The following is a 1,153,433-nucleotide window of genomic DNA, read 5'->3' as shown; positions in this document are numbered from 1 at the left end:
AAGTAACTGGGGAAAGATACCGGGGGGGCACCCGAGATTAAAAACTGTAAGGAATACTGGGGGGGCACTTGAGAGAAAACTGTAAATTCGCCTTGTTCCTGCACTTTAAAGAGTGGTCAGAAGGAACTTGAACCCAGAGCCCACAGAGGGGGGACTTTAGGCTACAATGACGTTTAAAGACGTCAGAAAGGGCTTAGTTTAAAACCCATGACGGGGTAATATTTAGAAGGCAAGTATACGTTGACCAGCTGGTGTCCGTCTAGTCTGTCAAGCGTCTGCCCTATATGTTCCGTGTATGCTGAATGTGGAATTATTGTGATATTAAATGATGGTAATGCATTTTTGTTTTACGCGATTCTGTAAATGAGAGGGAATCGCCACTGAATTGATGTGTTTTGAGTAAAACTGTTGGTATAAAAGTTTGCGGAAAATTGGATTGGAGCTTGGGTATGTGGTGCATGCTCATAATGGTGTAAAGTTGAAAACTGCATGAACATTGTTGGTGACAAAATTAAGAATGGAGGAGGTTACCCCACTTGCACACTTGTGCAAACAATTGCCAAACATGCTGCAAAGCTGAAGAAATATAGCCAGGAATGGGTTAAGGGCACCGCAAATAAAATGCTTATGCCGTGGCCCCAGAATGGGTCATTGTCTAAGGCTGTCTTACAACACATGACCACATTCCTACATGCCACATATAGCGGGAAGAAGCTTGAGAACGCCTTGCCGTTCTCGAGCTTTGGAAAAGGTTTGTACAGTAAAGGAAAAAGAACCTCCCGCAGACTGGATACTAAATCTATCTACGGAGGGGGGTGAGACACCTACCGTGCCACCTGCCCCGTCAGAACCAGTTGTTGAGGGAAGTAAGTCGGAGGGCCTTTACCCACTAAGAGAACTTAAAGCAGCCACAGATTGTAGCAACCCTGCATATGAGTCACCTGGTGTAGCAGTGATGAGACGATAGAGAAGGAACAGGAAATTGACTCGGCCTCCACAATCCCATGGGACAAAGAGAGGCAAGGCAAGGAAAGGAAGGACCAGGCACAAACGAATGCATCTCTCAAAAAAGAGAGAGAGGGAAAGAAGCGGAAAGGAACCGATGAGGTAACATTTGCAAAGGACGAATGGATGGGAGGGCAGATACTCTTGAAATTAGATGGAAAAGGAAGTGATGGTGCAAGGCCGAGTGAATGGTCAGACGAGGCGTAAAGAAAGGAAAGAGAGAAGGAAGTTGACATAAGGAACGAGAAGGCAAGAAAGAAGGATAGGTTGAGGCGAGAACAACTATATCGCGAAGAGCAAGGTATACCGCTCAGTCGCACGCAATATGCAGCCTTTGAAAAGTACAGGCAGAACATGCTAAAGTTGGAGGAGGAAAGGAGAGTGCACGAAAGGAAAGTGAAGAAGAAAGAAGATGAGGAAAATAGAAGGGCAAAGGAATGTAGAAATGAATGGATGAGGGAAGTAGATAAGGCTAGAGAAGAAGCGAAGAAGCAAAGAGAAATGGATGAGGAAGCAGAGCGTAAACGCAGGCAAAGGGCGCGAGATTTGGAATATTTGCAGCGGGAAGTGAAAAAACCCAATCCTGTTGTAGACTGGGAAGACATAGAAGAGTTCTTACCTGCAAACGCTACGGTACCAGGTACAAGCGGGTCAGCTATTGATGATGACTTCGACACCAGAAGCATCGGGGAAGCGATTGATAAAATATATGATGAGATGGGATTGGAATGAATTTCCCAAGAGGGAAGGGAAGATGAGCGCTTAGAGAGCTATATGACACTGAGGATGTCTCCCGGAGTAGTGGGAGTAGGGGACATTCCCTAGATAGACTAGAAGATAGGCAGAACGAAGATGATGCAAGAAGTTGTGCAAACTGGGAATACTCACAGTCAGATTCCGATGGAGAAGCGGAGGACGTGGAGTATGATGAAGGGAACCGAGGCGAAAAGTGGCTCCCAGGGAACCGAGAGGTGCGATGGTCTGATACTAGGGGGTCCAGAAATAGAACACCGGAGTCCGCTGGACAGTCCAGCCGATATGAAGAAACACACCGCGGTCAGAGGGGGGCGTCAGCACCTGCCTATACTGATAGATTAAGGGCATTGCCGGGTAGACGGCAAGGCGGGAACGCCACCCCGGTGAGAGACCGAGGATGTATAGAGAAGGAAAAGGAGGAGTGTGCGTTTCAATTCCCACTATTAGAAAAGGGGGGAGCAAGACCACAATATATTCCATGGCCACACATGGATCGAGAGAATCTCAAAAATAAGCTTCCAATGTTGACATCGGGAGCCGGGAAGTGGATACATGAGCTAGAAAAGATGACAGTGGTGTCACCCTAGCCATAGGGGACATCAAGGGCCTCCTAATTGCTATACTCAGAGAAAGAGCAGATGATGTGTGGAAAAGGGCAGGCTACCCTAGGGTAACCATAACTAACACCTCTCATGACGGAGCGCCATTTAATAACTGCAGAGCAGCAGTGTGGAAAGCGCTGCGTACGCTATATCCAGACACATCCGATATGGGAGCTATAATGACTCAAAAAATGAAGGAGTCAGAGGATCCGTTGCTTTATATCCAGAATTTTCAAGACGCGTGGGTGCTCCAAACGCATGAGTCTTGGACAAAATCTATCCCTGTATTCTATCATATACTGTGCCAAGGGTTACCAGAACCGGTGCAAAAACAACTCAAAGAATTGGTAGGAATAGAAGCTAAACCGTGGGCCGAAATCCAGTTGACAATTGGCCATTATTGTAGGCTGTTGCAAGAAAAGAATCGAAAGAAAGAGGCAACGATAAGGGAGAAGAGGCGAAGCTAGTGCAAAGGAAGCTCTCAAAATATGCTCTCGAGGGAGCCATGCTAACAAGCCCAGCCGATTCGAGTGCGCAATGTGCCACTAACCCGCCACAATCAGGGTAACGCGGGATATTATCCGAGAGGAAGGGGATTTGGAGGAAGAGGATGGCAGAGTAATCAGGGAGGCTTTAGAGGTAACCAAGGAGATTTTCAAAATGTTCATGGAGGTATCCAGAGCGCACCAATGGGCAGTCCAGCTGTGCCAGATGGACAGATGGCCCAACCACCGCCAGAGTGTTGGCTGTGTGGAGTGACAGGGCATGTGGCATGCACGTGCATAAGCCAAGGCATGTGGTAGAACAATCAAGGGATGGGGGCAGGCACAGTGGATCAACCTGCTACCCCACAACAGGGCAATGCACAAAACTATACCGTGCAGCAGCAGGCAGCTGGCTTGCAGCAAGGTGCACAGCAAGTGGTCCAACCACTGAACATGGGGAATGTACTGCAGGGACAACCCCAGCAGGCACTGCCACAAGTGGTTCAGGGCACTAATTCAGGTGGAGGAAAGCCACAGGTATACAATGGACCGAACCTATATATGAAATACGACGGCTCACAGGAAACTCTGATATGTTCTATCCTATCTGTGACACCAGACCCTAAAAGGGAACCTAGGGTAAATGTCACCATAGGGGGGAAAGAATATTCCTTCTTAATTGACATGGGTGCAACGCGCTCGTGCATATGAGAAGGCAAGTTCTCCTTGTCCGGCGAGGCAATAGACACCCAGAGTTTTACTGGAGCTCATAGCAGAATTCCCTTTACTGATGCACTCCCAGTCTCAGTGGGAGAGTGCGACATGAATGTACCTTTATTCTATTCGCGTCAGTCCCCGGTGAATATCATGGGTCGGGATTTGATGACGAAGTTGAATATGACCATCTCGTTCCCTTAGGATGGCATACTGTGCTCCACCCCAGGAATGCATTATTCAAACGTATGCTAAATGATCAGAGCATACTCTGGATGTGCAGCCATGAGGGCTGTACCACTGGAGCCAGAAGTTTTTGCATACGGTGTACGAGTGCTTATGGCGGGATTGCCAGGCCTCGCAGACAAACCTATGAGAACCCCTGATGAATTTCTATTCAGGCCAAGAATACCCATGCACGAAGAGGAGGGACACGTGTTTCCCTTAGTGATACCCTCTGCCGCGGTGCGAGGAAAGGTAGTATTATTTGAACGATATGACGACGAGGGCAGACCATGGTGTGCGATTGTCGCCATAGAAGAAGGGTATCGAGTGACTGACGTCACCAATGACGATCTGTTCGAGGAACACCCTGACCTAGAAGAGACACGGGTGGAAGTGAGTCTCATATTTTGGGTCAACATGATCAAGAGGGAGGTACCACAGAGAATGATGTTAGCATTGGTACACCCCGAATACTTTGATGATGACATGGGCCTAGTTCTTGCCAATGTATGGACTACAGGGCCCTATGATGTAGGTCTCCTGAAGGGGGCCGGCAAAGTAAAAATTAAATTGAAACCAGGAGCCATTCTTCCACGAGCACGACAGTATCCCATGTCCAGAGAGGCAGATGAAGGGATCGCAAAGACAATCTCTGCCATGATGGAGCAGGGCATCCTAGTGACGTCAGAATCACCTTGCAACACAGTGATTTATCCTGTCAAGAAATCAAAGGGAGGGTCCTGGCCTTTAATGCAGGATTAACGAGCCCTAAATGACATAGTCGAAGCCGAGTTCCCTTTAGTCCCGAATCCATCCACAATTCTGGGCAACATACCCACTGAGGCGAAGTACTTCACGGTGATCGATTTGAAAAATGCATTCTTCTCAATTCCATTGCACCGTGACTCACAAGACCTGACATCATTTACTTTCAGACAAATGCGCCTAAAAAGTACTAGGGTGCAACAGGGGTATTGCGAGTCTCCATCTATTTTAAACAGAGTCCTGCAAATGGACTTAAGCAATATTGCGGTGGACAGGGTTGTTTTGCAGGATGTAGATGACATTCTAATCTGCAGCATCACTGAAGAGCAATGCCGACATGACTCAGTCCAGCTATTAACTATACTGGCTGAGAAGGGATGCAAGGTGGACAAGGACAAGTTGCAGTACTGCCAACGGGAGGTGTTGTACATAGGGCAACTGATCTCACATGAGGGGAAAAAGGTAACCCCAGAGAGGGCCGAGGCTATCATGAACACAGCCAAGCCGCGCACAACAAAACAAATGCAAAGCTTCTTAGGCCTGTGCAACTATGTCAGAGCATGGGTCTTTGACTACAGCTCATACACCAAGCCCTTGTTACAGGCCCTTAAAAAGGCCCAGGTGACGAGGGAAGAAATTGAATGGAATGAAGAGATGGAGAAGGGGTTTACCGAACTCAAGGGGGCAATTTGTAAGGCCCCAGTTCTCGGGAATCCTAATTATGCTGAGGAATTCTATTTGTTTTCTCATACTGATGGCAATTTTATGATGGCAGTGCTCATGTAGAGAACCTCATTGGGATATAAACCCCTAGCATATTACAGCGGCAGTTTGGACCCGGTCATGAAGGGCCACTTCCCATGTGTACAAAACCTAGCTGCCGCCGCGTTCGCCATTGAGAAGGCGTCATCCATCGTGATGGGGTGCTCCATGACATATTAGATTGAGCACTCATTATTCACCATAATAGAGAAGCCAAAGGGCACGCTGACTTCTCAGAGAGCATCAGCCTACAAGGTGATTATCTCAAATCCATCAATCAAGATAGTGTGATGCAAAACTGTGAATCCTGCTATGTTTATTGCTGAGCCAGTCACAGAGGGAGAACCTGTGCATGACTGTGCGACCTATGAGGAATTCTATGATGAAATCCCAATGGTAAAGGAAAATGCCCTGGCGAATGGAGAGGTCGTCTTTATTGACGGGTCATCGAGAATTGACCAGGAGGACGGACAAAGGTATACAGGCGTGGCCGTAATCAAACACATGGGAAATGGAGAGTTTAAAGTACTTGTCAGTGCGCGAATACCATCTCATTATTCGCCACAGGCTGCAGAACTAGTGGCATTGATACTCGCCATTGAGAATCACGCAGACCAGGAAGTAACAGTGCACAGTGACTCCGCCTATGTGACGTCAACAGTGCACCCAGGATTAGCACCCTGGAAAAGGAGGGGCTACCTCCGAGCAGACGGCACACCAGTGCAACACGCAGCCTTATTGGACAGGCTGATAAAAGCACTACAGCTCCCAGTGGGCATAGCGGTCGTGAAATGCACCGCTCATACCAAAGGGACAGATTTCGTGTCACGTGGAAATCATGAAGAGGGCACGGAAGCCAAGCGCATGGCATCCCAAACTGAAACAATCATGGACGTGGATGCAACATATACCCATGAGAGGATGATGATAGCACGAGCCACACCAGAAGCCTATAGTAATATGGGGCAGTCACAGTTAATAGAGATCCAGGGGGAGGCACCTCAAGAGGAGAAGAATCTATGGAAGCGTCAAGGGTGTTCTTTAAACCCCTCAGACGGATTGTGGAGGCAAGACAGCACTGGTAAGCCAGTAATGCCTGTCGCCCTCCTAAAAATAGCTCTAGAACAGCTCCACTACCCTTTACACCTGTCAAGAGAAAATCTTGCTGCAACGCTCACCGAAGACTGGTTTACACTGAGTTTAGCTGAGCATGTTGCATTCTTTATGGTAAATTGCATTGTCTGCCAACAATTCACCTCTGGGCACACATTAAAAGTAATGAAAGGAGTCATCCCAGACCAAATGGACTTTTCCAGCACCTGCATATCAATTATGTCGATATGATTCAGGTATGCATTGGGTACAGGTATTTACTTGTGGTGGGTGTTCCTTCTCCAGATGGGTAGAAGCAGGTCCCTGTACACACCCTGATGCTGCCTGTGCTGCCAAATTCCTGGTGAGGGAGGTCTTCCCTAGATGGGGGGTGTGTGAGGTTATGAGATCAGACAATGGGCCTCATTTCATGAATGCAGTGTTCGAACAGATTAGCTTGTTGCTGGGTATAAAGCATAACTTTTCATCGGCATATCATCCAGAGGGAAATGGGATATGTGAACTCAATGGCTTGCTTAAGGAAAGGATAGCCAAGTTGAAACTCACATTAAGAAAGGGATGGATGCACTGCCTACCACTGGCATTGTATGCGCTTCAGAACCAACCAGGCTCCGACCATCATCTTACGCTGCACGAAATAGTCACTGGGAGAAGGATGAGGACCCCTCTTACCCCCCAAGACAGAGCTAGATGTGATGCCCAGTCAACTAGGGAGGTCCTGGGAGAAGAGATGAAGGCGTACCTTGACTGTCTCATAGCCAGCACCTCTATCATTTCAGGCCAGCTGCAGCGACGGTGGATAGGGGACAGCACAGCACGAACCACAACAGACAGTGCTGATGAAGGCACAGCTCTCAGCCTTGACGCACCCCTAGTCTTCCCGGGGGACAGAGTTCTTGTGAAGAACTTTACGAGAAAGAAATGGGACGAACCAAGATTTAACGGCCCCTTCATCATAGAGGACTCCACCCCGTCTGCTGTCAAGCTCGTGGGCTGAAGAGCCTGGATTTTCATGAACGACATCAAGCCCTTCATAGGAGAGAGCACTCCTACTACATCTACTGCCAAGGAACCCGCATACAACGAAGAAGAACCTCAGCACGTCCAGACGAGATCTATGGCGAGGAAGAAGGACGCATGAGCAGACAAGTTACAAGAACTAAAAAAATATATAAAAGTGAGACTTTCAAAACAAGACAGTTCTTCAAACCAAGTGAAAGGGGACAAAAGGACAATTAAATGAACATTCAATGTAGCCAACAAAGAACTTTTGTGAAAATCTTGTCCACACTGAACCTTTTCTATAGGCATAAAAAAGACAATAAGAAGCAAGCAAACACCCTGTGCAGCCAAAGGTGCAGGGTAAATGAAGAAAATCACATATTCATATCAGCAAAAGCGTTAATCTCAAGAACATTTAAAAGCCACACAAAGCATTGAAAAACCTATGACTCTGATAAGCAATAAAACAAGACATTCCTGAAGTCCAAACTCGTTCTCCTGAAGCGTCCAGTACCAAGACTTTTTCACAGACACATGGTTCATCCCAGCAGAAGCCTCACGTGGGATGTGCTAACCTACTTCCAACTGGTGGTACTGTCATACCCGTCACTCATAGGGAGAGAAACAAGTGTCACTGAATACATTCAAGACCCAGAAAACGAGTAGGTAATCAGGCAGCTATTGACTGTTATCGCAGAGGTCTTTGCTGAGTTGCACGAGCACAGTGACTTAAAGACCAATACTCCCGCCTCAAGCAGTCATTGACGAAGTGACCTACACGTTATTCTTTCGAATCATTGAGGAGTGCCCAGAAATTGTCGGGAGGACCACAGATACACTGACGTTCATTAGAGATCCCTGAAACAATCATTTTCTAAACCAGATATGGAGTAAACTAAATAATGTGGTAGCAGACCACGCAGCAGGAAGGTGCAAGACCTGTTCAAAACTACAGAAAGACTTCTGATCGGGACCCAACAAAACAAAGCAAATGTCCCTGTCCCCTGCAGACACGCAGCTCGCCCACAAGTCCTAATTAGACTTGTTGCAGACTATCCAGAAATGGTGGGAAGACCTGCTGACGTTGCAAAGTTTCTCAGAGATCCAGTCAATTTCCTACACATGAAAACCCTTCTCCATGGCATCATGCTCCAAGTGGAGCTGTCCAACTTCCAGCGAGAATTCCTAAGGAGATTAATGTGAAACTATCCGGTGAGGGACAGATCGAGGAAGTAAAAACAGATCGCACTGCATGGAAGACCTGTGACCTAAGAGCCAAAGAGATAGAGCAAATGTCATTAACACCCGAAGACAGTCGATACGCATTTCACGTTTTCTTTCATCTCATTGAAAACTTTCCAGAACTAGTGGGCAGACCCCACAACATTGATGTGCCCACGTTTCTCAGCAACCCAGCAAAGAATGCCCAATTGAATAGGCTCCTGAGAGCTATTGCATCACAGCTGAGAAGCAACTATGGACATCCGCTGCTAAGAAGAGCCTTAGAAGGGAGAGATCCGAGAAAAAACTTTTTCATCATCCTCCCACTAGGGACAGAGCAAGGAAATAAAGACACAGTTCTTCATGCTTTTAACGTAGGACAGATCGAGGAAAGCAGAAACAAGGATACCAACATCGTGCTTTTATTTTTCCTGTTTTTTTTCCTATTTTTCATCATCATCCCACAGTGGAGTAAATGGGGGGGAGAGAGACTGTTCAGCAACTCGACCTCGAAGAACCAAGCGAAAGGAGCAGAGCCACGAACTTCACTGCCGTGTTTACCTTTTTCAAACTTTTTCTTCTTTTTTCCTACCTTCTCATATGTTCACTTTTATTTTTATTTTTGTTTTTATTTTTTCAACGGTTTATCTATGCGTGATGTGCAGCAAAGCCATCCTTTCATGGTGGCGCAGTGAGCAGATCCCTGCATGTCCTCAGGGCCGAAGCGAATTGGAAGAGTGCCCTGGGACTACGTTTATCACGGAAATACAAAATGAATGTGATGTGCTGAAAACGATAGTCTAACCTTTTCCATAGTCTAGCAGAGGAACTGTATTACATTAAGCAGAGGCTATCATCATTATCACTTGTAAGAGAGGGAGGACGCTGAACTGCACTTGTCACTCTAGTGTGTACTGCAATTTTGAGCGACGAGATTAGAACAAGAAGAAAAAATAGACTATTGACTTTGGACATATGTGAAATGGGGGCACAAAACAGTAATTTAGTCGTGCCGCCAGCAGAAGGGCGCCCCCGGTTTCCTGGAAGGAGATGCTGCAAACTGTCTTTTAAAGCCGTGATATGTATATGCATAGTGATTATTGAAGTATGTTTGCATCTAACTATCAGAACTGCATATATTATTGGTGCACAAAGCATCCCAATGTCTGTGCATCCACCAGGTAATGAACGTCTTGGGCCCACAAAAGCACGCAGACCTTATAGTGTTATCCCTGTTCCAAGAAAAACTGATGATAAGACAAACGGTTTACAGTTGAATGTAATTAGTAGTAATACATATACCCTTGAAGTAATGCATGGTGAGAAAGGCTGGAGACAGGGTCAGCACGGAATGAATGATAACATAGCACTGTCCACGGCACGCACCCATACACTGAGTGCACACGAACAAGGGCAAGTGTCAATGGCTACGCAACCTCAGGCCAAAGCAGCTGAAAGAGAAAAGTCACCCGTGGAACAGTCAGCTCCAGAAAACAGGGAACCAAGGGAGAAACCGAACAGAGAGGGCACGGCAAAATCCCTCAATAAAATGGAGGAAGCTACGAAAGAACTCACTGAGAAAACACATGTGGTAGTCGAGTATGTGTTTCCACTCATACTAAGAGCAAATAAACTACATGAAGAGCTGAGCAAGACAACCACAACTGTGATAACGAGTATGCCAGCTCCGACGCCAGAAGTAACTGCCAAGCCTACGACACAGCCACGGGTCGGAAGGCTGGTAAGCCACATGTGGTTGGAGGAGGTCTACAAAAGAATGCCGGAGGGAAGGAAAAGAAGCGCAAGACCTCCCCCCAATACTGCAGGACAGGAAACGATACCTGCCCCTCCAAGGATGCTACCTGAGAAACTGCCTGAACGAAAAAGCAGTACAGACGCATTCAGAGACATAGTGATGGCTAACTACAGAAAAACATTAAGAATCAAGAGAAGCCCATATGAAACGGACAATGAACTAAACGACTACTTGGACAGCACAGCCCATCTTGCAAACAACATATGGTATCAGCACATGAAGGAAGTTGGACGATGAACTAAACGACTACTTGGACAGCACAGCCCATCTTACAAACAACATATGGTATCAGCACATGAAGGAAGTTGGACGAAGACAATCAGAAGGAGAATGTTTCGTCTGTGCACTCCTGCCATACAGCATGGGAAAGTCTGAGATCTTCGTGGCTGTAGAAGTAGATGTCCCCACAGCACACTGTATGTCACACGTAGCAATGTGCAACACCAGAGGACAATTTATGGGAAGAGACGCCTCGCTAATATGGGCCAACGAAAAGGACTACCCTGATGAAGACGGATATGTCCATGACATCAAAAAAACAAGAAACATGGTGCACACCAAGAAACATATAATTACATATGAAAACCCTGACGTCAAAGGATCAGGAATAAGGTGGGAAATAAACTCAAGACTGAACGTCTAGGGGAAAACGGCAGAAGAAGCCCAAATATGGAAGAACCAAGGGCAAATGCAGATCTGGGGATCAGTAGTTTGCCCAGACGGTTGGGAACAAGGAGTCATAATCTGCCGAGCTTGGATGGTCCTTGGAGCCTGCCAAAAAGCAATAGAAAACTCACAAAGATTATGTAAACCACTATGGCCGAAATTGGTAAAGCTGTTGACATGGGTCGAAGACAGAGGAGGAACCTTGCAGATAGTACCACTGGAAACCCCGAAACTGTGCTTCAGAAGTAATGGCACAAGGAAAATGGGGGAGAACCAAAACTGTGGACGAATATATGAAGCCCCAGGAATGGCACAAGAAACCGCAGTCCGAATGGACCATTATTGGGCATGTGGATCAAAGCCCTACATAAGACTACCGAGAAACTGGGGAGGCATATGCACACTGGTGAATGTACACGTTCCAGCACTGGTGATTCCAAAAAATGAACTGAATTTGGACAGTTTCCCGAAAGCAGATGCTCACCTGAGGAAAAGGAGGTCTGTGGAACTAATGTCAAGGATGAACAGGGAGAATTACTTTGCCGCCAAATCAGAGGACATATTTTATGCTATTCCCTATGAACACAGGCTGTTTAGCCTAACTTCATCCGTATTTACAACAATACTTTTACCACACATCTAGGTTGGTGCAAATGCCAAGTGGTTGCAGATAACGAGATGGGAGTAACTGCAGACCATCAATTCCACCATAAAAGGGTTCAACGCAATCAAGGAAGAACTAAGAGCAGTCAGACTGATGACCCTCCAGAACAGATATGTGCTTGACATGATCACCGCAATGGAGGGAGTTGTTTGCGCAAAAATTGGAGAATCATGTTGCACGTTCATACCATCCCACGACAAAGAAAATGGAACCCTCACAGAGGCCATAGGCATGTTGACGACCCTGAAAAACTAGATGACCGATGAAACAGATGAAGTAGATGATGACAGCTGGTTCAGAAACCTATTCTCATGGGTCCCGCAATGGATGGCTGATATTTTCAAGTTTCTGGGAGCCCTGCTAGCAATGGTGCTGCTAGGATTCTGTGTTATCAAGATAATTATCACACAGTGCCAGAAAACTGCAAAGAAGGACATTGGGTTGAAAATCATGATCGATGTCGAGCCAGGTTGGAAGCCCACAGACCTGACAGATGAGGAGATAAAGGACTTTGTGAAGGCCAGTGAATTTGCACCAGAGGGAACAAAATTCACTTATCCCAAGAAACGAAGAAGGTATGAAGACAAATGGATTTACTGCAGTCCAAATGGACAATGCCAATTGATGACCTGGAACAAAGATGAGCATGTGAGAACAGCTGGGAGCCTGAAAGGGGTGATAAAGATATGGACACCAAAAGTGCATACATTCACGCCATCTTGTGTAAACCCTGAAGACAACGAGCAGGACACTGAAGAATCAAAGAAACTCAATATAAAAGAGGAAGCAGAAGTGGTTGATGAACCGACCAGAGGGGGGAGTGTAGAGGAGGTCCCAGACATGGCCTGCACCCCTGCCCCTCATTTCGAGGGTATCAGGTAATATTTTCGCCAGCAGAAATATCGCCGAACATATGGTCGTCGGGAACGGCCATAGCGATATTTTTGGTGGCGAAAATATTAGGTGCGGGGGTTGCGGGGGTGTCCCCCGCACATAAAAAAATGATGCGGGGGTTGCAGGGGTGTCCCCCGCAGGGTCCATGTGTTATTTTCACCGTAAAAATATGACACTAGGCACCTGGGTGTCTATTCTGCATGCTGCTAATTGAAATAGAGATTTATGTTTAGGGGTGTAACTTGCCCAATCACAAGGGACCATGTAATCTAGGGTCCTATGGACACTGTAACCAATGAGACGTCATACTTGTAGTGACGTCAATCACGTGTGGTGTAGAGGGAAGGTCGTAGACGCCCACCCGATAAGAGTTATCCAATCCACTTGCGTTATTTCCATATACAGATATACCACCTATACTTAAGTTACCTTTCCCAACCAATTATATTGCATGATGTTTTTGTAGAATTAGACATCAATGATGACGGATTTTGCCCACAAAAGAGGCTGTTGGACTAATGTTCGAGGAAGGTGAGGCAGGTGTTCGCGATGCTGCTGATTTCCATTCACTGATGTATGTATCATTAAAAGGACTTCCCTTTGCCAATTTATTGAGTCCTGATTATTGAACCTTGCCGGAGTATGTGAATCCTACACTCTGTCCTCGCATGGTGCAGCTATCTTGTATTACAAGTTTTCGAGGGTGAGTGCTGACCAATGGGTCCGTCAGTAATTACCTCTCCTCGTCAACAAACCCTTCTGAGACCACAACATGAGTAGCTTATTGGTTGTCCCTCGAACCCATTCTGAATGATATTTGCTTATTTTTTTGCCATGTATCTCAGTAATGTCCTACACAAATGTAAAAGAAGTGTATCCCCCATGATGACAGATCAGTTTTGATCGTCGATACTTACCCGATTTTTTATTCGATTCTTTATTTTATCAAATATACCCGCCGATCAATTGGCGCAGGTACCATCAATCACTGTTTGTAATCCCACTCGGGATATATTTTAACTGCTCACTTTTCTTTTTGTGAAAATCTATGCAACAATATTTATTTCCCCTTCATTTAAACTTTCTATCAATTTTTATTATATCGTTCTTGTAGTATTAGTATATTGAGAGTCTCTTCTTTATTTATATATTATTTGCCTTTGATTTTTTGCTTCCTGATTGACGTCAATCTCTTGGTCAAGATGTTCACCAATCTCTTGAATTTTTGACTATCGTTTTATATTTTTCAGTCTAAACACAACAAAAGATCAACTTTAACAATTTTACAACCTCACACATGCACTTTTAAAATGTTTAATGCGTTCACCATCCTTTACTTTCTTAGTAAATGTATCTCTTCTCCGTTTCACTCCATTCTGAAGTTTGATACGGAAACTTCTGCAGGCCTTGCCTCAGGAATCTTTAATAACTTAGGGGCTGATTCATGGAATTCTTTGCACGGTTCAAAGTGACTTTGCACTACTGAAAAGTGACTTTGCACTGCTGATACAAACCCTGATTCGTGTAACTGTGCTAAGTGTACATCTGCAGTGCAAAGTCAGTGCAAAGTCATTTTTGCATAACAAAATGAACTTTACACAGTTCCATCAATCAGGGTATGTGTCGGCAGTGCAAATTCACTTTTCAGCAGTGCAAAGCCACTTTAAACTGTGCAAAAAATTCCATGAATCAAGTACTTAGTGCACACCCTTCTGCCCCCCTCCCCCATCCCCTGGGATCTTAAATCGAGGTATCTTTTTCTATTTATAATCTTCCCAAATAATCCTGTTACCTTTTCACACATATTTATTTATAACACAATCCCTCCCCCTTTTTTTGCCACCATATTGTTCTATTTACCTCCATCACTCAGTTAGAGTCCTCCGGCATCGACTCTCCCCTCAACCAACCAATATGCCTTCCATCGACAGGGGCTCTGTGGGGACTGGACAGGAATTTCATTAAAGAGGGATCTGCAAACCAAATCTTTTTCACATGTGACTCTGCGCGCTGATCTCCACAGGAAACTCTGCGATCTTCTGGCCAATGGCAGGAGTAGCCGAGTGTCCAGGTGCCTGGATCTGGACTAGGTCGACTAGACCGTAACCATTTGCACTGCTACAAAATTGTGCTGTAGCACCTTGAAGCATCTTTTGTGCTAGATGGAATTACAATAATGGTCACAAACCAAATAGCCAGACAAACTCAATGAATATATCAATGTTCTACTTTATTGTCAGTTTAATAAAGTAGGGCTAACTCACAGACATCGGACTGATGCATGCACACTCGCAACTAAACTTGATTGCATGGAGGTCTTTTACCCCAATATACGTCAACTGTGATGTCATTCTATGCGGCAAAATACAAAACCTATGAAGGGTAGAGATTGGTGAAGGGTAAATATCTACTTATAGAACATATAATGATTAGTGTATCATTGGCGACCCTTTGTCGGTAGGGCATGCCTTGAACTACCTCTAAATACATAGAGTATTGATTATAGCAGATGAAACAACATTGGCTCTTGCAACATTGTGTGCAACATTGTGTGTTAGGTTGTCCTCCAACGCCACTGATTGGTTGGTATACTATCCCAACTTTAGACTTTTGGCTCTTTAGCAGCATGTACGTGAAACAAAACCTAGGTGTTTGAATCCCGTCAGACTACTCCCCATTTTCCCAATTAGTCCATCAACTCTCATCGGTAGGCCACAAGCCAAAGTCTTCCATTTGTAGTTGACCTTGTAGCTGCTAACTGAACATTCAAGGGAGTGTGAGCACACTATTATCTTAGCTTCAAGCTTTAATGAATGGTCTATGTTTTTGACTTCTGACTCACATGTGAAGAGAACACAAATGTATCCGTTTCAGCCTTCCTTTTACTGCTATTTGATTTAATTATGCAGGGTTTTGTTGCTCCTCTTGGCCTCTAGAGACTTGCTCACTCTATCTTATATGAACTTTGTATGCTTTTAATTGACCAACAGTTTGGCTCTCACAGATGTTTTTGTCTTCCCTCATCTATGAAGAATGTCCCACATTCAGAGCTTATCCATGTACTCCCGTTGTGCTTTAGAAAATAACATTTTCGCTCTGGGCCAACCTTGACTCATTGTCAGCTCTGCTCATGGAGATATTTCTCTGCTTCTCCTGATTTTTACAGCCTCGGCATTTCTCTGAGATAGCTTGGTTAAGTTCAACGTAAGCCAGCATCAATTTTCCTAATATGGCCATATTTGCCACGTTATATATTACTTCATAGCAAACTTCCATACGTTGTCTTTCTACCTTGCATTACTGTGTATTTACAGTTATTGGTCAGTAAGTTACTTGATCTTTTTTAGATCCATGTTAACTTTAGCTGCAGGCTCATGTTACTCTTGGTGCTTTTAGTTACATCATTACTTAGTATTTTCATATCTTTTCAACATAGGTTCAAATATCTTATTTATGACATCACATTGTCCTTTTTAGATTTCACTTTAACGTCCGTCCATGATATTCAATGATGCATTATGACATCTCTGCAGGCAAATCCTTCCAAGTAGCATTCTTCCATGCAACAACTTTCCACGCTTTCAGTGCAAGGGAACATTCTGTATGGATGTCTGAGTGCATAATGTCTCTCATACACTCGATGCAGTATAGGAACGATGCAGGGGGTCCAATCTATAGTTTTTATCCAACTGTTCCAATACGATGGCAGTGAAGGGGCAGGAACTGACAGGCTAGCGTCTACCTGCTCCTCTACAGACCTATTGGGGAAGGAAACCCTGAGACCTCAACTAGAGAATAGCCTGGATGTCCAAGAAGGTTGAAAGATTGGTTCTCTTGGGGAAGGGAACCCCAAGATTTTGTGAACTGAGTTGAATTCATGGAGAAGAAAACCTTGACACTTTTTGAAGTGTGTTGACCTCTTGGGAAAGCAAGTCCCAAGATCCTTTGAACTGTGTTGCCATCTTGGGAAAGGGAGCCCCAAGATCTTTTTGAACTGTGTTAAACTCTTGAGAAAGGGAGCCCCAAGATATTTTGAACTGTGTTCAACTCTTGCGGAAGGGAACCCAGAGGCCTTTTGGAACTGTTCTAAACTTGGGGAAGGGGAAGCTGAGTATAAGCCAGGAGCTGGAAGAAGCTCTGAACTTTCTTTTGAACACTATTTATTTTGTTGCTGACCTTCCTACATATTGTATATATTTAGTTGTGAGGGCAGGTATAGATTTTTGGACACAGTGTTTTGAGTTGTACTTGATGACACAGACTATCTGACATTTTCTTTTGGTAGGGAAATCCTACCTTAGCGTAGGCAGGTTAGGCCTTACTCCATCCTGACATTTAAGAAAAATAAACCAATTTTTAGAAAGTTGAATCTGTTGTCTGTGTCTTACTTCATGATGCCTTCATACTATGGGACTTCTTAGGGTGATTATGGCAGTACACTCAGACACTAGAGTTAGAGTCAGATTGCCACACAAATGGGAATTAACTGACCCATTGCATACATACGTTGGGCTGAAACAGGGAAGCATACTTGCCCCTATTCAACTTATATCTGTCAGATTTGTCACGAGAGCTAGCCACAAGCAACGCTTCTCCCCCTAGACTAGGCTTGACGGGCATGCAGTGGCTCGGGTATGCTGATGATCTGGTCTTAATGGCTTACACCCCTCTTGGCTTTACAACAGCAACATAACACCATGCATGCTTATTCAACCAAAAACGGCCTAACCATTAACTCCAATAAAACAAAGATCATAGTATTCCAAGAGGGACGAAGTAAGACTAACAAAATGTTCAGTTGGAATCTTGGCACCAAAGAATTAAACACTGTAACACAATATGACTATTTAGGAATGACTATCGACAATAAACTTCCCTGGAAGACATAGTTAGACAAATCAAAATTAAAGTATGACAGCAGCTTGGTGGAATCCTGACCTTCTCTAGGGGACACTGTGACTACTCGCTGAAGTATGTAATTGATGTTTACACAGCTAAATTCCCCTCAGCTATCCCATATGGAGCTGAAATATGGGGATGTAAGCACATTACTGATATGGAGAGACTAGAAGAGCAACGTCTAAAAACTATAACAGGAAGTCCTCCCAATCTCTCTGCTGAATACCTTCTCACTGAATTTGGCATCAATGGCATCACCAGCTTGTACACCAAATAATATTAACTTATAGCTCTACTAAAAGCATCTTTTTATATACGTTGTTACACTATTGTACTGCCGAAAACGTCACATTTTGTTTGACTTCTTTATCTATCTAATGATATTTTATTATTATAAATGATCAGATTTTAATTCATGTTAGAAAATGCAACAGAATTTATAATACAAAATACATAACGGCTGGTTTATGATAAATAAACAAATACATATATAAAGGCTTCTTAGAGGGAGCCATTTATCGTCTAAAGTGCATACATTCCATTACTGCTGCTGGAGTAATCATGAAGACACAATAACATGCAATTCAAAAATACAGGTTGCAATGCTCTCCAAAAGGGAATACGATCTAGTGCAGACCACAGGGTCAATTCTTCCTGCTTGCCTATTCAACAAATATCCATCAGAAAATGAAGAAAAAAAAACCATGACAGTCTGTGTAGTAATGTTGCTACAAAACCGCACTATTCAGCTGCAATGCAAAATAGCGATGTGTCTGAAATGCACAAGTGCAACTTCACATGAAAGGTGCTGCACTAGGTCCAATGCTACCTTAAATAAACAATTATATTTAGAAATATAAATGTCATCAACAATGTACGCATTTGCAAAAGAAGGTCCACACAGGTGCACTGTACCTAACACATACTTTTACAAAATCAAATCTGTAGAAAAAAGCAAATATACTCAGTAAAAAATAAAATTAAATAGAATAATCATTTCGCTATGCATGGTTCATTTTATCCGTAGATCTGTTAGAAAACCACGCCTATCCATAAACATTGATCTCTCTAAACACAGATCATTATTAAATCTGTGGCCCTACTTTGAAAGCACACCTGCCCTGAAACAGTCATACGGCTATACTGGGAATATTATTTCCGCGGTGTATCTACTGATGAACTACTGCCCGTGAAAAGATATGCCAAAATCAACATAATTGCAAAGCCAGCCCGTCTGGCTTCATAAATATAGATCTTCTTTGCCATGTGGTGGAGTGCAGGGTTTGGAGAAAGAGCAACAACAATGGCAATGTAATGAAACACAAAAGTGAAAAAAACAACAATCTGCGAAGCAACTGGGTCGCAAAAGCCTGCCTCTAAAAGCATTATTTACCAATCTCTCTCCACTTACACAGCTCCGCTCATTCTTACAAAATGACCATTGCTACAAACAGAGCTTTCACAAGGATACACTGGGCCCTTCTCTAATATGTACCTTCAAGAGCTCTGGCAGAGAGCTAAAGCTCTCACGAGCCAGACACAAACCTTGATGTTTTTCTGTATCAGCCATGACAAACTCACCAAGTCATGTGTTAGTTGCTTTGGTTTCTGGGACTCCTAGTTTGTCTGTGCCAATTATAAATACAGAACAACAAGCCCCACAATACAAGGCAAAAAACAGAAATGTGTTTTCGATCACACTCGACTATAGGAATATTTGTGATGTTGTCTCATCTAGCTCGTCCTGCCCAAGAGCACTAATTAGAGGCTGTGTAATGGCATGCGATCTCTTTATTAAAGATATTAACATGAAAAACAAAGATGCAACAGCTCTTTATTGTTTATTTGATGTAAAATGCAGGATAGAAAAAGATAATTATTATAGACCCCGATTGATTCCGGAATGCAGGCAGCTAAGGCAGCAGCTGAGTCCTGAGGCTCCTGGCTCCCTCCCTTGATTGATTATATGATATCATGAACTCTAAAAAGAAAATTGATACTGCAGAGAATCCTATGCCCAAGAAGCCCAAATCAACTACAGAGATGGATGAGGTTCCTAGTATCCAGGATCTATATTATTTACTGCTGAAAATGGCGCAGGACTTAGGCAAAGTAGCCCAAGATGTGGTAGATGTCAAATCTGTGATGGAGGATATGTCACTGAAAGTTTCACAGCTGGATGGCCGGGTGTCTACTTTGGAGAGTGGTTCAGCATCACTATCAAAAGAGATAGCAGGTAGTTTCCGAGCCTGCAACAGCTTGAAAGATGATGTGCAGAGAGGGAGAGAAAAAAATCTGGAGTTGGACTTGAGAAGCCGGAACAAGAAACTGAGATTAGTGGGGATAAAAGAAGGAAACACTGAAGATATACTTAAATTGGTCTTGGATGTTTTGAAAACTGCCTTCAGGATGGAACAGACTGGATTTGGGGACATTGATAATGCTTACAGAGTTGGCAGCAAGAATGGTTCAAAGACCAGACAGATTTTGGTCTAATTTTTGTATACAAGAGTCAAAGAAGAGATTTTGAAGAGTGCGAGGAAGCTGGGTAATGTTTATTACAAGGGAAAGCAGATCTTCGTATATCTTGACTGCCCCAGGGAGTCTCTGGCCATCAGGAAGTCATTTAAGGAAGTGAAGGACTTGGCAAGACAAATGCGAGTAAAAGCATTCTTGAACAGAAATAATGTGCTGACCTTGGGACTTCCTGGAGGAGACAAAGCCACTGTGGACCCTAAAGAAGCATTGCTCTGGTTGGAGAAACTCTGTAATAAGAGCAATTGAAATGACTGGAAGCTAGTGTACCCCACGAGTATTGTTTGCATACTTTTGACTTTTGTAAAAATGTACTTTTTCATTCCTTTGCCACGGCTATATGGGAATTAAAATGGCGTTACTGTGTGTTTTTGGTTTTTGGTTAAGCGTTTTTTTTTTAAATGATCACTATCCGGGCTCGCGCTATGTTTGTGGAGATTGCAACGAGCCCGAGTTGAGGGAAGGACCTTGCGTTCATGATCTGCTAGCTCGAGGTACAAGTACAACGGGATGTTGGCTCCGACGTCACACAGAAGCTTGCGCTGTGTTTATGGAGAGTGCTGTGCTTCGGTGTTAAGGAAGGGGCCTTGCGTGACCAAGATCAACTGACTAAGGGTGTGCGTGCGAGGGGATGATGCATCCGGCATCACGTTGGAGCTCGAGCTGTGTGTATGGAGATTGCTCAGCTTCCGTAATGGACTGTCTATAATGAATGTATCGGCTTCCGTGTTGAGGAAGGGACCTTCCGCGACCAAGATCAGCTGACTCGTGGTCCTTGTACGGAGGGATGATGCATCTAACATTGCTTTAAAGGTGGTGCTTCGGGCCTGTCTCCAGAGAAGATTGTTTAATAATGGTGCTCGCTTGGCGTACGGAAGTATCGGCCGTCGTTTGTACTTTATGCTTATTTTTCATCTGAGCGGGGATCCTGGGCCAGCTATGTTGTCAGTTCATCCGTCGCCCTCCCTCGGGTGTCATCGTGTGAGGGGCTCACTTAACACTTAACGGGTACTAAGGAATGAGACCATGCATGGAGTTGGTTTTGGCGAGGGCTCAATTGGTGAGTGAGTCACCTTTGCATCTCTTAGACATTGCCTGTTGAAGTTCTCAGTGACTTGGGTAGCGCTTGCTGTCATCTTGGAAAGGCCTACGATCTGCAATGGGTTTCTTGAGTACCAACACGTTTGCAATGGAGGACTGTGCAACATCAGTATTTTATTTGTACCCGGGTCTACAGTGAAGCCTCAAGTTGTCTATTTTCGGCGAGATCATGGTGGAATAAGGTCATGACAATGGGGAGGGGACTGATGGTCAATTAATGGCACGATGGAGTGGGATTGGAATTTTTTTTTTGGTGCATCTTTTTACATGATGACTAGGATCTTTGCTGTGCATATTTGGGGAAACAGGTGATGCTCTTAGCGGAAAAGCAAATTCCAGATATTTCAAAAATCGCTACTCATTTGGCGGCCGGGCATGGTTGGTGGGTCATGTACTGTAATTGGTGGTTGGTGGCTTTCTTTAATCAGAGAGGGGGTAGTGCCAACGATATGTGTGATGGAGGGTTGTGGGATGGTGTGGCTGACAATTGACATGCAAGTGATTAATTGTATGGAGTATGGGTTAAGGATCTCCTCTACAGCTTTATAATTATTTTTGGCCCCGATCTATAGTGAGTGGGGCCCGGACAATAGTCCTTATTTGGATTTTAAACTTTATATATTGGCTTTGTGTTTTCTTCTAGCCTTGGGAGTCGCAAAGGGGTTAAAGTTGCGAGGTAGATTTGATTCTTTTTGATTTTTTGACGAATAAAGGAGAATGAAGGAGAAGGGAAGTGAAAAATGAGAGAGAAAAAAAGAAAATAGAAAAATGCTGAAGAGGTATGCAGTAATGAGATCTGACGTGGGGAGTGTAATTAGTTCAATTGGAAGTGTTTTACATTGAGTGTTTCAATTTTTATATATGGTTATGTTTGAGGTGTTTTATAGAGTTCTTTTAATTTGGGGAGGGATGGCCAGGCCACGAGGAGTTCCCATATGTACTGGTTGTATAGGTACTTGGGCTTGTGGCTCGCTGACTGTTTCTTTTTCAGAGGGGGTGGGATAGGGTGTTTTTCTGGGGTGCATTTTCAGGATTCATGGAATTTGGATAGTAAGATTCAAGTAGTGGCTTGGGGGAAACGTAAATTTGGGAAGATGAACACTGGTTTACGAGTAGTGACTTGGAATGTTAATGGAATGAACAATGTGAGCAAGAGGAGAAAGGTTTTGGATTTTTTGAGGGATTTGCAGTGTGATGTATGCTTTTTGCAAGAAACACACTTGAAGAAAGGTGACTTGAATTTGTTAAAGAAAGGTTGGGTGGAGACTGTCTATGGTGCTTCTTTTGACTCAAAGTCCAGGGGGGTGGCGATCCTTGTTAAGAAGAAGGCTCCTATTAAGGTTTTGAAAGATGTTTGTGATAAAGAAGGAAGATTGGTAGCGTTGTTGGTCGACATTCAGGGTCAGATTATCTCTTTGTGCAACATTTACGCCCCGTCTGTGGATGGTGGGTCCTTTTTTTGGAAGGTGGTGCAAACTCTACAGGATCTGGGATCTAAGGATATTCTTTTGGGTGGTGATTTTAACATTGTGTTGGATGCTACAATGGCTAGGAGTGGGAATTCGCATACGAAGCATAATGACAGACAGCTTTTGTCCTTGGTCGAATTGATTAGTGAGCACAACCTGAAAGATTGTTGGAGGTTGGAGCATCCCTCAAGTAGGGAATATAGTTTTTTTTTGGGTCCGCTTTCAGTCTTCTCTAGAATTGACATGTTTTTATTGGCTGGAAGGATGACAGAGTCTTTTAAAACGAGTGAGATAGGTGATATGCTTTTAACAGAACATGCGCATGTACTGATGCATGTGAGCTTGAGATATCCACTTCTAAATCACTCCTTATGGAGGTTGAACTACTCATTGCTGCAGAAAGAGGAGGATGTGGATGAATTAAGACAAGTGATTGATTACTTTGTATCAGATAATCATACAGGGGTTTTGAGCCCTAGTATTGTTCAGGAAGCATTTAAATGTACGTTGCGAGGTCATCTAATTGGTTTGTCAAGTGGGTTGAAAAAAAAGAGTGACAGTAGAAGGATTGAATTAGGGGAACGGATTAGTGTGCTTTCTAAGAGAGTTATGGTCGACCCAACGGGTTTTGATCAGATAGTTGAGCTGTAAAAGTCGACAAAAGAGATGAAAGTGCTGATAGATGAATGTGTAGATAGGAAGAACTTCTACCAAAAATGTGCGTACTATGAAAAAGGGGAAAAGTGCGACAGGTGGTTAGCTTATAGATTGAGGAAAAGGGAGGCTGGGCGTTGTATATCATCGATTAGGGAACAAGATGGCGAAATCACCTATGATCCAGAGAAGATAAACATGGTCTTTAGGGGCTTTTATGAGAATTTGTACAAGGATCAAATGGATATGGCGGACAACGGGGAAGGGTTTCTGGCTAGGGTGGATCTACCTAGATTAGCGGAGTGTGATTCGAAGTTACTGGATGAAAATATTACGGTGGACAAAATTAAGAGAGCAATTGGTGTGCTGAATACGGGGAAAGCCCCTGGGCCTGATGGAGTCCCGGTTGAATTCTATAAAGTGTTACCGGATTCTGCGTTGTCCTTGTTGAGGGATATGTATACTGGAGCTTTGTTGAGCGGGTCTTTGCCAGAGTCCACTAGACATGCAATGATTTCGGTTTTCCCGAAAAAGGGGAGAGATGACACTTTGCCAGCGAACTACAGACCTATCAGTCTAATAAATACAGATAATAAAATTCTGGCTAAGATATTGGCGCTGAGGATGGAGAATCTGCTTCTGTTGTTAATTCATAGGGATCAATCGGGCTTTGTGAAGGGGAGGAAGACATCAAGCAATATCAGAAGGTTGTTTAGCAGTATTTCCAAAGCTGGTGATCAATCTGGTGACAGTGCTGTCCTGTCGCTAGACGCAGAGAAAGCTTTCGACAGGGTCAACTGGAGTTTCCTTTTCTCGGTGCTGGCAAGAATGGGTTTTGGGGAAAAATTTGTGTCATGGATTAGACTGCTTTATACCGATCCCACAGCGGAAGTTAATACTAATGGGGTAAGGTCGGCGAAGTTTGGTTTACATAGAGGAACCAGGCAGGGATGCCCATTGTCACCTGGCTGGCTCTTTTGATCAGGAAAGAAAGTAGGATGGTTGGACTTTCGAGCTGGGGGTTGCAGCAGAAAATGTGATTATTTGCGGACGATATTCTTCTAGTACTTAGGGACTTGGATAGTTCTATCCCTGCCCTTATGGAAATAATGGCGGAATTTAGGGAATGTTCAGGGTATAAGATCAACTAGACTAAATCGGAGTTCATGCCTTTGACTCACATTCATGATAGACAGTCCATTACTGATTTAGGATTTAGGTGGTGTAGTGATAGATTGTCATATTTGGGCATTTGGCTAGTCCCCGATGTTAAGGATTTGGTATCGGAGAATATGAAAAGGTTATGTAGCACTCTGAGGGAAGATTTGGAGAGATGGAGTTTGTTGGGTTGTCTCTCTGGGGCAAGGTGAATGCCTTGAAGATGGTGGCTGCCCCTAAGGTTATCTATGTTCAGGGTATGCTTCCTTTGACTGTGCCGTCGTCAACGTGGAAGTCCATGGACAGAATGATTCAGGAGTTTTTGTGGGACAAAAAACCACCAAAGCTGAAGTTGTGGAAGCTGCAGTTACCGCTGTCTGAGGGAGGTTTGGGGGTTCCTAATTTTAAGGCCTACCATTTGGCCTTTCTGTCTAATTTTCTGGTTCCGTTTATTACTGGTGTTCAGGATGAATGGGTAGTGGCTGAGACTAGTTTTAATGGCCCACTGACTCCAAGGGCGTTATTGACTTCTACATCGAGGAAAAGTTTGTGGCAGGGATCTTTTTATTGAATGCTTGAGGGAGACGTGGAGAGGCCTGTGTGAATATTTAGGGGTTGATCCTCTTAGGGAACCTGGAGCCTTGATATGGATGAATCTGTCAATTAAAATAAAAGGTAATGTTATTTTCTGGGCGGATTGGTTTCTGGGAGGTGTGCATTTTATTTCAGACCTATTTAAGAGTGAAGTCTGGATGACAGTGAGTGAAGTGCAAGACTGTTATAAAATTGAAAACTTTAAGGTTTCGGGTTATAGGAAACTTAAAAAGGTGGTTGGACATTTTTCGACTGGTTGAATAGGATTGATCAAGATCTTTTTGCGAGGGATGTGGTCGGAAGGGGGGTTGGATTGGTCAGCAGAGTTTACATGGCAATTGTGTCACTTTACACAGGTAATGAGGTACTGAGGGCAAACTGGAGTAGACAAATTGGTTTGGATATCTCAGCTGATTTGTGGCATCGAATGTGTATGAATGTTAAGCTTTGTACTTTGAGTCTTGCGGAGAGATCGAGACAAATTAAAATTCTTAAAAGGATTTATTGGTCACCGGAGAGGATGTGTGGTAGAGGGATGTTGGGAAGTTCAGATTGTTGGAGATGTGTGCAGGAAGTAGGTACGTTGGAAGATTTGTTGTGGGATTGTAGGTCTGTGAGGCTGTTTTGGAATGAGGTGGGTCAAGTGTGTGATAGGGTGATTGAAGGATTGCCAAATTTGGATTTCAGTATGGTGATTTTGGGAAGTGATGAAAATCTGGATGATTTAACACAATCTCAGAAGAAGTGGTTGTTCAGGGGGACGATGATGGGTAAGAAGTTGATCTTGCGAAACTGGAAGACTACATTGACATTGAATATTGAGTCATGGTTGAGTGAAATGAAGGACTTGGCAGAACTGGAAAGTGTACTATACCGGAGGGAGGGAAAGAGGGGTTTGTTTGACAGAATACGGGGTAAATTCCTTTCACTTTTTGGTTGATGGGACTTGTTTAGGTGTGGGTATGGGGTGTACATAGTTTCATGATGGTTGATTTCTGGTTATTATTATGTCTTATGGTTTGTGCAATACGGTTTATTGTGTATTAATATGTTAACTGAGAATAAAGATTTTAATAAAAATAATAATAATTAGTATAGACCCATTGCTGGGCATCTAATGTGATTGGAGCCCAGATGGCCTAATAAAAGTCAGGGGGTGTCATGATGTAATTGTGCCTTGAAATCATTTAACAGTCCCTCTGCGTGAACATCGAATTGAAATAGCCTTCTAAAGGATTTTCTTGTGAGAGTGCTACAGTCCGTGGTAAATTATTGAGGCCAGACTACACACACAGCACTGTGTGGGGTGAAGCCAGCCTCAAAATCTTTGCGCAGCTGGAGGACTGTTTTAAAAAGTGGGTCACGAGTGGGTCCACGAGTGACCAGCCAAGACTTAATGCCCCTCTGACTACCTGCAAGCCCACTAGCAATTGTGTCTTCGCTTTATGCATTCTGGCCTTGATAACCCTCACACAAAAGTTGTCTCTCTGCTTCCACCTGTCCTGAAAAATTAAGGAAAAAAAGAGAAGCATAGGGGGGCAGTGTTGATAAGTTACGTGCTTCTGGGAATCAAACTGGGTACCTTCTTGGGGTCATATGAGGTGGCCACAGGTTCTAGAATAGCTTGCAAGCCTGGATTAGTATCACACTAGGAGCTGGATGTGTTGCCAGAAGGTGGCACATAGTTGCAGTACATTTATGAACCATTTTGCTGTCAACATCCCCTCTCCCTCTAAGATCAGGAGGCTGAATTGCCTTCTACTTTGGAGAGTTAGATAAAACTTCAACCCCCATACAGAAGATATTTAGTTTCACAAAGAGATGCTAATTATCAGGAGGTGCAGTGCTTAATTTGTAAAAAAATGAAGTGCCACTGCCAAAATATTTTCTAGCGCTCCCCTGACACTGCGGGTGGGTACCACTGATGCAACCACCCATAGCTGCTCCCCACAGTGTCGGCATATGTGGGGGTTACACTACAGCTTGCACCTGCTCATTGTGGCTGATGGATGCACTGACTATCTCCACTTCATAATTAATGTGAGTCTGAGACAATAAGTGCTGGGGCTCAAAAACGAGTGCCAGGGATGAGCCCTGGCAGACACCGCCACAAATTAAGCACTGACTGGAAGAGTGAGCCCTCTAAAAAGCTGAGCAGTCCATTCAAGTCTTGGCTTCACCATGGGGGTGTATATTGACATGGGCAAGGCGTGCTTACGTCCTCTGCCATTATACACTCCTTGCTGCTGCCTTTTAATGATAAGTTAAACGTAAACACACTCTTACAGGTGAACAATTTGAGAGGTTCTTGATGTAGCACCCCAGGCAGAGTGCTGCCTTTTCCCTTCGCATTCCTCAAAAGTGGAGGAGAGGTCTTAAGCTCTCCCACGCTTAAGGCAGGCTCCACCAATGTAAAAGTGTAATTTCAACCATGGCATTGTTGGAAACGTGATTCCTTGCCTTCTCTAAAAATACATTCTTCAAGTGTTGTGTATTTACAACCGTGTCACCTCTGTGCATCAGCGAACGTGTTTTAGAGCGTTTTAAATTTTGTTCAATCCGTTTAAAACGCCCTGGATCTGTTTCTGTAAACGCTGTCATGTTTTGCCACTGATGACCTCAAAATGAGAGGATGAAAAAGAGATTACGGTCTCTCCTTGTCATCAAAACAAAAATCCCAAGGCATCATAAAAGCACTGGCAGCGTCACGGCGAGCTGGGGCAAGTCTGGGCATGAGGACTCAGAGGCTGATCTCTGTCTCGGACTTTCGGGCACAAAGGCCTCCTGCGGAATCATAGTGGCTTACCTGGAACTAAATGTAATGTTTAAATACGGCTGTTAACATACCACTGTACATTACTTTGCACCTATGCTCAGCCTCAAGTAGTTTTGCCAGGGTCACTCAAAGCGGTTCACTGGGAGAGTAAGAATGTGTATTCCATTCCTGGGTTCAACAGCGCCACAAAATGGCGGTTCTGTCCTTTTAATCATGGAGTGCAATACTGTTCTCAGGCAGGGACTGGTGAAACCAGAGGGATGTTCATAGAACCCCTGTTGTAGCTACCTGGGACAATGCCTTCTATGGGGATTAGATGCACTCAAAAGCGTCAGGTACAGGAAACAGTCGACTTTGTAGGTTTCTCTAAGGGCAGGGTTGCCAGCTATAATGATAGAGAGATCTGGTCCTCCTGGATATCTTCCCTGGTAACAAGGACCCTTTAGGCTGCGACTTGGTTCAGGATCAGGCACCCAAGCACTCACAGAGAGGCAGTGGTCGAAGTGAGTGGGAGCAGTGTTCGGTTACTTTTATTTTTTACCGTTAACAGCTCCACTACTTTTTGCAACCATTTTCACCATTCTGGAACTGTTCTTTGTGAAGTTTAAGCATACTTCTCCACTTTACCACCGGATATCAGTTACAGCGAAACTGAAATCTATTTCAACTGAATGGACTGTCAACCAGCATGACTGCAACCCTTGAAAAATGTGTTGTGCGTTCCTCCTTTCCTTCCTTCTGTGTCCCCCGCCAGAGTCACAGTTCCACTACTTTTTTGGTACGCTTCTATCACTGCAGAAGGGAGATACACACACAGCTGGGATTGTCGAATTTCTGGAGCTCAGGCGCTCCAGCTCTGCCTTTCTTCTTCGTGGTGACACTTCCTGATATCACCACATGATTGATAGCATGTGTGTGAGTTGGTGCACGTCTACCGTTCTATTCATGGAGCCGCGCATACATGTAGAGTGCCACCTCGCGCTCTCACCTCCCTTCTCTTTTCTCAACAAATAACAAATACATGTTACCTCTCCCCTCAACAATCTGCTGGTAGATCAGTCAAATATATAGTCTTTCACCTTTGCTGGTGCCTTCACCATTCTCTGAGGCCTGCAAGGTGCGTTGACGTCTCTTCCTGGAGTCGCTCAGTCCTCTACTCCCTGTGGTGCGGCTTGGGATCATGATCATCATTGCACCCCCCTCCTTGGTTGTCTGCAGGATTCTCCTCCCTTGCAGTTCCTAACGGCAGCATCACACTTTTATGGTCTTTTGATCGGTGTGTCAGCTGTCTAAAATGGGAGACATTCCTGGTGACCGACACTGAACCTCTTTGCGCCGTGACCTTGCAACATTTCCTGGGTCAAAGAGTCATGCAGATTTACTCTGTGTTCGGCTATGCTTCACGAGGACTACTTCTACCTCCAAGTATGGGCACCGTGGCTCCTCTCCTTCTGATCTCCACTTTGTTCATCTTTCCCCTCTTGGCCAGGTATGCTTAGTTGTCCAGATTTGCTGTTTGCCATTGCGGGACGTTTGAATCAGTGTACAATGAGATCTGCCCTTCAAAACCATCCCTGGATAAACTCCTGTTGAGGCATGAGGCGACGACTGATACTCCCTCAGGAATTGGTAAATAGCTCTTTCAGTGTCTGTTTGCTTGTCTCAGGTGATTTGCAGAGTCTTGTTGGCCTGAGACCAGCAGGGAGCAATTCTTCTGTGTTGGACATCGAGCCTCTCCAGGAACACCTTCATATCTGACCCTTGAAACGGGGGCCCGTTGTCCAACTTTAAAACAGCTGGTAGGCCGTGCATCACAGAAATCTTCTCCAGCTTTGGGATGACTGCTGACGTAGCCGTTGACTCGACAATTTCCACCTCTGGGTAGTGAGATATTTGTCTACGACAGCAAGGCTCTATCTTCCATCCAGGAGAAATCCGACTTCCGCACTCACCCTCTCCCATGGGCGTTCACCCCAGTGCATGGACATTATTGTGGTTGGTGGTCCAGCCATCCCAGGCGAATGGCATCAAACCATGGGAACCAAGCCTTCTCCCTCAGGCAAAATTATCTCTTCTGCACTCCAAGTTGTCTGACGTGCACCAGCCATACCACCTGTCAGCTCTGCCGGGATCGCCAACCTCAAGCCATGGAACAGCAGCCCATCTGGGGAAATCGACAGTTCCTCCCGCCACCAAAATAGACTCAGTATCCTACGATGGGCTGATTCCATCCTGTGATGTTGGGCATCCAAAATGTTCTTCAATCGCCCATGAGAGGCACCTTGATTGTGTCAAAACATTTGTCCTGCAGGGAGGCAGTGTGCACTTCGTATCGCGTAAGGGCAATAGGCATGTGATCCGACATGACCATGAGCACCTGTTCCTCCAGGTGATTGCCAGGTTGGATTCTCGCAAGGTGGTGGTCCTCACGTGGTGAGATCGAAAGTCAGCTGGATTACCTGTTCCTGACCGATGCTCGATCACAAATTCATATTCTTGCAGTTGGAGGGTCGATTTTTCGATCCGAGATGGTGGGCAGGGGGAAGAGCCTGAGCAAAGCGGAATTAGTGGCTTGTGGTCTGATAGCACCTTGAATGACCGCCCATACAGGTAAAGATGGAAATGGCAACATCCCCAGAGCACGGCAATCACTTCTTTTTTAAAATTGAGAGTATCAGGATTCGGGTTGAGTCAGTGCCCTGCTGGCGTTTGCTGTAGGCAGAGCTTCCCCTTTCGGTGTCCGTTGAGTCAGCACAGCACTAAGTCTGTGGGGGATCAAATCCACTACCAGCTCAGTAGGCAGGGCAGGTTCAAATTAGGACATCGTGGCATTATCTGCCAATGTGTCTCGTTCACCACTTCATGCTCAGGACGTCGAACGTTTTGTCAAACGTCGCAGCGGCTCAGATATAGATGCCAAATGGGGAATGAATTGCCCGCAATAGTTGACCTGAACTAGGAAGCTCCACATCGCCGATTGGTCTGTGGGGGCTGTCGCTGCCTTACTATCCTTAACTTTCTGGGGATCGGCTGAGATGTCATCTTTGTGGAATACAAACCCAAAAAATGTTAGCTGGTCCTTAAGGAATTCACATTTCTTCCTATTCTGAGTGTGGCTGTTTTCTCTGCAGGACTGCCCGGAGCCGTGACACATGTTCGTTAAAAGTGGGCACGTAGATCATGATGTCATTGCTTACATTGACCACTCCCGGAATATCAGCAATCACTCCTCTGATGGTGCTTTGGAAGACCTCTGCGGCTAGCAAAATGCTGAATATGAGTTGCTTGTATCTGTGCAGGTCTGCATGGGACAAGAAGGTGGTAATGTAGCGTGACTTCCCGTGGAGCGGAAGCTGATGGTATCCCACTCGCAGGTCAAGCTTAGAAGTATTGATCGCCTTGAATGTCAGCCAGCAGATCATCAATAGAGAGGGTTTCGTGTCTTTACCTCTCCACAGCTTTATTTGGAGGTGCATGTCTATGCAGATCCAGAGTTCATGTGGGCTTTTAGGCTTCTGAGCCACACAATGGGAGACACCCACGGTGTGGGCCCAACTGCCTTCTGAATGATACCGGCCTCTTCCAGGTTGAGCAGTTCTTGTTCCACCATCGGCCTCAAGTGGGACGGAACCCATCAGTGTTTGAATGGCCACTGGTTGGACTGTAGGATCAATGTGGAGGCATATCTCATGCCATTGAAGGCAGCCTATCCCTTCGAATATGTAGGCGAAGCCCGCCAGTAGGCCCCCGTGCACTGCAAATTGGAATTTGATGAGATCGGGTTCTTCGGTGGTGTTGCAGGTCAACAGAGTGACAGTGTCCTTGTCGGTGACATAGGCCTTCCCATGAGTAGTAGCATTTGCATGCTGGAATCCATCTTAGCGACTCCTTGTAATGGTATCGGTGTGTCACTTCCATACTCGAAGATTCGTACTCTGGTAGGTCCAAAGGATGGGTGATGTTTCATGCCTCCGAACTGGCCTATGCTCATGACATTGACCGAGGCACCTGGCTCCATGATAGCTACGCTTCGATCAGAATCCTGCAGCGTGGCTATTGTCACTTCGATTGTTCGCATCTCAACGCTGAAATGATGAAGACATTGCAATCGTCATCTGAGTCTTCTGGCTCGGGGTTGACTTCCATGTCTACTTGCGCACATGAACCAGGTGTTGCATCTGATTTCTGGACGACGTAGGGTACATGCCTGCTTTGCATAGTTTGGCAAAATGACCAATGCGCCCACACCTGCATCACTCCGCACCCCAGGCAGGGCACCCACTGCGATGCAGCTGTATGCCTCTGCAATAGTCCCAGGACCACAAGGTGGAAAGGGCAGGCTGTTGCTCTCTCTCCCTTAACCTCGAGTCTGCAGTCGGCTGACCGGGACTGATCCTCCCAGGGAAGCGTTGCATGACAGGCTGTACCTCCTGGAAGTCAAGGGTCTGCAATGCTGCTTCCATCTTCCCAGCTCTTACTTCTCTCACTTTTTATGGGGGGGCCAAGCTCCAGGATTCACTGTAGTGGAATTTCCGGGTTCCTTCAGGATCCAGCAGCAAAGTTTGTCCACGTGTCAGCCTTGAAGTATCTGTGCCCTCACCTCATAGGTCTTATCTGCCAGAGCACAAGTGAATGTCATCTGCTGTACTTGCTCATGGAATGCATAAATTTGCTCCAGCGTTGCTTATCACACTTGTCGTAGCTGGAATCGCTAAAAATTGTCTTTCACGTGTGGGTTGAAATAATCAGCCAGGGATTTCTTAGCCCTGTCGTAAGAATTGTCATTCGTGGGAAGAGCTTTGGAAATTGTATGCATGCCTGGGCCTGCGTAAAAGAGTAGTGCGGATTTTCTTCGTCTGTCATCATCTAAATCGTCCCTTGTGTCAAAATAAAGCTCTCATCTTTCAGTCCAGGTGGCCCATTTGGCTCCAAGAGTGGACAGTGTTCCATGAGCATTCAACTCATTAATGGGGATAGAGTGCTATGCCACATGTGGCCTTGGTGCAGCCACACAAGGGATGGGCTCATCATCTTATTCAGCCATCCGCGTCGCCAGTTGTGGGGTTCACTATGGGCAGGGTTTCCAGCTGTGGTGGTAGTGAGCTGTCATCCCCATGGATATCTTCCCTGGTGCCAAGGGCCCTTTACGCAGGGCCTTGGCTCAGGATCAGGTACCCGAGCACTCACAGAACGAAGATGCACACAGCCCCGCCCCGCCTTTATTCTTCGTGGTTACGCTTCCCGGCGTCACCACATGATTGACTACGCGTGTGCGGGTTGCTGCGCGGCTCCTGTTCTATTCACAGAGCCGTGCATGCATCTAGAGCACTAGCTCGCATTCATACAGACTTCTGTCCTAAAGTCAAAGTTCGGAGAGAGGGGGCTGGGGCAGATGGTGTTGTGATTTATTTGCAAAGCAGCTGTAATTGCTTTTCTCCGTCACATTGAGAGGTCTCCGCGTTATTCGTAGATACAAACCGTGATGCCTATTATAAATCTGCTCAGTCAGGTTTGCTCTTTTTTGGCATTACTACTTCACTGCACTTGTTGATATAAAGTGATATAGCGGAAGCCTTCAGCATGTTTCTTTTTTTTTCGGTGCACGATAGTTGCACTAACAAAAACACCCCAAACTATAATATGTACCTAAGCTTTCATTTTCACAAGTATATGATCTAATTCTCGAGGTGACAGTTCATTTCTAGTTCCCGAGCCTCACTGTCTTCTACGCTTAGCGTCATGAAGCGTGGTGCTGAAGTGCTGCTTGTCACTAGAGAGAGCTGGTTTTCTCCAAGGTAAAGAATATCGATTCATGGAATTAATGTGCGCCGAAAATTCCCGCACAGAGGTGCCAAAACGTGCAAATCGCAGTGCAAGTGCGAAAATCGCAGTGCAAGTGCGAAAATCGCAGGGAAACCAGCGCACATCGATTCATGGAAGTCCGTGCGCGAGAAAAACATTGGATGTGCGCTGAAAATGTGCGCCGCGCATGCCGGCGCACAGGTCATCCAACAGCGTGCGCCACGGCCACTGCGAAATCGCACATAGCGCGGCGCACATCACAAAAGTAGGCGGAACACAGGGCGTAACACTCGGAATGGGGAACAACGCGTGAAAATATGGGCGTCACGGGGGAAGTAAAGGGGACAAGTGCGCGGAACGCCCACACGCTCGCCTACAACCCGTATTCATGGAATCGAATAGGGCAAACCAGCGCACGGTCAAAGACGCGCACAGGGCCAAACAAGTACGCCACAAGAAAGCAGGCGGTAGCGTCCCTGCGCCTGAAAAAAATGTGCGCCAAAATGTGCGATAACAAAAAGCACCCATATACAGCCATGATGAATGGTCCATACAGTGGCCCTCTAGGACAAATGAGGTGCAAAGGGGTACCGACAAACACGGACACCCGCTGTGTGAAAAATACCGTGTGCGTGTGTACCTGGGTGCACGCGAAGTCCCACACGCGATTGGCCTGGGTACGTGTACTTCGGGGTGCGCGGGAAGTTCCACACGCGATTGGCCTGGGTACGTGTACTTCGGGGTGCGCGGGAAGTCCCACACGCGATTAGCCTGGGTACGTGTGTTTCGGGGTGCGCGGGAAGTTCCACACGCGATTAGCCTGGGTACGTGTACTCCGGGGTGCGCGGGAAGTTCCACACGCGATTGGTCTGCGTACGTGTACTTCGGGGTGCGCGGGAAGTCCCACACGCGATTAGCCTGGGTACGTATACTACGGGGTGCGCGGGAAGTTCCACGCACGATTAGCCTGGGTACGTGTGTTTCGGGGTGCGCGAGTTCCACACGCGATTGGCCTGGGTACGTGTACTTCGGGGTGCGTGGGAAGTTCCACACGCGATTGGCCTGGGTACGTGTATTCCGAGGTGCACGGGAAGATTCACACGCGATTTCAGCAGGGTACGTGTATTTAGGTGGTGCCGGGGAATGCTACACATGACTTGGCCGTGTGGGTCCTCCCAGGTGTTCCCTCTACACCCTCCACGGCCCCTGCAGGCAGCCCACACCACAGGGGACTACCCTGCACCCCTGCTCATGTCCCACAGGCAACCCATCCACCATGGCCATGCCCCCCAGCCAACCCATATGTCACCTTGGACTACTGATCACCAACACATGTCTCCCTGCACCCCCACCCCCCAGCCACCAGGGGCACCCTCCACCAGGCCCCCACTCATGTCCCCCTGCACCCCCACCCCCCAGCAGTGCAGGGGCAGCCTCCAGCAGGCCCCCACTCATGTCCCCCTGCACCCCCACCCCCCAGCAGTGCAGGGGCAGCCTCCTCCAGGCCCCCACTCATGTCTACCACCACCCCCACCCCCCAGCAGTGGAGGGGCAGCCTCCACCAGGCCCCCGCTCATGTCCCCCTTCACCCCCACCCCCCAGCCACCAGGGGCAGCCTCCACCAGGCCCCCACTCATGTCCCCCTTGCACCCCCACCCCCCAGCCACCAGGGGCAGCCTCCACCAGGCCCCCACCCAGGTCTCCCACCACCCCCACCCTCCAGCCACCAGGGGCAGCCTCCACCAGGCCCCCACCCATGTCCAACTCATGTCTCCCACCACCCCCACCCCCCAGCCACCAGGGGCAGCCTCCACCAGGCCCCCACTCATGTCTCACATCACCCCCACCCCCCAGCCACCAGGGGCAGCCTCCACCAGGCCCCCAACTCATGTCCCCTATCACCCCCACCCCCCAGCAGTGCAGGGGCAGCCTCCACCAGGCCCCCACTTATGTCTCCCATCACCCCCACCCCCCAGCCACCAGGGGCAGCCTCCACTAGGCCCCCACTCATGTCTACCACCACCCCCACCCCCAGCAGTGCAGGGGCAGCCTCCACCAGGCCCCCACTCATGTCCCCCTGCACCCCCACCCCCCAGCCACCAGGGGCAGCCTCCACCAGGCCCCCACTCATGTCCCCCTGCACCCCCACCCCCCAGCAGTGCAGGGGCAGCCTCCACCAGGCCCCCACTCATGTCTACCACCACCCCCACCCCCAGCAGTGCAGGGGCAGCCTCCACCAGGCCCCCACTCATGTCCCCCTGCACCCCCACCCCCCAGCCACCAGGGGCAGCCTCCACCAGGCCCCCACTCATGTCCCCCTGCACCCCCACCCCCAGCAGTGCAGGGGCAGCCTCCACCAGGCCCCCACTCATGTCCCCCTGCACCCCCACCCACCAGCAGTGCAGGGGCAGCCTCCACCAGGCCCCACCCATGTCCAACTCATGTCTCCCATCACCCCCACCCCTCAGCCACCAGGGGCAGCCTCCACCAGGCCCCATATCATGTCCCCTATTACCCACACCCCCCAGCAGTGCAGGGGGAGCCTCCACCAGGCCTCCACTCATGTCCCCCTGCGCCCCCACCCCCCAGCCACCAGGGGCAGCCTCCACCAGGCCCCCACCCATGTCTCCCACCACCCCCACCCCCCAGCCACCAGGGGCAGCCTCCACCAGGCCCCCACCCATGTCCAACTCATGTCTCCCACCCCTCCCACCCCCCAGCCACCAGGGGCAGCCTCCACCAGGCCCCCACTCATGTCTCCCATCACCCCCACCCCCCAGCCACCAGGGGCAGCCTCCACCAGGCCCCCACTCATGTCCCCTATCACCCCACCCCCCAGCAGTGCAGGGGCAGCCTCCACCAGGCCCCCACTTATGTCTCCCATCACCCCCGACCCCCAGCCACCAGGGGCAGCCTCCACCAGGCCCCCACTTATGTCCCCTATCACCCCCATCCCCCAGCAGTGCAGGGGCAGCCTCCACCAGGCCCCCACTCATGTCTACCACCACCCCCACCCCCCAGCAGTGCAGGGGCAGCCTCCACCAGGCCCCCACTCATGTCCCCCTGCACCCCCACCCCCCAGCCACCAGGGGCAGCCTCCACCAGGCCCCCACTCATGTCCCCCTGCACCCCCACCCCCAGCAGTGCAGGGGCAGCCTCCACCAGGCCCCCACTCATGTCCCCCTGCACCCCCACCCACCAGCAGTGCAGGGGCAGCCTCCACCAGGCCCCACCCATGTCCAACTCATGTCTCCCATCACCCCCACCCCTCAGCCACCAGGGGCAGCATCCACCAGGCCCCATATCATGTCCCCTATTACCCCCACCCCCCAGCAGTGCAGGGGGAGCCTCCACCAGGCCTCCACTCATGTCCCCCTGCGCCCCCACCCCCCAGCCACCAGGGGCAGCCTCCACCAGGCCCCCACCCATGTCTCCCACCACCCCCACCCCCCAGCCACCAGGGGCAGCCTCCACCAGGCCCCCACCCATGTCCAACTCATGTCTCCCACCACCCCCACCCCCCAGCCACCAGGGGCAGCCTCCACCAGGCCCCCACTCATGTCTCCCATCACCCCCACCCCCCAGCCACCAGGGGCAGCCTCCACCAGGCCCCCACTCATGTCCCCTATCACCCCCATCCCCCAGCAGTGCAGGGGCAGCCTCCACCAGGCCCCCACTCATGTCTACCACCACCCCCACCCCCCAGCAGTGCAGGGGCAGCCTCCACCAGGCCCCCACTCATGTCCCCCTGCACCCCCACCCCCCAGCCACAAGGGGCAGCCTCCACCAGGCCCCCACTCATGTCCCCCTGCACCCCCACCCCCAGCAGTGCAGGGGCAGCCTCCACCAGGCCCCCACTCATGTCCCCCTGCACCCCCACCCACCAGCAGTGCAGGGGCAGCCTTCACCAGGCCCCCACCCATGTCCAACTCATGTCTCCCATCACCCCCACCCCCCAGCCACCAGGGGCAGCCTCCACCAGGCCCCATATCATGTCCCCTATTACCCCCACCCCCCAGCAGTGCAGGGGCAGCCTCCACCAGGCCTCCACTCATGTCCCCCTGCACCCCCACCCCCCAGCCACCAGGGGCAGCCTCCACCAGGCCCCCACCCATGTCTCCCACCACCCCCACCCCCCAGCCACCAGGGGCAGCCTCCACCAGGCCCCCACCCATGTCCAACTCATGTCTCCCACCACCCCCACCCCCCAGCCACCAGGGGCAGCCTCCACCAGGCCCCCACTCATGTCTCCCATCACCCTCACCCCCAGCCACCAGGGGCAGCCTCCACCAGGCCCCCACTCATGTCCCCTATCACCCCCACCCCCCAGCAGTGCAGGGGCAGCCTCCACCAGGCCCCCACTCATGTCTCCCATAACCCCCACCCCCCAGCCACCAGGGGCAGCCTCCACCAGGCCCCCACTCATGTCCCCTATCACCCCCATCCCCCAGCAGTGCAGGGGCAGCCTCCACCAGGCCCCCACTCATGTCTACCACCACCCCCACCCCCCAGCAGTGCAGGGGCAGCCTCCACCAGGCCCCCACTCATGTCCCCCTGCACCCCCACCCCCCAGCCACCAGGGGCAGCCTCCACCAGGCCCCCACCCATGTCTACCATCCCCCCCACCCCCCAGCCACCAGGGGCAGCCTCCACCAGGCCCCTCCCATGTCCAACTCATGTCTCCCACCACCCCCACCCCCCAGCCACCAGGGGCAGCCTCCACCAGGCCCCCACTCATGTCTCCCATCACCCCCACCCCCCAGCCACCAGGGGCAGCCTCCACCAGGCCCCACTCATGTCCCCTATCACCCCCACCCCCCAGCAGTGCAGGGGCAGCCTCCACCAGGCCCCCACCCATGTCTACCACCACCCCCACCCCCCAGCAGTGCAGGGGCAGCCTCCACCAGGCCCCCACTCATGTCCCCCTGCACCCCCACCCCGCAGCCACCAGGGGCACCCTCCACCAGGCCCCCACTCATGTCCCCCTGCACCCCTACCCCCAGCAGTGCCGGGGCAGCCTCCACCAGGCCCCCACTCATGTCCCCCTGCACCCCCACCCACCAGCAGTGCAGAGGCAGCCTCCACCAGGCCCCCACCCATGTCCAACTCATGTCTCCCATCACCCCCACCCCCCAGCCACCAGGGGCAGCCTCCACCAGGCCCCATATCATGTCCCCTATTACCCCCACCCCCCAGCAGTGCAGGGGCAGCCTCCACCAGGCCTCCACTCATGTCCCCCTGCACCCCCACCCCCAGCCACCAGGGGCAGCCTCCACCAGGCCCCCACCCATGTCTCCCACCACCCCCACCCCCCAGCCACCAGGGGCAGCCTCCACCAGGCCCCCACCCATGTCCAACTCATGTCTCCCACCACCCCCACCCCCCAGCCACCAGGGGCAGCCTCCACCAGGCCCCCACTCATGTCTCCCATCACCCCCACCCCCCAGCCACCAGGGGCAGCCTCCACCAGGCCCCCACTCATGTCCCCTATCACCCCCACCCCCCAGCAGTGCAGGGGCAGCCTCCACCAGGCCCCCACTCATGTCTCCCATAACCCCCACAACCCAGCCACCAGGGGCAGCCTCCACCAGGCCCCCACTCATGTCCCCTATCACCCCCATCCCCCAGCAGTGCAGGGGCAGCCTCCACCAGGCCCCCACTCATGTCTACCACCACCCCCACCCCCCAGCAGTGCATTGGCAGCCTCCACCAGGCCCCCACTCATGTCCCCCTGCAGCCCCACCCCCAGCCACCAGGGGCAGCCTCCACCAGGCCCCCACCCATGTCTACCACCACCCCCACCCCCCAGCCACCAGGGGCAGCCTCCACCAGGCCCCTCGCATGTCCAACTCATGTCTCCCACCACTCCCACCCCCAGCCACCAGGGGCAGCCTCCACCAGGCCCCCACTCATGTCTCCCATCACCCCCACCCCCCAGCCACCAGGGGCAGCCTCCACCAGGCCCCACTTATGTCTCCCATCACCCCCACCCCCCAGCCACCAGGGGCAGCCTCCACCAGGCCCACTCATGTCCCCTATCACCCCCACCCCCCAGCAGTGCAGGGGCAGCCTCCACCAGGCCCCCACTCATGTCTACCACCACCCCCACGCCCCAGCAGTGCAGGGGCAGCCTCCACCAGGCCCCCACTCATGTCCCCCTGCACCCCCACCCCCCAGCCACCAGGGGCAGCCTCCACCAGGCCCCCACCCATGTCTCCCACCACCCCCACCCCCCAGCCACCAGGGGCAGCCTCCACCAGGCCCCCACCCATGTCCAACTCATGTCTCCCACCGCCCACACCCCCCAGCCACCAGGGGCAGCCTCCACCAGGCCCCCACTCATGTCTCCCATCACCCCCACCCCCCAGCCACCAGGGGCAGCCTCCACCAGGCCCCCACTCATGTCCCCTATCACCCCCACCCCCAGCAGTGCAGGGGCAGCCTCCACCAGGCCCCCACTCATGTCTCCCATCACCCCCACCCCCCAGCCACCAGGGGCAGCCTCCACCAGGCCCCCACTCATGTCCCCTATCACCCCCACCCCCCAGCAGTGCAGGGGCAGCCTCCACCATGCCCCCACTCATGTCCCCCTGCACCCCCACCCCCCAGCCACCAGGGGCAGCCTCCACCAGGCCCCCACCCATGTCTACCACCACCCCCACCCCCCAGCAGTGCAGGGGCAGCCTCCACCAGGCCCCCACTCATGTCCCCTATTACCCCCACCCCCCAGCAGTGCAGGGGCAGCCTCCACCAGGCCCCCACTCATGTCCCCCTGCACCCCCACCCCCCAGCCACCAGGGGCAGCCTCCACCAGGCCCCCACCCATGTCTCCCACCACCCCCACCCCCCAGCCACCAGGGGCAGCCTCCACCAGGCCCCCACTCATGTCTCCCATCACCCCCACCCCCCAGCCACCAGGGGCAGCCTCCACCAGGCCCCCACTCATGTCCCCTATCACCCCCACCCCCCAGCAGTGCAGGGGCAGCCTCCACCAGGCCCCCACTCATGTCTACCACCCCCCCACCCCCCAGCAGTGCAGGGGCAGCCTCCACCAGGCCCCCACTCATGTCCCCCTGCACCCCCACCCCCCAGCCACCAAGGGCAGCCTCCACCAGGCCCCCACCCATGTCTACCACCACCCCCACCCCCCAGCCACCAGGGGCAGCCTCCACCAGGCCCCCACCCATGTCCCCCTGCACCCCCAACCCCCAGCTACCAGGGGTAGCCTCCACCAGGCCCCCACTCATGTCCCCCTGCACCCCCACCCGCCAGCAGTGCAGGGGCAGCCTCCACCAGGCCCCCACTCATGTCCCCCTGCACCACCACCCCCCAGCAGTGCAGGGGCAGCCTCCACCAGGCCCCCACCCATGTTTCCCAGCCAACATGTCACCACAATGTAGATCCCTGGCCCTTATGGTCAGCCTCCAAATGGCAAACACCCACCCGAGTATTGCATGCACCCACTTAGAAATGGCAAAAACATGATAGAAGCCCAATTGCAAGTTTGGAAATGAACACATGTCCCTCACATACACCCAATGGGTGTCAGTGAATGTCAAAACCCATATCATGATATGCATGAAACCAATGAGATGATACTACACATTGAACTTTGAAGAAAAAATATGTATTAAAAACAACATAAATTGAATCAAAAATAAACAAACAATAATAGAAATTAAAAAAAAAAAGAAACAGCAGGTCCGTGAAATAATGCTAAACCACAAATCATAATGCAAAGGAAAGGTGTCCAAAGTCACAGTCCACAAAAGTAAATCCAATGGAAAATTAAAATCGAAAACCATTGCTCCATGGCGAAATCATAATAAAAATTGAAAATCCAAAAGTCAACAATGTACAGATAAACAATCCAGGGTCCATGATCCCAACCGAATAAATGAAACCTATCTAATAACACTACCTAAAAAAAATTACTATATACAAAAATGTGGCCCATTGTCCAAAAGGTCCCAAAAAAATGCGAAACCAAAGGAAACCTAACACTAACTATATAACTATTTACAATGGCAGCGGGCTAGTTCGAAGGCTCACTTCGGGATGTTCCGGGCCAGGGCATCATCAAACTCCTGCTCAATGTCCCGGAGGCGCTCCTCCTCCATGGCCCCGAGGGTCCGCAGGGCCATCCACATGTTCCCCCCAAACTCCCTGCGGATTGCCTCGAGGCACTCGGCACGCCTCATGGCCCTCTGCATGGAGTTCTCCGCCCTGACCGTCGTGAGCCGTGCCTCTTCCGCCCGCTGCCGCTCCGCATCTATGGCGTGGCCCAACCGCTGCCACACGGAAGACACTTCCCGTCCTGGGTCCTCCTGCCCTCCGCCGATGCCTGCCCCTCCGATGTAGAAGGCCCGGAGCCATCATGGCTCCCACCACGTTGCTGCTGCTGCGCCTCTGCCCGTGCACTGCCTCCTGCTGCCTGCACATCCTCCGCTGGCTGGGGTGCAGTCGTTGATGTGGCCACCCCTGCTGGACGTCCTACTCCCGACTGTGGCAGGGATGCCTCCTCCACCAGCCTGGCCGCACCGTCAGAGGCAGCACCACAGGGCACCCAGGTGACTGATGGGTGGGAAGATGGCACAGAGGACGACTGGCGCATAGGGGGTTCAGTTGAGGAGGGGGTCGTAGCAAGCCCCATCAAACGGAGGAATCCGGCCTGGGTGACCTGTCCCAGTAGGCCGATGCGGTCAACGAGCCATTCGAGATGACGTGCAGTCTCCTCATGAAAAGACTGCAGGTCACCTCGCATGGCCCGTTGACGCAACGCCACACCAGTCAGGACAGGCTCAACCCGGACCCGGATAGCCACGTCCGCAGGCAGAGGAAGGCCAGTTGTCGTGAGCTCATCCCCTGCCTGAAAACGGGTCTGGACGTAGGCATCCCTGCTGGTGCAAGATGATGCAGTGACAGGATCAGGGACAGGATTGCACACAGGCACCTCCACGGCGACCTGTGCTGCCTCCTGTCCCTGGTCCTGCACTGCACCACTAGCACCAGTGGAATCCCCACCTCCAGACCCCGTCTCTGTTGCTTGCACGGCCTCCTCCTCCACCAAACCCCCCACCAACCTGGATGACTCCGTGCCATCTTCCCCCGTTGGGCCCTGTGGGGTCCCAGCTGCCCCTTCTGCTGCCGAGGAGTCCAACTCCGACCTCCGCCTCTTGGACCTCCCCCCGGCAGCTGCGGCCTAGGACGCGGCACCGGACTCCTCACTCCCCGACGAGATCACAACCTGGGAGGGGAGCCGGGCCTTGCGTCTCCGGCTGGCGGTGCGATCCCCGCCGCTGTGCTCCACAGCACCTTCTCCGCCCTCTTCATCAGTTGACGCTGCAGACAGGGAGAAATAAAACACAGGCATCGGGCACTGTACAATGGACACATACACACATGACAGTTGCACATAAGTGGCATTGGCAAACCTCAGACATGGCATCACAATGGGCAACACACATGTCATTTCAACTTGTACACATGAGCAATACCACAGCCACATTGCAACTGCCAGCACCATCCATACACATACAAAAGCATGAGCAGGCAAAGGTGAGCCAGACATCACATGCAACACAGGGAGTGCACTACACATGCACGCACACCACCACACTTGCATGCATGTGTACACCTCAGCCAACTGTCGCAGTGTTCCGATGGGCATCCATGTCACATCTGCCAATCAGGCTTCCACATCCCGCTGTCACATGCATCCATGTTGCATCACTGTTGCACCCTTGTCAAATACACACACATGCACATGTACACAGTGCTGATACATGCAGCTGAGAACAACATACATGCGTGACATCACGAACATGCCCACTTACATACACATTCATCCAAACATGTGTGCCCACGCAACTGCATTTGGCATGCAAGCCGACACACACAAGCACCATCCATGTCTCACACATGACAGCCCTCGCATGTGTTAGCCTCACGGTCCTGTACACCTCCACCCATACTCGGCCCCATACAAACAGATGTGCAACCGGCACACTACTGGCACATCACCACACGCACAGGTTATAATTATGATGCATGTACACTTACCGCTCGACTCCAGGCGGGTCTGCCTCTCAAGGACCTGGATGTGGATTGCTGGGGATATGCGTTCCAGGACCCTCATCTGATCTTCCGACAAGTGGCCCCGGCGCCCCTTAGCATCCGCTGCCTTCAAGAGGCGCCGGGCCTTGCTCAGGGTCCTGGACCTGAAGTCCTCCCAGCGCTTCTTGACATGTTGGAAGTCGCGGACTGCCACCCCCTCCGCGTTGATGGCAGTCACGATGTCGGTCCAGATCCGAGTCCGTCCTTCCTTGTGGGCGCGCACCCTTCCGTAGAGGGCATCATAATGCCCCAGGACTTGCTCCACCAGGACACCAACTTCCCTGGCACTGAAGCTGGTGCCCCTCTGCCTCTCTGGCCGGGGGTTGTCAGTGGTGCCAGATGTTGCAGTGCCCGACATGACAACCCCAGAGGCAGGAGTGGGTGGGCAACTGGGTCCTGGGGCTGGGCTGTGGAGCGATGGAATCGCAGTCGGGAGTCTTCGGTTCCAGCAGGGGTGGTCACAGCAACAACACCCCTGGCTGATGTGCAGGCAGCAAATGGCAGGGCACGTGGGCAGCAGGCAGTCAGGCAGCAGCAGATGGCAGGTGGGAGCGTGCTCGGGGCTCGGGGGGCAGTAATTCGGCCATGTGGGCAGGAGCGTGGTCTTCCGTGTGCTTACGCGTGGCCAGCTTGATACGGAGTGATTTGGCACGTGAAAATCCTGCATGTCTGCGTGTAAATCGAGGAAAGGCCCTTAGCGCGTATGCACGTCAGCACGCATATGCGATTTCATTGGACCAAAGGCCCTTAGCACTGTTCAAATGCAACATGGGTTGCCCTATGCGGTATGGCCACATGAAAGCATGCCAGTCTCTGTTCCTGGACATGGGTGGGGGTGAGGGATGGGTGCTGATGCCATGTACATGTATGCTGTCCATGTCTGTGTGTCTGACCTGCGTGTCTGTGACTTGTGAATGGCAGGGATGCATGACACATGTCTGTCGCAATGTTCAGGTTTACTGATGCAGCCTAGTCATCCTTGTATCCACTGTGTCTGTGGTGTACGAGGCCAGATGGATGAAACTAGGGTGAAGTGTGTGCATGTGATAGGCGTGGCCCATGATGCATGTGAGTTCCAAAACAACAGTGTATGTTTCAAGAATCACTTGGACATGTATGCTAATGTCCATAGCATGCGCCATGCCTGTTACCGCATGTGTTTTACCTGCACTGAGCCATGTGTTGTGGAAGGACATGATGGAAGTGATCTTTGACAGTGCCACTCATCTGCTATTGCTTCCTGTCTAGGGGACCATTGTACAGTACCCTGATGCTTGTGTTCTATGTCTCCCTCTACACAGCGCCACGTGAAGAAGAGGGCGGAGACGGCTCTGTGGAGCAAAGCGGCGGGGATGCCCCCACGGCTGCAGTGGAAGGGGTGGGTGAGCCCCACAGGGGCTTGCTACGGCGGAAGACGGGGTGGAGCCATCCAGGTTGGTGGTTTCCACAGAGGAGGCCGCTACTGAGGCGCACATGGGGCCTGGTGGGGGCATCCCTGCTGGTGCAAGTGTTGCAGTCCCGGGGCAGGGGCAGGAGGCAGCACAGGTCGCCGTGGAGGGGCCTGTGCATGTCACTGTCCCTGACACTGTGACTGCACCACCATGCACCAGCAGGGATGCCCCATCCCAGGCCCGTCCGCAGGTAGGGGGGATGTCCATGTCATCTGACTCCCCTCCACCTGCGGACGAGGGGACCACTGGCCGTATGGAGAAGGTCCTGATTGGTGTCGCGTTGCGCACAGGTGCAATTCGTGATGAGGTGCGTGCTTCCCGGGAGGAGCATGCATGTCATCACGGAGAGCACCGTGCCGACGTGGCCCAGTTGGGATCGGCCATGGTCAGGGGTTTCCTACATGTGTCGGCCAATCTGGCGACCCTCTCCTCCTCTGTGGAGACTATGCACCAGTCGTTCTCCATGCCGTCTTCCGGCCCAGATGCCACCAGGGCCCCCTGTGGACCTGCCCCGACCAATGCAGCCGGCTTGGTGGGGATCCCATCTCTGCCACAGTCGGGAGTCGGAGGTCCAGCAGGGGTGGACACACCAGCAACTGGACCCCAGCAGATGGAGGATGTGAGGGCATCATCGGGCAGGGCACGTGCACGACTGCGTCGGTGGATTCCATCAGCCTGGATGCCGTCGTGCTGGCACAGGCAGTTGCGTCGGAGGCAGCGGCAGGCTCGACGTGGGAGGCATCATGGCTCGGGGCCATCAACATCAGGGGTGCAGGCATCGGCCGGAGGGCAGGAGAACCCTGGAATGGGAGTGGCTTCTGTGTGGGAGCGGTTGGGCCAGCAGATAGGTGCGGAGCGGCAGCGGGCAGAGGAGGAAGGGCTCACAATGGTCAGGGCGGAGAACTCCATGCGGAGGGCACTGAGGCGGGCTGAGTGCCTCGAGGGTCTTCGCAGGGAGTTGGAGCTGGACACTGCTTTATCCCTGCGAGACCTCGGGGCCAGGGAACCTGCCCGCCTCCAAGCCATTGAACAGGAGTTCGATGATGCCCTGGCCCATGACAACATCCAGTGAGCCGTTGGACTAGCCCGCTGCCCATGTAAATAGTTATGTAGTTAGTGTTAGGTTTCCTTTGTTTTTGCATTTTCTTTGGACCTTTTGGACAATGGGCCACATTTTTGTATATAGTTATTTTTTATTAGGTAGTGTTGTTAGATAGGTTTCATTTCTTTTGTTGGGATCATGGGCCCTGGCTTGTTCACCTGTACATAGTTCAATGTTGGATTTTCTATTCTTTTTACAATGTACCCATGGAGCAATGGCTTTCAATTATAATTTCCCATTGGATTTTATTTTGTGGACTGTGACTTTGGACACCATTCCTTTGGATTCTGATTTTTGGTTTTGCATTTTTTCACGGACGTGCTTCTTTTTACTTTTTTTACATTCCCATTTCTGTTAGTTTATTTTTGATTCAATTCATGTTTCCTTTAATACATATTTTTTGATCAAACTTCAATGTGTAGTATCATCTCATTGGTTTCATGCATATCATGATATGGGTTTTGAGATTCACTGACACCCATTGGGTGTATGTGAGGGACATGTGTTCGTTTCCAAACTTGCAATTGCTGTTCTATCATGTTATTGCCATTTCTGAGTGGGTGGATGCAATACTCGGGTGGGTGTTTTGCATTTGGAGGCTGACCATAGGGACCAGGGATCTAGATTGTGATGACATGTTGGCTGGGGAACATGAGTTGGACATGAGTGGGGGCCTGCTGGCAGGTGCCCCACAGTGCTGGGGGGTGGGGGTGCAGGGGAATATGAATTGGACATGAGTGGGGGCCTGCTGGCAGGTGCCCCACAGTTCTAGGGGGTGGGGGTGCAGGGGAACATGAGTTGGACATGAGTGGGGGCCTGCTGGCAGGTGCCCCACAGTGCTGGGGGGTGGGGGTGCAGGGGAACATGAGTTGGACATGAGTGGGGGCCTGGTGGAGGCTGCCCCTGCACTGCTGGGGGGTGGGGGTAATAGCGGACATGAGTGGGGGCCTGGTGGAGGCTGCTCCTGCACTATTGGGATGTGGGGGTAATAGGGGACATGAGTGGGGGCCTGGTGGAGGCTGCCCCTGCACTGCTGGGGGGTGGGGGTGGTGGGCGACATGAGTGGGGGCCTGGTGGAGGCTGCCCCTGGTGGCTGGGGGGTGGGGGTGATGGGAGACATGGGTGGGGGCCTGGTGGAGGCTGCCCCTGCACTGCTGGGGGGTGGGGGTAATAGGGGACATGAGTGGGGGCCTGGTGGAGGCTGCCCCTGCACTGCTGGGGGGTGGGGGTAATAGGGGACATGAGTGGGGGCCTGGTGGAGGCTGCCCCTGCACTGCTGGGGGGTGGGGTGGTGGGAGACATGAGTGGGGGCCTGGTGGAGGCTGCCCCTGCACTGCTGGGGGGTGGGGGTAATAAGAGACATGAGTGGGGGCCTGGTGGAGGCTGCCCCTGCACTGCTGGGGGGTGGGGGTGGTGGGAGACATGAGTGGGGGCCTGGTGGAGGCTGCCCCTGGTGGCTGGGGGGTGGGGGTGATGGGAGACATGGGTGGGGGCCTGGTGGAGGCTGCCCCTGCACTGCTGGGGGGTGGGGGTGGTGGGAGACATGGGTGGGGGCCTGGTGGAGGCTGCCCCTGCACTGCTGGGGGGTGGGGGTGGTGGGAGACATGAGTGGGGGCCTGGTGGAGGCTGCCCCTGCACTGCTGGGGGGTGGGGGTGGTGGGCGACATGAGTGGGGGCCTGGTGGAGGCTGCCCCAGGTGGCTGGGGGGTGGGGGTGATGGGAGACATGGGTGGGGGCCTGGTGGAGGCTGCCCCTGCACTGCTGGGGGGTGGGGGTGGTGGGAGACATGGGTGGGGCCTAGTGGAGGCTGCCCCTGCACTGCTGGGGGGTGGGGGTGGTGGGAGACATGAGTGGGGGCCTGGTGGAGGCTGCCCCTGCACTGCTGGGGGGTGGGGGTGGTGGGCGACATGAGTGGGGGCCTGGTGGAGGCTGCCCCTGGTGGCTGGGGGGTGGGGGTGATGGGAGACATGGGTGGGGGCCTGGTGGAGGCTGCCCCTGCACTGCTGGGGGGTGGGGTAATAGGGGACATGAGTGGAGGCCTGGTGGAGGCTGCCCCTGCACTGCTGGGGGTGGTGGGAGACATGAGTGGGGCCTGGTGGAGGCTGCCCCTGCACTGCTGGGGAGTGGGGGTAATAGGAGACATGAGTGGGGGCCTGGTGGAGGCTGCCCCTGGTGGCTGGGGGGTGCGGGTGGTGGGAGACATGAGTGGGGGCCTGGTGGAGGCTGCCCCTGGTGGCTGGGGGGTGGGGGTGATGGGAGACATGGGTGGGGGCCTGGTGGAGGCTGCCCCTGCACTGCTGGGGGGCGGGGGTGGTGGGAGACATGAGTGGGGGCCTGGTGGAGGCTGCCCCTGCACTGCTGGGGGGTGGGGGTGGTGGGAGACATGAGTGGGGGCCTGGTGGAGGCTGCCCCTGCACTGCTGGGGGGTGGGGGTGGTGGGCGACATGAGTGGGGGCCTGGTGGAGGCTGCCCCTGGTGGCTGGGGGGTGGGGGTGATGGGAGACATGGGTGGGGGCCTGGTGGAGGCTGCCCCTGCACTGCTGGGGGGTGGGGGTAATAGGGGACAGGAGTGGGGGCTTGGTGGAGGCTGCCCCTGCACTGCTGGGGGGTGGGAGTAATAGGGGACATGAGTGGGGGCCTGGTGGGGGCTGCCCCTGCACTGCTGGGGGGTGGCGGTAATAGGTGACATGAGTGGGGGCCTGGTGGGGCCTTCCCCTGCACTGCTGGGGTTGGGGGTGGTGGGAGACATGAGTGGGGGCCTGGTGGAGGCTGCCCCTGCACTGCTGGGGGGTGGGGGTGATGGGAGACATGGGTGGGGGCCTGGTGGAGGCTGCCCCTGCACTGCTGGGGGGTGGGGGTGATGGGAGACATGAGTGGGGGCCTGGTGGAGGCTGCCACTGCACTGCTGGGGGGTGGGGGTGGTGGGCGACATGAGTGGGGGCCTGGTGGAGGCTGCCCCTGGTGGCTGGGGGGTGGGGGTGATGGGAGACATGGGTGGGGGCCTGGTGGAGGCTGCCCCTGCACTGCTGGGTGGTGGGAGTAATAGGGGACATGAGTGGGGGCCTGGTGGAGGCTGCCCCTGCACTGCTGGGGGGTGGGGGTGGTGGGAGACATGAGTGGGGGCCTGGTGGAGGCTGCCCCTGGTGGCTGGGGGGTGGGGGTGCTGGGAGACAGGAGTGGGAGCCTGGTGGAGGGTGCCCCTGACTGCTGGGGGGTAGGGGGTGCAGGGAGAAAGGAGTGGGGGCCTGATGGAGGGTGCCCCTGACTGCTGGGGGGTGGGGGTGCAGGGAGACAGGAGTGGGGGCCTGGTGGAGGGTGCCCCTGACTGCTGGGGGGTGGGGGTGCTGGGAGACATGCATTGTTGATCAGTAGTGCAAGGTGACATGTGGGTTGGCTGGGGGGCATGCTCATGGTGGATGGGCTGCCTGCGGGACATGAGCAGGGGTGCAGGGTAGTCCCCCGTGGTGTGGGCTGCCTGCAGGGGCCGTGGAGGTTGTAGAGCGAACACCTGGGAGGACCCACACAGCCAATTCACGTGTAGTACTCCCCAGAACCCCTGAAATACACGTACCCTGCTGAAATCGCATGTGGAACTTCCCGCGCACCCCTGAAATACACGTACCCTGCTGAAATCGCGTTTGGAACTTCCCGCGCACCCTGAAATACACGTACCCTGCTCGCACGGGGCCAATCGCGTGTGGAACTTCCCGCGCACCCCTGAAATACACATACCCTGCTGAAATCGCGTGTGGAACTTCCCGCGCACCCCTGAAATACATATACCCTGCTAAAATCGCGTGTGGAACTTCCTGTGCACCCCTGAAATACACGTACCCTGCTGAAATCGCGTGTGGAACTTCCCGCGCACCCCTGAAATACACGTACCCTGCTCGCACGGGGCCAATCGCGTGTGGAACTTCCCGCGCACCCCTGAAATACACGTACCCTCCTGAAATCGCATGTGGAACTTCCCGCGCACCCCTGGAATACACGTACCCTGCTCGCACGGGGCCAATCGCGTGGGGAACTTCCCGCGCACCCCTGGAATACACGTACCCTGCTCGCACGGGGTCAATCACGTGTGGAACTTCCCGTGCACCCCTGAAATACACGTACCCTGCTGAAATTGCATGTGGGACTTCCCGCGCATCCCTGTAATACACGTACCCTGCTGGAATCGCGTGTGATACTTCCCGCGCACCCCTGAAATACACGTACCGTGCTGATTTTGCATGTGATACTTCCCGCGCACCCCTGATGAACACGTACACAGGACATTCGCGTGTGGAACTTCCCGCGCACCCCTGAAATACACGTACCCTCCTGAAATTGCATGTGGAACTTCCCGCGCACCCCTGGAATACACGTACCCTGCTCGCACGGGGCCAATCGCGTGGGGAACTTCCCGCGCACCCCTGGAATACACGTACCCTGCTCGCACGGGGTCAATCGCGTGTGGAAATTCCTGAAGACATAAAATGCAAAGAAACCCCAGTTGTTTAAAAGGTGTTTGTTGTGATTGCAGGGCTTGTAATTAAGATTAGATAAAGAGAAGCTTAAAAGCAGCTCCTGGGTATCCAGCATGAATGAGTGACCAGGAGTTACCACTGGGGAACGAGGAGCTAGTACATAGCATTCCACAAATGTAACTTTCACATATCAATTTGTCTGTTATTTATGCTTAATTGGTGTATGGATGTGTTCCAATGTTTATTTTTAGATCGCCCCAAATGTTCACAGTTAAATTAACATAGGTGTGTTGGTTCCGGCATCAGTTGGCATAGGATCCAAAAGTAGATCCTAGTAGCTGTTGCTGTAAAGCTAACCAGGCTCTTCTAGGCTAAGGTCCCAGCGCGCCTAAAATTCGAACCCTGGGAGTGGTGTATCTGAGTTTCTTACAAAGGCACCTAAACATCACAGGTGATTAGTACAACTGATTGAGCTAATGATTGTTGTATACACTCAATAATCACATTCACTGCAAGCACCCACACTGAAAGGTGGCTTCTGTTTGAAGTCCATTGGAAGTCACCTTCTGGTGTGTGTTTTTGTGTCTTCTTTTAAAAACTGGAAAACATTAATTGGCTGAATTTCTGTGCTCAATACCCTTCTTTAAAGGTGCCCCTACCGTAAACATAAAACACCACCGCATCCGGTAGGATAGGACAGTAATATGCATGCTCTGATGTCGTACGAGTCACCCAACAGAAGCGCTTTCAATGAAGTGGGGCTCTTTCTGAATTCGGTGGAGCAGTAAAAAAAGAGGCTGTTATTCTGTTACTTCGGATTTCTATGGCGGTGAAATTACAGCAGCAGAATTTCCCCAAATCACCATGGAGTCCAGTGGACTCAAGAAATGGGACTACAACCGCCCTACCACCAATTGTTATTGTGTGGTAAACCCATGAGACTAATTGGTGGTAACACTAACCAATTTTGGTAGTAAATCGACAGATTTACTACTGAATTACAGCCAAGCTCGGAATGGTGGGCAGTACCTTTGATGTGCATCAGCACGCCATGCCCTGAGGGCAATGGCGTGCAGCCCCGGCTCGGAGGAAGTAGGATGCACTTCTGACACCAGTTGCACATCCATGGTGCATCTAGGTCCCCTTCACTGGAGTAAGAGAAAATAATCTCTGTGAGCTGCTGTGGACACTTGCCGGTGGTGTGCCTCACACACCACAGTTGGTCTCTCCCTGCTTGATGTCCTATTAATTTGCTGAAATCACAAAAAAAAGTCTTTGTCATTAATTACAAAACTAAGATATGGAATTCCTGAGGTGAATGCTAAAGCTGTCCTGTTTTTCCAAGAGTTACATTCTATATGTGCCCGATGAAGTGATGTGAAGATTAGGAGAGCTTCCAAATTAAGGTACTAGCTGTTGTCTTTTTGGGATATTACAGCGTAGTAGTTACGGTTAAGTTGGCTTTCTCGAAAGAAGAGCAGCTTTTGAGTGCTTATAACTTTGGTGTGGATCAACAAATTGGCAGAAAACATTGTAAAACAATATAGACCTGACGTTGAATTTAATTGCAAAGTTTGGTGCAGTTTCGTCAATGGGGAAGCAAAGTTGTAAGTGTGGATCAAATTTTTGTAAAACCCTGCTAGACTTGAATGAGAAAAATAATTTCCTGGTGGCTACAGCTCGAATCAGTGGGCAGATTTGCACTACACCTGCACAGGGAGCAGTGGCCTGCCCCCGAAAGCATGCTTTAGCAAATTTGGTGTTCATCGGTACAGCGTCTTTTTTCTTAAATGCCCAAAAAGAAGATACAAAAATTAGTGATATCTCGGTTCAGTCTGCCAACTCACTTCCTGCTTCTGTGTCCGTGGATACCTCTAGACCACATAGAGCCACATAACTCCTGCGGACATTGTACAAGGGTATTGATTGGTCAACTGAGAAATGTGACGTGCGTCAAAATCTTTAAAACAGACGCCATGATGTATTCACAAAATGCACCCATAGTCTACGAACATCGCAGTGAGAAAATATTCAAAAACACAACATCACACTTCGATACCAAAGGAAACAACCTCTGGGGAGGTGATGGATTGTGAGGAAGGGGTGGAATATATCCAGAAAAGGCCAAACATCTGGTAGTTTTTCTTATTTGATTCCACGAACACCAAATAGTTCACTATTATTTGTATTGGGATTTATAGCTCATTCATAGGATTTAAGTCCTTTTCCTTTCAGAGTAGGTTTCACAAACATTTCCCAGTACTGGGCACAACAAGGGCAAAGGAAATGGTCAGTTGACTCCTGCATCTTCCTTTCATAGTAGCAAACTACTTATAAACGTACTACGTGCATCTCATTCTCGTGTAGCACTACGAAAGTAGGCCTATCCAAAATATCTGGAGAGCCAAAGGTTGCAGACCCCTGCCATAGAGATTACCGTTCTCTGCCTTCTGTCATTTATTATTCTGTATATTTAATTTTTCTAAGAATGTCTCTCTATTGAGGATTGGGCATACACAGACATTCTTACAAACAAATCAGCTTAACATCTCACCTCCTTCTCTTCTAAACTGCTCACTTTAATGGCCCCTTTATCCTCGTTTTGGAAATGGAAAACAGCAGGGCCAAAGTAATTCGATCCACACATCCGAATGCTGAATGGGGATGAATGGCTCATGTTTGCAATTACTTTAATGTGAGGGTGAGTGCTGTGAAAAATCCAAGGAGCGCTAGGCGCAGTGTGAACTATGATTCCAGCAGGCAACCATTTTATCAAAGAGCCATTTGTCAAATGTAAACATCTGTGGTCATTTTTATGTTCCCATGCGCGCAGCTAACAGCAAAAGCCACTGGACAGAATTGGGCCAGGAACGAAACAACTTGGGCACGAAGAGTTGACTCGATTTCTGGGAGGAGTCTGGGGTTATTCCGTTGAGTAGTTGTTAAAATATTTGATGGAGAAGGGGATGCTCCCTACTCCCAAAATTATAGCTATATATGTGTCCCACAATGCATCAGCGAGGTTTTTCAGAAATGTAAAATCCACCATTTTATTTTGCTTGATGCAAGCGATTACCAGGGTTAAAACGGACATCATCGGGGTTAGCCGAAAATGAAAAGTGGATAAAATGGCATTTGGAGGAGGAAAAGGGATGAAAAGGCATCAGACTAGAGGTGGGGAGGGGAAAAGAGGACACCATGAGAAATTGGAGAGTTCGAAGGGGGGAGGAGGGCTGGGGACAAAGATCAGAGCTCGAACGCTTTCGCATAACCGGGTTTATACTGTGGATAACTGGGGTTGTAGTAGAAAATGGGATCAGGAATGAAAGTGCATCACACGAAAATAATCCTGGTTATTTGCAATCGTTTTATGGATAACCAGGGTTATTTGTAGTACATTTTAAAAAGAGAGAGAGTTAAAAAATTTGATTATTTCAAAAAAAGAGGAATTTTACAGATCCAGTTAGGTGGGGGTTAATGGTTGTGGCCAAAGCAAATGGGTACTGGGTTACTTTAAGGAAACAAATAGTGCAACATGGAAAGTGTACACAGTCGAAGGCTGTGGCCACTGGCCATGACCAATGGCCATGTCTAGTGAGCTCAAAATAAACCTGGTGTTCCTAGTGTTTGGCCACAGCCAAAGGCCATGGCCAGTGTGCCTGTTAGGAAACATATTGGAGCAATATGTAGAGTGAAGTTCCGGGGATTAAAAGGAAAGTGAAGATGGACTTGAGTTTGTCAGATCGTGTGGAAGTGAGGAGCATGCTGGAGCCCGGGAGTTTGGTGTGGAAGAAAGGCTGTGCAGAGGACGCCAACGACAAGCTGCAAGAGTCCATCGTGGATCTGTTTATGTTCACGTTTATGTTTAATAATTTCTACCGCGCTCCAGGTACTCAAAGCCTTAAGGGCGTAAAACATAGAACAAAACAAGACAAGACACATAGAAGAGAGGAGTCCGAGATCATGCTGCAGAGTGATGAGGCTTTGAGCGAACTAGCAGAATAGAAGTGCCTTCAGTTTCTTTTTAAACATGTCTGTGGACTCGATCCTGAGATCAGGGGGGAGGACATTCCAAGCTAATGGAGCAGCTATGTTAAAAGCTCCATTTATTGCAGACTTTAATAGTTTTGCAGTGGGTGGTTTTTAAGAGGTTGATATTATCAGGGGTCAAGTCCTAAAACTTAAAGTGGGGGGACTCATCAACAAACGCAATGGGATGTGAAGTCGCCAGAAATGTGCATATCAAGGCGAAATATGCTCATTTCATTAAATTGGCTTTGCATAAACACCCAAATTGAACCGGACGAATGGCGTTTGCCTTCCATAAAATCAACACAAACACAAAACCAAGACAGGATATTTTCGTCTAATAGTGTTTTTGAAAACGTTAAAAGGTGTGCATGTTTTAAACTCCAAGAACCAATACAAATGTTTTCCCTAGGACTTGCAGTACCGAAATGGGATATTTCACCTTTAGTTGTTTGTTATTTTTCATCAGGTTATATAGTGCAGCCTGAAGTGTCCGGCCTACAAATCTGCCGACTGCAGTTTAATCCCTGAGGTCGGCTTTAATTCATAAATTCAAAGAGGACATCCAATGTTTCTCTTTTAGCAAGGGGGACTGAGTCCCCCCTCTGAATAAAGTGGGTGGACTCCGTCCCCCTGCGTGTACCCTCGACTTGAGCCCTGGATATTATTGGATCATAGAGATCTGGAGCTATGTTTTTTTGTAATGGCTTCTACTAGATAAGTTGCCCGTAATACAAGTATGTGTGATGAGTAACATCCGGAAATGTACTCTTGCTTGAACGGGAAGCCAAGGCAGGCTCGTTCTTGCTTCAGACACATGATCCTTATGTCTCAAGCCTTTCACAGCTCTCACTGTGCCATTCTGAATGACCTGGAGGCAGTGAAAATCTGCTTGCGTAATGCTGGCTAGGAGGCTGCAGCAGTAGTCAATTTTGGATCCAATGATGGCTCTGGCTAAGGTTTCTGTATTTTTTTCTGATATCAATGGGCGAAGATGTCGTAGTAACTTGATATATTAAGATGAGGTAGAAACTATGCTGTTCACTTGAGCTTTCATATTCAAATTCTAGTCCAAAAGGATACCTAGGGCCTCATTACACGGTAGGCGGTAAGGGTTTACCGGTACCGGTATTTTACCAGTACTGGTAAACCCTTATCGCCTTACTACTAGGTCCCTTTGTGGGTTGGTACATTAACGCCTGCTTTTAGCAGTACCGCAATTTGCGGTACCGTAATTAGCGCCTTCCCCATTTCCATTATGCCCTATGGGGCAAAAATGGGAATGGGGAAGGGCAATGGAGGAAGGAGGAATTACCGCCTTCTCAACCTTGGAATAGGGCGGTAATTCCCCTTTCCTCCAAGGCGGTACCGGTAAATTACCGGCATGAACCATGGCGCTAATAGGGCCATGGTTTACCGCCTACCGTGTAATGAGGCCCCTAGTGTCTTAACTTTATTCTTCACCTAATTTTGCAAGTTTAATGTCAATGCCAACGATCATGAGCTCTGTTTTCTCTCTGTTCAGCGCCAGGCTATTCAGGACCATCCAAGTATTGATCACATGATAAGCTTCATTGATGTTTTTTTCATCAATACTATGTGACCCTGAGATAGGGATGACACATTGGGCCTCATTACGGCATGGCACTCCATGGCTCACCTTATTACGAGGTCCCCTAGTGGGTCCCCGCACAGAACATCTGGTCAGACCAGGCGTGCTTTGCGGGTCCCGCAAGGGGACCAAGGAGCTAATAATGGGTCCGTTATTAACGGGCTCGTTATTAGCTCCATCCCCATTCCCATTGAGCCCTATGGGGGCTCAAATGGGAATGGGGATTGGTTTTGTGAATGAGGAATTACGAGTCCTCCAAGGTTGGAATGACCCAGTAATTCCTCATTCACAGAACCCGGTACTGGAACCCGGTATGGAGGCAGCCATATCGGGCATGGCTATCTCCATACTCGTAATGAGGCCGATTGTGTGTCATCTGCGTAGTGGCAAATGGGATCCCCTCTTGTTCTATGGAAAAATGACACCATGAAGATGTTAGCAACTCCCACCTGTCTACCGCTCAGAAATGAGGTGATCCATTGAGTGGCCTGATCTGAGAAGTGGGCAATATCCCTTAACCTGGTGGTCAGGATGGAATGATCCACCAGACCAAAGGCTGCAGAGAGGTCCAGAATCATAAGCAGGGATGTTTGACCGTCATCCAAGGATTGAAGCAGCTGGGATTTTAGTGCCAAAAGAGCTGTCTCTGTCCCATGATTCTGCTGAAATCCAGATTGGTACGTATGCAGAATCTGTGAGCTATTTAAGTGGTGTGATATCTGATTATAAGCCACACTATCCAATCATTTTACAAAGAAATGGGGTATTGGTGATGGGTCTGAAGTTAGTGTGGGTCAAAGGGCAGAGATTAGTTTTTTTTTTTTAATTGGTTTCATTGATTTTAAACAAGGATATTGTGGTTTTCAACACAAACATAATAAAGTGGCATGGCAATTGCAAGGTGAGAAGAAAAAAAAGGGAAAAGGGAGGGAAGGAAAAGGAGAAGGGAAGGGAGAAAAGAAAAGAAGAAAGGAGAAAAGGGAGAAAGAAGAAAAGAAGTTGCGTTACAATTGCTCGTGGTACAAAGTATCACCGATTTATCCCTCGCCCGCCTCCCCCCACCTTACAACCCTCATGGTTACGGAAAACAGCAAAGATTATCATAATCCGGCAAAGGAGTTCTTAGACGGAATCAGATGCTAAGACATCGGCACTTCTTGTGACATTCAGAATCAGACTTGACATTACGGGCGAGTCAATATAATGGCGTTCAGTCATGTTGTGTTGCACACTTGATATTTTACGTAATGTACTTGGCTTGAAACTCAGACCATTCATTATCAATGGAAGTGTGGTCCCCTTGGATGGCTGCTGTCAGTTTGTCCATGTTGAAAATATTGCGGGAGACATTGATCCACTCGGCTTTCGTTGGTAGACTTGTTCTTTTCCACACAGTTGTGAGACAGGCCCTCGCTGCCAACAAGAGCCCATGCGTCATTTTGGGTGCCTTAATTATTTGTTCTTCCGTCTCCACTAGGCTAAATAGGATCATGAATGGTTGCTTCTCCCTCTCTTCCCCTTCAAGCTCTTTAATCCAATTGGGGACTTCATCCCAATATGCTTGGACCGCCCTACACCCCCACCACATGTGCCAGTAGTCTGCTTTCTGGCCACAGCCCCGCCACCAGAATGGGCTTACATCCTGATACATTCTAGCTAGTCTAAGTGGGTCGTATTGCCATCTATATAATAGCTTGATCCCATGTAATTTATACCGACATGAGATAGAGGTTTTCGAGGTCCTTCTACATATCTTGAGCCATGTCTTTGGGGAGAGGTGTCTGCCGAGATCTGTTTCCCACTTGTGCTTTAATGTGGCTAAGGGGGTTGTGTTAACTTCAACTAATGCTGTGTGCATTGCGCTTATAAGGCCCTTGGAACCTAAGCGGGTGTCCAGAATTGTCTCAAACGGAGTAAGATCTCTCTGTAGAGCTTCCCTCCAGACCTCTCGAGTCATGACACCTTTCAGCTTTAGATATTGAAACACTGAGAGTGGACCTAGGCCTAGGGCTTCCTCCAGCTCCTGGATGGTGATGAATGTGTTATTCCTCCATAATTGCCCGCCCTTTCAAGCCCTGCGTCATACCAAGAATCAAAACTGCCTGGATCTGGGATATCGTCCCGAACACCCGGTGCCCATAAGTGTGATAGGGGGGAGGGCCATGTTGTGATCCCTTTCATTCCTTTGTTTGGTTTCCATATAGCCCATATGGTCCCGAGAATGGGATGATTTCTGATGCTGTTGCGTAATAGGGGTCCTGGTACCCATAACCATTCTCCCAAAATGAATGGTCGGAGGTGGTTGTTGTCTAGACCTATCCATTGGTGCTCTTTTTGCTGCCTGACGTGTGGGATCAGCACTCGTAGTTGGGCTGCCCTATAGTAAAGTTCTATGTCTGGGAGGCCTACCCCACCATTGTCTTTCCGAAGGTGGAGCAGAGCAGCGGGGACTCTGTGTTTTTTGTTTTGCCATGGAAAGGTGTGCAGGACTTTTTTAGTGGTTGCAAAGACTTCTTTGGGTAGTTGGATATGGAGCATCTGGAATAGATAGAGTAACTTTGGCAAGATGACCATTTTAATTGTGTTCAAGCGGCCCATCCATGAGATGGTGAGCCTTGTCCACCTCTCAATATCTTTTTGAATTGTGTGTAATATCGGGGGAAAGTTGGCTTCAAATAGGTCACCCAAATCTCGGGTCACATTGATGCCCAAGTAACGCAGCATGGTGAGACTGACCTTCATCCCCAGAGATGCAAATCGCTCCACCTCTGAGTCCCTAACCTTGTCGAGCGGGAGGAGGACCGATTTCCCTGTGTTCATTTTCAGACCCGCCAGTTGGCCATATTCCTCGATTATCTCCATAGCTGCCGATATCAAATTTAGGGGGTTGGTTGTGTGCAGGAGGCGATTCGTTTTTTTTAACAATGGAGTGGTCCAGCTATTTTTAGGTCTTTTGGGACACAGTTCTGAGCAAAAGAGGTAGTAACAAATTTTGTAAGAGCTGAAATAAGTATGGGTGAGCACTCCTTGATGATCATGGCAGAGCAGGGATCCCCCTTATAACTAGTAGTTTTAAGCTGCGCAATGATCTTGGATAATTCTGTTTCAGAAACGGGTGGAAAGTTAAAAGTCTGATGTCCTTATCCTTTGCTGGGATAGCATAGATATTTGCTTCAAGATCTTTTTTATTAAAGGATATTTTTTCCCTTCAATATTCTCTTTGATCTTTTCCAGTTTTGCTAAACATAGCTGTCTGAATATTTGTACACCATATCTCATTTTTTAATATAGGGTCTTTATTGGGGCTCTTTGGCTTTTCCTGTTCCTTTAGTATTTTAAAAAGCTCCTTGTTGTCTGATGTTGCATTCATAATTCCATGATTCAGTGACTCCTTTTTTGCTGAGAGGAACGCCATTTTATAAGTTGTCGCTGACGGGAGCAGGCCCAACTGCGAAGCCGAATGGAAGAGCTGGTGGCACGATTGCAACAAGGTAGACCGTCAGGTCCTAGAGCAAAGCTAAGACCATGAGGAGCCGGGGAATTGTGGAGGTGCACCAGGACCGTGGAAGCAGACAAAAAGAGGAGAGGAAGCCAGCGACAAGGAACCCCATCCCAGGAAGGACCGGTGACTTGCCGCATCCCACGATAAGGTAAAGGTACGCACGGGAGACCCCGTAGGGATACGTGGGCGGCAGAGAGGGGGACACAACATAATGTTCTTCACCCCAGTAGCTATAAGGCTATTGGGGAACAGAATTATATAGAGTGCATCAGGGATGATCTCCCTCGTCCCAGTAGTAATGAAAAAACTACTGGACAGCAGAAGACCCCTGACCACCAGAGATGGGTCAGGGACCCTAACAATTGTGAACTGAGAATTCGAGGAGAGCTTCCTAGGCACAGTGGCAACAATAAGTGCATTGACCAGCAGAGACGGGTCGGGCACCCTAACAATAGTGAACCAAGTATCAGAGGAGAACTTGCTTATTGCAGTGGTAGCAATAAGCCCACTGACCACCAGAGAAGGGTCTGGGGCCACAACAAAAGTCAATTCGAGGAGCACTTCCTCATCAGAGTAGCAAACATAAGTCCCGTGATCACCAGAGAAGGGTTTGGGACTTTGCTAATACCGAGAGAGAGTGGCAAAATATACAAGTGGAAAGACATGAAAAAGAGCTTTCAAACACCAGGATAAGGGAGTCATTCTCCTGGAGAAGAGACTAAAGCCCTTGGAATATACTCAGGAGATGCCAGGGGAAGGGAGTCATTCCCCCCGGCATTACTTTGAACTGGACAGACCAATACCAGCAGAAGGGATTCATTTTCCTGGTCCAGAACATTGAGTTGTGCAAAGATTGTGTGGAACTACAAGCCAGAGGAAGGGAGTAATTCCCACAGAGGCCCTTTGTGCAAGAAAACATTTCTTTCAGCATGACACGAATATCAGGAGAACAGAGTCATTCTCCTGAAGAAGGAATTTTCTGCTGGAGTATTCTTTAGTTGTAGTGTAAGGGATAAAAGTAGGTTGTGACACAGGATGGTGGAGTTTGATTTTGACAGACATTCTGACAGATCATGTATTATTAGGTTGAGGCAGGGAAACCTCCATTCCACCTTTGTGTCATTTTCCTTCTTCTACAGCCTTAAAGTACACATTCCAACATACACTCAAGCAAAATAATACATAATTCCAGGATAAAAACACAGCCAACATTATGACCACACATAACACACACACTCACCTCATTATCAAGACCACACACTACATACATACTCAATTATCATAACCACACATATCTTACACACTGACCCACAATACAGACACACTGACCCCATAATATCCACAGTGACCCCATTATCATGAGACACACCCCATAACCACACACAGCATATGCACTTACCCCTGCAGCATGCACATCACAACATACACTTAAGGAAGGAAATACATACTAACCCCCACTGTGCACACATTACACACATACACTCAACCTCCAAAGAGTACACATCCAACATACACTCAAGCAAGAAAAGACATAATTCCAGGAACATTACCATAACCACACTCAGCATATGCACTTATCCCACTGCGTACACATCCCAGCATACACTTAAGCAAGGAAATACATTATTTAGGCAAGGCTCTGGCCGCCCTCCATGGGCCCTCTACCTTCGCCTTCCTGTGAAGCAAAAAACATTGGTGTCATCTTCGACTCCACTTTCTCCTTCTCTCCTCACATCTCAGACATTGCCTAGAAGGCCCACGTCAAGCTGCACCTCCTCAGAGGTATTCTACATTTTCTCCCCTTGCCCCTGAAGCTCTCTGTCTCCAGACTCTTGGTTCTCTCCCGGCCGGACTACTGCAACAGCCTCTTTCTCAATCTGCCTAACTGTACTCTTTGTCTCCTGCAACTAATCCAGAATGGGACTGCAAGATTTATCCTTGGCCTCAAGCCCAGGGACTGCATCTCTCCAGCCCTGAAATCTCTCCACTAGTTCCCGGTGTCTGCAACGATCAAGTTAAAGACCCTCTGCATCGTCCACAAGGCTTTCTGGGGCCAGTGTCCTCACGATATGCAACTCTCTCTGCCTAAATACCTTCCTTCTAGAGCCGTTCGCTCAGCTACCTCAAACTCTCTGAGGGTAAGATGCTTCTCCAAGCAGAGAGTGGGGGTACATCTCTATCCTCTGCAGGTGTGTAAGAGGATTCAATTCAACACTACAGCTAAGTCAATGCCTAGTCTGGGATACTGAATGGAAACCCTTATTGATATATCTTTATGTCCAGTTCATGAGTTCTGGATGACTACCCCTATATAACACCCCTCTCTTAGAATCCCCTGACCCCACTGAGCCAAGAAGTAGTTCTGTTTTGCAAGTTAAAAGGTTTATTTGAGAATTTAAACAATATATATATATCACACTTTATAATAAATTAATATCTGATAGTACACTTAGACATATGATGTTGATCAACAATGGGTAATCTGGCACTAGCACACTTCTTTATAATCAATGATGAGTGGGTATAGGATGGATAGGATAGCAACAATACTTCTATGGTTTCAAATAGATGCAATGTGGAATGAAAATGCAGTACAGAAAATAACTTGATAGGATTTCAGCAAAAGACAATGTAATCACTTTCTTGGACAATTCACCCCCCCTTTATGCAATGTAAGGAGATGAAGAGGAGAGCACACAGTTCTTAGGAATGCAATCAAATAGAATTCAGTTCAATTCCCCCCAAGCAGCTTATACAACAGATAGGAGTTTTGAAACACAGTCAAAATGCTTTGAATATGGTGACAATGACGTGAGAAATATGCTGAAAATGCTTTTAATTCCCTTCAGGAGGTTCAGGGTGAGTGGTATCTAGTTAATATTAGTTCAGGCTCACTCTAGCAATGATTCAGGGATGGTTCTTAGGAGGCAAACGAAATTTTAGCAGTTCAGGCAAAAGCTGCTGATTTTTACAGGTGGCTGAAATCAGGCCAAATCGCAAATCGCAGTGAAATTCACGAGTTTGTGAATCGTGATTACGGAGGTACTATAAGGAGTATGAAGTCGGTTCTTGGCTTGTTAGAGAGCTTAGAGTCTAAGCTTTCAGCGGGAAGTTAAACCAAGTTCGTAGCCCAAACGGTTCCAGAGATACGGACGATTAAATAAAGGTAGTTTTTCGGATTTTAAGTAAACTCAAAATGACAGGTGACAGCTTTGCAGCTGCAGAATTGAGAAATGACAGTGGTGCAGCTTTACAAAATGACAAGTGACAACTTCTAGGAGGCAGTTTTGGTTCGATTAAAATAGTTTGGATTAGATTATTTTAACTAAGAGATTGGTTCTGCACAGTTCTGCTAGGTACTCACAATATATTTTTGAAATAGACCTCGCCACGGATCTGGTCAGGTTTTGGACTGGACTCCAGTTCTGGTCTCGGCACTTCACAGTGATCTGGGTCAGCTCTCTGGTTCTGCTCACAGCGGTCTGGGTCACTCTGGATCTCTGGTCTGGTCTGTCCGGATACAGCGGTCTCTGCACGGCTCCTGAATCTCTGCACTGGTCCTGGCAAAAGTTCTTGGCAAGGGATTCAAGCAGCTCGCCCAGCTGAGAGTAGCTTGCAATGATTTGAGGCCTGTGGCAGAGAACTCAGCTTGTGGTTTTAGGCCTCTGATTTAGGTTCTAAAGTATAAGTTCTAGGTTCTGGAATATGGAGCTGGAGTCAGTCTGGAACTGGTATCTTCTGGATGTTGTGTGGTCCGGCAAAGCTTCCCGCAAGAAAATGGAAAATGAAGTCCCCTCTAGATTTCAGTGGTCCCTTTTTATGTGGTTTGAAAGTGGGTGGAGAGGCTAGCTTTCTAGGCCCAACCCCTTCAGAGTTCTGATAGGTTGGAGAATTCTTTGCGTTCTCACTGGAGAGCAGGATTGTGTGTCAGAATGATGTCATTTAATGGCTTGCAGAAAGGACACTCCCCTGTCAAATTACACACAAATCTATATTTGACCTAAAGACATATTTCATAGATACACAGTGGTTTGAAATTACATGCACCCATCACGTATCACATGAGGTATACTCTGTTCAAACTCTGATGTTTCTAAGAGCTTGCATCCAGAAATGGCAATATTTTGCGCTTTTTAGTGGGTTATGCAACATTGGTTTTTCATTAAAATTGATACACATATACACCCTCCCTTTACACATATCTCAGTAACTTTCCATTTGTCTAGCTTAAATACAGTGTCTGTGGTGTCAATAAATAGCGGGGTTTTGCCCCAGAACATCACACAAATTGGAGTTTGGGCTTGAATTGTAGGCAAAGTTTCCATTTTAAGGTTCCCCACATTTCACATTTCTGTCATCCGGTTACCAAGAGTTATCAGTGTTTCTGTAAAATATATATTTTGCTTTCAATTCAGTTCTCAGAGTGTTGGAGTCCGCCTCCAAGACTTGGGTGGGTCAGTGATCACATGTCTCTTCTGCTGGGAGCTCTTTGTGTACAGTCAACAGTCAACATCAGCATATTCTATTCAAGTGCAAGAGCCTATTGTGTGGTCTCTGGGAGGCTGCCAGCCAGTCTGCCTCCTATCAATCAAGAGGTCATGTGGGATTCTAACTCCTGGTGTGAATCTCTGGAGGTGAGAGGTTTCCCAGCCTTTTGGCCTGTTAATTAAAACAGATTGTCTTCTGGGAACAGCATGTGGTTAAGATTTTAATTAACTCCCAGCCTTTGATGTAAAGGCCTCTCCTGCAACTCCTGACATGCAGTTTCCCTGTCAGAGTTTAGACCGCTAGCGCAGCCTTGAGGTATTTATCGGTACTGCGTCCATTTTTGAATGCATTCCAAACAAGAGATTTTACATGGAAGTATATTATCCAGGTTCAGCACATGGCACTGGTGTGGTTATGCAGTAAAATAATGTTGTGCCCTTTGAAGGAATGAATTCCCAATAGTTGTGGGTTGCTTTTGGCAATCAGCATTGCCATTCCCAATGGTTTCAGGCTATTGTGTGGGTAGCCCAATGGTGGTTTTAGGCAGCGCCCTCCTGTGCTCACAACATAGGCAAAAATGGGTGGCAGCCTATTCTTCATGCATTTCCCTGTGCATTTTCTGGGAAGTTCTGGCCATCATGATGTTTTCCATGCCAGTACTGCACAGGTTTCCTATTCTGGCGTACATGTGGGCTTTTTCTAAGCCCACAGCACCAAATGTTGCAGCATGATAGCTCAAACGTGGGTCAGGACACCCAACAGGTGCCTCCCTCTGGAGCTGCCTCCTTGCCCCTCTCAAATTTGAACCAAACCACCTGAAGTTCTGAAAGAACGGCTCAAGACCTTCCTTTTCTGCTCTGCCTTCTCTCTTTCACTTCCTTGCTAACTTACCTGTCTGCTGTGCCGACTGGTTTCTTGGTACCCTCAGTCTCTCACTGGGTACCAGGCTCCCACATGACCAGTTTTCCCTTCACTGCCTCCTGGCCTACCACACACTTCGGGGCTGTAACTGTAACCCCTCCAGCCGGCCTGCCTCCTTGCACTTACTCAGAGCCACTTCCCCCTCACCATTCCATTGCACTTCCTCCTCTGCCTTCCCCTTGCAATTATCGTTGTCGCCCTTGCATGATCCGAATGTCACAAGGCCTAGTAGGATCATTTGTCTTGTCTTCCCTCTGTCTTCCCTCCATTGTGGTGCCTAGAAAGGCTTGTGTACATGCACATTATAAATATCTTATCATGTCTTATCAAGGAAAAACATAACCTTCATTAACAAAACACTATATAATATAGAAAAAAGAAAGCAGCACACTACTGTGAAACATAATGTAGGCCTTCAAGAATATTGCCTAAAAAAGACTATTCCTGAACAATACTGTCAATTTGACTCTTAGTGTTCTGGTGAAAAATAGATTGCAGGCCATGTTCAATTGACAATGTATTTATACATCTATTTACAGTTGTTTGAGCCAGACTAGATTGTTTCGATGATTTGCACTTCCCTGTATTCACACTTTGCGTGCTGCCAATCATGAGGACATAATTTTTGTTTCTGGAAATAATCCTGCTAGGCGAAGTAGATCAGTTTTAATGTTAAAACAAATTTCTCTTCCTCTTTTGTAGCCAAGATCGTTCCCACCGGTGTGGATTAAAATTAAATTTGGTGGCTTGACAACACTGACACAATAAACAAAAAATGTCTCAAGAATGTCTTGCCATTTGACACCTTGATAAGCAAGCCATTTCACCTTGATTTTACCATATGGTGAAACATTTAGTAGTCAGCGTAGGTAATGCTTCAGCTAATACACTGACGAGTCTCCAAAAATCAACAATTATTTTCCCTACATTTGAAAAAAGGTTTCAATAATTACATGCACGTCAAGCATGCTAAAAACAAAGTACAATAATGTGCATTACATACAAAACAACAAACGTGCTCTCATGCATAAGTACAATAGGCATAATATTATACACCGACATTGTGGGCATATATACTGTAATAACATTGCACCTATATTTGTATTTATGCAACTGGAATAATGCTGCAACACAACAAACATGCATGCAAGCATAATGCCAAATACACTTACATTGCAGATGTATAATAAAATGTTCTTATAAAAAGTCTGCACTTAATATTAAAAATACACATAATAGATACACAACACTTTTGCTTATACTCTTACATGCAGGTCCATTTTTAAAACAATACAACCCAAAAAACACTCCCTTGGTTTATAAATGGTTTATAAATGGCACGTGCAAATAATTACCAACTGCGCATACGTAATGTACATCACCAATCAACATAGAGAATCACTCTGCTGAACTTACATTACAACAAACAAATGTGCCGTTTGTGCTTTAGCCCATGCCCAAATCCACAACTTATTCATACACGGCTATTAACAATATAAAACACTTCAATTGAAGACAATGGCCCTCATTACGACCCTGGCGGATTTTTTCCGCCATCGGCGGACTTTTCCGCCATGGCGCAAAGTCCCTTTACGCCATGGCGGATGGCGGACTTACCGCCCCATTCCGAGGTCGGCGGGGCGGTAAGTCCAAATTGACCCATTTACCCTTCCCCATTCCCATTTCGGCCCCATAGGGCTCAATGGGAGTGGGGAAGGTGTTAATTACGCCACCGTACACTACGGTGGCGTAATGAACACCGAGGTCCCATAGCGCCATGGATTTTTACGCCCGCAAAAAGCGGGCGGAAAAATGACCATGGCGCTATGGGAACTCGTAGTTGGCGGTAAGGGGTCGGCGCAGCTAACGCTGGCGCAAACCCCTTAGCGCCAGGGTCGTAATGAGGGCCAATGACCAGCGAGGATGCAAAGTAAGTACTTTTTACAAATGTATATATACATTTTTAATAATAATGTTAAACTTGTAATTTTTAAATGTTATACAATTTCATTGCAGCAAATTGGAAAATGTCAACAACAACCATTATTTTTTTAGAAAATTGACTTTTAACAATGAATGCAACTATTGTTTAAATGTGCACATTGTAAATAATAATACCTACCCTTTTAGTTTCTAATTTTATAATTAAGGCTTCCAGTTTTCTGTTTTTTACTGATTTGTACACATAAATACAGACGGAAATCAATCTGCTTTCTGTCTGTATTTATTTATAAAAATTGAAAAAAACTAAAAAACAGGTCTTTCTTTCTGGTTCTCTATGATGTCACTCCTGCAACACAGCCCAATCACATTGCAGATGCCAGTATGGAGAAAGTACAAGTTGTATAAACATAGCATTAAAGTTCTTCAGATTGCTGACAGCATATATCTTAAGGCAGCAGCAGTCACAGGAGCAACCATTTGTTGTTATGGAAAAAATTGAGCTAGCATTTCTTTCCTGTATGGATGCATGTGTGCTTAATAAATGCATTTTCGAATTAGAATAAATGCAGAAAAATACTGGTTGCAAATCATCTTTTTATATGACAAAAAATAAATGTGGAGAAATACAGAAAAAAAGGCCCAAAAAGAAATATGGATAAATATAGACAGAAATGGAAGAAAAATAAATACCTTAAAACCGGAAGCCTTATTTACAATGCAAGATAACAATAACTATAATATAAACTGGAAATACAAACTTAAAACAGTAGCATACTATTAATTTTTCATTTAGTCAATACGCTTGATATGCTGCATACCCTCAACTTCTGTTTACACAAAATTCAACTGTTTGTAATGCTAGACGAAAATTAATATGAATATACCTACTAGGGTACTGTTAAGAGCATGACATACAAAATGCCAATACTAATATCACTATATACAAAATCTCAATACGAATGTAGGCACTAGCGTACTATAAATAGTACTAGATAGTCTTAAAATTATATGTGAAACAGTAACAGTAAGAATAAATAACAAAACAAGTGTAGCCACTTGAGTGCTGTTAATGGCACTATATACAAAATTTAAATACAAACAGAAACACTAGCGTATTATTAATAGCCCTGTATAAAATATATTTATACGAATGTATGCACTAGCGTACTATAAATAGTACTAGAAAGAATATGAATACAAATGTAAGCAGTAGCATGTAATGTCCTTACAATTAGAATGTACAGGTGTGTACAGAACACAGCTGAATGAGTCAATAGGCTGCATATGCTGCCTTGCTTAAAAGAATGTGTATGCAAAATGTAGTTATGCTTGTAATGCTACGTAAAAATGTATACAGATGTAGCCCCTACCGTACTGTTAATAGCACTATATGGAAAATCTTCATAGGACTGCAGACAGTAGTGTACTAAATATAGCACTATATAGAAAATGTTAATACAAATATAGCAGTGCCATCAAATGTCCTTACAACTATAACTCACTGGTGTACTCAGTTATGGTTGTCATGCTAAATAAAAAATAACACCAATGTACTCACTAGCGTACTGTTAATAGCGCTATATACAAAATATGCAAACAAATGTATGCACTAGCATGTAATACATATCACTATATTTAAAAGTTCAACATGCTTATAGGCAATAGCGTACTATAAATAGTACTAAATAGAAAATGTGAAGATAACTGTAAGCATGAGCAGCTAATTTCCTTACTATTATAATGTACAGGTGTGTACAGTAAACAGTTGCACAAGTCAATACACTTCATATGCTGCATAGCTTCAACAAATGTATATGCAACATTCAGATATAAAATGTTAATACAAATGTAAGCAGTACCATCAATTTACAATTATAACATGCATGTGTACTCAGCTATATTTGTCATACTAAATAAAAAAAATAATACCAGTGTACCCACTAGTGCACTGTTAATAGCTCTATACAGAAAATGCTACTGCAAATGTAGGCACTATTGTATATTCAATATCACCATGTACAAAAGGTCGATACACATATAAGCAGCAGCGTACTGGAAATAGTACTAAATAGAATATGAAAAGAAGGATTTAAGCAGTCGCATCTAATTTCCTTACTGTAACGTAGAGGTGTGTAGTGTGGGATGTTTTTACCCATGCATCCGAGCCCTACCTCAAAAACTGTGCAGTACTGGCATTGAAAACATCATGATGGCCAGAGCTTCCCAGAAAATGCCCAGGGAAGTGCATGAAGAATAGGCCGCCACCCATTTTGCCGATGTTATGGGCACAGAAGGGCACTGCCTAAAAACACCATTGGACTACCCACACAGTAGCCTGAAACCATTGGGAATGGCAATGCTGATTGCCAAAAGCAACCTAGAATTGTGGGGAATTCATTTTCTTAAATCCCAAAAATGGGTGCATTACCAGTACTCACCACTATCAGAAAGCCGGCGGTTTAAAACAACACCAGATTTTTTTTTTTTTGTGTAAAACTGAATAAATGAACCCAAAGCAGGCCAAATAAAGACTTACTGAGAGGTGGATCCAATGTAAAGTTATATTCTGAAGTGACTTGAAGGTTTATAACAAGACTGGCTGAGCTGTGGATTTCAGCAGTTTAAGTAAATTTGGACTGAAAGACACTAAAAATCTAAATGTTTAAAAGAAATGAGTGACCTACTTTTGAGTGTCACATAGGTTGCAACTGTTGAAATGTCATAGTTTTGAACTTAGAATCAGCATTCTAGCTGCATATGTAAACATTGTCTTGACTTAAACTGGGGAACAAAAAGTGACATTTTATCTGAAACCTGGCTTAAGGAACTGAATTCTGCCCACCAGCTACCCCCGACAGAAGTTGAGACTTGCACAACTGCTGTGTTCCCAGGCCTAGCTGCCTTTTGCTGTTCCCACCAAAAGGGATATGACACTTCTCTGATTGAATTACCAAGGGACTGCTAGAGACTAAACATAGGACCCAGGCAGAGGGTTTATTGAAGTGGCCATAAATGGCTTCCTCTTGAACAATGGGCCTTCCAGGGCCCAGGCAAATGTTTTATTATGGGGGCCGTAAAAGTGGCTTCCTCCTGGAAGGAAAGGGGAGGAGCACTGCCTGTGAGAGCAAGCTGGCTTGGCAGAACTGGAAAAACCAGAAATTCAACCTTGTGCTGGGGGAAAACCACACCCCTTTGGAGCCAGAATATGGTTTTAGAAAAAAATGAATACCTCATAGTACGGACTTGTCATAATTATTTAAATGATACCATAATTCTTGTGATTTTTCTGCCCACATTTTAAGAGGTTTTTAGAACCGGTGGCATGATCTGGGGGCAAACTAGCAGTTAAGAGGGTATTACTTAAAATGTATGCATGTTAAAAATCTGACACTTCATCACTTAATGTCCATACTCCTTGCGCACATGTGTGTAAATTTGGGTTAATGTCCGATATTGCGAAACCAGTTAAAAAGTGAAATATGTTGCCATTTCTCAATGCAAGCTCCCAGGAAGAGCAGATTTGGACAGGGTATACCTCCTGTGATATGTGATGGGTGCATGTAATTTTAAACAAATGTGTACCTGTGCAAATATGTCTTTTTGAGCAAATATAGATTGTGTGTAATTTGACAGGGGTGGGTTCTCTGTACCATAAACAGACCTCATCATGATGACACTTCATTTCATTCCCCCAATCAAGGGGAAGAGGAGGAAGTGGCCAATGACAAGTGGAGAGGGGTAGGGCCTAGGAAGCTAGCCTTTCCACCCACTTTCAAAACACATAAAAGCAGACAGTCAGGACAGATAGGGACATTCTATTCCATCTGCTGCGGGACGCTCTGCCGGGAAAATCCATACTTTACCTCCATCAACCTCCAGAGAGCCAAAATAGAGACTTCAATCTATCCACCTTCAGAGACCAAGACTTTACTTCAGAATTTGTAGCAGAGAGGTCAACTACAAGCTAAATCCCTCTTTAGCAGGCCTCAAATCATTGCCATTATCACAGCCAGGCGAGCTGTTTGAATTCTTTGCAAGAACTCTTGCCATTTGCCAGAGAGCAGTGTTGTATCCAGAGAGAGACCAGCTGAACCGGAGACCGCTGTATCCGGACCCACAGACCTGATCAGAACCAGAGACCCAGACCAGACCAGCAGAGTAGAGCTGACCCCGACGCTGTGCGCAGAGACCGTCCGTGGCGAGTGAAGAAAACCTGACCAGATCCGTGGCGAGGCCCATCTATTTCAAAAATATATTGTGAGTACCTAGCAGAACTGTGCAGAACCAATCTCTTAGTTAAAATAATATAATTCAATCTATTTTAATCTAAGTAGAGCTGCCTCCTAACTGTCACCTGTCATTTTGTAAAGCTGTCACCTGTCATTTCTAGCTGCTAGCTGTCACTTGTCACTTTGAACTTTAAAATTTCAAATCCGAAAAACAACCTTCACAAAATCGTTCATAACTCCTCTGAAAGCTTAGAATCTTGGCTTGTCAACGAACCTAGAACCGCATTCCTATTCCATACACTTTTGCCGCAATCGCGAAAAACGCACTCGCGAAGTTTACCGCGATTTGCAAATTTCTCCACGTGTGAAAACAGCAGTTTCCTTGCTTTCCTTGCTAAAAATTCGTTTGCCTCTTAAGAACCATCCCTGAATCATTGCTAGAGTGAGCCTGGACTAATATCAACTAGATACCACTCACCCTGAACCTCTAGAGGGAATTAAAAGCATTTTAGCATATTTTTCACTTCATTGCCAGCACATATAAAAGCATTTTAGCATATTTTTCACTTCATTGCCAGCACATATAAAAGCATTTTGGGCCTGTGTTTCAAACTTCTGTAGTCTAAGCTTGCTGGGGTGAACTGAATTACATTTGATTGCATTTCTGAGAACTGTGTGCTTTCCTTCCATTTCCTTGCATTGCATAAAGGGGGGAGGGGATTGCCAGAGAAAAGTGATTACATTGTTTTGTTGAAATCATATTGAGTATTTTCTGTATTGCATTTTCATTCAACATTGCATCCATCTGAACTTATATAAAGCATTCTCTACCACCTTATTCTTCTGTTCCTATTCACGAGTGTGCTAGTGCCAGACTATCCATTATTGATTACTGCTCAGATAAAGTGTGACATTCAATTATTAATTTATTATAAAGTGTCATATATATATATATTGTTTAAATTCTCAAATAAACCTTTTAACTTGCAAAACAGAACTACTTCTTGGCTCAGTGGGGTCAGGGGGATTCCAAGAGAGGGGTGTTATATAGGGGTAGTCATCCAGAACGCATGAACTGGACATAAAGATATATCAATAAGGGTTTCCATTCAGTATCCCAGACTAGGCATTGACTTAGCTGTAGTGTTGAATTGAATCCTCTTACGAATTGGGGGCTCGAGCGGGACGTTTGGGTTAGATCTACCATTTGTGCAGATTAATACAGCGTGCCAGCTGACCAGATATACATATCCGGTCGGATCACCACGCTGTGTTACGCTGTAAAGCACTCCTCAAAGGAACGCTCTAAGGAAAAGGTCTGTTTTGCAAAAATAAAATACAAACTTCTGTAAGTCAGGAAGGAACTCAAATCTCTAGAATGACGACCTTAGTAGACATGAAAATAGCCAGAGAGCACTTCTTACATAAGTTATTTGTGAGAGGTGAGTGGACTCATCAGGACCAGATGGTCTGGTTGCAAGCAATCGCACCCCAGATCACGGAAACAGGGTCAGATATATGGAGAGACCAGGGTCCCTTACATGTGGCCCTGAGTGAACTATATATGTCCTCTAAGGCCAAGGATGAGCACAACAAGATTGCCAGGGTAGCGGCATATTTATATTTACATATGGGAGCCATGCAGGACAAATGTGCTGAAGGCCAAGATCTGGCGAGTAGGCAACTGCTGGCATTACAGAAGGCCCAATCTGATCTGGACTCTTCTGAGCAGAGGCTGCAGAGGAGCCAGGAGTCAGAAAATGATAGTAGGCAGTATATCATTAAAATAAAAGAGGACATGGATATACTGCAACAGGAAAAGGCTGACCAGGATACTAGACTTCTGGCCCTGCAGAAGGAGCACCAAGACAGTTTGGACTCCTTACTGCAGAGCCAGAAAAAGCTGGAGCAACAATTAGACTTTAACAGGGCATGCACGGAGCAGGTAGCCACCCTGCAAAGTCATCTAGATAGAGTGAAGGCAGAGAGCAACAAGCTGATTTTGAAAGACCTGGATACCCAGGCAGAGTTTGATGAAGAACGCCAGAAAGCTGGTGCCTTTCAAAGGCAGAGGGACGACCTGGCAGCACAAATGCCGGCTCTTAGCCAGGAAAGAGACGCCTTAGGCCAGGAAGTCTGCCATTTAAAAAGAAAAACAGAAGAAAATCACTTGGCCCTCCAGGGGCTGGGTGACCTCCAAAAAGAACGCCAGAACTTGTTAGAACACACCAGGAGGGTGGAGGATGCTCTGGCAAGAAAGGAGCAGGCCAATAGGGACACAGCTCAGGAGGTAACCCTCCTGCAGCAAAGACTGGCCCAGTGCTCCAGGACCAATCAGGAGGCACAGAGAGAGAATGAGGCTCTCTGCCAGCACAATGATAGACTCCAACAACAGGTAGCGATGCAGGAGAGACTGATAGAGTCTAGTAAGGCCTTAAATGAGGAACTGAAGGTGCAGGCTCTTGCATTGCAACAGGGAGCAGGGGCGGATAGAGATGAGGTTCGCTGGGAAAGAGAAACTCCTGAGCATAACCCCAGGAGCCCTAGTACCAGAGGCCTTTATCTCTCTCAGTCCCGGGACTCTGCCACCCCCATGTCCCCTGGCGCACATGAGCACAGGGCCACAGGGATGGCAGATTACTATCCAGCCAGAAGCATGGGGCTCATAGGCCAGTACCACCCAGGAATGGAGGGGCGGGCATCCGGGTATGGGCACCCAAGCACAGTGCAATTTGATGGGGAACCCCAGGAGAGTAGGCCCATTAAGGGCATCCTGAAAACCTCTGCCCAGTTAGGTCAGTGGGGGGGGTACCCATCAAATCCTGGCAGCAAGGAGGGATCTGAAGACTCCTCTGAGCGGTACAGGACACAGGAGACCAGGTCCCCACATTCTGCCAGCCATTCCCAGGCTCGCAGAATCCGGGAAAACCTGGAAGAACAGACGGGAACCTCTGGGAGCAGTGCCTCTGAGTCAGAAGATGAAAGGGCCAATAAGACAAAAAGGGCCTTGCTTAAGGACCCCTTAAAGCAGATTAAGGCAATCAGGAGCGTCATCACGCCTTATCATAAGAACGCCAAGTATTCTGTTTGGGAGCACTTAGAGTTGTTTGAGCAATTGATGGGGACTTTCCATTTGAAGGACAGCCAAAGCTGTATTCAATATGTAAAGTGGACCTTCTCCCCGGAATACTCCAGTTTCTTTGCGGGGCTGGAGGACCAAAATCATTTAAGATGGTCCACCTATAAGGCGGCCATCTTGAAACATTTTTCTACTCATAGAAATCCTCAAGAGGCTCGCAAGGCAGCCTACAATTTACAATGTGGGGAGGATCAGGCCCCACAAGAATTTGTGCAGGAGTTAAAGCGTGCTTTTGCACAGACCACAAGAAGGGTGCGCACGGATAGCAGAGAATTTATTAATACGTTTTTCCATGCCTTGCCCAAATACATAATGACCCAGCTCGTGAGGGATTTTCACGAGAAAAGATCTTTAGACTGAGTCATTGAACAGGCGACCCGGATCTATGAGGTGCAGAAGCCAATAGAAAATAAAAATAATGCGCCCAAAAACCCCAAAGCCAACAACACCCCTGCTGCTGCCAAGGTGGCAGAGGTAAAGGTCACCCCCGTTTTGGATTTGGAGATGGGGGGGCCTAAAAACCTACCTGCACCTAATAATGCTAGGCCCAGAAGATCCTCGGGCCAGTCACAGACAGGGAGCCAAGGAGGCAGCCCCACAAATGGGGTCCCTCGCTCTCCTGATTATGTAAGTCCCCGTTACAAGGGAAATCGACCCATCCTGGGTTATGTGTGGACTCCTCCAGCCCAAGGGGGGAGATCCAGCCAAGAACCTAACCCAGAGAACTTCCCTCCCAACTTCTCACAGGAGGGCAGAAACTCACCAAACCCTGGGCAGAACTTCTTCCCCAGGTATCAACCCAACTTCCAGCCCCAAAATCCTCCACCCTTCTTTCCCCAATTCCCTGAGCCCAGACAACCGAATCCGGGAGAGGGGAGGCCAAGGGTGGAGGGGTATCCAAATCTTCCCAACCAGGGGTACTACCAAAGAAGGGATAGCTACCCTTCCCGGGATCAGCCCAGGGGAGAAAACAGGGCCCCGTATCAGCCTGAGCGGGTTTCCCAGTTAGAGCGCCAGGTTCAAAACATGGCGCGGGATCTGGGTCACATACTGAGGGCTCAGCAGAACCCTCAGATTGGCATGCCAGCGCAGAACGCACCCAACTCTGGACCTGGTGCTCCAGAACAATGACGGGGGCAGCACCCCGATAACTCACCGGTTCCCAGGGAGGAGGCACAAGGGGAAGGGGGGGTGTAAAGCCTTGGAGGAAGCTTCCTTCCTCACTTGTAAACAGCCCCTGGAAACCCAGGAACCGGAAACAAAATCTCTTGCCCCTGAAAGTCTGCCTCCTAAGGAGCAGAGGGGGGGTAGGAGAAACAAAAGACCCAAACAGACTCAGTTTGAGGAGGAGGTACAGATCTTCCAATTTGAGGGAGAGGGATCCTCAGAGGATCCTGGGAAAAGGATCTTCTCCTTCAGAGAGGGGGGAACTCCTCCCAAAGAAAAATGGGTCCCTAGGGATGCAAATCCAGACTGGGGAGATGTGGAGACTGAGCTACCGCCGCCCACCATCTCATCCCAGAACCAACCGCAAGACAATCCCCTGGTTCAAACCCATCCTGATGACTACCTCCAAAAAGGGCGGGGCGGCCCAGAACCGGAACCAGGGGAACCCACAATGGCTCTGATCTCCAGTTGCCAACTTTTTCTTTCAGATTCCCAAGACTCTCCACAGAATTCTGCCCAAATCTCTTCTCTAGCAATGTCCAAAACCAGAAAGTTAGCCCACCAGTTGTCCAAAAATGTGCATTATCTGTGCCCCCTTGAGGAGAAGGAGGGAAGATGTTATGCCCCGGTACAAGTACAGGGGCAGGGTACGATTTCGGTGCTGGTGGACACGGGATCTCAAGCTACCCTTCTGTCCAGAAGGGCCTTTGATGAACTGAATGCAGGAAGGGGAGAGAATTACCAAATTCCTCTCACCTCTCTTCCTGGACAACTGCAGAACTTTGACAGGAAGGAAATTCCCGTTGAGGGGACTGCAGACTTGGACATTAAGATCGGGCGACACAAGGTGAAACACCCGGTCATAGTAATGACTCCAGAGGGCACCCCTTGTGTACTGGGGAATGACCTCCTGAGGAGGTTGTCACCCTTAATAGATTGCGTAAACAAGGTCCTCTGGACCCAGACTAGCCGACCAATAAAATTAAAACAGAGTGTCAACCATGTTAGTTTAAACGGCACCTGCCACATGGTTGAACAAAAATCTGACCAAGTAGAATTTCACTTCCAGAATAGCCAAATTCCAGACGTGACAGTAATAGCAGTAGGACAACAGACTGGTGATGGAGGGTCCTCTCTATTTCTGAAAATCAACCTTCCTTCCAGTCTAAAGTGGTACTCCACGCTGGAAGGAAACACTCTGAGATTCTATACTAATCCACAATCAGAAACTCCCACTCCTATAGTCCAGAAAGATGTGAAATCAGCTCAGAGCCTGGCTGATATTCAGCAAATTGGAGAGCAGTTGTTCATCCCTGTCCAATTAAATGATGGGAAGGACTCTGTTCTCGCTCGAGTGTGTGTGAACAACAGTAAGAGCTTCATCAGCGAAGCCATGTTCCGCCAACTCCCAAAAGATCCAGCCATTTCCACATTCAAACTGATAGACAAATGGGAAATTGACCTGGAAGCACCTAATTCCAAACAGCTCCTGCCAAGCAGGTGTATGCTCAAAATCTCCATTGGCAACAAGAGCATAGTCCATAATTGTTGGGTCGTGCGAGACGTCACTGCCGCCTTTTACTTAGGCAGTGACATTCTCAATCGCTTTGCCATTAGTTTGGACCTAATAAACTTCAAAGCTTGGTCCCGATTAGGGGATAATCCCATGGGCTTTGATGATCCGGAAAAAGCATTTAGGTCAGCTCAATTGCTACCTTATGCTGTTGAAATTCAGATTAAAGAGGAAGTCACCATCCCAGAAAGGACCCGACAATTCTCCCTGGAAGTGAAAGTTAAAAGAGGACAATATTTGCAAAACCCTGATGCTTACATACATCTAAACGCTTCTCTCCAACAGCAAGTGTTGGGGGTAAACCCAACTCCAGTAGTCAACATAGAACATGACACCATTCTAATAGAGGTGGATAACAGCGACTTGAAGAGTATTACTCTAGCCGCAGGCACCATTATTGGAATGGCGGTTGATGACCGACATTTTTCCATTGATTTAGGTAATGAACTGTTAGGGCCAATCCCCAAGGACTGCTTTGACAGTGACAGTGATGACAATACGACACCAGACAGGATTTTTACCCGGCATGGGGGGAACTTCCTGGTGTACACTTCTTGCCCTTATGGTAAGGAAGATGTGACTTGTGACTTCAGGAGGGATGAGGTGATTTTCCAGGTCCATGAGGGCTGCCGTTCCCACCTGAAGCCTCCAGTCCAAATCAGCACTCTGACCAGGGACTTCTCCACCCAACTGGAGGAGGCCGCTGAAATAGCCAAACCAGAAGTCTTTCCAGGCTTCAGGCAGATGGTGGAAGAGAGAGCCAACCTAGCTGATGCCTGTGTGACTCTGGAACAAAAGCAAAAGTTGAAACAAGTTTTCTTGGATTTCCAAGATCTCTTTGCGGTAGACTCATATGACTGTGGTCGCACTGATATCCACACAACAATAATCCCCACGGACCCTGGCATGACTCCTGTGTTTGTGAAGCAATATCGCTTGCCTCTCGCATCAATGGAGTCCCTTACTGAAATAATTAAGAACCTTGAGTCCCGGGGAATAATCCGTCCAGTCCACAGCACCTTCAATAATCCGGTGCTGGGAATATTGAAGCCAAACGGCCAGTGGAGACTCTGCGCCGACCTCAGGGAGCTCAACAAACGGGTCCATACTTCCCGATGGCCTCTGTCCTACATTGACCAAGGGCTGGCCCAGATCCAGGGGTCACAGGTATTCACTGCAATAGACCTGACCAATGGATACTGGACCGTGCCGGTCAGTAGGGAGGACCAATACAAGCTGGCTTTTACCTTTGGGGGCCAGCAGTATACATGGACCCTGACTCCCTTCAGATACCTTAACTCCGGTAATGAGTTCAATATTTTCCTACATAAGGCCATGCCCGACCTGGGTGCGAGGGGTAAACTGGCTTATGTAGATGATGTCCTCATCAAAAGTTCATCTGTGGAGGAACACATAGCGGAGATCCGTTGTGTTCTGACGCAGTTGAGGGCCGCCGGAGCAAAACTTTCCTTTCAGAAAGCACAGTGGTGTAGAACCCGTGTTAATTTCTTGGGGCATGAGATTACTCCTCAGGGTCTCTGTCCCCAGGAAAAGAAAGTGGAAGCACTTCAGAAACTGAAAGACCCCACAACTCTGCGGGAACTAAGGAGCCTCCTTGGACTGACTAATTACAGCAGAAAGTTCATTGAGGGCTACGCAGAGATCACCAGACCCCTGATTCATCTCCTGAAGGGAGGAATGGGGTCCAGAACAAGCCGAGGCAGTAAAACAACTCAAAAGAAGCCTCTCAAAAGCGCCTTGCCTAGCTTACCCTGTCAGAAACAAGGAGTTCTTCCTGGAGACGGGGTTCTCTAATACGTGCTTGACGGCAGTATTATACCAAAAGCATGACAAGGTCAATAAAGTAATCTCCTATGCGAGCAAAACTTTATCCTCTGTGGAGGAAAAATTCAACGATTGTGAGAAGGCACTCCTGGCAACGGTGTGGGCATTGAAGAATTACCGCCCGTTTATCCAGGGGGAACACATCATAGTGGAGACTCCACACCAGCCTCTGCAATATCTCCAAAGTGACAGAATCCGGGCCGGAAATGTGAGTAATTCCCGAATTACTTCCTGGATTCTATCAATGCAAGGCTTTCCTGTGGAGGTCAGATATGGCCAAAACAAGAAGAGTCCCCTCGCGCAAGGTCTGGCTGACTTGCATGATTGTGCCAGAGAAAACTGTCTCGAGGACGAAAGTCTAAAGATAAAGGACAACATGGAGGCATACCTTAATTCCCCACACAAAGTCTTTGAAGAGGACAAGTGTGAGGGAATGCCCACTGTCTATGTGGATGGATGCTCTTACCATGTTGACAACAACGGGGAAAAAGAACTGGTGGCCGGCGTAGGGAATGCATGGGTAAAGGAGTTCCCAGAACCCTCCGCTGGGTACAAAATTGGTCCCCGAAGTAGTCAGGTGGCAGAATTGATGGCTGTGCATCAGGCCATCCTCACTGCTGTCCAGCATCAACTCCACGAACTGGTCATAATCACAGATTCGGATTATGTACGGAACGGGTTCGTGGAGCACCTGGTTAATTGGAAAACCAGAGGCATGTTATGTGCTAATAACAAACCCTTGAAACATGGGTAGTTGATCCAAAACATTGACGATCTGGTCACCTCGAATGAGATGACCATCCATTGGAAAAAGATCAAGGGTCATTCCAAAGTAGAGGGACCAGACAAAACGGGAAATGACTTAGCTGATCAGCTGGCCAAAACCGGGGCCATCCAAGGGGATCTAATCGAAATAGAGTCCCTGTTGGGGGAAATCCAGGTCACTGCTATCACTAGGTCCCAGACAAATGCTCACAATGATCTGTCAACTGCCCAATGGAGCAAGGAGACCCCTGATGCTGATTTGATTACCGCTCAGAAGGGGGATCCAATAATTGGTAAATTTTACCAGCACCTTGAGGACCCTGAGAACTTTCCCCTGACGGATACCGATTACACTGGGAAAGAGGACCTAAGGGTGTTGATGAAATGTCCAAAAATGTTCCGGATCCAAGACGGTTTGTTGGTAAGGAAATCCAAAGCTGGCCACGATCAGTGGGTGGTTCCTACCTCATTCCGAAGCCTGATGTTAAATCACGCCCATGATGCGGCCACCGCCGGTCATAGGGGGTTTCACACAACATTGGAAATCTTAAGAGAGGTTGCATACTGGCCACACATGGGGCAGGACCTCGACCAATACTTGAAGGGGTGTCTTGTGTGTGCACAATTTCAGCTATCATCCCTCACGCACCGTGCGCCTCTCCAAAAGAGGGGGATGACACTGCCATGGTCAGATTTGCAAATTGACTTTGTAGGCCCTGTGATTCGCTCTGCTAGGGGGAATAAGTACATGTTGACTGTGACATGCTTGTTTACCAAGTGGGTGGAATGTCTCCCAGCCCCAAACTGCAAGGCAGAAACGGCAGTTGCCTTGATGATTAACCACATCTTTTCCCGTTTCGGTCTACCTCAAAGGATTGAGTCAGACAGGGGTAGCCACTTCACCAGTGAAGTAATGACAAAGATGTGGGAGATACTGGGGGTCAAAAGGAAGTTGCATATTGCTTACCGGCCAGCTTCTTCTGGGGCAGTAGAGAGATATAACCGAACCATTGTGAGCATATTAAAGAAGTTTGTGGCAGATTCTGGGCCAAGTTGGGATATCCGATTACCTCTGGTCCTAATGGCCATCAGATCTACCCCTTCATCTGCAACCAAAATGTCACCATTTGAGTTGATGACTGGACGCAAGATGGTGCTTCCTCAGCATTTGCTCTACAGGACCCAAGAGCAGACACTGATAAATGCCTCCACAACTCATGAGTATGTGGAGAATTTAAGGAAACACCTTCAACATGCTTTTGCTTATGCTCAGCGGAATCTAGAAAGATCAGCTGATAGCATGATGACCCACTATGACCTGAAGACTTCCAGGAAGGAATATCAGGTGGGGGACCGGGTCTATCTATACAATTTCCAAAGGAACCAGGCCAAACAGCGAAAATTTTTGCCTACATGGAAGGGACCCTTTAAGATTATAGACAAAATCTCCCCTGTGGCCTACAAGATCCGCATCCCCAAAGGCGGTTTGGCAGAGGGGGAAGACAAGTGGGTCCACATAAACCAGTTGAAGTGTTGCCATCCCAGTCACACTCTGCAACAACTGGAGGAATCCTCTGGAATCCTAGAGGGTACTGTCTCAGATTAATTCAGTTCTAACTTAAAATATCCTACATATCGCCTATCAAATTCTGTGTTTCTCAAGTTTATGTGTTCCTGTCTCTTAATTTAAAAAAATGTGCATGTGCATATCTGTTGAGTTCTAAAATTCACATGCCACCCCACTATATCAATGGTGGGGGAAAAATGTCTATGAATAGGTATTGCCGCTCTTCCTTTGTCGTCCTAGGAGAAAGAAAACCTCGAGACTGGCCAAGGAGGACGATCCGGAGACCGGGAGCAGAGACGCGGGGGGCCCAGGGTACCGCCCAATATTCCCATCAGGACCGACGAGGAGAACCGATCGATCCGACCGGATGGAGGAAAAGATGCTGAACTGTGCCATCTATTGGAAGAAGATGAGGAAACATCCCAGGTCTTACGAGTTCCATCAGTGAAACAGAATGGCCATCGCAAGAGGGGGGCTTGTGGGATGTTTTTACCCATGCATCCGAGCCCTACCTCAAAAACTGTGCAGTACTGGCATTGAAAACATCATGATGGCCAGAGCTTCCCAGAAAATGCCCAGGGAAGTGCATGAAGAATAGGCCGCCACCCATTTTGCCGATGTTATGGGCACAGAAGGGCACTGCCTAAAAACACCATTGGACTACCCACACAGTAGCCTGAAACCATTGGGAATGGCAATGCTGATTGCCAAAAGCAACCTAGAATTGTGGGGAATTCATTTTCTTAAATCCCAAAAAGGGGTGCAGTACCAGTACTCACCACTATCAGAAAGCCGGCGGTTTAAAACAACACCAGATTTTTTTTTTTTTTGTGTAAAACTGAATAAATGAACCCAAAGCAGGCCAAATAAAGACTTATTGAGAGGTGGATCCAATGTAAAGTTATATTCTGAAGTGACTTGAAGGTTTATAACAAGACTGGCTGAGCTGTGGATTTCAGCAGTTTAAGTAGATTTGGACTGAAAGACACTAAAAATCTAAATGTTTAAAAGAAATGAGTGACCTACTTTTGAGTGTCACATAGGTTGCAACTGTTGAAATGTCACAGTTTTGAACTTAGAATCAGCATTCTAGCTGCATATGGAAACATTGTCTTGACTTAAACTGGGGAACAAAAAGTGACATTTTATCTGAAACCTGGCTTAAGGAACTGAATTCTGCCCACCAGCTACCCCCGACAGGAGTTGAGACTTGCACAACTGCTGTGTTCCCAGGCCTAGCTGCCTTTTGCTGTTCCCACCAAAAGGGATATGACACTTCTCTGATTGAATTACCAAGGGACTGCTAGAGACTAAACATAGGACCCAGGCAGAGGGTTTATTGAAGTGGCCATAAATGGCTTCCTCTTGAACAATGGGCCTTCCAGGGCCCAGGCAAATGTTTTATTATGGGGGCCATAAAAGTGGCTTCCTCCTGGAAGGAAAGGGAAGGAGCACTGCCTGTGAGAGCAAGCTGGCTTGGCAGAACTGGAAAAACCAGAAATTCAACCTTGTGCTGGGGGGAAACCACACCCCTTTGGAGCCAGAATATGGTTTTAGAAAAAGATGAATAACTCATAGTACGGACTTGTCATAATTATTTAAATGATACCATAATTCTTGTGATTTTTCTGCCCACATTTTAAGAGGTTTTTAGAACCGGTGGCATGATCTGGGGGCAAACTAGCAGTTAAGAGGGTATTACTTAAAATGTATGCATGTTAAAAATCTGACACTTCATCACTTAATGTCCATACTCCTTGCGCACATGTGTGTAAATTTGGGTTAATGTCCGATATTGCGAAACCAGTTAAAAAGTGAAATATGTTGCCATTTCTCAATGCAAGCTCCCAGGAAGAGCAGATTTGGACAGGGTATACCTCCTGTGATATGTGATGGGTGCATGTAATTTTAAACAAATGTGTACCTGTGCAAATATGTCTTTTTGAGCAAATATAGATTGTGTGTAATTTGACAGGGGTGGGTTCTCTGTACCATAAACAGACCTCATCATGATGACACTTCATTTCATTCCCCCAATCAAGGGGAAGAGGAGGAAGTGGCCAATGACAAGTGGAGAGGGGTAGGGCCTAGGAAGCTAGCCTTTCCACCCACTTTCAAAACACATAAAAGCAGACAGTCAGGACAGATAGGGACATTCTATTCCATCTGCTGCGGGACACTCTGCCGGGAAAATCCATACTTTACCTCCATCAACCTCCAGAGAGCCAAAATAGAGACTTCAATCTATCCACCTTCAGAGACCAAGACTTTACTTCAGAATTTGTAGCAGAGAGGTCAACTACAAGCTAAATCCCTCTTTAGCAGGCCTCAAATCATTGCCATTATCACAGCCAGGCGAGCTGTTTGAATTCTTTGCAAGAACTCTTGCCATTTGCCAGAGAGCAGTGTTGTATCCAGAGAGAGACCAGCTGAACCGGAGACCGCTGTATCCGGACCCACAGACCTGATCAGAACCAGAGACCCAGACCAGACCAGCAGAGTAGAGCTGACCCCGACGCTATGCGCAGAGACCGTCCGTGGCAAATGAAGAAAACCTGACCAGATCCGTGGCGAGGCCCATTTATTTCAAAAATATATTGTGAGTACCTAGCAGAACTGTGCAGAACCAATCTCTTAGTTAAAATAATATAATTCAATCTATTTTAATCTAAGTAGAACTGCCTCCTAACTGTCACCTGTCATTTTGTAAAGCTGTCACCTGTCATTTCTAGCTGCTAGCTGTCACTTGTCACTTTGAACTTTAAAATTTCAAATCCGAAAAACAACCTTCACAAAATCGTCCATAACTCCGTAACCGTTTTTGCTAGGAACTTGGTTTAACTTTCCTCTGAAAGCTTAGAATCTTGGCTTTTCAACGAACCCAGAACCGCATTCCTATTCCATACACTTCTGCCGCAATCGCGAAAAACGCACTCGCGAAGTTTACCGCGATTTGCAAATTTCTCCACGTGTGAAAACAGCAGTTTCCTTGCTTTCCTTGCTAAAAATTCGTTTGCCTCTTAAGAACCATCCCTGAATCATTGCTAAAGTGAGCCTGGACTAATATTAACTAGATACCACTCACCCTGAACCTCTAGAGGGAATTAAAAGCATTTTAGCATATTTTTCACTTCATTGCCAGCACATATAAAAGCATTTTAGCATATTTTTCACTTCATTGCCAGCACATATAAAAGCATTTTGGGCCTGTGTTTCAAACTTCTGTAGTCTAAGCTTGCTGGGGTGAACTGAATTACATTTGATTGCATTTCTGAGAACTGTGTGCTTTCCTTCCATTTCCTTGCATTGCATAAAGGGGGGAGGGGATTGCCAGAGAAAAGTGATTACATTGTTTTGTTGAAATCATATTGAGTATTTTCTGTATTGCATTTTCATTCAACATTGCATCCATCTGAACTTATATAAAGCATTCTCTACCACCTTATTCTTCTGTTCCTATTCACAAGTGTGCTAGTGCCAGACTATCCATTATTGATTACTGCTCAGATTAAGTGTGATATTCAATTATTAAATTATTATAAAGTGTCATATATATATATATATTGTTTAAATTCTCAAATAAACCTTTTAACTTGCAAAACAGAACTGCTGCTTGGCTCAGTGGGGTCAGGGGGATTCCAAGAGAGGGGTGTTATATAGGGGTAGTCATCCAGAACGCATGAACTTGACATAAAGATATATCAATAAGGGTTTCCATTCAGTATCCCAGACTAGGCATTGACTTAGCTGTAGTGTTGAATTGAATCCTCTTACAGTAGAGTAAACTGTTGGACAAGTCAATATGCTTCATATGCACTGCATTGCTTCGCCATCTGTGTGACACATTCAGATATGTTTGGAATGCTAGATACAAATTAATATGCATCAAGCCACTAGCAAACTGTTATTAGCACAATATACAAAATATTAATATGACTGTTGGCACTAGTGTACCATACATACCACTATATATAAAATGTAAATACAAATGTAAGCACTAGCATTAAAAGCATTTACAATTATAACACACAAGTGTATATAGTAAACAGCATAACATTTTATTTTTTTTTAACAAAAAGTCTTCTTTTGAATAGGTGAAACATCAACATTAAGGGAAGATGTGAAGATGACAAAAAAAACACAAACATAATAAAAAATCTTGTAATTATAATGTATCATAAAAACACAAAAACATTCACCAAATGTATGTTTTTCATAAAAAACTAAAACACAATTGTATGTTAAACCTTTGAATGTAATAAAACATTAAAAATACAGTCTATTAAACAATTTATAATTTGTTATTTAATTGCAGAAGGAGAACACAAGCATGAAAAGAAAGCAGTAAAAGAAAAATAAGTCGTTGAAAATATATTTTTAAAAGAACAATTTACAAGAGGAACAACAACATTTAATTGCACCAGTTCAAATCTTACCATCTCTATCCACAAGACTTTCATAAAATGTAAAAGAAACCACAGAAAATAGTAATACACTTTTAAATACTCCCAATGTTAAAATGTGGCTACCTGTGCCAGATCTTGTGAACTTACCATGCGAAACACCTAAAGTTAACAAATTATAATAGATACAAATCACTCAAAATAAATTCAAATGTATTTCTACAGTATAAACTTCGACTATAGAAATACAATACAACCTTCAGTGCCTATTTCTAGTTCTAACACCACTTAAATAATTGAAAGTGATGTTAAAGTACCAAAACGAAATACCTTACCTAATAATAAACATACTACAATTCCAACAGTTGAAAGTGCACAAATGCCAAAAAAAAACACACATGCATTCACAAGAACATGGCCAAATGGGCTCAGGGAAACATACATTTATGAGTACACAGGTAAGCCCAACGATAGATTACTGTTGTTTTTCAGTTGCAGACTGGAGTAAGGTATTTGATTTTCCCATTGTAGAAGATGTCTTAATTGACCACCTCCCCTTGGCATTGAAATCTCATTGATATACACAAAAATGTAACAGTGCTAATCTGCATCTTCCGCGGGCCATAATGTATTCAACAAAAAGAACTTTGAGATGTTTTGCAGTAGACAAGGTAGTGATACAACAGCATACAATCACAAACATGTTATCTGTAATTAACTCTGTATTGAAGGAGTTATTGGAACCATCACTTGAAATCCTGAAGTTTAGAGACTTGTGCTCCAACATATCAGTTGAATTTCAGAGTTCTCTTGTTGAATCAGGGAAGCCTGCACAAATTAGTTGTTTTAACAAAGGATGCAGGTTGTCTAAATGGAGCCTAATCCTACAATTGAAAAATCCTTCCACTACAAAAAGTGAGATCTGTGCTGCCAGAGCCAACTATAAGAAATTGATTGTTTCACGAAAGAGATCTAGATAGGTCTTCATGGGAAAACATTGTAAAGGCAGCAAATGAAAACAATAGTAGACAATTCTGGGAACTGGTGTACTTGGCGCCTAAATACTAAAGGGAATGTGGGGGACTGGAAACAAATGTCCCAGATAGCAAGCGGGTACTTCATTTTGCCACCTTGAACAAAATAAACCTAATTAAGAGGATCAAAGAGATGTCGTCTCAATGAGGAGAGCCACTTTTAAGGTAGCTCTGAACAGGGTGTCCTGGAAGGGCATTCTGTGGTGTTTTCCCAACTGGAGATCAAAGAGGATATAATGTGTCAGAAATTCAATCATTGCCCTGGCTTGATGGCATTCCAACAGATATGTTTCTGGAGGGGATTGAGTTGTGGGCACCTATTCTCACACTCAGTTTTAATGCAATTTGTAGAATGAAAACTATTCCTAAAACATGGAAGTGGGACATCATTCAAAACAACCTATTTATAAGGGCCAAGGGACACCCCTTGGTCCTTTCCTATAAATGGGAGTCATATAGGCCAATTTCCCTACTGGATTCACCTTTTAAAATCTTTAGCAGAGCACTCCTAGGCAAAATCATACAGTGTGCTGATACTAACTGCATACTGTCTGACATCCAATTGGGGTTCCGCTCGGGGCTGGGTACAAGTGAACAAGCTCTGAACCTGTAGGAAATAGTGGCTAATTCATTGTACTTAAAGCAGGAACCATTTTCTTTGGCCTTTATGGACCTGAGCACAGCCTTTTGTCAGGTCAATGGACACAAACTATGTGCGGGTCCCTACGTTGTCCTGCAGAAATTGTAAGCCTGTTGACCAACTTACTTGAGGATACGAAAACCTTTGTAAGGAGTGGGATAGAAGGACACTGTACTTAGTATTTCCAAGTTAAGGCAGGTGTACATCAAAGGTGTGTATTGCCTCGCTAACTGTTTTCCCTCTACATTAATGGACTGTTTGAAACTTTGGTGTGGGTTGGCTTGGATGTTCCAAAATGGAATATGTTTGTTCAAGTTTTAGCTTATGCTGATGATACGGTGTTAATTGCCTGCAAGCCATGGGTGTTACAGCACTAATCACAGCGTATACTGAGTTTATGAACAAGACAGATCTCAAAGTCATCGCTAGTAATCTGCAGTTATGGTATGAATCTGAATAAAGCACCCTAAGATGCTACAAATGTACAGCAATAATGTTTTAATTCAGAGAGTTAGGAGTATGATCATTTGGGGATATGCTTCTCCCATACTTTGTCATCGAAACTGCATATTGCCAAACAAACCACTAGATTTAAGCAAGCCTTAGATGGGGTAAAAATAATTATGAATATTTCAAAATCAAAACACGTACTTAATTAAAAAGTGTTTTCTAGTAAAGCAGGAGCAGCAGAGGCGTCGCTAGGGGGGGGCTAAGAGGGCTATAGCCCCTGATCTTTTGGTTGTAGCCCCGGATAGAATCTCAGGAGCTACAACCAAAAGGCTAGCTGGACCCCAGTCCCGACAGTTCCGACATCAGCGTAGCCCCGGGTCTTTTCCAGACCTAGCAACACCCCTGAGGAGCAGTGACAAAATATGAGGCCTTTCTATGGGGCTACGGGAATGTGAACGATTTGCAAGTGATTGAAAACAACTTTTTAAAAACGATTCTTGGTCTGCCACAGTTGTCTCCAAACTATGGTAACCACCTGGAGTTGGGAACATAAGTTCATGTCAAACTCTGAATGTATCAGTTCTAATGATGTTGAGCTTGGAAATCAAAGCAATCAACTAATGAAATTACTTTCAGAAGTTCATAAGTCAGCAGGATATCCAGTGCCCCAAATCCCAGAACCATATTATGCCATGCGCTTAGTGGGATGCAGCATTTTTCAGACCGTGGCGGAGATGGGGAACAGACACTCCCTCCTCTGGTCAGCAGGCACAGCAGGGCAACAGCCAGCCCAACAGCCAGCTCAGCAGCGCTCCGCTGCGCTTAGTATGACGCTGCATTTTTCAGACCCTGCATCGGTGTCGACGGGCATTAGACACACCCCCTGCCCCCAAGTCAGCAGGCACTGAAGGGCAACGGCCAGCCTACCAGCTAGATCCAGCAGCGCTTTCTAATATCTATGCCAGCCATAGAAAATGCCTAAATGCCTAGCCCTCTCTGCCAGCTATAAACACTCTTCTGCAGCTTTGAGTATTGATTCTTATTTGGCACTCTAGCACTTCTGGTAGTAAGGCCACACTCCTATCTTAAAGCTAAACCACTCTAAAGACCTTTCGTAATGTATTGTGGCATTTCCATCACTGTTGTTATTGCAGTCTATATGAGGATGCTCAGTCAAGGAAATCTTAAAGAATGAGTCTATTCCAAAATTGCCTAATCTATTTCCACATGGCCATTAACTGCATATAATGTTTGATATTTTGCAATAGCTACCATTACGTAAAGGAAGTACATTCCTTTTGGATGCGTGCTTGTGCTAATGTCTCCCTCTTTCCAGTGCTTTTCCAACTGTACAGAGCCATGTTAGCTTTATGACATGCTGATTTAAGTTTTGCTGATGGTCTATGCATTGCATTATGAAACAGGTGCCTTATGCTTGGTTTTCGCAATGTCTTTAACCATTTAGTTATGGTAAACACCCGGTATACTGTTTTATAGACTTCTTGTCTGAATTGTTGGATTGTTTCCTGATTCTGACCCCATATCTTCGTTAAACATAGTGATGGCCCTGCCACACACCACGTGGGATAGCCTGCAGAGAGAACTGGGAGGTATGTCATGTCCGCTGAGGGCCTGTCAGATGCCTGAAGGGGGCAATTGCAAAGATGTAGGCAACATAAACACAGATCATGACTTACTGAATGGAGAAGCGAGAGGGGCCGGAGCTTGGGCCCTATGCCCCAATTGGCAGACTCAACTACACAATTGCATCGAAACATACTACCAAATTGATGACATAGGCCACTAATGCATTTTTGCAACATAATCTAGACACACGTACACACACTCACACAAACTCTCTGTCCCTCTCTCTTTGCATGGCCATGTAGCCCCACGCTGAGGTATGAAACAATCTGCCAAATATGCATCCAACTAGAACCACATCCTTAAATCACCAAACAACCCCCCACCTTGCATATTGCAACCCATAACGCTATTGTGCTTTCAGGCACCAGTAATATTTAGGCATTGAGACCCGTGCAATGTCCTCTAAATGCTGCCCCCACTATGGTGATGATTGCTATTCAGAAAGACATGTGATAGCCCACTGTACATTTTGCTAGCTTTACTGGGTTTTGGACTTGATTTCCTCCCAGCCAGGCTTAATCCCAGGCCTGGCTGAGAACGAGGCTCTGTGCTCATTGTCCTCTGCCTAAATAGTCCTTATGACACCTAAAGCAGGGATACCAGAGTTTCCACTTAATCTGCCAGAGAGAGTACCGTTTCTCTGTTAGTCATGTGAATAGTTTAGTAGTGGCTTTTTGCCTGTGCAAAAAGGTGTCCATATGGTGAAATCCATTTGACCTTCCTGGTCCCTTCTTGAAACCCCTCCCCATTCATCAAAAATTATGTTGCAGTTGTTAACCTTGAAGGCCTGATGGGTCACAAGACTAGCGTGTTTTCCACTTTGTGTGAGAGAAAGGAAGTGACCATCTTTGGCCACTGGATGTCTGTATCCCAGGGCTGGGGGATGTCGACTGCCTGAAACCATTTCTGACTGGCATATGCAGATGCCCTTTCGTGATGGTGTGCAATACCATCTTTGTGTGAGAGACCTTCCTTTGTGTATGGGTGTGCTTCGCGGGATGGCTGGCTGACCTCTCTTCTGTTTGAATGAAGATTGGTGTGCGATTGGCTGCTGTGTTCACTCGCTAATGCCTGTGTGTGGTGGGGGGTGTAAAGCGCACACCATTGCCCACTCACCCTGTCTACAGCTGGATCTCTGAACCTGCACTCTTGCACTCTGGAAGAACTGCTGCTTGAGGAAGGACTGAAGCTCTGCACCAGCATTCTTTTATGCTCAGAAGAATCCAGCAGCAAAGCTCTGCCACTCCAGGATGACCAGAGAGAACCCACGGCAGTGCTCGTTTCCCCTGATCTGGTGGACACTACAGGATCAGAGCTGCAGCTTGAAGGCCTTGTATCCCTGAAGCTCCTGACTGTGCCTGCAACACCGGAACAAAGGGCAGGCACCCTTTCCCTGCCAGGACTCTGAATACTCTTTGTGCTGAACTGACTAGAGAATCTTCATCCCCAGATCTGTGGCAAGTGCTCTGGTTCTGTTTCCCTCACCTGGAAAGCGCCACATGTCTTTGCTGCCTTGGTTTCTGCAACTGCACTGCGAAACCCGCCTACCAGGTCCTTCTTTCTTGGCTGGCTCCTGTCTGGTGTACCTGCGTCAAGTATTCTTTGATATTCGTTCTTCCTTGTGGCCTCACCAAGCCTGTGCCCATTCTCAGATGCCACAGCCTTGTAGAGGAGCAGCCAAGTGCCCCTACAGGAAATCCCGCCCCCTTCACACCTATATGCTGGAAGTCAAAAATCATGCCATGCTTGACACCATCGATTGTGACTATTCCGCTGAGAATCTTCGAGAAAAGGTATCCACTAAGAAAACCCTATCTGATGTATACCCAAAGAGATGACAATCTCATGGAGGTGGTCCCCAAAGGAATATGAAAAATGAAAGAAAGAGAATTTGTTGACGTCACAAGAGACGAGCATGGTGCACTGAGAAGACTGGCTGAAGAAGAGAATGTATGGACCTTATAGAATCTTATGACAAAGTAAAGAGTTGAGCAAACTTTCATATACGAAATGAAGATTGCACGTGTGAAGAGCACTGCAGAAAATGCAAACTGTTCAATAACTGTACAGGTGCAGTAATGCAAGTAGATTAAGTGATCATAGAAGCTAGCTATACGTAGTGAATAGACTGCAGGCGGCACCACCATTAAAAAGAAGCTGGACATCGGTGTCACAACTTTAGTAAGCGCAAACCCATGGAGAAGGGCTGAAGGCTGTGTCGCAGCAAAGAAGAAGCTGGAATCATGGAAGACTCAAGAAGGGCTGTCTGGCCTAGTGTCAAGGCTGGAGCTGCCAAGAACCGGTTATGTATCCTTGAAGAACAGTGAACGTGAGACACTGAATCATCCCTTGTTAAGGTGCAATGAAGAAACACCATGACTGCCAGGTTTTATTCATTTAAGACAATTAAATGCTTTAAAATGGGCTGAATTGCTGTCTCCTTTCACGTGCACTATGGATGGAAATAGAAGTTGGGCATGTGGCTCCAGAACTAAGAAAGCGCATGCTCACACTCCCATATATTCTCAGAAGCAAGGATACTTTGCAAGACCAAGTTCAAAGACAATCTTCATGGCAGAAGGCATGGGTGATGAGAGATGATGGGCTAATTGGGTGGAGAGGTAACGTCATGCCCAACTCCTGGGGTAAATCGTACGTGCTGCTAGTGAGCTGAATGTTCCAGAAGGGCACGGGCGTGCCAGCCAATAGTAGAGGGCCATATAATGAAGGGCCTTATAGTTTGAGAGCCAATGATGTACCGTGTATCTAATAACTGTTGAAGATGACTTGCACTAGGGGTGGGCAGAAGCTGTCCACCTGACTATAGAGACCCAATCTCAACCCGACCCCTTTATTGAAAGTATACTTAGATGATTCTTTTTAGCGTATTTCAAAAGTGTCTATAATATTAATAGAGGCCAATGGTTATTTCCAATCAGGGTTCACCAGTCACTGACTCAGAGTAGCCAGTGCACATCTCTTCACTTCCCCAGTAGCCTGCCTGAGCCAGGCACCTCCACAACATATCGATCAGATGGCTTCTCCGCTCTTCAAGGCCCACTTCCTCCCACACAGCACTGCATGTCAACATTGTAGTTCGGGCACAACACTCCTCCTCTACTCCGCTCTCCCCCACCACCACATCCACACAGATCCTGTAGTCACCTACGAGGTCACTACTTCAACCTGTTCTTTCCAAAAGCTGGTTACCACAGAATGTTTGAATTATAGGTGACCTTCCCCTGCTTATCTAAAACACCAACGACATTGTGGCCCTCATTCTGAGTATGGCGGTCCAAAATAAGGGTGCTGTATCAACTGACAGGCACCCTTTCCAGACTGCCATACAACAATGATGCCGGTAAGGGCCACAGATCTCCCAGCAGGCCTGACCTGTCGGGTTTTCAGGCCCCTCCGAGAAGATTGTCACAGAAGCACCGGCACCGTTAACAACGTTGCCAGTGCTTCCGTGTCCCCATTCCCATGGAGTCCTATGGGACTCAATGGAAATAGGGAGTTAACCTTACCCAGGGCTGTAAGTGGGGTAAGAAATCGAGGGGGGGCCTCATTTGGGGCGTGGCTTGTGGGATGGGCGTGGCCTAGAAAGTACGTAAATCGTAAGGTATGCACACAAATATATATACATGTTATATATTTGTATGCATACCTTACTATGGTTTGTGTACTATGCAAGCCATCTTTTCTAAAATGTAACATATTTCTATGTTTAGAAAAGATGGCTTGCAAAGTACACAAACCATAGTAAGGTACGCACACAGATATATAACATGTATATATATTTGTGTGCATATATTACGGTTTGCCTAGTTTTTAGGCCATCTCTTTAAACATTTCGGGTTTATAAAAGATGGCTTTCAAAGTACACAATTCAAGCCATCTTTTATAAAGTTTTGACTACGGACAAAATTGTCCGTCGGCAAAGCTTTATAAAAGATGGCTTGAATTGTGTACTTTTCAAGCCGTCTTTTATAAACCTCGAAAAATGTAGAGGAATCCCCAGGTTTGCAGAGGGTTAAAGACACCTTGGCAACCTGGGAAACAAAGGGACAGTAACTGCCTCTGGTGACCTCTCGCGCGAGGGGTCACCAGAGGCAGTTACTATGACTGACGGAAGTGGCAGCCAGCCTCAGCGTCGCTGTGGCTGGCTGGCACTTCTGTCAGCTCGCCTGACTTCATGGCAGGCGCATCTCCCGTCGCGGCTGCGGCCGCGACGGGATAATGCATCCCACCAATCTTAAGGTGGGACTGGGGGGGGCCCGGTAGGGCCCCGGCTCAACCCCACCTTTTGGAGACTGCCAGGGCCTGGCCCCGGCAGGCCCCGGCCCACTTAAAGCACTGCCCTTACCGCTGCCCTTGTGTTATCCCGGTAGCACCAGGATATCAGACGGCGGTACCGCTGTTACCGGGTTGCCGGAAACCCGCCACCTACCGGCAGGTTTTCCAGCAATCCTGCAATGAGAGCTTGTGTCTCAAACCCGAGATTTTGTGTGTGACAATATGAACTGTGGTCGAAGATGACAACGATATTGCGTGTCATGATGTTAGAGGGTCATATGTGCTGCAATAGCCCTCCCTCACCCCACTTTCCTGACTATACTTTACAGGTTCAGGATGTTCAGTGCTAAGGGAGAGAGCAGAAGGGAATGCACTCTCCTGTGCATTGCTTCACACACCTACACTGACGACTTTGCTGACACCCAGTCTTCATGGAAAGCCTGACCGCCTATAAGCCAAAGATATACTCACCTTACACCCTTCAATGTGGGATCTAGAAATAAACTGCTCCCCTTTTGGGGAGGGCCAGTCAACTTTGCGATTATAAACCTCATCCCTATCACAGTCATCAGTGGCAAGTAACCATGGAAGTGGTGAACTCTGAGAATTACAAATAAGACTAATCAAAACATAAAAGACAGAAGTAAAGAAACAAACATGCTCACTTTTCTGTATAGTTCATTCTCTAAAGACACAAACAGCTGTGAGCAGCTATACTCCTAAACTTTACAATTCCTTTTGCAGTAGCCGTCACATCTTACACATAACCAAACAGACACATACGCCTGTGCCAAACCAGCCCTATGAGTCACAAGAGCTGTTCACATACACTCCAGTGATGCAATCAGCCCCTGGGTAGTATGACTTCAACACCCCATACAGATCTTTACTTGCGTCAGTTCTGTTACACGCACTTCCCTGGGCAGTTAGGGCCGAGTAACACCCACACACAGACTTATCAGGGACACTCAAATAAGGCACCCAGCTGTCTGTACAATTACACCTTTCCATCACTTGCTCCTATCTCTAGAACGAGCTCTTCCAGCATTCCAGCATGATTACATTAGCCAACCTCTAATTAGCTCCTACTCTCTGCAAGGGCCAACCTGAATGTCACAAATGCAGAGCACTGGTGAGCAGCCGCATTTATGGAGCACGTGTCTGGCATTACCAGGCCCATGCACAACCCGTTAGACTCCAGCAGTATGAGCCCCCCCACACTCCCCGCAGTCCCTGTCAAGCAGTGTGCGCTTCTCCAGAAATACAAAAAAAGGTAACAGGCGCCCCTCTCTCAAAAGAACACGGCATGATAACCTGTTCAGTGGTTATTAACCACTTTGAGAGTTCGCAGCCATCTACTTTTTGCTCACTGTACCTTTCACAGATGGGAAATATCCATTTGCATAGCAGTCTTTGTCCCGCTCACATGGGCAGTCCAGCACTGAAATGCTATGGCAATTCCTCTCTGAACAAGAGTACCAACAGCAACCCCATACACGTGTTTCAGCCTTGTTGGGCCTCATCAGTGAGGTGAAGCTGTGTCTCTCTGAGCACAGTGAGCAGGGAGTCCACGTCTGGTTACCCCCAGGTAACTTAGGGTGACCAACCCCAAGTTCCTTCCAAAAATACAAAAAAGGTAGCAGGCGCCCCTCTCTCGAAAGAACACGGCATGATAACCTGTTCAAGCCATCTGCTTCTCCAGAAATACACTGTCCGTAGAATAGGACTCTTGCAGCGTGAGCTCCCTCCAGCCTCACATTGGTCCGTCAGTGCAATCGGACTCCCCAGGAAGTGCATTGGTAAATTACTCTACTGGGAGGGTGTTCATACTGATGGGGTCCCGAGTCACTGGCCGGGCACTGCTGAAGGAAAGGTGGCCGCATGCTTTTATGTTGGTAGAGAGAAGAGGTGAGGCACAGGTGTCACTTCAAAGAACTGAGTAAAATGAACGTGACTTGCCAAAATGCAGGTGAATTGAGAACAGTGAGGAGTCTACTCACTATTAATTTACAGTAAACTTACAAGGAAAAGGTATGAGGGTACATTTAGTTTGGGTTAATTGTTTGATTTATTGAAATCAGAAACATTGCTATACGCGGATAGATTTCAATATACAGCATTGCTTTGGAAATTGTCATTTATTCGACCCCACTGCAGGATGCACATTATTTAGCTCTAATGGTACAATTCAAAGCACGCATTGCCAAGAAGATACCAGTAGAATGGTACCGACTTGCATTCATCTGCAGAGTCAACCTTTTCCTCCCTGCATCCAGTTTCAGAATTTAAGTTCTGGTTATATACCAGCTGGGCTGTGGCACTGCTCTACTTGCTGTAGTCCAAGATGCCACCTCGACCCTTCAAAAGCCATCCAGCATGCTGCTTCGTGCCTCTTCACATAACTAAGGGTATTACCCCACATCACTCCCATCTTAAAGTACCAGTTGAGTTGCGCACATTCGATGCAACAAAACCCTTGAAATTTTGTGGATGTGGGAAGTTATGACATGCTTAACTTGGCGACCCTCCTGCTGATATCCCCCATAATGCTATATCCCCTCACAGGGCAGGCCAAAGGCCCTGGCTATTGGGCCTGAAAGACATGTATACTGGCCATGGCAGAAGGATGTGGCCACCTAATGGGTCCAAAAGAAGCATACTGGGGGAAACATGTACAGTGGACACAGCCAAAGTCCATGGCTAGTGGCCCTGTAGTGTTTTAAAATATACAGTGGGCACGGTCGAAGGCCGTACTCACTGGCCAGATCCAAAGGCCCTGACTAGTGGGCCAGAAAGACATGTATAGTGGTCATGGCAGAAGGCCGTAGCCACCTAATGTAATGGGACCAAAAGAAACATATTGGGGGAATATGTACAGTGGACATGGCCGAAGGCTGTGGCCATAGTGACCCGGTAGTGTTTTAAACTATACCGTGGGCACGGCCGAATATCCTGGCTAGTGGTTCCAAAAGACATGTACAGTGGCCACCTAGTGGGTCGAAAAGAAACATATTGGGGGGAACATGTACATTTGGCACGGCCAAAGGACGGTCACTGGCCATGGCCAAAGGTCATGGTTAATGGCACAGTGTTTTAAAATATACATTGGGCACGGCCGAAGGCCATCGGCCCTGGCTAGTGGGCCCAAAACACATGTATAGTGGCCATCGACAAAGACTGTGGCGACCTAGTGGGTTCAAAAGAAACATGTTGGGGAACATGTACAGTGGACACCGGTAAAGGCCATGGCTAGTGGCCCGGTAGTGTTTTAAAATATAAAGTGGGCACAGCTGAAGGATAAACTATGGTATAACAAAACCCTTGAAATTCACTGAAAAAACCTTAGTTAAGCTGCAGATTAAGTTGCGCAGATTTTACGCAACAAACCCTTTAAATTCTGCAGATGTGGGAAGTCATGACCAGATTAACTTGGGGCGTCCCCATTTCAAAGCCTGTGAGGGGACATAGCATTATGGGGAATATCATCAGGAGCGCGCCAAGTTAAGCTGGTCGAAGCGGTGCAACTTAACTGCATCTTAAGTAAGGTGTTTTTCAGTGAATATATATATATATATATATATATATATATATATATATATATATATATATATATATATATATATATATATATATATATATATATATATATATATATATATAAAATTAAACACACCATATGCAAAACAAAAGTTATAAACAGGATACACTACAAAAACCCTCCGCTGTGGAAAAAAAAACACACTGTTCATAAAAGGATATGTTATTGTGTGATTAAAGGGGGGATTAAAAGTGGTCTAACCACTCTCTACGTCCCAAATATGGACAATGGAGGCATTTACGAGTCACCAATACCTTCCTGCTGTTCTTGGCGATTCAACAGTGTGGGATCAGTCTTCTTGGAGCTGTGCCTGTAGCTTAAATTAGGTTTGGATGCAGTGATTCATGGTGAGCCAGACAGTTCTAGTTCTTTGGCTGCAGAAAGCTTCTGGTTTGAGCCAAGGCAACAACGCACTCTGCTGGCATGCTCCAGAGCCAAACTAGTTCAAGAACGCAGCAACAGAGGTCCGAAAAGTTGGAAGAAAGTGGCAAAGGCAGCAGCACAGGTTCTGTTTGTTTGAATGCAAACGGTCGAAATACAGGAGACCAGCTGCTTGGCTTCTTCATTTGCTGTCAGTACCACTCCAGGGCCTCAGCAACAAGAGTGTTCCTTGTTCTGATTCTACCAAAGCTGGGGGAGGCTGGCAAGCACCTGCATGGGTGTGGTCTAGCAGACAGAGGTGTGTCTTGCTTTAGCAGCAGATCACCCTCATTGTGCCCTGTGGACAGCTAGGGAGCAGAAATTGCCTCTGCCATTGACACCCGCCTCCACCTCACATCTGGATGACTTTGGAAAGGGCTGCTCACCAGCAGTGTCCAACGAATTCTTCTTGAAGGATTGAAAGGTTGACAGGTTGAAGTCCAAAGATGAATAAGAGAAGGAGTGGGAGGCTCTCCCTTTTATAGGCAAAAGCCCACAGGTGATTGGACCACAGCAAGCCTGCTTTATCGGGTCCAATCCCTGTGCTTAAGACAAATGGTCTTTGCCTTCAGACCTCAAACCCAACATGCTTTTTGCTAAAGGAAGTGGAGAGGACAGGAAGGAAAGAGAGGCATAGAGAGAGACAATATGGTAGAATCATCCTCCAACTATGCTGTGCTCCCTCTGTCTACATTACCCCGACCCCTTCTCAGACCCATAGCATCAAAGGGCCTTTGTCATGCTACACCCTGTTGTGAGGCTAGTCTTTTTGAGACGGTTGTGCCATTTGATTCTTGTTTCCCAGGATAGGTCTTGCTGAGGGGCTGACTTGCTGCAGAAAGGTGTTATCCAGCCTCACAAAAGATCATAGGGACTAATTCCAAGTTTGGTGGTAATTCGATGAATTACCACCAAACTCGTTTACCATTATCTTCACTTGGTCCCGTGAGTTTACCACAGGATTACAAGTGGTGGTAGGGCGGTGTTATTCGCCATTTTTGGAGCCAGAGGACTCCATGGGGCTTTTGGCAGAATTACTGCAAATTGTAATTCCACTGCAGTAGTTCTGCCGATTTCTGGCCTTAAAGTGGCAGATTTATCTCCAGCAAGATGCTGACGGAAAATCCTACACTTCAAGGTCAAACTTGTAGCTCAGTGATGCATAGACACAGTAGTCATTCTGCCAAAAAAGTAACTGAATTTTCACCAACTTTTTCTTGCACTTCCGAACTTGTAATGTGGCTAAAAAAAAGGCAGACCCCAGGCCTGCTGGGTGCAGCAGAGACAGCAAGTTTGGGGGGAATACTTGTAGCCTGTCCACAGCTGGCCTGTGCTCACAGTGTTGACACATGTATGATACCAATAAAATGTGTCTTCTTATAGTTATGTGAAGTACTATACACCATACCCTAAACTCAAGTATGGCTTTATGTTTAAAGATTAAATATCCACCGGAAAAGTAATTCCTTGTGACTGTGCTTTTGGAACAGAGTTGCAGAATTTGAATGCAGCCTGTGCGCTGGTGTGACATTCCTTTCACAGCAGCTGTCAGTAGGGCATGTATTGTTGGGTGGGACTCCCAGATCCGCCAGAGCGATGCTGGCGGTAAGCGGACTCAGAGGGCCCAACACCCTCCCCAGAACAAACAGAGGACTCAGACAACGGCAAATACAAACTGCGGTTTATTGCAAATAAAACCATAGAGGTCAATACAAGAACATCAGAAGATTCTAATACGTCTCGAAATTACAATGTGTGCTCCCTAGTTTTGTTGTGATATTACATCACCTCCTGGGCCCTTCCTCCAAAAACCTATCAGTGTGAGGGATTGGGTATTGAGCATTCTATAACCTATACGGTCTCCTATAGATGTCATTCTACTGGCTCTTGCATGTCAGTTAGCTGGCCTGTCCCATCCCAAAATAACTATCTATTACATTGTTTCAGAGTAGTGGGCTTACCAATGGTTCTTGCCCCTTGCCCCTTTCCATCCACCCCTGGAATACTTAACTGTGATTGGTTAGAGCTGATTCCCCCAGATCTGGGACTCGATCGAGTTCTCAGCTCGCTGTGCACCTCTTCAAGATTATGTGAATGATTATGTGTCTGTATTGTAACTTGTGTACACCAACTTTGCCTATGAGAATAGTCTCCTTACATTGCAACACTTGTTGCAATCTGCATCTGTCTTGCTGGGATTGGCTCCCTTTTCTCATTGTGGATAACTGTCCATTGTCCCGTCAGGCTGTATCAAGTGTTTAGAGACCACGAAAACGAGCTCTGTAGCTCACAATTATGAGCATTTATCCTGTTTATCAGCAGCTGGTCCCTTTGTTGTCTGGGGATTGGAATGTGTCTTCATATCTCTAACCTTGGCTGTGAGATTATCTCAGCCGACTTGCTCTCTGTGCAGCCTGAGTCAACTCGGTTCATCTCATATTCAGTGGCTTGAGGCCTGCTGTAATTTTCCAAAACCTAATAATGCGGTTTCTACATTGTCCATGTTATGCTACGTTCCCTATGGGTTAGCTATTTGTGGTTCAATCAGGTTGCATATGCACTCCTGTATGTCCACATGACTATTGGCTTTAGGCATTAGTAAGTTTGCTCAGGATCTCTTGTGCTTTGCGGTTCTGCGTTACTGCATTTGGCTAATGCCAAAAATAGTAAAAGCAATGACAGTGGGCCTCATTACGACCCAGTTGGTAGGGGGTTAACGGCATGGTTAGACCTACCAGTGCCGTTAACACCCTACCGCCTCATTACGAGGACTGTTCGCGGGTCCCGCTAAGGACGCCTGGTAACACCAGGCGTCCTTAGCGGGTCCTGCGAGCAGACCAGGCTGCTAACAACGGGCCTGTCATTAACGGGCCCGTTGTTAGCATCCTCCCCATTCCCATTGAGCCCTCTGGGGGCTCAAATGGGAATGGGGATGTACCGGGTCCGGGTTCCTTGAATGCGGAAATACCGGGCCCTCCAAGGTCGAATGGGCCGGTATTTCCCCATTCAAGGAACCAGGACCCAGTACACGGTATGGGGGTAGCCATGCTGCTAAAGGTGGAATGGCTATCTCCATACTTGTAATGAGGCCCAATATGTATATGTATCTATCCTCTAGCTATGGAGCTGAATTCGCATGCTCTTCATGTATTCGAGTGTGTGTTTGTGTTGTCCAGTGCGGACTGCACATGTGCTTTATGTCTAACGCTGCTATGTCGTGGTGTCACTAATGATGTCAGCATCTTTGCTTCTTGGTGTTTAGTCGAGGCTGTCCATATAGGCGTCTCTGTCTATGATCACGAGGCTCTTCTCCCACACGTAGAAAGATTTCCATTGTATTCGGTCTGTATGGCTGATACCTTTCAGTGTATTTGTCAATCATGGGTGCACTTGGTATCTGTCCAAAATAAGATGTGTGGCTGCGGGCATTTCTGGCCTTTCGCCTCGCCATGATTTTAGGAGGGCAGAAGGCTGCTCTCGGGACCCCAGGACCCACTCTTGGGTATGATCTGTGAACCTTATCTGTGACTGATGCAGCAGGCACATGTGTCACTGTGATTATTGGAGCATGGAGTTTATGAAAGAAGGATCTGGTTAGGAGATCAACCTTTCTGAGGTGGAATTTCCTGCATCGTGTTATCATTTAATAAAAATCAAAAGGCCATGGCTTCTACACACTTGCCAGATGGAAATTCCTTGCAAGACCCTTGTCCCACACACTTGAAACCCATATGTTCATCTGGCCCCATAAGCCCCCTCCAACAATTTTAAAGTAGCTGCCCCATTATTTACATGCAGGGCTGTTACAGGGTTTGATGTGGCCCCCTTACTAGTTTTTGCCTCAATTGGGTTTGTAATTATGACTGCAAATAAAAAAAAACCAAGCCATATCCAAACCAATGATCAACAGACAGGCTATTAATTGCAAAGACATGTCAGTCAGATAGCCCCCTCAAACAAAAATAACCAGTCCCTTTGAGGAATTGAAATGAACTCTGTGAGACTCATTACAAGTCTGGCGGTAACCCGCTGGTGCTCCTGGCGGGTTGCCGCCAGACTAGTAACACTGTTTCCGCCGCCTCATTTCCCAGTGCCACCAGGACATTACACGTTCCGGCGGCCCAGGATATCAGGTGGTGGAAAGCGTAAGTCACCATTCCCATGGAGTCCCATGGGACTCCATGGGAATGGGGACACGGAAGCCCCGGCACAGTTGTTAATGGAGACGCTGCTTTTGTGAAAACGGTGCCGCTGCTTCCGTGAAAACTCTCTGGTCAGGTGACGTTACGCCCAACAGGTCAGACCTGCTGGGTGCAACGTCCCCCGCCTGCAGAGCTGTAATGTGGCAGACCAGAAAGGGTACTGGTAAGGTGCAACCAGCACCCTTATTACCGGACCATCACACTTGTAATGAGGCCATGTGTCTCCATTAAAGCGCAGAAGAAGCTGAAAGCACACATGCCACCAACTGGTCCAGTAAAAAGGCCTATCTTCAAAAGTTAATATAGTAATATTGGTGGATTCAAACATAAAGAAATATGTATTAATTTAGAAGGTGGAATGCCAAATACAAGGAAGGACACATGCTGTGAAAAAACATTGAAAAGTTGACAAACTTAATATAACAATGCGCACTTCCAGATTTCAATAGAGACGAGGAACTTATCCTTCTCTTTAAAAAATGTAGACCATTCCTGTTCAAGGTTGCTCCAATGTTATAGGACAGCAGGCAGTTGATGGCACTTGCAGCTTCACATCATTGAACTGTGCCACTACCTCTCCAGTCTTATGTTCATGGGTTGAGAATGCCACTGCAGGAGAGCCTGGTCAAAGGTTGGTAGGCCATGAAAGAAATCAATAAATAAATAAGAGGCAGAACTGAGAAATTACAAGCAGCTCCAGCCACCGTTTAATATTTACACACATGCTGGACTTCAGTGAAGGACTTGCAGGGTGCTTATAAATCGAGTGGCTGAAGGCAGACCTGCTAAGACTTTTTTATTACACCAGTAGCAGGTTTATTACTCCAATTAAGTCATTGGGCCTCATTACAAGGTTGGAGGTAGTCTTGCCAGTAAAACCGGCAAGGCTACCTCCAAACCGGCAAGAAAGTCCGGCACCCGCCAATGGGCAATTACTGGGGTATTCCGGTCCTGCCGGGGGCCAGAGCCTGTAGAGCCCCATTCCCATTTGAGCCCCATAGGGCTCAATGGGAATCGGGATGCCTGTAGCACTGGCATGGTTCATTACCGTGCCGGTGCTACAGGCTTGCTGTGCTCGCGGGTGCTTTTCATTCTGCCAGGTCAGACCTGGCGGAATGAAGTTCACCCGCGAGCACAACTTTGAGTTTGCCGGTCTGGATACAACGGTACCGGTAAGCTTACCGGTACCGTTGTATCCGGACTGGCAACCTTATAATGAGGCCCATTAACTCTCACAAGACTGCTTTGAAAAGACACTGGCAAGCACTTTCGGTGCAAAGTTTAATGGTAAGGCTTGATTAAGGTGAGCTCAAACAGTTCCCATGAGGAGGTGTTGTGGGTGGGGAGGGGCAGGAAGTGGGTTGGAATGGCCATAAGGATTAGCATGGCCATGGACAGTTAATGGGTGGGAGCATAACCAAACAACACCTACAGGCTGTGTGTCCTTCATATGCTATTTCATGTATTCTAATCCAATAGGTTCGACCTATAGGTGTAGGAAGCGACATCTAATGACCCAAACTAAAAATGAATGCTCACTTCTCTCCACCTGGGAGTCACTTTTCATAGAGTGTGGCCAAAGGCAACGCGCTCCACCGCCCTCCTCCCACCCACACCCCCTTGTATAAGGTAAGTGTGTGGTACTTAGTATGCACTCCTGCTTCTTTGGCTCTACCAATATTTTCATATGTCTCTCCTGGTGGATTAAGATGTGGTGTGTGGTGAAAACCCTTAATCAGCGTTGATCTAATTTTTAAATCTCCTACCTTTGCTGCAGCCCACAACCCAGATAATGGGCCTCATATGACCCTGCCGGTCCAGAAACAAAGGGTGCCGGTAAGCTTTCCGGCACCGTTGTTTCCAGACCGGCATATTACAGGTCTGCTTGCTGGAGCCGCCGTGCCTGACAGGTCTGACCCTGTCAGGCACAGCGGCCACGGTACGGTAGGCGGTGCGTCCGTGTCCCCACACCCATAGAATCCCATGGGACGCTATGGGAATGGGGATTTACATTTTACCGGCGCATGACTTTCCGGGCCGCCTGAATGGTAATCTCCAGGTGACACCGGGAAGTCAGGGGCCGGTAAATATATACAGGTCCGGCGGCAACCCGCTGGTAGCACCGGCACGGTTACCGCCAGACCCGTAATGAGGCCCAGTGTCTCTGGAAGTCTTGATGGTCTTTATGCTATGTGTACATAGGGCCAGAGATCTTGCTGCGTTCCATGTTGCTTGTGAGCTGTCCAGTCAGTCCCAACGCTCTACAGTAACTTTTCATGCAGGCACCGTTCACCCAGTATTCACAGTAGGCAAAGCAAAACTACAATTCAGAGTGAACTAGAATGTCAAGCCTGGCCAAGCGTAGACGTCAAAGTGGGTGGGCAATATAAAGCGAGTGGAGGGTGGGCGGTCGGTGGGGTGTGGGAGACACCATGGTCTTCTTACTTTTTGTCACACGGAGTGCCGTTTTTAATTTCGGCTAGTACAGCTTTTGGAGATGGCAAATGAGGAGGGACACAGTGCTTTCAAGTGTTTTTTGGTTATTTACCTGCTCATTGATTGCCCATGGCCTGCTAATCCCTTTGGCCCTTCCCACCCACTTCCTGCCTGTCCCTCCCCACCCCAGACACACCCTCCTGGGATCCCTCTGGACTAATTTTATCAAGCCTTAGACACCGAACTTTGCACTCAGAGTGCCCGCCAGTGTTTTTTTCAGAGCAGTCCTTGCAGAGTTTATGGTTTAATCAGAGCTGTCAACACAGGTCCTATTAAAAACTAGGATTTACAAAGCTAGTAGTTTCTGCTTTTGTGCGACAACTGATCTGCTCCAGAACCTGCTCTCTTTCCCTTGGGGAAACCCCAGAGGTTCGCACGCTGCAGATATGAGATTCTTTCTAGGCGGTTGTTCCAGGGTTTGGGGGCTCTGACAGTATTGGCGCAACTTGTGACTTGCGGCTCTTCACACAGTTAGGCTTTGAGATTGCATGTGCGAGTGAACCGACCACAATCCCCCCATCGAGGTAACACTTTAATCTGCCTATCATTTTCTGGAGACATGTGATGCGGATTTAAATGGTTTAACCGGCTGCTTATGTTCCCCAAAGATGCCTGCGTTGGCTCTACCATCTGCATACATACGCCCGTATGATGTATTTGGCAGATCCCAGGGGGTGCCCCATCTCTTCTTCGTGTTGGCAGTGCAAGTGGAGCGAGCCACGTCCTCTAACCCTGCATCCAATGTGCAGGAAAAGTGCCACACCTTCCTTACTGCAACCTTTACATTCAAAATCAATGTTTAGAGGTGTGGTGATTCAAATTTATGTTTTGCGTGTCTAGAAGTGCACATCATGTAACGTCCACAAAAATACGTCCCAAGGTTACTCTTACGTGGTTGATAGAAGGTGTTGCTTGTGTTATTCACTATCCCTGACAAGCTGCTCTTACACCACGCTGACTCGACCGCTTGCAGCTCCCCTTTATTGGCGTGCACAGGAGTGTTCCGTTTGCGTGGTGACAGTCATGACAGACGATGTGGGAGACTGTGGGCCCGATTCATGGAAAGGGGCATATCAATCCTGCAGGTCCTCCTGCGCCGAGAACGACTCTACTCGAGCCTGCGCGCAGAGGTTTTACTGTGCGCTACGCGTATTCATGGAATTCTTCACACAAAGTAACCGTATACACAAGTCGCAGTCGGAACGCCCACAATATGCCCCCACACAAACCGTTCAAAGACCTTTGTGCCTACCTTTGCCCGACCATCCAGAAACCCTGAGAACAGCGTGCAATCAGCCATTAATTTGCGTGCACCCGAGTTACGATCAGCTCCACTCAACTTGCGTGAACCCAAGTTATGAGGTGTGGATTTTAACTTACAGAGGGCACGCAAGTTGAGTGATGATGATCATAAGTTGAGTGACGCTCATCATAAATTGAGTGATGCTGATTGGAACTTGAGTGGAGCTGATCGTAAAACGTACAGAAGGTATGCAAGTTACGAATGCTCATAACTTGCGTGCACCACTGCATTTGTACGTACCATCACTCGTATGATCAGCGTTTTGTGTGCTCTTTTCCTACGGGCCTTTGGACTTTATGCCTGCTATCATGGGGCGTATGGGTCCTGAGGTTTGCGTGTGATTTTTCACAATGCTGCATTCCAAGTTCAAATCCATCAATACGGTTGCATTTGTGTTGGTATGGGTGTGCGATTGCTTGGCCATGGACCGTCCCTCAACATGCCCACATTTTCTCATGTTCTTCCTCATTCTGCATGTTCCTCCCCTATTTGGGTCGCTGCTTGGAGTCTTGCGCAAGGCGCTCATCCACTTTCAGAGATGTGCCGGGCCTGTGCGGAATCCACAGAAGTTCTGGAAAAGTCCTGCGCAATGGGTTGCATTTCTCACTGAATGGGGATATGTGTGCAGATTGGCATGCAACATGTGCTTCAATGAACAGACTGCTTTCAGAAGATTTACCAGCACTGAATCACAGCAAAAACTCCTCCCCGGCAAGGACCACCCTGTAACTGCCCCTGTGACAGAAAAGAAAATTATTAGCAACAAAACCACACAACCTATGAACTGAAACATTGTTAGCACACAATAATCAACATTTTATTGGAGTCAGCAAACAACATGGGAGGTCACAGCCTCCTATAGCGTAATGGCCTACAACACAGTATTTGAATGTCCCTGGGTGACCCTTGTCACTTCCGGTTGTCACACAGTGGATGTCCGCCTCTGGTTACCAAGTAAGTAGCTCCCACACCCTTGCCTGGAGTGAATAAGCCCAGGCCCACTGCATTCGGTTGACAGGGAATCTCAATTGTACATAAGGGGGTCAGTGCCTGTCGAACCCCAAAGCTGGCTTGTGAATGGCCATCATGTACCGCTCGCGGGCAGAACCTCAGAGAAAACACCTCCCCGCCTAGGACTGCCCCATAACTCTGCCATGCTTTGTGGGTGGCCCCCCAGTGCCCCCACCTACTTCAGGCCTTAACCTCATGCACCTTGGGAAGGATGGATAGGTAAGGGGTATGCGTTTGTCTTGGAAGCAAGACAAAGCAGCGCAACAAAGGCTTGAATCCCGATCCCACACTTAGAAATCCCTCTCTGGTGTTAAGCACATTTTAAAAGAACAATCATAATTATAATTGTACTCAAAATGTCTTTTTACGCACAACCTGCCCTTTTTAGAGCTGTAAACACATCTAACAAGAAAACTTTGTGCCGTATCTTACAACAAATTCCTGCCCAGAGAACAAAGAGCCCTCCTCTGGTATCCGACTTCCAGGTCAGTCTCTCCCATAACCTTTGTATGGATCACTTTGGTTTCTGTTCTTGTGAGAATGGGCCACCTCTGGTGTCCGACTGACAGGTCAGTCAATCGCATAATCTTTGTATGGATCACTTCGGTTTTTGTTCTTGTGAGAACAGTTCCCCTCTGGTATCCGACTGCCAGGTAAGTCACTCCCATAACAATTCCCCCACCAATTTCAGGCCAATCTAATCACTATTGCTCCTTAGGCACATCCTGCCTGTTTTAGCTCTGCCACACAATTTCAGTTGTTTGGGAGCGTTCGCTCAAGATCTTGATCCCTTCTGCACTTTCTTTAATTACTGTCCTCTGGCCCGGTCGGTGGGGATGTTACCCACCGGGGTGTACTATCCCTACCCTTGGATCAGCCATCCTTACTGTGGGGTAAAAAGGCAGCCCCAGAGCGACAGAGATGGAGGGGCCATGCTAGGCCCTATTGTGAGAGTTAAGCTGGCTAATGTGGCATTCCATTGAAATATAAAAGCCAGTACAAACAGCGATTTTGACATAAGGCCTAGTGAAATGGAATGAAATTATGTAAAACTGCAGCAGTGCATGTGGAAATAAAAAAAACACATTTGAAACACTGCATTTGGAAGATAAAAAGTAGGAATGATGCCTGATATTTAAGAAATAAAGTCAAGTGACAGATTGTGTTCATCAGGAATAAAGAGACTTAATTTCCGCCATGTAAAATGACAGCCTGTAAAGAGAAAGGCCTATTTCGTTTTTGTAAAAGTGAACACTGGTTTCTTACGATTAACTGTGGCCTATCTGTGTGCATTAGATCAATAGTGAAGCTAGCTCTGTTCTAATATAGTAGAAAAGAAAGATTGTGTCTATGAACAGCAGGCCTAGATATAATGCTAAAATGTTACATGTAAGCACATCTTGTCGATTTAAAGCTGTATTTTCTGAAGCATGGATGTAGCTAGTGTTATCCCCGTTGAATTGAAAGGTCTGTGCCTTTGAAAATTGGACCTAAAGACCTTTGGCTTAGGACCTCCAGGAAACGCAGGCCTGGTTCAGTTAAAAATACAAAGAATGATGAGAGAGAGATCTGAACTGTGGCGACATGGATAACATGATCAACAGCAATGACCCTTAAGATCAAACCTCCTCATACAATTGTGCATTAGCTCTGAGCAAAGACCTTTGAAGCTCAGGAGAGGCGGGCAGAATCACATGGGCTGAAAAGCCAGATGTCCCAGTCATGTGGTTTGGAGAAAATGAAACTGCTTGGGTTTGATACGAATGTGAAACTCAAGGACCCATGTGATGCCTTCCCATTGATTAACATTGGGCCACCTTTTCTTTAATTAGAAGAGAATCGTATGTCCCAGTGAGCTCACCCTGGACTAATTTTAAAGAGGTTAAAAAGCCAGTTGTGACCATGTAAAAACAATTTTTTTTATGATCGATACAATTGAGGTTATGATAATAATTAGGATTCTGGTATTTTTATAAATCTGAGGAACTGGAAAATTGGTGGTGATAGACTGAGAACTTAATTTTGGAAGTGGAAAACATCAGATTTGTGACTATTTCTGCTCAGAAGCAAACCGTGAAAAACAGTGGCTCGGCCCAGAAAGGGTGTGCTGTAATCAAATTAGTATTTTCTAATCGCCATAAAATGTAGAATTTGAAAATATATATATTCCTGTAGTTATCTGGAAAATGTGCATAACTGCCATGTTAATAGATTTTCAGAACCCAGAAAAGGTAAATCCCACCTGTCATTTTGAAATGATGTATTTTTCCTCCTCCCACAGCCTACATCATACACATCTCCAAACTCCTGGTCCTATCAGCAGCCAGTGGGAGTCTTGGTGGGAGGTGAAGGGAGAGTGCTAGCCATTCCTTACCGTGGGAATTATGATAATGTATGGGTTTCATCAGTCATATAAGAGGTCATTTTTGCATCAGAACAGGGTTTTTTCCACTTTATTCCTCGAGGTAGTCTACTGCTAGACTCTGACGAGGAACAACTAGCAGAGAGGCCTCAATCCTTGCACTGAAGACACTGACAGGGAAAGCTAGAAGCTATCTGGGACCCCATCAAAGGAGCCAGAGGAAGTCTGGGTTCAGGAGAGATCCTTGACTGAAGCCCTTGACCAGATCTGTGCATTCCTCAGAGGAGCCCTGCTGTTTCCCTGACTGTGTCATAATGAAGGCCTCCCATGTAAGTAGATTAATCTAAATGCCATCAAAACTGTGGGGCGGGAAACGCCAGCCTTAATCTCCATCTCGCATAGCCGGTAGGGGCGTGGTACTGGGAAGACCGAGGGCATATTTTATTAAATCCCACTCAAATAATTCCACTATAAAAAATCACTATATCCATTTCAATTGAATTGTGTTGGGAACAGCCTGCCTTAATCCTTTCCGTTAAATTATTGTGGGGAGGGGGAAGCTGTGTAGATCCTTAGCGCATTGAATTGAAGTTAAATCAATTAATTCCCATATATAAAATAACGGGATGAGTGTTGTTAGAGTTTGGAACTAACAAAGTTCATGCCCAATGCGTTACAGCCGGTGTAGACGAAAGTACTTGGGTGACTCTAACTTTTTGAAGCCCCTGTCTTCTGAACTGAAGGGGGTGCCCATAATCACAAAATAAGTAACCCTAAAATGCTACTATTCAAGTGAACGTAGAGGGGTAAAACAAAATTTCCCATGTATTCCCTTGCATCCCAAACCAGAATCCCAAAGCACTGCATGTCCTTTCAATGTGTGTTGAAAAACGATTTTGCCATTGAGTTTCTCTTCCCAACTTTGCCTTTCAAATAAAAGCCTAAAAAATGATTTCCCCATTTGAGTTCCTTTTCCAAACATTGGGCCTCATTACGAGGCTGGCGGTAGTTGTGCCTGTAATACAGGCACGGCTGCCGTCGGTATTAATTTTTTTCTGCCACCCAGAAATGGGCAATTACCGGGTCATTACGGCCTTGCCGGACCCCGTATTTGCCCATTACTGTGCGCCAGAAAAAATTCTACCCCAATACCATTTGAGCCCATAGGGCTCAATGGGAATGGGGAGGTTGGACACACCGGCACCATTTATAACGGTGCCGGTGCATCCGACATGCTGTGCTCGCGGGTGCCTTTCATTCCGCTAGGTCAGACCTGGCGGAATGAAAGGCACCCGTGAGCACAACTCAGAGTTTGCCGGTCCGGAAACAACAGTACCGGCATACTTACCGGTACCATTGTATCCGGACTGGAATGCTCGTAATGAGGCTCATTGCCTTTCTAAAAATAAAGCCAAAACGAATTTCCCATTGAGTTTCTTTCTCAACCATTGCTTTTCTTTAAATAAAGCAAAAACGATATGTCCATTGTCTTGTGAGTGTTTGCTATTGGTTAATTTGCAATTAAATCTGATGTAAATTGCGACTGCTTATTTCAAAATTCTACCTGTGTTATTTTAATAACGGAAAGTAATTTGGAGTTGCGATATGGTGTAGTGCCACAGTATTGGTGGTTGAGGTTTTGGTTGCTCTTCCATTTGTCAAACCTTAAAGAAATATATATATTCTTACTATACATTAGCCTGGTTCCTAGCCCATTGGTGGTACAGAAGGTGTTTGTTGGGGTGGTGCGAGACGGCTTGGAGGCCTCACTAAAGTTCAATCTGTATAAGCGCTTTGGGTGCATGTCACCTTGCTGGGGGGGAGGAACTCCCTGAGTTGAGAGTACCCGCCTGATTAATCGCAACATTACTACTCTTCGGCAGCAATGGTGCCATTGTATGGCCGGAGTATGCAGCCAGGCAACACCGATGCTCCTCTGTCCCATGTCACAACACATGTTTGAAGTAATAATGGTCACCCACCTGCCATAAAAACAATCACTCCATCTAATAGTCAACTAACGGGGTGACCCTTTGCCATTCCCATCCAACAGCCGCCGGGTACACCTGTCTTTTCCGGTCTTATCCACTTCCCAGTGGACCTTTACCATTCCCGGGAAGTAACTGCCAAGCCTTTCATGGAACATACCCCTGGTCTACTTTATAGTCTCTGAGGAGTCTAGCTGCCCCCTTTTTTTGACAATGCCCATCCATTAACCTGTACTCACTTCTGGTTTGGCCCTTAATCATTCCTTTAGCCATTCCTGGCAATTCTGGGTGGCCTTTCCCCATAACCCTACCCTGTATGGATGGCTGCCCAAGGCCCCTCCGCAGTTGAGGACTCCGTCCAGCTGCCTCTATTGTTGGACTACCCATCTGACAACCCGTCCCCTCTCGCCCTACGGTGTTGTTCATGCAGCTACGCTGGTGCCTGGACTTAACTCCTGGCGCGAGCGCACGCTCCCAGTGGTCCCAGAACATCTGGTCCACGTCACCAGTTGAACCCATTCTCTCTTGAACTGTTCCTTGTCTTGTCTTTTGAGCCTACTGATAACCCTCTGGAACTTCTCTTTCCAATCTGTGTGTCTTAACTGAAAAGACGACAAGTCTCTGCAGCCCTGGACCTTTAAGCGTCCCCCTAAGCCCTGTGCGGTTCTGGGTGGCCCTGGGGGAACGCCCCCTTCCGCTTCCCTCGGGAGGCGCAAGGCGATGGATACCCCGGGGGTGGGGAGGGCAGAGGGGCGGGCCGCTATAATGGTCATCCACTTGCACAGCACCAACTTGAAGCCACACAGAAAACTATTCCACTCAATCACAACAAACGTAACCTTCGGCACTATACCACAGACAACCAATCCCATACAGAGGCACACTCCAAAACGGTGCCATACCGTACCAATGACGTCTAGAAGCAAACCCAATACACAGTGTCAGCTGTTTCCGAACTGAAACTGCCAACAGCACAGCAAAAGCTCTCTTGCGCTCTGTCCCACTAATTAACCCTCCCTATCCCCGCTTCCTTTTCAGATCCGCCAGAGTGCCTGGAGACCATAAAAATGGCAGCGGCACGCAGTACACATGTCAATAACATACATGTAGGTATTAAATAGGCATTTGCCAGTCAGACAATGCTATTAAACGCCCTGGTTCTCGGAGCAATTTGCAGCTGTTGCCATTATTGGCCCGTTAGTACCATTATATCAGTGCCTAGCAAATGCCTGTTCCATATCTACCTAAAAGCCCAAATTGTTGGCATTGCCAATGCTTTTTTTTCCCTCCTGGGAATGCGAACCTTGGGCTTGCTGGGTCAGTCCTGTGTCACATCTGAGCTGTCACACTGCGATGCATTCCTTTTGTTCATTTGAATAGACTGTTTGGGGCATAGCCCCGATCCCATAAACCCTGATATGCAGTGAATTGCTGCAGGCTCTGCTACCTGTACAGATAATGGGGGTCGGAGGGGCGTTTAGGGGCACTCCTGACTGGGCATGTGCCTTAAGAGAAGCGAATGGCGGGTAATTGGAAAAAGGAGGGTGCATAAAGCAGTGTGCTGTAGGGGGCAGAGACGACTACTAATGGTCTGCCTCCATAGTACCCCTGGCGTAGCGGGGGGGGGCCATCACCATGTGGAGCGGCAGGGGAACACTCTGGTGGTGATAGTGCGTGGTACAAATATCCTTTATTAACATGTGACCTGCGGAGGGCCCCAGACACTCTAGAAAGAAATGATTCATTTCAAATGCAATTCAAAAACCCCATGTATGGGGTTTGAATTGGAGGGGTAAAGGGGTGAGAGTAAGTATGGAGTCGGTGGGCGGTGAGGCAAAGCGTAACATACTATAAACGTCTCCCTCTGACACATGGACGCATGGTGCCCCGTATTCAGTGAAGTGGTCAGAACGGTTCCAGGAGGGGGTCTTAAACTAGAGAGGGCTTTGCCCCCTTCTCAAAGCACCCGCACCTGTGAGGCGCTGAGGGGTTGAAATACGATGAGTACTGTGGAGGGAGTCCGGAGACTCCGCTTCAGTGTGTGGCTGCGTGTTTGGTAGTTACTGAGTGGGCACTGAGTGACATGGCGATGGTTGCTGTATTGTTAACCTAGTGTACCGGTAAGCCCTGCTAACTGCTGAGCGTTAATCAGGTCTATTCAAAAAAGCACGCCCTAAGAACTTAAGGGGTTCAATCTGAAGCAACACAATCGTATTTGTGAAATGGGAATTCCCCACTTTCAGTAGCCGAACAAAGACTCGCTTATAATTCACTGATCGGACTCCCAGTCCCTGCCAACATTGCAACTGTTCCTGGCAGCGAGGGGCCGCGGGGGGTGCTTTGGAGAGACAGAGGGGGGAGCGAGGGGGTGTAAGAGAGGCATTGAGAAAGCGCGGACGGTAAACACTGCTGGGTCACTGCTCCTGCTTACACAGCTAATCCTGTCCCTCTATAAAGAGGGCAGCGCCTGGGCTCGGACACCACATTCGCAGGAGGGGAGCGATTGTGATCAGACACCCGGAGGAGAGACACAAGGATGGCCGCCACCTTTCTCGCTGCACTGGCGCTCGCCTCTCTGGGTAAGAACCTGCGACGAGCGCGCCTTTACCACAAGCGCCGAGAGGCCATGAGCGTGCCGTAAACCGCGCTATATAAGATCCAGTAACAGAACAGAACCTGCGCCTTTGGTTAGGAACTGGGATCCCAAAACTAGAGCTATATGTCCATAGATGTTGCTAACTCTTTTAGCCGGTTTGTTCTGATTTTTGTTGGTAAACAATGGTACTTTTGTACTTTACTTCCATTGGCCCAATTGAAGCGATCCAAAACTGCAGCGCCCAGATCGCATTTTATGTAAGCGCTTCAAATCTTAATATCATCGGGAAACCATCTTTACGACCCAGTTCTTTGGTTTTGCAAGTTATTGTAATCTGGTTGCTTTGTTACAAAATTGACGTAAACTAAGACTACAGCGCCCAGCATGCGCTAGTTTATCAGATGAAAGCCTGGGAAGGGGGTCATGGTGTATCTGGAGAGGTGTGGTCAATCTTGCGGAGAAAGACTACAGCTGCTGGCTGGACATGGCGTGTCGACGGTGTACTGTTCGTCCCCACGTATTGTTTAAAGTCGTAATCGCGTGTGCAGTACACCTGCAGAGCGAAATCTCCATTCCACCCTATAGTCCGTACGTCCTGGGCTCGGTTCAGCTTGGCCAACTCCGTCCTCCAATCCTTCCAAGTTCAGCCAAGACGAGTACCAGTGAGTTGCGCAAAAGTAACACTGATCAGTTACATTGCTACAAACCGGTAGGGTCTTTGCTGCACGTGCTAAAACCATATGAACATTGTCAAGGCCAATAGGCGTGGCCTTTGCATAGTGAAAAGGAGGGCTCCCCAACCCGGGGCATATTCCCCACTCACACACAGAGGGTGGGGGGCGCAGGAGGCAGCATGAGTTGCAATTGCCGGCTGTAACGCTGAGACGTAAGTGTAGCCATCCACTCCCTGTCCGACCTTATTTGTGACAAGGGCACAGGTGGGGGCGCCTTTGGCGTTAGAAATAATCCCCAGATTAGCCCGCCCCCCATTCACTCACTTTGCTTCCCGTACCCCTATTTATCAGGGAGACAGACCGTGGGCATGATTCGCAAAGTGTTTTTCAATGGGATTTTCTTAGAAAAACGCCTTTGGGAATCAGGCCCCACCGGACTCCAGTCAGTCTGCACGGGTTTGAATGGCTGGTGTGCCCACCCCGAATGTGATGGGCTGGGGATCAGCTGCCTCTGTGCTCTTCTGAGTCACAAAAGTACATCGGCAGCAGTTGGCAACTTTTGTTTAAAATCCTCTTTACAGGTGTGCAATATGCAAAGAAACTGCGGCTCATTTCACTGATACGGAGAATTATGTTTGTAGTATCAGTATCATTTCTGAAAAAAATATATTTGTAGGTGTATATCTATTTATTTTTTCTGAGGCGACGAAGAATTTGGCCAGGGTTGGGGCGGATGGCAAGCGTTCCTCTGTCCTCCGTGCCCTGATCTGGGTCTCATTCAGAGGCGCCACACCATTCAGCTGACCAGGCTTCAGCCCCCCACCTTCACCGCGCGAGTGATTGGAAGGGTGGGGGGGGGAGCTCATTCTCACAGCCTTAAGTGGATGCTTGCAGACTTAAAGGAGAGAGTTAACTGCTTGTAACATTGAAGTTGTACTAGAATAGTCTCATTAGAATCCGTAAAGCAGTTAGATCCCCCATTCAAATAAGTTTCCCCGGCCCCTTCCCCCACTGTCTCTGAAGTTAGTACCTCTCCTAACATTTGAAGGGTTAGGCCACCCCTCCCCCCGAAATGTAGGTTTCGTTGTGCCCCTGGTCTCATATGGCCCAGGTGCTAAGCGTACATAATGACAGAGACACTTGGAACCGGATACACCAGGCCTTCATCCCTTCCGGTGCTATGACCCAACCACGCAGAGCTCTGCCGGTGCACCTCAATCGTGGCACTGCTGGAACTTGACTTTTCTGGTAGGGAGATGGAGAGATGGCTCTGCCAATGACCCACACTCCGTCAGCACACGCCGTGGCTGTTCCAGCACTGAGACCGGACCCACTTGCTTCTCCGCCAGAAGAGAGTGAGTCTCAAAAGCATCCCTGCGCTACCTACCAAGATGTCAACACTGGATCCAGACAGACCTCTTTGAATGGGCCACCCAGACGTTTGGACAGCTCTGCCAGTGCACATCAACCGTGCTATGGAGCAGCTTTCATTATTCCAGTTCTGGGGCCCAAACAACTCTGCCAATTGACTTCATTCTTGGTAGAGAGGGCCAAAGACAAAAGTATCTAATTTTGCACACATTTAAGAAGGGACTTTTCAATAAAATTCCATGTTCATGACAGATCTGCCAAGTTAGAGGACATTTCAGTTCAGTGTCTGGCTCGCATGAGTTGTTCTCTCTTTGTCCATTGACTGCCCAGGGCCATGCTAATCTCTATGGCCATTTCCATCCACCCCCCCGCCCCAAAACACCTCCTCCAGGGAACTCTGTCAGCTCCCTTTAATCAAGCCTTACAATGAACTTGAAATGTTCCTGCCCATGTTTTTTCAAAGCAGTCTTCTGAGAGTTAATGACTTAATTGGAGTTGCAAACCTGCTGCTGGTGTCATAAAATGTCTAAACTAGGTCTGCCTTCAGCCACTCGATTTGCAAGCACTCTGCATGTCCTTTACCGAAGTCCTGTCAAACAAACCATTGGTAAAGCGAACAGTGTTGGCTTGTGTGTAAGTATTAGGCATTTGCCAGGCACTGCTTTTGCACTGCCCAGGTACTCGCACCATTTTGCACCTGCTACCACTTATAACACCCCGCACCTTAAATCGCCCCAGGCTGCAATGAGGGCACACAAGGCATATCCCTTAAAGTTCCCTAACTCCCTTTCTCTCTGCTCATACGTGATTAATAAACACGTGGCATTAACGGTCCATGGTGCAGCATTTGTGTTCTAGCATAGGTGCAGCTACGAGGGCGATATACCTCCTGTATTATCAGTGGATTTACCGCACATTAATTCCACCAGCGGTAAAGCAGTCAAAAATACCCATGGACTCCTATGGACCACAAAAATGGGGAATTACCACCACTTGTAATCCTGTGGTAACTCCATGGACCAAGTGGCAGTAACAGTAATTGTGTTTGCCGGTATTTCGGTGGTTTTACTTCGGAATGCAGCCAAACTCGTGATGAGGCCCATTATATGTTACCAATGTGTACTGTGAGTATCTTTTTAGTCTTGTTTCCATTTTGACGCATCTGGCTAGCGCTCTTTAGATTAAGTCTTGCAGGTTTTTTTTATATGAAATACAGCACATGTAGGCAAACACAGACAAACCATGAGCTGCTACCCTGCTATACATTGTTGCACTTAGGTGTGTAATGGTGTTGAGATTTTTTGTTGCCCAGGGATGCTGGGGTCACCAAATGTATTTCCCCTCAGGGTGCTTTCTCAGCAAAGGCTGGGCTTGGATGCTTGCTGGGAAGGGTGGGCACTCAGTTTTGGGATTCACGAGTGTGGGGCCCACCAGCCAGGAATCATTGAGCCCCATCCAGGGAACAGCGTTTGGGATCCTAGTACATCATTCACTGTGTGTACTCAAGGCATGTTTGCGATTACTGATGCAAACTCTCTCCCTGTTTCTCTGTCCGTCCCATTCCTTCCTCCTCCACTCCCTTCCACCTTCTCCTATCCTTCCCCCTCCCACCTTTCTCTTGCCCTTGCTTAATGTTCTCCTGCCTCTTTTCTCTCCTTATTTGGGCCTTCACATCCCCTTCATCCATTTCCCCCAATCTATTCTTCTTCCCTAATTTCTCAATATTATTTGCTCAATTCGTCTCTACCGACCACCCTACTCTACCTCAAAACGTCCACGCCCCCCCACTTCCTTAATTCGATCCTACCTCTATTCCCCACTCCTTACTTGCCCTCCCTCATCTTTGCTGTGCGATTTCACCTGCCCCTTCCTCCCTCCACAGCATGCTGCCTGGCCGACCCGCTGCCGAAGAACGACATCAGGTGGTGCACGGTTTCACCGGCAGAAACGAAGAAATGCAGAGCCTTCAAGGACGCCGCCAGCTACTGTAACCTCAACTGTGTGCAGAAATCCAACACCCACGACTGCATCGCATCCATTGCGGTAGGTGCTACGCATTCACTTTGACCGAGGGCATGGTGCTCGGATCAGAAACACTTCCAGAGTAATATATTCAGATGCCTGGGCAGTCCGCGAGAAAGCTGCCTTCAAAAGATTTCTTTAGCAGTGGCCACGCGACCAGTTGATGATGGGGGCTTACCGGAACATACTAGGCACAATGACATGGGAGATACTTGGATGGGATTCTTGCAGGGAAATGTCAGTGGCCCTCATTACGACCCTGGCGGATTTTTTCCGCCATCGGCGGACTTTTCCGCCATGGCGCAAAGTCCCTTTACGCCATGGCGGATGGCGGACTTACCGCCCCATTCCGAGGTCGGCGGGGCGGTAAGTCCCCATTGACCCATTTACCCTTCCCCATTCCCATTTCGGCCCCATAGGGCTCAATGGGAGTGGGGAAGGTGTTAATTACGCCACCGTACACTACGGTGGCGTAATTAACACCGAGGTCCCATAGCGCCATGGATTTTTACGCCCGCAAAAAGCGGGCGGAAAAATGACCATGGCGCTATGGGAACTCGTAGTTGGCGGTAAGGGGTCGGCGCAGCTAACGCTGGCGCAAACCCCTTAGCGCCAGGGTCCTAATGAGGGCCAGTGTATTTCATTGATGGTGGGCAGGGTGGCATCAGGAGAGGGGCAGTATTGTTTGGTAAAATGGCATTTGTACACTTGGTGCAGTACACTTAACAATATGGAATGCATTTTCTGCTGCAGTATTTAGAACAATTCCATGTTTTGACTAAACACGCCATTATTTTGGTGAGAACAAAATACGAGATTGGAGCAGGAAAAAATATTCTAAAATTGTGCCTGCAGCACATTTATCGATTACCATCATCGTCATTGAAGTTTATTTCGGATAAAATCATATCCATAACACACGGGTACAAATTTCATCAGAGTGTGCAAAAAAGAAAATAGTTAAAAATACATCATCAGCCACGATTACAGTTGCGTGATATGGTTGTTATTAACCCATTTCACGAGCTGCAGAACATTACCGCCGTCTAGCCCGTGGAATGGGTTAATACCGCCATTAGCACCGCGGGTTACCAAAGCTGTAATCCAGGGTGCTAAAAAAAAGTGTTTCAGTCACTGAACGCGACGCGCACCACGGTTCAATGAATTAAAATACTTAGCCAAGATATGATATGATATGGCATTTGTAACGCGCCTATACACAAGTGTTTCAATCGCTGCCACGGCGCCATACGGAGCCCCTCTTCCATTACCAGGGCGTTGGAAAAACGAAAAGCAGTGAAGCTACTGCGCTGGTGGCTACCACCGCCACAATCAGGCACGTGGTGTTGGAGAGGTGGGTTGGGATTTGTTTTTTAAATAAGGAAAAGGGTGGGTGGCTACAAGATGGCGGGGTGGTGGAGGCAGCCTGTGGGTTCCGTGGAACACGAGCTGAGATCCGAGGTTTCAGCCCGCGATCCGCAGAACCTGATTGGCTGCGCCCCCTGCCCCGGGTGCTAATTATCCAAAGAACATTTGTATCAGTCCTGGATTATTGGGGGTCATTACGAGTATGGCGGTAGCCATGGAGCAATTAGCTCCATGGCTGCCTCCCATACCGTGACCGTGTCCAGTGTTGTGCAATGGGGACTTACCGGTGTAGTCCGACCCTGGCGGGACCAGTAAGTCACCATTGCACAAACCATTCCCCATTCCCATTTGAGCCCCCATAGGGCTCTATGGGGAGGGCGCAAAAAACAGGCTCGCGAATGGCAAGCCCGTTATTTGTGCCCTGGTCCCTTAGCGGGACCCGTAAGGGACGTGTGGTCCGACCACATGTCCCTTGCGGTTCCCGTTAAGGGACCTCGGAATCGGGCGGTAGGGGATTACCGGCACCGGTCTCCTTACTGGTGCCGGTATCCCCTACCGCCCGACTCGTAATGACCCCCATTGATTATGAAAAGAGAGCAGTGTACCATGAAGGCCATTATCGCTTTCCATGTTTTTCTTTAGATTTGCTTCAGACTTACCACATATTTACTTCTGGTCGAACAATCAGACATGTAAGACTGTACGGGAAGGGCTCCACCCCACAGCTGCTGCAAAAGTGTTAGATGAGACGTAAAAGAGAAATTAAATATTTCAAATGAACCTCGATGCCTCGAGTTGGCCAAATCCTCTTAAATCTCTTAATGCACAGGTCCAATATTCGTGATTAACTCAGAAAAGTTGTTGATGGCTCTGGTGGGCATAGAGTTTGCTAGTCCTAAATGCCTTTGGGGAACTTCTGTGGCAGTCATTCAGGGTTATAACCTGACAGCAAGTATCTTGTTCCCCAATGTGCTTGTATTGTGAGAAAATTAATACAATACGTGTGTAAGAAAGTTTATTCCTATGAGAAAATGATACACAATGATACATAATAGTAATACTTGTCCCTTTTTAAACATCTAGTGGTATGCTAAAGTGGTTCCATGTGTTAAAATTGCGGCAAAAATTGCAGTTTAAACACAAAATTGCAGTAAAAAGGCTGTGGTTTTGCCGCCTCAATCCATGGAATCTTTAACCCCCGCTCTCCTTAAATGGTATAATAGGGTACACCTTTACCGGGTCAAATCACTGCATTTTTCTCACGATTTTTTGTGCAGATGACTTTTTTGCCGCAATTTTATTACTGCATACCACTAAAGTGTAGTTCTTCAATGTACCTGAATGAGCTGTAACCGCACCAACAGAGGGATCATTTGTGTTTTCAGTTTTGATCATAAATGGAGATGAGTGTCAGTTTCTTTGAAGGTCAAGTGTAGTTGGCCACACCATCTCATGTAACCTAACATCAGGCGCCAATGAGATGCTGGTTTGCTCACTGCGATGCAGGCCCAGCCGATAATGTGTGAACTCAAAAGACATTAAATGAGGTCATGGCTCTATGTACAACACACAAAGCATTCAACTGGCTCCGCAAAGGAGTTGTCCTACGTACCCTAGAGGTGTGAGATGTGCAAGGGAGTCTGAGATGCCTTAGAGCTGACCTATTTTGAATGTGTTTAAATGTCTGTAAGGTTTACTCTCATAGCATGAAATAGGCTGCATTGCACTAGTTTGACTAGGGCTTTACAAAGACAGTCCCCAAAGATACCCTATAAATGAAAAGCAAATAACGAAGAATGCCCTTTTTAGTCTAAGTTGGACCATGCACTTGCGCGATCTGAATGACACCTGGCCTAGTAGGATCCTTGTCTGTCTCCCCTTGTTCCCCCCTCCCTGCCTCGTCGCGCCTTGAAACACTTGTGTATAGGTGCGTTACAAATGCCATATCATATCATATCATATCATGAGAACAAGCACATCTAGACATATAGCATCAATTGGCAAGGCCCAGGACAAAACCATTAAGCATCATTACAGATACCATTGGGCAAGCTAGAGGGCATTGGTTCAGTTTTGTTAGGGCTAAATATTAGAGTTAGTTTTAGCCAATTAGAGCATGTGGAGGCAGTGGATATACATTCCTACAAAGGCTTGACTATGTTACTGTCGCCACCTAGGTCGAAGAGAGATTTGTATGTCATTGACATAAGCGTAGAGTAACAACCAGAAGAAGTGCAAGAGCTGCGGAAAAAAAAGTTCAAAGAAGACGAATCCACCAATTGTTTGAGATAAAGTGGAGGATTTACCTCCAGCAACAAGCTGGAGGTAAATCTGTCACTTTCTAAAAAAAAATGAATGTACCACACAGTAAATACCCCGGTGGTAAATCCACCAACACATTCTAATTTGGTGGTGTGGGGAAGACATTGGGCCAAAAAGTGGCAGTAACGGAATTATGGCCACTTTTTTTTACTGCACCTCCAAACTTGCAATGAGGCCCAAGGACTTGTAGGAATAAACAAAGAACCTTATCATTTGAACAAGAACCAATGAAGGTGCTAGATACCTTGGGTTGATATCCCCTGCTCATTGTTTATTTTAGGACAATGCCTACTGTTGCTAGTTTTTCAAACCTATAGACAATTATCCAGTCCCTTCCTATCAAAAATCTACATATATATATATATATATATATATATATATATATATATATATATATATATCAGTCTTTTGAAATATCGTAAGTTAGTGCCACATGTGTCATTGCCTGGCCTCACCACACTCTCTTAATCAAGTACTTTCTAAAGACTGCAAGATAGAATATCACAAAACAAAAACCTTTTATTTGTCTTCATTTAAATTTAAATTGATATCAGAGCTATACTGCTTGAACACCTTTACTTGCATTTACTTCCTATTGTCCTCTTGAATTATGTTGTCTCTCATTGTACATTTCTATTGTTAACTAAATTTACAAACTTTAATAAATTATAGGAAACAAATATGAAAATAATTTCAGAGAATACTGCATCCATTCAGAATCTTGAAGTAAATCTCACATTGAAGTGGTCCTTTTCAGTGGCGGCTGGTACATTTTTAATTGGAGGTAGTAAATATTTCTCACAAATATGCCAGAGTAACCAAGCATAGAGAGGGAGCACGAACCAACCAAGGAAGGTTCAGTGGAGGACGGAAGGGCGGTTTCCCCATAGGACATTTTTTGAACAATGAGTTAAAAAAATGCTCTAATATATAGCAAACTTTCTGTGAAAAATTGCTCCAAAAGTCCAACAGTTTTCGATCCGTTTTGTAGGAAAAATCATGAAAAAATCAAATAGATGCAAGTGACCAAAATGCATCGTAGCATTTCCCAATGCATTTTCATGTGGCCTTTTCCCACAATATGTACTAGTATAAAAATATAAAAAAACACATGTAAATTGAGGGTTGTAACACTACAAAAAAAACCCTACAAAACATGCCAAAAGTATTCCCAGCACTCAAGACCAAAACACCTTCTTACAAAATGCTTCGTTTTTATTCTTTATAAAAACGAACAACCAACTGTGCAAATGTGCAAAAAAGGGTAGGTATAAGTCAAAAACCTCCCCATGGCAAGCAGGTTAAACAGCACTCACCCTCCAGGGTGGAAAAGTCGCCACGCGTTCCGCCTGGATCTACCAAGCTTCCTCAGGCTGATCAAACTCCACATCCGTGTAAACACATCCCATTTAAAACTTAAGGAAAGCAACTCGAGCGGGCAGCTCCTCCCCCCTCTCTCATCATCTCCGATCATGTGATCGCTTAATGCCGCATTGAAAAGTGTATAAAGCGGGCCGCCATGATGGAATGACTACATAGTCATTGTGTTCACTATGAACACAGTGCACTGGCCATAAACTAAATGCCATTTTGAAATGCGAGTAAATTGGCAAAGAGCTCCTCGCTCCACGTTGCATCTCCTTATTTAAAAAACATAAATTTCTTATACATATACTTGTGTTTAGTTGCGCTAGTGCGCCTTTCTATAACATGGGTAAACCTTATCTACATTGACAAGAGTTCACCCACTACGTCCCTGGGTTTGTAGTGTGTTTTTCTAAAAGCCAAGTACGGCACAGCACCAAATTCATTAAACACCAAAGCACTCCTTTGTGGATATAGGACTTAGTGCCCTTTAGTGGATGAAAGCTGTATTTGTGTTGATTTTATCTTATATATAAAGCTTTCACATGCTTTGGAATAATTTCCACTGTGATTGCATATGTCTATAAAATGCATATCCATTTGGATGCTCAATCTTATTTACATAAAACCATGTCTTTACCACTGCAGTTATATTTACTGGACGTGACTCGTGAATGCTAAAAGGAACAATATTCAATTGATGATCTTATACAGCAAGCCACAGTATATATATAGAAACTATTCAAAGTGCAAGTGCTTAAAGTCTTCAATTTTCAACATCATATTGGGCAATAAATTGCTAATATAGTCAACCCTAAATTGTGATGTAATGCTCCTCACCTGTAGCTTAATGCTACACATTAGAATACATAAATCCCTTTTACCAGCAGGGAGTATGCCAAGGTTACAACCCGGGGTTCTATATTTGCATGCACTTCCAACGATAATCATCCAATCTACTGGAGAAATACAAACATCTCTGAATCAATATTGAGTCCATTAGGTCTTAACGTATCAAATTTGCAAATTAGAGATGCCTCTAATTGTCTGAGTTTCAGTTCTCGATTTCCCAATCTCTTGTGTTGTGGTACATGGGCAAGACCAACAAATGACATTTCCTCCACATTACCACCATGTTTCTCCATAAAGTGTCCTGTCAAAGGGTTGGTTGTGTCCCCATTCTTAATGGCTCTGTAGTGTTGGAGAATCCTGAGCTTGAGCATACCTATGGTCGATCCAATATAGTGCAGACCACAGGTGCAAGTAATAGCATATACTATGAATTTAGTCAAGCATGTTATTCTATGTTTGTATCTCCATGATAAACCATTAGAACTGACAAATGGAGTTTTTGATACAAAACTACACATTTTGAAATTCGCACATTTACGAAAACCTCCCTGATCTTGTTTCAAAAAGTGGCCTGACTTGGTGACTTCTGTGACCACCATACTAGGAGACAGTATGTTTTTGAGAGTGGGCGCTTTACGGTATGTTTCATTGGGAGCCACATCTAGTACCTTCTTGAGACCGGGATCTGTCAGGAGCACATTCCAGTGTTTTTTCATAATTAATTTGACATTAGTGGCTTAGTGATTAAACCCTGTTATAAATCTTATCTTCTCTGATTTCTTTCTAGTTTGAATTCCAAATAGATCCGTTCTTTTCGGAATTTCTGCTTTTTTAAAACAATTTGTAATTATGTGTTTATTGTAGCCTCGCTTGACAAACCTTCTACCAATCTGCTTGGCTTCTGTCTGGTAATCTGATTCTTTACTACATGCTCTCTTTTCTCTCAGGAACTCCCCATAGGGAATGGAATTAATTAGTGGAGTAGGGTGGTGACTCTTATAAAGAATAAAAATGAAGCATTTTGTAAGAAGGTGTTTTGGTCTTGAGTGCTGGGAATACTTTTGGCATGTTTTGTAGGTTTTTTTTTGTAGTGTTACAACCCTCAATTTACATGTGTTTTTTTATACGTTAAGGAGCTTAGTCAAAGCTTCTTTTCCCTAGCACCAGCTACGAGTTAGGCAGTGCACTAAATTTGGCTAATTTGGCTAATTTGTTTTTACATAGTATAAAAATATGTTCACACTGGCTGTGATCATACATTTCCATGCTGGGGACCCGGGCCCCAATATATGCTAGTATTCCCTTAAAAGAACATACTCATGCTTGCGCTGTGCATACCAATTTCGGTTGGGTGATATTGTATGTAAATATGTGCTCTGTAAAGCTCTTTGGATAAAGTCGTTATGTAAATAACACATCATTATCATTATAATATTATAAGCAGAACATGTCCAAGCTGGCCCTGCAAATATATGCCAGTTTCTCCATGTAATAGCATACTCCTGTTGGCTTTGTTTTAAAAAATGCCACGCCACAATAGGAAAGCATGTCCAAACTGTCTGCACCAATGTAGGCCAGTCTAGACATGTAATAAAACGTATAATGATTCTTTTACCCTTGATGGCAAGTAACAATTATATGCCACTGTAAGAAATTATAGCTAGACTGGCTGTACCAAAATATGCCTGTCTAGCCATGTAAAAACACTTATCATTGTTGTTTTATCATAGATACCCAGTAAAAAATGGTAGGACACAATAATAAATTATAGCTAGAATGGCTGCACTAAAATATACCAGTGTAGTCATGTAAAAACACTTATCATGCTTGCTTTACCATATATGCCCAGTAAAAAAAGCAATGCCACACTAAGAAATTATAGCTAGACTGGCTGCACCAAAAATATGCCAGTCTAGTCAGTTAATTACACTTATCAAGTTTACTTTGTCATAGATACCCAATTAAAAATGTCATGTCATAGTAATCCTACACCCCACAGCCACAATCAGTGCCCCAGACCTGGCACAAACACAAGTGCAGTGCAAAGAGGAGGCCCCTGGAAAAAATTGGAAGACAAGACCTGGGGCACACTGGGACAATACAATTGTCTCAAAACACAAATAAAATAGCTTAGTTTGTGAGATAAGTTTTACTAGTTTAGGAACACAGGTGCTAAAATAGAAAAAAATTTGATACAATGATTGATATAATTACAACTCAGTTCATCTTAGTCAATGGCAATGATTTGATATACAGGTAAGTTGAGAACAACACAATTCAATTAATGTGTCAGGGCCACTTCAGTGATGCCCAGACATGTGATAATTCATTACAAACAACCGCACACACATTCAACTAACATTTACCCGTGCATTCCCACATGGCATTTACTGGATCATTCACACATACACCATGCGCTCACTTGTTCACCCAGTCAACAATTACACTTAATTACACTTATCATGCTTGCTTTGTCATAGATGCCAAGTTAAAAAATGCTATGTTGTTGTATTCCCCCGCACCCCAGCCAGAATCAGTGCCCCAGACCTAGCACAAACACAAGTGCACACACATTCAAAGAGCAGTTACCCCCTCAATCACATAGCTTCACTGGCTCATTCAGACATGCACCCATACACAATATGCTCACTCGTTCACATGTGCACTCAGCCATCCATACATCATACACTCACAAATTCCCACATACATACATCCACACATAAGACTGTTATGGTTTTTTGAGAAGCCAAACTCAACACAGGTAGTTCCTTCCCTCCCTACTCAAGTGGTTATTGAACAAACTCTTTAATAGATTCTTTTTTTTACCCCTATCATTATTTATTTATTGTAAATGTGATTTAGTTTAAACAATAAACTTTCCACATCTTTATATAAAACCTGCATGCAAACCAGTTTTTAAACACAACTCAATTTCTTGCAGAGCTCTAGAGTAAGAGAGAAACCAATAACAAAGTAAACATACTATACAACAATTTGTTAAAACAAATAAATATCAGACTGCGAACAAATATGATCAATTCGTAGCTCGTTCTAATTCTTTCTTGCTACGAGTTACCCATATGTCAGACACATATTATGCCCCTTGGATCCCTCTCCCCTGAGCGAACAATGAGCCAAGAACCAGGCTGGTTTATGGGAAATATATTGCAATTTTTTTTTAATTAAAAGTAATAGAAATTAGAACAAAAATGTCAAACACCACTTTAACCGTGGTAAAACACAATCGACTTATCTCGGCATAAATAAATCAGAAAAGGGAAATTAAAAAGAACACAGTCACAATTCTTCACTTTCTGCAAATTTCAATTCACGAAATAATTACACTGATAAATCACCAAGGCACTTATAGTGTAATGTGCAATTAATTTCAATTTTCCTGATGACTTAAAAGGCTCGCAGTAGGATTTCAAGATTGGTAATTATGATTTTGCCCACACTTTTGATATAAAATAACCAAAGAGTGATTTATCGGTTTGTTTTTCAGACCCCGCTGCCTTTCGTCTATGTTGGGAAGTCAGACAGAAAAATTGGAATGCTTTGGGGAATTTTGGATTTCAGACCCCCTTTACTGAAAAGCCTGTGTCGGGGTCAGCTGGACAACAAGGGTTACCCACTTAATTTATAGGCTATAGTTTTCAGCGCACACTGGGAAGAGAGCTTTGTTATTTTCGTTTTTTTTACAAAAATTCACCCGTAGTGTTCTGCCAAATGGGGAATTAATAAAATTAATATTTTTGGTTAAATAGGCTAAGGATCTACATGGTTTTGCCCCCACACCCACGGTAAAGGGAAAGGATTCAAGACAAGCTGACTCCCCCACCTTTTGGTTTCCCACAGCTCAGTTCTACTTATATAGCAAACCTCTGTTTAAGGTTCAGGAAAGCCAGCTGCATCTCAGGACACTCTGGAAAGATAGGGCAGGGGTCTGGTCACTCCACTCTCAAAGATGGCCTCCCGCTCTCCGCCATAGGACCCAGTCAGCTTGAGGCCTTCCTAGAGCTAGACCGCTCCACCCAGATACACTTTCAGCAATATCCTCTGGTGTCTCCTTACAGCTGTCAGGTGGTAAGTCTCAGCAGCCTTCCTGATGGCGTGTCTCTTCTCTCTGTCCTGTCCCTTGGTATCTCCTTTTTTCTGTGTGTCCCCTATCCTAGTGCAGTCTCACATATGTATCAGTGATGACACTACCAATCTTACAATCTTGGGGAAGAACCCTGCAATAATCCCTGCCAGTAGTATTAGACAGTTACCCTTCTCTCTCCTCCAAAACCCAGCGTCCAAGTCAGGATTGGTTTAGGAGTCTGGAGCAACATGTGGCAATTCCCATTTGTCATCGCCCTTCGTTCTCCTTTCAACTTCTGGCAAAACCTAGTTATGTATCACTACTTTTTAACTTTACTAGAAACTGTCATACTAAACATATTTTCTGATTCAGCAAATAATAGAGAATTAGATAAGCCGACCACCAAATCGGTACAATGTAGCACGGCTATGTGGCACCTTTGTGCTGTTTCCATAAAAAGCACAACAGTTATGAATATATAAGTTATTAAGCATATCCCTAATTTCATTTACCACCCACTCACCAATTCTCACATTTGGAACATGTTTAGATCAACCAGTAACCTACTGTAACTGGCCCTTACATTTCCCAGAGTCACAGGTAGATGGAATTTATATCCCCAAAATTGCTTGGAAATTACATAAAAAATGCTACATAGATGAAATCCACCCACCTTATGATGGCTGAGAAAAAGGCCTAAATGATAAGTCCTTTAAAATGTATTGTGAATCTTCATGTGGGACAAATGGCCCTGACTCCTGCCTTTCCGGCCATTTGTTTTCAATGGTTCAGCCTGTGCCCAGAGATTTTTTAATCAGTCTCCTTTGTTCTGGAAGCATGCTCTTTGAAGTGGGTGCCCCATTCTCACACAAATTAGTCATTCTCCAGCCAAGTGTAATGCTTTCAGAGCCAGCAGGTCTGGAGAACACTGAATTTTGACACCTTTAGCAGGACATTTTATTGTGGTTGGTCATTAGATGGGAGATGAGAGATGTCCTTGTGAAGTCTTGCCCACAGCCAGCAAAAGGGTCTGCCTTGAGCTGACATTTTCCATGAAGTGAAGACAAAGTAGCTCTTCAAATGTCACTGGAGTTTTGTAGGTGAAACATAATATACATTGCTTTTGGTCAACCCATACATCATGTTTTGTTTTCCTTACATTTTTCTGTGAGCAGTGATATTTTTCCACATTTACGTTTTAAAACCTTTTTTATTTGCATACATCTGTGCAGGCCGATTTTGTTTTCAAAGTTTAAAAATCCGGTTTTCCATGTGACAGGGATCTTTGATTCCTCCTTCTTTTGTAAATTAAAATGCTGCTTGTCCATTGGTAATGACAGGTATGCCCCTTTCTACATGGTTCTTTACTTTTACTTGAAAAACAACAACAAAGGTCAGGCCGTTTTTGTCTCAGTGTTTAAAATCCTGCCATTCATGTGAAGGAGACTTCTGTTTGGGGCCTTTAAATGCACCCCAAAAGACACATTAAAGATCCCATTGCATTCAGCATCAGTACGGACTCGGCTCCCACGAAAACCTTCTGGCTCCCGCACAGCAAAAAAACAGGAACCAGGAAGCAAATAGAGCTTCCTTGTTCTGCACATGCACAAAGGAGCTGGAGCGCTCGAAACCTGGTGCCCCAGTCCATCTGAATGTGCAGGGAGGCACACCCCCTAAGTCTAAGGGCTCTGCAGGACTGATGAAGAAAAACGCCCCAAGCCTTGCATGGCCCATTGATCACGTACCCTGGGGAACCAAAACTGTCCAAGTCAAACCATGTTTCCCCTTGAGAGTTAAAACCTGTGAAGGAGTTCTCCTTCACCTGCACCAAGCAGCTGAGGGAGCTCTCAGTTTTCACTGCCCTGGCACGGCTCATCCAGAAAAGGGGCAGCCCCGTGCTTTATCAAAATCAAATAATTGGTCATCATACGTTTTACCAGCAGAACTTTCCTGGAATTTTTTGGACTTCAATTCAGATCTGAGAGGGATGGGAAAAGAACAAACGTTCTTGCACATGGAGAATGATAGCAATTAAAATTAACTTTTTAGGCTCTCGCTGAGAGCCATAAAAAATCCATCAGAAAATATTTTTTGGGGCATCCGCATTTCTGGATTGAACCATATAAACAGATGCATCAATGAGGCGTATCAGAGATTCCCCTAATACCTCACAATAACATTTATTTTCTCAGTTAGGGTCAGACCTTGCCTGGATACATCACCGCCGATGGGGAATGTGCATTTCGGAGCAATCTTGTATGCCTCTTCAACTGCATAATTTCTTTGTCTCACTCCTAATGTCGGGACTAATCTCCTGATGGCTCTAGATTCTACTAAGTAAGAATAGGTTTTGATATAGGGATACATAGACATCTAGTCTCATCCATTTCCTCCCCCTGAATGCTGTGTTCAGTTATCTAGATTTCACTCCAGGGTTGAGGCTTTTATACTTCCCAGCATGGAAGAATGGGATTCCAAGAATTAGGGACAATGTTTTGAAAAGGGTATCTATTAGATTTTGAGGATTGCAAGCATGCATTTGGAATTTCCAAATAAGAGAGATTCCATGATTGTCACCTGTGAGATTGGATATTCGATCTTAAGTAGGCGGAAGCAGGGAAAAAACGAACTGATATCACTTGTGTATTTCAAAGACCATATTCTGGAGAATGTCTACCTTTTACAACACTTTTGATATTAGAGGCGATTTCTCTAAAGTAAACCCTCATCTTCATGGGACAGTACACGGGCATGGGCTGCAAAGTCTTCCCCCTGTACACAAATTAAAGAAAATGCAAATATACATTGTTTTGGGTTGTATTTCACACTAGTAAGTTTATACAAGATGTATCCATCCGGAATACCACTGCGCAGGAAATTTTTTTTATGCGAGAGTCCGGACATCATATATGGTGGGAGTGCAGCAGGATTCACCCCCTTTGGGAAGAGGTTCTGTCGAGCAGTAAGGTAGGGACTAAAGCCGACCTCCCCTTCGCTCCCTTTATTGTTTTGTTGGAAGATGTTGACCCAGATGAAATAAGCCGCCTGAATGGCTCCACTCCACACCAGTTACACTCTCACGCATGTTCACTCCTCTCCCTTCTCTTATCTTTCCATGTCCCTGACTCCCCTTTCCCTCTTCCCACTCTCTTCTTCGTCTTCGTCCTGTTACTTTCCTGACTTTTCGCCTCACCTTGCACACCTTCTGGTCTTACTCCTAAGACTCTCTTTCAGGCTCTCTTCACTTCCTTCTGTCTCTATCTTACTCTTTCTCTCTCTCTCTCTCTCTCTCTCTCTCTCCCTCTCTCTCTCTCTCTCTCACTCTTTCTCTCTCTCTCTCTCTCTCTCTCTCCTCTCCCACCTCTTTCCTCTTTTGTCCCTCAAGGTCTTTCACACTCTTCCTCCACCTACCTCACAGCCCCTTTCTCCTTCTCCTAATACGCTCCCCTACTCTCAACCTTTCCCATCTCCATACTATTCATTTCACCATACCACTCACTCTTTAAATCACTCTCCCTTCCCTTCTACTCTCCTACGCTCACACTCCCTTCAGTCTCCATAGTCTCCCATTAGCCCTCAGCCACACACTTACACTCCCCTCCCGACAATACCATTCACTCCTACAACCACACCCACAGTCTTTCCACAGGGTAGCACTCTCACACAAAACACCTCACCTGCAGTCCTATCCAGCTGCTCCCGACTCCTCATTGCTCTCCACCTTCCATCCTCTTCATCATTTCTCTGTCCACCTGCATGCCTCCCATCCTCACCCAAGGACCACACACTATCTGTGGCTCCCACAGGCCTTTTTTAACCATGCCCTCCTGGTCTTTCTATTGTCCTCCCTCGCCCCCTGACAAGGGAGTATCTTATGTTGATACATACATACTCACACATAACTTGATGAAATGAGTGCTTTTATTAAGCTCACACCAGTAACAACCTCCAGCTGGAGGAATCAATCTCACCTGACACCAGACAGAATATGGAACCTACATAAGCTGAGACTCCACATTCTACATGGATGATCAGAGAGCACTGTGACAACACTGTGACACATGGAATGCACTCTATAACTATAGACACATTAAAGATGCTAACTTCAGATGGCTCAGACTAAGCCTCTATAACAGTGTTCCACCTGTGTCTAGGGCTCAAACCGGGGCTATCTGTTACCCTCGGGTTGGTCACTGAACTGGGAAGGCACACAAATCCCTCTTACCTCCACCCCTCCTTCCTCTGTGCAAATTCAACAGTTTCTGTGACGGCCTCCCACTGGATATTGGGTTGACATTCCACTGTTTCCAAGTTGTGGGGACTGATGCCTCTTTCCCTTGACAGGAGCCGGGTTGCTGCATTCTGCTAGGGCGATGGTGGTTTGTTTCAGCGGTCTGTCGGGCTTGTGTGGCCTGGCAATGCATTCTGGTCTCGCTAGTTCTGAAAATAAGGCCATCTGGGCCAGAATGGCGGATGCATGGCATTGGGTGATCAGGAAATGTGCGGGTGAACATAGTCCAGGCACATTCGAGGAAGGAGGAAGAAGAAAACTTTATTTCAGTTTATGCCATTTACAAAAAGAAATGCATTTTATACAGTTAACAGAGTTCAAACCATATTAAAAACACAGTTTCTAAAAATATAAAATTGTGGACGGTTATATCCATCTACAATGAAAGAATATAATAAGAGTCCTTTCCAAATGCTTAAAAGTGGCGACACTGTACTGAATTCATTGCCTCCAAAACAGTTCTAGCATTATTACCAACAAAATATCTTTTAAGCCATTGGCATCTTAAATCCACTAATTTTGAACAGATAAGCAAAAAGTGTTGTAACTCCTCAATTGCACTGCTGCCGCAGGTGCAGAGCTTAGATCTAAACTGCCACGACATACGGCCCCTGAGTGGTGAAACATTATTCTCCCCATTTCATAAATACGTCTATGAATGGGAGACAGAATGTTGCTCAGCATGCCGAAATTCTGATGAGAGGACCTTGCCATTGTCAAATAGCCCAATGAGCAGAGATTTAGCATTCTATTTATTGCAAGATTGAATTCTAACGTCCTTGCTTTCTTTTTCAAATCACACAAGGGCACCCAACCCTCGTTTAAATGTTTAAAATCGATGTCCCACTTTTTACATAATACACAACACTTCTTGCACCAGGGGTATTCACCATAGCTGACAGCTTTTGTCAATTCGCCCAGGACATTGCTAATATTCTGATTTTTGGACAAGCCTAAGTGTATTTTATGTAAGTAGTCAAGGAAACCAAATTCGGCATGCACGCCCAATATTCACCAACTTCAAAGGCAAGAGCCAAGCCTGGGGTGCTTTGTGCCACACCAAGTAACTTCCTCAGGTAAATGTGCAAGATACGATCCAGGGCAATACACGATGAGCTGCCCCAGATTTCGTTGCAATATAAAAAACAGATGGAACCACCTTTGCTTCCTTCCATCACCTGGATACATTTGTCTAAACGGAGGCGACCATATTTATAACAAAATCTCAGAAGACCCCCCAGACCAGTACATAGCCGAGGAAGGGGAGGTCAGCGACTAGAGCATCCCAGCTTCTTCAGCCCACCTTTGGAGCAGAACAGCCTCTGGCATTTGCCTTGGGAGGCCTCTTACCCCGGGTTGGGAGGGTCCCTGTTCCCCTCTTTCCCTCAAGATCCTGACACTGTCACAGCATTTTAATTGGAAAAGTTTTAGCATGAGCCTGCATTGGTTCTATTGCAAACGTGAATAGTTTCTCGAAAAGCATTGCTCTTTCTTTTTACTTTCGCTTTGGTGAGTTGAAATGGAGTGTCTTGTTCAATTAAATCTTGCTCGTAAATTCCATTGCTGTTCCTTGAAAAGAGAGAAACTCTTTTTGCTGTGTCTTGTCTGCTTATGAAGTCAAAATGCTTGTGATTCCTCTTGTGCCATTATGTCTTGAACGCATTTCGCACTTTCTGATTGTCTGACAGATGGTCAATGAGAACTTCCATGTGCAAATATCTTTTGCTTTCCAACATATTGGAAAATCCACACGAGCCCTGGGAGTCCTGAGTCCTCTGCGGGAACGGAAAGCCACCTGCCCTTAAATGTTGCCTCCAGCTCTAATGTCACATCTTATCTTTTGCAGAATGACGAAGCCGATGCTATCTCCCTGGATGGCGGCCATGTCTATGATGCTGGACTGAAAAACCTGAAGCCTGTAATGGTTGAAAGTTATGGCACTGATGAAGGTACCATTTTTTAATAAGCATTTCTTTAACAAATTAACAACAGCTATGTTATAAGGTTATTTCTATATACCGAAAAGTTCCCTGACCTGACTCGAGTAAGGTTGACCGCCAAATTACTTGATAACGCTCAAATGAATGAGATTATTTCTAATGTCCTTTTTCATAAAATGAGTAGAATATGATATTTATAAGACATAGACCCTCATGCTGCCCCCTTTTTTCACCCCTTCTCCCAGATCTGAGTGTGATGCTTCCCTAATGGTGCCGATATGTTGAACATGTGTCATGTGTCATCATCATGGTTCGAATAACCTGTTCTGTGGGTTGTAACCAACTCGGTCAGGTCTGCAACCACATTTTAGCTGTAACCTTCGCAAGGGAGAAATGTACATTTGCATATCATTCTGACCCTACCCACAAGGGCAGTCCAGCAGCAAAATGCTAGACAAAGCCCATCTGAACCCGAACAAGAGTGCCACCACTAATCCACGGCTTGAGGCTCGTTGGGCCTCATTAGTGCATTAAAGCTTAGCCTCCGTAAGGCACACTAAGCAAGCAGTCCACGTCTGGAATTGAACTTGGTAACTCTGGGTAATACCCCAAGATTCACAAAAGTTACAAATGTGTGGAAGCCCCTCTACCGAGAACGAACATGGTTCAAATAACTTGTTCTATCGGATGTATCCCACGCAGGAGGGTCTAGAACTACGTTTTTGCACACTGTACGCGTCACAAAGGTGAAATATTCATTTTATGTCACCCTGGCCCCACCCACTTGGTCAGGCCTGCAACTAAATGCTAGGTAATTCTCCTCTAATCAAGAGTACCCTCAGAAACCCCATTCATGTGTTTCCGCCTTGTTGGACCGTATCAGGGAGGTGAAGCTCAGTCAACCCTTAGGCTCAGTAAGCAAAGGGGTCCACACCTGGATTACCCCTGGTATTTTAGGGGAAAAACTTCAAGGTTTACAAAATATACAAAAGTGTATTAGTCCCTCTACCAAGAATGGCACTTTCTGCAGCCTCAACAATTTTGGAATACAACATAGCCACACAAACGCAACAACTAAAAGAGTTCTTACATGATTTTACATTTGAAGTACAAAGACAAAAACATAAATGTGCAATGGATATATATAATTTTGTGTGAATGGTTTAAGATTAATTTACACAATAGTCCACTGCTTAGCCTGCTATGTTTTTATATAATTATTTGGTTGAACATGTATGTTTAGCCCAAAGAGATTAAAGATTCACTATAAACACATCAAAGTTTCTGTTATGTGTAAAACGAATTCTGTAAACCTCACAGTTCCATTGAGGCAATGCATAAGGTTTTAAAAGGTCTCCTTTTAGAAGATCTCTCCCTAAAGGTATCTGGCGAGTAGCCATTCCTATGCGTATTCAGACTGCTCTTTCCTAGGAAATATGTGCTTCCGGGCCTTGTTTCGCGATGCAGTGACGGATGCATAATGGACAGGAAATGGTTATTGAGCATATGCCCAGCTTCGATGCTCAAGCTGACGAGATCATCAATTGCTCTGGTGGAGAACGGTAGTGAGCTCCAGAGATTGGTGCCTTGGTCGGAGCATTATCTGCTTTGTGTCCTACCATGATCTAATTTTGAGATCTGAAGTAGTCTGACTTCTGTGGTTCTCAGAATACAGAAGGAAGTTTCTTGAACACATGTTGAGATTAAGTACAGTGGACCAATATTATGGATGTATAAATAGGCAATGTCTAATGCCTTCAATTTGATGTATTTGGCGGCTACCATGAGGCAAGTGGGGAAGAACCACCCTGGTGAAATGTATTTATGATTAGGCATTTCACTGAGTAAGTGGACATCTGAATTTCCACCCGGCTCAATAGGTCTCTGAGGCAGTCAAGAAAGCTTGAATCAATGTTTTTTACATAGCTGACTCGAGACAATGCCCTTAATGTCGTATGGAAAAGCTGGCATGGAAATACAGAGATACATTGCAGTTGGATGGAAGATGTAGGTTTGGGTGACCGTATGGACATCTTGTGCCTGTGGGCGATTACTTTCTTTCTTTTTTAATTTATTCGTGATATCTTAGAGTGCCATCAACAGATTGTCATCCGTTTAGAAGAAATGCTAACAAAGACGAAGCACAAATCTTTAAAACTTTGGGTTTGAGGCAAGCAGGGAACCGGGGTGTCGGGGACCAGAGGCATGGTAGATCCCAGCAGATGATTACCTCTGGATTTTGCAGGGGATTATCTTGAGCCACTTGTTTTTACTTGCAGTCATAAAACGTTTAGGATTAGTTAAGCTTGTGTCCACTTTTTTCATTAATATATTTATTTTGTTCTTTTTTCCATATTCCATAAATGCCATACTGCTCCATACAGACAACAACTATTAATGCTAAAAGATCTCTGGTGAATTATTCATCAGATTTTGTCAAAATAATGTCACCTAATGTCACAATGGTTCTCCTCTTTGCATGTTCAATCCTGCCTCGCCCAGCCATGACAATGTACACACGGGTTTATCTTTCCAATCTATTCAAATATTTAGTCAGGGGTACCAGGTTTCGTTATGGGATGGGTATATAGGTTGATCTAAATAGGGTGATTTTCCTTACTCTCCTTCTCTGATAACAGTGATTTTAAAAATGTTGTTTACACTCAAACATCATATTGTTTGCACATATGTTCCATCCCATGGCTGTTCCAACCTCAGCAATAGGTATTATCATTCATTCATGTATAGAAATTCCATATGTAAGGGCTCTGTGTATCATTGAGCCCTAAAATAATATGTGCCTGTTTGGAGTTCTTTGCGTCTGGAGTATATTGGAGATATATGTGAATAGATTAATCTAAAATAATTCTGATGCACGGAGATCTGATGCTGTACGCCCCAGAGTTCCATTTTCCAACATCTGAATCTTTTTGTTTGAGCCCAGGAGAAAATGTATTGATTCTTTTTGGTGTGTAATCAATCCATGATAATAGGATCGCTTTGCCCCGGTTGCAATTGCTTTCTTTTCATTAAAAAGATGAATTTCCCATTACAGTAAATGCCTGGAAATGACCTTCAGAAATATCCTTAGATCTACCCCATTTCTCACAATCGAGCACAGAGTTAAGACTAATAATCGATCAATGGAGTTTTCTAAACATTTAACTAATGAGCTTGTTCATTACTGCACTATCCAGAAAGGCTAAATCCCCTCTTGGCTCCAAAAAGGTGGCAATAGTTGGGCTCCCATATTGTCAGTCTACACAGATAACAAGGATTATCAGATTGGAGAGAATATCATTATTCCACAATGGTGTATAAGCCCAACGTTTGGAATATCTAGGCATGTAACTTGCTCTAGAAATAGACAAAACTAATATTGTAATGCTTTAAGTCAAATTTCAGAAAGTTTATTTTCCCCTACGCCATGTTAACAAGAATTATCTTGCGTCCTATAGAATTCTGCCCCAGTTTCATTACTGTATTCAGCCCTGTGAGAATGTGAGGCCCAGCACCTTGTTCTGTAACTCCCTCATGCATCCAAAGGCTTCCTTTAGATAAAACCCAATCCTTTGGAGGATAAAACCTCCCAATCCTGCCGCAGCATGCTTCTGCTTACTCTGGAGCCCTTCGTTCAGACAGGAGGCAGCACAGGAGTAAGTGTTATTAATGGAATGTGGCTCTGGCTGTGGACATGGAATGACTGTTTCTGCCTATGGGAGTGCAACTCAAATGTTTCCTGCATTTCATTACACGGATTACTAAAGAATATATACATACACACACTGGTGTTTCTCATTAAAGAGTCTATCAGAAGACACATGTACAAGGCACATGCAAATATAAACCAATTTCATGACTCCAGCCTTCCCGAGTACCCACACTGACTCTTCGATATCCATGTTGGTTGTAAGGACTTTTCCGCTGCTCGCTTCCTCATTCGTCCTGTTTTTTTTCTCCTTCCAGAGAAGGACACCTGCTATTATGCTGTTGCTGTGGTGCAGAAAGGGTCTGGTTTCCAATTCTCGGGTCTGAAGGGCAAGACGTCGTGCCATACCGGACTGGACAAGACCGCAGGCTGGAACATGCCCATTGGGGCTTTTTTGAAAATGGACCTCATCAAGTGGGAGGGAAGCGACGACAAGCCCTTGCAGAAAGGTAAATCTTGGCAAATGGTGACCCCTCTCTAGATATCCTTTCATTCTTCATCATTGCAAGCCCCTCCAGTCCGAATGATGCAGAGACCCCCAAATATTATTATCCAGAGAACCCCCTACACAGCCCTCGCACTGCATGTTAACCCTTTCATAACGCACCCAATGCTGTCCCAGAACGTACACATCTACTCAGCTCTGCAGACGCGCCAGATTACTAGTAAGCAGCACCCATTCTGACTGTATCTGAAAGCCTAGTGGCTTTTTTGTCCAAATTAAGTAGGTAAAATAGTTGATTATCGGTAACATCCGCCTGATCCTGTATCACCCTCTGTCGTCCACTCTCTTTACCTCCTTAGTTTCAACTCTCTCTCCCTCAGCTGCTTTTTGTGTAAGCGTCTTGGCCAATCAGCTCCCCTGCATGCCCCCACTTTCTCCACTCAGCCTGCCACCCTTTCAAAGTTCCCTCTCATGCTCCTGCACTGCTCTAGTTATCTGTGACAGCCTTGTTATGGCGCCGGGTGATTTTTCATTTAAATATGTGGGTACGTATTGCACCCCAGCCGTGCCCTTCAGCACACCATGTTATTCGTCTCCTCCGATTCTTAAACACATAGCTTTGCCAATGCAGCTCACTCCCCAGCTGCAACACCCGCTGTTATTTTAGGATTGTGAGCTGTGCACGGGTACCCAACCACTCTTGGATGCTGTTCTGAAATACCTGCTGCTGCTCCCCAACCAAGAACCTCACCCAAGATGAGCAAAAAACTGGTGTCCTGACTGGCACAATGCAACTGGACCTTCCCTGGCGACCCCTAAATGACATCCATGGCACACAGCCCTGTCCATTACATCAGAGTCCGGTTGGCAATGCCGTCTGTTACTCCTGGACTGTTTTATTTGGGCAGTGGAGAACACGCCTAACCATCGGCTCCCTCTGCAATTTAGGCAATAGCATACTTACAGAAGGTGCTGCTTGTTGACATGGCCCGAGTTGCAAGTCTGCCACAATTCTTTTCCCCATTCCAGAGATGCAGTGTCCATTACACCATTACCACAGATTGTCAGCTGTGGTCGTCATATGGTAATGAGTACATTCATGCTTATGGCCATAAGAATTTGGGCCTTCTTGGAACCACCGCCAGACCACAAGTACCAAAACCATCTCCAATGTGGTTTCACTCGTGCTGTGGTGGGCATGAGGCCAAGGGGGGGGACCAACTCTGGGCAGTTAGGGTAACACAGCAGGTACAAAGCAACCATGTCCATAGCACACATAGGGGGCTTATTTTGAGCCCTTCGTAGTGAGAATCAACAGCGTACAAGCCTGCGTAAGGGTTTATGCGGTTGATTCCTGTCAATGCTCATTTTTGTCAATTTGTATGGCGGAGAGGAGGGGCAGAAAGTGACTTACGTTTCCACCTCCTCCATTCCTGTCCGCCATTTAACCACTCCGGCATTTGCACTGGAATGGATTTTCATGCCGACGCAAATGCTGGGGATCCCTATGGAGTCTGCCAGCTTTTTGCACCAGCAAAAAAGCTGACAGACTCCACGCGGACCAATTGTAAACGCTGCCTGCCATGCTTAAGGAGTGCAAAAGGAGAGGGAAAAGGGTGGAAAACTGCTTGTAGGCCACCTTCTGCACTCCCCTTTTGTACTGCGCCCTGAAAATGATGAACATTTGGCAGCATGCACCCGCTTACGTGGAAGTCTACACACAACGGGACCCCACCGCCAAATTACAGAGACTCGAATATGAGATCCATAGACTCTTCTGTAGGGAAGACGCCTTCACTGAGAGAAGGCTGCATAGGAGCCATATTGGGAGAGGATTGGAGGCCAGTCTTGACCCTTTACCCACCCTTCTCTTTCCGTTAGGTGTATATTGGTGGTGGATGCAGTTTGTGGGCGCTAAAAGATGGATACGTGTGTATGGATGTGCATGCGGTAGGCTGGGCGCAGAAGGTGTTTCTGTTAAGAATTACATATAGTCTGACACTATCAAATCTGTTCTTGCCTTCCTGATCCAGCGGTGTCCGAGTTCTTCTCTGCAAGCTGTGTGCCTGGCGCCCAGGAGCCCAACCTCTGCAGCTTGTGTGCAGGAAAAGGTGACAGCAAGTGCACACTCTCTCACAGGGAGCCCTACTCTGGCTATGACGGAGCTTTCAAGTGAGTGTTGCTCTCTACTTTGGACTTATTGTCTTGTGCCGTTCCCAGAGAGCCTGGACTTGCTTATCGGGTCACAACTGAGGAACACATTACCAATCCCCCCCCCCATGCTCCCCCTTGCTCACCTCTACAGACCAACAGCTGCATGCCTGCGTCTGGGGTTAACTGTCACCAAGATCAGCATTTGGGCAGCAAACGTACCTAGGCCTGCTAGACATGTACACAGGTGGCATTCTGCGTAATTAAAGACTTTGTAGCTACGGGAAGCCTTTAAAACTTGGTTCTATTGGGGCAATTTGTGTAATTGGTATTACCCAAAAAGATCGAGGGCAAAAAGACCGAATTCGGGATGCTCGATTTGACTGCATATATCTATGTGGAGGGGGTGGTGAGGGGGAGGGGGGTAAAGTAAAAAAAATGAGGAGGGGAGCTGCGAGAGGTCTCCCCCCAGACACACACACACACACACACAGATATATATATATATATATATATATATATATATATATATATATATATCTGCAGTCAAATGGGGAGAAAGAAAAAAAAGAGGTCTTTTGGGATTCGTTTTTTTTTCTCCAGACAAATCACCCAAATTCGTGTAATTCATACAGAACTTAATGTTTAAATCACATGATAAACATTTTTAAAAACTTGGAGTATGAGTGAACATTGCCAACGCTTTTTAAAATGCATAAACCATATTTTGGGAGTTTTTTCCTGAACCAACCGAAGAGAAAATATATATTGGTGTTTGGAAAAAATGCATTTGTTAAAAAACAAAAAAAGCTAGGAAAGTTATTTTTATTGGTATATATATATATATATATATATATATATATATATATATATATGTACATATATATATATATTTTATATACTCGCTGGAGAACGAAAAGGCTTGCATGTCGCCGTACCTCTAGGGAACTGTTTTGCTGGAAAGGCTTCCCATTCAGATTGCGCACAGGCACAGTTATTCCATGGAAGTTTGCGGTTAATGAAGTTTGGCCATCTTCATGATTTTGTTTTCCAACTTTGGAAGTTGGCGATGAAGTTTCCCTGAGCCATCTATCGCACCAGGTGGCCAGGAAAGTCCAGGCAAAGCACAGGATTCGTGTGTTTTTGCCGGTTTGCATGAGCTCTAAGATTATTGTGACGGGTTGAGTCAGGGTGCAAGTTCTTTCTGCGAGAACGATGGCGGGAAACAACCTGTTTTTGGAACAATGTGTTTGGAATGTACTGCAACATGACTCCCAAAAATGGAATGCTGTGACATTTGCAATGAGCAGATTTTTGAAGGTCTCTCAAACATTTTGAGAGACCTTCGTTCTACTTTATCTCGACTGTACTGCATCATTTGTGGATTATCTGCAACCCTTTGACCCAGAAAGGTCTATTAACTGGCATCTTCCATTGCTGGAAATTGTATGGTACCACATACAGAAATATTGGATAATCGTTGTTCAGGCCAAGGAACATAGTGTCGCGTTAACAGACTGCAGGTTGATGGAGCAAAAGGCCCTTCGTTATTTGGCCTTTTTACTCTGTTAACCAGGTCTCTTCCACCTCGATTATCCAGCACACTTGCTTATGCGGCTTCACTGGTTTGCTAACTATACCAGATAATTGTGCTTTTACTGTTGTATGGACAGGAGTATTGGCTCAATTGCAAGCAAGGTCCATGACTCCTAAGCAGCAGGTCCTTGTGTGTGCAATTCCAATCACACACAAGGAGGCATTGGGTGAGGCGCAGAAGGCTAGACAGGGGAATGGGTTGGAAAGAAGGCCTCCGACTTCAGAAGCAATGAAAAACATCAATGCACAATTGTGAGGAAGATTTGCAAAAGTCCACCTTATGAAGGACTTTAAAAGACTCACACTTGGGACACATGGCTCCAACTCTTCGTATAGGCCTGAACCACACAAGATTTGTTGGTAGCAATGGCTGAGCAGCCAGGCTTATCGGAGGAGGGGGGAAGGGCTGCAGGAGGTATACAGCACTTAGAGTATACGCATTGGCACAAAGAAACACTGGCACACTAAAATTAAATAAAAAGAATGGTTTATTTTGATAAACACTAAGGTGAATAATTCTTCATAAAGCTAAGTACTATAAAACATAGTAAGTCATTTCATTACAGTATAGGATAATCTTCTTTCCATTGCATTAGCCTGGGACTTCTTGCTCTACCCACACCATTGCCACCCTGCGTATAGCCAAAAGCATTAATAATCCAACTACATTCCGCAATCGTCCCGCAATCTGCTTTGCATATCCCACTCTCGGGTCAAGCCCCACTTCCTCCCATGTCATAATACTCACTGTGTCAAAAAACCCTTCCCAAAACCTAGATATTGAAGGGCAACCCCATGCTATATGTACAAAATATTCTGGTGTTTTGGCGCAACGAGCGCACTCATCTGGGGTATCTTGAAACAATGTATGTAATTTCGCAGGGGTATAATAAAACTGATGAAGATATTAAAAGTTAATTATCTTAAACCTACTATTAAGGGGAATCTTCCTAGTCTGAGCGCAACAATATTTCCACATTTCTTCAATCAGTGTCACCCAGCGAGGCCTCCCAAAGTCGTTGAGATGATTCAGCCAACCCTATTGTATTCTCTTGTGCTTTACCATAGAGGTGGGACCCAATTTTACTGGTATTTTAAGAGAATACAAAACCTCGCCTCGCCCCTTCTTCTCAACGCAAACCCACGATCACATGATAATTCCACCATATTCGTCACTTTGCATGACCTTCCACGGGCTGTCAATATTATCGCCTTTAACAGAGATGGTGCTGCAAGTGCCTTTTGCATTTCCACATGCCTCCTTTCTGCTCCTCCCTCATACCAGTATGCTAGAAATCCTGCCTGCGCAGCCTCGTAATACCCTTCGTAGTCTGGTAACGCTAAATCCCTTTTATCCAATGCTGCCACTAGTTTCTTCCACGATATACCTGATTGTTTGCACGCCCGGACGAACCAGGATATCTCTGACTGCACTTCACGAAAATATGCCTTCAATGTCGCTATTGATGCGTTTAAAAAATACATAAAGAAACCGAGGAAGTAGTACCGTCTTTACCAACGATATCTTTCCGTAGAGATTAAGTGGGAGGCTCATCCACCTTTTCAACACCCCTCAGGTATGTTCCAGTACCAACGCATAATTTAGCTGATTTAAAGACCTCAGGAGAACGTGCAATATCTATCCCTAAATATCTTGTGTAACTCATATGCCATTGAGACTCCAGTTCATCAGTAAACTGCCCTGTACTTTCAGTGAGTGAGAAGAGCACCAACTTCATTACTTTCATTTTCAATCCAGAGTACTCCCCGAATTCCAGTACATCCTTCACAATTGGTTTTAAATTAACTTGCGGATTGCGAACATACAGCAACATATCGTCCGTATACAGGGATACCACCGCCTTATACTTTTACAATTGTATCCCCCTGTATCTGTGTCTGTTCCTAATCATCTCTGCCAACAGCTCTATTGCAAACAGCATGGGTGACAATGGGCACCCGTGCTGTGTGCTTCTATCAAGTGGAATGACTGATGTAAGCTGGCATTTACCCTAATCCGTGCATTGGGAGAGGTAACAGCAATGAGACGAGGGATAAAAACTGCTCTCTTAACCCCATTATCCGCAGCACTCAGAACAGATAAGGCCATTCTACAAAATCAAATGCTTTCTCAGCATCTAGCAGTGCTGCCACTATCGAATATTCTGGACTAACCACCACCATTAAACCAAATATTCGCCTTAGGCATTAGGAAGTGGACCATCCAATGATAAATCTGGACTGGTAATATTGCACAAATCTATGTATCAGGGGAGCCAATCGAGTTGCTAACAATTTACTCAGGATTTTGTTATCTAGATTAATTAGTGAATAGGCCGGTATGAGGAACACTCTTCAGCACTCTTACCCAGTTTCAACAGTAACGTGACCACTTCCTCCCTCATAGAATCCGGTAATCGCCCATCTCACAACGCCTGTTGATTCACTTCCAAGAGATGCATCGCTAGTTTCCCGGCAAAACACTTATAAAACTTGGCCTTCAGGCCATCTGGAACAGGGGCTTTCCCAGTCGATAATGATTGGATCGCCCGAAGGATATCTTGCTCTGTAATGGGCTGACATAGCCATTCCCTCTCCTCATCACTACACCACTATTACTCTGCCCGATCAAGAAAATTACCTATCTCTGATTGCGAAACCTGAGCTTGTGTGGAGTAAAGGTGCATATGGAACGCACATAATTCCCAAAGGATGTCCCCATCTGAAAATGTCAATTCTCCCTGCTCGTCCTTAAACAATAGGATATACTTCCTGGGCATTCCTGCTTTAGCAGGTCATGCCAACAGCCTTCCGGGGCATTGACCTTCCCCATAATGCCGAACGGCAGCCTTTCCTCGCAGGAACTTCACCTCCCTTTCACCTCAGCCCTGAATTTGTCCAACTCATCCCTGATCTCCTTCTGTACATTTGGCTCAGATATACCATCCCCAGCCACTTGTAAGACTCAAATATGTTCTTCACTAACTGATAATCGCCTCCTGATCTGCTTCAGTATTCCCGATTCCTTCAAGATACATTCTTCCTAATCACACATTTGAATGTTTCCCATACCGTTGAATACAAAGCTACAGAACCCATGTTTTCCCCAAAGAATGCGTCAATCCCCTGTGCTATCTCTGTACGGAACACCTCATCACTCAGACTTTCACTCTTAAACATCCATGCTGGCCGTTCACCCTGGCATCTCGGTATCTCTAATTCCAGCACTACTGGCATGTGATCAGATAATGTGTGTGCTAAAATAGGGACCATGGTAACCTAACCCGCCGCCCTATCCAAAATAATTAATCCAGTTGCAACGCCGATCAGTGGACCATGGAGGCGAACGTATAGGGCCTTTCCCCTTTGTGTCTTGTCCTCCAAATATCAATCAACCTCAATGACCAGTAAAAATCCTGCAGTGCGTGGGTCGCCCTTGTCTGCAACCTATGGACCCCTCCTGTTCTCTCCAGATCTGGGTCTAACACTGCATTCAAGTCCCCAGCCCAAATAATCATCCAGTGAGGTTGTTGGTCAAGGTGTTGAGCTATACACTCCAGTGTCTCCATCGTTTCTTCAATAGGGTCATAGTAGTTCACCAGCGTAACTGCCTGACCATACAGAGCACCCTAGAGCTTTATTTGCAAGTTCAGTATGGCCTCTCTTCAACTGGAAAACAAACGTTATAATTAAGCATCAGCACCTCCAGTGATGGCAATACCGGGCATTAGGTGCTTGGAAGCGCAAATGAATGGCACTGAGCGAAGGGAGTGCCATTGAGGAAGGACTGTGGCACCTCATGCCGGACACTGCCTCCACTGCTGGGCATGCTAAGGCTTTTAGCACCCGGCCTGGTGTTATCAGAAATGCTGAAAGGGGAGTTTTGTTGTTTGTAAATCCAGTAGACCAAATGAAGAAGGATATAACTGTATAGATGCAGTATAGTCAGAAGACAATCTAAAGAAGGATATCAAACCTTAAAATGTAGCAACATAAAATAACGTGTGTCCTAATTAACACATCTGATTTTCTTGTCACCGGATGGTCGTGGATCACCCTTTATTTGTTCACTTGGCCCGACATCTAATGGGAACTTGGGTCTGCTAGATGTGAGGCAAAAATTCTGCAGTGTTGTTACGGACCCAATAGTGTACTCGCTTGCCCTTCGGGAGGCCACAATGTATACGGCTTCGAGTCAGCCTCTTAAGTGATTTGCCTTTAAAAGCTCGTCCAAGCAGCGAAAAACAGCATCCCATCGGTTGCGTTCCCCAAGTGAAAAAATAAGTCGGGCCAAGTGAAAAAATAAAGGGAGATCCACGAACATCCGGTGACAAGAAAATCAGAACTCTGAATCTGTCACGGCTATTTTGGAGCCGGATTTCTTGATCTCACATCCATCCAGGATATTGCGCTAAACTTGTCGGGGTATTTGAAAGAGGTTTCCTATCTGATTTAAAGGAATTGTCTGTCCTGAAGAAGGCCGTTGAAAAAACTATGGTTGTAGAGATACTAGAGATAGTGCCTCAATCTCCAGAAGGGCCGAAACATGTCGACACTTGACAAGCGACTTACCAACCTTTTGAAATCTTGTATCTAAATACTGCTTCATTGATATAAGTCAGTTTCCATTAATTCAACCAACCCCTATAGTTGACTCTGTTTTTATGATTAGATTAAGTCGATCATGCAGCATTGATTTGTGACATATATCTGTATGTTCTGCTTTCTCTCTCTTTTTTAACTTTTCTAAATTTGTCTTAATAATAAATTGATATGGACGCATTTATGACTGATGATTTTTAGTGTTCACTCTTGAGGGTGTGTAAGCGATATGGTTCCATGTATTGTCCCAATAGCATGCAGCATTTGTTGATAACTGTTGCAAAAAAATGAATTTTTGAAAATTGTGAATGTGGTACCAATCTGGAAGGCATTAATCACAAAATAAGTAGATAACATATACCACCAAGCCTAGCTTGTTTGGACTATGAGTGGGGTAGTCAATAGTCTCATTTTTGTATAACGCACTATTGAGTACCCTCCAGAATGGCTCCAGACCCTATCCTTTAATCAAAGATCCAGTCTGCACGATGTCCCAACTCACCAATGGGATGGATCTGCACCATTGAAATTGCTAGTGGCTGTCCAAGCAGCAGACATCAACAGGGAGAAATGGGGTTTGGTAGCAGAAATTGTCAAAACCAGTTTCAACCATTTCCATTCACATAAAGCACCTTTTGAGAGTCCCAAGTAAGACTTGTTTGGTGTTTTATGGCCAAATGGGGAGTCCTGAGTAAGACTTGTTTGGTGTTTTATGGCCAAATGGGGCATGAAGATGGCCAAAAAGCAATATGACCAAAGACCAGGACTTAAAACGTTGGTAGCCATTTTGAGTGTATGGTATCCAAAATTGCATTATCATGCAGCAAGAAAATGTGTAAAACACTATTCACTGCCACCAGCCTGTCCCAGGCACATCACAAAACCATACAAAATGATGCCAGACAAAAAAGGCACACGTGCCCCATGAAACACTCCAATTAAGGCAGTGTGTGTGACTAAATGTAAACACAGGAGAACATGAATGGAGAGAAAAAGCCTCCCTGTATTGACAGCACTAAGGACGGACGAATGCCAGCAAAACAAGTGAGTTGAACAAAGGAGTGAAACTAAAGAGGCTTCGCTCACCTAAAAACCCATCAGGAATCCAAAACATAGCTATATAGCTGGGGGTTCTATGTAAATCAATCGAGGAAAAGTTGCAGTTGTTGGAGGGGGCGACAATACTATTATTAAAACATTCCAAAAGAGTGAGAGGAGATTGTTCTCTTTAAAACAAAGAAAGACAATGGAGAAATATTAGAAGATTGGGACAGAAGACTCGGATCAATTATTAGCACCCAGGGCAGAGGGAGCATCTAATCATGTTGCTTTTGATCACAGGCTCAATCCCTTAATTTCCCCATCCCTCCCACCCCCACTTAACTGAGGGGGCACCACCGCTGCTGCTGTCGCTCCGTCATTCCTTCTGGCCACCATGGAAATGTAAGAGGCACTCCGCTTGGATCCTTGTCTTCCAGCTCTGTGGAGGCCCTTTTGAAACAGTCTTTTGAATGAATGAACAGGACAACCTTGGGTGCTAATAGTAATAATGACCTGTCCCACAGACTGGAATGGGTGGTCACGTCCTGGGCCCGAGTTATTTATTAATTTATTTAGTATGGCCCGCATTAAAGGCCCCAGCGTAGAGTTTATTCATATATTATTCTCCTCTGTCAATGTATTGTCTGCAATGAAACTGCCAACTTCCCAATGTTCTAAATACGTTTTATAGCCCCCTTCAGAAGGGTTTGCTGGGCATTATGGCACTGAAGACGTTGGTAAAAGCCTTGCAGGACCATTTAAAGGGAGAATCGGCCCATAACTCAAAGTTTGGGCTGTTACAACCTGCATCATTCCTATAAGGAAAGGAAAAAAAAGTAAAATGGGCATAAAGAGTGGATGCAAGTGATGCCTTTATAGACTTATATGACAGACGGATTAGTGTTCTCTACTTCCCGTGGTAATACCTACTCTGTTTTTTATATTAACATTCACATGGCCAGGCAGAACCTTTTAAATTGTAAGTCTGCCTGGGCTGTCATGAGGATTTAGCCGGGGATATGTAGTAAGGGGCTGTTGACAGTACAAACATCCACATGGGCAGTCAGAGGGGATTTTCTGTGAGTATATTCTGCACTGCCCACAGTCCTAGACTGTGACATTCTGAATAGTCTGCAGTCTCTAGCAGTTCTTAGAGCCTAAGCCTGTCCCATGAGAATGCTAAATGAACATTCCAAGGATTATATTTGAGCAACAGCTCTTCAACATGAGTCCCTGGGCTGTTGCCACCCTGAAAAAGTACTTTGAACTAGATATCATTGCTATGTTTATGGCAAACCCACAGAGTAATCGCCTCTATTTTTAAAGTTGTCCATTTCACAAGTAAAAAAAAAAAATACAAACAAGCATTGGCAATGTCAACAGTTTCCGCTTTTGTGTAGATATGAGAAAGGTATTAGCCACGCATTTCCGTAATGGTACTATCTGGACATTAATGGTAGCAGCTTGAAAACTGTGCAGTACCTGCGTATATGATAGCAGTGGCTTGCAAATGCTGATCTAATACCTACACACAACCCTAAACTGTTGACTTTGCTAATGCTTGTTTTAGTAGGATTTTAGTGAAGGACATTCTTACTGCTTATAAATTAAGTGGCTAAAGGCAGATCTGGTTAAGACATTTTACTATCGCAATAGCACATTTACAGCACCAATTAAACCATTAGCCCTCAGAAGACCGCTTTGAAAAAAAACCTGATTGGCACTTCCAGGGACAGGAATTGAGTGGGAGTGGTCATATGGATTAGCATGGCAACGGGCTGTCAATGGGTGGGTAAATGACCAAACAACATATATGAGCATTGTGTCCCTCCTCATATGCCATCCCTCCCTAGCTGTACTCCATTTCATTAGTTTCATCCTATAGGTGGCGAGCACCACCTAATAGCCAAAAATCAAAATGGCTACTGTAGAAAAAGGAAGAAGAACTACCAGTTTCTCTTCTCCATTTCACTGGTGGCCATGCTCCAGACTAGGGAGAAAGGACAAAGTAGAGTGGCAGCCTGAGGCCTGTAAGTCCTATTGGGGTCTGTGCTGCAGGGGGCGGGGGCTGTTGTGTGGTAGGAAGTCAGGCAGGAAGAGAGTAGGAGCGTGGAGAGGTTGGTGTTGTGAGCAGCAAGCTAGACCACATGGACATCCGGGTGCGAGGTGAGCTCAGATTGCTCAGACCGTTGTCTGAGATCAGTAGGTTTGCTCATGCACCCATCCCGGATCCTAATTTTAACAAAGGTATAGGGCCCATCATCCAGGACAAAGACTGAAAGACGTTGCGTCGGGGTGGGAGGTCGAAGATCCTTGGAAGTCCCTTTGACTACCCGTATGGCTTTGCTAAAATAATGCTATGGCTTCCAGGCGAAATCAATGTAATATATGCTTTCTATGGCATAGAGATTGGGTTGCCTATTCCTAACTGTACGGCTATTTTACAGGTGCCTGACAGACGGAAAAGGCGTGGTCGCTTTTGTAAAGCATTTAACTGTACCAGGTGAGTGTCAGAGGTTCACTGCACCCTAAGAAATCACAAATCGGGTTTTTTGAAGTTTGTGTGTTTTTGTACTAGAGTGTAGTCCATCATCAGATTTCAAAGCACACCCCCGTGCCTCTTGTCAAGCTGTTGCCCAAGGTTCCTTTTCCCTTCATCAGCTTCATAGCTTCTGTGTACTTCTTCTGCCATTAAAGTACCTGGTGTTCTCTCTCAGGCTGGGCATGTGAGTCTCCATTCCCTGCAGCCCATCTCCCAGAGACTCTACAAAACTCTATGCAACTGGGGAAGCTGGAGAGGGGGTGTGGGGGGGTTATTATTCATGTTAGGGTATTTATTGAGCACAGACCTAGCCTTGAGAAGCAACAGAACACTTTATAAGATGCAGGGGGGAAGGCAAGGGGAAGATGGCAAAGAGAAGGGAGCAGACAAAACCTATGCAGCGCATGGCCAGAGAGGGAGAGGATCTCCCTGGGTGGGGAATGGATGCCTCCTTAATGTACTCTAGTTTCTACAACAGAAGGTGCATAGCCCACAGTGTGAAACTACACCGCAGAAATGTGAGCGTCCACTCAGACGCCCACATTTCCAAGGATGATGCCACAGTCAATACAGTCACTAAATCCATCTCCCACCGCATGAGGCTTCTGAGGGGGAGCCTGCATTTTATTTTGATTCCTCAATGGGTGAGCTAGTTCTTGCAGTTATTACATCCCGGCTCAGCTGCTCTAACGGAATCTAAGTTGGACTCCCTACCTAAACATCGCACAAGCTGGGGAAGACCCAGCAAAAGGCCATCCATACTATCTTAGACATGAAAAGAACCATCTAAATATCCTGGCCCTTCAAATGACACTATTGGCTATCAATGAAATAATACATGATTTTGACCTCCCCAGCCTGATCCACAAAGGTGTCCATGGCCAGGCGCCTCACTACCCAAACAGCGTGTTTACACTCTACCATACGGCCTGGCACTTAAGATCGGCTTCCGACAACTTACCGGATGTAAATGTGGTCACCAATTCCACCACCTTCCGTCCTGCATGTATCAGACCGCTCTTTCAGTAGAAAGGGGCTAAGGGGAGGTTACAGTGGCAATGTTATTCTTGTGTTGTGTTGTGATGAGCTGATGGTTCTCTTTGCAACATCCGGTTTCCTAAGCTGGGCATGGAAGAGGCGGTGACGTTGCAATGTTTGATTATTGAGTTGGGTCACATGCTCAAGGTGGGATTATGTTGCCTCGGAGGTGATTTTGTTTACTTTTTGCATTTTTACTGAATTTAGCTGCTGATGTTTGTCTGCGATCAGAGCCCATACTAAGGATTTTAGAAGAGTGCATATTTACTATTGGAAGAAGATTATAACTTTTCATTCCGGTTTTCAGGAAGGAAGGGACTCTATACCTTATGTTTTCCATTATTCCTAATGCTTTACTAAAAACAGCAGAGAAGGTAAAAAAGGTCACAGTGCCTGAACATTCTATGCCAGGAAAATGGTTCTAGTGCTTGGGTCCAGTCAGGATCACAGAGGAGGCAGCTGTGCGTGCATGGAATGGAATCTAGTTCACTGAGGGTGCCGTCCCTGGTGTCTACGCCCTCTTTCTCCACTCTGCACTCCTCTCCCTCTGACCAGCTGCTTACACTCTGTTGTGGTTGCCCAGTGATGGATGCACACAGAGCCTTGGCTTATTCTTGAATCTTGGATTCTTTAAATCTCACCTTGCAAAGATAGTTACCGCTTGCTCTTACTAGCTGTCACTTCTAAAATGGATCCACGTTTTCAAGCTTCTCTCTTACTTTCGTACTGTCACCCGGGTTTTGGTAATATTCAGGTTGCATGGCGGTAGTGCTGAACTACACGGTTTCCCTCATCCCCCCTAGCTCCACTGAACTGTTTCCTTCACCCAGCTGCACAGAGAAATAGTTTGAAGACGTCTGCTCCTAATACCCTAATCTTCGCTCTCTGACTTGCATTGGTGGTCTCTGTACGGTTTATACTGAGGAAATGGTGTTTCGTTAGTTTCGCCAGGCAATAATGCATATTATGAAGGGTGAGATGTCATCAGCCATTGATTGTCGACAGGTTTCCCAAGCCTCATCCGGGAAAAAACGTCTTCTTTCGAAAGGCACAACATCTCCATCCAACCCAAAAAGAGTCAAGCCCAACAGGCTTTGGCTTTTGTACCCCAGTCCACCCATTTCATGGAAGTCTACTTTTCTCCAGCTTGTGGAACAGTTCCTGTTCCTCACCCAGGCCTTTCAAATACGAGTTGAACAGGCGTCAGGCATGTGATATTGTGTGGCATGTTTCAGTAGAGCAAAAAAGTTCCTGCAGTGTAGTACCACCTCCTTTAATGTCCACACAATACTTTCGCGCTGACCATTCATGGGCAGGTGGTGGTACGGTGCTACGTGATGATATTTTAGAACACTGTATTAGTGGTATTACTTCGCTGTGGGTGCGCGGAGATCCCTTTTTGGGGACTGTATACTTGAGGCCTTTGAGGCTAGGGCCTCAAGCATATCAGTTGGAGTGTATGTCACCCTTGCTCTGGCTGGGTTCAATGCATGGCAATTACCTAGACAATTGCCCAACTTAAAACCAAAAGAAACACAAATGGCATCAAAAGCCAATGTTAGCAAGATTTGAATAGTAAGAGCAGAATGCATATAGCCAGTTTGGATTCTCTCAGTAGAGTCACTGCACATTTTGACAGTGGGTGCTATCCAAGTGTGGCCCATTTCTGACTGCTAAGCACCTGCTAATAAGAGCATACCTACACTAGAGTTACCAGATGGGTCGCGTCACCTGAGACACCATTTTCTGGTGCTGGGCTTTGATTTAACTTTGTTTTTCTTTCGTCCATTTTGTTCAATTATAGTGATCCTAAACTGCAGCTGGCACGGTGCAATTGATAGAGAATAAAAGGCCATGGTTGGACCATAGTATCCCCAGTGACATGGAGTCATCTGACAACCTTACACCAAATCCCCCCCATGCCACCTCAGGAAACCATTCTGATGAACCTGATGGCAAACACAGCCTTCTGAGTGTGAGGAGCTGCACCTGACAGACTCTGATATAACATTTGCATAATTTCTGCGAAGGAGAATGATATGATAAGGCATTTATAACACACCTATACACAAGTGTTACAAGGCGCGACGCAGCTAGGGAGGGGAACAGAGGGAAGACAGACACCGATCCTACTAGACCAAGTGTCATTCAGATCGCGCAAGTGCAAGGGAAAGGGGAAGGGGAAAGTGCAGGGGGGGCGGGGAAGGGGACAGTGCAATACATGGGATAGTAGAATAAATAACAAAATAAAGTACAGCCAGCAGCTGGCAAGGGAGAGGGGTAAGTGCAGGCATCAGGTGCCATACTGGTACCGGTGCCATACTGTGCACAATCCCGGCCACTCTGACTATGAGAAAGTGTGATGACACGTCAGTCTGTGCAACGCTCCCAGGCCAAGTAATGGCAACTGCAGGAGGCACCACAGAAATCCAAGCAGAGAACAACTCTTGCCCCCGCGACTTCCCGTTGAGGATGATATGGATGCTGAGGATAGGAGAGGCTGCGGAGCATCAGGGAGATGCTTAGAAGTTCAGGTCCCCTAAGATGGGAATACAACTGCTTAATTAGCACGAACTATGCATGTGCAAAACCCAGTGTCTTAAATAATGAAGGAGCAGTGGTAGGACATGTGATTTCACAGAGTTGGAACGCGAAGGAAAAGGACTAAATAATATAGCTGGCTTTAGTCCTGAAGATGATGGATTGATGCATATGCGTGGTTCTTTCCATGAAGAGCAAGAGGAGGGTGACTGTCAAAATGTTAGATTGAACTTGATGTATGAGACTGCAAGATGAATTCATGTTTGTGTTAATAAGGAGGGAGTTGTGAATTTTGCTGCAACTGCAGGTGTCTAAAATGGTGACCCTTAAATGGGATGGCCGGGATGTTTCCTGTTCAGGCAGCAGATGGAGGATAGGAGGAATACATTTAGGGCAAATGGTGTCGGAGCTTTGATTGGAAAGTCCTCCTTAGCACTATAAGAAACTGTAATGTGTTCCCCCCACTTATTTTTAATACTCAGCAAGGTGTCAACTTGTAAAACTCATTCGTTTCTGTGTCTGTGTGTGACAATGCAGAGGCGGAAACCAAGAGTGAACGGTTCCATGTGTTAATATCCCCGCAAAAATATCGCCATACAAAAATATCACCATATTTTTGCGACGATATTAAGGCATGGAACCTGCGGGGGACGCCCCCGCTCACAAAAACCTCAAAAATGATCCCCCCCTCCCCAAAATATTGCCTATGGCCGTTCCGAACAACCATACATACAGTGATATTTTTGGTTGGGATAATATTACCTGATACTGAGTGAACCAAACTCAATGTCCATATTTTTCATAGAGCATTTGATATAGGGTGTGAGATTGCTTCAAATTACATCCAAATCTGGCAGATTAGGGAATTGGGACACTTGGAGATAAAGTGGGTTAAAAAAAAAACACACAATGGGCTCTTGTGCAAAAGCAACAGTAGAACCTAACTCTGCTAGTCCACCAGGCAATCTTGTGGGCACAAGAGCACACGCCCCATGACCAGAATCTGTGGGGGTGATCAGTGGCCGGCTCAGGTGTGGACAGACAGAATCCTATATTTGTTATTACGTTTGTCTTTGTTGAGTGTGTACCTGAACGTATAGCATCTCCATTCACAAATAGTTCAGGAAACCACTGCCACAACCTTCACCTGTGTCTCTAACTCTAGATTGCTTCTTTTAACACAGTTAGTCAGAGCGACAAATACGAGCTGCTCTGTCCGGACGACACAAGGAAGCCGTTGTCAGAGTACAAGGACTGCAACCTGGGTAGAGTTCCTGCTCACGCGGTGGTGACGCGAAGCTCCGGCGAGAAGTCCAGTGCAATCAGGGAATGCCTCACAAAAGCACAGGTACCCTTCCTCCTCAGCCCAAAGCGCCTTTCATTTCTAGGGGGGCCCATTCAGTCTCTCCTGTGCACATATTTCTCCTTTCAGAAGAAGAGAGAACCATGCTTTAGCAAATAGTTTGGTGAGAAAAAACGAGTACCCACTTGCTGGAGAGTGTCTGCATGTTGTATCTGACATGCCAGACATTTGATTTATTTATTTTTAAAGCATTCACACAGCCCGCTGGGATCGAGTCACTGTTACAGGAATTGTTTGTTTTTTAGTTGCGTAATTGTTTTTTTTGTGTGTCTTAGTTGCGTATTTATAACACGCTTAAAAACCCAGTGGTTTTTAAGCGTGGATCCGGGGGGATCGAACCTGTGTTGCTTCGCATCATCTTGCTTCCAAGGTGAGCACATTGCCGCTGAGCTATCCTCCCGGGACAAGATGGGGAAGCATGATTAAGGCTAGTAACGGAATGTTACAGCCTGGTGGACGTTGCCTGCTGTGTTCAGACTCTGCTACAATTCTATTTAACCCTTCAGAGCCTCTTTCTTGTGCCAAAAAGAGTGTCAGCCTTTAGCTGGATTAGCAGTACCTTGGGGGGGGGATTTTCATTGTCAAGGTATGACTCGCAGTTGAAACTAATGTCGCCCTCATGTCCTTACACAGATCGACCGCTTTTCAGACTTGTACCACCTAGTCTAGTGCACTGTAATGGAGTTGGGCTCGTACCAGTACTTCCGTATCACATGCCTCCCAGCAAAGCTCTGAGAGGGGAACGGGGCTGTCCCTCAGGCAGCTTTGTGCACGGTGATGTGTGGTGAGGAAGTTGCCCTACGCCAATAGCAGAATGGACTACAAGTCAGAATGAAGGTACCCTGGCAGAGCACCATAGGGGCAGTCTCTTAAACTGTAGGGGGGCCTCCGTGTCAGGTGAGGGGACACTGCACGCCAGGTAGATCACTTGTATCTCAACATCAGAGTCCAGTGATCATGAGTGCGCGTGGGGACTGCTTATGGCTCACGTGAAGGCTGTGGCGATCACTCTAATGCATGTATCTCTTTGGATGGTTTTCTGCTCTCCCATTTCATTCTAAACTCTAAGATGTCTTTTTTTGTCGCAGGCCGATTTCGGCAAGAAAGGGTCATCACCGTTCCACCTGTTCAGCTCCCCTGATGGAATCAAGGACCTGGTATTTAAGGATTCTGCAACACGGGTGATTCCTCTCCCAGAAAGTATGGACGCCACTCTCTTTCTCGGCACAGCATATTCTGATGCTATTCAGTACGTGCGCAAAGGTACGCAAGCCCTAATGTAACCCAAGTGGCGACACAAACTGTGTATTTCTGCGTAATTAGGATTGTTGTGTTCACAATTATTTTGTGATTCTTGTAATAACCAGTTGCACAGGAGTATCTTGAGACAGCAGGAAAGAGTGCCTACCTGGCACCTAGACAGTTCTCAACTAGGTCAGGTGAAGTCATGCGACTGTGTAGACATACATTTACTCATACACTGCACAAGTCTCTCTATACTAGACGGAATGTGCAGGGGAAGCTTCTAAAACCATGGTTTTGTGGGACTGCCCATAAAGCTACTTCAAGTAGCCGACACAGCTAGGGCGGCCGCGTAGCTATATCTACAGGTCTCCAGTATAGGGAGTGGCAAGGGTCAGTCTCTCATAGACATATGTGTAGGAAGGGGGTGGAGACTGGCACTGGGCATCCCGGAGTCACTCCTATTAGCAGTATGCACCAGGAACCAGTAGCGGCAAAACAGTTTGCAGTTTATGCTTTCAATTCCTTCAATGGATGCCACACCCGGCAGACTGCACAGTTAGTCTCACCAAAACAGGTAGCCAACCGCTCCAAAAAATCAGAGGTTACAAAGTAAAACCATCTTCTTTAACTGAAAACGACCACTTGATTTCGTAATTTATGTATGTTTGCTTTTAGTCGCATCATGCACAACAATGAGAAGCACAACTGGATCAAACAATCTCTAAGAACAGACAGAGAAGAAGGACAACACTCCTAACGTGGCGTTATGTAGCCGTTATCCCCCAGTGTTGCCCGTGGAACGGGTACATAAGGCCATTAGCACCCCGGGTTACCAAAGCGGCAACCTGCAGTGCTAAAAATAAATAAGGATTTTCCTTCCTACAACGGGACACTGCACGCGTCCCATTGTAGGAAGGAAAATCCTTTACTAAAATGGCCAGCATGGAAAGGGAAGAGGGGCTCCGTACGGAGCCCCTCTTCCCTTTCCATGTTGGCCATGGAAAGCTGAGAGGAAGGTGCGGCTAGAAATAAGGTGTGGTAAATAAAGGAAAGAAAATCAGGGATGGAGGGTGAGGGGAAGATGGCAGGGGGATCCAGCCGTCAGGTGACTTGGAACCCGGGCTCACACCAGCGGTTCAAACCTGCGTTCCTAGCCACCTGATTTGCTGCCTCCCCAGCCCAGGGTGCTAATGGAGAGAGAGAAATGGAGAAGGTTGCTGCTGGAAAGTGAGGGAGAAGGAGAAAGAAGTTTGGGACTGGAAAGTAGTGGAGAAAGAGGACTCAGTGAGATCATCTGTCATTGGAAATATGGATGGAAATCGCTGAAAAGAGTCAGCTCCTAGGTCATCATCCAACTTTGCATAACTCATTTCACAACCAAAAATCCATAGATGATGCATCTATTCTGCCAATGTTGGAGTCCAGGTCAATGGAGACACAGTACTGTGAACCCTCCTCCGAGGCGTACCTTTGGCCCCATAGCCTCGGGTGTCTCAAAGGTGGTGTCGCCAGATTTTCTGCACCGGCTCCAAGTTATTTGGGTGGCATGTGTACACTCTTGGCAGTCTGTATCTGAATGCTTGTTTTTTAAGCCCGCTATGTTCCAGGATATGACACTAGTGGAGAAAAGGCTGCTCAGGGCTCCACGCCATTCCGAAGCCAAGGAGTGCCTTGTCTGAATCGGTTCAGTGAGGGGGTTCAGCGGGCTTACAATGATAGCAGAATAAGGGTAGCCGGGGGCTCGTCTAAACAGATGGGCATTTGATCAGATCAGGGCTGTCACTTAAACGTGTTGCTGATCCTTTACCAGCGTATCATTGTGTTGGCATTCACTGGCAAAGCTGTATTTTAAACCTCTTTGGAAGCAGGGGCCCAAATTCGATGGATAGTAAACCATCTGCAATAAAGCGGTGCACTAAAACTATTTGAATGACCCTGTCTGTTTCATCAGGTAGATGTGTGACCTCAGCTGTGATATATATATATATATTTTTTTTTATATCGCGCTCGTACACGAGTGTTTCAGAGCGCGATCACTGCTGGGTACAGTCAGGCAACCAGTGGATGCATCTGTTGGATAAAGAGCTGCACGGCAACATTGGGACACAGTTTATGTTCACAGTCTTTCCAGAGCTGCTAGGGCATGTATTCCTACTAGCATTCTCCCATGTGGCTAATCTACCAGTCACTTGAGGTCCAACCCCTTGGGAGTTGCTTGCAGCTGTCTTGGTCTCTGGTGGTTTATGAAGAAATGGTTCCTCGGACACTATAGAGATGGGATCAGGGGGTCACTCAAAATACTATGCTGCACAGATCAGCGATCATTATATTTAAACCTGCTTTTTGGACTCAGAGTAGTAATACTTTGGACTTAAGGGTATTTAAATTTACCTCACCTTTTCGCCCGCCCCAAAGGACGCATTACGAGATAATTGACTCTCATCGTCTGAACAACAGAGCCAGGTCTATGAAACCTCTGGGAAGAACCACAGCTCTCTAGTGGCAAAGAGTAAGGGGCGGACCACCCATGCACTCACTAGGGTCTCTTTCTAGCGAGGAAACGTTGAAGGACATGTCATGCCTTGGAACTCTTCCCGGCACGATCCGGCTGTCTCGGTCTTCTGCAGACAAGTGAGCACGCATCTCCTTCAGTGCGATGTCCCTCTGTACGCTAAAGAAGGGCTCTCTAGTAGCGATGGGGGCCTCTGGCCCCAAATACTGATCCCCACCATAGCAGCACTAGGCTGGGCACATTTCATGGCGGGAAAAGAGATCTTATGACCACCATTCGGATGTGGTTTACACACACCCTCGTAAGGAGCTAAGCGGCCTACTGTGCTGCCCGTGGGAGCAGATGTAGAAGTCTTGGAGCTGCAACAGGGCTTACATGAAGCCTAATTACATCATCTGGGCCAATGGGGTTACCTGGTGGAAAATGTGAGCGTTGCCTAGAACACCAAGCGTGGATACCATAGCCATCATTCCAGGCTTATTCAGGCATCGTGAGGGTGGCTGCAGTACTACCTGCACCCCTAAATATCCTGCCAAAGCCTCTGATTCCTTTAAAAGAATATTGGCTTTCTTATCCTGGGTCACAAGTAAAGAGCGTCACGCTGGTGACCTTTAACCCTCTTTAACACTCTTAACGCGTTAGCTAGATATATATATGGGCCCACCAGCGTAGGTGGGGTGGACGGTTGGGTGGGACAGCATATGCTGGCTGCCCCCAAGCTCGCTGGGCCTTCCCCGCTGCGGTGGCTGATTTGGCGACCAATCCCTTTTGGTCCCCCATTGGCAAGCACAGGAATTTGAGATGATCTCATACTTCCAAGCACAAGATACCGGGCTCTGGTTAAAGCTGTCTTATGAAGCAGGACCCATGAACAATATTGGCATCCTGTAGACCATCTACTCTACCTTCATGGGTCTTATTTTCTTTGGCGGACAAAATGCAGATCACCGATGAGTCATTCTGATAAGTGTGCGCTGCACATAATGCCTCCTTCATAACTGATGCAATAAACGACAGTGTTCTCTCAATGTATATAGTAATGGTCATACATACGGTAATAGCCTGCATTGTTTGCTTTATATATAATAATAAAGATAATGTATATAGTGCACACCACATTCTAAACTGTCCTTTAGCTCGTTCATTGTCATGGAAACCCCACTTGTGAGCCATGGTTCTTTTATAAGAGCAACATGAGAGAAATGATTTACGTGAAGGCGTGCCTACACCACACGCAAGACAATATGGCAGAACACCGAATTTCTGTTCAGAACTCTCTTTCTCTTCCTCTCTGCCTCTCTCTCTCTCTATCTCTGTCTCGCCCTCTCTCTCCCTCACTACCTCTCTCTCTCTATCTCTCTCTCTCTGTCTCTCTCTCCTCTGTCTCTGTCTCTCTCCGCCTCTCTCTCTCCCTATCTCTGTCTCACCCCCTCTCTCTCCCTCACTACCTCTGTCTCTCTCTGCCTCTGTCTCTGTCTCTCTCTGTCTGTCTCTTTCTGCCTCGCTCTCTCTGTCTTTCTGTCTCTCTGCCTCTCTCTCTGTCTCTCTCTGCCTCTGTCTCTGCCTATCTGCCTCTCTCTGTCTTTCTGTCTCTCTGCCTCTCTCTGTCTGTCTCTCTCTGCCTCGCTCTCTCTCTCTCTCTGCCCCTCTCTCTGCCCCTCTCTCTGCCTCTCTATCTCCGCCTCTCTCTCTCCCTATCTCTGTCTCACCCTCTCGCTCCCTCACTACCTCTCTCTGTCTTTCTGTCTCTCTGCCTCTCTCTCTGTCTCTCTCTACCTCTGTCTCTGCCTATCTGCCTCTCTCTGTCAATCTGTCTCTGCCTCGCTCTCTCTGTCTCTCTCTCTGCCTCGCTCTCTCTCTCCCCCATCTCTGCTCCTCTCTGCCCCTCTCTCTCTGCCACTCTCTCTCTGTCGACGTGTATGTGTCATACCATGCATCCATTAACCCTCCACAATGAGCAGGTGCGAGCTGTGGTGTATCCCCAGATAAGTCGACAGTGTGGGGAGCAGCTCTGAGTGGTGGCAGCAGTGGTGGGGAAAGGCCCACCTGCAGTGTCACAGGAGTGCTAGAACATATTGGGGCCTTGGAACGTATTTTTGTTTGGTTTGCAAATGAAGCACTGCGCATGAATATGGCTGGGCCTCTTTATGATGAAAACGACGCAACTCTAAATGCAGGAGGGCGGGGTCTCTTGTCAGTAATGTGTATGGGTTTTTCACAGTATCTGCAAGTCCCCCCAGCGATGAGAAGAAACGGCTGCGCTGGTGCGTGATAGGCAAAGCCGAGAAAGAAAAGTGCGACACCTGGAGCGCCGTCAGTGGGAACGCCATCGCCTGTGCAGAGGGAGCGGGCACCGAGGAGTGCATTGTTAAGATACAGGTAAACGTTGTCATGTTAAAGCTTCATGAGCACAGCTACATGTGTGGCTAGTAGCACGATTTGTAGAGCTGCATGGTTGGCATATGGGTCTTCCAACATCAGGGACTGGTGGGCTTAAGAAGTAACACAGCACTTTATTTACAAAACAGGATGACCTAAGAGACTGGTCAAGACTGGGCGCGGACGCAAACGCCAGCCCCAGATTGCTCAGGGCAAAGACAGCAATGTCGAGGTGACCCACCCTCCCCCATATAAAAGGAACAACACGAGGGATGCCATGTCTCGCGCTGACAAAACAAAGCAACTGGCGTACTTTCCAAAGCGCGTTGGGCCTACTTTCTAAATCGAGGATGCTAACATCAATGAAAGCAGTGATGAAAGTAGACAGTATAAACTGCCCTTACTACAATCAGTGCTTTTTGACAAGCGGAGTAAATTGTCCATAAAGTTGACTTGCAGTGCTGTACCTTTTTAAAGGAACTGTCCACTCGTTATTTAAATAATTCTAGAGTAGGGTAATATACACACTATCTGTCCTGTAGATGGCAGTGGCGCTTGTCAGCGCCCTGCAGCAAAGTCGCTCCCTCCACCCACTATGTACTTAGTGGGTGGGGTGCGAGAAATATGCCGTAGAGAGGGAGGAAAAAAGAGGAGGGAGGCGAGGAGAGCTATAAAGATGGACAGAGATACATGAGTGGTGCACAGAACTAAAGACAGAGAAGCAGTGTTGCCAGGTCGGAAGGAAAAAATAAGCTGAATGCCCTTCAAAAACAAGCCCAAAACAAGCTGACTCCCATCCAAATAAGCGGAAAAAACAAGCGTGCACCTAAAAAGTTGTGGAAAGGTCTCAAAAGTAAGAAACATAACACAACAAGAAAAACATACATAGACAGAACACTGACATAGTGTGTTAGAACAACAATATTTTATTGCATGGTGACTAGAAGTCCCAGATTGCAAAATAATACGGCCCTGAAATATTTGTATTTATTGTTTTATATAGCGCCTTAATCCAAGGCGCTATATAATATTGTAACATGGCCAATTGGAAGCTGAAAAGAAACATGGCCTTCCTGAATACATCTTTCTGAGAAAATGTTGTATATAGATTCGAATAATCCTCTAACCCAGTCTTGCAAAAAAAAGTTTTTAAAAAATAAATAAATAAAGGATGTTAGTGGATAATGCGTCAGCACTGGGGATATCACCAGGATAATATTGCTATAGAGTGACGCTTGCTAAACTAAACCAATCCCCTTCTTTACATCTTTACATGTCAGTGTGTCTGCCTGCATGACAAAACTTTTAAAGTGCGTTTTTTTTGCATATGTTTAGGCATTTGGCATTGATGGGCCACCTGGTGGGCAAGTAACGATCCCATCAGTGCCAAACACTTAAGCATATTCAAAATACAGTTTGCACCCGAGAGCAAGACAAAGCAGCAATTGCCGTCAAATGCTGCCAGCAGCCCAGTGCAGGACGCTCTGTGCGACGTGTAATGGGCTTAACAGCAATATAAACAAGCCCAATTACACGCGCACAGACGGTCCAACAAGCGGACGAAAACCGCGAAAAGCGACCTCCAAATATTATAAGCGACATTGGGCAAAAACAAGCCCAAAGTCGCTTATAATAAGCAGACCTGGCAACACTGCAGAGAAGGAGAAAGAGGAAGGCGTTTGGGACCGGAAATTGAGGGAGAAAGAGGACTGACCTAAAGGATTAGAAGTGATGAGGAAAGAAAAATGGAGTTCAAGAAAGGGGCGGAAAAGAAGGGAAGGGTGAATGTCAAGAAGTGAGATGGAAGGCAATGAAATACCTTTGGAATCCTTTTTCTAAAAGTTAGGCAGTTTAGCACTCCCATGTAACCATGGCTTTGAACAGTTTGCATTTCATTGAGTTAGATCGGGTGAAGTGCTCGACCCTCTGGCAGTGTGCCAGACATTGTGTTTGAGCTGAAGGACAACTGAAAGTCTTGTATGGAAGGGGTGAGACGTTCAGAGGCGCTCCCAAACCGTATCAGTTTCAACCCTAAGTACACATTGATGTTCCTTTTAGAGTTGGTCTAAGGACTCTAAGCAAACTAAAAACATTGGGTCTGATTAACAAAGCCTTTTTCAATGGGCTTGCACCATAATAAAACGATTTTGCAAATCAGACCCATTAACGTTCTTCAGTGGAAACTGTTTGAATGTAAGGCACTGATAGTGCTTCCATGTTGGGAAATGTGATTATTATAAATAGAGAACACTCCGATTATGGACATCTACATGCCTTTGGTAAAGAGTGGAGCATTGGGATGAATAAAAAGTATAACACGAAGACTATTAACCCATATTGTACTCATTTTATGAATCTATAGGGACACTGATAATAAAATGTAGGCATTGGGCCTCATTACGACCCTGGCGTTGGACCATGGTGCTATTAGCACCATGGTCCATGCCGGATTCCGCCATGGTGGATGGCGGAATTACCGCCCCATTACAAGGTTGGTGGGGCGGTAATTCCCCATTTACCATGGCCCCTTCCCCATTCCCATTTTTGGCCCATAGGGAAAAATGGGAATGGGGAAGGCGCTAAATACGGCACCGTAAATTACGGTGCCGTAATTGGCACCAAGGTCCCTTAGCGGGTTGGACTTTAATGCCTGCAAAAAGCAGGCGTTAAAGTGTGAATCTGGCGTTAAGGGTTTAATGGCGCCACAGCCTTTTATGGCGCCGTTAACCCCTTAACGCCAGGGTTGTAATGAGGCCCATTGACTTTGTGTAAGGCATAGGAATAGGGAAATACATACAGTGTGTGCCATGGTCCCAGAAAGCCTTCTGCATCATCCACAAAGCTTTCTGATGCCGTAGCCCACACTACATCCAACTCTCTCTTCCAAAATACCGTCCTTCTCGAGCCCTTCGCTCATCTACCTCCAACTTGCTGAGGGTCAGACACTTCTCTAGATGGAGACTGGGGGTAGATCTCTCTCCTCTGCAGGTGCCTCCCGCTGGAATGGTCTCCCTGCCCCTCTCAGACTTGAGCTGGACCACTTGAAGTTCTGGAAGCTGGTCAAGACCTCTCTTTTCTCCTCTGCTTTCTCTCACTCTCCCCTGCTGACCTACCTATCTGCTGCGCCGACTGGTTGCTGGCTACCCCAAAGTCAAAATTGGTACCAGGCTCCTCCATGATCAGTCTCCCCTGCACCACCTCCGGGCCTACCGCGCACTTAGGGGCTGTAACTGTAACCTCTACAACCCCTTGCCTCCTTTCTCTTACCCAGATCCACGCTGCGCTGGCTGCACTCACTCAGAGCATTGCTGCCCTGAGTGCATTTCCCCTTTCCCTCTCCCTGGCACTTAACCCTCTCCCTTCCCCCTGCACTTGTTGCACTGTCGCATTTGCACGATCTGAATGACACAAGACCTAGTAAGATCGTTTGTCTTGTCCTCGCTCTGTCTCCTGCCCCCTTGTCTTGTCACGCCTAGAAACACTTGTGTACAGCCGCGTTATAAATTACATATATCATATCATGTGTAGACCTTTTTAGAAATGAACATTAAAAGATTCTGAGGTGCTCAAACATTAGGAGGCAAGTCATGTACAAAGAAGAGCTGCAGGTATATTTATATGTTTCACCGAATCTATTCGCATGCGGAAAGATATTTCTCTGCATACAGACACACATCATGGAAATCCATCAAGCACAGGTCAGAGCGCCAGAGCAAAGCAGACCATGTTTATTGACCCCCGACGCTTGAGGCATGAGCAAGAGAATTTTGTAGGTGGGATTTAACCCTGGAACTACCGTGATACATTTCAACTAAAAACTAATTCCCGGAAATAAGGAAAGGGAGATTCGCATTAAATTCAATAAGGCCCGGATTTGAAAAATGCGCCAATGAAACGCCGAAACACGTGTCATCCATATGGGCAGAACATATATCAAATAAATTAAGAAAATATACTTGAAGAAACTTGACTACGTACTTTTATTCATTTACATCAGAAATTTGGCGCAAAGAGGTGTAGGCACAAACAAACTACTGCATGTTTATTGAAAGGCTCTTCTTCACTGCTCTTACTAAAAGCACCACCAGAAAAATCATGGCTAGCTCCCCCGCCTTACCTAGAAGCTGTTTCTATGTGAACGCATTGATGACTAGTCCTGGCTGTCGGGGATGCGCCTATCAGGATGTTATAGTATGCTTTTCTGAGCCGCTTCTTTTTTCTTGGCACTGTTGCTTTCCGACTGTACCTTTCTTCAGCCTGCTAATATGATATTCATGTGATATCATGATATTGAAGACATGCCATTTTGAAACTTTGGGTAGCTCACTTTAGGAGGATCCCCCTTTTGCCTGGCTCGTTGTTTCATTAATTTTAGTATCCTATTTGGGGCTGATAAATCCTGAGGTGATCCTGAAGGAAAGGTGAAGCCTACCTGTCCCCCTCCAGATGCTTTGGCCCACAACGCCCATGATCCCTCAGCATTGACTAATGAGAACTGTAGGCCAACACATCCGGGGAGTGGCAGGTTGGCTACTCACGCGAACACTGTTTTGTCTGTCTTGCGCACTCTGTGAGGCAAGTGCAATGAAAAGCAATAGAATGAAAGCTTTGCAACTGAACATCTCCTGCCCATTACAGAGAAGCGAGGCGGACGCCATGGCCCTGGATGGCGGATACATGTACACCGCTGGGCAGTGTGGCTTGGTGCCGGCCTTGACCGAATACTATGACACAGGTAAGCTCTACTTCATGTCTGTAATATGCTTGTTAGTGATCCCAATGGGCAATAGGGTTCTTTTCCCCTTTATGTAATCTAGTGGTGATTTAATAAGAAGGGTAGCTGCAGGAAGGATTCTGTGGGCCAGAACAGAAAGTATTGAAAGAAAAAAGTCACATAGGAGAAATGTACCGATGCAGCACTCTTTCCTTTCTGTGTGCTTTTCTGCGTGCCTGTGTGTATGAGCACGTGGGTGTGCCTACATTATGTGTATGATGCAAATAGTGCTTCGTTTGTAACCTGTGTTGCTGGGCTAAGCAGTGAACAACGATACATATATTTTCTCAAAAGAAAAATAAATATGTCTAAAGGCGAGACTAATCAGATTTCACTCCTGAGTCATGAAAACGTGTGGCTTCAGGATGCAATAATCAAACTCCCCGTTTTGTGCTGCCACCACCAGTCCCTGCACACAGGGACCCTGAATCACAATCGCGACCTGCCTTCAGAAGGAGAGGGCGAGGGCATGTAATTGCAGGTGCCTCGCATTCCTAAACACTCGCACATGTATTTGCATGTATTTATTCACAAGGAAACTTGTGTAGCCAAGTAGCCCATTGCAACGTGCATAATGATGGCACTCAATATGCTTTAAAGCCTTCACAAAGTCAGACAGTGGCTCATAAATTAAATCTACCAGTGGTGGGGCGTGTGTAGGCCACAGAGAATGGACAGGGTCGCACTGCAGCATACTACTGGCTCGGGCCCCAATGACAAAGTGGGCCACAGTCGCACATGGCAAAAAATATTCCTTGTGTGAGAAACTGCTTGAGTAGCACCAATGGGGGAGTGTTTTTGGTGAAGCGTGTGGGGATGAGTAAGGAGAGGGGTGCTAAGGAGTGCCCAGTGGCGGTTAAGGATCTTGGGTAGTTGGATAGGACAGAGGCGCAAGGTCCAACACCTTGTTAGGAGGGGTCCCGTGGGAAGCCTGGGGCAGTAATTCAGGACAGAGGCGCAAGGTCCAACACCTTGTTAGGAGGGGTCCCGTGGGAAGCCTGGGGCAGTAATTCAGGGCAGAGGCGCAAGGTCCAACACCTTGTTAGGAGGGGTCCCGTGGGAAGCCTGGGGCAGTCATTCAGGACAGAGGCGCAAGGTCCGACACCTTGTTAGGAGGGGTCCCGTGGGAAGCCTGGGGCAGTCATTCAGGACAGAGGCGCAAGGTCCGACACCTTGTTAGGAGGGGTCCCGTGGGAAGCCTGGGGCAGTAATTCAGGACAGAGGCGCAAGGTCCGACACCTTGTTAGGAGGGGTCCCGTGGGAAGCCTGGGGCAGTCATTCAGGACAGAGGCGCAAGGTCCGACACCTTTTTAGGAGGGGTCCCGTGGGAAGCCTGGGGCAGTCATTCAGGACAGAAGCGCAAGGTCCGACACCTTGTTAGGAGGGGTCCCGTGGGAAGCCTGGGGCAGTCATTCAGGACAGAGGCGCAAGGTCCGACACCTTGTTAGGAGGGGTCCCGTGGGAAGCCTGGGGCAGTCATTCAGGGCAGAGGCGCAAGGTCCAACACCTTGTTAGGAGGGGTCCCGTGGGAAGCCTGGGCAGTAATTCAGGGCAGAGGCGCAAGGTCCAACACCTTGTTAGGAGGGGTCCCGTGGGAAGCCTGGGGCAGTCATTCAGGACAGAGGCGCAAGGTCCAACACCTCGTTAGGAGGGGTCCCGTGGGAAGCCTGGGGCAGTAATTCAAGACAGACGCGCAAGGTCCAACACCTCGTTAGGAGGGGTCCCGTGGGAAGCCTGGGGCAGTCATTCAAGACAGACGCGCAAGGTCCAACACCTCGTTAGGAGGGGTCCCTTGGGAAGCCTGGGGCAGTCATTCAGGACAGAGGCGCAAGGTCCAACACCTCGTTAGGAGGGGTCCCGTGGGAAGCCTGGGGCAGTCATTCAGGACAGACGCGCAAGGTCCAACACCTCGTTAGGAGGGGTCCCGTGGGAAGCCTGGGGCAGTCATTCAGGACAGACGCGCAAGGTCCAACACCTCGTTAGGAGGGGTCCCGTGGGAAGCCTGGGGCAGTCAATTCAGGACAGAGGGGCAAGGTCCAACACCTCGTTAGGAGGGGTCCCGTGGGAAGCCTGGGGCAGTCATTCAGGACAGAGGGGCAAGGTCCAACACCTCGTTAGGAGGGGTCCCGTGGGAAGCCTGGGGCAGTCATTCAGGGCAGAGGCGCAAGGTCCAACACCTCGTTAGGAGGGGTCCCGTGGGAAGCCTGGGGCAGTAATTCAGGGCAGAGGTGCAAGGTCCAACACCTTGTTAGGAGGGGGGCCTGGGGTAGTCGTTCATCCTGGGAGGACCGGGTTTCCTATTAGAGTTGTGCTTGCGTGAAAGGTGAGACTGGGAGCCTTTTACAGATGCTCAGGAGGTGAAGCCTGGCAGCTACAGCGGTGGAGTTGACGAAATGTCGAATTTTCCGGTCGCTGTCAAAGGAACCTCCAGATTTGAAAACATTAGGCATCAGGGCTTAGGAAAGAAGGTCAAGGGGGTGGGGATATAGGAGCAGAGATAAATAAAATCTGAGTTAACAGGGTGTGGGGGGGGGGGGGGTGTGTGCTCATCCCGCCATCCGTGTAGCTTTGGTGTGCATTTAAGGCTAAGGCCTTATAGAGCACATTCACCTGAAGTGCTGGTGGTACATTTTATCCCCTATTTTGGAGATTGAAATCCTGAACAAAGAATGTAAATAATCACGCTGTGTCTATTGTGATTATTAGGAAAATAGCTTATAAGGCTGAAGAAGGGGACGAAGGGCACGGGAAAGGGAAGGGGCGTGGCTGGACAGGCTGAATATGTCAGATAGGGGCGATTAGCTAATGGAGTCCTGTGCACCTGTGAATGTTACTCAGATAATACATTGCGTTCACTCTACATAAACATGTTATGATGGGTTAGTGCACCTGCTGCAGGCACTACCTGTGAGGGTTGGCAGCAGAAGGGTGGCAGAGGTTAAGCCCCGGCTGGGTTTCTGTACTTACTAGCCCACCCTTTCCTTCTAGCCCTTCCCAGGCAGTCTTCGCGCTAGCTGTTTAGCATGATCAGTGTTAGGCTTTGTAGGGCCTGCACCTACCGCATTAGAGTGCACTGGGGCCCATGTCAGTAAGTAAAGGTGTACAGTGAAAACTCACACCCAGATACGTGTATTACACGTAAACTTTAATGAGTTCTCCTTTCTTTGCTGGCTAAACAATGACTCTCACTACAAATGCTTTAGACACCGTCCACCTCTCTCCTTGGTGTATGTTCTGGGCGGACTAGACTTCGGGCAGCGGTCATTGCATGTTTTCCGTTCACACCATGGGATGCATGTATCCGGTCGAAGGATGCTTTAAATCTCTGTGAGAGATCCGACTGTTAGTCAAGGAAGGCAACCAGTTGCAAACAGCCTGTGTGGAAGGCATCAAAGACCCACTGGTATAGATTGGTCAAAGAGGGGGTGGCGGGGCACTTATCTGCCTCCAGATTTCTGTCGATGATCAATAGCTGACTGGTCTGGAGGACCCAACAAAGGAAATTTGGCTTCATTTGTCTCCATGCCTCACCCTCTATTCCCTCCTCCTCTCTACTCTCCTTGGCTAAGCTGTGGGACTGGCTGGATTCCTAATTTTACCTTTTTAAAGTCATTGGTCCATTTGTTAGTCAACTACCCACCCCCCACCAAGTGTCATAGTTCCTCCAGAGGCTCTGCCAGGGCTTTGCCCTTGATAGTTCCTCTCCCGGGAGACTCGCTTTGGTAGCACAGACTAAATCACTGGACGGCAGGAAGGGTTCAGCTGAGTTGAATCATCCTCAGCAGGACCTGGCACCTCTTCTGCCTCCGTCCCCGCTGCCAGCCAGGGAACCTCCCCGCGTCCTAGAGCTCCTGGCAGGAAGGGCTTCAGTGCAAGAGTTGGGATGCACGCCGAGATTCCGCACTCCTTGCCCGTGTGGAGACGAGTAAGCAGGCAAGGGAGGGCAGAGGAAGAGGCAAATGATCTGGAGTGATTCATGACATTAGAAAGACCTTCATGCCATATCATGCTCGCGAAGCCTGACGGACATCTTACTTTCCCGGTCTGGGTGTGTGCAAGGTTGCGATGGACTCCACCTCCACTGCTAGGGGCTTGCCTGCGCATTTGTTCATAAGTGTCTTCTCCTCACAGCTTTCATTGCTCCCCTCTTCTCCTCTTGGGACATCCTCGTTTATAGGCGTTGCAGGGAGAGTAGTGCCAGGTATCCCAACTTCTAAGTGATAATGACCCCTACGGAGGTCCACAAGCACATGGAGGTACTAGCAATACAGGCTTTGGAGTTTTGTGGTGAAGTAAAAACGTGACTTAAATAGTGAGCAAAGTAAACAGACATACAGAGTTGGTAAATCAAATGTGTTTTTATTTTGTAAAATTGAAATAATGTCTTCATGAGTTAAGCATTTAAATTCCCAAATTTGTAATAATGGTGCGGGTTTAACATGAGCATGTTTTAGGTGTCATCTAAAATTAAAAGATTTCTCTGTAAGAAAGTGAAAATATTTCCCCATGTTTTAGCTTTCTCTTTGTTGTGTTAAATAGGATGCATTGTAGTTTTCCCTGTTTGCTTTTGAAGACAAAATGTTCAGAATGCAGTCAATACCAGTAGTTATTGACTGTTGTCGGAACATTCTGATTGGCTCAGTCAGAGGGCAGGTCAATAATGACCTCCATATGCTAATAGAAAGTGTAACTAGCCTAAAACGGTCATCAACAGACCCTGAATCTAGCAACGACACTGCTTTAAAATTTGAGAATACAATGACATTTTGAGTGATTCAGGGTTCAGATAAATTGATTGGCCGATTCCTAGACAGGTTCAGTGGCTCCTTGGACAAAACATGGTGACTTTGTTTCTGATTTATACCAAGTTGAACTCTTAAGGAATTGTCTGACCAACTTGGCATTTTTTTTCTTTTCTTCTTTGTTGTTCCGATACCCTCTCCCTTTGCAGCTGACTTGAGTCCATGCAGAACCAAGGGATCAACTGGAACAGGTAAGTTATGATGTGGCTGAGTACAGCACTCTGGCATCTGGGCTGGAATATGGGCCAACTACCCGATATATGTATGTAAACACACATATATGCTCTAACGACCCTGTAGTTCTGGTTAAATTGCTCATCCCATAGGAAGAGCAGTTTTTGGGTGGCTTATATCTTTGGGGCCGTTTGACGAATCCTAATGAACCTTTGCAAAAGAAGTATACAGCCAGGTCTAAATAATTTTACAAAGTTTTGTGCAATTTCATTAAGGGGGAAAGAGGGAGTCCCAAAACGTTTCAAATCCTGATAGATCTGAATGGAAATACATTTTGCTTGTGGCATCAGCCCAAACCTCTGGACAGATTTGCACCAAACTTGCGCGAGGAGCGGCAGTCTAGTCCCTAAAGAGTGCTTTTGCAGATTTGGTGTTAATCTGTCTAGTAGATATTTTTAAAAGATGTCCACGCGTACCTCTGGAAAAAATCAGAGAGCTGCGTAATGTTCGCAGACACCGTACGCAGGTGCTGATTGGTCAATTGAGAAATGTGAGGCACATCAAAACCTTTGAAATGGATACCATTTAACTGAGCACATAGTCCGCAAACATTGCGGTTAAAGCATATTCAGAAAAGCAACATTACACCTGTTAAACACATTAAACAATCTCTGTGAAGTTGAGAGGTGATGTGGATATGTCCAGAAAAAGCCAGAAATCAAGTGTTTTTTCTTCTCAGATGCTCTAAGACATTGCTGAGATGTTTGTGAACTTGACAAATGTTCGAGGACATCCACGCATACAGGGTCGGTGAAGAGCAGTTTTAGACAGCTTATAACATTGGCACCGTTCAACTAAACTGCATAAAATGTTGTAATAGAAATATAGACCCAACTCTGAATGCTGTTGCAAAGTTTGGTGCTGTTTCATTAATAGGGGGCAAAATTAGATGGGGGATCCTAATTTGGCTTATAAATTTGGTGCTGTTTGAGGAATATGCACAAACGGTTGTAAAAATATTAGAGTCCCAACTTTGAATGCTTGCGCAATGTATGAAAGGTTTTATTCAAAAGGGGACAAAGGGGTTCCACAATTGTCAAAATCGGGAAAGGCTTGAATCTGCTTGCAGCTGAAGCCTGAAGTGCTGGACGGGTTTGCAGCAAACGTGCATTAGTAGCATCAGCAAGGACTTTACCGCATCATTGGAAAAAATAAAACACAGGAAAAAGTTGCTAAAGTGTCAAAATGTAGGTACATGAAACAGTTCTATAACTTTGGTGCCTGGGCAGTAGGCTCCAGGAAGGACAAATGTCTACTCAGATTTGCTGTGGACACTGGCCATGGCCGCAAGCCATGAACACTGGAAATTGGTCCCATTATGGGGGTATAAAGGACACTGACCAGCATGCAGGCTAGGTGCAGTGGATGAGGGTGGTTTAGTGGGGCCTGCTGGTCCATGGTCGAGCCTCATGCCGAGGCAAATAAATCATGACTTGCATCCCCAGCATGCGCTGCTGAAAACGACACACATCAGTATGCACTGCAAAAAATATGTTTGTTAAAGGAGGTTAATAGCACTTTCATATATGTTAATAGAGAAATTATTAATAACTTATATACAGTGCTGTAAGAATATGACACATTTTCACTTATAAAAACCATGCACTGCTAAGACTAACACCCAGGACATCAAAGTGTTTCTAGCAACATATGAAGGGCGATTGGGAGGCCTCTCTTAACTACTCCATGTATCACAAAATGTACTTACTAAAACAGAAATGTTCTACTGAAGTGTTGTTGTTAATTCAGCAATCTAATAATACACACACATAGGCAATGGTTGCAGCATGCACCATATAAGTATTTGTTATCTGGTATGTTTGGCTAGTAGAATCATAAAACCAAGCCTAGCAGAATCTTGACTAATGGCAAACTTGGACTCAACAGATAACAATACAATCATTTCTACACATGTGTTAGAACAAAATATATACATGGAGAGCATCGATGCATAGCAATCTGAGGCACATACAGGGAAACTCTAGTGAGGAGGAGACAAATACCATGACCAGAAAATTACACTAAAATTAGAGTTCATCATCATGTACAAAACATGTATTGTCTGTCTGGGGCCTGCTTATTGCTCCATGTATGTGCACCATGAGCTCAGGCCAAACCCTAAGGAGAGTACCTTAAGAATAGCACAAGGGGAGAGTCTACATATACAGCACCTTTAGAGTATGTACATCGGGCCTCATTACGACCCAGGCGTTAAGGGTTAACGCCGTCGTTAACCCTTAACGCCTGATTCCAATTTTAACAGCTGCTTTTAGCAGCCGTTAAAACCCATGGCGCTAATCCACCTTGGTGCTAATTGCGGCACCGTAATTTACGGTGCCGTAATTAGCCCCTTCCCCACTCCCATTATGCCCTATGGGGCAAAAATGGGAATGGGGAAGGGTAAATGGGAAATGGGGATTTACCGCCCCACTCACCTTGGAATGGGGCGGTAAATCCGCCATCCACCATGGTGTAAACGTAGTTTACACCATGGTGGTAAAGTTGGCGTACTTACCGCCTGGGTCGTAATGACCCCCATCATGTTTTCAATGCAGTATGACCAGATCAAGTCCTCTGCTTAAAATTCTTATTGTCACTGAACAAAAACAACCGCCCTGGATATGTGATGTCATTGATGATGTCAATGATGATGCCATTTGCAATGTCATCTTGGCTGTTAGTCGAAGCAGTGCAGTGTATGGCAGTGGCACAAGTTATGGTTGCATAGCTTACCATAACTGGCAAATTTCTTTGGTTTTTCAGTTTTACCTTTGCAACCACAATGTCTCTTTAACAAAGTTTTTTCAGTGACAAAAAAAAGAATATATATGGGTGAGTGTGTGTGTATATATATATACACACACACAAACACTCGCACACATGCATGGTGTTTTTGAAGGCCAGAAATTGGGGCTTTTTTGACTGAACTGAGGAAACAATCAGACCATTATGAGAATATTCAGAGCTGTTTAGCTAAAGTAATATATAGAATAATAGACTCACATCAAGCACATAATGAGGACATAATTAAACGTGAAGTTGCCTTCTAAAGCAGAGAACTAGCCTTAACATTGGCTTTTGTGGCTGTATTCTACTGTACCTAATTAAACAAGGGTTCAAAGCAATTCTTCATCATGGGCTACTTGAGTTCCTACTGAAAATAAATAGGTGCCAACCAGCGGAAGTTGTCCTCTTCTGAAAGACAAAATCTCATGTGGTCAGCCTCAAATACCTTGAGACGCAAGACTGCGTGCACGCCTTAAACCTAGTTCTTTTTATAGTCTTCAGTGTAATAAATAGACTTTTAAAAACACGTTGCATTAAAAAAAATATACTGTAGCAACTTCCCTTTAGATTTTAAGCCACCTTCAAAAGTAAGTGGAAGAGATTTACCTGTAGGACCATTTCGGTTCAGAATTTGTATTCATTATTGTAATTGAATGGAAGCATGCTAAGAACGGTTATGGAAGCATGCTAGGAACGGTTATGGATGCATGCTAGGAACGGTTATTGCATGTCAGGTCGCATTTATCAGATAATGTTATAATTCTGGCTGCCAGCCGGATTCCTGAATTAGACTGTTTACGTGGAATTTTAAGGTTTAATCACCTTGTTATCGATTAGTCAAATGAAAATCAATGCAGAAATATGTACAATATTAAGAAATGTGCACAGTGTGTAGCAGTTCTTTAAGAAACGTTATGCATAATGTTTCATTTCAAAGGAACTTACTTCCAAGCAGCCATAAAATAGCAGGATATTTGTTTTAGATTAGCCTAAATACTGGACATACATTTGATGTATGCCCCTTACAACACTACACACGACATTAAGCAATGCTGAAATGCTAGATCAACTTTGGGAGACAGCAATAGCGATATGAACACCAGGAAATGGCATCCTTGCCTCAGTGCATCCCCTGAGCAGCCACACCACTCCTGGGCTGGTGTAGATCCCTTGCCTGGAACTAAGGAAACATCCCAGCATGCATCTGTGGCCCGCGGGATTTAGAAGGCCGCTTTCCTTCCAGTGCATAGAAAAGCACTCATCTACCCTTTCCCTACTATGTCTCCAACAGAGGCATAGACAGGGTACGGCCTGAGGGGGAAAGGCCCACCCAAAGTCTATAAATGCCCACACAGCAGTGCTGTGCGGCATGATGTCACTGCGGTGGGCCCAGCTATATTAGCTTTAGGCCCCACTTGTTAAACAATCCTGGCTACGCCTCTGGTCCCAAACCAAAGCCGGTCCTGCTATATACACATCCTCCAATGAATAATACAATACAATAGTTTGTTAACTTTCCCACCGAATAACCAGACCAGGGCATCTGCGGAGGTTCTCTTTAAGCACAACATAAATAACATATAAAAACGTACATTAGAGACTTATTCTTGACACATAGACCAAAGTGGTCTACAACTTTTGCTTGCTCTATTGGGTCTCTGTGGCCATCCCAAGCTTTTCTACTTAATTCATAGAGGGTCAATTAGCAAAATAACATGCCAACTCGTTGGAAAATAGATAAGCAAATACACATTGCGCATGGAGCGATTCACATGCCGCATTCGCGCATGTGCAAGTTCCCTTTTGTCTGCGCGACTTAGGTTGGGTTTGCACTGTCCCTAGTGCATGACATGTGACAAGGGTTGTGAAAGAGTGTTTCATGTGCATTTTTTAATTAGTCCTGGATTCCCAGAGGTATGCACTCCTGAAACTGCTCACCTGTCACAGGCTTTACATACCAGTGGGCTACCCAGACATGCACACGCCAGGCTCCAGTGACCACCCAGGTTAGGTGGCAGTACATTCGAGACCATTGTCATGCACCGTTCAGACATGTTTATTTACAGTGTATATTTTTCGGTACAGTTTTACCTTTAAACTCAAATGCAAAACCGGCATTTTAGGTGATGGGACATACAGTACAGGACCTCCTTGATGGGACATACAGTGCAGGGTGTCCTCCTTGATGGGGCATACAGTACAGGGTCTCCTCCTTGCACTCCCAAGAGTCACGTGTGTGATGGGCTGGCTGGGAAACAAGACGCAGGGTTCTTTCTGAATAAGCAGCCCTGAGAGTCACGTGATACTCTCTCTTTGCGTTGCATCATGCTGGCGGCCCTCGAGAGAGAATCAGGCTATTTCTATTTCCGTCTTTGCCTCCCAGAGGTTGCTTCTGCTCCTCCTCTCTCTTCATGTTGACATGGGGCTATTCCTTTCCGCCGCTAAGAAGAGCACATTTTAACCTGAACCTGAAGAATCATGAACGTGATCATCGTCATCACTGCTCATATATCCCCCCCCCCCCGCCTCCTTTCCCGAGTCTCGCGAATGAAGACAAGTGGGTAAAAACATCCACATCGAAAAGTTCACACAGAATAACTAGGGTCCTGATGCATGGATTTTTTTGTGCGGTGAAAAGTGACTTTGCACTGCCAACAAACACCATGATTCACAGAGCGGTGCAAAGTGTATTTTTGCAGTGCAAAGTCACTTTGCACTTCAATTGTACTTTGCACTGGGCCTAATTTACGGTGCAAAGAGTACTTTTGCAGTGCAAAGTGATGTTGCACTGCAAAAATAGACTTGCACCGCTCTGTGAATCAGGGTGTTTGTTCGCAGTGCAAAGTCACTTTGCACCTGCTAAGAATTCCACAAATCAGGCCCTACGTTTTCAGCGAGAGCAGTGCCTGTAATCCCATAGTAAAATAATGAGTTGTTCCAGGTCAAGTTCCATGGTGTATTTTCTGGCTCCCAGGATTGGCCGGATGACATTGTTAGAGATGCACCTAAGCTGCAGTTAAGGAAAGAGGTTCACACTGTTACACTGTGATGGCACTATCTTACATCTATCACATTATCAGACTGAGCCCACATGAGAACTTACATCTGATCAGTGTCAATAATGCCAGCGCGAGGGTTGGGGCTGATCGTGCACTTGTGAGTCTCTCGTGTGGGTCTCTCATGGAAGACCACCCCGAATATGATGTTCATGGCACCCCCCTTATCATGGAATTGAGACATCTCTGAGTGTTTAGTGGTCATGAAGGTCAGTGAGATCCAGGGAAAGGCATCTATCCATTCATTATGTGCATGGTGTATGGACTGTCCAATGGGCCTTTTGCCACCTGATCCAGACAGGAGTTTATTATGGATGGCCCAAGTGAGTCGCGGTCCCCTTTCTGTTTGCATAGGGCCACTTACTCATGTCTCTCTCGGAAGAAACTTTACCTTTTATGAATGCCATCAATATCTCCTTTTACCAGATTTGCTGCCACAGGATGTACTAACACAACCCTTTCCATTATTAAAGGCACATACTACGCAGTGGCTGTTGTGAAGAAAAGCAACCAAGACATTACCTGGGACAATCTGAAAGGCAAGAAATCTTGCCACACCGCCGTTGGCAGGACCGCTGGCTGGAACATCCCAATGGGCCAGCTTATGAAGGAAGAAAAAATCAAGGACTGCAAATTTGGTGAGTATTCTGTTCTGTTGTGAACCCATGTTCAGCCGTGTTACGTCTAACCAAGGGCACGCATGGAAAGGTTATGTTGTTATGCCACGTTAATGTGTGGAGCACATGTTTACCTTCAGGCCTCCCGGTGTTTTCTGCAAGAGAGGAAGGGAGCTCAGAGGAAGAGCAGGCACATTTTAATTGGCTGTGAACAATCAGGTGATCTGTATACAATGGGCCGAAAGTTGCTGACACATTTAAAGACATGAGGTCCAGCACTGAGGGGAAAGGGGAGTCACTCCAGTTTATATGTGAAGTAATGAGGACAATATAATTAAGGGAAATATAATGTATATTTATTATAATGTAATAACGTTACATGTAACAGTTTAGTAAGAAAGTTATAACTATATAGGGGACATGAACTACGAAGGACTCTTCTCTTCCGCTCCCTCTTCAAACTGTCACTCCTCCGCATTCCAGCATGGAATCCCTTCTCATCCCTCTAGTTCCTCGTGCAGTAATGAAAACACTACACATCCCCTTTCCTTATGGAATAAATACAAATTAGCTATATGACATAGTCTGACACATGTCTCGGTTGCCTGCAGAGTCTTCCAGTTTTAGACTTCCTCCTGGTTTCTTCTGGATGGTAATCTGAAGGAATTGCCAAGGAAGATACTCTGCACAAATCCCTACTCCTCTCTCTGCACCTCTCAACCACATCACACTGATCGTTTTCCAAACACTCATCTTTCAGAAACATAACCCTCTCGTTATTCCATACTCTACCATCTTGTGTTTTTACTGCATGTGAATATACTTCTAGCACTCTAACTGGTTTAGACCACTGACATCCATCATGTTTCAGAGTCATAGGAAGTTTTAGTCTCACCCAACAACCCACATGAGGTTCAAGACTTCTCCTGAAAGACTTTCTATCATGCAGCCTCTTGTTATTAATTTGTCTCTGTTCAATACTTTCTTCCACTCTATCCAAACTAACCACGCTCCCTGCTACAGCACTCATCCATCCTGGGAAAAGTTTTGTATGAGCTTTTCTGGCCTTACTGAGCTCAAAAGGAGAAACACCTGTGGTGCTGTGAAGTGTGAATCTGTGGGCTAAAAGGGTTTCTTTGACTACTCTTTTTCCACTCTTCTCCATTTGCCCATGCTAGCTTGATGGCATCCTTGATCACCCTATTAAATCGTTCCACAATATCATTTGTTTGTGGGTGATATATCGCACAAAACATGTCATTAATGGCCCTTTCACTCAAATACTTTTCCATCTCTTTGGATCTAAACTGTGAACCATTATCTGTTAGAATTTCTTGGGGATACCCCTCTCTCTCGCATAGTTCTTCCAAAAACTCAATAACCTTATGCGTAGTAACGTGTGGCAGAAACTTAATCTCAACCCATCTGGTTAACATGTCAATGACCACTAAACCATACGTTGAACATCCACCACTGCTTATCGGGCCAATCACATCCATAGCAATCGTACACCACGGACTAACTGGAATCTCTCTCATCACCATCGGGTAACTAGACCCCAAACAAGTGTTATCACTTTTGGAGCAAAGGATACACTTCTTGATCTGGTCTTCAATCTGGCGATCGACTCCAGGCCACCAATAGTTTTTTCTAATTCTTCTCTTGGTCTTTACAATACCCTGGTGGCCTTCGTGACCCATCTGCATTTTTTTCTCTCTGAGTTTGGTCGGAGGTATCATCTTATCACCTTTCATGAGGTATCAGCTTTGCAGATATAAATCATCTCGTACATCCCAGAATGCTTTGACTTCAGTATGAAACACCTCGTTCTTCCTCAACCTTCCTTCTTTAACAACTTTTACTACTTCTTGTAATGTTTCATCTTTCTCCATTTCATCATTCCACTCCTGTTCAGATATTGCTTGGCTTGATATTACACAAACAGTTTCAAGATCTTCTGAATCACTATCTATCTCATCAACACTTGTGAGACGTGAAAGGCAGTCTGCTGTGGTATTCTTTGAACCCGGAATATGGACAACTTTGAAATTGAATTCTTGTAGTCTGGACACCCATCTCCTGATTCTACAAGATACTTTGTCAAGACCTTTGGTGCTAAAAATCTCCACTAATGGTTTATGGTCTGTGTATATACTGAACTTTACTCCCCACACAAAACTTTTAAATTTTTCAGTGGCCCATTTAATCGCTAGAGCTTCTTTCTCGATCGTGGCATAGTTCTTTTCTGCTCCTTTTAAGAGCCTGGATGCGAAGGCAATAACCATTTCTTGTCCGTTATGATATTGTGATAGAGTTGCACCGAGTCCCACTTCACTCGCATCTGTTGTAATCACAGTTCTTCTACCTCTTATGAAGCTTTGAAGTGCCGGGGCTCTAGCTAACGCTTCCTTAATGAAGTGGAATTATTTTTCACACTTTTTGTTCCACACAAATTTCTTGTTCATCTTCAATAATTTTCTCAGTTCCACTGTATGGTCAGAAAAGTTTTCCATAAATTTCGCATAATATTCTGCCATCCCAAGAAATGGTCTGAGTTGTTCTTTATTATTCGGTACCATCATAGATGTGATGGAATTAGTTAAATCTTTCTTTGGTTTGATGCTTTCTCCAGATATTACGTGTCCTAAGTATTTAATCTCCTTTCTGTCTATTTTTGATTTTTCTTTGCTCAAAACCATTCCCGCCTGGTGTAACCTCCGTAGTACTTCATTTAGTCTCTCATCTTGTTCACTCTAATCATTTGCATAAACTATCACCCTGAAAGAATACAACTCCTTCCATACCTCCTAGGATATTCTGCATAATCCTCTGAAAAGCTGATGCCGCCGAAATTAGGCCAAAAGGCATCCTTCGGAATTGGTAGAGACCTTCATGTGTGATGAAGGCCGTCAGTTGTTTGGAGTCATCATGTAATTTGATCTGGTGATAGGCGGCCGTGAGATCCAGTGTAGTGAAAATGTTCGCAGGTCCTAGTGTGGATATCAGTTCTTGTATGTTAGGCAACGGGTGCCTATCTGGAATTAAACACTTGTTCAATTCTCTCATGTCGACACACAATCATACTTTTCCTGTTGATTTTCTTACTATAACCATAGGGGAAACCCATTCTGCAGCTTCAACCTTCTCAATAATGCCTTGTCTTTCCAGCTTGAATAAATCTTCTTTGACTTCAGCTCTGAGAGCCAACGGTACATTCCTGAGATTTTGAGCTATTGGCCTAGAGCCCGGCTTGAGTAATATGCAATGTGAAAATCCTTTTAAGCACCCTATCACATCGCTTTTGAAAACTTCATCCTTGACTTTCTGGATGTTCTCAAAATTGGCCCCGCCAATTTGATAAACTGTATCATTGGTATTTGGGTCCAAATGAACTTTTAACAGTTTTTGGTGAGTCCAACTAAGTAACGCTGTCTCCCCTTACTTAGAAACGTAAATGCGGCCACATTCCTGCCTGTCTTTAAATTCTAATTTGGCCATGAACCATCCTATTAGATCAATCCTGGCTCCACCATAAGATTTGGGCTTTACATCTACTTCATGTAGGTATTCTGGTCCACATGACCTCCACATCTCCTCTGGAATAAGCGTATACTTGGCCCCTGAGTCCATCATCATACTTATAGAAAAACCATCCACAGCAATCAATGCTCTGGGACTTTCAATGTAAATGTCACCACCAGAGACCATGAACACACACTCCTCTTCACCATCATCATCACCAATCCAGTTCGAGGTATGATCTTCGTTTTGGTTACTCATACAGCATTTGGCCATATGTCTTTTACCGCCACACCTTCTGCAAATAATTTTAAGAGCTGGACATTCTTTGCTATTTGCCCAATGACTTGGGCTATCACATCTGTAGCATGCTCTCTGTCTAATCCTCCCCCAGCCCCTCTGGGGAAATTGTCCCTTGTTCTGGCGTTCTCCTCCTGGTGTGGACATTCTGGTTGTTCCACATTTATATGAGTTCCTAAGTTCAGGTCTCTTCGCCACAATCTGGTTCCTGTACATATCTGAATTACCAGAACTCTTGTGTTGTATAGTACTGGCATTTGAAGATATACCATTCCTATGAAGCATTGACTTCTTTTTTCTGCTACCTCTAATTACTCCTATTTCTTCATCACGATCAGATTGTACTAAACTGACAGATGGTTTGACAGAAATATCTCTTATTCTGCTCTCCAAAGTCATCACACATGTTTCCATGTGCTCGACTTCTTTGGCTAATCGTAGAACTACATCAAGTGAAGGATCGTCTTCGTACCATAGTATTTCTCTGACTTTGCTGCTTCTACACTCAAGCATGAATTGGTCCCTAATCCGTTCATCCAATTGTTGATCAAATTTACAATTGCGTGCCAATTTCCTCAAAGCTGTAACATACTGTTCTACAGTTTCATCCCGTTCTTGGACACGCTTGCCAAATTTATATCTTTCAAGTATTGTGCTAATTTTTTTATCATAATGTTTGTTAAGTTTCATTATAGCCACATCGTATTCGTTCATGTCCCCTATTTCATCATCAGGTAGATCGGGCAGGTCTTCATACTTCTCTTGTCCAACGGGACCCAAGCAGTGTAGCAGCAAAGATTTCTTCCTTTCAATGCTGTATGTTGCTCCACACACCACGTGGGCATAATGTTCAAATACTTTGAGCAAGCGCTTCCACGGGAGAGTTGGCTCTCCCGGTTCTGACAGAAACATGTGAGGAAGTTGAACTCCTTGCATTGCCATGTCAAAACTTGAATATTGTTATGTGACCAATGGAATTACTATAATTAGGCACTTTGTAAACCCGAGTAGATCCCTCCGGATCGGAGAAAAAAAATAAAGACATTTCCTATAGGTGCATCCTCATGGTAAACTTCACTAGATGGGAATAAACCAAAACCATTCAAATGAAAAACCATATGTGTATGTGGTATGTGCTAACTCTTTGACTCTTCAGCCACAGCCTTACTTCATTGCATTGTGGGGATGCTGCAAATTCTCCATTAGATTTGCATGACCATTTTCCCCTTGGTAAAATAAATGTCACGAAAGCAGACAACTGTCAACTCAAAATTCTGTTTAGAATTTGTATGATGAGCTCGTTGGCGTTAGAGGAATCCGCCCTCAGATTGATTATTGTGAACTGCTCGTCCAATGATACGTAGAAACAAGCAGTCTGAGGGGCGGCGTTAAAGCTGCGTTGGCTATTTCTAAAGCAGAGCAGAAATGTGTCACGAACGTACGTAACAATTTGATGTTGTTTCAAAGTTGGGATCCAATGGAAACGTACGGTGTGCTCGTTCGTGGGGATCCAATGGAAACGCACGGTATGCTCATTCCTCCAGGCAGGTTCACTCCCCTTTCTAATTCGTAGAATATCTGCTGGGAGTCGGCCACGCCTTACTCCGGTTGTGTGAGGGCACTCCCTCTATCCTTGACAGCCAATCAGGAACAGTCCACTAAAAGTGATGGCAGAGGGGCGGCCCAGACATGACCCTGGGAATGTGGGGTGGAGACTACCATAAACACAATACGAAAACTTGTGAGGGAGCTGGCAAACGGCTCTGTGATCGTTATCTGGAAACGCGGCGTCTCCATAAGCGTTATCTGGAGGTGCGGGGCGGAGGCTACAATAAACACAACACAGAACTTGCAAGGAAGGTGGCAAGTCACTGCAAGCGCTGACAACAGCCCCTACCTCGTTCGTGGCCGGAGATCTCTCTCAACGGCCACCATGGATTCTTCAGACCTCGTCGCCACTGAAGTAATGAGGGCAATATAATGAAGGGAAATATAATGTATATTTATTATAATGTAATATTGTTACATGTAACAGTTTAGTAAGAAAGTTATAACTATACAGGGGACATGAACTACAAAGGACTCTTCTCTTCCAATCCCTCTTCAAACTGTCACTCCTCCGCATTCCAGCATGGAATCCCTTCTCGTCCCTCTAGTTCCTCGTGCAGTTCTCACGTGCTGGATTGTTATCTCGTGAAGTGTAAGTTGTAATGAAAACACTACAATATGGTGCAGACCCCTACCATTAGTGGGCTTGGGCGGAATCTCTAGCCCAAATCACGGATAAATGAGGACTCCTGCTGCCAGTCAACAAATTATCATTGGAGCCAAGACCAATATGAAGAAGTGCAGTCCGCCGACGACCTGAGGATGGCCGCTGCAGGCAAGCAGAATTGCCTACAGCTAAGTCCATGTGAAGCCTTGCTATAGTCTACCGATCTCGAGAAGGCCCTCATCAGTGCTTCAACACCTGGACTGGTTGGAACAACCTGTCCTAATCCTTGCTCGAACATCCGTACTTGCTGAGCCTTCGGAAATGTCCATGGGCCACCCAGTGGACAGACCAGCTCTCTCCGGATCTACCTCGCTGCACCGGCCGCCATTCCAAGTCAGCCTTGGAACTCTGCAAATCTCCAACTTGACAGAAAACCTTTGGCGCCATTCAGGACCTGTTCTTTTTCCTCAATGTGAGGCTCTCCTGTTGTTGACTGTTCAGCGGAACCACCACTGCAACCTGTATTCTTTGCACCAGGAGATTCCCTTAGGTCACCTGCTCTGTGGAGGCCTGAATCCTGTCTCGCCAATGGTGTCCAGCTGTCCAGTCTCCGGTACTGTCTTATCAGATTCTTCAACCACCTACTAGCTGGACTCAATTCTGGCACCAAAAGTAAGGGGACCCAGCAGATTCAGGAATCTGTGAAGTGGTTGCTAAAGAAATCAGAGTAAGGGGGGTGAGTTTGCATGTCTTGTCATACCCCAATCCCACTTACGGTTTTATGAGCGTAAGGTCCTAACCCTACCTCTCCCATTCCAAGCTACGATTGATGGTGGTCTGGTCAAGAACCCCCCATGGGCTTTCCCTAGAGTGATGGGGTTGGGAGAGGAACCTGTATGAACTTTACTTATCTTGTTGTTCTGTTTCTGTAACACTTAACTGCAACAGTTGGCTTTGCCAGCTCTTGTTCGCGAATCACATAGTGAACCCTCCTGACTCTCTGCAAAGTGAATCTTGTGGAACTGGTGACTTCTGGGCACTAAGCCCCCTCTCCTAGCAGGACAGGAATGATCAAGAACTAGGGCTCTGAAATAAGGTTTAATTGTGGGTATTCTATTTCCTAACAATTTACTTAACTGTCTTCAGCTGGTTCTAAATTGCTGTTTGTTCTTTTCTTCAATTGCTTTATCCTACACAGTTGCCTAAAATATCGATTTCCCTGCAGCTTACAATTATTTATCTGTTTCAAAGGTAAATTGTTGGTGTTCTGGAAGCAGAACCTCGATACAGCGAATGTAAATATAGGTATTCAAAGGCCTAATAAGCAATTGTATATTTTTGTACATTTTGTGCCTTATTCTTGAATTATTGGAGTGTTGTGTGTGTCATTGTAGCCCTAGCCCACTCTCACACTCTGTTGCGTCTAAGCTGTACTGCCCTACTACCCTACCTTGATTGAGTTTGTCTAGCCATCAGTGTCTTCCCCCTGTTCACCGTAATAGGGGGGCCTCTCAGAATCGACCCTCAAGGTTTATTTTGAAGTTCCATCTTAACAGTGGCGTTCCCATATTTATTATAAGGTTTTCTTCTGTTGCCATCTTATTTTTATTTAGTCTTGATTGATTTCACCATGATTCCATTAGGGGAACACGTGCTCTTATATAATAAATGTCTCCTAGTTCCCCCTGTGGGCAGTTTACTTTTGTATGATCTTTGTACAGTCAAATTACTCTTGTGGAACAAGAATTAGGGCTTCGGCGACTCAACCTTTCATGCCTCCTTTCTACAGATGAATTCTTCAGTGAGAGCTGTGCCCCTGGATCTGACCCCAAATCCAACCTTTGTAAACTGTGTGCTGGGAGCCCTGGACTCAAAGGAGAAGAAAACAAGTGCCAGGCCAATAACAAAGAACAGCACTATGGATACTCTGGGAGTTTCAGGTATTATAAACATACATGACAACATGATAACCAAATGTAAACCTCTCAAAATGAGATAGCTCAGAATTAGAATACAACTGGCCAACATAGCAGAAATTCAACATTGTGCTCTTTAGTTCCTTAAAAGCAATTACTTTTAACAGGTCACTGTTAGCGTTACAGTAGGAGGGAGGAAAATGCGGAAGAGAACTACCTCCATTTTGAATCATTTTATGTTGGGCTTTTCAGGTATTGAATTGTTCCTGTAGGGGTCAGGGAAAGAGAATGGTGGTCATGTGGCGATTCTCTCCACCACCTCATTCGTAAGGGCTTTACACACTTGCCTCAGGGAAGGCACTTTGGTAATCTATTATGAGTAGTATTCCCCAAGCCTCGTTCTCATTGTCATAAATCTTTTTAGGGCTTCAAGTTGAATATTAAAATCCCTGCACAATAGACCACATGTTTCCCTACAAGCCATACAGCTATCTGACATTGTCGCGAAGGAATGTCTCAAAAGAGACAACTAACTCCTGGCCGAGCCATAAATAGATATTGAATATAAGTCATGTAGAAGTGGATGGCTGGCAGAAGGCAGGAAAAGTCTTTGTCTTGGAGAGTAATTTTGAAACTCTGAATTTCCAAATACTCTATGGCTATTTCCTGGATTTCATCACATATGACCACTGAGACCAAACTTGCCTGTCCCCTCTTTGCGAAAGTCACATATGTGGTTTTTCAATGCCGGTCAACAGAACAGGTTTCTTGAAAACAAATGAAATTGGCTGAATGGAGTCATGTCATTGATGATCTGATATTCTATTAGGAAGGCCTGCTAAATTCCATAACAAAATAGATACCATATAACTACCATGTATCCCAGGATTCCTCTGTGGCTCTGAAAGGGGAACTTCCTTGGGTAGAGATTCAATCTTGACGAAATCCCCAATAGGGCACAAGGAACCAGGAATCATAGTTTGCTGTGTCATTGTCTGAATACATTTTCACCCTAATTCATGGAATTATTTACGTGTAAAACGCAGATTTGAGTGCCATTCTGCCCAAAAATCCCCATACCTCAAAGAGGGATTTTCGGGCAGAATGGCGCACAAATCTGTATTTTACGCGCAGATAATTCCATGAATCAGGCTGAAGGTGTTGCCTGCTGCAGTTGCAATTTGTCCCCCTTCCCAATATGATGCAGATTCAGGCGACGGATATCGATGAATCAAAATATCAGTTCCTGGGGTGAGGGTCAAGTTCTACATTCAATGGCAGCGCCGCCTGCAGCAAGGTTGCTAAAGACAGAGTTATAGACAGAGCTCTAAGAGTTGTATCTAAGGATTAGGTAAGGGTTCATATAACATCACTATCAAATACTATCATAGTACAAGTATTTCAAAAGGGTGTGTTTATTGTATAAGGTCATATTTTATACTACTCATTTGTACATAATAATTTTGTTGTTGTAAAAGCTGAACATCAAACAATAAAAAAATGTGCTTTTCCCCCTGGAAATTGATCCTGGAAACTGCATGGCAAGTTACTAAAGGAAACTAGCTGCTCCTGCGAATATCGGCGAGTTCATTAGGAGTTCAGCTTGTTTGGCCACTGTTTTCAATTCCCGCCAAGCGATGATCCACGTTGGGTAGAAAATAAATCAGTTTGTGAATGCTCTAAACATGTAAAGTACCACAGAATCCTAACCAGGTCAACATAAAGATAGAACAACACCATTGTTACATTTCAGGCAAGACCCAGTGTGTGGGATGCTTACAAGGTGGTCACTTATTGGGGGTTCAGCATCTCATAATTAAGCGTTGATGCTTCAAATTGAATGGACTGGGTAAGAAGAGGGCCACATATGCAGATTGCAAAATTACCTATGGTTGCCACCGTTGCCGGCTTTACTTTGTCCTCTTTTCTCCTTTGATGCCAGGTTGTGAGTAGAAAGCAAGGACTGGCCTAGCTAGCAGTTGTGTGTATAAAGCAAGTATTTGCAGGACTGACCGGGTTTGCAAGACTGGCCTTTGTGGGCTTTTTAGATTTGCAACATTCAAGAACCACCCACGCCCGCCAGGAAAGGCAATATTCAGGGAAATCCCTGACCTCTTGCTTGTTCCCCACAGGTGCCTGGTGGCGGGAGGAGACGTTGCTTTTGTCAAGCACACCACTGTCCTGGAGAACTGCGATGGTGAGTGATGTGTCTGATCCAAGCTGATAGGAATTCACTCTACTCTTCCTCTCCCTGCCTTTCCTGTTTCTCCCATCACTCGCTGGTTCAATTCCTGTTTCCGAGTCTGCTTCTTCACAGATATTCGACCCTCTATCTCATTTTGCACTATTCATGTAACGCCAGTCTTCCATACACAGGATATGGGTGGCCTTCACAGGTTGTAATCCCCAGCACAATCAGATGTATTCATTTAAAAAACGGAATTGTCAACTCTATACACGAAACTCCCACAAACAGAATAAGCGGTACACGTGCTGACCACCACAGTTATTGGGCCTCATTACAAGTAGGGCGGTAAGGGTTAACGGTCACCAGTAACGAGACCGGTGCCGTTAAACCCTTACCGCCCTACTACGAGTTCCCTTTGCAGGTCCTTCCTTAACGCCTGCTTTTAACAGGCGTTAAGGACGGGACCCGCAAAGGGACTTTAGAGCTAATAACGGTACCGCATTTTACGGTACCGTTATTAGCGCCTTCCCCATTCCCATTGAGCCCTACGGGGGCTCAAATGGGAATGGGGAAGGGCCCTGGTGAATGGGGAATTACCGGTCCCGCCAACCTTGGAATGGACCGGTAATTGCTCCATTCACCAGGGCGGAATTGGAACGAGTTTGGAGGCAGCCATGCTGCAAATAGCGGCGTGGTTACCTCCAAACTCGGAATGAGGCCCATTGACTCCAGGGAGAATTCTTTCAACAGTTGAATTTTAGTAGGTCTCAAAATGGAAGTTTTGTTCTCACTGCAACAAAAAAGACGCAGGTTAACGAATGTCAATGTCTAAACAGAGCTGTGGTTTCGAAATTCAAACTCTTAGCTTTACTCATAGCATAACCCACCAAAATACAGGTTTAGATACCTTTACAGGACTAACTGTAAATATTATGCAGAGATGGAGCAATGCAGCTTTCAAAGGCCTATAGACATCTTTATCAGATGGTGTAGAGTGAAAGGACTGGAAAGGAAGCAGCCAATAGTCCGTTCTGATCATGGTCGGACTGGGCCATAAAATTGTCTCAGGCACCAATGAAAAAGTGGCCCACCGTTGCAGATGGCAATTCATTCCTTTTTGACACTGTTTGAATAGCACCCAAGGGGGAGTTGTTTGATACAATGTGATGCACATTGTGCATTTTAAAGAATATTTGTTCAGCAACACTGGTCAAAACTATTAGTCGCATAGTGTAGTAACTCGCCAACTAAAGTGGCCCACAGTGGCCAAAAAAAGTGGCCCACACCAGCATTTTCCAATTTTGGTTCGGCCCTGGGCCTATTGCCCTATTGGCCAGTGTGAGTCTGGCTCTGATTAGAATGAACGGACTAGTGGCTGTTTAATCATTTCACTCTGCACCATCGGATGAAGAAGTCTATGGGACCTCATAAGCTACTGCGTTCTTCCATCTCTGCATACTATTTCCACTTAGTAAAATGAAAGGTATACACATTGAGTTTTGTGTGATTTTGAAACTGGACTAACGCAGTGCCAAACCTTTTCTTTGTTTCATAACATATCCAATGCCCACTGGGTATAACGGTGTATTACAAACGTTGCCCACTGGCAAACTCACTGGACTCTCAATTGGGCTAAAAACTACCCTTGAAATGTGCACCTTTCTGCTTAAATCCCTCTTTCAACTGGCTTAAAAATGCGCCGTTTTATAAAACACCTAATTGTTGCAGCACATTTCAAGAAGTTCTCACCAGGAGTTGACATTTTTTGCAGTCATGGGATCCGTTTTTCTGAACCTGGCGTGGTCTACTTGCCCCCCACTCGGGGGGGGGGGCAAGTGATACCTTTAAATTGACTGATGATCAAACCAGGGCCCCTTCAATGGTCCATTGTTCTTTGTGCACGATAGTAGCTAACTAAGACTTTTCTCAATGTTTGCCTGAGTTTCTGCACACGGTACTCCATTTTCCTTCATGTGGCCATCTGAGATTCTGCACATTATTATAACCACAGCACACTACTTGCACAGAAACAAAATGATATTCTGGAAATCTGGATGTTGGCTCTTTGTAACCTTAAGAAAATTGAATTCCATCTCTGTTTGGGGGATGGCAATGAACTAGGTTCATACTGCGACGGTACTACCTACAGTAATGCACACCAGGCTCGGCATCCACACTTTGGTTGCCTGTGTTCTTCACTTACGGGCCCAACATTATCTTTTATGCTGGGCTGGGTTACAATTTTTACCTCAATCTATTTGTTTGGGGTATACATTTCAGGACTTTGCGAGGTATTTCATCTCATAATCATGTAGTATTTACTGCTTGCCTTATTCCCCCGAATACCACATAAAGTAAACCCCCCTTAAAGTCGAAGTCTGCAGGTCATAGAAACAGGCGTTATTTTAAGACGGCCTAAACATAATCTCCTACAAAGATAGGCATCGTTGTGACCCCCATGGAGAGCCAACGTCTTGATATCTGACAATTCTATAATCTGAATGAGCAGCCGGAGGATCTCTTGCAGCGATGTCTAGCTGTCTGCCTCCCCTCTCTGTGTCTATGCAAGATATTGCATGCAGCGTTCTCACGCACCCAAAGACGCAGCACACTATTATCCCCATTTTAGGGGAGCCACTAAACCCTCACATCCAAAGCATTTTGATAGTTTACTGATTCGAGTAGGAAAATGGCGCGCAAAGTGGTTAATGGGCCTCTTTCCACCCTGACCAATGAACAAGCAGTAGTTCCTGCTGCCATGTACGCGCAAGCTGATCGGCATTACAATCCATCCCTATGGATTCCACCTGTCTTCTTCAGATGTCAGAAAGCAAAGGGATTCAAGGCTCTCCACGCACATCAACATGACCTACAAGCATTGAACCTGGAGGTTTTCCTGCACAAAGCAAAGTCACACACACAATATATTTCTGCTCTGCACCCTGCTCCATCTAAGAAATATTATCCAAAATGTCCGGGATAATGAAAAGCGGGCAAAAACCTTGACTCCATCTTTGTTTTTTTAACCAACTGTACCATTTAATGCCTGCTTGAAAATGAAGCCTGCGCAATGATCTTCACAGCATTTTACACTCGTTAGCACACATCTCTTAGGTTTAGCCAATGTATACATCTTGCTCATTTATGAAAAAATAATGCACATACACTCAGACAACCACTCTTTTGGGAGGAGGCATATTCTCCCCATTGGTTACTTGGTTATAAATTGAATTGTGTCCAACTCCTAAATCTGTCTCTTGACAATGAAATGAGTCACTACTGATTTCAGATTTGAGTAGGCCAATTTGAAAGATGACGTAATTGAGCTCTAATGGTGGTTTTTAAATGTTGATGTCATTTTCTCTCCAGGTGCCAACCCTGCTGATTGGGCGAAGAATCTGAAATGCAATGACTATGAGTTGCTGTGTCCTAATGGCAAACGAGCTGCACTCTCAGAGTATAAAACGTGTCACCTGGCTCAGGTTCCTGCTCATGGTGTCGTAACACGCCCCGACATGAAACCTTTCGCCGTGCAGATGCTGTCAAATCAGCAGGTATGTAAGAGGCTGATCCCACTCAGACACTATAGAAATTCACAGAAAATGAGCTAAAGGACATAACCATCCCAATAAGTGTCCAGGGTACACATGATAAATGCGGGATGCATGTAGTTTACAGTTTCCAACTCCAGCGTACCATGATTTTGGATACAAAATAGTTGGGCGTTAGCTTGTGCAGATTTCCCCAACATGTGCACCTAATACAAGTGCCTTTTCAGTGCAGTGACTGCATTTCTGCTCTGTTAAACCTCCACCCCGCCCTCTCAACTAACCCGCCGTACCCTGATAGCAAGTTTCCGGAAACTTAATAGGAAGTCCCTCCTCAGGCAGTTTACTGCTGGGTTGTTCATGTTGGGAGCAGGGAATGACTTCCCACTGGAGCAGGAATATCAGACACAACCTCAGAAGACAAGCTCTGGCACGGCAATATATTGCAGCGTGAACAGCGAGAAGGGGTCTCCCATCGTGAAGAAAGTGTGTTAAATAAGGGGTGGTCCCTCATGTGAAGCAGAGTGATGAAGTCCATCGGAAGGACCCAACAACATCACAGGAGAGGAGGGAGACCCGTGTGGCACTGTGGTATGGGGTCTCGCTCTTTGTGAAGGAGGATCCACCTCACAAAACAAATTGGGAAGGTGTGGCATTTTGTCACGCAAGATGAGCCCTGCACGCCACGCAACATAGTGCTTTCTGTATTCTGACGTACATCCAAGTCACAGATAACATTCTGGAAAAGCCATGCTTGCAAATTGGGAGTGATTTTGTTTCTTACTGCACTTGTTTCATTGCATTTATTTTGTAGGAATTTGGTTTGATATTTTGGCATGGAACATTTTGCCTGCAATATTTCCTCACAAATCGCTAAAAGAGACATGCCCCCAAACAGTCTTTTGGGATTACATGAAAAGGGTTTTGGACTTTTTGAATCGGACTGATCTCGTCAAAATTCCCTCCTCTCTTGAAATCGTGCTGGCATTGCCTTGCTGGCGGGTTTCCTTAGTGAATGCAGATCTAACTACCTTCTCAGATCAGCTGCCGGCTAATGACATCCAAAGTCGGTGTTGAGCAACTTCTTTTAAGCAAAAAACTGTGTGAATACCGTGCCTTGTGAAATGACGCAAGGCTAGCGCTCTTGTCAGTTTCACTCAGTGGCTCGTCCATAGGAGTGGGAGAATCATTTCAACAGGGGAACCTGGGAAATGGTCCCAGTCTCCAGTGTGTTGACTCATGGGAGAAACTGAGCTCTGGATTGAATATAATGCCTGGGTTTTTGACATCTGTGTTAGTGCAGGGGCTGCTCAAGATGAGATAGGCCATACAAAGCGGGCAGGACTCCTAGATGGGCCTTCCAGAACAACAAACACGTTTTTGATACCTTTGAGGCAGGGGAAGTTCTCACTCATCCAGCATCAGGTGTAAACCAGGCAGCTGGCGATGCTGGCTTGTCCCGCCTTCTTCATTTGTAGACTGAGACAGATTGCATGTCATTTGCATATGACTGAAGTTCCAAATTATTGTGTGTTTAGGTGTGTCAATTGTTGCATGCATTTGTTGAAGAAGAGGGGCAACATAAATGGCCCCTGGGGTGCACTATGAGGGATGAATCTTTTGGAAGACCAGGTTACTCACACGCTGAGCCTTTCCCTGTGATTGTGGAGGAATGTTTTGAGCCATTTAAAATGTGGTCCTCAAATTTGCGTGCATCATTTTAGTCTTTGTTAGGTACGTTTTCCTACAGCCTTCTGCTGAGGGATTTAAAACCATATAATTTAATAAGGAGACACGATTTCCAACTAAAAGACAGACACAACTCCCTAAATTGGATGCTATGGCATAGCAATCCGGCTTAACACCACGGATGTGAAACTCAGGCCCACAGGATATCATGTCACATGAATTTTGGGTATCACTACATATTATCCCCACCAAAAATATCGCTGTATATATGGTCATCTGGAACGGCCATAGGAGATATTTTTGGGGGGATAATCTTTGGGGTTTTTGGAAGCAGGGGTTGCGGGGCCTGCGCCTTTAAAAATAATGCGGGGGTTGCAGGGGTGTCCCCCGCAGGTTCCATGCCTTAATATTGCCACAAAAATATGGCAATATTTGCATATGGTAATATTTTTGCAGGATATTAACACATGGAACCGAATTTTGATACCAGTGGTATCACAGGAAGGGACATCACTGATTCACATAAAATAACATCAGCTTTTTGCAAAAGTAATACAATTAAAAGGTTATTAGGGCACACGCAAGTTCTTTAATTAGTGCCATTATTAATATAGGGTTGATGTTTTGTGGTGCCAGAGGTGCAGCAATTATTTGCAAGGGCACACATGTCAGACAGCTCATAGGTCAAGTGCACCGTTATCTTAAGCCACTTTAGGCTGATATGGACAGTTCCTGCCATTCAATACCAGGCCAAGCATCATAAGCCAGGTGCAGTAACTGAGTGCAAAATACAGCCTCACGAATAGTTCAGTAGCACATGCCCAGGTGCTGCCATCCGAGGTCACATGCAGCATCAAATAGCAAAGTACTGCCGTCTTCTGACAGGTAAAGCTTTATAAGACAGGTGATACTATTACATGCAAGGTACAGTGTTACAGACTGAGGTAGTGCCATCAGATGGTATGCAGAGCCTCCTAAAGCTCAAATCATGACATCATAAGCCTGTTCAAACCTCACATGCCAGATGTCATCACAACCGAGATACAGCATCACCTATTCCGGTCCTTGCATGCAAGCGAGATGCAGCATCATCTATTCAGGTCCTCGCATGCAAGCGAGATACAGCATCACCTATTCAGGTCCTCGCATGCAAGCGAGATACAGCATCACCTATTCAGGTCCTCGCATGCAAGTGAGATGCAGCATCACCTAGTCAGGTCCTTGCATGCAAGCGAGATGCAGCATCTGCTATTCAGGTCCTCGCATCACCTATTCAGGTCCTCGCATGCAAGGGAGATACAGCATCACCTATTCAGGTCCTCGCATGCAAGTGAGATGCAGCATCACCTAGTCAGGTCCTTGCATGCAAGCGAGATGCAGCATCTGCTATTCAGGTCCTCGCATCACCTATTCAGGTCCTTGCATGCAAGCGAGATGCAGCATCACCTAGTCAGGTCCTTGCATTCACACGAGATGCAGCATCACCTTTTCAGGTCCTCGCATACAAGCGAGATACAGCATCACCTATTCAGGTCCTTGCATGCAAGCGAGATGCAGCATCACCTAGTCAGGTCCTTGCATGCAAGCGAGATGCAGCATCACCTAGTCAGGTCCTTGCATGCAAGCGAGATGCAGCATCTGCTATTCAGGTCCTCGCATCACCTATTCAGGTCCTTGCATACAAGCGAGATGCAGCATCACCTATTCAGGTCCTCGCATGCAAGCGAGATACAGCATCACCTATTCAGGTCCTCGCATGCAAGTGAGATGCAGCATCACCTAGTCAGGTCCTTGCATGCAAGCGAGATGCAGCATCTGCTATTCAGGTCCTCGCATCACCTATTCAGGTCCTTGCATGCAAGCGAGATGCAGCATCACCTAGTCAGGTCCTTGCATTCACACGAGATGCAGCATCACCTTTTCAGGTCCTTGCATGCAAGCGAGATACAGCATCACCTATTCAGGTCCTTGCATGCAAGCGAGATGCAGCATCACCTAGTCAGGTCCTTGCATGCAAGCGAGATGCAGCATCTGCTATTCAGGTCCTCGCATCACCTATTCAGGTCCTTGCATGCAAGCGAGATGCAGCATCACCTATTCAGGTCCTCGCATGCAAGCGAGATACAGCATCACCTATTCAGGTCCTCGCATGCAAGTGAGATGCAGCATCACCTAGTCAGGTCCTTGCATGCAAGCGAGATGCAGCATCTGCTATTCAGGTCCTCGCATCACCTATTCAGGTCCTTGCATGCAAGCGAGATGCAGCATCACCTAGTCAGGTCCTTGCATTCACACGAGATGCAGCATCACCTTTTCAGGTCCTCGCATACAAGCGAGATACAGCATCACCTATTCAGGTCCTTGCATGCAAGCGAGATGCAGCATCACCTAGTCAGGTCCTTGCATGCAAGCGAGATGCAGCATCTGCTATTCCGGGCCCCTGCATCACCTATTCAGGTCCTTGCATGCAAGTGATATGCAGCATCACCTATTCAGGTCCTTGCATGCAAGTGATATGCAGCATCACCTATTCAGGTCCTTGCATGCAAGTGATATGCAGCATCACCTATTCAGGTCCTCGCATGCAAGTGAGATGTAGCATCACCTAATCAGGTCCTCGCATGCACACGAGATGCAGCATCACCTAATCAGGTCTTAGCATGCAAGCGAGATACAGCATCACCTAGGCAGGTCCTTGCATGCAAGCGAGATGCAGCATCACCTATTCAGGTCCTCGCATGCACACGAGATGCAGCGTCACCTAATCAGGTCTTAGCATGCAAGCGAGATACAGCATCACCTAGGCAGGTCCTTGCATGCAAGCGAGATGCAGCATCTGCTATTCCGGGCCCCTGCATCACCTATTCAGGTCCTTGCATGCAAGTGATATGCAGCATCACCTATTCCGGTCCTCGCATGCACGTGAGATGCAGCGTCACCTATTCAGGTCCTCGCATGCACGCGAGATGCAGCATCACCTATTCAGGTCCTTGCATGCAAAGTGCAATTTCAAATGACCAACTACTGCCCAGGACGTTTACATGACAATCTGTTTGAACAAAAAATACTCAGTCATAATCCATTCCTGCCATGTAAATGAATGCAACAGGTGTTGAAATGCCAGGGAAAATACTGATGTCGCTCAATTGTGACACGTTGGGCTGAGAGCCGGGACATTGCCAGAATTAGAGGTATGCATATAGTTTACTTACACACAGACACTTTTAAGACACGCTCCTAACCTCGGATGTTAAACGTCCCTCTGCTCCACACTTTGCAAAGGGTCCTTTGGCGGGCAAGGGTGCCACTGTCAGCGCCGGTTGGCAGAGCTCTAGGTGCACATTGTAAATGCTGTTTTCAAATAACCGATGGACAGGAGCGAAGCGCAAGGTTTTTTTTACAGCCCTGTGTTCATTCTCTGGCCTGCCTCAATTGAGTCTGACTGGATTGAGTTCAGTTTATAAAGTTGCACCTGCATTCAATCACTTCCCAGATATCATGTTTGCACAACACCTATTTTTCAAATAGAACCCTAGTTGGAGCAGTGGTGCAGGTTTACAGCAGGTGTGCACTGCCGTCATAGACCGGTCCCCGTTCACTCTCCCAGACGGAGGAGATGGGTGCAGAGTTCTCCCTGCTACATCCTCTGCTGTTGCTCCTGCGGCCGCCCTGCAGGAGCAAGAGGGTGCCCTGTGACAGGAGATTTCAAGCATGAGTTACACGCAGAGCTTGCCTTGTATGTAAATCATGCACTGATCAGGACTAGTTTACATGCAAATATAGGCACATGGCCACACATCCGTAGTAACCTGTGTACTCTGACAATATAAGTGTGTTACTAAAGATGCAAGCATCCCGAGACCAAAGTACGTGAATATGTGTTATGTTACTGTTTATTTCTTTCAGCTATATGGAAGAGAACGCATGAATGGCAATATTGTTATTTGCGCTCAGTGTGCTGCTTTATTTCTGCATTTACAGAAGTAATTTCTACATTAGCTCTGAGGCTGCTGCTGTTCATTTATCTAAAGAAAATGAACAGCGTGTAGTTCTTTAAGAGCTAGTTCCTTTCTATGTTTGGCACTGCTACTGCAGGGCTGCACCAGGGATAGCAGAGAGAGGCTCCAGGGGTCTCAGCTGCTGCTTCTGGCGACCCCCAAATGACATGCATGACAATACACTACTCTGATACTCTGAAAAATGTACGATTTATTATAAAATTGAACATATAGTAACTATAGGGTTACGTGCATGTATAAAACAATGATGAGCCATAGAAAACTCTAGCGACTCCTACGTGAAACTTATGGCCCCTACCGAATGGTTAGCACAATACATATAAGGCTATGGGCGGGGCAGAAAAAGGGAGCCCTAGAGATGAGTAGAACACATTTACATAGTCATGTTCAGGGCCCAAAATGCAAGCACATGAATAGTCACCACAATTCCCCACACCTCTAATACATAGAAGAATTAATGTCACACATGTACAGTATAGACTACTTAGAGCACCAATGGGGAGATCAAGGAATTAACATTTTTCCAAATCTACCCAGCGGGCCAGAAAAGGTTACTAGACCCACAAGGTCTCCTGGATATTAGATACAAAGTAAATCAGCTGTTAGCCAAAGCAACCTCATACATTTCAGTAGGCAAGAGGGTAATGCAGTGAATGTATAGTAACTCAGATCTGCCCAGCGGGCCAGAAAAGGTTACTAGACCCACAAGGTCTCCTGGATATTAGATACAAAGTAAATCAGCTGTTAGCCAAAGCAACCTCATACATTTCAGTAGGCAAGAGGGTAATGCAGTGAATGTATAGTAACTCAGGTCTGCCCAGCGGGCCAGAAAAGGTTACTAGACCCACAAGGTCTCCTGGATATTAGATACAAAGTAAATCAGCTGTTAGCCAAAGCAACCTCATACATTTCAGTAGGCAAGAGGGTAATGCAGTGAATGTATAGTAACTCAGGTCTGCCCAGCGGGCCAGAAAAGGTTACTAGACCCACAAGGTCTCCTGGATATTAGATACAAAGTAAATCAGCTGTTAGCCAAAGCAACCTCATACATTTCAGTAGGCAAGAGGGTAATGCAGTGAATGTATAGTAACTCAGGTATGCCCAGCGGGCCAGAAAAGGTTACTAGACCCACAAGGTCTCCTGGATATTAGATACAAAGTAAATCAGCTGTTAGCCAAAGCAACCTCATACATTTCAGTAGGCAAGAGGGTAATGCAGTGAATGTATAGTAACTCAGATCTGCCCAGCGGGCCAGAAATGGTTACTAGACCCACAAGGTCTCCTGGATATTAGATACAAAGTAAATCAGCTGTTAGCCAAAGCAACCTCATACATTTCAGTAGGCAAGAGGGTAATGCAGTGAATGTATAGTAACTCAGGTCTGCCCAGCGGGCCAGAAAAGGTTACTAGACCCAGACGGTCTCCTGGATATTAGATACAAAGTAAATCAGCTGTTAGCCAAAGCAACCTCATACATTTCAGTAGGCAAGAGGGTAATGCAGTGAATGTATAGTAACTCAGGTCTGCCCAGCGGGCCAGAAAAGGTTACTAGACCCACAAGGTCTCCTGGATATTAGATACAAAGTAAATCGGCTGTTAGCCAAAGCAACCTCATACATTTCAGTAGGCAAGAGGGTAATGCAGTGAATGTATAGTAACTCAGATCTGCCCAGCGGGCCAGAAAAGGTTACTAGACCCACAAGGTCTCCTGGATATTAGATACAAAGTAAATCAGCTGTTAGCCAAAGCAACCTCATACATTTCAGTAGGCAAGAGGGTAATGCAGTGAATGTATAGTAACTCAGGTCTGCCCAGCGGGCCAGAAAAGGTTACTAGACCCACACGGTCTCCTGGATATTAGATACAAAGTAAATCAGCTGTTAGCCAAAGCAACCTCATACATTTCAGTAGGCAAGAGGGTAATGCAGTGAATGTATAGTAACTCAGATCTGCCCAGCGGGCCAGAAAAGGTTACTAGACCCACAAGGTCTCCTGGATATTAGATACAAAGTAAATCAGCTGTTAGCCAAAGCAACCTCATACATTTCAGTAGGCAAGAGGGTAATGCATTGAATGTATAGTAACTCAGGTCTGCCCAGCGGGCCAGAAAAGGTTACTAGACCCACAAGGTCTCCTGGATATTAGATACAAAGTAAATCAGCTGTTAGCCAAAGCAACCTCATACATTTCAGTAGGCAAGTGGGTAATGCAGTGAATGTATAGTAACTCAGATCTGCCCAGCGGGCCAGAAAAGGTTACTAGACCCACAAGGTCTCCTGGATATTAGATACAAAGTAAATCAGCTGTTAGCCAAAGCAACCTCATACATTTCAGTAGGCAAGAGGGTAATGCAGTGAATGTATAGTAACTCAGATCTGCCCAGCGGGCCAGAAAAGGTTACTAGACCCACAAGGTCTCCTGGATATTAGATACAACGTAAATCAGCTGTTAGCCAAAGCAACCTCATACATTTCAGTAGGCAAGAGGGTAATGCAGTGAATGTATAGTAACTCAGATCTGCCCAGCGGGCCAGAAAAGGTTACTAGACCCACAAGGTCTCCTGGATATTAGATACAAAGTAAATCAGCTGTTAGCCAAAGCAACCTCATACATTTCAGTAGGCAAGAGGGTAATGCAGTGAATGTATAGTAACTCAGATCTGCCCAGCGGGCCAGAAAAGGCTACTAGACCCACAAGGTCTCCTGGATATTAGATACAAAGTAAATCAGCTGTTAGCCAAAGCAACCTCATACATTTCAGTAGGCAAGAGGGTAATGCAGTGAATGTATAGTAACTCAGATCTGCCCAGCGGGCCAGAAAAGGTTACTAGACCCACAAGGTCTCCTGGATATTAGATACAACGTAAATCAGCTGTTAGCCAAAGCAACCTCATACATTTCAGTAGGCAAGAGGGTAATGCAGTGAATGTATAGTAACTCAGATCTGCCCAGCGGGCCAGAAAAGGTTACTAGACCCACAAGGTCTCCTGGATATTAGATACAAAGTAAATCAGCTGTTAGCCAAAGCAACCTCATACATTTCAGTAGGCAAGAGGGTAATGCAGTGAATGTATAGTAACTCAGTGGTATAGGCTACAATTCTAGTTCTTTGTAGAAATACCTAGTCAATATTCAGGCATTTACCTCAAAATGTGACTTACTTGAAATGTTCCAAGTTGGTAACATTTCCCAATACCAAATAAAAAGACAATGGCCCTCATTACGGGTCCGGCAGTAACCGTGCCGGTAAAACCGGCAGGTTGCTGCCAGACCCCTAATGATTTACTGTCGCTGACTTGCCGGAAACAGCGGGGCATTAAAACCCAAGCTGTCCCTTAAATCAGGCGCCAGTAATTGTAAATCCCCATTCCCATTTGAGTCCCATATGGAAATGGCGACCACGGAAGCACCGGCACTGTTAATAGCGGTGCCGGTGCTTTCGTGAAAGTCTGCGGGTGGGTGCCCTTCCACTCGGCAAATCAGACCTGCCGGGCAGGAGGGCACCCGCCCACCAGACTTGTACTTTGCCGATCCAGAAACAACGGTGCTGGTAAGTTTACCGGCACCGTTGTTTTTCCGGACCGACAAAGTCATAATGAGGCCCAATATCAAAGGTTCCAGCTGTGCTTATGGGCAAGGGCAGATATGTCTCTGTCCCTCTCCACAGATGCAGAAAAGGCAGTAACAATCCCAGGAGATGCCAGAGGAGATACTCTGAAGTGTTCTATGGTCAAAGCACAGAAGCCAGAGAAAGGAAGTAAAGGAGGATTCTGGCCAATGTAAGTCAATGTCAAACCATGTTCGAAAGGGACCTCTAGAACATCACAACTACCAGACCCATGTGATTCCTGATGGAATATATGATAACTACTCCACCAGCCCAGGACCAAGTGTCAATTAAGAAGTCCGGCCCCTTTTTAGCAGAACCTGGCTCAGGAATGAAGAGACAGTCTGGTAAGAAGAAAGGCTTCTTCCACAGGCTGCGTTACAGGATCTGGTACCCAGAGACGTAGACACCAGACCAATGAAAAGGCAGATGACCCAAAGGAAGAATAATCAGCCTTCCCTGAAGGGTGACCCACTAGCCAGGAGTAAAAGCAAAAACGCAAAAGGAACCAGAAAGACCCAACCAAGCAAGCATGGACGGCTTGTTGAGAACAACGGAACAGTCAGCCAGCAGAGAAGGGCCCCACAACAATGTAGATGGCCCAAGACAGTCTGGATGAAGAGCCCTACCCTTCAGGAGGATTGAGGCTTCTTACCTCGAGGCACTACAAACAAAACGATAAACCAGGAAGACAAAAAAAAGAATGGTCCATAAACAGTCACGGAACAGGACATTCAGCCTATCCAGCCAGGAGGATGACCAGACCCAGCCCAGGAAGGATGTCCAGCAGCCCACAGAATAAGTCAGAACTAAGGTTAATAAACTCAGGGCCTAGCCAGTAGCATAACATGGCGCTAGTGCAGTTTCAATGCAGAATCCTCCACCACTGCAAGTAAACCAGCAGAATTCCACCACACCCAAGGTCTTCCCTACATAAACACATCCACTAAGGGATTGGCCTAAGCTAGCCCTCCCGTCAAACAAAAGGCAGACACCCACATATTCTGGCAGCCAGCCAATCAGGCTGTTCCTAAAAACCGCCAAGCACTAAGGCCCAGCATATTTGGCTGTGTAAGGCAAGGAGCAAGTCTAAACCAATCTAACACCTACAAAGGGTGCTGAGTTGTGCTCAGAGTGAGCCAGGGTTCGCAAAACCGCAATATTAGGTGTACCTCATGAATCCCCCAAAGAAAGGGATGGACCAAAACAAAATGACCAAGAGTAAGTCTTAAAGAATGCATTATTACCACAAAGGCAGAATGTGTTACTAATGCTGTAAAACAGGCTACATCCCTGGTAAAGTCAAAACTAAATCACAGCTGCCACCAGCCCACTACTTAGAACCATTGCAGGGACAAAATGGAGGCTTAAAAAGCTCCCTTACCTTAGGAACCATAAGGGCTACCACAGAGCCATACACTAACCATTGCAGGGTGACATAATCACGCTAGGGACAAAATGGAGGCTTAAAAAGCTCCCTTACCTTAGGAGCCATAAGGACTACCACGGGGCCATATACTAACAATTGCAGGGTGATATAATCATGCTAGGGACAAAATTGAGGCTTAAAAAGCTCCCTTACCTTAGGAGCCATAAGGACTACCACGGGCCATATACTAACCATTGCATGCTGATATATAATCACGCTAGGGACAAAATGGAGGCTTAAAAAGCTCCCTTACCTTAGGAACCATAAGGGCTACCACGGGGCCATACACTAACCATTGCAGGGTGATATAATCACGCTAGGGACAAAATTGAGGCTTAAAAAGCTCCCTTACCTTAGGAGCCATAACGACTACCACGGGCCATATACTAACCATTGCATGGTGATATATAGAATCACGCTAGGGACAAAATGGAGGCTTAAAAAGCTCCCTTACCTTAGGAGCCATAAGGGCTACCACAGGGCCATATACTAACCATTGCAGGGTGATATAATCACGCTAGGGACAAAATTGAGGCTTAAAAAGCTCCCTTACCTTAGGAGCCATAAGGGCTACCACAGGGCCATATACTCAAAAATAGTTTGCGGCAGGGAGGCTTCATTAGAGGTCCCGCTCCCCACAAAATGAAGGTCAGCGATCTCGAAAAGCCATGGGGAAAAACAAAAAGTCTAGGGGTACCATAAGAGGTTATAAGAGAACCCCCGACAATGGAATTGTGCCCTTACGGTCACTTTCCTGATATTTTTGAGTATTTTATCCAGATGTCACCGGGGAATTAGCACCTCAGGAATGGCTTTCATTTTCTATCTGAGCCACACTCATAGTTGGCATACATATAACACAATGGATAGAACAGTGCCATGGTAATGGCCTGGGGATGGAGCCTAGAGCGATCTGACAACTCTGTATAGGAATAGCTCGAACCTGAGAACTGGACACATCCATGTGTTCAAAGCCACTTCTGTACCAGATTGTCATCAGCAAAATGAAAACACTTCTTTTTTGTATTGTGATTGGTTATATGAATACAACCCTAACACATCTTATACACTGGGCATCTCAATCAACACACAATTTTAAAGTTAAAACAATAAATCAATACAAGTAGTCTAAAATCCTATCAAACTGCAATGTCATTTCAAGTTTGCCAATGCAAAGTGCAAATTTCAATTTTCAAAATGCAAATCAGAGTGTTTAAAACTCATTATCAATTAATCTGTGCATTCAAGAAAGCAATGCTATTTCCCTCCATCAACTTGCTCAACAAGTTATCGCCAGATTGTCCAAATTAGCAGGTACTACACAATATAGTGTCAAATGTTTTACATTTTCTAAAGAATCACTCTTTTTCACACTCTACAACATCCTGCTGCTCTCTCAAGACCTGTTCTAAGGCCACTGCACTCCAGTGTGGGCAACTGGTTCTATTTGAATACCTATTTGAATACCATATACATTCACCGTGCTCGGTGTAAGGAAATAAATGAATGTATCTAGATAGATTAGATAGATTCTTTCTGTTCCTGGGAAGGCCAGCATATTCCTTATGGCTGGAATGCAGACCGAGTTGATCAATCGTTTCCCTCCAGTACAGTTAATTTACTGACAGCCGTGAGCTGGGTTTGTGGGACATTCTTTCAGTGCAAATAGTGCTTTGGCAGGGCATCCAGTACATTCCAGTACCTGATTGGTGCAGCTAACAAGTATTCTGCAAGTCACTTTTTGAACTTTTTGTAAAGTGCCTATTGTTTTTGCTTACAGAGTTTGTTTGGACGTGAAGGGGCAGAAAAAGCCATGTTTGAGATGTATGTATCTGAAGGTGGCAAAGACCTTGTGTTCAAGGACTCAACTCAGTGCCTCCTGGAAGTGCCCAGTGGAAAATCTATGGAGGACGTCCTAGGCAAGGAATACAGTAGCGCTGTGGCTGCATTAAAGAAGTGCTCCTCCAAATCAGGTAAATGCCACCGCAGCACCTGTCCTCGGTGCTTCATCACAACAGGAATCTCACCCACTGCTTTAGTATTTTGCAAAACAACCCTAGCGTTTCACCCCATAACGATTCAGCGGGTGATTTTCCCACTATTTGATACATACCGGGAGTTTTTAATTGAAGGGCTAACTGGTTCTGGGAGGCAGACTTTAAGCTGTCTTATAATGTGGGAGGTCATTTGGTGTGATAGCCCTAGTGTTTCCTGTTCAGTCACTGGTGAATAAGGCACAGCCTCTTAACCCCTTAAGTGGCAAGGGTGAGGTATCTCGTCCTTGGGATTACCTCCCTGTTGCCAAGGGCGAGATACCTCGTCCTTGGCACTTAAGGGGTTAATGAAACAGAAATCATTAGAAGGCATTGAATGGCGAAATACCAAAATCACCAAAAAAGGCCTTGGCACTGGGGAGGTGGGAGGGGACCCTAACCATTGACAGGTGCTCCAAGCCGGGATGGCCTGACACAAGTGAAGCAGACCAACAATGGTCATTGCAGCTCAGTTGTGATCCTGATGGTATTGGCTATGTGTCCATTTAGAGGCTAAGCGATAGGAATTTCCATCGACAAGGGCTAAGGCAGCACTGTATGCTACAGCTGGAAGTGGCAGGATCCACCACTTTAGCTAGAGATGGTGAAGAAAAGCTTTAGATAACGGCACCGAATTGTAGCATAAACCTCAGCTTGGGTTTGACCAGTACTTCACAGTTTCTTAAAGAACTGGTTGGGGAATATGAGTCATTGACTGCGGGCAGCTGAAGATGAGGGTAATGTGGCAGGTCAAACTCAGGAGTAGGAGTGCTACTTTTGGGGGCCTGAGGCACAGTTTGTCCTGTTATCACCAGTGATGAGGTAGAACTCTCAGAATCCAGTTTTTTCCTTTGTTCCCGGATCCATCCTGTAACTTTATGCGCAGCAGGGTGGTATCCATAATCCAGTGTTGCTCAATGTTGTAGCTTTCAATTATCTGGGAAGGGATCCATGTGCACAGGTGTAGCTATTATGCTGAGGTGGTGGTACTCCGCAAAGGATGATGGGGGTCTTGGACCCGTCCTTGTAGTGTTAACCTATGAAGCAATGTAGCTGCTTGTGGGTGGCCCACTCATAAAAAGGTTAAATGGAAGGACATCAATTTTGTTTTCAAGATATGCCATAAAGTCATTACACATCTTTTGGGATTTGACTGGACGAAAGTCAGGCCAGGAAAGACTTGCCAGCCTCTAGTAAATCCTGAGAAGCTATTTGGAGAATCTCGTACCTCGCCTGACCTTTTGTCTTCTGGACAGTCTGTTTGTATTGTGGAAAGTCAGAATCAGGAGATGCACAAAATGGCATCTTGGTCAAAAGGATTTCTTTGTTTTGAAGCTCATAAAACCTAATCTTCCTCTAAATATCTTGTCTCTAATCCAAAAAAAAAGAAGTCTAAAGAAGTGCATGTCAGGATGTCTAAAAAAAATAACCCCAGCCTGCCATCCAGAAAACTATTCTGGTCTGACATTTGTCCCTAACCTATCTCTTAATGAAAGTACAACAAGGGCTGTCGCCCAAACAAAGCAATGGTGGCTGGTTCCTGACCCCACCAAAATGTCTCTTTCTCAAACGACCATGGCCTCCTTGCCCCATTGCACAGTTCTAGTTAGGATTCTAAGTTCCTCTTCTAGATTCCCCTCTTCTTTGGGGTTGAGTCTCAGTCTCTGGTTTATCTCTTGCGTGCTTTGCGTGCCACTGGTAAGAAGGAATGGGTGCACAGAGATGAGTTTGATTCTTTTCTAGCGACGACTCATGCCTTCATCCTTCCGACATTGCAAAATAAAAAAAACATTGTGGATAATAATATAATATTAAGAATAAAAAAAACTTGGTTAGCAAGCACCCTGAAATTGGATTCCAGTAATAGTTGTGCTGTATAAAACACCAGAATTATTTATAGAGTATATTGGGGGTACAATATTAAAAGCATGGCACAGCCTGAAAAATAATTAAAACAATTAAATAATTGTGTATATCATTGTAAATAAATATATAAATAATTACAGAACATAATTAAAGATATACAAGATTTATGAAGCAGCAGAGAGAGTCGGTATATGGGCAATGTTTCAGTAAGGATACTGCTTGGGTTGAACTTAAAACCAGACAACTTTGCTGGCAGGGGCAAGTCCCTGAAGCCACGAATGTATCATAGAAGTGGCATAATTGAGCCTCAGTGCAAGGGATGGCCAAATGCTGCTACAGGGGTGAATGGCCCCAGTACAGAGTTAAACCTAGGTACTCTACCTTGGAGCACTGGAGGAGCAAGTGCTAAAACACGCATGGTCAGAAACTGACTCGTGTTTGGAGTCAACGATATGGAAAGAGATATTGAGCTGAGAAAAGAGAGGAGCTAACCTCGGTGTATCTGAAGTAAACGCACATGTAGCAGTCACTATGCAAGCAGAAGTACTTTTAAAATCCCTAATGAGCTATACTTAATCTGCTATATGTGCCCAGTAGAGTCATTGGTAGAAGCCTATAAGACGCTATAAGAAGCCACTCACACCCGCCTGAAGCCTTCTGCTGTTATTCTGACTGCTAAATGATTTATGCACAAATACCAATGCGTACAGTGCATCAACATCTGTTAATGCACTTCAATGTGCATGGATTCTGAAAGTGCCCCGAGGAACCTTCCGGAAGTATAGCACTGGGAATCACGTGCTATGCAAATGCTTCTTTAGGAGACAGTCCTTTGTACCCAGAACAGTGCACACTATTGGTTCTCCGATTTTAGTCATACTGAATTGGGGTTTAAAAACAATGATAACAAAAATGCAATCGTTAATGAATCCACACAAGACACACAAAACGGGGTTTGTGTTGTTTAGTATTGGTTGCAGGAAATGGGGAATACAAGGGACCAACTATTAGAGGAAAAATGTTTACAAAATTGCAAATATCAGCACACCAAACAGTAGTAAAACCAGTACCCATTAGAACTACTTGCATCGTTTCAGCAGAGCGTGTCGTGAGCCGATTTGTTGACAGAGAAATGTATGGGTTTATGTACCTCATAGCAAATGCGATGCCTTTCGAGGATGGTCTCATGAACAGGAACAATGTTGTTCGGGGCGGTGGGCAATTTTTATAGTGTGGGCATCCTCTGACCAAGGGAATCCTGGAAGGGAAGCAATATGGGATTCACACGCTATGTTTTTCTCAGGCAGAAAAGACTAACACTGAAATGAATTTCTTTCTGTCCTCTAGATCTCCATGCGGCCTGCACTTTTCACAGTTGTTCATAACCTACAAAAGGAGCAGATCGGAGCCTTACGCTAAGTGATCTGCTGTCCACCCGCCCGCCCGCCTGGGATCTTCAGCCACATGTGGATCTGGCCAGCAGCCCAGTCTGTCTCTTCTCCAACAGATCGCCCGCCTGCCTGGGATCTTCAGCCACATGTGGATCTGGCCAGCAGCCCAGTCTGTCTCTTCTCCAACAGATCGCCCGCCCGCCTGGGATCTTCAGCCACATGTGGACCTGGCCAGCAGCCCAGTCTGTCTCTTCTCCAACAGATCGCCCGCCCGCCTGGGATCTTCAGCCACATGTGGACCTGGCCAGCGGCCCAGTCTGTCTCTTCTCCAACAGATCGCCCGCCCGCCTGGGATCTTCAGCCACATGTGGACCTGGCCAGCAGCCCAGTCTGTCTCTTCTCCAACAGATCGTGATCTCCAAGACATGCCTAGGATCACCTCCATCTCACTTTCCTTGGTTGTGCTGTTTTCACATCCATTAATAAATGATCACAATCAAACTCGCAGAGGTGCTGTACGTTTTCCCTCGTTTATTGTCTTATTTGGGGAAGGAACAGGGTTTTCTAAAGTAAATATTCCAACTACACAAATGCCGTATAAATCAACATTGGAAAAATTATCCATACTCCAAATATGTTTAGATCCTTAGCGTACACACCATAACTACTGTACAAGCTGCATATGCCATTTTATTTTATGTCCATATGTTCCCTCGTGTTCACTGGTTCCCACTTCTCATTCCTCCCTGTGCTCCTTGTTGCTCTCAGGTCCCCAATCGTCCATGCGTTCTCCCCATGTTCTCAGGTCCCCAATCGTCCATGCGTTCTCCCCATGTTCTCAGGTCCCCAGTCGTCCATGCGTTTGCCCCATGTTTTCAGGTTCCCAATCGTCCATGCGTTCTCCCCATGTTCTGAGGTCCCCAATCGTCCATGCGTTCCCCCCATGTTTTCAGGTCGCCAATCGTCCATGCGTTTTCCCCATGTTCTCAGGTCCCCAATCGTCCATGCGTTCTCCCCATGTTCTCAGGTCCCCAGTCGTCCATGCGTTTGCCCCATGTTTTCAGGTCCCCAATCGTCCATGCGTTCTCCCCATGTTCTCAGGTCCACAATAGTCCATGTGTTCTCCCCATGTTCTGAGGTCCCCAATCGTCCATGCGTTCCCCCTATGTTTTCAGGTCCCCAATCGTCCATGCATTCTCCCTATGTTTTCAGGTCCCCAATCGTTCAGTTGCACGGACACACATACAGGCCTTAAATCGAGGGTACATGCTGGTCCCCCCAGCTAAAATGAGAAACGTTGAAAGTCTTCCTTGAATTTATGAATTAAAACCGACCTCAGGGATCGAACTGCAGTCGTCAGGTTCGCAGGCCTGATACTTTACCACTCCACTACCTGATGAAAAATGCAAACAACTAAAGATGAAATGTTCTATTTCGGTGCTGCATGTTCCAGGGAACACATATGTATTGGTTCTTGGAGTTTAAAACATGCACGCCTTGTAACGTTTTCAAAAACAGTGTTAGAAGAAAGTATCCTCTCTTGTCTTTGTGTGTGTTGATTTTATGAAAGGCAAATGCCATTCCTCTTGTGCAATGTAGGTTGTAATGTAAAGCCAATTTAAAGAAATGTGCATATTTCACCTTGATATGGTAATTTCTGGCAACGTCACATCCCATTGTGTTTGATAAGGAGTCCCCCCACTTTAATTTTTAGGACATGGCCCCTGCCACATACTATTTTTTAAAAAGGAGTCATTTCTGGTAGTATACACACAGCTCGTCTACGGTATTACATCACACACTCTCTGTTAAAATGGGACCACAATTCCCTCTATAACTTGTGAACCCATGGGTGCACCTTCACCGAAATTGGCGAGCTACTGAACCTAAACGGATCCAATTAATCATGCCATATTTGGTGCGACTCAATGGCACTTTTCATTTTCTTGCAATGCCGATCCTCCATAGGAAAATGTAATTGACTGCTTCCATTTTCGGGAACACACATACACTTTACTATGAAGTTGTTTAAGATTAAAAAGGTTTGAAAATCAGCCAAACTCTAGCTATCAAACTGTAAAAACATGAATGTATCCACATTTGTGTCGTAGGCACAGTGTGTGTCATGTTTAATACTGTGAGCAAGCAGATGCAAGTGAACAAGCAAAACATGAATGTTACAGGCACGAGCATCTGAATAAGCCGAGCACTGGTAACGTGCAATATTATGAACAATCGGAAGCATACAGATATGTAGAAATCTCACAATGTGTCTCATATATGAACAAAGCAAATATGCTTAAAAATAGGGCATTATCTGCAAGAAATGAACATAGCTCCTATTTCAGAACAGAGGAGCTCCCGTGGTATATTTCTAATGTTTCAAACTACGACAAGCAAATGAATAAGCAGAACAATTGTAATGTAGCAAACCCGCAGAAGCATATTCATAGGAACACTTGTAATGTGTACTATTGCGATACAGCATAAGCATACGAATAAGTAAAACACTCGTAATAAACACCTGTACTATCATACACAAACACACAAAGGTAACCAAAAAACTTCAGTGACCTTATACTAGCATTTCTTGTCCTCATCACAGTCTTTCGTTATCCTCCCCCTGGATCCCTCCCCCAATGTACAGTCCCTATTAACCCTTACCTGTGCATCCTCCATCCTTGGCACTGTCCCTCATTACCCCGCCATACCTCATCATTATCACAATCCCTCATTAACCCCTGCAGACCCTATTCTTGCCACAGTCCCTCCTTACCACTTCATACCGCCCCCTAGTCGCAGCCTGTTATTACCACAGCATCCCTTCACAGTCCCATATTACCCCGGCACTCTCCATCCTCATCGCAATCCCTCATAACACCTGCATACCCCATCCTTGTCGCAGTTCCTCATTACCTCAGCATCCCTTATCACAGTCCCTCCTTATCCCTGCAACACTCCTCGTTGCATTCCATCAATACCCTTGTAATCCCCACCCTCTTCACAAACCCTCCTTACCAGTTCATCCCTCATGCTTGTCACAGCCCCTTATTACCATAGCATCCTTTATAAGAGTCGTTAATTACACACCCAACATCTATCCTCCTCACAGTCCATCATTACCCCTGAAACCCTTATAGTCATCTCTGTCCCTAGTTACCCCCAAAACCCTCATCCTTAACATAGTGGATCATTAGTCCTGTATCCCACATCTTCGTCCTAGTCACTCTTTACACCTACATCGCTCATCCTTGTCAGAACCTCATTACTCCTGCAATCCATATCCTTGTCATAGTCTCTCATAAGTAATGCATCCTGTCACATTCCCTCATTATCCTGACCCTAGCATCTCGCACTCTTGTCACAGACCCTCATCCTGGCATCCCCAACCACCTCATCACAGTCACTGATTACCTCTCCATCTTCATCCTCATCACAGTATATCATTACCACTTCATCCCTAATTCCTGTCACATTCCCTCATTACCCTCCAAACCTCACCCTCATTACCCTTACCACAGGATTCCTGATCCTGGTCATAGTCCCTCATTGCCCACATTGTCTTCATATATGCAGATGTGAAGTTGGAGCCTCTAACATAAATTACTTCTTTAGGGAATTCCACACAAGAGAACACGTCCAACAACACCTTCACCACCAGAGGGGGTTTGATGATTCTCAAGGGTACTGCATTAGGGTACTAGGTGGTTTAATCTACCACAGCTAAGATATACCAGTTCCCTGAGGTCTCCTTGAAGCAAGATACGCCACCAGTACTCCGCTTGCAATGTTGGAGTTTGAATTATTAATCTTCCCATCCATCTAGTTCTTTGTAACCTCAGAACTTGCCATATCAGAGACATATGATACAGTGTTTCTCTGTTTCTTTTACACAGTCTGCATTCATAATTCCTCAGAGATTTGTCTTTTCTTGCTTCTGTGACTTCTCTAGTTCGCATCAAGTTCATACGGAATCAGATAAATTGACTTCTGAGAACTTTGCAGGGGAACCTTTCCCGATATCTTGGTACTTTTCCCCTAGGTCTACATTCCCGACCCTGGTAACCATATAGTTTCAGTGATCTCGCCTTTTATTTGTATTTGTATTTTTATTGTGCTTTATATAGCGCCTTTGTCCAAAGCGCTGTACATAAGACGATCAACAGTACATAAAACCAGCAATGCAAATCAGTGTTCAGGAACTGCCGGTATCGGTCAGAGGTAAGAGGTAATGGAGTGAAGAGACAGAGGGTTCCAGTGAAGAGGGGAAAGGAGCTGAAAAGAATGAAAGCGGGATTGAGCACATGGGGAGCAGGGAACATTAAGTCTAAAAAGACCAGCAGAGAGGAGGGAGTGAGATGGAGAATAAAATGAAAGGAGAGATGCAAGGTACTCAGGGGAAAGTCTGTAAAGAGATTTAAAAACTAGACAAAAAAAGTTATATTTAAACAGAGAGTAGAAAGACAGCCAGCTGTGTGAGGCAAGAGAAGAAGAGAGTGAGTCCCGATAAGAGAGCAGAGTGAGCGAATAGAAGAATGATAGATTGATTTAAGAGGAATAAGACGTGAGCAGGGAAGACCAAAGAACAGGACAGAACAATAACATAGTTGGGAGAAGATTAACGAAGAGACAAGAAGTTTTGTGGCGTGAAAAGTAAGGAAAAAGCAGGCTTTCCGAATAGTGTAAAGATGAAATCGACAGGCGCGCAAAGTAAGAGAGATAAGATGGGCAACAGAAAGATTAGAATTGAAATAAAGACCAAGATTGCAGGCAGTGGGAGAAGTAGAGAGACCCGAGGGAAAAAAGAAATAGAAGAGGGAGGAGACTGTGACAAAAGAGTGTTGGCGGGAAAGAATAAGACTTTAGTCTTTCTGGCATTTAAAGTGAGGAAATGAGAGGTCATCCAGGAGTTAATAGCAGAGAGGCAGGATGACTATCAGGCGTGAAAGATGAGGAAGAAACAAAGAGCTGAGTATCATCAGCATAGAAGTGGTGTGATACTCCAAAAGATGAAATAATGTGGGTGAGAAAAGAAGTATATAAGGAAAATAGAAAAGGACCAAGGACTGACCCTTGAGGAACACCATGATCGAGAGAAAAATATGGAGAGGTGTTGCCACCCCAGGAGACAGCAAAAGTATGGTTGGACTGATAAGATGAAAACAACGATAGAACAGACCCATGAAAACCAAAGGAGGAGAGAGATTCCAGAAGCAAAGAGTGATCCACCGTGTCAAAAGCACCAGACAAGTCAAGAAGAATGAGAACAGAAGAGTGTTTAGAATAACGAGCTGTGGGAAGAGAGTTACGCACTCAAGTCAGCCAGACTGAGTAGGGGGAAGGAGGGATAGACCAGACACAAATTTTGAAATTTGTGAATAAACGAGAAGCTCAAGAAGCTTAGATAGAAAAGGGAAGAGGGATATAGGATGAAAGGTTGAAACAATAAGAGGATTAGCTGTAGGTTTCTTTAGGATAGGAATGATAATTGCATGTTTGAAAGCAGAAGGAAAAGTAGAAGTGGTGAGACGGATGTTAAAAAAAAGAGGCAAGAAAGGGTACCAAAAGTGGCTAGATTTTTGGAATAAGTAAAGAAGGAACAGGGTCAGCTGGGGCAGCAGTGGGGTGAACTTTCACCCAGTGAAAAGCCACCTCAGAATCCAATACAGGAGCAAAGTTAGGCACGGTATTGGAAGGGTAGGAAATGGTAAAGTGGAAGAGTTATAAAAGGGCGATGATAGAATATCCTGACGTAAGGAGTGAACTTTAGAAGAGAAGAAATTAGCAAGATCAGATGCTGATAGGGATGAATTAATGGAAGGATCAGCTATAGGAGGAGAAAGAAGCCAAATTAAAGTTTGAAAAAGACATTGAGGATGAGAAGAGTGACTATGGAGAAGATCAGAGAAGTAAGTGTGTTTAGCAGACTTAATACAGTATCATAGAGGGCGTGATAAGAAAAATAGGTAGTGTGATTAGCGGGAGAACAGAGTTTGTGCCAGCGCCTTTCGAGGCAGCGAAGAGGACGGCACATAGCAGAGAGATGAGAAGAGAGCCAAGGTTGGGCAGGTTTGCGAGTGGGCTGAAAAGAAGAAAGAGGGGTAGAGTTGATCAAGACTAGAAGCAAGCGATGAGGAGAGAGTGGACGTTGCTTCGACTGCCGGAAGAGTAGAAAAGTGTGTAAGAGGTGGAATAGAATTTGCGCATCTATCATAGAAAAGTGAGGAATTGAAGTTGCGTAGATCACGCCTAAAGAAAGTATTAGTTGAGGAGGGACAGGAGGTACTAGAAGGAGTAGGTGGGAGCAAAGAAGCGGAAAATAGAGAATTATCAGATCAGTAGACAGGAAGAGCAGATATGATGGAAACAGTAAATGACGAAGTAAAAATCAAGTTGAGAGTAGAACCAGAAGTATGAGTGGGAGGAGTAGGAAGTGGAGAAAGTAAATGAGAATCAAGTATTGATAGAAAAGGAAGACAAGAGGTGTAGGACTAGTTAAAATGTGACCAAGAAGGTGGTCAATGTCCTCTCGGAATGACCCAAGTGGGCCAGGTGGGCGATAAATAATAAGAACATTTCTTTGACCGATTTGGCCGGCCAGTGTCAAGACTCTTGGTTTTGCTACGTTAATTATTAGACCATTTACTGTGACATAAGCCTTCGGCGCGTTCAGCTGTCTTTGGAACCCCACCTGAGTTTGATCGAGGAGAATCAAGTCGTCCGCATAAAGAGTAGGCGATTAACTGGCTCTGCCACAATTCAAGGTGGGAAACATCTGGCCTTCTTAAACGCGCTGTCAATAATCAATATCAGAGATAAAAGATTAAACATAGCCAGGGCTAAAGTACAAACCTGTTTTAGGCCTTTAGAAGTCTTTATAGGGTCTGATAGATTCCCTCTTTTGTCCAATCTGACCTGCAGAGCAGTGTTCGAGTATAGTGAGGTCAATGCTTCTCTAATATCCTGCAGGCAGTTCCAAAGCTTTAACTTCTCCCGTAGCCTTTGTCTCTCAACAGTGTCAAACACCTGGGCAAGATCAATTGAGGCGAGGTAGATTTTGCCTGTGTTTTTTTGCTTCGCTCTGGATTTCAACAAATTGATTAGGAAAAGGTTTAGGGATGTCCCAATGCCCTTAACGAAGCCTGCCTGCCATGGAACATGTTGGTCTGCCTTCCGACTCCAATCTGTAAGGGCCTTCAATATAAGTGCTCCAAATATCTTTCCAATTACATCCAATTGGGTGATAGGCCTATAGTTGCTTGGATTAGACCCTTCGCCCTTCTTGAATATCTGAACAACTATGGAGGTGGTCCAGGAGGCCGGGATCTTCTTAGTTCTTTTAATCTTGGTGGACCAGTCACACATCCAATTAGACCATTTTTCGGGGTATTTCTTTAATATGCGATTTATAATGCCATCAGGGCCAGCCGCCTTTGAATGACTAGCGGTTTTGATGAGTTTGATGATATCCTCTTTTTGGTTGGCAATAACCAAGCTCCCTTGGACATTCCTTCCTCCTTGAAACTATGTTTACCATCTTTTCAGCGTCCTGTTGATACATAGCACACTTATGGTTTTTGATCCAGTTTTTAAAGGATTGTTTTAGATGGTTTACGCAGGCGGTGTCTTCTGGATCTTCATTTTGACAATCTCAAATGCGCCTTTTAACCTCTTTTTTTCCGGGCTAGCACCCCGTCAAAGGCGTGCTGCTTAATAAACGACGGGCGACTGCCCTTCCTCCTGACTTCTCTGAAGACCATAACATTTTCTTGACATAACAGATTTCCACTTTGACAGCCTTCATTCTGTCTAATTTCCTGCCGCTCCTTCTGGATTTTAAGTCTATTTCTTCCAGGTTCGACTAAAAGGCTGTCGTCCATGCTCGGCAGGATTGACCCCAGCCATCCCTTTATTTTCACACTCAGAATTCCATAATCACTCGAATTCGTCATCCGCACATTCAGGTTACTCAAATTCGCATATAGAATTTCAGAGGCAAATATGTAGTCAAGTACCTTTTTTTTCGTTGCCTCTCATCCAGGTGGCATTGAAATGATATGATATGATAGTTTATTCATATAGCACCTATACACAGCAGGGATGTCCCTTTCAATGTGACCGTTCACTATGTAAACATTTCTTTCATCCAATTCCATCCTCCAAACAAGGCCTCTGGTTTCTTGGGGGGATGTAAAAGCAGAGTGTTCCATTATTAAGCTAGCTCCTTCGTTGAAACAGTGGATGTTGAGGTCTCCACATATTAAAATATCCAGGTCGCTCCAACTTCCCATTACTTCCTCAATCAAGTTGTGAACAGTTATTTCTAATCCCTCCCCTGCAACTGAGACAATGTTCCAGTATACATTTGATATAAGAAGTCTCCTACTGCATTTCATTTCACACGGCTCTGTGGATATTAGCATCACCTGAATTAGCGGTGAAGCCCATTTTACGAAGATTACATTAAAATTGCTGTTATTTTTCAGGGTCAGTAAAAGGCGGGCAGCTGGACGACCACTCGCCCCCTTAGTCGATGGCTTAATGAATACTGAATAACCATCCAATAACGGCAGTTCCCATAGCAACGTCTCTCGCAGACACACTATATCGTACTCTTCAAAGTTTAAATCTCCTTTTCCAAATAGGTGAGAGAAAACTCTCATATATTCCAAGAGGCTAGCACCATGTCCCTAGAATACTCTTCTGAATATTTGTCTGCTAACACATTTATTTTTGGACGCTATGCTGAGGAATCTTCCACTGCCGGTGGCTCTGCCAGCTATTCCCAGGTCACTTCTTTACTTGCCATCCTTCTTTCTTCCTTACCCTGGAATCTGTGATTGGATTGCATTGTGCTATCAACTGTGATCCGATAATTCAGAGGTTTTTTTTGGGACTTGAGAGACTGCTGATCATAGCTCCTCTGATCTTTGCTATGATACCTTGTCAAGGGCTGTGGCCTTATTTGATCTACCTTGCTCACTGATTTATTCTTGCACGATGTCCATATGACTCTCCTTTGAACTGATTGGACTACTAACTTGCACATTGTATCGGAACTCAGTGAGACCACGGGCCTCCCGGCAGGACAGTTCCTGTTGCACAGGGTGGTCATACAGGCCTTGTGCAGGAGATGGCCGGTCGCTGCTGACCTTACTGAGGAGAATGAATGCATCGAAATGATACTGAACTCCGCTGAGGGGGGCCATGAAACCTCACAAATCTACGAGGCCCTGTTGTGGGGTACGACCAGGGGAGATCTCAAATGCAGGAGTAAGTGGGAAACTGAACTGGGCCTTGTTTTTGAAGATAACGATTGGGGTGATATAACCCACTACCATAAGAAGGTTTCCAGGAACGCCCGCTTGCATCTTATTCAACTGTACATCACCAATAGAGCGTACCTCACACCTGAAGCCATATCAAGATTCACAGGTGCTGGAACCCAATCATGCCCCAAATGCAGTGAACCCAGGGCGGGAATGACTCACATGTTCTGGGGCTGTCCAGTAATCAGGGAGTTCTGGTCACAAGTTAAGGACAGAGTGGCTGGCGCAGACATCGTAGTAGAGGTGGACGAGCCTACGGCCTGCATCCTGGGCAGATATAGGCGAAACAGGAAGAACAAACCCCTATCCAAGCTCACTGACCTCATATACATTACAGCCAAAAGACGCATTGCCATGGGGTGGAAAAGCCCCAGAGGTCCACACATGCCCCTATGGTGGGGAGACCTTACGAAGTGGATCATAGCTGAAACCGGCGCATGGGAAACGGCTATCCATGTGCAAAGACTAGATTCCAGCGAGGAACTACACCGTTGGGTGGCCCTGACGGTGCCCTTGCTCCACCCTGAGGCGGATGATACGGAGCGGAGTGGAGAGAGTTGCCCGGATACGGGCACAGACTAGGGAGGAACAGTGAACTGACCGTGTTCTTGGGGGGGGGGGTTGGGGCGGGGTTTTGGGTTGTTTTCTTGATATGCTTGATCAATCACCAATAATGTTTGTTTTACTCTTTGTTTATCGCATGTTATTAAAACAATAAACACATTTATAAAAAAAAACTTGCACATTGTAATTAGAGAGTGAGAATCCCATCTGCAAAAGTCACCCACCCTCTTGCAACAATAGGCTTTTCTTCCAGAGGGTATGCACCTAGATTACAGTTTTGTCCATTCTATCCTCTTCTGGGAATTCAGTCAAGTGATTGTATGCCCCTAAAGCCATGTAGACAATTTACTAAACAGAGGTTCGCCCTATTCATTATCAGTTCATCATTTATCCTTAAAATTCTTTGCTAAAGTAGCCGATGGACGATGGCGTCTTTTTCGTCCCCTCTCCTTTTCCTGATTCTTTGGGCCGTGAGGCCCCTATTTTCCAGTGATCCTGTGAAGGGCTTTTTACTTTTGCTCTTTTTTGCTCTAATGTCTAAAACGGTTGAGTTACACTTTATTTTCCTAGTTGGTTTCAAGGGATAGAATTTAGTTGGTTGATCTAACTCCTCTTCCATAGCTGAGGACAACTGCCTTTTGCTTCTTATGGATGTTTCTGTTGGACTTTCGACCATGACAATTTTTCTTTTGGATTTTCTATTTTTTAAATCTGATTCCAGGTTGTGTGTATGTTCACCTTCAGAATTCTCAATTTCTTCCAACATGCTATAATCATTCTGTCCATGAGTCGGGCCAGATGTTTCAGGACTTTCCCAGTCTTTGTTCAACCTACTTTCCTTGTCCTCCGTAATGGTGTAGGTTGAGAGATTTGTGAGGTTCTCTAGCTCATACTTCATGTCCGCGATTCCTCCATGTGGGCGGGACAAAGACTGATATGCAAATGGATATTTCCCATCTGTGAAAGGTACAGTGAGCAAAAAGCAGATGGCTGCGAACTCTCAAAGTGGCGAATAACCACTGAATAGGTTATCATGCTGTGTTCTTTGGAGAGAGGGGCGCCTACTACCTTTTTTGTAAGATTCTTAATGAGGAACGGGCAGAAAAACAAACATACTGCCGCCAACTGCTGCTAACTGCGGTCCACCTTACAAGCCACTCCGCCAAGGATTTTCTCATGCACCCAGACTTCTTCTGGCTCCTCTGATGGTGTCCCAGCTAGCTGCAAAGATTTAGGCCCCTCTGCTAGTTGTTTCTCGCAAGAGTCCAGCAGTAGACTGCCTCCAGGAATAAAGTGGCAAAGCCCTGTTCTGATGCAAAATTGACCTCTTATAAGGCTGATGACACTCCTACATTATCATAATTCCCAAGGCAAGGACTGGCTAGCACTCTCTCTTCACCTCCCACCAAGACGCCTACTGGCTGCTGATAGGATCAGGAATTTGGAGGTGTGTATGATGTAGGCTTAGGGAGGGGTGAAAAAGCATCATTTCGAAATGACAGGTGGGTTTTTACCTTTTTGGGTTCTAAAAGTCTAACAACTTGGCAGCTATGCTAATTTTTCAGATAACTACATTAATCTATTTTGGATTCTAAATTTAATGGCGAGTTGGACAATATTAATTTCATTTTGGCACGCTATTCCTGAGCGGAGCTATCGTTTATCGTGCTTTGTGGCTGAGCCGTAATAGTTACAACTCTGACATTACATACTTCCAAAATTAATTTCACCGTCTATCACTCTATCAATTTCTCCAGTTCCTCAGATGTATGAAAATGCCAATCATAATTTTGATCATAACTTAAATTGCATACAACACACAAATGTTTTTAAATGGTCCTGACAGCTCTTTCTGCCCTTTACTATGAATCTGGGCTGGGCTCACTGGGATGCACGATTTTCTTTTTATTATGGAAAAGGGAGTCCAATTTTAAACAATGGCACTGCATAATAGGTGCTCCTAGTTTCACTCTTATGGGCCCCACCAATTCTTCACTTAAGTTGCATTTATCTTTAAACATGTGACCAGGCCATCTGCTCAGGCCCATGTTTATTCTACCATTTTCCTCCTTGGCATCAAAGGTCTTTGGAGCTAATGCACAATTTATGGGAGGTTTGACCCTAAGGGTCATTTCTGTTGGTCATGATATCTGTAAATCCCAGCAATTCAGATCTCTCTTGCACCATTTCTTATATTTTTAACTGAACCAGGCATGCTTTTTCCTGGTGGGCCCAGCCCCAAAGGTCGGGGTCACAGTTCCAAATACCCAGCAGTTCAATGGAGAAAAAAAACAGCGGCCAGTTACACGCACAATTCTAAAAGAATAACCTTTTACATTGACATGATGTGTTTACCGTATTGCATTTTGGATTACACTTAGGCCTGTTGTTCATAAAAACAATCTTTCTTTTCTACTATATTAGGAGAGAGGCAAATTCCCTCTTGTTTCCATGCACACAGATAGGCCACAGTTAAGATAGAGACCCAGTGTTCAGTCATACGAAAACAAAATAGGCCTTTCTCTTTACATGCTGTCATTTTGTATGATGGAAATTAAGTCTCTTTATTCCTGATAAATGCAATCTGTCACTTGACTTATTTCTTAAATGTCAGGCATCATTCCTCCTTTTTATCTTCCAAATGTGCAGTGTTTCCAATGTGTTTTTTTTCCACGTGCACTGCTGCAGTTTTACATCATTTATTTCCATTTCACTAGGCATTATGTCGAAATCACTGTTTTGTACTGGCTTTTATATTTCAGTGGAACTCCGCATTAGCCAGCTTCACTCTCACAATAGGGCCTAGCATGGCCTCTCTATCTCTGTCACTCTTGGGATGCCTTTTTACCCCACACAGGGTGAGCCTTTATCCTTATCCTCCTTTGATTTTTTTTTTCCAGAAGCCCTCTCCTCTTGCTTGGATCTGCTCGCTTTAGACTGCTTTTGGAATGGAGTACTCATAAACCTGTCAGCAACCTTTGCAAGATCCCAAGGGTCTGTGATAGTCTTGTCCACTAGATGACGGTGTCACTCTGCCTCACAATTGCTTGCATGCATCTAAATTGTAAATCCCTTCAAATGTGTTGTCTTTGATACCAGAGACTCACCCACTTCAAGGGCTGATATGCAAATACCTCGAAGGTTGGATTCCTGCATTTTGTGAGCTCTCTGCAGCTCCTGAGGTTTTTTTCTGGGGTTTTGCAGAACTTCCTGAGGATGGCAGCCTTCATTTTGGCATAAATAGGTTTCCACAGGAGCCAACTGAATGATTACATCAGTTACAGTCATCAGTAGACAGCTCATAAGCATTCATACCCACAATTCCTCTTCCACCTGCTGAAGCTGGAAGGCTATATCCAGTGCTTAGAAAGAGTTGAAGGTGTCCTTGCTCACCTCATATGGTTTGAATAAGTCCTTTGGGATGTGGCGTCTAGGCTTTCATTGGATGCCACCATTGAAAACAGTTCCCTGTTCTTTTTACAGTACAATTGTCAGAGTCCAATTGGTAAGGTTTGTGTGGAGAGGTTAGAAAATCTAACCCAGATGGAAATTGAGCAGAAAGAAAGGAACAAAACGGGGCAAATAGCTCTATTAAGCTATGTGCAGGCTACTCTTGCAGTTATGTAACCATTCCACGATAGTCCCCAGAAAAGACTTGTAGGAAAACAAAGATAAGGGACTTACCTGCTTGGGGATTGCACTGGACTATGAATTACCAAGATGTGCACTAGAGAATTGCTTGGCAATTTTCTTCAGTGGATATTTTCCACATTCCATTACCGGATGCTTCAAGATTCTTTTGGCAGTTACTTCTGGGCTTGTTTGGCAGGCCAGACTGCTCCTCATCCCGTCTTCTGGATCAGAGACTTGTTCTTCTTTCCTCGCTTGCTTTACCCTTAATTTCTCTGCTTGGCTTTCCCTGATTCAGCGTTCTCTTTCCATTCAGCTTGCCTCATGTCCCCTTTTGGTCCTGCCTTCCAAAGTATTCTGTGTTCCCTGGTTTCCTCTCTGTGATGGCACTCCTTCTTGCATTCTCCCCCCAACTGTCCCTTACCATGCTCTCATGGCGCTATTCCACTGTCGTGCATGACAAGCACATCTACTAGACTAGAACACCTTTGCTTTCAGTGTGTCGGCTTTCTGCATATGAGATCTATGTTCACTCAGTGTTGGATCACCTTAATGTCACAGTTTGCGTCTTTCGGGAGTGCTTGCATGCCACCTTCCAATCCAGGCCATTCAAGAGATTCAGAACAAACCTAAGACAGTGTGAAAGGAACAACGTATCCAGTTAGACAGGTTTAACAAGGTACAAACGATTGTTCCTCCTAGCAGCTAGAGGGCATCCAGTGAAGGAAACTAGTGACGCTTGGGCATCTGGGAGCAATATGACTAAACTTCTACACATAGCTCCCCAGACTGTATGTTTAGCCAACCCAGAGATGTTTTCGAGGGATCCAAATACCATTGAAATCTTTCTAGCCCACTGTCAATCACATTTTGTGGCCAGGCCGTAACAGTTTAGTTCCTGGGAGTCAACAGCTTGTTGATCTTACCCTTTCCATGTAACAGTAGGTTCGTTTATGCCAGCCCTTTAATTTTAGAAACAAGCCCATGGTTATATGATTATGATATGTTTTTGGCAAAGTTGAAACCTTTGTTTGAACAAATACTATTGACACAAAAATTATATATGGAATTACTTACATTAAGAAAGGGCTTCAAGTATTTGGTTGCCTATGTTACTAAAGGTTTCAGGCGGCAATACAGTGGACCAACACCTCAGCTTCTACAGCCTTTTACACAGGGTTAAACGGAACAATCTACTGTCTTTAGTGGTTAATCAACCCATCACTGTGGCTGAATTAATTAGGCACACGTTAAAAATCAATAAACAGGCTCATTCCAGGGGTAATAGGGAAAATAAGAAGCATAAGAAGGCTCATGTATGAGTAAAGGTAGATGGGAACCCCTCAATCTCGGGAGGTGAGGGGGCGAACCCATGCAGACTGGGAACCTTAGGAGAGCTTAATGGGGTGTGTGACTTTATTGTAGGAAGCCAGGTCATTATGAAAGGAACTGTCCCTATGTGGCAGGAAGTGCCACAGCCCAACCACGAAGAACTGGCAAAGGTCGAGGATAAAAGCATTTCATCCCATTCCCAACAAACAATATTTGTGTTTCTGATCTTCCTGTCACTCATGGAAGGAATTCAAGCAGTCGTTGCCCCCTTCGATTTAGAAGCTCCTGTATATTTAATTGACAAAGATTTTATAGTCGCAAATTGTGACATTAAGCACCCATTCCAAGGGCTGGAACGTGTGGTGATGGCCCAGCGGGCCCAGCGGGCCAAGCTAAAGGTCAGAGCGAAGCAGGGTCTTTTAACGAGGACCCTGGGCCACTACCCCCTGTTCAGCCATTGGAATGTGTGTGTAACGCCATTAGCACCCATCCCATGGGCTGGGTGGGGCTAATTGAAAGTATTTTCATTACGTGAATGGGTCCCCTCGCGGAGTCCCATTCACATAATGGAAAGACTGTTCAAAGATGGCTGCCAGGGAAAGGAAAGGAGGGACTCTGTATGGAGCCCCTCTTCCCTATCCATGGCAGCCACATGCATGAGAAAAGGAAGAAGGAAGCAGCGGCAGCTGCGAGTGCCGCGACCACCACAATGAGGTAAGTGGGTAAGCAGGATGATTTTAAAAGGGGTCATATGTGGGGGGAAGATGGTGGGCGGGAGAGGGGGCCATTAGGTGGCTTGGAATGTGGGCTAACATTGGGAGATTCAGCCAACATTTCAAGCTTCCTGATTCGCTGGCTCCCCTCTGCATGTTAACATTGCAAATGACCTGACCTGAACACATAAGAGTGGCAGAAGGGATACCCTTGAAATCAGGGGTTGTATGCCTGGAGACTAAACCATTTATTATGGTGACAAACCAAATCATCAGGAAGAGATTTCTTTTGATGTCATACATTCCCCAGACTTCCTGGTCATACTAGAGACAGCATGATTTATGGAAACATAATCCCCACATTGATTCAGTAAATGTGACTGTAACCTTTTCATCAAAATGGCCACGGGGCCATTGAAGTCCTCAGCTAGGCAATATCTTTGAACAAACTATGATAGAGGATATAAAGAAAGGAAAAGAAGAAGATGGCAAGATGAATTCCACAATGTATTTTCAGAGAATGAAGCAAAAGAGATATCGCTAGACAGAGAGTATGATTGCCCAATTGAGCTAGTACTTATATTTGTTTTTTATTTTATTTGCATTTATATAGCGCTTTACCCCAAAGCGCTGCACAAAGAATTATGGTTTGAAATAAGTGTTAATGACAACACTTAAAGAAATAATGACAAAAGAAGGTGGCACTTGAAGCGAGAGCAAAACAGTGAGTAGGACGAGAGATCGGAGATAAAGTGGGAGAGTTCCAGTGGAGAGGCGCAAGTAAGGAGAAAAAGCGAGAAGAGGCACAGGAAGGACGAGGGGCAGTAAGGAAGCATAAGGATTCAGAGCAAAGGCAGCAGGAAGAAGAACAGAAAGATATGAGTGAGGAAAGATATGGAAGAGAAAGATTATGAAGCAATTTGAAGACAATACAAGGAAATTGAAGAGCAAGCGAGAGTGAAATGGAAGCCAGTGAAGTGATGCTAGAGTGCTAGAGCAAGGGAAATAGATTCCTGAGATGGGAGGGAGAAAAGAAGGTTGATGTAGTAGTTCTAGATCGAGAGGAGCAAGATGAGAAGCCCGAAGGCCAAGCGCAGGACATGTTGTGACACCCACTCTTGGGGGCTCAGCTGACCGCCTGGATCTCACCTTATGGGTTGCCGCACCTCAGCCTGTTTCTGCACCCCGGGTCTCCACCGTCCATCACCATATTGGTGGCTGTACCCTCTGTGGCGTTTGTTTTGATTCTGCACAAGGGGGTTGCAGAGTTCCCTGCAGGCAGCTGTGGTTTCAGGTCCATGCATGTGCGGAGGGCCGTGTTCTGCTTTCCACACATGCGCAGTGTGCTGGTTCCTTCAGCAAACGAGGCTTGCTGTCCAGGTCTCGATTTCAGTTGTGGCATCTACATTAACTTCCTGTGCCAATGGTTCTCCATGTCTTAACATGGTTTAGTTCTGAACCATGTCTCGCTACAGCTTGTTGCTACTCCTCTCCTGCCTGCTCTGCCTTGCCTTCCTGGTGGGTCTCCTTCTGACTTCTGGTGGGCCCACCTCCTCTTGCCTTTACCTTGCTCCTGGCTGCCTTATTTCCACCTTGCCTGGGCTCTCTCTTCACTCTACCCTTCTTTAGCCCCTGGTTAGCCTTGACCACCCCATCAGGATTATTATTTACCCCTGCCGTACCTTGGTCTGCAACTGCCTGTATCCTTCCTGCACTTTGGCCATGTAGCTGCCCATCTCTTGGATACCAGCTCGGAACATCAGATACCCATCCATTATCCAGGCAGTGTTTGGAGTATCTTTAGCAGGTTATCTTCCTCGACCATCCAGGACATTAACATTCTGTTGACACTCCTGCTAGCGCTTGCACTATTTATGCACCACAATAATCTGGGGAGTGCCATCCTGTGGCATGGGAGCCTGGTACAGGAGTTCCTAGTCTCATCCTGGGGACTTTTGGGTTGGTTCTCTGTGTCACACTTTCAGCCAACTAATTAGAACCATTGATCTGGCTACTTGATCCCTGTCATTGGAACAAACAGGTATGCAATGCTCACGCAATGGCTTTCTTAACAGATTAAGACGCCTACCACCCAGTATCGAGATGGATCCCACCGAAGGCATAAGGGATGAACTGCAAGATTCATGACTGGGAATGTCCGCTCTATGACAAGAAAACATTGCCTTGCATCAATTGGTGGCTACCCAAGGTGAGGTGGTCGCACCTCAAGCCGAGGCCGCAAATCACCCACCACCTCGATAACATTTGATGGAGATCCCAGATGTCTGGCAGAGTTCTGCAACCACTGCAAGGTACACATCCTGTTTCGTCCTTCTTATTTCACTCAGGATAAGGTTATGATAGGTTATCTGCTTGGGAACCTCACCGGAAGAGTTCTAACTTGGGCAACACCTGATATTGAATGACTTTTCCTTCTTTGAAAGGACCTTCCTGGACGTTTTTCAGTCCCCTAATCTGGCAGCATCGGCCCAGAACCAACTACAGGAGATCAGACAAAGAAGCTGCAATATGATCACCTATTTGAGTCCATTCAAACAATTGGCCATGGATTCACAATGGCCTGAAGAAACCCAAAAAAACCTATTCTGGCAAGGTCTGAGGGAGAAGCATAAGGACAAATTGTTGCACATACCCAGTCTTGGCACCTTAGCAGCATTGATTGAGCAAGTATTGAAGATCGACCAACGCCTTATGGAAAAAAGAGATGAAAAACGAAGAGCCAAACATACGTATCCCTGAACAGTGATCGACCCAGTGAACCCTAACAATCTATCGGAGGCCCCTTCTGAACCATGCAGCTTGGAGCCATCTGGGTCCCGCTCTCAGAAGCTGAGAAGAAATGTTGGCGAGCCAACCATCTGTGTCTCTGTTGTGGAGCTGCTATGCACTACTTGGGATTATGTCCTCTCCGTCCTCTGAGGTGGATGGAAAACTAGAAGGCTCGTTGTTAAGGAAGAAGACAACGACGAGTCCACCATTTCAACCAGTCCTTCTTACTCAAGAACCAATGTTACCTGCTAGTCTTTCGGTTCTAAAAGTCTGAATCGGGTGGAGTCAGAAGTATGAAGACACAATCACCTTATTGGACTGTGAGGCATCAGGTAATTACATTGATGCCAAGTTCGTTGCTCAGACTCAGATTCCTGTGTAACCGAAAGGAAACAGCCACTATGGTGGAAGCCATCAATGGGACTCCGTTATCTTTAGGACCCATAAAAGAACATACAGGAAGCCTTCCGTTTAATGGCCACTCTGAAGAGATCTCATTCAATGTCTTCAAAACACCATTGTACCCAGTGGGACTTGAGATTACTCTGGCTGTTATACCACAATCCTTTTATCAATTGGGAGACACAAAACTTGATCTTTTCTTCCAGCTGTTGTACCCAGGTTTGTTGTTCAATGCCTACTCCAAATATCATTACCATGTCTCTGGATACCGCTAGGGTGGATAATATGCTTCATCTCATTTCTCTGGAGACTGTACCAAAGGAATAGGAGGAATTTTACAAAGTGTTTTCCGAATCTGAATCGATCCCCTTGCCGCCACACAGAGACTTTGATTGTTCCACCGAGTTATTGCCTGACAAAGTAATCCCTCATGGTAAGATCTATTCATTGTCATAACCGGAAAAAGAAGTATTGCAGATATACATAGAGGAATGTGTCGCAAAGGGGTACATCGTTCCTTCTAAGTCTCCTGCTGACTTTCCTTTGTTTTTCGTGCGTAAAAAGGGAGGAACACTTTGTCCTTGAATTGACTATTGTCTCCTAAATGATATCAACCGCAAGGATAGCTACCCTCTACCTTTGATACGTAACATAATTGAATCCCTCCATACTGCGAAACATTTCATCAAACAGGATCTCCGGGGGGCTTACCATCTTGTCCATATACAAGCCGTCGATGAATGGAAGATGGCCTTTAAGACACTTATTGGGCACTTTGAATATCGAGTGATGCCATTTGGCCTTTGTAATGCCCCAACCGCCTTTCAGCATTTCATGGATTCCATTTTTACAGATTTGTCCGGACTTACCATGTGGATGTACCTGGATGATATCCTTATGTTCTCCCCGACTAGGGAGGACCCCGTCTGAAATGTTCGAGAAGTGTTATCACAATTGGCCAGCAATCATTTGTATGCCAAAGCCAAGAAGTTTCGATTTTATGAGGACTCCATTGAACCTTTGGGAAATGTTCTCAGCAGCACCAACGTACGCATGGATCCAGACAAAGTTAATGCCAGTTTGCAATGGTGTCCTCCTCAGAATCTAAATTCCTTGCAACAGTTTGGGGATTCACTAATTTCTACCGACGGCTTATCCCAGGTTTCTCCCGGCTCGCCAATGTCTTGACTCACTTGACCAGCACAAAAGTACCATTCGTCTTGAACATTGAGGCCATCAGAGCATTTGAGGAACTAAAAGAAGCCTTCATATCAGCACCTATTCTATGACACCCCATTCAAGAACAGCCTTTCATTGTTGTGGCTGACGCCTCCAATTTCGCTGTTGGGGCGGTCTTGCTACAGTCTGATCCGGTCACCAAGATAGAACATCCCATCGCCTATCTGTCACGGAAATTGTCCCAGAGTGAACGCAATTACACAGTCATAGAAAAAGAACTGTCAGCGATCAAAATGGCATTCGAGGAATGGAGCCATCATCTTCTAGGAGGGTGGTTCCCAGTGGAGGTCTACACTGATGATAGAAATCTTCAATTTCTATGTTAATTGCAATATCGGAATACCAGACAAGCACGCTGGACCTTTTTTTCTCACATTATGATGTCGTCATTTCACACATACCTGTTGCCCAGAACAAGAAGGCTGATGCATTGTCACAGTCATTCAGGGTCGAGGGGACCCCAGTCATTTCCGATGTTCCTGTGATTGCTGAAACATTTCTATCAGGATTCCGCCCACATCTGGGTACCCTTCTAAAGGACATCTTGTCCAATCCTGTTAGACCAAGTGTGCTACGCAGAATGAGCATCAGTGAAATGGAAGGACTTCTGTTTTACCAAGACTGGTTGTACGTACCCACGTCAGTATTTCAAGAGGCGATTCTGTAAGGCTTTCATGACTCCAAGATTGGAGGACACCGGGACAAAAAAGCCACCCTGGAACTGATTGCCCATCAATTCTGATGGCCAGGATGGGCTCGCCAAGTACAAAACTAAGTAGTGTTGTGTCCTATTTGTGCCCAAACTAAGACCCCACACAGGAGCCCTCTGGGTTTACTACAACCCGCAGAAAGACCACCATTTCATTGGCACACAATCACCACTTATTTCATTGTGGAGCTACCGCAATCTGAAGGCCACACCTGTATAATGGCGGTGATCAACTGCTTCTCCAAGATGGCACATTTCTTTCCCTTTCCCAGGATACCTAAGGCAGTTCAGATGGCACGTAGCTTCCTCCCTGACATTTATCACCTACAGAGACTACCTGAGGAGATACTGTCTGTTAGGAAAGATTTCGTAATTGTGGGTAATTTTCCTTCCATGTGGCAACCCCTAAACTTGTTGCTGTTGTTTTCACCATGATCTAGACTTTGCCAGAGAAGTGCAGCCTTCTGCGGCACTCCTCTGGGCTTTCGCTCCATTCTTACGGGGAAACTGACATGCCCTTAAGACAGTCAGTACCGGGAAATGCTGTTTTCCGTAGTTTCTTTATCATGTTGCGGCTTTCGTGCAACATGACACAAGAGGGCACTGTAAGCTAAGTTACTGCTCTCTTGGGTCTCTAGCCTTCTACAGGCCCTAGATACTCTTTTTGGATTGTAACTGATCGGTGCAAGTGAATCACGGACGGGAATGGTGGCAGCGATCGTTTCTTGTGTTTTGAGCTCCTTTTGGCGTTTTAAGCGCGTTTCTCACGCTTAGCCCAAAATGGTGGCCTGGCTCCCAAAATGGCCAGACCACGAGGCTCCTTTGTCCTGTCCGCTGACCGTCTTGCTCCCTTCACCTTCCCCAGGTCGAGCCGACCCGGGGCCTTCCTTATTTGGGCATGTACTTTCCCGCGAAACACGGATGCTTTCGCTGGCTTCTACAGGCCTTGTGTGTGCCTCCAGGATGTGGGCTGGGATGTCTGGTCCCAATACACATCCTGGGTGCCAGAGAGTCTAGGGTGGTGTGAATGCCTGGGACCAACGTGGTCCGTGATAGGTCCACGTATGGTGTGAGTGTTGATGAGCGGATCTCCCATTGGGTCCCCTCCGTTTTGGCGCGAAGGGCACCGTGGATAAGAGGGGGCTGGAAACGCCACTACCATGTCGATCTCCTGAGTTCTCACGAACGAAGGAATACAGGAGCCAAGTATCCTGCAACCACGAGGCTGAACCGAGGAATCGCTGGTGACCCGCTGAAGGACTGCTCCTCTGCACTGCTGTCGCCTTGTGAAACCCTTTTTACCTCTGATCGAACCAGAAGGCCTGTACTGGTACTTCGACCCTTGGAATAGCGGGGACAGCTATTCTCGGCATCTTCACCATCTCCTGCACGTAAGCCTTCGGAAGTGTCTCTGGGCCATCCAGCAGACTGACCAGCCTACACAGGAGTCTTGCTCTGTAACCGCCGCCAGGTTGTGTTGTATTTCTAGCCCTTGTCACTCTCACACGATTCGTACACTTGGCGTTCCCAGGTCTGAAGTGAGTAGTGTACATTTGGCTGAGATACACACAGCCTCTCCGTTGCCCTGCTGTGGTAACAAACTGTGCGGGTTCACTTCGTTTGGGACATCTTTAACTCAACTCTGCTGCTGCAGAATCTACACGACGACGAGACGTCCCATGCTCTCCTGAACCTGCCAGCGACTGAAACTGACGCGGAGAAGCCTGGGTCTGCTTGCATCGGGGACCGGTGAGTAGCATAGCTAGGAACTGGTCGCCCTCCTGCAGGAGCCCATAGTTTTTCCCCGCTGCGTCAAAACAGCACGCCTTTCTGTACTCGCGCTCTGCTTCTGCCCACAGTGGAGGCTGCGCTTGAGTCGCGGAACTCTGTTCTTCTTCATTTTGTGCACTAAAATGAACTGCCTGATTCCCTCGAAGAGACTCCCCTTTTTTGCCCGTTGGCACCAGCGTGTGCAGGTACTTTTGAGCACAAGGCTCCACTCTTCGTAGGGCTTGGACTTCCTTTTAGTTAGCTGCCTCTGAAGGCGGACTGGGTCGAAGCATTATTTCGCACTGCCTGTTTTCCTTCCCTTTTAGGTGGACTACACATTTCGTGCATCTAACGCTTTAGACTTGTTTGTATTTGTATATATATTGTATTGGTATGGTATGTGTTGGTTTACTAGAGTTGTATTGTGATTTCTCGCTACGGTCATTGTTTTAAAGGCCTTGGAATAAATGTGTATATATTTTTAATATAACACCTGTTTGGAGTAGTTTGTAAGTGTCCTTGCTTTGTGTGCTCATTGCGGGCTTTCAGTCACCCTCACCCCTCTTGAGACCTAGTCTTGACCACCGCGATCGCTACCCTGATTGGTCTGGCTTGTCCAGAGGTTACCCTGTTCCAAGTAATTAGGTTGGCCTTCTGAACTTCTGCGCCACCAGGACAGAGTTCAGAAATCCGTCTTAACAAATTGGTGTACAGCGGTGGGATACGACTGAAGGTATCCAGTGTTGTGCACGAACTAAGGCATTTCAAGTTATTCCTACCAGGACACGTAGTGAATTGTTATAGTATAACTTTAAAAAGGCCATAGTCCGATCTAACAGTATGGAAACAAATACCTTGTTAAGTTTAAATGCTTCCAAATCAGAAACATTGAAAAAGATGTGTGCGGAGAGAGGTGTTTCCTCTCAAGGCACGAAATTGGATATGATCCAAAGAATCGTGGCGTGGCAAGAAGCGCAGCTTGACGCTATAACTTCTGAGGACAGTGCGGAAGGAGGTGGGGCATAGCCAAACTAAAAATCGAACAAGCAGAAAAACAGAAAGACAGGGATCACCAGTTGGAACTGGCCAAGCTTCAGGTTGCAAATGGGTCCAAGGGTCCTGGACATGGGTCTGGGGCCTCCTCTCATCCACGGTTTCCGAAAGATCTGCTCAGTGTGTATGAGGAAAAGAATGACATTATGGACTGGCTGAATGTGTTTGAGTATGCATGCGAAATTCAACAAGTTGACAATGCTGATAAGATTGCCTGGTTACTCAGCAGACTGCCCCATTCTGGCTGTAGTGCCATTATGGAAATGTCGAAGGCAGAGCGAGCTGATTTCACAATGTTAAAGCAAACTCTCATTTTAAAGTTTGGAAAGACTCCGGCCCAATATTTAAAACGATTCAGAGAGTATAAGAAAAAAGAAGGTGGTAATTGGGTATCTTATGTAACTGAATCCTTAAAAAACTTAACTGGCTGGGTCGAAGGTTATAAGGTTTCTACCTTTGAAGGCATGATAAATCTTGTCATGCTGGAACACATTTTTGCATCTTCTTCCCCGGAGCTTAAGCAGCATTTGGCCGATTCGAAGGCGATAGATCCTAAGAAGCTGGCCATTGCAGCAGACTTATAGGTGTCACATCGAGTGTCCCATAAGGACAAAACTCATCCTGGTAAGCAGGAGGAAGGGAAAAAGTCCAAAGATAAGGAGGGTGGAGAATCCGATAAATCTTCTTCTCAAAAGGGCCACAAAAAGAAAAATAAGGGTAAGACACAAGAGAACTCACAGGGTAGTGGAGGTCAGCCTCCGAAACAGAACTCTGGTTACAATAAGCCTACCTATGTAAACAGACCCAATGGATCTTGTTTTGCTTGTGGAGCAACTGACCACGTGAAGGGGGATCCCCGGTGTAAGGTTAGACCTTTGGGGGTCCACTCCGCTAATCTGGCCTTCTCCTCCTACGAGGAAGAAGAGATTACAGGAGCATCCTTCTCCTCAGACTCATTTCCCAGCGGGATAGAAGCTGAGGTAGTTTTAGTTTCCCTGGGTTCCTGGGAGCCTAAAGTCGCAGAGGCTTATGCTAGGATTCCAGATAATACCAAGCACTACTTTAAAGACAGTGTGCTGATCAATGGAGTGGATACTCCAGCTCTTAGAGATAGTGTGTGCAGTCGAACTGTAGTGGAATCTACCTTGGTAGACTCAGAGGAAGCTGCCAGAGCTACTCTGATGCCCACTAAATTGGCTGACGGCCCACTCCGTATGTTCCCAGTAATACCTGTAAATCTTACTTTAAATGGTACAGCAGTCAGGATTCCAGTGAGCATTCAGAGAAACGTCCCAGGAAAGGTCTTGTTAGGTAAAGATCTCAGAGCTTTAGGGCTCGTAGGAGACACTGCCGAAAGACCCTACACACGGTCTCAAGCACGGGCAGCATTGGCCAAGACCAATACGCCGCCCCAGCCGAAGGGGAAACCCCAGGCGAAAGGAGTAAGCAAGTCAAGTCGAGGGAAGGAGAATATTCCCCCGAGCTCGCCAACCACTGCGGTGGAGGAAGTTGGTCAATCGCCCGTGCCTGACGAGGAGGTGGCGATGCCTGAAGTATTTGACCCCAACGACCATCCTGAACTAAAAGACTTGTTAGTAGAAGGTGGTCCTGATAGGGACGAATTCAGTAAAGGCCAACGTGAGTGCCCATCTCTGGAGGGCCTAAGGAGGCAGGCCTGCTCCCAGCTTGAGGGTGAACCTCCTGGGACGTATCAGATTTATTGGGAAGGTGGACTCCTGTATAGTGAGCCCACAGAGTCTACAGAAGGAGACCATAGGAGGTTGGTGGTTCCCTTTGCTGTAAGACCCTTCCTCCTGCAGTTGGCGCATGAAGTGCCCCTTGCTGGTCACCTTGGTATTAAGAGGACCAAGCAAAGGTTATCCATGCACTTCTACTGGCCCAAGATGGGGGTGCAAGTAGAAAGTCACTGCAGGAGTTTTGCCTCCTGCCAGTTATCTGGTAAGGTTGGCTCGACAATCCAAGTTCCATTGGTACCACTCGCAGTTGTGGGAATACCATTCGAAAGGGTAGGGATCGACATCGTTGGTCCCCTTGACCCGCAAACATCCTCAGGCAATAGGTTTATCCTGGTGCTGGTCGACCATGCAACCAGATATCCTGAGGCCATCCCATTGAAAACTGTAACTGCCAAGTCAGTTGCAAAAGCGTTACTTGGCATATTTACTAGGGTTGGCTTCCCTAAAGAAGTTGTGTCGGATCGTGGCAGCAACTTCATGTCGAAGTATATGCAGGCTATGTGGAAAGAATGTGGGGTCACCTACAAGTTCTCTTCTGCATACCACCCCCAGACCAATGGTCTGGTGGAACGTTTCAACAGAACGTTAAAGAGCATGATTGGGGCTCTGGAGGAACCTCAGAGAAGAAAATGGGATCTTCTTTTACCATGCTTACTGTTTGCCTACCGAGAGGTACCACAGGAGGGTGTTGGCTTCAGCCCCTTCGAACTTCTGTTCGGTCATCCTGTACGGGGACCCTTAGCCATAGTCAAAGAGGGATGGGAGATGCCCACTCCCCCTGTTACTACCAACGTAGTTGATTATGGGCTGGGGCTCAGAAAACGGATGGTACTTCTGATGGGCTTGGCTAGTGATAAATTGAAGGCAGGACAAGCGCTGGTGAAACATTGGTATGACCAGAAAGCTTCCCTCATCAACTTTACACCTGGTCAGCAAGTCCTGATCATGAATCCTATAAGGCCTCGAGCTTTACAGGACAAATGGTCAGGCCCTTACACAGTGGTGGAGCCCCTGGGTGAGGTTAACTATTTAGTGGATCTTGGAAGGCCTGGACAGGCTCCAAAAGTGTTTCACGTAAATGGGCTGAAAGCTTTCGTCCCAAGTGTTGAAATCGCAGCACTGCTACTGGCTTCAGAGGTTGAGGAAGAGGAGTCTGAACCTCTCCCCGACCTGTTCCAAAGCGGTCCTTCAGATAGCTCCTTTGAGGGTGTCCGAGTGGCCCCTCACCTGACTTCTGATCAGCAGGCTGAGGTGAAAAGTTTGCTTAGGCAGTTTTCCCCCCTGTTTTCACAGTCGCCTGGTTTGACACCTTGGTGCAAACATAACATAGACACAGGAGACAGTGTACCTACCAAAAGTAGGGGATACAGGATGTCAGACAAAGTACGGTCTTATATTAAGACCGAGGTCAACAAGATGTTAGACCTTGGGGTGATTGAACCCTCTAGTAGTCCTTGGTCCAGCCCTATGGTTTTGGTTCCAAAGGCAGGCACTTCTGAATTGAGGTTCTGCGTGGATTACAGGGCTCTGAATGCTGTCACCAAGACAGATGCACACCCCTTGCCTCGAACAGATGAGCCGGTGGATACTTTGGGTGCCTCCAAGTACCTCAGCACGTTTGACCTCACTGCTGGCTATTGGCAAATAGCTTTAGCAGACCATGCCAAGGAGAAGACAGCGTTTTCTACTCCAGACGGCCTTTACCAATTCAGGGTAATGCCGTTTGGGTTGAAAAATGCACCTGCCACTTTCCAGAGGCTTGTGCATCATGTGTTGAATGGGTTGGACGAATTCTGTCTTGCATATCTGGACGATATAACAGTTTTTAGTGCCACCTGGGAAGAACATGTGAAACACCTCGGGATTGTGCTCCAGGCTCTTCAGAAAGCACACTTGACCATAAAGGCTAGTAAATGCCAGATTGGACAAGGCTCAGTGGTTTACCTTGGACATGAAGTAGGTGGAGGGAGGATACAGCCTCTACCCAGTAAAGTACAAGCAGTACAAGACTGGCCTACCCCCACTACACAGACCCAAGTGAGAACCTTCTTAGGACTCACGGGGTATTACCGCAACTTCGTGGCAGACTATGGCACCATAGCTGCCCCTCTGACTGCCCTCACCAATCCGAAGAAACCCAAGAAGGTAACTTGGACCGACGAGTGTGAGAAGGCCTTGAATGGCTTAAAAGATTCCTTGTGCCAGGCCCCTGTCCTCAGGGCCCCTGATTATCAAAGACATTTTATCGTGCAGACGGACGCCTCTGACACTGGGATAGGAGCTGTACTATCGCAGGTAGATGAGAAGGGTAAGGAACACCCTATTGGTTTTATTAGTCGCCAGCTTAAGGACAGAGAGCTCAGATGGTCCACAGTGGAGAAAGAATGTTTCTCTGTTGTGTGGGCACTACGGAAGCTGAGGCCCTACCTCTATGGGACCCACTTCACTGTGCAAACTGACCATAAGCCCTTAAAGTGGCTAATGAACATGAAGGGGGAGAATCCAAAGTTGCTTAGGTGGTCCATAAGTCTTCAAGGCTTCGACTTCACTATTGAGCATAGGCCAGGTGTCCAACATAGCAATGCTGGTGGGTTGTCCAGAATGTTTAACCGACCTGAACAAGAGACTCATCCAGGGGTGGATTAGTTCCCCCTGTCCATAGTCTGGGAAGGGCGAGTGTTAGGAAAGATTTCGTAATTGTGGGTAATTTTCCTTCCATGTGGCAACCCCTAAACTTTTTGCTGTTGTTTTCACCATGATCTAGACTTTGCCAGAGAAGTGCAGCCTTCTGCGGCACTCCTCTGGGCTTTCGCTCCATTCTTATGGGGAAACTGACATGCCCTTAAGACAGTCAGTACTGGGAAACGCTGTTTCCGTAGTTTCTTTATCATGTTGCGGCTTTCGTGCAACATGACACAAGAGGGCACTGTAAGCTAAGTTACTGCTCTCTTGGGTCTCTAGCCTTCTACAGGCCCTAGATACTCTTTTTGGATTGTAACTGATCGGTGCAAGTGAATCACGGACGGGAATGGTGGCAGCGATCATTTCTTGTGTTTTGAGCTCCTTTTGGCGTTTTAAGAGCGTTTCTCGTGCTTAGCCCAAAATGGTAGCCTGGCTCCCAAAATGGCCAGACCACGAGGCTCCTTTGTCCTGTCCGCTGAACGTCTTGCTCCCTTCACCTTCCCCAGGTCGAGCCGACCCGGGGCCTTCCTTATTTGGGCATGTACTTTCCCGCGAAACACGGATGCTTTCGCGGGCTTCTACAGGCCTCGTGTGTGCCTCCAGGATGTGGGCTGGGATGTCTGGTCCCAATACACATCCTGGGTGCCAGAGAGTCTAGGGTGGTGTGAATGCCTGGGACCACCGTGGTCCGTGAGTGGTCCACGTATGGTGTGAGTGTTGATGAGCGGATCTCCCATTGGGTCCCCTCCGTTTTGGCGCGAAGGGAACCGTGGATAAGAGGGGGCTAGAAACGCCACTACCATGTCGATCTCCTGAGTTCTCACGAACGAAGGAATACAGGAGCCAAGCATCCTGCAACCACGAGGCTGAACCGAGAAATCGCTGGTGACCCGCTGAAGGACTTCTCCTCTGCACTGCTGTCGCCTTGTGAAACCCTTTTTACCTCTGATCGAACCAGAAGGCCTGTACTGGTACTTCGACCCTTGGAATAGCGGGGACAGCTATTCTCGGCATCTTCACCATCTCCTGCACGTAAGCCTTCGGAAGTGTCTCTGGGCCATCCAGCAGACTGACCAGCCTACACAGGAGTCTTGCTCTGTAACCGCCGCCAGGTTGTGTTGTATTTCTAGCCCTTGTCACTCTCACATGATTCGTACACTTGGCGTTCCCAGGTCTGAAGTGAGTAGTGTACATTTGGCTGAGATACACACAGCCGCTCCATTGCCCTGCTGTGGTAACAAACTGTGCGGGTTCACTTCGTTTGGGACATCTTTAACTCAACTCTGCTGCTGCAGAATCTACACAACGACGAGACGTCCCCTGCTCTCCTGAACCTGCCAGCGACTGAAACTGACGAGGAGAAGCCTGGGTCTGCTTGCATCGGGGACCGGTGAGTAGCATAGCTAGGAACTGGTTGCCCTTCTGCAGGAGCCCATAGCTTTACCCTGCTGTGTCAAAACAGCACGCCTTTCCGTACTCGCGCTCTGCTTCTGCCCACAGTGGAGGCTACGCTTGAGTTGCGGAACTCTGTTCTTCTTCATTTTGTGCACTAAACTGAACTGCCTGATTCCCTCGAGGAGACTCCCCTTTTTTGCCCGTTGGCACCAGCGTGTGCAGGTACTTTTGAGCACAAGGTTCCACTCTTCGTAGGGCTTGGACTTCCTTTTAGTTAGGTGCCTCTGAAGGCGGACTGGGTTTAAGCATTATTTCGCACTGCCTGTTTCCTTCCCTTTTAGGTGGACTACACATTTCGTGCATCTAACGCTTTAGACTTGTTTGTATTTGTATATATATTGTATTGGTATGGTATGTGTTGGTTTACTAGAGTTGCATTGTGATTTCTCGCTACGGTCATTGTTTTAAAGGCCTTGGAATAAATGTGTATATATTTTTAATATAACACCTGTTTGGAGTAGTTTGTAAGTGTCCTTGCTTTGTGTGCTCATGGCGGTCTTTCCGTCACCCTCACCCCTCTTGAGACCTAGTCTTGACCGCCGTGATCGCTACCTTGATTGGTCTGGCTTGTCCAGAGGTTACCCTGTTCCAAGTAATTAGGTTGGCCTTCTGAACTTCTGCGCCACCAGGACAGAGTTCAGAAATCCGTCTTAACACTGTCTGATGGAGGTTCTCAATTCATCTACATCTTCTGGTTACAAGTGTGTAAACACCTGCGAGTGCAACGTGCCTTGAGTTCCGGATACCACCCTCAGAGCAATGGTCAGACGGAAACAACTAACCAGACACTTGGACAGTACCTGCATTGTTTCACCAGTGCCTCTCAGGGCAACTGGTATTCCTTTCTGGATATGGCAGAAGTGGCATACAACACTTTGCACTCTGCCATTGATTGTAGCCCATACTATTGTACTTACAGGTTACACCCAAGGTTATTCCTTTTGATCCCATCGTGTGTCAAGGAGTTCCCCCCTTCTCACCTGAGTTCGATCTTTGCTGGATTTCTTGATCGATTCCTTCTTGCGTACTGATCGGGTCTTGAATAAGGCTGCACGAATCTCTTCCGACTCCAGCGTGCGTTCAAGTACCGGGATGCAGGGATCCAGGAATCCAGGAAATAACAGGGCGCGCAACTAGCACACAAGTCCAGGAATCAAGAAAGGAAGGAAAGGGACTAGAATTGGGTTAGAGTGGAAGAAGCAAGGGAAACAATACTGCGAGCTACGGAGCACACGTCTGGTCGCTACTTCGCAATAGCATTGAGACGCGGGGGCGTGGCATATTTATGGAACGTACTACGTCCGCCGTGAAGGCTGGTGCGAGGTGTGTCACGTGATATGGCCATTTTGGGAGAAACAAGGACTGCAAGTCCCGCCGTGACAAGGACCAGGAAGTCCAGAAGGGGCGCGTTCTGTGGGTCATGACATCGTGCTTAGTCTGGTTCCTTTTGCTGAGGACATGGTCTCTAGGATACAGACTCAACATCAACTGGCTACGAAGATTCTGGATGAGGCTAAGAAGCGCATGAAGGACCAGGCTGACAGAGATCGCAATCCCGGAACCCCCTTGCCAAAGCAGGGGGACCGGTGTTGTGTGATATGCTCAGATCAGTGCAAGGTTTTTTTTTTAAAGTCTTCTTTTTTCGAGGTGGATCACGTGCTCTCCCTGGCATATGGCCGTGCCACCCAGGGAGGGGGTGCCCTACAGGTTGAAGACCTCTGTCATAGAATGAGCTAGGTCACCATTGAGGACGACAGATCAGATGAAAAGCTAATGGATCAAGTTTGAGAAACTGAGTAAATTGATATTCAAACATAGAGAAAAAAAGGAAGATTGGCAGAGAGACAGTGTAGGAAGAGTGATCGAGAATTCTGACACCTTCCCCATGGCCAGAGAGGCGGGGATATGCAAGAAGGCGGATGAAGAGGACGTCAATGAAGCAGGAATAACAGAATTGGCAGGAGACAGCCTTGTTTCAGTGATACAGAATAAAATGTAAGTTTAGATGGAAAAAAAGTATTGAGAATAGAGTGGGCTTTATTACAGTTGGAACGTGCATCGCAAATGGCAAGGTTGACGGGTGGAGAACGTTCAGTAAGAGGGAGGTATTTAAGATTAGGTAGACTAAGATTGGAGAGATGAGGTATCAGATTATACGAAATATTTTGAGAAGGAATAGGGTTGAACATAACAGCCAGGAGAAGAAATAGAGGAACGATGCAAGAGGCAGACAAAATAAGCTGAACCAAGGAATGAAAAAAGGCAGTGATTACCTAATGATAAAGTGTGTTAAGGTGCAGTGTTGGCCAAGATCTAGGGGGGATGTTATAGGCCAGGGCATAGCGGAGGCAGCACGATAAAGTAGATAAGAGAGGCATAGCAATGGAGGAAAGAGTGGCTAGTGCTGACAGAGAGAGGCAAAGGGTGCTGCTTCCATCTGCGGACAGCTGCAGACAGCAAAGGACTTGGCCAGAGTTCGCCGAGGCCTTGCCTCAGACTAGATGTTACATAGTCCCGACCCCAGGTGTAGGGTAGAGGGCGTGGCAAGAGCCACCAATGCAGGAAGGTAGCAGCAGATAAAAAAAGTGCTGAGCAGCATCAGATTCAGTAGAGTATTCAAGCTGAGCAGCACACAGCAAGAAGTAGGAACTGGCAGAATGACACAGGGTGATGCAGGGCAGGCGGAAGCACACACACCTTCCAGCAGACCACTCCCAGATGGATCTACAACTGGCTGCAGCAAGGTCGTTTGCCAGACTTCGCTGAGGCTTCATCTCAAGCTAGATGTTAAATAGTGCCAGCCCCCAGGTGGAGGGTGGAGAGGCATGGCCAATGAAAGCACTGAGCAGCACCGGAGAGCGCAGAGCGTCCAAGCTGAGCAGCACACAGCAACAGGTAGGACCTGGCAGGATGACACAGGGTGATGCAGTGCAAGGCAGCAACCCACACATGTTCCAGCAGACAGATGGATCAGCATCTGGTTGCAGACAGCAAGGGACTTGGCCAGACTTCTTCGGACTTCTTGACTGTAAGATTCCGCATGGCTGGATTTATGCTTAAATGGTTAGGGAAGATATGGACTTGAGGAAACACCTACATGAAAACTTAAGCAAGGGCGTCATGAGAAACATCACATCATCAGCAGGGATTAACATTTATTTTACGGAAGGCAAACGTTCCTTTGAGGCTGTGTGAGGATCACTGCAAATTGAACATTATTACTGTGTGAAACCAGTGTCCACTGCCGTTAATCTCATTGTTAATGGATCAGTTACTAGCAGGGGGCATATAACTTGGCTCCAATAACGGATGGTAATGAATGAAAGAGGATCTTTAATAACGTTTACGCTCATTTTGAGTATATGGTTATGCCATTCAATCCATGGAATGCTCTGGCAGAATTTCAACACCTTATCAATTATGTCTTTAAGGAATTATTGGATACCTCTATTATTGCATATCTGAATGGCATCCTGATCTTTTGCGAATCCTTAGGAGTTCACAGGGGAGAGGTGAGATAGTTCTAAAAGAGGTACAGCAAACGTGTTATTTAAAAATTTAATAAATAGCAATTTGAGGTCGGTCCATTTTTAAGTTTTAGGATCTCAGCTAAAGGGATGTTAATGGAATAGGAAAAGTTAGATTTGGTTCTCAAAAGGCAAGTGCTCAGATCTATGAAAGAAGTACAGAGGATTTTGGGATTTGCTTATTTTTATAGGAAGTTTATTCATAACGTTCCAGCCATCATAGAATATATTACCCTGTTGACTAAAAAGACCTCAAGGTTCATATGGGGACCTGACCAAGAGCATGTACTCATGTGGTTAAAGACCATCACCTTAGCACTCATCGGTCGGCATAAATACTTACTCTTCTTCATCGTAGAGACTTATGCCTCTGTCTTAGCCATCAGTGCCATACTCTCTCAAAGGCACAAGGGTTTCCATAAAATTCATCCCATTTCATTATTTTCCAGAACCCTTTGCAACCTAGAGCAGCACTGCACAAAATATAAGTGTAGGTTATTGGCCATAAGTGAGGCACTGGTGAAGTTATATGGACGGGCATATTGACCAAGTTCAGATATGGATGGATCACAATAACCTAGGGTTCCTTAGGAATATGCAATGATCTAACAGCAGACATGCTTGAGGGATGCTGTTCTTTTCCACATTTTAGTTCACCATATCGTACTGCTGAGGAAAAAGAATTAAGAAGGCTTTTGTTCCCCAAGTTTGCAACACAGTTTTGGGGGGCATTTAAAGTACCATTAGAGCTACCAGTAACCAGGCATACACATCCAGTGTTCCATGTCTCATTTTTATAACTTGTGCAGACGCCTTTGCACCTGGGAAGTCATCTGCCTCCTTTCATCAATGGAATGTATCCAGAATATGAGGTACATAATGTGCTAGACTTGTGATTATTTAGAGGTCAGCTGTAACTTAATGTTAGTAACAAAGAGCATTATCTTTGTAATGCTGTGTAATACCGTTCTGTGCAAATCCTCTTAACAGTATATTAGTATATTGATTTTTAGTGGCAATCACGGTAGTGTCATTAACATAGTAATTGCTGAGAGGAATAGGGAGGGCACGCCACCACCCTGATAATTATTCCTTAAATTGCTTGTGCATAGTTTGTTAGTCCCAACAACCGAGTATGATGGGTTGTATGTTGGAATCGGATACGTATTGGAATTAATTGGTGATAATATTGTGATTTTGGAGTTACTGTCACTTTTGAGCATGATTGTTGGAGTATCAGTTAGGAACTTCTCTTAGTCACCAGATTAGTACTGTCATGTGCTAAAGTGAATAAAGTGAAAAAACGGATTGATTCAGCTCACCTAGAATGACTGTGTTCTCACACGTAAAGACCAATAGTAGAAACAATATATAATTCAAATGCTATTTCCTTAATTAACAGACCGGGATATTCTATTGGAATTATTATCCTTTGTATATTTGTATAACGTATGCTGCATGCTGACAGCACTTACCCAGTGGTTTCCAAGTAAGGCCAATCTCAGTTCAATATTAGTTCAGACAAAGAAGTATTGTCTTCCTTACTAGAAAAAAGGGAATGAATGGAGGTCAATACTATGACCTGGTTCTGTCAATTGATTTAGCTAACAGAATTTGCAGGTCTCAAAAAATAAGTGTGGTCTCTTACCTTCTCAGCCTCTTCCCTGTAACTTATGTAAAAACAAGTCAGATTTCAAGACCCTGCAGTACAAACAATATTTACTTGGGACATAACACCAAGGGCAGGAGTGAAGGCAGAAGGGAGCTCAAACGAGGACCTAGAACAAACAGAAAGGCTAACGAGATCAGGCACCAGGAAACAAGTGGGGAAATAACTACAGAGAATCGGGTTACTTGTCGGGTAGACGACTTTTCAGATTAGAAACAACAGTGCTGAATAGAGGATTGTCTTTTTCCCCGACTGCAGGTACTGACTTCATCAATTTTTAGATTGACGTTTTCAAATTTGTTAGGAAACTCAAACTGAGAAAATTCTTTGCCACTCAAGTCAAAACATTTGTGCCACGCATTGCTGAACGACCAATAAGTGAATAATCCATTACAGATATCGAGAATACTCACCTTCTGATGTCTCTCAATCAGCAGAAAAGCATCGATCAACATGATATTTGTACAAATGTAGGGCTACATTCTAGAAATTTTCAAATTCAAGAATCGAAATCCAAGTCCAACTTCACTCCACAGCTGGCTTCTGAAAATGTTATTGACACATTTCACAAGGCAGCCACTAAAGAAATGCATTGCCATCTAGATGTCAAATCAGAAAATAGAGGCTACAAGATGCATAACCTTAACATCAATGAATGCTGACTCTGGCTAGTGATAAGAGCATAGTTATCAAAGAGGCTGACAAGGAAGGGAATGTTGTCCATTTTGAACACAGCGGATTATATTAAAATGATTCTCACTCACTTAGAAACACCAGGTTGTTGTAATAAATGTGCAATGAACCCAACCAAGACAATTGTTCATGATTTGCATACTATGATAACGGAATGGCATTCACATGGCCTTTTCACAGATGAGGAGAACACTTTTTTGAGTATTAAGGAACCAACCATGCTGGCCATATATTTCTTGCCGAAAATACACAAATGTTTTGTCAGTTTACCAGAAGTATGACCTATTTTGAGCGGCCTTTCTCAGTATATGTTATTGTTAATGTTAAAGGTATTTGAACCGCGCACTGTCACCACCGCAGTGGTCCTTAGGCGCTCTGGCGGATGGGAAGAGTGTAGGAAGGTTAGTTGGATTTAGTGGGAGAAAGGGAAGAGAGCGGTGATGTGCTGTTGGCAGCTTCAGTTCGTTTTCACTGGTCACTGAGCTTCGGTATGCTTTTCGGTTGGGAGCCCACCGTGTGCTGTTGTGTGAGGCTATGTGTAGTATATTTTGTTGTTGCAGTGTGGTGAAGCGTGTGCGGTTTGTTGTGCATTAGAGGTATGGTTGTGTTTAGTTAGCCTTTGAGATATGTATGCAGAGGGGTGAGATCGTTTAGTGGGTTGGTTAGTGGCATCGCTATTTAGAAGTGACGCATGCTAATCTTCACAATTCTGTCTAGATGTGACACAATGCTAGTCTTCACAATTCTGTCTAGATTTGATGCAAGCTAGTATTACAGTTGTCTAGATATGTTACAATGCTAATCTTCACGATTCTGTCTAGATGTGAAGCAATGCTAATCTTCACAATTCTGTCTAGATGTGACGAAATGCTAGTATTCACAAATCTGTTAAGATGTGACGCAAGCTAGTTTTACAATTCTGTCTAGATGTGACATAGGCTAATCTTCACAATTTCTGTCTAGATATGACGCAAGTTAGTATTACAGATCTGTCTAGATATGACACAATGCTAATCTTCACAATTCTGTCTAGATGTGACACGAGATAATCATAATCCTGTCTAGGTGTGGTGCAAGCTGACATTCACAATCTGTTTAGATGTGACGCAAGCTAGTATTACAATTCTGTCTAGATGTGACAGAGACTAATCTTCACAATCCTGTCTACATATGATGCAAGCTAATCTTCACAATTCTGTCTAGATATGACACAAGCTAGTATTACAGTTCTGTCTAGATTTGACGCAATGCTAATCTTCACAATTCTGTCTAGATGCGACACAACCTACTATTACAGTTGTCTAGATATGGCACAATACTAATCTTCACAATTCTGTCTAGATGTGAAGCAATGCTTATCTTCACAATTCTAGATGTGACGCAATGCTAGTCTTCACAAATCTGATAAGATGTGGCGCATGCTAGCATTACGATTCTGTCTAGATATGACATAGGCTAATCTTCACAATTATGTCTAGATATGATGCAAGCTAATCTTCATAATTCTGTCTAGATATGACTAGAGTTAGTATTACAGATCTGTCTAGATATGACGCAATGCTAATCTTCACAATTCTGTCGAGATGTGACACAAACTAATCTTTATAATCCTGCCTTGGTGTGGTGCAAGCTGACATTCACAATTCTGTCTATATGTGATGCAAGCTGACATTCACAATTCTGTCTAGATGTGATGCTAGTTAATCTTCACAATTCTGTTTAGATGTAACGCAAGCTAGTATTACAATTCTGTCTAGATGTGACAGAGACTAATCTTCACAATCCTGTCTACATATGATTCAAGCTAATCTTCACAATTCTGTCTAGCTATGACACAGGCTAGTATTACAGTTCTGTCTAGATTTTACGCAATGCTAATCTTCACATTTCTGTCTAGATGTGACGCAAGCTAATCTTTACAATCCTGTCTAGGTGTGGTGCAAGCTGACATTCAGAATTCTGTCTAGATGTGATGCAAGCTGACATTCACAATTCTGTCCAGATGTGACGCAAGCTGACATTCACAGTTCTGTCAAGATGTGATGCAAACTAATCTTCACAATTCTGTCTAGATATGACACAAGCTAATCTTTGCAATCCTGTTTAGGTGTGGTGCAATCTGACATTCACAATTCTGTCTAGATGTGATGCAAGCTGACATTCACAATTCTGTCTAGATGTGATGCTAGCTAATCTTCACAATTCTGTTTAGATGTAACACAAGCTAGTATTACAATTCTGTCTAGATGTGACAGAGACTAATCTTCACAATCCTGTCTACATATGATGCAAGCTAATCTTCACAATTCTGTCTAGCTATGACACAGGCTAGTATTACAGTTCTGTCTAGATTTTACGCAATGCTAATCTTCACAATTCTGTCTAGATGCGACGCAAGCTAATCTTTAGAATCCTGTCTAGGTGTGGTGCAAGCTGACATTCACAATTCTGTCCAGATGTGACACAAGCTGACATTCACAATTCTGTCAAGATGTGATGCAAACTAATCTTCACAATTCTGTCTAGATATGACACAAGCTAATCTTTGCAATCCTGTTTAGGTGTGGTGCAATCGGACATTCACAATTCTGTCTAGATGTGACACAAGTTGACATTCACAATTCTGTCTAGATATGACGCAAGCTAGCATTACAGTTCTGTCTAGATACGACATAATGCTAATCTTCACAATTCTGTTGAGATGTGATGCAAGCTAATCTTCACAATTCTGTCTAGATATGACGCAAGCTAATCTTCACAATTCTGTCTTGATATGACGCAGTCTAGTATTACAGTTCTGTCTAGATTTTACGCAATGCTAATCTTCACAATTCTGTCTAGATGCGAAGCAAGCTAATCTTTACAATCCTGTCTAGGTGTGGTGCAAGCTGACATTCAGAATTCTGTCTAGATGTGACGCAAGCTGATATTCACAATTTTGTCTAGATATGATGCAAGCTAATCTTTACAATCCTGTGTAGTGCGGTGCAAGCTGACATTCACAATTCTGTCTAGATGTGACGCAAGCTGATATTCACAATTTTGTCTAGATATGGCGCAAGCTAGTATTACAGTTCTGTCTAGATATGACGTAATGCTAATCTTCACAATTCTGTCTAAGTTTGATGCTGGTTTATATATGCCATTTTTTCTGGACTAGCTAGCACAGAGTATAGTCTACTTAGTTGTGAGATATTGTTCAATAATAGTTGTCTTGATGTGAGAAATGGCTGGGCAACACAGTTCACAACACAGTGAGTCTATGTGGGGCAACAGTTGCATAATGGAAGTGGGTACATGCATGTTATCTTCTATTTGGTGGTAATACAATAGAGGTGGGCCAGTTTTGTGGTTGCAGAGATAGCTGTGCCCCTATTATGTTAAGTTATGTTATGTTGATTTGTACCGCACACTGAAACCACCCAAGGGCAGTCTCCAGGTGCTCACGTGGCTCTACAAAAAAGAAGACATGGTTGCTTAGTGAGGGAAGAATAATAGGATAGGTCCAGAACCAGGAGAAACTGGCATCTGTGTGTGCTGGCTTGCAGATGGTAGGTTGCGTGCACTGGCTTGTTGTATCCATATGGGTAAGGTCTAATGCCGTCACATTTTCTGTGTGGCTGTTTGTCATTGTTGGGTGTGTATGTGTGTTTTATGGGTAGACTGGCAGGTGTTTAAGGTTGTGTGTACTGCCTTGTTGTGTCCGTATGGGTATGGTCCAGTGTTCAGGTTAGTTTGTTGTGTGTGTGTTGCTTGTGTTGGGTTTGTGTTAGGGTATATGTTTGCTAGACCAGTGGGCATGTATAGTGTTTGGGTGGTGTGTTTGAGGAGGTAGAAGTGGGTGGTTAGTGTTTTGGCTATTCACTAAGTTCTTCTATGTGGCGCATGGCTAAACTTCACCCGGACAGAGTGTGGACTCCTAAATTGGAGGCCCAACAGTAAGTGCAAAACACGTAGATTTGAGGTATCTAGATAGAGGGAGAACACCCAAGTATAGGACACAACAGTAAATAACACCACTGAATGGTTGGTACACAGCAGTGATAGGGGTACTCTTTACTATCTGACACATTTTGGTATGCTCTGCTGTCTAGGTAATAAGAGATGCATGGCTTTTTGGAGTACAGTGATTGCTGTACTCCTCACCCAGACCACAATTATCTTGTCAGTCGCTGCTGGTTGACGGCTGGCTACTGGCTTCTGAGGCAAACAGGGACAAACACAGTTCGGAGCTGCTTCTTTGGGAGCTGTCCTTTGCCTTGGGGCCATTAGCCAAAGGGGCTGCATATGCAGTGGGCTGCTCTAGTGGGTGTGGTTAAGACCTTACCTCCTGGAGGGAAACAGCCAATCACGGGTATGGGGGGTGAGAGGGGGCAGGGGAGAGGTCACATTTGCAGTAGAAAAATGGAAAAAAGACAGTGAAATAACAGGCAACAGACAAAACTATAAGGGAACATGTTTTGACAATGCCATCCTACATTAGAGACAGCACGCAGGTCCTACAGTTTTTGAAAGATCAAGACTGGTGAGAGGGTTACCTGTTAGCTACATTGGATGTCACTGCACTTTATACATCAATTGATCACAAGCTAGCCATGAGAGCGATTCAGTGCACCTATCGAGATTTTTCAGCATCTTACCTACAGCATGTGCAAATGATTAAAGAATTTTTAAAATGTACCTTAAAAAACAATGCTTTCCTATTTGATGGTACATATTATCTACAGACAAAGGGTATTGCAAATACGCCCTTTCTTTGGCTACATTGCTCATGGTGCACTACGAGGTCACATATGTTTTGAAGAATAATAAGTTTGTTAATATTATTGTTATATGGAAGAGATGATAGTGTGATCATATGTAGTGGGTCAAATGACAGTTTCAATAACTTTACACATTATTTGAACAACAATGATTTTGGACTTACCGTAACAGGGCACTATGATGCTAACAGCATAGATGTTTTGGATTTACATATATACATTGCTAAAGGGAAAGTGGAGACATTGACATATCGGAAAATCACAGAGGTGAATTCAACACTATACACTAACAGTTGTCACAGCAGATCTACTGTTAAACACATCCCTGCAGGTGAATACTACCGAGCACGCAGGAATTGTAGTGAGGACATTTATTTTTAACAAGAAAGTAAACTCCTGACAGAGAGATTCCATAAGAGAGGGTATCCGCAAAAAGTGGTAGAATGTCGCAGGACAACATAAAAACCTTATACAGAGCCAGTATGATATCTTCTACACCTAAGGTTATGTTTGATAAAACAAATCATGTTGATATCATTACCCAAAATTCTAGAGACTCACATACCCGATATAAGATAATGCTAAAACATTGGCATCTTTTGCGTATGGATAAAGACCTAATGCCATTCATTGAAAACAAGCCCAAGTTTGCATTCACAAGGGCACCAACCCTGAAGAACAAACTTTGTCCCTCCTTTCTTTATACCAGTTTCAAGGACACTGGTGCTGATTGGTTGAAAGCACCAAAGGTTTTTCACAAATGTGGAACATGTAGCATGTGCAGATATGCACATAAGGATTGTGACAGATTTTATTACAAAGAGGGTTCAGAGATCAACATTAAGGATTTTATCAACTGTAGAACAACAAGCTATTTTTGTATTTATTTAAAATAAACTTAAAATGATATAGTTTATTTCTATACTTTTCATTTACATACACTTACATTTACATACACTTTCATATCCTCACCTTAAAAAAGACATGAAAAAATAAATCGAGAAAAAGTAAATTTCACAACTCATAAAAACTGTCCTTTTGGCTCTTGTTCTATTATACTGTTCCAAGATCGAATAATTGTGTACATTAATGTTTTCTTATTGCCCATCAGAATTTTGGCCCATTGATCTTTTGGTTCCAGCTGTGTCTCCAATTTAAGAAACCGGTCCTTAAAGAGCTCTCGCTTTGCTGTCAACAAATTATTATGTGAAAAAGAGATTCTGTGTTTTCTGTTAGTTTGCAAAACTGGCAAAGTATATAAGCACTCAGAATTTGTGTTGTTTTTGCTAGAAGTTCTCTTGTTGGTAATAAATTGAGATGAAATCGCAAGAATGTATCTCGTATCTCCTTGTCTGGAAAAAGCGTAAAATATGCCGGAAGATGGTTAATCGGCCTTATCTCACATTCGCACTTGAGATCCATTTGGTATTGTGCCTTTAGATGTAGCGTGGATATCCAATCGTTTAACATTATCAGTTTTTTTGCATGCTGTGGACATGAGGTCAGCATTTCAACCGAAATGTCTGACCTTGCAGATGTTCGCCCATCGCACTTTTCCATTTGTTCAGTGTCAGATTGCTGGCAGCATTGTCTTTGTGGTGCAGTATATCAATAGCAGGAATACATTAATCTATCACGATTACCTATATAGGTCCAGTTGTTTCCAAATCACAATCGATTGCAGCAAATGTGTAGCAATTTTGTAGCGTAAACGTGGCATAGGGAACGAAGGAGGCAGCGACAGAACTTTCCACCAGAAAATAGCTTCTAGCTGTTGCCATATTACAGGGTCAAGATTGATCATTGTCTAGCTTCCACATGCTATAGTTGCTACCTCCTTTTGCCTATAAAAGGCTACAACTGGTTTCAATGAAAATTTCCCATATTTTCGATGAATGAAAGCTTCCTGTCTGGCTAGGACAAGTGCTTTTGATTTAAGCTGATGAGCCCATTCTGCTTCTGCTTTAGTTTGATTGATCCATACACCTAGATAGACACCTTGATATTTAATTGTTTTCACTTGGGACAATTTTTTGTTTTCGACAGTGTGGTGGTTTGTTTCTTATGCATCTTGGTTAGTGGCAAGATTTTCCTTTTTTGAATGTTGATCTTTGATCATTCCTTTTCATGTAGCTTTCCAGCTGAGTAAGAAAAATCTGGAGGCCCTGTGAGGTTTTATCAAAAATAACAATGTCGTCCGCATACATCATTTGAGGCAGTTGGACAGCATTTGTTTTTAGGTGGATTACGTGTTGCAACGTTCAAACGAAAAGGTTGAAAAGAATAGCTGCAAGAGGGCATCCCTGTTTGAGCATGTTCCAGATTTCGATCGGAGCCGTCACTATACCATCAGTGTCATGTGAATTTGGATGGTGGTGTTGCTATATAGTTGTTTAATTGTCTCTGCAATTTCACGAGCACAATTCCAGTGGTTGAGTTTATCCCACAAAGCCTGCCTGTTAACTGAGTCGAATGCAAACTGCAGATCAACAAAGGCCGCATATATCTGGATTTTTGATCTTATGCCTTCTTGTTTTAGTAGATTTAATAAAAACAGGTTAATGTTGGTACTGACTTCTTTGGTAAAGCCTGTTTGTCGAACTGCCAATCGGTTGTTGGTTGCCACCCAATTTGTTAGTTTTTGTAGGAGGAATGTGGCAAATATTTTTCCCAGTGGGTCAAGCAGTGCGATAGGGCGATAGTTGCCTGAATTCTTTCTATCACCTTGCTTAAAAATAAAGATTAGTATCGCTGCTTGCCACGTGCGTGGTATCAAGTTTGTGTCTGCAATCAGGTCAAATATTTGCACACATAATTCTGTCCACTTTTGGGTATTCTGCTTGATCACTGCGTTCGAGAGCCCATCATGTCCAGGTCCACGGGACATATTCAATTTATTAATTACGATTAGGATAACATCATGGGTATGATCTAATGTCCATTTTGTTGTTTGAGTTTGTATTGGATCGTCACTTTGACTGGCTTTTTCTTTATACATTTCTGTAAAGCGGCTGATCCACACTGTTTCTGACACATCTGGAATCAATCTTGTACCGTTGTTAAGTTGCTGATTAAGGATGCTCCAAAGGTTTCTAGAATTTTGATTCTTTAGCACTTCTGGCATCTTTTCAGTGTCATGTTCTAGTGCGAGAGATCTATTCGATTTTGTCCAATTGACATATCGTTGTTTTTCCAGCTTGATGAGCTTATGTTTATGCTCGTCTGAGCCCTTAAAAATGGCACTTACCTTCTTTCGTAGTCCCCTTTTCTTTTCTTTGATTTGCGGGTTGTAACAATGGATATGTTGGGGTCTCTCTTTCAGCTCCTTCTTTGCTGTTTGTTGGAATGGGCATAGATGCCATTTGTAATTAATTTTGGTTGATCCGTGATGTGTTGTCCTTTGAAATGTATCTGACAGTTTTGTTACTTGACGTTGGGTTAGACATAGTCCACTGAGTCTTCCATTGAGTTCGGCAGATGGTAGTCTGACTTCTGTTCTCGTCGAAATCTCCGTTGACCAGTGAATTGATCATATCCGATGGTCACTGTTATCTGAACAGGTATTGTCCTTTTTTTTTAAGATTCTCTTTAATACCTTGGGAGACATAGATATAGTCAATAGTCGCTGTGGACTTTCCATGCGACCAGGTAGGATGAATTAAACCCTTTTAGTTTCTTGGACGAATCGTGAAGAACAGATTTCTATCATGTATTTCCTTGGACCAACGACATGCTCTTGATGTGAGGTTAGCTGTTTCATGTCTGTCTCCGAGCTGGTTGAAGAGGTGCAAATTCAGGTCTCCAAATATGATGAAATCAATCTGTGGCAATCTCACAATTGTTTTATCGACGGCCGTAAAAACAATGTCCAAAAAAACATAATCGTTTATGGCCACCGGATTCCAATACAAGTTCAAAATTGCTAGCGTTTCCTTCAACCTGTAACAATACTTGTCATTTTGTTTTCGAGGGATAGGTTGTCATGGCCACAGGCCCCAGAACAAAAAAAACACACCATCTAGTGATGGGGGCAATGGGTCACTTGACTCACTTATGTCCCTTTGGGACCCATAAACACAGGGGCCTTGACTGGATTCAGTCCTGGCACCTTTGGCACCAGGCTCATATAGAGATGTGAGCAGGAACACTTTATTTCAGTGCAAGAGTGCTTTTACTTGTGTTTCCCCTGACCCCACCAGAACGCTTCACAGGTGATCGGAATAAGTACACCATCTTTATGAATCAATGTCGCCTACATTTCCTGTGCAGACCTGGGGCATTCCCCAACAATCAAGCGAGAGTGGCATTTGTACTCTCATATTTGGGAGGTAGTGCAGTGGACTGGTCAATACCCTTGGTAAACCAGGATGATCCTTTGCTTTGAGACTTCAGAGGTTTCCAGAGTGAAATGCAGAAACTATTTGCACGGCATACTCAAGGGCGGGCTCTGGACAATGAACTGTTATCACTACGGCAGGGTAATCAAGACCTAATAACATATATTGCTTCCTTCAATCGTCTAATAGCACAAACTAACTGGCCAGAGGAGAAAAGAACTACGCTCTTTTACCAAGGCTTCCGAGGGGAACTTAAGGACGTATTAGCCCAAGTAGTAAATCCCCCCAAAAGATGTGCTGAATACATCGACCTGACAGTGCAGCTCAATCATAGATTGCAGGATCGGAAGATGGATTGGGCCAAGGCCGATGGGCAGTCGGTCTACGTGCGACCCTGTGAGAATCAAACCAGATCACACGATCAGTCCAAACCAATACAAATCGGAGGCTTGTGGAGCCCAATCACCAAGGCAGAAAGGGAGAAATGGAGACAGCAGCAGATTTGTTTGTACTGTAGTAAGGAAGGTCACTACCTCCAAGAATGCCCGGTGAAACCACCCAGGAAAGCAGTTGGAGCAACTGACAAGGGTGAAGAAGAAGAACAGGACTCAGGAAACTCCAATGCTTGGCAAGCGTAGGGGTCCACATGTCGAGCGGTGAAAAGGAACCTACACAGAACTCACATCTAGTCATCCCTCTGCTCCTGGTAAACCACAAGCAACCGTCGAAAATACATCCCTTGGAGGCATACATTGACAGTGGGGCTGTGGGAAATTACATGGACCAAGATCTGGCTACCCGTATAGGTCTTCCTCTCCGACAGAAGCAGGTTTTGGAAAACATCACAGCTGTTGATGGATATCAGCTATCATCCGGCCCAGTGACGCATCACACTGAGAAGGTCACGCTTCTGTGTCAGGACAGTCACCAAGAGGACATCATCTTTGATCTCATTAGCGCTCCTCAGCTCCAGATGATATTTGGAATGCCCTGGCTGCAGATCCACAATCCCAGGATTGACTGGCGTAAAGAAGTTCTGACCTTTCGCCAAGACTGTGCTGACACCTGTTGTAGCAAGGGATTCTCATTAAAAGGTCCTACCAACCCAGGGAGTCAAAGAAAGAAACCATACTGGGCCTCACCAGTTCACTACCACCTGAATACCTGGATTACCAAGATGTCTTTCAAAAAGAGCAAGCAAACACCCTACCTCCGCACAGACCGTATGACTGCCAAATTGATCTGGTACCTCGAGCCCAAGTTCCCTGCAGCCGGATTTACTCCCTAACAGAACAGGAAAACCAGCATCTAAAAACCTACCTCGATCAGTATCTGGCAAATGGCTTCATTTGTCCGTCCAAGTCCCCTGCATCTTCGGCACTCCTTTTTTGTGCCTCAAAAGGAGGTGGCCCTGAGAACTTGCATTTACTACAGAGCACTTAACCAGATCACGGTAAAAAAACGGTACCCATTACCGGTTATCCCCAAACCCTTGGATCAAGTCAAAAACGCTCAGATATATACAAAACTAGACTTACAAGAGGCCTACCATCTAGTAATAGGCAAAAAAGGAGACAAGTGGAAGACGGCCTTTCGCACGAAATATGGCCTTTATGAATATTAGGTTATGCCCTTTGGACTATGTAATGCCCCGGCGGAGTTCCAATATTTCATGAATGACGTGCTCCGCAAACTGTTGGACGTCTGCGCTCTTGTCTATATTGATGACATTCTTATCTATTCGACCACCAAGGAGGACCACGTCCGGGCAGTTTTGGAGAAACTGCAGCAACACCGGCTATATGCCAAATTGGAGAAATGCTTCTTTCATGTGAGAGGTAGAATTCCTCGGCTTTATTCTCACACCACAGGGCGTACGCATGGACATGGGCAAGGTAGGCGCTATCCGTAACTGGCCCTCACCGACATCCATAAAGGGAGTACAGAGTGTACTCAGGTTTGCCAACTTTTATCGCCAGTTCATTCCCGGGTTCTCCCAGATCGTCCACCCAATCACCTCTTTACTATGGAAAAAGTCTTAGTTACTTACCGGTAACTGTATTTCTCCAGCATTGGTATCTTTCATAGATTCACATGCTTGAATATTCCCCGTCGTCAGACTGGGAATCCTCGGTGATAAAAATAATATATATATTTTTTAATATATGCACATTGCTCCATAAAAATGCATGCACATAGCCCATTATGGCCTATGAGCCATTCTATTGTGTAGTCCCTCCCCCATTACTTTGGTCCTTTATGGCGCCATCCAATGAGGAGGCAGGGCTTAAGCTCCGCCCCCGGCAGCCATCTTCAGATTTTGAACCGTAGAGACTACAGTATGATGGATGCTGGGCATAGGAGCAGCCTCTCAGGGGAGGCGGGTGGACGCATGTGAATCTATGAGAGACTTCACCGGCATTGGATCTTTTATAGACTCAGATGCTTGAAAAGAATACCAAGCAGTTAAAAACATGCCATCATCATACGCATATATGCAAATACAGAAAACACATTTCTGACTAAACCTTTACCATGCATCAACACAATGGTTACATACTCCGGGAAAGGTGGGAAAAAGAGGCTGGTCCTACCTTATGCAGTCACTTTGTTGGTATCTTCAGCCAGGCAGTAGTGTTTCGCAAACGTGTGCAGAGTGCTCCACGTGGCAGCTCTACATATGTCCTTCAAGGCAACCCTTGTGTGGAATGCTGTTGACGCCACTCTCCCTCTGGTAGAGTGCGCTGATGGCGTCTAGTTAGAGGGTCGCCTTTCATCCGATGGCAGTGGGTGATGCAGGACGAAACCCAGCGTGCCAGACCTTGTTTAGAGATATACAGGCCCTTGGTACATCCAGAGAAAGCAATGAACAGTCGGTTTGATGAGCGGAACTCATTGGTTCTCTGCAAGTAAAACTTCAACACTCTTGCAACGTCCAGAGAATGTAATGTTCTTTCTGCTTCAGAGGCGTGATTCTGGAAAAAAGTTGGCAAGACAATGCGCTCAGTGAGTGTCATTTCCGACAGCACTTTAGGAAGGAACTTAGGATGTGGTCTTAAGATGATGCGGTCCTTCTGGAACAAAGTATGCAGAAAATCAGACGACAAAGCTTGCAACTCACTGATCCTTCTGGCTGATGTTATGGCTATCAAAAAGGCCGTTTTCCAAGACAAGAAAATCACGTTGCATATATGTATTGGTTTGAAGGGAGGTTCCATGAGGGCTGTCAAGACGGTGTTCAGACTCCAGTTCGGGACTGGCGTGGGGGTAGGAGGATAAGTACGCATCCGCCCTTTCAGAAAGACTTTAACCGCTCGCATAGAGAGCAAGGATTGCATCTCCGGAGTTGTTGTGTACGCTGCTATGGCTGACAGATGGACTTTGATGGAGGACAATGAAAGCCCTGTCTTAGCTATGCACAATAAGTAGGGTAGAACTTGGTCAACCGAAACATTGAGAGGATCGAAGGCAGTTCTCTTGCACCACTTGGAAAATCGAGTCCACTTCCTGGTGTAGGTGACTCATGTCGATTGGGCTCTCACAGCCCTGATGATATCCCAACATTCTGATGGGAGCTTAAGATTCATCAGTTTACGTTGCTCAGGAACCATGCCTTCAGAGATACGCTCCTCGGGTCATGGTGGAGGACCTTGTGGTTCTGTTGCGTCAACAGATATTGATGTGCCTTGAGGCGAATCGAGGGCCGTCGGGATAGATGCTTCAGAGTCGAGTACCAGACTTGCCGCGCTCAATCCGGCGCTATTAGGATCATTGAACAATTCTGTTCCTTCAGTCCGCAGAGTACCCTCGCAATGATGGAAATGGGGGGAAAAGCATAGAGAAACTTTCCAGTCCAAGCCACTGAGAAAGCGTCTCCCATTGATTGATACTCCGGGTACCTCGAGGCGAACCTTCGGCACTTCTTGTTGTACTTGGTGGCAAAAAGGTTGATCTGCGGATGGTCCCATAAGGCAAAAATCTGTTGGGTTTCCTTTTCGTCCAGCTCCAACTCGTGGGACAACGTGTATTCTCTGCTTAGTTTGTCCACTAGGACATTGTCCACTCCTGGAAGATTCTCTGCCTTGATCTGCACTCCGTGGTGCAAGTGTCAAGATTAGTCAGGCGAGTACAAAGGCAGCGAATATGGCAAGGGAAATGTGCACCCAGGAACTACGACTCAGGTATGCTAGAACCCAGGAGTGCAAATAGAGTGTGACATCAAAACCAATATATGAAAAGGGATGTGGGGTAAGCACCTGACCGCGAGGAAAGTCGGCAAGCGCCTTACCCCCAATTGCTGTTACAGGTACTGACAGCGCTAAACCCACGTGGAGGGCAAGCAATGACAGGATCTGTGTACTAACACTCGATGGTATTACATAAGGGAACTTAAGAACTGTACTCACGAGGACGAGATAAACCTCTTGAATGTCAGCTAGCCCACGAATCCTGTTGAAGAAACTGGGACCCCGAAAGGCTAGAACAGCAATGGAAGGAAAACTAAATACCTAAGTGGGAATAGTGTTTACAAAAATAGTGAGGAAAACATAAGCATTCACACAGGAGCTAGCTACTACCGCACAACACACCTAATAATCAAAGGGAAAATAAATGCAGAAGTGCAGTGGAAAACATGGAATGGATCCTCTAGAAAGTAAGGATCAGGAGCAGGGAAAAACGAAATAACCTATGCAAACTTCTCCCTACCCCTCCAAGGAAAAGACAGGAAACTAAACTAAGAGGAAGGCTAAGGCAAATGGTTAACAGCAGCAAAGGACAGAGTCAAAGAAATATAGAACACAGACAAACTGGGCTGCATCTAAAAGGGGAAAGCACTGAGAACTGCTGCCTGCAAACAGAGGAAGACAAAAAGGGAAATCAAGGGAGCAGAAATCAATTAGCGTATGAATCCGAAATTCAGGGCGGAGGAAACAAGAAAACAGGAACAAGGAAGTAGGTACAAAGGCAAGGAACCAGGAACCAGGGACTAGTCAAAAACAGGAACACTGCAAACGATGACCAGCGCTGGACTGAAGTAAGACTGAGGCTTTTAAAGCTGCTTAACGAGCACACGCCTCGGGTGTGCTGATTGCTGCACCTGCCGCCATAGCTGTTACCTATCCTCCACACAACCTTGTGTTGCAAGGGTGGAGGTGGAGCAGTGGGCCAGGCATTCTGGGAAGCATAGTCATTTGGTTAAAGAAGCATGCTGGCTGCCAAAAACCTGGAATGGATCCGGAAGGGAAGTAGCTGATAAAATAGGGATTTAGCGCTCCCAAATCATCACAGCACTGTAGCATAAAGTTCGGAGGAAAAGTCCAGTAGGGAATAAACCCCAAATCATGCCCCCAAATGGTGGGAACGGGAGCGAAGGGAGCGAGTCGTGACAGTATACCCCCTCCTACGGCCGGCTTCGGGTGCCCGCCACCCGCACGAGACATCTTCTTTCCATGATGGGAGTGCTTTTTCTTTGGAGGTGGCACTGATGGAAATGGTGGCCTGTGGGCAAAGGCAGATGGACTTCCATGATAGGAGTGCTTTGTCTTTGGAGGTGGTACTGATGGAAATGGTGGCTTCTGGTGAGGAAGAGACTCATGGTTCGAAGAAAGGCCTGAAGGACTTACAGGACCAGAAGCAGAGTTGGAAGGTCCAGGAAGCTCAGTCACTGGGAGTGGACCCTTATAAGTCTTTGATGAGGGAGGCAGGCTGGTGCAACATGCCTTAGGCAAGGGTAGAAGCTCTGTTAGCCTTTCTGCCGAGAGTGGACATGCGGGAGGTGAGGAAAATGCTGGCTTCAGGAAAGGTTTATGCTCAGCCATTAGAGAAGGTGGTGGCTGAGGTAGAGGTTCAGATTTTCTTCTGTCATCCATCTGGGAAAAGGCTTGTGGTTGAAAGTGACTAAGGTTTGACTGCACATGTTCTACGCCTTGGAGACCTGAAAGTCCAATGGGTTGTACAAGGCTAGTACTCCTGGTGACAGTCGTGTAGCCACTTTGTTTCACATGGGATACAACAGCAGGGATGTTTGGCATACTGATAGGAGTGATAGACGCAGTACTTGGTATTTCAGGCAGATTCGCAGAAGGAGCAATAACAGACACATCTTGAACTGCAGCAGTCATTCCCTTCCTTTGGCTACTAGCACCCGACTGGTGCTTCTTGGCGGAATTCTGTTGCACAAGTCCTGTAGGTAATACGCCGGTCTGCACCACCCCTTGTGCACACCCAAGTGAGTGGTTCTGACTCACCACTTGGTCCAGCTTGATGACTCTGAAGCGGGAGCTGGCAAAAGTCTCAAACTCTGATGCTGCATCTTTAGGAGGCTCTGATGCTAAAGTGAAGCAGTTGGGAGAATCGTCTTGTGGAAAATGCAGGCATTCTGGTTCTCCTCCTGAAGCAAAAGAAAGGCAGGCTAGACGTTCATCGACTGTAAATGGTTGGGATTCAGGAGGAATCGCTGGAGCAGAAGAAAATACAGCAGAATCTGATGGTGTAGACAGGTATACCTCTGATATTGGCAGCGAGGCTATGCAGGATACAGGCGTCTCATGAACTGAAGGCAAATACTCAGTATACTCCGGGACTGAAGACATGCTCTTTTGATGGACTACCGGAGGCTCTAAAGCTGAAGGATGATCTGCAGGATGAGTCACTGTAGCTGAAGACAGACAGGTCAGGGGAAACCTTGAGGCTGAAGGCATGCAAGCTGGAGCAATCTCGGTTGCTGGATACAAACTTGTCCAGGTCTTTGGGACTGGCTCTTGAGTAAATGGCAGACATGGCAGCGGTTCATTGGTTGAAGACAGGTGTGCCAAAGCTGACTGCAGGGCTGTGGATTGAATCATAGAAGAGTCAATGGTTGTAGGAGGACAGACAGAAGTCTCAGAAGTTGACAGACCCATCGGTGGCTCAGGAATGAAGGGCACCTTTAGGGCAGTAGACTCCTTGGCACCAGTAACCAAAGACTGAGCTGTACCCTTGCAGTCCCTTTCTTTAGTGGGTGACACAGAGTCTTTTTCTTTGTAGAAGTCAAAATCAATCAGTGGAATCACCATAGTAAAGTCTCTGTTAATCAGGATTTCGTCTATTGTCCATTCCTCTGTTTTAGCTTCTGAAAGAGGCAGATTATCAATCAACAGTTCAGGAACCGCCTGACGGTTCTTTGGTTCAGTATACTGTGGAATGAGTCCATCAGAACATGAAATCTGTACTGTCTCTGACTGTTCGTATTGATCAGAAGTGGCAGAAGGAAGAGTGAACCCAGAGGTAACATTGTTTTCCACATCAGCTTTAACATCTACTTCAGTCTCAGCAGCTGTATCAAGAGCAGGGCCTAAGCCTACGGTAGTGTCTGAATCTGTGTATGCCACCATTGTGGATTGTGTTTGGAAATCAGAAGCTTGTATGTGTGCTAGCTCAGAATTATGACAAACTGCTACACAGGGTATTTTTGGTAAAGGAGTGGCTTGTAACTCTTCAGCTAACTGCAATCCCTGATAAACAGCAGAACGATTGTTAGAACCTGTGCCTAGATTAAGCGCTGTGCTAGACGAAAGACCTTCACTCCCAATAGATCTAACATATCGACAAATATCATGGTTTACCAAAGTCTCTGCACTCAGGGGCTGAACAGTGTTCACTTCCTCCATATCAACAGATAAAGTCTGAGGTGTATTCAGTAAAGAGTGTAAGGTTTTATTTTCCTCTTGTGCAGAAATGAGTTCTTGTCTTAACTCCTCAAGTTTAGCTCTTAGCATGCCCTGCATTAACTGTACATCACTATCAGTAGGCACAGGGGGAAGCATAGTGGCATCAGGGCTGGATCCTGCACTAGCAATCTGGATGTGCATTGATTGTACATTGTCCTCTACTGCTTGCAGGTTCTGTGATTTATAGTTTATCTTTCCAACTTGGTCTGTGTTTCCCTTAAACAAACTATTGACATTAGACCTCTTGGCATTAGGGACTACAGTATGTACCTGTGCAACGGAGTATGCGTTAGACTGAGGGTAGAAAACAGAAGTTATGCAAGAAACCCCTCCATTCTTTATGTTGGTATCATGAAACTGTTCTATCTGAGGTGAAGCACAACTGGAATCATGGGGTTCAACAACAGAGGTACTCTCGTATAATAAGTCTAACAGTGTGTTGTTTTCTGCGGCTAAGGCTTGTGCTGACATATAATCGGGATCAAAACCAAAGATAGAACCAGGATCAGGCCATGTAGGATGTGCCATCCTATGGGAAAAATACTTTGCACGTAAATGCCCATTCGTGACAAGGAGTTCATTGGAGTCAGGACTAGTGATTTCATTGTCACAGGTAAATGTAGGGGAAGCTTTCTGTACAAACTTGTTAGAGGCCTTGCTGCCTTTCTTTCTTAAACTTGCCATATTCAATGGGAATTTTTGGCTGGTCATACTGTCAAGATTAGTCAGGCGAGTACAAAGGCAGCGAATATGGCAAGGGAAATGTGCACCCAGGAACTACGACTCAGGTATGCTAGAACCCAGGAGTGCAAATAGAGTGTGACATCAAAACCAATATATGAAAAGGGATGTGGGGTAAGCACCTGACCGCGAGGAAAGTCGGCAAGCGCCTTACCCCCAATTGCTGTTACAGGTACTGACAGCGCTAAACCCACGTGGAGGGCAAGCAATGACAGGATCTGTGTACTAACACTCTTGATGGTATTACATAAGGGAACTTAAGAACTGTACTCACGAGGACGAGATAAACCTCTTGAATGTCAGCTAGCCCACGAATCCTGTTGAAGAAACTGGGACCCCGAAAGGCTAGAACAGCAATGGAAGGAAAACTAAATACCTAAGTGGGAATAGTGTTTACAAAAATAGTGAGGAAAACATAAGCATTCACACAGGAGCTAGCTACTACCGCACACCACACCTAATAATCAAAGGGAAAATAAATGCAGAAGTGCAGTGGAAAACATGGAATGGATCCTCTAGAAAGTAAGGATCAGGAGCAGGGAAAAACGAAATAACCTATGCAAACTTCTCCCTACCCCTCCAAGGAAAAGACAGGAAACTAAACTAAGAGGAAGGCTAAGGCAAATGGTTAACAGCAGCAAAGGACAGAGTCAAAGAAATATAGAACACAGACAAACTGGGCTGCATCTAAAAGGGGAAAGCACTGAGAACTGCTGCCTGCAAACAGAGGAAGACAAAAAGGGAAATCAAGGGAGCAGAAATCAATTAGCGTATGAATCCAAATTCAGGGCGGAGGAAACAAGAAAACAGGAACAAGGAAGTAGGTACAAAGGCAAGGAACCAGGAACCAGGGACTAGTCAAAAACAGGAACACTGCAAACGATGACCAGCGCTGGACTGAAGTAAGACTGAGGCTTTTAAAGCTGCTTAACGAGCACACGCCTCGGGTGTGCTGATTGCTGCACCTGCCGCCATAGCTGTTACCTATCCTCCACACAACCTTGTGTTGCAAGGGTGGAGGTGGAGCAGTGGGCCAGGCATTCTGGGAAGCATAGTCATTTGGTTAAAGAAGCATGCTGGCTGCCAAAAACCTGGAATGGATCCAGAAGGGAAGTGGCTGATAAAATAGGGATTTAGCGCTCCCAAATCATCACAGCACTGTAGCATAAAGTTCGGAGGAAAAGTCCAGTAGGGAATAAACCCCAAATCATGCCCCCAAATGGTGGGAACGGGAGCGAAGGGAGCGAGTCGTGACAGCAAGGCCCATGCCCATAGCTGTTGGGCTTCTTGTGACAGGATCTCTGACCTCGTGCCTCCTTGCTTGTTTGTGTAGTGCATGGAGGTTGCGTTGTCTGTCTGGACTGTAAGTACCTGTCCCATTACCACAGGCAGGAAAACTTTCAGCGGCCACCTTATGGCCCTGAGCTCTAACACATTGATGTGGACTTGGGACTCTTGTGCCGACCAATACCCATGGTTTGGAGGTCCACAAAGTGAGCACCTCAGCCTGATAATGACGTGTCCGTTTTCAGCAGAAGGGTCGATGTCAGTGATTGAAACAGCATCCCTTGTAGAAGATTCTGCTGAACATTCCACCATCGAAGAGCCTTGTGTAACGTCGATGGAATCTGGGCAACGTCGTCCCAACATCCGAGAGCTTGTTTCCATTGGTGGTCCAGGGCCTCCTGAACCGGTCTCATGCAAAGCCTGCAATTTGGTATGAGGAATATGCACGAGGACATCATGCCCAGAATCGATTTCTAAGAGCGTACAGATGTTGTCTCTCTCTCCAGGAAGCACAAAGGTGAGCGTAGAATCACTGCTACCCTCTCTGCCGATGGTCTCACCCTGGGAATGCTGGTATCGAACTCAGCGCCCAGGAAGAGAACTGTCTTGCTGGGAACAGGGCAGGACTTTGCATTGTTTATGGAGAAACCTAACTCTTTTAGGAGGTTGATAGTCCTTAAAACTGCTGAGCGAGCACTTGCGGCGGAACATGCTTTTATCAACCAGTCGTCCAAGTATGGGAAGACTTCCGTTCCTGTCCTCCTGAGTTTTGCAGCTACTGGTGGCAAGCATTTTGTGAAAACTCTCGGTGCCGATTTCAGCCCGAACGGGAGCACTCGAAACTGAAAATGAAGCTCTCCCACCGTGAACCTGAGGAACTGCCTGTGAGCTGGATGGATGGGTATATGGAAGTATGCGTCCTCCAAGTCTAAAGTGGCCAAGAAGTCATGCTTGTTTAACTAAGGAAGCACTTCTTGCAATGCTACCATCTTGAATGTTATGCGTTTGATATATTTGTTGAGTGCCCTCAGATCCAAGATGGGTCTCTATTGACTGTTTTTCTTTTTGATGAGGAAGAAGGCGGAGTAGAAACCCTTTCCCCTCTGGGGGTACAGCACCAGCTCTACCTCTGCTCTCTGGAGCAGTTTTTGAACTTCGGACATGACCTGCCTTAACATATGCACCCTGCACGAAGTTGGAGGCAGGGAAGGAGGTTGGTCTAGAAATTCTAAGGTGTGACCCTCTCGGACAACCTGCAACACCCATTTGTCCGATGTTATTGACTGGCTCACCCTTCCCCGCACCGGGGTGTGACGCTGAGGGGAAAAAATCAGATAGTCAGTTTTGTTTGCTTTGCGACTTCCCCTGGGCGGAGCCATGCCTGACTCTATGGGAGTATCTGTTGGAGGATTGATATTTGTTCTCTTGGTACATGCTACCTTGCGCCTTCTGACCATAAGAGGAGCGGCTGTACCCTCTGTACTTAGAAGATGAGCCTCTAAAGGTGCGAAAAGGCAGACAGTCCTTATCCGTGTCAGATTTGATTCCCTTCAGGTGGTCGTTGACTTTCTTTCTGAAGAGCTGTTGCCCATCAAAGGGCATGTCCAATATCTGCGCTTGGACTTCAGGCCTGAAATTGGTAGCCTTCATCCAGGCCTTTCTCCTGAGTACTGTGCCATGTCTTAAGCCTGATTCGGCCACATCAACCGCTGCTTCGATCATATCATCTGAGGTTGCTTCACCATCAGCGATTATCAATCTAGCCTCTTCCTGGAGCTCTGGTGGTAACTTCTTAGCCAATTTGGACATACAGAGCCAAAGCATGTGGTCAAATCTTGCAGTCATGGCCATCGCATTGCCCGTTCTGATGGTACCTTCCCGCCCATGGCTTCTAGCTTACGTCCGTCCTTGTCCGGTGGCGCTGACAGCCTCTTCCTAGTTGCAACTGTGATGACCGAGTCCGGTTTTGTATGACCTCTCAGACAAAGCGGTGCAGACTCGGGTGCTTTATATTTCTTCTCTGGTCTGGACACCAGAGCCGGAGTAGATAAGGGCGTAGACAAGATCTTGGATCCGGACTCCCAGATGGTGTCGAGGAGAGGGATGGTGGTCACCGTCCTCCTGCGTTTGTCCTTGAGCTCATAAAGCACCAATTTCTTATCCTCTGATGTAACCTGAATCTTGAACAATTCTGCAGCCTTGCCTATTATCGTGTGGAAAGACACGAGATCATCCGGAAGTGAAGCATCGCCTGGGGAATCTTTCTTCCTGGGCTTCTCGACAATGTATTCATCCCACTCACTGGCTGTGTCAGGCTCCTGTGTAATCTTGCCTTCTTCTGGATCAGAGAATTCTCTAAAAGGATCCTCCTGCCAATCCGAGACTGAAGCGGAGGACGGCACCATAGTTGGATCCCTATCCGGAGATCGAGGTCTATGCGATGATGGTGGTGATGGGACCCTTGTCGGTGAAGCACTGTGCGTCCTGCTCCTAGATCTTCGAGCAGGCTCAGGTGATCGTCCACTCTTTTGAGGTCTACTCCTGTGAGGTGAACTTCTTGATGTACCTGGAATTGGAGACGTGTCTCTCTGATGTGTTTCCAGTTCTATCGAATCAGCCGGTCTGCTCTGCTCCCTTTGACGCCTGTAGAACTCATTCATGATCCTCTGTAAGGACAACATCAGTATTGGGTCATGAGGATAGTCGGCCTCTTCCGTAGAAGGCTGCTAAGGGGGACTGTGTTGCTTAGGAGAAGGACAAGGTTGTTCTTCCACCACTTCTGCATCTGAAAATTCCTCCTGGAGAATTATGCCAGGAAGCTCTGCCATGTCCCCCAAAGGAGAAACTTGTGCTACCATTGGTTCAGCAGCTTCTGCAGCCTCAAGGAAACTGTCCTCAATGACAGGTGTCACCCTGGCGTGAGCAGGAGGCGTCACAGGCTCCAATTCTTCCATAGATGCAGGAACTTTCGGTGTCGTAGACGATGTTGTGGTGGACGGTACCTTCGTCGACGAGCGTCCCGCCGACGCTAGTTTCATCAACTAATGTGTTTTGGATGGTCGCTGCCCCGTCGACGAGTGCTCCGTGGACGAGCGTTTCGTGGACGGGTGCCTCGTGGACGAATGGTGCGTTTCCTTCATCGACGACTATTTTGTTGATGATAAATCCAATGACGAGGACTTTGCTGTAGATGATGTCTTATGTGTAGTCGTCATCAAAGAGGGTTTTGCCGATGGTCTGGCCGACAATGGGCCTTCATCCTTTGCATCGATCGTGGATGGTTTCCCAGTTGACGAAGGCCCCCGCCCCCTGGTTTTTTACAAACTCCTCCTTACCTTTGGAGGTAGATGTTGCTGCCAAATGTGATTTCTTCTGGCTTGTGGAGTCCGGTGGAGGTTGAAAAGGTATTATCTCCAGCTTCCTCTTACTTTTGGCAATGGGAGAGGAACTCCTTTCAACTGAAGAGGCCCTTCTCTTCGAAGTTTGCCTCTCAAATGGAAGGCTTGAATGGACAGGAGCTGTTCTGACAGACTCTCCATCCGAAGATTGATCCTTGGCTTCCAGATGTAAAAGAAGTCTTCTGTGCCTGTCCTGAAGCGTCTTGTAGGAAAAGGAGTTGCAAATATCACATTTCTGAATGTCATGCAGATACAAGCAGTTAATGCAGTGTTCATGTGGGTCCTTCATGTAAACTAATTTCTTCTTGCACCTCGTGCATTCCCTGAACAGGTAAGGCTTCTTGACAGCCTGAGATGCAGCCATTCCAAAGAGAAGGTTTACACAACAATTTTGGGTAAAAAACAAAAGCTATTTGTCCCAAAAATTATCTGAGAACAAAGCCCCTTAGCAGGGGAACAAAGTAGAATATATTTGAAAAATATATTCCACACAAAAAGTAGCAAAAGAATTGAGGAGCTCAGAGAGCTTGAGGATTCCCTATGTCTGTTAGTCCACAAGGTCGGATCAGCCTCTTTTTCCCACCTTTCCCGGAGTATGTAACCATTGTGTTGATGCATGGTAAAGGTTTAGTCAGAAATGTGTTTTCTGTATTTGCATATATGCGTATGATGGTGGCATGTTTTTAACTGCTTGGTATTCTTTTCAAGCATCTGAATCTATGAAAGATCCAATGCTGGTGAAGTCTCTCATAGATTCACATGCGTCCACCCGCCTCCCCTGAGAGGCTGCTCCTACGCCCAGCATCCATCATACTGTAGTCTCTACGGTTCAAAATCTGAAGATGGCTGCCGAGGGCAGAGCTTAAGCCCTGCCTCCTCATTGGTTGGGGCCATAAAGGACCAACGTGAGGTGGAGGGACTACACAATAGAATGGCTCATAGGCCATAATGGGCTATGTGCATGCATTTCTATGGAGCAATGTGTATATATTAAAAACATTTTAATTATTATTTTTATCACCGAGGATTCCCAGTCTGACGACAGGGAATATTCAAGCATCTGAATCTATGAAAGATCAAATGCCGGAGAATAAACAATTTAATTGGTCCGTAGAGGCAGAGAAAGCCTTCCAGGAGCTAAAACAAACATTTACCACAGCACCAATTCTATGGCATCCTCGACCAGAACTACCATACTTGGTCGAAACTGATTCTTCCAACGTAGCAATGGGAGCAGTCCTGTCAAAACGAGACCCCGAAACAGGTCAGTTGCATCCCGTGGCATTCTGGTGTCGCAAGTTTTCAGCCCCTGAATTGAATTATGCAATCACTGATAAAGAACTGCTAGCAATTAGGCAGCGTTCCAAGCCTGGACACATTATTTTCTTGGAGCTAGACTTACCGTCGCCGTCGTCACAGATCATCGTAATCTACAATATCTGAAGACCGCTAAAGTGCAATCATCACGCCAACTCTGCTGGGCTCTCTTCTTTGCGGAATGCGACTTCGTCATCACCTATAGTATGCAATGGAAAAGTGGACGCCCTGCCTCACATGAGAGAGAGAGAAGAGGCTTTCACTATACCAGACCCCGTGGCCATCATCCCTGAAGGACGAATCCAAGGCATGATTGCTGCAACCACCACTCTAGACAACTTAAAATCTGACCTGCAACACTTGATGAGTCCACCAGCGCAACATGAATGGCTAGGGAAGGGAGACCAGTATACAATGGTGGACAACCTACACACTACCAAGGATGATTGTACATCCCGGATAAGAAATTACAGAATCAAATCATTGCAAACTATCACAATTCATTAGTAGAAGGGCATCCGGTAATATCCAAAACCCAAACTAAAATGAAGAAAAATGACTGGTGGCCAACTTGGCGAAAGGACATTGTCCAGTTCATCGCAACCTGTGGTACCTATGCATGACACTAGTCCCAAAAACAAAGTCCTTCAGGTCTGCTACGTCCTTTCGAAGTACCCCCAGCATCTTGGCATACGCTATCAATGGATTTCATTACAGACCTTCCCTCCTGTAACGGATACAATACCATTTTAGTCGTCGTAGATCTGTTTTCCAAATGGCCCACTTTATTCCGCTGAAAGGTCTCCCAACTGCTTCTACTTAGGCTACCGTGTTTTTGGAACAGATTGTCCGGCTACACGGGTTCCCATCAATATTGATATCAGACCGAGGAACTCAAGTTTGTCTCTGCATTTTCGAAAAAAGGTGTTGTAAAATTGCCAAAATCGACCTCAGGTTATCTACAAGCCATCCCCCCCAAACCGACGTCCAGACCAAACAGACTAACCAGACCCTTGAGCAATACATAAGGTGTATGCTGCAACAAACCAAGGATACGTGGAAGGACATACTTTGGTTAGCAGAATACGCATATAACAACTCCATTTGCACCAGTACGGGACAAAGCCCATTCTACATAGTGTACGGTCGACATCCACCGACATCCATTTTCGACCCACTCTAATCATTAGAAATGCCCGCTGTAACAACCTTACACAAAACCATCACCCAGGTTTTTAAGGAAGCAGCAGAGCATCTTGCCAGAGCCAAAGAGAAACAGAAGCAGTTTGCAGATCGACACGGAAGGGAAGCTCCCAACTACCAAGTCGGAGTCAAGGTTTGGTTAGCATTCAAAAACATCCCCCTGAAAGGACCACGGGCGTTCTGTCCCAGATATCTGGGACCCTAAACTATCAAGGCTGTGATCAACCCTGCGGCCATGAATTTAGAATAACCGGCCCACATGAGGATCCACCCGGTGTTTCATGTCTCCCTCCTAAAACCATTGAGACCAGTTACGTGGATCGATACTCCACCGGATCCCGAAATAGTTGAAGGAGAACCAGAATACAAAGTTTAAAGGATCCTAGACTCTAAGATGGTCCGGTCCAAGTTATACTACCTTATAGACTGGAAAGGTTATGGACCCCAAGATAGGACCTGGGAATCCAGTGAGCATGTCCACGCTCCATGATTAATCAGGCAATTCCACCGCAATAACCCCACTAAACCAGGGCCAGGGAGGAACCACCCAAGAGAGGGGCTTTGAGGGGGAGTGCTATCATGGCCACAGGCCCCAGAACACAAAAAACAGACCATCTAGTGATGGAGCAATGGGTCACGTGACTCACTTATGTCCCTTTGGGACCTATAAACACAGGGGCCCTGGCAGGACTTAGTCCTGGCGCCTTTGGAGCCAGGCTCATATAGAGATGTGTGCAGGAATACCTTATTTCAGTGTAGGAGTGCTTTTACTTTATTTCAGTGCAGGAGTGCTTTATTTTACAAGAACGTTCCAGGAGGTGAAAGCCTTTATTCCAGAGAACATCCTCATGTGCCGACTCATTGGGTGTGACTCCTTAGGCCTGGTCTTCATGTGCTGACTCATCAGGTGTGGCAGGCAGGCTGAACCTGGTGGGCGTGGCTTCAGAAGCTCAGCTATATAAGCTGCTCCATCCTTAAGGCTGGTGCTTCGCTTTACTGTGCATTCATGTGCAACGTGACGCTCACCGCAGCTTGGACCAGTTTACTTACCTTTGAAACCAGGCGTTCTCCTGCATACTCACCTCCAGGAAACCGGTGCTTCATCGCTTCATCTGCAGACTCATTTCCTGAAATCCAGTGATCTTGATTCCGACGTTGCAGCAACACACTCCGCATCCATGAACTTGGCCCTGTGAAGAAGAAGAAAGATAAGGTTAGAACATCCGTCCTAGGGCCGCGCCGCATTTGAACCCCGCTCGCCCCCTAGATAACAGTTTACCAGCTACTGTACCGCTGCAGCTTTTTCCTCATTCTCTCCGGCTGTCGCCTCGAGCTCTGCAGCTTCTGCCGGGCCTGCAAGGGAAAAAAGCAAAAGAGCAAACATCAAAACTTTACAATACAACAAAAACAGATGAGGAAAGACAAAGGCAAACAGGAACACTTACCTGAAGTATAGTGACTTAGTCGCAGCAGGACTGGACTACTACGTGCAAGGGACCAGTTAAGGAACTTGGTCCAGATCATACAAGTACCCTTGCCAGAAGCAGCAGGGCGGAGTGCTCGCCAAAACTAATCAACAGGGGAGCTTTCCAGGGACAGCGCATCCCACGGGTACCACGGTTTGGGAGAAGGGGTCTGGAAGGGGATCAGGCGCACAAGCTTACATACTCACTCCCCCTATTCTCCACGCAGGAGCAGTCCCGAGCAACATCATCTATTACCACCAGTCACCACATAAGCGCAGAGGGCGAAGTCAGACCTGAGCGACCTCACCCCCGGGAGGGCTGCAACCGTGCCCCAACACCTCCACAGAGACCAGGTGAACGTAACATAGGTGGTTAGTATGGGAGAACAGTGATTTGAGCCCACGGATTTAAGTTAGTGGATTCAATACCTTGTATATTTGAGTCCACCCTCACCAATGTTAATAGACCAGCCGATGGTCACCCTTTATTGCGCTGTATTGCTGGATTAATGAAGGTCAAAACCCTTCACAGACTGGCTGGTTCACCAACCATGTCTCTTGGAGACAGACTATCTGAAACTTATTGAAGTCAAATTTGTTCTGATGAAATAAATGAGTATGACCTCTCGAATTCCATGAATATAGGGCAGTTGATCCACTTCCTCGCTTATTTAATTGCTAATAATTAGAAGCATATGTTTTGGACGTTGGTTCTTTCATATAGTCCATATGTCTCCATACCATATGTTTGGTATAGTTTGTTCTTGGAATACTGCCAGCTCTGTCATCTCTGTACTGTTTAGAGGCTAAGATTCTCTCTGCAGTTGAACACATACTTGCTGGTCTATAATTGTCAGCCCTTGTTGTTACTTGCCTTTGTCTACTTTCGTGTTCCAACTTCACATTTTCATAGTACCAGTTGTCATCAGCCTTTGGTTCAATGTATTTATTACAATGAAAACTTAGGTGGTATAGTAGATTTTCATAATGCAGGATATCATCCATTACATTTTTTGAATAGAGGTTGATCCAAACGATATCCAAAGGCAAGTCTTCCAAAACCTGTATTAGTTTCAAATCTATGGAGTGTATAGTTTGTAACTATGGAATTGCATGGAAGAACCACAATATGTTGGTTCTGTTTAGTAAAAATTCTTCATTGTAATTCACAATTTTTTCTAATTGTATTCTGTTTATAGTTTGCTTACTTCTTGGATCAATGAAAGTGGGCAGTTTCAGCTGTGTTTTATTTATTGGAGGTTGCCGGAATCTTTCGTGGCTTTGACTTCTTGGACTGAGAACATTTCTATTTTCTAATGGAGTAAGACAAGTTCTATTCTCCATAGATTATCTTTCAGTGTCAGATGTTAGGTCGATTATCTCCGACTGGTCGTTGTGTGAAAGATCTAGATTATCATCTGTTATATATTCACAAGAATGATTGCTGCCTGAAGTACCTAGGTTATCGTCTGTTATATATTCGCCGGACAAATTCACATAAGCAGGGTCTTGCGATCCACCTTCCTCATATTGGTCAATTATAATGAAGGATATGCTGTTTTCATTTGCGTCACTTTCGTTTACCGATTGAGGATCCACATCTGAGTATGTTGAAAAATTAAGGAGCAATTCTTGCTGCGCTTGTAGTTCATGGTGCATTGGCCCTACTGTTTGGGCCGTGATTCTGTTTGCTGATGTCACTGCTGATAGCAAGAATGGTTTATTTTTTGGAACATCAGAGATTGATTTTTTAGTTTGTTGCTCCTTTACATCAGGTTGTGGCAAGGTCAAATTTCGTAAAAAAAGCTCTTGAGCCTTTCTTTTTTTATTTTTTTTATTTCACTTTTAGATCTTGTTTGCATTTCATCTTACTTTGCGTGGTTCTAGGCATAAAGATGTCAAAGGTCTCTTTCTGATTCTGATCTATCTCCATGGTTTGTGCATTCACAGTAAATATTTCCTTTTCTACAGTTGTTAGGTCCAGATTGATACAGACATCCTGATCTGCTAATCCTTCTGTGTTGTGATCATTCTTTGGTTGTGTTTTTTCTGGTATATTACTGTTTAATTTATTGGTTGTTCTCATTAACGGTGGTTGAATAGAAGAGATAATTTTGTCAGATATTATATTCTTAGGGTGATTGTTTATATTAATGAATGACAGATCTTTCGTTGGGTTAGTAGTTTTCAACATTGACCATAGTACACTGTTCAGCTCAGCTTTTTCCACCCAGTCATTTCTGGCAATTTCAAACAGTCGATTCTGCCACATTACACTTGCTTCAGCTTCTGCATTGATACGCTCTTGTATTCTAATCAAGAAAGCTTCTGCATACATTTGTTTGGAGTGGATGAGTGCTAGCAGTGTAGCTTGGTCTTCCATAGTCTCAATGTTGGCTTGATGTAACTGTTCTGTAGGCCAATCATTGTTGTTGGGAATCCGTTCTCTCTGACATCCGCTTGCTGGGTTACATTGAAATATTTCGGTGAGATTCTCTTGATTTCTTATGTAGGTGTTTGGGTGGCACTTAGCTCCAAGCTATTGAACAAGAAATAGCTAAAATGTTCCAGGAAAGGGACAAAAGGGATAAATAGTTTAATCAATGTCAAATGCAGATCAGTGAGATGCAGAATGTAATAAATAAGATGGGTGATAAGAATACCTATTTGGGTCAGGAGGCAGACCGACTCCATTAAAAGTCCAAAGATTTGGAACAGCAAATATGTGATTTTAAATCTCAGGAAAAACAACAAGGCACTACATTCAATAGAATGGAGGTTAGCCCCCTTTCTACAAGAGGGAATAATGTCCCAATGGCTATACAGGTTGCTGAGCCTGGTTGTAACGCAATTGGAGGGCTTGACTCACCCACTAGTTGTTGCCACCAATCCCATACATCAAAAAAAAGAATGAACAACAGAATAATGCAACTCCAAATATAGCACCAAGTAGCCCTATCAAAATAACGAAATCAATCAAGGCCCTAATTAAGCCATTCAAAAGGGGGCTGATTGCTGTATAGAGGATCACCTGGAAGCAGTGCATGATATATTTAAAGCTCTAAAGATACACAAGGAACAGTATAGACAGTACTTTCATTTAACTCTTGATGCTGCCACAGCGAGCTTCATCAGGGGATTGAATGAACAGGAAAATATGTCATGGGCAGAATTTGAAAAGGAGGTTAGACATCATTTTTCACCATATCAGTCACTGCAGGATGCAAAGAAAGCCGCATATACAATGACAGCCAGGTCATATGTGTCACCTCGCCAATTTCTCCAATAGTTAAAAAGAGCTTTCTCTTGCTTTGATGTATGCTTTAGTCCTAATTCAGTTGAATTTAAGACTGCCTACTTTTATGGCCTACAAAAAGATATTATATCACAATTGATTCGCAAATTTAATCGTGAGAAGTCACTGGAGTGGATTGTAGATCAAGGGACCAAACTATATGAGGTGCTGTATTGCCAGAGTGAAGAAGGAGATAGAAATAAAGAAACAAAGTCAAGATCTAAAGAGTCCTCATCAATGGTAATGCAGATAAGATCTGCTAAAATGTCACTTGAATCAGCCCAAACTCCAGGCAGAAATAATATGACATTCGATCAGAGGGGTGCACCACAGAGGCCACCATCCCAGGTGCTGAAGTTTCAGTCACAGGATCCAAGCAATAGAGAGAGTTACATTAGCCCTAGGTACATGGGAGACAGACCCTGGGTGGGATACCGGCCCTATATGTCAGGCATGAATAACAATCAGAGACAAAATCAAGACGAAAGAAACAATAGTCCCTACCAGACATTGGGGGCACAGAGCAGATTTGACCCCAACACTATGGTGTATGGCAACCAGGACAGACCACGATCTGTGGATCAGTCCGTTGAAAATGGAAATCAGCATAGGGGACAGTTCCCACAAAATGAAAGACAAAATATGAACTATGCCCCGCGTCACTATAATCAATCACCACCACCAATGGATCACAACCAAAGAATGATCCTACCATGTTCACCACCCTCGCTCCATGAATCAAAAGTTCAGAAACAATTCAAACAGAAATCAATCTCCTGAGAGATACCAGAACAGATTTAACCAGGGTGAAAGTAACCAGTACCGGTCTAGGCCACAAAAAGAACATTCTAGACAAATGGACAGATTTCAATGTCTTGAGGCCCAAGTAAAAATGTTATCTGTACAGATAGGGAAACTCTGTGCAGTTCAAAAACAGTCATCAAATGAGGGGGCAAACCTGAAGCCACCAGAAGCGATCTGGTGGCTTCTGAGAACAAGTGACTAAATGCTAATGGCACCTGCAATGATAGAAATACAGAATCCCATAAACCAGTTTTGTGTGACAGTCCTGAATTTCTTACTGATTTAAACATGAAGATGCCTGCAAATGAGAATGAGGCAGGGATTACAACCACGCATAAAAAGGAAGTTTGATTTAATCTAGCGTTGAATCAGACTATTGAAGTATGTGCAGATGAAAAAGAGAAAGGAGAAAATGAGGAAAGGGACCGATTCAAAAAAGACATCACATGCCCTGAAAAAACAACTGATGAAGAAGTAGGTGTGACTGTTAAAACATATTCCCTAGATACTCAAAACGCCTATAAAATGCAAACAGGAAAATGGGGTAATAAAAAGGAGGGTACAGTCCAGTCACCTGAAGAGTTCTTTGAGCCACCTATCTTTCAAGAGACTAAAAATGATGATGCCGTGCCAGATGCAAATAGGTGCTCAGTGTCAGAAAATGACAAGGTACCATGTGATGTTTATGAGAATGTTCAGTTGAAGAACTGCAGTGTGAACGCTGATGGTCCCCGAACGGAAGGGCAAACAGTGGCTACACTCCAGATGATTTCTGAACGTCACAAGACAGACCAAGATTCCCGAAATAAGATGGGCAAAAAGGAGGGAAAGATATCCTTTCATTTACCCCTGTGCTTGGCAAAAAGTGAGAAGGGCCTGAGAAAAGTGAGTCCTGAAATCAGCAGAAATTCACACTTTCTGTGTGCATTGGAAGAAATTAAGGACAGGTATTATGCTCCCATTACTGTGGAAGAAAAGTGCAATACGTTTGCAAGGATTGACACGGGTGCACAGGCAACGATCATGCCCAAAGAGTTGGCAAGAAAGTATCAATGAAGGGAGATTCCCACAAAATCAGATCAGAGTGAAACAAAATGAAGGCCCAGTACATAATTTCAACGGTGAGGAGGTACCTATCGAAGGTGTCACTGAGGTTGACATAAAGATAGGAAAACACAGAATGAGACAGGAAGTATTGATCAAATCAATCAGTGAAATTCAATTCCTGATGGGAACAGATTGCTTGAAAAGTTTGTCGCCCCTCAATGACATTATGCATAGAATGTGTATGGTGTTGGATTTCCTTAATCAAAAAGTGTGGTCCCGGCTAGGAGGACCTGCACTTGAATTTGAAGAAAAGAGACAGGCTTATCATTGTGCACAATTGGTGCCATATGCAATTGAGTTACACGTGAAAAAGGAGGTTACCATTCCTGCATTCACCAGACAGGTCAATATAATATTAAAGCACAGAAATGCACAGCAAATGAAGGATTCTGATGCATTTGTGTGCTTAAATGAATCCATGAAGCAGCAAGGGATGGAATGTGAATATACCCCATTGGTGGAGTTTGGGCATGGGCCCATCAAAATCATGGTGGATAACAAAGGGCGCCAAGACATTTATTTGGAGGAAAATTCTGTGTTAGGAATGGCAATACAAAAATCACATTAAGCCACCCATTTCAACAATACAGTGATTGCGAACATCCCTGCAAGGTATGTAGATGCACAGGGCGTGTCGCCAGAGTCAATGGACTCTCAACCTAAAGGGATATTCAAAGTTCAGTCTGTGTATCCTTATGACTCCAGTGAGACAGTGTGTGGTCACCAGGAGAATTGCTTATTATTTGATTTAAATGAAGGTGAAACAGAAAATCAGCCTATTGAAGTGGAGGCTGATATTCCAAAATATTTAAAAGTGGCAACTCTGCAAAGAGACACAGCCACACAGTTAGAAGAAAGCACAGAGGTTCCTCCATTGGAGGATTTTCTAGAATTTTCAAAAATGGTAGAGGAGCAGATTCTGTCAGCAGATGCATGTGACAGTGAAGAGGACAGGAGTGAATTGAGAAAAATATTTATGAAATTTAACGAGGTTTTTGCCAAGGATGCATATGATTGTGGCCTAACTAATTTGCATGTTGCCACATTATGTTATGTTACGTTATGTTATTTTGCATTTATATAGCGCCTTATACACCATTGGTATTGTCTGAAGGCGCTGGTAGGTTGAACGCCTTTGGGAACTGAAGTTCAGGTCAGTAGAGAGAGTAGAGAGAGTCAAGGTGCCTGTGAGCACCGGGTATGTGTGCAGCTGGTGCGGTATTCATGTAATAGCTGCTTTTTAGCGGTAGGTGTGGTGGTTGAGAGATCAATAGTATGTGTTTGTTCTGACAGCATTTATCCAGACCGAATGTGGCTGCGTCAGGCCTGAGGAGAACGCCTGGCTGGGGGGTGTGTAACGAGCAGTGTTTACTTAGAATGATGTGGAGTGAGCGGCGCATGTTGGTATGAGAACAGTTATACCGAATGGTGTCATAGTATCTCTGTGTTCTAGTTGAGTGGTGGTGTAGAGAAGAGAGTAAGCATGGTGGTGAGATATGATGGGTAATATGCTCTTTCAAACGTTTCCTGCATTCCAAACCATACTATGTACGTCACGCATCATGGATTCATCTGTTTTGCTCACTCACCCGCTCTACGCACTCGCCCGTTTTATGTCCTCACATGCACTATGCATTCATAGTATGATGGGTTATATGCTCTTTCAAACGTTCCCTTCATTCCAAACCATACTATGTACGTCACGACTCATGCATTCATCTGTTTTGCTCTCTCACCCGCTCTACGCACTTGTCCGTTTTATGTCCTCACACGCACACATTACCAGAAGAATGTGGTAGAAATCCGGTATTTGTGTGCCAATATCGGTTGCCACTGGCATGCCTGGAGTCACTGGCAGGGATAATTAAGAATTTAAAATCCAGAGGAATTATCAGACCCATTCATAGTACCTCAAACACACCAATTTTAGGCGTATTAAAGCCAAATGGTCAATGGCGTCTGTGTGCAGACTTGAGGGAATTAAAAGGGTACCAGTGTCCAGATGGCCACTCCCATTTATTGATCAGGGCCTTGTCCAGGTTCATGGATCAAAAGTGTTTACCACATTAGACCTTACCTTTGGGTACTGGTGTGTACCATTGGCTAAAGACATTCAAAACGTATTCGCATTCTCATTTGATAAAACGCAATACACTTGGTCCAGAACACCATTTGGGTATGTGAATAGTGGGAGCGAATTTGGCATATTTTTGAGGAAAGCCCTCCCAGATGCACTGGAAAGGGGAACCATAGTCTATGTGGATTATGTTCTGATTAAAAATGAAACCCTGAAAAGTAATTTTGAAGAAATTAGACATGTGCTTGGTCAATTACAGAAAGCGGGTGCTAAAGTATCCCTGCAAAAGGCCCAATGGTGCAAAAAGAAAGTAAACTTCTTAGGCTATGAAGTGACTGAACATGGGTTAAGTCCACAAAAGATAAAGGTGGAAGTTTATTGAGAATAATCACTCAACCTTTGACTGTCATGATGCCTACCCCCGGGCATCCGGACCAGGCCCATCAGTCCCAGGAGCAGGCATCCAGATGCTTAGAAAAAGCCCAGAAGCCCCGGCTAGGGGCTCTCTGGGTTCAGTCCTGGCGCCGTAGGCACCAGGCTCATAGAAGAGGTCAGTTCTGGCACCTTAGGCGCCAGGCTCATATGCTTACACTTACCTCATGCAGACCATGCTGCTAAGAATCCAAGCCAATGTGAAGGCTGAAGAGAACTACTTTAGTTCAGGGACTATTTTCTTACTCGGGTGTGGTCTTGGGGGAACTTCTTACCTGGGACTACTTTGAAGGCTATTTAAACCACGCCCGATGAGTAGCACACGCTTCGCGTTATTCTGCATCCAGCAGCGTAACGTTCACCGTGCCTGCAAGTCAGCATCCAGCCTTCTGCCATGGCCGCCTCGAGTTCTGAGCCCCTAGAAAAAAGGGGAGGAAGGAGGAAAGATTAGAACAAGAACATTACTTCTATTCCTCACCTGATTCCAGATCCATTGCGCCTTCAAACAAGGAAAGAGACATTAATTCGATACGCGTCGCATCCCCGCTGTAGCGCCACGCTATTCTCACCAGCCTTTGGAGCACCTCCACGATCCGCTGCAGTCTCCATCACATCTTCGCTGAACTCCGGCACCTAAGGGGAACAAAAGGACAGCAAGGTGAGCCGAGAGAATAAACAAAGACAATGGCCCTCATTACGACCCTGGCGGAGAACCATGGTGCAATTTGCACCATGGTCCATGGCGCAAAGCTGCCAACTCCGCCATGGGGGTTGGCGGACTTACCGCCCCATTCCGACCTTGGCGGGGCGGTAAGTCCCCAATCCCCATTTACCCTTCCCCATTCCCATTTTTGCCCCATAGGGTATAATGGGAGTGGGGAAGGCGTTAATTACGCCACCGTAAATTACAGTGGCGTAATTAACAACAAGTCCCGTAGCGCCATGGATTTTTCCGGCTGCAAAAAGCAGCCGTAAAAATCGCCATGGCGCTACGGGAACTCGTAGTCTGGCGGAAAGGTACGCCATGCATTACGCCGGCGTAAACCCCTTTCCGCCAGGGTCGTAATGAGGGCCAATCTGTTTTACCACCATAGACTTACCTGATTTTACCGCCGGAGACATTATTCATCAAGACGTCATAATTTCTCACGCCGCACCTGTAAAAGGAGGGAAAGCAACAGATTAAACACAGATATCATTTACCGGACAGTGTTGGGAAATACAGACTCTCACGAGGCAATCTTCTCTTGGGTCAAGCTGCAAGACAAAAGGAATCGGACAAGAGTGAATATCAGACATTTTGAACTCTTACGAACTATATACTTACGGTTCCTCGCCAGGGACCTCAGAGTCAATATTGGTCTGGAACTCTCCCAACTCCTTCGGACCAGTGAAGTAACTGGTTATCTACGTGCCCCTGCATTCCACGCAGGATGGAGAGCTCATCTTTTATAAACATAAGGTGAGACTATGAAAGAAGATATCGGAGGTGATTAGTGGGAAGAACAGTGGGGTGTTATCACTCAAATCCACGGGCGGCTAATTCCCTTTCTCCACTTTCAGGAAAATACTTCTACGGATCAAGCAGACGAAATTAGGCGGGTCAGTCCAATCTGTCATCTCTGCACTACGCGTCACGTTGGTGGAGACCGCAGCTGTCCAGTTCCGATCAACGCCCTTGTGGGAGCCAGGTGAGCGAAACATTGACTAAATTATTGAAGCAGAATGTACCCTGGAAATGGGAAAAAGAGAAGTCTGAAGCAGCAGAGAAATCGAAAGAATGTCTCATGAAGGCGCCATGCTTGGCCTATCCCATAAAGAATCAAAACTTCTTTGTAGAAATAGGATTCACTGAACAGTGTATGTCAGCTGCGCTATCTCAAAAGCATGATTCAAATCATAAAACTATCGCCTATGCGAGCAAGGCGTTATCTCAGGTTGAAACTAAATTCAGTGAATGTGAGAAGGCTCTCTTGACTACTGTCTGGGCGTTGCAGCACTTCCGTCCCATTATTCATGGAGAAAAACTAATCATTGAAACGAACCATCAGCCTTTGCAATTTTTACAAAGTAAAAGGATTACATCAGGTAATTTGGCACAATCAAGAATCACTTCATGGACCTTAGAATTACAGGGATTCCTTGTAGAAGTAAGATATGAACAAAACAAAAAGAACCCAATTGCTGAAGGGATAGCAGATCTGCATGACTGTGCAGCTGAATGTGTTTCAGATAAAATAGAAGTAGAGCCAGCTTGAATTAATTTGAACAATCACCACACAAAGCTTTTAATGAAAATGTGTGCAAAGATTTGCCAACCGTGTATGTAGATGGATGTGCATATCACATTGGAAATGATAGTGAGAAACAGCTGATGGCAGGGATAGGGAATGTCTGGATAAGCTGTGAAGGCATTCCTAGTATAAGGATGAGAATTGGAGCCAGGAGTAGACAAACAGCAGAGTTAGCTGCCATTTATAAGGCAGTTGCTACTGCAGTTGAAAACACATTCAAAGAAATTGTCCTAGTAACGGATTCTGATTCTGCCCGAAACAGCTTTGTAGAGTGTTTACTGGTTGTAAGGCAAGGGATATGCTCACATATAATAAAAAGCCCCTCAAACATGGAAAAATTATCCAAGCTATAGATAAATTAGTGTCAGAAAGTGGTTTAATAATACATTGGAGGAAAATTTGTGGACATTTAAAGACACCAAGAGAGGATAAGGAGGGAAATGATAAAGCAGATCAATTAGCCAAAATTGGGGCTGTCATGGGGGAATTATTGTCTATTGAACACTTCATTGGTGAAATACAGGTGGTTGCAGTTACACACTCCAAATCTCCAAAAGAAGCTGAACAACCTGTAGTACAATGGAGTTATGATACTCCAGATCACGATCTGATTAAGGCACAAAAAGAGGACATAGTATTGGGTGTTTGTTAAAGAACAAGAGAAGAATTAAACTACAGGATGGTTTGATGATTAGGGAGTCTGTGCCAGGTCAGACACAGTGGGTGGTGCCTCTTTCATTCAGAGGGCTAATGTTATACCACGCTCATGACGCAATAACTTCAGGACACAGGAGTTCACAAAAAACTTTAGAGATATTGAAGGACTATGCTTACTGGCCACATATGTCCCAGGATGTGGAATTATACACCAGGGGGTGTCTGGTATGTGCACAATTTAAATCGGCTTCACCAATTCATAGAGCTCCATTGATGAAAAGAGGTTTAACGCTTCCATGGTCAGATTTGCACATTGACTGTGTTAGGCCTGTGAAAAGATCAGCCAGGGGAAATAAGTATTTATTAACGTTGGTATGTCTAATGTCGTAGAGGGTGGAGTCCATTCCTGCACCATACTGTAGTGCACACACAGCAGCCACCTTGTTGGTAAATCATATATTTTCAAGGTTCGGGTTACCCCAAAGGACAGAATCAGACAGAGGAAGTAATTTCACAAGTGCCTTGATGAGCAAGGTGTGGCAGATATTGGGGGTAAAAAGGAAATTGCATAGCTCATATAGACCGGCTTCTTCTGGGAATGTAGAGAGAAGTAACAGGTCCATCATAGAGATACTAAAGAAATGTGTTGCAGAGGCAGGTCCAGTTGGGATCTATGGTTACCTTTAGTAGTAATGGCCATTAGATCAACTCCTGCTAAAACAACAGGTATCAGTCCTCATGAGGTATTGACAGGAATATCACTGGGTGATGATACTCTAATGATAACAAACCAGGCTTCTCCATACTATCTTGTTTTACAATCTCTCCTCTTATCATCATATAATCATTACTAACGATTTGTTAAAACATGTCTCATTGTGGCATGCTAAAACCAAGCAAAATAACAAAGGGAAAAAAAAATATATCTCATAACAATGCCAAAAGCCCCAAACAATGCAAGCATTACACTCTATCAGTGGCAAGCTAAAATTTCAAATGCTTAGCTGCAAATGTGTCAGAATTCAGAATGGCATATTCAAGTTTATAATGCAATCTCTAATGTCAAATCATAGCAAAAGTCAAGTCAAAAGTGTAAAGCCAAAAGTGTGTTTACAAGAGATTATTCAAAACGAAAATGCAATGCATAGAATCAATGCATGTATACTGTGGACATCAGGTGTATTCAATTCCAGTGTGTCAAGCACAAAATGACAATATCACTTTCACAGGTGACAAGGTGTAAAAAGCATTCATTTCATGTCAGTGCATACATATAAGTGTATTGGTCCTGCAAGCCAATTCAGTTACATTTTCAGTCCAAGTTATTTCCAGTTTCTCCTCATGTCAGTATGTGACCAAATCAGTTGTAGCCAAACAGAACGGTATGTGTGTCCTCACATCTGTGCAAAATTCCAAGTCAGTACAAATCCAGTTTTAATGCAAATCTTTCAGCCAAGGAATGCCACAACATTTACTGTACAGGACACATGAGCAAACACTTGTGAGTGCATCCACATTTCACGAATATGTGGAAGAATTGAGGAAGCACTTGCAACATGCATTTGCACAGTGAAATCTGGAAAGAGCTGCTGAAAGTTCAAAGATCTATTATGTTAAAAAGACATCTGTGAAAGAATATAGGTGATCGAGTATATAAATTAAATTTTGTAAACAATAGACATAAAAATTAAAAATATCTTGCGACATGGCAAGGGCCGTTTGAGATTGTAGATAAGATATCCCCTGTGGTATATAAAACAATGAGGAAGGAGGGTAAGATGGTGACAGAGCAGTTTTTTCATGTCAACCAAATTATGCCCTGCACCCAACACATGAGATCAAGAGACTTGAGCAGGTGGAGACCAGCTAAGTGTACTGATTGCAATGAAAATAAAGATGACAGTAGGGAATAGTGATAAAACACAGTAAGTTTATTTGTTGGCGGGTGCATTGAAGAGTGGCTGTTTCATAATGCATGTAATCTAATGACATAAGGACAGGTACAAGGTGGTATGTCTTTCACTCCATGAATAATCAGAAATATGGTCTGGTGAGTAAGCAAAAGCAAACAAAAATGCCACATCTAGTGCCATATTTATTTATGAAATAAAGGGTGCTGAATCATACCGAGCTATTTTAATATGGTGTGGTAAGATTCTTCTGCATGGGATAGACAAAGAGACATGGTAAAAAGGATGGAGAAACAGAAGGGTATATTTGTTTGGGAATTACTGTGATGCAAAGTGTAAAATATTATTTGTTTCTCTATAATGTCTGTTTAATTGCAGATGTCCAAAAATGGCAAGTCCTGGAATCTATGATGTTTTGGGCTGCGTTGTTTTTTTAAGCCTTGCAGTAAAAGAGGGATAGACATTTGTTTTATGCTATATACTTAACCTGTCTCTTTTCTGTTTACTTTAGAAATCATTAATCAATTATACTGGCAGGGCCGGTTCCTGGAGTCCACAGGATTGGAGTCCACAGGATTGGAGTCCACGGGAGGAAACCCAGGGAAGGCCCCAAACCGAAGAATGGGGTTGAAGACAAAGGTTACGGAAAGAAGGATGGAGATGATGAAACCTGAGAACTGGATACTTGAAGTGCTACTCATAATGGGCGTGTGAGAAATTAAAGTCACAGGAGCACAAGTCATCATTGAGCCTGGACCAGCATCTGGAATCACAGTGGAAGAGGTGCCTGGATTTATCCTAGGAAACAGAAGGCTAGTATATCAAAATATGTACATTAATTCAAACCCTGACAATATGGTTGATAAGTTCCTGAATAAATCAACGATCGTGTCCGACCAGATAAAAGAATGGTTGGAGCTGCGAAAGGAGGATGCCCGGCAATCAGTCAGAGATATTGCCGTACAGTTGGAGAAAACATTTGTGAATTATTCAGCTATAAAAAAAGGAGGGGAAACGGGTGGCAGTATTGCTTGTGGCTACTGTGGTAATGACTATTATTGGGGCTGTAGTGGGCACCACTATGTCTACAACCAATGCAATTTTAGAGGGGACGCTGAGTGCTAAAGCACAACAGTAGACACATGATTTGGACATAATCCAAAGGACCTTAGATGGTATCAGAAGCGGACTGGATGAACAAGTGAAATTTATAAATGAGACTGCTGTCCTATTAAATGAGCAGGTTTAAATTGTGCACCACAACACAAATGTTGTGGTTAAACATGACCGGATGTTAAGTGATATTATAATCATAGTTAATTCTCTTGATAGGTTATTGGAAAAGTATATGGGAGAGGTTCAAACTGCAATTTTGCAACTGATTTTGGGACATATACCATTGTATTTTGTGTCATATGAAATCATTAACCAAATGATGGCAAGAATAACACAAAGGGAGGTGGAAATGGTACAAATGAAAATCGCGTTTGAGTGCAATAACATTATATGTGAATTTGGAGAGAATGGAAATTGGATTTTTGTTATGCTTTCCATATATTGCTCCTTAACTCATATACCATACTAAAATAGTACACAATGTGGGATTTTGGCAAAATGGGAAGTATGTAAAGATCAAAACTCCAGAGGTGGTGGCATTTCAGTGTTGGGAACCTGGTGTTTACTTGATTCCGAATTTGGATACATGTATGAGGTTTAAAGAGCAACATTATTTCTGTCCAGGTAAACCATTTGCTCCCGACACAGCAGATGCTATTTGCAGGTTAAAACCTGATCCAGGGGTGTCGGGAGGATGTGAAGTGGTCATTAGTAATTCAAGGAGTGAGGACCTATCACATTCTAGGCTAATTAAAAACAGGTGGTTGGTAAGTACGTCTTTGAAAAATTACACTATCACACATCTGAATCATAGAAACGTTTGCTGTCAAGCAGTTGAAATATAATGTGTTTTACATATATGTTCTGAAGGACACTGTTGTATAAATAGGGGGATTAACTTTATTTCATGTTGCTAAAGACATATGGGAAGGCCAAGTGGAAAATATTGGGCCTCATTATGACCCTGGCGCTGACAGAACGGGACCGGTCCCCTTCATTCCGTCAGGGCCGATTACGAGGTTCCCTTTGCGGGACCCGGATCAGATCTGGTAAAACCAGATGTCTTTTCCGGGTCCCGCGAGAGGAAGAGGGAGGTAACAACGGGACACTTGTAATGTGCCCGTTGTTACCTCCATCCCCATTCCCATTGAGCCCTATCGGGGCTCAAGTGGGAATGGGGAATGGTTCCTGCAAGGAGGAATTACCGGGTCCTCCTAAGTCGGAATGACCTGGTTATTCCTCAGCTAGGAGCTCCATGGCTGCCTCCAAACTTGTAATGAGGCCCATTGAGTTTTTTTCTGAGGGACTCCTTCCCGATTGACGCGGATGTTGAAGTTTTGTTGAGCCACAAAGAAAGGCACACCATTAGGATGAATTTAAAGAAAAATAACATTACTGTGAATAGCCTGGGCATGATGGAAATAGACACATCCAATTGGGGAACCTGGGTAGAGAGGTGTATGGTATGTTTGGCGATCTTAGTAATGTTGATGGGGGGATTGTTGATTGCCCTGACTGTTAATATGAGGATATTGGTCATGCTATTAGCGTCAATGGGGAAGGAGAGATATCCTGTGACACAAGCATTTTAGACATTGATGTGCAGTTCCTCCAACTATGACTTTGTGGGCCAGTCATCATTGTCTGAAAAGGAGGGACTTATCTGTTTAAATAAATACTATCCTGGTCCTACCATCAGCTCTCCTGCACCTGTGCTCTTCTTTTGTGGATTTCTTGCCTTTGTTTGTTTAGTGTATGCCAGCGCCCTTAAGCCCTAGGGTCAATGGTTCTGGGCTATACAAATTGTAAATAAACAAATAAATTAAATAAAATAAATATATGTAGGGATATATGGCATGGATTCATGTAAATGCAGATGACAATGTTTTCAATAGTAGTGCTTTAAAAGCAGCCACTGCAAAATGTGCGCAGATGACAATGTTTTCTATAGTAGCCAGTAAAATGGGTGCTCACTTTAAGAAACACCCAACAAAATATGCAGTCATTTTAAAATGCAAATGGGTGCAAGTGGGAGCAGGTTAGCGATACAGGCCAGCAGGTTGTTGGAATTGGTCTAAATGCAGAAAAGACATGGGGAATTATATGAAGCAGGTAAAATGCCACATTGGGTCATTAGAACAGTGGGACAGTGAATTAGGCCTTCCATGACAAAACAGAATGCAGAAAAAGACAGAGGGCCTCATTACGACCCTGGCGGAATGGGTTAACGGGCTCCGCAAAAGGAGGCGGACTCGTTAAACCAGTTCCGCCACATTATGAGGTCCCCTCACTGGACCCGGTAAGGTCGCCTGGTCAAACCAGGCGTTGTTACCGGGTCCCGCGAGGAGAAGAGGGAGCAAACAACGGGCCACTTGTAATCGGCCCGTTGTTTGCTCCCTCTCCCATTCCCATTCAGCCCTATCGGGGCTGAAATGGGAATGGGTTAGGTCCGGGCCAGGGTTCCTGGAGGGAGGAATTACCGGGCTCTCCAAACTCAGAATGGCCCAGTAATTTCCCATTCTGGGAACCCAGAACCGGACACGATTTCGGCAGCAGCCATGCCACCAATAGCGGCATGGCTACTGCTGAGGTCGTAATGAGGCCCAGAGATTCAATGTGCAGTATACATGTGAAGAACTGCATTGGGAAAATAACATATATAACAAATTAAGTTTCCTATTAACAAAAACCCCAGTAACTAATTAATTTTCCTGGTTAACATTGCAATGCAGTTCAGTAAACACAGACGGAAATTCTGGTTTAGCATTTCTCCATGGAAGAAAAATGGGCACCAGAAAAAAATTAAGGAATTAATAGCTATCTTTTTGTGCATTCTGAAAACCTCTTTTGTTCACAAAGGAAAGAAATAGTTACATAAAGGCTCTTGTGATGTGATTGGACAGTGGAGTCAGGAGCATAGGAGGTGTCAAACATGTCAGGGAAAAGGCAGTGCTATTCTTGATTGACGAGGTGAGTGATTAAATAGAGAATGGAACTGAAAGGCTGGGCTTTTGCCTGCTTCTCTTCGCTGCGGATGGTTGCTGGGTACCTGGGCTGCAGTCTGCAAAAAAGGGAGTGCGGAGAGAGGTGACGCCCTGGCATTGAAGTCTGCCGGGATCCCAAGGCTGACTCAGAGGCAGTGTGGGGTTTGCGGTACTCCAATGCAGATAATCCACGGCAGAAAGAGATTGTCCAGACGAAGCGCAGAAGCCTCATAAATAATTGTAAGCAAAGTTTAACATGAGGAGAGGGTGGTTTGATTGTGATTCATTATCAGTCAGCACAGGGGGTCTATTTTTAAAACAAAGTGCTTGATGTTTCTTTTCGCATGCACTAAATGACAAAGGGAGTGAATGCCATATTCCATGTGTTGCAATGTCTGTTTTTATTTTCTCTCTTAGGTGAATGCAGCAGTATTGATGTGGGTTAGACTTGGAGAATACATTGTTGTTAATTGAATTATGTTTTAATTGAAGATCACAAGGTGTTTAACAGATTTTATAAAAGATATTACGATTGCTTTGGTGTAAGGATTTTTTTTATACATAGGCAAGCTAGAGAGTTTGGGTGTTGGTATGAATGCGCTCCACTCTGTATGCTAAAGGGGGAGCAGAGCCCTTCAAGGGTGTAGGTCATTGACGTATATATGTCATTGGCAATTCATATGACATTTTTACAAATGGTGCTCTTTTCTGAATGTACTAAGCCTGGGTACTTGCTTATAGTCAACCCGAATTGTGTCATATTTATAAAGGGGGAAGGTTTGTCTTATCATAGGGCAGTGTTATAGAAGGTACTCTCACCACTAAATTACCACCAAAATGAGGTAAGGCCAATTTACTGCCAAAGTACCATGATACTAAAATACCGCCAAGTTAGGTAATAGCCCTAAAGACAAAGGGCCTCATGACGAGGGCGGTAACGCCGGCGCTAATAGCCCTACCGCCAAACCTGTGATCTCACGGGTTTGGCAGAATGGTTATTGCCCATTCCCCATTGGGCCCATTTGGGAATTCCTCAATCCCCATTGGGCCCAAAGGGGATAATTCACGCTATTACCGCCAGTGGATTTCACACTGGTGGTAAACGCTCTGAAAATCGGCAAATTTGCCGCAGATTTCCCCCCAGCTCAGAGCTGGGGGGAAATCCGCTAAGGTCATGATCTGGCAGAACCTTAAATGCGGCAGTAATAGCGCTACTGCCGCATTTAAGGATTACCGCCAGACTCGTGATGAGGCCCAAAATCTCTTACAGTTACATTGAAATTTTTCTGTGAGATTCTCTTGACTTCTTATGTAGGTGTTTTGGTAGCACTTAGCATTTTCCCTCTTCCTAGATTCTGGTAGCACTGGCTTCTCATCTTGGGTAGGTACGCTAGGATACTGAGATTTCCATATATGCCGTGGAGGACTAGTCATAGTCGGTATAGAAGTAGGACGTTTGATTCTGGATTCTATGTTGCCTATTTCTCGAAAGACCGCCTTCCTTTTATCATGATTGGTCATGGGCAGTTTGATTTCTGTAATGTCGAGTGATAGGCGTGCTGCTCTTGTAGATGGTGTATTATAGATTAGTGACGCTGCATCTTCAGACTTTGTCGTAATTTCATGAATTTTTTTCCCCATCGTTGTTTAGATAGAATGGCTTTCTTTTTTTGTAGCTTGTCCCACTTAATGGGTGGGAGTGAATAGCTCTGGTCAAGATCTTGTTCGACCGAAAGAGTTAATGAAGGCATCACTGGTCTAGTCATCTGCGTGGTTATATTAATTCCAGCAGTTTGTCGAAGTTTCACTGATTGATCGAATGATTTGTCCATAGTTTTATTGTTAATAGAAACTCCTTTTGGAGGCGATGAATCTGATCTCTCAATTTCCTGACCATGGTGTATTGTATTAGGTGTTCCTAAACGTCCAATTTCCAATTCGTGGTTATGTTTTGTCTCATCAAAATCCTTCTGTATACAAGTTCAGACCTTATCATGACCCTCTTTCTGTAGCCAGTGTATGTCAGCGTTGGTCTTATTTTGTACATCCAGCAATGTTCCAGTAGGGGCAGCATCGATCGGGGAGGGCCATGTTCAGACACACAATGAATGGCTACACAAGGCAGTTGAAATCCCGCTCTAGTAATTGTCAATGTACTCACCGGTTGAAACAGTTGTGTTCGGTGGACATACCGGGAGATATCCCACAGCGGCTCCTGTCTTGGTGTCAAGCCCGTCGCCCGCAGAGCCCAAAGACCACAAGACTCTGCACTCGACTCCGCGCAGTTCTATTACAAAGATACAATCACACTGAGCCACTGTCCGTAAGGTGTTATTTTAGTGCTTGTTTGCACAAAGTAAGTTTCCTTAAAACCAGCCGACACGTGTTTCGAGCGCTGCTCTTCTTCAAATGCTAATTAGGTGTCATGTGGGTACATTATCCTGTTTCCTGTCTTTTTATGTTGCTCCTTTGGGGACTTAATAGATCTACTGGATGCACTTTTTCTGCTGCGATATCACTTCCTCTTTGAGTGCAATGAATCACCACACTTCTCTGACGTCAAACAGGCAAAACAAGCTATTTATATAGGGAGCAATATTAGACTGTTGAGAATATGCATCCGAGAGCACCTTGCGAGCTTGCACAGCCAGGACCCAAGATTATCACTGGCTTATCATTAACAAAACTGTAATGCCATCAAATGCACAATAGGAACAACCTAAAATTCATAGGATTGATGAAAGCCATATGTGGCAAGCAAGGAGGTGAAGTCACATTAAAACTACGACACATGGGTCCTCATTACAAGTGAGGCAGAATGGGTTAACAGGCTCCGCTAATGGCGGCGGGCCCGTTAACACCATTCCGCCTCATTACGAGGTCCCCTCGCGGGACCCGGTAAGGACGCCTGGTAGAACCAGGCATCGTTACCGGGTTCCGCGAGGGGAAGAGGTAGCCAACAATGGGCCGGTCGTAATCGGCCCGTTGTTAGCTCCCTCTCCCATCTCATCTGAGCCCTATGGGGGCTCAGATGGGAATGGGGAAGGTCCGGGCCTGGGTTCCCAGAGGGAGGAATTACCGGGCCCTCTGAACTCGGAATGGCCCGGTAATTCCCCATTCTGGGAACACGGTAAAGGAGCCCGGTTTGGTGGCAGCCATGGAGCTAATAGCTCCATGGCTACCGCCAAACTCATAATGAGGCGGGCCTCATTACGAGTACTGAGGTAGCCATACCCTTAAAAAGGGCATGGCTGCCTCCATACCGGGTCCCAGTACCGTGTTCCTTCAATGAGGAATAACTTGGTCATTCCGACTTTGGAGGACCCGGTAATTCCTAATTGAAGGAACCCATCCCCATTCCCATTTGAGCCTGTTATTAGCTCCCCGGTCCCCTCGCGGGACACGCAAAGGACGTCTGGTCTGACCAGGCGTCCTTACCGGGTCCCACAAGGGGACCTCGTAATAGGGCACCCTGTAATGAAGGGTGCCGGTCCCGTACCGGCACCCTTCATTATGGGAGCGCCTATGTTGTAATGAGGCCCTTAGTCTGTTCTACATTGCGCTAGTTTACATTTATTTTCAAGTGTGGGCCTGCACCATTACATGGCAATGTTGAGAAATGAAAACAGAAAACAGCTTTGTACAGTTAGACAGTTAGAATTCACTAATTGTTATGATCAACAATATCAATGTTGAAGTAATTTGTGATTGCACTCAGGCTTGCCAATCTCCATACATGAAAGCACAACATAGTTCTCTCTCTATATATATTATATTTTCAATGAAATTTGTCATAAGATTCAAACAGGCTGTGAGTAGCACTCCCTGCCGATTTATGAGGAGCCCAGTTTTTGTTTTTAATTAGAGTTGAAATAGAGAAGGCACCTCTAATACCCTTTGTTCAAATGAACACCAGCATAAATTTGGAAGGAACATACATCCTGACCTATCCGAATAATCTCCTTAACCAAGTATGCATTATACATATGCAAACCTGCGACATCATGTTGACAACAGAGTTTGCGACAGTGACGTCATCACGCACTTTGCGTTAGACGTCACATGCAGTAAAAGTTCATTTAGACTAAGGAATATGCCAAACACGTGTTGTTTGCGCGGGGGTCGCCACAGTGATTCCTCCCAGGAAACCTACACATAACAAGGTAAGTGTGGAGTTCTGTGTTTTAGCAAAATGACTCTGACATCAAAGTGTGGATGAGTAACTTCTTTAATCAGTTTCCAAGCATAACATCCAGTTTCTAGAGTCATTATTCATCAGATGGTAAAGTCCAGATCTCATAGATAGCACCGGCATCCTTTCTCTCAGGCTACATCTCTCAACTCCCTCAAGAGAACACCAGTCACACATAAACATTCTAACCAGTAACATTCCATTGTCAATCATGACACTCACTCCAGATTCCATTAGGATGCAGGATAAGACCAGATCCTTACATAACTCCCCTCCTTAGAGATATCAAAAAGACAACCAGTTAACTCAAGCATAACAGCTATATACAGCACACACAAACACACAAACACCCACAAGTTCGATGCACCTGCATCATCTCTCCAAACTAAGAACATTCTGCTAACCACTTCCTATATTCCATGAACATCCACACCGCCGTGTAACACAATTACAACCAATGTCCCTTCCTCTTTCTACTAAGTGAAGAAGAGGCATCCAACTACTGAAAACCATTTCTACACTTTACAAACATAGAGGCACCCATACCTCTCATCCAAATCTTAACTCCAATGTCCCCCAATAGAACACGCACACACTACTCCCTCACACCCTTCAATCGCAAACCGGTATGTGCCTCAAAACATACCACCTCCAACTAGGCTGAGTATCCCTGATACTCGGGTATCTACTTCACTACTCAGTGACTCCATTACCCCCAATTGTGCCCATGTTGAAAGTATTCCTCAGTACATCAAACTCCTTTTTGGGAGAACCCCACTTCATACAGCCGGGCAACACACAAACATCAATTACTCTGCTAAAATCCCCTCCTCATGTCCACATCTTTAAACTAAAAGTACCTTCGGGGACACAGCCCCTCTTCTGGCTCAATGATACAGTGCTCTGCATCTTTGCGATATTGCTTTCATAACAATGCAACAGCAGCACACCATAATCCGATCCCTAATTGAGAGCACGGACTTGAGAGCGCAGACTCTTCCAACTTCTCCTTTTTGCACTCTTCTGCACAAGGAAACCTCCTACACAGCGCAGGCCGCTCCCTGCACTTCTCGCTGGCACACATTTTGCAAGTGTGTCACTCCGCCTGAAAACAGCCGGTTCCAGATCCTGATATGTGCAGTCTTTTCTCCTCAGCAAAGCCAGAATTAAGAGCCCCTCCCAGCGCTGTAATGGGCTCTAACTCCCTTATGGTGTTGCTGCATATTGGCTCCGAGCCCCTTCATAAGCACATGTGTGACTCTGAATACCTCCAACTGTGCCATGGGCTCCAAGCCCCCAAGTGTATTCACGGGCTACAAGTCCCTTAGGTGCAGGTACGGGCTCCAAGCCCTCTCAAACGCTTGAATGGCCCCCAGGACCCGCCTCTGCTCCAGGCGCTTTGTACCTTAGCCCAAACTCCTTCAAACAACTTCCCTGTCACTTCTTGGCGCAGGTTAGGTTCACAACCTCTTCTGATGCTGCTGCCTTGGGCTCCAAGCCCGCAGCTGCGCAGCATGGCTTCCTAATAATCCAGGCGTAACATAGACCCCCAGGCCTCTTCAAATCACTACTGTCTTGGGCACCAAGCCCTCCATATCGCAGCTTGGGTTACCAACCCCTTAAAACAGTCTTTGTGCCCTCAGCTCTGCCAAAGTCTCTTGACTTTCTCTGTTCTTGACCTGTCTAACTACTGACAGACCAGTTTACCCCTGGCTTTGGCGCATCTCCTTATTTTCTGCGCCTCTGCCCTTTGCCCTGGGCCCTTCTGCGCCTATAGCATTAAGCGCTCTTCCTACCTGAGAGAAAGGGTCTTCCATGGATTGGGGGGCGGTGATTGTCTCTTCTTCTGTGCTGTCCCCCCAGCACAGCCAGCATCCTCGTCGCCAATGTGGAGTTCTGTGTTTTAGCAAAATGACTCTGACATCAAAGCGTGGATGAGTAACTTCTTTAATCAGTTTCCAAGCATAACATCCAGTTTCTAGAGTCATTATTCATCAGATGGTAAAGTCCAGATCTCATAGACAAGCACCGGCATCCTCTCTCTCAGACTACATCTCTCAACTCCCTCAAGAGAACACCAGTCACACATAAACATTCTAACCAGTAACATTCCATTGTCAATCATGACACTCACTCCAGATTCCATTGGGATGCAGGATAAAACCAGATCCTTTCAGTAAGCACATGGTTTATTGTGCTGGAGTTTAGTGACTTTGGGGTAACTTTAAACATTTTTAGAAATACTTTTTCTGATCAATAATTATGCAAACTTTTTAGGGGAAGACATTGAGAATTAGGTTGCGATTTAACCTATATTTTCTAGATTCTTACAGGAGCAATATATTCTTAGCTATATGAAAACAATTTATCGAAGTCAATGTGCCTAATAAGTTGCAGGGAAGAATCTAACAAGGAAAGAGACCACACTTATTTTTTGGGACCTGCAAATTCTGTTAGCTAAATCAATTGACAGAACCAGGTCATATTATTGGCCTCCATACAATCCCTTTTTTCTAGCGAGGAAGACAATACTTCTGTGTCTGAGCTAATATTGAACTGAAATTGGCCTTAATTGGAAACCACAGGGTAAGAGCTGGCAGCATGCAGCATACTTAATACAAATATACAAAGGATAATAAATCCAATAGAATATCCCGGCCTGTTAATTAAGGAAATAACTTTTGAATTATATATATTTTCTATAATTGGTCTTTAGGTTTGAGAACACAGTAATTCTAGGTGAGCTGAATCAATCCGTTTTTTCACTTTATTCTCTTTACCACATGATAATACTAATATGGTGACTAGGGGAAGTTCCTAACTGATACACAAACAATCATGCTCAAAAGTGACACTAACTCCAAATTCACAATATTATCACCAATTAATTCCAATACTTATCCGATTCCAACATACAGCCCACCATACTTGGGTGTTAGGACTATAACTATGCGCAAGCAATTTAAGGAATAATTATTAGGATGGTGGGGTGCCTCACCTATTCGTCTCAGCAATTACTATGTTAATGATACTATTGTGATTGTCACTAAAAATCAATATACTAATATACTGTTAAGAGGATTTTCACAGAACGGTATCACACAGCATTACAAAGATAATGCTCTTTGTTTAGGTTTTTCCGAATGTCCTTATTTGTTTTCCTTTCCATATTCTCCCTGAATCATGACTATGGTATGTATACATGATTTGTATTAATTGTGACACATGTGAACTTCAACATGTTTTGATGTATTTTATATTTTCATGGGATGTATACAGCATTGACAAAGACAAAGGGCCTCATTACGAGTATGAAGGCAGCCATGCCCTTAATAAGGGCATAGCTGCCTCCATTCCATGTTCCAGCACCGGGTTCCTTCAATGAGGAATAACCGACATTCCAACATGGCTCCCAGATTAGTCATGTGGTAAAAACATAGCCAAAAGACAAGACTACTTAGGGACTGCACTGGAGTGCAAATAACCGTACAAGCATCAGAGAATTGCTTGCCAACTGTATTCAGTTACATTTTTCAATGGTTTCATGCCGGCCCTTTGAAGTTTCCGTCAAACGTCAATGCTGGAAATATTTAGTGATCCAGACAACCCATCTGTACCTGTTCTAGATAGGAGCCTTATTTCTACTTTCCTCGCTTTCTATCCCCTTTATATCTCCACTTGGCATGCCAAGTTTCTCCACTCCTACATCCCATCTGCTCTCCTCGTTTCCTTTCTTGGTCCCTACATCCTCACTGTTCTGCGCTCATTCATTTTCCCTTTGTAATGGCGCTCCTTTCTGTGTTTGTCTCCAGATGGCCCCTGCGGCTCTTCCAATGCTCTCCTGAGTCTGACACACTACAGTGCCTGTCAAGTGTGTCTCCTAACCCACTGCGGTTTCCCGTTTCAGTGTGTCTGCTCACCTGGAGTTGGGTCACCTTAATCTTACTGTGTGCTTATTTCTGGATATCTTTTGTTTTTCCTCTGCCATTCCATTGGCCTACGGGCACGGGGAAGGGCAGGTGGGTGTCAGCAGGGCGCCATGTCCATATTCTCTGAACAGGTTGAGCCCACTAATGCAGTTATTGTACTGTTGTTTTTTTCTGATTGATGCTGACATTTAATTTGAGTCCCTTTGGGCTCTGTAGCGATTCTGCATAGATCATGATCCTCACCGTCACTTGTTTTGCCTCTACTTTCTCCTGGGCAGCAGAGCTCCAGGGTATCACACTCATCTGGGAGTTCTAGGATGCAGTGGGAAGTAGGGGTCAGCATTTGAAACCATGCAAACTACATCCCATTGGTGACAGCAATCATTATAGACAAGTTTCCTCAACCCGAGGGAGTTAGGCATCCTAGCTTACTGATTCCCACCCATATCTCACAGAAAAAGATTACAGTGGCTCAAAATCACCCTGGAATGGGTGCATATTTGTTTCCCCAAATCTGAAATGTGTAATCATATTTATAACGAGAAATGTGCCTGAATGCTAGTGTAGTAGAAGTGATGGTGACCTCACAGGAAGTGATCACATACTCTTTAACCTCATTGTCATCACCAAACATGAAGTGCGGCTCTGATGACATAGGATGAAGAGAGTTGACTGATGTAAGAGTCTATATTAAGAGTACTTTAATACATTTAAAAATAGTTACTAAAGCAGACAAAAGGGTACTTTACTTTTTAATTACACAGATCGAACAAAACACTGTGAGTTTCAAAAGATGGTTTAAAGGTGTTTATTAGTACTTTGCAGGCCCTAGGGCTGTACCTCTCTCTTTCATCTTGGGATTCTTGTTAAGCCCTGCCGTCCGTAACCCCAGGTTAGTTCTACCGAATGGCAATCCTTACTGTCCAGTGGTTGCTGATGATTTAATTTTATTGGAGGGGCGTAAATAATTTCCACATACATGGTAGAGCGACCGAGTGTAACAGGGGAGACCAAACCAACCAATGGATGTTTGAGGGTGTTTTCCCCCAGAAAATGTGTTTTAAATATTGTCTTGAAATGAAACATTATACAGCACACTTTCTTTGAAAAACTGGGTGAAATGCCAGACAGTGTGCAATTGGTTTTATAGGTTAACTCCAATTAAAAAAAGCAACAGATACAAGTCACCAACAGTGCACAGGAGAATTTCCCAATGCATTTTCCTAACGCCTTGGCCCACAATATATGCCAGTATGAGCATATTTTCACACTGCCTTTGTCATACATTTCTATGCTGGCTGCAACAATAAATAACGGAATTCCTATAAAAGAAGTTACTCATGTTTGCTTTGTACATAATGCCAGTAATTATAATGTAAGTCATGCCACAGTAAGAAATGACTAGACTGGCTGCCCCAAAATGCCAGTCTAGCCAAATAATAATGCTTAACATCCTTCCTCTATCACAAATATCCTATAAACAATGTTTTTCCACAGTTTGAAATGACTAGATTGGCTGCCCCAAAATGCCATTCTAGCCAAGTAATAACATATCAACCTGCGCTTTATAAAAGAAAGGATGATTGATTTTTACTGGGCCTCTATTTTAGATGGGCAGTGAAAAATGTGTTGTTGCCACACTCCGGACACCAACCCCAATCAGGTTCAGCACAAAAACACACGCACGCACACATTCACACAACACATACACACACAGCATTCACTCATAAAATCTTACCTGCACTCCTCTTAAAAATAAAAATCATACCTGCTCCAGATTAAGCTGTGCCGCAACTGCCTCTCCCGACACCTGCTTGCACATGAGCAGGAACCAGGAAGCAGATTGCTTCCTGGTTACTGCTTATGCACAAGGAGGAGCCAGAGTGGTGATGATGTGGCACCTCGTTCCAGCCTGCTCTCTTTTTGTATGTGCAGGGAGGCACAGGAGTGCCCCCTCACACATACAAACGTACAATACCCCAGCCGGCATTTGAAATTGGCCATGCAAGGCTGGGGAAGAAAAACGCCCCAGCCTTCTATGGCCCATTGGACATGTGCGGCTGGGGAACCAATTGACATGGGGAAACTGTTTCCTCTTAACAGTTCAAGCCAGTCCAGGAGCGCTCCCTCAACTGCAATAATCGCTCCTGGGCTGGCGCTGGCTCATAAATGTCGGGCAAGAGTTGTGGACCCATTATGGACGTGCTGCCATGGGGTCCTTTCTATCTCGTTCTCCACACTCTCAGGGTCCTCTCCTTCTCCCTCCCCACCCTGGGGCTCCTTCCCTCTTTTTCCACTCTGGGGCTCTGCTCTTTCTCTTACCCCACTCTGGGCTTCTCGTAGATCTACCCTCTCTGGGGTTGGTCTCAGTCCCTCTCCTTGGTTATTTGCCCAAACCAAGGCTTATCTTTGTCTTTCTCCCGACTCTGGGGTTTCCTTGAAATCTCCTTGCGTCTGGGTTTAGTTCTGACTCGCCCCAATCTGGGCGTCACATATCTTTCCCTGCTCCGGGGGTTATTCCTAGGGCCTTTCCGCTCATCTCCTGTTCCTGAGAAGCCACTGTGTGCCTGTATATGACAAGCAATTCTCCTTGGGATGTTTACATAGGGCGACTGCCTCTCATCTTGCAGTGGAGCTGCTTACGCGACTCGTCATCTGGACTCGGCAGTGATGGGCATTTCCTCCTGGTTCCTGCTGGCTCAGTGCTGCAGCTTGTGGGTGATTCTCCTCCAGGCTTTGTCTTTGCCTGCTAAGGTACTCCGTTCTCTCTCGGACTTGCACATCCTGCAGCTCTGGTATGTCACCTGTTGGACCACGTTGCACTCTCCTAGTGCGGACCCCCGGGCGCGACACCATGTCTGGTGCTCTGTCTCTTCGAGCGTCTCTCGCCTCAGTGTGCGCCGCAGTGTAAAATTCTGTGGGCTGCATGGATACTCCTTCTTGATTGATTGGTCGCCTAACGTGATTTCGGGAGGCTGTTTTTTCTGTTGTTCTGTGGTTTTCCCCAAAGAGAATAAAAAGAAGATTTGGTCACAAGACGGGCCAGCCATTGATAATGGGTTCTTACACATATTAGTTCCTTCATACCCCAAAAAGGTGTTAGTCTCCGAGGGGAAGGGATGGTAACTTAAGTCTCTGTCTGGGTTTTCCCTGTCCCCTAAGGGGGAGTCACCACCTGCCTCTTGACGGTGTTAGGTGTAGCATGCTCACCTCCCTAGTCCCAAAGGGTTAGCTCCCCTAGAGAGATAACACACTCTGTGGATTCGTCCCAGTAGCCTTAGATGTCCATGCACTGGAAAGTGTCTGCCAAAAACCATCCTCTGTAAGGTATAGTCATCCTATGTAAGATACAACCTCAGAGACCCAGCTACTACTATCAAACGTGAAGTCAGACTTCCTTTGCCCTTTTTCCGTCCATCTTATGCCATTATATTCTTCCCATGTCTTGTATAATCATAATTTCTAAACAATAGCCTTGCATATCCCTGTCATGTATTGCCACCATCTAGGGGGTTTGAACTGTGATTTTGTGAAGCCTGGAACCTGAAAGTGTCAGTTACATATCCATGCCACTGAGATGGAGATGGCCGTGCATGCCTCCCGGAACTCCTTGAGTGGACTGCCTTAGATTCTCCACTGGATCCATGCAATAGACAGATCCTGGACCAACCACCGCCCAACATGAGATGGCCCGGATAGAGGATGCAGCGATAAATGATGTCCCTGCCAGCCCTGATACCAGAATGTGGCAATTGCAAAGACATCACAACACACAAGTCTGGACTGGACTGTCTGAATGCAGAAGCAAGAGTGACCCCACTGTCCAACTGGTAGGCCCACCAACACATCCTTTCGTCCACTGTGTCCCCAACTACCTGTATTAAAACATATTATGATTGAATAGTCCTCTGCCAATATAATGAAATGTGATCCGGACATGGTCCTCGTAACATATGCAAAAAACAAGGGGGTTCCTGCAAGTCCCTCTACCGGACATTAGTCCTGGTTATGAGAGCCTTACCCAGAGTCTTTAGCTCACTATCTTTCACAGAGGAGAAATATCCAACACAGATCAGTCTTTGTCCTGCCCTGGGTCAGTCCAGCACCGAAATGCTAGGCAATTCTCCTCTGAACAAGAGTACAAACAGCATCCCCAGACACGTGTTTCGGTCTGGTTGGACCTCATCAGTAGGGTGGAGCTGTGCCTCTCTAAGAATAGTGATTAAGGGGTCCACTAATGGATTCCCCTTGTAACTTAGGGTGAGACCCAAAGTTACTTAAAAATGAAAAAAACAAGGGCGGTCCTGGGAGTCCCTCTGCCGGACATTAGTCCCTGTTACGAGAGCCTTACCCAGAGTCTTTAGCTCACTATCTTTCACAGAGGAGAACAATCCAAAACATATAAAAAACAAGGGGGGTCTTGGGAGTCCTAATCTCTGGCAGAGGGACACCCAGGACCCCCCTCGTTTTTGCACCACGTAACATATGGCCATAAGCATGTTCATTGGGCAACTGAAACTGCACACACAGCTACTTGTCAAGGCTATGTAGCCCCACATCTGTGTACAACACAATGTGCCCAGTCAGACATTCATCTGTGACAGCTTGCACAGAGCACCACATGCAACCCTGTACATTGTAACCCACAGACCTATTGTGTTCTCAGGAGCTGGTAAGGGATAGACCTCAATACCCATGCAATGTGAAATAAAAACTTCTTCTGTTATGATGTTTTATCCCAAAATATTCCTGTGATAGACTACCTGATATTGATAGATTCAGATCTAGTTCTTTTCATGTAGAGGCCAGGTCTATAGTTGGAATCACTGGAAGCATTGCCCTTTCTGACATGGGCATTCTATCAGTTAGTGTCAGCAAATCGGACACCCAAATAATCAAGATTCTGGGCCCTCATCCATTCGACTTACCTTCATGTGAAATTCATACTTTTGACTTGTTTCCAAGGTAGAACCATTACATGTGATTTTTGTAGGTTAAATGCCATATCATGATCATTCATTAATTTAGAATGGCCATCGATCGATACCTGAAGTGCAAGAGGAGTCCAAGCAGTTAAAACTGTGTCATTCACATAGATTCAAATAGCAATAGGTGCACATTGAATCAAAGGCACATTAAGAGCCTTTGTTGCCAACCATAAAACCAAACCATTAACATGTAAGTTGAATAACAGGGGACAATAATGCAGCCCTGTTTCACCCCATCACAGAAGTAAATGGGGACATGGGTTATACATTATGGGCCATAAGTAAAAAAGCCATAGTGTTGGCATGGAGCCGCCAGACAATAGCATTAACCTAACTAGGATCATGGCCAGTGGCCAACAACAGGAACCATAGCCTCGGAGGGCTCACTCTGCCAAAGGCCATGAAAAATCCATACAGGCCAGACAGAGCAAACCCCCTTAGTCTCACATTGCTTCCCAATTAGTTAGGACATATTAAGGAATTGCTGAGTGCTCCCATGCTCTTTGTTGGAAAGTCAACTGTCTCTGCACCTCCGTCTGTACGCATGCATGACCTAAATGTACTAGGAGCAGTTAGTTCATCTGTCTCCCCCCCACCTTTTTCCATCTCCCACTCCCGAGCTTGGTTTCAACTGTACCACTTCATGCACTTGCACTAGGAGAAATGTCATCAGGCCTAGTATGCTAGTTTCTCTGTTTAGATCATTCGGAATCTTCAAGGCCTAAGAATGATTACTGTATTCTCTTGTTACCTTCCCGCCTTGAAGCGCTTTGAAGCACTTCACCTGTGTATAAGCTCTATATAAATAAACAATGAATAAATAAACTTAGCCCCCTCTACGCTTTCCTGGCTTTTCTGGATTTTGGACTTTGGATTTTCTCCCAGCCAGGCCTAATACAAGGCCTGAATGAGATGGTATGTCTGTTTGTATGTGATTTGACTTAAGCGTCCTTATGACTTCCAAAGCAGGGATATACCAAAAGTGTTCCCAAGTGTCCCACAGAAGGTACCCCTTCTCTTGTAGTGATTGACTGGTGGTAGATGATTCTCCAGTGTAGCATGGTTCCAGTGAGTGGAAGCCATTTTACCTCGATGGGTCCCTTTAGACACTGCCTCCATTTCACCAAAATGGAAAATGTCTTTGTTTGCCTCAAAGATGTCACGGGTCACATGACTATTCCTTGTACCTTTTTATGTATGGAAGAGAAGGTAGCCATTTTTTCCCCCTGGATGCCTCTATGTCAGGACAGTGGGGTTTAGTCAGCCTGAAAAAACAGTTCTTGCTGGCGTATGCAGATGTCTGTCTGGGATTAAGTGGTTTCATTCCTTTGTATGAGAGACCCTTCCGGAATGCATTGATGTGTTAGGAGTGATGGTCTGCCCTTGGATAACTACCCATCTGTTAGAATGATTCCAGCTAAACTGAGAAAAGTATTAGTAGGAAGGGAACGTTGTTCACCTGCCACAAAGGCTGAGCTACTAGAGGCAATTTCTCAGTTCCAAGACCAGTTCCATACAGAGGAGGAACCCTTTGAATCTAAATCTTACTTCTTTTGCTAATCCCTTGAATCAGGAAATGACAAGAGCAACCTGAATAAGACAGGTCATGGGTTTGATGAAATGACTACTGCTCTGCAGGACGACAGGGAAGAGCAGTGGTTTCTTAACGTCTAATCAGCCCCACACTACTACTAAATGAACAGTGATCTCAGTCGTAAAGATGAAACAAGCACAGCATGAATGGTGTACCTATTTCACGTTTGCTATATATATGTATCTTTAAGTGTTTTGTTACAATTCGTATCACAGCGAAACAGGATGTCTACAAAAATATATTGTTTACGCTAGTAATATGAACATTGACTGATATGTTTTGATGAACTTTATTTATTATTATCTTTGAATTTTATGGCTGTTGCCGTAGGCAGTGCTTCTGGGATTTTCACTAGTTTGTAGTGGGTTTTCTTTCTTGGTATCAAGACTCGATTCAACCACCGCCCGTCTTGTCTGTACATTGGACGTTCCTCGTTATCTCTACCATAGCTCTCAACTTTTTGCTGAATCACCTGCCAAGTCCGTGATATGCCATTCACTTCTATGGGCTCTCAACCGCCAAAAAGAAAATTGGGTTTTTTCACCCGCCTTGGTGACACAAAAGGTTGCGAGCTATGCCTCCACAAAAACGAAGCCTGCATTCACCGTCCGTGCCTCTCACCCTCTCGGGCACCGATCACCGCAATGGGGCCCCTCTGCCCCAGCCAAAATCATACAGTCCCTGTATCTAGCCCGGTCATGGCAAGAAGACTGCATGAAGATTCCTTGCCAGAAACCAACTCTTCATATTGTCACAACTTGTCACTGCTACAATGCAAATAAGTTGCGCCTGTTGTGCCTCTCGCTAACCCCCAGATCTGGCTACCCAACATTATGGCAGCACCTTGACATGTGAGGACTGCATCATATATGGTGACTATTGCCATGCAATAGCGATATTAGCTGTCATTGGATGGAATGTCTGGGCACGTGAGGCCGCACTTGGAATCTGATGCATGCAAGCACCTGGAATTGTCAGGCTTTACCTTCATATTACGAGTATGCCTAGCATCCTAGCATGAGAGGCTATGCTTTGGGCACATGTTGAGGCTATGCTTTTGGCACATGTTGTCAGCACCTAGGGATGTAGAGCTGTACTTGACACATGATGATTAGATCTGGCATGTGACATTATATTTGTCATAAGTTGGCATATAATGCCATTTGTAGGTAGTGTCCCTGGGCTATGTGTGTTCAATGGCCCAGCAACGCATCACACCATTTACAATTTGGTTGGTAGCTAAAATAGCCTTTGCCTGCTTTAGTATCTTTGTTGTTTTATTAATCTTAAGCTTATTTAAGTCCAGGTTTCCATCTGGAGCATCACTTCCTGTGATGTCACAAGATGCAAGAGGTATGTGATGTGTGTGATATGACTCCTGGAGATGGCATCAGGGTCAAATGTCATATGATGTCACCTCCTGCGCCATCATCAAAGTTTGTGATGCCAGTTACGCTACCCTGTCATTTTGTTGAATTGCTGTCGGGTTGCAGACTTCCATCAAACAGTTACCAAGAAGGAAGAGGATGTACCAGTTGGTTCTGGAAGTTTCCCTGATCCCAGGTGTTTTGTGATCTCCATGTCACAGAAATAACAGAAGAAATAACCTTGTTGATAGGGCAGCAACTTCAGTTGACCTGCAGCCCCCCCTGAAGCCCTCACCTTCATCTCCAGCCGGTACGTGCAAGAGTAAAAGGCATTCCGGTTAATCATCCTGTTGGTAGAGGGGCTGGGGTGGACGCTATCAGCTAGGAATGATTGTGAAAGCTCGGTGTGCAAACATTGCTTGGTCACTGCTTATATTTACACAGCTAATCCTGCCCCTCCATTCGAAGGTCGGCGGGCGGCCTGGATGACACACTCTGACAGGGGGACGGTGTGATAGCTCGCCTCAGGAAAGCAGGAACATGGCGCTCAGCGTGCACCTTTTGCTCTTCTTTTGGATACTTGGTAAGTGATCGTAGCAACTGGGGGTGCTGAAAGCCAAGTCCATAGGCAGAGATGCGGCTGGCAAAGCAAGGAGGTGGGAGGGCTCGGAGTGTGGTCCAGGGTTGGAGCTATGTAAGAATGGTTCGGAGGGAGCAGGATTTGGGGGCATTTCCAAATCTCTCTGGGTCCTCGCACAGGAAGAGCAGGTAAAGGACAAGATTTAGGATAGTGCATGGAAATGCATGGCCCTCACCAGTGGTGAAGCTTATGTAAGGAGTGGAGCAAAGTTAAGGTGCATTGTTTGAGCTGTATCACTTTCAGGACCAGTAGTGAAACAGGTAAGGGTGCCACATAGCAGGTTTCACATGAATTACCATATCGGCTTAGGCTGCAGTCTAGACTTCACTGACTGGGCCTTGTTAGGTCAAGAGAGGTACATTGGTAGCACCACAATGGATACCAGGTCTTAAATTGCAGTTGATGCTGTTTGTCAAGTATTGGGTGCACAGACAATCTAGAGGTCTTTTGGGGTGCCAGGGCTGAAAAATGTGACTTGGCACATGTTCCTTTTTGAACTCATTTTATACAAAAACGTCTTTGCTGGGTCTAAACTGGATATTACAGCAGTTAGCAGAGAGAAAGAAAGGGCATGTCAGAACAGAGAGTCAATTCATCGGGCCTCATCACATGTTTTACCTGAGCCCTTAAATGCGGCAGTAACGGTATTACCGTGACATATAAGGGCTGGCCAAATCACGAGTTGGGCAGGAAATTTACCTCCAGCATTTTGCTGGAGGTAAAAATTGTATTTTTGGGGCCATTTTTTTGGCCGATTTTGGTCCTATTACTGCTGGCGCAATTACCGCCGGCAGTGATCGTTCTCTCCAACCCCATTGGGCCCATATGATCCAGCGCAAATTGTGCCGGAACAAGTTGCGGGAGCGCTATTAGTGTTGGGCAGTATCCCAGCGGTATTACCACCAGGATAACATCCAACTCATGATGAGGCCCATCATGCTTAAAGAGGCTAAACCGAGCGACCTTTGCCCTTTTCCCATCAGTTCTCTTTAAGGTTGATAACTTGCTGGTTGAGATGTGGTGTGGAGTGGAGTGGTGCGGACTGGCATCTTGGGAACATTTTTGGTTTTGGTGCATTTTGGTGGTGGAGAGGTGCAGTACCACTGACAACATACAGAGGACCTCATAAGAAATCTGAGAGGACCTCTGTATGTTCTTGTTTCTGAATTGGGGCTGCACTTTGAAAAGGGTAGAAATGTCTTTTGTTCTACTGCTTTGTGCAATTGCATAAAACATGGGAAAAGGGTATCAGAGTGTGTTCACCTTTGACTACGAAGGAATGTCAGATTTCTTTTGAGGATATCTGCACCAGGCCTAAAATTAGCCCCATTGAGAGCAAAGCAACAATATAGGACAACTGCGACGAGGAAGCATTTATAGACAACCGACAGATGCACTCCCCACTTGAGCTGTTGCTCCTTCCCCCTTGTGATGTCCCTCCTCCCCCTTGTGCTGCCACCCTCTTTGCACTGTCCCTGTGTGCCGTTGCTCCTTTCACCGTGTGCTGCTGCTCCTTCCCCCATTGTGCTGTCCCTCCTCCCCATTGCGCTGTCGCACCTCCCTCTTGCGCTGTTGCTCTGTTCCCATTGCACTGTCACTCCTTCCTCCTTGTGCTGTAGCTCCTTCCCCCTTGCAATGTCACTCCTGCCTTCATTGTGCTGTCGCTCCTTCCCCCTTGCTCTGTCGCTCCTTCTACCTTTGCTCCGTCACTCCTTCCCCCTTGCTCTGTCGCTCCGCCCCTTGCTCTGTTGCTGCCTTCCCCCTTTTTGTGCTGTTACCACCCCCCCATTTGCACTGCCACCCCTTCCTTCAAATTTTGTACAATGCTCCTGTGTACTGTTGCTGGCCTAAGCTTTCATTCATTGCATTTTCTTATTCTCTCTTGTGTTGCCATTTATTTCTTTTTCCTACCCCCCACAGTGCTTCCCTCACTCTCCGGCACTGCCTTTCACTCCCGCCTATGCTGCCATTTCTGCTTCCCTGTGCGAACATTCCTCAATCCTTTCTTCCATGCTAAATATAAAATGCAATAACCCTACCAACACCAAAACTATAGGATATGTTATAGAATCCTTTAGACAGGTTAGTGTACTGGTTTGCAACCCAGGCAAACTCACAGACTTGTTCAGTGATCCAGCCCCCTTCAGGCTACCCCTGTTTCACCATCTGACCTGATTCCCAAAGTACAGCCTCCAGTTCTTTCCCTGTGCCACCATTCTCCACTCCAGCATCTTCCGTCATTTCCCGCTTCACCCTCTCTCACAGTATCATCACTGTCTGGTCCCCTCCTGCGCCAACATCCAATGAACCGAATACCCACGCACTACCAAGCCCCATCCCAGCTCTACGATCTGGATTCTCGCCCTTCCCCCATCCGGCACGAGTGCATCTCCACCCGCTCTCACAGTGCCATCACGGTTTGCCCCACCTCCCCCACACCACTGTGCCAGTGAAGTGGATGTGTGAAGTAGACATTTTGTATTGAATAGGTCTAAGTAGGAATTCTGGCACTTGACAAAGGTAATTCATCACCTTTTTGTGCAGCTTCCATTTATGTTATGCCTTAAGATGTGCCCTTAAGAAGTCTGTCCTTAACATTGTTTATACGTAGAATAGAAGGTGTTCAGCTGCATTATCCAGTGATAAATCATCCACGTGCATAGTGCTTGGCCTCTCTCTCTTTAAAGGCATAGATTATGCTGATTCTGTGGATGTGCTCAAAACTTCCCTGGAGCCATGGAAGTAAACCTTGAAGAGCTTGTCTGATTACTGATAACTTGAGAAAGTAGACACGATTGTGCACCTCCATGAGGACCTGAGAGCCCAAGTTGAGAGGTCTAATTTGAGCAGCTCATCCTTCGTTGATGGATCCATCGCTCAATTCTCCTAATGGGAAGAGTTCTAAGAGGCAAGAACCCTTCAACAACTTGCATAGGATGTCACTCCACCGCCCCTTAAGTTCACAGTGCCTGGCTCAGCTCTGCCTCTGACCTACCTATCAATTACTTGGCTCCCCTAACTCTGAGGGTCACCTGCAGACTTGTTTCTTCACTATAAAAAAAGAAGATTCAAGTTTCACATAGTGCAAGCAGCGTTGCACAGCGTCGTTATTGTAAAGTTCCCTGCCAGGGTAGTCGGAAGGGATCGAGTTCAGGCTAGGCCATGCATGGCGTCCTTCTAATGCGCTGTACAGGAGGCAAAGAAGACACGACACACCATGTGCATGGCGCGTCCAAAACTGCCGGCCTTCCGGCAGGGCAGGTACTTTATTTGTGCTACACGTCACCGCACATGCGGGTGATGAGGCGGATATAACATTCCTCCTTTATCCTAATTAATGAAAAACCTTAATATAAACATTTATGAAGCTTATGCACTGTTCCCTGTGTTGTGATGTCTAGTCCGGCACAAGTACTTGCTCCCCCTTCACGTGGAAACTCAAATAGTCTTGTGGGTTCTCACCACTCATATCTGAATTTCTGTGGAGCTCTCGGGGCTTTCCACAAGTTGTACCTACTGGGCTCCTCCCAAGGCTTTGTCTCTGATTCTACACCCCCTTCCAGCTCACCTTCAATTTGGGGATGCCCCTGCTCGCCTTCCGTCGGCTCACCTGTGTCACAGTCCTGTATCGCGTCCTCTTCAGTCCATTGCCTTGGGACATGCTGCTGTTGTCCACCATCCTCTCGCTGCTGTCCATCCCAGTCTGTCCACATCTCCTCTGGAACCCTTTTGAACCAAGAGGCATTTCTGGTGATGGTCTCATGTCCTCGGCTGGCTGTTTCTTCAGCCTGGATTACCCTCCATGGTGTGTGGTCGTAGCGTGTTTCTAGCTTTGACTTCATTCGGGTTTTGAAACAACAGTCCCTGGTCACCCACCTTGTGTTTGGATTCTCTATCATTTCTCATGATGCTCATGTTCCTGTTTGCTGCTGCCCTCTGTCACACCCCTGGAGTATCACACAACTCATTCCTAACTGCGGAAGCCAGATACAGTGACCCCTTCCACCTTAGTTGGCACAGGTTACTGAACGGAAATTAAGGGGAGTGGAAACCGGTTCTTTATAGTTACTCTATTGAGTGCCCTATAATCAATGCAAGTCCTTAACGTGCCCTCCTTCTTTGGCACGAAAAAGAAAGGAGAAGAAACAGGTGACTTAGATGGTCTAATAAACCCACAGGCTAACATCACGTCTAAGTATGTCTGCAAATGCTGTGTCTCTTTCTCAGATAATGCGTACACCCGACTGCAAGGTAACTTCGCCTGAGGCTCTAACTCAATCACACAATCGAATGGCCTATGGGCTGGTAACTGAGTTGCCCCCCCCCCCTTGTCCAACATTTCTGCAAATTCCTGCTACTGCCCCAATCTGTGCCTGCTGATTAACCCCTTCAACCAAATAGGCTGTTGGACCCCCTATACCCGTCAAATGTAATGCACACTGTTCATCTTCAAAAGTCAATGTTCTTCCTTGCCAATCTATGCGAGGATTATGTGCCACAACCCAAGGCATCCCCTCGGATCACCCCAAATTGTGGGGCTGCAATCAAATCAAATGTGATGACCTCCTCGTGCCCATCCCCACACCACATTTGCACTTCTTGAGTGGTAATTGGACTTGATGTTAAACATGACCCATCTACTGCCTGCACCAATTTACTCTCCTCCTTGTTTCTCGTGGGAATTCATAACTTAGTAGCCAGGGCAATGTCCATGAAGTTTCCCGTAGCTCCAGAATCCACCATTGCTGATACCATCTCTTTAGTATTTGCAAAAATCAAAGACACCACTAGATGGATGTGTGGGGTTTTAGTCTGCACTGTTAGCCACCAATGAAGAGAACTCTGTCTCTTGCTGGATCAGTGTTAGGGAGAATTCTCATTTTATGGCTAATTTCCCTTACCTATAGAGTCCCCCAGCAGCTTTGCTGGATTTGAAGGGTTTGTTTCTTTTTACCTGCTAAGAGTGAGACTCTTTTTCCCACTCTTAGGCATTTTTGCTATGTGTGTTCTAGGCTATTTTTGTGTTTAATGCCTATGGGATCTTTTTTCTCACCCATAGGAACCATCTTTATGCACATGTGTCACACAGCACCCTCCGTGCAGTGGCACAGGGGTATCGTAGCGACCCCCAAACATAGACTCCATACCCTGGGACTGACTACTGTCTCCCAGGGCATGTAAAGTCCCCATTGACTTTACTAGTAGATTTTTATGAACTTAACCAGTACACCCCATCTTAAGATGGAAGTACTGGAAGGGGTTAATAGTTTTTCCCCTATGTTCATTTTCTAGAGGGTACCTTAAGGTCCCCCTCTACAAAGTTTCTGGCTGGTGGTAGTGGTTACTACCTTTTATATTCGACCGCAAATATTTCTCTATGGGATTTTCCCATTGTTCGAGGCTACCACTTTTACTGACAGCCCCTAACATACCGCGGGTTTATTTTATTATTAAATTTACTCTGGTAGGTTTTATTTGCCAGAACTTTGATAAAACTTCTTTCTCGAGTCTTACTCCATTTTCCTAACCCAGGTCGGGGATCCTTTGTTCGTCCTTTTGGCGGGCTTCTGCCAAGAAGTCCTCCTTTTGGCGCCACTGAGTCTGGGGTGGGTCCGTTGTTTGGGAGGGGGAGTAGAACCCCGGACAGAGTTGCCACAGCAACTCAGGTCGCATTCTAACCTGATAGGCTGGAGGGTCTCCCACCAAGAAGACCACTCCACTGTGTGAGTGAAAGCTAGGCTGTATGAATGGGTCTCTTTCTGCATAAAAGCAGGGTCCTGAGGACTGGAAGGACAAGACATCACCACTGGAACTACGGAACCGAAGGGAAGAGAAGCCAGAGACATCTTCAGCATCTACACCAATGGTGAAGCCCTGCCGGATCAGCTCAACACTTTTCTTCCACACAACGAGAGGAGATCTTCAGCGGAGGAGCCTCCTTCCCTTGAACTGGGGTCAACCAGTTCACCTATCACACCCTCGGACCTGCCTTGGCTGACTCGACAGTGCCCCGCACTTCAAGACCGGATAGCCAGGCAGCTATCGACCCGGATCGCGATTAAAAGGAGCGTACCTTTTAAACTTTGTTTGGCAGCACCGTGGCTGGTTTCATCCCTGGGTAGTGCAGCGACTCGATCCTTCCTCCACGACGAGAGCCTCTCTTCCTCTGTTGGACCCCTCGACCTGCAGGAACTACCAGGAACAACCGCCACCGCAGGAGCCACTTCTCCACGTTTAAGGTACATTTTTTCGCCAGGCCGCCCTTTCTCTTTGGTAGCCCTAAAGGTGTTTTAAATCCTTTAACTACATGTGGGGTCGGCCGCCCTCTCTCTTAACATTGTCTTTCATCTTGCATCTACCTCTTCAAAAGTTTTCTACTAAAGACTTGACTGCAGCTACAAGAACATTTTTGCTCCTAAGCTCTTGGTCCTGTACCACTGACTCTGGCTCAGGCCTATTGACTCTGGCTGATTTCTTAGATCTACTCTCACTAGATTAGTTTTCAATGAGAAATGTGTTGATGCACTTAAATCTTCTAAACCCATCTTCCTTCCTACTGTTTTAACTTGTGGAGTGCCATTTTGCTCAGTTTTCATTCACTTGTCTTTTGGTTAAAGTGTTACTGTGCATTACTTGTTCACAAAACTTCAGGGAAGTGTTGCTAGTGGGTGTCTGAAGATATTTCGGTTTAACTTGTACTTTCCCTCCCTTTCGTTGAATTGGTAGAGTGTCATTTGTAGTAGGTTTTCACTTTGCCGTTTTGCTCAGTTTTCACTATACCGCAAACTTGTCTACAATTGAATAGGGAGTTGTATATGCTTTTCTTTTGACTAAACTTAACTTACTTTATTAACTGTGATCTATGTGTTGACATAGAAGTGTATAAAATAAATATATATTCTCTTTTTAATACAAAACTTTGGTCAGTGTTTCCTTGCTCCATGGTACTGTACTACCTATTGTGTCAACCCTGAATACTGCTTATCTCCCTCTTGAGATAAGTCTGACTGCTCAGCCACAGCTACCAACTAAATCTTTGTGGTACTGACTGATACCAAAGGGGATTTATTGCTCTCACCTGTAGTCCTAATCTGGGGTAGTGCTCCCTAAGGGAACTGCCCTGGATTCTGCCTAACACTGGTGTACAGCGGTGAGGATAAAAAATAATGGATTGACATTTTAGTGTGTTAGTGCCTTGGTGCAACTAACCACAAGGTTAACAATCACAAAAAGTTATTTTAACAAAAGTCAAAATTATGGAAAGTTATAGCCAGGAGACCCTCTTTACTAATACTGCTGATTATTTAAGGGATCTGTGTAGACAGAAAGGTCTTTCTGTCAAAGGCAAGAAACAAGAAATGATTGATAGACAGTTAGAGAAACAAAGTCTGGATAGTGGTGCTGTAGTGCCCACTACTCCAGCAAATGTGGCAAACAGTAATGAGGATAATTTTGAAGATGTTATTGTTGAGACAGATAAGGAAGAGGAGGATAACTATGTCACCCCCTCTTGTCCTCTGCCTGCTCAAGGGCCTCAACCTGTAGCTACTGGACCCCTACCAGGTCCAACATTAAGTCCTGAATGTATCTCCCTAGAAAAAATGAGACTTAAACTTGAATTCAAAAGAATTAGTGCCCAAACTGAACAGAGACACCAAAAACTAAGGCTCAAAGAAATGGAGCTCAACCATGAGCTTGAGATGAAGAAATTGTCTTTGGAAAATGCTTCTCTCCCCAAATCCTCTAGATCTTCCAGTCCAAAAAGACCCTGGATGCCTAAATAGATTGTGGGTATGTATGAACCTAAGTTGGATGTATTAGATTGGCTTGCTATGTTTGTATATAATCATGGGCTCCAGCATATCACAGGTGATCAGTTGATCCCCTGGTTATTCTCTAGGCTCCCCCCTGTTGCATCTGATGTGATAATGGAGTTGGGGAGGAGGAGAGAAAGGATTATGAATGTGTAAAGCTAGCTTTAATAGCTAGATTTGGGAAGACTCCTTCCCAGTACCTTAAGAGGTTTAGGACCCTCAAAAAGTATGATTGCACCCCTTGGGCTACTTGGGTGAATGAGTGTTTGAAGGATTTAGAGGGATGGATTAAGGGTTATAGAGTTAACACTTATGAAGGAATGAGAAATCTTGTTATGATGGAGTCTGTCTATGATGCCTGCTCTCCTGAGCTCAGACAGCACTTAGCTGATTCAAAAGAGTTAGATTCTAAGAAACTGGCTAAGGCTGCTGACTTGTGGGTTGCCAACAGGGCTACTCACAAGGATTCAGGGGTAACTCAGAAACAGGATGAGCGAAAGCAGCCAAAGAAAGACAACAAAGAGAATTCAAATAATTCCAATTCCAAAGGGGCCCACAAACAAAATTCTAAGGGTAAGCCATCAGGGAACCTGAATCAGGCTAGTGTACCTTCTGGTCCCAGACCAGAAGGAGGTCAGAGCAAGCCACCCTTCATAAAGACATTTGGAAAATGTTATGTTTGTGGCTCAACTGACCATGTGAAAGGGGATCCCAGATGTAAGGGTAAACCTTCAGGGGTCCACACTGTTTCCTTAGCCTTCGCTCCAGTGGAGGAAGTACATATGGCCAGTGGAAACTTTCAACTTCTAGCTGATGATCCCATTGGAGTCTCAGCTAGTGTATCTTTAGTATCTATTGGGTTGTGGGAACAACAGAATTTAGATGTGTATAATTCTATCCCTCCTAATACTAAATATTATTATAAAGACAGTGTCCTATTCAATGGTCAGGAGACTCCTGCCATTAGAGACACTGGGGCCAGCATAAATGTGTTGGACAAATCTTTTTTCAAGGTGGAGGATGTTGCTAAGGCACCCAAACGCCTCGCCAAGTTAGCTTGAGGGCCTGTGCAGATGCTTCCCCAATTACCAGCTCTCATCCAGTGCAATGAAATGACTGTCAGGATACGTGTGAGTGTACAATCTGAAGTACCAGGAAGGGTGCTGTTGGGCAATGATCTGAAAGACCTGGGAGTAGCGTCAAGTACTCCCAGAACTCCTAGTAAGAGATTACAGGAGCTTACCAGACCTGCAAGGGAGAGGACCTTGAGGGGCTCTCCTGAGGAGATGATAGAAAAAGAAATCACTCCTACTCCACTGGAGTTACTTACTGCTATCTCTAAACAACCAGAAGCAAAGGGGAGACCCAAGACTTCCAAAAAGAAACCAGCAGAAAGCACCCCAGTGCTGCCAACCAGGAAATATCCTAGGTTAGCAAAAATCACACCTGTGATTTCTCCTCCAGCTGAGGCTGAGAGTGAGGTACAACCCTGTGTGGTTGAACTAGAGCCTGAGGACTCAGATCTAGTAGGAGGCCAGGAAGTCATTGGAGATCTTGACCCTGTGGACCGTACTGAGCTGCAGTCGTTACTGGCAGAAGGTGGACCCAAAAGGGCATACTTCAGTAAAGGACAAAGAGAATGTCCAACTCTGGAAGGTCTTCACCACCAGGCAGCTTCTCAGCTTGAAGGGCAAGAGCCTGGGAAGTATAGGTTACACTGGGAAGATGGCCTCTTCTATAGTGAACCAACAGAGTCAACTCCTGGGGACTACAAAGACTTGTAGTGCCCCAAGCAAACAGACTCCAATTCTTACAACTAGCCCATGAGATACCTTTGGCTGGTCACTTGAGCTTCAAGAAGACCAAGGAAAGGCTCTCTCTCTACTTTTATTGGCCTAAAATGGGGCTGAGGTAGATAAGTATTGCAAGAGTTGCCACACTTGCCAAACCTCTGGTAAAAGTGGCTCAAAGAACGTGGCACCTCTAGTGCCTCTCCCTGTGGTGGGAGTACCAATTGAGAGGGTAACAATCGACATTGGTGGTCCCCTTGATCCGCCAACTTCTTCAGGCAACAGGTTTATACTTGTTGTAGTAGACCATGCTACTAGGTTCCCTGAAGCAATTCCTATGAGGACTGTTACAGCTCTGGCTGTAGCTAAGGCCCTCCTTGGTATTTTTACCAGGGTTGGGTTTCCTAAGGAGGTAATATCCGACAGGGGGTCACATTTTATGTCCCACTACATGAATGCCATATGGATAAACTGCGGTGTTACCTACAAGTTCTCAACAGCATACCACCCTCAGACAAATGGGTTGGTAGAAAGGTTTAATAGAACCATGAAGAGCATGATAGGAGCTTTAGAAGACCCCCTTAAGAAAAAGTGGGATTGTCTACTGCCATGCCTTCTCTTTGCATATAGAGAAGTCCCTCAGGAGGGAGTGGGTTACAGTCCCTTTGAACTTCTCTGTGGCCATCCGATTAGAAGTCCATTGGCCCTGATCAAGGAGGGGTTGGAGAGTGCTCCTTCCCCCACACGAGTCAGAGTCACTGACTATGTGATAGGACTCCGGAGGAGAATGTCACACATGATGGCTGAAGCAAGTGATAACTTGAAAGCAGGTCAGGCTCTGGTCAAGCATTGGCATGACCAGAAGGCCAACATGGTTGGGTTCGCTCAAGACCAGCTAGTTCTTGTTATGGTACCAACAAGGCAGAGGGCCTTGTAGGACTAATGGATGGGACTCTTCAAGGTTGTGGTAAAACTTGGAGACGTGAACTATCTGATGGACTTAGGCAATCCTAAGGAGGCTCCTAGAGTCTTTCACATCAACCGTCTAAAAGTTTCTGTCTCGAGACCAGAACTGGGAGCTTTGCTTCTAGCTTCAGCTCAGGAGGAGGAGGAGAGTGAACCTCTGCCTGACCTCCTCAGAGGCAAACCTTTAGATGAGAAAATAGAAGGTGCCAATCTCTCTTCTAATCTGACACCTGAGCAACAGGAGGAGTGCAAACTTTTGTTAAATCAATTTGCCCCTCTGTTCTCACTGACACCAGGTTTGACCCCTTGGGGTCAACATGATATCCAAACTGGTGACTATCTAACTGTAAAAAGCAGGGGATACAGGATGTCAGAAAATGTAAGAACCCACAACAAAGGAGAGGTCAACAAGATGCTTGATCTCGGGGTAATAGAGCCCTCTACTAGTCCATGGTCTAGCCCAGTTGTGTTAGTACCAAAGGCAGGATCCAAGGAGTTGAGATTCTGTGTGGACTATAGAGCTCTAAATGCAATCACTAAGACTGATGCCCATCCTTTGCCAAGGACAGATGAGCTGGTGGATAGACTTGGTTCAGCCAAGTTCCTCAGCACATTTGATCTCATGTCAGGCTATTGGCAAATAGCCCTGACTGACCATGCCAAGGAGAAAACTGCATTCTCCACCCCAGTTGGCTTATACCAGTTTAAGGTTATGCCTTTTGGATTAAAGAATGCACCTGCTACATTCCAAAGGATGGTTAATCAGGTTCTGAATCGGATGGAGGACTTCTGCATGGCATACTTGGATGACATTGCAGGGTTCAGCCCTACTTGGAAAGAACATGTTGACCACCCAGGATATGTTTTGTAGGCTCTGCAACAGGCCCATCTGACCATAAAGGCAAGCAAATGTCAAATAGGTCAGAGTAAAGTGGTCTACCTTGGGCATGAGGTAGGAGGTGGTGAAATAAGGCCTTTGCCCAGCAAGATTGAAGCTGTGCAAAATTGGACAACCCCTTCTACTCAAACTCAGGTGAGAGCCTTCCTAGGCCTCACTGGGTATTACAGGAATTTCATTGAGAACTATGGATCCATAGCTTCTCCACTAAATGTAATCTCTTCTCCTAAGTTTCCTAAAAAGGTCAAATGGAATGAGGAGTGCAATCAGGCCTTTGAAAGCCTAAAGAAAGCCCTTTGTCAAGCTCCAGTTCTCAGAGCTCCTGACTACCACCAACCCTTCATTGTACAGACAGATGCTTCCAATATAGGTATAGGTGCAGTACTCAGTCAACTGGATGAGAAAGGTAGGAAACACCCCATTTGCTTCATCAGTAGGAAACTGAAGGAACCTGAAACAAGGTGGCCAACTATTGAGAGAGAATGTTTTGCCATTGTGTGGGCTTTGAAGAAGTTTACACCATACATCCATGGATCTACTTTCACCATTAAAACAGACCACCAACCCTTGTGATGGTTGATGCAAATGAAAGGGGAAAACCCAAAACTGCTAAGATGGTCAATCTGCCTCCAAGGGTTTGATTTTACCATTGAGCACAGGTCAGGATGTCACCACCAAAATGATGATGGTCTCTCTAGGATGTTTTTAACCGACTAGTGGTATGAGACTCACCCAGGAGTGGATTAGATACCCCTGTCCCTTAGTCTGGGGGGGGGGGGGGGGGGGCGAGTGTTGGGAGAATTCTCATTTTATGGCTAATTTCCCTTACCTATAGAGTTCCCAAGCAGCTTTGTTGGATTTGAAGGGTTTGTTTCTTTTTACCTGCTAAGAGTGAGACTCTTTTTCCCACTCTTAGGCATGTTTGCTATGCGTGTTCTAGGCTATTTTTGTGCTTAATGCCTATGGGATCTTTTCTCTCACCCATAGGAACCATCTTTATGCACATGTGTCACACAGCACCCTCCGTGCAGTGGCACAGGTGTGTTGTAGCGACCCCCAAAGATAGACTCCATACCCTGGGACTGACTACTGTCTCCCAGGTCATGTAAAGTCCCCATTGACTTTACTAGTCGATTTTTATGAACTTAACCAGTACACCCCATCTTAATATGGAAGTACTGGAAGGGGTTAATAGTTTTTCCCCTATGTTCATTTTCGAGCGGGTACCTTAAAGTCCCCCTCTACAAAGTTTCTGGCTGGTGGCAATGGTTATTACCTTTTATATTCGACCGCAAATATTTCCCTATGGGATTTTCCCATTGTTCGAGGCTACCTCTTTTACTGACAGCCTCTAACATACCGCCGGTTTATTTTATTATTAACTTTACTCTGGTAGGTTTTATTTGCCAGAACTTCGATAAAACTTCTTTCTCGATTCTTACTCCATTTTCCTAACCCAGGTTGGGGATCCTTTGTTCGTCCTTTTGACGGGCTTCTGCCAAGAAGCCCCCCTTTCGGCGCCACTGAGTCTGGGGTGGGTCTGTTTGGGAAGAGGAGTCGAACCCCCGGACAGAGTTGCCACAGCAACTCAGGTCACACTCTAACCTGATAGGCTGGAGGGTTTCCCGCCAAGAAGACCGCTCCACTGTGTGAGTGACAGCTAGGCTGTATGAATGGGTCACTTTCTGCATAAAAGCAGGGTCCTGAGGACTCGAAGGGCAAGATGTCGCCACTGGAACTACGGAACTGAAGGGAAGAGAAGCCACAGACATCTTCAGCATCTACACCACCGGTGAAGCCCTGCCGGTTCGTCTCACCACTTTTCTTCCACACGACGAGAGGAGATCTTCAGCGGAGGAGCCTCCTTCCCTTGAACTGTTCGGGTCAACCAGTTCACCTATCGCACCCTCCGACCTGCCTAGGCCGAGTCGACAGTGCCCCGCCCTTGAAAACCGGATAGCCAGGCAGCTATCGACCAGGGCACGATTAAAAGGAGCATACCTTTTAAACTTCGTTTGGCAGCAACGCGGCTGGTTTCATCCCTGGGTAGTGCAGCGACTTGAACCTTCCTCCACAACGAGAGCCTCTCTTCCTCTGTTGGACCCCTTGACCTGCAGGAACTACCAGGAACAACCGCCACCGCAGAAGCCACTTCTCCACATTTAAGGTACATTGTTCCGCCAGTCCGCCCTTTCTCCGTGGTAGCCCTAAAGATGTTTTCAATCCTTTAGCTACTTGTGGGGTCGGCCGCCCTCTCTCTTAACATTGTCTTTCACCTTGCATCTACCTCTTCAACATTTTTCTACTAAAGACTTGACTGCAGCTACAAGAACATTTTTGCTCCTAAACTCTTGGTCCTGTACCACTGACTCTGGCTCAGGCCTATTGACTCTGGCTGATTTCTTAGATCTACTCTCACTAGATTAGTTTTCAATGAGAAATGGGTTGATGCACTTAAATCTTCTAAACCCCTCTTCCTTCCTACTGTATTAACTTGTGGAGTGCCATTTTGCTCAGTTTTCATTCACTTGTCTTTTGGTTAAAGTGTTACTGTGCATTACTTGTTCACAAAACTTCAGGGAAGTGTTGCTAGGGGGTGTCTGAAGATATTTTGGTTTAACTTGTACTTTCCCTCCCTTTCGTTGAGTTGGTAGAGTGCCATGTGTAGTAGGTTTTCACTGTGCCGTTTTGCTCAGTTTTCACTACACCGCAAACTTGTCTACAATTGAATAGGGAGTTGTATATGCTTTTCTTTTGACTAAACTTAACTTACTTTATTAACTGATCTATGTGTTGACTTAGAAGTGTATAAAATAAATATATATTCTCTTTTTAATACAAAACTTTGGTCAGTGTTTCCTTGCTCCATGGTACTGTACTACCTATTGTGTCAACCCTGAATACTGCTCATCTCCCTCTTGAGATAAGTCTGACTGCTCAGCCACAGCTACCAACTAAATCTTTGTGGTACGGACTGATACCAAAGGGGATTTATTGCTCTCACCTGTAGCCCTAATCTGGGGTAGCGCTCCCTAAGGGAACTGCCCTGGATTCTGCCTAACACTCAGTATAGTTGTTACCCCACTTAGCGAGCCCCTTCTTTACCCCGCCTCCACCTTTCTATTTCCCCCACTACGAGCAGGAGTATTGGGACAGTTCCGGATGAAATGCCCTGATTGTCCACAATACCAGCATACATTATTGGCCTTCCTTTTCTCCTTTTCCTTCACAGTCAAACGCGCTAACACACTTCCAATTTGCATGGACTCCCCCTGTTCCCCACCTGCCTGTCCTCCACCTTCCCTACTCCTAGGGCATTGCATCTGTTCGCCTCTTCTCACCCTTACGCTCCCCCAACCTATGATCCAACCTCAGAGCTAGATCAATTAAAGCACTACATGATTCGGTTTGAGGCTCCACATGAGCTATGCATCCTTAAATTCATCCTTTAATCATTGATAAAACACAGTTTGCTTGGGTTCCGGCCACGCCGTTTCTACTACCAAACGGTTAAACTGCACCACATACGTTACTAAATCCTTAGTACTTTGTCTCAATGATAGTAATTCCTTATCCTGAGCCAAGGACACATTTCTTTCGTTCAAACAATCATGCAAACTCTACTGAAAACCCTGCCCATTCGTATAGGATTGGCTCATCCTTCTGTACAAGTGGAATGGCCCACACTGCCACATCACTAGTCAAATAAGAAATAACAAAGGCCGTCTGTGCGTGTGTGGACTCAAATGTGGTGGGTTTACATAAGAAATGTAGCTTGCATTGTGTTAGAAAAGTGGAAAACTCTCTAGGGTCCCCTGCAAATCTTTCAGGAGCTGCCAGTGGAACCCCCAGCTGCTGCTGCACCACCAATGTATTTGACTGACTAGACGGTCCCACCGCTTCCCCTGTAAAGGTGTTCCTTGAGCAATTAATCCACTAACTTGCATTTTCAATGTATTTGTCTCCTGCTGAGACTGAATCAATTCTGCCTGTATATCCCGTAATGCCTTTAGCACCTCTATCAATGGCGGAGGGGACTCCATCTGGCTTGGGTGGCCTAATTAACCCAATATGGGGGTTGGTGATTATGCCACACCCCTGGATTATCACACAACTCCTTCCTAACCACAGAAGCCAGATATAGTGACCCCTTCCACCTTGGTTGGCACAGGTTTCTGATTTAGAGTATCTACAGGCACCACGAGGCAGCCAATGGGGGAAAGAGGGTCAGGGAGAGGCTGTGGATAGCTAAGGGGTGTTTAGGGTAACCGGGAAAGGGTTTTGGGATTTCACCACATGCAACAAACATGGAACCAAACTTGCCTGTCAACCTTGAGTTCTAAAAGTTAAGTGCCCTTCTTAATTATAGCACTGACCCCTTTGCTTTTGCATGTCTAATCATGCCATAAGAGAGTTACAAACACAAGCACATGATTATGTGACAAACATACATCAATGAACAGACATGCAGGCGCTATGCTTCTTAATTAGCACCGCCTACCCCGTGTGCCTCTCCTCCTTAATGAGGCACTTGAACATTTGATTTACACATAACAATTGACTTAACAGTAATGACTTGATATGAGACATATTAGACACATGAGCAGCAACAACAACATAACCTCACACCATGAACTTGCTCCACGCTCACACTCTGAGAGCGTGATTTAGTCCCAAAGAAAAAATGGTGGTCTGCCCAACGTTAGCTCATATGGCATGAGGCAGAACACCCCATGCTGTTTAAACGCATGCGAGTCCCCACTGTAGTAGAATACTCGTAAGTGAGTCTTCAAGCGATGCGAACAGCATCATACAAAACTAAGATACACGCTTGTGTGACATGCGTTTCCCTAAGCACTTACCTGAGGCCTGTGGGGGCACGCCGGATACTCCCCAGGCAGTGATTATCCAGTGTTGTACGCTCTCCTGCCGTGCTCCTAGTCCTTCTCCGAGGTGAACAGAAAGCTGCTAAAGGAAGCAGCATTTCACTTCCGGCCCAAGTTCATGTAAAGGGAATCCTCCACGTGCATATCTGCATACCAGCTTCCTCCGGCCCATGCCTGCCACGCCAACAATCACCAACAGGCAGCACGAGCCGAGGAAGTCCTTAAATAGCAGTTGGCTGCACCTGCCTCATTCCAGCCAACTGTTATGCAAAGGATCATGGGGATTGTAGTTTCCAGCCCCTTTTTGCACCAAACACTCCTTTAACACAGTTTTTCAGGCAGAGTGATGCAGCTCTTGGATGACGGGATAGGAAATCCACGGGGTTGTCTGTCCCTGCTTGGTACGCTGGTTCAAATTCATATTGTTGGAGGTGCAGTAGCCACTTCCCAATTCTGGCTGGAGGGTATGCTGATGAAGATTGGAATCAGAGGCTTGTGGTCAGTGTAAGCTTTGAATTTTCGACCCTAGAGATAGATATGAAAATGTCTACAGCCCCACAAAACCGCTATGGCCTCCTTCTCTATATGTGAGTACCGTTGCGCGGTTGGCATACAAGCTCGGGAGGCATAGGCGATGGGTCTGGTCTCTCCTGTTCGTGATTGTTGGATTAGGATTGCCCTGAGTCCCACGGAACTCGCATCTACATACAGTTCTTCTGTCAGGGCCGGGTCATAGTATGCCATGGTTGTGTCTGCTTATTCCTTGAAGACGCAACTTACAAGACTTACTTCAGCTTTATTGCTACTAAATGTAGCCGAGTTCTCATGTACCTTACTATATCCACGGCGCAACGCCTCACTAGCCACATACAAATTGAGTTGGATGAGGCGGAAGCAAAATTCCGCAGCAGCACGGCCATTTCTAATGCACAAGAAAAGCTCAAGGAGGTTCAAAAATCATTTGAGGAGTTTAAAAATATTACCCTGACCAAAAAAACAAAAAACTGGCCAAAGATATACAGGAGTTTAAGTTGGAGATTATTTATCCATATTTGGCAGCTGACTTTCTCCAGATTCGAAGTAGTAAGAACTTAACAGGAGGCCAGTCAAGGAGACAGGTACCTAGAGTAAGTTTCTCGAGTTCAGGTAGTAATTCGTCCCAGGGCTCCAATCAGGGATATAATCCGGGGCCTTACATGCAGGCAATACCGCAGTACTCTTCCGGTGCTCAACTATCAGGCTATAGACCTTTTTTAGGCAGAGGCCCTATGCAAGGCCAGTTTTGGGGCCCCCAATATCCGCCCCCGATGTGGTTCCCCCCGGCACGCAGATCGCGGAAACGCAGGAGGAGGTAACACAGACGGATCTACATCTTACCTTGCCTATATTCAATCTGTCAGGGAAAATTCTCACTCAGGCACAGAAAAACGTCTTAACTAAGGGGCTTTCATTTGTCCCAACGATCAGCACTGACTGGTTTGTAGTTGAAACTGACATTAGAAAATTCCTGAGGAAAGTCAGATTGAAATCCTTTTTCAAAAATGTCGAACCGTTGGAAAGATGCTCCGATACAGGACTTAAAGGCCCTTCTTCCTTCACACCTACCGATAAACAGGTGACAAAAGAAATTCTTACCTTTGAGAAATGTGTTCTTAAGGGGATTCGGGACTTGGAGCACAACAAACAGCAACTCAGATATAATCTGACTAACTCGGAAAGACAAGCCATTAAAATCCTGTCTGAGGACTCCGAATTGGTCATTAAACCCGCCGATAAGGGGGGTGGTATAGTGATCTTTAACCAACAACAATACCATATGATGGTTTCTAATTTATTAGAAGATACGGTCAGCTATAAGAAAATCAAAAAGGACCCCTGCACGGATCTCAGTCAGGCCATACAGTCAACTACAATGCTGGCTCTGGAACGGCGATGGATATCCAAAGATGAGTTTGACTTTCTGAACCTTTCGGAAGGGCGCACCCCTACATTCTATGCTATTCCAAAAATACATAAGAATGCCGACAATCCTCCGGGGCGCCCCATTGTTGCTGGCTGCGGCTCGGTCCTTGAACCTATATGTAAATACATTGATAAATTTCTGCAGCCCCTTAGCCAGGAAACTAACACTTATTTACGTGACAGTTCTTCAGTGATTAAATTGGTGGAAGGAAGACCATTTAACACTGAGGAGGAGATCCTTGTCACTTTGGACATATGTGCACTTTACACAAGTATTCCTCAACAGGAGGCGGTTGAATGTGTACGTGAAATTCTCACCATTGAAGGATCAACTCGGAATACCCCTGCAGAATTTATCTTGGAGCTGCTTACGATGGCCCTTGAAAAGAACTATTTCCAATATAAAGACCAGTTCTTTCTACAGACCCATGGGACGGCTATGGGTGCGGCTTTTGCCCCCAGCCTAGCCATATTATATATGGCAATGTGGGAAAATCATTTTGTCCTCTCTGAAACAAATCCGTTTGTGGGCCACATTAAACTATGGCGGCGCTACATTGACAATATTCTTCTGATTTGGCACGGTTCGGCCTCGGTTCTCCAGGAATTTTTCAATCAGTTCCAGTATAAAAGAGATCCAGTTTTTGGACCTCAGAATATACGTGAGGAATGACAACTTAGAGTGCTCATTATTCAGAAAACCTACGGATAGAAACACATTGCTTCATTTCTCGAGTTTCCATCCGAGGGGAGTAAAAGAGAATCTTCCGTATGGTCAATTTCTGCGATTGCGGAGAATTTGTACATCTATTGCTGAATCTGCCACCCACGCAGATAACCTCAAAACGCGCCTGGTGGCAAGGGGTTACCCAAGTAAATTGGTCTCTAAGGCGGCCAAAAGAGCGAGATTCACCCGTAGGGAATGTCTCCTCACCCCAAAAGTACATACCACTGAAGAAAAACTTGTCTGTGTGCTGCCTTATTCTACGCATATGTATGCAGTCAAGAAATTGATCAAGAAATGTTGGCCTTTGGTCAAATTGGAACTGAGTGACGAACCAATGCCTTTATTTGCCATGACCAGACAGAAAAATCTGAGGGACCTGTTCGTGCATGCAAAATCACAGGTTTCCCAAAACAGAACCACGGGTTGGGATCTCCGCCCGTTGGTGGGACACTTCCCTTGCGGAGGCTGTTCAGTCTGCAAATATACCAAAAAAAATAAAGAGTTTCAGGTGAGAGACAGAAAATGGGATATCCGTGCCATGACTAACTGTAAAACCCCCAATGCTATATATTGTATCCAGTGTCCATGTGACCTTAAGTATGTAGGCCAGACTTCGAGACCCACCCACACACGTATAGTAGAACATAGATCTCGCATCAGGTGTAAGAACATTAATGCACCACTAGTATCTCACTATATGGAATATGGTCACTCTCACGAAGACCTATATTGTTGGATTTTGGAAGCTCTCCCTAGACAAAATATCTCACCACGCAGCCTGAATTTGGCTGAGGCTAGGTGGATACATCGGTTAGATACAATTGAACGGGGTTTAAATGAGAGCAATCCTCTACGATGGTGACTGTTGCTATTCTGGTCATGTTTTTTTGGGCCCCCGTCCTTGATCTAGGGAAGTTCCACCTTTGCACATAATGTTTGGGCCATTTGGCGCAACTTTTTGCTGTTTTTCATCTCCATTTATGTTGATTTTTTATTATTTTTTACCTTTTAGTTTTAGGTCCTTATTTGGTTTCTCTGGCCTTTTTCTCACCCACTCAGTGGTATGAGACTTCGGGCTATATTTATAGCCTGATTTATACCTCCATATAATTATATAAACCTTGCGGCGCGTTGTTGGGTATAACTAGCTCCTCTGTGTGGGGCTTAGTAAAAGTTCTGCGGTACTTCCGCAACTTCAGCACATCAGCCTTATCCCTGGCCACTGGTTTCAGCTTCCAGTCCCATTTCTTTGCCCATGAATGGGCTCTGTATATAGATACCAGTTCTTGAGGCAACTGGGTGTCTGTTCTTTGTTTCCATGGACCTCCTGTTGGCGCGCGCACACCGCATTTCCTGTTTCGGGTAGTGCGGACGACGAAACACTGTGGAAGCGGGCTGTTAGGTGGAAGGCTCTCCTCAGGTTACGTTCGGCGCCACACACGCGGAGTTGAGAAGTGTAACGCAGGTAGGTGCCGCATCCAAAGGCTGTGAGGCATTACTTATGTATGCCTGACATATGGGGCATGTTGCTAAGGGTGTGTACCACGCGCTCCGTGTGGACACCCATGCATACGGCTCTACACGTATTTCTAAGCTGTGAAATGTCCATTAATTTTGAGTGATTAGGACGCGTAGATCCTTCATTTATGATTGTATGGTCTAGCCAACCTGGCTTTCTTTGTTTCCCTTTCCTCAGTCTGGGAATGGCTACGGGAGGACGCCCGACTGCATGGTTGCCCTGTACCTCTGTATTTGGTGACATGGACGTTTGATCTATGCGACAGTCATTAGAGGCATACTTATTGAGGTCATACCCAGCCTTTCCATCAAGGTGAGCAAGTGTGTGGCTCCCTATAGATTTTAAGGGGGAGATTTGTAGTCCATTGTGGGTTGCTATCCCCTCTTTTGATTAGGGTGTCATTGTTTATGGTTCCTTTGTCTCTATTTTTGCAGACATGGAGGTTCTTTCCTCTTTGCGCCGCTTTTGTGGCAGCAAATATCCTTCTGGAGGATCGTTACTTTTCTTAAAGTAAGTTGAGGGCCCATTTAGCCCTTTATATACACTGTCTTGGGGTACTGCAGATTTTCCAGCCTTGGGTTCGGTCTTTTGGGGCTCTTGGCACCCCGGTTCTTGGGCACAGCATCACCACACACAACCTTGTTGGGGGTTTTATATTAATGGCTGTTTTAATTTCCCTCTTGCCCTTCATCGTCCTCAGGTGGAGGTTGCTCTCTATGTTGATATCACCACACTGGTTAGGTGTGGGGTTCCTTCTATACACAGTAGTTTGGTGTTGTGTTGGTGGAGGTTTTTCTTTTAAGCCTCACGTCTCGACATATTATTTCCCCAGCAGCCGCTCTTTTTGGCGCTGGCACTGCAATATGTTTTTATTTGACAGTAATGTTAACTATTTATCACATCTACAGAGCTCCATTTCCCTTGGGGTCCTGACGAAGGCAGTATAACTGATGTCCTGCCGAAACGTCCCTTGCATCACTCTGTACCAACGAGTTATGCTACGTGGTCCAACATCGCCACCATGGACGTAGACCTGGGATGTGTATTTTCAGTCATGTACAATTCATCTTGTCATGCATAATCAATTTTAGAATATGTATTAGGTGACACTATGTTTTGGATGATTTCTGTGACTCATTAGCCAGATAGGGCCAGGAAGATAGTGTTTTGTGCCCGCCTCCCTCCAAATTATAGAACTGTCTATGTGTCACCTTTCGTTTTATGATTGAATCACTGAAATGCTATTATATGTATACATACATCTTCCATATCGATATATGTATTTATGTGTTTTTTTTACTTTGTTAATGTAGGACCAATGGCCTACGCAATAAATTATAACTATTTTGTATAAAATGACAAACATTGTGTATTATATGTTACATTCTGTTTGGTGATTCAAACAGCATATGGAATGTGACCTGGTATGAGCTAAAACTGGGCCATTAAATTAGTTGCTGAATGGTTCATTTGGGGGACCCCCCTACGTGTGTTTATCTCGTTACTCATTTGTCCCCTGTATGCCTTTGAGTATTCTTCCCTTGTGTGGCAAGATTCAGACAGTTTGTTGCTGTTTGTAGGGTTTCTAAGTTGTTGGCTTTTGTTTTCTTTCCCCTTTTCTGAGGTTTCACATTTGGTGTAATTGGTTGGTGTGTGTCCACTGGTAGTCATCATTCTGATTCCAGGGTGAGGCTGTGTTTGAGGTGTCCGGTGTGAGCTTTGTGCCCCTTTCTTCACGGCCCGAGGCCCTTTCTCTGTGGTGCCTTACAGTGTATTCATTAGTTTCTCCTGCTTTGCATTATTCGCTAATTTACACTGGGACCAGATGGCGGATATTGCTATGTTAAGTTTTACGGAGGACCAGATTACTGACATACTTAAGGGTCCTTCCTTTTTTGATCTCGGCAGTCCTAATGCCAATGTCCCTCAGATTTCATTCAGTGAGGACTTGCTTAAGCTGAAGAAAAAGTCTTTTCGCACTGAATTAGACGGGCATTTCCTCCGGGAATATTTGAAGGCTAACATCATCCCGGCTGGTTTAGTAGTTAGGAATGAACCATGCTTATTCCTTGAAGACACAACTTACAAGACTAACTTCAGCTTTATTGCTACTAAATGTAGCCGAGATCTCATGTACCTTACTATATCCATGGCGCAACGCCTCACTAGCCACATACAAATTGAGTTGGATGAGGCAGAAGCAAAATTCCGCAGCAGCACGGCCATTTCTAATGCACAAGAAAAGCTCAAGGAGGTTCAAAAATCATTTGAGGAGTTTAAAAATATTACCCTGACCAAAAAAACTAAAAAACTGGCCAAAGATATACAGGAGTTTAAGTTGGAGATTATTTATCCATATTTGGCAGCCGACTTTCTCCAGATTCGAAGTAGTAAGAACTTAACAGGAGGCCAGTCAAGGAGACAGGGACCTAGAGTAAGTTTCTCGAGTTCAGGTAGTAATTCGTCCCAGGGCTCCAATCAGGGATATAATCCGGGGCCTTACATGCAGGCAATACCGCAGTACCCTTCCGGTGCTCAACCATCAAGCTATAGACCTTTTTTAGGCAGACGCCCTATGCAAGGCCAGTTTTGGAGCCCCCAATATCCGCCCCCGATGTGGTTCCCCCCGGCACGCAGATCGCGGCAACGCAGGAGGAGGTAACACAGACGGATCTACAGCTTACCTTGCCTATATTCAATTTGTCAGGGAAATTTCTCACTCAGGCACAGAAAAACGTCTTAACTAAGAGGCTTTCATTTGTCCCAACAACCAGCAATGACTGATTTGTAGTTGAAACTGAAATTAGAAAATTCCTGAGGAAAGTCAGATTGAAATCCTTTTTCAAAAATGTGGAACCGTTGGAAAGATGCTCCGATACAGGACTTAAAGGCCCTTCTTCCTTCACACCTACCGATAATCAGGTGACAAAAGAAATTCTTACCTTTGAGAAATGTGTTCTTAAGGGGATTCGGGACTTGGAGCACAACAAACAGCAACTCAGATATAATCTGACTAACTTGGAAAGACAAGCCATTAAAATCCTGTCTGAGGACTCCGAATTGGTCATTAAACCCGCTGATAAGGGGGGTGGTATAGTGATCTTTAACCAACAACAATACCATATGATGGTTTCTAATTTATTAGAAGATACGGTCAGCTATAAGAAAATCAAAAAGGACCCCCGCACGGATCTCAGTCAGGCCATACAGTCAACTACAATGCTGGCTTTGGAACGGGGATGGATAGCCAAAGATGAGTTTGACTTTCTGAATCTTTCGGAAGGGCGCACCCCTACATTCTATGCTATTCCAAAAATACATAAGAATGCCAACAATCCTCCAGGCCGCCCCATTGTTGCTGGCTGCGGCTCGGTCCTTGAGCCTATATGTAAATACATTGATACATTTCTGCAGCCCCTTAGCCAGGAAACTAACACTTATTTACGTGACAGTTCTTCAGTGATTAAATTGGTGGAAGGAAGACCATTTAACACTGAGGAGGAGATCCTTGTCACTTTGGACATATGTGCACTTTACACGAGTATTCCTCAACAGGAGGCGGTTCAATGTGTACGTGAAATTCTCACCATTGAAGGATCAACTCGGAATACCCCTGCAGAATTTATCTTGCAGCTGCTTACGATGGCCCTTGAAAAGAACTATTTCCAATATAAAGACCAGTTCTTTCTACAGACCCATGGGACGGCTATGGGTGCGGCTTTTGCCCCCAGCCTAGCCATATTATATATGGCAATGTGGGAACATCATTTTGTCCTCTCTGAAACTAATCCGTTTGTGGGCCACATTAAACTATGGCGGCGCTACATTGACAATATTCTTCTGATTTGGCACGGTTCGGCCTCGGTTCTCCAGGAATTTTTCCTGTGGATCAATAGGCAACACACAGAGATCAAATTTACAATCAGTTCCAGTATAAAAGAGATCCAGTTTTTGGACCTCAGAATATACGTGAGGAATGACAAATTAGAGTGCTCATTATTCAGAAAACCTACGGATAGAAACACATTGCTTCATTTCTCGAGTTTCCATCCGAGGGGAGTAAAAGAGAATCTTCCGTATGGTCAATTTCTGCGATTGCGCAGAAATTGTACATCTATTGCTGAATATACCACCCACGCAGATAACCTCAAAACGCGCCTGGTGGCAAGGGGTTACCCAAGTAAATTGGTCTCTAAGGCGGCCAAAAGAGAGAGATTCACCCGTAGGGAATGTCTCCTCACCCCAAAAGTACATACCACTGAAGAAAAACTTGTCTGTGTGCTGCCTTATTCTACGCATACGTATGCAGTCAAGAAATTGATCAAGAAATGTTGGCCTTTGGTCAAATTGGAACTGAGTGACGAACCAATGCCTTTATTTGCCATGACCAGACAGAAAAATCTGAGGGACCTGTTCGTGCATGCGAAATCACAGGTTTCCCGAAACAGAACCACGGGTTGGGATCTCCGCTCGTTGGTGGGACACCTCCCTTGCGGAGGCTGTTCAGTCTGCAAATATACCAAAAAAATTAAAGAGTTTCAGGTGAGAGACAGAAAATGGGATATCCGTGCCATGACTAACTGTAAAACCCCCAATGCTATATATTGTATCCAGTGTCCATGTGGCCTTAAGTATGTTGGCCAGACTTCGAGACCCACCCACACACGTATAGTAGAACATAGATCTCGCATCAGGTGTAAGAACATTAATGCACCACTAGTATCTCAGTATATGGAATATGGTCACTCTCCCGAAGACCTATTTTGGTGGATTTTGGAAGCTCTCCCTAGACAAAATATCTCGCCACGCAGCCTGAATTTGGCTGAGGCTAGGTGGATACATCGGTTAGATACAATTGAACGGGGTTTAAATGAGAGCAATCCTCTATGATGGTGACTGTTGCTATTCTGGTCATGTTTTTTTGGGCCCCCGTCCTTGATCTAGGGAAGTTCCGCCTTTGCACATAATGTTTGGGCCATTTGGCGCAACATTTTGCTGTTTTTCATCTCCATTTATGTTGATTTTTTATTATTTTTTACCTTTTAGTTTTAGGTCCTTATTTGGTTTCTCTAGCCTTTTTCTCACCCACTCAGTGGTATGAGACTTCGGGCTATATTTATAGCCTGATTTATACCTCCATATAATTATATAAACCTTGCGGCGCGTTGTTGGGTATAACTAGCTCCTCTGTGTGGGGCTTAGTAAAAGTTCTGCGGTACTTCCGCAACTTCAGCACATCAGCCTTATCCCTGGCCGCTGGTTTCAGCTTCCAGTCCCATTTCTTTGCCCATGAATGGGCTCTGTATATAGATACCAGTTCTTGAGGCAACTGGGTGTCCTTTCTTTGTTTCCATGGACCTCCTGTCGGCGCGCGCACACCGCATTTCCTGTTTCGGGTGATGCGGACGACAAAACACTGTGGAAGCGGGCTGTTAGGTGGAAGGCTCTCCTCAGGTTACGTTCGGCGCCACACACGCGGAGTTGAGGAGTGTAACGCAGGTAGGTGCCGCATCCAAAGGCCGTGAGGCATTACTTATGTATGCCTGACATATGGGGCATGTTGCTAAGGGTGTGTACCACGCGCTCCGTGTGGACACCCATGCATACGGCTCTACACGTATTTCTAAGCCGTGAAATGTCCATTAATTTTGAGTGATTAGGACGCGTAGATCCTTCATTTATGATTGTATGGTCTAGCCAACCTTGCTTTCTTTGTTTCCCTTTCCTCAGTCTGGGAATGGCTACGGGAGGACGGTTGCCCTGTACCTCTGTATTTGGTGACATGGACGTTTGATCTATGCGACAGTCATTAGAGGCATACTTATTGAGGTCATACCCAGCCTTTCCATCAAGGTGAGCAAGGGTGTGGCTCCCTATAGGTTTTAAGGGGGAGATTTGTAGTCCATTGTGGGTTGCTATCCCCTCTTTTGATTAGGGTGTCCTTGTTTATGGTTCTTTTGTCTACATTTTTGCAGACTTGGAGGTTCTTTCCTCTTTGCGCCGCTTTTGTGGCAGCAAATATCCTTCTGGAGGATCGTTTCTTTTCATAAAGTAAGTTGAGGGCCCATTTAGCCCTTTATATACACTGTCTTGGGGTACTGCAGATTTTCCAGCCTTGGGTTCGGTCTTTTGGGGCTCTTAGCACCCCGGTTCTTGGGCACAGCATCACCACACACAACCTTGTTGGGGGTTTTATATTAATGGCTGTTTTAATTTCCCTCTTGCCCTTCATCGTCCTCAGGTGGAGGTTGCTCTCTATGTTGATATCACCACACTGGTTAGGTGTGGGGTTCCTTCTATACACATTAGTTTGGTGTTGTGTTGGTGGAGGTTTTTCTTTTAAGCCTCACGTCTCGACATATTATTTCCCCAGCAGCCGCTCTTTTTGGCGCTGGCACTGCAATATGTTTTTATTTGACAGTAATGTTAACTATTTATCACATCTACAGAGCTCCATTTCCCTTGGGGTCCTGACGAAGGCAGTATAACTGATGTCCTGCCGAAACGTCCCTTGCATCACTCTGTACCAACGAGTTATGCTACGTGGTCCAACATCGCCACCCTGGACGTAGACCTGGGATGTGTATTTTCAGTCATGTACAATTCATCTTGTCATGCATAATCAATTTTAGAATATGTATTAGGTGACACTATGTTTTGGAGGATTTCTGTGACTCATTAGCCAGATAGGGCCAGGAAGATAGTGTTTTGTGCCCGCCTCCCTCCAAATTATAGAACTGTCTCTGTGTCACCTTTCGTTTTATGATTGAATCACTGAAATGCTATTAGATGTATACATACATCTTCGATATCGATATATGTATTTATGTGGTTTTTTTACTTTGTTAATGTAGGACCAATGGCCTACGCAATAAATTATAACTATTTTGTATAAAATGACAAACACTGTGTATTATGTTACCTTCTGTGTGGTGATTCAAGCAGCATATGGAATGGGACCTGGTATGAGCTAAAACTGGGCCATTAAATTAGTTGCTGAATGGTTCATTTGGGGGACCCCCCTACGTGTGTTTATCTCGTTACTCATTTGTCCCCTGTATGCCTTTGAGTATTCTTCCCTTGTGTGGCAAGATTCAGACAGTTTGTTGCTGTTTGTAGGGTTTCTAAGTTGTTGGCTTTTGTTTTCTTTCCCCTTTTCTGAGGTTTCACATTTGGTGTAATTGGTTGGTGTGTGTCCACTGGTAGTCATCATTCTGATTCCAGGGTGAGGCTGTGTTTGAGGTGTCCGGTGTGAGCTTTGTGCCCCTTTCTTCACGGCCCGAGGCCCTTTCTCTGTGGTGCCTTACAGTGTATTCATTAGTTTCTCCTGCTTTGCATTATTCGCTAATTTACACTGGGACCAGATGGCGGATATTGCTACGTTAAGTTTTACGGAGGACCAGATTACTGACATACTTAAGGGTCCTTCCTTTTTTGATCTCGGCAGTCCTAATGCCAATGTCCCTCAGATTTCATTGAGTGAGGACTTGCTTAAGCTGAAGAAAAAGTCTTTTCGCACTGAATTAGACAGGCATTTCCTCCGGGAATATTTGAAGGCTAACATCATCCCGGCTGGTTTAGTAGTTAGGAATGAACCATGCTTATTCCTTGAAGACACAACTTACAAGACTAACTTCAGCTTTATTGCTACTAAATGTAGCCGAGATCTCATGTACCTTACTATATCCATGGCGCAACGCCTCACTAGCCACATACAAATTGAGTTGGATGAGGCGGAAGCAAAATTCCGCAGCAGCACGGCCATTTCTAATGCACAAGAAAAGCTCAAGGAGGTTCAAAAATCATTTGAGGAGTTTAAAAATATTACCCTGACCAAAAAAACTAAAAAACTGGCCAAAGATATACAGGAGTTTAAGTTGGAGATTATTTATCCATATTTGGCAGCCAACTTTCTCCAGATTCGAAGTAGTAAGAACTTAACAGGAGGCCAGTCAAGGAGACAGGGACCTAGAGTAAGTTTCTCGAGTTCAGGTAGTAATTCGTCCCAGGGCTCCAATCAGGGATATAATCCGGGGCCTTACATGCAGGCAATACCGCAGTACCCTTCCGGTGCTCAACCATCAGGCTATAGACCTTTTTTAGGCAGAGGCCCTATGCAAGGCCAGTTTTGGGGCCCCCAATATCCGCCCCCGATGTGGTTCCCCCCGGCACGCAGATCGCGGCAACGCAGGAGGAGGTAACACAGACGGATCTACAGCTTACCTAGCCTATATTCAATCTGTCAGGGAAAATTCTCACTCAGGCACAGAAAAACGTCTTAACTAAGGGGCTTTCATTTGTCCCAACAACCAGCACTGACTGGTTTGTAGTTGAAACTGAAATTAGTAAATTCCTGAGGAAAGTCAGATTGAAATCCTTTTTCAAAAATGTGGAACCGTTGGAAAGATGCTCCGATACAGGACTTAAAGGCCCTTCTTCCTTCACACCTACCGATAATCAGGTGACAAAAGAAATTCTTACCTTTGAGAAATGTGTTCTTAAGGGGATTCGGGACTTGGAGCTCAACAAACAGCAACTCAGATATAATCTGACTAACTTGGAAAGACAAGCCATTAAAATCCTGTCTGAGGACTCTGAATTGGTCATTAAACCCGCCGATAAGGAGGGTGGTATAGTGATCTTTAACCAACAACAATACCATATGATGGTTTCTAATTTATTAGAAGATACGGTCAGCTATAAGAAAATCAAAAAGGACCCCCGCACGGATCTCAGTCAGGCCATACAGTCAACTACAATGCTGGCTCTGGAACGGGGATGGATAGCCAAAGATGAGTTTGACTTTCTGAATCTTTCGGAAGGGCGCACCCCTACATTCTATGCTATTCCAAAAATACATAAGAATGCCGACAATCCTCCGGGGCGCCCCATTGTTGCTGGCTGCGGCTCGGTCCTTGAGCCTATATGTAAATACATTGATAAATTTCTGCAGCCCCTTAGCCAGGAAACTAACACTTATTTATATGACAGTTCTTCAGTGATTAAATTGGTGGAAGGAAGACCATTTAACACTGAGGAGGAGATCCTTGTCACTTTGGACATATGTGCACTTTACACGAGTATTCCTCAGGAGGCGGTTCAATGTGTACGTGAAATTCTCACCATTAAAGGATCAACTCAGAATACCCCTGCAGAATTTATCTTGCAGATGCTTACGATGGCCCTTGAAAAGAACTATTTCCAATATAAAGACCAGTTCTTTCTACAGACCCATGGGACGGCTATGGGTGCGGCTTTTGCCCCCAGCCTAGCCATATTATATATGGCAATGTGGGAACATTATTTTGTCCTCTCTGAAACGAATCCGTTTGTGGGCCACATTAAACTATGGCGGCGCTACATTGACAATATTCTTCTGATTTTGCACGGTTCGGCCTCGGTTCTCCAGGAATTTTTCCTGTGGATCAATAGGCAACACACAGAGATCAAATTTACAATCAGTTCCAGTATAAAAGAGATCCAGTTTTTGGACCTCAGAATATCCGTGAGGAATGACAACTTAGAGTGCTCATTATTGAGAAAACCTACGGATAGAAACACATTGCTTCATTTCTCGAGTTTCCATCCGAGGGGAGTAAAAGAGAATCTTCCGTATGGTCAATTTCTGCGATTGCGCAGAAATTGTACATCTATTGCTGAATATACCACCCACGCAGATAACCCTCAAAACCCGCCTGGTGGCAAGGGGTTACCCAAGTAAATTGGTTTCTAAGGCGGCCAAAAGAGCGAGATTCACCCGTAGGGAATGTCTCCTCACCCCAAAAGTACATACCACTGAAGAAAAACGTGTCTGTGTGCTGCCTTATTCTACGCATACGTATGCAGTCAAGAAATTGATCAAGAAATGTTGGCCTTTGGTCAAATTGGAACTGAGTGACGAACCAATGCCTTTATTTGCCATGACCAGACAGAAAAATCTGAGGGACCTGTTCGTGCATGCGAAATCACAGGTTTCCCGAAACAGAACCACGGGTTGGGATCTCCGCCCGTTGGTGGGACACTTCCCTTGCGGAGGCTGTTCAGTCTGCAAATATACTAAAAAAATTAAAGAGTTTCAGGTGAGAGACAGAAAATGGGATATCCGTGCCATGACTAACTGTAAAACCCCCAATGCTATATATTGTATCTAGTGTCCATGTGGCCTTAAGTATGTTGGCCAGACTTCGAGACCCACCCACACATGTATAGTAGAACATAGATCTCGCATCAGGTGTAAGAACATTAATGCACCACTTTTATCTCACTATATGGAATATGGTCAGTCTCCCAAAGACCTATATTGGTGGATTTTGGAAGCTCTCCCTAGACAAAATATCTCGCCACGCAGCCTGAATTTGGCTGAGGCTAGGTGGATACATCGGTTAGATACAATTGAACGGGGTTTAAATGAGAGCAATCCTCTACGATGGTGACTGTTGCTATTCTGGTCATGTTTTTTTGGGCCCCCGTCCTTGATCTAGGGAAGTTCCGCCTTTGCACATAATGTTTGGGCCATTTGGCGCAACTTTTTGCTGTTTTTCATCTCCATTTATGTTGATTTTTTATTATTTTTTACCTTTTAGTTTTAGGTCCTTATTTGGTTTCTCTGGCCTTTTTCTCACCCATTCAGTGGTATGAGACTTCGGGCTATATTTATAGCCTGATTTATACCTCCATATAATTATATAAACCTTGCGGCGCGTTGTTGGGTATAACTAGCTCCTCTGTGTGGGGCTTAGTAAAAGTTCTGCGGTACTTCCGCAACTTCAGCACATCAGCCTTATCCCTGGCCGCTGGTTTCAGCTTCCAGTCCCATTTCTTTGCCCATGAATGGGCTCTGTATATAGATACCAGTTCTTGAGGCAACTGGGTGTCCTTTCTTTGTTTCCATGGACCTCCTGTCGGCACGCGCACACCGCATTTCCTGTTTTGGGTAATGCGGACGACGAAACACTGTGGAAGCGGGCTGTTAGGTGGAAGGCTCTCCTCAGGTTACGTTCGGCGCCACACACGCGGAGTTGAGGAGTGTAACGCAGGTAGGTGCCGCATCCAAAGGCCGTGAGGCATTACTTATGTATGCCTGACATATGGGGCATGTTGCTAAGGGTGTGTACCACGCGCTCCGTGTGGACACCCATGCATACGGCTCTACACGTATTTCTAAGCCGTGAAATGTCCATTAATTTTGAGTGATTAGGACGCGTAGATCCTTCATTTATGATTGTATGGTCTAGCCAACCTTGCTTTCTTTGTTTCCCTTTCCTCAGTCTGGGAATGGCTACGGGAGGACGCCCGACTGCATGGTTGCCCTGTACCTCTGTATTTGGTGACATGGACGTTTGATCTATGCGACAGTCATTAGAGGCATACTTATTGAGGTCATACCCAGCCTTTCCATCAAGGTGAGCAAGGGTGTGGCTCCCTATAGGTTTTAAGAGGGAGATTTGTAGTCCATTGTGGGTTGCTATCCCCTCTTTTGATTAGGGTGTCATTGTTTATGGTTCTTTTGTCTCTATTTTTGCAGACTTGGAGGTTCTTTCCTCTTTGCGCCGCTTTTGTGGCAGCAAATATCCTTCTGGAGGATCGTTTCTTTTCTTAAAGTAAGTTGAGGGCCCATTTAGCCCTTTATATACACTGTCTTGGGGTACTGCAGATTTTCCAGCCTTGGGTTCGGTCTTTTGGGGCTCTTGGCACCCCGGTTCTTGGGCACAGCATCACCACACACAACCTTGTTGGGGGTTTTATATTAATGGCTGTTTTAATTTCCCTCTTGCCCTTCATCGTCCTCAGGTGGAGGTTGCTCTCTATGTTGATATCACCACACTGGTTAGGTGTGGGGTTCCTTCTATACACAGTAGTTTGGTGTTGTGTTGGTGGAGGTTTTTCCTTTAAGCCTCACGTCTCGACATATTATTTCCCCAGCAGCCGCTCTTTTTGGCGCTGGCACTGCAATATGTTTTTATTTGACAGTAATGTTAACTATTTATCACATCTACAGAGCTCCATTTCCCTTGGGGTCCTGACGAAGGAAGTATAACTGATGTCCTGCCGAAACGTCCCTTGCATCACTCTGTACCAACGAGTTATGCTACGTGGTCCAACATCGCCACCATGGACGTAGACCTGGGATGTGTATTTTCAGTCATGTACAATTAATCCTGTCATGCATAATCAATTTTAGAATATGTATTAGGTGACACTATGTTTTGGAGGATTTCTGTGACTCATTAGCCAGATAGGGCCAGGAAGATAGTGTTTTGTGCCCGCCTCCCTCCAAATTATAGAACTGTCTCTGTGTCACCTTTCGTTTTATGATTGAATCACTGAAATGCTATTAGATGTATACATACATCTTCCATATCGATATATGTATTTATGTGTTTTTTTTACTTTGTTAATGTAGGACCAATGGCCTACGCAATAAATGATAACTATTTTGTATAAAATGACAAACACTGTGTATTATATGTTACATTCTGTGTGGTGATTCAAACAGCATATGGAATGGGACCTGGTATGAGCTAAAACTGGGCCATTAAATTAGTTGCTGAATGGTTCATTTGGGGGACCCCCCTACGTGTGTTTATCTCGTTACTCATTTGTCCCCTGTATGCCTTTGAGTATTCTTCCCTTGTGTGGCAAGATTCAGACAGTTTGTTGCTGTTTGTAGGGTTTCTAAGTTGTTGGCTTTTGTTTTCTTTCCCCTTTTCTGAGGTTTCACATTTGGTGTAATTGGTTGGTGTGTGTCCACTGGTAGTCATCATTCTGATTCCAGGGTGAGGCTGTGTTTGAGGTGTCCGGTGTGAGCTTTGTGCCCCTTTCTTCACGGCCCGAGGCCCTTTCTCTGTGGTGCCTTACAGTGTATTCATTAGTTTCTCTTACTTTGCATTATTCGCTAATTTACACTGGGACCAGATGGCGGATATTGCTACGTTAAGTTTTACGGAGGACCAGATTACTGACATACTTAAGGGTCCTTCCTTTTTTGATCTCGGCAGTCCTAATGCCAATGTCCCTCAGATTTCATTGGGAGAGGACTTGCTTAAGCTGAAGAAAAAGTCTTTTCGCACTGAATTAGACGGGCATTTCCTCCGGGAATATTTGAAGGCTAACATCATCCCGGCTGGTTTAGCAGTTAGGAATGAACCATGCTTATTCCTTGAAGACACAACTTACAAGACTAACTTCAGCTTTATTGCTACTAAATGTAGCCGAGATCTCATATACCTTACTATATCCATGGCGCAACGCCTCACTAGCCACATACAAATTGAGTTGGATGAGGCGGAAGCAAAATTCCGCAGCAGCACTGCCATTTCTAATGCACAAGAAAAGCTCAAGGAGGTTCAAAAATCATTTGAGGAGTTTAAAAATATTACCCTGACCAAAAAAACTAAAAAACTGGCCAAAGATATACAGGAGTTTAAGTTGGAGATTATTTATCCATATTTGGCAGCCGACTTTCTCCAGATTCGAAGTAGTAAGAACTTAACAGGAGGCCAGTCAAGGAGACAGGGACCTAGAGTAAGTTTCTCGAGTTCAGGTAGTAATTCGTCCCAGGGCTCCAATCAGGGATATAATCCGGGGCCTTACATGCAGGCAATACCGCAGTACCCTTCCGGTGCTCAACCATCAGGCTATAGACCTTTTTTAGGCAGAGGCCCTATGCAAGGCCAGTTTTGGGGCCCCCAATATCCGCCCCCGATGTGGTTCCCCCCGGCACGCAGATCGCGGCAACGCAGGAGGAGGTAACACAGACGGATCTACAGCTTACCTAGCCTATATTCAATCTGTCAGGGAAAATTCTCACTCAGGCACAGAAAAACGTCTTAACTAAGGGGCTTTCATTTGTCCCAACAACCAGCACTGACTGGTTTGTAGTTGAAACTGAAATTAGTAAATTCCTGAGGAAAGTCAGATTGAAATCCTTTTTCAAAAATGTGGAACCGTTGGAAAGATGCTCCGATACAGGACTTAAAGGCCCTTCTTCCTTCACACCTACCGATAATCAGGTGACAAAAGAAATTCTTACCTTTGAGAAATATGTTCTTAAGGGGATTCGGGACTTGGAGCACAACAAACAGCAACTCAGATATAATCTGACTAACTTGGAAAGACAAGCCATTAAAATCCTGTCTGAGGACTCCGAATTGGTCATTAAACCCGCCGATAAGGGGGGTGGTATAGTGATCTTTAACCAACAACAATACCATATGATGGTTTCTAATTTATTAGAAGATACGGTCAGCTATAAGAAAATCAAAAAGGACCCCCGCACGGATCTCAGTCAGGCCATACAGTCAACTACAATGCTGGCTCTGGAACGGGGATGGATATCCAAAGATGAGTTTGACTTTCTGAATCTTTCGGAAGGGCGCACCCCTACATTCTATGCTATTCCAAAAATACATAAGAATGCCGACAATCCTCCGGGGCACCCCATTGTTGCTGGCTGCGGCTCGGTCCTTGAGCCTATATGTAAATACATTGATACATTTCTGCAGCCCCTTAGCCAGGAAACTAACACTTATTTACGTGACAGTTCTTCAGTGATTAAATTGGTGGAAGGAAGACCATTTAACACTGAGTAGGAGATCCTTGTCACTTTGGACATATGTGCACTTTACACAAGTATTCCTCAACAGGAGGCGGTTCAATGTGTACGTGAAATTCTCACCATTGAAGGATCAACTCGGAATACCCCTGCAGAATTTATCTTGCAGCTGCTTACGATAGCCCTTGAAAAGAACTATTTCCAATATAAAGACCAGTTCTTTCTACAGACCCATGGGACGGCTATGGGTGCGGCTTTTGCCCCCAGCCTAGCCATATTATATATGGCAATGTGGGAACATCATTTTGTCCTCTCTGAAACGAATCCGTTTGTGGGCCACATTAAACTATGGCGGCGCTACATTGACAACATTCTTCTGATTTGGCACGGTTCGGCCTTGGTTCTCCAGGAATTTTTCCTGTGGATCAATAGGCAACACACAGAGATCAAATTTACAATCAGTTCCAGTATAAAAGAGATCCAGTTTTTGGACCTCAGAATATATGTGAGGAATGACAACTTAGAGTGCTCATTATTCAGAAAACCTACGGATAGAAACACATTGCTTCATTTCTCGAGTTTCCATCCGAGGGGAGTAAAAGAGAAGCTTCCATATGGTCAATTTCTGCGATTGCGCAGAAATTGTACATCTATTGCTGATTATACCACCCACGCAGATAACCTCAAAACCCGCCTGGTGGCAAGGGGTTACCCAAGTAAATTGGTCTCTAAGGCGGCCAAAAGAGCGAGATTCACCCGTAGGGAATGTCTCCTCACCCCAAAAGTACATACCACTGAAGAAAAACTTGTCTGTGTGCTGACTTATTCTACGCATACGTATGCAGTCAAGAAATTGATCAAGAAATGTTGGCCTTTGGTCAAATTGGAACTGAGTGACGAACCAATGCCTTTATTTGCCATGACCAGACAGAAAAATCTGAGGGACCTGTTTGTGCATGCGAAATCACAGGTTTCCCGAAACAGAACCATGGGTTGGGATCTCCGCCCGTTGGTGGGACACTTCCCTTGCGGAGGCTGTTCAGTCTGCAAATATACCAAAAAAATTAAAGAGTTTCAGGTGAGAGACAGAAAATGGGATATCCGTGCCATGACTAACTGTAAAACCCCCAATGCTATATATTGTATCCAGTGTCCATGTGGCCTTAAGTATGTTGGCCAGACTTTGAGACCCACCCACACACGTATAGTAGAACATAGATCTCGCATCAGGTGTAAGAACATTAATGCACCACTAGTATCTCACTATATGGAATATGGTCACTCTCCCGAAGACCTATATTTGTGGATTTTGGAAGCTCTCCCTAGACAAAATATCTCACCACGCAGCCTGAATTTGGCTGAGGCTACGTGGATACATCGGTTAGATACAATTGAACGGTGTTTAAATGAGAGCAATCCTCTACAATGGTGACTGTTGCTATTCTGGTCATGTTTTTTTGGGCCCCCGTCCTTGATCTAGGGAAGTTCCGCCTTTGCACATAATGTTTGGGCCATTTGGCGCAACATTTTGCTGTTTTTCATCTCCATTTATGTTGATTTTTTATTATTTTTTACCTTTTAGTTTTAGGTCCTTATTTGGTTTCTCTGGCCTTTTTCTCACCCACTCAGTGGTATGAAACTTCGGGCTATATTTATAGCCTGATTTATGCCTCCATATAATTATATAAACCTCGCGGCGCGTTGTTGGGTATAACTAGCTCCTCTGTGTGGGGCTTAGTAAAAGTTCTGCGGGACTTCCGCAACTTCAGCACATCAGCCTTATCCCTGGCCACTGGTTTCAGCTTCCAGTCCCATTTCTTTGCCCATGAATGGGCTCTGTATATAGATACCAGTTCTTGAGGCAACTGGGTGTCCTTTCTTTGTTTCCATGGACCTCCTGTCGGCGCGCGCACACCGCATTTCCTGTTTCGGGTAGTGCGGACGACGAAACACTGTGGAAGCGGGCTGTTAGGTGGAAGGCTCTCCTCAGGTTACGTTCGGAGCCACACACGCGGAGTTGAGGAGTGTAACGCAGGTAGGTGCCGCATCCAAAGGCCGTGAGGCATTACTTATGTATGCCTGACATATGGGGCATGTTGCTAAGGGTGTGTACCACACGCTCCGTGTGGACACCCATGCATACGGCTCTACACGTATTTCTAAGCCGTGAAATGTCCATTAATTTTGAGTGATTAGGACGCGTAGATCCTTCATTTATGATTGTATGGTCTAGCCAACCTGGCTTTCTTTGTTTCCCTTTCCTCAGTCTGGGAATGGCTACGGGAGGACGCCCGACTGCATGGTTGCCCTGTACCTCTGTATTTGGTGACATGGACGTTTGATCTATGCGACTGTCATTAAAGGCATACTTATTGTGGTCATACCCATCCTTTACATCAAGGTGAGCAAGGGTGTGGCTCCCTATAGGTTTTAAGGGGGAGATTTGTAGTCCATTGTGGGTTGCTATCCCCTCTTTTGATTAGGGTGTCATTGTTTATGGTTCTTTTGTCTCTATTTTTGCAGACATGGAGGTTCTTTCCTCTTTGCGCCGCTTTTGTGGCAGCAAATATCCTTCTGGAGGATCGTTTCTTTTCTTAAAGTAAGTTGAGGGCCCATTTAGCCCTTTATATACACTGTCTTGGGGTACTGCAGATTTTCCAGCCTTGGGTTCGGTCTTTTGGGGCTCTTGGCACCCCGGTTCTTGGGCACAGCATCACCACACACAACCTTGTTTGGGGTTTTATATTAATGGCTGTTTTAATTTCGCTCTTGCCCTTCATCGTCCTCAGGTGGAGGTTGCTCTCTATGTTGATATCACCACACTGGTTAGGTGTGGGGTTCCTTCTATACACAGTAGTTTGGTGTTGTGTTGGTGGAGGTTTTTCCTTTAAGCCTCACGTCTCGACATATTATTTCCCCAGCAGCTGCTCTTTTTGGCGCTGGCCCTGCAATATGTTTTTATTTGACAGTAATGTTAACTTTTTATCACATCTACAGAGCTCCATTTCCCTTGGGGTCCTGACGAAGGCAGTATAACTGTATAACTGATGTCCTGCCGAAACGTCTCTTGCATCACTCTGTACCAACGAGTTATGCTACGTGGTACAACATCGCCACCATGGACGTAGACCTGGGATGTGTATTTTCAGTCATGTACAATTCATCTTGTCATGCATAATCAATTTTAGAATATGTATTAGGTGACACTATGTTTTGGAGGATTTCTGTTACTCATTAGCCAGATAGGGCCAGGAAGATAGTGTTTTGTGCCCGCCTCCCTCCAAATTATAGAACTGTCTCTGTGTCACCTTTCGTTTTATGATTAAATCACTGAAATGCTATTAGATGTATACATACATCTTCCATATCGATATATGTATTTATGTGGTTTTTTTACTTTGTTAATGTAGGACCCATGGCCTACGCAATAAATTATAACTATTTTGTATAAAATGACAAACACTGTGTATTATATGTTACATTCTGTGTGGTGATTCAAACAGCATATGGAATGGGACCTGGTATGAGCTAAAACTGGGCCATTAAATTAGTTGCTGAATGGTTCATTTGGGGGACCCCCCTACGTGTGTTTATATGGTTGTGTCTGATGACAATGATGTTTTGATCCGTTCGAAGGCCTCCTCATACTTGGGGCTCCAGTCCCATTTGACACTCGATCTGGTGAGTTCTCTGAGTGGTTCTTACATGGTTGCGAGGTTGGGGATGAATCTACCGCAGTATGTGGCCATGCCCAGGAAGCTGCGTACATCTGTGGGTGTGGTTGGTGGAGAGGCTTCTTTTATGTCTGCTACTTTCTGAGGGTCAGCAGATACTCCATCTCACATACCCAAAATGCCTGGGTGCTTGGCGAGTAGGTCGGGGATGTCTGGTGAATCAGTGACATAGCAGATAAAGCTCATGAGTTGTAGTTCCTCAACTGACTCCCAACTGAGTAGGCATTCAATGCCTGCGTTGACTACATAGATTTCGATTTGATGGTCCTTTTGCCTCTACTCAGTACGGTCCTCAATCGCCCCACCACCGGAAGTGGCGTCTTGCTGCCATAAGCAAATAGTAGGGTATCTGTGTGTTTGAGCTCTGGCTGGGGCCATAAACTTCGGAATATGTTTGTCGGCATGACGTTCACCGATGCCCATGTGTCAATTGTCATCATGGTCTCCTGGCCTTGAATGTTCACGCAAGTCTTCTCTTCTTCTTCTTCTTCTTCGGAGTGATACCTCCTTTTTCCAATGCTGAGACCAGGTGGATTTTGCCTCTTCTCATTCGCCACGCTTCCACCACCATTGCTGCTTCCTCACGTTCATCTGTCGATGAGTTCTCTCTTGTTACCACCAAACGGGTGTCTGCTTGCTTTTTCTTCCTGGGGAGGGGTTTTGGCAGTTGTGGTTGAGTGCGTTGGAGCTGGCCTGAGGATCTGCAGACACATGCGTAGTGGTCTGCTACACAAGTGGTCCCTTGTACTGGGCAATTTCTTTTTCCTTGTCAGGCTCCTCCACACCATCTGCACTTGGTCAGCCCTGGGATTCTTGGCTGCCAATGTGGGGAGTTGTGCGCTTTGCTGGTTTCGTCCCTTGGGGATTGGCGGTTCGTGATTTGTGCTATAGTAGCCGTCGTTGTAATTTTTGTAGGGTGTTGCCATTTGTGCCGCTCTTGCGTGTAACAGCTCTCTTTGGTGACTGTTTTCCAGTATCTTCGCTAAGTTCATTCCTTTCTCACTCACTACTATTCTATTCAGCTTTTCCAAACACATGACGTTGATTATTTGGTGCCTTTTATCCTTTTCAATGTCATTAAATTTGCAGCATATTGCTAGTCGTCTGAGCCTTGTGTAATATGCATTGAGCGTTTCTTCTTCTGTTTGCACTGTGGTGTATCAGTTGAAAGTTTTGTAATCAGGATTTAATTGTGGCATGAAGTGTGCCATCAGGTCGTCCTTTGCCAATTGATATGCGTCTGCGCTATCGCCCACGGCCAAAGAATTAAAAATGTGCAGCATGTCGTCATCAACATTGAGCAGAAGGTGCGATCTCAATTTTCTTGGCGTTGTCAAATCCTTGCAGTCCATCGCCATCTCACATTTTTTCTGATCCAGGTGGTCCAGCGGGGCTCCACTAATGATCTGTGTATAGGTCAAAAGGTCTGAGCGCTGCTCTTGCTCCCGCTTGGTGTCGTGGTGATGGCGCTGGCAGTGTTAGTGATGCTGAGAAACAAGGCAAAGGGTCACACGGATAAATACAGAAATTATTCAATTAATGATTAATTCTGGTAGGTGTAGAGGGGAAGAGAGGCTCAGTCAGGTACACAATGACATCATATTTTATTATATATAAAAAAATCACAATAGAATAAACAATTCATTCACACGATAACATCATAAAATGTTAAAATGTATATAAATGTATATAAACATAGAAAAATTCTAAAAGCAAACTCTCAGGCACTGCTGGATGTAATTCATATCCATCTATATATCTAAAGCAGTGTACAATAGTCAATATAAAGGTGCTATGAAAAAGTGCTTAGTGCCGCCAAGGTACTGCCAATCTTGCTGGTGTGCTGGGACTTGGTATGGAAAGTTGGAAAGTCCAGTAGCCATTCATTGTATTTCCATAATGGTGTTTAAATGTATATCTTGGAATATTAAGGGTGCCAACAACCCTATTAAAAGACATAACATTATCTCTCACCTTAAGAAGTATAACCCAGCGGTAGCGTGCATTCAGGAAACCCACCTTTCTATAGTTTAATCCATGAAACTTAAAGCTTTGTGAGTCCAAGATGTTATAGCTAATCCGGCCATAGGGAACACATTGAGTAGCTATATTAATTAATAAAAATGTGCACCACAAAATTGTATGTCAATCCGCTGATAATAAAGGGAGATGGGTGTGGGTTAAATTACAGATTGGACACAATGTTGTTGCTATTTTCAATATTTATGGTCCAACTAAACCTGAACATGTGTTCTGGGAAAGTGTTAAACTAATTATCCTTCAATCCAACCTCACTAATCGTATCCTTTGAGGTGATTGTAATGATATCATTGATCCATTTTTGGATAGGTGGTCCAAATGTATTTTCAAAAGCTCTGCGTCCCATAAGGCTTTTTCCCAGTGCATTTCTGAAGTAGGCCTAGTTGATACGTGGAGGCTGTCTCATCCCCTGGATTTAGAATGTACTTTTCATTCCTTCCCACATGATTCATTATCACGATTGGATTATATCTTTGCTGTGAAATCCTTGTCGCCTACCATTGTGGACTCTTCAATTGCCAATATAGTTATTTCAGATCATGCCCCTGTTCTTACTGTTTTTGAGTTTAATAATATACCAATTCACTTGGTTCGCTGGAGATTTTATAACTTTTTTACTTCAAGACACTTTGTTTCTTCAGTCCTTCTCTGACTTCCAGCAACAATTTGTTTCCAACAACCTTGAATGTAACACCTCCACAGTTAATAACTGGGACGCTTTTAAGGCAGCTCTGACAGGACATGTCATTTAATGTATGTGCAGGTGTAAAAAGGAGTATAAAATTTTTTTAGATGCACTCTTTCTCCAACTCACTAATGCTGAGAAGCTTTACTATCAAAGCACTTCTGAGTCTCGATATCGCAATGTTCTCAACTTGCACTTTCAAGTTAAGAAAAAGTTAACTTAGTTGGCGTCTGGTACCATTCTAAATTACAAATCTAAAATCTATCGAACCTCTAGCAAGGCGCTGGAATCCTGTCTTAAGGCCAAAAAGGACAAAACCTTTATTTCCGATTTCAAAGATAACTTAGGTACCATTGTCACTAACCCTACCCAAATATTGGATGTTTTTAAAACAATCTACTCCAACTTATATACTCCTGATAATGTTGTTTCTTCAGATAATCTGAATTCCTTCTTTAATAATATCAGTAGAAAATCTTACCCCACAGTAGATTTCAGTAGTCTGGATGGTAAAATTACTATTCAGGAAATCAATCGTGCTATTGGGGACCTCAGTAAAGGAAAAGCCCCCGGCCCGGACAGCTTATCTATTGAATTCTTTAACCACTTCTCCAACTCACTCCCCCCTAAACTTAAGGCACTTTTTGCCTCCTTTTCAGATAAAGGGTTTTCATCTGGTTCATTTGCTGAGGCGTTATTAATTCTCTTTCCAAATGGTCAAAAGTATGCTCTTCTCACAAAGAATTATATATCAATTTCCCTCATTAATGTGGATTGTAAAACCTTCGCCAAAGTATTGGCTAATAGAATTGAATCTTCCTTATCCAGGCTAATGAAGCCTGATCAAGTTCTATATGTTAAAGATAGGAACATGGCCTCCAACACAAGATCCTTATTGGATGTTTTTCATTTAATTGCTAAAGATAAAAAAGGATAGACATGGTTTTGCCACATTAGCGTTGGATGCCGAAAAGGCCTTCTACCATGTCAACTGGTACTATCTTTTTCAGGCCTTGCATTGGCATAGATGTGGGGAGGGTTTTACTTCCTTGGTCAAACTTTTCTATTCTGATCCCAAGTCCTCCATTTTCATTAATGGTCAATCCTCAGATATTTTCCCCCTTAAAAGAGGGACTAGACATGGTTGGCCTCTATCCCCTGTTTTATACATACTGTCCCTTGAATCTCTATTAGAATGTATTACGAATTATATTCTCATCCCGGGCATTCGGTGTGGGGATCACAAAATCAATATGGCTGCATATGCAGATGATACCCTAATCTTTTGTAGAAATCCTAAAAAGCATCTCCCTAATCTTTTATCAGTGTTAGATGCCTTCTTCCTCGTCTTGGGGTACAAACTTAATAAGGCCAAATCGGAGATTCTACCTCTTAACTCTTTCTGCTTTGAACATGATATTGATTAATTTGGATTTAAGTGGTGTGATAGCTCTTTTAAATACTTGGGCCTACAGTTTACCTCTTCTGTAGATACCACTGTCAAACTTAATACGAAAGCCCCCCTTGAAAGACTTTCTGAGCTGTCCTTGGTTTGGACCCCTGTGTATCTATCCTGGTGGGGCTGACTAGAGACTATTAAGATGATTATCTCTCCCATTGTATTGTATTACTTACAACTACTGCCAATCCCTCTTCCTGCCACCTTTTTTACCTCCATCGGTTGTATTGTCATCAATTTTCTCTCGGGTAAAGGTAAAAATAACAGGATTGGAATTGCTAATGTGGGATGTTTTTATCCACGCATCCGAGCCCTACCTCAAAAACTGTGCAGTACTGACATGGAAAACATCATGATGGCCAGAGCTTCCCAGAAAATGCACAGGGAAATGCATGAAGAATAGGCTGCCACTCATTTTTGCCGATGTTATGGGCACAGAAGGGCACTGCCTAAAACCACCATTGGACTACCCACACAGTAGTCTGAAACCATTGGGAATGGCAATGCTGATTGCCAAAAGCAACCTAGAATTGTGGGGAATTCATTTTTTTAAATCCCAAAAATGGGTGCATTACCAGTACTCACCACTATCAGAAAGCCGGCGTTTTAAAACAGCACCAGAATTTTTTTTCTTTTTGTGTAAAACAGAATAAATGAACCCAAAGCATGCCAAAGAAAGACTTACTGAGAGGTGGATCCAATGTAAAGTTATATTCTGAAGTGACTTGAAGGTTTATAACAAGACTGGCTGAGCTGTGGATTTCAGCAGTTTAAGTAAATTTGGACTGAAAGACACTAAAAATCGAAAATGTTTAAATTAACTGAGTGACCTACTTTTGAGTGGCACATAGTTGTCACTGTTGAAATGCCATAGTTTTGAACTTAGAATCAGCATTCTAGCTGCATATGTAAACATTGTCTTGACTTAAACTGGGTAACTAAAAGTGACATTAGCTGAAGCCTGGCTTAAGGAACTGAATTCTGCCCACCAGCTACCCCCGACAGGAGATGAGACTTGCACAACAGCTGTGTTCCCAGGCCTAGCTGCCCTTTTGCTGCTCCCACCAAAAGGGATATGACACTTCCCTGATTGAATTACCTGGGCTCTGCAGGAAATTGAACAAAGCCCTGTCCTGACTCAGGCAAATGTTTTATTATGGGGGCCGTAAAAAGTGGCTTCCTCCTGGAAGGAAAGGGGAGGAGCACTGCCTGTGAGAGCAAGCTGGCTTGGCAGAACTGGAAAAACCAGAAATTCAACCTTGTGCTGGGGGGAAACCACACCCCTGTAGCCAGAATATGGTTTTAGAAAAAGATGAATAACTCATAGTACGGACTTGCCATAATTATTTAAATGATACCATAATTCTTGTGATTTTTCTGCCCACATTTTAAGAGGTTTTTAGAACCAGTGGCATGATCTGGGGGCAAACTAGCAGTTAAGAGGGTATTACTTAAAATGTATGCATGTTAAAAGTCTGATACTTCATCAATTAATGCCTGCATGCCTTGCACACATTTGGGTAAATTTGAGTAAGAATCTGATATTGGTAACCTGACCAAAAAGTGAAATATGTTGCCATTTCTCAATGCAAGCTCTCAGGAAGAGCAGATTCGGACAGGGTATACCTCCTGTGATATGTGATGGGTGCATGTAATTTTAAACAAATGTGTACCTGTGCAAATATGTCTTTTGGGTCAAAATATAGATTGTGTGTAATTTGACAGGGGTGGGTTCTCTGGATCATAAACAGACCTCATCATGATGACACTTCATTTCATTCCCCCAATCAAGGGGAAGAGGAGGAAGTGGCCAATGACAAGTGGAGAGGGGTAGGGCCTAGGAAGCTAGCCTCTCCACCCATTTTCAAAACACATAAAAGCAGACAGTCAGGACAGATAGGGACATTCAATTCCATTTGCTGCAACACGCTCTGCCGGACCATACCACATCCAGAGATCCAGACTTCAAATCCATCAATCTCCAGAATCCAGAGAGGCTAGACCAGCAGAGCAGAGCTGACCCAGACCGCTGCTAGCAGAACCAGAGAGCTGACCCAGATCATTGTGAAGTGCAGAGACCAGACCAGAGTCCAGTCTAAAACCTGACCAGATCCGTGGCGAGGCCCATTTATCTCAAAAATATATTGTGAGTACCTAGCAGACTGTGCAGAACCAATCTCTTAGTTAAAATAATATAATTCAATCTATTTTAATCTAAGTAGAACTGCCTCCTAACTGTCACCTGTCATTTGTAAAGCTGTCACCTGTCATTTTCTAGTTGCAAGCTGCACTTGTCACTTTGAATTTTAACATTCCAAATCCGAAAAACTACCTTTATTTAATCGCTCATATCTCCGTGACCGTTTGTCCTAGAGACTTGCAGTAACTTTCCTCTGAAAGCTTAGAATCTTAGCTTTTCAACGGACCTAGAACCGCATTCCTATTCCATACACGTTTGCTGCAATCGCGAAAAACGCACTCGCGAATTTGCCGTGATTTGCAAATTTCTCCACGTGTGAAAACAGCAGTTTCCTTGCTAAAATTTCGTTTGCCTCTTAAGAACCATCCCTGAATCATTGCTAGAGTGAGCCTGGATTAATATTAACTAGATACCACTCACCCTGAACCTCTAGAGGGAATTAAAAGCATTTTAGCATATTTTTCACTTCATTGCCAGCACATATAAAAGCATTTTGGGCCTGTGTTTCCAACTTCTATAGTCTAAGCTTGCTGGGGTGAACTGAATTACATTTGATTGCATTTCTGAGAACTGTGTGCTTTCCTTCCTTTTCCTTGCATTGCATAAAGGGGGGAGGGGATTGCCAGAGTAAAGTGATTACATTGTTTTGTTGAAATCATATTGAGTATTTTCTGTACGGCATTTCATTCATTCAACCTTGCATTTCCTTGAACCCTATAAAGCATTCTCTACCACATTATTCTTCTGTCCCTATTTACCAGTGTTGCTATCTTATCCATCCTATAACCACTCATCATTGATTATAAAGAAGTGTGCTAGTGCCGGACTATCCATTATTGATTACTGCTCAGATTAAGTGTGATATTCAATTATTAATTTATTATAAAGTGTGATATATATATATATTGTTTAAATTATCAAATAAACCTGTAAACTTGCAAAACAGAACTACTTCTTGGCTCAGTGGGGTCAGGGGGATTTCAAGAGAGGGGTGTTATATAGGGGTAGTCATCCAGAACGCATGAACTGGATATAAAGATATATCAATAAGGGTTTCCATTCAGTATCCCAGACTAGGCTTTGACTTAGCTGTAGTGTTGAATTGAATCCTCTTACAAATTGGGGGCTCGGGCCGGACGTTTGGGTTAGATCTATCACTTGTGCAGATTAATACAGTGTGCCAGCTGACCAGATACACATATCCGGTCGGATCACCACGCTGTGTTACGCTGTAAAGCACTCCTCAAAGGAACGCTCTAAGGAAAAGGTCTGTTTTGCAAAAATAAAATACAAACTTCTGTAAGTCAGGAAGGAACTCAAATTCCAGAATGACGACCTTAGTAGACATAAAAATAGCCAGAGAACACTTCTTACATAAGTTATTTGTGAGAGGTGAGTGGACTCACCAGGACCGCATGGTCTGGTTGCAGGCCATCACGCAACAGGTCACGGAAACAGGGTCAGATATATGGAGAGATCAGGGTCCCTTACATGTGGCCCTGAGTGAACTATACATGGCTCCTAAAGCTAAGGATGAACAAGACAAGATGGTTAGGATAGCGGCATACCTGTACCTATATATGGGAGACATGCAGGATAAATGTACTGAAAGCCAAGATCTGGCGAATAAGCGACAGATGGCGTTAGAGAAGGTCCAATCTGACCTGGTCTTTTCTGAGCAGAGGCTGCAGGGGAGCCAGGAGTCAGAAAATGAGAGTAGACAGCACATCATTAAAATAAAGAGGGATATGGACATCCTGCAACAGGAAAAGGCTGACCAGGATACCAGATTTCTGGCCTTGCAGAAGGAGTACCAAGAAGGTTTGGACTCCCTACTGCAGAGCCAGAAAAAGCTGGAGCAACAGTTAGACTTCAATAGGGTATGTGCTGAGCAGGTAGTCACCCTGCAAAGCCACCTAGATAGGGAGAAGGCAGAGAGCAATAAACTGATTCTGAAAGACCTGGATACCCAGGCAGAGTTTGATCAGGAGCGCCAGAAAGCTGGTGCCTTCCAAAGGCAAAGGGATGACCTGGCGGCACAGATGCAGGCTCTTAGTCAGGAAAGGGATACCTTAGGCCAGGAAGTCTGCCACTTAAAAAGGAAAATGGAAGAAAATCACCTGGCCCTCCAGGGCCTGGGTGACCTCCAAAAAGAACACCATAACTTGTTAGAGCACACCAGGAAGGTGGAGGATGCTCTGGCAAGAAAGGAGCAGGCCAATAGGGACACAGCTCAGGAAGTAACCCTCCTGCAGCAAAGACTGGCCCAGTGCTCCAGGACCAATCAGGAAACGCAGAGAGAGAATGAGGCTCTCTGCCAGCACAATGATAGGCTCCAACAACAGGTAGCGATGCAGGAGAGACTGATAGAGTCTATTAAGGCCTTAACTGAGGAACTGAAGGCGCAGGCTCTTGCATTGCAACAGGGAGCAGGGGCGGATAGAGATGAGGTTCGCTGGGAAAGAGAAACTCCTGAGCATAACCCCAGGAGCCCTAGTACCAGAGGCCTTTATTTCTCTCAGTCCCTGGACTCTGCCACCCCCATGTCCCCCGGCGCACATGAGCACAGGGCCACAGGGATGGCAGATTACTATCCAGCCAGAAGCATGGGGCTCATAGGGCAGTACCACCCAGGAATGGAGGGGCGGGCATCCGGGTATGGGCACCCAAGCACAGTGCAATTTGATGGGGAACCCCAGGAGAGTAGGCCCATTAAGGGCATCCTGAAAACCTCTGCCCAGTTAGGTCAGTGGGGGGGGTACCCATCAAATCCTGGCAGCAAGGAGGGATCTGAAGACTCCTCTGAGCGGTACAGGACACAGGAGACCAGGTCCCCACATTCTGCCAGTCATTCCCAGGCTCGCAGAATCCAGGAAAACCTGGAAGAACAGACGGGAACCTCTGGGAGCAGTGCCTCTGAGTCAGAAGATGAATGGACCAGGGTTACCCGAACCAAAAAGGCCAATAAGGCAAAAAAGGGCCTTGCTTAAGGACCCATTGAAACATATTAAGGCAATCAGGAGTGTCATCACGCCTTATCATAAGAACGCCAAGTACTCTGTTTGGGAACACTTGGAGCTCTATGAGCAAATGATGGAGACTTTCCATTTGAAGGACAGACAAAGCTGTATTCAATATGTAAAGTGGACCTTCTCCCCGGAATACTCCAGTTTCTTTGCGGGGCTGGAGGACCAAAATCATTTAAGATGGTCCGCCTATAAGGCGGCCATCTTGAAACATTTTTCTACTCATAGAAATCCCCAAGAGGCTCGCAAGGCAGCCTACAATTTACAATGTGGGGAGGATCAGGCCCCACAAGAATGTGTGCAGGAGTTAAAGCGTGCTTTTGCACAGACCACAAGAAGGGTGCGCACGGATAGCAGAGAATTTATTAATACGTTTTTCCATGCCTTGCCCAAATACATAATGACCCAGCTTGTGAGGGATTTTCACGAGAAAAGATCTTTAGACTGGGTCATTGAACAGGCGACCCGGATCTATGAGGTGCAGAAGCCAATAGAAAATAAAAATAATGCGCCCAAAAACCCCAAAGCCAACAACACCCCTGCTGCTGCCAAGGTGGCAGAGGTAAAGGTCACCCCCGTTTTAGAGTTGGAGATGGGGGGGGCCTAAAAACCTACCTGCACCTAATAATGCTAGGCCCAGAAGGTCCTCGGGCCAGTCACAAACAGGGAGTCAAGGAGGTAGTCCCACAAATGGGGTCCCTCGCTCTCCTGACTATGTAAGTCCCCGTTACAAGGGAAGTCGACCCATCCTGGGTTATGTGTGGACTCCTCCAGCCCAAGGGGGGGGATCCAGCCAAGCACCTAACCCAGGGAACTTCCCTCCTAACTTCCCACCGGAGGGCAGAAACTCACCAAATCCTGGGCAGACCTTTTTCCCCAGGTATCCACCCAATTTCCAGCCCCAAAATCATCCATCCTTCTTTCCCCAATTCCCTGAGCCCAGACAACCTAATCCGGGAGAGGGGAGGCGAAGGGTGGAGGGGTATCCAAATCTTCCCAACCAGGGCTACTACCAAAGAAGGGATAGCTACCCTTCCCGGGATCAGCCCAGGGGAGAAAACAGGGCCCCGTATCAGCCCGAGCGGGTTTCCCAGTTAGAGCGCCAGGTTCAAAACATGGCGCGGGATCTGGGTCACATACTGAGGGCTCAGCAGAACCCTCAGATCGGCATGCCGGCGCAGAACGCACCCAACTCTGGACCTGGTGCTCCAGAACAATGACGGGGGCAGCACCCCGATAACTCACCGGTTCCCAGGGAGGAGGCACAAAGGGAAGGGGGGTGTAAAGCCTTGGAGGAAGCTTCCTTCCTCACTTGTAAACAGCCCCTGGAAACCCAGGACCCGGAAACAAAATCTCTTGCCCCGGAAAGTCTGCCTCCTAAGGAGCAGAGGGGGGGTAGGAGAAACAAAAGACCCAAACAGACTCAGTTTGAGGAGGAGGTACAGATCTTCCAATTTGAGGGAGAGGGATCCTCAGAGGATCCTGGGAAAAGGATCTTCTCCTTCAGAGAGGGGGGAACTCCTCCCAAAGAAAAATGGGTCCCTAGGGATGCAAATCCAGACTGGGGAGATGTGGAGACTGAGCTACCGCCGCCCACCATCTCATCCCAGAACCAACAGCAAGAAAATCCCCTGGTTCAAACCCATCCTGGTGACTGCCTCCAAAAAGGGGGGGCGGCCCGGAACCGGAGCCAGGGGAACCCACAATGGCTCTGATCTCCAGTTGCCAATTTTTTCTTTCAGATTCCCAAGGCTCTCCACAGAACTCTGCCCAAATCTCTTCGCTAGCGATGTCCAAAACCAGAAAGTTAGCCCACCAGTTGTCCAAAAATGTGCATTATCTGTGCCCCCTTGAGGAGAAAGAGGGAAGATACTATGCCCCGGTACAAGTACAGGGACAGGGTACAATTTTGGCACTGGTGGACACTGGATCTCAAGCTACCCTTCTGTCCAGAAGGGCCTTTGACGAACTGAATGCAGGAAGGGGAGAGAATTACCAAATTCCTCTCACCCCTCTTCCTGGACAACTGCAGAACTTTGACGGGAAGGAAATTCCCGTTGAGGGGACTGCAGATTTGGACATTAAGATCGGGCGACACAAGTTGAAACACCCGGTCATAGTTGTAACTCCAGAGGGCACCCCTTGTTTACTGGGGAATGACCTCCTGAGGAGGTTGTCACCCCTAATAGATTGCGTAAACAAGGTCCTCTGGACCCAGACTAGCCGACCAATAAAATTAAAACAGAGTGTCAACCATGTTAGTTTAAACGGCACCTGCCACATGGTTGAACAAAAATCTGACCAAGTAGAATTTCACTTCCAGAACAACCAAATTCCAGACGTGACAGTAATAGCAGTAGGACAACAGACTGGTGATGGGGGGTCCTCTCTATTTCTGAAAATCAACCTTCCTTCCAGCCTAAGGTGGTATTCCACACTGGAAGGAAACACCCTGAAATTCTTTACTAATCCACAATCAGAAACTCCCACTCCTATAGTCCAGAAAGATGTGAAATCAGCTCAGAGCCAGGCTGATATTCAGCAAATTGGAGAGCAGTTGTTCATCCCTGTCCAGTTAAATGATGGGAAGGACTCTGTTCTCGCTCGAGTGTGTGTGAACAACGGTAAGAGCTTCATCAGCGAAGCCATGTTCCGCCAACTCCCAAAAGATCCAGCCATTCCCACCTTCAAACTGATAGACAAATGGGGAATGGACCTGGAAGCACCTAATTCCAAACATCTCCTGCCAAGCAGGTGTATGCTCAAAATCTCCATTGGCAACAAAAGCATAGTCCATAATTGTTGGGTCGTGCGAGACGTCACTGCCGCTTTTTACTTAGGCAGTGACATTCTCAATCGATTTGCCATTAGTTTGGACCTAATGAACTTCAAAGCTTGGTCCCGATTAGCGGATAATCCCATGGGCTTTGATGATCCAGAAAAAGCATTTAGGTCAGCTCAATTGCTACCTTATGCAGTTGAAATTCAGATTAAAGAGGAAGTCACCATCCCAGAAAGGACCCGACAATTCTCCCTGGAAGTGAAAGTTAAAAGAGGACAACATTTGCAAAACCCTGATGCTTACATACATCTAAACGCTTCTCTCCAACAGCAAGGGTTGGGGGTAAACCCAACTCCATTAGTCAACATAGAACATGACACCATTCCAATAGAGGTGTATAACAGCGACTTAAAGAGTATTACTCTAGCTGCAGGCACCATTATTGGAATGGCGGTTGATGACCGACATTTTTCCATAGATTTAGGTAATGAACTGTTAGGGCCAATCCCCAAGGACTGCGTTGACAGTGACAGTGAGGACAATACAACACCAGACAGGATTTTTACCCGGCATTGGGGGAACTTCCTGGTGTACACTTCTTGCCCTTATGGTAAGGAAGATGTGACTTGTGACTTCAGGAGGGATGAGGTGATTTTCCAAGTCCATGAGGGTTGCTGAGATAGCCAAACCAGAAGTCTTTCCAGGCTTCAGGCAGATGGTGGAAGAGAGAGTCAACCTAGCTGATGCCTGTGTGGCTCTGGAACAAAAGATTTCCAAGATCTCTTTGCGGTAGACTCATATGACTGTGTTCGCACCGACATCCACACAACAACAATCCCCACGGACCCTGGCATGACTCCTGTGTTTGTGAAGCAATATCGCTTGCCTCTCGCATCAATGGAGTCCCTTACTGAAATAATTAAGAACCTTGAGTCCCGGGGAATAATCCGTCCAGTTCACAGCACCTTCAATAATCCGGTGCTGGGAATATTGAAGCCAAACGGCCAGTGGAGACTCTGCGCCGACCTCAGGGAGCTCAACAAACGGGTCCATACTTCCTGATGGCCTCTGCCCTACATTGACCAAGGGCTGGCCCAGATCCAGGGGTCACAGGTATTCACTGCAATAGACCTGACCAATGGATACTGGACTGTGCCTGTCAGTAGGGAGGACCAATACAAGCTGGCTTTTACCTTTGGGGGCCAGCAATACAGATGGACCCGGACTCCCTTCGGATACCTCAACTCCGGCAATGAATTCAACATTTTCCTACATAAGGCCATGCCCGACCTGGGTGCGAGGGGTAACCTGGCTTATGTAGATGATGTACTCATCAAAAGTTCATCTGTGGAGGAACACATAGCGGAGATCCGTTATGTTCTGACGCAGTTGAGGGCCGCCGGAGCAAAACTTTCCTTTCAGAAAGCACAGTGGTGTAGAACCCGTGTTAATTTCTTGGGGCATGAGATTACTCCTCAGGGTCTCTGTCCCCAGGAAAAGAAAGTGGAAGCACTTCAGAAACTGAAAGACCCCACAACTCTGCGGGAACTAAGGAGCCTCCTTGGACTGACTAATTACAGCAGAAAGTTCATTGAGGGCTACGCAGAGATCACCAGACCCCTGATTCATCTCGAGAAGGGGGGGGGGTCTAGTGGGAATGGGGTCCAGAACAAGCCGAGGCAGTAAAACAACTCAAGAGAAGCCTCTCACAAGCGCCTTGCCTAGCTTACCCTGTCAGAAACAAGGAGTTCTTCCTGGAGACGGGGTTCTCTAATACGTGCTTGACAGCAGTATTATACCAAAAGCATGACAAGGTCAATAAAGTAATCTTCTATGCGAGCAAAACTTTATCCTCTGTGGAGGAAAAATTCAACGATTGTGAGAAGGCACTCCTGGCAACGGTGTGGGCATTGAAGAATTACCGCCCGTTTATCCAGGGGGAACACAACATAGTGGAGACTCCACACCAGCCTCTGCAATATCTCCAAAGTGACAGAATCCGGGCCGGAAATGTGAGTAATTCCCGAATTACTTCCTGGATTCTGTCAATGCAAGGCTTTCCTGTGGAGGTCAGATATGGCCAAAACAAGAAGAGTCCCCTCGCGCAAGGTCTGGCTGACTTGCATGATTGTGCCAGAGAAAACTGTCTCGAGGACGAAAGTCTAAAAATAAAGGACAACATGGAGGCATACCTTAATTCCTCCCACAAAGTCTTTGAAGAAGACAAGTGTGAGGGAATGCCCACTGTATATGTGGATGGATGCTCTTACCATGTTGACAACAACGGGGAGAAAGAACTGGTGGCCGGCGTAGGGAATGCATGGGTGAAGGAGTTTCCAGAACCCTCCGCTGGATACAAAATTGGTCCCCGAAGTAGTCAGGTGGCAGAATTAATGGCTGTGCATCAGGCCATCCTCACTGCTGTCCAGCATCAACTCCACGAACTGGTCATAATCACAGATTCGGATTATATACTGAACGGGTTTGTGGAGCACCTGGTTAATTGGAAAATCAGAGGCATGTTATGTGCTAACAACAAACCCTTGAAACATGGGAAGTTGATCCAAAACATTGATGATCTGGTCACCTCGAATGAGATGACCATCTATTGGAAAAAGATCAAGGGTCATTCCAAAGTAGAGGGACCAGACAAAACTGGAAATGACTTAGCTGATCAGCTGGCCAAAACCGGGGCCATCCAAGGGGATCTAATTGAGATTGAGTCCCTGTTGGGGGAAATCCAGGTCACTGCTATCACTAGGTCCCAGACAAATGCTCACGATGATCTTTCAATTGCACAATGGAGTAAGGAGACCCCTGATGCTGATTTGATTACAGCTCAGAAGGGGGATCCAATTATTGGTAAGTTTTACCAACACCTTGAGGACCCTGAGAACTTTCCCCTGACGGATACCGATTATATTGGGAAAGAGGACCTAAGAGTGTTGATGAAATGTCCAAAAATGTTCCGAATCCAAGACGGTTTGCTGGTAAGGAAATCCAAAGCTGGCCACGATCAGTGGGTGGTTCCTACCTCATTCCGAAGCCTGATGTTAAGTCACGCCCATGATGTGGCCACCGCCGGTCATAGGGGGTTTCACACAACATTGGAAATCTTAAGAGAGGTTGCATACTGGCCACACATGGGGCAGGACCTTGACCAATACTTGAAGGGGTGTCTTGTGTGTGCGCAATTTCAGCCGACGTCCCTCACGCACCGTGCGCCTCTCCAAAAGAGGGGGATCACACTGCCATGGTCAGATTTACAAATCGACTTCGTAGGCCCCGTGATTCGCTCTGCTAGGGGGAATACGTACATGTTGACTGTGACATGCTTGTTTACCAAGTGGGTGGAATGTCTCCCAGCCCCAAACTGCAAGGCAGAAACGGCAGCTGCCTTGATGATTAACCACATCTTTTCCCGTTTTGGTCTACCTCAAAGGATTGAGTCAGACAGAGGTAGCCACTTCACCAGTGAAGTGATGACAAAGATGTGGGAGATACTGGGGGTCAAAAGGAAGTTGCATATTGCTTACCGGCCAGCTTCTTCTGGGGCAGTAGAGAGATATAACCAAACCATTGTGAGCATACTAAAAAAGTTTGTGGCAGATTCTGGGCCAAGTTGGGATATCCGATTACCTCTGGTCCTAATGGCCATCAGATCTACCCCTTCATCTGCAACCAAAATGTCACCATTTGAGTTGATGACTGGGCGCAAGATGGTGCTTCCTCAGCATTTGCTCTACAGGACCCAAGAGCAGACACTGATAAATGCCTCCACAACTCATGAGTATGTGGAGAATTTAAGGAAACACCTTCAACATGCTTTTGCTTATGCTCAGCGGAATCTAAAAAGATCAGCTGATAGCATGAAGACCCACTATGACCTGAAAACTTCCAGGAAGGAATATCAGGTGGGGGACCGGGTCTATCTATACAATTTCCAAAGGAACCAGGCCAAACAGCGAAAATTTTTGCCTACATGGAAGGGACCCTTTGAGGTTATAGACAAAATCTCCCCTGTGGCCTACAAGATCCGCATCCCCAAAGGCGGTTTGGCAGAAGGGGAAGACAAGTGGGTCCACATTAACCAGTTGAAGTGTTGCCATCCCAGGCACACTCTGCAACAACTGGAGGAATCCTCTGGAATCCTAGAGGGTACTGTCTCAGATTAATTCAGTTCTAACTTAAAATATCCTACATATCGCCTATCAAATTCTGAGTTTCTCAATGTGGGTGTTTTCGTTTTTGAATGCAAAAAGAAATGTGCAGGTTCATATGTTTTGACTATAAATTTATATGCCACCCCACTATATCAATGGTGGGGAGAAATGTCCATGAATAGGTATTACCGCTCTTCCTTTGTCATCCTAGGAGAAAGAAAACCTGGAGACGGGCCAAGGAGGACGATCCGGAGACCGGGAGCAGAGACGCAAGGGGCCCAGAGTACCGCCCAATATTCCCATCAGGACCGGCGAGGAGAACCGATCAATCAGTACCGGATGGAGGAAAAGATGCTGAACTGTGCCATCTATTGGAAGAAGATGAGGAAACATCCCAGGTCTTGCGAGTTCCATCAGTGAAACAGAATGGCCATCGCAAGAGGGGGGCTTGTGGGATGTTTTTATCCACGCATCCGAGCCCTACCTCAAAAACTGTGCAGTACTGACATGGAAAACATCATGATGGCCAGAGCTTCCCAGAAAATGCACAGGGAAATGCATGAAGAATAGGCTGCCACTCATTTTTGCCGATGTTATGGGCACAGAAGGGCACTGCCTAAAACCACCATTGGACTACCCACACAGTAGTCTGAAACCATTGGGAATGGCAATGCTGATTGCCAAAAGCAACCTAGAATTGTGGGGAATTCATTTTTTTAAATCCCAAAAATGGGTGCATTACAGTACTCACCACTATCAGAAAGCCGGCGTTTTAAAACAGCACCAGATTTTTTTCTTTTTGTGTAAAACAGAATAAATGAACCCAAAGCATGCCAAAGAAAGACTTACTGAGAGGTGGATCCAATGTAAAGTTATATTCTGAAGTGACTTGAAGGTTTATAACAAGACTGGCTGAGCTGTGGATTTCAGCAGTTTAAGTAAATTTGGACTGAAAGACACTAAAAATCGAAAATGTTTAAATTAACTGAGTGACCTACTTTTGAGTGGCACATAGTTGTCACTGTTGAAATGCCATAGTTTTGAACTTAGAATCAGCATTCTAGCTGCATATGTAAACATTGTCTTGACTTAAACTGGGTAACTAAAAGTGACATTAGCTGAAGCCTGGCTTAAGGAACTGAATACTGCCCACCAGCTACCCCCGACAGGAGATGAGACTTGCACAACAGCTGTGTTCCCAGGCCTAGCTGCCCTTTTGCTGCTCCCACCAAAAGGGATATGACACTTCCCTGATTGAATTACCTGGGCTCTGCAGGAAATTGAACAAAGCCCTGTCCTGACTCAGGCAAATGTTTTATTATGGGGGCCGTAAAAAGTGGCTTCCTCCTGGAAGGAAAGGGGAGGAGCACTGCCTGTGAGAGCAAGCTGGCTTGGCAGAACTGGAAAAACCAGAAATTCAACCTTGTGCTGGGGGGAAACCACACCCCTGTAGCCAGAATATGGTTTTAGAAAAAGATGAATAACTCATAGTACGGACTTGTCATAATTATTTAAATGATACCATAATTCTTGTGATTTTTCTGCCCACATTTTAAGAGGTTTTTAGAACCAGTGGCATGATCTGGGGGCAAACTAGCAGTTAAGAGGGTATTACTTAAAATGTATGCATGTTAAAAGTCTGATACTTCATCAATTAATGCCTGCATGCCTTGCACACATTTGGGTAAAGTTGAGTAAGAATCTGATATTGGTAACCTGACCAAAAAGTGAAATATGTTGCCATTTCTCAATGCAAGCTCTCAGGAAGAGCAGATTTCGATAGGGTATACCTCCTGTGATATGTGATGGGTGCATGTAATTTTAAACAAATGTGTACCTGTGCAAATATGTCTTTTGGGTCAAAATATAGATTGTGTGTAATTTGACAGGGGTGGGTTCTCTGGATCATAAACAGACCTCATCATGATGACACTTCATTTCATTCCCCCAATCAAGGGGAAGAGGAGGATGTGGCCAATGACAAGTGGAGAGGGGTAGGGCATAGGAAGCTAGCCTCTCCACCCATTTTCAAAACACATAAAAGCAGACAGTCAGGACAGATAGGGACATTCAATTCCATTTGCTGCAACGGGCTCTGCCGGACCATACCACATCCAGAGATCCAGACTTCAAATCCATCAATCTCCAGAATCCAGAGAGGCTAGACCAGCAGAGCAGAGCTGACCCAGACCGCTGCTAGCAGAACCAGAGAGCTGACCCAGATCATTGTGAAGTGCAGAGACCAGACCAGAGTCCAGTCTAAAACCTGACCAGATCCGTGGCGAGGCCCATTTATCGCAAAAATATATTGTGAGTACCTAGCAGACTGTGCAGAACCAATCTCTTAGTTAAAATAATATAATTCAATCTATTTTAATCTAAGTAGAACTGCCTCCTAACTGTCACCTGTCATTTGTAAAGCTGTCACCTGTCATTTTCTAGTTGCAAGCTGCACTTGTCACTTTGAATTTTAACATTCCAAATCCGAAAAACTACCTTTATTTAATCGCTCATATCTCCGTGACCGTTTGTCCTAGAGACTTGCAGTAACTTTCCTCTGAAAGCTTAGAATCTTAGCTTTTCAACGAACCTAGAACCGCATTCCTATTCCATACACTTTTGCCGCAATCGTGAAAAACGCACTCACAAATTTGCCGCGATTTGCAAATTTCTCCACGTGTGAAAACAGCAGTTTCCTTGCTAAAATTTCGTTTGCCTCTTAAGAACCATCCCTGAATCATTGCTAGAGTGAGCCTGGACTAATATTAACTAGATACCACTCACCCTGAAGCTCTAGAGCGAATTAAAAGCATTTTAGCATATTTTTCACTTCATTGCCAGCACATATAAAAGCATTTTGGGCCTGTGTTTCCAACTTCTATAGTCTAAGCTTGCTGGGGTGAACTGAATTACATTTGATTGCATTTCTGAGAACTGTGTGCTTTCCTTCCATTTCCTTGCATTGCATAAAGGGGGGAGGGGATTGCCAGAGAAAAGTGATTACATTGTTTTGTTGAAATCATATTGAGTATTTTCTGTACTGCATTTCATTCATTCAACCTTGCATTTCCTTGAACGCTATAAAGCATTCTCTACCACATTATTCTTCTGTCCCTATTTACCAGTGTTGCTATCTTATCCATCCTATAACCACTCATCATTGATTATAAAGAAATGTGCTAGTGCCGGACTATCCATTATTGATTACTGCTCAGATTAAGTGTGATATTCAATTATTAATTTATTATAAAGTGTGATATATATATATATATTGTTTAAATTATCAAATAAACCTGTAAACTTGCAAAACAGAACTACTTCTTGGCTCAGTGGGGTCAGGGGGATTCCAAGAGAGGGGTGTTATATAGGGGTAGTCATCCAGAACGCATGAATTGGACATAAAGATATATCAATAAGGGTTTCCATTCAGTATCCCAGACTAGGCTTGACTTAGCTGTAGTGTTGAATTGAATCCTCTTACACTAAGCTTAAGGCCCCATATGAGAATGGAGGTGTCCGCTTCTCTGACTTTAGGTGTCATCACAATGCTTTTCTACTCAAACAATCTCGTACATGGTATGCTCCGTCTGATGGCTACGATTTTCCTACTTGGTTTTCCCTAAAAAAACAATTGGCCTGCCTTGTTAGTCTGTATGTTCTTGTATATGTAGGAATAAACAAAGTGATTAGGGCCTGCCAGTCTACGCTCCCTCAGATAAAGTCATTCAATTCAAGGTTTAACTTGGTTAAGTAATTAGTCCATTACAATGTAAGTAGAGATGTAAATACAAGTATTTATTCACAAAAGTGGACACTGCACGCTAACACGTGTTTCAGCACTCTCCGGGCCGTCCTCAGGGCGTATTATCATTGAGATGGTAAGTAACTGTTAAGAAACATTTATGATCCATGCCCATTTACATTTAAACAATGGGTAGCCACATTGTTGTGTTTTGCAAAGTAATACAAAGATCAAGTAAATCCGTCAAAATTTGAATATAAACATAAGCAAGGTAAAATATAAAATGCAAAGGAGGAGTGGAGAAAGAAGCAAACAAGGGAGAAGGGTCGGGGGAGAGAGGAGAGAAAATAATATTTTCAAATTAGATGTGAGTTAGTGTTATACAATCGCTAGTTACTAAATTCCAAATTACTGATTGTTAAAACAGTCTGTAAAGCTAATTATTAACAAAGCCAGGTTGTTACACCTAATAAACAGAGTGGACAGTCCAATCATATAGCGTACCTGATAATTGTAAATTGAGAGAGTAATAGCATCAGTCAATCTCCAATGAGTATATTTTCTGGTACCTGTAAAAATATATGAGTGCATGTTGTAGCCTTATGGGTACTCTAAGTTCTGAGATATAATTGCAACTGCGAAATTCTCAAGTGACAGTCTATGCAATACAATGGTGTTTGCTCGCTTACCTAAGGTTAGGTTACTTGATTGTAACTCGGTGAGAAGTAGTTTGCTGGATAGTCCTAGCGTCTTGAATGTGCGAGCAAAATCTGTTTTAACAGAAGAGATACATGGAGGAATGTTGTGAGATGTGCTGGGTAGCACTTAATAATATTAGGAAAGTAACTGTTCACAGGAGCGCTCGTAGCGCTTACCTTTAAACGCCTGAATGCGTGTGCAGCACGGCGATTTCTGCCGGCTGCCTGCAACTCCCTGGAAGGAATGTGGGTGCGACTGGGCTACCCTATAGCTGCTCAGCCAGGCTGTTTAGTAGTTCCGGTCATGTGACCGTCCAGTTGCTGTTGCCTAGCAACTTAGTAGGTGTCAGAGGAGTGCTCGGGTTTGCAAGTACATGTTAGCGAAATCTCTTTGAACGTGATTAATGCAGGTGCTCCTTTACTTGTGAAAGCTGAGAAACAGGAGTACATTTTGAACAAGGTTGAACAGAACTAATTAAATTCTTACACTTGCACCGCTTCGTTAGCGTAATATGGGATTAAAGAATACGTTCCTATTTGAATAGTAAAGAACCCCGACAACCTAGTGTTTGGGGGCCCATTGAATAAGGTTAGCTAGTACAACATTGTACTGAAAGTGATTTTCAAAAGCGAGGGACCGGATCTTAGTGGTTGGTGTTAAAGGCACACCAAATATGTATGGCCTGATAATATTGATTATATTGTGATCAGATTATTCCATGTTTAAAGCAATATTGGTCAGATGACGAGGTTTGCGCATTAGTAGCGTTTATAGGTGAAAACTAGTGAAGTAGAGTTAATGTTACATGTGAATTGTTTAACAAAAAGAATATATGAAAATTCAAATTCAAATTAGATGGATATATGCAAATTAATATGCAGACTGAGACCCATAGATTAGTTTTAAGACATACTGAGTGGGTTCTAAATGGTGATATTATTGTTGTCTGGTCATATTATTCAAAATTATGCGAACTATCTGCATTGGTGTAGAAACAGGGTGAGTTGCGGAAACCAGTGTTATTATTGAGAGAGTGTACGGTCAGGTGGCCAAAGTTTGCACGTTGGTTGGCTATGAAAGTGATAATAATGAGATATAGCTAATATTTCATGTGCAAATAAAGCTGGATGATACAAGTTGTTACCAAGGTAATTGCTCAAGTATCATAAGATTTAGTGTTTGATAGGGTATAGTGAATCTAATTTCTATGCTGGTAGCATGTGTAAAGTATATGTTGGAGAAGGATTTTAACATTTACCCCCTAATCTACTGGGTTGACATGAGAAGATACGGTTAATGAAAATAATGACCCGATTGGTAATGTATCATGATTGCAGTCCAAAGGGATTGTCCACCCATCTGTAGTGTAACACCTGCCTCACAGAGTAACCTTAAATTTTAACATTGTGTCAAGATTAGACATATTATATCAAAGAAAAACATTCAATTACATTGACTCATGCATTAAGGATTTAGTTCCAAAAATACCAGCTTTCTTGAAAAACACAACCCATGTCTTACAGATTCTGAACAATACCGTATGGAAATCTCATTACCATTTGGTCACCCTTGATGTTACTGCCCTGTACACCTCAATTGACCACACATTAGCTATTAAAACATTGGACTACTCCTTCAGACTACACTCAGCATCACATGCAACACATGTACAAATGCTCAAGAACCTTGTTGATTTTACTCTAAACCACAATCAGTTTATCTTTAATGATGAGTACTACACTCAAACCAAGGGGATTGCCATGGGAGCTAAGTATGCTCCCGCCTTGGCAAACCTCTTCATGGCTTTCTTTGAGGACTCACATGTGTTTCACAACAATCCATACATCGAGTTTATTCCAGTCTGGAGAAGATATATTGATGATGTTTTCTCAATATGGGCAGGCACAACTGATCAGTTCAAGGACTTTATGCAGTTCCTTAACCACAACCAATTTGGGGAGTTTTTAGATCTTAGAATTTATGTAGTCAACTAAACTTTGCAAACTTGTACCTTTCGAAAAACAACTGCAGTCAACTCCATTTTGCATGCAAAAAGCAGCCACAGAAGAAATGTGATTAACAATATCCCTCGAGGGGAATTCATTAGAGCTAGGAGAAATTGCAGTGAAGACATGACTTTTCTTTCAGAATGTAAGTCTATAGGAACCAGATTCCAAGAAAGAGGATAAACGAAAACCAATATCAATCATGCACTGAGGAACGTGAAAACAATCACACGATCTTCTCTACTTACCTGGTCCAAAAACAAACAACTTGCTGAATTTCCACAACATGTGAACTTCATAACGCAGTACCATCAAGCAACTGAGGGTTAGAATCAGAGAACACCTAGCAAATCTCAACAGTCAAGACATCAAATTACCATTTGCAGTACACTGGCAAAAAGAACACCAGATGGCGCACAGAAAGGAAATCAGATTTGTAGGTCTGCAACACATCAAACCACATGCTAGAGGAGGTGATCGACAACTATATCTACGACAAGCGGAAGCCCGGATGATATGCAAACTAAGATGTGTTCAACTTGGACTCAATCAAGAGCATGAACTGAATGTTTTTCTTTGATATAATATGTCTAATCTTGACACAATGTTCAAATTTAAGGTTACTCTGTGAGACAGGTGTTACACTACAGAGGGGTGGACAATCCCTTTGGACTGCAATCATGATACATTACCAATCGGGTCATTATTTTCATTAACCGTATCTTCTCATGTCAACCCAGTAGATTAGGGGGTAAATGTTAAAATCCTTCTCCAACATATACTTTACACATGCTACCAGCATAGAAATTAGATTCACTATACCCTATCAAACACTAAACCTTATGCTACTTGAGCAATTACCTTGGTAACAACTTGTATCATCCAGCTTTATTTGCACATGAAATATTAGCTATATCTCATTATTATCACTTTCATAGCCAACCAACGTGCAAACTTTGGCCACCTGACCGTACACTCTCTCAATAATAACACTGGTTTCCGCAACTCACCCTGTTTCTACTCCAATGCAGATAGTTAGCATAATTTTGAATAATATGACCAGACAACAATAATATCACCATTTAGAACCCACTCAGTATGTCTTAAAACTAATCTATGGGTCTCAGTCTGCATATTAATTTGCATATATCAATCTAATTTTAATTTTAATTTTCATATATTCTTTTTGTTAAACAATTCACATGTAACATTAACTCTACTTCACTAGTTTTCACCTATAAACGCTACTAATGCGCAAACCTGGTCATCTGACCAATATTGCTTTAAACATGGAATAATCTGATCACAATATAATCAATATTATCAGGCCATACATATTCGGTGTGCCTTTAACACCAACCACTAAGATCCGGTCCCTCGCTTTTGAAAATCACTTTCAGTACAATGTTGTACTAGCTAACCTTATTCAATGGCCCCCCAAACATAGGTTGTCAGGGTTCTTTACTATTCAAATGGGAATGTATTCTTTAATCCCATATTACGCTAACGAAGCACTGCAAGTGTAAGAATGTAATTAGTTCTGTTCAACCTTGTTCAAAATGTACTTCTGTTTCTCAGCTTTCACAAGTAAAGGAGCACCTGCATTAATCACGTTCAAAGCGATTTCGCTAACATGTACTTGCAAACCCGAGCACTCCTCTGACACCTACTAAGTTGCTAGGCAACAGCAACTGGACGGTCACATGACCGGAACTACTAAACAGCCTGGCTGAGCAGCTATAGGCTAGCCCAGCCGCACCCACATTCCTTCCAGGGAGTTGCAGGCAGCCGGCAGAAATCGCCGTGCTGCACACGCATTCAGGCGTTTAAAGGTAAGCGCTACGAGCGCTCCTGTGAACAGTTATTTTCCTAATATTATTAAGTGCTACCCGGCACATCTCACAACATTCCTCCATGTATCTCTTCTGTTAAAACAGATTTTGCTTGCACATTCAAGACGCTAGGACTATCCAGCAAACTACTTCTCACCGAGTTACAATCAAGTAACCTAACCTTAGGTAAGCGAGCAAACACCATTGTATTGCATAGACTGTCACTTGAGAATTTCGCAGTTGCAATTATATCTCAGAACATAGAGTACCCATAAGGCTACAACATGCACTCATATATTTTTACAGGTACCAGAAAATATACTCATTGGAGTTTGACTGATGCTACTACTCTCTCAATTTACAATTATCAGGTACGCTATATGATTGGACTGTCCACTCTGTCTATTAGATGTAACAACCTGGTTTTGTTAATAATTAGCTTTACAGACTGTTTTAACAATCAGTAATTTGGAATTTAGTAACTAGCGATTGTATAACACCAACTCACATCTATTTTGAAAATATTATTTTCTCTCCTCTCTCCCCCGACCCTTCTCCCTTGTTTGCTTCTTTCTCCACTCCTCCTTTGCATTGCATATTTTACCTGGCTTATGTTTATATTCAAATTTTGACTGATTTATTTGATCTTTGTATTACTTTGCAAAACACAACAATGTGACTACCCATTGTTTAAATGTAAATGGGCATGGATCATAAATGTTTCTTAACAGTTACTTACCATCTCAATGATAATACGCCCTGAGGACGGCCCGGAGAGGGCTGAAACACGTGTTGGCGTGCAGTGTCCACTGTTGTGAATAAATACTTGTATTTACATCTCTACTTACATTGTAATGGACTAATTACTTGACCAAGTTAAACCTTGAATTGAATGACTTTATCTGAGGGAGCGTAGACTGGCAGGCCCTACTCACTTTGTTTATTCCTTTATATAGAAGGGGCACCGAGAATTTACCCTTCTACGCCTTGCCACTGCTGCAAACCTCTCTACACCATAGTACCAATATCTAACCAGTACGAGGGTGTGCGCACCCACCCACGTTGGGGATAATTTCTCGGTGTCTTTACTATTCTTGTATATGCATTTGGTCCTTTATTGTCTATATTTTCAAGTACCAATATGGCCTCCATTCTTGCACTTCAAGCTCTCTTATTCCCGGCCACTATTTCCCCCTCCCAAAGGTTCTTGCCGTACTTGTGGTATAACAAATCGATCACTTACAATGATAGAATTTTATTTTAAAAAGTATGGATAATTAAACGGGATTAGGTTTGTTCATCAAATATTCAGGATTTTAAGTGTATTCCCTTTTCTAATGTCAAACAGATATTGGGCCTCATTACAAGTGAGGCGGTAAGGGGTTAACCCCATACTGCCTCATTACGAGGTCCCCTCGCGGGACCCGCTCTGGACGTCTGGTCAGACCAGACGTCCTTTGCGGGTCCCACGAGTGGACCAGCATGCTAAAAATGGGCCCGTCATTAACGGTCCCGTTGTTAGCATCCTCCCCATTCCCATTGAGGCCTATGCAGGCTCAAATGGGAATGGGGATGGTCTGGGTTCCCTGAATGGGGAAATACCGGGCCCTCCAAAGTCAGAATGGCCCGGTATTTCCCCATTCAGGTATCACAGACCCAGACCCGAGTTTGGAGGCAGCCATGCCCTTATGAGGCCCATTGTCTCTTCCCCTATCGGAGTACAGTTATTTTTAACAATTTGGTTAATGCATGTCTTCACAAAATGGATCAGTTCATGGAAAATGAGTTGGTTTCTGATCCGGCCAGACTATTTATGTTAATCATACCAACCGATGTCAACCTGCCCTTATGTATAAAATGCTGTTGTTAGGAACCTGACTGTTAAATGGGCTATTCAGTTCCAATGAGAGAATGACTGTAACATGGTGTTTGATGACAAAACATGGTCTCTGATATGGGCTAAGGTGAAACGTATAGCCACCTCCGCTTACATTAGACAAAACGTTTTCTTTTTCTTACACAGAGCATTTATCCTTCAGTTGAAGTTATATAAAACTGGCCATGGTTCTGATGGAAATTGTTGGTCCTGCAGTAACACTTTGGGGTCTTTCAAGCACATGTTTCTTTTCGAATGTCCATTTATTCGAAAATTCTGGCATGTTATATGATCCTTCTTGAAACTATTTTTAAAGTCAACCCTACACTTCTTTTGCCAGCATTTCGTTAAGCAGCATTGCCTTACACATGAATTTGAATAATGATACATGTATACTGTACGATTTATGCATTGCCATGCCGATTAAGATATTTACTGCTAACTGGAAACAATATCCTAACCTTTCTGTTGCAGGTTGGTGGAACAATGTGTGTCAGGTACAAAATCTTGAACAATGTATGGCTGTGCGCCTTAATATGATTTCCGAATTTGATGCTAAATGAGCACCTGTCAATCATTATCTGGCATTTCACAATATGTCTGCTGATGGCTCATGAATCCGCATTATCGTTTAGGTATTCCAATCTGTGTCAGGCAATTATACCTTATCAGGTGGTTTGCAGCCCCGTCCCTCCTTTTCTCTTTTCTCTTATTGTATTGTGTTAGTCTTTTGTCGTCTGTCTTCTCTTGTTTGTCCATTGTAAACTTCCTTGCAATGTGTAGTTCTGAGACACTGGCTGCAATCAAATGCTAAATTTCTGATTATCTCATTATTCATGCCAGACATCTCAGCATCATACGCACCGACCTCGTTAATGCTCGTTTCATTTCCTGATGCTGATCCATTTCCCTTTGTGATACCTTTTTACCCTATCTTTTATTGTTACTTCTGTTTGATTGCATTGGATATATCCTACATTGATGAACGAGTGTAACTTCAACTATCTGTATGCTCAAATTTTAATTAAAAAAATTCTTTAAAAAAAAAGATTAAAAAACATGTTTTTGGATCAAAAAGGAAACACGTTATGCATCTCTTTCATTCTAGAAATCTGTCTGGCAGCACCTAAGTCCCAGAACTCTTTTGGATGGTGTTCAAAATCTGAAGCAGAATTTAAAAAATGCAAAGATTTGAGTCAAGCAATGAAAGCTTTCAAGACGTCACTCTCCTGTGTGAAAAAGAGCAACACCAAGGAATGCCTGCACGCTATTGCGGTATGTACAAAATGAAATGGCAAATATAAGTCTCAATCTCAAGAGTGTCACCCAGGTGATGGCCATAATGTGGCTCTCAGTAGAGTGGACTTCCTCTCTAAATGCGAGATCACCCAGGTGATGGCCATACTGTGGCTCTCAGTAGAGTGGAGTTTGTTCCTAATTGCGAGATCACCCAGGTGATGGGCCATACTGTGGCTCTCAGTAGAGTGGACTTCCTCTCTAAATGCAAGATCACCCAGGTGATGGCCATACTGTGGCTCTCAGTAGAGTGGACTTCCTCTCTAAATGCGAGATCACCCAGGAGATGGGCCATACTGTGGGTCTCAGTAGAGTGGACTTCCTCTCTAAATGCGAGATCACCCAGGTGATGGGCCATACTGTGGCTCTCAGTAGAGTGGACTTCCCCTCTAAATGCAAGATCACCCAGGTGATGGCCATACTGTGGCTCTCAGTAGAGTGTAGTTTGTTCCTAATTGCGAGATCACCCAGGTGATCGGCCATACTGTGGCTCTCAGTAGAGTGGACTTCCTCTCTAAATGTGAGATCACCCAGGTGATGGCCATAATGTGGCTCTCAGTAGAGTGGACATCCTCTATAAATACGAGATCACCCAGGTGATGGCCTCAGCGGAGTAGACTTCCTCTCTAAATGCGGGATCACCCAGGTGATGGCCATACTGTGGCTCTAAGTAGAGTGGACTTCCTCTCTAAATACGAGATCACCCAGGTGATGGCCATACTGTGGCTCTCAGTAGAGTGTAGTTTGTCCTAATTGCGAGATCACCCAGGTGATGGGCCATACTGTGGCTCTCAGTAGAGGGGACTTCCTCTCTAAATGCGAGATCACCCAGGTGATGGCCATACTGTGGCTCTCAGTAGAGTGTAGTTTGTTCCTAATTGCGAGATCACCCAGGTGATGGGCCATACTGTGGCTCTCAGTAGAGTGGACTTCCTCTCTAAATGTGAGATCACCCAGGTGATGGCCATACTGTGGCTCTCAGTAGAGTGGACTTCCTCTCTAAATGCGAGATCACCCAGGTGATGGCCATAATGTGGCTCTCAGTAGAGTTGACTTCCTCTCTAAATGCGAGATCACCCAGGTGATGGCCATACTGTGGCTCTCAGTAGAGTGTAGTTTGTTCCTAATTGCGAGATAACCCAGGTGATGGGCCATACTGTGGCTCTCAGTAGAGTGGACTTCCTCTCTAAATGTGAGATCACCCAGGTGATGGCCATACTGTGGCTCTCAGTAGAGTGGACTTCCTCTCTAAATGCGAGATCACCCAGGTGATGGCCATAATGTGGCTCTCAGTAGAGTTGACTTCCTCTCTAAATGCGAGATCACCCAGGTGATGGGCCATACTGTGGCTCTCAGTAGACTGATTTAGATATTGGAGCCTCTTGGTTCGTTCTGGATTGCACAGCCTTCAAAACACCCACCTGTGCCTGTTTCTTCCCACAACATCACTTATAGTGAACCTGTGCACTCAATTATCAGCATCTTTTGTATATCAAACTCAATCTTTCGTTCCTCAGTTAATATGTCTCTTTGTGTATGCTGCATGTTGTGATCGAGAAACGTAAAGAATGAGAAGGAACAAAATGGCACTAAATGAGATACGTGCCAGATGTATTGGGCCATCGGCCTTTCATTTGCAAGCGCCTGTGCGTGGGCCTGCAAACCCTAGAGCAACTCATTTGCAGATGAGTATGTGCAGTTGGGCACTTTCCAGTGCTATGGTTAGCTGTATATATGTGTGTTCATGATAGCATTGCACATTAGACGTGTATGGCGGTCGCTCTAGCCCATGAAGTTTACTAATCAGATTGGGAGGAATTTCCGTGAAAAGGCAGAATATAAGTAAGGCCATAACTGAAGTCACTCTGAACATAGTGTATGTAACAAGTTTGTATACACATAGCTTTGGAAATGTTTTAGCTCAAGCTAGAATAACCCAGTGAAGAACATTGCGTAAGTGACACCTGAGGAATGTAAATTCCTAGCATAGGAAATGGCGTGGTCAGGAAATCAGTCTCTACCAGTAACGTCTGGTCCAGTGTGTAATGTTCTTGTGTACCTTAGCAAAGACTTAGAAACCCAGTGCGAATGGGTTGTTGGCCCCTAACATGTCAGTTATATTTTCAGCAGCTAACATCTACTTTTATGATTGAATGCCCACCATGGATGTGTGACATTGCAGTATGTTTACTATCCTTATTTAGCTCGTGTGTGTTAGCCGTGATGAGTGCCTCGGGCCGCCTCGCATACCACACACACGCGCACACGAGGGAGACTCAGATACGCGTCTGCAGGTTGCAAGGTCCCGGCTGCAACTGCCGTTCGGGACGCGTTTATTTATAAAGCGCATGCGTGAGCCCAAATGCGGTTTATGCATGTGTACACGCTAGTTACTCCATAACATCCCTCCTTTTCTTTAAACAGAAAAACAAACAACAATATGTAACATAACTGTGACTCAACGTGAGTCGCATAACCTGGGTTGCTGATGACTCAGTCTCCTGAGTCCATGATATAGTCTTTGAATCGCGCAGGGGGTTGTCGACCATGTCTGGTCGGGTACCGACTGCTACTCCCAAAGATCTGCAGCAGTGCTTCCTCATTGAGTCCAGGTTTTTCTGTTCTCTCCACCTCTGGTGGACATTCCCTTGCTCCTGGCTCAGATGCCTCTTCGGGCGACCCCTCTGCCAGACTCGGGTCCACTTTCTTGAAGAACGACTTGTTCCTGGTTACAGTTCCTCTCCCGTTGGCAGCGGTTACCATCGAACCTCTCACATGTGTCACTCTCCAGGGATGCGGCTCGTTTGTTTCCCCTCCAGATGGCAGTTCTTGACCAGCACGGTATCGCCCACTGTCACCTCCTTCTCCTGTAGATGTCTTCTCTCGCTCTCTTTCTCGTTCCTGACCATTCTTTCCTGTCTGACCCGGGCATCATCGATCACTCCTGGCGCTCTCCCTTCAAGCTCGGGGAGGAGCCCTCTTGGGCATCGTCTGAACAGGGCCTCCACTGGGGAAACCCCAGTGGATTGATGAGGGGTTGTTCTGTACTCCCGCAAGAACTCGAACAAGTTTCTCCTTAGCTCCCCCCTCCATTCGCAGAGATCCGGAATGTCTTGTTTAAAGTCCTCATGAATCTCTTCGCTTCTCCATTCGCCCTGGGCCAAAGTGGTGTCACCTTCCTGTGTTGTATCCCCCTCTCCTCCATATACTTTGCAAACTGACTCCCCATGAACGGTGGCCCATTATCCGAGCATAGGACAGTCGGAAACCCATGGGTCGCGGTCAGTTTCTCTAGTGCTATGATTGTGTGGTCACACGGGGTGGATTCTACCAGTTCTACTTCGGGGTACCTTGACCACTGATCAATGACTGCTAAGAAGTACATTCCTCTGCCTGTCGAGCCAAAATCCGCATGTACTGTTCCCCACGGTTGTTCGCTCCTCTCCATGGATTTTATGAGGGGTGCCCTTTCGGCTGGACTTGCGGCCTGACACGGCAGGCATCTCCACACATGTTCATACACTCTCTCTTCCAGGTCGGGAGACCACACTTTCGGCCTCAGCCTCGCTTTAGTTTTGGTGGACCCCTGGTGGCCTGTATGCGCCAGTTCGAGCACCTTTGGCACGAGTGCACATGGGATCACTATCTGTCGGCCCCGTAGGAGCAGGACTTCCTCTGAAATTGATAGTTCATGCCTCACCTTCCACAGCGCTTGCAAATCCTGTTGCGCTCTCATTTCTCACCTTGCGTTGTTGCCCAGTATCTCCTTCCACTCTCCACTTCTGATGGCGGACCGAATGACCTTGAATATTTCGTCTTCGTCGGACATTCTGACATCTTCTCTCGACAGTGCAACTGGCATGGCTACTTCCACGACTTTGTGTACTATTTCTTGACAAGCCACGATCTTCCCTTGACCTTGCTCCCATCTGCTGTTCGGATGGCGGGACAGGTAGTCAGCGGGGTTGTTTGTCCCAAGCCTGTACTGAAGTTTCACCCCGTATTCTATGAGTGAGAGCATCCAGCATTCAATGCGTGGGGGAGGTTTTGAGGAGGCTCCGGCCATAATGGGGATCAGGGGCTTGTGATCGGTGACCACTGCCACTGGCTTCCAAAGGATGTAATGGCGGAAGTGCCGGCAACCCCATAAAATTGCAGGCACCTCTCTTTCTATTTGGGAGTATCTTTTCTCTGTCTGTGACAGCGCCTTGTTTGCGTATGCGATAGGTCGCATACTTCCTTGTGTCCCTGCCTGCAGCAGTACCTGCCGAAGGCCTACGGGGCTGGCATCCACCGCAATCTCCGACTCAATTGCCAGATCGAAGTAGGCCATGGTGTCCTGACAGTGCCAATTTGATGTCCTGGAAAGCTTTTTGTTCCTTCTTGTCCCATGTCCAGGGCACTTCATTCTTCATCAAGGCTCGGAGAGGTTCGGAGAGCGATGCAAGTCCCTTGATGAATCGGCCGCAGTAATTCACCATGCCAAGGAAGCTGCAGACTTCTGCTGGCGACTCTGGTGCTGCAGCCTCGCGAATGTCGCGAACTTTTTCCGGGTCGGGCGAGATCCCTCCTGCGTGAAAGATGAACCCAAAAACTCTATGCAGTCTTTGAAGAATTTGCATTTACTCTGGTGCAGTGTCAAACCTAATTTGCTCAATCTCTGCAGAGTCAGTTCCAGCCTCTTCATGTGTTCCATTTCCGATGACGCAAATACTAGAATATCATCGCTCATGTTGAGGACCCCATGTTAACCAGCCAGTGCTCCCCTGATCGTGTTTTGAAACACTTCGGCGGCTGACGATATGTCAAAGCTCAGTCTCTTAAATTAATATAACCCCTAGTGGGTCGTGAAAGTAGTAATGTACCGTGATTCTGGGTGAAGTTCAAGCTGGTGGTACCTGGAACATAGGTCCAATTTAGAAAAGAGTTTGGCACCTTGTAGCTCACTGCCAACATCGTCCAGCATTGGGGTAATGTGACGTTCCCTTTTTATAGCCGCATTGGGCAACCACATGTCCACGCAGATGCGGACAGCACCTGGTTGTTTGGGTTTAGGTGCTACTAGGATTGGCGATACCCACGGCGTGGCCCTTCTACTTTCTCAATAACGTCCATCTCAATCAGAGTTTGTAGCTCTTTCTCCACTTGCGTTCTTAAATGCAAAGGTATCCTCCTATGCTTGAGTGCGGTGGGCCTTACAGTCTCGTCAATGTGCAGGCGAATCGGTTCCGCTTTTAGCTTGCCCATCCCTTGAAAAATGCTTTCAAACCTGCTCAAGAGTTGTTCAATGTCTGACTGGTACACTGCTAACGTGAAATGAACAATGTTCAGGGCCTCAGATGCAGCGCAGCTCAGGAGAGAATGTGGGCTTACATATGTCAGGCTTTGATCGCATTGGGGCCATGGGTAACTGGTGCAACAAAGACCCTTGGATAGGCAACGGCGTGTCGCCTCCAAATGTGTGAATTGTGGCTTTCGACTTTTCCAGCTCCGGTGGGCCAGGGAGGATCTTGTAATGTTCTGTGGCCAGAACGCACACTGATGCACCTGTGTCTATGAGGACTGGTGTGGGGGTGCCCTTAATGTCTACTACGCAGGTGGGTTGCCTTCTTTTCCTGGCTCCCGTAGCTATATTGGATATGAAGAATGTTTCTTCATTCTCGTCTTCCTCTTCAGCCAGGTTGAGTCTCTGTGTGTCTTGTTCCAGCGTGGCCACGCTCCGTGGCCTCCTGAAATTTCCACTGCTCATCCTCGCAGGGCCCCTGTGGGTCATCACTGGTGCTGCAGCTCTGCACATTCTGGCGTAGTGGCCTGGTGTGTTGCACCTGCCACATACTCTTGACTTCGCGGGGCAGTCCTCTGCGTGCGGTAGATCGTACCCGCAGTATTGACACACTGCCGGGGTGCCCTGGGCGGGGGATGTATCTTGACGCTTTTGGCTCCACAGAGACTTCAATGGGGTGGACTTTCCTAGGGCAAAAGCCTCTTCACCTTTGCTTGGTCATACGGCCGCGTCCATCTTTGCCCCTCTGCTTTCTATTAGTTCATATACCCTGCCAGTGTCCAGGATTTGAGCCAACGTCATTCCAGGCTCCCGCAGGATCTGCCTTTGCAACTGACTTGAATTGCACCCTTGTATTAGCTGGTTTCTTAGCATCCCTACTTCATTGTCCCATCTGCACGTGCTTGAAAGTTGACGCAGTCTCGCACAGAATTGGTCTACGGATTTGTTGTCATGTTGCTTTTCACTACACATCACAAACCGGTCAAAGTCCACATTTGAAAGCGGTATGAAATGATTCTTAAGAGCAGTCTTGATGGCGGCATATGTTACCACCTGAATGTTCAATGACTCATAGATGCGGATTTCCTCGGTCCCCGCTGAGTACAGCAGCGTCGCAACCTTTGCATCGTCGTCGTCTTCCCCAGTCGCTCTGAAGAACATGTCCAGCTTCTTGATCCACATGAGCCACTTGGGCCCTAACTTGGAGGGAGGACCTGATGTGTCGAATTCCGGCATCAGTGACAGAGTGCCATGCTGTAAATGTGACACTTGCGCTGGTGCCGCTGCTTCACCTTCTTGGTCACTCATTCTCATGGGTCGCACAGGCACCTCATCCACTTGTGTGAGGCCGCAAACCTTTCTCCCCCAGACAGCACTTCACTGCTGGAATAAATTGTGGGCAGAAGTTAGCTTCCTGTCCAGCAACTGGTGACCACTGACCTTCTTTGCAGCATGCAGTCGCTTTGTCCCAGCGACACCTCCTAGACTGGACCTTCAGACTGGGTGAATCTTTTTTTTCTTTCGTGGCTCCCCTTGCAGGAGAACCACAAGAGTTCCAAAAATTGTAGAATATTGAATCACGTGGGTAGCGCACGAGCACCCTTGCGGGCCGCTACTACCACACGAGCGAATTCAAAATGGCCGACCATAGTAGCGTTGGATTCAAGCTGCGTAGTAAGATGGACTGCCACGACTTGCAGATCATACATTTGTCGCACACACACTCTCACTACGTGCCGATATCTTCGTTGCCAATGTTAGCCGTGATGAGCGCCTCGTGCCACCTCGCATACCGCACACATGCGCACACAATGTGGGAGACTCAGATACGCGTCAGCAGGTTGCAAGGTCCCGGCGGCAACTGCCGTTCGGGACGCGTTTATTCATAAAGCTCATGCATGAGCCAAAACGAGGCTCATGCATTACTCCGTAACAGTGTGCAGCATCCCTCCGTGGAATTACGTTTGAAGCATGCTTCCTTTTGCACCTGATATTAAGGACATCACAAGAAAACTTTTCCAGCTCCACATGTTGAAACACATCAGACCCTTACTAAACATGATATGATAGGTTATTTATAACGCGCTTAATACCCAGAGGTTTCTAAGCACAGACCCGCGGATTGAACCTGTGAGTGCTCCATGTCGTCTTGCTTCAAGGCAAGCACGTTACCACTGAGCTATCCTCCCGAGACATCTCACAAAAGTGGAGATTACAAGGGCTGTTGGTCTCTCCCACATCATCTATTGTGACAGCTTGCACATAGGCCTCCCCAGAAGCTTACAGCAGCAGCTGCATGTAATCCAAAATGAGGCTACTAGCCTGAATGTGGTCTTAAAAGTAAGAGACCCTATTAATCCATCCTTACTATCCCTTCACTGGCTTCCGGTTGAGGGTGATCCATTTTCAAATCTCTTCGTCTTATCCACCAAGCCTACTGGGGGATCGACCGAGTCAACATCTGTCATAAAATTGCCATGAGCTTTAAGGTCTACAAACTCCTTTTTCCCTACCTCACCCCACTATATGCTTTATTTGTTTTCTAAACAAGAGGTGATTGTCTAATGAACTCAATTTGAGTGGAATGTTATTTTAAAGAGAAGTCACATTGAGTTCATTAGACAATCACCTCTTGTTTAGAAAACAAATAAAGCCACTTTCGTTGAGATCCTGATCTGAGGTGTTAATGGCCTATGTTCTGAGACTCAGAAGCCTTAAACTATCTGTATTGCTGGTCCTCCTGTGTTGACGTCCGCACTACAGGCACTTACCGGTTATCTACCACCTCTGCGACCACTGGTTTCTCTCCTGCACCCGCTGTTATGAAGAATGAGGTTTCATGTGTCATTCTCTCTCACTCACTTGTATTGCACTAGCAACATTAAACAAACAAATACAAAAATATGAATGGAATGCAGGCATGCCCATTTAAAAACTGTCATGATGCTATGATCACAACATATGCCAGCATTCTAATCAAAAAACTCTAACATGGTTTCATGATACTGACTCAAAAATATATGCCAAATGCCCCAATGCAAATCCCTTTCATGATCCCGTGCTCGCAATATCTGCAAGCCTTCCCGTTATAAAACCCTTTCATGTTGTGGTGCTCATAATATATGCTGGCACTCACAATGTAAAACCCTCTCAAGATGCTACACCCACACATTATGCCAGCGTGACAAAGTCCCCTGACTGGCTCTGAGAACGACTTGGGGAGTGTCTCAGGTGGCTGTTTGTCAACTCTAATCTGTAGATGAAGGACCAAGGGCTGTAACATGGAAAATCCCCTGGTCATTCTTATTGAGTCTGCAAGTATTAGCATGCGCCAGTCATCTTACTTTCCACACCCCTCCCCCCCAGAAGGACAGACCTTAGTTAACAATATTCAACAAAACTGCTGTCTTTTTCAAAGAAGCCAAAGTCAAGGGCCGCAGACACTGTCAACAAATTGGCTATTGCTTTTCACGTTTCAGATTTTCATCCTGTATACCACCCCTCTGGAGCACCCTCACCCTCCCAATATTGCTGGAGTGTCAAATGCGGGTTTGGGAAAAAAATGTATGTCCCTCAGTGTTAGGTAAGATTTTCATGTCAGTGATACATCTTCCTGACCTGTGTCAACCCCAGGACTTTTTGCTGGACTTTGTGATTCTTTTTACCTTACCCATAGGTGAGTGGGAACAATTTTCCACTCTCACCTAGTCTTTACTCTTATAGCTCACCATCCTTTCACAGAAGAGAAATGTCCACTACATATCTGAATTTGTCCTGCCCAAGGGCACTCCAGCACCGAAATGCCAGACATTTCTCTTCTGAACAAGAGTACCAACAGCAACCCCAGCAAGGGTAAACACTTAAATGACCAAAGAATGCAACATTGTACAACTTTAGGATCGAGATTTAATCACACCTTAACATGGAAGAATCATAGTGATAAAGTGTTAAAATGGCTCAGAGGCTAGTAATGTAATCTCCAATTTTTCCAAATCGCATATCACCAACCTGTAGGCAGATGTTAAATCTCAATTCAACAAATGCTGTGCAGTTCAGGCCATCTCAGGTGGGAGCTCCCTCTGCAGCGTTGATGCCGCCGGATGGAGGCCACAATGTGCACATGTGCAGCGTCCTGGTTCCCTCCATGCACACTGCACCACTCCCAGCTCATTGCCCCAGGCAACAGGGAATGAGAGGCAGAGACTCATTCCACGCCGGTGAGGATAAATGCACCAGCGTTGCTAGACACAGTGCATCGCAATCCTCTTCTGTAATGTGAGGAGGCGCTCAATTTCTGGCAGTTCTGTTTTTTTCCTGTCTGCCCGTTTTTTGCCTGCCACTTCTTGCTCTCTCCTAATGGCCTGTCTTGCCGGCTACCTTTTGTCCTTCCCAGCTAGCCTACGTGGCTATTCACTTCTTTCGTCCACCTGCCTTCCTTCCTGGGCCTGCTACTTCTAGCTTCTCCTGACTATTTGCCCTTCTACCTGGCACCTTCTTACTCTCTCTCTGTCTGTAGAACCTGTCACCCCAACAACAATGTTTGCACTGTCCTTGAGCCATGATTAATGGGTGATCAAAATAACTGCTGGACCCATATGCATGCAACTTACCTTAGTGCTTTTCGTAACAGTGGTTGTGGGCTACCGGGACTCTTTCCCTCCCCAGAGAAAGGTTAGACCACACGTTTGTCAAGTGTTGGCAATAAAAGGCCGTAGGATTTTATTGTTACAGAAATGGTTATGGAAACAATAACAATAATCGCATATCCTAATAATGTCATACTTTTGGGCACCGGGTCCTGAGGTTACCCCCTTTGGCCCGTGCCGCCTTCTTGTCCCACAACTTGTTGTGGTCACCGTCCAGTGTCCTGTATTTCTCTTCCTTGTTCTTCTCCCTTCTTTTCTAGGGTGGGAGAGTTTTGTGGTAAAGAAGAAAGAGTGGAGGACGCTGAGTGAACAGCGAACCTCCTGACTTTTTGGGTCCCCGTTCAGGGTCCACAAACAGATTGTATTTTTCTGTGAGCTGTGCAGCTCTTATATAAGACCCAGGGGTGGCCCTGGGGGATTGATGAGTAGCTGTGGGGGCTGGCCCAGCCCCCAGGCCAGTTGTAGCCGACTGTCTTGCTCCCCGAGGGGGGGGGGGCAGGCCTTTGTACTCTTTTCTGCCTCCTGTTGGTTTCCTCTGGGTGATTGGCACCCTATTGCTTGTGGAAAGGTGAGGTGTTGTACACACCTCACCCTTCCTGCGCTTTGTAGTGCGGAGAGACTGCGTGTCTCTGTTGTTGTGGGGGAGAGGGGAGCAGGCTTGGGGGGAAGGCAGCTGCCCCTCTCCCATGCTTGCCGGATGGTACCAGCAGTTACCCTGCCTCACTTTGGGCGGCCCTGCAGCATTGCCCAGAACGTAATTGGTGCTGGCAGAGTCCTTTTCATTACAGACCTGGTATTGCATTTCTGTGTCTGTTTAATGAGACACTTTCAGGTTGCCCTGTTATCATTTAGTACATGCATATATATATATATCGATAAGGGGGACACAGGACACTGTGTAGCTTAAACTTCCACTTTATTTCTAACTGCCTCTTCCTCCCTGATGCTCCTCCTCTTCCTCCTTTTACAGCCTGGCTCTTAACTCTTAAGGGCACAGTCACATTCCTTCTCTCATAACATCTCCCCCTCACAAATCTCCTTATGTCCATGTCATATTTCTTCGATGAGCCGGCAGGGTCTCTTGACAACCTGTTGGGGGCGACTATCTGGGTCAGTGCTTATCTCCTTTCTGTTGGCTCACGGTGATAGCACACGCCATCTCACTCTTCCATGTCCTACAACCTCTGTTCTTGGACTGGGTCGTTGTCCATAATCGGGTCTCCGTCGGGTATAAGATGTTTCAAGAACAATGCGTTCCTGGTGACTGCCCTCTGTGTGTTGGTGGCTTTAACCACAGTCCTTTTCACATCCGTCACCCTGAGGGAATGCTTTCCTATCTTGCGTCTGTCTTCCTTTGCATTCAATGTTTTATAAGCACCTTATCGCCTTCCTCAAATCCTTTGAGCCTCGTCTTCCGAGCCCAGTCAGTCCTTGCTTTGGTTACTTATTTTGCTCTCGCATCTCTCCCCCGCAACTCCGCTTCTAGGTGTCTCTGTCTTCTAAATGACACCTAGGTGTCTCTACTCCCTGAGGGAGTCGTATTCTGACATGGTATGCTCTCATCAGGTCACCGCACCGGGCGGCACTCCTGTCACTGAATGCGGTGTGTTCCTATAGTGGCGTAGGCATGCCCTCAACTGTGGCCTTCTGAATGGTCCCTTTTATGGACGACATGAATCACACTGCCATGCCATTGGCCTGGGGCCATAGTTGAGCTATCCTATGGTGTGTGAACCCTATGTGCTTTGCAAATCTGTGAAAGTCCTGATCGCTACACAGCATCCCATTGACCGTCTTGACTGTGGTGGGGATGTGCCACACGCTAAAGACCTTGTCTATGACCTCTACAACCTGGGTGAATGCTGTGGACGATGTGCGCATGACAACCGGGAATCCCAAGAATAAGTCCACTATTACCCCGCCTCCAGTGGTCCATAGAAGTCCATCACAACCACTTGCCATACCTTTTCAGGGATCCGCGTTGGCTGCATGGGCAGTGGTGGCTTGCTTCACGCTGCCCACTGGCATGGAAAACAGCTCTTGACCACCTCTTCCACCATGGTGTCCATTAGCGGGAACCATACTGCCTGACGAAGCAGTTTCTTGGTTGCTTCCCCCCCCCTTGGTGTCCTTCGTGTGTGAGCATCACCAGCCCTCTCCGCAAAGATGATGGGAAGACAATGCAGCAGCCCCTTAGCAGTATTCCTTGTTCAGACAAAGCGAGTTCTACGCTTACTTTTGCCAGTCGTTCTAGCTCCTGTCGGTTTGCTCCATCGTGCCAGTGCAGTAGCCTCTTATAATCCCTCCACTTGTTGGAGGCTGCCAGCTCGTTGGTGCCGTTGATGGATGGGTCAGTGTGCGTTGCTCGTGCTAGGTCCTCAATGGTGAGGACAGGGGGCATGGCCTGTTCAGTGATGTAGCACAGGTATTCTGCATCTCCTTCCCTTGGTGGCTGTGCTTTTTTGGTTGGGTGACGTGAGATGTATTCAGCGGGGTTGCCATCTCACTCAGGCCTGTTATCGCATTGTCAAACTCAGTGCTTTAAGTGGGGTAAGAAACTGAGGGGGGGCCCTCATTTGGGGGCGTGGCCTAAGACGTGATGGGCATGGCTAATTGGTGGGCGGGGCCTAAATGCGACATGGTAAAACTGGTCGGGCCTACATTACTAAGTACATATTGTGTAGCAGACTGCTTTCTACATGGCTTAAAGTATAACAAATCAAAGCTCAAGGGGATTATTGTATGCTACCCATGCCTGCCAATTATGCTGTGCCCATGCATTTTTAGTAGAACAAAAATTGGCAATAAGGGCACATTGCTAGTGAGTCACATTGCAAAAGAAAACATTGCAAAAGAAAAAGAAAAAAAAAGTTTATTTGCCAGTTGACATTTTAAAATGCTCATTTGCAACAGTTAAATACACCGCAAATCACTTGTGACAATTAGAATTTTCAGGAATATTGAAAAGTTAGGCAGTGACAAAGGCAGTATTCTAATGCCATAGTGGGATGTTATTGCCCAGGGTCAATGCCTTATCTGGTGTATTGGCCCACACTCAAGTAACAAGGGTAGGATTTGTCAACACCCGATTGAAGCCCCTCTCCCATTTTGTTATGAAATTAGAATACAGTAAAGTCCCAACCATGAGTCAAAAACGAAAGGTGCTTTGTACATTGGAATGGATTGTACATTGGAATGGATATTGTGAAAGTGGAATGTCGGCTCATGGACATACAGTAATTAGCACCAGGAATAAAGATCAGGGTGTTAAGGGCCAGCATTGCGTGGAACAAATCCGGTATCAAATCCGGTATGGCATGCCAAATGCAGTAATTAGCACCAGGAATAAAAATCAGGGGAACATAAATGAAAGAAAATGATCATCAAGGGTCAGGAGAATGCTTCATATTTGTGCTAGGCAAAGGAAAACTACCCAACATAATGCCCATGTTGCTTCACACAACCAAGATAGTCCAGAGGACCAAAGACAACTGAATATCAGGGCGCACCAGGCTGGTTCACAGAGCCACCATGAGGATAATGCTGACTTTGGTGCAACAAATGGTGCAATGGGAAAATAAATGGAAGAAAATGCATGCGATCCCATACTTGCCAACCCTACAGATTTAGGCAGTAGGCTACTGCCTTTTAAGCAGTCCTGCCACCTACAGATTTCAGTGACAGATCCTACTGCTTTTTACAGTGGCGGCATGTAATTTTTGTGATTCTAAGGCAGGCTTCAGGACAAAGCATGCAACACATTAGTCTGTCTATACAGTGGACTGGTAGGTGATTACTTTAATTGGACTCAGACCAATCCACTGAACTGACCGCTACTTGACACCTTCCAGCACTCTTGCCGAGACAACTCTTAGGTGAACCACCAGTGAAATCAAGTGGCAGAGTGTAACACCATCACACAGCATCTGCTGACAATTTGGTGTTAAGTTACCATTCACAATTATTCAATTTTTACATTTCAACATCTTTCCATGTTGTGCTGTTTGCATGTTTTGTATTTCCCCGTGATGTCATTGTTATGGGAATTATTATTTTTTAAACTTGAAAAATCCTACACATCTTTTTGGTCACAGAATGTTGGCAAGTATGCGATCCTCCTCGCATGCGAGGGAACAAACAGCAGAATGTTTGGAACAAGGAAAATAAATGAACGAAAATGCGTGCGAGCCTCGCACGCATTTTCTTTCATTTATTTTCTCCGTTCCAAACTTTCTGCTGTTTGTTCCCTAAACAGCAGAATGTTTGGAACAAGGAAAATAAATGAAAGAAAATGCGTGCGAGGCTCGCACGCATTTTCTTTCATTTATTTTCCTTCCCCGGACTCTAACTTCCTCTGGTAACCATCCCGTGGGGTTCCTAGAGGAAGTTAGTTTCCAAGGTGCTCTTCTGGCAGCACTGCAGCAGGCAGCTGTGACTGGCAGAAGTGTCAGCCAGTCACAGCGTCGGTCAAGCTGTGACTGGCTGGCAAGTCTGTCAGTCACAGGCTTGCCTGACTCTGCCATGCCTGACCTGTTGATGGGCGGCCGGCGACTCATCTCCTGTCGCGTCTGTGGCGGGAGATGCACCCGCCGTGGCTTGTTGGGATCGGGGGGCCCCGGCAGGGCCCCGGCTCAGTCTCACTTTTTGGAGACTGCCGGGGCCCAGCCCCGGCAGGCCCCGGCCCACTTTAAGCACTGGTCAAACTCTTGGAGGCAGATGCCCCATCTCTTGATCCTCGGTGGCATCTTTGTCCTTGGGTTCCCGAATAATGACAGGAAGGCTTGGTGGTCCTTCACGAGGGTGAACCTCTTCCTTATTACCAAGTGGTGGAAGTATTTGCAAGCCCACACTGCAGCCAAGCTCTCCTTCTATGCTTGAGAATACACGCTCTCTGTCTGGGAAGGGAATCTGCTTGCATATGCCACAACAAAGCTCGCAGGTGCCTGTGGCCTCTCCCATTGTGCTAAAAGGGACCCTAGCCCATCCAGGCTGGCTTAAACTACAATTTTGGTGTGTCACGTTGGATTGAAATAGGTGAGGTGCGTTGCGTCCGCAAGTTTTGCCTTAATGGTGTTGAAAGCTCTCTGGCAGTCTTGTGAGCTGAATGTTCCTCAGCAGTCTTCTCAGTGGCTCAGTGGTGATGGCATATCTCGGTAGGTATCGATCACAGTATCTGGCCATCCCTAAGAACGACTTGACCTGCCCAAACGTGGGTGGTCTCCTGAAGCTCACTGATGATGCACACTTTCTCCGGGTTGGGCTGCATTCCTTTACTAGAGAATATGTGTCCGTAAAACCGCAGCTTGTCTTTACTGATGTTGCATTTCTCATAGTTTAGGGGGAGTCCTGCTTCTTTTAAGATGTTGCATACATCTATGGGAGCTTGGACATGTTCCTCCTGGGATGTGCCATATACGAGCATGTCACCGGAGTAGTTGAATGCCGACTTTACTGGGAGAAGCAGGTGTCTAATAGTCTCCTGAAAAATCTCAGCGGCAGAGGAGATTACAAAAGGTTTGTGTTTTTTTCAAAATAAGCCAGCATGTCTCTCAAGTGACGCACCGGGCTACCTAGCGGACAAACTAAAAAAACACATCTCAGAAAGACCTACAAGATCCGCCTACAGTCACTGCCTTGTTATGCCAAGTTTCAAGCGCTCAAAAGCAGGGGTGTGCAGCTTCCCAGTCCAGGCACCCTCTCTATGGAACAAGCTACCCCCACACTTGAGAGGCGAACCTTCCTACGATGTCTTCAGAAAGCATATCAAAACCTTGCTCTTCAACTAACATCACTTCCCCCTGCCTTACCATAACTGATCTATGAATGTCTCTCTGTAACTAGCGCCTAGATGCCCATGGGCTTTGCACGCTGCTATAAGTGCACAAATAAATAAATAGGTGGCGAATGCAGTGATTCCTCTGGATTCAGGGTGTAGTTCCAATTGGTAGTACCCCTGATTGAGGTCCAACTTGGAAAAATGTCATTGTACAGTTTAGTTGTACAATCATGTCTTCCCTCTTTGGGCCTGGGTGTCTCTCTCTCTATTGTGGTATTGGCCACCCTCATGTCGATGCACAGTCGAACTTTGTTTCCTTCTTTGGGTACTATCACCAAAGGTGAAATGCTTGGCGTAGAACGAGTTGCACTCTCTATAATGTCGTTCGACAGTAGCTATTGCAGTTCTCAAGACACTGCTTGCTGCAGGTGGAAGCCTACTCTTCTTCGGTGTTCTGGGGCCAGCTTTATGTTCTTGCTGATGTATTGCCGAATTACTTTGCCTTTTAACTTCCCCAAACCCTTCAGGGGCGCTGTTGCGCACATGGTGAGATGGCCTCTCCCGTGTGAGCTCCTGCGACAGTCCGTGCTGTAAAGACAATTAAACCGCCAAACTGGCTCGGTTCTAACTGATTGATGGTGGGAATATTACCGAAGACTTGTTGAGCATTCTGAGGAATTTTGAGCGAAACCACCCCAAAATGCATGAGTAACGTTGTGTTGAAATTTTTCTGCCCACAACTCCCTGCTACGAGTGCAATTCCAGACAAGGGACTGCAGTTGCCCATATACGCTGGTGAACAGGGTAAGCGGCGATGAGGCGACGTGGAGCACAGACCTCGGGCCCCTGAGCTATGCTCCGCGGGATGGTCGCGGGCGCTCCGGTTCCCCGTTGAGCACCTGCTGAACTGTTCCCGGCACAAAGACGCCTGCTCTCTGCAACAACGGTAAAATAGTTGGGCGGGCGGCCAACGGGGTCATACGGACACTTGAGCGGCATACACCGCTGACAATAAAGGAACAACACCCGCTCCCCCTTCCAACACCCCATGGAAACGCTCGGCGATCGCACGCCCTGATAGCCCATTAGAGATCGGAAGAGGAGCAGCAGGGACATCCGCCCGATCCGGGCTTGCAACTAAAACGCACCGCAAATGCTACGCCGGTCACAGAGGAGCACATCTTCCCAAGTGGTCACAGACCCCAAATTCTACTGCACAGTGGGCACTCCCAGATGTCATCATAACCAGAGACCCATACCACACAGTTGGGGTCCTGGAGTGGGTGACACCCCTACTTTGCAGGACATCACCCTATCTGTTCCTGACCATAACGTCACACGTCTACACAGTTTCGGGGAACAAAAGCACAACTGAGATCTGCGTACTCCCGCTGGCTCACACTTACCCAAACGATGGCATTTCTAAACCGGTAAGCAGATGCTGCTACCGGGACTACCACATGGCGGAGACCACCAGCCTTAGGTCCCCAAGGACCTCCCAATTAATCACCGTCATCTCCCTTGCCCACATGCTGGTAATGAAAGAGAGTGGCCCTCCAGACATGTAACATCAATTAAGAAGTTCATAACCGACATCCCTGCCGCAATAGGGAAGGATCCCCTTCCAACGCTCCTCTTTTAGTTGCACTCTCAGGAGAGGTCAAGCTCGAAGATACATACGGGTCTCCCAGCGAACATTCATATATAACAAGGACACAAGCAATGCCTCTCGCATTTGTAGAGCCACCGGAGACCATCAGTTCCTCAACAACAGGCTGCTTTGGTACAGATCACGCGATATGCAACTGAAGAGGTGCTGCAGCCCCACTCTCAAGGTATACTAAATAAGGCGAGTGGGCAGACGTGGCTCGCAGAAGGAAATCAACATTAACGCCCCAAACTACCCACCAGAGAGTGAGAGCAAGGCGATACCCTGATAGGAACCAGTGTCGCTCACTGCACTACGATCTGGAATGGCAAGCCCGACACTCAGCTAACGATGGTGGTAGATGATTCCCACAGGCCCAGGCCCGAAGAAGGGTAAACGGCTATAGATAAATTCACGACAACGATGCAAAAAACGACTGAAACCACCACGTCCTCGGAACCAACATCACAGGCAGACCCTGTGATAAAGGCAGCAACTATGGATCCACAAGCAGTATTCTTGGCCATGCAACAGGGTTTCTCTGCCCTCAATGATAAACTGGATGGGATAACAGCTAATGTGGCAACCATCAAGAATCAATTAGACAAAACCACTGGCCGCATCACGGAAACAGAAACCCGGATCAGCGCTACAGAAGATGCCCTAGGATTGCTACAGAATACAGTGATGACAATGGCAAAGGAACTGGGCTCGGTCAAACTAAAATGTGAGGATTTGGAGGTTAGGTCCCGACACAATAATATATGCATAGTTGGAGTCCCGGAAGTGGCCCTGAAAGGACCCATGGAAATAGCTGTGGAAAAACTACTGGGAGACCTCTTAGGGGATCCTGGGTGGTCGCCTATGTTCATTGTAGAACGAGTTCACAGAACATATGCACCAAGGCCTAAAACGGGGACTTACCCCTGGCCTATCATAGCATGTATAATGAACTATAGGGACAGGCACCTGGTTCTGAAAGCAGCAAGAGATAAGCAAGAATTGAGATGGGAAGCTAATATTATCTGCATGTTCCCAGACTACACACTGGCTGTCCAGCAAGAAAGACGTTCGTTTACAGGAGTCAAGAAATTGCTCCGGGAACGACACATCCCTTATGCTATGCTATACACGGCCAGATTGCGACTCCAATATCAAAACAAGACATATTTTTTTACATTTCCTGAAGAAGCGACGAGTTTTGTGGAGGCCAACATTCCTCTACCTTCCATTTCTAATAGTGAATAAAAGGACATCTGAATTGTGGTGCAGTGGGACACTTTGTTATATACTTCAGAAACATTAAATGGGGGCAGCCACCCCTATGTGGGCGCACTACTAATTAGCTCCTTATACGGAATGATATCACTGTAAATACTGTGTGTGTACTCCCAATATTCCATTATGGGTTCAAGTAACAAATAAAGATAGAACCGACCAACCAAAAACCAAATGTACAAGCCTGGATTATCGCGGCTGCCCTCCCCCTGCCCCCCTCCAGTTGCAGGTGCACATTAAGTTATGGAAAGGGAAAGGGACGATTGGGACAACATTGTTGAAGTTTGGGGAACTATGAGGGTAGGGGTGGTTGTTTGGGGGGGCAGACTGGGGATGGGTGGGGGGAGATTGGTGTTTAAGTTCAAAACGCACGGTTACAGATAAAGGTACATGATATGTTTACAGTTAGGTGCAGAAAAATTGCACATTTCCTGAAGTGGCCACATGATAATGGCTAAGATGGGAAGTGAGACTATTACATTACTGAGCTGGAATGTACGGGGGCTTCGGTGCCCGATAAAGAGGAGGAAGATCATAACCTACATTAACAGGCTGACCCCTAAAATAGCCTTCCTTCCTTCAAAAAACTCACCTATTACACCATCAGGCAAAGAAACTCGCCCCTACTTGGGGTCCACATCAATACTACACGTCATATTCAAGTCGTGCCAGGGGCGTGGCAACCCTGATACACAAATCAGTACACTTTACATGACCCTGAGGGTCGATATATCCTCGTACATGGCACCCTTGAAGAAAGGGAAGTTTTGTTATTAAACATATATGGACCCAACATAGACAACCCAGGCTTCTATTACACACTATTTGAGAAACTGGCTGGTTACCCCACGGCCCACATGATATGCAGTGGCGATATTAACACTATCCTGGATACGCATCTTGACCGCACATCGGATCAGCCGAGGCCTCTGACCAGCACAGCCCGCATGATACTGACTCATCTGTCCGATCTTGACCTTCGTAACGCATGGCGTTCCTTGAATGGCACTAAGCGTGCATACACATTCTACTCCTCAGTGCACGATATGCACTCTAGAATAGATATATGGCTACTGTCTCATGTAGAATTAGGCTGGGTCACCAATACGCACATACACCACAGGACGTATTCCGATCATTCCACCATTCAAATATCATTACCGATCCCCAAGATGCAGATACATAGGCCCCTGTGGAGATTCAAACCTGTTGCACTGAAAGATCAGGTCTATAGAACGGCACTAGCACAACATACTGAGGAATATTTTGACATTAATGAAGGCTCGGTCTCGAGCCAGGCGATGTTATAGCAAGCCTTTAAAGTGTGTATTAGAGGCACCACGATGTCGACTGAATATGGAGTGCTGAAAGATATTCGTAGGGAATTGGAGCAGCGGCGTGAAAGAAACATTGCCGACAAACAGGACCAGTATGCCCAATCACCCTCCCCACAACTAGGATTAGATATCAAGACTCAGGTGGAGAGGCGGACGATAGTGAGATTGGCTATTTTGACAGGCCCGCTGCGTCATGGCGATATGGGGAACGAGAGCACCTGGGTAGGTTATTGGCAAGGATGGTCAGAGGCAAACGAGGGGCCACGAGCATCCCATGTATAACACGTTCCGATAGCACTGTGACCACTGAACAGAAGGAAATCAAGAAGGTGTTCTATGACTTTTATGGGCAGTTGTATTCCCCGCAAAGTACCGCCACGGATTCCGAGATTGATCAATACATAGCCCGAATACCAACAATGCTTTCATCGCCCACTGCCAGAGAAGCGATGGAAGCCCCGATCACAACAGCTGAGATATCTGAAGCTATTAAGGCACTACCCAACGGGAAAGCTCCTGGGGCCGATGGCCTTGGTGCTGAATTGTATAAAGAATTTGTCGAGCTCCTCATTCCTAAACTCCACACGGTATGGACGGAAGCCCAAGATACAAGGGAATTGCCAGAGACTACCAGGGAAGCTATTATCACTCCACTACTCAAACCTGGGAAACCACCAGAAGATTGCGGTTCATATAGACCGCTGTCTTTGATAAATACAGACACCAACATCTTTGCTAAGCTCCTGGCCGCATGGTTAACGCCGTTAATGCCTTTTATGGTCCATAAAGATCAGGCAGGCTTGGTGATGGGCAGGTCCGCGGCGACTAATATAAGACGCTGTTACAAAATATTAGCAGCAATACCAGAAGAAGTACAGGGGGTAGTGGTATCCCTAGACATGCAAAAGGCCTTTGATACGGTCTATTGGCCTTTTCTGTTCCGGGTCTTACATAACTATGGATTTGGGCCCAACTTTATTAAGTGGGTAAATGTGTTATATACATGTCCCTATGCTAGGATATGCATCAATGGTACACTATCGGAGGCACCAGAATTATTGGGAGGCACACGTCAGGGCTGCCCGTTATCCCCCTTATTATTCGCACTAGCACTAGAACCATTGGCAGACCTAATTAGGACAAAATATGTTAAATTTGGACTACTATTAGAGGGGAAGCTAGAGATTATTACGTTGTATGCCGCCGATGTGTTGTTATACCTGAAAAATCCAGACCACACTCTGGGTAGGGTTTTGGCAGCAGTTAAAGCATTCAGAGAATATTCAGGACTGAAGCTTAATACCGCAAAATCCGAAGTTTTTCCTCTCACAGCCTCCACGGTTCAACCATTGAACCTACACAGGCTTCTCTGGAGTCCTGTTCATATCAAGTACCTGGGAGTAGCTGTGGCTAGAACAGCACAGCTCTCCCGTGCATTGAACTATGAAATGTTGGTTGATATCCTTTGTGTCAAAATGGAAAGATGGAGAACACTACCACTGTCACTGTTGGGCAGGATTGCCCCTATAAAAATGATTATCCTCCCCAAACTTTTCTATTTGTTCAGCACCGTACCGGTATGGCCGGTCAGGGCACTGTTCCCGAAAATAAAAGGGGCATGTACTGCACTGATTTGGGATGGACACTCTAGATTGAAATGGAGGGTACTAACAGATCAATATGCACAGGGCAGCCTGACAGCGCCAGACTTCGAGATCTATTACCTGGCAGCACAAGCACACTATGCAGCACAATGGGCAGCAGACTATGTTGAAACCACTACTTCGACAGATATATCCCCAACAACGAAGTCAACCGCACTCCTGCATGCATTGGCGACTTCCAGCCCCAAGCGCTACAACACTACTGACCCGTCACTGGTCACATACACGGCCTGGGTCAAAATAGCCGACATAGAACAAATGGAAACACTGTACTATCCGAGGATGCCAATTTGGGGAGCCCACTATATTCCCCCCACTCTTGACCCAGAGATAGCAACACACTGGGGAACCAGGGGTATCATGTAACTTGGACACTTATTTCAGGATAAGAAATGAGTAACATGGGAAAAACTCAGGGATACTATTGGAGACATGCCCAGACAAAAGCTACATTACATGCGGATGAGATCTGCCATTGCAAAGGTTTGGAATGTCTTCCCATTAGAACCGCCGATAAACCTAGGACTGGGATACATGTTTACTGCTGGGTCGGGTAGAATATCTGCCTCTACACTATACAAGACCATAATCTCCACCCGACCACAGTTCTCTCATGATGCCAAAGTTAATTGGGAAACAGACCTTGGACATCCGATCACTGACAAACAATGGACGCAGGTGTGCGACCTGACGAAACAGATCTCATGTAACACTAGATACAGACTGATACACTATAAAATCATCCATAGGATACACTACACCCCAGCCAAATTAAGACGCATCTACCCCACAGCAGATGACACGTGCCCTCGATATGGTTGCAGAGAAGCTGATACTCTCCATATGTTCTGGTCATGCACAATGTTAAGAGAGTATTGGGCTGATGTGTGTAAAGTAATGGATGACATGGTGGAACAGCCTATAGATTGGTCACTGATGGTATGTTTACTGGGGGCCACAGAAAAGATGAATCCCACTTGGCGGAAACTATTGAACGTGGGCCTGCTGTTGGCCAAAAGGGAGATATTATTGAAGTGGAAAAGCAAATGCTCACCCACTAAGAAGGACTGGGACACGGATATGATTTGGACAAATGATAACGAGGAATTATACATAGAACTGTTGCATGTAACCTCGAGACCCAAGAACATTTGGGGTAGATATAAGCAATACCTCACAGACAATGTTGAGGAGGAAGAAATGTAATAATATAATGCCACCATACTATGGGTTTGTGACCAGAATCCGTTATGTAAGATGTTCAACCTGACAATGTTTGAAATACTACTGTACCTATGTGATTTAAAAAAAAAAAGGTTTTCAAAATGTTTTAAAAAAATTCCCCAAACACTTGAACAGCTCAGGAAATGTGGTTTGATCGTCTCTTTTCCACCAGAGCTCCCTTCATGTGGCAGATGCTCCGGAATGTTCCACGTTCCTCACTACACTGGACTACATCATTGTCTTGGAAGAGGATGTCCATTAGGTCGAGTTCTTTTGCTGTGCGGTAACTAAGCAGACATTTACCACTGACCGGGCTCTTGAGTACGTGGATGATAGTGTCAGTCATCTTCCCCTTGAATGAGAGCGTCCTTCTGAATTGTCCCAAAGAGGGCAGTGGCGTCCTGCCTCCCCATTGAAAGATCCTTGCTCCCGACAGTGCCAGATCTCCTTTGTTCCCTGTCCGTAAAAACTCTGTAGAAACTCCTGTTCTCCCATGATGTTGACAGTAGCCCCAGTGTCTATTAAGAAGTGGTGGGTGACTTCTTCCATTTGGACCATTACTTTAGGGGCTTTGCTACCATCCTGTTCCCCGTACACCAAGTTCACAAACTCGTCTGTGTATATGGGATCTTGTCCATACAGGAATTCGTCACAATTTGCATATGGGTCACCTGGGTATTCATAGCGTACCATGTATTTATCTATTTGTGGTGGTTGGTTGTCGCATGGGAGCTCTCTCTAGTCCAGACCTTGTTCTATTGCCCTGACTATCCTCCTTGGTTGTTGTGGGTATAACTGTGGCTGTCTCCACTGTGGTAGTTACAGGCTTGGTCTGAATGGCTGTCGCCAGTTATTGGGCGTCATTTGTGACTGTTGCCATGGTGGGAATGGCCATCCTTCCTGGAAAACTGTCTGAAAATTTCCTTTTCTGACGTATCTTGAACGTTGTTGGCTCAGGGCCGGGCGCACTCCCGAGTGCGGCTAAATTTGGCCACATCGGTAGCAGAGCCTTTGCAGGCAGGAACTTTTCCATGTCTGCGGGTATCTTTCCCTTGGTGGTCCTCTCGGTTGGGTCTGGTAGTTGAGGGTCCCCCGTCACGTGTCTCTAATTCCAGTAAGTGCCGCTACCGAGTCGTCTTTCTCATTCTTTTTCTTGGGTGTTTTCATGGCAGAGGCCTGGATCTCAACACTCTCATGCACTCTCGCCATCTAACTAACCTCATCAATCGTCAGAGGTTTCTCCCGAAGTTACTTTCGCAGTATGGATGACATGCATACTTCAATGACACAGAGTCAGATCGCTTCATCATCTTAGAATGCTGAGAACTGGTAGTGAAATAGTTTCTGGCGAAGTCGGGTGATAAACTCCTCTACAGTCTCGTGGGAGGCTTTATGGCATTGGTTAAACACATACCTTTCACAGGCTTTGTTTGGCTGTATGACTAGTTTCTTATTTAGGGCAGCTACAAGTTCATCATAGGTGGTTCTGTCTTCTGCTTGTTTTGATAATGCCTTTTATTTCTGCCCGGCTAGGTTCGTGAAGTTGTCCTTGATGACCGGTGACTTCTCTTCTCCTGCAGCTTTGATGAAACCGTCAACATTTTCCGACCGACTCAGTCCATCTTGGACCTCTGTCCAGCTGTGGTTGAAGGTTGAATGGGCAGGGTTTTCATAGGAATGCTACGTTGCCAGTGCCTTGCTGCGCTCCTCCTTGTTCTCCTGCTTGGTCCACCATGTCGGCTGTTCTGCTGGTGCTCCCCTCCTGGTTGCGGGATCCGGGCTGTGGCACTTCGTTCGTCACTACCTTCCCTTTCCTCTGTAATGGTGAACAGTGTTGCTGTCTCCTGGCTTCTGCTGGGGTTCGAGCCTAGGTTGCCGGTAGGGACCCCCTGCTGTTGCCACTGTGGGATACTAGCAGCAACACATGGCCTTCGGCATGCGGGTATCGATGTAGCTGCTTGGTGTGGGCTCTCTTCTGTGTGCTCTTTATTAGTGCTTAAACATTGCCTATTCTTGATGTTCCTTTGTATGTGTCCCAAAATGTAATTATTTATTTTGGTCCTTCTTCAGTTTCGCCACCTCACGAGACGGCCCTCTGTCTCATCTCCCGTTTCCACTCAACCTTAGCGTGGTGAGGCAAGCGGGCACCCAGGTTAGCTTTCTAGGTGGCTGCGGCAAGACGGTTTCGTGCTGTGTTGCTGCAGGTTGGTGGGTGGGATCTCCGCTACTGGGATGTGGTCTGTTCACTGCTGGAGTGTTGGACGCATCTCCGGACACAAAAGATGCTGGTATCCAGCTCGCGGCAAAGCCGTGGGAGGACAGCCGCTGATACGGCACGCTGCTGTGAAATTTTGAGACGAGAGCGGACTGACTCACAAAGGAGGCTGGTTTGCGGCTAGCGGATCTCGGCATAGCCCGCAGAAAGGATGGCTGCTGGTATGGCACACCAGAATGGAGAGCGAGTGCACACTCGTTTCTGCTTTCCTGTACTCCACGCTATTCCTTTTATCATCATTGCCAGTTGTTATCATTTAGTGAATATATATATATATATATATATATATATATATATATCGGTAAGGAGGACACACAACACTGTGTATCTTAAACTTCCAATTTATTTCCAACTGACTCTTTGTCCCTGATGCTCCTCCTCTTCCTTCTCTTACAGCCTGCCTCTTAACTCTTAAGGGCACAGTCACATCCCTCATAACATACCCGCTTACCAAACTAGATCCTCACCTGGGAGTCATCTTGGAAGACATCAGATGCACCTGGACCCGGTACTCGGGTAAACAGGTGCAGCAGGAAGCACAGCAAGAAGCGCAGCTTCACAAATTGTTTCTCCTGATACCACAGCAGAGATAACGGCCATGTAAGACCTATGGGACAAGTTAAAAATGGCACACTTAAGAGCCGAGAACATCGAGCTGAAAGATATGTTGTCAGCAATCACGTCCGCTGCATTAGCTGAGAGCTTGCTGCGTCATTCAGTATCCATCAGGTATGACGGGACCCAAGAAAACTTACAGAATTCTTTAACCACTGTTAAATTCTTGTTCCGACCCACTAATATTCGAAGTGACAAGGCTAAGATTGGACCATTTGACTGGCAACAATTGGCTTGGGCTATTCCTCACATGCTCACAGCCCACTTTTGGACAATTTCAATGAGTAAGGTAAAGCCGTTTTTGATGTATTTAAATCCCCATGCCAGGCGGTGGCAACGCAGATACAGTTGTTTGATATATGACAGGGGAGCCAGCATGTGATCGCCTATATAAGTCGTATCAGTCAGCTGTCCACAGAATCCTTAAGGCCTAGGGATTAGGGACCTTATTCCTTAAGTGATTTTGAAACAAATATAAAGTTGAATTTGCCCATATTCCAGAGGCCACCTCCGTGTGGGCGCTATTAGACCAGGTGATTTGGATCGAACATCGTCTGTCCATGTTTGAGAGAAAAGCTGAACGAAGAAGGAAGGACCCACCAAGAATCCGTCCTTCGCCTGCTATACCCTCAAGAGAAACCCTCCCTTCGATGTGAGATCTGCTCTCAAACCCATGCAGATTGGAGCTGCCTGGGGCCCCCTATTTGAAGCAGAGAAATGGAGACAGAGGGCCTCATTACAACCCTGGCGTTAAGGGGTTAACGGTGCCGTAAAAGGCTGCAGCGCCGTTAAACCCTTAACGCCAGATTCACACTTTAACGCCTGCTTTTTGCAGGCGTTAAAGTCCAACCCGCTAAGGGACCTTGGTGCTAATTACGGCACTGTAATTTACGGTGCCGTAATTAGCGCCTTCCCCATTCCCATTGAGCCCTATGGGCCAAAAATGGGAATGGGGAAGGGGCCATGGTGAATGGGGATTTACCGCCCCGCCAACCTTGGAATGGGGCGGTAAATCCGCCATCCACCATGGCGGAATCCGGCATGGACCATGGTGCAAATAGCACCATGGTCCAACGCCAGGGTTGTAATGAGGCCCAGAGGGTCATTTACCTCCGTCTATACTCCATAACCTCTGACCATTTCCAAAGCATCTGTCCATTTAATCCCTTCAGGTTATCTGGAAACTAAATGGACTGTTGTCAGACAGGAAGGGGACAACAGGCCCTCTCTCTTCAAACAAACACCTTTCCATGAACTTGTTTCCCCTATACCGCCTGCTCTTCTGTTTTCTCTGTAATCTAAGCGCGGTGGGAGGCTTGTCAGGATACTGTGACCACTATGGCTCTCTTGATAACGAGGTCCCTTGGAATTATGGCGACTAGTCTTTTGCTCGCAAGATTTGGGGGCCAGTTGTGCATAAAAAACAGGAGTCCTTTGTACATGCCATCAATGGCACTCCCCTTGCGTCTGGTCCCATATGGTATCAGACCATTCCCTTACACGACACAAGGAAACCCTTGTGTTTGATGTCATCTTGACTCCTGTATACCCCGTGGAATTTAAGACTACCTTGACTAGAAAAACACAATCCAGCTATCAACAGGATCATGCGAGTGGTGATCTTTTGCTCTGATTTGTGTACCTCTTCGTGCTATGTACTCAAAGCCGGTGCCAGGATCAAAGTTTCTTCTCCTGATCCTCAGAGTGCTTTGCTCCAGTACATCCATGCATACATCAGCCTCCCCTGTGAGTACCAGGATTGCCAAGATCTAAGGCCAACACATATTATCACACCACCCTTTCTTCCTTTTGATTGTGCACTCCATTTGGCCACAAAGCAATCGTTTCCTACCTGTCGAGTGTACTCACAGTAAAGGAATGGGCAGAACTGTAAAAAATACTCAGCAGACTGTCTGGAACGAGGTTATATCACCCCCTCGATCTCACTGGCTGGGGCACTTCTGTTTTTGTGCCCAAAAAGAAGGGCACCGTCGGCTATACATTCACTATTGCCAATTGAACAACATGAGCATCAAAGATCGCTAATATCTGTTGCCCCTAATCTGCATTATATGGAAATCCCTGCACTCCACTAATACCCTTGACTTGCACTGTGCATGCCACCTTATACACAGTGTTCCAGCAGTTCATGGATTCAATCTTTTTTTAACTGCTGGAGCTGACCATCTGGGTTGACTTGGACGATATTTTGGTTTTGCCGTCTACACCGGAGGGTGATGTGCACCATGTCTGAGAGGTCTTCAAATGTCTACAAGCCAATAACCTATATGTGAAATTGGACATCCCATGTCCCTTAGGTAAAATTTCTAAGGTATGTGGTAATTCCCAACGGTCTCTGCATGAATCCAAATAAACTACAAGCCATCCATGACTGGCCGTCCCTCTGAGACTTGAAGCCAGTCCAGCTATTTCTGGAGTTAGCTAACTATTATCAATATTTTATCTCAGGTTACGACTGTCGTTCTCAAGACCTCTTACAACTTTTACGGGTCCCCCACAAATTCCAGTGGGATAGTTGAGCAGAAACTGCCTTCCAATCAGGTTACGACTGTCGTTCTCAAGACCTCTTACAACTTTTACGGGTCCCCCACAAATTCCAGTGGGATAGTTGAGCAGAAACTGCCTTCCAATCCCTTAAACAGGCCTTCATGACTGCATCAATGCTTCAGCACTGTCACAACACATTGCCCTCCAATGTAGAAGCAGATGCGTCTGACTGTGACACAGGGGCAGTTTGCGTACAATATCTTCAATCCACTGAGCAGGAACACCCTGTTGCATACTATTCACGAAAGCCAGCCTCCTGAGAACAAAACTATTCAATCATTGAGAAAGAGCTCTTGGCTACCAAGGCAGCCTTCGAGGCATGGCTACAACACCTGCAGAGTGGTCTGCACAAGGTAGAGGTGCACACAGATTTCCCATACCTATGCTCGTTTCCATGCAGAAATAGTCAAGATTAATGGGACTTTTTCTTTAAGGAGTATGACTTCTTTATCACTTTCATACCTTGTTCACAAACAATAAAGCAAACGCCCTGTCTTGTTCACTGCATCACACTGCAGGCAAGAATGATCAAGGCTTCTTACTAAACTCAGCACAGCATTTCGTGTCTGCCCTAGTCTTGTTCCTGGACCAAGTACGACAACTGACAGCATCAGACATATCCCTGTCATGTCTACTGACAACCACCGATTGTGTTCTGGATGATAGCCTACTATTTCACAATGACAAACTCTATGTACCCCCCCCTTGCATCTACACGCCTCTTTCTTGCACTGCTCATGATGCCACATATGTCAACACAATTAACAGGTACACACAGACACTATGTTTCTGACCAGCACAACAAAAAGAAGGTAAAGGAAATCGAAAAAAGTACCCCAACTGGATAAGGTCAGATCACATTTTGTTTCGAGGCTCAACACAAAAAAAACTCAACTGTAAACTTTAATTTGAAGGGCAATTTTCCCAGGGCAATCGCCACAACGAGAGACATCATGAGCAGTTCATGGTGATGGCTCAATTACTGTTAGTGATCGCAGTTGGGCAGTTATTGTTGCTTCAGAAACCATAGCTGGAGAAATGTGGATGTTTTGTTGTCTTGCACTGCAGTCACAATGTTACTTTAAAAGAGACGTGGTAACGAAATCCTACCACTTTCCCTTTTTTTCATTCCTTTAATGTCCCAGCACAACCGCCAGCTAGAGATAGGGTGAAGTGTGGCTTATCATGTTGGATTTCACCTTCTCTGCAAGTGACGTCTAACCAAGATCAGTTATCTACTGATAATATTCATTAAGATTTTAGGGAAAGGCAAATTAAGCGCTTTTTTGTTCAAAGTTTGTGATAATTGTGTTGGTGCTTATAGGGGTTCACTAACTCTGAACTCACTTAAGAATGCATCTTGAAATCTATTAGATCAGTTGGGGGAAGGGTAAAGATAGTGGCTTTTTCTTAATGGGTGTAGGTTTTAAGGCATGTGTTGGGGAATGTGTTTCACCTGAAAATTGTAATTTAAATGAGTTAAGGAATATCATCTTTTCTTTCTAATTCCTCTTTTGTTAATAATCAATGTAATTGTTTAAGATTACTGTTTGATTTACATGTGCACATTATTAATGGGTGTTTGTCATCTGATAAGCCAGCTAAAGGGTCCTTTGTATGCACCCAAATCATCCAAAATATGTTCTCATGAATAAACAATCCGATTGGTGGAGAGTAATAGATTTACTAGAAGTAGAATGCATAGAAAGGGTTCACCATCTAGTTATTCTGGCCTTGATGCTGAATTGGTTCTGCTCCCTGAAATGAATGCCTTTGCATTTATCTGTGACGTCCAATAACGGGTGTCAAATTCATTGGGAGGGACTTAATCCATGTTACCTAAAGGCACACGTTGTGAAGGAACGGATTCAAGACTTAATGTCTTGTCTTATAAAAGATAATAACAAGTTTGTCTTTATACAGTAAGAAATTTAACTTAGTTAAACTGGAGCGGGTTTAACATGCACATGAATTAGGGGTAATGTAAAAGTAAACAATTTCTCTAAAAGAAAGTGAACGCATTTTGAATGAAATGTTTCATCTTTCTCGTTAGTGGGCTAAATAGGATGTTGCAGTGGAAACATGGTTCTCTTACAGATGAATTGCATGTTTGTTTCCCTGTCTTACTTGGAAGTCAGAATGTTCAGAAAGCAGTCAATATGAATAGTTATTTACTGCACTCTGGCCATTCTGGTTGTCTGAGATGAGGTCAATAACGAATGTCATGTGATAATAAAAGATAAGCTAACTTTAACTAAGGTTCTGAATGCTATAAAGAATACACATATGTGGTATGAGCATGGTTGCCATCAAGCAATGAAAGTTGTTTGCTGTCCTAAAATATGGAAATGCAAATTCTATTGAAAAAGATTGTCTCAAACTAAATATTAATTGAACTTAACAAGAAAAAGGTCTTAGAAGAAATCAGCAGAGGATAGGATTTGAGCCCTGAATGTTATGAAAGATTGGAGGGCGTTTAGGAAAAGGGTGACTAATGGTATGACTGATAACAGCCTGAAGGATGTACATATTGGAAATATACCCAGTGAATAATGGCTATACAATATACAATCCATTACAATGATTCTATACAGCACAGTAGTGAGGTTGATTTGAGGGTAGTTGGATATCCTTCTTTGTCCACTCTGCAGATGCAATCAATCTGAGCGAAGTACAAATGCAATAATATTGTTGCACAATTTAAATGCCTCTGGACTGGATAGTGTACTTTGGGATTGTTATAAGATGAATGCTGGTGTATGGGAAGCTCTACTCTGTTTAGGTATAAAATATGTGTTGATTACCTGCATTCTCTGATGCATATTGGCCACTAGAGTGATGGTTCTGATTTTCAAGAAGATACCCTATATGCTACTGTCCTACATAACCAAGCAATTTTTCACTTGGGGATCGTGGGTAATATTTATAATCACCTGATTCAGTGGTTGGAGTCAAATAACTCACTACCAGACTCCCAACTAGGTTTTACATCTACTCTAGGATCTACAGAGCACTGTTTGAACCTGTTAATTATTGTGGATCGTTACTATGAGATCAAGAGGGGTCACCTCTGCTTCTTCTTCAATGACTTGTCCATGGCATTTGACAGGATAAAAGGCTTCCTCTGGACTACACCAAGGGACTGCAGGATTGAGGAAAGTCTGTTAAGTATCTTGATCCTTCTATATTCGAATACTATGGCTTTTGGCCATTATGGAAGAGAAGGGGGTTGTACTTATTATTTTAATTTAATGCATTGTGTCTCTCAGTGATGTGTTATGCTCCCTTATTATTTAACTGGACTGGAGGATTATTTGACTAGGGTTCCCTATAGTGTCAGGGGGAGAAATGAAACTACTGGTTACACATCAGCAAATGAATATTATGAATTTATGTCGGTGAATGATCAATGTCATGATGGGAAAAAGAAGAAACCTAATTATTACCTAAAGGGAGAGAAAAAAGGGTATTGCATATGTTTTGTCTAACTGGGTATTAAATGCCCGGAGTCTAATAGATTAAAAGCCCATGTTGATAAGGTTATGGCACGAATGACTCAACTGAATAAAAGTATATCAATTGCGGACAATTGTGGGGAGAGTGCACCCCAACCCATTCTTAAAATGTGTGAATAAAAAAACAGTGGCCTAGTCAGATATGTGGTAGATATTTGGCAAATAGGTAATTGTGATGAAATATCAAGGGAATAACTTAGGGCCTGATTCACAGAAGCATTTTATAATGGCGCAATCCCATAGAAAAACGTTCTGTGACTCAGCCCCATAGTTTTTGAGATCTGTTTTAGGTGTCTTGAGATTAACCGTATCTGGAAATAGATGTGAAACCCTTGTATTTAAGAATTCATTTAGCACCAATTCTCTCATAAAGAGTAATTTCTGGAAATGAAGAAGCGTTTTTAGCAAGAGTTATAATTAAAGATATTTTAAAGTTAGCTGGCCATCATATGTGAAAACATGGTTATATGAAGTTAGGGCCTCATGTATGTTTGACGATTATTTGAATATGCAGAGAAAGGCTAAATTAGTGGTTTCAGGGATTGCATTAGTAAGGTAGAAATACACTGTTATTGACTGATGAGCAAAGGAAAATCAACTTTGCCAGCCTATTCACCCTCCATGTATATAAATGAGAGGGAAGAACATCTCATTTGGGTACATGATAGTCCCACACGTAAATGTATAACCAGGTATAGACTCCATTAATTACCATTAGCAGCTAATGGGGTGAGCTGGGGAAGTTGTAACGGCCCCAAACGCCAAATGTTTTTTGATAATCTTTTAAGAGAATTTAACATACATTTTCTTTTTTTCTGTCCATTTTATAACATCCTGCGACAGAGGTTTTTAATTCCTTAGTTAAAAGAGTTGGGTTTTAATCAGTTTAAGGTCAACTTTATGTATATCATAATGGCCAATGATGTTAGTTGCTTGAGGTCTTGAAAAATGTCTGTCAGTAGCTATGAAGATTAGAAGCAAAACGTTTGTAGTATTTTAATTTTGTATTGTTTTATTCTGTGATGTTATTATTTCTGTTTTTTTATGCATGTGATTATTGTCTGTATCTACGTTGTAAAGTTTTTAAGGAAATGATCTGCAATAAATGTATTTATTACTGACTGAATGTTTTACACTGAATTTATTTTAGAGGGAAACATTATGTGTGTGTTTGTGAATATATATATATATATATATATATAAATATATATATATATATATATATATATATATATATATATATAGATATAGTGGTAGCGGCTCTGTAGTTATGGTTAAGTTGCTCAACCCATAGGAATAGCACTTTCTGGGCAGTTTATAACTTTACCCACTCCTGGACGAATCCGCTCCAAACTTTGCAAAAAAAAATCATGTGGCCCACTCAGATTGATTCTGCAAAATTTTATGAGGTTTCTTCTGAGGGATTTGGGGGCGGAGTTATAGGGGGTCCCAAAATGTGTGGTTTTTCTCATAGACGCAATGGAAAAAAATGTGCTCTAGCAGTTTTTTTTTTAAATGACTAAAAGTAGGTCCAAACAAATTAGTGATATCTGGGTCCGGTCCGCGGGCTCATTTGCCTTTTTGGTCCACGGACACCCCTCCTGGGCCAATCAGAGAGCGGCATGATATCCATGGATATCGTAGGCGCCCACTGAATTGTCAATAAAAAATGTAAAGTGCTTCATATTTTTTTTAAACGCCCGCTATATTGGGTCCTCTGACAGCCGCCGTTGTTGGTGAACATCGCAGTAAAAAACATACTTGCGGTAAAAACATATTAAAGAACACAACATGGCACTTGTCGAACTAATGAAACTATCTCTGGGGAGGTGAGGGGTGATGACTATTGGATGAGATACGGCCATTCAAAGCCAAAAAATGGACGTTTTTCATCTCTGAAGTCCACGAACAGTACAGATGTTCGAGGACAGCCCAGTGATGTTCGTGAACATCTCAGATGTTCACTGGCATCCATACATAGTTCTGCATTACAGGGTTGGTGAAAACTGTTTTCGGATGGCTTATAACTTTGCCATCACTCAATGAAACTGCACGCAACTTTGCAGTATCATGTTGGACCTGACCCTGAATGGTTCTGCAACGTTTGGTGCCGTTTTGCCAAGAGGGAGCAAAATTAGAGCGGTGGTCCAAAATATTTGAAAGGCTAATACATTTGGTGCCATTTGACAAATCTGCACAAAACTTTGCAAAAAGATTTTAGACCCAGATGTTAATGTTTTTGCAACGTGTGATTTTGTCAAGAGGGAGCAAAATTAGAGGGGTGGTCCAAAATATTTGAAAGGCTAATACATTTGGTGCCATTTGACGAATCTGCACAAAACTTTGCAAAAAGATTTTAGACCCAGATGTTAATGTTTTTGCAAAGTGTGATTTTGTCAAGAGGGGGGAAAATTAGAGGGCGGTCTCAACATTTTTAGATGGTTTATAACTTTGTTGCCGTTTGACAAATGTGCACAAAAGATTTGAGAAAGATTATAGACTCAACCTTGAATGTTTGTGCAAAGCCTGAATGGATTTAGTGAAGTGGGGGTTAAGTTATATTACTATTTTATGTACGTACATTTTGACACTTTTCAAAAAATAAAACATGGACAGATTTGCAGCAAAGGAGCATTGGCAAGGACTTGAAAGCATGGTTTTGCAAATGTGTCCATGTTTTATTTTTTGAAAAGTGTCACATTGTAGAAACAAAAAATAGTAATATACCTCTGGCGATTGAGGTATACTGTGGCCATGGGCAGTGGCCAGATTGTCAGTCATGGCCAAAGGCAAAGATTTGAACAATCTGGCTACTGGCCATGACCACGAGGAACTAGCACTGGGGTTAAAGTGGGCATGGCCACCATGGACCGGTTATGTGGTAACGTTTTTCGAAATCAGGATAGGTTTGAAAGTTGCCTGTGGCTACAGCTCAAAATGCTGGACAGGATTGCATCAACAGATCACTGTGACTACTGCTCCATACAGCAAGCCCCAACGGTCTCCGAGACAATGCTAATCAGCAGATAATTACCAAGAACGCCGAACCAGAAGTCCTCATGGTCACCAGGCCAACCCCTCCAAATCACCAACCACCTTTATTGGCAACCATACCGGGACAAGATATTGGGATTGCATCCCGGACTCATTTCCACAACCTTGCATCAATGACTGGCCCACAATCCAATGCCTTGAGAAAGACCCTAGAAGGTCGAAACATGTGTCAGCTGACTTCTAACAATAAAAATAGCACCAAAAATGGTTTTCAAGACTGCTTTATTATGACACCAGTTACTTATTGAATAACCCAGCCCCCAACAGGGCTCGCTCTCCTATTCGAAACCTAACACTTGAAGTTGGAAGGTCACCTTCGCAAAAGGACCCCATCACCAGCAGCAGGGCGATCCCATTAAAGTACTAGAGCAAGCACAGTGATCTACTCATTCTACCGCCCTGCAATTACTTCATTATTTATTTATTTATATAATATACTTACAGTCTAAACGGTTTTGTATATATACATTATTACATTTCAACACATCTTTTAAATTCAATGTACACATCTCAATATTAACTTTCATCACATCTCACATGTAAAATCTGGATATACACAATACAACTTCAAACGAACTATCAAAATGACTGTCAAAATGTGGCATCACTCATCATGATTAAAACATTACTGGATATTCTATTAGCTCTAATAATTCAAAGGTGCCTCTTGACGATTCATCTAAAATCTTAATACTTTGCATGTAAACTTTCACCATAAAATATATATAATTGGTGTCATTACCTTCCATAGGTTTATGCCACCTACTAGAATTATCATCACAGTCGTTCTTATTGGTGTACGATTTAACCTATTTAGTGCTCATATTATTCAAACTTTTGTAGTCTATCAGAATGTGCTCTAGAGATTTGATAATGTTGCATAGGCGCTCTGCTCTATTTATGTTTAGACGTGCTCCAATAGTTTCAAGCACTGGCCAACTATTACATTTTATCAGTAAATATTGGCTTATTATCAGGCTACTGGGATAAGCCATCACTTATTTCGGCATAGAGTCACACTGCATCATATATGCAATATATTGCCCACTATTCACATTTGTCGCTAGGTTAACTAGATTGGACTCATAGCTACAGTTCACCAGTTTCTGTTTTAACCATCTTTTACACGACCAGAGTTTGATCATGCCACTGTCTCGCCTATAACTGGTAAGCCAGGTCATATGGCTCTTCCTAATTTTGGCCATACTGCCCATGTATTCATATGCTTCAATCAATGCAAAGGCTTTCAGATAGCTCACAATAAGAGTGCCATTCTGGATATGAACACAGCCATTGTTCCCTTAATGTTAAACTCCAACCGCAGGAATTCTACTGGCAAACTCTTCGGCATTCTGAATAATATTTTAAGAATCTTTGCTTCAAAACAGCTTAGCTAATTTGCTAAGTTGTGCCCCCGCACTTCGACACCATACATTAGGTCAGGAATGATCTTAGGAGAATACAACAGCAAAATAGTTTGGATGGAGATCCCTCCTTGACGAACAATAAAGGAACTTAATGCATATACTATTCTCATGCATTTGCTTTTAGTCTCATTCCAGTGCTACTTCCAAGTTAGATTTTCATCTACAGTTTCCAAATACTTCTACACATACCTTGGGCCGTCTTTAGTGGATTTTCCCATAAAAATCATGATTTTCGATTTACTAATATTCACTTTAAGGCCATTGGGCCTCATTCCGAGGCTGGCGGTAAGGGTTAACGGTCACCGTTAATGGCAACGGTGACCGTTAACACTTACCACCATATTCCGAGTTCCCTTTTGCGGGTTGGCATTTAACGCCTGCTTTTAGCAGGCGTTAAAAATCCAACCCGCAAAGGGACCTTGGAGTAAATTACGGCACCGTAATTTACGGTGCCGTAATTTACTCCTTCCCCATTCCCATTGAGCCCTATGGGGGCAGGAATGGGGATGGGGAACCGGTATGGTGAATGGGGAATTACCGGTCCCTCCAACCTTGGAATGGACCGGTAATTACTCCATTCACCATGCCGGATTTCCATGGAGTAAATAGCTGCATGGTTGCTTACCATGGTGCTATTTACTCCATGGATAGCGCCAGCCTCGGAATGAGGCCCATTGTCTTTAGCATATGTGTGCAGATTTTCTAATAGATTTTGAAGACCCTTTTGGGTTTGATCTAACAGCATTAAATCATCGGAATAGCCTAACCAGTTTATTTTCTGATAGCCAATCTTGATTGGGTAGGACCCTAAAATTAAAAATGCTGCTGGCGCATTGGCTAAGCAGAGATTAAACAGGGTTGCTGCTAGTATGCAGCCCTGTTTAACCCTCTGCCAGTGGGGAAGGACTCTGATAGTTTACCTTCTGCATCAGGACGTACTCTTATACTAGTGTCCCGATAGAGTAACATGATAATATTCAATAAACCTCTGGGGATATTCCAAGCTATCAGCTTTGACCATAACCTATTGCGCATTACTTTGTCAAAAGCAGCTCTAAAATCTATATAGGCTCCATATACCGTAGACTTTTTAAACACATTGACATATTCAACTAATATCAGCAGATTAAGGGTGGTATTGGAATTTAGTCTAAAGCCAATCTGGTAGGGTGCTAAAATGTTATTGTCATTAGTCCATTGAGTGAGTTCAATTAATATGACTTTTGCAAACATTTTCACTGGAATATCCAACATTGTCAGCATCCTATAATGTGCAGGATTCACCCAGCATCCTTTCTTATAGACTGGCAAGATATGGCTCTCTCGCCATGAGGTGGCGAGGGTACCACTTATACCAATCTCTATGAAGAGTAGGTGCAGAGCTTGTGCCCAGAGTAGTGGAGATGTTTTCATCAAGCTATTGCATGTTCCATCTGAACCTGCTGCTCATGATGAATTCAATTTACTAATGATCCCTTTCAAGTCTTCTACTGAGGACTTGCAATTCCATACTCCAAATGGTATTACTATGACCGTATCCGGTGGTATCTGGCTATTGAAGGTGGTAGCAACATGTTCAGACCATATATTCTCAGCCACACTTTGTATGGGTAGCACCCGTTTTGCAGCCCCTTTAATTACTGCCCAGACCCCAATGGTATTCCCATTAGGAGTATGATTTGCCAGCTGATGCCAGATGTCCCTTTCACAAGTTATTCGATGTGTTTAAAGCCATCTCCGATAGGGGATTTTTGCCTTTTTAATACATGCGCTCACACATGCTTTTTTAACAGACGAGTTCCACCGTTCATGAGGACTTTTAAGGACTCGCAGTACTTTCGTAACTTCTTTAATCTCACTTGTTAGTTCTAGAAAGTTAGCTAGGATGGTGGGAGACCCCGTCGCCTCACCATTTGTATATTGGGCAATACATTTCGATAGTAGGGTTGCTACTACTATATTTGCTTTCTCAAAATTCTTAGGGTTCCACAGGATACGGTTATTACTGTTATTAATACAGATGTAACCATTCTCATCATGGTTCTCATTTCTCACATCTGGTCCATCTATTTTCATTACTACACAAAGTGGCATATGGTCACTTTCACCCCGTATTACTATAGTCATATCCACCATCAACAGCATTGCCGCAGGATTTGCAAATACATAGTCTAGCGCGGAGGCACTTTTACCACTTATTCATGTATATGCTTTAGGAGAGTCACCTCTACAGTAACCATTAAGTCTAGTTAGCGGGGAGGAGTATAGCAATGTTGCCCAGGCAAGGCATTGGCGATTAACACAGGCGACTTAACAGAGGTCGAAACATGTGAGCCCTGCAATTCTTCCTCAGCGTTATTTATTTTGGCGTTAAAGTCAGCCATAATCATGAGGGGTAAATTAGGATCTCATGCTTCTAATAATTTATTTACTGTTTTCACATTCCGGGTGGTAGCCCCACCACCCGGGGGTCATAGATATTTATGATATTCATCTCCCTCCTATTATGAGAGGCTTTAGCTGCCAACACCATTGTAGAGGAGCCATGTATCTCTTTCAATAACCATGGGTGACGAGCAGTGATCAATAATCCACCCTTAGGTCTACCAATTGGGCTTTTAGTAGCTATTTGATGGATGGTGCTACGACCATCGAATTTGTGAGCCCCCAGCAACCATGTTTCTTGCGAGGCCACTGCCCAGAATAGATGCAAGTAGGTTAATAAACCTTCCTCTGCAGTTAAATGCGTAAATCCCCTCGTGTTCCATGAACATAAAAGGTTCTGGTCATTGAGATATTGTGGGACTTAAAAAAACAGAGGGCAGCCACTGGCAGTAGCCCTCTCCACAGACCTCATTCTCACTTCTGTTATTTATACTATTTTTCTCATGTTGGTCATTAGTATTTGCTTCCACCCCTCCTATTTGTTGTGGGCACGTGTTAACTTTCACCACCAAAGCAGGAGCAGAGCAAATACTAGGGCTCAGGGCGTTAGGGTATCTCATTTTCTGGGAATACATTGTTACAATGCTGCAGCTATATCCCAATTTATTTAATTTCAGTTCATATGCCACGTAAAATCAAGTGTGGTCTCTGAGGCAAACCAGATATTCGACACAGAGACAGGCGAGTCTTCTAGCTGATCGACAATTTTAATATCATCACAACTTACTACAGTGTGAAAGAGACCTAGGATATAAGAGTGTTTCAGTGGAGGCTCATAGTCTGTAGCTGATAGTGGTCGTATTTGCAGAGCTTTAATTTCCAAAGCACCCGACTCATTGCTCCTGTTTTCTACAGTACCACTTGTACCATCTGTAGTTTTTGCAATGGACGACTGCACTTGTTTGGGCAACACTGTTTGGGAAGCAGTGGTTACCAGACTACGTCATAATCCTTTACTCTGATTTGCTTATTGGGGCATGCAGCATGGCTGAAGCCCTAGGTTTAAATGGGAAAAAACAATTCTGCTTGTGGCTGCAGCCCGAAGTGCTGGACGGATTTGCAGCAAACTCATGTAAGGAGCATTGGCAGGGACACAAAAGCATGGTTTAGTAAATTTGTCCATTTTTTATTTTTTGAAAAGTGTCCTAATGTAGGTACAAAAAATAGTACTATTACTTAGGTGACTGATCTGTGGCCATGTGCAGTGTCCATATTGTCTGAGTCATTGCCAAGGGAGCATCAGCAAGGACCTCTAAGAATGGTTTTGCAAATCTGTCCTGTGTCTTATTTTTTCTAAAGTGTCAAAATGTAACTACAAAAATGTGTGATATAACTTTGGTGCCTGGGCAATGGGCCTGGCCCTGAGCAAGGACAAATGTGTGCTCTGATTTGCTTATTGGGGCATGCAGCATGGCCGAAGCCCTAGGTTTGAATGGGAAATAAATATTCTGCTTGCGGCTACAGCCTGAAGTGCTGTATTGGATTACAACAAACCTGTGCAAGGAACATCAGCAAGGACCTGAAAGCATGCTTTTGCAAATCTGTGTTGTGTTTTATTTTTACAAAGCGTCCAATTGTAAGTACAAAACATAGTTATATACTTTGGTGCATGGACAGTGGGCCTACCCTTGAGCAAGGATGAATGCCTACTCTCGTTTACTGCAGCCCAGAGTACCGTACGGGATTACAGAAAACATGCGCGAGGAGCCTCAGCAAGGACCTGAAAGAATGCTTTTGCAGATCTGTCCTGTGTTTTACTTTTTTGAAAGTGTCAAAAGTAAGTACAAACAATTGTGATATAACTTATCTGCCTAAGAGTAGGACTGGCCCTCGGCAAGGACAAACGTCTACTCTGATTTGCCTTTTGGGGAATGCAGCATGGTGGAAGACCATGCCCCATTGATTGTGGAGACCCGCGATCCAAGCAATGACCACTGGCCGTTTGTCACATTATGAGGGTATAGTGGACACTAAACTAGGATGCAGGGTAGGTGCAGTGGATAACGGGGGTGGTTTGGTGGGGCAGGGGTCATGGTCGACCCTCATGCTCTAGGCAATTCAACCATGACTTGCATTCCCAGCATGCGCTGCTAATTACGACACACATTAGTATGCGTTGCAAAAAATATGTTTGTTAAAGGAGGTTTACAGTTCTCTCATAAAAGTTAAAAGAGGAATTATTAATAGCTTACATACAGTGAACACCATGAAACATTTTCACTCATAAAAGCCTATGAATTTTAAACGGGATGTAATGGTTAAGTTGCATTCATAAAAACCTATGAAACTTAGTGAAAAAATCTTGTTAAAGCAATGTTTTTTTTTTAACTTCTTTTTATTGGTTTTACAACAAAGGAAAAGAAGAACCGAAAAAAGAAAGGCAAGAAAGAAAAAGAACCATTACCCAACTCCTCCCACCCAGCCCCCTCCCTCCCTCGAAGGCAGCAGCAGTATGTCCGTGATCCATCACCTCCTCACCGGTTCACAACAGTTGTCAAGTTTATGGTGGAGGGACCGCTCTCTCGGCCGCCCCCTTCTCTTCCCTGGGGGTGTCCTCTCCTTTGTCCATGAGTATATGTGCTGGCACTTCCAAGTGAAATCTGCGTTGTCCATTGACCGCACCGGTCACGGCCAGGCCTTCTCTCCTTTCCGGTTGTCTGCCCTTCTCTGGTCCATACATATATTGCCCCCAGGCGCAAGCGGGTCAACTCCTTCTTCTCCTGGGTCGTCTCGATCACTCGTGCTGTCTTCATCTCTGTTTCGGAACAGGTCTTGCACCAGGGTGTTCCACGCCAGTAGTCTGGCCCCGCTGTTGCCTTCTCCCTTCTGCGTGGCTCTCGTCCAGACTGCTGTTTCTGCTATCACCCATTTTTGCAGGTCGGCCCACCAGCCCTCCTTCGAGGGGCCTTCGCTCTTGTTCCATGCCATCGCTATGCGGCGCTTCGCTAATATTGTCATCAAGTCTTTCATTTTTGCCACGTGCGACATCTGCCGGTCTCCCCTCGGGAACAGGTCCAGAATATAAGACGCCGGCGACCCAGCTGGCATGTGAATTTCTGCCGTCATCGCCCTTTCCTTTACCATGTTCCAGAAGTCTATTATCTTCGGGCACGACCAGAACATGTGCAGCATGTCGGCTTGTTCTTCTTTGCAGCGCGGGCAGCACCGGGTCTGCCCATCTCCCATCCTCGACATTCTCTTGGGGGTTAGATATGCTCTATGTACTATATAAATTTGCAGCTGCCTGAACCTGGCGTTCCTGGAGACTTTTTTCGTGTACAGGAGGATCCTGTTCCATTCTCCATCTGTAAAGGGTTGTCGAAGTTCCTCCTCCCATTTCGCTCGCGCTTTCAGTATCTTTTTATTGGTGGTCCCCAGTAGTTGCTCGTAGAGTCTGGACACGGTGTGTCCCCTTCAGAAACATCGTACCATGCATCCAACGCTCCTTCGGTGTCCTCTGTCTCTGGCATGGTGTCCCACCTTTTCTTTATTGCTTGCACTAGGCTATTGTATAGGATGAATTGGCCTTTGTGTACATCCTGTTCGTCCACCAGGGTCTGGAATTCGACCCATTGTCCTTCATGCCACAAGTCCCCTATTTGGGCTATTCCTTTGTCCTCCCACTGTGTCCTGTTCATGGTCAGGCTCGCCACTCGGGCATCTACCAATCCCGCCAGGGGGATCTGTCTTGAGCAGGGGTCTTGCGTGCCTTGTGTCTTCCAGGCTCTTTTCCACAATGTTCGGCCTAACTGGGCCATGTTGGGAAGGTCTTTGGCTTGGGCGGCTTTTAGCCATAGGAGTTCTCTCAGGTAATATTGCCGGAGTGTTGGCTGGAAAAGTATTGCATCTATGGAGATCTCTTCCCCCAGCCATCATACCACAAATTGGAGCTGTGCTGCTAAGTGATAGTACTCGAAGTCCGGGACCTTGATGCCCCCAACTCGTAGCCCCTTTGCAATGTGTGTAGTGCCACCCTGATTCTCCCTCCTCCCCACAAGAAGGTTCTCGCCATGGTGTGCAGGTGTTTGAAGAAGGCCCCTGGTATATTGTAAGGGATGTTTGTGAAATAATATAGAAGTCGAGGCAGGACCGTCATCTTTAATAAGGCTGCTCAGCCTATCATACCCAACGGTAGAGTCTGCCAGAATTTCATGGCGTTCCCGATTTTGTCTAGGGCTGCTTGCGTGTTGCCTATACATGTTTCTATGGTGTTGTGATAAATATCCACTCCCAGGTATTTGAAGGTGGTCGGGGTCCATTTGATGCTCAGGCGTGGCAGTTGGTCTGCCGGCATTGTGCGCAGGCCGGCCAGGGGGAACAATAGGGATTTTTCTCTGTTAATCACAATTCCTGACAACCTACCGAATGCGCTCAGCGCTTCTAGGAGGTCCTGTAGGTGGGTGCGTGGGTCTTGTACGTAAAGCAATATATCGTCCGCGTATATCGATATCTGGTGTGTTTCCCCGTCTATCTCTATGCCCGTGTCTTTGTAGTCCATTCTTAGGAAGGCCCCGAACGGCTCCAGAGCCAAAATATATAGCATTGGGGACAGGGGGCACCCCTGCTTCGTACCTCTCTCTATGCCCCATTCCCTGGATAAATGTCTACCTGTCTTGACCCTTGCTCTCGGGTCTTTGTAAAGTATCTTTATCCAGCATAGAAACCCCTGTCCTAGCCCAAAATGGGCGAGCGCCCCCAGGAGCCAATCCCAACCCACCGAATCGAACGCTTTAATTGCATCTAGCGAAACTACAGCGCACTCCCCCTTCTCCTGGTTCGTCCTATCGATGACATAGTGGAGTCTTCGAAGGTTCCATGATGTGTTACGTTCCAGTACATACCCTGTCTGGTCCGTATGGATCAGGGTGGGTATCACCCTCTTAAGGCGGTTAGCTAACGCCGCTGTCAAGATCTTGGAGTCCTGATTTATCAGGGAGATCGGTCTATAAAACCCACATTCGAGAGGTGGTTTACCTGGTTTAAGGATCGGGACTATTATGGATTCCGACATACTGTCCGGGAGCCTTCCCGTCTCATATGCCTCTTCCAATGTTTCCAGCAGCCTCGGAGCCAGGACTTCCCTGTACTGTTTATAAAATTCCCCCGGCAACCCGTCGGGCCCTGGAGACTTCCCAGTCGGCAGTTGGGTGATCACCTCCGCCAATTCCTCCGCAGTGAGGGGAGCGTCCAGCATTCGGGTATGCTCCTCCGTTAGTTGTGGGAGCCTAATTTCCGCAAGGGCCTCCTCCAGGTCCCCCTCCTCCGCTTCCTGGACTCTGGAGTATAAGTCCTCGTAAAATTGCGAGAACACCTCATTTATACCCTCCTGGGTCCTTATCACCTCTCCTTCCCTGTTCCGAATCGCGTTGATCGGTTCCCGCTTGGTCTCCTGTTTGGTTAGCCAGGCCAGGAGTCTACTAGACTTATCCCCCTCGGCGTGCAGCTTCTGTATGTATTTCCCGTAGTCAAAACGCCCTAGTCTATCCCAGGTCGCTGCACATTGTTGTCGCAGAGTGGTAAGGTTGCTCTGTTCTGCTCCTCTCTCCCCCGCCTGCCCCTCAGCCTTTTCGATTTTCCTTTCTAGTTCGTCCAATTGTGCTAGGGTTTCCCGCCTGAGTCCTCCCATCTTTCCCATTGCCTCCCCCCTGACCACCACCTTGAAGGCCTCCCAGACCATCCCCGTGCTGTCCACACTACCCATGTTATGCTCGAAGTAATCATCTATTGTGTTTTGGATGTGTTCCTGGAAGTCCCCGTCAAGTAGTGCTTCCGCCCTTAGCCTCCATGTGGGTATGGGGGCTCCCCTGTGTGTATGTCCCCATGTGACTCTCAAGGGGGCGTGGTCAGATAGGGTCCGTGCGTGTATATGTGCCTCAGTGAAGTCTCCCGGTGTTTCTTTGCCCGTGAGAAGGTAATCTATCCGTGTGAATGTCTTGTGTGGGGTGCTGTAATGTGTATATCCCCTTTCTTCCCCATGTACCTTTCTCCAGATGTCCTCGAGCTCGAGCTGGTCCAGCAACTGCCGTAGCGCCCTTGCTGGTGGCGCTGCTCTTTTATGCTTGTCGTCCAACCTGTCCAGCCGAGGGTCCAATGTGCAGTTGTGGTCTCCGGCCCAGATTATCGTAGCGTTCCTGTACGGGGCCAGCCGGGGTGGGAGCGACCTAAACAAGGCCGTCGCGTCATGGTTGGGGGCGTAGGTATTCACCAGACACACCTCCCGGTTCTCCAACATCCCATGGACAATCAGGACCCGACCCTCGGCGTCCTTTTCTTGATTGATGAGCTGGAATGGGATGCCGGGGGCAATCCAGGTCATCACCCCTCTTGTGTAATTGGAGTATGTTGAGCTACACATCTGACCTCCCCATTTTTTTGTTACCTTGGCTTGCTTTTCTGCCGTTAGGTGTGTCTCTTGCAACATTGCAATGTGGGCTCTCGCTTTGTTCAACCAGGTATAAATCCTCAGCCTCTTGACATATGCGTTCAGCCCTCTTACGTTCCACGTGACGATCCTTAAGTCATCTCGATCTTTGTGGGGTTTAGCGCTAGCGGCCTGCTCTTTCCCATGGGCCCGCTTGCTGTCATATTCTCCTGGTATGTCGCTGTCGGGGATTTATGTCCCGTCCTCAGTTTGTCGGAATTTAGAAGATTAGTTTGTCCTCCTTCCCAAGTTGCTCCTGCTGCCATTGGTTTCGTTTCGCTGTCGACAGTCTTTCTCCGTGCTCTCCGCCAGTCCCCTGCATTTGGGAACTGTCCCATATAATTATCTATCGTGCCATCTCCCTGTTTACGCCGACTGTTGTGTCCGTTTCCTCCTGTGCCTTCTTCCTGCAAGCTTAACCTTAACCTTCGAACTTCAACTGTTAACCACAACAACAACAAACGCCCAGCCTCCCTCCTCCCGCTCGGGCCCCGCTGCACTCCAGGTACTTCCTTCCTCTCCTCCGGTGTACTTGTCGCGGCGTAGTGTCTCAAAACTGACACTGCAAACATTGTTTCTACTGGGGTTTCTACTGTGGATCTTGGCGGTTCCACTTCCCAAAGTCTGTGCTCCCATTGCGAGTCTCTAGTTTAGGCCTTTGAACTTTTCGGCTATTGATTTTCCTGCTCTGACACGTTCCAGCAGGGTGTCTCTGTTATCTTCTTGCTGTGGTTTCGGGCATGCGTGTCATGCTTAGTCTCACTCTCTACCACGCCGGGGGGTGTTCCTGTTCCGCTCATTCCCCTCCCCCAGCTGCGGGATCCCCCGTTGGTCCATCCATTCTTGGGCATCCGTCGTTGTTTCGAAGATCTGTGTCTTCCCGTCTTGCAGGACTTTAAGTTTGGCTGGGTACAGCAGCATAAATTTCACAACTGCGGCCCGGAGGCGCTCTTTGGTCTGCCAGAACTGGGCTCTCTGTCTTTGCACCAGTGCCGTGTAGTCTGGGTATATTGTTATCCTGGCCCCATTTCGCGTTATGTGTCCACCTTCTCTTGAAAACTTCAGGATTTTTTCCCTGTCTTTAAAGTTCATGATCTTTGCGATCATTGGTCTCGGTGGCGCCCCTGGGCGGGGCTTCTTAGTTAGCGCTCGGTGTGCTCTCTCTACTGTGAAGCCCTGAGTCAGGGTCCCTGCTCCGACCTCTTGGATCAGGAGGTTCTCTACATAGTTCGTGGGGTCTCTGCCTTCCTCTCCTTCCGGCAGCCCCACTATGCGTACATTGTTGCGCCGAGCCCTACCCTCCGCGTCCTTGGCTCTGCGTTCTAGTGTACTGATTCTCTCCAGTGCCTCTGACATTTGCGATCGAGAGGTGGTCATGTCCACTGTATTGCTCTGTACTTGTTGTTCCACCGTTGTTATCCTCTCTGCTAAGTTCCTCATGTCCTGTCTGAGGAGCCCTACGCCCACGATCACTGCGTCCAGCTTGCCTTCAATCGACGTCTTCAGTGCTTCTATGGCTTCTAGTATACTGCCTTCCACCTGTCTGATCCCTCCCTGCATGGCGTATGGCTCTGGCGCATCTTTCTCGTCTGCTCCGGGCTGCTGATCGTCACCTTTGCGGGCGAATGACTCCATGACTGTCTGCCTCCCCCTACCACCTTTTTGCTTGTCTGGCATGTCGGTGCCGGCTGCTCCGTGCCTGCGTGTGGATCTTGCTCGTTCTGGGTCTACTTCGAGAGACTGTGGGTTTGTTCGCAGGTTCTCCCTTATTATTTTTTTTTTTGTGCTCCCTCTCTCGGTTTCCTGCTATGGGCGGTCTCTCCCTGTCCTCTCCCAGCGTTGTTCAATCTCCGTGGTCCTGCGGTACTGCTATCATACGGACCGTGGGTGCGTTGCTGTCTGTCTCACCGTGGGGTAGTATTCCCTCTGGCTATTGCTCCTGCCTTGATGTTGTAGGAGGAGGCTAGATGCGAGGTTCGTGGCGCCTGTAGGAGGCCTTTTACCACCGTCCTGATTGCAGCTTCAGTGAATGATATTCCCCCATTGATTGGGCTGGGGTCAGTCTCCGTGTATGCCTCCACTGGCCCCCTCTCCAGCCACTTTGTTGATGGCCGCCACCCGTTCCGATATTTTCAAGGAGGGGATTGGCCGCCGTCGGGGTAATGTCACCCTCTGCAGTGCAGTCCGTGGGTTCCCGCTTCCCTTGCTTGCCGGTCGGCTCAGGCCGTCCGGGCGCAGCCCTGGTATGGTTGTGTTTCACCTCCCGAGCTCGGTGGACCTCCGCCTTGCCTCCGGGTCTGGAGCCCAATGCATCTCGGTCTCGGGGTCCCCCGCTGCTCCGCCACGTCCTCGTGACGCTCTGGTCGTTGGCCTCTACTCCGGTGCAGCTGCTCTCGATCGCGCTGGTGGGAGGGCGGCTCCCGGGCTCCGGACCGATCCGCGCTGTCGCTCGCCCTGGCTCAGCGCCCTGGCTCAGCGCGGCAGCGCGGAATACTGTCATGGGCTTCTCTTCTCTTCCGCTGAAGCCGGCACCCCACACCTCCGCCTCCAGGGTGGTTTCCTAGCTCTGCCTGGGCTTGATGCTGGACGTCAGTCCTCCCGAGCTCTGTCTTCCGCCGTCAGCACTTCTTCGCATCACAGGGTGTGGGCGGCGGTCTCAGTGAGGCGCGCCCGCCATTTTGTTGACAGCGCCGCGAGTCTCGGGCTCTTCACTTTCTCCGTTTTCGCCCTTCCGGCCTCCGATTTTTCCCGGGTCTTCCCCTGTACGTGCTCTGGGCTCTCCGGTGCCTCTTCCCAGTGTTTATTCGGCCTGTCGACGATTATTTCAGCCTTATGTCAGGATCAGTTGTCGGATCGAGTGGGAGCTCCTCTGAATCAGCTCACGCTTGCATGGCCACCAAGCCACGCCCCCCTTGTTAAAGCAATGTTATCGTTACGACTAAAACCGAAAACTTCCAGAAATTCACCTGTTATGGTAAGTTAAGCAACCATAACTCATACCATCACTGTGCCCTACTAAGACTAACACCCAGGACATCAAAGATGACATCACAAATGTCATTGATGACATCACTGATGACATCACATATGAAATTAATTTAGAAGAAAAGGCCCTACAAGGGGTTGTGTTTATAATGTTGGTAACAAGATGTCAGGGGTGATCGGGCGACCAATTATGAACCACATAATGTGTTAAAGAATGTACTCATCTACCAAAACATTATATTTGAGTGTTGTTGTCAGTAAAGTAACCCAATCATACATACACATAGGCAATGTCTGCAGCATGCACCATAAAAGTACAATATTTTTAATCTGGTAATTTTGGATAGTAAAATAATGAATGCTACCTTATCAGAGTTTTGAATAATGTTAAACATGGAATAAATAGCTAATAATTCAAGACTTACTACATACTTGTATTAGTACAAACAATGCATATGAAGACCCACAATGCATACAAATAAGTGGCACATACAGGGAAACTAAAGTAAGGAAGAAAGAAACAGCATCACCAGAAAATGTCAATAACATTAAAGTTCATCATCATGTATATGAATGAATTGTGTGTTAAAGGCCTGCTCATTGCCCCATATTTGTGCACCATGCGCTGAGACCAAACCTAAAGGAAAGTAGTTTAAGAACATACAAGATGGTTAACGTCTAGATATATAACACATTTTCAATTTTCATATTCTGACTGTCAGTGAACAAAACAACCTGGCCTAGATATGTCAGTGAAGAAAAACAGGTGGCCTGGATATGTGATGTCATCAATTACATTTGTGACATCATCTTTGATGTCCTGGGTGTTAGGCTTAGCACAGTGCATGGTGTTGGCCCATATCGTAACTGGCGAATTTCTGGGGGTTTTCGGTTTTAACCATAACGTCCCTTTAACAAAGGTTGTTCACTGAAAATATATATATTTTACAGGTAGTGGTCCTGTAGTTATGGTTAAGTTGCTCAACTCATAGAAAGAGCTCTTTCTGGGTGGCTTATAACTTTGCCTCCCCAGCCCCCCAGACGAATACTCACCAAACTTTGCAAAGAAATCAAAGTATATGGGCGCCTTGTAATGATTCTCCAAAGTTTGGTGCTGTTTTGTCCGGGGGGGGGGGGCAAAGTTATAGGGGAGGTCCCAAAATGTGTGGAAATCCTCATGGGCACTGTTGAAAACAATTTTTGCTCACGCCTACAGCCCAAACCGCTGGACGGATTTGCACCAAAGTGGGTGCAGGTCCTGCTGAGAACACGTACACCGCGGTAGTCCATGGACATTGCAGCGAACGAACATATTTGGGTTTATTTGATGGCTGAAAGAGGGCCTAGAAAGGGTGGAGGAGTGGAATAAATAACATATGGAGCTTTTGTTATAGATGATAAAAGAGTGTGCAAGTGCTGCTGAGTCTGCAGCCAATTTGGGTGTCTGCGGACATCATTTCAATTGCAGGGGGTTCACGGCGAGTTTGGTTATTTCAAGGTGTATTGTATGTACTTGTTATATGGTTTAATTATATTGTGTTGGATGTGGCAGTGGCCAATAATCTAGCCACTGGGAACACACACTATAGTAATATGTGTATAGTAATTATAGGTACTGTAGGGGGAGTATAGAGTATTTGTAATATGGTGGAATGATATAATTGAAGTATACATGGTATTTATGATTTAGTACAACTGAGGATAGTTGATGTGTGCTCCACCTTTCACACAGTCAACCATTGTATCTCATTAAACGGTTATATGATACCTTTAGCATCATGGACCGGGCACTGGACTGGCTGGCCTGTTTTCCTCACTAACCGCCCTTCCCAGCTGCAACGGGGTTGTTTGTGTTCCACCACCTCAATGTCTACCTGCAGAGTACCCTAGGGTTCTATCCTATGATTGCGGCTCTTCAATATGTATTTTGTCCCTCTGGCTCATCTGATGTTCTTTTTCTTTTCTGATTTCCAGTGTTGTGTTAATGACACAAAGCTTTCCTTAAACGTCCCTCAACTAATGTATTCTCCTTGTTTTTTATCCCAAATTGTTTGACTGCCATCGAGGCATTGTGTGAGGCTAACAGTCTCTTTCTGAATGCCAGTAAGACAGAGATCTTTCGTATTGTGACCCCACTGCACTGTTTTTCTCTTACCCTCTGGTCGCCCTCTTTCGACCTTTTACTCTCACCATCTTGAGAGGCTAAAAAACATGGGATCATCGTTACGTTCTCTCTTTCCTTTAGTCCTTACATTTTGGAACTTGTAAAGGAATCCCATTTTCAGCTCAACCTCCTTATAGGCATTCAACCGTTCCTCCCTTTCCCTCATAAACTCAATGTCTCTAGAGCCATGGTGCTATGTAGGCTGGACTACTGCAACAGCCTCTTCCGTAACCTCCCCCTTTGTTGTCTTTGCACCCTTCGGCTAATGTAAAATAGGGCTGCATAACATATCATTGGCCTGAAGCTCAAGGAATGGCATTGCTGCAAGCCTAAAATGTGTACATTTGCTCCTGGTCGTTTTAGGGATGAAATTCAAGATCTTCTGTATCATTGACAAGGATTTCTGGGGCCTGGAACTACAATATCGCCAATTTTGTCTCCCTACAAACTGCCCTGCTAGAGCCCTCTGGTCCTGTAACTCCATTCCCTGCTTGTCGAATGCTTTTTGAAAAAGAGAGCTGAAGGCATGTGTCTCTCTTTGGCCGGTGCGTCTGTTTGGAACAGCCTTCCTGCTTCTCTTATACTTCCGCTGGACTTCCTTAAGTTTAGGAAACTTTTAAAAAACAGTGCTTTCCTTTGCCTGTTTTACTTAATCGTTTCCCTGGTAACTTACACCACTGCCACTAAGACTGGTGGCCTGGTCACTCATGAACCTCACAGGTTCCAGGCCCTTTATCAAGTTGACACTAGTACACCCCCCGCCATCCTGGCGACTGTATACTCTACCCTTAGGACTCCTGTACACCAGCAGTTAGGCAGTGGCCTCCCACGTTGGCATCATTTGGCACTTTCCTTCTGGGCTCCTATCAGCACTTGGCAATCTCTACTCCTTTTTTCCATTCACGCACTTCTCTTAGTGCACAATAGGTAGGTGCATTTATAGCAGCAGTATGTACATTTCTTTGGGATAAGCAAGGAAAATGCAGCTGCCAAAGATTTCTAGAACATTCTTAAGTGTCAGTTGGAGTGTGGAAGTTTAATGTGTTGATAGGGTTATATGTAGAATTTTCTGATTGGTGGGTAACTATGTGTTAGGATTCCAATGGCGTTGACCCCGTGGTGTAGCCGTTGAATTCCTCAAGGCAATATTCCTCTTGGGTAAAGGTAAAAACCAAAAACATGCCAAGAAGGAGATTGTCCAGTAGATGGAGATCAGTCATCATCCTGGCGCTGCTCCGGATGGGTTTCCAAAGTACTCTGAACAGGATGTACCTGTAACACGAAGTTCATAGATCACCGAATGGTCACAACAGAACTTTCCATACATTCAGTAGACACTAGTGATAACACTAACCTGTAATACAAGTAGCGCTGTATGTCCAGGGACATGGGAAGAAGTCGGAAATAGGTTTTACCTAGAGTAATGACAAGAAGCAAGAAATGTAAGAAACAGAGTGATAAGGAGACAAATAATCAGGGTGATAACAATCAGGGCTTAGCACTGTGGATGGACATGCAGGATCTCACTATGATCGAGAGATGGTAGAAGCTAAAACCAGAGGGCATGAGGACGCCTAGGCCATAAGATGGCTAGTCACAAGTCCACAATTGCCACCAATCCCGACGGCATGCTGACGCCTAGTGGTGAGGTGGCAAGTCTCTAGTCCACAAATGCCACCGGCCCTGATGGCACGAGGATGCCTAGTTGAAGGAAGTCTTATTCCCTGACCAGAGGTGTGATGGATGTCTCTTGTATCCTTAGCGAGAAGAGTGAGTATTCCCCATACCGGATTTGAAAGAGGAGCGGAACGTTATCCTCAATAGATGGTGGAAAGAGAAAATAGCACTGATCTCTGGAACGGTACGAGAAGATTGTTCAGCACACGTACCACTCAATGCTCCATGACCATGTGTACTCCTGAGGAACTTGTTCCAGTGAAGGGTGAGCAGAGCTAGTCAGAACGTCGTAACTGGAAATTAATAATGTGTGGAACGTTCACCAAAGCTAAGGGAAATCCGAACGCAATCCGAGGAACAATCTGGTTTCAGTAACAGGCGGGCAAGTTCAAAAAATCAGATAAGGAAAGTCCAAGCCGGTCGAGTAACACAGCCAAGGTCAAGGTATTGGGCAGACAGTAAACAGGCACAAAGGGAACAGGCAAAGGCACTCTGTAAGGCAAAACGTGGATCCAAAAACCAAAGAGACAAAAGAACAGCAGGCGACAGGATAATCCAGCTCAATTAGAAGCGCTGAGCTGCTTCCCGTACCGGCTTAAGAGCCTAAAGTCACGTGATCGTGAGATACGTTGCATGTGACCATTACGGCGAGGAAGCGACCCAGTTTCCAGGCCAACTGCACGTGCTCTGTGAAACGGGTCCGGGCCGTTAGAAACACCCGATATGCCATAGGAACAGAGCGAATTGAGGGAGAGTTACCCTGCATTGTCTTAGCAGGTAAAGATCTTTTGAAATGCGGAGATCGCAAACTATGAGCCCGAAGCACATTGCTACCTTGTTTCCTAGCACTGTGTGACTGTTTAAAAGCAGAAAATGAGGGATTATTACAAACAAAACAGTAAAAATGGTAGAAGGGTTGTCTTGTGCTATGGTGTGCACATGCAAATCTGGGTTTTTCAATGAGTCATGGCCTGTAAATGGGAATGCGTAGCGAGACCTCTGATAGTTATAACAGTCCATGGATTATAGTCCTTATTGTATGCTAGAGAAAAGTATTTGGGACAGAACATTGTTTATGCTTTTTTTCTGTAGTATAAAATTATCCATTATTCCCATTAGCATAGTAGAAAATACTAATGGAAGTGTTGGAGAATCTTATTGAGTGGTTAACTGTGAAAGGTGGTTCCTAAAGGAACCTTTTTGTTTGGTGTTCTTTTAAAATTGTTATCTATTTTAATTTTTATGCTGGAGGAGCCAGGAAGTAAGATGGGGAGGGAAATGAGGGAATGGGTATCAACCACAGATATGGAGGGGCAGATGGACAGGGGAAGATGTTGCGTGCGCATTAAATCTAAGGTAGCGGGCAGTGTTTCTCATGCTGCGTGTTTGCAGCCTCAAAAGCACTTTGAAACTGCTCCCCTCTACAGGGTAGTGTGTTGCACTATATACAGAGTACCGTTGTCTTGGAAAGATATGGATCAATAGCCTCTTTTAAGACTTGCAAGGTAGCTGCTGGAATTTTGTGCCCCACAGGAGTAGCCTGTGTGGTGGCAGTATTGGTTGAGGAAGATGAGGTAGTCGAAGACAGCCTTGTACTTCCTGAGAAAGGAACAGCCTTTCTCAGAGCATCCCGGTGTTTGGATTTGGTGTGGTGGCACATGCAAGTGGTTCCGTAGGAGTATTGCCGAGGTTGTCCACGACTGGGTACAATGTTGCACTCAGTGCATTTGACCTTCGTGGCCGCACCCGCAATGGTGGTAACGAACCTCCACACCCATGATTGTCTCTGGGTGATGGAGGTAGCCATTGCTTCTATGTCATCTTCCTGGTCCTCTTGATTCTTCTCTGCTTGATTGTGCTTTGTTTGTTGTCTAAACCCTCCTGCTGGTCATGGTGGTGGTGGCTCCTTGGGAGGAGGAACGGCCAAGGCTGATGCCATTTTTTAAGTTAAATAGCAGTTGTGGTAATATTCTTCCAAGTATGTATTCTCTCCTGGATTGCAGATGGAAAATCAATAAGAATAGATCTAGAAGCTGTGCTAGGGTACATTTTCAGTTGGAAACTTCCTAGATCAGCTGAAAATGTAGTATTGAAGTGTTTGTGAAGTGCTGACCCGTTCGTGTACACGTCATCACACCGCACACGTGGTCACGTGACACCGTCTGGAATGTCTGTGATGACGTCAGATGTTTGCGAACGTCGGCGAACAGAAAACGGTGGAAAAAGTAGCAAAAATTCATAAAAGTGTTAAAAGTGTTGCTAGAAGGTGGGGAATGGCACAGTTTTAAGGTGAGACTTTCTAGATCGGCCGAAAATGCTGCTTATTGGGGGTAAGTTTCATATTAGGAAGTTGTTGCAAATTAGGGTGCACTGGTTAAAAACCCATGAAATTCAGTGAAAAAACCTTGTTAAAGGGATGTTATGGTTAGAAGTAATACCGAAATAACCCAGAAATTCGCCAGTTATGGTAAGCTAAGCAACCATAACTCACGCCACCACCGTAGTTTATGGTCTACCCATCGAATTTTTAGCATCGAAGGACATGTCCATAAAATTTTTGCAATGAAAAAATTAGCATCAAATGCATTTTTTTATTTTTAACGGAGGTCCAGCCTCAACCTCCTTGTTTGTTTCCCATTAAAACCCACCCTTACCCTTTACCCCTCAAAAACATGCATTTGATGCATATTTTTCCGTTGCAAACCCCTCGATGCAAATGCATTCGATGGATAGACTTTCGATGGATATACTAGATACCCACCACCGTGCACTGCTAAGACTAACACGCAAGACATCAAAGATTACATCACAAATGCCTTTGATGACATCACTGATGACATCATATATGAAATTCTTTTTTATAAACCGTCTCTACAAGGGGTTGTGTTTATAATATTGGTAATATGATGTCAGGGATGATCAAGAGAGCTATCATAAACTACTTAAGGTTTTAAAAAATGTATTTATATAATCAAAACATATTTCCCACTTAACTTTTTATAGCTAGTAACCTTAACTTTTTAAATAAACATTTTTTTCTCAGAGTTCTATTTTTTAGGTTAAGCATAACTACATATTAGTGTGTTTTGCTAGATGGTATTGCATAGCATATTGATTGTGATAAAGGATGGGGATTGTGTGAATAGATATACATTGTGTGGATGATTGCTGATTGCGGTGAAGAACGCCCATTGTGGTGAAGGGCATTGCAGTGGTGGATGTTTGGTAACTGTGAAAGAGGGTGCAGATTTTGTGAAAGGGTGAGAAGTGGGAGGAGTTGGGATGGGCGATAGGGTGCATATAGTGGAGTAGACTGATGATGGGTATATATGGATTGTGGTGCCTATGGTGGCATGCACTGAGTTTGATATGTGAGGCTGGGTCTAATTAACAATCTTTGCCAATCATTTTTTTAACCAGTTTTCAGTTTCATGTTTTTGAAATAAAATTAGAGGTATGAAGCTACAACCATTTGTTTGCTAAGGAATAACTACAAACATCGATTATTAGATGAGTTTGAAGTTGTGTGCTCGTTTGTTCATATAGCTTATTACACTTTACAAAATGAGATAGAACGTTATGATCTTTTTGACAACCAACAAGTAGAAATGCCAAAACCATTGGCTTTGTCAATGCTTGTTCGATATGTTTATATTTGTGTATTGGTATGTTCAAGAATCACAGTACACTTTGTAAAAGAATTAACGATGCAACAACCATTTGTCAATGAACATCTACAAAGGCCAAAACTATTGGCTCGGCCAATGCTTTTTTGATACTTTTTGCAGTCATATGTTTGCATATCCTAATATGCTTTATGAAACGAAGTAGGAAGGTATGATCAAGTTGGGAAGTAAAGATCCTTTCTTTCTTACTGAAAAACTAAAAATGCCACACCTACTGGCTTTACCAATGTTTATTTTATGCGCATTCAGCTGGATGTTTGTTTAGAATGTGATACTTTTAGAAATGTCAATGAACAACTACAAATGGCACACTTATTGGATTTGGCAGTGCTGGTTAGATGAGTGTTTCGTTTTATGTTTGTAGTTCATGTGACACTTAACATGAAAAGATACATTGACAATTTGCTTTTCAATGAAGAACTGCCAACGCAAAAATGATTGCCTTTGCCAATGCTTGTTGGATGAGTATTCGGCCATACATATGTATATTGTATTATACTTTGAGAAACTAGATACAAAACAATGATCATCTATTTCTCAACGGCCTTCTACAAGGGCCTAAACTATTGCCTTTTCCAGTGCTTGCGAGATGAGATTTCAGTCGCTTGTTCGAATATCATAATACATTTTACAAAATGAGATAATTCATTTATCATATGTTTTGTACATTTTTACATAAGTCTGTGTGTGTCTATATTATTGTATCTATTTGATTGTGGGTTTATATCTGTTTGTATATAATATAACGCTTGAAGGCACAAGATGCAAAGTTATGACCATTTGATTGTTAATGGACTATAAATGGCACAACTATTGGCCTTGACATTACTTGTTAAATGGGTTTTCTGTTGTATGTAACATTTTCACATTACATTTTACAAAGCTTCAACCATTTCTTTGTTGGTGAGGTACAAACCCCTAATCTATCGGCTTTGCCAATGCCTGTTCTTTGTATTGAGTCATTGGTCATAGTAGTTGTATTTTGAACAGTAATCGTATACTTTAAGAAAAGAGATTAGAAGCCACGACTATTTGTCAATGAACAACTACAAAGGACAATTCACGATTTACAAGTTTGGCTGAATCGATATTCCAATTTTTTTAAGCATATTCAACTACAGGGTAAAGTGTACATGTTCACCTAAGAATCGGAATTCAAAGCTGCCAATTTAGAGAATCAGGATCAGAAAATGTATTGTCTCTATGGAGATCTCCATTTTAACATAGTGAAGAAATCTATTTTTTCCAGGTTCTTGTAACTTTTAAATCACTGCATGACTGGTGCAAAATGTAGCATGCATAACCAGGTCAGTCAGGACATGTTGCAATCCTAGATTTGGGAGGCTCCTCAAATTCAAAAGGTATAGGATAATGCATTTTGAAATGTTCCTATGTAACTTGTGATACTTCCTTAACTATACTGTCGCACCTCTGCTGTTTAAGTAAAGTGACAAATAAGTTGAAACAGGTCAACCCAACAACACCATTCAAATTCAGTAACAAAAAAATATTAAAATGATGTTAAGTGTCCGGTGTAACAGAGCAAAACCCCAGAAATTTGGCAGTTGAGGCAAGCAGTACCACCTTAACTCCTAGGCAGTTTGTTCAGCTCATAAGCACACAAATGTTAACGTACGCCATCATCAATTACATCATTTGAAATTGGAAGAAAGTGGTGGCATCACATGTGACATTTCTTGTGAATCACATATGACATCATCAGTGACATCACTGAAAACTCCCTGACAAAGTGCAACATTCTTTTGGTGTATTTATCTATATATTTGGTGAATGGTAACCAAGATGTATGTAATGTATACTAAGTTGAATACGCAAAGGTTATTTTCCAATAGCAAAAAAAAAGATCAAATACCTTTTGAAATGTAATTCAAGCTCTAGATAATCTACAATTCTTTACACCGGAGGAAAATAATGACTTAAAACAGTAGAGTGTATATTCTTCCTATGTAGTTACATCCTTTTGTAACACCACATATGTAATCCTGTCTACACCAGATTACGTTTTACAGGTTGTCACAATGTTACATAAGCATTACCTTTTGAATTTATTAGGGCATACCTCTGCCTTGGTTGAACTTGTACTTGATTTTCTGAGTAAGAAATACAAACAGAATAGCAAACCATAGTCTTCATATGTATTTTACTACTTGTGACAGTGTCGAAGAAGGAACTGGCACAAAGGTGACATGGTGGTTGACAAAGACTTTTATTTTTATCAAAAAAAACCCTCACTTTCCCTATCTTCTAAGAGGGATGTCCCTGCCCCAAACTTCTATTAAAGATGGGCTGTCAGAATGTCAGTCGAAATCAAACTCCACCGTCCAATGTCATAACCTACTTAGAAGGAACTGACACAAAGGTGGCATGGTGGTTGACAAAGACTTTTATTTTTATCAAAAGAAACCCTCACTATCCTTATCTTCTAAGAGGGATGTCCCTGCCCCAAACTTCTACTAAAGATGGGCTGTCAGAATGTCAGTCGAAATCAAACTCCACCGTCCAGTGTCATAACCTACTTCTATCCCTTACACAACAACTAAAGACGAAGGGGGCAATTCATAGAATTCAGCGCAGAAGTAGCACACGTGGCCAGCGTAGAGATGGAGCGTGCGCCAGCATGCGCCAGCCATGTACGCCAATCGTTTGCGCCAAACAGCATTCTGGCGCACCAAGTATTCATGGATTTCCCAAGCCATTTGCAGCCGTGGTGCAGCGAACATCTAGCAGCGCCAGTTACGCCCCCAAGAACGCCCCTTGCGCAAGAAAATACCACAGAAAACCCCAATACGGCGCACCGATCCGCGCTAACCCTGGACCAGTTTATAGGCCCCCTACACGGTAATCACGTGAAAAACTATGCGTAACCCGCTCGCGGCAGCCAAAAAACGTGAAAATCTCCCTGTGCACCCCATTCAATACGCGTACCCTGCTCGTGGCAGTCAAAACATGTGAAAATCTCCCCGTGCACCCCCTTCAATACACGTACCCCGCTAGCGGAAGCCAAAACACATGAAAATCTCCCCACGCACCCCCTTCAATACGCGTACCCCGCTCACGGCAGCCAAAAGGTGTGAAAATCAACTCATGCACCCCCTTGAATACGCGTGCCCCACCTGCGTCAGGCAAATTGCGTGGAAAAACTCCCCCCCCGTGGTGTGTGTTGCCTGCAGGTCATGTTCAGGGGTGATGGGCTGCCTGCAGGGCATGGTCAGGGGTGTAGGGTGGTCCCCTGTGGTGTGGGCTGCCTGCGGGCCATGGTCTGGGTGGATGGGCTGCCTGCGGGGCATGGTCATGGGTTGTAGGGGTGTCCCCTGTGGTGTGGCCTCTTACTACATTTACAGGAGGGTGCTCTGGGGACTCCTTTTCCAATTGACCTCCGGTTTGTGCTTGAAGAACTTTACATTTTTTATTCTTGATCTCCTTCAAGCAGAGATATGTGTGGTCAAATCCTTTAGCTATTGCCATAGCTTGTGATGGCAAAGGATTTCCTAACATCCACAAACGATCTTGAATCAGGGGGTCCTTGTTCTGGATGATGATTTGATTCCTGATCAGCTCTTCTAATTTGATGTCTGCCCCCAAATCGACATGTGTGAGCAAGTTTCTTGATGGCTGCCACATACTCCTCCACTGATTCAGCATCCATCTGAGACTAGTATAGATATTATATCTATTGATGGCGACATTGATCACTGGGGCATAATACTTATCTAACTGTCTCAAGGCCCATTCATGTACGACCAAGTCACAATTTTTGTCACCAGACAATTCCGGCAACTCCCTGTATTTGTGTTGACCCTCAGGTCCCAAAACATGCAACAATAACAATTTCCTTTTCTGCGGAATCAAACCCACTTGTTCAACAGTCTTAATGTCGTTTTCACAGTATTCTTTCTACTCTTGCCACAATATGGCGGGGCAAAAAGCTCTCTGGTGGATGTACAGTAATGCCTTGCATGTTGAATTATGCTATCAACTTTTTTTTGTTTTTGTTAGCAATGCACGTTCAAGAGCATGCCAATATTACCATGATCAAGGCTGGGTTCCAGTCAGGCCACATTTGTTATACCCTTTTCCTTTTAAAATTCTTTAAATGTTAAATGTTAAAGATATTTGTACCGCGCACCGTCACCAACGAATTGGTCCCCAGGCGCTCTGGCGGATCTGTAAACGATAAGGTGGGATGGGTTAGTAAGGTGAAGAGGGAGTAGGATAGTGAGAGGAGTGGTGTTCTGTGGGCAGCTTCAGCTCGGTATACACCAGATACTGAGCTTTGGTGCAGGTATTGGATCGGTGTCAGTCCGTGTGTGCTGTTGCGCCGGCTTATGTGTTGTTGCAGTGTTGTGAAGTGCGTGCGGCTTGTGGCTTGTGATGCGAGAGATGGTTGTGTGAGTTTTTGAGTGAGATAAGTATGCAGAGTTTGAGGTTATATTGGTTTTAAAAAAAATGTTTTACACACTGAGAATAAAATGAGGCTTCAGAGCAATGTGGATCACCGGATGGGCCTTGACTAGCCCTTATGTCCATCAAAATGGCAGCACTTTGAGTCAAGCTATGGGGTGCTTTACTCTAGCATCATTATCAGCTGTTGATGCTGCAGTTCATGCATGCATTTGGGAAAACTTTGCCTCCAAAGATAAGGTGAACGCTTAATGCTGCAAAAAGTCTCAACTTGGCCCACCTGTATTTCCGATGCTCATCAGGAGGGAGTAGCTGCCAGACCGACCTCATTTCCTCTGAACGCCGTCTGACTCTACAGCTCACTGCAGGGTTTCACGCCAGTCATCAAGTGTCATTGGCAGCCTCATCGCCAAATGTAGTGTCCAAGTGAAAGAAACTGGAACTTCAAAGTAAGCAGTAACAATTACTTTATTCTTCTTAACCAAATGACCCTGTGCTCCCTGCAACACCGGACATCCACTTTCAACCGTCTCACACTACGCACACTCATTCCACACCATGACCCATACATTCCACAACACACACACTCACTATTCCAGTCACCACTCACACTGGAGGGAGCACACGTAAGAAAACTACACTAGGCAATTGTCATGACCACTGTGAGGGGGCACAAGTTGTGCCACAAGCAGGCTCCACCAGAACCCTGAGGGCCTTAAAACCACTGCAAAAGGGCTCCTGGAGCCAGTCCTGGTGCCTTTTGCACCAGGCTCATATGTAGGAAGGAAGGGCTCTTCAAACTAGGTCCCATTTATGTACATGAGCCTTTAAATCCAACATGGAAGCACCCACACAGTCTAATTCTAAGAAACAAGCCAGGCAGACTAGTGTTTTGGGTGTGGCCGGCCTGGAACTACTTTCCCTGGTACTACTTTACCTGGGCTATATAAACCACACTCTGACTCCAGAACACACTTTGTGTGTTCTTTTGTGTGTTCTGCAACCAGCAGTGTGACGCTCACCGTGCCCAGCTCCTGGTCTTCAGCATCTTCCTGTAATCCTGCAAAAACAAAAACAAGATTATTCTGTCTGAGAAAACACCATCCAGCACCCAGCATCTCAACTGGGCTGCAATCTGCGAAAACCGAGAGAAGAAGAAACATCACTCACCTGTCAGTACTAGCTTAAGGACTTCCGGCGAACCGCTACCACAGCTGCTGTCCGAACATTGTGACCTGCAATAACAAGAAAGGGAAAAACAATATTAGAATGCGCCATTCCAAAACATCGAATTCCATCAGTCTTACCTGAATTCCATTGCGCCACTCCACGCTTTCATCCAGAGCACCACAGCATCATCTGCAAAGGAAAAGAGATATATTCAGGTTCACTTTCAATATTAAACAACCGCACAGCACTGTACTTACCTTAACGGATTCCGGGGGCCTGTTTTTCATCGCGCTCTCATCCACTTGCAGGACCAGAGCGGCGTGTGAGGAGAAGAAGAAGAAAACACAGGTTAGCTTTACAGGACAATAAAGGCGCTGCGCTTTGCGCTTTCTCTTACCTGGAAACGTGCCTCTCCATCCGGCACGCCAGCATCAAGACCTTCGCACCTGAAAAGAAGGAGATAAAGACATTGACGAATTCCCACCATAAACAGAACAAAGACTTATAATTAACAAACCTACCTGCTTACCAGCAGATTCGGGGTCACAGCAGGCCTAGGCCCAAGGAAGGTGTACTGCACCAGTGAAGCAACTCGGGCACCTCGCCAACAAACGTCAAGCACCCCCTGCACAAGAAACGCAGGAGGGTTAGCCCACCATACAAATAACTAAGATTCATTATTCAGCACTGGGCAACTACGCATCCAGGGTTCCAGATCTCAGAGCATTCCGGACGGCCCCGGGGATATCAGGTGAGCTAACAGCAATCACCTTTGAACAGGAGAGTAAAAGAAAACCAAGACATGTGTTTCTGCTTTATTGGGTGTCATCAGTGAGGCACAGCAGTCTCTTTGGGCACAGAGAGAAAGTGGTCCACATTTGGACTATTGGTACACACTTATGGTGCAGCCACATGTGGTATGCAAAATAACAAGAAGGAGTATACAACATCAACAATCCAGAATGAACAAACTGTAAATATGCTGTGGCCACCATATACAAATATATTTAACTTACTCTAAAAGACTTCATAGCAATAGTTGTAACATGAACACGCAACAGAATTAAGACAATTATTGCCAATTCTCCTAAAGGCAGGATCACATCGTGTTAAACTGATCAGTTTTCTCCCCAAGCTGAGAGGGCTGTAGAAAAGGCAGTCCTGAAAACAAGGTAATTGGGGGCCTCACTTAGAGAGTTAGGCAGTACGCTGGGTGATTTAGTGGCCCCTTGTAAGTTTCTGTCAGTGTTTTATTAGCCAAATAATACCAATGTCTTAATACATAAATCAATAGTTACTACTTTAATATTTGCTGCTAGTCAGAGATGGCATTTACCTGGTTGTATTCTAGATTTGTTTAAGATTATTATAGTTTTTGGTAATCCAGGATTTCTTTCTCTTCCAGCAAGGTGAGGCAGATGCCATTTGTGTGGACGGTGGGGATGTTTATGAGGCTGGGTTAACTCCCTACAAACTGAAGCCCATCTTGGCAGAAGACTATGGAAGTGGGAAAGGTTTGTCTACAGTCAATATTACCTTTGTGTTCCTCTCAGACTTTTTTATGTTAATTATATATATGAAACAAATGTATGGGCAAATGTAGGAACCTGCACCCGCCTGTGGTATTTTTTATGCTGCTGAGAAATTGAATCCCCAAAACCCTTGGGATAACCTACCATTTAGTCAGTATTTACGCTACAGACCAATTGTTCCAGCCATTAAGAATATGAGAAACAAGCACAACAACTAACATCTAGAATCAGCTCACATGGGTATCCACAGAAATTGCTCAAGCAGGCCTAGAAAAGAGCCAAAAACATACCTCACAAAGTCATGCTACAATAACACCTGAAAAACAGTGACCAACAGGGTACGATCACAGTGGTACTGAGTTACTCACTCTTGCTAAACAAAATAAAAAGAGAAGTAAAAAAATGATGACCAATTCTGAATTTCGGCTTCATTCAGGTCAGTGAGCCAAGATTCGCCATACAAAGGAGGAAATGTCTGAGAGACGTCTTGGTTCATTCTTACCAATGCAAATACTCAGAAACGCATGATCAATCCACACGATGTTCTCTTACAAGGGCCACGCAACATCGTCCCTGTGGCTTGTGTTCTGTCTGTGAACAAACACATCAATGTCTCACAATTGACATAGGTTGGAACACACCATGGACACAAAACACATCACAAAATGTAACTCTAACAATGTTATTGATCTAATTACATGTCCATGTGGCCTGCGTCACATAGGCATGACCAACAGACCAGTGAAGAAGCGCATTATTTACGGACCAAAAGCGATCATGCACCTTTGGTTGAACATTTTTTGAATGAAAAACATACTGAGTCAAATTTCAAATGGACCATACTGGAACAAATAAAACCACCTCATAGAGAAGGAGATGTTAATGCAATATTCTTAAAAAGAGAACAAAGTTGCATATTTAGATTATGAACTGATACAAATGGCCTCAATGAGGCCATTGCATGGCAACTTGTGTCTACAGTATGACTAATTCCCCTTTGGCTGCATCACCCATTGGGCATTTTTGCTGCACACTGATTGATTAAATCTCCTGTTTTTAAAGGACAGTACAGCCTTTCCCATTGGTCTTTTACATGTAAGAAAAGACCAATAATTAAATCTGGTGAACAAACTGGAGAGACTGACAAAACAAATGAGCACTGACCATGGAAATCAGTAACAATACTTTTCTATCCATGAAGCTACACATATGTAGCTTTGCCAAATGCTGCACAACACAGTATCTGTAAATGCTTCTCTATATTGGCACCATTCAAACAAAATGAAATTAATGGTGTTTTCATGTTTATGTAAAATCATGGGAGAGTTCTTTCATATTTTGCTAATGAAACGTATTATTTCAGTTTTTTCACGTAACCATCTTCCAAGTAATCACATGGGAAGAATCAGAAAGGTTGGATACAGGCAAAGCATGGTGATGAGATACACAATGTTGTGTCCCATACAAAGATGGCAACCGTAATTGCGTGGTCAGAAATCAATGACAAACTTATTCAATGGGATATAAACTGCTCACAATAGCACTCACTGTAAGAGGCATTAGTGATAGAAGTGATTAGCAGAATCTTTTATCCCAGGTAAGAAGACATCAAGTGAACCCCTATGTCTTCGTTTTTTGTGTCTTTTACGAGACTAGCCACTTTAGACCCAAGTCTGTCCCACTGTCCCCCCTTAACTTTTTGTCTTTCCCATTCAGTGGGCGATTAATGGCGCATGTACATTGACCTGACCCGATAGTGGTGGATGAGTACCTTACACCTATGACTCGCTCACTTTATTGATTTATTTATTATCTAGTCAAAAACATGTTTGTAAAAATGATTGTTAAAAAGAGGAACTTTTTTCTCTTTGCTGTCTCTGCTGTAGACATAAAGATAACACTTTGAGTGTGATTCCTGAAAAATAAGCAGGTGATACCAGACCCCTATTGAAATCCTCTTGCTCCCCCAATTTTGGAAGTAGCAAGTCCTGAAGTAGGCAGCTCAATAAATTAAGACCACTGAAACCGGTTGACTACTAGTGGGATATCATTAATGGAATTGATATAACCTAAGAGAATTTGCCTTTTTTGTTAACATTACAACAATATTATTTTTAAAAAAGATTGTTTACCTTTTTTCATTGTTGAAGGATAGAGAAGAAGTAAAAATAAAAGGATTTAATTTCTTTCTTGGTCCATGTTAATTTTTCGAATTTTTTCTTGGGTAATGATTAAACAGGATGAGCCTCATTACAACCCAGGCGTTAAGGAGTTAACGGCGCCGTAAAAGGTGTCGGCGCCGTTAAACCATTAACGCCTGATTACGCGGTCCCTTTTGCGGGTTGCACTTTAACGCCTGCTTTTAGCAGTGCATTTACGGTGCCGTAATTAGCGCCTTCCCCATTCCCATTGAGCCCTATGGGCCAAAAATGGGAATGGGGAAGGGGCCATGGTGAATGGGGAATTACCACCCCGCCAACCTTGGAATGGGGCGGTAATTTCGCCATTCACCATGGCGGACCCCGGCATGGACCATGGTGCTAATAGCACTATGGTTTAGCGCCGGGGTCGTAATGAGGCCCGATGTGTGGATTCGTACACATGGTGATTAGAAAAGTAGGTTTAGCTCTCTTCTATCAACTTTCCTAGATAGGTGGCATAACACCACGTGCTAGGGAAAGAATAGTGTTTCCTATAGGGCAAGAGACCATGGGCCTCATTACGACCCAGGCGCTAATAGGTTAACGGCGCCGTAAAAGGCTGCGGCACCGTTAACCTATTAGTGCCTAATTACGAGGTCCCTTTGCGGGACCCGACCTTACCGGGTGGTTTTACCAGCCTTTAAAGTAGGGACCCGCAAAGGGACCTTGGTGCTAAGTACGGTGCCGCAATTTGCTGCACCGTACTTAGCGCCTTCCCCATTCCCATTGAGCCCTACGGGGCAAAAATGGGAATGGGGAAGGGCCATGGCGGCATGGGGAATTACTGCCCCGCCAACCTTGGAATGGGGTGGAAATTCCCCATTCCGCCATGGCGGACACCGGCATGGACCATGGTGCACCATGGTCCTCCGCCTGGGTCGTAATGAGGCCCCATGACATTTTAGCACCAGACAATCAGAATGATTCTTTCTACTATGTGTTAAAATTCTAATTATGAGTTTTTGAAAGCATCAGCGTACCTGATTGGCCTAATATTGTTGCGTGAGATAGGGAATCAGACATCTTTCTTTAAGTTTCAGGATATGACTTCTGAACCTTTGCTTATGGATTGTTATGTTGTTCACAGTCCCTGATACTATGGCAATGCGCGAGCTGCACCTCTTAACTTAAGCTGCCATGGTCTTTGACTAATGTATAAGTTGTATTTACATGTTAGTGGGGCTGGGTGACTTTAAGAGAATTTGCTCTGGCAATGTTGCAATTCCAGGACTGTATACAAAGGGACATATTCCCCAAAATATAAGAAAATTAAAAGAAGTGTAGAAGATGCTCATCTCCTTTTTAGCACAAGTGATATGTGCTAGAACATTTCATTACTTAAGCACATATTAAGACTCTGACACCACAAATTAAACCTTTAACGTGGCACTTAATGAAGAAAGTTCAAGAAACGTTTGGTCCCAAAAATATCAAAATACTCCTTATTTCCTCCCAAAATTCGGATTGAGTTTTAATGTCTCGCAGATCCTCCACATCATTCTTGCATAGAGGTAAACAGTTTGTAAACTATCACTGGATGACAGTTTCTATTTATCGTTTATAGCACAAACCCAGCTCGAGAACAGTGGAGAGCTATCGTGAACACATCTACATCTAACCTTCACAAATCTGAATCCTACCATGTAGCCACGACTGAGTATTTGTTTGATTTATTCAAGCAGCATTTTAACATCCTCTTGACGCATTTGTTTTGATTCCATCAGAAATCAATATTTCCAGGAGGTATATTAGTTTTCTATCCATCATTTGGTAATGTTCTCGGAAATGTCTTTTGTTTTACTCTGATTTACTTTATAGTCGCACAAAACCACAAACACTAATTTCATAAGTTGATGTGAATTAGGGTAATTGTCTGTTCGTAACTTTGCTGACCTCTTATGATGTACAAAATGTCCATACAGAATCTTTGTGCCAATGATCCATTAAATCAAAGAAGATAGAGCTTGAGATGTTCTGCCTGACCAATTAACCACACTACATATCTAGCAACTTCCCAGCAAAGAATTAAAGTAAGACTCCAGGACAACCTAGAGGTACCTTTTGTACTTGATTTCTGTTCTTTTTACTGAGTTCAGTAAATAGTCCTACCAGCGGTACTGGCCTGTGCATGAAATAACACACAGTGCAAAATCAGGTTCTCTATTCTATCCCAGCAGGGACTATCACTGCCCTCAGTCAACAATTACTGTAGCAGAGCCCTTCCCTAGAATCTTATGTGGAGATTTTATATGGCAGAGGGAGACCTATGAAGTAACACATATGCAGGTTTCGGTCTGTTTACCGCTAACAATGCATCCATAGGAAGCTATAACTGCAGCCCTTCTTCTGTACAGACCACTATACGTCCTAATAACCACTCCAGCAAAAAGTCAGGAAAAACTTAAACAAGACACCATTTTGAACTCCCCTAGAGTGTCTCTTGACAGATGCCTACCTTTGATTTTCTGTATAGCTAACACAGCTAGTGGGAAAAACTGTTCTAATCTTATTTCTAAATCAAATCATCTTGCATCATTAATGACAACCTAAGGTTGATCATTTCAGAGCAGTCATATGACACCACTTTTACACTATGAACCGTTGAAATTATGATAGAAGCTAAATGCAAAAAGCTTGCTGCATCTTAAATCCTTTTTAGTTCTCCCCCTACCACTTAGTACCTCTCTCTACTTTTCCTATTGCAGACACCATCATTGTCAACAAGAATCTTAGTAATCAACCACCCCTTCACCGGACAAGGTGTTGCACAAAAAATAACCTCTCTCATTCAAGACCCACTCTGAGACACCCTACCTTAACACAATCCCTGATTTCCACACATCAGCAATGTCTGGTCCCCCTTCCCTCATTCTCATGGAAAATTTGTCGCTCAATATAGAGATGAAGAGGTGACTATACCAAGGCCCACTCACTATTGTTCCACACTAGGACTTTAGAAATCCAACGCATGCTTGCCACCCACATTAGATAACAGTGCTCTCCCCTAAACCTGACACAAAGCTTAACAGCCATACTCAGACACCTTTCTCTAAATTCTCTGCAAACAACATGACTGTAGGATTACGCCATGCAATGGAAATTGCCACAAATATAATTAATCTTATGGAAGAACACAAGACAGGCCTCCTAGGTATCACAGACACCTGGTTAATTTCAAACTGTTCTATGCTTAACATCACCAATCCAAAAGATTCAAAATTCACTTTCTAAATCAACTTAACCAACTAGGTGGAGTTGCTGCATGGATCTACCCTAAGGAACATCCAAAGCCGTGTCTGCAAACCAGTGTTTAAAGCTCTTTTGAGGACTTGTCTATTAAATATTTTGTAAATGCTAACATTATGGTTACAGTGGTGGTATCTTACAGATCACTTGCACATGATGTGAGGGTTTGTCCTGCTGGGTCATAAATCTAAACAGGATCTGTCCAACTATGGCTGAATGACATGCAGGTTGGTGGATTCCCAGCACACCACATTTGCCAAATCACTTGGGTGCATCATTGAAAGCAATCTCTCTTTCTGGCAATGGATCCATGTTTCGCTCTGCGGGGTCTTTCCCCTACAGCAAATACCTTTCAAAAAGGTTCCCTCAATGCCAACCCTATATCCCACCCAGATAAGCTTCTGCAAAAGGGAGTTTCTTCTTCACACCCTTTCTCATGCTACCACAAAAGATGGGTTCCCCCTTGAACCACGTGACCTCTGCACCCCCCCAACTCATGTATCCACTCACTTACCTGTGGACGTGGCACCAGCTTGCTTCTAGTCTGCTCCTCTCCATTTCCGCGTTGTCTGCGCATCTCCCTGCCACAGTGTTCTTTATCACTTTGATCTTGTGTAGTGCAATATGCTCTACAAAAGACCACCCTGATAATCGATCAGGCAATGATCCAGGTGTTGGAGAGGGAAGAGTGCAGTGAGAACTTAAGCTGCACAAACTGACAACATACATTTTCTACAATATGTACAGATAATTAGATATCAATATACTATTTTTCATAAGTTTTATATACAGTATGTGCAGGCAGGAGAAAAGACAAGGGGATCTGTGGTGGATAAGGTTAGGGTACCCTTGCAGGGAGAGGAGATGAATTTTAAGGAGGGATTTGAAGGCAGGCAAAGGAGAGACATTTTTTTTTTTAACTTTTATTTATTTAGCTTGGTAGCACAACATAGGGGAGCAACGTACAAGGTAAGTACAGTGCAATAACAGTTTAGGTGATACAGGCATACAGCGACTGCTTACAATTTGGTTGTTAACTTGAAACACATATACAGAGTGAGTGCGAGGCTGGAGAGACTGCAACTCAGGAGGGGTAACCGGGGCGAGAGAGGGTAATAGCTGGAAATGATGCATCCGATGCTGCACTCAAATCGGAAATGTAGGATGGAAATTTGAGCCAAACATCTCTGGGTCTTGAGTGAGTGGGTTGCAATAGGGACCAGGTTTCCTCAGTGTCTGAGGCCCAAGTGACTGCCTTGAGCCACTGTGCATGAATGGGGGGTGTGGGTTGAAGCCAGCAGAGTAGAACAGATCGCACTGCGAGTAGCATGCAAAGGCCAGCCAGTTTTTTGGAGTCCCGGCGAAGTTCGGGGAAATCGTGGAAGAGACATCTCATTGGTTAAGGGCTGATGGGGTGCTCAAGGATCGACGACATGGTTGAGCACACCATACTCCAAAATTGGGTAAGGCGGGGTCAGGACCAGATCATGTGAATGTAGTCAGCGGTATCATGACCACACCTGGGGCATCTTGGGGAGTGGTCATTAAGCATGCGATGTAGTCTGCTCGGGGTATAATGGAACCTATGAAGTACCTTAAGCTGAATTAGTTTGAAGCAGGAGTTGAAGGATACCCCGTGTATGCGTGCACACATGTGAGCCCAGCGTTCGTCGGTCACCTCTACCCGAGGTCATCCCCCCATGCACACCTCAGTTTAGTGAATACTGGAGTGGATCTGGTTTGAACCATGTTGTAAGGTCTAGATACTTTAGCCCTAGTGGGCGTAGGAGAAGTCAGTTCTTCAATAGCAGGGTCGTCTAGTGGTATCGCTGGGAACTTATTTTTATTTAAGGGTTTTCCGGATGGACGAGTACTGGAGCCATATAGGCGGTCTCCGTCTCAGGGATAATGGGAGGTCTGGCCATTCGATGAAGTTGCCCTGTACGAAGATGTCACGGATCAACTCATATCCCGCCTTGGCCCAACGGCGCACCATGGGCAGCGGTACCCATGGGACCCCTGGGTGAAAGTTCCAGAGCGGGAGGTTACCATGAAATGGGTGGTCATTGCCAAGCAGTTTCCACGTTTTTGTTAATGCCAGGGATGTGCAGGCCACCGGGTAAAGTGAGTCTGGACCCGATGGGATGGGTTGAACTGCTAGAGAGCGGATGCTCCGGTCGCTGACTGTTAGTTTTTCGAGTCTGACATGTGGAGGGGGGTCTATTGTGTTGAACCAGTGTGACATTAATTGGATTTTAGCAACCAGCCAGTTTTTGAAGAAATCAGGGGCTCCAAAGCCACCACCATCCATCAGCAGTTCCAAGTTTAAGACGGACCGCACCCGAGTGCCACAAAAAGGAGTTAATCGTGCGAGTCAGTGTTCGAAAGAAGCCCTCGCCTGGCCATAAGGGGATGTTAGTGAACCTGTAAAGAACTTGGGGCAGTACTATGATCTTCAGTATCCCTATTCTGCCTGCAAGGGAGATCGGTAGCTTACTCCAACCTAGAGTCCTGGCTGCAAGGTTCACGAGATAATTTTCCTCGAAGGTCGAATCGAACTGTCGAGTTATTTCTATCCCGAGATAGGTGAATCTTGAATCTTGACTGAGCCCACGTGAACCCCAGGGTATCAGGAGGGGGAAGAGTGCAATCTGTGAGCGGGAAGAGGGTTGATTTCGCACAGTTCACTTTAAGGCCTGAAATGTAACTGAAACGGATAACGTCCTTTAATATCGGGGGAAAATTGATGGGGGGAGACCGAATGAAGAGAAGCGCGTCGTCGGCGTACAGGGACACTATATCAGCCTGGCCCGCAGTTTGCAACCCTCTATGTGCGTGGAATTGGCGTAGCATATCAGCAAATGGTTCTATTGCTATGGCGAAGACCAGGGGAGAGAATGGGCAACCCTGCCTCGTCCCCCTAGCGATCTTGAAGAGGGGGGAGCATCGGTCCTCAGTGCGGACCCTGGCCACCGGATCAGAGTAAAGTAGTCTGACCCAGGAGAGAAAGGAGGGGCCAAATTTGCATTTTTTAAGGACCCGGCAGAGGTACCTCCACGAGACAGAATCAAATGCTTTTTGCATGTCAAGAGTGGCGGCTACCGCATGCAAATTTGGATTTATTCTGCTAATTATATTAAAGAGGCGTCTCAGGTTCAAGGAGGTGGAGCGTCCTGAGATGAGGCCTGCTTGTTTACAGTGGATAACGTGTGGCATGCAGGGGGCAAGACGTAGCTCTAACAATTTGGCGTATATTTTGGCATTGCAATTTATGAGCGAGAGTGGGCGGTGCGAGCCGCATTGTGTGTGGGGTGTTTGCCAGGTTTAAGTAAGACGGGTATCGTGGCTTCTCGGAGTGATGGGGGAAATGTGCCTGTCTCCACTGATTCCTCCCAAAGGGCTATTAGGGGGGGAAGTAGGAGTGATTTGTAGCATTTATAAAATTCGATTGGGATGCCATCAGAGCCAGGGGCCTTCCCCGAGGAAAGGGAGTCCACAGCGTCTGAGAACTCCTCAGGGGAAAGTGGAGAGTTGAGGAATCCGATGGCCTCAGGAGAGAGAACCGAGAGGGGGAGGGCGTCGAGGTAAGAGTCGATCTCCACCGTCGAGGCATTATCTGCATTGGCATACAGGGCTTCATAAAAGGTAAAAAATTCCGAGTTGATGTCCTGCGATGAGACCGCTAGAGAGCTATCTGGTCTCTCAACCCCAGGAATATGCGGGGCACCGAGCTCGCGGCAGATAAGCCTAGCCAGGAAACGGCCAGGGTATTCACCCTCTCCATATTTCCTTGCCAGGCCGGGGTTGTCACGGTCTGCCAGGGACCGGAATGTGTCGAGTTCCGCTCCTATAGATGCCAGGGCCTCAGGGGTTTGGAGTAGTGAACATTGGGCTTCCAGAATCGATAGTTTGGATTCACTTTCAGCAATATCCCTCCGGATTGTTCTAAGGATACCACTTTCCTTAGACAGCACTATGCCCGTAATGTAAGCCTTAAAAGATTCCCATAGAGTAGCCTGTGAAGATACCGAATCTGTGTTTATTTCAAAGAACTCCTCGATGACTATCTCTAGCCCAGAGCTAAATAAAGGGTCAAGGAGAGAGTGAGGATTCATCCTCCAATGTCTAGTACGGTCGCAATCCGGGCCCCAGCACATGGTGATGGTCACTGGTGAATGGTCAGATAGGGTTCTAGGAAGAATCATTAGTTGCGTCACATTCTTTATCAGTATATCAGAGATTACCCATCTATCAATTCGGGAATAGGAGTCATGCACCGAGGAGTAGAAGGAGTAGGAGCGGGAGTCGGGATAGAGGACTCTCCATGCATCGACCATTGCGAGGCAGGGGAGAGATGACAGTGTAGTATAGGCTGCATTGGTGAGTTGACGGGGCCTGGACCCGGATCTGTCGAGGGTCACATCAAAAATCGTATTGAAGTCAGCCCCCCAGAGAATTGGAACTAGGGGGAAGCCATCAAGAAGGGACGTGAGATGTGTATAAAATTCAGGGTCGTCGATGTTAGGACCATAAATATTCAGTAGGACCACCTCCCTGTTCTGAAGCGTGGCATGGAGTAGCACATATCTGCCCTGGAGCTCTATCTGTGAGGATATAAGAGCAAACTTAAGATTCTTGTGAATAAGGGTCATGACCCCGCGACTTTGGGTAGAGACGTTAGTAAAGTATCTTTGGGGGCCCCACATTTTGGCAAATTTCACACATTGTTCAGCGCAGGCATGTGTCTCTTGCAGAAAAAGGATTTTGGCCCCATGTCGTTCGGCCTGTAGCTGGAGTTGTCTCACTGTCTTATAATTGCCCAAGCCCCGCACATTCCAACTCATGAAAGTCAGATTATCTTCGGTTACCAGTGTAGAAATGTTCGTATCATATCAATGTTGATGTCTGATGGATCACTTTAGCAGCCCTGCAGCCCCATCCATTCAATGTTACCTCGTGCTCAGCCCTCGCTGCCATCACCAAGCTTTTTATAACATAACACCCAACATATCCCACCCCCACCCATAACCCTCCCCCAAACAGAGGAATGAGAACCCCCGAAACCCATTAACCAAATCCAAACCAGTGGCATCAACGCCGGGGGGCCTGTGGGCCGGCCTGGTGGCGATGCTCCGGGGTGTAGGCAAATCAGGATAAACATGGTGCCTGACAATAACATTGTACGTAACTTGAAGAGGGTTTTGCACGCATGAGTGTGGCACAGTCGTGTAATGGTGAACCAATCTGATCTTGATGGAGAGTAGTAGGCTCATATATTTCAGGCGTAGAGAGGTAGCTGGTGCTGGCGACCTCTCGACAGGGTAGCGTGACAGGCGTAGAAAGATGGTTTAGGGGAGGCTTAGCCAGGGAAGTGTTTGTCAATGAATCTGGAGGCCTCCTCTGGAATTGTAAAAAAATACACCTGTTAGCGTGTTCAATGCTTAGTTTAGCAGGATACAGCATGGAGTATTTAACTCTGTGGTCTCTTAGCCTCTTCTTTACCGCCAGGAAGGTCTTATGATCCTGCTGGACAGCTACTGGGAAGTCAGGGTATAGGTGTATTCTTGCTCCTCCCAACAGAAGTTCACCCTTAATTCTTGCGGCCCTGAGGAGGGCATCGCGGTCTCGGAAGTTCAGAACCCTAGCTATGATGGGGCGTGGAGGCGTGCCCGGTTTGGGTTTAGCTGTTAAGGCTCGGTGTGCTCTCTCTGTCGCAAACTGTGGGGAGAGCTTCGGAGAATCAAGGAGTGACAGTAGTGTATGTTCGACATAGTCCTTCATCGGCTCATTGACACCATCCTCGGGAACACCGATAATGCGGAGGTTATTTCGCCTCAATCGGGACTCAAGGTCCTCATTCTTCTTCTCAACCTCGAGGACTCGGTTGGAAAGCGCAGAGACCTCCGCACGCAGGGAGCCCAGGTTATCCTCCTCGGTGGAACTCACTCTTGTCTCGATCTCTGACACCCGACCGTCAGTTCTCTCGATGTGGGCCTTGATGGAGGGTATGGTGCCATTCATGTCGTCAAGTTTGGAATGGAGTGTGGTGAAGCCCTCACAGATGAATTCCATCATGTTCTGAGAGTCTGGAGGGAAAGATGATGATGAGTTAGTTGGGGCCTGCTCCGGCACTTCCTCAGTCTATCTCGACGGAGTCTTTGCGAACATGTTAATGGAGCACTGCTTTTTCCCGGCTCCTTTGGTCATTGTGTCGATAACAAGACTTGAGAGGAACGAAGAAGGATTTATGGCACCCCAGGCAGTGTGGGAAGAGGTCCGGCAGGGTACAGCGCATTGGAAGTCAGTGCTGCGTACACTAGTAGGAGGAGATCGCACGGGGTAATGGTAGGATATTATATCCGCCTCTCCGTTGGATCGGGCGCCCCCCCGAGTATTGCAGGAGGTTGAACTGGCGTGCCTCGGCAGATCACACTATTTGCGTGGTGTGCCCCAGAAGGGGGGGCCCAGAGGGTCAAGCAGGCGGCAGAGGGACCCAACGCCCGCCCTTACGTCTTCACGGTAGATGTGGTTGACACCGTAGACAGTGAGATCCCAGCCCACAACGGGGGAGCAGTGAGTGGAGCCTCAAGCCCCCATGTGCGTGAGTGATCTGGTGCAAACGTTGTTGGTTGCTGAGGATTCGGTCACAGTGCCCCAGTTCCTAAACTCAGGAGGCTGACAGATCAAGGATCAGTAGTCCAGTTGTTTGGGGGGGTTGCTGAGGAACGCCACCTCCCCTGTCTCGTTGGATTGTGCGCGGCCTGCTTCTGGATAACCAATATAATAATAATAATTTGGCATTTATATAGCGCTACGAACCCTTAGGTATCTGAGCGCTGCTTATTATTACCCACTGTGTGTGGTGCTCATTTATCGACCACGGAAGGATGAAAGGCTGAGTTTGGCCCTGCCGGGATTCGAACCTGCATTAGCAGGCTCTGCACGGATGTCAAAGCGAACGCTCTAATCGCTGTGCCACTTGACCGGCAATATGAATATTGGGAGGTCAGGATGCATGCCCCGTTGTCAACAGACTCCACACCGCTGTCTCAGGGATAATTGGTGTGACCCGCGGAAGACACCAAACAGTGTGTGGGGCACACAGCCAGAATGGGCAGGGGGCCACGCCAAATTAACCAGGAACTTGTGTCTCCCCAGGCACGGCACAGGGATCCAGTGTGGTTAAAGCCACATGTAGAGGTTCACAGGGAGAGTGGGAGGGACTGGCTGCATCCACGCCACGGGGGCACCATGAGGGAAGGAGGATCTGAGCCAGGACAGGGTCCGGGCCGCAGCACGCCCTCAGGCGCAGGCCATAAAGTCCCAGGGCATCCGCTTGCAAGGGCGTCTGGTCAGTGCCCCCCCAGGGCAGTGCAGTCTCATATTATATCTTAGCCATGTGGGTTCGTTATCAAGGGACTGATGGTAGTCACTCTGTAGATCACACTATATTTTATGTAAATTTCGTGGGTATCAATGGGGGTGCTTGAGGTATTTATCCCCCACGTACCTTATGGCCGCCGAGGTCCATGTATTTTACCTCTCGTTGTTGGGGATGCGTGGCACCTGGAATCCATTGGTGCGCTGTGGCTCAACCCCGGGTGTTGAAGTCTCGTTGAGGAGAGGGGGAGAGGCCCGCCGCCGAGCCACCCTCGTGCTCCACAGCAGACACTGCGGGGGGAACAGATCACAGCCGAGGCAGGAGACAGCCTGCCTCCCAGAGCGGGCGTCGGCACAGGCCGCTGGGATCCCAGTCCGCCTCGGGTCACGCATGCTCTGTCGGCGGCTTCAAATCTCACCGGTGGCATGGGGCACCAGCGCTCGCGTTAACTCCCTCGAGTCTCTGCTGCAAGGCAGCACGGTGGGAACGACCTTCCCCCGGCGGGTTCCCACAAGGCTGGTGGGGTGTCCCGAGGATATGAGGCAGGTCGGCTTGCTTCCCCTCCAGCGCCGGATTTGGCGCGCAACTTCGCAGCCGTTGGCGAATGGCCGCGGTCGTAAGAGTACTTGATCCCCGGGTTCCCGACACCGTTTCTGGTCAGGATTTGGACCGGGTGGTCCCCAAGCCAGCTGCTTTCGAATCGTAGCAGTTAGGTTCACTCTGGAAAACGAAGAGGCACAGGATCAAAGAGAAAGTAATCTTCCAGCCGCGGAGCTCACAGATCAGGCGGCCATCTTGGTCGGCGCACAACAGCATCCCCCCAAAGAGAGACATTTTTAAGTCTGGGGTGAGGAGTTTTCAGTGAAGAGGGGCAAGGACAGGGAAGGTGCAGACGCAGGAGGCTGCACAACTGGGCCTGGAAGAAAGAGCTTAAGTGAAGGGTACTAGATGGGGATTGATGGGGGATGGAGTAAGCCAAAGGGAGAGGCCCAGGCTATGGATAGACTTAAAGATGAGTAGAAGGAATTTAAGTCCCCTTCCCAGCACTTGTCTGCACTTACTTTTCACTTGCCACCAGTTGGCCCTTATTATTATTCATCTTGTTATTCTGCTTCCCCTGTCCTGCATGTTCCCCTCTCCCTTTCCCTTGCACTTTTCCCTTCCCCTCTACCCTTGCACTTGCGCGATCTGAATGACACTTGGCCTAGTAGGATCGTTGTCTGTCTTCCCTTGTTCCCTCCCCCTGCCCCGTCGCGCCTTGAAACACTCACTTGTGTATAGGCACGTTACAAATAACATATCATATCATATCACTAATGCTTGGAGAACTAGTCTGAGTGTAGCCAGTGAGAAGTGTGAGAAGAGTGGAGGAGGATGTAGAGAATGCATAAAGTTGAGAACTTTGTTAAAGGGGGTAAAGGGGTAAAGAGGGGATGGGTAAGAGCAGGCTATGGTAGTTGTCAATTTGACTAAATACAAGAGTGGAGATGAGAGTGTTAGCTTAGTGGTGGGTAAAGTGGTGCAGGTATTCCTGATGTTTAGTAGGTGAGTTGCAGTGAAAGGTGATACATTAATGCAGTTTGAGTTTTCTGTCCCCAAGGGTGTGGGTCTTAGGGCATGGTCCAAGAGGGAAATGATTTTGGGAACTGACAGATAGATGACTCATGATAGACAGGCAGGTTGATGACTTTGATCATGGAGCAGTTGAGCAAAAGAAAGCAAAATGTCATTCTGTAGTGGATGCCCCAGAGACAGTTCAAGAGTAGAGAGGAGAGGTCAAGGATACAGGTACGAATTTAGATGAAGATCTATGTATTTTCAGTGAATAGGTGGTAAGAGAACCCAACGTAAGCGGTTTGCTTTCTAAGGGAGGAGCAAGGAGGTCTCTGACTTCAAGATAGCTGTTGATACTGATAAAGACAATCCATTCAAGGACCTTTAATTGATATGATATGACATTTATAACACACCTATACACAAGTGTTTCAATGCGCGAGGAAGAAGGGTGCAACGTCTTTTTATCGTGGGATGATGTCATGATCTCTGCTTCCAAAAGGTCAGGGTTTTCCCAACTCCCTTGGAAGCAGATCCATAACTCAGGTTCCGAGTGCCAACCAGTCCCAATTGGGACCTTTTGGACCCAGTCCTGGCGCCAGTGGCACCAGGCTCATAAATATGCCCAGTCCCAGCGCTGGAAGCGCCGGGCTCATAATGCTTGGGTGGACTTACCTGCAGCAGACCATGCTGCTTACTTGCCTGCCAGTTGAGCCTCTGATCCTCTTCTGTTTGGAACCACTTTTCCTGTTGGGTGGGGCAGGAGCCACTCCCTAGATTCAGAACACTGGAACTCTTCTGGAAAGCAGGAACTCTTTTCTTACCTAGGCGTGGCTGTGGAAGGAGACACCTAAGCACTACAGCAGGCTATTTAAACCACACCCGATGGATGAATCTTGCTTTGCGTTATTCTGCATCCTCAGCAGCAGAACGCTCATCGTGTCTTCTGCATCTGATCCTGGGCCTAAGGAAAAAGGCTTACCATTCTGAATCCAGTCTTCAGCAACACCTATAAAGACAAGAAAGAACAGGTTAGCATTACGGTCTTCAGTGACAGCTCTTCACTTACCTGGTCCATCGGCTGTCACCAACGCCTCGCGCTGCATTCCGGCATCTGAAAGACAAAGGCTTACCTACTCTTCGTGCGCTCCGGAAGTCTTCACACTGCATTCCGGCCTCTGAAAGACAAAAGCTTACCAACTCTTCGCACGCTCCGGAGGCCTTCGGCGCTGCATCCCGCATCTGAAAGACAAAACAAGGTGCGTTTAAAGACATTGGGGAACTTTAATACTCACGTGCCATTACTCCTTTCCACATCTAACCCAGTGGGTATTCCGGCACCCTGCAGCCGCCCCGAACTTGTACCTGCAAAATAAAAAGACAGTTAGAGCGCATCGTGAAGCAGGCAACAAGCGCTTACTTATGTGCTTCCAGGCGCTTCTATTCTTCACACGGGCTCCATCTTCAACTCACTTCAGCCCGCCATCCGCCATCGCCGGAACCCTGCAAAACAAGAGACATCATTACTAAAGACTTTAAAGACATTAGAATTACTCGAAACTTACCGTTCGTGCAGTAAACGACGGACAGCAGTCCTCTGAAGTCAAGAGGCCTGCTCCCCTTATCCAGTGAAGAAACTGGTTACAGCACCCTGCCTCGAGGCAGATGGAGAGCACAGCGTTCACTTACCTAAGACATCTTACCCTTCGAGCCAGACATACAGTGCACTGAGGTCCAGCCCAAAGAGCCAGCCGTGTGTTACACATCACCTTTGAAGATACGGTATACGCCCAGTCAAGACCGGCGCCTCTACGGGAATCAGGTGAGCGTTACAGAACGCAAAGCCTACCACAAAACTCCCGTCCAGGCGCTATGGAAACCTCGGATACCGACCAGCTAGCCCAGTTACTTGGGGAACTAAGGGCAGAAGTGCATGCAGCCCGTCAGGAAACGAACGCTCTAAGAAGGGAACTGATTATTTCCAAGGAGCGAACAGATGATCTCGCTAGACAATTGCTACAGTCACAAGCCGGACAGACCCCGTTACCCGCATCTGGGGGAAATCTTCCTTCTACATCCTCTATGAATCCAGTGCAGATCAACCTACCTGGGAATGTACCTCTGGCTCCGCCCGAACGATTTTCTGGTGACCCAAAGAGGTTTGCAGTATTTATCAATCAGCGCCGGTTGCATTTCTTATGCCGGCCAGCAGCCTTTCCAACTGATCAAGCTAAAGTAGCTTTCGTGCTTTCGTACCTTAGTGGCAATGCGGCAGACTGGTCAATCCCTCTAGTAAATCAAGATGATCCGGTCCTCCATGATTTTCAAGCTTTTCAGCTCAGTATGGAAAAACTGTTCGCAAGACATTCACAGGGGCAGGCCTTGGACAATGAGCTTCTTTCGTTGCGACAAGGTAATCAAGACCTTTTGGCTTATATTGCGTCTTTCAACAGACTGATAGTGGAAACCCACTGGCCTGAGGACAAAAGGATTACGCTGTTTTATAGAGGTCTACGCGGAGAGCTCAAAGATGTGTTAGCCCAAGTAGTGAATCCCCCACAAGATTGTTCGGACTATATAGACTTAGTCGTTCAAATAGATCACAGACTGCAGAACAGGAAGGCCGATCGTCCCAAGTTTGATGCTCGAGTATTTTCCAAACCGCCAACTCCTTCCAAAGGAGTAGACTCCGGGGAACCCATGCAAATAGGGGGTCTGAAAGGTCCTCTAACACAAAAGGAGCGGGAAAGGAGAAAACAGTTGCAATTATGCCTCTATTGCGGAAACTCAGGGCACTTTCTTCGAGACTGTCCGGTGAAACCTGCCAAGAAGGCAGTAGGAGCTGCAGTTACCAAAGTTACAAACTCTGAGCAGGGAAACAACCTCGCCCGACAAGAATAGAGGTCCTCTTGCCGAGCGTGAAAACCAGTTCCGTGACCTCGCATTTCGTGATACCTATGGTCCTCATTAGCCCTGACAATCCGGATCGATTTAATGCAATTGAAGCTTACGTCGACAGCGGTGCCATCGGCAATTATGTGGATCATGAAATGGTTTTGAGGATGAATCTAACTCTTTGTCCCAAGGCTGTAAAGGACGTCATTACTACGGTGGATGGTACAGAGATAGCCTCCGGGCCAGTAACGCATACCACTCAAGAAGTGACGCTAGTAAGTCAAGATGGACACCATGAGAAGATCGTGTTCGATGTGATCAAGGCCCCTCAGTTTCAGATTATTCTAGGAATACCTTGGTTAGAGAAACACAATCCTCTGATCGATTGGCGAGCAAGAACGGTCCAGTTTCCAGAATGTGTCTCTACTTGTCACCCTCCACCTGGTGTTGCACTGGCAGCAATTTCTTCAGAGACTCCCCAGTTACCTCCCGAATACCTAGAATACCAAGATGTTTTCTGGAAGGATCAGGCTAACTCTCTACCTCCTCATAGGTCTTATGACTGCCAGATCGACCTGATACCTGGATCTACTCCTCCTTGTAGTAGAATTTATGCCCTCACCGAGCCTGAGAACCTTCACCTTCGACAATACCTGGATCAATACCTGGCAAATGGGTTTATTCGTCCTTCCAAGTCCCCTGCTTCTTCAGCTTTGTTCTTCGTTCCAAAAAAGGAAGGAGACCTTAGAACTTGTATAGATTATCGCTCCCTGAACCAGATCACCGTTAAGAATAGATATCCGTTACCTTTGATCCCTGAACTCCTGGACCAAGTCAGAAAAGCATGCATATATACAAAGCTGGATCTTAGAGGAGCTTACCACTTGGTACGAGTAAAAGAGGGCGATGAATGGAAGACGGCCTTCCGCACCAAGTATGGGCTATTTGAATATCAGGTCATGCCCTTTGGACTTTGTAATGCCCCGGCCGCCTTTCAATATTTTATGAACGATGTCCTCAGAGAGCTCATAGATGTGTGTGTTGTTGTTTACATTGACGACATCCTCGTTTATTCTTCATCGGAATCTGAACATCGGAATCACGTGAAAATGGTCCTCGAAAGATTGCGTCAACACAAACTTTTCGCTAAGTTGGAAAAATGTGTTTTCAACGTGACTGAAGTTGAATTCTTGGGATTCATATTATCACCTGGCGGAGTGCGTATGGATTCAAAGAAGGTCGATGCAGTTCTCAAATGGCCATCACCATCCTCCGTAAAAGGTGTGCAAAGCATGTTAGGCTTCGCTAACTTTTACCGCAGGTTTATCCCCGAATTCTCTTGAATAGTCCAGCCCATCACTGCCTTGTTAAATAAAAACAAACGTTTTGAATGGTCTACTGAGGCGGAACAAGCTTTCCAGGATTTGAAGACTAAATTTATCTCTGCACCAATCTTAAAACACCCTCGCCCCGAACTCCCCTACATCGTGGAAACTGATGCTTCAAGCCTTGCCATGGGGGCAGTTCTATCACAAAAGGACCGGGTAACCAATCAGTTGCATCCCGTGGCATTTTGGTCCCGCAAATTCTCGCCTCCTGAAATCAATTACACGATTACTGACAAGGAACTTCTGGCTATTAAGTCTGCCTTTAAGGCTTGGCGGCATTATCTGCTGGGGGCCCGACACACCGTTACTGTGATTACGGATCACCGAAACCTGCAATATTTGAAAACCGCAAAAGCCCAATCCTCTAGACAACTCCGTTGGGCATTATTCTTTGCCGAGTTTGACTTCATAATTACCTATCGACCTGGTACAAAAAACGGTAAAGCTGATGCCCTTTCTCGGATGGGAGTGGAAGAACACTTGATCAACCCTAAACCTGTACCAATCATTCCCGAACAAAGAATTCTGGGTGTAATCGCCACAGAATCCATAGAGGAAGTTAAGGATAAAGCCAGGCAACTTGTAACTCCAGCATACATACAGAATTGGCATCTGCAGGGAAAGGACTTTGCAGTAAAGGACAACTTATTGTATTTCCAAGAACGATTATACCTACCCAGCACAGATTTACAGAAAAAAGTAATCTCTTGTTATCACGATTCTTTAATGGAAGGACATCCCGGTATGGCCAAGACCTCAGAAAAGATCAAGCGCTACTTCTGGTGGCCGTCTTGGAAAAAAGATATCAGAGACTTTATAATGTCCTGTGGAGTATGCGCCCAAAACAAGAGTCAAAAGGAAAGACCAGCAGGCCTCTTACACCCTATTGACATCCCACCTCGCCCTTGGCATACGCTTTCTATGGACTTCATCACCGATCTACCTCCATGCTCCCAATACAATACGATTCTAGTAATCGTGGACTTATTCTCCAAGATGGCGCATTTCATTCCGCTCAAAGGCTTGCCAACAGCAGCAACTCTGGCCCGAGAATTTCTCGAAAACATCGTCCGACTGCACGGTTTTCCTTCGGTTCTAATTTCGGATCGAGGTAGTCAATTTATTTCTCATTTTTGGCGAAGTTGCTGTCGGTCGGCTCAAATTGATGTGAGACTATCGACCAGTCACCACCCTCAGACCGACGGACAAACCGAGAGGACCAATCAAACTCTGGAGCATTATTTACGCTGCATGCTGCAACAAACTGAAAAAACTTGGAAAGACATCCTTTGGATAGCCGAATATGCCTACAATAACTCTGTCCATTCGGGAACTGGGAAAACCCCGTTTTTTCTTTTGTACGGCAGTCACCCTCAAACCTCGGAGTTGGATCCCCTCCAAGATCTTGAAACACCAGCAGTAGACTACCTGCATTCTACAATCACCCAAGCCTTTAAGGAAGCTGTTTCTCACCTTCAAAGGGCTAAAGAACAATACAAGAAAGGAGCAGATCAACATCGGAAGGAAGCCCCTCAATATCAAGTAGGGGATCAAGTCTGGTTATCCACCAAATATCTACCTCTAAAAGGGCCACGCACATTCAACCCAAGATACCTTGGTCCCTATTCCATCACTACCATAGTAAACCCAGTAGCGGTCAAGTTGGACTTGCCCCCGCACATGAAGATACATCCGGTCTTCCACGTCTCCCTATTAAAACCCGTGCAACCTCAAACCCGACTAACCAAATCTCCAAAACCTATCCTAGTTGATGGAGAACTCGAGTTTGAAGTCAAAAGCATTCTGGACTCCAAGATCTCCAAATCTAAACTATTCTACCTAATTGACTGGAAAGGCTACGGCCCCCAAGAGAGATCCTGGGAACCTGCTGAATATGTCCACGCTCCTCGCCTAATCAAAAGATTTCACCGAACATTTCCTGACAAGCCAAAACCCCCGGAGAAGCCCGGTTTGGGAGGGGCCTTGAGGGGGGGTACTGTCATGATCTCTGCTTCCAAAAGGTCAGGGTTTTCCCAACTCCCTTGGAAGCAGATCCATAACTCAGGTTCCGAGTGCCAACCAGTCCCAATTGGGACCTTTTGGACCCAGTCCTGGCGCAAGTGGCACCAGGCTCATAAATATGCCCAGTCCCAGCGCTGGAAGCGCCGGGCTCATAATGCTTGGGTGGACTTACCTGCAGCAGACCATGCTGCTTACTTGCCTGCCAGTTGAGCCTCTGATCCTCTTCTGTTTGGAACTACTTTTCCTGTTGGGTGGGGCAGGAGCCACTCCCTAGATTCAGAACACTGGAACTCTTCTGGAAAGCAGGAACTCTTTTCTTACCTAGGCGTGGCTGTGGAAGGAGACACTTAAGCACTACAGGAGGCTATTTAAACCACACCCGATGGATGAATCTTGCTTTGCGTTATTCTGCATCCTCAGCAGCAGAACGCTCATCGTGTCTTCTGCATCTGATCCTGGGCCTAAGGAAAAAGGCTTACCATTCTGAATCCAGTCTTCAGCAACACCTATAAAGACAAGAAAGAACAGGTTAGCATTACGGTCTTCAGTGACAGCTCTTCACTTACCTGGTCCATCGGCTGTCACCAACGCCTCGCGCTGCATTCCGGCATCTGAAAGACAATGGCTTACCTACTCTTCGTGCGCTCCGGAAGTCTTCACACTGCATTCCGCCTCTGAAAGACAAAAGCTTACCAACTCTTCGCACGCTCCGGAGGCCTTCGGCGCTGCATCCCGCATCTGAAAGACAAAACAAGGTGCGTTTAAAGACATTGGGGAACTTTAATACTCACGTGCCATTACTCCTTTCCACATCTAACCCAGTGGGTATTCCGGCACCCTGCAGCCGCCACGAACTTGTACCTGCAAAATAAAAAGACAGTTAGAGCGCATCGTGAAGCAGGCAACAAGCGCTTACTTACGTGCTTCCAGGCGCTTCTATTCTTCACACGGGCTCCATCTTCAACTCACTTCAGCCCGCCATCCGCCATCGCCGGAACCCTGCAAAACAAGAGACATCATTACTAAAGACTTTAAAGACATTAGAATTACTCGAAACTTACCGTTCGTGCAGTAAACGACGGACAGCAGTCCTCTGAAGTCAAGAGGCCTGCTCCCCTTATCCAGTGAAGAAACTGGTTACAGCACCCTGCCTCGAGGCAGATGGAGAGCACGGCGTTCACTTACCTAAGACATCTTACCCTTCGAGCCAGACATACAGTGCACTGAGGTCCAGCCCAAAGAGCCAGCCGTGTGTTACACATCACCTTTGAAGATACGGTATACGCCCAGTCAAGACCGGCGCCTCTACGGGAATCAGGTGAGCGTTACAGATGAAAGGACGCTGGGTTTTTCTCCGTTATTATTTCAACGTGAAAACTCATTGAATTTTATAGGGGGGTTAAAAAATATATAGATGGGGTGTGGGTGTTTGGCAATAAGTAAATAATTAAAGGGGATGGGGGTCGGGAGGGACCCTCCAAAAATAAATAAAAACAAAAAAACAATGAGTTTTCTCGTTGAAATGTCCACAGAGAAAAACCCATTGTTTTTTCATCCTGCGATGAAATGACATGGACCCGAAAGAAAAGAGATAGGACAATATTTGGCTGGGCTGTTAAGATCAGCAGTGGCCTTTTTGCAGATGTTTAGTACTGTGAATATTTTGAAGAAGGCTGGGAAGATCCCTGATTCAAGTGGATTTTAAAGAAGAAAAGATAAGAGCATGTGAAGGGTGCCAGGGTTTTGTTTGAGTAGTGGAGGGGTCCACAGTGTCCCAGTATGGTCTGGTTTTCAGAAGAATGGACACTAGTTTACCAGGTAAGGTATTGGAGAAGGAACCAAGAGAGGAGGGATTATATGTCAGTAGGAGAGCAGAGATTGTGGTATGAGGTCAGAGAGAGATGAAGGTGGCTACTGTAGCCAGAATCCTAGCGAACTTGGTTGAGAACCTGAGGACAAATCTGTAAGAAGACAGAGGAAAGGAAATAGAGTGAGGACTAGAAGTGTGGCCTGCTTGACGTTAAGGGTAGTGGAGAGGTTGCAAGTTTGGGTTAAGGGTGAGGAGATACGGTTGGTGAAGTATGAAGTATCTGCGCAAAGTTCTTACAAAGAAGTAAAAAGAGCAGAAAGGGTGACGCTCTAGGAGGTCAGAAGTGAAGGAGAGCAACCTTTGTACAAATGTCATAGATGAAGTTGCACTGTTGTATTGAGATGGTGAATGGCCATGGTGAACTAAGGCTAGGAGTCAGAGCTTACAGGATATAGCTGCAAGTCAGGTTTTGGTGAGTAAAGAGAGAGATGATGACTAAGTTGAAATTATGGAAGACTTGCATGATAGAGGAGGTCCAGGGAGTAGAGAGACCTAGAAGAGTGGACCTTATCTTGGATACCCCAGGTTTGCACTTCTGTTTAGATAAAAGGGACCTGGGAATAAGAGGGAGCGCATGGTGACAAGGACAGCAAAGTATGAAAGTGAGTGGTCAGATCAAGAGGGATCAATAAAGAGGATGGATAGGGTCAAGGAAGATGATAGGAAGGTGAGATTGCAGAAGTTGACATGGACATGGAGTGGATGGCCATAAAAGGCAGTAACATAGTGGTCAGAAAATAGAGATTCCAAATCAAGTTGGTGGAAATCGTTCAAAAAGTTGAAATATCGAAGGAGATAAACAAGGGTTTTAGCCAGAAGGGAGTAGAAAAGCAGGCCCATATCAGGAAAGATGCTGTTGTTCAGTGGCCAAAGAGGCCTGAAGTCAAGAAGGATAGCGAATTAAGCATAGGAATAGTATTGAACTCAAAGATGAGGGGTTGAGGGTATGAAAGAGAGAGGAAGATGAGGAGTTGGCTTTCTTGAGACTCTGGCTGCAAATGATCAAAAACCGAAGATGCAAAAATCTTGCTTGTGGATGTAGAATCTAATAGTGATATGGGTCTATAATTCTTGGGCGAGTCTCTGTCCCCCTTGTTCTTATAAATAAGAACCATAAAGCTGCAATACCATGAATCAGGGAGTCTGTTTTATGCCTCACTCTGTTGGAAGAGCGGGTGCAACAATATAGACCATAGGGAAAGATTTCCCTTAGGTATATAATTAGAAAATTCATCCGGGCCACTAGCTCTAGAATGCTTTCATAGCCTAATACGTCTTCCGATCTCTTCCATAGAAACACAACCATCCAAATCTGAAAGGTCGTCTAATTTAAAAATAAGTTTAGTTGCTGGTGAAAGACCACATTTCTCCTTAAAAAAATCCATCCACACATCCACTGAGATTGGAGTTGTCTGAGCCTTTATCTGATACAGTTTGTTAAAATTAACATATTCCCAGAATGTTCTGGAGTTGTTAGAATCCAGAATGGACATATTTTGACCATCTGCAATATACATCTGAGCTTATACGCTTTCATCCAATTCTTGAACTTTTGCCTCAGCCACCTAATTGCTTCATTTCCTTGTGCCATATTTATTTTCTTATGTCACTTCTAAAAACAAAATAATATTTGCAGCATTACCTCTTCATCAAAGGAATGCATTTTTTTAATAAACCATTTGAGAGTCAACACCACTCTATCACTAGAGGGAAACAGCAAATTGAATCAGGATAGCTTCATATCTCTCTGGACTACAGCCTTTCTCAGAGCCAAACCTTTCTAGTACATCTATTCTTACATTCACAATCTCGCTAGAGACTGTCAATCTCCTAAGCCTATTTCCCTGTTGTCTTATTTCCAATTTTACCAAACTCGGCTCATCCCTGGGGATCGACAGCCCAGTTGTCAAACTTAACTTCAAACAGGCATGGTCACTCATTTTGGGTATCTAACACCTCTATTCACTCGACCAGGTGAAGATGTAATGTATATGTTATCTGTGTGCACCCTTTCTCCAGGTTGGGCAAGCCAGAATATCCTCCTTTGCCTGCCCATTTAACTTTTGGAAGCCCCAGCATTCCATCTGTCTACCCCATCTGAGACCCCTCACCTCAATATCTCTTCCCTTATCTTTTTTGGTTCCAAGATACCCTGGGATATTCGCATTTATACAATTACAATTCAAATCGCTTGCTATCACTATTTGATCTCAGGAGGTTTGGTCGTACCATCTAGGTCAAGGTCAAAAGATTGTATTCAGTTTAAACATTAAAATTACACATAATACAAATATTGCTTACAATAAATATAACAATGTGACCTGCCAGTTAATACAAATACTTCATACTTGTATATTAAAATACTAAAAATTTTTGAATTTGAACCAGGTACCATAACAGTTCTCCTACTGTCAAAATGTTCACTTATTCCGTCCCCAAGATTATTTCAAAAATAATAAAATATCAAATATAAAAATTCTCATTTTCTGAGCACATAATTAAAAACATGGCCTCTGCACAAGTCCTAATGTTATTCTTTATGAAGCGTGACCTTAACCGTCTTATTCTTGACCCCATATTAAATTTGAATTCCATTAGAAAATGTGTAAGGTTTCCAGTCGTCCCCAGCCTGCACATGCATCTTATGTCCCAATCTAACCATGGTGTTCTGGCTAGCACTGGACGGACATATAGTCTGAACATTAGGATAATTCTTCTGCACTTGTGAGAGTTAACCTTTATAACTGAATTTTGGGGTCATCACTGCAAAGCATTCCAGATACATTTTCAAACAGGGTAATTTTGAGATATGCTTCTGGGTGTTAATTCATTCATCCTGATCTAGACATTCCCTGATTAGCTTTCTCCGTTGCTCTTTGGTCATTGTGCACCAATGTTCTGGGTCACCTAGCATTTCAGCTAGGGCATTGCCGATATTAGGGTTCACCGATGAGTCAAACAACACCTTCATAAAATGTTTAACAAATCTAAAACCAGCTTGTCATCCTATACTAAAATCCCCAGCTCAAACCGTAATGCGTCCCCTGTTGTTGCTGGGGATAATCCTGCTAACTTCCTCAAGGACATATTTTGCCATAGATTCAAGATTACTGCATGAGGAGAATCCCTACAGCTCACTGACATATAAGGTGGCCAAACTTATCTTCATGTCCAGGGAGTAGTTCAAGGCATTTGCCAAGCCTTTTCCCTCCATGCAGAATATAAAACCTTTGAAGGCCCCTTAAGCTTACTTCCATGTGCTTGACCAAAGATTGTATGTGGGTGGCCCATGGCCCATTTTTCGAAAAGAGAACTCCAGGGTATCTATCAGTGTCAACCAATTATATTTTTCCAAAAACAATATTTGTCTTGGATAAATTCAATAAAAGATGGTGTTTTTGGAAAAAATAATTTGCGTACTGAAGACTCTGCTGCAATCCCCTTCCAGTAAGATCAATCAACGCTGCATTATCGGCGTATAGAAGGGCACTGAATTGGACCCCATTCAGGTTTCCTGGCAGCACCTTAAAATTGGAGTTATGTGGATAAATATCACTTAAAAACAGAGAAAATAAAAGAGGGGCCAATGGACATCACTGTCTGACACCCCTATTTGTGCTAATATATCCAGCGTGTTTATTCAGCTACACACAACGGATCAAAATTGAAGTATTACTATAAACCATCTGTATTATCTGCACAGTTCCGCCGGGACACCTATCTTAATCAGCTACCCCCATAGTACATTTCTATCAATAATAGTTTGTAATACAAAACAGGGGTCTAAGGCCGCAAAGCCTTTCCTGAACCCAGCTTGAATTTCTGGTAACTTATTATTTATCTGTTGCCCAGGTAATAAGCAGAGCAGCCAGACATCCTGTACATATTTTACTTGAGCTATCTAACATTGAATTTGGGCAATAACAGTACTATATATTTTCTACCTGATGTATCTATTTCTGGATTACTGCCATGTGCAAGCCAGCTATCAGGGGTGATATATCCGATATCCCCACCCATATTTTCTCCAAATCCATCTGAAACTAATCTATGGAAGCGTTTAACGTTCTTTTCTTCAACCACCCTATGGAGGTGATCCCACTTTTTTAGAATAAAATTAAGTTTCTTATCTTTTAGGAGCTTCTTGTATTCACATTTTTTCTCATGTATGCTTGGGGCCTTATTGGTGCCATCTCTAACCTCCCTGTTTATATTGCACTTTGCAAATCTGTGCTCTGCATCAAACCATCACGCATCCCCCTCACCCCTTTTACCCTTAGGATCTAACTTTCCCAAGGGTACCCTCAGTTTTTGATCTAAAAAATAACCCAGTAGCTGTTCAAAATCTCAGATAATCCTTGTATGGCCAGTCTCATTGTGTGGTCTAGTGCTTATACGCTGTAGCTAAATATCCTGCATAAGGGTATCCAACTCATCCCGCTCAATTTTCCTAGTCTGTTCAAGCGTAGTAAGCCCTTTTGTTGCCAGGCGATTACTCCTTCCTTCTTCCTTTCTTTTATTTGCCATTCCACTGTCAGTGGGTTGTTATCACTTTCTGATCCCTCTACAATCTCAAATGTATTTACTTTATTAAAACAGAGGCAGTCCACAATGGCATAATCTATGACAATTTTCTTCATACCTAGTTTAAATGTAGCTTTTGATGGCATGTCCCTCTTATAGCGGCCATTCAATTCAATAACTGATGGGAGAGTATAAGGTTTGCTAAGGCCCTACCTCTCGCATCATGGACTGAGTTAGAGAGCTTCCTACAAGGTATTCCTCAGGTATCTTGTAAAGGCTCCTGCTCAATGCTGTGCTTCTGATCATACCCAATTTTAGCATTAAAATCACCAATTAATAAAAGACTGGCCCCCGGAAGCGCATCAGCACCTTCCAACAAAAGACATCCTTTCCCAGTTATTCTAACATCCAACAGTTTTGGTGGGATGTAAACATTTATAGCCGTGAGGAACTGTTTCTCCCTCTGTTCCGACCTGTAGATGGCAATTTTCAAAGTGAAGTCACTAGCCCGAACACCTTCCACTTTCAGTCCCTTCAGTGCTTTATGTACTAGTGTGGCTATCCCCCTTTTCCATCTGTTTTATAGTGATTTGATTGCATTTACTAGATAAACATCTAATACAGGAAACAGTTCCCTGAGGATACAATCATTCTCAAGCCACGTTTCCTGCAGGCAGATAATGCCAAATGAGCAGACCCATTGAATCCATCCCATATCCCATGCTTTGTTTTTAGCACAGATATATGTCAACTGATTATCTTCAGGGACCCCGTCTTGCAGATGAACACAGATCTAATTTGATCCCCCTGTACTGAGGTGCTTCTAGTGCCCTTGCGTCCGTTCCATCATTATACCTCCCTCCCTGGCACTCCATATAATTACCCCCATCAGGAAATGACCGGGTGAGCATGATCGATAGACCTTCTCTGCTGCCTGTCGCGAAATAGGTGTTTTCTCACTTTCACCCCAGAAGATACTCTAATTCTATCATTGAGCAGTCCAGCAATTATGGTCTGGGTATCAGAGCTACTTGGCACATAGAACCGTCTGTACTGGATACAGACCTAAGGAGGGAGTGTACCAGGAATCATGTAAGTGACATATCTTCAAGTGGCAGTCCTCATGTACCATAATCCCTCTCAGTGGCAATGCATCTTTACATTTTAAGATACATTGCCTGATAAAAGGGTTCCCAAGACTACATTGCACAGTTTTCCCCCCACAAAACATGCAATCAGAAGTTATCTTCACACTCGAGAATATTTTGCAGGAAATATCATTGACACCAAGGATGGAAGACAGTTCTTTCACAAAAGTTCTTTTGTAAGAATTTTTATTTCCATGCATTCTTCTTTTAAATGTACATATTAGATTTGTCTTCCTCCATACTGCGAGCAGATCATAATGTTCCTCCCCCATGTCCATGAAATGTCCTTCTCCCATAGAAGGAGACTCTGTGTGATACTTTATGCCAGTTTTTCATCTCCCCGTAGCATTAGGGAGAGAATTGTCCCTTTCCAGATGCTCATTATTGAAGGCATCTCCAGCATTTTAACCATGTTCTCTCCTGTCGGGATGACCTTAGGCATTCCGTTCTGGCAGATTTCCAAGCTTCTGGGTCCCCCAGCGGGCTGTTGTTTGATGGGGCTTGGTGGCGTTCCGAGGCCTCTAATAATGAGTTCTTCAGAATGTTCTCTGTTTGGGAGCACGCGTCCAACAGTAATGGTTTTATTTTCACAATATATCTATCGAAGGATTCCTGCTGTGACAGTAACAAAGTAGTTGACAGTTTCTCAATAATGTCAACACATTTGTTTTCAATTGTGGTCTCATTAGACCGGTGCTCCTGCAGGATCTGGATATCTTCCTTTAATACCCTAAACATGTCATCCACTCTTGTTGCCCATGCCAGAAAAGATCCCGGTATATACCCTTCTATATATTTGTTAAGATTAGACAAAGGAACAGAGGTGTCCAGGATATTAGACGATTGAGTTAGAAACAGATCTTCACTGGCATTGTGAATCCATTGGATTTTAGGGAGACACAGTGTACCAGGATCAACGTGGTCATCCTCCAAGTCACTTTCACCAAGCACTACCTCAGCAACTTCGATTGAGAGACTCCGTTCCCTTGATGCGGCTTTAACTGCCATATCACATTGTATCGAATCAGCCATCATATCCACAATTACATGTACAAATAGAGGTATAGGTATAAAAGAAGAGATCATGATGGGAGTTGCACTGGTGGAAACATTACATTCTCCCTTGGAAAGACTAAACGGGGGGCCCATTTCTGTTTCTAGTCTTGTACCAGCTACCCCAACTGTAGTCAGCTACCCTTCCCTACTTAGATTTTGTTTCGTACAATTTTCTGCATATAACCGGTCAATAGACCGATCAAGCGCTTCCAGAATGGAGCGGTCTGAAGATGCCTTCTACTGTATAAATTGCCTGTCTTGCTGTTTCTGTCGCTTTACCGACTTGAGCGACAGGGCATTGAGATCAGCTATCTGCATGCTTCATAGTTTCTATAGAGGTGTCGTCTACAGTTCCTGAGTTTGGAAAGCAACTGCCAGTAGCGCTAGTAATGCCTGGACCATTTTCTATAAGCAGGACAGCCTCCTCTGTAAAGCCAGACTTCGGTGAAGGAACCACTTCACCCTCATCTCTCTGGCATATCGGGCTTACAAAGTGCATTTAACAAAACAGAAAGCTCTGTATGCAGCTCAGAACTTTTCCCATTTGGAGCAGGTATAGTGGCTTTTCTTAACTCTATAATGGGCGTGACCATATTGCCCAATATCTCCCTAGTATCTTACCCCTCATTTCGGGCCTGCGTCGCTGCCAGTGCTTACTGGCTTCTCAAAGCCCACTTAATTGTTATACTGCCTTGTACCACGCATATTCTGTAGCTGGGGAGGGTGTTAGGGAGTTTGGGAGGGGGGGCGATTTCCTCCTTGTCATTGTTGTTGCAACTTTCTTGGGCTTATTGGTCCGCACCATTGTGAAAGTGCACCACAATTTACAGTTTACTTTTTCTATTTCATCTATCTGGGGTTTTGACTTGCCTGTGAAGAGCTTTCCACTGGGACTATCGGGGCACTGTCAGGGCACATGGTTCATGGGGGAGGGATATTAGCCGGCCAAACCAGTTCAAACCAGGCTTTCGTGCCCTCTTTCCTTTACCCCTGTCCTGACCCTCTTCCCCAGTGATCTTATATTTTGTCACCAGCAGAGTCTATTACTGGGGATTCCTATCCAGCTATACAAACTACATCAACTATAGCAACTATACCAACTTCTTTCCAGCAGTGATCCGGTGCCCAATATTTATCCTCAGTGCTGTCCCACCACTGCCGAAAAAGGGAGGGGACTTGCTTCTCTAACTCTCCCTACTGCCCACCGTGCGTAAACTCGGGGTGCTGAGTGCACTGGCCGCATACACAAGGCGTACTAGGTTTAGGGAGGGGTGGATCCATGTCAGCTCTCCCCAGCAAGGGACAGCGACAGTAGTTGCCACACATCTCACTCTGCTTACTGCCCGTACAATGACAATGGCCATATTCACCACCAGAATCCGCTTTCAGGACGGAAAAGCAGGCCGCTGCGCTACAAATTTCCTCGGCTTTCTGGCTTGTGACCAACTCACGACAAGCTGCTCCGTCCGTCCGCACTCCTCGGCACTCCAGTAAACTCCCTTTTTGGATTAGAGAAAGGTACCTAGAATGAAGAATGGGAACAGAGACACAACGTCAAGCCGCACTGCGCTCTTACCACCGCTTCCGACATACCATCTAAGCAATAGGACTTCTAATGCTGAGAGTAGTGACCCCTCGCCGACCCTCACTGTACCCCAATAAATATTTAACATTTAACATTTAATAAACATTCAATAAACAGTTGAACATTTTTAAAGATGGCCCAAGTGCCCCATTATCATGTTCTTTTGAAAATCTATCATGCTGCATCTGGAAAGCATTAGATTTGATTACTCTAGTTGATGGGACAATGTTCCTGTATCCATGAATCTAATTCCGAGATAATCATATGTTTTAACTTGCTCTATGGCAACACCATCAATCTGCAAAGAAAGCTTGGCCTGATTTCTTCAATAAGTGTAAAAGCCATTGATTTAATTTGTGGACGATTTATTAGTAAGGCCTGGTTATTAGAAAACTTGACAAAAAGAGCAAGCTGATTTTTTTAGGCCAACTGGAGTCACAGATACAAGCACTTGATAATTCACAAATAGAAGAAATTGATATACATCAGTGCCTAGTGTTGGAGCATCAGTAGGAATAGATAGAATCTTGTCAACCACTCAATTAATGAAGAGACAGAAGAAGCCCTGGTGAACAGCATTCTGCACTTCAAACAGAGTTGTCACCTCACAGGCCAAGCTCCATCTTACAACTGCTTCATTGTCAGTATAAAGTGCCAATAATTCATTGTGTATTGGAAATGGAATTCCCAATTTCTTTACAGTTTCCCACAGCTTCACTCATGGCACTCCATAAAAGGCGGTTTGTAGGTGAATAAATAAGGTATACGAATTAATTCTTCGTAAAATTTACATATTTCTCGATTAATAAAAAATAACCTAAAACTTTTTTGAAAAACTTCATATCTGTTAAAGTCATAAACGTACACTTAAAATGTTGCAGCAATTAAAAGCAATACTTAAAAACAATACCTAAACAAACACATTACATTTGGCATTACAGTCATACAGTAATTCACACTATTAAGCAGCACACTTACCTTATACCATATCACCTTTCCGGACCTTTCAGTTGAATCTGTCCTTTGTAATTGATCGCCAACTGTTGATATGAAGTGCCATGCTTCCTCCCACTGGTGCGCCTTTGGGGCAGTCATTGCTGGGATTTGTTCTGCCTACCTCTCTGTGAGATAGCTGAGCCATATTTTCGTTGTGGTTGGCGGTAGTCCCTGCTGCGTTGGGAAGACCGGTAGTTCCTTCTATATCCCTGGGAGTTGTAGCCAGAACTCGTGTAGCCGTTGGAGTCTGCCTTCATGGCCTTAAGAGTCTCATTGATTTTGTCTCCAAAAACGTCTTCTCCGCCGAATGACATGTCCAAGACGTTATGTTGCACCTCTTGCCTAAAGTCGGTGCAGCGCAGCCACCCTTGCCTTCTCAGGACAACCCCATTACCAATCTGCTTGAACCCTGGCTCTACGAGGTCCAATGCTAAATTTATACTATGGTTTGAGGTTCCTCGCCCTCACGTACAATTGTCACGGGCTCCTTTCGCTGCTGTTCGGATAAATGCTCTAAGATGGGAGCCAGCCAGTGCCACATTTCGTGCCCAGAACGGGCCACTAACGCTAGGGGGTTGGCTGCTTTAACTGTTGTTGCCCCGATGGTTAGTACTTTCTTGCCGAAAGCATCGATCTTTCTGCCTTTGTTTTCCGGTGGTGTACTGCATTTGTGCTGTGAACACACCTTGCGACTTGCCGCAGCTGATACTACCGACTCCGGAGAGGGTTGAGAGGTTAGACATTTTGGGGTCGTGTTCGGTGCCTTAAATTTCATGTCTAGTCTTCCTTTTACTGCAGGTTCAGTGAAAGGGTTTGTCAGGGTTTGCAAACCCTCTTGCCACATGGGATCTAGCATGGGTATTGAAAACACAGCTTTTTAGCGCTTACCCATATGAGCAAAAAGAAAAAAGTCTTTCTTTTCGTCAGCTGGGGTCAGCCCAAATTATTGGCACGCCTTCGAGAACATGACGTGGAAAGCACCAATGTCTGGTGGAGAAGCATGTGCTGGACCACCTTGTGTTTCCTGGTCTGCGTCATCTGTATCTCAAGTATAATCTGGTGAGGGGAGGTGGAAGTGGTGGAACAGCTTGTGTCCCCTGGTTCAGTGTCCTGGTCTGTATCCACTGGTTCTCCTTCCTCTTGTTTGCCTATTAGCGGGCTACCTCTTTGTGGAGGAGGAGGCCTGGGTGGAGATTGAGATATGTGCGCTGAACGTGAGCGTTTGGCGTGGTCTTGGGATGAGTTCCTCAATTCTCTTCCTTGTACTGTCTGTTCTTGTTGACTTGGTGCTAGCTGGTCTCCCCTGTATTGAGGGATCTCTTGAGGCTGAGGTGGTGGAAGCCTAGCATCGAGTTGCTCCAATAGACTTTGCAGAGTTGAAAGTACCTGCAGGAATAGCAGAGACTGTGGGTTTGTAAGAGGGTATGTTTACATCATTCCTCCTGTTACCGAGGGTGTTGAGGGAAAACCGAGGGGTACGCTTGTAGCCTTACTGGTGTTCTTTCCCTTCTTGATTGGGGCAGAGAGGAAGATATGTCCTGTGTATGAGATTGGATCACTGTGCATTCTTCAGAATCTAAATCTGTGACTCCTGGGCACTCCTGCCTAAGAGGTTCAAAGTGAGACGTTATCTCATGTTGTAGGATTTCATCAGGCATGATTTCAGTGTATGATGTGGGTGACATACCTATAGGGAGTTGCCTAGGCTCTGCTGGTTCCTCCGTTGGAGTTCTTAGTATCCCTTTGGTACAGGACAGTACACTTTCCTCCTGCAGCTATAGGATAGGTTGTTCAGGATGTTCCATGGTTAGGACCATGGTGGAACTCGTTGTCAGGTATGTGTGTGTACTGCTGTTTCGCTCCCTGGAGATTTTTCGTTTTTTCTTCGTCAACGAGTGGACCGTCGACAAACGATGTTCTGGTTTTGTCATCGAAGGATGTACCCTCAACGACTCTTGTTCGGAAGAGGATTCGTGCCCCTCTCTGGAAGTACAAGACTCTGACGACGAGTGGTGCTTCTTCTTCATCGACGGAGGTGGAGTCTTTGTGGATGATTTGGCCTTATGCTTGTCTTTTGTCGGTGAGGATGCTCTTGACGAATGGAAGGTCGACTTCATTGACAGGCAAGAGCCCTTGTTCATATGGTTTGAAGTACCATTTTGGTCGTCGTCACTGTCGTCGAGGGGTTTTTCGATGACAGTTTACTCACCGACTGTGAGCCTTCATGACCAACCGGTTTCTTTTTAGACAGAGACCGGGGTTGTGTGGTAGCCTTGTCGTGGCTCGTAGACGATTACGTCTCACCTGTTTTCAGTTTTTTCGTGAGTCTTTCTTGCAGCCTGGATCTGTGGCTTGATGGTGATTGCTGTTCAGAGGGAGTGGTAGCTCTACCACTCCTTGACGAGCCCGCCTCCGACGCCAGGTATGTCCCCTCGTTTAGCCAGAAAATCAGTCGCCGCTTTCTGTCTTTGAGGGTTTTCTGAGAGAAACCCCGACAGATTTTGCATTCTTCTGAGGAATGGTTAGGGTATAGGCAGTATATACAGTCTATATGCCTGTCACCTTCATAAATGTTTTTTAGGCCGCACGTCCCACAGGCCCTGAATAAGGATTTCTTGGAACCAACTTTGTCTATGTTCCTTGCTGACGCCACCGAAGGGTCGTCGGTTGCTACGGAGTGTAACGCTCACCTGATTCTCGCAGAGGCGCCGGTCTTGACTGGGCAACTACCGTATCTTCAAAGGTGCTCTTTGGGCTGGACCTCTGTGCACTGTATGCCTGACTTCAAGAGTGAGATGTCTGCAGATAGAAAATATGGGATTAATGAACTGGGGTTATTGGGGTGTCCCTATCTCTTCCCTTTTTGCTCTCCTGTATACCCCCAAAGGTTAACGCTCTCACCTTAGGTAAGTGAATGCCGAGCTCTCCATCTGCCTCGGGGCAGGGTGCTGTAACCAGTTTCTTCACTGGGTAGGTAGCGCAGGCCTCTTGACTTCAGAGGACTGCTGTCCGTCGTTTACTGCACGAACGGTAAGTTTCGAGTAATTCTATTGTCTTTAAAGTCTTTAGTAATGATGTCTCTTGTTTTGCAGGGTTCCGGCGATGGCGGATGACGGGCTGAAGTGAGTTGAAGATGGAGTCCGTGTGATGAATAGAAGCGCCTGGAAGCACGTAAGTAAGCGTTTGTTGCCTGCTTCACGATGCGCTCTAAATGTCTTTTTATTTTGCAGGTACGAGTTCGGAGCGGCTGCAGGGTGCCGGAATACCCACTGGGTTAGATGTGGAAAGGAGTAATGGCACGTGAGTATTAAAGTTCCCCAATGTCTTTAAACGCACCTTGTTTTGTCTTTCAGATGCGGGATGCAGCGCCGAAGGCCTCCGGAGCGTGCAAAGAGTTGGTAAGCTTTTGTCTTTCAGATGCCGGAATGCAGTGTGAAGACCTCCGGAGTGCACGAAGAGTAGGTAAGCCTTTGTCTTTCAGATGCCGGAATGCTAACCTGTTCTTTCTTGTCTTTATAGGTGTTGCTGAAGACTGGATTCAGGATGGTAAGCCTTTTTTCCTTAGGCCCAGGATCCGATGCAGAAGACACGATGATCGTTCTGCTGCAGAGGATGCAGAATAACGCAAAGCAAGATTCATCCACCGGGTGTGGTTTAAATAGCCTCCTGTAGTGCTTAGGTGTCTCCTTCCACGGCCACGCCTAGGTAAGAAAAGAGTTCCTGCTTTCCAGAAGAGTTCCAGTGTTCTGAATCTAGGGAGTGGCTCCTGCCCCACCCAACAGGAAAAGTAGTTCCAAACAGAAGAGGATCAGAGGCTCAACTGGCAGGCAAGTAAGCAGCATGGTCTGCTGCAGGTAAGTCCACCCAAGCATTATGAGCCCAGCGCTTCCAGCGCTGGGACTGGGCATATTTATGAGCCTGGTGCCACTGGCGCCAGGACTGGGTCCAAAAGGTCCCAATTGGGACTGGTTGGCACTCAGAACCTGGGTTATGGATCTGCTTCCAAGGGAGTTGGGAAAACCCTGACCTTTTGGAAGCAGAGATCATGACACGGAGTGACTATGTTGTTGAAAAATATATGTTTTGAGTATAAAGAAGATTTCTCAGTGACAAGAAAAACTTGAGGAATCCCACCAGCTAAGACGACGGTTGAAATCTTAGGGGAAGCTGCTGGGGCACAGCTACATATTCAACGTCCTATTGGTAGGGACCAAAAGCACCCACAACGATGTTGATGGGACACTCACAGTGTCAAACGTTTTTCCATATGAAAAGTATTAAATTAAAGTAACCAGGGATTCCCAGCCTTATGACTGGCAATATTCACAGCATGTGAATCTATGAAAGATCCCATCCTGGAGAATTGGCCAAGCCCGCCTTGGGCTTAAAAACTGCCGGGGGACCCTGCACGGATGATCCCCCAGCGATTCAAGGGTGCACCTGTATCTTTCCCGTACCCAGCACTCATCACAGAGAATTGAACAGGCATAAAATATGCAGGAGGACGCTGCACGGGTGAAGGCCGCGGCGGGCCAAGGGTGCAGTGTTGGCACCTGGATGGTTTCTTTCCGACACCCAGCACTCATCACAGAGAATTGGCCATGCCTCCCAGGGGTTTAAAACAGCAGGAGGACGCCGTACAGGTGAAGCCTGTGACAGGTCAAGGGCGCAGTGTTTGGCACCTGTATTGGTTCTTTCACCCACCCAGCACTCATCACAGAGAAGTGGCCATGCCCCCCTTGGGCTTAAAAACTGCAGGAGGACCCTGCAGAGGTGAAGCCCTTGGTGGGTCAAGGGCACAGGTGTTTGGCGCTGCAGGTGTTAGGCGTCGGAGGACTGGAGTTAAGCAGCTTTGGAAAGAATCCTTTGCAAAGTAAGCAGTTTTGTCTACTACCATACTGCTTCTGTGCCTTCATGAGTAGTCAAATAACTTTTTTTCAGCATACAGCATCAAAGTAAATCCTGACAAAACATTTTCTAAAATGTACAATACATAATTTTCACCATTGGAAGGTTGAATTTAAGGAAAAACAACGGACACCCTACCCCACCTAGGATACCAAAACCAACATTAATGCTCAATATGCCTTTTCCCCAGGGGTATGAGGTTCGCTCCGCTTAAGATAGTATTGTTTTGAACAGTTCCAGGGGCCCACAAGTCCCAGGCAGGTGTGCATACTGGTTAGGATTCTGCTGTTATGTACCTGACCTTGGTGCCCGGATCTTCCCAGGACCTCTCTAGCCAAATGGTCATCCCTGAGAACAAGTCTGACAGAGCCAACAGAGTTATTGCCCTTATTACATGTTCTAGAGCACCCTACTATGTCCTCCCTCTTTATAAAGGCACAATTCCTGATGGTATGGAGCCAATGGAGGCTCTTGTTTGCTGGGGGCTTTAGAACCCTGTGGTGGAAAACTGAGGTATTTCTTTGATCCCTGCGCGTATAGCTCTTGGGCATACACACCCTTGGGTGGCTGTTATATGTGTTATACAGTCTGGATCCTCATTCCCTGGAACAATTCTGGATCCTCTTTCCCTGGAACAATTAGTTCTCAATACATTTGGGGGACAAGTCAATGGCAAGATGGACTTTGTGCCCGGGTGGAGGGTTCTCTAGCAACAGTTAGATGTAGTGAATGGTCAGCCCAGGGGTGCCTTGTCAATATGGGGGCATCCGTATTGCCTGAGGCAGATTTCAAAGGGTGAACCTTCGGTTGAGGTCCCTCATCAACAGAAGAAGAAGTGCCAGCTTTCTCCCCCATCTGGCCTCCACCTCCGTTCCTCTCCCCTCCCCTCTGCTGGGCCTTGATTAGGTCCAGTAACAGTTTTTTTTATTACTCCCAGTTTGGTAAACACTTGCAGACAAGAAGGACAGCCCTCCAAGTAATTCAGCCTTTTTGGGTATTGGAGCGGGGGCGGGGGGCTGGCTGTTATGAGTGATGTGCTTGGGGGCCCTGAGGGGGCTTAAGCGAAGGAAAGAACAGGCCCCAAGCAGTGATGATGGCATGCTCTCACTCCAGGTGCTCCCACTGGGGCTAGGTGAAGATTTGTTCAGGATTACTCCATCAAACCCTATGTTGGATTCCATGATCGTTATGTCCGATGCCAATACAGGTGGAGCAGAGAGAAAATAGGCTGGCAGAGAATGGACAGGGATGGGGTCTGCTGAGAACAAAGATGCAGGCACCGAAGATGAACTCGCAAAGGGAGAACTGGAAGTGGGACAGGCAACTGTAGAGGAAGTCAGATTGGGAGCAGATGGTTCACAGACCCCCTTGATTTCACTACCGTAATCGGTAGTCATGGGCAAAATGTCCAGGTTCCCTAAAACATCTTGGGCTCCTCTGATCATGCTAAGGAGATCTCCCTCCTTCCTCCAGATGTCTCCTGATAAGTCCCCCTTATCTGGGATGCCAGACAGCGTGGCCACATGGTGAACTCTTTGTGGGATTGATTTCCCACTCAACGTTACTGGGGTAAGCCCCAAAAATTGGCAAGTCACACTTGTTGGGGGTTGGCCACCCTGAGAAAACAAAGGGGGTACTTGATTTCTCACTGCGCCCCCCCCAGGTGCGGGGCACTAACAACGTTAGAAGGTTGGGCCCTGCCCGGACCGGGAGTAATGTCACTAGCATGGCCACTGCAGGGATGCCTTAGGCGCTCTCTCCCCGTTTTCCGCGCAGCCAGAATTTTGCGTTCTGCTCTAGGTCCGGGCCAGGGAATGTCTGCAGGCTGTAAAGCTGAGTGGATTTGCCTAGAAACAGTGAAGGAAAAGGGGACAATGGCAGTAGCTCTACCAATTCCATATTCAGGTTAGCGTGCAGCTAATGTCAGCAGAGACACCAAGGGCCCACCAGAGTTTTTTGTTCTTGCTCTCGCTCCCTTTGCAGTAGCACAATGGGCGGTAGAGGAACCCCCCCCTTTTCCTCTTAGTGTGGGTCTTTCGTGCTCCTTCGTACTCTCACCTTGATGTGAAGATCTTTACTGGAGCAGAGATGGGTGGAGAGGGGTGAACCCGCCAGACACCTTGCTAATCCGCTAACACCCCCGCAGGACGCCAACACCCAGCGCCCTTGTCCCGCAGGCTTCACCTTGGCGGGCCAGCACTGCAGCAGAAGAAGGAAGAGGGGGCGTGGCCAAAATCTGCACCCGTATGGAGGCGCTCTTGGGCCAAAGCAATGAAGTAGGAGCAGGACGCCAACACCCCGTGCCCTTGTCCCATAATAAAGGCTCTGGCCTATGCTGAGAGTGATGGATAGATCAAGTGTTCGCTGTGGATTACTGAGTGCAAAGGCTGAGACATACGGCCGCTTGGGGGAAGGGTTCCCCCCATTTTGAAAACGATTTGAGGGCTGCACAAGTCTGGTACGGTATGGCTCCCTGGGGTCCCCTATTTTTATGAGACAACTCCGAAGCTGCATCACTTTTTGTGATGACTTCATGTATTGATACAGCGTTTTGTGATAGAAAATTGTCTTACCGGGGGAGCACAGCCGGGCTAAAAATCTCTTCTATTTGGGAACACTATTGTGAAGTACAGGGAACAAGGGGTGGCTCGAACTCTGCATGCCCCTGCGTCAGTCAGATGTTCCTTGTCCCCAAGGCCAGAAGATTTATCTAACTAATAAGCTCAGGAGCTGGTATTTGATATTTTTGAGCATGGCTCAGTGCTAGTTTTGATGCTCTACACAATGGGCATCATTATAAGCTTGCCGGACCGATAGCAACGGTACCAGTAAGCTTGCCGGTACCGTTGTTACCGGACAAGCAAACTACGAGGTCTGCTCGCAGGTGCCTTCCCGCCCACCCGGTCTGACCTGGTGGGCGTACCGGCAACCGCGTGCAGACCATGTCGGATGCACCAGCACCATTCACGAATGGTGCTCGTGCATCCGACCTCCCCATTCCCATTGAGGCCTATGCGCTCAGTGGGAATGGGGAGCTTTTTTATCCGGCGCCCGGGAATGGGCAGTTACCGGGTCCGGCGGGGTGGAATACTCCAGTAATTGCCCATTCCCGGGTGCCAGAAATTGCCCATTTCACTGGCACGGCTATCGCCGAAGTCATAATGAGGCCCAATGTCTAAAAGAAAGGTTATCTCCTCAGTGCCTCCCAAAGACACAGGAAACAAATTGTATAAAATGTAAGCAGCCGATTCAGGAGGTGAATACTCTAATCTCGGAAATAAAGGATTTATTACATGACATGGAGTCCCCCTTGGGAAATATAAAGACGGCAGCAAAACCAAGCATAATTGCTAAGGGAGCTGGCTCTAATTGTGTAATCAGTGATATAGATAGGCCTAATTCCGCACTGAGCGGTAATCCTGCCGGTACTACCGGCGGGTTGCCGCTGGACTAGGAATAATTCACTGGTGCCTGACTTCCCGGTAACACCAGGGGATTACAACACCGGGGGCCAGGAAGTCAGGCGCCGACAAATTGTAAATCCCCATTCCCAAAGAGTCCTATGGGAATGGGAGACCACGGAAGCACCGGCACCGTTCCTAACGGTGCCGGTACGTCCGTGACAGTCTGCCCACTGTGGCTGCTGTGCCCGCCAGGGTCAGATCTGTCAGGCACAGCGGCTCTGGGAGGCAGACACGTAGTTTGCCGGTCCGTAAACAACGGTGCTAGTAAGCTTACCGGCACCGTTGTTTCCAGACCGGCAAGCTTATAATGAGGCACAATGAGTTTATATTGGCCCTCCCCAACTCCCAAATACCCACAAAAAATAAAGTGAAATCTTCCTCCATTCGAGGTCCCCCGAAAGCCACCCCTATCCCCTTTGAAGTAGTCAAAAGGCCTGGACAAGAGAGTGGGAAAAACTATGTTCTACCTGCCAATGAGGGCAGGGGGCTGATATATTAGAGGTTTATGAGCCTGTGGATTGTAGTGTAGTAGTCTCCCGCAGGAGTAACTACACTTATTGTAAGTGACCATGCGGGACAACAGGAGTATAGGGAACATGGGACCATTTTGGATGAGGTAATCACGATTGATCCCCTAGATCCACTGCATATAGATTTGCCCCTCTTGAAAATGTAAGCTCTATTAATAAAAGCACGAGGAAGGAGGTGGCAAAGCCTACTAAAAGGAAATATACAATTAAGAGGCAGGGCAACACACCATCAATGATAAAACTCAATTGCAAGCCCTGTGAAGTTGTGACAGCCAGTGCCCCCCCCACCCAAAACCCAAAGAATTCTGCGATTTTAGATATTTGCCACCAGATCACTTGGTACAAATGGGCCTAGTTATAGACACAATTGGGAATCGCTTACAAGAACTGGTAAGTGAAAGAAAATCAATTAAGGAAAACATAGCCGTGTTGTCTTTTAATGTCAAGTGAGTTGATAAACAAGGATCCCCGGAACATCTGTTGGGAGCCGGAGCAGCTCCATCCAGATGAGGAATTTTAGATTCCGGCCCTACTAGCACTTCAAAGAAGGGCCTCACGGTAAATGGCAGCAATCCCAACTCACTGTGTAGGCAACCAGGTCCTATTTGTAACTCAGCTCCATCTGTTGTAGCAAGAGGCCCAGTTTTGCCCTCGCCGCCTAAACCAAAAATGACCCATACTACTACTCCAATGGTGCAATCTTTACCATACGACACCCAGGCTTTGCCCCCCTGGTCTAATCCGATACTAGCAACCAACGGTCAATTTGAGGCTAATAATCCCTGCTTGATAAATAACAAAATGCCAATGTAAGAACCCAGCTGCGAAATGGTAAAGCTCTCTTTTGACAATGTTTAATGTCGAAAGATTGCGCCAAGATTCCATTGAAGATCAAGAATCTTTAAGCCCATACATTGGATCGGCTGTTTATCAATCATAAGAACAGATATTGTGACCTGCAAACAGGTTCATATAACTACTGGCATGTCTGATTGTATTCAAATCTTTCTCCAGATTTGGGATTTGGTAGACAGCGATTTGGCCATTGACATACAGACTTAACCACCAGCAGGTTCCTCAATAATGATTAGATCACATGCACCCAATGAGAATTACTCTGGGAGTATTATACGGCCTAGGATAGGCCAAGGCGAATTGACCAGGGCATAGTTTGGCATTTCGAGCTGATACCAGTAAGGTTAGCGGACAGTCAAAGGAGGCAGAACCTGTTAGGGAAGGAGACTTAGAGGAAGTTGACTGACTGAAAAAGGGAATTAATGGCCCTGCTAATGTACCTCTGTTTAAAATACCTTTATGGAACACTGCAGGTATTGTAAAGCATCCCACTGAATCCGGATAGGTTGACTTCATAAGGGGCTTTCACATAATCATTTTTCAGGAGACTATTGGGCCAGTCGATTTACAAAGTATCAATCCTTCCAGATTCCAGCTAGGAAGGGGCCTAGGGGCAGGCTGAGTGGTGGCTTAATAATTTGGCCAGATTCTACCTTAAACTGGGAAAAAGTAATAAAACCAACAGGCATGGAAGATTTACAACATTTGGTTGTGCATATCTCAGGGGGACATCATATTCTTCTGTTTAAAGTTATAATAGACCTGCTCTGTTGTCAAGGCTGGCTATTTTAGAGCAAATAAACAATATGGTCATTTGAGATGAATGGTCTGACCAGGAAAATATATGTACAATGGTGGTAGAGATTTTAACGTACAGCTGGAGCATATTACCGAACGAGCTGAATTAAGGGAGGACCAGGATACCGCTTGGGATACTCCTCCTTTGGTGGCTACCAAACTGAGAAGGGTTAACTGTAAAGCAATTGACACGTCCTGAATTCTATAGAGCCTGGAACTGAGGGCCTGTAATGGCTGATTTCCAAATGACCAGCCAGCACGACTTACTTTGGCCCTACCGGCACATCCACAATAGATTACATCTTAGTGTTGGTTAAACACTGGAGCAGTTTTTGAAGTCAGACTTGATAGTGACCATAGACCTCTGGGAATCACATTTAGGCTAGATAATGATTTCTTTCGATATGATCTGGTATTGCCCAGTGCTGATGACATCGCTGTGAGTGGGCATGCCTGAAAAACTGTCAGATTGTCCAGGATAACAGAACAGGACTTGAAGCCAATTATCTACAACGCTGCTCTGAAGAAAATAGGTGAAATGTGCAAAGTAGAGCTATCCAATAAAATGATCCTTCCAGAGTATGGTAACCGTATTGATAATATATTACCTTACATAACTAGCTCGGCTCGGAAGGCTAAAAAGAATGCCTTAACAAAGGTGGGTTTGTATGACAAAGAATGCAGAGAAGCAAACAAAGAGATAATGAGCTCATTCTGAGTCCGGTGGTAACCATGCCGGTGCTACCGGCTGGTTGCTGCCGGACTCGGAATGATTTACCAGCCCCTAACTTCCCGGTAACACTGGGGGATTCCAACCCCGGTGGTCCGGGAATTCAGGCGCTGGTAACTTGTAAGTCCCCATTCTCATAGAGTCCAATGGGACTCTATGGGAAGGGAGACCACGGAAGCACCGTCACCCTTGCTAACGGTGTCAGTGTTTCCGGGAAAGTCTGCCTACCCTCGCCGATGCGCCTGGCAGGGTCAAACCTGTGAGGCAAAGCGGCTCCAGCAGGCAGACTAGTACTTTGCCGATACGGAAACAACAGTGCCGGTAAGCTTTCCGGCACCGTTGTTTCCGGCCCGGCAACATTGTAATGACGCCCAATTACCTGTTTAGCCATGGGCCCCGTTGTGTATAAGGCCTCTCTTCAACTCTTGATACATGATTATAAAAAGCTAACATCAAATAAAAAGGAGTCAAATGCAAAATGTAAGTGGACACGACTTACTCAAGCACACATAGAAGGTGATGCCATAACTTATTGGAAAATAATTGCAGGGAAATAAGTAAATGAGAATGCCACTTTGCGTTGCTGAATCCCAGCAGTTACATGGGAGAATCATTTTGCGGGGTTATACTGGGGGCCTGCTGATAACCGAATTAATCAGTACAATTTAGACATTCAGGGCAGTGAAGAAGTTTTTAAGGAGGGTCAATTTCAGCTCGATGTTGAAGAGGTCTGCAAGTCTATAAAATCACAAAAAAGTGGGACCTGATGGGGTACCAATTGATTTATATGAGAATGGGATATGTATTTGGGGACCTATTTTATGTAAACATTTTAACACAGTCATAAAACTCAAGGCAGCACCTAGCACACAACATCAGTCTGTAATAGTCCCCATCTATAAGAAGGGGGGCAGGGACTCACACACCAACTACAGACCAATTTCACTTCTGGATAGTGCCAGGAAGATATTTGCCAATGCCATTCTATACCATCTTCAAATTTGGGTAGACAGAAATATAATTATAAGTAACCTACAAGCCGGATTTCAAAATCATAAAAGTACTGTCGATCAGAGTTTTAGACTCTTTCTGTTGATCCAGAAGTATACAGTACTTAACCTGATGAACTTGTATGCTGTGGTCTTGGACTTAAGACCACTTTTAATGCGGTTCAAAGAGATATTCTTTGGCAGGTCCTGCAAAAAATAAGATCTCAATTATCCAGGAGATTTACCACAATAATAAAGCTGTGGCTTGGCTGGTGAGACATCTGCCCCTTTCAAATTAGGTAGGGGCATCAGATAAGGCTGCATCCTTATCCTGCTCTTATTTAGTATATACATAAAGAAGACACTATAACCTCTTTACTGCATGATTGTATAGAATGCCCAAGTATGGGGTTGGACAGATAACCTGCACTCTTCTATGCAGGTAACGCAGTTCTTTTTGCCACAACTCCCCAGGGGCTAAAAACTTAATTGTATGTTTTCTTGAAGAAATGTGCAGACCTTGACCTAAGTCTGAATGTTGACAAGACCATGGCCATGGTCTTCAAATGTCAATTTGAAAAAAGTAGCAAATTGAATATTGCTGTGTCTGGGCGTATCCTGGAACAAGTCCGATTTTATGATTATTTAGGAACTAGATACAGCGAAATGGACATTTGCCTGCACAAGGTGAAAAGGCCTGCACTATTTTGGAGAAGTAGGTCGGGGCTAGGAGATCCTTTTTCAATAGGCATGGGAGATGGGCATCTCTCCCAGAAATTGAACTTTTGCGTAAGCAAGCTATTCTGGCTTCCCTTTAAGGAGCAGAACTTTGGGGTTATGCCAATACAATAAGTCGAAATAGGGAAGACAACGGATTTTTGAAGCAGCTTTTACAGCTCCCACTGGGCACACCAATGCCATATTACACTTAGAGATTCATGTATGCCCAATAGGTGAACACGGTTACCTCATCCCAATATTACACTGGGTTAGGCTCTGGAGTACAGAGGGGTTGAAGAAATATAGAGATGCTTTGAAGCATCTTTTGAGCCTAGAGGGGGGTTAAATCATTCCTTTGGTGGAACAGATGAAAAAAAATCTGCTCATTTTGAATGAATCTAGTCTGTGGGAAGAACCGTAAGTACTGACAAGAAAGCATTAAACAGAATTAAGAAAACAGCTACCGTTCTGATTAGGATAAAAAGTATTGAATAGGTTAATAAGCTGAAGTTAGGACTAGACTATCTTGGGTGCAAATTGGAGTTTGGCCCGGAAAGCTATCTCAATTATTTAACACCATTCTATGCCAGACCGCTTTATGCAAGTTTCAAGTTTGGGACATGTGAGGAACCTGAGAGCGTCCTCACTTCTTTCTCCCAATCATCCTCTGCTCAGGTGGCCAGGGAAGTGCCATCGCTCTTGGATCCCAACCCTTGGGGTGGAGATGCGAGGGAGGATCACTTGGGTAGAGAAGACTTGGGGAATGGTAGGGGGATGTCCTTGGGTGAGATGCAGTATTCCCCATTTCCATTCCATGTGGAACCCTTGGTCCCATCTGCATTTGTGGGATATTGCTACCCTTTTCTGTCTGCCCGGAAAAACACCAACAGACATAAATACTGGAACACAAGGAGGATGGTGAAGAAGAGGCGGTCTGCAGGGGAGACCGGGTATCCCCCTGTCCCTTATGAGAACCAACCTCACCCTCCACCTTCCTTTATGGGCTATTGCAAACCAACTGTGCTCATTTCCCCTCATTCAGCCCACTATAGTACTGGGATGAGGAGGAGGCAACTAGGAGTAGTGAACACTAGTAAGTCCTTTCACCACTCTAGTACTGAGACAAGGAAGAGGCTTTCAGAGTTTTGTAAAGGATAGGCATGTCCAGAGTGGTCCACAAATTACAACCAGGCAATTACAATTATGGACTCACAACTGCAACCTGTCAAGTGATTGCAGATTTATAAAAGGTGGAGCGACCAGCAGGAAGATGGCCAGCAGGAGCAGCAGGAAGAGGCCAGGCGGATTGTTGCAGGCCTGGAGGGAGAATCCTGCATACCATGTGGATCGTTGCAGGCCTGGAGGGAGAATCCTGAATACCAGGAGGCATCCGAGGTGCATCCTGCAGGAGAGCCAGGAAACTGGCAGACAACCCCAAAAAGCTGTGGCACCAATGGCCAGGTGGGCTACGAGAAGGCCACAGCTGTGGGAGCCTCATTGGTTAGAGATCTGCAGCTGAAGAAAAGAACAGAGTCACTGACTGTGTCCGCAGGGAGAAAGCGAAGCAGCCGGCAACAGAGTGAAGGTGAAGTGCACGTAGGGGGTGTCTAGTCAAATGGTCGACAGACAAATGGTCGAAAGACAAATGGTTGACACAATTTGGTCGACAGGTCAAATTGTCGAATTTTTATTTATTTATATATATATTTTTTAGGTTTTCGTTTAGGGAAAAAAAGGGGTTTTAGCAAAAAAAAGGGAGTTGGGGGGGACCCCCCCAAAAAAAAAAAACATTTGACCTGTAGACCATTTAGATTCGACAAAATGACATAGAACCCGCGCAGGGCATGCAGTCAGAGGAAAGTGTGTCAGTGGAGCAGAAGCCGAAAAGCGCAGTTTCCCGGAGGAGACACCAGGGACCGGAGAGTGAAAAGGGACAAGCAATCGAACCGGGGCACTCCTGGGGGATGTGGAGAAGCCAAAATAGATGCTGAATGAATAAAAAAGTATGCACAAGATTAAATGAACCCAAAGCAAAGGGTTGAGAAGAAAAATTAGGACAATGTAAAATGCCAGCAGCAGAATAAAAGATTACAATGATTGAATACAGAACTAAATTAAGGGTTTTGGCAAAGCTATGACCTGATGATAGGTTGTTGTGAAACGTATGTATCGCCTATTGAAAGCAACACATGAACCGTATGAAATACAGGGGAAAGCAAGTATGGAAGATTGTGAGAAAGTATGAAAGCAAGGTGGTGAAGGAACAAAAACACCACAAAGTTAACTATATGCGAAACAAATTGTGGCAAAGCCAAGAGACTGGCAAAGGAAAGAACACATTGTGGCAAAGCCAAGAGCCTGACAAGGAAAAGCCAAGTGAGTGTGTACCATCACACAAGTACAGATACAGAAGAACCCGTGTGGGCTAGAAAACCTAAGGTTCCTGGTTGCGCGACCTGTAATGGGGGGGCTGTGTGGTCCGACAACTGCACCTAGAGCAGGGAAACCCCAATTGTTAAAGCCAAGAAGGTTGCTGAAGTCAAACAGGAGAAATCAATCTGATTGAACTGTTAAGAAACCAGAAGGAGTATGAAGTTGGTCTGCAGCTGTTTTTGGACATTGGAAGATTGAGAATAAGCACAAGTTGACAAGTGCAAGAGAATAAGTACAAGTACAAGTTGACAAGTTGAACTTGGGAAAGGAAATCCAGAGACTTTCTAGAACTGTCTTGAACTTGGGGAACGGGAGCTGAAAAGTAAGCCAGGAGCTGGAAGAAGCTCAGAACTTTATTTGGAACACTATTTATTTTATTGCTGATATCCCTACACATTGTTTAGCTTTAGCTGTGAGGGAAAGTATAGGTTTTGGACACAGACAGACTTTTAAGTTGAGCTTTCTGACTCATATTTTCCTTAGTTCCTTTAGGTAGGGAAATACCACCTTAGTATAGGACAAGTCAGGCCTTCAACCATCCTGACATTTGAGTTAATAAATATTTTCTGTTAGAACTTTGAACCTGTTGTCTGTGTCTTGCTTCATGATGCCTTCACAGACATTACAGATAGCCACCTTTACACAACTGTGGGGGCAGGGTGGGTCACCCATCTGCCCTTTATGCATTCTGGGTGAGTAGACGGTTACTAATTTTATGTTTATTTGTGAAAAATCAAGACTGCTGAGAGTTCAAAACATATGTCCTTTGCTGAGGGGGGGTGGGGTTCTGCACAACTATTGATGCTTTTAAATTTTACAAAGGGAGCACAATCCCAAACATAGTGAGCTGTACTGCCCGCTATGTGCATCGAGCTTGGCTCTGCAGACAAATAAAATATTCAAGTTGGCCTATATACTCTTCCCACCGAATATTTTAAAAATAGGTGTTGTTTTGAATTTGATGCAGTCAGAATTTCATCTATACTGTATTTTGGCTTGTTGTGTTTATTGATATTTTATAGCTGGAGTTTTATGACTTTCTTTTTAGATATTATAATGAGACGAACCATGTTGTTACCCTCCTTCTTCCTTCTGTATAAAACCAAATTTGTATTTGTTGCTTTTATGAACTTGTATGACTTTTTGTGCTGAATAAGGTTTTTATTGATTGAAACACTCCGAATCTGCCCTCAACAATTTTAAATTCAATGTTCAACAGTAACTGATCCTTTAATGATTAAAACATTGAGGTCGTACTCTATGAGACTATCAGCTCGATGCTCCCTTGCCCCTGGCTGCCCTGCCTGTGGCTGCAGCTGGCAGCTGTCAACAGGGGAACATTCTTGGAATACTTGGAATTCTTGGACTCATCAATGCAAGTCTCTGGTTTTCCCCTCAAATAAAGGCTGTAATCAGGAATTGTAATTTACAGATGCACATCTTGAAGAAGATTACATAACTGAACCAAAATGTGACACCCTTGCGGTGTCGCCAAGAACATGGAAGGCTTCAGTGCACTCCATTTTCCAAACCGCTTGCTTTGGGTTCTCGTACTGAGTTTGCATTGCACAAGCCAACGATTGTGGCTTTTGTCTTGGCCTGGGACTGGCATTTGCCGGCACTGCCATAGTGGCATTACCTGGCTATAGAATCGTAAAAGCTGGAAAATGTTGTGAATCCCAGGGCATATGATAGGAGTGCTAGGCAAATACCTATTTAATACCTATACAGAAAACTGTTGTCTTGCCAGTGCTTTTTGTATTTAAATTTGTTTACTGGCATTTTAAAACAAAACTGAGCTAATTTACAGTTCGTTGCTTTACCTTGGACAGTTCCGTCTTGTGAAAACGCAGCCAACCAATAAGTGTAAAATAATAAGACAGTACGAAAACAAACAATCAAATAGAGCGGTACAGTGAACCTTGTTGAAATATTGTTCAATCCCATCATTCCGCTTACAGCAGTTAGGATATTGGTGGTGGCAGGAGTTATTGCCAACCACCCTAGGAGCAGTCAAGGAAGCCCAGAGACCTGAGCCTTGTGGGGTAGGTGAAGTACCAATGGGGAGTTCTTGCGTGAGACAAAAAGCATTCCCACTTCGCAAAAAAGGTCTGCGTACAGAGAGCTAGCTTCTCAATTGTCAGAATAGACCAGATTCGTGTCCACCAGTCCTCCGCTGAGGGGGGGGGTTCGCCAATTTCTAACAGGCCCAATAGTCGATTTAGTTGCTAGGAGCATATTATGAAGGATAAATGAATTGGAGTGGTGCACAGGCACTCCCCGAAAGACACCCAGGTGACATACCATAGGGTCCATTGGGAGGGCTTCACCAGTTATGCAGCTAGGCATGTCCAACAGCGGGGACCAATAATGTTTTCGCTTGGGGCAATGGCACCAGCTGTGCATGTATGTTCCTGTAGCCACACACCCCAACCAACACACGTCATCGCCCCCACTCGCGTTATATGTTTTGTTCTGTCTGCGGTCGGGTAGTCCCGCGCAAACCATTTAAAGCCCATTGCTACATATTGCACACTCTGGGTGACCCTCTGCAAGCCCCTCCAAACCTCCCCCAAACCCTCCTCTGGTACCTCCACCACCAGTTCTTTGCGCCCGGCCTGACCATAGGATGGTACTTTAATGTACAGCTTGGCGCCAAGGCTTTCATACAAGCGGGACATCACCCACCTCGATTCGCTTGGAGAGAACGTTACCCTATCAAACTCTGCAAAGGCTCTGGTAGCCGGTTTCATATTTTGTGGCTGCATTGCCCAGTGCGTTGTCAGCAAAACCTGGCGAGGAGGCCCAGCTGTCTCTAGCTAGAGTCAGATCCCCCAAACACAGAAAACTGTAAAAATAACAATGTATTCCCAAAGTTCATCATTGTGCCACTCCACCCACTCTAGGCACCGCCTCCATGACGCGTTCACTTGAGGCCCTCCGTCATTTTTGCACACAGGCCCTTTGCCTTAAATCTGTTACTGCCAGTGCCTCAGTTGCCAATACTAATATCGTTCTCCTTCCCCCACCCCAAACTTTGGCTTGCATTACTGAAAGGATCAAATTTGGCTCTTTGCAAATGGATGTACTAGAAATTCACATACTACTGCTCGCCATTTGGAGAAGGTCCCCCCGTCATATGCCGGCTGGAAGTCAGGATTAAAATGGATAGGTATGAAAAGGGAAGTAAACAAAGATAGATCCCGTCAGTAGACAGTTCCATCCCATACCTAAATAGTCGTCCTCATCGATGGTAGCTCATACATGCTCAGGGGCCTCCCGTCCCTGGGGAGCCATGGCATGTATCTAAGTGGCTTACCCGCTACCTCCTACTCCAAGTGGCACCACCCCATAGTTGTATTCGAGTTGACCCAATCATGTAAAGTTCTCAATTGCGCAGCTTGACACTAGTGGTTTATGTTTGGTAGGACTAACCTCCCCTTATTCCTAGGGCTATAAAGGGTTGCTTTGGCAATCCTAGCCCTCCCATTCTGCCACATAAAAGAAAAGATGTGCTGCTGCACTCTCCTAAGCGCTCACAGCATAATCGCTACCGGCAAAGCCTGAATAGCATACAGTAGCTGAGGTAGCATATTCATCCTAATTGAGGCAATCTTACAGAACCATGAAATCGTTTGCGTTTCCCATGCCAGTAGGTCTGTCTTAATGGCTGTAAATAGCTCTGGGTAGTTTGCTTAATACCTCCCAGAGCAGTGTGGTGTAGGATGTATGGCCAGGTACTCTTCGCAATCCCTTGGCCCAAAGGAAAGGAGAAAACTCCTGTAGGTGTTCTATAGTGTCCTGGCTACAGTTAATGTTGAGCACCTTGCTCTTGTCCAGGTTCACCTTAAAACCCAAGGATTCCTGAAGGTCCTCTAGGATCTGTTGGAGCAACAGTGTCAATGCTTCAGCCTCTGTCAATGTTAGTATTACGTCATCGGCAAAAAGAGCTACTTTATGAGACTCTCCCCAGTATGGTAGGCCTTAAACTCCATCCTATGCTCTGACCCTCACCACAAGAGGCTACACTGCTAACGCGAAAATCAGTGGTGAGAAGGACATCCTTGTCTAGTTCCCCTCGAGAGGGAGAAACGCAAGGATAGTAACTCATTTAAGGATACTTTAGCCACTGGTGCAGAGTTGAGAGAGAAGACCCCTTTAATGACCTTTCCCCCCAAGATTGAGCTTAATGAGGACCTCTGTGAGAAAGGGCCATTTGACACGGTCGAATGCCTTTTCAGCGCCCAGACCCAGGAGTAGTGCAGGGGTGGGAGTTCTATGTGCGATGTCGGTGGGGCCAATGATCTTCCTGACATTGTCTGCGCCTTTTCTGCCCCTAACAAAATCCCCCCTATTCTTCCCCCACCACCTTCGGAAGTACCCTATACAGCCTATTTACCAGTATTTTCGCACAGTGTTTAATTTCTGCATTTAGTACCGCAATGGGACAGTACGAGGGGCAAAACTCAGGGACCTTACTCTCCTTCGGTATTAGGGATATTTTGGCCTCACCATGGTGCTCTCTTGTACAATTAGGATGTTCAGTCGTATAGAGGTTTCTATTGTACCTATTAAATCCCCCAAAATGTCAGAATCGGAGTGCAACAAGCCACCAATCTCACCTCGTATCCGAGTATGTTCCCTGAACTTATCTTTTTCCTTGTGTTTCCAGGCTAGTATCTTCCCCGTTTTATTGCCCACCCCATAGTACTTTTGGCTCGAACGTGCCATGGCAAATTCCATCTTGGTTGACCCTAAACTGTTAATCTGCCTCCTAGCAGACTGAAGCACCTGGAACGCTTTCAGGGAGCCAGTATCCCTATACTCCTTTTCTTTCACCTTTACTTCCTGGCAAAGCAACTGGGCATGTTCCCTCCTTACCTTGTTGAGTAAAGAGGTCTTAGATATCGGTATTCCACTCATATACGGCTTTATGGCATCCCACCTGGTTGTCTCCCTGACCTGTCCCTCTGGATTTTGAAAAAAGAAGTCCCCAATGGCTATGTCTTATTCCCCACATAGTATTGGCTCCTTCAGAAGGGATTGATTAAGCTTGTATTGTCTAGGAGGGGATAGGCTGCGTGCCAGGGTTAGGGAAATAAGAACCGGCGCTTAGTCCGAAAAATCAATAGTACCCATTTCCACCCTCTGTACCTTTGGGTGCAAAACTCTGTTCAAGCAAAAGTAGTAAATCCTGGAATATATTTGGCGTGAGTGCAAAAACACATGTAGTCCCTGGAAACTGAGTGTGCATTCACCAAGTATCTCTGTGGGAAGAGTCTGGCAGTTGCCTTAAGAAGATCCCCAGATAGCCATGTGTCTCCCCAGTATTTCCATTTGTAAGTGTCCCATTTCCTCGAACCATAGGATACAAAAGATTGCCTCACCCCATTTTTCAACACCCCCACCACGTAAACTATGCTCGCTGACTTGCCAGACATGCGCTAGCGTGAATCAAGGTCCATAGATATACCATCTGTACCAAACACATTACCAACATAAGAACCAAAAATGGAAACAAGTAAACTCTATTACAATAGTATTTAACTGCGGTCAGGACCAGTGTCATCCAAACCGGGGGCAAGCCTGTTCCCCTGGTGGAGCCCACTGTGCAATCCCTTGGTCGCCACCTACTCCCCCGTCCCACCCCACCATCAAATGCCAAACCTTCACCTTAGCATGTTGCTGGCATCTGCGAAGGTACACCCCGCAATATTATGGGCCAGGGTCAGCCCGTAGGACTTGTCGGACACATCTCCATCTTTTTCGTCTGGGTCCCTGCACTAGATGCCAAGTCCCATTCTTGTCTTCCTCTCTGGGCTGTCCCAGATTGACACCCGAGACCCTGGCCACCTCCTCTGGAGCTGTACATCTCCACAGCTTCCCTTCCCAAGTGAAGAGCAGTCAGAATGGGAAAGTCCATCTATATTTAGTCTGCTCTTGTTACAGTTTGCCGTGATAGGGTGGAATGCTTGCCTTTTTTGGAGGGTCAATGCTGCCAGGTCCTGGTAAATAAGGAGCTTTTGAATGCAGTAGATAATTTCCCATTGTGCCTTTGATGCCTCATGAATCTTCCCCTTGACCGTATATGTGTGGAATTTTATTACGATATCTTGCGGCTGATCTCTGGGACCCCTCTGGACGGGACCAACCTATGCACCCTGCTTAGAGTGATACTTTCAGCTACTATGTTGGAGAAAGCATTTTCAAAGAAACAGAGAACGCAGATCCTTAGGTCCACCCCTTCAGGGATTTCTTCCAGACCTCTAATTCTCAAGTTCTCTCTCTGGTGTCTGTTTTCCAGGTCCTCAATGGTGTAAGTAGCTCCACCATTCCCAGTCTAGCCCCAACCAGTTCACCCTGCAGATGCATGACATCTTCCTGCAAAGGCCATACAGCATCCTCTGCGTCCCCACTCTAGTGCTTATCAGCTTCAGGTCTTTGGAGAGATCCATCAAGGTTTTTTTATCCCCTCTGTAGCCCCCACTATTTCCTGCTTGACCACCTGGGATATTTCATCCTTCAGCATCGCCATGCACTCAAGGAGGTCCTTCTTAGACAGGGGTGCTGCACCCGGCCTGCTCTGTTCTGGATCAGCCATTGCTGCCCCCACAGGACTTTTCTCACTTGCCTTCTTCGGACGGGCCCTTGCAGGGAACCAAAGCAAGGTTTTGGATCTGCTCTTACCTAGGGCCTTGCATCAGGGCATGTGGGCCACTGAGCCGTGCCAAGCTTACACTCCTCTTTTATTGTGTTGGCAGCAGCAGGGCAGCTACAGCTCTACTGCAGTGGAGCGCTCTCCTCCATGCCGGGGCAGATGCCCCTGGGTGCCCCTGTGCATGGGGAAATTCTTTGCAGTCATCAGCTCCTCGTGACTCACGTATTCTCTGGGTACTCCCTTGGACTCATCCACAAGACTGCATTGGTTTGGGGTAACTTCTGACGTTGTACACCGGGGCGCTCACAGGCCCTCAGCTGCTTGGCTCTGCCCGCTGTCGGCAGATGTGGACCCTCTGCCTACGATTGGCTGCCCCCCTGGCATCCACCTTCCGGCAGTTTCCTCACTTCTCTGGTGGGCCTGGGGGTGATTCCACAGCACCAGCTGCTTCCAGACAGCTTTCAGGTGTGGGTGGGTGGGAGGGAGAATCTGGCGAATCCCACAGTGCTCAAAAGCGTGTCTGCCTTCACAGTGTGTCAGACTCTCAACTGTACTTAGTAGAAGCAAGATGCACCAGTACCAACCACCCTGAATACTGCATGGCCAACCAAACCCCAGGGAGGAACAGGGTTAGGGTGTAGTTGAGTGGGAATGTAGGGGATGTTAGGGTAACCAGAAGAGGGTTAGGAATCAGTTATGGATAGGATAGGGTATACCGGCAAAGTATACCTTGTTTTATTATTTTTGGTAGTTGTGTTGGTATATTCTTATGTCAATTTCAGGCGTATCACAAGCGTTCAGGCACTCATTCCCTCCTCAGATCTGCTGTGAGAGCTCGATCACCTATACATCATATTAGTTACTTCACTAGGATTGGTCACTGCACTGATGTTAGATCATGCAGTTAAATCACATTAACATTACTGTGTTAAATCCGTTAGTCTTATATTTAACAAACGCCAGAGTTGCTTATCTGTGACGCTGAGTACTGGAGAGCGTTGTGTCCGTAGTAGTCTGTAGATACTTAAGTGTTTTTTTCCAGAAACAAGCGTCAGTCTGAAAGCATTCGAACGTGCCCCACAAAAGTGTGAATCAGATTGCGTTTGTTACGTTACTCATAAAGAAACCAAGCGATAATTCAGCGGTAGCGCTTCACAGAACATGGTGCCAAACATCCATCCAGATAAGCAAGGTATGGACCTGCACTATGCTCGCCACACCCTCCCATGAAACCAAAATGCACTAGAGCACTACAAAACTGCTGCGCATGGCGGGGCAAAGTGTGCGGCAGGGCCGCTGGAAAAGTCGCTCGGGCACAGAACCCTGTGAGAGCTGTGGGAGCCATGCTCTAAGCACATTAGGCTGCACCCAGGGTGTGCTGCAGAAGACACGTTGTGGGGACTTCCTATTGCGAGATCTCGTTCATGAGATCTCGCGAGATATCGGCTCAGAGAAGCGCGAAAGAGCGGCTTCACACAAGAAGCTGGCAGGAGGGCGCAGCAAGAGGATGGCACCCGCGCTCCTCCTGAAACACGGATCTGGCAGGCTCTGAAGCCTGCATACCTAACACACACACCAGAGCATAACACCATGGCTGAGGACAGCCTCCTGGGGGCTCTGGTGTGAATGGTGTGTCTCATCCCAAGGGACTTGTAAGCAGCATGTGAAGCAGCTATTGGGGTAAAGACCCTCAGACAGAGAGTAAAGATATGCCCCTTCCCCTGGACACTATGCATTCAAGCTTACCACGTTGACCCCAGTGTCCAATACATAGTTACCTCATACAGTGTCCTGTCTTTATTAAAGCTACCACATAATTGGCGACGAGGAACCAGAACCCAGCGCAACCACCATGCAAGGTGCTATGCCCGCCCCCGCGTTCCTTCCCTCGCCCGGGACCCCAGTGATACCGTGGCTGCAGTGGGAACCGCTTTTCTACACATACCTGGAAGCGATGGGCGAAATGGAATACGCACTGGCCAGGAAGAAAGCAATTTCTGTTAAATGCAATGGGGGGTCGAAGGGCAGTGCATATTTGCAGGACTAAAAGCCATGCCAGAGGCTGGCGAAGATAATGATGTATACCTGGAGGCAACTTGCTGCATCGTAAATAGGTTCACCAACAAAGAAAATCTGGTGTTGCACAGACTGAGGTTTTACACCCGCAAGCAAGAGGGCAACAAGCCAGTCGACGACTATATTACTCGAATGAGGGAATTAGCATCCCTGTGCGGATTTGGCGACAATACAGAACAAGTCATCTGCGACATGCTTGTGGTACACACCAATTCCAGGTATTCTGTTGTTGGAGGAGAGAGCTGCTATTCCAGAAAGAACGTTCATCTAGGGAAACATTATCCTTGGCACTGCGAGCCACGGAGGGCTCTTGCCGAGGCACGCTCGCTTCCGGGAGGAGGCGGAGCCAACCGGCGATCACGTGGGCAATCACGTGACTTTGTGCAGCCTCATAGACCAGCCCAAACCGCCCTTGCGGTGTATTCTGTTGTTGGAGGAGAGAGCTGCTATTCCAGAAAGAACGTTCATCTGGGGAAACATTATCCTTGACACTGCGAGCCACGGAGGGCTCTTGCCGAGGCACGCTCGCTTCCGGGAGGAGGCGGAGCCAACCGGCGATCACATGGGCAATCACGTGACTTTGTGCAGCCTCATAGACCAGCCCAAACCACCCTTGCGGCGTTAAGCCCGTCCGCGGAGTAAAGGGCGGTGCAGTCTATCTTTAGCTGCACTGTTTTGCTGCTGTTTGGCTCGGGGTGGCGCAGGAAGTCCGGCTGGGTCTTACTTACTAAGAAGAATCAACAGGGGTCAACTGTTGCTCTTAGCTGGACACTGGGGAGGAGAGACGGACTCTGGCTGCTCCTCAAGCCATCGGGCGTTCCCAAGGTGATGCTTTTATATCACATATAAATCCATTCGTATAAAAAAAAAAAAAAAGAGTATATGTGACACTGATTTTAAAAGTAATTGACAAGCATTATATACTCTTTTAACCGCATATCTTTTGTTCCCAGCTATTGTTTTCATTAATTTTACTCATAGCCATTTCGGAGATATTATCATTAATACCTAGAGGCTGCGAGCTGTTCTCCCCTCTGTAAGTAACATAGTATCTGTGCTTTTACTTCTAACATGCCCGCACTTAGAAGTGGGTTTGAAACTGTTGAGAACCAAGCACCTATAATAGTAGAGGTTCAACCTGGCTCCGGGAGGCTGAGTGAGGCACCTGCGTACATAAATTCTACTGGAAATATGCCTAACCCTATTTTAGCTGTGGGTAAGACTAAAGAAAATTCTATTTTTAGTGCTGAAGGGGGTCAGAGGGGCTCCTCTTCTACCGACCTCGTAGTGTCCGATGTCGTAGCTCCTAGCAATGGGGATATGGAGTTAGCAGATTCCGAATTTAATGGGGTTCATAGGGACATACCAGAATTTAGACAGGACCTTACAGATGAAGAATGCCTCCAACAAAGTTTTATTGGTACTAAAAGGGTAGTTCGCTATCACGCTTCTACCCCCCTTCAGAGGAGGATTTTGAATAGTAAAATACAAGCTGGAGAAGGTTTAGAATCGTTAACTTGGAAGGGTATAAACCCATCCGGATTCATGCAATTTTCGCATATTTCGCCAGCTACATTCATTTTTGGAAAAGAGAATAAGGATAATGTGCAGTCTTCCCTAAATTCTCCAAGGTTAGAAACCCTTAAACTAAATGATGGGGGGGTTCATTCTAAAGGGACTTCTAGTCGCCCTAAGTATAACCCCAATCAACCTATTGGGGAAAGCGATTTAGATGACTCTTTTTTTACTATGGCAGATGCTACGGGTGTTTTGCTTAAAGAAATTGTGGATTTAGAGATACCAGCAGGTAGATCTGTGCATAATGGAAAGGGGGCAAGGAGTCTATCAGAGGGTGCGCCTTCTAACTCACACCCATGTGATGAAAACAACTACATAACTGGGAATCAACTAGTGGGTACGCAACAATCTCTGGTTAAATCGACCACAGAAACAGACAATTCGTCTACACACAATAAAATAGCCTCTACTCAAACTGACAAATGGGAGGATTATATAGTGCAAATGGAAGACAAAGCAACGGATCCTCAGCAATTTCTACGAGAAAACCATGTAGTAGAGGAAGATAAACAAGAAACATCTGGTTTAAGTAGGAAGGAGAGAGGTGATTATTTGTTACCACTCCTATCGAACCTACACATTAGTCTAAATTTGGCCTTGAAAACGCTGGGGGAGTCTCAAGAGACTATGGTGGGCTCTATGATAGGGCAACACGCGTCTTTCAATCAGCTGGTGTCTCGTCTGGCATTTTTGGAGGGAATAGTAGAGGGCAAGACCATGAATGAACATATTATTAAAGAACAGAGTCGATGTGACAAATTTAGAAAGGATCAGGACATAAGATTAACTACCATGGATGCAAAAATTACCACTCTGTTGGAAGTTATGCTTACAGGAGACCGCCCTACTTCATCTAAGAGAGAGCTAGGGGAACGTGATTCCCAGGGCCAAAGAGATAACGAGGACAACAATAATAATTACGGAAAGAAAATGGTTTCTCCCGATAGTCCTTCTACCCTCGTAGATGTCATAATGATGGCAACTGAAGGGTGCTCCGAAGATCAGGAGTTGGATAACCTCAGTGCACAGATGCATGCGAGAGTATCTCTTAATGACATAGAACCCTTGAACATCAGTAGTGAAGATACAAGATCTCCTCAATACACCACACCAATAAAAGGGCTAAAAAGCAAACATAAGACCAAACATAGAGAGAAAAAATCATCAAATCAAGAGCTGGAATTGGAGGCAAAGAGTAACAATGATGGAAGAGTGCCTGTGAATATTTCCGACTATAATATAAATGAGGTGCCCCAATCCCCAGTGGGTAGGCATAAAAAATCTAAAAAGCAGGGTAGGACACTTAAAAAAAGCAAAAACATGCCCAATACAAAAATTAAAGGTAGAAATGCCAACCTTAAAGGAATTAGAAACATCCCGCTCCAGGAAGAGACGGAAGTTAGGGGGGGTCCCAAGGATGCTCATAAGGAAGAGAGTCCAGTTCAGGGCGAGAATAATAAAGGCCCGGTGGCTAGTGGGGAAACTACTATAGACGCTAATAAGGAAAAAAATAACTTGCTGAAACGTGGCTTTGAGCTCATTCAAACCAAACAAACAAAGATGACAGCTTTTGGCACAATAATTAGCACCAAACACGCCAGAACATCCGTAGGCACACAACAAGTCAAATTCCCTACGGTTTCCCAAGAAACACTGCCAGCTATAAGTAATACTACCCATCCCGTTAAGGGGTCGACCGAATTGTTTGGGAGGGTTAGTGGTTCTACCATTAATATTATGGGAAGAAACCCCCAAAATATACAATCCCGAAAACTACAAGATCCGGAAGGTGATGCTATGATCACTTCTGGAGTAGATCACACAAAGAAGCAATCTACTGTGATTCAGGCCCCTACTAAGCTCTGTACAGGGAAAATAGTGGGTTGGATTAACAATAATATAACAGACTCACAGGTTAACTTGAACAGAACTCATCTTTTAAATCTGTTTAAAAAGATCCCTGTGCTACGAGCTATAACAACAGATGATATAGATGCCATATCTCTTCCTAACTGCAATAATCACAGAATGGTAAGTTGCTTTCATTCGGTAATGGTAGCAGATATGGTGCGTGCCCAAGAAAAAAACCTTAATTCTTTGGGCTACGATCTACTCTCATTAGCAGATAATAAAGAGGCCAATAACTTTCTTGAATATCAGGAACCGAATAATATTCAAAACAAACAAACTACTCAACTTGATAATAATAAATTAGAAAATTTGGGTCCAGGGTTGGCACTGATTTCAAGCCTCCTGAATAATAATCAGGATTGGTCATGGCTACAACCGGCACTCAAAACCTTGGAAACATTTAGACAAGATAAGGGGTGTTCATAACGATATAGAGATTGAGGTGATCTCTTGGAATTCTTGTGGGGAATCAATCTCAACACGTTTCTGAATAAAAGGGAAAATTATGTACGCCCCTGTATCTATTTCTTACAGGAAACTATGATGCTGTCAGATATGTACATAGAAGGTTTCTATACTTTTTCTTCAGTAGCTACTAGGGGTCAGCTGGGCAGACCCAGCGGAGGCCTGATTATTGCCATCGATCGTAACTTGGGGTTCGTAGGTGAGGTGATATTTAGGAGTAACTGGCTTCTGGCTATTATGCTTTCTAGGGAGAATAATTTAGAGCCGATACTCCTCTTGAACCTCTATTGGAATCCGCTAAAAGTAGACATTGAGGAAGTGGAGGACTCTCTAGATATGATCTTGGGAAGTTGGTTTGAGAAAGGGTTTGGAAATCGCATTATTTTGGGAGGGGATTTTAATTCAGCTTGTGCCGATGGTGCGGTGCTCAACGAAAGAGGGGTATTACCTAGACTTCTTAGTACGACTACAAAAAGAGGTATAAGGTGGGATAATTATTTAGATAATTGGGATTTGGGTCTTTTAGACCATGCCTTAGATTGGAATCTTCCTAAACATACTTGGAAAAGAGGAAGTAATAGCTCTAGAATTGATTTCTTTTATGTATCTAATGGCTGGAAGCAAGCTTGTGGAAAACTGTCACTTATGGAGGTCGAGTTCAGTGATCACGTTCCCTTATGTTTTTCTCTCTCCATCCCCGACATGGGTATTTATATCAATCCCATGTTGCAGGGTTTAGAGGTGGGAAACAATGGGAGAAGGGTTACTTGGAATAAGAAAATAATTAAGAAATTTAATACCTTGGTGTTGGAAAATTTGTCCAAGGTGCAGCTTCAAATTATCAGGGGGGATGACATTGAGTTGGGAGGTTCCTACTATAATATTATTTTGTCATGTGTCTATAAAATTAGTATGGCCAGAGATCTGGGGGTGCCGAAACCGAGGGTGCGGGCGGCTGATCCCAGAATTCAAAACGCCAAGCGTACTAAATATAGGGAAATCAAAGCCTTGAATAAAGCGTCTATTCCTTTCTCGGAATTTAGGCTGAGAAAGAAAAAAATAATTCAGAACTACAAAAACTTTATCAAGTCTCTCAGAATGGATCATTATCACGAAACACATCAACTGATGATGTATAATCTATGCAAGGGCAGAGAGGTCAAATTTTGGTCTACCATCAACTCCATACTCACGCCTGCTAAAGATAAATTAGACTGCCCCATTCAAGCGGATGTGTGGACTCTCTTCTATAAGGAAAAGTTCGCTCTACCCTCTAATCTCTCTAGGGAACAGGATGTGAACTTAGGCCCTCCGGTTGTAGGTGAGTGTTTGTGGGATATAGAGGATATTAAATGGGCCATCAATAAGCTTAAACCTTCTAGAGCACCGGGCCCTGATGGTATTCCCCCTTTTGTTATAAAGTCGGCCCCGGAAATGTGGGCTAAGTTACTCAAACCCATATTTGATGATGTATTTAAATATCATTCCATCCCTAAAACCTGGTCGCAGAGCATCATAATTCCTATCTACAAAAAAGGGGACGTCCTAAATCCACAGAACTACAGGCCTATAGCACTGTTAGATGCAGCGAGCAAAGTCTTTGGTATTTTGCTTTTGAGGGACCTTAACAAGGTTATTAGAGGGAAGGCTTGCTATAGTAAATTCCAGGTTGGTTTCAGAGAGGGCTTGGGAACCGACCTGAATGGGATGATTTTGGCTCATCTAAGAGATACAGTTCATCAAACTAAAATGGGAGATGTATACATGGCTTCCCTGGACCTCTCTAATGCCTTTGATGGGGTTATTAGAGCAAGATTGTGGACAAAATTGTTAGCTATGAATGTTCCACGCAAGATTGTCCAAATCCTGGCTCTTTTACATAGGAATACCTCCGTCAGGGTACGTTTATCACAAGAAGGTTCCCTATCTGATGCTGTTGATACTGAGGTTGGGGTCAAGCAGGGCTGCTCCCTTGCACCCACGCTCTTTAACCTGTACGTTAGTGATGTGGAGGACATGTGGCAGGGCCCTTCCATTGCTCCGGTCAGGTTGGGTAGCTTGGCTATCGAGTGGATGACCTTTGCAGACGACTTTATCCTTTTTGATCATACCCCGAGAGGCCTTCGCAGAAGGATGGATATTTTTTACCAATATGCACTGGCGAATAATCTTTCCCCCAACACTTCGAAATCCCGAACGATTGTAATTTCTAGGAAGAGAGTTGTCAAACCATGTATCTGGAAGATGGGAGATAACTCGGTGGAACAGGTTCAGGCCATAACCTATCTAGGTTATAATTTTTCCAACCAATCAAGCCTAAAGATGTGGAAATTGAATCTTGGGGATAAAACAGCTAAAATAAAGAATCAGATGAAATTTCTGAGGGCAAAGGTCTGTAAATTTTGCTTCTGCCTATTAGACGCTTCTATCTTGCGAAATGTGAACCGGTTCTTTTGTACGGTTTGGACATTTGTACAAAGGACTTGAGTTCCTACCTAAATGTGATCCAGGGGAAACTGTGGAAGGAAGCAATGGGCCTTTCTAGGGCAGTCCCCAATTCCATTATTCGGCACGAGTTATGTCTCATATCACTTAAAGCCAGATACTTGTGGAGGCAACTCTCCTCTTTTAGAAAAATACATGATCCTCCGATAAACACCTTATATGAGTTGTTGAATAAGGTAGTCAAAACGGGGGCGGTACTATCTATCAAGAGTTTTAGCGATAGAATGTTCTCTCTGTTGGAATCGCTGGGACTTTGTTTAGACGATCTGATTCAACGACCGGGATTAGTCAAAAAATCTTTATTTAGGTCAGACTGGGTAGACACAGTAAATGATATTGAGTCCCATGTTACCTACAAGGAGTATGCTAAATTTTTGCATGCAAGGGAATCGATTCCTCTATATATTCAAAGATTTCCTTGCCAGAGGGCGAGAACCACATTTATGCGTTTCAGACTAAACCAGATGCCCACCCTAGAAAGAATTTACCATTGGACCCATAAAGAAAAAGGGTCGAAGGATAATTCTAAAAGTCTCTCATGTCGATTTTTGGAGCGACTGACATGACAGAAACACTTAGGCACCTTCTCCTGACATGCACCCATTTTGGGAATAAAAGATCTCTCTACTTTACAGATAGATTTGATGGGGATTGGGAAATGTCGAAGAATCTATTCTGGAGTCGCTGCATGTGGGGTGCAAATATCTCCCTAATCCTCGCATTGAATTCACTCCTACTTAATATTCAGGAGGAACTGGAAGCAAAAAATAAGGAATTCAATGAGTAGAGACTAGAGTGGACCTATGGTATATGAAATGATCTACGGTATATGAAATGTAAACTGTATATAATACGTATGGAATTTGATTTTATGTCTGGGAACGATTTTAAAGGCTGATAAATGTGTTGAAATTTTTTTATATATAGATATTTGTATTTGTATATTTGTATATCTGTTCATAAAATGAAATGTATTTTTCTATTTGTTTGTAATGCACTTTATGTTGTATAAGGTTTTATGTAAACTAATCATACAACAATAAAAAAAAAAAAAAAAAAATCCAGAAAAGTGCAGGATAAAATCATCCAGGAGAAGGAAGTGGACCTCGACAAGGCCATCCAAATAGCCAGAGCTGAAGAGGAAACCACCAACAGGCGCAAAGAGGTTGGGAGTCCGTCCGCGGTACCCGACATATCGGTGCTGCAATGGAGAGGCCGCAGGGAAAGACAGCCCTGCGACAACCCTAGGGACAAAGGTCCCAGACAAAGAGATGCACCAAAGTGCTATAGATGCGCCAGCACCAAGCACATGGCCAGTGATCCTGAATTCCCCGCCAGGAACAAAGAGTGTTCAAAATATCGACGCTTCAGTCACATGGCCCAGGCCTGCACGTGGAAGGGAAAAGCCGTCACCTGCATCGACGGCGACAATGAGTCGAATGAAGACGACGAGCTACACAACAGACCCAGGGTCATAATGGTCAATGCCCCCCAAGCCAGGAGAGAAAAACCCCACTGCTCAATAAAAGTGGACGGCATGGAGACACAAGTCATGGCCAACTCAGGTTCGGATCTCACCATACTGCCAATTAACACCTACAAAGAGATGATGGGGCAAGACAAAGTTGAAATCAGAACCACCGACGGTCTTCGGAGGTGCCACCGTGGATCTGCTCGGTTACATTAAAGCAACGATTGAGTTCAAAGGCAGGTTCACCATGACAAAAGTCTACTTCGTGTCTCAAGGCCCCGCCGTACTAGGGTGGGACGATCAACACAGGCTCAGCATTAGGCTAGACCCCAGCACACCAGAACAGGTGCTTGCGGTCTCTTCAGGAGGAGCACCGAGTTGGAAAGAAGCCTTCCCTGGCCTGTTCTCCGAAATTCCAGGAAAAATCAAGAACTATGTCCACAAGATCTGCCTCAAACCCAATGCAGTGCCTGTAAAGCACAAGGTCAGGTCCGTACCTGCCACAGCGAGACCTGCGCTGGGAGCCCACCTCCAGAGGATGGTCGAAGAGGGCACCATCGAAACGGTAGAGTCCTCAGAATGGTTGAGCCCACTAGTACTCATTAAAAAGAAGTCGTCAAACGACCTCAGAGTCTGCATTGACCTCAGAAGCCTCAACCTAGAAGTCGTCGCCGACAGCTTCCCACTCCCAGTGAGATAGTGCTCATGATGAAAGAAGCAACAATGTTCTCGAAGCTGGACATGTGTGAGGCATACCACCAAATCAGCTTGCATAAATCCTCGTGCCCACTCACGGCGTTCATCACCCCGTTCGGCATGTTTCAGTACACCAGAATGCCTATCGGCTTGTCCTCAGCGGCATCCACGTTCCAGAGGATGATGAGCTCCCTGCTGAAAGGAATCGCAAATGTCTCCTACTTCCAGGACGACATACTCTTATACGCAAAGAACTCAGAGACCCATGACAAAGCACTAGCTGCAGTACTGAGCAGACTGCAGGAAGCAGGGGTCCACCTGCGCCACGAGAAATGCACCTTCGGCGTAGGGGAAGTCGAATACCTTGGCTATCATATCTTGAAAGAGGGAGTTATCCCAAAAAGAACCTCCTAGAAACCATAACCGACGCCCTGGCACCGATGTCCAAAGACGAACTCCGGTCCTTTCTGGGCCTTGCGGAATACTACCCAAAATTTGTCCTGAGATTTTCAGAAACCATGTCCCCCATGAGGGAACTCCTCAGGAAAGGGGCGAGCTACGCATGGGTGCCCCGGCAGGACGAAGCGTTCAAGGAGATCAAAAGAAGCATCCTCCATGCACCCTATTTAAAACCCTTCAACCCAGAGTGGGAAACATGCATCACGACGGATGCTAGCGCCTACGGTCTAGGCGCCACCCTAACCCAAAAAAAGGGGTGATACAGAGAACATTGTAGCGTTCGCCTCAAAGGCCTTGTCTGCATCGGAGAAGACAGACTCCACAGTAGAAAAGGAAATGCCAGCGTGTGCCTGGCCCGTAGAATACTTCCGGTCGTATGTCTGGGGTACAAAATTCCTATTGGTCAGTGACCACAAACCTCTCATATGCATGCTAAGCCCAGGAGGCACAAAGACCGCCACACCGAGACTGGCCAGAATCGCTGCCAAACTCCAAGAATACACCTATGAAATAGACCACATTGCAGGATGGAAGAATGCCCAAGCAGATTGCATGTCTAGGCTCCTGAACCAAAATGCTGCATAAACCACATTCCGAATGCGTAGTGGCCTCCATAGGCGACCTCAAGAACAGTGACTTCATGGAATTAAGCGAGCGCCACTGGCAAGATGAATACGAGCAGGACGAAGCCCTCTGCCGCATAGCAGAGTGGGCCTATGAAGGTTCGCCCAATGAAAGAGGATTTCCAGAAGGGCTACGCGCCTACTGGAAAGTGAGCGATGAAATTACGCCCATCGACGTCTTATTCTGTGTGGCGACCATGTGATTCCCCCCCAGAGATATCCGGAAAGTCATCCTGTGCAGAGCCCATTCGGGCCAGTTAGGTAGCAACATGACGAGGCCTAGAGTATGGCATAGAGACGCCTACTGGTGGCCAGGCATGGATCAGGACATACGAACCATGATAGAGAGGTGCCACGAATGCATCAACAGCGACAAATGCCTGTCCGTGAGGCAAGCCCCCATGATGCCCACCGAGGTCCGCAAAGGAGTGTGGCACAAAATAGGGCTCGACTTCATAGGCCCACTGGACGGCATGTCCTCAGAGCACAAGTATGGTATCGTTATGGTGGACCACTTTTCCAAATGAGTGGAGGTCGAATTCATCTCAGACATCACCACCAGCACGGTCATCGAGGCGCTCACCGCTATCTTTCAGCGCGAAGGCCTTCTAGAAGAAATAGTGACCGACAACAGGGTGCAACTAGTCTCCTGAGAAATTGAGAGATTCCTCCAAAACCACAACATTCGACAGTTGAGAGCAAGTCTGTACCACCCACAAGCCAATGGGCTCGTCGAGAGAGCAAACCGCTTCATCAAAGGGGCGCTACAGTTGGCACATCCATCAGGTTTGGACCCCAGCAAGACAGTAAAAGAGGCTGTTGCGGCCCACCACATCACAACCAACGCCATCACAGGCGTTTCACCTTTCCAACTGTTGAGAGGGAGAAGGACGGCATCCACACTGGTCCACATCTTCATCTACTCTTACTTGGCTACACCAAGTAAGAGTAGATGAAGATGTGGACATGCAAGACATAGTATTCTACATGCAAAGAAACAAGGAAGCCATGAAGGCCCAAGGGGACAAACGCAGGGCTGCTCAACTCACAGCAGTTAGCAAAGGTGACCTCGTAAAGATACGCCTTCCCCATAAAGACACCATGACCGGCACCAAATACAGCAGACCCATAGAGGTAATTGCCAAGGGCCCCAACCACATATGCACCAGTGATGGTAGGCGATGGAACTTGGAAAGAGTGGCCCTGTACCGCAGAAGAGAATCAACCAACCACCCATCCGAAGAAGCACAAGAAGGACAGTCCCAGCAAGGTCCGTCCAGCAACCCGCATCATACCAGGGAGAACTCGTCGGGAACACAGCATCACGAAGAACCCGCAAGCATGAACCCGCCGTCCCCACCGGATGGAGCACAGATAGAAATGACACGGGGAGAACCCGATCCACCTAAATCTCCCTGCGTCCCAGTTCACCTTTCGGATCCGCCCTCCGAACAAGGCAGACCCCAGCGCGAGAGAAGGAAACCCAGCAAGTTCTCAGACTTTGTTATGCACTGACGGCCTGTCCTTTTTCCCGCCAAAGGAGATGTGTGGGGCTTCCTATCGCGAGATCTCGTTCACAACATCCAAGTTTACCACGTTGACCCCAGTGTCCAATAAATACCTCAGTTACCTCATACAGCGTCCTGTCTTCATTAAAGCCACCACACACGTTTAACACATCTGCAGTCTCCAAATAGCGGAACAGCAAGCAGCGTGATTTGGGCGTGGCCAGGCGTGGAGAGCCTGATCCCGCCCCAAGATGGCTGCTACAAGGCAAGCTGGTTGTGGTTCAATCTCTGTATTTTATAATGCAGGAGCCTGCAAATGCTTCCTGCTAGGCCCCAACAGGTGCACCCTGTTAGGCCCTGTGCCTACCCGGTTGCAAGCACCCAGGAACCCCATGTGATCTGTGCATTTCAGCTACATGTTGTTGCCTTCTTGTCTTGGGAACTACTTTACATCACTTCTGGGATGGTTTTGTGGTGGGTTGATTATGCCCCCCCCAATTGACAGGGTTTAGGGGTTGGGGTTGTCCCAGCCAAACTGACGAGTCTCACTCCAAGTCCCTCACCGAGTCCCACCAGCTCAATTTTCTTTGTTCCATAAGGGCAGCTCGGTCCCTGATCAGGTCAGCATGCTCCATGGGGCCCTTCGACACTAAGACTTGGGGCATCCCTCCTGCATCCATGCTTTAGGGCAGAAAGGGGAGTATGAAGACCGGGATCGCTGGAGTATCCACGTCACCCAGTGCTTGTTTTTGACAGGACATCAGTACAAGAAACAGACTGAAATGAAATGGCCAAAGGCACACTTGCTTAAGACATTTAAAATTGTGAAAATGGAGGTGGGGGAAGGGGACGCAGAAGCACACTTACCTTTTGTCTTGTTGGGGGAAGATGGCAGCCTCCTGCTCCGAGAAGGCTCAGAGCATGGGCTTTACTGTGTGGCCAATCCCCCGTTCTTAGCCTCCTGATTGGTTGGGAGGCCGCCCCACCCTCTTTCTGGGTACTAATTTCCAATATACTACTGATATTAGACTCAGTTCAGTCATTCCTTATGTGAAGCACTATGCTCACAACGTCAGTTTATACCGGTATGAAGGCATTTCATAGAGTAATGTACACGTGATCAATTCTTTCCTAGCAATAGCATAATAAAACCTCCCAAAAAATTAGCAAAAGCTTTTTCATGTATCGCAAGAGAGGGGTGCAGGTATCGTTGGGGGTGATATGTGGGAGAAGCTACTTCCCTACACGTTTCTTCATAGTTGTAAGAGGACCAAGCCGTTACAAGCAATTTTTCTGCAAGCTAAGAGTAGAGTCAGATATGCAAATCTCCCCATGGTTTTGTGAGTTTTCATAAGGTCCTCAAGTATGCAATTCAATGGTAGGTATGCCAGTTTTGGTTATTTCAGATAGATTACCAGTAAAATCTGTCCAGAATGTCTGCACTAACTGGCATATCCAGGAGAGGCGAGCAAAGTCAGCCTCCTGATTTTTACATTTGGGGCATGATCTAGATGCGGTGAGGTAGAATGTCTGTATCTTGATAGCTGTATAGTATGCCTGATGCAAGAATTTAAATTGCAAAACACAATGTCGGTAATTTAAGGACACTTTCTTGACTTGGAGGCATACCTTCTCCCATGCTTCATCTTCAATTATGCATTGTAAATCTTTTCCCCACCAGCATTTAGCTGTTATATATCCAGATTTTCTTCTGCACTTTACAATTGTATACATGTTGAAAACGAATGAAGAAGGATTAGTAGTTCTAATAATAGTCACCTCCATGGAGCTTTCTGCTGGAATTTCCAATGATCCACAACATTTGGAAGGCGTTTACCCTGTGTTCTATGATAAAGTAACACATGGGTAAATGTGGGGCCCCACATTTCTTTAAATCTGGAGAGGGAAACAAAAATGCTATTTTCATGCAAATCTTCCAGCCCAACAATATCCACCTTTAGGAGTGACTTAATGATTCCTCCATCCGGAGAGAATGAAAAGTCGGTAATTCTTCATGAGGAAAGACATGGACGTTTACGAAGTTGGCTGAGCAAATCTTTTATGCAGTGCAAATATGGCCCAACAAGCAGCATCAACTGTGTTCGGCTGCTGACAGCGGGCCTTAGGAGTAGAAAAGAGGTTCATCCAGTGAATCGAGGAGCACCAACAATTTCCCAAGCTCCACATTATGAATGGGGTGCATATCATGGAACGGAGTGTTGTGCTTATGCCACCCAAGCATACACTTCTGGGTCAGGGACTCGCAGACCACCGGATTTATACCAGAGGGTTAGGCTATCCCATTTATTTCTAGCATGATTTGGTCCTCAAAATAATTCTGTGAATAAAGACAATAATCTTTGAAAAAGGTAGACAGGAAATGAATCGGGACATTGGAAAACACATACAGACATATAGGTAGTAGGACCATTTAACTTAGAGAGATTTGTGGCATACATGAGAGCTGTAGTTAGAACTATTTCTTTATCACATGCTCATCCAAGTTCAGCAGAGGAACCAAGTTAAGTTAATTCAGACAAACGGGAGAAGTTGTAATAACAATGCCCACATACTTAACCCCATCCTGTGACCACATGAAACCCAACTGATCCCTCCCATCTAGATGTTAAGTCAGTTCTCACTTGCTTCAGTTAATGTTCAATCCTAACTAGCGGCCAAAATCCTCTACCTAACTCATGATCTAAATGGGATTTACAGAAGGATTTTGTGAGTTAAGATCCCTACCCACCAAAAATGCACTTCCCACAAATTACCTACATTTCATGAAAATAGATTCAATGAAATCATGTGTCTATTTTGAGCATAGATATTTACTAAATCGACTTGAGAACCCGCCAAGTTTCCTGGTACTATAACATATCTGCCTTCTGGATCAACTAGGGACTTGATACAAGTAAACATTGTTCTCATGGATCTCATGGTTGTGATGGATAACGATAATGACCCCTAAAGAATATTTAGAATATCCCTACTACCACTGGCAGTTTCATTAGCTCTAGGCCCTTGATAGGTGCATCTCACAAATGTCTGCTTCGTGATGGTTCAGATACACAGACGTTTTTCTGGTTTTGATCAGATTATTGAGTCCTCTAACATACCAGGAGGAACAAACCGATTTATTGCCAGATTCATTAATTTCCTGCCAGCCTTTAGCAGATATGCTATTGAATTAACATACCATATTTGTCTCTCTGAATACTGAACAGGCACAGTATTTGCATAGTAACATCATTAATTTCCATAATTAAACATAACCCCCAGCCTGCGACACCACTACCCCTCCCTCACTAGTCCACCCAAAGAACCAGTGCCTCCATAACAAATATAAAATAACCCCCCAATCTAAAAATATGGCGTATGCCACTGGAAGAGTAGCTGAAGGTAGAGATGGCCCTTGTCTGACTGCTATAAAAGTTGAGGTCTGATGACTTTCCATTTCCAATAGTTACACTAGTCTTAATCTGAATGCAAGAATTGAACATTTCCATCATAATCCACTATCAGACCACAGCACCTCTCGGCCAAGGCACTCTATATTAAATATCTGTTCTGTCTATCGTCTGTTACGTGAGGCACATTATAGGGGAGACTCAGATTACCCGACATTATTTTTGATGAACGGCAGCATGTTCTCTGCAGATGGGAACAAGTAGCTTTTGGTGTTATGCATTATTTTCAAATTGGCTGGAAAAAACATTGAGTATTGGACCCAGCGTCCAGTAGCATCTTCCAAAAATTGTCCAAGAATTTCTTGGCTCGCTATACTGATGGGCTGTAACCCAGAAAGATCATGAGTTTAAATGTTTGGTAAAAGAGGTCCCATTTCTCCCTGGCATCTCGAAGAATTAGTTCCTAGTCCATGTGTTAAAAAATCCTAGCTATGATGGGTACTGTGGAAAGGCTGAGTGCTGGACGGGTTGTGGAACGAGTTTGGGTGTAGCGCACAGACGTCTTTGATCTCCCTTAGTCTTTTTCTGGCTAGAATAGGATTTTATTTTCACAGAAGTGGTATTCTCATCTGGCAGGGTAGTGATAGAACTGGAGTGCTTTGTATGATGTTCTGCCCGGTCACACTAAGTTATTCCTAACTTCTTGAGATGTATTCTCTTTTAAGGACGCACTTGCATTCTACCATCTGTTTTCATTTATTCATCATAGAAATCAAAATTAAAATAATATAAAGCCATGTATGATGGCCATCAACATGGTCTGTATTTCTATTCTCACAGTGTTGGATCTAACAGTGGCCTTAGAATGTATTGATTGTGCTGGATGAATACTTAATCTTAAGGTCCTGGGGGCCATGGTTGAGAGAGGTGCTTTTGAATAGCTTTAATGGAAGGACCATGCAGGTGAGTGTGAATTTCTCAGTCTTTTCAACTGACCCTGTCATTTATGTTGTTCCATAGACATTGCCCTCTCCCCTCTACTGTTCAATATATTTCATTTTCAGCTCTGAGGCAGCACTGGAATATATGACAACTTACTTGACTGAAGACACCTTCCGGGGGCAGACACATTGGTTCAGACCGAACCCAATTAAGCTGAAGAGAATGATTGTGGGTACTGAGAGATTCCTATGGTTAGTTTAGAAAGATCTTAAGCTGCCATTGATAAGTGGTGTGCCTGTGCTCACATTATCTCAGCTTCCTGATTGACCATAGACTGGGAAAGCTAACAGATGCTTTTCCAGTATAGAGTACCTCTATTGGAGAACAGTCGTAGGTTTGACCATCCTGTCAGCTGCAGACCTAGAATCAACTATGCATTATTTCATAGTGCCAGGCCTTGACTGACAAAGGATTACTCTACGTGAATAGCTCCAACTGTGTCTAATATATAAACTCCAGCTCGTGAAGAAAGCAGCAGCTAGAACGTTGTGGCATGACACATGGATCAAGACCACCCAGCTCAAATTACCAAAATATTCCCTCTGGAATTTGCCAATAGAGCAAAATAACACAGCAATAGCATGTAACACAGCACCCTTAATATGCACCACCCAACAAAGAGTGTTTCCTGCCCTTCGCCTTTAATTTCATGTTTCCTCTTTATCTTCTTTTCAGTAATCCTCATTACTTCTAATCTTACTACTCCATATCACAATCCCTACTCATGAGGTCACCCTACCTCACAGAAAGGAAACCATACCAGCAAAGCCAAATCGTGACTCCAACACTCACTGGCAGAGCTACACATGGTTTTTGCTATCCATAATTCCTCCTAGTAATAACAAAATAATCTAGAACAGAAGCATAGACTGTTCGGGGAGGGTGGTGGGGTGCAAGAACTGCAATGAGAAAGAGTAGTATGAAGAGTAAAGAAGGGTACCGAAAGGTAATTTGGTCATTACTCTTAGTCAGCCCAACTCCTCACTAATTGAAGGCTTTCTACCTTTGCAGACAGTGTTCCTCAAACATTTTTTTAATTTTCCATGGATCCCTAAAATGACTATCAGCCCTCCCTCTTCTGCCTCTTGTGTTTTCCCTCATTACAAAGACGGCTGATGATAAAGGGAGGAGGGGGGACTGTATGGAATGTGTGATGAAGAGAGGATTAAGAGAAATTATGATTACAGTATGCAATCCGACATTAACTCCCATTCCCCCTCCCTCGTCACATTCCTTACGAATTGAAGATCTAGCCAGCAGTATATGATCTGTTGGAAGTGTAAAACAAACAAACACCAGTGTCCCAACAAACAGCTCACTAGTGCTCACTGGGCAAACAATCGAATCAATTTAATATCACTATTACATTGGTTCAACTGTTTGCCCAGTACTAGATCAAGGGATCCTGTGAGCCAATCCAGTGGGTAGATAACCACCCCCATTCCCAGTACACAACAGCTCATGAAATGGCTGGAAGAGATGCACATAGCTGCACAGTAGATCCTAAATGGGCACTTTTCAGCAATGAAGACGTCAACCATCCAGTAGACATTACATTCTTGGAATGGCATTCCATCAGAGTAAATTGCAGAATAGCTGAAAGAATACTGCCTCTAGTACCAGAATCTGTGGAAATGGATCATTCCCTTTCCCTTGTCGCAAATCAATAAATGACGATTTACAAGTTTGTATCAAGAGCCACATTGTTAGGCATCGCAACTTTTCGCACTGTGCAAATAGATTGCAACGTGCTCCCTCTAGCCTCCTCTTGTAGGAACGAAGAGTTCATCCATAGGTCAAACGCAGGCAAGGATTGTACCGCAATGCTGCCTATTCGTCATTCATTGGACTAAGTAGCTGGCTACTAGTGTCAGAGAATGCAATGAAACGAAAAACATGACGGCAATGCCAATGTCCAACGAAGTTGTTGTAGGTCGAGTATTACTATGAGATTGCTTGCAGAAAAAAGACCCCTGCAGGGACAATTGTGAAACATTTCACAACCTTCACTGCACAAGGGCTCTATCGAGGATTTATCCGAGGATTTCTAAATAGAAAATGCCTTTGTAGATGGCTGGTGGATTTGGAAGTGAGCTCATCAACACCAAACTGCAGGGCACTAGAGAAGAAGTCAAGGATTCAGGGATGTCATTTCACCAAAATGCCAGGGGTAGCGGAAGTGACATCACATGACCCTTGACCCCCTGATGACATCACAGGAAGTGATGTCATTTGACCCCACCCCGAAGTGATGTCGCGGGAAGCGATGGAACACGACCTTTCACCCGTTGACAAAACAGGAAGTGGCATCACCTAGCATTGTACACTACGAAAAATATGGTTATGATATCACTATAATGTGATGTACATTTCATACAAGAATGGATCACCATATGTATTGTTAAGATCAGTGTGTATAGGCCCATATTACCAAATTACTGTGAATGCAAGCAGAGGCCATGACCAAATGATAATGATGTGTTATTATATAGCATTTACGCTTAAGTGCTTTATATAGAAAAAATATACACCCAATATCACCCAACCTGTGTTGGTACTCATTTATCGAGAAGGATGAAAGGCTGAGTTCAGGCGTTTAAGAACAGACTAAATCAGTGACTCACCCCCTAAAGTGTGCCTGAAATAAAACTTTAATGAGTCTAGCAATTATTGTATAGAATTCCAGAAAGACACATTATTTGGTATTCCTATTTTTTCTTATTTAGGGTCACTGCTGAAAGTGTTAGACTTGTGGCACTCCTGTTCTTTTTTTTCTTCTTTTTTTAAGGGGCCTGAACAAGAAAGGCAGCCACTCCAGAAGTAAAGAGCCACATGATGCTGGCCACAGACCAGGAGCTTGCATTACAAAAAAAAAAAGAAAAAACTTTTTGGGGTTTTTTTTTATTTAGAGGTCGCAAGGAAGACCACAGAGGTCGTAAGGGAGACCTCAGAGGTCGCAGTTTCGACCTCTGGTGACCCCTAAATGACGTCCCTGCAAGGATTCAACACCAGAAAAAGGAGCAGGGAAAAGTAGCTGTCGGTCAGGTGTCGAAGAATCGTGAGAGGAGAGTAAATGGGCTCAACGTTCTACTATGTAATTCCCAAGCAAGTCCAGAGGAACTTCTCATTTAAAACAGTATTCAGCTTTTTCTGAACCTCCACCATGTTATAGACCAGGAGAGGACATGGAGCTCCCCCCACATGTGGAAACAGCAGTATGGAGCAGAGCTATTCTAGCTGCTGTCAGAGAATAATGAACCCCGGGAAGCGTCCTGAACCAGAACACTTGGAAGTTCATTTTAAAAATGATGAATGTGCACTTATGTGCAAACAGGCCCCCTGCACAAAATGTTCATCATTTGCACTGCAGAGTACAAAAGAGACGGTTAAAGTGACAGCAGAGACATCTTTATGGCCCGCTTTTGCACTTTAAAGTTCGAAATGAGTAAATGCTGCCTGTCATTCATGGATGCAATCAGCCTGCCTGCTTTTTGCTAATATAAAAAAGCAGGCAGATTTCATAGGACTTCATTGGTTTTACACCAGCATGAAAATGTCATGCTGGTGTAAAACCATGTTCTTTTTGAAGGCGGAGGGTAAAAGGGAGGCTGAAATGTCACTCCTTTTCCACCCCGCCCACCATCATCAAACGCAACAAAAATGCCACGGGACGTGAATGAAGGGGTTAAGACAGACATAACGCATTTACACCTGTCTTTTGCACCTTCATTTAACACTCCACGACTTCGAAAACGAGCCCCTTGGTGTTCTCTTTGTTAGAGATGTGTTGCAGAAACAGTGCATGTCTTCCAAGGCAGTGCCATTGCCTTTTGCAGTGGGAGCTGTCCCAGGCAAGCCCCATTGCGCCAATTGATGCAAGACCCATCAGGGTGAGGACAGAGGCCCACGGATGAATAGAAATCTTACATTGTACTGCCTCAAACCTTTGAACCATTTCCAGTGAGAGTTTCATAAACAGCAGAGTACGCCACCTGTTCTCAGTCTATTCGAGTGAGAGCAGGCGCCAAGTGTTCGGTATCTACTCAAGCACACTTTCAGTTCTGAGTCTGAGAGAAACCCTCCCGATCCTGTTTTTAGTTGGCGTTAGGAAAGATTTTCTTTTTGCAGCTTTCCCTTCATTAACATTCCTGTGCTGACTTTTGGGGGGAAGTAAAGGCTTTTTGCTATATTTCCCCTGGCTTAGCTCGTCTATTTTGGGGGCACTGGTCAGTCCCTAAAGAGAGCAGTGCATGAGGGCTCTGTCTCCCTTTGCGAGATTCCTTGTTTATTCATATTGCTTGAGGGATCGGAGCAGTGCCCCCAAAATAGATGAAAAGTCATTCAATACAGTAAAGTGCAAGAGGGGTACCTTGTACCTCTACCTTTTTTCTTTTATAAAATGATTGCTACTTTTACGATGTGTCCAAGACAGGCTGGTGGCACTGGATTATTTTCTAATATTGATATTTTTCTACTGTCTTTTACGTGTTTCTCGCGTGCACTTTTGCATTTTACTTTGTATGCTATATTAAGTACTAAGTTATATATACTCAAACTAGCTGTACCCGGCGTAACATACGCCATTCTAGTGACTTCTCTGACATCGGAAACTTATTCAAATGCCACATTGCTTCAGGTGCACTAACGTACCGTCCATCTAAGAAAGTTTGACTCTCATCAAAGAGCAAACCTCCATCAGAACTTTCATTCTGTAATCGTACAGATGCTGCATTGTGCCCTTTGTAAATGTATGTATTGAGGTACTTAACACACTTCACAAATGCACACACTTCCATATTAGAAGGCGCATTCAATTTTTTTCGACAACCAAGGATTTTGGCCACGGACCATGGCACTTCCCTACTTTCACAGCAAGTCCTTCTCCTCTCTTATATTTCAGATAGCTGTCAACATTCTTGTCTTTTGTAGCTCTGAGGTCTTTTGGCAATCCCTTACTGGATGCGCCTTCTTTCATGCACGGAGATTGTGCATTGAGTGCGCCACATGGACCATGTAACATGCACTTAGTGACGATTACAAACAACCTTGTATTCAGCGTCAGCATGTCAGGATGTCAGCATGTAGCTCTGCACTTATGACTCAGTAAAATACGTACAAAGGATGACATTGACAATCTGTAGACAAAGTGAGGACTATTGTACATGTGGTAGTCCACGTTTCTGAAAATCTATCATGTAAATGAAGGCTATTACAGTACCAGCAAGGTTCCGCCTGAGAATGTCGTCAAGCAGTTCATTCTGAAAACTCAGACAGTTATGTTTGGTCTGTGTTCAGGTCGTTGCTTTCCTTCCATTGCATTCATAATCTCAGGCCAGGCAAGATTGCAAGGTAATGTTACGAATATATCAAGTCTTCTAAACGTTCTTACAATTGCCATAGCATCCTGATAGTTTTGTTGCATGTAGCGTGTGCTCCTCTGGAAAGTTGAAGGTAGGATTACCATTTCCCCACGCTCAGGTTCTGGTTTTGAGCTCTTGCTTCTACTGCATCTAATAGTCCACGGTACATTCCGACTCATACATCCTTCTGTCTGTCTTCTCCGACGTAAAGTTTAATTTCTGCTATGGTTTCTCATAGTCCTCTCACACAGTTCAGCCATCATGAAATCTGACGTACAGAAACATTGTAGCACGGTCAATCCGCTGAAACCTGTACGGAGACGGATGGAAATGTATGGAAATGCACAGACATACCTAAGCGTTTTATACATAGAGTTGTCTGTGCAATTTCGCTTTCCCCTGTCCTTTGGCTATCTTGTCCTTTGGCCTTCTTCCTTCCCGCTTAGGACAGGAAATGCCAGATAGGGTAAATCCTTTCCCAGGCAAAAATGTGATTCTAGCCAGATGCGGGAGCTGGGCCTGTCTAGTGCCAATCCACAATCAGGCCAGAAGTATGTTAGTTGCTAGGCAGATGTGGGCATGCTGCTGTACTTCATTGGGAAACCCAAAAGATGATGGCTGGAAGGTTTTGAATCAATCATAACCACTGGCACTGCTCTGGGCAACCCTCCAGACCATTTTCAGCCTGCTAAGCCATTACAGAAGAAGAAAGACCATATGCAAATCAGGCTTGGTCCCACCCCAAAAGGGGAAGGCCAGCCCAAACTGCTAGGTTTCATCCCTTCTGCACCAGACCACAACCATGGGAGCATTGCTCAGAGCAATGCCAGAGGTTAACAATAATGCTAAACCTTCCATCCATCACCTCTTTTGTTTAGATGTAGTCCCCCCCCCCGAGTGGGACTGGTATGTCAAGACATGTGTCCAGTGCCTGCTGGGCCTAGAGACCCAAGCTACTCCTCACTGATGTGGACCAATGAGGCCAAAACATGTCTGGGGATGCTCGTGGTCTCATGCAGAACGAATGTGACCAAGCAATGTGGGCTGGACTGCCCCTTTTGGGTTGGGCCTAAGCCCGATTTGCATATGACCTTTCCCCTTTTGTAGTTGCTTGGCAGGTAAAGAACAATGTTCTGGAGGGTTGCCCAGAGCAATGGCAGACGTAAAACATAATTCTCAATCTTCCAGGCATCACCTCTTTTGTTTTGCTGTCCATCATTGGGCAGCCGTCACCAGTTTGAATGGTGCAGATCCTTCTCATTAGTGGCTTCACTTTCACTTTTTCATCTCCTTCAAAGGGCACGGGGTACTAAAAGGTGTTCCTACTGTTTTGATTAACTACTTATTAACACTGGGCAGCCTCAGTGCCAACACCAAAGACCGCAGCCCACTCTACTACCAACAGGTACCGAAAAATGTACACCCTATCTAACTCGCCGTAGGTTGCCTACAAGGCTGCAAAGTTTATGCATTTTTTTCCTTCTCATTAGTGGGCTCCAAGCAAACCTAAGTTAAATTTAGGATAAAAAGAGGATTCCTGTAGCCATTCATGAAATCGTAGTTTGAAGCCAAGACCGCTACAAAGAGTTGCATCCAGCTGAAGACCTCATGATGACCATTGAAGATATCAAGCATTGCCCCCAGCAGCGTCCTGCTGAATCCCTGACTCTTTGGATCGATCTCCTGAATACCCTTGTCAGTGCTTCGACCGTGGGGCTGGTGGGACCAACCAGTCCAGACGCCTCCAAGAAGATCCTGCCCCTTGCAACACTCAGAAATGTCCCAGAATTATTCAGGTGCCTGACCAGCTCCATCCAGAGCATCATTTGAGCATTGGTCCCAGTTCTGAGTTTTGGCTTGGAACTTTGCAGATCGTCAGCTTGTGGCCTAAGAACACTCCTCCTGAAGCAGTTGCTCTCCAACTCAAATAAGCTTGTTTTCCAAGTGTGCCCCCTGTATTTGAAAGTGCACTGAAGTGCTTTTAAACTGCATTGAAATCACATTTTCAACTTAAGCTTCTCTCCCACTATACAGGACCCTTCCAAGTGTGCCCCCTGTATTTGAAAGTGCACTGAAACTGATTTCATTCTGCATTTGAACTGCATTTGAAATTACTTTGAAATATGCTATTAATGCTTAGGCCTCTCTCCCACTATACAGGACCCTTAAGTGTGCCCCCTGTATTTGAAAGTGCACTGAAACTGCATCTAAACTGCACTTGACACCACCTTAATCGCATTTTAAGCTGTTCTGAAACAGGACCTTTCGAAGTGTTAGCCCCTTAACCTGGAACTGTATTGAAACTGCATTTGAACCACTTGAAAGTACTTGAAATAGCATTTGAAACTTAGGCCTCTCATCCCACAATACAGCACATTCTCTAAGTGTGCTACCCTATATTTGTGACTGTATTATAACTACTTTTGAACAACTTTGAGACCACATAGAAACTTAGGTCTCTCTCCCACTATACAGGACTCTCGGATCTCATCGTGCTCTCCTGTAATATACTGCACTCTGAAACCTAGGCCTCCCCACCTGAATACAAGACCCTGAGGTCCAATTTCTCTTCTGTTTCAAAGTGCACTGTGAGAAAGACTGCTCTAGGTGTCCCCACCTCCATCTCTTAACTTAAACCTGCCACACTGTGAGGCTGGAGCCTCTCCCGTTATCCAGATACTCCAGCCTAGGTGTTCAAATGCTGCTTAGGTCTCCCAGTGTAGGTGTTAATCGCTGCCGGCCACTTAGAGCCTTGAATCTTTTTCCCGATATCCAGGCATCAATGTTGGCCTTATTACCACCAACCTCCTTCAATCTAAACCTCCCCTGTCACCCAAGCATCTCCAACCTGATACTTGATCACCCCAGCCATCTGAAAAGCCAAAACCCTCTCCTGATAGATTAAGGTTCCAATCTTGATCACAGCCTGCCTTGCGGAACCGAACCTACACAGAGGGACGTCATTTCACCAAAATGCTGGGGGTAGCGGAAGTGACATCACATGACCTTTGACATCTGATGACATCACAGGAAGTGATGTCATTTGCCCCACCCCAAAGTGATATCGCGGAAAGCGATGGAACACGACATTTCAACCCTTGACAAAACAGGAAGTGGCATCACATAGCATTGTTCCTAAGTACACTAGGAAAGACATGGTTACGATATCACTATAATGTGATGTACATTTCATAAAAGAATGGATCGCCATATGTATCATTAAGATGAGTGTGTATAGGCTCATATTACCAAATTACTTTGAATGCAAGCAGACGTCCATGGCCAAATGATAATTATGTGTTATTATATAGCACTTACGCTTAAGCACTTTATGTAGAAAATATATACATACAATATTACCCAACCTGTGTTGGTACTCATTTATCGACCTCAGAAGGCTGAAAGGCTGAGTTGAGGTGGTTAAGAACAGACTAAATCAGTGACTCACACCCTGAAGTGTGCCTGAAATAAAACTTTAATGAGCAGTTATTGTGTAGAATTCCAGAAAGACACATTATTTGGTAATTCTATTCTTTCTTATTGCGGGTCACTGGTGAATGTGTTAGACTTGTGTAACACTTATTTTTTAAGAGGCCTGAACAAGAAAGCCAGCCGCTCCAGAAGCAAATAGCCACATGGCGTTGGCAACATCCCAGGAGCTTGCATTAAAAAATTTAAAATAAAAACGCTTTGTAGCAAGGGAGACCTCAGGGGTCGCAGTTGCAACCCCTGGCAACCCCTAAATGACGTCCCTGCCTACACACCCAAGGATCAGGAATCAAACTGTTCAATCAGCTTTGCTTCCCGATGAAACCTAAATCGCTTCAGACTTCTGATACCCCACACCCAGGAATACAATCTCATTGTAAACCACCTGTAAATTCTGCACTCTCCGCTTCTTGTCCCTTAGTCGTCTAGGTATTATCAGTAGCTGCTACTACCGAATCCTAGAAACCTGACACCCAGGATATCCAGCAAGCACCTAAGCCTGTAACTAGTACCATAATACCCTACACACCTACCTGCACCCTTAGCCCAATCCATACGCCCTCCCTCTAATGTACAATACCCCCAGGACAGCCCTCCCATTGTAAAAGGAACACCATACCCAACTGACTGAACAAGACAAACTCTCGAAAACCTCCAGACAGAATAACCTAAGAGGATTGGAAACAACTGACAGAACAAAGTCCCACTGACCAAAGACCCAACTGACCAGAAAAGACACACCCTCGGAAACTAGCAGACGTAACAATTGAAGACTAAAATCATCACTAACATGGTTCAAGGCAGCACAATTGGAAACTGCCCCTACTAAACCTAACACCCAGACCAACTCCTCCCAACTAAGACCAAATGACCCGACACAGAATTGGATGCAGACAAAAAGAAACGGAACATGGTACAAATAACACGGATACACAAGCTCAACCGGCCCCAGCAGAAGATGCCGTCAATACAGAGCACACCCCGCAAAACAATACTATCGACAGAACAAACATCACAAGAGAAAAATTCTTATACCTTACACCATACCTCGCACCAACCAAAGAACCTAAATACTCCAACGACACCAACATTTCCAGATGGATTAAAAAAACATCAGAACAACGGAACAAAAGAAGAAGGGATCACAGAAGAGAATGGGATGACGCCAACCCCCTTACTGCCTACATCACAAAAACAGATGGGCACTATTGATACCTACACCAAATGACAAGAGATGAAGAAACAATAGAAGTAAGCGATCCAATTATCAATCACACAGACCGATTCAACGACAAAGCCGCCTTCACAGAACCTCTACCGCTCTGAGGCAACATAAAAGCACCCCAACTGAACACCCACAAACCAAAACCTGGAACAAAAAATAAGCCACATGACACCAAAAAGATCCACTGCAATCTAATCAACGCAAGATCAATGTTCAAATACTCCACCGAAATCTACGATGTCCTACGTGACGGAGGCATCAACATCCTTTTCGTAACCGAAACATGGCTAGATGACAACTACCAGATCACCATCAATAACTGTCTGCACGATACTTTCAAGTGCATCCAAGTAAACAGGAAAACAAAAAGAGGTGGTGGACTAGCAATCATCTACAAGGAACACCTGGAAATGAAAGCGGAAGACCCATTGAAGATCAACAAATGTGAATCCCTAATCATATGTCTATCAACAAATCCTAGAACAAACATGAAATTCATACTGAAATACAGACCACACAACGTACAATGCAGCCTTCATAGACAACTTCATAGAAGTAATCACCAACCTTGCTATCGATTGTAACCAACTGATTATCCTCGGAGACTTCAACATCTGGTTCAATGAAGAAAGCACAACCTCACAAAAATCTCTTACCGGCCAACTAACAACAATGGAACTACATCAGCTGGACAAAGGAGCAACACACATGGCAGGACATACACTAGAGGCAATCTTCGCCAATAGAAAACTAATGACCACAGCACCACTGATTCAGATCCTCTGGAGCAAACACCTCATCATCCCCTTCGTAATCACACTGTCCTCCCCAATAACCAGGAAACAAGAGAAACTATCAATCATCATGAAAAGAAACTGGAGAACCATAAAAAACTGCAATTTACCGGAACAACTGGAGATCACTAAACCACAAACAACGACCATGGGTGAAGCTGACCTAGACACTAAAGTAGATATACTTCGCAACTGGATCACCACAACAATCAATGAGATGCAAAAGAAAAACCTTTCAATCCATCCCGCAAAAGAGCAACAACAAAATTATTCACCCCACTACTAGGTGCCATGAAAAGGAAAAAACGAAAATGAGAACTAGAATGGAGGATTAATAAAGGCTGCTGAAAAAAATTAAATCTTCAACAACATACCCGTTCATACAAAAAGGAAATACAAAAATCAAAAAGGAAATACTACGACAACAGAATCCTCAAAGAACCAAACACCCGAAAATCATAAACGAAATTAAAAACCCTCCCGACTGAAACAACACTTCAATACCATTGAAGAAATTATGCAGTGACCTCACAGACCACTTCAAAAAATAAAAAAAAAATTAAATCATGACCATCCAACAGACCATTCAAAACAGACCATGTAACCACTACACTGAAGACACTGACCGATGCAAGAAACACCAGAACAAACTCTGAAATTTCGCGCACACATCAGTGAAGACTCATCAAACTCGTAAATCAGAGCAACAAATCTGGCTACCCCCGCGGATCCCTACCCCCCTGACATCTACAAATCAATCCTCGCACAAGGAACACCAATGGAATACTACAGGAATGTCCTCAACCAAACAATCTCAACTGGAAGAGTGCCTGAAGCCTTCAAATCAGCATATATCAAATCACTCCTCAAGGATACAACAGGAAACGTAGAGGACCTCTCCAGCTACAGACCCATCTCCAACATCCCCTACCCAGCTAATCTCCTGGAAACACACATATATAGAACAACCCAAGATTTCATAGAAGAACATCACCTATTAAACCAGGCACAAGTAGGCTTCAGACAGATGAGAGGAACAGAAACAGCACTTATTTCAATCTGGGATGATCTAAAGGCCAACCCAGACTCAAACAACAGCACCGCTCTGATACTTTTAAACATCTGTGCAGCATTCGACACATCTAACCATGACATCCTGAGACTGGAAGAATTCGGAATCACTGACAACGCCTTACTTTCGGTCAGATCCATCCTAAAAAACCGAACAGAAACAATATGGATGAAACCTTAAAATTTAAGCCCATGAGAATTGTCATGCAGAGTCCCACATGGATCATCAGTCTTGCCACTAATATTCAAAATCTACCTGTGAAAGCTAATTAAAATCATCGAAAGACATGGCCCCACCATTTACAATTACACTGATGACACACAAATAGTCTACAAAGTACAAGACTCACAAGAAGACAACGCAACACTAGAGAACTGCCTTTGTGAAATATACAACTGGATGAAATTAAACTACCTTAAACTCAACTCAGGCAAAACAGAAATAATGATCATAACAAAAAAACAGAGAAGAAAACCTCAACATCCCATGGCCAACCTAACTTGGCGAAACTCCAACCCCATCATCGACTGTAAAACACCTGGGAGTCCTGATGGACAACAAACTCACTCTAGAGCCACAAGTAAACGCCCTAAGCAAGAAATATTTCTTTTTCCTGCGATCGGTTAAAAGGATCCTACCATTCCTCTCATTCACCAAAAAAACAACTGCTGTCATCGCCCTCATCATGTCCCGACTAGACTACGCCAACAGCCTATATCTAGGCTTGCCTGAACGACTCCTAAATAAACTCCAACACATACAAAATGCGGTGTCCAGACTGCTCCTTAAACTACCTAGAAGAGAACACATCACACCAGCGCTCTGAATGCTACACTGGCTACCCATGAAACAGTGGAGCAAGTTCAAATCAATGTACATAACCCACAGAGCAATCCACCACCAGGGTGCAGAGTTCCTCAGAAGAAAACTAAACGTACATCACACTGCGAGGCCACTCAGACCCAGCAGAGACATCCAATTGGAACCCAAATCATACAACAAGAGAAAACTCGGAGGATCCTCTTTTTCTCACCTCACCCCAAAAACCTGGAACAAACTACCAAAGAACATACGGAACAGAAGAGATCACCTACAATTCAGGAAACTCCTCAAATCATGGCTCTTCACTCCTTAACCAGAAGGAAGGCTGATTAGGACATACACAGAGGAACTAGGCCGAGAGAAGAACCTACCCTGACTCCCTTAATCATCAACCCTTATAAAATAAGGATATACGGATCCGTAACATATACACTTAGCAATTTAAAAACAAACCAAATCAAATCATACCAAGTAACATCCCAGATCTATCTGAAGAGAGAGCAAGGTATGACCCAGCAATAGCACCTGGCATCCATCGAAGGCACAGGCAGCAATGGACCACAGAGAGAAATAGATAGGAAGGAGCGGGGAATGATAACATAACTCCACTACCTAAGCAGGGATTATGCTTGCCCCCTGGGTGTACTAAGGTCAAACTTAGATCGAGTCCAGCCTCTACACCGGCCCTGAAACTAGACAGCCAGGAAAGGGAAGAGAAGGTTATACCACCCAATGGAACAGTAAATAGCAAGGAGCTCGTTAAGGATAATATAACACCACTATCGAACTAGGGACAATGTTCATCGAACCTGGCATACTTAGCCAATGTAATCTACCTGAACCAGCCACGGCATCACCACATAAACTAGACAATCAGTAAACCAAGAGAAAGCATATACCAACCCAGTATGACAAACTGATACTTAAACTAAACTACAGGGATTATGAGACATACAACACATGAACCAAAACCTCAAATTTCTGCATACTTAATTCACACAAAAACCCACACAACCACCTCTCTCACAGCAAACCGCATGGACTTCACCACATAGCATGCGAGGACCCGCTTCGTTCCTATATTCACACCCATGCTCAGTGCACAGTGAAAAACGGCCTGCAGCTGCCAACAGTACACCACCTCTCAATTTCCTACACCCTCTTCATCCACTAACCCCCCCACCTTTTTGTTTACAGATACGCCTGAGTGTCTGGAGACCAACTCCGCTGGTGACGGTGCACTATATAAATACCTTTAACATTAACATTAACATTGTTTGGAATAGTTATTTTGTCTTCACCATGCAAGTCGCTTGCCACTCCTGAGTGTGGTGCTCCTCTCTGCTACCTACTTCAATCCAATCCAAACCGCGAAGGACTGCAAAGGGCTGTTTGGTTCTCGCTTTGCCGCCCATTTGACTTTGCTGGACTTTGGAGCTTGTCCTTTTTCCATTCTATGCTGGGTGTCTGCACGCCGACTTCGACCAGGAGGAGGTCCTTTTGTGCAACACCACTTTTGCCTGACTTCCGCGGCATCAGGTGCTTTGTTTGCTGCATGAGAGACTGTGTTATGGAAATTGTGTATGGTGTGGCTGGTGTCCCTTAGGAGGTTATCTGGACTCACAATCACCAATCATTAATACACCTTATCTTTCTCTTCCTTTTCAAAGGTGATTGATGACACGTTTCCTTTCCTATTGAACTGGAAACGCCTTCTTTTTTGTGGCTATTTCAACGCGGACCCCCAGCGCACACGCGCTGCGCACACGCGCTGCGCACCGCAAAGGACTGCAAAGGGCTGTTTGCTGGTCCTCGCTTTGCCGCCCATTTGACTTTGCTGGACTTTGGAGCTTGTCCTTTTTCCGTTCTATGCTGGGTGTCTGCACGCCGACTTCGACCAGGAGGAGGTCCTTTTGTGCAACACCGCTTTTGCCTGACTTCCGCGGCATCAGGTGCTTTGTTTGCTGCATCAGAGACTGTGTTATGGAAATTGTGTATGGTGTGGCTGGTGTCCCTTAGGAGGTTATCTGGACTCACAATCACCAATCATTAATACACCTTATCTTTCTCTTCCTTTTCAAAGGTGATTGATGACACGTTTCCTTTCCTATTGAACTGGAAACGCCTTCTTTTTTGTGGCTATTTCAACGCGGACCCCCAGCGCACACGCGCTGCGCACCGCGAAGGACTGCAAAGGGCTGTTTGCTGTTCGCGGTGCGCGGCGCGGGGTGCGGTGGGGGTCGTGATTTGATGTGAGTATGGTATGCTTCAGTGATACAGGATTCTCAGTGTAGTGCTGCAAGTTTGTTTATGCAGTTATTGTAATTGCTTTGCTGTACCAATTTGAGGCAGGCAATGAGTTATGTGGATGGTACATTGTCGACCCTAAGAAGTGGTAAATGTTTGAGAAGCACTACAGAGTCGCTGGTAAATATGGAGCCTCTCTTGACTTCAGAAGAAAATCATTTGCCTCTTTGTGTTGATGTAATCTGCACTGATGACTTACCAAACCTGTTGTCACAAGGCTCGGGGCCTTTTCCTAATGGCATTTCACTGCACGAGCCTGCAGCGCCATCTAACGTATTCCCCCCTTTTACACTGAGATCTGCCAACGAGGCTAACGTATCGGTGGTAGCTTTTGCAGACGAGACGGGGAAATCTTATCCGCCGATTTCTGACACATCAATGTTAGCACCTGGGATAATTGATGCTTTAGAAAGACGCATTAGTCTATCTTTGGGGCCATCAACTCCAGCAGCAGTCTCTTGTGGCCTGCGCGATCAAGTACATTTTCATCCTTTACCTTTATGTAATATGGATGTTTCCCTTAGTAGCAGGGAAGTTCCCCAGGTTTTTGCTGAGATGCGCAGTAATCTTCTGGGTGGTTTGCAATCTCCTGAGGAACCCAATCTCGAAGAAGTCTCAATCGTGAAATCTCCCGTTATACAGCTTCCCCAGGCTTCTCCTATGGAGCCTGCTTTTCCCCATACCTCAAGCTCTCCTATCTTCAATATGGGAAATTCGGTGATTCAAACAGAACAGTAATTACAATCTTTTCCTGTTCTGACGCGAATTCTCAACTTGCTTGATAAAGGGCACGAACCTACTCATGTACTCCTAAAAGATTTGAAAGATTCTGTTGTTGCAAATTCACTTTATCTGGCTAAGATTGAGGGTTTTATGCTGGCTCAAGAAGCCTGTCATAGTTTCCATGCAAATTGTCCAGATCGTATGGTGAAACTTGTAAGGAGGAATGTGTTTCCCTCTCCCGTTCTGCATGCCTTAACCTCTCAAAGTACTCAAACAACCAATGCCCCACTGTTACTACATGGTATGCCTACTTCATTTGCATCTGCAGTAGTCCAAGCGGCGGTTGAAGGTCAGCCTAGTGTGATTTCTCTGCCTACAGAGCTTGTAGATCTTGCTAAATTACATCATGAAAGAATATTGCAAATTGAAAATATTATGTATAATTCTAAGCTCTTTAATTTAGATATGTGTGAGCCGTGTATCAGTTCTCCTACACGTATGGTAGATCAAAACATGCCTGACAGTCCATCGGCTCTCACGGATATCATCGAATCTGCTGAGTTGCAGGTAATAGCCGAAGAAAATGAATCGAATAATCATACGTATCATGCGTCCCGTAAAATGAAGAAGGCATTCCAGAGAGCAGTAAAACGTAAAAATAAAGCAAACAAAAATAAGAAAGCTGCCTCTAATACCCCCACTACAGAGTATGTTACACAGAATGAAGTTTTGAAGGAGGTAGTGACCTTGGCCTCTTCGACTACATCGTACAGTGGAGAGGCAGATTTTCAAATTAATACAAGTCAACTAGCTGACGAGAACCAAATTACACCACAAATTAAAGCTCCTAAAAAAAATCAAAAGGGTAAATCTAGGGGCACACATAGTGGAAATAGGGGTTTGCCTTTGCAGCAGAATGCAGACGACATGTGTATTTCTGCATTCAGTGCATTCAGTGCTAGTGCTGTTGAAGAAATTCCACCCGCTGTTGTCAGCCAAACAAATTTGAATAGGTTTTTTCCTATGATTGAGAACAAAAAATCTGTTTGTCACACAGGGTTAACTGGGGAGATGCTTGTAGCAAGTGCTGTTGATGCATCTACTACGGCCTTAGGGCAGGCACTGCTTCCTAAGCCTGCTCCTTGCAGCTCTCAGCTTTCGTCTCGGCTTCTGTCTGAGACATGTCACGAAGCATGCGTTGTGGGGCCAGATGCTTCTGAACACTTGTCTATAGTGTCGAAATGGGAGCATGTAGCAGTGCCTGCTCATAATATGGCTAAGGTGGTAACGCCAACTTTGGGCTTAGCATCTGTATATGCTACCCAGGTTGAACAGCAAGGAGGGTCTCTTTTATCTACACATCCTGCTATCACTGGGCAGTCCTCAGTTCCAAGCTTTAGACCTGACAAGAGTCTAGTTGAATTTAATGACATCTCCGAGGAAAATCAAATACTTATTGGATGGATTAGTAATCCAAAGATTAATGGCACATCTCCTATTAACCGTGGCTTTTTGATGAACTCCCTATACAAAATTCCCTCTTTACGTAATCTGGTCTCACATGATGTAAATTGGATTAAACTACCCTTGGAGAATAACAATCGGATGCTGTGCAAAGTAGTCTCTCCTATTGTTGCGAGACTGATTTGGGAACATAAATCCGATTTATTATTTTTGGGACTTGAATTGCAAGCCTTCCACTCTGTGGAAATAGCTATGAAATTCTTGGATTATATCTTGCCGGTGGTGAAGAATCAGGATCCTATTGTGGAGGGTTTACCAACTGTCCATAGTGAGAATGCACAAATCTTAACACATTTAGTTTCGCTGACTGCTGCATTGAATAGAATTTTGGAGAATTTGCCGAATGCAGCCCCTCAGATGAATCTATCTTCTTTAGGTGGAAGTTCCATAGTTTCGTCATAGGGTGAAAGCCTTACCATTTGCTCATGGAATTGCTGTGGTTTTCATAATATTGCGAAATGGTTTCTAGATAGGCATATGAGTACTCTACCTTCGATCTTGTTGTTACAAGAAACCATGTGTGTTCATGATTTATATATGGACGGTTTTACGGTTGTGCAACAAGGTGCTGCTCGTCCAGTGTATGGCCGGCCTGTAGGTGGAATTGCCATTCTAATTAATAATGATCTTAGATTTGTAATAAATCACACATTTGCGACCCAACTTTTTCTTTTGCTGGATGTTACCTTAAATATGGGTGCGCCAAGAAGGATGTTGTTGATATCATTGTATTGGAATCCTCAATCTCTCCCTCTTGTGAATGCTATTAATATGTTGAATGATTCGCTTTTAGATTTCTTTCAGACCCAGCCAACGATAGAGTTATTGATCGGTGGCGATTTTAATTCTTATTTAGATGCAGCGGCTAAGATCTCCATTCCCTTGGAATCTTCGCAACATTTCAAAACATCATTTCAGAATGGCCTAAGTTGGGGAAACTTTCTGTCTAGTTGGAACTTGTGTATTATTAACTTTAGTCGTTCTAAATCATCTTGTACTTGGCATAGGGGTAATGCCTCTTCGACCATTGACTATATAGTGAGCTCTAAAGAGCTTTCGGGTTTACTTTCTCTGGTTAATTCATCTTTTCTGCTCTATGGAGACCATGCCATCTTAGAATGCACGTTGTCAGGGCCATCTGAGTTATTTGAGAGGGCACATTTGTTAGCTTTGGCCCAGGGGGATAGATCGTGTATTTCTATCTGTTGGAACAAGTCCATTTGTCGTCGTTTGACCTTTTTAGTCAATCGTGATTGGTGGCCAGATATGTTTGCTTGTGACACGTCGTTTGGTACAATCCTCGAACGGAATATGCAGATGATTCAGTTGTATTTTAAGGATCTTGCTGATGAAGCCTTGGATTATACCCAGAAGTTACATCCATTTAATGTATTGTCAAACAAACTCTCGAAATTGAAATCTGAAAAGAACATTGCATTACGTGCATTAAAAAAAAAATTTGAGATCAAGAACAGGAGACTGGCTTTGAGCGCAAAAAAGAGGGTGCTCAGATTATATAAATCTAAGATAAAGGCTACACGGTGAGTCCAAGATGGCCGCCGGGGTGAGGAGTCGCAGCTAATCCGCGCTCCGCCCGGGCCGCCAAAAACAGCACGACAGAATGCCGTGACGGACCGTTTTCCGCCCCCCCCCGACCACAAGCCGCCCCCCCCAGCCATCCCCCCCCCCAGCGAAGAAACAGGCGCGGCGGAGAACCGAGCGCCGCTGCAGACGGAAGAAGTGAGGCTGACTGCCCCTCCCCCACCGGAGAGTCGCGGCCGTCGCAGGAGCCCATCCAGCGCGGCTCCGGAGTACGGGAGCGCCGACGGCGGGAAGTGAGCTGGGGGACACAGCGGACCCGGAGGCCAGATCCGCCCCCACAACACCCCACATCGCCCTGAAGCGAGGGAGGAGCGGCGCGCAGCCGAACCGCGGCGGCGCCGAGTGGAAACAGCGTGAGCGGGGCGGACCGCGGGTGAGGAGCCGCGGGGGCCGCCCTGCACAGTGCGCACAAGGACAACGGAGCGCAAGAGGTGAGCAGGCCCGGGGGGGGACCTGAAACAAGGCGCCCGCCCGCTCGCACACACCCCGGGGGGGACCAAAGACAACAGGAGGTCAAGAGGGAAAACAAAAAGGGGAAGAAAAAAAAAAAAGACATTCCTCTCTCTCCGGCTCCAACTAATTCCCCCCGGAGACGCAAGGAACCACAACACCCAGGAGACATAAGGACCCCCCATCCACACAGACAGGACTCAAGGCCCACAAGACAGGGGTGTGGAGAGGGGGGAAACCCAGGAAGGAGGAACACACTACTGCAGAACCCCCAACAGATAAGAACCTCTCGGAGGGCAGGCAAGCGAGGAGGCCCCACCGGAGGGCCACAAGAGGACGCAGGAGCCCCAACAGACAGTCAGCCGGAGCGCTCTCGACCATGTCTAGAGCAAAAGGAAAGGGGAACCCCATCCAGCAGAATCCCCAAACGGCGAAACAAGGGGCCGATATCCTACAAATGTGGTCAACAGAGGGGACACCACAACCGAGAGGGAGAAACCAGGGAGACTCCACGGGGGAGGCAGAACCACTAACCCAGCAACAGCAACCACCGACCAGGGAAGACATGCAATCCTGGTTCATGGACCTGCAAGAAAAATTCATGTCAACAGTCCAGGAACAATTTACATCCATGAAGAACGAAATGAAACAAGCGGTCCAAGACATGAGAACTGATATAAACAACCTAGAAGAAAGAACAGATATAGTGGAAAAAACGTTGCAAAGCCTGGAAGAAGACACGAGACAAACAACCGAAACGCAAGAACACCTGGTAACACTCACTCACAACCTGGAACTCCAATGTGAGGATTTGGAGAATCGCTCCAGACGCTCCAATATCCGAATCAAAAATATGGCGGAATCAGTGCAAGACAAAGACCTGAAGAAAGCAGTGGGAGAAGTGTTCAGAGACATTCTGGGAACACAAGACATTGAAGATATAGGAATCGACAGAATCCATAGGGTGGGACCGAAAAGAGCGGGAGCCCCAGGGGAAAGACCTCGAGACGTCCTGGTGGCTCTATCGTCCTACCCGCAGAAAGAACAGATTCTTAGGAGAGCCAGGGAATTGGAGCATGTAAAAATGAATGGGCAAGACATCCAATTGTATCAAGACTTGGCACTAATAACCCTCCAAAAAAGGAGAGCAATGGCCCCACTGGTGAAAGTCCTAATAGAAAAACGAATCCGCTACAAATGGACCTTCCCATTTGGGATACTGTTCACGTGGGAAGGAAAACAGAAAAGAGTGACCACACTGGAAGAAGGCCTCAGTACAATGGGACTACAAGATGAAGTGTTGGAACAGAGTGAGGCCACAAACAAGAGAGAGCGAACAAGGAGACCCATGGGCTGGGAATACACCAAACAGAAGAAGGCTAACGCAAAGAGGGACACCCGGGGAAAGACACCATGAAGAACACAAGGAAAGCATATGCGAGGGGAACAGATATGGAAACGCTACTCTGAGACCCAGTCGGGGGGGGCGTGGGAACGGAGCCGAACGGACAATTCAAGGACGGCGGTCTGGTCGAGACCCAACGATCTGGAACTCGCTAAACTCAAATGAGTCAATGGGGTTTAGGAATCCCCATAACACACCCCCCGAGGGTATGGAGGGCAGGGAGCGAAGGGCGCAACGCCCTGGTGTCAATAGGAACCCTCGCCCTGCTCGGGGGACAGTTTGGTTGTTTTAAAGTTCAAAGTTGGGGGGGAAGGGTAGTACAAGGGAAGGGGGGTTGCGGGGGGGAGGGAGCTCAAGGGAGGGGGAAAAGTCGGAGAACACTGGGGGGGGAGATGAGAGGGTGGGGGATGAGGGATCGGGACAACACACAGAGGGCAGTGGAGAAGGAAAGGACGACAAGTACTCTGAACATTTACCTAACAAAATGGGGAAGATGCGCATAGTGACCTATAACATAAGAGGGATGAATCACCCTGCAAAAAGGGTGAAATTGGAGACATTTTTCAAAAGGGAAGGAGCGGACCTCCTTCTTCTACAAGAAACACATATAAGAGCAAAAGACAAGCAAAAGACAAGAATAAGGGGATTTACAATATGGGCCCAAGCTAACGCCACAGACAAGAGGGCGGGAGTCATAATAGCTATGAGGAATGGAAGGGACGCCGTACTGGAGAACTCTGTCACAGATAAGGAGGGGAGGTATGCGTTCGCAAATGTGCTGCTGGAGGGTCAGAGGTTTACCCTAGCGTCAGTATATGCGCCCAATGTGGGACAGGACAGCTTTCTAAGAGACACCCTGGACAAATTAGAATCCTTCGCAAGGGGGGAAGTGATCCTGGGAGGAGATCTGAATATGGCGTGGACCCACAAAGGGACAGAAGTACCGGAGGGGCATATAGTCAGGGGGCCCCATCGAAAAGACTTAAGCAGCAAATAGATCAGATGACCCTGAGCGATGTATGGAGGGAACTCAGGGGGGACCAACACGGATACACGTACTTCTCTCATGTCCACAACTCGATGTCACGAATAGACTATCTATGGGCTTCGGTAGGCCTCATGGGCAGAATTCAGGAGGTGGAAAAGGGGGCAATAGCACTATCGGATCACGCACCCGTGTGGCTTGATATGAAACTACAGGGGAAATCAGGGGGCCTGTGGAGGTGGAGATTGCCGGAGGACATAATCCAGGACATGGTCATGGGGGAAACTATAAGGGGAATGATAGATGAATACTTTACGGACAATGACACTGGGGAGGTATCCACCTCCACAGTATGGGAGGCGTTCAAAGCAGTGATCCGAGGGAAAATAATGGCACTAAAAATGGCGAGGGAGAAACAGAGGTCGGACTGGGAGAAGGAATTGGAAAGGTCAATCACTGAGATACAAAGGAAAATTTCGTCACATCCCTCCAGGGAACTCCAGAGGACCCTTAGACACACACAGGGCCAGCTAGAAACGCTGCGCACTAAGGGAGCGGAAAGGAGCCTCCTATATCTAAGACAGAGGTACTACATCAAAGCAAATAGAGCAGATAAGTTGCTGGCGAGACAACTGCGGGCCAAACAGAAAGACATAACAATCAAAAGTATCACAAACACGAAAGGGGAACACTGTACACGCACACAAGACATAGGGGAAGCCTTCAGAGAATACTATCAGAAACTGTATACCACAGACCAACCGGGAGCAGACGCACAGGACACATATCTGAAAACACTCACATTCCAGCAAATCACACCGGCAGACAAGCAGGCCTTAGAAGAACCCATAAGGGAAGAAGAAGTAAGAAAAGCTATAAACGAATTACCGAAAAATAAAGCCCCGGGACCGGATGGCTATACGGCCCCATTTTATAAAAAATATGCGGCCCAATTGATCCCGGTTCTAACCAGATTATTTAACACCTTTAAAGAAAGTGGCAATGTGACCCCCTCCATGAACGAAGCGAAGGTCCTGGTATTTCACAAACAAGGGAAGGACCCTTCCTCCACGGCCTCTTACAGACCAATATCACTGATAAATATAGATGCTAAAATATACACCAAGATCTTAGCAGCTAGGCTCTCCCCGTTACTCCCTAACCTAATCCACCTAGATCAATCAGGCTTTATCCCAGGGAGACAAACCCATGACAATCTCAGAAGGGTCACCCATCTGGTGGAAAAGATTGGTATAAAGCGAATCCCAGCAATCCTCCTGGCACTTGATGCCGAGAAAGCATTTGACCGGGTGGAATGGTCCTTGTTGTTTAAAACACTTCAATGTATGGGATTTGGGGAACATTTTATTGCCAGGATAAAAGCAAATTACAATGCCCCAACTTGCAGGGTGGCCATCAATGGGGAGGTATCGGAGAAGGTGTTCATCTCTCGGGGAACTAAGCAGGGGTGTCCACTCTCCCCCCTATTATATGCTATATTCCTGGAACCACTACTGATGAAAATTAGGGAAGCTGGGGATGTTAAGGGGATAGCGATGGCAGGCATGCAACACAAGATTACCGCATATGCGGACGACATGCTGCTGGCACTAGAGGAGCCGGATAGATCACTAGCAGCAGCAATGGGAGAGTTAGAAACTTTCGGGGCCATCTCGGGACTAAAAATTAACAGAAACAAATCGGAAATTCTAATACTAGCAGGCAACGGGGATAAAATTAAGAGAGAAGCAAGGGCACTCAACCTGAAGATAGCGAAGGAGGGTATTAAATACCTGGGAATCACTCTCACACACAAGGTAGACCAATTGTACAGCAGAAACTACCCACAGCTTCTTGCTAACGTTCGAAAAGACATAGAAAGATGGAACCCACTGCTAATATCATGGTGGGGTAGAATACAGGCAGTAAAGATGACCATACTCCCAAAGCTTCTGTACCACTTCCAGGCCCTGCCGGTGGGGATTCCCCGCACATTCTTCAGATCACTCCTGAGGGTAGTCTCAAACTTTGTGTGGAAAGGGAAAACTCCGAGGCTATCTAGGGCGGTTTTAACCGCGGCCTCTGGGGAAGGAGGGATGGCACTGCCCCACTTTCAAAAATACCACCAAGCGGCCCAATTGAAGGTGCTCCGGGAATGGCTGGGAGAGGACCCACAACAATTATGGGCCGCACAAGATAGGGCGGTGGCTAGAACACCACTAGTGGAATTACTCTGGAAGCAGAAACAACACAGAGACCCCAACACTGGGATAAGCGTTATACTGAGCACGACCCTGGAGGCATGGGACATCCAAACTAGAAAGGGCACAATGACTAACGCAACGGGCCCATTCACTCCCATATGGAGGAACCCGCAGTTTCCGCCAGGCCTGGAGCAAGGAACACCAGACAAATGGGAAGAGGCGGGCATAACAAAAATAGGGGAAATGTTCTGTAACAATGAAATTATTCAATACGAATCGTGCCTTGCACTCCCAACAAGAACCACACGGAACAGATATACTTATGAACAACTCAAGCACTGGCTAAAAACCCCCGAAATAGCGAAGGCGGCCACGAGAACCCTAACCCCATTTGAGAAATACATCACAACCAATTCAGGGGCAAAGAAATGGATCTCGACACTATACTCCTTTATAAACAAACAAGATGAAGAGACCAAATGGGCATATATGCGCAAATGGGATAAAACGTTGGGAAGGGAACCAACGAGGAAACTGTGGGAGGACATATGGGCCCAGATCCCCAAACTGACGAGAGCGGTGCAGATGAGAGAAATGTGGATAAAAATAGTGACCCAGTGGCACTACACGCCTGAGAGGCTACATACTATGTTTCCAAGAACATCTAACCTATGCTGGAGGGAGTGCGGAGAAGTAGGGACGTGGAGACACATCTGGTGGGCCTGTAAGGGGATAGTCCCGTTCTGGGAAGAAGTAAAAGGAGAAATGGGCAAAATTTTTCCAGATGTGGGACAAATTGATGAGAGCGTATGGATGTGTGGCATGGGAGATGACACTACAAGAAGCTACACGAAAGCACAACGAAGAAGCTTTATGGGACTCCTCATCGCGGCATGGACAACAATTGCTCAAAACTGGAAAAAGAAGGAAACCCCGCTAATATTTATGTGGCTACAAAAAGTATGGGCGCAGCTAGCAATGGAAAAGGTCACCCACATAATCCAGGGCACTAGGAGCAGGTTCGCCGAAGAATGGGGAGGGGTTTTGGAACACCTGCAGTCAGACTTTATGGAACAATGGTGCCCCCACAACATAAAGGTCACGGACATTTTCAATGCATAAAGACGTCCACGAACTGAGTCCCAAGGTCCCGGGGGGGGAGGGGGGAGGGGAGAAGGGGTGTTGGGGGGAGAAATGTTGGCACGAATTTTCTCTGTTTTTGTTGTGTTACGACTAATGAAAATAATAAAGATATGTTTAAAAAAAAAAAAAGGCTACACGGTGCGCTTTTCACTTGTCTAATAACCAAAACATGGTTCAGCTCTTATGTAACCACAACATTCGTGACATTTGGAAAATGCTTAGAACACCAGACAATTCAAACACAGCCCATATGGAACCTGCAATTGACGGTATTACATGGTTTTCATTTTTTGAACATAAATATCGTCTTCCGAAGAGTTGTTGTGAAGAAGACATGTCATATCTATTGAAATATATACCAGAGCACTGTCTGTGGGCACTTAACGATGTCTTAGCAGCAAATAAGAAGCTGAAACCGTCGAAATGTGCTGGCCCTGACGGCTTACCGCCATGTGTCATAAAAGATGATCCTATTTTTTGGGCTAATGTCTTTTTGAGAATATTTAGATCAATCTTTTTAACTAAAACCCTTCCTTGTTCTTGGGTCAAGTCGATTATTATTCCACTCCATAAAAAAAGACCCTGCACTGACCCCAATTCTTTTAGGCCAATTGCCCTTATTGATGTCGCTGCCAAGATTTTTGCCCTCCTTCTACTTAATGAAGTTGAGAAACACATCAAAACAGAAAAAAATCTAAATAAAGTACAGACGGGATTTAGGAAAAATATGGGGACTCAACTGAACGCTTCCGTTCTCGCTCATCTAATTGCGGAAGCGCATAATTCTGCACATGGTCCGATTTTTATGGCATCACTCGACTTATCATCAGCATTTGATTCTGTAATTCGTAATAGGTTGTGGAAAAAAATGTTAAATCTTAAATTTCCACCAAGTTTGGTGGCGCTTATTGCTCTTCTGCATCAACATACTTCCATTAGAGTACGTATTTCAAGCAAAGGCATTCTATCAGATCCTATTCCAACGGCAATTGGCGTTAAACAGGGATGTAATCTTGCAGCAGTGCTTTTTAATTTATACCTCCACGATATTGAAGGTATTTGGGATTCTTCTAAATCCTACACTGTGAAGCTGGGGAAGATTCATCTCTCGTGGTTGGCTTATGCCGATGATATATTACTATTTGATAGTACGCAATCTGGGCTGCAAAATAAATTAGAGACATTTTTGCTGTATTGTAGAAAAAACAATCTTACTATAAATCCCTCGAAATCAAATATTCTGATATTCTCTCCGGAAAAAAAAAAAATTCGGAAGTTTCGGTGGCACTTATAGTCTTCTTTTATTCAAATTGCAGTCCAGATAACTTATTTGGGATATAATCTGGCAAACAATTCATCTGCACTATTTTGGCAACGTGCGATTGCAGAAAAGGTGATGCCTCTACAGAATCAAATGAGAATTATTTGTCGTAAACTCTGTAAATTTTCTTTAAGTCCTCTATTTGAATTTTATTTAAAAAAGGTTGAAGCTATCATTCTTTATGGTTTGGATATGAATTTAAACGATCTAGCAAGCTTTTTGAATAAATTGCAAGCCAAGCTATGGAAAACAACATTATGTCTTCCTTTTTCTCTTCCGAATGTAATACTTTGTCATGAGTTAGGTTTAAACTCACTGGCAGCACGTTACAATTGGCGTCTTTTGAAAACTTATTTAAAAATGAGTTTCCCAGAGGAAAACTCGCTGTATGAGGACTTTTGCTATATGCTCAGAGCATCGCAGCCGAGATCTATTGCTGATTTTAAGCAGCGTATACTGTCTGTCCTTGGAAGTATTAATATTTCTGCTGAAGATCTTCAAAGCAGACTTCACACTGCACATAAGCGTGTTTTTTTGAATGACTGGGCAGAGACTTGTACTCAAATTTCGAGCTACTCTTCTTTTTCAGAATATGCACGTTTTAGGCATGCTCGGATACCTCGGCAAAAATATCTTATTCTTGCTCCGAGTGCTGAGGTTCGTTCAGTTTACATGCGTTTCCGATTGGACTTACTGCACACTGGAGCAAGAGTGAAATATTGGGGCTCTAGAGATAGAGAAGAGGTTGATATTAGTTGTAGATTTTGTAAAAAACCTGAATGTACAGAGACTTTGAAACATCTTTTTTTATTCTGTTCAGCCTTTGAAATGATGAGACTAAAAAACATTTCACTATTCAGCACTACTAACACCCTCATGGGAAGAGAATTAATCTGGACCCGTTGTATGTGGTGTTCTAGTAATTCCTTAATGTTGGCAACGGTGCGCTTGGTGAAATTAATTGAGTTCGCACTTTTTTCGTTGTATTGATGGTAAATGTGTGGTTGGGATAATTTAAGGTCGTAGTTGAGCCCATGTGTTTCTGTGCTTTATGTTTCTATGTTTGATGTGTTTATAGGATGTGATAGGTTTGTGGTCTTTGTCTAAGTAAAGAATATGTTTGTGGTTAAGGAACAGAAAGGGAATACAAATGTTTGATTTATGTAAACGTTTGTTTTTAAATGATAGGTATTAATGAAAATTGTAATTGGCTGTAATTGTTGTAAATTAATTTTGTAAAGATGCGTTTGCATCAAAAACAAAATAAATAAAAATAAAAAAAAAAACAATCCAATCTTTAGGGTCTCTCGTCATCGTGAGAGCTGTGCTAGTCCACATCTCAGGGTTCCTGGTAATTCAGCTGCATGGCATCAAGAACCCACTCATTGGAACTCCTAACCAGCACCTAGCCAAACCCAATCGCAAACCCAATAATACCACTGCACCAGTCGCTCCTAGACCCCCTGCAACGTTACTAAATGTTGAAGTAAGTGGACCCAGAGAATCTATTAACTCCAAGGGTGGCTTCTAGTGGAATAGGAGTAGAGCTTGCATAGCTGTTTCTACCCTCCACCCATCAAAGGGTTATCCAGCTGCAAATTCATCAGCCTACTTCTCACTTGCCTAGTTGTCATTGGTTGAGATCTGGCCACCTATCCCAACCTAGCCTTCCCCTACAGTGGTGAGATTGGATGAGGAACTCTCATGTTATGGACTTACTTTTATTTCCTCTTCAGTTGAACATTTTACTTACCTGTTGGCTTTGTCAAGACTTGTGCCTTCAGTTTAAAGATTTCTGACTCCCTAGAAAATGCATCTTCCTGGGACTTGGGCTAACTTTAGAAGGGAAGGACTTCTTAAGTGTTAGGGGCCTTATTTTATAAGACAGAATACATTGTTTTCTATTGCTTTTACAGTATTTTACATTAGTTTCTTTGAATTGTAATTTCTTTGTATTCATTTATTTTTTTACTTGCTACATACAGTTGTCCATATTTCATAGCTGAATCACTTCCAGGTGCCTTAACAGTATAGTGGGGATGATATCTTGTGAGCACACCAACTGTAAATGTATATAAGTGTATAGTTTTGATTTAGTAGTACTAATGGCCTGTGATTTGTGATTGCTTAGTGTTGAGACCTAATAAAATAGTGTGTTTGTATACTTTGTGTCTAATTGGATTTATTGATGTACTATGTGTGTGTCTTACAGTACCATTAACATTACTCCACCCCCATGTCTCCTGAGGTCTGAGCCTTCCTGTTTTTCCACCTACCTTGATTGAGTTTGGCTAAACCTATATGCCTTTTCCTTGTCCCCTAAAACCAGGCCAAGTTCTGAGAATTCATCTTAACAGTTGGTTACACTCTGTAAGCTTGTTGGGAAAATACAGGACTACACCCCCCAATATTATTGACTATGCCATGCCCCTGTAGATGGTAAGTAGACGGATAGAGACATCCGGATAAACTAATCTTGTTATGTGGCGCAACTTTCCGCATTCCTCCTGCTTCACAAAACTATTGAAATGTTAGTATTACCCAATTTAATCATGCTTATTGCATCAACTTCGAAAGAATGAAGTTCCAAGCTGACCATATTGGCATTCAATCCCTTGTCCTCCAGGTTTAAAACGGGTGTCTGTGGAGAGTGCTCACCTATCTTAGAACAGCACGATCAAAAGCTTCACTTTAAGCCCATTATCAGTGAACTTTCAAATCATGAAATCGTCAGAGGATGTATGTGGCTATTTGTCACCATGCATTACTAAACCTCCACCTATAAACACAACTCATCGCACTCTGCGTGCATGATCCCACCCATTGGCATCCCTTCTCCGGTCCTTTTCCTCTGCACTGGGTTGGTTTTTCTGCACTAGCATGTTTCTTATGGGAGACCTTCTAGGTGTTTCTCATTGGTGTCTGCATGTGTATTAGGAGTTCTACAGCTTCAGCACTCCATTTCCCTCAATTCATACAGCACATGTTTGGCTTTCAAAGAGGACTGCCTGGGAAATGTTTCCAAAGCTGACCCTCGTTCCCATGCTTTCAGTGCCATGTTCTGAACTGTCCTGGCATGCCTACACTTCTTGCAATTCTCTTTCTACAGGGCTCTTAAGAGCAGGCTTTCCATGCATGCAGATTTCCGGCGATCTAGGTGCGCGCTAACTTCCAGTACATTGTGTCAAAGAGGCATTAGAAGATGAATATTATGGCGCAAGCGCTGTTGTTCGAACATGGACGCAGCATTGTGGCGTGTTCTTCCTGGATACACTAGCCTGGTCCACTCCGATTGGTTCGGGGGCATCCCCAAGATACCCAAGTGGCCCAACTTTGGGACCCCCTACATAAATTCCTCTGAGAGACCAATTCTGGTGACAAGAAAGGTCCACGTCTGGTGCTCACGCAAACATCCCAGTGCAAACTCCTATCAGTCAATGTACCAAGAATGCTAAGGGCGCTTCCACAGGACCCTGTACCAGGGATCCAATGGGAGTTTGGACCGATTCCCATACTGAGGTTCTCCCAGTAGAGACTGATTCCGGTTTGACCAAGGCCTGTTAAGGGTTTAGCACTGATGTTTTCTCTAGACCATGTTCTGAGGCAAACAAGGAGCACAAATGCAAGACTGCTTCGGGGTTGCACATGCTGGCAGTATGCAAACTCTGTAACTGTTTCTCACATGAGGGTGCAGAATAAAGTGCACAAACAATTCCAATATTCATGTTTGTGCCTCTTGTTCAACGGGAATAAGCCAAAATAATTTGCCAGCTGTACTCTCTGCCTTTGGAAGGCTGCTCTCTTTGAATTAACCTGGCTGTAAAATAGCAGTATCAGGATTCAATAACAGAACAGTAGCGTTTGGTGAATTTTCAATCCTTCCTATCCTAACATGTAGGGTTAGGGAGTGCTGGGGAAGGGGTTGGTCCGACCACTCTCTGATGTGCCCCTCAGAGGAGAGAAGAGATGGGTTCCCACATACCCGCCGCTCACCATGACGAGCAGTATTGCCCCATCCAACAGCACTGGGGAAGAGAGGAACATTGTAATATATGAGTCCCGGAATACCCAAGGGATTGGTAAGGTACTCACAGAAATGAGAGCCAGGCCAATCCAAGGTCCCTAAAGCCTTGTGGAGGCTTTGCTGATTAGAACAGATATTTGCTGTCAAAACCCCAAACTAGCTGTTTTGCCAGAATAGAGGCTGAATATATCAGAGAATCAATATTGAAACTATGGAGCTGCAGTATTTTCACAACATCCAGAGAATAAAGTAAAGTATGACTGGCTGGATGGCTGGGGAAAAGATAGTATGTCGAACATGCCCCAAGGATTCCGGCACACGTCAGAGACAGCGAGAGGACGGAACTACACAGCCTCGTGTTCTGCATAGGATTTCCAGCAGGTCACCAAATGCCTCACTGCCCTTTCAGTCCTCATAGACTCGCGTTGAGAAAAATCACCCACATCAAATAGTTACCCAATAAAAGAATAAGGTTAATAAGATAATGAGTGGGAGTAACCTTGATTAAAGTAATAGCCAAACAGATCACACAGCTTCAAACTAAAATAGGGAATAAACTATGGGCAATCAGAGAGAAAGCCCAGTCCTCTCAAGGAAGAAAAACAAGGACTGGAGGAACACAGAGATAGAGAGAGGAACCTGGAGGAGGCAGACTTACATATCTTTGCTCCATGGCCAGAAGAAGGGAGTCTGGAAGTAGAAGTACCCATGAGACTTGACTGCTGGTGGAGATGTGCAGCCTTCAAGGAGAAAGTGCAGAGGAGCAGCCTGAGAGCTATACACTACTGGGAGCCCTGGTGGAAGAGGAGAGTAATTAGGAGACTAAGACTGATTCCTTCCCAGGATGGGTGCCTGAGAAGGACCTGGAGAAGAGGGGAGATATGTATCACACTAAGGTGAATACAAGTCAGGTCACAGCTGGAACAGTCAAGCCAAGGTCCAGAAGGAGACCTGAGAAAAAAGTCCTGTTAACAATCCCAAAAGCCAAGTCTGCAGGATGATCCGTTGAGACTTCTGACCCTAACATCTGGAGAATTACCCTTTGAAAAACCTTAAAAGCCAAGGCCTCGAAGAAGAACCTTTGAAACCCTGAAAGGAAAGATCTGTATGAAACCCTGCATAGAATCCTGACAGCTAGGGTCTGAAGGAAGATATCCTCATTATCCTGAATGCCAAGGTCTGTAGGAAAACCAGTGAAGAATCCAGAAAGCTAAGGTTTGGAGGAAAACCTGTTGAAAAGCATGAACACTATGTTCTGAAGGAAGACCTTTGGATAATTCTGAAACACAATTTCTGGGAAGGGGTCATCTAAGAATCCTGAAAGAAAGTCTGGAAGATAACTTAGTGGAGAATACTGACTGGTGAAGTCATGAAAAAGACATGCTGAAAAGCTTGAAATAAAAGGTCTGGGAAAATACCTTTTGTGAAGCATGAAATGCAGGTTTGGGACCTAGGGGAGAATTCTAAACACAAGATCTATGAGATCAGTCTGCTACATATCCGAAACCCAAGTTCTGAGCTGTAGAGGCCTGTCATAAACCCTGAAGAGAGGTGAAATTCAGAATATGAACCAGCTGAGTAGTCTGACTGAACCCAAGGTCGAGTTGAAGGACCTTTTGTGAACATTAATTAAAGGTTGAGAATTGACCAACAGAAGTTCCTGAGAAGGGCCAAGAAACAGAAGACCCCCAACGTCCGAACCCTGATTAATGAAGGCCTATAAGAAAGCTAAAGAGAACTGAGACGAATGAGAGCCTGAAGAAGCACAAACACAATTGTGATAAGGCTAAAGGAAACCAGAACCTAAATCCTGCTTAAGGTTTTGAGAAACAAGGTGAAAGAGAGGCCTGAAGGAAAGACCAGACTGTGAATATCTTCTACAAGAACTTTCCCAGAAGAACAATGTTGTGTTGTTGCATTGGGACAGGGAGGACGTTAAAGAGTAGGTTTCAAACATTTTCTTTGTGACTAATCCTCGGGCCATTTTGTGTTGTTAGCATAGGGGAACATAAGAGGTTAAAGACTAGTACAGACGAGATTTGAGACGTTTTTGTTTGCCAACTGTTGAGGTGTGAAGACTTATTGGAATAAGGTTTGCACCTTCATGTTTTTAACACAAGAGGCACAATGGATGCACTAAGCAATCCTCATCCATGCAGTCATATTCAGAAGTTCTTCTTCAGTTATAGAGTGTCTCTAGTCCATTTAGGCATGTGTAGCCTGAGCCCCTGGAGCAATCTCTCCTGATCCCAACAAAGCTATCGTTTGAACCTTACTTTGAGCATGTATCCTGTGTAACTGCCCTAAGTTCCCCACGGTTTGACATACACTAATGGCATCCTAATAAGAATACAGTCACCAGCAGCCAGTCACTAGAGCTTTGGCACAACAGCATAGATTCTGGGGTGACAGTAAGGTCTGGAGTGGTTTGGTGATTGGTTGCTTGTGAGAAGGATTCTATAGAGTTCTTCTGGGTTCATGTCATTCCGGATCATGGTGTTGCATAATAGGGCACACCAAAGATGTGGTACTCTGGTTGGTGCAAAGCTTTTCTGGCACACAGTTTTCTTGCACAAAGTGCAGATAGTAAGATGATGTTGTTAATTGTCCTGTATAAAGAAATTGCAACCTTTAGGTTTTCCGTGTGAGCCAAGATATGTTCTACTAAGTTCAACTGCAAACGAAGGTTATGGTGATGGAGTTAAAGATGTGGCTACCACAAACTGACTGTTTCTACATTCAGATTCGCCGGACTGTTTCTGTGAGACCCTGTACAGATGTGGAAGAGTAGCTTTATCTTTTCCTTCTGTGTCTGTAAGTGTGTTAGTTCTCTTTATTCACCTTCTCCTCGGTATCTGTGCTTTCCACAACCATGTTGAAAACTGAATGCAGATAGTCTATAAGCTTTATCTTCATCATCATCATCACCACTATTTCCATTGAATATGGGTGGTTGTGGAGACCAGGAACTTCCATAGCCTGCTCCTCTACACTGTGTGTTCATTCTCCTGGCTCTTCATCAAAATACACAATCTGCCAGGTTGCACCGTATTAGCTAAAGGGCATAGTTTGCCCTATTGCAAAAAGAATTAGGAGCCATATTTGAAAACATTTGCACCATGACAAGTGCAATGTTGCCTGGTGTAAGCACTAGGGCAAACATTTCCTTAGTGCAAACACCATGCCCTTTAATGCATTTTTTCACCAGGTTAAAGTTTGCCCTAGTGAAAATACGGAATGATATTAGCACTAGGGAAAACTTTGCCCTAGTATTTTGTCTCATGACAAATCTTTGCAACTAATATTTACTCTCATGTCACAAAAAGTTGTCACACACAGTACAACAACTGAATGTAATTTAATTCCCCAAACAATTCTAAGAATAATTATTCATTGTTAGTATTGTCTCATCACAAATCTTTCACAAACATTTGGCAAATGCATTACTAACACTGAATGTAATATCCTGCTCCCAAATCTAAAAAGGTTTTCTTTCCAACTGGTGTTTTGTGTCATAGATCGCACAGAAATATCTCGGATTCTTATAGACAGTTCAAGGGTTTTTCTTTTTTTCTTTGTGGGGCCCAGCAACTTCTCTCTCTCATCTTGTTATGATCCTCCTCCCTAAGTCATATGCCTGCGGCACCAGTTAGTGATACTGAATGCTGACTCCTACTGTCTATTCACTGTTTTGCACTATGGGTGGTTCCCTAATTGCTGGTTATAGGAACATCCTCAGGGACTTCCTAAATGTCCCTACACTATCCAGTTGTTATTGTGGGAAAGAGAATTGGGATAGTGCTTGGCAATTAAATTGATAGATTCAGTCCGTCTTTAGCAACCCCACTCTCACCTTTCTCTCCTCTCTACTCTCACCTTTCTCTCCTCTCTACTCTCACCTTTCTCTCCTGTCTACTCTCACCTTTCTCTCCTGTCGACTCTCACCTTTCTCTCCTATCTACTCTCACCTTTCTCCCCAGTCTACGCTCACCTTTATCTCCTGTCTACTCTTACTACTTCACCTCTCCTCCCAACAATCCTCTATCCCTTTGGTGCTTGATACCTCCTAATACTCACCTATACCCTTTGATGTTACTTCTCCTCCCACTCCACTTCACGATGCTCCACCTTTCCACTACTACTCTGCTCCTTCACACCACTACTCCCCTCCTCCCACTTCTACACTCCTCCTCCACACCACTACTCCCCTCCACCCACTAGTACTCTCCTCCTTCCAATAGTAGTCTCCTCTGCCCACTCCTACTCTACTCCCACAAACTACTAAAACACCCCCCTTTCACCCTGACTCATTCAATTCATATTCACTCCTTACACCAATATCTCTGCTCAATCGCTACACAACCACACATGCTCACACTGCAGAACATACCTCCACTCCTAATCCAATACCTCACCTGCTCCACGAATCTCTTCAACAAACCGCCTCTCCCTCCTTCCTCCTCCTGGTCTTTTGGTCATCTCCCTAAAAAAAAACACAATACACTTCATGCTTCTTAATGTCATCTTCCTCCCCTGCGTGGACTGGACTCCTGTCCCTAGCCAGTCCTGTAAACAACCACACGTCACAGGACCAACACATTTTTTGTCCAACCAATTCATCACACTCACATGTCTATCTGGGATGGTGGTTTTTTGGGGCCTCTGAAATCAACAAGAAATACATTAAAATATATAATATTGTATTCATACAAATATTCAACACATTTTAAACTTTGTTTCCCATTAACAGAATGTATTTATTTCCATATCATGAAAAGACTCATTAAACAGTGCTATACAACATTGTTTGAATAGAATATTGTGTGAGATGATAGTATATGCACAACACCTTGCATAAATAATTCTTATTCAGTCTTCAAATGGAAAATGTATACTTAAGACAGCTTGGATATTCAGCATAGTTGTGTAATGCTGTTCTCTGTCCTCCCCACAGTCAAACCAAGAAAAACAATGATCCATGGTGGGGAAAAATGTCTCTTCCTGATGTCATCCAAACATCAACAAAAAAGAGAAAATCGTCAACACTGTGTCTTCGGCCTAATGTGAGGGATCAGACACCTCTTCCCCCTTGGTCTTTCATGTGGCCTTCATCCGGATAGTATAGATTTGTTGACCGCAGTGTGTGTATGAAGCAGGACACTGATCTGGTCATATGATTGTGATGTATGTTAATGACTACCTATGCACGCCATAAACCAGTCAGGCATAAAATCCTAACCTCTTTATTGCACGCCTCCAGCAGGTATATGCACATTTATATAGGCGTTGTAGTCAATCGTCTTCAATCTATGAAAACATGAGGCCATCGTTAATGTATTGTCTAACTGTGTTTCTTACCTCGGTTTCATTATTTATTTATTTGTATTCATTTATTTGTGTTAGTTCATAGAACACTGGCAAACTATCAACACAGAAAAATGTCATTTCCCAAAAGAAATCAGCACACAGTCATTAATATCATACACTATAATCATAACACACTAAAACAGATGTTGCAAATTGCAAAAGATTAGAATTTGGTACGTCAGTTAAGAAATACACGTACAAATACAAGCACAGATACAGTTACCACTCAAATACAGACAAAAACATTTAAAACATTTTCAACGTCAAAAATACAATTACTCAACCTCGCATGTGCATGTATCCATAAAATAGTGGAGAAGAAATGCGAATAGACTTCAATGCATTGGTAAAAGTATTCCTTCATTGCACCAGGCATCTTAATATCTGTTTCCACAGACAGAAAAGTGGAATGTGCAGAGTCTCAGAATCTTTTTTCAGACAGTAATCCCAAAATTCAGTTGTCTTAATCGAATGTGCCCAAAAGGCACATGTAGAGAGGACCCAGCTCTCGGCATTCAGGGAATCCATGCTGGGCAGTCTCTAACTTGTGTTGTAATTTACATATGCAACAGTTCCTGTTTTCCATGGGCATCTTAGTCCATGCACCTTGTGTAACCCGTTGGGGCAATTGATTTATACAAAGCTGAAGTTTTAAGTCCCGAACAGCTGGGCTGGGACTACATTTTAAATATGGTTGAGTTTTGAGGTAGGTATGGACCACAGCCACATACTTGTAGTTCTGTAGCCGAAACAAATGTTCATAGTTGTTCACCCAGTCCCAGCGTTCAGCCTTATTCTTTAGTATACTTTTCATAGTGTTGTAGCTGGTACCTCTCTCGATATCTTGGGTCCAGTCAATGCGCGCAAAACACTCTTCATTTAACAGCCCAAAACTAGGGAGGTCCAGAAGCTCGAACGCATAGCATTCCCCCAACAATTTAAGAAGAGGGTAGCAAGGTTACATTACAAATTTAATGTATAACAGCCGTGTACGAAACATCGCCTGGCAACTAAGTGGCAACAATCCTACTTCCTGGCCAATATATGCCATGGGAGTAGAAGGGGCCAGCCAGGGTGGGACTGAGCCACCAAATTGTTTCGGCCACCAATGAAAAAGTGGCCTACAGTTGCAAATGGCAATTCATTCCTTTTGTGACGATGTTTGAATAGTAACCAATGTGGAGTTTTTTTTTACAAAGTGTGATGCAAATGGTGCAATTCAAAGAATATTTATTCAGCAACACTGGTAAAAACTACCAGCCGCAGAGGGAATTAACTCATCAAGCTGGCCCAAAATGGCCAAAAAAGTGGCCCACTTTGACCAAAAAAACTGGCCCACACCAGCATTTTGTGTTTTTGGTTCGGCCATGTGCCTATTGTCCTATAGTCCAGCCCAGGCCTGACGAGGATTCAAAGACCCACACCGATGTGGTGCACGCAGTGTGCGCAGTATGTTTCTGTGTTCCGGTGGGACAGATGGACGCAAGACGCTTCCCTTTGAAATCTGCGTGTTTCTGCCTGCACAATTTAAGAGGAAAGTTACTTTCTGCATTTTGGTCTATGTTGTGTGTGGGGACTTCCCGTACCGAGATCTCGGGAAAGTGATCTCACAAGATCTCGTAAGCGAGAAGCGCGGAGCAACGCGCTTGCCTTAGAATCCGGCGGGCAGCGTAGTGAACGCACTACCCCAGCTCTCCTCCTGATCCAGGAGGCTCTAATGACCTTGAGCCCTACAAGAGAGGAAACAACTCCCAGAGCTTAATGCCAAGGCTGAAGGAAGCCACCTGGGTGCTGTGGGAGATTGCCAGTGTGCAGGCATTGTGCACACTCTGCCTACAGTGAGTGAACTGTTGGACACATGGACAGCAACTAGTGTGAGTACAGCCCTTCCTCACCCATGGACATTACTTACCCCTTGTCATTAGTTTTGTGGTGTGCAAATAAACACTGCTTACAGCACTACCGGTGTCCTGTCTTCATTGAGAGCACCACATATTTGGCGACGAGGATCCAGAATCCTGCGGGCCCACCTTGCAAGGTGCCACGCCACCCCCGCTTTCCTCCCCTCGCCCGGAACCCCGGCAATTGCATGGCAGCAATGGGAACCACTTTTCCCCACATACCTGGAGGTGATGGGCGGAATAGGGTACGCAGCGGCCAGAAAGTAGGCGATGCTGCTGAACGCAATGGGGGTAGAAGGGCTGCGTATCTTTGCAGGACTCAAGGCCATGCCTGCGGCAAGCGGAGAGGACGACGCTTACAAGGAGGCAATCCACTGCATCGTGAAGAGGTTCAATGATTAAGGAAAACCTGTTGTTGCACAGACTGAGGTTTTACATTCGCAATCAAGAAGGCATTGAGCCAGTAGACGAATACATCACCACTATGAGGGAACCTGCATCTCTATACGGATTCAGCAACAACACGGAACAAGTCATCTGCGACATGCTGGTAGTTCACACAAATTCCAGGAAGGTGCAGGACAAATTCATTCAGGAAAAGGAAGTGGACCTCGACAAGACCATTACAATTGCCAGAGCGAAAGAAGAGACCTCCAGCAGGCGCAAAGAAGTCGGAAGTCCATCACCTGTACCTGATGGCGAAAAGAAAGACAGCCCTGCAACAGCCCCAGAGACAAAGATCCCAGGCAAAGAGAGGCACCAAAGTGCTACAGATGTGCCAGCATCAAGTACATGGCGAATGATCGTGACTGCCCCACCAGAAACAAGGAGTGTTCAAAATGTCGATGCTTCGGTCACATGGCGGTGGCCTGCACATGGTGGGAAAAAAACGTCACCCGCGTCGATGTCGACAGAGAGTTGAGCGAAGACGACGAGCTACATGACAAACCCATGGTGATCATGGTCAACGCTCCCCACGCCAGGAGAGAAAAACTTCACTGCACAGTGAAAGTGGACGGCATGGAGACACGAGTCATGGCTGACTCAGGTTCATATCTCACCATCCTCCCCATAAATACATATAAAGAGATAATGGGGCGAGACCAAGTGGAAATCAGAACCACCAGACAGAAGCCGACAGTCTTTGGAGGGGCCACCGTAGATCTGCTCGGTTACTTCAAAGCAAGAATTGAATTCAAAGGCAGGTCCACCACTACTAAAGTTTATTTCTCTTCCCAAGGCCCCACCGTGCTTGGATTGGAAGATAAACACAGGCTCAGTATAAGGCTAGAGCCCAGCACCCCAAAGCAGGTGCTCTTGGTCTCTTCAGGAGGAGCGCCGAGTTTGAAAGAAGCCTTTCCTGGCCTGTTCTCTGAAACTCCGCGGAAAATCAGGAACTATGTCCACAAGATCCGCCTCAAACCGAATGCAGTGCCAGTGAAGCACAAGGTCAGGTCTGTGCCTGCCACAGTGAGATGAGCGCTGGAAGCCCACCTCCAGAAGATGGTTAAGGAAGGCACCATCGAAACAGTTGAGTCCTCAGAATTTTTGAGCCCAGTGCTCCTCATTAAAAAGAAATCTTCGAAAGACCACAGAGTCTGCATAGACCTAAAAAGTCTCAACTTAGAAGCTGTCACCCACAGTTTTCCACTTCCCAGCATCAGCGAAATTGTGCTCATGATGAAAGAAGCAATCATATTTTTGAAGCTTGATATGTGTCACGCATACCACCTGAAAAGCTTGCACAAGGCCCCGTGCCCGTGCACGGCGTTCACCACTCCTTTCAGCACGTTTCAGTATACACGCATGCCGTTCGATTTGTCCTCAGCGGCATCCGCTTTCCAGAGGATGATGAGCTTTCTGTAGAAAGAAATCACGAACGTCTCCTACTTTCAGGATGACATCCTAATGTACGCCAAGGACACAAAGACCCACGACAGGGCACTCACTACAGTATTGAGCAGACTGCAAGAAGCAGGTGTCCACCTGCGCCGCAAAAAATGCGTATTCGGCATAGGTGACGTTGAGTACCTCGGGTATCGCTTCTCGAAGGATGGGGTGAGTCCCAAGAAGAATCTCCTCGAAGCCATAACTGACGCCTCGGCCCTGATGTACAAATATGATCTCTGGTCTTTCTTGGGCCTCATGGAGTACTAAGCGAAATTTGTCCCGAGATTCACCGAAACCACATCCCCCATGAGGGAACTCCTGAAGAAGGGTGCGATCTACACGTGGGGGCCTCGGCAGGACGAAGCGTTCGCCGAGGTCAAAAGGAGATTCCTGCATGCACCCTGTCTCAAACCCTTCAACCCTAAATGGGAAACATGTATCACAACAGACACCAGCGCCTACGGGCTAGGCACCACACTAACCCAAAAAAGGGGTGACACAGAGAACATAGTAGCTTTTGCCTCAAAGGCCCTATCAGCAGCGGAGAAGAACTACTCCACAGTGGAAAAGAAAATTTTGACGTGTGCCTGGGCCGTCGATTATTTCAGATCATACGTCTGGGGTACAAAATTTCGATTGGCCACAGACCACAAACCCCCCTGTCAGTCCCCCTTTCATAAGATGTTTGCACCCATGGGTTTCTCAGACTCCCGTAAACTTGATAACTTCCCCAGCTGTTATTCATAATGTTTGTATTTTCCTCTGTCCCCTTTTCGTAGGTTATTTGCACATTTGGGTTTCTCAGGCCCCCATAACCTCGATAGCTGTCACATAATGAATCAAAATGGTTGTACCTTTTATCGGTAGGCTCTCCATGTTAAGCCCAGGCGGCACCAAGACCGCCACACCGAGACTGGCCAGAATCGCTGCAAAACTTCAAGAGTACACCTACGAAATAACCCACATTGCCGGCTAGAAGAGCACCCAGGCAGACTGTATGTCCAGGCTCCTCAACCAAAATACCCTAGGAGCCACATTCCTTGAAGACAAATGCATCGTGGCCTCCATAAGCGATCTAAGGAACGACAAATTCATGGAACTAAGTGAGCGCCGCTGGCAGGAACAATATGAGCAGGACGCTCTACGCCGCGTGGCAGTGTGGGTGTGCGAGGGGTGGCCAAACGAAAGAGCAGTCCCAGAAGGCCTACCCCCTTACTGGAAGGTGAGCGACGAAATTACCGCCATGAACTGAGAGCGAGCCTGTAGCACCTGCAAGCAAATGGGCTAGTGGAGAGAGCGACCACTTCATCAAGAGAACGCTGCAACTGCCACATGCTTCAGGCCTAGACCACAGGAAGACTGTAAAGGAGGCTGTCACGGCCCACCGCATCACATCCAACGCCATCACTGGCGTTTCACCCTTCCAACTGTTGAGAGGGAGAAGGGCGGCGTCCACGCCGGTACTGCCTTGGCTTCACCAACTAAGGGAAGACGAACACGTGGACATGTGAGACATAGTATTCCGCATGCAGCGAAACAAGGAAGCAATGAAGGCTCAAAGTGACAAACTCAGGGCCGCTCACTGCACAGAAGTCAGCAAAGATGATCTAGTAAAAATACGCCTTCCTAACAAAGACTCCGCGACCGGCTCCCAATACAGTAGACCCATAGAGGTCACTGCAAAGGGATCCAACCATATCTGCACCAGTGACAGTAAGCGATGGAACTTGGAAAGAGTGGCAATGTACCGCAGAAGAGAATCCATCAACCACCCATCCCCAGAAACAGGAGAAGGACTAGCCCAGCGAGGTTCGTCCAGCAAACCCCATCATCCAGAGGGAGACACATCGGAGATACAGCATCATGATGAACTCTCAGGCATGAGCCCCTTACCCCCGTCCGCAGAATCACCTGGAGAGAAACAACACAAGGAGAAATTGATTCACCAGAATCTCCCCACGTCACTTCTTGTTATCCAACTTCGCCTTCCGACCGAGGAAGACCACAAACGGAGAGAAGAAAACCAAGCAGGTTCTCAGACTTTGTCATGCACTGAGTACCCATCCTTTTTCCCACCAAAGGAGGTGTGTGGGGACTTCCCATCGCGAGATTGCAGGAAGGTGATCTCGCAACATCTCGTAAGCGAGAAGCTCAGAGCTATGCACTTGGCTCAGAATCCGGCAGGCAGCGTAGTGAACGCACCGCCCCAGCGCTCCTCCTGATCAAGGAAGCTCTAGTGACCTGGAGCCCTGCAAGAGATGACACAACTCCCAGAGCTTAATGCCAAGGCTGAAGGAAGCCACCTGGATGCTCTGGGAGATTGCCAGTGTGCAGGCATTGTGCACACTCTGCCTACAGTGAGTGAACTGTTGGGCACATGGACAGCAGCAAGTGTGAGTACACCCCTCCCCCACCCATGGACATTACTTACCCTGTGTCATTAGTTTTGTGGTGTGCAAATAAACACTGCTTACAGCACTACCGGTGTCCTGTCTTAATTGAGACCACCACATTGTGTTAAAGGATTGTAATCCGGTGTGAGTTCCAACCTCCAACTGAGCACTAGACCAAAACATTACATGGGGAGGGGTCCCCGTGAGTGTAATATCTATTCCAGCGGATTCCACCCTGGGGTGTCTTGGCTTGCGTCAAAACCCAGGGCTACTTGTTTAAACCCGCCTTTGGCAAAACAGCACTTGAATATGCCGGATAAAGTAGTAAATAGAGTTCGTAACTACAATCTACATGAAGGAAAACCATATGCAAAAATGGGCACCTGTAATAGTGCTGGAAGACAGGCTCCTACGGAAACGACAAGTACCTCTATCAACATGGCAAAAGGGTTCCCCGATGACAAGGAGCAGCCAAAAGCACCCCAAGTGGGCAAAACTACTGATTTTTACCACTCCAAAACGTAGGTGCCAACAAGGCAATCCGACAGGTGGTGGGTGAGCCGGGCATAGTCGAAACATTAGTGACTCTATTTCTGACTTTGGGGTTATTGACAACAATTCCCTTTTAGATATGTGTTACAATATTAGGGATATGGTCAGGGGAGGTTCGGGAAGCGCCTCAATTGTGGCGCAAGCAAAAAACGGCACCCGTAGATGGAGTGGAGAGTCAGCCCTTGGGGGGCAAATAGCCACAAGTACCCAAGAAGGGGCATAACGCTTATCGGCATCCTCAAACCTATATTTAGATCTCAGTGAAGGAGTTTCTACCGGGAAAGGAAACTGGCTCAATAGTTCAAACATCAGTGTGGCTTCAGATACACCAGACATTTCTAAGCCTTCCTCAGGGGTGTTACACTTTGCTGTAAAAATCTTATTAAAGTTTTGTGGCATTGATTTGGAAGAGGTACAGAAGCAGGGTGGGATACTTGCTAACGTGGAATGGAGGCAGCAGGAAATGGAAGCATCCAGACCCAAACGGCGAACAGTTGTACCCGAGGTAACTGCATCACCAGCAAATAGGGAAAAGAGCCAAAAAAGCAGTTTATCTCTTCAGACTGCCAAGTGGTGGAGGTCTCTAACTCTAATCTTTTGATCTTCAAAACCAAAAAGGAGAGGTGCCAGGCAAAACGTGCCAAGAAAAGGGGTGCTATGGCTCCCAGTTCCAACGAGGCGGTGCCAGGCCCCACCTCCTCAGTGCCCAGGCCATTTAACTCTACCATTATTGAAGCTCAATAGAATAAAGCGAAAAGAGCTAGAAAGAAAGCGACTAGGCACCAAAAACAACTGTCTGGATTTATGGGGATAATTGACCAGTTGGCTTATGAGAGAGGACAGGGGGGACATCCGCGGGGAAAGAAGTTGATATTCAAGATACTGGGGCCAATGCAGAGGCAATGCAGAGGTGGGCACAGGGTGGCAGCGTGCTAATGTGGAGGGGCTTGCCCTCACCCCGCAAATAAACCCAACCAGACAAAGCCAATTGAAGTTCCCTTAGTGGATGGGCTAGGTTGGAAGTGGTTTAAAAAATTCTTGCTTAACGAGCTAACGGATAGTAAATTAACTGCTAAGTCCGCTAGCTGGAATTCCAGGGGCCATAGTCATTTTCTGGCGAAAGACGGGGCCCTAAATTTGCTGAGGGAACCTGACATTCTATTCCTGGAGGAAACATGGCTTACCGCTCCCATACAAATGGAGGGGTATACTTTGTTTCAATAAATGGCAGAAAAAGGTGCTAAAGGTAGTCCATACAGAGGCCTAATCACTGGGATAAACCAATCCTTCCAGACTCATAGTACTAAACTTTATTCTTAAAACAAAGACGGTTTGGCTACTGAGGTTGGTGTTGGTGAAGGGTTAACTCTGGTAATGCCATTCCATTAATTAATGTATACATCCCTTCTGATGCTGATGACTTGGACGTTAGCCATTAGTGCATCAGTGCTTTACTTGTATTCTGGCTGTCTGCCCCAGGTCACACATTTCTTTTAATTGGTGGGGATTTAAATGCAGGGTGCAGAGACCCTGCCCTGTGTGCGAAGTATAGGAATATACAAGCCAACAACATTATGGCTAAAAAGCAGGGCAATGGCAAGGGTGCTCAATTGATGAAATTTACCAACGAATGGGACTTCATTATGCTAAATGGGAGAACAACCAGTGACTGTCCAGCACCGACAACCTAGCGAATGGCAATAAGAAATCTACTCTGGACTACTTTCTCGTAACCAACGCATGTGCAAAGTTAATGGAGTCTCTCAAAGTACGTGATACGGAGTTCAGTGACCATTCCATGGTTGTTATCTCTTGGGCAGTGTCAGAAGTCTACCAGAGGAATCGAGGAGGAATCGGCGTGGAAGTACACCATGCAGGGAATTCAGTGGCTGGACCCAGCGGATTATTGCACGGGCAGTGTCTAAAGCCAAGCATATTCCCCTATGCAGGCCACATGGCTTCGACCAGCTAACTGGGAATTAAATGGAAGGGCAACTTAAACTCTTGACAAGGTAATTGGGAAGGGGCTCAGTGGGTCGTGTGATTACTTCAGTTAAACATCTACATTCCATTCACATTGAGATTCGTGACACAAAGCGTGTGCTTAGAAGTAGTATCAGAAGGGCAAAAGAGCAAAAAGGGGCTCCTGGCCACTGAGTATCGGTCTTAACGAGATCTTCCAGGATATATTGCGGCTAAATAGCTCCAGGGCCCCAGGGCCGAATGGGTTATCAAACGTGGTCCTGAAGGCAGTCCCGGGTTTGTGGTTGCAAATATTAAAAATTCTATTTGATACGGTGTGCGAAGAAATGACAATACCTAAGTCCTGACAAAAATCAATCTTACTTCCTTTCCATAAGAATGGTGACAGGGAGGTACCAGCGAATTATAGATTGCTTTCTTTGGTAGATGTGATGGGCAAATGATTTGCTACTTTTGTATTGACCGCTTTACAGAAGTGGTTGGCCAAGAATAACATCTTCGATCGCATTCAAACAGGTTTTTCGGCCAGGTTGCGCTACCACCCACAACATCAGGTTGATGGATAAATTGATGGTGCATGCGGAGACTAGAGGCAGCCCAGTCCTGTATATGATCTTCATCGATTTCAGGGTGGCGTTTGACTCAATTAACCATTTTACGCTGTGGCAGAAGTTGAGGGGACTGCTACCCCGGGTAGCTGCTCTCTATCTTAATTAGTCTGCATACCGATACTGGTGTGAGGGTGCAATTGGATGGGGCTGGTACTATGTCAGAAAGTGTCGGGCTAAACAGGGGAGTCAAGCAAAGTTGTGGGCTAGCTCCCCTGTTGTTTAATCTCTACTTGGCTGACCTTCCAAAAGTCCTAACAACGTTGGCCACCCAGTTCAACTTGGAAGCAGTTTGGTCTCTTGCATGCCGTACGCAGACGACCTGGTCCTTATGGACCGTACGGTTGGGGGAGGCCATGCCAAGTTCCAGGCCCTGTTGTATGCCCAGAGCAATGATTTGTGTATAAATATGACCAAAACCAAAGCAATGCCCGTTGCCGCTCCCAAAATAAATTGTGTGACCTTGGACACTCAAATTGCTAACATCGAGTACGTGGCCTTTTTCCCCCTACTTGGGACTGGAGCTGAAGGCAAGGGGCGAATAGAATAACATTAGAATGAGTAAGCAAAGTAAATCTCACCAGTTAAATTGCCTTATTAATACATTTGCAAAGCAATCTGCAGGATTCTCAATCAAAGGAATACTTTAGCTTTATAACAAATGTTTCTGCCCTACGTTGTTGTATATAGCCTGGAGGTCCTGGCCATGCAAGATCTTAAATGGTTGAATGTCTTAGAGGGCAATTTTTGGCGAGCAATACTGAAGCGCCTCGAGCCAGAAAGTAAAAAGTGTAGAGAGACTCAATTTTCCAAAGCAGCACCTTCACCTCCAGGAGACAGAAACACACTGTGCACTGCGGTTTCAATTTAATAAGGTGCATTATATTAATTCATGCCAGTGAAGCCGACAAAGTATATCGTATCAAATCCTGTCCTGTCTTTGCTTCCAATGGCATTTATGTGCAATGGGAGCTCATAAGGGGGTTAAGCCCAGCCCACTTTCTCTGTGTGGGTCTGCTGTGCATGGCAAATGGTGGCCCGGGAGGGCCGATGATTACGTTCATGTTTTGAGACTCATTATCAGACGTCCCCCATTAAGATTGGATACTCCTCCCCTTGGTGTTCCTGGGGGTGTAGGGAATGTGCGGCCTTGCTGGTTCTATTTGCCAGCTCCACAAGGCCCTCTGAGTCGCAGCAGGCGGACCCTCTCTCCTTCTCTTGAATGCGAAGCACCAGTGCCCCGGCGTTCTTCACAATGGTGCTCTTAGTGTACTTCCTCTCAGCGACTCTCTCTCTGCCCAGAGCTGATCTTTCCCAAGGCCCGCTGACAGAGTTGGTCTCTCCTTTGCTGGGGCTGTTTTCTCTGCTACCGGAGCTCTGAAATTAAAGGAAAGATACTGGAAAAATATAAAGGAAAGGAGGTAAGACTGGAGCCCAGGGTCTGCAAATGAGCATGCTGACACAAGGGGGTAGTTGGGGGTCCTCTCAACAGGCCCAACCCCTAGGTTGAGGGATTGGCTCTGTGCTTCTGCCTATAGCACCCGCCCTTAGCTGAGAGAGGCTCCCCTCCCATCTGGAAAAGGCCATGGTACTGGCATTATCACATTTGTCACATCACAAAAAGATGGCACACTCAATTGCATCCACTGGACATAATCTCCTGTTTCAAAACCATTGTAAGATTCTTCTTCACAACTAGTATTTTAGCTCACCACAAATCTTCAGTTAGTATTTTCTATTTCCCCTCAACCAAATCCTATTTACGTTTTCTACCGCTCTCACATTTAACACCTAATGTAATTGTCTACTTTTCTCTGAGCTGCCTGAAGCGCGGATCACAAATTCGAACCAGGCATGCACTTTGTATACCCCTTTTGGCCCTGACTCGTTCAAACCTGCTTGTTTGAACCCTGAATAAAATGGAGGGATCAGCGACTCTGCCAAATCAGCCAAAAATCTGATGATGTGAAATGTGGCTCTAATTTTCACAAGGGTCTGTGAGGCCATAGAAAGATAACTTCAGAGATAGAGAAGTCAAACTGAACCTGCCTCGCTATGCATTGTGTTTTGTTTTTTTCCCTTTTGCAAAAGACTCTTTGTACACAAAGAATACAACAAAATGATTAACTGCAATCACACATACGTCTTGATCCCCAGCCCATGATAGGCCACGCAGCAACATGGATCCAACCCAATAGGCCACCTCTCCCACCCACCTCCCGCCTACGGTGTAAACACAGAAGTACATCTTCAAAAGTGATGGAAGAGTTTAATTTCTTGGGGGGAGCCTGGATCTGTCAGAGCCCCATGGCCCTGGGATCAGCCAAAACCAGCACCATCCAAAAGCCATCCCAATAGCAACCTTTTATCCCTTGCAGCCAGTTCAGCATGGAGTGGAGGGAGAAAAAAAGTAAATGATGAATGTGTAGCAAATCCTAGGAGAGGTTCTAATAAAGGCAGTTGGTAAGTAGGAGGTTGTGAAAGACCTTAAAAAGGCAGTTCATATATTTGAACTTTTATTGGCACATTAACTGTGTATGTCTATAGTCCTACCTCTAGTGTTTTGACATTTGTTGTTGTGTCTTTGCAACTATGTTGGCAATAGGTATACGTCTGTAGGGTATACACGCATTTCACCGCAGTATTTTTCATCGCGTGTTTTTTCATCACCTTTTTTATTTCGAAAAAAACTCATCGTTTTTTTTTTTCGGGGGGGGTTAAAAAATTAAATATATGGTTGTGGGTGTAAGGGGAAGAAAAAAAAAGAGTTTTTCGAAAAAAAAGCGGCGATGAAAAAACCTGCGATGAAAAATACTGCAGCGAAATAACGTAGAACCGTGTGTAGATCTGCAGACACATTGAAAGGGCTGAGAAATACGTGTAGGCTGCCTGACCTCAACTCTTGATCTCCATTCTTTTTCCTTCCCAGATCCTGACACCTGCTACTATGCTGTTGCTGTGGTTAAAAAAGGAAGCAACCTTTCATTGAAGCAACTGCAGGGCAAGAAGTCATGTCACACTGGACTCGGAAAGACGGCTGGTTGGAATATCCCCATTGGAATACTCCTGAAGGGGAAGTACCTATCTTGGGCTGGGCCAGAGAACGAGCCCATTGAAAGAGGTAATTGTTGAGCGTGGTCTTCTCTTTACATCCTGAGCTTTCATTTGCAATAGTGACCCGTTCTCCAACCAACTCCCCCCTGACCTTTCAACCCCAGTATTGACATGCAACACAACATAATGCCATGCTGGTAACCCTGGTTGAAATCTGTTCTTGCATTTTCTATTTTTAGCCGTAGCCAAGTTTTTTGCTGCTGCCTGTATCCCTGGGGTTGAGAATGAAGCAAACCTTTGCCGACTGTGCAAAGGTAAAGGGAAGGCCAAGTGCAGCCGTTCCAACAACGAGCCATATTACAACTACGATGGAGCCTTCAAGTGAGTGTCCCCTTAAACGTTTTATTATTTTGCTTAAAAGTCAAAATATGTGGAATAATAGAGTTTGACTTTGAAAGGTGAGCAGCCCACAGCAGGCTGCTTATTGAGGGGGCTTTGAACTGATCATTTTGTGCTCATAGTGGTACGTGTTCCACCTTGGATTGTAACCGATGACCGTAACTAGATTACCTGCCCCATGATGCAGTGCAGATATCCAGTCAGGAGGATCGAGACAAGCAGACCTGCAAGGAATTTTTTCATGTCATTAGTTTAGTCATCGTATGTCCACATAATGAGCCTCATTCCGAGCATGCCGGTATCCTCGTGGTAGAGGCGCCAGGAAACCGCCATTTGGTATTTACCTTTACTGGCACTCGGTCCGGCGGAATTGCTGCTGGATTACAAGTGCCGGCGGGACAGTGTAAATACCCATTCATTGAGCCCCATAGGACTCCATGAGGGGATCGTCTGTCATTACCGCCACCTTATGGCTATAGTGGCCAGTAGGGCACCTGGCTTACCTGCAGCATTTAGCTGGAGGTAACCCAGGTGCCCCACCGGCAATGCAGTAGTCGGGCGGTCCGGTAAAGTGCTAGTATCCACGGACACCAGCACTTTTTTACCGGACCTCTCGACTCAGAATGAGGCCCAGTGTTCAAGCAAATCAGGAGTCCCTCTGATCACTTAATTTAGAGTCTTAAAAGTACCATCAGTCACAGCCATATTTTCCTATAATAATGTTAACTGTGAGCCACCAATTAGAGGCGCAATGGGGTACAAAGTTGTGAAGGACAGCCTTTGTGGGCTAAGGTAATCCTTTGGAGTTTGCTGCGTCCTACATGACCGCTCACCAGGAATAATGTGATCCTTCTGCCTCGACAGTGTAAGCGTTGTCACTAATCTATCCACTGGACACTTTCTGTGTAGAAGCCATAATATGAAGTAGCTAGCAAATGTGGCGCCCCTGGCACTCTGCTCGAGAGATGCCTGAAGATTTGGTGGCCCAAGTCGTGATGTTCAGTGGATGATCCTGCACTCATCAAAACCCAGTTTCAAGGTGCTGATCAGAAAACAAAGAGGAGCATCAAGTTGGTAGCACACTGAAGTAGCAAACCAGAGTTGTGCTGATGTCTTTTTCAGGACTGCTCTAGTTTAGTTCCTTTTAATTTTAATTTGGTGGAATTTGTGTAGGTTTGTGAATACTAGGAACCCTACACCAACAGCAGGTATAGTGCAGCAAGTCGAATTAGTGGTTCAACCCTAGAGCGTTGGTAAGGTAACCTACAAGAAGCCATAAAACTGCTAAATAGGAAAGTTCATAGCTCAAACATATTAAAGATGCGTTGGGTGTGCTAAATCTAGAACACCATTGGGCTAACCCAGATGGTATCTCTAAGAACATTAGGCAGGAAGTTTTGGATGCCTAATTTGAATAACGCATGAGACATTGTATAAGTAAGTGTCTGTATTAGTGACTGGTTATACCTATTTGTTAACCAAACAAGGCAACTCACTGGAAGTGTACCTACACCTTATCACAAAGCCTACCCAGAGAGCGTTGTTCATAAACTTCTGCTTGAGAACGCTACCAATTGTTGTCCATTTTGCCCTGTGGCTCTTGAAACGGTGAAGCATTTTCTCTTTCAATTTCCCATGTATGCTGACATTCGTATGAAAATCTTAAACCCATGTTTGGTAAAAAAAGTTTTACATTCCCAGATTAATGCCAAAGAAATATGGAAATTGGCTAATACCAATGACCTTATACTCTGTCTCGAGATATCTGGGAAAAGGCATGATGGAGAAGACAGAAAACCCTTAGTAAATCTAGTTAACGATGTTTTATTGTCACAAAGGACAATTGTTTTAGGATCACAATATTAACTTATCTATTCATTATTTGTAAGGTAAAAACTCAGGAATGATGTTTGTAACTGTTATAATTCAAAGTTATATGATATTGTGTTGTGCTTTTATGGTTATCAACCGAAATAAAGTCAATACTGACTGACAAATTTCTAGTTTGCAAGAAATGTGAGTATTGACCAGAGAATGGGAGCCCAGCCAGAAACCCTGCGACACAGTGAAATAACCAGGGACTCTGTACTTAAGCCGTTTGGTCACCACATGAGAAATATTTGGTAGACGGCTGCTCTTCAAGAAACTTGGAAGGATACTTTCCCAGCAGGTCCCTATCCTCAGTATACAGTAGGAGCCTGCAACCTTTGGCTCTCCAGATATTTTGGAGACAGTTCCCATCATCCCTAGCCAGCAAAGCCAATGATTAGGCATCATGGGAGTCATAGTCTAAAACATCTGGAAATCCACAGGTTGCAGACCCTTGTTACAAATGTTAGGTTTCTGCCAGACGTGGCTGAGTACAGAGAGTTTATTTTACCTACTAAGGAAGTCTGTCATGTTCCTTAACCTTTCATTTCCATACACTTTAACAGGCATGTTTAGTAATCCTTCATCAAAGGACCCTCATCCCAAAGCACTATAGAACTACTTGTAACCATACTGTGATAATAATGTTCCCTTTTGCTAAGTTAAATTAGTTAATAAGGTCTGACTATATAAATTCCTTTCTCTGGACCGTACATTCGGGCTGTTTTGAATTGTGCTTGTTAGGCTAGGCCTTTAGGTAGCCCTACTGAAATGAGAGCTACGGGTGTCTTAAATAACTTTGCCTCACCTTCATAATGAAAAGCTATTGTTGAGTTCTGTAGAAGCTCCATACTTAGTACACAAAGGATGTACTTCTTCTTTAATCTCCAAATACTGTGTGATTGCCCCACAATGGATTGTGCCAGTCCCATATCCCTTACAGCGTGCAGACATGTTTGCTTCTTCCCTGGGGTCACTGCTCAGAATAGAGAGGTATACAAAATGCCTCGAGGATGAGTTCTTTAAATATGAGAAAAATCAGCAGGCATAAAAATCCTCCATCAGCACAGCAACTATGGAGTCAAAGAATGGGAAGAGTTATAATGAGTCTTCCATCCTGGTGGTGACCCTAAATTACTCTTCCCTGTCACCTGAAATGAAGACAGTGCAGATTGTCCGTGATTATTTGGAAATCATCACTGTCATCAAAAATTAAAGACAGGCATACCATGAAGTATATGGAAAGGTGAACACGCTGTCATTAGTCAATTATCCGATTTGAGCCACCACTGAAGATGCTGGACACCTCAATGAACCATGATGCTAAAATCTTCCGTACTGCTTGACCATTGCACCAGGTAATTTCTCCAACCCTGGTGTGTGCAACTATCTGAACATGGCAGACAAGCTTCCCATAGTGCTGTGTGCTGCCCTGATAATCACAGAGCATGACGGTATTGCCTGCCAGTGCTGCTTCCTCCCCATAGAGGTGCAGATATGTCTGCACCAGTTGATAAAAATAACTTGACAAAATGAGGAAAAAGAAAAAAAGAGGCTGGTTTCCATGGTCTGTCACTAACAGGATAACCTTTCTAATGACACTATTCCTATGAGAAACCTGTATATCGCAAATCTCAGACAAGACAATGTCACCAACTGAGATTTAAGGTGGGGGCTTAAAACAGTGACCAAAAGGCTCTAATTCAAAAGGCTTAACGTGGGAAACATGAAAAATAAACTGGTTCTTGCAAACAAACAACGATGAACCACAAAAATAACTTGAAAAGGTATCGGATAAAAATGTATCTACATATGCAACCCCTTTTTATGAATGTATTAGCTTCTGTTGTGATGATCATGTTAATCATCTGAATGAGGGGCAGCAAAAAAACAGCACCAACCAATATAGATGAAAGCTATAATTCTGCACCTGCGTTTTTCAGGAATCGTATAGAGACATATGAGGCAAATGTACATTAGGGTGGTGCCTTTCTCCTAAGACCCTCCTATGTACAATGCATAGATAACGGCCCCCACCTGCCACAATTTGCAAAAAGGCAGGTAGGTGGCCCGTATACTTATCCAGCATAAACAAACATGTTCGCAAACAAAAATACAAGGGCACTTCCAGCACAGGAGAAATTAGATTAACCAGAACACTTTATTGAATAAAGTAAAAGTACTTCGGAGAGGACATTTAGGTACACCATAAACCTTATGAAAAGGGATCCAAAATGGCTATTACCCATTAATCGTTAACATTTCATCCGGCGAAGGAGGGGTTCTTCTGTTTGTTTTAATAACAAAGGAGGAGCAGAATTAAACCAAGACAGTCAGAGATGGCAACCAACAAGCTAGGTACCAGGTAACTGTGGCCACCTCAAATGCACAATGCTTGGATAACACCGTTTAAGGACCAAACGTGGGATCCCGTAGGGGCCAGTATGCTCCTATGAAATGCCAATCCTAAGATCTAAAATGAAGTCAACCTTAGTGAACAAGAACATAGGTAGAGGACTGCAGATAATCGTGGCATGAGACTAGTAAAGCTGCGTCCCACAAACCCCGAAATAGCTCACAAAAGGGCACAGATAGCACTATGTATGCCTTGGTATATTCATTTGACGATAACAGTCGCAAAAGTGCTCCCAAAGGAACACAGAAAACGAGCATGAACTCAATGTGAGTCTCATAACTAGGAGAACATGTGAGGGGCCCAACATTGACAACTGAGTAAGACTCAGCACAACCACCACAAATGGAGCCCCTGAGATGCCCTTTGTAGACAACAACCTCTCATTTAGAGAAGCGAATGGGTACTTCTAATACAACATCAGATAGAGAAACGGAGGGGGGGCAGCATCCACTTATCACTGCAATAGACACCTGCTACAATACGTCACGAAGCATAGATGGATAGTCAGAGGCATGCCCTTCAAACTCAAGGTTTAAAAGGGATTTTTATCATTGTAGAAATACGGGAAAGAGAAACAACTTTAGAAATACACTACTTAAATGCAATATTTCGCCTTTTATGTCTGCCCAAGTTCACTTCAGCCACACCATACGTTTCCCGTTCCTCTGATTCTTGGACAGTTTTTAGTTCTTTGATTGATTGAATTCTTTCTTCATCCAATAGAAAGGTCTCTTAAGTCTTTCCAGGGCTCTCCCTGGTGTAACTCACAGTCTCTGGCTGTCCTGGTTCTAGTGATGGTTGAGACGTTGATTATTCCTTGAAGGCTGTGTGGCGATCCAGAAGAAGGACTCGGACAATTGGAGTTGATTTTCAAGAGGTTTTATTCAAAATAAAAGCGTAAAACACCTAACTTGCCCCATCGCTTGGAGGGAAGTTCCCTACCTAACAAAACAAAAGCTAATGGGGGGGCTTTGAAGTCCAAAATAAAGTTCTTCAGCCCGAATCCTATCCACTAACTGGCCCTACCACTTTAGAAAAACATCTAACTAAAAGGGAAATGGGAGTCTTTGTTCATTACAGGGTGTTGGCTAGGCCCAGTTTATACTTCATGTGCTCAGGGCTGCAAATGTTCCTGTTTCACAACACAGGATATTCATTCCAGTCTTTGTAAACTGTCTCTTGTTGTAAACATATAAATTCTTCTTAGATTTATTGAAAACAACCAAAATGTTACTTGTTCAGTCTTTGGGCCTCATTACGACCCAGGCGGTAAGTTACCGCCTGGGTCGTACCCTTACCACCATGGTGTAAACTACGTTTACACCATGGTGGATGGCGGATTTACCGCCCCATTCCAAGGTGAGTGGGGCGGTAAATCCCCATTTCCCATTTTACCCTTCCCCATTCCCATTTTTGCCCCATAGGGCATAATGGGAGTGGGGAAGGCGCTAATTACGCCACCGTAAATTACGGTGGCGTAATTAGCACCATGGTCCCTTAGCGCCATGGATTTTAACGCCTGCAAAAAGCAGGCGTTAAACTCACCATGGCGCTAAGGGACCTCGGAATCAGGCGTTAAGGGTCGGCGCCGTTTACGGCGCCGTTAACCCCTTAACACCTGATTCGTAATGAGGCCCTTTGTCAGTCCCCCTTTCATAAGATGTTTGCACCCATGGGTTTCTCAGACTCCCGTAAACTTGATAACTTCCCCAGCTGTTATTCATAATGTTTGTATTTTCCTCTGTCCCCTTTTCGTAGGTTATTTACACATTTGGGTTTCTCAGGCCCCCGTAACCTCGATAGCTGTCACATAATGAATCAAAATGGTTGTACCTTTTATCGGTAGGCTCTCCATTGGGATTCTCAGGCTCCCGTAACCTTGTCGGCTTTTCCTGCAGTTACCTGCCTCTGTAGTTACAGTCCAACGTATGTGTAGCTCAGGGACTCGGGGTCCCTCAAGGGATCTGGTCTCTGAGTCCGTTACTGGCCTCCTGGCCCACCACAACTCTCTCGTGGTTGCGCCACCAGATGAGACGCAAGTATCCTCGTCTCAGTTCCTTCTGACCTCGGCTCCTTGATTGGGGGGAATGCCAACCTTCAGCCATTTTGTTAGCCCTTTGCTCATGTGCCTTGCTGCCACAGTCTCTGTGGCCCGGCGCTGCTCCTCCAGGACATCAACGATGCAGAGGCTGGCCTCTGCATAGCGGGTTTTCCTTCTCCGTAGGGGTTGACTCTCTAATACACATCACATGAACAGAACGTTGTCCTTCATCGCTGACTGTGATTTTCAGGCTTGGTGGCTCCCCCTGGGGAGAAGGGGGCAGGATCCCCCGTGGAGAGAAGGGAGAATTGTCCATATTTGTCACAGCTGGTCATCCAGACTTCTCAGAAAATGCTTTGGTACGTTTGGTACCAGCTTCCCACTTTCTTGTTCCAACATTGGCTGGTGGAGTGAATGTATCATCAGACTTTAGACGACCATGGCTGGAAGGTGGCTCCTTTCATGGCTTGGCCCAGGAGGAAAGTTGGGTGCGTGGTATTATGAGCTGCCACTCAGTCCCTTGCAAGCTTCCCTCTCTGAAGGTCCTATGCTGACAGCCTGTCTTCCACTTCTGACCTTCCAGCTCAACACCCCAATGAGAGCCTGTGCCTATAGGGGCTCTCTATGTCCCCCAGCAGACAGCTGGGCTCACCATTGTCTACTCTACTTTCTTGATGCTTCACCACAAAAAACAAAAAACGAACCTTTGCCCTACAGGATTTACACAAATGTCTGAGGCAAACATTTAACTCACTGAGCAATCTTGCTAGCTCATTAAATACATGCCACAACATGCAAGCTTTGATAAACTCTTCTCTAGCAGGATACTATGGAGAGGGAATAAACTATGAAATCTATATTCATAAAAGTGAAAATGTGTGGGTGTGTGGCTGGGTTTGTGGTGTGGCAAAGCGTTGTTTTGTATAAAATTCCATACCGTTTCACCAATCTGCACCAAAGTTTGCATAGTTACCTGTTAGGATCCTCTGGACATTACTGGCTACATAACATTGGGACACCCCACCCATTCCCCAGATTTGAGCAACTTCATACATGAGACAGTCTACTGAAATCAGTGAAACATCAGTGTGCTATTAGAAGTACTCGTCCTCAACCCTAGAATGCATGGTTTCTCGGATATTTGCACCGCAATGAACTGCAACAAGCCAGGGTGGTGAGAGAGCACAGTAGGTCCCAGTATGCAGCAGCACATCAACGCTCGCCTCCCCCCAATGTCTGCTCAGGGGTATGTCAGCCAGCCACACACACCCATTCTCAGTGCAGTTTACTTCAGAGTGCAAAGCACATCAAGCAATAAGCGAATTGGGACAGCAATCTACAGGATTATTGATTTTCAACAATTGATGAGAGTGTTGTTGTCATGTCTGTCCACAGAACCCTTTCGGAGAACTGGTACTTTTAGTAAGCAACTAAATCAACAATACTAGCTTTAGTTAAACATTTTCTTCACAAGACTCTTCTTATTCTACAGATATAATCCCCAAAATACAAATAATACAGTATTCTGCCGGTTATGACCAATGATGAAAGAATACACTTGTAGATATTCCTAGTCTAAAATCATGAGGTTAAGGCCATCTTAGATTTAATGAGCACTCATGTGTTTGTTAGATGATATATGAACCCAATGTTTTATCCTTCAATATACTGTAGCCATAACCTGTCACAATCTAGACTCAATAGCTTAGTGTACCCATAAGAAAGAGAAGTCCTTCTTCACAATGCATCATTTGCTGGACACTCACAGAGCAGATCTTTCATGGACTCAATTGTATACGTGGTGCAAAGTCTGCAGAACCTATCTTTTCCTACAATGCTGTGCCTGGCACCCAAGACTTCCCACAACTCCATCAAGTTCAATTTTATTTTCAGCTAGGAAGTATGAATGTAGGAATAAGGGAAAGCATTCTGGTAGCTCGCCAATCTAGTTGGAGAATCGCGTAATCCCATGGAGTCTCTGCTATTTCTTGGATGACTAGCCTGTTCAATTTTGCTCAGAATCTAATTCACGGATTTAAATTTTAAGTAGATTGTTTAGCCTTATTGGCATTGTTTGGAATGATATCCAGCTTTTGAGACCATAAGGCTCTGAATTCGATGATATTCATCCATACATTCAGCAGGAGGGGAATCTTATGCGCTTCAGAGTGCAGGACATAATGCTGTGTATTTGGTCCTGCGTTAGCCAATTTATGATAGTGCATGGCTAGTTGCGTTGTTTGGAGTGATCAAATTAAGCAAATCCCCAGTTCATTTTGTAGGTTTTGCACCAGGGTTCTAGGAGGGAGTTGTAACAATGATTTTAAACAAAAGGATTCCCGACTTGGTTACGAATTTTTGATCCTTTTAGCGCCAAATCTCAATGCCCTATAGAAATTTTGGCATGATCTTTATGTTGTATACTTTGAGAATAGAAATATATTATCTGCAATATTTAGTCAAAAATCATTTGATGGCCTAGCTCTTTTTCTAAAGCCGCAATGTGTGTCTTAAAGATGGTCGTCAATAATCATTCCAAGATATTTATACTTTGCACTATAAGTCTCCCCTCAAAGGTGCATCTCTATTTTTTACTTTTTGCTCTTCGATTCTTAGTCATCAAACTTAGTCACCAAAAAAAGCCATGGCTTTAGTTTTTGGCACATTTATCTTAAGGTCATGAAAACGTGCATACTTGGACAGATATGTCAGCATATCTTGTAGGCCTCCGGGACTGTTGCTGAGTAGCAGGAGGTCATCCGCCTACCCCAACCAGCTTATTTATTTTTTCCTAAGTATTGGCCGCAGTGCTGTGGTGGTGTCTAGGGAGAGTAAAAGGACAGCCATATCCAGTTTAAACAATAAAGGCACAATGATACAACCTTGTTTCAATCCGTGAGTGATGCCTAAAAGAGCGGTAAGCGTGCCCTTTCCGTTTATTCTAACTCTAATGGTGTTATTTGTATATAGGGCACTTATGATATTGAACATGCCATAAAGAAGACCTCACTCCATTCATTTGTGCCACAGTTTATGCCTGCTAACAATGTCAAATGCTGCGCTAAAATTCACGTAGGTGACATCGAAGGATACGTTCAGCTGCTTCCAAGCACCATCCACCATTGCAACTAGGGCCATACTGTTATCCATAGTGGAATGGTTTTCCCTGAAGCCCATGTGGTTAAAGGGTAATATCTGTTTGTTTTCAACCCAGTTGTTAAGTTCCTCTAGTAGAATCCCTGCATATACTTTAGCAGGTGAATCCAGCGTGTCCAGCACCCTGTAGTTGGAGCAGAGTGGGAGCCACGTTTAAAAATGGGCACAATGATACTTTTTGATCAGATCACCCCTCCTACTAATCTCATGGAAGACCCGGCACAGAATTCTACTTCACTCTTGAGGGTTTAGCTTCATTAGAGCATTACAAATACCATTGGGCCCTGGCGCTTTGGAGTTCTTGCTTATGGTGATGTATTCAACAATATTCTCACAGGTATGGTCAAATCTCCAGATAGCTCCTAGAAAGAGCAATATACCTTGGTTCTTCCCTATTAAGACCCAGTGTTCCAAATATATGTTGCTCCCACACGTCCTTCGAGGCCCCTCCCCTTATTTTTGGATTTGCTCTTGTGCCATTAACCAATTGCCCAAATTTGCGGGTATCCTAATTTCTAAAGGCTAAAATCAGTTCTCTTCCACTCAACAATTTAAGGTTTTGCCTATGATTACGTAACCAGCATCGGCAATTCATTTTCAAATTTTTGCAACTCACCATGAGCATGTGTGCCCCGTTATTTTCCTTACACGCCATTCTGAGATTTCTCCTCAAGATTCATATTCTTTTTCTGATCGCTATATCAAAAGAGTTTTTGTGTGCTGAATTTGCGCTATCAGTGAATTACTACATGGGTGCCTGAAAGTTCTAATTGTATTAGAGACAACATCTTCAATGAACTCCTCATATTCTTTCAAAGACACATGTTCAATTCCCATGGTCCTGTCATGCGTGATGCTAGGAAATCTTATAATTGAGGATTGTACATAGCACGAGGTTATAAGGTATTCATTTGCCCAATATCATTTACAAGGTTTCCCTATTAGCTGGTTAGCATTGGTGTTGAATTCTTTATAGCAAGCCTTGTCATGTTCTAACACATTTTGGTCCGAAACACATGTGACGATAAATGGAAACTAGTCGCTCCCTTCTCTATGTTCGACTTCATGGCCCTTAAAGAGATGGAAAGAGCAAGCCTGCATAACGCAGTAGTCAAAGGAGGGGGCGGAATTTCCACTAATCCTTGTATATTCTCCTTGGGAAAATGGTTGTGTTCAGAGGTGGGGCTGTCTGTGCAGTTCATACTCAGTACTGTAGCAACAGGAAGGCAATGGGGGCTAGGTATAGCTAGCTGGGAATGGGTAAGAGCAGCCTGCAAAACTCAGTGACAGTACGGCATCAACGCAAATCTCAAGAGTATTTCTTATTGTCTGTTTTGCACACCCAGTGAGCCACTGGGCCTGTGATGAGAGGGGTGTACGCCAGTGGCTTCTGCCACCAATCCTGCCTGGGCACTGTGAGACTTGATCCAGATCTGCCAGACCTGCATCACAAGCACACTGTAGAAAGATGCAAGGTGAGATAATTTACATGAATTTTCCCGCGCCTCTTTGAAGTAAACATCTGATGCTTCCTCAAGCAATACAAATATAAATATTTGGAAGGATTGCTCAGGAGAAACACACTTGCTTTGGGAACAAGAGGATACAGTGCAACATGGGTTCAGTTCCGGTTCCAGTGCTTAGAATGTGGATGAGGCTGGCATTAAGCAAGATATAAATGACGGAATAAAATAATAAAATGGGCCTTTTCTAGGGGTGATGCCATGGAGCTGCTGCTGCTGTTTAAATTTTAAAACTTTGAAAACCTGCAATTACTGTGACCTGCAACACATCCTTCCCCTCGCTCTCCCATCTATCAAATAAAAATATGGGTTACGTACCGAATAGGCAAAATAGAAAGGTGATGGCTGTAAGGTTTCAAATCATTAATAACCACTGGCCCAGCTCTGGGCAACCCTCCACACCATCGTTGTTCAGCCTGTCAAGCCACTACAGAGGGGGGGCGAGGGGGGGGGACCATATGCAAATCATGCTTGGTCCCACTCCAAAAGGGGTAGTCCAGCCCAAACTGCTAGGCCACATCCCTTCTGCACGAGACCACAAGCAGGAAGACATTCGAAATGGCACTCATGTGTTCCAACCCTGGTCAGCCCATTGCAGACACCTACATCAATACTTCCTCAAGATTGACTATCACCGACATTCTCTTTGCTGTTCCTTCGTCTGCCTTATGGACTCCCCATATGGCCTCTGTCCTGTCCCCTTTCTCTTCCTCACCCATTACTGGTGGCACCAGATGGGCAGTGCTCTTGGTTCACTTCGTGTTCCTCCAAATGCACCATTAATGTATAACACAAGTCACTATCATGGTCCAGGGCTCTCAGCTCAACCCCTGTTTCCCCTCTGCAAATCATTTAAAGGGGGCAACCAGCTTCACTTAGCTACCCTCAACTCTCGCTCTGCCATCGAACACTTCTCTGACATATGTCTCCTCCTTGAAGACCTTAACCTTGACCTCCTTGCTCTCACCGAGAAGTGGTTCAAGGCCAGCTCCATCACTGGTTTTGAAACTCTTCTCGTTGAGGGCTACAAGATCCTGTCCAATCCCAGGCCCTGCCGGCCTGGTGGCGGAGTGGCTCTGATCCTCCCTGATAGGGTTCCTGCCTCTATCATCCCCATTCAAACCTACTCATCCTTTGAAAGCCTAGTCGGCAGGCTGTCTCGCCTACCTTCTCTCTAACTCTTGTTACCATCTACAGGCCTCCCTGACAGACCTCCCTCTTCCTCTAAGAACGGGCAGACCTGTCCCCCTCTCTTCTGGCCCCTGCTCCAAACTTATCTTCCTAAGGCACTTTAACATCCATCTTGACTCTCCGGATATGGCTACTGTAATGTTTTGCGACCTCTGTGACTCTCTTTCCCTCACTATCCTTTGCTCTGGCCTAACCCACTCTGCCGGGCATACCTTGAATGCTCTCATCGCAACATACATCCCAATCTCCAATCCTCTTACTACCCATTTCTCCTGGTCTGACCACTCTCTCCTCTCTTCACACCTGACCTCCCCGGTCCCCTGATGATGTCACCACCCGCACTGCCAGTCTCCTTCTCTGCCATTCGACTGATGAAGTATGCGTCAGTCACTGGATTTGCCTCTTCCTTCATCCCTCCTCCATCCCCTTCATTGGACTCTCCTTCTGGCTCTGTTCTAGCTAACCTCCATCTCTCTATCTCTTACACCCTCCACACATTTGCCCCTGTCATGAGGATCCACATGAAGCCTGCCTCCAAATGCAACTCTTGGTAGGATTCTGACCTGGCAGCTTTGAAACGCAAGTGCAAAGCTGCAGAGCGGAAGTGGCAAGCATCTGGGTCATCCTCTGACAAACTGGCCTGCAACCTACTCCAAAGGCTATATGGTCTCACCATCTGCTCCAAGAAGAGGGCTCATGTCCAAGCCTGCAACTCGGGAGTGACCAGTAAAATGGCTGAGCTCTTTAGAATCTGCAAGAAAATTGCCAATCCTACTGCAATCTCCTCCTCTCCTTCTTCCCCCAGCCCCTCTGCAATGCACTGGCCACCCACTTCTCCAAACTCCGGACATTCTGTCCTCTGTGGCCTCTGCACCCACCCCCAAACCCCCTTCTCTTGCCTCCCTTGGCTCCCCTCCACCCCCATACTCTCCTTCACTCCCATTGCACCAAACTTGATCTCTAGAGTTGTCCGCTCTATGAAAGTCTCCTCTAGACAGGTGCTCCCCTGCTCCTCCAGAACCATCAAGGACACCATTGCCTCTCTCACCCCAGCCTTGGCTGACCTCTGCAACCACTCATTTTCCGCTAACTCCTTGCCACAATCCCTTAATCACACGCTTATGCACCGCTCCTAAAAAACCCGTCTGCTGCCCCTTCTTGACCTGCTAATTATCGCCCTATCTCTATCACCCCTTTTCTGGGCAATCCCATGGAGAAGCTGATCATCCCTCCACTGAACCTCCACACTGAAATGGCAGGCTGCCACCATGAACACCAGTCTGGTTTCAGGGCATCCAGAAGCATGACAACTACTCTCCTAAACACCCGCGAAGACCTGCTCTCTACCCTGGAATCAAACACTCCCTCTGTTCTGATCCTGTTCTGATCCTCCTCGATCTTTCTTCTGCCTTTGACACAGTCAACCACTCCATCCTCATAAACCGTCTCCATGATACCCTAGGCATCACGGACAGGGCACAGGCATGGCTGACCTCCTTCCTTTCAAACAGACCCTTCCAAGTGAAAATGGGTCCCTTTCTCTCCTCCACCTCACTCTCTACCTGTGGCATTCCTCAGGGCCCTATCCTATCGCCATGGCTCTTCAACATCTATCTGGTCCCGCTAGTCTACCTGATCTCCACCTTCTGCCCTCAATTCCAGTGTTATGAAAATGACACACAGCTCTCCTTCAAGCTGCAATCCTCTAACTCCGCCCCCTTCTCCATCATGACTGACTGCCTGGCTGCTGTTCAGGCATGGTTCTCGCTAATGATATTTCCCTTAATGCCAGTAAGATGGAGATCCTTCTCATTGAGATGCCTGTTACTTGTTTCCTCCCCACTCTCTGGACCCCTCCCCTCACCCACTTGTGAGGCAAAAAACCCTGGGATCATCTTTGACTCCTCTCTCTCTCTTTCTCTTCACCCATCACAGACCTTTCCAAGAAGTCCAACTTTCAGCTCCACCTCCTCAGGGGCATTTTACCTTTCCTTACCTTCCCCAGGAGCTCAACCTCTCCAGAGCCCTGGTTTTCTCTAGGCTGGACTACTGCAACAGCCTCTTTCTAAATCTGCCTCTTTCCTCCCTTCAACCCCTTCAACTAATTCAGAATAGATAGGACTAAGAGATCCTTGGACTCAAGCCCAGGGACCACATCTCTCAAGCCCTCAAATTTCTCCACTGCCTCCCAGTGACCGCATGGATGAAATTCAAGACCCTTTGCATCATTCGCATGGCTGTCTGGGACCTGTCTACATCCAGCTTTCCCTCCCTAAATACCTCCCTGCAAGAGGCCTTTGGTCCTCTGGCTCCAGCTCTCTACAGGTCAAACGTATTCTCCAAGCAGAGAGTGGGAGGTATAACCCCTTACTCAGCTGGTTCCTCCCTCTGGAATAGCATCTCTGCCACCCTGAGACTTGAGCCAGATCTTCTTAAGTTCCTGAATCTTCTCAAGAATTCCCTTTTGTCCCCCTGCTACGCTCTCCCCCTCCCGTGCTAACGTTCCCTCTGGTGCTTCTACTGGGGCCTGGTCCCTTCAGAGTTACACAGGGGCCAGACCCCCCTGCTACGCTCTACCCCTCCCATGCTAACGCTCCCTCTGGTGCTTTGCATGGGGCCTGGTCCCTTCAGAGTCATACAGGGGCCAGACCACCCCGCTACCAGTCCCCCCAGCATCCCTTGCCAGCACTTGCCCTCAGGCTCCCTTCCCCGGACTAGCCCTAACCTGGTTCTCTTATCCACTGCACTCATCCTCCCTTCCCCCTCTCTTTCCCCTGGCACTTGCCACCTTGGTCCCCCCAGCACTTGCCCACCCACCCCCCTTTGGGCACCCCACTCCTACACTTCTCCCTCTACCGCCCTGTACTCCTCACTCCACCCCCCTGCACTTACGACCTTGTCTTGTACTTGCACGGTAGGATTGTCAGAAGGCCAATATAACCGTTTTTGTTGTTCTACTTCTTTCCCATGTTCTGCCCCCAACTTGTCTTGTGGCGCATGGAAACACTTGTGTATAGGCACCATACAAATGTCCAATAAATACATAAAAACACATGCCCATACATGTTCCAGACTCATTGTGCGTCAGGAGTGAGGAATAGCCCAGGTCTCTAGGCCATGCAGGCTTTTCTAGGGGTGATGTCGTGGAGCTGCTTCTTACATTTAAAAATAAAAAACCCTGCAATCACTGTGACCTGAAACACATCCTCCAACATGTCCCCTCTGTTTCCCTTCTAACAAAAAGAAATGTGGTTACTTACCAAATGAGCAAAACAGAAAGGTGATAGCTGGAAGGTTTCAAATCATCCATAACCACTGGCACAGCTCTGGGCAACGCCCCAGACCATTGTACTGCCTGCCAAGCCACTACAGGAGGGGAAAGACCATATGCAAAACAGGATTGGTCACACCCCCACAACTGGAAATCCAGCCCCGAACTGTTAGGTCACATCCCTTCTGCACACGGCCACATGCATCCCTCGACATATTTCAGCCTCATTGGTCGTTAGCGTGAGGAGTAGCCTAGGTCTGTAGGACCAGCAGGCTTTTCGAAAGGTGATGTCGTGGAGCTGCTGCTGCTGTTTAAATTTAAAATTTAAAAAACCTGCAATTACTGTGACCTGCAACACATCCTTCCCCTCTATCTCCCATCTAACAAAAGAAACTGTGGGTTGATTTCCAAATAAGCAAAACAGAAAGGTGATGGCTGGAAGGTTTCAAATCATTCATAACCTCTGGCACAGATGTGGGCTTCCCTCCGGACCATTGTTTTTCTGGTTGGACTTGTGTTGGTCAGTTTCTGTTTCCAGTCTATAGCCAGACACTTGGCAGGCACTGGATATCTGCGCTTTGGGGTTTAGGCCTCTTCAAGATGCTCTGTTTGTTTGCATCTTAGCCCGAGTGATGTAGAATAGTCCAGGTTGTTGTGTTGGACGGCTGCTTACATCCACATTAATTTGGTCATATGGGCCCATACACACTGATATTAAGCTATGATGATCCATTCTTGTATGAAATGTATATCATATTACAGTGATATCATAACCATATTTTTCTTAGTGTAGTGAGGAAGAAGTCTATGTGACGCCACTTCCTGTTTTGTCAAGGGGTGAAAATCGTGTTTCATCACTTCCGTGATGTCCCCTGATGTTACTTGGGGTGGGGTTAAGTGACATCTCATCCTGTGATGTCATCAGAGGTTAAGGGTCATGTGTTGCAACTTCCGCTACCCCTGGCATTTTGGTAAAATCATGTCCATGGCGTGATGGCGACATGTGAGCCCCACAGTCACGCCTCCTTGCTGGATCTTGTAATCAACTTGGAAATAGCGTTGCAGCTCGTGAATGGCCATGGGTAACAGGAATCAACATGGGTAAAGCGGCGCTTACCTGCTACTGAGCAGGCAAGCACCGCTTTAGCATTCAGCAGCTGGGTTTATACCTCGAGAGGCCGTTCAGAGGGCACAAGTGAGCCCCACAGTCATCATCAACTTTGCTGATTATAGTAGTCCGCTGGGAAATAGCGCTGCAGCTCGTGAATGATCACGGGTTCAGGAATTAATAGTAGCAGGAGAGATGTGTTTTCAGCCCTGACTGAATCCAGATATTCATTGCTACTGGCCTCTTCAGGTCTTGACCTGAGCAGCACCTGGAAATTCCCAACTCAAGCAGTCGTGATCAGTTATGACCATGTTAGTATCATACACAATCTTCAAAAGAAATAAAGTTCTGGACACAGGATCCCACGCAGAATTTGGAACAGAGATAGCTAGGGAGCTCTTATAGGCAGAGTACTGCTCTGATGTTGTCCCTAAAATGTATTAAAGCTGACATCAAGCAGTGGGGCGCATTGCAGACAGCTACACATACTGAGAAATAGGGTACACGGTGTGACCCTTACCTTGAAAAGTATATGTTTTCTCAGTTGTCACACTGACATCATTGGTAGCCACTAGGATTATAGCTTGGTAGAGAAAAGCCTGTAAACCAAAAGATACAAACACAAACTATGACAAGGATGCTAAATCAGATGACACGGTTTAGGACTTTTGTACTCGAGCCCTCAGGACCGGAAGTGTGGCAGCAGTGAGGAACCCGGAAGACCTTGGCAGCAACATAAGATTTCTCTCCCAAGCATGGGGCCAGGAACTAGGTTAGCAAAAGTCACAGCCCTATTAGTGACAATCAGCAGAAGAATAAGCCCCACTCCCCTGCCCAAGTAATGGATTGGCACAGAAGAGGATATGGCAGAAAATATTCAAAGGGCCAGAGAATTCCATTTCCATGACTGCTGGACCACAGACCAGACCATCTTACCATGGCAAGGGCATAGGTTCAAGCTCACGCAGCAAACACATGGAGGCGTTAAACTAAGATATACATAGTGTTGCCAGCATTTGCTATGCGCTTCAATGCTATGGTGTTGTGATGACCTTTCTCTACCCATATTGTAAAGATGAACTAAAATACAAAAAGTACATTACAGCATGTTTTTTGAGAGGTATTAGGAAATGTGTTAGTTTTGATTTGGCCGAATGGTACGTTTGACCTAATTTGGCCTGTACCATTTGACCGATTAAAAACATACAAATTGGATAAAAGATACTGAACATGTGGAGCAGGGGTTGTGGGGGTGTCCCCCGTGCCTATGATCGGTATGTATTAGCCTGGGGGGTTACAGGGGTGTCCCCCGCTTCCTCAATATTGGAGGCTGGGGACTGAAGAAAAAAATAAATAAAAAGGGGCCCTGCAGTGTCAGATCTGACCCGAGTTTGAGGGACGGATCTGACGCCACAGGGCTGCAGTCAACTAGGTGGCGAGCGAACAGGTAAGTGGGAGATGGGGGTGGGGGATTGGTGTGAGTGTGTTTGAACCTCTGAAAACTGATCTCATGCGGGCTGTTTTCTTTTCTCGAAGAGGCAGACGGTCAAACACACATAAACCGTTTCAGACACAAGCCTGGGAGAGGCATGTGGCATGCTGGAGGAAGGATGTGTCCTATTTCAGCAAGAATACATCTTTTTAATTGTATTATGTAAGCTTCCAAGTGAGGCTCAAGGGTTCATGAGGGAAGGAGATTATGTGTTTTAAATGTAAGATTTAACAACTAAATATATTCTCATTTTGTAGATGCCTGAAAGAAGGAGGCGGGGATGTTGCTTTTGTGAAACATACAACAGTTCCAGGTAGGTACTGGCAACATCAGCGCTTATTTTAATTATTTAAACAAACCCAGATAATTTCCCAGATTGGAAATATAGCTCAGATGATCCTCACAACAAACCACAACCAGGAGTCATCATCAACAAACTCATGGAAAGCAAGCAAACGTAAACCAGATGTCACAGTGCATAAAACAAGCGTTGTTTGACTTTAAGGACATTGAAGCGAAATCGAAAAGTAACACCTTGATTTGAGATTCAAATCATTTCAAGCGCACGTTGTGCACCTAAACAAAAAATCTAATCTGGGTCCTTTCACCCAGAGCTTGTTCATCAGCCTACACTAATTGCTAAACTGGCCTCTGATTTCAGCCGTCAATGCTCCTTTTAGCAGCTGCTTGCTATGCCATTTAAAAGAGTTATTTTCAATACATCTGGCAGGTCCCAGATAGCATGGTCTCCATAACCCGCTAATATGCAAACCCATCTTTTGTAATGATAATGAATATCCTAATACATCACATGCAAACTTACTCAGTTATCCACAGAGGCGTTCTTAAAAGAGGATATTAACATGCATTGATTCCTAACCCGATGGAGCCCCGCCATGTGCTGGTGTGTTGGATGGTTTATTTTTTTTATATATAACTTGGCATGTGTTTACGACAGTTGTCCAGCACACTTAAGCATGGGAATAGGGCACCCATGTTACAGGAGGCAAAATCAAGAGAACTGGTGAGAGGTCATACAAATAGGACATTGAATTTGAACTGGACAAGTCATTCTAGGATGTACCTTTCCTTAATTTAAATATGTTATGATCCCCTTGATTTATCTGCTCTTTGTTATGATGAATATTGCCAGGTCACCAAATACAATAGGTTCACCTCAGTTTATCGATTTGTCAGTGTGAATGTGCTTATGCCACTTCCTCCCCAGGCCCCACATGCAGCCAAACCATCGGCTTTGTTGAAAGAAGGTGGTTTGGCACCAACAGCAGGGTCCTGGACTAGAATACATACAGACATTTTTGCCATTAGTAGCAACCTACTGACATGCTGCCACATGAAAGAAACAATAGGCATCAGGGCGTGGTGATACATGAGCTGCTCTTTGAAGTGACCCGTTGGCATCAAGGAGCATGGGCCTATGTGAGAGCTTGCTCTCTGTCATCTTCTCTGCGATTGGTTCTTTCAAGCACCAGAGTGGCTGTGCTCCAGGAAGCATCTCTTTGCAAGTAGCCCGTAGTGGTCATGGAGTCTACTCTGTATGAGGCCCTTTGCCTGGATCCCTAAGTGCCTGTTCTGTCCTTGAGCTTCCCCTTGAATGGACACTGTGGTAAACAATGAGCCCGGGTCTCTACTAACTTCACTTCAAATGGACCTTTTGTAAATTAAAGAGTCCAACACCAGTAGACTGTAAATTCTGCATTGCCTTGCACATACAAAACATCAATATTTTCAACAGAGTCCTGTGTCTCGAACACTTTCTATGGACCTGCTCGGTGGATATCCTTTTTTGATATATGCTATAGAGGTACAATTTTTTAGTCTGTGCTTGTATGGGCATCGTCGCAAGTGACTGTTTGCAAGTACACTCATTATTCTGTGGACAAATCACATGGACACACAAGGAAAATCCCCTCTTAAATGCTAGATGGGTTGGTCCTGCGACAAATTTCCTTTTTTTGTTTTCAAATCGTTTTTTGTATTTTTAAATAAGTCTGTACTGAGCGGCTTGCTGGAAGGACAACTGGTTTGAGTTTAGTGGAGGGATATATCTCTCCATCCCTGTTAGATAGGTGGCGCAACACCACTCCCTAGGGCCATGTTGGGTTCCCAGGGAGAGTTTACTCCTTCCCTTAGGGACACTGATAGTTTAGCAAAAGGTCTCACAATCAAAGCGGAAAATCTTTAATGGGAAATTTCTTGGGTCACCCTTGTGTGTTATAATATATGCGGTTTTAGTGACAAAGATGTCAATCGTACGCTGAACAGGTTCCCTTTTAATGGTTGCTTTATAAATTGCGTACCCATGAATTACACCAGAAGTTTGCACCCTGCAGCTCTCTGAAAGTTTTGACCTACGACTCCTTGGATCCCTCACCATTGAGTGTCCTGGGTAGGGTTGATGAGAATTGTAGTTCAAACGATTTGAAGAGCCAAAGGATGAAGTCACATGGATTACACTATCTTGGTAGAATTCTACTTCAAAGTTAGAAGGTAGCATAAATAATGCAAAAGGTCACCTGTATGCCTAACCTCATGTTTTTTTTTTATTCCCAGAGGAAGTGGCCAAAAATTATGAACTACTCTGTGTTGATAACACCAGGAAATCGATAGCCGAGTACACAAATTGCCACTTAGCACGAGTCCCTGCTCACGCAGTTGTAGCTCGAAGCACGGACAACACCTCAGAAATCATTGTGGAGTTTGTCAAGGCTGCACAGGTATGCTCATCATTTTATGTCCTAACTTGCAACTTCATAGGTTCCTTCTGCGGAATCATTTATACTTCTTAAGGACTAACAATTGCACATAGTATCATATGATTTATATAGGTCCCTCAATCGAAATCGTATCCTTTCTTGGATATCGACCCCATTTCATGGATTATAAAACATTGTATCAGAGAATAAAATGGCATTATTGAGCCCTGAGCCACTCTTTCATATTGAAACATCTCATGCAAGCTTACAGACCTTCTTGAAAAAATCTCTTTTCATCGACAGATCTTATAACAATAAAGCTGCGATCAGCATTGGGATAAACCCAGCTACAAAATAAATAATACAATGGAAATGAATCTCAGCTGCAGGTGTTATTAGCAGTCTTAAAAAGGCTTCAGTCTGTCTCTTCTCAAACCGTTGCAATAGTCTCAGATCGATGTTGCGTCAGTAACTTTGAGAGACCAATTTGCCCAGTAATCCTTCTCAGATGCTGTATGTTTTCCTGAATTATTTATTATCTAATGGAGGGTGATTAGTCACTTTAGCGTGGGCTGAATGTGGCATCTGACCTTTTTCACTTCCTTTCCGGGCGTACATAACAGCCTGTTTACATGTTAACAAATATGCATTCAATAATGTTATACTCAAGAATTTCCCCCAATAGATTTGCCATTAACCTCAGTCAGCGTTACACTTGGGTATCCCAATTACCCTCTTATTGCTCACCAAGGCCTGTTTCACTTTTGGGCAATGTGAGAATGGATGGATGGATGGAGAGGGTCCTCTGTTAACAGAAGCCCCTTCTCATATTCTTATCTCCTATTTGAAAGATTGCCTGAAAGGCGGAGGCAGAGTCCATGCTTGGTGTCAGGTTGCAGTGATATAGACATATTCACTAGTGAGTTGTGGAAATAAAGCTTCAATATCACTTAGCAAAATGAGATCAGTACCAAGTATAACTAACGCATCTTTGGGATCACTAACGCATCTTTGGGATCAAGAGGGGACAGAGAACTGAACAGAGAAAGCTGCAACAGGACCCTTCGAAACAAAACACAAACAAAACATGTATGAGAACACAGTTTACTAGAGAAACAAATCCTTCACGTAGGAATTAACAAATGCAGACAGTAAAGAACATGGTTTACCCATTCACTAGTCCATGGTACAAGAGGCAACATGTGATGGAAAAAGGAGGTAATACAGGAAGCAGAAATGCTTAGCACCTCGCATAGGTAGAAGAGGGGGGGTAGAGAGAAACCCGTAGGATGATGCAGAACATGAAGAACAGGAGCCAAATAAGAATGAACATGAAAAGGAGTGGGGGTGATAAAGGGACATGGTTTGCCATGCAAAACACTGGCTGCTCAAAGCCTGCTTATAACTAGCCCTACCACTATTGCACCAGACATACAAGCTACTTCTGAAGTCATCTGAACCCACCCATCGCTATGGCTGCCATCTTAGAAAGGGGATAATCTAATGGCATCCTTGCAACTCAAAGGCAAACTTATCTCCTACTCCCCTGGCCCCACCACCATCTACCCTGTTCTAAGAAATGAGAAAGGACTCTATAATTGCCAGTCAGCGCATGTTCCATTAGGTTGGCGTTTGTCTCTTGTAGATGCAAAACCTGATGAGCCGATGACAGTACGCTGTTTCCTAAGAGTCTTCAGTGCATAGAGGGCCTTTGGTGACTGTTTCCTAGAAAATGTAACATTTCCATTTGTCATCTGCAGAACCATAACCTGCCCAATCAATTGCATATACTAGATGCCACAGCACATTCTACACTATTTCACATTCTGGGTAACATTCACCAAAACGGAAGAAGGGGTATCCACAGATAGTGACAATTTATGAGCAGACTCTAATAGAGAAACATAAAAAGACATATACATCTGCAAAGTGTTAGGAATTTCTAATCATAGAGCAACTGAGTTAATCATGGTAAAGTTCACAAAAGGCCTACGTGACGAATCACTAGGTGTTGTCACTTCTCCCCAGGGGGATGCACCTTCCCATGAGGCTAGGTAGGTGCAGCCGCTACCCAATAGTCCCCCTACGGGTGGTATAATGAGGGGGGACCTCATGGGGAGGGACTTCCCCCTTGGGGTTGAGGGCGACCACTTAGGGTACAGGCCCTTAGATCATGTCACACCCCCAAACCTACCTAGCCCAGAGGATAGAGTCATGCATTATTTTAGCAGCCTAACTGCACCTGAAAATATTAAGACAAAGAAGATCAGGGGAAACATGAAGAATACTGAATGTCCAAGTACTGTTAGGAGGTGGCCCTGTGGCAGTAATATTATGCTGTCAAAAGGAACAAAGCACTGCTTTATTCTGCCGGGGAGGAACTTGCTACAATGTAAAACAATAGACAATGGATTGTCAAATGTTTCAAACCGAGCCGTGTCAAACTCGTCAGTATCAGGTCTAGTCGAAAGAAGCAGCAGAGGTGGAGTCAGACCAGTGCGGGAGATTTGAACGATGTCAGACGACCAGAGAACGGAGAACGCCAGCAAGGTGCCATGGGAGTCCATCAAGGGTTCTGTTGGAGCGAACCGCGGGGGAGAGACCAGGAAGGAGAGCAAAGCCGAGGGAGAGACTGTATAGGTACTGCACAACTGAGGCAGCAAAAGCAATGGACCACCAAAGCCACAGAAGAGACCCGCAGTCCCAGGAAGCCCCAGTGACATACCAGGATCCCATACAAGGTAACGGGAGGTATGGGAGACCCAGGGCGGACAGAGAGGCATCAGAGAGGCTGATGCCAGAGATTCTCCTTAAGCCTGCTAATAGGGGGCCAGATACTGAGCTATGCCAGAAAAGGGTCTGGGACCCCAAGAGTCAAAAGAAAAGCATCAGAGGAAATCTTCCTCGGCAGAGTGGTAACAGATAACCCACTGGTCCCCAGAGAAGTGTCTGGGACCCCAAGAGTGAGAAGAGAAAGAAAGCATCAGATGAAATCTTCCTCAGTGCAGTCATAACAAGGAACCCACTGGCCACCAGAGAAGGTCTGGGACCCCAAGAGTAAGAACGTGAGCATCGGAGGAAACCTTCCTTGGTGCAGTGGTTATGAGGAGACCACTGGCCATCAAAGAAGGGTCTGGGACCCCAAGAGTGGGAAAGAAAGCATCAAAGTAAATCTTCCTCAGTGCAGTGGTAACAGGGACCCCACTGGCCACCAGAGAAGGGTCTGGGACCCCAAGAGTGAGAAAGAGAGCATCCAAGGAAATCTTCCCCGGTTCAGTGGTAACGAGGAGACCACTGGCCATCAAAGAAGGGTTTGGGACCGCAACATTGAGAAAGAAAGCATTAGCGGAACTCCTCCTCATCACAGTGGCAAGGAGAGAACCACTGACCGCCAGAGAAGGGTCTGGGACACCCAACAAGATCTGGGACTTTGCTAACAATAAACCTTAGTAGCAATGTGTACATGTGTACACCAAGCTGAAAGCTGTGAAAAAGAACTCTGCATAATAATGCTAGGAAAAGGAAATCATTCTCCTGGTACCGAACTAGGAGTGGTGATAAGGGCAACGCCAGAGGAAGGGAGTCATTCCCCTTGGCTTTATTGGAAATTGTATAGAACTACACCAGAAGAAGGGAGCCTTTCTCCTGGAGGTGAACCTTGGACAAGGGCTGTGTGAATGCGCAAGCCAGGGGAAGGGAGGCATTCACCCTGGCATTCTGATTTGCAAGAGAGCATGCTTCTGGATGCTATCCTGGCAACAGGAAAAGGGAGACATTCTCCTGAAGACTGAACTTTCTGTTAGTGTATCCTTTAGTTATAGTGTGAGGAATAGAAGTAAGTTGTGACACAGGGCAATGGAGTATAATTTTGACTGACATTCTGACAGACCCTTTAGTATTATTTTAGAGGGAGGGAAAACCCTCATAGAAATAGGGGTAGGTAGGTTTTCCAATTCTGCAAATAGAAAATGACCAGAAACATGCCACCATTGTGTCTGCTTCTGTCTACTACACCCTTACAGCTACAAAATGTGAAAACCTAAAACATGAGGAAGTCACACTGTATCACACATTTAGAGAGATCATTTAGGGTTGCATATGTTTCTAGACCATTCAACATCCTTTGGAGATTGACTGGCGTGTAATCCAAAAGAACCAAATAGTCTGCATCCGCAATCCAATTTAGTCTCTCTCCCCCAATTGAGGAGTATTACGGGTAGATGATACAGTGACTTTCCCAAGTCTGTAAGATATACATTTAAGTAGAGGGATGATATGATGCATCCCTATCGTACACCTCTCTTTGTGATAATATAGTCAGTGAGGTGTCCTTCCAAATTCAATCGCACCTGCTGCTTGGGATTCTCATAGAGCGAGACTATGATGGATAGAAGAGGCATCGGTATTCCCCAAGATTTGAGTTTATTCCACAAGCGTTCTCCATAGTATCAAACGCTTGTGCAAGATCAACCCAGGCTCCATATAAGGTGGGTCCCACCTTTTCCCAAGATCTAACAGAGAAAGCTGTAATAAATAAACCATTTACTGAGGTGGACAGTCCCTTTCGCAAACCTAACTGGTGTTTGGTCAGGATACCATTGGTTTCAGCCCATGTTTCTAGCTCCCTCAGAACAAGCCTACCAAAGATCTTGCTGTCAGTATCTAAAAGAGCGATCAGGCGATAGTTTTTGGGATCAGCCCGATCGCCCTTCTTGTAAATTGGGATGACGACAGCATGCTTCCATGATTCTGGAAATCGTTTTTGTTTTAGTATTTTCTCAAATAATGTGTTTAGAATTGTGGCCCATATATCTCTTTATCGGCCTTCAAAATCTGATTAGTGAGGCCATTGGAGACGGCTGCTCGTGAGGATGTGGATTTATTAATCAGATATACTATATCGTCTATGGTCTATGGTTGTGCTTACATGCCACCGACAATCTCTTTCAATTACAAACATTTCTTCTGAGTTTTTTTTTATAGAGGTCACTAAACAAAGGCGCCAGGCAGGCAGACTCTGTGACGACATTCCCTTACAATAAACCTTGTGGGGCATGTCAATGTTTTATTAGTGTCCAAAAATGTCTTGAATCACTGTGCTGGAGTTAAGCATAGGTTCCCCATCTTTCTGAAGATATAATTGTCTTTGGCTTCTGGACCAGTTCCTATAGTTCGTTTTCAGAGCTCTCAACTTAACTGTATGCTCTTGATATGTGTGGTTTCCCATTTGAGGGACCATATAGATTTCGTAAGGGACCTTTTCCTTTTTGATGCATCTTCATCAAACATATGATTGTGCTTGCAGAGTTTTTTTATACCTCCTAATCTCAGAGGATCTAGCTTGCAGAGGAATTCTGCTAAATACCTCAGTGAGCACAGTTTGTTTATTTCCAGATCAGGGGCGGTCTCTCACAGATATTTTATCTTCTGATTTAGAGTGAGACCATTTCTACTAAACTTTCTGATTAGGTTTTTCCCTTCATTGACAGCTAGTTCATCCAAATAAATACTTGTTTTCTTTCTAGACAGAAATTCAAATTTGGTTACACGCATGTTGTGTGCACTAGCCATCTGCTGTCGTATCTGGAAACTGACAAACTTAAAATAGAACATTTTACATAAACAGATAATCAATAATGGAGCCCTTTAGACCCTGCTGCCAGGTGAATGACGCAGGTATGTCACCATCAATATTCCCATTTGCCATTGTCAAGGTCCAGTCAATCATGAAGTTATTCCACCATTTTCCTCTGCTGGTCGTTTGGCTCACTTTTTGTGTTACACCTTGCATTTCTCTTGAGAGGCATTGTGAGTTAAAGTCACCAGCAATAAGCAATTTGATGTCTTCATGTGTATTTTCAATATGCATCAATACTGACATTAGGTGTTGAAGGAATAACATTTGAATCGTACTAACGGGGTTCCAGTATATATTTATGACAGCAACCTTTAGGGGGGATGTTTAATTTTTGATTACAATGCCTATGGCTAGAGTTCCAGGTAATTCATTGCTAATACGAAAAGACTCAGATATAAGTGAGTTATTAATGGCAGTCATCAGACCACCTGATGTTCGACCTCCCCTCTCTCTTGAGGCCAATTGTGCCAAAGAGGAGAAACCATCCACCCCCATATCCTTCATTAGCCATGTTTCCTGTAGGAGTATTAAATTAGAATCACCAAATACAGAATTCCAAACATCTGGGTCTCTAAAGGAGCTCGATGCTCACATATTCCAGGAAAGCACACTCAATTCATCTTGCGCTAGAGAGACACATTAGTAAGCCCACATTCAGAAGAATTTGGGTGATTATTTATGGTAATAAGGGGCATATCTGTGATTTTATGACACCTCTTTCCTTTTTGTTTTTACTTCTTTCTTCGGCAGCAGATCCATTGCCTTTCATATACTCTGCTTGTGCCTAGTCATTCTCCAAACCTTTCTTCTTGGTCAATTTCTTCTATTTGTCCCTTAGTGTTCAGTTCAATTGTGTAATCTGACATTGTGATCCCCACTCTCTTCAACTCAGAACTAGCTTCTATCAGGGCCTTAGCCCCAACCTAGGATTTCAATACTTCTTCCACAATGTGTGGTTGATTTCTTTGTGGAAAACGGACATACTCTATATATTGGGATGAGAAGAAGTAAAGTATTGGAATCTTTTTGAAAATTGTTACCAAGATGCTCCTCAGTCTTGGAATGGCAAATGGATTGTCTTTACTTCTGTCCTTTCTCATTTCATCCGGACTTTCTTCAGTTTTGATCAAAGATTTTCACGCATGGATTGTGCCACTATTGTGTGTGGCCCCACAACTATTTACTTCTCCATGCATCACTTCTTCAAGTATCGCGTTTCCCCGGATTCTCCCACTTACCATTTGGCTTACAAAAGTAGGTACATTAGTTACTTTTTTGGTGCTGTTTGGGTGAAGTGTCTTGGGGCCCTTGAGAAAGATCAGAGCCAGCTTCAAGGCCGGAGTTACTCTTGTTGGCTCCTCCTTATTCTAGGGAACATTTGCTCGGCCTGACACTGGATTATGCCCGTCAGGCATAATCTGACAATTCTCTGTTTGCATTTGCTGGTCTGCGATGCTGCACTTAAAGGTTTCTGGCTATTTCTTAAATATTTTTACCAGTGGTTTATTTCAGTCCAGAGTCCACATTCAAGCCTGTGTCTCTGCCGCATCTAACAGCTCGGCCGAACTCTTTAAAATCTGCAAGGAGCTGGCCAACCGTGCTGCAGTCTCTACCCCTTCCCTTGCCTCTCAGGCTCTTTGCAATGCCCTGGCCTCTGACTTTATCTCAAAAACCCAGGACATCTTTTCCACCCACTCCTCCCCTCCCTCTCCTCTCCACTCTCCATCTGTACTCACTGACCCTCTTCCAGCCATCCCCTCACCCTTCTTCTCTTCCTTTCCTCTTTTCTCCCCTGATGAGGTCACTAGAAAAGTCTGGTCTATGAAATTGTCAAAACAGGTTCATCCCTGTTCCTCTAAAACTATCAAGGACCACATTGATACCCTCGCTCCAGCCCTTGCCGACTTCTGCAACCACTCATTTGCCTCAGGATTCTTCCCCTCCCCTCTTAAGCATTCCCTTGTGCATCCTCTCCTCAAGAAGCCCACAGCTGATCCCTCTTGTCCGGCCAACTATCGCCCAATTTCCATTACTCCCTTCTTGGGCAAACTCCTTGAAAAACTGTCCATCTCTCAGCTAATCCTTCATTCTGATTCTGTTGGCTGTCTCCATGACCAACTGTCTGGCTTCAGATCCGGCAGAAGCACAGAAACTGCTCTCCTGAATATCTGTGAAGATCTGCTTTCCAACCTTGACTCTAGCATTCCCTCTGTCCTCATCCCACTCGACCTCTCCTCTGCCTTCGACACAGTCAACCATACCATCCTGCTCAACCGTCTCCTTGATAGCCTGGGCATCACCGATCAGGCTCTGGCCTGACTGACCTCTTTCCCCTCTGATCGACCCTCCCAGGTCCAACTTGGGTCCTTCCTATCATCTATCTTCCTCTCCACCTGTGGTGTTCCCCAGGAGTCTAACCTCTCACCGTGGCTTTTCAACCAATACCTAGCAACTCTCGCCCGCTGTATTGCCATCCTCTGCTAAAACTTCCAGTGCTACGCTGATGACACTCAACTCATTATCAGGCTGCCCTCGGCCACCTCCTCCACCTCTCTCATCACCAATTGCCTAACTGCCATTCAAGATTGGTGTGCCGCCAATGATCTTTGTCTGAATGCCAGCAAGACTGAGATCCTTCTCATCGGCACACCATCACCTTCCTTTTCCCTCACTCTTTGGCCGGCCTCCCTTGGCCCTCCTCCTATCCCCACTTGCGATGCCAAGAACCTTTGATTCCACACTCTCTTTGTCCGCCCACATCGCTGATGTATCAAAAAGTCAAACTTCCTACTGCACCTCCTCAGAGGTACTCTTCCTTTCCTCTCATTCCCCCAGGGGCTCACTGTCCCCCAAGCTCTGGTTCTCTCTAGGTTAGACTATTGCAACAGCCTCTTTCTTAATCTACCTGCCTCTACTCTCTGCCCTTTGCAACTTATCCAGAACAGGACTGCGAGACTTGTCCTTGGCCTCAAGCCCTGGGATCGTATCTCTCCAGCTCTGAAATCTCTCCATTGCCTCCCAGTGGATGCAAGGATTATATTGAAAACCCTCTGCATTGTCCACAAGGCTTTCTGGGGCCTTGGTTCAACATACCTCCAGCTATCCCTCCGCAATTACCTCCCATCTCGAGCACTCCGCTCCTCTACCTCTAACTCCCTAAGGGTCAGTCGTTTCTCAAAGAAACGAGCTGGGGGTAGATCTCTGTCTTTGCCCGGAGCCTCCCTCTGGCACAGCCTCCCTGCCACTCTAAAACTTGAGGAGAAACATCTCTGGTTCCGGAAGCATCTCAAGACCTTCCTCTTTGCTTCTGCCTCCCCCCCACCTCTCCCCTGCTGATTCTACTCTCCCTCAGCACCATGAACCTGGCCACCCTCTTTCCTCTGGGCCCAGGTACCTGCTCCTCTTGCCATCCTCAAGCACTGCCTCCGGGCCACCCCTTGCACTGGGGTCTGTATCTGTACCCATACAGCCCCCCCCCTTTTTTTCTTACTGCACTTATCAGACCTGCCCAGCCTGCTGCCTTAAGCCCAGCACGTGCCACATGTTGGCTGCACTCCCACTGTTTGCTGCCTTTTTATTTATTAATTTATTATTATTATTATTTATGTTTTTTTTCCTCCTCGCTTCGCACTCTCCTTTTTGTCCCCCCTTCCATGCACTTCTCCCCCTCCCCCTCTACCATGCACTTGGGCATTCTCAATGTCACTGGGCCTAGTAAGATTGTTATTTCTGTTCTCCCGTTCCCCTTGCCTTGCCTTGTCGCGCTCTGAAACATTTGTGTATGAGCGCGATAGAAATAAAATATCAATATGAATATCAGTGAGCTAGTATCTGTTCTATCTTTCCGGGCTATGATATGATATGATATTTTATTTGTATATCAATCCATATAGAACTATGTTAGGCAAAAAGTGTACAGTTATGGCATTATTCCCCTCATCTTGACTGGGAGACTACAAATACCAGAATGCAGTTCAGCAAAAGGCAAAAAAAGTGTCTCTGAGTGCAAAACCATCAAGGACAGAGAGTAGAATGGTTTAAAGAAAATAATGTTCATGCCTTGTGTTTTGTTAGTGTGTTATGAGATATTTTAAACTAAGAAAACACAAAGCATCCAGACTGTCACCCATCCATGCAGCAGCCGGGACCAACCCTGTTTAACTTCAAAGCAAAGAAGTGGCCTGCCCATTCAGGCCATTTTGTTCTAACTTGGGCTTATGTATTGGGCAACATGGCCTAAAGGGGCTGGCCCCTTCCTTGATTTGAAACTAAGCCGGGTCTGTCCTGGTTACTGCATGATGGGAAACCATGGCTAGCCATTTAGCACCGCTGACATCACTGTAGCTGTAAATAAATATATTTTTTAAAAACTTTTTTTTCTATAGCCGTGGGTATAGGACTAAAAATATCCTCAGCAATCTGTAGTTATAGGCACAACTATTGGAAAAACGTCCAGAAGTAAATGATTTTCCACCCCCCACAGCCCTCTCCCATTCCCCCACAACAAATGCTGTTTCCATGATGCAGTTTGCTTTCAAATGTCGGCTATCGGACAGAATAGCTGGAAATAGCCGACATTTCAGAGCAAACTGCATCGCAGAAACAGCAAATGCTGTGGAGGGAAATGGTGAGGGGAGGTGAGGAGGCTATCGGGGGAGTGGGGAGAGCAGGCACATATGAGGGGAGCACCTGGTGAGAGCTAGGGAGGGCAGGGAGCATTTTTTTTAATCTTTTCTTCCGATATAGGTGGCTATAATGACTACAAATAACCAGGGTATCGGTAGTTCATTAAAATGGTTCCTGCTGCAATAGGAAAAACGTTTATTTTTAAGATTTGGATAGCTACAGTGACATCAGGGGTGAAAAATCACTGCCCTTGGCGATAGTGTATTAAAGTGACATGGTAGCCGAGTTGGGCTGAATAGCCACAATGTCGAGCACAGGTAATACAGTGGCTTGCCAATCAAGGTTGGGATGTATCTGATATCATATGTGTATAGGGGTGCCAAAGCCCCCTCTCAACTGAGTACAGATAACATGATAGACCATTATTGCAGAAGTCAGAATTATAGTACTTTTATTTAAAGATAAAAAAAAGTGTATGTGGCGCAGCGCATATTTCGGTTAAAATGACTCAGGAAGTGAAGAGAAATATATTATGAAAATGGGATAGAAAGTGAAAAATGGTTCAATAAGTGAATGACTCCCCCCTCCCCTTATGGCTGCACAGTGGCAGACTGGGATATATTTCAAAATGGATGCTCATGCACAAAAGGGTGTCTTAAGGGCAGGTGTGGAAGTCCTGACTCATGCTGATAAAGGAATGGTCTTTGGCAGCATCTCGCTCTGAGATAATTATGTCTGGAAGGTTACATTTGGCACTTGGCAAGAAAACCAGACAAGATTCATAATGAGAAGGGCATGATGAACTTTTTGAAGACCAATTTGACATGACCAGCTGCATTACTTGGCACCAAATAAATGAATGTATTTGTTTTTCCATGGTATGAGACATTAACTAAACTTGAGGAGCAGATAAGAGATTGACAGTGATGTGATTAAGATTGCTTTTGGCAGGAGTTCAAGGATGTATATTTGTGTTCAGTCGGGACTAAAATAGCCTATTAGTCTATGTGTCAGACAGCAAGTGTTTGCCAACTATGAACTAATGTGAGCTTGGTGAGTAACAAATAAATAAGCCACCCAATCAAAAGATACAGATGGCTTTTCTCTGGCTAAAAGGACCTATCAGATATACGCTCTGACAAGGTAGTAATTTGCATGCGGGTGTTGCATCATTCAAATAAGCCTATAAAAGCAGGGGAAGGCAGAATTACTATGTATGCTTTTCCAGAAGTGTCTTGTAACCTCTGCAAATAAAAGACTGCTGTGAAAAAACCATCTAGGCGTCCGTTCCTTTGTTCCTGTCTCTGAGTCATAATTCACAGATGCCAGAAAGTTTGATACAGATGCCAGAAAGTCTTGTACATATGCTTCTTAAATAAGCAGCTGCACCTATCTTTTAATGCAACCACACAGTTTATTTCACATGCCAAACAATGTTGACATTGTAGTACACGCAAAGAAAAAACGGTATCAGAATAGTTGTAAATATATCGAGAAGTTGAATCACTACAGCCTGGGAGACAAAAAGAAGCTCCTTGCTCTTATGAGCACCAGATTTAAAAATTGGTGTAGAAACCATACCAGGAAAAAACTACGGGAACATTTACATGTGCTTTGTTGATTTTTCAAAATCTTTTGACTCAGTTTCTCGCAACCAGCTTTGGGCTAAATTGACTAGTTGGGACATTGATTGCACCCTTTTGTATTTCATTGTCATGCTGTACACTGACACCACGGTCTCACTTCAGGTGAACCAGCAGAGCGATGTCACTGAGGACATACTAACTAATACAGGCTTGAAACAGGGCTGTGGTTTGCTCAATTTCTATATAACCTATATGTGGCAGATATGGGTGCCTGTATTGAAGCTGTTCATAACTTTCTTCCTCGTATTGGTACAGTACAAATATCTTGGATTGGATATGCGGATGACACAGTAATTTTGGACCTTAACCCTATAGGATTACAGAGATCATTAGATTCTCTGGCTTTATATTCTCAGGCAAATTACATCTATGTTAACAGCACCTTAACTAAGATCTTGGTATTTATGAAAAAAAGGACCCCAAAGTATGAATCTAAGTGGTATTATGGTGGTGATGTGTTGGAAGAAATGGACAGTTATATATATCTTGGTGTCCCCCTCTATACCATTCCATCATCACAAAAGTATGGTGACTATATACAGTTGAAGACAAAGGCCATGGCTAGTGATCTGGTAGTGTTGAAAAATAAACAATGTGCACGGCCAAAGGCTGTGTCCAGTGGAGCGGAATAATAGTCTATGGTATAACAAAACTCTTCAAATTCAATAAAAAATGTTAGCTCAGGATCAGTTAAGATAAAACGTATTGCAACAAAACCCTGGAAATTAAGCACATTGGGGAAGTCAGGATTGCCTTAACTCAGCATGTTCTTGTTGCAAAGCCCAAGAGGACCTATTTATTAGAAGAGAAGTGATTCACAATTCCATAGAAAATGGCATTATGGAGGGATATAGTATTATAGGGTAGATACACGGGAACGTGCTGAGTTAAGGTAATCCTGAGTTCCCCAATGCGTTGCATTGCCAGGGTTTTGTTGCAATACATTTTATCTTAACTGATCCTTAACTAAAGGTTTTTAATTGAATTTATATATATATGTATATATATTTTACACGGCCCGCGGTAGCAGGCGTGTTGTTATGGTTAAGTTGCTCATCTCATAAGAAGTGAGCCATTTTAATAAATGTTTTAAACAATTAGTGCCATTTGCAATACACCATTACTTCCTACATTTGCATACTAATTTAAACCAATTGTGTAGGAAAATTTGAATGGAACAGGCAGTTTTGTGTATGAGTACTTTCTGCTTACTACACTTTGTAAAGGAGATTTCTGACAGTACAATGGTGTTTTGCTAACATTTGGACATGAATGAAAGTGCTTTTGCAAGCAGGTCCACAAATGGAGGCTAACAAATGTCCTCCTTCTCCTGTGCATTTGCGCACTGGATAGGAGTTCACAGTTTGTAGCATTTTACTTTTTCCGTTGTTGGTGACTTTTACATGGTGCTTGAGGAACTGCTACACCAGCTTCATAGAGTTGTGGCGATCGTTACCAATTGATGTGCAAGGCGATTTTTAGATGCGCCACATTGGTTCCATACCATAGACAGTGGCATCTAAGTTTGCTGGGGGCATTTCTGAAAGCAGTGTTTCTGGTATGCTGTTGTGTACCTTTTCATACCCTTGTACAGTGCTATGTATGGCAATTTGGTTTCTTTGCTCTTGTCTATATGATTTCTCATTGAAGTATGCCTCTGTGCTGGTGGTGTGCATACACTGACCTGTATGGCTATTTGAAGTTATCTATGCCGATATTGCGATTGCTTCTAAGTAGTGGTAGTAGTTTACAGAGTAATTTTGTTAGTGCCTTCTTTCTCATTAAATTCAATTGAAAGAATTTTCGTTGTAAGAGTAATGCACTGTCTACAACAGTTCCCAGGATTACTTTTGTGCAGTAAGGCTTAAGGGTTGAGCGTGATTTCTACCCTCTACTTATAAGGTTCTGAAGGGCTCTGTGGTGGAACATTTTTGGGAAAAATACTTTTTGGGAATGTTTCCTTGTGGTGTCATCAGCATTTGCACATGCTCCTTTACCAGTAGTGACAGTTGCACTCTTTTCAGTACCTTTCACTACCTTTATTTTAATTTCTACATTTTGATGGAGGCATTGCATTCTCCTTACTGGTAAGTGCTTTGGTTTTCCTTTGTGCCTGTATTAGCTGTTCACTTTCAACTTTCTGTACAAAATCTCCTAGGGGTACATGCCTATTTTCTATGCTTTTAGGTAGAGGTGGGCTATTTCTGGGTTGGTTTGTAGGCAGTTTCCTTTTGCTAGGCATTCTGTACCAGCTGCTGGAGAAAAAAAGAAAAGTGTAGGTCTGCACATTTTGGGAAGTATATGTGTGCATCTGTACATGAATGGATGAATATGAAGGTAGGAATAAAGATAGATGTGTGTGATTGTGTAATGGTGTGTTAGTGTACGGTGGGAACGCTATGTTGCTATTTGGGAGTTCCTATAATGCGGGCGACATGATTACACAAAGTGAACAACTGCTGAGGTGGACTTAGTAAGCATGAAGTGGGTTGATGCAATTGTGTTCCTTAATATACAAGAACACTGCACTGTCTTAGTAGGAGGTGTAGCTCCACAATACAATTGCAGTTACTTTGTTGGCTGCCAAGAGTAGGCTTCCTCTGGGTCACATTTTGAAGTTGACACACCACTGGTGTTTAGGACAGAGGTGGTTACTGCAACTGTTAAAGAAGATGTAAGACAATTTGTTTGTTAATGGCATACCGACTGCATTTGGAGTATGCATTACATAAAAGGGCAGGAAGACTTAGTATGTGTCTTTAATTGGATGGCTTTGTACATGATTGGGGATTTGGGAGCATCAGCATTGTTGGTAAGGGGGTAGGTGCTTCATTTGTAAATATACTGTATGACATGCCGATTAGCAAGTGTGTGCATTGGAGTGGGACTATTTACTTTGCAAATGGATTAGACCTAGTTGTAGAAGGGTGAGAAAAAGGTTGGGGAAATGTGTACAGCCTGGAAAGGAAAATTTGTTTGTGTGTGAAATTCCATTAACTTTTCTGCACATATGTGCTTCTTACTTGAGTACAGCAATTATTACACTTCTTGGATTTATGTTTCCACATTTACGGTTGGTACTGATTTCAATGCACACACACATTTTTTTGCCTTTCTAACTAATGTTACATTCTGTGAAGTGTGCACGATAAATGGCAGGCACCATGTTTTTATGCTGCGCCTTGAAACACTTGTGTATAGGCGTGTTATAAATGCCACATCATATCATATCATATCATATACCTGCTATAGGTTTGTAAAATACATTCAGTGCTGCTTTTGTGTGATCATTTTTTCGAATTTTGTAGGAGATGAGTAAGTGTGGAAAGAAATTGTAGCACTGAAGGAAAGAAGAGAGTTCCTGTTTGGGAATTACAATGGCTGATATGGGTAAATGAAAACATTCAAAGCACATACCATTGAAGTGGCACTTGATGGTAGGTGATGGGAGAAATGACAGTATGCTTTTGGAGTACGTTATGGAGGTTCAGTGCCAGATACCCGGCTCAGAAGCACTTATAACAGAGTTGTGAAAATATTGTAGACAACATATTTATACCTGTACTTTGTGGTGATGAGTGCCAATGTGGATGAATCTGATGCAGAAATCTTGGATAGTTTCACAGAACTTTCTACTGGAGGTGCTTGCGAAGCACCCGAGACTTGCACTCTGAATGTTTAACAGTACATATGGAGGGTTGTACAGAACTGATACTGTTAGATGCAGAGGTCTTGGATTTAATGGGGGATGAGTGTGTGACTATTTAACAGTAACCAATGAGGCAGTGCTAAAAAATAATAGTGAACAGGGAAGAAGGACTGCTCCTGCTTTACTGGGGCACGGCCCTTGAGGTAGTTTGGGCAGCGCACATGCCACATCCTGCCCTTCTCAGCAATGGGAATGGGACTGTGGGGATTTTCCAATCAGGTGCTGAGGGTGTGCTTCACAGGAAAGGGTGGCAATATCTTTTTTTCATTACTCTGCGTAGTGAGGCTGACAGAGATTGAGAGATGCACCGTGTTGATTGTGGATGATGCCTTTGTGCTAGATCTGCACAGGTATGCCCTGGAAAGAGACTTTCATTGCAATTTCAATTTGGAAGGAGTGGAGGCTTTGTGGTACAGTGTCGATGTGTGCAGTTTCGGCTTTGTGCCTGCACTTTGTAGACAAGTGGCCACTTTCGCTACTGTTCATGTTGTCGTGGTGCATTATCGAGCCCTGCATTTGGGTTACATGGCTTGTTCAGGTTTGTTCCATCAATTAAAGAAGTTGATGAAAGCAGTGAAGTGGATTTTCCCCACTGCCAAGGTGCTTTTCTCATCCATACCACCACGAAGATTATGGGACTATCCCAATGTACTTTGTCACCAGCCAGAGGTCAGAAGGTGTCTTATCAACAGAAGCATGTGTGATTTTTTGTTCGCTGCTGGGATGTTCTCCTGTGACAATGTCATCATTGATTCTTGATATGTGCACCTTTTTAATGGAAATTACATTTCATTGTCCACCATTGGAAATGGTATTTTGGTTCACAATCTACAGGATGCGTTGAAGACATTATTGTAAGAATGTGAGGAGGAGAAGAAAATAAAAATCCCTATAAAACCCCCAAAAAAGGTGTTTGTTTACAAGCACCTACAAAAAAAGGCTCTTTTCAGAACCACCACTAAAGATGAAATCTCCTACCCTGATTGAAATGTATGCCCCCAATCCCGCATGCAGCCCGAAAAGTCAGTGGACACCACGGTAGTTCCAGGATTACACATGCCCATGTACCACATATGGGGCTTCTGAGGATGGCGGGAATGGAAATGGGACTGTGGAGCCTAAGGGATTGCTGAATAAGGTTTCTGGGTGTGGTCTGATAATGATAATGATAATGATGTGTTATTTATATAGCGCTTTTATCCTAAGCACTTTACAGAGCACATATTTACCTACAATATCACCCAATTGAAATTGGTACTCATTTATCAACCTCAGAAGGATGAAAGGCTGTGTTGGTCTACGCACAAACTGTGGTAGAAGGTGTATTTGTAGAGAGGAGTGCAGAAGACTATGGCTATAGCTGTGTGTTTCAAGAGGCAGAGTGAATGGATTTTGGGGGATTCCTAGAGACATTGGTTGCAAGTGAATGCAAGACACTGTTCAGTGGCTGCTCATTTTGGATTCTTTGTGCCACTTTGGTGACGCCCGATCATCCAGACATCATTATTCCTCATTGTGCAGGGAAAAGAATAGGACATGTTACTGGAATTTCTCTGCAGTTTGCGATGAAGTAGGCACTTGGCCAGGTCATGCGTATGTTTCCGAAGTCACACATGATATGGCTGTGTTCTTCTTGATTTGGTCCGCAAATGGAGAAAGCGAGGCACATTGTCAAGAAGGCTATTTGTTCCTTTTTCCGACATGTGTCCATGTCCTACTTCCACAATGGAAATATTAAGTTTCATAGCACAAACATTTTTCCCACAAAAGGCGTTCATCTTACTGATCCTGGCAATCAGGTTTTTCTGCAACCTATCCAAAATGCATCGCTTCCCTCTGAGGGAAATACAGCAAGCATTTTTCTAGTAGGTGTTGCATACTTCAACCCTTCCAAACGCAAACACATACGAACAAAAGCCTCTTTTGACAGCCAGCCCTTTCTAACCAAACCGACTGCAATATTTTTCACAGCGCCACGCCTCCCATTATTTGGCGCGCAATCTGTGGAGCATATAAGCTGTATGGCGGCCTGCATCCTTTCATTGGCAATTCCATTTTTGACCTCTGAAAGGAGCCTGTTTTACTTTTTTACTTTTTCCGTTGTTTTGTATCTTTCTTGGTCTTGTAACACACACCACAGAAGAAAAGGAAGGGAAGGGAGGGTACGGAAGGGGCACCACCCACAAGGATAAGATAGGGCAAGTGCAGAGAGATGAAGATGTCGGGTGGCCCTCACTTAAGTAGGCGGCAGTCATTGTCATGCTCCCGAACCGAACCTACCCAAGCACTTTGAAGTTGCTCCCCTCTGCAGAGTACTGCGTCACAGTCCCAGCACAATTCAATGACATTTGACAGATAATGGTCGGCTCTGCAGCATATGGTCTGCAAGAATGCTTTAGGGATCTGCTGACCTACAGGAGTGTCCCTGGTGTGGCAGGAGCAGATGCGGAGAATGCTGTAGAGGAAAGTAACCTTCTGCATTGTTGGAAGGGCAGTGCCTTGTGTTTCGATTTGAGGTGTGGTTGCATGGAGTATGGTCATTTGATGGTACGGCATTAGCTGTAGCACTAGCATTCACAGAGATGACTACATTCTGAAATACAAGAATGCTTCCAACAAGGAGAAACGCAGCTTCATTACGTGGAGCAAGAACATAATTATTCAGCAGGCAGCCCCACGCTGCCAAAGTACCTTTGAAACCACCACTGATATTCTTTGAGATCCGAAGATTCTCCTGTCTACTTAGTTGTCCTTAGATTTAGTTGTATGGGGGTAACCAAGCAGCAACAGCGATGCCATTTTCGAGACTGACTACAGACTGTCACACTTGCAGTGAAATCCTTTCTACAACTCAGCAAACCGCAGGCGAGAACTTGACTTTTAACCTCACAGGGCTCAGTACAGAGATGGTGTGTCAGTTTCACGGGTCATGCAAGGGTAAGAATCACATCAATCAAATTAATGGGCCATTTAGCACGCCCACCGTACACTGGAGGATGCTGTTCCTTGCTCCCACTGGGCCTCAGGTAGCCAGGCCTGCTGCAGCCATAAATCGGTAGCTTTGGACAGCAAAATACATAGTTGGTAGGACTGCTTGAAATGCGGTAGCCTTCCACATGAATTGGTAGGGTTGGGGACAGGGGCGGTGTTACCAGGACACAGAGGATGACATACGCATGCACATAGTTGTGGAACGGACAGACGTGCACATCCTCAACTAAGTAGCACAAATGGATACATACACAGAGGAATATGGGATTTCAACACGTTTGTCATGAGGGGAGCCAGGATTTGAGGTTTCATCGCAACGTCTCTGCTCACAGGGATGTTGTTGGGGATGGTGGCCTGGGAAATGGGGAAGGGGTACATGTGAAGGTGGGGCAGTGGTATTTCATGTTTCCAATATTATGTCCTTGTATAACATCTTTTAAGGCAGCTAAATTGTTTAGCAATTGTTCCATTCTGACATCCAGGCTGTTTAGGTTGCTTTTTAAAGCAGTTCCTTCTTTTCCTGTGGCCATATGCTGTTGCGCAAGAGGTGCCGCTTGTGATGCATTCCTTTCATTTCGAGTATGTCCTGTTAAAGATAAAAATATCTGTTAGGTGTATATGAAGCAGTACATATTAACTGTCTTACTTTTTAGACTGTGCTGCGTACGAATGGTGTTACTATCGTTACTCATTTCGTCAAGAGGGAAATTGTCTTCCAGCCATTTTAGGGTGCTATGCATTTCTGCGTACAAAAAAAAACTATCATGGTTTTTCACTGTTGTACACTGCACAAGCTGTGCAATTATAGGAGAAACTTCAGTGTACTTACCGCGTTGCAGTCACGTTCTCCTCTCAATACTTTGCAGTCCTTACTCTGCCACTTCCTTCTTCTTTTCTATGTACAGCTGGAGTGCAGTAATATTGTTGGACGCAGACGTTACTTCATCTATTGGTGCATTCGATTATGGTGTATACTCTATGCCATTGCCCTGTTTGTTTCACAAGTACAGAGTTTGCAGACCTACTCCATTTGTCCTTGCAATGCACATACATGGTGCTCTTTGTAAATGCGCCTTCTCTTTGCCGAATGGTACTCCTATGTAAGAGAACCCCAGCCTTTTTCAGCAGTTTGAACACTATCCGCTATCCGCAAATGGACACACAGTCCACGGTTAGTGTGCCCATCGCATGCAGACATCCATTTGGTATGCTGTATGGTTACATCTATACAAACTAAGGATATCCTGCTAAAAACTATGACATTCTGTGAAAAAACGTTGTTAAAGGGACGTTATGGTTAAGTTGTGCTACTAAAAACCTATCAAATTCAGTGAAAAAACATTGTTAAAGGCATGTTATGGTTCAGTTGCCCTAAGAAAAACCTAGCACATTCAGTGCAAAAACTTTGTTAAAGGGACGTTATACTTACTTTGCACAAACACAACCTATCCATATTATGGGTACACGTAAAAACCATTTGTGATGTCACCTTTGATGTCATGGGTGTTAGTCTTAGCAGAGCACAGTGGTGGCGCGAGTTATGGTTGCTTAGCTTACCATAACTCGCGAATTTCTGGGGTTTTTCGGTTTTATGTGTACCCATAGCATGTATAGGTTGTTGTTAGTGCAAAGTAAGTGTAAAGTCCATTTAACAAAGTTTTTGCACTGAATGTGCTAGGTTTTTTTCTTAGGCCAACTGAACCATAATGTGCCTTTAGCAATGTTTTTTCACTGAATTTGATAGGTTTTTAGTAGCACAATTTAGCCATAACGTCCCTTTAACAACATCTTTTTTACTGAATATATGTATATGTATATTACACGGTCTGCGGTAGCAGCGGTGTAGTTATGGTTAAGTTACTCAACTCATAGAAAGAACACTTTTTGCACAGCTTATAACTTTGCCTCCCTGGGTGAATCCTCACCAAACTCAGGATGATTCTGCGAAGTTTGGTGCTGTTTCCTCTAGAGGGGCAAAGTTGTAGGAGGGGGTCCCAAAATGTGTGAAAATACTCATAGATGCAATGGAAAAGTGATGGAAAGATATTCACCAGATTTGCGGCAGGAGCGGCGGCTTTGTCCCAAAAGCATGCTTTTGTAAATTTGATGTAAATCCATCCAGTAGTTTTTTCTAAAACGGGCAAAAAGTAGCCACAAAAACAATTGTGATATCTGAGTCCGGTCGGCAGACTCACTTCCTTATTCGGTCCACGGACAACCCCCTGGGCCAATCAGGGGGTGGTGTGACGTCCACAGGCATAGTACGTGCCCGCTGATTGGATGGTGAAAAGCGTGAGGTACGTCATGTTTTCTGAAATGGTCGCCATGTTGGATTCGCGGACAGCCGTCTGTGTCCGCGGATATTATGGTGGGGAAAAAGTCTGGAAAACACATTTGAGGTTATTTGAAGGTCGAAAGAGGGGATGGAAAGGGTGGGGGTGAATTAAAGATGATATAGAGCTGTTTTTATGAGTGAAAACAGTGGGCATGGATGTCACCCAGTCCGCCGACACCACGGTAGTCCGCAGACAATGCTTTGGATGAATAGTTTGGAAAACACATTTGGGTTTATTTGATGGCTGAAAGAGTGTATAGAAAGGGAAGGGGAATGGAGAAAAGATGATATGGAGCTGTTTTTAAAGGTGACAAAGGGGTTTGCAGATGCCGCTGAGCCTGCAGTCAATTTTGGTGTCCTCAGACATCGTTCCAATTGCAGGGTTTCAGGGCAAATTTGGTTATTTGAAGGTGTATTGTACACATGGTTTAATTTTATTGTGGTGGTTGTGGCTAGTGTCCAGATTTTTGTGGGCATGGCCGTATATAATACAAACCCCCAAACACAAGCTGTTTAAGGCAACATTTAGTGTAAGTTTCAATTTCTTCCTACACTTTCATTTGAAAACGCAACCATTCTGGAACGGTTTCTTTTTAATATAAAAGTATAGGAACAGTAAAACTTAATTAAAAAAAGCAGAGGAGCACTGCTCCCAACCGCTCCTGCTCACTTGAACCACTGATTGTAGTACAATTGAGGACAATGTTTCTTGAGGTGTCCTTCACCTTTCACACAGTCAACAATTGTATCCTCATTAAACGGTTACATGATACCATTTACATGATACCATTGACATCATGGAGCGGGCGCTGGATTGGCTGAATGTTTTCCACACTAACCATCCTTACTATCTGCAAGTGGGCTGTTTGTACTCCAACACCTCATCGTGTACCTGCAAAGTACCCTTGGGTTGTGTCCTATAATTGTGGATCTTCCATATCTAGTTCGTCCCTCTGGCTCACCTGATCTCCTTCTTTTTTTCTTATTTCCAGTGTTATGTTAATGACAGATAGGTTTCCTTAAATTTCCCTGAACTCATTTGTTGTCCTCATTTTTATCTCTAATTGTCTGACCGCCATTGAGACATTGTGAGACATTGTGTGCGGCTAACAATCTGTGTCTCAATGCCAGTAAGATGGAGATTTTTTTACTGTGACACATGTGCCCTGTTTTTCTTCTTCCCTCTGGCTGCTGTCTTTGTGCCCTCTACCTTCCCCATCTTGTGAGTCCAGAAACCTTGGGGTTATCTTTAAGTGCTCTCTCTCCTTTACTCCTTACATATTGGAGCTTGTAAAGAAAGCCCACACTTTCAGCTTGACCTCCTTACAGGCAGTGTACCGTTCCTCATATTCACCCAGAAGCTCAACGTCTTTAGAGCCCAGGTCCTGTGTAGGCTGGACTACTGCAAAAGCCTCTTCTTTAACCTTCCCCTTTGTTGTCTATGCCCCCTTCAGCTAATATAGATAGGGCTGCAAAACTTTTCCCTGGCCTCAAGCCCAGGGATCGTATCGCTGCAGCCCTAAAATATGTACATTGGCTCATGCTAATTGCAAAGACTACAATATATCCAACTTTGTTTCCCTAAATACTGCCCTGCCAGAGTCCTCTGATATTGTAACTCCAATACTGCTTGTCAAACACTTTTTGAAACAGAGAGCGGGAGGCATGTCTGTCTTCAGCCGGTGCTTGTATTTGGAACAGGTTTCCTGCTCCACTTATACTTGAGCTGGACTTCTTTAAGTTCCAGATTTCGGAAAACTCTACTTTTTTGTTCCTGTTTTACTTAATCCCTTCCCTGCCTGCTAACTCATACCACTGCCACTGGGACTGGTGGCTTGATCCCTTATGGCCCTATATCTAATTTAACACCCGTGCACCCCTTCAGCACTGCCCTTGCTTGTCTACCGTCTAGCAGATGTGTACCACACCCTTGGAACTCCTCTGCCCCAGCAGGGAGCTAGTGGCCTCCCAGTTGGGCACGTCTTGGCACTTTCCTTGTGGGCTTGTATGAGCACTTGGCAATCCCTACTACTCTTTCCATTCATGCACTTCTTTTACTGCACAATGCATAGGTGCATTTATAGCAGCAGTGTGTACAATGTATTGGGATAAGCAAGTGACATGCATATACAAAAGGTTTGTGGAACATTTTTAAGTGGCAGTTGGTGTGTGGAAGTTTAATATATTGTTAGGGTTATTTGTAGTACAGTTTTTTCAACTGATTGGTAGGTATGTGTGACTGTTTCACAGCAGGTAATGAGGGAGTGCTACAAACATAACAGTAAAAAGGGTAGAAGGGCTATCTTGTGCGATGTTGTGCATGTGCAATCTGTTTCTTTTTTAATAATGCATGGCCTACAGAGGGGACTGCAGAGACTGCGGTTAGTCATAAACAGCCATGGATTGTGGTCTTTATTGTATGCTAGAGAAAAGTATGTGGGACAGAAAATAGTTTCTGTGCTTTTTTATTTTTCTCTAGTACACAATTGTCTATTATTTCCATAGTAGAAAATGCTAATGGGGATGTTGGAGAATCTTATTGAGTCTAACTACTTTATTGAAAAATGTAAAGTAGATGGATTCTATAAGCTTAATTTTTTTACTTCTATTGTTTACCTGTGAAAGGTGGTTCCTAAAGGAACCTTTTCTTTGGTGTTTTTTGATTTAACTTTTTTGAAGGAGAGGCCAGGAAGCAAGGTGGAGAGGGAAGTAATGGAAGAGGCTGCAAGCACAGCTATGAAGGGGCAGGTGAACAGGGGAAGATGTTGGGCATGCATTACATATAAGGTAGGGGGCAGTGTTTCTCATGCTCCTTGATTACAGCCTCAAAAGCACTTTGAAACTGTTCCCCCTGCACAGTGGTGTGCTGCTTTATATACAGAATAGTGTTGTCGTTCAATGATATGGATCAAAAGCCTATTTTATGGCTTGCAAGGTAGCTGGTGGAATTTAGTGCCCCACAGGAGTATCCTTTGTGGTTGCAGTATTGGTTGAAGAAGAGGAAATAGAGGAAGGCAGCCTACTATTTCTTGAGAAAGGGACAGCCTTTCTGAGAGCATCCCTGTGGCACACATGAAGGTGGTCCCATAGGAGTACCGGCCAGGTTGTCCATGACACGTTGCACTCAGTGCATTTCACTTTGTTAGCGTTATCCTTTGGTACATTCCCAATAGTTGTAAAGAACTTCCAGACCCATGATTCCACTGGGTGCAGGCATTTCCTCTACCTCATCTTCCTTGTCCTTTTCATTGTTTTCTGAATTATTGTGCTTCTTATGTTGTAAAGGCCCTCGAGCTGGTGGTGATAGCCCCTGGGACGGAAAGATGGCAATAACTGATGACATTTTTGAAGATAAATAGCAGTTTTGCTAATATTCCTGTAAGGATGTGCTGTGTCCTGTGATTGTTAATGGATAATGAGTAAACATACGTGTAGGGGCTGTGCAAAGGAACATTTTCAGCTTGAAACTTCCTAGATCAGCTGAAAATGCAGTTCCAAACTGTTTGCAAAGTTCGTAACTGTCCCCGAAGCACAGACTCATTCACGAACACTTCATCATGCCGCATGCACGCATGGTTACGTGACGCTGTCCGCGATGACTTCAGGCGTTCGCAAACGCTGGCGAAAACAAAAACAGTGCAAAAAATTACAAAAACTGTATAGAAGTGTTAACAGTGTTGCTAGGAGGTGGGGAATGGCACAGTTTTAAGTTCAAACTTTCTACATCGGCTGAAAATGCTCTATATTAAGGGTAAGTGTGATATTAGGAGGTTGTAGAAAATTAGGGTGCACTGGTAAAACCCCATGAAATTCAGTGATGTCCTATTTCATGTCCTGTTTGTTAGTCTTAGCAGTGCACGGTGGTGTCGCGAGTTATGGTTGCTTAGTTTACCATAACTGTTGAATTTCTGTGGTTTTCCGGTTTTACTTGTAACCATAACGTTTCTTTACTAATGTTTTTTCACTGAATTTCATAGGTTTTGAATTAGTGCAATTTAACCATAGCGTCCCTTCAACAAAGTGTCTTTCACTGAATATATATATATATATAAATATATATATATATTACAGGGCCCTGTAGTTATGGTTAAGTTGCTCAACCCATATGAAGCAAACCTTTTGGGTGGCTTATAACTTTGCCCCCCCGAATCCCTGGAGGAATCCTCACAAAACTTTGTAAAAATATGTATACGGCACCGTCCGATCGATCCTGCAAAGTTTGGTGAGGTTTCGTCAAGGGGGGCAAAGTTACAGGGGGATGTCCCAAAATGTGTGGTTTTCTCATAGACGCAATGGGAAAAATATTTTGCTCACGCCTACAGGCCAAACCGCTGGATGGATTAAATTTGTGGCAGGAGTGGCGGCTTGGCCCTGAAGGCGTTCTTTTGTAAATTTGGTGTAAATCTGTCCTGTATTTTCTTTAAAAAAACAACCAAAAAGTAGGTAAAAGAAATGTAGTGATATTTGGGTTCGGTCTGCAGACTAATTTTCCTGTTGGGTCTGCGAACGGGCCTCCAATTGGCCCAGTGGCCAACGAGAGGTCTGCGGACATCGGACGTGCCCGCTGATTTGATGGTGAAAAGCGTGAAGTGCGTCAGATTTTCCGAAACGCCCACCATGTTGGATTCGCAGACATCCGCCGGTGTCCGCGAACATTGCAGTAAAATCATATTGAAAAACACAACATTGCACTTGTCAAACAATCTTTGGGGAGATGAGGGGTGATGAGGATGGGATGGGATATGGCCTTAAAAAGCCAAAAAATTGGTGTTTTTCATCGCCAATGTCACCGAACAGTCTGGGGGGCATCTATGCTTATTTGTGCATTACAGGGTTGGTGAAAAGCAGTTTTTGGATAGCTTATAACTTTGGCGCCACTCAATGAACCTGCATGTCATTTTGGGGTTTCATTCTAAACCCGATTCTGAATGGTCCTGGAAAGTGTGGTGCTGTTTTGTCAAGAGGGAACAAAATTAGAGAGGCGGGTCCCTAAATATTGTACAGGATTATTAATGTTGTGACATTTGACAAATCTGCACAAACATTTGAAAAAAGATTTTAGATCTAGATATAAATGTTTTTGAAAAGTCTGGTGGGATTTTGTCAAGAGGGGACAACATTAGAGGGGGGTCTCAAAATATTGTAAATGTTTATAATTATAATGCCATTTGAAGAATCTGCACAAAAGTTTGCAAAAAGATTTAAGATATAGATATAAATGTTTTTGGCAAAGTTTGGTGGGATTTTGTCTAGAAGGGGCTAAATTAGAGGGGGGTTTCAACATTTTAGATGGCTTATAACTTTGTAGCCGTTTGACAAATGTGGACAAAGGTTTTCAGAAAGATTAGCGACCCAACCTTGAATGTGTGTGCAAAGTCTGAATGGATTTTGTCAAGTGGGGGCTAAGTTATATGACTATTGTATGTACGTACATTTTGACACTTTTGAAAAAATAAAACATGGGTGGATTTCCAGCAAACTTGTGTAAGGAGCATTGCCAAGGCCCTGCAAACATGGTTTTGTACGTGTGTCCATGTTTTATTTTTTGATAAGTGTCATAATGTAGGTTCAAAAAATAGTGATATCTTTAGTGATTGAGGTATAGCCTGTGGCTATAGGCAGTGGGCAGATTGTCTGGGTCATGGCATAAGGTCATGACCTGGACAATCTGGCTACTGGCCATGACCACGAGGGACGACCAATGGGGATAAAGTGGCCATGTCCACTAGGGACTGGCTATGTGGTAAAAATTGTCAAAATTGGGATAGGTTTGAAAGGGAAAACAAAATTGTGTTTGTAGTAATATGGTCATAGGGTTCTCTCTTTGCCTTCTGCGGGCTGCCATGGAAAGGGAATAGAGGATCTGTACGGAGCCCTGCCTTCCCTTTCCATGGTGGCCATCTTGGAAAAGGATTTTCCTTCCTACAGCAGGATGCTGTGCGCGCCCCGTTTTAGGAAAAAAAATCCTTTTTTTTAGCACCCCGGGTTACCACTTTGGCAACTGGGGGTGCTAATGGCGTTCATCCCCCATTGCAGGGGTTGGAATGGGGGATAACGGTTCGGAGCCCTCGTTATCCACCCTCGCTTCACTTGGGCCAGTGACTTGGGCTGGCAGGCCGTTATCCCCCATTCCAGTCCCTGGAACGGGGGATGAATGCCACATTTTTCCCATTAACATAACACAAAATGCCAATGGAAATGTTAGAAAATGTTATTGAGTCTGTGTATTTTACTGAGAAATGTAAAGTTGATGGAGTCTGTAAGATTTTCTTTTTAGTTCTATGTTTTACCTGTGAAAGGTAATTCCTATAGGAACCTTTTTTGGGTTGTTTTTTTATTATTATTTATTTTGTTCAAGAAAGGTTAGAAAGCAAGGTGGGGGGGGGTGAGGGAAAAGGCACCAAGCACTAAAATGTAGGGGCAGGTAGACAGGGGAAGATGTTGCGCATGTGTTACATCTAAAGTAGGAGGAAGTGTATCTCATGCTCCTTGATTACAGCTTCAAAAGCACTTCAAAATTGCTCCCCCCTGCAGAGTGGCGTGTTGCAGTATATACAGAGGACTGTTGTCTTCGAAAGATATGGATCAACAGGCTCTTTTATTGCTTGCAAGGTAGTTGGTGCGATTTTGTGCCGATAGAAGTAGGCTTTGTGGTTACAATATGGGTTGAGGAAGATAAGGTATAGGAAGACAGCTAAGAAAGGAACAGCCTTTCTAAGAGCATTGCAGTGATTGGTTGGGTGTGGCGGCGCATGGAGGTGGTCTTGTAGGAGTACTGTCCATGTTGTCTGCGACCGAGTACAACGTTGCACTCAGTGCATTTCACTTTGGTAGGTTTAGCCTTTGGTACATTCCCAACAGTGGTAAAGGACTGCCACACCAATGATTCTCACTCGGTGCTAGGGTAGGCACTTCCTCTACCTCATCTTCTTGGTCCTTCATTGTCTTTGGAAGTATTGCACTTTTTTTGTTGTGTAGGTCCTCCAGCTGGTGGTGGTGGAAGCTCTTGGGGCAGAGGGATGAAATAGCAGATGCCATTTTTAAGATAAATTGCAGTTTTGCTAATATTCTTCCAAATATGTGCTCTGTACTAGATTGTTAATGGATAAGATAATGAGTATGAATAGGTGTAGGAGCTGTGCAAGGGGAACATTTTGAACTTGAAAGTTCCTAGATCAGTAGAAAATGCAGTTCCGAACTGTCCACGAAGCACAGACCCGATCTCGAAGTGCCTACGCGTTCATGAACACATCATCATGCCTTGCGGGTGTTCATGTGACATTGTCCAGAAAGTCTGCGATGATGTCCGACGTTCGCGAAAGTCGACGGACACAAAAACAGTGGAAAAAGTTGTTTGCATAAAAGTGTTAAAAATGATGCTAGAAATTAGGAAATGGCAGAGTTTTAAGGTGAAACTTTGTAAATTGGACAACAATGTTGCTACATTGGAGTAAGTATGATGTTAGTAAGTTGTAGGAAACCCATGACATTTACTGAAACCACTTCCTTAAAGGGAAGTTATGGTTAAATTGAACTAATAAAAACCTATGAAATTCACTGAAAAAACTTAGTTAAAGGGACTTTATGGTTACAAGTAAAACTGAAAACCTCTGAAATTCACCAGTCTTGGTAAGCTAAGCAACCATAACTCACGCCATCACCGTCATCACCGTGCCATCACCGTGCACTGTTAAGATTAACACTGAGGACATCAAAGATGACATCACAAATGACATTGATGAGATCACTGATGACATCAAATATGAAATCAAATATGAAATTAATTGTGATGAAAAGTCGCTATAAGGGTTTGTGTTTATAATGTTGGTAACAAGATGTCAGGGGTGATCGGGAGACCTATCATGAACTACTCAATCTATTAAAAAATGTACTAATCTAAATAGAACATTATATTGGAGTGTTGTTGGTAATACAGGAACCTAATCATACATAAACATAGGCAATGGCTGCTGCATGCACCCTATAAGTACAATATTTATAATCTTGTTATTTTGGATAGTAAAATAATGTATGCTACCTTATCAGAGTTTTGAGTAATGTTAAACATGTAATAGCTAACTAACAATTCAAGACTTACTACACACTTGTGCTAGTACAAACAATACATATGAAGACCCACAATGCATACAAATCAGAGGTACATACAGGGAAACTAAAGCAAGAAAGAAAGAAACAGCATCACCAGAAAATGTTACTAACATTAAAGTTTATCTTCATGAATATAAATAAATTGTGTGTTTGAGGCCTGCTTATTGCCCCATGTATGTGCACCATGAGCTGAGGCCGAACCCCAAGGAAAGTACTTTAAGAACATACAAAAAGGTTAACGTCTAGATATATCGCACCATTTGAATTTTAACATTCTGACTTTCAGTGAACAAACCCACCTGGCCTAGATATGCTAGTGAAAAACAAGTGGCCCAGATATATGATGTCACCAGTGATGTCATCAATGACATTTGTGATGTAATCTTTGATGTCCTGGTAGTTAGTTTTAGCAGTGCACGGTGGTGGTGCGAGTTATGGTTGCTTAACCTACCATAACTGGCGAATTTCTCAGGTTTTTCAGTTTTACTCGTAACCATAACGCCCCTTTAACAAAGTTTTTTTAAGTGAATATATATATATATATATATATATTAAAATATCTAGGACAGAATTGGTACTTTATCCGGATAATGTTCTCTATGCCCCAACATAGTGGCTCTTGCATCTCCACAGTCCACCCATTTGCATATAACCATGCACTGCATACACCCATTAAAAATAAACAGAGATATTATGGACAACATAAACAAAAAATGGCTCTCCTTGAGCTGTAGTGGAGTAAACGAATAAAATCAAAACTGCACATGGAATGGTACAGAGGTCTTCTGCAAAAATGTAGCCAGTTCCACTTCATAGGGAAAGGGACAGAGAAAATGCAAGGACACATGTTGAAATGGGGAGAGTCACCTAAGAATGTAAGGAGAAAACAGGTGAATATTGAATAGTGGAAAGGAATGCAGTGGGATGGTCCCCTTTCAGTGTAAGCATAAAACAATGATAAGGCGAATAATACAAAAATACAATAAGGTGTAGCCTCGGGACTGGATTGCACAAACATATGAAAAAGAAAAAGAAAGGAAATGAAATGGGAAGAAAATGGATGAAAGAATTAGTCTGGCAAACGGATGGAATGTGAGGGCTCAATAACGGATTGGATGAGGCAATATGGAAAAAGGTAAAAGGTCTGATCTACAGAGGTGGCTGGGGCAGGGGGTGTTTAGCTGGTGTTATGAGTACCCTCAGATAGCTAAGGTGGCGGTGGGACTAAGCTTGCTCTACGAGGTTGTTTAATGGTACTTAGATGGATTGCCAGAGTTCAAGCAAATCAGTGTTGCTGCTGACCCTCTCACGGTCCCACCAATATGCAACATCCATGAGATATAGGGAGTTTGGCATCACTGGGTAAAAAGAGAGGTATAATACCAAATTACTAAAAGACGCCAAACTAGTAAAAGCTCACGGTAGAGCTATACAAAAATGTACACTTTTCACACCAACTGTACACAAAGCGTATCAGTTTTACAGTTAGTAAATTACACAATTAACCGTACCTAAAACTCACATCAAAGGAGAGTCACAGCTGACTTTGATTTCCAAGGGGGGGGGGCTGATCAATCAATCAATCAATAAAAAAAAATATTTCGGCAATAGGCCATAAAAGCAAACACATGCATACCACATATCAAAAACAGCAAAATAATGTTCGTGGGATAGTAATGTAGAATTATCATTGATCATGTTAAAATGTTAGTGACAGAGTGCTAGCAGTACCATATACAAAATGCATTTCATTTGAACAGTTATTCCTCTCACAGATTTTCAATTTATAATCCTCTATATTGAGTTTAATTTGTTTTGGTTACATTGTAGAAAGAAGTAAGAAATACTACAATAATCAGGAAACATATACCAAAATATATCAGCATAATGAATTTAAAAAGTAATATGCCATGTCCCCCTGTCTGTTACTATCAATATTAACATAGTAAAACAGAAAAATGACTAAAAACCATACCATATATTAGGTTTAAAGGCACTTTTAACATACACGAATCCACAAGCCTGAGTCATCTCTTGTTCACAAGAGGCTTCCTCCTATAGAAAGCAGTGATTAAAAAAGAGGATACAGCGAGAAACACAGGGTGGGCTGGGCTAAGTTTCATTAGTTTGACAGCTTCATTCCTGGTTCTTACGTTGTACCAAATAAAAATCAAATTCAGCCATGTTAGTCTAGCAGATTCATATAAAGGATACATACGAAAACCGGGCATTTCATCTTCATCATGTTTATGAAATAAAGGGCATGTAGCCGAAGTAGCCTTTCCCCAGTGAGCTTTAAACCTTGCAAGGGGCAATATACCAAGGGGGAATTTCGTGAAAAGGATTTTTGCTTGGGGTTGAACTGGGGAATTAAGATAAGGTTCCATTGCTAGGTGAGTTTTGGTTAAGATAAGCTTAGCTGAAAGTGACCGAAAGACACAAATATCAAATTTGTCTTTCAACAATGAATTGTTAAAAGAAGACCTTAGGATACTTTTGTACTGGATACCACATTTAAGTGGATCATTCCATACGTCTTCGAGTCCGATATATAGCCAGCATATTCTTCGTGTATTTAAACCACGAAAGTGATTTGCCACCATTTCAGTGTAATACATTGCCACCATTTCAGTGTAGCACATCATAAATGCCCCCTCTATAGCAAGATAACATATAGAATTCCAGATTTTGAGCCAATATAATAGTGGTTTAATCATGATTTCATATTTGACCGAAGTAAAAAAAAATAATGTGACCACTGTCAAACTTAGCTCTAATTTTGCTGGTGTAGTGGTGCACTCCAAGGTAAACCCGGAAGGCGTTCCATGAATTTGTTTTCAGATAACTGGATTTTAGGGCACAATACATAGCCCCATAGCTCTGCACCAAACAAAATCACAGGAATGGCTTGGATTTTATAGACCTTTGTGGCAAATTAAATAGTTCTCCCTCCAAAGCGAGATGTGAAGCTACAAACAGCTCCACCTTGTCTGGCAACCACTATGCTGCTCTTGTCAATCTGGGTGTCCCATTTCACATTATTAGAAAAGTGATACCCAGATATTTAAAGGAATCCACAGATTTTAGTAAAAGATTATTTAGATAAAATGTAGGTATCAAATGGTGACCGCTGCCCGGAGTATAGGAATACATTACTTTTGTTTTAAAGGTCTTAATTGTTAATCCTTTATTCCTGCAAATAGTTGCAAAGGCATAAAGCTGATGTTGCAGACCAGCCAGGGTTTTTGCTTTGAGAACAGCATGGTCTGCAAAAAATAACAGGCTCTGTTTACGTTCGCCTAGAGTCGGGGCATCCACAGATAAGGTTTTAATCTTTTGAAAGTATATCACTTTGATGTCAGTTTTAAGTTGATGGAATAAACATATACTTTTCACATGAACTGCAGCAAGAAGAGTATGAATTTCATAGTTTGTACATGATGCAGTTTACATCTGAAAACACATCAAAGTCAGGGCTGATTTTACACATGGGACCACTACTAACACATTACATGTGGATGTACAATATGTGCTCTCACATGCAGCTATGAGACGTGCACCTACAACACATGCGCATAAGTCACATGCTCCTATGACACATGCTTCTATGACAGACACTCCTACCACACACACTCTTACAATACACTCTACAATACACTCTAATAACACACACACTTCTTCGAAACATGCTCCTACTGCCTGTGCTCAAATGACACACGCTGCTGTGACAAGAACTCCTACAAACACACACTACTACTGTGATGCATGTTCCTATGACACGTGCACCTCATACACACATGGGGATGTGAGACATGCTCTCACATGCACCTAGGACACATACCCCTATGACACATGCTCCTACCACACAAATCTTACAACACACACTTACCACACACTATTATGATGCACACTCTAATGACACACACTCCTATGACATACACTTCTATGACACATGCTCCTAAGACATGTGTTGCTATCACATACGCTCCTGCAACACATGCTTCTATAATACATATTCCCATGACATGAACACCTACCACACACATGCCTAGTACACATAACTTGTGGATGTAGGACAAGTGTTCATATGGCACACACTCTAATAACATGGAGACACACACTCTATTAACACACTCCTACAACACATGCTCCTATGACATGTGCTCCTATGGCACATGCTCCTATCACTTACTCTTACAACACACACCTACGGCTCAATGTTACGACCCATTTTCTAATGACACACTCCTGCAACACGCACTTCTATGACACATCCTCCTACGACACGTACTGCTGTAAAATACGCTCCTGCTACACATGCTTCTATAAAACATGTTGCTATGACACTTACACCTACTACACACATGCCTACTACACATAACATGTCGACCTATGACAAGTGTTCTTATGACACATTTTCCAACTATGCACACTCTTATGGTGCATACTCTTAGGATGCACACTTACCACACACTCTTTGACACACACTCCTACAACATGAGCCCATATAGTATGTGTTCCTATGACACACACACTTACAACACATACTCCCACCACACAGGTGCCTACAACATGTGCTGCAATCGTGTACACAGAGTGTATGAGTTTTACAGTTGGTACATTACAAAATGAGCATTTCCACATCACCTTTTATGTGAGATGTTAATTACAAAATTAAAAACGCATATCAAAGGCAAGTCATATGAAATGTACACATAGGGCATCTTTATGACATCAGCGGTAGCCGTGCCTGTAATACAGGCACGACTGCCGCTGGTGTAATTCTTTTCCTGGCACCCGTGAATAGGTAATTACCTGGTCATTACGGCCCTGTCGGACCCTGTAATTGCCCATTTGCGGGCGCCAGAAAAAAGATGCTCCCCATTCCCATTCGGCCCCATAGGGCTAAATGGGAATGGGGAGGTCGGATGCACCAGCACTGTTTATAACAGTGCCGGTGTATCCGACATGTTGAGCTTGCAGGTGCCTTTCTGCCCGCCAGGTACAACATGGCAGGCAGAAGGGCACCCACAAGCACAACTCGTAGTTTGCCGGTCCAGGAACTATGGTACCGGCATGCTTACCGGTACCGTAGTTCCTAGACCGCCAAACTTATAATGAGGCCCATAGTGTATGAGTTTTACTGTTCATACGTTACACAATTAACATCTCCTAAACACTCACATTAAAAGCAAGTCACAGCTGACTTTGATTTCAGTTTTAAGGTGATGAAACACATGAACACTTTTCGCACAAACCTTTACCAGGAGGAGTATGGGTTTAACAGTTTGTACAGTACGCAGTTTACATCTGAAAACTAACATCAGTCAGGGCTGATTTTCATGTTACTTTTTAGGGGATGTAATAAATGTACATTTTTCATATGAACTGTTCCAAGCGGCGTTTGATTTTCACAGTATGTAGATTATCCAATTTACATCTTTTAAAAACTAATAGGAAAGTCAGGGCTTACTTTGATGTAGGTTTTCCGGATCTGTAAATTTCATACAAGTACGAAATGGAAAATTTATATATGCCTCTCATGTGTACTTAAAACGCACATTAAAGGTAAAGTTAACTTTAAAGTGAGCTTTCATGCATGTAGGGGGCATGGAATGCATGATCAGAATGCAACACAAACTTACCCCTACACTCTTATGACACACACTGTAATAACACACTCTTACAATGCATGCTCCTATGATACGCGCTCCTATGACATGTTCCTATGACATGTGCACCTACATTACATTCTCTTAAAACACACACACTTATGACATACACTCTTACGATGAACACTTACCACACACTCTTTAAAAACACATTCTTATGACACACACTCCTATGATACAAGCTCTAATAAATGTGCTCCTATGACACATGCAGCTACTACATATGCTTCTACTGCACACACGACCCATGTTCCTAGGACATGCACTCCTACAACATGTGCTCCTACAACATATGGTCCCAGATCGCACACTCTTACAACACATACACCTACCACACAGGTGACTACAACATCCACTGCAAACACATGCGCAGAGCATATGAGTTTTACAGTTTATATATTACAAAATTAGCATCTACTTAAAACTCACATCAAAGGCAAATCAGGGCTAATTTTGATGTTAGTTTTCAGTGAATGCAATAAATGTACATCTTTCATACCAATGTCTTTTGAAAACTGTTATTAAAGTCAGGGCTTACTTTGATGTAAGTTTACAGGAGCTATAAATTACATGCAAGTACAAATTGGAGAAGTCATATACGCCTCTAATACGTATCAAAATGCAAAAGTTGACTTTAATGTGAGCTTTCATACATATGGGTGGCATACAATGCATTAGCAGAATGGAGGTACATTTTATATTTTTAACCCTGCACATGCATTTGTGATATTAACATTGCGTATATGAACACTAATAACACAAACTTTTACTATGCACCCTCTTACAACACATGCTCCTACGACACGCAAATATATAACACACACTCCTATGCCATGTGCTCCTATCAATTGCAGTCCAATGGCACGTGCTCCTGCAACACACAGTCCTATGACGAACTGTTTAAAACATGCACCTATACGTTCACCTACGACATGTGGACATACGACATGTGGACGTACAACATGCGCTCCAATGGCACATGCTACCATAACATGCCATCTGAAGACACACACTCTTATAACACACACTGTTCACACACACACTCCTACAACACACACTCCTACAACACATGCTCCTATAACACATGCTCCTGCAATGCACACAACACACAATCTTACAACACAGAAACTGGCAATGCATGCATTTACAACTCATGCACTTATGCCATGTGGTATTATGTAACATGCTCTTATGCCACACACACACTTACACTACCTGCGTTTGCAGTACATGCTAGTATTGCAACACACACTCTAAATCAATATTCATGTACCCGTAACAAAACATTTGAAATGATTAGAATTGTATTCATTTTTTTTACAATAGAGTTATGGTTAAACCAATAAAAACATAAAGTCTACAAACATTAGAAATAATAATGCATGGCAAGCGTCGCTGACAATTACAATTAAACCCTCCCTGACATGCACACATTTCAATTGTGAACACTGCTTGCCATGCATGCATGGTAAGCAGATTTCACTAATACAATTAAACTCTGCCCGACATGCAAGAATGTCAGGGAGGGTTTAACTGCAATTGTACACGCTTCCTGCCATGATTGCACAGCAGGGCGCATTTAAAATGGATCTCTATGGGGTACGCCTGCTTAATGCTGGCGCCTTAAGGAGGGGGACCACATAAGTATCTCAAGCATTTGCTCTGGCATGAAAATCCATACCAGCGCAGATACTGGAGCATTTGTATGGCGGAGAGGAAGGGAGCAGCAGAAACACAAGTTGCGCTCCGTCCCTCCTCTCCACCATACAAATGAGTGAAAACGAGCCAGGGCGTAAATACAAGATGTTAAAACCTTACTCAAGGCCTTTATGCCTTGCATTCATATTGCAGCTCTATTGAACATGAGGCCCCCAGGTGTTTTTGGACTGCTACTCCTATTCATCATAGTCTATGGAACGAGACAATGAGAGTCATGTTGCAAAGCATCTGGAGAGATGCAAGTGGCAGATCTCTGCTATATAGTGTTTACACAAGTATAAGGAAGTTGTTAAAAATACACAGTCGGATGCATGTGAGCTCCAGACTTCAGTCTGCAAGTTATTCAACAAATAACTGTTTTTGGCCTTTAGGCCATCAAAGTGCATCCTAACACAAAACATATAATTAAGTTTCCAAAACACATAGGGCCTCATTACGATCCGGGCAGTATTTGTTTAACGGCGCCGGTAAAGGTGCCAGCGCTGTTAAACCCATACCGCCCGATTACGAGGTCCCCTTGCGGGACCCGCTCTGGATGTCTGGTTTTACCAGACGTCCTTAGTGGGTCCCGCGAGGGGACCAAGGAGCTAACAACGGCCTGTTATTGACGGGCCAGTTGTTAGCTCCCTCCCCATTCCCATTGAGCCCTATGGGGGTTGGGGATCGTCCGGGGTTCGGGTTCCCTGAATGGCGAAATACCGGGCCCTCCAGAGTCGGAATGGACTGGTATTTCCCCATTCAGGGACCACGGACCCGGACCCGAGTTTGGAGGAAGCCAAACTCGTAATGAGGCCCATAATGTGGGAGAAGCAGAGCATGGAGAAAAATCTAGTGGCTAAATACATACCAATAGAGCACAATCAATCTACGGATCAACGAGTCCATTAGATAATGAACATGGCACAGTTCTCAACTACATATGTCCAGTGCCACAATAATTCCAGTTAGCCTAGGCCCCAAGGGCATAAGGTTCACGCCAGATAAGGGGTGCTTAGTTATAGTAATGCCAGATGGGACTACCTATCTTGGCTAAGGGTACAGGCTCATTGTAATGCCACTGTTGGTTATCCGGCCATAATGACCAGATCAGAGGACGCCCATAGCCACCCCACGGTCCCAAAATACCATTTTAACTGAATCAAAAGGATTATTGCCTTTGCCAAGCATTCTGCTGCAACCCACCATGGCCTCCCTGGACACAAAGAAGCAACCCCCAACAGTACGAAGCCTATCAATGCATTTGTTTGTTAAAGCATCCCCCAGTTCTCGCTTTTCAGCTGACAATTTGGGTACCCGATGAATAAAAGCTGTCCCACCCACAACCTCCATAGTTGTATAGCCTGCAGATTGTCCAATGAGAACAACATACACATTCCAAGGGCTATAACATACATTGGGTGGAAGGACAATGGATTTTAGTTTTGAAGACTAGAATGGGAACCAGTGTATACAATAAAAGCTCTAGAATGCTATTCTGTATGGCAGGAATGTTTTTGTTTATCGAAACTGTACAGTTTCATAGGAATGTGACATATCAGTGAAAGATAGCGGCTTGAGGGTTTGCTCATTCATTAAATGATGGATGCTGTAGGTGTGTTTGCCAGACAGAATAAATACATTTTTCTAATTCCAGATGATGTGATGAAATTCTATTTCTATCCTAAAGTGAATCACTTTCCTTCCACTTTCTGTCTATCCATTTCTTCCTCACTGGCCTCCCTTTATTCACCTCTTGTAAGTAACTGGTGAAAAAAGGCCATCTATGCTATTGTAATGTTGATTAACTAACATTTTATTTAGTTGTGTTATTAATGTTGCCAGTTTGGTGCTTCTCCTCCGTCTTCCTCTGTCTCCTAGTACACCTCAGTACTTTGTCTAGGGTTCCCAGGATTCAGTCTCTGAGCTCTCCTTCTCTCACAGTCACTCCAGACTCCCTCTGCAGTGTCTTTGTTTGATACGCTGGTACTTGACCTACAATTCAGAGAATGCAGTGTTTGACTCCTCCTTCTCTTATAGCCTTTTTTTGATACTTAGTTCTTGAACCACAATTCTCAGAATTAAATGCCTCTGCTTTCCCTCTCTCAAAGTCTATGTTGGACACTCTGGTAATTGAAATTCCCAGGAATCAGTTTTCAAGATCTCCTTTTCTCATACTTTGTAATGGTCGTTTTGATACTTTGACTACAATTCCCAACATGCAGCATCAGGCGCACTCATGCACTTTCACATCTGAGCTGGCTTTTCTACTTGTTTTTGTCCTTGCACTTCTTGTTCTGACCCTCCATGTCCTTATATTCCTTGTCTACAGACATCCATTGTCAGTGGTTTCTCTGAATTCTCACAGCCCACTGCTCTGCTCGCAAAACATCAGTCTAGTCTTTCCTCCCCTTGCATGAAATATGGTGGCATTTCCAGCAACCCTCTAATCCACAGGTAATGTTTTCTCGTAGATTCTCTGCTGTCTTCCCACTGTGACCACCTTGCCTCAGAATAACTCCAACAATTTGGGGTGACTGATACAGAGCAGTTAGATCTGTTAAAAGGGTGTGGTAAATTTGTCAAGGGGCCCAACCTTAATGAGGGCCTGTTTTCAATTAAGTTAAGGCGGAGTAAGGAATCAGTGAAATCTGTCACTGTTGTTCCCTTTTGCTGACTCTTAGGACCCCTATGTTTAGTTCTGATTTGTATTAATTAGAGAAAGTTTTCATTCTTTTCTTTTGTAAACCATGTTTTAATAATTTTTTGATTAATTTATTTCAACTGACTCATTTCTGTGCAGGACTGTTATTTAATTCATTCAATTTTGTCACCTGAACCTTTTTTAACTTGGCATTTTTTATTTCGCACATATGTTTTGGGCATTATGAACCTTTTAAAATTCATGATACATCTACTTCATAACAAGGCCGGGAAGAAGCTCTACAAGCAAAACACATGTAGACCTAGTATGAATTCTATGAACATACGAACTAAAAACACACATTTCAAGCATCAACTCAATATTTGGGTCTTTACTAAGGCTCCCACATAGGGAGCATATTTCGAGTTAAGACTTATATGTTTTCTACTTGTATCTTTGCTTGTCTGTGATGCCATAGAAAGGTCTGAATCAATCCAGACTACTACATTGCAAATGTTTCTGCTGGAATACGACATGGACCAAAAGATGGAGGCCATAGTTAGTACACTGATTGAGCCTGGTGAAGCTAAAAGCCGGTCATTTGAAGGGCGAAAAGCCTTTTCATTACTGAATACAATCCTTTTTCTGAACATTTAGATGGAGACGATTTGCCCCCCCCCATCCATTTCTTGGACTGTTGCATGCAATTTTTGAAGTATTATGTTGCTGAGTCCTCAGTGATTCCTAGGCGAAGACTAAGCTGGGTGTAATCCGCATCTATAAAGCTATTCCTGCCACACAGATTAACTCAGTCAATAGTTTCATATAAAGATTGACAAGCAGAGGGCTAAGAGAGGAACCCTGAAGGACTCTGCGGGAATAAGGTCTCTATGCAGAAAAGAAAGATGGGACCAACACAGTTTGTTCATGAACATTCAGAAATGACTTCAGGCAATTCCATCCATTACCACTGATTCCCATCTTGAACTGGTGCCCCAACAGACTGGCATGATCCACGGTATTTAAGGCATTGAAGAGATCTTAGAGGACAAGGTCATCAGTTTTTCCAGTATCCATCCAAGATCTGAGGTCATCCAAAGCAGCCACTAATACAAGTACAGTATTTCTGCCTAGTGTAAAACCGGCATGTGCTTCATGAACCCAGCCTACCACATCAGCAAATTGTTGAAGCTGGGCAGTGCCTTCACCATCCAATAATATGTTGATGGTAGTGAGCTGTGAAACTGGCTGATAGTTGGATGGATCAGCTCAATTCCCATGTGGCTTTCCTAAGTAGTGGGGCACCTTCTGCCTGCTTAAAACCATCTGGGTGTTTCCTGGAAGCCAGCAAGGAATTCATATTCTGCCTTAAGTCTGGGGCTACATAGGAAAGCAGCTCTTTCAAAAGCTAGGCGAGGCATAGGTCATAGGGTAAAACTTGTAGCTCACCTATTGCCCATGGGGTTCTACAGGGAAGCACCAGTCATTAAGCAGAACGAGTCAATAAGTACTACTGAGACGGAGGTTGCCAACTACTCCCATTCCAAGGGTATCTGTACCACTTTGGGGGGCTGTGGCCAGTAACTGATCCATGATCCTACTTATTTTTCCTTGAAGTAATGTGACAGCTTTTCAAATAGTTCTATTGATGGTGTTGCCTGACTCTTAAGTAGTGGTGTCTCGAGGAATCAAAAAGGGATGAGTATGCTTTCCCAAATTAACATGAGCCTCATACCTGGCATACCTGGCATCCTTCCCCCAGAACCCAGGACCTATGCCTGGCATCCTGCATCCCATCCACCAGAGCCCAGACCTGGTACCTGGCATCCTGCCTCCCTGCCTCCCTGCCACCAGAAAGCAAGCACTATACCTGCCATCCTGCCTCCCTACGCCAGTGCTGAAGCTAGCTCCATACCTGTCATCATTCCGCCCCACCACCCAGGGCCCAGGCACCATACCTGGTCAGACCTCCCCAAAGCCCAGGCGCCATACCTGCCATACTTTCACCCCAGCACCCAGAGCCCAAGCCCCACACCTGGCATCCTGCATCTCCGCCAACAGAGGCCAGGCCCCATACCTGGTATTCTGCCTCTCCACCACCATAGCTCAGGCCTCATACCTAGCATCTTGCCTCAACAGCCAGAGGCCAGAACGCAAGCCCCATACCGGGCATCTGGCCTCCCTCTAACTCAGTCCAGACCCCATACCTTGCATCGTGCCCCGCACCACCAGAGCCCAAGCCCCACACCAGGCATCCTGCCTCCTCCCACCAGAGCTCAGGTCCCATACCTGGCACCCTGCATCCCCACCACCCACAACCCAATCCCCATACGAGACAGCATACCTCCCCACCAACAGAGCCCCATACCTGTCCTCTTAAAAAGCGAGAGGCCAGAACACAAACCTCATACCTGGCCCCCCACACTACCATAGCCCTGACCCAATACCTGGCATCCTGCCTCTCCAGTCGCCAGGGAACAGAGCAAAAGTCCCATACTTGGCATCCTGCCTCTCCACCACCAAAGCCCAGGCTCATACCTGGCATCCTTACCTCCCAAAATCACCCCCAACACCCAGAACCCAAGCCCTATACCTTGCATCCTCCCTCCCCACCACCATAGCCCAGGCCCCAATCCTGACATCCTTCTCGTACCCTCTCTCCACTCCAACACCCAGAACCCAACCCCCATGCCCGGTGTCCTGCCTACCCACCACCAGAGCCCAAGCCCCACACCTGGCATCCTATCCTACCTCCTCAACAGCCAGAGGCCAGAACTCAAGCCCAATACCTGGCATCCTACCTCCCCACTACCATAGCCCTGGCCCCATACCTGGCATCTTGCCTCCTCAACAGCCAGAGGCCAGAACGCAAGCCCAATACCTGGCATCCTACCTCCCCACTACCATAGCCCTGGCCCCTTACCTGGCATCCTGCCTCCGCAACAGCCAGAGGCCAGAACGCAAGCTTCATACCAGGCATCCTGCTTCCCCAGCACCAGAGAGCAAGCCCCATACATGGCATCCTGCCTCCCCAGTAGCCAGAAGACAGAGCACAAGCCTAATACTTGGCATCCTGCCTCTCCACCACCAGAGACAACGCCCATACCTGGCATCCCTGCCCCCCTCCGTCCCCCTCAACACCCAGAACCCATGCCCTATACCTGTCATTCTGCTGCCCAACCACCAAAACCCAAGCTCAATAATAATGTTTTCCATTGATATAAGCAAATACATATGACCAAATGTTATGTTTCAAAATTGAAAAAGGTTGCTCCCAGTTTTTATCAGGTGATCTGTTGAGCAATATATGGCAACAGTAACTACCTGAAAATCATTCTACAGCCCCCTAACAAACAACACATAGAACACTGCACTGAATAAATACGGATTACACAATTGAACGCATACCACCCGAAGACATTCCCTAAATAGCACACTAACTTCTATCAGAGATACACCAATACAGTAACCTACACTCCTTAAACACTTCAATGATAGACACCATGTTCACATAAACAATTTATGTTACCAATCTGGGATGCACATTAACCATGAATGTAAGCGTCCCCAAAAACGCACCCCCCTTAGTGAGAGGCAATAACGGACACACCCCAGGAGGGAATGAGACCAAGACCAAGTGCGGGTGAGATCAAAAGGGTTTTATCTAAGCCAATATAGGGCATGCAAAGGACTCTGCAAACTCTGAGAGCGTTCTGTCTGGCAATAGCAAAGACAGTCCTACTTATTACAAAACTACATCACGCATGACACAATGCTATAGGGGGTACAGAGTCTTAGGGATTGGGTGGTGATGGCTAGGTGGTATACATTGTATACAGTTGCTGCTCCAGGATTGGCGGATGTCCGTGCGGTGCTGCACGGGGTGGATGGGTCAGCTGGGCTCATCGGGGTGGAGTGCTGGGCTGGACATGACTTGTAGTGATGATAAGTGGCGACTCTGATACTTTGCCCTTGTGGCCAAACATTCACATTCATTCATCATGCAATACAATTTCAGTTGTCTTGTAACTCTTGTAATACATTGACCTCAGATCGAGAATTAGACAGGGACATTGATATATGATAGGAAGTACCCCAATACAACTGTTGTAAGGACACCTTAGGTTCAAACACGTTAATCCCATGAGTCCATGTGTGGGGTCAGGGCACAGGAGGGGTTACTTGATCGTCCTGTCCTGATGGGTGCGGTGAGGGATGGTATTACAATCTGTTGGTACAGGGGTGGGCGTCCCCCTTCGAGGGCCATTAACTTGGGGTGAACAGGGATACCAATGGGCCGTCGGGGGCATGTAACCGGTGCCCGGGAGACAGTGGGATTTAGGACCCGGTAGCTCGTAATTCATAAAGTCAGGCTGTGGCGGCCTCTGACATGGGGGGAGGTGGATGCTTGAATAGGGTCCAGCAAGATGGGGAGGGGGAGGCAAGGCTGTGCTGTTCGAACACCAGCTATCCCTGGCGAGCCTGGGAGGGAGGAGGGGGGTGACGACCTTGCAGCTCTGGGCCTGTCTCCTTGCACAGGACAGTGTATCGTACCATTGGAAAGGGGCAGGTGACAACACTTGGGGGCTTCTGGGTTGTGCACATATATTTACATTAGTGAAAATGTAAGCTGGGTGACTTTGTCATTTAGTACAATATTTCATAACAACAGTTGACATACGAACATTAGGTAGTGTTAGATTGGTTGGTGTGCAAAAGAGGGCAATACATATTATACCATGATACAGTCTGGCTCCAGTCCCTTGGTGGGCCTACATACATTTCAGCGGTTCATTATTACACTATGTACAGGGGCTGTCAAAAAGCTATCACATATCATATGGCCACTCTTCGACACAATAGCAGCAAACGTTAGTCAACGCGACAAATATCACAAAAATGGTTACCACACAATACAATGTGCCTCGGGGGTGGGCGGGGGTAAGGGGCGCCACACAGTCCAACTTTGAGGGCTTGGTACAGGCTCAGGGCATGCAGGATTGGGCTGGTTTCGGTTGCTTCCTAATGAGCTCGGTTACGACTGGGACAATGATGTACTGCGGAAGGTTAAACGATACAGTGTTTATTTTGTTGTTTGTTCGTGTCTGGTTGCTCGTGAGAACGAGCTCTCAGCGGATCTACCATGAGGTGGAGGCCGGGGGAAGTGCAGGCCTCTGTGAAAGCGGTCAAGCAAGGGTTAGGCTGTAGCTTTATATGTGTTCAAGTTGTTCTGCCTGTGTTAGGTTTTAGCGCCTTTGACAAAATGGAGTTGTCTAGTACAAAATGGTGTCTGTGTTGTGCCATATATGTGGTCGTGCAGCCTCATGTGTCGATCCAAAGCCACCTCGCCTCCTGGGCCCTGGGGCGCGGGGGCTGCCGATGAGTCATGAGTCTTCACCTGGATAGGAGATGTAGGTTAGAGGGGGGTCCTATTGACCTGCCCTCCACTACAACCACTGCTCCAGACAACTCACAAAATATATAAAACTTGCATACCACAGAGAGCCCTACCTTTCAGATCATGCACACATTAACATTGCAACAAAGCAACATTGCCATTCTTTTGCATTAGTCTCCTATCCCACCTCTTGAAGATCCTGAAAACCCGAGAAACCATGAACATGGTAGACTGTGTGCTATGCAAGACTCAATAACATAGCATAACAGGGCATAGCAAAACATTTCACTTAGTCTCCTGTTGGCCATACTATGGATGGCCCATGCCATTTTGGTGACTGGCAGCAATAGGAGAGGAAAGTGTTGGTTCTGCTGAGGTCAGTCCTCTATACATGAAGAGATTGACAGGCCGATTCATGGAATAAATGTGCGCCGAAAATCCCGGCGCAGAGGGGCCAATACGTGCGCTGCGCCGAAAATTAGCGAAAAGCGCAGGGAAACCAGCGCACGTCGATTCATGGAAGTCCGTGCGCAAGAAAAGCAGAGGACGTGCGCTGAAAAAGCGCGCGGCGCAGGCCGGCGCACAGGTCAACCAACGTCGTGCGCCACGGCCACTGCGCTATCACTCCGAGCGCAGCGCACAGCTCTAAAGTAGGCGGAACACAGGGCGGGACACTCGGAATGGGGAATAAAATGGGGCACAACACTCGGAATGGGGAAGAATGTGGGCAGCACGGGGAAAGTATAGGAGGCAAGTGCGCGGAACGCCCACACGCTCGCATACAACACGTATTCATGGAATAGAATAGGGCAAAAAAGCGCACGCTCAAAGCAGCGCACAGGCACAAACAGGCACAAACACGACCGCCACAAGAAAGCAGGCGGTAGCGTCTCTGCGCCTGCAAGAAATGTGCGCTAAAAGGTGCGCCAACAAATAGCACCTATATACAGACATGATCAATGTCCAATACTGTGGCCCTCCAGGACAAATGACGTACAAAGGGGTACCCACAAACACAGACACGCGCTGAGAGAAAAAATAAACGTGTGCGTGCATACCGGGGTGCGCGGGAAGTTGCACACGCGGTATGGCCGGGTACGTGGATTACAGGGGTGCGCGGGAAGTTGCACACGCGATATGGCCGGGTACGTGGATTTCAGGGGTGCGCGGGAAGTTGCACACGCGATATGGCCGGGTACGTGGATTGCAGGGGTGCGCGGGAAGTTCCACACGCGATTAGTCAGGGTACGTGGATTGCAGGGGTGCGCGGGAAGTTCCACACGCGATATGGCCGGGTACGTGGATTTCAGGGGTGCGCGGGAAGTTCCACACGCGATTAGTCAGGGTACGTGGATTGCAGGGGTGCGCGGGAAGTTCCACACGCGATATGGCCGGGTACGTGGATTTCAGGGGTGCGCGGGAAGTTCCACACGCGATATGGCCGGGTACGTGGATTGCAGGGGTGCGCGGGAAGTTCCACACGCGATCAGTCAGGGTACGTGGATTGCAGGGGTGCGCGGGAAGTTCCACACGCGATTAGTCAGGGTACGTGGATTGCAGGGGTGCGCGGGAAGTTGCACACGCGATATGGCCGGGTACGTGGATTTCAGGGGTGCGCGGGAAGTTCCACATGCGATTAGTCAGGGTACGTGGATTGCAGGGGTGCGCGGGAAGTTCCACACGCGATATGGCCGGGTACGTGGATTTCAGGGGTGCGCGGGAAGTTCCACACGCGATATGGCCGGGTACGTGGATTGCAGGGGTGCGCGGGAAGTTCCACACGCGATTAGTCAGGGTACGTGGATTTCAGGGGTGCGCGGGAAGTCCCACACGCGATATGGCAGGGTACGTGGATTTCAGGGGTGCGCGGGAAGTTCCACACGCGATATGGCCGTATACGTGGATTTCAGGGGTGCGCGGGAAGTCCCACACGCGATATGGCCGGGTACGTGGATTTCAGGGGTGCGCGGGAAGTTCCACACGCGATATGGCCGGGTACGTGGATTGCAGGGGTGCGCGGGAAGTTTCACACGCGATTAGTCAGGGTACGTGGATTTCAGGGGTGCGCGGGAAGTTCCACACGCGATATGGCAGGGTACGTGGATTGCAGGGGTGCGCGGGAAGTTCCACACGCGATATGGCCGGGTACGTGGATTTCAGGGGTGCGCGGGAAGTTCCACACGCGATATGGCCGGGTACGTGGATTGCAGGGGTGCGCGGGAAGTTCCACACGCGATCAGTCAGGGTACTGAAAGGAAGCGCCCCCAATTTCAGCACGATCCTCCCCGCAATGAGAGACAATAAGGGACTCTCCCGTAGTGGGAATAAGACCAAGACAGAGTGCGGGTGAGCGTAAGTGGGAGTTTATCCAAAGATTAGGGCATGCAAAGAACTCTGCAACCTCCGAGAGCGCTCTGTCTGACAATAGCAAAGACAGGCGTATTTCTAATACAAAAAACGTCATCAGAACCTACACACTATAGGGGGCACAAGTTAATTGGGATTGGGTGGCGTCGACTAACTATAGGTGTTGCTGCAGCGTGGTTGGTCTTGGCGTGAGGACGTCACTGGTCAGCCTCGTGGGTTGGGTTGGGCCTGGCAGGCCAGCTTGAGGTCATCCGAGCGGTGTTGGTATGCTGGGGCAGCCTGTGACAGAGATGAATACCTCTCCTGACTCGTTTGCCCTAGGCCATGCACACTGCAGTTATTCAAGAAACGACATCTAAATTCATCAATAAATCGCTCGGCAGTTTGTCTTATACAATAAACGCAACGCATGAGGAATGCACCTCTTGAGAGGTCCGGTGATTGTCGGTTAGGGTGAGATTTACCTGTGTCCTATTGGCCGGTATTTTAGGTCGAGGGGCTGAGTTTTGGGGCCTGAGCCGACTGGTACATGCCTGTCTGCCGCGTTAGAAGTTATTATATAAATGGGTCTCTGTGTCTTGTCCCAGTGATGGGGGTCGTTCTTGCGGTGGTCTAGGGGGAGGGTTGTGGACATTACGAGAGGGTGCTGGTAGATCAGTGGATTCAAAACGTGGGTTTATTACCGTGCTGTAAATAACACAGGTGGTGGGCTGTGGCCTTGGGTGCGGTACCGGGGCCTCTGACTCTCTGAAGCGGCTCCAGCTTGGTTGGGGGAGGTGAGGGAGCGCGGCACAGGCCTTAGCTTCCTTATCTGGCAGGCTTGGCAGGGTGGGAGGGAGAATGGCCTTGCATATACTCACAAAGGTTTTTTTCCTCGTGCGTTGCTAACTTTTAAATGCAGAACTTTTATAACGTTCCGCCTTATTTTGATGTTATTTAAACACACATATATATATTTCCATTTCGTTACACATTTCTTTAATACAGTCGGTCCGAGTACCTTTTCGTTACCTAACATCATATTTACTACATGATGTGATTATTTTATGTACATTAAACGTTACACGAGGTCGTTCTAGGTTATGGCCTACAGAAATTGATGCTCGCTGCTTTAGGTGATTAAGAAAACATATATGAGTAAGTAAAGGCTATACATTTGGTCGACATCTTTCTCTGTGGTTGTAGCAGCACTAGTCCAGACCTAGGGTGGTATCATGTAACGTTACATCTTTATGGTTTATTCACAGTTTACATGATCTGTTTAAACTGAGGTAGTTCGTTAATACCAATACTTGAATTATTTTCTACTTTCTTCAGATAGTGATGCTTCAGCTTTTTTTCCCGTCACCTCGGCCTCGCGGACCAGGTCATGCAGGGTGCGATATTACATTGTGGATGAGAATGATGTTACAATGTTAGCATCTTGGGTTAGCTCATATCCGACTTTCTCATGGGAACGCGCTCGCAGCGGATCTACCAGGGCTACTGCGGCGGCAGAGATGCATGAAAGGCCCTCCAAAGGTGGGGGCCTCGTTACAGTGTGCTGAACTCACGCCATGTTTGCTAAACAAGATGGCTTCTAGGCCTAACTAAATTTTGGTATATGCAGGGAACGGATATGTGTGGGCAATGTCGTCGGCGGGTGACCCCTCCTCCACCTGGGCCCGGGTGGCATGAGGGGACGGCCACCGAGTCATGGTCCTCACCTGGGGAGAAGACTGTAGGAGAGGAGGGCCTCGCGGCCAGTCCTTCCCTACATTTCCCCCCTTTCGTTACTAAAGTAACGAATTCTTTAGCTCTTCTAATCTTCTGCATTCCTGCTCTTCTATCACTGCGTCATCCCATGCAGGTGTTCCTTTTCTAGGCATCCAGGCTCTGCATACCCCCCTCAAGCTCTCACCTCTTCTAGCATACTCATCTGGGGTACAGGTTAAATATATACAGTCACCCGTCTCTTCCAAGTCCACCCAGACCTCCTCATACCATTCCAGTTCCACATCTCGGGGTTCTTTGATAGTGGTGTGCCATAGTTTGTCTACTATGTACTTATCACGGCACATAGGCACTAACTGGTATCTGGGAGTATTGTCCGGTCCTGTCTGTACATGTACTTCTTGTGTCGCCTTAATTGTACCACCTGAGTTGCCCATTGTCACCATCATCATCGCACCGTTAGGGACTGCGTTAGCACAACATCGAAGGCCCACCTGGCACAGGCAGAACACCACGAGGAGGACCACCGCAACTGGTATCAATAATTTCATCGTTATTCCAAGCCAGGAGGGAACCCAGGAGAAGATATTGTCGAACCATGAGCTGTCTTCAGCCCCACCTTCCAGCTTCATTTTCTCTCCCAGGTTATGGACTGCTTCAATGACGTGGGACAGGGACCCATTTTCTGCGTCTTCAGAAGGTACGAACGTGCAGCACGCACTTCCTATTTTTCGGCAAACACCTCCATCGATTGCTGTTAGTAGGTCCAGAACATACCTGTTCTGCATGGTCATTAGTCGCAGAGCTCGTAGTTCCACCTTTATTATGTTGAACCCTTCTTCAGTGTCATTGGCCAGCTGAATGAGTTCCCACCGTGTGATCTGAAGCCATTTTGCATTTGCTCTTGCTTGGACACTTGAAACCAGTGAGGCAAAAAATGTTTCCACGGAGCTGAACAGGCGATACCTGTCTGGGATCTGTGCCAATAAATCGGATGACGCTTGTGATATATAGTTTGATGCTCGCTTGTTCCGTGATAGCTCCTCTTCTTTCCCTCCGGAGGACAGGACATAGAGGTGTGCTTCTGCAGTGGGAGACGTCTCGTCCTTTTTCATGTTTCCTTGCGTCTTTTTATTTCTGTCAACGTGGCTTTCTGGAATCACCATTAGGGCCGAATGCAAAGTGGCCATTGAGCAGCTGCCACTCCATGCCTGGGGAAGGTGCAAGTAAGCCTGATTCCCGCACACCCAGTATGTGTCCATTAGTGCTGCTGTTCCTTTTTTCATGTCTGGGATGGTGAGAGTTTTGTTACAGTTTTTGTTCGTTCCCATTGCCACTTTTCCTTCTCCCTTGAAACATAGTTCGTTTTGTATTTCACTTTGTAGCTTGAAGGGTTTCTCCATCGCTGTTACCCATGTTAGTTTAGAGATGTGTTCTTTCCATATTGGTAAGCACGTTTTTTCCATCCATCGCAGCTTGTCTGGTTGGACACCTCTCAGTGCTTCCGCTTTGCACAGTACTTCTTCATCTTTCCATTTGTTTTCTGAAAACAGCGTCCCTTGTATTGCAAAGAAAGGTTCTTTAGGACAGACCACTCCAGACGCTTTTGAATAGCACGTTTTGTTGTCCTGTATTATTTTGAAAGAGACATCGTGTGCTTGAAAGGTGTTCTTTATTCTACACAGTGTGAGATGAAGGAGACATTGGGCACCCACAATGGGCAATTCTCTTGGCAACAACACTTTGGGTGTACCTGATGCATGGGGGATGAGCGAACAGACATAACAGCTTTCATTAGTTGTCTGTTTAGCTGTTGTACTCATATCTGCATACCATTTATTTGCTTGGTGGGGGTGTCGTGGGTCTTCCATCTTGTCTAATCCTAACCCATAATACTCATCATACCCCCTCCTGCTTGTCTCTCTTCTTCGCCTACTTCTCTCCCCCCCCCTATACCTTATAGTTCCGATAGATGTAATAATAGGCCCCCCTTTCTCATTCCCTCCCCCCTTTTCCAATTCTTCATGTAGGGACTTGTGTTCTGTCATTGTAATTACTTTTCCATTTTCCTCAATAAACAACAAGTCGCTGTTTTGTATCGGGGCGGGAAGGGTAGTGGGGCTGTTATATATTTCAGGTAGGGACATTGTGTCATTTTTCATACCTTTGTCTTTTGATCGTGACGGGGCAGCAGTGGGTGGTGCAGTGTAGTAACCCCATACAAGGCGAGATCCATCCCAGATCAAAAAATCACCTTCTTTAATATTCATATTTGTAATTGAATTCGTGCCAGGTGCAAGGGTGGTGTTACTCCCCCCTCCCCCCTCGTTCATCTCAGTAGAGATGAACGCTATGACCCAATGTGTCATTAGGCAGAATATTGAGATGAAGAACACAATAACACACATTGATAAACCACATTCGTATGAATACGTCAATCTATCTACTAACATTTCTCTAAATCTAACAAATCTATTAGTTGCAGGCTGCCCATCCGATGCCATAGTGAATCCTGTTTGAGACATAAAAGTGCATTAAGTACACGCATGTAAACATTTAGAACGTTGTGAAATTTTTTCGGTAAAGTATGGGAGTGGGTGAAGGAGGGGGTATGTCCACAGACAAGGTAACTTTACAAATATAACTATCAGTACATTATTTCATACATAAAGAGAAAAGTCGAGAGAGAGAGAGAGAGAAAAAAAAACTTCTCCAAAACCCAAAAAGGACCATAAAAACCTTTAAAAGTTGTAAAAAATTATATATATATGTATATACACAGGTTTATTTCAGTACACATGTCGTGCGCCATTCGCGTTCAGTGTTCATCACTTAATGCACACAAATATTCCCATCATCCATTCTGCACAATTTCATTGTCCGCAGTTGTCCGTGCCTCGTCCTGTACCTCACCTTCCGCGGCGTTATAAGCTCTGCGTACGTCTGTCAAATGCACCCAGTATCGTAGGCCCTTTACCTTTACTGCTGTCGGTGTGCAAAACACTACCTCATAAGGGCCATGGAAACGTGGTGCATTCCACCTTCGCACAAAACTTCGGACATATATAAGGTCACCAGGCATTAGTTGTAATGGTTTTTCAGGCATTGTTTCTGTTTCTGTTGTGTTCCCCTCCTCTCTTGTAGAGGGGGGGGCTAGTTGCTTTGCAATTACGCGCGCTGCCCGTGTCAGTTTTCTCAAGTACTCTGTGAACTCCTCTCCTAATATTGCTGCGCTTCTGTGTGCATCAGAACGTTCACGGAGAGGTGAATGCGCTGTGTGCATCCTCCTTCCCGTGACGATCTCATGCGGGGACAAGTGGTGGTCTTTACTTGGCTGATTTCGTAACTCGAATAAGGCCAAAGGCAGGCAGTACATCCAGGTCTTTTTAAGGGAAAAACACAGTTTTGACAATCTGCTTTTTAACAGACCGTTCATTTTTTCCACTACGCCATTACTTTGAGGATGATAAATTGAACATAATTTGTGCTTTATTCCCAATAGGGTAGTCACTTCCTTGAATAGTTCATTAACAAAATGCGTGCCGTTATCTGAGCGAATAACTTCGCAAATCCCCCAGCGCGGGAACACTTCCCGCACTAGGAACTTCGCGGCGCCTTTCGCATCAGGGCGCGCACAGGGGCCTGCCTCCACCCATCTCGAAAATGGACATACAACCACAATCATGTAGCGAGCCCCATTACATCTTTCTCCCATGTCTACATAATCAATGTGGAGCTCTCTGAATGGGCCATTTGGTTTGGGTATCGTTCCTCTCAGTGTGCGCAATGTCATGCCTGAGTTGTAAATCTGACATGTCGTGCATTCTAAAGCCAGTCTTGTGACATGCTCATGGAGGCAAGGTGCAAACCAATCTTCTTGTATCTCTGCCATTATGTGTTGCTTTGCGTTGTGTGCGGGAAAGTGTAGTTGTTGAAATGCTATTTCTAACAATGTGACTGGCATTACCGCTTTTCCTGAACTTTTTTGTCGCCATAACAAATCAGTCGGCGATTTGCTGCATCCCCTTTTAGTCCACAGCAATTTTTCTTCTGCACTAGCTCCCTCTTGCAGCTCTATTATTTCCTGTGTGGGCATCATGTTGTATCCTGTGGGGACCTCTTGGCGTGCTGTGTGGTGCAACATGTATTCTCCTACTACACCTTTCTGTAAATACGAAGCTTCTTTGGCAGCGGCGTCTGCTGCCGCGTTCCCCAAAGATATAAAATCTGTATTTGTGGTGTGGGCTTGGCATTTTACGATGGCCACTGCCGTGGGGTCTTGCAGAGCCTCAATCAGTTCTTTCAATAGTTCTGCATGCTGAACTGGTGTTCCATCTGCTCGTCGGAACCCTCTCCGCCCCCACCGTGCCAACCCGCCGTGTACTGTCGTTGTCATGTATGCTGAGTCGGTATATATTGTTACCGCGCACCCTTTGGCGGCATGCAAGGCTTCTATTAGCGCAATTAGTTCTGCTGCTTGGGCTGAATAGTGGGATGGGAGACGGTGTTGCACTAGTGTCTCGTATTCATCTTCCTCTAATCGTACAACTGCCATACCCACATGTTTCTCTCCTGTCTCCATATCTATTGATGCTGACCCGTCTACGAAATACACCTCTCCCTCGTTCAGGGCATTCTCAAAAATCACTTGATCCTGACATTCGTCACCTGTGAACGTAGCGCAGTTGTGGTTTTGCATATCCTCTAAGGTGCATGCCTCTGTGATGAATGTGGCTGGGTTCACTGTTTTACATCTTACTATGTGGATGTTTGCGCTGGACAATATTATTTCGTATGCTGTGGCGCGTTGTGTCGTCAATGTGCTCTTTGATCGCTCTAATATTGCAAAGAGTGAGTGTTCCACAAACAGTGTCACAGGACAGCCCATCACTATCGTGGCACTTTTCTCAATCGCGAACGCGGCTGCAGCTAGAGATTGTTCGCACGCGAAATGACCTTGCATTACTGCGTCTAGGGTGCCACTATAGTAAGCCAGTGGTTTGTGCCCTAACGATGTCTTTTGTGTCAATACTGCTGTCATCAGTGTTCCTTTGCAGTGTGAAAATAAGAAGAATTCGCGTCCATAGTCTGGATTTGCCAGTACTGGGGCGCTTGATATCAGCTCTTTTAGTGAGTCAAATGCTGTGTTCATCTCTTCTGTCCATTCTATGTGTTTGTTTTCCTGCTGTGCCTCTTTTAGTGCCTGTAACAAGGGCCTTGTGTATGCTGCATAATCCAATATCCATGCTCGGCAATAGTTGCACATACCCAGAAATTTCTGCATCTCTTTTACTGTTTTGGGCTCCCCAACTGCTCTAATCGCCTGTGCCCTGTCGGGTATGATCCGCTTGCCGTCCTTTGATATCAGCTGTCCCAAGTATAGGACCTCGGTCAGACAGTATTGTAACTTCCCCTTGTCCACCTTGTACCCTTTATTGGCCAATAATGTCAGGAGTGTTATTGAGTCCTTTCTACACTCTTCCTCAGTTTGTGCACAGATCAATAAATCATCAACGTACTGAATCACTGTGCTTTCTACACACAAATTCCCCAGATCTTCGTGTAGTACCCTGTTGAATATGCTCGGGCTCTCGCAATACCCTTGAGGTAGTCTGCAGTGTTCGAACCTCCTCCCCCCTAGTGTAAATGCTGTTAAGTACCTGCTCTCCTCAGCTAAGGGAATCGAGAAAAATGCATTTTTTAAGTCAATAACTGTGAAGTGGGATGCCGTTTTTGGAATGTTGCACAGTATTGTTGATGGGTTCGGAACTAAAGGGAACTCCTTCTGAATCACATCATTGAGTGGGCGTAAATCCTGTATCATCCTCCATGAACCTCCCTTCGCCTTTTTAATCGGGTAAATACATGTGTTGCATGGGGAGTTTGAGGGCACTATTATTCCTTGTGCTAGCAGTGCATCTAGTGTCTCTCTGATCCCTTCTTCTGCTTCGCGTGACAATGGATATTGTTTTACCCGGGGTATGATTGCTCCCGGTTTCAGTTTTATTACCACAGGCTGAACCTCATGTAATAACCCCACGTCATGGGGGCCATTTGTCCATATGTTATCGGGTACTAACCGCATGTCGTCATCAAAAAATGCATGTGGTGCTCCTACCGCTGCCATTAATTCAACTTGAGTTTTTCTGGCTGTAACTACAATGTCACACGGCATTGCTAGTTCCATCACTATTTCGCCATCTGTCTCAGTGTCTGAAAATAGCTCCTCGTCCGAGAGCTCCCTCAGTGGGATATTTGCATTTGTACACAGTACTGTCCGCCACTCACATCCTTCCATGTCAACGCCAATCACACATATTCTGTTTGCTGACACGTGTACTGCGTGTAAATCCAACGATACCACTGACCCTAGAGCAGTGTCGGGGCTTGCTATGGGGCGGAAAAGGAATTCGGCTGGAATCCTCCAATCCATCCTTTTTAGTTCTGGTACTATGAGAGCCAATGTTCTCATGCCCTCAACAAACATCTCCTCGTTTCTTGGTAACCCTCTGATCTCTTGCATGATTGTGTGGCCGTGTATTACTGCTAATATGCGGAGGGGACATATGCCTGGCGTCGAACATACGATACCGCTCCCTGTGAATGATATTGTCATGTTTAGTTTGCTCAAGAGATCTCTCCCCAGCAAATTAATGGGAGAGTGTTCATAGTACAGTAAGGGTGCTTTCACTGTTTTACCCCCCACTGTCACATCCAATGCTTCTGTGTAAGGAACTTCAATTACAGCCCCAGAGAACCCCTGCGTCTCTAACGTTCTATTAGATAACGGGAACCGGCCCTCTCTAATGCATGATTTCTCCGCTCCCGAATCCACCATGAATATGAACTGCTTGTCTCCTATCTGCGCTCCTATCAATGGTTCCTCTGATGCATTGTGGGTCGTAGATAGTACTGGACACGCAAGTGCTCTCTGTGGGCTGTCCTATGCGGGGTGTCTCATTGCCCCCCCTTGATCAAAAATGTTCCCCGAAACTACTGACACTCCGCTGTAAGGTGCAGGAGCAGGTGCTCCGTTAGCTACTGTGGCGAAAGTGTTACCTGGCGTGTATTGCATGTTGTCATTATTCTGTGGGTGGTTTTGTGTCCTGTACTGATGTCCGTGTAGCTGTGCGTTACTTCTTTGTCCTACATTTTCTGGTTGTTGATATTGTCCCATGGGGAGGCCGTAGGGGCTTCCTGGGTGGGGGTGACCGTACTGTCCTGTCTCCTGGAACCCGTTGTTTTGTCTGCTCCTGCACTCTCTTGAGTAGTGCCCCCATCTCCCACAATTCCAGCAGCTCCCCTGTGGACCTCTGGGACCCTGCCACCCATTACCTCCCATTCCTCCATACCCTTGTCCTCCTCTTCGGCCCCGGTACCCACCTCTTCCCCCTCTTGGGGCCCACTCTTGCCACATTGGACCTCCGTTCTGCTCCTGCTCTGTCCACTGTCGTTGTCCTTGTCCTGCCCAATTTGCTGCTATTCTTCCTTGTATTGCTATTTGCCCCTCCTCTCCTTCCTCTCCCTCCCTCATGAGTGGGAGTCCTGCTACCGCTGCTGCAACCTTCACTAGTTTTGATTGTACCAACTTTGCCTCGTCTGCCAACCTTTTCTGTGCTACTTCCCTCTCTCTCTCTTTGATCCTTTTGCAATGGTGCACTATTATACTTTGGATCTCTGGCCACCCCTTCGCCTCAACGCCCGCTATCTTATCGAGTGCCTTCTGCACCTCTTTTGGGAGCCCTCTCTTAATGATGAAATAAAAAAGAGATGTTGATTGGTGCCAGGGCGTGCCCGTTTCCGCTCTCCACATCTCCTGCACCCGGAGAATGTAATCCATAGCATCCTCCCCGTCGTTCATTGTACATTGCATTACTGACTGTAAATCAGGGGTATCTGGGAATGTCTCCCGCAGCGCGTCCCACACCCTTGCTCGTACTGTATTAAAGGAAGCTCCATCATGACGATCATAATCTAACGTCACGGCCGGGAAACCAGCCTTAGCCCATACTCTGTCCGCTTGATCTCCTACTGCGGTGACTAGTAGGCTTTTCACATCGCCTACTGCCAACGGTATGCCGGCGGTATGTTTCTCAAATGCATATATCCACTTGCTCGCCCCTCCTGACAGCTGGGGCAATAATTTCATTAAATTAGCCCTATCCATCTGAGCCCATGGTATATAGTTTGGTCTCCCCCCCCCTCTGTGTATCAATGGAAGTTGTAACTTCCCTTTTGCAGGTGCACCCTCCCTTTCCTTAGTCGCTGCTGACTCCAATGACGCCATCTTCCCCACCCTATTTCTTAGTCGTCCCATCCATTCGTCGTCTATAGTCCCTAGTGAACATGCACCGTCCACTTCCTCGCTTTCCCCTCCCACTGCCATACTCAACCTATCACTGTCATCCAATCCTCCTCTGACATCACATAACAAGTCCTCTCTGATCCCTCTCTCTCGTGATACATCACCAATGCTCCCTTCTACTGCTTCTACCTCTATTATTCGTGTCGGCTCCTCCTCAATCCTGAACAGTATTTCCCCCTTTCTCCATCCTTCCTCTATCTGTCTACTTTCGCTCGACGCTCTAGACGTGCGTCCTGATTGTGTGGGGGCACACGCTGTGCGCTCACATATGTCTTTTATCCTTGAGAGTTCATCCCTTGCCACAGTAAGCCTCGACTCTAAGTCACTCGTTAATTTCTCTATATCCACCCTCTGTGTGCTTCCCTGGGCTCGCTCTCTGGTGCTTTCGTATGGCGGGGGGCTGTTGGTCTTTGTGGTGTACCAGTTGTGGGGGGAGGCACATACGTAGGGTCGCTGTATCCTGCTGCGGGGGCTGGTTTAGGTAATATTGGGTACAAACTAATCACTTCCGCAGGTTGTGCTGCACTTAGCTGTTCCTTGTCCTCTCTTGGAATCATCAATGGATTATCTGTGGTGGAAGGTAGATCAATATTTGGGGCCGGAGCTTTGGGTGGGGGTACCTCCTCAAACAATCTCCAGAGGTCTAATATCTCCTTCCTATTTTGCCATTGTTTCCCCTTATACTTAAGGCTAATGCATGTTTGTACCATATCAAGAACGCTTTTGTCAAAAGACCCTCCCTCGGGCCAAATCTGGGGCAGACCCTCCCCCTTCAATTCTGTTACCCCTCCTCCACCTGGGCCCGGGTGGCATGAGGGGACGGCCACCGAGTCATGGTCCTCACCTGGGGAGAAGACTGTAGGAGAGGAGGGCCTCGCGGCCAGTCCTTCCCTACAGTACGTGGATTGCAGGGGTGCGCGGGAAGTTCCACACGCGATTAGTCAGGGTACGTGGATTGCAGGGGTGCGCGGGAAGTTGCACACGCGATATGGCCGGGTACGTGGATTTCAGGGGTGCGCGGGAAGTTCCACACGCGATTAGTCAGGGTACGTGGATTGCAGGGGTGCGCGGGAAGTTCCACACGCGATATGGCCGGGTACGTGGATTTCAGGGGTGCGCGGGAAGTTCCACACGCGATATGGCCGGGTACGTGGATTGCAGGGGTGCGCGGGAAGTTCCACACGCGATTAGTCAGGGTACGTGGATTTCAGGGGTGCGCGGGAAGTCCCACACGCGATATGGCAGGGTACGTGGATTTCAGGGGTGCGCGGGAAGTTCCACACGCGATATGGCCGTGTACGTGGATTTCAGGGGTGCGCGGGAAGTCCCACACGCGATATGGCCGGGTACGTGGATTTCAGGGGTGCGCGGGAAGTTCCACACGCGATATGGCCGGGTACGTGGATTGCAGGGGTGCGCGGGAAGTTCCACACGCGATTAGTCAGGGTACGTGGATTTCAGGGGTGCGCGGGAAGTTCCACACGCGATATGGCAGGGTACGTGGATTTCAGGGGTGCGCGGGAAGTCCCACACGCGATATGGCCGGGTACGTGGATTTCAGGGGTGCGCGGGAAGTTCCACACGCGATATGGCAGGGTACGTGGATTTCAGGGGTGCGCGGGAAGTCCCACACGCGATATGGCCGGGTACGTGGATTTCAGGGGTGCGCGGGAAGTTCCACACGCGATATGGCTGTGTGCTCCCAGGCATTACCTGTACACCCTCCACGGCCCCTGCAGGCAGCACACACCACAGGGAACTACCCTGCACACCTGCTCATGTCTCCCACCACCCCCACCCCCCATCCACCAGGGACACCCTCCACCAGGCCCCCACCCATGTCTCCCACCACCCCCACCCCCCATCCACCAGGGACACCCTCCACCAGGCCCCCACCCATGTCTCCCACCACCCCCAGCACTGTGGGGAACCTGCCAGCAGGCCCCCACCCATGTCCAACCCATGTCTCCCACCACCCCCACCCCCAGCACTGTGGGGAACCTGCCAGCAGGCCCCCACCCATGTCCAACCCATGTCTCCCACCACCCCCACCCCCAGCACTGTGGGGAACCTGCCAGCAGGCCCCCACCCATGTCCCCCTGGCCCCAGGTCCTGACGATACACAATCATGGCAGTAATGGCCAGCATACCCAGCACAAACACCCAGGCAAGGATTGCATGCACCCACATAGTGAATGCAATCACATGACACAACCCCAAAGGCAAGTATGCAAAAGAACACATGTCCGTCACACACACATACACAATGGGTGCAAGTGAATGTCAAAACCCATATCATGACATGTAAGAAACCAAAGAGAAAATAACACAAGTGTAAGATAATATAAAAATGTATTAAAAACACAAATCAAGTAAACCAATAAAACATACAACTATGTGGCAAAGTAAATAAAAGGTCCATGTCCGAGAACAAAAATGATAAACCAAAAAACAAAGGATTAAAAAATCAATATAATTTGTCCAAAGCAAAACCATGTAGTAGGAAATCAAAGAAAAACCATTACGTCATGGTGTAAACAATAAAAAAATTAAAAAATGTATCTCCCAAAATATAACAATATATACAGGAATGTTCCAGGGTCCATGAGCCCAACAGCACAAATGAAACCTAATACTAACTAATAAAATAAATATGTACAAAAAAGTGGCCATTGTCCGAGCGGTCCAAAATAATAAAAATAAATAAAGGAAACCTAGCACTAACTAACTAAAAAACTATATACAAAGGCAGCGGGCTAGTCCTGCGGCTCACTTGGTGATGCTGGCCAGGGCATCCTCGAACTCCATGTCAATGTCCTGGAGGCGGGACTCTGTCCTGGCCCCGAGGTCTCGCAGGGACAACCCCATGTGCTCACCAAAATCCCTGCGAGCCTCCTCGAGGCACTCAGCCCGCCTCAATGCCCGATGCATGGAGATCTCCGCCCTGGCCATGGCGAGCCGCTCCTCTTCCGCCCGCTGCCGCTCCGCACCTATCCGCTGGCCAAACTCCTCCCACACGGAACACACCGCCATGCCAGGGTTGCCCTGCCCTCCGGCCGATGCCTGCCCCTCTGATCTTGATGGCCCTGAGCCATGATGCCTCCCACGTCGAGCCCGCTGCTGCCTCCGACGCCACTGCCTCTGCCAGCACGACGGCATCCAGGCTGATGGTAACCACCGACGCCGTCGTGCACGTGCCCTGCCCGATGATGCCGGCACATCTTCCATCTGCTGGGGTCCACTTGCTGTGTCGTCCACCCCTGCTGGACCTCCGACTCCCAACTGTGGCAGGGATGGGATCCCCACCGAGCTGGCTGCATTGGTCGGGGCAGGTCCACAGGGGGCCATGGTGGCATCTGGGCCGGAAGACGGCAAGGAGAACGACCGGTGGATAGCCTGTACAGAGGAGGAGAGGGCCGTCAGATTGGCCAACACATGCAGGAACCCCCCGAACATGGCCGATCCCAATTGGGCCACGTCGGCACGGTGCACTTCGTGATGACGTGCGTGCTCCTCCCGGGAAGCACGCACGTCATCACGAATCACAGCCGTGCGCATCGCGACCCCAATCAGGACCTGCTCCACGCGGCCAGGGGTTCCCACGGCCGCAGGTGGAGGGGAGTCAGTTGACATGGACATCCCCACTACCTGCGGACGGGCCTGGGACGGGGCATCCCTGCTGGTGCATGGTGGTGCACTCACAGGGTCAGGGACAGCGACATGCACAGGCACCTCCACGGTGACCTGTGCTGCCTCCTGCCCCTGGCCCTGGACTGCACCACTTGCACCAGCAGGGATGCTCCCACCAGGCCCCATGTGTGCACCAGTGTCGGCCTCCTCCTCCTCTCTGCAAACCACCAACATGGATGGCTCCTCACCGTCTCCCGCCGTAGCAGGCCCCTGTGGGGGCTCACCCACCCCTTCCGCTGCAGCCGTGGGGGCATCCCCGCCGCCTTGCTCCACAGCGCCGTCTCCGCCCTCTTCTTCACTAGCCGCTGCGTAGAGGGAGACAAAGGACACAAGCATCAGGCTACTGTAAAATGGTCCCCTAGACAGGAAGCAATAGCAGATGAGCACCCCTGTCAAAGTACACTTCCATCATGTCCCTCCACAACACATGGGTCAGTCCAGGCAAAACACACACAGTAACAGGCATGGTGCATGCCATGCACATTTCCATGCATGTCCAATTGACTCTTGAAACATTCAATGATATGTGACTCACATGCATCATGGCTCATGCATATCACATGCACACACTTCACCTCAGTCACATCCATCTGGCCCCAAACACAACGAACACAGGCGAAACAAGGGTTAGTTGGGTGCGTCACAGAATCTGTGCATTGTCACACACATGTGTCATGCATCCATGGCATGCACAAGTCACAGACACGCAGGTCAGGCACACAGACATGGCTACCATATATGTACCTGGCATCAGCACCCATCCTTCACCCCCATCCATGTCCAGGTACAGAGACTGGCATGCTCTCATGTCCTAAATCTGCATAGGGCTCCCCATGCCACATTTCAACACATGCAACAACCATGTGGGTCACACATCACTGGTCGCACATGCATTACCATGATGTCCCTGCACACATACATGCATACATGGCCCATGGCACACATACAGGCAAGTATCATAGAACCAGCACACCGCAACATGCCCTGTCTCACACAGTAATGCTTGCACACTTACCGCTCAACTCCAGACGGGCCTCCCTCTCAAGGACCTGGGCGTGGAGCGCTGGGCGTACGCGTTCCAGGACCCTCTTCTGGATGGAACTCATGCGGGCCCGGCCCCCCTCCACGAGGCGCCGGGCCTTCACAAGGGTCCTGGACCTCAAGTCCTCCGAGCGCTTCTTGATCTTCTGGACGTTGCGGGTTGCCACCCCCTCCGCGTTGATGGCAACCACACAGTCGGCCCAGATCCTCTCCCGTCCTTCCTTGCTGGCGCGGGACGATCCAAAGAGGGCATCATACTGCCCCAGGACATGCTCCACCAGGACACCAACTTCGGTGGCAGTGAAGCTGGTGCCCCTCTGCCCCTCTGGCCTGGGGTTGCCACTGGTGCCAGATGTCGAAGTGCCCGACATGGCAACCCCAGAGGCAGGTGTGGGTGGGCAACTGGGTCCTGGGGCTGGGCTATGGAGCGATGTAATCCCAGTTGGGAGTCTTCAGTTCCAGCAGGGGTGGACACAGCAACTGGACCCCTGCAGATGGCTGATGTGCAGGCACCAAATGGCAGGGCACGGTGGCAGCAGGCAGGCAGGCAGGCAGGCAGCAGCAGATAGCACGTGGGAGGCTGCTCAGGGCACTGGGGGGGCAGTAACTCGGCCTTCTGGGCAGGAGCGTGGTGTTCCGTGTGTTTTCGGGTGGCCAGCTTGATACGGAGTGATTTGGCACGTGAAATTCCTGCACGTCAGCGTGAAATCCGAGGAAAGGGCCTTAGCGCGTAAGTGCATCAGCACGCATACGCGATTCTATTGGACCAGAGTCCCTCACCGCGTAAGCGCGTCTGACGTGATCCGCACGGGCGTTCCCCACTCAGCACGTGATGACGGAGCACACGTGGAAATACTGCACGTCAGAGTGTCATCGCGTGTAATTGGCCAAAAGTGCGCGTACACGCGATTGGCCAATGTACGTGTATTACATCGCGTGTAATTGGCCAAAAGTGCGCGTACACGCGATTGGCCAATGTACGTGTATTACATCGCGTGTAATTGGCCAAAAGTGCGCGTACACGCCATTGGCCTATGTACGTGTATTACAGGGGTGCGCGGGCACTTACACACGCAAGTACGTCAGCGCACCTGTATGCCTGCTGCGTGGGAATTTCCACACGCTATTGGAGTGGGAACTAGATTCCAGGGGTGCGAGGGTCACACGCTCGCCTAGAACACGCGCAAGGCATTAATTTGCGCACTTATCAATAAACAAGCCAGATGCCAGGATGAACATACCGTTCCTAGCAGCAGTGGCAGTGGGCTACCAAAGGAGGAGGAGGAGGAGAGTCAGGGCCAGAATATTCACACCCAGAACCAGCCTATTCGGGATGCCTGATGACCAGGTGTATGGGAGGTACAGGTTTCCAGCACACATCATACTGGACCTGGTCAGTGAGTGGGAGGATGACCTCACATCACCCACCCTGTGCTCCCAAGCACTCAGCCCCCTGCAGAAGGTCCTGAATGTACTGCACTTCTTGGCCACTGGATCCTTTCAGCGGACAAGTGCCATAGTGGGTGGTGTGTCACAGGCCACGCAGTCACGCTGCCTACACCAGGTCTTGAACATCATCACTGCACGGCCATCAGTCCGCAGGCACATATATCTCCCCAGGACTCATGCAGAAAGGCGGACGTGCATCCAGGAATTCTATGGTGTGGCTCAATTCCCCAAAGTGCTTGGTGCAATTGACTGCACACATGTGGCTCTACGTCCACCCAGGGCAACAGAGCACATCTATAGAAACCGCAAGCACTGGCATTCCATCAACGTGCAAGTTGTATGCAATGCCAAGGGAATAATCACATCAGTATATGCCAACTATCCCGGGTCCACCCACGACAGCTTCATCTACAGAATGTCTACACTATGCCGGGACCTGGAGGCTGGCCAGCATGGAGATACATGGCTGCTTGGTGAGCATGAATGCCACTGCACATGCATGCATGTCAGATACTGGGTCATGACACAACACCACTAATGATACCCATCACCACCTCCGCAGGGGACAGTGCCTACCCTATCAGCCCCCACATGATGACCCCAATCCGGAACCCCACCACGCCACCCGAGGTAAGGTACAACACAGCCCACATTGCAACACGGGGCATAGTGGAGCGCACATTCGGAGTGCTGAAGTCACGCTTTCGCTCCCTTGACCGTTCTGGCGGGCAGCTGTTATATGCTCCCCGAATAGTGTGCAGGATCATAGTGGCAGCATGTGTCCTGCACAACGTTGCAACACGCCGGGGCCTGCCCGTGGACATGGTGGTGCCCCCACATCCACAACCACATGCACGCCCGCTGCGCATGGGAGGGGAAAGGGCACGGGGGGTGGCAGCCCGTACGCAACTGGTGGCCAACTTCTTCACCTAGGAATCACAGTGCTGGCTAGTGCACACTGCTCTGGCACATACCATCTGACAATCAATGATGACACTACCTGACAATGTCACAAAATTACTTGACAATAAACTGTCAGATACACATCAGCCTGAGATTGTTAACATGGAAGTGTCACTATGTGTGCACCCCTACCTACACATACACCAGCAATGCATCACAACGAGAAGACACAACTCCATCAATCAAATATGCATTGCCACAGGCGATTCACTACATGACAACATTGCCATGTCACCCATTCCCTTCACAGTCCCGCCACTGAGGACACCATGTCATGGTATGTGAGAGCAAACAAACTGGCCATCACAACATGACACCGGTGTCACAAATAGCAGTGCCCCAAATGGAACATAGCCGCACTTGAACAGCTAACCGCGCTGGAGCCACTACTACACACCTGTGTAAGAGTAATTTCAATCAAATTACACACCAACCCACCCTGAAGCCCACCCAAACAAGACACAATGCATGTAATCAATGGTAGTCTCATTACCTGATTCTGCTGGTATGTCCTCACCGTCCAGATGTACAGTGATGGCCCAACGCAAAAGTGTCAGTGCACATCTACCGACATGTAGTCTGACTCCAGAGAGTATGCCCGTGTGAAGAACTGTGTGAAATACCTGCAAAACATGAGCAACATATGTAAGTAGAGGCACATATCAAACCATCATGCATAGTTAGGTGCAACAACAATGTACACTATGAATGTCTACACAGTATTGACTATGGACTGGCCAACAGCTCATGGGAGTCCAATGTCACCGTGTAATTTGCTGTCACTTGGGCACACCCTTTGCAAGCCCATGGAAACGGAAGCAGGAGGGGTGTGGATGTCTGCTACCCAAGCATCTAAACCAAACTCAGGACAAGCCTGCATGTGCCCAGCCACAATACAGTGTATGCCCAGGTACCCACACAAGGCAACACTCTTGGAAAAGAAAAAAGAAAATTGAGAAAAAATGGCCATGAAAGGGCCGGCGGGGGGGGGGGGGCACCTATGAGGTCCGAGGACAGGATGCACGCCACAATCCACCTGTGTGGATCATGGGAAACTAAAACACCCCATAGGCTCGTGGCCCACACGGCTACTCTGTTGTGGGAGATGAGTCGCTATCGCTCTGGCCAGACCCTGCAGCTGACTCAGGAGGTGGGGGAGCTGCCTCAGAAGATGGTGTGACAATGGGAGGCAGCCCACGCAAAGCACGAGTTTGCTCCTCCATGGCTGCAAGCAGGCGGGTCTGGTAGTTCTGGTTCTGGGTTATCATCATGCGGAGGTCCCCATGCAGTAACTCCCGGGATGACCTGACCTCCGCACGAGTTGCCTGCATCTCGGCCGAGAGCGTCCGTGTCAGACGCTCCAGCTGCTCCTCTGTCCTTCTATGGGATGAAGCCTCAAGCTCTAACAGGGTCGACCTGAGGTGATGGAATTCTTCCCTCAGGCCTTCCCTGTGGCGCTGGGACTCCATGGAAAGTGATTCCCGCAGAGTCGCCAGTGCCGCCCGCCTGTCCTTGTTGGACGCCAACATATCCTCCCTGTGTGCCTGGCAGATGGACTCTGTAGCCTGCTCCAGTCGCTCCATCAGCCTTTCTGGGGGGACAATGGAAGTGGCCACCCTATCCATGGCCTGTGCAATCATCTCGGATGATGCTGCCTGTTGGTTGGCCATACCGTAGATGGATTGCTCCCAAGCGGTATTGCCAGGTGGCATACGGCCACCACGTTGACGGGCACCACACCTGCCTGGGGCAAGGCGGACTGCGCCTTGCTGTGCCGGCAAGGCCTCAGGCTGCAGGACTGCATTCCCTCTCTGATCTGCAGCCCCAGGAACAGGATCAGAGATTGTGTGGTGTGGCCCTGCATCCGTAACCACCGGAGGCTGAGCTGCCGACACTGACATCCCCATTGAGGGCAATGGCCCGGCTGCAGGTGGGTCGGACAGAGGAGATTCTCTCCCAAGAACACTCACCTGCGACTGCACATAGGTGTCATCCTCCGAGTCTACACCTGAATACTGCTCGGGGGAGGAACCCCCAGAGACACCCCTCGACAGCACGACCTGCAGCACTTGTGGGTTTTCACCCACAAACACACCACGTCCCTCACTTGTGGAAGGTCGGCCCGGGTTGCCCTCCTGGGACGGCTCAACCACCACATCCCCAGCATCAACAAGTGCTTCGTCCCCTGAAAAGACATGAAAGAGAAAAATGGAAACAGGCATTAGCACCATGGCATGCAACAAGGGCTGATGAACAACAGAGGCAGTAGTTCTACGACACATGTCCCACATGACTGGGAGACCTCCTATGCATTCACCATCACTGGGTCTGTAGGGGAGGCTCAGGGCATACAATGTACAGATTGGAGAGCAACGCCTGCTCACCATGCTGCCTAGCACTGCCATCACACATTGGCCGGTGATTGCCATGTCAAAGGCACATGCCATCACACACATGGCATGTGACATAGCCACCAAGTGAAGAGGGAGAGGAGGGCAACTTTTTTGGATTTCTACCACTCTGGTCCTGACATTGCATCATCACATCAATAAGTTGACATGTTGTACATGGATCTGCTAGTCCAAATTGGCCACGATGCACAGTGCCTTGTCTACATCAACAAAATGCAGTAAACAATGAGATTCCACCTCCCCATCACCTGTAAAGGAATCATATAGCATTCGTGAAGCACCGGTCCAGAAATGTATGAAGGTACAGCGGAGCACTGAGGGGTGGTGGGGCAGTAGGGGATGCCAGTCAACAATCCTACTGGTGCTGGTGTCATTCATGTCACGCAAGTGCAGGGGTGGGTGGCACAATGAAGTGCAAGGGGAAGTGGCGGCTGGAAGTGCTGTACAAGGTAAGTAGGACTTAACGTCAAGGGCAGATGGTGTTAGGCGCAGACAAGTGCTGGGGGGGGTGGCCTATAGGGGTACAGAGACAATCATGCAGTGCTGTGGGCTCGGAGGGGACAGGGGAGGTACACACTGCATCTGGCTCGGCAAGGTCCTTGCAGATTTCTATGTGTCCTGCAGAGTTGTCACATGCCGCAGATATGTGCCCTTGGATTGGGGATCTCATCTTGGTGAAAAGGGTGAGGCGCTATTGCCTTTGGAGCATGTGGCAGGCCAGTTTGCCAGAGGATGAGCATGATGCAGGACATTCCCTCTCTGCCACCCGGCACCTGTGGTCTGGGTTCACAAGATCCGAGTCATGCCAGGACTCTGCATTGGCATGGGGCTTCAGACAGGTGGTCATGACCGTGGCAAAGACATCCAGTGTACCTGACATAGAGTGGAGCATGGAGTGGGCCCTGTCAGGATGGGAGTGAGCCTAAGGGGGAGCTGGATGGGGGGGGAGATTTTGGCAGCATGAGCCTCGACTGACACACACTTCATGGGTTGGAATACCAAGAAGGTGTGTGACAGTGGTGAGGGTGGCTTTGCCTGTGGGGTGGTGAGGGTGAGCTGGGAGAAGAGGAGAATGTGATCACTCCAGGAGAGAGGAGTGCAGAGATGGACGGAGAGGGGAAAGTCAGATGAGATCAGAGCATCAAGAGTGTGCCCTGCAGAATGAGTAGGGACAGACGGGAGTCTAGAGGGTGAGAGGGAGTTGCTGAGGTCACAGAAAGGTCACGTGGGGGGGTCAACAAGCATGCAGGTGGATGCGTACAGCAACAAGGAAGAGGATTTCTGTGTCTGGGGACATGAGTGAGGAGGAGAGGTGAGGACACTCAGAAAGGAAGTAGTACATTTGACCAGTTTTCCCAGACACAGTACGCACAGTTTGTGAATGTCAAGGTGTGGTAGAGAGAGACGTCACACAAGCCATTCCAGAGTGGAGTAGGTCTAAGTAGGAGTGACAGTGGCAGGAATACCCTCAGGGAAGCCAAGGGCACACCCCCCCTGCACAGTAGTGGCGGGCCAAGGAGAGGGTCTCCTGAACATCAGGTAGGAGTGTGTGAAGGATGCAGACAGAGCTGGCCGTCAGACATGTTTCCATGAGACCAAGGATGTCAAGGTGCATAACCTCATGTAAGTGACAGATATCGTAGGAATGCCTGATGCAGCCGCAGTGAAAGGAGTGTAATTGTGGAGGAGGTTGACAGCCTTGGAGGACTTACGGGGAGTGCTAGAGATCAGAGGTGCAGCATGTGTAGGAGTTGGAGTGGGAGGCGGAGAAGGATCATGGGAGGGTGCAGGGAGGCAGTGCAGGATTGATGAGGAGAGAGGAGGGGGGACAGCAGGAGAGGAAAGGAAGTTGATGAGATGTGGCTAGCATTTCTCAAGGAGAATGAGGTTGGCCTAAGGGCCTTGGACTGAGATGCTCCCATTACCATGCACATCAATTGTGGCCTCTGAGGATTGGAAGGAGGCCAGGAGTACACCCCAACGGGTCCCACCATTGATGGTGGAAGAGGAGCAAGGAGAGAGGACAGGGACCATGTGAACGGTCTATGGGACAGGCAAAGGCATGTATGAGCAGATGTCAGTGAGAGTTGGCTTTGAGTAGGCTCAGATGCACTTGTCAGCAATAGGGTGGGTCGCATTGGAGGGCAGGGTGCCCTCATTTGACTGTTAGCAAGCAGGTGTCGTGAGTAGGGCACGATGGTCTGAACTGTAGAAGTCAGGGAAGATAGACCATGAAGAGCAGCATGGAGTGTGAGGGAATGGGGCTCGAAACCAGACGGTACCAAAGCACACAGGTAGGAGGTGGATGTCAAGGCAACATCCACAGTATGACAGCATGTTGGTTGGCATTTATATACAGAGGACGCATTAGCATGTGGTATCATTGCATGTCAGGCATGTGAAGATGAAACTTGATTGGCTGGGGGAAAGTATAGGAATGGTATGTAAGACATCAGATGAATAGACAGGGGAGTATGAGCAACAATGTAGTGACAAAATGACAATTCAAGGGCAACTTCCATGGTGTAGGGCCATATGTGCACTGTTGCCAGTTGGGATAGTGCTGTGGGCAGATGGTGTTGCACTGAACATACTGGATGAGGCACATGGGTGCCACTATCAACTCTGCCACACACCCCCTTGACAGGCACCCAACATGAATGCTTCACACACACACCATGCACATGGATAATACACACATGCATCTGCACTCACCGGATGATGCCTCGTAATCAGGGAGATCTCCCACACCTTGGAGTTGTCCCTCGGTGACGTAGGATCCAGCTACGGACTCGTGTGGTGTGAGTTCTATTTCCTGTGCTGGGGACCCACCTCCAGTCACCAAGGTTGCGGCATGACTTGAGGCCAGCTTATCCTTTGCCCTGCGCTTAAGGTCATTCCAGCGCTTCTGGCAATCACTAGCTGTGCGCCTCACTACTCCAAGGGCACTTATTCTGTCAGCAATGGTCTGCCAGTGTGCCTGGCGTCTGGCATGTGTGGTCTTGGACCCTGCAACGATGACCATTTCCCTATCATGATCTGACACATACTGAACAAGTGCATTCAGTTCGGCGTCTGTGAAGCTTGGCTTCCTTGATGGGCCGGACTGTGCAGCCGTGCCTGGGGAATCAGCCTGTGCCGGACGTGCACTCTTCCTCTTGCGCTTGGAAGGGGGTGGGGATCCAGAGTGTCCTACGCCGCTGTGGACACTAGGGGCAGGAGCCGTGGTGGACTCAGTACTGGGTGTGTGGGATTGCACACTCAGCATGGGAGTAGGTGCAGGCATTGGGGGTAGTGGGATGGGGTCAGGCCTGATCTGAGGTGCATGAACTAGGACCGACACAGTCTTGGCAGGGTGTATGAGAGGTGGGGTGGATGGAGCCACACCCTGGCTACGGGGGCCAGCAGATGACCTATCTGGCATAGATGCGCGTGCCCTGATGACACCAATGTGCACCGGTGCACGTGCAGTGGACCTGCTGACCTGGATATCAGCGATGGGATCACCCTCGGACAGGTCTGCTGCCACAATGGGCTGGTCCGACAAGGGCTGATCAGGGTTGGTATCAGCCACATGACCCTCAACTGGGGGGGGGGGGCATGGGTGTCCCTGACTGGTCCTCCAGACTGGGGGGGACAGGGGCACCCTGCAAGTCACAACCACGTCCCCTAGTGGATCCTCCACGGCCACCACGTGTGGCTCGGCCACCTTTGCCACCCTTACGGCTTGCACGCCTCCCAACCATGGCACTGATGTTATTGTGCGTATGGGAGTCGGTGTGCACAATTGTCCTGGGCAATTGGGTGTCAAAGGGGTTGGGTACCAGATGGTATTCGTACCCTAGTGCAGTGGCAAGGCTATATGACACCCCTGGGGAAAGATGACGGGTCACGCAACGCACAGGCACCCCAGAAAAGTTAAGGAACGTGCACAATACCCCTCCTAGACCACGTGTGCTGATGGAAAACCCTGCACTACGCTGTGGCATCCAGTAACACAATGAACGTATGCGTGTCACACGCAGCCTAGAATGACCTCTGAAGGGGTAGGCTACACACGGGGCAAGCACAGAAGTTAGATACGTGCGTGACTCACCGTCTGCCAGGTAAAAGAGCGTGAAAAATGAGCGCGTTTGGTTGGCAACACCCCCGCCAAAAGAAGATGTGTACGCTGTCTGAGGAGACAGGACAACAGTAGAAGGGGACACTGTTTGAGGGAACAGGCCCAGGTAAACCAGTACAAGAGGAAAAAGAGAAAAAGCTGTCAGAGGTAACAGGGAGTACGAACTGGAAACGCCGTGAAGTAAATCGCTTGTGAAACGACAAGAAGTACAGAATTCACCCACTCGCTCTCCACGAAAAGCACGTACAAGGAAATGGTGTTCTACACTACCTTATATACAGGCCCACACGTACAGCGTCACTTACGGCGTGTACGTGCTTGGCCCATGTTCACCAATCACACGCTTTGTCACTTCTGCGTGTGGATCCTTTTTCACCAATCACACGCTTTGACACTCCTGCGTGTAGCTCACTTTTCACCAATCACACGCTTTGTCACTCCTGCGTGTAGATCCATTTTCACCAATCACACGCTTTGTCACTCCTGCGTGTAGATCCATTTTCACCAATCACACGCTTTGACACTGCACGTGCAGGTAACTATAGACGCACATATGCTGGTGACGGGTTTTCGCGCGATTCGCTGAGTGTGGGGTTTTCACGTGCAAAATCACTCCCTATCAGGCTGTCCACGCGTTCAAACACGAAAGACCACGCTCCTGGCCAGGAGGCCAAATTACAGTCCCCCAGAGCCCTGAGCACGCTCCCACCTGCCATCTGCTGCTGCCTGACTGCCTGCTGGCCACGTGCCCCACAGTGCTGGTGGGTGGGGGTGGTGGGAGACATGGGTGGGGGCCTGGTGGAGGGTGCCCCTGGTGGATGGGGGGTGGGGGTGGTGGGAGACATGGGTGGGGGCCTGATGGCAGGTGCCCCTGCACTGCTGGGGGGTGGGGGTGGTGGGAGACATGGGTGGGGGCCTGGTGGAGGGTGCCCCTGGTGGATGGGGGTGCAGGGGGACATGATCAGGTGTGCAGGGTAGTCCCCTGTTTTGTGGGCTGCCTGCAGGGGCCGTGGAGGGTGTACAGGGTACACCTGTGAGGGCCCACCCAGCCTATTCGCGTGTGATAATTCCCACGCACCCCTGTAATACACGTACCCTGGCCAATCGCGTGTTGAACTTCCCGCTACCCCTGTAATACACGCACCCTGGCTGTTCGCGTGTGATAATTCCCGCGTACCCCTGTGATACACGTTCCCTGGCCTATCGCGTGTTCTACTTCACGCGTACCCCTGTAATACACGTTCCCTGGCCAATCGCGTGTTGAACTTCCCGCTACCCCTGTAATACACGCACCCTGGCTGTTCGCGTGTGATAATTCCCGCGTACCCCTGTAATACACGTTCCCTGGCCTATCGCGTGTTCTACTTCACGCGTACCCCTGTAATACACGTACCCTGGCCAATCGCGTGTTGAACTTCCCGCTACCCCTGTAATACACGCACCCTGGCTGTTCGCGTGTGATGATTCCCGCGTACCCCTGTGATACACGTTCCCTGGCCTATCGCGTGTTCTACTTCACGCGTACCCCTGTAATACACGTTCCCTGGCCAATCGCGTGTTGAACTTCCCGCTACCCCTGTAATACACGCACCCTGGCTGTTCGCGTGTGATAATTCCCGCGTACCCCTGTAATACACGTTCCCTGGCCTATCGCGTGTTCTACTTCACGCGTACCCCTTCAATACACGTACCCTGGCCAATCGCGTGTTGAACTTCCCGCTACCCCTGTAATACACGCACCCTGGCTGTTCGCGTGTGATGATTCCCGCGTACCCCTGTAATACACGTTCCCTGGCCTATCGCGTGTTCTACTTCACGCGTACCCCTGTAATACACGTTCCCTGGCCTATCGCGTGTTCTACTTCACGCGTACCCCTGTAATACGCGTTCCCTGGCTGTTCGCGTGTGATAATTCCCGCGTACCCCTGTAATTCACGTTCCCTGCCTAGTCGTGTGTAGTACTTCCCGCGTACTCCTGATTTGAAGATTGCCCGCTTTGCTTTCCTTGTTTGCCTGCCCTGTGAAGTGGTCCAGGGTTAGCGCAGCCCTTAGCGATGATTTAGCGATTTTGATGGCTTTTCCTTGCGCGAGGGCGTTCTTGGGGGCGTTACTGGCGCTGCTGCAGGCTCGCTGCGATTCTCTGCGCCACGGCTGGTTTGGGAGCATGAAATCCATGAATACGCTGTGCGCGGAAATCAGTTTTAGCGCACGTGCCTGGCGCAGACTATCGCAGGCGCACACTGTGCGCCAGCCACGTGCGCTACTTGTGCGCTGGATTCTATGAATTACCCTGTGAATGATTTGCTCAGGATCGCATACTTTGGTTAAACTGTGAAACTGGGATTTTAACCCAATATACGGTTTGGGCATATAAACACATAACTTACAAGCTTAACTTGGTACAAATATGTACATTTTGGATTTCAAAGCCTATAATAATATTGCCTTGTAGAGCAGAGCGCTCAAGTTTCCAGTGGCCATACATGAGAAGGCGATCCAGTCCCGTCCTGTTTATGCTTGTAATTCTGAAACATGTAGTTTTCCTAAATGTCGACTGGGAATACAAAAAAATAGTCTCAGAATCCAAAGGGGAATAAAACAGGCCTGGTTGGCCTCACACCTGGTCAATGGAAACCTGTGAGTTTTGATAGTTTACTTGCAAAATTCACATATCTCAAATTAAAGCAACCTTACAAAATGTAATTCCTTAGTGAAGCATGGTAAGCCAAAATAATATTTTATTTAATTTATTTGTTTAGTTTCGAAGAAACTTGTCAAAATTACACTAAAATCACAATACAATAAAAAACACAGTATATCAAAACACAGTATAGCAAACACTGTAAATGAAATCCAAGTCAGATCAAGTCAAATCAAATCCATTATGACAATAAAACAGTAAAACACTAAAACAAGTACAATCTATCATACAATAATAAAACCGAGCATTTACCAGCCATTTACCAGCAATTACCAACCATTTCGTTCAGACAACCCATTAGTGCACTTTACACTATCTAAACGTGTTTTAATAGTTAACCACAAATAATACATAGCGATATGGACTTTTTGGCTGTCCGTGTTGAGACAATATAATATTGTAGTTGTATTGTCCACATTCTAAAAGGAAAAGTAGAATTTGCAGAATACAATATAATGCAAGATTGACCAATGCCTTCCTTTTACACATCTGTACTTTGATCATTTTAAGAACCACTAAAACCTTTTGTAGTAAAGTAAATAGGTTAAAGATTACATTTGTCACAAACTTCCATCTTGTTGTGCAACTTATTAAGAAAGTTTGACTATCCCTATAAAGCAATCCGATTTTTCCATGTTAAAGTTTAGACTTAATTACTCACTTTGAAAGGGGACGCTTTCTTGTGTAACTTTATATATCTTGTAAGAGAACACCCACACCAGTAGTAAGTATTCTTTCAGATGGAATACAAAACACACTAGTGCCAAATGCTTAAACATATGCAAGAAAGAAGGGCATGCTGATAAAACAAGTGAGTAATTGCAGGTCATTAAGGCCGTGATTGCAGGTTGTTAAAGGGCTGCCTGCAGGCCAGTGAAGGAGCTCTGTTCAACCGTGAGGTGTAATTGGTTTTGCTACAAAGTCAACAAACCCACTTTAAGCAGACTTGGCAAAACCTGCCACCTGGGGAGGGGCCACAAAATGGGGCACAACATTTCTAAGGGGATGCCGGTGTCGTCCTGCCCTTCCCCAGCAATGCCACGGCTCTTAAGTGTACACAGGGAGCAAAGTTCTGTCAGAGCACAGATTGTTTTGTTCTGTTTGGACTGGCAGAGATCTGATCATTGTATCGGAGCCTTTTAGCCTTTCTGAGATGTTTCTTGTTAGATATAGCTGGCTCACATATCTGCGTCTAAGACTGATATACTTGTTTTTCCTCCAGTCTTTTTCAAGTTGTCTAACTATTTTTTTGTAGGTTCACTACAGGAAAAGGCTATATGAGCCAAGGCACCACTAGACTCCATCACTGTTGTGGAGGTGGTCTGATCTCCAGGCAAAGGGTGAATAAATCACCAGGGATCAATGGCATTCCTAATTAAGTATTTCTTAGCCAGCCAACTTTTGAATACGAGTATTGGTCCACATTTTCACTGCACTAATGAGACTTCTAAGCACTATAATGTAAGCAAAGTAAAACAACTGAGACAGGGTATCAAGATTGTAGGTCAATTTTAATATACAATATACATAAAAATAAACACTTGAGCGGACCTCAGTTTAAACCACTACCAACGTATGGCATGTGCAGAAGTGAAGTGCCTGAATAGTTCAGCAGGTTGCTTTTTATACAAAAATGAGCCTGCATCAACATTGGTAATTTGTTATTCATTTGCAACATTTTAAAGATACCTTTTGTGCTTTTAACAAATAATGGAAGGGCTGAACATTATGAATCAGTGTGTAGCTAACCTTTGCTTAGTGCGGTCAGTCTTTGCATAGCATTTAGCTAAGAGAATGAAACCATATTGAAACAGCTTTTCTCGCTTCGCTGAATGGGTTGTACTGCTTTTAATCTTATTCCACCTAAATTTACCAGTGAAGGCCGGCAGCTAAAACATGCCCTCTACATGTACCCAGTCTTCTTATGTCATAGTACGTTCTTACAATGACTGACAGAAAAAGCCACAAAAAACATTTCCATTATGATTTACTTGGTGAAGCTGACAAATGCAACCCCTTTTTAACATTGGTAAAAGAATGTGGTTTTGATCACAAAAAGGGCTTAGGGCTAAGAAAAATATATATCATTATTATATTCTAACACTAATCTCTATGGACAACATACCCCCAAACTGGAAAACTGTGATTTAATCTCCCGATTTTTGGCCAATCCAGGTGCTTATCGCCCTGTAGCTCTATTGGACGGCTCATCCAGGCTTTATACGGGAATCTTGTTAAAGCGAATGGAGCAATGGGCTCAGGAAAATAACGTTTTGCCCTATACAGAGCTTGCCTTTAGGCCAGGGACTAGGACCATTTTCCAGGGTTTAAACCTGTATCTGATTCTGGCAACATTTTGAATATTCTGGGCTCTTCTGTCTACGTGGCCTTTATGGACCTTAGTTCCACTTTGGCCACGTAGACAGGAATGTTCTGTGGAGTGCGATTGGCGATATGGGTGTGCCCAGACTTTTTTTGTTGATGATTATGGCTGGTCACAACGAATCGAGGGTGAGAGTCAGTTTCAGGACTAGAGGTGAACTAAGCTATGGAATAAGATTGGGAAAGGAGGCGTGGCAAATGTGTGTGCTGTTCCCCTTCCTCATCAATTTATATATGCACGGGTAGTATAGCTCAGTGGCAACTCGCCCATCCTGGAAGCAAGACAACGCAGAGCAAAACAGTCCACTTGGCACGACGACAAGTGCTAGCTATCTGCTGCAGAAGCAGTCTAGCAGTGTTTGGTAATGAGGATTACTTCTTTTTTGTGGCATTGTGTGCAGCTGGGAGCAACGATCTGCAGGCGGCTGCTCAAGCCTGGATTACATCGGAGGTACAGGGATCAATTCACTTGCCTGGACCTGACTTTAAAAACGAAGCATGCTGTGCCAGCGTGCGCATCAGAAAGTGCTAGCTAAGTGCTGCAGAAGCAGTCCACTTCGGTCCACGTGACCCATTTGGAGACCGCTTCCATATATCTAACGGATCTTGTTCGTTCTATACCAATCTTATTCTGGTATAGATTATGGTCAGACGATATCGCCTCACGTCTCCTTCCCCCGGCCACCATCTTGGAATCCCCATAAAATGCATTTAGTGTCCATTGTAGTTTAATTTACCTGTCCTGGAGCAGCAAAAATATCTTCATTGCTACCATTATACCATCTCCAATTATTGTTGATACCATCTGCAGCATTTTTCAAAGCAAAATCTGATATAAGGCCAAGATAACTTATTCACACATCTTTATATCAAAAGCATTTAATGTTACCACCCCCCAACCCTGCTGCCCCCGTAATTCACAAATCAAGTCCCCTGGCTACACAAAACTTAGTAATTACTCACACAAAATAACTCCATTTGAAGCAGATAGGTTAAAATGTGAAACATTGCCTTTTGATAAATCTATCTCTAATTGCACTTCACTAATAATGGAAGCATGCATAACATTTCTCTAATTTAAATGCTATCTCACTAAAGAAAAGTCCAGCATGCTAATAATGGAAGGATGCATAACATGTCTCTAATTTAAATGCTATCTCACTAAAGAAAAGTCCGGCATGCGTATTGTTTTAGTTCTCAATGATTTGCAATGTCGGTCTTTAAAACAAAGAACATGGTCTTTCTCTGCACAGACATATTTCTTACACTCGGTCATGTTAAAATGCTTGGCAATTGCATTCATCACAGTACTTTGGATTAAAAAAGTCATGAAACATCATACAGATTATTAGAACCATTAACGGAAACATTCGCAAATGTAACACCAAGTGTCCAAAAATATACCAAGTCAGCCGCCTGGCAGTTACGTATGGGTATTGATCTGTTGTGCTCTTCTCGCAGGTTGTAGTACAATTGTCAGTTCATACAAGACAGTAGCATTGGGTGTTGTGCGGGCTATTTTCAAGGTCTAATTAGCATCCTGCAATAACCAACATTTTTGCTGAAAAATGTATTTTTGACTGGTCAGGAGCGGCCACAGTACGATCACGCCTACCCCCTCATGGCAGGTTATGAACGCAGAGAACCTGGTGGCAGGAATATAATCAGGAATGTCAGATGTTCGAAAAGTACAACATAAGTACTTCCACCCCTTGGCTCAACACTTCCCCTGCTTCAGGTTTCTTATTAGGATGGCAAACCCACACTTTTTTGCCAGTGCTACCAAAACCACCCTTACCTCTCTGTGTGGTATCAGGATGTTGTTTGCTTTCAATCACTTGGGGTGTAACTGCCTGCTCACAAATCATTTGTGCAATGCGGTCATATTTGGCTAATGGTGCACAAATAGTCCCCCGGTAATCTGGATCAATCATGCCTCCCAATACATCAATGCCTTTCTCCGCCAGACTGGATCGTGCAGCGATGCATACATCAGTGCCGGCTGCCAACTTAATTCCATGCCTAGTGATATAATAGATTTGGTCTGTCCTGCTGGAATTACATCATCTTAAAATGTAAAGAGGTCTAGTCCAACAATGCCTTCTGTGGCTTGCACAGGCAGCTTTGCCTCTTTTTCAGTCCTGCATACAGTAAATGTCTAAAAAGTCTCTTGCTTTGCACTTGTCAGCCTCACAAAGGGTGTCCGTTTGTTTCCTAAAGGATGGTTCTTCAGTTCAAACAAGGCTTGAGTGTGAGTCTGAGTTAGTTTCTTTATTTTCTCTTTAAGTAAACTATTAATTCTCCCAATACGTCTTCAGCATTCCGAATAATGGCTAATGTGCAGTGTCCACATTATGCCTTGTTCCAGAGCCCAGTTTTTCACATTATGTCCTGCAAAAGGGCTACCTTGGTCCGATTGGATATCATCTGGAATGCCATAATGTCTTTTCAGATACTCCATCCCTTGCAATGTAGCCCGTTGATCTGCATGCGCAGCTGAATGGGCCAGAGGCAATATTGAATATGTGTCTCCCAGCATCAACACATAATGCTTTCCATGCTCAGGTTTCAGTGGACCAATGTAATCGCTTTGCCCAAAGCTAGCTGCTTTTTCACATCTCTACAGAGCACCTTGAGGTTTTTTTTCCAGTGGATAGCGCTTTCCTTCACAGCACACGGGGCACTGGGCGGCAGCTTGCTTGGCATTGTCCATTGCCCCCATGCACCCCATGTCTGGCCCTCCCCATATTGGAGTGTTCTTGATCTTCCTCTCATCTTGCCGCCATGCCGGCGCCCATTGAGTCAGGCCTTGATACATAGCTCAACTGTCTGTGTATATGTATGCAGAGTGTGTCTTTCAACTGCTCAATCACAGCGGCTACCACTTGCAGTTCTGCAAACTGACTCGAACCCCCTACTCCTTCTCTCATTAGCAGTGTCTCTCGAAGGGGTTTTAATGCAACAGCTTGCCAGCATCTCTGTCCTTTTTCATACTGGGCATTGCCATCTGTGAACCAGGCATTATTCTGTGCTTCTTCTGATAATGAATCGTAAGCAGGTGCAGCTTTAAAGGGAGATTCTGGCAGGGCTGCAGGAGCGCTCAGTTCAGGCATTTCTTCCAAGTTCATAGATTCCAGCAGGGCAGCTTTCCGCACCCAGCCCATGATAGGTATTTACATGCAAATTGTAATTTGCTGCTCTCCTGTAATGCACTCAGTTTGCTGTTGCCACAAACTCCACACTGTAACATCATTGTAGACAAGTACTTTTTCAAAAGTAACCAGTTTTGTTATCGGTTGCCCACAAAGTAATTCTGTAAAGCGTCTATAGCCTGTTGAAAGGCAGTGTGCTGATCAATGCCCTGTTCAAAAGCATATTTCTTCCTGGTAACTTTGTAGATTGGCTTTAAAATCAGACTCAGGTGCGGTATGTGATTTCTACAAAGTCAAATCAACCCAATGAATCTCTGTGTTTCCTTTTAATTCAGAGCTTGTGTCATCTGTTGCACAATTTCAATGATAGGCCCAGGCACATTCTTTACTGAGCCAAACCATATTGCACCTAAACATTTCAACTCTTGTGCCGATTCCGGCACTTTCTTGGGATTTATTGCCCACCCTCTATTCTGCATATGGGTCATCAGTTATTCAGCAGCTTTTTCAACATGAGTTTTCTCATCCCCAGTTATCATGATAGCAACAATGTAATGTTCAATGCATGCATTCCTCAATTGCAACATTTCCAAGTCTCTGGCAACCAATCCATGACACAAAGTGGGACTGTGCAAGTACCCCTGGGGCAATTTAGAAAATGTCAATTGTCTGTCACCCAAAGTCCCTGCAAATTGATCTTGTGATTCTGCCAAATCAATAACCATGTGCCATCCAACCACTTCTTTAATGAGTTTCTCAACCACCATATCTGGCACAGACCCAGCTCAATGTGATGAAGCCCATTTAGCATGTCCAACCAAAACAGAATTCACCACTCTCACATGGATTTTGCGATTACCAAAAAACAATTAAATTAAATCAGTAGTTATACTTATTCCTAGCAACACGTTCATTCCCAAGATTGATTCGGGAATGTCAACAATGGACACATTAGCAGTAAAAGGCAAACCCTCACAGATCGACATCTCAACGCCCCATGATTATTCACCGGTACTCTGGGGCCAGATAACTTGTTGGGATTACTGTACAGAATTTTCATTTCAAATGCTTTTGCGACTGTTTCTGCCCCTGTTTTTAATAGGGCTAAAACATGTTTCACTTTGGCATCCAAATATAAACCTTTCAGACAGGAAAGTACATTAATTACTTCTCTAATCTGTGCAATAAATCCTTCTTTGCACATTCCTCTTAGCACAGGCGAACAGAGCCATACCCCGCTCTTCGCAGACTTCTGCTCCCTGGACTCTTTCCCAAGCAGTAAGTCAGCCAAACATTTGCTGATTACCGCACAGGAAATCTTCCCTTTCCAAGCTTTCAGCACGACAAACCGATGCAAAAATTCTGAACAACATGGAATGTGACAGAATGCCCCACCTTCTGCACTGTGCTCGCCTTTACATTTATTATTTCTCCAGAATGGCATGGCTTTGCACAAATCTGCAACAAGTACACCAAATTGTGATGGTGTGCACTGAGGTGGATTGGGAACCGCCCAAAACAAATGCGCACATGCACTCACACCAAGCTCGATTCTTGTTCTACAGCCATGAACACATGCCAGAGAGACAATGGGCCTCATTACAACCCAGGCGGTAAATTCCCTACTTTACCACCATGGTGTAAACTCTGTTTACACCATGGTGGATGGCGGATTTACCGCCCCATTCCAAGGTGAGTGGGGCGGTAAATCCCCATTCCCCATTTACCCTTCCCCATTACCATTTTTGCCCCATAGGGCATAATTGGAGTGGGGAAGGTGCTAATTACGGCACCGTAAATTACGGTGCCGTAATTAGCACCAAGGCGGGTTAGCGCCTTCCATTTTAACGGCTGCTAAAAGCAGGCGTTAAAATGGTAATCAGGCATTAAGGGTTAAAGGCGCTGACGGCGCCGTTAAACCCTTAACGCCTGGGTTGTAATGAGGCCCAATGCCTCATTACAACCCTGGCGTTGGACCATGGTGCTATTAGCACCATGGTCCATGCCGGATTCCGCCATGGTGGATGGCGGATTTACCGCCCCATTCCAAGGTTGGCGGGGCGATAAATCCCCATTCACCATGGCCCCTTCCACATTCCCATTTTTGGGCCATAGGGCTCAATGGGAATGGGGAAGGCACTAATTACGGCACCGTAAATTACGGTGCCGTAATTAGCACCAAGGTCCCTTAGCGGGATGGACTTTAACGCCTGTAAAAAGCAGCCGTTAAAGTGTGAATCTGGCATTAAGGGTTTAACGGCGCCGCAGCCTTTTACGGCGCCGTTAACGCCTTAACGCCAGGGTTGTAATGAGGCCCAGAAAATAAGTCAAACATATAAACTTAGCATTTATTTACCAATGATTAGATAGTTTGTTAAAAACACAATGGCCCTCATTACGACCCTGGCGGAAAGTAACTGACCTGACCGCCATAGCGTAAATAGCGTTTCCGCCATTGCACGATGGAGTAAAGTGCGGCTAATTCTGACCCATCGGGCACGAGCATTACGCCATGGCGGAAGTGCAAAGTCCGCGATGTCGGAAATGTCCCCAAAACGCCCCTCACCGCCGTCGTACGGCGCCCTAGGTGCAATTCCGCCACCCATCATAGCGGTCACCGTAATGAGCGGTAATCGCTAAATACGGTGACCCTAAATATACGGAAACAGAAGCCAAAACATGGGGCCGGAACGGGAAACAGCACGCCGTACACCTATAAAATGAGAATCCCAACACAACCATTAAAAATCCGACCCTGAGACACATCCCAACCCGTTAGCCACCCTAGTGAAAACAATCAAAATGGGAAAAGTTGCTAAAAAAGCGTGCGATCGCAAGCGGCAGGTCCACTTCTCCCATGAGGAACTCACCGTGCTCACAGAGACCCTCCAGGAGAATGCTGCCATCGTCTTCTCGACGCAAATGACCAGGACGGCACTTGCGAACAAGAAGGCCATATGGGCCCTGGTGGCACAGCGGGTAAGTGCGGTGGGGACCGCACCCCGCAACCCACAGCAATGCAGAAAGCGATGGGACGACTTGCGTATACGCGTACGGAGCATACTATCAGCCAACCGTAACATTGCCACAGCAACCGGGGGAGGATCGGAATCACCCATCAAGTTGACCCCCTGGGAAGAAATCTGTGCCTCCACCATTGGAATGGAGAGTATAGAGGGAGTCGGAGGGATGGAGAAAGGAGTGCAGACATCCGAAGAATCAGGTAGGTGGGCCAAATAAAACAATGCTAAATCCACAATGTCCAATCATGTGAAGTACCATGTGTCCACATAGTGCAACAGAAACACATGTCCAGGAGAACGTCCACATACATTGGCCTGATAGCGCACTTTAAAAGTCACATTAAATAAATAAAAAAATTAAAATCCTAAAAACACACTCTACACGTGCAGCATGCACACCCTAACTGCAGGCTGCAAAACAACTGCATCCTCAATCCACACAAAAATGAAACCACCTCCAAGGCCCTGACCCAAATCACCCTCAGGTACCACCCCAATGCATGTGATACATTGCCATTCCAATTTCCAGAGACCCATAAATAACGCTCGCCCTCCTTTACTCCACCACAGGGTCCGATTCAAACGACGAGCTTCAGGACACCCCTACCAGCACACCTGCAAAGAGGGCCAAGACCAACGGCCAAAGACCCTCCACTTCAGTTGCACGGATCAAGACACGGCAGCAGCACACATCAAGTGGCAGCACACAGGAGGGGACTTCAACAGGCACCCCAGCAGCCAGCATGCCCACAACAGCAGCACCACAGGTCCCCCCAATGGATGCCACAGAAGGCACTGCTTCTGGTGGCAGCAGCACCATAGGTGACACTGCATTAATGGCAGCATGCTCCGACACAGAAAACGGTGCTGTCGATGTAGGACCCATCCATGACCTGTCTCAATCCCCCTGTTTGTTTCATCCCGTACACCATGAGGATACCACACAGGGGCACCCACAAGACGACGACTGGCCATCCCCCACAAGCCCTGTGGCAAGGCAACATGAGGTGATCAGCCCCTCTGTGACACCACCGCAAATGGGCATGGCCCAGCAGAGGCAACAGTCCCTCGACCAGGTGATCGTGCAACAGCAGCAACTGGCCACGCTCCTCAAGGAGCATGCTGATGAATGTGGGGGTTCTAAGGCAGCCATAGAAACATCTACTGAGACACTTAGGGCAGAAATGGAGCGAAGTACAGAGACACTAAGGGTACAAATGGAGAGAAGTACAGAGACACTAAGGGTACAAATGGAGAGAAGCACCGAGAGCCTGAGGGGGGAACTGCATGCGACGTCCAAAGACGTATGTGGTGAACTTGCCGCTGTGCGCCGTGTGCTCACTGAGCTCTCACAAACCCTTAGGGACATGCATGGACGTGAGCAGGCAGAGACATCATCCGTTGCAAGTTCCGTCCAGGGCAGCCCCCAACGTAGATCTGGGAGGAACCTGCGCTCCACAGGCAGGGGTGCCCCTGATACCCGGAGAGGGGGCTTGCAATAGCGTCTGCCCACTGACAATGAGCATCTTTGGACACTGGTGTTCGGGGGGGAGGTAGGAGGGTGGAGGGGGGGTGTTGGGCTTTCTTGGGTGGCGGGTCGATGGGATGTGTGTATGTGGACAATAAAGGATGTTTGTGGAATGTCATTGCTACGTACGCATCCCCCCCTTCCTGCCATGTCATTGCCGCATCACATACCCCACATTATCATGCATGAGATGAGACTCACCGAGTAGCCAGGATCTGTTCCCTGCGTGTTGCTCCATGTAGCGTGGTATTGTAGAGTTCCTCAAGACCATAGAATCATGGGTTGATCCAGGAAATCGGGCACAACAATGTGTAAAGATCCTGTTGGAGTCACACACCATTTGTACATTAAGAGAATGATATTGTTTCCGGTTGCGGTACTGGACCTCCATGGCATGTGGGACAACCAATTCCACATGGGTGCAGTCGATGGCACCAATGCAACCCGGTATGCCGGCAAGTGCATGGAATCCCACTTTTGTGTTTGTAATCTCCTGCTCCGAGCGTGGTAAAGAGATGTAGTCGTCTGCGTGCTTCAGGAGGGCACCGAGCACTTGCAATAGTGTCCGTGACAACAGTGGCTGTGAAATGCCATGCAACTGTCCGACTGTGTGCTGGTATGTGCCTGTGGCCAGGAAGTGGAGTACAGACACCACCTTCAGTAGGGGTGGGATGGCGGTTGGGATATCTATCATGCTGACAAGGTCAGCGTGTGTCATGTTCACAATGGCGGTTATGGTGTCCCGGTCCAAACGGTAGAGGGTGTGGATCTGCTCAGCAGTGAGGTTGAACGGATGAGCTCGGAGGCGTGGGATTGCGGGCTGCCTGCGTGGTGGTAGTGGCTGTGCTGGTGGGCCTTGCTGGCCCTGCCTTGCCCTCCTCCTGCGTCTCCTCTGTGCGGCCGGTTGTTGTAGTTGTTGGTGTTCGTCTTCTTCTTGAAGTTGGAGTACTTGCAGTGCTATCAGGTCCCCCAGGGCCAACATCGCTAGTCCTGCCGGTAGCATTTTGGAGTGGGTGTGGTTGTGGGAGGGGGTTGGGTGTGCAATGTATGTGTTTTCAGGCTGTATAGCCTCCACCTGTGGTGATTCATTCCACCTGTGCCAGCTGCAATCCCCTTTGGGCGAGCACGTCCCGCACGCAACGCTGCAATTTGACGCATGGCATCTTGCTATTACAATCATGTATTTAATACAGATGGCAGTGAAATATTGGTTTATATGTTCATTCTGCTATGGTCCCATTGTTTCACATACTATCTTTGCAGTCGCGAACAAACTTGTGAAGGTTCAGTGGAATGTAGTACTCGATTAACGGTGGACCCTCATGCAGCACTGTACCGAGGTTCACCGACGGGCGGGGCGTCCCATTTGTGAGTGAAGCCAGTTGCCATTTTCACACACTGCCGCACTACATGGATGAATTTGTGATTTCTAGCGGTCACAGATGCCTTTTCGACGTGATGTTGCAAATGAGGAATTCGAAGGACAGCGCTTTCGGTTTTCAGCTAACGGCGAGGAGACGCCCACAGGTCTGACTGCAAATATAACGTTCTATTGTTTAATGTCCTTGGGACAGGGGCCATGGCGAGAATGCAATGATTGATATGAATAGTATGGGATGCGCAATAGCGTAGTAGACGATAAGGCAGGACGTTCCCGAATACATGTTACTTCACAATACTAGAATTCCGGGCTGGAGCACAGTGGATTTTGCAGACTGCATTACGCACAGACTCAATGGAAATTTCAAATGTTATGTGAGTAAATAATCAGGCGTTTTTATACCGGGATGAGGGAATGATGTATGGATGCATGGACAGATGATTTAATTGAGAGTTTGCCATGTACATGGCTTTTTGGAATCTATCCCCTTCCCCTGCGCTATGTGATGCAGAGCTGCCATAGTGGGACCATGGTCTATCTGCCCTTGTTGAACCCTCCCTGTCTCGACGCGCCTTCAAACACTTGTGTCTATGCACGTTACTAATCCCATCTAATGGATTCTGTTTTAACAGACGCATGCACACAAACACTCGTTTGTAATAGTGTTTTCACCTCGATTTATATAGTTATGATTCGCAAGTGATTTTTGGGTGGAAAAAATCCTTTTCAGTGGGCTAGCATGCATATGGCTGTAGATTTAGTGTGATCATTGAAGTGAGTAATACAAATGAAGTTCTGATGCCCATACTATTCTTTTTCATTTCATTTGGGTGACAGGTATCTCCTCCCCTTTTGCCGCTGCCATCTGTATGCCACTCCTGCAGATGGCTTTTACTCCCGACACCTGCTGCTTCGAGTTAATCAGTGGAGCACCATTACGATCTTATGGGACGATCGCCAATGGGCCACATGCCCTTACGCAGTACTAGTGGCTAGGAGCAACATATCTACCTTTCAGCTGGACTAGTGCCTACCTAATGGGACGGCCCTGCGGTTCTAGGCGCTTCCATGTTGCCTTTTTGAACGTGAATGTAGCCCCTGTGTACCATGAAGGAACAGGGCGTCACACAAGAAGAAGCTGGTCATTTATTGCGGATGCAGCCCACAGTAATCAAAAATATTTTGGAGTTTATGACCTAATAGCTGTATGGGCTTGGTGAATTTGATGTGCATTAAATATTTATTCTGATATTTACCGTGTAGCGTTATTCTTTGCAAGTAATGTAGCATATTCCTATTTGTGGAGCGATGTATTGTGAGAAGATCTGCATTGGGTTCCGGCTTCTGAGTATAGTTGCGTGGTACTGTACTGGCCGCGTTTGCCTACGAAGCCCAGTAAGGTCAGGGATAGGGGCTGCCATTATGACTGTTTTAATGATGTCATGCTCAGGGGCGGGGGATTAGCTTTTGTGTAACAGATGCCGGTCAGCCAGGTGGATTGGTGGAATGATGTGATTATCAGAAAATGGGTGGTCACAGGTGCCTGTGTTTGCGTGCGTTTCTTGGAGGGAGACTGAGGTCATGTCCATTGGAATAGCTTCTGTATTCGTGCCATCTGTGCCCTGCAGCTCCCATTGGCCCCTCTTGAGATGAGCCTGGCTGCTCAGTCACTCTGCCAACTTGTGTGGTACATGCTTATGCTGATGGTTGGTTTGTTTACTGGCAAGAGTACAGGGCTGGTGCAGTCTCCCTCAGGATACTGCTTTGAATTTTGCCTTACACTGGTGTCAAGCGATGGGGGCCTGTTGTTGTTTTGTCTCATATTTCAGTTCATATTGCTGTATTTGAACCTTCACATGCCTGTGCTGCATCAGTACGGCAATGGTGACATGCCAAATATGGATGACCACTCACAAGGCACTTGGAGCCCCTACATTCATTTGTTCGTTGCCATGCATGGGTGACTTGTACATTTCACTGGTTGCATTGTGTAACTTCATTGCACCTACGAGGAGTTGTGCAATGTGGGCAGGGAGTGGTGTACAGGCACTCAGTAGGGCCATTTACGGTTGGTTCACGATGCCGTAATTCTCACCATGGCGGAATGGTACTTTCCGCCATGCTTGATGGCGTTAAGTAAATGTCCGCTAGGGTCAGAATTCGCGTACCGTTGCGCCATGGTGGTAATTACGGTTTTGCATGGCGCGCGTGCGCGTACTTGGTGCAGTTAGCGTTGGCGTTCACTACGGTGTCGCTAATGGCATCGTACTTTACGGTGACGGGTCATAATCACACCGAGCGGTATTCGATGGCGGTATTACATTTCCGCCATCGTTTTTCGATTTCCGCCAGGGTCGTAATGAGGGCCAATAATTTAACATAAAATGGGAAAAGAAATGCAAGTTAATAGATCACAGATAATTAGGGCACAGCCTCACGTTCCTTTTTAGCCAATGCCTAGGACCCAGCTCAGTTTAAGGACCGGCCTCCCTCTCTCTGGTTGGCACCCCTCTGGTCAAGCAACTGCACAGGCTTCACTGGTCTGGACCACACTCCCTGCACCTTCCTACTCCGGTCAGCCCCTAAGTGGAAACGTGACAAGTAAGGAATGCCACTTAGGGTCAACTCAAAGTCCGGGCAAGAGCATGTGCACGATGCCCATCCATGGCAGAGTCCCTCATGATCAACGTATGTGCAAGCTTTTATCACTTAGACCAGTCAATCATAGTGATGCAAACTTCCAGAACCTTCCTTTGGTCCCAAACATGTTTGCACTGGTGGAAAAACCCACTCTGTATCAATCCCAGTCACTCCTTCTCCCTCCCATCTTGGAGCCCAGCTATGCAATGTCTCTTATCAGCACTGCTTGGGTCAGGCTATTCTTTCTCATGTGAATGTGTATCTATTTACGAAGGATGGCAGAGCCACTGTTGCGAAAGAAAAATGTTTCAGGGGAAACTGAATACATGCATTGCAATTAACCCCTAGTGAGCAAGCTCTACAGCCCTTCATTCTGCTAGTTAGAGTCATAGTATTTCAATACTGGCCATCTAGGCGCTATAATGCTTTTATACTGCAGGTCTGAAAGCACTCAATACATGCCTCTATTAGCTACTAAACCCTGTCCTGAAGACACGCACTTGTGCATAATGTAGTTAGCTCATCAGATTTTGCACCTGCGCATCATTATATAACACCTGAGTAAACCATTTTAAAATACTCTATTCTAACAAGAGTGTGGGTAGGAGTGAATGTGGAGTGGAGGGCAGAAAGTACCTCATAACAAGGAAGATATCCTGGTGCTAATTAAGAAGACTAGTGGATCAAGAGCCACGGGGCCAGATGGTATAACAAATACCATGCTGAAACAGGAACCGGAGGCATCGGCACATTTTATGAGTATCCTGTTCTAACAAATTGAAAGATCATGCGACATCCCCGCGTCTTGGAAGAGAGCTATTATCGTTCCAATCTTTAAATAGGGCAGTAGGGATGATTTGAAAAATGATCACCCTATTGCCCTTCTAGATGTGGTCGGAAAGGTTTTGGAATCCTGTTATTATAGGACTAAGGGAGTGGTCAGTAAGCAAGGGTGTTAATGATCCCTTTCAAACAGGGTTTGTGCAAGGTTTAGGACCAAGATCTGTCATCATCTTGCTGACCATTCTCAAAGGTAGAGCACTGGAGTGTAAGTCCAAAATGTACCTGGCTTTCGTAGACCTAGTTCAGGCCTTCGATAGTGTAAATAGGTCTCAGTTGTGGTGTAAATTGGCAACATGGAATTGGCCAGCAGACTTATTGGACCCGTTGAGGGCATTTCACACTGGCACCAGTCTAAGTGTTAGACTAAATTCTGCGGGTCTGTTGTCAGATGAAATAAGTACATTTGAGGGGCTAAAACAGGGCTGCCCACTAGCACCAGCACTCTTTAACCTTTTTGTGTGAGACCTGGGGGATAAATTAAATCAGGCCAAATGTGTCCCACCACGAATTGGAGGAAGACCAATCAGCTGGTTGCTTTATGCTGCTGATTTGGTTCTGATGGACCAAATGGCAATTGGCCTCCACCGGCAGTTAGGAAAGTTGGATGAGTATGTTGAAGAGAACAACCTCGAAATAAACATACAGAAAACTAAGATCCTCATACTACAAGAAGCTCAGAGACGGATTAAAACCCTGTTTGTTTGGTGCTTGAATAAAGCAAGTATTAAAAAAGTGAAGACATTTAGATACTTAGGGGTCTGTATTAATACAAGTATGGTTGAGGCAAACATTGAAGATAACTTGAGAAAAAAGGCAAAAAAGTTTGGCAAACCGGGCACGGATTCTGGACAGTAAATATTGCTGCTTTTCCATATTGCCTGTGCTGGATTTGTATAAGTTAAAGGTTACTGCAGCTCTTACCTATGGTTCAGAATCCCTGTAGTTTGTCCCTCATAATCTGTGGTCGGTTCCGGAGGGTATATTTTGGAGAAGGGCATTATGAATGCCTAGGTCAATTCCAGTACAGGTTCTAAGACAGGAACTAGGCTTGGTTCCATGAGAAGCAATGGTGGAATGGAAATCGCTAGCATTATTGAGGAAATGTGTTCTCGAAGCTCCGCCTCCGATCTCTGGGATCTGGAGTAAAGAATTGAAAGAGGGACGAGACCATACTTTGAGGGCGTGGGGATTGTTCTGAAAAGACTTGCTGCTCAAAATAGGTGCTTCAGAGGAGGATTTAATGTCCAACCATAATATGCTAAAACTTAAACTTTGGAAACAGGATTGGATCTTAACAATTGAACAGGTGCAAAAGTTCCAATTGTTCTACCATTTGAAACATGAAATAAGGGCCTATGGCTCCTTCCTAAATACTTATGTACATTTCCCAGCAGTTTCTTCAGAAATCAGTTCTTGTGGATTTGACTCAATCTATTCCTAACCAAATAGGTTTTGTCTACTAGAATGTGAATTAGGATGTGCAATTTAGTTATTACAATAAGAAGGGCACTATTGAATCCCTCTATCCCGTATTGTTATTTTGCACAGCATTGACAAAGGTGAGAACAAAACACTTTAAAACATATTTGGATAAACTAAGCACTTTAACGCCTGAAGAATGGTGGGTTGTATTAACAAGTGGGGAAATGACATTGGTTTTAGCTACTGTGAAATTATTAGAAGGGCCCTATTACAAGTTTGAAGGTTCCGGACTGCCAAACTACAACTATTCTGGTAGGATCCCGACCATCATGCTTTTCACTAAAGAACCGGCACCGTTAGCAATGACACCCATTGTCTTTCATGGGGAATTTTAGAAATGGATTTTAGGGATTTTTCACTTTTTAGGTTTAGTTATTGTGAGATTTTTAAAGATTGTATTTTCATAGGATTTTTTTTTTAGAAATGGTTTTATGGTCTTCAGTGATGATCTAAAAATATTATGGAATTTGGCGGATTGTTTATTTTTTGTGGTGAATTTGAATTTGGTTTGAAAGAAATGCTAAAAGTTTTGTAATGAACAAAAAGGCAATAAATAAAAAAATAAAAATAAAATGCCATCTAACAAGCCAAGACTTGCTGAACGCTTACCCCTGCCATAGAACAACTTGAAACCTTCTCTGAAACAAAATGCCCAGGCCTCCCCAGAACACTTATCACTTCCCTTATAGTAATGAGTGGAGTCCCAAGTCAACCTCCACCGAATCCTTGTTGTACATTGTGTTTACAGAGAAAAAGAGAGAAAACAAGAGGGCTAGTGAGACAGAGAGAGATAGAGCTAGTGAGAATGGGAAAACAGACGTACACAGAAGCCAGTGGTAGGAGTGAGGGGAGGTGGCCGTGTTTTCCCTTGTTAGGCATTGTTATGCCTTGCTAGGCCTTTTAATGCTTTGTTATGCCTACTATGCATTGTTATGCAGTGCTATGCCATGTTTTGCATTGCTGCATGTAGCTTATTGATTGGGTTAATCATCACTGTCTTGATCATCATTCTGCTGTCCACCTTGCACTACACACTTCGACTTGTAACTTATACACTGCAGTAGAACATCTGCTGTAACATCTGCTGTATCCTCCTCCCCTCCATACACTCAAACCAGCCGAACTTTACATGTCTCCCACCAGCCTGGCACACGCTGCCCTCTAGAGGCCCATGTCTCATTCTTCCACTCAGGGCAGATCTCATTAGTAGCATAAACCGAGCACCTATACTATACCGCCTACACTATCTTCTGCATATGCATACCACAAGTAGCCCCACCCCAAATCACCTAGAAACATATCTGCCACAGAGTCGGGTTTCTTCCGACCCGCAGACATCAACACAACCACAGAGCAATCTAACACTGGCCCCTCTGCCTCCACTAACCACGCCCAATCCTTTTTCCTACAGGTCCCAAGGAGCCAGAAACCCAAGGACATGACAGCTGTGCACGATATAAAACCAATAACATGTCAGAACTGTACTTAATCATCCATTCTGTTCACATTCGCATGCTTCTGCCTTGCTCACGCCATTCCCAAGCCACTCAATCCTTCCCTTTCTGTACTTAATGATCAATGTTTACTTCCTTTCGCAGGCAAAGTTTGGTAAGAAAGGGCAAGCTTCATTCCACCTCTTTAGCTCCCCGCATGGAAAAAACCTGATCTTCAAAGACTCTGCTGTCAGACTGGTCCGCGTCCCTGACAAGATGGATTCCATGCTGTACCTGGGCGCAGAGTACTTTAGCGCCACCCAAGCTTTCAGAAAAGGTAAGCCAGCTCTTGCTATCACTCCAGTGGCGACGTTGCTGCTTTTTAGTAAATGTGTCAAAGGTTTTGTGCATGTGTGGGCAATGGCTGTTTAAAGGGTACTACGAATGCCTGCAATGGCACGTCGTTCTTGGTGTCCAGACATTCTTTTCATGTTTTTAAGTGTAATTATTGATAGGAGATTTATTTTAACGGCCAAATAAAGTATAAAAAATAGCACATTTGATAAACAGGACAGTTAAAACAATCAGCAGTGCACAGCGACGAGAACAATGTAACATCTGTGATGTCAGTGCTTTGGGAATCGATAGATGTTTTAACTTATTGCATACAATGGGGTGTGGAATGCTGTCCATGGTGATTGCACTGTTTGTATAATATAGTGGCTTCCGTCAGCACAAAGTGCTGGTTTTTAGAGGATGGCTACCTTTCTCACCACCGACTTTGTGGGACACTAACGGGGTAATTCATAGATTTCAGCGCAGAGGCAGCGCACGCGAGCAGCGCAGAGAGGGATCGTCCCCCAGCGTGCGCCACGCAGGATTTCAGTGCACATCCATGGATTTTGACGCGCACAGACTTCCATGAATCGATGTGCGCGGGTTTCGCTGCGATTTTCGCACTTGCACTGCGAATCGCAGGCTTTCGCACGCTTGCGCAGAAAATTTCAGCACACATTAATTCCATGAATCGGCCTGAAAATGGGTGATTGGTACACCATTAGGGTTGCCAGTGAAATATTGACTTGCTGGTACATTGGTACAGTAGAGAGTAAGTTTGCCATGGGATTGTAGGGTCCAGACAGAGCATATCAGATAGGATGAGAGCTGAAAGTTTACAGGAGGCCATTGGACACTGTTGGACACCCAAGAACTGTCATGAACAGTATCAAACTGAGTGTGTATCTCCCTTTATAAAATATAGAAGCGGAGCCCCTGAGGTTTGTTCAGGCAAGTGGTTCAAAAAGGGATGCAGCACGTCTGAGGCTTGACAGGCAGATACATCAAGTAAAGGAGTAACGGCAGGGGGACGTTCCCTGCAGGACTCCTGGCTCTAGAGACCAAGTTAAACCTGAAGCTTCAGTTGGTAATGGACAGAATGTACGAGCAAATGTTCCCAAACTTCAAAGCTTGCAATCTATTCTTTGAACTATTCACAAAGTCCGAGTATCACCTGTCTGGCAATCTCCATTCATACATCCTTCACCCAATGCCGTGCATGGCTCTAAAATTAGAAAGGAGAGTGTGCGAGAGAGAAAGGGAGAGAGAGAATTCTTAGTGGAACATTGAGCTTTTAGAGATTAAATCAGGAATAAGAAACCGAGAGTGAGTGATAACTGGAATTTATTTGGACAATACTTTACTCAAGAGCCACATATACACATACAGCCAGAGTTCGAAGTGAGTGGGAGTGGTCGGGAGCGGTCAGGAGCAGTGCTCCTATACTTTTTTAAATTACCTTTTACAGCTCCACAGCTCCTATACTTTTATTTTAAAAAGAAACCGTTCCGGAGTGGTTTCATTTTGAAATAAAAGTGTCGAAAGAAGTTGAAACCTTCACTTTCAGTGCACTGCACTGAACGTTCCCTTAAACAGCAGGTGCACGTGTTTGGGGGGGTGGGTGTATTGTGTGTGGGAGGGGTCGTGGCAATAGGGTTTGTGAAGAATGGGTGCAGGCCAGCAGGGGACATAGTTCCACTACTTCTTTTTGTACACTTCGACCACTGCATACAGCTCTTTTTCATTGCCTACAATGACCATTTCACCAACACATCTCAGCACTAGCTTGTCGCCAATCTATCTCTGATTCGCGACAGATACAGCTGTGCAAGATGCTAGCATGTTGCCACTAGTTGTCTTTTTATCATTCAGCAGGAGTTGAATTAAAGGACCTGCATGCCATGCTCACCACACAAAAGTGCTCTGCATTATAAGACACACACGTGTTCCGCTGCACATTGTTCCCATCCTGCAGATGGATCAAATGTTGGAATCCTCTCCTGGAAACCCCTCAATCAACTTGAATCCAGGCACTGGCAGTCCAATGATATGATATATGATATGATATGATGATATGATATGATATGGCATTTATAACACGCCTATACACAAGTGTTTCGAGGCGGGACGAAGCAAGGGAGGGGAACAAGATGAAGACAGACAATGATCTTACTAGGCCAGGTGTCATTCAGATTGCGCAAGTGTGTGGGAAGGGGGCAAGGACAGTGCAGCACATGGGAATAGATAACAATAAGTAAGTAACGGCCAGCATGTGACAAGTGCAGGGTAAGTGCAGAGATCCTTCTGCACTGCAATCCCTCCCGACAATGTATTCCCGAGCACAGAGAGTACTTTATTTAATAAATGCCCTATTTTTTGTTGAGACAATCTGCTAGTTTAAAACATGTACACTCACTTCAAACAGTATTTCACGGTGTTTAGTAGAATTTAGTTTTTCTAAATGTTTTCATACGGACTTATTTCATTGTGCTCCCAACCCCTGCAACTTTGCACGCCGGGGATCCATTGCCGCTATCAACATGTCCCCCCTTCTAGACAAGAAAAAATCATTTCACTGGCTTTGATGTCTCCCTGTGAAGCTGCATTTCTCAGCCAACTCCACTTTCTACCAGAGCTCTCACAAGATGGGCAACTGCGTCCGCCTCAATACATTATTTGCTACCTTAAGCTCTCCTCCTGCAGACCAGACTGACCCCCAGGAGCTACAGGGTTCGAATGATCACGGGTACTTCGTGTTGCACTGTATCCCAACTAGACAGGAATATGTTCCTAGCACAGTGTGAATTGACACAGTCAAGGTATTGTATTGAGGCACTTCAGACAGAAAAGTAATTCCTCTTCATGATGCAATTTCTGCTGCCATGTCAATGATCCTTGACGCGCTTAAAACTGAGGGGGTGTATTCCAAGTGCTATTAATGCTGCCAGCTCAATGGAAGCTAGAGTTGCTCCTGTACTCTACCACTCTCTCCCACGTTCCACTGAACACCCCCTCCCTAGCAAGAGAAACTAGGTGATACACACAACCCTTCACAACGCCCACTAGCCACAGCTAGCATAAGCAATTGTGAGGGATGATGTGAGTTGCAGGTTAAAACCTCTGTAGAGATGCAGTCAAATAAAACCGCAGTTTACTGTGGCCAAATGAATATAGATGGAAAGGTCCAATATGGTGCGGCCAGAGCCCCACCCATTGCACAATGATGCCCCGCCTCAACTGCTAAAAAGTGAATGACTAAACAGCTACTGTCTTCAAAATGGACTGCCCGGAGTGAGAAACCTGACGGTGTGCTCCCACCTACTCCCCTGGGATCCTCCATTCAGGTGGCCAGGGAAGGGCCATCACTCTTGGATCCCGACCCTGGGGATGGCCAAGCGAGGGAGGATCACCTTAGTGGAGGTTCATGGGGGATTGGGAGAATATCTAATGGCAATACATGGTATTCCCCCTTTTCACATTACACATCAAAACCCTCGACCTGAGCTTTTATGGGATATTTTCAATCCCATTCCTTCTCCTCTCCCCATTTTCAACATGTATTGGGACGAAGAAGGGGTGATCAAGAGCAGTGAAGATTACCCATAGACATAACGGTGAGAAGCAAAGAGAAGCCTACCACATTAGGCTGTCCCACTAATAGAGTCAGCAAATATCGACGGCCCTTAGAAACATCAGTTGAAGGAACAACCCCCTTAGAGTTAGGGCCATTTAGGCCTTACACCAACCCAACAAAGTTCTTCAATAAAGGTTTTCAAACTGTTGCTTTTGAGTCTGTGTCTCTCTTGATACCATTCCAATCTCACACTGGTCACAGAGGTGTTGTTTATTAGAATGCGTGCGGTTCATGAGCAGACAGCTGTTTGCGTATCCAAAATGATCAGTACTAACATATCCCATTCGCAAGCTACTCATGTAACTTTGAGCGGTACTTTCCATCAGCAGGCATGTAAATGCTGCAGCACAGGTAAACCAGCATTGCATCTCTACAATAGAAAGGATTAAAACCTTCATGAGTAGTCTATACAATGCAGCTCCATGCTGTAACAATGAAAGTTTAAAGGGACTTTGAAATGCTGTACACAATATACAATGAGTCACAGATGGCTCAAGAATAACTCTGAGTCTCAGGGATGTCATAGGTTTGTATTTAAAGGTTTTGTGGGGCCGATTAATTTCCCTTGCTCTCTCGTCTAGTGTTTATCATCTGCCCTAACCAAGGCGTCCGTAACCCTGGTTAGTACTGCTTAATCTTTCCCTCTACTGTCTCAAGCTGGTCTGTGCAAGAGTTGATGATCAAAAAGCTGGCTGTTTAGACTGCCCTAGGGACTTCCTAACTGTCCCTAATCTATCCATTTGTTAGTGATCTAATAGGATTTGGACCAGTTCCTTACAAATACTCTGACTCAGAATACAGAAATCACACTCTCCCTTTTCTACCCACTCCTCTTGCCCTTCCTCCTCACTCCGCCCACCAATCTTCTGTCACTTTGATGTTTCACTTCTCCTAGGTCTAGCCTCAGCCCTTTGATATTGCTCCTCTTTCCTTCCTCCTCCCTTCTTTACTCTACTACCACTGAGATACTATTCCTTTCGTCACACAAACCCCCTTCTCACTGCTCCTATTACCTCCATACTTCTACTCCCTCCAACACATTACTACCCCTTCCCCACAATACTACTCCCTCCTCCTCTTCACTACTCCTCGCTCCAAACTACAAAACCCTCATCCACACCACTATCACCTCCTCCACACTGCTACTCCTCATCCATGCTACTACTCAAATAACACGGTGCCCGACGCATACCTACTAGACTGTAGGACCCACAATCTGAAATTCGTGCTGAGGCTATGACAGGACCAACAGCGAGATGCGCCAGAGCGGGGGAGGAGCTGTGAGCAATGGCCTGCCAACCGGCACAGACCGCTTACAAAGACGCCTTGCTGAAACATCACAAGGTGAGCTGGCCGCGGGCCGGAGACACACATCCACATTAAAACTAGCACCCATTAAATCTTTCTGATGATGTGCCCCACCGCATGAAGCTTGTTATGTGCGGCGGAGCCCCAGTGCGCACCCCCTCATAATGCCTGGCATCAGAAGCGGGCCTGAGTGCTCCAGGTGACCCTCGCAGGGCCACTGATTAAACTTGGCAACCCACCCGGAAGTGCTACTCAATTCCGTGGCGCACCAGGAACGCCCGCTAAGGTGCCAAACACCGGGATCATCAACGCTAGCGGACTGAGCAACGGCAGCGAGGCACACGTGCGCAGCCTTCCTATGGCCAGTCCCAACAACAACAGTGAACTGACCCGCCTGACTCCTCTTGGCATTTAGGGTGTCCTTTGGACTTATGCCAAAGCCCCAGGGGTTCCATTGCACAAGCCATAACTTCCATTCAGTCATTTCAAATTCAACGCACGCCTGGCCTGGTCCATACATCACGTGATCGGGTTGGATGCCAGTCCCCCAGTTGCTATAACAGGCTCACTCTTCCTGACAAACAATTACAATTTGGAGAAATTGCTCCAGAAGCCTGCAGCCTTCCTTGCACATGTGCTGCTACCCACAGCAGTTTGGTAAATTAACATCCACAGAAACATCTTGCTGACACTTACCACATCAAATCCAACCAGTACATGATTGGCCCTCCAGTACGCCTCTTTCTGATTAGACACCAGGACTGGGTTGTGGCCCCCGGTCCTGGTCTCTCACAAGCGGGTCCATTGGTCCAGTCACCATTTGCGGCTCAATCGACTACCTCACCTGCCAACTCCTGAATGTAGTACTCACCTACATATGATGTCCCTAGAACTCTGTCTCCTTGCCTTCCCAACTTGTGGTCTTTGCGACACCACCAGGATTTACAACAAGAGTGCAAATATGACAAAAGAAGCTGGAGGGAAAAAGAAAGGACCCATGGATTCATATACCAACACTCAGGCTAAAACCTCTGGCCCTATGTATCCTGTGACCAGCGAAGAACATGCCTCGTCGCAGAGCAGCTTCATGGCTGTAAGCATGAAACTGGACAACATAGTCACAATGGGCTCCTTGAAATCAAAACTGGAGAAAGAAAGTGGTTGCATCAACGAGGAAGACCTGTTGAAAACATTGTTTGACCCTGCCCAATATTCCACACACTTCCTTGTGGAGCAAGCTCACCGTACACTGGCACAAACCCCTAAACTGGGAGCTCCCTGACTTACCATTATTGCAAGATTACTTAATTACAGGGACAGAGACCTCATACTGCAGATGTCCAAGGAGCAGGGCACGCTCCACTAAGAAGCTTAAGATATCCACAGCTATCTGGACTTCGCAGCAAAGGTGCAGGCATTGTGGAAATCATACGATCCAGTAAAGAAGCTGCTCCAGTTTAGACATATTCCATACGCCCTTATGTTTCTGGCTAAGCTCAGGATCCAACATGGAGGCCGCGCACATTTCTTCCAGAACCCATCCGACGCCACTGTATATGAGGAGGCATCTATCCCGATCCCGCAGCAGGACCGTGACAGGAACCACAGTCCCTGAACACGCAATAACGAGATGGATGTGGAAGCCGGTGACTGAACCACTCTGGCACTGATCTGAATCTAATCATCACAGGAATATAAATTGGTGTGCAACATACACATACTTTGTGACCGGTCACTCTCCCAGTGATCTGCTGAAAGTTTGCAACAACTGATCGCAACCCTCCCCAGGAGGTCTCCACAGTTATGTTCGGGTTACATCATCAGGTTCGGGGTGACGATGAGGGGGTGGTAGTGGATATCCGTCAAGTTGGAGCTAGAGACGGAACTTGTTATCAAAAGTTCAGGGTATTGAATGGAAATGCAGATGCACTATGTTTTTTGGGAAAAGCGCAGACATATTGCCTGACAGACATGAGAAAAGAACCCTTTGCTACATGGTTATGTGAATCTTGTATATTTGGTGGGACTAACCGGGTACAATGGGCGACAAGCTCTCCTTCCTAACATGGAATGTCCACGGACTAAAGAACCCTATTAAGGTGAGAAAAGTTCATGAATATTTAAACCACCATGGTCCCCAAATAGTGATGCTACAGGAGATACATGCCCAAGGGCACTCAATAATGGGTTTGCATCTAACTGGGGGTGTCAACGTGGGTACAATGATTACTCAATGCAAGTGAGGGGGGGTGATGACCCTGATACACTGCTCGCTGTGCTTTCAGGAGGCTAGATGAAGCATTGACCCCCAGGGATGATATGTGATACTATGGGGCAAGTTCTCTGCGGTCGATGTACAACTAGTCAATATGTACAGCCCTAATGTTGATGATCCTGATTTCTACAGGCATATCACAGAGGTCCAGCACAGAGAGCCACCTCGCGATTATCTGGGGAGGTGATTTCAACACAATCCTGGATGGTGCACTGGACCAGACGAGGAAAAACCCAATGTGACCTAGCTAACGCTGGTCACATCGTGAGACAAATTATGCTACAATTTGGAGCAGACGGATTTGTGGAGTATGCGTAATCCCAGTGTACTTGAGTACACCTACTACTCGTCGGTTCATGATGCACAGTCCAGAATTGATTATTGGTTGATCTCTACAGAAATCATGACATGAGTCCACGATAGTGTAATACTGCCAAGGACCATATCAGACCACTCTCCAGTATCATTATTAATTCAATGGGAGGGCCCTGGTACTTCCCACCCATCGTGGAGAATGGCATCCTTATGCTTACTCAATCCGCACTTCCTGAAGCAATTACAAGGTACGATCAAAGATTTCGTCCAAAGGAATGAGGGGTCTGTATTATGTTATTCCATTGACTGGGAGACTTTCAAAGTATTTGCTGAGGTGAGAGGTGATCTCAATGACTGTCAGTGGCTTTAAGGAAATAAGTAAAGAAGTAAAAGCAGTACAAACCGTCCTGAGACAACTTGAAAAAAGGAGTAGGGTGTCACACAGGACAGGGCATTGCTGGGACTCCTCAATGGGAACTTATCCAAATTTAGAGACCTGGCTGATAGAGAAATCCACTTAATGAGCCAGCCCACCCAGACACTGTGATATGGGGAGGCAGATAGACATGGCACCTTCCTAGCGGGAGCAATCTGAGGGGAAAGAGGGTCACAGTACATTACTGGGATTAAAGAAAGGACAGTCAGGTGACATACTAACTACACACGAAGAGATCAACGGTGAATTCCTTCGATACTACGAGACCTTATATACTAATGTAGACAAATGCACCGATGCAGAATTATCCCTTTATTTGAACGGAATTCCTCTCCCATCCCTCCCAGCTGAGACACAGTCTATGCTTAATCAACCATTCACACAGGAAGAAATTATAGACACCATCATGGCCCAGTCGTCCGGTAAGGCCCCAGGTCCAGACGGGATAGGTATTGAATTATATAAAGAACTCTGACAATGAATGGCACCCAAACTCCTGAAGGTCTGGGAAGAATCGCTGCAGACCGGCCAGTTACCTCCCACACTCTCTGAGGCTGTGATCACGGTCCTACTGAAGCCAAGCAGACCAGAATCAGAGATGGCCTCATACATTTATTTGCAAAAATCCTATCCACTCGCCTTCTTCCGTTCATGTCGACATTGGTTCATCCGGATCAATCCGGATTTAATGCTGAGCGATCCATGGCACTCAATTTACGTAGACTTCTTTGCAGCATCTCCCAAATAGACCCAAAGCTAAGGTAGTCGCGGCTTCGCTCGATGCAGAGAAGGCTTTCGACTCTGTGTCTTGGAAGTTTCTTTTTGCAGTCCTACTCCAGATGTGATTGTGAGATAACTTTATAAAGTGCCTAAAGCTACTGTATGTTAAACCATCTGCTAGGGTCCGTACCAATGGTATGCTGTCACCTATCTTTCCCATGGGGCGTGGGACACAGCAGGGCTGCCCCCTTTCCCCACCACTCTTCATGTTGACAATTGAACCCTTTGCATGAATAATACACGACAGATATGGATGGAGAGGAATTCATATAAATGGTCTACCACAGGTCCATATCCCTAGATGCTGATGACACACTGTTTATACATCCGTAACACGGAACAAAACATAGCCCCAATGATGGATGAGGTTTATAGGTTCACGTTCATTCCAGATATCGAATTAACGAGGCAAGGTCCAAACTATTCCCATTGACTGAAGCCACATGTGCCCTGGCAGATTTAGCTGTTTTCAGATGGGCCCCACACAAATTTAAATACCTAGGCATACTGGTCTCTCGCTCGGTTAAGGGACGTTATGGTTAAGTTGCCCTATTAAAAACCTATGCCATTCAGTACAAAAACATTGTTAAAAGGACGTTATGATTACAAGTAGAATCTAAAAAACCCTGAAATTTGGCAGTTATGGTAGGCTAAGCACCCATTTCTCCCATCAGCACTCTCCACTGCAACCACTACCACCCCGGACATGAAAGATGCCATCACACATGTCATTGCTGCCATCACTGATGCCATCACATGTTTAGCCCCTTTGTTTTATGTCAGCTAAGCAACCATAACTCGCGCCACCACCGTGCACTGCTAAGACTAACACCAAGGGTATCAAAGATGACATGACAAATGTCATTGATGACATCACTGATGACATTACATGTCTGGCTTACTTACTGACAATCACAATATAAAAATTCAAAAGGCGCTGTACATGAAAACGTTAATCTTGTCATATGTTCTTAAAGTACATTCCTTAGGGTTTGCTCTGAGCTCATGGTACACATGCATGGGGCAATAGGAGGCCTCCAACACACAATTAATTTTCATACAGGAAGATACACTTTAATGCTATTACCATTTTCTGATGATGCTGTTTCTTTCTTCCTTAATTTAGTTTCCCTCTATGTGTTTCTAATTTGTATGCATTGTGGCTCTTCATATGTATTGTTTCTATTAGCACAAGTGTGTATGAAGTCTTGCACTGTTAGCTAGTTATTGCATGTTTACCATTACACAAACACCCCTCACATCTTGCTACCAACATAATACACACAACCCCTTCTAGTTAGGCATTTTTCATTAGCATTACTTTCACATGTGATGTCATCAGTGATGTCATCGATGACATTTGTCATGTCATCTTTGATATCCTGGGTTTTAGTCTTAGCAGTGCTCAGTGGTGGCGCGAGTTATGGTTGCTTAGCTGACATAAAACAAAGGGGCTAAACATCTGATGGCGTCAGTGATTGCAGCAATGACATGTGTGATGGTATCTTTCATGTCCGGGGTGGTAGTGGTAGCAGTGGAGAGTGCTGATGGGAAAAATGGGTGCTTAGCCTACCATAACTGCTGAATTTCAGGGTTTTTTAGATTTTACTTGTAATCATAACGTCCTTTTAACAAAGTTTTTGTACTGAATGGCATAGGTTTTTAATAGGGCAACTTAACCATAACGTCCCTTTAATAAAGTTTTTTTTGTGGTGAATTTTGCACCTTTTTAGTAAGGCACGTAACCATAATGTCCCTTTGACAAACGTTTTTTCAATGATTTGCATAGGTTTGCATTACTGTAAGTGATTCATAACATAAATTGACCAACATTTATGTTCAGCATTTAGAAGGATTCCAATAGTAACACATAAGCATACTGTAAAGGAACATTTGATTTCACTGCCCATCTTCCTACAAATTGCACAGTAGCATATGCTGTTGCACAGCATGGCCACATGGTGCAGAACTCATACACACTTCACAATAAGATGTGTGAGTCGTTGATAGTGCGGAAGGACATTGTATGTTGTTCTATGAACTTGTAACTGCAACACTTTCGTACAGAACTCAACAGGGCAAGTTTGCACCACAATAGAAGCAAGAGTGCATACCGAAGTCTTTGGATCAGTAAACCCCATTCCACCCTCAAAAAATGGGGGTTGAATGCCATTACCAATAGAGATTTCACAGCACTAACCCGTGGGAACAAAAAAAAGGATTTTTTATCTTCAACCGGAACGCCTCTGGCGTTCCCGTTTGAAGAAAACAAATCCTTTTCCAAGATGGCCACCATGGAAAAGGAAGGCTGGCGTTGCATAGAAACTCTTTTTGAACTTTCCATTACAGCTGCCAGAAAGGAAAAAAGGAAAACGTGTGACCGTAGTGGTCGAAGGACATTTCTATTCGTTCTAACATGTGTCGTTATCAGCAACACCTTTAACAGAAAGGCAGTGCCTGGTGGACATGGCGACTTCAATGCAATGTTTTGTCCCAACCAGTAAAGGGCAGTATTTAGCTCCCCGACATTGTGGTAAGTAACCATACCTACAGCCTACCCTTCAGAGATGAAAGGCATACCGTTGATTTGTTATGTACATGACGACACTTGTGAAATATGAAAACACTACCACATGTAAAACACAAAGGTGTTTGGTCGTGCGCAATAAACTTTACATAAATATGTGGCACATACAGTAAATATGTTTGGCAAAAATGTGCATACAGAAGGCAAAAGAGTAGTCTTCTAACGTCTGGACAAAATCACTACAAACTCTGTGAAGTCAAGTGCAATAACAGCAGAAATATTGCAAACAACACCATTACCACTGACCTGTGCACACATTTTTGTGTAAGTGCCACAAGTTGAATGGGGTGAAGAAATGTGTAGTGGGAAGGTATAACGAAGCATTGCTTTGCAAACGTTTCTGTACAGCAAACACTTTTAGTGCACCTGATCTCATTTTTTCACTTTTAGAAAGATACCAAATCTGACAACATAGCGTCTTCATGCAGTACTAATCTTGGTAATTGGGGCATCTGGGTGACAGAAAGTAGCCTGACGGCACGAAAGCATAATAGATGGGCCTGAGCTTTAGGTAGCCAAACCAAGTGGTGTGCAATAGCGGTCTGGATAATGTACCTTGGCAGCGCAAAGAAATGATTCCATAATGACTCACGTACCGTGATACAGCACCTACTAAAGAACATACTGCAACGTAGCATGGCACATTGTGAAGGGGAAGATTAAATTGTTAAAAGACATACTAACATGCAAAAAATAGTAAGGTACTTTTATTTCACAATGCACAGTGCTAAATCATCGCCCTATTCTCATTTGTATAGAAAACGGAAGTTTGTGTCTGTGCTGCACAATGAAAATGGTAATTTTGACAGTGACGTTGATGTTTTCCCACACAGTCACCATGCGTTGACGGCACAGTTTTTATCACGCACACAGTATGCATTGGCGACACAGCAGTCGGCTTCCTCTCACATTCAGCGCCAAGACGGCGTCAATCGCTGTGATGTAGTCCATCAGAAAGCATGGTATGTTACTTAAAATGTTGGTGGTAATGGTGACGTTGTTGTTTAACCACACAGAAAATATGAGTTGTTGACAAAGTAGTCTTATTCCTCTCACAGTGATTTACAAGGCGATGTGAATGGCTGTGAACGATGACACCAGAAAGGATGGTATGTTGCTTCGTACTGTAACAAATGCGTAAGGAAATAGAGGTCCGATGCGGTCATCCCATTCAATGATGACGCACATGCAAGCGGTGACGAATAGCTGCACTTGACGATTAAATAAAACCGTCTCTTGGGCGCTGCAATCCATGACAATCACAATAGGGAAGGAAGTAGCTGAAAAAAAAAATCTATCAATACGAAGCCTTTGCGGAAATGAAAGGTGTAACACATAACATTTCTATGAACAATTAATGTTATATGGGGAAACGTAGTGACACCCTACAAATGGCGACAATGTGCAATCTGCATAATTGGTAAAAAAATATCAATGACATACATTTTGTAGAAAATAGTGGAAATTGTAGTGACAACGTACAGACGGCGGTAATGTGCAATCTCCATAGTGGGGGTACGTCATTATTAATATAAGACTGTGTGTTTCGTACTAGATAAGCGGGGAAGTGGAATAAAAACATGTAGCAGTACGCAACCTCAGCACAAACCAAAGGTGTAAAACTTACCCTTTTTTAGTAAACATTAACTTTTTATGGGGAAATATAGTAACACCTTACAAACCGCAACAATGTGCAACGTGCATAATGGCCATTGAAATGTCAACGGCACAGAAATGTCCAAATGCATTAGTAGTCATATTTTTTTTCTTTTTTTGCAGACTAAGTATTTAATGGCAGTTTAGTGTACAGGCCTGAAAAATAAGCTTACATGATATGCACCGGCTCCATTGCGGCCTCCGAAGCCACACAGTAGGTTGTTTGCAGGAAGACGTCCTCAGGAATTGATTTTTCATGTGCTTCACAATCCTTTTTGAAGCATAACTTATCAAAGGGTATGTTTCACAAACTGTGCCTCCCTACATTCTTTCTGTGTCTTCCCTGTACGTCAAGGTCGAAAAACAATTGACCCTTATGAGGTTTGGTACATGTGCACCCATACTGAGCGCCTACTGAAAAATTGAAATAAAGTGACCTTCACTCAGAATGCAAATGCATTCTCATTTTGCAACAACGTATCAGCAGTCATTCATGAGATCCGTTACTCCCGAACACGTGCAGAAGGGCTCTGTTTACGAAATAGTGCAGGTGGCTGCCTCAGATTCCAAACTATAGGACGGCAGTCTGACCGCAGTACTGTTGGTCATGGCTTCTTACATAGACGCAATAAGGGCTTGTCATACATTGCCTACCAAGTCCCACTGTACGGTATGATAGTGGTAACAAGAATAAAGCACTATTTCCCTTCCTACTGCCACATATAAGTAATGCTTACCTTTCAACACAGTGTTCCATAAGTGTTTGTTTGCGGTGATTTTGGCGTACAACAGAAAACGAAATGACCATGGCGGCCGTATGGAAAGAATGCTACGCACTTGACGCTGTGGCAGAACCAATCGGTGAAAGCACAACATCTTGACGTGCAGCATGACACAGATTAGCCAATAGAAATCTTCTCCACTGAGCGAACAGGGAAATGGGACTGCGGAGCGGACATAGATATCACTAATTCTTAGAGTGCTACTTTTTGATCGTTTTAATGGAAACTACTGGACGATTTGTCACAAAATTTACAAAAGAACGCTTTGGGGAACAAGCCCCTGCCCCTGCTGCAAAATTGGTGAACTTCCGTCCAGTGCTTTGGCCTGTAGCCGTGCGCAAAGTTTTTGCCCCATTCAGTCTATGGGAAAAAAAGACGTTTTGGGACCCCCCCGTATAACTTTGCCCCCCCTGGACGAATCCTTACCAGACTGTGCAAAAGAATTCAGAGTGGCCCATATACTTTTTTGCAAACTTTGGTAAGGATTCATCCAGAGGGAGCCAAGTTATAAGCCACCCAAAAAGTGTTCTTCCTATGGAAACAGCAACTTAACCATAACTACATGCCCACTACTGTGGCCATGTAATATATATATATATATTTTCATATATATATATATATATATATATATATATACATCAGATATGAAAATGCCATTCTCTAGAAACAAGTTCATTAATATTGCCTCTTCTGGTTCTTAGTGTCTTAGTTATGAGCTCCCGGTAGCTCCTGCCAACTGCTCATAGGTGTGGTGTTCCAGAAGTGTAATGCGTATCAGTATTTTCAGTAGTTTCCTTAATGGGTTTCTTACAGTGCTTCCTCTGAGTTTGAGTATTTCACTCTCTTATCGCTTCACCCTTCAGGGTTTTAATATATCTTTAGCATGGATGAGGCACCAGCACTCCTAAGGTCTCTATACTAGGCTATTTCTCTGAGCCCTTGGCTCAATATGAAATCTTGACTCACTGCACTTTTCAAAGTGTCTCATTAAGAGATTTCCACACTCTTCATGAGTTAACTCTAATAACTTCTTTAACCCTTCACATTATTTCCTTTCTAGCTTTCTCACAGCCTAATGCTTAATATCTCCACATACCTTCCTTGGTATCTCATGAAATAGGCATTCATGCTTTCTCAATGTCCCAACATCAATTTCGTAAGGTATTACACCATTACTGCGACCTCCAAAAATGTTAACTTTTTAAAATTGTGACCCCCTTTAGAACTACTTATATATGTGAGGGGGTAATGATATATAATGCAAGTAGGGAGGGATCTGTGGGGTCTACCCCCATATATATATACGTGGTGTAAAGGAGGTCAAAATACAAAAGGTCTGCAATTTCAGGGTCACAGTGATGGGTGTCACAGTAATTGTACAGATCCATTTCGTAGTCTTCACAGATTCCTTCACTTAAGGTATGTTTCCCCAGCAGCCTCCCCCTTCTCCATTCCACTGTGGTACCTTTGTTCGTCACGGGTGGCATTTCAGCATTTTGGCACTTGCATGATTCTGCTTCGTCGGTAACTTGTCTCCCTGCTATGGGCTTCTAGCCCCATACTCCGTATCTCTATCGGTTGCCAAGCTTGGAGAATGCCTGCTGTCGAGAGGTTTCAGGTCTTGCGCTTCCAATGATGTTGGCATAGTAAGACAGGTTGCAGGCCCACCAGTGTGCTTCCGTGGTCATGGCATCACGCCGGACGGTCCTCCAAGCTCTGTCCTGAGAGTAGCTAGCCCACTGTCCGGGTTGCCAGGTCTTTGGCGTCTCGCTCTGGCATTCTTTGTTTCTCGGATAACTGTGGTCTCCATGGCTCTACTCTGCCCGCCCCTCCAAGGCATAGCTACGTTAGAGGGCTTCCCCTCCGTATGGCTCTCTCTCCTCTTCGCTGATCCACTCGGTAGTGAAGTAGAGGCTCCCCTGGCTGACGCATGCAAGAAATTTACTACAGTCATGGAACCAGAAGCCATCAACATGGTTACGGCTGCTTCCCCTTTGAAGGCTACACTGGGAGCGTCAGACCATGCCCCCAGATGGAATCTGTAGCAGCTTCCATTGATTGTAGAATGGTGACCTTGCCTACTACTAAAATCAAATTTCTCATGTTAAACACGAGATCACTGGTGAAGCATGCCACCGAGGTGGCAACATATATTGAAGCAGACAGTATTGATGTTTGCGCCATCACTGAAACCTGGGCTCACAGTGCTACAGCACCTTCTCTAAATTTTGCAATTCCTATTGGCTATGGGATGTATAGATGTGATAGGAAGGAGGGTAGGGGTGGCAGGGTCGCTTTAATATATAGATTATCACTTACCATATGGGAATCTAATGGTTACATTATGGATGGGGTAAAATCCGTTTGTATTAAAATTGGATTGCATGCAGAAGCCACTATAAGTGTACTGGTGATCTACAGGCCTCCAACCATGTCAGAGGACTTTTTAGCTGGCTTCTCTAGTTTTCCTCTCCCTTTACTGAAACCAAATTCGAGTTTTCTAATCAAGGGTGACTTAAACCTATGGTTGGAGCACAAGGAGGATTTTGCAGCACTAGAATTCCAATCAGCTTTGACTGAGTTTGTATTTGACCATTTGATTAATGTGCCTACACACTATTTAGGGCATAACTTAGACTGGGACGCTTGCCATAAGGTTAGGACAAAGGAAGTGTCTGTTTCTCCTTGCCCCTGTTCCTATCACTTCTTTGTGGAATTCACTGTGTTAGCAGATTTCCCTAGCAAAGTGAAGGATAGAAACAGGACAGAGGTATTGAATAGAAACTACAAGAATATTTCGGTCGACAGGATAGATCCGCGGCTTACCTCACTGGTCAGCCTCTCGGATGTGGCCGCCCCCGAGGTGATACCAGGGTCTATCCTCTCTAATTTGGAGTTAGCTGCAAATACTCTAGCACCATCAAAGAGAATAATGCCCAAACAAGGTTCTAAATGCAACTTTTGGTTTTCAACGAATGAAAGACCCAAAAAACCCTAAAACCGAAACTTTTTTTTATGAAGGGAAATCTTATCGGACTCAGTCCTTCTTGGCAGCATACTAGTTGGCTGCAAAGAATTATAAAGCACCAATAATTGAGGCCAGGAAGAATTTCTTTAGTAACAGGATTAAGAAAGCCCAATCAGATACTAAGGAATTATTTCAAATTCTAAGGATCAGGTAAGAATCCACGGATCATATAGAGCCAGGTCAGGTGCTAAAGGATAGAGCCTGGTGTGAAGGGATTCAACAGGCCATGCAAAACAAGCTTAAGAATATTAGGGTTGACATTGCTGATAAATTAGTAATTTTAGCGGGAGTGGAGGCCGAAGCCCCAAGATAGGTGATGGAGAGATGCCCACTGATTCCACTATTTAATTTCTCTGCCATCTCATCAGCGGAATTGGCGCTAATTATCAAACAGCTTAAGGCCTCTAAATGTAAAAATGACTCCTTTGTAGCCATGATCATCAAAGCTTGCCCATCTACACTACTTGCTGCGATTTGCAAATTTGTTAATGCATCTCTTGAAAAAGGGATTGTTCCCCAGGATTTTAAAAATGCCTGGGTTATGCCCATCCTCAAAAAGCAAGGTCTTTCTACTGACCTAGCAACTTTAGACCGATCACAAACACCCCCTTTCTCCTGAAAATTCTGGACCAAGTGGCGTACAGACAAATAGCAGAGCATTTGAATAATTATCCTATTTTGAACGACCATCAGTCAGGGTTTCGGGTCAGATTCGGAAACAGAGACGGCTCTGTTAAAACTAAAATCTAGGTTATTGGGCCGTATGGACAAAAGTGAAGCCTCTCTGCTGATGATACTGGATTTGTCGGCAGCCTTCAACTTGGTGGACCATCACATCTTGGTCACCAGGTTGGAAGAGGTCGCAAATTTTTCTCCTCTAGCAGCCTAATGGACCTCGTCCTTTCTCAGTAATCCAGAAAGCAGAGTTGTCTCTCAAAAGGCGGAAGCTAGGCCAATCGACATTCATTTTGGGGTTCCACAGGGCCTGCGTACCTCTCTGTGCCTGTAAAACCTACTCACAGTCCCTTTTTTACCATGCTTCCCATAAGGGGGTGACATTTACAAACTACGCTGACGATACGCAGTGTGTCATCCCCTTGTCGAGCAATCATGTTGTGGAATAAGCACTGATCAATAAGATCTATAGCCTGATTGAGACTTGGATGGTACATAACAAACTGGCATTGAATAAAGAAAAAACAGAGCTGTTGGTGGTTGGCTGGCCCCACATGATTCAGAAATATAGGGCCTGCATATGACAGCTTTCATTTCGGAGGTGCAAAAATTACCTCTCTAAAGAAAGTTACAACGCTGGGGGTCATTTTTAACCAGCACCTCAGCATGAAGTCTCATGTGGGTTCTTTGGTCTCATCCTGTGCTTACTGCATAAAGCTATTGGCCCATATTAGACCCCTCATCTCGCAGGCTAGTGCTGACACAATTGCGAGAGTGATTGTGGGAGCTAAGATTGATTATTCCAGCCTTTTAGTGGGTATTAATAAATCCATTAGCAATATATTGCAGGTCTCCCAGAATTGAGCTGTGAGGGTTGTTATGGGTCCCTCTCATAGAGACCACATCTCTGCTGCAAGACAGGCTCTTCACTGGCTTCCGGTTATCCTTTATTAGTTAAAATGGGCAAGGGCATTGGGGTCCCTTCCACTTTCGTTGCATCTGCCGCTACCTCTCCCTCACCTCTCCACCGGCCACTCCATCCATCTTGACCTTATTCTCAGCCCCATCCTTACCAAGTTCCACCACTCTTTTTTTAGATCTCTTTTAGAGTCATCCAGTATGGCCAGGGTATTCATTCCCCCAGAGTTGAACGCCTGCAGCGACTCTAGTATGGAGTGCATGGGCTTAAGCTTTGTGTCTAGAAGTGACTCCAGCCAGAGCTTGTCCTCCTTTCCCACAGATCCTGTTGTATGCCCCTTCCTGGACTCCCTTTCCGGCAGCTACTATCTGAGACATCAGGGGTAGGAGCTCCCGCCCTCCACCCCTGCACCGTCTTCCTCCCCATTTGCACCTTTTCCACACCATACCCCTTGATGAGTCCACAGCAGAAGTGATGCTGTCCCGCTTCACTGTAACCAGTGATTTGTCCTTAGCCAACAAACTCGAGGCTTCCTTGTCAATCTTTGGAATATTCTCTTCAACTCTACTATAACTTGGGGGCCCCCCAATACCCGAGGCAGCATCCCAAGTAGCCTTTTCTGTGATGATAATACGATTCTCAATTTTCCCTGCCATATCGTCCAGATACATATACAAGGAGCGTTGTAAGGACTGGAGTCTTCGAAAGTTCCTGGCACATTTTTGTTTGCTTATATTCTTTAGCACTCACAGCCAGTGCCCCTGGTGCCCCCGACATACCCTCATCCCTGGCTTTCCTTTTTACCGTGACTGGACCAAGGTAAGTATAGACACAGGCGCTTTCCGCCTGAAATATAAAATTACAATAAGACTATGTAATAAAAGAACACCTAAAACAATTCAAACAATTAAAAACACAATTAAACCGCAAGATCAATTGGGAGCAGTTGTCATTAATGATAGTAAGATCAGGCGCGAAATAAAATAAAAAATAAGATTAAACACTGGAATCAATGGAGCAATGGAGCAAGAGCTGCTGTAACGCAGCAATGTCAAATTAGCCGGGCCAAGGCTATGAACCTTCGGGCATGCGCAATGCACACAGTCTCCTCAAACCTGGAAGTGAATGCAATTTGGACGGCTAGAATGAAATGAAAATTCGCTGAATAAAATGATTCACTGTTAGCCCGCAGCTCACACACCTCAGGTACGTCAGGGGAGGGGAGACAGGGAACACCGACGGCTCAAGGATCAGCCTCAGTATTTCTCTTACCCCCCCCCCCCTCCGCCAACCTCCCTCTTCCTGTTAATTCAGACGGTGATATGAAAAATAGAAATCTAGTTTATCTATGCTGCAGAAGGTAGCACTAATGCAGGGAGTTCTTAAGAGCGCCCTCCTTTCGCTAGGGCTTCCAGCCAAAAGAATCAGTTGTGGAAAATAATCAGTGCAGTGCAGCCCGGTGCAGCTCGTTAATTATCAAGGATTAAACAATGGGTTCAAGATTTAACAAAGGATGTGGATCTTATGGATGGAAGTGCATATATCACATACGGCCTCTGCTAGAAAAGTACATGCTCTGAAGTGCGCATGGCTTACTGACCAGCTCCAGGGTCGGCAACCCTCACACCTCTCCAACATGAACCACCAGTAACCACTTCCACACCACTTCTGCTCCCGTGCCGCGCTCTGCACCGTAGGGTGGGTTACATGCTCCTCCTCCTTCAGTAGCGATGGCCAGTAAAGACAGACTTGGAGAATAAGGACCTCCACCAGTAACCACTTCCACACCACTTCTGCTCCCGTGCTGTGCTCCGCGCTGTAGGGTGGGTTAAATGCTCTTCCTCCTCCTTCAGTAGTGATGGCCAGTGAAGACAGACTTGGCGAATAGGGACCTCCACCAGTAACCACTTCCACAGCACTTCTGCTCCCTCCACTTTGCTTTCGTACTTTGCTTTCAATTAGGAAATATCTGAATTTCACATTCATTTGTCATCAGATCGTAGTTTATATTGCCCCAACCCGTGGCTTCGGGTTTGTTTCATCGTGCACATGTTGTTTCATTCATCCGGCATTCACCTCAATTCCCCCCAGCCCCAGGTGTGCCCCGGCTCGAGTAACTTTTCCTCTTCACTCACCGGTCCCTGGCATTCGCTCAGGGCAGCTGTACTTTCGCTTTCGGCTCCGCCTGCTGGCTTTGCTTCAACCCGCAAGCCCTGCTCACACTTTAATTTCTCTCCCATTCTCGCCGGCAGCTCCGCTTCCTCTCAGCGGACGTTGTCGATTTCTTTGCTTCCTTTTCTTCACCCTCAGCTCAGGCTGCGTATCTCAGACCCTGGAGGCTCACACACCTGTGGTCTTTTTGCGGCCCGCCTGGCCCTGGGCTCCTCAGTTTCTTGGGGTCATCTGCCGGCATCCTGGCTCTCCTGCAGGAACCACCACGGCTGCCTCCTCCCATACAGGATTCCATGCCTGTCTATTTGCTGCTGGTCTCCTCCCTTTTTATACACCTGCAACTACTTGACAGGTTGCAGGTGTGAGTTCCAAATGGTAATTGCCTAGTTTTGATATGATATGGCATTTATAACGTGCCTGTACACAAGTGTTTCTAGGCACCACAAGACAAGGGAGGGAAGACAGAGGGAAGACAAGACAAACAATCCTACTACGTCTTGTGTCATTTGAATCGTGAATGTGCGACAACGAGAAGTGCAGAGGGATAGGAGAGGGGGAAGTGAACGGGAGATGGTAGGGGAAAGTGCGATCAGGGCTTCATGGCTCTGAGTAAGTATAGCCAGGGCAGCGCGACTCTGGGTAAGTGCAAGGAGGCAGGGCGGCTGTAGGGGTTACATTTACAGTCCCTAGGTGTGCAGTAGGCCAGAAGGCAGTTCAAGGAAGACTGGTCATGGAAGAGCCTGGTACCCAGTGAGACTCTGAGGGTACCAAGCAACCAGTCGGCGCAGCAGACAGATAAATTAGTAGGGAAGCGAGAGAGAGAAGGCAGAGGAGAAAAGGAGGGTCTTGAGCTGTTTCCGGAACTTCAGGTGGTCCGGCTCAAGTCTGAGAGTGGCGGGCAGGCTGTTCTAGAGGGAGGCACCTGCAGAGTAGGGAGATCTACCCCGATGCTCTGCCTGGAGAAGCATATGACCCTTGGAGGTAGTTGAGCGAAGGGCTCTAGAAGGAAGGTATTTCGGAAAAGAGAGTTGGATGTGGTGCAGGGGTTGGCACAAGAAAGCCTTGTGGATGATGCAGAGGGTTTTGGAATTAGAGGAGAACTTGCGACATGCCTGACCTTCACAACACTCTGCAGGACTCTTCCTTGTCTCAGTACTAGACTGGTGAAATGACTTACTAGTATTTACTACTCCTAGTCGCCTCTTCCTTGTCCCAGTACTATAGTAGGTTGAATGAGGGGAGATATTTTGCAATAGCACATAAAGGCCGGGGGAGGGTTAGGATGGTTCTCATAAGGGAAAGGGGCTACCATGTCTCGCCTGTGGATACCCTCTTCCCAATGCTGAAGGACCCTCCAACCAGGTGATCCTCCTTGCTTCTATACCCCCACGGTCAGGATCCGAAAGCGATGGCCTTTTCCGGGCCACCTGAGAAGAGGATCCAGGGGGAGTAGGTGTGAGGATACCCTCAGGTTTCTCACAATATATGAAGTTAGCCTCCAGTAAACTTAGTGCCTAAGTAACTGGTCGCTGCCCACAACCTACTTCGCAGAGGCATCATACATTGCAAAGTCAAGCTTGTTATCAGTGTTCCAAGTTACAGAAATGTTGCCCTTCTCCCAAGAGTCCCAGATTCTGAATTTGCCCCTTGAAAGCCGTACAGCATGCTTCTGCAACCCTCATCATAGTACTAAGAAAAGTCGACATCATCCTCCTCTTCAAAGAGCTGCACTGACTGCTCCTTAAAGCCTGCATCACCTTCAAAGAAGTCACAACCAAAACACTCTACCTACCTGACCAAGAAACCTAACCATCTCCTGGAGGACAACGTACCAACAGAAGTCACAACATCCCCAGGCTAAAAACAAAGAGCTGCAAGAAGAAAGAAATCAGAGTGCGGGCTTTTACTTCCATGCACCCTGTCTCTGGAATATCCTGAAAATGCAAATATGACTGGCCCCCCTCCCTACATCCTACACTTCAGGAAGCACTTAAAGACCCTACTCTAAGAACATCTAGTCATTTGCTGATTGCTCAATCAACCCTAATTCTCTCCCTCTAGAGCTCTCCGCCACAAAACATATCTGACCCCTGCAGCCTTACTTGTAACCCAAGTGTGTCCCCAAAGCACAGGGCTCTGCTGCCTTCAGAGCTAGGCTTCATAAATCCTACAAATATATACATTCATAGATTAAAGGCAATGCCCTGAAAGATTACTGCTATTATAGTAGATCTAGCGAGGCATCTCAGCTCAAACAGCCTTGTAGAGTGCCACTCCAGCACAATTGTGATCTAATGGCAGATGGTGCAACATCAACAACACATTTACCTGATTAGCTTGCAATATTCGTAGCTCAACAACTAGTCCATAACTCTCCCTAAAGTAGTAAACTATCATGTGAAGTAGATACATTTCGCCACACATCGCCATGAAAAGGATAACATTAAATCCAAATATCCATGATTAGCATGAAAGAATGTACATGATTATCTATTGAGTCAGCATATGGACAGATGCATTCAGGGTGGATAAATGATAGGATTTAGGAAATGGTCCTCTGCCACTGGATGCCTGAAGTGTACATCCTTAAATGTGGCATGCTTGCTAATGGTACATGTATCTGGTGATTGGTTTTCGAAAACTCCTTTACAGACTGAATCCTAAAAGTTCTCCTTTAAAGAGTGCTGATTTTATAACTGTCAGAGAATGATTGATAAATATTTTTGTTGTTCATGCAAACAATGACCAGAGCAATAGAAATGTGTACTCCCCAGGGCATTGATGCTTTCAATGTGTATGTCCTGAGAAGATGATTGCTACCTGTTTAGGGGGTCGTGCACTCTTGCAAGCTAGCAATGGTCCTTCATTCTAAGGCCTGTATCCATCATCATACCAGGAGTAGTAAGGAACACCAGCTCCCCCCTATGTCACATTTCAAAACCCAAGGAAAAGTGGTGACGAGTAAAGTCAATTCTCACGTCCACACTGTGTTATCCCTCTTGCTCTCTTAGTTCACATAACACAATCCCTCAAACTGCCTTAACTGTAACAAATTATCCTGGATCTTAAAAGTTCAACCCGAGATATCAAGTCTTTTGCTTTTTTCCCCAGAGACGGAAATCTCCACCTCCGTGAACAGAGTGCGCTGGTGTACATCAAGCAGGGAAGAGAAACTCAAGTGTGACACGTGGAGTGCCATGAGTGGGGGCACAATGCAGTGCATTGAGGCAAACTCTGCAGAAGAGTGTATCCTTCAAATTCTGGTAAGTGTTCTTTTGGGACCGAGGTTGATTTTTTTCTGCTGCCTGACTTATGGGAGCCTAGCAATGCCCCGAACTCCGAGTCATATTGTATTTCTATTTATTTATTTGTAAAGCGCAGCCGAGCCCTGAGGCATCTGGGCGCTGGCGAACGTACGTGTTACAATAGCAAAGCTATACAATTAAAGAAGCCAGTTGAGATACTAGCAGTAGCAGTAAAAACAGAATATAGTACAAAGGTACAGGTTACATAATCATACAAGCAATAAAGACACAAGTTAACATGTATGGTACAGAGGTGCAATCAGAATGTCGTTTAATTTGGATACAGGTGTACATCACGTAGGAAGCTAAGAGTCACTTGGGAATCACTAGCATGGGCATAGGAACTGGGGGAAGATGGGGATACACCCCCCCCACATTGCTCGGGGGGGGGGGAGATACATTAAGATGTGTCCACCCCACATATCCAAATTATGCCCTGCAGGCATGCTGCCAGCATGGGGAACTGACAGGGGTTTTCATTTCTAAGTGCTTCACATAGTCAAAGGTTAAGTCAATGTTCTTTCTCAGATTTAAAAATAGGCTGTCCATCTGCTGCCCTGGCATTTGCGTCCAAAGGAAGGAGCGTAGAATGGGAGAGGGGTTTCTTGGCAGTGACGGAAAGTGTGCAGGTTAGATGGAAACCATATAGTTAATATTGCTGAGTCCTCATAAAACAAAGTCAAATTTTCTCTCGTTATTTCACTTGCTTTTCTGGATGTATAAGAAACGAGTTACAGTTTTAATTTAGCCCAAACAGTACCTTTTCTGTCAATTCTTCTGCTACCATCAAACATTGCATGTATGTACTTTGTCTATTAGTGGGATGAGCCTCTAGCATGTTCCTTTCAGTGGAAACCCCACTTTGCAATATTGTATGGGCACTGAATACACATCTATACTTGTTTCATTTTACTATGTTACGTACAGTTCTGTACGCAGAATTAATATGCATGTATTATTTGATTTAAAAAATAATTAAGTGATAAAGTAAGCATGATAAGTTTTATTATGTGGCTAGATGGGCATTTTGGTGCAGCCAGTCTATTTTTTATTGTGACATGGCATTTTATTCACGGCATCTATGATAAAGTAATGATAGTATGATACGTGTTAATACATTGGTAGACTGCCATTTTGGTGCAGCCTTTCTAGTTATTTCTTACTGTGAGATGCCATTATTACTCGGAATCAATGGTAAAGCAAACATGAGTGTTATTATGTGTCTAGACTGGCCTACATCGTGCAGCCAGTCTGGACATGTTTTCTGATTGTGGCATGGCATTTTTAAAGGTAAAGCCAATATGAGTATGTTCTTATGCAGAAATACTGCCATATATTGGCAGAGCCAGCATGGACATGTTTTCTTATAGTAGTATTACAGGCATTATGTGCAAACCAAACATTAGTATTTTCTTCTATAGGAATGATATGATATGATAAGTCATTTATAACACGCCTGTACACAGATGTTTCTAGGCGCGACAAGACAAGGAGGGGGAGACAGAAGGAGGACAAAAAAACGATCTTACCAGATCGCTCAAGTGCGGGGAAGAAGGAGGGGAGAAGTGCCGGAGGGAGAAGTGCAGGGGTGGGGGGGCAGAGAAGTGCAATTAATTCTAAATTCTGTAAGTGCTGCCAGAGGGTGGCTCATATGTGCAGAGGGAAGGGACTGTAAGGTTGCAGATACAGACCCTTAAGAGCTGGGGGAGCCCAGAGGCTATGCGAGGGCATCTGGACATGCAGGACCTTGGGCCTGAGTTCAGTGGGTGACCCGGTGATCAGTGCACGGAGCAATATACTGGCATATATTGGTGTAGCCAGCATGGAAATCTATGGGCACAGCCAGCATATACTGTCATTAAAGGCAACAAGAACATGCATTGGGAAATGCTCCTGTGCACTGTTGGTGATTTGCATCTGTTGCCTTGTAGTTACCCTACAAAGCCAATTGATAACTGTCTGGCTTATTACCCATTTTTTCCACAGAAATTGTGCTGTATAATGTATCATTTTAAACCATTATTCAAAAAAAGATTTCTTAGCGGAAAACTACCATAACCCCCATTGGTTGGTTCAGGCTCCCACCGTACGCTCGGCCACTCTTGCATATTCATGAGAAATATTTACGACCCTCCTGACACAAGTAAAAAAGCAGAGAAGTTATGCCTTTTTTTTAGTTGCACCACTTTAAGAAATTAACAGGTCACCTTATTCATAAAGGTAGCCTGCACATTTCTTGAGGGCTTTGCAGCAGTCCCTTGCATACTTTAATCATGAGTGCACTCACGACTCTAATATATAGCTGGCTCCCAGAACCCAGGTAGGGGCTTGGAGTGCATTTTGCAGTGACAGGCCTATAGGCTATTAAATGGCCTGTTACGGTGAAATGTAACTAATATGTGTATCCCTATTTGGAGGGATAGAAATGCAAGTGTGACAGCAGCATTTCATAATGCTGCTGTTACACGTGAAACAAATGCATGACAGGGTTGGAAATTACCCTTTCATACATTGTGCATCTGTTCCAGACAGGCACTGTTCCCATTGATGAATTCGGGATTTGCATTGGAATGCGCACAAATGTCCCTTATTTGTGAACATGTGCAGAGGGGGTAAAAAAGGGCATATGACAGATGCCCTTTCTGAATAGAGCACATCTTGGTTGTCACAAGAAATGACATGCGCTAGGTATGAGATTTTGGCTCATTGTGACGGTTCACTAGAGGTCATTTTGCAAGTCGGTTGTAACGGGAGGAAAGAAGGTGCAGAGCCAGGCATTAAATATGAACGTCTTTGGCTATTAGGCGGCTCTGCCACTTATAAACTAATTCTAAAACTCCTGAACTCAAAACCCAACTCCCGACCGGACCTGGCATCCTGCCTCCTTGACATAGAACTCTGGATGACCCAAAGCCACCTCTTGTTAAACCCCTCCAAAACGGAAATCATGGTTTGCGGCAACTCCGAACTTCTTCCGCAACCACTACCCTGGCCACCCGCCATGGGCAACTCACCGACCCCCTCCAACTCAGTGAAAAATCTTGGATGCACCCTTGACTCTGACCTGACACTCTCGCGCCAAGTCAACAATTTCTCTAAGTCCTGCCACTACCACCTTAAAACCCTTAGGCGCATCTTTCCATATCTCTCATTTCCCAACAGACTCTCCGCGGTCCAATCAATCGTTATATATCAAGACCGGACTACGCAAACCCCCTATACCTTGGAATCCATGCCTACCAACTGAATAAACTCCAAAGGGCACAAAATGCGGCGGCCAAAATGCTACTTGCGCTCGGTCCAAGAGAACACGTCTCCCCAGCCCTTAAGACACTGCACTGGCTTCCTGTAGCCCGTAGGGTGGCTTTCAAAACTTTATGCCTCTCCCATCGAGCACTGCATAAAACTGGACCTCAATATCTTCAAGACAAACTAAAACCTTATAATCCCACTCGCACCCTAAGATCCAGCTCAGCTGGCCTCCTAGTAATTCCTAAAACAAACTCAGTCAGGCTAGGCGGATCATCATTCTCAGCCCTGGCTCCAACCCTGTGGAACTCGCTCCCACCCCAAATCCGCCTAACTGAGGATTTAGCGCCCTTCCGCAAACTACTGAAAACATGGCTCTTCCCCTAAAACCAACTGGTATCCAAACTAACAGCATCACAACGACACCGACCCAACAAACTACCTGATGCGAGAAATTGACAGCTAATAAACTCGAATGTAAACTAGAAAGACAAACAGAACTGAACAAGTAAAGTAGATCAAAACAGTGAAGTGGATAATATGAATAAATAATTGGGAAATTAAGGAGATCTAAACTGCTGAAATGGACATAATGAATGAGGAAGGAACAAAGTGAATGGCGTGGATGGAATAGTTAGAATGGATGAAGCGTATAGAACAGATGAATGCACTGAGTGGAAGAGGGCATGAGTAGAAGAACAGACGACTAGATAGATCAAATGAGTATGGAGATCAGATGAGCGTATAGAATAGATGAACATACTAAAGCGGATGAGTGTGTAAAGTGGTTAGGTGTGTAGAGCGGACAAGCGTGTAGAGCGGATGAGTGCGTAAATACAGAGAAGCGAATAGAACGCAGGAATGCATAGAACTGATACTATGTGTGACTATACAGAATGGACAAACATATAGACCGGACGAACGTTTAGACAGGATGAACGTGTAGAACGGATGAGTGTGTAGAGCGAATGAGTGTGTAGAACGGATGAGTGTGCAGAGCGGATGAGTGTGCAGAGCGGATGAGTGTGGAGAACGGATGAGTGTGGAGAACGGATGAGTGTGGAGAGCAGAAGACTGCGGAGTGTGGATGAATGTAGGGAATGAATGTAGGGAGCGGATGAGTGTGGAGAGCGGATGAGTGTAGAGAGAAGATGAGCGTGGGTACGGATGAGTGTGGAGAGCAGATGAGTATGGAGAGCAGATGAGTGTGGAGAGCAGATGAGTGTGGAGAACGGATGAGTGTGTGGAGCGGATAAGCGTGTGGAGTGGATGAGTGTCTGGAGTGGACGAGTGTGTGGAGCAGATGAATAGTATGTCAAGCGGACGAATAGTATGTTGACCCGATGAGTGTGAGGACCGGATGAGTGGGAAGATCAGGATGAGTGTGTAGATTTAGATGAGTGTGTAGATTTGGATGAATGTGTAGAGCAGATGAGTGTGTAGAGCAGATGAGTGTGTAGAGCAGATGAGTGTGTTGAGTGGATGAGTATGTAGAGTGGACGAGCGTGTAGAGCGGATGAGTGTCTGGAGCAGATGAGTGCGTGGAGCGGATGAGTGTGTGGAGCAGATGAGTGTGTGGGGCGGATAAGTCTGTGGAGTGGATGAGTGTGTAGAGCAGATGAGTGGGTAGAGCGGATGAGTACAAAGAGCGGATGAGTACAAAGAGCAGATGAGTACGAAGAGCGGATGAATACGAAGAGCGGATGAATACAAAGAGCGGATGAGTGTGTAGAGCGGATGAGTGTGTAGAGCGGATGAGTGTGCAGAGTGGACGAGCGTGCGGAGCGGACGAGCGTGCGGAGCGGATGAGCGTGTGGAGCGGATGAGCGTGTGGAGCGGAGGAGTGTGTGGAGCGGATGAGTGTGTGGAGCGAATGAGTGTGTCAGGCGGATGAGTGTGTGGAGTAGATGAGTGTGTAAAGCGGATGAGTGTGTAGAGTGGATGAGTGTGTAGAGTGGATGAGTGTGCAGAGCGGACGAGCGTGCGGAGCGGACGAGCGTGCGGAGCGGATGAGCGTGTGGAGCGGATGAGCGTGTGGAGCGGAGGAGTGTGTGGAGCGGATGAGTGTGTGGAGCGAATGAGTGTGTCAGGCGGATGAGTGTGTGGAGTGGATGAGTGTGTAAAGCGGATGAGTGTGTAGAGTGGATGAGTGTGTAGAGCGGACGAGCGTGCGGAGCGGACGAGCGTGCGGAGCGGATGAGCGTGCGGAGCGGATGAGCGTGTGGAGCGGATGAGCGTGTGGAGCGGAGGAGTGTGTGGAGCGGATGAGTGTGTGGAGCGAATGAGTGTGTCAGGCGGATGAGTGTGTGGAGTGGATGAGTGTGTAAAGCGGATGAGTGTGTAGAGTGGATGAGTGTGTAGAGCGGACGAGCGTGCAGAGCGGATGAGTGTGTGGAGCGGATGAATGTGTGGAGTGGATGAGCGTGTGGAGCGGATGAGTGTGTGGAGCGGATGAGTGTGTGGAACGGAGGAGTGTGTGGAGCGGATGAATATGTGGGGCGGATGAGTGTGTGGAGTGGATGAGTGTGTAAAGCGGATGAGTGTGTAGAGTGGATGTGTGTGTAGAGCTGATGAGGATGTAGAGCGGATGAGTGGGTAGAGCGGATGAGTGTGTAGAGCGGATGAGTGGGTAGAGCGGACAGGTACGAAGAGTGGATGAATACGAAGAGCGGATGAGTGTGTAGACTGGATGAGTGTGTAGACTGGATGAGTGTGTAGACTGGATGAGTGTGTGGAGCGGATGAGTGTGTGGAGCGGATGAGTGTATGGAGCGGATGAGTGTGTGGAGTGGATGAGTATGTTGAGCGGATGAGTGTGTAGACTGGATGAGTGTGGAGCGGACGAGTATGTGGTGCGGACGAGTGTGAGGAGCGGATGAGTGTGTGGAGTGGATGAGTGTGTGGAGCGGATGAATGTGTGGAGCGGATGAGTGTGTGGAGCGGATGAATGTGTGGAGCGGATAAGTGTCTGGAGCGGAAGAGTGTCTGGAGAGGAAAAGTGTCTGGAGCGGATGAGTGTGTAGACTGGATGAGTGTATAGACTGGATGAGCGTGTAGATTGGATGAGCGCGTAGACTGGATGAGCACGTAGATTGGATGAGCGTGTAGATTGGATGAGCGTGTAGACTGGATGAGCGTGTAGATTGGATGAGCGTGTAGATTGGATGAGCGCGTAGACTGGATGAGCACGTAGATTGGATGAGCGTGTAGATTGGATGAGCGTGTAGACTGGATGAGCGTGTAGATTGGATGAGCGTGTATATTAGATGAGCGTATAGATTGGATGAGCGTGTAGATTGGATGAGTGTGTAGATTGGATGAGCGTACAGAGCGGATAAACGTACAGTGCGGATGAGTGTACAGAGCGGATGAGTGAAACGCCTGATCTCGAACGCCTGAAACGAATAAAAGTGCATAGAACGGACTTGATTGCATTGAATTGCATGACTCGCATAATATGCCTTGGAATGCAGGGAACATTTGAAAGAGCATACATCCCATCATACCACACCCCACGCTTAAACTCTTCTTTACTCCACCACTCAACTAGAACACAGAGATACTATGACACCATTCGGTATAACTGTTCTCATATCAACATCTCCCGCTCACTCCCCATCACTCTATGTAAACACTGCTGGTTACACACCCCCCAGCCAGGCGTTCTCCTCAGGCCTGATGCAGCCACACTCGGTCTGGATAAATCCTGCCAGAGCAAACACATCCTCCTGATCTCAACCACCACACCTACCGCTATGAAGCAGCCACTACACGAATTTCGCACCAGCTGCACACATACCTGGTGCTCACACGCACCTTTGGACTCTCTACTCTCTCTACTGACCCGAACTTCGGTTCCCGAGGGCGTTCAACCTACTAGCGCCTTCAGACCATTCCAATGGTATATAAGGCGCTATATAAATGCAAAATAACATAACATAACAATAGCATAAGCTGAAACTATTGGCATGGGAAATTAAGACTGGAGGGAGATGGCATGTGAGGAGAGACTCACAGCCTCCGGGTGCTGTTTGGTTATAAGCCAACCCCTTCCAGGCCGGGCCCTGGCCATGCTGGGTCCAATATGCATTCCTTCCCCATCCCACCCCATCCCTATCCAAAACACGGCCCATGGGGTTTCTTTTAACTATATATTGTCCCGTTAACAGTCACTGTAGGACCAGTCAACACCTTATTGGTTTCCTTTCTGCCTCTCATTATTGCACACACCCACAACCAGGCATGAGTTGTCCTTCTGTTTCTCCATATACATGCAACCTCTGCTTCACCAACAATCCAATGCTCGCCTCTCCAGACATGGTAGTTGTTGCTGTCAACTTTATCTACCATCAACTTGCGTTTTGTCATTTCCTCCCACTAAAGGTTTTTGGAAACAGGTCTCCCCAATTCTGACACTGTACACAGTAGACAAAAAGAAGGACAATTCTAGCACATCTCTCATGACTCCTTAAACTTAGTGTGCGCAAATCCGTGGCCATCTTGGAAAGGTAATATAGGTATGTCACGCCCGTAAGGACCCTACAGCAGCATTATGAAAGGTGGTAGTCCTTCACTAAAAACGATTAAGGAAAGGCTGATCGTTTTGCAAATTAACATTGTCATAGATACTTACGATTTAATTTAACGGGCTTTAACATTCTATGAGGTGGCATGGCAGGTTTTATTTATTACAATTATTTTTATTTCAAATGAAAAGAATCGTCCACTGAATGACCAAACGAAAAAGGTCTGACTGCAAAACTGTACGAGTACCCTTGTGCTCCAGTATTTGCATTCTGTTGGTAATTCAGTCAGTGCTCTATTTACGGTTGTTTTCAATGTTTTACCATTGCTCCAAGTAGATTCCACCTACCCTTTGCAGTGGCACAATTTAATGCCAGGATCCTACTTCTTTTGTTTTGCTAGTACAGAAATCGACTCATCCCAGTTAAATCAGTGCATCCGTTTTTCAGGCTCAGACAGTGCGGGGATATTGGCCTTAGGACTTCATGCTCTATCTTGGAACGCTATGTCCTGCACTGTTCTGGTAACGTTTTTTCCTCTGTGAAAATCTTTTAAGAATCTGATATTTGAGAATAGATTATAATTCACATGATCAACTATCGTTATAGAAAATAATACATCAATTGAAGACAAAGAAGCCAAGGATTGTGCTTCACTCCTTTCTTTACTACTTGAGCAGCATAACCAAATCCCTCGAACTTGAGTCTTTTCATAGTTTGTGCTTGATTGGTGTGCTCTGTCACGTGAAAATCCTGGCCAATAAGCATCTCCTTCATGGCCTTCATCTTCTCTTTCCACCGTAAACGTCCTCCTCTTTATTTCGCTGCTTCTTTGATAACTTAATTCCGCACCCCACCAGTTGACGCCAAACTTCGAGCCACTACCACTGTCACACCTCATGATCCTGCTGGTTTGTTCTCTGAATCTGTAATAAATATAAGCACTGCATCATGAAGCAAATCATTCAGGGTGGGCTATTGTAAATTACCAAACCACATTAACACTGATCAACATTAACACTTCATACAGTTCCAGGGAAATTCTCAATTCTAAGGGCAGGATAATCCTTTGTCTTCATGTCTTTAATCGAATTTTGACTTTCTATAATTAAATTATTGACAATTTGAATTCTATGTCCAGACAGGAGGCTCGGATTATGCTTGTTACTCACCACCAATGATGACATCCAGTCAATTGGTAAAAAATAAAAATTCTTAAACGTCGACTCAACTAGCCTGCTGCTTTTACAATATCTTCCAGTCGCGCCCCTACGTTGTATGCTTAGGAAGCCATTGCTACCATTAATTGAGTGAGCACCATAGGTGTCCACGTCGATGCTCGCCTGTTGCATACACTGTAAAGACTGGAGGGGGGCGTCTGTACTTCCGCTCTCTATATGGTAGAGCAGAGACACAGTAGACCCCAGCCAAGATTCTCTATTGTGGTAGCAATGGACGAGGAATCAAGGCCTAGCTTCTCGGGAGGTGATGCAGGCTGGTTCTTAAGTACAGTGTAGTCCCCAAGCCCCCACAAAGGAATATCCACACACTGTATTACTGAAAACACAGTCTTTATATAATTAATATTCAAAGGTATGTACACGATCACAATAACGCACTTTGTACTCGGAAATCAACAATGATAAATATATACAATTCTAAAGTGGTACCACTAATGTTATCGAATCTCATTAAAGTGCATCAACTGTACGGTTAAAATGTCACACAGATCAATAACGAGGAAACCAGCAATAGAGATAGGAAGGAAAGCAAGATGTTTGACACAATTGGCAGAATACTGGCCCCGTTACCTAGACACAGTTCTGTGTGGAGATCCCCCCACCTGGGCAACCTGTAAAATAAAGATATATAGCACAAGCCCAGTCCATATGTTGTTCAATAGCCTTGCCTCCTCCTATTAAGGTTTTACCCCCCCCAATGTACCAGGTGGAGTAGAGTTCTTCGAAGACGCGTCGAAGGACCCTTCTTGAGTGACTCCCTTTAAAGCAGGAACCACGGATTGTCGAGAGGCGTCGAAGATGGTGAACTTGTCAACGGCGGCGATGAGAAGTTCAAGGGTGCCGAGACCCCGATGTCGATCCAGGCGGTGCTCGTCAGCGACGTCCTGCGAGGATGAGGTGTGCTGGGCACCTCGGCGATGGATTGTTCAGGACCGCAAAGAGTTTCAGAAGATCTGTGGCTCAGCAAGGGTGTCGAGTCGTCGAAGTCTTTGTGGCCTTCAGGTGGCAGGAAACCCACCGGCGGATTCTCCTCGGCGCGTTGGTCGTCCTCGACTTTCTCCGGCGGGACAAAGCGGTCGACGTTGCGGACAAGGGAGCCCTTGGATTCAAATGTTCTTAGCCAAAGGAGCGGTCGGCTGCGGTCGTTGGTGGTACGGCGTCAAGCAGTCCCCACGGCTGGGCAACACAACTTCGACGGGCCTCAAGTGGTTACACAAACCTGCGAACCGTGGTCGACGGCAATGGACTTCGACAGCGGCGAAGTCCGGGTGCTTTGCTTCGTTCTTCTCATCGGTCCTGTCTCGGGTCGGCAGCCTTTCGAGGGTCTGACTTCCAGGGAGCTTCGGCGAAGGTTAGCGGTGCTCGATGGTCCCTTGGAGCACGGGAAGAGGGCGCCATACCAGGTCCTCTCTCGGATCTGTCTTCGATGAATTCGGCAGCTTTCAGATCAGGTCGAAGCCAATGCAACAGCAAGTCTTTGCCTTCCAGCTGGGCGTCGAGGATCAGCAGTTCCAGTTACTCTTAAAGTGTAGACACAGCTTCTGAACGCTTCTGAACAATTTCCAGTGGTGAGAGGTCCCCAGATATACTATCTTGTCTCTCATCCACACTGCTGGGTCACTCTCAGCAGCCAATCGTACAGAAGGGCATTCATGCAGTCAGTCAGCCAATCAGGCACACAGTGCATTCAGGCCATTTTCCTCCCTCTCAGACACTCACAACAAGGAATGTGGATTGGGACAAGTACCCAGCCATTCAACACTACACACTGCATTCAGGCCAGTTTTGGGCAGGGCTGTCTCAGTCTTTGTCTCTCATACCAGAAACCAGACAGCCACAACAAGAAGTGCATATTGGTCACACACTCCATTCAACCAGGTCCCACCCACAGGGCGTACCCACAACATACAGTCACCGGGAAGGCTCCAGTCAGTCTGGACTGGACTTCACAACAACACTATATATGGAACTTCCACCCAACAGCCAGTCAGGGGGAAGGGACAGAGTCAGGGCTTCCCAGGACTTTGGGAAAACAAGGTAATAGATAATACATAATAGACAGCAAGAGGCAACAGGGGCCATCTTGTTTCCCATCAGGAATCAACCGATTCCAATGGCAGGGCCTGGGGATCCCCAAAATGGAGGATACGCAGCGCACCTGTCAAAGTCAGCATGGAGCTGCCACCAGCCCATACCCTGCTGTGCGGGCCACCCATAGGTGCCCAAAAACATGCACTAGGGGCACAGGGTTGTACCCCCACCCATGGATGCCATAAGGGTATCCCACGGGTCCGTTCACCAAACCAAAAGAGAGAGAGCTGCACCGCCAGGAGTCCCAGATGAACTCCTGCACGGAAAATATGACAGAACACACGTTAAAAAGGCAGTAAAGGACAAGGATGCGGAGGCCCTGTCCCTCCGGTGCATTTCCAGCATCACATACACCATGAGGATGGGGTGCCTGAGACTGTGGGACATTTTTTGCTTAGGTGTGAGAGACATGTTGAAGAGAGAGAATTGATGAGGGTTTGGTTGACTGCGCTAGGTGTGGCTGAGCTGAGTGGGAGGACTTTGCTGGGAGGTGACGGGGTGAGAGGCAGGAGGAGGAGCAGTGTGATGTTGGATTTTGTGAGGCAGACGGGGCGGTGGGAGGAGTTGTGAGTTTATGTAAGCTAAGTATTGATTGGTGGGTCTGGTGCACATCATCCTTTAGGATGGGGAAGCGCCTGCGTGGGTCCGCCCACGCCTCCGATAATTGAAAGAAAAGACATACACCATCTCACACATCTCCCCAATGTTGCTGACGCCACCACAGAGTACGGTCTGTGTAACGCTATGAGCAGTTGGGACTCTCCTGATGGTCTCAGATGTTCTGTCATGGCTTTGTATGCTGCCAGGCATTTGACGGGACAAAGCTTCGGCTGGACTGGGAACGTTGCATATGTTACTAATCTAATTCCCATCTTAGTCCTCTTTTAGATAAAGAAGTTACCCCAGTTGGGGACACCATTTTCCTATTGATCTCCAAGACGCTTACTTCCGACACTCTTTTGCAAGAGATGAGACATAGCAATGTCATCAGCTTGGCTACGAGAGCTTTCCTAGACAGCTCCTTGTTACCTGGCCATTCACGAAATAGCCTAAAAACCTTGTTCACGTCCCAAAGACGTGCATACAAAGGGATGCTCCCCTAACAGTAGACCATCTAATCGAGGATGACATGCTGATATTGCAGAATGAGTCGTATTACTTGCCCTATAGGCTCTGCCCTGTGCTGCCAAATTTGCCAGGAAATTAACTACTTGCACCACATCTATTCCAGCAGGATGCACGTTCCTCTCCAGAAACCAGCACTGACACTTCACCCAAGCTGATTTGTAAGCCTTCCTGGTTCCTTGAGCCCATGACACCACAATTATGCTTTCAGCCTCTCCCAAAAGACCTGGCATAACTCAGGATCCCTCGAACTCGCCTACAATATTAAGTGCATGTGGCCTGTCTGAACCAAGGGGTAATACTCTCGCGCTGGGCCAAGCACAATCGTCTCCTGTATTGGCAGTGAGATTGGATTGTCGCATATCATTTCCAGTAGGTCCATGAACCAATCCTGACCCTTCCAGTCTGGTGTTATCAATACCAGAGAGGCCCCTTGTCTCCTCACTTGCACCAGATTCCTCGGAATCATCCTGAACAGAAAAGCCATATTCTCTTTCTGGCCCCCATGACAAAATGAATGCGTCTGTTACCTCTGCTTTCGGGTCCGATCTGCAACTGAAAAAGCAAGAAAGTTGTCTGTTCAGCATCGATGTGAATAGACATCAATTCGAAAAATACTGTTGAGTCCTGCCGTCAATCGCTGGCATCTCTCAGATACCACGAATTCCAGTCCACTACTTGGTTCTGTAGCCCTGGCACGTATTCCGCCGTCACAGTGACTTTCCTCTGAAGGCATAAGTGCCAAAAATCCTTTGCTAGCTGTGGTAGCATTCTGGACTTTGTGCCGCCACGCAGATTGATATATCTAACAGCGGACACATTGTCTATCTTGAGGAGCATGCAACATCAAGATCTTTCTTGGGTCCAGCACTTCATTTCAAATGAACCCGCTAACAACTCCAGTCAGTTGATGTGCAGGTCAAGTTCCTTCTCTGACCATCTGCCTCCCATTGTCAGCTCTCTACATCGGGCTCCACAGCCCCACTGGCTGGCGTCCCACTTTATTACTAGGTCCGGGAAGGATACAAATATAGCTATCCCATTCCACGCTTCTGTGTGGTGAAACCACCACTGCAATTCCAATCTCGCTTCCTGAGATATCATAATTCTCTGTTTGTACGACAGACCTCTCCTGAGATGCTGTATCATCAACCACTGTAACATCGGTAGTGAAGGGGCCCCAGCAAAATAGCCTGGATTGAGGAGGCCAGCCGACCTACTAACCTAGCTAACTCTCTTAGAAAGATCACGTCCCTTGCCAAACTCGCCTTGATTTCTTTCTTGATCATGTTCACCTTGTCCAATGGTAAACTGAGTGTTCCCCGTTTCGTGTCTACCACAAAGCCCAGGAATTCTATAGACTGAGATGGTGCTACTTGAGATTTCTCCCAATTTACCAGGAATCCCAGTTCCTGAAAAAGATGGGTTGTGATTGCCACCTGCTTTGAAGCAGATCCCTGTCCTGACACATCAGACATATATCATCTAGGTATATAATCAGACCAATGCCCCTCTCTCTTAGCTGACTGATGTGATGAATCAATGGAGTTATCACGGATTCCCCGGTAGTGACCTTCTCCCATGTGGCATGGGAACGGCAGCCGCTACCGGGTCCTCACCCTGTGAACTGTATTATGAGGGAGGAACACATGGGAGGAGACGAATACCGGGGAGATTTCATGACTTCATTGGAGGAGTCACATTGTTCGCCCTTTCCCATAAGGATGACCCTTTGATACCCAGCTTCTTAATGGCCTATTGCCATGTTAGTCAGGTTTCCACGTTCCATCCAAACACCAACAACTCACACATAACATCTTCTTTTCATTAAATAAATTTTTGTGAACTCTGTAATGAGAAACACCCAGGAGTTAAAAACCCCAAAGAAGTTATGGATTTCAACTCCCATAACCTCTGAGGTACTGGGACGAGGAAGAGGACAATGGAGTTTATGCAAGATGACAAGAGCTTGTCCTGCAACATGCATACCAGTTGTTTTCCCACACATGGCAGGACTGGGACATTTACAAATGGCAATCTCATTGAAATACAGAGAGCGGGAAGAGCAGCAAGCAGTGCTGAGAGGAACGCTGATATCCGCATGAAGGCTTTTGAAGGCGGGACTCACCGAGAAGTAAAGTGAAGCAGAGAAGGCTACTGCAGAAGAGAGGGAGACGCGGGTTGCGAGCAAGGAAGCCCATTGAGAAGCCAAGAGCAGTGCAGAAGCTCTTGAAAGCCGGGACACTCGACCGGACAGCAGTCTTCACTCTGAGCAGCGAGGGAAAGCTGGCAGATGACTGCAGAGATGCGCAGGATACAGGAGAGGTGTCCGCATACCCTGAACTGGAAAGCAGAGGAAGAGGCTACTACGAAAGGGCACAAGCACTGTCGGAGATGCTGGGAAAGATTGTTGAATCCACCCAAAGCCACTGGAAACCATGGGGCGTGCCAACAACAGAGCCAAAGAGTAATTGAATGGTACAAGAGTGGTAATGCAGAAAATATACAAAGGCAACGTTTGTTTAAATGCATTTAAGAGCAAAGTACAGATTCAGCAGCCAAAAATAAGAATGTTTGATGCAGGAAATACACAAGTATAAAGTTTGTTTGAATACAGCCAAGGCAAAGTTTAAAGGCAAGATGTATTAATAAGAATGTTTGAATGCTGACAAGTCAAAGATTAAAAATGAATTTTAATCAAGTATAGATGCATTAAATGCCAAAGTGAAGAACATGGAGCAAGTATATTTGAATGTAGAATCACCCCAAATAGATATACCAAGCACTACATGATATATGCTATTGTGGTATATCACCGAACTGTGAAACATATCAGGCAATTGAAGTTGTGTCAAGATTCCTGGCAGGAGAGTACACCAGGTAATCTGAGAATTCTAAAGAGAAGTACTGGCAGGTGTGTATAACAGGCAGCTGAAGATTGTACAAATATTCCTGGCAGGGAAGTATACCAGGTACTCTACCAAGATACAAGATCTTTTACAAAAAGACTATTACAGAACAATTTGCTTGAACAGAACTTTTTGGTCAAACAAGAACTTTGTGAGTCTGTTAAAGACACCAAGGAATTGTTAGCTAAAGAGACATTTTGACATCCTGTTTAAGAATCCAGGGGAAGGGAACCACCTTCTGGATTCAAGGATCGTTTACCTTGGAGAACATTTTTCAGTTGAGTCATTCTGATACTTTTGGTTTTGAACACTTTTTCTAACATCAAGTTGAAGACATTACCTTGCATCTTATGTTGTTTGTTTATAATTATGAGCATCAGGATAGGTTATTTTGGACACAAGGACAGCTTTTCTGTTACTAACAAACTCACAAACTCCCACATCTGTCCCTTAGAGATAAACTGAAGGAACTGCTATGTTCTGGCGCAATCAGTATCATCAGATACGTGTCTCTGAGGTCTGCACTGGCTAGACAGTCTTCCTTCTGCAGGATGTCTCTCATGAGATGGATTCCTTCCGTCTTGAAATGTTTGTGTACTAGGAAAGTGTTAAGATTCCTGAGATTGACTGGTCTCAACTTGTGTCTGCCCTTTACTAGGACGACCATATTGCTTATGGAAACGTCTGTGGTGCACAATGCAAGAGCAATGGCCCTTTCTTGCCATAGCTCCACAGCCTCTGTGTCTAATAGCTCCTGCTCTTCTTCACCGAACACTAACAGTCTTGGGGGAAAAGCCTGAATGGAATCCTGCTAGAAATCTAAATGAAACCCTTGGACCGTGTTGAGAATCCAAGGTCCCCAGAGATTTTTCTCCATTTCTCTAAGCACTGCGCCACCCTCCCACCAATTGTGGGGATCTCTGTGTGTGCTAGCATCGTGCACTGCGTTGCTTTCATGCTCACCTGCATTGGCATATTAATGCTTTGCATCGGTTCGCCATCCTCTACCTCTCCCTCTTCCCCGTGAGGTGAAAAAAGTATCAGACTTTCTGTCTTGTTCTCTCCAGTTCGCTCTGTTATTGTAAGGCCCATAGGATGAGTAACGGCTGGCCAAGCGGCCTCTGCCAGCCCATCCGAAAATGGGCCTGCCAAATCATTTCTTAAATGATGTCTGAGCTTTATCGAGTGCCACATATGTATTGGCAAACCTTGTCATGTCTTTTGTAAAAGACCCCCCCGGACAACATGCCCTTGGTGGCTGCTGCTGCCTCTGATGCTGCCAGCTCGCAGAATTTGGGGTCGATTGCGATGAGGATTGATCTCCTTCTTTCCACCGTAATGTCACTATTTGCATTACCCAACAGGCAAATGGCCCTTTGGGTCCAACCTGCGAGTATACTGGGATCTAGTGTCTCCCCTTTCTGTTTCTCCGCTTCGGCTAACTGGAAGATCTTTGTCAGTGATCCCACCTCATCCAACATCTTATCCTGGCACATTCTCCATGATCTGTCCAGGCCTTTTTTCATATCTTTAGTATATCTCCCTATGAACGTGAGCATTCTCTCGTCAATCTCCGATGTGTCCACCACACCATCTGTTGGATGTGGTGTAGGGCATTCCGCTCTTAATTTATTCCTGTCTTCTTTGGACTGCGGTGTCCGCAGCCTTTTCCTCAAATATTCTGCAATTCTGTCCAGAGGCTTCCACTCTGAGGATCTGGAATGTATGAGCGTGTTGGGATCAAACTCATCCCTGTAGTCCTCCTGTTCCTCAGCTCTTCTTTTTTTGAAAGCTTTGCTCTGCTGGGCCTCACTCGAGGAAGATTGTTTTTCCTCTTCTTCCTCATCTGATCACTCATGCAAGCCTTGGTCATTTTTTTTGTCCGGGCTGTCTGAAGTGGCATCCCTTTCCCTTGACCTCACCTTCTTCTTTTTGCCACCTCGCTCATTGTGTGTTGTTCCTGGGGGTATCTGAGCACTGAGAAACCTGTGGGCTTTATTTCTTACCCAATTATTCTTGCTAGCGCCTCTCGCGCTGTATCCTCTCTGTTCCTCCATCCCCTGAGACAAAACTAGCCAGTCGTCCACCAAGCTCATCGGTTTACAGATGAATCCCAGGCCTGCACATAAGGCTTTCTGTATAACCTGGCCCGAGCTGGGGTGTAGCCTGTTGTGGCTCATGTGAGGCCTTTCGGACTCCTAACTGAGCTACTGGTATGTTTAATCATTGCAAAGCCTTAAGTACTCTAACTGAGTTTATCTAGGTGGGTAACATGCAGGATACTTGGGCTACCCTGTCAAACAAACTTTCTCAACACAGTGATGACTATGCTGGTCAGGGATAACCACTTCAATAACTTCAATAGCAGCTGATCAGTTTAACCTTGGACTGTGCCCGTCAAGTTGTCCACTATACCCGTTCCTTGAGAATGGTGTCTCAACTGCTTCAAGCTGATTTCCCCCACTGCCAGTAGATGGTGCTTGACTTTCTGTGCACCTCGCTATTATGTTCTCGGTGTACCGAGCAAGCCGCTCAACTTGGGAGCTCTCTCGCTCTGATGCACGCATCCTTTGTGCCTCTTACTGACCACGGAAGTACGCTCTGACATTGCTGGAACCGCTGGGTCCCATTGCGCTGTGTGCAACTTCCGTGGGGCACAGCCCTTTAACGTGTAGCCTTCAACTCTGAGGGGGCCGGACCAACAGACCCTGCTAGGCTCCGCAGGCTCCATTGATTGTGGAAATGTTCCGCCTCGCACCATGCTTGTGTTCTCTCCCTGACAAGCACCCAGCGCCTAAACCAGCCTGCGAAGAGCGTCAAGCCGTTCACTCTACATTCTCGCACTCCCTATAAGTAAAATAAAGGCTGCTTATCTGCTGCACGAGCAGCAAAGAAAGAGGAGGAAGTTACAGTGGAAAGAGAAGATAAAGGGCATGAAGGAGATGCTGATTGGCTGGGATGTTCATGTGACAGAGCGAGCACACCAATCAAGCACAAACTGTGAAAAGACTTAGGTTTGAGGGATTTGTAGTTTTTCATCGTGTTGTTCTTGTTTTAACATATTACGGTTATGCTGCTCGAGAAGTAAAGAAAGCGTAATTTGAGCCTCGGGAATTAACATCTGACCCCCATTAGCATACCTCTCAACTCACATGCTTTTGGTGTCACCCACCCTGTAATCACTTTACTCACCCACCAATCTCATTACACTCCCACATGAGCTCTCACCCATCAAAAACTAAATCAGGTGATTTCACCTGCCCGTAGGGCTTACAACGTTAAGAGCTATGGTTCTCTCTAGGTTGGACTATTGTAACAGTCTCTTTCTAAATGACCTGCCTCTACTCTCTGCCCTCTGCAACTAATCCTGAACAGGACTGCGAGACTTGTCCTTGGCCTCATGCCCTGGGATCGTATCTCTCCAGCTCTGAAATCTCTCCATTGGCTCCCAGTGGATGCAAGGATTACATTCAAAACCCTCTGAATTGTCCAGAAGGCTTTCTGGGGCTTGGGTCCAAAATACCTTCAGCTATCCCTCTGCAAATACCTCCCCTCTGGAACTCTTCGCTCCTCTACCTGTAACTCCCTCTGGGTCAGTTGTTTTTCAAAGAAACAAGCTGGAGGTAGATCTCTGTCTTCAGCTCGGGCCTCCCTCTGGAACAGCCTCCCTGCTCTCTAAAACTTGAGGAGAACCCTCTCCAGTTCCAGAAGCACTGCAAGTCCTTCCTCTTTGCTTGTCTTCGCCCCCCCCTCTCCCCTGCTGATCTGTTCTCTCTTGGCACCGTGCACCTGGTCACCCTCTTTCCTCTGGGCCCAGTTACTTGCTCACCCTGCCACCCTCCCACACTGCCTCCGGGTCACCCTTTGCCCTGGGGTCTATATCTGTACCCATACAGCCCCCCCCCTTTCTCTTCCTGCACTTATCAGCCCTACCCTGTCTGCTGCCTTAAACCCAGCACTGGTTGCACTACCACTGTTTGTTGCCTTTATTATTTATTTATTTATTATTATTATTTATCTGTTTCTCCTCTGCTCAGCACTTTCCACTTCTCCCCCCTTCCATGCACTGTCCCTCTCCCCCTCTCGCATGCACTTGCACGTTCTCAATGTCACTGGGCCCAATAAGATCGTTGTTTTGTTCTCCCCTGTTCACCTCCCTTGTCTTGTTGCGCTCTAAAACACTTGTGTTCGAGCACGATAGAAATAAAATATCAATATCAATACTAGGCATGCAATGGCCAGCACTCTGTAGGTAATTTGTGCATGTGTAGCACACTGTTCCTATGAAGCCAGCTAAGAGCATTTCACTAACATTGCTGTTCAGTCAGCAGATCAGAGATTCTAATCCGGGCCTATCATTCAGGTTAGCGATTGGAAGCAGTGGTATGAGTCTCTGTATAAAACAGTATATTATTATATCCCTGTATAGCAGAAAATGTTATACTTAAAACAAGTTACACTGTACCTTTAATCAGCACGCTAATTGAGACCTTAATGGCCTCTTGGCCATTCTGCATTGTGGGGAACATGTAAAGTGCTGAAAGGTAACATCTTTTATTGCAAGCTACTCTACACAATTTGTTCATGCCTCACAATCCTGTTTTGGTCAGATGAGATGGCAAACCAACTTCTTCTCCCAAACCCGCCATCCTGATCCCAATCTAATTCTACCATGATCGATGCCATAGCTAGGAGTTACTCAGAACTCTTATGTGTAAGTGGAACTCCATGTGCAGGCCCAAATCCTGGCATTCTCAATGTTGCTGCTTTCTGCTCCAACTATTCTACTAACATATCGCTTGTACCTCCACAAAGCTGTCAAGTAGAGCCATGTCATGTGTGACCATGTAACAGCACTGGCTTTGCACTTTACATTCTAGGACTTGTGGGCCGTATCTTTGATGGGAATAACAAAACTACAAGTCTCAGCACGCAAAGTAAAAAGTCAGGCCTGATTCAAGATTAATTTAATTTTAATTTATTTAACATTTATAAAGCGCTCACACAGCCCACAGGCATCGAGGCGCTGTTACAGGAATTGTTTGTTTTTCTTAGTTGTGTAATTGTGTTGTTTTTTTTGTCTCAGTTACGTATTTATAATGCGGTTAAACACCCAGAGGTTTCTAAGCACGGACCCCGTGTTGCTTCGTGTCGTCTTGCTTCCAAGACGCGCACGCTGCCGCTGAGCTATCCTCCCGAGACAAGATGGCATGTATGATATGTTGCCACTTGGCAACTGTGTCATTAGGATGTGCTCAGTTTTCACCAAGAGTATTTCTCTACCACATTTGTTACAAACCTCCAAAATATCTTTATTTTTTACTTGCAATCGAAAGTTGAAGCATCACATAATGGGCATGTGCACATCACAATCTGAATTTACTCACAGGCAGTGTTCATTTTATACTTTATACTACTTATACCCCACTCAAAAGTCCTGTTTTTTCATTTTTTCATTTTGGCTGTACCACTTAGAAGCCTTGCAAGCCAAAACCATTGGTATATGAATTTTATGTAGTGGTAAGTAGGTCTGTGTAGAGTAACACATACCCTGCAGTTATATATTGGCTTGCAACATGCCGGTAAAATGCCCATCGTCCAATCGTCTACCGTACCCTCATTCAGAAGTAGTGTTTGTTAGTGTATGATATCCAAGCTCTCCTCAACCTCGTGCCCCTCCCAGTCTGGCTGCTCCTCCTTGTGCTTCGCCTGGCAAGCTAATCATCGCTGGACACATAGGACTCCATGGGGGGAATTCCACTATTACGGTCAACGGTAATACCAGCTTTTGGCTGAAGGTAAGTAAATCAGGCCACCCCACCGGCAAACCTGTAGTTTGTAAGTCCGGAAACATGTCAGTAACAGGAATTACCGGCACATTAATTCCAGACCGGCAAACTATTAATGAGACCCAATGTATTCTTAAGGAATCGGCCTACCTTTACCACATGCTAACATCAGGTATAGTCCATAGGAATCCATTGTAAATTCCTCGTTGATTGCAGGAGACATTTAGACTTTTTGCACCACCTAGATGAAAAGAAAGGTGTTAAGGCAATTCTGACTTATTTGGCACTTTTTTCATAGATTTATTCTAGGCGTGTTTCCTAGTATGCACTATCAAATGAACAGTCCCCACAGAGCTTGGACTGTAGCCTTGCCCGGAGTTAACTGAACCCACCTATAGTGGCCTTTGGCCAGATAGTGTGGGGCATTTCATTTGGCCATGCCCCACTGGACATGCGAGAAAGGCCTGGAAGCTCATGCTCCAGGCCCTTCTCTGCCCAGGCATCTGGCCATTGCCACTTAACTTCCATAGCCACCTTGAGGGTTTACTGGACATGGCCTATGGCACTGGCTCGTTGTCCCAGCCCTCAAGGTTTCTGTATTGGCCCCTGGGATGGCTTTCTGTCATACCCCTGCCAAGCCAACTGGAGTGTTCACTAGGCAAGTATGTGGCCGTAGCCAGTATCCACTTTGTCCTGGGCCCCCTGGAAGCTACCCAAAGCCAAACAAAATGCACTTAAATACTTAGCAGATTTTGCAGTTGGTGAACAAACGTTAACGTAGAGTGCAACTGTTTTTACAAAACGGGCACAATTTGGCATTTTACAATATACATGTGTCTGGGCACTTGACCAATGCGATATCAGAGCTGCAACTTCTTTTTAGGTCAAATGAATTGTTTCAGTAGTAATATCCTTAAACGGTGCCTTGTCCACCTCCCCCACCCCCAACCGCCTTTGAAAACTACGCTCTCCTACGCCCCTGACACTTGGACCAGAACCAATAACCAGTCTAAGAAACAGCACCATGCATTTTGCAATAATGGCACTATTGCTGTGTACCTAGGGCCTGAGGTTCTGCTATGAGGTTGTTCTCTTAGAACAAGGCAAGGCGATAAAAGCCTCATCTAAACCTTAAGGGCTCACTTTCTGTGATTAATACAGTGCACTCATGTCCTGGATCATATCTGTCAATCCAGCTTATTGATGAACACAACTGGCGCATGTTTATACGCATGCTCAATAATATGGTTTCTATCTTCTACAAATGCAGTTATATTGTCCCCATCTTAAACCCATTGTGTACAGTGTTACCTTGCACAAAGAAATGCTCTCATTGTGATGTTCATTTGCAAAAGTAGGTTTACACTTGTATCATTAAAGGTTTGAGCCGTGCAATCCCTGTGCTAATGCTTATGCTTGTAAAGGAACATTTCCAGAACATATGGAAATTCCAATATGAAGCTTGAAAGGATTTGCTACTTCACCCAGACTGCTTGCATTCACTGAATCCACAGTATCGACTCCATAGCATACTCCGGCTTCCACACTTCAATTGGCCCCCATGGGGTCCTGTGACCACATCATGTGACTGTCATTTTATTTTATAGTCATTTTCTTTTTTGCTACATCCTGAATTTCCATAGGATCCTGACTGCCATCTGAGGACCCTGCTTCAAAAACAAAGCTCCCTGGGCTAACACCACTATTGGTGCAATCTCAATCCTATGAGGAAGACTGTATGCAATCTGGAAGGCCCTAATTGGCTCCAAGGGGATCATGTGACTCACTAACTTTCATGATATTGAGTCTCCCCTGGGAGTCCAGCCCAGTTGTCTGCAGCTAAGGGCCATAATCAACAAAGGGCAATACTATGTTTGGCCGAGGTAGAGAAAGGGCACCTCCTCGTGCTTTGTCTTTGATGTGCTCGCTCTTCATCTGACTCTTCCTTCCACACATAGTGATCCTTCAACCCAGTGAATATCCATTCACTGAACAGCTGCTGATACCTCAAAGAACCAAATGTCAACCCTGTTCTGGGCCTGCTAACTTTTTTGTAGTCTCCAACAGCCCCATCGAGTCCAACTCAGAACATATGCCTACTCCTTCCCAGTCAACCATTCCCCCCTTCCCTTTTCACACATTCACCTACACTCTACCTTTCGGGTTGTACCCTTCCTCCACATTGTTTACGTGCCTATTGCTGTCACCCTCCATCATGCACCTTGACTTTGCTCCGTATCTCTGTGCACTCATTCTTCTCCCCTTCTTTCACAACCTTTCGCCTCAATTCATTTCAACTTCCACCTCACTTTCCCCTTCCTATCTCCCTTCTGTCCCCTGCACCATCGCCCATCAAACTTCACACCTCATCTATCCGTTTGCTTACTTCACAACACCTGCTCCTCTACCCCTCCACCATTCACTATTTCGCACTCCTTTCACTTCTTGCAATCACAGAAACCTGGATCTCCCTTCAAGACTCTACTATACGAGTGACCCTCCACACTGAGTGTGCTTCCTTCTCCCACTCTCCACGACCAGTTGCTAGGGGCAATGTAGTGGGTTTCCTTATCACTAAGGCCCTCACCACTGCCCTCTTTCCCCCTCCACATTACCGACCCCTCCTTTGAATCTGCCACCCTCCCTCCTAATTCTGTTACGGTTCTAACTCTCATTCGACCCCCTGGTACTCTGAACTCCTTCTTCCCTGAATTGAACTTTCTCCTTGAGTCACTGCCCACTGACATCCGCATTGTCATGCTTGGGGAATTTTAACATTCCCAATCCCTCCACAACCACACACCTTGAACTTAACTCCCACTTTTTTGATCACTCCCTCTACTTCCCGCAAACTAGCCGACCAACTCAGGTGGGAACTCTTTTGACATTGTCTTTCTCTTTATTTCACACTTCTCTTTGACCTCTCCATTGACCCCTCTTCCTCTGATCAGTTAATTGCTTTCTTTAACGTCTTGGTCCCTCCTTCCTCTGTACTCCACTACCCGCTTTAATGACCAAGAGGAACTTCAAGCAGGACTCTTCACCCTAACTGTGATGCTGTTATGTTATGTTAAGGAAATTTGTAAAGTGCAACACACCAGCAAGGGCATCAGGGCGCTAGACAAAAAAGTGAAAACAGCTAAAATACAGGTACAAAACGGATCAAGAGGAGAAAAGGAGAGTTTTTAGCCTGCGTCTGAAGGTAAAATGATCCTGTACCAAGTGTAGAGGAAGGGGAAGAGAATGCCAAAACCAAGCTGCACGGACGGAAAAGGAACAGCCATCGACACGTGAGCGCCGGACACGAGGAACAAAAATGCCAAGTGTAGAAGAAGATCGCAGGGAGAGTGAGGGAACATACTGAGCAGATTAAGCCTGCATATAGGCTGGACCACTCTTGTTAAAGCCCGGTGAACAATGCACAGTGCTTTAAGGTTTATCCTACTAACAATCGGTAGCCAGTGAAGGGCGTTGAGAGCAACAGTGGACAAAGAATGCTGGGGAGCCACCAGAGCCAGGCAGGCCACAGAGGTCTGAAGGATCTGCACGCGGTGGAACACATAATTTGCCCTTTTGACTATTTAGTTGTTCACTTTTGCATTACAGCAATACGGTTTGGTGCCGAACTAGACGTTTAACCAATCTATTCAACGCTGCCCAACCATCCACACAGAATGATACAGCGCTACAGGTGAGAGTTATTCCATGCTGCTGCACGCATAGAAATCACTTGGACCACCTATGGATGGGGCGTGGTGACACTAATGTTAACATTACATAGTTTACCAGCATACTGTAGCAGTGTATTCAGTATCCTGCCACCGGCACCCCATGCACGAGCACTCCACTGCCATGTCCCCACTCCCCCGCGCCCCCCTACCCCGAGTATCTGAGTAAGCCCACTCGCCATGCAGTCAGGTGGCCAGGCACATGCGCTGCCTCTTTCTATAGAGATTAAATCTATAATTCAAGCAACAATGGGATTCCTCTAGCTGCTGTAGCTATGGTTACACCTTTACCTAGCCTCCAACACGTTTTTGTCTCCTTGCAGGGGTGCTTGCCCGTGGTGTCTCATGAGCAGGCACAATGTAATGGGAATTATTAAAAAATATAATCATGGTCCTGAAGAATATGGCCTAACTTGACACGCCATTGAAACCGGTCAAACTTTTTGGGGTCATGAGGGCTCTTGTGACTCTTTTGATATCCCTAATATCCACAAAGGTATAAAAGAAATATCTATCACAGCTAAATTCACGTCTAGTGAGCATTTTAATGGATCCCATATATATGGGCTCTGTTAACAGCCTTTATTTGTTGAACACGACCTATCAAACTTGGCTAAACAAATGCCTAAGGGTGAATAAAGTGCAAATAGAAATCCCCAGGTTACAAGTTGTTATGCCAGCATTTTGAGCTGTTCCGACAGAATCTAATCATCAGCTTTGTCGATTCAAAAAACAGCCGACTGGTTCTATTTTCTTTTCCTTTGTATGTCCAAAATGGTTTTAAGCATATTTGCATGCATTACTATTGATAGCATTTAGGGAAAGTTCTCTTTGGGTATCTCTGTATGATAGGTGATGCGCCATTCGGCACCTAGGGCCAGGCACCCCTCTCAGGGACAGGGTGTTCTTCCTCTAGGGAGAGCTAGAACATTGTTGTTTGCTTACCCTATGACTGATATGTAAACTTTGATCCGTTTCTCTCAGGCCAACATGGTCCAGCCGTATCAGAATCTGGGTTTCGTCAGCATAGGAATAGCAGGATTTCTCTCCTTTCTCTTTCCCTTAGTCATGCCTGAGCTTTTTTCAGAATTTCACTTAAGCAATAAGGCCCGAGCAGGGAGGCATTACCCCTTCAGGTAATGCCCCGAAGGCCCATAGTTACAGACCTGAGAATGGGTTGAGTGAGGGGAGAGGTGGACCACACTTAACTCGTTCCCCGGGGAGCGGGGGGAGATGGCGATCTCCAGTAGTGAGGCGGCTCGGAGCGGGGGATTACCTCTGGTAATAGCTCAGTTCCAAGCCTTCTCATTGGCTGAGAAGCTATCAACCGCCCACCCCCGCTGTGTACTAAAATGCAATTTTGACTTATTTTTATCAACACTGCACACCTTTAAATTGGACATATGCCATGACCTGCAAAACTGGCGAAACCGCCAGATCCCACCCTCCATTTAGCCTACACCATTCCCATGCTGCCCTCCCCTCTGGATAACATTATTCTACTTCAAGTCAATATACATTGCATCCTCACTTGCTGCTGATGGCTTTGCTCACTAGTTTTCCTCTAATATCTCCACAATTTGTGACACCCTAACAGCCCTCATTTATCATCCACCCTCTTTCTGTCCACCACCTCTCCCATCTACCACTTCTACTTTCAACAACTTTGTCTCGCCATAGGTGATATTTTTGGGGAGGATATTTTGTGGCAGCGGGGGTTGCAGGGGTGTCCCCCACACATTTTAAAATAATGCAGGGGTGGCAGGGGTGTCCCCCACAGGGTCCATGGGTCAATATCGGTGTAAAAATATGGCGATATGTTTGTATTGCGATATTTTTGCGGGGATATTAACACATACAACCCTTCTCCTCTATCTCTCCAACTGAAACAGTACACATTCTTTGCAGCACCAATGCATTTTGCACTCCTATCGACCCATTTGCTCCTAAAGCAGTCAGACTTAATCCCAGTCATCAGCCTTCACATCTTTTAGCGGTTTAACATCTCTTGCTACTCTGTACTCTTTCCTGCCTCCTTCAAATCTGCTACTGTCCAACCACTTGTTTAAAAACCCTGTGCTAACCCAAACATCCCAGCAAACTATCGCCACATTCATCATGCCTCATTATTCAAAGCTACTTGAGCAGATGCTCTTCAACCAGATCACTCAGTACCTTGAGGATGATGGACTTGGAGATCCACTTCAATCTGACCTCTGTAGGAAACACTGCACTGACAACGCAGGCATGCATGTCCCCAACCTTCTGCGTGATGCTCACTGTTGTAAACTCATCCTTTTAGACCTTTCTGCAGCTCTTGACACTATCACCTCTTTCTCATTCTCCAGGACCTTGGATTTCACAAATCTACTCCAACTGGGATCGCCTCCTTAAATGTTGCTCATTTAAGATCACCAGGAATTTGCAATACTCTAAACCCAATCTTCTCACTGATGGCATCCCCACCTATCAGTCCTTGGATCTCTGCTCTTCATCCTCTACATGTCTGTCAAATGAAGACTTATCCCGTCCTTTAGATTTCCCTATCACCTATTTGCCAATGAGACTCAAGTCTTTTTCTTCTTTCCCTCCTTCTCTCCAGACATTTCAGACTGTATTATGAAATGTCTCACTGCAATACATCACTGGGTGGCTCCCTTCTGCCTTATTATGAACTCTTAAAAAATGAAAGTCGAGAGGGCGCTAGAGAGCCGTCCAAGATGGCGGCCTCCCTGTGAGCTCTGTGAAGCTCCCACGAGATCCTGATAAATCGCAGCTATCGTGATGGTGATACTAAGCTCTGACGCCAGCAATATTTAGACGAAGCGTTTGCGAACCAAAGTTTGCGACTAATCTGCTTGTTACCTGATGCTTCGTCTCTGAACTCACGGCGGAAAGGACCCCCCCTCCTCTTGCAGGCCTGGGGACGCGGCCTCTGCTTGGGCGCGGAAGGCTGGGAGCGCGGGAAAACAGTCAGCCGAGAGGAGCCTGTCTCCCGTCTGCAACATCAGGGTGGTGCCCACTTCAGGATAAGCTCCGAGACCGCTGGATGGGCCCTGCGGTCCTGTGACGGCTGCATCCGGGTGCGGCCTGAGAAGAGCGAGCGACCCAACACCGGCACCAGGAAGAACGTAGAGGCAACCGGCCGCGACCTGCAGGAGCCCAGGTATGAGCTCCCTGCGCATCCCTAAGCTGCATACACACACGCGGCGGGCAGGCTGAAAACCCCGATCTCCCTCATGTGACAAGCAAGCAAGTGGCACAATTCTCGAGGCTACGTCGGCCCGGAGGCCCGTTGTCCTGAGAACAGGAGAGCTGTGGAGAGGGACTCGAGGCGGAACACCGATGCACATGTCGGAGGGGCCAGGGAGGAATACTCGGCAGTGAGCGGTACCCCCGGGCTCAAGCAATGAAATATAGTGGGGTGCCAAGGTGGCCCTGAGGCTTTGAATATCCAGCTGAGGCACTCCATACGGACTTGAGCCCCGAAAATCGCTGCCACACCGCCTCCGGGGACATGGCCGGCCCTATCCACAACAAGAATGGTGAAAACTGATAGGTCGCAGAGAAAGCTGACCTTTGAAAGCTGCTCCTCTACCAAAACGCCCCCCCCCCCAACAGTAGATAACAATCCCCCACCCAGGACCCACCGCATGACGAAGAAGCGACGCAGGACTTCGACATCAGGGAAATACTACTTGATCTTAAAGCCGGCATAGGTGGCCTGGGAAGCAAACTGCATACACTTTCCTCCAAAGTGGGCCAGCTCCAACACCGGCTGGAAAAGCATGCAGACTGGCTGGATGCAGTCGAGCAGAGAGTCTCCGACCTTGACGATGGGGCGTCAGCCCTAACTACCAGAGTGTCCTCACTCGAGGCGCAAATGAAAGTAGTAAGGGCCAAAAATGAGGACTTCGAAGGTCGCTCCCGGCGCAATAACATAAGGACCGTCGGAGTCAGAGAGCACCAACTGACTTCCAGAGAGGACGACGTGGAGAAGATCTGCACTGACTTGTTTGGCCCTGAGATCCTGTCCAAGCTTTTCGTAGTCGAAAGAGCCCACAGAATTCCTAACTCAAGACCCATCCCGGGGACGAACCCATGTCCCATCATAGCTAAGCTGCTAAACTATAAGGATCGAGATGCAATCCTCAGGGCCGCAAGGGACAAAGGGGATCTACTATACGAGGGAGATAAGATACAGTTCTTCCAGACTTTTGTCAAGCAGTCCAGACACAAAGACGGTCGTTCACAGCTGTGAAACGCAGGCTGCAAGAAAACCAAATTCAATTTTCGATGCTATTCCCGGCGAAACTTTGCATCCAATATGAAGGAAAAACTCAGTTTTTCAGCACACCTGAAGAAACAAGTGACAATCTGGATCGTGCTGGCTGCAGACCGGCCCAAAATAATGGTCTCCCACAAAGGGGAAACCGACCGAGAAGAGACCCGCCATAAAGCTATCTCCAGGAGCAAATACAAATCAAAGGCATCCATTCTGCCTCGACGCAATACAATCATCATCACGAAATAAAAGCGTAACAGTGGGAGGGAGCAAACCTCCTCTTGGAGGGCTACCAGCGCCCCTTGCACAGCAATGTTGACAGTTTGGTTAATTAGGGACTGTTTGTCGTGGGCCAGTTGGGGGTTTCCCACTCAAGGGAGGGATACGAGTTCAGCACGGCCGCCTTACACCCCGCACTCCCATTCCACAACAATCACGCAGCACAAAGCTGTCCGATCAGAAGCCAAGTCCTCCAGTCACTCACATGGATCAAGTAATCAGTCACAACATCCGGACCTGTCAAACATGAACTCACCAGATCTCTCTGATGGCAGTGCCAACACTTAAAATCGCCACCTGGAACATTTGTGGGGGCAACCAGCCAGCGAAAGCAAGGAGAGTCTTCCAGTACCTCCGCAGACACAAAATCAACATTGCCATACTGCAGGAAACACATCTCCTGCCAAAGTCGGAACTGCACTGGGCCAAATCCTGGGGCTGTCACAGGTATTTCTCATCGTACTCTTCCTATGCCAGGGGAGTCGCAATCTTAATAGATAGGAGAACGAACTTTAGTGTAATTTACTCGCTGAAAGACTCTGAGTGGAGAGCCCTGCTGGTGAGGGGGATAATCGCAGGAAAGGAAGTAATAATTGTGAACTCGTATGCACCAAATACTGATAGCCCAGACAACTTTAACTGGATGATGTCCCAACTAGGAAAGACCAACGCAGCAATCATTATATGGGGAGCGGACCTTAACACACCAATTGATCCCAGACTTAATAAATCCCACAACACAGCAGGGAATCCGTCAAGAGCCAGCCCTCAAGTTTGTGAGATCTGCCAGACATTTGGCCTATCAGACACCTGGAGGCACCACAACCGAGATGCGAAGGACTATACATTCTACTCCGCCGTCCATAGCACCAGTTCCCGGATTGATTACATCTTGGCGTCCACCCACAACCCATTCGTCTGGGGGATGAGTCAAATTTTGCCACGCACCTTGTCCGACCACTCAATGGTCACAATCGACGACTCCCTAGCGAGCACAGCAGTTCCCGGCCTTAACTGGAGATTCAATCCTGGCACACTTGCCGATGCAGTTTTCGCAGATGAACCGCGCAAAGAAATAATGGCCTTCATCGAGACAAACGTTGGCTTTGTCGATTCGCTCTGCACCATTTGGGAAGCTCTAAAGTGCATGGTATGTGGCATAGGCCTAGCTAAAGAAAATGGCATACGAAAACTGATCCGCAAAGATTTATCAAACAGTGAACAATGTCTGAAGACATTAGAGCTTCAGGTCCTCACTGCTCCAAACTCGCACACCCAAGCCAAACTAAAGGAAGAACTTCTGAAGTTCAAGGAAACGGCCGAACGAGAGATAAAATTCTTGGGTCGCGGTCACCAGGTCCGACAATATGGGGAGGGACAGACAGAAACCAGGCGGTCTGTTGGCCCTTCTACTGTCGATGGACAAAACCCCGGCTCGAGTTGAATGCGTTAAAGACGATCAAGGGCAGCGAGTGTACACTGAGGAGGAAATTGCTTCGCATTTCGGAACTTCTATCAGAAATGGTACAGTTCCAAAGGTAACTCAGATCCGAAATCTATACAGGAGTATCTCGACGACACCCACTTGTACTGGATGGAGGCAGACCTGCGACAATCACTGAACGCACCGCTAACAGAGGAGGAAATTCTGGAAGCAATAAAATCCCTTCCAAAACTCCAAAGCACGAGGCCCAGACGGGCTCATTGGAGAGTTCTACAAAGCCCACGCGTCCATCCTCGCCCCACTCCTGCTCCGCGTTTACGAAGAGGCAATCAAACATGGAAGCCTTCCCCACACACTGCGCGAAGCCAACGTTATGGTGCTGCACAAAGCTGGCAAACCCGCAGATGACTGCACATCTTACTGGCCGATCTCCTCAACCTGGACAATAAAATCCTTGCCAAAATACTTGCATCACGGCTTCTCCCTCTCATGCCGGCTCAGGTGATTGGAGACCAAGACGGATTCATCCCAGGATGCAGCACCACATACGGCATCAGGAGACTGTTCGGGGTTATTGAGGCCATAGATCCAACGCAACAAGCAATTGCGGTACTGCTCGACGCCGAGAAGGCGTTTGACTCTGTAGAATGGCCATTCATGATGGCAACGCTTAGGCAAATGGGCTTTGGCAATTTCTTTATAAAGTTAGTATCTCTGTTACATAACGACCCACGGTCATATGTCACTCTGGGAAACACTAGATCCACAAGCATATCATTAGAGCGTGGAACACGACAAGGTTGCCCGCTTTCAGCCCTGATATTCGCCCTTATCATGGAACCCCTGGCATCGAGATTACGAGAAAACCAACTGCAAGGAGGTCTTAAACTAGGCCCACACAGGTTGATTGTCTCTCTTTACTCTGATGACGTCGTGTTGTTCGTCAGTGACCACCAAGAGAATCTTAAACCTGTAATGCGTGAAGGGATAAGATTCGGCCAAATCTCAGGTCTTAAAACGAATCATTACAAATTGGTAGTATTCCCCTTGACTCCCAATACAACTGAATTTATTGACAATCATGGTTTTAAATGGGAGCACTCAAAGGTGTGCTATTTTGGTATTTACATGTCGCGTAACCATCATGAGATTTACAAAGATAATTATGTTGCCACATTAAACTCTCTGCAGGAACGTATACACAGGTGTAAATCGTTACCACTAACGCTATGGGGTAGAACATCCTTGACTAAAATGGTAATTCTTCCTAAGCTTCTGTATCTATTCATAAACATCCCACTACTCCTCCCCAAATCCTTTGTCCAGAAAGTTAAGTCGGCAGTCCTGGAGCTAATGTGGGCGGGTAAACTGGCTTGCCTCGCGTATAACACACTAGTTCTACCAACGTCGAAGGGAGGTCTGGCGCTCTCAGATATAGAAAAATACTATTGGGCGGCCCAGGCTCACTTCCTGAGCTACTGGTATATGACTCATTTTGTTCGCCCACATGTGCAGGTGGAACGAGCCCTGGCCTCACCCGACCTTCTAAGTGCTGTCATTATAAGTCAGATCCCAGTTCCGTACAGCACGCTTAACACAGTCTTGTCTACATACGCAATCTGGAAAAAGATGGGGGCCAAATACGGAGTGGACGTGAGATTCTCCCCTCTATTGCCTATCAGATTTATTCCCGGCATCCCCCTCATGAATGGAAAAGTGTTCCTAATATGGGCTGACAAGGTTAATGTCCACTCCTTCGGAGACCTGTTCCCAGAGGGCACCTTTCTAACCCCACAAATGGCCAAAGACAGGGGTGTAAACACTTGCCTGGATGTATTCCTTTACTTTAGACTACGCCACACCTTACACAAAATATTTCCCTCATTTCCCAATCAACCCCCCACGTGGGAGTTACGATTCAGGCGCAGGGGGAGGGAAGATTGGTCTCATTGCTATATAAATCCCTGGTGGTCGATATTGGGAAACCCAACCCTAAAACACAGCAAAAATGGGAAACTGCCATTCAGGAGACGATATCCACGGAGGATTGGTCCTATATCCTATGTCAAACTCAAAAGGTCGCACTAAACATTTGCTATAAACTAATACATTTCAATTTTGTGCACCAAACATATTATACCCCAGTTAGGAAACACAAGCTTCACCCAGAAACGTCGCCCCAATGCGAAAGATGCGCGGTGGCCCGTGCGGACTTCCTACACCTAGCGTGGGACTGCCCTGGGATAAGGCGTTTCTGGAACTTGATTCTACGAACAACTGCCGACATCATAGGCGAACAGGTGACCCAGCTACCACTGGGGCCCCTTCTGGGTCTCACTAAATACCTTCAACCCGCATCATGTAAATTAGCAGCCCTTCTTCTGGTGCTGGCCCGAAGGTGGATCGTCATGTCATGGAGCCGACGCCCACTACCCAAAATTGAAGACTGGAAAAAAGACATAACATACTGCCAGGACGTGGAAAGTGAATTTATAAGAACCCTACCATTGCATGCATGCCCTCCCGACATCTAGGGACCGTATATTGCATATCTGCTAAATAGTAATGAGTCTTCTGACTCTGATTCATCTGGTACCTAAAAGGAGATTATGGAACTAAGATCCTTAACACTCCACTGAATTTTAAACTATCAGACTCTGATGAAGGACTTTATCGGGCTTTATCATCTTGCGGATGTTGGAGGGAAGGGCGGCCTCGGGGGGGAACTCGGTATTGGGTAACGTTGTGTTGTTTTTCTTCCTTCTCTCTTCCCTTCTTTTTCTCTCATGCCCTCCTCTTTTTCCTTCTTCCCCTTTCCTTTTCCAATGGTTTTGACTGGGCACCATGTTGGTGCGATTGTATTCCGAAGGTATGCAAAATTCAAAAATAAAGTTTAAAAAAAATAAATAAAAATGAAATTCATCTTTGACTGGCTCAAATGAAATTCCTCCCCTCTTCTATCTCCTTCCCACCTGACCTTCTTGATCCTTCATTCAAAAGGCTTGCCCCACCTTGGTGTCCTCTTGAATAGAAACTTCCTACTGCAACAATTCATCACAATCACTGCCTCTCCTGTTCATACTACCCCTCTAAACCTTCAGAAAATGGGTACATTTCATACACATCACTCTACGAAAACTCTAATAATCACAACATGCTCTGAAAACTTGACTTCTGCTCATGCCTACTCCTTGGACTTCGTATCTTGTTCTTCCTCCTTCTGGACAAAGTTCTCAACTTCGCTACCTGCGCTCTCTACCACCTACCAGGATCCTCTCCCAGTTCTTCATAACAATCCCATGATATTTTGCTCCCCATGCTCAACTGCTCTCATTCAAGTTCCTTCTCCTATTCTACAAAGCTAATCATGGTCTTCCTCCTCTCTACCTAGCTCACCATATCTCTGTTTACTCACCATCTCATTCCCTCTCCTCTGCACTCCATCTCACTTTCCCCTCCGACCCACGCCTCCTCTTGATTTCTACTGTTCCTCCCTCAATTGGAAACCAAAGCCCATCACAATCAAAGCAAGCATGACTATGGGTCACTTCAAAGCTCTGCTTAAACCTTACTTACATTCCCAGGAGGGAGCAGCCCTCAACCTTTCCCCATCCTCCCTACCTGACACAACCAACCCTTCCGTACTCCTATGTTAATTTTACCACTATATGTCACCTGTTTCTTATATTTAGTTTTTTTTCTTTTGTATCCCTTGTTTATGGCCTACTTTAGTCACATTGTCATACACTGGCTCACCACTTGTTTCATCTTTGTGCTATTGTACAGTCACCCTTCTGGGGAATGCCTCTGCCATCTGTAAATGTGTTGTTGTAAGTCATTTCTGATTGAAATTGTCATCCCTGGTCTTTAAATCAATACCAATACAAAATAAAACAATACAGAGTTAAAAAACAATCTATGAGCAAGCAAATGCTTTATGGTATCCGGAACGCATTTGCACAGTCAGCATTGCACTCCTCATTCTGTTGGATGACATCTCTGAAGAAACCCCAGAACCGAAGACCATTTAGATAATGAAGCTCCTTTTGTACAGGGGCGCAACGTAAATGGAAGGCTTTTACGCCATCCATTTCCGCCACGGCCCATTCTCATTCATTTGTATGGCAGAGTGGAAGGGTGGAATGCAACTTGCGTTCAAGCCACCTCCTTTCCCTCTGCCATTCAAATCTCTCAGAATTGGCGCTGGCACGCATTTTAATGCTGGCGCAAATGCATGACATGTAGCGTTTACAATTACTATTAGACTCTTGTATGGCAGGCAGCGTTTACTTGCCTTTTGCCCTGCACATTTGTACGCTGCCGAGCAAATCACCAGAATTTGGAGGTGAGGAGCCACCTACATCTATGTGTCCACATGTTTGCATCTAAAAACAGTTGTCAAAGGGAGCCTAGCTACATGTGCCTGCAGAAGTAGGATCTTAATGTAGTAGTCATGTATTTGCCTATCAACATTTAGTACTTGATAGATCTCGTTGCACTTTTCCTGAAAAACAAGAGCATTGTTTATATTCCTATGGAATGGGCACATTCATAAATAATATCACTGAGATACAAAAATAATAGTGCCAACCAGATATATAAACTATGGGATGATCTGCATGCCTTACAATCTTCACATAGCTCCCAATCTGCTAGCCTTTTCAAACAACCCTTGTATCATTCCTACTGCATTCCCATCTCATTAAAAGTTTGCCTCTGAGTAATCATATCCCCAGAACTGTTAACTTGTGCTTTGTCAGTAGCCCTTGTTGGTTTTCACATTCTGCGACTAGCAGTCCCAGTTTTATAATGCAAAAGCCAGAATTTGCAGTCCCACAATGCAAGGAGGAAAGAAAACTGGACGGACGAGCCGCAACTGGGCAAGTTGACAGATCTATTTCTTAGTTAAAGTATATGTTTTATTTTTAAATCTTACCTTCTCTAAAAGCTTTAAAATACCTAAAATAAGTGAAGTAAATATCCTCATTACTTTGCAATTAATTGATATTTACTACACCATTTAATCTCATAATACAGGGCATATTAAATCCATGTTTTTCTATTTCAGAAGGTATGCAATGGTTATCTGGCACAGTGCTACATAGACTTAATTTACTAGGCCTGGATGGCTCAGGCGATTGGCAGAGACATTCAGAGACAGACAATGAGCAGAGGGAATATGCAAGTCTAGGGATGAGAATATTAGGCAATTACTTTGCGGATATAGAGCCTTTCACCTCCATGTATGATGACTCGCTGGTTCAAGCCTTAAAAAGGCTGTACATTTTCTCAATTAATCATCAGTGCATCCACTCTGCACCTCATAGCAATGTTTGTGAGTGTTTTTTCTACAGAGCATCACTTACATTTTGATGCACTTATCACTGCACCCCGTAACCCCTCTTGTCCGCCACATCAATCTTACAGTATAATAAAGTCAGATATGTGTGAGTTAAGTTTGAATGCTCGTACGGCACTAACCGTAGCATACACCCCTCCTTGTTACTCTTGCAGCTGCCAGAGAGAAACATTGCTCCTCATTACGAGTTTGGAGGCAGCCATGCCCTCCAAACTCGGGTCCGGGTCCGGGTTCCCTGAATCGGAATTACCAGGCCATTCCGACCTAGGAGGGCCCGCAATCTCCCCATTCCGGGAACCTGGACACGGACCATCCCCATTCCCATTTGAGCCCCCAAAGGGCTAAATGGGAATGGGGAGCATGCTAACAACGGGCCCGTTAGCAACGGGCCCGTTGTTAGTATGCTAGTTCCCACGCGGGACCCGCAAAGGACGTCTGGTCTGACCAGACGTCCAGAGCGGGTCCCGCGGGGGAACCTCGTAATAGGGTGGAATGGGTTTAACGTCGCCGGCACCTTTACCGGCGCGTTAAACCCATTCCGCCAGGGTCGTAATGAGGCCCATAGTCGCAACAAATTTATGCTATCATGTGTTGCCTTGGAAATGCGGAAGAAACAACCTTTCAATGTTTTTGCTTTATGATCCACGTGTGTGTGAGTCGTCTTTTGTTTGTTTGTTTGTTTGTTTAGTGTTTGAAACTGAATTTTTGCTTGAACTTTACAAAATCGATTTTTACATCTTGGTGAAAGTGCAAAATACTCGATCAGCCTCTACAACTGTAGGGGTAAGTGTTTAACTTGATATATGTTACCAGTGCAACATGCACGAGGGAATTCATGTATAAATCAATAGAATTTTGTTTCAATCATTTTCAAAAGTGAATTGATTTACAGCTGTTGCATTCACATTTCACTCAACATTCTATGTTAATTTGTTTTTTAAGATTTGATATTGGCCGAGGTTTATTAACTTTACGCATTATCTCCACATATCCCTCTCAAATTTTATTTTAAAACAATTTGATTACCATTGTTCCATCATTTATAATAATCATTGCTGATACTTATTTTAAGTATACTTTTTAGCTAATCCGTTTTTTCCCTTGATCTTTTTCAAACAGGTTTGTAAGTCATTAAAGGGGATGGTCGTTCAGAAATGTTATTGCCCCAATTGATCTGACATGTATTTTTGAGCATACATTGAGCAATCATAAAAAAGTCAATGTATATTAACTTCGTTTTTCTCACATTTACATATGCGAAACTGATGGGTAGGGTACCGCCATCTTGTGTTAATCTTATCGATTGATCTCTCACCCTACTTTCAAGTGCCCTGGGGGCAGTAATACAGATCACGCCCCTAAAGCTTACATCACTTAAGCAATAAGCCCCAAGCCCAGCGAGGAGCTTTTTGCTATTAGTACCCCGGCCCCTAAGACTGGGGCACTAAAAGCATTTTTTTTCTGTTCCGAAAACGTTCTGGCTACTGAGGAAGGAAAACAAAGTCCATTTTCCCTTTCCATGGTAGCCATTGAAAAAAATTGAAAAAATAAATAAAAAAATGGCTGCCATGGAAATGGGAGACAGGACTACACATAGTCCGTTCTCGCTTCCCATGGCAGCCATTAAAAAAAAGTTACCAAGATAAATGCCCGCCATGGAAAGGAGAGAACGTGTAGACCCTTCTTCCTTTCCATGACGGCCGGATGCAGATCGAGAGCGGACGCGCCTGGGACAGAAGTTTTCCCAGCATGTCCGTTCCTGAAATAGACTCAAAAGAAGGTAAGATGGTGGCCTCCAGCTGTGAGGAGGCTCGGAGCAGTGGGATTACCATCTGGTAATGCCTGCGTTCTGATCCTCCCCATTGGCTGAGAGGCTGCCGCTGCACCTCCAACCCCACCGGGCACTAATAGTCAAAACTATATGCTCTTTCTATTTTCATGATGTTTGTGGTCAGCATAGCCAAATCTACACTGTCATCACCCACATCATAACATCATCTAACACAGAACCAGGAACATAAACACACACACAACAAGAACGTTTTGTTTCTTTTCAAAAAAAGGAGAGCAAATATATATTTGGAAGACAACAACAATAGTCCGGTATGTAACACGTGCTTTTATTTTTGACATAATGCTCAAAAGAGAAGATAATGTCCCTGAAAACATTGATAACTTTAACCAATAGACGTTATAGATAGCAAACATTGCACGCTTTACATTTTTTCTATAACTCTCAACCTTCATCATATAATGCTGACCGCGTTCATCGATTGATTAATCCCAGTATATGTATTTTGTGAAAAATCTGTTTTGTTAAATGTAATGTGCTTATGTTCCATCACCGATGTTTGATCGACACACATGGTGTTCCGTCAGAAGAAAGGAGTTGTTTCACTTTCAAATGGAACACTTTCACCTCCACCGTTTTCAAGCCCTAAAGGCTGCCATGTTGCTCCTTATGACTGCTATTGAAAAATGACAGACTGGGGCCTTGCGATCATCCCAGATGATCGTTATCACAGATGCGTTGTTGATGATTATTGTCAAATTCTGGTTGAAGAAGCCGTCAATTGGAAGATTGAACCCATGGCAAACACACACCGGTAGAACATATTTTAGTTATTTTATTTATTGTTTTCATTTGCAGAGCATGCAAAAACCCACAGGCATCGGGGTGCTTTTACCAGTTACATGAGCCCAAGGTTAGGCAAAGGCATAGGTGCAGATACATTGTTTCAGGCATTTCAGTCCATGGGATCAGCTACATGGGCTCAAGATTAGGGCCTATGCATAGGTACAGACATATTGCTTCAGGAGTGGCAACACAGATACAGATAGCCTGGGTACAGATACACAGTGCTAGAAGTGACAGCGCATGTACACAGTGTCCTTCAGATCTACTGCATTAGTGGACCATTGTGTTGAGACATGCGAACAACCAGGTTTTGAAGGTTTTGGCACTGAGGACTGGGAAGCTTGACCTTCCCGCTTTAGTTAGTTTGAACTTAGGTTGGACCAGCCTGTGAGAATATGGTACTCTGGCAGTCCTACTGGATTGGGCTTTGGTAATGTTCTGAACTAGATAAAGTGGGGCTGCGTTGGAGATGCACTTGTGGGTGATTGATAGTGTCTTGAATAGGATTATATCCATTGATGGTTAATCAGTGGGCAGCTCTTCGGGTGGCTGAGAGGTCCTCACAGAGTGGTATATTGAGGGCAGCGCGTAAGGCATTGTTCTGGATGGTTTGAAGTGTTTTAAAGTTGCATGTGCATGTGCAGGCGAAGGGGACATTGCAGCAATCTAGCTTGGCGCTGATCACTCACTGCCCGGGCGATAGTTAGACAATTGTCTCTAGATAAGAAGGGCCTGGCGGCAGAGCAGTTTCGTTGAGTAGGCTGCTGCAGAGGAGATGCCATTTACTTGTCGAGACATGGAGAGTGGCATCGAGGTGGACTCCCAATGTTTTTACTGAGGGGGAAACAGGTATCACAGATCCATCAATGGTGAAGGTGGAGTATTGAGAATCTAGGGTTTTTAAGGCAGCTGTTGGACCAACAATGAAGAGCTCTGTCTTCTCTTTGTTGAGACAAAGGCCATGGGTCGCCATCCATGCTTGGATCGTGATGTACGTAAAACTAAAGGTGGAGGAATCTGTGTGCTATTACCTTAAGAGCAGGAGAAGAATCTGCATGTCAACATAGCTATGTAAATGTGAGAATGCAAAAATATATTTCAGTACCCAGTTTACAATATAATATACACAGTACATAAATATGTAAACTAAGAATTTACGTTAAAATGTCTATTCTTTGCATCAAATTGAACAGTCATCTGTCACATCGTTAATCATAAAGCATACAGCACACATGCCATCCTCGGTCGCCTAAATATTATGTAAAGCTATGCTTCCATTATTTGTTGAGTTTCCATTCTCTCTATTTGACGGAGGCCAACCACTTTGTACGACAGATCTCAGTAATAGAAACTTAACTTTCTTATGTTTATGATGTATGTGTGGGAACTGCTATCGCTTGGCCTTTGCTATACTAACGTGCCTGACAGTGGCAATCAGGTATATTTGTAAGCCTCTTGATTTCAGAAGTTCAATGCATTTAATGAAACCATATTTCTCCATGGCAGATTAGACTGCGCCACCTCCATAAATAAATGAAATTTGAGTCACACTTGATTTGGTGTTGTCGGAGCAATTTATTAATTATTTATTGACTCCTATTGCCCGTTTGTTGTTGACACGTGTTTCAGCCTCTCAAGGGCCTTTTTCAAAACAATAACTTATTTGTGGGCAAATAAAATCCTTTTTAGTACTTTCTTCAATATATTACATAATTTGATACACATAAAATAAAATAATTGACATAAATTTGACCATGCGTTCGAAGGAAAAGAAAAGAAAAAATGTGATTGCAGTCATCATTGTAATACGAAACGAACAAATTAAATAAATATGTAAACATACAGATAGACATAATGAAATAATACATGGAAAACTGGGAGAAAAAGCAAATGAAAAGAAAACAGAGAGAAAAGAAAAAGAAAAAATATATGATTAGACCTCATGGATCCACCTCCCCTGAATTCAAAAGACTACTTTTAGTAATTTCCGTTAAGTGTTAGGCATAGTTCGTGCATTCTGATTGAAAGCATAATAATTAGCCTAATTTTGGTTAAAATTCAACTATTATATCAATAAATCCCCGTACTTCTACACAATGTATCTATTTGAAATGCACTCATACGTGTAATAGCACAGCATCTGTTACATATATTTTAGCCTCTGTTTTACAAGGAAAAGTACTTGTTTCTTACCGGGATTCAGTTTCACAAAATCACTGGTTAATCCCTGTAAAATATAAATAACAATATGCACTTGTTGGCTAGATGTTGACTAATGTGCCCTGTATTATAACTTTCCTCTTTATTCTTATTTTTGCATATCGCGGCTCTAAATGTATTTGTAATTTGATATGCTAATGACACCTGCATAAAACTCTGCATAAAACTTCATTTATTTACGGAGGTGGTCCAGTCTAAGTGTGTACCAATCTGCCATAGCTTTGAACCAAGGGAAGGAGGGGACTGGTCCTTACCTAAACCAACACACAAACGCAACACCAGACCAACCAGAGGCATATTAAGTTCGCTGGCATAAGTAGCTGCATAAAATACCATATATCTCCATGGCAACAGAAGATGCACATTCAGACACTTGTACAACGACTAAACTCACTATTTTTTGGTTTTCCATATCTGGGAAGTGGTAAGTGCAGTATTTAGCAGAAACACTAGGACTGTCAAACTGTCCTTCACAAGCAAGCCTGAGCCTTTTGCCAATGAGAGCATGTCCATTGATATCTGTTGAAGATTCCAGGCTTGGCTATCAGCTGGGAACAAGAAATTGTTCTGATATTTTGATATTTGTAGTATTGGATTTTAGCTAGGAACTCAAGCCCCACAAATTTACAGAAACTTGAAATTTTACTGAACATTGATCTGCTAAACAACAAAGCAGATGAACAAAGTACATTACCGGCAGGCACTTTTCCAAGCATAGGTTGAGCAGGCCATGTAAGTGTGTTATGATGGCGGACAGAGCTACCCTTGATCTTCAGGTTGGTGCCTTTGATTACACGAGTAAACCTTACCAATGGCTTCCCACAAATCCTCCTATGTAATTTATAATCACATTTAATCATTTTGATATTCTGTATCAGGCAGCAGTTAAACACAATGTTTTTAGCTCCCTTAATAGCAAATTTTCCTACAGTACAGTGGTTTGCGATTCAATGGTGGTAGACAAGTCCTCCACAATAGGAAGAATGAAGTCCAGATCATGAGCACAATTGTCTATCAATTACAAAGATGCTTCTGTTATTTCAGTCTGTGATATTTCTGGATGTTCAACAAGTATTGAGGAAACAGGGAACATTGTCTCTTTTCTTCGACTGAAATATTTTGGAGGTTGTGGATTGTGTGAGCAGGTCTGCAAGCAATCCTGAAACATCTTCTGTGTTGTCTGTCTCTTCTGGGTGATGTGGCTTGCTGTAATAATTATCCATGGTTGCTTTCCTTGGGTCCCTGGTGACATTCCATTAAAATTCCGGCCACTGGACATCTGTATCATAACTCTGAATCTTGAGAGGACCGTGCTGAGCCTCAAAATGAAGTTGATCCAAAGGGACATTGGTTTGGCAAGCAACATCATTAGTTTTTGTTGTTGTCTGAGTCTTTATGCTCCTCTTCTTCCTAGGCCACTAATCGATTAAAAAAAATCATGCTTAATTTATGGTATTACCCAAGTTGACTGCAGATGATTTGTTCGCAGTCGAGTCGACCAAATTTAGGGAGTTTTTTTTACCACAAAAATATATATGGGGAGTGGGTTTGGGTTCCTAAAAGATATAGAGGGCTTTGGGGGAGAGGCTGCAGGGGTCTCCCCCACATATATTTGCAGTCAAAAGGACCACACAAAAAAATCGGTAAAATCGAATGGCAAATACATTCGGTGAAACAAGCCCAATCCTTCATTTATAGCACACATACAGAATATATGAATTACAACCTCAAAACATAATATCAATTAAAGAACTTCTAAACAACTTCTTTTAAAAATCTTTTTGTTATTTACCCTTGTTTTCCTAATTCACCTTGAAACAGTCAATTTTGATTGGCCGACCAAAAGACCAAGCTGAAAAACAGCATTTTGAAATTGTATACACCAAGCAATTTAATCTTCCACTTCAAGAAGCATGTAAACATATCTACAAATAGAAACACATTTCTAATTTCCATATGAAAAAGGGATGAGAACTGATATTTCACAATATCTTGTGTATACCGTAGGTCGATGTGTCTCTTCAATTTTGACCGCTTCAGTAGTACATTCATTGTACATAACAAATTCAACAAAAAAAGTTAAATAGTTAAATAATGTAATATTAAAAATATTTGATCTCACAAAGTACATATTGAGAAAGTTGTTTTAATGATTGTCGACCTTACAATATCAGTTAAACATTGAAAAAAGATATGGTTAATGGTTGGAATACAATTTTTACATCGTATTTAAAGGTAAAGTCGAAAACTGTGTACATGTAATGTTTAGCGTTTTAAAAATACAAATTTGAAATTGTAACTGATAACCTTCTGTTGGGAAGGGGGCAGCCCTGCCCCACCCCCAGGTGCTTTAAAGTCGACGAGATGCATTTGAGGCACTATGATAAGGCAGGGGGGTAGGTGGGACTGCAAAAGGGGTGCTTTCCTGTCCAGCAGGACCCTATGCTAATATAATCAATTATAGCGTATTCAAATGGTGTGGCCCAAGGTTCGGGCGGCATTGTGTTTTTAGTGCGGACATTAATAATCATAGGTAAAAGAGAAGGCTTGCGCGGTAAAGGCCCAAATCCACGAGGCAACGGAAATCTCCAGTCAAGTCTCATGAGGACAGTTTGCGCCGCCACACTGTTTGTTCATTGTTCTTGAAAGTGGTGCGAAGATGTGTCTTTCACCCAAGAGGAATGTGCCCGACAAGGCTGCGATCAGAGTTCGGCAACTGGAGTACATGTTATCTCACTTTGGCCAAAGCATGACCTGGCCCATTCTGGAGTGACCACGAGTTATAGCCCATATAACTGATTGAACCTTAAGATCCCCGAATTCCATGACACCAGATGCCCTTTGACCATCAACCCCTAAGTAACAAGTCCTGAAAAGAGGATGGACATGATGTGTCGTTGAGGCAACATTCATGTGATTTGTATTGCGAGGTGCAGCGAGAGATAAATTAAGGAGTGAGTGAAATGTGTGTGTGGGAACCTCCTGTGTGTCTGTTCTGAAGCCTGCCAAGTGCACAGTGTGAGTGATAAACAAGCTGTATAGTAGGAGTATAATTAATTTGTTTTCTGACCTTCAACATGATATGAAGTTGAGTCCTGCAGCGCCCACGTGATGCAAGACAGACAGACTTGGCTGGGACCATTAAACTCTCATCCCATGTGGATAAAGGCATCACCTGTATACAGTCCATTCAATCAGCCGCGCGGGTTCTCACTGTATGTATTGTGTCACTTATGACGATGTTTTACTTTAAATGTTTCTGCTTGTACCTCTTTTTGACAAACCGTTCTTAGCAGCAGAGTTCTTTACTGTTGCTCTCATCTGCGCATTAGATCAAACTTGCTATCCTTACAAGATCGACTTGGGCCTTTCTTCCCTGGCAGTTTGTATTCTCTCTGGTGTGAGCGTTCAGGGACTTACTTTCACTTCCGAGATGTCACAGGGAGTTGGTGTGAGATCACCCTGCAAAACATTGTAAATTGTCGCCACCTGAAGTATGTTGCGTTGTAATGTTTTTGTTATCCTATGTTAGGCAGAATCCTATGCAGTTCCCTTAGGGAGTACTACAGAAGATTAGGACTACAGGTATATGCAATAAATCCCCTTTGGTGTCAGTCTGTACCACACAGATTTAGTTGGTAGCTGTGGCTGAGCAGTAAGACTTATCTCAAGAGGGAGATGAGCAGTATTCAGGGTTTACACAATAGAGCTTCAGTACTATAATGAGCAAAGTAAAAATGACCAGGGCTTTGTATTAAAAAGAATATATATATATATTTATTTAACACACTCTTAAGTTCAACACACAAATCACTATTATCAAAGCAAGTTAAAACAGCCAAGAAAAATATACACAACTCCCTATTTGAATTGTAGTCAAGTTTGAGCAAGAGTGATAACTGAGCAAAACGGCACAGTGTAAACCAAGCAGAAATGGTACTCTAACAATTTCTCAAAAGGGAGGGAAAGGACAGGTTATATAGCTTTAGACTCTGTAACACACCATCAACACTTCCCAAGTATATTGTGAACAAGTTAGGCAAGGCAGTACTTCAGCATAAGCAATACATAGGTGAAAACCGAGCAAAATGGCACGTCACAATATTAAAAAAGGGGGAAGAAAAAGGTGGTTATAAGAGTTAGGTTCACCAACACAATTTTAAGTGAGAAGCAATCTAGAGAAGGCAGTTGTAACAAATTTAACCAGAGTCAATAGACCTGTGTCAGAGTCAGTGGTACAAGGCAAAGTGCCCAGGATCAAAAATGGTCTAGTAGCTGCAGTCAAGTCTTTGTTTAACGATTTGAAAAGGCAGTTGCAGAAGGTAAAAGATAATGTTAGATGATAGGGGCGGCCAACCCAATAGGTAAGTAAAGGATTTAAAACACCTTTAGCAGTACCCAACGAAACGGGAGTGTCATGATCCCTGCTTCCAAGGGGTCAGGACTTGCCCCACGACCTTGGAAGCAGGCCCATGACTCTGATCCCAGGAACCAGCCAGTCCCTATAGGGACCCTCTGGACCTTGTCCTGGCGCCGGTGGCGCCAGGCTCATGAGGGTGACTGGTCCCGGCACAGGAAGCGCCGGGCTCATATTAGATAACAGTGCTTGGTGGACCTACCTGTAGCAGACCATGCTGCTTACTTACCAGCTAACTGGTCTCCTGATCCTTCTCTGCCTGGAACTACTTTTTCTGTCTGGGTGGAGCAAGAGCCACTCCCTGGAAGCAGAACACAGGAACTCTTCTAGAAATCTGGAACTCTTTTCTTACCTGGGTGGGGCCGTGGAAGGAGACGCCTAAGCACTACAGAAGGCTATTTAAACCACACCCGATTGGTTTCACGTGCTTCGCGTTATTCTGCATCTGCAGCAGGACGCTCACCGTGTCAGCTCCAGGAAACCTCCAGCTCCAGATCCTGTGAACACGAAATAACCTGCTGGAATCCAATCTTCAGTCTTCTTCAGTCTTCTGCAGCTCCTGCAAAACAAAGGCACAGGTTAGGCTAAAGTAAAGGCAGCAAATCTACTTACCTAATCCAACGGCAGCATCCAAGGCGCCTTTTTCTGCCTTTCTCTTCCTGCATCCGACATCTGCAAAGAGAAAGAACATCGGTCAGTAATATTCAACTACAAGTTCTGCTTACCTGTGTTACGCCTTTTCCAACTCAGCTCGCGCTGCATTCCGGCACCTGCAAGGCAAGATACATCGGTTAGTAACGCTTAGTTACAAGACTTCTTACCCGTCGCTCGCCAATCTGTTCGCGCTGCACATCAGCACCTGCAAAGACAAAAGAGACATTACGGAGCACTCTCCAGCGCTAGTGCAGTCTTTCTACTTACGTGCCATTAGAAGGATAATCTTCATCGTCACAGCATCTGAAAAAGGAAAGACATAGACTTTACAGACTTAAGACTTTTGAAGGAGAAGAGAACAATGCAAAAGGAACTTTAATACTTACAAGGCACGCTCGTGCATTAACGGCGTCTTCGCTCTCAGCAAATCCTCTGCTATCAAGAGGCAGAGCTCGCATCCAGTGAAGCAACTGGATCCAGCGCCCCTGCACAAGACGCAGGATGGAGAGCCCGGCATTTACCTATATAAGGTAAGCGCAATATCAACCCAGTTCCACGGGGAAAGAAAGGGCGAGAGGGGCTAGGAACTTTCCGAATCTTCCAAACACTAATACCTTGGTTTACCCTTGCAGACATCTCACTCTTCAGCTTAAACTGTCGGTGGGAAGGGGGCCCAGTCCGGGAGCAAAACGAACCCTGCGCCTAACACTGAAGACAGTATCCACGCCAGATCAAGACCGGCGCCTCCGGGGGAACCAGGTGAGCGTTACAGAACGCGAAGCCTTACCACAAAATTCCCGCCCAGGCGCAATGGAAACCTCAGACACAGACCAGTTGGCCCAATTACTCGGGGAGTTGAGGGCGGAAGTACACGCTGCACGTCAGGAAACAAATGCCCTAAGGAGGGAGTTAGTGGTCTCCAAAGAGCGAACAGACGATTTGGCTAGACAATTGCTGCAAGCCCAAGCAGGACAAATTCCTCTACCAACCCCAAGTGGGGGCCATGCTCCTCCAGCTTCCTCGAATCCAGTACAAATCAATCTACCAGGAAATATACCTTTGGCTCCGCCCGAACGCTTTTCAGGTGATTCAAAAAGGTTTGCTGTGTTCTTCAATCAATGTCGCTTGCACTTTTTGTGCAGACCCGCCGCTTTTCCAACGGACCAGGCTAAAGTGGCCTTCGTGCTCTCTTATCTCACTGGCAGTGCCGCAGATTGGTCTGTTCCTTTAGTGTCTCAAGATGACCCCATTCTCCATAACTTCCAGGACTTTCAAGCCAGTATGGAGAAACTGTTCGCAAGGCACTATCAGGGACAGGCCTTGGACAATGAACTTCTTTCGCTACGACAGGGCAATCAAGATCTTCTGACTTATATTGCATCATTTAACAGACTAGTGGTGGAAACCAGATGGCCGGAGGATAAGAGGATCACACTGTTTTACAGAGGTCTGCGTGGGGAATTAAAAGACGTTCTGGCTCAAGTGGTAAATCCTCCACAAGACTGTTCCGAATATATCGATCTGGTAGTGCAATTGGATCATCGACTTCAGAATCGGAAAGCCGATCGATCCAGATTTGAAACCCGACTTTTTTCAAGGCCACAAAGTTCTACGAAAGGAACTGATTCCGTGGAACCCATGCAAATAGGGGGTGTAAAAGGACCTTTAACCCAAAAGGAGAGGGAAAGGAGGAGACAACTGCAATTATGCCTCTATTACGGAAACTCAGGGCACTTTCTTCGAGATTGTCCAGTGAAGCCCAAGAAGAAGATAGTAGGGGCGTCTGATAAAGGTACCGAGAATTCTGAGCCGGGAAACGACCTCGCCCGGCAAGTGTAGAGGTCCGCTTGCCGAGCGTTAAAACCAGTTCTTTGACCTCGCATTTCATCATGCCCATGGTCCTCGTGAGTCCTGAACAACCTAATCGTATGCATGCCATTAAAGCATACATTGACAGTGGCGCAATCGGGAATTACTTGGACTGTGAGCTGGCCGCCAGGATGAATCTGTCTCTTTGTCCAAAGACGGTGAAAGACGTCATTACCACCGTGGATGGGACGGAAATAGCTTCCGGACCCGTAACTCACACCACCATGGAAGTAACGTTAGTAAGCCGAGATGGGCATCAAGAGAAGATCGTGTTTGATGTGATCAAGGCCCCTCAGTTTCAAGTCATCTTGGGAGTCCCTTGGTTGGAGAAACACAATCCTCAAATTGATTGGCGAGCAAAGACAATACGGTTTCCAGAATGCGCTTCTACCTGCTACCCTCAGCTCTCCACCAAACTAGCTGCAACTGTTTCTGAGAGTCCGCAACTGCCTCCTGAATACCAGGAATTCCAAGATGTCTTTCGGAAAGACCAAGCTAATTCTTTGCCTCCTCACAGATCATACGACTGTCAGATAGACCTGATTCCCGGATCCACTCCTCCGTGCAGTCGGATTTATGCCCTTACTGAACCTGAAAATCTCCACCTAAGGCAATATTTGGACCAGTACCTGGCTAACGGATTCATCCGTCCTTCGAAGTCCCCGGCCTCCTCAGCTCTGTTCTTCGTGCCAAAAAAGGAGGGAGACTTAAGAACGTGTATAGACTACCGTGCCCTGAACCAGATTACAATTAAGAACAGGTATCCATTGCCATTGATCCCAGAACTACTTGACCAAGTCAAAAACGCCTGCATATATACTAAGTTAGACCTCAGAGGAGCCTACCATTTGGCGCGAATAAAGGAGGGCGATGAATGGAAGACGGCCTTTCGTACCAAGTATGGACTGTTCGAGTATCAAGTGATGCCCTTCGGGTTGTGTAACGCACCGGCCGCATTCCAGTTCTTTATGAATGACGTGCTCCGTGAACTCATTGATGTGTGTGTAGTTGTATACATTGACGACATTCTGGTTTATTCGTCCTCTGAGGCAGAACACTCAAAACATGTAACCACAGTACTGGAGAGGCTCCGCAAACACAAACTTTTTGCAAAATGAGAGAAGTGCGTCTTTCATGTTACGGAGGTCGAATTTCTGGGATTTATTTTGTCACCTAACGGAGTTCACTTGGACTCGAGGAAAGTAGATGCAATAATCAAGTGGCCCTCACCATCATCTGTAAAAGGGGTTCAAAGTATGTTGGGCTTCGCCAACTTCTATCGCAGGTTAATTCCAGACTTTTCTCGGGTAGTCCAACCCATTACAGCTCCCCTCAGAAAAAACAAACGTTTTGAATGGTCTACCGAGGCAGAACAAGCCTTTCAGGAGCTAAAGACTAAATTTACCTCAGCCCCGATTTTAAAACATCCCCGCCCGGAACTACCTTACATCGTCGAGACCGATGCCTCCAGCCTTGCTATGGGAGCAGTGCTTTCACAAAGAGATCCAGAAACCAACCAGTTGCACCCTGTGGCGTTTTGGTCTCGTAAATTATCAGCCCCAGAAATCAATTACACCATTACCGACAAGGAACTGTTGGCTATTAAGTCCGCCTTTAAGGCCTGGCGGCATTATCTCTTAGGAGCCCGACACACAGTCACTGTCATTACTGACCATCGTAATCTACAGTATCTTAAATCAGCCAAAGCTCAATCCTCCAGACAACTTCGCTGGGCATTATTTTTTGCCGAATTTGATTTTATAATCACCTACCGACCAGGCAATAAGAATGGTAAAGCGGATGCCCTCTCTCGAATCGGAGTAGAGGAACACATGGTTAACCCTGAGCTCGTACCTATTATTCCTGAACAAAGAATCCTGGGTTTGATCAGCATGCAATCCATTGAAGAAATTGAAAACCAGGTTAAACAACTTGTAACTCCAACGGACATACAAAAATGGCAGCTTCGGGGGGAAGACTTCACAGTAAAGAATGACTTATTATACTTCAAGGAACGACTTTATCTACCCTGTACCAGCTTACAAAATCAAGTCATCTCTTGTTATCACGACTCCTTAATGGAAGGACACCCGGGTATGGCCAAGACCTCGGAAAAGGTCAAGCGTCACTTTTGGTGGCCATCTTGGAGAAAAGACATCAGAAACTTTGTCATGTCCTGTGGAGTGTGCGCCCAGAACAAGAGTCCTAAGGAAAAACCAGCAGGCCTCTTACAACCACTTGAAATCCCACCTCATCCCTGGCATACCCTTTCCATGGACTTTATCACCGATTTACCTCCCTGTTCCGGATACAATACAATCCTGGTAATCGTAGACTTATTTTCAAAAATGGCACATTTCATCCCACTAAAGGGGTTACCGTCAGCAGCAATCCTGGCTCGAGAATTTCTTGAAAACATTGTTCGGTTGCACGGCTTTCCTTCAGTTTTAATCTCAGACAGAGGAAGTCAATTCATCTCCCACTTCTGGCGGAGTTGCTGTCGGTTAGCTCAAATTGATGTGAGGCTTTCCACCAGTCACCACCCACAAACCGATGGTCAGACCGAAAGGACCAATCAGACTTTGGAACAGTACCTACGCTGCATGCTGCAACAGACAGGAGGAACTTGGAAGGACATCCTTTGGATAGCCGAGTACGCTTACAATAACTCAGTCCACTCTGGAACCGGAAAGACCCCGTTTTTTCTTTTGTATGGTAATCATCCTCAAACCTCTAACCTGGATCCACCTCAGGATCTTGGAACACCAGCAGTTGACCACCTACATTCAACCATCACCCAAGCCTTCAAGGAAGCTACTAGCCACCTTCAAAGGGCAAAGGAACAATACAAGAAAGGGGCAGATCAACATCGAAAGGAAGCCCCTCAATACCAAATTGGAGATCAAGTCTGGTTATCTACCAAATATTTACCCCTAAAGGGACCACGCACCTTTAACCCAAGATACCTGGGACCCTACTCTGTTACTGCCATAATAAATCCAGTAGCGGTCAAGTTGGATTTACCCCCTCGCATGAAAATGCACCCAGTCTTCCATGTCTCACTACTAAAACCAGTTCAACCGGAAACCCGATTGACTAAATCTCCTGAACCTATCCTAGTTGACGGAGAACTTGAGTTTGAAATCAAAAATATCCTGGATTCCAAGATCTCCAAATCAAAACTACTCTACCTGATTGACTGGAAAGGCTACGGCCCCCAAGAAAGATCTTGGGAACCTGCAGAACATGTACACGCACCCCGACTAATCAAGAAATTTCATCGGACATTTCCTAACAGACCAAGACCTCCGGAGAAGTCAACCTTGGGAGGGGCCTTGAGGGGGGGTGCTGTCATGATCCCTGCTTCCAAGGGGTCAGGACTTGCCCCACGACCTTGGAAGCAGGCCCATGACTCTGATCCCAGGAACCAGCCAGTCCCTATAGGGACCCTCTGGACCTTGTCCTGGCGCCGGTGGCGCCAGGCTCATGAGGGTGACTGGTCCCGGCACAGGAAGCGCCGGGCTCATATTAGATAAGAGTGCTTGGTGGACCTACCTGTAGCAGACCATGCTGCTTACTTACCAGCTAACTGGTCTCCTGATCCTTCTCTGCCTGGAACTACTTTTTCTGTCTGGGTGGAGCAAGAGCCACTCCCTGGAAGCAGAACACAGGAACTCTTCTAGAAATCTGGAACTCTTTTCTTACCTGGGTGGGGCCGTGGAAGGAGACGCCTAAGCACTACAGAAGGCTATTTAAACCACACCCGATTGGTTTCACGTGCTTCGCGTTATTCTGCATCTGCAGCAGGACGCTCACCGTGTCAGCTCCAGGAAACCTCCAGCTCCAGATCCTGTGAACACGAAATAACCTGCTGGAATCCAATCTTCAGTCTTCTTCAGTCTTCTGCAGCTCCTGCAAAACAAAGGCACAGGTTAGGCTAAAGTAAAGGCAGCAAATCTACTTACCTAATCCAACGGCAGCATCCAAGGCGCCTTTTTCTGCCTTTCTCTTCCTGCATCCGACATCTGCAAAGAGAAAGAACATCGGTCAGTAATATTCAACTACAAGTTCTGCTTACCTGTGTTACGCCTTTTCCAACTCAGCTCGCGCTGCATTCCGGCACCTGCAAGGCAAGATACATCGGTTAGTAACGCTTAGTTACAAGACTTCTTACCCGTCGCTCGCCAATCTGTTCGCGCTGCACATCAGCACCTGCAAAGACAAAAGAGACATTACGGAGCACTCTCCAGCGCTAGTGCAGTCTTTCTACTTACGTGCCATTAGAAGGATAATCTTCATCGTCACAGCATCTGAAAAAGGAAAGACATAGACTTTACAGACTTAAGACTTTTGAAGGAGAAGAGAACAATGCAAAAGGAACTTTAATACTTACAAGGCACGCTCGTGCATTAACGGCGTCTTCGCTCTCAGCAAATCCTCTGCTATCAAGAGGCAGAGCTCGCATCCAGTGAAGCAACTGGATCCAGCGCCCCTGCACAAGACGCAGGATGGAGAGCCCGGCATTTACCTATATAAGGTAAGCGCAATATCAACCCAGTTCCATGGGGAAAGAAAGGGCGAGAGGGGCTAGGAACTTTCCGAATCTTCCAAACACTAATACCTTGGTTTACCCTTGCAGACATCTCACTCTTCAGCTTAAACTGTAGGTGGGAAGGGGGCCCAGTCCGGGAGCAAAACGAACCCTGCGCCTAACACTGAAGACAGTATCCACGCCAGATCAAGACCGGCGCCTCCGGGGGAACCAGGTGAGCGTTACAGGGAGGCCTGTCGGAACAATGTACATCGAAAGTGGAAGAGGCTCCTGCGGTGGCAGTAGTTCCTGGCAGTTCCTGCAGTTTGGGAGATCCAGCAGAGGAAGAGAGGCTCTCATCGTGCAGGAAGGTTCGAGTTACTGCACTGCCCAGGGATGAAGCCAGCCGTGGTGCTGTCAAAACAAATAAAAGGTACGCTCCTTTAAATCGCGGACGTGGGGGACGGGTGCCTGGCTATCTGGTCTCCTAGTGCAGGGCACTGGCGATTCGACCAAGGCAGGTCCTGGAAGGAGATTGGTGTAGTGGTTGGCAGGTGAAGATCTTCTCGAGTCATTGGAGAAAAGTGGTGAGGATCTCTGCAGCAGGGCTTCACCGGTGGTTCAGTCATTGCAGATGTCTTCAGCTTCTCTTCCCTTTGGGTTTCTAGTTCCAGTGGCGACGTCTTGTCCTCCAGTCCTCAGGACCCTGCTTTTATGCAGCAAGACCCCCATTCATACAGCCTAGTTGTCACTCACACAGTGGGGTGGCTCTCCTGGCGGGAGAACCCCCATCCTATCAGGGCAGAGTGTGACTTGGGTTGTGTGGACAATCCTGTCCAGGGTGCCTATTCCCCCTCCCACACATCCTGACTAGCCCGGACTCAGTGGTGCCGAGAGGAGGGCTTCTGTGCAGAAGCCCACCAAAAGGACAAACAAAGGATCCCCGATCTGGGTTAGGATTTCAGAGAAAGACACGAAAAAGAAATATTATTAAAGGTCTGGCAAAAAAAAAAACACTGGCTTAAAGTTAATAATAAAATAAACCGGTGGTTTGTTAGAGGCTGTCAGTAAAAGTGGTAGCTTCGAACAATGGGAAAATCCCATAGGGAAATATTTGCGTTCGAATATTTACGGTAGTAACCATTGCCACCAGCCAGAAACTTTGGAGAGAGGGACTGGACGGTACCCTCTCGAAAATGAACACTAGGGAAAAACTATTAACCCTTTCCAGTACTTCCACAGTAAGATGGGTTGTACTGGTTTTGTTCATAAGTATTGACTAGTAAAGTCAATGAGGACTTTACATGCCCTGGGAGACAGTAGTCAGTCACAGGCTATGGAGTCTATGTTTGTGGGTCACTGTGACACCCTTTGTTACTGCACTGAGGGTGCTGTGCAACACACATGTAACAAGACGATACCTATGAGGGTGAGAAAAACCTCATAGACCATAAGCACAAAAAATAGCCTAAAACACACATCAGCAATCTGTCTAAGAGTGGGAAAAAGAGTCTCACTCTTAGCAGGAGAAAGAAATAAACCCTTCAAATTCAGCAAAGCTGCTGGGGGACTCTATAGGTAAGGGAAATTAGCCCTAGAAGAGAATTCTCCCTAACATCCTATTCAGCTTTCAGTGGGCAGCTAAAGTTTTTTTTAAAAGAAACAAACCATTAATAAAGTGAAAGGTTCCATGTTATTCAATTACAAAGTACATGTATGTGATGGTTTACTTTCATTGCTGTATGTGTGTGGGTGATAAATACAACAATGTTGTTTATTGAATGGTTTGCAATTTTTTGACAGTATTGTACATTCTCAAGAAATTATCACTTATCTCAGTTTTAAACAAAACATTGTTAATCAACAACTATTAATACAATTCAATACATTCTCACTTCTCAAACCTCATCCTCCAGACCGGATGAAATAGAAGAACAGTACGTTGTTGAAGTTGCAACATTCCCCATTTCAAAGTAACCATTATAAGAAGGAAGTAAAAGCAACATTAGACCATAAATCACATACAAAAGATGGCCATTATTGAGATACAATACTGCATGCCACTTAGTATCAATGGCTAATATTATACATAACAATGATCAATATGTTTAAAGGTGAACTTGATCATATAAATGTATTGTGTAGTCGCATCAGAAGGATTAGTATAAAACAATTACTTGAAAGGTGATTGAGATTGCTGTTGACTCCGGAATAGTGGACAATGCAGAATCTCAGTCCTTTATTCAATGTATATATTCATAACAGTGTTAAACAGAAAATGTACATCAGAATTATAACTTAGACCACACCAAACACTCTAAAATAAGTTTACATGCATGTCGCTTGGCCTCACCGTTTGGATATTTGACATGTCTGTGGTTTCCTCCATAATAACTCGATATAAAGGACGCTATGTAAGTGTTTAGAAAGGCCCCCATTGCACTGAACTATTAGTGTATCCCTAAAGTAGGGATACGCAAAGTAATCAAAAGTAAATAATTTATAAACTACAGTACATTGTTTCACGAAGGATAATTGTGTAATTAATTATTGATCGAAATATTCCCGAAAAAGTCAAAACCGTTCATCATGTTAGCGTTCCACATATTATTTCAATAGATTGGGTGATCATTTAGTAGACATATGTATACAGAGCAATTTAGTGCATAGCAACATACATATAAAATGAATCACTACTCACCTGGGTCAGTGTGCGCTGAAATTCAGTTGGAACTGCATTGGGAAGTAATTTGCGATGGAGTCTGGGGCGACGTTTTTTCGTGTACTTTGATGGTTCATACATAACTTTTGAGAAGTGCATGCGGCAGACGAGTAATCGATTGCCCCTCACGCCATCCAAAATATCCTAGGCTCTGCTTTCAATTTTGGGCACTGGAAATCCACAGTTCAACAGCGTTATTCTTATTAAACTGAAATCCTTTAGGAATGCATGCATCACTTTACCATCACTTTTGACATGGCTGATATTGGGACTACCAAAAACGATAATGATGGCATTCTCTGATTGCCCTTAAGATCTGTTAAAAAAATATAAACAAATATTACAATTCATAAAGTATCACTGTGAGTAAATGAACCATCGCATAGCTGTGATATTACACTTTTTTAGTAAAATGCCCTGTAACAGGTTCTAACCATCACGGCAATCAAGGGAGTGAAGAATCATTGTTCTAGCAAAAGCAGAAACTTATTACTAGTACATTGAACAAACTTTGATTCACCTAAAGAAAACATGCATTGAAGACATTGAAAACATGGCTATGAAAAATTACATTTGGAAACAATATTCTGTATTCTATGACAAGACCAGAGGCGAGCATTATGCTTAATCTCCTTTATTACTGTGTAACAACAACGTTTTAAATCTTCACTTTTTCTCTCTTTTTTAACATTTGAAAGAGTCTACCTGGCATAAAAACAAACTTTACAATAAAAACATGATGAAAAAAGGGAGTGAACAAACTACAGCTCCCATGAGCCCCAGCAGGCTAGTAATCCCTAGCCTCAGTCCTGGTATCCAATGAGGGCTCCTCTGCTGGTGTAAATCCCTGTTGCAGTAGGTGCCTTCCTCTTCTTTTTTGCTGCTTATGTCAGCTAAGCACCCATTTTGCCTTCTATTAGCGTTACAAATGCTGACAAGTGCATATTATGCAATATACACCTAGTGCGCACAATACCTCAATGAGATAGTCAATATATGTATTTTATTAAGCGTGCACCGTATGTGCCAGCAATGCTCGTTATTGTCCTGAGTGAACGTTTGTCCATAATTGGTCTCAAATTTAATGGTTTCGCAGACATGACCGGGCCGTGAGCGTTCTCCTTCGCATTTGGGCCCGGTCATAGTTTACAGAAAATCACAATATTTAGTTTGGTCAGTACGGCGTGCTTGTCTGAATAAAACAGTGGCACACTTTTTTTTTACAGCCTGCGCATGCGCGGCCAGCTCATTCTTTCTCCAATGTTCCGGTAACGAACAGAAGATACTTGTCAGTGCTCTGGAGCACACAAGCTCACAATACAAATGATTTTAGCAGATGAACAGAGGCATATTCAGTTGGTGAAGTTTCAAGGATTTTGAAATGCTCGACCAGGGAAGCAGTTGATACATCAACCAGGTTGGACTTGCAGAACTTTAGAGTCTTCAGCTATACTTCCCTGTTCATATATCACAGTTATGGCCAGTGACAGGGGAGAAGAGTATTGGAGTGAGTACAGCAACGAGGAGAAAGAGCTGCAAGAGGAGGAGATAGACCTCTCTCACAGTTTTAGTTTTGGGAGACTCCCTTGTAAGAACAGTAGTTCAGGGAGTGCAACCAATTCAGGACAGGCTGCAGGTCCTGGAGAACATATTGGGCACCAAAGCTGGCTTACAAGATGATCCAGGTGAGGAGACCTCCACTACAAGCCTCTGGAAAACACCTCTAGGGGTAAGGTCACCCCAGAAGAGAAAACACTCTTCTACCCCCTTGCCCGGCTCAGAGATGGGGAAGAGAGAAAAGCCCCAGGAGGCAGCTGATGCTTTTAACAGGCTTAAGGACGCTTTTCTAGCGAGATCAGCAGTGCCCAGCCTCGTACCCCCTTCCTCAGGGGCGAAAAACATAGGGGAAGCTCTTTCATTCTCTGAGGAGTTTGACCAGGTAGAGGAGCAAGAGGATGACGACAGAAGTCTGAGTAAAGAGAGCATAAGAGCGCAGAGCAAGATAACCTGCGACAAGAAAGCCAGCATAGTGGAGAGTACCCGTGAGGAGGGGGACATATCCGATATGTTTGACCCTGATACTATTAGGCACCCTAGATCCACTGAGTGGACCCCGTCTCCAAGAGTAGCTCTGTACATGTCCCAGAAAATATGAAAGCCATTAGAAAAGGAAACCAGGTTCTGTCTCAGAGCCGAATTCTCTAGAACAGAGCTTACCGGTAAGGTGACAGATACCCCGGAGCTGGACCCTAAAATGCTCACCTTTGTCACTAAGGCTGCAAAGGACACCAGGAAAGGTATGCACCACGTCTGGAGGTCTTGCTAGGACAAGATCCTGGACCTCACAGGGCCCATCGCAAAGATCATGAACCTGGCGCAGAGGTCCAAGGACACAGGTGAACCGGTAGATCCATTTATTTTAGCTGGCGGGGCCCAGCGAGCCGTGTGCTTGCTAAGGAACGCGAACAGCGCAATCTCAGCTGAGAGACGGAGATCAGTGCTGTTGAAGATAGACAATAAACTTGGAGACCTGGCCTCCTACGAAGCTGGTGAAGGAGCTCAAGGCCTGCTCTTTGGAGACACGTTTGTAAAGGAGATGAACAAGTTTGTGGGGACTTATACAGCAATCGAGAAAGCACAGGCTTCGATAAGGAAGGTATTCCCTGAAAGGGTTTTTGCAGGGCCGGTCTATATAGAGACCGCTCAACTGGCCATTACAATTCAAACAGAAGGCCCCAAGGTCCGAGAGCCCAATACTGGGAAACGCTTCAGCAGGACACCTTCTTCCCGAATAGAAGTAGAGGATTCAGAGGCCACAGAGGCAGAGGTTCCTTCAGACACCAAAACAATACCACAGGTGAGAGAGCGCATAGCGATGTACCCCCAGTAGGATGGAGAACCTTGCTTTTCATGTACAATTGGCATGAGCTATCAGCAAACGCATGGGTGTTACAAACTGCACAGGGTTTCCATATAGAGTTCTTACAGACTCTAGTGCAGCAAAGTCCTGCACCGCTCATGCACAGCTCGCAAGCGGCGATTATGTTATTAGACGCTGGTGCACAAGCAGGCCATAGAGAAAGCACAGCCACACACAGCAGGGTTGCTGAGCAACATGTTTCTGGTCCACCGCAAAGGCAAGATACGACCAGTCATCAATTTAAAAGAGCTAGACAGCTGGTTAGTATACAGACATTTCAAGATGGAGGGAATCCATCTGCTAGCGGATCTTCTCAGAAAGAACAATTGGCAAGCGCGTCTAGATTTAAAAGAAGCATATCTGACGGTGACCATAGCACCTCAATATAGTTGCTTCTTAAGATTCAAATGGAAGGAGGGCATATGGCAATTCAAGACCCTGCCATTCGGTCTAGCCTCAGCGCCATGGACCTTCACCAAGCTTTTGAGGCCCGTCGCGACCGCTCTGCGAGATCAGGGAATTCAAATGATCATCTATTTGGACGACATCCTGTTTATGGCAGAAGACAAGGAGAGGTTGCAGAAGCAAGTGCAATGGGCGACATCCTTGATCTCAGGGCTAGGATTTCTGAACAGTACAGAGAAATCAGCGCTGACGCCATGCAAAATGATAGAATATCTAGGCTTTATGATAGATATGAAGAAAGCCACGCTAGAGCTCCCGGCGCCCAAGATAAGATCCATAAAGAAGGATCTGAGGATGGCTCTGAAGAGACCGGATATATCGCTTTGGAATCTAGCCAGGATAGTTTGACTCCTTGCAGCCTCTATCCAGATGATTTTTCCCGGCCCATTACATTATTGAGCCCTTCAGGGGCTCAAGATCAAGTACTTGCAGAGAAGGTGGAGATACCATCACCAAGTACCTCTAGCCGAAGACAGCAAGACAGAGCTTCGCTGGTGGCTACACCACATGGAAGCGTGGAACGGTCGAGCAATATTCTGAGACATACCAGAGCTCATTATAGAATCAGACGCCGGCAAATCATGCCGGGGAGCCAGATGCATTCACCCGGAGACAGGAGGAAAATGGTCTCAGGAGGATTTAGCGCTGCATATCAACTGTCTGGAGCTCCTCGTAGGTTCCTTCGCAGTCAAAGCCTTGACCAAGGACAAAGCGCAGTGCTGCATCCTTTATGGATGGACAAAACATCAGCAGTGAGAATTATCAACAAGCTGGGAGGCACACAGTCCAGGATGCTAGCAGAGCTAGCATAGGATTTCTGGCACTCCTGCCTAGAGAGGGAGATATCGGTCAAGGCTTGAGCGACTGGAGACTACACAAGTCAGTCTTCGACAAGTTACAGCAGAGGTGGGTTCCTTTGCATACAGATCTCTTTGCCTCGAGACTAAATGCCGAGATATCTCAGCTGGAGAATGGATCCAGGAGCAGTGGGGACAGATGCGTTCCTGCACAATTGTAAAGGTCACATTCATAATGCCTTTCCCCCCTTCGCGATGCTGGCGAGGGCACTAGCAAAGGTACACAGAGACAAGGTGGATCTGGTCATTGTGACACCGGAATGGAAATCGCAAACTTGGTTTCTAGTTCTGATGGAACTTTCCACAGATTTCCCCCAGAGGATTTCTCACAAAGCGGATCTCCTCCGATCCAGCAGGGGCTCCACATCCTCTGATTCAAGACCAGATGCTGACCCTCTTGGCCTGCAGAATTTCAGGCGCAGATGGTGCTTGCCAGGACTTTCAGAGGAAGCAACAGAGCTTATCAAGGTCCACAATTTGGATCTATAATTCCGCTTGGGAGGCCTGGGAAGTATGGTGCAGGGGGAGGAGTATTTCTCCCATTTCAGCTCCTATAGTTTACATCATACATTTTCTAGCATCCCTAACTACTAGAGGAAAAGCTTTTAGGACGGTGGGAGTGTACAGATCAGCTATCTCAGCCAGACACGAGCTAGTAGACGAAATCCCGGTAGCAGAGCACCCTGCAGTAGCAAGGGTCTTCTTAAAGGAGTTAAAGTGAGCAAGCCCCCACTCCCTAGGTACTCGTTCCTTTGGGATGTTAACAAGATCCTGCAGTTATTCAAACAATGGCCAAGAAACAACCTTTTTTCAGGGAGACAGGTATCCAGTCATTGCATTGAATACAAAGCATTGAATGCCAAAAGCATTGAAAAAAATGCATTAAAGAAAAAGCATCGAATGCATTTTTTCAAAGAAAGGTTTTATTTTAAGCATAATAGGTTTTAAGGGGTATAAAAACAGGGGTTCAGGGGACCCCCCATTAAAAAAAAGAAAAAAAATGCATTCATTGTTTTTTTTCCTTAGATGCTAAGGCATTCGATGCTTTGGCATTGGATGCAATCACTATAAACCTGGAGACAACTATCTGGAAAGTTAGCTACATTACTCTGCTTAGTGGGCCTCATCACGACTTGGGCGGTAACGGTAACGCTATTAGCGCTGGCGGTATTAGCCCTACCGCCGAACTCCCCGGCTCTAATAGCGCCGGATCATGAGTTTGGCGGTAATGTAAGTCCCCATTCCCCACTGAGCCCATTCGGGAATGCCCCATTCCCCATTGCGCTCAATGGGGAATCTTCGCGCTAATACCGCCGGTGGATTTCCCGCCGGCGGTAATAGCGCGAATTTTCGGCGGATTTCCCCCCAGCTCAGAGCTGCAGGAGATCATGAAGGCAGCAAACTGGTCCAGTGACACGGTTTTCAGAACCTTCTATTTCAAGCCAGTCTCTAACATTGCATCAGCAGTAGTGCAAAGCTTTGAACAAGCATAATGCTCGCCTCCGGTCTTGTCATAGAATGAAGATTGCGCAAGCGCACAGCACAGGAAGTCTTGATTCTATCAAAGACACAGAGGCGAGCATTATCCCTCCCACTGGGAATTCTGCTGATTGAACAGAATGTTCTGTATATATTATGTATTAATATGGATTAGAGTGAATTCCCCTCCGTAACAATCTCAGTCTCTTTTCACGTAGGGGATGAGCAAAAGAATTCTCAAGAGTGATTATCTATGAGATCAGCAGAGAGAATACGAAGAAGGATGTCAGGTGAAAGGCAAACGCACAAGTCTGCACAGAATAGCGAGGAGAGAACAAGTTTTCTAAGACTGTTACTTAGACTGTTGCAGGAGTTAAAGCAGCTCGAGAAAAAGAAGAGGAAGGCACCTAGTGCAACAGGGACTTATACCCGCAGAGGAGCCCTCATTGGATACCAGAACTGAGGCTAGGGACTACAAGCCTGCTGGGACTCATGGGAGCTGTAGTTGGCTCACTCCCTTTTTTCATCATGTCTTTTTTGTAAAGTTTGTTTTTATGCCAGTTAGACACTTTCAACTGTTAAAATAAAAGGAGAGACAAATTAAAGATTTAAAAAGCTGTTGTTAAGCAGTAATAAAGGAGATTAAGCATAATGCTCACCTCCGTGTCTTTAATAGAATCAAGACTTCCTGTGCTGGGTGCTTGCGCAATCTTCATTGTTATGAGCTAATTTCAGAGATAAAAATACATAGAACGGTTGATAATGGTGAAGTCTTTAAGATAAATTAAAATGAGAATACGGTGTACATTGAGTATAAAGCATAGAAATGTGTTAAGCAGAAAACAATGACACTACAGAAACCAATAGTTCACTAACCGTTTGTTGGAAAAACAGATGAGCCAATTCAGAAAGCAATGTAAAAAGTGGATAGATGACGATATCCATTGTAGATTGCATAGATGTTTTCTTGGTAACTTTCAAGGTGTTTATAAACGCTTACAAAAGTGGGTGTGTATGTGAATGTCTGACATGCTTGTTCACACCCACCCAGACTCTATGTCAATGTTTGATCTCCTCAATGCCACCAGTGCTACCCCCTTGCGAGTGCACGACCAAAGGTGCGAACTTCCATTGATACCGGAGGAGGTATGAATGTGCATGAGGGGACTGCAAAAGGTCACAGATCTGTAGATTGCAGGGACAGGGTCTTCAAAGGGGAGTCTGCAGACACTGGGTCTGGGTGGCCATGTGGCTAATGGTCCCTGTGCGAAAGAACCCTTTGAGGTGTACATGGTATTTGGCACCTACTTAGTTCCCACCCAGCCTGCCTCCTTGTGAGTGCACGGTCACAGGTGCGAACTGCCATTGATACCGGAGAGGGGGATGGATGTGGATGTGGGGAGCGTAATAGGCCCAGAACATAGTCAAAGGATGCATACATATGTTGATTTATTTTATTTTATTTGTTATTTATAAGGCGCTTATACAGCTAAACAGTGTTTCATTGCAGGGACAGGGTCCTCAAAGGGGAGTATGGAGACACCGGGTCTGGGGTGGCCCATGTGACCAATGGTCCCAGCGCAAAAGAACCCTTTGAGGTGAACATGGCATACGGGACCTTGCTGGTTCCCACCCAGCCAGCCCCCTTGTGAGCACAAAGTCACAGGTGTGAACTGCCACTGAAACTGGAGGGGGGGATGATTGTGTATGAGGGGAGTGTAATAGCCCCGGAACATTGTCAAAGGACACATACATATGTTGATTGCAGGGACGGGGTCTTCAAAGGGGCGTCTAGAGACACCGGGTCAGGGGTGGCCATGTGTCCAATGATCCCCGTATGAAAGAACCCATTGAGGTGCTCATGGTATTCGGCACCTTCAACGTTCCCATCCACCCCGCCCCCTTACAAGTGCACAGCCACATGTGGGAAGTGGCCAGAGGGAGGTGGATGTGGATGAGGCAAGCGCAGTATGCCAGTAAACTTGTTAAAGTACACCGATCTTTCATGATCCTCTTAGATGTTTGGACATGTTGTTAACTTACAAAAAACTTCTAACCACTTTTCATAATAACTAATTTTTTAATGTTTTAATTTAGTATTCTAAGATGGATGGCAATGACAAACTACAAATTGTACTACTGTGGGCGAAGTACTGTCTGTATAAATCACCTGTATTGTCTGTAGTCACTGGGGAATTTCTCACGAATGGCAACCACGCAGCCAGGTATTACTCGTCGAACGCAGAATCCCAGTCTTCCATGAACCCACTTTGTAAATACACAACAGGCAACGAGCCTGTACCACCTGTGTAAGAGATACAGAAATAGTTTACTTGAATGAACCCGATAATTGCATTTATTTTGTTTGCACTACCTTCTAAAATGTACAGCATTGTTATGCTTAAAAAAGTCACTTTTTGAGCAAAGTACTTGTGATTTCAAGTAGGGATCAATTAGAAATGTGAATGCCCATTCCAAGAAAAAACAGTTTTGGACATAGGGAAATATTGTTTTTAACTTCAAAGTGAAAGCAACATAATTATTCAGATGTGGTTAGAGATTAGAACGAGAAATGTATTACATTTAGAGAAAAAAGATTTTGGCAGTGATCCGTCGAGTGTATAATGATGTAGGAGAAACACATAAAATGTTAGCCATCTTGGTTGTCAAATATACAACATATATACACTAAACATACTCGTTACTTGGATTACGAGGGCGAACTGTAGCTCGTAATTCGTGCATAAGGACCATCATCGTTCGCAAAACAGATCTTGTAAGGTAGGCTGCCCTGAAGTCATGCAGCTTGTTAACGCATAGCAGTGTTGTGTCTTCTTCAGCAATGTAGGCCAAGCAGCCAGAGCTTTCTCTGCAAAAGCAGATTTCCACCAGAGTTGGCATAACCTCACAAAGATGGCAGGTGCACCAGGTGGAAACATCTTCCATGAGACTGGGTTCAGGCTCCGGTGATTAATCATCTCGACTTTCATGTGATTCCCCATCGTTTTGGCTTCTTTCTCTTTCAATAATTTGCTCTTCTGAATGTTCAGGCTCGTACAGGTAGGTCTGAATTGTTGCCATAGTTCTTGAATATTGAAGAAGTACAAAATCAACAGTACGAAAAATGAAAATGTTTTTATTTGTATATAGTAATGAAATTAGATTTTATATTAAAATTCCATGTTAAAAAAAGACAAGGGAAGAAACGGCCATGTTATAAAAACCCATAGTACAAAGACAAAAATAATAGGCACAAACTTTGAAAGTTTTGCAAAGAAACATGTAAAGAACATATCATGTCACAGTAGAATTTAAGTGTGGTTTGATAAAAACATTTGGACAAAATATAAGAAAGGTTGAAATAAAAAGTGACTGCTGAGTTAACTCATTTTAGGCCGTATAAGGACCTATTCTCAGTACGTCATACTTGGAAGATAGCTGAACAGAGCAGAAACAAGTCAGGGAGGGTCGAAATTAAATACACTGACACAAAGGAAAAAAACTCCAATGTTGTGTGATCGGAAAGGGTTTGTTTATGCTTGTAAAGGAAAGCAGCGTCTTGGCATTTTACATGGAGACACATCAATACATTGTGCACAGAGGACGTTGACATGAGATTTGCATTTGCATTTTGCAAAGGGCCCTAATCGTGGAGTGATGTCAACTTTAGGGGCGGGTGATCTGAATAATTGCTACGAGGGCACTTGACATTAGGGCAATGGATCAACCGATAAGATTAGCACAAGATGCTGGTTTCCAACATGTTGTTTCACATGTGTAAATGTGAGAAAAACCAAGATAACATGCAATTGATTTTTTTTAACGATTGTTCGATGTATGCTCAAAAATACATCCCGATCCATTGGGCTGATAACATTTCTAAGCAAACTTCCCCTTTAACCTATTCCAACCATATTCAACTGAAATCTCTGACAGTGCCCTTCTACCCTTGCATCCAATTTAACAACCATTGTCTACCAAATGAAAACATGATACATCTTTTCTACATGTATTTGTTCCTGGGAAAAGGAAGGGATTACCCCCAAAAACACTCTCCCTGTATTTTATGTCAGTGTTCCTTGTGGTATGGTCATTTTATCCCAGGGCTGTGCTTAGGTGTGTATAGCCATAGGCTCTTGTAGTGCACAGGTCTGCATGTGCCCTGGTGCTGGATGCGGAATCGCCTATGTCTGTCACAGCTGCATGGGGCTTGGGGCACATGATTATGGGGGCCTTGGGCATACTGCATCACTGAGTGCTATCTGCTACTTCCAATCCCCTCAATACAATCTCAACTCAGTCTAAAACTTACAAAAATACTCTTACTACCTTATCTAATATTACACTACAACACTCTAAATAAAAATACATTCTTTGTGTTCCTACAAAACTACTGATGCGATGTCCAGCGTGTCAGCATGGGTGTGCTGTTATGAGTGTGTGTGTGCGCGCGTGTGTGTGTCTGTGTGTTTGTGTTCATATGCCCCTACTGTACACTTGCGCATACATGGGTTTTCATGTAGGACAATGGGCCTGACATCACAATAACCTTTTCTTATGCATTATTTAAGGGTACCTATACTCATTTTTAAAGTGGACAAAAGTAATCACTGAAACATGACCCATATCACTGTTTCAATTCTATTCTACGTCAAAAATACCAAGATAGGGAAATCTCAGCTACCGGTGTTTTTTTTTCCCTGAGCTATCTTAACCACCTCTGAAGTCTCAGACTCCCCCCGTCCCTTTCCTTCAGAAATGCTGGTCTCTGCAAAATCTGCTGGTCTGAAGTAGCTGCATCCTACATGGTGCTTCCCCCTGTTCCGCATCTGTTACCCATTCTCGTTCTCTGCTACTTCTGTTTCCCTTTCAATATTTTCCACAACTCAAGGATGCTCTGCCTATTTTCAAAGTTCTTCCTCTTGCAGTTTACCGATAAATGAGTATACATATTCTCCAGAACACCCCTGTCATGCATGTCTTCTTCGGCCTAAGATTTAAACGCCATACTTTTAGTTCACTGTACCTGCTCACGGTGGTATTTCAAGATGTGTTCCTTATACCTTGAGAGTGTCTGACACATATTTCAACATAGTCGCCATACTCCCAATCTTATTATTATAAAAGTAGAAATGAATCTTTCACAAAAGACGATCCTGCTGCAATCCAAAAAATCCCATGACTCCTTAAACAAAAGCCATTTCTTTTCCCCCACCTTTTAACCCCCTCAATACTCACTCACTTCGCCCTCAGTCACACCACAATCACCGTGCACGAGGCTATCACTGGCCCACACTACAAACTCTTACATAGAAGACAAAAAACACAATAATTTATACCAGTGTTCCTCATCATCATATCTCCTTCACTCGAGACAAAGGAATGTACTCCTGCACAAACCCCCTTCTAGGGGGATGGGAAGTAATTGTATTTGTATTTATTGTGTTTATATAGCGCTTTAATCCAAAGCACTTTACATTATAACAACAAGTTGCATAGAAACATATAACAGTAGAAGCAATTTACAAGATATGAATCAAACCAATAAAAGAGTAGGTAGAGCAATTAACCTGTGAGGGTAAGTAAGGGAAGGAGGGGGATGAGAAAGGGAAAATTGAGGAAGACAGAAAGGGCATTTGGGTGAGGATGTAAGGAGGGAGAGGTAAGGGTAAGGGAAAGTACTGAGCGCCCTTCGTATACCAGCTCAACTACACCACCTTCGACTACATAGCTGTCTTTCCTCGACTACGTGATCTCCTTCCACTACTTTGACTACCAATAAGAAAGGAAAATGATAAACGAAGTACAACATTTTAAAAAGGACTTATCACATATAACAATTCACAATTTCATTCATTTTCTCCACAATCACAATTTGCCTTTCTCTCTCTTATTGACTTTCAGCTTCCTTTCTGACTCCATTCATCCTCAATGACCTCTCAGATTCCATTTAACTGCACACATTCCCATAATCCCAAATAAGGTTTAAGTTACTTACCTGTAACTATTGTTCTGCAGCGTGGGTCTGGCATGGATTCACATGCTCATGAATATTCCCCGTTGTCATGCTGGGAATCCTCTCTAAAAGAAAAAAGTGTTTCACTTTCATTAAAAACTGTATTTCTCCTCTAAATTAATCACTGTCCTCTGGGTCATACTGCCCCAACCAATGTCCTTGCTGAAATTAGAACAAATAAACACAAAGGCTTTGTTTTGGGTGGAAGGGTTCTTTGCATTAGCGTTAAAAAAGAAGAGAAAAGAACCCAAACAATCAACAACAAAAAAGAAGGATTTGGTGATTGTCATTGTAGTTGGTAAGATAAAGAGTAGCTTGGAAGGTCTGTCGTGGAAGACTGTTCCTCACTTAAGTAAGGCCTCTGACAAGAAAGAAAGCAGAAGGAATAATGAAGCAGGAAAAACGGTGGCAAAAAATAACTAATTTTACATTGAGAGTAAAATAAGCAGAAAAAACAAAGACATTTTGAATGAATACAGTAAAAATAACTCAATGGATTATTGTACCTTTCTTTTCCGATAAAGGAACATTCGCCCAAATATAGGTACCTGTTTTAAAAAAATATATGTGTTAACGTATTTGATAGTACAGGGAGAAGCTTCCTGTTCTGCCCCATTAGTTCAACTCAGCACAGCTATACCTTTTCAACCCTCCTCTGCCTTCTGGATCTGCCCCTAACCACACTGCTAATGACCAGAGAAGGTTCTGTTGTTGTATTATTTGTGTGTGATTTCTTTTAATTTAAATATGAAAGTTGTTTATTGTGCTTTCTTCGTTCCTAGTTTTTTTTCATTAATAATAGCTTGATCCTCTTACAATTCAGAGGTCTAACTGTGTAGTGGGCTCAGCAGGTTGTGAGAGTGATAAATATCCTCCTCGCCCCCCATTACTTGACCAGTTGACATTGGTGGTTGGCCTTTATCATAGATTGAGGGTTGAGAGTATCAGACCCTATTTTGAGGAAAGAAAAGGGAAATATTGTCGCACAACTCTGTAAATTTTGCTTCAATTATGCTTTATTATTATACTTGTAGTATGGTTAGCTACAAAACATATAGAACTCCATTTGTAATGTCTTTATTGTGTCCACAGATTGAAAACAATCTCTCACAAAGTTCCCTCCTATAAATGATTTCTGGTGCTTGGGGCACTTGGAATCAGAAATTGACATAGCTTTGCCACTCAAACTAGTAAAGGTGGCAGATGGGTAAAAAAACGATATTGTGTGCCTTTTCAGCAGCATTACACACATTTTGCAGCACTTCTAAAAAGTTAAGAATTTTGAGCGTTTTTGTTTGGAGCGCAAAATCACAATAAGCTGGGTGGTCTTATTGGGCATGTCCATGAAAGGCTATGCATAGATGTCTTTAAGGATGGCGAAAGGGGCATGTGACCCGGGCCCTACCCTGGAGTAGGGCCCACACATGGCTGCCTGATTGAAATCAGTCAGTGCCCATTTGTGTGACAAAACTAAAATAGGACATATCATGTTTTCATATCATAATCCAGCAAGGCTAACTCCACCTTTCCTATGTCTGATGTTGCATGTATATGTACTTTTGTAATAGTAACACTTTATGTGCGCTACACAGCAATCAAATTGTACCAATTAGCGCTATCTATAAAAAGATACATAGCATCCATCTGGTGCAGGGCTAGAGCTTTGTTCCTCCAAATGATGGTTATTAAAACTGTAAATCACTTCCCAATAAGGAGCATAAAGTGTTAGTAGGGAGAGATTATTAGGTTGTCAAATTTGAGACACTGGAACCAAGGTGCTGAGGCTCATATCCCAGCTTCTCCAGCAGAAGATAGTGATCCTGGAAAAATCAACTTATGCCACTGAATTGTACTATGCTGTCTCCTGTGAAAAGGTTTGCCTTCTCACTTAGGGGTGGCGTTGTTTAGCCTAGTGCTTTATATTTCTTTTCATGTAGACCATTTGAGTCGAAGGGGTTCTAGACAGAAGAGAGCCAACCAAATGTCACAGACTTCTGACAAACATATTTTCTAGTCTGCTCATTTGGCAAAAAAACAGTCTGCTTTATTATACAATATGAAAGGTACTTCTGCACGTTGTGAGGAAAGCATGGTATCACAAACAAGGATACACTGAAATAAGAGTTGCACGTTTCAAAACCTTTATTGGTGGTTTAAAAGGGCGTGGAAAACTCATATCTTGCCCTATAACTTAGATGGGAGTATTCTCGACCATCAAACAATAAGAAAATACTCTCCTAGTCAGTCTTTAGTCAAAATAAAATGGCCTATACTAGTAAACCTAATGCCTGGCCTCTTTCGAATATAATCAATGTGTCATGGGAATGTGTAATTCAAGAAGGAAAAACTGTGCTAAAAAGAAATGTCTGTATGGCTGAGTAAAATCTCTTCTCCACGTTTTGTAGCACAAGGTAAGGTAGTGCACTTCGACCTTGCGACGCACTCTGGCTTCGGAGTCAAGGATGCCGTTCATTTCGTGGACCAAGGCCCACTTGACCTTCCACAGTAATACAGCGCAACAAAAGTTTGTTTCTTTCTGGTTACCACAATTCAGTACAGGTTTCCCTCCGCCAGACTCAAACCTTTCAATCACAATTTGTGGGGGTTCCCTTCCCCAAGCTTCACTCACACTTTCATAGGCTTCCCTCCACCGGGCTCAAGCCTCCTTTCACTTTCCTTCTGCTGTCTCTTACCTCAGCATGACAACTTCAACCTTCTTTCCTCAAATGTCACTTTTTCTCTCCTACACCAAGGCCTCTTGGTAAATGTAGTTTTGAGCACAGTACTTATTTCAGACTTCAAAGATATCTCTCACACACAGGTTTCCCTCTGCCGGGATCAAACCTAATCTCACATCCAGGTTTCCCTCTGCCGGGATCAAACCTAACAGTTCAAAGACATCTCTCACATCCAGGTTTCTCTCTACTGGGATCAAACCTAACAATAATTCAAATCTTGCATCTAAGTTTCTTTCTCTTCCCGCCACTTCAACTGCATCAGACATTTCTCAGACATATTCGATTCGGCAATCTTCTTTCACCAGACCACTCTGTTACTTTGTATCTTTAAATTACAGTTCTTTACAATGCTTTGCTTTCTCTTGCTTCTTATCTACATACGGGCAACCTTCATTCGTCTGATATTATTGACGTCAAGTTTCATTTAACACAGACCAGACTTTCATCGCTTTCATCAACTCACTGGCTTTGTTCATTCATTTTTATGTTTCTCGGCTTTGATCCTGAAGTCAAGGCTGATTCCACAACTGCTGATGCACCTCCCCAACTCTGCCATTCACCCGGGAGGGCCCTTCTTTAACATCACAGTTCTTTCACTTAACTTCTCATGGGTCTCCCTCAGACCCCTCCTTTACTTCTCACACGGGTCTCCATCAGCCCGGCTTGGACCCTCCTTTTACTTCTCACAGGGGTTTCCCTCAGAAGGGCTCAGACGCCTCCTTTTTCTTTGCGCTTGGATCTCCCTCAGCCGGGCTCGGTCTCTCTCGCTTTGCACAAAAGTTCAACTATAAAAATATGTCTCTGAACTTCAAGTCCCATAATGCAATGTTCTTATTTCGCTACCACAAAACAGCATTCTGGCGGTTTTGGGAGCTGCAGGTTTTAAAATAAGATGTTTCCTGAGGTTAGGGTCTCACCACCTGCGCCTCAAAGGCCTGGGCTTTAGAATCTGACCGAGGGGAGGAGATCTAGCTTTGCCACTGCCAGGTAACCCCAGCTGCCGCCCCTGGCTTGGCTCCCTGCGGACATAGCTCCCTTGGCATACTGCAGCCTTCCCTGTACTCACAGGCACAGTATTTTGGCAGTCCTTCTTCCTCCAGGCCTTCCAGAGTTTGTCCAGCTGCAGTTCCTTCCTCCTGGCCTCTATGCTTCCTCCAGCATCTCCACCTCGCTCAGAGTGTACCTGTGAGCTCCACCTTTTATACTGGCTGGGAGGTTTAACAGTAGTCAGGTGTGAGTGGTTGCCGAGCCCTACCTGACTGTGCCTGACCTTGTTAACTTGACAAGATGGGAACTCCCCATAGGAATCCATGGCACATTGGTTCCTATGGGTAATCTTCATAGCTCTATTTTGCCTATTACTCGTCCCAGTGGTTTAAAGAAAAAGCAGTGTGGAGCAATTATGAGAGTTGTAGATTTTCTTAGTGTTTGTGGCAAAATCATAAGAAATGTGGTTAGGAGAGGGGAACAATTTTGCTGCTGTAAAACATAGGGTGGTGGATGTGCTCTCCTTTTCTTGGGTCTCCTACACCTCCCTTTAATCTTGGTATCTGTTGGCTTTGGGTAGGGGGCAACAGTATAGGATTTATAATGGGGTATGACAGTGGAGGGAATGGTAGGTAGGGAGGTATTAAGGAAAGGGGGACACCATGTCTCACCTTGGGACTCCTCCTCTCGCTCTCTCTGCTCCACTCCCTGTGTCCGGACTCAAGAGCAATAACCCCTCCCTAGAGGATACCAAGGGGGTTGATAGGGAAAGGCCCTTGGGTTTTTCACAACGTACTAAATAACAGTCTTCAATTCTGTCTTTCGGGTGTATGTAAAGCTTTAAAATACATTTGAAAATCCCAGATGAAGCGGTTAAAGCTCACATCAATTACGATTGTGGTGCTATTATACTTGCCTTGGTGATAGTGAAAATAAAGCTAGAACCATTGTCCTTTTGCATTAAAAATACTTCTATAAAATTTAGTTTTTAAATGTTGCCATATTTGGTTATTATGTAAATTGTGTACTTTCCAAGTCAGTTCTTAAAACAAAACGGCATTATATTAGTTCATGAAAGTGAAACTCTCAAAATAATTTCACATTGCTCTTTTACAAGAACTGGGAAACAATGTGGTTAAGTGCAGAAATTGCCGATTGGGCTCACATATCAGCTTCACCTCTTTACCAACATGTGTGATCCTGGGCAACTCATTCAATCTTGTTTTACCTAACTTGCCCACATTTCCAGCTTCTAAACATTTGAACATTCTCAGGGCCAGAATCCGTTCAAGTTGCATTGAATGTGGTAGACACCTTTTCTTGTTGCCCAGGTACTGTCCTCAGTCTCAGGGGGTCACCTACGCATCACAGCAAAGGACGAAAATACGGTGTCACAAACTCTTTCATTTCACCAGTTTTTTAAATTAATGGGCAGATTGCAAGTTTTCAGCAGCAGTTACGTATGATTATACAACATCCCGAATTTAACAAAAGTGCTGCCCAAAGCCCCTTTTTCCACTCCATTTATTTTTAAGCTTTCCGCAGCAGTGTGGAACAATCCTCACCAAGCCCTCCCTCCAACACACCACAAGACAATAATCAGGTCAGTACAGAAATGTTGCAGAGTTATTTTCAAACCAACACAATTAGGACCAGGCGTACTTGTGATCATTTTAGTTGTTTATTTTTTTTTGGAGGAGCACTTACTCTGTCATGTTCTTTCAGTACAACTGCACATGTCTAGTTAGATGTGGAAGGTAGGTTGTGACTGGCAGGGAGGTGGGTGACCTTACCTCTGTTCTCTGGTCACACTCCTCCACAATAGCGAAAGTGCAATAAGTGGACCACCACCAAAGGAGGAAGTGTGTGTGTCTGACATATTTACACTGTCACTAATGTGGGGCAGTCAGTGACACCAGAATCCACATGCAAACTGGTGGTTGCCAGGTTGGTTTCCAGCCAATGCTGGCAACAGGCGCACAGGTGCCTGCAATGGCGCATTGTGTCGACTCTCTGTGAAATCCGAGATCATCAGAATAGGGGTTAATTACCAAACATGTCAGTAAACCATAATCCAATTTTTTGGCAATTTACACCCAGCCGAGAATCGGGTCATCGGTCTCTAAGAGTCATTTAGTTCTAATGGTATGCTCTTCAAAATAAGTCTCACTTGTGTTTTTTCTAGCTACAGTGTTGAATTGTATATAATAATTGTGACCATTGATATATTGTACACCACAAAGCAATTTGTTTTTCTTTGCTGACTAAAAGCAAAACCACTTGAAAACCATAGCTTCCAATTTATATCCACAATCTATGCAATCTGTCCACATGGTTGAGCACTTTTACTTTTAATGAGAGTGCTAATCTGAGTCTTCTCCCTGCTGATGCATGTGTGCCTTTTTCATACGGCTACTTATCTGTGCCATGCATTTGAACTACACCTTTCTCATGGCTGTTATTGCTAAAATGTCTCCTGTACCTATTGTGAGGAACCAGGAATGAGAGGCGGACACAAAGGACTCATGATATTGGTTATAGACTTTTATTAAACGATAAAGGGGTTGGAAAATGCCTCACTGTCCCGAATCTAGGAGGTATTTCCCTACCTTAACCAAAACTAAGCGTCTTTTCCTGTGTCAAGATGTCCAAAGCAAACACGCCCTGTGTCCGAAATCCTATCCTGGCCCTCACATTCTAAAATGAACTCTTAGGTGTTAAAGGAAGGGAGTTGATTGGAGCCAATCGGCTTCATCCAAGCACTAGACTGCTGCTTCTGGTTCTGCAGCGTATTCGGCATTACTCGGCCCCTCCTCCTCGTCTCAGTCTTTATTATTCTGCTGGTTACTATAAAGCTGTGGGTTGTGATCGTGCTGTGGGGGTGGCAACCAGGGATTTTGTATCCCGTCATTTCTTTGGTTCAGAAGGAGGGGCCCAAACGAATCTGTACCCCGGGTCTCAAGATTCCTTAAGATGGACCTGGGGCTAGGGGAACTGAAATCGATGTAATGGCAGAAACAGCAAGGCCCCCAAATTACTGTTTTGGCTACCCACTGTGGGTGAACTTGCATCCTGGTCCTCAGAAGCCGAAAAACTATTTGGTGCCTGGCGACATTGTTTTCGGTGTTACTTTTATTGCACATATTGTGAATTCAATTATAAGTCTAAACTGCATATATCATGATCAAGGACAAGATACGAAGCTCACCTGTGACTGTCATTGCAGAAACGAGAGGCAGACGCAGTGACCTTGGACGGCGGACTCTTGTTCACTGCTGGGAAGTGTGGTCTGGTCCCCATCATGAGCGAGTATTACGACGCAGGTAAATCCATGCACCGGGGTAGGAAGGTATTTAAAGGCAGAGGCAGTGGATATCATAGACATGCTTTGACTTTTGATCCTGTGATTCCTTTTTTCTCGCTATACAGAAAATAAAACTCCGTGCAGGAATAAAGGATCGAAGCTAGGTGAGTACAGCTGCGACCCGTTTTATACCATACTTCAGGTTTGCTGGCACCACAATGCTTTGTCTGGGGAGGCACTGTTTCCATGATGAGGTGAGGTAAAATGATGACATGACATTGTTACCATTTTGAGTGCATGCATGGATGACATTTTCATGTTATAATCACTTTGATTGCACTGTTAGTACATACACAAATGCAGGAACACAGGAAGAGCTTTAGATGTGCAATAGTAAAAACAAGACGAACTGTAGTATACAAGAACCATTTGACTACTATTAACTTGCAAAGAATAAAAAGACCCAATAATTACTTGATTTGCCTTGCATAGTCACCATATGGTAAGGAATAAATAACCCCACGTTTGAAACTGCTGCCAGAATATGCCATATTCAGCCTCATGTTCACCAATAAGGACCAAGTGATGCCGTGTATCAGATCTTGAGCTCGCTCCCTCAGATCATGTACTTCCAAATGTCTCTGCCAAATCCATAGAAAACAGATCCTCCTCCAGGACTTGAGTACTTCAAACTGCAGTCATCAACACCACAGATGTCTCAACTGCATCGCCCAATATCCCACTAAAGACACCCCTTCTTTTCCCACAGAATCATGAACAGTGAGGCCAGCATAAACGCGCTAAACAATCTCACCACGTCTGGGTAACACTAAGCACTTGAATGTTGGCAAAGGGTCCCAAAGGGATTCCCTGCTTCTGGTTCTGGGTCTTCAAGCGTTTACTGACTATTCCTGGATCTATCTGTAAAGAATTCTAACCCACCGACAATGTTCACCTACCTTTTACCACACTTTGACCTCTCTTTCTCTGATTGAAGGTCACAGTAAAGTTCTGACCCATAATCCAAGATGGCTAGGGACTTCAGTCAATGAAAGGAGATCTTACCCGGGGAAAAATCTCCACTCCCAGTATTCAAAGTAAGCACTTATGTCTGGCCTACACTTAGGGAAATACTCCTGCCAGGACAGGTGCCTGTGAGTTGGGCTTGGGCTTCCTAACAACAAAAGGCTTCCCTCAGCACTAGGCAGTACACTTTTGATTGCCCTTTCTGCACTTCCCACAGCTATCTCCTGGGTCGAAACGTCTGGGGCGTGGCACATCAAAGGTGTGGCGCGTTAAGGCAGCTGCTGGGGCCTAATTTCACAAAGCAAATGGCTGTCAGAGTCTATGAGGAATGAGTTTAAGACCTTAATATAGTGTACTCTAAGATCAAGTTAGAATTAATTTGATTCCAGATTAATTTTTATCACCACGAATTACATACAGCTTTCAAAAATGTAATGTGTTAGCCGGCTACAAGGCGGCATTATTAATGTAATTGTGAAACTTTAGCATTCAGCAGTAATCCCCTAGAGACCTTTTCTGTGCCATCACTATCAACAAAGGGCATAAACAAATTGCATTCGCCAAAACGATTCCCCTAGGGCACGGAAATCTAGAACATTTAACACTGTTCTTGTGCGCCATAGGTATGTAAGGCATCTGGGAGGTAAAGAAGAGAGAGGAGACCAGACAAAAAAAATAAAAACAAAAAATAAAGCAGGGAGGGAAGATTAGACAGCCAACAGCATGGTCTTTAGTTTTTTCCTAAAACCAAGATGGTCTGGAAGGCTACAGAGTGCCAGCGGGAGGCACGTTCCAGAACTTAGGGGCCAGGACAGAAAAGGAGCGGCCCCCTGATCTGGATATGTGAAAACGCAGGTCTTCGAGGAGATTTTTATCACTGGAACAGAGCATACGAGAAGGGATGTAGGCTTTAAGCTTCTGCCGTAAAATGATAGGGCCGGAAGAGTGAATGGCCCAGTGAACACTGCACAAGATCTTAAAGGATAGTTCCGGGACTTTTTTTTTATTGTCCCTACGGTTCGGCCATGTGTTTTTAAGCATAAATCGGTAGATCGTAGAAAACTTTCCCATGGACCTTACCCGACTTTTCGTCCATTAACGCACTCGAAATCAGCCGCCATTTTGTGATAGTCCTATCATTTCCCCCCATCGACCTGGCTCACCTGCGTTTGCGGCACTAAATCATATCCCCCGCCCCTGAAACAGACTTTATCAAAACATTCATATTCCCCGCCTCTATCCGTGACGTGACTGTGCTGCGTAGGCAAACGCGCCCAGGCGTCTTCTACGCGACTCCAGATAGAACCCGGAAACCAACACAGATCAGCTCACAACACAGCGCGCCACAATTCGGAATATGAAACTGTACTTTTAAATCAAACCGCAAGATTGTACATTTGGCAAAGTACATTTATTGGACATCAAATGTTTAGAGAAAATTCAGCGATTTGCATTTTTGTTTGCTCTCGATCCAAAATAGTTCGTCTTGAGGCAAGCGATGTTCGTGTGCAGTACACAGGGTGTTGGTTTACGATAAAATAAGCTCTTCGGTCGCACTGATAATCGCATGGCTGTTCCAACAACGAGGCACTAGGCCACCACAACGGTATGTATGTTGCATCTAGCCATTAGTACCGCGTAAGGGCATACTTGTACTTGGCGATCGTCCCATAAAATGGTCAGGGTGGTAACGTTGTTCACGCGGAGAAGCAACTGGCGGTTGTAAAAGCCATCCGCCGGTGTCTGGTACTCGTGACACAGACAATAATGAAGGATGTACATGTTTTAAAAACATAAAAAATGAAATTAGTCTCACCATCAGATCTTTATTAAAATTATTCATTTTATATATTAGGACGGGAAATTATTTCATAGCTAGGACAGTGCAACTGGGTATTATACGTCATTTCCAGTAACCCACCCCCTCTCCTCCGCCTTTTTCAGAGCCGCCTGAGCGCCAGTGGACCACTTCGTCACTGATATGATATAATATGGCATTTGCAACGCGCCTATACACAAGTGTTTCAAGGCGTGGCGAGGCAGGGAGGGGGGGGAACAAGGAGAAGACAGACAACGATCCTACTAGGCCAGGTGTCATTCAGATTGCGCAAGTGCAGGGGTAGGGGGAAGGTAAAAGTGCAAGGGGAAGGGGAGGGGGGAAGTGGAGTACAAGGTAAGTAGCATAAAATAATAAATACATAGGGCCAGCTGGTGGCAAGTGCAAGGTAAGTGCAGAACAAGTGCTGGGAAGGGGGGGCTGTAGGATACTGAGACAGTCCCCCAGTGCAGGGGTTGACAGGGAGGCAGTGCAGGTGGAGAGTGGAAGGGCCCAGGACCGAGGTCGCAGACAGTGGACCAGTTGTAGCAGGGGAGAGGGAGAGAGAAAGCAGAAGCAAAGAGGAAGGTTTTGAGGTGCTTCCGTAAAAGGAGATGGTTCTCCTCAAGATAGTGCGCGGTACAAAACAATATGCCACATAGAACGAACAAGTACAACTTAACCCGTCTTTAAAGCTACTGCATAGTAATTAAATTGCGGTATAAACTCATCTAAAGAGTTACTTACATTATATTTGCATTTTCCATTGTGTCTGTGCGTAGGGCAGCCCCGAAATACCACTCCTTCTATGCCGACGTTATTTCTTCTAATGAACGAACATTAAATGGCTATCGTTTTTGAAATTTTATTCATTATCGTTTCTTACGTTATTGCACCACACCCCCAAAAAGAAGTCTTTTGGGATGGTCCCGGCCTGTCAAGGTCAAATAACAATAGAACCTTATACTGAGTCGTGGGCCATTCCGGCACCCGAGCAAAAAATCAAAGCAGCTGACCTTCACTTTGAACGAGCACACATTCCTAGTTAGCTACATTCAGTGTAAGGCCATCTCACAGGACTTGAAATTTACACTCCATCTTTGCATTTTGTCTGCATGCTTTGCAGCCCCAGAGAACCATAAATACGGAGACATTCTATATTTTTTGAAAAATGATTTATATTACTGTTTGGTTTAATTTAATGCGCAAATGAACAAGGTTGGATAGACACATTGCATGTACACTGAGCAATCACTTTTATTTACACAATACATAGCTACACATATTCAATGGGCCTGCAACATGAGGAGACTCGAGAGAACAGACAATCAAATTACAATCATTTAAACCGTGATGTGTATTTCTCAATGAGCTCTGCTTTAGGTGGACATTGAACAGAGGCAATGTTGGGTGGCAATGCAGTTGTCCCCTGCACAGGTTCGTTCACAACTCCATGTATGTGCCTATCTTGGACATCAACAATAAGTCTCTCAATAAACTCATATTGCATATCCTCAAACACTGGTTTGATCACCCATTGTTTACTTCTTTTAGTGAAGGCCTTATTGTAGCGAAGCGTCCCTAAAGTTCCGGTCGTCCTACTTTGTTGACGGCCAACATTATGGTTATGTGCCAAGACCGCTAGAAGAGTCCGATTTATCATGCCCTCCATGCCAAAATGCAATCGTTTTGGCCTGTACTTTAGGCACATATTGTGGAACACCTCCAAATCTCCTGTGTGGCAGAATTCCGTGAGTCCCCTCAAATCTCTTGTTATAGTTTTATCAAATACAATCTTTTCAATGGCTTTGTGAGTGGGTGATGAAGGAATCAACCACTTCTTCTTCCGTGCCTCCTCTGTGGACAAATGGCCATGTTCACAATTGTGGAAATGTTGGTTTGTGGTCCAGCGGTGAACGTTCCTACAGTGTAGCATTACTGACCGCCATTTTTCCAGTAGAATTTCCAACAACCCTTCACATGTTTTTGAGCTCCACCAAAGAGGGTTGCTGATTGACTTGGGCCACAGTGAAATACCTTGCATATCTTTTTTTTTACCTGCAGCCGACATTTTTTTATTGATTGTTTTTGCAAGATGCCATACGTCAAATTGGTGATATATATTTTTGTACTCTTCTCTCATTGTCTTGGCAATTGAAACGTGTCTGTCCGTGGCTATCAGGTTGATCACCATTCCCCGCGATTGTAGTTCTTGCAATGATGCTACAAAGCCAACTTTCTCCATGGCCACTGAGGATGTACTTTGTGACACCTGCACGACCACCGAACTCACAATTTTCTTACTTTCCATGTCCTGAAAGTGGTAGGTGCAGTACTTGGCTGAAAATCCTGGGCTGTCGCACTGTCCATCACCGGCTAGCCTGAACCGTTTGCCCGCGAATGCACTTTCAATAGACATTTTTTCCATTCTCCAAGCTTCGCTAATGGCTGGAAATAGATAATTGGTTTGGTATTTGTAGAACTGAGTTTTCGCAATGAAATGGATTCCCACAAACTGAAAGAAATACTCTAACTTTTTAAAACTTGAACCACTAAAAAGTGCGGCCGCTGCACAAAGTAGATTGCCTGCTGGCAGTTGCCCCAGCATGGGTTGTGCAGACCATGAGAACGGATGATATTGTGTACAGGTGGCATGTATTTTAAGGTTAGTGCCTCGAATTGCACGAGTCACATTAATCAATGGCTCCCCACATACTTCCCCACCAACCGAATGCCCACATTTCATCATAATAATAATATCAATCAAACAACTATCGAATACAATGAATTTGGCCTCTTTCCTTATACTGTCACTCTGCATCCCAGCTGGTTCGGCCTGTAACGTTGAGGACATGTCACTCACATTAAAGGTACAATCTCTGATATCATCTTCCGCTATGTTCAGTGATATTGATGGTGTTTCATTGTCGTCCATTTCATTCTCTTCCATTGCAACATCTGTTCCTTCTCCGGCGATAGGAGGATAAAACAATTTCTTCAACTTTCTCGCGGTCTTAGTTTTTGCGGGTGTGGATTCTGTGAATTGATCTCCGACTGCATCCGAACTACCAGGAGGACATTCACTATCAATGGCTGGTGATGGTATAGCTCCGTTGTCAATCACTTCATATTCTTCCCATTGGCACGATGCATCTCCAGTCTCAAGTCCCTGCCAAAAGGTTTGACAAGCAACATCTCTCGTTCGCTTCACTGTCTGTGTAATCTAGTTCGTACACCCACTCGCAACTAGAGGACAGATTGGAAAAGGGATGTTCAGTTTAAACACGACTTACAGTATTGAACTATTAACAGTGAAAAACAACATAATATAGTGACCAGGACACTAACCTTCTTTTGCTTTCTTTTCTTTGAAACTTTCTTGCCTCGAACTTCAACATCTGGACGCTGTTGCTCCGACTCGTGTGTGCATGTCTCCACTTCCTCTTGCGCTGCAACGACTATATTTTCATGATAAGCACATCCATCACGCACTGACGCTCCATCGACTCCCTGAAACATAGAACTTTCATTAGTATGTATAATAATATTGAAAACACAAAATGTACTTGGGGACCAATACCCACGTACATCTCAATAGCAAAACACGAATGAACGCATTGTGTAGAACATTCAAACGACAATTATTCACGCATTGTTGATCTAGTTAGATGGAACTGTCAAGATCCATACCTCGGGCTCCGCATAGACTTCCATTGATGATATTATTGAAGATGACGCTTCAGCAACTCCCTGAAACACAGTAATTGCATTAGTATGGTTTTCTATTTTGTTAAAAAGAACATAAACTTTGTGCAGGCGTCAACGGCTCATCTAAATAGACCTGCACAAATGATCAGTTGTCTAAAATAAATAATGGATATCTAAATATGATTCGATTTGCTCGATCGTTGGAAGTGTCACCACCCAGAGATCTGCATCAACCACTAGGGGTGATGTTCTTGTAGAAGAAGCTCCGTCATCTCCCTGAAACATAGTACTTGCGTTAATAAAGAAGGAAGTATAGCGGATGTAATCACGTCATATGATCTCGCTTGATCGAACTGTCAGTATCCATACCTCGAAATGCATAAGAACATCAAGAGACGCTGTAACTGCGGTGCACACTTCTGCAAGCTGTTGCGCCGACCCGTAACTGCATGCTCCCCCTTCTTCTTGGACTAATGCTCCATCGACTCCCTGAAACATAGGACTTTCATTAGTAATGAACACAATATTGAAAAAAGAAGACACATAGGAGGGCGACGACAGAAGGACATATCAATGGCTAAAAACGAAAGAAACATTGTGTGTAACAATCACCTACAAGAATGCAAGATCTGATGATCTCCATCGATGGAACTGTCCGGAAACGTACCTCGAGCATCTGAGTGACATCAACGGTTGTCGTCAATGCGTTGGACTCCTCAGCATCTCCCTGAAAGACAGTACTTGCATTATTTTGGATAACAACAATTATAACTGAAAACAAAGACTAGAGGACGAGTACTAGGGTGTACCATTAGGTAAAATAATTACACGATAAATTAAAACTATTGATTTACATGCCTAAAACAAGTCAGTGGCAGAATAGCTAAGTAAGATTACCCGATAGGCGCTTGAAGTGGCTGATGACTGCAATAACGACACGGATGGAGAATCTTCCGCCTTCATATTGAGTTGATACATAAATGGGGAAATTATTGTTAGCTAATGCTACACACTACTGCAAGGCCGAGAGCTAAATCCGTAAACTTGACTCACCAGTGGAGGGATGTGGACGAACAGAGTGGGAATAGCGGTTGAGAGCAATTTTCGCGTCGCTCGCGGTGTTTTCTTCTTTATTAGCAATGATGCGGAGTACATGTCTGAGCTAAAGTGCCTGCTGCAGATGCGGTATCGATCACCCCTCTTGTCCGCAAAGACTTCTAGGACTCTACTTTCAAGCTCAGACGGTGGATATCCGCAATATCGGACCCATTCTCTTATCTGATCTATTGTCTTAGGGAAAACATGCATTATAGTACCTTCAGATTTATTATGGGTCTTCGAAGGGCAACCGCCAATGGAACAGGCAGGCATTGTGGAAAGTTCTGAAAAGTAAAGATCAACAATTCTCAATGAATACCAATGTGTTAAAAAATTAAATGACACATAAAAGGTCCAATGCAAGGTTCGTTTTGGTTCTTGGAACTATACACGTTATTCACATGCGGATAAGTATTTGAATAACTTTAAAAAAATAGAAAAATAATTTGACTAAACTCAGAATATGTGACTAGTTCCTTGCATGTACTGTCTTGAACGAAAAGAAAACATGGATGCAATTTGATGACTACTAGCAAATAGATATAAATTAAAAAATTGGACGCAAAATGATTATGGTACATGGCCTTACCTTGACGAACAAACAGTTAGATGCAGGGATCAGAGTAGTTTCTTGTCGTAGAACAGGGAGCAGTTCACAGGTTGCAAACTGACGAGTTTGCTCGAAGTGGTCACGGAAGTTCACAGAGACGAAGAGCAGATAACCAGCACCTTCACGGGTTGACTAGCAAAGCGCAAAGAAGTTCTCATTAGAAATATGAAGTGGGTTATAAAGAATTCGAAACAGGGGTGTGTTTGTGAATGAATGACGTGTATATGTCGTGGCATTATGCGGTTTGCAGGGGGGCGTCCAGCGTGAGGGGGGATGCTTGGCAGGAGACACGGGGTCTGGAGGTAGACATGGGAACAACAACCCACGCTCTATAGACCACTTTGAAGTGTACATGGTCTTTGGCACCTCTTGGCCTTTATCGCTCCCTGACAGCTCCACTTTCCAGCGCAAGTACCCTGGTGCGAACTGCCTTTGATAGGGTGGGGGGTGGATTGGGGCGGTGGTCGTGCAGACAAGACACAGGAAGACTCGTGAATGGAGACACACTTATGTGGATTGAAGGTGGGCGGCCAGTGTGAGGGAGGATGCTTGGCAGGAGACACGGGGTCTGGAGGTAGACATGGGAACAACAACCCAAGCTCTATAGACCACTTTGAAGTGTACATGGTCTTTGGCACCTCTTGGCCTTTATCGCTCCCTGACAGCTCCACTTGCCAGCGCAAGTACCCCTGTGCGAACTGCCTTTGATAGGGCGGGGGGTGGATTGGGGCGGTGGTCGTGCAGACAAGACACAGGAAGACTCGTGAATGGAAACACACTTATGTGGATTGAAGGTGGGCGGCCAGCATGAGGGAGGATGCTTGGCAGGAGACACGGGGTCTGGAGGTAGACATCGGAACAACAACCCATGCTCTATAGACCACTTTGAAGTGTACATGGTCTTTGGCACCTCTTGGCCTTTATCGCTCCCTGACAGCTCCACTTGCCAGCGCAAGTACCCCGGTGCGAACTGCCTTTGATAGGGCGGGGGTGGATTGGGGCGGTGGTCGTGCAGACAATACACAGGAAGACTCGTGAATGGAGACACACTTATGTGGATTGAAGGTGGGCGGCCAGCGTGAGGGAGGATGCTGGCCGGAGACATGTGGTGTGACAAGACAAGGCACAGGAAGACTATTCAATGGAGACACACTAGATTCATTTAAAAAATCAAAACAACCATTGTTAAAATATATGTTGGGTTTTATTTTAGATCTTAATTTCAATTGAACATAAATAATAAACATTACACATTGTAAAGTTCCGGTTGCAGCACATCCAGGGAAAATCCGCGGTATTGGCCACTGTCGCTGGGGAAATGTTGTCTAATGGAAAGTACCGCACAGGCAGGTATTACTCTCCGAACGCGGTGTCCGAGCCTCCCGTGAAGCCACCAAGTGAAGCAACGATAGGCCACCAGCCTGTACCACCTGTGAAAAAGAAAGATGCAAACTGTATTAAAATGAAAAAACTTTATTATCAATGTCGATTCAGGTAAAAAATGTCATTCTGCTTTGAAAAAAATTCTATCTAGAAAATGCACAATATGGAACCAATTTACATGCGTTCGAATGATATGTAGATGTAATTTTATATGTGGGAGACGACCATGAAATAGTAGTGGCATCACTGACATCACAACCAGAGTATACTTACTCGTTACTCGGATTACGCGGACGAACAGTGCCGCGAAGTTCGTGCATAAGCACCATCATCATCCTCAACACGGTCCGTGAGAGGCAGGCTTCCCTGAACTCTGGCAGCTCGGTGATGCATTGCGGACTTGGCTCGCCTTCCGAAATGTAGGCCAAGCACCCGGAATTTTCACGGCAGCAGCAGTTCTCCTCCTCAGTTGGCATTAGCTCGCACCGATTGCACGTGCACCAGGTGGAGACGCCGTCCATGCGACATGGTCCAGGCTCTTCATCCGTTGACTGGTCCTCCCAACTGCCGTCCGAATCCCAATCGTTTTCGCGTGCTTGCCTTTCCAGTAGTTCCTCCTCGGTGTACTCGGGCTCTTACGTATACGGCATTGTTGTAGCCATTGTGTGGTAAAGAAAGTAAAATAATTTACAGAGATGGTACAGGTGTTCACAAGGCCTAGAAGCGGCGAAGGTAGCTGACCAGAGTACAGAAACGAGTCACAGAATACTCAAAGTAACACAGAGAGAGGAATGGAATCGAAAATCTGCTGCTGTGTGTTGTGAAACGGTGTGTTTATACTTATTGAGGAAAGAGGCGTCCTGCCATTTCCATGGCGACACTTCATTAGCTGAGGCGCAGCGATTGTTGACACAAAACGTGCTTTGGCGTTGGGAAATGGGCGGTACGCGTCTGCTGATGTCAGGCTCAGGGGCGGGGGATTTGATTTAGTGCCGCAAACGCAGGTGAGCCAGGTCGATGGGGGGAAATGATAGGATTATCACAAAATGGCGGCTGATTTCGAGTGCGTTAATGGACGAAAAGTCGGGTAAGGTCCATAGGAAAGTTTTCTACGATCTACCGATTTATGCTTAAAAACACATGGCCGAACCGTAGGGACAATAAAAAAAAAGTCCCGGAACTATCCTTTAAACTCGATCCGTCTCCTAACCGGGAGCCAATGGAGTAATACCTAATAGCGAGGTGATATGCTCAGATCTAGTGGCCCCCAAGGCAAGGCGGACTGCAGCGTTCTGTAAAATCTGAAGTCTTTGAATCAGATAGCCAGGTTGCCCTAAATAGATCCCATTACAGTAATCAATGGATCCCATTGTGGACGAGGTGACAACAGTGGCATGACAGGCAGAAGGGAGAAAAGGCAAGACTTTCTTAAGCAGTTTAAATCTGGGAAAAACTGACCTACAGACTGAAGCAAAGAGCCTCTCTGGATCCTTAGGGTAACATTTCAACCCCCAGGCTTTTTACACTGGGGCCAGGTACATGAAGGACACCTAGTGACTCCGGCCAGAAAGAAAAGTTCCAGAACATGCTAGGCTCTGTGGTACCAAAGAACAGATATTCGTTCTTACGTCTGTTCAATTTGAGGCTGTTTTGACCATCCAAGATGAGACTGCTGATAGGCAGTTTTTAGGATTATAAGAAGAATAAGAGGACTGTGAGTCAAGACGGATTGCGTAAGGAGCAGAAGAAAAAGGATATAGTGAAACTGTTTGCTGACAATTAGATAAAAAAGAAAGAAAGAATTCAAGAGGCATGCCTCTGAAGCCAACCTCAACCAGCCACGGAACCATAATGTTGTGATCCATTGTGCCAAAGGCCGCAGAGACACAATGGATCACAAAAAGACAGTTTTTCGCAAGTCAGAGCATCGAAATCATTACTGATTTGGTTCCCATGGTAGGTCTAAAACCCACCTGTGGGCCATGCAAAAGATAGTTGGCTTCAAGGAAAAGAGACAATTGAGGTGTGATAATGGTTTCCATAATTTTCATAATGGAAGGGAGTAGTGATATCGGGCGATAGTTTTCTGGAAGGGACGGTTCCAGATGAGGTTTCTTCAGAAGTGGAGACACAACAGTATGCTTAAAACGAGGAGGGATAACATCATGAGATAAATAGTGATTGACAGCTGTAGAGGAATGCAGTCTGTGGGAAGCAACTGGACGATCTGAAGAGGGATATGGTCCGCAGGCGAGGCAGATTTTAGATGGAGAAGATCTTTAGAGATCATCTGGTCTGAAACCCCCTCAAAATGGAATGAGTAAGTGTATATTGCATCCCTGTATTCACTTATAATTAAATAAGCCTCCAGATACACATGTTACAGAACCTTCAGAGTCATGTCCCTGCACACAGTACTGTGAGTGAAGCTGAGTTTGTCATTTTACAGAAACACTGAGAGCTGTGGCCAGCAGTTTCCGGGCCACAGACACCCGTTGGAGTCCATGATAAGTGCAGATTCTAGCAGAAACATGAAATAAACTGATGAAGCATAGGGACAGATGAAATTACACACACATTATATCATGTCGGAGAGAAATATGTATATGTATAACTGTGATATCATACCACACTGACACCTCACCAATGTGATATTTTGCTACTTTGATTCTTTACCACTGGGACAATTTTTCTGCTGGTACAAATCTGCCACTAGGATAATTAGAAGCTGGGTTATTCTGACACAGGAATACTATCTGCCACTGGGATAATATTTTCCACTGGGATAATTTCTTCTTTGGTAGACCTTCCCACTGGGAATCCTTGCAACTGGGACACTTTCCCACTGGCATACCTCACCATTGGTATACTACACAAAATCAGAGATTTCTCAATGGGAAACTCTGCAACCGTATCATCTCCCCCGTTTTAACAACTAGCAATGGTAATATCTGTCCACCATGATAATCTGCCAATGGGGTATTTCTGGGGGGGAGTGGCTTGAGCTCATGCTGTGGGGACGCTTTCAACCACGGCTCCTGCCCTGATCCTGGAAAGATCCTGCGTTCTTTAAATAAAAGGCAAGACCAAGCGACTTGACCCACACTGGAGGCTCAGACAAGCGTTTCCGCAGCCCCGAGACTGCACAAACCCTAAAATCGGAGTGCGGGTGGGAGAAGAGATGATGGCAAACCTGAGACCCCCCCAGGCTTCAAGATGGCCGATGCAGCCTCGGCTCGGCAGTGAGGGGGAGGAGCGGCTGGAAGTTCGACTCTGAGTGAGCCCGCCTGACACACCGAGAAGGCGCGGCAGAGGACATCGCGGGACACAGAGACTGGCCCGCCAGGACTCTGGCTAGCGGGTGCGAGCTGGAGGGACCTGATACACACGGGAAGACGCCGGAGGGGATAAGAGGTACGTGGCGTGCCTGCATGTCTGAGGCCCACCGAGAGAGCCACACTACGCACAGAGGGGCTGGGTCCTGGTGACTCCTGGACATAATTTGTCATGGTCACCCATGCAACAACGAACGTCCCAGGGACATTATTTGCTGAAGGTACTGGATGGGTCAAACATTGAAACAAGGCACTGGGGCAGCGTACTTAGACACAGCGCAGGCTATACTACACAGATCCTGGGGCCTATAACCTCTATAAACCGCGAGAGGCTGGTCCCTAGACGCAACACGTGAACCACCAGGTCCAATACTACCCTCACAAGACCACTACATCCCTCTCCACTTTCAAGCATCACTGGCGCCATGCCATCCACGAAACAAAAAAAGGAAACAACGATCATGGACTGCTTCAATGACAAACTGAAAGGGCAACCACAGGCCCCCTCAGAAGCACAAGCACAACCTGCATAGAGCCCCGCTAGCAATGACAATCAGGTGCTCGAAGCAATTGCAGCCTTACGTATCTTCATCGACACCAGAATTGGGGAGATCAAGTCGGACATGCAACTGATGAGACAAGATATGAGAAACCTCACAGAAAGAGTCACCACGGCTGAAACAACCCTGAAGGAGACAGCAGGAACCACCAGCGACCTGGAGAGGTGACTGACAGAGCTCGAGAGGAAGAACGCATCGCTGGAAGCCCGAGCAGAAGATGCCAAAGAGCGAGCCCGGCGTAATAACATACAGGTTCTGGGGGTTCCAGAGGGAATGGAAGGGCCCAACGGACTTAATTGAAAACATGATACTCCAGGAGATTGGAGCAGAGAAATTATCGCATGGGGTTCACGTTGGAACGTGCCCACAGATCACTTCAAAAAAGGCCGCCTCCAGGTTCGCATCCGTGACCCATGATAGCTAGGATACTGAACTTCCGCGATAGGGAAATCATTTTGAGGTTCTCCAGAGAGGGAGGAGAGATCCGCTGGGACAAAGCCAAAATAGCCATATACCCGGACTACACCTCAGCGGTGCGGAGAGCCCGAAACTCCTTCATGCCAGTTAAGCTGAAACTCAGGAAATTGAACCTCAAATATATGTTCATGTACCCGTCCCGCCTCAAGGTCCTTTACAAAGGGCGTGCAGTCTTTCTTGAAACACCTGCTGCGGCCAACATGTGGCTGGAGCACAACAACCAGGACGATGGCCGTGAAGCTGTCACATGAGGAACGTTGATTCAGACAGCCATGGGGGGGTGGAACACATCAAGTGAAGCCTGCTCGGGTGCAAAAGAACACTGAGAAGTCCGCCACAGTATCTTATGAGGCAGGGGCAAGTGGGGGCCTCCGACTGGGCAAAGGCGCACACCCCACGAACCATTCAGTGTCGGCCAGTTGCTGACACACCACAGCCTGCACGCCTTGGCCCTGGAGGGCCAGTCAGTTGTGGGGGCGCTCGAGCGCCACTGACACAAGGTGGCTGCTGAGCGCAGTTACCCAGTTCTAGTTCTGGTTTGGTTATTAATTTGTTTGGTTTTGGTTTGTTCTTACTATGCAAGCGATGAGATCTCAGCGCAAAATGAGGCATGTAGCATGAGGGGCGAGAGTACTACTGCAGGTTGTGGGATGGGGGGTGAGCTGGGCTGGGGCAAGCGATTGGGCTGTCTGCTGGGGCGAGATCAGTGGCTGGATGGCTCTGGATCCAGCCGGTGGAGTTGCACATGCCGAAATGGCCAATGACATTAGAATTGTCATGATCTCTGCTTCCAAAAGGTCAGGGTTTTCCCAACTCCCTTGGAAGCAGATCCATAACCCAGGTTCCGAGGGCCAACCAGTCCCAATTGGGACCTTTTGGACCCAGTCCTGGCGCCAGTGGAACCAGGCTCATAAATGTGCCCAGTCCCAGCGCTGGAAGCGCCGGGCTCATGATGCTTGGGTGGACTTACCTGCAGCAGACCATGCTGCTTACTTGCCTGCCAGCTGAGCCTCTGATCCTCTTCTGTTTGGAACTACTTTTCCTGTTGGGTGGGGCAGGAGCCACTCCCTAGATTCAGAACACTGGAACTCTTCTGGAAAGCAGGAACTCTTTTCTTACCTAGGCGTGGCTGTGGAAGGAGACATCTAAGCACTACAGGAGGCTATTTAAACCACACCCGGTGGATGAATCTTGCTTTGCGTTATTCTGCATCCTCTGCAGCAGAACGCTCATCGTGTCTTCTGCATCGGATCCTGGGCCTAAGGAAAAAGGCTTACCATCCTGAATCCAGTCTTCAGCAACACCTATAAAGACAAGAAAGAACAGGTTAGCATTCCGGCATCTGAAAGACAAAGGCTTACCTACTCTTCGTGCGCTCCGGAGGTCTTCACACTGCATTCCGGCATCTGAAAGACAAAAGCTTACCGACTCTTCGCACGCTCCGGAGGCCTTCGGCGCTGCATCCTGCATCTGAAAGACAAAACAAGGTGCGTTTAAAGACATTGGGGAACTTTGATACTCACGTGCCATTACTCCTTTCCACATCAACCCCAGTGGGTATTCCGGCACCCTGCAGCCGCTCCGAACTCGTACCTGCAAAATAAAAGACAGTTAGAGCGCATCGTGAAGCAGGCAACAAGCGCTTACTTACGTGCTTCCAAGCGCTTCTATTCATCATACGGACTCCATCTTCAACTCACTTCAGCCCGTCATCCGCCATCGCCGGAACCTGCAAAACAAGAGACATCATTGCTAAAGACTTTAAAGACAATAGAATTACTCGAAACTTACAGTTCGTGCAGTAAACGACGGACAGCAGTCCTCTGAAGTCAAGAGGCCTGCGCTACCGATCCAGTGAAGAAACTGGTTACAGCACCCTGCCCCGAGGCAGATGGAGAGCTCGGCATTAACTTACCTAAGGTGAGAGCGTTAACCTTTGGGGGTCTACAGGAGAGCAAAAAAGGGAAGAGATAGGGACACCCCAATAACCCCAGTTCATTAATCCCATATTTTCTGTCTGCAGACATCTTACTCTTGAAGTCAGGCATACAGTGCACAGAGGTCCAGCCCAAAGAGCCAACCGGGTGCTACACATCACCTTTGAAGATACGGTAGTCGCCCAGTCAAGACCGGCGCCTCTGCGAGAATCAGGTGAGCGTTACAGAACGCAAAGCCTACCGCAAAACTCTCGCCCAGGCGCTATGGAAACCTCGGATACTGACCATCTAGCCCGGTTACTTGGGGAACTAAGGGCAGAAGTGCATGCAGCTCGTCAGGAAACGAATGCTCTAAGAAGGGAACTAATTATTTCCAAGGAGAGAACAGACGGTCTTGCTAGACAATTGCTACAGTCACAAGCCGGACAAACCCCGTTACCCGCATCAGGGGCAAATCTTCCTTCAACATCCTCTATGAATCCAGTGCAGATCAACCTACCTGGGAATGTACCTCTGGCTCCGCCCGAACGATTTTCTGGTGACCCAAAGAGGTTTGCAGTATTTATCAATCAGTGCCGGTTGCACTTCTTATGCCGGCCAGCAGCCTTTCCAACTGATCAAGCTAAAGTAGCTTTTGTACTTTCGTACCTTAGTGGCAATGCGGCAGACTGGTCGATCCCTCTAGTTAATCAAGATGATCCGGTTCTCCATGATTTTCAAGCCTTTCAGCTTAGTATGGAAAAACTGTTCGCAAGACATTCACAGGGGCAGGCCTTGGACAATGAGCTTCTTTCGTTGCGACAGGGTAATCAAGACCTTTTGGCTTATATTGCATCTTTCAATAGACTAATAGTGGAAACTCAATGGCCTGAGGACAAAAGGATTACGCTGTTTTACAGAGGTCTACGTGGAGAGCTCAAAGACGTTTTAGCCCAAGTAGTGAATCCCCCACAAGACTGTTCGGATTATATAGACTTGGTCGTTCAAATAGATCATAGACTGCAGAACAGGAAGGCCGACCGTTCCAAGTTTGATGCTCGAGTATTTTCCAAACCGCCAACTCCTTCCAAAGGAGTAGACTCGGGGGAACCCATGCAAATCGGGGGTCTGAAAGGTCCTCTAACACAAAAGGAGCGGGAAAGGAGAAAACAGTTGCAATTATGCCTATATTGCGGAAACTCAGGGCACTTTCTTCGAGACTGTCCGGTGAAACCTGCCAAGAAGGCAGTAGGAGCTGCAGTTACCAAAGTTACAAACTCTGAGCAGGGAAACAACCTCGCCCGACAAGAATAGAGGTCCTCTTGCCGAGCGTGAAACCCAGTTCCGTGACCTCGCATTTGGTGATACCTAAGGTCCTCATTAGCCCTGATAATCCGGATCGATTACATGCAATTGAAGCTTACGTCGACAGCGGTGCCATCGGCAATTATGTGGATCATGAAATGGTTTTGAGGATGAATCTAACTCTTTGTCCCAAGGCTGTAAAGGACGTCATTACTACAGTGGATGGTACGGAGATAGCCTCCGGGCCAGTAACGCATACCACTCAAGAGGTGACGCTAGTAAGTCAAGATGGACACCATGAGAAGATCGTGTTCGATGTGATCAAGGCCCCTCAGTTTCAGATTATTCTAGGAATACCTTGGTTAGAGAAACACAATCCTCTGATCGATTGGCGAGCAAGAACGGTCCAGTTTCCAGAATTTGTCTCTACTTGTCACCCTCCACCTGGTGTTGCACTGGCAGCAATTTCTTCAGAGACTCCCCAGTTACCTCCCGAATACCTTGAATACCAAGATGTTTTCCGGAAGGATCAGGCTAACACTCTACCTCCTCCTAGGTCTTATGACTGCCAGATAGACCTGATACCTGGATCTACTCCTCCTTGTAGTAGAATTTATGCCCTCACCGAGCCTGAGAACCTTCACCTTTGACAATACCTGGATCAATACCTGGCGAATGGGTTTATTCGTCCTTCCAAGTCCCCTGCTTCTTCAGCTTTGTTCTTCGTTCCAAAAAAGGAAGGAGACCTTAGAACTTGTATCGATTATCGCTCCCTGAACCAGATCACCGTTAAGAATAGATATCCGTTACCTTTGATCCCTGAACTCCTGGACCAAGTCAGAAAAGCATGCATATATACAAAGCTGGATCTTAGAGGAGCTTACCACTTGGTACGAGTAAAAGAGGGCGATGAATGGAAGACTGCCTTCCGCACCAAGTATGGGCTATTTGAATATCAGGTCATGCCCTTCGGACTTTGCAATGCCCCGGCCGCCTTTCAATATTTTATGAACGATGTCCTCAGAGAGCTCATAGATGTGTGTGTTGTTGTTTACATTGACGACATCCTCGTTTATTCTTCATCGGAATCTGAACATCGGAAACACGTGAAAATGGTCCTCGAAAGATTGCGTCAACACAAACTTTTCGCTAAGTTGGAAAAATGTGTTTTCAACGTGACTGAAGTTGAATTCTTGGGATTCATATTATCACCTGGCGGAGTACGTATGGATTCAAAGAAGGTCGATGCAGTTCTCAAATGGCCATCACCATCCTCCGTAAAAGGTGTGCAAAGCATGTTAGGCTTCGCTAACTTTTACCGCAGGTTTATCCCCGAATTCTCTCGAATAGTCCAGCCCATCACTGCCTTGTTAAAGAAAAACAAACGTTTTGAATGGTCTACCGAGGCGGAACAAGCTTTCCAGGATTTGAAGACTAAATTTATCTCTGCACCAATCTTAAAACACCCTCGCCCTGAACTCCCCTACATCGTGGAAACTGATGCTTCAAGCCTTGCCATGGGGGCAGTTCTATCACAAAAGGACCCGGTAACCAATCAGTTGCATCCCGTGGCATTTTGGTCCCGCAAATTCTCGCCTCCTGAAATCAATTACACGATTACTGACAAGGAACTTCTGGCTATCAAGTCTGCCTTTAAGGCTTGGCGGCATTATCTGCTGGGGGCCCGACACACCGTTACTGTGATTACGGATCACCGAAACCTGCAATATTTGAAAACCGCAAAAGCCCAATCCTCTAGACAACTCCATTGGGCATTATTCTTTGCCGAGTTTGACTTCATAATTACCTATCGACCTGGTACAAAGAACGGTAAAGCTGATGCCCTTTCTCGGATGGGAGTGGAAGAACACTTGATCAACCCTAAACCTGTACCAATCATTCCCGAACAAAGAATTCTGGGTGTAATCGCCACAGAATCCATAGAGGAAGTTAAGGATAAAGCCAGGCAACTTGTAACTCCAGCAGACATACAGAATTGGCATCTGCAGGGAAAGGACTTTGCAGTAAAGGACAACTTATTGTATTTCCAAGAACGATTATACCTACCCAGCACAGATTTACAGAAAAAAGTAATCTCCTGTTATCACGATTCTTTAATGGAAGGTCATCCCGGTATGGCCAAGACCTCAGAAAAGATCAAGCGCTACTTCTGGTGGCCGTCTTGGAAAAAAGATATTAGAGACTTTATAATGTCTTGTGGAGTATGCGCCCAAAACAAGAGTCAAAAGGAAAGACCAGCAGGCCTCTTACGCCCTATTGACATCCCACCTCGCCCTTGGCATACGCTTTCTATGGACTTCATCACCGATCTACCTCCATGCTCCGGATACAATACGATTCTAGTAATCGTGGACTTATTCTCCAAGATGGCGCATTTCATTCCGCTCAAAGGCTTGCCAACAGCAGCAACTCTGGCCCGAGAATTTCTCGAAAACATCGTCCGACTACACGGTTTTCCTTCGGTTCTAATTTCGGATCGAGGTAGTCAATTTATTTCTCATTTTTGGCGAAGTTGCTGTCGGTCGGCTCAAATTGATGTGAGACTATCGACCAGTCACCACCCTCAGACCAACGGACAAACCGAGAGGACCAATCAAACTCTGGAACAGTATTTACGCTGCATGCTGCAACAAACTGAAAAAACTTGGAAAGACATCCTTTGGATAGCCGAATATGCCTACAATAACTCTGTCCATTCGGGAACTGGGAAAACACCGTTTTTTCTTTTCTACGGCAGTCACCCTCGAACCTCGGAGTTGGATCCCCTCCAAGATCTTGAAACACCAGCAGTAGACTACCTGCATTCTACAATCACCCAAGCCTTTAAGGAAGCTGTTTCTCACCTTCAAAGGGCTAAAGAACAATACAAGAAAGGAGCAGATCAACATCGGAAGGAAGCCCCTCAATATCAAGTAGGGGACCAAGTCTGGTTATCCACCAAATATCTACCTCTAAAAGGGCCACGCACATTCAACCCAAGATACCTTGGTCCCTATTCCATCACTACCATAATAAACCCAGTAGCGGTCAAGTTGGACTTGCCCCCTCACATGAAGATACATCCGGTCTTCCACGTCTCTCTATTAAAACCCGTGCAACCTCAAACCCGACTAACTAAATCTCCAAAACCCATCCTAGTTGATGGAGAACTCGAGTTTGAAGTCAAAAGCATTCTGGACTCCAAGATCTCCAAATCTAAACTATTTTACATAATTGACTGGAAAGGCTACGGCCCCCAAGAGAGATCCTGGGAACCTGCTGAATATGTCCACGCTCCTCGCCTAATCAAAAGATTTCACCGAACATTTCCTGACAAGCCAAAACCCCCGGAGAAGCCCGGTTTGGGAGGGGCCTTGAGGGGAGGTACTGTCATGATCTCTGCTTCCAAAAGGTCAGGGTTTTCCCAACTCCCTTGGAAGCAGATCCATAACCCAGGTTCCGAGGGCCAACCAGTCCCAATTGGGACCTTTTGGACCCAGTCCTGGCGCCAGTGGCACCAGGCTCATAAATGTGCCCAGTCCCAGCGCTGGAAGCGCCGGGCTCATGATGCTTGGGTGGACTTACCTGCAGCAGACCATGCTGCTTACTTGCCTGCCAGCTGAGCCTCTGATCCTCTTCTGTTTGGAACTACTTTTCCTGTTGGGTGGGGCAGGAGCCACTCCCTAGATTCAGAACACTGGAACTCTTCTGGAAAGCAGGAACTCTTTTCTTACCTAGGCGTGGCTGTGGAAGGAGACACCTAAGCACTACAGGAGGCTATTTAAACCACACCCGGTGGATGAATCTTGCTTTGCGTTATTCTGCATCCTCTGCAGCAGAACGCTCATCGTGTCTTCTGCATCGGATCCTGGGCCTAAGGAAAAAGGCTTACCATCCTGAATCCAGTCTTCAGCAACACCTATAAAGACAAGAAAGAACAAGTTAGCATTCCGGCATCTGAAAGACAAAGGCTTACCTACTCTTCGTGCGCTCCGGAGGTCTTCACACTGCATTCCGGCATCTGAAAGACAAAAGCTTACCGACTCTTCGCACGCTCCGGAGGCCTTCGGCGCTGCATCCTGCATCTGAAAGACAAAACAAGGTGCGTTTAAAGACATTGGGGAACTTTGATACTCACGTGCCATTACTCCTTTCCACATCAACCCCAGTGGGTATTCCGGCACCCTGCAGCCGCTCCGAACTCGTACCTGCAAAATAAAAGACAGTTAGAGCGCATCGTGAAGCAGGCAACAAGCGCTTACTTACGTGCTTCCAAGCGCTTCTATTCATCATACGGACTCCATCTTCAACTCACTTCAGCCCGTCATCCGCCATCGCCGGAACCTGCAAAACAAGAGACATCATTGCTAAAGACTTTAAAGACAATAGAATTACTCGAAACTTACCGTTCGTGCAGTACACGACGGACAGCAGTCCTCTGAAGTCAAGAGGCCTGCGCTACCGATCCAGTGAAGAAACTGGTTACAGCACCCTGCCCCGAGGCAGATGGAGAGCTCGGCATTAACTTACCTAAGGTGAGAGCGTTAACCTTTGGGGGTCTACAGGAGAGCAAAAAAGGGAAGAGATAGGGACACCCCAATAACCCCAGTTCATTAATCCCATATTTTCTGTCTGCAGACATCTTACTCATGAAGTCAGGCATACAGTGCACAGAGGTCCAGCCCAAAGAGCCAACCGGGTGCTACACATCACCTTTGAAGATACGGTAGTCGCCCAGTCAAGACCGGCGCCTCTGCGAGAATCAGGTGAGCGTTACAAGAATCCTAACATGGAATGTTCGGGGCCTGGGCACCTACATGCGCAGGAACATAATTAAATCCTTCCTTAACAGGAAGAAGGTGTCCATAGCCCTGCTCCAAGAGACCCATCTGACCCAACAAAAGCCGGGGGTGCTGAGCGACCACTGGGACGGGCAGTGCTATGGGGCTCCCTACTCCAAATACGCGCAGGGGGTGCTTGTCTGGATCAGCCCTTTGGTTCTGTTTAAGGTGTCAAGCTGGGAGGCGGACCGGGAGGGTCGCTATCTGCTGGTGAGGGGATGGATTGAGCAGACCGAAATCTGCATAATACACTCATACTTCCCCAACCATGGAATCCCAAAGCACCTAGACACACTGGGAGCCAAACTAGCTGGCTGCCAGGACAGCCTCTGCATCTGGGGGGGCGACATTAATTGTGTAAGGGACTGGGAACTGGACAGATCTAGATCACCAGTAACCAGAAACGATGTGGCGACCGGGGCATTCAACGCACTGATAGAATCCCTAGACCTGGTCCATGTGTGGCGAGAACTCCATCCAATGGACAGAGAGTACTCTTACTTCTCTGCCCCCCACGCCTTGCGCACCAGGATAGATTACATATTCGTGCCCAAACATTACCAGCCACAAATGGACTCTGCTCAATACTTGGGCAGGTTAATTTCGGACCACTTCCCGCTGCAGGTGCTGTGGACATTGAGGGGCCCCAGACCACCTATACCACTGTGGCGCATGTCCCCGGATGCCCTGACAGACCAAACCTTCGCAGAGGAGTTACAGGACAAGCTAGAAGGGTATTTGGAAACAAACGTGGGCAGTGTAGAGCGGTGTGGGAAGCAATGAAGCAATGAAGGTGGTTGTCAGGAGGAGGCTATTGCAGGAGTCGGCGGCATACGGAAAACACTAAGGGCGGAACTTGAAAAAACTGAAGCGGAAATAAAACACAGGGAAACCAACACTACAGGAACACGGGGGGAGGAGGAAGAACTAGCATTGCTGCGAGGGAATTGCTCTGAGGCATGGGGCAGGCTCTCCAAATTCGACTTCACAGTTAAGACAGCCAAATCACATGCCGAAGGCGACAAACCGGGCAGGCTGTTAGCATGGCTATGCCAGAGGGAACATCCGAGGCACCAAATCATCGAGATAAAGGACGAAACAGGCACGACACATAAAACGCAGCAAGACATAAATGACACTTTCCGTGACTTCTACTCCTGCTTATACAGCCACGACCACCAAGTGGCAAACTCGGACATATTAGACAATCTAGATGAAATAGGCCTTCCAAAAATAGAGGACACGCACAGGGAGGCCCTAGACACTGAAATAACGGGTGAGGACATCACTGAGGCAATCAGGTCCCTCACCTCCAGCAAAACACCGGGCAGCGACGGACTCCCCCCCAGAGTTCTATAAAACATATGCTGATGTCATCACGCCGGTCCTGCTCGAGGTCTACTAAGAAGCATTCGCCAATGGGGTATTGCCGGGGTCTATGAGAGAAACACTAATTGTCCCAATACCGAAGCCCAGAAAACCGACTGAAAGCTGTGACTCATACCGCCCTTTGGCGATGTTAAATTATGATGTAAAAATCCTTACCACAGTCCTCGCCAAACACCTGAATAGAATAATTGGGGATATAATACACAGCGATCAAACGGGCTTTATACCTGGGCGCAGTACTGTCCTAAACCTGCGCAGACTGCAACACGTCTTGGCGCGGACTGAGGGCTCTCAGAAGGAATACGCTGTATTCTCTTTGGACGCAATTAAGGCGCTTGATTCGATCTATTGGGAGTGGCTGTTGGCGACATTGAGGGGGTTTGGATTCGGGGAGGCCTTCATTCGCTGGGTTCGTATTCTGTACACTAATCCTAAGGCCAGGGTCAAAACAGGGAGGTTGGTGTCTGCCATCTGGGACATTGAGAGGGGGACTAGGCAGGGCTGTCCTCTCTCCCCGATAGAGTTTGGAGCAAACAAAGCTGCTAAATGACCCCTCTCCTACTCTACCTTTAGAAGGAGTCAGAAGAAACAAACACAACTGGATTATCTAATTCATCTGTCCAGGTAATTATGCCAAACAGGTAATCATTTAAAAAACATTGTAATCTACATTCATTTCAGTGCAAAATCGTGCTGTGTGTGCTGTCGAAAAGGCATCACAAAAATTTAAGAAGAATTTTATAAAAAGAACAATTTAAGAAAAACAGTACAAAATTATCGCATTTTTATACCAATGTTAACTTGTGTTGGTGGGTGACATTCATAATTCATCACATTGACAACAAAATTTGTAAAAAAAAAATTAATGATGGTAGGGGAAGACTCTTAATGTACAGCATTAGCTGAAAGTTCGTTTGAGAAGAGACAACTTAGTTTGGATGTCTGTGAGATGTCTACATATGTTTCGGCTGAACAGATGTCATCAACACCTTCCGTGGTGTTCCACTGTTTTTATTATGGCCCTCTTCAGGACGGTATGTAGTTATTGGTGAGTTGACAGAAAAGTTCAATATCAATCCCAGATGTGTCAAATAATTGTTGGAAACTTATTTAATCATAAAGTGGTTAGACTAGAGTGTTTATCATTTTACACCAGGATGTCACTTCCTTGTTGGTGATTGCATTTTGTGCGTAGATGAATTTCCTGTTTTCATTGCTTATTCAGGTTAGTAATTACTTGAAAGTTCTTCAAAAAAGTAGCGCTGGACCTGCATAGATCCGGCGGACTTTTTCAAAAAATTGCCGCGCTGTTATTTGGGTAGAGATAGGGCTGGAAAGTCCACACTTGAGCGGGTTTAGAGTTCACAAACACCCCCGTCTAGCCTCGCTGCTTCCTCTCTCACTTTGCATTCGATCTGTGATGGAGAGATCTTCCGAGATCCTCGTTCTCGAAATGCCGGCATGGATCTCTCTTGGTCATTTTCCTTTATAGATAATTTGCAAGTGGCAATATCTGTTCAACTAAAAGAAAAGGAACAGGCACTGAAAGCCAAAAAAGATACAGGGAGCCTGTCGGCACCAGATCTCCCCAGACACCAACACCAAAACCAGACCAAAATGCCTCAATCACAGAAAGACTGCTGGACAAGAACTACCCATAATGGGACAAGCACCAGCAAAGAAAGCCAAACAACGCAACTAACTACTGTTTTATTTGTATTTATCGAATTATTTTTATTGTGCCAAAGCCTGCAGGCATCAGGGTGCAAAAAGAGACAAAAGACTGAACATGAAGCATGAGACATAGCTGAGAGAGAGAGAAAAGTTTCTACAGTGTCTACAAAATTGTTTTCCTGCCGAAGGGTTAACCGTAAGGTGTTTGAAGCTTTAGGTGTCAATGTTAAGAACTATCTTCTATTTCCCAAAATCTGTCTGGCTTTAGTGCACATGAGTAACCAGGTTCCTGAAGATCTTTAAGTTCTGCTAGGTTCGTATTTGATTAATATCTCTGAGAAGTATCAAGGCGCAGAACCATGCACACGCTTGTCTACCAAAGTGAGTATCTTACACTGTAGTCGAGAGGTGATGGGCAGCCAATGCAGCTCTTTCTGCAATTCAGAGACATGAGAATTACACGACAGGTGTTTCGCAATTCTAATTGCATCATTTGGGAGGACTTGTAATTTTTTAATACTGCTTTTGTTTGCACCTCCCGGCAAAGCATTACAACAGTCGATTCTTGGACGAATAATGGCACGCGCACGGAGATGCATTATTTTTCTGAAAGAAATTGTCTTAGTCATTTTAGATGGTAATGAGAGCATTTTAAAGTGTAGCTAACCTGGGATTCCGCACCTAAAGATGCTTCCAGGATAATTCCCAAGGTTTTCACTTTATTGAGAACTAGCTTGGGAACCCGACGTTGCCCGTTTCCTGATTGAGTGGTGTTTCATGTGCCCTGGAGGATGTTGCCCTTGTCCTCTTGTCAGCAAGTCTTGCTTCAGGTTGCTCTGGTGTCTCATGTGCCCTGGAAGATGGTGCACTTGTCCTCATGTCAGCAAGTTTTGCTTCAGTTTGTTCTGACATCTCATTTGCCCTGGAGAAAGTTGCTTTTGTCCTCTGGTCAGCAAGTCGTGCTGCTGTTTGTTTTTGAGTTTCAGAAGCTCTTGATCGTGATTCTCGCTTTGCAGCAGATGGAGCATTTCCAAGTTATGTTTCTTTTTTGTGCGGTATGTTTCAGTCACTTAATGGCATCAGCACATTTGAGAAATGTCCAAGAAAATTGATTGATTGTGCTCTCTTATCAGGAATGAACTTTCGTAACCTATAACCTTGCCATTTCGAATATTTGGAGTGGCGTGATAAAAAAAGTAAACATTTTTTTGTTTTATTTCCCTTTAAAAATTCTTTAATAAAAACTTTTGCACTCTATATAGTAGTAATACATTTCAAAGGAATAACCAACCCATCAAACATTTTTCTTCAGACACTTTTCCAAATGTTGCCTCCTTCTAGTAGCTACTGTAGTGAATCGGGGTGAGCATCAGTGAATGGGGTTTCTACAGAACTTGAGGAGTTCTAATGTGGTGAAATAAATCCCTAACTCTTAATGGCTGGTCCGTAAATGTGTCTGAGGATAGGAACAACAATTACATCTTTCTGTTGAGATGGGGAGAGTTCACGGGAGACCATAGTATTTTCTTGTCCTTCCTCTGTAAGTAGGATGTCTATAGTTACAGTGGAGTCTGCATTAGGATCTATTCTCCACTTCATTAGAAGATTTATGTGGTAAATTTGTGTTTTTTGTTTCCTATCTGGTTGGGAAATTAGATTATCTGAAGGCCCTTTGCGTTCTAAAATTCGAAGAATATCGTAGCATATCGAAGACATCCCAGGATTCCCTACCATATAGTAACTCAAATGGGGAGAACACCAAAGAGCTCTTAGGTTTTTTTTAAAGCAACACGTGCCCACAGCATCATGGTGTCCCAATTCTTCCCACCTGCCTATTACCAGTTTCTATAAGATGTTCTTAAGGGTCTGGTTAAATCATGCAACCAGTCCATCAGTCTGGGGGTGATAAACTGGAGTCCTCAACATTTTTATTTGGAGGATTTCCTTAACTTTTGACATGAGGTGAGACACAAATGTGGTCCCTTGGTCTGTCTAATTTTCCCTGGCAAACCCTACTGTGGAGCAAAATGGCAGAAAATGTTTAAGAATTTGCTAACTGGTATTGTTTCGTAATTGAAATTGCTCTGGATATGTTGTGGCATAATCAATGATTACAAGAATGTCACAATTCCCCAACCTGGATGGTCCCACAATAGCTCTTGCGATACAGGAAAATTGGATATTAATGATAGGAAGGGGTTGTAGCAGGGCTGGAGGAACTGGATCAGTTTCTGTTTTCTGACATAGATGACAGGTCAAGAGATTCGTTATGTCTGCAAACACCCCAGACCAAAAGAATCTTGGGGTCACTTGACCCTGAGTTTTTCTGACTCTTTGATGTCCAACTGTCAAGTGAGAGGGGGCCAACTCCAGTACAGTTCCTCTGTGGCGTTTAGGGACTACAAGTTAGGTTCTCTATTTCCCCTCCGGAGTATGACCACCTCTAAATAACAACTCCTTGCTAAGAAACACAAAGGGCCAGGCTGGTTTTTCCCATCAGATTCTGGCATGGTCTTAGCAAAGTTTTCTGTCAGAATGGGGTTGTTTCTCTGGGTGAATGCTAGGTCAGGTAATAGGTTCCATTCCTCTGTTTCCTGAGGAGTCGGTGACTTTCCTACTTTGTCTACCTCACCAAACGCCTGCGACCCACAGCCTGTTTCCTATTGTTCTACCACCTCCTGAGAGATAGGGAATAGTGCTTGTTCAATATTCCATGGGCACTCTTTTCTTTCTCTTTAACAGTATAAGGGTTGTTTCCATGGTTATGTAAAAGGGCTTTCTCATCATCCCTAGTTGGGATCAATGACTCCTGCCACAACATCCAACCTCTGCCTCTCTGCTAGCCCTGGCTTGAAGGCAAGTCGAATGTAGGTTCCTCTGGGAGGTGACAAGACTAGCCCAGTAGGAATCAGGCATCTTTCGCCTGAGGGAATCATTATCTCTGCAGTGCCAGTAATAGTTCACTCTTGATTCTCTCTCTCTGATATTACTAGGATGAGTATGATTATGCCAGTAATAATTCACTCTTGAATCTTACTCTTCAGGGTCACTGAAACGAGTATGATTATGCCAAAAACATTTCTTGCATAACTCACTCTCTTCAGAGCCAGTGTGAGTTGTTACTGACCCAATCATACTGCGACAAGTATGACTGGGCCAGTAAGAACTTACACTGGATTCTCTCTCTCTTCGGGATTACTGGGACTAGTATGATCGTGTTCCCTCCTGGGTCTCCGGCTGTCCCTGTTACTTTTTTGCCTTGGGCTTATCATCACCGGGCCTGTCAATAGAACAAGAAACTCTTCAATCTTCTTGAGGATAGCTTATCTCTCTTCTTCGGTTTCCTCACTCGCTCTGCACCTTTCTCTGTATGTCAGAGGTTCCTTGGTGTCCGCGTAATTGTTGGACTGCACAGTGCATCCCTTTTGCATCATGCCACCACTTGCAAACAGCTCGCTTCCTTGGGCTTTCTCTGCCCCAATTCCTCCTGCTTCTAGCTCCCTACCCGGTCATCTATCACAACAGCTAGTACCTTCATCAGTCTGAAGGGTTCGTCGCTGTATCTCCTTTTCCTCAGCAACACCTGCTGCAATCTCTCAGTCTTCTCTCAGCGCAAAGCAGGTTTGAAACTACTGGGTCCCTCTTCCTGCTTCAGCCCCTCCTTCTCTTTTTATTACACACAGACAGGCCTTCTCCAGCTAAGAATCCCAGTCCTTCTTCTCTTTCTCGTGAGTACTCTGTATTATTCACTCTCTCTTCTTCTTCATAGTACTTGATGTTGGAGTAATCTCTATCACTCCTGCCTTCTTCTTCTTCTTGGTATCTGCAAAATATATTTCTTAATAATATATCACTGGTTTACTGTCGCAATAACAGATATTGGCTTGGTCTTTCTGAGACCTGGTCCTCACTGATGGTTTTGGATTGAGAACCTCAGGGAGTTCCTTGGTGGAATGGGATCCTTGACCCCAAGTGGGAGTCTCCCCGATGAGGTCCCACTGGCCGCTTCCACTAGGTAGCGTATTGCGTAGCGAGCTCACCTTCTTAGCCTTACATGGAAAGTCTCCCCAATAGGGAAAAGTGACTACATTTTGTGATTCATCACAAGAGGAAGGACTCATTTTTTGTGGAGATTCACACTGTCCCAATGGTTTGAAAAGGCAGTGTGGAGGCATCACGAGGCAGACACAGACAATAGGTTCAAGCTTAATATTCAAAGGTTTTAGTAACTTAAAATGCAGGATGCAGTAAGGCCTTATTTGCCATATGCTAAGGTGGGATTTCCCTACCTAACGAAAAACTAAGGATAGTTTGTGTCAGGAAGTCCAACACAGGTGTCTGCCTGTGCCCAAAACCTATTCTTGCCTTCACAAAAAACTGTATACAATGTGTAGGGATGTCAGCATCAATATGGATATTGTTCAAAACAAAGTTCCGAGCTCCTTCCAGCTCTTGGCTTGTAATCAGCTTCCCTTTCCCCAAGTTCAAAACAGTTCCCAAAATATTGATCAGGGTTCCCTGCCCCAAGAGTTCAAATCTTCCAGCTCTTCAAAACACAGTTCTTTGGGACACTTCCCAGTTCTTTTGGCCTTAGTACTTTTCACTGGTACACATAGGTAGTTGTGTTTCTTGAATTCAAAACCGCACACAAGGTCGTTGCAAAACACAAACTTCTTTATGGATACTTTCCTTGGCTTTTCCATAAGGGGGGGCACTCGGGCTAGGTGCAGTTTTCAGACCACGTGGTCCACCCATTACAGGTCGCGCAACCAATACCTTTCTTGACCTCTTTCCATCAACAATTGGCCACTGCTTTTCTTTGACAGTGAAGCTTGGTTCTTTCATCAATGTCACACTCTTATAACACTTTCCAATGGCTTGGCTAGCCACCATGCCCAATACTTGGTTTCTCATCTCATACCCCTCTTGGTAGTCTCTTGGCTTTCCCCATACTTGTGTCTCAGGCAATACATTCCATGGTATCTGCTACATGCACTACCTTTCTTTCACTCCACTCATGAGTGATCATAACTTACTTTTACTTCAGGTGGCATTCAAAAGTGCTTTTTTATAGCTTTCAGTTCCTTCGCTATTCAAAAGTGCTTGTTTCGGCATTCAAAAATACTTATACAGACTTTCAATTTGCTCGGTATTCAAAAGTACTTGGTTCATCATTTGTAAATACTTGTTTCAAGTTCCCAGAATGCCCTGGTATGAGTGTTGCCCAGATTTGACTCACTGGTTGCAGAAGGCAGCTCCTAGCTCCTCGTTCTGCTTTCTGGCTTCCACTAGCTTTGCCTTTCCTTCACGGCCGCCACAAAGGACACCACTCGCTCGCCTGGTTTCCTACAGACAGCTGGGATTCTTCGGTGTACAACAGCCCCTCCTGCGGGTACCGACAGGGAGGGCCGCAGGGCTTCCAGAATCTCTTGCAGACATCCTCGGCCTCAGCGTCTCTCTCTCTCTCTCTCTCTCCTACTTGACACGGCTTCTGGCTCTGGTGTCTCCAGCTCCTTTCTCTCCAGCCGGTCGCCCCTCCTTCAGGCAGCGAGAGTTTTTATATGTGTTAGATGTGTTGAATGACCACAGGTGTGGGTCATTAAGCCCAATTGCCTGACTGTGACAAAACCCATTAGTTGGACGTGCCTGGCTTTTCCACCTATATTCCTCCATAGCCCTCTTCTTTGGCTCAGTACCAGAGTGGTGTTTGGGGATGTTTGCATTAATAAAGGAAGTATATATTACTCTGTGTTGTCTCCTCCTCGTCTTGGTTCTTGACTGATATGTTTGTATTAACAATATAAGGATAATAGGTGTTTGTCTCAGCCAAATGAGGGTGTGTCCTCCTAGTTGCTCTCTTCCCCATCCCAGTGTTGAGGTGGTGTTTCCGGGGGACATTTTGAAAGGAAGAAAAGGGAAAGGGCTGGCAGTGGCCTATGAAGACTTGAGCGATAAAGGGTTTATTATGGAAAGGGAATGGGCGATACCATGTCTCACCTAAGGGTGTCCTCTCCCCACTCCCCAGGTTCGCTCCACCCAGGTGATCCTCCCTCGCATATCCACCCCCAGGGTCAGGATCCAAAAGAGATGGCTTTTCTTTGGCAACCTGAGAGGAGGATCCAGGGATAAAAGAAGTGAGGACGTCCCCAGCTTCCTCACAGCAGTAAAATCTATATTTTTTAAGGGACTGCTTGTACAGTTATCACCTTACCTGCATATATGAAAATGAATGTAGCTGAAAAAAATACTTTCATGAAATATATGGACTATGATATTTAATATCACCAAAAGACATGGGCAAATAACTTCCACTGTCATAGTCTAGTCTTTTGTACACTCCATGATTGGGAACCAACCAACAAGAGACATGCTATTTTCCCATTGTTTGAGGGAAAGTCTTAACCACCTTATTAAACCATGGAGGGGGAATTGTGTATGGCCCATGTCATCCTCATGTGTATAGTGGAGGTAATCACTGAATGCCCTGATTTCATTAGACTCATTGTGTATGCAGTTTAAAGATACACAATGTTCCTTTTTTATGAAGCATTTCTGCAGGTTGCTACCTTGGAAATATGTATTCAATTAGTTACCAACTGATATCAATGGTCCATATTTAAATGACACATAATATGGGACAATGGATGCCACAAACACATTATTGAAAATACAAGTCTTGTACTTAATAATGCAAGTTTGAATTGCCTATGTCATTTTACCAACGTACTTAAGGTTGAAAGGGCTCACTCACATAAATGACATTAGTACCCGGGCTGGGGGAGCCAGCCAATCAGATGACTAGGAATGTGTGCTTGAACCGCCGGTACAAGCCCGTCTTCCAAGCTGCCTGACGGCCGGCTCCCCCACTGCCATCTTCCACCCACCCTCCGTCCCATTTTTTTTACCCCGCTACTTAGCTTATTTTGGCGGCGGCGAGTGCTGCCGCTGCATCCACCCCTTCTCTTCATCAGCCGCAGGCCACCATGGAAAGGCAAGAGGGATTCCGTACAGAGCCCCGCCTTTCCTATCCATGGTGGCCATCTTGGTAAAGTTCATTTTTTTAGCACCCCATCTTACCGCTTTGGCAACCCAAGGTGCCTTTGGCATTCATCCCCCGTTCTCGTTATCCGCCCTCACTTCGCTCAGGCCGATAACTTGGGCTGCTGGGCCGGATCGGGGGATGAACGCCACAGTGTACATATTACACATTGGTATGCATTTACTCTTCCACCAGAGCCATTGGTCCAGTGTGAAGCCTGGTATTATTAGTGGTGAGATATCAGATGGAACTGGAGTCACAAAGTGCATGCCTAGTGACAGATGGCAGAGAAGTCAGTATCATATGGTGTTTTGTATTGGTGTAGATAAAACTGTCTTGAAGGTTCTGAGCCTGCTTGACGGCATATCAGATTATTGGCAGTGTACTCTACTCCCTCCTACATACAGAATACAACGTTGGTGTAAAATAATTATAAAATGGTTTTCAAGATCTGTGAGTAGAGGGTAACACATAAAGGAGAAGTGGGTTGTTGTTCTGGATTACTTACTCGTAAAGAGTGCCCGTAAATGGATTTCTTAGAAAGTTCCTTGGAATGCTTTGCCATCTCAAAGTGTGTGAGTCAGTCTGTCAGTGAGTCAACATTTTCAGCATGCATACTACATGACAAACGCCTTCAGAATCTGAAAGATTAACTGAACAGCGCATGTTCCCCATGGATCCTAAAATGAACATTCTGGATCATTTGAAGTGCATGTTGGTCAAGCAGTAGGATTTGCAAAGGCACAGGTTTGTAGTCACTCTCTGAAAACTCTGATTTTCAGACCCAGGAAATGGATAATGGTGTTACTGAAGGAAGGAGATTAGGTACAGTAAGCCACACCATAAACTGTGATGTATCAGCATTTTACATATAATTAAAACAACATCATCCTTGTAGTGCTTGCAACAATACCTCCCAGTTTTGAAGAGATTGGTTTCTGGATAGATACGCAAACCTTTTAATCGAGTGAATATATAGCTCCTTTAAAATAGTCAGTCAATCTTCTGTACGCAGATCATGGCACCGCCGAGGTGCCGAGTTCTATGGGTAAGTGATATATGTGTGTCGATAGGTGTAGCTATAAATAGGTTATATGTCCAAGGCTACAGGTAAATGTGTATTGATGTCAACTATACAGTCCATAAACAGTTGCCCTATTTATGGTATCGTTAACATGGGAACTTAATATTGTTACTGTTTTGTGCACAAGAAAATCTGCAAATTCTGAAATGGCTCCAATAACGAATGAATTTTGAACATTATTCACTGCCCCGGGAATGGGAAGGCCACTTCGTATATTTTAGGTGCAGTAAAATGATTAGAGGGTGGAATTTGTCTGTTTTAGGAAAGCCACTTATTTCATAGAAATCCAGCCCTTTGTTTCTGGCAAACTCTACTATTAAAGTGATCACCTTAAGGAATCTTACCAAAGGGCTCTGAAAGGGACACTGGTAGCAACTTCAACGACACATTAATTTCCATACGTCAGTATTGTAGTCTACTTTATCCGTGGTCTAACCTCTGCCCCCTTACCCCTTCTTTCCACAGATTTAATAACACATTATTTGTGTGATAAGCTTCAGCAGTGGCCATCTGTGTTCACTAGAGTTTTTCTTAAAGGAAAGATGAAGAGTGCTCAAAATCATGTTATTTACTGTGGATAGTTTTTTCGAATGCTGTTGACTCAGATGTTGTCATAGGGGTCTGCAACGTGCAGCTATCCAAATATTTTGAACTACAACTCCCATGATCCCTCATCATTGGCTCTGTTGAAGAGGACTGATGGAAGTTGTATTCCAGAACATCTGGAAGCGAACGATTGATATTAGGGGAACGGTGAGTAGAAAGTTAAAGTTTGATGGAGACCTGTAGTATCTTTATGTATCTAAACCTCAACACCGGAAAACAACCGTTTCAGTGATCTCATATTAATTAAACTCTCATACGAAAAGGGCTCTGCACATTTATTTTCTGTTCCAAAGTAAATTAATGTAACCATAGGTTGGCCACCACACTTTGCGCTGTGTGTTCTCCAATGGGTTGTGTGTGGATAATGCAGGAGTGTGGGGAGTCCTATTGGCGTATATTTAAGTCTTGAGGTGGCTCCATGTATACCAGACTGGAATCTGTCAGCATTTTGATATGTATCATCTTTATAAGTGCAGTTATGTTTTTAGAGAAAGGAATTGAGGATTGGTTCTAATATTAAAAGTGTCAATCAGTCATTAAGATCGGAACACATCTCGAAAACTGGAGCTCCACCCTCAAACCTGTCTTTAAAGAATGTATTGCTACAATTACCACCAAGAAGACTTTCACAAAGCATGTCAGGAACTGATTTCCAATCGAAGAGTACGTCTTGAATCCATGAAGAGCCTAACCCACCCAAGTCTCCCACGTGCCACATCTCCCCACTATTAGGAAGCAGGAAATGAGAAATGTAGGATCCACCCACATTAGAACACTGTTTATGAGCAGAGGGCATTATATACCCAATAACCTCCAACCCAGACAAATTATTGTAGCCAGTCAGTTCGAATGACCACAATAATACATCAAAACACAGCACAAACAACCATGAGATTGCATTTTCAGGCAGAAACCAATGAACACAATACATGTTAGGTTATATTATTGAGATTTATACCGCGCTGATGCCATGTTCATGGGCTCGGGCGCTCAGGCGGATCTGGAAAGGAAGGAGGGCTCGATTAGTTAGTGGGATTGAGAGGGAAAGCACAAGTGAGCATTGCTTGCTGTTGGTAGTTTGTTAGGAAAAAACAGTTGGGTTCAGTCGGGTGTTGCTGAGGGTGAGCTGTTTGGTGTGTGATTTCGAGATTGTGCTGGGGTTTGTGTGTGTTTTATTTGGTAGTTGAAGGTGAGTTTGTAGGAAAATTGAAAAGTATTAGTAGAGTTACTAGTTGGAGTGGTCTGTGCTTTCCTGTGGGTGTCTTTGGTTTGGTTGGGCTCAGGCCCTTGTACGGTGGTTGATGCTAATATACTTTCTTTCGTTGGGGTAGCCCAGGTGCCGTTTGTTCGGTTTTGGTTGTTTTAGGTTTGTGGGGTTCTTTCTTTGTGTAGCGGTTGAATGTTTCTCTTTTATAATACATTCTGTTTAGCTTGGTGAGTTAAAGAACCAGATGTTTAGTACTTTTCAATATTTTAGGTGCTCTGCTGTTTTTTGTATTTCCTTGGGGAGTGAATTACAAAGTTTTGCTGAGATACAGGAGAATACTAATCCACCAAATTTCAGATTTGAGTGTTACTTTGGTTCGAGGTGAATGTCATTGCTGGATCTCGGGGTTCAGTCTGGTCTGTAGAAGAGATTTTCTCCTGTATGAATTCCAGTTCTTGGCAGTGGATTGCTCTGTGAGTTCTGCAAAGTGTTTTGAGGAAGATTCTTTTTTGAGTGGCAGCCAGTGTAGGGTTCTCAATGCTGGTGTGGTGTGTTCTCTCTTAGTGAGTCTGAGGAGCAGTCTTGTCACTAGACATTATTCATACGCATCAGGAAAACATGGGTACATGAAAGCAGACCTCCCCTTTACTTCCCAGTATTAATAAGTATGATTCTCATCACAGCCCTCCAGAGGAGTCCCATTCAACAATCCCAACTGCATCCGCGTTGGCAAGCTGCTTTACACCTGTAGATCTGCTCCTGCCTTTGTGGTGACACTGGTGGAAACTATTAGATAATTCAACCTCTCTTTTAAATGAAACATGGTTTTCTCCAAACTCTATAACCTTTCGTGATGCTGGAAATGCATCAGAGGGACAGGGCCTCCGTATCCCTGTCCTTTACTGCTTTTTATCGTGTGTTCTGTTGTGCTTTCCATCCATGCAGGAGTTCATGTGGGACTCCTGGCGGTGCAACTCTCTCTTTTAGTTCAGTGTACAGACCCATGGGATATCCTCATGGCACCCATGGGTGGGGGTACAACCCTGTGCACCTAGTGTATGTTTTTGGGCACCTCACTGGCTGTTGGGTGGAAGTTCCATATATGATAGTTTGGGGAAGTGCTGACCAGACTGGCTGGAGCTTTCCCAACGACCGTATGTTGTGGGTACGACTGTGGGTGGGACCTGGGTGAATGGAGTGTGTGACAAATGCGCATTCTGTATTGTGAATGTCTAGTATCTGGTGGTTGACACAATGACTGAGACAGCCCTGCCCGAAACTGGTATGAATGCAGTGTGTAGTGTTGAATGACGTTGTACTTGTCCGAATCCACATTCTGTGTTGTGAGTGTCTGGATGGAGAAGAATGGCCTGAATGCACCATGCGCCTTATTGGCTGACTGACTGCCTGAATACCCTTGTGAGTGATTGGTTGCCTGAGTGTCACCCAGCAGAATGAATGGGAGCTCAACAGTATATCTGGGGGCCTCTCACTGCTAGAAATCATTCAGAAGCTGGAGTTGAAATTGACATTGAAACTGAAGCTTAACCTTGAAGCCCTGCTGGAAAAGAAGTATTGCTGTTGCTCTACTTCGTCGATCTGAAAGCTGCTGTATCTTCAAGAACTGATCCAGAGAGGACCTGGTTAGGCGCCCTCTTCCCGAGCTACGAGGGACCATCGTGCACTGCTAACCTTTGCACCCTGGAAGTCACCCTACGAAAGACTGTCAGCCGAAGATGGGGACAGCTGACGAGAAACGAAGAGATGCACTGGACAGCCGTCCACCGTCGTCGACCAGGGTTCGCAGGTTTGCTATAACCGCTGGAGGCACGTCTAAGTTAGTTGCCCATAAGCGGGGACTGCTTGACGCCGTGCCATCGACGACCGGAGGTGCAATGCTCCATTGATTAAGACATTTGATTCCCAGGCACGCTTGTCCGCACCGCCGACCGTCTTATCCCGACGGAGAAGGCCAGGCCGTCGGCGCACCGAGGAGCATCCGCCGGTGGGTTTCCCGCCACCCAAAGACCGTAGGGACGCTGGATGACTCAACGCCCTTGCTGGGCCACAGTTCTTCACAAACTCTTTGCGGTCCTGAACTATTGACATTGAGGTGTCCTGCATGCCCCATCCTTGCAGGACATCTTTGACTCGTCGTCGATGAGCAGCGCCAGGATCGAAGCTGCTGCCTCGACCCCACCAAACTTTTCATCGATATCATTGATGCCAAGTTCACCTTCTTCGAGGCCCGTCGACTATCCGTGGCTCCTGCTTTAAAGGCAGTCACTCACGAAGGATCCATCGACGCCCCCTCGAGGAACTCTGCTATTCCAGGTACATTGGGGGTGGTAGAAACATTTTAGAGGAAATAAGACTTACTGAACAATATATGGACTGGGCTTGTAGTATATCTTTATTTTACAGGTTGCCCAGGTGGGGGCCTCTCCAAACAGAACTGTGTCTAGTGGTAGGGGCCAGTATTATGCCAACTGTTGTAACCAACTGCTTTCCTCCTATGTCTATTGTTGGTTACCTTTATTAATTGATTTTTTTGGCATTTGACCAGAGTATAGTTGATGAACTTTAATGAAATTCGATAATAATTGTGGTACCACTTAGAACTATATATGTTTGCCATTGTAGATTAACTGAGCACAAAGTGAGTTATTGCGATTGTGTATATAACTTGAACCTTTAATTATATAAAGACTGTGATCACTAATACAGTGTGCAGACATTCCTTTGTGGGTGCTTGGGGACTACACTATAGTTAAGAAACAGCCCGCATCACCTCCTGAGAAGCTAGGCCTTGATTGCTCGACCTGCGCTACCCTATAGAGAATCTTGGCTGGGGTCCTCTGTGCCTCTCCTCTGCCATATAGAGAGCAGGAGTACAGACACCCCCCTCCAGTCTTTACACCTTTCTTAACACCCTCATACCTGAAGGTTACAACATTATCCACATCAACAAAGAAGAAGCCACAGATGGATCCACAAAAAGACTGATACATTCCCAATCGTGTTCTTCCTTTAAATGCCTGGTGGTTTATTTTATCTATTTTTATTTATTAGATATTTGTAGGGTGCCTATACACAAGTGTTTCCAGGTGCCACAAGACAAGTTGGGGGTGGGGGACCGGCGGGGGCATGGGAAACAAGTAGAACAACAAAAACGGTTATATTGGCCTTGTGACAATCCTACCGTGCAAGTGCAAGACAAGGTGCTAAGTGCAGGGGTTAGAGGGAGAAGTGCAGGAGTGGTGTGCCCAAAGGGAGAGGGGTAGGCAAGCAATGCAGGGCCAATGCGGCAAGTGCCAGGTGGGTGGGCAAGTGCTTGGGGGACAAGGTGTCAAGTGCCAGGAGAAAGAGAGGGGGAAGGCGGGATGAGATCAGTGGACAGGGAGGACCAAGTTAGGGCTAGTCCGGGGAAGGGAGCCCGAGGGCAAGTGCTGGCAAGGGATGCTGGGAGGACTGTCAGGGGGTGGCCTGGCCCCTGTAAAACTCTGAAGGGGCCTGGCCCCAGCCGCAGTGACAGATGGAATATTAGCATGCGAGGTAGAGAGGGAAGGAAGAGGAGAAAAGGAATGTCTTGAGAATTTTCCAGAAGTGTGAGGGGGCAGGGAGGTCGTTCCAGAGGAAGGAACCAGCGGAGGAGAGGGATCTACTTACCACTCTCTGCTTGGAGAAATGTTTGACCTGCAGAGATTTGGAGCCAGAGAACAGAAGGACTCTGGCAGGATGGTATTTAGGGAGGGAAAGCTGGATGTAGAGAGGTCCCAGGCCCCAGACAGCCTTGTGGATGATGCAAAGGTTCTTGAATGTGATCCTTGCAGTCACCGGGAGCCAGTGGAGAGATTTTAGGGCTGGAGAGATGCGGTCCCTGGGCTTGAATCCAAGGAAACGTCTTGCAGTCCTATTCTGGATTAGTTGAAGGGGTCCAATGGAGGAAAGAGGCAGATAGGAAGAGGCTGTTTCAGTAGTCCAGCCTAGAGAGAACCAGGGCTCTGGAGATGTTGAGCTTCTGGTGGAAAGTGAGGAAAGGTAGAAGTCCCCTGAGGATTCCATGTAATAATGTCCCCTAAAAAATATCGCCATGCAAAGAAATTGCCGAACAAGTGCAGATTTTTGTGGGGACATTACGACATGGAACATGCGGGGGACACCCCTGCAACCCCCAAACCCGTTTTTATTTTTCATGGGGAGTGGGGGACACCCCCGCAACCCCCACTGCCCTGTCCCTAAATATATGGTCACCTATATAATGTCGTCACAACCTTTTCCCGGCGACATTATATATAGCGACCATATATATAGGGATATTATTACCTGATACCCCCCTGAGGAGGTGGAACTGAAAGTTGGACTTCTTGGCAAGATCTGTGATGTGCGGAGAGAAAGAGAAAGAGGGAGAGAGGAGTCAAAGGTGATCCCAATGTTTTTTGCCTCACACGTGGGTGAGGGGAGGTGACCCAAGGAGGCTGGCCAGAGAGAAGGGGGGGACAAAGAGCAGGCCTCCCAATGAGAAGGATCTCTGTCTTACTGGCATTAAGGCAGAGATCATTGGCAGAGCACCATGCCTGAGTAGAAGGCAGGCAATCAGGTATGAGGGAGGAGGGGGAGGAGGTAGAGGATGACATTTTGATGGAGAGCTGTATCTCGTCTGAATAACACTGGAAATGAGGGGAGAAGGTGGAGATCAAGTGGGCCAGAGGGGCCAGGTAGATGTTGAAGAGCCATGCCGACAGGCTTGAGCTCTGAAGGACACCAAAGGTAGATAGTGAGGTGTAGGAGTGAAAAGGACCCATTTGCACTTCGGAGGGTCTGTTTGAAAGGAAGGAGGTCAGTCACGCCAGTTCTCTGTCTGTGATGCCTAGGGTATCATGAAGATGGTTTATGAGGATGGAGTGGTTGACTGTGTCAAAGGCAGAAGAAAGATTGGTGAGGATCAGAACAGAGGGAATGTTCGAGTCCAGGTAAATGAGCATTTAAAACGTGCATTTAAAACCTCCCCTTCTATAGCTCCCCTAAATAACGTTGTCTGCCATCCACCAAAATAAAGTTTTCTGATTGCATTCACCACATTACTACTAAACTGTTGGAATCAAATGAAATCATACACCTGGAAGATTTCAATCTGCATTGGGGAGACCCCCTCAGACAAGCAAGTATATACTTGATGGGCCTTTCTGAACAAGGAAAACCTCATCCGACACTCACAGAAGCCATCTTAAACAAATTGGTCAATTTTGGACCTCTTAATCATCCAATTAAGCCTAGTGCTGGCAAAGGACCCCAATAGGGTGGACCTGTCAAATAATCTCTTAATTCCAATTACAATAAACTATGCAAACATTACATTCATCCCCCAACTCAAAAGTCAAATATCTTTGACTAGAAAGATTAAATACATTTCGAATGATCAGCTTTGGTGGCCAAGTGGCATCGAGATTTGCCCCTATTGTAGAACAGAGGGATGTAAACTCCATTATAACCACCTATAACAACACCATTAAAAGCATCATCAATTAAAGTGCCCCACTTACCTTGAAAAGGGTAACATCTACACAATATGTGCCCTGGTTGTCTGTGAAATTTAATAGAGAAAGGAAAGCACTTTTGGGCCTCTGAATGGAAATTGTGTGTGCACCTTTCCCTAAAATGCCTTAATTACCACTTTGCTGCACAAATACTGACTCAAAGCTTGCCCACAAAAGTGCCAACGTGAAAAATCATCTGAAAAAAACTTTCAGGTGGTATGGCATACCACTTCCCACATGCCTCAGTCAGTCATCCATCACCCATGGGAGAGATTTTGTTTTTTTGTGTGTATTTTTTCGCCAAGCACATAAGCAGAAAAATACAAGAGATAAAGGCTAGATGACAGCTAAATGAGTTCAGCTCCCCACCAATCAAAGCCCGGGCCATTTTGGAATATTTCATTCTGGTATCTCTGGACACCCTCCTAAGACTACCACTGCTCTGAAACTCTCATGCTATGGTAAAGACACAATACATGCATCCGTTTTGACGGAATCCTTCTATAGCCTGAGTTTATGTTAGCTCCAAACCATCAACTGATCCTTAACTTTGAATAAATTCCCATACAGTTTATCAACGGCCCGGAAAATCCTCTCTTACAAAAACCATCTGATGATCCCATGACCTAAATAACTACAGTTCCACAACTGCCTGCTACTTTATGGCTAAAACCATAGATTGTTGCATAGCAATTCAACTGTCCCGATATGTAGCAGAAAACCGCCTGCCGGTTTTTTAGTGCATTGCATCCCCGAATCTGCTGGCCTACCGGTAACCGATGACATACAACACATCATGGACAATGGAAATATCGGGAGAATAGCTCAGCTGCAACATGCTCGCCTTGGAAGCAAGACGACACGGAGCAACACAGGTCCGATAGCCGAGTCTGCGCTTAGAAACCTCTGGGTATTAAGCGCATAATAAATACCCTATCATATCATATCGAATGCATTAATCTGTGTACTGCTGGATTTACTATCCTTTCATACTGTGGCCTCGAATGTTTCTCCTCATCTCATACCTCCAAGACTGTGTGCAACCTGAGGAGCTGGACAATTCTATGCCTTGACTGCTACCTGCACCCGATGATGTCACTCAGGGTTTCATCCTCTTGCCCATGTAAATGGATCCAGTGGATGAGCTGATAAGTAACATGCACCTCAAGAAACACTAATATGCGAACAACACTCTGCTTTACCTAAAGATCACAATGAAACATGGCATCTGCCTTGCTGAACTTCTTGGCAGAATAAAAGACGGGAGCAAATCCCTCAGAAAATGGAATTCCTTATTATGTTTTCCGTACGTTCCGAACGCCCGGGAAATGCTGGATGAGTGCCCTCTCATTTTTAATTATTTATTTATTGTGCATTTGTAAGGTGCTTATACTTCAAGAATTGGTGTTTCAAAGCGCCTCATAGTTTGGAAAGGCACCAACTTCAGTCACTAATGCCAAATGTCTGTGTTTGTCTTAGACACCAGACTTTATTTGCTCTTCATATTGAAAACATGATGAAACAGGCACTCATCAAACTCATGAAGCAGATAACTCACCCTAGAGTCATACATATGCACTGTAGTACAATCAACTGTTCTGTCCAGGCTGGTTTATTGAAATGTCATCCTGACAAGCCACCTATCACTGGTGAAGACCATCCAGCATGCCTCAGCCCGCCTCACATCATGCACGTTTATATAGGCTCTGTGATGAATGCCAGGATATTGTCACTGCTTCCTTAGGGGGAGCCCCTTCCCATGGGGCCAGGGAGGGGAGGACGCTACCCCATAGTCCCCCTGGGGGTGGGACTCAGAGGGAGGATCTCATGGGCAGGGAAGTCCCCTATGCGACCAGCAATGACTATCCATGGAGAACGTGGTATTTCACTGTTCCAGCACTTACTCACTCAACCCTCCCTCCCAAACACAACACCTACATACCTCACACTCCTATGCATGTCTGCAAGGTCGAGGATGCCGTTTCCCTAGAAAGTACTGGAACGAGGAAGAATGAGAGCTACCCAAGTAGAGCCTCCTTGCAAGTTACTGAGATGAAGAAGAACCATGTTGACTCCTGGGAGAACAGTAGGTTCAGTACTGTGACGAGGAGGAGGTGCAGAGACATGAGGAGCCCCTCTGTGAACCATATTGAACAGTCCATTGGTTATCAACTTCCTATTGGTCAAATCCAATATAAAATAGAAAAGGGACTTAACCAGACAACAAGCCCTCCCTCGAGGAACTGCAAGCGAGGAAGTTTGCAGACGTGTAGAACTGGACAATCCGTCCAGGATGCTTACCCACCGGCGAAGCTGCCCCAATCACGTCCACTGAGGATGGACCAACGTGGAAAGCTGGAGAAGTTGCCCTCCAGGCAAGCAGAATAGTGGGAATGCATGGCTGTCCGGAGACACCCCGCCCGCTGATCAGCACACACTACGGGGAAGCCGCTGCAAAATAAAAGTCTGCGCAAGCCAGAAGGAAGCTGAAATGACAAACTGAGAAGCCTGCAATCAACTAGAAAGCATCGGCAAGCCTTCTAGAGGTTCCAGGGCTACCGGAACGCTTGGTGGGGCTGGGGAAGAGTTTAAGGGTAATGGAATTCGGGCCTGAGACCTGCACCCATATAAGAAGAATAACCAAAGACCTCTACAATAAGTGATTCCCCTCTTTGCCACTTTTCATCAAGCTGACTACTTATGCACAACGCAGTGCCTTCGATTGCATGAAGTCGGCGGCGTGACCTCTTTCCTTCATGGCCGCGCGGCATCCGAAATAGCTGATTTTGGCCGGACCCTGAGGAAGCCTGCCATTGACTGGCTGCACCCACTTCCTCCCCGACAACACCGGTGCCAGCAGACGACCAACAGCCCTTCCCTAAAGCCCCTGTCTGAGCCTGTCGGAGCATGAAGGAGCACCTCTCTGCAAACACTGCACTGGTAAACTGCCATAATGCACAACATTCCATCCTCTTTGCCTGGACATTATCTCTGTTTTTATTACTGTCGCATGCTCTGTCCCATTTGTCCTTCGTTAACTGCCTGTCAACCACTACCCATACCCCCACCATGTTATGCATGGCTTAGATCTGTGCAAGCATTTTCGTTTTTGTGCTTAGAGTGCCTTGTGTGAAAAATCAAATCTAGATGTTCTTTGATCTTTGCAAGCATTTTCAGATTTGTGCTTAGGGTACGTTCATGTAGACAAGACCTTTCACCCAAACAACCTGTTCTAGCCCCCATAACATGAGGTGAGTCTTTGCCAGTCTGGGTAATCACACCTATTTGACTCATATACTGCCTGATGTAGCCCCACGTAACATGAGGTAAGACTTTGACAATTTGTGTAATCACACCTATTTGACTCATATGCTCCCTGATGTAGACCCCCCTAACTTGAGTTGAGGCTTTGGCAGGCTGCGTACTCACACCATTGTATTTCTGTAACCATATGCTCTTTCTTGCACTCCACCAATGTAGCATGCACTTTCTGGAACTGGCGCCTAGATGCCTGAGGGCGTTGTGCGCTAAAATAAATGCAAAAAAATAAATAAATAAGTCATCTTCATGGTCACAGTACCTGGCAGTCTAGTGAACCAGGTCATCCACACTACAAGAGGAGAATCCCACGGGTCTGGGACCTGCATCCACACGTCTGGAAGCCTAAATGAAACCAGGGGAACGGAGTCATTCCCCTTGGTGTTTGTGGGCATGGTGAAAAGTCAAGAGAAGGGAGGCAGTCTCTTGGCACTGTGAGAAACCTATGAAAGCTAGGGGAAGGGAGTCATTGCCCCTGGTATTTTGCAAACATTGTGAGAAAACTAAGGGAGCCAGGGGATGGGAGTCACCCCTCCCATCCCCCCCACAGGTGCTTTGCGAACATTGTGAGAAGCCTAAGGAAAACCAGGAGAATGGAGCCATTCCCCTTGGTGTTTGTGGCTATTGCAAAAAGCCAAGCGACGGGGGGGGGCATTCTATTGGCAATGTGAGAAACCTAAGGCAGCCAGGGGAAGGGAGTTGTTCCCCCTGGTGTTTTGTGAATACTGTGAGAAGACTGAGTAATAACAAGAGAAGGGGATCAACCTCTTGGTATCAAGGTTTTGAGTTGGAACTTTGTTTTCCTCATGAACTAAGAACTTTGCACCATTTGGAGCTTTTCTTTTCACCTTGGACAAGGGTTGCGACCTAGGGAAGGGGGCCATTCCCCAGGAACCAATTTCCCTGACATATGGAACTGAGCCTGTCCAGAAGAAGGGAGACTTTCTTCTGGACCAAGAGGACAGTCAACCACTTTAATTTAAATGTAAGTTTAACGGTTGGAAATAGATATGAACACAGGACGGTGGACTCTTTTTAGTTTCTGGACATACTGACAGATTCCTTAGTTTTGGTTGAGGCAGGGAAACCCCCTTAGCATTTTCATTTCATTTGCTTACTTAATAAAAGTCTTTGCCAACCAACGTGCCACCTGTCTGTCAGTCTCCCCCTTCTTCAGCCTTACAGCCCCCAATATCAAAGAAATCATTTTTAGCTCAGTTGGTGGAAATGGCATCAGACATGTCATGGTCCAGTTCCTAACTGATGATCATGGGTGATTTTATATTCAGGTTTTAAGATATATGGGATCAGAATACAAGACAGGTCATGGTCTCAGTAGAAGACCTAGGACTACTGTCTTTGATCACAGAATCCACACATCAAGTTGACCATGCCCTGAACTAGCTGTTTACATCAGCTCTAGAGATAACTGTTACAGAGTCTATCCCTTGCTATTTGGACAAATCATTATGGTATTCCTCTTCCCTGCAGACTTCACCCAGATTCAGCATTACACCCAACTGTTCCTGGACCTGGTGGCCTATTACTGGAAGAGTTTTTGCAATCAGCATGCCTGTTACAGAAGCCTAATGCATTGACTTTCAAGATTCAAATGATATAATCTCCTCATTCAGCAAACACAAAATACATATTTCAGATAATTTGACACCTTGCAGCAATATTCTAAAGAAAAAAATTAAATCCAGACATAAAACTGTTCCCCTGAGATTAACCTACTATGCTGAAAAAGTAAAAATCTCAAAAGGCTCTGGGGAAGGTTGTGCCACCCAGAGGATACAATGCACGCTAGGGCACAATTGCAAATATTTAAAATGGCAATAATGTAAAACAAGAAAACATACTTGTTCTCAAGAATAACAAACGGCTGAGGTGTAACGAAAAAGAACTTTCAGGGCATTTTCAATATAGTCTAACCAAAATACAAAATTCTGTACTTACAATGCCCTGGGTTTTTAGCAGGCAAGCTTGTGATCTCGAGCAGTTGCACTCGCTGCTGACCAAAGACATGCTTTGGCAGGAAAAGTCCAAGATTCAAAAAGAACTCGGAGACAGTCTTTTTCCTGCTGTACTCCAAGAAGGTGTAACTTGCTTCCTTGTGAATGTTGTGCCCCAATACCTATCATTTTCGGGGGGAAAAAACGGAAGGCCTTACTCTTCAGGAAACACTTAATGCACAAACACTAGACCATCAGTGACCCTGTCAAGAGGGGATGTGGAACCCTCTAAATCTTGCTCAGGAGGCCTACCAGGAAACTTGCCAGAGAAAGTTATGTCCCAAAGGCGGGTGTGGGCGTTGGGAGGGCCCCAGTTTCTGTCCCTTCGATCTGCGCCTGGCTAAATGATCAAAGTACTACTTTTACTTTGCCCATACCTGCTCTGCAACGTGCTGGCCAGTGCTTCCTCTTTTTCCCTAGGACTGTGGGTACCAGGATTCCTAGCGGTAAAGACCTGGGCCTGCAGTTCGAGAGACAGGTGGTGACACACAGTGAGGAAGGGGCGATGTCCCACACATTAAAACAGCCACTAAATCTTGATACAAACTGTGAAATTGACTACACCTTTAGCGGGCTGCCTTTACCGAATACCTGCATGCAAAATGAGTGTGGAAATTAAAGCATGTCATATTTTCCCTCATGCTTGTAACCTGGCCCCTGCTGGGGAAAACAAGCACGCGGTTAATAAGGGCAACCAGCTGAGGTGGAGAACCGATGGATGGGGAAGGAGGTGGATACAAAGTGGCAGAAAGATCAAGTAAGTCTGGGTTGTTTGGGCAGGTGGAAACGTTGTTGCCCTTTGGCAGTTTAACTCCCCTGAGCGCATGTATATTGGACCATGCAACGGTGGTGGTGTTTTACTTCCTCAGCCTTCCATTGCCCATTGGGGATACAGGCTATGGAACTGCCCGTTTTTATGTTTGACTGGGTGCGCCTATACCCCAGCGCACATATAAACAGATCAGGGCTGCGAATCAGAAGTGCTCTGGCTCCTGTGTGGATGTACAGGAATCAGTGTTATTTGCTTCCTGGTTCCTGTTTGTGCTGCGCCGAGGCCGCAGGGCTTTCATGGAGATGTTGGAGCGGAGCTGGGCATAGTTTGGAAAAACATATGCTGCAAACTCTCATCTCAGAACAGGTTATCATGCCATGTTCTTTCTGGAGAGGTGCACCTGCTACCTTTTTTTGAGAGTTTGGATTGGGGCTGTATGCAGGTAAGAATCATTTTTTTTAAGAATTCATATTACGTAGTGTGTGTGCATGAGTGAGCATGATTGATAGATGTGCATGAGAATGAGGGTAAGAACGCTGTGTGTGAGTTGACAACAGAATTCTGTGTGAATTATTGTGTGTGCAAGTGTGTTTGTAATGGTTTGGGAGCTGATTTTGGTTGCTGAAGGTGGGGTGGTGGAGATGGCGTGTGGCAAGTAAAGCATGGAGTTGATTTTAAAAAAAAGAATTATATTCTTACAGTGGCATGACATTTCTTTCTGGACATTAATGAAAAAGTAAGCACGTTAAGTGTTATTACATGGCTAGACTGGCATTTCAGTGCAGCCATATGGCTATTTCTTATGGTAGCATGACATTTTTACTGGACATCAAGGGTAAAACAAACATGATAAGTGCTATTATCTGTCTACACTCCCTCAAATTGTGCAGCCAGTTTGGACATGTTTTCTTATTTTGGAATGGCATTTTAAAAAGGAAAAACCAACAGGAATATATTCTTATGTTAGGACAGTGCTGTAGATTGGCAGAGGCAGCATGGGCATGTTTTCTTATAGTAGCATTAATGGCATAATGCGCAAAGCAAGCATTGTATTGTATTGGTATTGTTTAAACACATACCACCCATACACAGGCAAGTGATGTTTTCAAAAGAAACTGAAGACATTCCTGACTTGGCTTCTGTTCATCACCATGGATTTTTGTGTTTTTATGTTTGTCATTGTTGTGGCCTAAAGAAAAGTAAAGTGTTTCAAAGTGCTCAAAGAGGATGGGAACATGGGAAAATAAAACCAGTCGCTCAGAGCCCTGGGAATTCTGAGACTATGGTAGTCTGCACAGTCAGAGTAACTGCATACAAAATACATTTAACAGTTTGGGATACACCAAATAGGCCTGACAGAGATTCTGCAATTTTAACAGTGTGTTTAAGGGGTGAGGACAAGAGAGAACAGACAGCCGATCTTCAGCACGGTGCGTACGGATCGAGGGTCACAGGGAAGGGGCGGATCAAGTGCACCTGGTCGGATGAGATTGTAGTAAGTGCAGTTCCCAATGAGGGGTTGTCCTCAAGGAGAAGAATGAGCAGAGAAAAGAGATTTTGATTGTCCGACCTAGTTACCAATTTAGTGGATGGGGCCTGGTCCAGGTCAGGCCCCGGAGCGGCAACCGTCCTGCCGTTATTGGCATGTACACATGACTGCACTTGCAGTCTACTTAAAGGGACATTACACGTCCTAGCGCCATCTCCCACACTCCTTTTCCAGCTGGTACCTTTATTGACCCATCTACTTGACTTTATCCTACAGAATTTTCTATATGCTAAAAGATCGTTTAGTGTACTTAAATAAAACATGTGAAACTTCCTCACAGCTTTGCAAATCTTCAGGCCATCTGTGACATTTATAATGCACCATTTTAATGAAATGATATTTTATTTATATCGCACTCATACACAAGTGTTTTAACCCATTATTCAAAAGGTATTCTTGGTAAGTGAGGGGTTGTGAACCCCCAAATCCACCCTTGCTATGCTCGGCCACAATGGCATATTTCTGGGAAATATTTACGCCTCTCAAATTAAAAAAAATGAACTTCTGCCACTGTCTGTGACACTGGTACGCATCCTTTTCCAGATATAAAGTGATGGCGCCATATAATTGCTGAACTATCCCTCACAGGGCTAGTTTAACCCCAATGCACCATTGCTATTCACAAGCAGACTTTCCAAAACCTATTTGCTTCTTACATGCAGCCTGCATACCCCATCTTCCTAGTGTGCCTTCCATCCCTCTCCGCCCCAGTGGCAATAACTCATCCCCCATTGTGGATAACAATTCGTTACTAAATCTTTGCCTTCATTTGCAATGCAAATCTAAGGGCCTCCCGCAGCCCTGGGCAACTAATTCTATATTTGTGGCATAAGACAATAACCTTGGTACTAATTTATCTACAATGCCGGATTTGGAGGGTACAGCTTTGGACCCTGTGGCAACTATACATGAGCCTGACTCCTCATTCAGTGCTGTAAATTCAACGCCAGAGACTGAGAATTGTGGTTCCAATCTCATTGCAATGGCGGTAACTATTGATGCCATTTGTGGACTTTGCTCTTCGTTAGTGAAAGACCATAGGGACTTGAGCAATGTCATAGCTAGAGTAGTAGACCTGATCCTTTCCAATAGGGCTAGGATGGACAGTAGAGCTGTTTCAAAGGTCTCCACTCTGGATTGCTCTAGTTACCAGAGCTCAGGTCCGAACTTGTCGCCTACAGTGACTCCCAGTATAGAATGAAATGAAGTTAATATCACAGCAGTTGATACAGCACTGGAGGAAACATTAAATAGCCAGGACATTGATGGAGATAGGCATGATTCCCAGGACAGAGATGGCCATGGGAAACAGAAAAGGGCACAGGGGAAATGTAAGAGTAAGCTGTAGTCCAAGAAAAATAAAATAGGGGGGCCGCTTGCCCAGACTGCAACTGTGCCCCAGAAATAATGCAAGCGCCCTGGTGACTTCTAATGCTGATATGATAGGTTATTTATAACACGCTTAATACCCAGAGGTTTCTAAGCACGGACCAGGGGATCGAACCTTTGTTGTTCCATGTCATCTTGCTTCCAAGGTGAGCACGTTGCCGCTGAACTATCCTCCCGAGACTGAAGTGACCTGGGTTCAAAAAGATAGTAGGCCCGTCACAGTCGTGAGCAGATCAAAACAGCTGGATGTTCTGAAGGGCCCCTTGGACAACTGGATACACATTAACAGTAAAACTCACAGTCAGGAGGTGATTTCTGCTACTGATAAGGTTACACATAAGGCACAGGTTCCGCAAACGAGCGTTCGTGATATGGAAATCAGAGACAATGCAACACTCACCAGAAGCTATGATGCGGGAATGGACACCGCTATATCTACACATAACTATGCTCCGCTTCTGTCTGGACCCTGGAAGAAAGGAAATAGAGCTTAACTAAGGAAGGAGTGCTTGGGAAATCAGTCATGATTGTAGAATTATTTGCTACAGTTGACAGCCCATTTCTAAATCGAGGGACAATACTACAGCTATTGCACTCTGTACCACAATTGAGAGATATAACTACTATGGACATTGAGTTGGTCGGGCTGCCTGACTTGTACAGTGGTGACAATTGGGTGTTGGTACAGTCTGTCTCCCCAGTCATCGTAGAACCTATCATCTCCTATTCAGCCCCATTGTTGAAACTGGGCTTTAGCATCAGAATTTGCAAGAAATGCTTGCCAGTAGTTTGCCAATATGGGGTGCAGAATATATGGAAATATATAGAGGGGAATGTGGGAAGGCCTATGTCTGAAAGGGTGCGCCTCTTCGTTCTCCACCCTCTTAATAGAAATAGGGAGCAACAAGATCATGTATCTGCCCAGTGGATCTCTGAATCGATAGCATATAGAATGAAGCAGCATTGACAGAATATTTAATCTGAGAATGATGTATTCATATCCTGGAACACTAGAGGACATCAGTCTTTTTGATCTACTCCTGAGGGATTTGCATTGCTGATTGATGGTGATGTATTCATGTTGCAGGAAACTTGGTTGAGAGATAGTTTTGTGATGGATGGGTTTAATGTATTTTGGCGAGCTGCAAACAGGTCTGAGAAAGGTCGGCCATCAGGGCACTTGTTATTGGTCAATTTGTATGTCTCGCTGCGTGGAAAATATACCAAGCAGATTCCATCGTATTTTGAAGCTATTCTCTGGGTAAGGGTATGAGAGCACCCTATGGCATATACCATTGTGGCTGGGGATTTTAACTCGTATTGTCATCTGGTCCGAGACACAGTTCCCAATTTGGTGTTGGATCCCTTATGCTGAGTGGTTGCTCAAGATGATATGGGAATTATAACTGGGGGAGAAATGTAAACAGCAAATTGAAAATGGCAGGAAATGGATGCATTATTTACAAGGACATGAACTGAGCTACCTAGATCTTAAACCAGTGGAAGGCATGGGGTTAGATACCTGGACAAATTCTAACGCATCCTCAGGTATGGATTATTTCCTTTGTGGGTGCTTTGGTTGGAAATAAATGGTTAGAAAATGTGAAATGCTCTGTAATAATCTTAGTGACCATGTGGTACTACATTTGGAGCTGGGGATAAACAAGAGAAGGAAAGTCAAGATCTGCCAGCAAAATATAACAGCCAAACACCAGGGCATTAGGATTATCTGTGATGTGCTTAAAGACTGCCACAACTTTCCGCCTAGAATATGTACGGAAGCAATACCATGACTTGCATACACTGACGATACAGTGATTTTAGATTAGATGCCAATTGGGTTCCAGAGATCTTTGGAGGCCATCAGTGATTGTGCTATTTAAAACCATCTGAAAATCTATTTAAACAAAACTAAAGTCATGATCATAGGAAGGAAAAGACGCAGCAAAATCAAATATGTATGGAATATAAATGGAGATCCTGTAGAGGTTGTTGCCTCCTATATATATTTGGGGATACCCATCAAGGATCAACCGATAAGATCTTTGGACCGCAATATGCTTGTCAGTAAAACCTTGAAGAAATGTTTGGTAATCAAAGATTTCTTGGTCAAGAAAGGGAGGACACTCTGTAGAGGCTTATCTACACATTTATAAGACAAGTGAGATAGCTGGCATACTATATGGTCCAGAAACCTTCACTGAGCAGTATGTCAAGTGGCTAGTGAAACTTACGGGAAAGTTGTGGCATGCCATTTTGAGAATCCCCAGGTCTTTGCCGGAGGATGCATTAAGATGCGAGTCAGGAATAGTTTCACTACTGACATTGTGGAAGTATCAACGTTGTAAATTATTTGTTAAAATATCCCGAATGGAGAAGAAGGGGGATACTCTTCTACATTTGATAGCCTCAAATACTTTTACAACTCCTTCTAATCAAGCGTAGGTAGCATTGCATAAAACACCTATGGAGTTTTTGGAGAATATAAATCTTGAATTACACATTGAAGTGAATATTGCTGACTTTCTAAAGAAACTCAAGATGAAAATGATTGACTGTGATAGACCTCACAAGATTATCCATGAAAAAGAGATATTACGAATTTTTTAACCCTGATCAACCATGCAGATATCTAATGAAATGTTGTAATGCAGATCTACGAATGTTTATTACATGCTTGTGTTGTAATATTCTACCTACTCTTGAATACACTGGGGTTTGGATCGCCGTCTCTCATGAAGAAAGATATGTTGACGACTATGTAAAATGGGTCTAGAAACAGTGAGACACATCCTAACTGGTTGCCCCAATTTATCTACACATCATCTGAAAGGATATAACAATATTGTAAGATAACCTGCAGGTATTTCATCTGATCAGTTTGGGCATATATCTATTTGGGAGAAACATTGGTTATCACTGGAGCCTCTTTTTATATTTGGAATATTGCTGCTTTTTTTAAAGTAAATCTTAATGGTTAGATGTTTTAATTAGGATTTATTATGCATGTTTGTAAATAGAAGGGTTATGTATAAAATGTAATATGTATGTATTTATGTGTGAATAATAGGTATGAATTTAATTATGGTAGAGTAATGTTGATAATTAAATCAAATGTATTGTATGTATTGTAGCTGTATGTATTTGTGCAAAAGGTTTTCAATGTATGACCATAGGCACTAAATAACAACAATTAAAAACAAGAGTTTTTAAGCCACCACAATTCACAGGAACTCTTGAGCACATCTCAAGGCCATTACACATCCATAACTCCACTTGAAATAAACCCAATAACACATGGCACCGCTATCTGACAATTGACTTATCCAGTACGGACAGTTCCTTTCCTCTCTTCATTACAGTTTTTGGTCTAAACCCATTACTATACATGCATCCCAGCCATCACTGCCACTCAACCGTATGTTCTCTTTCCCTTTTTGTTGTGACCTATGTCTGTCTGTTTTGTTCTCCAACTTTCTCCCTCTTTGCAATTTCCCACTTACTCTTTCCCCTTTTTCTTTTCACCTCACAGACCATAGTCTGGTTTACATAGTGGGTGGGTTCACAGTCACACATACAGACAAGGTCTCAGCCCTTTAAGACCACTATGGTGGTGATGTGCGCAGTATAAAAACTAATTAACTTAACATATTAATGGAAACATTGTATTTGCTGATACATTCCCAAATTATTTCTTGCATTGCCTGCATGGGCACTCCTTCGAAATTGCAATTTTTACAGTTCTCCATGGAAAAACTCTTACTTGTTACTACTTCAGCATGGTCAATTAAACACTCTTTGTCCCAGTTTTATGTCAGCTTTGTTTCATTTCACTTTTATGACTTGTAACACTTTGCTGTCTACCAGGCTCACTTGTGAGACTCTTCCATAGGATTCAGTCTAATGATGGTAGAGATACAATGTTTTTGCTTGCTCACTGGATATAACTTTTTCAATTGCTTAATATGCAGTGGAAATGGTGGCGCTTTGATGGCTAGACATTGAGTGGCTGGCACAGTCGGACTGTCTAACACAATGATCACCCTGTTAGAGGAAAACTATCCCCCGCCCCCGTCATCGGGCCGCCATTTGACAATTACTTCATGTAAAATCTTAAACTCCTCACAGAATTAATAGTCCACGCTCTTTCCCCTTTTTATTCTCAAAGGCACGTACTATGTTGTTGCCATTGTGAAGAAAAGCAACAAAGACATCTCGTGGAGCAACCTTCGTGGAAAGAAGTCATGTCACACGGGCTTGGGTAGAACCGCAGGCTGGAATGTGCCAATTGGTCTGATTCAGAACCAGACGCAGAACTGCAAAGTTGGTGAGTACACTCTTTCTAAGACTCTCTCTCTCCACTCCAGTTAACTAGCTTCTTTTCAGTAAATGCTGTTGACTGGAGGTGGATGTATATGTTCAATAAGTGTAGAATAATCAGAGGAAACTGTCTTAACATTATATATGGTGCACTGACTACTACTGTGGCATAAAACAAAGCCCGCTTGACTGTGCGCGGTCTGGGTGCTATATACTTGACAGGGAATGGGAGAGGGGTTACTCCATAAAGCAATCATTTACGGCTAGTGTGTTTGAAAAGAAAGATCTTGAATTTCTGAAGGAACCCCAAAGACTGGGACAGGTCTTCTTTCGTTTAGCAATTGACCTTTAGTAGGAGCAGTAACGAAACTCTGGACCAGAGGTTCAAAATAGCAATCGGTCAAGTAGCAGGTACAATGTACCTTGGAATTGAAAAAAACATTGAGAGTGGCACAGGGTGGACATATTGGCTGCTAAGTGAAAATAGACACATGGCCCACAAGCAGACTCTTAGTGGGCAAATGGGAGAAAAGGTAAATTGGGGCGGCAGATGGTTGTCCTGGAGACCAGCACCACAACATTGCAAGGTCCTGAAACTCCTGTGATGGTTGAGGGATGAACAGACAACTCAAAACGAGTTTGAGAGTTTCTGTTTTTTTCCTCGACATCACAGGCATTGCAATTGTAAAACACAGAGTATCTGTCTTAGAATCTATATGCAAAGACTAACAAGCTGACATTGCCGATCCACACATCGTACAGATCTAGCAACAGGGGCTTACACACCCTGACCTCAATTGATACCACATGAACATCTCTACAAAACTAAGTGTAGACATAAAATATAATTTTGAATCAGTATGCTTAAGACCTGATTAAGGCAACATTAAGAAAATGTATTTGTGACATCAGTCGAAACTAAAAATGCTAACATCAGTGAAACTAGAATGACAAAAAGTTGTATTCATGCACCTACAGTCTGCATATCCATAAAACAAGCAAGGCCCGGATGAGGCACCTTTTATGAGTGAAACGTGTGTTGGCCTAGATCTCACAGTTGTATTTTTTAAATTTAATAATTATGAACAAATGAGCATAGCTAGGCTTTGCTTATTTCATAAAATGTGTGTTATTACTTTATTACTAGAACATGTGTGACTATATAGCAAACAAAACATCTGTTCGAATTTAATTACTAATGAGTTACCTAATTAGATCAGGATTTGGCACATAAACTCACCCAACCAAAATATTTCGTTTTAGAAATTGTCTTCACGTAGGGTATGTGTGACATTGGTGATTTATTGTAGCTTATCTCCTAGGAGAAAAAGACTGGCGGAGGTATCCAGTATTTTTTCATACCCATATTTTTAAGAAAGACTGATAGCCCGTTAGATTATGTGCTCCTTTGGAGATTTTACAGTATTCCAGACACTTATTTTGTGGCACTTCTTTTGTTTTTGGCATGATGTAGAACTGCAGGCTTCTCGTTGATCCTCCCGGACTCGGCTATGAGGCGCCATCAACCAAAACACTATCGGGAGATCATACATCTATCCTCTTACCCCTATATCTACTTCCTCATCCACTCCTTTACTCTCTTTCACTCTCAACACTCTGTCCCCTACCTCCTTTCCCCTCAGCCTCTTCCATTGCTCATTTCTCTCTACTGTCAGTGTGGTGCCTATGACCAAGAAATACTCCAAGATTATAGATTCAAGTTCAAACCTATATCTAGGACAATGATTAGAAAAAGGGGATGGCTTAAATAGAAACAGGGACTTCCCATTACAAACATTATGGTTCTTCTCCTGTGATTTAACTGTCCCTATCTGCCTCTAGGAGACAAAACAATGTCCTTACCCTTAACCCTGGTCACCCTAGACTTTCTGGCACTCTTAGCCTCTTTGAAGTCCTCTGAAATCTCACAGTTAAAAAGAGGTCACTTCTTTTCAGTGCGTTGGACGTTGCAGTCTTTGGACTTTCTTAAACTCTTCTTTAGGTCAATGTAAGGAAGGCATGGTATCAACAGCAGACATAGACACAATAGATGCAAGTTTATTTGTGTATTTGGCAAGGTTGGGAGAATACCTAACTGGCCCGAATTCTATAATAGGCGTAGTCTCAGTATTAAACAAATAACAAACAAGTCCAAGTCAGTCTAGTCAAACTAAAAAGGCCTATACTAAAAACACCTAACCTTACCCTCTTTCTCAAATGACAAATGTGTAAAGGGGATATCGAAAGGAAAAACAATGTCTTAAAAGAAATGTCTTTGGTAACAATTCCCTTCCCCATGTTCAGAAGCACGGGGTCACAGGAGTTTCTTAAAAGGATAGGTGTCTAGCACAGTTTTATTGTGGTACAATGCAACAGTTTAGTCTTGGGCTTCAAGCTTTTAACAGTTCAATATGTTCTTTAGGCTGCCTCCGTCTTGCCATAAATACACAGTTCAACTCTTGACTTTTACTTAACCACAATTCAACACAGGCTTCCCTGCACCGGGCTTGAGTCTGTATTTCTTTATACTCTCGACTTTCACTTTACCACAGTTCAGCACAGGCTTCCCTCCATCGGGCTTGAGCCTGTCTTTCCTTTAACGCTTGATTTTCACTTTACCACAATTCAGCACAGGCTTCGCTCCACTGGGCTGGAGCCTGTCTTTCCTTTCACACTTGACTTTCACTTTACCACAATTCAGCACAGGCTTCCCTCTGCCGGGCTCAAGCCTGTCTTTCCTCCCTCACGTTTTGTGTCATCCACCTTTTAACCGCCGAAGACTTTCAAAACTGCAAGCATTTTACATATAGCAACACCTCAATTTGGGCCACATGAAGGCAGTGGTGGCCTCTGACCCTGAAGACTCCAAAGATGAATACGATGTGTTCAACCCAGACCAAGTGGCACATTTTCGCAAATGGCAGCAAACCCCTGATTCTCTTACTGTCTTGAGTTTCAGCACAACAACAAGAAAGTGCAAGGCAAGATTTATATCACAATGGCTGACACAGCAATGCTATTGAATTGCAGCACTGCAGAGGAGCTGGGCCGGTCACGTTTGCTGTACAAATAGAGGACATGAAGACCTGCTACATTAATTCAAATCTGTATTCGAAGGCATTGGCTACATACGCACCCAAGAAATATGCCTACAGATAGACAAAACAATTCAACCTGTACCCCTCAAGCAAAGGGGTATTCCATTTCACCTGGAAGCCCAATAACCCAAATCAAGTCTGCATCTGTGTGGACATGCGTCGTCCGAACAAGCCAATATGTGGCAGAAAAGGCATCCAACTCCTATGTTCGCTGACCTGCTAGCGAATGTTCAAGGCTCTCAATTCTTTTTGGAGTTAAACCTGAGGGCAGGCTACCACTAAATCCTGTTGCATGATGAGTCAAAATATATCAACACAGTTTCCTCCCACATAGGGCTGCACCGTTTTTTAAAAACACTATCCATGGAGTGGTGGCACATATTTCGGAGGTTGTAAATGGCAGCAACGACATCCTGGTATTCGCCAAAACATATGCTGAACACATCTTCTGCTTACGAACTACCCTGAAAAGAATTTGTGGTCATGTCATGAGGCTCAACAAAGAAAAATGCTAACTCCTCAAGGAACAGATTTAGTTTTTCAGTTTTGGATTCCACAAAGCTGGTGTGTGTCCCAGAAAGTGAAAGACATTATGTGAGCACCTGCCCCAGAGAATCAGTCAGAAATGTGAATCTTTCTAATCATGATCAACTACTGTGGGAGATTTATACCTCATCTGGCAATACTCTCAGAACCCTTGAAGTGCTTCACAAGGGCCGTAGAGCCATGGGAATGGGAGCAACCACAGCAAGATGCTTTTGAGGCCACCAAGAATGCCCTGGTTGAGGACACAACAATGTCATGCCTTGTCCCTCAGAGGTCAATTGAACAGATTGTTGACGCCAGCCCACATAGCCTCAGAGCTGTTTTAACCCAAATGACAGCCAAAAATGATATTCTACTAATAATGTTTGCAAGTGGGGCCGTGACATTGCCCGAGTCCAGATATTCACAGAGAAACAGGCTGTTTCTGCCTGGTTGGTCTATTGTCATTTTCCCCTCTATCTGTAAGGGAGACCTTTCAAAGTGCTCACAGACCATAAGCTGATGATCTTAATCTTTAACATTTCTTTCCTATGTCCACCTCCTAGGATTAAGAAATGGACAATACAGATACAAGAATTTGATTTCTCTGTGGAATATCACTCCGAAGTAACCCGACAGACTTTCTTTCACATCACCCTTGAACAGCCACATGCAGTGAGTCAAGGGCCATGTCTCGATTGGAAGTACAGGTAAACTTGGTGGTGGAGAACAACATTTCACAAGCTGTGACTCTGGAAGAGATCCAAAGGGCAACACAGAGTGATGAATGCCTCCAGGCAATACAAACAGCTCTGTCGACTAGGCAATGGAAAGAGTTGTTGAAAGCTACCCACACAAGAGCAACAAAAAATAGTATGCTTCTAAGAGTATCATGCATCATTATCCCTGCATCGCTCACCAACTGAGTGGTACATCTTGCTCATGCAGGGCACCAGGGCATCTATAAAAGCAAGCATTACATAAGGGAGAGGGTATGGTTCCCAAGAATGGAGTCTGCCTTGGAGAAGATAATCTCTCACTGTATCCTCTTTTAGCCATCGTGCCTGGGAACTCCCCAAGCCTCCATACAATACATGCCCCATGGGGAGAGCCTTTGGGAGAACATCCGTGTAGATTTTGGTTCCCTCCCCAAAAGACAACGCATCAATGAGTACTCCCACTACTTGGAGATAGACATTGTCGATTCCACAGTGGTATTAATGGTGATTCCTAAATTAGAGACGATTTCTGCCATAGGTGATCAAAACTTGTAATGGTCCACCATTCTGGGGGGCTGATATTCGAGCGTTCCTGCAGGAACTCGGTATAAGGCATGGGAAATAACACCCTGCTGGCCTCATACGAATGGCAATGCAGTGCGTTTCATGAGGACTCTCCACCAATACCACCAATACTACCATGCCTGACATGTCACCATAACATTCTATCAATTGTAATGACATTATTATATCTGAGTTTCAAGGTGTATGAACTTTCCTATTTTGGGATGATAACAACAACATATTATTCAAGTGTACTTGCTACTATGTGTCCCTTTGCTCTACATGTCATGTTTCTGTCCTAAAAGGCCTTGAAAGTGCTGGACATTCTTCAAAGAACTTGTACATATGCCACGCTTCATGTGTTCATCTTATTTCTTTATACAGAGATCATATATGTGCATATGATCTTTTTCTTTATATTTTATGTAGATTCCCTGTTGCAAGACTTAAACAAAATCAACTTTAACTTTCAATGTAATTTAAAGATTGATCTATTAATTTAATTCACTCCACTTTCTAGTGTAAAAATACCTTTGGAATATGTGGAGGGCTCATCAATTGCATGATTCGGAGGGGTGCCTAGTTCTCCCAAAAAATATATACAGATCAGTAAATACTAGCATTCTATATGTGGGGGGTTTATGTGTCACTTGTGAGGAACTGATGGTGGCAACAAGTAAGACATGCACAAGTGATCACAGTTCAGGGGAGTTTATTGAGCAAAGAATTCTGTATGCAGGCTGGAAAAACACCTAATCTAAACCTAAAACTCAGATGGGAACAAGCGTCATTCATCAAATGAAAAATAAGGCAGTCCTAGTGGCGTTGTGTCAAAAGTAAAAGGGCCTATACTAAAAAACCTATTGCCAAACCTCACAACTAATACAAAAAGGGGTGTGGAATAGTACTCACGAAAAGAAAGAAGTGTTCTTAAATAAACTGTCAGGTTGCGGTAGCCTGAGCCTTCCTTCCCCACGTTTTGAGTACGGGGTAAGATGGGAGCTTGGAGCACAGTACAGTCTCGGCCTTCTCCAGCACGAGACGACAGTTCCAATGGTAGTTCTCAGGACCTTCGATGTCCAAGTCTCGTTTCCTTTGAAAGTCTCTTGCCTTCGGGCCTGATGTATTCAAAAACAAAAACAAAAGTTCCTTTAATGAAATGAAAGTTCTTTTAGGGTAATAATGGTTCACCCCTTGGTCCCCCTCTTCTGGGCGCTGACCCTTCTCAATTGTTATCCACAGTTCAGATAGGGTGATGGTTTCACCTTTGTGTCTTCCTATTCGGGGTCCTGACCCTTCTCAATTGTTATCCACCATTCAGATAGGGTTATCCTCAATTTGTATTTCAGTTATTTTCTTAATTGAAGTTTGTATGATAGCTTCACCCCTTGATCTCCCTTGGCCGGGCTCAAACCCCTCTTGACTGCTATTACTTTGGTGATAGCTTCATCTTGGTGTCTCTTAACTTTTGCTTTCACTTTTCTCAATCTTGGGGTGATGCCTTTTCACCCATGGATCCCCCTCTGCAGGCTCCGACCCCTCTCGATTCTTATCCTCCCTTCACCGGGTTTACTGTAGCTCTCGATCAGTGTGACAGTGGCTCACCACAGGGTCCCCCTCTTCTGGACCCTGATCCCTCTTTACTTTCAATGTTCTCCTTTTTATACAGTTCAGTGTTTGTAGGATTTACCCCCATTATTTCACACTGCTTGTAGATCAAAGTCTTTTGATTGTACAGAGATTTTGCATCACCCTCTGTATGACCACTTTGACCTATTTTGCTGGCCCTCCTACGGCCTTCTGGTAATTGTAGTCTCGTTCAGATGGCGATCAACCAGAGTCTCTTGAGTTTAGCACCCACGAGGTGCTGCTTTCCCTCTGTAACTGTCTCCCCATTAACACTTTTAAAGTTCTTTCATAGTTCATCAAATTTGGTTAAAAAACTTGCCACTTTGTGATTCTCTCTCAACACAGCCCGGTTCTTATCGGTTATCCCTTCGACCCACCGGCTGTGATGAACAGCCTGGCTTTTGGCCTCTCTGGGGTCATGGCCTGTACAATGGGCGCAGGAGCTTCCCTCGCTCCTGCTTCATGGTGTAAACTTGCCCTGTGTACCATTGACATCTGCTGCAAGAAACTGGGGCTATTGTTGACAGTTTTAGGCTCTCTTTGATGAAGGTTCCTGGGGTCTGGGACAAAAAGGGCAAGGTCACTTCTCTCCTCGTCACCCTCTCGATTCCTGCCATCTTTGTCCTTCTCTTGATCTGCCGCACTTCACTATCCATCTCGTCGTGCTGTCTGCCGTGCTCATATTGTGCTTTCTTACTCCACCTTTTATCCCTGCGGGGAAAGGAAAGGTCTGTTAGGTGTGTTATTTTGGGTAATTGCCTGACCCTCGGGTTGGGACATGTAATGTAAACAGGTTGCATATTAGTCCATTGTCTATTGTATGGTGTGAAGGTGTTTGTGTCACAAAAATGGGGGGCAGTGTTTTTGAATATCCTACGTGAGAGGATGGGGAAAAGGTCGCAAAGGAAGGGGGACACTGCGTCTCATCCATCAGTGTCCCACTCTCACTCCTAAAGGACCCCCCATCCAGGTGATCCTCCCTCACTGGTCCACCCCCAGGAACTGGATCAAATAGCCATAGCCGTGTCCTGGCGCACCTGGATAACGGATCCTCGAGGTTTAGACAGCGATACACCTTCAGATTTCTCACACACTCCAGATGGAAAATGAACACTCAGCAATATTGCATGCCACCTCCTTTGTGTATGATTTTGTGAAGCCGCTATTGTCTTTTCAATTCCTCTCCGCCATCGTGAATGGATTAATCTATGGGAGAGTAGGCGTCCTATATTCATTATGCCTTCAAAGAATTACACAGCGCTTTCATCCTCATGATTAGGCCCTTGTTAGAATTATGAAAGGCTCACCTTTTAGATAAGAAAGGTTATCAATGCCCCTGTGGGTTATGTTGTATCGGCTCTGGTACACTTCTGTACTAGTCTGGGCCATTCATAAAGACTAGTACCAGTTTCTGTCAAGGAACCATTTCCTGTTCCTGTTCCTTGTGGTAAATTGGACAGCCATCTTCTACTGAGCAAACCGTATATGGCTTAAAGGCAGAGGCGTAGCCAGGATTGTCTAGCAAATGGGGCCTGATGCTAATGTAGTTGGGCCCACTGCATGGACAAAAATATCTGTAAATACGCACACAGCACTGCTGAGTGGGCATTTACAGATTTTGGGTGGGCCTTGCCCCTCAGGCCCTACCATGCCTACGCCTCTGCTTAAAGGGACTTCATTAATGAAGAGATGTATCTAAATCACCCCTTCCCTCTATATATTAGCTTAGTAAATTGAAATGATCTTAAGAAAGAGTGATAGTATCCTTATGTGAAGAAGAAAAAAAAGAGTCTACAAAGAGTTTCTCCCTTCTGACGTTAACTTGAAAATGGTAAGTCTTCCGCTCCCTCAATTAAAGCAGTGTGTAATTACTATCCGCTCTAATAATAGTCTGAGTATATATTCTCCCTTTCAAATGGTGTCTCTAAAAGTAAGTTATTCTTCAACTTTACACTATCTCAAACGATGCCATTCTATCAACTCATTGAGTTGTCACTTAAGAAAGATAGGTTCTTTTTCCCTTCTGAATAATTTATTTTCCTTGTCTAGCTTATTATATCCTTGAATTTTTTGGATCTCTGTCCATTTGAAGTCTTCCCAACCATGTTTTTTCTCAATTAAGTGTTTTACTAGGGGGACCGTTTCAGTTACATTTTTGAGACAGCTTCTATGTTCAGTGATACGTAGCTTCACCTTGCGGTTGGTTTTCCCTACATGTCATAACACGCAAGGGCAAGCAATCATATAAATTACATGTTCAGAATTGGAATTAGTAAAGCTACGTTGTACCCAGGGTTTCGCTTGCCCAATATCGATCTCCTTTGATTTCATAGTTAGTTTGCACACTCCAAAAGTTCCACAGGGGTGATGACCTGTCACTGGGTTCAGAGCCCAAGCATTATCTAGTGTGGATTGTGGATTTACTTGTTTCCTACATATATTCCTGCTCACCATATTTCCTATTATGGTACTTTTTTCAAGCAGAAAAAATGGTCTTCTTTCTGGTTTATATGGAATTTTCCAATGTGTTTTCATCACATTACGGATGTGTGAACTCAAATCAGTAAAGGTCATCACGTATACTAATTGGTCATCCACTAGCTTTCAAGGAGAGCTTCTCTGTAAACACCCCTTTAGCTGCCTTTTTATTATTTTATGTGGATAGCCTCTGTTCTTCAATTTAGCTGAGGGGGCTGTTGCTTCACTTATGTAGGATTCTTTCAGACTACTATTTCTTTTTAGCCTAAGAAACTGTCCAAATGGCAGGTTGTCGCATAGCTGTTTTATGTGATAAATTGTGTAATGCAGCAGTGCGTTTTTATCAGTTGTCTTGTGGAAAGGTTTAACCAAGAGTTTATCTGTATGGTAAAAAATAATGATGTCAAGGAAATGTACTCTTTGTTGTTAAAAGTGTATGTGAACTTTAGATGCTCATTCTGCATGTTCAACCATTCGACACAAGATTTTGCTGATTCTTCTGAATCTTCCCAGACTACTAATATATCATCAATATATCATTTCCACTTAATCATTTGGTCTTTGAATGGATTATTGTCTGGATATATCTTGGCATTTTCAAAACTTTCCACATATAAATTGGCTAGGCTCAGGGCCATGGTAGCTCCCAGTGCCATGACCTCTTCTTGATGATACATTTCCCCAATGAATGCAAAGTAGTTTTCTGTCAGTGCTAGCTCAACACACCGCATCGTAGAGAAATACGGTACCGGATCTGTATCTGTACCTGTATGGTGCAGAAGTATTTATTACTTCGAGTATAGCTCTATGGGTTATATTTGTTTATATTGATTCAATGTCCAAGCTCACCAAAAATTGTTTACTAGGATAAAATTCCATATTTCAAAAATGTGTATGGCATCTCTGGTATCTTTGATATAGGATTGCATACCCTGCACACACCCTTTTTAGTAATGATCCGCAAATTGAGAGAGAGGAGTTATAAATCAGAATGTATTCCTGAGACTATGGGTCGACTGGGAGGTTGCTTAAAATATTCATGAATCTTAGGAAGACAGTAAGAAATCAGTCTTTGAGGGTTCATTCACTAGAAAAATCACCTCTTGATGACTAATCCATTCTCTCTATTCTGCTTTGCTCACATTCTTATCAGGTCTTTAAGAGAGTCTGTAGGATCTCTATCTAATATCTCATAGTAGTTAATATCACTAAGTTGTCTGAGGCACACTTCCGCATAGTCTTTTTGTTTTGAATTATTATTCCTCCTCTCTTATATGCCCTTTTGATGATGATTTCCTGGTTATTAGAAAGGGAGGACAGTGCTGCTCAATCTTCTTTCTTAAAATTCTGAAAATTCATATGTGGTCTATTTTCAAGCTTAGTTATCTGTACCAGGGTTTTTTTCTCAAACATCAGGGATTCCGGAGAGTGGGTGTTTGGTATTGCGTTGTTAGTCCCCATTTATAGAGTTCATAGGACTCCATAGGGATTTTGCCCATTTTTGGTAATAAGGCTGCTAAATTACCTGCAGCATTTTGCTGGAGGTTCTTCCTCCACCTCACCACCAAAGTAGCAGTATGGTAGTGCGGTAATGTGGCAGTAATTCAGTAGTAACACAGTTGCCACTGCATACCGCCATTTTTCCCACAGCACCGTACTTGTAAGGAGGCCCATTTTTAAAAAGCCAATAACACCAAGACAAGTCTGTTTCATGTGTCTCGTTAAATTTTCCACCTTCTATATTGCGATAATGTAAAAAAAGTTATACTAAATGACCTATAAAATGTTCGAAATATTTAGCTATTGTAGGTAATTTATATGTAGTCCTAAGGATGGACCCACAAAAGAGTATGCAGTAAATGTGGTGGATCAAAACATTGTGTTGACAATTTGAATTGGCTTTATGGGGTGTAGTCAGGTGGATGTTCTTGGTATAGAGGAGAAGAAACTCTCTGAATATTCACATGTACAGGTTATATATAGTGGAAAATATACTATGGGATTCTTAACTCTGTGCATAATAGAGGATGATGCGGTATAGGACCTCCCATTTGATATGCAAATGTCCATAAAGAAAACTGTTCTTCACTATATGCTATATGTACTTGATGTTCTTTTTTGTATGTGTATTTAAACTGTTATTTATATGAGAATACATTTATTTTATTTATTTAGTTTATTTATTTATAATGCGCCCAAAAGCCCATGAGCATAGGGGCGCACATAATAACAAAAGACAAATAGGATATCATTTTTAAATGGAGGATATGATGCTGACTTTATAGAGACCCATCAGACTGGCTGATTAGTGAGGATCCACCAGCTACATAAAAGGCCTAGGAGAAAAAATACATAACAACCAAAGAATGCTTATGTTGTTCCCTCTGCTATGCATTGATAAAATTAATAAAAATTAGAGGAAAAGTCTCATAAGACTTTCCTCCTGAATTAGGTTTTTCAGGGAGAATATGGGTTGTCCTTTGGTTTTTTGTTTACAAACACACAAATTCCAGAACAAATGCCTCTACTATATCCCTGCTCAGGATGAAGGCATTGTGGTCCCTGATTATAAGTTGAACTACACCAATTTAATGCACCTTTGTCTCCCAGGAAAAGAACACTCTCCAGTTTACAATGAAAGCAACATTGTGCAGTGAGAATCAGGCCAGGTCAAAAGACTTCTAATCCACCAACTCCTATTTCCTAACAGAACCAACAATTCATAAATGAGACCTTATTAGACTTATGATTATTATTCCTTTTAGGTTTCAGTATTCAACGCAGAGGTGGGTTCACAAGCCCCTAAAGAATCAAGTAACAAGAAAAGCACTATCAGTTGGTGCAACAATTAACATGGAGGCACTTTTTCTCAGACTGCACACATTATGAATACTCATAAATACTTACAGATGCTACGCAGCCCACCCATCCGCTACAGTGGTGAACTGATTGCTGTAGGATGGCAGGGCTCTGCTGAAGCAGGCCTGAGTGGTATGGAGTTAGAGCATGAGCATGAAACATATGGAGGATGCCGATCTGCACAACAGTGAAAATACAGCCTCGTTGTATTTGTGTTTCTGTTTGGACTTCAGTAGTGCACTGAGAGTAATGGAACACTTTACAAGGTTGGTTGAAGATTGCAACAGAAATGTAAGCCAGCACCAGAGGGGAAAAATTCAGGGTTTGGATGTGGAATGTTCTGACCCACGGTGGTGGTTTTCTTCTGGGAGCCAGAGATGAGAGTCCTAGGTGTTACCTTGCTATTCCCTCAAGAGCAGGGTCTTGAGGTCTTTACTGAACTGCAAGAGCGTTGGGCCAGACTTAATGGCGACTGATGTAGTGTTCCAGGAGGCTGGTGAGTAACATTATAATACTGTTCCCCCATTTCTTTTCTTTGGGTGCCAGTTTTAGCTCATTCCTTGTGATGGACTGATTCCTAGAGGGGTGCTTGCCACCTGAGGGAGTTAGTTTTGTGACGAAGTAGGCAGGTATTCAGGTAGTAGTTGCCTTGTATGTGATACAGGCTATCATGAAAGGTGCCCTGACTGGGATAAGTAGCAAGTGCCATTTTCTAAAGATGGTTCAGATGTCTTTTGTCCTGTGAGTACGCATGCCATGACATGTTGAACAGTTCTTAGAGGGACCTGCTGTGTGGACTAGATGCTCATAATGATGGATTTCCCTCAATCAAAGTGTGAGATTACTGAGGCTCATAAAATGCTTCTGAATTCCTATGGTAGGAGGAAGGTGTTTATCTTCCAGAGGAGTACTAGCTGGTACCATGGGGTCTAGGATTATTTGGTAATGAGTTGCCAGAAAGTGACGTAGCTGTCACTAGTGAACCCAAGTAAATTGGAGATTGGGGCCAGCTGTGGATTGGCTCCATCAAGGTGCATGTTAGTTAGCCACCCTTGAATAGTTTCCTGTTCAGATGGATGGCCTAATAGGACAAATTATGTTTTTGTAGTTTAAGCTTCAGCTAGGTGCATTATATTCATATTGCTTAAGAGCGATGTTTGTGTTGGCAGGAAGTGATCTCAGTGTCTCCATATAGAGTTTGAAGGTCACTGGGGAGATGACTTAGCTTTGTGGGACTCTGCAGATGACTGGGCAATGTCCCAACCAGAATGTTCCCATTTGGACTGGTTGGTATCTCTCTTAGAGGTAGGAAGCAAACCATTTAATTTGTTTGTGAGAAGGCTGATTAATGCAGTGTGGTTGACCGTGTCAAATGCGCCAGAAATGTCAAGGAGGTACCAATAGGCAGGCACAGTATTTCCCATGGCCCGGATAGCACTACCTATATTCTGGATGCTATCTGTCTCCATGCTGCAACCGATTGGTAGTCGCAGAGTCGATCTTGTTGGTTGATGGAATCCTTCGGCTGGTTGGTGACTGTTTTCTAATGATTTTGCTGGCTTGTGATCGTCCAGTAGGTGGTGAGGTTGTCCGGGTCTAATGTGGGCTGTTTTATGAGTCTTTTGATTATTCATCTTTTTAGGGTGCTTGTCAAGATGCCTTGATTTAGAGAGGCATTCTCTGTTTGGTGGAGGAGGTAAAGGCCATGCTTTAGATCTGTTTTATGGTGTCAGCAGGTATAGCACCTTTCTTGTATGAGGTAGTTTATAATGATTTAAGAATGTTGGTGAGGTGCTTAGGAGTATGGGTCCTGGAGGTGGGGGATTTTGTATTTAACATCCTGTACCACTCTGCACAACTTTGGCATCTTCCCCCCTAGACCCCCCAGCATCATTACCCCTCCATTCCTCAGCTTCTTTGATCAATTCTGGTCAAAATTGTGGTATGGGAAAAAGAATATATTAAAAATTCACTATCCGATCCATACTTCAGTTTCCCTAGTGTCCCTCAAATTAATCATCAGTAATTTCCTTTTCTTTCAGTCTCAAGTTGACCAATCCTTGGTCTGAGATTGATGTGATTGAATGTGGAAAGGGTCTGAAAGACTATGGAGAAGCAGAGCAAAATGCAAATAATGAAAGTAGAGCAGGGGGCCGAAATTCAAGTTGCAAGCTACTCGCCAGCCATAAAAAAAACGTGCCACTTCAATTCTATACATGCATAATGAAAACCATTTCTTACTCGCCAGGAATCAATTAATAGCCAATGGCTAGTGGTGAGTGCACATTTCGTGGCCTGTCGTAAAGCAAGAGCAGAACGTATTACGTCGAAGGCCAGACAAACCCCACAAGAATCAAAAGTGATTTTCCTACCATTATGAGCTGGAGCAAGTTGTGGTAAAGCAGAGGAGATTGATCCAATTTGTTTCCCAAATGCATGTCACCACTAATGCATAATTATTAACTTTTTGTCCGACAGGTGAGTTCTTCAGTGAGAGCTGTGTCCCTGGAGCAGACCGTAGTTCCACGTTGTGTGCCCTGTGCAAGGGGACACCTGGGATCAAGCAACAGGACACCAAGTGCCAACCGAATGACAAAGAGCCATACAATGGATATTCTGGTGCCTTCAGGTAATTACCAAAAGCTACCATGATGCCACATACTGGTAATGCAGACACCCCTGGGGATATTGGAAAAGTTCAACACTTCCTTATTTCTTCAGCCACACTCTTCCCATCTTGTGGCTATTTATTCCCACATGTAGTCCATAGTAAGAAGAAAACGTATTAGCCCTTTTGACTATGCCAGGAATGCCCACACATTACATGTCATATATAAACCAATTATTTAGCATTTATTTCATACTTTTTATTTGCCATGTTTTTTTTTATTATGGTGTTCATTGATTTACAGCAAACCTTATTCACCTTCAATTTCATTTACATAAATAGAATAGAATAGATTATTAATTCCTTCTTATGGAATTCATAGGTTTACAAACCACCATTGCATATAATACATTTCCTCACTAAGATGACATTAAATCATTAGTTAATTTATACGCTATTGTATTACATCTTACAGTTTTTAAGAGGCAACATTAAAACACCTATAAGTTTAAAACTTTTTAAAGTGGTCCATTCTCCTATTCACCAATGAATAAGATTCTATTGCCCAGTGTTTTATTCTGTTCAACTGCCCCCACTACAGAATCTATATCTTCTTTCTATGATTGATATAGCTTTTCTGGGACTAAGCACTTGTATCGTTTCCGTTAAGCTAAAACAACATTTCCAAAAATCTCTGTGTGCATTCTTATCTAGGAATTAAGTTACTTATGATGGCATAATGTAGCAAAGTCAGACATGGATTTAAGAAACTCCATAGCAAACTTTTTCACTCCAAATGTGTATGTCTTGATACAGGTCCCAGCAGGCTGCTTCTTAGTTACTTTCATTAACATACATATGCATTCCACTATAACGTCTGATCTTGTTCATATCACTAGGGTTTTCCTCCAGGAATTCCGTATTTTTCATTTTTAATTCTAAAAAAGATGTATAGGAGATCCCTTTACCTGGGCTTCTTTAATGCCAAATAATACTCGCCCTCTTTCACCCTATTTCACTGATATAGTGTAGGTCATTATGAGCATGCCGGTCCGGTAACAATTCCGGCATTAGATATTGTGCAGATTTATCCAAAAGGTTCATCCATATACCAGAGTCAAGAAATTTACTACATTTCTGAAGGTCTGCAATAATTCTGTCTTCAACTAACTGCCACATTGGTTTGATGTTCTCTGGGTCCACATTATAAATTCCCCTTGGGTCCACCAAGGACTGTGAAGAGGAATTTGAGAGAATTTCTTCTTCTTTTTCCCCACACAATTGTTGAGTCAGGTCAGGATACTGCGGCAGCGGGGCCACATCATCATAACTATTGATCTCCGTAGCACTGCCCCCTTACAAATTGGACTGTAAGCTCCAGGCTTGAATTGCCCCTCCTTCACAATTTCCAAAATGTCATTGGCACAAGGGAGTATTTCTTTTGCTTGAAGTTGCCTTCCACGGGCACTGATGGCCAAGACCTCAGATAACTTATTCTTGTTGGGAGTGGTAATTGCCAATACACCACCCCTATTAAGTCCAGCCATAGCCTACAGGGGTGTTCTCACCTGTCTGGGAGGCCAAGTCAGCCTCTGAGCACCTCAGACTAGCCCAGGCTGCTATCCCCAAAGACAAGCTGTACAGAAACACAAGTGAGCATAGAAGATTCACAATCAATAAAGGCCAGAACAGACTCCTGTGATAACAGGCCACTAGGGGCTACAGGGCACCTCCAGTCATTTGCTACTAGGAATTATACTCCAAATATATCCAGAGCTATCCTATGCTTAAGCAAATATACAATGAGCATGGAGGAAACAACTGGCAATATAAGCTGGGGAAGCAGACCAGTAGTATTGACCATACGGTCAACAGACCCAGAATAAAAACACAGTACGTAGTGGAGGTATGATGAAGTTAACACTTTGGCTTAGCGCTTACTGAATGCCAACTCAGTCCCCCAGAATCTTCGGGGGAAGCCGACACAGGCACCCCTGTTGTCCCTGCTCACACCCCAGACCCCACAAAACACATAGTCGCTGCTCGATTCCAAGCGACCAGCCGTTCTGGCAAATAGCAGTTTCCGAAATTAGAGGAGAGGACCTAAGGGCTCCACAGCCATAAGCTGTCAGACCAGAAGACGGCTTCCTCATTGCTTGAAGATTCAGAAGCAAGAAGATGGAGAAAAATAGGCCCAACTTCCCATCCAGCTGGCTGGTAGTGTAGTTTTGGGCAAGGACGGGCATGGCTGTGCTTGCTAAAGGCTGGATAGGGTACCTGTTAGAGGGTTTTGGGGGAGCTCCCTGGGAGGTTTGGCATACATCTGAGGATGCAGAGAGGGGGGGTCATGTACGCGCATAACCGTACTTATGAATGGACATTGGTATAGGTAGCGTGTAGCTGGAGCATGGTGGCAATATGCAGGCACTAAGTCTGGCTCGCTTTGCGATACCTATGCAAGGTATGCTGGTGCTTGCTGCGGCATGTGGGACTAGTTTAGGGTACGGAAGGCGCTGGGCTGAGAGGATGGGTGCTAGGTCGCTGATGGGGCAGAGTATGGGTGCTCCTGATGGGAGAGAAGAGGTAGGTAGGATAGCAGAGTGATGGGGCAGAAGTTTGGGCAGAAAAGGGGTCATGAGGTAATAGGCTGCAGATTTGAGCAAATATTTTGGTAGCTTGGCGAGTGGGCAGACATCCCGGCCCAGACAGACTGTTCGGCCTTAAAAGCAAGTCTTGAATTGAGGCCGGTTTTGCCATGCGGCAGATGTCCAGGAAGACTTCTCTCATTCGTGGACCAATCAGGAGCTTCAGTGGTGGGGGCCGGGCTCCGAGTTGCAGTGCAGCTTCAAGTGTCGGTGTGGTCAGGGGGGGAGGCCCGGCGGCCATATTTGAAATGCACAGAGTCGCCTGTAAGCTGGTGGAGATCACTTCAACTTCTGCTGAATGGGACACATGGATGATGCTGGGAAGGGGTCCAGTGATCCTTTCTTCTAATCTCTATTCTATGCTCTATTCATGAACTAATTCCTGTGGCTTTCCTTTTATCTTCTATATGAAATTCTTCCTTTGCTTCCTATTAGAAAAGATAATCATCACCTTAATTTTCCTATGTTTAGTTTTAATTCTTTCTTATCTGAAAAATATTCACTTACTTCAAGACTTCCTTGTAACTGAACAGGGGTATGGTCCAATATCACTAGGAAATTCATGTAACCCAACCATTGAATCACTTTTGTACAAAGTCTCGGAGGAAAGAAATGAGTCTTCTTCATTATGATGTTTTAAGTCAGCCATATAAAGATTAAATAAGCGGAGCACAAGAATGCTTTCAGATTTAAGACCTCCCGATGTCTCAACCGGTTCCAAACCGGTTCCTATTAGGTCCAATCGCACACAACCACCGATGTATTTATTTAATTATTTGTGTTGCTTGTATAGCGCGCCAAGCCCTAAGGCATCTGTGCGCTTGCTAACATGAGAAAGATTACAATTGTTGCAGAAGGTTGCAATCATGCACTCATATTTAAATATCTGCATAGTTACATTTTGCATTTACATTTCAGGCCTATGACTTAGGCAGAGGTCTAAGTGGTAGCTTACATGAGAAGATTACACTTGTTGCAGAAGTTACAGTCATACACTCATATTTACATATTTGAATATTTACATTTTGCATTTACATTTACATTTCAGGCCTATCACTTCGGCAGAAGTCTAAGTGGTAGTGAGACTTTGATCAGTGGATTAGGCTGAGGGGTTCATAGTGACTAGTGTTGGTTGTGCAGTTGGTGTGTGAAGAGGTGTGTTTTAAGCTGTTTGCGAAAGATCCAGAAGGAGTCCTGGGCTCTGAGATGAATGGGAAGTTCATTCCAAAGATTACTCGCCATCTTGGGGAAGCTGCTGCCACCCGCTTTTTGGAGCTTGAATTTTGGTGTAACCAGGAGGTGTTTGTAGGCTGCTCTGGTGGGTCGGATTGATTGGGTTTTAGTTATTTTGTCGGCTAGGTAGGCGGGGGCTACCCGTTGGAGGCACTTGTGTGTCAATGTGAGAAATGTGGAGCGCTGCTCTGATGGCATTGTTTTGAAGGACCTGTAGTTTGTTGATGTTGTACATTGAGGTGCCAGTGTATATTGCCTTGCCGTAGTCAAGTCTGGTTAGCACTAGTGCTCTTGCCAGTGTGATGCAGCTGTCGTGAGAGAGGAAGGGCCTGGAGGCGTTGATCAGCTTGCAGGTGTAGGAAGTTGAAGAGGCGGTGGCATTCACTTGTTTCACTAGAGTGAAAGAGGAATCTAGGTAAACACCTAAGGTTTTGACATGGCTGGAGACTGAGATGGTGTTGCCATCAATGTTGAAGGATTGAAATGCCGAACTAAGTTTGGCAAGCCTGAGTTGAGAGCCTACAAGGAGAAACTCGGTCTTCTCGTCATTTAGGCACAGACCATGATGTGCCATCCAAGCCTGTATGGTTTGATACATGGCGTTGAGAGTGGTGGTATCGGTGGTGTGGTCTCCAGTGATAGGTATGAGGACCTGGGTGTCGTCTGTGTAGTTGGTATACAAGACGCCCAGTCCATAAAGGCAGTGAAACAGTGGCTTTGTATATATATTATACAAAGTGAGAGCCACACATGAACCTTGTGGTACTGAGCAGGTAACTGGGGTGGGTGGTGCTTCTGCCTTGGGTGCGAAGACCTTCATAGTTATCTCTGAGAGAAACGATGTAATCCATATGGTGGCGTTGGGTGAAAATTGTGCGGCTGTGGAAAGGTGGTTGCATACAATGTTGTGGTCCACCAAATCAAAGGCAGCCGAGAGGTTAAGTAGTAGGAGGAGGTCATCCTTTGTCCTTCAGGTCATCCATTTGGACTTTTAAATCTAGGAGAGCGTTTTCAGTCCCATGTCTGGGTCGGAAATCAGATTGCCTGACTCCCAAGATGTTGTTTTCTTCTAGGTATTTCTGAATTTGGAGGTATGCCACTCGGTCTAAGATTTTTAGTAAGAATGGTATCGTAGTAATGGGCCAGTAGTTTGTGGGGATGTTGGGGTCGGGCAAGGTTTTTTTTAATAAAGGTAGAACCACAGTTGTCGAAGGATGCATTGATGAGGTTCGTGATGAACGGGGTGAGATGGGGAGCACAGTCCTTGATGACTGAAGGTGGGCAAGGATCACCTTGGCATCTGGAGGGTTTTAAGGAGGAGATGATCTGTAGCACTTCCGAATTAGTGACCTTGGTGAATTCTAATTGGGGTGTTGCCGGTTTATTAGTGGTTATTGGTTGGATATTTACTAAATCTGTAGGCTGTACTAGCGTTTTTCTTTTTTGCTGAGATTTTAGGTCGGAGGTGAGTGATTTTGCCTAGCACGGCGTTCTGAATGTATTATTGCTTTTGCAATACAATTATAAGCTTCAACAAATCGGCATCTATCCCCCCAACAATGTAGTTTGTGCCCGAGTAGATCTCTGTCTATAGGATCAAATACAGATTACAAATCTATAAAAGTGATGTATGATGGAGGCTGTTTTTGCATGCAAGCTTGCTTGATATGATATTTAAGAACTATGATGCTAGGACTGGGCTGTAACGCTCACCTGGCTCCCACGGAGGCGCTGGTCTGGTCTGGGTTGCTGTGGCCTCTTCAAGCGTGATGCGCAGAATTCAGACCATCGATTGAACAGGTCCCCCAAATCTTGCTTGTCCAGCCCATAGGATTATCCTTCTGCAGATGAGAAAGGGGATTAACTGTCTGCCGAATAGTGTGCTTGCTCTCCCCTTCCCCCCTTCGTTCTTCTCTGATTCCTCCAAAACCCCCGGTTTAAGCTTACCTTATGGTTTGGAAGGATGAACTCTCCATCCTGCTTCTGGTGCAGGGGCGCACGTTCGTCCACTTACTTCACTGGTTTTCAGAATGGCGCTGGCACATCCACTTGATTTTTCTGAGCAATACGCCGTAAGTATGAAGATGCAAAAGTTCAAGTGTGAGCCTCCTTTTATGTTGTCTTTTCTGTCCTTTATTTCAGGTGCAGAACAAAGGCGATGCGTTGAGAGGTTAAATTGCCGGTGGTAAAATCAGGTGAGTTAGTGATGAGGGCGACCCCTCTAAATGTCTTTATAATTCCCCAGTAATGTCTTTTGTCCTTTCCCCATAGGGGCCGGGGTGCGGTACCTGCCAAAGATGCAGCGCCGACCCGAGATGTGGAATGATTCACCAAGAAAAGCTGGTAAGTGATATGGCTGAAAATGTCCTTTCCCCATAGGGGTTGGGGTGCGGTACCTGCCAAAGATGCGGCGCCGACCCGAGATGTGGAATGGTTCACCAAGAAAAGCCGGTAAGTAATATGGCGGAAAATTCGGCTTTCCTCTTGTGTTCCCTTGCTCACCTTTTGTCTCTTCTTCTCTCCCCTAGGTGCAGAGATGTGGCGACCGGTGCTGAGAGCCGCGATGGAGCCGGGCGGCGTCTCGGGAACAGGTGAGTGAAGCGCGGCGCTGCAGCGAGCAACGCAGTGCTTTTAAATGGAAGTCTTCCTTCAGGAATGCTGGCGTGAAGATTCCGGATGCAGGTAAGAAGGTTGAATAAGTTCTTGGTTTTCACCTTTCTCTTCTCTTATTCCCTTACAGGTGTTCCAGGTTCGAGGCAGGCGTGGCTGGAGTCCAGGTGCAGGAGCAGACACGGTGAGCGTTCAGCTGCTCGGATGCAGAACAACGCGAAGCACGTGTGGCTGTCCGGGCGTGGCTTAAATAGCTTTGGAAGAAGTTCCAGGTGAGTATTCTTCCACAGCCCCACCCAAGTAACAAAATAGTTCCATCAGAAAACTAGTTCCTCCTAAGCCTCATTTGGCTTGGTTCGTCATGCAGCATGGCTGCATCAGGTGAGTGTATAGCATGGTCTGCTTCAGGTAAGTGCACCAAACGCTTCCCCTTATGAGCCTGGCGCCTCTGGCGCCAGGACTGATGTCCAACATGAGCCTGGCGCCAACGGCGCCAGGACAGAGACCAAAGAGCCCCTATAAAGGGCCGGAGGGCTTTTACCCGGGGGCGTGATGCCTGCTCCCGGGGGTGCTGGGCCTGGCCTGGTGCTCCGGGGGTAGGCATCATGGCATGGGCCCTGTTTGTAGTGCTGATAATAGTTTTTCCTTGTTCAATTCTTTTAAATCTCTCATGAGTAATGTAACAAAGGTTTTACTGCTGGTATCCAGTAGGGCAGTGAGCCAGTATTCTCTTAGCACACTTAAACTTCCCCTTCCAATTATCGGAAAAGAATATCCTCAGTGCACGATTCAGGTATACTGCACTTTCTAATGATGGCACTAAATAAATGATGCACAATGCCAGCCCAAATTTCGTGTTGATATTTTAAAAACAAGTTAGAATTTCTATCCGGACCAGGAGACTGTGATGGCTTAGCTTGATTTATCAGCACTTCTAGGTTATTTTTACTAGCCAGTTATAACCATTTTGTTTCATTCGTAATATTGAGATGCATCATCTCCTCTCTTACCTTGTTATTACTTACCAAGGTTAGTTTAACAAAGGTGTGCATCAGTAGGCTTTATTTGCATTATTAATGATTCATGTTTTGCTTCATTAACCAGGGCCCAGAGCTACCTACTTGCCTTAGATGCTAGCACAGTTACCGTCTTTTGCCACTTCTGAGTACAAACCCTGCGGTGGGAGCCTTACCAGGGTGGGAGCAACAGCCAGTCCAACCCAGAGGAGATGGTGGCAGTAGAGAGGGCCCCGATTACTGTCCCTTCTCCAAGTCCCTGTATGTACATGAATGGTACTACTTTGATTCACCCCATGCCGCTTCAAAGAAATGCTCACTAGACCTTTTCTCATAATTCCAAGCAACCTCAACAGCAGAAGCTTGGTCAGATCACCTGCAAGAATGCAACCCACCAGAGCCTCCAAGCAAACCGTTCCAGTCATCTGAGATCTCCGATCCATTGAGAGAGCCGCCAATCAAAGCAGCAGAGGATCTGCGCAGCTGCGAGAAATGTGGCAAGCTGCCATAGATCAGCCGCACACGCAGTGCTTTGGCTGGAACAACAGAGCCCCGCAATGGAGACTTTTACAACAGTTTCATGGAGCAGCTCTTTGGAAATCCCAAAGCCCCCTTCCCTATACTTACTCTGGACCCAGCCGTGAAGTGGCTCCCTGACTCAGACTGCAAAATTCCCCATCATGGCCACCATGTTTCCAGCTTGGTGTACCGGCACTGCAAAAGGGGGTGGGCGTTAGCCCCTTTGGTATGCATTTCAACCCTTCTAACACCTCACAAGTGTGGATACTAAGGCAAGATTTGGTAGGTGTAGAAGGCCAATCAGAGAAGAGAGTGGCATAAGAAGGCAGACCAGAAACAGGAAGGTGTGGGACATTCAGGTGTGGTCAGAGGAGGAGGAGCTGGCAGACCAAGAGACCAGCAGGAGGGGCATGGAGGACTGGAGTGAAGAGGTGTTTTGAAGAAAAGGTGAGGTATTGTTGGTGAGAGAAAGTGGTACTTTGTAGTGAGTGTGAATGCAAGAAGGGTGAGTGAAAGTAGAAGTGCACAGAGTGAGTTTGTCGGTGATTCAGGGAGTGAATGAAGGATAACTCGGAAGAAGATGGACAGTAGTAATAGTAATGTGGAGAGGATCCGTATTAGTAGTGTGGAGGAGAGAGCAGTAGTGTGGGGAAGAGTGTGTAGTGGTAGTGTGGATAGGGGAGAGTAGTGGTAGTGTGGAGAGAAGGGAGTAGTTGTGGTGTGGAGAGGGGTGAGTAGTAGTGGTGTGGAGAGTAGTAGTAGAGTGCGGAGAGTGGAAGGAGAGAGAAGGGGGAGTCACATTGCAGGACAGAGGTAGGTGGTAGAAGGAGCAAGAGAAATCAGAGGGACAGAGGAGGATGACGCAGGAGAGAAGGCGGGTGGAGTTGAAGAGAGGAAAGTAGCGGGCGGAAGGAACAGTAATAGGGGGACATCAGGAGAGGAACATCGGGGTGTGACAGGAAGATGGTTGAGTGGGACTTGAGTGTCTGAAAGGCAAAACCCTACAACCGCTTAGAACTAACCTGAACGGTAGAATAGGTCCAGCCTAGGAAGCCCCAGAGGGAGATTTAACAGATATTGTGATTGTCTTTAGGCCGTCAGTTACAGCAAGATAGTACTTATACAGTAGGGCTCAATGAGCTCTATATACTGACCCGGGAAGTAGGAAAACCTTGGCTACAGTGCAATGTAAACTGCTTACTGCAGACGAGAGACCAAGGGATGACCCTTAGTGTCCTGCCTTACGTTTTAATGAAAGCCCTTGAGTTGGAGTGATACTTAGGCCATCTTTGACAATATACACACATCTTTGACAATTATACAGCCGGTAAGATAGCTCAGTGGGTTGAGCGTGATCTGCAGGTCGCAGGTTCGAATCCCGGCAAGGCCAACTCAGCCTTTCATCCTTCTGAGGTCGATAAATGAGTACCAATTTTGGTTGGGTGATATTGTATGTAAATATGTGCTCTGTAAAGCACTTTGGATTAAGGCGCTATATAAATAACACATCGTTATCATTATATACATATATGAGCTGTATACAAGGATTACAATGGTTTCTCGTGGTTTCCTTTAAAATAAAAGTATGGCAGAGGACATATAACAATTTGCCATGTAAGAGGCTCATTTTGATCTCCTAAAAATCAATTAGTGTCTTTGTCCTCTCGGCATGACACTCACTTTAAATAATCAGGCTGAGAGGCGTTCCTATCCCCTCGTGATAAGGTCAGATTGCTGACCTTGTCACAATATCAGTACACACTTGGTTCAATCATCATTATATTCATGAAGGTAAAACATCAGGCCTCATACTACCTGACTTGTTGCATAAAACCAGGCCCCAACTTTGAGGCAAAACACTGAGACACCCATTAGCTCTCACAGAGCCCTGTGATAAGCCCCTGTCCAAAACTCATTAGCCCAAGTAGGAGACCATCCTCTCAAGGTAATCCAAGCCCCACAAAGCTTCACTATGCACTGGAAGAAATGAACGTGCTTTCATATATTTTCACTTTGCATCACAGCAGGTGCAGTGGAGATGTGGAGGAATGGTAAAAACATCCCTCCTCCTACCTATGTGGGTCACACACCATCTTAATATATTTGTATATCACAGCCTTCTCTTTGGTTTAGTGTACCATGAACCAGATTTTTTTTTTCATTCATTAAAATATTTACTAGCACAAATGAATTGATCAGAGACGTCAATTCACCAAAATTCCACGGGTAGTGGAAATTATGTCACATGACCTTTGATAATGATGACATAATCCAAAGTGATGTGGACGACCTTTGACCTTGATGATAACAAGTAAATGATATCACTGATTAAATAAATCAACTTAATGTAACATTAGTAAAACCAAAAAGTTACTGAAGCAGGTAAAAATGCAATTTTAGTTACCAACCATATATCAGTATATACTCACCCAACCCAGGGAAGCTCTGAAACAGTCTCATATTCTGAGGTACAACCATCATATGGCAACTCCCAGTGTCATGTGCCCATGCACAGTCTGATGTGGCCACCAGGGCACCATGTACCCAGGATCTTTCATATTCCAGACACATGCATCATATGCTCAAGTATTAACTTCTTATGCTTGGTCTCATGTGCCCTTGTCCACCTCATATGTCCATTACAGCCAGTGGTCAAAGTGTACAAAAGGAAGTAGTGGACCTATGTTCCCTGCTGGCCTGCTCCCCAAAAACCCCATCTCCTCGCACCCTCCCATGTGAAGTCCAAACCCTGAAACAAACACATCTGCTGTTTAAGGGAATGTTCGGTGCAGTGCAGTGAAGTGCAAGTTTCAAATTCTTCCACAAATTCTTCCACAAATTCTTAAATTTAAACCATTCCGGAACAGTTTCTTTTTAAAAATAAAAGTATAGGAACAGTAAAACTTTAAAAAAAGAAGTAGAGGAGCACTGCTGCCAACCACTCGCACCCATTTTTACCACTGCATATTGGTTCAGCAAACACCAAGTTCCCCATTTACTCAATTCTGTTTTCCCTGACCCAATTTTGCACCCATCTGTGTCCCTGATGGTAAAATGTGAGAGCATCGTTCCTCAATGTTGAACGTTCTCTGCTAAGTAGTAGCCATTATTGATTCCAGCTGAGACACCTTTGCATTTAGTTTATCTACACTCTAGACGTGAGACTGTCTTCTTGCTACACTCTACTGTAGTTAGCATTGGGTATTGAGATAGTGAGAAAGGTCTACGAACACTTTGGCCAGCATGCCTTTTTTTACTCAAGAAGCCATGTGGCGCAAAAAGGTCTGATCCAGAGATATGTCAATGTGGTATTTATTGAATAGTATTGTATTTATACCATTTATATAGCGCTTTTATGCCACAAGTGCTAGTACACAATATACACAATTACAGCCATACAATCAAAGGAACAATGCAAACCAGATAAAAGCAGCAGAAAAGGCAACAGAGAGCAACGTGTAATTATTGGAGACAAGGCATAACAGATGAGCTTTTAGATCAGATTGAAAAGTTGAAAAGAGTAGGCGAAGAACAAATAGAAAAAGGAAGAGCATTCCAGTGTTTAGGCACAAGAAGGGCAAAGAAAAGAGAACATGCACATGGGGGTTTTGGAAGAGAAAGAGGTAGCTGATTCTGGGAGTGAAGAGACTAGAAAGGGAAATAGAGTGAGATACGTGAGAAAAGATAGAAAGGAGTGAGACCATGAATGCACTTAAAGACAACTGAAATAATGTGATAAAGGAGACGAGACTCAAAAGGAAGAAGCTATAAAGAAAGAGAAGGTGTAATCGAGGAATGCAGTGAAAGAGAAAAAAGGAAATGAACAGAAGAATTGTAGATAGAATGAAGAAGGCCACCAGGGGGCGCATGAGCATGGCTGCCTGAGTCTGCGTCTCCTCAATCAGGCTGAATCATTCTAAAATTAAAACAGTATAAACTGCAATTCTACCCCTTACGATCCTCCGTTCCTGTTACTTACCTACTGGGGCTCCTCTGACTGCATTTCCAGCGAAAATCGGATCCGCCTTGAGTGACTTCAGCTCGAGCCCCGGGACGGCCTCCTCCCGCTCTGTCATCAGGCCAGCTCTACGGGATCCTTCCCGCCTCGCAGACATCCAAGGAGGCGGTCAACCCCTCCTGCCTTTGCATATCCGGCGCCAGCGACAACCCCTGGAACCTCCACACAGGGACCTGTCTACTGGACTCCTCACACCCCATGCAGGCACCGGAGCCCCTTCTCCATGGTTCGGGGACCGGGTGCGGCTGCAGCCGTCCACGGAGCCAGCATCGGACCATCTTTGGGATCTCTCTAGACCGCTGGGCTCCACACGGCCCTCGGAGCACCCTCTTCACTACATGGGGTCCGGAGCCTCCTCTTCCTCACACGCGATCCCGGTGGACCTGCATTTCTGCTTCTTGAGACCTCTGCACTACACTCGGCCCCCGGAGTCCCTTCTGCACTACGCAGGGTCCGGTCGAGCCTGCGACCATCCGTTGTGCCGGCTTGGAACCTCTCAAGACATCTGTCTGGCTCCTGCCCTTCCTGTGTCCGGACAGTATTGGGACAGCTCTGTGTGTCCCCTCAGCAGCTCCAGCGCACTCCGCTCACCCACCAGCCCCCCTCTTCAGACCTCAGGGTCCTGGTGTGCTGCGGCCATTCGTGGACCCAGCGTCGGGCCCTCCCGAAGCCTCCATTTGTCTCTCGCCCTCCCTGTGTCCGGGCGGAGACGGGCCGGCCTTGAATGTCCCATCTGCAGCTCTGAGGTGCTCCGCTTCCTTGTCGGCCCCCTCCTTCTCCACGCCAGTCCTGATGAGCCTGCGACCATGCCTGGATCCGGCATCGGGACCCCCTGGGACCTCCACCTCCCGTGTCTGGGCCGAGACGGGGCGGCACTGGGAGTCCCCTCCGCGGCTCTGAGGGGCTCCGCCTCCTCAACGGCCCCCTTCTCCACTACGCAGAGTCCTTGTGAGTCTGCAGCCACACCTGGAACCAGCTTCAGGACCTCCTGAGTCCTCCACTTGCCTCTTGCCCTTCCTATACCCGGGCGAAAAACGGGGTGGCTCCGGCGGGCTAGCCGTGGTAGCCGTGGTCTGAGGTGCCGCCATCTCGATGTTGCCCTGCCCCCCTCCATCCTAGAGCGAGTCTGACTTCTCCAGTGTGGGCTCTGTTCCCTTTGTGCTCCCACCAGACTGGGGCTTTTGGTTTCTTGTTGTGTCTGCCACAGCCTTAAGTGCCAACATCTTTAATCCACTACTGCAGCCTTCTGAACCTCCATTTTGCTTCCACATCCTGTGTCCCGACGGGGACGAGTTGGCTCCATGATCCTCCATACCTGCACCTGATCATTCCACCGCTCCACTGGCTCTCTGAGTCCTTGAGGGATCACAGTGACCAGAGTCCCACCATCTTTATCTTCCCCGCCTCCCCCACTCCTCCTCACGCAAGATTGGATCCAGCCTGCCCCATTCTCCAGCTACAACTCTGCTTCCACAGTCCTCGGTTCACCCGGCACTGGCTGTGATCTGTACGCTGCTTCTCCATTAATTTTCCTTCTTCCTCAGGCCACCTTGTCAACGAGTGAACTTACAGCCCCTGCGTTGTGGTAGCCTTCTCCATTCTACCCTGGCACCACCTACAGTGGTCCGGCCAACCTGTGCCTGTTTGCTCACGCCCAGGTGCAGCAGCCCAAAACTGCTACTCACTTTCCTGTCTCAGGCACCTGGTCTCCTCCACCCATCACTTTGAGTACCTTCTCCCCCCGACTCTATTGGCTCCTGCCGGCTAACTCTCTGCAATGGACCCGTGACCACCTTGTAACAGTCCAAAATTGGTACCATCTACAGCGGTCCGGCCAACCTGAGCCCAATTGCTCACACCTAGGTGAAGTAGCCCAACACTGTTACTCACTTCTTGACTCAGGCACCTGATCTCCTCCAACCACTACCTCGAGTGCCTACTCCCTCTGACCCTATTGGTTTCTGCCAGTCATCCCTCAGCATTGGACCTCTGACCACCTTGCAACAATCCAAAATTGCCACCTCATTTTCCTGTCTCAAGCACCTGGACTCCTCCATCCGCAGTCTCGAGAACCTGCACCCTCTGACTCTCTTGGTTCCTTCCGGCTTTCTGTCACCACTGACTCAAGTCCACCTTAGACGCCATCCTCACCTGGACTCCTCCAACTTGATTTCTGAGTGCCTGCTCCCTCTGACCCTATTGTTTCTACCTGCCATCTCTCCCCACACTTGATTCCACATTGCCCACTGCCTCCCCCTTTATATATCTATCACACTGGTCTCTACCCTCTACATTCCCAATTCCTACAATTACTGCTCCTCTCTACCTGTCCTTCTCTAAGTCCTTGGTATGCGATCCTCCCTATCTCCCTTCCACCTCACTCTCCACCCCCCTTTCCCCACCCTTCCACCTCCTCCTCTCCCTTCTACTCTCCTCTTTCCTCCTTATGCCTAGTCCTCGTCACTATCCTCTCCCCCACTCCCGCAGCCACCCTCCTTCCTTCTCTCACTGCCCTAACCTTCTTTACTCCCCACTGCCAGCCACTCTGCCCTCATGAACACTGCTCTCTGGAACACCAGATCCATCTGTAACAAAACCGCTGCTACACTTGATCTATTCTTTCGCCTTAACCTTCCTTTCCTCTGCCTAACTGAAACCTGGATTCCCCCTCATAACACCTCTGTCCCCGCTTCCTTAACAACCTCTTCTTCCTCTTTCATCCATATCCCCCGCACCTCTGGCTGTGGTGGAGGCGTCGGTCTCCTGTACCACCCCAAATACATCTCCTCCTCTTCATCTCCAACACTCCCCTCTTTCCCTACCTTTGAATTCCTCTACAAGTCCTTCTCCTCTCTCTACCCTATTTCCTTCCTGGTCATCTATCGTCCCCCTAGCCCTCTCTCTTCCTTCTTTGGAAACCTAGATCACCTCCTCTCACTTATTTCCCCCCTCCTCTAATTGTACTTGGTGACTTTAATATCCATCTTCCTTCCCCCCCCAATCTTCTCCTCTCCTCTCCATCCTTGATTCCTACCTCCTTTCCCCCCTTCCTTCACCCCCTACTCACTCCTCTGGTTCCACTCTTGACCTCATCTTTAACTCCTCCTATCCCTCCTCCCCTGTCTCTTCTCTTTCTGTTTATCTCTCAGACCATGCCTTACTCTCATTCTCCCTTTCTCCTCTCTCACCCTCCACTAATACTAATCCCTCCCCTCCAATCTACTCACATTGTGACCTGCGTGACTTTGATGCTACCCTCTTCTATGAAACTTGCTCTTCTTCTCTTCCATCTCACCAAGACTTTGCATTACTCTCTGCTGATGATGCTCTCTCTTCCCTTTCATCTTCTATCTCCACTGCCCTTGATCAACTTTACCCCCTTTCTCTCATTCACCCTCTCGGAAACCTTCTCAACCCTGGCTTACCTACCATCTCCACTCTATGCGTCGCCTTCTCAGGCGATTAGAGTGACTCTGGCTCAAAACTCCCTCGCTTTCTAATCAAACTTCTTACTTCTCTTACCACGCACTTTACAACTCTTGTCCTGCAACGGCCAAGTCCTCCTACTACTCTAACCTTCTCCAGTCTCAAGCCTCTCATCCTCGTTGGATTTTTCAAACTCTCTCCCGCCTTCTCTCTCCTCTTACTCCTGATCCCTCATCCAATTCCACACTTTATCCCTCTGACTTTGCCAACTTCTTTTCCTCCAAAATCATCACACTGCACCAAAAAATTAACTCCCTCTCTGACTCCCTCTCTCCTCCTCCCCCCTCTCCTCCCTCTTCCACTATGTCTGTCTTCTCATCTGTTTCCCCTTCTGATGTCTCCTCTCTTCTATCCAAAGTCCACCCCACGTCCGCCCCCTCTGACCCTCTCCCCTCCGTTCTCATCCCCAAGATCTACCCTCTTCTTATCCCTTACCTTACCACTTTCTTCAACTCCTGCCTCTCCTCATCTACCTTTCCCTCTGCTTTCAAACATGCAACGATTATTTATATTCTAAAGAATCCCTCTGCTGATCCACTTCTCTCTGCTAACTACAGACCTATCTCTCTTCTGCCTTTCCTTTCTAAACTCCTTGAGCGGATTGCCTACTCTCAACTCTCTTCCTTTGTCTCTAGTTCCTCTCTCCTTCCTCCCTTCCAATCTGGCTTCCGTCCCAAACATTATACTGAAACTGCTCTCACTTCTATTCTCAACTTGCTCCTCTCTGCTCGACATGCCAAGCAATCCTCTATCCTTATTCTCCTTGATATCTCTGCAGCTTTTGACACTGTCGATCACCCACTCCTGCTCCACACTCTCTCCTCCTCCTTCGGGTTCAAAGGCCCTGTTCTAAAATGGCTATCTTCTTACCTTTCCTCCCGTTCCTTTGCTGTTTCATGGGGAGGCCAGACCTCTCCTTCCTTCCCTCTTATTTACAGTGTTCCTCAAGGCTCTGTTCTTGGTCCTTTCCCCTTCTCTCTTTACACCTCCCTCATTGCCCCTGTTGTCTCCTCCTTTGGCATCTCCCATCATTTCTATGTGGACGATACTCAACTCTTTCTCTCTTTCTCCTCCTTTACACCTGAACTCAACCTTAAACTCTCCTCTTGTCTCACAGCCATCAAGAACTGGATGTCCTCCCGCTTTCTCTCTCTTAATACCGATAAAACCAAAGTCCTCCCCCTTTCGTCCACTTTCCTCCCTCCAATCTCCCTATCTCCACTCATGCTCGTAATCTAGGCGTTCTATATGACTCCTCTCTCATCTTCTCACAACACATTTCACTCACCTCCCGCACCTGCCGCGACCACCTCTACAGTAGTCGCAAAATCCATCCGTCCCTCACATTCCACATCACCAAACTCCCTAATTTCCTCTCTCATCTTTTCCCGCCTCTTCTACTGCTCCTCTCTAATCTTCGGACTTCCCGCATCTCAGCTTGCCCCTCTTAAATCCATATACCACTCTGCTGTTCGTACCCTTTGTCTCCTTACCTCCCGTGACTCCATCTCCTCCTCGCTATCTCACCTTCACTTGCTACCTTTCCACTTACAGCTAAAATTCTGCTTTCTCTGCCTTGTTTTCAAATCCTCCATGGTCTTGCTCCTCCTTATCTCTCCTCCCTTCTCTCCTTTTACTCCCCCTCTCGCTCCCTTCGTTCCGCTGACCATTTCCTTCTCACTGTACCTCCTTCCCCCTGCGCTTCCTCCCGGTTCCGCTCATTCAAACTCCTTGCTCCTCTGCACTGGAACTCACCCCCCCTCTCAATCCGCTCTTCCACGACCCTCACCTCATTTCGCACTTCCCTTAAATCCCTCTTCCTCCATTTTCCACCTTGAAAGCGCCCCATTCCCTCTCTACTCCCCCCATTTTTCCCTCATCTAATTCCTCTCTCCCCTCTCCTATTACATTCTCTCTTCCTTCCATTTACACTCGTCCAATCCTTCTCCTGCCCCCCCTCACCACTCCTATTCCCACTCCACCCCCCCTCAGTTAATTGCTCTTTGCACTGTTTTGTTGAATGATTCAAGATGTAATTTTTTGCTCCCAATGTTATTTGTTGTTGTTACCCTGTAGTTTGTTGTCCCATTGAACAGTGCCTTGGTGTAAGGCGCTCTATAAATAAATAAATCAATCTATCAATCAAGAAGAAGAAGATGAGAAGCCGGAAGACCAAAATGAAAGGCTGAGCAGTAATGTTGACAAATAAGGTTGAGCATGACGAATATTAAACAAAGCATAGTGGCAAGATCGAGCAGTAGAAGAGATGTGTAGGGAAAAAGAAAGAAAGGGGTTGAAGATTAGACACACGTTACGAGCAGAGGAAGAGACCTGAAGAAAAGAAGGGGTAAAAGAAAGGGAAAGTGGGGAGAGTAAGAGGAATAGTAGTGGCAGGAAAGAAGAGAACCTCTGTCTTGATGGATTAAGAAGAAGAAAATGGGGAGACATCCAATCTTGAACAGCTGAAAGACACTTGGAAACAATAGAACACAAAGAAGAAGTGAAGGAAGAGAAAGAAAAGAAAATGTGAGTGTCGGCAGTATAAAGATGAAAAGAAAGGTTAAATGACAAGATAAGAGTGGAAAGTGGAGCAGTATAGAGTTAAAAAAGGAGAGGGACAAGGAGAGACTCTTGGGGAACACCCCATAAAGGAGAGGATGAGTAGGAGAAGTGTTTCCAGCCCACGTTACTGGGTAGGGCTGCTGAGAAAGATAAGAGTGGAACCATTGAAGAACAGAGCTAGATAGACCGAGACAAGAGAGGAAATGAGAAGGGAGTGATCAACAGTATCAAAAGCAGAGGAAAGGTCAAGAAGAATAAGAATAGAAGAGGATTTAGAATGACAAAATGTGAGAGGAGCTTGCTCCTATTCTCCCAGCTGTCATGCTTCAGCCTCGGGCAGTAGCCCCTTTCAAAATGGATAGTGGTTCAAAGTAAGTGGGTCTATAATAGGCTGACTGTCTTTACTGTCTTTTCCAGCTTCTCATTGTTCTATCTTCTCTCCAGGACTGCTGTTTTTCACTATATATATATATATATATATATATATATATATATATATATATATATATATATATATATATATATATATATATTTATCCCAATGTAGTCATTCATTCCCTGCCCAGTCCTAATTGCTAGTGCCTTAGCTTTCAGCAAGGGGGCTGACATGTGGACTTACATGTCTATTCCATTAAGATTCCAAGCCTAAACCTGCACAGATCTCTTGAAGGCAATGTACTCACAGGTGCATCAACAACACCTAAGTAGCAGACTCATTCGGGTCAGTTCCCCTCATATTCTCTCCTTTCCATTCTTGTGACACCATTGGTACCCACCAATCATATATTAAAACCCAAAACAACAAGAATATGTTATTCTGGTGGATGACAACATGACAGGAACTTCAATGTCAGCCCAACGGCAGACTGGAACTTTACTGGCTCAGCCCAGCCTAAAACTTCAATAATAGGACTCCCCAGGTGTGCTCAACCAATCTCCTTTCCCCAGCGAATTGTTTCATTCTTTAGCCTGCCATCAACCCTTTCAGTAGGCATATGAACCCCCATACACATGGCAGCTTTATGACGAATAGTACCACCCTCATCACACTAACTTGGCTCTCATGGTGCCCAGCTTTGTCATCCAGTAGCTCTTGTGCCGCTGCTCCTGGATAAAACATGTACCCAAGTGTCACTGTCACAAACCACATAAAACATTACCACAATCTGGACTCAGGTGCTGCAGGCCTTCACTAACGGAAACCACAGCATACACACCTGCCTTTAACTCACTTACTAACTCCGTGCATAATCACGTGCCAAAAGGCCAACAAACACATTGCAGATGTGTGCTATAAAAGGCCGCTCTTCATTCTTTTACATCAGTGTAGGAATGTTTATTTTTACAATGAACAAACCTGCTATGAAGAGCTGGCATTTCTGTGGCTCTCTGGGTTACCGTTTCTCTCTGTGGTGAATGGAAAACCTGCTGTCAAATGGCGTGATTCTGGTCACCCACATTCACACATTAGGCCATCTTCCATTTTCATGACTTGCATGACCATGTGCTGAGTAATGAAGATGGGCCCTATTTTAGTAAGGCCTGCACCTAGTGCTGTCTCAGGGGACCCTTCAAGCATGCCATGCACTCTAACCTCTTCTTCTGAGAACTGTTCACCTCACCATCTCCATTACTGCATGTAAGAGAGTGTGGAATTGTGCTGAATCACTTTGATCCCTACATTCCAAAGGGGTCAGATCACCCAGCACAGCAGGACCCGAGGTCCCGGGATGTGGAGGGCGCACAGTTACGTCACACCACTCTGGGAGTTGCCTGAGATCTTCCTACCATTAACTTTTATCGTGTTTCTTATGTGAATTGTTAAAGGTTTTCAATTCACTGGGTCGTGCCATTAGATCATTTGTCCCCCAAAAAATGGCGGGACATGACAGACAACTATTAGGTTAAACTGCTCTTTATTTTGCAGCATAGTGCTCAGGGCCTCTTAATGTGCAGCTTTTTCACTACTATACACTACACCAAGGTTTATTGACCCACTCACTAGCAATTAAAAATATATACCAACTCATGCTGTTAAAGGCTCTATGTACTTTATCCCCTGGGTGTACTTCATTAATTGGAAAAGGAGGTCCCGTCAGCTCAATGCTTAATCCTTGTGGGTGTTTGGCGGGGCTGAGCCCAGAGACTTATTTCTGAGAACCAGCACTTATTATCTCAGATTCAGGTTATTTGTGATGTGGTGTTTTGGCAACTTTATTTATTAAAATGTCAGTCAGACTTACTTAGTCCCACAACAAGCAACAGCAGTGTGTGCCCTGCTAGTTATCTAGTTTCATGAATAACAATGAGCCGGAAAGTGAAAGCGGTAGTTGCTCATAATGGTCAACCCAGCACATTGCGCTAGTCGGCATACATGACACTGGTGCCGCTCTGCTACAGTAATAACTGGCAGTACAGCGTAGCAGGGTGAGTGGCAGCAGCCAGGAAGCCACAGTACCAGGTGCTGCTCATTAATTCAGTGGGCAGGCTTCCATTCATGAGCATGGGCCAGTGTTAGTATATCCCTGGCTTTGCTCTGCTTCAGTGCCTGGCTTTGTCGTGGCTATCCAGTTTGGGGGCACTCTGCAAGCAGATGCAGGTCCTACAGGGCAAGCTGCATTTTTCTTTCTTCTGGTATGCAGCCACCATGGGACACACCACGTCACAGATGCGTGCCAGTCCGCCAACTCACAAAGTCTGATACACATACACTTGTGCATGACTGTGATTGATGCTGCATGGTTGCCAGCATTGTTAATGCAGCAGAGGGGCAACCAGCAGAGTGAGAACAGTAAAAGGATAGTCACCAATCAACAGCACCACTGGAGGGGAAAGGTCATGGAAAAGGGCCATGGCCAAAGAGGAATCCCTGTACCAAGAGACAAACTATAGAAGAAATTGCTGAGGCGTTTGACAGGCAAGATAATGAGTTCAGTACTGAATTTCCCACCACTTTTGTGTATGGAGAAAGCTCTTTTGCTCTGTTTTCTGTGGAAAGGGGTCAAAATGTAAAATTTGCCATCTATGGAATCAGAGGAAATTGATAACAAGGATGATGTGTTAAAAGAAGCAGTGACACGAGTTGGCTTGGCAACCTCCCGGCCAGTGGAGTGTTCTGCCATCCTAGGAGCTGATATAACGATTTCTGCTGCCCGTGGGTGCTAGAAATCTCACTGATGCGATCTTAGGAGAAGCTATTAACTACTGAGCCAAAAGAGCAGAGAAACAATGGTCTCTGTGTCTGCACCTAGAGATAACATGCTTTCAGTACAAGCTGTAAAAAAACAGGCCTCAAGGCTCTCCCTCCCACATTGCATTTCATGTTCACAACCATTACTTGCTAAATATACTCACGGTGCAGCCGTTTTGGTCCAAGCGTACCTAATGCACATAGGAGAAGGGTAGAATACTAGATATCACACAGGAAATATTTCTCTTTCAAATATTTCACTTTAGACAAGCACTTTTCTTGGCATGCTCGCCACACATATCATCCCTTCTCAGACGGCAATAGAACAAAGAGTCTCAGTATACAGAAATGAGACACTTGATTTGCATAAGTACAATAAAAAACCTCAGGATGTCTTGTTTAACAGTCACAGGTTGTAACCTGAACACGATCCCCACCTGGGACGCAAACCAGTTCGACACTTGGATTAGAATTCGCCCAACCTCTGATACAAATAGTTCAAACAACACTTTGTGCTTTAACCAGCATATCTGATGACTGATATGCCTTACCCTCCTTGAACAACTCAACTAAAAAATGACCCACATCTACAGGAGGGGCAGAAACGGGATCGAGATGCTGAGCCACACACCAGCCCACCCAGCGGCTCCATGCTGAGGAATGGCCTGACTTAGTGTAAACTGACAAGGAATACTTGATGATACCGTTAGAGTCCCTCGAAGCACCAGAAAGAGCTGAAATCGTCTAAGCCATAAGGGAGAGATTTCCCCAAAGGACTAGCTCATGAAGGAGACCCATTGGGTCTGTCTGAGCTGAGGGTGAAGAGGGAGAAGGCGAGGAACATCTACTGCAAGCTCTAAGAGGGCTGGAAACCACACATGAGAGGGCCAGAAGGCAGTGATTATTACAAGTGTTGCAGATTGTCTGTGCACTTGTACCAGGACTCTGCCAATCATGGTGAATGGGGCAAAGGTGTAAGACAGGGGACCCAGCCAATCCTGGAGAAAAGCATTGGTCGCCAATGCCATGGGGCCGAGCCACCAACTGTAAAATAGGGGCACTTGACAGTTGAGTCTCTGGACAAAGAGATCTACCAGAATAGGACACCAGAGAGACAGGATCCTGGCAAACAAGGCTTTGTCCAACATCCAATCGCTCCTGTCTTGAAGATTACTAGAATTCCAGTCCGCCGCCGTATTGTTAGCTCCCGGAAGGTATTCCGCTTTCAAGATAATGTCTCTGTCTGGGCAAAAGTGCCAAAACTCCCTTGCTAGATCCGCAAGGGCTTTGGAGCAGGTACCCCCCCAAATGGTTTATGTAACGCACTGCAGATACATTGTCCATCCGAAGAAGGACACAGCAATTCCCCTGATCCTTGAGGAGGCTCTTGACTGCAAAGGAGCCCGCTAACCGTTCCAGACAGTTTATATGCAGAAATCTTTCTTGAGCTGACCACTTCCCTCCAGTGGAAACCTGTCCTATCTGGACCTCCCAACCTGCCCTGCTGGCATCGGACTCTAGTACGACGTCCAGAGATGGAATAAAGATTGCCCTGCCATTAAAGGCGGTCATGTGATTGAGCCACCAGACGAGTTCTAACTTGGAGTCAGGAGACTAGAGAGTTTGCCCTTTTGGGACCTGCATGCCTCGCAGTGGCGCAGCTCTCCCTGCCCATACGCCATCTCCTACTCCTCATCTCTTCCATGGAAAGCTTGATGCGCTAAGATGTCGTACTTACTTTCTAAATCCACTTGCAATGCTATCCTAGCTGGCCATTGGTGTTCTTTTGGCAGCATTCCTGGCTAATCCTTCAAAGTGGATACATACATTGTTTACTGCATATAAGCAAGTCCCTGCACATCGACTCCTACATTTCTGCATTATTCGCGGAGGACTGCTCTTGCACTTTCCTTTAACTCAGTGTGCTACAGTGTTCGGCCCGACTTACGTCTCACATATTATATCCACCAGCCACGGCAAAGACTTATCAAACAGTGTCCCTGAAGCTTGCTTCAAATGTTCTGTAAGGGATTGCTATTTTACTTTTTGTTGAAGACTTTACCTTTCTTCCTTGTTATTGATTAAGTTCCTAAATGCCATCTTCAATATATGATTTGAGGAGTGACAGTGGGAATGGAAGAGGGATCGGGGAATCAACAAACTATGGGTGGTGGGGCTGCCCGGGAATAATTTCACGGGGGGGAGAGAAACACCCGACTGCAAGTGTCTTTCGAGATGGAACCCCCCGAACACTTATTATCCACCCAAGAAGAGCCCCCCCTGTTTTGAAGCACGTGGCAGAATGCTTGGGTGGGGTGGACTCTCTGCAGGTGAGAATGTCAGCTCTGCCTATTATGCTCTCAAGGAAAGGTGTGAGATTCCATGCATCAACACCGCAGCTTTCTTTTCCTTGTTCCGTGGAAAACTACCAACCATCCAACAAAAACATAAATTATGGGAGTTTGAACAGTTCTACCGATCTGGGACTTCTCGACCAACAACTTCATCCCCAGAATCCCACTGTATTTGTATTTGGCAACTACAACACAGAGCCTTTGTTTGCATCTGCCGGCCTCCCAGGCTGTGCCCCTCGTGTTGGGGAGATCCTTGAAGATTTGTTTCATATTCTGCAGTCAGCTAGTAAGGGCCGGCTTCGGGATTTTACGGACCAGGATATGTTATCCATGCAAGAGGACTTTTCTAACAGAGAAGGGGAAAGCTAGAGTTTTTATGGACTTGACTAAGGTCGATGGGCTGAAAAGCTTGCTCGGTTCATCCCCCCTGGTCACGCATCCATACGGAGGTGTCAGGTCTAATTTCCCGTTCTGTGACCTTAGTGTTACTACCTTGGATGCAAGACGACATGTCTGCTTAAATCGCACACTTGCCTCTAAAGGTTTGGCCTTATCAGGCAACAAGGGCCTACAGGGCACACACATTCCTTGTGTGGGGGGGGTGTCGGCACTAACAGGATACCCCTGCTTGACATGCAACCTTCCAACAAAGACGTTCCCCCCAAGGGTTGTTCTGTACCCTCTGTAAGGTGGGCTGCAAACTGTGACAAGCACACCAGCCCTCTTGCTCCCACACCTCACTCACTCGAGGAAGATTTGTCTACTTCACCATCAACAAAGCAGCCTCTTTCCAAAGGACTTACATCGCCTCCATCACTTGACTTTATATTACCCCTGCTCTCTAACAAACACATTAGCCTAAATCTTGCTTTAAAGACTCTAGTGGACACTCAGGAAAACTTGGGTGGGGTGTTAACGGGTCAACAATTACCTTTCAATACTTTGAACAATCGAATTTCACATTTAGAGCGTTTTTCAATGGGTGCAGCTCTTTCAAATGACGAGCTTAGGAACATTAAAGTTTCAACACCAGGGAATGCTAATAAACTTTCCAGGTTGGGGGAAATTATGTGCAAAGTACATGATCTGTTAATCAGAAAGGTAGTGGTTTTACAAACAGCGGATTTGGGCAGAGTGGTTTGTTCCACTGAGGAATTACGGTTGACCCAGAAAAAGAGGTAGGAATGGAATCGGAGGAGATTGTGGTGTGCTCAGTGCCGGAGGAGGCTAGTTCTCCTCGGGTTCGGGTGCTCTCTGTGATTACGAACCTGAATGACCTCTCTTTAACTCCTAAAAGCCTGTCTGTTTTGCTGGAGGCCACCGCAACTCTTGAGAATCAGCTGGCATCTCCCCAAGTATCCCCTTCATCAGGAGCCCTACCTTTGGAAAGGGAAGCACCTGCATTAACTATAGTTCTCAATAGTGACAGCGTATCCTCCAAGGGGAAGAAATCCACCAGGAAATCCAACAAGAAGAAAAAGACTAAAAACATGTTGGCCGCAAAGATAAAGGGGCGCAATTCCTCTTTAAAAGGGATATACCATGAGGCCGGAACTCATCGAAGGTCATTGGGCGGACCGATCAACCTGAGGACGGTCGGCTGAGAAGTTCTCTTGGCATTGAGGAGACTACTTTAAATAGAATTTATATGTATGTCTGGTGAACCTGTCAGGACACTGTTTTGTTTTGTGTTTCTGTGATTATTCGATGGTCATGCCAGAGACACAGCCACCTGAACCTTTTTTGTAAGCTCCCTCACGTTTGCCTCTGGTGTCCAATGTAGTGACCAGTGGACGCCCCCACACCAAACAAACAAAAATAACCTCTTTTGGTCGGCTCACAAGAAAAAAGAGTCCTCCCACGACAGATTCCTGTCGAACTGCCCAGACGACTGACAGTGTTAACTCTGGGTCACGGAATAGCTTTTCCTCAGTTGTTAAAACGATTGTGTGTCGCATCCGAGAACAGGTTCATTGATACCAAGAAGAGCTGCGGCCACCCTAGTGCAGAGGCGAGTCTTTCGCCATTGAATGAGCCAGGGAGGGTCATCACTGAGCGCCACACCTCAAAGATCTTGGGGTGGGAGTCCGATGGTCAAGTCAATGGTGCAACAGGACATAATAGGTCCATGGTGTTGGACTTTTTCAAAAGACTCCCTTTCTTAGAAGGATTACATCGGACAACACCAACTGGATAACATCACCTCTTGCAAACAACCAATGTATTGCGTGCTACTTCCAATTAGAGACAGCTTGCAACGGATGGATTTGAACACGAGGGACAACCAGCTTATGTTGCACCAGCTTTGCTATGGTAAGGAAGGCAACTTCTGGGATACTGTAAATCAAACCTTGGGGTCGACAGGGCCCACTACGGATTCACCTATTCCAAAACAAGTATGGGTGGAATTCTACAAGCAAGAATACTCATTCTCTGAGCCCTTTTGTGATTTGAATGAACCCACAGTGGGCCCAGTAATTCTGGGTAGGTGTCCCTGGGCGGTAGAGGATATTGCTTGGGCAATTGACAAACTGAAGCCATCTCGGGCCCCTGGACGAACGGTATTACTCATTTTGCCTTGAAAAATTCTCCCTTAAAGTGATCATCCATACTAAAACCACTCTTTGGCCACATTTTTAGGATCCATGTTATTCCATCTACATGGGTTCAATCAGTCATCATTCCAATTTTTAGAAAAAATATAGAGCCATTGCACTAACGACGCTACTAGTAAGGTTTTTGCAATGTTGGTATTAAGAGACTTGAACTCCATTATTTACCAGTCCCATGCCTTATCTAGATTTCAAGTAGGGTTCAGGAAAAACATGGGGACGTCTCTAAATGGCGACCCGACTTGCACATCTACTGCACAATGTTGAGCACAATCGAGTGGGACTGTTGATATGGCTTCTTTGAACATGACGAGTGCGTTTGATTGTGTTATTGGATCTGTCTTATGTCTGAGTTGTTAAAACTGAATATTCCTCCCAAGTTGGTTCTGCTCCTTGCTCTTTTGCCTACGAACACTTCTTTGAGGATACGTCTAACATATGAAGGGTCCCTCTCTAGTACGATTGAGTCATATGTGGGTTTAAAAAAAAGTTGCACACTTGTACCGATTCTTTTCAACATCTAAGTCAGTGATGTTGAACTCTCTGTGGCACGTGCCGCCTACATCGTCAGCCAGGTTAGGAAATGTAAGATTAGACTGGCTTGCTTTTGCTGATGAGTTCATACTTTTAGATGGAATGTCTCTGTGTTTAAAACATAAGTTGTACTTGTTCCTTCAGTAGTCATCTACCAACAAATTATTAACGAATGGAGCAAAGTCAAAGGTTGTCATTTTCTCCAGCTGTCCCAAACCAAAGACCATGTATTGGGTACTGGGCTCTGAAAGACTTGAGCGGGTGCCAACATTAAGATACTTGGGTTACAATCTGATCAACACGGCTTCCCTACAAATGTGGAAGGACGCTTTACACGCTAAAATTCAACCACTTACTTCACAAATTAAATGTCTCTTTTCCAAAGTGTGCACATTGTCGGTTTTACTTGAAGATTGAGCTAGTTCTGCTGTGAGGCCAGGACATGTGTTTAATTGATTTGGGGTCTTTTTTTAAAGTTATTCAGGATAAAATGTGCAGCGAAGTGTTGGGTTTATCTCTATCCATCCCTAATTCTATTATGCGTCATAAGCTCTGTTTGACATCATTGAAGGCGCGCGCTTCTTTTAGAGACAGTTGTCTAATTACTCCGAAATTTTGCACCCACCAGAAAACTCACAGTATGGAGATCGGAATACTATTATGAGGGATGCATCTATTAACTTGATTAACTGTTTCAAAGGTAATATGCAGAATCTTCTAAAGGAGATTGGTGCATAGCAAGAAGAGCTACCTTTTCGTCTTGGGGGTGGCTTATTGAAAACTCTTCACGCATGATTGGGTGGTGACTATTGATTCTATGAACACCTTTTCCACTTACTCTGAATACGCTCAATTTCCACACAAGAGAGACTGCATACCTCTGTACTTGAAATATTTTCTGTGCAGCAGAGTGTGTGCCCTACATATGCATTTTAGGTTGAATCAGTTGCACTCTAGAGAAAGGACTAAACATTTAAGGTTTACCACGCACCTAGCACAGTTGCAGATTTTGCACTACCACTCTTTCGCAGGAAACTCTAAAGCATTGGGTGCATTTTTTATTCTAGTAGATTGAGGTTTTTTAAAGAATCAGCATGTATTGATAGTACTTTTTCCATAACTTGTTTTGGGCTAGGTTGATGTGGGGAAAAATGTGTCCCTAATTTGTAGCATTGTATCATTTTTAAAAGTTGTTTTAGAACAATTTGAACTACTTCTTTTTTTCTTTTTGTGATTTGTGTAAGGTATTGTGATATGAATTACTTTCTTATACTTGTGATTTGTGTAAGGTTTGTTGTAAACCGTATAAAAATAAAAAATAAAAAAATTAAAAATTGAACTTGGAAAGGGTGGGCTTTATTCGAGAAGGAATTAAGGATATCCAGTAAATGGGAAAACAGCGCTACACTCTACCAGGCCCGACCAGACGGCCTATGAAGGAGACATAATAGACAACGACAATCCTTTTGGTCCTGAGGAATACACTGAAGAGGAAGCGATAAAGCAGGAACAATGATCAAGAGTTGAAATGAACGGAAGTAGCAACTGACTTGAGGGAAGATTTACATTATAAGGAAGATATTCCAGACCTAGCTGGTTCCAGTTCAGCAGTACAAAGACAATCTAGTAGCCGAAGGCCGCTTGAGAGATTCAAGGACTTCGTAATTGATTATTCCCTTGCTTGCTCCAAAGGGTAGTAGGTATGTTGCGGTGTAGGTCTTGCGAAAGGAACCAGAGAATTATCAGACTCTTGGGAGACCAACTGGAGGGCAATGGGCATGTGCGCCCATTGGAGCTTAGCACAAGGTTATGTACGCAATAATTAATTACCTTGCATTCAAGCTGCAGTTTCACCACAAGACTTATTCCATACAAGGACTGATAATGGTGTGACATATAACCATACTCATTCTTGTAACAAATTACATTGGTCGAGTCAGTGATAGTTTTGTATGCAACGGATGTCCAGTGGTACAGAAATTAACCGTTTCCAGAGCTCTAAGTGAGGAATAAGGAACAGTAGTTTGTAGCTTTGTCTCATCAGTGCGCAAGGACATGAAAAAACTCTTTTTTTCAAGGGTGTTTCCATCACCACTGTCGCAGGCATGGTTAGTAGCAGCACATGTGTAGCAACATGGGGTGATGAAGCAGCCCACATGTGTCATCAGGATTTCCGGACACCGGCTTGCTTTCCTGTGTGCATGGCTCCAACAGTGACCAGAGCCTGCCATGCCCAGCCAGAAGACACGGTAGAAGTAACAGCAATGGACCAAATTAGCACTGTTGCTACAGAAATACACCCAACCAAACAATCCCAAAACAATGTTTATAATTTAGAACAAAAAACCAAATGGTACTTTCATCTCCCCAGTGCAGCTTGCAGTGGGTGCTGTGAGCTCCCAGAGAGGAGAACTTTCAGTTGTCATGCTTTCAGGTTCCCTTTTCATCTAGTGTCAATCAACTGCACTGCACTGATGACCCTGTGAAACCTGCAGCTCACTGGGCACAGGACAAACTAGTTTGCAATTGGCATGGTTAGGGGTAGGATGGGCAGTTAGTGGAAGGGAAAACATATAACTTTTTGTATGTCCATGTGCATGAAATGGATGGGCCAAACAACACCACCAGGCTGTGTCTCTCTGATGCCATTGCACCTCTATACACACATCATGTATATAATTTTGACTCATAGGTGACTTATGATGTAAAACTAAAATGAGCCTTTGATCTTGCCGAATGAGCTTTCTGTGTTCAGGCAGGTGGTGATCACTTACTTTAGATACATATTGTGAAAGATGTTCTACCAGTTCTCAACTCACAGCATTGTTGCTAGCAGAAATCAAAGGTATCCACAGTCTGTTCATTATGTATTGTAACTGAAATGACAATTGTCTACCAAATCCAAATATTCTAAATGAAATAGATACAGGACGTCCTCGTACATTGGTAAGGGAATTGGGAAGCCGGTGCTGTTTATGTGCCATATTTTGTATCACTGAATTGTTTGTATCTTCTCTACTAAATGCAAAGCTGTGGGCACGAATGAGAAGTGCTGGAAAGTAAAGTCTCGCAGAAGGATACTCTGTGGCCTCATTAATTTGTTGGGTTTGCCTGTTTTCAAGAGGGCAGAACGGGATCCACTCCCACACCCACATCTGACTGTATATTACCTGAGGGTGCGCGCCTGAGAAGTGCTGGAAAGTGCAGTATCGCAGTCGGATACTCTGTGGCCTTGTTTATTTGTTGGATTGGCCTATTTCTAAGAGAGCGGAATGGAAGCCTGACTCTATATTACCAGCGGTTGCGCGCATAGCGCGCGTTTAAGAAGTGCTGGAAAGTGCAGTCTGCTGTTGGCTGCTGCTTTTGCTGCACCCAGCAGGATAAACATCATAACCATCTTCAAATATGCCTGCTAAAGGTGAAAATGATCAACTGCGAAATATGACCTGACACCAGTGGCGTGACAGGGTGGGGTCTGAGTGGTCAAGGCCCTCCCAAAATCTCTAAATACACGCTTTGTGGGTATTTACAGATGTTAATGTCACTGCGGTGGGCCCAATTGCATTAGCTTGAGGCCCAAATTGTTAGACAATCTTGTCTACGCCTCTCCCTGATGCACTGGTGAGCAGGGTATGATGTTAGTAAACCTGGAAGATAGTAGTGTTAAACATTTGGAGCGGGAACATCCTGACACTGCCTTTAACATGGAATTAGAACAGGGGAAAATAGCTGAATAATTCCATCCGAATAAACAGCACAAGTGTGGAACTATGGAGTCAGCAGTCATGGTGCTGTTTCTTCTCAAACGGTCAACACACTGCTACCTACGATTGACAGCAATTAATTATTAAACCTGTGTTATAACTTAAAGCTGGAATTATTGGCCTACCCTCAGCCGAGCTCTCCCATATCGTGCTCTAATAGACAGGATAACAACATTGGTTTTAATTTATCCACGTCACCGGACTTGGGAGAAATTGCAGACGGCCTTTAGGACACCCAAAATTAGACCTCTATATCGAGATGCTTGGATCAAACGTATTCCAGGACGGATGCGGACTCGATGTTAACATTACTTAAAAAGTTATTTACACTCTGCTCCCATATCTCCAAGGATCTGAAGGAGCTTGTGGATATTATAAGGTTGTTGACATAGTAATTGCAAATAGCACATCTGAGATTTCCCATTCAAATTATACAAATGACTCCAACGCCATCTCACACAATGACGATCGGCAGTCGTTTGGAGGAGCTATGGCAGTATTAAACAACACTGACATGAGCAATCAGCCGACGGTGACAGGTGAAAGTGACGACGGCAGGTGAAAGTGATGGCGGCAGGCGGCAGGTGAAAGTGATGGCGGCAGGTGAAAGTGACGTGGGCAGGCGGCAGGTTAAAGTGATGGCGGCAGGTGAAAGTGACGGTGACAGGTGAAAGTAATGAATACCCGCCTAAGCAGATGTTAGAGGAAGTGGAGATGATTGAAGAACCATGCAACAAGTCAGTGTCTATTTCTCTTGGTATGGGTAAGCGCTCTCGCACAAAGAGGAGTAGAAAGAAGTCAACACATATTGCAAGCCATTTAAATTGTGCATCCATAAGAAAAACTCAGCTGCTTTGGCATCCGCGTCAACCACCAATTTAACATGTGTTCCATCTAACTATTATCATGAAATAATAAGAGAAAACTGAGTAAAAATCCACCTAAAAGCAACGGAGGCACCTTGGATACTTGGTTAGAGAAGCGAGTAGTGCCCAGTGATATGGCAGACTCGTTAGCTCCTCTCCAAGGCACATGAACACACCAGCTGCATGCGAGAGCTAACTCGCAATCTGCTTCTCAAGATGGGCAATTGGGTTCAGTCAGAAGGGATTTACACCAGATCATAGAAAATGTGAAGTTATCAAATCACTTTGGCAATCCCCAGTTAGCGGGAGTGAGATTGTTACAAGTGCTCATAAGCCACTTACAAGTAGCATATCTGGGACCAGTAAAATAACGGAATTATTTGCTACTGATGGCAGACCTTATATAAATAGAGGAAAGGTACTGCAACTACTTCATTGTATACCCCAGTTACAAAGCATCAGTACAAGGGATATTGAACTGCTACTTGTAGTGATAGTAAATGGGATTGTGTTTCATTTCGTCTCCCCGTTAATTATTGGACATTTACAAACATAGAAATCTCCTGAAAATGAGATTTGATCTAACAGTTATATACGAGGATGTAAGTAATGTTGACACATTTATCAATCAATTTGACAAAGATCTGTGCAATCTAAAAATAACTAAGAATAATGACGGTAGAATTATACAAGTGAGCGCAGGGATGTCATTTGGGGGTTGCCAGGGTTCGCAGCTGTGTCTCCTGAGGTCTGCCTTGCTACCCCGTCGTCTCCTTTGCTACCCCTAATCAGAAAGGTTTTTTTAAATTTTTTTAATGGAAGTTCCTGGGCTGTGGCCACCGCTCTTCGTTTCTGGAATGGCTGGCTTTCTTGCTCAGGCCTCTGAAAAAACAGCGGATTCCACACGCGTAACACTTTCAACAGTGACCCTAAATAAGAAAGAACAGGAATAACAAATTATTTGTCTTTCTGGAATTCTGTACAATAATTGTTAGACTCATTAAATGTTTAGTCTGTTTTTTAACACCTCAATTTCACAATGCAGACAAAACCTTTAAAAAGCATTTTGAGTATAATAAGCATCCATTTCGGACTATGGGCCTGATCACGACTTTGGCGGTAACCCTTAAATCCGGCGGTCGCGCTATTACTGCCGGATTTAAGGGTCTGCCAAATCAGGACCACCTCTGAGCTGGGGGGAAATCCGCCAAAAATTCGCGCTATTACCACTGGCGGTAAATCCGACGGCGGTAAGAGAGCACATTTTCCCCAGTGAGCCCAATGGGGAATGGGGCATTCCCGAATGAGCTCAATGGGGAATGGGGAATTACCTTACCGCCGAACTCGTGATCCGGCGCTATTAGCGCCAGGGAGTTCGGTGGTAGGGCTAATACCGCCGGCGGTAATACCGCCGGCGTTACCGCCAAAGTCGTGATCAGGCCCATATGTATTTTGCCTTTCACAAGTTGCAGCTATATCATGTTTTTTTTCCTGCCCTTGTCTCTGTTATGATCATCCCAAGACATTCCATATCGGTGTCCTCGGTCACTTGACAAAATCCTTGTGCCTAAAGGCTTCTGAAAAGTGTAGAAATGTTTGACCATAGCACATAAAGTGGACCTTGATTTCATTATGCCACAATCAATGCTTTGTTGTAATGTGTCTATCTTTCCTATCTCCATGGCATGCTGTTCAGGATGTTTGTTTGCATGTATGAGGTAATGAGTGCCCAGAGTACGGGATGCCGTGTGAGTGCGCTGCTTGCTGTGTGCTACTCTAAATTCTTTAATTCACAGTTATGAACCCTCCCAATGGTATGTATTTTGGCAACCTCTGAAGCCTGAAAAGTAGATCCATGCAGGCTTGACATGTGGCCAACTTTACACCACACCTGCAGATGAACTGGCCTGCTGTTAAATCTGTCACCTTTTTAATGGTATCCACTACAGAGTGTAATTTGCTTTCTAGCTTTGAGAACATTCAAATATGTAATTGCTCATTTTACTATAGCTGGTAAGATAGCTATAGCCGGTATGATAGCTCAGCCGGTTGAGTGCTCACTGCTGTGATGTGTGTGTGAGATCTGCAGATTGCAGGTTCAAATCCCGGCAAGGCCAACTCAGCCTTTCATCTTTCTGTGGTCGATAAATCAGTACCAAACACAGATCGGGTGATATTATATGTATCCCCCAATTGTGGGTAAGATTTGTGTTTGGAGGGGAGTTGGTTCCTGGTCTCCTGAATGAAACACTTGTGCCATCACTACAATAATCAGAATCCTTTGAGACTGAAATTGAAAAAAAGTAATTAGCAACACCTGAAAAGGAACACAGCTAACACAGCCTCCCTGATGAGAGTTTGAGACTTGAAAGTACTTGGAGGAGTAGAACTAACTATTGCGCTTTGGAACTGTAGCAGTTGGGATTTAACCCTGGTAATTTTTGAACATTGTTGGGACTATTTGCATCTGGGATTCAGCCCTGTTATTATTTTTTGAACTGTGTTGGGATTCAACCCTGTTATTACTTACATCAGGATTAAATGAATTGGAACCAGAGTGCGCGCCTGACCTTCTTTTTCTACTTGATGATATTATATGTATTTTTGCTCTATATGAAGTGCTTAAGCCATATCATTATCATTTGGCAGTGGACGTCTGCTTGCATTCATAGTAATTTGGTAATATGGGCCTATGCACACTGAAATTAGCGATACATATGGGGATCCATTCTTTTATGAAATGTATATCACATTTCAGTGATATCTTAACCATATTTTGCGTAGTGTACTTAGAAACAATGCTATGTGATGCCACTTCCTGTTTTGTCAAGGGGTAAAAGATCGTGTTCCATCGCTTCCCGTGATGTCACTTCGGGGTGAGGTCCAAAAACATCACTTCCTGTGATATCATCAGAGGTCAAGGGCCATTTGATGTTACTTCTGCTACCCCTGGCATTTTGGTGAAATTACGTCCCTGAGTGTGCAACCCCAAACTCAAGAGAGATGCACTAGACGAAGTACAGGAGGACTGCACATGGCTGTCTGCAGCCCAAGTGGGAAGGAAATATTGACCTAAATCTGCACACAAGGATTGAAATCTTATTTCCTGCAACACCAGAGCATTTCAATCTTTTACACGCAATTCAAAAGGAATCAGTTACCTTGAAACTAGTGACATCTTTTTGCTCCAAGAAACTTGGTTATGAAATGTATTTACAACGCATGCTATAAAACAACATGTAGATATGCTCACAAATCTATCATAGGAAGGCCTAGGGGTGGCTTATGTGGGGCCAAAGTCTTCCTAAATATATCAGAGTTTGCTCCTCATTTCCCTCATGCTAATGTGCTAAGCGCCGCACTTATGGGATTTAAAAAACCAACAATATTCCAACGATTCTTGTCTTTAACATGTATGACCCTCTCAAGGGAGAAGAAACAAGGTCAATCATGAGACATAGAGAAAACATACTTAATGAGTGGAATTATCTATATCCCGAGTTGCAGTGCATTGTAGCAGACGATTTAAACACCTAATGTGCTGTAGCTAAATGGTTTCTCTCCGGTGGGGAAAGGGGTGAACATACCCCTACTCTTTGGTGTTGCTAGGTCTAGAAAAGATCCGGGGTTATGCTAATTTTGCGACTGTCGAGACGGGGGTCTAGCTAGCCTTTTTGGTTGTAACCACTGAGCTTCTATCCGGGGCTACAACCAAAAGACCTGGGGCTATGGCTCCCTCAGCCCCGCCCCCAGCAACGCCTCTTCCCCTACTCCTGAAATCAGCCTTTGGCTGGAAGATGATAGAGGTGTAAACTATGACCAATGATATAGTGTAACACTACCACAGGTTGATAAGGGTGTTAGCTGAAGGTTTTGGGAGAACACATGCTTTATTTTCTTGTTCCCAGCTGTCCAGATGGTCTTGCCTCATGTTATACGTGGACTAATGGCAAGGTTAACACAAGGGTCGACTAATGAGAATGAACACATTTATAACAGAATATGTAATCTTTGATAGTGACATTAGTGATCACTCTATATTAAAGCTTACACTGGGAATGTTTGATAGTGATACTCGTATGCCTATAATAGGTGATGCCATAGTGGACCTACATGGTGATAGGGTGGTTTGGAGTGAAGCAAATGTGGTGGGATATACTGGAAAGTTGGTGGGCAGTGACATCTTACTGAAAGAATGGGAACATTTGGGTGTACATGTGGTTTTCTCAGCGCGAGAACATGTTTTAGCGTCAAGCGACATAGTCAAGAAAAAGATTCATATTAACAGGAAAACAAAAGATGCTATATATAATGCAATGATTGTTTGAAAACAAAGAGAATTAAAGTAAAAAATTAAAGCCATTAATAAGGTGCATTCCCTGACCTCAATAATGAAACATGCTAAGATTGTCAATGCAAGAACCCTATATAAAACTTGGATAACAATTCACAGACACTCTATAAATAATACATTCTGCCAGTTTATGTTTGCGGCCGTGCGCACCAATGATAACAAGAAGTTTTGCTACCTGTATCATAAGCATATGTTAGGGAAGGGCCAGCAAGAAAGCAATCTGATCACGAAAATTGCTTGGGTGAAGCACATCAGTAGATTATATTATAATGATACTCTTGAGAATAAATCTGATATACTTGGTCATCCGTTTGATCTCCACATGGACGTTGAGGACATATTGATGAATCAAGAGCTCCGGGCCCAGGCAGCTTGGCAAATGTTGGTATAAAAAATACTGCGTTACATCGGGCTGCTTTATCACATAGGATTTATAAAAGGATGATTGTGGGCCGCTATGTACCTGGTATTTGGAAGGAACCTATTCTCATGCTGGTGTATAAGAAAGGACCAAGAGTAGATCCAAGTAATTACCATCTATTGGCTATGATTGATAGTATATATAAGATATTCTGCAATCTATTATTAGAAAAACTTAACACAGGGGCTATGGTGAATAAATTATTAAATTGTCAACAGACAGGATTTTGCCATGGGATGGGAACCTTGCACAATATCTGGGCTCTTCATAACTTAATAAATATCACACATAGCAGCCCTGGTTTAAAGCTCTATCTTTGTTTTATTGATTATGCCGGGGTGTTTGACCGTGTGGTCAGGTCACATCTGTGTAGTAAGCCTAAAAAGTGGGGTATTAGCCCTGTATTGATCTATTTTATTAGGCATCTGGGTACCAATAAGACTTAATCAATAGGGGACCCTTTTATAAAACATAAATACACATTTTAGCCTTAAGCAAGGCTGTGTATTGGCCCCTTTATTGTATAACCTATACAGAGAGGATATGCATGAAGCATTAATTGATTGTAATGATTTTCCTCCTTATATAGACTGCTATCACATCTCCTGGGTATTGTATTCAGAGGACACTGTGATATTGGATAGGACTCCAGTGGGCCTGCAGCGATCACTGAGTGCACTCTATGCATACGCAAAGGTTAATAATTTGAGAATCAACTTGAGAAATCAACTTGGAAAAAAACTAAAATATTAATCCTAGATGGCAAAAGAAAGACAACCATTTTATATGGACGTTAGATGGTAAGAAGATTGAAAAGTTTGAGTCGTACATCTACCTAGGTGTCTAACAAATCTAGTGCACATTTCTTGGAAAATAATTTGACACCTAAGGTATATAAGACATTTGGCATAACATAGGTTATACGTGAAGATTCTGAATGAGAAAGATATGAGCACTCTGCTTAGGTTGTTCTCAGGAATATAAAGCGAAACCTTTAGGACATACAAAGCCCTTAGAGAACTCAAAACCTCCTGTGAGAAGTTTCACGAGGATATAGGTTGCTCTTTTTTTGACACACAGAACCTGACAGCATTAATGAATGCTTTAAAGACCAAGACATTGGCTTGGGATAGAATAGTTAACTAAGAACTTGTTACTGCACTTGCACGATCCGAATGTCACAAGGCCTAGTAGGACCGTTTTTTGTTATTCTCCATTTGTCCCCCCCTCTTGTCTTGTTGCACCTTGAAATGCTGTGTGCTGCATAGGCCCATTTTGAATACCCAATAAATTAATAAATAAATGTGAGAAGTTGGCAATTAAGAAAAGCTGTTGCGGATACATCAGACAAAGCTTTCCTTACCTAAATCCGTTTGAGTACATCAAAGTGTCTTACAATGCAGACTTGAGAAGATTCATAATGAAAATGTGCTTCAATGTTCTGTGAAGGCATCAAGAGTCAAGACACAGACAACAGATTCAAAGTTAAAAATAAAAGGATTTATTAACTCAAATGTCTGGATGATTGAAGGCCTAACTTGCCCTACACTAAGGTGGGATTTCCCTACCTGAACAAAACTAAGGAAAGTCTGAGTCTGACAGTTCCACTTAAAAGTCTGTCTGTGTCCAAAAACCTATCCTTGCCCTCACAACTGAAGCTGAGCAATATGTAGGGGTGTCAAAAACAAAAGTAATGGTGAGTTCTGAGCTCAGCTTCCTTTTCAGCCTCCCTGCCCCAAGTTCAAGAAAGTTCCACAACAGTCTCTGGGTTACCGTTCTTAAGTTCAAAACAGTTCCACAAAACCTTTGGGCTCCCTTCCCCAAGTTAAATGCAACACAGTTCCACTGAAAAGGGCTTGAGGATTCCATCCTCAAGACAACATCAAAGTTCAGCAAGTCTCAGGATTCCGTTCCCCAAGACTTCAACTTGCCAGCCTCTGCTTGGCTTCTGTCTCTCAGTGTTCAAAACAAAGTTATCTTTCCTTATGGATCAGATTAATAACTCTTTCAATGTATTATTTCCTGGTTTGCTTAAACAGAGTCTTTAGCTTTCATAGTTTAGGGTTCCCCGGCCGAGGCGCAGTTGTCAGACAAAACGGTCCACCAATTACAGGTCACGCAACCAGGAACCTTAGGCCTTTTTACCCACGCAGGTTCTTCTGCTTTTGTTCGTATGTGGGTGCTCCCATTGACTTGGCGTGTCCTTATCAGCCTTTTGGCTTTGCCACACTGTGTTACATAACTTGGACCAATCCTTGGCCCAGCCACTCTGTATCACACAACTTGGACCAATCCTTGGTCTTGCCACACTATGTTCAATTGCAAGAGTTAGTTTAGTGGTTATTTCACTCCATTACCACCTTATCATTATGCTCTCTCGCAAACCTCTTTTATTACTTTCTTGTCAAGCTGTAGTTCATATGCATTTATTCATTCATAACTTTGCTCATTAAAGTGTCATTCAGTGCAGTATTCAATAATTGTTCTGTTTGCTTTGCCATATTCTATTTCACCCAACTCGCGGCCTCAGGTTTGTTTCATCAATGTCATATGATTTCACTTGTACAGCGCTTGCCTCTCGTTCCCCACAGCCCCAGGAACGCTCCAGTCTTGTGTGTTCCTTTTGAACGGCTGCGCTGCCGGTATTCAGCTTCATTTCCCTTTGCTTGTGAGCTCTGCGTGCTCTCCTGTGGCTCTTCGGATGTCGCTGTCAGCTCTGCTCTGTTTCTGCAGACGCTGGCAGCTTCCTGCCTTCCTCTTCTCCGCTCATAGCTCCGGCGGCACGGCTTCCACCACCGAGGCTGCCAAACTTGCGGGTCCTTCGCAGCCCGGCTGCTTGTGGCCCCCACAAGTCCTTTGGGTCTTTTGCCGGCATCCCGTCTGCTCTGCAGGACCCACCACGGCTGCCTCCTTCATAACAGGACTGTTCCACAACAGTCTCCCTGTTGGTCTGTGTGTTGCTGGTTTCCTCCCTTTTTATACACCTGCAACCACCTGACAGGTTGCAGGACAGGTTGCAGGTGTGAGTCTTCAATTAGAATTGCCTGACTGCAATTAGAATGACATGCCTGACCTTCACAGTAATCTGTAGGCATCTTCTTTGTCCCAGTACTAGAGTGGTGAAATATGTTACTAGTGTTCAGTACTCCTAGTCAGCTCTTCCTCGTCCCAGTATTGTAGTAGGCTCAATGAAGAAAATTGAGGGGAACCGTTATACAATAGCCCATAAAGGGTGGGGGAAGGTTAAGTTGGCTTTCACAGGAAAAAGGGGGATACCACATTTCACCTGGTGGCACCCTATTCACAATCCCCAAGGTGATCCTCCCTTGCTTCTCCACCCCTAGGGTCGGGATCCAAGAGCAATGGTCTTTTCCTGACCACCCAAGCAGAGGATCCAGGGGGAGAAGGAGTGAGGATACCCTCTTGTTTCTCATAGTACTCCCTACTCTTTCCTATGTTGGTGCTTAGCAGGTTTTAATAATTGAATTAAGAATGTGCCGTTTATGCAAAGCATTTATCGAAAAAATCTTGTCACATTTTGACAGCCTGTCTGAAACTTGCAAGCATTATGTGAAGGGTTATAGTAGATTTGTCAAATTCTGGTCTTGTCTGTTTATGGCCAATTCATGGATAGTGACAGCTGCCTCTTATCATATATGATGAGAAGCCGAAAAACGTTTGTTGACATTGAAATTGATTAATTATTAATTCTGATTATTTATTTCGTTTGGATAGTTATTTCTTTTTAATGAATTTGTATGAAATCAATTTTTAAACCTTAAAATTGTCAATTTTAGGATATTACAGCAACAGATATTGTAATATTTGTATTGTATGTGTATAATGTTGTCTGTAATGTTGTTTAAAATGTAGTGTAAAAGGTTTATTTGTAAACCATATGTACCTTAAAAATAAAAATGAAATAGATATGGGCTGGTTAAGTGTGACCTTGATATAACCTCACATTGCAACAGTGCCTCCTATGCCAATACATTTGACTCATAGGTGGAACTAAAGCGCCACCTATGAGGCAAAACTAAAAAGAGCCCTTGAACTTGTCGAATGAGTTTTCTGTGTTCAGGTAGGTGAAGGCCACTTTAGATGCACAAACTGTGAAATGTTTTCAACCATTTCTCAACTCACTGCATTGCTGCTAGCAGAAATCAAAGGTAGCCACAGTCAGTTCATTAGTTTTGGCTATTAGTGCCACCTATAAGCCGAATCTATTGCCTTAGAGTGCAGCCAGGGCGAAAGGGCATATGACGAGGAACACAAAGCTTGCAGGTGTTGTTTGGTTATTTACTCACCCATTGACTGCCCATGGCCATGCTAATGCCGAGTGCCATTCAATCCACTTCCTGCCCCTCCTCATCCAAAACATATTCTCCTGGGCTCTCTTTGTGCTACCTTTAACAAGCCTTACTATCAAATGTTGTGCTCAAGGTGCCTGCCAGTGTTTTCTCAAAGCAGTCTTCTGAGAGTTCATTAATTAATTTGCCCTGTCCATGCGCTACTGGTGTAATAGAAATGTCTTTACCAGGTTTGCCTTCAACCAATCGATTTATAAGCACTATGCATGTTCTTCACAGAAGTCCTGTTAAAAACAAGTATTGGCAAAGCCAGCAGCATTAGGCATTTGCCAGGCACTGGTATTATGTGTCCAAGTACTCACACCATTTTGCAGAAGCTGCAATTGATAGGCAGTTAAAACCACTACGGCATTGCCTGGCAAATGCCTTCCCCATGCCTACACAAAAGCCAAAACTGTTGCCATTGCTTCTTTTGGATTGTAACTGAAATGGCAATGGTCTACCAAATCCAAACTTTCTTAATAAAATAGTAATAGGTTGGTTAAGTTCGACCTTCATATGACCTCACGCTGCAATGGTTTTGTCTTTAACGTAATGCAAGAGCATGTCCTTCGAGTACCTTTGCCTTTCATGCATTTACATCAAGCAGTATCTTTACACTCTTTTTTCGTGGATATGGTTGAGATTAGGCAACTGCACTATGTACATACAATACAGACCCTCCATTCTACAGATGATAGGTGCTCTTTAAGGGCACTTTGCTCAGTCTTCCCCTGACAGTACTCAGATCCTGGTCAGCACTCTGGACCACACGTCTCACAATCCTCCTCTAATTGGTGGAGCTCTTTAGCTGGAGCAAGACTGGAAATTGACTGCGATGATAGTGAGGTGGTCAGGGCAACAAAGCTTAGCAGGCAGCTGTATATGAAAATGAGACATGTTCAAAATTATGTACACATACAAATACCTTTTTTCCATTGTCATTTTCTCCCATGGATCTGTTGCCCAGAAGTGGCTGTACCACAGGTCCTCTCTGCCAGGTGCCAGAGTGGTTCGAGTTGTTCAAAAGCATTTTTTACAAGGAAAGGACCCTATGGTCACTCCTCCTCTTTCTCCTTACTCTCCCCCTTCGCGTACAGTTTATACACTCTGCATCAGGTGGAGGCCCCCTACTGATAGGCACCTGCTTTGGTGTCTGTCGGCAAAGCCTTTCAATTCCAGTGTTATCTGGGTGACGTCCCTCACCTGGAGGAATGGGGGATCTTTTTAAAATGGAAACTGGCCCAATTGCAAACTGGAAGTTATTGGTGCATTGAAGAGGATGGGGCTATGAAGAAGGACCTGCCCCTTGTGCTCCCAGGGGGTACAGGACCTTGTGCATATTTTATGTGTTTGCCGTCTTCTACACTGTTTTCAGAAAAGGTATCTGGAGTTGTTTTTTTTATTAGACATGCTGTAAGAACTAGCTAGGATGCATTAACTCTTATATATCTTGCCCATTCAAATGATAATTGTTTTAAGCTTGGGGAGCTTTTTTGTACCGCTTTGATCTTTTAATGCTAGGTACATTGTGATATATATATATTTTTTATAATTGTGATATGTAAGTATGGTTTATGGTTTCTGTAGAAACATTTTATCAACAATGAAATACACTGAAACTGAAATAGTTTCTGTATTCCTATGCTCAGAGGAACCACATCTAAATGGCTCTGGTTTCTTGCCACTGTCGTTGGTTCTATCTTCTCACACTGGTCTCCAAAGCAGGGCTGTGTCAGGAAGGCAGGGGTTTCAGGAAGGGGGCTCTCCCAACCTAAATGTCTTTCTCTTGCAGCTCAAGAACAGCTAAAAGAGAAGGTTCGCCATAGTGGCCAACAGGGGCGTTGCTAGGTGGGGGCTAAGAGGGCTATAGCCCCTGATCGTTTGGTTGTAGCCCCGGATAGAATCTCAGGAGCTACAGCCAAAAGACTAGCTAGCCCCCAGTCCCAACAGTTCCGACATCAGCTTAGCCCTGGGTCTTTTCCAGACATAGCAACTCCCCTGGTGGCCAATTGTATCTCCTAGGCCAGGCAGACAGGGGAATATTCCATGATGTTGCAGTTCCTTTGGTGATCCCTGACATATAACCTCCTGTCCCCTGTAGGAATGATCCAGGTACCAAGGACCAAGGTTTGCATCACCCTCGTAATTAGCCAATGTAACTCTCAAAACCATGCATCGAAGCCACAGAAGGAAGGAAGTTCATTGCAAAAGCAATTTTAGATATCAATATCACTTTCCTACATGGATTTGTTGGGCATTTTACCATCTATATCTGTAATCCTCCACCTCCCCAGGGAAAGAGCAGAATGCGAGCATCCTACAATGCACAGAAAAGTAGTATCTTAATGTGCATTTTATGACCTAGAAACCTTAATACATGTGGCTTAGTGACTTCCTTGTTTAACAGAGGGAAACATGTGCAGAACTCCTCTGTAGAACATTCTGATTGCTTATAAAGTAATTGAATAAAAAGCCACAATTTGACCTTCATGCAGATTCAATACCTGGGTGGGTGAGCTTTAAAATGTGTGATTGTCTCTGGCAGGTGCCTTGTGGAGAAGGGGGATGTGGCCTTTGCCAAGCACACCACCATCTCTGAAAATACGGAAGGTAAGTGATGACAGCCAGTACATAAAGTGTTCACATTCTTCTCCCAAAAGTGATCTGTGTTGACTGTTGCACGAATGCACGGCTCTTAAATTTTGTCACCTCACTGGGGAATATGCAGCATTTAATGTGTTCTCTTGTGCAGGAAAGAACCCAGCTGCCTGGGCGAAAGGTCTTAAAGCGACTGATTTTGAATTACTCTGCCGTGATGGTAGCCGAGCTGGAGCTAACAATTACCGGCGGTGTCACCTGGCTGAAGTTCCTGCCCACGGCGTGGTCTCTCTCCCTGAAAAGAGAGGACTTATTGTACGGATTCTGAATGCTCAACAGGTCTGTATACGGATCTCATGCTCAGCAGCCTCAGATGTGTCCCTAAGCATTGGACACGCCTTCACATTGCTGAGATGCATGCTACTTGAGCATCCCTAGTATGGTTTCCTACCCCTACCTCTCTGGAAGCCTTTCAAAGGGTAGGCCAGGGTACAAGAGACACTTCAGTAGAACGTTTGATGCCTCTTATCTATCCACCAACATCCCATTTTTAAGCAAACTGTCCTATCGAATAATTGTGTAGTCAGTATGAAAATAATGATACACCAGTGTTAGCAAATAAAGAACCAACGACTATCAGCTGACAAAGTCATGTTGTGCACGCATCAGTAGGCATCCAAAACACACATGCTTTGACTTCGCCCTAAAATGCATCAGTATTTTAGAAATTACTCCACTTTACTCCATACCTAATAGCTTTTTTGACTTGCTATCAATGTAAACACATTACTTACTATACATAACTATGCACTTTATAGCTTTTTGACTTGCACTAATGTACTGAATTGCTGCTAGCACTTTGCACTTTCATAAATGAATAGTATGTTGCGTTAGCACCTTATAGGCATTTTACGAGGATATTTAAAAGCTGCCAGCACTTTGCCCTTTAAATACGCAGTACATAACAGTAATATCTGTGCATTTTAGGCCTCACACGATTTGAGATTGATAGCTGTGGTGTCACGTGATCCTGCGTGCGCAAGCACGTGACACCGAGGGAAAAAGGAAAATAAAGGAATCACCGGAGCTGACGTAGGGTCAGTCCGGGTTTATGCATCGGAGCCGCGAGTCGCGTGGTTTGTTACGCGCGGCTGCTCCCGCGCTGCGCTGTGAGATCGCCCGCCCCCGCGCATCGGCGGAGGCGGCAACGGAACCCTTGGGGCCCTGACACACACCATCACACTGGCGACGAGGGGAGCTACGACCCCGACACGGAGCTGTGCACCGCCCGCATCAAAAGAAAATTTTTTTTTTTTTTTTTTTAAATCAAGGAATTGAAAACAGGCAAGCTACAGCCAGGAACAACGCTGTGATTGAGGTGGTTGAAGCCCCACCTTCCAGCCTAGACAGGGGCTCCCACACACAGCTGCAACGAATCCACCGGACACTCCTGGAGGAGTCCAACAGCCCTGACCAGGTACTACGCAGCAGCATACAAGCACCCTAGGCCCACGCTCCAACACCAAGGGATACACCTACAACGTAACATGTCGAGCCCAAGCACCAGCCCCGGGAGAGCCGGCTCGAGTCCTTCTTCCAGGAGGAGCATCTCCTACGAACACCCCGACCCAACACAAACATCATTTATGCCGCCATTTGACCCTTTCACCTCTGGCGCCGCCATCAGATGGGACATCTGGCTCCAACAATTCGAGATGCACCTCGAGCCCAGAGACATCACCGTGCCCAAGAAAATGCACACTTTCCTCCTACTGAACATTGGTGCTGCAGCCCTGCGTCTCTTTAATGCAACACCCAACCGTGGCAGCGCAGACAACTATGACGCAGCGAGATCCGCACTCACGAACATGTTCAAGCCCGACCTCAACCCGGACTACGAACGCTTTCATTTTTGCATGGCGAGGCAGCGAGAGAAAGAGACGGTGGACAAATTTCACGCCCGCCTTCGTGAAATGGCGGTAGGCTGTAAGTTCCCAGACGAAGAATTCGCCATCCGTCTCCAAATCATTAATGGAATATCCTCTGAGAAACTGAGACGAGCTATACTTTCAGAACGTAACATACGCCTATCACGGATCCTTGAAATGGCGCGCCTCCGCGAACAGACAGAGGACCAGGTAGCAGTCATGGAAGCAGCAATCCAAAAACTGCCACTAGACAGCCCCGGACCTATGGAAGATGTGGCAGCCATTTCCAAGCGCCAGAACACTCGCACGAGACAAGATTGGAAGCCCCACCCACCACAAGGGCGGGACAAGAGCTGCAAATGGTGCGGAAGCCCATGGCACAAAGGTGAATCATGCCCCGCATGGGGTTCCACGTGCAGGAAATGCAACCGCCTTAACCACCTTGCCGCGGTCTGTCTAAACCCACCGGACAAAGACTCGACCCCGCGCCAGGCACAAGAACGCCGGAAAAAGTTCGCGCCCAGAGAAAACTCACACCCCCAGACACGAAAAGGAAAAGCCAGAGCCGTCGATGAGTCCCAGAGGTCCCCAGACTCGAGTGACAGCGACGACAGCGACAGCAGCACGTCCCCCGATAGAGGTGACAAGAGTAGACGGAAAAAAGGGAGCAGACGGATACACCGAATCCATCTCATATCTGCAGTTGAACCACATCGGTCACGGCAGAGGAAGAGACCGTCGTGCACCGTCTTCTCCGATGGAGAACCACTGAAGGTGGTCATCGACACCGGCGCAACAGTGAACGTCATGCCGGTAGCTGCATTCAACAAACTTCACCCAAAGCCCGAGCTCCAACAAAAAAGAGTCAGGCTGTATGCCTACGGTTGCAAGAAACCCCTCCCCGTGCGAGGGTCATTCAAATCAAACTTCGCCCACGAGAACACCAACTGCCGCGCACGCATATATGTCGTGGACGCCGGCTGCGAGACGTTACTGAGCTGCAGGACAGCAGAGAAGCTGAAACTGATACAGTTCGCGTTCAGCCTCCAACAAGACAAACTCAACAACTTACTAAAACGACACAGTAAACTATTCCAGGGCATCGGGTGCCTCAAGGGGAGGACCATCAAACTCCACATAGACACCACAATTGAACCGAAAGCAGTTCGGCACAGACGGATCCCGTTCCACCTACGAAGTGCGGTAGAAAAAGAACTGACCAAGCTAGTGGAAGAAGGGATCATTGAAAAAACATCTGGACCAACCCTGTGGGTCTCCCCCATGGTCGAGGCGCAAAAACCCAAACAGCCGAATGCCGTAAGAATTTGCATCGATATGAGACTTCCCAACGTCGCGATCGGGAGAGAACGCCACGTAACCGCCACGATCGACGAACTCATCGTAGACCTCACCGGAGCTACAGTCTTCAGCAAACTCGACCTCAGGTCAGGCTATCACCAGCTACGCCTATCGAAAGAATCCAGGTACATCACTACCTTCTCATCTCACCTCGGCCTGATGAGATACAAAGGGTTGAACTTTGGAATATCCTCTGCAGCAGAAGTGTTCCAACATGAAATCCGCAAAGTTATCGCAGGCCTGGAAGGAACCACCAACATCAGCGACGACATCCTCGTATATGCCCCAAATAAAGAAGTACACCATCAACGCCTAGCAGCAGTCCTGAAAAGGCTCGAAGACGCAGGCCTGACACTCAACGCAGAGAAGTGTGAATTCGACAAGAGTGAGCTGTGTTTCTTCGGATACATATTCAGCGCGGAGGGAGTTTCCCCCGACCCGTCAAAAGTGCAGGACATCAAGGACTCCAAAGCTCCACAATCTGCCTCCGAGGTGAGAAGTTTCATGGGGATGGCTACCTACTGCGCACGTTTTATCCCTGACCTCGCAAGCGTCGCAAGTCCACTCAGAGAATTAACAAAGAAGGACCAGAAGTGGGAATGGACCGCTACTCACCAACAAGCGTTCCAACAAATCAAGGACACTCTATCTACCTCCACCACCATGGCATTCTTCGACATAAGAAAACAGACCGAGCTTCTCGTGGATGCCAGCCCTTGTGGCCTAGGAGCAGTGTTAACCCAAACTGACAATGAGGGCAGAGTTTTCCCCATCGCATTTGCCAGCAGAGCCCTCACAAAACCCGAACAAAACTATGCGCACATTGAAAAGGAAGCATTGGCCATTTTGTGGGGATGCCGACACTTCAAGGTCTACCTGCTAGGGAAGCAAGCTAAAGTTTTTACAGACCACAAACCACTAATCCCGATCTTCCGAGGCTCAGCCCCCCACCCACCTGCACGCATAGAAAAATGGATGCTGCAGCTACAACCGTACAACATTGAGGTGGAGTACCGCCCAGGATCAGACAACCCAGCAGATTACCTGTCTCGTCACCCAAGACCGGCTACCGACAGTGAGCAGCACCACGCGAAAGAGACCAATGAGCATGTCTGTCAGATAGTCGCCTGCGCAAGACCGAGAGCACTGACTCTACAAGAAGTCATACAGGAGACAGAAGAAGATACCGTTTTACAACACACTGCGGCAGCCATCCAGTCTGGCAATTGGAAAACTTATCTGACGTCAATTGCCCACCGCACAACACCAGCCCAAACCAAGCTCAGAGCACTGTTTGGGATCAGGCACGAACTCTCAATAGCTCCCGAAGGAGTGCTGCTGAAAGGACACCGCATTATATTGCCTGAGTCCCTAGAGGAAAGGGCTCTCAGATTAGCACACAGCGGACACCAAGGAATCGTAAAGTCCACGGCCTACCTCAAGTCCAGGATGTGGATGCCGAACATGCAGCAAAGAGTAATAGAGCTAGTCGAATCCTGCGCGGCTTGCCAAGCATCCAGGAGGCCCGAACACCCCGAACCAATTAGCAGTACCCCAAGAAGCTGCACACGCTGGGACGCGGTCAGCATGGACCACTGCACCATCGCGGGAGAAGGGTATCTACTCGTAGTCATCGACGAGTTTAGTAGGTATCCGGAAGTCGAACATGTAACCTCGACCAACGCCGCGACCACCATCCTCACATTGGAGAAGATATTCGCCACCCACGGAATCCCGAGGAAAGTGAAGAGCGACAACGGGCCCTCTTTCACCAGTCAAGAACTACGCGACTACTTCAAGGAAGTGAACGTCAAGCACCAGCGAATCACCCCGAGATGGCCCCAAGCAAATGGAGACGCAGAAAGATTCATGGGATCACTTACCAAGGTCATCAGAATCGCAAAAGAACAAAGACACTCGTGGCTGACGGCCGTATACCGGTTTCTGAGAACACACAGACAGACCCCGCACTCAGCCACCGGGATTAGCCCCGCCGCCCTCATGTTCGGGGTACCTATACAAGCAGAACTCCCCATACACCCCCACTGGACAGCCCCAGAACCTGACATCCCCGCGATAGGCGCCAGGCGACTAAGGAGAAACGAACAGGAGAGCATCGCCAGGCGAGCCAATCACCGGGAATTAATCCCAGGAGACACTGTCATTGTCAAGAACCGGGCACCGCCCAAGAAGATGTCCCTAAACTTTGAAACACGACCGTGGACAGTCAGCACAACCAACCACAGCATGGTCACCACCACCCGGGAGGGAGAAACCGTGACACGCAACATATCGCACTTCAGAAAAGTACCTCCGGAGATGTGGGAAGAACCATCAACACCCCCAAGGGAAGACGGCAGAAGGACGCCGCAGACTCCTCAAGGACCAGCTCCAACGGAGAGTCTAGCCACGCCAGGAAACGCAGGCGGATCACACTCGCCCAACAGGGAAACCGAAGCAGAGATCACGGGGAAAGACAGGCCTACAGAACGGAACACCCGCTATCGCCTGAGAGAAAAGCCCAAACCGTCATGTCGCCTCCAAGGATACATAGCAGACGGAATCTACAGGCGAACGCCCAAACCAAGATGAACCCCGAGAAAGACAGCAGAGACAGTTAAGTCGCATGTTCCTCTGCCAGTCAAAACTGTATACAAGATCCCGTGTTAATTACCATGTTATTAAGTGTAATGCATAAATATCTCCAAGTTGGGGAGGAATGTGGTGTCACGTGGTCCTGCGTGCGCAAGCACGTGACACCGGGGGAAAAAGGAAAATAAAGGAATCACCGGAGCTGACGTAGGGTCAGTCCGGGTTTATGCATCGGAGCCGCGAGTCGCGTGGTTTGTTACGCGCGGCTGCTCCCGCGCTGCGCTGTGAGATCGCCCGCCCCCGCGCATCGGCGGAGGCGGCAACGGAACCCTTGGGGCCCTGACACACACCATCACAATAGCAATATGTAAGATAGATCTGACAAGCACTGTGCACTTTTATAGTTATCTGATCTGTACTATGGAATCAAATTGCTGCTAGCACTCTGCACTTTGACAAGTAAATAGGACGTTGCATTAGCACTTTATAGACATCTTGCGATAATAGTTGAAAGCTGCTAGCGTTTTGTACTTTAATACACAGCACGCAGTAAGAATACTGGTGCATTTGTGGTCTCATATCATTCGAAATTGATAGCATTGTGCATGTAAGATCTGGCAAGCATTATGTATTTCAGAGCTGTTCGATTTGAGCTAAGGAAATAAACTGTTGCTAGCAACTTTCACTTTTATAACCAAATCGTATGTGGCATTAGCACTTTATAGATCATTTGCGGGAATAATAGTGGTAAGTTGCCAACATCCTGTACCCCTAATGCGCAGCACATTGGGCCACATTACGAGGTTGGAGGTAGTCATGGCGCTATTAGCGCCATGACTACCTCCAATACCAGTACCGAGTGCGCCCTCGTTCAATAGGGACTTACCGGTCTTTTCCGACCTTTGCGGGACCGGTAAGTCCCCATTGAAAAAGCCATTCCCCATTCCCATTTCAGCCCCCACAGGGCTCAATGGGAAGGGGGAAGGCGCTAATAACGGTACCGCAAATTGCGGTACCATTATTAGTTCTGAATTCCCTTAACGGGCCCCGTCCATAACGCCTGGTAAAACCAGGTGTTAAGGAAGGGACCCGCTAAGGGACCTCGGAATAGGGCGCAAAGGGATTACCGGCACCGATGTCCTTAACGGTGCCCAGTATCCCTTTGCGCCCACCTCGTAATGAGGCCCATTGTGTTTTTGTGGCTTTGCATTATTTGAGCCCGATTGCATTGGGGATGAAACTGGAAGATTTACTTTCCTTTTCCGGTATTAACAGAAGAAGCACAAATGCGAGGTTCCAAATAACATTTTTTATTAGTTCTCACACAAAGATGGCTGAAAGATTTAGCCAGAAAAGAATGGGAGGAAGAAGTCCTCTTTTTACCTCCATGATTTGCACACACCGGATATTTTAACATGCACTTGAGATTTGAGGCATTTGTTGTGAGCAAGAGGCGAGACAGCCGCAAAACGTGTCAACGCCACAGCTATTTGGGGATACATTATGGGAGGGCCATAGTCTAATGGCTTTTAAAATTTAAATGTATTTGTATGCTGTGACCTTCTGCTACAAAACGAAACATAAAGGAAGTATCTGTTGAAGGACGTGGTATCCCAAACGTTATTTTTGAATCACTACAGAGAGTGCTACTCTCTCAGCTGATGAATAATCAGCAATACGTTAATATACATAACTATATTAATGCAAACTGGATTTGTATTATTTTTAAATTTGTATTTATAGTTATGAAGCACGTTCCCCAAAGCTCTAGTACCAAATCAATCATAAAACAGTACACAACATGATCCATACAAATCTGGATGAAAGTACTCAAAGAAGACGTAGAAAAAGAGAGAACATCTTTTTTTAGTGGAGTGCGGAAGATGACAAGAGACAAAGCAGAAAGAATGCGCAGAGGAAGTGCATTCCAGTGCTTTGGGGCTAACAAACAAAAAGCTTGGAAGCTAAAATGAGCACAGGGTGGTCGAAGTACACACAGGAGGAAAAAAGAGGAAGACTGAAGAGAGCGAGAGAGAGTATACAAAGAAACTAGAGAAGACAAATAAAGAGAAACTGGGCTGCATAAACCTTTATAGACAAAACATACAACATTAAGTAGAATACGATAGTGGAAAGTGATCCAGCAAAGAGATTTTAGGGAGGGGGTTATAGGAGCTTGAGATGGAAGACACAAAATAAAACAAACAGAGGCATTAAAGATAGACTCTTTGAAGGGTGCAGTGAACTAAAATGTGGTTATTTGCCCTCCTGAGTGGGAGAAATCCCATAGAACCGGGTGTTTGACCCATGTTTATTCTCAGTAGAGGAGCTCCCACACCCTTGTTTAACACAGTAAAATGAGGCTGTTGCCCTGACACACTGGGGACAAATCTGAGTGCTGAGGAAATAAACAGATGGCACTGCTGGGAGCCGGGAAAGTGAGGCTAATTTTGTGGGATTTCCCCACATGCATGGCATGAGAGGAGTTTGCACCATAGATGGAATGTGAGCAACCCTTACAAAAGGAATGAACATCATGGGGCGACTCCTGGAGAGAATTCACGTGAAGGTGAATAGAATATTGGCATTCCTGTCACAAGGTTCAATTTGCCTCTGGCATCCTTGAGAGCATATGGAATACTGTGGCGCCCAGTGACATATGTGGGTCTTCTCTCCCATTAGGACCTGGCAATGGGGAAAACGTATTTGATATATATAGTAGTAGAAAAGCCGGTGTACATGGGCTAATTTGCGTAAAGGAAGACATTTTCAGAGAGTAAATATATTATGTGGTGTATATTAATGTAATTTATGTTAATAGAAAAAAAGAAATTGTAAAGTATCTTGCTCCTTTTACGTGGAGGAGTAGTAACTTCAAACAAAATCTTACAGACTCTGTTGAAAATTCAACATAGTACATATAGCACATACAGCCAATTGTTGTATCTGCTCCTCATTGTCTTGGATTCCACTTACAGGTTTTGGACTCAAATATAAAGTGTTGAGGGATGTCAGGGTAATTCAATTCACGTGCAGCATGATTCGAAGTAGACATGAAATCATAAAATAAAGTAAATTGAAGTAAAATAAAGTTTAAAACATACATGAAGAATATTATTGATATGATAATAGATACCAAGAAATATTACAATTAATAATTACATAATACGTAAATGTTATGAAATGTTCCTTAAGTGGAGTGCTAAAGATGGCAAGAGACAAAGCAAAAAGAATGTGGAGAGGAAGTGCATTCCAGTGCTTTGGGGCTAACAAAGTAAAAGCTTGGAAGCTTAATTGAGCACAGGGTGGTCGAAGTACACAAAGGAGGAATAAAATGGAAGACTGAAGATGGCGAGAAGGAGTATACAAAGAAACTAGAGAAGACAAATAAAGAGAAGATGGGCTGCATAAACATTTATAGAAAAAACATACAAAATGTAAATAGAATACGATAGCGGAAAGCATCCAGCAAATAGATATTAGGAGGGGGTTATAGGAGATTGAGATGGAAAACTGAATAGAAAACAAAGAGAGCATTAAAGATAAACTCTTTGAAGGGTGCAGTGAACTAAAATGTGGTTGCTGACCCTCCTGAGTGGGAGAAATCCCATAAAGCAGGTAAATAGGACATTGCATTAGCACTTCATAGACATCTTGTGTTTCTCCCACACCCTTGTTTAAAACAGTAAAATGAGGCTGTGGCCCTGACACACCGGGGAAAAAAGCTGAGTACTGAGGAGATAAAGAGATGGCACTACTGGGTACTGGGAAAGTGAGGCCGATTTTGTGAGATTTCCCCACATCCATGGCATGACAGGAGTTTGCACCATAGATGGAATGTGAGCAGCCCTTACAAAAGGAATGAACATCATGGGGCACTCCTGGAGAGAATTACATAATACATAAGTACATTGAAAAAAAACGTTATTTATTTTGTTAGAGAAATATTGCTTAACCAAATTAATTTCTGTTCATGTTTTTTTTTAAAATGTATATATTTTCTTAGTCTATGCAACTTGAGGAATGGTGTTAAAGTGGCATCACTGTCTTGGGCTTTTTCTGCTGCTAATTGTATGTTATCATTGTTGACATGCACAATTTGTTTACCTGGAAGATGAACTTGAAGTCTTATTGTTGTATGCTTAAGACAACAGCTTCCTCTGTCGGTGATAACAGACGAAGCGGGCAGGACAGCTTCGGACAAACATAGATGGCCTTGTATTATGTAGTATGATATATATGTATATGTTCAGGAAAAAAACATTAGTTGCAGGGACGTTAAGGTGAACATGTAACACAACAAAAGTCATAATTAATTTAGAGAAGAAAAACTGAAAATAATACAAATTTAATTGCATGTTTACAAGTAAAGTTTGAATTTGTAAACTTCATTTCTTTCATGTATCTCTCTATATATACACATGTAATTTTGCAGTAATAATACTTTTGTAAGAATACCTATGCTTAGAATTTCTATAATATATCCCAATACATACACGTTCTTTGGTTTTATAACACTTCTCTTCTCATTTATAAAACAATATGTGTACATACTAAGCACAACCACACATTTAAATCTGTACATTTAAGATTTATGAAACACTCATATTTCAACATGTTTCTATTTCTATTTAATTCTATTAATATTTTCTTACTTCTGTATATACATGTTATATTATCTTACACATTTCTTACATATATTTGCCATAATCCAGTTTATTCTATACAATGGACAATTTTATTTGCTTGCTTTTTTAAAATAAAAGTAAAGATATGTATAGTTTAATTTTCATCTTTTATCAACTACTGCAAATGAAAGCTTCGCAAATATGGATGTCATGCCTTTTGTAGACATTTCATTTTTTTTATACAATCTTCCCATTGTTATTAAGCATACTGAAAGCACATATATATAGGGGTCCTATAAATATTGTAACATATCTCTTGAGTCATCTTATGTCTGATGCCATTAGTGATGTCATATATGATGTAATTAGTGATGCCACCAGTGATGTCATTGGTGATGTCATCAGTATTGTAATCTCTAAGGCCCTCATTGTGGCCATATGCTTTGCAACAGAGGGCAGCAAATTAAGGTGGCTTTGCCTAAATTGTCTTCCAAATTTCAGGGGTTTTTTTGCATTACATTTTCACCTTAACAACCAAGCAGCTAACATTTATTCCCTGAATTGCAAAGGTTTTGTCACAATTTATTGCTCACCTTAAATCCCTGCAACTAATGTTTTTCCCCTGAAAATACATTCATATGCAACATTCAATATACAATGTGTGTAATATATGCAGTTAAAAGCTATAATTACTGAACCCAGTAAAAGTATTTTAGTTGCTAATAATCAGCTAAAGTGTAGGAGGTAGTAACTGTTAGATATAGTTACTAGAAAATAGATACGTCTCATTAGAAAATGAAAGAGTAATGAAGAAAACATAAATACGCTGTTTTCAGCCTAGTCACATTAATTGTCAGATAGAGAAACAGTGCAGTTTTTTAACAGCTGTAGCGTGAAAACGGCTACAGCCGCAGTTATAATAGCAATGTACTAGAGATAGCTGCGGTAATCTGTAGGCATCCGGTATCCGCGGTTATCTGGAAAAAACACACACAAAAAATTCCCTGCCATACCAGTCTATCACTAAGTGCCCCACTCCTCCTGGCACGATCCACCCAATCCCCTAAACTCATTTCCCCTCTGTATTCCTCTCCATGCTCCTCCAACCCTCGTTCTGTGTGATGCACTTGTATTCCTGATCTCGTTTTCTTTAGTAATCACAGTTATTCTGCCAAATAATCACAGCTGCAAGAAAACGTTCATGCACTTAACTTGGTCCCAAGCACCCTCCAACTCCCCAATTTCACATGATGTCCCCCCACCTCTAGCTTTATGCCATTACATTGTTTTTCCTCCACCAAATGGCATTTTTCTGCCTTTTCGTTTTCGGATAACCGTGGGTATAACAGCAGTTATTTCTCTGATCGAAAACAAAACATGGCAGCTTTTTCTTTTCTGATAAGCCTCTCTGCTGCAAAGCACCAATGGGAGATATCACTATGATTTTGGGAGAAGGGGGCACCCACTTCTCTGTCAAATATTTTTAAAAACTACAGGACGCAATAACCCCAGTCCCACCCCCTCTCAGAAATCCAGTGCACGCTTCGTGCCCAGGTTATTTCGTACGTGGTCCAATTCAGTCCACCGGTTTTGGCTGTGCACTTCAGCAAAAATGTGACGTTTTCCTGTATGAAAAAATGAATAGGGACTAGGCCGAAACTTCATTTATTTTTTTTGTTTTCTTAATAACTGCTTTACTTCTTTAACAGAATTTCAGCCAAATCCATCTTGTGAGTCTTATGCTATTAATTAGCAATTCATTTTTCGTGTTTCCTATGGAACTTGATACTGAACTAACTATAGTGTGGCGAGCACCGTACTATTATAAATATATATATATATCTCCATAAAAACATTGCGTTACATTTACCATGTTTTGGGGATAAAGTGGTGGGTCTACTTACAGCAAAAGGCGGGCAGTTCATCCTCAACTTTGCCTCAAAACCCATAGTATGGCGGTGCAATAATGTGCTGGTAAAGTGTAAGTAACTGAATTACTACCACTTTACCGCCACTTTTACCGCACTTCCATACTCATAGTGAGGTCCAATGCTCCTTATTTTTCGTCCGTGTGTTTTTGCCCGTCCTTTTATATTGCGGTGATATTTCATTAGACTTACATGGTTTTTATTTATGTACCTAAAGAGTTATTTTAAAAACATGATGCTGCTTTATTGATTTGTTTTTATAAGCGTGAATAGAAAGAGTCTGGCAAAAAATGTCCTTTTCGGATCTTCTGACAATTTCTTTCCATAGCAAACTAGTTTCTTTACGACAGTTTATTGTGTGCGGCACCAATAAGGATTAGTCGAATTACGCCACTATTAAAGAAGTACCATAATGCTTCCAAAATCCGGGTATGAAATAAACAGCACACCAAATAGATGTTTAGTTTGAAGTCATACCCTGCTATCTCTTCATACCTATCCTTTTAGATATGCACATGGGACCTGTCTCTGACTTGCTATGAGCCTCTGGCGTCGGCTTCCACGTATGCAAAGATGACACATATATATATTTGTGAAAGTGTATTTGGATGTTCCGGATTGACTCCAGCCCTATACAGTTGGTGGGCTGAAATGTCGGTCCACGGTCAACATACCAGTCTTGGGTGTACTGGTGATAGTGAAATATGACCAACCCCCCCCCATTCACCTTGTACAGGCTGGGGTCCGGCCCTGTGCTATCAGTATAGGTCATTTCGGGAGATTGACAATTTTAAGATTGTTGGTTCCAGCCCCACAACACTTGGTTGTTGGAAATTTTGGCCCGAGGGTGGCATACCAGTCTGGGGTGTACTGGCGATAGTGACATTTGAACAACCTCACCCATTTGCCCTGCACAGCGTTGGAGCGTGGTACGGCCCTGTGCCATCAGTATAGGCAAATTCAGGAGATTACTGGTTTTGTTATTTTTCAAAAATAGCATGTAATGGCACTATAAAACATACACAAGGCTATAGCAGACCCCAACATGCATGTCAGCTACAGACCCGTGCAACGCCAGGTGGTACCGCTAGTAACTCGATATTGGAATCTTAGCAGAACATAAAGAAAAAGTGGGAACATAATCCATGGATAAACGAAAAGCAAAGGTGTTTGCCCATCCTGCAAACACAATTCCTGACATTGTGCAGAAATCAGCATGCCAAATGTCAGCTAGAAACCTGGTGACAACAAATCATTAGTACAGTAAGACCATATGCAAGTAAAGATTATTGGTATGCTCACTGGCAATTAACTAATGCTCACATATAAATATATATATAATACAGATTCAATGATCTTATTAAGGTCCTAACAACTTAGAGAAATCATCATGCTTATTAAAAAAGGCAATTGTTACACAATCTATAATGGGAATAACTAAAACTCTAAAAAAGAAACACAAGAAAGGCAGCAGTCAGGATGACAAACTATAATAAAGGCAACATAGAAGCCTTAGACTTCACTGCACGGCTTTTGCTCACATCAGGCTGTCAGTACTGGGAACCCTTGTATCCCCTAGTCGTGTTACTGTGTTGCTACTTTTGGTTACTTTTGTATCACTTGTGTTAACTTTTTATCATTGTACAATGCAGTTTACACTGCAGTACAATGGGGTACATTTTAGTTTTGCCTTAGACATACACTAAGAGGACTTTTGTTTTACTCTAGGTGTGCTAAATGGATAAGCTGGTGGCAGCAGTGATTTTTTCCCACTTTTGGGGACTTTTCGTTTTAGCCTTATCATGTTTACCACGTTTGGCTACTAACTGTGGCTATTGGTCAAACATGGCCGTGCCATAAGATTCTTCGCTTGTCCTTTTACCATCTTGTGCTTTAACATTCTTCCTGGTCTGAGAGGCGAGGACATTCCTTATAAGGACTTCTAGTGCCCAGGAAAGCCCAGGAAAGCAGAAGCTTTGGGCGGGCTACTGGAGGGCTGTGTGTGTTTGCTGGCAGGATGTGGGCTGGGACTGTCTGCTCCCAATCCACAAACTGGTTTTAGTGTGTCTGTGTGGTATGCATGAATGTTACTGCCAGTGGTCCTGATTGGACCACTGCTGGGGTGTGTGTGTTGGCTAGTGTTGTTATTGGCTAGTGGGAGTTTTGGCTCTTACCTGGCTTTTAGGATAAGAATCCTAAAACTCTGTATCCTAACCCTGTATCCATTCTTCAGAGATCCTGGAGAAACCTGAAGGAGCCAAGAATCATATGCAGCTGGGAGACCCGCGAAGAAACCGGATACCCGTTCGGAAGAAGGCTTGGCTACCAACTTGTGCTGCTGTCCTGGAGGAGCCCTGTCTTGCTTGTGATCTTTAGGAGTCCTGCAAAGGAGCTGCAACCCTTGGAGTGGAGGGAACATCCATTCCTGACGTCTGCTCGGTACCCTGCAATGAAGAGCCTTTGGAAGTGTCCCGGGATCGTCCTGTTGCTGACCAGCTCCAAATTTGCCCTACCGTGCTGCCGGTATCACAGTTCCAGGTTTTGACCTGGAACTTTGGGGATCCTCAGCTGGCCCTACGAGACTCGCCTCTACCAAATGTCGATGCCCTAGCACCAAGAGGACCTGAAACAGGAGGGAAAGTATGACCACAGCATCGCCGTGCTGTGGTGACCACTATCTGAAATCGCTTACCTGACCCGAGTCTAGTCCTGAGCTGAGTCCTTCATTGATTTTTTGCTGCATTCTTCCATCGAGAGTCCTTGCAATAGTGAAAGACACCAACCGGAGATCAGCTAGAATCTGTAACCCCTGCGACAGTGACTTTAAGTGGGAAAAGCAATCATGGACCCTCTTCCTTTGTCCTGCCAAGTCTGGGGAATAATCAGAGTACAGGGGGTAAGTTGCAGAGCTTCTTACCTACCCCTCTACTCCCATTATAAGTGAATGGGCTTATAATAAACCTTTATTCTAACAATTCTGGCTTTGCCATTGCTTGCTTGCGCAAGACTTCTGAAAGTGTTAGCTAGTTCAGTTGATACTCTAACCATAAGAACCCTTCAGTGGACCCCAGAGACCGTACCTGCATGTTTTTCTGCTTAATAGATTCTGTGGAACCTTTACCTGAACTATTGGGCAAAAGGCCACAGACAATTTAGGGCTGGACAATTTAAGTTAGGGATCATTTTCTGTGGACCTTGATTGCATAATACTAATCTAACCTTTCCTTTGCAGGAGTTGTGATATGTACTATACCCTATAATAAGTGAATGTATATACGTATCAATGTTTAATAATGTTGTGTGATAACTCTACTTGGGAGTAATCATTTTTCTATAGTGTGTTTTGGCCAATACATAATAACTGTATTTTTATACATCCTGTCTAAGTGTAATCTGTGATTCCTATTGTGTGACCTCATTGTGGACCCCTTACAAGCTCAGCACCTCTGAAGAACTTAGCCTAGACGCCTATCACTGCTACCCAAACTGGTTTGGCGACAGCTCCCCAGAGATGTCCCTGTCACAATATGGTTTGGCCTTCTATATATCTGTCCACCAGGCCTGAGTATAGAAAATCAGTGCTAACAAATTGGTGCACAGCGGTGGGATGACCCTCTCCACATAACATCTGGGTGTTTTATGAAAAGGATCTGTGTTGGGTAACACAGTGTAGAGTACTGGTGGTGTGTCCAGATAATACATAAACAGAACACTATAATGTGTATTTGCCTTGTAGGAACAGTCACTCACTGTAATAGATATCATGGAAGCAATCACATTCACCACTTTAAGTTCCTCCAAAGTGGATCAATTGAAAAAGATGTGTGCTGACAGGAGCTTACCAGTCTTTGGCACTAAAGCAGAGTTAGCTGTACAAATTCTGAATTTTGAAAATAGTAAGGTTGTGACTATCCTAGCTAGTGGTTCTGATAGTGGAGCTCGGGCTGGACCTATAACCAGTAATGAAATTGCTGCCAGTGCAGTGGTTAATGTTGAGGGTGAGTACTGTCTGTAACCACCTCAGATGCTGAGGCATGTTTTGATTTGAAGAAGGAAAAACTCAGGCTTAAAAAGAGCTTGAGTTTAATGTGGCCAGGTTAGAATTTGAGAGGAATGAAAGACAGAAGTACAGGGGTTACCAGCTGATGCATGCCAAGATTCAGGCTTCACAAGGTTCTTCAAGAGGATCTGGAGATGCTGTTGGTCCTCTTCACATTGTAGATTTCCAAAAGATCTTCTAAGTATGTATGAAGAGATGAATGACATAATTCACTGGCTTGTAACTTTTGAGTATGAATGTGAGGTACAAGGAGTGAACAATGCTGATAGGATTGCATTGATGATCAGCAGACTGCCTCATTCTGGCTGCAGTGCCATTATGGAAATGTCGACGGCTGATAGATTAGACTTTGTAAAACTGAAGCAAACTCTTATCCTCAAGTTTGGGAAGACTCCAGTCCAAAACCTGAGAAGGCTTAGAGAGTATCAAAGAAAATATTTTTTTAAAACATTTTTCTTAATTTGATACAGCTGAGCAAGTCAACTTTTCAAATTATAGCAGATCAATTGTTTACAATTGTACAATCAAAGAGAAAAATCAATATAGAACATGACATTTTCCCTTCTTGACAATTCTGTTTCACGTTGCAAAAAACAAAACAAAAATACATTAAAAGAAGTATACAGCATCACAACACAATTTTTCTGATGCGGTTATTATAAACTAATACTTTATGGATCCTCTGTCAAGTTAATCAACCTTAAAAAAGTTTAAAACCGCTAATTGCATAGAAACACCTGTGCAATTCACAATGATATACCATAAAGGTTCTATTTTTACTAGGCGATTATGTTTAAAAAAATGAAAAAAGCATGCAGTTCTTATTTCCAGCAACCCATAGCATTCAACTAAAAGATGTTTCAAAGTTTCCGATTTATCCCGCTCTTTGCAGAATCTACAGTAATCATCTTTTTTAGCAATGATCTTTCGTAGGACCAATACGTTACGTGTGTGCCTGTCATGATCTCTGCTTCCAAAAGGTCAGGGTTTTCCCAACTCCCTTGGCAGCAGATCCATAACCCAGGTTCCGAGTGCCAACCAGTCCCAATTGGGACCTTTTGGACCCAGTCCTGGCGCCAGTGGCACCAGGCTCATAAATATGCCCAGTCCCAGCACTGGAAGCGCCGGGCTCATAATGCTTGGGTGGACTTACCTGCAGCAGACCATGCTGCTTACTTGCCTGCCAGTTGAGCCTCTGATCCTCTTCTGTTTGGAACTACTTTTCCTGTTGGGTGGGGCAGGAGCCACTCCCTAGATTCAGAACACTGGAACTCTTCTGGAAAGCAGGAACTCTTTTCTTACCTAGGCGTGGCTGTGGAAGGAGACACCTAAGCACTACAGGAGGCTATTTAAACCACACCCGATGGATGATTCTTGCTTTGCGTTATTCTGCATCCTCTGCAGCAGAACGCTCATCGTGTCTTCTGCATCTGATCCTGGGCCTAAGGAAAAAGGCTTACCATCCTGAATCCAGTCTTCAGCAACACCTATAAAGACAAGAAAGAACAGGTTAGCATTACGGTCTTCAGTGACAGCTCTTCACTTACCTGGTCCATCGGCTGTCACCAACGCCTCGCGCTGCATTCCGGCATCTGAAAGACAAAGGCTTACCTACTCTTCGTGCACTCCGGAGGTCTTCACACTGCATTCCGGCATCTGAAAGACAAAAGCTTACCAACTCTTCGCACGCTCCGGAGGCCTTCGGCGCTGCATCCCGCATCTGAAAGACAAAACAAGGTGCGTTTAAAGACATTGGGGAACTTTAATACTCACGTGCCATTACTCCTTTCCACATCTAACCCAGTGGGTATTCCGGCACCCTGCAGCCGCTCCGAACTTGTACCTGCAAAATAAAAAGACAGTTAGAGCGCATCGTGAAGCAGGCAACAAGCGCTTACTTACGTGCTTCCAGGCGCTTCTATTCATCACACGGGCTCCATCTTCAACTCACTTCAGCCCGGCATCCGCCATCGCCGGAACCCTGCAAAACAAGAAACATCATTACTAAAGACTTTAAAGACATTAGAATTACTCGAAACTTACCGTTCGTGCAGTAAACGACGGACAGCAGTCCTCTGAAGTCAAGAGGCCTGCTCCCCTTATCCAGTGAAGAAACTGGTTACAGCACCCTGCCCCAAGGCAGATGGAGAGCACGGCGTTCACTTACCTAAGGTGAGAGCGTTAACCTTTGGGGTTCTACAGGAGAAGAGAAAGGGAAGAAGAGAGAGACATTCAATAACCCAGTTCCTTAATCCCATATTTTCTATCTGCAGACATCTTACCCTTCAAGTCAGACATACAGTGCACAGAGGTCCAGCCCAAAGAGCCAGCCGTGTGTTACACATCACCTTTGCAGATACGGTATACGCCCAGTCAAGACCGGCGCCTCTACGGGAATCAGGTGAGCGTTACAGAACGCAAAGCCTACCACAAAACTCCCGTCCAGGCGCTATGGAAACCTCGGATACCGACCAGCTAGCCCAGTTACTTGGGGAACTAAGGGCAGAAGTGCATGCAGCCCGTCAGGAAACGAACGCTCTAAGAAGGGAACTGATTATTTCCAAGGAGCGAACAGATGATCTCGCTAGACAATTGCTACAGTCACAAGCCGGACAGACCCCGTTACCCGCATCTGGGGGAAATCTTCCTTCTACATCCTCTATGAATCCAGTGCAGATCAACCTACCTGGGAATGTACCACTGGCTCCGCCCGAACGATTTTCTGGTGACCCAAAGAGGTTTGCAGTATTTATCAATCAGTGCCGGTTGCATTTCTTATGCCGGCCAGCAGCCTTTCCAACTGATCAAGCTAAAGTAGCTTTCGTGCTTTCGTACCTTAGTGGCAATGCGGCAGACTGGTCGATCCCTCTAGTAAATCAAGATGATCCGGTCCTCCATGATTTTCAAGCTTTTCAGCTCAGTATGGAAAAACTGTTTGCAAGACATTCACAGGGGCAGGCCTTGGACAATGAGCTTCTTTCGTTGCGACAAGGTAATCAAGACCTTTTGGCTTATATTGCATCTTTCAACAGACTGATAGTGGAAACTCAATGGCCTGAGGACAAAAGGATTACGCTGTTTTATAGAGGTCTACGTGGAGAGCTCAAAGATGTGTTAGCCCAAGTAGTGAATCCCCCACAAGATTGTTCGGACTATATAGACTTAGTCGTTCAAATAGATCACAGACTGCAGAACAGGAAGGTCGATCGTTCCAAGTTTGATGCTCGAGTATTTTCCAAACCGCCAACTCCTTCCAAGGGAGTAGACTCCGGGGAACCCATGCAAATAGGGGGTCTGAAAGGTCCTCTAACACAAAAGGAGCGGGAAAGGAGAAAACAGTTGCAATTATGCCTCTATTGCGGAAACTCAGGGCACTTTCTTCGAGACTGTCCGGTGAAACCTTCCAAGAAGGCAGTAGGAGCTGCAGTTACCAAAGGTAAAAACTCTGAGCAGGGAAACGACCTCGCCCGACAAAAATAGAGGTCCTCTTGCCGAGCGTGAAAACCAGTTCCGTGACCTCGCATTTCGTGATACCTATGGTCCTCATTAGCCCTGATAATCCAGATCGATTACATGCAATTGAAGCTTACGTCGACAGCGGTTCCATCGGCAATTATGTGGATCATGAAATGGTTTTGAGGATGAATCTAACTCTTTGCCCCAAGGCTGTAAAGGACGTCATTACTACGGTGGATGGTACGGAGATAGCCTCCGGGCCAGTAACGCATACCACTCAAGAGGTGACGCTAGTAAGTCAAGATGGACACCATGAGAAGATCGTGTTCGATGTGATCAAGGCCCCTCAGTTTCAGATTATTCTAGGAATACCTTGGTTAGAGAAACACAATCCTCTGATCGATTGGCGAGCAAGAACGGTCTAGTTTCCAGAATGTGTCTCTACTTGTCACCCTCCACCTGGTGTTGCACTGGCAGCAATTTCTTCAGAGACTCCGCAGTTACCTCCCGAATACCTAGAATACCAAGATGTTTTTCGGAAGGATCAGGCTAACTCTCTACCTCCTCATAGGTCTTATGACTGCCAGATAGACCTGATACCTGGATCTACTCCCCCTTGTAGTAGAATTTATGCCCTCACCGAGCCTGAGAACCTTCACCTTCGACAATACCTGGATCAATACCTGGCAAATGGGTTTATTCGTCCTTCCAAGTCCCCTGCTTCTTCAGCTTTGTTCTTCGTTCCAAAAAAGGAAGGAGACCTTAGAACTTGTATAGATTATCGCTCCCTGAACCAGATCACCGTTAAGAATAGATATCCGTTACCTTTGATCCCAGAACTCCTGGACCAAGTCAGAAAAGCATGCATATATACAAAGCTGGATCTTAGAGGAGCTTACCACTTGGTACGAGTAAAAGAGGGCGATGAATGGAAGACGGCCTTCCGCACCAAGTATGGGCTATTTGAATATCAGGTCATGCCCTTCGGACTTTGCAATGCCCCGGCCGCCTTTCAATATTTTATGAACGATGTCCTCAGAGAGCTCATAGATGTGTGTGTTGTTGTTTACATTGACGACATCCTCGTTTATTCTTCATCGGAATCTGAACATCGGAAACACGTGAAAATGGTCCTCGAAAGATTGCGTCAACACAAACTTTTCGCTAAGTTGGAAAAATGTGTTTTCAACGTGACTGAAGTTGAATTCTTGGGATTCATATTATCACCTGGCGGAGTGCGTATGGATTCAAAGAAGGTCGATGCAGTTCTCAAATGGCCATCACCATCCTCCGTAAAAGGTGTGCAAAGCATGTTAGGCTTCGCTAACTTTTACCGCAGGTTTATTCCCGAATTCTCTCGAATAGTCCAGCCCATCACTGCCTTGTTAAAGAAAAACAAACGTTTTGAATGGTCTACCGAGGCGGAACAAGCTTTCCAGGATTTGAAGACTAAATTTATCTCTGCACCAATCTTAAAACACCCTCGCCCCGAACTCCCCTACATCGTGGAAACTGATGCTTCAAGCCTTGCCATGGGGGCAGTTCTATCACAAAAGGACCCGGTAACCAATCAGTTGCATCCCGTGGCATTTTGGTCCCGCAAATTCTCGCCTCCTGAAATCAATTACACGATTACTGACAAGGAACTTCTGGCTATCAAGTCTGCCTTTAAGGCTTGGCGGCATTATCTGCTGGGGGCCCGACACACCGTTACTGTGATTACGGATCACCGAAACCTGCAATATTTGAAAACCGCAAAAGCCCAATCCTTTAGACAACTCCGTTGGGCATTATTCTTTGCCGAGTTTGACTTCATAATTACCTATCGACCTGGTACAAAGAACGGTAAAGCTGATGCCCTTTCTTGGATGGGAGTGGAAGAACACTTGATCAACCCTAAACCTGTACCAATCATTCCCGAACAAAGAATTCTGGGTGTAATCGCCACAGAATCCATAGAGGAAGTTAAGGATAAGGCCAGGCAACTTGTAACTCCAGCAGACATACAGAATTGGCATCTGCAGGGAAAGGACTTTGCAGTAAAGGACAACTTATTGTATTTCCAAGAACGATTATACCTACCCAGCACAGATTTACAGAAAAAAGTAATCTCTTGTTATCACGATTCTTTAATGGAAGGACATCCCGGTATGGCCAAGACCTCAGAAAAGATCAAGCGCTACTTCTGGTGGCCGTCTTGGAAAAAAGATATCAGAGACTTTATAATGTCCTGTGGAGTATGCGCCCAAAACAAGAGTCAAAAGGAAAGACCAGCAGGCCTCTTACGCCCTATTGACATCCCACCTCGCCCTTGGCATACGCTTTCTATGGACTTCATCACCGATCTACCTCCATGCTCCGGATACAATACGATTCTAGTAATCGTGGACTTATTCTCCAAGATGGCGCATTTCATTCCGCTCAAAGGCTTGCCACCAGCAGCAACTCTGGCCCGAGAATTTCTCAAAAACATCGTCCGACTGCACGGTTTTCCTTCGGTTCTAATTTCGGATCGAGGTAGTCAATTTATTTCTCATTTTTGGCGAAGTTGCTGTCGGTCGGCTCAAATTGATGTGAGACTATCGACCAGTCACCACCCTCAGACCGACGGACAAACCGAGAGGACCAATCAAACTCTGGAACAGTATTTACGCTGCATGCTGCAACAAACTGAAAAAACTTGGAAAGACATCCTTTGGATAGCCTAATATGCCTACAATAACTCTGTCCATTCGGGAACTGGGAAAACCCCGTTTTTTCTTTTGTACGGCAGTCACCCTCGGACCTCGGAGTTGGATCCCCTCCAAGATCTTGAAACACCAGCAGTAGACTACCTGCATTCTACAATCACCCAAGCCTTTAAGGAAGCTGTTTCTCACCTTCAAAGGGCTAAAGAACAATACAAGAAAGGAGCAGATCAACATCGGAAGGAAGCCCCTCAATATCAAGTAGGGGATCAAGTCTGGTTATCCACCAAATATCTACCTCTAAAAGGGCCACGCACATTCAACCCAAGATACCTTGGTCCCTATTCCATCACTACCATAGTAAACCCAGTAGCGGTCAAGTTGGACTTGCCCCCGCACATGAAGATACATCCGGTCTTCCACGTCTCTCTATTAAAACCCGTGCAACCTCAAACCCGACTAACTAAATCTCCAAAACCTATCCTAGTTGATGGAGAACTCGAGTTTGAAGTCAAAAGCATTCTGGACTCCAAGATCTCCAAATCTAAACTATTTTACCTAATTGACTGGAAAGGCTACGGCCCCCAAGAGAGATCCTGGGAACCTGCTGAATATGTCCACGCTCCTCGCCTAATCAAAAGATTTCACCGAACATTTCCTGACAAGCCAAAACCCCCTGAGAAGCCCGGTTTGGGAGGGGCCTTGAGGGGGGGTACTGTCATGATCTCTGCTTCCAAAAGGTCAGGGTTTTCCCAACTCCCTTGGAAGCAGATCCATAACCCAGGTTCCGAGTGCCAACCAGTCCCAATTGGGACCTTTTGGACCCAGTCCTGGCGCCAGTGGCACCAGGCTCATAAATATGCCCAGTCCCAGTGCTGGAAGCGCCGGGCTCATAATGCTTGGGTGGACTTACCTGCAGCAGACCATGCTGCTTACTTGCCTGCCAGTTGAGCCTCTGATCCTCTTCTGTTTGGAACTACTTTTCCTGTTGGGTGGGGCAGGAGCCACTCCCTAGATTCAGAACACTGGAACTCTTCTGGAAAGCAGGAACTCTTTTCTTACCTAGGCGTGGCTGTGGAAGGAGACACCTAAGCACTACAGGAGGCTATTTAAACCACACCCGATGGATGAATCTTGCTTTGCGTTATTCTGCATCCTCTGCAGCAGAACGCTCATCGTGTCTTCTGCATCTGATCCTGGGCCTAAGGAAAAAGGCTTACCATCCTGAATCCAGTCTTCAGCAACACCTATAAAGACAAGAAAGAACAGGTTACCATTACGGTCTTCAGTGACAGCTCTTCACTTACCTGGTCCATCGGCTGTCACCAACGCCTCGCGCTGCATTCCGGCATCTGAAAGACAAAGGCTTACCTACTCTTCGTGCACTCCGGAGGTCTTCACACTGCATTCCGGCATCTGAAAGACAAAAGCTTACCAACTCTTCGCACGCTCCGGAGGCCTTCGGCGCTGCATCCCGCATCTGAAAGACAAAACAAGGTGCGTTTAAAGACATTGGGGAACTTTAATACTCACGTGCCATTACTCCTTTCCACATCTAACCCAGTGGGTATTCCGGCACCCTGCAGCCGCTCCGAACTTGTACCTGCAAAATAAAAAGACAGTTAGAGCGCATCGTGAAGCAGGCAACAAGCGCTTACTTACGTGCTTCCAGGCGCTTCTATTCATCACACGGGCTCCATCTTCAACTCACTTCAGCCCGGCATCCGCCATCGCCGGAACCCTGCAAAACAAGAAACATCATTACTAAAGACTTTAAAGACATTAGAATTACTCGAAACTTACCGTTCGTGCAGTAAACGACGGACAGCAGTCCTCTGAAGTCAAGAGGCCTGCTCCCCTTATCCAGTGAAGAAACTGGTTACAGCACCCTGCCCCAAGGCAGATCGAGAGCACGGCGTTCACTTACCTAAGGTGAGAGCGTTAACCTTTGGGGTTCTACAGGAGAAGAGAAAGGGAAGAAGAGAGAGACATTCAATAACCCAGTTCCTTAATCCCATATTTTCTATATGCAGACATCTTACCCTTCAAGTCAGACATACAGTGCACAGAGGTCCAGCCCAAAGAGCCAGCCGTGTGTTACACATCACCTTTGCAGATACGGTATACGCCCAGTCAAGACCGGCGCCTCTACGGGAATCAGGTGAGCGTTACAGTGCCACTGGTTCATCCTAAATCTCAAAAAGTCATTTCTTGCCCTTGCATTCGGAAATTTGACCAAATACGATTTGCTTGTATTCACTTTCAGGTGGACAAAATGATATTCCCCAAGGGACTTGACCTTTCGACACTGTTCCCTATTTGATATCCAATCCCATCTGTACAGTTTAAGCTTAGCACCATCTGGGTTAGTCTTTAAAAGGATTTCAGATATAGCAGCTTCTTCCATAAACTGCTGAACCTTCAACAACCATATCTGCATCTTCTTGTGACTTGGCCCAACAATGTAGGTTGCAATAATATACATGATTGAGTTGTTCTCCTGAACTAACAGACATTTCCAGTAGAAAGAGATCATTTTCCATTTGTATATTGCATTTAAAGATATTAACCCCAGTTCTTGTCTAATACAACATATTGGTTAACACTTGGGCAAATGCAAAACTCTACGCCAAAAGAGGCCTTCCATTCTAGACCAGAAATTGACTCCACGCCATACGTTACCATCGGGACGGCTTTCTGTTTGTAATATATAATGGCAGGGTTCAAGGAAAATTTGCCATACTTTGCAAGAATAATGGACGCTTGCGCCGCAGCTGTCCTCATCTTTGCTTGCACTTCAGCATAGTAGGGCTTGTCAGTTGGATGATTGTTCGTATTCAGCCCCAAATATTTATATTCATGTATCACTGCGATGTTATCGTCCTGCAGTGGCCATTTTAAGCAACCTTTCCGTTTAAGACGGGAGATGTTGTGAATCAAGACCCTGCATTTGCTCTTATTGGTGGTGAGGAAGTTGATTTGGCATACAGTCCCAGTTGAGTTAGCAATGCTCGTAATCCCCTGGGAGTTTTAGCCAACAATGCCAAGTCGTCAGCATAAAACCACCATGGGATACTATGACCATTCAATCTTGGTGGATCTGATATTACTTTTGTAAAAAAGGGGGCTATGTCTGAAATGAAAAAGTTGAAGACAGCTGAGGCCAATACACAGCCTTGTTTCAGTCCCCTAAAGGTGTTAAAGGGGGCCTATATAAAAATGTAAAAATGCGTGTGGCTGGGTAGAGGGCTATCAGGTAACCACCTTGGTGGGTAGGATCGATTTGATCATTCTTGAACATATTTTTGCCTCTTGTTCCCCAGAGCTTAAGCAACATGTGGCTGACTCAAAGGAGTTAAATCCAAAGAGGCTAGCCATTGCTGCTGACTTATGGATGTCACATACGGTCTCCCATCAGGACACGCCTGCTTCAGGTAAGCAGGAGGAGAGAAAGAAGCAGAACAAGAAAGAGGGTGGGGTACTGATAAAACTATGTCCAAGAAAGCCCACAAACAGTTTGTTAAGGGGAATTCATCAGAGTCAGGTCAGGGTAGTGGGACTAACACTCCCAAGCATGCAAGTGGTTTCTCTAAACCTCCCTATGTGTCAAGTTCCAGTGGGACTTGTTACACTTGTGGAGCAAGTGACCCCAGGAAGAGGAACCCCAAATGTAAGGGTAAGACTTTGGGGGTCCTCTCTGCCAGTCCGGCCTTCTCTCAGTATGAGGAGGAAGAGATGGCAGGGGTGTCCTCCCCTTTAGACTGCATCCCCACAGAGGGAGAGTCTGAAGTTAGTCTAGATTCCTTGGAAACTATTAGTGTCGGAGCGTTGGCTCACTCACCAATCCTGTTGCATAGTTATAATTCTTCTGAGGATAGTGTTCAGGTAGTAGGTGTAAATACATCTACTGTTAGGAACCCTGGGCCCAGTCCTTTGGACCTTCCTTCATGGTAAACCCAAAGGTTCTTGCCGGAGTTCCTGTAAGGGATACTCATTTGGCTGGTAGGCCCTCTCCTAATGTTCCAGTAGCACCTGTCATTCAAGCTGTGAACACAGAAATGGTCAGGGCATCCGTCAATATGAGGGTAGTGGTTCCTAGAAGATTGCTGGGTGAGCTGAGTCCTCAAGACTTAGGTCCTAATAGACCTTTGCCAGACCCTTTAAGCATTAGGTCTAGGAATATGGCTGTCTTAGCCAAGTCTAAGAGAAAGCCTAGGCCTAAGGGGAAACCCATGTCCAGAGGAGTCAGAAACAGAGGCAGAGGGAAGGAGAATATTCTCCCTGCCTTACCTACAATGTCGGCTGAGGTAGTTGGAAGAGTCCCTATCCCAAGTTTGGAAGAAGGACCTCCAGAAAACCTTACATCTTATGGGCTTCCCCAGCTGCCTAGAATACAGGTAGAAGAGAGTCCCAGGAGAGAGAGGAGTATGGGCCAACAGAAAAGAAAACCATAATCGCTAGGCCTATCGAGAAAGGCTGTCTTCCAATGGGAGGATTCTCCTCCAGTGAAGTAAAGGATTCACAAGGAAGGTGGGTTACTGCAAAGCAAGCCCACAGAGTCCACCAGAGAAAACTTGAGAGGTTGGAGGTTACTCAGGTTGTGAGGCCCTTGCTCCTGCAGCTGGTGTGTGACATTCCCCTGATGATGCATCCTAGTGTCAGGATATCACCTCTGTGGTCTACCACACATTCTTGCTGGCCCATGATGGGGGTCCCAGAGGAAAACCATTGTAGAAGGCGCACTCTCTGTCACCAGGTTGACATGGGTGAGACAAGAAATCAATTACTCCAGAGTTCACTTTTAGGAGTGAACACATTGCTACCAGAGACAAGGCCTAATTTGATTAGCCCATTGACTCTGGAGACCTCAGGCGATAGGCTGCAATTGGTGATTAATGATCACAATCCCATATACCCTTATGCCACCCCACAGGGAATGACTACCAAGCCAATCATTGATACCAGAGGTAGCTCCTCTGATGTGCTGAGTAGTAGTCAGACCCAGTGGAGGGATGATGAAGTGACCTGTCAAATGTCGCTGAGCTGTCATCCACAGGAGGATGGCCTGAGAGAGAGAGCTGTCAGTTCTCTCCTAAGTTTGATTGGAGCCATAAGTGAGCACCAGAGAAGGAGGTAAGACCTTCCCCTGTCAAACCTACTCTGTAAATCCCAGAGCACTTATCAGTGATCTGGGTCTTGCCATGTTTCACAGCTTGGTAAGGTAAACTATTCCCAAGGCGTTGGTGAACCTGGACAGGTTGCCATGCAGTTTCCTAGTAATAGTATGGAGGATTTTATCTTGACAGATAGAATTTGAGCCCTTCTTATGGCTATAGAGCGGGAGCCAGAGAAATCTGTGTGTCTCTCTACCCTGTGCCAATACAGACCTTCTAATGGCTTCAGTGAGGGTGGCATAGTGTCTCCTCACCTGGCCCCACATCAGCAGGGTGAGCTGGAGATTTTGTTGAGGCAACCTCCCTCCTTGTTGTCACTGACACTCTTTATAATGGATTGGTGTAAACCAGACTCTATTATGGGAGTGAGTGAACCACCAAGTATGGGCATTGTGGTGACTCAGAACAAAGAAGAAGTTCTAACAGTTGGTGTGAGACCCACCATATGTTGGAACAAAGAATGTTTGAGCTCTCTAGATGTCAACAGTCCAGTTCTGAGGATCTGGAAGGAAATACAGGTAAAGCCAGTTTTGGATTCTGTATACACACTATAGCTCTGTATTCTGTCCCCAAGACAGAAACACACTCTTCACTAAGAGGTAACAACTTAGTGGATCAGCTCTGTACTGTAAAGTACAGTAGCAGTAAAGATCTCTCTGCAAGGCATGGCAACATATCCCTTGCAATCTATTCTGAGGATGAGACAGCAGTTTCGGCATTTTCAGAGCCGTACTTCAGTGTATGGACTTCTGGATTGGTGGCTGCAATTGACACCTGTTAAATGAGCTTAGCCCCTGTTGGGAATGGGAAAATGGATTCCAGCAATACATGTCTGGATCACATGGAAGATTGAACCCCTACTTGAAAGGAACTCGGTCTGACCCAAGAGACTGGGTGTCAGGACCTTCATCAGGCCAACCTGTTCAGGGAGATAGCCAAGTGTCAAACTGAACAGGAGCCATTGGCCTTCCTCAAGAATGAAGTTGGTGTATGTGGGGACAGGATGCAACCTCTTGTCAGTGAAGTACTTCATGTACAGAACTGGGCAACCCCCACTAACCAAGTCCAAGTGAGGTCTTTCCTGGCCATCACTGGGAAACACAGGAGCAAAGTGGCAGCCTATAGTAATATAGCTGTCCCTCTGACTGCCCTCACTACTTCAAGGGACCTAAGGAGTTTTTATGGACCCTGTAGTGTGTGAAGGACTTTGGTGGCCTGAAAGAATCCTTAAGTCAGGCCCCGGGTTAAGGGCCCCTGATTGGAAGAGACCTTTCATAGTGCAGACAGATGCCTATGGCATTGTGATAGTTGGAAAACTTTCACAGCTTAATGACAAAGATGAGGAACAACCTATATGTCTAATCAGCTACCAGTTTATGAATGGAGAACTCAGGTCTCCGCGGGCGGTCAAAAGATGCTTTTCCATTGTATGGTGCCTCAGGAAGTTGAGGTCCTACCTCCATGGGACTCACTTCACTGTGTATGCTCACCCTAAGCCTTTCAAGTGGTTGACAGATGTTAAGGGAGAGAATCCAAAGCGGCTCAGCTGGTTCATGAGTCTGAAGGCCTTGAACTTCACTATTGGGCATAGGCCAGATCCCAAATGTAGCAATTGTGATGGTCTGTCCAACAGGGATAACCGACTGGAACAGAGAACCCATCCAGGAGTGGATTAGTTCCCCCTGTCCCTTAGTCTGGGGGCGGGGTGCATGGTAGGAAGAATTTCTCTTTAAGGCACCTTTCCTTTCATCTTTATGTAACCCACAAACCTTTTGCTTTTATTTTTTAATCTGACCTGTACTTTTTACAGTGTAGTGAAGCCTAAAACTTCACTGCACTGGCTTTTGGTCATAAGTCATGGGGAAACTGACATGTCCTTCAGGCTGTCAGTACTGGAAACCTTATTTCCCTTAGTCATGTTACTGTGTTACTACCTTTGGTTACTTTTGTATCACTTGTGGTAACTTTTTATCATTGTACAATGCAGTTTACACTGCAGTACAATGGGGTACATTTTTGTTTTGCCCTAAACTAATACTCAGAGGATTTTTGGTTACTCTAGGTGTGCTAAAGGGATAGGCTGGTGGTAGCAGTGACTTTTTCTCACTTTTGGGGACTTTTCGTTTTAGCCTTACTGCGTTTACTCCATTTGGCTACTAACTGTGGCTACTGGTCAAACATGGCCGTGCCACGATATTTTTCACTTGTCCTTTTACTATCTTGTTCTTTAGCCTTCTTCTAGGCCTGAGAGGCGAGAAAAATCCTTATAAACACTTCCTGTGCCCAGGAAAGCAGAAGCTTTTGGTGAGCTACTGGAGGGCTGTGTGTGTTTGCTGGCAGGATGTGGGCTGGGACTATCTGGTCCCAATCTACAAACTGGTTTCAGTGTGTCTGAGTGGTATGCATGAATAGATCTGCCAGTGGTCCTGATTTAACCACTGCTGGGGGGGGGGGTGTGCTAGACCTTCAATTTGTTTATTGGGAGTTTCGGCTCTTACCTGGCTTTTAGGATAAGAAGAGGACCCCTGCACCCATTCCTCAGAGAACCTGGAGAAACCTGAAGGAGCCAAGAATCCTATCCAGCTGTGAGACCTGCGAAGAAACCGGAGACCCCTCGCAAGAAGGCTTGGCTACCAACTTCTGCTGCTGTCCTTTCTTGCTCGTGATTTTTATGAGTCCTGCGAAGGAGCTGTATCAGGCTCTGAAGGATCCTCCCTCTGGCTCTCCTCACCTGGGTCTTCCGTGGAGCTAACCTGGGTGACCGACATCTTCTTTCTTCGGACTTTCTTGGAGCCCTCTTCTTCCTTTGCTTTCTTTTTTGTTTCTCCTTTCATTCGCAGAGATAAGGACGAGCTCCCCCAGAGGCGACCTTGACCAAGATAGGAACTTCGGACAAAGGGAACTCTGAGGAGTCAGCCCCCAAACAGAGAAAAAACCAATGTAGGCAGAAAAAACCGTGTGTGGTTTTGAAGGTACAGCAGGTTGTTTGATGGTCCAGTAATTTCAGCATTAGCGGGGAGAAGTACGGCCTCCACTACCATGCAGGCAAAGTAGGAAGTTTGAGAGAGAATGGGAAAGCAAAGGAAGATGGTACGGAGCGGAGGCAGTAGGAGTAAAGGAAGAACAACCCAACCGTTTCTGCAACCAGAAAGGCAGAAAAAAGAACACGGGTGCAGCGGACAAGGTGAAACAGCCGCCCGTGTGAGAAAACTGTACGAAGACCAAAGTTAATGAGGGAGAACACCGAGCGTGTGGGCTGGCTCCCCGGGTTGATGTACAGAGAGGGAGCGAAGGCAAGAATTAGAAAGTGGGAATGCCAGGGAAGGGAAGCGAAGATAAGAGACAACAAGAATAACTGACTCCGCAAGGAAACCATAGTGAGCGTGCAAGTCCAGTTACTGCCAAGTAAAAAAGAGCGGGGAGATCGACTAAGAAGTACCGGCTCCGGAGTGGAAGAGAAAGAAAGGAGGGAGCCGGTAAGAACACTCTGAGAGTGCGGGAGAAACACAGAGCAAGCAGTGTACAAGGGTACCTGCCGAGGCGGGGAGACACAAAGTAGACAAAGGTGTAACAATCAGAGAGAGTGTATAGACCAAAGAAATTTGCAACGCTCGGAGCAAGGGGCGTGGCCTGTACTTAACGCACCAGAGCAGAACAAAGATTAGACCACTCAAACTGAAGGAATGTGACGGCCCTTCAATGGAGCTTCCACCACTGCCATACCTTCCTGGGACGAAGCGTGACAGCTGCGACCCTCAGAGTTGAGGGAACATCCATTCCTGAGGTTTGCTCGGTACCCTGCAACAAAGAGCCTTCGAAGTGTCCCGGGATCATCCTGTGCCTGACCAGCTCTGAATTTGGGCTACTGTGCAACCGGCATCACTGTTCTGAGTTCCGACCTGGAACTTTGGGGATCCTCAGCTGGCCCTACAAGACTCACCTCTATGAAATTGCGGTATCCTATCACCAACAAGACTTGAGATAGGAAGGAAAGCCTGACTGCGGCAGTTGAGTCCCTTTGCGTCGCCATGCTGCGGAGACCACCAGCTGAAATCGCTTACCGGTCCGGAGTCCAGTGATGAGTGGGGTCCTGCATCAAGTTTTTGCGGCATTCTTTCATCAAGAGTCCTTGCAACAGTGAAAGACACCGAAAACCAGCTAGAACCTGCTACCCCTGCAAATCGAGGACTGTGACTTTTGGTGGGAAAAGCAAACTCAGACCCTCTTCCTTTGTTCCGCCAAGTCTGGGGAACAATCAGAGTATGGGGGTAAGTTACAGAGCTTCTTATCTACCCCTATACTCCCATTATAAGTCAATGGGCTTATAATAAACCTTTATTCTAACACTTTTGGCTTTGCCATTGGTTGCTTGCGCAAGACTTCTGAAAGTTGGGGCTACTTCTGTTAGCTAGTTTGCTGGTACTCTAACCATAAGAACCCTTCAATGGACCCAAGAAACCCTACCTGCGTGTTTTCCTGCTTCAAAGATTCTGTAGAACCTTTACCTGAACTATTGGGCAAACGGCCCCAGACAACTTTGGGCTGGACAATTTAAGTTAGGTATCCTTATCTGTGGACCTTGAGTGCTTAATAATAATCTAAAGTTTCCTTTTCAGTAGTTGTGATATGTATTATGCCCTATAATAAGTGAATGTATATATATATATATATATATATATATATATATATATATATATATATATATATATATATATATATATATGTATCTATGTTTAATAGTGTTGTGTTATAACTCTACTTGCCAGTAGTCATTTTTCTATAGTGTGTTTTGGCCAATAAATAATAACTGTATTTTTATACATCCTGTTTAAGTGTAATCTGTGATTCCCATTGTGCAACCTCATTTTGGACCCCTTACAAGCTCACCACCTCTGAAGAACTTAGCATACACCGCCTATCACTGCTACCCAAACTGGTTTGGCTACCGCTCCCAGAGTTGTCCCTGTCATAATATAGGTTGTCTGTCCACAAGGCCTGACTATAGAAAATCAGTCCTAACAGTCTCTACTTGATTTATTTATTTTCCCCGATTGCAGATATGTCTGTAGAGAAAGCAACTGAGCTTTGCCACTTTTTCCATGGTTTGATACCAGATGGAAACCGTGCTGCCCATGCACAAGTTGTTGCCTGAGGTGTGTGCATTGTGGTGTAAAGAATGGTACTATTAAGGCAAACATGTTTATATTCTGTATGTGCTCATGCTACCCTCCACTCACTAATTTCCCCATCGCCAACAGTTCACACTTGATTGTAACTGGGTACTGTGACAAATCAAAGGAATTTGTCCCTTCTCCCCAAGGGGGAGCCCCCACCCCCTGTGCGGCTAGGGAGGGCAGCCCGCTCTGCAACACCCTCCCTAGGGATAGAGGCAAGGGGGACCTCTCCGGGAGATACTCCCCGTTTGGGGACAAGTACTCCCGTGCCCATGAGGAACACCCTGATTTGCTCCACCTGACATCTTACATGGATTTATCTGACACACAAGGAGGTTGAACATTTCTTTTTAATAAAGATAAAATACATTTGTATCATCAACAAACTGAAACAGGAGTTATCCCTTTAAATGAAAGCCAACAATGGACAGTGCTGAGGATGTTATAAAGGAAGGAGAGAACAGAGAGGGGGAGGAGACAGGGAAAGCCCCCTGTGCATAATAGCGCTGAGAGAGGAAGAGCTAGTTTAGAGCATGAAGCCTGCGTATTCGAAACAGCTCTGAGGTGGCAGAGCCAGAAACGCTGAGAGAAATGCTGGCAGGCCGGCATATAAATAGAGGAGAAGTAAAGAGGTGCTCGAGCAGACAGCCCGGTGGTGGCGTGAGCACATGAGGATCTTGGTGGGCAACTGGGCCACACAACAACACTGAGACCATCCTTGGGCAAAAGCAACTCCCGAACAGAGCAGACGTGCCAATGTCCAGAATGCGAGAACTGGAGTTACCAGCATTTGAAGCAGACGTAGTAAAGAGTGCACCGTGGAGCAAGGAGCAACCAGAGGAAGATACCACACCCCTACAGGTAGAACATGACTAGTTATAAATCATGAGAAACTCTTCCCAGTGCCATTGATAAAAGAGGAGAAAACAAGTTGCTAAATCAGAACTGTGTTACTGGGATACAGAGGAACACAGTATTTACAGAGACTCAGAGAAAAAGAACTGACGGTCTACTTCATTGGGAAAAGGGAAAGATAACCCAATACCCTGCAAAGAAGGAGAATGAGATATCAGAGAGACATTTGGGGACCAACACCCTGAGGGGTTTTAAGCATAAACCTTATACCTGAAACAACATTTGCGAAGGAGTGTACGATAAGTATTTGAGAATCAATCAACAAACCAAAGAGTGTGCCAGAGTTAGGAAGTTGGTTAGTACCAATCAGTAGGGAGCTAAATATACATTTGACCAAACACTGACCCAATACAGTACTGGTCTCATGGCCAGGAATCCTTCAATTGCAGGGCAGTTACACTCCATCCGAAGGCTAGCTATTGGGGCCCCCTTTGGCTGCATCAGAATAGCTCTAAGGAAATCATTCTATGTAACACTGAGAGAAGGAACCCTTTGATGGCCCCACAACACCGCTCCATATAGTGCTGTGGACAGAGCCAAGCTCTACATTGTTCTAGGGCAGAGCGATATTGTATCCTGCCATGGGCACTAAAAAATGTCTGCAGTCCCCCGCAGTATTTTTCCAATGACACTGTAGCCTTATATTGCTGGTTCAGCCAATGGAGACTCTCTGAAAACCAGATGCCCAGGTAGTCATACGTGGCCACTTGTTCCAAGATCTTACCCTCACATTCAATGCTCAACGTAACCCTCCTGGCCAACTTATGCCTGAAGACCATAGCCTTAGTTTTATCACTATTAATCAACAACTTTAGGCACCGGCATTTCCTCATAATGGTAGCAAAAATGTTCTTTAGGCCCATTGGCGAGGTCGACAGGATAACTTCGTTGTCCGCAAAGAACAGCACAAGTAGCTTGTCTGGCCTACTCCTAGGGGGATCAAGGCACTCATTCACAAGTTCCCCAATGATTTCATCTATGCACAGGTGGAATATCAAGGGGGCCAGTGCACACCCCTGCCGTCCCTGCCTACCAACAATGACTTGGTTAGTTCCCCCCTGGTCCCACCTCACTGATGCTTTGTTACAGGTGTATAGGGCATGAATGTCGTCAATGAGCTTCCCAGATATAACTTTCCTGGCCAGAGCTTCCCACAGCAGCTGTCGTGGTACACAGTCAAACGCTGTGCGGAGATCAACAAAGATTGCATAGATTTGCATTTTGTTAAGTAGAACATATTTAGACAGGATCAGGCCCAATCTAAACCTACCTGGAGATGATTTAGAGCATCCCTTTCATCGGCCCACTTCTGCAGGCGGCCCAGGAGAACTCTAGCATAGATCTTCCCTGCAGTATCCAAAAGTGAAATGGGCCTATAGTTCCCAGGGACATGCATGTTGCCTTTCTTATGAATAGGCACGATTTCTGCATCATGCTAAGACAGCGGAACGCTGCCAGTGTCCACCACAAAATTAAACACATGACACAGGACAGGAGCTAATACCCGTACCTCATCCTGAAAGTGATATATCAGCATTTTGTCGGGCCCCAGAGCCTTCCATGCACCCAGTGCCATAATGGCCACTTCAACTTCCTAAGGCAGAATAAGATCGTCTTCCCTACTCCTGACATCCCAGTTTATGGAAAGTTTTGTGTTCCCACAATCTGACAAACCACTGTGGTACAGGGCCCTAGAATGTTCATACCAAGAATCAGGAGTGATCTGACACCTGAGCCACTCTGCCAAATTCAGACCCCTCCCGTTTATCAGCCTCCAAAACCTAATAGTATCACCTGCTCTACATATTGTATGCAGATCATCCCAGAGATCCTGAATAAATGCACATTTCTTCCTCTGCACCACTGGTTTATAATTTGCCCTTGAGGAACGCAGGAATCGCTTATCTATTGGGATTGCCACCTTCAAATAGTGCATCAGCGTGTCCTTAGCAGCCGTACAAGCGGAGTCAAACCAGCTTTTGCACTTAAGGGCCTCCTGACGTACCTTCTTAGCTGGCTTGGTTACAAAAGGATAGATAGTGCGGACCATTCTTTCATATGCATCCATAATGTTCCCTGGGGAACTTTCATCCCCACAGATTTCTAGCAAATGGGGTACAATATCTGCACAGAGACCAGGCTTGACTACGTCAAAGTCGGCTGCAGACCACTTAATCCCTAGCCTACCACGACCGACAATAGTGACCAAAGAGCGCACCATCCCAACCCGGCCCACATCTTCTACTGAACACAAGCCCCTCGTTTCGCAGCACACTGCGCTATGGTCGCTCTCACTGCGATTTGAACATTTACACTGGTAATCCTATCCCAATCCCCAGCACTACCAAAAATATAGTCAATCCTAGAGCTCCCCATCAGGCCTTCGAAAGTAAGATTAGCAGACTGGTCAGAACTAAACCAGCCATTACAAGCTCTTAGGTTGGCACTATAGATGAAACGAGCTGCATCAATGGCCTGCCGATGGGCTCTAGTGGGTTTCTCACACACCACAGGGGGAATACCCAATGCAATGTCCAACTCATCCCACAGCCCCATTAGATCATCAATTAAAATTCCCCATGGCCAACACTAATGGACTAGCGCCTATGCATGATTCATGTCCGGTGATGGTCTGGCACATTTCTTTTAAACTTTCCATAGGGGTCTTGGCATAGGGTCTGTTATAGACGTTGAATAAGAGCATCTGCCTGCCTTCCCCCCAGGTTATCTCAAGGCACTGTAGATCAACTGAGTCCATAGGTTTTTCCACAAATTTGAGGTCCAAAGAGGGACCCACCAGAGTTAGCAGGCCTCCCTTGGGTCTCCCTCTCATGCCCTTGGACGCAGGCGCTGCAAAAGACACAAAGCCTTGCACTAATATAGTAGACATTGTCCACGTTTCCTGCATACAAACCACATCAAACCCCTGAATAAGATTCATCCATTCTGGGTCCTCTAGATGCCTATGGGACCCACCCACATTCCATTAAAGGATTTTTGGGTGTCCAGAAATCCAAAGTTCCCCTGGGAACAGAAAGAGGGGTTCAATATGAGAGTCTAACCCGACTGGTCAGTCGACGTCCTCAAGGCCATCCTCCCTTCTATTATAGGACATTGATTCCAACCAGGAAACTGTAGCTTCTGGGGGTGGTCTGTGCATGGAAAGAGTATTAGTGCATGGGGGATGCAGCCGCAATGTGATCTTAGAACAAGCCGGTGGGTAGGCACGTAGCTCAACTGATAAGAGCCCATCTATTAATCAACCATTAGCCACAGTCGCCTGGGTGTAGTCCTCAGTATCTCTCGATGTTGACATCCTTTCGCACCCCAGAATATCATGCGTATATCGGATCTATATCCCTTCACGTGCCGTAACCAGTGGGTACTTTGTTCATGAGTGCTTCCTTACCCTCATATGCTCCTGCCGAGAGTCTGGGGACATTCGCCAGATAAATGCATTTAGATGGGCCTCTCAAATCCCCCGGCTTAGCGAGCCCCGGTTACTGGGGCAAGGACAGGTCATGTAGAGGCATCCTTCCATACCTCCATGGTGGGTTGGATCGAGAGAACCTGTCAATGGTTTCTCTAAAAGCATTAAAGTTCCCTGTACAAGGCCAGTCTCTGGTACTTGCCGGTACATGGCGTTGATTAGAGGTAAGGACTTGGCCGCCTCTTGTCATGCCCACCTGATGAAACTCATGGGGCCCATAATCATGAACAGTCACAGGTGGAGGTGGGAGTTTCCTTGTGCCACCGAGCCCCTGGGTCATTGGGTCCATTGTACGGTCTGAGGTTGCCCTCAGCTGTCCATTATCTCGGCCATCCTATGTGGTTTCAGGCTCTGGGTGTTACCCTAGCTTAGGGTTTGTTGGAACGCACCCAACTGAGGTAGAGTTTTGAGAGTGTTACCTGCATTGGTCAGTAGGGATGAACAATCACTTCTGTGAGCCCTCCCAACTCCGTTGCAATAGTCCTCAGGATTGTAGTGCCGCAGGCACACATTACTTTTGCAGGCGCTAATGTCCACAGTGTTCTGAACGGTGGACATCTTGGGGATAATGTCCTGCATTGTTATTGGTCTATCATTAGGGTCTGCAGCTTGGGTCTTCCTCTGAGTCGTTTCCCCTGCTGGCGCACCGCCACCTAGGGGCTCATAGGGATTGTTAAAAGTGATTCCAGGTGCAACCACCACTTCCTCAGCCACTCCCCTTCCACCCCGGCTTGTTTCCCATTTCCAGGCAAAATGCCACCTGGGGGGGGGGTCGTTGGGAGTCGTCGGATTTGTAGGGCGTTAGCATTAGCCTTGGCACTAACTGTTTTCCCCTTTGTGCCTGGGTCTCTGTTTAACTGTCACATCCACAGTCTCTTTTTCTTCGGAGCAAGTATCCCTTGGTTGGTGGTGGCACTCTATTGCTCCCCCACCAGTGCCAGCTTCCGAGTGGGGGGCTACAGGCATCCCCATTCCCATTGACCCCTATGGGGCTGAAATGGGAATGGGAATATACCGGCACCTGCGAAAGGGCAATTACCGGGTCCGGCAGGGCCAGAATACCCCAGTAATTGCCCTTTTGCGGGTGCTGAATTTTCATGCCAGTATGGAGGTACCTTGCCGGTAAACCAGGCAAGGCTACTTCGAACCTTGTAATGAGGCCCAGTGTAGTGAAGTTTGGGTTCTTCAAGAATTCTGCAGCACAGTCGATTGAATCTTTTTCCACCCCAGGAACAAAAAATCCCAAAATCCACACTTAATAAATGCTGGATACGTAACAAGTTCAAATAAATAAATGACTTCTTAAAAGGTATTGTGGGGGTTTTTGTTTGAATGTGATCTAGCTAAAACAATAGGACCGGAACAACCCAGACTTTACTCCGGTAACTCATCCCCAAAGTTTTGCATCCTGGAGGGAGGGGGGCCTGCAGAGGTTCACAGACTTCTTAGTAGGGGGCGTCCCACTGACATTTGAAGAGTGTAAGGCAAAATTCCACATCACAGAAGCAGAGCGGTTCCCCTACACTCAGCTGCAACACTGATTATCTCACGGGGTCAACAGGGAGAAAGGAGGGAGGGACATAACAGCACTACAACTGAAACTAACGTCCTCCCCGCCATGAGGAAAACTCTCCACGCTCTACCGTCTGCTGGTTAAATCAGACCCTACCGTAAAAGATCACTATATGCTCAGCTGGGAAAAGGACCTGGGGCATACAATAGACATAGAAGACTGGGCAAAATCTGGACAAGATCACACAAAAGCACTCAATGCATAAAGAACAGGGAACGAGTATATAAAGTGTGCTATAGGTACTACATAACCCCAGAGTAGCTACCCAAAGGCAATCCAGCAATCTCCCAGGGTTGGTGTGGAGGGTGCGCTGCTAATGGCTCACTTCCACCTGTTATGGTCCTGTCCAAAAGCTGATTACTGGCGGGGGTTGTTGGACCAGATTAACTCAATCACAGGGTTAACAATCCCATGGGACCCTCGGATAATATTATTAGGGGACACGGGGCGGGGGCATATCAACTGCCAGGCAAAATAGCATGTGGCGAGTGTTTCCCGTGTGGAGACTCTGCTGTTTTTGCCCAGCGTGGAGCGAGAAGGAAGAGGAGGAGCCCGCCCATAAAACGCCCAGCTACGCGGAGCGGAGCGTAGCGGAGTGTGGCGAGTGTTTCCCGTGTGGAGACTCTGCTGTTTTTGCCCAACGTGGAGCGAGAAGGAAGAGGAGGAGCCCGCCCATAAAACGCCCAGCTACGCGGAGCGGAGCGTAGCGGAGTGTGGCGAGTGTTTCCCGTGTGGAGACTCTGCTGTTTTTGCCCAACGTGGAGCGAGAAGGAAGAGGAGGAGCCCGCCCATAAAACACCCAGCTACGCGGAGCGGAGCGTACCGGAGTGTGGCAAGTGTTTCCCGTGTGGAGACTCTGCTGTTTTTGCCCAACGTGGAGCGAGAAGGAAGAGGAGGAGCCCGCCCATAAAACGCCCAGCTACACGGAGCGGAGCGTAGCGGAGTGTGGCAAGTGTTTCCCGTGTTCCCTGGCGTTCCCCTGGCGTCTCCCTGGCGTCTCCCTGCGGCCCCGACGATTTGATCCTGTGTTGTCGCGCAGAACTGCAAATCAGCGTCCCCAAACCTTCAATCTGCAACACACAAAACGGACGCGCCACCTGGTAAGCTAAAGATATTTCCAACCTGTTTCCTTCCCAACCTTGACATGGCGCAGCAACCCCTAGAGGTAGGGGCCGACACGGTGGGGGGGGGGGGTCAACCCAATCCTCACCGAACTACACAGAACTTTGCGAAGCAAAGCAAAGGGTCTATTCCAAGGAGACCCGATCTCGACAAAGCTTTCTCCCTTGGTGGTGGCTGGCAGCCTTAAAAAAGGCGAAACGAAGGGCGGAGATGCCGGTCCGAGGAGTGTGGGCGGAACTCACCTGGTGGATGGACGAAACCTACCCCCCCAGAGACTGGTCTCTGCCCAACAAGCATCATCACCGCCGAGGATGAACCCAATCAAAAATAAAAAAACGGATCAGAGCTCCGCCTTGGCGAGAGGTTTCCCAATGAGAGACACCGAAGGGTGTGTCCCATTGGACCTTGCTCTGTCCCCGTGCCTCGATACCGGGGGACCTGCCGTATGGAACCAGGCAGTTGCTGAGTCTGAGAGTCCCCCGCCAGCAACGTGCCTTTACCCTCGAATTATAACAGATGGGGGTCCTTTCACAAGAACAGATGATGAGCAGCCACCAGACCACACGATGCCTGCCTGTTCTCAAAGCAACGCAACAAGTTATAAAATGGCAGCCTAAGATGCCCTACCTACAGGGAAACCAAATCCGAGTCGGGACACAAACAGTACCTTTACCCGAGTCGTGAAGCGACCAGCCACAGATAACGCAAAAGCCAAGGCGAACAGCTCGATTCGTCCAGTCGAACCTCTTACAGACCTAACTAATGACAGTGGCGACGGGCTGGACCTGAATTCCTCAGGTCAGATAGAGCCATCAGAGTCATTAAAGACCCAAAAACAAGGTAGCACCAAAAGAAAGTATATAAAACCCCTAAAAAGAAAAAAGATTCAGATACAGAGGTCAGAAAACTCCAAAAATTTGGAAGCAAGTCCCACATTACAGAAACAAAAAAAGATAGTCGGAAAAAACTCTTCCAAATTCAACACGGGACAACAAAAAAAAGGTGCTGAGATACAAGAAAAGACCTTACCACATGCTAAGCCAAACGCATTCCACACGTACTTTAGGAAGCAACAATCAAAACGAAAAATGGAAACAGACGACGAAATTACAGACGCAGAGATTCTAGAGGTGATCGAAGGATCTTTGCCAGCCTTCAAATCCAGACGAACCTCTGCTGGGCAGGAGCACCACATACAAAGTGTAAACAAGGAATCGTCCAAACCAGACCTCGAGACACTCAGTCCGTCAATTAGTGATTTAGACAATACTCAATGCAACGTCAATATAAAGACCAAAGATGTTAGTTCCTTAAAAACGGACCAAACTGATGGCCAGGATCCTGCAAATTCCATCGATCTTACCGGTGATCATTATAACTCTTCTACTCCTCAAAGGTGGGGCGCAACCGGATCCGAAGCCTCACCGTCCCAAATAATTCAGGAGCCTCCACTCACCCGATCCACATGTGACAAGATGAGCAGAAACCAGAAACTTCATGAAAACAGCGCAATCGATATCGATAAAAGTCAACTGAAAGAGTTTCACCAAATCGAAGGAAATGAAACGGATAGAACAAGATCCAATGAGTCAAAAACAAATCGACCACCTAATATGAGCGACCAATTGTGGGCAAAAAACCACATCCAATTGCAGCAAAATAGAGGTCAATTCATTAAGCATGTCAGAGAACGTACCTCGTCGGAGCTCAAGTCTTCGCCCCAAGAGCAAGATCGCGAAGAGGAAGAACCCAGCTTAATCGAACCATTAAGTGGAAATCCTACTTGCACACCGGTCGAGCCAAGCTCTAGCCGTGTTGTCCAGAACACTCCGGCAAAACATTGAAGACATAATGAAATTTTGATGGATACCCAAAACCTTCTCCAACAAAAAAACAAGATCTGACGACGATCATGTCAGCCTTAACCATAGCCCTTGCACCATTCTGTAAATTATACGAATCACTAAATGACGTGTCTAAGGACAACACGGCTATTCTATGCAGATTGCAATCCAAGATGGACTTCCTGGAAGGTTTCATTACTGCGTCAGAAGAAAGGCACAATAGGAGATGGGAAGAACAGGAAAGGACCCATCTAAACCTAGTTAAGAATCAACCAGCAAGACAAGGGCCGGAAACGATGGTAAAAATACTAAAAGAAACTGCCTCACAAACAATGTTAATATCTGACGCAGGTCAGCCTGAACTAACTCGCAACAATTGCCCCTATATACACTTAAACGAAGTACGAGAAGCTAAAACATTGAACAAACAGGCAAAGGTAACCACAAAGAAAAAAGCGGGCCTGCAGCCCTCCAACGTGACTGCGAATGGCAACCGATCTACTATTCAAACAGACCAAACCTGCGCAAACATACGGCTGACGACAGAAGCTGAGAGAACAAAATCACCTCGTAGCCTCGCAAACATAAACAATGATGCCATCGAGGTTCTGGACTCATGTGTACAATCCCCAAAATCTCCTAGAACCATAGATTAATTCGCTAGATCGAGCCCTCTAATGGACCTCTCGTTATACGAAGATCCGGAAGGAAATGATGGCGAAAACAAGAGTCAAGAGCCTTATAAAAGCGATCTGGTGCGTCCCACGACAGCAATCCCTGATGGGAAAACTGAGGCAAAAAGCAGAGGGGAACAAACGGAGGGGGCCACCGCCTTGAAGCGCCCGAAGTTGTCCTGGTCCGAGACACCAAAGCTCCGAAACAAATCTTCCAATGGAGATACCGATGTTTCCCCTCGACTATCGCCAAAAGATGAACTTAGGTCAAACCCAATTCCCAGAAATCTGGAGAACTCAGGAAATGGAAAAAATTCCAAAAGAGAAGTCAGAGTGTTCAAAATAGAACAGACCTCAAGTCAAACGAAATTCATGATTCTGAATAGGAAAACAGTTCTTCATATCCTGCGCAAGATCAGATGCCTCGATCATCTGAAATCGGATGACTTTCCATTAATCGAACCATATCATCGTGAACAAAAAGCAAAGAGCTACATACACATCTACATCTCCATACTAAAAGTGATGCCAGAAGCGGCCTATCTGGAATTACGGAAAGCTGGTTTTACCTTAACAGAAATAAAAAGGGCGCGGTACGAAAAGACAAATGATGGCAGATTGAGTGATCAAGACGGGACACGTCCCAAAGGAGTTAGTTGGACCGATCGCTATAACAGGAAATTACTAAAAGAGAAAGACGGTAAACAGAGTCGTTGGACTAGTGGAGAGAGAAGTTATGCTCCATACGCACGTCCCAGAAGCGAGTCGCGCTCCAGACGGAAAACGGTACGCCACGATGCAGATGCGCGGTGTTACCTTGAAACAAGACGACCCACTAACGAACGCCAGGAAGACAGAAACATCACGAAAACAAACTACGAGAAGAAGGACGGCGAAGACAACCGTCAAAAAGGCCCATGGTCGTGGCTAAAAAGTACGCTCATAAGGCATAATGAGAAATAGCAACTAGAAAGCAGCCATCGGCAGATCCCAACTTCATCTAACGACACCAACTCAAAGAATTTGCCCAATCTGATCTCGATGGCTTCATGAAACACTAGAGGGCATTCACACCTGGCAAACCCGGATAACCTAAACCTGGGGGCATACGACATAGTATGCCTCCAAGAGCACTGGCTGATGGAGAAACCACTGCTCGATGGTTTCGAAATAGCGTTCTCCCCTGCGTCAAAAGGCATCCTGGGTCGTCCGTCTTCTGGCCTACTAATTGCAGTAAAAGCTAGATCGGGAATCTCCTTAAAGAAAACATTGAAGACGTTGCGAGATATTTTAGCCATACAAACTGAATGGGAAGAAGCGAGTGATCATCCAAACTCAACCGCAAGAGAAAACTTGGTACTTATTACGGTCTACTGGAACCCGGCGAAATGTTCCACTGAAGACTTTTGCAACCAAGTTGCTAATACAATTGACGACATCACATCAGATGCCCCAGATTCCCACATAATATTATGTGGCGATCTAAATGCAAACTGCAACTACGAGCTCGAACATCAGGTCTCATCGCCCAAAACTCCAGCCGAAAAAAGAGGACGCTCATGGCTGTCGCTGATGAAATCGCGAAATTTTCACAATGTCTCAAGGCTCAACTCCTGGAAGATCGGTACCCCCACCTGGGAACGGGGTAAATCCAGTGCTAACATCGATTACTTCTTTGTGTCACACAGTCTGGTGGATCATATTGTAGCCTATTCAGTGGTCCAGACCAAAGAGAGCGACCACAACTTACTGGAAATTAAATGGAAGACACAAAGTACGAAAAACGATCATTATTCTTACCAAATTGCATCCAACTATCAACAAACACGTGTCCATCTGACAACGACAAACCTGGAAAGAATTACTGATGAATATACAATGCGCCTTGGAAGCAAAGAAACCTCGAATCAAAATCCAGATTACTTACCATTCCTTCTACAACACCAGAAGCCAAAATTAGGAATTAGCCTACAAAAGAAAACAAATCTTCACGTATTTGACGCAAAGGTCGCAGAAAAGAAAAGACTACTGAGAAAGCTGAAGAGGCAAGCAAAAAATGAAAACTCGCCAAATACCTGGAACAGATGGAAGAAGGAAACCAATATATACAAAGCATGGCTAAGATCCCACAGACACGAAATGTTCCAAAGAGATGCTGAAGAAATGCTCCAGGTCCTAGGCTCAAAAAAGTCAGGAGACTTCTGGGCTCTCATCAGAAAATCTGAAAATAAAATACCCTTGCACATGGCCAACACAGTGTCTGAAAATCGGTGGGTCAACCATTTCGGAAACCTGTTCGAAACTCCGGCCCATATCTTGCCAGATCAAAATAGGAGCACTTCGCAGACCTGGATCAACCTATCCTCCAAAGATGACATAAAGGAGATCATTCTTAAATTGAAAAAATCAAGAGCACCAGGACCTGACGGCCTTTCCAATACCGATCTTAAACAAAACCCTGAGCAATGGTCAATCTTGATCAGCGCTATTTTTACTCAATGCGCCAGGACTAGGACCATCCCACCCTCATGGACCAAAGCGGTGGTTGTCCCGATTTTCAAACGAGGGAACAGAGAAGATCCAGAAAACTATCGACCAATTGCTCTCCTTGACATAATTGGAAAGATCTTCGCCTCCTTGCTCCTGAACCACTTCAGGAATTGGGCAAATCAATCTCCGGCGTATGACCCCTTCCAACTGGGTTTCTTAAAAGGGGGGAGCATGTCTGCCAATATCCTTCTTCTCAACATCTTAAAAGCTAGGGTCAAACAGGGCGCACCAACTCTCTTTTTGGCCTTTGTGGATCTGTCCCAGGCTTTTGACAGAGTCGACAGGCAAAAGCTCTGGGACAAACTGGAAAACTGGCATTGCCCTCCCGAAATACTGGACCCAGTGAGGGCTCTACACACCAACACCAAACTAAGAATCCGACTAAACAACCAAGGACTTCTGTCAAGAGAGATATCCGTAGAGAGAGGGGTCAAACAAGGCTGCCCGATGGCCCCTCAATTATTCATCACCTTCTTAGGAGACATGAAAGATACAGAAGCTGGCATTAAGATGGCACCACCGAAGCTGGGTAACGAGCACATATCACGTCTCATGTATGCCGACGATCTAATTTTATTAGATCAGACTCAGATCGGACTTCAACGCCAATTATCCAACCTGGCCCTGTACATGGGAAAGAACAACATGAAAATCAACAAAGAGAAATCAAAAATCGTGATAATCGGAAAAGGTGGATAAAAGATCAATCCACACTTCACATGGACCATAGACTCAATTCCTATTGAGGTGGTTACCAGCATTAAGTACCTAGGGGTACACATCGACTGTTCAGCCAGGGAGGCCACAATGCAACAAGCCTTATGGGACAAAGCGCGCAACCTCGCAGCCCAAATGAAAACAGTTAACAACAGATTTGGTAAATTCTCACTCAAACCAGCGATTGAATTTTACAAAGGAAAAGTGGTGCCTACACTCACATACGGTATGGGAGCAACCTTGACCATACCAAATAGCATCTGGCGCAGATTAGAAAGTCTGATTTGGAAATCATTTTTAGGACTACCAAATTCCACCTCGATGGATCTCATCAGATGAGATTTGGGACTACAGTCGTTAGAAGCAACGGTGATGCTTCACGCTCTCACTCTCTTCAGAAACACCTTAATATCAGACAGTCCATTAATTTATAAAATCGTAGCTGATGAAATCGTAAAGCAGCGAACAATGAACTTAAACGCGTGGTCAGAAAACTTAAAAGGAAAGCTATCAGATATTGCATGCTCAGTTGAAGATCTTAAGCATAATCCGGAAAGAGTAAAAAGAAAGTTAAAGGAACTGGACTGGATCCTGACCCTGTCGAAAGCTCAATCAAACAAACTGACCATGAACCTCCCACCTACCTTTAACAGACTCATGGTACCTATACCATACTGTTCTAAGTTTCCAAGCCAACAGCTAAGAAAATTCTTCATGAGAGCTTGTTTCAACCTCCTGCCGACGAGAGAAATTTTAGCAATCAGATCCAGTTCAACTGACATTATCTGTCGCCTTTGCCATAATTCCACTACGACAGAATCAATCAAACATCTCTTACTTAGATGTCCAATGTGAGAACAATTCGAGCCACCTACCTGTCGACACTAATCTGCGAACACTCATCTTTCGGAGAGGAAGAAGAACTTATGTGGTGGAACAGGTTAATGTCGGGAGAAAAAAACAGATGGACAATCGCGACTGTCAAAATCCTGGAATCTGCCTTTGAAATGATCAGTTCCAGTTCACAAACTACGAGCGAGAGTACAATTCCCGAAGACTCCACTCCCCCACAACAATGTTGATAAGGAAGATCAAGCTTCCTTCGGTATATATTCCCCGCTCGGACACCTATGTCCGTTTGAGCCCATACCTACATCTTTTATACACCATACTGAGCTGAAAGAGGTAATCCCGTTCTTACTGGAATCTGACATAACAACATGAAAGCTCGAGGCGCATCTCACTTGGGGTTGCTGCTGTCCTCAACCGTTTGTAAAAATTCTTTTCTATGAATTATAAACAAATAAATAAATAAAAAATAAAAAATAGCATGACTGTGCACTCATCTCCTCACAGCCACCAAAATCGCAATAACCCGCCTATGGAAGAACCAAGACGGCCCCTCAGTTCAAATGTGGTGGTCAAAGTGTTGGGACATTGGAGTATCGGAAAAAAATAACATTGATCCGCTCAGGGAACTAACGCTTTTCAACAGATCTGGGCCCCATTTATGGACTATGTAGAGAAATTCCCTGGACTCACCCATCGTCCTCCATTAGCCCGATGGCTCCAATAAGTTCTGATGAAGGTGGAAGGAGCTCTCCACACCCAGGGCCTGGACAAAATAGGGACTTTGTGGAACCCCGGATCGGGCTCCATAAGAGAATCTGCCCTTGGATCTTGTGACTTGTATTGTGTGGTTCAAACTGCTTTGATGTGATGTCGATGTTAATATGCACGAAATGTCTAACAAAATGTTTTGTTGAGAAAAAAAACAATAAGATAATATCTTCTTTAGTCAAAAATACATGAAAAATCAGGGAGCAAATCTAAACCGGAACCCATAATGCAATACATAATCAATAAATGCTGCAAGTGTAAAATGTATGAATCACTGAGCACATTGAAGTGTAGCAGCAGTGGGCAGATCAAATCCTGGGACCCAGTCGACAGAGTGTCACCCAGTTGATGATTCACAATCTATCTTCTAGGCTTTGAAGCTGCGGCCATCTTTGCTACAGAGAGCAATGGGTGTCTGAAAACCTCTACATTTGATAGGACACCCACGTCACACTCGCATCACTCTTGTTGCCGGGGTCAGCACACAAAGGAGTAGGTGTTCCCACCTCCATTGAATGGCAGGGATCCACCCTGCGCTGAAATGATAAACTGCATCTTGTAAGGCTTTCCACAATAAATACTCAAGATAAACTTGGGCAAGACCAGTGCAAAGACCTAGTGTCCTTGCTGTAAATTCAGCTGCGTTCAGAACTCGTTTAAAGCACTGCACCTGTTTAACACAATGATAAAAACTCAATGTCCAAGAAATCACTCCTAACCCAACAAAGGCAACGAACCGCAGGATGATACACATTAAACCCCTGGCCTTCCAACTTCTCCCAACACCCAACATCACGCTGAAAGCCCAAGGAGAGCGCCCCCAACACTCAGCATCATTCTGAATGCACAAGGAGAGCTCCCCCAACACTCAGCATCACGCTGAAAGCCCAAGAAGAACGCCCCCAACACTCAGCATCACGCTGAAAGCCCAAGAAGAACGCCCCCAACACTCAGCATCACGCTGAAAGCGCAAGATAGATCCACTAACACTCACCATCATGCTGAAAGCGCAAGGAGAGCTCCCCCAACACTCAGCATCACGCTGAAAGCCCAAGGAGCGAGCCCCAACACCCAGCATCATGCTAAAAGCGGAAGGAGAGCTCCCCCAACACTCACCATCATGCTGAATGCACAAGGAGAGCTCGCCCAACACTCAGCATCATGCTGAAAGCGCAAGGAGAGCTCCCCCAACACTCAGCATCACGCTGAAAGCACAAGGAGCCCTCCCCCACACTCACCATCATGCTGAATGCACAAGGATAGCTCCTCCAGCACTCAGCATCACGCTGAAAGCCCAAGGAGAGCGCCCCAACACCTAGCATCATGATGAAAGCGCAAGGAGAGCTCCCCCAACACTCACCATCATGCTGAATGCACAAGGAGAGCTCCCCCAGCACTCAGTATTATGCTGAAAGCGCAAGGAGAGCTCCCCCAACACTCAGCATCACGCTGAAAGCACAAGGAGCGCTCCCCCACACTCACCATCATGCTGAAAGCACAAGGATAGCTCCACCAACACTCAGCATCACGCTGAAAGCCCATGGAGAGCGCACCAACTCCCAGCATCATGCAGAAAGCGCAAGGAGAGCTCCCCCAACACTCAGCATCACGCTGAAAGCCCAAGGAGCGAGCCCCAATACCCAGCATCATGCTGAAAGCGCAATGAGAGCTCCCTCAACACTCAGCATCACGCTGAAAGCACAAGGAGCCCTCCCCCACACTCACCATCATGCTGAATGCACAAGGATAGCTCCACCAACACTCAGCATCACGCTGAAAGCCCAAGGAGAGCGCCCCAACACCCAGCATCATGATGAAAGCGCAAGGAGAGCTCCCCCAACACTCAGCATCACGCTGAAAGCCCAAGGAGCGAGCCCCAACACCCAGCATCATGCTGAAAGCGCAAGGAGAGCTCCCCCAACACTCACCATCATGCTGAATGCACAAGGAGAGCTCCCCCAACACTCAGTATTATGCTGAAAGCGCAAGGAGAGCTCCCCCAACACTCAGCATCACGCTGAAAGCACAAGGAGCGCTCCCCCACACTCACCATCATGCTGAAAGCACAAGGATAGCTCCATCAACACTCAGCATCACGCTGAAAGCCCAAGGAGAGCGCACCAACTCCCAGCATCATGCTGAAAGCGCAAGGAGAGCTCCCCAACACCCAGCATCATGCTGAAAGCGCAAGGAGAGCTCCCCCAACACTCAGCATCACGCTGAAAGCCCAAGGAGCGAGCCCCAACACCCAGCATCATGCTGAAAACGCAACGAGAGCTCCCTCAACACTCAGCATCATGCTGAAAGCGCAAGGAGAGCTCCCCCAACACTCAGCATCACGCTGAAAGCACAAGGAGAGCTCCCCCAACCCACAGCATCACACTGAAAGCCCAAGGAATGCTCTCCCAACACTCCCCATCATGCTTAAAGCGGAAAGAGAGTTCCCTCAACACTCAGCATCATGCTGAAAGCGCAAGGAGAGCTCCCCCAACACTCAGCATCATGCTGAAAGCACAAGGAGAGCTCCCCCAACCCTCAGCATCACACTGAAAGCCCAAGGAATGCTCTCCCAACACTCCCCATCATGCTTAAAGCGGAAAGAGAGTTCCCTCAACACTCAGCATCATGCTGAAAGGGCAAGGAGAGCTCCCCCAACACTCAGCATCATGCTGAAAGCACAAGGAGAGCTCCCCCAACACTCAGCATCACACTGAAAGCCCAAGGAATGCTCTCCCAACACTCCCCATCATGCTTAAAGCGGAAAGAGAGTTCCCTCAACACTCAGCATCATGCTGAAAGCGCAAGGAGAGCTCCCCCAACACTCAGCATCACGCTGAAAGTGCAAGGAGAGCTACCCCAACACTCAGCATCACGCTGAAAGCACAAGGAGAGCTCCCCCAACACTCAGTATCACGCTGAAAGTGCAAGAGAGATCCACCAACACTCACCATCATGCTGAAAGCACAAGGAGATCTCCTCCAACACTCAGCATCATGCTGAAAGCGCAAGAGAAATCCACCAACACTCACCATCATGCTTAAAGCGCAAAGAGAGTTCCCTCAACACTCAGCATCACGCTGAAAGCCCAAGGAGAGCTCCCCCAACACTCAGCATCACGCTGAAAGCACAGGGAGAGCTCTCCCAACACTCAGCATCACGTTGAAAGCGCAAGGAGAGCTCCCCCAACACTCAACATCATGCTGAAAGCGCAAGGTGAGCTCCCCCAACACTCAGCATCACGCTGAAAGAGCAAGGAGAGTTCCCCCAACACTCAGCATCACGCTGAAAGCGCAAGGAGAGTTTCCCCAACATTCAGCATCACGTTGAAAGTGCAAGGAGAGCTCCCCCAACACTCACCATCACGCTGAAAGCGCAAGGAGAGCTCCCCCAACACTCAGCATCATGCTCAAAGCGCAAGGAGAGCTCAGTGAATTCTAAATGAGGGTTAAAGAGAAATCATGATGGTAAATGACAAAAGTGATTAAGATTAGGTGTTTAACAGGTAAAATGTGCAGCCGTAGACTTTTTCTTTTTCTTAATATACTGCCATTGGTTTATTTTAATTTACATTTTTGAAAGAAACGGCCACGTTTGTCCTGCACGTTTTTGCTATAAGGTCTCGACCCATCAAGAAACTAACAAGTCTGAGATATCCAATTTTACAATGTCCCGGGGTTCATTCTTTAATGACAAATGTGTGATTGGCCCTGTGGTAAGCGTGCCTATCCAGTCACATGTGATACTGGTGTTTTTGGAAGGGCAAGTCATTGGCTCTGCTGTCTGTAAGTCATGCATGAACTTTATATCTAATGACCCATGATGTCCCTTTCAGGCTTTGTATGGACGATCTGGATCAAAACAAAGCGACTTCAAGATGTTTGGGTCTGAAAACGCAAAAGACCTTCTTTTCAAGGACTCCACACAATGTCTCGTGGAAGTGCCCAGTGGAACATCCGCAAAAGACTACTTGGGAAAGGAATACACTGATGCACTTATTGGACTAAATAAATGCTTCCCCACTTCCGGTAAGTACTTGGTGCTTGTATAACTTCAGAAACCCTTTTTGAGTGTCCCTATCTCTCTGGGAATTGCGATAATGCTTCTCTACTCAAGGTAAGCCCACTGGCAGATTCTTACTTATAGGGAAGATGTTTGGTATGATCTTACCTCGGGAAACCCTACATGTGCTTCTACACCCCAGTAACACCCTTGGATTGTGTCTGGCCTGCAGTAAATCGCCTGATGGAGTACTTCACCCTGGTGTTGCCAAACCCACGCCTCTTATCTTTTGCTCCCCTACAGATATTCAGCATTTTCTTATATGACATGGGTGCAATAACCATGCTTACTCCTCTTTACTCACAGCAATCCCTCTGCTAATACTCCACCCTCAAAAAAGGTTCTCCCTACAAAACCTTCTTTCGATTCATGCATTTAATCCATCCATAACAAAGTGTAATGATATATAGTAGGTGTACCCAGCGACCATAAGCCAATATCTCTCTCTCTCTCTTCTGGATCTCCCTTTGTGGGAGAAAGTCACTTTGCCAGGTGCACATTTGGAAGAGCCACCTCAGCCATTGCTATCAGCAGTGCAATTGGACAAATGAACACAGATGTGGGGATACCGTGCTTTTTATGGTTAAAAGTGGAATGGGAGTAGCAGTGACAGAGTCAACCCTCTAGGTGGGGATTGCCATGGTATTTGTCATTGCGTGTGTCCCAGAGGAATGTTGCCATCACATTGAGGGCTCATCGTCCATATGGGGGAGGAGAGAGGGAAGCAGACATGCCATGAGGGGGATGCTGGAGTTCTGACAGACCTGGTTGAATGCTCGACTTTCTGACTAGGCATGCCTGATTTCTCAGCACCTGGAGGTCGGAAGCACCTGTTTGGAACAGTCCATAGCCAAAAGCCTGCTTTGCTTTATATCTACACTGTAGGTTTGAGAATGTTCTTATGTCGGTGAGCCCACTTCAGTACTTTCTTTTAAAGGCGTTGTACAGAAATGGTCTAACTGAGCTGAGCTGCGGATTGCAAGTGTGGGTATTTACACCTTTGTTGCTTCTGAGAATGGACGGTTTTCAGGATTCAGCCTTCATTTGAATTCATGGAACCTGCATGAACCTATTTGATCTATTTATGTAGTTCATGGTCTGAAATTGATGGCAATTTACCTTCTAGCGTTATAGGTGGTCCTGCACATTCAACTCATCTATTGGCTGCTTAATTAAGCAAGCAGGAATCGTAATTCGTCTCAAACACTGGAATATCTGTTATTTGCTTTCATTGCTGTGATGAACAAGGTCGAAATAGGGAACATACTTAAATTTGTACTCCGCTCGTCTCAGTTTCTTTTAACACTTCTCTAATATTCGAAAAGTTGGCTATATTTCTTGTTCAGAGTCTATGTTTTCATAAATGCTGCATGCGCTGGGAAGATTGTGAAATGTGGATTTGTAAAAGGAGTAGTTGCAGGGAAAAGAAAGAACTTAGCTTGATGATATATTATAATAATGTAATAGAATTCGGTATGCTCCCATGCTGTGTTTGGATGGAAATACGAGCATAACTTAAAATCACCTCTGTACATATACTTTTGAGGCATAAGCATACCTTATTTGTTTGACCGCGGGATTCTTAGGGTCGGAGCCCAATAATTATTCAATTGTAGAGTTGGGATTAACAGAAGATACATACAAGTAAGAGGATTTGATGTTACATGTTGTCCCCTCCTCTCAATTAATCCCAAGGAATACCCTTGGTATACTATTCTCACCGGTGTTATTAGAACAGAATTCTAAGCATGGTTAACTGGAAATTCCCTCCAGGCAGACCTATTAAACCGAATTTCTGTGAATGTGAAATCCTGTTTCAGTGATTATTTTTTGGTTGATCTTTCCAACTGGCATCTGATAGAGTATATCTGTGTTACCTGTAGAGAGGAGTGTGGTCACAATCTCCTGAATCTGAATATTTTTAGAAATATACCTTGTGGGAAGGTTAGGAGAACCTACCAACACTGGGTGACATTTCCATGGGTCTTCGGTTGTCCAAGAACTGAAATCAAATTAAATCACAGCATCTTCACTGTTAACTATTGAGAACTGCTTCTTTGGTACTGCAGATGCATTGATAAACTCTGGGAAGATGGGTCTGTAATAAGGGCTGCCAGTTTAGCCCTTAAGATTGTGAGGAACCTTGACAGCAACCATGTTATGACTGGTTTGATGAAGCGTGTAGAAAGGTCAAAAAACAGTAGATTGGGATCCTGAGAGCTCCACCAAATAGCAAGCAGATATCTGACTGCAGACATCATCATGCTACTACATTGACAGCATGCAAGAATTCCTTGTGTAAAGAGCCTTTGGAAGAATTAGAGCAAGCCACTTTGGCCAAAGACCAGCGAGAATACTGAAAGGTCATCGTCAAAGGAGTCATTATTATCTACTTTGTCTAGTCTTGTTGCGACATTAGAGCTGAACAATTGGTCGATAATTTTTAGGTCTATACAATAAACTCCTTTCTCAAGTGTTGCATGTTTCATCTTCTCCTGTTCAATCTTGGTTTGCTTTTTTTAACTTTATTTAGTTAACAGGCAGACAGGTGACATGACGTTCAGCAATCTCCCATTTAATCCATTGGCAACATTCCCACAGACACGCAATACATTTGCTAATCTGATGATTGGGTCACATGTTTTAACATTATGTTACTGTTTGTCTCTTGCATATTCCCTAAATGGTCCCCAAATGTCTTTAGTCCTACTCCATTGCAGTTACTGTTTCAACACTTCCTTTTATTTGCGTAGGTCAATTCTCTGAGCCATTCCTGTATTGTTCGTGCTGATTTAGATTTCCACTTTAACAAAATGCATTTCTTTGCTATGATGCAGCCCATGTTAAACAATCTTCACATTTTAATAGCAACCTTTCCTTTGTCACCCAGCAAGTATTTAAAGGGGAGGCGGAACTTGGTCATGACATGGAGCACCTCAGCTACTTCCCGCCACAATGATGTCACCTTTGCACAACACCAAAACATAGGCATTGTGTTTGCTCCCTCTTCTTTACATTTCATACATGTATCAGATACATTACGGGAGAATCGTGCACCTTTCCTGGCATGTAGTGCAACCTATTCAGCACTTTTGAATTATATGAGCCAGAGCCGTGCATTGAGTGAGACTTCCTTTGTTAGTAGACAATACCTCTGCCACTTAGTCTCATCTTTGCTTGCTGCAATGTCCTCCTCTCACTTTCCCTTCACAGTGTGACGCTGTTACTGGCCTCTCTGCATGAACTACCACATATAGCCTTGAGATCAGTCCCCTTCGTTCATCACCCAGAACTATAACTTGTTTGGACCACAGGACGCCGGCTCCTTGGGAAATGATGGCCATCTCTTCCTCACCGCTGCTCGCATCTGGAAATATTGTAACATCCTAACAGGATTATTTCCCAATTTTATCCTAAAGACTTTCTTTGTTACAAATCTACCCTCTTGGTATAGATCTCCCAATTTCATTTCTTTGCCTTGGTTCCATGATACTTGAGCATAAAATTAAATTTTGGTTTAGCCCCGGACAGTTCCACAATGGGATTTTGCAGCAATATGGGTCAGTTTCAACCAGATGTTTAAATATTCAGTTCCATGCGTTCACAGGTGTGCGTACTGGATCGAATTTGCTTTAGTCTATGTACCGGTCATCTAGAATGACCGATTTAAGTTCTGTCGGGGTTGCTCTGTAGCGATCCAGTGTCCGGTGTAGTGGGCTGAGGTCTGGTCTGTACCAACATCCTGCATAGCGTGCCTGTGCCACCAGGTAGTATAACTCGAAATCTGGGGCTCAGCTCATACAGGGCACACTGCCCTCCCACACGGATGTACTGCTAATGACCGAAGCTTAACAACAAAATGTATCCCTGGCCATATTTCGATGGTATTGAAATAGTATAATAGTTTGGGAACTACTACCATCTTCAACACATATATCCTGCCATATTACATTGGAAACTTAGACCATATATTCAATTTTGCTACCAGTGTATTAAGATGCATTACCTGATTTCCTTCATATAAGAGTTTCTGTGCAGATACTTCCACCTCTAAATATTTAAAACTGGACTGAGCCCATCGGAATCCATAAAGATCCTCTGGTTCGACTGTGTTCTCTGTGAGTGGGATTAACTCAGATTTTGCACTGTTAATCTTGTACCCAGAATGATTTGTGAATCTGGCTACCTCCTCCATAACCGGTTTAATATTTAACCCTGGGTTACGCAAATATAGTAAAGTCTCATCAGCGTATAAGGAAATGATCTGTGGGGGTCCCGCTATATGCATCCCTCTATGTCCATGGTGGTCTCTCATCCGCCACGCAAGTGGTTCTATTGTGAGTTCAAACAAGAGACGGGAGAAGGGGTAACCCTATCGTGTATCCCTTGATAATGCGAACGGCTGTGATATAGTTCTGTTAGTGCCAACTCTAGCTGTCGGGTCAGTATATAGTAGTTTCAGATAACCAATAAATCGATTCCCCGTCCCAAAGCGTTTAAGCACACCAAACAGAAAGTTCCAAGAAACAGAATCAAAAGCTTTTTCAGCATCCAATGATGCTGCGACTGCGGCTGCATGAGGGTCTATCTGGTAAATAATCCCAAAGAGGTGTCGTAAAATTAGGGCCGTGGATCTACCAGGTATGAAGCCCAATTGGTCAGGATGAACAAGATGGGGCATTTGTGGAATGAGCTTATTTGCCAATACTTTAGCAATACCTTTGCATCTGAATTAATCTAAGACAATGGGTGATAGGAGGCTACATCCCTGGGGGACCTTCCGGTTTCAATAATACAGTTATAACTGCCTCAGACAATGATGTTGGAAGACATTGGTCATTGCAAGCCTCTCCCCATAACATGAGCAACCGCGGTGTCTGGATATCCTTGTAAATCTTATAAAGTTCTACTCCCAGTCAGTCTGGGCCCAGTGCTTTGACCGAGGCCAGCGAGGAAATAACGCCCCTAGTTCCTCCAACGTTACTGGTCCATCGAGCGCCTCACAGGCCTCTTTGCCAAGGTTGAGGAGCACAATCCCTTCTAAGTACCGGTCCACTTCCTCTTTAGTACAATTGTCTGTATTTGCATATAGCTCCTTGTAATACTTCATAAACTCAGCGTTAATCACTTCTGTCTCTGTTACAAAAACGTCCCTCTGTCCCCTCTATCCCTGTGATTAATCGTGCCCCTCTCTCGTCTCGCACCACTCCCACCAGAACCGGATGATCCTCTTCCTGCGGGCCTGAACCAGTTTTGCCATAAATCACACATCTTGGTCTGCTAATTCACGAAACCTCAGCAAGTTTCCTTTAATAACCCCAGGAGAGTTGTGTCGCCGGACGTTCGGTATTCATCTTCGAGTCTACGCAGGTCCCATTGCAGCTCTCCCAGTTCCCGCCTGATATTTTTCAGTGTTCCAGAAGTGACCAAGATCACTGTTCCTAGAAGCCATATTTTAAACGTTTCCCATAATGTTGCATAGCACAGGACTGACCCCTCATTTATTTAAAAAAAAAACATTTATTTCTTCATGTAGGGTTGACACCAGTGTATCATCCAATAGTGCCGTCAGTGACATCCTCCACATCGGCTGGGGTCTTGGTACATTATTCAGTGATAGGGATTTCTCCACCGGGGAATGGTGCGACAGGGTACGCCGCAAAATCTTACTGCTGTGCAAACCAATTCAACCAGGTCATCGACACCAACCAGAAGTCAATTCGGTACAGTGGCTCAGGAACAGTCGAGTAGTATGTATACTCGATAGTTCTCGGATGTTCCTCCCTCCATACGTCCACCAACCCATGTTGAATCATTATCTGCACAATCGTCCATCCTGTTGAGGTGAACTCTCGCTGTCTGGTGCTAGATCTATCCCTAGCTACATCTAAGATTGTATTAAAATCTCCACCCCACACCACGGGGATGTCAGCCACCTTCCCCAATAGCTTAGATAGATGAGTATAAATACTGGGGTTATCAATATTTGGATCGTATGTATTCACCAACACAATTTTTCCCCCTGCTATTTCCCCGGTAACTGTAACATAACTCCCTTCAGGGTCCACTTGAATGTCCTCTGCTTCAAAAAGTAATGATTTATGTACCAAGATAAGTACTCCCCTTAACTGTGACGAATAGGAGGTATAATATCTCTGTCACCCCCATTTAGGTGCAAACCCATTGTGTATGGGTCCCAGAGTGTGTGTTTCCTGTAACATCACTATTTTGGGGGAGTGTCTCTTAAGATAGGATATAAACTTTCTAGCTTTTACGGGGTTGTTAATGCCTCGTAATTTCCATGATATTAGTCCTATTGGTTCACCCATTTGTCCCATATTGTTGAGCTTATTGTCTATGCATGCGTGTCCGTGCCCCGATGATCGCCTCCTGATACCAATTTTATATAACACCCCTTCCTTCCATTCCCCCAACTGACCCATCCTATTCGTTCATCCAGGTTCCCCTCTACCCCCTCTTCCCTGCATCATGAACTCCCCACAAATTCCCCCCTCCCACACCATCTACCCCAACTTGATGATGTACCCCTTTTGTAACCATGTAAAACTCCCCTCCCTCCCCCACCTGCCCATCCTGGGTCCCCATGCTAACACTCCGACATTCTCCACACTACTCTCCCCACACCCCTCCCTCACCATCCTCCCCAACTTGATGATGCAATCCCCATATAACCATGGAAGTATACTGGGGTGAGCTGCGAGCAGTCGCAGCCTGTGTAGGCCAGCCAGGTGGTCCTGCACCCCGACTTATTAAACAATATCTTGTGCCTGCATAGTTAACAATGACTGGTCAAAGCAAATCCGAGTTTCCAAAGGATCCCTCCACGTCATTCCATCTGGCGTCATCTCTTGGGGCTTGATTTGGATCCCTCCCGTGCTCCGGCATCAGGAGCGGGATCAAGGCTTCCACATAAGCAAGAGCATCCGCAGGATTTTCAAAAAAATGTGCCCATCCACCATGCTGGACACGCAATTTTGTGGGAAACCTGAGGGCATACTGAACATGTCTAGCCCTCAGTAACCTCTTAACAAGATCGTAAGATCTTCTCAAGACCTGGATCCCCGCCGTGAAATCAGGATAAATGTGAATATTATTAGCTTCAAAGCGAAGCATGCCTCGCTCTCTCGACAGCTTCAGGACACAATCCCTGCCCTATAACTAAGCATTTTTGCTATGATAGGATGCGGAGGGGCGCTTGGTCTGGGAATCAGAGCTAAAGTGCGGTGAGCACACACAACTAGCAAATGTGCAGAGAATTGTTCTGCGCCAAATAAAGCTTTTAGGAGATCCTCAAGTAATGGTTCCTTTGGCCCCTTGCATGCCACTTCGGGCACTCCAACTATGCACAAGTTATTTCACCTTGATCGTGATTCGGGGTCATCACATTTCCAGTGGGTCTTGGCGAGCTCCACCTTCAATGTCGCAATGTCACGATCGTGTCGGCCTACACTGTCTTCTACTTAGCTGATCCTGGTCTCGGCCATCTTGATCCGGCCACTCTCCTTCTCAAGTTTGGATTTTAGAGACACGATGGTTGTGACAATGTGATCCAGCTTTACATTGACGGCCATGAAGCCACTCTGCATTGCCACCAGTAGTTGGTCCTCTTGGGCCGCACTAGTCGTGGCATTCAGGGTTCCCCCCTGCTCGGGTTTGCCGGCCTGCAGTCGGGGCCTGATTGCTGGTGAATGAATCCATGAGGCCTTGTTTTATTCTGGCTCCTTTAGTCATGTTGCTCCCCTGACCACCACCTTTCAATAACCAGTGGGGCTGTGGGATGTTGTTTTGCTTTCCAACTGCAGTCTTTACACTATGTCCGCCCACACCAATCCAGTTATAATATATCGCAGGGCTCAGGCACTGCATTGATATGCCCTGAAATAAATAGCTATTTCCAAGAGGTGCTGTGTGATTGGCCTCCGCTTCACCCACCAGATATCAGTCTTCTATATCCAGCCACTGAGCCACTGCCCCATTCAGATGGTGCTGCTTATTCCGCCTCCCAGCTGCTCCACACTTAGGACCTTCCAGTCCCTTTTAAACCACTAATGGCCACCAATGCCAGACACTGCCATAGAGAGGGGAGAGGGACGCATCAGCCTCGCGCCAGTCACCCAACCCGCAAGAAGGCTGGCCAGTACAAGTGGGCACAGCGCGGTGTCACTCTCTGAGGCTACTCTCCACTCGGGACAATTCGTCCAAGTGCAGTCCTCTCCCCTCCAAATCCTACCTAAGGGCAGTTGCCCAGCTGAGTCAGGCCAGTGAGCAGGCCCCCAGCTCACACCTGCCTGGCGACACGTATTCAACCAACGTGGAGAGCCAGGGAATTTAGGAGCTGCCAGTGAAGCCCAGCTCCAAGTGGGGGCCTCCGACATCGGGTCTCCAGCCACAGTAAAGGGAGCCAGTTTACCAATAGAACATCAAACTCTTCCAGCAACCCCTTCGGCCCGTTCCTGGCGCCACCAGCCCTCGGGATATAGTATTTCAGATCCGGTCGGCACACCAAGCGGGCCCCTCACCCTGTGGGTCGCCAGATCACCGGGGCACAGTAGATGGTGCCCTGTGCTTCGCTGGAGCTGGCAGCCGGCGCCCTCTCCTGCTTCGCTCCTTCCTTAGCGTGTCAGATCTTGCAGCTCCAGCTGCAGGGAGCCACTATCTCTGGGCTGCCAGTGCCACAGATCATCCGCCACCACTGTGCATAGTAATATTCCAAAACACAGGCACGAAACAGGATTCATAAGTAAAAAGGATTATGTTGGAGCCCGGAGCTCATGCTAATGCAGTCATTCTTCTTCGCTGCTCGACAGAGCCCCCCGTCCCCAACCTTGCTTTTTTGTTTCCTGTACTAAAGACCTGAATGTGTTGCACTCTATGAACAATAAGGCCCCTAGTCCTGATGTGGCTCCTTCTTTTTAAATGTGAACCATTGGTATGAACTTCTTTTTTGCTCACGCTATGGATGCTGTTATTTTAAGTGGTTTTCAGTCTTCATCAAAGAAAGAAGCAATCATTGTTCCCCTTTACAAAAAAGCTCCAATGCAGAGGCAGCCTGCTGTCACCCCATTTTGCTGAGTGTTTCCAAGGCAAAACATTTTGGTAGAATATATGTAACATTAGCGCAATAGGTCGGGCAGCAGAATGTCTTGGATGATCCTCATTATGGACAGAGAAAGGGCATGAATGCAGCAGAACAAATGTTAACTTCAAACCTGATATTGTAAAAATATGTTTATGGCCTGAAGTCAGAGGTTTTTTGGGGTTAATGGGTGTTGCTTTTGATATAGTCAACCATGGTAATCTGTGGCAAATGCTGAGTAAACTGAGTACGATCTAGTCGCTCTAATTGAGGAGATGCACATAGACCATAAAGCTAAAGCGAGGTGCAGCAAATTAAGCGAGCTTATTGATACCTTCCCTGTTTCATTGGTCATTCTGGCCCAGCTTCCTTTTATTTCTATGTGAACTACTGAAAGTTACTCCTGACACATTGAGGCTTGGGTTAAGGAATATTTACATGTTGGTTTATACTGATGACCACAAATTATTGGCATGTACTCCGGATACATTACACGCATCTGTTTCATGTTAATAAAAATGTATGGCCAATATTGATTTGACAGTGAATGTGTCAAAGTCCAAGTGATGTTTGTGGGTAAGCCTTTGCATTCCACTAAATCAATAACAGAAATATATTAACCTGGATAACTAGTTTTTCCTATTTAGGTGTGAGTTTGCGAGCAGCTGGAGTGGCAGTCTCATTTTGTTGTTCAAGCCACAAAACGCTTTCGGCTCAATGGTGCAATACTGCAGGGTAGCAGGAGGGTGTGTGTTTACCAATTATCTCTGCTTTATTTTCTTTTATGGGTGAATCTACCCCGGTTGCAGTCCATAGCTGTCACGTTGATGTTTCTGTAGTTACGGGGGCGGGCACACAGGATGAGGGAAGTGACACACAGGAGATAGGGAAGTGACTCGCAGGGTAGGCAGGGAAAAAGGGTGTTGTAATTTGGAAGTTGAATAAAGAAGACATGCTGTGACGAGCTCCGTCTCTGTGCATTATTTGCTGCGCCACGCGAGGGCCTGTAGGTCCAGCCCACGCCCCGACAATAGTTTGGGCACAACTGGTGTTACTTTCTCAAGTCTCTTGCTAAAATCACAAAAAAAGTTTCTGTAATCTGTTCTGGCGCTACACAAGTGTTCCTTAATGTCTTAGCCTATTTGTATCCTATATTATTATGGTTAAGGATATGGAAAAAACTCATAACATAACCTCAGACTTGTCTCGATTAGTGAACTGATAAAGTTGGGGCTAGCACTTAAAATGTTATGGTTGGGTAAAGCGAAATCTATATCTGCTCGTTTGGATTGTTTGCACTTGAATGAGGCTTCAACACTCCGGTATCCTGCTGTTTGTATCGTTTGCAGGGCATTTCTAGAGTGGAAAAAGAATTGAAATAATCTACATGTGGAATTCTATTTTCCTCTAAAATTGAATGTTAAACACGAGTCTTACTTAGCATGGTCAAGTAATCAGAGAAAAGGGTCTATATTGTTCAAAATGAGGACATATTCTTTACATTTGCCTGCAAATATAAATAAGTGTTGTAAAGCTGATGTTTTGAATGATTATGGTTTCTATGACAATGTATCCAGGGAACATCATTTTCCTGTTCTATACTTTTTTGTAAAAGTTGTCGAGGAACGTTTCTGAATCCCATTTTTGGGCTTGGGGGTATATAATAATGTAAAGATCACCCTCCACCATATTTTATCACTAAAGAAAAGTGCATTGCTTTTTCAGTATATGTGTATGTAGAAAAGGCTTTGATTTTTAAAGAGTACATGTTATTAATTAACGAGTGAGCAATTGGCCACATCACTTTTGAGATGTTTGCATTTGTGTTATGTATGGTATTCAATGTTTGAGAGCTGACTGCATTCTGTATTTTGCGTACTTTGTGTAGTTCTTCAAAATTAAGATTTAACTGATTAATTCGTTCCTGTTCTGCTAAAGTACCCTTAGGGTGCCTCTAATGTCTGTGCCCGCACTTCGGTGCCCCATGTCACACATGCGTCAGAGTAATCTCCTTGATATCACCCATTGTCTCATGATGTTCCTGTGCCAGGAAGAACTCAGCTGATACCGATGGGTCAGACTTTGAATGCTGTAACACACCTTATAACTGAAAGCAATCCTCATAATTCATATCCGTAGAGTTCTTCTGTCTGAGCTTTGTGTGGTATTCTATGTAATGTTATTGTTGGAAGTTGCCGCGGCACCCGCCTGCGCGTGAGAGAGATTGTTGGGTGAGAGCATGATGGGATTCGATGTGGGACGGTTGAGAAGGATGTCGAGTGATTGAGCCGGCTTGCAGTGCGGGGCGCCGGCTTGTAGTGTATATACAATAAAAGAAAGTCTTCCCACTCATCTTGTCGAGCATACTTCATTTGGGGACGAGGATGCCGGCGTCCTGAGGACCCACAGGGCAAAGAGGAGTTGAGAGCGGCCGCTCCGAGCCAAAGCGCTACGTTGCGCAGGCTTGTGCTGGTGTTTGGCCTCAGCAAAGGAAGGGAGACATGGAGAGCAGACGCTCCGAGCTAACGCACACCTCGCGTTGGCTTGTGCTGGTTTTTCTTGTTCACAGCTGGACTGGAAGGAAGAGAGTGTGCTACGAACCGGCGCGTAATACCGCGTTAGTTTGTGCTGAGTTTATGTTCTGCTCTCTGCCGGTCCAGGAACTCAGATTTGGGCTGCAAGTAAACGCTGTATTACTGGCGGATGAAGGAAAGGACCCGCCATAAGCTGTAGGTCACATGATCTGCCTGATCTAGAGCCAGGCGAAATGAAGAGTAAACAGTGATCCCGTCATCTTCGTCACAGTACTTGTACTTTTAGTCAAAGACTCTACACCCTGCACGTAGCAAAATCCAACTAGAGGATTATGAACTGGTGTAACAGGAAGTGGTGTGCACTAGGAGACACCTCACAATTTAAGAAAATAAAAGAATAATAACCTCACAAGAACATGCAAGGTATTAGCATCCAACCACCAGCAAGTTTCCTTCCAACTCCAGACCAACCTGTGGTTTTGTGGTCAGAATGGAAAGAATTCTGGCTGAGTTATATCCAAGCTGTAGAAAAAGAAGAACTCGCATCCCGCAAAAAGAAATTACTATTGCTACATGCACTGGGGTTGGAAGGGCAAAGGAAGTTCAGAGAATTACCATAATTGACTGAAGATGAAGCTGGTGATGTTGATGAGCATGATAGGGCTATAAGACAATTGGATAAGTATTATGCTCCAGAAACAAACATAGCCATAAACAGATACAAGTTCTACACACGAGTACAGAAGGAACACAAAAGCATTGAGGAATATGTTTCTGCTTTAAGAGTGTTATCACGAACTTGCCAATTTGGTCACGGCATCACCCTTGATGAGTTGATCAGAGATCAGATCATTATTCACTCGAAAGATAATTTGGTACAAGACAGATTATGGATGGTTGGAAATCCATCCTTACCGGAAACTATAGCGATTACTAAATGTGTAGAGCACAGTCAGTTGTGCTCAAAGGAAATGAAGAGCAAGAAAGAAGAGGCTGTACAAAGTATGCAGAAACAAAATATCAAAGTAATACAGGAAAAAGAAACAGAAGAACAGGATCAGGTTAACGCACTGTAACCTAAAGACAGAGCTGAAACCAATGGTAGGAGCAAGGATGAAGTCAATGCAGGAAGAAGTAACAGGGCAAAAACTTTTGAGCAAAAAGGAAGCTCATATAGAGGAAATAATTGGGTGAAAAATGAACCCAGAATTCAAAATGATCAGAGATTTCAGAAGGCTCAACCAAGAGAGGGAGACAGATGTTACAATTGTGGCAGAATTGGTCATTATGCATATTCAAAACAGTGCCCCGCTTTGGGGCAGAAATGTGGAAATTGGGGCCTAAAAGGTCATTTTTCAGTCGCATGTAGAAGGAGGAAGAAAATATCTTCCATTCTAGAAGAAGAGGAGGAATCAGAAGAAGAAAGGGTGTTCCTGATACATGAGCCACCTGATGGAGAATTTAAATGCCCGAGCTGTGAAGTGATAGTTGATAATTGGAAACTTAAAGTGAAGGTGGACAGCTGTTCACCATGGACAATTATCACTAAAAGAGCATGGCAAAATTTAGTTGCACGTGGCCTCAAAAGTAAGATGAATGCATCAGACATACGAAATCCTGGTGGGTTTGAAGGATCCAAGATCAAGATGATTGGATGGTTTTCTTGTTTTATTCAATTTAAAGATAGACGTCTCAAGTGAAGGCTTACTTTGCAGAGAAGGGCGTCAATGTAATAGGTTGGAGAGATCAGGCTGGATTGAGGATCAGATTGGATCCATGTGATGAAGAGTAAATTCTGGTTGTTAACAGTAGTCAAGTGCACGAATATAAAACTACCAAGAAGAAAAGCAATCAACTAAAACTGGGTTTGTTAAAAAAATGTGCACACAGAATTCGTCTTAAAGATGGAGCAATGCCTGTTAAACACACGAAGTCCAGACCAGTTCCATTTGCCTTAGCTGACAAGGTTGAGCAACAATTAACAGTATTGGAATCTGAAGGAGTTATAGAAAAAATGGAATCGTCTGAGTGGGTGAGCCCCATTGTCGTTGCATTGAAGAAAAACGGCAAAATTCGAATTTGTGTAGATTTGAGAGATGTAAATAAGAACATTATAACTGATACGTTTCCTCTTCCCATTATATCTGAAATGTTAAATCGAATTGGTAATGCTGACTTGTTTTCCACTTTGGACCTATCAAGCGCCTATCATCAGATTTTGCTGACAGAAGATTGTAGAGACATTACGGCATTTATTAGGCCACATGGTCTTTACAGATACAAACCCATGCCGTTTGGTTTAGCGTCTTCTGCAGCAGTATTTCAAAGAGTAATGATGCATGTTCTTAAGGGAATAAGTGGTACGCTTGTCTATCAGGATGATATAATTGTGTTTGGCAAGGGGTCTGAAGAACATGACAGGAGATTGAAGGAAGTGTTGGAGAGATTAGAAGAAGTTGGGTTCGAAATTGAGAAAAGCAAGTGTAAGTTCGGAGTAGAAGAGGTGGAATATCTCAGACATACTGTGAATGGCAAGGGGTACAAAAGAGATGCAATGAAAGCGATTAAGGAGTCGCTTAATCCCAATAACAAAGATGAGTTAAGATCATTTCTGGGGTTATGGAATATTACAATAGATTTGTTAAAAATTTTGCGAGTGTAACAGAACCTTTGAGAAAGTTATTAAAAAAGGAAGCAAAGTTGATATGGACTGAGGAATGTAATGAAGCGGTTGAATGCATAAAAAGAGAAATTTGCAACTCTTTGGAGTTAGAAGGATTTGAGTTTGGGAGAGTGACTAAGATCACGGTGGTTGCCAGTGGGAATGGTTTGGGGGCGGTCTTATCGCAAGTAGACGAAGATGCAAATGAAGGATAATCAGTCATGCTTCAAGAGCTATTTCAGAAACAGAGAGCAGATATTCTGTCATTGAAAAAGAGTTGTTGGCTTGTTCATGGGCGGTGAATTACTTTAGAAAATATCTGTGGGGAAGCAAATTTGTAATTCAGACAGACCATAAACCTTTGATTGAGGGTCTCACGGTGAAAGGAATGTGCAAAGCTTCGCCGAGATTAGCTAGACTTAGTCTCAAATTGCAAGATTATAATTTCTCAGTGAAATATGTGCCGGGATGAAGGAATGTTGTTGCTGATTTTTTATCTAGATTACCATTGAAAAGTAGAGAAACAGTTGTTGATGCAGATGAAAAAATGGTGGCTGTTGTTTTTGAAGTTACGTGTAAGGATACTTCGATTGAGGAGTTGGGAAAGGATGATGAGATACAAGAAATAAGGAGATATACCGAATCAGGGTGGCCTGAGAAGAAAGCAATCAGCGAAGGTTGTATGAGATTTTGGGAAGTGAAAGATGAATTGTCTATGAAGGATGGATTTTTAGTGAGGGGAGATAAATTGATTCCTCCTCGGAGTTTATGTAAGGAGCTCATTGAAAAAGCACACCAAGGTCATCCTGGCATCACTGGCACAATGAACAATGTGCGGTTGAAATACTGGTGGCCAGGTATGGATTTGATGATTGAGAGATTCATTAGGAATTGCTGGCCATGTCAGAACAGTGACAAGAGCTGTAAGGTTTTTAAGTCAGAGCCAATTAACATTTGTAAAGGTGAAACACCATGGGAGATGGTAGGGATTGATATTATTGGGCCATACATGCGGTTAGTTGGGGAGAAGAAATTTCTGATAGTTTTGGTTGATTACTACTCAGGGTGGTTGGAAGTCAAAGCGGTGAACAAAACTGATGCTGAGGAGGTAATAAAATTCATTATGCAGATTTGCAGAAGGGAAGGATTTCCCAAAATAATAATGAGTGATAATGGAGTTCAATTCAGAAGAAGAGAAATGGAAGAATTTGCCAAGAGATCGGGAATTGAATGGAGGTTTTTTTCATCATTGTATCACCCACAAACAAATGGGTTAGTGGAGAGGTATAACCGAGTTATTATAGAGGCAGTGGAGTTGGCTTTCAGTAACAATATGCCGGTAGACGAAGTTCTTAAGGAAAGGGTATGGAGCACTAAGATGTCTGTTAAAAGAGGAATGGAGGTCTCTCCTTTTGAATTAATGAGGGGAAGAGCTCCCATTACTTTACTTAATCCAGCATGGGTTAATCGTAGGAGAGGTTTAACTACAGGATTACAGGTTTCTGACAAACATCTAGAAAGGTGTTGTATGTCTCCAGAAAAGTCTAAGCTAAGATTATTACCAGGAGATTTTGTGCGAATCAAGTTGGGACGAAATGTCAAGAAGGGTGACTCTAAGTACAGCAGTCCAGTCAAGGTGATACAAGTGTTCAGGAGAGCGGTTAGAGTTACTGGAGGATCAGTGTGGAACTTGGATAGAGTTAGTAAATGGATGTGGAAAGGTAAGAATGAAAGAGATAAGCAGGTCTAATTGGAGAGAAGAGTGAGTGATTTATTTGGTGATGACCATATTCAAAATAGAATTGAGAATGTACATGGTGACGTTGTGAGACGAGTTGGTGAAGCAAGCATGCATCAACAACAAGGTGATGAGGTGTTTGAAAGGAGGATGGTACGTAGTTCAAGAGAAAAAAAGGTACCATTCGGGTCCAGAGATTATGTCATGTAGAGTTGAGTAATAACCTGATGTAAAGGTAATTTTATTCAATGATTGTACTTAGTTCAAGAAAAAAAAAAAGGTTACCGTCCTAGTCCAGAGACTATGTCATGTAGAGTTAAGTAATAACCTTATGTAAGGGTAATTTTATTCAATGTGTTTTCAATATTGTTTTTAACTTTATGTGATTTTGTACAAATGTGGTTTTGTGTTAAAAATGTATTTCTTCTTCTCCTATTCAATATTGTGTGGGGGGGATGATGTGGTATTCTATGTAATGTTATTGTTGGAGGTTGCCGCGGCACCCGTCTGCGCGTGAGAGAGATTGTTGGGTGAGAGCGTGATGGGATTCGATGTGGGACGGTTGAGAAGGATGTCGAGTGATTGAGGAGGCTTGCAGTGCGGGGCGCCGGCTTGTAGTGTATATCCAATAAAAGAAAGTCTTCCCACTCATCTTGTCAAGCATACTTCACTTTGCTAATGTTGGATTGCAATTTTGGGGGACCGGTAAATTACACATCTGTGCTTCACCTGCATACATTCTGTGTGCGTCTACTGTGCTCCTCAAAATGGCTGTCATTTCAGATATGTCTTCCTCTCTGTGTTCAGCACAAATTGTGCCAAATATCTACCGTTGTGGTCTCAGAGCACCTGGCTTGTCTTGAAATGGGTGCATTGTGCCCACGCCGGGGGTCCAGACGTCAGTCTCTGGAGGAAAATGAGATCGGAGGTGGATGACAAGAGAATGGGAAAGAGGGTGCAAATGCCACAGACACAGGGGTAGATGAGGCAGAAGGGAAAGGTATGTTTTGTGTTAGTTTGGGTGTTTGTGGAACCATAAACGTTGATTAGAGATCAGCTTAAATAGATAAAGGTATACTCTAATATGTTCAGAATCAAAGAAACAGTCTTTGTGAGACAGTTTCAAAGAGCAGTAGGTAGCAAATAACATGTACAATATGGCGGTGTGATGCACTTGTGGTATGCTACAACTGCCCAGTTAAATCATGGTAGCCTTTTTCCCTGGGAGTATAACTATATATTTCCCTTGGCACAAATTCTGCAATAGTATTTCAGGAACTGCCAAGCCAGGAGGTCAGGTATGGCCCGCTCTGCAGTACACTGTGTGAAAGGTGACTGTTGCTGGAGAACAAAGGGGTAGGAAGGACCGCTATGATCTGTTGACATGTTCCTGGACGTGTTGCAAGCCTTGCACTCCTAAGTGTGAGAAGCTCTTGTGAGGGCTAACCACCAAATACCAGGAATCATCTGCACTTAATTTGATAGCAACCCCTGTTTAACTGGAACCAAATGAATGGTTTTAAAGGGAAACAGCAATGCAGTGTAGCCCAAAATTAGCACGTAGTCTGCAATTACAATGCATAGACTGGGAATGTGACTGTGTTCTGTCTTCAGTTGCCTAAATCGGAGAAAAAAAACAGACTCTGACCTTCCATGGCATCGGTTCGAGTCACCCCGTGAAAGAACCCACTGGCCAGTCCCAAGCAGTTCAACCGATCAACACCAAGAGTGTCTGAGAATCCAGATAAAAAGTCTGAGGTCCTAGTGTGTGCAGTCAGCGGACAGTGATAGATCTTACAAACAAAACATAAATCAATTCACAGAGCGCAATTCCACTGCCCACATCTCCCACCAGTCAATCACAGAGAGCCCACACAACACCAAACCAAACATCAAGGAAGCAAAGACTGAAGACAAAAGGCCTCATTACGCATTTGGTGGTAAATACCAAAGGATTACGATTGGTGGTAGGACAGTGTATTTTCCTATTTCTGGAGTGCATAGGACTCATGGGGATCTTTGTGGATTTAACACAAGTGGTAATTCTGCCGTGGTAAATTTGCCAATTATTAAAGGGAAAAGTGGAAGATTTACCTCCAGCTTTTTGTTGGAGGTGAATCTACCTGTTTTCCTCCATACTTGGAATTCGACAGTGGTGTAAAAATAGAGGTAATTCTGTTAATGCCAAAGAAAGTGGCGGTAACAGAATTATCACCACTTTTCTACTTCAACGTTGAACTCATAATGCTCTCAGCAGTCCATTTTCCACACTTGTACCCACCTCTTAAAACCAGGCCAGGCAGGCCCTCCACCAATAAATCACAGCACCAAACCAAGAACCTTTTAATAAAGGGCGCAAGACTGGAAGGAGAGAGTTAGCCTGCCTGCCCCAGTATCATTTTCCGTAAGAGGCTTAAAAATGTCCACCCTATAATTGCAGATAATGAAAGAAGACCCAATTCATTATGAAAATCTGAATAGGCATTCCCTTTTATACCCCTAAGACCTTTTCTAAAATAAGCCTTCCCATTTGGTCTAGTCTATTGTATCCAAACACATAATGACTTCCACTCCATTTCATATAGTAGGGAACAACTTCCGTTTATAGAAGATCACCAATGATTCTTAAGAAAACCTCACATACTTTTTTTGTAAGATAAGCCCCTGAGAGGCTGCAGTTATTACCTTGATTTTCAAATCATTATAATATTGGGTTTCTGCTCGAGTCTCGTAGGCTATGAGCCCCAAATATCTATATTCTGAGACCCGTTGTATGGGAAGGTTATATATTCTCATCAAGGGGAACACCAACTTCTTCTCTTGAGCTGGCCTAAGCATAAGCACATTCTATTTTTTTGTGTTTATCCTAAAACCATTGTCAAGGAAAAACTCCCCTAACTTGGCCAATTGCCTTTGTAGGCCCACCAGAGTTTGATCCAAAAGGAGAAAATCATCCTCATATAAAATCCATTGACTCGGCACCAACCCAAGTCTAGGAGGGAATGCATGTGCTTTTAACAGGTATGACCCAATATCAGCCATGTAAAGGTTAAACAGAGCTGGTGCCAAGATACAACCCTGTGTTGAACCCTTAGATGTTGTAATGGGTCTTGAAAGTAGGCCCCGATAATTTAATGTAACCTGAGTAGAGGTTCCTGTATGTAGATCTTTTATGATCAGCAGCAAATATAGTGGACATCCCCAAGTCTCCAGTTTGGCCCAGAGTCTATTTCTGTCAACTGAGTCAAAGGCATGCTTAAATTCTATGAAAGCCAAAAAGACTGGTTGACACGAGCTGTAGACTTTTTCTTTGATTATAGCAAAAGTAGCCAAGTTTGCTGAAGTACCCAGACCCGCAATAAATCCCGATTGCAAATGATCCAACACTTTTGCCTCGTGTGCCCAGTGTAATAATTGTCTTAGCACCAGCTTTTCAAGCATATTCCCTGATACATCGAGCAAAGCAATGGACTGGTAATTTTCTGTGTCGGTCCAAATTCTCTTTTTAAAAATAGGTACAGTAATAGATTTTTTCCATGTGTTTGGGACTATGTGGATAGTAAAGAGTACATTTGCCCATTCCTCGGGGAGGGCTTTCAAGATGATATTAGAGAGCCCACTTGGGCCCGTGCTCTCAATTTACTTGACTTAAATATGATCAATATGATATCCTTGTGATCAAAAGTCAAGTCCCATGGGTCATTCCCCGGCACTGCCCCAGGCTACAGGCTGCCTAACCCAGATGAGAACAACGTCTCAATGTGCGTTGCCCATGCATCTTCTGATATTACATTGGCCTGTAGGGCCAGCTGATGAGACGTTGTGTTGTTCTTTAACAGGGCCCATATACCTGTACTGTTTTTTTGTTACAAGTACTCTCAACATTGCTTCTGCATCTCTTTACATCATAGTAGATTCATGGCTTTTCATCCAATGTTTTAGTTCCTGCTTTAGCTGCTTCACTTCAATATAAAAAGCACTAGTTGCAAAGGAGATCGTTGTTCTTCAGTCATAATCAAAGAATGCTAGCCAACTCTTATCCCGGCCTTGACGAATTTGTTAACTCTTCCTTTGCCATGAAAAACATGCCAGATAACATTAAGAATGCCTGGATCACCCCCTTACTGAAGAAACCTGATCTATGCCCTCGAATTATCGTCCTATTACTAATACTATCTTCTTACTTAAGATTCTGGACAGAGTGGCTTATAACCAGATCTCCTCCTTCGTGGAGCAATATCAAATCTACCATGACTTTCAGTCTCTTCACCACTCTGCGCTGCTCCACGGCTCAGCAACATTTTTGATGGTGCAGCTCCTCCTCCACAGGCAACAGAGAGCAACAACAGACTTTCCCAACATAGTGTCTGTCCAGATTGCCACTCTTTGACACTCTTCTCTGCGGCTCAGCAACGGTTTTGATGGTGCAGCCCCTCCTCCACAGGCAACAGAGAGCAACAACAGACTTTCCCAACAGAGTGTCTGCCCAGACTTCCAGTCTTCACCACTCCGCTCCGTGGCTCAACAGAGTTTTTGATGGTGCAGTTGCTTCTCCACAGGCAACAGAGAGCGACAATAGACTTTCCCAACACAGCGTCTGCCCAGACTGCCACTCTTCTACATTCAGTTGAGATTATTTGATTAGCTTTTACAGTAGAGAGGACAAAGAAATAACCAACTTTTATCCTACTTCTGCCATGGCGCATATGAGACCAGCCCAAGTCATATCAATACAGCTGACCAAGGAAAATCTCGAGTGAAGTCAAGCAGAGTATGCAGGAACCACTGAGCAACCCTCCTCCCCCACAGCCAGACAAAATGTTGAACCCCTCCCCTCCACAAAATATTTAGATTGTATTCCGACCTCCAATGGAAACACAATGGATGCACACCCCACAAAAATATCATCCCCCAAGGCCTCCTTCCCTGGACATCCAAAAATGTATTGACAACCATAATATTGCAGAATCCCTCCAACAAGTGTATAACCTAACAAAAGCTAGTGTCCAACCCCTTAACACTGCCCATGATCAATTGCTACCACCCCAAACCCAAGCCAGGACCCGTAGTCTGCTCCTCTGCCCACCAATGAAGTGTTGATGTGAATAAAATCCTGCTCTCAAAACATCATTGAATGTTATAAAGGGTTTTATACAAATTATACAGGGTCTAATAAACCAGGTCACTGCTTAGGTCTTCAGAGCAGTCAAAGGCATAAGAAATAAACAGTCCACAGTTTTGCACTGATCAGAAAACTGTCAATTTGCTTTCAACAGAAAATATGTTGACAGCACTGTACATTGTCATGGGGTCAACTCTTAACCCTCACACAGAATAGGTTGCTATGCTCTCTATTGGTCTCATATCTGAAGTATCTAGGAAGCATAAGCCAAAAGGTCACTGCAATGAGGGGGGGTGAATGATGAGAGGAGGGCAAGTGAAAGACAATGTGTAGAGACCTTGCAGATCTTGGGATGCAAGCGAGAGCCGCAATAAAATAATGAATGACACTAAATGCAGGGGCCACCTGGAAAATACATGGACAAATAATACCAGTGTAAGCATGAGAAAGATAGCAACATTCTCTTTCCTATACATGAGACAAAACTATGTCAGTGGGCCTCATTACGACCCAGGCGGTAAGTTACCGCCTGGGCCGTGACTTTACCACCATGGCGTAAACTACGTTTATGCCATGGTGGTTGGCGGACTTACCGCCCCATTCCGACCTTGGCGGGGCGGTAAGTCCCCAATCCCCATTTACCCTTCCCCATTCCCATTTTTGCCCCATAGGGCATAATGGGAGTGGGGAAGGCGTTAATTACGCCACTGTAAATTACGGTGGCGTAATTAACTCCATGGTCCCTTAGCGCCATGGATTTTAACGCCTGCTAAAAGCAGGTGTTAAGTCCGCCATGGCGCTAAGGGACCTCGTACTCAGGCAGTAAGGGTCGGCGCTGTTAACGCCGCCGTAAAACCCTTACCGCCTGGGTCGTAATGAGGCCCAGTGTGGTAATAGAAATGCGAATAAGAAAGTGAATAGGGATGACATGGCAGAAGAAGAGTGCAGTGGGAGAAGGAGGATTAGGTGTAGGTAGATGGGACAGGTGAAGGCTCAGAAAAGAAGGAGTAAGAAGACGAATGGGCATTGCTTGCAAAAGGAGGAGTCGGGCAACAAAAGTGAAAAGGGAGAGGTGGATATCCCAGCATAACTGTGCGCCACATTCAGCCAATAATGTTAAGGCTTGTCTGGTGTAGAGATCAAAGAAACAAATGTTCCCCACTGCTCTACTTCCGAAAGCAGTGCAAGTCAAACTGAGGGTACAAATATCTAACCAATGCGCAGTTCCCATTCCCGCCGACCCTAGACAAACAGAGAAGAACGTCTTCCAAAAGGTGGCACAACGCCCAATTCCAAATCCCAATCCCATTCCCAAACTAAAGGGCACTTGAAGTCGCCACTGTGGCACAATCACGTTTTCATCCTGTCATGTTCATGTCTCTGCTGGGTAAATGGATCTATGTTGAAAGCCTGCAAACAAAATTGAATTCACTTTTGTAGTGAAAATGAAATGAACTAAGAAAATTCATCTGCACATGTTTCCTGGAATACAAGGTTAAATTTGGAATGGCATTTGGAAATAGCTCTATGTGAAAATGTCTCGAGGAAAACATTGGGCCTCAATAGAAGTGTGGCGGTATCCCGGCGGTAAATCCGCCAGGATACGGTCAACGCAAATAGCATTACTGCAACTCGGTCTGGCGCTATTAGCACCAGATCCTGAGTTGCGGTAAGGCTGTAAGTCCCCATTTCTTTAGAGTCCATAGGACACTATGGGGCATGCTGCGCACTATTACAGCGGCGCAATTTTCGCCACGGTAATAACACAGCAAATGGGTGGAAACTTGCCAGATTTACCTCCAGCTCGAAGCTGGGTGACTTTACGCCCAACTTATAGTTGGGCCGAGCGGTAATGCAATGGTAATGGCATTACCGCTGCATTTCTACCGCTCCATCCACCTTATGATGAGGCCCATGGTCAGCAATTAGTCGTTTTCAAAATGTAGTCACTCCATTCAAGAAATGTAAAGTGTAAACATTTTACCAGTGATAAGGTTGAGGAAAAGAGCTGTTTTAAAACACATAAAAGTTCAAGGCTTTACCCTAATGTTGACACAAAATCCTACTAAAATCAGACTATCACTGGCCCTCCACAATCACCCTACCACAACCCATAATCCTTACCCTAACTCTAACCTCTACCCTTATTCTAACCCTAACCATTCAGCACTCCATAGCATCGTGTCTACATGTGTGTTGTGATGTATTATTCTAGTCTTGTCCTGTCCTGCTGGCCATCTATGTATGCTGTGTAGAATGTTGGTGACTGAAATGATTGGCAGTTCAGGAGAATATTTGTGAGTGTTCCAAGAGTGTGAGTTGGGCTTGAGCTGTGGGTGTGTGAGTATGGCCGGTGGGTGTGCTGCGTGCTTCCTGTCCTGTAATATATACCAAGAGTAGCTGGAACCGTAACATGTAAATATGTATGATAAAGACTACCTGGTTCGATACTAAGTGACTCCACAGCTGGTCTGTCTGGACATCAAAGCATCATCATATTACAACAATGTTGCAGGGTACAAAACTCCAAATAAATAGAAAATGAACAGTGAACCTAACCCCAACCTCATTCCTCCACAGCCTCCATAGTGCTTACTCTAACTGAAACCAATGCACTAATGGTAACTCTAGCCTTACCCTAACAGTAACTCCAATGCTTACACTTATCATAACCCTTACTCTACACTAACAACTAGGTTTATTCTGACCTCTATGCTCTTCCACCCCAACATCACCAACTCTCCCCAACCTCCTTAACTCTATCTCTTTCCCTAACTGTAATGCAAACTCTTACTCTAATATTAAACCTAACCCTACTCAAACCCAACCTCCAACATCACCAGCCCTCCACAAACTCCCAGACACTAACAGCAACCCCAATTCTAACTAAACTCCTTACTGTAGTCTTACCCTAGCCCTAGGCACCATCTTAACTTTGGCCATTTGGAAAACAGGAGCACAAAAAAATTGCAACTGAATCGGTGTGAAGATAGAAGTAGTAAAACCTTTGTCAATGAACAGCAGAAAAGAAGACAGGGGCTGTGCAGCTAAGGGAGCTCCTGGAAGCAAATAAGAGCACAGCTGGTGGCAGGGAAAGGGCCGCTAATATCCTGCAGGAAACCTGTGGAAAACAAAACTTAACCTAAGGAGATAAGCCCGGGGGCAGGTATTGAAGAAAATACAATTATTAGACAGCTTTCCCACTACACCATCAATGCCAAAGCCCATAGCTCCATGACGGTCTTCCTTGTCCCTACATATAAGCACATTGGCTGGGGTTCTGGTCATAAATCAGTGGTTGAGTTCTCTCTTCGCAGGTTACAATTGACTTTTCCTGCAGATCTAAAAATGGTTTGGTCAAATGCAAGATGAAGTTTCACATTTGCAAGAACTTAAGCGAGCAATACATGTTTTAATGACAACTCGCGAGCAATATAAGTTTTAATGACAACTCCAGACTTTGACATGTCCACTTTCCACGTTTTATTCTATAAATAAGCCGTTCATTGCTACAGCAAAAGCTGCTTGCACCACATTCACCAAAAGGCAAAAATTAAAAATGCATAACATGACTAAAATACAGCACTAATGCTCGTACAAAAGTACAACATTTCACACAAAACAGGCGCACTCTGCGAACAGAAAAACAAGATCAAACAAGCAGGTTTCTCTAAAACCTGAACACCCGAACTCTTTTCATTGCATTGCCAGCAGATTCAAGCTATCACAAATGGATCGGTGTAAAACCTGGAACAGGTCGGAACCGGCCAGAACGCTACCTAATATATGAAATGGCAGCAAAACTCACTTAAAAATGATGAAAACTCACATGAAGAACATTTTGGAAATGAGGAAGGTTGAAGAATGTGCTGTCATTAACCCATTACTGCCCAAAATCTAACATTTTGACACAAAAAAGTACCCAGACCAGAGCAGGTCCCCGCTGTGTGTTTAACATAGGGATGAAAATGACTGACAATAACTTTATCAAAAAGAGGGTCAATTTTGTGTAGAAGAGATACCAGAGGACTAAGTGGGGGATAGAAGGGGATTGCGACCTCAGGGTGGGTGTTTGCCCTTCCCCGCAAGAAAATGGTTTACTCGCCTGACTGAGAACAAAAGAAAATGTATATGCTTCAGTTTGGGATTTCCGGCATACCATTCTTTGTGATGGTTTTGGGACTCTGTGGTTATCAGTCAATTTTTGGAACAGTGTATCTTCACTTCGCACGATCAAATCTTGTTTTGATTTTATGCAGGAATCTTGAAGTCATTAAACTATTTTGATGATTTCTGATTTAGGAAAGTAGCCATTTGCTTATAAGAATTGGGTGAATAAACATTAGGTAAAGTATCTGGGCCCATGGCACTGAATGTTTTTTTAAAGGAAAATTGCCTACTGCATCCAATCCTCGCATTCCAGAATCCTAAAGTGCCTCAGCATTCCCATTGTTTCCTCAGGGAGACTTCATGCTGGAATTTGCCAAATTAGCCATATCAATTATCAAAATGACTTAGCTCGAGAGCAGCAGAGCACTGTACATGGTGTGGTTAGCCAGAGGTTGGGCTGGCATCTTTAAACAGTAGTTCAGTACTCTGAGTGTTGGTTTGTGTGTCCATGTTGTTTTCCTCTCCGATTGCCTGATACATCTGCTTCCATCGAGCTTGATCGTTCTTTTTTTTATGTGTCAAGACGTTTTTATAATGTTATCTAAATGTCTTGTCTATGTTCAATTTGCTGCCCTTGCATATATCCTGGATTTGCTGTATATTGTTAATACTACGACACATAATAGGTTTGAACAAAATTATCGATAGAGTGTTCTTTTATCAAGTCTCCCATGATGCACTCTTGTACTCACACTTTATTTATAATTGCAAAACAACAGTTGCAGATGGACAAAGCTTAAGAGTAATAGAGGGCGCTAGAGCGCAACCAAGACGGCGGCTCTTGTGTGAGCTCGGACGGCGCACCCATATCAATCCTGGAAAAAAGAACCCAATCTGGGGCCATCCATCTCCCTAGCGGCAGGACAGACACCCCGAGATCAGGCACAACAAACCGCTGTACCGGCTGACTAGCCCGGCACCTGGAAGGAGCGAGGCCTGTGGTGGTTGCGTCTTGCTGCAGCACCCGAGGCATGGCAGCGCCGGGGGAGGAGGACGCTGGTGCCGTTCATTCCACCAGCAGCGGTGCCGGACACAGAGTCTGTGGGCCCCTGCGGCACCCCTGGGGCCCCCTGCGAGTGGCCCCAGAGGCCGTGTGAGACCACACGGGGAGCACGTCCCCAGAAACAGATCCGGCTATCAGCGGCCTTACATCAGCTCGTGGAGAAGAGAAGCCGCGGCAGTCCCACCGGCGGGATCGGAGGGCGCACGGACTGCAGGCCCACCTGACGACCGCCCGGAGGCCCAAACAGCAACACGGAGAAATGCCAGAGGCAGTCGCTGACCAGGTGAGCCATCCTCCACCCGGTGCACATTGAGACGGAGCGCCCCGGGTCGAGGCGGGACACACAGCAACGAGGCCGTAGTGCACCCCCGCCATCCCCGGCCACGCACCCCCCGCGGCAGAGGGTCAGACATTAGCGGCATCACGAGGTCTGCTCGATCTGGCCAGTGGCCCCAATTACAGAAGGGAGGCATAAGGTGGCTGACAGCAGAAACCTCCCAACCGCGTAACAATATAACCCACTGTTCAACAAGAGGCACCACAACATAGCCGCCCTGACCGGGGACACCCCACATGGAATAGGAATCCCTGGCTTAACCCACAAACTGCAAACACCGCCAGCCATCCCTCGAGAAGAAGTCCTATACCCGGGCCCAAAAGGTAACTATATCGCCAAGATGGGGAAATCCGACAAATCCCAGCGGAAGCTAACATTTGAGGCAGGAGCCATAGTCAAAACCCCAAAAGCAAACGAACGACCTGAGAGCCCAGGGGGGTCCATACCCCAGGACAATGATCCCGCTCAAACCACTGACATCAGGGAAATCCTCCTCGATCTAAAAGCTGGCATTGGCAATATAGAGAGTAAGCTTGATTCCCTGACCACAAAGGTCGACCAGCTACATCATCGCTTAGACAAACTTGACACTGCGGAACAACGAATTTCCGACATTGAGGACAATGTGTCCTCCATGTCCACCAAGGTCTCCACACTGGAAACCCAAATGAGAGCCGTCATCACTAAAAACGAGGACCCCGAAGGGCGATCCAGCCGGAACAACGTCAGGATCCTAGGGGTGAGAGAACAACAAACCACGAGGAAAATGAAAGAGTTTGTGGAGACCCTTTGCAGGGAGGTATTTGGTAGCCCTGCGCTGTCATAACATATTTGTGGTAGAAAGAGCCCACAGGGTCCCGACCAGCTGACCCATACCCGGGACAGCCCCTCGCCCAATAATAGCTAAACTGCTAAACTTCAAAGACCGAGACACAATTCTCTGCCTCGTAAGAGAGAAAGGGAATCTTCAATACGACGGAGACGACATCCAGTTCTTTCCCGACTTCTCCCCGTCAGTCCAGGCGCTACGCAGAAAATTCACTGGGGTAACACGTCAACTACAAGACAACAAATTGCTATACTCCATGCTATATCCAGCCAAACTGCGAATTCAACACGATGGCAAATCATAATTCTTTAACACACACCAAGGGGCAAACTCATTCCTCAACAAGCTGGGCTGCAAACAACCCAGCAGCAATCAGAGACCACAAAGCAGAGACCGAGCAGACAGAGACCCGCCATGATGTCCATACGCGCCTACAGCCTGGCCGCTGCCCGCCACTTAAGGAGCCCCTGGCTTCCACAACCACGCTGGTTCCCGGGGTGTGCCAGACTTTGGAAGTTCCCTAGCACCCGAAGCGCAGCACTGTTATGTTTTGGGACATTGGGTGGGAAATTCTGATGGGCAGGTTGGGGGTTCCCCGTGATTGGGAGGGAATTGTTCAATGTTATGGAAGCGTGCTTATCAGCGGTCCACACCCCCCCGCCTAAACCCCAGATCGCACAAGGGATGCATCGAGACTGGCTTCCATCTGGGAAAGCAGAAACATGGACATAACACCGCCGCAAGATTGCCTGTCACAACCAAACGTCATTATACCCCAAAAAACAACCAAACAGTACAACACCATCAGCATTCAAGTTAGCTACCTGAAACATTAAAGGGGGCAACAACCCAACCAAAACCAGGAAAATTTCACAAACCTCTGGAGACACAAAGTGGACATTTACCTAATCCAGGAGACCCACCTCCTTCCAGGAGCAGACAACCGCTGGGCCCGGGACTGGGGCTGCCATAGATACTTCGCCTTGTATTCTTCATACGCCAGAGGAGTGGTGATCCTAATACACAATTCCCTAAAATTCAAACTACTTGCATTCAAAAATGACAAAGAAGGAAGGACGCTCTTGGTGCACGGGACCCTGGAGAACACAAAATTTATCATCATAAACTCCTACGGGCCAAACACAGATGGTTATAATAACTTCGACTGGGTACTGACACACCTGGGAGAAGCGAGATCCGCAACAGTCATATGGGCAGGCGACCTGAACACCACACTAGACCCACAGAAGGATAGATCTCACCCATCATCCATCTCTGCCTCCAAAGCAGCCCATCAGGTTCTTGAAATCTGCAAAGCGTACGACCTAGTGGACATCTGGAGACGGCAACACGTGGAGACCCGAGACTACTCATTCCACTCCTGGGTCCACAAGACCAGTTCCAGCCTTGCCTACTACATCTTGGTCTCCACACACAGCAAAGTCCAATGGTCGAGCAGCCAAATACTGCCTAGATCAATATCAGACCGCACGGCAGTCACAGTTGAGTGCATCCCACCAGACCCTTCGGAGGGGAGGAGACATTGGCGGTTTAAACTGGGTTCCCTACAGGACCAGGTGTTCGCTGATGAACTCCGTACAGAGATCAGTGGCTTCCTCGAACTCAACCAAGGCTCGGTGGCATCTGCCGGAACCCTGTGGGAATCCTTGAAATGCTATGTCAGAGGGATCTGCCTAACCAAAGAACAAGGAATCTTAAAACTCATTAGACAAGAACTGTCCTCAAGTGAGGCCCGCCTAAAGGAGCTGGAACAGCTACAGACCACATCACCAGAACCACAAGTGCTGGCATCATTGAAAATGGAGCTAGACAAGTTCAGGGCGGTGGCGGACAGGAACTGAAATTCCTATCGCAAGGCCACCGCATCCACCAATATGGAGAGGGGCAGAAACCAGGTGCCCTCCTCGCGAGGCTGATAGTGGCAGACCGTAAACCCACACAGATAGAGCAGATCCGGAATCCCCAGGGCGCCCTAGTACACACAGACAAGGAAATTGCCGAAACCTTCTGCGTCTTTTATCAAGACCTATACAGGGCCAACTACACCGCCACCCAAGAGCAACAAGGGCACTATCTAGCCACATAGAACTGTACTGGGTGGATGCCACACTGAGAGAACCCCTAAACCTGCCCATCACACTAGAGGAAATCCTCCAGGCCATCAAAGACATGCCAAGCACTAAAGTGCCTGGCCCTGATGGGCTGATTCATGATTTCTATAAAGCATTCGCACCCATCCTTGCCCCACTGTTACTGCAAGTCTTCGAGGAGGCTCTCGAGACCGGTTCACTGCCTCCGACCCTCCACGAGGCGAACGTGATCTTACTACATGAAACTAACAAACCCCCAGAAGAATGCGGCTCGTACAGACCGATCTCACTGATCAACCTCGACAATAAAATATTAGCTAAGATCCTGTCCTTCAGACTTATCCCCCTGAAGCCCGCCCTGGTGCTCGCTGACCAAGCCGGATTTATGCCAGGCCGCAACACGACATTTGGGATCAGACGCATCTTCGGAGTCATGGAAGCACAAGATCTCCCACAACAGACGGTGGCGGTCCTCCTGGACGCTGAGAAGGCTTTCGACTCCATTGAATGGCCCTTTCTCTTTGAGGTTTTCCAACGAATGGGCCACGTTTCCTCCAGCTGACTGCCCTCCTGTATAACCAACCCCATTCTCACATCATTTTGGGGAAAACCAGATCGACGGCAATCGACCTACAGTGGGGAACCAGGCAGGGATGCCCCCTGTCCGCATTGCTCTTTGCGCTGGAGATGGAGCCCCTCGCCTCAGACCTCAGAGCCAGACACATTCACAGAGGCCTGTCCTTCGGCCCGCACAAGTTAATAATTTCTCTATATGCCGACGACATCGCCCTTTACAAATGAGACCCGGCAATAAACCTAAACCCAGTTATACGAGATGTCATTGAATTCGGTTATATTCCCGCTAACACCAGAGACCCGAGAATTCCCAGACAACTTCAACTTCAAATGGGAATGCACAAACATCTGTTACTTAGGCATCCAAATGGCCAGAGACCACCAAACCCTCTTCCAAGACAACTATGGTAAAGTAATCCAATCACTTCAGGGGAAAATAGACAGATGGAAGTCATTGCCACTCACCCTCTGGGGACGGGTCTCGATAGTGAAAATGGTGATACTCCTCAAACTCCTTTACCTCTTTGTAAGCCTGCCCCTACTAGTTCCCCAAAAACACCTCCAACACATACGGAGCCTAGTCCTGGAACTCCTATGGGAGGGCAAACCAGCTAGAATCGCTTACAAGTCACTAATCCAACCAGTGAAAAAGGGCGGCACGGCACTCCCCGACTTCGAACGTTACTACTGGGCAGCACAAGCCCAATTTCTGGGCCACTGGTATGCCACACACTTTGTCCGCCCCCATGTCCAACTAGAGCGAGCTCTCGCATCCCCTAACCTGCTCAGAGCTGTTACCTTCGGCCAAACTCACACCCCGCATAATACGCTAAACACAGTTCTCTCCACCATAGCAGTATGGAAAAGAATTGCGCTGAAGTGTGACGTTCAGATCAGGTTCTCCCCGCTCCTACCGATAATATTAATTCCTGCAATCCCCATGACCAAAGAAAAAGTCTATTTAAACTGAGTGGACAAGCTAAACTTAAAAAACATGGGCGACCTCTTCCGCGAAGGGCGCTTCCTTACTCCCCAACAGGCCAAAGTGGTGGCGCAACCACCACCCTTGACAAGTTTATCTATTTCTGCCTCAGACACGCCCTTCAAGCCATACTTCCCGCGACAACCAGCAACATGGCAATTACTGCACGGGGTCATTCAATCACAGGGGGAGGGCAAACTGGTCTGAATGCTTTACAAATCACAGCTAATGGAAACATCCCCGAACCCGACAACTCCCAAAGTGAGATGGGAAAGGGCCCTCCAGGTGTCAATTCTAGACGAGGACTGGGAATGCACTTTAGCTCAAACCCAGAACGTATCGCTAAACACAAGATACAAACTAATACACCTAAAATTCATCCACCAAGCGTACCATACCCCCGTCAGAATCCATCACTACCATCCATCGACCCCTCCGTTGTGCGGCCGCTGTGGCGCCCCGTCGGCGGACTTCGTCCACCTCGCATGGTCCTGCCCAACCATTCAACAATTCTGGGAAGGGATTCCTGAAAAAACAGCTGCAATCGTAGACATGCCTATAGAGCCCGACCCTATGATCACACTTCTGGGACTCACCAAACACTTTCCCCCCTCAACACGCAAACTAGGAGGACTGCTGCTACTACTAGCGCAAAGAAGAATTGCAATGTCTTGGGGAAAAGGTCCCACACCGACCATACATCAATGGTTGAAAGACATAGCCTGCTGTCGGGACACAGAAACAAACTTTATCAAGCTATTACCCCTACATGCTCGGCCCCCCTACATCTGGGGCCCCTACATCGCGTACTTGCTGTCCACCGGAAACAGTGACTCATCAAGGGAAACATCCCCAGAACCTTAACAGAACCACACAGGCACACATCCTAGCCAGTGAGGGACGGTAGACTGTTAATGTCCATCAACTCATGCATAAGTGCATCTTCAGGGGTCGGGCGGTGGGGGTGGGGAAGCGGTATACGAAGCACATGTTACTTCCATGTTTTTCCTTTTGTTATGTTATTTTTTCTTTGACTATTGAATATAACCAAAAATAAAGTTTTTAAAAAATAAAAAAATAAAAAAAGCTTAAGAGTAACAATTCAAAACTGTATAGCTGGTTTATTGCCGACACTTCACCCCAGCTCAAATACTTGAGTATAGAAAGTTCCAGAAGCTTATACATTGGCTGTAGAAAAATATATATCCAGTTTAAAACACACTAATGTATCTCCCAAAAAGCAAGAACACAAATATACATAATACAATGTACGAGGAAATTAAGCATAAAATATTCTCCCATGTCCTCTGACCATTAGCTATGCTGGATAGGAGGACTGTTGGAAGTTGTGGTGCAAAGCATCTGGCGAGCCAGAGGTTGCAGACCTTTACAGTAGGGGAATGCAGCATTCAGAAAGACTGATTGTTGCTGATGGCTTGCAATAGAAGCAATAGACAACAGTGGCATTTGCTATCCATAAACGTTGAAAAAGGGTATGACAGAGAACAAAAGGATGGCGACTCAGAAAAGAGAGGAAATTAAACATTTACAAGGGCCTCAATATATTCCATATTTTTCACACAACTTCTTGCTGTCTATTCTCGACTCTATGGTCATGTAATTAATAACTGTGGTAAAGAGGAAGGGATTACCTTGGTCTAGGTATCTCATGCTATCATTGCACTTGCCTTTCTGTTTGGTTAGGTTCCATGTATGATTGGTATTAATAGAGGTTCTTTTATATTAGCAAACAGGCTCTTCATTATGCCTGTAATGTTATATCCTCTACTTGAAGTCAGACTCCAAACAGCATAAGCATTCTTTGAACATATTTAGTAAATCCTTCATGATAGCAGCTGTGAAAAACCTAAGGGGTTTTCCCTTCCCACTCCCGAGGAATCTTCCAAACAGGTGACCAGGTGAGGGCCATCGCTTTTGGGTCCCGACCTTGGGGGCGGACTAGTCATGGAGGATCACCTGGGTGGAGGGTCCCTTAGGGTTGTGGAGGGATCACCAGAGGGCGAGACATGGTATCCCCCCTTTCAAATAACCCCTGACCTGACATCCCCTCAGCCTACTGTCAGCCAGGTCCCTGGTTTCCCCTGATTCTTAAATGCTTCTGCCATCTTAATAACATTACGACAGAACACCTACACTCCAAAGGACTTTTCTCTTTTTATGAATGTTCCTCTAATGAGGACAGGTGAAATCAGGCACTTAGCTACAATCACAAACACCTGAATCCAATTGAGAAACAAACTAAGTATAAAAGGTGGAACTCAGATTCACGCAGGATGCACGGAAAGCCAGGAAGGCAAAGGCGAGTTCGAGAAGGAGAGCAGGCGAGATAGCTAGCAGCTCAGCAGAGGCTTGTGAGAACCGGGCTTGAGAGAACAGGATGACGAGAAACTACAAGGCTGCAGGTTGAACAGGAGAAAGTGTGGCAAGAGAGCTGTTTCTCCAAGAAGCCAAAAGGGTTTGTCAAAGGAAGCTGAGAACCTGGTTAATCTCTCCAAACGTTGTGCAAAGAGATTGCTTGTTTCCCTGGAGCAGCAAAGCGACCCAGGAAGGTCTGAGGGGAACGAGGGGAGAGATCCTGACCTTAGATAAAAGATTTGTGAAGGTCGCTTTGCTAAAGTACAGCAAGTGAGTTCAAAGTGATGAGAGAGCCCTGTTTGTAATGACGCGAATGATTACCATGTTGCAAGCAAGGCTACACGTAAGAAGCGATACACGTTCAAAGAAAGCATCAATAGTTTTGGACTCCGATGAAACAAAGCAACAAAGTGGTCCTGAGGAATACTTGTATTGTTGAATGTCTCTGTGAAATGCAAAAGTTAAACAAAGTATCGCTGAGGTGAAATGAAAACTAAATTAAATAATACATAAGCATTTTGTTACATCCCCAAAAATTTTGCAAGAATGATTTATTTCCTCTTTTATTTCTCTAAGACCTAAAAATACTCCTTTACACCAACCCCTAACTCTCTGTGTTTTTTAGAAACAAATCATTCGTGCAAAAAATGTTGTGATGTAACAAAATGCTTATGTATTATTTAATTTTGTTTTAATTTCAATATTGTATATTATACTATGTAATATTTTAATGCACGCAACCACTAAATCAAAGCATGAGCCCTGATTTGAAAAAGGCGCCATGAGCCGAAACACGTGTCATCTAAGGGCAAAAATATGACAAATTAAATTCACGTTGCAGAAAATCAACTGGCGCATGTCTTATATCTGAGTGTGTACATCAATGGTTAATTTAAGGTGGTTTATTAGGCTTTTTAAACACCCTACTCGGATAAGACATGATAACAACAGTGGAACTTTGAATTACAATAAACTATGTGGCAATATAGTGATCTTAAGTCAAACAGGACAAGTGTTGCCTAACCGACCAGCCCACTAAAAGCCAACCTTTCAACGTACTTAACATCAAGATCATGCAAGTGTTCCAAGCCTACCATCAATTGTCTGAAAGGCACCCACCAAACAACTGCACTCTCTAAACTCTCGAGGTTTACGCCTTCCTTAAAGCAATGAGGGATTACTCTGCTTTAGCGATCATCTCCCGATTGATCATTGAGAGAAAGTGATGATTTGAGATGTGTCTACACATATAGAGATAGGAGAAGAAAGAAAAATATGTCTTGGGACAGAGACATTGCAGAGATTAATGAAAATATGTATGATACTATAAGAACTGTACTAAAGAGAGGAAAGGCAATCATAATTTAGTCTGCAATTTCTGATGTCTTTTTTCTCTTTCTAACCTCTAGAGCTCCTCCCAGCGTGTGCCTTCCATGGCTGTTCCTGAGTAGAAGACGATCAAAGCCTAGCACCCCAGTGCTCAACCCTGGCTCCATAGCACCTTCACCTCTACTCTGCTGCACAAAGGCATAGTCCGTCTAACAGCATCAACTATCTCGAAATCAACTAATAAAGGATCGCACACACACCCATGGAAGAGTCTGTCTTTTTCGTTCTTCATTCTTTCTTTATTTTATTTTTAAACGTCCAATGTGGGAAACTAATCTAACTACTGGATCTTATGTTCACCGATGTATAACATTTTCTAAAATAAAGATAGCGATTCAGAATCTCTGTGTTATGGATTCATGCAGAAAGTCACCACTTACTGCTTTGTTCTCAATAATTGGTTGGGAAGTGCATGGGACGCCAATGGATAGTACATGTCAGCCAAGAGGAAGGGAGGGTACTTTGATGCCTTTGCTTACAGTTGTGTAATGAATGATAACTAATTAAAGGTCCGGTGGCAAACTCTTTTGGGCCAGTTTGCCCTCCTGGCTGTGTGAATTTCTTCTTGCAAGCTTCAAATGGGATTGTGGGTGGTAGATTTTTTCTTTCTCCACAGTCCTCTTGTGAGGGATGTAGGAAGACCTATTCATGAATTAGCAAGGTGACCATCAAGGTAGTCCAAACTCTTGCAATTGGTATTGTCAGGGTTCACTCTTAGAGGGGATTGGCTGATAGGCAAGTACAATTATGACCGCACACGCACACGCGCGCACACACACATACACACACACTGTACTGAAAAATACATATACTTTATTATCGATATTGCATAAGGTTAAAACACTGCCAGCAAAGTAATTAAGTGAACTAAAGTGATGTAAGTGAAATGAACTAAAATGATACAGTTACACGCGACCGTAGACACATTGCATTGTCAGAACAGAGAGAAATGTAGGAATATATATGTACAGATCAACAGTAAATCACTGCTACTTTAAAATGAAAGGAAATGCTTCAAGAGTTCCAGGACCCAAGGGGCACTGCCAGAATGTCAAATTCATAACAGGTACAGTAACGACACAGTCACCTTTACAGAATTCATAAGGTCTTTGAAAGTTTTCCCTATTGGAAATGATGAGTTTCACAGATGGATTCAATAACTCCTAGAATTTGAAAGACGGTTTGAGGGTTTTTATTTTAAAAATGGTAAAAATTACTATTTTTATTCTGATCAGGGCGACGTCCAGCAATGGGCTTCCCTCCATCAATCTCCAATGGGCTCCCTCCAATCTAACCAAGTTGTCCCTAAACCCCATGTCTTCCCACCACAGATTGGTAACACCTACTGTCTAGTGCTACGGTCTAAGGCTAGCTATAGGTGATGGCACAAAAGCAATAATCCTTGTTTATTCTTCCAGGAATTTTCTATGAATACTTGATCCAATTCCCCAGTTCCCAACATAGGAGCATATTTCTGCATCTAAAAGTAAATAAATTGTGTATATTAGAGATGTGTGCTCCCTAGTACAATAATCCCTAATATGGAAAGATGCTGTCGCCTCTGTAAGTAGAAAGACAAATTAGAAGGTTGTTGACATGTTCTGACTGAATGCAACGCCATGGCAAGTTAGAATGAAATGTATCTGGGCCGTTTTGTTAGCCATAGTAATGAAATTTAGGCTGAGCAATTTTGGATTACATCTAGCTAGGCACCTGTTGAGGTCTCCAGCCAGGTGTACTTGAATCCAAGTGGTAGCCAACACCCAGTCGAGATGAACATGGCAAATGAGAAGATCTAGACGAATAACCTATCAATGGGACTCCACGGGAATAGGACTTACCTTTTCCGCCGCCTGACATCCCGGTCCATCACCACTGCAGTATCCCGGTGGTACCGGGATATCAGGCAGCGGAAACAGTGTTACGAGGTCGGCAGCAACCCGACGGTAGCACTGGCAGGATACCGCCGACCTCGTAATGAGGCCCGTACTTTGGTTAGCTTATGCTGACAAGGTTATTGTTTCCGATCTCACATATAATGAGCTGGAAAAAAAGTGTTGAGGCAATCTAAGTGTATGCCAAAAGCAACGATCAAGTAATTAATATGAACAAGACCAAATTGATGCGCTTAAATACAGGTAAACATTGCCCAACTTCAATTCAGACCGCCGAAGGGGTGATTGAAAGGGTGGCGAAATATACATACCTGGGATACGATCTAAGGTCTTAAAATGGTGTCAGTGAACACGTTGAACAAAGGTAAATGAAAGCACTGTCTGTGATGGCTATGATTAAAATATTCAGTCAGAAAACAGTGGGCTATAGTTCACTTGTAACAATACAAGCATGCAAACATTTGCTATTGAATGACATATGCGCTGGAAGCCTGCAATGATAATCACAACAATTGGAGAAATAAGCTTGAAGAGGAGATATTGCATAAACTGCTGGGTTTATCACAAGGAACCCTGATTTAGTACATCAGATTAAAATTGGTCCTAACATCATTACCCTCTGTCATGAACATCAACAGTGGACTTTTATATATGAAGATAATGACCTCTGTAGATAATACAATATTAACAATCATGAAAGAAACTGTCAATGATAGAGGCGGAAAGTCTCTACTTGATTTTAAAAGCATTAACGAGAAATTGTTTTAAGGAAATAGGTTGGACTCCACATTCTGAAGAGGGCAGAGCTGTAAAGAAATGGTATTGGTGCATGAGCCATGACCATGTCAGTAAACTGAAAAGTCTGCATAGGTTTGTTAGGTTAGCATTTAATTACCTCAAACCACAGGAATACTTGATCCAATTCCCCAGTCCCCAATATAGGACATTCCTTCATCTAAAATTAAATACATTGTGTGTATTAGAGGTGTGTGGGGCATAGTACAATATCCCTAATATGGAAAGATATTGTCGCCTCTGTAACGAGAAAGAAAAATTTGAAGGTTGTCGATATGTTCTGACTGAATGTAAAGCCATGGCAAGTTAGCATGAATTGTATCTGGGCAATTAAGACTGAGAAATGTTGGTTACGATGCTTGGCGGGATACAGACTATCTTTAACAATAGCTATAATTAGCTATAATTAGACTATAGAGAGTAGTTGAAAAGCAGTTGTACAAAATTGAAATTTTTGTAAACAAAGACTCTGCAAAGGTGGCGTTATCAATCAGTGATAATTGATTTTTTTAAAATGAATATTGAAACCTCTTCTTCTTATTCAATTAATTATTGTATGATTATGTATACATCTTCATGAATTCAGGTTTAAAAATGGAAGTAAAGGTGTTTAAGGTTTGTGACACTTAGCTTGTAACTTTTATATATTTAGATGAATTGTATTATTTTTATGTAATTTGTGGAAATTTGATTAAACTATGACATACTATTAAAAAAAGAAAATCCCCCACAAAGTCTAGTACGCAGTAACACAGGGAAAAATGTGCTGTACCACACACTTAAGTGCCCCACCTAGTGAGAATCAAGGGGTTATACAATGTAAATAATACCCACAAGTCAGGGTATACATAAAACTATTATACCAGACCTAAATTGCCCCAATGCAACCCTAAAAATAGCTGGAAACAAAATAACAAAGGATACATACAGTATCCTAACGCATCTTTATTTCATTTAATTTCATTTCAGCTTTATTTCGATAATACATAAAAGCCAACATCATACAAAACAGTACATATGGTAAAAGACATTGCCCAAATTGAAACGTTAAAAACAGATAAAAGAGTAAATTACCTATCCACAATAACAGATCAAACCAAAATAATTGATGTCAGTGAGAACATGCAGGAATGCCTGCATACTTGCAAAAATACATAACCATTTCATTAGCAATGGGCAACAATCAGAATTGTCCCCCCACAGCGTAGTATTGGTTTTCCGCTGTGGGGGGGCATGGGTAAAATACCCCCTGTCGCAGCAGAAGGAGAGAAATACATGTACTTATGCAACCAAGTTGCTAACTTTCATCCTCCTGTGCCAGGCCCTTAGAACAAATCAACCTCTTAGTAAACATAGTTATGGGAACTTTAGCACCCAAACAGAGCCCGATGGGTGCACAACCGTTAGGACCTGTTTCTGCTGGAAGAGGAGTTTTAAGGACCTCTGCCTAAGGTCTGTATACATGGTCAAAAAAGCAAAAAATGTACACTGTCCTCAATAACACCAGGGCAGAATGGGCAATGTGGACCCACAATAGTCATAAAGGCAAGGGGCAAGATCCCAAATCGCAGCTTAAGATATCCATTTCCATGTTCAACATTAGTTCAGCTGTAAAGCCATAAAAGTATCACAGTTACATCAACCAAAAATCAACAAATACAAATCATCACACACTAATTGACTCATGACAATGACAGAAAAAAGTTGACAAGGTCCAAGTATCACTAAGAGGGAAGCATAATGCATTTCAGGCCGACGGTCTCTATCTGACCAAGGGGTACTGGGCAGCCAAGATGGTCCTAACCCCGTTTTATTTGCTCCTGAGGGCACAGCCAGGTAATGAGGCTTTCAACAGTGGTAATAACTAGGCACTATTGTCGAGTTGGGTAATGGGCTACTTAATTTACAAGAGTTTAATATACGCTCCACCAGGCGGTGGTCTGAAAATACTATTCTTATTGAATCGATGCTTCAGCTCCCATGTTGCAGGACCTGGTGCAGCAAATAATATGCTCTCGGTGAATGAATGAGCACCACCCGCAACCAATGCAAACTTTTGTTCAAGAGTACGTCTCTAAACTCATGATGGTTTTCAGCAAGCTTGGGGACCCTAACAACCAGAGAGAGCCACATCACATTGCTGTTGGCAGATATTCTTCCAGACAGCTTAAAGCCTCTTCTGAGCCATCGATTGGTATGGCTACCCTTGGTGCATTGGGACTCAGTCGTTGCAGGTAGTGCATTTTGAAAGTATGATGGCTAGGCCCACTGGTGGTCTGACAGGTATGATCCAATTTAGAGTTATGCTGTACCTCTGTTCCACCTGGGTCTATTAGGGAGGGGGAGTAGGGTTGTTTAGGATAGTTGATACGACTGCTGGAGCTAGAGCCATGGGGAGGGGATATCAGCGTTAGATCCTGAGGCGTGTAGGGCCAATGATGAGCATTCTTCTGCCTTGAGCACTTGGATCCCTCTCTTAGTACCCAGATCACTTGGAGGTCCTTCATTGTCCCTGTCATTACCAATATTGTTGCCCACCAGCTCTGTCAAACTAAGGACTAATAGCTTGATTTGGTAGACTTCTACCAGGACCATGTTGCATTGGCATGTGCTGAAAACTGGACCCCTATCCCTCAGGTCACAAGCACTGCCCTGCATTGCCTCCTGCAGTCCCAATCCCCCAGGACCTTTGTACACCATTCCAGATAAACCTTTGCCCTCCTCTGGCTCATTAGGACTCAACTGCAACAATGGCATAATTTTGGAGAGCTTTGCAGAGCGGGGACAGACTGATGGGAAGGTAGATGCAAGTTTAATTGGGGCAGGCTTCAAAGATGTTATGCACCCTCCACTAAATTGCCAGGGTATGGGGCATGTCATGAGTGGTGCTTTGGGGGGTTAAGGACTCTGGGGTCAGAGGGGTGTGATCAATTTGCAACAAGGGGGGGGTTGGGCATCTGAGGATCCAGACCTAGTACAAGAGGACTGCCTAAGGATGCCTCATCCACAAAGATTGGCCGCGGTGATGGCAGTGACACAGATTCCATTGGATCAACTAGATCTGCTGATTCAAAAACACACAATGGCACACACAAGGGCCTCTCTTTAACCAAATTGAACGCTGATGCAAGATCTGTTATGGTCACAGAACTGTCCTCGTTGACGGGTCTTCTCCCCCGTTGATCCAAGCTATTTTGAGAGGCATGTTTGGAACCAAATGAGCCCAAAAAGTTATTTATTTCTTATGTTAGGGAGTAAGCATCCCCAACAAAGTTCCAGATTTAGTTGCGTTACTGTTCCTTGGCTCATTAATGCGGTCAGTTTGCAGTTGAGCCGACACTGGTGGTAACAGTGCAGCTTTAGGTGCTTGCAATTTTCTTTCCGCAGTTTTTATTTTCCGCTTCGTTAAGGATGCAAGGGTGGGCTCTAGGTTTGCAGGTGCAGTTGGGACAGCCGGAAATGGCTTCTCCATTATTTAAATAACATAGGTCAGCTCCAATAGGCAACCAGATTAAGTCAAAAGGAAGCCGACCGGTATCAGTTCCCTAAGTAGACAAGTGCCCCATAGCAAAAAGGGAGCTACAAAACTGGGCAAATCTCACTTATTTCACCAGGCGGCCGTCTCCATCGGCAAACCGTCATGTCGGTTAGTTCCCAATGTGGGCGGCTTCCTGAGACTACCCTTCTGGCCGCGAACACCCACCGGGATGACAACAACCCACGCCCTTGACCCGCAGGCTTCATTCTTGCGGGGCAGGCCAGGGATTATGTGTCAGCTGGGAGCAGGTGGGAGGAGCATCAGCATGAAGCAGCAATGGTGGTGAAAAATGTCAGGCATGGACTCAGCGGGACACCAACAGCCCGCGCTCTTGTCCCACGGGCATCACCCTCGCGGGTCAGGCCAGGGATTATGTATCAGCTGGGAGGAGCATCAGCATGAAGCAGCAACGGCGGTAAAAAATGTCAGGCAGGGACCCAGCAGGCTGCCAACACCCTGTTCCGTTGTCCCGCAGGCTTCCACGTGATATAGTGAACTCATAATCTTAGTACTCATGCAATCTAAATAGGATTCATAACCCTGCTCCTGCTTCAATGCCCAATAGGTACTAAATTGAAGTGAGGTAGCCAATCTTCCTTCAATTGCTGCCAACCTATCTAGTTTAAGGGCATTTTGGACTTTGACCCTGTGGTAATTGTCACTGGATGAGCCCATAGGTTCCCAAGGCCAAGGGCAGAAAATTCCCTCTTAAGGTGCACTAGCCACGGAAGCATCAAATGCCCTCCTGTGCCATTAATTTCTCCAGTGCTCTCCAGCATTTAATCAAGCTTTCAGTGTTTTGCAGCCTAATCAAATACAGAAGCGGTTTAACCTTGAAAAGTTGTTCAATAGGCTGCAGGTCCACCTCGGTGAGGATTTGAAGAGTTGGAGCACTAGAGGGCAGACCCAATTCGTTTTTAAGGAAAGCATTTTTAGTAACAGACAAATAAGAGACATTACTCCATCCCCAAAGCTCAGCCCCATAGATGGCAGCCTGTCTGGCCTGAGCTTTGAAGGCCTCTATAGCCACACAGGGAGCACCCCCCACATGTGTCTTTGCAAAATTAGCAATTGTGCCACTGTACCTAGATGAGGTCAACCCCAACTTTTAGGGATTGTTCACCCTAGGAACAGGTTTCGTGGACCCTTATACCCAGATATTCATACATCTTTACCTGGTCGATGGGACAACCAGATCAAAGTGACGCCCTGTTTTTCCCCTAGGGCCCTTAAAAATCAAAGCCTGTGGTTTTGCGATGTTAATTATCCGGCCATTTTTTTCGCAAAAGCATGAAAGCATTGCCAACTGCTGGCGTAGACCCACCGGGATCAGGGACAAAAGGACAGCATTGTCTGCAAACATCAAGACAGGAATCCTGTCTTCGGCTAATACTGGCGCATCAGTGGGAGCTGACAAAAGTTCACGCATTGCACCATTGATAAATAAAGAGAATAGAAGGAGGGCCAACACACAGCCCTGACGGACACCAACCTCAATGCTAAATTTCCTGGATAGATCCCCACCCAAGCCACATCGAACCCTAGCCCCATTCCCTTGGTATAGCACCATAATAGCTCTTAACAGAGCTGGCGGAATACCCAAGTTCATCAGTATTGACCATAAAATTGCCCTGGGAACTGTATCAAACGCCGCCTTGAGGCCTATAAAGACGGAGTAAATAGGCATTTTCCTCAGAACTGGGTACTTTATTTACAGGGGTGCAGTGTCCAGTGATTTACTTTAGTAATGGTTCTAATAATTCACAGATAAATACTACAAATCCAGTCTTTTATGTGAAACTCCATGGAACCAAGGAGGACCATCCAGTAAAAATGTAAAAAGTCAGGTACCCTTTTTCGTCACTATGGGATAGTTCAAAAGCTTCTAAAAAATATTCCCATAGGAATAAACAGGGCAAAGTCCATATTGAAATGCAGTTATGGGTTAAAGCATAGACCAGGTTTATCGTACAGTTGCTAACAATACAAAAGCAACCAACCCCATGGAACACCAGGAGAAACACCCTGGAAGAGCTCTAGTTCCAGGTTTGAGACCAGCCCACCAGAGAAGGAGGCATGGAAAGCAGGAGGCTGGCCGGGGAAAGTCAATGTTGATTTGCAGAAGAGGAGGCTTTCGAAACCCTACTACCCACAGGCATAGGGGACACCTGAAGATGATTTCACAGAATATATAAGAACCCTAAAACCGAGGCACAAGTACTTACTGTGCTAGTCAGGAGAACCCGGTAATTACAGGACATCTTGTAGAGGTTTTACACAGTGGCTTGGTGCCAAGGGTCTTAACTCCGGATCAGTGACAATCGAGACAGACGAAAAGAAGAAGAATTCAGGTTCCCAGGAGGACAATGAATCAGCCAGAAGCAGTAGTAGCAATGGGGAAGGCACCAATAAAACAGGGGAACATGACCATGGAGATCTGAGCAGCTCGAGGGGCAAGAAGGGGCAGCCAGCCAACAAAGAATAGTCCCACCACAGGAGCATTGGATGAAGTTGCCCTAGGATGGCCCAAGAGGGAGCTGAAGAAGACTAGTAGTGATACAGCCAGGGAGACTCCAAACCTTGTGGGCTTGGTCCAGAAGGATTTTGCAGGGGCGACACTGCAATGACTCAGAAATGGTCCAAGCACAGGACAACCTGTCCAGAGAGCAGAGAGTACTGGAGGAGAACAGTTAAAAGCCCAGGAAGGGATTCCAGCCACCAAAAAATAAACTGGCAGCAAGGATAGAGCCAGGATCCATCAGTATGGCTAAGCCATGTCCTCAAATACAGCAGCCTGCCTTTACAGCAATTCATGTAAACCTCTAAGGAACAGACAAGGTATCTCCTAGATAAACACATTCACTCAGGGGCTGACCTAACCTCGAATCACACACTAGACACACAAAAGCTTTTGAGGCTAGCAAATCAGGCTGTCCATCATAGAAACCACAAAAAGTCAGAATACCAGGCTAAGCCAGTTTTAACTACACTATATGGTGCATGGCTGGCTCAGAGTGAGCTTATGTCAGCCCAATGGCAATATTAGGCTTGTCCAATAGACCACATAGACAAAGGGGTGGCCCAAAACAAAATGTTCGGGACCCAGGCTTAAAAAATGCATCAGTTCCCTAATGACCCTAATGACAAACATACTGGTATGAATGATGTAAAAATGACTGAACCCCTGGGTGAATGCTAAATTACAGCTACCACCAGCTAACTCCCCAAAATGGTTGCAGGGTGATGGAATCACCCTGGGACCAGACTGGAGGACTTAAGAAGAAGCCCTGCCCTTGAAGCCATATGGGCTACCATAGGACAGAAAAAGAAAAAAAGAATGCAGTGACAGCGGGACTTCAGCAGCAGTCCCTCTGATGACATAAAATAGAGACAAAAATCCAGGTAAACCAGAAGGGAAAATGAATGGGACAAGGGAAGCCTCAAAAAGGTATTCTTTCCGCACAATGCAGTAAAAAGGACAAAAACAGAGGGGTAGCCAAAATAAGAATCCAGCCTCAATAACCCTACTTCCCAACACCCTTTCAGGATGAATGGAATCAAAATAGGGAAAGGATCCCATGAGAAGTAAAGCCGGTGCAAAGCCTGGCAGATCCAGGAAGTTCAAACCTTGGAGCAAGAATCTAGGTCGGGGAAGCAAACCTCCAGTCGGGAGGATGCTGACAGCAGATTGCAGGAGTCTTTTGGAGGCTGACCCAGAGCTGGCCTGACTGGAAGTTGGAAAGCAACTGACTGTGGCGTGACCTGAAGGAAGTGGACTGAGCGGTCCATTAACTGTGTCGATACCATCTGGCCAGGGACTACACAGAGCCAAAGCATGGCAACTGGGATCGGAAAGAGAAGCAGAGAGAACGTTCCATGGGAAAGCATCGACTCAACACTGCAGGAAGAACAGGTGGTCTGGCTCCAGCAAAGAAGACAGAGGTAACGGGAGTCACGGGAGGACCAGTAGGGGATTGGAGTAGGGTGCTGAAGCTAAAGAAGACATTGGGAGTAATCTCCCTTGTCTCAATCACTGTATCAAAAGTTCTGAATATAAAGAAAGCATCAGGACATTTTGAGTTTGACAAGCACCCTGGCCACGAGCACCCAAGTTCTTCTTTAGTTAGGTTTGGGAAACCCTTTAGAGATAGGGGAAGATAGGTCCTTACTCCGGTATGCCACATATGGTGTCAGGAGTGCCCTTCAGAGCCTCAAATCCAATATTTGCTACAACTGAATCTATTGGTTTTGATCTTTGTAGTAGCAGCAAGGTTACTATTGAAGTGGGAGATGACAATTGGTCCCTACCGGCCTTATACTATCCCTCCCCCCAGATGGAATTTATATACGGCTGGTCTCTTAGTCACGTCTAGCTTGGAAATAATGCCTGGATGTCATGGCCAGTGAATTGATTCCTGTCTACCGAGGTGACATCAAGATCCTAATCCATAACAATGGGAAACAGACCGACCATGTTAAAACAGGAGAAAAGATTGCTCGAGGGCTCTTAGACAGAGCAGTCTTTCCCAAACCCATAGAGATCCAGAAACATGATATTACAGAGAGTGGTAGTAAAGGTTTTGGGGAGGCCAATATGTAATATCAGAAAAATTGAAACCCCCCACCGCCTTGGAAGAGAAAGAACTAATTTATGACTTAGCGCCCGCCCAACATAATGATTCGATCTTAGCAGAAGCTTTCTTAAAAATTGTTCCATAGGTTGAGGGACAGGCACAAGGAGGTCCTTTTGTTATTTTTAAAACATGGACTCCTATACAGAGGAGACGTGATCCCTGAGGGACTATCAAGAACCCAGTTAGTAGTCCCTCGCTGTCATCGTCGAGTGGTCTTAGAATTGGCCCACTCCCATCTTACTTAGGGGTTACAAAAACTTCGGGACAGGTTATCCCACGGTTTTACTGGCCAAGAGTCCATGTAGATTTAAAGAATTTTGTGACTACTTGTGCTCTGTGTCAGAAGACTGCCCCACTATGGCATCTCCAGCACCATTACAATTTCTTCCTATTTTTTCCTATTATTGAGGTACCCTTTTCTCTGAATCAGAATAACACTGAACAAGTGAGGCGCCAGAATCATCCAAGAACACTCCTGGCCTAAGATTTACAGCATCCATGCTAGTAAGGACTCTCCCCAGATTTGGACTCTGCACTGCACTTCTTGTTTTTACATCCCTACAATTACTGATGTAATTGCAACTTTCATTTAGAAAAAACAAAAAACAATTTCAACTCTTTACAAGATGCTTGAATGTTACTAGTTCTGGCCTGCAAATATGTCTGCCCTCTTGTGCATGGTGCCTTAATCAGATCTAACATATTAGGTTGGTGGACCTTACAATAACAGATATTAGCACTAGTTGAAAAGAGGGGAGAAGAGTTTGGTTTTCGGAAAGAGGGAGGGTGAAGTAAAGCAGAGGTATACCGCAATCTTGGGATGGTCGTCCCTAATTCCATATGGAGATTCCTCTACCATGTTATCCTCCTCCTGTACACCACCCCCAGGGGGACTGTTATACTGTGGATGCATCGCCCTGGCTCCATGATAAAAGGTCTCCCCGTCAGGGAGAAGGCACGACTTCCACAGATTCGTCACACCCTTTTGATAGGATATGATAGTTTATTTATTTAGCGCCTATACACAATGTGTTTCAAAGCGCTTGGCCAAACTTCTTTATGGACGGGAACTGAGGGATTTGTTAGACATGCTTCGTGAAACTTGGGAGGAGAAAGAAGCAGCTGGTGTCACCATTTCCCAGACTGCTCAACACCACAAGGAACATATGGCTATAAGTCTGGGAAATAGTCACTAAACATCTGGTACAGGCTCAACAAATGCTAAAAGCACAATATGATCAGAAGGCGCTCCATCATTCTTTTTTGATAGGACGGAAGGTGTTAGTTCTGTTGCCAACCTCTGACCAAAAGATAAGTGGTCTGGGCCATATGAAATAATGAAATAAAGGCTGTATAACTATATCGTCTCCCAACCTGATTGGAGATTAAAACCAAATCTATCACGTAAATCTTTTCAAAGATTGGGAGGTAAATCCAGTGGAAACATGTTCTGTGACCATAGCCACATTACTGACAGACGCAAGCCCAGAACCAAATTTGGTCTCCCCTGATTTAACATCTGAACAACAGCAGGATATTCAAGATCTATTGTCTCAGTTTCCCGATGTCTGTAATAAAAAAACCTGTTAGGGTTAAAAACAACCCTGATGCTAGGAAGGGAACAATCCTCTGGGATGTAAATAGCATGTTGAAGGCAGATATTATTGAGCCGTCGTGAAAGCCCTTGGTCCTCGACCATAGTCCTAGGCGCTAAACCAGATCAATCGTGGAGGTTCGGTATTCACTTACAAAAGCTAAATTCCATCTGCTAGTTTGACAATTATCCTGTGCATAGAAGTGACAATTTAATTGACAAACTGGGACCGGCTAAATAAATCTCCATGATTGATCTGACAAAGGGCAATTGGCAGGTCCTGTTAAATTCCTCAGACAAGGAAAAAACTGCTTTTTCTACTCCCCGGGGGTTGTTTCAATTGAATATTCTTCATTTTGAACTGCATGGGTCCCCTGCCACCTTTCAAAGGCTTATGGACAAGGTATTGCAACCCTTTTCCCACTTACGCGGTGCATGCCTGAATGATATAAAAGATATGTCCTAAGTCTCTAGACTAGCAGATTCCCTCTGTTAGGCTGACTTTTTCAGAATTTCCTGTTTAAGACACCCATGCCTCTTGAAATGTGTACGCAGACTAATACTTCTGGTAATAAGACCGAGAGGTAGAATTCCTTGGATGACCTTCATGAACCAGCACACATATTTTGGTGACGGTCAAGAGCCTTTATTAGAATAGCCAAGTTGATGGCATTTTTGAAGAAATCCACATTTGAAGTGAAGGCTTTGGTGACATTTTTGGTCTGAAAAGGTACCATGGATTACTTAAAAGTTAAGGAAGTGTGTGGCACTTCTTTTTTTTTAACTTCGTTTATTTTAAATCAAGGCAGGATGGCAAATATACAAATCATGACATATCACAAGCAATGCGTATTCAGGTTCTTCGATCCCCAGTCCTCATTTCCCGCATCAGGCTTCCTCCCTCCGACCTCCCTTTGGCCTCTCCCTCCCTCATGTTTGGAGGCGGAATTTTCTTTCTGGGTTGTCCAGTTCGCCCCTTAGCGTCTATGTGTCTTCTCCCGGGTCCTCTTGGTGTTTCAAGATCCATCGGGCCCTGGTCGGTTTGTAGGTCTAGGCGGGGAAGGCTGGTCGTATTCCAGCACTGGGCTCCAAACATTCTGAAAGCGGTGGAGCGTTCCCGCCTGTGCTGCCGTGACCTTCTCCGCGATCAGGATGTCCCAGAGTTTAGACCACCATTGGGCTATGTGAGGTCCTTCTGGGGATTTCAAGGCCCTGGCCAACACCGTTTTCCCCGCCAGAAGGCAGTGTGTCAATAGTTTAGACTTGGTCCCGGAGCGCGGGTAGATCGCGGGGATCGGGGCTCCCAGCAAGACTGGTTCAGGTTCCAGAGGAATCGCCGTTCCCGTAATTTGTGCGATGGTCCCTAGGCATGTCCTCCAGAACTGTCGTATCTTTGGGCAAGCCCACCACATATGGAAGAAAGAGCCCGGGTGACCACATCCTCTCCAGCAGGCATGATCCACATGTGGGTTCATGTGGTGAAGTCGAAGGGGCGGGTAATACCACCGGAGGAAAACCTTGTACTCACATTCCCTATTGGTAACGCACGTGGAGGAGGTATGTGTTCTGGTCCAGATGTCCACCCAGGTTTGGTCCTCGACCGGATAGCCCAGGTCCGCCTCCCATTGAGCTATGCAGCGGGTCTTTGTGGACAGGAAGTCCCTTAAGAAGTGCCTATATAGGGTGGATACCGTGCCCCGAGTTGGAAGGTCCCCCAGTGTCAGCTCCAGGGTGGTGGGCGGGCGAGTTGCTGCCTGCAGAGTCTGGGGGTGCGAGCACCAGTGGCGTAGCTGGATATAGGTGAATCTGTCCCTTTCCTGGAGTTGGAACTTCTCCTTGCATTGGGCGAAGGTGAGGGGTGTCCCCCCCATATATAGCTAGTCTATGGTCTCCAGCCCGCCCTTTATCCAGTTCCGGAAATTGCAGGGGTCTGCTCCGGGTGAGAAGGATGGGTTATGGAAGACCGGGGAGCGTGGGCTCAGTCCTCTGGGCACTCCCTTCTGTTTTAGAGCCCAGTCCCAGGAACTAAGGGTGTGTTTAGTTGATAGGAGGAGGTCTCCCCAGTGTGTTCTAAGGGGGGGCGGAATGTGTGGCAGAAATCGCAAGGGTAAAGGTGTTTGTGATTGTTCCAGCTCTACCCACCTGGGGCGGTTTGTTATGGTCTGCCATGCCTGAAACTGTGCTAGTTGTGCTGCCACACTGTAGGCCCTCAAGTCCGGGACCCCCAGACCTCCTAGCTTGGAGCCCCCCAGCATCGTTTTGAGAGGGATTCTCGCTCTCTTACCTTTCCAGATGAATTTCAGCATTTTCCTTTGGATGTCCTTGAGGGTTGGTGTGGGGATCGCTACTGGGAGGGAGGCGCAGGCGTATAGGAACCTCGGCAGTAGGTTCATCTTGCATGCTGTGATGCGCCCCAGCAGTGAGATCTCTTGGGTCTCCCATCGTTTCAGGTCACCTTCCAGTTCTTTCAGTAGCCGGGGGAAGTTGGCTTTGTATGTGTCTCTTGGGTTAGCCGGGATGTGGACCCCTAGGTAGGGGATGGCCTTCTTCACCCATGTCATCGGGCACATCGTCGTCAGTGGCTCCCGTTCTGCTGGAGTGAGCCCGATGCCCATGGCCGAGGATTTGTCAAAGTTTATAGTGAAGCCTGAGACCTCACCATAGGTGGTAAGTTCTCGTATTGCGTGTTTCAATGATGATTGGGCTTCTGAGATCGTGAGTAGGACATCGTCCGCGTATAGGGCGATTTTATGTTGGTGGGGCCGTCCTGCAGCCCTTTAATTCGATCGTTTCCCCTAATCCTTTGGGCCAAAGGCTCCATAGTGAGAGCGAAGAGTAAGGGTGATAGCGGGCAGCCCTGCCGGGTTCCGCATGATAGGGGGATCGGAGCTGAGCTGTGCCCATTAATTTTTAGACTCGTACTTGGGCTCTTATAGTTGGCCAGCACCATTGTCTGAAAAGTTGACCCGAAGCCGAAGGCCTCTAGGGTAAGCTTCATAAAGGGCCAATCTACTCGATCAAATGCCTTGGCTGCGTCCAGAGCCACTAAGACCAGTTTTTGGGAGTTCCGAGAGGCGAGGTCCACCAGGTTCAGGGTTGTTCGTATGTTGTCTCCCGCTGATCGATGGAGGATGAAGCCTGCTTGGTCGGGATGAATGATCTTCGGGAGAACGCGATTCAGGCGTTTTGCCAGGATTTTTTAATATATATTTGCATCAATGTTTAAGAGTGCTATCGGTCTGTAAGAGGCTACACTCCTTGGGTCCTTTCCTGGTTTGGGCAGGAGGATGGTGGTTGATTCCTGCATCGATGGGGTGACCGCGCCAGTGTCTCTGAAGGAGTTGAACAGGGTCACCAGATGGGGGGTCAGTTGTGGCCTGAAAAGTTTATAGAATCTGGTCGAAAAGCCGTCCGGGCCTGGGGCTCGTGTTTTAAGCGACTTGATGGCCTCCTCGACCTCCTCCCCCGTGATGGGATCCTCCAATTCGTCTCTCGTTGTGTTGGCGAGACGGGGAACCGCTGGCTTCTGTAGATATTCCACCTGTTGCGGTCAGTTTCGAGGGGTTGCTTTCATGATTTGGGTCAGGTAGTCTGTCGCGAGCTGTTGTTTTTCGGGCTCCGAGTATCGGGTGACCCCCTCAGGATCACGTAGGCCTGCAATCGTGTTGACGCGTCTCCGTTTGGCTAGTTTGGCCACCAGGAACCTGTTTGCCTTGTTGCCCTTCGCGTAATATGATTGTTTGGCTTTTGCCATCATTAAGACAGTTTGTTCCGCGTAGTGGGCTTCAAGCTTCTTCCTCGCTGTTCGCATGATCCGTTGCGTCTTAGGGGACCAGCCTTTTTCTTTGTGGATTGCCTCAGCCTCTCTTAGCTCGTCCTCTAAAGCTATTCGGGTCTGGCGTCTGTTCCGGTGGTAGGCCACTCCCTGAGCGATGAGGGAGCCCCTGATTACTTCCTTCATGGCGTCCCAGTTATTTGCCAGTGAGGTGTCCGAGGCTGGGTTTGCGTCAAAGAAGTTTTTAATTCCTGTCGCGATCTTGTCTCTCGTAGCCATGTCATTGAGAATCGGGTCATATAGAGACCATTTGCGTGGGTTATTGAGATTGGGGTCCTGAACCCGGAGTTGCAAGAACACTGGAGCGTGGTTGGACATGGCTCTCGTGCCGATGGAGACCTCTTTGACTGAGGGGAAGGTCTGCGGGGAGATCAGAAATAAGTCAATCCTTGAGAAAGTGTGGTGTACGAACGAGTAGAAGGAGTAGTCTCTGTCGTCGGGGTGAAACACCCGCCACGAGTCTATTATCTCTAGAGACCTGAACAGCCGGAGGAGGCTGAGTGCTTGGGCGAAATCGCTTGGAGTCGGGGGGTGTGACCGGTCTTTAGTGGGGTCGGGAACCCCATTGAAGTCCCCTCCGACGATTGTTTGGCCCTCCACAAAACTAGCGAGGGTCGTGCCCAAGGAGTCTTAGAAGAGTGATTGTCCCGTGTTAGGGGCATATACCGAGATGAGGGTGTATAGGTCTCCCAACAGGAGGCATTTGACTGCTGTGTATCGGCCTTCCGGGCATGTTTTTGTTTCCAGGATTTGTGGGTTCAAGTCTTTTGTAAAGAGACTCGCCGTACCTCCCTTTTTGCTTGGGCCGGAGGCAAAAAATTGAAGCGGGAATGATCGAGAACGAAGCCGGATCACGTCCGCCGGCAGCAAGTGGGTCTCTTGGAGCATAGCTATTGCAGCGTTTTCGTCCTGGAGCTTTAATAAAATTGCCTTTCGTTTGTTAGGGGAGTTCAGTCCGTTAACATTTAGGGAGAGGATTCGCAGAACCTGGTGGTCCAGAGGTGTCCGGTTCTCTATCTCTTGAGTTGGGGGGGAGTCCAGGTCGATGGTTCAGCTGCCATGTTTGTCACGAGATCTTGTAGTACCATCCTGCACTTGAGGTTTTAACGCGGGACCCCAACGGGGGGCCGCAACTTTAACTGGTGGGTAGACCGACATTGTAGGTACGGGCCTACCCTTGGCCAACGGGGCCGGTTGTCCCATCGTGTATCAGGTACTGTGGGTTTCCAAGGAACGAAAGTTGGAAAGTGTCCTTGGAGTGGGTATGAACCGTGGGTATGGTCCGCCGTCTCCGCCCTCGAAGCTCGGCAGATTAAGCGTTATATGGCGGATCCAAATTCAGGCCGGGTCAGAGGAGACCACGGAGAGATGTAGTTGGAACCTGGAGGTGCGGGGGGTGCAATTGTTCATTTCATTTTGTTGATCCGCTGGGTTGATGACCATGGCGTACTTTTAGGTTTCGGGGAGGAAAGCGGCCCGGAGTCCTCAGCTCCCTCCGGGGATGGTGTGGAGAGTTCCTGGGGCGAAGATGGATGCATGATCCTCTCCGCATCCTCCAAGTGACTGATCCGGCGTAGGGTGCCTTTGTATGTGAATTGTAGAGCCGCTGGAAACAGCCATCTGTAGCGGACTTGCTGCTCCTGAAGGAACAGTGCCAGGGGTCGGAGTGCTCTTCTTTTCTGGAGGGTGAGTGGTGAGAGGTCCTGATATATTTGGAGTGGCGTGCTCTGAAATGTAATTTCCTCCCCTTGGCGGCTGATCACCGAAATCGCTTCCTTGGTTGTAAAGAAGTGGACCCTCGTAATGACATCTGGGGGGGGTCAGAGACAGCCCCACGACGCGGATGAAGTCTGTGGGTGCGATCTAGCAAGAGCTGAGATTTATCCAGGTCTGGGAGGAGGGCCTCGAAGAAGCGTCCCACGTAGTCCGCTAGCTTGTTGTCGGGGATGGAGGTCGGGACCCCCCGAATGCGGAGATTATTGCGGCGCGCCCTATTTTCAAGGTCCTCATGTTTAAACTCCAGGATCTCACATTTCTGATGCAGGGAGTCAATGGCTCTTCGCATTTCCCCTAGAGTGGTGGCGTGGTCCCGCGAATGGTCTTCGATTTCTCCGAGCCTCTGTTCGGCCTCCGTAACCCTTTGGTCAGTCTGTTCAATTTTGGTGGTGAGTTCTGATAGGCATGAGCGGAACTCCGACTTGATGTCCGCCATGAAGGCTATCAGGTCCCCTTTGGTAGCGAGGGCTCCCCCGTCCTCGTGTTGTTTCTATGGAGTGAGTTTGGGAGGCTCTTGCTTCCTGCTTTTATCTAGCGTAGTGAGCATGGTGGAGATATCTGCGCCCTTGCCAACCTTCGTTTGCCTAGACATGATGATCGTGTTTGGCGGTCTTGGCTGGAAGGGTTGCAGCGAGGCCAAAGCTGTGTGCCAGCTGCCTAGGAGAGTTCAAGCGTGCGAGTGAGACGTCGGAGTAGCTGTGATTCCGCAGCAGACTGGGTCGCTGGATGGGTGGGCTGGGGCGCCCCAGGAAGCACTGAGTGGTGCGTGAAGGGAGGGCCCGCGAGGTCGGGCTTCTCAGGGTGGCTCTCGGGGCTTATCTCGTGGCCTCCGTGTTTCCCCTGTCGACCTGGCCGAGTGCAGCCCCTGATGAAGTTCTCACATGTTCACCGGGCCACCCCGGCACGATCTGGCTGGATCTGTGTTGGCGGGTCCGTCTGCTGCTCCTCTTCGGTCCCCCTGAAGCCCGTCGCCATCAGGTTCGCAGTATATGTTGAGTTCCGGCGCGGCCGCCATCTTGGTTTCTTCGAATGGCGACGGGGGAGCGGTTTGGTCGCTAAATTCTAGGAGAACGCTCCAGCGTTCGGAGGTCATTGTAAGCCAGGTTGTGCCTCATCGGTTCCGATCGCCGTAGATGGCATTGGCGACTTGGATACTCGGTCAGAACCGCTTGAATTTGGCGGCGGCGGCGGACATCCCACGGGCGGCCTCAAGGGAGCGACCACATCGATGGCGCTCCAAGCCACGCCCCGTGTGTGGCACTTCTTTTGAGTCTTAAGGAACATCTTGAGGAATGTCCTGTATTTGGTTACAGCAGGAGGACAGAAAAATGTTGGGCATCATTTGAACACAGATTTGTGTATTAATACTTAACTCTGTGTGCTGACCCAAAAATATTTGAATGGAGTTATTGTCTTGGGCTACATATGATTAGTGTATTCACATGAAAGTGCCTGCAATTTTTTTATGTACAGATTTGTGTTATCATGTACTAGATTTTAATTTTGTATATTTGACTCATTAAAGCAATTTTGTATGAGTTTGATATGTTCTGAACACATTAATACTTTCAGCACAGTGCTCTATGATTTGTAAAAGAGGGAATCTGCTAGTCTAGAGACTTGAGACATATCTTTCATTTAATATGATGCCACAGTAATTGTGCACAAGGTAGTCGGAAGAATTTGTTAACCGCAGCAATGTCCTGGGTACACTGTATTCATAGTGTCTGGTGCATACCTGGATGACATTCTAATCCATTGCCCTACTTAGGAAGAACATCTCTTCCATCTTTATGAAATATTGAGGGCCCTAAGGAAGGCTGGTCTGACAACTAGCCCCAAGAAGTGCCATCGTGCACAGTCAGCCGCCAGGTACCTTGGGTTCTTTGTGGGTTGGTGGAGCCTCAATTGGAAAAAGTAAAAGCTACCCAAGAAACATCTCCCTTTAAAACTAAAAGGGATCTTAGGGTGTTTCTGGGGCTCACTGCATATTATTGCAGATTTATCCCTAGATATTCTACTATCACTGCAGGTCTAACATATAAACTCAAAAATGCAGAGCCACAGAAACTTAAATGGAAGAAACAAGATCAGGACAGCTTTGACATGTTAAAACATGTACTCTGCAGTGAGCCTTTTCTTAAGGTACCCAATTTTGAGAGGAAATGTATCTTGCAGACGGATGCGTCTCAGGTAGGTCTTGGTGCAGTGTTGTCTCAAGAGTATGAGGAAGTTGAGCACCCTATCCTGTATATCAGCAGGAAAGTCTTTCCCTTGTGAGAAGAACTATGCCACTATTGGGTTAGAGGCTTTCGAAATTAAATGGGCTATAGCATACTTAAAATACTAACAGGGTAATTCATAGAATTTCGCAGAAAAGTGTCGCAAGCGGCTGGCGCAGAGTGTCCGCGTGCGATTGACTGCGCCAGGCACGTGCGATAAAACCGATTTCCGCGCACAGCGTATTCATGGATTTCATGCTCCCAAACCAGCCGTGGCGCAGAGTATCGCAGCGACCCTGCAGCAGCGCCAGTAACGCCCCCAAGAACGCCGTCGCGCAAGGAAAAGCCAGCAAAATCGCTAAATCATCGCAAAGGGCTGCGCTAACCCTGGACCAGTTTACAGGGCAGCCAAACAAAGAACGCAAAGCGGGTAACGTGCATATCAGGGGTACACGTGAAGTCATACACGCGATTAGCCAGGGTACGTGTATTACAGGGGTACGCGGGAAGTTTAACACGCGATTAGCCAGGGTACGTGTATTACAGGGGTACGCGGGAAGTTTAACACGCGATTAGCCAGGGTAAGTGTATTACAGGGGTACGCGGGAAGTTTAACACGCGATTAGCCAGGGTAAGTGTATTACAGGGGTACGCGGGAAGTTCAACACGCGATTAGCCAGGGTACGTGTATTACAGGGGTACGCGGGAAGTTTAACACGCGATTGGCCAGGGTACGTGTATTACAGGGGTACACGTGAAGTCATACACGCGATTAGCCAGGGTACGTGTATTACAGGGGTACGCGGGAAGTTCAACACGCGATTGGCCAGGGTACGTGTATTACAGGGGTACACGTGAAGTCATACACGCAATTAGCCAGGGTACGTGTATTACAGGGGTACACGTGAAGTCATACACGCGATTGGCCAGGGTACGTGTATTACAGGGGTACGCGGGAAGTTTAACACGCGATTAGCCAGGGTAAGTGTATTACAGGGGTACACGTGAAGTCATACACGCGATTAGCCAGGGTACGAGTATTACAGGGGTACGCGGGAAGTTTAACACGCGATTGGCCAGGGTACGTGTATTACAGGGGTACGCGGGAAGTTTAACACGCGATTAGCCAGGGTAAGTGTATTACAGGGGTACGCGGGAAGTTTAACACGCGATTGGCCAGGGTACGTGTATTACAGGGGTACGCGGGAAGTTTAACACGCGATTGGCCAGGGTACTTGTATTACAGGGGTACGCGGGAAGTTTAACACGCGATTAGCCAGGGTAAGTGTATTACAGGGGTACGCGGGAAGTTTAACACGCGATTAGCCAGGGTACGTGTATTACAGGGGTACGCGGGAAGTTTAACACGCGATTGGCTAGGGTACGTGTATTACAGGGGTACGCGGGAAGTTTAACACGCGATTGGCCAGGGTACGTGTATTACAGGGGTACGCGGGAAGTTTAACACGCGATTGGCTAGGGTACGTGTATTACAGGGGTACGCGGGAAGTTTAACACGCGATTGGCCAGGGTACGTGTATTACAGGGGTACGCGGGAAGTTTAACACGCGATTGGCTAGGGTACGTGTATTACAGGGGTACGCGGGAAGTTTAACACGCGATTGGCCAGGGTACGTGTATTACAGGGGTACGCGGGAAGTTTAACACGCGATTAGGCTGGGTGGGTCCTCACAGGTGTTCCCTGTACACCCTCCACGGCCCCTGCAGGCATCCTACAAAACAGGGGACTACCCTGCACACCTGCTCATGTCCCCCTGCACCCCCACCCCCCCAGCAGTGCAGGGGCAGCCTCCACCAGGCCCCCACTCATGTCTCCCACCACCCCCACCCTCCCGCCACCAGGGGCAGCCTCCACCAGGCCCCCACCCATGTCTCCCACCACCCCCACCCCCCGCCACCAGGGGCACTCTCCACCAAGCCCCCACCCATGTCTCCCACCACCCCCACCAGTGCAGGGGCACCCTCCACCAGGCCCCCACCCATGTCTCCCAACACCCCCACCCACCAGCACTGTGGGGCACGTGGCCAGCAGGCAGTCAGGCAGCAGCAGATGGCAGGTGGGAGCGTGCTCAGGGCTCTGGGGGGCAGTAATTTCGCCTCCTGGCCAGGAGCGTGGTCTCTCGTGTGTGAACGCGTGGACAGCCTGATAGGTAGTGAAATCCCACACGTCAGCAAAGGCCCTTAGCGCGTAAACCCGTCAACAGCATATGCGCGCCTATAGTCACCTGCACGTGCAGGAAATTGTTGCGTGACACGTCCCAGTGTCAAAGCGTGTGATTGGTGAAAATGGATGTACACGTAGAAGTGACAAAGCGTGTGATTGGTGAAAATGGATCTACACGCAGGAGTGACAAAGCGTGTGATTGGTGAACGTACACGCCGCGTAAGTGACGCTGTACGTGTGGGCCTGTATATAAGGTACATGTAGAACACCATTTCCTTGTACGTGCTTTTCGTGGAGAGCGAGTGGGTGAAATCTGTACTTCTTGTCGTTTCACACGCGATTTACTTCAAGGCGTTTCCAGTTCGTATTCCCTGTTACCTCTGACAGCTTTTTCTCTTTTTTCTCTTTTACTGGTTTACCTGGGCCTGTTCCCTCAAACAGTGTCCCCTTCTACTGTTGTCCTGTCTTCTCAGACAGCGTACACATCTTCTTTTGGCGGGGGTTTAGCCAGCCAAACGCGCTCATTCTTCACGCTCTTTTACCTGGCAGACGGTGAGTCACGCACGTATCCAACTTCTGTGCTTGCCCCGTGTGTTGCCTACCCCTTCAGAGGTCATTCTAGGCTGCGTGTGACACGCATACGTTCATTCTTGTGTTACTGGGTGCCACAGCGTAGTGCAGGTTTTTCTTTCTGCACACGTGGTCTAGGAGGGGTTGCGTGCACGTCATCTCCCTTTTTTGGGCCTCCTGTGCGTTGCGTGACCCGTCATCTTTCCCCAGGGGTTACAATCAGCCGTGCTAGAGCACTAGGGTACAATTACCATCTGGTACCCAACCCCTTTGACCCCCAATTGCCCAGGACAATTGTCTACAGCCACTCCCATACGCACATTAATATCAGTGCCATGGCTGGGAGGCGAGGATTCCGTAAGGGTGGCAAAGGTGGAAGAGCCACAAGTGGTGGCCGTGGTGGATCCGGTAGGGGACGTGGTCGTAACTTGCAGGGTGAGCCTGTCCCCCCATGTGTGGACGACCAGTCAAGGGCACCCATCATCCCCCCCCTCTCCCCCCCCTCCCCCCCTCCCGTTGAGGCTGAAGTGGCTGACACCATCCATGCTCAGCCCTTGTTGGACCAGCCCATTGTGGCACCAGACCTGGCTGACTCCATGGCTGACTTCCAGGTCAGCAGGGCTACGACACGTGCGCTGGTGCACGTTGATGCCATCATGCCACGTGGATCTGGGGCAGCAAGGTCATCCGCTGCACCAAGGAGGCAGGGCGGAGTGGCTGCAGGGGCAGCTGCGGCTCCATCCACCCCAGCCCTCACACACCCAGCCAGGACAGTGTCGGTCCTAGTCCATGCTGCTGACATTCCCCCTGACACCATCACACTCGAGCCAATGCCTGCACCAACTCCCATGCTGAGTGTGCAATCCCACACTCCTGATACAGAGTCCACCAGGGCTCCTGCCCCTAGTGTCCAGAGCGGCGCAGGACACTCAGGATCACCACCACCTTCCAAGCGGAAGAGGAAGAGTGCTCGTCCGGCACAGGCTGATGCCCCAGACACGGCTACACAGTCCGGCCCGTCCAGGAAGCCCAGCTTCACGGATGACGAACTGAATGCACTTGTCGAGTATGTGTCCGGACATGACAACGAGATGGTCATTGTTGCAGGATCCAAGACCACACCTGCACAACGCCAGGCACACTGGCAGACCGTTGCGGACATCGTAAGTGCCCTTGGAATCGTGAGGCGCACAGCCAATGATTGCTATAAGCGCTGGAATGACCTAAAGCGCAGGGCAAAGAGTAAGCTGGCCTCAAGTCATGCCGCAACTCTAGTGACTGGAGGTGGGTCTCCAGTAGTAGACATGGAACTCACTCCACATGAGTCAGTCGCTGGGACCTACGTCACGGAGGAACAGATCCAAGGCGTGGGAGATCTGGCTGATTACGAGGCATTGTCCGGTGAGTGCACATGCATGTGTGTGTCATACATGTGCATGGTGTGTGTGTGAGGGCTTCTGTTTGGGTGCCAGGTGAGAGTGTGTGCGCCTCAGTCGTATGGGTCAGCCATGTGCTTCATGCAATACTTCCTGCGCAGCTGCATTTGGCCATAGCAGTATCCCTTCTGCCAACAGTAGACATCTAGCACAACTGCACGCCAGTTGCCCTTGAAGTGTCACCTTGACACAACAGATTTGCTTATTTTTCACTGTTCATTCAGTCAGTTTGTTTGCATTCCACCACTTTCACTAGGCATGTCGCTGTCCACTAGTCACATGTCTGACATGGGTATGGTAAAGGGGAGTGACTTTGTTACCTGGATATCATTTGTACACACATGTCCCTGTGCAATTTGACCATTACAGACTGGCAGCTCCAGGTGAAAAATCTGACCTGTTAGAATCAGAAAAGCTATTACATGCGGGAACTGGACTGAATGAATAGGTGCTGCCCTCCTCTCCATCTTCACTCAATAGCAATGGTACATGCCATCTGTGTGATGGCATGTGTGTTTCACCTGCCAATCACAGGCCAATGTGTGATGCCACTGCCAGGCAGCATGCAGAAAATTTGTTCATCTTCCATCTTGGTGTCATCAGTGTGTGCCGTTTGCCTGCACTTCATACGCAGTGAGGGTGCATGCATGGGAGGGTTTTAGTCATGTGGGACATGTCAATCAAGTACTGGTTCTCTTGCTTCTCAGCCCTCAATGTGTGCCATGGTGCTAATGCCTGTTTCCATTACTTTGTTTTCATGTCTTTGCAGGGGAAGACGCACCTGATACTGCTGGGGTTGTGGAGATGGTGCAGACCCAGGAGGTGTCCCAGGGCCGACCAACCACCAGTGAGGGACGTGGTGTGGTGGTGGGGGAGAACCCACAAGTGCTGCAGGTCGTGCTCTCAAGGGGTGTCTCTGGCTGCACCTCCCCCGAGCTGTACTCAGGTGTTGATTCGGATGAGACCTACGTGCCGTCGCTGGTGAGTGTTCCAGGGAGGGATTCTGTTCTGTCTCACCCACCTGCACCAGGGTCAGTACCCTCCATGGGGATGTCAGTGTTGGCAGCTACGCCTTCGGTGGTTACGGATGCAGGGTCACACTCCGCGACATCTGATCCTGTTCCTGGGCCAGCAGATCAGAGGGGGAATGCAGTCCTGCAGCCTCAGGCAGTGCCGGCACAGCAAGGCGCAGTTCGCCTTGCCCCAGACAGGTGTGGTGCCCGCCGACGTGGTGGCCGTACGCCACCTGGCAATACCGCATGGGAGCAATCCATTTACGGTATGGCTACCCAACAGGCTGCATCATCCGAGATGATGGCTCAGGCCATGGATAGGGTGGCCACTTCCATTGTCCCCCCAGAAAGGCTGATGGAGCGACTAGAGCAGGCAACTGACTCCATCTGCCAGTCACACAGGGAGGACATGTTGGGGTCCAACAGGGACAGGCGGGCGGCACTGGCGACTCTGCAGGAGGCCATCTCCATTGAGTCCCAGGGCCACAGGGAAGCCCTGAGGCAGGAGCTCCTACACCTCAGGACGACTCTTGTTGAGCTTGAGGCTTCAACACACCAAAGGACAGAACAGCAGCTGGAGCGTCTCACCCGTACGCTCTCAGCTGAGATGCAGGCAACGAGGGCGGAGGTCCGGGCATCCCGTGAGTTGTTGCATGGGGACCTCCGCACACTCATCCTCCAGAACCAGACCTACCACACCCGCATGCTTGCAGCCATGGAGGAGCAGACTAGGGCCTTGCGTGGGCTGCCTCCCATAGTGCAACCACCTCCGGATGCAGCTGCACAGGGTGATAATAGCGACAGCAGTGACACTCCCACAATAGGGTAGCCGTGTGGGCCATGAGCCCATGGAGGTGTTTTATTTTCCCAGGATCCACGCAGGTGGGTTCTGGTGTGCATCCTGTCCTCGGACCTCCTGGGTGGCCTCCCCAACCCCCCCGGGCCCATCAATGGCCATTTTTGATTGTTTCTTATTTTTATTTTTATTTTGATTTCTTTTATTCCCAATTTTTTTGGGAGGATCTGTTGGCTCCGATCTGTTGGCTCCGATCTGTTGGCTCCGATCTGTTGGCTCCGATCTGTTGGCTTCCGTGGTTCCTGTGGGCATACGCTGCATTGTGGCTGGGCACATGCAGGCTTGTAATGTATTTGGTTCAGATGCTTGGGTTTGAGTCACACACACCCCTCCTGCTTCCCGTTTCCATGGGCTTGCAAAGGGTGTGCCCAAGTGACAGTGAATTACACAGTGACGTTGGACTCCCATGAGCTGTGTGGCCAGTCTGTAGTCAATACTGTGTATACATTCATAGTGCATATTGCTGTTGTGTTGTACACTGCATGTTGCATTGATGTGTAACTCTTCTTCTGTGTCTACCTCCCAATTTGCAGGTCCCTTCCTCAAGTCCACACAAGGACCTCAAGTCTGGCGATGGGGACCATGTTGGCAGCAGTGCACCTACAACTCTACATGGCGCCAACACTGCACAGTTGGTAGTGGTGGGAGTGCAGGCATTTCCAGGTGGTGAGACTACTAATATGTAACATTTTTGATGTCATGTTTATGGTACTACGTGCTCAAGTATGTTGTTGGTCCGGCATTGCTGTGAGCATTTCAGGTGTTGCAGGTTTCTAATAGTGCCACTGTACATAGTGAGAGTGATGTCATGTTGTGGGGATTACTTTGTTTACCTGCAATTAGCATGACATGGCACGGTGTGTCGTGTGGCAGTGCTGGGGTTGGGTTGGCTGACATGGCACTGTCCTCATGTTGCATTTTGCAAGTGGGTATTCATTTTAGCTGCTTCAATGTGTAACTTCACAAAACTGCATTGGTGGTGTCTGTGTGGGTAGGGATGCACACATTGTGACACTTCCAGGTGAACAATCTCAGGCTGACATGGAATTCCCGGTTCATTCTCCACACATTCAGGATCAGTGTCAGGTTGAGTCATCATTGATTGTCAGATGGAATGTGCCAGGGCAGTGTGCACTCCACAGGGGTGTGATTTCTATGTGAAGTAATTAGCCACTAGCTGTGTACGGGCTGCCTCCCCCCGTGCCCTTTCCCCTCCCATGCGCAGCGGCTGTGCATGTGGTTGGGGATGTGGGGCCACCACCATGTCCACGGCCAGGCCCCGGCGTGTTGCAACGTTGTGCAGGACACATGCTGCCACTATGATCCTGCACACTACTGGGGGAGCGTATAACAGCTGCCCGCCAGAACGGTCAAGGGAGCGAAAGCGTGACTTCAGCACTCCGAATGTGCGCTCCACTATGCCCCTGGTTGTAATGTGGGCTGTGTTAAATCTTACCTGGGGTGGCGTGGTGGGGTTCCGAATTGGCGTCATCATGTGGGGGCTGAGAGGGTAGGCACTGTCCCCTGTGGAGGTGGGGATTGGTATCATTGGTGAGGTTGTGACCTTGCTCAGTATCCAACATGCATGCATGTGCAGTGGCATACATACTCACCAAGCAGCCATGTATCGCCATGCCGCCCAGCTTCTAGGTCCCGGCTTAGGGTGGACATTCGGTAAATGAAGCTGTCGTGGGTGGAGCCGGGATAGTTGGCATATACTGAGGTGATGATTCCCTTGGCATTACATGCTACCTGCACGTTGATGGAATGCCAGTGCTTGCGGTTCCTATAGATGTGCTCAGATGCCCTGGGGGGACGTAGAGCCACATGGGTGCAGTCGATGGCACCTAGCACTTTGGGGAATCGTGCCACTGCGTAAAAATCCAGGGCGGCAGCATGCCTTTCTGCAGGTGTTCTGGGCAGGTATATGTGCCTGCGGACTGATGGGCGTGCAGTCATGATGTTCAAGACCTGGTGTAGGCAGCGTGACTGGGTGGCCTGTCACACCCCACCCACTATGGCACTTGTCCGCTGAAATGATCCAGTGGCTAAGAAGTGCAGTACATTGAGGACCTTCTCCAGGGGGCTGAGTGCTTGGGAGCACAGGGTGGGTGATGTGAGGTCATCCTCCCACTCACTCACCAGGTCCAGTATGATGTGTGGTGGAAACCTGTACCTCCCATACACCTGGTCATCAGGCATCCCGAAAAGGCTGGTTCTGGGTGTGAATATTCTGGCCCTGACTATCCTCCTCCTCCTCCTTTGGTAGCCCACTGCCACTGCTGCTAGGAACGGTATGTTCATCCTGGCGTCTGAGCTTGTTATTGTTAAAGTCCGCAATTTATGCTTAGCGCGTGTTCTAGGCGAGCGTGTGACCCGCGCACCCCTGGAATCCAGTTCCCAGTCCAATAGCGTGTGGAAATTCACACGCACCACGGGATACAGCGTGTGACCCGCGCACCCCTGGAAACCAGTTCCCAGTCCAATAGCATGTGGAAATTCACACGCACCACGGGATACAGCGTGTGACCCGCGCACCCCTGGAATCCAGTTCCCAGTCCAATAGCGTGCGGAAATTCACACGCACCACGTGATACAGGTTCGCTGACGTACTTGCGTGTGTAAGTGGCCGCGCACTCATTAAATACACGTACATAGGCCAATCGCGTGTACGCGCACTTTTGTCCAATTACACGCGATGACACTCTGACGTGCAGTATCTCCACGTGTGCCCCGTCATCACGTGCTGAGTGGGGAACACCCGTGCGGGTCACGTCACAGATGCGCTTACGCGCTGAGGGACTCTGGTCCAATAGAATCGCGTATGCGTGCTGACGCGCTTACGCGCTAAGGGCCTTTCCTCGGATTTCACGCTGACGTGCAGGATTTTCACGTGCCAAATCACTCCGTATCAAGCTGGCCACGCGAAAACACACGGAAGCCCACGCTCCTGCCCAGAAGGCCGAGTTACTGCCCCCCAGTGCCCCGAGCAGCCTCCCACGTGCCATCTGCTGCTGCCTGCCTGCCTGCCTGCCTGCTGCCACCGTGCCCTGCCATTTGGTGCCTGCACATCAGCCATCTGCAGGGGTCCAGTTGCTGTGTCCACCCCTGCTGGAACAGAAGACTCCCGACTGGTATTACATCGCTCCACAGCCCAGCCCCAGGACCCAGTTGCCCACCCACACCTGCCTCTGGGGTTGCCATGTCGGGCACTGCAACATCTGGCACCAGTGGCAACCCCAGGCCAGAGGGGCAGAGGGGCACCAGCTTCACTGTCACCGAAGTTGGTGTCCTGGTGGAGCATGTCCTGGGGCAGTATGATGCCCTCTTTGGATCGTCCCGCGCCAGCAAGGAAGGACGGCAGAGGATCTGGGCCGACTGTGTGGTTGCCATCAACGCGGAGGGGGTGGCAACCCGCGACGTCCTGAAGATCAAGAAGCTCTGGGAGGACTTGAGGTCCAGGACCCTTGTGAAGGCCCGGCGCCTCGTGGAGGGGGGCCGGGGCCGCATGAGTTCCATCCAGATGAGGGTCCTGGAACGCGTACGCCCAGCGCTCCACGCCCAGATCCTTGAGAGGGAGGCCCGTCTGGAGTTGAGCGGTAAGTGTCCATGCATTACTGTGTGAGACAGGGCATGTTGCGGTGTGCTGGTTCTATGATACTTGCCTGTATGTGTGCCATAGGCCATGTATGCATGTATGTGTGCAGGGACATCATGGTAATGCATGTGCGACCAGTGATGTGTGATGCACATGGTTGTTGCATGTGTTGAAATGCCGCATGGGGAGCCCTATTCAGATTTAGAACATGAGAGCATGCCAGTCTCTGTACGTGGACATGGGTGGGGGTGAGGGATGGGTGCTGATGCCAGGTACATATATGGTAGCCATGTCTGTGTGCCTGACCTGCGTGTCTGTGACTTGTGCATGCCATGGATGCATGACACATGTGTGTGACAATGCAGAGATTCAGTAAAGCAGCCAAATTACCCTTGTAACCGCTGTGTTTGGTGTGTTTGGGGCCAGATGGATGTGACTGAGGTGAAGTGTGTGCATGTGATGGGCATGAGGCATGATGCATGTGAGTTACATATCATTGAATGTTTCAAGAGTCCATTGGACATCCATGGAAATGTCCATGGCATGCACCATGCCTGTTACTGTGTGTGTTTTGCCTGGACTGACCCATGTGTTGTGGAGGGACATGATGGAAGTGTACTTTGACAGTGGTGCTCATCTGCTATTGCTTCCTGTCTAGGGGACCATTGTACAGTGCCCTGATGCTTGTGTTCTTTGTCTCCCTCTACGCAGCGGCTAGTGAAGAAGAGGGCGGAGACGGCGCTGTGGAGCAAGGCGGCGGGGATGCCCCCACGGCTGCAGCGGAAGGGGTGGGTGAGCCCCCACAGGGGCCTGCTACGGTGGGAGACGGTGAGGAGCCATCCAGGTTGGTGGTTTGCACAGAGGAGGAGGAGGCCGCCACTGGGGCACACATGGGGCCTGGTGGGGGCATCCCTGCTGGTGCAAGTGGTGCAGTCCAGGGCCAGGGGCAGGAGGCAGCACAGGTCACCGTGGAGGGGCCTGTGCATGTCGCTGTCCCTGACCCTGTGAGTGCACCACCATGCACCAGCAGGGATGCCCCGTCCCAGGCCCGTCCGCAGGTAGTGGGGATGTCCATGTCACCTGACTCCCCTCCACCTGCGGACGTGGGAACCCCTGGCCGTGCGGAGAAGGTCCTGATTGGGGTCGCGATGCGCACGGCTGTGATTCGTGATGCCGTGCGTGCTTCCCGGGAGGAGCACGCACGTCATCACGAAGTGCACCGTGCCGACGTGGCCCAATTGGGATCGGCCATGTTCGGGGGTTTCCTGCATGTGTTGGCCAATGTGGCGGCCCTCTCCTCCTCTGTGCAGGCTATCCACCAGTCGTTCTCCTTGCCGTCTTCCAGCCCAGATGCCACCAGGGCCCCCTGTGGACCTGCCCCGACCAATGCAGCCAGCTCGGTGGGGATCCCATCCCTGCCACAGTCGGGAGTCAGAGATCCAGCAGGGGTGGACACCAGAGCAACTGGACCCCAGCAGATGGAGGATGTGACGGCATCATCGGGCAGGGCACGTGCACGACGGCGTCGGTGGTTTCCATCAGCCTGGATGCCGTCGTGCTGGCACAGGCAGTTGCGTCGGAGGCAGCAGCAGGCTCAACGTGGGAGGCATCATGGCCCGGGGCCATCAACATCGGGGGTGCAGGCATCGGCCGGAGGGCAGGAGAACCCTGGAATGGGAGTGGCTTCCGTGTGGGAGAGGTTGTGCCAGCGGATAGGTGCGGAGCGGCAGCGGGCAGAGGAGGAACGGCTCACGATGGTCAGGGCGGAGGACTCCATGCGGAGGGCGCTGAGGCGGGCTGAGTGCCTCGAGGGTCTTCGCAGGGAGTTAGAGCTGGACACTGCGTTATCCCTGCGGGACCTCGGGGCCAGGGAACATGCCCGCCTCCAAGCCATTGACCAGGAGTTCGATGATGCCCTGGCCCATGACAACAACCAGTGAGCCGTCCGAATAGCCCGCTGCCTTTGTATATAGTTGTATAGTTAGGGTTAGGTTTCCTTTGTTTTTTTGAATTTTTTTTGGTTGCGATTGGACAATGCACCACTTTTTTGTATATAGTTCACTTTTTAGTTAGTAGTCAGTTAGGTTTAATTTGGTAGGGCTCATGGACCGAGGATGATCTTCTTAATTTCCTTATTTTAATAATTCAGAATTTTTTCTTGGACATTCTTCTTGTTTAGTTTGATTTGCTTTGTGTTTTTTCTTGTTTGCTGTTCAATACATAATATTTTTTTATTCTTCAATGTGTCGTATCATCTCATTGCTTTCAGGCATGTCATGTTGGGTGTTTTGTCATTCACTTGCAGCCATTGTGTGTGACAGACATGTGTTAAATTGCATTATTTACATTGGGGGTGTAACATGTAATTGCCTTTGATATGTGGGTGGGTGTGATAGTTGGTTGGGCCTTTTGGCAGGGCAGGATGGGCATTACGGACATGATTGGGGAATGTTGGGACCCAGGTGCAGGGGGGCATGGATTGGACATGGGTGGGGGCCTGCTGGCAGGTGCCCCACAGTGCTGGGGGGTGGGGGTGGTGGGAGACATGAGTTGGACATGGGTGGGGGCCTGGTGGAGGGTGACCCTGCACTGCTGGGGGGTGGGGTGGTGGGTGACATGAGTGGGGGCCTGGTGGAGGGTGCCCCTGGTGGCTGGGGTGTGGGGGGGGTGGGAGACATGAGTTGGACATGGGTGGGGGCCTGCTGGCAGGTGCCCCACAGTGCTGGGGGGTGGGGGTGGTGGGAGACATGAGTTGGACATGGGTGGGGGCCTGCTGGCAGGTGCCCCACAGTGCTGGGGTGTGGGGGTGGTGGGAGACATGAGTTGGACATGGGTGGGGGCCTGGTGGAGGGTGACCCTGCACTGCTGGGGGGTGGGGTGGTGGGTGACATGAGTGGGGGCCTGGTGGAGGGTGCCCCTGGTGGCTGGGGCGTGGGGGGGGTGGGAGACATGAGTTGGACATGGGTGGGGGCCTGCTGGCAGGTGCCCCACAGTGCTGGGGGGTGGGGGTGGTGGGAGACATGAGTTGGACATGGGTGGGGGCCTGGTGGAGGGTGACCCTGCACTGCTGGGGGGTGGGGTGGTGGGTGACATGAGTGGGGGCCTGGTGGAGGGTGCCCCTGGTGGCTGGGGTGTGGGGGGGTGGGAGACATGAGTTGGACATGGGTGGGGGCCTGCTGGCAGGTGCCCCACAGTGCTGGGGGGTGGGGGTGGTGGGAGACATGAGTTGGACATGGGTGGGGGCCTGGTGGAGGGTGACCCTGCACTGCTGGGGGGTGGGGTGGTGGGTGACATGAGTGGGGGCCTGGTGGAGGGTGCCCCTGGTGGCTGGGGTGTGGGGGGGGGTGGGAGACATGAGTTGGACATGGGTGGGGGCCTGCTGGCAGGTGCCCCACAGTGCTGGGGGGTGGGGGTGGTGGGAGACATGAGTTGGACATGGGTGGGGGCCTGCTGGCAGGTGCCCCACAGTGCTGGGGTGTGGGGGTGGTGGGAGACATGAGTTGGACATGGGTGGGGGCCTGGTGGAGGGTGACCCTGCACTGCTGGGGGGTGGGGTGGTGGGTGACATGAGTGGGGGCCTGGTGGAGGGTGCCCCTGGTGGCTGGGGTGTGGGGGGGGTGGGAGACATGAGTTGGACATGGGTGGGGGCCTGCTGGCAGGTGCCCCACAGTGCTGGGGGGTGGGGGTGGTGGGAGACATGAGTTGGACATGGGTGGGGGCCTGGTGGAGGGTGACCCTGCACTGCTGGGGGGTGGGGTGGTGGGTGACATGAGTGGGGGCCTGGTGGAGGGTGCCCCTGGTGGCTGGGGTGTGGGGGGGGGGTGGGAGACATGAGTTGGACATGGGTGGGGGCCTGCTGGCAGGTGCCCCACAGTGCTGGGGGGTGGGGGTGGTGGGAGACATGAGTTGGACATGGGTGGGGGCCTGGTGGAGGGTGACCCTGCACTGCTGGGGGGTGGGGTGGTGGGTGACATGAGTGGGGGCCTGGTGGAGGGTGCCCCTGGTGGCTGGGGTGTGGGGGGGGTGGGAGACATGAGTTGGACATGGGTGGGGCCTGCTGGCAGGTGCCCCACAGTGCTGGGGGGTGGGGGTGGTGGGAGACATGAGTTGGACATGGGTGGGGGCCTGCTGGCAGGTGCCCCACAGTGCTGGGGTGTGGGGGTGGTGGGAGACATGAGTTGGACATGGGTGGGGGCCTGGTGGAGGGTGACCCTGCACTGCTGGGGGGTGGGGTGGTGGGTGACATGAGTGGGGGCCTGGTGGAGGGTGCCCCTGGTGGCTGGGGTGTGGGGGGGGTGGGAGACATGAGTTGGACATGGGTGGGGGCCTGCTGGCAGGTGCCCCACAGTGCTGGGGGGTGGGGGTGGTGGGAGACATGAGTTGGACATGGGTGGGGGCCTGCTGGCAGGTGCCCCACAGTGCTGGGGTGTGGGGGTGGTGGGAGACATGAGTTGGACATGGGTGGGGGCCTGCTGGCAGGTGCCCCACAGTGCTGGGGGGTGGGGGTGGTGGGAGACATGAGTTGGACCTGGGTGGGGGCCTGCTGGCAGGTGCCCCACAGTGCTGGGGGGTGGGGGTGGTGGGAGACATGAGTTGGACATGGGTGGGGGCCTGCTGGCAGGTGCCCCACAGTGCTGGGGGGTGGGGGTGGTGGGAGACATGAGTTGGACATGGGTGGGGGCCTGCTGGCAGGTGCCCCACAGTGCTGGGGTGTGGGGGTGGTGGGAGACATGAGTTGGACATGGGTGGGGGCCTGCTGGCAGGTGCCCCACAGTGCTGGGGGGTGGGGGTGGTGGGAGACATGAGTTGGACATGGGTGGGGGCCTGCTGGCAGGTGCCCCACAGTGCTGGGGGGTGGGGGTGCAAGGGGACATGAGTTGGTGTTCATTAGTTCAAGGAGACATGTGCCTTTGCTGGGGGGCATGCCCATGGTGGGTGGGCTGCCTGCGGGACATGACCAGGGATGCAGGGTAGTCCCCTGTGGTGTGGGCTGCCTGCAGGGGCCGTGGAGGGTGTACAGGGTACACCTGGGAGGACCCACACTGTGAAATCACATGTGGAACTTCCCGCGCACCCCTGAAATACACGCGCACAGGCTGTTCGCGTGTGGAACTTCCCCCGCACCCCTGAAATACACGCGCCCAGGCTGTTCGCGTGTGGAAATTCCCGCTCACCCCTGAAATACACGCGCCTAGGCTATTCGCGTGTGGAACTTCCCGCGCACCCCTGCAATACACGCGCCCAGGCTGTTCGCGTGTGGAACTTCCCCCGCACCCCTGAAATACACGCGCCCAGGCTGTTCGCGTGTGGAAATTCCCGCGCACCCCTGAAATACACGCGCCCAGTCTGTTCGCGTGTGGAACTTCCCCCGCACCCCTGAAATACACGCGCCCAGGCTGTTCGCGTGTGGAAATTCCCGCGCACCCCTGAAATACACGCGCCTAGGCTGTTCGCGTGTGGAACTTCCCGCGCACCCCTGCAATACACGCGCCCAGGCTGTTCGCGTGTGGAACTTCCCCCGCACCCCTGAAATACACGCGCCCAGGCTATTCGCGTGTGGAACTTCCCGCGCACCCCTGAAATACACGCGCCCAGGCTGTTCGCGTGTGGAACTTCCCGCGCACCCCTGGAATACACGCGGCCAGGCTGTTCGCGTGTGGAACTTCCCGCGCACCCCTGCAATACACGCGCCCAGGCTGTTCGCGTGTGGAACTTCCCCCGCACCCCTGAAATACACGCGCCCAGGCTGTTCGCGTGTGGAACTTCCCGCGCACCCCTGAAATACATGCGCCTAGGCTATTCGCGTGTGGAACTTCCCGCGCACCCCTGCAATACACGCGCCCAGGCTGTTCGCGTGTGGAACTTCCCCCGCACCCCTGAAATACACGCGCCCAGGCTGTTCGCGTGTGGAAATTCCCGCGCACCCCTGAAATACACGCGCCCAGTCTGTTCGCGTGTGGAACTTCCCGCGCACCCCTGGAATACACGCGCCCAGGCTATTCGCGTGTGGAACTTCCCGCGCACCCCTGGAATACACGCGCCCAGCCTATTCGCGTGTGGAACTTCCCGCGCACCCCTGGAATACACGCGCCCAGCCTGTTCGCGTGTGGAACTTCCCGCGCACCCCTGGAATACACGCGCCCAGGCTATTCGCGTGTGGAACTTCCCGCGCACCCCTGGAATACACGCGCCCAGCCTATTCGCGTGTGGAACTTCCCGCGCACCCCAGAAATACACGTAGCCCGCTCCCCCAGACCCGATCGCGTGTGAAACTTCACGCGAACCCCTGTGATGCACGTACCCTGCTGAAATCGCGTGTTAGACTTCCCGCGCACCCCGGTATACACGCACACATATTTTTTGTCAGCGGGTGTCCGTGTTTGTGGGTACCCCTTTGCACGTCTTTGTTCCTGGAGGGCCACAGTATGGGACATTCATCATGGCAGTATATAGGTGCGATTAGTTGGCGCACCTTTTGGCGCACATTTCTTACAGCCGCAGAGACGCTACCGCCTGCTTTCTTGTGGCGGTTGTGTTTGTGCCTGTGCGCTGGTTTGAGCGTGCGCTTTTTTCCCCTATTCTATTCCATGAATACGTGTTGTAGGCGAGCGTGTGGGCGTTCCGCGCACTTGTGCCCTGTACTTCCCCCGTGACGCCCACGTTTTGGCAAGTTGTTCCCCATTCCGAGTGTTACGCCCGTGTTCCGCCTACTTTTGTTGCGTGCGCCGCGCTATGTGCGATTTTCGCTGTGGCCTGTGCGATTTTCGCTGTGGCCTGTGCGATTTTCGCAGTGACCTGGCGCACGCTGTTAGATGGCCTGTGCGCTAACGTGCGCCGCACACTTTTTATCGCACATCCGCTGGTTTTCTCGCGCACGGCCTTCCATGAATCGACGTGCGCTGCTTTTCGTGCGATTTTCGCACGTTCACTGCGATTTTCGCTATTCCACTGCGATTCGCACGTTTTTGCCCACTTGCGCCGCGCTAATTATTCCATGAATCGGCCTGTAAGTCTGAGGAAGGACACCACACCTTGCAATATGCGTTGGGTCTTAGATCTCCAATCATATTGTTTTTCAACTGAGCATACAAAAGGGAAGGAAGAAGGGAACAAAGATTTCCTATTTAGATTTCCCCTAAGTGCAGATAGGGAGGCAATTTCGTTAGGAAAAGGGCATGTGACGATTCATGGGATCATGTCTCTTCTCTCCAGGTGGAAGTCCTTCCCTGTGAGGCTAGGGAGGTGAGTCCACTACACAACATTCCCCCGATGGGTGGCAAAAAGCGGGACCTCACAGGGAGAGACTCCCCTCATGGGGACAAGGACTCCCATTCCCTGATGGAGCTACCTAACTCTCTTGCTTTTGAATCTATGACACCCATAAAGTCTGCCAAGAACCAATCTGAATGCACTACTTTATGCTTTTAGAATACTGCTTCCTTTCCTCCTGTACATATTGGTACCACCAAGATCAGGAAGACTACAATGGACATAGGGCCTCATTCCGAGGTGGGCGCAAAGGGATACCGGGCACCGTTAAGGACATTGGTGCTGGTAATCCCTTTGCGCCCTACTACGAGTTCCCTTAGCGGGTCCCTTCCTTAACGCCTGGTTTTACCAGTCGTTAAGGAAAGGAAAGGACCCGCTAAGGGAAATCAGAGCCAATAACGGTACAGCAAATTGCGGTACCGTTATTAGCTACTTCCCCCTTCCCATTGAGCCCTATGGGGGCTCAAATGGGAATTGGGAATTGTTTGGTGAATGGGGACAGTCCAGTCCTGCCAAGGTCGGACTGGACCGGTAAGTCCCTATCTCACCAAACCGGACACGGTACCGGTATGGGAGGTAGTCATGGCGCAAAAAGAAGTAAAGGTTCTAGCCACAAACAGATAAACATTTATTTTTACTTTTAATATAATATATACATAGAAGCATCTGGTGCAACGCATAAACCTGCATTACAGGTATCTAGGCACACAGCAGCCACTACAAGCATGTCTGAGTTCGAATGGAGCGAGGAAGAACAGGCGCAGGATCTGGCTTCCAGCTTTAAAGAGGTGCTGGGAAGATTGTTGGTCGATGCAGTGGCGCAAGGGGGTGAAACACTTGCAAGACAGGCTGGCGAATCTGGAATCCATCCTAAGCCAGCCACGTAAGAGCACCAAGACTACCGATAGCAAGCCTACAGGGATCTCAGAGAGAGGGCCTAAGGGGAGTACATTGACCCGCAAGAGGAAACCCTCTGCCGACCCCTGGGTCGCATTGACGGGGCAGACAAAGAAGCCCCAGAGGCAGCTGATGCATTCGGGAAGCTAAGAAAAGCTTTCATGCAAAGATCAGCAGTGCCAAGCCTCACGACCCCCTACCCAGGGAAGGACAATATGGGAAATGATGACCAATGCTCGGAAGAGGAGCCAGCAGAAACCAATCTGTCCTTGCAAGAGGAGGAAGAGAGAACAGAGTATGATTGGGAGAAGCCCAGAGAGGGCAAGAGAGCCTGAAAGGAGAAACATCCAGAGGATGAGCAGGAAGAGATAACAGACATGTGTGAACCAGAATACATTAGTAACACAAGGTCTTCAGAAAGGCAACCCTCCCCCAGGGTGATGAAATATATGGCCCTAAGGCTCAGAAAAGGGCTGGACAAGGCAGTAAGACAGCGCATGAGAGCAGAATGTCCCTGACCAGACCTGCCAGGCAAAGTCGCGGGGACACCAGAACTAGACCCTAAAATGCTAGTGTTTGTTACTAAAAGGAACAAAGATCCATGCAAAGGCATAGACAGATGCTGGAGAAGCTGTCAGGAAAAGGTGCTACATTTCACAGGACCACTAGCCAAGATAATGGACCTAGCCGAGCGAGCCAGGGACACCGGAGAGGAGGTGGATCCAGAAGCCCCAGCAAATTGGGCACAGAGAGCAGTGTGCTTAATGGGGAATGTGAATTGCGTCATCTCCACAGAAAGGAGAAGAGGGCTCCTGCTAAAAATAGATACAAAACTGGGAGATCTAGCAACGTACAAAGCAGGAGAAGCAGCACAAGATCTCCTCTTCGGAGAGGCTTTTGCCAAAGAAATGGGGAAATTCGTGGGGACCTACACGTCCCTGGAGAAAGCACAGGTATCGATCTGTAAAATCTTCCCAGGAAGAGTTTTTGCCGGGACCGGCTGCTATCGAGAGGCTGGTCGCATCCAAGGAGGTGGAAGGTCTCACAACAACAGGGCCCATTACTGGGAGAACAAGCAACAAGACTCCGTCTTCCCCAGCAGAGGACGATTCCCTTGAGGCCGCAGGAGCAGAGGACCAGGACGTGTCCAAGGCTCCACCACAGGTGAGAATTTCCAGCTACCCACCAGTGGGTGGGAGAACACAGCAATAGTGGCAAAACTGGCACGTGCTTTCCAGCGATGCATGGGTGCTGCAGACAGTAAAGGGTCTTCAGCTAGAATTTGTGCAAGAACCACGACAAAGCGCCAGACTGCACATGATACACTTAGCGCAGAAACAAAAAGAAAGCTTACACTGCAAACTTAAACAGCTCGAGCTGAAAGGGGCCATAGAGTGATGCGAATCAGACTGGAGATTCATAAGCAATATGTTTCTGGTGCACCGGAAAGAGAAGGTGCATCCAGTCATAAATCTGAAGGATCTGAACAGCTGGATTGTGTACCACCATTTCAAGATGGAAGGAATATATCAGCTGAGGGATACGCTGAGGGAAGGAGATTGGCTAACAAGAATAGACCTGAAGGACGCCTATCTCACAATACCCGTACAGGCAGATTTTCGCCCATTCCTGGCTTTCAGCTGGAGTGGTCAATTCTGGCAATTCAAGACAATTCCCTTTGGGCTAGCATCAGCACCATGGGTATTTACTAAACTAATGAGACCAGTAGCAGCAGGGATCAGGGAGAAGGGGATACAAATGATCATATACTTAGACGACTTGCTCCTCCTAGCCGAAGATCGAGAAACTCTGGTATACCAGACAGCATGTGTAACAGAACTTCTCTCCTCCCTAGGGTTCCTAGTGAACCAAGAGAAGTTAGATATGACACTTGCAAGGAGGCTGGACTTCCTAGGCTTCGTGCTAGACACCAAAAAGGCACCGCTAGAGTTGCCGGCCAGGAAGATCCGGGACATCAAGAAAGAAATCAGGGCCTGCCTGAGCAAACAGACGATATCTCTCAGAGTCCTGGCGAGAATAGTAGGACTACTAGCATCCTCCATCCAGGCCATATTCCCAGGGCCCTTACATTACCGAGCCTTGCCGAGGCTGAAGATCAGACATCTACAACAGGGTCTGCAATATCACCAGTTAGTAACACTAGATCAAGATTCCGTCACAGAACTAGAGTGGTGGTTGTAGAATATGGATGTCTGTAATGGGCGAGCCACATTCGGAGATCAGCCCGACCTGATAGTAGAGTCAGACACCAGCCGCATAGATTGGGGAGCGAGGTGCGGCTCACTGGAGAAAGGAGGAAAATGGAGCACAGAAGAACTGCAGCTTCACATAAACTGCTTAGAGTTGCGGGATCCTTTGCGATCAAAGCTTTCATGAGGGGGAGAGTCAGCACCTGCGTCCTACTCAAGATGGACAACATATCGGCGGTCAGGTATATCAACCACTTGGGAGGAACCAAAGCCAAGCTTCTAGCAGAGTTGGCGAAAGACTTCTGGCACTTTTGCCTGCAGTCAGTGACATCAGTCACAGCAGAATATCTGCCAGGAACACTCAATGGGATAGCAGACTATAACTCCCGATACCTGTGGGATTCCAGTGACTGGAAGCTGAACGTGGAGATATTCCGACAGCTACACCTATTATGGGGGCCGGGGCACACCAACCTATTTGTGTCATGTCTGAACACACAGACGTCCAATTATTTCAGTTGGAGGATAACCCAATCCACACAGGGGACAGATGCTTTCCTACAGAATTGGGAGAGGAGATTTCTCTATGATTTCCCCCCCTCCATGATGTTGAGAAGGGTACTTGCAAAGTGAAGGTGAGAGAAAGCACAGCTAGTTTTGATTGCTCAGATGTGGAAATTGCAAGTGTGGTTTCCGACTCTTATTGAGCTGCTTTATAGTAATTCCATCAACAACCAAGGCATCTAATGCCATACTATCTAAAAAAGCATCTAATACATTTTTTCATTTTTTTTTTTAAAGGGGGTGTCCCCCTCCATCCCTCCTTTTTTAACATTTAAAAGCCTTTTTTAGTAAACTAAACCCTTTACCATCTAAAAAAAAATGCATTAGATGCTTTTTTAGATGGTATGGCTGTGGATACTTTGGTTGTCGATGCAATGACCTGATACCATGGAGCTATCTGCAGACTTCCCGCAGATCCTCCCAGATGGAGAGGACTTGCTCATGGACCCAGCTTGGTCGATTCATCCTCTGAGAGTGAGAGGGACTCTCCCGCTACTAGCGTGCAGGATATCAGGAGTTGCTGGGTGCTGCCAGGCATTTCGACACAGGCTGCCGAGCTCATCGCAGAGTCGTGGGCACCATCCACGAGGAAGAGCTACGACGCGGCTTGGAACAAATGCACGGCCTGGTGTGTAGAGGGAGAAATGTTCATCCCATTTCGGCACTTGTAGTAACAATTATAAATTTCCTAGCCTATCTTTTACAAGATGGTAATGCCTTCAGGACCATTGGAGTCTACAGGTCAGCAATATCAGCAGATCACCTCCCCATTGAGGGAGCTCCGGTGGGAGAACACCCGGCTTTAATAAGGCTCATAAAACGTGCACGATTCATAGTGCCCCCAGAGCCGAGATACGTGCAATTATGGGACGTAACAGTAATGTTGCGACTGTTGGCAAGCTGGCCAGAGAACAAATACCTGACAATGAAACTATTGTCAGGGAAGCTAGCCATGCTACTGTGTCTGGTATCACGCAGACGAGTGGCGGACGTCAGAGCTTTAGAAGTGAACAGGAAAATCTTTGGGCCAGAAGGAGTAACTTTTACAGTGGCCAAGAAGACAAAGACCAGTTCCACAACTATATTCTACCCTCACCTGCCGATGAACCAGAAATTGTGTGTAGCAGAATGTATCAGGGAGTACAAAGATAGGACAGCAGAGTTTAGACCAGCCGGTACCACACAATTGCTAAATGCGCACAGGAAGCAGTAGCAATGGCATCAATAGACATATGGGTAGGAGAAATAATGCAACTAGCAGGCATACATCTGAAGAAATATGGAGCGCATTCTGTGAGAGGAGCAATGGCTTTGAATGCACTCGCAGCAGGGGTAACACTGCACGATATCATGCAAGTGGCAGACTCAGCCAATGATAATACTTTTAAGATGTTTTATTTCAAGCCGATTCAAGGGTTGGCGTCCACAGAGATGGGAATCTTTGACCAATTACAATTCTCGCCTTCAGTCTTCACATAGAATGAAGATTACCCCTGCTTACTGCACAGGGAGTATTGATTCTATTAAAGACAAGGAGGTGAGCATTAATTTCCAGCCCTATGCATGTACTGTATAGATCACAAATTAACACATGTATGAAAAAATAACAGAAGACGGACTCCACCCTGATGTTCTGTTTTGTATGCTCCATTGGAGATGACCAGAAGAATAATTGAGCTGAGAGACGGAGTAGTCAGCAGATCCTAGAGAGAACAAAGTTGCGCAGTCAAGTGGCAGCGAAATCAAGGCAGTTGAAAGCCAGAAGTTGAAGTTGGACATTCCGTTAAGCAAAGTTTACAATGAAAGTGCAATTCAGAGCATCCAAAGAAGAGGAGTTCAGAAACAGAAAGTGACACATAGACTGGGCTAGCAGAGTCAGGGACTACAGACACAGTGGGATTGGTAGTTTTAAGAAAGAAAAAAGAAAAAGGAACGGTTGAAGACTTTTTCAGTTTTTTCCTTGTGTTTGTTGAAACTGCAGAAGAGCGATAAAGAATGTCAAGCATAATGCTCACCTCCTAGTCTTTAATAGAATCAAGACTCCCTGCACAGTAAGCCGGTGTAATCTTCATTGTGTGTTACAAACAACAGGAGTGTTTGACTTTTAAACGAGTTCTAAGAGAAGCCTGGAAAGAAGTGCAAAGGTTGATAGGGCTCAATGGGAATGGGGAGGATGCTAACAACGGGCCCGTTAATGACGGGCACGTTGTTAGCATGCTGGTCTGCTCGCGGCACCCGCTAAGGATGCCTGGTTTTACTAGACGTCCTTAGCGGGTCCCGCGAGAAGACCGCGTAATGAGGCGGTAGATGGTTAACGGGGCCAGCAGCTCTACCGGCACCATTACCCTCTACTGCCAGGGTGGTCGTAATGAGGCTTTGCTCATGGGTAAAAACACCACATTTATTTTACTGTTTTTTTTTTTACATCAAAATGAAATGAAGTCCCCTGCTCACCTAGCCGCACCCCTTTTATATATACTTAGCACAATCTGCTTTCTATATGTTTGCGGTACAAAACGCAGTAAAAAAATTGGTACAAAATATTTTTTTTTACTCACGACCAGCATGGTATGTACCTGTTTTCCAAGGTTTCTGGAGAGAGCCCTCTCAAACTCATCATAGAGGGATTGTGTAAGCTCACTACGCTCACTCTGTACAATATGGGGGCTCTTTTGTAAAACGTGTGCAGGGCCTCTTTTAAATATCAGTCCACCCCTGTATAAAAGAGGCGGGGGAAACCTGTCAGGATAATGTGCAGAATGCATAGTATTAGGAATGAAGACGCTCTGCATTGTAAATACAAAAAGATATAAAGGGAAATGCATCTGCGCTGCTAACCTAATAACTAGCCCACAGATAAGTAATGAGCTATCGTTGGGAGGAAATTGCTTTAAAAGATGTTTTTCTAGAAATACAGTAAAAAGCAAAGTGTTGACATACTAAACCCAGTGCATAGGTAATTTAACACCGAGCATAGGTTAGTCATTTCACAATGTGCAGTTTAGAAAAAATAAATAAAGGTTGGAACATTAATAAAGAAAAAGAAGTTCATATCTAGATTTATTAAGGGCCATGCTGTGAATAGAGAAAGTGAACCGACGATACAAGGTCATATGGTGATGTCTGAAGTAGTAGAAATGATTGGCGAATAAAGAATAGCAACGGACAATTCTGTATAAAATGTGCATTGCAAAATGGAGGAAGGAGGTCAGATGGACTGAGCAGAAAAATAGAAAAGAAAATTGATTGACAGCCCTGAGAGGGGAGGAGAGGCCTGCAATCCGGACGTGAAGTGGACGGTGATCAGACTGTGAAGAGGCTGCGTTGGAAAGAGCGTCTGTTCCAAGAGACAGGGCCCGCACTTATGTGAGAAACTGGCGCCTGCTAGCAAGCTCTCTGGTTCGGTCAGAGAAAGGCAGCAGGGACTTCAACTCCCGAGAGAAGTATTCAAGGGCATCCGAAGAAAAAATCAGAGTTTGGCATGCGAGCCGAACGATTTCAAACTTGCAGCCAGATCCTTTGAACTGCAAACAGAGATTGCAAAAAGAGAGGCCTTGAAACAGGAACTCATCGTTGTTATCGAGATGAACAATACCACAGCCGTGTGACAGACAATAGAACATTTCAGCCCAGTCAGATGTAAGTAAAATCGAGTCGAACAAGAGACGTTCCATAGAACATTGCAGTTTTTTTTTTATTTTTATTGATTCAGTTGTATAAACAACTTTTCAATATAATGAATTAATATAAACAACAATCAAATAGTCACATGATCAGTTATACATGTACAAATTAAAAGAAAACTGATATGTATCATATGTTCACCTTCATCTAATAAAAAAATGAATCATATCTATATGATGTAAGAATAAAAATAATCATTAATTTCAAAATTTCAAGATATCAAACATCACAAAATGATCACAGAACATTATTAAAATTAATTAATATACTATTAAGCCATCATTATCATAGTGCTAAGAATACACAAAATAAAAACAAAAATATTTTTCATTATAAATCACCAATCATTATAAATCAGTGTCATCTCATTAATATAATCTAATGGTGAGCGTCATGCGTCTCATCCAACTTTAAGGCCAGCAAAAAGTTCACAATTGCTAGTCTCATTGAAGTGGTCTGAGCATTACAGAAGATATTCCAGAAAAATTCAGATATTACAAATCGATACTCAGTAAAGAAGCGACCAGTGTACTTCCTTTTTAACTCCATTAATTGGGAACAATTGGAATCAGGCGCATAAGAGAGTCTGGTTCATTCATGTTTTTACAAAAACGACAAATGTTTTCACTGGCTTCGATTAAATTTCATTTGACCAGATCCTCTCTTGAGTGCCAAATGTTTAATCTAAATCGGATAAATAAATCCCGATATTGTGCTGTGGGGAATTGAATAAGATATGTTTCAGACTTTTGTGGTTTCTTTTCGAGGGATGTATATACCATTAGATGTTTCTTCGCAAGACACTCAGTTCGCGTGGTGATCCAATCCCATTCCCAAATTCTTTTTGTGGCTTTATTGGGATTGTGAATAAGGATATCATGATCCACATCAGTTACAAGTAGGAACTCCTGCACTTTTAATCGTCATGTACTCATGCATTTGTGGTCAGTTGTACATTTATATTTAGCCAGGGCATCAAGCAATGAACCATTTTTCTTGATCATTATGCACTTTTAGTATAAAGCACACATCTTCCACATATACATTGCGTATAGGGAAACCAGACCCAACTTGAATCTTAAAACGTCCATAGATACACATTTAGGCAATCTCAAGATTTTCTTCCAATAGGAACCTTTGATAGTGCTCCAAAACACTTGGCCACGCCTGTTTCGAGTCTCTGCACCATATATGGTGGTAGGCACCGCTTTATGGATGTAAAATGTCAAAGCTGGAAATAAAGAGAAGCTACCATTTCGCTGATTGATTATAGCTGCTTGTGCTGCAGCGGTTTTCATTTTTTTAATAATGTCACAGTAATATGGAGCTTCTGGTCATTAACTATCATTCCCAGATATTTATATTAGCGTACTAGACCTAAAGATTTTCCTTGTAACTTCCATCTAAATATATTTCGCTTTCTCTTCTGAGTATTAGCAAAAATGATAATGTTTGATTTTGAATGATTGATGATTAAATCATTCATTCAAACATACTCGTCCAGCTCATCTAACAAAGCCTGCAATCCCAGTGGTTGTCTCCGTAGAAGAGCCAGCGGACCGCATGCTGCATCAACCGCACAGGATCTGAAATAATCTGAAGGAATCCCTTGCTGACGTCCGTAGCACAAGCTATTTCTCTGGGGAAGGCATAGCGGTTCTTAAGGTGTATAAAATTTACATGTAAATCTTTCTCACCGTGGTACTTTCAACACCTTAAGCACTAATCACAGACAACTTTTTTCAAGGACACAGCTATTTGAAAAAGTGAACTTCCCAATTCTTTCTGGAAAAAAATAAGTTTACCGTCTACAGCACACTCCACTCCCCCCACCCCATCAGCTGTATCAGCAAACTTCAGAAGCGCACTTCCGGGATGCGCGCGCGCGAAATCCATGTGCGTCCTGGTTAATGAGGATTCTGGGTAATGTAGGAGGGATCACAGAAACACTAGAAAGTAATGAAAACACGGATTAGCAACTATTCAATGTCTGTGTGTAAGTCTGTGTGCACGAAGCTTGTTGCAAGTGTCCATACCGTGGCTCAGTTGATTCTGAAGATGGCAATAAATGTCCGTAGCACAAAGCACAAAGCAAAGTCAAACAGCAGACAGCAAGTAGCGAGGTCAGCCGTATCAGCACACTTCAGAAGTCCACTTCCGGGATGCCACGCTTGCGGAATGCGCATGCATCCTGCTTAATAAGGTTTCTGGGTAATGTAGGAGGGATCACAGAAACACGTGTGTAGTATAATACCTGAAAGGATATGCAGGAGGCTGTAAGGCTCTGGAAGATGTTGCTTTATTTATCTCTTCCAGCAACTAATGAAGTGCAGCTCTAATGTAACAATGCCAACAGGGCAATAGGCCCTCAACATAGGGCTGTGATATAAAGTCTCAGGATTGCTTTATCAAGGCTTGCAGGCCAGTCCGTTGGAGGAGCAGGCAGGAGCTGATGCTGCTCTGTGCCCTCGCTCCGAGCTTCTCCCCTGCGCGGGAAGTGCAGGGCAGCCTTTCGGCATCAGCGAGATCTCGCGAGACCGGGAGGTCTCGCGATATCTCTACACACCTCCCTCTGATAACGCAACAGCAGTTATTGCAGAACATAGTTATTGTATCACACCAGTCTTCTGTGTTCCCTTTTCGGCCGGTCATCTCTCTCTCTGCGAGTATCTTGCTTGTGATCATCTGCTTGCTCTTCTTTGGGTGTTTTTGCTTCAACTTCCTCTTCTCCGACTTCTCTTCTGTCAGTTCCTGGCTCTTGTTCTCTCTCATCGTCCATTACTTACTCGGCTTCGGATCTTTCATGGGTCTTTTCTCTCCCTTGATTCTTTTCGAACATGGCTACTCTCTCCATGTTCCATGTGCGCCCATCTTCGGTGCAAACGTAATTGGTTCCTCTGTGAACCACCATTACCGGTCTGCTGAACCTTCAGCCGGTAACTTGATCCTTGGCCGGCATCCGTATTTTGATCCAATCTCCTTCCGTTACATCTGACCTTTGCTTTGTTTGTCTTCTTCTGTCGCTCCACCTTTTCATACGTGCTTTGCTGTTTTCTATCCTCCACACCACTTCTGACATGTCCACTTCCTCATCTTCTCTTAATCTGACCAATCATGGTGGTACTAGTGTGGAGGCTGCCCTGCTCCCTCTCAACATGCGAAAAGGGGAGATGTGGGTGATTCCATTGGTAGTCAGTCTGTAAGCCGCGATGGCCTGCTTGGTCATCTTGAGGGAATCCATTCCCAACGCAGTCGCTAATTGGATGGCTCCCTTACCTGTTGGCCCTCTCCACGAGCCCATTGGCTTGGGGATGATACAATGCCGCTTTCTTCTGATGAATGTTGTGCTTCTTCAAGAATAGTTCCATGTCTCTGGTTATGAGTTGTACCCCGTTGTCCGTTACCCGCTGGAAGATTGCGGTAAGAACTTCTATCACGGTGGTCGTCGTGATGTTGGGAACAAACTCGGCTTCGACCCACTTTGATAAGTAATCTACCAGCACTATGCCATAGCGATGTTCAGGTGCCATTGCTTCCAGTGGTCCTATAAAGTCCAGGCCTACTTTTGACCACACCGCTTCGGGGGTTTCAGTGGGAATCATGGGTGCTTGTCTGATTTTTAGGCGCTTGTCACTGTTGTGACACTCATGGCACCTCTCAATCATAGTGCGAATCTCTTGATCCATAGACGGCCACCAGTAGGCTTCCCTCACTCTGCGCCGTGTCATGTATTTCCCAAATGGTTTGCATGGGCCCTGCACAGGATAGTTTTCCTCATGCCTGTGGGTGGAATTACTTGGTCGGTCTTCATGACTATGCCGTCACTCTCAGAGATTTCATCAGCCACTTTCCAATATGGTCTCAATCCTTCTGGCACTGCTCTTTCATCTGGCCATCCTTTCTTGACCCATTCTCTGATTCGCGCCATGGTGGGGTCTTTTCCGTCCTCTTCCATCCAATGTCTCTCCCTCAGCTCTAAATAATCTGGGGCCTTGAGGTCAGTGATGGATGCCATGATACACACTTCCTGCAAGAAGGTGGTGGCATTGTCTTTTCCTTCTGGTAATCATGACATGCAGTCTGCCTGCGAGTTCTTCCACCCTGAAATGTGTTGCACATTTTGAAAGTGTATTCTTGCAGCTTGGCAGCTATGCATGCTAATCTGGGCGTCGACACTTTGGTGCCACCTGGGCTGAGCTTATGGATGAGCGGTTTGTGATCGGTAACTAACTTGAACTTCGTGCCCCACACGTATGTCCTGAAATGTTCCACAGCCCATGCACACGCAAGCATCTCCTTCTCAATGGTGGAGTAATTTTGCTCGGCTGACGATAAGGCTTTAGAGGCAAACGCTACCACGTGTTCCGTGTCGCCTTTTTTCTGGGTAAGAACAGCTCCTAACCCGTAGGCACTGGCGTCCGTGGTGATAACCGTACTCCAGTCTGGGTTAAACGGTTGTAGGCACGGCGCATCCACTATGTGTCGTTTGATGCTATCTACCGCTTTCTTCTGGGCTTCTTGGCATATGTATTCTGACCCTTTTTTGAGAAGTTCGCGGAGTGGTGCCGAGGTTTCAGAGAATTTGGGGATGAATTTGGCATAGTACTCCGCCAACCCAAGAAATTACCTCACTTCGTCTTTGTTGGTGGGTTTGGGGGCGTTGATTATTGCTTGTAGTAAGTTTTGCTTGGGGCTTATTCCTTGCTCCGATATCTTGTACCCCAAGTACTCAACTTCCTGTGCCTTGAACACGCACTTTTCATATCTTAACCTTACTCCTGCTTCTTGAAGTTTGGAGAGCACCGTTTTCAATGTGGCGTCATGTGTCTGTTCGTTTGCAGCGTATACTAGGATGACATCCTGGAAATAGGATACATTCTTGACATTCCGTAGTAAGACGTCCATCATGCTCTGAAACGCTGAGGCTGCAGATGATAGGCCAAACGGCATTTTTGTGAATTGATAGGTATCAAACGGAGTGATGAAGGCTGTTAATGGTTTGGATTCTTTGTGTAGCAGTATTTGATGGTATGCGTTCCTCATGTCTAGTTTCGAGAACACTCTGGCCTCCTTCATCATGAGGATCAGTTCATTGATGCTTGGTAAAGGGTAACTGTCCGCGATTACTTCCAGGTTTAAACTGCAGAGATCGATGCATACCCTCAGCTCTTGTGAGTTCTGTTTCTTAATGAGCACGACTGGGCTCAACCACTCAGATGCCTCAATTTCTTGGATTGTGCCATCTTTCTTCCTGATGTTTAGTTGATTTCTGAGGGTGTCTCTTGCGGTTGCTGGTACCGGCCTTACCCTGTGTTTGACCGGGACTGCGTTGGCCTTAAGTAGTATTTTGTGGACAAAGCCCTTGATGTGTCCCGGCTCCTCTGAAAATAGCTTTGGGTAATCTTCCTTCGCTACCAGCCCTCTTCTGTACCCGACCGACAGTACTTGATCCTCTGTGCTGGGGTCCAGTTTGATTTTCAGTTTTGCTTGGTTATCCCAACCTAGTACTGCCGGGCCTTCTTGGCTGAAGTAGACTTTGGTGGTGGTCTCTCTCCCTTTGAACTCCACTTTGACCTTGATGTAGCCAAGCAGGCCTACCGACGCACCACCGAACACTGTAGGTCTGTGCCGCGTGCTGAGCACTTGGACTGTCTCTGCGCCCATCATCTCCTTGTACGTGCGCAGCGTTATTATGGTCAGGTCAGAGCCGGAGTCAGACATGACTCTTGTTTCCAATCCATTGATTTTGATGGCACAATGAGGCTTCTCTCTTCTAGCTCGCGTGCTGTTCACCATTATGATGGTAGGTCTCCCTTCTTCGTCCGAGGACGAATCCCTCTCCGTATGGTGCTCGGCGTTGACACTGGCGATTTTTTTGTTGCGCCATCGGCACACTGTGGAGAAATGTCCAATCTTCTTGCACACAGAACATTCTTTGTCTCTTGCTGGGCACTCTTTGTCATACGCTAGGTGTTTCGTGCTGGTGCACCTGTGGCATTTCAATGGTTCTTTTCTCACCCATTTCTCTCGAGTCGGGGACCGGCCTCTCTTTCTTGGGGCGGAAGGTTACTGCTTGTACTTCAGCTTGGCTGTGCCCGCTTGCGTATTCTTTCCTCCTGCCTGCTGTCTCCTCCACTGCTCTCGCTATTTCAACCGCTTTCTCCAGTTGCAGCTCTTTCTCCAGTATAAACTTATTCTGCACCTTCCTGCTGTTGGTATGAACCACCAGCATGTCGCAAATCAAACTCTCAGCGTTGTTTCCGAAGTTGCATAGCGCCGCCAACTCGCGCAGCTTGGTCACGTAGTCGTCTACTGGTTCTGATGCTTCTTGTTTGCGGCTGTAAAATCTTATCCTGTGCAGGTCTGTATTCTCTTTACTGGCCAACCGCTTGACAATTCTTCTCACAGCTTCTTTAAACATGTCATCATTGTCACCCGCTACCGGCTCTGGGGTGAGACTCTCGAACACCCTCTGTTCTTCGACGCCCAGGGCATTCAATAGCATCGCCCTGCGTCTCACCGCCGAATAGCCAGCACCACCCAAGGCCTCCACATACGTGGTGAAAAGGGTTGCCATTGTGGCCATCAAATGTCTGGACTACCTGGAGTCTGAAGGAAAGGTGGTGGTGGCGTTGCCCCTTGCATGGCACTGCGCAGATCCGGTGGTGATCCCATCCTCGTCGCCAATTATGTAGTATAATACCTGAAAGGATACGCAGGAGGCTTTAAGGCTCTGGAAGATGTTGGTTTATTTATCTCTGCCAGCAACTAATGAAGTGCAGCTCTAATGTAACAATGCCAACAGGGCAACAGGCCCTCAACATAGGGCTGTGATATAAAGTCTCAGGATTGCTTTATCAAGACTTGCAGGCCAATCCATTGGAGGAGCAGGCAGGAGCTGATGCTGCTCCGTGCCCTCGCTCCGAGCTTCTCCCCTGTGCGGGAAGTGCAGGGCAGCCTTTCGGCATCAGCGAGATCTCCGGTCTCGCAATATCTCTACAACAAAGGCAGACAGCCAGTAGCAAGGTCAGCCGTATCAGCGCACTTCAGAAGCGCACTTCCGGGATGCAGGCTTTTTGAAATGGCGAGGATAAACTAGAGGCAGGCCATTCAACGCTAGTGGACATAATTCATAATTTCTGACCAGTTATACTGTCTTTTAATTTCAAAGATGTTTGACGTTATAAACTAACAAATGACATTGAAGCAGTAAATGGTTAGATTTCCATAGAGCTAATTGGTGTCAATGTCAACTTATAGAATTAATTTAGCTTTGATTCAAAAGGAAAGACAAAGCATTCTAGGGAGTGTAAGACCTATGTTTCTAGCTGTAAGAACCTTGAATGAATATTAAGTATGAAATGGATGCAAATAAACAATAGGGGTTTTAGACATGAGAGGAAAATATTATACAATAAAGCCCCTACAGCCTGCCTCTTCACGGAATCCAATAGCCTACTCAATCCTACCTATTCGGTTTCAGACTCCTCTGAGCAACCGAAGCGTCCCTTGTATCCATTTGGGATGACATGAAAAGAACGTCAGAATCAGAAGGCTGTGCTGTACGTATCCTCCTTGACCTCTCTGCAACATTTGACAGTATCAGGCACTAGGTATGGGTTTTGTGTTGTCGGGCATCAGGAGTAAGAATGACATCCATGGATTTTGTGGTGTGGTGAGGCAGAACTCCAGGCATGCATATATGTGCATTACAATGCACTATTTTTAGCTATTTTCTGTTTCCATGTTAGGACACTCTCACAGGTAAAAACACCACATTTATTTACTGTTTTTTTGTTTTTTACAGCAAAATGCAAGGGAAGACCCCCTTGTCACCACACCATCCTCAGGGACAGACTCTAATCTCTAGGCATCAGGGACTCAGATGGATTGCATCTTTCGTTGCCAACCGCACACAAATCACCATCCTTCCTCCCTTCTCCTCTCCCCCCACCCTGTCTCCTATGGCGTCCCACATAGGGGCTCCCTTTCCCCACTCCTCTTCAAACTCTACCTAAGCCCCATCCCTGCGCTCATCCGCTCACATGACCTAACTTGCTACAACTATGCCAATGACACACAGATCATTTTCAAGATACCCAAATACCTGGCTGCCCCTGACTCTGACCCCCCCCCTTCTGTCTCACAGCAGAAATTAACCACTGGATGACGGGCAACCACCTCCTTCTCAATCCTGGTAAAGCTGACATCCTGATTTGTTGTAAAACAGCACTCCTAGCCTAACCCTTGGCTGCCCTGCCTAGCCCTGTCACCCCCACAGCATCCAACCCATTAAAGAACCAGGGATACATCTTGGATTCGGATCTAACACTCTCCACATCAATGCTGTATCCAGATCATGCCACTTTCACCACCGCATTCTCAGACAAATCGTCCCCTATCTCTCCTACCCTCACAGAGTCAGAGCAATCTTGGCTATCATCCTCTCATGCCTAGAGTACGCTAATTTCCTCTATCTAGGTACCCCTGCCTATAATCTCAGAAAGCTCCAACATATCCAAAACTCCACAGCTAGGCTCCTCCCTGCCCTCTCCACAAGAGAACACATTACCCCTACCCTCAGGGTGCTCCGCTGGCTTCCTATCGGCCAACGGGTCACTTTCAAAGCCATGTGCATCTCCCACCGTACCCTCCACAAGAAAGGTCCTGAATTCCTCAAAAACAAACATACACACTACCAACCCAACCAAAACCTCTGGTCTGGCTCTTGTGATGAATCCAGCTATATCATCACTCTTTCTCTGGGAACTCTCTTCTCATATGGCCAGGGAAGGGAGACTGATACCTGCTCCCAACCCTGAGGGTGGTTGCCCGAGGGAGGACCATATGGGGAGGGAGGATCCTTATGGGAGGGAGAGAGACTCGTTGGAAGGAACATGATATCTGCCTTTCCACTCAGGGTATGACATCCTCCTAAGTGCACAAACTGTGAAGGCCTATTGTGATGTTGAACCAGTCCAAGCCCCTCATACTGACAGCAGAACTCCTCTTGAGAACCTGTTTTTATTTTTATTTATTAATATTTGTATTCAGCTCTAAAAGAACTTTAACAAAAATCTAATTACCACTATTATTAATATCCATTTCATTAAAAAAATCCACATATTTTAAATTCGATTGATACCTTAACAAAGTTCCACTTTAAAAACAGCCTAAAAACCCAATCATATTTCATCAAATTTCAAATCCAAAACTAAATTCAAATTTCTAATTTCATCTCTTTAATTTCATCAAAAATCCCACTGCTTTCCAATAAATATCTTAAAAAGCATACAAAAACTTCATGTAAAAATGAAAGTAAAATCCATATTAAAAAACATATTTATTTGCGTATCAAACACGCAGATTATCATATTTGCAATACTTCCCGGGACCTCTTCAGCCTTAAGCCCATACCAACTTCACTCACTTGTCACTTTGCTATATTTATAAGTGTTTGCACCCGGTACTAAACCCAATAAAGTGACTCCAATTCAGAGTTCAAACAACAAATCCAGAACGCCTCTTACTTGATTGTGTCGTAGTTATGAACGGATTTATCGTGCATGCTCATATATACCGATCCCAGCGTCCAACATTCAGTGAGCACATGTTTCGCTGATTCCAGATGATTAGGGAGTGGACACAACCAGCAAATCTATTCTGCGGTATGCCCAGTTGCGTTCCTTGAAGTGTAAGTAGAGGGAGTTGGTTTGTGCACAGCCTCACCATAAAATGTGTTACTGCAGGACTAGGGCTCTGTAACAAATACTGCTGTGTTTTCAGGTAAGAATTGGACACCTGAGCTACTGCACTAAAAGTATTTAGGTTGGATAGATGTAAATCATTTTACTCCAATCTCACACGCTGGACTTTTTATGCAAGGATACTTTAATTGCCTTAAAATATCTCCAAAATTCAGGCTGTGGCACCCAGTTTATGGTTCTGAAGAAATCAAGATTTAGTTCTTTGAGGTTTTCCCTCGGCCAGCCACTTCAGGCTCATAACAGCTTCCCAGTTCCTTCAGCACTGGGCACTCTGGTGCCATTCTGGATTTAATATATAAATCCCCCTCTTATTGCGCAGCTGGGTGCTTAGAGAGACTATCCCCAGCTCAAGATGCTCAAGATGCAGGTACTCCATTGAGGTTGACGGAGGAAGATTGAGGGTCTTCCGCCAAAATAGACCTTCCAACTGATTTAACCACGCCACATACCTCATTACAATGCCTCCAGTCCATATAATACCATGTTGCAGGTGCACTGCTTATAGAGTTTTAAAATCCCCTCAATGGTATAACCCGCTGTCTTTCTAGCAAACTTGCACAAATGAAATGCCAGTTGCAGTGCCTTTCTTGTTTTAGTGTCCCTTATGAAATGGTAACTATTATCGTTGCTCATCTCCAGACCCAGGTACATGTAACTATTTACATAATCTATGCTGCCCAATGTTGTGGCCATCGCCAGCTTATGTACCTTTTTTCCTTTGATCATCATACTTTTTGTTTTAGAGACATTTATCACCAATGCATTCTCTGATGTGTAGCTATATAACTTGATTAGCATACATTTCATCCCTCTGTAGGTATGATCTAGGACAACTAAGTCACCAGCATAAAGCATACTGGCCACATGCTCCGCACCCAATTTAGGGGCCCAATTAGAGTTTGTTAGTAGACACGGTGGGAAATCGGTCAGGTAGAGATTAAACAGCATGGGAGCCAGCACACCACCTTGCTTGAATCCCCTGCTAATACAAATCTATCCTGACATTCCAACTCCGTTGTCTAGTCACACTCATGCTGTACTGTTTATATGCAAAAGCGGCAGTGCATAAACCCACTTCAACCTCTCTTCGAATTCATCGGTGGTGAAGCTGGTCAATGTGTCTATTTCATAATGAAAAGCATGCAGGCCCGCTCCTGTAACCTTGTTTACATTTTTGATCAACCAATAGATACGGTTTCCTGCACAATTAAGCTTCAAGCCCCCATGTATCCTCAGGTTACATTCAACCCTATCAGTTTGAATAGACAAAGTGAGTACTGTGTGATCACTGTTTTCAGTGAAATTGATCTTGAGCTCAAGTACCCTTTCCAGGACTGCGTTATTACCGAAAAGTAGTCCAGTGTTGCCCAACTCCCCCCATTTTTCCAGGTGGGCTGACCTGGGACATCCCCCTTACTATTCCACCCATAACTTACCGTTCCTATTTCTCTTTTCTGCAACATATTACTCTTGCTCAGTATGTTCGCGTAAACAGCACATTCAGTTTTATTGTCACATCAGGCGTTTAAGTCACCCCCCAACAAGATTACTTCCTGATTATACCCCCACCCCATTTACCACAGATGTCCTGGATACAGTCATAAATTGCATCTAAATTCTCAGCACCTGGAGGCCCATAAACATTTACCAGGAGCAGTTTTTCAGACCCTTTACCCTTATTTAACAGGATTTCCACTGCCATCACATTATTTGTAAGTTACAGACGGTCCAAAACAATGCCCTCTGGTCTGCCACTGGGATTTCTAAGAGGGAACACATTTCTCAGAAAACAGGTGCATTGGCTACCGATTAAAGAGTGCATCATCTTTAAAGCGCTCGCACTCACACACAAGTGCATCCATGACACCGCTCCCCGGTACTTGTCACAAAGAATCTCAAAACCGGTCACAAACAAGCCCACCAGGATCGCCTACAACAACCACATCACCATTCCCAGGACCTTAAGGACTCGCGCGGGAAACTCTATTTTCCCGGTCATGGCAGCCATGCACTGGAACTCCATCCCTACCCATATCAGGGCCATAGTTTCCCACATTGCCTTCAGGAAAGCCATAAATCCTATGTTTTTTGTTTAATATTTCCCTTACTGCTTGCTTCTACTCACCTGCATTGTACATTAAATTAACGAAGAAATGTAACCAGTTAGCTTGCTAAAGTTTACAAGTAACATGTATTCAACAATTTCTCCATTACACTGTTTTAACGCTCATTGTAACCTCGAGCAATGAATCCTCACCATCTTGCAACAGCGCCTCGATGCCTCAGGGCTACTAGTGCGCTTTACAAATTAAATAAATTAAATAAATAAATAAATTATAATTTGCTATAGTAAGCCTTATAACATCAGATTTTAACTTATGGGATACACCAATAATAGGTCCTCTGTAAGGCCGACCCCGAAGCCCCTTCTTAGCAAATACTTTGTATAGCTGAAAGCCATAAACACCTATTGTAGATGTCAACCAGGTCTCTCGTAGCATAAACATGTCATGCTTTATGAGAATATCTAGAGACCCCGATTTCTCCAATATGCCCCCTGGTGTTCCAACAAGCAATCTCAATGTTTCACTTTGTCTCCACGCTTTGTATTTAAGGGAAAACCTTTAATGAGGCCCGACCCTACAAATTTTCCTCCGGTGGCACCTGAGGACCAACATCTTACCAGCCCTTATATTTTACCCTACCAGATCCCTGCTAAGACATCTCGCACAACACCCTATTTGGTGACTATTGTGTTATCATACACCCCCACTTTATGCAAGATGCACCCTAGATTTAATAGGGTGGGTTGGTGAGAACTTATCAGGCTTGCTATCTCTGGGAGATCGCAATGAATACAAGAGATGTTGCCATTTTTATGGACCAGGGGTTCAACAAACTCAAAATAACTTGAGATCAAAACTCTCAGATATGGAATTTTGTACAGGATACACAAATGTTCAGTGTTATTAATCCTCCCCTTTATGATATCGGCTGGTTCAACCTCCACCATAAAGATCTTTGTGTCCAACTCCCGTTTAGACGATGTCACTGTAGTGGATTTTTCCTTGCACCTTGGGGCAGTCTGTGTCCAGTCTGTATTCTCTTGGCTAACCACCCGTGCAAACACAGCACCAGATGGCTTACTCGTGTTGCACTGTGATAGCTTGCAGGAGATAAGAGACTCGTCACTTTTGATTTCTTGGATGGACGCTTCATCCTTCTCCTTTAGCAACCAACTAGACAGAGTCCCAGGCACCCTCAGTGCCATTGTTTTACATCTAGAATCCCTCTTTCTGGTCCTCTGTGATTTAGGACAAGCCACTGTGCTAGTAGTAGAATTTAACTGAACCTTTTGGATGTTACTAGGTGGCAACTAGCCTTGGTGACCCCTTTGGCAGCGCATTGCCATCCACCTTTGCTTTCAATGTCTGGAAGATAGTTAATTCATCTTTTATTTCTGGTCTATCCATCAAGACATCCATCAAGACATCCAATGCTGGACCTAAGCTGATTGGCTCTGTATTAGGGAGAATACCTGTCTCGGTCTGTAGGGATTTGTTTCCTACTGTAGCCTTATCAACTTGATCTGTGAAGTGTTCAATTGCCACACCCTGTGAATTAACGTCCTGTAGGATGGTCCCAAAGAGTTTCAATATAATCTTAACCACAAACTGGAGTGTTCCCAAACTCCCATATGGCCCCCCATTGTTTAAATTACTATGCCTCCCGTACTCCCAATGCTCTCATTGCCATCTGAGACTGGATACAGCACAGGTGTTGCTGACATTCTTTGCATGTTTGCGGGCTCCAGGGAAGGGAGTTGTGACTGCAGCAAGGGCTCACCTATCTGCACCCCTGGCTGCAGAGATTACATTGCAGTATTGGTTTTAGAGACACCTAACTGCAGTGTATCATGTAGTGTCTAGCACATGGCAAGTAAATAATGTTTGTCAATGCTGCCAAAGTCTGTTCCAGAACATTCTACAATTGCATTTTGACTTTTTCTTACCTGTGTGGTTTGCGTGGAAACTCTAAGTTCCTGGCTTACTTCCGATTTTCGGTGGATGAAAGCTGTGATCCTTCCTCAGGTATTTGTATCTTCTGGATTTCAGCCCATCCAATTCTGTCACTTTTTCATTTATAATTGCAGCTTTCTATGATCGTGTTGTCAACATTTTTATGCAAGGTTTTGTTTGCCTCTGACTTGCTGTTTTACCCTTGTTTGAGGCCATTCCAGGCATCAGCCAACTATTGTAACACAGACAACTACGGTCTCTACAGGGGTTACACGTTGTGTCTTGCCAGGGTTTACCAACGTTACACAGTTAAAATTAATAACTATGGGATTTGTCGTATCACCACTACATTTCCTCAGATGTGTGTGCCCAGAATTCCGAATAGGAGTCAGTGCTCAAGCCTTTGCATATGCTTGCCATGGGCTAGCAGAATATACAAATCTTTAGATTCTATTCACTTCTTCACAGAAAGCGAGAAAAGAAGGGGATGTTGAGTGGGGAGGTGTAACGCTCACCTGATTCCCACGGAGGCGCTGATCTTGGCAGGAAGGTGTCTGTGACTCGAAAGGTGATGTGCAGAACCCGATGGGCTTCTGGGGTCGAACCTCTTTGCACTGTGTGTCAAACTCGTAGGGTGAGGTTTCTGCAGGTGAAAGAATATGGGGGGTTAATGGTCTGGGTTGTTCAATGTCCCTATTCCTCTCTCTCCCTCTCCGTAGAGCCCCCAGGTCAATGTGCTCACCTTAGATAGGTGAATGCTGGGCTCTCCATCTGCGTCTGGCGCAGGGCGCTGTTGCCAGTTCCTTCACTGGTGAAACATAGGCCTCTTGGACTCAGAAGACCGTTACCGTCAATAACTGCACGAGCGGTGAGTTTCCAGACACCTTTTTAGTCTTTATAGTGTTTAGGTGCAAGGCACGTTAACATTGAACAGGACTTCGTATAATGCTTTTCTCCCTTTTGTCTTGCAGGACTCTTGAGGAAGATGGAGTGAAGCGCCTGGAAATGCGTGAGTAAATGCAAGCGCTCTAACTGTCTTTTCCCTTGCAGCGTAGTTCGTGCCGAAGAGACGCCGGAGTATTGCAGGCGTTCTATTGCGAAGAGCGCGATGGGCGTAAGTAAATACCTGTCTAATGTCTCTTCTTTTGTCTTTCAGAAGTTGGTTTGCAGCGCCGGAGTCCGCGGAATGTCCGTAAGTAGATACAATGCTTTTATCTCCGCAGGCGGCGATGCAGTGTGAAGAAATCCAGAATTCACGGAGTGCCGGTGAGTAGTGACAATGCTTTTATCTTCGCAGGCGGAGGTGCAGCGTGCCGAAAATGACCGCAGCCGATGGATCAGGTGAGTAGCACTGCGAGTTAAGGCTGCCTTGCTAACCTGCTGTTCCTTGTCTCTGCAGGTGCTGCTCTCGACTGGATGCAGGAATGGTGAGTATGCTTCTTGCAGATTCAGGATGCAGGTATGGTGAGTATGATTCTTGCAGATTCAGGATCGTAAGAAGAAAGGCTGGAACAGACTCGGTGAGCGTTCTGCTGCAGATGCAGAATAACGCGAAGCACGTTTCGTCTATCGGGTGTGGTTTAAATAGCCTTGGAGTGATGAGGCGTCTTCCTCCACGGCCCCGCCTAGGTAAGAAAAGAGTTCCAGTTCCAGAAGCTTTCCAGTGCTGAATCCAGGGAGTGGAGCTTGCCCCACCCAGGTAAGAAAGTAGTTCCTGTTCACAGAGGACTTCTAAGAGGCTGGTAAGTAAGCAGCATGGTCTGCTGCAGGTAAGTCCACCCAAGCATCTGCACACATATTATGAGCCCGGCGCTTCCAGTGCCGGGACCGATGATTCTGATGAGCCTGGTGCCACCGGCGCCAGGACAAGGTCCAAAAGGTTCCCGTGGGGACCGTCTGGTGCCTAGGATTAGGGTTAGGGGCCTGCTTCCAAGGACGTTGGGCTGGTCCTGGCTCCTTGGAAGCAGTGATCATGACAGTACCCCCCCTCAAGGCCCCTCCTAAGCGTGTCTTCTCCGGGGGTTTTGGCTTGTCGGGGTGATTCAGATGGAATCTCTTGACCAGACGAGGTGCGTGGACATATTCTGAGGGTTCCCAAGACCTTTCCTGGGGGCCGTATCCTTTCCAATCAACCAGGTTAATATAACTTAGATTTGGAGATCTTGGAGTCTAGAATGTTCTTTACTTCGAATTCGAGTTCTCCGTCTACCAAAACAGGTTCTGGGAGTTCAGTCAATCGGGTTTCTGGTTATACTGGTTTTAATAAGGAGACATGGAATACTGGATGTATTTTCATATGCGCAGGTAATTCCAATTTGACCGCCACCGGATTAACTATGGTAGAGATGGGGTAAGGTCCAAGGTATCTCGGGTTGAAGGTGCGGGGTCCTTTTAGAGGCAGGTGCTTAGTGGATAACCAGACCTGATCTCCTACTGCGTAGTGAGGGGCCTCTTTACGGTGTGGATCTGCTCCCTTTTTGATTTGAGCTTTAGCTCTTTGCAGATGGGCAGTGGCTTCTTTAAAAGCACAGGTAATCTCAGAGTGCAAATGATCCACAGCAGGTGTTTCGAATTCTTGGGGAGGATCCAGATTAGAGGTTCTAGGATGATGTCCGTATAATAGGAAGAAGGGAGTCTTCCCGGTTCCAGAATGAGTCGAATTGTTGTAAGCGTATTCAGCGATCCAAAGAATATCCTTCCAAGGGTTTTCAGTTTGTTGGAGCATGCAACGCAGATATTGCTCTAGAGTCTGATTTGTCCTCTCGGTTTGTCCGTCAGTTTGGGGATGGTGACTGGTTGAAAGTCTTACATCAATTTGGGCTAGACGACAGCAACTTCGCCAAAAGTGGGAGATGAATTGACTTCCCCTATCGGAGATTAAAACCGAGGGAAAACCGTGTAACCGAACGATGTTTTCTAAGAATTCTCGTGCCAATACCGAAGCCGAAGGTAGGCCCTTCAGGGGAATGAAGTGAGCCATCTTGGAGAATAGATCCACGACTACTAAAATGGTATTATACCCTGAGCATGGAGGTAAGTCCGTGATGAAATCCATGGACAGGGTATGCCATGGACAGGGAGGAATATCCAGAGGGTGTAAAAGGCCGGCTGGTTTCTCCTTCAGACTTTTATTCTGGGCACACACACCGCAGGAGATTACAAAGTCTTTAATATCCTTCTTCCATGATGGCCACCAGAAATGTCTCTTGATCTTTTCCATGGTTTTGGTAATGCCAGGGTGACCCTCCATTAGAGAGTCGTGATAACCGGAGATTACTTGTTTTTGTATTTTCTCACAGGGCAAGTACAATCGCCCTTGGAAATATGGTAGGTCTTGATCCACTGAGAATTCCTTTCCCTTTAATTGCCAGTCCTGCAAATCGGCCGGAGTTAGGAGTGACTTGACTGTAGTCTTGATGTCTTCAAAGGATTGAGCGCTGACCAACCCCAAAATCCTTTGTTCTGGGATTATGGGTATTGGTTCTGGATTGGTCAAATGTTCATCTACTCCCATCCGAGAGAGGGCATCTGCTTTTCCGTTTTTACTGCCGGGTCGATAAGTAGTTAGAAAGTCAAACTCAGCCAGAAACAGAGCCCAGCGAAGCTGTCTGGAAGACTGAGCTTTGGCCGTCTTCAGATATTGTAGATTGCGGTGGTCAGTCATTACGGTGACTGTGTGTCTGGCTCCCAAAAGATAATGCCGCCAGGCTTTAAAGGCCGATCTGATAGCTAAAAGTTCCTTGTCTGTAATTGAATAGATGATCTCGGAAGCCGAGAATTTGCGGGACCAAAAGGCTACTGGATGTAATTGGTGTGTGACCGGATCTCTTTGTGATAACACTGCCCCCATAGCAAGACTAGAAGCATCCGTTTCCACGATGTAGGGGAGTTCTGGGCGAGGATGTTTTAGAACAGGTGCAGAAATGAATTTAGCTTTTAAGTCCTGAAAAGCTTGTTCTGCTTCAGTAGACCATTCAAAACGTTTGTTCTTCTTTAACAGAGCGGTGATGGGCTGGACTATCCGAGAGAATTCAGGAATGAATCTGCGGTAGAAGTTAGCGAAGCCTAACATGCTTTGAACTCCTTTTACCGAGGTTGGTGATGGCCACTTGATGATTGCATCGACCTTCTTTGAATCCATATGAACCCCATTAGGTGACAATATGAATCCCAGGAACTCAACTTCAGTTACGTTGAAAACGCATTTTTCAAGCTTGGCAAAAAGGTTATGTTGACGCAGTCTCTCGAGAACCTTTTTAACGTGTCTCTGATGTTCCTCTTCAGATGATGAATAGACAAGGATGTCATCAATGTAGACAACAACACACACATCTATGAGTTCTCTAAGGACATCGTTCATAAAATACTGGAAAGCGGCAGGAGCGTTACAAAGTCCAAAGGGCATCACTTGATATTTGAATAGCCCATACTTGGTGCGAAAGGCCGTCTTCCACTCATCGCCTTCTTTTATTCGTACCAAGTGGTAGGCTCCTCTGAGATCCAACTTTGTATATATACATGCTTCTTTGACTTGGTCCAGGAGTTCAGGGATCAAAGGTAACGGGTATCTGTTTTTAACGGTGATTTGATTCAGGGCGCGGTAATCTATACAAGTTCTAAGGTCTCCTTCCTTTTTCGGAACGAAGAACAAAGCCGAGGAAGCTGGAGATTTAGAAGGACGGATAAACCCGTTAGCTAGGTATTGGTCCAGATATTGCCTGAGGTGAAGATTCTCTGGATCGGTGAGGGCATAAATCCTGCTGCAAGGAGGAGTTGTTCCGGGTATCAGGTCTATTTGACAGTCGTAAGACCTATGAGGAGGCAGGGTGTTAGCTTGATCCTTCCGAAAGACATCTTGGAATTCTTGGTAGTCGGGAGGTAATGTGGGAACCTCAGAAGAGATTGCCGCCACTGAAACTTCAGGCCGAGGATAACAAGTGGTAAAACATCCTGGAAACTGAACCGTCTTTGCTCGCCAGTTGATCTGAGGATTGTGCTTCTCTAACCAAGGGATTCCCAGAATGATCTGGAACTGAGGGGCCTTGATCACATCGAACACGATTTTCTCCCGGTGTCCATCTTGGCTCACTAGCGTCACTTCTTGGGTGGCGTGCGTTACTGGTCCGGAGGCTATCTCCGTGCCATCCACTGTAGTAATGACGTCTTTTACTGCCTTAGGGACAAGGGGTAGATTCATCCTTGATGCCATTTCACGGTCCACATAATTGCCGATTGCTCCGCTGTCGATGTAAGCTTCAATTGCATGCAAACGATCCGGACGTGCAGGACTAATGAGGACCATGGGCACCACGAAGTGCGAGGTCACGGGACAGATCTTAACGCTCGGCAAGAGGACCTCTACACTTGCCGGGCTAGGTCGTTTCCCTGCTCAGAACTTGAGGTACTGGAATCTGCGGCTCCTACAGCCTTCTTAGCTGGTTTCACTGCACAGTCTCGAAGAAAGTGCCCCGAGTTCCCGCAATAGAGGCATAATTCCAGCTGTCTTCTTCTTTCCCGCTCCTTTTGGGTTAAAGGACCTTTCATCCCCCCTATTTGCATGGGTTCCACCGTGTCAGCTCCCTTAGTAGAAGTCTGTGGTTTAGAAAACACTCGGGTATCAATTTTAGAACGATCAGCCTTCCTGTTCTGTAATCTGTGGTCCAATTGGACGACTAAGTCAATATAGTCTGAACATTCTTGTGGAGGGTTCACAACTTGAGCTAACACATCCTTGAGCTCTCCACGCAGGCCTCTGTAGAAAAGCGTAATTCTCTTATCCTCGGGCCATTGAGTTTCCACTATGAGTCTGTGGAATGAGGCTATATAGGTCAAGAGGTCTTGATTACCCTGTCGTAATGAAAGAAGTTAATTGTCCAAGGCCTGCCCTTGTGCATGTCTTGCAAACAGTTTCTCCATGCTGGACTGGAAGGCCTGGAAATCATGTAAAACCGGATCATCCTGGGTGACTAAAGGGATCGACCAATCTGCGGCGCTGCCACTGAGATAAGAAAGCACGAAAGCCACTTTGGTCTGGTCTGTTGGGAATGCAGCTGGTCGACATAAGAAATGTAAGCGGCACTAGTTGAGGAACACTGCAAATTTCTTTGGGTCACCAGAAAAACGTTCGGGCGGAGCCAAGGGCACATTACCAGGTAGATTGATTTGCACTGGATTTACAGATGATGCAGAAGGATAGCTTCCTCCTGGAGCGGGCAGGGGTGTCTGTCCTGCCTGCGTTTGTAGCAATTGCCTAGCGAGGTCCTCTGTTCGCTCCTTGGAAACTATCAGTTCTCTTCTAGGAGAGCTTGTTTCCTGACGAGCTGCATGTACTTCTGCTCTTAATTCCCCGAGCAACTGGGCTAAGTGATCAGTGTCTGAGGTTTCCATTGCGCCTGGGTAGGAGTTTTGCGGTGGGCTTCGCGTTCTGTAACGCTCACCTGATTCCCACGGAGGCGCTGATCTTGGCAGGAAGGTGTCTGTGACTCGAAAGGTGATGTGCAGAACCCGATGGGCTTCTGGGGTCGAACCTCTTCGCACTGTGTGTCGAACTCGTAGGGTGAGGTTTCTGCAGGTGAAAGAATATGGGTGGTTAATGGTCTGGGTTGTTCAATGTCCCTATTCCTCTCTCTCCCTCTCCGTAGAGCCCCCAGGTAAACGTGCTCACCTTAGATAGGTGAATGCTGGGCTCTCCATCTGCGTCTGGCACAGGGCGCTGTTGCCAGTTCCTTCACTGGTGAAACATAGGCCTCTTGGACTCAGAAGACCGTTACCGTCGTTAACTGCACGAGCGGTGAGTTTCCAGACACCTTTTTAGTCTTTATAGTCTTTAGGTGCAAGGCACGTTAACATTGAACAGGACTTCGTATAATGCTTTTCTCCCTTTTGTCTTGCAGGACTCTTGAGGAAGATGGAGTGAAGCGCCTGGAAATGCGTGAGTAAATGCAAGCGCTCTAACTGTCTTTTCCCTTGCAGCGTAGTTCGTGCCGAAGAGACACCGGAGTATTGCAGGCGTTCTATTGCGAAGAGCGCGATGGGCGTAAGTAAATACCTGTCTAATGTCTCTTCTTTTGTCTTTCAGAAGTTGGTTTGCAGCGCCGGAGTCCGCGGAATGTCCGTAAGTAGATACAATGCTTTTATCTCCGCAGGCGGCGATGCAGTGTGAAGAAATCCAGAATTCACGGAGTGCCGGTGAGTAGTGACAATGCTTTTATCTTCGCAGGCGGAGGTGCAGCGTGCCGAAAATGACCGCAGCCGATGGATCAGGTGGGTAGCACTGCGAGTTAAGGCTGCTTTGCTAACCTGCTGTTCCTTGTCTCTGCAGGTGCTGCTCTCGACTGGATGCAGGAATGGTGAGTATGCTTCTTGCAGATTCAGGATGCAGGTATGGTGAGTATGATTCTTGCAGATTCAGGATCGTAAGAAGAAAGGCTGGAACAGACTCGGTGAGCGTTCTGCTGCAGATGCAGAATAACGCGAAGCACGTTTCGTCTATCGGGTGTGGTTTAAATAGCCTTGGAGTGATGAGGCGTCTTCCTCCACGGCCCCGCCTAGGTAAGAAAAGAGTTCCAGTTCCAGAAGCTTTCCAGTGCTGAATCCAGGGAGTGGAGCTTGCCCCACCCAGGTAAGAAAGTAGTTCCTGTTCACAGAGGACTTCTAAGAGGCTGGTAAGTAAGCAGCATGGTCTGCTGCAGGTAAGTCCACCCAAGCATCTGCACACATATTATGAGCCCGGCGCTTCCAGTGCCGGGACCGATGATTCTGATGAGCCTGGTGCCACCGGCGCCAGGACAAGGTCCAAAAGGTTCCCGTGGGGACCGGCTGGTGCCTAGGATTAGGGTTAGGGGCCTGCTTCCAAGGACTTTGGGCTGGTCCTGGCTCCTTGGAAGCAGTGATCATGACAGGAGGGAGGGAAACAAACAGGGAAACAAACAGGGACGCTGCGCTATCATTACCTTTGTTTGTTTTCTACCAGACAAGTTCCAATAGCCTTCCTGACCCTGCTCACCCAAACACCAAAACACTTGGCTCGAGGCACTTTGCAGTGTCTGATTATGTAGGATCCAATCCAATCCTCAAAGTGACAGCACCAAACATGTTTGCTTCTGTAAAACTGTGTACTTTTCCAAAACAGAACACCAGCTACTTGACAAAACACTTGGCTCGAGACACTTCGCATAGAGGAGGAAGAGCAAGGGAGTAAAGCAGAGCGCTAAAGTCCTGGAATCAGAAGTGTGCTGTAGTGGTTGGAAACATCCAATTGATGCCGGGACCTTTAAAATCCTGGCACTGCAAGAAAGATGGAGTCCTACTTTTCGAGATGCAGGTCGGGATACGAAAAGCAGAGCAGCTGTAGCAGCTGTAGCGGGAAGCAGAAGCACTGTTACGGGCACCGCTTTCAGAGATCCAGAGGGTGAGAGTTCAATGCATGCAGACCGACAACAAGGAAGGTTGGTAAATAAAGGTCTTGGCATGCTGAACACAAGAGGCCAGAGGAGACAGCAACCGAAGAAAAGACTGCCCCGCTGGAGGGAGTTAGAAGCATGAAGGACGCCGAAGCAGGCAAGCAATTCCAGTGAGCCGAAGGAAGAGATGTGGGACACAGGGGTGCTTTGTGGCTTGTACAACAGGGCAAGAGAAAGCAGAGAGACTTATCAGGTTTAGCCGATCACAGGAGCTGGGACGCCGGGTGCCTTTGAGAGAGAGGCAAAGCATGGGTGGGTCACGGATCCAAAGTAGGATAGAACTACATTGTAATATGAGATTAAAACCTAGCAGGAAAGTGAACCAGGAAGCCGGTTGCAAGTCTGGAGACCTGTACCCACAAAAAGAGAGAATATTAAGAATACAACCTGGCAGGAGAATATACCAGCCAGCTCACTGCAAGTCTGGAGACCTGAACCCACATAAAGAGAGTATATTGAGAATAAGTCCTGCAGGAGAGTAGACCAGGCAGCCTGTTGAGATTCTGGAGACATGCACCTAATGAAAAAGAGAATACTGAGAATAAGTCCTGACAGGAGAGTATGCCAGGCAGCCCACTGCAGAGACCCACACCCCAAAGAGAAAGCGAACAATGAAAGTAAGCCCGGGCAGGAGAGTAGACCAGGTTAAAGGGATTGCAAGTTTAGAGACCCGCACCATGAGGAAAAGTTAAATGCTGCAAACTACTGGCAGGAGATTCCACCAGGCAAGAGGATTGCAAATCAGGGACCTGCATCCAATCATAAATAAAGACATTGAAGACCGCCTTTTGAAAATGTGTGAAAACCTAGGGGAAGGGAACCATACCCCCCGGGCTGGAAAAGTGATTGAACTATGATGAGATAAGTGAATCAAGGGATAAGGAAGAACCCTTGAGTGTGTGAGTCTAGGGGAAGAAAGCCATACCCCCTTGATTGGAAAATTGCATTTTGCCAAGGAAAAGAACTGTGGTTGAAAGCAGAGGAAAAACTGAAAACTCAAGGGAAGCTAAAACCTTCCCCCATCGTTCAGTCAAGCAGCGGATTCAGTGTTTCCAGGTCGACGGCACTGGCGGGTTACCGCCGATGTCGGAATGAGGCCCAATGTCAGATTCCTCAAAAGGTCCCTCAGAGTTCCCTTCCCCAAGTTTAGGCCTCTTCCAGCTTTGAAAACAAAACACAATATAGCACAAATCCTTCTGGTTTCACATGGCATCTTTCCTCAAGCTTAGGCCTCTCTAGTTTCAAACACCAATTCAGCTGGTCAAATATGCCTTTACTGCATATATAGTGTGAGAAACTAGAAGGTGTCTCACCCGCTAGTCCACTGGGTCTGTCATTCAGGTGGCCAGGACATGGCCATCGCTTTTCGACCCAGTTGCTGGTGGTGGACCAGTGCAGGAGGATCACCTAGGTGAGGGGTCCTCAGGGAGTGGGAGTGGGACACCAGATGGTGAGACGCGGTATCCCCCTCTCCTCTGTAACACCTTTACCCCATCCTACACGATGGGATATTTAGAGACTCAAACCCCCCCCCACCTCTTTTATTGCACTAACACTTTTACAAGGACAGCTTTCTCTGGGAGAAAGCAGACTCACACCCAAGCCATATACCTGACATGTCTCAATATTATGGTCAGGCAGGGTCAGGCAATTATCGAAAGTCACTCCCACCTGACTTCCATTACACTTCCCCACATGGATAAAAGGCGGCGCATGAGAGCAACCTCTGAGCAAGGCAAAATAGAGTTGGCAGTTGAACAATGGATGAAAGATGTCCAGGCACGAAAGGTACGTGAGAGGGGCAACACCCTTGACCTTGTTGGCAAGAAGCTGTTACCTTCAAAACAGAGAACGTAAGACTAGGAAACCAGGCTGAACAATCCTGCACTGTGGGTCGGAGATGCCAAGGGTCCTCCCGCATGATGGACGAAAGCGGGGAGGAGCAGCAGATGCCATGGTATCGTCCTTTGCTGCAAGAACAAAGAAGCGACAGAGAACAACGCAGCTGGTGAGTTGGGGAGACCGATGACAGACCGGTCTGTGTTGAAGTCAAGGTTGCAAAGGGGCAACATTGTAAAAAGAGCATTGGAACGTACATTGTTAAACATGTGTGATGAAAGATGCGAGTGAAGCTAAATTGGTGAATATTTGAACATTAGAAGGAAAGATACAATACTGTTGACAGAGTAGTCCGGCACTGTGAATCGGCTCAATCGAAGGGCTGTACGGTATCCTGATGAAAGAAACGTAAGTAGAAGATTGTAAATTGTGTGAAGTGAATCGAATCGGTCCTGTGATGGTTTAAACAAAACCCAATCGCACATTGGAAAGTCTTCGACTCTGTTATCAAAAAGGGATCTGAGCCTGGACGAGGGGGGATCCATGGTCCGAGCTCGAACGAGGGAGACCAAATTTTGAAAATTGGGGAACAAAGGCATCTGAGTCAGACAAAGGGGATCGAGGGTCCTAGCCCGAACGAAGGAGACCTAATTGTGCCTATTGTAGAAAAGTGGTCTGAGCCCATAGAGGGGGACCCGTGGTTTGAGCCCGGAGGAGGGAGACCAGTTTTGAATTTATGAAAGTGAAAACCCTGACAAAGGAAAGGAACGTTTTTGTTTTGTTTGTTACATCAGGCCCTCTGCAATAAGAGACTGTCATTGCGAGAAAGTCTTTGGCAGAAGGACCTGATGCCTATGTGTACAACTGTTACCTTGTGGCCAAGAAGCCAGAGCGTGTGCGAAGCCCTCACGTGCCACCTTGCCCCATGCTGAAAACATGGGGAAGGGAAGCTAACTGCTCAACTATCCTAACAAATCATTTCTTGAACAATTTTCTTTTGCATACGTTATCCCACCCTATTTTGTAAGGATTGGCAATAGGTTTATTAGAATAGGCCCTTTTATTTTGACAGACTCCACTAGGACTGTGTTATTATATGATGGTCGTAGCTTGCTCCCATCTTTAGATTCAGGTTTAGACAGGAGTTCTGCCTTGAACTGTGATCACTTGTGTCTGTCTTCACTGTTTGATACCATGCCTTCCTTACAATAGTCTCTCTTACACATCATTCTATCATGTGATAGAATCAGAGGCTTTCAAAAATGCCATGCTCTTTGCTTTTCCTCAGGGTGAACACTCTGACCGTTTGCCTCTCTCTTGGTTTATTACTCTTTGCTCTTTTTATCTTCAGGTGCTTCCTGCATCACTTTCATGCATTCCTTTCCCTTTGTGGTGCACATTTACACTGTCCGTTATTCCTCCCCTTTCTCGTGCCTCATGCACACTTCTCCACTGACTTCTGGCACCTTTTCTACTTTTTGTAGCTCTTGCACCTTTTCCATGGGCTTCTGGCCCCATTACACTTTTCACTTCAATGTCCGACTTTATTCCACTTCTTACTTCACAAACACGTGTTTCCCTTGTGTCGCACTTACACTGTTACTTTCACATCATTGAAGTCTTCCCTTTAATTTCACTTGTATACTTTAACAAACACTGTCTTTCTTACGTGTTTGAAATTGGGCCCTTGGGCCCTCTACCTGTGACTTCCTGCGAGGCAAAAAACCTTAGTGTCATCTTCGACTCCACCCTCTCCTTTTCTCCTCACATCACGGACCTCTCTAAGACGTCCTTGGTTACCTCGCCACCCTCTGAACCTAAATAGGCACCTGGCTCCTTCACAACCAGTAGCCCCATGCACTGCCTCTTGGCATACCGCACACTTAGGGACTGTGTCTGCATCCCTACAGTCCCCTGCCTCTCTGCACTTACCTAAAGCCGGCCACCCCAGCAGCACTTACTTGAGCTTTGCCTATTGCACTCACCCCTCTTCTCACCCCTTGGCACCTCTCCTCTCCCTTCCCCCGTGCACTTGTGCGATCTCAATGACACCCGGCCTAGTAAGATCATTGTTTTGTCCTCCCTTTGTCTCCCCTTCCTTGTCTTGTCATGCCTAGAAAGACTTGTGTGCAGGTGCATTTTAAATGACATATCACATCATATCATACCAAATGCCACTTTTTATATCACGTTCTTCACAACCCAACTCTGCAACGCTCTCAGAGTCACTGAGCTGATTGCTGCGCATCGGCTTCACAACAGTTCATTTTTCGGAGGACAGGGTGTCACCACCTGCCCCTCAGACACTCCTGGGCTGTCTCACCGGCCCAAGGAAACAAACACTTGCATCTGCAGTTGCTGCAGGTGTCCACCACGTCCCTCGGCTCCCATACACAGACTCTCCTGTGCTACCTGGAGACACGGCTCCCTCTCCACGCTTCTGCTTTTGTAAACTGCAGCTTCTTAATGTCTCGGCATGCCGGTCTCTGGCCTCTGGTCCTGGGCAGCTCTGGCATCTCCACTCTCCTCCCAACTCGCTCTTCTGCTTGCTCTCCTAATCGCTCATTCATGTGTGTTAGACCACACCCTTTATAGCGAAAAGATCATTCAAGTGTAGTCAGGTATAAATAGTTACTAGTTAATGCCTGACCCTGCCTGACTCTATTAGTGGGACAACTTGGGTTGTTTCTAGGGTAGGTTGCCCTTATTTTCTCCATGTTATTCCTATGGGCATTCTTTACTGATCTTAGTTCCCTCTTCTTCGTCTCAGTTTTTTGTTGGAAATGGGGAGGGGAAGTTGGGGTGAGATTGAATTTGACATTGACAGGCTATACAAGGTGATGGGTAAAGAATAGGGGAAGACCCCTTGGCCCTAATTTGGTAGACAAAAGGTGAATGCTTTTGTGTTAAAGTATCCCCTATGTTACCCACCAGGATATGCAAGTACGGACCTGTAGAACCCTTCTCATGATCTGAATGGGAAAATGACAAAGAAATGTTGGAATTAAGATTCTGGTTTTGTCTCTTTCTTGGGTTCAGTATAATGACCTATAAAGGCTTCTGGGATTTCTCCACCTATTGTTCCATTGGAATACTGCGTCTCACCTAGGGTATTCTCCTCAGAGTAGTCCCAGTCTCCCCAGCTCAGGTTATCCTCCCTCGCCTGTCCACCACCAGGGTTGAGATCCAAAAGCGATGGCCCTCCCCTAGCCACCTGAAGAGAGGATTCTCGGGGTCTACGTGGGAGAATACCACTAGGTTTCTCACACAGGACACATTTAAAAAAATTAAGTTGTTGATTTTCTCTTCTTTGCTGTGAGTGCCATACACTGCATGTTTTCTTGTTGCACTGTAGTGTGTTCAAGAAATTAAGTGGACATTCCAAACCAAAAACAAGACTGACAAATGTATACTAGCATTTTGTGTTGCCCTAATTAGCATATCATTATTAATCAATTGAAATATGATTATGATCCATATACATAATTCATTTAAATGAAATTGAGCACCAGAGAATTAATAACTTGAAATATAAATTGATTATTTTATTTTCATTTTTTTTCTCTACTTATTTTTCACCAACAAAAGTCCTTCAAATGTTTCATATTCCAAACAAGGGGATACAATCACAAGACTAATTGGTGGCAAGTTTTAATTATTGTAATAAGTCATCAGGGAATAAATAATAATAATAATCATTTTAATTTTATATTAATTTGTTTAATTTTTAAAAAGATCATGTACTTTTTTAAATATTCCAAATAAGAAAATAAAAGTGCCACATTAACTACAGAAGTTTAATTAAGCGGCATATAAAAAAATGTTTTAATTTTTGAAATATTTTTTATATTATTGGAAAAGATACTAAACATGTTTAAATACTATGAATAAGACACTAAAATGAGTACATTTATTTCAGAACTATAGTTATTTTATCAGATTTCAGGCAATTCATTAGAAAATAATGTTATTTTAATTTAATTTTATTTTATTTTACTCATTTTAAAATCAGGAGGTGCTAAAAGATTTTTAAATATTCCAAACAAGAAAATAAAATGATTTCTAGGATTTAATTGAATACCAGTGAATTCATATAATAATAATAAATATAAATAATATTAATCACATTTGTTTATTAATTGTTCATATTTTTAATTTTCCAAATGTTTTAAATCCAAAATGGCTGAGATAAATATTTCAGAATTAAGGAAATATTAAAAAAACAAATGATTTTGGTGTGCGTGATGGAAATCACAAAATGTATCTGGAAAGAGAAGATACAAGGTGAAGTGAATTATACTGTTGTTGATGATATTTGGGTCAGTGGTACTCTAGTGAATGATTGTTTCGTGAATATTTCTTTCGAATCATCAAACTGGTCAGAAAAATTACTTAACTGAGCTGGCAGCAAAACTATACTTTAGGACAAAGAGCAATTGCAAGATAGAGTCACCAGGGTGCAAACCAATCAGGTTAGCCGCCTAAGCATTTTGATAGACCAAGGGACACAATGTGAGGATGAAAGAATACCAGAATGTTCTGAGCTAGTTTACTTACAAAAACATTGTGCACAGATTGGGCAGAGTTAAATGCTCTTAAGCGAGAGCATGCAGAATGTTACCCACAAAAGAATGAACTACAAAGAACAGTAGATCAAAAGCGATCCTTGATAGAGTTCTATTAACACCATATTATTAATTTAAAATACAAAGTGAATGATTTAAAGTGAGCGAGTGTCAGCGGTTTAAGGGAAAGACATGCCCACGAAGCCAAGGGGAGAAATGTGCACAAGAGACAGGAGTGTAAGGAATCCTGCAGACAAGAAAGGATAGGCAATAACTACAGACAGGCAACAATGGCAGTGAACAGAAAGGGGCAGGGAGTACAAGTCAGGCAAAGACGTTAGGCTTTTTTTTTTTTTACAATTGTGATGTACACAAAATGAGGGAAGAGTTTCCCACAGGGTCAGGGGAAATTCTAGAGTTCTGGGCTGCTTACTTTTAAAGGGCCCTACTCTGAATGCTCATAAAAAGTAGCAGCAGGAGTGGACGTCTGTGTCTGGAACCTAAGGCACAAACAAGGAAACAGTACTCACAAAACTGAAGCCTGTATGGATTCAGCAGGAACTGAACAGTGACTGCCTCCTGAAACAGGAAACAGCACACGTTTAACAAGAGGGCACAAGGTACAATACTGAAACGTGGGAAAGGACAGGGGCAGATATTGCCTTTTGTTTAACCAAGCAGCCCAACTCTGAAAAAAGGAAATAAACAAGCACAAGTGAGGACAAGAACAGTAACAAATATCCAAGGAAAGAAAAATAAGTCAAAATGAGCAAGGTACAGGACAGAGAGCAGGAAGAAAGAGGACAAGAATCTAACTGCAAAGGTTCAGGAGACTGAAACTGCACACTAGAAACTAAGGACCGGAATCAAGGAACAGCGGACTGAACTATAGGCCAGGAACAAGAAAACTCACGAGCAAACTCTGGACTTGGATAACAAGGACTGTATTGCAGACTGGTAACAAGAAACTGTAACTATGCACTGGAATAACAAGGGCAGAACTGCAGCCAGGTAAGAATTAGACTCAGGGCTGGAATCTAGGGAGCTAAAGCCAGGTAACATAGACTATGGGCACAGAACAAGGAACTGCAGGCAGATAACAAGATAATTAGTGATAGAGAGCAAGAGCTGCAGACGGGTAATATAGGACTACAAGCAGGGGAGCAGGGCAGCAGTGATAGAAGCACAGAAGTGGAGGGGGAGTAGCAGGACTGCAAGGCAGGTATTGAGCACATGGTACCTGAACAGGAGCAGGTCCTGGAAGCAACAGGACACAGCAGCAATCCAAGCATCAAAGCACAATGGACTGGGAGCAAACTCAATGCAAGATCCCTGTGCTCCTGCAGGCAGCTGCCTAAATACTGACCTGCCCTCTGCTGAAGCAGGCTCATTATCAGCACCAGGAGGACCACACTGTAATCTGCCTCATCCTTCAGGCAGGTCTTCCAAATGAGCAAATGTATTGATAGGCGGTGTGATTTTTGCTTTGCAAAGTAACTCGGGTAGGACAGGAACTGTATTGCATAGTGTAAACAGGTGTGCATCTAGGTTCACAAATGAATCTTCACTGACAATGAAGTCCTTGGATGGGTTCTTTAATAAAGCAGTATCCACTAGGCACTCACTTATCTCAGAAGATACAATAGAAACCAGCTCAACTGCAGAGTGATTTAAGGGATGTCGATCAGGATTCTCTTGAATAATTGTACAGTCTTTTAAACGGGAGGAAAGGCTTTGAGCAGCATGACACCAATGACTGTGCTTGACAGTAGATCCTGGACAACTTTGTTCAAATTCATGTCTTCCCTGTTGGTTAGGGAATTATCAGTCAAGGCAAGGCTTTCAGGTGGCTGGCCTTCAACATCTTGTGTGCGCTGGTTGACTGATGGATCTGGGGTACTGACCAATGTAAATATATGACTCTGTGCTGCTACTGGGTTCACTTCAGGATTGGTCTCAATGTCTGACTTATGGTCTGGTGCAGGAGTGTCCAGGGAAGCAGAGTAAATATCAGGCGTGGTCACTTCAGTAGAGGCTGCATGTGTGAGTAAAAGACTGGCATCAAGTACAAGAACTGAAACATATTTTGAGTCAGCCGCATCTTCACTCAGAAGATCACACTTGGTTTGTAACGTAATGGCAGGTTGGTGCATTATTTTATGTGCCTCCGAAAAATGTCCCAATTTGTTCGGTCAGCAAACTCACCTGGCTTTTAAAGGGTTGGTATCTCTGATCTTCTCTATGTTAATATCTTTGAAATCTTGGTCTATACTTGTTGAAATTGCTATTTGGATCGCTTTTATAATCTCCACAACTCTGTTTGGGGAAACGATTACCATTTGGATTCTCCCCAAACTCACAGTTTATTCTGGGGAGGAGATATTGAAACCAATCTCGGTTCAAATTGATTCCGAGTGTCTGCTCTAATATATGAACCTATATTGTGCTCCGGATTGCAATTTCTTGAATGTTCTCCTCTTTTTGGGATATTTGTGGGGTATTTATATCTGGCAACCTGTTAAGTATCTAATTTCAGGGTTACTTACTGTCTATGGAGACATTGGAAGTATCTCTGATCTGGGTCTTGCACCTAATTGTCTTTGTTCATTAACTGTAGCAGTAATTTGATATTTCCTTTGTTTAATTAGGCTATAACGAAATCCAGCAATGGGTTTTGAGCCTTATTATAATTGAGCCAATATTTACGGAAATGACCTTCTCGCGAGTAAATTCATTCTGTTGATCCTTCTGAGTAGGGATATTGCCTTTGTTAGTTTCTAAAGCTAGATTTTACTGTTTTTTTACCTCAAGAACTTTTGTCCCGGGGCTAGAGATTTGATTCTTTTCCTTTTCTTGTTTTTAATTAGAATTATTACTCATAGTTTTGAGGTTTTGCAAGTCACCTGTTCAGTTATACAACTAATTGGATGATTATCATGCTAATCTCTAGCTAGTTGTGCTATTACTTGAGCTCAGATGGAGTAGAAATATGAATTACGGACCTTTAATTATTTGATGTCCAAATCTGTACCTATACATAAAAATGCATGCCGGAGTCTTTGTAAGAATTCACAAGGGGATTCATTTGGTTCAGAAACCGTAGAGAAGGCAACCGTTTTAGCATTGGACTGAATGGTATGGATTCAAGTGTCTGTGAGCTTCATTATGAGGCCGGCGGTAAGGGTTTAATGGCACCGGTAAGGATGCCGGTGCCGTTAACCCCCTACCGCCGCATTCTGAGGTCCCTTAGCGGGTCGCACTAAGGCCGGCTGGTTTTACCAGCCGCCCTTAGCGGGAGCCGCTAAAGGACCAGGGAGCTAATAACGGGCCCGTTATTTGCGGGCCCGTTATTAGCTCCTTCCCCATTCCCTTTCAGCCCTATGGGGGCTTGAATGGGAATGGGGAAACGTTTTTAGAATGGGGACTTACCGGGTCCTCCAAGGTTGGAATGACCCGGTAAATCCCCATTCCGACTACCCAGACCCGGACACGACTTTGGAGGCAGCCATGGTGCGAATATCACCATGGCTGCCTCCAAATTCGTAATAACCCCCATTGATCCCACAAAAATCATGAAGCGCCTCATTACGGCCAGGGCACTCCCGTAATGAAGGGTGCCGGTATGGGACCGGCACCGTTCATTACGGGATGCCTGATTACGAGGTCCCCTAGCGGGACCCGGAACAGACGTCTGCTAAAGCCAGACATCCTTAACGGGCCCATTATTAGCTCCCTCCCCATTCCCATTGGGCCCTATGGGGGCTCAGATGAGAATAGGGTTGGGTTTTTCCAATGAGGACTTACTGGGTCCTCCATGGTTGGAATAGCATGGTAAGTCCTCATTGGAGGAACCTGTTCAGGAGGAGAGGAAGTTACTGACGAGCCCATAGGTCAGCGCTCACCCTCCAGAACTTGTAAGACAAGATAGCTACACCATGTGAGGACAGGGGGTGCAGGATTCACTTACTCCAACATGACTCAATAACGAGGACTCAGAAAGTTGGCAAAGGGAAGTCCGTTTAATGACAATTACATCAAACAGAGAAACAAATGGAAATCAGCAGCATTGCGATCACCTGTCTCGTTCCGACTTCCTCGAACTTCAATCGGACAGCAATTCTTATAGGCAAAAATCGTCATCACTGACGTCTAATTTCTATAAAAAATCATCATGCAATATAATTGGTTAGGAAAGGTAACTTAAGTATAGGTGTTATATCTGTATATGATAAAAGGGCATGCGGATTGGATAACTCTTATCGGGTGGGCGTCTGCGCCCATCCCTCTTCATCACGCGTGATAGACGTCACTACAACTACGACGTCCTATTGGTTACAATATCTATAGGACTCCAGATAACTTGGTCCATTGTGTTTGGGCAGGTTACACCCCTAGACATAAATTTCCACTTTTAATTAGCAGCATGCAGAATGGACACCCCTGTGCCTGGTGTCCCAAGTTTCACCCTGCCTCCCTTCCATCAATCAGTGTTTTAGGGCGACGTGTCAATTAGTTGGCTAAGAATGGCCTCGAAACTGTAGTCTCTTATTGGGAAAAGTTATGGCATCCTCGGGTCCTGGATGACATCAGGGATGGTACTTCTTCGCGCCTGGCTGGTCACGTGTTAGTTCACCATGAATCTTCTTTAGTTTCCAGCTTTTAGTGTATTTAATGCTGTGTCAGCCTAGCCACCTGCATGGGCCCCCCCTTATCTTGACCTTCATGAGGCAGGCTGGTATGCTCTGAAGTTGGAGTCTTGTGAGCTGACGCTCTCCTCCTCTTCTCTGGTTGACCTCGATTTCCTAGGCATGAGCTGCTCTTTGTTGAGTTTCGCTTCCGCTCCTTCTCTTGCCTTTGGCTGGGTTTCAAAACTTGGCCTGTCAGGCCTCTGGCTGCCTGGGTACATTTCTGCTTTTACAAAATGGAGTTGCACTTGTATAATGCGCCTTATTGAGGTAGATATATGGTTGGCGCTTGCCGCTCTATCTTCTACTAAGCATTGCAACAGTATCGATTTCTTAGCATCTTGCGTTTCAAGCCTATTTACAGACGTTTAACAGGACGGTTGCTTCCATCTTGTCTCGTAGCACTGTTTCCTCACGTTGTAACATTGTCCCCTCTCTGTGCCTATTCCATTCAATTTCGTAGTTACTCGCACTGGCGTGTTATCTTCGATAGCTGCTTTTGTTCATTCACGGGTCTGTTCAGGCCCTTGTGTCATTTCCACTGGCCTTCCATTAGGCTTTTGGGGTCTCTTTGTGGCCCGTGTGTAGGTATTCCTCATTTCGTATCAGCGGCTGGTATGACTGTCTGATAAGGTACCGTGCTGCCCAGGGTTGTCTGGTTATGGGTGCTTCAATCAGTATGGTTCTTCTGATGTATGCTGGGCAGAGTCCCAGTGCAGCTCTTTGTAGGTTCATTTGCTCTTCACACGTCACATACCTTGGCGAGTACGCTCCTGGTACCTCGAAACGAGGGGAAGGGGTGCAGGCCATGTCTGGGACCTCATCTACACTTCCCCCTCTGGTCGGTTCATCGACCACTTCTACAACCTCCTTTGTATTCATTTCTTTTGATTCTTCAGTGTCATGCTCATCGTCCTCTGCGTTGGTACATGATGGTGTGAATGTGTGAGCCTTTGGAGTCCATATTTTTATCACTCCCTTCAAACTCCCTGATGTTTTCACATGTTCGTCTTTGTTCCATGTCATTAGCTGACATTATCCATTTGGGCTGTAGTAGATCCATTTTCCTTCAGACCTTCTTCGTTTCTTAGGGTATGTGAACTTTGTTCCCTCTGGCGCAAATGTGCTGGCTTTCACAAAGTCTCTTATTTCTTCATAAGTCAGGTCTTTGGGCTTCCATCCTGGTTTGACATCAACCATTATTTTCATCCCTATGGCTTTCTTTGCAGTTTTCTGGCACTGTGTAATGATTATCTTGATAACACAGAATCCTAGCAATACCATTGCTAATAGAGCTCCCAGAAACTTGAATATATCTGCCATCCATTGTGGGATCCACGAGAATAGGTCTCCCAACCAGCTGTCATTGCCCACTTCATCACTTTCATCGATTATCTGGTTTTTCAGGCTTGTCAGCATGCTTATGGCCTCTGTTAGGGTTCCGTTTTCTTCATCGTGTGATGGTACAAATGTGCAACATGATTCTCCGATTTTTGCACAAACACCTCCATCCATTGCAGTGATCATGTCAAGCACATATCTGTTTTGGAGGGTCATCAGTCTAATTGCTCTCAGCTCTTCCTTGATCACGTTGAATCCTTTTATAGTGGTATTTATGGTCTGCAATAACTCCCATCTGGTTATCTGCAACCATTGAGTATTCACTCCAACTTGGATGTGGGGCAGGAGCAGTGTTGTGAATACTGTTGAGGTGAGGCTGAATAGCCTGTGTTCATATGGGATTTCATGGAATGCCTCTTCTGATTTGGGAGAAAAGTAATTTTCCCTCTTCATCCTGGATACCAGTTCCACAGATCTCCTTCTTCTTAGATGAGCATCTGCTTTCGAGAAACTGTCCAACTTTAGGTCATTCTTAGGGATCACTAGTGCGGGAATGTGGACGTTCACTAGTTTGCATATGCCTCCCCATTAATTACGGCAGCCTTATGTATGCCTTGGATCCACACGCCCAGTAATGAACCATAATAACTGCGGTTCCTTGTGTCATTCCTGGAGCTTCAATGATTCGTCCGCAGTTTTGATTCTCTCCCATCTTCCTTGTGCCATTGTTTCTGAAACATAGTTTCGGGCTCTCCAGTGGTACTATGTGCAGGGGTCCTCCTCTATCTTCGACCCATGTTAGCAGTTTTACCAACCTTGGCCACAGAGGTTTGCATAACCTCTGCAAATTCTCTATTGCTTCCTTGCAGGCTCCAAGGACCATCCATGCTCGGCAGATTACTACTCCGTCCTCGCATCCATCTGGGGAGACCACTGACCCCCAGATCTGCATTTGGCCTCTGTTCTTCCCTATTTGAGCCTCTTCTGCAATCTTCCCTTGAACGTTCAGTCTCGGGTTAACTTCCCATCTTATCCCTGATCCTTTGATGCCAGGGTTCTCTTACCTGATCACATGATTTCTGGTGTGCGCTCGGTTTCTTGTTTTAATGTCCTGGACGTAGCCATCTTCATCTGGGTAATCCTTTTCATTGGCCCACATCAACGAGGCATCTCTTACCAAAAATTGTCCTCTGGTGTTGCACATTGCTGCATGTGACATACAGTGTGCTGTAGGGACATCAATTCCTACAGCCACGAAGATCTTGGATTTTCCCATGCTGTATGGCAGGAGTGCACAGACTAAGCATTCTCCTTCTGACTGTCTTCGTCCTACTTGCTTCATGTGCTGATACCATATGTTTTTTCCAAGATGGGCTGTGCTGTCCAGGTAATCGTTAAGTTCATTGTTATCTTCGTGAGGGCTTCTCTTGATTCTCAGTGTTCTTCCGTAGTTTGCTATGACTATGTCTCTAAATGCATCTGTGCTGCTTTTCCACGTTGGGTATCTCGATGGAGCAGGCTGCCTCGACTGCATCGCTGTGGTAGGAGAAGGATGTGTGGTTCCTTTCTTTCCCTTTTGTAGTCTGCCATAAACTTCCCGTAACCACCCTTGGTTCACCAACCTCCCAACTCGTGGCTGTGTTGTAGGCCTGCGGCATGTTCCTTGCGTTGGAGCAGGTATGCTTGCTGTTATAGTTTCTATAGTTCTGTTTTTCAGCTCCTCGTGCAGTTTCTTTGCTTGGACTATGAATGGGAACAAATAATCTATTAGCATGTGTGTCTTCTCTGTGAGTTCTTTCGTGGCCACTTCTGTTCTTTTGAGGGATTTTGCTATTTCCTCCGTCTTTGGTAATTCACTTGGCTTTTCTTGGTCATTTCCACTATTCTCTGGAACTGATTGTTCGGCATGCAGTCTCCCCTTCTCTGCTGCCTTCGTTGGAGGCCTTGTAGCCATTGACACTTGCCCTTGGTTGTGTGTGTTCTGTGTGTGGGTGCGTGCCGTGTTCAGTGCTACATTATCATTCATTCCGTGCTGACTCTGTCTCCAGCTTTTTTCCCCATTCATTACCTAAAGTGTATACGTATCACTGCTAATTACATTCAATTTTAAATCATTTGCTTCATCATTAGCTTTTCTTGGAACTGGAATCACTATATAGGGCCTGGGTGCTTTTGTAGGCCCCAGGTGTTCATTATCTGGTGGGTGCACTGAGATTGGGGCACTTCACGCACCAATAAAGAAAGCAGTTCTGATTGTTAATGACAGAAAAACAATAAAATAACTATACATATACACACAATTGTTCAGAACGACAATTTGCAGCATTTTCGTCCAGGGAAGTGGGGGTGCCCTTCTGTTGGGGGTAAAACCAAGTTACTGTTCTGGGCCCCCATTTTGAATGAGTTCATAGTCAATTAGTTATTCCTTCTTTTGCTCTGGTCTCGTATTTCGAGAGTTCATTACTATTAGAGGGACGAGTGCTTCTCCAAATGTCCCCCCTCACGTGAGTGACGATGGTAGTCGCTGGGTGCTCAGTACAGTTCCTGTGCTAAATTATGGAAAAGGGTTAGGCTAGCACCTTTGGACAATCACATTCATTATACATATCGATAATAGGTGTGGTCCTAATGCACGCCTCAAATTTGTCTTGGTCCTGAGGACATGCTGGAGCTTGCTCGATGTGGAAGAAGGAAAAGATTGAACTGCTAAAAATCACGCAAAAATAAAATGCTGTAAAAAATAAAAACAAAAGTAAAAATAAAAGTGAACATATGAAAAAATAGGAAAAATTTTGAAAAATGCAGAAAAATTTAAATAAAATGTGAAGTTCTTGTGTCCGCACTCTTGGCGACAAGTTGAAGAACAGTGTCTCTCTCCTCGATCTGCTCCACGGTGGAAGGATGGCGAAAAGGACAATAAGAAAAATGGAAGAAAAAAAATAAAAGTAAACTGGGAACAAGATGTCGTAATCCTTGTTTCTGCTCTTCTCGATCTGTCCTCAGCGGAACGTCTTATTGTGGGTTTCCTCCTTCTAAGGCTCTCCTCAGCAGTGGATGACCATAATTGCTTCTCAGTTGTGCTATGATGGCTCTCAGGAGCTTGTTTAACTGTGCGTTCTTTACTGGGTCTCTGAGGAATGCGGGTACGTCAACATTGCTGGGTCTACCCACTAGTTCTGGAAAGATCTCAATGAGGTGAAAGAAGACATGGTATTCATATCTGCTGTCCTCTGGTGGCAACGACATTCGCTCTGATTTTCTGGTCTCTAGATCACATGCCTTTCTTGTGACGTGAACAGTCTTTACACTTTCCTGTTGCGTGGATTGCAACCACGTAGTTCAGTTTGTACCACACTCGGTTTAGGAATTTGTTGTTTCTTGGATCTCTGATAAAGGTTAAGGTATGTTCTCCCGACAAGTCCGGGGCATTCCTCTATGATGCGGAAGAAGAGTGTGTATGTCAGTTCATCAATGATCACTTGTGGTGGAAGCATCTGTACCCTTATCACCGTACTCGGGCAGTACAATGAAGGCTTCAGTGATGACAGTCAGTAGTTGCCAGATTATTTTCTTGTTGGCCGGATCTTGAATAAAGTCTGTGATGCTGGTAACTCTCCCTATAAGTGATGGATATTTCTCTAATACTAGCCGGAAACAGGAAAGCACATCCTCTGTGATGTTTCTACTGGGGGATACCATAAGTTATGTGAACAAAGTCTCAACACTGATTGCTTCAGGATACTGTGTTACACTCTCAGGCAATGTCTTATTTGCAGTCTATCAGAGTCTTGATTCTTTGTACTAATTGAGCATGTCGTGCTTTCGAAAGCTCATTTTATCAGTGTTGTTGTGGCTTAGGACGTGCTTCTCTTTACCCTGCAACTGGGAGTTACAGAGTGTTCGTTATGTCCTTATTTCCCCTTGCTTGGGGAACCTGTCCAGTTCTATGCCACACTTTGCATCCTTGTTCTTTGTCTTGGTTTTCTGCTCATGCGTCCTTCTTCCTCGCCATGGATCTTGTCTGCACGTGCTGAGGTTCTTCCCCATTGTTTGTGGTTTCTTTACAGTTAGATGCAGCAGGAGGGCTCTTTCCTATATAGGGTTTAATGTCATTCAGGAAGATCCATGCCCTGCTGCCCTGGAGCTTGACAGCGGAGGGGGTGCAGTCCTCTACGATGAAAGGGCCATTAAAACTTGGCTCGTCCCACCTTTTCCTGGTAAAGCTCTTCACAAGCACGCTGTCACCAGGGAAGACGAGGGGCGTATGTACACCTTGCTTGGTGTCCGGTTCAGCACTTCCTGCTGTGTTTCATGCTGCGCCGTCCCCTTTTTGCCGTCGCTGCAGCTGGCCTGTAATGACAGAGGTGCTGGATGTCATGCAGTGCAAATACTCCTGCATCTCTGTTCCCAGAACCTCCCTAGTTGGCTGGGCATCACATCTAGCTCTATATCAGGGGGTAAGAGGGGTCCTCATCCTTCTGCCTGTAACTATCTTGTGCGGTGTGAGATGATGGTCAGAGCCTGGTTGGTTCTGAAGTGCATACAATGCCAATGGTAGACAGTGCAGCAATCCCTTCCTCAATGTGAGCTTCAACGTGGCTATCCTCTCCATAAGCAATCCGTGGACCTGTTCACATATCCCGTTCCCCTCAGGATGATACGCCAATGAGAACTTGTGCTTTATACCAAGCAACAAGCTAATCTGTTCGAAAACTGAGTTTACAAAGTGAGCCCCGTTATCTGATCTCATTACTTCACACACCCCCCACCTAGGGAACACCTCCCTCACTAGGAATTTGGCAGCACAGGTAGTGTCTGGGTGTGTACAGGGACCTGCTTCTATCCATCTAGGGAATGGACACACCACCACAATTAAATACCTGTACCCATTGCACACTTGAATCATGTCGACATAGTCGATATGCAAGTGTTGGAATGGTCCATTTGGTCTGGGGATGATCCCTCTCACTACTTTTAATGTGTGCCCAGCGGTGAATTGCTGGCAGATTATGCAGTTCACCATGAAAAATGCAACGTGCTCTGCTAAATTCGGTATGAATCAGTCTTCTGCGAGCGTTGCAGCAAGATTTTCTTTTGTCATATGGATGGGGTAGTGCAGTTGCTCTAACGCTACTTTTAGAAGGGCGACAAGCATTACTGGTTTACCAGTGCTGTCTTGCCTCCACAACCCATCAGAGGGATTTAAAGAACACCCTAGATGCTTCCCCAAATTTTTCTCCTCCTGAGGTGCCTCCCCCTGGACCTCCATTAGCTGAGTCTGCCCCATATTGCGATAGGCTTCTGGTGTGGCTTGCGCTACCATCATCCTCTCATTGGTACGTGCCACCTCCACGTCCATGATTGTTTCAGTTTTGGATGCCATGCGCTTGGCTTCCATGTCCGCTTCATGATTTCCACGTGACACGAAATCCGTTCCCTTGGTATGAGCGGCGTATTTCACGACCGCTATGCCCACTGGGAGCTGTAGTGCTTTTATCAGCCTCTCCATTAAGGCTGCATGTTGCACTGGCGTGCCGTCTGCTCGGAGGTAGCCCTTCCTTTTCCAGCGAGCTAGACCTGCATGTACTGTGGACGTCACATAGGGTGAATCACTGTACACAGTTACTTCATGGTCTGCATGATTCTCAATGGCGAGTATCAGTGCCAGCAGCTCTGCAGCTTGCGCAGAATAGTGAGATGGTATTCGCGCACTGATGAGTACTCGAAACTCTCCATTCGCTAGATGTTTTATCACGGCGATGCCTGTATACCTTTGTCTGTCTTCTTGGTCGATTCTTGAAGGACCGTCAATAAAGATGATCTCTGCACTTGCCAGGCCGTTTTCCTTTACCCTGGGGATCTCATCATAGAATTCCTCATATTTCTCACAATGGTGTATAGGTTCTCCCTCTGTGACTGGCTCAGCTACGAATGTAGCAGCATTCACAGTTTTACATCAAACTATTTTGATCGATGGGTTAGAGATAATCACCTCATAGGCGGATGTTCTCTGAGATGTCAGTGTGTCTTTTGGCTTCTCTAGTATGGCGAACAGCGAATGTTCAACATATAATGTCATGGAGCACCCCATCACAATGGATGACACTTTTTTGATAGCGAATGCGGCAGCAGCTAGATTTTGTTCGCATGGAAGTGGCCCTTCATAACTGGGTCCAGACTCCCGCTGTAATATGCTAGGGGCTTGTACCCTACCGAGGTTTGCTGCGCGAGCACTGCCGTCATAAAATTACCATCAGAGTGTGAGAACAGGTAGAATTCCTCTGCATAATTAGGAATCCCGAGAACTGGGGCCTTACAAATTACCCCCTTGGGTTCTGCGAACCCTTTCTCCATTGCCTCGGTCTATTCAATTTCTTCTTTTGTTGCATGGGCTCTCTTTAAAGCCTGAAGCAAGGGCTTGGTATACGAGCTGTAGTCAAAGACCCATGCTCTGACATAATTGCACAGGCCTAGGAAGCTCTGCATTTGTTTTAACGTGCGTGGTTTGGCCGTGTTCATGATGGCTTCAGCCCTTTCTAGGGGTACTTTCTTCCCCTCATGAGAGATCAGTTGCCCTATTTACAACACCTCCTGTTGACAGTACTGCAACTTTTCCTTATCAACTTTGTATCCCTTTTCAGCCAATATAGTCAATAGCTGGGCAGAGTCGCGCCTGCATTGCTCTTCAGTGGTGCTGCAGATCAGAATGTCATCTACGTACTGTAAAACAACACTGTCCACCGCAATATTGCCTTTTATGCAAGACTCTGTTGAAAATAGATGGGGACTCGCAGTACCACTGTGGCAACCTTGTGCTTTTCAGGCGCATTTGTCTGAAAGTGAATGATGTCAGGATTTGTGAGTCACGGTGCAACGGAATTGAGAAAAACACATTTTTCAAATCGATCACCGTGAAATATTTTGCCTCAGTGGGTATATTACACAGTATTGTGGATGGATTGGGGACTAGAGGGAATTCGGCTTCAACTATATCGTTTAATACTCATAAATCTTGGATTAAACGCCAGGAAACTCCCTGTGATTTTTTGACAGGGTAAATCACCGTATTTCAAGGTGATTCTGACGTCATTAGGATGACCTGCTCCATCATGGCGGAAATTGTCTTTGCGATCCCTTCATCTGCCTCACTTGACATGGGATATTGTCGCGCTCGTGGTAAAATTGCTCCTGGTTTCAGTTTAATTTTCACTTCATCTGCCCCCTTCAGGAGGCCTACATCATAGGGCCCTGTAGTCCATACTACGGCAGGCACTTGGGCCATGTCGTCATCAAAGTATTCTGGACGTATCAGTGCCAACATCATTCTCTGCGGCACCTCCCGTCTGATAATTGTGACCCAAAATGTGAGACTTACTTCCATTCTTGTCTCCTCTATGTCAGGGTGCTCTTCGAATAGATTGTCATCGGTGACGTCAGTCACACGATACCCTTCTTCGATGGCGATAATCGCACACCATTGTCTGCCTTCGTCATCATATCCTTCGACCACTACCACTTTCCCTCGCACTGCAGTATATTGTATCATTAAGGGAAATACTTGCCCCTCCTCTTCGTGCATGGGTATTCTTGGTCCGAACAGAAACTCATCAGGGGTTCTCATAGTTTTGCCTGCAAGGCCTGGCAGTCCCGCCATAAGCACCCGCACGCCATATGCAAAGACTTCTGGCTCTAACGGTACAGCTCTCATGGCTATACGTCCTGAGTATGCTCTGATAATTTTGCAGACGTTTGAATAATGCATTCCTGGAGTGGCGCACACTATACCATTCTTGGTGAACGAGATGGTCATGTTTAATTTAGTCATCAGGTCTCGGCCCAGAATATTTACTGGAGTCAGACGTGAATACAATAGGGGTACATTCATTTTGCGCTCTCCCACTGAGACTGGGACTGTGTCTGTAAAGGGAACTCTACTATGAGCTCCAGTGAAACTCTGAGTATCTATAGCCACGCCGGACAAGGAAAATGTGCCCTCTCATATGCACGAGCGCGTTGCACCCGTGTCAACTAAGAAGGAATATTCTTTCCCCCCTATGGTGACATTCACCATTGGTTCCCTGTTAGGGTCTGGTGTCACTGATAAGATAGAGCACATCAGAGTCTCCCGTGAGCTGTCCTATTTCATATATAAGTTCGGCCCACTGTTTACTTGTTGATTTCCGCCAGCCCCAGGGTTAACTCCCCCTCCGGAGCTAGTGCCCTGTGACATTTGCGGTGGTGCCTGCTGGGGTTGTCCCTGCGGCAAGTCCCCCATGTTTGGTGGTTGAACCCCTTGCTGTGCACCTTGCTGCACACCTGACGCCTACGGCTGCACTGTGTAATTTTGTGCACCGCCCTGTTGCGGGACTGCAGGCTGATTCACCCTGCCTGCCCACATCCCGTGGCTGTTTTGCCACATGCCTTGGCTTCTGCACATGCGCGCCACGTGTCCTGTCATTCCACACAGCCAACACGCTGGCGGTGGTCGGGCCATCTGTCCATCTGGCATAGCTGGACCACCCACCTGCGTGTTCTGAAAGCCATTTTGATTATTCTGAAAGCCTCCCTGGTTACCTCGAAACCCTCCTTGATTACTCTGCCATCCTCTTCCTCCAAAACCCCTTCCTCTTGGGTAAAATCCTGCGTTACCCTGATTATTCTGCGATGGGTTGGTCGCTTGTTGTGCGCTTGGTTCGGCTGGGCTGGTGGGCATGGCTCCCTCGAGAGCATACTTCGAGAGCTTCTTTTGCACCAGCTTCGCCTCCTCGCCCTTACGAGTTGCCTCCTTTTTCCGATTCTTTTCTTGCAACATTCTACAGTAGTGTGCAATTGTCAACTGTATTTCGGGCCATGGTTTTGCTTCTACTCCTACCAATTTTTTGAGCTGCTTCTGCACTGGTTCAGGCAACCCTTGGCATAATATGTGGTAGAATACAGGGATAGATTTTGACCAAGACTCATGAGTTTCGAGCACCCACGCATCCTGAAAATTCTGGATATAAATCAACGGGTCCTATGATTCTTTCATTTTTCGAGTCATTATAGGCCCCATATCAGAAGTGTCTGGCTATAGCGTTCACAGCACTTTCCACACTGCTACCCTACAGTTATTAAATGGTGCTCCATCATGGGAGGTGTTAGTTAGGGTTACCCTAGGATAGCCTGCCCGTTTCCATACATCATCTGCTCTTTCACCAAGTATGGCAATTAGGAGGCCCTTAATGTCCCCTATAGCTAAGGTGACACCCCCGGTCATTTTCTGTAACTCGTATATCCATTTTCTGGCTCCCGATATCAGCATTGGTAGCTTATTTTTAAGGTTCTCTCAGTCCATATGTGGCCATGGAATATACTGTGGTCTGGCTCCCCCCCTTTTCTAGCAACGAGAATTGGAATGCACAGTCCTCCTTCTCTTTCCCCATAGCTCTCCCGTCTGTCGCCGGGGTGGCATTCCCGCCTTGCCGTCTACCTAGCAATGCCCTTAATCTGTCTGCATAGGCAGGTGCTAACGCCCCCCTCTGACCGTGGGGTGTTCCTTCATGTCGGCCGGACTGCGCGGCAGACTTCGGTGCCCTACTTGTGGACCCGCTACCGTCTGACCATCATACCCCTCGCTCCCCTGGGAGCCGTTTTCCGTACAGACTCCTTTCTTCATGTGCCACATCCTCCGTTTCCCCACCGGAGTCAGATTCTGAATACTCCCAGTTTATACAACTCCTAGCATGTTCTTTGTTCTGCCCAATCTCCAGCCTGTCTAGGGACAGTCCGCTGCTCCCACTACTTCGGGTGACATCCTCAGTGTCATATAGCTGAGTGCTCTCTAAGCGCTCATCTTCCCTTCCCCCATCGGATATCTGCTCTAACCCCATCTCATCGTATATTTTATCGATCGTTTCCCCGATGCTTCTGGTGTCAAAGTCATCTTCAATGTTTGTCCCGCTTATACCTGGTACTGCATCGTTTGCAGGAAAGAATTCTTCTATGTCTTCCCATTCTACTGTAGGATTGGGTTTAATCACTTCCCGCTCCAAATATTCAAGATCCTGTGACCTCTGTCTGTGCTTACGTTCTATTTCCTCATCTATTTCCTTTCGCTTCCTTGCTTCTTCCCTAGCCTTATCTACTTCTCTCATCCGTTCATTTCTATGTTCATTTGCCCTTCTACTTTCCTCATCTTTCCACTTTTTTACTTTCCATTGTGCACTCTCCTTTCTTCCTCTAACCTTAACACATTCTGCCTGTACTTTTTATAGGCTGCGTACTGTGTGCGAAGGAGCGGTATTCCTTTCTCTTCGCGATATAGTTGTTCTCGCCTTAGCCTATCTTTCTTTCTAGTCCTTTCATCTCTTTCTTCCATCCCTTTCTCTTTCTCTCTCCTTTGCGTCTCATCAGACTTCTCCATTGGCCTCAAATCATCACTTCCTTTTCCATCTAACTTCAGTAATATTTGACCTCCCATCCATTCGTCTTTCGCAATTGCTATCTCATCACCTCTACGTTAATTTCCTTTATGTTTATTTCCCTCTTTCTCCTTATCTGGAGGATCATAACTCCGTGCCCAAATTTTCCCTTTATCTTCGCAACAGCAAGACGTTTCTCTAACTTCTTGCCCGAATATGTGGCGTGTAGGAAGGTAATCATGTGCTGTAAAACAGCCTTAGAGAGTGACCCGTTCTGGGGCCATGGCATAAACATCTTATTGGTGGTACCCTTAACCCACTCCTGGCTGTATTTCTTCAGCTTTAGTGCATGCCTGGGCAGTTGCATGCACAAATGCGCAAGCGGGGTAACTTCCTCCATTTTTAATTTCGTCACTAACAGTATTTACACAGTTCTTTAACCCTCCAATGGTATGAGCGAGCACCACATACGCAAGCTCCAATCCAATCTTTTCCCTCCAAAATGTATACCAATAATTTACTAAAAACCCATCAATTCAATGGCGATTCCCTCTTAGTTACAGAATCGCATAAAGCCAAAATGCATTTCAACCAACCACTAAGACAATTATTTTACATTTGACATACAACGAGACACATATGACAGACACTCGACAGACTAGACGAACACCAGCTGGACACACGTATACCTGCCTTCTAATCAATACCCCGTCGTGGGATGTGAACAAACCCCTTTGATGCCGTCTTTAAACATCACTGTAGCCTAAATTGTCCCCCCACTGTGGGCTATGGGTTCACGTTCCTTCTGACCACTCTTTAAAGCGCATGAATAAGGCAAATCCTTACGTTTTTATCTCAGTTGCCCCCCTTTTAATCCTTACGTTTTAACTTGGGTGGCCCCCCGCTATCCACTCTTTATTTCTTATGCTCGAGTCATTACCCCCTATATATATATATACAGTCTCCTCTACTTCTGACTACTTTATTTTTTCTCCGCCACCCTCTGTTACCTTTCCCTTACTTACTCTAATGCCTACAAGAGATTTGCCAAAGTAACAAGTTTGTTGTTTCACTCACCAATCGCATCTTTTCCTCTCTGGAACTTCGGGATCACTGCCCCTTCCTCTTCGCGCTTTTAAGGTTTTCGTCCGATCCGCTGCCCGTGGGAATGAGAAGGGTTATGCTTGGAAAGGCGGGTTCCTTCAGACCCACTGCAGATTTTCGAAATTTTACTCTTCATTGTCCACGGGGAGCTTCTCAGTCTACTCAGCCAGAATGGCGAAAGGACTCGTGATCTTACCGAAGGCCTAGAGTTACTTTGTGCCATTGGTCTAAAAGTGTTTTACGACTATATCAATCGATAATCAATAATCAATGGGCGAAACCATCCTCACGCTACCAAGTGTTCAAGAGGAGAGGAAGTTACTGACGGGCCCATAGGCCAGCGCTCACCCTCCAGAACTTGTAAGACAAGATAGCTACACCATGTGAGGACAGGGGGTACAGGATTCACTTACTCCAACACGACTCAATAATGAGGACTCAGTAAGTTGGCAAAGGGAAGTTTGTTTAATGACAATTACATCAAACAGAGAAACAAATGGAAATCAGCAGCATTGCGATCACTTGTCTCGTTCCGACCTCCAGAACTTCAGTCGGACAGCAATTCTTATAGGCAAAAATCGTCATCACTGACGTCTAATTTCTATAAAAAAATCATCATGCAATATCATTGGTTAGGAAAGGTAACTTAAGTATAGGTGTTATATCTGTATATGATAATAGGGCATGCGGATTGGATAACTCTTATCGAGTGGGCGTCTACGCCCATCTCTCTACATCACGCGTGATAGACGTCACTACAACTACGACGTCCTATTGGTTACAATATCTATAGGACTCCAGATAACTTGGTCCATTGTGATTGGGCAGGTTACACCCCTAGACATAAATTTCCACTTTTAATTAGCAGCATGCAGAATGGACACCCCTATGCCTGGTGTCCCAAGTTTCACCCTGCCTCCCTTCCAACAATCAGTGTTTTAGGGCGACGTGTCATTTAGTTGGCTAAGGATGGCCTCGAAACTGTAGTCTCTTATCGGGAAAAGTTATGGCATCCTCGGGTCCTGAATGACATCAGGCGATGGTACTTCTTCGCTTCTGGCCGGTCACGTGTTAGTTCACCATGAATCTGCTTCAGTTTCCAGCTTTTAGTGCATTTAATTCTGTGTCAGCCTAGCCACCTGCATGCGCCCCCCCTTATCTTGACCTTCATGAGGCAGGCTGGTATGCTCTGCAGTTAGAGTGTTGTGAGCTGACGCTCTCCTCCTCTTCTCTGGTTGACCTTGATTTCCTAGGCATGAGCCGCTCTTTGTTGAGTTTCGATTCCGCTCATTCTCTCGCCTTTGGCTGGGTTTCGAAACTTGGCCTGCCAGGCCTCTGGCCGCCTGGGTACATTTCTGCTTTTACAAAATGGAGTCGCACTTGTATAATGTGCCTTATTGAGGTAGATATATGGTTGGTGCTTCCCGCTCTATCTTCTACTAAGCATTGCAACAGTATCGATTTCTAAGCATCTTGCGTTTCAAGCCTATTTACACACGTTTAACAGGACGGTTGCTTCCATCTTGTCTCGTAGCATTGTTTCCTCACGTTGTAACATTGTCCCCTCTCTATGCCTATTCCATTCAATTTCGTAGTTACTCGCACTGGCGTGTTATCTTTGATAGCTGCTTTTGTTCATTCACGGGTCTGTTCAGGCCCTTGTGTCATTTCCACTGGCCTTCCATTAGGCTTTTGGGGTCTCTACGTGGACCGTGTGAAGGTATTCCTCATTTCGTGTCAGCGGCTGGTATGGCTGTCTGATAGTTTACCGTGCTGCCCAGGGTTGTCTGGTTATGGGTGCTTCAACCGGTATGGATGTTATGATGTATACTGGGCAGAGTCCCAGTGCAGTTCTTTGTAGATTCATTTGCTCTTCATACGTCACATACCTTGGCGAGTACGCTCCTGGTACCTCGAAACGAGGGGAAGGGGTGCAGGCCATGTCTGGGACCTCCTCTACAAAACACGGTACTGGAACCCGGTATGGAGGCAGCCATGCCCCTATTAAGGGCATGGCTACCTCCGTACTCGTAATGAGGCCCGAAGTCTCTAAACAGAGTGGAAAAGATTTTTTCGAAATCAGATAAAGATGCAAGCATTGAACAGCATATTGGGCCGGTGGTAAAGGGTTAACAGCACTGGTAAGGATGCCGGTGCCGTTAAACCCCTACCGCCGCATTCCGAGGTGCCTTACCGGGCCCCACTACCGCCGGCTGGTTTTATTAGCCGCCCTTAGCGGGAGCTGCTAAGGGAGCAGGGAGCTAATAACGGGCCCGCTATTTGCGGGCCCGTTATTAGCTCCTTCCCCATTCCCATTGAGCCCTATGGGGGCCCGAATGGGAATGGGGAATGGTTTTCAGAATGGGGACTTACCGGGTCCTCCAAGGTCGGAATGACCCGGTAAATCCCCATTCCGACTATCCGGACTCGGACACGACTTTGGAGGCAGCCATGGTGCTCATAGCTTGCTCATAGCTCCATGGCTGCCTCCAAAGTCGTAATGACCCCCAATGTTTTGTTTAGGATTTTTATTTTTGTGTTCTAACATATGCTATTGTCTCTCATCATCTTCTTCCTCTGATTTCATATAGCATGGGCCTCCATTTCTGTTTTTATGTCTCTTAATGAACTCCTGGTGCCTCATTACGAGTTTGCCGGTCCGGAAACAATGGTACCTGTAAGCTTGGCGGTACCGTTGTTTCCGGACTGGCAAACTACGAGTTCTGCAAGCGGGAGCCTCCCAGTCTGCCAGGTCTGACCTGGCTGGCGGAACGGCACCCGCTCGCAGACCTCGACGGATGCACCGGCACCATTTATGAATGGTGCCGGTGGATCCGTCCTCCCTATTCCCATTGAGTCCAGTGGGACTCAATGGAAATGGAGAGTTTTATTTTACGGTGCCCGGGAAATGGGCAATTACCGGGTCCGGCGGGGCCATAAAATGTATGACTCTGGCGGCAGCCGTGCCGGCATTTACCGGCACGGCTACCACCAGAGTCAGAATGAGGCCCATGGTCAGTATTGTGTTCCTCATCATCTTTGCTAGCTCTAATATTGCTACCACTAAGGGGCGTTTTGTATTTTTCTTCTAATTGTAAGTGAGGCCTATTGCCATCTGTGCGGTTTCTTTGTCCAGTTCTATAAATATCACTTTTATTTGGGCATAAGTAAACATTTCCACCATTTTCACTTTGAATCCCTGTGTCAAATTCAGTTCCACGTTTGCTCACTAAGTGTGGCTGTGAAGGGGGCTCAAGCACACCATCTTTTTCTTGTTTTTGATCCATAGGATTTTTCTCAAGTACCACATCAATTGCCTATCTCAGTATTTCAGGGTTTAATTCCTCATCCTGAGAAGAGGAGATTTCACTTTTTGTAGTGAGACGCAGCCTCCCTTGACAATCTATTTTGTCATTTCGGCATTGTGGTTGCAGAGTAGGAATTTTCTCCATCTTATGATGCATAGCATGTAAGTTCAGTTAATGATTTATACAAATTATTTCTGTATAATGTGCCTGAAGAAAGTTATATTCCTCTTTTAGTAGCTCAAAATCTTTGGTAATGTGAGTACCTTTCACCTTTCTAAAATTGAAATTAAATTAATACATATATGTCTGGTGTTCTTCAGCCTCAAAGGAAATGACAACTGAGTGCACCTGGTATCACTTTGTATCTGATTACTCAATACTTCTTGGTATTTGTTTGACCTTTCATTTATTTCTGTTTGAAACTCGTCATGACTGTGCTACTGGAGCACCAATTGGCACCCATTGTGGACTATTTGGCACTCATTCATCACCACAATCCTCCCTGGACAATACCTATTCATAATCGTGTCTTTACTTTCCGTTTGCAAGACTTTGGTACTTCTGTATTTAATTTAACAAACTACATATTCCATAATGCACTGTGTGTCAGTTCTAGTTCCCTGGGTATTTCTATGCAGCAGTCTTAGAATTCCAATCCCCAGAAGACTCAGAGATAAGTGCTGCTTTCACTTTCCCAGGAACAGAAAGGGAGGAGGGAGATTACCTTCAGTGTGGTGCTCCAGGTGCTGATAATGAGCCTGCTTCAGCACAGGGCAAGGCAGTATTGAAGCGGCTGCCTGCAGGAGCACAGACACTTGTATTGAATTTATTTGCAGCCCATTGTGCTTTGAGCCCTGGATTGCTGCTGCATCCTGTTGCTTCCAGAACCTGCTACTGTTCAGTGTCTGATACTCTGGCTGCATTACATTGCCTTCTGCATGCACCTCTGTGCTTCAGCCCTAGTCCCCTGATTGCGGTCCTTTGTTACCTGTCTACAGCACCTTGCTCTCTACCACCAATTATCTTTAGTTTCCTAGATTCCAGTACTGAGTTTTCGTCTCATCTGTCTGCAGCCCTGCTCTTGTTGTTCCAGCCCAGAGTTACAGTTCCTTGTTACCAGTCTGCAGTTCAGTCCTTGTTATCCTAGTCCAGAGTTTGGCCCAGGGTTTTCTTGTTCATGGTCTATAGTTCAGTCCGCTGATCCTTGATCCCAGTTATTCGTTTCTAGTCTGCAGTTCTAGTCTCCAGAACTCTTGCACTTAGATTCTTGTCTTCTTGCATTTCCTCTGGCTTCCTGTTCTCTGTTCTGAGCCTTCCTAATGTTGATTTCCTATTCTTTCCTTGGATGGTTCTGTTACTGTCTTGTCCTCACTTGTCCTCACTTGTCCTTGTGTAATTCCTTTGTTCAGAGTTTGTATGCTGGGTTTCCCAGCAGACAATCTCTGGCCATTTCCATTTTTGCCTTTCAGTATTGTAACTTGTCCCATACTGTTAACAGTGTGATGCGTCCTGCTTCAATAGTCAGTCACTATTCAGTTCCTGCTGGACCCATGCAGGCACCAGTCTTGTGAGTATATGTTCCTTGTTTGTGCATTAGAGTGCAGACACAGACACCTACACATGCTGCTCCTTTCCATGAGCATTCAGAGTGGGGCCCTTTAATAGTAACCAGCTCAGGCGGCTAGAGTTTCCCCTGATAGTGTGGGGAACTCTTCCCCCATTCTGTGTACACCACAATTGGAGTCTAACATGTGTGTCTTACTTGTACTATCTTTCCCTTTCTGCTCACTGCCTTTGTTGCCTGTGTGTGGTTATTGTCTGCCCTTTCTTGTCTGCAGGACTCCTTACACTACTTGTCTTGTTTCAGAAGGATAGCTCAGGGGCAACGTTCTCCCCTTGGAAGCAAGACGACACGGAGCACCACAGGTTCAAGCCCCGGGTCCGCTCTTAGAAACCTTGCGTTATTATGTGCATTAAAAATAACCTATCATATCATCGTACTCTTGTGCACTTTTCTTCCTTCAGTTTTGTGGGAACGTTTCTGCTCAAAAGCCCCTGACAGAATGCAATAGCCTCATTATTCTGTTTTCCCAGTAAGGCTAGGCACACGTAAACCTAAGGTATCTCTATATGAGAAAAAGAAACCCATGCTTAAAACTGTAGAGTTACTCCCCATTGTCAAGAGAACTGCTAGAACTAGAGAGACATATATTCAAGATCATGACTTTTTGCACAATCACTCAGTTATCCAACAATGTTAGATTACTATGAGATATGTGATTATGAACCTCAGCTACTATCAACTGATGAACTGCAGGATGAGAATCAATGATTACAAACTTTACAAGCACAGCCTATATAATCCCCCCACAACATCTTTAGTGATGCCAATAAAACACACATCAATTCAGACCCTCCTGCCAATGCTGTACTTGCCTCTCAGAGCCTGCATGCCACTTTATTTTTCTCAGAGCACACTAATCCCCAATTAAATGTACTCAGTACCCCTTTTAAGGGAACTTCGCACATCTCAGAAGGCATGCCACAGGAATACATAAATGGGAGTCCTTTTGCCAATATTATTTGCTCTAGAGCAGCTTGGCTAGCTGCACAACCTCCCAGAATGGCTAACAGCACTCATTCAACAGGACAAAACATTCACTGTCCTGAGATTATTGTAGCTGGTGGTGTATACAAAAGACAAATACAGACCATAGGATTCCTTAACGCTTCCCCAATGTATACTCCCAATGATAACACTAAAGTCATCCTTCACATTTCAACACTTAGCATTGTTGCCACACAAGAGATAGACCTTTTTAGGTCTGTAAAATATTACAGGAACATACGAGTTACAGGAACAGCTCTTCCACCTTAAGAGACAAACTAAAGACCTCTAGGATGAGTATGCCTACTTGCAGTGTAAGAATCTTGCAAAGGGACAAATTCTATCGCACCATAGGACACTACTTTAAAAACTTGACACTATGTCTGTACATATCAGCATGATAAGGCCTGGAATGGTTGCTTAAAAAAGAAAAGAGGATCCAAAAATTGGAACCCTCCCGTCCCCTGCACACTGTTACTAATCTGTCATAAGACAGTTCACCAAGTATATGTATATAGTTAGTACTATTAAACAACAATTGAAGATGTAAACAACATCATAGACATTAATTTGGTAAAAAACACAGTAATTTAATGTGTACAAAAAATTATTTATCATTTGCTTCTTAGATGCAGATACCAAGTACAAAAGTAAATGGATTGTATGGATGAGTACCATCAACTCATGTGTGCAGTTCAAACTGAAAGGCTGACGCATTTCGAGATAACCATGTCTTCTTCTAGAGCCAAGATTGAACTGTAAAACAATAATGCAGTTTTAGAGTATATCAAATGAATGCCTAACAATCAAGCATAAGAGATATCAAGAAATAGCACGGTCTAGCAAAAGAAATCATGTGGGGGTCCCCTGCCAAGGGATAGGGCAAAATAAGAGAACCTTTTAACAATTATTCGAGCACATTCAAAGGAGTGAGCGATAGTTGAGACCAGCATGCAATTTAACATATTCATAATAAATAGATAATACTCTTCCTGCTAAGACTAAATCGCACGTTCAAGGTCCTATATGTCTATGTATTGAACAAATCTCTCGCCCTGTAGAAACAGATCAACATATTCAACCTACGTCCTGGCTTTAAGTGACAGGTGCCACTTTTTTAAATAAAAAAATTGTGCATCTGAGTGTAAGGACCATAGTGAAAGATTACACAGCGGAATAGGAGTACCTTAATTAAAATGCCTGTAGCTCCTTTGTATATTTTTGATGAACTACTGTGTTATGGTACTCAATAATCAAGACTGGAGAACTCTCCTGTCACAAGGCGGGAAACCTAAAAATGGACACAGCATGTAAATCTCATTTAGGAACTTTAATGACTTTGAGTAATGTAAATTCTACAATGTTATTTGTCTCACCTAAAAGAGCCAATATTCTCTTTTCTTCATGGAGAGTCACACTTCAAAAGGCTGTTTTCCAAAATATGCTATAGGCATCAATTCCTATCCGACCCTCATACCAGTTGTACACCAGGCTCGTGATCTGTCAAAAATATGCGTATGCATAATAATGAACATCCTGTGTGAATGATGTAATCTTCACTCAAGGTTCGCTCTAAGGTAGATAATCACGGATTGCTAAGGCAAATGACCGTGTTCGATGAATAGACTCACCACTCTTGCTGAGGGACTGGGACCGGGATGTCCAAGCGCTGAGGGTTCTATGTTGGTAGGCGCTGGATGCTTATTTCCTCCTATGATGTATATGCCATTAGCATGCTCCGGGACTAATTCAATGAAAAGCAGATCAAGTGTGTGGTTACTCGGTTGCCCGGCATCAAACTGAGAGATATTTCTGAGAGCGCAGTGTTTTAACAATGCATGCTGCTCACCTGCGAAGACGACAGTGTATCCTCACAGCTGCAGCGTGGTTCGTATGTTCCTATATCTATTTCTTTAAATGTTGCAAAGGATGCACGCATATCACAGGAGTTGCTGCGCCTCACACGTGCTCCCTGGTGGGTTTCCCCGTAGTGTAGGCAACCATGTAGGATGCCGGAAAACCTGCGTGTGCTACAGGCCCCCATATGTTGCATTAGGGAAATCAAAACTGAAGAAGGACTGAATGGAGTCTGTCTACTACTGAACAATACCTAGGTTACCTGTCAAGCTGATAATAATGTGAGCGCCATCTTAGAATGATGGATGTTGTCCGAATAGTCACTGGATTGAGAGTGTATTCACATGTATCAACCAGTGTAAGACTCAATGCTGGATGAATGTACCGGAGTACTACAACCCTGCGCTACGGTCAAGTAAATGAATAAGTGTCTACACGGTCATAAATGCAGTAAGCGAAATAGACTATGATAGTGATTGACATATGACATGTTAAATTATTGTCATAATTGGGGCTACTAAATTCTAAATCACCTATTCAAGGAAACTCATTATGCTCAAAAAAAGTTGCGCATAAAATTGTGTAGGTGTTGGGAATAGCCAAAGTCACATGCGTCCCAATCTAACCTCCATCTCAAACATGCAAAATTCCATTATGGTCTCAACGGACTCGCTAACCTATCCCTTTTACCAATATTCCACCTACATGTACATGATTTTACCCTGTTGTGTTACGCTCACCTGGTCTCCACGGGGGTGTCGCACGAAGCTGAACGATGAATGTCTGCGCGCGTCTCTTCCTGTCTCACAACTTCTCTCTCGCTTGGGCGTTTCCCTAGAATGATGAACAGAGATGTTAACTTGCTACGTGGATGGGCAAGACTCCAACCTCCCTCAAACCTCCAACTGCTTAACTCTGTGCTAAAACCTCACCTTGGGTGTTCTAACGATGGGCTCTCCGTCCTGTGTCTGAATGCAGGGGTGCTTTAATGTTCTTAGCCACTTTCACTGGATCCAGTTCCGTCACTGATCCTACGGCCTGTAGAGGAATCCAGACCAGCTGTGACTCCGTAAGTAAGTCTTAGTACCAATTGGTTCTTGGTAATTGTTTTTGTTTAATGTGTTCTTTGTTGCCAATATTCACTATTGTCCTTATTCTTTGTAGAACCGGTTTTGGGGATGCCAGATGAAGGAATGGACTCCTCACTGTGACGCTGAGCAGTATTTATGCAGGTGAGAGTTAGAGCAAGAGCACGGCGTCGAGATGTATTTTAAACAGTTATTACTATTGCGCGGCTAACCTGGTGTCTATTTTCCCTTTCTATGCAGGTGCAGGGATACTACGGAGCTGCGACCGCGTGGACCGCCTTGAAGGAATCCTGAGATGTCTGATGCCTCCGGGTAAGTATTCGTTCTCCTTACTTGTGTCGTTTCTGCAGGTGCACTGGTTTTCAGGAGTGGCGGAAGAGAAAGCTGTTCGGATGGAGTTGGAAGACTGCTTCTCTCAGGTAGGAGTTCAACCGCTGTTCTTCTTCTTGTTTTTCCTTCCTTTTTTCCCAACAGGTGTTGATGGTCGATGGTTCCCGATGAGGATGTCAGGGCATGGCTGAAGTCCAGGTAAACAGGAGCTGAGCAGGCACAGTGAGCATTACACCACAGAGTGGTTCTCAAGCTAGCCACTCCCTGGAAACTGGACTGCATAGCTCAGTTCCACAGGACTGGGCTATGTGTGCCTCCATGTTCACTGAATCCTCATTCCACATGGTCAAATAATATGAGCCTGGCGCCAAAGGCGCCAGGGCTGGCTCCAGGAAGCCCTCTGAAAACGTTTTGTGGCCTTAAAGGTCTCAATGGGAGTCTGCAACTGGGAAAAGGCTGGTCTGGCCCTTAAGACAGGGGGTATGCATCATGACAGCACTCCCCCCAAGGCCCCTCTCAAGGTAGGTTCACCACCTGGTCCAGGTTTGCTTGGGTGATTTTGATGAACCTTTTTACCAAGCGTGGTGCATGAATGTGGTCACTTGGTTCCCATGTTCTTTCAATCGCTCCATAGCCTTTCCAGTTAACTAGGTAGAATAATTTAGATTTGACTATTTGGAGTCCAGAATCTCCTTCACTTCAAATTCAGGTTCCCCGTCGACCGTGATTGGCATTGGTGGTTCTTTTACTCGAGTTCCTGGTTGCACTGGTTTTAAAAGTGAGACGTGAAACAAGGGATGAACTCGCATATGTGGAGGTAACTCCAATTTCACTGCCACAGGATTGATGATGGCTTTAAAGGTATATAGTCCTAAATATCTGGGATTGAAAGTGTGAGTTCCTTTTACTGGTATATATTTAGAAGCCAACCAGACCTCATCTCTAATTTGATACTTCGGAGCTTCACTCCGATGTAGATCTGCAAATCTTTTGTGTTTTTCTTTAGTTTGCTTCAGATGCTCCGCCGCCTTTTTGAAGGTTTGTGTAATGGTATCGTGCAGATTCCTTACGGTAGGCATTTTCAAAAGTAGAGGAGGGTCTAGATTGGAGGTTCATGGATGTATTCCGTAAATCGTATAGAACAGGCTTTGCCCAGTGCTGGAGTGTAAAGAATTGTTATAGGCATACACGGCTATCCATAAAACATCTTTCCAGTTTCCCTCTCTTTGGTGTAACACGCATCTTAGATATTGTTCCAACATTTGGTTGGTTCTCTCGGTCTGACCATTGGTTTGAGGATGATGGCTAGTGGAAAGTCTTACGCCGATTTGGGCTAACTCGCAACACTTCCTCCAAAAATGTGAGATGAACTGACTGCCACGATCTGAAATCAGAATGGAAGGGAATCCATGTATTCGAATGATCTGTTCTAAGAATTCTTTTGCAAGGGTGAAAGCCGTGGGTAGGTCTTTTAGTGGAATGAAGTGGGCCATTTTGGAAAACAGGTCCACTACCACTAAAATGGTGTTGAACCCATTACAAGGAGGAAGGTTGGTGATAAAATCAAGAGAAAGCGTATGCCAGGATGTAGGTGGAACGTCTAGGCGTAGTAAAAGACCATATGGTCATTTCTTTTGAGCCTTGTTCTGTGCGCAAATACCGCATGATAGCACAACTTGCATGATGTCTTTTCGCCAAGTTGGCCACCAATAGTTCCTTTTGATCTTGGCTAAAGTTTTGGCAATCCCCGGATGACCTTCTACCAGCGATTCGTGGTACTTTGAGATGACCTGTTTCTAAAGTTCCTTAATGGGTAGATAAACGCGTCCACGAAAATATGGCAGCTGGTTCGTAACTGTATGGTGTTCACTTTGGGTAGGCCAGGCTACTTTGGAATATTGGGCATGACATCATACTGTACCATAAGGTGGAATACCTGTTAAATTATGACTGCCCGGGTACTGTTGACCGGCCCACCTATAACCATCCGTTGGTACAATTTAGTAACATTAGAAATTGAGTTCCTGTGGATGAATATTCATATCATGCATATACTGGCAGTGGAAAATCTGTTAAAATAGTGCCAGTCCGAGGACTGTTTTACCAGCCCACCCCATTTGATGACAACATGAACGAACAGAGTAAAGTCATGTGCATGTACGTGGAATATTGGAAAAAAGGGATAGGTGAGCGAGTCCGTTGAGACCATAATGGGATTATTGCATTTTTGTGATGGAGGTTAGATTGGGACGCACGTGACTTCGGCTATTCCCCACACCTACACAATTTTATGCGCAACTTTTTTTGAGCATAATGAGTTTCCTTGAATAGGTGATTTAGAATTTAGTAGCCCCAATTATGACAATAATTTAACATGTCATATGTCAATCACTATCAGTAGTCTATTTCGCTTACTGCATTTATGACCGTGTAGACACGTATTGATTTACGTGACCGTAGCGCAGGGTTGTACTACTCCGGTACATACATCCAGCATTGAGTCTTACACCGGTTGATACGTGTGAATAGACTTTCAATCCAGTGAATATTCGGAAAACATCTATCATTCTAAGATGGCACTCACATTACTATCAGCTTGACAGGTAACCTAGGTATTGTTCAGTAGTAGAAAGACACCATTCAGTCCTTCTTCAGTTTTGATTTCCCTAATGCAACATATGGGGGCCTGTAACACACACAGGTTTTCCGGTGTCCTACATGGTTGCCTGGACTACAGAGAAACCCACCAGGGAGCACGTGTGAGGCTCAGCAACTCCTGTGATATGCGTGCATTCTTTTTAACATTAAAAGAAATAGATACAGGAACATACGAAACACGTTGCAGCCGTGAGGATACACTGTCGTCTTCGCAGGTGAGCAGCATGCATTGTTAACGCACTGCGCTCTCAGAAATATCTCTCAGTTTGATGCCGGGCAACCGAGTAACCGCACACTTGATGTGCTTTTCATTGAATTAGTCCCGGAGCATGCTAATGGCATATACATCATAGGAGGAAATAAGCATCCAGCGCCTATCAACATAGAACTCTCAGCGCTTGGACATCCCGGTCCCAGTCCCTCAGCAAGAGTGGTGAGTCTATTTATCGAACACAGTGATTTGCCTTAGCAATCCGTGATTATCTACCTTAGAACGAACCTTGAGTGAAGATTGCATCATTCACACAGGATGTTCACTTTATGCATACGCATATTTTTGACAGATCGCGAGCCTGGTGTACAACTGGTATGAGGGTCAGATAGGAATTGATGCCTATAGCATATTTTGGAAAACAGTCTTTTGAAGTGTGACGCTCCATGAAGAAAAGAGAATATTGGCTCTTTTAGGTGAGACAAATAACATTGTAGAACTTATATTACTCACAGTCATTAAAGTTCCTAAATGAGATTTAAATGCTGTGTCCATTTTTAGGTTTCCCGCCTTGTGACAGGAGAGTTCTCCAGTCTTGATGATTGAGATACTCATATCCTGCTGTGTAATCTTTCACTTTGGTCCATACACTCAGATGCACAATTTATTTATTTAAAAAAGTGGCACCTGTCACTTAAGGTCAGGACGTAGGTTGAATATGTTGATCTGTTTCTATATGGGGAGAGATTTCTTCAATACATAGACACATGGGACCTTGAACGTGATATTTGGTCTTAGCAGGAAGAGTATCATTTATTTATTATGAATATGCTAAATTCCATGCTGGTCTCAACTGTCTCTCACTTCTTTGAATGTGCTCGAATAATTGTTAAAAGGTTCTCTTATTTTGCCCTATCCCTTGGCAGGGGACCCCCACAGGATTTCTTTTGCTAGATGGTGCTATTTTTTATATCTCTTATGCTTGATTGTTAGGTATACATTTGATATACTCTAAAACTGCATTATTGTTTTGCAATTCAATCTTGGCCCTAGAAGAAGAGATGGTTATCTCGAAACGCGTCTGCCTTTCAGTTTGAACTGCACACATGAGTTGATGATACTCATTGATACAATCTGTTTACTTTTGTACTTGGTATCTGCATCTAAGAAGCAAATGATAAATAATTTGTTGTACACATTAAACTACTGTGTTTTTTACCAAATGAATGTCTATGATGTTGCTTACATCTTCAATTGTTGTTTAATAGTACTAACTTAATACATTGGGCCTCATTACGAGGTGGGCGGTAAGGGATTACCAGCACTGGTAAGGGCACTAGTGCCGGTAATCCCTTACCGCCCTACTACGAGGTCCCTTAACTGGTCCCTTCCTTAACGCCTGGTTTTACCAGGTGTTATGGAAGGGACCCGCTAAGGGACTTCAGAGCTAATAACGGTACCGCAATTTGCGGTACCGTTATTAGCCCCTTCCCATTGAGCCGTATGGCGGCTGAAATGGGAATGGGGAATGGCTTTTTCAATGGGGACTTACCAGTCCCACAAAGGTCGGAATAGACTGGTAAGTCCCCATTGAACGGGACCGGACACAGTACCGGTATTGGAGGTAGTCATGGCGCTAATAGCGCCATGACTACCTCCAACCTCGTAATGAGGCCCATATACTTGGTGAGCCGTCTTATGACGGATAAGTAACAGTGTGCAGGGGACGGGAGGGTTCCAATTTTTGGATCCTCTTTTCTTTTTTACATAGGTGTATCAGTGGGCCTGTGCCATGCCCACTTTTCTTCCACCGCACCTTGAACATTTTATAAATAACCAACGATTTACTACAAACCCTTTTCTTTTGAAAAACCTGTGGAGTGCATCAACAAATCTCTTTTCACAAGGCCTGGAATGGTGACAAAGAAACAGATACAGACCTATACAAAGCAGATGGAAGACCTGGCCTTGGCATATGCATACCTGCTAAGGCTTAACACAGATCATTCTTGTAATTCAACTTCACTTAACAGCCAAATTAACTCAGTCTGTTGTGCAGCCAATGAATAATGCAATCCTCCTGCTGGATGTATGTATCACCTAGTAAATATGCTTTAAATGCCTCCCAGAACTCAAGTAAGTGATTAAAGGAGCCTGATCAAGACCAAACACATCCTCAGAGTAACCAATCCAGAAATATCTCCATTGATGCAAGAGAGAGTGTAACACAGTGTAATTCCAATATATTGGTGGTGCAGACGGATGCTACTAAAGATAAATTGGTTACTGATGGTACACTTTCTATTAAAAAATCAGAACTGGCACCTTCAGATCGGATAGTTTTCATACCAAGTATCAGGTAGCAGATGAAAAAAATATTTTGCTGACTACTGAAAAAGAACAGATCGTCGGAAGACAGAGTATAGACACATCAGAAGAGGAAAGTGAGAAACAAAGTCAAAAGGTCCAAGCCGGCGAGGGAAAGATGATTTCTTCATTTTCTGATGTATGCAAAGTCTGTCTGATTTTAACAATCCCATTAATAATGAACATAATTTAACCAATGGGCTGGATACAGAGGATTGTTTCATTCTGTAATGGTTCAAAGATGGACAATTAACAAGAACAGTAGCTACATTTGATACTATCTCTATGTAAGTTGCAGTAAATGTTCAGGATTGGGAAGAAATCGTAGACCAAAACTGATGTGGTTTATCCAGAAACACGAGGTACTAGGAAAGGTTACTAATGGGTCTGAAATAAAAAACGCTGTAATGGTCTAGAATCCCAGCAAGTAGCACAGTTCTCTTCCCACTGTAGGAGGTGGAAAATTGAGACACATACAAGAAGATAAGAAAAGGCTTTGTTATGTCGAGCAAGGAGCATGCAGGATTGGGGAATGTTAGGCCAGAATTTAGCAATAACTAATTTCCTCTGCGCATTGGAAACTGTTGAAGACCGGTACTATGGACCTGTTACTTTTCAGGGACAGTGTCAGGCCTTTGCATTAGTTGAAAGAGTAGCACAGGCGACAATTATGAAAAAGAAAATTGTCAAATCAATACATTAAGGGAGGACCATCATCTGAAAATACAGCAAGTACAAGATTCAGTGAACACCTTTGATGAGAGATCGCAATAGAGGGAGTTGCTGAGGTTCATATCTAGTTATGAAAATATAAACTCAAACATCCTGTTTTTGTAACGCCGATACAGGAGACACCAGTACTGATGGGAAATGATTTGTGAAGACGAATGTCACCAATAATTGATGACGTGAATGGGATGTTGTGGTCACTAGCCTCCTGGCCTCTGAAGCTGTGGAAGGTGAACTACCAGGAAGGAAGTTCATGGGAGTGCCACACCGTGGCAAGATCTAATAATGCAGTAGAGGTGTATCTGCAGAACCATTATATTGGGGTGTGAGTCAGATACAGAGAACAGGAAACCAGATGAACCTTTTAAGATCTTTTTGGATCCAAAAGCCAAACGGAGGACTCAATTCTAGGAAAACACGTTAAAGTTCGTCCTCAGAATGAGGGCGCAGAGACTATTGTGTCAAGCACAACAGGACAGAAGAAATGCACATAGGTTGTGGCACAGATTGAAAAGCAAGATGAACGCCCTTGCACCTTTGTGAGAATGAATGATTTCCCAGAGGAAGTAAAGTCAGAATTGGTACTAGAACAGGAAAGCTGTTTCATCAATGAATCATTTTTTTTTTTACAATTAAAGGACAAGCAAGAAATACTCCATTTCATCATTAGAGATCAGATGATATCTAGATTGGATGAGTCACATTCTGAGCACAGAATAGTAGCAAGATGCAGGTTGAAAATTGGTCTTAGAGCCAAGAAAATCCATTCTAACATATTGTGAGGAATCCCAAAAGGCCATTTTACTAATGTAATGCCATCTTACATAGAATGTGCACTGCGATTGCCCTAGTAAATCAGAAGATCTTGTCTAAGCTTGGTGGAGATCTTTGAGAATTTGATAATAGAGAAAAGGCATTTAATCATGGTGAAACACTACCATATGCAACTGAATTACAGTTGAAGAAGGAGGTATGTAGTCCAGCATTTACAAACCAATTCACATTAACCTTAAAGCAAAGAAAGGGTCAGGAAAGCGGAAGATCTAGTGCATTTGTGAGCATTAATGACAATATCAGACGACATAGATTAACTTGTGATCACGTACACAAGTGGAGACCGAAGATGAACCAATCAAGTGTTTAGTCGACTATTTAGGATGTCAAAGTATCTATCTTGAAAAAGGAACTTCCATTGGAACAGTCATCAGCGTGGAACATTACACTGCAGAACTGAACAATTCAATCATTGGGAATGTACCTGAACTGTGCGCTAACAAAGACCAGAGGGAATATTTTAAGTCACTTCATTATATCCACATGAAGATGAGGATGTAATATGTCGCCCCCATGATGATTATATACTTTACCAATTAGATAGTGATGACTAAGGACAAAATAATAATGAAAATGCATACTGATTTGATGAAAAGAAAAAGATATGTGCTGCACAAAAAGATACTGCTACTCAATTAAAAGAGAACACAGACGTCCATTCATTAGAAGATTTTCCAGAATTTGAGAAACTGGTAGGAGAACAGGTTCAATTGGCAGATGCATGTTCCAATGATAAGGAAATAATACAACTAAAACAGATATTTATGTCTTTCAAAGATTTATTCTCTCAAAATGCGTATGACTGTGGATTTACAAATCTACATATGACTATGTTGCCTAAAAACTACAAAGTTAAGCCAGCCTTTGTTTGTCAGTATTGACTTCCACTGGCATGCCTTGAACCTTTATCTGAAATTATAAATACACTTGAATCTAAAGAAATTGTGCAACCTGTGCATAGTACTTTCAACACCCCAATTCTAGGAGTACTGAAACCTAATGGTCAGTGGAGATTGTGAGTTGCAGTTTCAAGATGGCCACCCCTATTTATTGACCAAGGGTTGACAGGGGTCAAAGGTTCCAAGGTATTTACCACTCTTGACTTAACTGCTGGATATTGGGCAGTGAAGATAGAACCCATTATTAAGCATATTGTTATGATGTGACTTACAGAAGAGAATGGAACTTGTAAAGAAGGAGTGGAATGTATACAGAGCTTGTATTAATATATACAGCAACACCATCAAGATGTCCAAGGAAGTAAAAACCATAGGTTTTTAGTTGGACTCAGCCCTAACTTTAATCAGACAAGTCAACGCCATGGCATCGGCAGCAGCCTACACTTCTAAGCTCATCAATGCCTGCAGACATTTCCTGTCACCCGACAGTTGCATCACGCTGGCTAGAGCACTCATCTTGTCCAGACTTGACTATTGTAATGCCCTATATGCTGGTACCAAGAATCATAATATCAAAACACTGCAGGTGATTCAAAATTACGCCCTAAAAGCAGCTCTAAAGTTCCCTAAAAATATTCACATCTCCATGTCTAGACAGAACACACACTGGTTACCTGTCCAGGAGTGAATCCTCTTCAAAACCCTCTCTATGACGCACAAATGTCTACATAATTCAGCCCCCTACTTAGTCGACAATTTCTCCACAAACCAGTCTGATAGGCTTACGCGCTAAGCTTACGCTCACCTACTCTCCATCCCCTGATTCAAGCTACAGAAAGTTGGAGGCAGTAGCTTCCCAGTGGTAGCAGCCAAACAATGGAACACATTACCAGCTGCATTAAGGTCAGAATCCTCCTTCTGAACCCTCCACAAAAACATCTGAAAACGTGGCTCTTCACACAGGAACTGCTAAGATAATTCTCTCACAGCAACCTGTACTTTATTAACAACTAAATGAACACTGTAACTTAAGATGGATGATGCAATGTACTTCTCTATGTATTTACATAACCATGTAACTCCTTTGTTCTGCTATTGTCAAGAACAGCACCCAGATGCCTCCAGGTTGGGTGTGCTATACACATTTCTAAATAAATAAATAAATAAATAAATAAATTGAGGCTTGGGGTTCTGAACTGAGCAGTTGAAGTGTCTGAGATGGAGTGAGGAGGCTGTGGTGGTGGTTGCTATGTGTAATCTTTAATAAATACATTGTAAAGCACACTGTCTGGTCTGGCTCATGCTTTATATGAATGGCGATGAGTTGAGTGTGACCCGCAGCATGACAATGTTCCCTGGAATGCTTCCTGCTATGCCCTGCTGACTCCTCATATATCCGGAACCCTGTCATGAGAAACGTTATATTGATAATGGCCACCACATTCACAGCATTTTGCAAGGGTGCAGGAGTGCCATGATGATGTTGGTCCATGTGCGTGAGCTGGAGGATTGTATGAAGAGCGGACCGCAATGATGTTGGCCCATGTGCACAGAGCCAGATGATTATCCAGCACTTCTTAGCACAAGAAGTGGGATTCCGGTTTGTTGGCGGCAGCTCCATGTGTGCCCAAGTGACCCCTGTGACCACACGGCATGTGGCGTGCAGTGGATTTCACCATTAATAGTGGTAAAAAAACCTTCCGGTGAACTGATATTGTGTGTTGTCTTGTGCGAATTGAACAAATATGTTGTGGTGGATAGACATCATTTGCCGAATATGAATGAGATGCTATCCATGATAGGCAGAGGTAAGGTGTTTTCCAAACTGGATATGGCCTCTGGGTATCACCTGATAGAATTAGAGGAAGAGTGCAGGTAATTGGCAGCATTCACAATTCATTAAGGCATTTTCCAGATTTGGAGGATGCCATTTGGCCTTCTGTCAGCATTGTCCGTATTTCAAAAAGTGATGGGCAAATTGTTTAGAGGAACGAAAGGAGTGTTTTGCTTTCAGGATGATGTTTTAGTATGTGATGAGAATGAGATGGAACATGACATGATTCTGGAACAAGTGTTGGAGATCCTTGAATAAAGAGGGGTGTCGTTGAGAGATGAGAAGTGTGTATTCAGAAAAGGTAAGGTGAAATATCCAGGACATGAAATATCGGGTTCTGGCCTAAGACTCAAGAGTGAAATGGTGGATGCTAGAATCTAAGGGTGAGCTGAGGTCATTTTTAGGAATGATAGGGCCTCACTGCGACCCTGGCACTAATGGGTTAAAGGCGCCGTAAAAGGCTGTGGTGCCGTTAACCCATAAGTGCCTAATTACGAGGTCCCTTTGCGGGACCCGACCTTAACGGCTGGTTTAGACCAGCCGTTAAAGTAGGGACTTGCAAAGGGACCTTCGCGGTAAGTATGGTACTGCAATTTGCGGTACCGTACTTAGCGCCTTTGCCATTCCCATTATGCCCTATGGAGCAAAAATGGGAATGGGGAAGGGCCATGGGGAAATGGGGAAATACCGCCCCGCCAACCTTGGAATGGGGCGGTATTTCCCCATTTCACCATGGCGGACACGTTACGATACCGGCACCAACCATGCTGCTAATAGCGCCATGGTTTAGCGCCGGTATCGTAATGAGGGAGTTTTACCAGAAGTTTGTCAAAAACTTTGCGTATAAGGTAACAGAGATGAGGAAAAGAGAAGGATTGATATGGAATTAAGCGTGTGAAAATGAATTTTGTGGCATTGAGGAGGAGATAGATTTGGTATGAGCCTTGAAATATTTTGACACAAGGAGGAAAAATGGCATCATTGTGGACACTAGCGATAATGGTGTGGGGTCTGTGCTTTCTCAAATTAGTGAGAATGCCGTTGATGAGATCATCGCTCATACATCCCGAGTGCTAAGAGGACTCGAGAAGAATTACTCTGTACTGGAAAAGGAGGCTTTGCAGTGCCATTTGGCTGTAGAAAAGTTCCATAATTTTCTGTAGGGTATGAAGTTCATATTATATGAACTGACCACAAGTCTATCAAGTGTATTTTTAAGTCAAAGGGACTTGGCAAAGTATCTAGGAGGGTGGAAAGCTGGGTGACAAAGTTGCAAAGTCAGAGGTTTGAGGTGGAAGTAATACCAGGACGTGGTAAAATTTTGGCTGTCCACTTATCACATTTAGGAGGTCAAGAGGAAGAGGAATGCGAGCAAAAGGAAGGTTCAGATATCATATATGTGAACCATGACGGCATTGTGAGTAAGGAGGAGTGTCTGGAGGCTGTGAAAAATGATGCGATATTAAAGAGCGTTAAAATTATGTTGAGTTGGGATGGACATCTAAATGTTTGCTGAGCCAGAGTAAAAGGTCCTTTTGGGAGCTGCGTAATGAATTGGGTTTAGTGGATGGATTACTATATCTTCTTGTGCAGTTTGCAATTCAGAAACGGATTGTTGGTTTAGCACATGATGGACTTGAAGGTGTGTCGCGAACAAAGGCAATTCTAAGAGGAGTGTATTGCTGGCCTGGTTTTGACCGGACGGTAGAGAGGCGACTGGATGGGTGTGTGGAATGTGGTAGAGCAGGTAAGGGAGAGGTATCACAAATGCAACCGCTCATGGAAACCGATGTGCCTGGGAAGGTGCGGGTACGACTTGGCAGTGGACATTTTGGGCACAGTAGAGATAGCAAGTGGTCGAGGAGAATGTATTATTGTGCTTGTTCATTTGCTATCTCGGAGGACCGAATATAAAATTGAAAAAGAGACAAGTGGCGAGAAGATTGTTGAATTTATTCAGGAGCTGTTTGCGAGAGTGGGAGTGCCGAGTATTATACTAACTGATAATGACACACAATTTACTGGTGGGTATTTCCAAGAGTATTTAAAGAGATGTGGAATAAGACATAAAAGGTCTGCTTTATATCATACAGAAGGAAATGGTATGCTGGAGAGAACAAACAGATTCATAATGGATGCTATTAGAATGGTGGGTGTGTGTGGCAAGGATAGGAGAGTGGCGGTTCAGTAGAAATTCTATGCTTTGCGTATGTCGCCCCATGCTATGATGGGTTTGATCCCATTTGAACTGATGAGAGGTCGGAAAGCTAACACAAAGGTAGTTCCACTGTGGTTAAGAAGGAAATAAAATCGGATTGTGCGGTGAACAAGTTGAGATGAAAACTAAAGGAAAGAAAGGAGAAGTGGGCATTGAAGGAGAATGAGAAGACAGGAAAAAAGAATTGGTTGTTCAGTGTGGAGATTTGGTGAGAATAAAGAAAGGGTGGTAAAAAAGGGAGACTTATGTTCAGAACCTGTGCAGGTGGAGGGAGTGATGAAGGGTCTGTGAAAGTTAGAGGAGGTCAGGAGTGGAAAAATAATAGGATTGCAATGGTGAAAAGGAGGATGTGTTCATTGAAGGAGTGCAGATATGTTATGATCTGACTTACAGAAGAGAATGGAACTTGGAATGAAGGTGTGGGATGCATACAGAGGATTGTGGCTTGGGGTTCTGAACTGAGCAGTTGGAGAGCCTGAGATAGAGAGAGGAAGCTGTGCTAGGTGTAGCTACGTGTAATCTTTAATAAACATATTGTAAAGTACACTCTCTAGCCTGGCTCGTGCTTTGTATCACATATGTTTGCCTTCTTGTTTAAATCCACGCAGCTGAGTTGGACAAGAACTCCTTTTGGGTACATTAACAGTGGGATTGAATTTAATATCTTCCTGTATAAAGCAACGCCTGATGTGGAACAGTGAGGAAATATAATTTACGTTAACTATATCTTATTAAAAAGTAAAGGACTAATCAAAAATGTTTTAAAGGCAGAATTACTTTGCTGAAGCCACAGGGGTACAAGAAGAAAGTGAATGTCCTAGGTCATGACATTTTTGAAGATGTTCTTAGTCCTCAAAAGAAAAAGTTAGAAGATTCCAAGATGGCTGCCGGGATGTGAGCAGCACGTCCCACGAGCTCCCGCATAGGAAGCACGCCGAAAGGCATTGCACACAGCAAATAGCCCTGCCCAGGCTCTACTGCACCGACCCAGCGGCAGAGGAGGCGAAGGGAAGACAAAGGCGGAGATCACAAAGGCGGAGATCCCCGAGCCCAGTGCTCCTCACCCCTCTGGCGGAGCAGACCTCCTGGCACCGTGGCCCGCACGCCCTCCTGACGGGCCCGGAGCGAGAGGAGCAGCGCGAGTACCGCGGACTCAGAGTGAGCCCTAGCTGCCCCATCAGTCGCCAAGTGACCACCTAGCAGCAGGCTCCCCAGCAGCGACCACTTAGGGGGGACACACCAGTGAGGCCCGGGGCCCCACTGCAGGCGCGCACCCCAACCCCTGAAGCCTCCGTCCCACGGCCACCGGAGCTCACCCGGCAATGAAAGACATCCAACTGGGGATTCGAGCTTGGTGGTGCGGCGGAGGGCGGCCGGCTCCTGCCCCCTCTGGCAACCCCTGAACGGGGCTACCTAGTGACTGTGGGGGGCGGAGCCCACTCCACCACCCGGCACAACAGACACAGCAGGAGGTGGTGGATTGTTGTGGTAACACCATAAAGGCCCGACCAACAATTCGGAAACATAGACTAATAGTCCATCCCTCCAGACCTGATATCGAGGTGCGCCTGCCGGAAAATTCACAGCCAGCACAGGTCCCGGGGAGGAACACGAATGGCAGGGGGACTAGCACTTACCCAATATCCTGAGGGACCCTGCTTCCGAGAGTGAAAAGTACGGCGGACCCCCCACCCCCCAGTGGACCCTCAGGGCAGGCGTTACGCACCTGCACTCTAAAATGTCTAGGAACAGGGACACCCCGGTCCCATCCAAAATGGCAAAGAAGACGCAGGAGGGTACCTTGGCGCAAATATGGGCTGGGGGCACGAAACCAACGGAAGCCCAGACCAACAATGACTGGGGAGCGGAAGCCGCCACTGATAACACTGAAGCACATCAGGAGAGCATGGTTACCTACTCTGCCCTTAAAGACCTGCTAGGGTATTTAGTAGAGAAGATCACCAGCGCCGGCCAGAAACAAATGAAGACCCTGAGAGAAGACTTGGGCAAGGGGATTCAGGAAATCAAAAGGGACATTAGCAAGATGGAAGAAAGAGTAGACACAAATGAGAGGAACATACAGGAGTTGACTGAAGTACGAAAGGGGGACTCTAAGCTGGAAACCCTGGCAGTGGTCACTTATAATCTGGAGATACGAACTGGTCAAGGTGCTCCAACATACGGGTTAAATCCCTGTCGAAAGGTGTTTCAGATCAAGACCTGGCCCAAGCCATCAAGTCCATCTTTAGTGATTTGCTGTAAGAGGACCATAGCACAGAACTCTGCTTTGACAGAATCCATAGAGTGGGCCCGAAATGGCAGGAGCCGGGAGCAAGGCCTAGGGACGTCCTGATTGCCTTCCACAGCTAGACGCTAAAAGAGCAAATATTGGCAAAGTCAAGGGTGGCCAATCAATACTTGGATAGGATTAAGGCTAACTATCACGCCCCATCCCTTCGATTGAGAATTAATGGCCAAATCGCTGACCCTGTAAAAGTAGAACGGGGCACCAAACAGGGCTGCCCACTCTCCCTGCTTCTGTACGCTTTGTACCTCAAACCGTTCTTGGCGGCAGTGAGGGCGGCAGACTCCATAACTAGTATACCATTTGGGGGGCAGGAACATAAGGTGGCCCCCTCTGAGGACGATTGCTTCTTACAATGACACGCCCTCCTGGGGGTCTGCGATGAACTCGACCGGTTCGGACGAGTGGCCGGACTAAAAATGAACATCAACAAGTCGGAAATACTCAGCCTCAACCTGCCCACCCCCACTGAACAACATATTAAAGCCACACACACCTTTAGATGGGCTGGAAATAAGATCAGATACCTGGGGGTCCATTTAACCAAAACTATAGAGGACATGTACCAGGCTAATTACCCGCCCCTACTGGAGGAAATTAAATCAAAGCTAATAGATTGGGGGCCGCTCTCCAACTCGTGGGTCGGGCGGGTCAATGTGTTAAAAATGGCGATACTGCTGCAGCTACTGTATCTATTTGCCGCATTACCCGTAGAAATCCTGCACCCCTTCTTCAGAGCCCTACAGAAAATCACAAATCTATTCATTTGGAATCAAAAATACCTGAGGATTTCTGCAAACCTCATGAGAACGCCACCCTCCCGCAGGGGAATGGGTGAGCCGGATTTCAGGGCATACTACATAACGGCACAAATTAGAATACTTAGGGATTGGCAAAGAGACGACCAAGATAAACCATGGCGGCCAATGGATGGAGTGGGGGTGACAGGACGCCTAAAGGGAATGCTATGGAAACCGAGGGCTAATAGAACACCCCAAATGTATGCTAGTAAAATTACATCCACTGTGGAAAAGGCATGGGATACCGCGGTGAAATGGGCTCACATCACTACCTTCCCCTCCCCCTACACGCTGCTATTTGAAAATCCACAATTCACTCCGGGCTGTGGGACCTCAACCTTTGAGACCTGGTATCAAAGCGGATGTCGAATGGTACAGGATATGTTCGCTCGCGGCAAGGTTAAAGACTATGAGCAATGCAAGTCAGACTTTGGGCTGAAAGAAAGGCATAGGTATGGCCATGTGCAACTGCGCCACTGGTTGTCCCACCCAGAGCTGAAACAAGCGGGCTCCCGGCACCTAACCCCCTTTGAGAAATACCTAGATACCCACACAGGAGACAAGGGCCTGATGACCTACATATACGAACATATCAAAGAAGGTGAAAGCGCACCGAGCTGTGCCTAAATGAGAACGTGGGAGCTGGACACGGGCACTGATATAGGAGACCAGGAGTGGCAACGAATGTGGACCCAGATACCTAAACTCACCAGATCTCTTCAGGTCCAGGAGACCTGGCTAAAGCTAATGTTTCAATGGCATCTAACCCTGATCAGACTGCATAAAATGTACCAAACTCGTTACAACTTTGCTGGAGAGACTGTGGGGGATTGGGCACATGGGCACATATCTGATGGGAATGCCCGAAGCTGGACACATACTGGGGAAACATTCACCAGGCTATAACACAGGTCCTGGGGAATTTGGGAGGGGAAAACAAGGGCCTAGATATGCTCTTCTTGAACAGGATACTGCCCGATATTCCTACGAAATCACTTAATAAAGTATACGTCATTATGATGATGTCGACATCAATGGTCTTGGCCCACAGGTGGAAGTCGAAAACACCTCCCCAGGATCATGAATGGATTGCCAAAATATGGTCTGTACTTGCCATGGAATGGCTCACATACTCCATACATGGAGACTACTCAAATTTTACAAGAGACTGGGCTGCCCTCCTGGCGTACCTCAGAGGAGGGAAAAACAGAACATGGTGCCCTAAAGCAGCAACCTTGCTGGTAATCATTGACTCGCAAGAGGACTCTGATCCATGATAGGGGAGGAACGAAGGCACAAGAATTTGCTATCAAATGAAATAGGGCCCCCTACCGCCACAAGGGATGCCACGAAGAGATATGATATGATATGATAGTTTATTTATATAGCGCCTATACATAATGTGTTTCAAAACGCTTCAAGGCAAGGGAGGGAACAAGGGAAAATACGATGACATTCTTACAGGCCATGAACAGTAAGGATGTGAAATTAACTATCGTGCTCGGCCTGACGACATTTCAGATAGTGCAAGAGCTAAGACATAGATAAGGAAGGGAGGGGGAGAGTGGGAAGGAAATGAAAAGGCGACTACCGTAATAGGCCTGACGACATTTCTGGTAGAGCTGCAGAAAAACAAGAGGTGAGGGAGAGGGGTGCAGAAAGGTAGGAGAGGAATAAAACAAGCGACTATCATATTAGGCCTGACGAGATTTCAGATAGTGCTGGAGGGGGGTGTGGAGGAAAAAACCAGTAAAGGGAGGAGACAGACGAGGTTGCTATCATACTAGGTCCAGGGCCAATTCTGATAGAGTAAGTGCATAGAAGAAAGTAAGGGGAGAAGATAGGAAAAGGGAGAAAGGAAAGGAGGAGAGAACAGAGTTAGCAGTCCAAAGAATGGAGAAGCAAGGGGAGAGTGAATACAATTGCAGAAGTCAGTAGTAACACATAATGTTGCAAGCCAGGATACAAGATGAAGATGGGAAGAGCATGATTCAGGGCCAGCATGAGTACAAGATGCGAAGGAAGTCCAGCATGAGAGTTAAGAAAGAGTGACGCACCTTGACAAACACATGCAACCGACTCCAGGATCAAAGGGGGAAAGGGGAATAAGGGAGGGAAGGTGGGGAGGGGGTGCCTGTTAGGAAAGATTTCATAATTGTAGGTAATTTTCCTTCCATGTGGCAACCCCTAAACTTTTTGCTGTTGTTTTCACCTTATTCCTGACTTTGCCAGAGAAGTGCAGCCTTCTGCCGCACTCCTCTGGGCTTTCGCTCCTTTTCTTACGGGGAAACTGACATGCCCTTAAGACAGTCAGTACCGGGGAACGCTGTTTCCCGTAGTTTCTTTTATCATGTTGCGGCTTTAGTGCAACATGACACAAGAGGGCACTGTAAGCTAGGTTACAGCTCTCTTGGGTCTCTAGCCTTCTACAGGCCCTAGATACTCTTTTAGGATGGTATTTTGATCGGTGCAAGTCATTCAGGGACTGGAATGGTGGCAGCGATCGTTTTGTTTATTTTGAGCTCCTTTTGGCGTTCTGAGCACGTTTTTCGCACTGAACCCAAAATGGTGGCCTGGTTCCCAAAATGGCCAGACCACGAGGCTCCTTTGTCCTGTCCACTGACCGTCTTGCTCCCTTCACCTTCCCCAGGTCGGGCGACCCGGGGCCTTCCTTATTTGGGCATGTACTTTCCCGCGAAACGTGGTTGCTTTCGCGGGCTTCTACATGTCGTTTGTGTGCCTCCAGGGTGTGGGCTGGGATGTCTGGTCCCAATACACATCCTGGGTGCCAGAGAGTCTAGGGTGGTGTGAATGCCTGGGACCACCGTGGTCCGTGATTGGTCCACGTATGGTATGTGTGTTGATGAGCGGATCTCCCATTGGCTCCCCTCCGTTTTGGCGCGAAGGGAACCGTGGATAAGAGGGAGCTGGAAACACCACTACCAGGTCGATCTCCTGAGTTCTCACGAACGAAGGAATACAGGAGCCAAGTATCCTGCAACCCAGAGGCTGGACCGAGGAATCGCTGGTGACCCGCTGAAGGAATCCTCCTTTGCACTGCTGTCGTCCTGTGAAGCCCTTTCCTCCTTGGATCGAACCAGAAGGCCTGTACTGGTGCTTCGACCTTTGGAATAGCAGGAACAGCTATTCCCGGCGACTTCATCATCTCCTGCCAAGTAAGCCTTCGGAAGTGTCTCTGGGCCATCCAGTTGACTGACCAGCTTACAAGGGGGTCCTGCTCTGTAACTGCCGCCAGGTTGTGTTGTATTTCGAGTCCTTGTCACTCTCCCACGCTTCGTACACTTGGCGTTCCCAAGTCTGAAGGGAGGAGTGTACATTTGGCTTGAATACACACGGCCGCTCCGTTGTCCTTCTGCGGCAACAAACTGTGCTGGTTTCGTCGATTGGGACGTCTTTTTGCTCTACACGACTACGAGGCGTTCCCTGCTCTTCTGAACCTGCCAGCTGCTGAAACTAACGTGGAGAAGCCTGGGTCTGCTTGCTTCGGGGACCGGTGAGTAGTTTAGCTAGGATCTGGTCGCCCTCCTGCAGTATCCCATTGCTTTTCCCTGCTGTGTAAAAACAGCACCCTTTTGCCGCACTCACGCTCTGCTTCTGCTCGCTGTGGAGGCTGCGCTTGAGTTGCGGAACCTGTTATCCTTCTGCTGTGCACTAACCCGAACTGCCTGACTTCCTCCGAAGAGCTTCCCCTTTTGCCCGTTGGCACCGGCGTGGCAGGTACTTTGAGCACAAGGCTCCACTCTTCGCAGGGCTCGGACTTCCATCTAGTTAGGTGCCTCTGAAGGCGAACTGAGTCTAAAGCGTTATCGCACTGCCTGTTTTCCTTTCCTTTCAGGTGGACTACATATTTCGTGCTTTAAACGCTTGCGACTGTGTATTTGTATATATATTGTGTTGATATGGTATGTGTTGGTTTAATATTGTGATATTGTGATTTTCTCGCTACGGTCATTGTTTTAAAGGCCTTAAAATAAATGTGTATCTATTTTTGATATAACAACTGTTTGGAGTAGTTTTGTAAGCGCTCTTGCTTTGTGTGCTCACTGCAGGCTTTCAGTCACCCTCACCCCTCTTGAGACCTAGTCTTGACCGCCGCGATCGCTACCTTGATTGGTCTGGCTTGTCCAGAGGTTACCCTGTTCCAAGTAATTAGGTTGGCCTTCTGAACTTCTGCGCCACCAGGACAGAGTTCAGAAATCCGTCTTAACAAATTGGTGTACAGCGGTGGGATACGACTGAAGGTGTCCAGTGTTGCGCTCGAACTAAGGCATTTCAGGTTATTCCAAACAGTACACGTAGTGAATTGTTGTAATATAACTTTAAAAAGGCCATAGTCCTATCAAACAGTATGGAAACAAATACCTTGTTAACTTTAAATGCTTCCAAATCAGAAACATTGAAGAAGATGTGTGCGGAGAGAGGTGTTTCCTCTCAAGGCACAACATTGGAAATGATCCAGAGAATCGTGGTGTGGCAAGAAGCGCAGCTTGACGCTATAACTTCCGAGGACAGTGCAGAAGGTGGTGGGGCTGCTCTCACTGGTAGAACCGACGGTTCTGCCGCTGCACTGATCCATCGCGACCACGAGGACAGGGAGGATGTAATGTCTAATGTTTCCTCTGCCAGTGTTGATGGGGAGGCTATGCTTGAATTCAAGAAGCAAGAGCTGCGGTTTAGGCAGCAGGAGCTTGAATTCAGCATAGCCAAGCTAAAAATCGAACAGGCAGAAAAACAGAAAGACAGGGATCACCAGTTGGAACTGGCCAAGCTTCAGGTTGCAAATGGATCCAAGGGTCCTAGACATGGGTCTGGGGCTTCCTCTCATCCACGGTTTCCGAAAGATCTGCTCAGTGTGTATGAAGAAAGGAATGACATTATGGACTGGCTGAATGCGTTTGAGTATGCATGCGAGGTTCAAGAAGTTGACAATGCTGATAAGATTGCGTGGTTGCTCAGTAGACTGCCCCATTCTGGCTGCAGTGCCATTATGGAGATGTTGAAGGCTGAGCGGGCCGATTTCGCAATGTTAAAGCAAACTCTCATTTTAAAGTTTGGGAAGACTCCGGCCCAATATTTAAAGCGTTTTAGAGAGTATAAGAAAAAGGAAGGTGGTACTTGGGTATCTTATGTCGCTGAATCCTTGAAAAACTTAACTGGCTGGGTCGAAGGTTATAAGGTTTCTACCTTCGAAGGCATGATCAATCTGGTCATGCTGGAACACATTTTTGCTTCTTCTTCCCCGGAGCTTAAGCAGCATTTGGCCGATTCGAAGGAGATAGATCCTAAGAAGCTGGCCATTGCAGCAGACTTATGGGTGTCACATCGAGTGTCCCATAAGGACAAAACTCATCCTGGTAAGCAGGAGGAAGGGAAAAAGTCCAAAGATATGGAGGGTGGGGAATCTGCTAAATCTTCTTCCCATAAGGGCCACAAAAAGAAAAACAAGGGTAAGACACAAGAGAACTCACAGGGTAGTGGAGGTTCGCCTCCGAAACAGAACTCTGGTTACAATAAGCCTCCCTACGTAAACAGACCCAATGGGGCTTGTTTTTCTTGTGGAGCAACTGACCATGTGAAGGGGGATCCCCGTTGTAAGGTTAGACCTTTGGGGGTCCACTCCGCTAATCTGGCCTTCTCCTCCTACGAGGAAGAAGAGATTACAGGAGCATCCTTCTCCTCAGACTCATTTCCCAGCGGAATAGAGGCTGAGGTAGTTTTAGTGTCCCTGGGTTCCTGGGAGCCTAAAGTCGCAGAGGCTTATGCTAGGATTCCGGATAATACCAAGCACTACTTTAAAGACAGTGTGCTGATCAATGGAGTGGATACTCCAGCTCTTAGGGATAGTGGGTGCAGTCGAACTGTAGTGGATTCTACCTTGGTAGACTCAGAGGAAGTTGCCAGAGCTACTCTGATGCCCACTAAGTTGGCTGACGGCCCCCTCCGTATGTTTCCCGTGATCCCTGTAAATCTTACTTTAAATGGTACAGCAGTCAGGATTCCAGTGAGCATTCAGAGAAACGTCCCGGGAAAGGTCTTGTTGGGTAATGATCTCAGAGCTTTAGGGCTCGTAGGAGACACTGCCGAAAGACCCTACACACGGTCTCAAGCACGGGCAGCATTGGCCAAGTCCAATACGCCGCCCCAGCCGAAGGGGAAACCCAAGGCGAAAGGAGTCTACAAGTCAAGACGAGGGAAAGAGAATATTCCCCCGAGCTCGCCTACCACTGCGGTGGAGGAAGTTGGTCAATCGCCCGGGCCTGACGAGGAGGTGGCGATGCCTGAAGTATTCGACCCCAACGATCATCCTGAACTAAAAGACTTGTTAGTTGAAGGAGGTCCTGATAGGGACGAATTCAGTAAAGGCCAACGTGAGTGCCCATCTCTGGAAGGCCTAAGGAGACAGGCCTGCTCCCAGCTTGAGGGTGAACCTCCTGGGATGCATAGGATTTACCAGGAAGGTGGACTCCTGTATAGTGAGCCCACAGAGTCTACAGAAGGAGACCATAGGAGGTTGGTGGTTCCCCTTGCTGTTAGGCCCTTCCTCCTGCAGTTGGCGCATGAAGTTCCCCTTGCTGGTCACCTCGGTATGAGGAAGACCAAGCAAAGGTTATCCATGCACTTCTACTGGCCCAAGATGGGGGAGCAAGTAGAAAGTCACTGCAGGAGTTGTGCCGCCTGCCAGTTGTCTGGTAAGGTTGGCGCGACAATCCAAGCTCCGTTGGTACCGCTCCCAGTTGTGGGGGTACCATTTGAAAGGGTAGGGATCGACATCGTTGGTCCCCTTGACCCGCAAACATCCTCAGGCAATAGGTTTATCCTGGTGCTGGTCGACCATGCAACCAGGTATCCTGAGGCCATCCCATTGAAAACTGTAACTGCCAAGTCAGTTGCAGAAGCTTTACTCGGCAGATTTACTAGGGTTGGCTTCCCTAAAGAAGTTGTGCCGGATGATGGCAGCAACTTTATGTCGAAGTATAGGCAGGCTATGTGGATACAATGTAGGGTCACCTACAGGTTCTCTTCTGCATACCACCCCCAGACCAATGGTGTGGGGGGGCTTTTTAACAGGACGTTAAAGAGCATGATTGGGGCTCTGGAGGAGCCTCAGAGAAGAAAATGGGATCTTCTTGTCTCATGCTTACTGTTTGCCTACCGAGAGGTACCACAGGAGGGTGTTGGCTTCAGCCCCTTCGAACTTCTGTTCGGTCATCCCGTACGGGGACCCTTAGCCATCATCAAAGAGGGATGGGAGATGCCCACTCCCCCTGTTACTACCAACGTAGTTGATTATGTGCTGGGGCTCAGAAAACGGATGGTACTTCTGATGGGCTTGGCTAGTGATAAATTGAAGGCAGGACAAGCGCTGGTGAAACATTGGTACGACCAGAAAGCTTCCCTCATCAACTTTACACTTGGTCAGCAAGTCCTGATCATGAATCCCATAAGGCCTCGAGCTTTACAGGACAAATGGTCAGGCCCTTACCCAGTGGTGGAGCCCCTGGGTGAGGTTAACTATTCAGTGGACCTTGGAAGGCCTGGACAGGCTCCAAAAGTGCTTCCCGTGAATAGGCTGAAGGCTTTCGGCCCAAGCGTCGAAATCGCAGCACTGCTACTGGCTTCAGATGTTGAGGAAGAGGAGTCTGAACCTCTCCCCGACCTGTTCCCAAGCAGTCCTTCAGTTAGCTCTTTTGAGGGTGTCCGAGTGGCCCCTCACCAAAATGGACAAGGCTCAGTGGTTTACCTTGGACATGAAGTAGGTGGAGGGAGGAGACAGCCTCTATCCAGTAAGGTACAAGCAGTACAAGACTGGCCTACCCCCACTACGCAAACCCAAGTGAGAGCCTTCTTAGGACTCACAGGGTATTACCGCAATTTTGTGGCAGACTATGGCACCATAGCTGCTCCTCTGACTGCCCTCACAACTCCGAAGAAACCCAAGAAGGTAACTTGGACTGACGAGTGTGAGAAGGCCTTCAATGGCTTAAAAGACTCCTTGTGCCAGGCCCCTGTGCTCAGGGCCTCGGATTATCAAAGACCTTTTATCGTGCAGACGGATGCCTCTGACACTGGGATAGGAGCTGTACTATCACAAGTAGATGAGAAGGGTAAGGAACACCCTATCGGTTTTATTAGTCGCCAGCTTAAGGACAGAGAGCTCAGATGGTCCACGGTAGAGAAAGAATGTTTCTCTGTTGTGTGGCCCCTAAGGAAGCTGAGGCCCTACCTCTATGGGACCCACTTCACTGTGCAGACTTACCATAAGCCGTTAAAGTGGCTAATGAACATGAAGGGGGAGAATCCAAAGTTGCTTAGGTGGTCCATAAGTCTACAAGGCTTCGACTTCACTATTGAGCATAGGCCAGGTGTCCAACATAGCAATGCTGATGGGTTGTCCAGAATGTTTAACCGACCTGAACAAGAGACTCATCCAGGGGTGGATTAGTTCCCCCTGTCCATAGTCTGGGAGGGGCGAGTGTTAGGAAAGATTTCATAATTGTAGGTAATTTTCCTTCCATGTGGCAACCCCTAAACTTTTTGCTGTTGTTTTCACCTTATTCCTGACTTTGCCAGAGAAGTGCAGCCTTCTGCCGCACTCCTCTGGGCTTTCGCTCCTTTTCTTACGGGGAAACCGACATGCCCTTAAGACAGTCAGTACCGGGGAACGCTGTTTCCCGTAGTTTCTTTTATCATGTTGCGGCTTTAGTGCAACATGACACAAGAGGGCACTGTAAGCTAGGTTACAGCTCTCTTGGGTCTCTAGCCTTCTACAGGCCCTAGATACTCTTTTAGGATGGTATTTTGATCGGTGCAAGTCATTCAGGGACTGGAATGGTGGCAGCGATCGTTTTGTTTATTTTGAGCTCCTTTTGGCGTTCTGAGCACGTTTTTCGCACTGAACCCAAAATGGTGGCCTGGCTCCCAAAATGGCCAGACCACGAGGCTCCTTTGTCCTGTCCACTGACCGTCTTGCTCCCTTCACCTTCCCCAGGTTGGGACACCCGGGGCCTTCCTTATTTGGGCATGTACTTTCCCGCGAAGCGTGGTTGCTTTCGCGGGCTTCTACATGTCGTTTGTGTGCCTCCAGGGTGTGGGCTGGGATGTCTGGTCCCAATACACATCCTGGGTGCCAGAGAGTCTAGGGTGGTGTGAATGCCTGGGACCACCGTGGTCCGTGATTGGTCCACGTATGGTATGTGTGTTGATGAGCGGATCTCCCATTGGCTCCCCTCCGTTTTGGCGCGAAGGGAACCGTGGATAAGAGGGAGCTGGAAACACCACTACCAGGTCGATCTCCTGAGTTCTCACGAACGAAGGAATACAGGAGCCAAGTATCCTGCAACCCAGAGGCTGGACCGAGGAATCGCTGGTGACCCGCTGAAGGAATCCTCCTTTGCACTGCTGTCGTCCTGTGAAGCCCTTTCCTCCTTGGATCGAACCAGAAGGCCTGTACTGGTGCTTCGACCTTTGGAATAGCAGGAACAGCTATTCCCGGCGACTTCATCATCTCCTGCCAAGTAAGCCTTCGGAAGTGTCTCTGGGCCATCCAGTTGACTGACCAGCTTACAAGGGGGTCCTGCTCTGTAACTGCCGCCAGGTTGTGTTGTATTTCGAGTCCTTGTCACTCTCCCACGCTTCGTACACTTGGCGTTCCCAAGTCTGAAGGGAGGAGTGTACATTTGGCTTGAATACACACGGCCGCTCCGTTGTCCTTCTGCGGCAACAAACTGTGCTGGTTTCGTCGATTGGGACGTCTTTTTGCTCTACACGACTATGAGGCGTTCCCTGCTCTTCTGAACCTGCCAGCTGCTGAAACTAACGTGGAGAAGCCTGGGTCTGCTTGCTTCGGGGACCGGTGAGTAGTTAACTAGGATCTGGTCGCCCTCCTGCAGTATCCCATTGCTTTTCCCTGCTGGGTAAAAACAGCACCCTTTTGCCGCACTCGCGCTCTGCTTCTGCTCGCTGTGGAGGCTGCGCTTGAGTTGCGGAACCTGTTATCCTTCTGCTGTGCACTAACCCGAACTGCCTGACTTCCTCCGAAGAGCTTCCCCTTTTGCCCGTTGGCACCGGCGTGGCAGGTACTTTGAGCACAAGGCTCCACTCTTCGCAGGGCTCGGACTTCCATCTAGTTAGGTGCCTCTGAAGGCGAACTGAGTCTAAAGCGTTATCGCACTGCCTGTTTTCCTTTCCTTTCAGGTGAACTACATATTTCGTGCTTTAAACGCTTGCGACTGTGTATTTGTATATATATTGTGTTGATATGGTATGTGTTGGTTTAATATTGTGATATTGTGATTTTCTCGCTACGGTCATTGTTTTAAAGGCCTTAAAATAAATGTGTATCTATTTTTGATATAACAACTGTTTGGAGTAGTTTTGTAAGCGCTCTTGCTTTGTGTGCTCACTGCGGGCTTTCAGTCACCCTCACCCCTCTTGAGACCTAGTCTTGACCGCCGCGATCGCTACCTTGATTGGTCTGGCTTGTCCAGAGGTTACCCTGTTCCAAGTAATTAGGTTGGCCTTCTGAACTTCTGCGCCACCAGGACAGAGTTCAGAAATCCGTCTTAACAGTGCCTTTTCAAGGTTGACTGTAATTTGTGTTTCAAAAATGGCAATAAAAACATGTTGAAAAAAAAAAAGTTAAAGGATCCTACTAACCATAAGGAATTGAGAGGTCTGTTGAGTATGATCGATTGCAGTAGGACATTTATACCAGAGTAAGCCGAAAATACAGAACCTCTCACCAAGTTGTTGAAAAGGAGCATTCCTTATTAATGGGGAAGTGAGCAGCATGAGGCAGTCCTTCAAATGAACCTCAGCCAGATAAAGGCAAAGAATTCTTCATAGAAAATGTTTTTTCTGAAACATGTATGACTGCAGTTTTGCATCAGGAACATGAGAAAAAGATGAAGGTGATAGCATATGCCAGCAAGTCATTGTCCCAAACGGAGTATTGTTTCAATAAATGTGAGCGTGCATTGTTGACAACAATGTGAGCGGTACAACACTTTTGTCCAATCATCCAAGCTGAAAGGGTGATAATTGAGATTGCACACCAACCATTACAATTGCCATGGGTCAGTATTCAAGATGGTCTTTGTGGAACCGGTGGCGAAAAAGAGGCGCCAGACATTTCGGCCTCTACTCCAATATGGTGCCGAAATGTGCCTCATTGGAGAACTGTCCCACAGCAGACTAGTTTATTCCAAGATGGCTGCTGGCAATGGGATTCCGGAAACCCCTGTCTCATAGTTTAAATAGAACACAAACAATCAACGCAGCGCGTTGCTTCATTCATGATTGCAGTGCTCCGTGAGTATTCCTGGTCTTTGCTCTTCCCAGTTTCTGCTCCCTTCCTTTCCTCCTTCCTTCCTTCCTCTTTCCTGCCTTCCTCTTTCCTGCCCCCTTTGTGCTTCCTTTCTTTCCATCAAGGGACATCTGCTTCATCGCTGGATCAACAGAGAGCAACCCGTGCACCGTTCATGCCTCGTTTTCTGAAGCGCAACAAGTTCCTTAATATAACATATTCTCTCTTTTCACTGCTGAAAGGCCTTTAAATGTCATTACAACATTTAGACTGATCACAACAGTTTACTACCTCTGGACCCCTATTCCTTGTCTCAGTACTAAGAGCATTACGGGACTTGATGTCCATAATGTTCTTGTTTGTTCTTTCATCAATTAATTCAATCTGTTTGGATGAATTAGAGGATTTACACTTAAAGGAGGGTGTTAAAGGAGATGACATTTTTCCGTTGGATCGGATATTTAAACATAATGTAGAATTGTAACTACTGGACGTTGTAATATTGATTACCCAATCCCCCTGTGTAGCATTTTCATGTGTGTTAAAAGGGTCTTCATACTTGGCATACTGGGTAATTCTGGGAGCGTGAGCCTTACAGTGACAACATGCCATTAGATATTTAGGCAATAGGGAAATCACATCCTCAGAAGAGGATGAATACCACATTGCTCCTAACGGAGTCAAAACTTTACCCTGACTCCCTTATCCTCCCATGTGATCCTTCCTCACGATAGCACCTTCAGAGTTAGGTTCCAGAAGTGGCTGCCTTTCCCTGGCCACATGGGAGGAGACTTTAGGCTGCGATTTTGTGATGACTCCGCAGGATTCATCACCTACACTTCCCCTAAAAGCCTGGCCTGCCGTTCCAGGTTCTTGTTCCGTACCTGATCTATCAGCCTCCCCATATTCAAAGGAGACTCTTGAACTCTCCAGTTCCAAACTGACCCCAAGAATGTATGGGGGAATATGAAGAAGAAGAGGTTTTATTAGTGCTCCTTTGTAATTTTTCAAAGTTAGGGACATCAGTTCCAATAATTGTTTCTTCGGGTAGACCTGGAATAATGGCAGCATTTACACATGTTACTTTAATTGCGTGGCTTTTTCGCTGGCCCTTGAGAGTTAACAAGTTACATCTTATAGCTATCTGTTTACTTCCAGAATCAATTAAAGCTTTAACTCGAACCCGGTTGACTGTTGCCGAGCCCTGTTACCATCTAGGAACACATTATTAACACTATCCACCTCACTTTCCTCTACCTCCTCTTCTTCCCACTCTTGCCCCATCATGTAACCAATCTCTATGGGTTCTTCTCTTTTGTTGGAGGGACAGTGCCAGGCTAAATGGCCAGATTGTCCACAGGGAAAACATAGTACGTTTGTAGATTTCTGACTTTGTATGTCTTCAGGTGTAAATGTACTCTTTTCTTTAGGTAAATTACTGTTTCTGTCTCCACCAATTACTAATTTGGGGAGATTTCCTTGATTCTTAGTTTTAATTGTCACATGAGGGGATTGATGATACAGTCCTTTGGATTCTCTTTTCAATTGTTCTCACTTTTGGAGATTTCTCACATGCCGATTAGCTTCCATAAAACTTTGGCTGATCTCCACAACAAACGATAAATTAGGTTTATTCAATTGTAATATAGCTCTTTGTAGTTTAGTTTAGTTTAGTTTAGTTTATTATTTGTATAGCACAGCCAAACCCTTGGGTAATTGGGCGCATTAAGCTAGGAGCACAACATAGGTTACAAAATAGAACTGAGCCATGGGTTACTATACAGTGTAGTTACAAATGATAATAAAAACAATAGGGGGACCAGATTACAGAGTGGTCCAAGTCGAATGACAACATAACACAACACAAATGTGCAAATGGAAGAGTTCGAGAAGGCATATAGCGGATGATAAATATTTGGGTGCCGAGGCAGGACTGATGGCGAAGGAGTAGCATTACTGAGTAAAGAGCAAATCCTTCACCTTGGCTCTGAAAGACCAAAAAGGAAGAGTCAGCTATAATATCAGTGGAGAGCGAGTTCCAGCATTTTGCAGCTAGCACAGGGAAGCTTGCACCCCTGCTGTTTTCTAGTTAAACTTGGGAATGTTCAGTTGGTGTAAATATGGGGATCTGGTTGGTCTAGTGGTGCACTGTCTTGTGAATTTGTCGGATAGGTATTGAGGTGCTGTCTGGGAAAGGCATTTATGCATGATGACAAGGGATCGTAATTTCATTCTGTCCTGAATTGGAAGCCAGTGTGCTTCCTTTCTAAAGGAGGAAATGTGGGCAGAACGAGGTAGATTAAGGGCACATCTGAAGGTGTTGTTCTGAAGAACCTGTAGTCTGTTCAGAATGTGATTAGAAGAGCCAAGAAAAGGTGTGTTGCAGTAATCCAATTTGGACAGGATCAGTGCCATCGCCAAGGTGAGGCAGCTGTTAGTGGACAAAGGGTTTGCATGCATTGATAAGTTTATTGGTGTAGGCAGTGAAGAAAATAGTGGCGGTTATTTGTTTTTTAAGTGAAAGCGTGGAGTACAGATAGACACCCAGCGTTTTGACTTCTTTGGTGACTTTTATGATGTTACCGTCAATGGTGATAGACTTGTACCCGGGGTCGAGCTTATTGAGGCGGGGCTGGGAACCGACGATTAGCAGTTCTGTCTTATCGTTGTTTAGACAGAGGCTGTGAGTAGCCATCCAGGCCTGGATTTCGAGGTAGATTTAGTTTAATTTTACAACATCGTTCTCATAGCAGCCAGTGAGGGTAATGAGGATCTGGGTATCGTCCGCGTAATTTGTGTATGTGACATCCAGATCATCAAGATGATCAAAGAGCAGCTTGGTAAAGATGTTGTAAAGAGTAGGAGAAACACAGGGTCCTTGGGGGACTCCCATTAGATAGGGACTGGGTCAGCCGCGGCTGATGAGGCAAAGACCCTAGTCGTTCTATTGGAGATGAAGGATTGAATCCAGTTTGTGGCATTCTGGGAGAATGCAGCAGCTGAGGAGAGATGTTTGGTCAGGATTTGATGGTCAACAAGGTTGAAGGCTGCAGACAAGTCCAACAGGAGCAAAATGGCCAGCTTGCCCTTGTCTTTAGCTTCATCCATTTGGATTTCAGGTCCAGGAGGACTGTTTCCGTCCCATGCCTGAGTCTAAAGCCAGATTGTCACAGAATTCAGAGGTTGTTGTCTTCCAAATGTTGTTGTATTTGGAGGTATGCCACTCTATATAGTAACTTCAGGAGGAATGGGGCAGTCGTAATAGGTCTGTAGTTGGTCGGTATATTGGGATCCAGATTGGGTTTTTGCGTAATGGCATGACCCAAGCTTCTTTAAGGTTGTTGGGGACTGAGGAGTTCTTGGATGATGTGTTAATCAAGGTTGTGATAAAGGGAGCTAGGTCTTTAGCACCACCCTTGATAACTGAAGCTGGACACGAATCGCCTTGACAGTTAGAGGGTTTGAGGCTTGCAATTATGTTTACTACTTCGTATACCGTGACTGGGGAGAAGTGGAAAGGGGGGCAGTCTTGTCGAGGAGATCTAGGCATCTTACGAGAGTGGTCTTTAGGGGCGAGGCGGGCCTTTTTAGACTCTATCTTGGCTTGCAAGAGAGCTATTTTGTTTGATAAGGCTTGCTGGATGTTGTCACACCAAGCTTTGTCCTTAGTACAGTCGTCAGTAGGTGGAGCAGGGGATTCCAATTCTCTTAAAATAGAGAAAAGTTCCTTTGTACCAGATTCAGCATTCTGAATTCTGGTGTTGAAAATCTCCTTTTTAGAATTCGTGATGACAGCTTTGTATGTAGCAGCTGTGATGGAGAACTTTTCTTTAGTGGGGGAAGATGGGGCTTTTCTCCAGCTAGCTTCAGAAGATCTTTTGATATTCCGTAGCGCTTTTAGTTCTGCGGAGAACCATTTGTTTAAATGGGTGGTCGGTTTAGCTTTTCTCAGTTTTAGTGGTGCAATTGGGTTTAGGGCTTGTTCCAGGGTATCGTTGTAGAGGTCGACTAAGGAGGCTGGGTCTGCGCTAGTGATGGTCTGGATGTTAGTAATTGGCTAATAAGGGGGTACTGAATTAGATTAAAATTAGATAAGGGAGTGCTGAATGTATAAACTGTTCTATAGTTAGAATTTCCAAGACTTTAGTTAATGATTTCTTCCCTATCCACAAGGATAAAGGGCGTCATTACGAGTTAGGCGGTAAGTGGTCAAATTGGCGTTAACTAAGTTACTGCCAATTTTACCACTAGGCCAAATTATGAGTTTGTTTTATGAGTGGAGGATTTGCCTCCAGCAAAACCCTTGAGGTAAATCTTCCCACTCAATGCCGGAAAATCAGCAGAATTGGTGGAATTATTGCAGCGGTAATTCCACCACAGTAATTTCACAAAAAAAGCCCCATTTGGTCCAACTGACCCAAAATAAATAGGGAATTATACTGCCACCACCACCACTTGTAATCAGGCCGAAATTCCGCCCGACCAGTGACGGTAATGGTAATTCCTGAGGGCTATTTTCTGGAGGATTTACCTCTGATTTTCTGCCAAACTCGTAATGAGGCTCAAAGTATTTTGTATCATAGCAGATAATTTTACAGGAGTTTCATCGGGATTCAATTTGATGTTTCTAAGCTTTTGTTAATAGACATTTTCAGTTTGACCCACTTTTATAATAATCCTTCTTAATTTCAGAAAATGGTGTTATCCCTTCTGGGTTCAAAACATGATAAGCATTTTGAATTTCTTCTTTCAGCAAGGTGGCTAAATAACATGTGTTAAACACACAAAATTGAGAAAATGTCAAAGCTGGATGATCTCTCTCCCCACTCCTCCTCACCTGTATCTTCAAAGGAACTCTCTGGTTGTTCCGACTTCTTTCTTTGCCTGGTAGATTTAGCCGACTTGTCCTTTCTTTCTTTTTTATGATGCAAATAAGGATGAGCTCCCTCAGCCGCCACCTTGACCTGATAGGGATGCAGGACAGGGGACAGCCAAGGAGCAAGCCCCTTATCAGGGAAAAAGCCTTTGGCAGAAAAAACCCTGAATAGAAAGATCTTGGAACTCAGATCTTCTTTGAAGTATCTTGAAGTCTTACAATGTTGTTGACATCTTCTTCACGAGTTGTAACGTTGGTAGGATCAGTGTGGACACGGAAGACCACTGGTGTTGATTTCAGAGTTCAGGAAGTACGAAACCCTTCTCATACAAAGAACTGAGGCAAGAGAGCAGGTCAGTGGAGCTGGAGAGCACACGACGGTAATCAAAAGTACAGGAACGGGGAATAAGTAGTCAAAGGAATGTCGGCACAGAAAGTGAAAGCTGGCCTGGCCCGACTACACAACGCGAGTGAGAGGAGCAGAAACAAGAAAGAAACAGAAGCGATAGCGAGAGCTATAACTGGTAAGTACAAGAGCATATCAGGTAGGCAATCGCCGAAAGGGAAAGAGAGTAAAAGAGACAGAATCCCAAGGCGGAAATAGCCAGTAGCCTCGAGACGAGGTCAGAAAGGATAACAGTAGGAAGGGCAAGAAGGTATGAAAATCCCGAGACCGTGACAGGAAAATGGAAGACAGAATCCTAAACGTACCTTAGCAACTAGGCATCCCGCACGTGGCAAGAGAAAAAAACCTAAACAGCAGGGAACAAGGTATGCAGAGGAGAGAGGGCAAGGTAAGCAAGTCACTGGGGTAAACACAGGAACTGGCAGCGTGGTGAATCAAAGACGATACAACCCCCTGACTCATTAGAGGAAATGACCTAAATAATGTTCGGCGGCCATATTGGAAAAGCATAGAGCGTCAATGTGGAACATACACAACCATGTTAGGAGAAACGACAACTATTACAATACTTCCAAGCCTGATGCATGACAGTATGCCCCCTTCGGTGCCTACTTCCAGCCGGCTTTCCCGGATTAAGTCAGTGTAATTCTTGTATCAGTCGGGGTGCGTGAATATGTGATCTGGGTTCCCAAGTCCTTTCTGACTTGCGATAACCCTTTCAATGAACCACATATTGTAGAAGTCCATGTTTGTAACGAGAGTCCACCAATCTGGAAACCTCATACTCCTCTGGTTCTGTAGGTGTCTGCGTCTTAACCTTCTTAAGTGTTCTATTGAAAGGATCTTCCTTATATTCCTTTAGCAATGAAGTATGGAACACTGGGTGGATACGTCTTAAACTGGCGGGCAATTTCAGCTTAAAGGCAACTGGGTTTATCATTGAGAGCACCTGAAATGGCCGGATATATCGGGGGTAAATTTGCCAAGATGTACCCATCACGGCAGATACTTGGTTGCTAACCATACCCACATACCTGGACCCCATTGGGGATTGGGAGATCTTTTGCGGTCAGCAAACCTCTTGTAAATCTTTCGGCTATCCTCCAATGACTGTAAAGCTTGTTTGTGTATTCTATCTAGTTCAGACACCAATCCATCTACGGCAGGTGTTCTTGAAGAAAATGAGTTTATACCCGGGATATGATGAGGGTGATAGCCATAAGTACATTTAAAGGGGCTCATATGGATGGCGGTATGATAGGTGTTATTATAGGTGAATTCTGCCATAGGGAGATACGTAGCCCAGTCGTCTTGTTCCTTATTGCAGAAACATCTAAGGTACTGTTCCAGATTGGCGTTTAGCCTCTTAGTGTGTCCATTAGATTGGGAGTGATAGCCTGAAGAGAGTGCCATCTGAATACCCAACCTATCACAGAGAGAAGACCAGAACTTAGATATAATTTGTGAACCTCTGTCGGAGATCACTGTCCGTGAAATTCCATGTAGCCTTATCACATCTCAGAGGAATGTGGTTGCGGTTTCTGAAGCCGTGGGTACCCTGGGTAAGGCCGCAAAATGTGCCAGCTTAGTGTATGAATCTACAATCACTAGAATGGCAGTCTGTCCATGAGAAACTTGCAGATCGACAATAAAATCTATGGACAGGATCTCCCAGGGCCGAGAGGGTATTTCAGACTGCTGAAAAAGACCCAAAGGTTTTTGTCTGGACACCTTAAATGAGGCGCATACCGGGCAAGAGGTTGCATAAGAATTCACATCTTGACGTACAGTCGGCCACCAAAAGCTTTGAGTTATCAGCTCATATGTAGCCTTCTGGCCTTTTTGACCTGCTAGAGGGGTATCATCACAGGATTGGAGGGCTAATCTTTGAAGAGAATCCGAAGGTAGGAACAGAGTGTTACCTCGGAACCATAGACCCTTCTTCTTCTGTAGATTATAAGACCTCAGTTCTCTTGGTGAATAGTTCCTTAAGTCAGCTTGCATTTCTTGAAGAAAAGTTTTGTCCTCTGCTACAAACTTGTGTTCTGGCAGTATTCTTTTAATAGAAGTGATTCCTTGGTCTTCCTTCGGCCAACTCCTAGACAATGCGTCGGCTACACTATTTTGTGTGCCAGGGATGTAGGTAATGGTGAAATCAAAGTTGGAAAAATAGTATGCCCATCATGCATGTCTGGCGTTTTTACACTCCATCTGTTGTAACACCTTAAGGTTACGGTGACCAGTCCGTATCATAAAGGGATGGGCTGCACCTTGCAACAAATGCCGCCATTCTTCGCTTGCCATTCGCATAGCCAACAGTTCACGTTCTAGGACTGAGTAATTCCTTTCACTGGCAGACAATGTGCGTGAAAATATGCCATAGGGTGTTCCTGTCCGTTCTGGTCCTCTTGTAACAAAACTGCACCCAAAGCTCCTCCCGAAGCATCAGTCTCTAATACGAATGGTTTAGACTGATCAGGTTGCATTAGTACAGGAGCAGACGTAAAGGCTTCCTTAAGACTTAGAAAGGTCTTGTGAGCTTCAGTTGTCCATTCAAAGGGAACACCCTTCTTAAGCAACAAAGTTAGGGGTAATACCATCTCCGAAAAGTGTGGGATGAATCAGCGATAGAAATTCGCCAATCCCAAAAAACATTGCACCTCCTTAACAGAAGATGGCTCTGCCTAACGAGTAATCGCCTTCTTCTTGTCTGGATCCATCCGCACTCCCTTGTAATATAGAATGAACCCAAGATAAGGTACTTCAGCAGCCTCGAAAATACACTTTTCATGCTTGCCGTACAAATTATTCCTTCGTAGTCTGTTCAGTACCTCAGATACATGAATAGGATGTTCTTCGAGATTATTGGAAAAAATTAGAATATCATCCAAGTACACCACTACGGAAACATATAACATGTCTGCAAATATTTTATCCATAAATCTCTGAAAAATAGCCGGGGCGTTCACCAACCCGAAAGGCATGACGCAATATTCATACAATCCCAACGGAGTCCTGAACGCTGTCTTCCATTCATCCCCACTTCTTATTCTCAGCAGATGATATGCGCCTCGTAAGTCCAATTTAGAGAACACCTGTGAATCACAAACTGCTTCGAGAATGTCTCGTATGAGAGGCATGGGATATCTATCCCGGATTGTTATACTGTTGAGACCACGATAATCAATACATGGACGCAGTTCTTTGGAATTCTTCTTAGTTACAAAAAACAAGGAAGCACCTCCTGAGGGTCTTGACTCTCTGATAAGCCCGTTCTTGAGATTAGCCTTGAGCCTGTTTCTCAAGCTTAGATAAAGGATACATCCGTCCGAAGGGGAGAGGTGCTTCTTCCTTGAGGTCGATGTTGCAGTCCTCTGGACGGTGAGGTGGGAGGAGTCAAGGTACCACATCTTTGAAAACTTCTGTACAGTCCTGGTACTGAAGAGGAATATTGGTGATTGTGTTGCACTGTTGAACCTTAGAGACTTTAGCCTGTATCTCTGATTGAGGTTCCTTGAGACAATGGATGATACAGAAGTTGGAGTCAAAGTACAGCCTATTTGAAACCCAATCAATCTGAGGGTTATGACGTCTCAGCCAGGAAATTCCGTGAATTATCGGAAAGTGGGCAGCTCGTACGACATCAAAGGTGAGGGATTCGGTATGATGGCTCATGAAAATCTGGATGGGAAGAGTCTCCCTGGTTATCAGTCCTGATGTCAACGGGCGGCCATCAACCCCTTCGACTGTTACTGCCTTCTTTTTCTCCTGAAGCGGTATTTGGTTTTCTTGTACCCAGGATACATCCATAAAGTTACCTGCAGCTCCACAGTCCAACATGGCTAAAACAGGAAGGGGAGGTCTACAATGGACGACCACCACGAGTTGAAACTCTATCAGATTGTTGTCCTCTAACCCTTCTTTTACTGCTTGGGTACAGTTGCAAGGGTTGATGTTACCTCCCCTGATATCTCCCTTGCATAGATACAGGGCAGAGCTTTTCCCGACCGTCTAGGAGGTACGTCAGGACAATTTCGCAGTATGTGTTTGGAGAACCCACAATACATACATAGATTTGACTCATGTCGTCTCTTCCTCTCCTCTAGTATTCGAGGTCCTCTTTTGGCCCCTACATCAGTTCTTCAGTTGGAGCCTTCTCCTTAACCTGAGGCTGGGTTATGGGCCATTGGTAGATTGAACGACCTTTCTTCCGCTCCTGACGTCTCTCTTACATTCAACCAATTCCTGAAAGGAATTAGGTCTGGCAACCCGGGCTAGTTCATCCTTTAGCTCTTCCTGAAGCCCTCTTCGGAATATGGTTTGTTGGGCTGTATATGGCCAACCCGCTGTTGCTGCTAGCCTCTGGAACTGGGATATGTAAACGTGAACATTCTGGTTCCCTTGTTTGACGTCCAACAAATCTTCATAAGTGTAGTACTGTACTTCTGGACGATCAAACCAGGCCTTAAGGGTTTGGACAAACATATCATAGTCATTGATTGCAGGGTCCTGATTGGTTACTAAAGGTGTTGCCCAGGCGAGGGCACTTACAACCATATTAGATATGGTAAATCCTACTCGTGACCTTCCGGTCTCAAATGCCTTGGGCCTGAAGGAAAAATACACAGCACAAGTGTCCAGGAATTCTTTCAACTGTTTGGAATTCCCATCAAACTTCCCAGAAGCGAGAGGCATTGGAGGCAGGTCACCGCGACCCTCATCTCTGGCCTCTACCTGTTGTCGCAGAATGTGATTCTGAGCCTGAAGAGTCTGCATGTCTGTACGTAATGTGGGATGTTTTAACCCACTAGGCTCTGCCCTGCGACATCCCTGTGTGCTGGTGGCACCAGAATCAGCAAAATGGCTGCAAAATCTCTGGGCGTGCCAAAACCTATGAAAATTACACTTTGAAACCGGAAAAGATGACTGTCAAATCTACTTTGCCTGTTGTCAGTAGTGGCAAGGAGACCTCACTGCTGAAACATGTTACTGGGCTGCCCACCAAGTAAAAATTAACACTGCAGGAAAGGCAGTGTTTTATTGAAGGAAACCCAGAAATTGCTCTTATATCCCTTCTTCTTGGTTGCTGATAATACAAAATACCGGACCAAAACACCAGAAAACATCCAATATCTTTGCTTGGTGTTACCCGCCACTTCATTTAAGGGACCAATATGAGCACACAATGTCAGGAAAAGCAGAATCTATCATCAAAATATCCACAGTAAAAAGTGTGCTTGCCTGTGAAAATCTTTCAAAATATGGGCGCAGTACCAGCGGCCGCCTGTATGACAGCTGTCATTAGTTGCATCAGAAGCTTAAACTTGTGCAAATGAAATCAAATGTCTATAAATTAAGTGACCTACTATCAAAAGTAATATAGGTTGCAACTATTTAATCTCCATGGTTTAGAGACTGGAATTAGAGTTCTAGTTGCTTGTTTTAAAATTGCAAGTTTATTTTCAACAAAGTAAAATTTTACAAAATTACTTTTAAAGTAAGCCGGATGCAAGCCAAACTACACAGCAAATTCTCCACTGGGCAAGGCACCTCCCTTCTGCTCTCTCGCCCAGGAACTCACATTCAGGTGTTGATTAAGAGGGGAGGGGCACTGGGGCTGCTCCTGGGAGAGACAATGAACCTTCCTTGGCTGAAAGGATATGCAGATTGTAAGTGTCAACAGTGGCCTCTGCCAGAGGAAGAAGGCGGGGTTTGCTCTTGAGCTACAAGATGGAGACGGAGACAGACATTTTTGTTGATTCACAATGCACAAAAAGACTGATAAAGGACTGTGCAAATTCGTAAAAATTGTAGAATTAGTAGCAGTGTTAATGTGATTTTTTTGTGAACATTTTAAGAGCTGCCAGAAATCTGTGCGATGTTCAGGGAAGGCACAGTGAACATTATGGTTTTATAGCAATTGCATTTATGTCAGAAGCATGAAACTTTATATGATTATGCCCAGATATCATGCGCACATATGTACAAAATTCTGTACAAATCAGATGTTGTGTCCCGGATAAAAGTGTGAAAAGTTGTCAAATCCAGACCCAAGATCCCACCGCAATGAGGATTGGAAGAGGGTTTGCTCCACAAAATATGTGATCTATGTATGTTATTGGTATCAAGATTGTACACATGTAAAGATATATTGTAGCAAAAATAGATTTTATGTGCAAAAGGCAAAGTGGAGGATGTTTTCCCTCATAAACCACATCATCATGATGACACTCTGTTTTCTCCTCCAATCAAGGGAGAGAGCAGATTTTAGCCAATAGACTATCTAGGGGGTGCGCTTAGGATAATTCAGCATACCCACCACTTTATCAAACACATAAATAGAGACAGCTGAGGACCTAGAAAAACACACTGATCCACCCACCATCCCGAATTTGGCAAAGCACTTTGAAGGAGATCCATCCATACTCCTTGTTCCAGACTCCAAAAACTTTGCAAGCAGAAAGGCTCAGAGCATAGCTGAACCACTTTCAGCTGGGCCTAACTTCCAGAACCCATCCCTCAACTTAAAGGGGAAACCAAAGAAGCAGCTTGGCTGTGCTGTAACTGTTTGCCTGCCAAAGAATTAACTTCATAACCAGAAGGGCAGATTAAATCCCAATCTGGTGCTGTGTTGTGCTGTCCAGACCAGAGAGCCATTGCAGATCCAGTCCAGTCGTGCTGTGCAGTGTAGACCAAAGTGCCTTGCTGTCCAGTCCTGCCGTGTGGTGTCCAGAGCGCCTTGCTGATCATTGAACCAGACCAGTCCGGTGTGCCCAGCAGACTGTCCCAGAAAGTATCCCTGACCAGAATCCCTGACGGTTCCATTCAAAACATTGGTAGTGAGTATCCATAGCATAGGAGTGTCACTAGCCTATGTACTGTCCATAGTCATCCCTATCCAGATCAAATCTAACTATGTCCAGAACTGTTTTGCTAGAAATCTGTTTTGTCTTGCATGAACTCGCTCTCTTATCCTATAGTTAATCTGAAGAAGGCAAGCGTCTCGGTGGGCAAAGACCATTCAGAGACGTCCTGGTATGGTGGCTGTGCTGTCGTGTAGTTTGCATCTTCATAGTCCATCCCTAGTGTAAGGAAACCTTGTTTGTACCTTTATAAGCACATGCTTGTTTTACAATTTTGCCTCTTTCTGAAAAAAAAACGACCTCCACGAAAACATCCATAACTTCTTCATACTTTATGCTAGAAACGAAATTTAGGTGTCTGCTTGAAGCTAACATGCTACACTTCCCAGAAACCGCATCTCAACTCCTTATAGTTTTTCCGCAATCGCGCTTACCGCGTGCGGAAAAGTTTACAGTGAATTTTTCATTTGGCAAAAATCTATAATGTGTAAAATCGCTTTTCACTGCACCGACCTCAAAAATTAAGTTTTCAACTTGCTTATTACTCTCAAATCATTGGTAGTGTTTGTCTGATACCATACAAAGAGGCTCCCATGAGAATTTCAACAATATCGGCTATTTAAAACATTTTCAGTGTTTTATCCATTCATTCAAAGCCAACTTTAAAACCATTTTTGACAATTTGCCACTCAATTCTGTTTTTCTCAAGTTTGCTGTGGGGAAATTGGGATTGATACTATTTGCTTGAATTCTGCATTCCTGAAACCTGTTCCCTCTCCTTCTACTATCTCTACATATTGCATATTGGGGGGATTAAGGAGTGTGCAGGGGGAAATAGTAATCACATTGCCATTTGATTGAACAAGCCCACAAAAGTATTTTTCTCTGCATTGTTTTTCCCATCATTACTCCTTGTGATTAAAGAGGTTGTTTAGTGTGACATCACCCCATTGGTGATCATTGTATACCCATTAAAATAGTGTGATATATATTGTGCAATCCATAAATAAATATTTTAACTTTGCAAACCAGGGTTCAAAGAGAGGGGCGTGATATAAGTGGTACATCGTTCAGAATGAAAGAACTTATAGACACAAATAAATAATTAAGGATTTCAGTTGTGCATTCCACTCTAGGCATTGACTTAGGTGAAGTGCCAGATTGAAATCACTTACAAGATTGGGGGCTTGTCACGAGATTTTTGAATTAGACATACCACTTGTGACAGTCTAATACAGCGTGCTAACTGACGGGGTACATAAAACCTGTTGGGCTACCACACTGTGTTACACTGTGAAAAGCACCCTTCAATAGGAACGCTCTAAGGAATTGGTCTGTTTGCAAAAATAAAATAACTTCTGTAAGACAGAAAGGAAATTAATATTTCCGGAATGGCGGCCATAGTAGAAATCAACATGTCAAAAGAATACCCACTGCACAAATTATTTGTCAGTGGTGAATGGACAGAGCAGGATCAGAATGTTTGGTTGCAGGAAATCAACGAACAGGCCACTACAACAGGATTAAATATATGGCAGGATCAGGGTCCATTACATATGGCAGTGAGTAACCTGTATATGGCCCCTAAGGTAGAAGAAGAGCAAAGTAAGATTGCCAAAATAGCGGCATAGCTGTACCTCCACATTGGAGCAATACAGGACAAATATGCCGAAAACCTAGATCTGGCAAACAAGCAACTAAGCTAGAAAAGGCCAAACTGATCTGGACTCTGCAGAGCAAAGGCTACAAAAGAGCTATGAATCAGAAAATGAAACCAGGCAGTACCTGATAAAAATAAAAGAAGATATGGATATCCTGCAGCAGGAGAAGGTAGAGCAGGATACCAAAGTACTGGTGCTGCAGAAGGAGTGCCAAGAATGTTTGGACTCTCTACTGCAGAGCCAGAAAAAGCTGGAACAGCAAATACATTTTAATAGGGCCTGCACAGAGTAGGTAGTCACCCTGCAAAACTGCCTAGACCAAGAAAAAGAAGAAAATAATAAATTAATCATCAAAGACCTTGACACCCAGACAGAATTCGATGAGGAGCCCCAGAAAGCTGGTGCACTCCAAAAACAAAGGGATGACCTGGCTGCACAGAGGGGTACTCTTATTCAGGAAAGGGACACCCTAGGCCAGGAGGTCAGTTATTTAAAAGATAAGATGGATGAAAATCACCTGGCCCTTCAGGGACTGGGTGAACTCCAAAAAGATTATACAAAACTGTTAGAGCACTCCAGGAGGATGGAAGATGCTCTGGCAAAGAGTGACTTGGCCACTAAGGACAGGACTCAGGAGATAACCCCCCTGCAGCAAAAATAGGCCCAGTACTCTAAAATGACACAGGAAGCAGAGAGAGACAATGAGGCTCTCTGTGAGAAAAATGACAGGCTCCACAGACAGGTAGCTATGCAGGAACAACTGATAGAAACTAGCAAGGCCTTGATAGAGGAACAGAAAGGTCAGGTTCTTGCATGGCAACAGGGAGCAGGAGCTGAGAGAGATGAGGTCCGCTGGGAAAGGGAAACACCTGAGCATAACCTCAGGAACCCTAGTAGCAGAGGCCTTCATCTCTTCCCCTCCATGGACTCTGCCACCCCCATGTCCACTGACGCACATGAGCCAAGGGCCACGGGGATGGCAGACTTCAATCCAATGAGGACTATGGGGCTCGTAGATCAGCACCTCCCAGGAATGGATGGGCGGGCATCTGGGTATGGGTTCCCAAGTGCTAGGGCCATATTCTCTGATCAGGGAGACTCCAATGAGGGGAGGGTCAGAGAAATGGATACTCAAAAATACCATTTACCCAGAGACCATATGGTAAAATTTAGTGGGGAACTCCATGAGGGTAGGCCCACTAAGGGCATCCTGAAAACCTCTGCCCAGCTAGGACAGTGGGGGGGTACTCAGAAAATCCTGGGAGCAAGGAGGAATCAGAAGACTCCTCTGAGAGCCACAGGACTCAGGAAACTAGGCCCCCACATTCTGCCAGCCATTCCCTAGCTCGCAGAATCCAGGAGAGCCTAGAAGACCAGACAGGCACCTCTGGTAGCAGTGCCTCTGAGTCAGAGGATGAGTGGACCAGGGTCACCCGAACCAAGAAAGCCAACGAGGTCAAGAGGGCCTTGCTCAAGGATCCCCTAAAACAAATAAAGGCCATTAGGAGCGTCATCACACCCTATCATAAGAATGCAAAATATTCGGTTTGGGAGCACCTTGAGCTCTTTGAACAAATTATGGAGACTTTGCATTTGAAGGACAGCCAAAGCTGTATTCAATATGTGAAGTGGACCTTCTCTCCCGAGTACTCCAGCTTCTTTGCGGGGCTGGAGGATCAGAATCATTCCAGAAGGTCCACCGATAGGGCGGCCATCTTGAAACATTTTTCTGTGCACAGGAATCCTCAGGAGGCTCGCAAGGCAGCCTATAACTTGCAATGTGGGGAAGATCAGGCCCCACAAGAATTTGTTCAAGAATTAAAACGTGCCTTTGCGCAGACCACTAAAAGGGTGTGCACTGACAGCAAAGAGTTTGTAAATACTTTTTTCCACGCTCTCCCTAAGTACATCATGACCCAGCTAGTGAGGGACTTTCACGAGAAAAGATCACTAGACTGGGTCATTGAACAAGCCACACGCATTTATGAGATGCAAAAGCCAGTGGAAAAAAAAATAGTCCCAAAAGCCCCAAAACAACGAACACCCCTGCTGCTGCTAAAGTGGCGGAGGTGAAGGTTGCCCCCATTTTAGATTTAGAGATGGGGGGGGCCTAAAAATCTGCCCGCACAGAATCAAAACAACCCCAAACCCAGAAGGCCCTCGGGCCAATCACAAACAGGGAGCCAGGGAGGCAACCCCACAAATGGGACCCCTAATTCCCCTGACTACATCAGCCCACGCTACAAGGGCAATAGACCCATCCTGGGTTATGTATGGACTCCTCCAGCCCAAGGGGGGGTGGGAGGGATACAACCAAACAGCAGCTAACCCAGGGAACTTCCCTCCTCACTTCCCCCAGAAGGGCAGTAATCCCCCAAATACCGGACAGAATTTCTTCCCAAGGTACCCGCCAAACTTTAACCCCCAAAACAATCCATCCTTCTTTCCCCACTTTCCTGAGCCCAGACAACCCAATTCAGGAGAGGGAAGGCCAAGGGTGGAGGGGTACCCAAACTTTCCGGACCCAGGGTATTTTGGGAGAAGGGATAGCTACCCTTCCCGGGATCAGCTCAGGGGAGACATGAGGACCCCGTAACAGCCCAAGCGGGTATCCCAACTAGAGCGCCAGGTCCAAAACATGGCACAGGATCTGGGTCGCATGCTGAGGGCTCAACAGAACCCTCAGATGAGCATGGCGGCGCAGAATGCCTCAAACCCAGGACCTGGTGCTCCAGAGCAATGACGGGGAAAGAACCCCGACAACCCACCGGTTCCCGGGGAGGAGGCACAAGGGAAGGGGGGGTGTAAAGCCTTGGAGGAAGCTTTCTTCCCCAACTGTAAAAAGCCCCTGGAAACCCAGGAACTGGAACCAAAACCTCCTGCCCCTGAAAGTCTGTCACCCAAGGAGCAGAGAGGGGGTAGGAGAAATAAAGAGCCCAAAAAGACCCATTTTGAAGAGGAGGTACAAATCTTCCAGTTTGAAGGTGAAGGATCCTCAGAGGATCCTGGGAAAAGGATCTTCTCCTTCAGAGATGGGGGAACTCCTCCCAAAGAAAAATGGGTTCCAAAGGATCCAAATCCAGTCTGGGTAGAAGTGGGGACTGAGTTAGCACCGCCCATCATCAATCCCCAGAATCATCAGCATGAAAATCCCCTGGTTCAAACCCGTCCTGGTGACTGCCTCCAAAAAGGCGGGGGCAGCCCAGACCAAGAACAAGGGGAACCCAAGACTTCCCCCATATCTAGCTGTCACCTTTTTCTTTCAGATTCCCAAGACTCCAAACAGAATCCTGCCCAAATCACCTTCCTGTCAGTGTCCAAAACCAAGAAACTAACCCACCAGTTGTCCAAAAATGTATATTATCTTTGCCCCCTTGAGGAGAAGGAGGGAAGATTCTATGCCCCGGTCCAGACACAGGGGCACTGTACAATTTTGGCACTGGTGGAAACTGGATCCCAAGCTACCCTTCTGTCAAAAAGGGCCTTTGATCAACTGAATTCAGGAAGGGGGGAGCAATACCAAATTCCTCTCACCCCTCTTCCTGGACAACTTCAGAACTTTGACGGGAAGGAAATTCCCGTCGAGGGGACTGCGGATTTGGATATTAAAATTGGGCGACACAAGGTGAAGCACCCGAACATAGTTGTGACTCCAGAGGGCACCCCTTGTTTACTAGGGAATGACATCCTGCGTAGATTGTCACCCCTCATAGATTGTGTAAACAAGGTCCTCTGGACCCAGGCTAACCGACCAATCAAATTGAAACAGAGTGTGAACCATGTTAGTTTAAACGGCACATGCCACATGGTTGAACAAAAACCGGACCAAATAGAATTTCACTTCCAGAACAACCAAATCCCAGACGTGACAGTAATTGCAGTAGGACAACAGACTGATGATGGGGGGTCCTCTCTATTTCTGAAAATCAACCTTCCATCCAGTCTAAGGTGACATTCCACACTGGAAGGAAACCCTCTGAAATTCTTTACAAATTCACAATCAGAAAATCCCACTCCTATAGTCCAGAAAGATGAGAAATCAGCTCAAAGCCTGGCTGATCTTCAGAAAATTGGAGAGCAGTTGCTCATCCCTATTCAGTTAAATAAAGGGAAGGACTCTGTTGTCGCCCGAGTGTGTGTGAATAATGGTAAGAGCTTCATCAGCGAGGCCATGTTCCTCAAACTCCCAAAAGATCCAGCCATTGCCACATTTAAACTGGTAGACAAATGGGAAATGGACCTGGAAACACCCAATTCCAAACATCTCCTGCCTAGCAGGTGTATGCTCAGAATTTCCATAGGCAACAAGAGCATAGTCCATAATTGTTGGGTCGTGCAAGATGTCCCGGCGGCATTTTACTTAGGCAGTGACATTCTCAATTGCTTTGCCATTAGTTTGGACCTAATAAACTTCAAAGTTTGGTCCCAAATATCGGGTAATCGCATGGGCTTTGATGACCCAGAGAAAGCATTTAGGTCAGCTCAACTGCTGCCTTATGCAGTTGAAATTCAGATTGGAGAGGAAGTCACCATCCCAGAAAGGACCTGACAATTCTCACAGGAAGTGAAAGTTAAAAGAGGACAGAAATTGAAAAACCCTGACGCCTATATTCATCTTAATGCTTATTTCCAACAGCAAGGGTTGGGCGTGAACCCAACACCACTAGTCAACAGAGAACATGACACCATTCCAATAGAGGTGGATAACAGCGACTTAAAGAGTATCATTCTAGCCGCAGGCAACATTATTGGAATGGCGGTTGATGACAAACATTTTTCCATAGATTTAGGTAATGAACTGTTAGGACCAATCCCCAAGGACTGTTTTGACAGTGATAGTGACGATGACACAACACCAGACAGGTCCTTCACCCGGCATAGGGGGAATTTCCTGGTGTACACTCCCTGCCCTTATGGTAAGGAAGATGTGACCTGTGACTTCAGGAGGGATGATTGATATTCCAGGTCCGCGAGGACTGCCTTCCCCACCTGAAGCCACCAGTCCAAATCAGCACTTTGACCAGGGACTTCTCCACCCAGCTGGAGGAGGCCGCTGAAATAGCAACACCAGAAGTCTTTCCAGGCTTCAAGCAGATGGTTGAAGAGAGAGTCAACCTAGCTGATGCCTGTGAGACTCTAGAGCAGAAGCACCAATTGAAACAAGTTTTCTTAGATTTTCATGATCTCTTTGCGGTGGACTCATATGACTGTGGTCGCACAGACATCCATACAACAACGATTCCCACGGACCCTGGCATGACTCCAGTGTTTGTGAAGCAATATCGCTTGCCGCTCGTATCAATGGAGTCCCTTACTGAAATAATTAAGAACCTTGAGTTCCTTGGGATAATCCGTCCAGTCGACAGCACCTTCAATAATCCGGTGCTGGGGATTTTGAAGCCAAACGGCCAGTGGAGACTCTGCGTTGACCTTAGGGAGCTCAACAAACGGGTCCATACTTCCCGATGGCCTCTTCCCTACATTGACCAAGGGCTGGCCCAGATCCAGGGGTCAAAGGTATTCACTGCAATAGACCTTACCAATGGGTACTGGACTGTACCTGTCAGTAGGGAGGACCAATACAAGCTAGCTTTCACCTACGGGGGCAGCAGTACACATGGACCGGGACTCCCTTTGGATACATCTAATTCTGGCAATGAATTCAACATTTTTCTACACAACGCCATGCCTGGCCTGGGTGAAAGTGGTAACCTGGCCTATGTAGATGATGTTTTAGTCAAAAGCTCGACTGTGGAGGAACACATAGTGGAGATCCGTTATGTTCTGACACAGTTGAGGGCTGCCGGAGCAAAACTCTCCTTTCAAAAGGCACAGTGGTGCAGAACCCGTGTCAATTTCTTGGGGCATGAGATTACTCCTCCGGGTCTCTGTCCCCAGGAAAAGAAAGTGGAAGCACTCCAGAAATTAAAAGACTCCACAACTCTGCGGGAACTAAGGAGCCTCCTTGGACTAACTAATTACAGCAGAAAGTTCATTGAGGACTACACAGAGATCACAAGACCCCTGATCCATCTTTTGAAAGGGGGGTCAAGTGGGAGTGGGGTCCAGAACAAGCCGAGGCAGTAAGACAACTCAAAAGAGGCCTCTCACAAGTGCCTTGCCTAGCTTACCCTGTCAGAAACAAAGAGTTCTTCTTGGAGACAGGGTTCTCAAATACATGCTTGACTGCAGTATTATACCAAAAGCATGATAAGGTCAATAAAGTAATCTCCTATGCAAGTAAAACTTTATCCTCTGTGGAGGAAAAATTCAACGATTGTGAGAAGGTACTCCTGGCAACGGTGTGGGCATTGAAGAATTACCGCCCGTCTATCCAGGTTGAACACATCATAGTAGAGACTCCACACCAGCCTCTGCAATATCTCCAAAGTGACAGAATCCGGGCCGGAAATGTGAGTAATTCCCGAATTACTTCTTGGATCTGTCAATGGAAGGCTTTCCTGTGGAGGTCAGATATGGCCAAAACAAGAAGAGTCCCTTTGTGCAAGGTCTGGCTGACTTGCATGATTGTGCCAGAGAAAACTGTCTCGAGGACGAAAGTCTTAAAATCAAGGACAACATGGAGGCATACCTTTATTCCCCACACAAGGTCTTTGAAGAAGACAAGTGTGAGGGAATGCCCACTGTCTATGTGGATGGATGTTCCTACCATGTTGACAACAACGGGGAAAGAGAACTTGTGGCCTGCGTAGGGCATGCATGGGTGAATGATGCCCCAGAACCCTCCGCAGGGTACAAAATTGGTCCCCGAAGTAGTCAAGTAGCAGAGTTGATGGCTGTGCATGAAGCCATCCTCACTGCTGTCCAACACCAACTCCACGAACTGGTCATAATCACTGATTCGGATTATGTACGGAACAGGTTCATGGCGCACCTGGTTAACTGGAAAACCAGAGGCATGCTATGTGCTAATAATAAACTACTGAAACATGGAAAATTAATTCAGAACATTGATGATCTAGTCACCTCGAATGGGATGACCATCTACTGGAAAAAGATAAAGGGTCTAAAGTAGAGGGACCAGACAAAACTGGAAATGACCTAGCTGATCAGCTGACCAAAACCGGAGCCATCCAAGGGGATCTACTTGAGATCGAGTCCCTGTTGGGGGAAATTCAGGTCACTGCTATCACTAGGTCCCAGACAAATGCTCACAATGAACTCTCAACTGCACAATGGAATAAGGAGACCCCAGATGCTGATTTGATTACTGCTCAAAAAGGGGATCCGATAATTGGTAAGTTTGATCAACACATTGAGGACCCTGAGAACTTTCCCCTGACGGATACCGATTACATTGGGAAAGAGGACCTCAGAGTGTTGATGAAATGTCCAAAAATGTTCCGAATCCAAGACGGTTTGTTGGTGAGGAGATCCATAGCTGGTCATGATCAGTGGGTGGTCCCTACCTCATTCCGAAGCCTGATGCTAAGTCACGCCCATGATGCAGCCACAGCTGGTCATCAGGGTTTCATACAACACTTGAAATCTTACGAGAGGTTGCATACTGGCCACACATGGGGCAGGACCTCGACCAATACTTGAAGGGGTGTCTTGTGTGTGCACAATTTCAGCCAACATCCCTCACACACCGTGCGCCTCTCCAAAAGAGGGGGATGACACTGCCTTGGTCAGATTTACAAGTCCATTTTATCGGGCCCATGATTCGCTCCTCTAGGGGGAACAAGTACATGTTGACTGTGACATGTTTGTTCACTAAATGGGTGGAATGTCTCCCGGCCCCAAATTGCAAGGCAGAAACAGCATCTGCCCTGATGATCAACCACATCTTCTAGCGTTTTGGTATACCCCAAAGGATCGAGTCAGACCGAGGTAGCCACTTCACTAGCGAAGTGATGACAAAGATGTGGGAGATACTTGGGGTCAAAAGGAAACTACACATTGCCTACCAGCTATCCTCTAGTGGTGGAGTTAGGAGATACAACAAGACAATTGTGAGCATATTAAAAAAGTTTGTGGCAGATTCTGGGCCAAGTTGGGATATTCGATTACCTCTTGTCCTGATGGCCATCAGATCTACCCCTTCTTCTGCAACTAAAATGTCGCTGTTTGAGCTGATGATAGACGAAGGATGGTGCTTCCCCAGCATCTGCTCTACAGAACCCAAGAGCAGACTTTGATCAATGCCTCAACAACTCATGAGTATGTTGACAATCTGAGAAAATACCTTCAACATGCTTTTGCCTATGCTCAGCGGAATCTAGAAAGGTCTGCAGACAGTATGAAGACCCACTATGACCTAAAGACTACTAGAAAAGAATACCAAGTAGGAGATCTGGTCTACTTATACAATTTCCAAAGTAAACAAGCCAAACAGCACAAATGTCTCACCAGTCGCCTACAAAATCTGTATCCCCAAAGGCAGTTTGGCAGAGGGGGAAGATAAGTGGGTCCATATCAACCAACTGAAGTGTTGCCATCCTAGGCACACTCTGCAGCAACTACAGGATTCATCTGGAAACCCAGAGGGGAACACTCCAGGCACCTAAAATTCCAACTATAAAACGATTCCATCTGTTATAATTGGGAATAATTGCAAACAGAAAAGATTGTCTGTATATGTCAAATGTATGTGTCTGCCTCACTACATGAATAGTGGTGGGGAAAATGTGTACAAATATGCTCTGTTTTGTCATCCTAGAATTTGAACCCATGGATCCTAAGCATCAAGGAGGACCACTCGGGTCCGGAAGGAAAAACCCAAGGGGCCCAGGGTATCGCTCCATACTCTCATCCGGAACGGGCATGGAGAACCTGTTGACCCACCACTGATGGGAGAAGCAGCTGAATTTTGCCATTTGGACCAGAAAGAAAAAACGGAACATCCCAATCTTGCGACTTCCCCTTGATGGGCGGTCAAGAGTCAAATCGCGAGGGGGGTCTTGTGTGATGTTTTAACCCACTAGGTTCTGCCCTGCGACATCTTTGTGTGCTGGTGGCACCAGAATCAGCAAATTGGCCGCAAAATCTCTGGAAATTGCGCTTTGAAACCGGAAAAGATGGCTGCCAAATCTACTTTGCCTGTTGTCAGTAGTGGCAAGGAGACCTCACTGCTGAAACATGTTACTGGGCTGCCCACCAAGTAAAAATTAACACTGCAGGAAAGGCAGTGTTTTATTGACGGAAACCCAGAAATTGCTCTTAAACCCCTTCTTCTTGGTTGCTGAAAATATAAAATACCAGACCAAAACACCACAAAACATCCAATATCTTGCTGAGTGTTACCCGCCACTTCATTTAAGGAATCATTATGAGAACACAATGTCACGAAAAGCAGAATCTATCATCAAAATATCCACAGTAAAAAGTGTGCTTGCCTGTGAAAATCTGTCAAAATATGGGCGCAGTACCAGCGGCCGCCTGTATGACAGCTGTCATTAGTTGCATCAGAAGCTTAAACTTGTGCAATTGAAATCAAATGTCTATAAATTAAGTGACCTGCTTTCAAAAGTAATATAGGTTGCAACTATTTAATCTCCATGGTTTAGAGACTGGAATTAGAGTTCTAGTTGCTTGTTTTAAAATTGCAAGTTTATTTTCAACAAAGAAAAATTTAACAAAGTGACTTTTAAAGTAAGCCGGATGCAAGCCAAACTACAAAGCAAATTGCGCACTGGGCAAGGCACCTCCCTCTGCTCTCTGTCCCAGGAACTCACATTCAGGTGTTGATTAAGAGGGGAGGGGCACTGGGGCTGCTCCTGGGAGAGACAATGAACCTTCATTGGCTGAAAGGATATGCAGATTGTAAGTGTCAACAGTGGCCTCTGCCAGAGGAAGAAGGCGGGGATTGCTCTTGAGCTACAAGATGGAGGCAGAGACAGACATTTTTGTTGATTCGCAATGCACAAAAAGCATATTTCTAAAAAGACTGATAAAGGACTGTGCGAATTTGTAAAAAAATGTAGAATTAGTAGCAATGTTAATGTGATTTTCTTGTGCACAATTTAAGAGGTGCCAGAAATCTGTGCAATGGTCAGGGAAGGCACAGTGAAAATTCTGATTTTGTAGCAATTGTATTTATGTCAGAAGCATGAAACTTCATATGATTATGCCCAGATATCATGTGCACATATGTACAAAATTCTGGATGAATCAGATGTTGTGTCCCGGACAAAAGTGTGAAAAGTTGTCAAATCCAGACACAAGATCCCACCACAACGAGGTTTGGAAGAGGGTTTGCTCCACAAAATATGTGATCTATATATGTTATTGGTATCAAGATTGTACACATGTAAAGATGTATTATATCAAAAATAGATTTTATGTGCAAAAGGCAAAGGGGAGGATGTTTTGCCTCATAAACCACATCATCATGATGACACTCTGTTTTTTCCACCAATCAAGGGAGAGAGAAGATTTTAGCCAATAGACTACCTAGGGGGTGCGCCCAGGATAATTCAGCATACCCACCCCTTTATCAAACACATAAATAGAGACAGCTGAGGACCTAGAAAAACACACTGATCCACCCCCCATCCCGAATTTGGTGAAGCACTTTGAAGGAGATCCATCCATACTCCTTGTTCCAGACTCCAAAAACTTTGCAAGCAGAAAGGCTCAGAGCATAGCTCAACCACTTTCAGCTGGGCCTAACTTCCCGAACCCATCCCTCAACTTAAAGGGGAAACCAAAGAAGCAGCCAGGCTGTGCTATAACTGCTTGCCTGCCAAAGAATTATCTTCATAACCAGAAGGGAAGATTAAATCCCAGTCTGGTGTTGTGCCGTGCTGTGCAGACCAGAGAGCCATTGCAGATCCAGTCCAGTCGTGCTGTGCAGTGTAGACCAGAGCGCCTTGCTGTCCAGTCCTGCCATGCGGTGTCCAGAGCGCCTTGCTGATCGTTGAACCAGACCAGTCCGGTGTGCCCAGCAGACTGCCCCAGAAAGTATCCCTGACCAGAATCCCTGACGGTTCCATTCAAAACATTGGTAGTGAGTATCCATAGCATAGGAGTGTCACTAGCCTATGTACTGTCCATAATCATCCCTATCCAGATCAAATCTAACTATATCCAGAATTGTATTGCTAGAAATCCTTTTTGTCTTGCATGAACTCTCTCTCTTATCCTATAGTCCTTCTGTAATAATATTGTTAAAAATCATCTTTGCGCTGATATATTTAATCTGAAGAACGCAAGCGTCTCGGTGGGCAAAGACCATTCAGAGGCGTCCTGATATGGTGGCTGTGCTGTCGTGTAGTTTGCATCTTCTTAGTCCATCCCTAGTGCAAGGAAACCTTGTTTGTACTTTTATAAGCGCATCCTTGTTTTACAATATTGCCTCTTTCTGAAAAAAACCGACCTCCACGAAAACGTCCATAACTTCTTCATACTTTATGTTTTATGCATCTCCTTATAGTTTTTCTGCAATCGCGCTTACCGCGCAAGGAAATGTTTGCCGCAATTTTTTTTCATTTGGCAAAAATCTATAACGTGTAAAATAGCTTTTCACTGCACCCGACCTCAAAATTAAGTTTTCAACTTCCTTATTACTCTCAAATCATTGCTAGTGTTTGTCTGATAACATACGGCTCCAATGAGAATTTCAACAATATCAGTGATTTAAACAATTTTCAGTGTTTTACCCATTCATTCAAAGCCAACTTTAAAACCATTTTTGACAATTTTCCACTCAATTTTGTTATTCTCTGGTGTTTGCTGGGGGGAATGGGGATTGATACTATTTGCTTGAATTCTGCATTCCTGAAACCGGTTCCCTCTCCTTCTATCCTTCATATTGAATATTGGGGGGATTGAGGAGTGTGCGGGGGGGATTCAAAAAGAGGGGCGTGATATAAGTGGTACATCGTTCAGAATAAAAGAACTTATAGACACAAATAAATAATTAAGGGTTTCAGTTGTGCATCCCACTCTAGGTAGGTATTGACTTAGGTGAAGTGCCGGATTGAAATCACTTACAGTAACCCCTGAATGACGTTACAAGGTTCCTCAAACTGCTCCAGGGAAGCCATTGGTTCTTGTTGGCGTTGTATACTGTCAAAGCTGGAAGATCTCTCTCCCTACACCTCTTCACCTGTATCTTCAAAGGAACTCTCTGGTTGTTCTGACTTCCTTCTTTGCCTGGTAGATTTAGCCGAATTGTCCTTGTCCTTTCTTTCTTTTTTATGATGCAAATAAGGACGAGCTCCCTCAGCCGCCACCTTGATCTGATAGGGATCCAGGACAGGGGACAGCCAAGGAGCAAACCCCTTATCAGGGAAAAAGCCTTTGGCAGAAAAAACCCTGAATAGAAAGATCTTGGAACTCGGATCTTCTTTGAAGTATCTTGAAGTCTTACAATGTTGTTGACATTTTCTTCATGAGAACCATTAGTATAAATTGGAACGTTGGTAGGATCAGTGTGGACACGGAAGACCACGTGTTGATTTCAGAGTTCAGGAAGTATGAAACCTTCTCGTACAAAGAAATGAGGCAAGAGAGCAGGTAAGTGGAGCTGACGAGCACAAGACGGTAATCAGAAGTACAGGAACGGGGAATAAGTAGTCGAAGGAATGTCGGCACAGAAAGTGAAAGCTGGCACGGTCCGACTCCAGAATGCGAGTGAGAGGAGCGGAAACAAGAAAGAAACAGAAGCGATAGCGAGAGTTATAACTGGTAAGTACAAGAGCGTATCAGCTAGGCAATCGCCGAAAGGGAAAGAGAGGAAAAAGAGACAGAATCCCAAGGTGGAAATAGCCAGTAGCCTTGAGACGAGGTCAGAAAGGATAAGAGTAGGAAGGGCAAGAAAGAAGGTATGAAAAACCTGAGACGGTGACAGGAAAATGGATGACAGAATCCTAAACGTACCTTAGCAACTAGGCATCCCGAACGTGGCAAGAGACAGGAAAAAAACTAAATAGCAGGGAACAAGGTAGGCAGAGGAGAGAGGGTAAGGTAAGCAAGTCATTGGGGTAAACACCGGAACTGGCAGCGTAGTGAATCAAAGACGATACAACGCGCCGACTCATTAGAGGAAAGGACCTACATATTGTCCGGCAGCCATATTGGAAATGCACAGACCGTCAATGCGGAACATACACAAGCATGTTAGGAGAAACGCCACCTATTCCAATACTTCCAAGCCTGATGCATGACAGAAAATTAAATCCTAAGTCTTCCCCCCCTGTACAGGTTTGTAACATCCCTTGCAGTATTATGGGTCTCTGTGAGGTAGCAGCAATTCTATCTAACCTCTCCTGAAATCTTTCTTCTGCCCTAATTTCATGGTCAATAAACAGGGCTAAAAGAGCCTCTAAAGTAACCATTTCTGTATCTTCTGAATAAGCTTCTTCTCTCTCTGTGAGGTTCTACCGGTTTTGTTCTACAGAGGTTCTCTCTGGTTTTGGTTCTACTGGGCCTAAAAAAAAGTTGTTACTCTCTTGTCGATGTAATACAAATACCACATATTCGGAATAAAGGGGGGTATAAGTCTACCCCTATCGGTTTGGGTGATTCTGCCAGCATGGCAGGGACCCAAAGGCATTTCTTGAGACAAGCTTTAATGCCATAATGTTTTAAATTATAATCTGATACCCTTTTTAAATTAGATAAAGGTTTTTGGTGAACATTTATTTTTTTGCTGTAGGGGAAAAGCAGACTCAGCTACAATTCGTTGTTTGATTCTTAGAATTGTATCGTGGGGATTTACTTCAAGAGCAAACTCATCACCCTCTGATCATTGTATGATCATTTTCCTGAGAGGAATTTTAAGGTACTTACTGGGTTCCTAGTTTGTATCAACTGAGCCCAAGCCCACCCTGACACCATATATGAGGGGTCAAATATGTGAAATGGACATATGGGTATAGTTTTCTCACAAGTTTCTATTTTATTAAATAAAAAGGGGTGAGACAAATGCCTCTCTTTCCCTAACCTAACCAGGATATCTCTGCCTAACAAACTAAGGCTAAAGAAAAATTACCTAATGTCCAAAAAGCATCTTACACTCACACTAATAAACACAGCAAAATGATCCAGGAATTGTCTGGCTGTTTTTAACACCATAACATAACATATACATTCAAACACAAAAGTTATCAACTGGAATCCTTGTTACCAGGGTTGGTTTCCCTTCCACTGGATCAATTCAGGATTTTCTAGAAAAAAGTTAAGTTTCAAGAAAGTTCAGTTCAATAGCAAAGTTCCACTTAATGTGGGATACAAAGTCCTTTCCATTCAATATATCCTTTACTTGGTAAAGTGGCTATCCACTTCTAGAGGTTTGCTCACACTTCAATACAATTGTTAGCATTTCCACAATCTCCTGTTTGGCAAACCAAAAGTCTTTTACTTCAAACATCAATTCAAAAATCAAATGAAATTGTTCTTTTCTCCAAAGACCAATCACTTGTGAGAACATCATATTTCTTTTTTTATAAGTCACACAATAGTCAGGATGGTTCATTCAAAAGAAACACTTTAGTCAGGATGCCTCATCCTAAAGAATCACTTTCGGATAAGCAACAATTCATCAAAACAAGATGATGGAATTTACACTTCTTTCCCACCACAATGTTTAACCACAACCACAGTACTTTAAATCATCTTCTTCCTGGAGCACTCACCTGCCAGGACTAACTACAATGTTTCTCTTTCCTGGTTCACTCTCCTGCCAGAATAAAACTGCTACTACTACAAATTGTACTCTTTGGTAAGGCGTGTTCCAAACTATCACGCTTAGCCTGCTCTGGGTTTGGCAATGTAGGTTACAACGTCCCCTTATTTCAAATCCCTCCTAAGGAGAGTTGTGTCCACTCTGCTTTATTATCACTTTTCTTTGGCTTTGGCATTGCAGGTTACGATATTCCCCTATTTGGAATCCCTACTAGGAGAGTTGCACCCCGTTTGCTTTCTTATCACTTTTCTTTGGCTTTGGCAATGCAGGTTATAATATTCCCCTATTCAGAATCCCTCAGTAAGAGAGTTGAGCGCGGTTTGCCTTATTTTCTTTCTATAATATCATTTATTACAAACCTTTAACAAATCAATCCATCCCTTTACATCAATCCATCATTCCATAGATAAACAGTGAATACAACAACCAAGACACATAGAGACAATGCTTATCCTCTTTGTTTCCAATTTTAAATACAACCATTGCTTTCAATACATCTTAAAAATGTATTTTGTGTCCCTTCCCTTCTATTTTCCACTAGATCTGTTCTTCGTTAACACATTCTTCTTCTTTAAGTGTTTTGTCTAGGAATCTTATCAGCGCACACGTCAACCTAAAATCTGCGCCCCACATAACACTTCCCACCATTCTTCATCACTCTGATGTATACTTCCCCATCTAAAGTCAGCCAAACATATTATTCTCCAGTCCCTCACCCTGGAGTAGTCCATGATTAGATGTTTCAGTGATTCTACATGTTTCTTGCAGAATCGATATGATCGTCCCTCGATTCATGCAACTCAGGATTTCCCTGGAGGGTAGCAGGTTAATTCGAAAGCAAATAAATCTGTCACAATGCCATTTACTGCGGTATGTTTCCTATTATTTTGGTAGGCTTTTTAAATGTTTGACGTCCCCACTCAGATGCTCAAACATTTTGTACTGGGTTTTTTTCTCCCAGGTTTCTGTCCAATCATTTGACCATAAAATTGTTTTCAATGAGTGAGGGTTTGTTTTTAATTATTGCTCTATCACACCCATTTTTGTTAACATTTTTAAACATTCACAAAAGCACAGTCTCGTCGTCCCATCCCTTTCCCACCCAGCTTTTAATATTTCAAACTGAGCTGGGTTGTCTTCACAGCTTATTTTCCCAAAAAGGGATCAAGAGTTCCAAACACCCCTCGCATACAATGCCACGAGACCAAGTTTGTACCTAATAACTGCCATTGGTACACAGTTTGGGAAGCCTAGTACTTTCCACCAAAAGATCCCTTCCAAAGTCTCCCAAATCTTCCACGACACACCCAACGTTGCTTCTGCGCCATAGTGTATTATCGGTGCCACCTTTTGGTTATAAAACATTATCAGTGAGACCACTGAAAATATTCCATATTTAGTGTGAGTCTTCCTGCTTTGAGTCACCAAAGTTTTAGTTTTCCGTTTTAGCTCCCTGATTCTCATAAAGTCCCTAAGATTTACATTCACATTTATTCCCAAGTACTTTATAGATTCTGTTGGGTGGATTACAACTTCTCCCAATGTCCATCATCAGAGTCCTTTTCTTTTTGCCCTCGTTGGCTGAATTACAAATACCTCCAACTTAGTTGCATTTATCTTAAGGCCATTACGATCTGCATACGATTGCAACATTGCTAGCTTACGCTGTAGGCCAATTGGGGTCTAATCGATGATGACGAGATCATCAGCATAAATTAGCCATCCCAACGGTGCCCCTGTTATTCTTTGCAGAAAAGTTCCTGACTCCTTCATTGCCAATTTTAAGTCAGAGATGAACAAGCTCAATGGGGCTGGTGCTAAGGGACAGCCCTATTTTAAGCCTCTTAATGTACCAATTTATTTTGTCAAAAGGTCTGTTTGACTTAATCTCACTTGAATAGATACGTTTGAATACAGTTCCTCCATTGCCTGGATTAGTCCAATTGGGGATCCACATGCTGCTAGCTTTTCCCACAGGAGTTCTCGATTAATTCCATCAAATGCATGCCTGTTCTAGGTTGATGAAGGTGAGGTAGAATGTTTTCCCCTACCGGAGAGCTTTAAATTTTAATCAGTTGATCAAAAATAAGTTCAGAGAGCACCCAACTCCTTAAACAAATCTGTCTGTCATTGGTCAAAATAGCCAGATTTCATAGCCCATTCTGTAATTATTTTAATAGACCTGCTGCAAACAATTTCCCTAGTACATCTAGTAATGTAATTGGTCTGTAGTTTTTAACCTTCAGTCTATTACCTTTTTTTGAAAATCAGCACTACCACTGCCTTTTTCCAAGAGGAAGGGACTGTCGTCGTTCTCACCACTTCAGCAAACAGTGCTGTTACAAATTCTGCCTACTCACCCGGAGCCAATTTCAGCATTCCATTAGATCGCCGGGTTCGGGGGTACGAGAGCTACTGGCCTTCCCTATCTGTTCCACCACCTCCTCACAAGTAAATGTTATATTGCAATCCTTGCAATCGGAGATACCTGCTTTCTCACCCTCTGGTTTGGCAAGCAAGCCTCCAAAGTGTTCTATCCATTTTGCTTCCTGGACTGGATTAATTTGGATTGCATGTTGGTTAAATTCTCCTTCATTTAGGATATGCCACAGTCCTCTAGTATTATTTAGTGAAGCTAATCTAAGCATACTCTTTGCATCTCTTTGCATCATCATACTTCTAGGGGATATCAGCCAATTTTTATATTGCTGTTTCCGATTTCAGCAAAATTATGGGCGTATTAAAGCAGGCAAGTTTTTCATTTCTCCAATATCTTTCTGCATTTTCTTTTTATGTTCAACAATCTCATTGTCATAACAATGTCTAGGCTTAAAATTGAAGAGCCTATTTCCCACACTTTTTTTGAAAAAGCTTATCAGTAACTGAGTGTAGTGAGTAGATAATTTGTTCTTGTTTATGCCTTACACATATTTTTTAGTCATCCGTATAACTTCAGCTGAATTGAGGCGTAGTCTGTATCACTTTGTCTCCACCTCACTGGCCAACCTTCTGTGTCTATCTCGCACGGTGCATTCCAAATTAATTTTACAAGGTTGTGATCACTGTTTTGCGTATAGATTACTTCCAGTGATAACGCCTTGTCATAGACATTCTGCGAGACACAATAGTCTAAGAATGAATTCTGGTCAACTATGTGCGACGTTGGGGCACTTGGGTTGTCTCCGGTTATTTGACCATTTAGCACATATAGATTTCTGGCTTGAGTTTCTTTTACCCATCACTTAGCTCTTGCTTTCTTCCCATTTTGTGCCCTTTTTATTTCACGCTCTTCTATGATCTTCATATTAATACAATCTATATTCAGGTCTCCACACAATATCAACCACACATTCTCATATTGACAATACATGTGGTCCGCCACGTTCATCACTGTGCCCACAAATTGGTCTGTTTCGTACCTCTTATCATCCCAGTATAGGTTAAGTAATACTAAGAAGTGCTTCCCCCTGCCCTCAGATCCATTCATTTTAATGATTACTGTCTGGATGTGCGGAATGGGCGAACAAACCTGCAGCACCTCCAGGCTAACTCCCTTTCGGATGATCGTTATTAAACAGCCCTTCAACCCCTTTGTTGCAGTGTTCAGAAATATACTATATAGTCATCCACTATTGGGTTGTGCATGTCTTGGTGACAAAGGATGTCCTTAATTTGTATCCCAGTTCTGTTGAATAGGTGGGCAAAACCTATTGGGTTCCATGTGCCCATACTGATCTTATTCTCCTTTCCAGTATAGCATTATCTTTTCTGTTTTCCCGCTGCCAAAGCACCCGTAAACCAGTCCCATGATCAGTTTTTTGTAACAAAGGGTTTCTAGATTTTGTTTGCTCATCAACCTCCTTTTACCCTCCCCTTTCAGGTCAATTGTTATTTGCAAAGGGCCCAGTTCTATTGTTTCCTCTGTATTTACCCGAGTTCGATCTCTAAGATTAGTCTGCACATTTGTACTGCCCTGTGACTATTCCTCCCTCTGATTCTCCCACCCCTCCTTCATACTTAGCAGTTTCATTTTCCTTTCCTTGTTCTCCTCATCCATTTTTGGACCCAGCGTGCCTAGTGTAATATCAAACCCTAATGGTTGCAGCATAGGCGCTGCCTCAATTAATAGGTTCTGTATTATGTTTAATTTAATGTGTAGTCGAACCAGACTGGGCTGTCATTCATTTGGAAATTCAACAATTGATATGTCCTCTGATTCAATCATTCTTAATGTTGGGATGTGGTGCAAGAGCCGTATCACATTATTGTGATTTGGGATCAAGTCATCTTTTTTGTCGTTAGGATCCTCTCCAGTGTTATGGCCATTGTTTCTGCAGCCAGGCTTTTCATGGTCCGTTCCACTCTCTTATTTTTCAGTCATAGATCACGTGAGTTTATCAACAGTTCGCCCATAAATTGACAGTTTGGGTCTTTCCTCTTAACTTCTAGTTCCAAATATCCCTGGTTGACCACTTGATTATAGGTTTAATTGCTCGATGATATTAGTAGTGCCATCTTTGAGCTGAAAGCTTTATCTGCTAGCAACCTTTTTTCAGCCATGGTTTAAAATTTGGGGTTTAGTACTTCATCCACTGTTAAGTTGTTTCCTTGGCTTACTGTCTGAATCTCATTTCTACTTTGATCCTTTGACAGGGATTTTGCATGAGAATTCACTTCTCTCTGATCTGCAATCTCGTCATCATCATAAATTGAAATATTCCACAGATCAATATTTGTAGAGCCGTTGGCATCCTGTCTGGACTCAGCCTACACTTCGGTTCCTGCATTTGGTATGGCAGCCATATCATTCTGCCGTATGTTTCTTTTGGAATTAGTATCTTATTGATTTGATAGACATTCTTTCATATATTTTAGGAATTTCCTTGACCCATTGGTTCTTGCTGTTTTATTCTGGTTTTAGTTCTTACTTTTTTTTATTTGCATGGCTTTGTTCTCCCGGGCTTGCTGTTTTCTTTTTTTTCGTGAATAGAAGATTTCAAAGTTTGCCTTATCATCAGCCCTATTTTCCAGGCTTCCTGTAGGGTGCTCTTTTTCAGTACACTCTCTCTCGGTGATAACATCATCGCTTCCATCACTATACACAGGTGCGGGGCTTCCACAACCTCCCAATTCCCTGCCATTACATCGCCTCAATTGAGTTCATTTTTGCCCTCTTCACCTTGTGTATTTTTCGTGTTAGTGTTGGCCGACCATGGATCTAATATAGCACCCTCTATTAAGGGTACCACCTTGGTCCATGGCCTTTGGGCTACAATGGGATTTGTCTCGAGATTTACGCTCTCCCGACATTCACCAGGGACTTTCGAGTTTCTTCGTTGATTTTCATGTAGTCTGGCAAGCACGACAGCCTGCTTTGTAGCATCCAAACTTTCTTTTAGAGCTTTAATCGCTTCCATTACAGTTTTATTTTCTGTCTTGCCCTCTTTGATATGATATGGCATTTATAACGTGCCTATACACAAGTGTTTCAAGACGCGAGAGTGTATTCTTTGATGGAGTCTAATATTTGTCGGTCTCTTTGTTCACCTTCCTTTCTGATGGTCTTCAGTATATCATGTCTCGTTTTCACATACACTTCCAGGTATATCAACATCGAGTGCATCATTGCAGTGAGAGTTGTCTGATTCTTGAAATTATTGTGTATCACATTGTATCATTTCAAAAATGGGGAAAGAGAGATTGTTAGAGCAGACATCAGAACTGCTTGGACGTCCAGATCTAATTCTGTTGTTTCATGAGGTCTTTTAGCAATGTTTATCGTCTGTATGGTTCAGTTTTTTTTGCCTAAACCTCTATCTTTTTCCCTCTGCAACTCCGAAGAATATGATGATTCCGAATCACTTTCAGTGGTACTCTTTTGGACCAAATGTCCAAATGTATTTGTTCAGTGGTTTGATTTATTTGCTCATTGTGTCTTGTTGTATTGTTCTCTGTGTGCCCTCTGTGCTCTTGATGATCTTTTGTCCAGAGACCCCGCAGATGATTTTCAGCACTGTTTCTAAGTTTTCCTTCTCCATGGGGCTCTGATCTCGTCAACAGATATTTCCATTTGGAGGGTGATTTTGGCTAGGCCCTCTTTCAGCCTATTGGCTAAGGCTCCACTTGCGGGGATTTGGTCGTGATCGTAGTTATGGGCATCGCTGTTGTTCTTTAATAATATACCCATCCCTATTTCAAAAGGTCTACACTTGGGGGGCCATTAGTCGTTATATATAAAGCGGAATGTATGCATGTGTGTGAATGTTTGTCGGCTATACAAATCCATACCGTTGAACACACAGCTACCAAATTTTGCATGGATTCCTCTTTTGAGTGGGGCAAGATCGTATTATATGTTTGGATGCAAAAATCATATATGCAAAAACACATTTGTATGTGTGTGTTTGTTTGCCTGGCTTTACAAATCCACACTGTTCAACCCACTGCTACCAAATTTTGCCTGGATTCCTCATTTGTCTGGGGCAAGATTGTAGTCTATGTTTGGATGCAAAAAATTGACTATGTAGACTCCCTCATTTACTGAGGCTCATCTCGATTCACTACATTAGGTACTAGAAGGAGGCAACATTTGGAAAAGTGTCTGAATCAAAATGTTCGATGTGTTGGTTATTCCTTTTAAATGTATTAGTACTGTATATAGTTTAAAGGTGTTTATTAAAGCATTTTTAAAGGGAATAAAAACAAATGTAAACCTTTTTTTATCGCGCCATTCCAAATATGGTTACAGTTTACTTAAGTTAATTCACAAGAAGAGAGCACAATCAATCAATCTTTCTTGGACATTTTCTCAAATTTGCTGAAGCCATGGAGTGACTGAAACATGGCGCACAAAAAACAAACATCACTTGGAAAAGCTCCTCTGATGCAAAGTGAAAATCAATATCAAAAGCTTCTGAAACAAAACAAAACAGCAGTACGACTTGCCGACCAGAGGACAATAGCAACTTTCTCCAGGGCAAATGAGATGCAAGAGCAAACAGAAGAAAGACTTGCTGACAAGAGGACAAGAGCAACATCCTCCAGTGCATATGAGACACCACTCGATCAGGACACGGGCAACGCTGGGTACCACAGCTAGTCATTAATACGGGGACGGGAAAAGCACAGAGGTTATTTGGGATGCCTTTGTACTATTGATTGCACTTGCATCACTGACAATAGTCTTTGTAGTGGCATCATCTATTTCTAGATAATTTCCAAACATACCACTGTTTACTGCATTTTTCACCAAATTATTCCTATTGTTTGGGGTGGCAGTCGAACATACCATGTGCTCATCATTATATAGCAGGTTTGCCACATCTGTACCAAAACCTTACTCCACTCCGCTCTCCAATTTCTCTCTTTCACCTTCTTTCGCCCCCCCATTTCCACTAAGGGTGGCGTCACTAATTGCCATCCTGGATTAAATCCCTCCATGATGTCAATGGTAGTATCTAGATTTTGCGTTGTCTCCATTGAACGATGTGCTTTGGTTTTAATCAAAACCCTGCTCCCCTCCTTCGCCTCCCCCTGGGAGCACTTACAAGGGGGAAGGGGAGATGAACTTTCCAAGGGCACAAATTGGCCTGAGGGTGCCATTTAAATCTCTGCCATGCGGGCTGTAGGGGATAATTCAGGTGCCAACTGAGCCAGCTGGGTCGGCTGTAAAACACAGTCTGAATTAGCCAAGGCGTACATGCCTTTGTACATACCTTTGTCCAGCGCCAGGAATTAAAATCTCGCCTGGCGTCTTGTGCACTGAAGCACTCACCTTTTCCGCCCTGTCCATTGTTCTGTGGAGTTTTACAAGGCGGTCTATTAATGTGTATACAGGCTTAACAGGGCTCCATGGGAAACACGGTAAACACACTCCACCACACTCTGCGATGCTCTGTGTCGGGCTATGGTGTTTTTTTAATGCTGTGGAAATAATGGAAAGTGAAGGCAGACTCTCTGGGTTCTCTCCACAGGTCACACTCCACCACACTCTGCGACGCTCCGCATCCGTCTATGGTGTTTTCAATGCTGGGAAAATAATGGAAAGTGTTTGCCTTAATTTAATTATTCGGTATTCAAAATAATTATTGTTACTTAGCGGTCTTCTTCAGAGTGCCTCAGGGTCAACTGCTTCAGGCCAACTCACCGGTATGCCCTGGCATCTCCTTATGACTCGCCGGTATTGCTGCTTCGCTCTTCGGGACCTCCTATGTGTCTGACAGCTCCTGTCGGTCTGCCGCCTCTCACGCTGACCTTCAATGAGCTTTCACAGCTATATGCACTCTCCAGTGAAAATCCAATACCTTAGCAGTTCATGGGGTGTGGAGATTTTCTCTCACTCACGGGATGTCTGGCTTTAATATCGCATCCCACTGCACGTCCTCTGCATATCCCAGGAGTCCCGACCTCTATCATGGTTTCTGCATGGCATCCCGCTGCCGCCACAACGGCAACTCCAGCTTCTGCTTTTTCCTGCTGCTCCTTCCTCAGCCACACCTGAAAGGCCTTTAAATGTTTAAAGGTCCCGCTCAGGTGCTGGTCATTAAAACAACTAGACCGCTCACAACAGTTTACAGCCTCTGGACCCCTCTTCCTCATCTCAGTACTAAGAGCATTAATGGACTTGGAGTCCATAATGTTCTTGTTTGTTCTTTCATTAATTAATCCAATCTGTTTGGATGATTTAGCCTCCTCTATTCCAGTTGTCCCAGCCACTGTTTCCACCCTGTGCTATCAGATCTTCGGTTGTTTCTACCCGCTCAGCATGCACCTTGTCACGAGCAGGCTGTCCGCCTCCTGTTCCATGTGTTCCTCTGACCTTTCAGACTTTCTCTCCCAGACGCCTCATACCCTTTGGTCATAGCATCTCCACGCACTTTGGAGCATCTGCCGCTGGCCGCTAAGGTTTCTCAGGACAATCATTCCTACTATGACTCTAACTGCCTTGCTGCTACCCTACGACATCTTCACCATTCAAACTCTGTCTTTTCTTATGCTACCGGGTGCCTACCTAATCTGATGAACATTGCTTACTTCTGTTGTTATGTCTACCACTGCCTACTTTCGTTCTGCCATGTATGCTGATGGTCTTGCCACTCGTTAACCTTCCCTTTGGTCCCTACAAACTGCCTGACCACACTTTATATCATTGGTTTCAGAGTTTGCTGTATTATCTGTTCAATTTATGGTGTGTTTTTTCTAAAACTTCCTCAGTCTTTTCACTGTTCACTGTTGTTGCCTACCTGTTGCTGCATATTTCATGTGCCCCCCTCACCAAGAGGTGGCATTCCACATTGTGCTTCCCTGATGTCTCTTTCCACATGTGCTCCCCTGATGTCTCTTTCCACATTGTGCTCCCCTGATGTTGTTTTCCACATCTGCTCCTCTGATGTCTCTTTACACATGTGCTCCCCTGATGTCTCTTTCAATATTGTGCTCCCCTGATGTCACTTTCCACATGTGCTCCCCTGATGTCTCTTTACACATTGTGCTCCCCTGATGTCTCTTTCAATATTGTGCTCCCCTGATGTCACTTTCCACATGTGCTCCCCTGATGTCTCTTTCCATATTGTACTCCCCTGATGTTGCTTTCCACATGTGCTCCTCTGATGTCTCTTTCCACGTGTGCTCCCTGATGTCTCTTTACACATGTGCTCCCCTGATGTCTCTTTCAATATTGTGCTCCCTTGATGTCACTTTCCACATGTGCGCCCCTGATGTCTCTTTCCACATTGTGCTCCCCTGATGTTGCTTTCCACATGTGCTCCCCTGATGTCTCTTTACACATATGCTCCCCTGATGTCTCTTTCAACATTGTGCTCCCCTGATGTCACTTTCCACATGTGTTCCCCTGATGTCTCTTTCCACATTGGGCTCTCCTGATGTCCCTTTCCACATGTGCTCCCCCGATGTCAGTGTAGCCAACTGGTTAATGCATTCGTTTTAGACCTTTTCATCTTGTGATGATGCCTGCCCAAACCTTTACTCACCCCTTTCTGCTCTCTAACATTCCTGTTCTGTGTGTCCTACCTGTCCACTTCATTAGTGTCCCTCGTCTCTCGCCTTCCTTTAGCATTTCTCCTCCTCCCCTACCCCTACGCCTCCTCTGCTTCCCCCTTCTATGTTACAGCACTTGCACAATCCGAATTATCTCTTGGCCTAGTAGGATCGCTTTGTCCCTTGTCTTGTTTTACTCTTCACCCCTGCTCCTTCCTAACCTGCACTTCCCTTCCCCCGCCCCTCTTTTTCATGTTCAGCACTTGCACAATCCGAATCATCTTACAGCCTAGTAGGAACACTTTTTATTGTTTTTCATCCCTTCCGGCACTTCCCCTCCTCCCCCTCTCCTCTGCTCTCATTCTATAACACTTGCACGTTCGAATGTTTCAAAACCTTTTTTAAGAACGTTTTGTTTTTGTTTTATACATTTTCCTCATTCCTATTCCACCCCTCCCACCCCCTGTCTTGATGCTCCTTGAAACACAATTTGTTGCTGTATATTGTTCATTACTAATACCCAATAAATAAAAAAAGAAGTAAGGTCACACATAATATATTTAAGATTGGAAAAATAAGTATGCAGGTTAAACATAACACACAGCAGTGCATAGTGTAGATACAAAAAACACAATATTTCGAGTTAAGGCCTAACTCTTTCTTTCCTCTAAACTTCAAGCCCAATAACTGGTCATAGAACCTACACATATAGGATTTCCAGAAGTTAAGAAACGCTCCATAGAAAAGATTCCATGCAGTAATAATTACCAAACATGATCCAAGGGTACCACACAGAACTGTAGTCTATGTGCTGTGAGAAACCTGAGGGTATTTTCCCAAGCAGGCCTTGAGAATCCCTTATTCAGGTGGTCTCTTAAGGCCTGTTGCTCTCAGGACGAACGAGAGAGGAACACCTGGATGAGGGAGCCCGGGGTTGTGCCCAGGGAAACACCCCAGGTGAGACACGGTATTATACCGAAGAGGAAGGTGAGGAGGACGGAATCCATAAGGCTTTTGTAGGCTATACCACCTCTGCCTGACTCCCTATTATCCCATCTCTCTTGCCCAAATCCAACAAACCCTCCATATGTAACAAATCCACTAGGATACCGAACCCATGTACATGCAGAAATTACCCAAATACTCCCAGTCGTTCTCCTTCCCGTCCCTCTGATTGTTATTGCCCATACTCCCAATCTACTCTCACAAAACACTACCATTCCCACAGTTCACAATACCGGCTATCCCATTTTGCTTCACGAACCCTACAAAAACAACTCTTCCGAGTTCACAACAAATACCCCTAGTATGAGGGTCATAATCCCATACAACACCTCTTCCTCTCTATATCCCGTAAGATTCTCTGACACTCTAACTCCCCATCCCCCTTTTCCGACACAAACACTTTTCTACACCACGGAAAACAACAGACTCATTTCAAAACTGTTTACCTGACATGTCCCAACCCAAGGCTCAGGCAAAATCAGGCAATTGACCAGAACCTCACACACCAGACGGCCCGTTCCATTCCCCACAGGGATAAAACGTGGAGCACAAGAGCTCAGGACGAGCAAGACAGACAGCACGATCAGAGACCTATCCAAGCACGGCAGTTCAAGAGGAGGAGAAAGGCGGCGAATATCGAAGGGGTGACAAGGAGAGAAGTAACCTTGCCCTTTCCGACCCAGACCCCGAGACCTACGTAAAAGAAAACATAAGATCATGAACCATAGCTCAAGTGTGTTGCAGCAGATGTCAATGGTACACAGACCATGGCTACATTGATAAGCAGGACAGAGGGAGACGCCTGCTACCGTGGTATCGGCCTTGACTCCAGATAGAGTGAAAAGCCAAGCGGTTCATCTAAGCCGGTGAGTCGAAGGGGAACCGATAAAGAAACCGAACTGTGTTGAATGGAAGTCGCAAAGTGGCACATTGAGGAAAGTTCAAAGAACTGTAAATTGTTAAGGGAAGACCAGCTGCAGAGGGGTCCAGCAACACATGGAATCTCACTCGAGAGACTCTGGTTGATCCCGCATTGAATTAAACTACTGATACCAGAATACCCTATGGGAGCTGCAAATGCCAAAGTTGTCATACAGAGGCCAAGCAAAATCCCTGTACAGTCGAAAGTCATTGACCGACAAACCATTGAAAACACAAGGAAAGTAAATCCTGCACCAGAAGAAAGTAAAAGGAATTTTGAAATGGCAAGAGTGAACCCGGCGGATGGATGCCAATAAAGAGGGGTGAAGTCTAAAGTCCCATGAAATAGTGTGTTGACAAAAATGAACCCGGCAGAGGGATGTCCATGGAGAACTGTTTAAAAAAGACACTAAGATTTGTGAATGCTAAGGATAAAATATCTTTGCAAAAGACATAGTGAATCCGGCAGAGGATGGTTGAGATTTGTGAGGGGTTAGCACCTGGAAGAGGGGGACACAAGGGTGAAGACATCACCCAATGTACATGTGGAATAGAACCGTGAAAGGAAAATAGGAAAGTCTGCAAATGAGAGCCAGAGTGTACCCGGCAGAGGGAGGTCATTATTCGATAAGGGTCACACCCCGGCAGAGGGGGACACAAGGGGTGGAAACCAACACCCCATCGACACACAAAGGCAAGAATAAGAAAATAAGCACCATTGAACACGACAAGAGGGAGGCTGATATTTAAGAGGGGTCTGCGCCCTGAAGTGGGGGACCCAGGGGTGAAGAATCATCACCTCAAGTGCAATCCGAAATAACTTTTTGTTTGTTATTTGAATCTATCAGGTCCTCGGAAGCAGGAGATACAACCTCTGAAGATCCTGATATTGATAAGAACTGTTTGAGGGGTCTGCGCCTAGAAGAAGGGGACCCAGGAGGGAAACCATCAACCAACGTACATTTGAAAAAGAACTTCTTTTGTTTGTTATTTTTGGAAACCATCAGGTCCCTGGGAGTGCAAGAGACTTTTTGTACAAAGGAGACCTATCCACTGAAGGTCCTGATATTTGTAGCAGAACTGTTGTCTCGTGCTGGGAAAGATCAAGATTGTGCTTTGCTCAGTAGTCCCGCCTTGTCCCGTGCTTAAAATGTGGGCAAGGGAGACCCCCGGCTAACACATCCTGACTTATCATTTGTGAACACTTCTTACTTTCTTGTGAACCCCATCCCACACTCTTTTGTAACTAGCGTAAGGATAGGCAATAGGTTTTTTCTTAGTATAGGCCTTTTTATTTGACACAACTCTGCCAGTAGGACTGCCTTATTATTATTTGATGATCGTAGTTTGTTCCCATCTTATATTTAGGTTTAGATTAGGCATTTTTTGAATCTACCTTTACAGTTTAATAAACACCCCTGAACTGTGACCACTTGTTTCTGTCTATTCTTGATACCATGCCTTCCTTACATATGGTGTCAGAGGGGGATCTGACTCTATTGAAACTAATTGGGGACTCTACCAAACTGAAGATCAGAATCTCTGGAGAACCAGCTCTGAGGAAATAGATCAGCCTCACAGAGATTCCACCTTGAGAATGGGTGTCACCTTTCACCCTTTAAGGCCCCAGGCGATTCCCCTGAATGAAATGCAGTAGGGGGAAATAGCTACAACCTCTCATGTACCTATTACTATCAAATCCTAGGTAAAGATGAATTGGTGAACTCTCTGGACTTACAGATGGGTTATGCCACCACCTTAGCCATCTATGTAGTACCCTATGAAAAACAGGGTGTAGAGACCTTTCCCCTTATATCTTGTGGAAATGAGCCACACTTTGAGTGCTCAACTTTTCTCCTATTCTCAGAGCTATTCGACAAGGTGAAATAATGGGGACTCTTATATATGAGAACCTATGGAGCTCCCCACCTGACAGAATGAATAAAAACCTAGATGGGTTTAATGAACCTCTAATAAATCCTTCCTTCCTCTTCCCAGAACACCCAAAACCTGGATTGCAGGCATTAAAACCCTGAATAAATCACTATCTCTCTGGGCACAGGAAATATAAAACCCCATTGCTAGAAATGTTCCTCTCAAACTCATTCCAAGTGAAAAGAACATGTGCACAAGATATGTCAAACTCCCATAGATTCAGGGCTGAGGAAGATGAACATTTGGGAAGTGTAGAAAATGAAACATCTAGGGAACCTGAGCTAAGGAAAGTGCCAAAAGAGAACCCACTGTATGAGACGTGGGGAGGAATACCTTCTCATGAAACATCCAGAAAGGGCTCTAGAGACCTCGTTTACAGAAAACCAAATCCCAGAACCACATCTTTACTATTCAGAGGGAATAATAAGGGACAATAATGTAAGGGGAAGAACACAAGAAGAGCACAACTTGGAAAATGAGGTCTCCCTGAAAAAATGTTTTAGCCTCCTGAATAAGGATAGGAGAGGATCGACATCCACTATATCTCAGGAAAACCTTGAAGACTCCCATTCAGAATAGTACTTATATTGTTGAGAAGGGGCCACATTATGAAGGTATGCCTGAAAGTATAAAGGAGGAGGTGATAGCAGCCCGGCAAAGGGAAGCAAAGATGGAAAGAGAAAGAGAAGTAAAAGAACTCTTAAAAGCATCTCCTCCACAAGCCCTGATTTACCTGGAAAGGGTTGAGGGTTCCAATGGTGATAGCTCCCATTATATGCTTGAAAGCTTGAACATGAAATTCAAATTTTCCAACAAAATTTTCCACTAAACTATCGTCCGATTTCAAATACTGCTTTTCTGTTAAAAATATTTTAGATAAGGTTGCTTATGGACAAATCTCTGAGCACTTAAATCTGCACCCGATCTTGAATGACCATCAATCGGGTTTCAGACAAGGTTTCAGAACCGAAACTTCACTTTTGGAACTTACATCCAATCTGCTGGAGCGCATTGATAAAGGATCCCTTGCCGTGCTTGTATCCTCGTCGACCACTCAATCTTGATGTCCAGACTTTCTGAGATCGCAAACTTTTCTCCTCTTTCTGTATCATGGATTGCATCATTTCTTAAGAACAGGGTCAGTAGAGTTTGTTCTGAAATAGCCGAGGCCTTACCTATCCCAGTCTTCTTTGGGGTACCGCAGGGTGCAAGTACCTCACCATGTCTCTATAATATTTTTATGACCCCGTTTTTCTCTAAGCTATAGGCGGAGGGAAAAATGTTCAGTAACTACGCAGACGACATCCAATGTGTCGTTCCGCTCTCGGGCAACCACTCACAGGATGAAGTCGAACTGAACAGAATATTTGAAATAATCGCAAATTGGATGCTTAATAATAATCTAGCACTCAACAAAAGTAAAACTGAGCTAATAATCATAGGCAGCAGAGCCACCATAAAAATGTTGGACATAGGTTACTGCTCCTTTAGGCTAGGAGCTCATCTCATTGCTCCAGTTCCAAAGCTACAGATTCTGGGCGAAATCCTCGACCAGTCTTTATACATGGGTTCTCACATCAGTAGCATAGTTTCAGCCGCAGCGTATTATATTAAACGGCTCCATCATCTTAAGCCACGCATATCCCTGACCAGTGCTGAGACTATCGCTAGAGCCATCATCGGTGCAAAAATGGATCATTGTGGAAGCTTATTGGCTGGCATTAGCACCTATGACATGCACAGACTACAGATTATGCAGAATAGAGCGGTAAAAGCAGTTCTGTGCCTCGCAAGTAGAGACCATGTAACGAGCGCAAGGAGCTGGCTTCATTGGTTGCCAATAGAAGCGCATGTTACCTACAGAATTTTAACCATTACCTTCAATTGCAGACTGGAGAGAATGCCAGCATACTTGCAGAACTTTATCTTAGACAAAGCTAATGGTAGAGAGCTAAGATCCAGTGGGCAGAATGTACTCTACCTTCCAAAAAGTCGAACTGCAAAATCCCAGAAAGGAGCATTCCATCTGATAGCCCCCAAACTCTGGAACAGTCTGCCAAAAGACCTACGATTCCAGAACTGCTTGATAGTCTTTAAGAAAGAGCTGAAAATGCACCTTTTTTCTTAATGGCCTTTCCCACTTCCTACTCTTCACTTGCATTTTCTCACACTCATCATGTGATAACTGTTATCTGTTAATATGTCTCTAATCGTCCAGTGCCTTCATGCCTGAGGGTCCACAGCACGCTATATAAATGTTTGTATAGTAAAGTAAAAAGTAAAACGTTTCTCAGTGAAACACCTCCGCCTAACCAGCATAGGGGAAGTGTATGTGAGAAACCTGAGGGTATTCTCTCAAGCAGGCCTCGGGAATCCCTTATTCAGGTGGCCTGGAAAGGGCCGATGCTCTCAGGATCCAACTTTGGGGGTGGACGAACGAGAGAGGATCACCTGGATGAGAGAGCCCGGGGTTGTGCTCGGGGAAATACCCCAGGTGAGATGCGGTATTATACCGAAGTGGAAGGTCATAAGGATGGAATCCATAAGGCTTTTGTAGGCTATACAACTTCTGCCTCACTCCCTCTCTCTTCCCATGTCTCTTGCCCAAATCCAGCAAACCCTCCATATATAACAAATCCACTAGGCTCCTGAACCCATTTACACACAGAAACTACCTGAATACTCCCAGTCATTATCCTTCCCGTCCCTCTGATTCTTATTGCCCATACTCCCAATCTACTCTCACAAAACACTACCATTCCCACAATCCCTCTGTTCAGTTCACAATCCCAGATATCCCTGTTTGCTTCACAAACCCTACAAAAACAACCCTTCCGAGATCACCACAAACTCCCCTAGTATGAGGGTTATAATCCCATACAACACCTCTTCCTCTCTATATCCCGTAATAATCTCTGACACTCTAAACCCCGCTTTTCCGACCCAAACACTTTTCTACACTACCGAAAACAACTGACTAATTTCAAAACTGTTTAACTGCCATGTCCCAACCTAATGGTCAGGCAAAGTCATGTAATTGACCAGAACCTCACACACCAGACAGACAGCCCTTTCCTTTCCCCACAGAGCACAAGAGCACAGGACAAGCAAGGCAGATCGCACGGCAAGAGAGGTATCAAAGCACTGCAGTTCAAGAGGGGAAGAAAGGCAACGAGTATTGAACGGGCAACAAGGAGAGAAGCGACCTGCGAGGCCTACGCAGAAGGTAACATAAGACTGCGAACAATAGCCCAAGTGTGTTGCAGAAGATGTCAATGGTACACGGAGCGTGCCTATGTTAATAAGCAGGACAGAGGCAGACCCCTGCTACCGTGGCACCGCCCTAGACTCCACACTACCAGCTGCACCTCCTCAGAGGTATTCTTCCCTTCCTATCCTTCCCCCAGAAGCTCACTGTCTCCCGAGCCCTGGTTCTCTCGAAGCTGGACTACTGTAACAGCCTCTATCTTAATCTGCCTGCCTCCACTCTCCGCCCTCTGCAACTCATCCAGAACAGAACTGCGAGACTTGTCCTTGGCCTCAAGCCCAGGGACCGTATCTCTCCAGGACTGAAATCTCTACACTGGCTCCCAGTGGCTGCGAGGATTAAGTTCAAAACCCTCTGCATTATCCACAAGGCCTTCTGGGGCCTGGGGCCAAAATACCTTCAACTCTCTCTTCCTAAATATCTTCCTTCCCGAGCCCTTCGCTCATCCGTCTCCAACTCCCTCAGGGTCAGCCGCTTCTCAAAGCAACGAGCTGGGGTAGATCTCTCTCCGCGGCAGGGGCCTCCCTCTGGAACAGCCTTCCTGCCTCCCTGAAACTTGAGGAGAACCATATCCGGTTCCGGAAGCACCTCAAAACCTTCCTCTTTGCTTCTGCCTTCTCTGTCCCTCTCCCCTGCTAAATTCTACACTGAAATTGCACTGAACCTGCAACTGGGCCACTCTCACCGACCTTGGTCCTGGGCCCAGCCACTCTCCACTTGCACTGCCTCCCTGGCATCCCCTGCACTGCGGGACTGTCTCTGTATCCCTACAGCCCCCCCTTCCCAGCACTTGTCTGCACTTACCTTGCACTTGCCACCAGCTGGCCCTATTTATTTATTTATTTTTATTCTACTTACTTGTACTGCACTTCCCCCTCCCCTTCCCCTTGCACTTTTCCCTTCCCCTACCCCTGCACTTGCGCGGTCTGAATGATACCTGGCCTAGTAGGATCGCTGTCTGTCTTCCCCTTGTTCCCCCCTCCCTGCCTCGTCGCGCCTTGAAACACTTGTGTATAGGCGTGTTACAAATGCCATATCATATCATATCATATCAGATAGAGTGAAAAGCCAATCGGTTCATCAGAGCTGGTGAGTCGAAGGGGAACCAATAAAGAAACCGAACTGTGTTGAATGAAAGTCACAAAGTGGCACATTGTGGAAAGTTCAAAGAATTGTAAATTGTTAAGGGAAGACCAGCTGCAGAGGGGTATGGCAACACGTGGGTGCTCACTCAAGAGACTCTGGTTGATCCCACATTGAATGAAACTACTTATACCAGAAGGCCCTAGTGGAGCTGCGAAGGAATTGTGAAATGACAAGAGTGAACCTGATGGAGGGATGCCAAAAAGGAGGGGCGAAGCCTAAATTCCCAAGAAATAGTGTGTTGACAAAAGTGAACCAGGCAGAGGGATGTCCACAGAGAACTGTTTAAAAAGACATTAAAATGTGTGAATGCCAAGGAGAAAATATCTTTGCAAAAGCCATAGTGAATCTGATGGAGGAAGGTTGAGATTCGTGAGGGGTCAACACCCAGAAGAGGGGGACCAAAGGGTGAAGTCATCACCTAATGTACATGTGGAATAGAACTGTGAAAGCAAAAGAGGAAAGCCTGTGAATGAGAGCCAGAGTGAACCCTGAGGATACAGGCCAATATTCGAGATGGGTCAGAGCCCGGCAGAGGGGGATCCAGGAGTTGGAAAACCAACACCCCATCGACACATGAAGGCAAGAATTAGAAAATAAGAAAATAAGTCAGATTGAACCCGATGAGAGGGAGGCTGATATTCGAGAGGGGTCTGCGCCCGGAAGCGGGGGACCCAGGAGTGAAACCATCACCCAAAGGGCATTTGAAACAGAACTTCTTTTGTTTGTTATTTTTGAAAGCCATCAGGTCCTTGGGGGGTAAGAGACTTTTTGTAGAAAAGGGACTTAACCACCAAAGGTCCTGATATGTGAAGCAGAACTGTTGTCTCGTGCTGGGAAAGCTCGAGAGTGTGCTGTGATCAGGAGTCCCGCCTTGTCCCGCGCTCAAAACGTGGGGAAGGGAGACCCCGGCTAACACATCCTGACTTATCATTTGTGAACACTTCTTACTTTCTTGTGAACCCCATCCCACACTCTTTTGTATTTGGCGTAAGGATTTGCAATAGGGTTTTTCTTAGTATAGGCCCTTTTATTTGACACAACGCCACTAGGACTGCCTTATCATTATTTGATGGTCGCAGCTTGTTCCCATCTGAGATTTAGGTTTAGATTAGGCGTTTTTCCAACCTACCTATACAGTTTAGTAAACACCCTTGAACTGTGAGCACTTGTTTTTGTCTATTCTTGATACCATGCCTTCCTTACAGTTCACACAATACAGTTTGCACTCAGTTGTAGAGCACAAAGGAATACATTGTCCAACACATCCAAGAGGGCTACCAAAGTCCAGCTTATATTTTAGTAAGACAGTCTCTGGGCCCAGAAGGACATATTACACACCAAGGGGGGAAAGAGTAGCAGTGCAGTGAAACATTCAATATCCTTACACCAGAGTGTAATGTACAGATTTCAAAATATCTAATAAATCAGGGAAAGTCTCTATGAATCCAGGGCTTGATGAAGAATTCCAGGGACCCTAGCGGAACCACTGAACAAAGTCACAATCCAGGTAAATACTGTCCCGTATCACTTATAGGAGTTCTAATTTTGACACAAGTGTCCCACAGAAAACAACAGGCAACGTCTGTAGGCTGACCTGTGGCTGTCTTTTGAAGCCAGGTGAGTCCAGGTCCCTTCCTATAGGTACCCAGATGAAGCAGCCAAACCCAGAGGACACCAGGGGAGGCCCAAAGGAAGTAATCCAATGGATGCTTTAAGACTCAGCATCCCCAGGAGTGGAGAAGCAGGTCAGGATTCAGACCCTACAATGTTAACTGGGGAAATGCAGTAGAACGATCTCTAAGGGTGAGTATTTTCTATAGCCTGCCAATCCAAGGCTCAGAGGTTAGTACTTACAGTGTTGGTTCCTGAAAACACAGTTCCAGGAAAGTAAATCAACCCAGTAAGTAACTGCTTATTTTTAAAAGGCAAAATGCAGGATTCGGTCACACAGGAACTCAAACCCTGATTAAAGGACAACCCCAATGGCCCAAAAGAGCAATCATCCTTCAAAGGGGTGAGACCCACCATACAGAAGTGGAATCATTGACAGAATTCGCTCAGAGAGGACGGAGGAATCTGCATATAGCAGACCCCTGCAACTCAGCAGACACATGTGGATGGCACACCAGCAGGAAAATGCTGTTGCAGCACCAAGACACACTAGAAAAGAAGATGTGACAGGGAGTTGTGGTCCCAATATCCTTGCAGGTGATAGCAGCTCTCAGAACAAAAACAGAAGACCCTGGCAGTGAAATGCAGTAAGCAGCAGTAAAACAGCTCAACAGCTGGGCTTAATCCGATAGGAAGGATCAGTATTAGGATGAGGGAAACTCAGGTAGGACACCCAGCAGCCAAAAATCAAAACTGATGATATTCCAGGCCCCCTGCATCAAGGCCATATTGTCAATCTGGAAAAATGAATACCCTTCATTTGAGTAACAGACGTAACTTGATGGCCGTGGGCCAACCGTTTTATGCACCGAATTATAGAAATATAAACTGCTATGCTTGACCAACAAGCGGCCATTTTAAACGTAGCAAGAATCACCATTTTGCTTGTTAACCATTGCTCATTGCTATCTGTCTAAAACTGCTTTGCAGCTTGCAATTCTTGCGAATTCTGCTTACTCTGCTCAACTGTTAACATTGTTGTCTGAATATGAAAGGACAAGGTCGCGGGACTGAAGAGTTTGTTGAAACTCCTCATGAGTAGCCCAGAGAGGAATGCCCACGCTCCCTCTCTGTAGCCTTGGGAGAGAGCTGCAGGGCATTTAATCACTCCACAGCTGCCAGCCAGTCTCGTACGATGCTAGAATATGTTAGAATAAGAACAGCTAAAGGCTTGAATTATGCTCTTCCTACGGCCCCCCTTCGCAAAACCCTTTAGAACGTGTCGGCTCCCAGGACACAAATAGTACCTCATATATAGCAAAGCTTGGAATGTGGCTCTTCCCCCGTGTGCAGCTTGCTTCCAAGAACAGAACCACTGTGTTCTGTTGAACAACTAAAAGATGCCTCTGCACTTTCTAATTGCACATTGTTACTAGAATAGACATCGAAAGTGTCATAATCGTCATACTCGTTGGATATGTCCATCGTCATCCCGAGTTCAAAGGAACTTAATAAAGAGGGGTGTTAAACATGACATTGCTGATTGTATGATATGCATTTTGTATATATGTAACTGATGTACGTAATTCGCTCTCTTGCGTCCCTCGAGGTCTAGGAAACTCACGTCGCGGGGCGTGAGATCAGAATTGGCCAATCGATACTATTTTTGCTTGCAATAAACCCTAGCATTGGGAATTTGAACCTCGTGTCTGGCGCATCTTTTCGTGTATGGTTATTGCCTTGTTTCCATAGCAAGAGGGATCCCTAGGGGCCCCTTTCAAGATGGCGCCCGAATAGGGACTCTCCCCCACTTGCCCCATCGTATACGTTGTAACGGAGTAAAGGCGGAAGAACCGTGAGGACGGGACGGTCGAGCCGGGATCAAGAAGTGTACGGGGCGCCCTGTAGAAGTGAGGAGAGATTCCTTCCGCAGATCTGCACACATCTGATCCCTGATCGACGTACCGGGCCAGAGGGCAAAGGAGGCGAGGGTCCCGAGACGAGGCAGAAGCCAGAGAAGCGCAGACACGATGTTGGGAGAGGTTGCGTTAGGACAGGTGACTTGTTTTATCAGGTGAGTCATTCCCCGATTCAAAGAAAAACCTGATTTTTGGTAGAGTGTTGATTTTGCAAATTCAAACATCCAGGTAAAAGTTAGCTAACCAAAGGGGAAGGTTAAAGAAACATGCCTGGAGTACTGTCCACTTTAGCTGGGCTTTTCAGCTGCGGTAGACAGTCCTTGAAATATGGCCAAAGTGCACCGCCTGGGGGAACGCCGGCTTATGATATGTATGCAAAATATGGTGTGGGTGCGATAATATTTCGTGAAATTTGGCATAGGCAAACTAGAAAGCAACCTGACCATCAGTGGCCGATTAATGGTAGTTTTGAGATTGGGAGGATAGATAACCTAGAAAGGGTGCTAATTAGAAAGAAAGTGCGACCTGCAGCTTTTGAGACTGTCAAAGATTGGAGGAGGATACATTGAATGCATAAGATGTTTGGCATACGGCCAAAAGGAGGGTTTGTCAATCTGGAAAAATGAATACCCTTCATTTGAGTGACAGACGTAACTTGATGGCCGTGGGCCAACCGTCTTATGCACCGAATTATAGAAATATAAACTGCTATGCTTGACCAACAAGCGGCCATTTTAAACGTAGCAAGAATCACCATTTTGCTTGGTAACCATTGCTCATTGCTATCTGTCTAAAACTGCTTTGCAGCTTGCAATTCTTGCGAATTCTGCTTACTCTGCTCAACTGTTAACATTGTTGTCTGAATATGAAAGGACAAGGTCGCGGGACTGAAGAGTTTGTTGAAACTCCTCATGAGTAGCCCAGAGAGGAATGCCCACGCTCCCTCTCTGTAGCCTTGGGAGAAAGCTGCAGGGCATTTAATCACTTCACAGCTGCCAGCCAGTCTCGTACGATGCTAGAATATGTTAGAATAAGAACAGCTAAAGGCTTGAATTATGCTCTTCCTACGGCCCCCCTTCGCAAAACCCTTTAGAACGTGTCGGCTCCCAGGACACGAATAGTACCTCATAGATAGCAAAGCTTGGAATGTGGCTCTTCCCCCGTGTGCAGCTTGCTTCCAAGAATAGAACCACCGTGTTCTGTTCAACAACTAAAAGATGCCTCCACACTTTCTAATTGCACATTGTTACTAGAATAGACATCAAAATTGTCATAATCGTCATACTCGTCGGATATGTCCATCGTCATCCCGAGTTCAAAGGAACTTAATAAAGAGGGGTGTTAAACATGACATTGCTGATTGTATGATATGCATTTTGTATATATGTAACTGATCTACGTAATTCGCTCTCTTGCGTCCCTCGAGGTCTAGGAAACTCACGTCGCGGGGCGTGAGATCAGAATTGGCCAATTGATACTATTTTTGCTTGCAATAAACCCTAGCATTGGGAATTTGAACCTCGTGACTGGCGCATCTTTTCGTGTATGGTTATTGCCTTGTTTCCATAGCACGAGGGACCCCTAGGGGCCCCTTTCAATATGGCTAGAATATGGCCTAAAAATGCAACAATGGCAAGAAATGGTGACAAATTCTCAAGTAGGTAAGCTAACCTGCTCTCCTTTCGAGGGAACAACAGCTATCAGTGTTGGAGCAAGTGCTTTCATTTTTAGTGCTTTAACTCACAGTGGGTGGCTTCTGCCAGCCCACCAATCCCATTAGGGGATTTCAAACAAAGGTTTTGGTGGTCAGCCAATCAGTTCGGCACCAAAAATAATCAAACATACTGCGGCCCATCCCCACAGGAAGTGTAGTGGATTGCCGAGGACCAGCAAATGGACTGCCCCAAATCGCTATGGAGGCTGCCCTCTTGGGCTCACTAAGTGCTCAGATGGCCATAAGGGCCATTTTAGTTCTGCAACATGGTTTCTCTGAACAAAGAAAGCCCTTAAAATGAAATGGAGGAAAGTATTACTTCAATAGGTGCCCTGCTAACCACCATGAAGGTACTTAGAGCTACTAATGCAGCAAATTGGCTTACACCCCTGGTAAAGCACATATTAAATATCAGCTGCAACTGGCCATCACCCAAAAACCAATGTAGAGTGATAAGGACATCCTAGTTCAAATAGGGGGTGCTTAATTAGCACCCCTGGTCATGAAAGCATCAAGGGCCACCCAGGACCTTGCAAGCTTGAGAAGCAGAAAAGGGATGTAATAGCAGAGCGACTTCAGCAAAGTAAATTATGAAAACAAAAAAATAAAGAGGAAAAAAAAGTAGAAAGAGTCGGACGCCCATCAAATGAGACTGCAGAAACCACAAAAAAGAATTATGCCCAACAGGGTCAATTCCTGTGCTCTTTCACTGGTGAGCCCAGTCCCAACTAGGAAGAGGGGCCAATCCCTAAATTGTTCGGCCCTGATGGCCCTAGATGAAGAGACCTTGCACTTGTGAGGTCTGGAGGGAGAGGGACCATAACATACACTTGTGTAGCCACCGGCCATAGAGATAGGGGCCAAAGAAGCTCTGAAGACATAGTCCCTACAAAGAGGCGCTAAGAAAGCTGTGAAGCCAAAGACCTTAGAGGGAGAGACTAGGAAATCTGTGAAGTGAAAGACTCTAGAGAGAGGGGTTAAGAAAATTATTAAGGCAACCCTGTGAAGTAATGGATTAAAAAGTGTAAGAACTTGGGACAAAAGAATAAGTAACCTGGGAAGTTAACCACCCTAGACCAAGGAACCAAGAAAGCTATAATGGCAAGACCCAACAAAAAGGGTCCGGATGTTGGAAAGCAACAGCACTGCTGGAATGGATTAAAAAAATATATGGAATCAAGCGTGTTCGGTAAAGCCTGTAACCAAACTCTCTGTGGAAAAGGGCTATACAAGCTACGATGTGGGACATGAAATGCAGGCCTAAGAGACTGTGAAATTTGTAGAGGCAGAGACACATTCTTATGTCAAACCATTCCTGACAACATTCAGTAAAAGTTATAATTTACCATCAGTTTATATAAACTGGCTTGTTGTTCTGTGTCGACAAACAGGTAGCTCACCCGGAATCTAGCTGGAAAGTTACTTTCCAACCTTACTATCTGTCTGGTGGCAATAGCCCAGGACAAGATGGGTTCTAATCTATGTTCCCATCCAAATCTTTCGGGATGATATTTCTCTAATCAGCATCTACCATTCAGAAGGAATACAGTAAGTAACATTTTCAGTAATGGGCTGGGTTTTTTTTATGGGGGAGGGAGTACTATATTTGAATGAGGATGCCCCTCTGCAGTTGTCATTTCTAACCTGCACGAATTGTTCTCAAATAACCGCCCCGGCATGCGTATCTGTGCTTATCGTTTCATGCAGTTAGGATTCTGGGACCTCGAGATGGTATCTCAGAGTTTCAGAAGCCACAGATCTACTAAGCAATCCACATGATAGATTCCTTTCAAGAGACATGCATTTGCATAGATAATACCCTTGATGAACAGGCACTATCGCACAAAATTCCCAGGTCTGCATATGCAGAGGTCTGACTTTTTCTGAAGAAAAAATTGATGTACCTTTTCCTCCTTAATTTCTCCTTGGGATTGGGAGGTACAAGCCACTCAACAAGATTAACCCTTAATACAGATCATGCAGCTGTAAGAGTGGAGGGCTTGTTCTCCTAATGCTCTCAGGATGATTGGTTTTAGCGCATATGACGGCAATTTGCACCACCATATGGCCAAAGGAATTTCTCCCCTGAAGAGAGTGAAGTGACAGGAGTTGGGAAGCAGAATTTCTTCTTGCATGGCAATGGGCAATGCTTGTTGCATGAATCAACTGAGGTAAAAGTTGTAATGTTTTTCACCAGCATGAACCAATGAAACGTTATTTTTCTCAATGTGTGCCAAAATGGATTTAGGATTTTGAAGGTTACATTGCAGGTGCATGAAGTTCAGGCTCTGCCTGGAGCTGGGCACACAACACATGGGTCCCTCATGAAGTGAGCACTCATGTGGGATACTTCCTTGCTGGCACCATGCCTTTCCCCAAACCCCTTTCCTTGCCTTCCCTATAGATTTTCTGTACCTGCCCTTGTCGTGGGTCTAGGTGCAAGCATCTAGTGCGCTCCCTCAATCCTACGAGTTCCTTGAAATGCAGGCAGGCATGCCATTTGGGCATCGCTAGGGGTTGCAGTTGCGACGCCTGTGGTCACAGCTGCTACCCCTGCCGTCTCCCTTGCGACCACTGTATTAAAAAAAAAAGAAAAAACATGTTTTCATTTATTCTTTTTTTAAACAGAAGCTGTGGGCAGTGACGTAGCGAGCCCATGGGGTCCTTCGGCCCGCAGACACAGAAACAGCAGTGAGGCGAGGCCATGAGGGTCAGACAGATCTGCCTGCCTACCACTGTGCTGCATGCATACGCTGCACGCATGCGCAGTTTAGACGAGAAGGCAAGGCCTGCCGGAGCCTCACAAGCCCAGTCGCACCCCTGACACACACCACTGCCCCTCTTCCATTTTTCATCAGGGAACTTTCTGGGTCTTTCCTGTGTCTTCTCTGCTTTGCCCGATGAGTTTCAGCAGCTCTTTCGTCCTATTTTCTAGAGAACTGTAATCTCTAATGATGTGTGTTGTTTCATGTAGTGTGAGTCTAGTACCTGCTCCTTGCCCCTTGTCAGCCTTGAACCCACCAACCCATTGCAGCGAATCAGATAAATGAAGTGTAATTACGGTTTTAATCGCAGAAATCGAAAACAGACAATTGGTTCAATTTTGAGATGTGGGGTAGAATTGGAAGACCCAACGAGTAAACGGTGTACACAAGGGTCTAAACCAGACGCTGCACGGTCTGTGTAACAACTTTTCTGTTAGGCACGAGTCTGTTTGTAACCCGAGCAGCGTGGTTATTGTTTGGAGGCCCGGATCACCAGGCCTCCACCCGATCTGCATCCATGCAGAGGGCGGACCGGAGGGGGCACCCTCCTGTGTCTAGATCACCGAACAGTGAAAATGAAAAGGGGATTGCCCCAAATGTGGTACAGCTAATGAGGGGGTCTCAAATATGTGTTCACAAGGAAATACATAAGCTGTGAAAAATAAATTCAAAGGAAGCTACTAATTCTAATTGACTTGGTATCCAATAAATGGATATCCTAACCTGAAAATGGCCAGGGTAGCCAAGAAAAACATACAGCAAAGTAAAGTCACACCTAACACAACTTGTCGAAAACAATATATTACAATTTTTTATTACACAAAGGTAAATACATTTAACAAATACACAAAATCCTATGCTTTAAACAAATACATGATGGATGTATTTTCAACAAATACATAGAGACAACAGAATTCAACTTCTTTAGTGAATATTCTGGTTTACCATTAAGATGCAACATATACATGAAATGCTATGCTTCAAGCAAATACATGGATATGCCTAAAACAAGTACATGAAGACAACAAAATTCAACTTCTTTGGAGAATGTCCTGATTTGCCATGAAGATGGAAACCAAAAAGTTGAAAAAAGCCAGAGTGAACTAATCAATTCAGTTGATTATGCAGAAATATATAAATGCAGTAATACAGGTCTGCCGATTATGCAGAAATATATAAATACGGTAGTACAGGTCTGCCTACGTAAACATTTCACATTATTCTGGTGCGAAAGTAAGGGTCTCAACCAAAGGTGATGTAGTAGGAAACAGAAATGAGTTTCAGCAAGTAGAGACCACTGTTACGTTTCGGCGGGCCACCTGTGGGGCCTCTTTAAAGAAACTGCCTTCCTCGGGGCAGAGTAAATGATGATAATCCCTGCAGGGAAGCAGACAAAACAATCCATCACATAATGAATAGGTCCAAAAAAGTAAAAAAGTAAAGATGTGACTTGCTGTATGTTTCTCAAACACATGACCTGGGTTTATCAAGTGTTGTGGGCCATAACATGTCTCGCCAAACAATTCTTAATTTGGAGAGGACTACTCATTTGAAACTACCTATGAGGGGAACCTTACCCAAAATGAATGTGGGGGGAATTCGTCAAAGGCAGAAATTCTTGACGCAAACTCGACCTCTGAATAGAGCGTGGGGCAGCAAAGACTGGAGAAAATCACTAAGAGACAAAAAAGTGTGAGAGATAACACAAATGAATGTTTAAGTCTACCGGATCTATCGGATCTATCAGCAATAGAAACAGAGAATGGGAAAGAAAAAGATATACCTGAGTGTGAAGATATATTTGTTTCTCCTGTCAGGGCATCTGTCCTGAGTGAATCAAGGCCAGTATCCAAAGTCCAACTTCGGAACGAAGAAAAGACTGCCACAAGTTGTTAACAAAGGGGTGTCCAACTTTGGAACAATCGTCCGGTAATAAATACCTATCCATCGTCGCAGAAAAAGAAGAAAGAGAGAAGGAGGAAACAAAACAGAAAACCCGTATTATGTAACAGGTTGAAAAGAATCTTTACTGACTCAACTCGTCAAAATCATGACACGTTTGAAAGAGTCTACACTAGAACACTAGCCAAAATAATGCATAATGTTGCGAAAATGCATAAAATGCTTAAGTTATGAAAGGAAAAAGTTGCTATGCCCGTTTGGATGTTAAAAAGCAAAATGGTTTAGTAAAACAATAAAAATGGGGCAGAAAAGCTTACCGTAAGCTCTGACGGTCGAAAGAATGCTGCTGGAGCCGATGTTGTCAGTAGCAGTGCCTGCGTTAGTCTGACAGTAAAGACTGGGCTGCACGCCTACCTGATGTTTAAGCTTGCAGCGTGATGACACGTTGTGTTAAGAGACGCGTATCATGTGGGAAGCCTCTCACAGCTGTAACGTGATGGTGTCAGACTGACACACCTCCGTCCGGATTGGCTCGCAGAACGCAGCCAATCCCGAATAGTCTTTCTGCAACACACCCTGTGGACCGAAGGATTTCCGAAGACGGGACCTTGCGGTCGCGTAAACATGGAACCCCGAAGTGTGCAGAGCGCCCGAAACGGCTGAGCACAACAAGGAACACGATGCGAAAAATCGCGCATCAAGAGGTATGTCCAGCCTGATGTGTTGACATACTGTTCTAAAATGTGCGCAGGCAAGTGAAAAAGACTGCCAAGCCAAAAAATGATGAAGGAAGGCTGCGAACAGTATCCAAGCTGGTAATGTTAGAAAAATGCTGTGTTGGAAACCAGAAGGAATACAAAAGGAAAAGATTAACACTATAACCGCTCCTGTCAGGTTTAAGTGTTAAGCAATGGAAAATGTAAGTAAAGAGTGTAGCAACGTCATAAAGGTGGAATGAATTCCTCATTCAGGCCATGAATATGAGTGCCTAGTCGGAAAATCCACCTGGCCTCCTTGTCCAACAAGCTTTTGTGTATATTAGTGGAGTTTTTGACTGTTTCCAATACCCACCATAATACATTATTGGGTGAGTGTTTAGCGGTCATGTAGTGATTGACCATGGGTGCTGTGACCATTTTGCATCGTATTCGTGATCGATGCTCTGCAATTCTGATGTGCACTGCTCTGCTAGTTTGACCAACATACCTTAGTCCACACGGACATTCAATGCAGTAAACCACATTTTTGGTTTTACAGTTGGTCTGATTGGGCAAGGTCCATACACGATCATTTATTTTAAAGTCTTTCATTTTTCTCGTAAAGGAACACGCACTGCATGAGCCACGTGGGTAGTGGCCCTTGATTGAACGCAGATCCCATAAAAGAGTTTTTGGGGAATTCTTACTGAAGCTGGAATGTATCCGTTTATCTCGAATGTTGGGAGCCCTTTTGAAGGCAAAACGGGGTAGAGGCTCCTCTGGTAGATCCAGTCTGATAATATCCCAGTGTTTTAGGATATGTTTCTTGATCTGAAAAGCTCTGGTACCGTGTGTAAGAACACAAGTCATGTTGTTACTCTCACTTTGTCGTGTTTTAGTGGTAAGCAAGAGGGCACCATCCGTACAGCGTGCCCTTTTCCTAGACCTCTTGATGAGAGTTTTTGGATAACCTCTCTCTCGAAGTCTCGTATCAAGTTCATCCGCTTGTTGGTTAAAATCATAAATGTCAGTACAATTCCTTCTTATGCGGAGATATTGCCCGTACAGGAGGTTGTCTTTGAGGTGCCGAGGATGGTCACTTGTGTAATCTAGCAATGTATTCCTGGCGCTAGATTTCTATGCAGGCAACATTTGAGCTGTCCATCTTGGACCTGGTGGTCAGGTCAAGAAAAATGACTTGGTTTTTAGAATGTTCAAGTGTAAATTGAATATTATCATCAATCTGGTTGAGCCAAGAGAAGAACTCTAAGAGTTCATTTTCTGGTCCTTCGCAATGAAAATGATGTAATCTATATAACGCTTCCAATGTGCGATTGATTTTTGGAAGGGGTTGGAATCACAAAGAATGTGTTCAGTTTCGAATTTCGCCATAAATAGAATAGCCAAACTCGGTGCGGAAGCCGCACCCATCGCAGTGCCTTTTATCTGCAAGAAGAAATTCCCATTGAACTCAAAGGCGTTTTTACATAGTGCTATTTCCATCAATTCTAGAATAAAATTAATTGGCACCCTCTGTTGAGTATTGGATTCTGTCAGGTGTTCCAGCATGCATTCTAATGCTTGTGTCTGAGGAATACTGGTATATAAAGAGGTTATATCCATTGTGACTAAGATATGTTTGCTGGGATCAAATTCTAGATGTTCAAAAATTTGAATAGTGTTCATGGTATCATGTAAGTAAGTCCTTGTTTTCATGCTCAACGGTTTAAGAAACGTATCAATTAATTTACATAATAGTTCAAGTACTGTCCCACAGCCTGTGACTATGGGACATCCAGGTGGGTTTGTTGTATTTTTATGTATCTTTGGAAGTTCATAAAGGGTTGGAGTGCGACCCTGGCTAGTTGTTAAAAAATCATATTCATTTTCCGTGACCCAATTGCGGTCAAATGCATATTTTGCCACTTGATCAATTTCCGCTTTGATGTCTTCGAGGGGTCCTTTTTCAGTTTTTTTTAGCTTGCTGGATCATTCAGTAAATTATTTACCATCTCCAAATACTGGGTCACCCGACAGGACATTCAGTTTCCTGGCGGACCGCAGGGGGCACCCTGTGGCCTCCTGAGCTCTAGGGCACTGGAGCCACCCACCCCGCAGCCCCGGCTCTGGGGGCACTGAGTCCGGGGTCACCGCAGTCATCGTGATCACACAGCAGCAACATTCAAGATAGGCGCTGTTGCCCAGAAGGGGCACCGTCTTCATGCCAGGCTACGTGGCGGGCCCTAGGCATGCTGCGCCACACTAGCATGGTGCACAAAGACACAGGAGTCAGTTCTGGATCGATTGACGAGCCGGAAACGGCTCGCCTCTTTTATTTACTTGGTCACATGGTTACCCCATGTGACCATGACACAACACTTGGGAAGTTCCATGTCCCCCCAGAAGGGGTGACATGAAACACTATGGACTGAGATGTGGTGGGTGTGAGTGGAAGATGCATATCTGAGCTCAGAATTAGATGTTGCTGTCTTGAGATTTTCAGCATACTGGCAGGTGGCTGTCGGCAGTGTCGTCTTAACACTTTCTCCTGCAGGCTGCTGTGTGTATCCTCACTTTCTGATTGCAGCCCTTCTGGGGCTCTCGCCTCTCTGCTGATGCAGCTGTGCACTAACCAAGAATACAGCTGTCTGTGTTGTGAATAGGGGGGCTGCGGTTGCCGACACAGCCGCTGTGGGCTCTTTCTCTCTTATAGAGTGCTGCTTTAAGGTTGCAGGGTGGATGCCGGGTCCGGGTGCTGACCTCGGCAGAGTGCACAGGGGATGAACGGTAGGCAGCCAGCTCTGGCTGTAACCTGGATGGCACTTGCTGTTATTGGAATCGGATGTTGGAAAACTGCAAGCCAGCATCAAGAGGAAGTTATTTTCACTGAGCTGCGTGATAGCTAGGCATCTGGGGGACAGCTGAGAGAGGCAGTGGGGAGAAGGGGCGCGAGAGGGGTAATGAGGATGGGCTGAGAGCAGGGAGATGGTGGGGGGAATGAGGAAGATAGGGGATGTGGAAGTGAGTGGGTTAGAGGAAAAGAAGGTGGCAGACGATGATAGAGAGGGCTGTTATGGAGGCTGGTACTCGAGACTTAAGATGTTGTACTAGTGAATTACAGATGTTGGGAGAGAGTATTTGAGACATAATGGCCCTGATTACGAGTTCGGCTGTAACCATGCCGCTATTGGCGGCATGGCTGCCACCAAAATCGCGTCGGGGTCCGGGTCGTCGGAATGAGGATTTACCGGGCCATTCCGAGTTCGGAAGGCCCGGTAATTCCTCCCTCCAAGGACCCGGACACGGTCCTTCCCCATTCCCATTTCAGCCCCCATAGGGCTGAATGGGAATGGGAGAGGGAGCAAACAACGGGCCATTACAAGATGGCCCTTTGTTTGCTCCCTCTTCCCCTCAAGGGACCCGGGAAGCACGCCTGGTTTTCCCAGCCGTGCTCACCGTGTCCCGCGAGGGGAACTCGTAATGTGGCGGTACGGAGTGAACGGCGCCGGCACCTTTTACGGCGCCGTTCACTCTGTACCGCCAGGGTCGTAATGAGGCCCGATGTGTTGTAAAAGAGTTGAAATGCATTGAATACATATATTAGATGTTTGAGGAGGGTAACTGAGGCTCACACTGTTGGGGTGTTGAAGAAGGGTACTGGAGACTTAAGTTGCTAATTTGCTTATGGGTGATGGTGTTGGAGAATGCTGAAGACTTAAGTTGCTGGAGGGTGGCACTGTGTAAACATGACTGTGTTGGAGCAAGCCATTGGAGGTGTAAGGTGTTGGAGGTCGGGAGTGGGTGTTCTTCATTTAAAGCTGTTGATGGAGGGCCCTTAGCAACTCGCAGTGGATGGTGGGGTGCCTGTGGCGAAGAGGTTGGGGGATATTCAGGCTCTGGGTGACTGGTGAGAGTGGGTTGCTGTGCAATGAGTCAAATTGCACTATTGGCAAAAAAATCCCTGTGTGTATTGTCCAAGTGTAAAAGCATGAAGTGGTACTGTTAGGAAAGATTTCTCTTTATTGCACCTTTCCTTCCATCTTTATGGAACCCCCAAACTTGTTGCTTTTATTTTTTCATCTGTCCTGTACTTTTCACAGTGCAGTGAAGCCTTAGGCTCCCCTACACTGGCCTTTGCTCATATGTTGTGGGGAAACTGATATGTCCTTCAGGCTGTCAGTACTGGGAAACCTTGTTTCCCTTAGTTGTGTTACTATGTTACTACTTTTGGTTACATTTATATCACTTGTGGTAACTTTTTATCATTGTGCAATGCAGCATACACTGCAGTACAATGGGGTGCATTTTTGTTTTTCCCTAGACTAACACTCAGAGGATGTTAGGTTACTCTAGGTGTACTAAAAGGATAGGCTGGTGGCAGCAGTGACTTTTCCAGACTTTTTGGGGATTTTAGCTTTACCGCATGTACCTCATTTGGCTATTAGCTGTGGCTACTGGTCAAATATGGCAGTGCCACTTGATTTTTCACCTGTTCTTTAGCCATCTTGTTCTTCAGTCTTCTTCCTGGCCTGGAAGGCGAGGCAAATCCTTATAAGGACTTCCAGTGCCCGAGAAAGCAGAAACTTTAGGTGGGCTACTGGGGGGTAGTGTGTGTTTGCTGGCAGGATTGGGCTGGGTCTGTCTGACCCTAATCCACAAACTGGTTTCAGTGTGTGTGAGTGGTCTGCATGAATGTTCCCGCCAATGGTCCTGATTGGACCACTGCTGGGGTGTGTGTGTGTGGGCTAGTCCTGCTATTGGCTAATGGGAGTTTCAGCTCTAACTTGGCTTTTTAGGAAAAGAGGAGTGCCCCTGCACCCATTCTTCAGAGATCCTGGGGAAACCTGAAGGAGCCAAGTATCCTGTCCAGTTGTGAGACCCGCGAAAAAACCTGAGACCTGACTGAAGGAGGCCTGGCAACCGACTTCTGCTGCTGTCCTGGAGGAGCCCTGTCTTGCTCGTGATCTTTAATAGTCCTGCAAAGGAGCTACGACCCTTGGAGTGGAGGGACCATCCATTCCCGATGTCTGCTTGGTGCCTTACCAAAGGAACCCTTCAGAAGTGCCCTGGGACCGTCCTGTGGCTGACTAACTTCGTTTTTTGGGATACGGTGCTGCCGGCGTCACCGTACTGAGTTTTGGCCTGAAACCTGAGGGATCCTCAGCTGGCTCTATGAGACTACCTCCTGCTAAATGTCGGTATCCTAGCATCAAGGGGACCCGAGATAGGAGGGAAAGTCTGACCGCCACGGCTGAGTCCTTTTGCATCACCCTGCTGCAGTGACCACCATCTGAAATAGCTTACCTGGCCCGAGTCCAGTCCTAAAAGGAGCGCTGCATCAAGCTTTTCTGCACTCTTTGACCGAGAGTCCTTGCAACAGTAAAAGACACCAACCGGAGATCAGATCAAACCTGCAACCCCTGAGAATCGAGGAATGCGACTTTCAGCGGGAAAAGCAAGGTCAGACCATCTTCCTTTTTTCTGCCAAGTTTGGGGAAGAATCAGAGTACAGGGGTAAGTTACAGAGTTTCTAACCTACCCCTATACTCCCATTATAAGTCACTGGGCTTATAATAAAGCTTATTTCTAACACTTTTGGCTTTGCCATTACTTGCTTGCGCAAGACATCTGACTGTTGGGGCTACTTTTGGGCATGAGTCTAACTTGAACCCTAACCCTAAAAGCCCTTTATTGGAGCCAATAGACTCTACCTGCATTTTTCCCTGAATCCTAAATTCTGTGAAAACTGTAACCTGAACTATAGGGCAAAAGGCCCCAGGCAACGTAGGTCTGGAAAATTTAAGCTAGGGATAATCTCTGTGTACCTTTTTGTGCATAATACTTGTCTAACCTTTCCTTTGCAGGAGTTTCTGATGTGTATTATTCCCTATACCAAAATGAATGTATAAGGGTATTTAGTTTGATAGTGTTGTGTGATACTTCTAGCTGCTAGTAGTCATTTTTCTATAGTGTGTTTTGGCCAGAAATAAATAACTGTATTTGTATACATCCTGTCTAAGTGTAATGTGTGATTCCCATTGTGTGACCTCATTGTGGACCCCTTACAAGCTTACCACCTCTGAAGAACTTAGCCTAGACCGCCTGTCACTGCTCCTAGAGTTGTCCCTGTCACAATATAGGTTGGCCTGCTACACATCTGTCCACCAGGCTAGAGTATAGAAAATCAGTCCTAACAGGTACAGCCTCTGATTGTCTTCTGGTTGTACTTGTGTTGGTTAGTTGCTGTTTCCACTCTGTGGGCAGACACTTGGCAGGCACTGGATGTTTGCGCTTTGGGGTTTAGGCCTTTTCGTTCGAGATGCTTTGTCTGTTTACAGTTTAGCCTGAGTGATGTACAATTGTCCAGGTTGTTGTGTTGGACATCTGTTTACATTCACAGTCATTTGGTAATATGGGCCTATACACACTGATATTAACGCTGCATATGGTGATCCATTCTTCTATTAAATGTATATCATATTAGAGTGATATCATAACCATAGTTTTCTTAGTATAGTGAGGAACAATGCTATGTGATGCCACATACTGTTTTGTTAAGGGGTGAAAGGTCGTGTGCAATCAATTCCTGTGTTGTAACTTGGGGGTTGGGTCAAATGACATCACTTCCTGTGATGTCATCAGAGATAAAGGGCCATGTGATGCCACTTCTGCTACTCCTGGTATTTGGCTGAAATCACGTCCCTGTACACACGGTTTTTGTAATGCGGGCACATAACTACCCTAGCTATCTTAATTGACATACCATATTCTGGGCAGCTCTTGCTCAATGCCCTTCAGCCAAAACTGAAACGGATCACATTTGACACCATGATCAGAAAGTGTACTCTTTCTGCTCACAATAGGCATATTATGGTTACGATATCACTGTAAAGTGATATACCATACAAGAATGGATCACCATATGTATTGTTAATATCCGTGGGTATAGGCCCATATTACCAAATCACTGTGAATGCAAGCAGTTGTCCAGGGCCAAATGATAATGATGTGTTATTATATAGCACTTACGCTTAAGCACTTCATATAAAACAAGTATACATACAATATCAACCTCAGCAGAATGAAAGGCTGAGTTGACCTTGCTGGGAGTCGAACCTGCAACCTGCAGATCACGCACATATTGCAGCAGCCAGCGCTCAACCAACTGAACTATGTTACCAGCTACATCCATCAGAAAACCAGCCACTCCAGAAACAAAGAGCCACATGCTGCTGGCCACAGCCCATGAGCCTCAATGTAAAAATAAAAAAGGTTTTCGTTTTTTAGGGCTATCAAGGGAGACCACAGGGGTAGCAAGGGAGACCAAAGGGGTAGCAGGGAGACCTCAGGGGTCGCAGTTGCGACCCCTGGCGACTCCTAAATGATGTTCATGCGTGTGTAACCTGTAGTCACACATTGCAATCCCAGCAGGGCTGAATCAGTCGTTTATCCTTCCTTTGCCAATAAACGTAGTACTGTTCCATTGGATTGGCTAACAGCATCCATTATTTGTGCACTCTGTAGCAGAATGGATGCAGTATGTACCTTTATAAAATAACATTGATTTTCTATATTACATTTTATCAGTGAAACAGAAACATATTTTGCATTTTCCTACCCTGAGAGTGCTATGTTGAGTTGTAAGATGTTATGTTATTTGATACTTGTATAGGGCCTACTGCAATTAGTAAAGCGTTGTCTGGGATGAACACCCTTCAGAAGACTGTCGTCTGTGCAAACATGTGAATAAAAGGAGCAATACAATGTGATAAAATAGTAATTGGCATATTCCTTGATGAGAAGAGATGACTAGGCTGAAGCATTTTAAACCGTGCAGCGAATATTGCAAAGGCATAAGGACAGACAGTTATGTCTGTGGCTATGTGACAGCTGGACGGAATTTTTCATGGAATTCAGTTGTATTCTATGGGTTGCAGTGCAAGAGGGGGCCAGGGTGTTGTAAATAAATATATATAAAACGTCTTGCTTCACAATTACACAGTTAGGACCATTGGAAAAAAGCTTGCTCTGTTGCTTCACAAAGTCTGTGGAGTTACAGCGTGCAAATAAATGGTTGTGGTTATGAGGCAATGTATTGCCCTTGGATGATTAACAACTGTACTGATGTCTCTGTACTGATGTCTATTTTCACTGAAGCTGCACTGATCCTGCAATTGGACCACTCTAAACGGCCTCGGTCCTGGGCCCTGCCACTCTCCACTTGCACTGATGCCCTGGAACCCTTTTGCACTGCGGGTCTTTCTCTGTATCCCTACAGCCCCCCCTCCCCCAGCACTTGTTCTGCACTTACCTCACACTTGCCACCAGCTGGCCCTATTTATTTATTTATTACGTACGCCTCTTACCTTGTACTGCACTTCCCCCCCTCCCCTTCCCCTTGCACTTTTCCCCTCCCCTGCACTTGCGCGATCTGAATGACACCTGGCCTAGTAGGATCGTTTTCTGTCTCCCCTTGTACCCCCCCTCCCTGCCTCGTCGCGCCTTGAAACACTTGTGTATAGGCGCGTTACAAATACCATATCATATCATATCATATCTCTATTACAAATTACCAGTAATGTGTTTATTCCAAAATTCTAATATGGTGATGTATTCATTTTTTTAAAAACCTGTGTTCAATTCAAAAGATCAATACAGTGATGTATCTATTTCAAAAAGGCTAATACAGAAAGCTGACTGAGTTTTGCCCAACCAGGCTTTGTCAGGGAAAAACCCTAATATGGTGATTCCCTCATTATAAGCATTACTGAGTCGCAGGCAGGTAAAGCAAGAGAGGGAGGGATGAAAGGAGAGAAACAGAAAATAAAAAACAAATTAGTCACATATGTGTTGGACATTGGTGAGCATAGCTGTGTGGAAATCTTGTGAAAGTTATGGAACATATGATAAACTCTGACTTGATTATTTCGTGGTAGATTAAAATAAAAAAAAGTTGTCGCTTGTGTTCCTTCTTATTTTGTCCTTATTGTGATTCTTAGATAGTTCCTCGATTGTCCAAATCCAGGTTAGCATATTCTGGCTTTTGGGTGCATAAAATAGTATATTGTTTAGTGTACCCTGATAAAAGATTAGATATCACAGTGTCTTAATTTATAGTAAACTGGAACCAAAGTTAAACTCACATAATAATATCAGCTGCTCTTCTGCATATATATTTTTACTTGCTTCTCATCAAGATGGTTCTAAGTCTGTAATTCATTCCTGTACTAACCATAAAAATATATGTTGTCTAAACCATTTGTGTTACATAGCCCCCCCAGTGGGCCTCGTGCAATGGTAGCCCCGGACTGACAGAGGACACAGGAGGTGCTGCTTGCCTTCCGGCTCCGCTCGTGCACTGACATGCCGTAGGAGGAACACCCCGTTTATTCACGCGACAAAGTTGCGTCACTCGGTTGTGTGCTCCTTAAAGCAACCACACCACAATCTGGGGTAAAGTATGTTAATATTTAAGGTATTTGTACCGCACACCGTCACCAATGGAATGGGTCCACAGGCGCTTTAGTGGATCTGAAGGAAAAAAAAGGGAGGGTTGGGGGGTGTTAGTAGGGTGAAGTGGGAGTAGGAAAGTGAGAACGGTGGTGTGCTGTTGGCAGCTTCAGTTCGGTTTTCACTGTGCGCTGAGCTTGGTGTGCGATTATCGGTTCGATGTAGGTCCTCATGTGCTGTTGGTGCGAGTTATGTGTTGTTTGTTGTTGCGGTGTGGTGATGTACGTGCGGTTTGCTGGGTGGAGAAGTAGTTGTGTGGGGTTTTGTGTGAGAGATCTATGGAGAAAGT

The 1,153,433-nt window shown here is 45.7% G+C and overlaps 2 protein-coding genes across 2 annotated transcripts; both read left to right on the top strand.

Moving 5' to 3' along the window:
• Positions 1-113,831: 113,831 nt before the first annotated feature.
• On the top strand, positions 113,832-207,992 carry LOC138491525 (serotransferrin-A-like). Its single transcript, XM_069618063.1, has 17 exons — positions 113,832-114,026; positions 117,971-118,131; positions 134,239-134,341; positions 138,299-138,490; positions 140,520-140,658; positions 150,324-150,379; positions 155,182-155,345; positions 156,449-156,623; positions 161,339-161,496; positions 166,135-166,231; positions 171,222-171,263; positions 177,623-177,787; positions 185,590-185,740; positions 187,849-187,913; positions 191,274-191,458; positions 203,976-204,168; positions 207,442-207,992. Exons 1-17 carry the CDS (start codon positions 113,984-113,986, stop codon positions 207,477-207,479), a joined length of 2,127 nt encoding a protein of 708 aa, XP_069474164.1. The 5' UTR covers positions 113,832-113,983; the 3' UTR covers positions 207,480-207,992.
• A 94,260-nt stretch (positions 207,993-302,252) lies between these two features.
• Positions 302,253-960,511, top strand: LOC138491524 (serotransferrin-A-like). The gene is made up of 17 exons (XM_069618062.1): positions 302,253-302,348; positions 368,874-369,040; positions 431,748-431,856; positions 551,603-551,794; positions 551,967-552,108; positions 570,451-570,506; positions 572,768-572,931; positions 664,226-664,397; positions 688,075-688,226; positions 762,029-762,125; positions 762,232-762,270; positions 815,929-816,087; positions 830,431-830,581; positions 873,642-873,706; positions 873,849-874,033; positions 925,018-925,210; positions 960,191-960,511. Exons 1-17 carry the CDS (start codon positions 302,306-302,308, stop codon positions 960,226-960,228), a joined length of 2,124 nt encoding a protein of 707 aa, XP_069474163.1. The 5' UTR covers positions 302,253-302,305; the 3' UTR covers positions 960,229-960,511.
• The last annotated feature ends 192,922 nt before the right edge of the window (positions 960,512-1,153,433 follow it).

This window comes from Ambystoma mexicanum, chromosome 10, assembly GCF_040938575.1.
Source record: "Ambystoma mexicanum isolate Mex_15411 chromosome 10, UKY_AmexF1_1, whole genome shotgun sequence".
Taxonomy (NCBI): Eukaryota; Metazoa; Chordata; class Amphibia; order Caudata; family Ambystomatidae; genus Ambystoma; species Ambystoma mexicanum.
This window is presented reverse-complemented; position numbering and strand designations above follow the sequence as displayed.

Bases quoted from the DNA above. Each gene is read 5' to 3' on its own strand.
- LOC138491525 (XM_069618063.1), top strand. From the start codon at position 113,984: ATGGCCGCCACCTTTCTCGCTGCACTGGCGCTCGCCTCTCTGG. The intron at 161,497-166,134 runs GTAAACGTTGTC...TGCCCATTACAG, and splicing joins AGTGCATTGTTAAGATACAG to AGAAGCGAGGCGGACGCCAT. The intron at 187,914-191,273 runs GTGAGTGATGTG...TTTTCTCTCCAG, and splicing joins TGTCCTGGAGAACTGCGATG to GTGCCAACCCTGCTGATTGG.
- LOC138491524 (XM_069618062.1), top strand. From the start codon at position 302,306: ATGGCGCTCAGCGTGCACCTTTTGCTCTTCTTTTGGATACTTG. The intron at 551,795-551,966 runs GTAATTGTTGAG...TTCTATTTTTAG, and splicing joins GAACGAGCCCATTGAAAGAG to CCGTAGCCAAGTTTTTTGCT. The intron at 873,707-873,848 runs GTAAGTGATGAC...TCTCTTGTGCAG, and splicing joins CATCTCTGAAAATACGGAAG to GAAAGAACCCAGCTGCCTGG.